We start from the raw sequence: 1036582 nt of genomic DNA, 5'->3' as shown, positions 1-1036582 counted from the left end.
ATATAAAAATGAGAAAAATAAGAATACTTTTGAAATAAAAAATATATATCATTTCTTTAAATTAAATAAGTCACAGCATGCTTGGGAGTAAAAAAGATAATGTGTAAAGTGCTTAGTCCAGAACTTGTACACAGAGAGAACACAGTAGTGTTAGCTTTTAACAACAATACTCATCCTCCTAAATGCCAAAGTTAGCAAACCCATTGTAGGGTCAAATAGTTTTATAAAGAGCAGGCTGAAAAAAGAAAACTACCTTATCCACTTTCAGTGTCTCTTACACTGTGATCTTTTAAGACTTTTATTCTGTTTAATTCTTCACGTGGATAGGTTTGTCTTGATAGACTTCGTCTATCAGTTCTAATCATGATTTAATTAGTATAACATTTATTTAAAAAGCACAGTCTTAATAAATGAATTTTCTATCATTAGCAATAAGATGTTAAGTTCCAGGCCTTCTTCTGTTAAGAGGTATGCAGACAAGATAGAGCAAAATTAGGGAACAGGTTCAACCAATGAGGGAGCCGGGTTAGATGGTGAATCAACAAGGGAATGATACTCTCCAGAGAAAAGATATATGGGAGATCCCTGGGCTTCAAACATTTGAAATGTTGGCCAGAAAAAGATACCAGTTTGTTAAGAACCCACCACGAGGGCTTGGATCCACTGGATTGAAGACATAAGAAAGCATATTCCAGCTTAAAAGAAAGAAACATTCTGGGGTGGCTGGGTGGCTCAGTGGGTTAAGCCGCTGCCTTCAGCTCAGGTCATGATCTCAGGGTCCTGGGATGGAGTCCTGCATCGGGCTCTCTGCTCGGCAGGGAGCCTGCTTCCTCCTCTCTCTCTCTGCCTGCCTCTCTGCCTACTTGTAATCTCTGTTAAGTAAATAAATAAAATCTTATTAAAAAAAAAAGAAACATTCTGAATGATCAAATCTAATCAAGAATGAAATGAGTTGTATTCAGGACTGGAGAGTTCTCTAGTACTGGTAGTGTGTTGAACAAGTGCAGACAACCACTTGGCCATGTTCTGAAACCAAGGGCACAAGCACCAGACTGGGGACTGGAACAGCTGACTTCTAGCAAAACTTGAGAGTCTGTTTCCAATTAGACATTTCTCTCTAGATCATAAGATACCTAAAGAATTCTCTCAGTACTAACTGAAATATCCCTGCAGGGGTCCCGGGCTGGCTCAGTTGGTAGACCATGAAGTCTTGATCTTAAGGTTGTGAGTTCAAGCCCCACATTGGGTGTAGAGTTTACTTAATGATTAAATAAACAAATAAACAAGCAAATTATTCCTCTAGTTTCCATTAATTCTGGAAAGCTAACAAGCTTTTATCTGAAAGTAAAACAAACAAAAAATCTTAGAGGGTAACTTGGAAAGTATCTGAACATCTAGTACAATTATACTCCACTGAATCAGACAGAAGGAAAGTAATTAGACAGGCCCTACTTTCTACTCCTCTGTCCTCTTATCTCCCTAATATTTGAAGATTCCCACATCTGTCTAAATGTTGGGAGACAGAACTAAGCAATGCAGAGGAGACAAAGCTTTGGAACCAGACAGACTTGAATGTAACTTCGAATCCTTCCACATACTAGCTTTGTGACATTGAATAAGGAGCATTGCCTCTCTGAGCCTCACTTGCTTTACCTGTAATGAAGATAAATTTTATTTCATGCAGGTTAGGGATGATGATATAAAGCATGGATCATGATGCCTGGAACAAAGCAAAGACCAGTAACCATAACTATTACCTCACTTACTCAACGAACACTTACTGAGAGTTATCTGTATCAGTCTTTGTGCAAGTGTGTCAAGAGATGCTATCTAAACTTTATAGGCATATGATACCCATGAAGCCAACAGATACCACTGCTAAGCGGGACCATAAATTGTAACTTCAGGGGATCTAGGAGATTCGTAGTCACAGAAAGGTGACCTCTGGGATAGCTTTGATCTACATTTAAGGATCTGTGCCTCAGAGGAGCTGAACTTCCTCCATCCAAAGCCTCTCTCCCCAAATATGTCTACACACATCACCTCCTCCCACACTGAGTGCTACATACTCCTGGCAAATATGGGCAAGGGTGCTAGCCTGCCCTTGGCACTTGCATTCAATAACTATTAGAATATCACACTGCAACACCTCTTAGCTTCTGAGCATTCCCAGTCCCATTTGGAGATGAGTATACTCAGCAAAGTGGGCAATTTACCATTCTGACCTTGATTTCTCCATTAACTTGGGGTTCTGGAAATAGTTCTGAACCTAATGGATGGCAAAATTATGCCAGTGCCATACCTGGAACTAGACAAAGTAACAAAAGACATTAACATGCAGTTCCACATGGCTTGAGGCACTGTCACATTAATGATGGTGAAAAGATGGGAAGAGATCAGCAGGCAAATGGGGTTGGTGGATGTCCTCCCAAGGTCAAGGCCACTCAGGAGGCTGGACCAGCAGTTGCAAGAACAATGGTTGGGAAAAAAATATATATGCCTGAAGGCACAACCTGAATTCAGGGATCTGAAGAGAAGGGAAGAGTAATTTCCAATTACTTCCAAACGCCCACCATTTGTCCTAATGGCTATGCCACAATGGGTCCCCACAATGCTGATCCCACCAGGAGTCCATTTCCAGCAAGTGGTCCCCAACACTAAAAGAATTACACATTGGGCAAAAATAACTTACATTAGATAATAGCTTTCAGCCTTCAAAATGATCTGTATCACAGCCATGCATTTGTATTAATATTTTCAATAAAAATTAGGAAACTGACACTTAATACATTTGAGACAAATAACTAATAAATAAGGAGAGTCTGGTTTCCAGAGCAGCTCTTCTGACCCCAAGTCCAATACCTCTTTCTCTAAACAACTGCCAATTTTCTGAAAAGGACTATTCCCACCAGCAAATTCTGCTATAAATAGGACAATCCATCTGCAATGCAAATAATCATCTCTAAATTATCTATTCAGATTTCAGAAGCTTCTTTTTTTCATTAAAGAAGAGTACCCTATACTGGGAGTCCCATGTGGACAGCTTTCAGAGCTGTAAGAAACACCTAGCAGAAGCCTGTCCTTTGATTGAGGAAATGGAGACTCAGAAAGGTCAAGACGCATGCCAGGTTGTACCCAGAGAAACAGCAATAGAGCTACATATATAATATTCTGTATATTTGATGACCCCCACCAGAAAGCCTTCAACACAAATAAAAAACCTTGTCAGTGTTTGAGAAAACTCAGCATTCATGTTTGGAGGTTTTCCTGATTTCCCTCTATGAGGCCTGTCTACATTCTGCAGGATCTGTTTTGAAATGGATAGAGATATACGTTCCGACCTTCCAATATGTCACTGTCTAATTTTCACCCCATTTTGAAAACAATTATGTGTCCATGGCTCTTTAGAAACAGGTACAAATCATTAAACAGTTCTAAATGTATCCATTAAAATTCACCCAAATTCTATCCTCTGCTATTAGGGACTCTGGTTTCCATCTGACATCTTTACAGCTCCTGCCCTGAGTGCGAAAGGACAGCAGTGTACACAATGGGGATTTGGGTTTCAGATGACTGTCACGTTTCAATTATCTTACTGATTACCAAACAACTTTATCATTGCTGATTAACCTTGCATACATTTAAAGAAGTGTTTTAAGCAATGAAAATTGTTTGGCTTCTTGGAAATTATTAAAGTATTAGCAGAAAGATATTATGTCTTAAGAGTTACTTAAGAGGCACCTGGGTGTCTCAGGCGGTTGAGCATCTGACTTTGGCTCAGGTCATGAACTTGGGGTCATGGGATCAAGCTCTGGTCAGCCCTGGTCAGCCCTTGGTCGGGGCTGCTCCAAGGGGAGCCTGATTCTCCCTTTCCCTCAGCCCCTCCCACCATTCATGCGCTCTCAAATAAATAAAAATCTTTAAAAAAAAAAAAAAAAGAGTTACTTAAGAATTGTCTTAACAAATAACCACTATACCCTTTCTTGAGCTAATTTTTACCATATATGTTTGCTTCAACTTTCACCTTCATGCTAATGACTCCAAATCCTCTAGCCTCACCTCTCATCTGAATTCCAAACCTAAAGCCTGTATATTCCCCTAACTACTGGACAATTTCTACCTGGAGCTTCTACTTAGTTTAAAAAAAAAAAAAAAAAAAGTCGATGTCATCACCTTTCCTAGCTAACTGATTCTTACTCTTACATCTGCTGCCGGAATTGCCGCTGGGACCAGCCCCGCACCTGCTCCGAGGCATCACACCAAGAAGGGGTCCGTTATTCTTCCCTTCCTCCGTTCTCCACTTTCAAGGTGTCACCAAGCACGTTCACACTGGTCTCCTACATCTCTCTGCAAAGTTGGTTCACATTGCTCTATTCTCGGGGCAGGTAAGTCATCTCATCCAGATCAGGGCACTCTCCTCCTCTAAGTTATCTCGGCATCGACACACTGTCCTTCATTCTGGCCGGAATGGACTTTCTAAATGCAAGTCTGATTTGATCACTGCGCTGAAGTGTCTGAAGAGCACCTGAGCGAGGTATACAATGCTCATCTGCACCTGGCCCCTGCTCGCCCCTGCAGCTTTCCCCATCCGCATCCTCCTGTCCTTATGCTTTGCTCCTCACTGCCCCATAGCCCATGTGGCTTCCACGCATTGCCTGGCCCGCATGCCAGTGCACACACTATATTCTCTCCACCTTGGGCCTCCCCCTCCCTTCCCTGGTGGACTTCCATGTATCTTTCAGGACAATTGAGTGCGTGACTTTAACTCGACTGGCATCAGAGAGCAGAGCACATCTTCTATTCGCTACACAATGTCCTCTTCTAAAGCTTTTGTTGTTTTGGTTTTTGTGTTCAGAAGTGTGAACGCTAGTTAAAAATATGCTTTACATTTTAGAATTCCAATTCTCAAAACTGTTGGAAATCCAAAAAGCTTAAGGAGTATGCACAGGGCTGTGCTTCTAGGCTGGTATTCTCCTAGTCCATGTCCTCTAGATCTAGAACCACCTCCAGAAAGGCTCACTAAAGGATTAGGCCATCTACGTTTACAGGCTATGAAATCCATTCCCAGTGCAGCCCAGTTTCCTTCTTCTGTGGCAGAGGCTCTGGAAATAAAGGTTTCTTCTTTATAAGACAATTACTTTAATATTTTTTCCACACAGCCTGAAGACCTAATTAGAGGCTCTTTGTTAAGATTTGGCCCAAACTATTTTTAGATGGGAAAAAAAAAAATCCAGGAACTCAGATAAGAACTGCTCATAGGACCCTTCTCTGTGGCCCCATGCCCAGCTGAACTAAACAACTTTCTATACTAGGACAAAAATGAAAACCCAAGAATAGAGTGGATCCGACTCACCTACATAAGACATCAACACAACTTAGGGAAATGGTATATATCCTACTATTAGCAGGAATATTGATCTGCTGTCTGGCATGGTTAAGGGCACAGGGTATTAGGCCTTCAGTCACTTGCAAAATGAATTAAATCAATTTGTGGTAGTGACCAAAAATAAAATCAGAAATGTAAAGTCACCTGAAAATACTAAAATAAAGGAAAATACGTCGTAGCAGATCATGACAGAGTTTAAGATTTAAAAGTTGGTGAGGGGGCTGCAAAATATTAAGATTTGTCTGACAAATCTACAAATAAAGATTCACATGTGGGGAGAAAGGTGATTTCTGAAGTCCTTTTCCTAGTTCGGGATGACCTATAGGGCCCTCGGTGATCTGGCCTCTGTCTACTGATAGCCTTAGTCAGAGAGTGGTAACTAGATGCCTTGCCGCCCCTGCAGCTGGGTATGGCCATGTACCTATCTTCTCCCAAATGGAACTGGAGTGAGAGTGATGACAATTACTTCAAGATCTAGGTCTTAAGATGCCGGCTGGGTATGTGCTCCTCTATAATTCTTCCTTCCCTGAAACGGTATCGAACTAACCACAGTCCAACTGTGACCATGAAGACAAGAGTAATACTGATGCTAGAGCAACAAAAGAAAAGGGTCCTGGAACCCTGAATGATCCTGTGGAGCAGAGCATCCCGCCTCCCACTTCAGTCTCTATTACCACTTCTAGATTTTACCTAACTAATAAGCACACCTATCCAACCTTTTCCATTCCTCCTCATCCTTCAAAAACCAACTCTTCTGTAGAGTGTTTCTGTGACACCTATCTATGCCTCTTTTAAATCTCCACAGTACTCTGTCCTCCCTTCTGTGGCATCTCTCATCACAATTGATTTCAGTGGCCTGCTTACCCTTCTGCCTCCCCTAAAGAACAAACTCTTAGAAGTCCGGAGGCAAGAATTCATCACGTGCTATGTTTTGCACAATGCATGGCACAAGCTGGTAGTTTAATTAATTCTAAATAAATAAATCAAGAGTAAAGAAAATTATTGATATACACATTTGTCAGCTCACAGTCAACAGTCATCCTGCCGCTTAGCTTATAAGACAGGTCTGAGTCTTCTTCAGGGCATGGCCTTTCTCTCAATTAGAAACAGAAGTGAAATATAATGGTTGCCTCATCTGAATATCATGGTTCAAATATATAGGAGAAATGAAGATTTTAAAATAACTATAATTAAATGGAAGAAAGAAATGGCAAAAAATAATCTTTGATAGATTACATTAGCAATAGTTATTTAATCTTGATCATTTTTATTACTAAGATTAATACAATTAACCATGGTAATGAGTTACAGTAGCTTTGGCCTCCTCCCCAATCAATTACCTTTTCCATTTTTGCAACTGATGTCAAAAATGATATGAACTTTACTGCTGTCTGACTTCTGGCATGAATGCCAATGATACCAATATTAGCTTGATCTAAGTACTACTCTGGATTTCACTGCCTATGAAAAAAATACTACACAAAAGCCAAATACAAGAAGTATATTATGTTTGCAGACATATGAAAGAGAGGAAATTGAAGATGAAGCAATGTGACTAAATACTATGAAGATATTCCTTTGCATACCCAAATGCTTTATCAGAATATTTTATGCCTTACAGACATATATTGCTGAATTTTTGTAAACTCCCATCAGTCTATTTTATTATGGCAGGACAACATATTTTTAATTTTGAACTATTCTGAAATTAACTGGAAATAAGCCTTTAAAATCAGTTTATATTTAATGATCATGGGCTATGCTAAGTGCTTCTTTTTTTTTCCCCCCAAACTCCAGTAAGAGTTAACAGTCTTTGTCATGTTGCTCCTTCTGTTTTAGGGAGAGAAGTAAACAGGTAAAATCACAAGTAATCTTGACACATGTATTCTATTCATTATAACAATTAAATTTACAGAGTTAGGGAAATGCTCTGGAGAATCTGCTTCCTCAAGTTTGATTTGGGTTGAAGCCAAAACATTTCAGCTTTGGTACTCAGGAGTATTATTTAGAAGATAAATTGCCTGATATCAGATTTTGGAAAAGGTAGAATTACCATCAAGTCTTGTTACACAACAATTCATTGGAGGGAACATACCCTGTATTATTCAGTTTTGCTTATCATAAAAAAGGATTACTACTAAGGAGAATTTAATTGGAATAAAATATCACTGAATTATAGTTTAGTGCAGCATTTCAATAATAAATAGACCACCTCCTTCTCCTGGAAAAAAAAATAAAAAAGTTTTATTTTGAGGTTTTACTCTACCACTGGAATGTAATATATATTTAGAAATGTGTTCTTATCATAAATCTTTTAACACCAAAGTAGACTGTACCAACTAATAGGAGAGCTTCAGTACTGATATCTACTTCTTTTGAATGACAAAAATGGTTTCAACTTTCAGTGTGGCAATTTCTCAAAAATAAATTTGAGTGGAGGAGATTACATTCAACTAAAACTACATTATGAAGCAGCAGCAGCAAGGTAATCTAAAGTACTTTTCTGGGTTATATTTGAGATCTGTACATATTTTTCAGTTTCTTTCAAGGTCTTGATTCAACAAGATTTATTAGCACTGTCTTCTTTAAAGGAAAAAAAATGGCCCTGTATAAAAGTTTGTATTTTTCTGTCTGTAGAACCCACATTTCTGTACTCAACTGTCTCAAAATAACCACTATGAATAAAAGGCTTTTCTTAAGTTGGTTAAGCTGAATTACCACAGAATTCCAGCCAAGATTTACTCTTTTCGTGGAAAAACTCTTAATAGGAATAGCAGACCTTCAAATTCGGACTTTAAAATTGAAATGCTAAACTGTGATCAAGGATACTATTAATGCTGAGACCAGGTTCACAATGGGTTCAGTGAAGGGGCATGTTGAAAAAGAAAGCTAATAATGCATATAATTAAATAGAATGGGGTGGAGAACAAGAAATGCGTCTCCGTTCTGTTGATATTTTGGCAAAGGATGGTTTTATTTTGGCAGGGATTTTCCACATCACTTTGAAAAGACCGTGCTATGTTTAAAAAAAAAAAAAAAAGATTTTCACAAAATGAAAAAAAAAAAAATTCTTTACATGCCTGGTGGGTGAGGAAGTTCACCTATTTGCCCTTCTCATCATGAAACATAGCCATGCATGGTCATCACAGGTGCTTCTGAATAGACAATTCTACACCCAGAATATAAACAGCCATTTCATCAGTACTCTTTTTTCCTCCCATGTGTGATTTCTAATTACTTAGCCAATCCACCTTGCTGGAATATCCCCTAGAGGTACCATGATGAAGCCTTAATACATCAGGAATTGTCCTACAGAGTATCAGGAAACCCCCACAGTCAAAAGTTTCCTGGGACAAAGGACCCAAACTTCCTCTTAAAAAGATGTGGAAATATAGAAGGGTCTATGTTTGTCATTTCCTTCTTTGTAGAAGATAACCCTCAGGTATCCCACCATTTTTTAAAAAATGTTATTTATTTATTCATTTATTTATTTATTTGTCAGAGAGACAAAGAGAGAGAGAGAACACAAGCAGGCAGAGACAGAGGGAGAAGCCGGCTCCCTGCTGAGCAAGGAGCCCAATGTGGGACTTGATCCCAGGACACTAGGATCATGACCTGAGCTGAAGGCAGCAACTTAACCAACTGAGCCACCTAGGCATCCCCTGTCATTTTTTTATTTATACTTTAAAAAGCACTGTTTCATGTGCCCAAAAGAAGAAAATGTGACATATTTAGAAAAATAACACCACAGTTTGTTGAGAACTTTCAATTTGTTAATTCAAATAATTCCAGTTATATCCTGTCTTGAAGAAATAATCATCATCACAAAATCAGTGAGTCTCAGAAGAGTATTAGTCAAGGTTTGACGGTATGTCACTACATTCATAAATATCTCCCTGCATTCAATATTCCCTGCACTGAAGTATATATGTTTATGCATTTATAAACATAATTTGTCTTATATATAACTGACCTGGAGCAGTCCCAAGACAGCATGTTATAATCACCAGATACTTAGAACAATGAACAAGTCACTAGAGACAGTCTTCTTAGTATGTAAATTTTAAAGGAATTACTTCATTTGAGCAATTAAAAAACACGAAGAGCCTATAATACAAGTCTCTACTTTTTAGGTTTAGATACTAATAAAAGATCCTCAGGGACACCTAGGTGGCTTAGTCAGTTAAGCCTCTGCCTTTCACTCAGGTCATGATCCCTGAGTCCTAGAACGAGTCCCACATCAGGCTCCTTGCTCAGCGGGGAGTCTGCTTCTCCCTCTGCCTGTAGCTCCCCTTGCTTGTGCTCTCTCTCTCTCTCTCTGAAAAATATATATATATATATATATATATATATATATATATATATATATATATATTTTTTTTAAGGTCCTCACCTCCTAACCCACCCCAACAAACTCTGGACTAGCAGCCAGGTGACTTGGTTCTAGTTCAAGTTCTGCTGCTTACCACCAGTGCCGTCTTGACAAACAATTTTGTGTCCTGGTTTCCTGTTCAAGAATTTGGAGCCAGTAACTAACCCTGACTGCCTACCAGTGTGCTTGAAAAGGTCAGAGGCACGGGGAAAATCACTGGAAACTCTAAGTTCTATACAAATGTTAGGGTTGTTATTAATGTTATAATTACCTAAAAATCTGCAACTGGGAAGATGTTAAGGATAATCCCCTTCACTAACCACATTTTACAGGACAGAAAACCAAAATGATGACAGAGATTAGAAGGCTTTGGTAAAGCATTGGAAGGAGGTTGTATTAAGAACACTGCCTTAGGACTTTAACGTTCTTCCCATGATTCTACTCCGTTCATGGAATGAAGTAATAAACAAGATCATATGTGCATTAATGCCTCCTTCTATGTTGATTGTGTGTGTGTGTGTGTGTGTGTGTACTGTGAAAGCACTATTGATGAGACAATCACCATTATATGGACCTCTCTGTGGAGAGTACATGTCCTTCATTATGAAACAAATTTCATTTCAATAGCACTAACCAAAACGCCTAAGAATGACTCATTTTATATACGATGATTTCACAAAGTATGCCAAAATCTATTGTTACCCTTATTTCATACCAAGTTATTTGGAAAAATTCCATTCTGACCCAGCACTTCATTTATCCTTTGATTTCTAGTCTGCTAAAGCCAAGTAAAGCAATTCAGCTAATTATACATTCATTTTCTTAGCACGCATCAAAACACCTATTATTTCCTTGATACGATAAATTCCTCCATGCAGGGGCCTCCTGAAAATGGTTCAAATACTATCCTACGATACTTCTGCTTCCCCCAGTCCAGTTACAGAGCAAAGGAGAACTATTCTAGCAGGTGACTGCTACTCCTTCTGGTAAGTCAGAATCCTAATAGCCTCAACCTGGGATTTCATTAGTAAAATCCACTCCATCGAAAAGCAAGTATTTGTCAACTAGTCCTTCCTTGTGTAAGAACTTATCATCCAGTATTCAAATTTCTTCTTTCCGTCAGGTCAGGAAAAAAAAAAAAAATAGAGCCTCATGTGGAAAAAAAAAATGTCTCAACAAATAGAATTCTATGGAGAAAATAAAGGGAATGTGTCAATATACCTCATGTCTCTTCCCTCTTCTCTACCAACCCAACCTTAGCCACAGAAACATAAGGGCCTGATTGCCAGGCCCCAGGCCCCTGTGCGTTGCCTGCACATGTACCGTGCCTGCTATTGAAAGTGTTTAATAATAGAGGAGCCTGCACTTCCATGTAATTCATAATTAGAAGACGACTACAGCTGCATTATTTAAAATCAAGCCTTTGTTATCAGCACCAGTTTTAGACAGAAGCTGAGAATCATTTGTGAGCTGTGGCAGACCCAGACTGTTCAAAGCAATTGCTGTTCAGCATGAAAGCTGCAATGGAGGTCACGGAACAGGTCAGGAGGAAAGATAGTGTATCGATTTCACACCAGGAATAGAGGCAAAGCGAGGGCCCACTGTTGCTGCATGTGATGTATTTCACTTCAGTTTAAAGCACATTTCATTCCAGTCCGAGAGGGGGTGGGGAGCAAAGGGCAGCGGATTTCACACTGAATCATGATGAATTCTGGACTCGTGGATTCCAGTAAATATCTCCTTCCTGGCAATGAGTATTTCTGTAGCAGAGTGAATATAATGGAAATTAGGCTTCCATGGGTAGCAAGGACGTACCTTAAAAAAAGGTAACCGTGTTGTGGGAAGTTCATTTCCTCCACGTATTAAAATGTCATAAAAGCAGACGTGAATGTCAGAGCATAAGATGACGAGCTCTGCAGAATGACCTCGCAATGAGCATCATTTAGGTAGTCAAAATGATGCCACAGATCACTCAATGAAAGAAGTTGATTCATGGAAACAAGGCTCTCAAAAAAGAATTCTTGGTCATGGCCTCATGGGTAAATCTTTGAAGTCACACACAGGATATTGACGGCATCCAAAAATGTTACTTTGTGTTCCCATGGCTGCACATGGACCCTTCTTGTTCCTCACCTCTGAAAAACCATCCATACTCAATAAGATCCAGGAATCAGTCTATAACAAACTTCATCCTGCTTCATTGTCCTACGATAACTAGTAAACTGTTTCCAATAAATGCCATTAATTTACGACAACGACCTTGTACTCTGCCTGGACTGTGACCATCAGCATTTTCCCACCTTCAAAACTTCCATCAGTTGGGTGAGCGGAGAAAAATAAAACAGCTGCCGGATGTTTATAATTCTAAACAATTGGAAACAGGGCATCCTTGTTATTGTCCTCCCATTGGAGAAAACTGATTTTCCCATGTACTCATGTGAACTCAACACACAGTACAGCTACCCCAGATGCAACCAGCTAGTGTGGAATATAATTTTCTTGTGAGGATGATAGCATTATCTGTTTAAAAAATACTAAGTTTGCTATGCATAGTATGCATATTTCAAACGTTATTTTTGGAACGTTTGTTCTTCCTATTTAGAAACATAAATATTTTCTCTTTTTGGAGAACTGAGATTTTATTAGAAAGAGCACAGGGACATCCTCTTAAAATATTTATATCATTTCTCCACCTAATCATTATTTCTGTTAAATTGATACCAGGCATCCATGCAGGCCTTTTCACTGCCTCTTCTTCCTGCATGCCTCTTGTTTGTTATTATAAGTGAGGATCAATTTGCTATCTGCCATAGAAATAAAGATATGGCAATTAAGGCATATATTTTGATGGATTCTTGAAATCTTTCCATTTGTTCCCAAGCCTCCTTCTTTAACGGGTTTTGAAAACTGAGAAGGAATTAGCACATTCCCTTTTTATCTTACTAAAGAAGCTCATATAGGGAGAAATATTAAAATAGAGAAAAGGAAGAAATAGATTTCCACACCCCCAACTCTCCCCCCACACACACACACAAGTGAAGCTAACAAGAGAAACTATCCACGGGCAGGGAAAGTAGATGGAAATCGAGGGACATGATGCTTTCCAAGACCAAACCGTCTCTCTAATTGAATCCAACATATCAAGAAAGTCCAAAGATGCAAACCAAAAAGTCCACGAGAATTCATAAGGATAATCAATCCTATCGGTCATCTAGGAAGATCAATTTAATAGAGTAAAACAACTGGAGTAAAGAGTAATACCGAAACTTGCCATTAAAGTATTTCTGCAACTTGGCTGACATGTCACCATTTCTCTGAATGGTTTCAAGGCATAAGTCCAACTTTTCTAGGCATTCCACAGAAACTTTGTTATTGAAAATGTATCTTTTGGGAACTTCGACTGTAGACAGTAGGACTCATTTCTCCAACACATACTTTGGCTATTATACAATTTGAGAAGCTTGGCAACGTCCCAACCACCTATCTGAATATATAATATGAATTTAGGAAGGATCAATGTTAGCCCATATGTAGTCAAACTCATAAAAATATAGTTAACATTTTTAAGCCTAATTAAGGTGGCTAGTTCTCATAGTCATTCCTCAGACAATCATTCTGGGCTTCTGCTGGGATACTCTCTCCCCTCTCTTCGTACCTTCAATCAAGAACCACATACTGAAGAATATCTAAGCAAAGGCACAGCATTTCAATCTCCATACAAAAAAAAATCCCAAGTGAAAAAGATGGTGCTTCGTCGGAAAAACAGCTTATAAACAGCAGCTCCAGCTCTCGAGATGGAGATGGTTCTTCTGCAGTATAGTAACGATGATGCCCGCAGTGAGATGTCTCTGAGTTCCCGCAGGTAGCCCCTTGATGGGTCTGAAACAGAGCAGGCCCATTGCATATTCTCTTGTCATCTGTTCAACTCAGGAACCTACAAACATCCATTCTTTCTGCATCCTTCAAAGACACTCTTCTGTTTCTCAAGAAAGGTGTGGGTTTTTTGGTTGTTGTTGTTGTTGTTGTTTTCTGTGCCTAATGTGGAAGTAGACAACATTATTTCCTTCCATGTTATAGGACAGTGAAGGCTAGGAGTAAATTTGCTACACCGTGAGCTTTAGTTCACTTTATAAATCTTCAAGTTACCTTTCAGAAAACTTCTGCTTCGGGCATTACCCAGCACGGTAATAGAAGCTGGGCCACCACGTTGTCCCGTGCTTTATTGTGACCCTGGCAAAATGATAGAGTCCAGGAATTCTGCGATCTGTACGGTTCCCATTGGCTTTTATTTCTCCCTTATACCACCTTGAGGCATCCAGTACCCTCTTTCCGGTTAAAGGTCTGTATAGTATCAGCCCTGTAGTGTCTCAAGTGGCAATACTATCCTCTCTCCTTCCTGGCTCACCTTTGCCTTCCCTTTGATCACTGTTCTTTGTGTGTACCTTGTTCTTACCCAGCTGCCATCAGTTACTGTATATTTCACTAAAAATTCATTCTCCCTCTTCAGAGAACAGGCCCAGAACTCACGGCCCCTGAGCTTCCTAGCATAACTAAAGCCATTCTAGAAACTTTAGTAAGGATTACAGCACCCTGACCTCCCCATCCTCTCATCCCCCAGAATTCTGACACCTCTGCGCTCCAGAGTTCCTTGCTTTGGAAGTAGACCTGGGAAAAGGTGGAGAATCAGGCAACGGCACAGCCCAGGGATCTGTTCTCCAAAACACTGGTAAAGGCCAAGCAGAGAGCAATAGGTTGTGTAGAAACTCCCCCAGACGGAAAAGGAGGTGAGTACCAGGGCAGTCTCAAAATAAATCAGGAAATCATAAGGTGCTTTTGCTTTTCTTATCTTACATCTCTGTTCTCCCTTCAGACCCAGAGACAAGCCTCCCGTATCAAGACTCGATGGAAACCACATATCCACAAGGAAGTGATCAAAAAGCACTGGGGACATCCACAGAGGTAAAAGCGTCCCATTTACCCAAAGCCCAAGAAGGTTGGGATGTTGCTAAGAAGGGTAAGGCGCAAATGGTACAAAGAGAAGAACTGGTGTCAGTGAAGTCTGTTTACCCTTAAAGCCATATTGGTAGCCCAGACAATTCTAAAATGTCCCTTGGCACTCTCTTGTGCAAAGTAATTGGAAAATGCTGCACCAACTGATAAAAAGCATTTCAAGTTTCTGCCTAATGTCTGTCATATATTTTCAAAGCCCTGAATGGCAACACAGATTAAAACTAGTTCTGAAATAAACAACAAATATTTATTGAGCAGCAACGAAGAGGCACTCTGCTGGGACTTCAGGGGATTTGAAGATGTATAAGACCGAGCTTACAATTTAGTTGGGAAGATCAGACATGTGCACAGTAGAGGTTAAGCTCTAACACAACATGAAAATACTTGAAATGTCAAAAAATACCAGCAAGTGTTTCCATCTTGGGGTGCAAGGCTGTTATTCTCCCAAGGCAAGTTCTAGCCCCATCAAAACAGACAAAAATCTGCCTTCAGGTAATAATAACGCAGATAAAAATCAGTCAAAGAGATCACTGACAATTTTTAAAATGTCCTCAAAAGGCCCTTGATTTTTGCTTGCCCATTTAGTGAACATTATGTACGTATTAAATAGCTAGTTCAGTCGGCTTAATTTATATGCAAAATTCACTAAATACATTCAGAAAAGAAGTCTAACTTTTTGAATGATGCTCTTTCATTAGGTGTCTGCAAAATATCAAAATAACTGATCAGTTCAGTCATTAAGTAAAAGAAATTCAGCCAATCAATGTGATTGGCATTGATTAAAACACAGCAACCAGCATGACTGATTTTTTTCACTTTTCTATGAAATTGGCTTCTTATAAACTGACAGATGATCTTAAAAGAAAATAATAACTTTGTTTTAACAAAACTTGTCCAAGGAATCACAATTGCTGAACTCGGTTCAAAAGGCAAAGAGCAAAGTTCCCCAAGGTGTTACTTATCACACTGGTCCTGTGGTCTCCTTAGTAATGTCATTATCTAATCCAGGCCTTAGGTTTCTCATTCAGGAAATAAGATCATTGAGTGAGATGTTTCTGAGGGCCTTGTAATCTACAATTGCTCCAGCAAAAGAGTATCTGGTATTGCCAAATTATATATAATTACTTTAACATTTATTGTCAAAACTTTCTTACAAAATATCCATACCATGCCCTAAAGTGCTTTTCACTTTCCTAAAATAATAAATATATATATATATATATATATATATATATATACCATGCCCTAAAGTGCTTTTCACTTTCCTAAAATTATATATATATATGTATATATATATATATACACACACACACATATAAAATAAATGCATATGTATTCTATAGGCAAATATATTAACATTTTAAATGCCTAAAGTAATCACTATATATTAGCAGTTCCATAGTTTTACATATTAGAATATCATCTTTAACTTTATTTTCCAGCTGCCAGTATACCAAGTGCACCACCAAGTATATATGAAGTTCATCACATTTTAATACAACGAGCATAAAAGACTCAAGGATTTATTCACAATGCTATATGACCATTTTTTGTAATACTTAAGATTAAATGTTTTTAAAAATTCAAACTTATTTCTACTTTTAAAAAATACTACTATAATTTGATCCCTGATTTCATGTAATAATGCACAATATTTTCATTGCTAAATTCTGTAATTGTGTTCTACAAGTGAAAAAAGCAAATCAGAAATAAACCTGAATCCCATATTAAAAATAGTCCTCAGGGCTGTTTGGGTGGCTCAGTGAGTTAAAGCCTCTGCTTTCAGCTCAGGTCATGATCCCAGGGTCATGGGATTGAGCCCCACATTGGGCTCTCTACTCGGCGGGAAGCCTACTCCCCCCACCCTCTGCCTATTTGTGATCTCTGTCAAATAAATAAATAAATATCTTTAAAAAAAAATAGCCCTTCACTCAAATTAGAAGCAAAAAATTCCATAAACCTAGCACAAAAAGTACAATTAAACACCATTATTTTTCCTCAGGGTGACTGATTATCTGACTTACATAATCCTCATTACTTCCATTTATTTTTTATTTTTTATTTTTTTGCTATTTTGGTTTTAAATAATGTCTACAAACATCACTGGATAAATGTAGTTTTTCAGTATGCATAAGGTTCAAAAGCTAGGGGTCAGTGGACAACTGGGCCTACAATGGTAATTTGGGTTTTTAATTTAATAATTTACTACATATTCTTAACACATTAGAGGAACATCAATATGCCAAATACGAAGACAAAGGAATAAATATAATCAAGGCTTGACATTTGGCAATGTTAGAATGTGATTGAGAGGTAACTGATACAGATGTGGACTGTAAATATGGAAGGTATCATTATTATATGATATATGATGGCTCTTAATGGGAGAGAGTGGTCATCAGTTAAGCAAATGAGCCATTGGGCAGAGAATAGATGTGACACCGTGGGCATGATCTACTAATTTTCTAATAGGCAATGGACATTAACTGATTCACAGATTTTAATGAGGACATATACAATATGTAGTACATATGAGTAGACAAATAGCTCTATATATTTATTTGAGCAAAATGAAGATATTAATATAACACAACTGATTAAATTTACTTCTACTTTCCATCAAAATGTTTTCAGATCTACACTTGTCTGTCTACACAAAGAGATTGACTTAGAGCTACTGTTTGATTTGATAATATGACTTGAGTATCAAGAGATTACAGATACACTAAAACTATTTCTGGATCAAGAATGAAACAAATTACAAATTCCAGTCTGAACCAAAGTTTGAACTTGATGCCAGTGAAAGTTTCTGACTCAGCCACAAGATAAATTGGAACTTGAATTTGTCTGTTTAAGATCCCCCAGAAGCAGACAATGAAATAAAGATTTGAAGGCAAATCATGTATTTGGATTTGAAGGAAGTACTTGGAAAGCTGTTGGGGAAATGAAAAGCAGTCAGTAAGGATACACACTTGATATTACCACTATGGGCTTAATCCCACCAAGGAACTCCGGGAGCCTGTGTAAACTGTGCCTCGGGATTACCCCCCCACACACATGGTGATGAAGCTGGAGATTCTCCATCAGTCTCTGGGGACTACGTTAATTCCCTGGCGAGCGTGGCAGTAGCCCGAGAAATTCCTGGAGCATGGATTCTGGCAGCTGGAAGTCAAGCTGTTGACACTAACCACATGCACTCTGATGTTCAAATGCACTGAGAAGCTCCACTTAGAAACCCACAGACAAGCTGCCACCCTAGTGGGGGGTCTTCATTTCTTTTTGCCTTGAATGTTGTAAGCACTTCCTAACTGGTCTCCTCGTGTACCTACTCTCTCCTCAGTCTCTCTGGTGCAGCACTGCCAAATCAGCCTTCCTAAAACATGGTTCCAATCTGTCATCGCCTTGTTCAGAACTGCCCATTGTCCCCTTTGCCTGCAGAATTAAGTCAAATGTTTCAGGCAACTGTCTTCCAGTCACATTATGTGCTGTTCTCCTGCACTTATCTTGTTCTCTAGTCAATGTCAACAGTCACGACTCACCTGAATATACTTGTATCCATACTCACAACTTACTCTTCACCTGGAAAAGTCTAGACCTCATCACAGTCTATTTCTTTTTTTTTTTTAAGATTTTATTTATTTATTTTACAGAGATAGATCACAAGTAGGCAGAGAGGCAGGCAGAGAGAGAGAGAGGGAAGCAGGCTCCCTGCTGAGCAGAGAGTCCGATGCGGGACTTGATCCCAGGACCCTGAGATCATGACCTGAGCTGAAGGCAGCGGCTTAACCCACTGAGCCACCCAGGTGCCCCATCACTGTCTATTTCAAAGGGTGTCAATCTAAGGTCAACCATAATGACAGATGGTAGCTACAGGTGTGGTGAGCATAGTATGATGCATAGACTTGTCGAATCACTATGTTGTCCAGATGAAACCAATGTAACATTGTGTGTCAACTAAAGTTCAATAAAACAAATGATTAAAGGATGAGTCTCTTTCATGCAGGTTTTCCTTACACATGCTCCCCTTTGTACTTTCACAGCATCTGATTTCCTTCCCTACTCTTGAATTTACTGGGTTTGGGATTATGTCTAGTTACATGCAGAACTGTCTTCACTCTCCTCCTATATTCTCAGCTCCATGAGATCAAGATCTTTATTTTACTCACCTTGTACCACCTATCCTACCCAGTCGAATGCTTGGCATGCAATAGACGCTCATAGAACAGGTGCTGAGCTGGAACTATAAATGGAAGAGTGACATCATGACAAGAGAACTGAACCCAGAGACTGACATCCGAGCTGCCATCACAACAAGGCATGTGACGTTGGTGTCCACTTAACTACTCTGCATCTTGGTTGCCTCACCCATTAAAGGGGGAAATAAACTACCTACCCTCTGCTACACATTTCACAGAACTAAGTCAAGAATTATATAAATTATGGGTGTTGAATTGACATTTTTTGTGACAGAACATCACCAGTCATTGGTGTTATCAGAGCGAGGTTCTATCCTTCAGGTGATGAGGGAGATGACTGCAATCCACTGCAGTAGGAGGAGTTTTACTAGTAACTGTCCTAACTGTGCTTTCTCCAGTTTCAGCTCTCAGAAGCAATGCCTGCCTGTAGAACTTGGCTAGCCGGGGAGAGGAATTGGCAATGAAATTTAGTTGGGAGCAGAGTTTACTACCTTCATATGGAGATTGATAAAAGACTGTGACCTCATTAACACCATGCTTCAACTGACAACATCAAAGAGGCATTTGTGTTTCTCTGTGTGTGTGTGTGTGTGTGTAAAATATTTCTGTATGTATTTATTATTTTTAAGATTTTATTTATCTGACAGAGAGAGAGAGATCACATGTAGGCAGAGAGGCAGGAGGGGGTGGAGGGGAAACAGGATCCCTGCTGAGCAGAGAAAGTGATGCGGGACTCGATCCCAGGACCCTGAGATCACAACCTGAGCCAAAGGCAGAGGCTTAACCCACTGAGCAACTCAGGTGCCCCTTCTGTATGTATTTAAAAGAAAGAAGAAATTCATAATGCTGTCCTGCTTATCTATGATGATTTTGCTAGGATATGCTTGAGTAAGTATACCAATAAAATACATGCATGTCCTCATCCTCCACTTTTCTAAATGGTACACCCCAACTTTATAGGACAGTCACACACTGGCATTGACACACCTTTTAAATATTACTAAAAGGCTGCCTTTCTACAGTGTATTAAGCAGCTGCTTGCATATGAGTATCTTGTTGTCCAGAGTGACAGCTGTATTTTCGCCTGTTTTGACATTGAGTCTGATCTGGGTGAATAGCTCATATCCATTAAAGTGCTATTACAACACTGAAAGACTGCCAGAATACTTCCTGATCAATTTTAAAAGCCAGCTAGCTGTCATCATCTAATCGCAACAGCAAAAAACAAATCTTTGGGGAATAAAATGAGATTTTTAAACATTTTTAAGGCAGTGTATTAAATATAATCCCTAAAAACTGTTTGAATAAGAATAATAAGCTACAGAAACGGGAAGGTGGAAATAATATTTTCTGCACTTTGAAACCCCTTACACTTGCATATTGGCAGACAATCTCAAATACTCCTTAAATTTACCATTTCGACAATCACTGAGTTTGAACTCCTGCCATTACATAACTTAATAAAGCAGCACTGAAAACAATCACCACAGAGTGCGATTGTGCTCACCATTAAATTTAGTTCTATAAAATTTAAGACTGAATTCAATCATCTCTCTGTCTTTGCTTCAATGGTTGAAATCCAAGTGTTCGGGTTTACTTTTTACTTTTCTCAGCAGCCAAAAAATATGCATATTTTTAAAGCTACAATGCTGGTATTTTAGATTTGCATTTATTAAGCACTGCCAAAGGGAGGTAGAACTCACTGAGACATTTAAGACCACTTGAATCATCAGTTTAATTGGGGAAGTCTGATTCAAAGTTGTAATTCCACCACCATTATACTGACAATATCAACAAATACATAATGTATAAATTGGCATAATCCATTTGGAGGGCAAATATTTAAAAGACGTCTTTTTTTTTTTTTTCCAGTACAATTAATCATCTGGGATGGTTTCTTAATGGGCAGTGCTCAGTTCTCCTCATGTTGGTTTTAGCAGTCAGTATTTTTCACACCACGATTATGCCAGTAACACTTACTCATAATTTGGAGTGGGCTTTCCCAACCGCAGAAAGGAAATGACCCAACTCCGTCTCATCAGGAGGCTCCTGGTCCTCAATTCCATCTGGGATCTCAGTATCAGAGAGTCTGAACCAAAGGCTAGAAATGCCACCTTTCCAACTCATTTTTTTACAGTGTGATAAACAGTCAGTAATACATCACATTTTCAAAATCCTTCAGAATGCACATCTCCTTAATAAAAGAGAACCATTAATGGAAATACTGGGCTGATAAAAATCATTATTCTTTTTGGAGATTCAAGAGCTCTCCTGAGAAACTGGAACCTATGTAACAAATAGTTTTCTCCAGAATATGAGATGATCTCCTTCACTTTTGATCAAGGTCTCCCTTCATTTTTACTTTAAAAGATTATCTTCACCTTTCGATTCATTTTTAAATATTAAAATCGATGTTTTTCTAAGACACCAACTCTATCATCTTCTCTGCTTCAAATGTCAGTGCTCCCCATCGCATAGTGGATTCAGTCCAGTCACGTCTCCTGGCATGCCAACACTTCAAGCGCTGCTCTGCTAAACTCTTGTTGCCTCCTCAGTCCTAGGGATCCCTCCGTCTAGACCCTTGGAGCAGTTCCCCAAAATCTTCTCCCTCCAGGCCTCTCTACAATGGAGGCTTTGCCCATGTTGTGCTCCAGAGCTAAGTGATTTTCTGATCCCTTCCACCCAGTCCAAATCTTATGCCTTCAAAGTATCTCCCCTTCACCTCCTACGTGAAACCATCTTTGATTTTTCCCAGGTAAATGTATTTCTTCCTTCCTTGGCATTCCCACAGTACCTGCATACAACAACGCCAGGCAGGAATGTAGAAATGATATTTTAGTTAGTCCTCTATCTATCTGCCTATGTTAACGGCCATAGAGACCAGGTTCTGATGGGAACAAAATAAAGTAAATTCCACAGCCTCCGAGCTTATCCCAAATAATGAAACTTATCTCACATTGAGACCTCAGCATGAAAAGAAGAAGAAAGCAGCAGCTGAATGATGTTTCTGGTATCAAATTCAATTTTGTGTTTATTTTGTGGTTTCACTCACTTGTCCTTTTTCATTATTCCTACCACTGTGCAAGCTTTTTGCTTATAAAGTAGAATTATCGAAATCCATCTATCACGGTTTAAATATACGGAATAGCTGGGGTCTAATTACAAAACCCACCCCAGAAATGGCAAAGTAAAAAATGTCAATGAATTTGAGATTGAACTGCTGAAAACACCCAATATTTTTCAAAACTACGTGTTATTCCTAAAGGCAAAGCTCATGGTTACGAGGCATAAATGTATTTTGCCCCTTGGAGGTAAAAACCAAGTGTTCAAAAAAAAATAATAAAATAAAAACGAAGATTCACTACAGAGTCTGAAGGATAACTTACATGAGCCGCTTACTTACATGAAGCATAACTTACATCATCCCAGGCATGAGCTGCTGATATTTACCCCCAATAAACTTCTTAAATTTGTAAAAGAACCAGTGACAATTTATGAGCAACCGTGCATTGACTAAAAGTAGTCTAGGTTATATTAGATTGAAAACTCGCTACCACTGATGTGATTTTTTTTTTCTTTTGTAGGTTTGACTATACTTTGGACAGTACCATGTGGTATAAAAGAGAAGGTGCAAGAAAAGGCTGTAACTGGGGTCAGCTGTTGGTGCCAATCCCCATTTCCTTCCTATCCAGTCCATTACTCTCAGTGCAAGTTAGCTCAGCCTCCCCACGTACTGTTAAAAATATGTATATTGCTTCTGGGAGATCTACTGCCCCTTGTAAATTCACATATTAAAGGGTAGCATAGAAGGGAAAAGAATCTGTAATAGAGTCATTTATAGCCAAGCCCTAAATCATATAATACAGAAAACAAATGTAGATGGCTTGGAGGGTGGGGGGCATATATATTACCTCTCCTCAATGAACATTCATAAAATAAAATGGGATCTCCAAGCTGCCAAAATTAAGTGGAAGCTGGGATCCTAGAATACCAAAGACAAGGAAATAAAAAGAGAAAGAGAGAACGAGAGAAAGGGAGAGATCCACTTCACTTAATCTGAATCCACAGTTAACTGGGTATTCAATATTTAAGAGCTTCTTAAGATAAAATTCTTTTTGGACGATCCTGAACCTCATTACACCAATATGTATCTCCAGAGAGAGAGAGAGAGAGAGAGAGGAACCTATAAAAGGAAAAAAAAAAAGTCCTGGAAAATCAGGAACAAAATGAATAGACTACACTTCTCCAACTCTGCCAGTGATTCCTATTCCTCCTGACTTGGTGCCCAAACACATCTTTCTCTGAACTTCCTTGCTTTTTTGCCAAAAGAGAAAACTTATTTTCCATCTCTGTAAACCCCTAGGAGAGGAGGGAGCAGGAAGACTACTCAATTCAGCCCAAGAAAAATAGAGCCCTTGTGCATATGTCCACGTGTCTGGCAGTGACCCGATCCCCTGCCAACGCTGGTGGTCCCGGCTGGAGGCTATGATCTGACCTAGGACTAGGAAGCGTTTTGCTAACCTTCCTTCACCGGGTCAAATGGAGAAAATGATACTCTTACCAGGCAGGAAGGAAGGGCGTGAAGCTCATCGCATTTAACACTGCCCCTTTCCCTGAGCTGGAAGGTCCTAGAGAGTGCCCAGAATTTCGCTGCTAAGGATTAAGTCTTTCTAGTTTCTGTAATGAGAGGAACAGCCTCCATGGTGGGGAAGACGGGAGGAGGGGAGGAAGACAGTCATAGGGAAAGGATGAGGAACTCGGGAGTTCCGGGTTCAAGGAGCCAAATCTATTTTCATCTCCATGGAATGTTAAATAATAGAATCAATCAAAAAAAGTAAAGGAGAGGCTAGACATATATTTACACTGGCTGTCTGATGAGTGGGTTTGCTACAGCTAAGAGGAAGATGGTAAGGTAGACATGAGTCAACTGGAAACAAGAGTATGTGGAAGGCCAAGTCCATTGGGAGGAAGAACTAAAATGGAGACAGGTAAGATGAGAGATACAGAGTCCTCCTTAGCTCTTCAGAAGAATGGGAAAACACAGCAAGTAAAGTACTATGGACTGACAGGAATCCAAAAAATGGGGGGAAAAAATCACTTAGATCATTGTTGGTCTGTAGGCTCCATCAACATAGAAGTGAATTCCGCTTATACAAGTCATGTGAACAGATGTTAACCGCAGAGCTACCATGAGTCAAAACTGTGTTCAAGACTGTGAATACAATAAGGAACATAGAGTCCTTGCCCACTGAAAACTTATATGGTAGCTGGAAAGGAAAACAGCTGATTAAAGTTCAGCCAGAGGACAAGCAGGGAGGAAGTGCTCTCTGTTTGCATTAAATAATAGTCATCTGATATAAACAAATTATTTTGATTTGGTATATACTTGTTACTACCTAGAATCAAAGTAAGATCAGGAATCTTGTTCCTTTCAGAGTAGGCAAGTGTCAAGTCTAACATCAGCAAAGAAAGTCTTCAGTGAGGACAGGACTGAGTGTTGAAACATTTTAAATAACCAAATTCCATATATCCTTTTTCCAGTATTTTGTCAGTTCCTTCTGGAACCCACTTGGAAACTCAGAGTCTGAAAGAGTTCACTGCTGCCTCCTAACTTGGCAGACTAATTTCCCTGCAGGGGATAACATTCTGTCAATGCTTAGCCTGTATGGTTGGGAGTAAAAGAGGTTAGGCAGAAGAACAAATGTTTATTGACCACCTACTATGTGCTTCATGCCTGGTATATTACAAGTACTATATACTGAATTCTTATAAAACCTAGCACAGTAGATCTCGATATTCTCATTTGTTGGATGAGAAAACAAGACTCAGAAACTTAAAGTGCTTTATTCAAGGTCTCATAGAGACCTTTTTCAAGCCAGTAAGTGCCAAAGCCATGATCCAAGCCCAGATTTGTCTGATCCCAAAAACTTATGCTCAAAACCAATTAGGCTTGCTGCCCTCACTTCTCCAAAATCTCAGTGATCACTGCAGAGGGAGCAGCTCCTCTGTGCTCCATCTCTTTTTTCTGCTAAGCTTCTTATTTTAAAATCTATGAAGACACATACAGTATTTTTATTGGTGGACATAAAGACCCACTTCAAGAGAGCCTTATTAAATTTAGAAATGTACCAAGAGGTTAAGAATAAAATAGTTTTGAGAACATAGCTATAAGGTGTATTTTAAAGGTAAAACTGTATCAGATTTACAATTTAGATTTTAAAAACTTATTAGAAGTGTACCACATTCTATAATATTAAAAAGATGAATTTTCTCCACGTTTAGTGTTTTCTGCTTACAAAATAATACATGTTCATTATGAAGAGTTTGAAAACCACAGATGAATATAAACAAATAAAGGTCATCATAATCTCAACATTAAGATTTAGTCCATGTGAACATTCTGGTGTATTTCTGTATTCCTCTGTGTGTATCAATATATGTACATGTAATTTTTAACTAGGATCAAAATTGTGAATAATGCTTTGAAACTGGCTTTTTTCATTGAATACTATATAGTAAGTGTTTTCCTAGAACCTCACAGTATTCAAGAACAAGATTTTCAGTGAATGAATTATATTCTTATCCTACAGATCTGTACTGTCTAGTATGGTAGTCACACATGACTGTTTAAATATAAGGACTTGAGTTTGTCCTACCATTGTGTCCTGTCTTAACGCTGTACTGAGTTACTCTCCTAAAAACATAGTGAAATATCTGTTTTCTCTGCAATTTATCCACATCGTGAACATGTTAAGACCCAAACCAGTGTCTTATTCATTTTTCTACCTCTGCTTTAGTGTCTGACACATAGTGAGTGTTCACTAAATGTTGGCTGAATTGCTCTGAACATATGCCTGTCTGAAACTTACAGGGTAATAAAGGCAAGGCTACACATGGTGGATTTTTGTATAATCTATAAATATATGCATAATAAACAAACACATCCAACCTATCAACTTTAACATAAATATTATAAAAAAAACACAGGGTAATATTCAAGACAAAAAAGCTCGTATGTGTCAATAATTTATATCAAGATCAGGAAAATATGTTTCCCTAAAACCCAAAACCACTGAAGGATTTAAATGTCTAATGTGAAAAGGATATATTCTGAATATTCTTCCCATCCACTTTACCAGGGCCACATTCAAGTTATTATAAAACTACAGAATCAATCCCCCTTTAGAATGCATTTTTAGAATGTAATAGGAATGACAATAATTGTTAACAGCATACAGATCTATTTCCAGCAGCAGAAAGCATCAACATATGTATGAAAAAAGGTGATTCTGACTCAAAGTCAAATTAGGAAATAAGATACATAGAAGAAATATGGAGATTAGGTCACACCTTCCAATGAAAAGAAATATTCATTCCAAAAGTGATGTCATGGGTCAGCTTTGAATCCAAGTGTAAGGTTAACATTTTGTCTCACTGGAAAAAAATGAATTTGACCTTGTAATATTTACATCACACAAAAACTACCACAGACAGATTTCTTTCTGAAAGCCTTCAGATTGCTTCTTGTCAAACCGTCTGTGTCAGAGATGCGAAATGTGATCTTAACTGGTAGCCATATTTGATGGTGACAACCCAGAAGACAGGGCTGAAAAGGGTTTTAGTGTGGCCTTTTTTTTTTTTTCCCTAACTTGTGTTTGCCACTATTTTTATTATGTCTGCCTGGAAGAGTACAGATGTCACGAAGGGCAGCTCTTGGATAGAATTGCTTCTTTTTACAAAATTGTTAACAGTCTCGGATTAAAAATTTAAAGGCAATAGATTCTGTTTACACTCAGAGAAGGAAAGTCACATACCCCAACTGTTGACTAAGACACCGTAACTCACTGTGCAAAGCAAACCTAAAAAAAAAGATTCTGAGTAAGACACTGGCAAATAAAATAAGCTATCATAAGAAGTCTATTTTGATGAAGAGTAATAATAATAGAATATATTCTTTACTCCTTTCCAAACTGATCGTTAATTATGGGAAGGAAGGCACTGCAAGGTTTACTGATATACACTGATTAGACTATGGATAGTGTTTTCTTACACAAAAGTAATATTTTAAAATATCTCAGAAAATTTGGGACCCCTGGAAGGCTCAGTCAATTAAGCATCAGATTGTTGAGTTCGGCTCTGGTCATGATTTCAGTGTCCTGAGATCAAGCCCTGCATAGGGTTTCACACTCAGTGCAGAGTCTGCTTAAGATTTGCTCTGTCTCCCTGTGTCCCTCCCCCTGTTTGTGCTAGATGGACAGATAGATAAATAAATAGATATTTTCTTAAAAATCTCTGAAAATGTACAATTCCTAACAACTTTAGTGGAAATGCCTTGTATGATATTCAAGAGGCGTATATATACCTTTGTTTCATCTTCAAGACATATGCTCCAATGCATTCTTTAATTTATTTTATATTGAATCCTAATCTCTATCATTATTTTCCTATAGACATGAGAAAATTTATGCCTTGTATTTTGGAAACTAACATAAGTATCCTTATTAAAGACCACACTCTACCTATTAGAGGTGATTCCTCTGACATGCTTAAAATTTGGTCAATGAGCAGGAGGCTATAGAGAAGAGGCAACTAGCTGAATGAAGAAGAAAAAGTATGGGGATTGGGGTCCGTCAGACCACTGGTTTGAATGTCACCCCAGCTTTCGGTGACTTCAGGCATATCCCCTACCTCTGCGAGTCTTCGTTTCAGTCCTCGTCAGTGCACTGGGGGGGGGGGGCATGGTCCCTGCCTTGATATGTAATTTCATGGGTAACCTTTTATATGCACTTTTATATGCACAAAATATGTGTTCTGAATAAGTAGTAACAACGATGGTGTATTACCTCCTCCTCCTGCTAAGATGATATTGTCTTCACAACAAAAACCTAAGCGGAAAACGCATGGGACACAGTCAGTATCACAAAACACTACATAATTCAATTAATATTATTATAGAATATTAAATTGTGTGTAAAGACTAAAGAATAGAAGGAACTCAGAACAAAGACCATGACACGAGGGTGAAAAAATTAGGGATGGTTTCAGTGAGAAGGGACAGCACCTTTACTTTTAAAAAGACAGGGCAGGGAGAACTGGAAGGCTGGAAGAGTGGGGCCTCTGGGGTGAAAGGCATTTTTATGTGAAAATCCCTAGATACTAAAACTCCATACCTATGTTTGGAGGCTGGTTTGGACCCTTGGGCCATAAATTATGACTTCTGACCCACAGGAAATTTATGTGTTTGGAGAAAACCAGAAAACTGCTTACTTGCGTGAGGGTAATAGTAAAACTAACTACCACTTACTGAGCAAAGGTTATGTGCCCATTACCCTCTGTGCCTCAATTTCCTCATCTATAAAATGGCGATAATCAGTTTACCTGAAGCAGAATTCACGTACAATATTATACTAGTTTTAGGTGTGCAACATATTGACTTGACAGTTTTGTACATTACTCAGGGCTCACCGCAGTAAGTGTAGTCACCGACTGAAACCACAGGACGTTACTGCAATATTATCCACCAGTTTCCTTCTGCTGTACTCTTCCTCTGGAAGTTTGGACCTCTTCATCCCCTTTATCTATTACACCCATCTCCCACGCATTTCCCATCTGGCCACCAGTTTGTGCTCTGTGTGGTAGGCTCTGTTTTGCAGTTTCGTTGTTTCTCTATTTGTTCATTTAATATGCCTTAATTCAGGGAAAGCACTGAGAACATTGCCCAAGACTAGCATGAGCTCTCAAACATGGGCTTTGACTTTGGTGATGAAAACAGTGCTGGAGTACCAGGCCCCGTGTGATGTACCTTCCTTTCATGGCATCACTGACTCCTCACATGAACCCCGCAATTCACGGGGCAACATATGGGAGGGAAGTGGTGGGTTGAATGGAGTTGAAGAGGAAAATATTGGATTTGTTAAAGCAATCCCTATGAAAAGTTGGAGGGAGATCAACATTTAAAAAGGATTGGTCTGAAAAATAAATAAATAAATAAATACACACACACACACACACACACACACACACACACACAGGATTGGTCTGGCAGGAGCAGGGTGGCTGGGTGGCAAAAGAGGCACTGAGATTCTCATCCAGGCAGTGAGGCATTTCCCAAGCGGTAGAGATGGGGGTGCAAAGAAAACATCTCTGACCAGAAAAAGCGGGGACACAGGACTATTTCCATTGTCTATGAAGTTCAACATTTATCAAGTGCTTAATATATGCCAAGCAAGGTGTTGGGTATTTGATGCTGACTATTTCATTTAATTACCCCAGCGTTATTCTGGGGCAGTTACCATTATCATTTGCATTTTGCAGATAGGTAAACAGGAGCAAAATTGTATAGCACTTGACCAAGGTCAGACAGCAGCAGGTCAGCTAGTGGGACTAGGATTTGAACTTGGATTGGTGTGATCCTAGAACCAGCCTACTTGGTCTCTAAACTCTGCTAGCTCTCACATGACTATACTTAAGATGATAAATTTGCTGTCTGGTTGTAAAAATTAATTGATATTGATTTTTTTTTATTCCTCAGAATGCATCTCTTTGGTATCTGAAGTTTTACCCTCTATTGCATATTGTCAAGGCATATCCACTTTTGAGCAAAGAATGCAAATCAAATTGCCAATCATCAATATTTTGCAAGGGATAACGTTACCGATGAGACATCGGAAAAATCTGTCAAGGTATACAAATAACATCCGTGATGTTATTCATGAAAATCAACTTATTTATGAAAATAATGATTACTCCTTCTTTTCACTGGATCCAGATTTGTAATCAGACAGAAGAGGGACTCAGATCAAGTAGAAGCAAAAGGAGTTTCTGTATAACAAAATAAAAAGTTAATTTCGTGAAACCAGCTGTTTTAAACAGGGTTGTTTTGAAGACATTGTTCATATCTATTCAAATAGACCCCAGCCCAACCAAAATGTTAATCTGTCACTCCTAACCGATCCTTTACAAAGCCTTAGACCACTGCTTACAAAAGGAATGTAGTTTATTACAGTTGTTGCACTCCAAATGAATATTGATTTCAATCTCAGAATGCTAGGAGAGGACTTGCATCAATTACACAGAACATCAGAGTCATAACACAAGTTACCTAGTTCCAGTGATGCACGCAGCAGATCAATCCTTCACTTTCACACACCTTTGAAGAGACACCAGCCACCATAAGGTTCCTTTAGCTAAACCTTAAAACAAGCCATGCAACGCAAAAGGGAGATAGAAAAGGAAACCATCCCCAGTTGTTAAAAAGCCTAGGCTACCGGCTACCATCAGAAAGCCATTATAATTACTCCTTTTCAAGTGGGCTGTATGTTAATACAAATACAAATGAGGGGGTAAAAAAAAAATGAAGCCTTAATGACAGCATCATGAGGGGAGGTTTCTCCTTTACATTATTTATTTATTCAATGGAAAATTATTTGGCAATTATGATAAAGCAACGAGACGACAATGACTTTCCTTTGAATCACTAATTAAAATGCTGATTGCCTGTGGAGTGAGATGTGCAGTTATGGTCAAACAAGAACTTTCATTGTGCTAAACAGCTTGGGCTGGCCTGACACCTGGGTGGGGAGGGGAGGGTATGAATCAAGCACACTTCACTACTAAAATCAGACTCATTTTTATTCAGCAGAATCCTAACACAGTGTTATGACTCTGGACAAGATAATATTGTGACCAGTAATCTTAAGAGAGTTTTTCAAAGAAGGAAAATCCAGGCTCCAAAATGAATAACCGTATGAAGTCTAAGAGTATATTTGATAAATATCAAATCATTTTATGTGAAAGTTATTTTTTTATAAGTTTGCACTTCTTGTGTTCTTACATTTCTCTACAAGCTACCTTTATGTACACACAAACGTCAAAGAAATGTCACCTTCTTAACTCAACATAAGTGCTCTTTAAACACAGACAATTTCTCTTCAATAATGGAAGAAATGTCTTACAATTAATCGTGAGGAGGAAATTGCTTTTCTTGTAATGAATTCACTGCTTTGAATTTTAGTAACTAAAATTATGGTTTTCCCAATAACACCGAAATAGTCATCTTTTTCCAAAATGAAAAATATATTTCTTTTATTTGCAACTTGTTTATGTTCCAAAAAAATCAATCAAATTCATAAAGTTAAAGGAGAAGAGGTGCCTCACACTGGTAACATTCATCTTTAGGAAAAGCATTATTGTGAAAGATTCAATCTCTCGCAGAACGATAAATTCTTAGATCGCCAGAGAATGGAGAGGTCATCTACCCCCATCTAAAGCAGAAATTCCCTCCATGGTATCTCTCCGAGAATCCTGACTTTGCCATGACTGGAGAAGATGATGTTTACCACCGTGAAAGGCTGACCATCCCACTTCTGAATGTATCTGAAGGTCAGCAAAAATCTAAAGGTCAGACTGGCCTTTCCATAACTTCTACCCCTGTAACCCATTCTGGAATACCACAGAATCAGTCAATCCCTCTTCCAAATGATCCCTTCCAAATATTTTAAGACAACTACCATGCTTCCTTCAAAGCTTCCCCATTTCCCAACTTGGGTTGTTCCAGCTAGTCCCAATGTGCCTTTGTGTCTATCTCCCATAATCTGTCCCTCTTGACAAATGTTACGAGGTAAAACAAGATAATACATTATAGATGTGGTCAAATTATCCAAATGTAGGAGGACCGATTACTTTCCTGTCTATATATCTTTTTTTTTCTAAGATTTTATTTATTTTGTGAGAGAGTATGAGCACAAGCAGGGGGAGGGGCAGATGGAGACAGAGAGGGAGAAGCAGGCCCTCCACTAAGCAGGGAGCCCGATGCAGGGCTAGATCCCAGGCCACTGGGATCATGACCTGAGCTGAAGGCAGATGCTTAAATGACTGAGCCACCCAGGCGTCCCTCTGTCTGTACTTCTAAAGCCATGACAGAAGCATGGATCACATTTATCCCACAGTCAACTAAAACCTCGAGATCAGTTTTATACCAATGATTTTTTTAGGTGAAGTACAAATTTTATGAACTTTGCATCCATTGCTCTTCCATTTCATTTTCTTAGTCCACTATTAACCTTGAGGAAACCCATTTCTTTAATCTCTCTAATGCTTAGTTTCCTTGTGTACAAGATGCTCAACACAGCAACTTTCAAAAAGGCACTAGCTACCATTTGTGAAATATCTATCAGTGTCAGGCACAGCTAAGGGCCCTGTGTGCACCACACACAAACAGACACTATTGCTTCCATTTCACAAATGGAGAAATTCAGTAATTTGCTCAAGGTCACTAAACTAGTGATAGGGCCAGGGTTTGAGTTTAGGCCACCCTTAACCACCATATCATCAGCGACCATACTCCTTAATTTTGGAACTTATAAAACATTCATAAATGGACCCATGAGAAAATTATTGAACAGAGCCAGATTAAAACAATGTCTCTTTATAGATGAGCCTCTGGTTTTACTCACTTGACTTTTGGGACCACTAGTCAAAAACCCATGAATCCCTCACCACACAACACATACACATCCCTACAAAGACCACGATTATGACATAAGATACACTCTCAGGGACTTGCACAAACTAAGAGAAACCATGCCTTGAGAACTTCTCTCATTGATAGATTGAGTAATCGTATTTTTTACAAAGGAAGTGAGGTTAGCTCGACATCCTTGCTTTCATCTAACGACTACTGTCCTTTTCCAAGCATGATCAACTCATCTGTTTAGAAGTTCCCATCCTGGAGTGGGTCTAAGTTTAGGCATTCACTTTATTGAGAATATCAGGATATTGATTCACTCCTTCTTCTCCTGGTTCTTCCAAACGCTACCAAAAGTAGTTCCACAATCCCAACAGAAAAATTTCTTTAATGCAATAGATGAATCTGCACCATTTTAAGACAACTAGGAGCTCATTTAGAAACTCTACACCTACTTCAGGTTCCTTTAGTTACAGTTGTGCTGCCATTTACAATTTGAAAAATCATTATCCTTTACAGAGAAAACAGAAATTAAATGGAATTTAGTACTGTTTCTTTCTCTTTTGTTGTCTTTTAACATTATACCATCTGTTCCAAACAACACAAATTGGCAAATATTTACGGAGCACCTAGAATGTGCAAATATATTTGATAAGAATGAAGAAACAGTGTGCTTTAAAAACCCGGAGGAAAGTTACAGAGAGCGACGCAGTCAAGTGTAATGCAAAAGAGAACTGAACACAGCAGAGCAAACAAACTGGAAGGGATCCCATAGGGCAGTGGTCAGTTAAACAGTGAGCTACATCTTTTATGTTCCCTCTTTTGTTGTTTCCAAACAAAACTTTAAGTCTTTCTTCATAATATATTTTACATGTGTACTTTGAAAACTTGTGTGTGATATTTTTTGGGTGACCATTCTTTTCTTTGTTGGAGTCACCTACCATGTCAGAACATTACTATTAGGACCTCCCTCCCATACCCATGGCTCATCTCCACCCAATCACTCTTTCATTCATTCACTTTTTCACTTGTTACGGAAATGTACTAAGTCCACTAAATACCAGAAATTCTTTTAAAAGTCCTGAGTCCCTGAATCTCAACTATGATATTCTTAGATTATTTACTATGGACCGAGTGATATAGAACCACCAGCCCTAAAATTACAGACCAAAAGTCTTCCCTTAGTTTTTCAAAGATCTGCTCCCTGAAGTCTCAGATTATAGTTCTATGTAGAGTCTTCACTAGCCCATCACTCCATTGTGTCAGTTATTGGAGGGATTTTTTTTTTAAAGAGACATCATATTTTTTCTTAGAATCTTGGTGGATCATCTATAGAGATGAAACTCCCCATGATGGCTATGCAAACTGCAATGAGTGTGTTGTAATCTCAATAATTAAAGAAATATCTTAAGGAGACCAACTACTTCTAATTACTTCATCCACACCCAACTTTTTTTGTTTTGTTTTGTTGTTTCTTATTTTTTAATCTATTTGAGAGAGAGAGAAAGCACAAGAAGGGGGAGTAAAGAGAGAGAAGCAGGCTTGCCATTGAGCAGGGAGCCCAACATGGGGCTCGATCCCAGGACCCTGGGATCATGACCTGAGCTGAAGACAGACACTTAACTGACTGAGCCACCCACGTGCCCCCACTTATTTCTACTCAAATGTGTGTTTTGCTGTTTCTGGTATTTAAAAATATTATTTAAATAGTATTTTCATTTTCAAAGTATTAGATGCTTACAGCTGAAACATGAGAAAATATACAAAAGCAGGGAAAAAAAGAATTATTCAAAATTTGACTGCCTGAGCTATTTTCTTTATTTTATTTTATTTTTTTTTTTTGTATTTCCTTCCTGGATGTATGTAGATATGTGCTGGAATATGCATAAATGGGTCTAGATGTGCATATATATCCTTTGTGTGTGTGTACTGTTTGTATTACCTATGTAATATACAGTGAATCCTCTCTGTATTATTGTTTTTAATCTGTTTCTTGCAGGGGGAACATCTTTCCATTGTCAGCCTTAATCCTTGGGCCAGGATTTGCTCATAACCCTTATGCCATAATTAATTGTCATCTTAAAAATCTATACCTAGCATAGAGATACCACACCATATTGACCCCTTCCCCCTTAATATGCCCTGCTATGATTTCCAGAGAACTTCCAGGGTTTTCAGTCACTCTTCTTTATTAGTCAAGTTCTAGTTCTATGCTTTGTTTATTCTTTTTCACTTTCTTCTCTTTATCAGGCTCAAATTTCCATTTAAAGCCCTTTGAGCCCTCATAAGGAGCTCCCTGTCCTGCCCACTCTTCCCAGTCCTGAAAAGTGAAAATACCAGTGAAGACACCATGTATATCTCACGCCTTGTAAGTCTGCCCCCAGAGCTTTGGAGACGCAGTCTCAGGCCTTCTCGCCATCTCTCCTCAACATGTAGCTATCAACTCCCAGGTTCAAGGAGGTTTAAGAGACCGACCATCAGTTCTAATTTCCTCCCTCCAGGAATACAACGTATCTCTCCTGAAGCCATTTCAGGTCTACCCACTACCTCTTTGTACTTCTCAAGAGAGACCAGCACACCATCTGGAGTCAGTCTCATGAGATTCCTCCATGAACGCTGTTCACCACGTGGCACAACACAGAACAGTGCTTCCTTGGAAGGCCTGGCCTCGTGCTCTGGGGTACTACCTCATATCTCCTGTAAGGCTTCAGAGGGAAAGGACTGCCTCTTCTCTTCTATGTGGACCAAATGTCTACCCTCAACCACCTCCTCATGTTGGACTATAACTGCCCTCTGATCCTCATTTCTTCTGTGAATATCTCTTCTATTCAGTTGCCCTGGTCAAAAAATAATCTAAGAATGAGTGAGGCACCCAGGTGCTTCCATCAGTTAAGAGTCTGCCTTCACCTCAGGTCATGATCCCAGGGTCCTGGGATCGAGACTCACATCGGGCTCTCTGCCCAGCAGGGGGTGCTTCTCCCTTTCCCTCTTTCCATGCACACCTCCCACACCCCACCCCCTGCCACCCCTGCTCGATCGCATGCGCCTGCGCTCTCTCTCTCAAAACCACAAAAATAAATAAAATCTGAAAAAAGATCTATGAGTAGTATCTTCCAGATATCTAAAACACATAAACCTTATCTCCTCCATTGTCCAAAGGTTTATTCACTGATAATAAATAAATAGATACTTTTTTAATTTTAGTATAATAAGCTATGACTATACATCAGCTAATCATTTAAGATGTTACATATCACGTTAAAGAGACTATATTAATAATGATTTTTTATTGGTATGTGATCATCCTCAAGATTAGTTCAAAAGAATGATATATAATATTTCATTATACTTTTTATATTTGAGTAGTTTAGGTTGAGGATACTAATTACAAACATATCTCTATAACTTTAACAGGAATGAAAGGGAAACATATAGCTCTACCACTATTATTTCTATCTTTTTTTAATACTAAAATCATGATGTTATGAAACACAACTCTTAAACAAATACCTACTCTAGAAAGAAGCCATATGATTCCCTTTGTCCTTTATGTGTCTCTGCCATAAAATGTATATTCACATCCCCACAAAAATAATATGACTATGCATTTTAATATTATCCAAAAACTAACATTTTCCCTTTTTTCCTACTGTAAACAAAATTATGGGGGTAATTTTTTTTTAAATATTTGCTTTTCTGATCTGAGTAATGGCTTACAGGAAATAAGCAGTAAGATCAACTCCACTGATCCTGTCCTGAAGATGTTTCACATTGATTTTGTGCATTCATTTCACTTCAGTGTATCAGGAAAATGAAAATGATTTTATTTCTTATTTCAGCTTTTTGTGACATCTCCATGTTCTCACTAACATGAAAAAAAAAAAAAACTTTAGAAGACAGCTTGACAATATTTATCAAAATTTAAATGCATGTTCTATTTCTCTAAATTTACCTGAAACAAATCTAGTAATTGAACAAGAACACACATGCGAAAAAATATCCACAGAATTGTTAATGAAAACAAAATATTGAAATCAGGTTAAACACCCACTGATGAGGAACTGCTTATATGAAACACTACACAATTAAATATTGTGCAACTATAGAAAATGATGATACAGAGTTATACTGCACATAATGTTAATTTAATATACCGATTAAGATCCATGCGTAACTGGAAAACACAATTTTTAAAAATGTATACCTATCGATGCAGTAAAAGGCTACAAGTTACCATGAAAATTTTTTAAATGGTTATATTTCTGTAAGGTAGGATCACAAGTAACCTTGTCTTTAGATGTCTGTGCACTGTATGGCATACCATGAGCACATGTTACCACTATAATCCAAAAAAGAGGACAATAAAAGTAACGCAAATATAAGATGTGCCTTTAAAATCATTATTCTAAATCCAAAAGCTAACTAAATGAGCAAAACACGGGATTCTGAAGCCCATTTGAAACATTTTTTCCATGAGAATGCCAAGTCTGGCTAATCCAAAACATTTATAAGGGACTTACTGTAACCACTTCAGAGCTGAAGAAATACACAAGGCAACCAGGAGGGATAAAGAGATCCAAGTGTTTATGATGTAACAGCAAACAAACAACTTCCATAGTTTCATAAAGAAACCACTGATTCTGATTTGCATGTATTCTTTAAGTATGGAGATTCCAAATGAAGAATACAATGCTTTTTCTAACTTCTTTTCCTCATTTAATCAGTGTATCTGATCAGCAAGGAGACAGAAATGCAGTGCAGTAGACCATGAGAATCTGCCACCCCTCAAAGGTACTGACCATTCTGAGTCAGAAAACCATTCATTCATTCCCACCACTTTCTTGGTCTCCAAGACCCGGTAGAGAGATACCATCATGATATTCACGATAGTCATCAACACATTCAGACTGTGAGTTCTCCTCAGCTTTGGCCACTGTTTATATATAAACATGTTGATCAAAAGATATGGCTGTGAAGTTGAAAATATCATACGTTTTTCCTGATAGAGTTTAGTCTGAAGATTTTCCTATGGTCTAAATCTAAAAACTGAAACTCTCACTTAAAAGACTGATACATACCTTCTTCTAAGAAATATGGTCCTAGTATTGAATAAGCTATTAATTCTCATTAAACTTTAGTTGCTTTCTACAAATACAGCACACCTTTATTGAAATAATGATGCAATTTTAGAAATTAAATATTTAGAGCAGATAGCCACTAAAGACTGTTTAATGAAAGGAGGGAGCTCAGCTCTCCTCTAGACACCACTCCTGAAGTTATTGACAAGAGAAATGCATTAAAACCCATATCAAGGGGCACCTGTGTGGCTCAGTGGGTTAAAGCCTCTGCCTTCAGCTCAGGTCATGATCTCAGGGTCCTGGGATCAAGCCCTGCATCGGGGCTCTCTGCTCAGCGGGGGGCCTGCTTCCTCCTCTCTCTGCTTGCCTCTCTGCCTACTTGTGATCTCTGTCTCTCAAATAAATAAAACCTTTAAAATAAAATAAAATAAAACCCATATCAAGGGGTAAGAAAACTCACAGTGGCTCTGTACCATCAATGACACTGTGATGTCATTTCCCCGTGCAGAGGCCTGGTTGGGGGATGCAGACCGTGGGATGGAGGAAAAAGGGAAGGAAAGGCAGGCATGGCCCTAGGCCTCCAGCCAATCTGAGCAACACCTCCCCTTTCTATTGTACATAAGGGATCCTGCATAAGCTCATTTGAAGAAATCAGCCTATTACTTGGGGTGGGGTGGAGGGGAGAACAAAGAGAAAAATTCGGGGGGGGGGCACATGACCTCAGGCCTTTCTAACCTATGAACCTGAATTCTTGATTGATCCCTGCCACAAACCAGTAAGGAACCTTGGGCAGGCGGCCTCAGCTGTCACACCATGCAACTGAAGAAACATTAAAGAAAAGATACCAAAAACAAAAACAGAAAAGGAAAGGAGAGCATAATTGGCCTAATTCAACTATTTTCCATGAATCCGCAGGATACAAAGATTTAAAGTTAACTTTAAAACAAGTAGGAAAAACAAGTAGGAAAAGGCAAGATCTGGTTTCTTGTTATTAATGGACATACATCTTCTTACATAAATTGGCTTGTTAGTCTGAAGGAGAAATGGCTTGGGCACTTCTCACTTTGACTCCCAAAATATTATGGCCGTTATTTCTTTCAGAAAACCACTGCCACTTAGCAAAATACATTATATACACAATTAGGTCTCAGCATGGTTTAGAGGGGTTCACACAAGCTGTCTTGCTTGGTTAAGACCCACATCGTAGGAACAGCTCTCCACCCTGAATGTAAATAGACACGTTCCCACTAACCTGGCAATGTGTCCTCCATCCACATTTCGGATGTATCCAGTAGAACAAATGTTGAAGCAATTATCAAGACTGACTATTTGATGGTAAGTGATAACAGTGTTTTATTTATTGGACTCTAAAATGTTATTGAGTGTCTACTATTTCCCTGACACTGTTGTATGGATTCCCTCATGGTCTCATCTAATCTGCACAATACAATCATTAGTCCCAATTTCTGATGAAGTAACTAAACCATAGGATGAGCATAATAAATCTCAGGGATTGCGTTGTGTGGTATCTTTACATTGTTATGGAAAAAAGTGAATCAGGGGGTCACTTGGTGTCAGAAGCAACAGTAGACCTTGGCTGTCTTCTGGGCCGACTTGGCCTTAGACTTCGGTGCTTTGAAGTCATAGAGCTAGTATTTACACACTGGCTTTGCCACTCACCAGCTAAACGTTCTTGGGGAAGTTACATTCCCTTGCTAAGCCTCAATTCCTCACCTGTGTGTGTGTGGGGGGGAGAGTTACACCATGGCCTTGGACTTAGTGAGGACTGAAAAAACTCTCTTAGTATCTTAGTATCTTCCCTGACGTAAAACTCCAGGTCAAAAAAACATGACCCTCATATTATTACTCCTCTCGTTAATCCTACCAATACCTCCCCTACCAGGTGCAGCACCATTAGCCTGACTTGCTGCCATCACCACTAAGACCACACCATGCTCCTACCCAAAAGAGATGCCAAAAGTTGCTCTCCAGCTCATTGTTGTCACTTACAAGCTCCCTCCTTCTTCAAACCTACCTTTATACCTCCCTTAGGTGGCCACACTTTACATGGAGGCCCAAATCAAGGCATAACTCTCATAAGACCATCAACTATTCCAGCCCCCATAGCTCCCCTGATCTGCTGTATATATTACTGGATTCTCAAGTGGGTATTTGAATTGTGATGTCTGTTGATGTTATCTACTTTTCCTTATTCCCCAATGAGTTGGTTTGCTTCATCAGGAAAGAGGCTGTCATTCACTTTTTTTTTTTATGTCACCTACTTCTCTAATACAGTGAGGAGTTCATAATAGGTCTGCAACAAATACTTGCTAGATTAAAAAATATAGCCTCTTCTCAATCATAAATAAGCATCTTTTTGCTTTATATCATCCCTCCTAGGTCCAGGCTTACATACTATATTAGTTCACAGCAGCCACATTTTAAAACAACATGACTGTGCTAAATTGAGGTACACCGGCTTCAAATGCTCCCAGATTTCAGTGGAGAAGGGGGCATGTTACAAAATACCTTTCCCCATCAAAGGGGGACACTAGCAGAGGTGTAAATTTCTGACTGACCATAACATGGACACACAGCTCATAAATTGCTGCCCATGCTGATGGTCAGTCTACCACCTCTGCAAAGTCACTGAGTTTCTCAAATTTCATAATGTTCAAAGATTTTTCTGGAGATCCAAGGGCTAGGCAATAAATAAATCCATTCCCGTTCTCTGGGAAGTGGAATTCTTACCTAACATTCATTTCCCATAGAACCCTCAACATTATAAAGGCCATAAATTTTATTTGCTCTAATTTTAAACTTACAAGTTCTAAACTTAAAAATCCTCATTCATGATACTGTTTCAGAACATGAACGTCTGTCTAGCATTTTTTCACACGCCGTTCTCTAATGTCATTCTAAAATTTGTGGTTTCACATTCTCACACCCCTAAACCCAGTTCCTCTAGAGAGGTAATCACTGTTACCAAGTCGGTATATATTCCCCTGGAGCTTTTTTCTGTAAATTTCCAAATATACATCTGTATCCACAGAGAATACGCAGTATTCTTTTGTGACTTGTTTGTTTGGCATAAATGGTATCATATTGTACACACCATTCTATAACTTGCTTTCTTTATCCTTCAAGATAATGGTGTTGGGGAGAAATTTCCTTGCTGGTAAAAATACTTGTAGCTCATTCTCTTTAACTGTGCAAGTTTCCGCAATTTATTTAACCAGTTCTTTATCAATGAACATTTAGGCTGTTTCCCCCTTTTGCTATTATGAATAACATTGCAGCAATAATCCTTGCTAATACTTCTCTATTGTTCTCTATGACATTTTATTAGAAATTATTTTAATTATGTACACATCCTAATACATAATTCCTCAATAAATGATATGATACGGGGGGGTGTTTTTTTTTTTCTTAACTAAAATAAATTCAAAATACAGGTTTATCTGTGGTCATATTTAATTTAGAAACCTATCATCACAGAACAACAAGCCATCCACTGCCTCTTTTTGTAAATAAAGTTTTAATGAAACACAGCTATGTTCATTCTTTTCCCTACTGTCTCTCACACCAACAGTGCACTCCAACAGCAGAGATGAGTCATGGTGAGAGAGACCAGTGGCCCACAGAGCTGGAAATACTTACTCTCCGTCCCTTTACCAAAAATGTTTGCTGACCCCTACACTGGAATATGAAGCATTCGCCTTCTGGAAAGCTTTTTTTATCTACACGAAGTACAAGTTAAAGGATCAGTTTCTTTAGGTTTTAAGTATAAGACTTTTGTAGTGGTACTTGCAACTACAAAACAAAGTCCATATCTGCAGGACAAAACAATATCTCTTTGAATTCCACAATTGAAAATACGCCATATAAAGCCATGTCTGCTTCTGGTCCTGTTTTGTTTTGAAGATTTTATTTATTTACTTACGTATTTGACAGAGAGAGCAAGAGAGAGACAGCACAAGCAGGGGGAGTGGGAGAGGGGGAAGCAGGGAGCCCAATGAGGGGCCCCACCCTAGCACCCCAGGATTATGACCTGGGCTGAAGTCAGACACTTAACTGACTGAGATATCCAGGCACCCTGCTTCTGGTCCTTTAATAACTTTTTGAAGAAAAGGAGTAAATGATTAAATTAGGGATTGCACCTAAAACAACAGATGCCCCTAAGCTTGCTGGTGATTTACGTTGCCTTTTGAAGCAAAACACAAAATGTTTTAATGACTTACCTATTATAGCCTAGTGGCATTTACTAGTATCTGTGATGTGGAAGAAAATCATAGAATGAAGCCGCTAGTGATTCAAGCCAGCGACATATGCTTCTGGGCTCTCCTGCCCCCTTTAGCATCTGGGGTGGCTGCACCAGGTGTTACCAATATCCTTCCCAGTGCTCACATTCTGTGGCCCCTACAGATCATCTTAAAAAGAAGTACTTATAGTAGGAACCCCATTTACTTAAATGAACACTTAAAAATCACAACAGCATTCACTGACACTGTCTTATCTTGTTGCTGACTGTAAGATTTAGGTTAAAGTTGGAAAATAGTCCTAACAAATAAAAAATAAAAGTCAAAATTTTAGTTTATTTACTCTTTGTTCAGGTACAATGAATCAGTATTTATGAAGCTATTGACTAATAGAATCTACCACATATTTAAACAATATGAGGAAAGGTCTCTGGGTGGCTCAGTCCTGAAGAGTCTGCCTTCAGCTTCGGTCATGATCGCAGGGCTCTGGGATCAAGCCCCACGTCAGGCTCCCTGCTCAGCGGGGGAGCCTGCTTCTCCCTCTCCCACTCCCCCTGCTTGTGTTCCCTCTCTCACTGTATCTCGCTCTGTCAAATAAATAAATAAAATCTTTAAAAAATATAAACAAACAATATGAGGAGACCCAAAGCAGGCACAGATGAATTTGCTCTTATTGGAAATATGTTTTATTTTCAACTCAACTGTCCAGACTGTGCCATACTTCTAGAAAAAGGGCATCATGCTTCCAACCACTGTTCAGTGTTATAAACTTTAAAGGCTTTTTCAGCATTCCTCATTATGAAACTTTATAGAAACTATAAGGAGGGTCCCAACAGTTATACAAAGGACTGAATTCCCATTTTGTTCCTCTCTACACAGAGACAATAATGGAGAAATGAGTCTACTGGATCTGTTTGATCAAAAACACTAGCAATAATGAGTTCCCAATCACTTGGTGACTGACAGTTGACAGACATTTTAGACCTCTTTTGGTGGCCTGATGGCCTAGTCTCTCATATGACGAGGTGGTGGTAATCCAGGGTTGCCCCTCCGCCAGCAACTACTCAATAACAAATCAGCACATTAGTTTGTTGGTGGTCTCTTGTTGAGTAGAAAGAATAAAGAAAGGGGAGGCAGGAATACTGCTTTTCTATAAAGTCTTAGGCCTAGACTGGACCCAGGACAAGCAGTTTATACCTGGCTGTCCTAGTCTAATTATTAATAATTCCCATTTTCCCCTCCAAATGTCCACAGATGAACCATAAACCAGGTGGTGGCCCTGTTTAGGCCCAGCCTTTCTCCTTTCTTCCATGCCTCCCCAACTTTTCTCCATCTCTTTTTGGAGAGTCCTGATGAGGCAAGTTCTGAAGGGAGAAAAAGAAAGCACAGGAGTAGAAAAAGCAACAGACAGTGTTGGCAAGAGCAGGGCTCCTGTAATCCAGGGGGCAAGAGGAGATGAAGGAAGTGGTACATGATACAGAGTCGGGAGGGACGTCCACAGCCGGTGTCAATGCCACCCCACTGTCTCAGTCAACCAGCTCATGGGGAGTAATGACATGCTTCCAGGCTGGCTGTCTAGGCTGGAGAGTTAAGCATTAAAGGCAAGGTTTCTGTGGGAATATTGTCAGGAGGACAACTTCCAGGAAAAAGCTGGAAAGCCTGAAGGACCATATGGCTGGGAAGGCTCCTCCATGCTGTCATTGATACTGATGTTGGAAACAATGGGAGAATCTCTCTGAATCCCAAAGACCCAATAGCCAAGCAATGTTCAAGGAGCAGTTGCCTTCACAATTCTGAGAAGATTTCCATTGTCTTTAAAGCCAGAACAACACCCCCTGCAACTCTAGTCTGCTGATCCTCTCTATTAGATTAAAAAGTTCCCTCTATTTTTTTTTTTAAGATTTTTATTTATTTGACAGATCACAAGTAGTCAGAGAGGCAGGCAGAAAGAGAGAGGAGGAAACAGGCTCCCCTCTGAGCAGAGAGCCCAATGCGGGGCTCAATCCCAGGACCCTGAGACCATGACCTGAGCCCAAGACAGAGGCTTTAACCTACTGAGCCATCCAGGTGCCCCCCTCTGTTTTCTTAAATAGGTTATTTCAGAGTGACTTTCCTCTTCAAGAGTGTCTTTCCTAGTTGGAAAACATTGTCTGGCAGGGGTTCCAATGTTCTCAGCATCATGGGACCCTACTCTCAAACCTACCTTTCATATTGATTGTCATCAGCTAAGTACCACCACATGATTCACGCTCCCAAGAAATGGCAATGGCTATTCTGAGTGATCACAGAATAGCAATACAAAAATTACTATTATACAAATTACTACTACAGTCATTGCTGTTGAAGAGCAAACACTTACTGAGTGCTATGTGTCAAGCTCTACTCTGCTTCACATTTAATTTAATCTTCATAACAACCCTGAGACAGGTGATATTTTACTCATTTTACAGATTGGAAAACTGAGGTTATCTGGTTTGCACATGTTAACAGGTGGTATAACTGTGATACAAACCAAGGCAATCAGGCTCCTTATCCTACCCACTCCCCTACTTTACTTATAGTAACTCTCTCTCTCTTTTATTTTTTAAGATTTTATTTATTTATTTATTTGACAGAGAGAGAGAGAGAGATCACAAGTAGACAGAGAGGCAGGCAGAGGGGGTGGGAGAAACAGGCTCCCTGCTGAGCAGAGAGCCCAATCTTGGGACTCGATCCCAGGACCCTGAGATCACGACTGAGCCAAAGGCAGAGGCTTAACCCACTGAGCCACCCAGGCGCCTCTACTATAGTAACTCTCTTACACCGAACTCCTCCTTTGAAATTCTGGGGGTGGGTGAGACGGTCAAATTTAAGAGACCACAAAATCAAATTGTTATAACCCAAAATAACTCTAATAAGTCATATACACTATTCTTGAACTTTCTCCTTGAAAATTTAAAATTAAAATGGAAGGTGAAATGCTTTGGATTTTCTCATATTCCTACAAAGCAAATCATAATCTTAAATCTTTCAACTGTTACAAAGCATACCCTGTGTAAATCTTTACTTGGATTTCTTCTAAACCAAAATAACCGCCAAAATATTCAGAGAAGAGAGCTCATGATGGTGTTATATTCCTTTCTGAAAGCTTCATTTAGACACCTACCAGAGATCCCTTCCTGGCCACAGAAAAATCTTACACTGTCTCTATTTGATTGTGCTTGCCGAAAGAAGGCATTAAGTCCGATCCACCATGTCGCACCTCAGTAACTCGACACAGACTAGAAAATTCTTACAGTCAGCTTCCCCGAGGGATTTGTTAAGTTTCACATGCATTTAGTTGTGCAGTTGGCCTGCTCAAATTGATAAACTTGTAGCTAAATTCTTTCTGCAGCAATGGGCTGTTGGGTTTTGTTTTTTTATTTTTTTATCACTAAGAGAATAAATATTGCAAAAGAAGCTGTTACTATATGTTAGTGTTACCCATTAGTTTTTAACATAATTGAGCTTACATTCCAATTTCTCAGTAACTGATAAGTATTTATTTTGTGGAGGTGGTTGAAAAGGATTATAAACAGCTAATACTAAAATATATTTATGGCACAAAAAAAAGGAAGGAAATTTTGATGTCTTAAATTGAACAAAGCAATGAAAGAAAAATTATGAATAAAATTATTATTTATATTAGAACTCCCAAGTTGCTGGGATTCCCACTTACACAGGTGAGCTCTTGCATCTATGCTTAGGAAAGTCAATACCCAAATGCAAAATGGCTTGACTTAACAAAAACATATTAAGACTATTTGGAATGCAAACTGTAAAGTGGAGACTTAGAAAAATAGGGTTTTTTTCTTCCAGATTTTAATTCTCTTCTGACTGTGCTTCTCAATTCCCGGAGCTGAGCATCAGCTCACTTCAAAATTCACTTTCACCAGCATGTGATCTTCTAACACACATGGCCAAGGCTTGCCTCACACCGTCCTCTTCCTCACAGATGAATGCAGGTGAGGAAAGCCATGGACAACCCTGGTAGCATTTTGCAAATTCACTCTTGTGTCATACGTGGGGACTCTGCTATTTTAGACAACATCAGTTTGTGTTAAAAAGTCAGCAAGTTTACTTTTATCCATTTTAAAAGTCATCAATCACATCAGTGCAGTATCTCTATTTATTTTCTTTCTCCTCTACACCTGTATTATTTAATCTTCAATTCATTTACATATTCAAGCAACATATTATTGTGCTGTACCCTTAGAATAGATAGTCACCATATCTGTCCCCACAGGGAAAAAAATGAACAAATAAATAAATGTTCACTGAAGAAAAAGAATAAACTAAGGAAATGGTGAGTGACAAAAAAATACATAAAACAAACAAAAAACCCCAAAAAACTATTTTAGATAGGGTGACCAAGAAAGCCCTCATGATAAGGTGACAGTAGAGCAGAAACCTTAGTGACTTTAGGATAGAAATCGTGAGTTATCTGGGAAAAGAGGATTCCAAGCAAGTGCAAAGACCCTGAGGTAGGAACATATAGACACAGTTAAATAAGCAAGAGAAAGGATGGTATAAAATGTCACCACCAAAGAGTGAGCAAGGGGATAAACAATGCATGGCCCAATAGAGCACACTAATATCACTAGAAGATTTTGAGCCAGAAAGTCGCTTGTTCTGATTTTTGTTTTGGAAGAATAATCCTGCCTTCTCTGAGAAGAACAAACTATGGATGAACGAAAGTGAAAGTAGGGGACTAGGTGTCAGGTGGGATAAGATAGTGGTTCTACACAGCTTGTTACAGTGGCAAGAAATAAGCAGATTTGGGATATATTTTGAAAGCAGAGTTGAAAAGATGAGCTGAATGTGAAGTACAAAATAGATGATTCAAGAATAAAGCTGATGGACAAGATGTTGGATATAAAATAATGTTTAAAGATGACTCCAAGGATGCGGATCTAAGCAATCGAAATTCCTCACAAGTACTGAGAACATCTGTAATCCTATACCTCATTACTACTGCCCTTTCTTTTTTTGACCAGCATTAATAATAATAACAATAATTATAATAGCTATTATTGTTGTTGTTGTTGTTATTTTAGAAAAAGGAGAAAGAGGAGAAGACAGGGGGAAGAGAAGGAGAAGAAATGATGACTGGACAAAGGAATGGCCAGATGAGCAGATACATAGTGAGGCCAATATATCATTGTCAAATCAAAGTGACAGGTATATAGATGTTTACTGTAAAAACCTTTCAACTATTCTGCATGTTTGAAACTTCTGTTAAAAGTGTTAAAAAATAGAACTTCCAAAGTTTGTAGATTATGGAATCTTTTGCCAATGGATGCACCTTATGAAAGTGTTCTAGCCTAACCCACCTATAAAAACTTGAAATGACCTGCACAAGGTCACAAATCCCCAGTGACGATGACAAAGTCAGGACTAGATTGTTGGTCTCCTAATGCTGCAGTCAGAGTTCTTTAAAGCGTAGGACCCTGGCAATGTCCGCAGAACATTGTCGGAAAATCCTGGTGCAACTTGAGACAGAACTCATGAAATCCACATAACATTCAAATTATCACTCATTCCTAATTTGTTCCCATCAGTATGATGCTGCTATCAGATTTTGTGGAGCCATCTCTCCTTTGTTCTCTGGGTGTCCACGAGTGACTTACTTTTAAGTCTACAGTGCTTCCTAGGAATCTTCCAATGCCTGCCTTGCCCCGTCCTGTAAGGAACAGGGCTCCAGTGTTGTTTACGTGAACAATGAAGCTCTGTGCTTTACCTCTATCTCCAGCATTTCGTATTTGTCTATTTTTACCTTGACAGGATCCTCTTCCCTGACTATCTTTTGATTCCAGTTCTTGGAAGCCACCAATGGCTCCCAATTGCCTCTTGAATCAAATGAAAACTCCCATCCAAATGATTATCTTCCCACCTAAGTACCTTCAGCTCTATTCCATGTGTAGAAGGCCCAGTTGTATGTGGAGCCCTGTGCCTAGTCTGTAGGTTAGTTGTATGTTAAGCCCTGTGGGAACCTGTAAGACAGAGGACATAATCCCTACCCTTATGGTTCTTAAAAATCAATGCAGAAAGACAAAACATGCACAAAAAATGTTAAACATTTTTTAGAGCAAAATAAGTCTGTATGTGACTAAGGGTCCACAGGAGTGAGTGGAACATGCAAGTCAAAGATTACTAAGAGCCCATGCGCTTGTGCAAGGCTGCGGGAGCTGGGGCTTTTTTGTACAGATTAGCACATTCTCCCCGGGAAGCTCCTATCTCCAGGGTGGGAATTAGCATCCTCTAAATTCAAAGACTAATGAGACCAGCCTGCCTGGAATAGAGCCTTCTTGTGCTCAGGAGTCAGAAATGAGGCGGGAAAGGAGTTAGAAGCAGGGTAACAGTGAATCATCAAGGATAACTGAGGAATTTAGGATTCATCCTCACACCAAAGGGAGGAAAAAGGATTACTAAGTGAACAGTAGAAAGATGAAAGTAGCAGCAATACTCAGGGCAGAATGCTAGGTAGGAAATGATCATGCCAGTCCAATCATTAGGCAATGGGGTCACTGACAAGAGTGTGCAGAAGGTAGACAAAGGGGAAAAAGAACATTCTGAACAGGCATTCGGAAGGATCATTGTTAAATATATAAAGTGAAGAGGTTAGCAGTGACTCCAAAGTATCATGTGAAGGTAATAAAAGAATGAAGAAATGGTTAATTAAAAAAAAAATACAACAACAACAAATAACAAAGGAAAGAAGGCGGCGGTGACTTAGGTAATGGCTGGGCATCTAAGCTCTCTGGGCAACTGAGAAAGAACAAAGGTGTTCCTTCTTTAGGTGAAAAATAAGGATGTCCTCTAGATGTGGAGGACAGCAGCATAAAAATGGTAGCAAGAGACTACTCTGTATTTCCCCCAAACCCATGCCTTTTTTCTCCTGGGCACCCACCTAGATGACTTTTCCCAGCCTCTGGCTTAAGGGCATGGCCATGTGCCTGCTTTCTGGTCAGCATAAACTGTGTGGGGTTTCCTCCAAGCTGGACCCACACATACTTCCCTCAGACTATCCTCCGTTTTCCGTCCTTTTCACCACCTGAATGAAATACTCTCAGAATCCAGAAGACTCCTAGAATGTAGAATTTAGCTGGAAGGAGCCCGGAACCCTGAATCTCTCCAAAGAAGAGAGACCCCCACACATATGCAGACCCCCATGCGAGCTGATGGAAGAAGTAACCTTCGACTGCATCAAGTCACTACATTTGGGATTGTTTGTTACAGCATTTAGCCCACGCGAAGGGCTTCCAAAATAAATCTGATTCCTATAAAACCTCAGCTGTTCAAACAAACCTTACTGCCGTCTACCAAAAGCCTGCCTACTCCCTCTGTTTTCATTTATTTTACTCATTTTCATTCATACTTCCTAGAATGATTTCCCCCATCCTAATCCTTGTCCTTCCTGTCCTTAACATTTTTGCCTAAGTTTTACATCCTGTATTGAAACAATTCCTGACTTACCCCGGCTGACAGTAGTCACTGCAGTCATTTTTCCCAACCCCACAGCACTTGTGCAAATATCTCTATCCATCTGTAACTGGTTATGACTGTGTTTTTATGTTTATTTTATCTGTTATCATGTATCTCCATTTATATTTGTTCCATTAGATTATAAACTCAATATGAACAAAGATTGTGTTTCCTATTTCCTTTGTAATTTCCTACATGCCTCATATATTGCCCCACACTGTCAGTGCTTCATAAACTCAACTAATTGAAGTTCGAACTTCTCCTCATATACTTGCGCCAGATGTGTAACAACTCACAAAATCTGGGTCTGTAACATAAATACAGGCAGAGTCTTGCGGTGGCACCTCGTTTATCCAGCATCATCAGGAAAGGAGCTGGTCCAGAGAGCGAAACCTTGGCTGTCAGATCCAACACAGCACGGAGGGAACAGAGAGGCTAAACAACGGAGCACATTGAGCTGGCGTCTCACATACTCTCTGGTAAAACGCATTTTGGCCACAGTCATTAAAATAGAGACAGTGATACTGTCATCGTGATGTAACGGGACAGATGGCAGCTACACTTGTGGTGAACGGAGCATAATGTGTAAATTTGTCGAATCACTAAATTGTACACCTGAAACTCATGTAACGTTGGGTATCAATTATGCTTAAATAAAAAATATATAAATAGCGATGGAAAAGTAAAATAAGATGGCATTTGACAAGAGATAAATAAAGTCCATTTCCGCTAGATAATTTGGTGGCATAGAAGTTCAAATTGATCAAAACTGGTTTATACATGTCTGACCTGGACAATGACTGGTAAAAAAAATTTTTAAGTCAGAGGCTGTTGACACGCTCCAGAAACCATTAGACCCTGTTTCCACAGCTCATTCTTTAAAACTCAACTATGGGGTGCCTTGTGGCTCAGTCGGTTAAGTGTATGCCTTCACCTCAGGTCATGATCCCAAGGTCCTGGGATGGAGCCCCACATGGGGTGGGGGGGGGTCCATGCTCAGCAGGGAGGTCTGCTTCTGATTCGCCCTCTCTCTCTGCCACTCTCTTCCCACTCGTGCTCTATTCTCTCTCGAAGAAATAAATAAAATCTTTTAGAAAATAAAATAAAATAAAACTGTGTCATTGCACCTTTGCCGCCTCCTCTGTTCCCCCCTGCAGAGTGAGGGTCTCCCTTCTTTGTCATATTGGATCATTTTGTATAAATGTCAATTATAACATTCGTCACACTGGGTGGTAACTGTGAACTTTCTGGTCTGCTTCACACCAATCCACTGCCAACACCTTGGGACAAGGACTGAATCTTACTTCTATTCAAAGCCCCAGAGCAAATGTAGTGATTGTAGCATGCTAACTTACACTATTCAGGATATTTTTTACTACCAGCAACAGAGGCTCATTCTAAATATGCTTAAGGGGGGGAAAAACAAGGAACCAAGTAACAGTAAGGAAACTGTCCTAGGTAAATATATCATTAATAGATTTTCTCCCCCAAACATGTCATTTTTTTGGAGTACTATTACCAGTGGTAAGAGGCTTAAGTTAAAATTGTTTCTTCTCCAAAATATCAAAGGAAATAATTTTTAAAATATATCTGCAATTATTAGAAACAAAAATAGTTCAGGATGGAGATTTATACTGAATAATCATTTATGGAATGCAACTGTATTTGACAAGAAATACAACATTTGTAATAATCCCCATCTCAGTCCTCACAGTACTCCTATTCTAAATCAAGGGATAGAACAGAAGTTCAACTGGATTTTTTTCTAAACCACAGTCAATAATTGAAATTAAAGAAGCAAATATTACTCTTTAAAAATAGAACACAGGAGACAACTTCGAGCACCTACTGTGTTCCGTGCACAAGGAAGAGAAACATGAAAGAGGCAGGAACACCACTAACCTCAATATGGCACAGTGCGGGCTGGAATGGGGTCTGTGGAGGTAAGGATGGGCAGGGAGAACAGCAATCCCCTCCTTAAATGGCAAGTAGGGAATATGTCACAGAGGAAGTTCTGGCATTTCTGTTCTTCCTCAAAGGATGAAGTTGGGCTTGACCAAGGGAGAATGGTATAAGCCAAAGTTGAAAATGGGGAAAGAATGCAGTATTTAGGGAACAGCATCTCTTCCCATATGGATGGGAAAGAGAACTTGAGTCTACACATAAGGAGGAGCCAGTGAAAGTTTGTTGTGGTTTTTTTAAGTTGAGGTGAAATGCACATAATATAAACTTAATCATTTTAAGGTGAACATTTCAATAGTATTCACTGAATGAGCTGTGCCTCCACCACCTCTACCTAGTTTCAAAGTATTTTCATCACCACGAAAGAAAACCCCATACCTGCTAAGCAGCTCCTCCCCACTCCCTGCTTGGCGTATGCCCTGGCCACCAAGCTCTGTTCTGTCTCAGCATATTTACCCCTTCATATAAATGGAATCATATGCTATGTGACCTTTGGTGCCTGGCTTCTTTCACCTGGCACAATGTTTTGGAGGTTCACCCACATCAGTACCTGTAACACTACTCCATTCCTTTTAATGGCTGACCGGTGTCCCATTTTAATGCATATACCACAATTTCCTTATCCACTCATATGCTGATGGATATTTCGGCCATTTCCAGCCTTTGGCTATTGCAAATACTGCTTCTATGAAATGCATGTACTTATAATTGTTTGTGGACCTGTTTTCAAATCTTTCAAATAGATCCCTGTAATTGCTGGGCAACTTTGTGACAAACTGCCAAAAGGTTTTCCAAGGAGATGGATACATTCCCAACCAGTGAAAGTTTTTAAACAGGCCATGACAGGGAAAGAATAAAGGCAGTTAAGAGGCTACTCAGTTACCCAGATGAAAGATGGCAGAGCCTGAGCTAGGACCACAGTGATGAGAAACAGAGGTAGACAGAATTAAGAGCAAATAGGAAGTTATGTAAGGAAGATCAGTTCCTAGGTTTCCACCTTGAGTAACTGGATGGATGGCTCAACCATTAACCAGGTTACAGAACAAGAAGGAGAAAGCCCTTAGTGAAGGCACAGAGTCAGAAGGGCTGATTTCCAGGAGCTGAACATCTACCAAAGACGTTCAATGGGCCGTGAGGAATTCTGATCAAGGGATGAGGCTGAGTTTCAATGTAAGTTTAGGAGTGACAGAGCCAGAGGATAGTTGAAGGAGGTATATAGAACACGGTAACTCCAGAAGAGATTTAGAACAAGGAAGAAAGAGGGCCAAGGAAATCAGTTTGGAAAATACTCACATTCATGAAGGCAAGGTGACCTAAGACCATGACTGTGAAAAGGAAACAGAGGAAGAAAATAAATGAGCCATAGCTGAAATTACAAGAGCCAAAAATGAGATGTAAGGGTTCCTTGTTGGTATCACCCTCCTCCCCCAACCACAAAGGCTTGTTCCCAGTTCATGATTGGTTTTTCCAGGAGCACAAGTGTTCAGCAGGATTTCTCTTATTCAGAATCATCATGTACTGAATGCCTCCAGTGCCTGGCATATTTACGAGTATCTTCCTGTTTAATGCTACAGAAGCCCTATATGGGTATTATTGCCAATTTGTATGTGATAACCTGAGGTGTGAAAGGGTTACATGATTTGCCCAAAACCACACAGCTAGTGTCACAACCAGGTTTTGAACCAATGCTCTGTCTACTGTGCTGAGCTGCCCCTGCTTCAGTTTCCTGTTAAAATACTCCTCTTTTTTTCCTGTCGTCATAAAATCATCCTAAGACTTCGTTGCTTCCTTATCAAATGACAATTATTTCAAGTAGAAAACCTTGGTTCAAGGAACTCAAAGTGCATAAATGTTTAAAACAAACGCTAGGATGGCTACTCAAAAAAAATTTTTTTTTAATTTTAAGATCCTAATAACAAATCATTATTTTGCAAACTTCCTCAAAAATTAGTTTCATTTTATATGAAATCATTGCTATTCATTCCAACTATATATCTGCATGGAGGAAAAATATTTCGCCCTCTAATCTATAATTTACAAAAGTGTTGTATATTTAGTTACTGTGGTTTTTGATGTATTATTTTTGTTTTTCGCTGAAGAAGAGGTATGAGTAGCTTTAGCCAAACTTAACTCTTTGTTGACAGGGTATTAATTCAATATATCTTGGGAGTCAGTTTACAAGAATCCATTGTAACAGACAGAAGAGTGAAGTGCCATGGAATCCCACCATAATTTACAGTTTTCCTCAATACTGTACATTCAAATACAAATGTAAATACTTGCATATTAATGGTATCCATTCAATTCATAAATATCATATTTCAAACAAAATAATAACTAGCTATCCCAGTCTATCACCCTTACCTCCTCCCCACCAACCCCCTCAGAGCACCCAGCCTCTCTCTACCCCCTCTTTAACTTAGAAAACTCAAAGGAAGATATCTCTGCACACTTGCTGATTCCCTTTCCCTGGGGCAGAAGGTAATTAATTTGACTTAAAAATCCTCCTCTTCAAATTCCTTCTGGGTTGTGATAAGCTAAGATCCTGTTTTGTAAACAAAAGTGCTTAATTAAACAGACTATCTGATAACATCAGCAAGAACTAAAAGGAGTCTCATGCTACCATTTTATTAATCAAAATCTGACTATATCTATAAGCCATAAAGATACAACCATCTTTAAAAAGGTAACAATATTTTAATTTTCTAAAGCTTTTATTTCTTTTTTAAAAACTAACTTCGTTCCAAATTTAAATCAGATTCATGGAAAATTAATTGGAGAGAATAATTAATTTATGGTGGGAAATAAAGACAACAATCTGTCTGTGAAGTACGGGACTTCCGCCCGCCAAGTGGAAAATAACCCATAGTTGAACTAATAAAAAGTACAAAATGGCTAATAAATGGAACTGCTGTCATTATATGATATTGTTATCAAGTTCAATGGCCATTTCTAGATCCAAAATCATCTTTCCTTTTTGTGCATTTGCTTATGATTTCCTCTTATCTGTCTTATCCCCTAGATCTTCTGACCCTACACAAATCAAGGAAATTGATTGAATTTGATCACATTTTCCTCTAGCGTTTCTTACCTCCTTGCATTTCCTGACCCTACACTTCAGCCACCTCCTTAAAGGTTGTTTGTTTGTCTGTTTATTTGTTTGTTTTTAATTTCCTCTGGAGTCTCTCCATTCTTACTACTCTCAAACCTCTAAAACTGGTCACTCACAAACCTACGTCTCCCTCCCTGTCTTCTCACACAATTCATAAGCAATACAGTCCCAAGAGAATCATCTTTTTTTGTTGTTGTTGTTTTGTTTTGTTTTGTTTTGTTGGTCAAACTATCCCCGTATCTCAGTCTACTTCTATTGATTATTGACATTGCCATTCTTCTAGTCGTGCAGAACTCTGGAGTCATCTTTGCCTCATTCTTCTCCTTCATGCTGAACTGAATCATGACATTAGGCAGATTTCATATTTTTCCCAATAAAGAGAATTCATTCATGTTTACTGCTTTCATATGAAGGTATAGATACCTTATGTCTTGATATTGGGCTTGGAAGATGTGGTCACCATACACTGTGGCTCCTTCCTTTCTCTCATGCTTTTAAAACAATGATAACCACAGCAACTCACCTCCCAGACAGCCTCATGACAGACTCTGTGACAGGTGTGGCTCCAGAGCTGTGGGCAGGCAGTGTGTCCGCCTTTCCTGACTCCGTTCTAGACACTGCCCGTACCTGGGAGGGCTAATCAGTGGCATTGTCCAAACACCTGGAAATTACACTAATCTACGAAATTTCTACTGTAACCATAACTAATAAGTGAGAACAACAACAAAGCCAAAGTCATTGTAAAGAAACAGAGTGACTTCTAATCAAGGTTTGATTATGACCTGACAATCTAAAAAAGGAATATGATGCTCAGAAAGGGATGCCTTAGCCACAGACACTACTTAGAAAACGAGAGCCCCAGAGACAAGGGCTGAATGCTCCTTTCTGTCCGCCATACATGGAGGAGCTGCCCCAGTCAACAAACTTGAGGAATCCTGTCCTTCTGACCAGTCACAGACAGCAGGCAGCACAGGCCGTTATTCTGATTCCTACTCCCCCACCCTGATCCCATGCCCACTGGGCCCCTTCGCAGTGTGACCTACTCTCCTACCAGAGAAGAATGTGAGAATTTTGCTCAGACAAGCATTCCATCTGTGTGATTGTATTTCTCATTGTAAATGAATAATTTGGCCTTCTGGTTTTATTAGCCTCATGAATGTGGCTAATACGGGTCCACTGGAAAGAGACGAATCTAGCCTTGTGAGTGCTGACAACATTGGACTTCCGGGCCGGCCCGCTGAGTGACAGATCCTGCGCCACCCTAAATAACCAAGGCATCCAATGTCTTACTGTGAGGTTCAAGAGGGATGCAAAAGTAAGAACTTTTTAACTAACCCCGAATGATATTCTGTGATGTGGGATAGTGGGAATGGCACTTACAATTCAATCAAATTACTTTGAACTAGTTGTGGGTTACGATTTAAATGTCGTCCACAACTTTTGTCATCTAGTCATTAACAGAATGATGTGTGTTATTTTATGGAGGGCCAGAGGGAAGAAGTCTCCCTACATTCAGTCTCCACTGCCCTTGCAAACATCCAACCAGCACCTTGTATAGCTTCAAAGGACAACGCTTCTAGCATTGTTGAAAAACTATGCAGATGGACAGAAAGCTAGAAACCAAGGCTACGTTTGCCAAAGGGCCAGAAACATCTCAGCCTAAGCATCCTGATCCTTCCAAAGGGAACGCCTCCAAGGCCGTCTTAGAAGGGGACATTTCCCCTGGAGTCCAGATTGTTTCTTACATAGGACTCAATTCTTCTAGAATTACAGCACCATTAACCAGGCTGGCTTTTCAAGAGGAACATGAAGAATATCAATCCTTATCACAAAATGACCACAAATATACCTCGATAGGGCCATTTATGACCATCCTATCTCATCTCCCTGATCCCGACAAACCTCCAGTAGTAAATCTCACCAAGAACAAACCTTGAGCCCAAATGGATTAATCCTTCACCAACTTATAAAAAACTACACTCATTCTTAGTTTTCAAGTTTCTTATTGGTCACTTCTCCTCACGTTTATTCTTCTACCTACTGGGTTCACCCAGGAGTTGCCTTCCATTGTTATTAAGAAATGCAAAAAAGAGGCAATCAGGGAAGAGGAAAATGTTAGCACTCAGAATAATCAACTTTAAGTGCAAGGTTACATGTAGTCACATTAACCTATTTGGAAATGTTTATGCAACAAAAAGAATTGTTTCTGTGACTTCTACTTTGGCTTTTATAATAATTAGAATGCTTTCTATCACACTGTATGGTTTTAAAATAATTACAGCAAGTCAATAATAGTCATTCAAAATGTAATGAATTGATGACTAATCTACACATCCATTCAGTCATTCAACTAGCATTCACTTATCAAATACATTCAATTATTTTCATATTCCGGATCTGTCAGCAAATATTTGAGTTTTTGCCATTTCACATTTTAATGGAAATCATCAGTCGCAAAATCTCCAAAATAGGACTCATCATCTTCTGGCACAAATCTGCTCCTTTCCCTCCATTCCCTGTTTCAGGGAGTAAAAACAGAAACCGATGACTCAGAAAACTTTGCTTATCATGACTCTCCCCTTCTCTCACTCCACATAACCCTCCAGCAATTAATTTCAATAGATTTTTGCCTCCTATAAGTTATGAAGCCCACCCCCATCCACACTGCTTTAATCAGGATGTCATCTCTTGCTGGAAGGACCACATCCCCTCACGTTGGCATCTCCTTCTTCTGATCTCTCCTCCACACCACCACCAGAATCAGTCTTCTAAAATGTACACCTAAACAGCTCACCCCAAGAAAATCCTTTGCAGCTTTCAGTTTAATTCAAACCACAGGCACTGTGATAGGAAGCATAAAAAAAAGTTCCAAATTCATTGCCCAAAATACAGATTTTAATAAGTTCCCAAACTAGAGCTTTTCAGTCTTGTTTCCTGTCATACGGTCAAATGCACCCGGTCGCAACAGCCGATGTAGATTTCCCTACGGCCTTTCTGCCCCTGAGTCTACAACATCTTTCTCCACTTTATCTACTTGCCTCGTTCTTTTCTTACCCTTCAAGATCTGAAGGGAGCTTGGGAGATCCTAGATGATAGATCTCAACTTCCAGGGTCCTCATAAGACAGATATTATATGAATACAAGATATTATATGAATATAAGATTTTAAGATATTATATGAATATAAGATTTTCTCATTCTTCTCATATAATACCAGACCAGGCAAAAGCCTGAATCTTAAATGGGTCTATGGGGTAGGCTGGTTGTTGTCCATTATTATATCTTAATTAATTGCTGGTAATATATCAATCTGTCTGTTTCTATACTACATAAACCAGAAGGAATTACCTTTTATAATTTTTTTAACTAAGAAGATGAAAGATTAAAGAAAGTTATCCTATTGACTCTTTTCCTTGACAAAGTTCTGTTATGAACATGCAAAAAAGCCAGTCTTACAGAATTTTTAAAGAAATCTTTTTTTTTTTTCAGTTAAATTATCACCAGATTAACTATGCCAAATGCTCAGCTAGAAATTTTTTCTGTTGTTCCCAAATTATCCTGGATGTTATAAACAGCTATAAAATCTTTGAATTTTTTAAAACGTACCTACAAAAAAATGCAAGCCCACTTGGCCCTTAAACAACACAAAAGTGGGGTGCTGACCCAAATAAAGCAGGAAGTCTGCTTATACCTTTGACTCCCCCCAAAACTTAACTACTCATAGCCTACTGTTGACTGCAAGCTTTCCTGATAACATGAACAGTCAATTTACACATATTTGGTATATGTATTCTATACCATATTCTTACATACCATATTCTACTAAGCTAGAGAAACAAAAACATGATTAAGAAAATCATAAGGAAAGTACGTTTACAAAACTCTACTGCATTCACGAGAAAAAAAAAATGTGTAAGTGGACCTGTGCAGTTCAAACCTAGGTTGTTCAAGAGTCAACTGTAGCTACTTACTGTAGAGTAGTTAATTAGTAGAAAAACTGTTAGAAGGAAAGTCAAAGAGGCTGTGACTCCTGAGAAGTAAACGTCCTCAATCCATAGATCAACTGGAAAACTTATCGAGAAGTGTATCAGAATTATTTGCTTTATCTTCTGTACATATAAGCTTTCCCTCATTTTGTTCTCATATTAAAGTCTCTATGGTCTTGCCCCAAGAAAAAACCATCAGCAAACATATGGCCAAGAAACACAAATGAAAGTTCTCTCCAGTCTCATTGTTTTCTTGTCATTTCTAGAGGCTCAGTTTCCAGAAAGCACACATAAAAAGTAGACAAAAGTTGCATTTTGCCAGCCTCAGTCAACTCAGAGACTTCAATTCCTAGTTAAGTGAGAGAACTTTCCCCCAAAATTCCCGTTTCCTGCTCAAGAGACACATGCACTTTGAGCTCCCCAGAGGATATGGTTAAGGCACTCGCAGGTCTTGCTGAGTCAAGTCTACATGACCCAGTCCATCGGGTCCTCAGCTTTTCCTTTCCTTACTATTTGGTTTTCCTTTCCCTGTAGGCAGAAATCATTTGATCCATGCATACTTTTCTTGGTGTAAATAGATTTAACATCTATTACATAGTGGTTGTTAAAGTAATTAAACGAGGACGCCATTAGCCTGGGGTGCCTCCTGTGCCTTGGTAGCTGCCTGAGTAAACCACAACCTAAGCCAGATTCAACCGCTAGAATCCAATCAAGTGAAACTTAAGAACAACCAATCACAAGTGGCTGACTTGGCTTTCCCCAATAAGGTACCAGCTTAAGCTATAGCCAATCAAATAATTGCTTTGCTTGGTTTCAGTGTCTGCTCTACAAAAACCTTGCCCCTAGCTCCTGTTGGTGGGGCGCACCTAACCACTTTCAGTTTGATGTTGCCCAATCAGAAGCAACATCTGCTCAAGTAAACTCTTGAGAAATTTTAATGTGACTCAGTTTACCTTTAACATGATACTTCAAGCCATAATTTAACAGAGATTTGCAATACTTATAGATTATAGTTTTTAAATATATAGGCAATAAATCACCAAAACAATGTCTTCTTCAGTCTGATTTGACTATTTTTACAAATTGGCATTTTGATATATCTTTGTGAAATTGTACTGGATAAAAATTTTCCATAACTCCCATTTTCTTCTAATGATGTAGGTAGAACTAGAAGTGGAAATTAATAAGAATTAAGTTTACGAGGATATTGGTAGGGTTTTTAATTCTTTTTCTCTATTTCTCTTATATATTAAGTCATGACAAAAGGTTTATTTTAATTAATATCCACTTTACCTAAGTATTGGAAATTTTATGAAAATACTCCAAACTAAGCCATGGCACTACTTAAGAAAAAAAGAAATCAAAATTATTTTGACATATAATCATTTAATAATTAATCTTAAAAATTCGTAAAACTATTCTGTCTAAAATCAGATTCAGCACTTAAAATTTACACTTTTAAGTATGTACTTTTCACAAAATTTTCAATTTTATGCTCTCCTACTGTTGTTGTTATTATTATCACTTGTTTTATAAAGACCACAGGACATCTTCTGTTTGAGGAAAAACCCTGTGCTACTAATGTTCAAAATCCAATGCCAATTTTAGCATGTCTGTGATGCCTGGAAATAACAACCACAAACTTCTTTATAAAAGTCTGCACCTAACTTCCCCCTCTCGGGGAGCATCTTAATTTTTTAATCCATTCTGAAAAAAAAAAAATGTAACATTTTTTCAAGCAGCTGATGCTTTTGAACACGCTGGACGAGGCTGAGCATTCCTTCGTCCTGATGTCATGCACCAGCATTTGTCTCAAAAGACATCTTTTGTAGTTGTAACCAAAAGGCAAAAGAAATCAGAGCTGTGAACAGGGAGAGAGGGAGAGAGGAGGGAAATTGCTCAGCCCGATTCACTAAAAAGAATTCTGACACAAACCTGTGTATTTTTAGTCCCTCGACTTGCATACTTTAAAATAAAGCCTTCTGACTTTTGTAAGGTAGTGTGCATATTTTCACACTATTGGTTTTAAAAATACTCTCTGCTTTATGGTAAGTATCACAGAGAAGTTAGCTATAGTTTCATGAAAGACGTTTTCATCCCTGACTGGCATCTTCTCAATAGCTGGGGCCCAGGCACACCGCTCTCTTCCCGGCAAGGCCCTCTGTGCCGAAACAGTGCGGCATTCATAACTTATTCTCAGCACCGCGGGGCAGCTCTACAGAAAAGCTTCTCCAACCTAATGGGTTACATCACTGAAAAGTCTTCCATTTGGCCTAGGTGAAAAACATGAATGCCGGCCTCATTCGTTTCTCCACCTGAAAAACTATAATAAAGTAAAATCATATCTACCCGAAGCTAAAGACCTGCGTTCCCATAGCCCAGCTCCATCCAAGCTACGAGTCTGATCTTAACTGTACCTTCTGCCGTCGTACGGCTGACTTTCTAAACCACCAGTAAGCTGCAAAACAATTTTTTAGAACTGTGCCCCTATTGAAAATGCCCAAGAACGTCCCCAAAATAAGTTGAAATTTTAATGAAGAAGTCTTTGATGGGTGTTCTGCCTGGCCTTTAGGTTTAAGTCACATTTAAAAATATACTTGACGCCCGGTAATGGAACCAAAAACCTCATCCTCCCCACTGACATCAACACACATAAACCAGGGCACACAGAGGTTTCCCTTTCTCCTTGCTCCATACTTTCCCTGAGGGTCAAAGAAACAGGCTGCATCCAAATCTTTTCAGTGTGCTAAGTTGCCATGAATCTTTGGAAGGTGGATACCCCCGTAATCGATCCAAAATGTTTTCAGTGGAAGACATTCCGCTTCCCTGTCTCCTCATTAGAGCATGCCTTTTAAGGCTGAACCATGATGAATGGCATGAGAACACTTCCACCTTATTCTCAAAATGCAGGTTTATATTCAGAGTTGGAGGGGAAAAAAAAAACCCATTACTCATATTCTATTCTCTGAACAATACAAATGAGAAAGGGCACCGCAGAGGTAGTGTATGGGCATGCTTTTTAAAAAGATGCAAAACATCCGAAAACACAGCTGCACACAGACTGCCAGGAGGCATGTGGTGTTCTGTACGGAGTTCAGGATCCTCACAGTGGTATCTATGTGGGCTCTCAGGGCTGCTGGGACAATGACAGCAGCTTCCCAGACTCACTGCTGTCTGTGTGAATGACAAGGGAAAGCCATGTCAATTATGAAGAATCGTGGACCTTATGACGAACGACGCACTCAGAGCCATTTATATCCTTGATCGTGTAAATCCATCCTCGCTCACCAACCCATGACATGATAGAACTTTATAGCTTCTTCCAAGCTATTTCCGTGCATTAGGAAGAATCAAGAGCTGCTGCCATCCACATTCAGAATCTGAATCCTAAATATCCTTGGGAAATGCTCACAGAGTTCAACTCGCTGCACTCCTAGAAACCTGAGAGCTCTTTTTCTGCTTTTCTTTCCCTTCCAAAATGTGTCTTTTCTTACGAGTTTGTGGATTTTGTTTGTTTTTCAGACATAATCCCTAGCTGGCATAGATTTTTTAAAAAATCTTCCCAGAAGTCTATATTGAGAATTCCAAAAGAAGTTCAATTCCCTAACTAAATATGACATACATTTGGGCGTTAGATTAAACTCTTCCCAAAAAAACAAGCATTAAGCACTAATTCCTGAAACACTAGAAATCCCAGTTTGTATAGGAACAGCTTAACATCAACAAGGCAGACTTTTAATAACCAAAGATTCCTTCACTGTGTTATGTGTGTGGTATATATTTTTTGTATGTTGTAGATTTCTGACTTTTCAAAAATGTTCAGTAGCCTCTAGACCAGGTATCTGTACCTCTCTCCTCCAAGGCACATCACAGAAGCCTCCCTAAACTAAGTAAAAGTGAGACATCGACATATAATAAAAACCACTACTATCAAGTCCACATAGAGGACTCCTTTCTTTGTTCTCCATTTCTTTATCAATACATATTATTTGCTTGTTGTCTAAGTATGATGATAAGCATATCTTGCTGAGGCAGTATTCTGGAATGTCATGCCCAGATGGTTCTCTTAAATATCAAGAAATAATCATCACCATAATTTAAAGAACTCCCTTTATGAGAGAATAGATACAAATTCCTTACATCTTTAGGCATATTACACCCAGGACTTAACTGGTTGGCAAGGTAGACATCAAGACAGAGAACCTCCCTTGATGCAATCGTCCTTAATAATTAAATCAGATATTGTGCTCTCAGGACATACGAATGACCAAATCAAAGCTGTGGACTTGGTGGCCAATCCTCCAGAAACTCTTCTGGAAGACAGAGCAAAAATTCACAGTATATTCACATGACTAAGGATAATTAACGTCAACCATTTCCACCCTACAAGAGAAAATAGAGCTTCTGTTAAGAATGAACAATAAACACATTATTTTGGTTCCATTGTTTTTTTTTTTTTTTTTGAAGCAGTTCCTATCTCTAAAAAATGCATGCAAACACAACAGTGTTCCAGCTATCCCTGCGGTACCCAATTGGCTGATAATGTTAGAATAAATTTTGTAAATACTAGAAGAAAATAAAAATGTGCTTTAAATGTTATTTCCATTTAGAATACAGCCTGAGGGGGCGCCTGGGTGGCTCAGTGGGTTAGGCCGCTGCCTTCGGCTCAGGTCATGATCTCAGGGTCCTGGGATCGAGTCCCGCATTGGGCTCTCTGCTCAGCAGGGAGCCTGCTTCCTCCTCTCTCTCTCTCTGCCTCTCTGCCTACTTGTGATCTCTCTCTGTCAAATAAATAAATAAAATCTTAAAAAAAAAAAAAATAGAATACAGCCTGAGAAAGGATTATCGAAAATTGAAACTTAAGTCTGTAGGTAGGTAGTCAACCTACATGGCCACACGGTAGGTAGTCAACCTACATGGCCACAACTCCAAAGAAGGACACAAAAAAATGCTGATGAAAGAACACTAGGTCTCTGTTATAGCTCATCTCTCCTTTTTTGTATCTAGCCCTCTTTGAGCATTTTCTCCTCACAAGTACTAAAAATTGGCAACATTTATATAAGGGATTAACTGGTTCCGTCCAAGTAGAAGATCTCTGAAGACCTTTGGAAGGCTCCTCACTCTGCTTCTAACTCCACGCAAAACTCTAAGATACGGCAGGGATTAAACTCACCCAAAACTAAGATTGAGTCTTTATAATCCAGATCAGGGTTACATGTGAACACTGTCCAGCTCACTTTCAGAACACGGGGCAACTTACAAGGTATTATACATACTGAATGACTGAATCTAGTCAGTCAGGCCTCACTTTAAACCACATTGTATTAAACAACGTTTCTTCTGAATGAGCTTTTCTGTACTCCACTTAATAATACTATTTCACTTGGTAAGCTTTGGTACATTATATAAATATAGTATAGCACCACTAATTTACAGCCATCATTGGAGAAGGAGGAAACCCAAAACACATCCTATAGTTTCAGCCAAAGATTTAAATTTATCGTGTTTGGCAAGGACTTCTGGAATGAATACTGGTATACATATTTTTTTTTAATTTATAAAGGGAAATTTTGCATTCAAGATCATTGTGGGAAGAATTAAAATTAAGTGAAAACCTACAATGCCAAAGATAAAAGTGCTCACCTCAAAAATGGATGATTTAACACGAGGGTCCTGCTCCCTCAGGATACTGGGAATATACACATTTAAATAAATAACTCCATCAACATAAAGCACCCACACACACATTCGGTGGAAAGAAAAATACAAAATTTCACAAGGAAAACATGTTCAAGTCTGCAAGCCTCTACAAAACACAGAACTTGAAGAATTCATTCATCTTTGATGGAGAATAGATTCACTATAATTACTGGCTAAAGACAGGGAAAATACTTGCCTGTAGTGGCAAAATGCTAGTCAAACACCCACAGTTTTATACGTTGGGATTTGTTTCTCTTCTTTAATTACACCTAAAAGATGATTGTCCTTTCACCTTCATTTAAGATGATTTCTAATCGCATTCCCTGCTGCAAATGGGTTACAGATGCCGAACCAGACACACATCATTTCTGGCAGAGCCTCAAACTTTTCAACTTGTCCTGTCACGCCAGAACAATAACTGAAAGCTGCAAGTTACCCCCCAGCTTTATCTTAGCCAATAGTTGCACTCTGCCTCCATCCTCTGAGGGATACTGGCAGGTGGGAAACTGAGTGATTTTTGGTTTCACTTTCTTTCTTCTCCTTTATCCTACAGTTAGACTAAAAGCCCATTGGCTGGTTCCTCTGAAGTAGCGGATAGCTGGAAGGGACCAAGTACCGGGCGGGGTTCAGGAACTAACTGGATTTGGGAAGGGGGATGTTGTCTTAAATACTGCCAAGTATTGAACGTATGTAACAGAATTCAAAGCGTGAGGTGAGATTAATTAAATAAATAATAACTAATTGAAGAGTTCCTATTTAAGGAGTACATCCAGAGAGATTGATTACTTTTAAGGGGAAGCCTACTGGGGACTTGGGTGGTGCTGGGTCGATCCCTTGAGAGAGGAGAAAGAAAAACACAGCGGACACAGAGGCGAGCCATGGGAAGCCAAGATGAACTGCAAGGGGCCATCAGCTTAGAGCTGCTATTTGACACCCTAGGAATGAATGAGATCACCCAGGGAGAACGTGTAAAGGGAAGAGACACTGGCCTGGGATTATTTGCATCTGGGCAATGAAGAGTTGCCTGTACTTTGGTTGTGCCCATCAACACGGCTTGCTGCTGGGGCCCTTTTACTATACAGTTCCGGCCAAGAAGGTCAAACAAGATGCGTGGCACCAGGACACCTGAGAGACACCACGATGATACCCAAAGGGGATCCTCCATGGGTTGAAAAAAAGAACTCAGGAGACATTTGTTTTTTAATCAGTCAACTCCCTGAGAATTTCTCTAATCAAAAAGAACGTGTTATTTTTCAGTAAGAATAAAACTGAAGTCTGAATAATTTTAATGTAACATGTAATTCGGTTTCTCAGCAAAAATACTTACTGCGTAGAGATACACCTATGCTTCCCACATGCCCCCTTAAAAATAATTAAATGGCTGCCACATTTCACCTCAGAGGTGGCTTCATTTCCATATTGGACTCTAAGATCACTTTCTATAAAGTAGTCTCAAGATGCATGTTCCGTTTACAAAAGCTCTTCAGATGAAAGATGTTTTTGCAAATGCAAAATATGAATTATTGTCATCATCATCATTTTTATTGTGCGAGGCATGTGAATGAATTTTGCATCTGGTGGCTCTAAGGTTTTACCACAGCAGGGTGGCTAGGTTAAAATCTAAATTCCTAAAGCAATACTGTAATACTTTGAACCATAGTGACATCCAAGAGGGATAATGACTTTCTGATGAAGTGAGCAGCTCCTCTGTGGTAAGAGGAGAAACGCCAAACCTGGAACTGGGGGCAGGCTCACTGCGAACTCCTGGCTGGGAGTGGATAATAAATGGCTGCGAGCATTTCTTAGTTCTCCCGTGTGAACCTCGAACAGCAAGAACCACTACAGGCCACAGTGCCGAGGAGCCTAACGATTTAAAAAATGCGTGTGTGCGTGTGCACGTGTGTGTGTGTGTGTGTGTGTGTGTTTATTGCTAAAAAATTAAATTGAAATACTATTTTCTAAATACCTTCCACAACATAAGTGGCCTGTATCTTCTTTCAAGACAGAGTATCAGTTTATTTCAAATTTAGAGATACTGGCCTCGATTCAAATTCATGGCAGTTATAGAAACCAATGTTCCGTGCCTTGATTCAGGTGGCAAGCATTAAATCTTTTTCCGGCTGTCATGCAACAACAACTTTAATACAAATTAGCACTGCCAAACTCAGTTTCCTGGGCTCAGAGGTCCTTGATGCTACTCCGTGAATTTTATTCAGACTTTCACATGAACAGTGCTCTTTTGAAATGGTAGCGTCTGAGAAGAAAAACCTAAACAAAAATACATTTGATTCTCAATTCAGGATTCTAATTTACAACTCACTACAAAAAAAAATATTAATATCTCCCTTTTTGTTATTCTGATTAACGTGAAACTTAATCATTAGGTCATACGAGAGGATAGTCTTAAATGCAAATTCCGTTTCTATAACCACAGTTCTCTCTTCAAGTTGTTTACATTGAATAGAGACCTGTCAATCCATACTAATTCAAAAAATATAGAGCTTGTGTTACTATCTCATGGTTTCTGAGTCAAACCTTTCCAAAGCTCACAACCATGGGAACAACAGACCAGAATAAAAGAGCCACCTCTTCTCACTAGATAGGAAAACCCAATTACTTCTGAACCTGACACTCCAAACAACTTTGGGATGACTTCCAGCAAGGAAAGATCTGTCAGAGAAACAATATTTCAAGGTAGGAATGGATTCTTCTTGTTTCTCAAATTGGTTTTTAATTAAGACACCCCAGGGGAAAAACCTGGTGATAAAGTAGTTAGTTTTAGCTTCCAGGTCTCTGGATGTGTGGTATGTTCAAAACCATGATCCTCTAGCATAATTTTAACACTCACAGAAACTCTATCTAGCTGCTTAAAATGGACATAATAATATGCCATTTCTTTTCTTAAAAAAAAAAGTTTCTGACAAGTCAATTGGCATGATTTTAAACCTAAGCCCACCTCCTCCTTTAGAAGCTGCTTTTCTTTAATAACCACTTCAAAGCCCACAAAATGGGCCATGGAACACAAAAAAGACCCCATTCCAAACTTTGGTTATATAGCTTTACCCTTTCTTGACCTGGAAAATCCAGGATCCAATATGTTTAGACTGGAAAAGAAGTCTGAAAAAATGTAAAAACAAAGGGGAATTTGGGGAAACTGTGATTCCCGGAAACATGCATTCCACCATGACATATTTAAATACATAAACAGAGCAAATTATGCTAAGTTACCTTACTGTATTGCAACCCTGGGGCCCAAAGAAAGAGATGACACTAATCGTTGCCCACAAATGGACATGTGTGGGTCTTTTAAATGGCGGTAGGGATTGTAAAGTACAGGACATGTACATATACAGTACAATGGCATCAGGCAATAGTTACTTCCCACTTGTGTGATCTTCCGCTGAAACCACTCTCTTGAGCCCTAGAGTTCTAAATGATAAAATAAGAACAATGGTGCCCACCTCAAGAGACTTTTACAAGTGCTAAGGAAGAAAACATGCCTGGGGCACCTGGGTGGCTCAGTGGGTTAAAGCCTCTGCCTTCAGATCAGGTCATGATCCCGGGATCCCGGGATCAAGCCCCACATCAGGCTCTCTGCTCAGCAGGGAGCCTGCTTCCCCTTTTCTTCTGCCTCATTCTCTGCCTACTTGTGATCTCTCTCTGCCAAATAAATAAATAAAATCTTAAAAAAAAAAAAAAAGAAAACATGCCTAATTCAGTGATACATACAATATAAACTAAATAAACTGTAAGTTCTGAATTGCACTTAAACATAGCAGCAATCAGGGAAGTGGGCATTATGTTCCCATTTTATAGAATAAGAAACTGGGACTCTGATAGCTCAACTAGTTTGTTCAAGGACACACAGGTTTTAAGTGACAAAGGCAGGAATGATGTTTTAGGAAGAAGCAGTAGTAAGCAAAATAATAATAACACTAGTAGTTAACACTTTCTGTGTACCTGCAATGGGGCACGCACTATACTAAGCTCTTCAAGATGTTAATCAATGCCAGCTTCTTAAGCACCCTGCCAGATTCAGACTGTATCCCCATTTTACAGATAAGGGAAAACTGAGGCTCAAAATAGGTAAGCAATTTTAAGTCACTCTTCAATTACTTACTGAGTTCTTTTTTTTTTTTTTAAGATTTTATTTATTTATTTGAGAGAGACAGTGAGAGAGAACATGAGCGAGGAGAAGGTCAGAGAAAGGAGCAGACTCCCTGTGGAGCTGGGAGCCAGATGCGGGACTTGATCCCAGGACTCCAGGATTATGACCTGAGCTGAAGGCAGTCGTCCAACCAACTGAGCCACACAGGCGTCCCTACTTACTGAGTTCTTAAAATATTCCAGGTATGGGACACATAATCACGAGAAGATAGACAGGATTCCTGACCTCTCACCTCTACAAAAATCACACCTAGACAATTTAAAAAGTTGTCACCTTAGGGACTGAGGAAAAGAGCAATCTAAAACTGAATCGAGTCGTTATCTAACACTTTGCCTGTGGGGAGAAAAAAATAACCACTTAAGGACCTCGTCTCACTAATCCATGCAACATTTCTCTAGTACTCAAAACACTGATTATTGACATTTTACAGAGGAGTAAAGAGAAATGCAGAAATATTAACAATCTTGGATCTATGGAATAAAAACCCATTTTAAAGGTGCAATTAGAACGTTTCCTAGGGATTGGAACAGTTACCTAGTGAGCCCCTCCAACACCAGAAGCCCAGTTTCCTCCATGAGGAGACTGGGATGCCCTCCATCCACCCAGCCTCCTAGTGCCCAGTTAAGATTTATATAGACAGATTCCATTACCTTCTTTCAATCTTCTGTGCCTGAGACAGAAGATCCCAGCCAGAAGCAGCACTCTGCACAACTCTAGGGGGCACCATTTCCCTCAGATACAAGGGAAATCATGTTCTGTGAGTTGTACAAGGCATGGAGGCACTCCCAGCTGTGCATTTGGGCTCTTCCTTGGGGGTAGGATATGACGTACGTGTTTTCCCCCAAGCGGTCTGTCCCCACCCCACCTCACAATCTTACAGAAGAGTCAAAAGCAGAATACATCCACCCTGCTAAACAACACAGTCTCCCACACCTGGAATCCAGCCTCCCCAACATACTAGCTGAATGGCTCTTGGCAAGGTTTGTCACCTCCCGGAGGTCCCATTTCCTCATCTCTAAATGGGATAATAACAGTAGCACCCAACTCATCTGATTATTGTCAAGATTAAATGAGATGATTAAAGCCGCCACCATGGTGTCCGCCATCCATGGGCTTAGCAGTGGTTAGTCATAACTCCTCTCCAGTTTAGCTAGATCCAGCCAAAAATACTTCTGAGAAATACAAGAAAAAAGTAGTACTAAAACAAGAAATAAAATTTTTAAATGAAAAAAAAAATTTTTTTAATGAGATTCCAGGATAGATTTTTCAGATCTTCAGACACTGCACATGCTGTGTGGTTGCTGCTAGAAGAATGACAATATTGACAGACACTACTCAAATTTTGCAAGCCAACAATTTAGGTGGGTTTTTTTTTTCCCTCTTCTATTGACAATTCAGTTGAATAAATAGATTAGGGGTGTGTGTGTGTGTGTGTGTGTGTGTGAGTGAAAACTTGTGAAAAGTTAATACTAGCCTTATATCTAGAAACACCAACCAGAGGAAATTGGGATAGGAAATCATGACCTCTTTGGATCCCACCAACTGTTATAAAGCACAGAAAATATGAGGAGAGAAAATCTTAATGCCAGCTCCAAATAAGGGAAATGAAAATTTTACTTACTGAATTAAACTTATAAGTACAGTGACAACTGGTGTTTTTAGCTGTTGTTAATCTGAAAGTATCTTCAAAGATATAATTACATGCAGTAAAAACAATGCTTTTTTTTTTTCAACCTTGAAAAGATTTACGTGATAGGAAAGAGTCCTTTGAACACAGAAGAGAAGGGGCTCACCCCAGGTTTAAAGACAAAGCATGAGCTGTCTCTAGGAAATCCACATTTAAACATATCCACTCCTGAGTCTCCGGCTGTGCTGAGAAGGCAAGCTCCACAAATGGTTGAAGTGATCCATAACCCGAGAGACCGAAGTTACTTTGATTCTTGATTCCTTAGGAGGGGCTTGTTTAAATGAAGGTGTTAGATCAGATAATTAACCTTAGTACACAGATATTTCGACCTGACATAAGTTGCAAAGCCCTTCCCTCCTCTCAGTCTTCCGGTATGTTCTGCGTTTATGTAGACACTAATAAAAGAAGCAATGACTAATGTCGATATCTAAACGAAAAACAATTAAGGAATGATAAACTTTTGTAAAGAGCAGGAGAGAGGTATGGATTTGGGTCTTATAAATCATTGGAAACAGTCATCTCCAAACTTCTTCGATTTGGCCTCACTATCAGTACTACATTTTCTAGAATAGGCCTTTAATATGTATGTACCTATCCATTTCTAATAAATTAGAAATATGTACAATGGTACAAATACAGGATGTACATTACAAAACACAAACAAGAAATAAATTTTAAAAGGAAACGTTAAAAAACTGAATACAAGTGGAAGTTTCACTATTTCCTTCCCAAACCAAAATAGGTCTTCCTACAAACCACCTGAGTACACACGTTCTATTTTAGAGACCCTCTGGTTTTAAAGACCCAGAGCAGGTGAGACACATGAAGACCCACTGTGGGTCTTCACCCACCTCAACCACCTCACCATATCTACATGAATGTTTCTTAAACCAGAGTCCTAGGGCCACCTCCATCAGAATTGTCTGAAATACCTACAGATTCCCAGTCCCCATTCCTACCTGACTCAATCAGGAGCTCTGTAAGCCTTATCAAGCTCCCCACTCCCAAATTTTTATCCATGCAATTGCCCAAAACCCACTGACATACACCATTCACCAGAGGCTGACTGCCTTCCTTCTTCTTCACTGTGGTCTCCGAGGAAGCCAGAGGAAGTTATCTAGGGTTAGAGTGGTTCAGGCAACACACCTACCCCTCCAGCACCACCACAACAGCAACAAAAAACCTCCACTGCTCCCCGGAGGTGTATTTCCACTGAAAGAAGGCACCAAGTCTACTGATCCTGGAGGACTTCAGCTTGAGGGAAAAGCTTCAGCTTCAGATGAAGGAGAAAAGCTTCAGCTCTAGAGGAAAGAGGATCTAGCTTCCTCTCTACCTTTATTCTTTACTTTCTTTTTTATTGTTTTTATTGTTTTTTTTTTTCTTTTTTTGTTGTCTTTTTTCTTTTTTCAAAAAAACCTCCAAGGAAGAAAATCACCTGTAAGAAGTAAAGATGCTGTCAAAAATGTAGAACTGTTTGTTGTTTTCTTCTACTCATTATGGGAGCTAGCCACCCTCCATGATCTGCTGTACTTGCGATCTTCCTTTCCTGCAAAGGACTTACATTCCTCTACCAAAAAAAATTACAAAAATCAAAACAAAAAATTAAAAAGCTAATAATAATAACTGATGGGAGGGGCACCTGGGTGGCTCAGTGGGTTAAAGCCTCTGCCTTCGGCTCAGGTTATGGTCTCAGGGTCCTGGGATCAAAACCCGCATCGGGCTCTCTGCTCAGTGGGGAGCCTGCTTCCTCCTCTCTCCCTGCCTGCCTCTCTGACTACTTGTAATCTCTGTCTGTCAAATAAATAAGTAAAATCTTTAAAAAATAATAATAATAATAACTGACAGGATACTAATAAAAGAAATGGTGAACACCTTTTGCTCCATCTCATGGTCCAGTGATTTAAAGACAACAAAGACGCTCCTTTATAAATCTCTTGTGTTGACAACATCAACAAATGTGCCCATGACTATTTGAAAGAAATAAGAGAGGGGTGCCTGGGTGGCTCAGTCAGTTAAGCATCTGCCTTTGGCTCGGGTCATAATATCAGAGTCCGAGGATCAAGCCCCACATCAAGCTCCCTACTCAGCATGGAGCCTGCTTCTCCCTTTCCCTCTGCTGCTCCCCCTACTTGTGCTCTCTCTCTGTCTGTCTCTCTCTCTCTCTATGTCCAATAAATAAATAAAACCTTAAAAAAAAAAAGAAAGAAAGAAAGAATGGAAACAGGTCTCTTCTAGAAAATGAGAGGGAAAAATAAAACAACATTTTCTCCAAAGAATATAAAGAATCACTCAGCCTTCTGTAGAAGTTCTCCAGGCTGGAACTATTCAAAGACTTGGTCTGGAGAAAAAGGTTCTTGATTCAAATACCCTGGTCTTTTAGAAGTCTTTCATCATGCAAGTGCTTGTTGCAGACTTTTTTTTTTTTTAAGATTTTATGTATTTATTTGATAGAGAAATCACAAGTAGGCAGAGAGGCAGACAGAGAGAGAGGGAAGCTGACTCCCTGTTGAACAGAGAGCCCAATGTTGGGCTGGATCCCAGCACCCTGAGATCATGACCTGAGCTGAAGGCAGAGGCTTAACCTACTAAGCCACCTAGGTGCACTTGTTGCAAACTTTTTTTTTTTTAAGATTTTATTTATTTATTTGGCAGAGATCACAAGTAGGCAGAGAGGCAGGCAGAGATAGAGAGGGGGAAGCAGCTCAGGGAGTCTTCTTCCCCCTCTGAGCAGAGAGCCCAATATGGGACTCGATCCTAGGACCCTGAGTCAAAAGCAGAGGCTTGACCCACTGAGCCACCCAGGGGTCCCCTTTTTGCAGACTTTTATGTCAAATTTTTGCTAGTATGGCACAGCAAAAAAACTACTCTACCAATAGCATCCTCTAACAAATCTAGAGACCATGATTAATTATCTACTAAATTCTGACAGATTACTCTTTATTGATTAGACATCTTTCTATATTTTTTCTCATTCGTAACACTAAAGAAACCTACTTTAAAACCTTCTTCGGTTTGATCTTTTGTGTTTTTGCTTGGTTTTGCATTTTTTTTTTTACACCTTTCTAGTACAGTTTGTATGGTACTGGAATAAGTGTGGCCATGTAGCACTGATCTGATTAAGAAGAAGCAGAAGTCAGCTTGGAATTTCTGGAAAAAGCTTTGCTTTTCTGATAAAAAGCATGAAAATGGCTGTCCCTCCACTAGCTTCAACCCCTTCTGCCTTGAGTAGCTGGAGTAGGTACCTTCTAACCACAAACAAGAAGCCAAGAGAATGGAAGGAGACACCAGCCCTGTCTTCAGTTATTAAACCAACAACAACCTATCTCTGTAATTCTTATTATGTAAAAAAGAAAAAAAAAGGAAAGGACTAATCTTTGTGTAAGCCACAAGTAGCCAATTTTTCTTTTGTCTGCAGAAAATATCCCTTTACTGATATATACCTTCTTTGTCTTCATCACATTTCCAAAATCAAATGTCACCAAACACCTGAATTATTCTTACTCTTCTGAACCACTAAAGCACTTTATCTGTACAGTGTAGTTGTGGCTCTCATCCTGTTTTAATGTGTTATTATTATGACTATTTCCCCACTGGAAATTGAGAGCTGAGGTCCCGATTCATTCATTTTGGCTCCCCCAAAACCACTCAGCACAATGACTAGCAATCATAAGCGCTATTTAATATTTATTGGATGAATTTACTGATAATAAAGGATACCTCCTTTGTGACTTAGAAAATAATAATTAAACTCACAAATTTACTCATGAAATGGCTCCTGTTATAAATTCAGTATACTCTATCTTCATATAACCATTCACTCATTCATTCCTTAATGTTAATTTATTAATCTATGTGCAAGGCAATATACTATGTGCCAAAAGAGGAGAAATCCATTTGATACAGCTCTTGACTTCAAATAAAGTAATTTATTATAAAAATAAAAATATACTCACGTAAGTTATGCCCTATGGCCTATTTCAGACATCAGTACTTGAAAGGGTTACCTACTCTAGGTATCCCTTCTGTAGAAATGACATTCAAAATTCAAAATACACTTGTTGAACTATAAACAGATTTTATTTACAAGCAATTCTAAACTTAAAAACAAATGAAATTCTAAAAGTACATTTTTATAGGAAACTTGGAAAATTTTTCAAACTAAAACCTTTTCAGATTGTGATCAGGTATCTCATCAGTCCTAGATGACTGTTTAACCTTAATGTGGCAGAATTATGACCCGAATATACCCAGCATGAACACTAAGTAAGTGAAAAAAGAAATTAAAAAATAAATAAATAAATCAGCTCCACTCTATCCCATTCCAAGTTTGAGTTTGGAGTTAGTTCAAGGCAAAAACTTCAAACAGATGAATGTGTTCTTATAATTTTTCCTTCCTTTTGAATATTCTCTTTCCCAGATACTTAGCTGAAAGTGCCTTCCTTCCAGTCTTAATGACAACACTCCCTCCTACATCACAGAAGCCTCCACCCGCCCAACACCATCAACAAAACCACTTCCTTACCTACCTTCACCTGAGGTATAAGAAGGCAGGCAATGTGATCATGTTAACAGGGAAGGGTGCTTTCTGGAAATATCTACCCTGTAAAAAAAGAACTGTGTGCTAATCCTAATGTATCTAGCTGCTGAGTTCCCCTCCCAAGGTGAGGTGAGCATTTCAGGTAAAGCCAAGCAACAGCTTTCCACTGTGGGAGGAGGCTGTCCTGTGAGCAAACAAGACTGAAATGAGTAGACTTTGATGGTAAGCTACCTTATCCTAATCCTTCTATCAGTCCTTCTAACCATTTCCCATTCCTGAACTCACACGTCTCAAGGACCTTCTAAAAATGCATTTTGTTCAACAAAGAAATATGAAGGATCTACTATGTAGCAAATGTTGCTTTTTACCCTTGTCTCTACAGTAGACCCAGAAGAGATTTTAACAAGGGAGAGAGCAATGGGAGAACAAGGCAACCGCCGGATTTATTATGGGTCATTTGAAATTTGGCAACCATCTGTACTTACGGGGCTGAAGACTTTAATTAAAACAAAAACATGATTACAAGGAATTTAATGTAAGTGCGCTGTCATGAGGTTGACTTCAGCAAAGACTGTGTGTGCGTGTGTGATGTGCATGTGCATGTTTGTTTCATTGTGCAACATTGATCTTTAGGAGTTTCCAAGGAAGTAACCGGTACGAACTATTTTCAATATATATTTTTTTAAGTTAAGAGGAGTCTTACACTTGTTCCTAAGTCAGGTTTGACAAGGAAACTAAGATATCAAGTTTCTTTGATTTTTAGCTAACGCGATACTGGCAGTGTTTTACTACACAATGTATCTCAGGCTGGCCAACAGTCCCACTGGTAGATATCTATCACTAACTATTAAAGAATGCTAAGATCTGAATATATCTGTTTTTTTAAGGACATACAGATTTTTTTTAATTTATTTTTTATTTTTTATAAACATATAATGTATTTTTATCCCCAGGGGTACCGGTCTGTGAATCTTCAGGTTTACACATTTCACAGCACTCACCATAGCACATACCCTCCCCAATGTCCATAACCCCACCACTCTCTCCCTAACCCCCTCCCCCCAGCAACCCTCAGTTTATTTTGTGAGATTAAGAGTCACTTATGGTTTGTCTCCCTCCCAATTCCATCTTGTTTCATTCATTCTTCTCAGATATTTTTTAACGAAGTATAGTTAACATGCGGTGTTATGTGAGTTTTGGCGTGCAATGTGATGACTCAACAATTCTATACATCACTCAGTGCTCGTCAAGTGGACCCTTGACCCCCTTTATTTCACCCATTCCCCCCTGACCTTTCCTCTGGCAATCACCAGTTTGTTCTTTATATTTAGGAGTTTGTATTCTTGGTGAACCTAGAGGGTACACTGCTAAGTAAAATAAGTCAGACAAAGAAAAATACCTTATGATATCACTCATATGTGAAATTAAAGAAACACAGAAAAAAAGAGGAAGATCTGAGTATATCTTAATAAGCACCATATGCAAGATTAAAACACTACAAAATGGGTTTAGAGAGGACATCATAATGTGAGGTGTTAGTAATGATAAGTTTGGAAACCATGATCATGGATTTCATTATACTTTGAACAGACTCAGAAAACATGACACATTTCAGAAAAGTTCACAAAGATATTAGTCATCAACTGAGGAGGCAGTCTGTATAGAAAAATTAAAATGTGATCTGAAATGAAGCTCACAAGGTCCTAATTCTATTTTGTCTGCTGGAAGTTATAAATGTATTATTTTTGAGTTGTTTACTTTCAGCTTTAAAAGGAGGCATTTTTAATAAATATTGCCCTGGGGAATTGAAGATAACATTATTCCTGGCATATAATTCCCAATCCCACTTTTTAAAAACGTATCCATTTCATAAATGAAGTCTTGAACAAAAGCTCTATTTTTGTTAGAGATGATACACAAATGATAAAACTATGAGCAAAAACACAGAAATCATTTTCACAGAAGTCCAAACCAAGATAACCCCAGAGAGGAAAGGAAGCATACACCTCCAGGTGGTCATTTCTGGGATGGTGCTAGCTGTCCTACCCAGCGTAGCTGTCATGTTGTGATGCCAACCCCCAGCATGTCAGAATATTGCCTTCCTTGGAAATAGTGTCTTTGCAGACACAGTTAAGGTCATCAGGGTGGGCTCTAATCCAATATGACCAGTGTACTTACAAAAAAGAAAATATTTGGATAGCACCATATGAAGATAAAGGCAAAGACTGAGGTGATACATAGAAAAGCCAAGGTCTGCTCAAGATTTCTAGCAAACCACCGGAAGCTGTGAGACGGGCCTGGAATGGCTTCTCCCTCATAGCCTTCAGGAGGAACTGACCCTATCTACCTTGATCTTGGACATCTATCCTTCTAATAGTGAGACAATAAAGCCCTGCTATTTAAATCACCCAGTTTGTGCTGCTTTGTTACAACAGCCTTAGAAAATGAATACAAGGAAGGAAGAGGAGGTAGGAAGGGGGGAAGGAAGAAAGGGAAGGGAAGGGAAGGGAGGAAGGAAAAGAAGGAAGGAAGGAAGGAAAAGAAAGAATGAAAATGAATACGCTAAGGTAATGGATTTTTATAATGATTTTAAGACTGTATAAATATGTTACATGGACTTTTCCAAATATACATTTTCATTAACAATAAAAAGTAAAACGAAAACCCATTCCTTTTAGAAATGTAATAAAAAAAAAAAACATGGAATTGCACAAGGATCAAAATGGACATATGAGGTTAGGACTCCAGGTTGGAAAACTAATGAAGTCATGGAGCTTGAGAGTAATAGAGGCAACTCAAGACAGTAACAACAAAAATTTAAGGACGGACATTTTGTCTTTCCTCAAAAACCGAGAATCTGTACATGTTAACCTATCTCTAACTTGGGGTAAACTAATAGAAAAGAAGCAAAATGAACTTCAGTTGCTTCACTATTGATGACCTTTGATTCCTTTTTATCTTGCGCTTTGAAACTTCCTTCCAGGTTTATAAAATCATTTATATTAACACCAATTATCTCAATGTGTTTTAAAAGTTTAGTCCCCACTATTGCAAGTGCTCTTAAAAAAGAAAAAAAAAAAAAAAAGCCAGTTTCAATTTCACCTTTCATTCCATCTATATGCTTGTGTCTCTTTGCTCTTCTCAATTAGCCTCAATATATCAAATTATTAGTAACATGGATTTCTTTTCACTTATTTAGTTAATAAAAGGAAATCCCACCTGCAATTCTTTTCTGAATTATGGCAGAATGCTCAAAGTTAATTAGTTTTTATGTATATTTTCTTTAAAAATATTTCTGAAAGTAAATGTTTTTTGTCTACTCATCTAATAATTCCACTCTTTACCATTTTTTTTTCATCACCAGACTAGAATTTTTACAACTAAGATCTCACAAGTCTACAAGAATAATGTTCATCTTACGTCACAGATAAGAAAGCTGAGATTCAGAAGCGGCACAGGGGACACGGGAAAGCAGACATTCAAATCCAGCACCTGTAGTTCTTATGTTATAAAAATAGCTTTTTGGTCTGATATATCAAAGTCCATCTAACCTACAAATTCAATTCAACAAAAATCACCAAGTGATGTCCAAGGCTGGAACAGGATTTGGTTCAGACTTTTTTTTTTTAACTACAATTTTTGAGACATCGTCTGGGCAATATCTCCTCATAAAAACTTTGGGGGATTACTGGTACATTTTTCTCCTAATAAAATAATTAAGTTAATCAGCCTCCAGGATGGTTCCCACTAATTCCCAGCCTCCTAGTAGTATCTCATACCCTTGCATAGTTCCCATCTACACCATACCAGGGCTGGTGTCTGACACTTTCAATGTTCTAAAAGACTGCAGCTTCCATCTAGTCTCTCTTCTTCCTCTCTCTCCTCTGTCCCTACCTCCCTCTCCTCTCTCTCTCTCCCTCCTCCCACCTTCCCTCCATCCCTCTCACCCATCACTCACTCTAACGAAAGCCAGCTGCCACTGCAAGGACACTTAGGCAGCCTAGGGAGAAGTCTGAAGTGAAGGAAGGAGACTTCAGCCAACAGCCAGTGAGGAAGGGAGACCTGCCAATAACCGTGAGAGCTGAGCCATCTTGGAAGCAATACTCTAGCCTCAGCACTCAAGACTGTAATCTCTTGAGAGGTCCTGAGCCCAAATCACCCAGAGAAGGAAGGTACCCCAAGATTCCTGCCCCGCAGACACGGTGTCAGATAATAAACTTTGTCATATACAGTGTCCTGGTTATAAAAAGTAATGTGATTTAAAACTTGAAATGGTACAATTATTAAATTTATCACTGGATTTAGGAACAATTAACCTGCAATTATATTTCAAGTATAAAACTTGTAAATGTATTGACATAATATAGTTTAATGCATATCTAAGACACAACCTGGATCATCTTGAGAATTTGAACCAAGGGTTCAAATCCAAGCGTTTTATGAACATTCACATTATATGACCCATATATTAAGAATGTTTTTAAACACAGTTTTGTTAGACTTTCACAACTACCATTTCTTCATGCTTCTCTAATTCTACCTTTTAAAATATACAGACTCATCCTCTGGCAGGATAAACAGGCTACCTGATTTACAGGAGAGGCTTCTATTAAATCTTCAGCATTTCCTCTACTCATAGAGAATTTTAAATGTCTTCCCTGAGATACTTTTTTCACTTCTATTTATAGCACACTATAGCATACTGTAAGTACGCATGTAACAATTGGATTTTTTCAACTTCAAGAAATAGAAATATAGGAAAAATTCAGCCCATTTCCCATAACATATGTGGTATATCAAATAGGAAGCTTGGATCTGGAGCTCAGGAGCCCTGGGATGGAATCCTGACTAAAATTTATTAGCTGTGTGACCTTAGGCAATTTACTTAACCTCTCTGTACTGCTGCATCCTCATTTATAAGATGGCAACAGTAACAGCTCTCCCATAGGGTTGAATAAGGAATGAATAATGCATAATACATTCTTAGCACAGAGTCTAGCATATAGCAAACTCTAAATCAATGGACGTTTGTCATTTTTTTAGTATGGTAAAAAGTGAAACGAAGAGCTGCAGAAAATTTCCCAGTTGGGGACAATATTGTTTTAGATATTATCAGTTATTTAGTCCACATTCAATCACTATTTTCATATAAGTGTGATCTCATTGGAAAATGCATTTTAGTGAAGGCAAAGTAATTATTCTTTGAATATAACTTTCAGGTGTATCGAGGAAGAACAGACAGTGAAAAATGGGATCTTCTGTTAATGACTGGCATCTTGGACCTCTCAAACCACAGCTTCTCCCCAGTCTATTTGTCTTTTTTTCTGTAACAATAACAAGAGTCCTAAATACTGAGCACCAGAATTATTTATGTCCTGCAATTGTCATATTACTTGGTATTTATAGAGAGCTCTAAAATCTATAAAGCATCTGCCCATGCATTATCTCCCTGAATCGTTTACTAAGTTCTAGTTGAATACTGAATATTAATTTCAAATGTAAAATTAATTTACACGTGAAAATGGAGAGCCCCATTCTGTCTAACTTCAAAGTTGAACACTGCACTGGCGACAGCTTCTGTCTCTTAAATGATTCTTCCAGGGGATGACAGAGCTGAGCTGAGCTGGCTGGAAGCTGCAGGCCACCAAGTCAACAAGTATGATTCAAGTCAATAAGCAGAGATTCTGTATACCCTCCTCAGTGTCAAGTACCTAAGTCACACCCACTTCAGGCCCTCCCTTTGCAGCTAGCACTTCACTGAAGGATGAGGAGAACATTCTTTGAAAAAGCTGGAGAACCCAGTTGCAAAGTTTCTTCCTTTTCTTCCCCTCCAAATTGCTCTGGAACAGCCTGATCCATTATTTTTTTTCGCTGCCCATTATTTCAATTTAATGCCCCTTTCTGCTGTCTTCTTTCCACTTGGCAAAGCTCTCCTAATCAAATGTTACCCTGTATTTAAAATCTGGAAAACAGCTAATATGGGGCTTATTACAGCCAAGAGAAAAGACCTGTTTTGCCATTATTTATTTGCATTCGGAACTGCTTGAGTTTTTAAAGCAATTTCTTTGGCCCAGAAAATATCATTTTTATCACTGAACTCTATCTAGACTTTCTTCAGGATCGTCATCTATCACCACTAACAATGAGAAAAACCACTGTGTACTCCCCATTTGAACAACAGATAGCTCTAGAATGAAAGGAGATTAATGGGTCTAGAATTAGAAAGAAACATGTATTTTAAAATTGTGGTATAAATTTCTAAACTTTAGTATATTGTTAGATTTCCTATAATGTTAGTAACCTATTTCTTGTTAATGCTTGCACTTAAGTTTCCATTCATAAGAACAAACTCTTCTCATTAAGGTAACATTTTCATCATTTATTAATGTGCTGTTAAATGATTTGTCTAGTTCTACCTTTATGATGATGCTATTCCTTGCAGTCTGAAATAAATCAGTAGTGCTTAATAGTTTCAAAATCCAGTTTTAATAACTCAAACAATAAAAATTAAATCTTTACAGTTTTCAATTCAAAAGAATATTAATCAACCAACTCATAGTTTTGGGTGTCCTCCTCTACAGTAGGAGGACACTTTTCAAAATATCGCCTCCCTTTAATCCAGTTAAGGCCCTAAACTCAGACACACACACACACTCACACGTGCGTACAGCAACATACCACTGTACCAAAATATTTGTTTAAAAAACAACAAAACTTTCTTTCTTTCTAATTGCTGCTTCTGCTGCCATAACTGCAAATGAAAATTATTTGAGGGGTTTTGTATTCATGTTTGATTATCTGCCTAAGAGGATTTTAGCATATGTTCTACTCGGGCAACTGAATATCATATGCTGTTCTGTATTTCAACTTCTGAATGATTCTCAACCCTTTTCCTTCTTATTCACCACTGAAATGTAGCTTTCTAAAGTAATTTAAGTAAGACCATGGCTGGTTCGAGGAGAAGACTTGGCTCCTCACCCATACAATGGAGGTATGATCTCTTCCTCAGAGGGTTTCAGGGGAATTAAATGAGATAATATAAGTAAAGCTCTTAGCACATGGCCTGAGATACAGAGAGAATTCAAAGCACTTGCCTTCATCCCATGATGATGATGATGACGTCAGTGATGGTGAGAATGGAGCGTGTGTCCACACAAGGTAACAGACAACACAGTGAATAAGTGAAAGGCAGCCTCCATTTGAGATATGGAGCAATTTATCACAACATGTTATACAGATTAAGTATGAAAGAGAGCAGAACCAATATCAGATGGCAGCACTACAATCAGATATGAATTCACATTTTTCAGAGAAATGTTATTAGGTTTCAAATTACTGGTAAAATATTACTTTGGGTTTTAAATATTTGTTTCTATAATGGAAATAGACACAAAATATTTTCAAGTTTAAAAATGTTTATTTCAAGAACTGCCATGAAATTACCATTTACGTGGGGAATTAAGCTGCACAAACATTTCTCTAAATAATTCCAGAGGTTGGCAAACATGTTTAAGCACATATGCTGGGAAGACACAATAAACCCAAACACAAGACAGTACGGTTGTGGTTCTTGGGATTAAATTTAGCTGTCCTCTTGGAGGTTTTCATCTCCTACTATGTCTTAAAGAATCATTATTAGGTTTTATGTAACTTTCCTTTTTCCTAATTCCACATTAAACATGTAAGTATACGTGTTGTATGAATAAAATTTACAGGAAAGAAAGGATTTTGTTCTACAGTAAGGGACCGAAATAATGTTTTAAAACCCAAAGAATGTATGACTACATTTGACTAATGGATACAGTAATGAGGAAAAGCCATTTTTATTATTTTGGAATTAATAAAAGCTCTCATAGTGCATAGAGTGACTGCCCACCCCCAAAAGAAGTCTATAACTTGACATTCCACTGTGGTGTTCCTGTTGATCTGCCCAAGAAGACCTCTCAGCCAGCCACCATTAGGGCACAAGAAGAGATATGTTTCTTTAGCTTCCATTTATATTTGAACTGATTCTTTTTGTATTAATGCAGAATTTTACTTTTATTTTTCTCATGTTCCAAGAAATATATAAGGCTATAAACATATACTAAGCTATGGCTTCTCCAGGACTACTGTAATAAATACTGCTTTTTTTGCTTCTCTCCTAAACTCACCATGTGAGTTTGGTAATGACTGTAAGTCAATGAAAAAGAAAACTTATATAAATACAAAGAAAGCACGAAAGTAAGAAAACTTTCTTGTATAATATTCCTTTTAAAGTTCTTCCAGGCATTTGAGGACTACCTTATAAGCAATATATCCCCTTCGTTTCCAGAGCCCCCAATGACACATATTTAGAAGGATAGGAAAAGCTGTAGATTCTGCCTAATTCAACAATTAACCATTACTCACAAAAAGTGTAAGTGAAAATTCACATAAAACATCATTCATGGTATGTCCCTTAAGCCCGTTAAGGCATAGTCATAAAATGCTTGTGCTGGTTTTCATAAGCTATCTGATTTCGGTGCACATGTCCCCTTTTTATGGTGTATACTTGAGCTTAGAAAGACTCTAGACTGCAGCACTGCATTATACTTCCTACTTGATAAATCCAGAAGAGAGGATCTTCTCCCTCAGTAAGCCTGAAAATACTCAGGAATTTCACACAAAGAGGTAACACTGTTTTGAGGGACTGAAGCATGCTCAACCCTTCGAAAACCAGCACTGTGTGCGTCTTCATGGGGCTCCCCCTAAATGGGTTTGCTCTTTTACTATTACAATCATAAGTCAGTCTATGTCTACCAGAAACCTGAACAGGCTTAGGGAAGAAACATGAACCTGAACCTCCATGCCAACTACAGATTTCATGAAAGAAAAGAAGTCTAAAAATGGCAAAATGACAATAGAATCAAAGTCCATAAAATATTTGCTTATGTAAATGAAAACACAGTTTTCTAAAGAGTTATCTTATTCCAGTTGTTCAACCCTAACACTAGACTCAGGGTCATTACTCATCTCTGGAGTCTTCATGTGAGCTACAATTAAAGTACACATGTACACACACACACACACACACACACAAACTTATTAAATAGCATGCATCCCCTGTCAAAAATCAGGTCAGGTCTGGGAATAAAGGATCTGTGGTTCCTAGAGCATAAAAAGCAAAAGTTTAGGAACATAAAAATATGCGGTGTCCAAGAATCAGTCAAAATAAGCATTTTGTGTCTGGAAACCAGGTCAAAAGAGAGATCAGAAAGTCAGGACAAATTTCAATGATCAAGGCACTCAGGAGTCTCTGCGTCAACAATTTGACAGAGCAAGATAACAGTATCACCATCATCATGTTACGAGTCTCTTTTGGGGCTACCTTTTCTACCCATGTATTTACTTATTTGCTACTCACTCATCTGGATATATAATATATACTGAATACACACTGTGTGCCAAGTACTATACAGTTAAGTTTCAGGTCCCTTTGAGCTTCAGGTGCCCAAGCCACAACTGAATGGCTATGCCCAATATGCAGCTGTATATATGGGTTTAGAGAGCAGGAGAGATCCCACCAAACATGAAGAACTGTTGCACTTCATCATCTCTGTTCCCTTTGATGAGGCCATGGACATATATGGCAGATTCCTGTAGGGAGTACAGAATGAGATGAGTAGAAAATGAGGCCAGAACAAGAGCAAGAGAGCTGGGAGGAACAGCAGAAAAGCACAGCGAAACAGGTATCAAGGGAACAGAGTGTCTCCAAAAGGAAGGGGTGACCAGGGGTGACAAAAGCTGCCAAGAGATTATGGAAATAAAGGCTGAAAGTGTCTATTGGTAGAAACTCACCTCAGGTTTGGAGGTACACAAGGAAGCAGAATATAGTTGGCTAAGAAAAACCAAAGACAATGGTAGGTCCACGGGGTGAGGAAGGACGTATTAACATTTCTGGAAGCATTCAGTTATTTGGGGGTGATTTTAAAGAATTTATAAAATAACAAGAAAAAGCAATCAAAGTAGAGAAAAAGGAGCACTGGTTTTTTGTTTTTATTTTTGTTTTTCAAAAAGAGAAATAAACCTCTGAAAATGGAAACAAATTTGAAAAGGAAAAGGCTCAGCCCAACTTTAAGGGAACTGAAGTATGTTTAAGTAAATGCCAAGTGAGTCTGAGATAAAGAACTATAGCAAGAAGAGTAGCCAGAAGGTGACAGCTGAGCCAAACGTCCCTGTGCTGAGCTAGGGGTGGGGAGCAGGAGTGTAACCACAACACCTCAAAAGTGACGGGTACCACATTTAGGCAACAAAAAGTCCTAGCCTATAAAATCAGAGAAAATGAGAACTTCCCTAAGCCTGTAACGCTTACCGTGATGTTCCCACCAAACCCAGGATTAAGAAGTGCCCATGCCCCAAACTGACGGGCAGAAGTAAGTCCAGGCATGAGGGAGCGACCTGGCGAAATAAAACTGAAACTTCACAGCTTTCAAAACTTCTGCAAGAGACAAATGCAATATACACACCAGAAATAGAAAATGAATGCTTACACTGAGCAATGCTTAAAAACCCCAAAGATGAAATTAACAAAGTAACTAATTCAAATATTTAGAAAATTGAGGTAATATGTTAAAAGAGCTTATTATTAGTATGTGTCTGACACATAATAATAATGCAATAAGCAGCAACTGTTAAAATATTATTATTAACACTGTATAGTTGCTCAAATTTTCCAGGTAGAAAAGCATACTCCAGAGATAGTCTGTTTTCTCTTCAGAAGAGTGCCGTCTTCCTAAATAGATATTGGATGTAGAAGATACCACTTTCCATTTAGAGTTGGGAAGCCAGAGTGGATCTGAACAAAATAAATAATATCATCGTCATGCCAGGACATCAAACAGCCATGCATGCTTATTTGCGTTTCTGCAACTCAGTGCTCTTTTCAAGCAAAGAAGAAAGCTTTTGCCTGTTACACTGACTCTTCATTATTAACACTGAACAGAATTTCTAACTGTATTATAGCATGGGCTCTGTTTCTATTTGCATAGGCTGTGTGTGTGTGTGCGTGCGTGTGTGTGTGTGCATGTGTGTTTGAACATATTGAAGTATATATATCAACATGTCTGAAGTTATTTTAGTTTCAGAGAACTGGATGTGTTTCTTTACTGGTATATTAATAAGACTGTAGTTAAATTTCATCCCCAAAGTTATTCAAGACATACATCAGTATATCTGAATAGGGATCCTATGCATTAAAGAAAAAATTTAGTGACTACAGGTAATAAACTTTGGAGAAAGTGAGCAATGTTCAGAGTAAAGAGAGAAAGGAATAAGTGTATTTGAACTACTGATCCATTCTTTCCCTGGAGTCATTAATTATTTCATTTCTATATATATATTAAGTTCAAGCAAGTTTATCAAGTTTTATCCCTCTACTGGTTTGTAGGAAAGTAACAGTGTTCACTACTGTTACTCAATCATGGTAAAGAGCTAAATTAATCATGGTTATTTAGCGTATCCTTACAGGAGATTTTCTGTGCAAAAATTTTTGTTATACATACTAGCTACACAAGGCCACGTGATGACTGAACCAGGCAATTAGAGAAGAGATCCCCAGAAAAATGTCAATTCTTTTTGTAACCTGTTCTATTTTACATGATTGCATTTTTAAATTTTGGTCTAATCAACTTAAATTATAGGTATAATTTTGTGAAATATAGAATAGAGTTCAAATTTTATGAGATTATAACTATAAAATGGGTTTAATATCATTCTAATTGGAAATATTCCATTGTTCCAGAATTCATCTGTTTGCTAGTATCATTTGGAAGTAAAGAAACTATCAGTGGCATATTTAGTTCTAATTAACATTTCTTGGTTCCTTGGTTAATGGAGAGATGTGACACATCTCAAACTTAAAATCATTCTCTGTAGAGTTATAGAGGCATAATTTTCAGGGAATCCAGATCAAACAATGTAAATAATTTAGCTTTGAAATTCTAGAATACACTAGAAATTTCTAAGCATTAGGAAAATATTTATAATTATAAAATACTTTAATTTTCCCTATTAATTTCTTTTCTAGATCAGAGACAATGAGGTATGCCACGTATAGTTGCAGATTTTTGACAGATATAGGGACTACCTGGGATAAAATCTTAAGCATAATTAGAACTGACATTCATTCCTCCATTCATTAACTCTGTTCTAGGAATGTTTTTCATCCCTGGGCATACGCAATGGGGGACAATGATTTCTTGCCTTCCAAAGAGGTCACAGTCCATGCAGAAAGACAAGAACACAAGAAACTATTATTTATTTCTTTGTCATCCAATATTTTGATTAATGGTCCTTTATACTGGTTATGGATATTTAGAATTTTAACAATAGATTCTGATGATGCATCAGCTCTCAACACTAAAATGATTTCTATATTCCATTGTCCATTCCTCAAGAGCACCTTCCAGTGTGATATTTTAACATGATCTCGAGATATTATATTGACATTTATGTAAGCATCTCCATCACAGAGAATAATTATAGAATTTATCCAATAGAGAATATCTGGGCCATAGTGGTCTTGTGAGCTATTAGATCCTGTTTTGATCATTAAATTATAGTATCATGATACTGTTAAAACCTATGGGATAAAAATGAGGCTAGAAGACTGGAAAATGGGAAAGCAAAGTGCCAAGTCACTGGGCATTGATTGGAGGTGACCTTCTAATTTATAACTCGATCAGAAATGACCAGAAACCACCATCATTTTAACCAAGCCTTTTAAGCGAGCTATAACAACAAATTATGGTGTATACATAAGTGCAATGCTTTGCAAAAGATAGGGCTACATTTTGATCCATGCCACCATAAATCACAACATGTAAATCTATTCACAATGGGATGTTATAAATACTATGCAAGAAATAGGACTACAGATTATAACTTGCCAAACAAGATGATAATCTCTTTATAATAATCTTTATTATATTACCTTACCACAAAGCTAGGTATGACCTGTAAGTCTTTGGTTGACTTGTTTATGTTGTCATTGTAATCATTAGCTTTACAGATATGGTTACTACAAAATCAGAAGATAAGGTGACTTAGTATAATGTGGGGGTGCAAAAATATTCAATACCTACAAGTCCATGGCAGGTATTAAAAGGCGATGTGTAAGAAGGGATCTATAGAATCAGCTGGGCCCATATGGGGTAAGGACTTGGGTATAGGGAAGGGAAAAACATTATGAGGCAGGAAGGTGATGTGGGAAAAATGGGAAAGCCCCAGAAGATAAAAGGACCATAGGAAAAAATTCTTTAAGAATCAGAAGGAAGGCGGGATGCCTGGGTGGCTCAGTTGGTTAAGCAGCTGCCTTCGGCTCAGGTCATGATCCCAGCGTCCTGGGATCGAGTCCCACATCGGGCTCCTTGCCCCGCAGGGAGCCTGCTTCTCCCTCTGACTCTGCCTTCCACTGTGTCTGCCTGTGCCCGTTCTCGCTCGCTCTCTCTCGGAATAAATAAATAAATAAATAAAATCTTTAAAAAAAAAAAAGAAAAGAATCAGAAGGAAGGTGGTGGAGTTATGGACATTGGGGAGGGTATGTGCTATGGTGAGTGCTGTGAAGTGTATAAACCTGGTGATTCACAGACCTGTACCCCTGGGGCTAACAATACATTATATGTTAATAAAGAAATAAAAAATTTAAAAAAAAAGAATCAGAAGGAAACCAGTGTGGTCAAAGAATGTCATCTCTATGATGTAGTAAGTCAACAGACTGAGACTAGAGCCCAGTTCCAAATCCTTAGTAATTTTGACTTTAGCAATGCAGTGGAGATACTGACAGAACCTATCTTACTGAGCTGTGGAGAAACTTGAATAATATAACGCAAAAACACAAAGTGAACTATCAACAAATTAAAATTTATAGATAAATAGAGCAAACCAGGAAGAAAGCATACTTACAAAAAAGGACAAGATAAAACAGAGGTCATGAAAATGTTAACATATTAACGTTAAAAGGACCTATGCAGTACTGAATCAACCAAACCTACGCCATTTTGGAAAACTTTCCATTCAGAATCTTTGTCATTTCCTCTCAAATAGTTGACTTCCTCTTGCATTAAGCTCAGAGAAACTTGAAACTACAGGACAATTATATCACTACATCCTCTCATCTTTCTAAATGATCGTCATAACAATGATGCAGACTGCTGAGAGAAAAGTGTCTTGCATTTCTCCACATCTTCCAGGCCAGGCACTAACTACCCTTTGTACTGGACTATCTATTCCAGTTTATTTGTATAGAGGACAGCCTTGGAGGTCAGAGCTGGTGTTTCTCCCTCCAGAGCAAAGGGGAGACATGTTTACTGTCCATCCTAAAAAGTTCAGGTTCCCTAAATTGAGAGTTCCTCTTGTGACACATCCTACTACATATACAGGTATTATGTGGCCCTCTTTGTAGGAACCAAAGATCAGAGAATTGCCTTAAATTCTGATACACTGGCTACTGCTAAGACTGTAATAAACTTTTCTGTCTCTAATCCAAGGATAATGGAAATTCTACCAATATCCATTTAAAGGCTAACTTAGTAGTTTGCAAGTACAGTAAAATCTCAGGCTCTTCACAATTCTTGACACAAATTTTTCAGGGAAAATATACCCCCTTAAGTAACTGATAAAAATGTATGAATATGCTATTGCAGGAGACTCTTTGGATCCGCTGAAGCCCATTTCCCCACTGCTATACTGTTGATGGACCATGGGTTTAAAAATCCCCAGTATAAGTCAGGAGAGGCTACGCTCAGTCAGAGCTTATCAAAAGTCTTCATGACCAGGTAGGGAACAGATGCTGGTGGCAAATGAATAACAGCAAAATACAGCTGGATGGTAATGTGCGCTCTTGGAACAGGACTCGGTAAGTGAGTGGGACAGAAGGAGCAGGACCGTGACAGAGAATGGATCTTGTAAAGTCTGTGGTGGTTTGGTTCAACCCAACTCTGAAGACTTGATGTGGATTCCTTTCCACAAAGACCTCTACAGCCATCTATAAATTCCACATTTAAACCCTACCTCAGCACTGAGTGCACCTTTGAAACCTTAGTGTCACAACATGCCACCCAGTTCTCAATTTCCTTACTTGGTGGTAGCTCTTCACTACAGTGAGAGATGCTTAACTAGATGTTTTTTAAAAGTTATCAATGAAAATAGGCATAGCACGTGTGTTTAACCCAGCTCATGCTATCTGGCCATTTTTATACGCAATCATGTGAGGAAACTACTGTATGATTTCTAAAACAATGTCATGAGGTGATAGAAAATTTTCAGAAGAGGTTACTTCAGAGTATTGACCAAGGTATCTCTTAGAAAGGGGCATATATGTGTGATGTAGAGAGGCAAGGACACACTGGAAATCTTCCATGTTCTAATAAATTGAAATTTGGTATTGTTGGCTCCTTTTAAAAAATGAAAATAGCTTCTTTCCTCAATGTAAATTGTTCTAATCAGATTATCTCCTAACACTTAGCCAGCATTAGCTCTGAAAAAGTACAATCTTGATGAGTGAAGAGGGAAGGATAGGAGTTTTATAAATACAGTCTATACTATGCTATACTTTTTTTTTTTTTTTTTTTAGTTTTCCTGGTTGTTTTCATAAAAGAAAAATAGAAAATTATCTTGTGAGGAACAGAGTGTTTTTAGGGAAAAATATTTTTTATCAGTGGTGCTAAATTATCCTGATAATTAAGTATAAAATAGGTTTGGGGAATAAAATACTCTTAAATCTACAGATAATATATAGAACATAGGTATTAGAGAGAGAGAGAGAAATTAGGCAAAAATGTTAATTATCTCAGAAGAATATATTTGCAGTAATGTCATTAATTAGAAACTTTCAAAGGAAACAATAAATGTCTAAATGATGCATGTATTTAAAGGCTTTAATTTATGAGAAGAAATCTTACCCAATCATAAATATTTAAATCTGTCTATACTACAAACACTAAATCAGATCATCTTTATAAGTAAGGGAGAAGAATTAGAAGAAAGCTCCTTTGAAAAACAAGGGTAGAGGGGTGCCTGGTGGCTCAGTCAGTTAAATTAAGCAGCTGCCTTCAGCTCAGGTCAGGGATCCGGGGTCCTGGGATCAAGCCCCACGTTGGGCTCTCTGCTCATCTCACCATCCGCTTCTTCTTCTGCCCCTCCTTCTGCTCATGCTCATGCACCCTCTCTCAAATAAATAAGTAAAAAATTTTTAAAAATTTTAAAGAAAAAAAAAGAAAAACAAGGTTAGAAATAAAGAAATTATCGTTGTCGTTTGGGCAAATAACTCACTACAGAAATTTCTTTATAAATGTTTTAGGAACACACAAAATTTTCAGAGATTAGTTATTCCCCTAAGTGCTCGCCTGTCCATCAAACATTACATTGTTAACTTCCTTCTTTGTGGTATATCATCTGGTTTTCAAATATTTCCAGAGTTGTTCTACCATCTCAATTGAATTTAACCAACAAATGTATTTATAGCTAAACATTTTAGTGTTTTTCTTTAGTGCTACCTTGAGTCATGTGCATAATATGTCACTTTAAAATATAATTTAATATAGCCTATAGCTTCCACTGCAACGTCTCTCTGGACAGTCTTGCAATAAAAAGTTTCCATTCAAAGATGTTTTTGTGGAAGAAAAATACTTAAATATCCAACATTTTATTGATTGAAACCTACACAAAAAGCATTGTATTTGATCTAAAAACTTCAATAGTTTTATAAATAAAGAATATTTGTAAATCCTAATACCATTGGGGGGAAAGAAAAGAAACACCATAGACTTCAACTCATTATTTTGCATCATATTTCCACATAATTCAAATCATGTAGTCACAGAATTTTGTAGCTGGAAGGAAATGTTAGCCACTGAACATACTAATAAAGAAACTAAGGCTATACATGGTTAAAGGACCTGTCTGTGTAGAGAACAACTTCCTATAAAGATAATGAAAGACCAAAACCAGTGACTGGGATTCGGGCCATTACCTGCTGTTTTGCTAGCACCCAACCAGCAAGTGACCAATGGCACTTCATCGTGTACTGCCCTGACCATCTCGATACCCGCAGGCACTTCTGTTCAGTATATGTCTATTACCAAGGAAAGGAATTCTTCTTGCTTTCTGCCTGCCATTTGTTGTAGACCGAAGTCCATACCCTTTGGTACAGCTATACCTGAGAGCTCTCTACTGACTTACATTCTGATGTATCTTAGTAGCAGTCTAAGTAGCCTGGCCCAGGGATGTTACAGTATCACTATTACAATGAATTCTTATACAACATACAAAACCACATTCACTGGAGGATGGTGCTGTTGTCATTAAAAAAAAAAAAAAAAGGGTTATGTCCCAGTCATTTGCTTAGTTTCTATGCAGCTATGCCAATATTGCACAGAAACAGGTCTTGGGAAACTTTTATTTGAAGACAAATAAAAAGATGTGCAACAGTTCTTTCTTTTTGCTAAAAATATTCTGGCTTGTTGGTGGTGTCAAATCTGAAATGACTGCCAAAAGACACATCTAACTTTTTACAGCTATCAGCTTCTCCTCATGAATGGGAAGGAACCCATTTTAGTTTTTAAATGATTCTGATTTTCTTGCCCTAAAAACAAAACAAAACAAAAATAATGTGTGAGATTTAAACCCTACATATGAAACCGTGTACAAAAGGAGTGTATAGGTTGTGGAAAATTTTGCCATCATAATGTCTTCCGCTATCTGTGTTGCTAACTATAACTCTTGCATCTATAATTCCATTATACTTTTATAATTCAGGGTTTTGAAAATGCTTTTGAACCATTAATATATTTTCCTGGTTAAAATTCTTTGAGATGTTCTTAACAAGAGTCTTAGATAATGAATTTGGGCAAACTCTGGAACAGTCTTTACAGTATTATCATTCTCATTAATTTTCAGAACTACCCACTGTGTTGAGATGATTGTCATGGGCCTAAGACTTCAATTTGGCTAAATATTTTTGCATATATTTCAACATATAAGTAACTAACAGATGTTTAAATGTTAAGTTCATATGGTAGAAATGGTTAAATGTGTTTACTCTAATCTCATGATTTCTTTGCAACACTAATTCTTATTTGACTGTTTCTTTATGTATTTCACAATTTCCTCTATGCTTTGGTCTACAATGGGCCAATAATTCCAAAATCTCTTCAAAGATAACAAAACAATCCTTTAAAACATTCTGGAATTTAAGCCATTTATGCATGTATAATATTTAACATGTGTAGAATCACTAGTTTTTTTTTTTTTTTTGAGAGAGAAAACCTTAAATAGTAATTCAAACATTATTTTTATAAAATATGCAGTGTTCATATAAAGCCTAGGACTGTATGTTTTGGGGTTTTGGGTTTTTTTTTTTTTTAGTTTTTTTTTTATTTTTACAGAAAGAGAGTTTTCCATTTATATTCTTATTTGGCTTTAGCAACCTGATATATGATACTGTCCTAACCTGCCAGAAAAAGATGGGTAGGAAGCTAAAAACAATATTACTTTTAAGAGAGTTAATGCAGCACATAGTTCCATACTTTCATCCGGTTTATTATTTTTTTTCTTTGCCTTTTTGGTTATCTCTGAAGACTGCTTCTGTTTCCATTGTTTCATCCTTCAGCATTCACATATCAGAGCAATAAGTATTTCATTACTGGTTTATCTGTCCAGAGGCTTGAGAAGCGGTAACAATTAACCCTCCCTTCACAGTGATTGATACAGGCTTTGCTTTCAATTTGTTCCACTACACAGATCATGAAATTCTGAATGCAATCATCCTCATTGACCTACACTTTCAAACACACGGCTACAATGAGACGAAAGTAATTATTAAAAGGAACACTGGACTACTGAGATCTGAAACAAAGTCTTTAAAAAATCTGTTAGATGACCTTCTGGTGAAATTGGCAAATTTTGATGTTAAGGAAAATGATAGCTTTGTGGCCTTGTCTGGAAATATTCAATGCAAGCTGATCAATGTATATTATGGTGATTGCACCGACTCCGGTATGTACTCAGGAAATGCAGAAAGCCATTTTAGAACTGTTACAAACAAGAGTTCAACTGTTAACACTACAGCTTCATCTAAATTTTTTTCAAGGAAATTAAACTTCCTGATTTGTGTATAAAGAACAAACAGTGACTACAGCAAAGAATGAAGGTTGGAAAAGCAATAGCTTCACTTTGTAAGAAGAGTGGTGTACCTGAGTCTTACATCTTCCCTCTCCCCCTCCCTTTAGATGAAGATTCACAGTAAGAAATGAATACATTTTTCACAAAGTCTGAAAAATAGCTTCAAATAAATATTAATCTACTGCAATCGATATATATGAGGGATGGAGAGGAGCGAGCAGGACAGTGGTGACTACAGAACTATATTAAAACAAGGGTTGCAGTTAAAGAAAATCAGGGCGGAAAGCAAGGCAGCAGGCCTGAGGCTCTAATCACAGAACAGAGTGATGGAGATGAACCAATACTGCATGGATTAGCAATGAATTATTTTGAACTGTAATCATATGCTTGCACAGAAGAGAGGCAAAAACTAGCCATTACTCATAAACTGATCTGCTGATTTCTGGGGGGAGGGGGGAGATGAGAATAAATTCGTATGCTAAACTAATTCAGAATAATGAAAACCTAAAGATGTGGTTACACCTCAAGTAACATTCTATTTTTAATGTCTGCCACATACCACATAATATAGGCTGTTTCGAATACAAACTGTAAAGTGCCTGGATTCGAGTAGGATTAAACCAACCATTTCTTCTAAGATTGGGATGTGATATAGCCATTCTACTCTCTATTCTTCCTTGGCTAGTAAAACTGTTTCTGGAGAACTTTAATATGCCCAAATGTCAGATTTTTGAGTCTTTGGTTATAAAGAAACAGCAGAATTCAAGAAATTAATTTCCTTTGGATCACCTAAAAAAAAAAAATCATACCAAATGAAGATTCAATAGTTTGAACTAATTTTGCTAGGAAGTGAAAAAAAAAACAAAAAACAAAACTGCTGGTAGCAAGAGATTCCTGAGATTCTTATGAACAGACTGTTTAAATGAAGAGCACTTTAATCAGTAGAGGAATCCTCACGTTTCTAATGTCTTGCTGTGCATTCTGCAGGTTATAGTAGCAGCTGGTAGAGGTCATATATCTTTTGTGAGCATCCCAAAAAGGCTCACTGCCAGACTGTTAAATTATGAATAAGCAATGAACAAAAGAATGCAGATACGGTGGTGACAAGATAATCCAAGCAAATTTATCTATGACAAATTTCACAGGATTAACAAATTACATTTACACAGAACAATAAAAATGTGTAAAAAAAAATGATGAGCCTACTTTTCCTTACAGCATTAGGAAAACAAAAAAGTCACCAATTCATTGCCTATATGTAAATTTAACTCGATCTGAAGTAAGACATTTATAATATGTTCAAGATATCTTTGTTACATTTTTGCATTTTAGGTAGATATAATACAAATATGATAGATCTGATTTATATTTTATATATGTTATGTCATAAACAGTATACATGTAGGCTTTACATATGTTTATATGATTTTACACAGGGTATACAGAATCTTGTGCAATAAAAAAAAATTCCATTCATATTGAATAGGATATATATGTTTTTCAGAAATAGATTCTGAGGAATAAATTATTTGTATAGGAAAAATACTCCTTCAATCAATGCAATCTACATGAGTTACTAAAAATACCCTTATCCTTTGATCTCTCCATTTTCTAGGACCAGAAGAGAGGTTCCGCAAAGAGTTTCAATCATTCCATCTGCCCCTACCAAAATGCTGCACTCTTTCTGAGTAAAGTGCTTCTGGATGAAGTTTAGAACTAGTATCCTTTTCCATAGTGTTACCATGGTGGAAAGGAAAATTCATAGATTGGAGGGTAAGAGGGTGCTGATTTGAGCTATAGTCAAATAAAGATGACCCTTAATCCAATATTGCATTTTTCTTTATAATAAAATTCTTATAAATCTTACCAATGAAAAAGCCCCCGTCTATCAGAAGTAATGGGATATAACTGAAATGACCGATGATTCCATAAAGTGGTCTTAAAATGCTATGTGGCACTACTTTCAAAAATATGATAAAGATTTAAGCTTTAATGTTATATATAACCTAGGTACCCGAGTCAGAGCCCTTTAATTCTGCATTAGCATACTGATGATAATAAAATACTGTAATCAGAAGTAATTTCTTTTAAGATGATCTGAAAGCTATTTTAAATTTTGTGGCTTATTTTTCACTTATACTTCCTATTGACTGCTGCTTTTTATCTTCAATATTTTTAGCAAAACATCTCTCTAAATGAGCCCTTTCCAACATTTTATAAGGCAACCTATCCTTTATGTAAACAAGAGATTTTTCTGAATGTAAAAGTGAATATTTTATTAAAATACACAAGCAAAACACTCAGTTCTTTCAAGCACAAATACTGAAGCACCCCTAATCTAGTCCTTTCTCTGTCTGGAATTCCTACTATGCTTTTTTTTTCTTTAAGCTATTTGGTTGACACTATAACATCCAAAAATGTAAAGATAAACGTGGCATGCTTGTCTAGTACCTCAAATCTAGCAGACATTCTACAATGAGCAGTAATGGTGTCAGATGTTACAAAGTTTCCTGAAGTACAGCTTTTGTCAAAGAACCGTTACATGCCCGCCCAACCCCTAGGATGCCTGGCCTTAGAGAAATTAAAATGTTACCAAAGACTCTCGCTTCTTGAAGATGCCACAAGTATCTGTGTGTGTCCAGAGAGGAAGAGGGACTAAATAATGAGAACTTATCATTTATGCATTTATTGTGGTCCATTTTTAACAAGTTTTTCATTAAATGAGTTAATTAATATATGCAAAGCCCTTAGACTCATACCTGGCCCATATTGCTATATAAAGGCTTACTGTCATTATTATAATGCCACCTAACTTGGCAGGAGGCCAACTTGCATGAGTCTTCACATATTTCAAAAGACAATATCTAGAAATACACTTAAGTGTTATTCAGAAAGTCTGTGAGGCTGCTTCCACCCACTCAGTGGCAAAACTCACAAAATAAGAATGCCTCAATGGTAAGCTTTAGACAAACTACGGCACACTCTGAGGCATGGATAACAGGAGCGGAGGAGGTCCTGGGGTACTTCATGGTCTATGGCCTACGAGGTGTTTGCACGCAGCAAACTGATTCTTCTAAAAACCATTCCAGGGCACCTCGGTGGCTCAGTGAGTTAAACCTCTGTCTTCGGCTCAGGTCATGATCTCAGGGTCCTGGGATCGAGCCCCATATCAGGCTCTCTGCTCAGCAGGGAGCCTGCCCCCCCCCAGCCTGCCTCTCTACTTACGAACTCTCTCTGTCATATGAACAAATAAATAAAATCTTGAAAAAAAAATTCCTTAACAAGTCTTCCCGAAGTGCACAGAGCTGTGGAACTTGCCCACAAAACAACGGGAATGTGAAACACTAGAGGGAAAATCATTTAAACATGAATGCTTCTAACTTCATGAACATTACATTTCTGAAGTTCTCTGAACATGGGATGAACAACCAAGAAACAGAGATCGAGGTCACTATCCTATCTGTAGTGCATGCGGTCTACCCGCCCCAAGAGCTCTATGGCATCCACCCAGAAATCCCTGGTGCTGCGAAGTCCAAAAACGGAACACCTGCACACTGCTGTGAAAGGTTGGTTCCTACAGAAACAAACCCAAATTCAGTCCCTATCTCTACTACCTTCCTTGGGAAGATTAGCATCTATTTTCTTGACTGAAAATGTCTTTAATACAGGACCCAAAACAAGGCAATGCCCAGTAACCATTGATCATTATCATGTGTGATCTCTTTTTATTTTCTGAATCCCTCCAGAGATTGTTTCTAAAAATCTTCTATAATTTCACTTATACTTATATGGCACCTTTTCTGTCTTTCCTCCAAGAACCACTTGTCATTATACAGTCATTAGTTATATTTTACAACCTGGATACCACCTACCTTTCCTCTCCCCTCCACCCAGAACACTAAACTGATCGAAGTCCAAAGAGATAGAGAGCCTTATATATATTACTCTGAATTCTGAACTTCCTCCTCTTGCAGTAAAAGGTGTTTCTGGCTCTCTATAGTATTTTGCATGTCTGGTATAAGGACAAGTCTCTGGTCAGAGCAACTACTCTTACAGAGTATTGTTAACTTCCATCTCTTGTACAAGTCACGACTGTCCATAGGAGAGGTTCAATAAATAAGGCTGAGTGAATGAACCAATCAATAATTATACTCAAAGGCCACAAGCACTAGTGATATGCGATTTTCATCTTGTGTCTCATGATTTTGTGCACAGGACTGCAAATACATTATGCTCTAATGTATACCAAAACATTATGCTCTAGAAATGTATACAGACAACACCTTCAAGTGCTGTTTAATCTTGTCACTACCCTAGTCATTTCAAATACAGTAGTAATCACTTTACTCTTACCAAGCTATGTCCTGCTTATGCACTGTAGTATTACTAATATTACTGCAAATTATTCTAACTATGTAAGGTTCTATCAAACTTAATAGTGCAAACATCCTATTCACACTAATGGGGCCCAGAGCAGTAAAAATACCATTCAGTTACAGTTGGTTTATTACACTGCCCAATGAGGAAAAAAGGGGGGGGGCTCTATTTACTGTGAAAATACTAACATCATTAAATGCAAAGCAATGTAACTGAATTTTTCCATAAATGCTAGAAGTACAGATTTAAATATCAGTACACATAATAGTATAGATTAAAATATTTCAAGTTTCATATATTCCATGATGTGAAAATTTGGTAGCATTTAAATTGTAAAATTAGTATTTATTCAACTAAATTTTTAACATACCAACTCTTTCGCTAACCTTTAACCCTATCTAGTGCAAACAATTAAGGAATGTCTGTAAAACACCTGAAGTTCGAATCTCAGCCTACACAATGCAAAATTTTTAAAAATTTAACCCAAATGATGAAATGTTACACTGTAGAAAAAGTGGCCATGCAAACATCATAGGAAGGGCCGGTTCCCCTCTCGTGTGTGCTCAATTTTCTTTAAATTCAGGGAGCAGCATTCTGCAGACGAAAGAGATTCACAGGAATGCAAGAAAAATAAGAAAACAGAAACAGACTATCTAAGGTTTACATTGGGATCATTATTAATAGTAAAGCACTTAAGAAAGTGCATATGGGAAAACATTACTAGGAGAGATTTAGAAATATTTATGATATATCCCCCACAAATATTTCACAAAATATAAAGCTCTGCAGCTTTAAAGTAAGGAAATGAAAGCTACACTGCCTAAATTGTCCCCCAAAATTGCTGCTTTACAAAAGCACATATCTATACATCTTGTCATAGAAAACCTCACCACAGAGCAGGAGATCCTAGACATCAGGGCCCATTTCATACAAATGCAATTTTAACATGGCACTGGATTCCATCCAGACTAAGATCCGGGACACAGTAAAAGTATTGAGGGGCTCATGGAAACTCTGGCATTCTCATAAAATAGCTCTATTGTAGGGGCAACCGTTGTATAGAATTTCAGGGGAAAATCAAACTTCGTATCACTAAAAACACCAAACCGTTCCGATGTGTAGATTGTATTTAAATCACAATGCAATTCTTACCAATTCATTGCTGAGATAGTAATTTCACATCACTTTTGATCAAATAAAAGCCATATTTTTAAGACTCTGCAAAGACACAGGGACGGAAACTATTCATAATACCACTAGCAACTTTTTTTTTTTTTTAACAAAAGCATCAAGTAATACTGATATCAAGTTTGCTCCTTGTAACGAATCAAATCTAGTAACTGGCATATTACAGATTCAGAGTAGCTATCCGTCTCTCAAATCATAAACCAGAGATTGGGAATACGGAAAAGATGCTGTAATGTGGGAGGGTCCTACATAATAAAGGTCATTATAACTCCTGGCTCCAGAGCTATACGATCTAATATCCTCTCCTGTGGTTCTATGATATGCCCATGCATTACAGTTCTTGTTGACAGTCTGTTGCCTTGGAAATATTTCATTATTTCAGTTTTTCCATTTGTAGACCCTTGGCCTTGTGATATGAAGGCCATCCTATTTCATATTTTCGATTATCATTTAAGCAATCTTGTGAAGCTATTTATATATAAGCAAGTGTTAGACAACGCATATCATCATTTATCACTCTGTGTTTAAGCTTACAATGTAAAAAGAAATACGTTCTCCCAAAAAAGTCTCCACCACCACCTTCACTTTTTAAACCAAAAGCCCTAAATACTACTGGAATATGCTTTGCAAACCAGCATGGGCACATCACATGCTTGACACTTCTATCTGTCTACTTTTCTTGGTTATACATCCACATAGTGGAAAAACTCTGTGGTAGAGCTACATAATTTGCAGCCTATTGGAGTTTAAAGAAAAAATCGAGCAAGTTTAAATACACAAGGTTTTCAGCTTATGCTCTCAGGCTCTCAGGCTCATTTTGTGTGTAAGAGTGAAAGAAATTTAAGCAGTACTAAAATAGTAACCAAAGACATAATGAAGAAGAAGTTTCTTTTTCCAAAACCCATTCTGTAAACATTATTAGAAGGAAATGACTTTTGTACTGTATTACGAAACTCAGGTTAGATATTTTATAAATTAACAACAAGACCATTGGAAAAAATGTCTTTTTTTTCTATATAAGTTTGTGTTACTGCTGTATTTGAAAAGCAGTAAAGAGTAGTGTCCATAAGCGCCTTTATGAAATCAGTCATTTGGAAACTATTTTGTAAATAAATGGGAGAATACCACCTAAAGCATGTCCACGAAAGTGATCTTTTATAAACATATTAGTGTTCAACTGTTACAGGGAAATACTACTACAAACCAACAAGTACCAGGCACAAAATCCACATAAAGGTGAAATGACTCTACTTAGCTGAAACAAGTAACTATGAAAACCAACCCCCTCCTGACCAAACCATCTGACTTTCCATTTCTCATTACAAAACCAAATCAACTAACATGTGTAACGTTTACACTTAAAGTGTTAAGAGCATTTAAAGCCCCAATAAGAAAGTGAACCCTCGGGGAATAAAACAACTGTTTGGATAACGGGCCAAGTTTGTGGTTATTACTGTTTGAAACATTTAGTTTGTAACTCCTCTCCTCTATATCGCTCCTTCTGCCCCCTACCTCGTTATTACTCCTCCCTCTCCCTACAGGTTAAACCTTCTCAGATCCAACCTTTAAAATGACAGCATCCGAGCTGAACAAGAAGCTGCTATTAAAGGGCATTAAATTAAATACAGTATATCCTCCTACAACTTCAATCAGAATTTCAGACCAAGTGTTATTTAGTTCAGCTCTCAAGTGGAGCAGAATAACAAATCGCGCACTTTGATTTACCTTCTTCGAATGCCAAATGGAGACAGGTGATAAAGAACGCGCTCATGCACAGGCTATGAAGTTTCCTCTAGAAATTAATTCTATCTTCAAGATTCCTATCTCAGAAAAATTCCCAAAATGGCACACAAATAGGCCTCTGCTAGAGAGATTACTGGGGCCATCCCAGTAAATACATTTAATACCAACAGAAGTGGGGAAGGAGGATGAGTGGAAAGGAGGAAGGAAATCAATTATAAACTTCTGATCTGAAAAAGTATGCATCACCATGTTAAATTTTTTAAAAATCATTATTAAAAGACCTGCACAATGCTCTGAAAATCTTTTTCTTATCTACAAGAGCAAAGTACTTAATATGTGAATTCTTCATAAAACACTGAATATTCCTTTTAGCTAGTATGAGTTGGCAGACAATGCTACACACATTCAACATCTTTAAAAACGGTATCATGTGTGATTTACTTTCAGGTATAGGATTTATAGAAATTATCCATAGTTTAGAATTAATCAATTATATAGCTACCCAACAAATTTTTTCCCTTAATCTTGCCAATTCTGCTGTCCCTGTTGTGTGAAGGAAAAAAGCAATAGTGCAACTGAAGCTTTCTAATGAGTAGCTTGTTTAAATACCTCTCTTCTTGATGTAAGCTATAGGTTAAATGCAACGTTGTATCAAAAATAAAACCTCCTACGTAATAATAATTAAATCTTTGCAGCTACTATGGACTTCCCTCATCTTTCTTTCTGAAGTTCACTTACACCTACGAGGAAAGTTGGGGAGGGGCCATGTATCTACAGCATTTGTTTTCCTCATGTAGCAATGGGTAACATTTCACATTTCATACTTCCTACTGAGCACTTCTTCTTCGAAGACAGAAAAAGGTACTTTGCACAAACCAATATGCTATATGCAATTAATGTCATTAACACTGCCAGTTAATAGCAAATAGGATTCCAAACAAAGTAGGCTGGGTGGACAGCAGGAGGGAAAACCACGTGGGGTAAGGGCGGGGGGGGGGGGGGGGGGGTGCTTAGTTACTATGCAGTCTAACAATGCCATTCACGTAGGACGGTTAAGGATATTTTGAATACAAACTCCCTTTCCCTTTGGCTTTAGTTTAACTAACTTCAAACAGACATGCTCCGCTGAGCCCCTTGCCTGGATATGCAATTCTCACCAGGAACTTTTTTAAAACACAGATCCCCAAACAGTAACTAACGGGGCATAGACGTTCCAACTGTTGGCACATTTTGAATCTCGCTGTTTACTCGCTAATTTGGATTTGAGGGGTTTTTCTTCCTTTTTCTTTTTCTTTCTTTTTTTTTTTTTGTTTTGTTTTGTTTTGTTTTGGGGAGCGGGGGAGTGGAAAGGAGGGCAAGATGAGAGCAAAGCAGGAGACCCACAAGTTGCCAAGGCTAAGGGCGCGGGGAGACGGCGGCCGCGCGCCTCTCTCCTCCCGGCCCGGCCTAGCTGCTCCGCGCGGAGACAGCCCCTCCGCGACACATTCCGGGCCTGGCGCGAGCTCCGCTCCCCGCCCCCGGCCTCCTCCTCCTCCTCCTCCTCCTCCTTCTCCTCCTCTCCTCCTCCCCCTTCTCGCCTGCCTTCCCTCCCCCTCCCCAGCCTCATTCCTTCCTAGAGAGCAGCTGCCAAGGGACCTGCGGCGGCCCCGGGGATCCCCCGGCCCCCCACCCTCACTGCTGTTCCTCGTCACACAGCAGCCCCTTCTCTCTTTTTTGTTTGTTTCTCTCTTTTTCTTTTTTTTTTTCTTTTCTTTCTTTCTTTTTCTTTTTTTTTTTCTTTTCTTTCTTTTTTTTTTTTTTTTTGTCAGCGAGTCACTCCATTCGCCGAGCCGAGGAGGTGCGACTGCTCGGAGAGCCTGGCGCGGCCGCCGCCGCCACCGCCGGAGCCCGCTCGCTGCCGCAGTCGCCGCGGGCGGACAATGCGCGGGGGGACCGCGGGCGAGCGCTGAGCCGCAAGCCCGCAGACCAGGTCCCGGTGGGCTCACGGCCCAGGAGGCGGACTGCGGAGCGGGCCCCGCCACCTCGGCGGCGGCGGCGGAGGCGGCGGCGGCGGCGGCGGCGGCGGGAGCAGCCGCCCCGGCGGCAGGTTCAATAAACAGAAAAGTGTTACCGTTCTCGCCTGGAAGGATCCTGCTGAAAGCTGGGCTTGGTGGGCGCCATCTTCCTGCTATTTTTTTTCCTCTCTTACTTTTTGCCTCTCTCCCCCCCCTCCCGGGGTGGGGGGCGTGGGGAGGGCGGGGGGTGTGCGTGTGCGTGGGGTGGCGGGAGTGAGTGCGGGCGTGCGCGGCGCTCAGCGGCGGCCCGGCGGGCGGCGGCCGTGGCCCTGGCCGTGGCGGCGGCGGCGGCGGCGGCGGCGGCGGCGGCGGCCGTGCTGCTGAGGCAGGGAGGCTACGGAAAAGTAGTGGGGCCCGAGCCTCGCCGGCAGCCGGCCGTCCCCTCGCGCCGCCGGTGCCTCTCGCCGCAGGTCGCCGCCTCCTCCGCCGCCTGCGCCTTCTCCTCCCCCTGCTCGCCCGGCGCCGCCGCCGTCCATGCGCCGCAGAGCCCCCACGGCCCGGGCCGCTTCGGCTCCCGAGACATGCCCAGCGCGGAGACAGGCGACCGGCGGCGGCGGCGGAGGAGGAGGAGGAGGGGGAGGCGGCGGCGGCGGGGGAGAGGCTGCCGCGCGGCCCCGCAGGCAGCCCGGCCCAGGGCCCCGCCGCCTCCGGGTTCTCACCCTCGAGCGCCGCCACACCCCCCACTGTGGCCCCCCACCGCCACCACCCCGAGCTGGCCTGGTGGCAGGTGGGGCACACACCCTCTTGGCGGGGGGCGGTCGGGGCCTAGGCCAGGAGGGGCGGGGAGGGGGAAGACACGCGGGGGGTTCCCAGCTTGACCGCTGTGAAAGTATTTCTGGGCATTTTCCAGCTGCTTTTGCTCCCGAGCGCTCTCTCGCACGCAGACACACCCCCCCTTCTCTCTCCCCGTCTCTCTCTCTCCTTTTCTCTCTCTCTCTCTCTCTCTCTCTCTCTCTCTCTCTCGTTGGGGGACTGGGAAGCTCGGCTGCCAGCGCAACAACGCCACTCAGTTGCAGTTTGGAACACTTCCCTTCTCAGGAGTATCGCAACCAGGGAGAGAGAGGAACTGGGAGGCCACGGGAGCGGCCGCAGACAGGACAGCGTCCCGGGAGCGCCTTCCGAGACTGTGGAAATAAACGCGGGTGGGGGCGCGCTGACCAAGCCCGCGAGCCCAGAGAGCCCTGTGGGCGCAGCTGCTGCACCCGCACCTTAGGGCTCCGGCGCTCTCACCAACACTTCCCGAGCTGGAACATCTGCATTATTCACGCGCATACGTATCTGCAGACCCCAGGGTTCACAGGGGAATCCCAGGGGTCTCTAACGCGGTTAGGTACGAACGCCTGTCTCCACTAGGCTCCTGGTACCTGGGACCAGAGGACTGCGGACCTCTGGGATCAAGCTCTGTCGTTTCCCTCACGTTACAGCTCAGCGAGGCCTAGAGAAAGGGCCACTCACTGAAGGGCCAGTGCTGGAATTCCATTACCTGGGTAGACCCTGGTCAAAGCGCCCTCTCCACTAAACCACTCTGCCGGGTGTGGGCAGCTTTTCCGGCAGAGACTTGGGTCAGTCCTGTGTCTACCAGCAAAGCAGAAAGGACTCCCAACGCATTTCCACTTTGAAATAATGAAAAAGCTACACAGAAAACATCAGTCCTAGGCGAGGCTTTGCATTTCACTTCCCACTTAAGAAAAAATAGACCTGAAAAGGGGTCCCATTCGGTCCTACCGTTCCAGTAAAGTGGGGCTGAGAGTTGGAAACTTTGAGAACACAAGTCACAAGTGTTTTTCGTAGCAGAGGTGTTTAATCTGCGTGATGGTGTTTGAGTTCTCTTTGGAGTACACTCTACAGGTAGAAGATGAGAGTGATTGAAAAATGAGCTGAAGTGGAGAGTATTGAATACAAGATATACATGGGCTGGCAGGGAGGAGGAAGAGTTGCTATTTGGAAGTTTTGGCTCCAGGACAGCCAGCCTAGGGCGTTTCTGCCCAAAGATGACAAATGAGAGGGGCTGTGTTCTCCCAACAGGCCACTCTTACTTGAAAAGCCCCCAATTCCTGTCACTTCCTCATCAGACTACCCAAAAGCACTTCATGCAAAAAGATATTTTGGTAAAATGATGTGTCACCATTCACTTTAGCAAACAAAGCCAGGTCTTGAAGTGCAAACTAAGTCTGTCCCTCATAGCTTCTAAAGCCTCCCATGCTGGTGGCCTGGTGAAGTAGGGCCAGAGGACACAGGACACAGGACTCAGGACTCAAACCCTCCCTTAAGCATTTGCCAATAATCGTCTTGCCACACAAGGCTCACTCTCCTGTCCCCAAAAATTGAAAAAAATTAAAGGCAGTAACAGGTGTCATCATATCTGACTAATGAAACCAAAGAAAGCTCCATGTTTCAGGGCTGGAGCACCTTCTCTTCTGTCAATATGACTGAACATAGAAAGAGAAGAAGGAAATAATATATGCCAAAGGCTAAAGTTTGGAGTTGATTCTTTTTAAAGCTTTCAGAACCACAGAGGGATTCAGAGTCTTGACAAAGTGGCCCAAATTCAAGGATGAAGGGGGAAGTCATCAGTGGAGCTTTCAGTGTTGGAGGCAGAGCTGTGGAGGATTCCCCCCCCCCGGGGGTGGGGGGCTCCTGACTTATGGGGAAAATTGGCCCTAGGAAGATCTTTTTAGTGAAGAATTCCAACACTCTGAGAGCAAATGTAAAGGCTGAAAATTCAGGACCACCTCTTATGCCCAATTTATATCTTATGGATTAGTTGGAAGTCTCTGAAATTGTCCAAAGGCCATCTGACATTTCTGACCCTTGACTCCCTACTCCACAGATCATACTATTGTAATTATAGCCTGCCCTTCCTAGTTAAAGCCTGCACTTCCTAGTGACCGCCAGATTATATTGTCATTTAAATGTTTTGTAAGTGACAAAAAAAAAAAACCTTACCTGAATCATGAAAAGAAAAAAAAAAATCTAATTCTTTACTAGTCCTTTATGTTTGAAAGATTCCCAGATCTTTTGTATTAAAGGTTCTTGTAATCACTGAAAATGAGACTAAAATAATTTAGATTAAAAAATCTCTCTGACCAGAAAGAGCCTGTTTTTGAGTTATTTTCAAGTCTCCCTTTTTAAAACTTCCGACAGTACTCAAAGTATATAATGAAGTCTTCTACAGAATATTTGCAGTACTGGGCATCAACTTGGAAAACACTCAGTGTGTTATGCAAAATCTGCTCTGGTCGCTGGGCCATTGGTTAGAAAGCACAAAATATGGCAGTGATAGATTATCTTAACCTTTTCAGTTTAAACACTGTTGGTTCAAATCAAAGGTTCTCAAATCAATGAAGTTTGAAATACAAGGTAAAAATAGGAACTGTTATTTGAATTATGCATTGTGTATATTTTAAGTTAAATGCCATTGGCAAATCTCTCAGATATTTAATCGTGTGCAATCTGGGAAACACAAATATTTAATTTCACACTTTCGTGTGTTTTTTTCTTCCATTTCCTGTAAAACTGAGCCCCACAAATGGGAAGCTTACCTTTCATTACTACATTGTTAGTTTTTCTCAGCACATTTTTGTAGACTACAGTTTTTATAAAATCTTGGAAGATCACAACTTGTCCTTAAGGAAGAACTTTAGGGTTCTAGGGTTGTTGGTGGTAGTATCCCCCCTCCTTTCCTAACTGAATCAAAGAATATTTACTAATTCAATATCACAACTATATTTTATTAAAAATCTATAGATGTTTGGGAGAAATACAAACAAGTAATACTTCAAAACTTCCTTCTCACCCACCTAGCCTAACTTTGTAAAATTTGCTTCCTAACTCGCATCTCTGAATCTTACGCATTTGCATTATAATGCATTTAAGATGAATACTTAACAGCGCCGAGGAGACTCGGATTTCATGCTGTATTTCCCTGTAGTAACAGGTGACATGATAACACTATTATGTAGAATTGCAAGTCTACAGCTACACGTGAAAATCGTTCCTCTTCTGTTTGGAAACAAATGATCAATCAGCCTCCAGTGATCAATTGCCCCCCAGGCTGCCCGTCAGCTCGGGTTCGCACCCGGCAGAGGCAGTGAGAAAATTCCGCGGAAGGGGACGGGGATCCCAAACTTTGCAAAAGCACCTTGTGCTGTGTCTAAGACTTCGCTGCAACTCCTAGGCTACGCGGGGCTGGGGTGCTGGATTTGGGGCCAGGCAGAGGGCAAAGGATGATTTCACTTAGCCAGTACACTGGAGTGCCTTTCAATCCGAATTGTGAATTATTATTATTATTTTTTTTTCTTTCTCATCTGTAGAACGAGAAGCAAGCAAAGTGAGCCCTGACGATGTGCATGTGTGTTGTAACGCATAAAACAGGAGGCAAAGTGAGTCCCACCCCAGCACCCCGGGGCGGGGGCACTATCCCAGCCCAGGCGGGACTACTCACCGCTGCTGGTAGGAGGTGATGCCCTGGACGTTCTGCGGGGTGCCGTTGGCCGCGGCGCCGGCCCTCCCCATGCCCGCGCCGGCCGGCACCCCCGCGGCCGCCCCGCCGGCCGCCGCGGCCGTCACCTGCACGCTGAAATCCGGAAAGATTCGGATCATCGCCGCGGCTTCGGCCCCCGGGCGCGGCGGCTCTGGGCGAGAGCTGGCGGGGGCTCGGGTTTGGGCTCCGGCAGCGGCAGCAGCAGCAGGGCGAGGAGCGGCGGCGGCAGCAGCGGAGCCAGGCACCAGCCTGCAATCCCATTAGTGAGCCGCGGCCACTGTGCGCGGCGGAGAGGCGCTTTGATGTGCGCGCAGCGGGCTGGGGGGGGGGCGCGAGCGCTAGGAGGAGGTGCGGGGGGCGTGCGAGGGACTTGCAAACAGCAAAACGTGTCAGGGTGGGGCCTTTTTCCCCTTTGGGGGGGGCGGTGGTGCTCCCCCCTCTTTCCAGGATGTTGCTCTCACTGGCTGCTCCGGCTGCGCGGCGCGAGCCCAGCTGAGAGAAGAAGGGGAGGGGTGGCGGAGGAAGGATGCACCGGGAGGGTTGGCGAGGACTTGGCCGGTGCAAGGGAATGACGGGCAGCGGAGGGTGCCTTTCTTTCCCGCCCCCCGCTACACACACACACACACACACACACACACACACCGCGCACTTCCGACCCAAAGTGCAAGATTGAGGCGCGCGCTCTCCCCTCTTTTCTCTAGAGAAATAACCACCATCCAAGCAGGCTCGCGCCTCCCGCGGCTTCCAGCAACCTGGACTTGAGCCCGCGTGTGCAGGAATGGGGGCTCAGAGCTTCCCCTCCCAACCGGACCCCTCTCTGCCAGTCCTCTGCACACCAGGCAGTGCGGGGGTTGCCAACTGCAAGTTGTACTGGAGAACTTGATGCTTATCGAGAAGGGATGGTGTGCAAAGGAGAATGGGGGGAAGGGGGTCGGGCGGAGAAGCCGCTTTTGTGCAATGGAGAGTTTGTTCCCTTTATAAGAAGGGACTCTCCTCGCCCCTGGTGGGCGGGCAGGTTAGTCTTGGACAAACTTGTGAGCTAGGGACTGTAGGTCCATGTAGAGAGATCCGGCTTTGCCCCCGATGACCCATCTCCATACGCCCTTTTCAAACGTTGAAACGAATAAATTAGCAGCCACAACTGAGGCGAACTCTGCAAATTCCAACCACCAGGGAAACAAAAAGAGAAAACACGTGCATTTATTTCCTCGTGTCTCCCAGTTACTTCTCTGCATTGTTACATTGGTATTTCTTTAGGGGATGAGGAGGGATGCTTGTGATTTGGGCGCGCCTTTTTAATGACAACTTGCACTTCTTCTCGCCCTAGTAGCGGGTGGGGGTGGCGGGAGTGGATCGTCTCCCCCCACTCCCTGCCCAGGACCCCCTGTTGCCCCACTTCCTCCCTCTTTCTTCCGGCTTGCGAGCCGGGACCGGAGTTGCGGGGCAGAGACGCAGCCCCGGAGCGACGCGGGGCTCGGTAGGCTCCCCTCCTCTTGCACGCACCCACCCGCGACCCACTTCGCTGGTGCTGATGTGGGTTTCCCCAGCTCGTTCTCTCCTTTCCTCTCCCCGCGCGGCGAGGCCCGGGCACGGCAGCTGGGGGACAGCCGGGGGACGAGTGGCCGCCGCGCCCGCCGCACGAACCCAAGTTGGGCTCGGCGGAGCGTGGTGACCGAGGCCGAGGCCCTCGGCCAATAGCGCCTCGCCGGGCGAGACACCTGCTTAACCCTTTGAGCCTGGGGCGCAGCCGGCCGGCCGGGACCCAGAGGGGCAGGGCGGATTGGCCAGAAGTTGCCAAGGCCATGAGCGGCGGAGACCGCCCAGACTAACGTTCCCGCACGATGTCTAGGGGCCAGACGCCTGCCCTCGCCGCGGAGCTGGACGTCCCCTTCCACCCTCCTGCCTGTCGGGAAGCAGCCGAGCGGCACAAAGGCCGGTCCGCGCCGGGCTGCGTCCCGAGCCTGCCTAGGCAATGTCTGCACTCCCCTAACCCGAGTCAGTTTCCGGAGGAGCCTCCCGCGCCCGGCAGCCGCAGGGAGACGGAGGGAGGGAGCCCCAGCTCTCCCTGGCCGGGCCCACGGCGCAGCTGCGTTTCCATTTTCCTCTCAAAGAAAATGCTTTGGACGGCAGATAATACCAGGAGATATGAAACTGCTTCGTCCCCCACATGTTGCACGTAAAAAGAATCGTAATGAGCATCTGTGGCGTGTGCTAGGGATCCCAGGAGTGAGCTGAAGATCTAACCGAGGTCCTGACTCTTCCTTCCTGGGAAGAGGTCATGTTCTAGTTTAGCGGCGTTTCACTCGGAGATACTTGGTTTTCAAAGCCCAAACTCAAGGTCTTAAAACGGGGTGAGGGATGGATGTTGAGAAAGTGGAGGGTCTGAGTAGATGGAAAGCCGCTGTGTAACGATCTGGTCACAAATATGGGTCCCTGTCCCACTCAGAGCACCTCAGCCAGACGATACCGGTTGACTTGCGTCTCGGCGCTCTTTCCTCCCCATCTCTCATCCTCAGGGCGGGATCTGAAGAGAGAGATCTTAAATACCATCCCTTGACTCTAAAGCTGGCTTTGCAGTTGAAAGAAATGGGACTTCCATGGCGATTCTAGAGAGGTCAGGAATGCTTTAAGGGTTTGGAGAAGTTCTCCAAGATCATAGGTCCAGGCAGTACTCCTTAGGTCAAGGCTGGCAGTACTACAGGCCAAAGGAAGCCAATTGAATGGCTGATGAATAAGCTAAAAATGAACACAGATCCAGGCAGTGGCTTTCTATAAAATAGCGTTTGTCTGAATTATTGGCCCATTGTGGGGTGGTGCTATGCTTGCCACCTGATATCTAGGTCAGCCAGATGATAGAGGCTTCCAGCAAGCAGCTCCAGCTTCCATATGTGCTTTGACTCCAGGAGCACAATGCAATCTTCCAAGCTAGACCCGGGTGACCCAGAGGCAGTCCCAATGTACTAAATGATGCCAAAGAGGGTTTCCCCTCTTTGGCCAAAAGAGCAGAATTTTTAGAAAATTACTTTCCCTTTTGAAATCTTTCTGCACAACTAACAGGGAGTTATATCTGCAGACTATATCACAGTTCTTTGTGTGGATACACTTCTATGGATAGAAAAGACCAGTGATTATATTTTACTGACTACTTATTTTACAGAATAGTTGGTTTGGAAATATGAGGCCCTGCTTTGCTTACCTTCTGGAGGGCAAGTTTTTCTTGGAAGCTTAAAGTTGCCCCAAGAGAAAAAAATGTGTGAGCTCTGTTGCTAGACATTTAGACTAGATATGCTGAAGCTCACTTTCAATTATACTGTATATTATTAAAAGAGAGTTTAATGAGCACATTCAACTTCAAAGTTCCAAGCTGTCAACCCCATGTTTAAGGAATTAATATAGCTCCTGCCCTCCAGAAACTTCCTTTTCTAAAATAGAAACACAAAGAATACTCAAAGAAGACTTCCACCACAGCTTACCTTAGAATGCTTATAAATGTGCATCAGTATTTTGTCCTTACATGTGTAATTCTGGAAGTTTGGTTTTCATGCATGAGAGACAAAGTCCTTATTGGATCTGCTTATCTGCATGTTCATTAAGGACCTTAAGCAAAATATAAGTTTATTCTCTCATTAGTAATTCAGATTTCATTATTCTTTCAGTTAAAATCTTTACATGCTGGCAGCTGTTTTGAAATATTTTGAAAGTTGCTTTGGCACTCATCCAACAAAAAGGGCTCCAGTTAGCATTAACCTATATACTTCCTCATCTTGTATTCTCCTCCTTATGAAAACCTACATATTAGTGTACGTAGAGATCTAGAAAGAATTTTATGATGTTTTAACCCTCAATACATGCATATGACATATATACAGCTATCACAATTACATATTTACATCTTTATCCTTGTCAGTATACAACTATGCCTCTTGCTCCTATGATAAAAATATCTATTCTCTGGAAATTCATTTCCATATACTTAGAGGTAAATGGTTTGACTTTGAATTTTCACTATTGGCTGTCAGAAGCTACCAGTGACAGGTAGGAGAGAAGAGCTGCAAAGCTTGATTGTATCTAATTTTTGCTTTTCTTTGGCCAGGTATTTAAGAGGAAAATAAACTAGTACATACAGATTGGGATAATATAAAGCAAAACAAAATAAACAGAATGGAAATACTATATGTAATGAATAAGGTAAGAGATGTTTTACTCAGAAAGGCTGAGTGTTTTATGAAAGTGATTAGGTTGCAATGAGAGATTTCTTTTTCTATTAAAAAAAAAAACTCATGTGATAATTTACAACAATCTGTGAGATGAGTCTTCATTGTAGGAAGAGCCATGAGCTAAAATTAAGATCCCTCCATACTGTGGAAAGGAGATTTTACATTCTGTAGAGGGGTTAAATATTTGATTTGAGCAATTTTCCAACTTTGCTCCTCAATCGAAACTGAATTCAAGCTCTTACTGCTAAATTTGCCATACTATTAATATGCCCTCTAGTCCGTTCAAAAGGAAGACTATAATGTCAGGGGAGAAAAAAAGTAACATAAACTTAGCAATATATACTTTCTTGATATTCCAGAAGAGAAACTAAGGAATTAAGAGAGAATATCTAATAAATCATTATTTATAATATATGTATGTTCATATATAATCTATAAGGAGACTACTGAGGTTTTTCATATTAATACTACCTATATCAAGTACTGAATATCTCAGGCTATTATGCTAAACTAATTCTCAGAGGACTTTATAAATATATAGCTAGAAAGAGAAGAGATTTAGTTAAGAGAGGAAATCCTTTCACTATTTTTTTAAATTCAGCAGCAGGCGGTAGGGGAGGAGAAATTGGTTTTTTTTAAAAGAAAAAGTGGGAAAGGGTCTCAAATCCATATTTTTATTTTAGTTACAATATTCACACATCATGGTGCATATTATTCCAAAGCATCTGCCAATCACTTGGCTCTAACTAAAGCTAAATTTAGACTCTGCAAAATAACCAAATACTCTCAACATATACAAAAGCTTAATTTGTCTTTAGACAACAATCTTAAAATGTGCTTTTGCTTATTTTTTTTATGATTGTGGATTTGACTTTGGAGTTGAAATATTTCTAATTTTTAGGAGACAATTTAAAATCTATCTGTGATCATAAAGGAGTTACAGGTGTTGGTTCTGGTTGTTTTTTCCATTTCAGGCGGAATGATTAGAACTTGCGCGAAAACACCAAGTGGGAGTCCATAGAAGTGCTACAGACCCAGGGACCTGTGTGCCTTTGTATTTCAATGAAAACTTTACCTAGTGTCAAATGGAAATTTTATTGCTCTTTGACTTGGTTCCTCCAAGTAGGCATACTTATATAGCCAATGGATTCTTCCCTGAATTTTGTGTGTGTGTGTGTGTGTGTGTGTGTGTAAATTTAAAAATTATTTATTCAGTGACTGGTTGTTTGAAGGAGCAATTAATTGTTTTGGATTAATTTTTTTCCTCAAGATGAAAACAACTACTCCAGATGAGTTTTTGCTTGAATTTTTCATTTTCTGCAGAATAGGACATTTTATAAACCTAATCACACAGCAAATCAAAGGAACGGCTTTATTATGTTCCATGCTGAGTCAACCATTCTGTTCCTATTAAACTGTTATGTCTCTTCACATAGAGGAGTGATTCTCAAACTTCAGCATGCATCAGAATCACAAGAGGGGCTTATTAAAACACAGATTTCTGGGTCTTTCCTTTATAAGATCTTATCCAATAATGGGGGGGGTGCTAAAAATTTGTACTTCTGACAAATGCCTAGATGATATTGATGTAGTTGGTCTGTGCACCATATTTGAGAAGCATTTACCTGCAATGTTTATCATAGAAAGTTGGGATGGAAGCCCTGGATTCAGATCCTGAGGCTACACATTGATTGAGTGGTCAAGGGCAAGTTATTTAAACTCTTTTGGGTTCCACAACCTCACCCGGTATTAATTCAGCCCAGCAAAAATAACATGTGTCCTGTGTGGTGGGAACTCAGACATGGTTCCTTCTTAAGGGAACAAAAAGTTTATTAGCTGAGGTAAATATATAAAGAAATAAATTGCAACAAAGTATCTTAAGGGCAACAATAGATTTGTGTGAAAAGGACAAAAGTGGCATGGCAGGGTTAGGAGCTCAGCCGAATGAAAGAGGAATAAAACATTGTCAGGAGCTTGGGGTAAGAATCATGCACTCTAGATCTGAATACAGCTCTACCTTTTACATGCTGAGCGACTTCAGGCAATTTTTTTTATTGCTCCCAAGCCTCAATTCCTTCCTTTGGAAAGCTAGTGATATGGTTCTCAAAGAATTGTTATAGGGATTAATTGACATAAAGTGTATAAATACTTAGGACAGTATCTGAGTTATGTTAATTACTCAATGAAAAGTAGTCATCAACATAAGAACAATCTCTAAATCATCTTCCAAGATCTCTTCCTTGGAGATGGGAAAGGTCCTGATAATTACCCAGGTAAGTCATGCAATATTTACATGTTCAATTTATGAATGCTGACAAGTCTAAAGTGTTATTTATTTTAAGCTCTAGGACAATATACTTGTAATTATGAGTGATTAATTTTTTAATCAAATTCAAGAAAGGTAATATAAAAATACTTCAAGTGTTACCCAGAGTTTGGTACATTTTTGGTAAAACTTAATGTTCTGCTTTACACAAAGGACAGTTAAATTCTGGCATTAATCATGTGCAAGATATGTAAAGGCATAAAATGAAAGAGTTTCACTAGATGTAAATACAATACTATTGAAGATTTATCTATTTATTTGAGAGAGAGACAGCTCATGCCAGCAAGGTAAGGATAAGGGGAGAGGGATAGGAGAGAACCTCATGAATCATTCAGGTTCCACGCTCGCTCGGCACAGAGGCCCACATAGGGCTGGATCCCTGGGATCATGACCTGAGCCAAAATCAAGAGTCAGAGGCTTAACCTACTAAACCACCCAGATGCCCCATCACGTCATTTAAAAATTATTTTTAAAAAATATAAACTCATTACATGTTAATGTAAATAACATTTTTGAATTTAAAAAATTAACTATTTCTTCCCTCCCTAAAAAAAAAGAGTGATACTGTTTTATATTTTTGTTTTTTTCAAATATCTAGCTTAGAATAAGACAGTCAGACTCCCATATCTCTTTTGCAATCAATCTGTTATAGTGTGTGGTTTTGGTTAACATATGCGAAGATAATTCAGTTCACACAGAGGTGTGTGATTACTCAAGAATTAATAATTGTGGATATTCTTGTTATTACACCAACACTCAATAAATAGTAATTTCTTAAAAGTTAGCTGTAATGGAGAATCTGGAATTTTATTAAGAAAAGTTTTATACTCTAATCATTGAAATCCATTGGACTACAAATTTTTTTGGTGCATGCATGACTTTGTGTCATCAAGCAGTAATAATTTTTAAAACACTTTAGCTGTATTATACAAATCTTCTGAGTTTTAACACATTTCATTGCACAATATCAAACAATCACATTTATTAAGATCACTACCAAACTGATCAGGAAAGTCTTTACATACTGGAAAGTTGTCAAGCTCACAAAAGCAAATACAAGTTTCCTAAATACTAATTTTCACTCGGAATCTCAAATATTATTATTGGCAACCAAATACCATCAGTTGTACCTTCAAAGTGATAGATGGCATTTTATTCATTTTTAAGAAAAAGTCTGCTAAATACCCACATCTGAATAACCATCATGTGTCAGTTATTCTTTCAAGGATAAATTGTGCTCCATGAAAAAAGAATGGCTAGTTCAACTCGTAACTCAAGGGATGAAAAAAAAAAAATATATATATATATAGAGAGAGAGAGAGAGAGCAGCAAAAGTGCTTTATGTGTACTTCCCATTTCATCAGATAGAATATTTTATTTTTCTTTAAAGATTTTATTTTTATTTTGACAGAGAGAGATCACAAATAGAGAAAGAGAGGAAAGAGCAGGCTCCCTGCCTAGCAGAGAGCCCGATTCGGGACTCGATCCCAGGACCCTGAGATCATGACCTGAGCTGAAGGCAGAGGCTTAATCCACTAAGCCACCCAGGCAGCCCAGAAAGAATATTTTAAAGATATTTTAAAGATACGTGTTTAAGGGTCCAGACTGAATAAAGTTAATAACTAACTGCTTCATCAAGGGCATTCTTCAATGATACTGGCAGATCTTGACTGTGAATGTGTAGCAGGAAGGAACATAATGACTACTAGGGCAGCCTGATACTGTGGTCTTGATCCATCCTTACACCATTTTACTCATCATTGCTTTGCACCATCAATTCAGATGTCCACAGTAAAGAAAACAAATAACATCTTAGTATAATTGTAAAATAATATGACCTCATGGATACCCTGCAAAGGTCCTCAGCTTACCCTTAGAAGACAACCATTTTAATAGTGAGCAAGTCTCAAGTTGTTGTTATTATGACCAATAAATAAAAGGAAACGTTTAAACTCTTCATTTGTTATATGTTTTTAAAGGGAGAAAATACACTCTACAATTATGTATTTCTTTCCTCTCAAATCATGAATGGATTATTATAAATATATTAGAATTTTTATTTTGAATAGAAATCAGAAATAGGTACTTTGTTTTCTTATACCATCATCCAGGAAGTGGGCACTGTTTGGAACTAAGCAATTTAAATACTTAATGTTGAAGATCTGGGACCAGGAAGTTAATTTTCCCTCTATTCTCCCCCCCAAATTTTTTTTTTAATTTTAAAAAAGGATGAGAAAACAAAAATCAGAATGATGCTCCAGAATGATGGAAAGATGAAACATATAAGGGGCTAGATAAAGTTTCATAGAGAGAGATGTTTTCTATTATACAGAAACTAAAAAGGGCCACTTGTGGAGGTACTGAATTTCCCCTACTTGGCAAGTATTTTAGCAGAACAAGATGACCACCTTCTAAGTATTCAGATGAAGAAATTTTTCACTAGGGGTCTGTTGGAATCAATGTCTCTTAATTTCATAATTTTTATAGATATAATATTTCATTATATTATCTCTATACCATAAGCAAAACATCATAACACTGCTTTCCAAGTGTTGTACAATCTTTCTAACATCATTTCAACAATCATGAACATTTTATTTATTGTTTATCATTATTGTTTATCATTATACAGAGTCTTGTTCAAAATGGAAAAACTGAGTCATTGTGAAAATCAGCTTTGCTATCTCAAGACCCCCAATCCAGAAAACAAAAGGAAAAAAAATTGTAATTTAAGTATTTACAGTAATTAATTTTGTTTAAGTACCCTGGACAGCTGCTCAAGATACAGACCAAGTAGGAGGAGGTAACTGAAACTTTTGAAGTTAAATCACTGCTTGTTATTAGTGATTCATAATCAAAGGCATATCTCAAAGAGATGATAAACTACTGAAGAATTAATCATTTAACATATAATTTAAAATAATCTTGTTCAAGAATTATATCTCCACTCTCAAATATATATTTGATGAAAGTTCCAGAAGAAGTAGCTTCTTGCCTGATTTATTTACAGAGACATCCCAGTGTTTGTGCCTCAGGGGAATCAAGAAAGAATGTTATCAGAAATGTTATCTGTGTATTTCTGCCTGAAGCTGAAACACTTAAAACTCTGCTTTAATTTTACTTATTTTGACTGAGAAACCATCCCTCCTAAAAAGTGATTTGTGTGGTCAAACCCAAAGATAACTATAGATTTGAGGAAGATTCATCACCAATTATATGAGGGGAAACATCTAAACCAATTGCTCAAATTTGAAAGTTTTGCCAATCTTATTCAATTTTATTTTGGAGAATGATAAAAGTATTTCCACTTGGAAATTGCCTTGTTGCCAAAGATCTTGGCTTATTATCATTTCCTCATCTTCAATTTTTCTTAAAAAAATTTGAACATTATAGAAGTAAAATAAACTGTATATAAAATCACTTCAGGGGATGCCTGGGTGGCTCAGTTGGTTAAGCAGCTGCCTTCGGCTCAGGTCATGATCCCAGGGTCCTGGGATCGAGTCCCACACCGGGCTCCTTGCTCGGCAGAGAGGCTGCTTCTCCCTCTGCCTCTGCCTGCCTCTCTGTCTGCCTGTGCTCGCTCGCTCTCTCTCCCTCTGTCTCTGACAAATAAATAAAATCTTTAAAAAAAAAAAATCACTTCAGCTTTGTATAACAAAAACCAAAGTTAATAATTGTTTATATCAGGTAGAAGTATTTCCCTCTCATGTAAACTTTTGGAAGTAACTAGTCCAAGACAGATGGACCCAATTTGTCGTGCAGGGACCTGGGCTCCTTCCATCTTCTCTACCATGCCAGTGCTGTCCAAGATGATCAGTTACCACATCCACATTGCACGCAGAAGGATGGAAGTACCAGAGTTAAGAGAGAGAAGGACATGGATCTTCCTCTTAAGAACATGCTTTAGAAGTGATACATACTACCCTTACAACTCAGTTAGCAAATTTACTCACATGGACAAAATGGCTGCAAGATAAATTGGGAAATGAAGTCTATATTATAAAGTTGTAGCCAGATTAAAATCAAGAGTTTCATTACTGTAGAAGAAGGAGACAATTCAACTCAGATATCTACTCGACTTTAGGAGACAAACAAATCCAGAGAAGTAACTCTTCACTGAAGTTTATGAGGATTAGTTTCAAATAGTATCTAAAACCTAGTTATAACCACCTTCTGAAGTATTCACAAAGGAAGCTGAAATGCATTCTGGCCATTGAAGCCAAAGAGACAGGGATATAGGAATAAAATATGACAATATTTGTTTTCCTTTTTTAATGGGAAGATGACACATTTTTAAGAATTCCAGGATAATAAGAAATTTTATATTGTGAGGTATAATTTTCATTTGCTCCATGGCTGAATAAAACCCAGACACATGTTCAAATATTGCTTATTCAATAGTAATAAGATCATCTGTTGTTCTTTGACCCATATTCAGAATAGAGAAAGAGATATCAAGTATTGAGATTATCCCATCACTACGTTGACACTTTGTAGGATTTAGAACAAGAACCCTAGGAAGCCTCACCCATATCTTTCATTGAGAGAAAGACTGCAGACCTTCAAGAGTTTGAGGATGGGAGAATCCACTTTGGGTGATCTCAGATATCCTTACCATCTGGTCCTGCACAAAGGCGAGATACGGCTATGGAATGACTTGCTCTCCCCAACCATTCCCTGCTAAGACTCTTACTTTCAACTCAAGCTTATTTTGAACTTTTCTCTAAATTCCAAATTTCTTTTTAATTGTTACCATTTGAAAGTTATAGAGAAACTCAGATAATTAAAAATGGTTTAGAAAGGTCCATATTCTGAAGTATATGCTAAGGATCAGGAGAGAAACAGCTTTGGTGAGAGAACCTGGATTTTTAACATGGCCAAGGACTGAAGGGAAATGACTTAACCTCTCAGGGAAGAGTTGCTTTCATTCATTTCCTTTCATTGATGCATAAATTTATTTCAATACTCCTTGAGCACCTACTATATGCCATGTATTCTTTTAATAAGTGGGTCTACAGCAGGATATAAAACAAAGCTGCTGCTAATGGAGCTTTCATTATAGGTGACAGGAGAAGAAATAAACAAGTAACTGTAACAGCTGGAAAAGCCAACTTCATAGGGTTGTTGTAAGGATGAATTAAGACAAACAATAAAGTGGTTAGCCCAGCTCCTGACATGCAAACGTACTTCTAGGTGGAAATTATTATTGATGATATCACATGGATTAGGGAATAGTATGAATCAAAAAATTCGAGTTTGCAGTCATAGTCTAAAATAACATGCCTTGGGGTGCCTTGGTGGCTTAGTTGGTTGGGTGTCTGTCTTCAGCCCCAGTTATGATCCCAGGGTCCTCAGATCCAGCCCCCCACATCCAGCTCCCTGCTCCCCAGAAAGCCTGCTTATCCCTCTCCCTCTGCTACTCTCCTGTTTGTGCCTTCTTTCTCTGTGTCAAAAAAAAAATAAATAAAATCTTTTTTAAACAATTAAAAATAAATAAATACGTTTATTTTCTTTTTTTTTTAATTTACTTTGATGCCTAGTCTGCATCAAAGGTGTTACTCCTGGGGTGCTTGGGTGATGCAGTCAGTGAGGCAACCAACTCTCGATTTCAGCTCAAGTCACCATCCTAGGGGCCAGGGATTCAGCCCCAGCTCCGGCTCCCTGCTCAGTGGACAGTCTGCTGGAGATTCTCTCCCTCTCCCTCTCCCTCTGCCCCTCCCCACCACAGGCTTGTGCATGTTCTGCTTTTCTCTCTAAATAAATAAATAAATCTTTGGAAGGTGTTAGACCTATTATCTCATTTTTATTTGGTTAAAAAGATTTCTGCAACATCTAATGAAAAATAACCCCACATTAAAATATTTTGGACCCTTCCCTTTTTATTTCTCTGATTTGTCAGAGCAAAATGTATTTTTTAAAAAAATACCCCCCTAAAACTGACGGCGTCGAGGTGGATAAAGAAATGAAAATGAAAAGTGAGTCTTTCTGATTATCTGCTGCTAGTGGGGCACTGCATTTGGCACTTGATACACACACTTCCTTTAACCCTTGGAACAATCCTACAGAGTACCTCTTATTAGCTCCAGGTTTCTAAATTCTAACAAACTCCGGTAAATATTTGAGACAACTAAAGAAAAATAAAGACAACGAAAATAGCTTATGGTTTTTAGTTGTCAGTTATTTTACAAATAATTGGCCACAAGTGTTTTTCCTGTAAGACACAAAGGAATGTAATGCCACCAATGAGACTGAGAAGATAAGTGACAATTTTCATATCTTACTAATTCATTGTCCTAAAATATATCAGGATTTTTCCTTTCCCTATTAAGTTCACTTAGTTATAATATAAAACAATTATAACACTTCAGTTCAACTAAGAATGCTCATAGAAATTCAAAGAGGTTTTTTTTCTATTGGATAATGTAATGATGGTAGAGATCCATAATTCTCTATGTGTGTTCCCAATCTTCATCATCATCATAGAAACTAGTTAGAAATTCAAATCCTGAAGCCCCACCTATTGAATAAAATCCTCTGAGAGTGGGGCCTGGGAAGCTGTGTTTTAACATGTCTTCCAGATTACTGTGATGTACCCTAAAGTCTAAAGATTACTACTGGTGATCACTAAACGACATCAAAGATAATTAGGATAGTATTTTTTTCCTGAGGCAAGAGCCTCTCCTTTTAACCTAAAAAATGTGTGTCCTTAGTTTCCTCCCATGAAAAGAGAAAGCAAAAAACAAGACAGTCCTTTACAGACTCCAAATTTCCATACATTTCCAAATATCACCAATTTGGGAGCTGCGCCAATAGTAAAATGGGAACTGTTTTTTGAAATATTTCAAAGGAACCCAAGAACGATTCCCTTTCTAAATTCTTCTGCTTCCAAGAGAGAAAGGAATATATTGCAAAGACTTAAGATCCTGAAAGCGCAGAAGGGAATACCCACAGAAAGAGAGAATACAGAGCCCTCCCAAACGTGCATTAGAGACCTCCTTTCCTACCTGGAGGGCCAGAAGGAGCAGGTCCTGTTCCATATGTAGAAGGCCAGAGAGCAGGATTGGTTTGTTAAAGCTGTCACTGAGATTAGAGCTTCCCGAAGCTCCTGTCCTAACATCAAGTCAATTTCTTGCTAAACTCTTTCTCATTTTAAATGGGAAAAAGATTAGGCTGTTGAGTGCTTGGGGAAAAATATAAAACTGGCTCATAGGCAAGCTTTCTTTTTTAAAAAGAAAAATTCTCTCAGCCTTCTGAACTCAAAGATAGCTTAATAAAAGTTACAGAGAAGTCTAAAACGAGTGGGAAAAAATGAGAGGGTAAGAAAAAGGAGACTAGATCCCTCTTAAAATAAGTATTTTCTCAGTATGGGGGGGGTCGGAAACTAGCTTGAAAGTTTTTATAGTGGTATTTTTGAGACAGAGGAAGAAACTAAAAAATAATTCAGAATAATATTTGGAGACTTAAACATCAGGATATGGTGAGAAACACAGGGCATGAGGACACAGAACAATGCTTAATTAAAGTAGCCCTTGTTCTCATGCATACACTTGCCCTTGTGTGGTATGGATGCCCTTCTCACCATCTCATTAGCAACTCCTTGGGCAGAGACCTGTTGCAAAATATAACAGAAAGGGAGCAAAGAAGATAAATTGTATTTTCCTATAAACGTAACAGATAGTAAAGAAAGGGTTCCTGGAGCTGAAATTATTGCCCAGTCTGTTTATCACAGAGTTTTGGCTTTGCAATAGAGTTCTAGAGAATGAGGCTATGGTGAAAGTGACTGAAGCAAAGTTCCCAGATTCAGTGTCTCTGGGCACCGATGAACAAGTTCTGTGAACTAAACTGGAGGAAAGGCCAAGTGATCTTGAAGCTGGTGGTCAACATAGACTTTAGCCAAAATCAGAATTTTGCCAATTTATTTTGTTAGTTATTACTCACTGGGAATTCAATGCTAAGATGAAAATAGGAGTGCAAGAGGTTTTAAGGGGTGTATGGGATATAACGCTGATGACAGATCAAGAGAGAAGAAGCAAGGTTTGGTAAGGAAAGCCCTTAGACCAGGAAGACAGGAATCGGAGATCAGTGAAAGGAAAGTGGGGGGATGGGGAAGATTGCTCAGGGAGAGTCTCAGACTGTGAAACATGGGGAGTTAGATCATGTGTCAGGAACCCTGTGTTGGGCAGAAGTGGTCAGGCCCTGAGGACCCACAGGGAAGAGTGTGGCCTGGGTTCAAAAGTTGTGCCATATTCCAAAGTTACTGCCACCAGAGTCTGTCAGCCATCTTCATTCCTTGAAAGTGAACAGCAAGTTCTTTCTGAATGGAGATCCAAGCATTACATTTCTATGGTGGCCCCAGGCCACAATATGGATCCCCAGGCCATATGTTTTTTATAGTCCTCCCCACCCCGTCCCCCAGACTCCTGTGGGTCTCTCTTCCTAACAGAAAGCTACCACCGTTTTTGCAACTGGTGTTCATCATTGCCCTTCTGTACTCTTCATTTAAGTTGTCTTCAGTCATCACTTCTCTGGTCTTGATGGTTTTTCAAAAGTGTATATTTCTCTGCTGCAGATAGCTTGGACTTTAGAACCCCAGGGTCCTGTGTCAAGATTCACCAAATGGGATTTGCCATAAACTCCACTGTATCTTTTCCACCACTGACATCTTCAGAATTAGGGAGCTGGCCTGATCAAACAGTCCAAGCAGAAGGGCGGCTTGCACATGTGCTCTGGACCGGCTTTAGAGCCCTACCTCCTCATATCTGGGCTGAAATGGTATTCCTTTAAGTATAGAATGTGTTGCCTCCAGAATCTAAAGAAACTTACCAGGCATTGTGCTTTTTTATTTGCTATAGGATATACAAGAAGCAGTAATTTTTTCCCCCTCCTTTTAAGGGATGTCCTAACATGTCTCTTGACTACTGAGTTTCTAAAATTGTAGTGATATGATGAGGTCCTATATCATCATGTGGTTTATTTCCTGTACTCTGGAGCACCTGTATCTTACCAAGACTTTTGGTATGCTAGCCGCCCCTTACTCTGCATCATATCCTCAATGCAATGGATAAATTGATATTCTGAAGGATACTGGATGGTCAAGATCTCTTAGGACTCTATTATGACATAATTTATATCACCCCCGGACAAAATTATGAATGGATATTGTTTTCCTGCCTACGTACACCAAGGTGAACTGTTTCTGTTCATCTTTCTTGATTAGGCTAGAAAGTAACAAACACATTTGCCAGATCAAAAGCTGCATATCATGTCTTGAGGTTCTCACTAAGGTGAAATTCTATATTCCAACAGAGTACCCCTAAGAGTACCCAACCAAATCTCCTTCATACAGTCTTATGCTCTCGTTCCCTTGGTCAAGCACCTTCAAAATCCAACCCCAGGGTACTTCCCCTGCTTCTGCTGGAGTACGCTTACTGGTTTTTGTAGCAAATTTAAGATATAATTGTTTTCTCTATTGTCAGGCTCAACACATCTCTAGCTGGACTAAGCTAAGAGTTGGTCCCAGTCATCAGCAGGACAGCCAGAAGTGCAGGTGGCAGATTTTAGGGGAAGCTCCACTCCCCACCCCTCCCACCACCGCCCCACCATTGGTTTGCTAGGAAGAAGACACTGCAGGGTCTTTCCACATGGAGAGACTTCTAGCTCTTAACAGGGATGGACCAGTCCCCACGCAGTCTCTGAAGTTTCAGAGGTTTGGGGAACCTAAATATTTAGAGATATCTATTCAGATGCCCCCACATCTTATGTCAGGCTTGACATAAGTGCTCTGACCATGAGACTGACCTCCGCTGAGCAGTGAATCATCCAAAGTTCAGTGATTCTAACTCCAGAGTTGTGGGAGTTTTGTTTGTTTTAGTTTTGTTTTGTTTGATTTTTACTTCTTCTGCTTTCCTCTTGCACAAAGTAGATGCTGATTGTGAGACTGCCAAAGAGGTCCCTGAGACTTCTTTCTTAGTTTTCAATTTGGTAATTGCCCTTAGCTTTTCCTTATTCTTCTCTAGTGTTTCAATTCAGCTTAATGACAGCAAGTGAAATGCACCGTTCTTATATGCATTACTCCCAGCCCATTCCCTATGTCACATTTTTCAAAGTCCTGAATCATGGTTGCAGTCAGGGTGTTGCCCTCCATTGCCACATTGTCTCTGGTCACCCTTGTGAAGGTTTCAGTAAGGGAGTCACAACCTTGTACCAAGGACCATGTGTGCCCTGATTACCTCCCAAGGTGGGGATTCTCATTGCCATATAATCTACACTGAATAATTCAGGCCCAAACCCTATCTTCTCATTAGCTTGGGACTTCCAGGAGGCAGACGCTGAGACCGAGGTAAGAATGGACCAGGTTCACTGCGAGAGCTCACACCTGTAATGGGGAAAAGGGGAGAAAGCAGGAGTGGACAGGGAAAGCTTTCAGATGAGAAGTGACCCAAATGGTGAAGCTGCACGAGGACACCTGTTACTCTTGTCTGTTTGGCATCCACTTCCCCTGTTCCACAAGCTGCACCCCGGTTTCTTCGGAGAACCATCATTCCCTGTTCGTGTGGAAATGCCCCACCATCCCCACCTTCACTCACCCCTAACACCCCAATAGAGGGCATGACTCAGACCTGGTTGGCCACTCAGGACTTCTGCAGCAAATAAAAGTTTTTGTTCCCCACCAGTGTAGCTTGCTGTGAAGATGAGGTGTGCTGGAGTTGGCAGAGAAGGCCTGAAGGAAGCCTGCCTAGAATGAGGCCAATCATGGGAACGCAGAGCTGAGAAAAAACACTCAGAAACTGGATTTTAAGGATACATTTGGAGCTCCTGGACCCCTCCCGACCTTGAGACCTAGATCTACTCCTGGACTTTTCAATTTTAGGGGTCAATAAAGTGTCTTTTTTGGCTTTGGGCTGTTTGAGATGGATTTAGTCACTTTCAGCTAGAAGAGTCTTTAATACAGAAATGTTAGAGAAAGGACTACACAGAGGCATAAGTCATCCTCCTCCTTAGTATGGGCTCAAAAAGAGTCATTAAAGAGCACCTGGGTGGCTCAGTGGGTTAAGCCTCTGCCTTTGGCTCAGGTCATGATATCAGGGTCCTGGGATCTCAGGTCCTGGGTCCCTGCATTAGGCTCTCTGCTCAGCATGGAGCCTGCTTCCCCCACATTAAGTGTTAGAATTAGGACAGAATTCACACAGCATCCAGTTCCAATCGATGCCTTCAAAAAGGAGAGGACATAAGTCCAGTGACTTATCTAAGGTCACAGAGCCACTGGGTGGCAAATCACATTTTTATTCTGTCTCCAGTTTCTAGGCCAGAACTCTGTTCACTGTAACACTCTGTCCCCTGAGAGACAGGAGATTACACAATGTAATTCATAGAACTCCCAGAAACAGAAAAAAAAATTAATTTATAAACAAAAGCAGTCAGCTAATGCTAATTTAGTATTTAATGCCAGTAATCCTGGATAATGTGGCTATTGAAGAGTAGTTACTAACGTGGGCCTCATACTATAATTTAGCATTACTTAAGTGAGAACAAAATCAAAATATGCACTTTGGAACAAAGTGTGAAAAATGTTTAATCCTTATTAATTTTTCTTTTTGTGACTTGCCTCAAAATGTTCCTTTTCTTTGTTCAGCATATTTCTATTCTTTAGAAATTCTGTATAAGATCTGGAATGTTGTGAGACGAAATGCATTTTGGAAAATTAACATGAACTTTTTCTAGTGCATTGTCGTTTACTTAATTATTGTAAACAACGCCAGGGAGACTTGGCCCGTTTGAGAGGGCCACTACCTTGTTGTTATAATGTATTCTTAGAGCAGCATTTTTAAAAATCAGCAATCTTAGGTTTTAAAGGTTAAATTAAAAGCTAAATTTTTGAGTGATGACTGTGTCCACATAAAATACCTTAAGGAAAAGGTGAAACATTTATACATTTATGAGTAATTGATTCTTTTATAATTTTTTATTTTCTAGAAAAGGGCTCATAAACTATCTGGGGATTTCTATTTCAGGGAAGATTTATTTGTAGGTTTTCATTTGTTTCACTTGGACATTAGATTATTTTAATTTAAAAATATATTTTGGGATTTTTCATATGCCAGATTTTTTTAATGTTTTCTGGGTTTTTCTAAAAGCAATATTGTGATCAATCACATGCTGACTGTTACATAATTAGCTTAATGTATCAGTTTTACACACTGCAAAATGGAAACTGAGAGGAACAGACCAAAATTAAAGGAGGCAACAAAGAGAGTGTACTCCATTAAACGCACTCCACTTGGCAACTCTCTCGGCTTCTCTTTTTTCAAAGGTAAATTTGATTTCAGGAAATTCATCTATAATATTCAATTTAAAGCCTCAAGTAGTCCCATGCAAATCCTTGGATTCAAGATGCCATAATTGCAAATAGATGCACTTAAATTGCACGTAAAAGTGCCATCATTGCAAACATCTAGTTAAAAAAATATATTGATGACAGGAAAAGCAACGAAATGAAACTGGAGCATATTAATAAGAAAGGAAGAAAGTTGTATCTCAGTATTCTGCCACTAAGAAAAACCGGACTTTCTTCTTGCCTCCTCATATTCAATAAATTCCTTTGTACACCCAAGAAATGCACACTGAGCATCTCTGTTCATCCAGCACAGGAACTGTGGAGGCAGACGGACCCAATCCTGATGGCCAAGGAGCTTAAGAAGCAGGAAAGCTAGGTGCAGGAGCAAATAGCTAGGCTGCCATGTGAGAAATGTTGCAGTAGAACCTTGTGATGGGGAAACAGAGATGAGAAGGGGAAGGTGACCTCGACCATAGAAGGGAGGATAGGAAAAGACTTCGTGGATGAGGAAATCAGTAGGAACCTAACAGGTGTAGAAGAAAAGGACATTCCTGCTCAGCAGTTTCTGGCAGATGAAGGAGAGTATGAAGGTCTCATGCAGGCAGTGGAACGTGGGCAGCGAGCCGGCAGGGTCTGGGGTGGGACGCGGAGGTGAAGGAGCAAAGCAAAATGAGCAACAGGAAAGAAACTCAGGTGTGCAAACAGGCAGTTGCCAGATACTAACAACCTTAAATGCCAAGCTATGCATCTCAATGTCATCTCGTTGTCCATGGAAAGTCATGGAAGATGTTTTTATTTTGTTATGTCAAGATTATGGCAGGATCTTATGATAATGAAAGATAAAGTCTGCAAGACTGCAGAGGACAGATTGGTGGGGAAAGAGACTGGAACCACAGACCCTCTTGGAAACCTGTTTTGATAGAAAGTGCTTTGGGGATAAACGCTTGGCCTGGGGGAAATGCAGTGGAGTGGAGGAGACAGGAATGTAGCTTGGACAAGGGGTGAAGACCAGTGATGTTAACTAAGGTAGGAAACATGGAAGCTAAGGTGCCTATGGGTACGGGAGTGGATCTACCCAGTAGACCACTGGAATGTCAGCAGCTGAGTCTAGCTGCAGACCAACATTCATGGTACAGAAGGAAGGGAGATGGGCCACAGAAGACCACTTAAGTCTTTCACAGCTATAAACCACAGAAAATTGTAGTTTTTATCATATTTGTCTTCTGGATGGCTATAAACACATAAGAAAACATTGTTGTATTCATACAGCTCTCATTAAACAATAGATGCTCAAGAAAGCAGATGACTTGACTCAGCCAAACAGCTGGGAGGTGGGAGAACCTAGAATCAAATCATGTCACCAGACAAAACCAAAAGAAATGTGATGTCCAGAGTAATTAATGTTTCCAACTGTCCGGGCCTTAACTTCTTCCTCTGCAAGAAACTTTTGGACAACATGGTCTCAAAAACCCTTTTGACTCTATAGTTTCATTATTATGTGCCACTTTCATGAGCAAAACCTCATTCTGGTTTACTACAGCCGAGCTGAGTGAATCTGAGGAAATCACAAATCCACCGAAGCCCAGTGTTGTCATTAGTACAAATTGTTAGGAGGATTTGATGGTTGTGGCCGTGTGCTTTTACATTTAGCACAGTGGTCTTTAGGAAAATGCAAATTAAAACAGCATGAGGCCACTACACATTGTCTAGCGTGACTAAAATGTAAAGGACAGAAAAGACCAAGTGCCAGCCGCCATGTGGCTCAATTCTCAGTCACTGCTGGTGGGGCTGTAGACTGGTACAACCATGGGAGGGAACTAGCAGTGTCTCATCCACACAACATGTGTGCCCTGTGACCCAACGTCTCCTCCTTCAGGAAGTCCCCGACAGAAACACATCAACCTATTAACCAAAAGTCATATACAAATCATGTGCATGAACATTCTAGTATATGACTAAAACTAAGAGCAGACCTGTATATATGTATATACATATATATGTATATATATATATATGAACATTCTAGTATAGGACTAAAACTAAGAGCAGCATATATATATGTATATACATATATATACATATATATATATATACATACATATATACAGGTCTGCTCTTAGTTTTAGTTCCTAGAAAAATGTTCCTAAACCCCTTATAATCTCCTAAATGAGAAGAGTCCTTGGATATCTCTTATAATACCTGGTCTTTGTTCTCAGACCCTGTTGCAGGCTCCTGAAACCCTTGCAAATTCCTAAGTGATAAGAGCACAAGGGGCATCTCTAGTTCTAATGAAGCAGCTCTGGGTGGGCCCCTGGGTAGGTTTCTGAATAGGGTCCTGGTGACCAGAAATATCAAAGCCTTGATTAGAAGCTTGGAATTTTCAGCTCTGCCTCTCCCCAGCTTCTCCAGAGAGGAAAGAGGGGCTGAAGACAGTGAGTGACTGACAGACCTACATGACAAGGCCTCCAAGAACTCCCCAAAGCGCAGGGTTTGGAGAGTTTCCAGGTTGGTGAAGACATCTACATACGAGGAGGGCAATGCACCCCAGCTCCATGGGGACTGAAGCTCCTGTACCTGGAACCTTCCCGAGTTGGCCCTGAGCTAACTCTTCATCTGTATCCTTAGTCGTATTCTTTAATAAACTGGTAAATGTAGGTGTTTCCCTTGCGTTCTGTGGCTGTCCTAGCAAATAATCAAATCCAATGGGGAGGAAGGAAGTCATTGGAACCTCTGATTTGTAGCCAAGTTGGACAGAAGTTGTGGGTAACCTGAGGATACAGTACTTGTGATTGGCACCTAAAGTGTGTGTGGTAGGGGCGGCTGGGGAGGAGGAGGGAGGGCAGAGGAAGGCTCATGAGACTGAGTCATTAACCTGTGGTGTCTGATGCTATCCCCAAGCAGATACTGTCAGAATCGAGTTAAATGGTAGGATATCCAGCTGGTGTCACAGAATTGCCTGGTGTGGGGAAAAATCCCACACATATGGGGACCAGAAGTGAAGTGTTCTATGGAAAGTAAAAGAGAAAGACACAGGAGGAGAACTGGAAGTTTTTCCAAAACAGAACCCCAAACTAGAAATTACCCCCCAATTCATCAACAAGAGAATGGATAAATAAATAAAAGAATATTCAAGACAGAAGGAAGATGAAAGAACAATTATGTACAACATGACTAAATCTGACCAGCAAAGGTTGAGCAAAAGAAGTCAGACACAAAATAGTACATACAGAATGTTTCAATTTATAGAAAGTTCCAAAATAGGCAAAACTATTCCATGCTGTCAGAAGACAGGAAGGGGTTACCCCTTGAGGTAGAAGAATGAGTAGCTTTAGGAATGCTGATAATATTCTGCTTCCGGATCTGAGTGCTGATTATATAAGAATAGTTTGTAAAAATTCATAGTGTTCTATACCTACTACTCTTGCATGTACCTTAGACCTCAACAAAAGTTTAAAAATTCTTCTCATTATTAGCATTCTCTTTACATAAATATTTACTTCTAGATAGACCTATGTTGATTTTATTGTAAATGATGTCTTCTAATTATTGTAATCTGGTAAAAGTATGTCTTATTGATTAGATTACCATGCTAAAAATAACAGAGTTTTATCAAATAAAACACTGAGGCAGAAAAACCAATACTTAAAATTAGATTTTAAACTTAACACCATCAGAGGTTTAAAACCATGGAAACTAGGGAGAAAAGGGGTGAAAAAACAAACTTTCAAACACTGAAACAGTATAGAAAAAAAACCAGGTTTTTTTATATTGAAAATTGTAGAGAAATTTAGCACATTTTCTTTCAGCTGTAGTTTGTATAAAATGAGAGAACTAAGATGGGAACAATTATTTGTCATACTTGAAAGAATGCTTATAATTTGTTAAGTAAATTAAAATTTGAAGATCAAATAGAACAGTACCTAAATCTTCTAATTCTCTAGCCCATTTTCTTTGTCCAAATTAAAATAAAAAGGGGTTTAGATTTGAAATCCCATATGACTTATTCCTTTATGCTACTTTCTATTTCAAACCATGTCTAGCTGAGGGGAACACTCCTCAAAAGATTTATTTTAAGTTTCTTGCAAGAGACAAACCGTTTAACTGCAATACATTGAAAAAGAGGAGACAATTAATGCTGACAGAGGGAGTCCCACAGTAGCCCACAGAGAGCGAAACCAACAAAAGATAAGAAATGCGGAAACCTACTCATCTGCCTCAAAGGGATTTTAATATAGTCACTTTCTCTCAGCCATTGGTTCTCCTCTTGAATGTGTATCATGCATGTGTTGAAGGAAAATTCTCTTTAGCTGTCCTCAGACTCAGTGGCCAGAAGGGGTCAGGGCAGGGGGAGGGGAGGGGATATTTTTAGCAACTCAGTTTTATGGGGGCCCTAGTCAGGGCTTCATATTTAAACATGAAGAAACCCTTTGACCAAGGCTTCTGACTGGTCTCTACTTCCTGAATTGGTGAGGACATTCCCGTGCTACCCGTGCTACCCCTACCTCTTCCCCTTCTTCCTTCTTATTCACCCCATGGCCAGAAGCCTTAAGAAGTATTTGCCTTTCCAGCCTTTATTTCACAAAAGCTTCACTGAAATAGGATTCTCAAAATAAAGACCACCACCAGCAGCTCCGCATCATTGTCTGACAGAAAAATACCAATTAAAAGAAGAAACAAGGGGCGCCTGGGTAGCTCAGTGGGTTAAAGCCTCTACCTTCAGCTCAGGTCATGATCCCAGGGTCCTGGGATCGAGCCCCACATCGGGTTCTCTGCTAAGTGGGGAGCCTGCTTCCTCCTCTCTCTCTGCCTACTTGTGATTTCTGTCTGTCAAATAAATAAATAAAGTCTTAAAAAAAAAAAAGGCAGAAGAAACAAGGTTAATGTAAAAATTACAGCTTTTGGAAAAACCACCACTAATTTTCAGTTTTAGAGGAAACTGGGGGCTGCAAGCCTGGGTGACTGGGAAATTGCTGTGTGAAGGGAGAAAATGAACATCGGTTTAAGGTTGCAAGTCAAAAAATCATGAGTACCAAAAAGTGAAGCCCAAAGGGGGGGAAAATGGTCAAAAAAGAAGGTGACCGATATGCTGATTAAAACGATCTTAAAACAAGTTTCTTTTGAACATTAAATGGAAAAATATGGAGTTTGGATTGCCAACTGTTTATGAAGCAAAGATTATTCAGAGGAACTACGTGACTCAAACAATAACATCTTTCAGATTCTGCTGGGAAGATTGGTAGATAATATGAAATTTAAACTAACATTTGGACTTTGTCCATTTTGTGCTCAGTGAAGACATTTTTGGCATGCTATTTAAAATATTTTCATATCAGTTTATCATTCCAAAATACAGTGAAAACACACACATCTGCAGTTGTATTCTGTGGTCCAAAGGAGAAAAATGGAAAAGGCTAAGGCCATTTTACCTTATAAAGAAATAAATAACAATGCCCTGTATCCACGTTACACTTATTTTCACCCTTTAATACACATAAGATACAATTTTAAGACATTCTTTGTAAAAACAACGTCATCATGAAGACTTCAGTCAGTTGCTTAACCTCTGCTTTGCTTTAGCTTTCGAGGCTAAACCACAGAGACAACAGAACAACATATTTCCCTGGGTAATTGTAAGGCTCTCAACATGACTACGTACTGAAAACAACTCAGGATGGTGTATGCATATCGCACCAAAAATAAAGAGAAACAAACAAAATATGAAAGTGAAAAAATACTTACTGTTTATTAAATCACCAGCCATCAAAACACTGGTAACTGCTAGAAACAAAAATACAAAGAATATGTGACAAAGACCATATGTGTCCTGCGAATCCTAAAATATTTACTTTCTGGCCCTTTACTAAAGTACTCAGCAATCCTTGCTCAAATAGACCATCTTAACTACAACAGACGACGTTTATTAAGTGTGAGTGAGTAATATATATGGAATGCCAGAAATATTTAGATTTTTCTCTGGGGTTCCATAGCATTTACTAAGATTAAAAATTGATTATATAACCAAATTATAATTTCTTGTATAAATTCAAATGTCACCGAAATATTTATCAAAGAAACATTCTGAAGTGTGTCTGAGGCCAATAAATAGTTGAATCAGTATTTTGTTGTTGTTGTTGTTTTTGCTATTTTTTTAAGCCTGGCCTATGAAAATGCTCACCAGGAGCTAGCATATGTGTGGAGATGGGTCAAGAGTATTATTGCCGAAGTGGGAGAGCCTGGGTGGTTCTGTTGGCAGGGCATCCAGGTCTTGATCTCAGGGTTGTGAGTTCAAGGTGTGAGTTGGGCATGAAGCCTTTTTAGATAAAGAAAAAAGGGGCACCTGGGTGGCTCTGTCAGTTGGGTGTTAACCTCCGGCAACTGAGCGCTGCTCTCTGCTCAGCAGGGAGCTTGCTTCTCTCTCCCCCTCTGTCTGCTGCTTACTTGTGCTTACTTGTGCTTTCTCTCTCTGTGTCAAATGAATAAAATCTTAAAAAAAAAAAAATTCAACCCTCTACTTAAAAAAAGAAAAAAAAATGAGTATTATTGTATTATTGTTAAATTGACCTCATTAAGGGCTGTGGTAGATGCACAACTCCAGGGGGCACCAGCCACACTGTATTCTATGAGTTATGTTTAGGGCTGGACTTGGACTTGTGAGCAAAAGACAATATGAATGAAGCCCCCTGAGTTGTACAACACTATATCACTGACCCAAGTTCCTTTTTCAGTGTAATTTAAGTTGTTAAATAAGGAAAATAATTTCTACAATGCATTTCTGTTGATGGAATTTTTTTATAAACTTCATCTTGATAGCTTCCTGCGAAGAATGAGAAAGTTTAGCTACCAAAAGAATAATTTGGAAAGGTTAGTTATTCTTTCAGAAATATACCAGCTGGTTCTGGGTCTTTGCAGCACGACTAGTGGCCAACCATTGCACAGTCATCTGGTCTACCAGGAAAGCTCAGCTTAGTTTGAATCAGTGATCTAAAAAGAATGTAGAAGCTATGCTTGTGAAATTTGCTTATGACATAAAGTTGGGAGTCCTGAAATGAACAGTTTACCAAGGACTAGACCTAAGCAAAACAATCATAATAGAAATTGCTCTTTTGCACTAAGAAACTCTCTGAATCAGGACTCTCAACATCAACAAGCATAACTGATTTTTGAACTTAAATGTACTTTGGGTTCAAAAGGCTCAAGGAATTTCAAGAAGGCTGGGGTAAATATGGAGAACAATAGTTGTCCCTAAATATTTGAATTTTTTCCCTTTTTTGAAGCAAAAGATTATAAATTCAATACATGTTTTTGTTTCCCCAGAGGTAAAAATGTAAAGCAGGATTTACCTCAGAAGTTAAAAATATGAAGGGCTTATGGCTAGGTTTAACCAACAGATGTGTAATCTATTGCCCTTGTTCACAGTGTTTTTTCTAAAATTTTGAAATAGTTATCATGTTGAAAAGCCACAGATTTCACAGAACTATAGAGATTTTTGGTATCTCTTGAGTCATAAGACAACTTGGCAACATGGGGCCCTCACTCCCCTGGCAGCATTCAGCGGGAGCAGAGTAGAATCCTCCAGGCACCACAGACCCCACCATTCCCTACTGTGCCATAGTTGGCCTACTGCACTCATGTGCATATAGAGATGTTTAAACTTGCATAGCTTCTGCAAAATAAAATGATGAAAAAATTCTTTAAAAACAGAATCTGTCCCCAAATGTAGTGGGCTACCTGAAGAGAAGTCAAGCTTCCTATCAAGAAAAGAAGCATTGTCAAAACAGATTGGCATGAATGTTACAGTGAGGATTCTTGTATGAGGCTGGAAGTTAGGCTAGACCAATATTTATTGAATGTCTTAAAGAGAGAGATTTATAGTATTATTTATTGAAATTATCTTTACTCTAATGACTCAAGCATCCACAGACATAAAATTTGTGAGTTAAATTCTTATTTTATCTCTGATTTATATAAATTCCAAACAAATATTCACTTATTTTTAAAGATTTTATTTATTTTTATTTTAGAGAGAGAGAAAGGGAAAGAGAGAGAGGAAGAACATGGAACCTGGGGTAGGGAGGGGGTAGAGGAAGAAGGAGAGAACTGCAAGCAAATGTAAAGCAGGATTTACCTCCTGCTTTATTGTGGAGCAGACTCCACACTGGGCATAGAGCCTGATGTGGGGCTTGATCGCATGACTCTGAGACCGTGACCCAAGCTGAAATCAAGCGTCAGATGCTTAACTGACTGAGCCACCCAGGTGCCCCCAAACAAATATTTACATTAAATTCCAAAATTATTGCTGTCAACATCTACATAAAAGCCTTAAAACACAGTCAAAGTTTTATGTTTCCAAATTTTTATATTTTCGTATTTGAGTGTTTACGATGTGTAGACACAGACTCTATTTCTATTTCATCATCAACATAGTTTTGGATCAAGATTTAGGCACTTAACTTTGTTGAAACTAAATTTCAGGGTGATCTCCATGGTCCAAGACTCCCAGGAAGCTAGGTCACTCACAACCAACATTCAAAAAAAACAAGAAGATGATCCTAATCCTAATTATACCAATTCATTCCAATCATGAATTTTCAAGAGCTGGTTTATACTGTTTGGTATTCAGGTGCCCATTCCTAGGTTCCTTTTCAAATGAAAAGCTCTGACTCATTGAAATGAAGTCAATGGTTATTTGTAGCAAGTACTTAATGAGCGGCCACCATTGTCAGGACAAAAGACGTATAAAATAAAGTCCTTGCTCCTAAGGATACTTTCTCTTGAAAGACAGGTCCAAAACAGAAGAAATAAATAAAAAATAATAAAAGTAAGGTACAACCAAATATACTACAGACTGCTTACACAATAGACATTTGAGGAAGGGAAAGATTAATCCACACTGATGTAATTTGTGGAGAATGAGTAGAGTGTGGATAGTCCAAAGGAGGGGAGAGATATTCTAAGTAACAGACACAGGATGTGCTAAGGAACATCCTCCCACATTAAAGAAAAGTTTGAGGCATGTGTGGGTATGTGAGAAGCTGGATTACAGAGGTCCCAAATACCACTCAAAGTTGAAACTATAAACATTCCATTAGTTATCAATGAAAGGGAGTGTAGGAGGTAATGACCACAACAGCATCCTGAAGACCAGCCAGGATACTAGTGCTCTGGACCAGGTGGGGTGTGAAGAGAACTCCTCTAGGAAGCAACAGGAAGGAAACCAATTTATTTCAAAATGTGGACGCATTGTATTTAGCCATGGTTTGGTGTAGCAGGATGGTGACAAATCAAAGAGAAATGCCATGGAAAATTTGGAGAACTTTGAGCATGCTGGTATGCTGACACAAATAGATTAGAGCCTGTTGCATTACTTTTGATAGTATTACCCCAAAGGGTAGAATTAGCCTACAGGGAGGTGGGCTAGTTTTTATTCAGAGACAGAACCAAAGAAAGAGATTAGCTAATGGTACAAATTTGGGGGTGGAAGTAGGTGAGGTTGAGAAGTATTGGTCTTTATAACATCAGTCTTTCTCGCTCATTTTTTGTTGACTCAGTGAAGTAGGAAGCAAGGCCATCTACCAAGAATGAGTAATAGGGTTAAGATAGAAGCATGGAGAATGTAGAAAAGGCATGTAAGGAACGTACTCACCTAGAAATTCAAAATTAAACAAATAAAATAAGGTTGTTATTTAAGCAGAGAAGAAAGAGCATGAATTTGTAGCTGAGATTAATATCATGGCTTTGGGATTTTTCTCTAGCATCCTTTGATAAACCAAGGATATAGAACCAAGGAAGTGGAGAGTAGGTAAAAAAGAGTCATAAGATTTTGAGGTGTATCTCATTTGTTATTGACATGACTATTGTTCATTTCAAGAAGTCAAGCCTAGGTGAGGGAGCAAAAAAAAATAGGAGTTGCTTGGATATGGGGTACGGAAAAAGGAAGTATTGAGGGGATAGGGAGAACAAAGTGATGAGCAGAAGGAATGATGAAGCAAGTAGATTATCTATCAAGAACAAACAAAATATCTGTGTTCAAGATGTACAGGGGTGGCGCCTAGGTGACAGTGTGGTCACAGGTGTGGCTGAGCCAAGGCTAGCTAAAGTCACGTGATGCCTAAAGATGAGGAGCTTTAAGACCAAGAAATTGTAGGGTCATCGCCATTTGTACTGAAGCCATGGAAAATGGGGACAGACACGGGCGGTAGAGGAAGACCAGGCTTTAATGCCATTGAGGAGGCTGAACAGCATCCTGGTGGCTGGAAGCTGAGGTGAGGGAAAGAGTAGTTTAGGGAGAAGTGATGGATTCCAGAAAATCAGTGACTGGGTAAGGTTAGAACAGTGCCCCAGGTGCAGCAATGTTTAAAGAAGTGGCTGCCCCTTAATTAGAACACTCCCTGTCCCTCTCTTCCTATCCCTTTTGGCCACAGCTTAATTCAGAAATTGCTGTTAGCAATCACCTACTCACAGATATAAGTTGACAGCATCCCAGCTCAAGCACACAAGTCAGCCCTTACCTTCTACCCCAAGGCCTTTCTGACAATAAAACGTGGCTTTTGCTTATATGCAATCCAAAAATAGAGGGAGGTAACACCACTTAGGACAATATTTGTCCAACACTTAGCTGGCAGACACATGTTCGCTTCTTCCATCCACTGGGTGAACACTTCTGAGATGCTAACTGTAAGGCTTCTCAGAGGGTCCCATGTGGATTGCTCTCCTCTAGTCCACAGCAGGGATCAGTTTGAGAAAGCATCTTTATACTAGCTTTCCCCTCCTTCCTGGGGTCATCCATCTCAGGCCCCCACCCTGTTCCCTCAGATTGCCTCTTAAAATATACCAATTCATGGCCCCGGGGTGGCTCAGTCGTTTAAGTGTCTTACTCTCGGTTTCAGCTCAGATGGTGATCTCACACCTAAGGGATTGAACCTTGCGACTGGCTCCGCACTGAGCCGGGAGTCTGCTTCAGAGTCTCTGCCCTCCTGCCCCTCCCCCACTCACGTGTGCATGCTCTCTCTCTCTCCCTCTAAAATAAATAAAATCTTTTTAAAAAATTAATTAAAAAAAATACCAACTCAGGGCAAGCCCTGTGGCAGACCTGCTCTCTTGCAGGAATCTAGGACTCTCATCTGTGAGAAAAAGCCACTAAGTAACCAAAAAGGAAGGTTTCATGGTCAAGTAAAAGTCAATTTTCAGTTAGGTTGAGGAAGAAGGGGCCCTGAAAGACAGAAGAGAAGTTATTACAGAATATGTGTTTCAAAAGAATCTTCTGGGTGAATAGATGGGTGGCAGAATAGAGCTGGAGCAGACCTGATAGAGACGAGAGCACAGAGGAGAAAAGAGGGAGGTGAAATATGAATCATATATGTTAAATAATTTCCTCCATGCTAGAAAACAAATATGCTAATAACTGTGAAGGTCACGTTTTAGACACTCGTATTTATTGCTAGAGCTTTGCATTTGCCTTTATCTTCATTTGTTCCACCCTGGACAGAACATCAGACAGTCTAGCCTGCTGTATGTTTCTATTTCTTGCCAACATGCTGATGTCATCCTCTATCCTGCCCTTAAAGTCATTTCAATTCACATTCACATCTTTTGTCTTTTTCTTGGTATCTACTTTACTATGGTTTCACTGAACTTGCTTTTCCCTAAGTAGGAGGCATGGTTAATTCATCTAAGAGAAAATGTCAAGAAACAAGAAACAAACTAGATGTACACACAATGATACCATGTAGTGATCACTGGGGAAGATCTTAAAACACAGATGCGTATACAGTAACTTTAAAATATATGTATAAAAGTACCTGATTCTGATAGATCATAGGATTTCCAGAGAATTTTTTTTTTGTAATACCACCAGAAACCTTGCCATATGCTCTGAACGTTTGAAATGTGAACCAATAAATCACAAAATATTTTGAGTCTCTTCTGAACTGAAGTTTGTCATTTTTAGACATCTTGGGTTTAAAATTTTAGGTTATAAGAGGCGTTGCTCAGGAGTTAGAACAAACAGAGAAAAGACATCTGTTGTTACTTCCTGAACCTGCTGAGTCATAAGCCATGAAGACTCACCAGACCTGTACGCAACAGCAGTCCGGGGAGAAGGGCCGGCATGGTTGACATTGACCTGAATCTCAAATTGTCATTGCTTAGAAAGAGTTCACAAAGGAGACACATTTGTTTTGGAATCACAGAAAACTGAGATCAAAAGAGACCTTTCAGGCCATGGGCTTCCCATTTCCTGCCAGTCTTTTATGCCCTGTTCTGTGTGTGTGTGTGTGTGTGTGTGTGTACTATTCACCCTTGCCTTAAAGTTCTTCACTGATGACCCTTTATGAAATTATTTCACGGTGTAATATTGTGGATAAAACTGCTTTATAGGCCTCTTGCCCACAACAATTCCAAATCTGGTCTTTCTAACGTTTTGTGTGTCTCATTCCCTCACATTGTCCTATCGCCTGCCCACTCTTACGCAGATCAGGACCCTCGTCTCCCATCGTCCTGGCTTCATTTCTAACCACAGCTTGTAGACTTTGTCTTCTTTATTCAGGCTCTTTCAATTATTTCTGCTCTTTGTTTTTTAATTCCTCCGACTTTACCTCTCACCTCTCAATGATGGGGGAGTTTAAGCTGATTGTTTTTCTTACATATAATTCATCACCCACTCATCAGAGTTAGTGATGGCAGTTTAGGTTATGGATTTAGAAGCACAATTCAAAAAAGCATGATCCTCACCATCCAAAAGACTCTAATCCACAGAAACAGTTTTATTAGGTACCCTCCTTCTCTTCTTGAGTAAGCTTTCTGAAAGCTACTTGGTCATAGCAGTGCTAATGACCAAGATTAAAATGTATTTATTAAGCATGCATTGGCAGGCTCTTGCTAAGCCCCATATAAAACAAATTAGTTTTTAGGGCTCTGTCACTAGGAGGGTGAAATCTAGGATCATCCATATGTACAGGTAGTTGGAGACAAATGTATTTTACTAACATCTATTGATATGAACTGTGTTATATCATAGGCTTGGGCAGTTTTCCATAAATAAGACATTGATTTGTTTTGTTGTTGTGGAAGAGGGAATCACCGCTACCCTATGGCCACTCCACGGGGTTTAATTGGAGCTGATCTATGCCCTCCATCTCCCAACACACACAAACATATGCCTACACACATTCACACATGCGTGCATACACACACACACACTCACTCACTCACACACATTGGAGGTGGAAGACAACACCTGATTCTGGCCTGGCCATTCAGAGCATTCTGATTGTTTGCGGGATGAGACTATAATAAATTTCAGTCCAATGAGACTCAGTCCTGGGGCTTTGCCTTCTAGTGAAGTTGCTGAGATGACGGCATATAAGCATAGAACTATTGGTGGCCATCTTGCCAACTCTTACAAAGGATCTTCCTGAAGGAAGCAGCATAGTGGAAAACAAATCCAAGGGATGGAGTGAGAACTCATGTCTGGATGACATCCTTGGAAAGCCAACAGATGGTCAGATTTTTATGGAAGCCAGTTCTAATCCCATACTTTCCAGTTATGTGAGTCAATATATATCAGCTTTAAGCCAGTTTGATTTGGGTTTCGGTCAGTTGCAACTGAGAGTCCTCACTCGTATTTGCAGCTGGTTAAATAACCAGTTTTTCTTTCTTTAGTAATCTCTATGCCCATTCTGGGGCTTGAACTCATGACCCCGCCAAGATCAAGAACTGGCATGCCCTATGGATTGAGCCAACCAGGTACCTCCTGACCAGACTTTTATCTTTTGCATTCCAGCACTTATTAAAGTAAGATCTACAGGCCATTTGCTTCAGAATCACATGGAATGCTTACAAAATGAGGATTCTTAAAACTCTATCCCAAACTTCTTAATCAAAACCTAGGAAAGGGGGCTTAGACAAACCTTATGTTTGTTAGATTCTTAGACACTATCCCAAACTTCTTAATCAAAACCTAGGAAAGGGGGCTTAGACAAACTTTATGTTTGTTAATCTGGGGATTTTATGCACATTCGATTTTGAAAAACACTACTAAAGTCCTAACGTTCGATTTTATCAGCACAGATCAACCAGTTTTTATCAAACTGGCTGGTGACTTCAGTCAAATAGCAATTCTTTTCAAATAATTGATCATCGGATTTTAAAATGTCCACACTGATGTAGATAGAAAAAATAGTAAATACTTTAGGGCACGTGTGAAGAAACTGCCACAGGACTTACATGTTTAAGTAACTGCACAAGGTCCATAACCCATTTAACCTGTAATTTAAGGGCCTGTTAGAAGGAACAGATAAGATAGGAGGGGAAAACCAAGGAACTTTGCCTTAAAGAGATACAGGAATCTGGGCAGACCATAGCAGAGAACCAGCTGTTTAATGTCTCCATTCCATCAGATGTTGAATGAGCCTCATACCTCCCCAGTAGGGCATTCATTCCCCACACCTGGGTAACACTTCATTTCCCAGACAGCATAAGTTCACTGGAATGTGGTTCATTTCTCAGGACCCCGTGGATCCCTCTGCTTCTTTGCACCTTTTCTATTACACTAAAAGGTACACGTGTGTAGTTAGTTAAATTATTGGTGCAGACACCCTGAAACTTAAGAGATTCACTTCCAAATCAGTTTCAAAGGAGATGGAAGATGCAGAAAAAAATCAATATGAATCTGTCAACTGGTGCATTGATAAACGTATTGTGGTGTACACTCAGCCAAAAACATGGAAAGAAACATTCATATACTTCGTGATGAATCTAAAAACATTAGGCTAAGTGAAATAATTAAAATATAAGTAGATTCATATTATATAACTCCTATACAAAATTCTAGAAAAGATGAAACCACAGTGAGAGAAAGTAGTCCGTGATTGTTTGGGCTGGGAATCAGAAGGCATCTACCACAATGATGCTCAAGAGAACTTTTGGGGGTCATGGAGTTGCTCTATGTCTTACCCGTGGTGGAGGTTACATTAGTGTATATAATTACCAAGTTTAACAAGGTGTGTGCCTCCAATGAGTGAACTGTATGCAAATACCCCTCACTAAAGCTGTTATGAAAAAATGAACTTTACATGGAATGGGAATCAAGTTTATCAGGACAGGCAAAGTAGGCCCCAAAGACAGCCCTAGGGAGGCATGGGCTGAAGTCCAGGAAGACTGTCCATGGCCTGGAGAAGTAGTCAGATTCCAGCACAGGAACAGCCTTGCAGGTCTAATGGGGAGGGGAGGGAGTCTCTTATTCTCTTATTCTCTATTTCTCACTCACTCTTGTTTGTCACCTGCTGGATTCGGGGCTACAAGTGATCAAAGCCAGAGGAGGCTCATAGCTCTACCTAAACTTCATCGTGGGAGGAATGAAGCCTTTCGAATTAGCTCACTTGTAAGAGCCTATCAGCCTGGAAGGTATGGGCCAAGAAGGTCTGTAACAGATGAGAGTAACACACAGAGCCATCCCAATGGTGTGCAGGAAAAGAACACTGCCTCGTCTGGGGAATATTCATCCTGAGACCAGCCACCTTCTGTTGCGGGATAGCCACCTTGGAATTATTTGAAAGATGTCCCCAGGTTATTTGCCCAAGACACAAGTTCTAAACAATTTACGAGTGAAAAACTAAAGGATACTAGTAAACATCCTTTGAATTAGAAAGTTAACCTCTGGAGGGGATGGAAAAAAAGCTTTGTAAAAAAATAGGGAAATTGTTTCTAAAAAATTGAGGCCATTTAGCAAGTCAAGCTTGATTACAACCACCTTACCTCAGACCTTTCCATTGAGAATGGAAAGCTTTTTTTTTTTTTTTTCCCAGAGTGCTTTCCCATAAATATCCCGTCTGCATGCAGAGGGAGCAGATGAGAACAACTGAATCCTGTCCATTTCATGGACCCCTTAAAAACAATAGGGTGCCCCCAATCAGTAGTGGTTTATGAGCCAAAGGACAGGTTTGGGCTGCCAAGTGGGTAACTTTCTATTTAAACCCTAATTTTCTCTTTTACTCATTTGCTGTCATAAAGCAAATGAAATTTGGCTTTTAAAAAAAGTGGTAACTCATGTAAAGAAACTATTAGTAGGATTATTAAAAATCCATAAATTACATTAAATTTATAAAAAGCTCTTAGTGCCAATAAATAAGTCATGTCCTTATCTCGACACATTCAAACTGGGCATCCATAAAAAAGCACAAGGAAATGAAAAGTTCAAATGGAAGAAGAATCACTAGATGAATTACTTCATCCTAAATGTTGCAATTGGCTCCTTTTACAGGAACAATTTTTTTTTTCCAGAGGTGATAAACGCAGAACCTCATCAATCTAGCTCTTTACCCTTGGCGGATACTTGTCTTTCTCTATGCATATACATATATATATATATATATATATATATATATATATATATATATATATATATATATATATATATATCTCCCCGGCCCCCTTGGCTCCAGGCACAAAACAGAGTATCTTTGTGATTCAGGATTTGTTTGAGGAGATTTCATCTGGAAAGAAGTCAAGCAGGGTCCTAGCAGGGGAGCTTTTATAGATTATGACCTGTAATCTCGTTAATACTCTGCAACACAAAGATCCCAATGTTGGGATAATACTCCTTCCTACTCCTTCCTTTGTATGTGGCCATGTGTCCTACCTCCCCACCCTCTTTGGAAAGCATCCCGGGAACTGAGAAGAACCGGGCTTCCACATGCTGGAGAAGAGGGAAGAGAACATGGCTAGCGGCATATATTCCAAATCTAGCTTAAGATAATCATCCACTAATAGGATTCACTTATTGTGCTATTATTGCTACAGGAATCCTTTTTTTTTTTTTTCTTTATCAAGGATCAGTGGCATCTTTGATAAAGATAGGGGTTTGGGCTGAAGGTAAGGCTCCATTTGCACTCAAATATTTGGGCTAATCCTTCAAGTTTTCCTTTTTTTCCCTGAAAGGTTACATAAAACCAATGTTTAACTTTACTATATCCATTTGGAGACCAGTAAATTTTAATTTGTCCTCTTTTTGGAGCCATCTGCTGAGAGTAAATTTTCATAGCATCTAAGTTCAACTGTGAATACATTTTCTTGAAATACAAGGAACTTTCTACAAGTTACTAAACGAGTATCAGTCCTCTATCAGAAAATGAAAGGTTAAAGTTTATGTCTCAACTCAAATTTGATGCTTGTTAGGTTGTATAGATTACAAATGGATTTTTTTTAATGTCCACTTAAAAGTCCTAAGGAATTTAGGAAAGATGTTTTGAAAATAATAACTGCTTGTGGGAAATGAAATAAACTCTGGTTTTGTTTAGGTCACTCTCTCAACACATCCACTTGCATACACGTGGCTTTTGTCCATAGGAATTAGGCATCCTGATGGTGATTCCCCAAATCATAAATGCCTGACCAAAGAACAATCCACATGCAGAGAAGTTAACAGAGAAAGCAAACCATAACCTAGTTCCTATGGACGCCATCCCTTTGCTCCCCAGTCAGACGTGGGGAAGGGCTTATTTAAAGGAATTTTTGTCTGACAAACACATGAAAAAAAATTCACGAGGCCGCAGAAGTATCTCTCCACATGTTCTTCGATGAAGTCATTGTCCCCAGACTCCGTTCCCTCTGACACTGATGCCGCCAGGACAGAAAGATGGATAAGAAGCTGGGGTGCCTGTTTCTGCTGGAATAACATTAGGGATCCTGATTCACTCTGGGGTGAAGGTTTTGCAGACCAGGTGCAGAGCCAGTCTGCATTTTTTAAAAATATTTCCAGAGAAAAAAGAAATTCCGAATTTCAGTCAATTGACTTTTATATCAACTCTTAGAATCCCCTCATAAATTGGGAGCTTCTGGGATTAGTCATCCGAGGTCAATTATTTGCTATATTGGTTGAAAAACTGAAGTAGGCTAAGTAATTTCCTCAAAAGATTCGGAGACTGAAATGACTGGACATTCCCAGACAGGTCCACTTGACACATTATTCATCTCATCCAACCTGCATGTTGTTATTTTGTTCATATATAAACTGACATGTCAAAAATGAGACAAAGCTTTGTCCCAAGTGAAATTTCCAGTGCAAACATGTTTTTAAAATTCTTTTGGGCAGGCAAGAGAGTAGATTCTTAACTCTCCCTTTTTCCATGACTCAATGGAAAGGATCAGATCTAATACAACCTTTACTATCCCACAGCGTTGAAATAAAGCTCATTTTAAAAACTGCATTTTGCATGTTTTTATGCCTAGTAAGGTAGAGAAGAAAAAGAAAAAGGGAAAAGGGAGCTTTCAACCTGATGCATGGCTGATTTAAGCCCTCGGGAAGTTTCTCTGTCCTATCTTCTCTATTTATTGACCCAGCTTCTCGATGCCTTTTTACAATGAGATTTTTAAAAACAGGTTTATTTTAATCGGGAAGTGCAGAAAGAAATTTAAGATACAGTTAACACCATTCCGGGATAGAGCAAAGTGTTAATGCAAAATGAACATACATTAGAGAACATGTAACCTTTCCCAGGATGAACTTCCCACATAAATCCTCTCCTTTCTCTGGAGGCTGCGAGACAAATACCTAGGCTGTCAAAATTGGAAAGCTTTGGATTCCGAGTAATAAGGGGCCTGGGGCAAAGGACATAATTTTTTCATACCATTGTCCTCATTTATAAAATGAGAATAACAATACCTTCCTGTTCTACAACACTGTAGAAATGAAAAAAAAATTTTTTTTAATTCCAATTTTGTAAAGGTATACTCTCACATCTCAGTCTTTTTTTTTTTTTTTTAAGATTTTATTTATTTATTTGACAGAGAGAGATCACAGGTAGGAAGAGAGGCAGGCAGAGAGAGAGAGGAGGAAGCAGGCTCTCTGCTGAGCAGAGAGCCCGATGCGGGACTTGATCCCAGGACCCTGAGATCATGACCAGGGCAGAAGGCAGCGGCTTAACCCACTGAGCCACCCAGGTGCCCTCACATCTCAGTCTTGAAATTCAAACCCCACTGGACAATTCGACTATGACTTTTAAATGCCTGAGCAGGTGAGCTCTATTTCTTTTGCACATTCAGACCTTTACCCCCACCCCCCACTTTTAATCTACAAACTTGTTCAGTTCTAACATTTCGAGTATGATTGCAAGTTTATAATACCCTTCCACGTATATCATTTGATTTGCTCCTCACGGCAGCCCTGTGAAGTAGATTGTGGTGTTTCTAGTGAGAAAACTCATGGGTTGAGAAGGTAACATCTTGCCTGAATCTCAGAAGCAGGAAGCAGCAGAGTTCTGCCCCTGAACCTAGGTCCATGGGTCAGACTATCAGGTAGCCCATGAAGGATCATGGTGGCTACCATAGCTGGTTCCTCATCAGGGAGAGGGCCATGTTATTTGTTTTTGTTTTTAAGATTTTATTTATTTATTTGACAGAGAGATGGACAGAGCCAGAGAGCACAAGTGGAAGGAATGGCAGAGGAAGAGGGAGCAGACTCCCTACTGAGCAGGGAGCCTGACGTGGGGCTCGATCCCAGGACTCTGGGATCTTGACCTGAGCCGAAGGCAGATACCTAACCATCTGAGTCACTGAAGCACACCAAGGGCCAGGCTTTTCTTTTTCCCTCTTATTCTCAGAGCCCCCTTAAAGCCCACAAGATCACTGGGCTGAGGAATTCTCAGGATAGGAATGGGACGTGTGTGTGTGTGTGTGTGTGTGTGTGTGTGTGTTTATACAAATAGAATGCAGATTCTATGAATGCAGCCACAGAATTTTATGCAGCCCAACTAAAAATGCTAATTGCTAGTCCTTTACCTTATTTGTTTCTAATATTGGTTTTTTTTTTTAAACGATCAAATGGGGGATGGGAACAGGAGAGAATGAGCCAGAAAGAAATTCCAGTAATCACAGTGAATAACAGTCATAGGGGGAAAGTGACAGCTCAAGGCTTTACTGTTGTCATAAAAGTGGTACAGTTTTAGAGCTCTAAGATGAGCAAATCTCTGGGGTCTATGGCCACCATGGTTCTAATAGCACAAGAAAGGGTGAGTTGTTATAAACAATAACAAGATTTATGGGAGCGCAAACTGCTGACTATTGACTCTGATTTTGAAGAGAAGAGAAAAGAGAAAGTGAAACTAGACTGATTCTCGTTATGTCCCCCTTTATGGGACAGTGAGAAACTTGACTGATTCTAGTGGACATTAACAAAGAGAAGGAAAGCAACTGATTCAGATGCCTTAAGATTATAGCCAATAGAAATAAACTGGAAAAGACACAATAAAACAAAATAAAAAGCTGTTGTGTGGCTATTGTGCACTTTAGTTTTCTTACCACTGAAAGTGACTGAGAGTGAGTCGGACGGGACAGTTGTGTACTCAGGGAAACAAAGACTTTGAAATCGTACTTGGTGGAACGAAACTGCAATCTTAAAGCGGCTACCAGTGGAAAATAAAACTCAAATGTGCGTTTATTCATGGCTTGTCCTTCAGCTGATGAAATTTATCTGAAGAAGAAAACTCAGGTTTTGCCTCTTCTGCTTGGACTTAACTTTAACCCCATATTTATATGGGAGGAATCCCACCTCCCCTACCTTCTTCCCTTCTTTGTCAATAAGAAGGACCTTAAACCAAATTCTTCTTCTTTTTTTTTCTGTTTAGTTTAAGGTATAAGAGTTACTTTTTTACCCTGGAAATTTCCCTTTTGGTTTGATGTCTACTACTGAGCTGTCACGATTTGGACTCATGGATTTACATGGACAACCTTATTAACTCAGGTAGATTTTTTCAGTAACAAAAGAGTGCTCCTTATTACATTTGCTTAGATGAGAATTACGTCTTCTTAAAAACCACAGGATTATAAAAACAAATATGTAAAAAAGGAGTGTCTGGCCACAGAAGGGAACTTAACCAAAGTGCCACTGACAGATCTTAATAAAAGAAAAATCAGGCTTAAACTAAAGAATTGAATACTTGAGTATAAGATCTTTTCTCATAATCTGGGAATTTTATGGCCTCCCTAAAGGAAAGAGTATGTGGTCTGTTAAATCTGATCATAAAATATCTCCTTGAGACCTTAAAATATAATGTGTCTCATGTTTAATCCATTCAGTATGGACCAAGTGCATACCTAAGATGTCAGCCCTCCAATTTCAAAACAGTCCTTCTGGTGTTATTGCCACAATCTACAGCCTTCAAAAAAGGATGGAAACTCTGAAGCTGAGGACACAATACAAATATTAAAATAGAAATATACTGTCAGCATATACTTATTAAATATATTCAAATATCCTATCTACACATTTACTTTTCTAGAAAAGGCTTGGAAGGATACAAATCAAAGTCTTAAGTGGTTATCTATGAAGACTGAGATCAGTAAGAGGCAGCTTTTACTTCTCATTTTGTCCATTACCATTACTGTATTTGATTTTTTTTCAAGGAGAATTTATTGGTGAAATTTAGCAATTAAAAATAAAGTCAATACAGCCTCTTTTCTAAAGTATGTGTAAAGGGAGAGGAGACATTTTAAAAATATCTGGTAGACTCAGTTTCAGTGCACAGTTAATACCAGTTTTGGGGGTGATCTTGAGGCTAAGACAGAAATCAAGATGTCAGAAGGGTTATTTTTATATTTACCAGAGCAGCTCTGTACATCCACTAATTCAACCTAATTTTTTATTGCCCTTGAGATGCATTTAAAATCAAGCAGTCAGCAATTATTTCTACTTCGGGGGAATAAATGATTATTCCAGGTAAGCAACTGATCCATTAGCAAGCATTCATCCCAACAAAAGAACAGTTGAGAGTACTAATTCTGGGTTGTATGTTACAAATACATACTCTGATGGCTTAGAATCGGGAGTTCATAATCAAAAAGTAGAAAAACGGCAAGAATTTAGCTTTTGAGCGAGGTCATTGACAATCCTGTGCTACTTAGAAGGTTAGAATGCTCTGGGCGTAGAACATGCAGCCTCAAACTGAACAAAGCCTGTGGCTCAACAGACATGTTTTTTGTGAGAGTGGAATATCTGTAGCCAGACTGCAGTTAGGTTTATTTGCAAATATTTTTATAAAAATATGTTGTAGAAACAAGGGACCTGGTGCTGAGGTACTCAGGTGAGGGAATAGGAAGGGGGAGGGTAGACGGAAAAGTGTGGGGATGGGGGTGGGAGGGTGGGGGGGTGTTTGGAGTTCTTCCAGCCCATTTCCTAAATCGAATCACTTATGAAAGTCAAAGAAGTAGAAGACCAGGTTCACAAAAAGCCAGAAACTGCAGATTCGTAGTAGAGACAGCCTCTCTCAAGCAACTGAACAAGGAGAAAAAGGGCAAGAAAGAGACACTTCATAAAGCCAGGCCTAAACTAATGCTTTTTGCCCTACACCTTCACATTTACACTTAACCCAAAAAGATTAAAATATCATAATAATTCTGAGATTCCTGGCTCTCAAGATTTCCATTATGACACATCAATAAAGCAAGGCAAGGTGACTGAAAAAGAACGGCCGGCTTTCATTTCCTGCTCATTTGAAGGTCACTTTTGGAGATAAAGATTATATTTTTGCAGAACCAGAGGATACACGAACATTTCTAGAAACTTGTAACATCAGATGTTCTGAACGAGTGAAGGAAAATGAATGATCCTATTAAGATACTTCTGACCATAAATCAGAGGTGTTAAGCCCTGACTGGCTAACTTCAGCTTCCCATTTGACTCATTTGAAAATGGGACTGATGTGAATATAGATTGAGGGAAGATGCTGGGGACCATTAGAGGTGGCTCATAAGCTAGTACTCGCCAGCCTCAGATTGAAATACAGGGTGCCTAGCACCTGGAGACAAATATTTGCATCGTTTTGTTGTTAAGTGACTCTGTACAAGTAGCAGAAAAATGGGTGTCGCGCTTGTAATACAAAAGAAGAGCTCGTGTTAAAACTCACGGGCTCCCCGGGAAGAGCGGTGAGCAATTTATTAATGTCGAGCCCTTGGGAAGGCATTCGCGTTTTCACGCTGACCCTTCTGCCATGTTCAAAAGCACGTTTCTGCCCTTGCGCCACTGTTACCACTGCCCCCCACCCCCCCGGGTGTTCTTAGTGGAATTTTGCTAATTGCTAATGAGCAAGGCTTCTGCAAGACCGCCTGGCCCCACCCTCTGCCATTTCTTCTGAGTTCTTAGTTTCCAGGGACTTTTTTCCCCCCCGAGAGCACGGTGACCGTCTGTCCCTCGCTCATCGGCAAGCAAACAAGCTTTCTGAGCCTCAGTTTTCCCATCTGCAAAATGAAACGAAAATCATCCTTACCCCAGAGGGCTGTTTCAAAGCACAGAACGGCGTTTGTTTATGTGAGTGAGATACCCTGGTCCTCACCAGGAGGCCGACAGGTGTCGGCTTCCAACGACTACAAAGTTGCCAACCCGGTAAAGACAAACGCCTTGACGGAAAAGAGAGAAAATTCCATCTACCTTTGTCTTCCCAGGGCTCCCCGCGGTGTCTGGCACACGGAAGGCACTCGGTAATGTTTGCTTCTTAAATACTGCGTACAATGTCCTCTATACGTGCAATTCGGGCAACCGTTGCGACGGTCACGGTCAGCCGGGGCAGGAGCTGGGGGCGGTGGGGAGGGTCATCAGAGCAGCTTAAGAAATGCCATCAGCGAATCCCTTGGTTGAGGTGGGCGATCGTGGGCTTGCGGAGAGCCTCTGACCGCCTCCGCCGGCCACGTGCGGCTCATCAACACGACACACGGAGCAGAATATTAGAAACAGCTGCTTGGGGACTTTACAAATAGCACTTCTTAAATGTATATATACTCGTATCTGCAAAGCATAGAACAGAGATACCCGGCCATAATCTTTAAAAGAAATAAAATTAGTATCTGATATTTTCTAATGTAACTGCCATAGACGTTATGATTAGAGGGACTCAAATAGGAAAGCACTCATAAGGCTAATGATAAAAAAAAAAAGAAAGAAAGAAATCGCCTTAAGAACTAAATGATGACTCAACCTACACATTATAATTTTGTCATTTAGGCAGTTTCTTAATCTTGGAGTTCTTGGGAAATAGAAATATTTTTCATACTTGGAGTTCAAGTGATAAACCACTCTTTTAATACTAACACATTTTAAAGAAAGGAGAAAAAGACATTCGAGTAAAATTCTATAGGTTTTTTATAAAGACTTTCTTGGACCAGTATATAAAATTCTAAAAGATATACTTCAAATTAAGCAAGGACTTCTCTGAAAACCCATGGTTCGTCTGAACTGAGATTTTTTTTTTTTTTTTGAGTAAACAAAAGATCAAAACATTGTCTTATAGAATCCAGAAACTCTTTCCATCTCCTAAAAAATTTCCGGAGAGGATACTCTAACTTTGTTTTGACATGTTTATGGTGTTTGTAGGGATGACTTTTGCACCTAGGTAAAAATATTGTAGTTTGTAATGCTTTGGAAGTTCTTTCTTTCTTCATTCAGTGACAAGCCAAGGTTTTCTGTTTCTACAAGACTGTTTTCTTTATTCAAGTTGGAAAATTAAATTTAAATAATTAAAATGTCAAATATTCATAGATGTTATTTGGTATAAATGTTAAAATCACAAGTATTTGAACACTAAGCTTGTTAGTTTACCATCTATGAAAGTGTTTTTAAGGCCTTTCAAACTTGATTTAAAAAAAGAGTATTCTGTCTTGTTTTTATCATATACTATGTACTTGATTTTATGCTCTAAGCGTAATGTTCCCGGGTTCCCACATTCATCCATCCTTTCATTTGTTTAGGAATGTTTGTGTGTTTATTTAGAAATTCTACAAATTATTGTTGTTTCCTACAAAGCCCTAAGCTCTGGATACAATTATCTAATATGGGAAATAGACATTAATATTTTTTCTAAATATTTTATTTATTTATTTGACAGACAGAGATCACAAGTAGGCAGAGAGGCAGGCAGAGAGAGAGGAGGAAGCAGGCTCCCTGCTGAGCAGAGAGCCTGATTGGGGCTCGATCCCAGGACCCTGAGATCATGACCTGATCCGAAGGCAGAGGCTTTAACCCACTGAGCCACCCAGGTGCCCCGACATTAATTTCTTTAAAAATCACACAAGAGAGTGATTGCAAACTATGACAAGTGATCTAAAGAAGATGCATGAAACAAGAGACATTTGTTTGGTTGTGCAGGAAACACTTCTCTAAGATGGGTAGACTGAGGCATGACAATTACTGGTCATTTACAACAAACAGAAAAAGTTAGAAGTGAATGCCAGTTGGTTGTCCTAGTCTGAAAAATTGAGAAGAATCATTCTACTTTGCAAGTAGGAAAAAATGCCTTCATAACTGAAGACTTTGAAGCAAGAGTTCTCAACCCTGACTATACCTGGGGAGATTTTTAAAAAAGTACCAGGGCCTGGGCAGCATCTCTAGGACTCAGCTGTCATCATTCTGGGATAGGATTGACTTTTATTTTTCTGGTTTTTGTTTTGTTTTGTTTTTAAGTTCCCAAGAGCATTCTTTTTTTTTTTTTAATTTTATTTATTTATCAGAGAGAGAGAGGGGAAGAGAGAGCACAGGCAGAGGCAGAGGGAGGAGCAGGCTCCCTGCTGAGCAAGGAGCCTGATGTGGGACTCGATCCCAGGACGATCATGACCTGAGCCGAAGGCAGCTGCTTAACCAACTGAGCCACCCAGGCGTCCCCCCAAGAGCATTCTAATGCGTAGTAAAACTCAAAACTACTGCCTTAGAGTTAGGGGGAGCACGACTGGAGAAAAAGCCTGGGGTCAGACCATGTTAAGAACTTTTGTATGCCTTGTTAAGGCTTTTGGTCTTTGTACTGAGAGCAGTGGTAAGCCTGTGCATGATCCTGTAACAAGTGGCTATGCCATTGTAATGGTGGCCAATACAACCGATGGCTCTAATAATAGCAAATTATCAGCTTTCGTAACCTGGATACACTTACTTGCTCATTTAGTCATTTTATTCTCCCTATGGAAAAACAGTTTATTGAGTAATTAACTTGTGTTTTTCCCTCTTGTATTTCTTTCTCCCTCACCACTTCTATGGGGTGACCTCCCTTGTCTCAGAAAAGAATTTGAAGTCAGTGCTCTTATTCTTTTGCACACGTTTCTTACCATTGAAGAGATTATTTTAGCAGCCCTAGAGTGGAAGTGAAGAGATGCTGTGCCCGCAAGGATCGGTGTCAGCGGGGACCAGAGGATGTGGAAGACCTCACATGAGAGTGGAATGAGGTCACAGGTGGTGATTTAGGAGGTGCCCGGCTGAGGACCTGGGGGTGCTGAAGAATCAGAGAGCATACTTGCCCCCCGTCTCCAAGAGTCAGTGTTCATGAACCTTGTATTTCCCACCATCCATGCAGGATCTGGGCTTAAGGTTGAGTTTAATTTAATTTAAAGAAAGCGAAGATGTGTGCCTTTGGAAGATATTACAATTATGGTTACTGCTTCCCAATCTCTCTATTACATTGGACCATACACAGTAAGCAGGTGTGTGTGGCGGTCATCATGCTAGAGGCTAGGAAAAGAGCAGTATGCAGACTAGTCCCTGGCTAGAGCTTCCAGCATAGTGATGAAAGCAGACTAGGTCTACAATCAGTCATTCTGTAAAGAGAAGCTCTGGGGAGAAATCTGCAGCGATGGCGAATGTGCAGGGAGATCAGTGATATAGAGTGGTCCAAGATGGCCGCACAAGGAGGGTAGTTGAGTTGAAGGAGCCAGAAGGGTCCAGAAAAGAGGGCAATGGAAGGAATTGGGAGTTGAAAGCATCTTGCCAGCCAAGCTGGCTGTTTGTTAACAAGCACAGAGGAGGACAACATGAGGTGCCCTTTTAGAAGTTTAGAGTCAGATCATGTAGGGCCTGAGGTAGGGAACCTGAGTTTGGGCAATGGGAAGATGTTGAAAATCATAGAACAGGCTGATAGCTTAATACTCTTCACCGAGGGCACCCTCAGTGCCGAGACAACAGGGCCTTTCAGGGGGAACCTATCTCCATGTCCATCAGAAGAATATTTCCATCATCTTGAGAAAATTCCCTGATGTCCATTCTCAACCCCACCAGAGGCAATGGCTGTTGTAGATACTTATCACTATGAATTAGTTTTGGTTAATCTTAAACTTCACATAAAGGGAATCATGAGATCTGTTCTCTTTTTTGCCTGACCTCTCCCACTAAACATAATGTATTTGAGTTTCACCCATGAGGTGTGTGTGAGCAGTTCATTTCTTTTTAATGCATATTATTCTATTGTATTTGTATACTACAACTGGTTTTTCTGTCTTCCTGTTGAACATTAGGTGTTGTTCAGAGTTGGCTATTACGAATAAAGCTGATATAAACAACTCTTTTTTGTGAACAAATGTATTTATTTATCTTGGGCAAAGACCTAGAAGTAGAAATACTGGGTCAAGAGGTAGGCCTACATTTAAGAAATTGTCAAACATTGTACATTTTCATCTGTTGGGTATGAGAATTCTAGTTGTTCCAACCCCTTCACCAGTATTTGGCATCATCAAACCCTTCCATAAGTCACAGTGGTCATGAATGGCATCTCTCAGTAGTTTCAATTTGCGTTTTCCTGATGCCTAATAAACATTTGCGTGTGCTTATTTGCCATTTGTATATCTTCTCTTGTGAAGCATCTATTGAAGTCTTTTGTGCCACCACCCCCTCTTTTCGAAATTAGATCGGTTGTTTTCTTATTTTTGAGTCTTCAGAGTTCTTATGCATTCTGGATATAAATCTTTTATCAAATATATATTGCAAATATATTCTCCCGGTCTGTGACCTACCTTTAATTTTCTTAACTACCTTTTGAAGAGCAAAGGTTTTTAATTTTGATGAAGTTCCATTTTTTCCATGAGAGTTCCCGCTCATCATGTCTTATTGCAGAGATCTTTGCAGAAGCCATGGCCACTAATAATTTTCTCTTATGTCTTCTTGTAGAAGTTCTATTGTTAGCACTTATATTTTCTCCTCCTTCCTCCTCCTTTCCTTCTTCTTCTTCTTCTTTGGATTTTATTTAAATTCAAGTTAGCTCACATGTAGTGTATTATTTGTTTCAGGGGTAGAATTTAGTGATTAGTCAGTTGCATAGAACACCCGGTGATCATCACATCACAGGCCCTCCTTAATGCCCACCAGCCAATTACCCTATTCCTCCACTCAGCAATCCTCCAGCAACCCTCACTTTCTTTCTTACAATTAAGTCTCTTATTGTTTGCTTCCCTTTGTTTTTATCTTATTTTATTTCTCTTTCCCTTCTTCTATGTCCATCTGCTTTGTGTCTTAAATTCCACATATGAGTGAAATCATATGATACTTGCCTTTCTCTGACCGATTTATTTCACTTAACATTATACACTCTACCTTCATCGACATCATTGCAAATGGCAAAGTTTTGTTCTCTTTGATGCCTGAGTAATTGCGTCTATGATACATTTCAAGAAAAGATTCATTTTGTTTCTTTTCTTTTTTTGAAGCAGTTACAGGCCCACTCAGATTCTAGGGAACAGCAGAGACCCCACCTTCCATTAGGATAATTCTATTTACCACCATGTGTGTATGGCTGTGTGACATATTTGTGCACCAAGTGGCTGAACTGAAATGTCTGTTGCATGCCTGCATATTTTAAGCTGATGGTTGCACTTCACATTATAAGTTAAAAAGTATGTAACTTGAAAAAAAGTATATAACTTGAAATTTAGACAGAAAGCAAATTAAGACATCCAATTTTGCAAAGAGCAAACTTGCCCATAGAAGCATATGAAGAAACTTTTATAAAATTCCAAAACAAGGTCTTTTATCTTAAAAGAGGTAACATAATAAAGGATATGAAAAGACAAGGAGAATATAAAAATTTGTCTATTTCTATTTTTAAAAAATTATTTATTTTAGAGGGAGAGAGAGAGAGAGAGCAGGGAGGAGGGACAGACGGAAAGGGAGCAAGAAACCCAAGCAGACTCCGAGCTAAGCACAGAGCAATGCAGGGCTCCACTCATGACCCTGAGATCACAATCTGAACTGAAAGCCAGAGTCAGTTGCTTAACCGAATGAACCACCCAGGTGGTCCCAAATTTATCTATTTCTTTATCAAATAGTTATTGAGTATGTACCATGTACTGTGCTGAGCTGAACTTGGGCACTGAGAGAGTTCACTGCTAACATTCCGTGCCCTCGATGACTTTACAGTCTAGTGCAAACAAACAACGCCCTTTAGGACAACGATTGCCATAAAAGAGGCACGTGATATGTCCATCGCCAGCATTAAGACTTCTACAGATGACTTAGGGGAGATACCATGTAGTTCCCTCTAGTTTGCTAGGATGAGTGTCAGCCTGCTACAGGAGCCAGCAAGAGCCTCTGTGTTCTAGGCAAGAGAAGGAATGTGCAAGACAGAAAATTAGAAAGTTTTGAGATGGTGTGGTGTGTTTGGAGGAGGAAGGGAGCTCTTGCTGTGTAAAGTCTGCTGTATGCATCTTTTCTAGTCCACAGGGGTAAGAGAGCCAACGCTTTCTGACAGACTCTGTTGTTCTTTGGTTTGGCACTTTATCCTGAGGACATCAAGGAACCTATTCCCATTCCCTTATCCCCATAGTTAAGGATCAGAAGGAATCTGACATCCTGCAATTACTCTGGAAGGTGGAATTATTCCAGCATTTCTTTTAACCAGTTTACAGAATATTGGTGGCTAAATGTTGGGGTTAAAAAAATACTTTCCAAGGAGAGTATCAAATCGACATTTATTATTGTTCATGCTGCCATTTTTCACATGCACACAGAAACTCTAGAAAAATTCTTCTAGAGAAGTTGCTGAAATTACATAATAGTGACAGTTGGATAGTTAAACACTGCTTTAGTCCAGTTAGGGGAATGTAAGTCTCCGTCTTAAGGGTGAGGAGGAACCTGATACCTCAAAATATGGTTTTTCTTTACCATCTGCTAAATCTATTTGAGAGAGCATATAAATCAAATTTGCATATATTTGTAAATGGACGCTAGGAAATTTTGAAGAATTATGCGTTTGAGTTCTATTTATCGAGAAATGGCCAGATAAATAAATTGTGCTGGAGGTAAGCACAAAAGAAAAGAACGTGGAGCTTTCAGGACACATTTTTATACATGAAGGAAAGGCTATGATGAAGATACTTGTCTCAGCAAATAATCCTAAATTCATAAGGGACACCTAAATATATTTACTCAGTATTTTCTTTGAAGAAGCAACAACTTTAATTTGATCCAGATTTGACGAATATTTTTCTTCTTATCAGCATAAATAAATAAATAAATACGTAAATACATAAATAATGACAATCTGAGTTTCTCTTTAGGCAGCTTCCGTTTCTGGAGCTCAGGCTGCGAAGTCCTCTGAGAGAAGCTTCTCTCTGTGCGCGGCGCATTCATCACTGTCGTCTTGCGTGGTCATCACTTACAGTTGCAGAAAAATTTCTGAAATATTCCCTTTTTTCTTGCCCAGGCCATATGAACAACACTGAGAGCATTTTCCACTGTGAGATGGATATTGCGGCAATGAAAATAATACGGCCCTGCGAAATACCTGAGGGACTCTCAGGAGATGCCACCCAAAGACATTCATGTCCACATGCCAGTCAGAAAGGAGAGAAAAGGCAGTTTCCAGGAAAACGTCCATGGCCTGTCGGGCAGCTGAACCTGTCAAGTTTGGCATGAAATTGGCCTCCCTCCCTCTCCATGTTTTGCTTATCGAGGATTGTTCTTTTGTTGTCACGGAATTACATTTCCATAGCTTCGTCTTACCGAGTTCTGCTAAGGTGGACCAGTTGGTAGTTAGAGGAGAAAACTTCTCTTGCCTTGTTAAGATATCCAGGTGGCACTGATTTTTTAGCACCCCTCCCCCCCACCCATGTAGCTTCAAGCAATCCAGAGATTAAAAAATTTCAAAGCAACCAAAATTTCAGAAAGTTCAGATTAGCTGCTACAAATTAGTATGTTTAGATGCATAAAGTTGTTTTGTTTTTGGCAGACTGTGCTGGAGATTGCCTGTGACTGGATATATCCTATATGGTATTAGATTCAGAGTTATTGCCACTGGGCACCATGCCAATATTGGATCTTTTTTGATTCCTAGTTAACTATTCTGTATGCAAGAAGTCTAACAAGCACTACACACAACAATCGCCGTATTGTTAGGAAGTCTAGCACCTGAGCATAACCAGGCTCCTCAGGTGTCCGTGTTCCTGTTACGAACTCTAGATTATTCATAATGAAAAACTCCAGGGGGAAAACAGGAAGAAGAGGCTTCATTTCTATTTTCTTTATTTCCTATTTTAAGTTCTTGGCGAGATATGGGCATTACAAGAAAAAGAATGCCGAGAATTACAACTATGAGGCTCCCTGATTAAAATCTAAGAAGTGTGTTCTTGGGCAGGTGGTCAGGGACAGGTGAGACCGCTATGATGGTGGCATGGGCTCCCTGGAGGGCAAGAATAAGAATGAGTAAGGAAATATTTCCTGATGCTTACTTCAAAGACTGTTCAGCAATTTGTTTCAGGTGTCAAGTGATTGATGCCCAAGGTAGGTGGATGGATATACAAGCTTTGAACAGATTGACTTAGCCTGCTTTTAGTGCATACAGCTCATTTGTACAGATCATCAATCAGGCACTAAATGATGGATAGAACTGTTGATAGTGGGTTGGTTCTAATAGATCCTCAAAATCCTTCATTGCCAGCCTCTGAGATGATCTTTGCCTCCTGGTATTCATGCCTTTATGTACTATCTTCCCACATTGAAGCATGGCTGGTCTATGTGGCCTGTAGAAGATGACAGGGGTGACTTCCTAGGCTAGGTCATAGAGGACAGTGAAGTTTCCACCCTGTTCTCTTAGATCTTTCTCTCTGGACAAAGCCCATAATAATGTCTTGAAGACACAAAGGGACCCTAAGGAAAGCTCCACTTGAGGACGAGTTGGTCCAAGAGCCAGCATGAGCTTGTCAGTCATGTGAGCCCCCTTGGAAGTGGATCCTCCAAGATCGGTCTAACCTTCAGATGACTAGTGCCCCAGCCATTATCTGAATTAACCTCATGGGACACCCTGATCCAGAACTGCCTAGCTGAACAAGTCCAGAACTCCTGATTCATAGAAACAAAAAATCAAATTGCATTGTTTTAAGGCATTAGGCTTTGTAATAAATTGTTACAGAGCAGTGGATAGCTAACATTGAACTTCATCTCCCATCTGATTTCTCTAGGTTATGCCAGTTGCCTCAAAAATACCAACCCTGGAAACCAAGACCCACTCAGGCCTTGTCTTCTTGTGGATTGCTGTTTGCCAAAATCTACTTTCTTTGGTTTCTTGGGTACACAGCTAGACTAGATCTTCCAGCCTCGCTAGAGATTAGGTGGGGTCATGTGATTATGCTCCCGGTCAATGGAGTATAATTGAAAACCTGGCTCATAAAACCTCACCAGTGTGCTCCCCCAGGCTATTTTTTTTTTCTATGCCTGATTAGGATGCAACTCTCGAAGTGATCTTTTAAGTTCTGTGTTGAAGATGGCCTTGCCATCTTCAGCCCAAGTTCCTACAGGATTATGTGGAGGAATGTGGACTGTTTTGTAAGCAAGAATGACCTTTGTTTTGATGTCACAAAGCTTTGGGGGTCTACCTGTACACCAACCTAGTCTATTCTAATCTACTCAGTGCTCTCCCATTTTCCAGACCCTTATGGGAAACTTTGTTAAATCTTTTTCCTTGAAAGTTTTCCTTTCCTATGTACTATTTCTGAAAAGTTAAGTTCTCTCATAAACTGGTAAACAAATCTGTTCTAATAAGCTCAACTAATGGGCCTGTATTAAGGTTTGAGGGCTACAAGATAACATATTAGAATTCAACAAGGTCCTGCTACAGATATATATTAAACTAAAGAAACAACTCCAAAGAACTTCGAGAAACTTAGCAAGCTAATGAAATAGCTTTGAGAGGAAAGACAGATTTTGCCTCACTCCAGTCATAGCATGCAGGGACCTTCCAACATTTGGAGGATGTTGGTACTGAATTATAATGTATTCTAAGACTTTTAGCCTGACTGACTCCAGGGAAGATGAAGGTTTGTCTATAAGTTTGGTGTGACATCACACCATTAGCTTTGTTGTTTCTGGAGACTGGTGTTTGGGCTAATTTCTCATGCATATTTGGGGCTGAGCAATTTTAATCCTCAAATGTTTTCCACGTCCTTTAGGCGTCAGCAAGAGAAGAGGCCAAGTAGAGTGATCTGGAGATGTGATGTTTCGTGGCACACCAAGACACTGAGGAAGATCCCATTGGGACATCATGAGCACTTGAGTTTTAGTTTTTTGTTGGTTATTTTCATGAAAAGGAGATAAAAAAGAAGACAGGACAGAAGAAAATATCCACATAGTATTGGTCGCACCTGGAGGTTTACTCCAACTAAGGAGAGATTATGGCAGCGTCAGATTTTACCAGATACTTGCCTTCATGCCTCCTTTTACAGATTTCCCACCAGTCCCCATGAAGCCTGAGAGATGTGAGCAAAGTAAACAGTATGATATGTTCTAGCTCCTTCATATCTGCATGTAGTTACAGAGCCGTTTAAGACTGTCTCTTATGGATAATTCCAGGAAAACATATTCTATACAATCGTGTCTTAGCCTGGGTTCCCCAGAAAGCAGAGCTCCAGGCAGAAAGCCTATGTGAAATTCCTTTGTCAACCCTCTGTCCTGGGGGACAGAGGTGAGGACAGACATATTTGTCCAGTGGTTGTATCAGCAAAGAAGATATACAGATGGCAAATAAGCACCTGAGAAAGCTCGACTTCGTGAGTCATTCGGGAAATACAAGTTAAAGTCACAGTGGGATTCCACTACAATCTATTTGTATGACTAATAATAAAAGATTGGCCACACCAAGTGTTGCCAAGGATCTGAAGCAAGTGGAACTCTGATACAATGTTGGTGAGAATGTTCAGTGGAATATCACTTTGGGGAAACAGTTTGCTGGGTTTTTGTAAAGTCAAGCATTCACTTACCATATAACCCAGAAAACCCACTTCTAGGTATTTAGAGATATGAAAGCATCTTCACAGCAAAACTTGAACACAAATGTTCATAGCAGCTTTCTTTAAAATAGTCAACCCTAAAATAACCCAAATATCTCAGTGGGAAAAAAGAATAAACAAACGATGGTAAATCCATATGATAGAATTCTCCACAGCAATAAAAAGTAATGAACTTCCCTCACACATAACAACATGAATAGATATCAAAAACATTATGATAAGAGAAAAAAATCCATATCCAAAAGCATACATATGGTGTGATTCTATTTGCATGAAATTCTAAAATAGGTACAACCCATCTATATTGACAGATCATTGTTGCCTGAGCCAAGACGTGGGGGACACAAAGGGCCACACCCTTCCATTGGACGATTCTGTAACTTAATTGTAATAGTGAAGATAGGGCCTATAATGTTTTTAAAAATTCTTTGAAATACAAATTTAACATGGGTGCATTTTAAGTTAATTATGCCTTAATGAAGCTAATTATTTGAAAAGATTTGACTCCAATGGGATTTTTTTTTTTTACATTTTTAAAACTAAAAAACTAAAAAGTATCTTGGAAAAAAGTTCTGCTATACAAAAGGAAGCCTTGCTAAAGAAATAAGGACTTGGCCTCACATTGAAGATTTACTTATATATTATATAAAATGTGATTTCACTTACATGTGGAATCTAAAAAAAACCAAGTAAATGGGCAAACGAAACAAAACAAAGAGAAACAAACTCATGGAGAACCAACTGGTGGCTCCCAGGGGGAGGGGCTGGGGAGTGTGGATGAAATAAGTGAAGGGGATTAAGAGGTCAATCTTCCAGTTTTAAAATAAATAAGACATGGGGATGTCATGAACAGTATGGGGAATGGAGTAAAAGGAAAGGTGGAGAATATCTGCTGATACATGAAAATGGTCAAAATGGATTTTTAAGGGAAATGTGTCACAGAACTATACGTGAATTGTGCCTCTCTTTAAAATTTTCAAATCAGCCCTCATGGCTTGAAAGTCAATTTCTTTTGTGCTTGCCTGCTCCCTTCTAATTTTTTTAATCTTGGCAAAATGCTTATTTAATTGCACAGCCTTTGTGCAAATTATTGTGTTGCTCAAGGATACATTTTGTCCCTGACTTTATATTCATAATTGAGAAGAAAGAAGAATATAAGTACATAATTTGCTTCTTCACAACCTGGGAACAGATCTAGCCACATGAAGAAATAAATTTTTCAGGTGTTTTTGTTTTTGTTTTTGCTTTTAATTTAACAGGATTGAACCAAACCAGGCACACTGAAAATACTAAAGATTAAAAATTTGGCATAAATGATAACATATTTAAAAACACATGTAGGTAGGGCTTATTGTAACTGTGCTATTTTCTTTCTTGCAAATTAGAGTACATGAATTTTTGTACAGTACATGATTTTATCTCCAAAATAATTATAAACATTCAGGAGAAATCATAATTAACTTTATTTCACATTTTGTCTACGATTTTACCATTTTAACGGTCCTTGTGGTTATTTGTGTCACAGGAGTGTTCCACGTCCTAAAAGTTAATCCAGTTTTCTTTAATCGAAGGAAGGGAAGCAGAAATGGAGTCCTGGGGCAAAGACTGGAGGGGAGTTGAATAGCATCTCCATTTAGATTTCACAGAGTTAGAGAAGTACCAATGATCTACTCTAAGTCCAGGAATGAAGACTCCTACTTGTGAAACATTTTAACAATTGTTCTACTTTGCTCAAAACACCTTCGCTACCTCCCAGATACCAAGTAGATAGTCTTCACTCTGCATGTGGAATCCAAGGCTTTCTATGACCTATCCCCAGTTCCACCACTTATCAGGGATGACTTGGGGCAAGGTACTTTTTCTGTCTGAGCTTTCCAGTTTCTTAGTTGTTTCTAAAAATACACAGGGAGAGTAATGTCTTGGTCCTGATTTGTGGGAGATAAATGAAATAGGACATTGAGCACATGATCTATGGGGCATATAGTGGATAGTTTAACAGTGGAAGCTATTCATTTTTGTGTTATTATGATTTTGTTTGTTTATTCCCTGACTGGGTTGTAACTCAAAGGATCAGGTAGCTCTCAGTTTAGGGAAGAGAGTCAATAAATAAGAAATTCAAGGGGCAAATAGCTGATGGGGGTATTAGCATGGAGAAGTAGGGAGGGAGGCCTAAATGTGGTAGTCGTCTCATCAGAGAAGACCTCTAAGTGATGAGGTTGAAACCTGAGAAACACGTTAGTTATTATGCAAAGAGGAGTCCCAGAAAAGGCAGAGTCTGGGCCGCAGGCCAGGTTTAACAGTGTGTGAATGGGCAGAGAGGGAGCTAGAAGTCAATGAGCAAAGGAGAGACAGTCCTGAGATCTGCCTGGAGAGACACAAGGGGCCAGGAGCTTGGGTAGCACTCTCTGTGCTGTGAGAAACCAGGGAAGGGTGCTAAGCAGTGGAGGGAGAGCACGCAGTCACAATGTAGGAAGACCAAACACTGAGGGTAGAATCAAAGGGGCCCGGGAAGCAGAAGAGTGATGGAAGGGGACAAGGGTGGAAGAGGAAATCCAGCATCTGGCTCATGCCCACCACTCAGTCCTCACCAGGAATCCTTTTCTGTATTTCCTCCATCAAATGTGATGGCTGGTTGCTTCCTGTGGACCTTTGCACTAACGGTTTTCTCTGCAGTGCTCCTCGCCCAGAGCATGGTCTGAACGGCTTAGCCTTGTAGTTCAGGTCAGAGCTTGAAGTCACCTTCTCAGAGAGGCCTTTCTTGCTTCTTGCTAGATGCATCCCCAATACCTTTTCTTGAGCAAATGCTGAATTCCTAAGTGTTACAGTCAATATTTAGTTCACTGAAAAAAGAACATCTGAATTTAAAAAAAGTAAATCTAATGTTTGAATAAATAAATTGAATTATTGCTACAATTATGTCACAGAAGATTTTAGTAGCTGATTTTGGAGTTTGAAACCACAGTGCAAAAACAATTTTTCAGCACTGCTGGTCACTGGATTCTTCCTGTAGTCACTATGAGGCTACTTCTAGTAACTTCAGTATAGGAGCAAGATGGCTTGGGGTTTCTTGACTTTTTTCTGACAGCCTCTTCCTGTCTTTACGCTCTTTATACTTATGATTGGACTAATGGTGGTTCACCATGGGTGATGTCAAACGTGCTTTTTAGAGCTTCAGCTTACTGGGAAATTTTGAGGTATAAAACTTGGCATACTATTTTTAATTCATCTTAACAAGATGTAAAGAATTTCAAAAGAGGATATTCTCAAATTTACAACCCAAATGGAGTTTGATAACTGAAACCTAAGTATACATTCTAAAGGCCTTTTTTTTAAAAAAAAAAATCTGATCTGTTTCCTTACTTATTTAACTGGTTGAGAGCTCTTCACAATTATATTTATATATAAATAAAATCAATAATTTTCATAATAATCAATTAGCATAGCAATTATTCTTATGATTATAAACACATATTTTTATTTTAACAGACTGTAAAATTCAAAGCATGAAGTAGATTTTCACCCCAGATTATATATATAATATTTACCTAGAGTTGAAATTGAATACTCAGTTATTAACAATAAATCTTAATAATATATTTTGTTTGTATCATTGATGTTGTTACTTGGATTAGTAGTGTTGGGAAACTACATGATTATCCTACATGATTATTGACAAGTTTAGGATGCCAGAAATGACCTTGAGGTAGCCACTCAGCTATTTTGCCTTCTAAAGTCTGAAATCAAAGACAAATAGCATATTTTGTTTGAAAATGAAGAGCCAAAGAAGAATTTAAAAAATCTCTACTTACCGCCTTTGTCTCTGACAACAGACTCCTGTTTTATTATCATTAATATATTAATATATTAATCACTGGTTGGTTTTTTCCTTCTTTTTAAATTTTCCTGTATTCCTTCTTTAGAATGCTGCTTCATGGGAATAAGGACACTGTCTTACTTAGCAGTCTCCAGAGCCCAGAAAAGCACCTGGCCTATAGTGGGTGCCCAATAAATGTTTGCTGAGTAGTTTACGAATTGTATGGGTGAATGAAAACTATGGTAGGGCAGACAAGAAATGATGGTGGCTTGGACTCTTGCAAAAGAATTGGGGAAAGTAATAGATTTTTCGGCATACAGAATCAATGGCACTGGCTAAGGGATCAAACGTGGGAGATAAGAGCAAATTATCAGGGTTGATTTCCATGACTGTGGATTAAGAAACTTTCGTATCTTCAGTGTTTAGCATTCAGCCTAACACATAGTAGGTGCCTTAGAAATGTTTGTTAAATTAATGAATTGGCTGGAGGTTGGAATGGAATAGAGTCAATTAATAGTTACGATATTGAGAAGTACCTCTGGGCACTCTGGACAAAATTTCCCCAAATCTGTGCACACCAGTGATGCTTGCTGCCCACATTCTTTTCTTGGTGGCTGCATTATGCAGGCTAAGGCTGCTGAATGGCAACTGTTGAACATCACTGGTCTGGAGAGAGACACAAAGTATGATTGCTATTGCTATCATTTAACTTGTGGTTTCAACCAGGTTGCTATAAAGGTAAGTGGTTTGTAGTTCCCCACTGTCTTCCCTGGAGAAAAATGAAGGATGCTAATTCAGAAAAAGATGGCAAATTTTCAAATTAATTATTGGAACAGTATCTGAACCATGAAAAATTCAGCTTCCAAAAGAGGATTAAAAAAGAGCATACGGCACTAATTGTCATAGAGTCCTTGTTACATTTTATAGATTTTTCATTTTGTAAAGCAGTGAATCATTTAAAAGAAAAAAAGTTGAGCGGCAATTCCAGTGAAAAGTTAAATTAATACAGACATTAGCCGAGGCTCTACGTGTATGTTAGCAGGCTACAGAAAACTTTGGCTCCTGCGGACGCCACACGTGAGGAGACAACCTCCCAATTTCTTTGCTTCGAAAGTCATTTACTAGAATGTGAACCCTGATGTGTCCTTGTCCCTGGAATTCATTATGTAGACTTCATGGGCTTGCTGGCCCTCCAATTAGCCAGTTTCCCTGCCTGATTTCTCGAGAAAGGGACAAAGCTATTTGAATGCAGCCGTCTCCTGCACGATATGGAGTCTTCATCACTTCCCCCCTTGTCGATGATTTTACAAATAATGATGTGGAGAGAATGGGGAAGATAACCACTTCAGCATGTGGCCACCAATCATCTCTTATTGTTTTCAAAGAATGGGCAAGTGTTATTCTACACTTTGGGTCAAAAGAATTTTTTAAAAATTGGCTGGAGTCCTATGCACGCGTATGTAGAGAAGTTTCATTTTTAGAATCAACAAAATCATCAGCCCCTCTCCTAACTGACCTCACGACTTCAAACCCGCACTGCCTGAGATGAAAGGCTGCAAGTCTGCTCTCCTTCCCCACCCGTCGCGCCCGGCTTTTCGCAGTTTCATGGGTTTCTGGGGACAAGCAGGGCAGCATAGGGTAGCAGGGAACATAACGGGCGCGGAAGGGACCAGCCTGATTTCGCAGCTTGGCCCAGCCCTGCACTGCTGTTCAGCCTTATGAAAAAGGCTCTTCTTCATCTGTGGAATGGGTTTCATAATGACGGCGTAGGTGGTGACATGTGGGTGCGTTAGAGGCACTATGAAGTTGCTGCCGGGTCATGAGTGATCACAGCTGTCATTGTGGCCCCACGGCACCCTGATTTGTGCAGTTGTCAATAGGACTACCTTCCTTTGAGTTCTACACCGTGAGACTGGTTCCCATTCTGTAGATCGCATATCTCTCTCCCTTTCCTCATTTATTCATTGAACAAATATGAACCGAGGGATGACTGTGTGCCAGGTCTGACATGAGTCAAGCTGCTTTGGAAATCTCCGTGCCTTTTGGAAGACTGTGTCGAACTGCCTTTTGGTTTGGGGATTTTGTGGGGTTTTTTTTTTTTGTTTTTTTTTTTGGTTTTGCTTTTAAGTCCAGGATGTCCTTTACTTAAATAGGTATATTCATTTCAATATTAACCTATTTGTGGAGTGCTGCGCTTTGGAACGTAGGGTTATAGCATGTACAGAATGACATACAGACTGCTAGGAATCTGCAATCTGATAGTTGATACAGTTGTATGGGAAGTAGTTCAAACAAGTAATTTAATAAACATGTTCATAATTTAGGTCTGCAGGATACAGTTTACTCTCTCTTGGGGGAGACCATATAAGACTTGAGGAATAATATAAAAAATATGTATATAGCATGTCCTTCACTTGTATAAGATTATAACTCTAGACATCAAAATATACCATTTTTATGTTCAGTAGAGTGCCTAAAACAGTTATGTCTAGAAATAAATGTCCATTTTCACTTGATAAAGCCTGGATAACAGGTACCTTCAAATAGTGTATAAAATCTCATTTTAGTCAAAGATTATAATATTTTTTCCCACTGAGCTTTCAGCCAGAGCTACTGAAAACAAGGACGGAGAATGCCAGTGAGTGGGAGCCCACAGGCTTTGAGGACAACTGCTGGAGCTTTGAGAATTTAGGAATGTAGCGGAGGGTCCAATGCTTGGACACCCAGGGTAAGTGGGGCATTTGCCAAGAAGCAGATTGGAGTGCCTGTTGACCTAGCAGGATTATACGGCAGCAGAGGAAGCCAGGAGTGTGTGCAAGGCCTAAACTCATGGCTGAGGAACATCTCAGCCTGCTCTGGGATCAGAGGGTAATTAAAAGCCCATCCTGAGGAGAGGGACCCAGTCTTCTGAATGTTCTAAATACTTTTTGCAATATCCCATGGTTATTTATTCAATAATAATTAAGTGCCTACTATGTGCAAAAACCATGCATTTTGCATGGCCTTAATTCTGCTTTTATTTTCCTCAAGAGAGCACACCAGCATGATCTCGTTGTTAGGGGGGAAAAAAGTGCTCTATTTGTCATTTCTGAACTGAAATGCTTCCATCAACCTAGAATTACAGGAAAAATCTCCTATCCTTAGCCATTGTTTGCATCATCATCGTCATCATCATTGCGGGCTCCTGAAAGAGAGCTGAGAGTGCTTCTTTCAATGCCAACTGTGATTTGCATGTTCATAGAAGGTTTGAAGTTTCAGAAATTAAATGTCGGGGTGTAAAATTTTCTTGAAGGAAGAAAGTATGATTGCATCGAACTTTCAAAGTACAATCAAAGTCTAAAGGAAATATAATTATTATTGTCGGTTTATCACTTCAAACATGTTGTTGTAAATGTCATTATATCAGATGAGTTTGGTAACAGGTTTTCCATTTTGCACTTTATTTGACAAGGTGATTCATTGTTTAGTGCAGTTTAAGATGTCAGTCCTTCTGGAAGGAATTGAGCTGAGCTGATGTGCATAAGAACATTCTTCCATCAAAATATATGATTAAAGAAGGGTTAGACTCCTGAAATACTGTTTCCAAACTTGCTTTGAATAAGCGTAGTTTCTTTGTCAAGATAGAATTTATCACAGTGCACTACATCTGGGAAAGTGTGCACAGCCTATCCATGCTGCCTACGGCTCTTTGTCTAGCTCTAAGCCTATGGAAGGTGATCCTACTTGGGATAAGTTTGTCTGCATTGTGGAAACCTATCTAGTAATTGAAATTGTCTACTTTTCTTTGTGTTTCAAGTAAAATATTTCACAGTGAACCAGGATGATAGCGCAAACACTTGGTTCAACATTACTGCATGTCATATTTGAATTAGTATGCGTTGAACACCCATAGTACACATTTTACAACAGAGCATCTAGCTTTTGAGCACATAAAGGGAGTCAGGTCCTTTTTTTTTTTTTTCTTTTTTTGCCATTTTGATGACACCCAGAGCATTTCCTTGTTTTCTTTGTTATTTTTTTTTTCCTTGTTTTCTTTGTGAACATTCTATATCAAATTTGAAATAAGAACACAGGCTCTTCAGAGTAATGGAAACCATTTATATTGTCTCTCAATATGTGTGTGTATACCTACAAGCAAGTGGGCTAATTAATATATTATCTATCATATTCAAAGCAGTTTTATAAATTATATGCGTCCTTATTATATAATCAGGGGAATCTAAGGCTTTAAAAGGATAGGTGATTTGCCCAAAGACATACAAATAGTGAATAGTAGAGCTGGGATTTGAACAGAGGCCCTGGGACTCCAATGCCAGAACTTTTCCTCTATTGTGTATATGTCCAAAACATGTTAAGCTTATCCCTTTTTAGCAGGTTTTTTCTGTGGTTTTATCGCTTGCCTGGGCAATACCTGTGGGAGGCCGTAATAAGGCTTGAGACGACGACCAAACCAGGCCCTGACTTGTTCCTCCTTTAAAGTCCGAATAACCTAACAAAATGTTTAGGACTGGAAAAGTTGAGTAGCACTGAGAAAGGGTCTGTGCTATGTGTTGTGCGCTCGCCTACGTGACTTCCCACACGCTTGCTAAACAAATGAGAACAATTCGGTTGGGATCAAAAGTTCGTTGCTGGTCCTTGCTGCCCTAGTACAGTCCATAAATTACTTTCAGGTTTGCTGTATCAATACAGAACAATTGTACTGGCATCAGCCATTTGGCGTCACGAGGTCTGCTCATAGTCAAATGTGAAACTTATTATGGGAACTCGTGGTTGTTTAACTGGACACAGGTGTATTGCTTCTCCTCTTATCACTATATAAATGGCCTTAATGCTTTGAATAAACTTAGCACTGTTGGACATCCTTCTCAGTGCTCCTCCTGCCCCCATCTCTCTGCTTCTCAAGTTCTTTTCTTCATCCTCTTACCCTCACGTTCCTGGTCAATTTGTCGCGCCGGCACGACAAATACCTATATTTATATACAGGATCTGTCGAAATTCTACTTGGCATTTGACTCAGGGTCTTGTTTTAGGACCAGTTGTGCATATCAAACAAAAACTGTAAGACAGAACATTTCTTCTTTTCTTTTGCCAATTGAAATAGATGCTGATTTCAAGAAAAGTCAAAAGGTCCCAGGCCTCTTAGAGGGAAAGAGAAGGGGACTCCCAAGTACCTTCCAAATCACAGTATTTAAAATGACTAGATAGAGGGTATTATGTGATATAATTCCCTGTTTAAATTGAACAGCCATAAAAGATAGATAGATAGATAGATAGATAATAGATAAATTGAACAACATTCTTATGAGATACACTGACCAACATATGAGAGTGTAAAATAATTGTGATGTATTTCTATAGCTGCCATTCATAGCTAAGTAAGATCCTCTCCAATGATGAAAGCAAAGGCAGACTTGACACTATGGAGATCCAAAGTTGACAAATTTTCAAGGTCTTTCAGTTCACTTTGAGGATGGATAAATCCAGGATAATTTTCAGAGCTCTTAGTCCTCTCTTAACTCTGCTACTTGGAATGGAGTCAAAACACGAAATTTTGGACGCACTTGAGCACTCAGGTATCTCAAACTAGTAGAAAAGTTGTGGTGGCTTCCAATTTATGTTACTGCACTGGAAGCTTTGAACATGAGGTTTTTTGTATATTTGACCATAGGTTTCTTGGTTTATGTTACCATGAATAAAACCATCTCTGAGTAAGAGGGTTTGTTTTCATTTCCATTTAAATTGTTTTTAAGACTTTATTTATTTAAGTATATATAGAGAGAGAGCAGGTATACACAGCGGTGGGGGGGTGGGGCAGGGACAGAGGGAGAGGGAGAAGCAGCCTCCCTACTCAGCATGATGTGGGGTCCATCCCAGGACCCCAAGATCATGACCTGAGCTGAAGGCAGACACTTAACCGACTGAGCTACCCAGGTGCCCTCCTTTTAAATTTTTAAGGGGTGTATCTGTATGCATATGTCTGCCTACACACACCTGTCAACATACACATACTTTATGGTTATTAAATCCAATAATAGAATTAAAATAGTCATCACACTTTCTATAAAGAACACATTGCTCAGCAAGCAGTAGAGGCTTGGAGAACAGTGAAGGACTTCATCTCTGATGCATAGGTTCAGATCCCAGCTCTATTTCCATACTATTTCTGGGACTTTGGGAAATTATTTAACTTCTCCCTCAGTTTTTTCATCTTTAAATAGTGCCTATTTCATAGGTCTATAGGAATTCATAGTTACAAAGCACCTAAAAGAGTATTTAGAAAGATGGCAAGAGCTATTTGCTTAATAAATGAGGTTTTTCCAAGAAGCAACAGGATTATTTATCACCTCACACCTGTGAGAATGGCTGTCATCAAAAAAGAGCAGTAACAAATGCTGGCAAGGATGGGTAGAAAAGGTAATGCTTGTACACTGTTGGTGGGAATGCGAACTGGTATAGCCACTCTGGAAAACAGTATGAAGGTTCCTCAAAAAATGAAAAATAGAACCACCATATGATCCATAATGCTCCACTTCTGGATATTTTTCTAAAGAAAACAAAAGCACTGCCTTAAAAAGATAGGCATACACTAGACTACTATCCAGCCATAAAAGAAGGAAATCCTACCATTTGTGGCAACATGGATGGACCCTGATGACTTATACTAAGTATAACAGACAAAGACAAATACTTAGGATCTCACTTCTTTGTGGAATCTAAGAAGCAAAAACAAACTCATAGAGAACAAACTGGTGGTTGCTAGAGGCAGGAGTTGGGGGTGAGGGGTGGATGGAATGGGAGTCAAAAGTACAAACTTTCAGTTATAAATTAAGTAAACCATGGGGAGGTAATGTAGAGCATGGTGCCTACAGTTAATAATACTCTATTATATATTTGAAAGTTGCTAAAAGGGCAAATTTTAAAAGTCTTCCTCACAAGAAAAAAATTTGTAACTATGTATGGTGATGGATGTTAACTAGACTTATTGTGGTGGTCATTTGACAATAACTACAAATATTGAATCATTATGTTATATACCTATATATATACATATATATATACCTATATATACATATATCATGTATGCTACCATAAAAAATACATGACCATAATGGATTAGAAAAAATATGCTTAGGAGCATATTTTGAGAAGCATTAACTCTTTTGAAGTTATACTTTGAAGTCCTTTGATAATAAAATTTGAAGTAGAAATCAACTTTAATGTGAATGGGCTTCTATGTAAAGGTGACTACAGAAAGAACTAGAATCATGTCGGTAGTGCAAATTGGTCTGACCATTATTATTCTGAACTACTGTTCTCAGAATTAGTAAGTCACAATGGTCAAAGAATTAATCTGCTTGAATCCAAGACCAACCCTAGACAAGTTATCTAATGTCTCTGAGCCTCAGTATCTTTATTTATAAAATGGAAACACTAATATCTACCTGTTAGGCTGTTGTGAGAATCAAATGAGATAAAATTTTTCAAGACCCATTAAGTATTGGGGCATCTGGTTGGCTTGTTCAGTTGAGTATCTGACTCTTAGTTTTGGCTCCAGTCAGATCTCAGTTCACAGGTCATGATCTCAGGGTGGTGGAATCAAGCCCCAGGTTGGGCTCCATACTCAGCAGGGAGTCTGCCTGAAGAGTCTCTCTCTCCATCTGCCCCTCCCTTCCCACCCACCCAGCTCACACAATCTATAAACAAACAAACAAATAATAAAAATATTTTTTTTAAAGACCTATTAAGTATAGTGTTTTAGTCAATGGCACCTATAATGCATAATTTGACTGAGTCCCTTGTTCATCGTTTTTCACTTCTTTGTTAAGAGTAAGTGTAAATGGCATCAGTTGGCTACACTTACAATGAAATAATACAGGAGAATGTCAGTGGACCACAGTAAGAGGTGAGTAGCCAATATGCATATATGCAGTGATGGCCAGATGTTTCTGGAATAATTTGCCACTTTTTTATTACTGTATTTTTAAAAATGTGGAGAAATCACAGTGAATTTAAAGAACCAAAAATTTTAAAAGGAGATAAAATAAAATATTGAGGAAATAGGAAGCCAGCCCTGAGAAGAGAGAGAGAAAACATTGACTTTATTTACCCAAAGAGATGGACAGATGACTTACTCAAGGTTTTGAAGGATAGTTTTTATGAGAGTGTTGACTTTATTTTATGAGAAGATAAAGAAACTGACTGTAAGCAGCAGAGAATAAGGTGTCTGACACAGAGACTCTACGGGAACAATGTTCCTGTTGCAGAACAGTCTTTGAACAGACTTTAAGAATCTTCAAACATACGGTAAACAAGCACTATCTTGGATTTAGAATAATTTAATGCCTGGAAATACAAAACTGGACTTCATAACCTCTTTCTACTCTTAAGATTTGAGTTTATAAACTTAAGACCAGGGCTTCCCAAACTTGGTTCTGACAGGCACCAGAATATGGTGTTTCTGTTGTGGTAAGGTTGGATCTTCTCAGCCCCTCTGGTAGCCCAGAGGGCCAATCACCATGACCAGCTTCCTTAATTTACTCCAAAGTATGAGATGATCACTTCCTATGTAGGTCATGAGGTGAAATATGAAGGAAATCCTTGACTTGGTTATGTAATGTACTGAAATAGAGCTGGTATCTAAATACAAGTATATTATCAATTAACTAAAAACTTTTTGGTGGCTAAATATAACTCCCCAATACACACATGGAAACCATGAGAGAAATAAAAATAATTTAAGGAATTTACAGTATTCATGATTCAGACTCCAGGTATTCTTTAGATTTTAGAGGAACTTAGATTAGAGGAACCCAACTGGAACATTGCGATGGCTTGGCCAATGTGACAAGGTCTATAACTTCATGACAAGTGCTGATGGAGCCCATCCATTTTCAAAATCTGCACCTTGGAAATCCAGAGTGATAGGATTCCAAATTTTCTTGACTGAAAGCCAAAACAGCCTCTTGAGTTCAACAACAGAGATCACATTCATCACGTCCTTTGACTTTTTGCTCCTTTCTTCTGAGTCTCCAAACTGTTTGGTTAGGAACTTTATTTTTGAACACAGCCAAAGTAGGAAATATTCACCCATTTACTCATTTACCCATTATTTATTCATTCTTTTTTTGAGCACAAATTTAGAGTACTCATCTATTTATAGAATGACTATTCAAAGCTTTGGATGATCCAATATAAAAGAAAGCTAATTGGTCCTATAAGATATATGTTAAGGTAACTATAAGAGAGTATATAAGAAGAGGCATGAGGATAGATTGAGAAATAGGTTTAGATAATTGAAAGGAAGAAATAGGCACGCAGAATATATTTCTGAAGATAAAACGCAGTCTTTCAATCAGTTAGAAGCACTTTAAGACTTTCCATGGAACTTATTGATTTATCATTGGACATGGAATCCATAAAGAGGCCTAAGTGTATGATCTCAACAGAGATTCAAGGCTTATAATTCTCTCTCAGAGCCATTACTGCTGAACAATATGGCACAAATTAACATGGATAGAAAAGGCCTTCTTTTTGACAGATGAAATGTCTATTTTAAATGGCATAAAACAGGGCTGGATCCCAAGTGCCCTCCTTTTAATTTTATAACTAAACAAATTGGTTGTCTTTCAATGACCTAGCCACAGCAAGACAAGTACCTTTCATGTGTTGATGACATGCCTTCCTGTCTGGTCACAGAAGTGGCTTTGACAAGCAATTCAACCTCTCGGCCAACTTATGTCAGGAAAAGCCGCTATTAATTCTCCTAAATATTAATTCTCCTAAATATTAATTCTCCTAAAACCAAATGATCCATTTTGGCAGGCATACTTTGACATCTAAATGGATAATATTAACCTGATCTGATCAACTGATTGCCATTTGTAGTTTCTTAGGATCACAGCATGTGATTTACCTGGTTAACCCTTGGTATACAGTTGGTCTTAAAATGAAACATTTTACAGGGGTCATGTTAAGGATCCTCTGCGGTCAAGACAGATCTCTGGTACTTCTTTATCCTCAAAACCTTCCAAGGCAGACCATTTCTTTTGTGCTTTATGGTATAGAATTCTGGCATTGCCATCAATTTGTGCAGACATTGAAATGCTTTGTGAGAATTGTCCTCGATCTGTTTGAAAGTACTCAGCTCACCCTTGTCCAGAGGTAAAATGACTCTCCGTTAAGATGAAAATATCAGGCAAGTCCTTTTATCTTCACAAGGAAACAGCATCTTTGTCATCCACACATCAGATCTTTCTTCAATTAGAAGTGAGGACTACCTGTGAGAGAACTGGATAACATTCCCAATTTTGAGCTGTCTTCATTCAAAGCTGTATTCATCTTCAGTCAAAAGCCTGGCTGAGACGCTTGATACTTCGAAGAGATTATCGAAGGAATCCATCATTCACTCATTTCCGAGATTCTCCAAAATGCTACCGTATTATGCCCTCGGTTTTCATCTAAGCTTATCGTAAGAAGTAGCTCTATGCAGTCTTCTTGAAAAAAAAAAAAAGGTTTAAATTATATTATCTATTTTGTTAGTCAATGATCCCCAAATAAAGAACCATTGGGTAAATTCCTTTCAAAGCTCAGGAGCAGTAGAAAGTCACGTCTTTTTATTAGATAAATAATACTCTCACTGGCCATGTTTTCTTTACCTTGATTGCTGAATAGCTCAGAGTGAGTTTTTATGCTTCAGTTTCAGTACTTTCCTTTAGTCTGGATTTTCAAATAATCATTTCTTCAGGGTTTTTATTTCTTGGCTTGAGCCTTTTATTATCTTAATGATTTTCGATGTAATTGTGAATTATATTGTAAGCTGTCTCACATCACACATCACTTTTGGAAGTAATGTAGAAATACATATGAAAAATAGCTGTTCAACATGGAGTCAGTGCTTGATTAGGGACTATTTGGAAGAAAGTCTTAGAAAGTGCGGTCAGTGTAACATAACACCAGCAAAAGAACAATCTGGGCTATTTGTTATGCAGATGCTTAAGCTCTACTCTAGGCCCACTCCAATTAGAATAAAGGTGGGGACTGGAAATCTTCATTCCCACAAGATTCTCAGGTGAATCTTCTACAGGCAAAAGACTGAGAATTCCATAAGCCACCTTCAAGAAGATACATTTGATATTTTACAAGCACTGTCTTCAGCTCCAGTAGGGCACCAATTTAGATGTTCACAAAGGACTTGATTAAATCAAATGTGTGAAAGAATGTGATACGTGCTCTGAATGACTCAAAAATGAATTTAAAAAATTATTGCTATGAACCATGAGTCATCGGGGTCTTGGCATCAAGGTGGCAGTAGGAATGGAAAGTACCTAAAGGGGATTTCAAAATTTGGGGAAGAAGGAACAGCAAGACTTTTCTAGTCACATTTGGGGAATTCAAGACAAAGAGAGAGTAAGAGAAAAAGAGAGAGCTAGGGGGAGAGAACGAGAGAGAGAAATCAGAGCTATTCTGGAGTTTGAATCTTGAACAAGTGAGAAAATGTTAACAATAGAGAAGCATATAAAACAGTGAAAATTTCAAGTTTGGCTTTACTTTATTTTAAAGATTTTATTTATTTATTTGACAGAGAGAGAGCACAAACAGGTAGAGCAGCAGAGAGAGAGAGGGGGAGAAGCAGGCTCTCTGCCAAGCAGAGAGCCCAACGGGGCTCAATCCCAGGACCCTGGGATCATGACTGGAGCTGAAGGAAGGCACTTAACCAACTGAGCCACCCAGGGGCCTCAACAAGTTTAGTTTTAAACTTTGAGCTCTGAAGTGAACTATCAGGTGGAAACACCGTTGGGTAAAAGGAACCTAGATCTAGAATTCCTGAGAAAAACCAAGCTTAGATGAGATGTTGGAAAATTACACCTAGAGATGCGATGAAATTATGGAAATAGGAAATAACTCTGGTGCAAACTACCGAGTAAAAAGAGAGGAAGCCAAAGAAGAAAATCTGGAGAAAGTCCTGTAGCAGCAAAGGCAGGAAGGAGACACAAGACGAAAAGGAAGAAGGAGAAGAATTCTAGGCTTCAGGAGTCAAAAGAAAAATGGCTTTCAAGAAAGGTTTTAAGTACCAGATGCTTTTTTGCTGTCCAGTAGGATTATAATTTCCTCAGTTTCCTCAGCAACTGTGGTTGAGCAGTCTCAGAGGAGTGGAGGAGGTAAAAATAAGATGACAGAGGGAGAATGAATGGGAAGGATACACTAGCATAAAACTTCCAAGAATCCAGATGGTGTAGGCTGGAGAGATACAATGGTAACATGATGGGAAGGAAGGGTTGAGAACTGAGCTGTTGCTAGGCTTTATAGTGCCTTTCTGAACAGGATGAAAACTTGACCCTGTGTAGACATATTCCCATGTGAATGCTGGCATGACTTGGCCAGCAGAATATTGGATGGATTTTATCCTGACTGGCCCCTCCAGCTAGGCATCTTGCTGTAGCACACAGAGGCAACACTCCTGAGAGAAAGTGTTTGATGACAGCAGATATTCAAGCATGTTTCTAGGCCTAAGAAAAGTGCCTAGTAACAACTAGACAAGGGTTAGGGGTGGCACAGAGTGTAATTTAGAGACAGGAGGATAGGGATAACTTCTAAAGGAAAATCAAGAGAAACATGAAATCATGGACTCAAAGCACAGCTGCTCTTAGACAATAAACAGAGAAGATACAACCATTTACACCAACACCTTACTTAAAGAAATCGCTCATCATTAATCTGTACACATAATATAGGCATGAATGTACTCCAAACCTCCTTTGGTAGATACAATAGGGCTTCAAAAAAGTTGTGACCAGTGAATGCCACATAGTTACAAAAAAGATCGAGGCAGCTCTCTGTGAAACATACAGAAGGACTTCCAGGGGACAATATTAAAAAAAAAAAAAAAAAAAAAAAAAGGGACGCCTGAGTGGCTCAGTTGGTTGAATGACTGCCTTCGGCTCAGGTCATGATCCCGGAGTCCCGGGATCGAGTCCCGCATCGGGCTCCCAGCTCCATGGGGAGTCTGCTTCTCCCTCTGACCTTCTCGCTCATCCTTTCTCTCACTGTCTCTTTCTCTCAAATAAATAAATAAAATCTTTAAAAAAAAAAAAAAGAAAGAAAGAAAAAAAAAGAAAGGCAAAAGACACAGTGTTATCTTTTGTGTTAGAAAAGAAAATAAGAGCATATACGTAGATCTGCTTATTACAGAAAGAAACAAAGGACAAATAAAGCCGAAGACAATGAAACTGTAGGCTTGCAAGGTTGAGGGGAAATGGGCTTGATGGGCTGGGGCAGGGAGGAACAGTGTTTTGAATATAACCTTTTGGGTGGTTTTGACTATAGAAAGCATGTTACTAGTCTGTACATCCAAAAAAAAAAAAAAAAAGGAAATTCAGTCAATAAGAATGGAAGAAAAACAATAACTTAAAACTGAAAAGAAATGAAAACGAACTTAACTTTATTTCAAGTGAATGTCATAACTGAAGGGGAGAAGTAAATAAGAGGAAAAAGAAGGAAGGAAAGAGGGAGGGAGAAAAAGATGAGAAAAATAATATAGGACATTTGGAACAAAATATTTAACCAAACTTCCTCTGTATTGAGCAGAATGAGGTGTGTAGGAAGGGAAATGCGGGGTTGAGGGAATTGCAAATGAATCCTGAACTCTTTTCAAGAGGTTGTTTATTATAATGTTTCTGAAGCAATTTCTGAAACTATTTTAAGTGTATTCCATTATTCCGTAAGTGAGTAAATGTATCGATGTTGCTGGCATCCAAGGCTGTCAGAGCGGAAGAAGGGAAATACAAATACAGAATCAGAGCCATCAAGAATCTTAGAGGATAGATTGAAATTGAAAGAATTGGTGAGAACTCCTGATTTCTAAAATAAGTAAATGTATGTGTATATGCATGTTTGTGTATGTGTATATGCATGTGTCTGAATATGCCTTTGTGCATACATAAATGTACATATATATACATATAAGGGCATACACATTTCATGTATTTCCTAGCTTTGTTGGATGACAGCACCAAGAAGCAAAGACAGCCCCATAGCCATAAGCACTCCTAGAGCTCAGATCTCTGTCTCTAATCAATCCCTACTAAAAAGAGCTAAGGTCCTGCAGAGAAATGGCTGATTAAAAGATTGGGGCAGATAGGTACAAGATTAGATTGGAACACATTATTATACCAGAAAGAATAAGATAGCTTAAAAACTGTCATAAAAATTCCGAAGGCTAGATTGAAGAGGCTCAGAGTAGCCAAATCTGGGAAAATTTCTGCACCAAAATAATTTAAGTGCAGTAATGCATTATAAATAATGGGGAAATAATTCATGAATTTTTATCTATAATAAATAGATCAATAAACAAATACCAAAACTGATTGATAAATAGTAGCATTGGAAAGTCATCATTTTGCAACCATCTTAGCAAGGATCAAATTAGATAAGAATTATCAATGGATGCTAAATAATGGAAAATTTTGAGGCAGAGCAGCATATTAGCTGGCTTTAAAGTGATTCTCCACAAAATGGTCAAAATCATCACCACTAATGGGGGACAGAGGCACTGTGTGTCTCCCGATATAATATGCCAAGGAGAACAGAACACCAACAATGCTATTGAGAATGCATGGCTTCAATCTAATCATGAAGAAAGATAAGATAAACACGAAATGAGGAATAATGTATTTTTAAAAGGGGTTGGGAGAAATCTATTTTTCATAATTATCAATGTCATAAAAAAAAAAAAAGGCTGGGAAATGTTTCCAGATTAAAGGAAGCTAAAGAGATATGACAACTGAATTTAATACGTACTGTATATAGTGAAGAAGGAAAAAATGCTATAAGAAATATTATTAAGGAAACTGACAAAATTGGAATGTGAGAGGTAGATTAGATAAATCTATGATATCAATATAAACTTTTGAAGTTGATAATTGTACTATGGTTATTTAAGAGAATATACCTATATTCATATTAAGAAATACACAATGAAATAGTTAGGGATAAAAGGCCATGATCCATGTAACTTATTTTCAAAGAAAATAAAAACACTAATTTGAAAAGCTAGATGCCCTTCTATGTTTGCTGCAGCATTATTTACAATAGCCAAATTATGGAAGCAACCCAGTCTCCATCAATAAATGAATAGATAAGGAAGATATAGTATATACATACAATGGAATATTATTTGGCCATAAAAAAGAATGAGATCTTGCCATTTATGACAACATGAATGGACCCAGAGGGTATTATGCTCAGTGAAATAAGACAGGGGAGAAAGACAAATACTGTATTATTTCACTTATATGTAGAATTTAAACAAAAATCCCCAGACTCTTAAATACAGAGAACAAACAGGTGGTGGCCAGAGGGGAGGTGAATGGGGGGATGGGTGAAATAGATACAGGGGATTAAGAAGTATGAACTTCCAGTTATAAATAAGTCACAAAGATGAAAAGTACAGTATAGGGAAGATAGTGAATAATATTGCAACAATGTTGTATGGTGACAAATGGTGATGACACTCATCATGGTGAGCACCGAGTAATGCACAGAACTGTAGAATCAGTGTTATGCTTCTGAAACTAATACAACATTTGATGTTAATTATACTTCAGAAATAAAAAAATGAAACAGATGGGGTAAGATATTAACAATAGGTAAAGCTGGCAAAAGTGTACTATTTTTATTTTTGCAATAGTTTGTGAACCTGAAGGTTATTTTATTATAAAAAGTAAAAAACAGTTGAATTTGTTATTTTAAATGTTTATAGTTTAGGGGGTTGCCAGGGTGAACTCCAACAAATATGACCCAGGAGCACTGCTATCTTAGGAAATACTCCTGAAGAAAATGAGAAATGTTGAAGTACATTTTTTTGGAAACTGAGACTAAAGTATTTACTTTTAAAGCAAGAGGACTTTTGGGCAAAAAGGCTCATGTGAAGAAAAATCACGTGAAGAATGCTAGGAATCAACAAATCCCACATTTTCATGTCATTAAATTAAAATTTAACTTTTATTTTCTAGAATTGTCTCTCTCCACCGCCTCTTTCAGATATGAACAAAATACATGGAAGGGAAATTGCATCTTTTAAAGTATTTACCAAGCAAAATGCAATGATAAAAATGTATGTTCCTACCAGAACATTAATCTCGTCCTTCATGATTAACTATTGCGCTTTTCTTTCATCAGGCTCTGACCTTTAAGGTGTTCCTGTTGTGTGTGTTTTTAATGCTTAACTTTTCTGGAAAATGTGCAGAGGTCATAATGAGGCATAATTATATACAATATATAATTTTCTTTGGCCTTTTTCAAGTGCTAATTTAGCTATCATTTCTTCCTATAGAATTTTTTTAAGAAATTATTTCTAAGTGAAAGTCTTTTCTTCAGTTTTGGCATGAATTATATGTTCAATGAGTAATACAGACAGGAAATTTAGCAACGTGTGTGTGAGTGTTAAGTGAACTCTGTAAAAATACTTCCTATTTATCTAGATCGAAAACGAGATTCTGAAACAGCTTTTTTTTCCCCTTCCAGACTCAGCCTTTACGTAAAGGAAGCCACGAGTACTTAGCCTAGCTCTCTTCATCCTCGGTTTCCTTATTGTAAAATGGGTGTCACTAATTAGTCCAGTGCCTGGTATACAGTAAACATGTACATGATGAGTTATTTTATTATTATTTAGATTGATTTAAAAAATAATATCCAGAGTATGTTTACTGACCTAGCCAGGTTTCCTGTAACTTATTCATTTACTGTACCAAGCAGTAATTGGTAATCACTATGGTGATGCCAAATCATCAAAGATTAAATTTTGTTTCTAAATGTTCGAGTTGCCAGTAAGTCATAGGTGACTTAAATAAGCAGTGCCTTAAGTTAACAAGAATATTCTGGTTTATAATCATTCCAAATCAATCAGAATCTGTTTCCTTTTCCTTTTAAAAAGTAATATACCTACTGAATATTATTTCATTCCTATTGAAATGCCTCTTAGTCTTTCAATGGTTAGTAATTTTACAACTTCCCAAAAAAGGTTTCTACATACAGTCTGCAAGCAAATACATTACTGATGAGAGAGTGATCCTGAACTTAGGAAGTTCTTAAAATATTTAGGAGAGAGCCAAAATGGGTGTACATTGTAAAGAGAACGGTTTTCTGAAAAAGTCAAGGAGATTTCATTTTACAAAACCCTGCCGTAGGCATCATTAGTCACTTGAGATCAGCAGGGATAAGAGAACCTACATGAAGACTGATTTGATTTTCATACCACTTTAATGACAAGATAAATTTTCCGCAACTTGGATTTCTATATAAAAATACAGGTTAAAATAAATGAAACAGATCCGCAAGCAAGCAAACACACACACAGAGGGAATTACTTGTTTTGACTTGCTAACAGTGTAAGTAACTTGATCAACTAATAGAACAAGACTAATTCTGTACACCATGGAGTATTTTTTATGAACCAGTGGTTAGGGAATATTGGGATTTAGAGAGGATCTTTTGCGTTTTTATGTTCTTAACACCTTCCGTCATTTTAGTTCTTGAATAAATTTTGCTGAATAATGTTTTTTTATGTCTGTAATGGCCTATTTGTTTACAGGGAGGTAGGATGTGTTTTTAATGACAGGGTAAGTATAAGGACAAAGAAATATTTTAGTTATTTTAGTGTTTCTTATAAAATCGTGTATTAATTTTTATTAAATTGACAAAATCTATTATTGTATGTCTTGATGGTGTGGAAAAAACACCAGATTACACGTGGGTAATCCTTTTCCAAATTTCCACATAAAATGAATGTAGAAGGGAGAAAGAGTACTAGCACAGTCTAGAAAGTGGACAAACATCACGGCTCCCATGGTAGAGATACGAATTTTGTGTCCGTCTGGAAGACATTGACGTTCCATATCTAATGCCTCTGTAGTTAACCAGGGGTGAACTTACCTGGACTAACTCATCAGAATCGGCCATTTCTCCAATGTAAATGTGAGGCCAAATTTTGTTGCACTTTACATTTGCTTCCCTTAAATTCACTTTTTTAAAAAATGGACTCACCAGAAAGCTTGGGTTCTTCATCACTGTGGAGTGTCCAGGGCTGTACATCCATGCACAGGGCTTTCACTTCTCTTTTCTTTCGAAGGCCTTTCTCAGGTTTTGGGGAACTTTTCAACCAAGAGAGCACAAGCCTCAGTATCAGTGATTCTTAAACATGATGTCATAAGGGATTTGTAATGAATAATAAGGCACGAATATTTTAAAATGATTTTTAGGGTCTCTAGGTGGCATAATCCATTAACTATCTGCCTTTGACTCAGGTCATGATCCCAGGGTCCTGGATTCAAGCCCCGCATCAGGTTCCCTGCTAACCGGCCTGCTTCTCTCTCTCCCCTATTTGTGCTCTTTCTCTCACTCTCTCTCTCTCAAGTAAATAAATTAAAAATCTTTTAAAAAGATACTCTTTGAAATACAAATTAGGTTTGCTTAGAAGTTATGTATAAAGTAATGTCACTCCATTCAGCTGCATCATGATCCGCTTTATGAGTGGGACAGAAGCGGGGCAGGGGGGTCTTTCCTCACCGGAAATTGTTTATGAATCCTTGGTAAAAGCCTAGAAGGGTCTCACACAGGTGAACAACTTCCAAGCTGTGTGTGTTGCAACAGAAAAGAGAAGGAGAAAAGTTGCTTTATGTAGGCCCTGTTTTACTTCAAGACACAAGTACAAATAATCTTTGCATATTTTCTGCTTTGGTGAGGGCCCATCAATCAACGAACAGAACCATCTCAAGGCATTGGCCAAAATGCCTTTGCAACAAGAAACTGTAATAATGTGGGCCTGATGTGCACACATCAGTGTGTTATTTTACTCTGAAAATGCAACTACATGGCAAGTCTCCTATTTAGGGGCCACTGATAGATGAAAGGTATGTGGTTGCTTTTTAAGGAAGAGGAGTGACTAAAAAGACCTTCCGTGAGTGTCCCCTCCATAGGCATGTGGCAGTAGGAGGTGGTAGTGCTCTCCATCGTGAATTAAAATACTAAGAATGGTTACCTTTTGAACATCTTCTATTCAACAAGAATGCCCACCTGTGGCCACAGAAGGGTCTGTGGTGAATACTTATTTTCTTGGCAAATTCAGATTGTTAATTATGACCAGCATGTGGGAAATGAAAGTGTATCTTACACAATCATGATCATGGTTTTTACCTTTGTTTGGGATGAAAAATAAATTTGAAAAAAAAGAAAACAAAACAAAAACAGACAGACAAACAAAAAACCGGACTCTTTGAAATGGCCAGGATTTAAAAATGCTTTAGAAAAACATTTAGAGAAAAGATTCCAGTTTATCAGTGAATTGAAGTGAGTTTAGGTTATGTCAATTTTCCTGATGGTTCTGATTGAACTAATGACTTAGTCTGTAATTGACTAACCCTCTAAATCAATCAAAGGCAGGCTGTTAATAACTGAACTAAACTTAAGTCCTTAAACCAACTGTGGATGTGGAACAATCTTTAAGTATATGAAACAAGGCATACTTTATTTTACTAAAGGTAATATGAAACTAAACCGAGAACTCAACAAAGTCTAGAAAGCAAAAAATAATGATGGTGGGTGCTAATACGTTACATTGATTTTGCAAATGGGACTCCATCCACCTTTAAGAAAATGGTGTCGGAATTTAGAACACTGTAGACCAGAAATGGGAAACCTTTTTCTGTAATGGAGCAAAAATGTTTTTGTAAATATTTTAGGCTTTGTATGCTACATGGTCTCTGCCTCAAGTACTTAACTCTGCAGTTACAGTGCAAACGCAGCCATAGACAATATGTAAACAAATGTGTGTGGCTATGTTCCAATAAAACTTTATTCATGGACACCAAAATTTGAATTTCAAATAATTTTTACATGTCATGAAATACTCTTCTTTTTTTTCCAACCATTTAAAAATGCAAAAACCATTCTTAGCTCATAGGCCAAACAATAAAAGACAGTGTGCCAGATTTAGCCCAAACTGTAGTTTGTTGACCCCTGCCTTCAACTACTAAAGCATGAACTGTTGAGAGTAGCTTGTGAATTTCAAAACACATCAAGAATGTCAGGGACTCATTCCTTCTTCATTAAAGAGTAGCTATTGAACACAACATTACTTATGCCCTATACTTGACAAAAATGTTTACCCTGAGTTGAATAATGAAAAAAGAAACAACTGGACACATCCAGATTGTGGGTCATTTTGTAAAACTGGCCTAGACTTTTCAGAAATGTCAGTTATGAAGGATCAAGGAAAGAAAGACTAAGAGCATAGGGAAACTGTTCCAAATGAAAAAGACATGAAAACTAAACGCAATGCAGGATTTTTGTTTAGAGGGATTAATTAAGCATTTAGATGAAGTGTTAGGATTTGAAATTTAATTTCAAATGGTTCAGCACAGTAGTATATTTATGTGTGTGTGTGTAGAAAGAGAGAGAGATGAAACTAATGGAGTAAAATATTAACAATAAACAAATCTGAGTGATGAGTAGGCAAATATTGTACTATTCATTCAGCTTTTATAGGTCTGAAATTATTCAAAATAAAAACTGAAAATATGTATAGAAAAAAAGACTATTGTAAATTTAGTTGGTTCAAGTTAAAAAATTTGAAGTATAAGAATTATACAATGCTTGAAAAACCAGGTATTTATCAAAATTCTAAAATAATACTAAACTCATTTGGAGATTAAAATAATTTGACTCATAACAAATAGCAGGATTATTTCAGTGTGTTTTGATAGTTGCATCTAAATTGTTCCTAGGAATTTTAGCATGGGTAAAACCTAAGCTGGATGAAAGAAACATAACAAAATCACCAAATTCAGATTCTCAAATACCCTGGATTTAGATTGTTCTGCTGTCGTATAAGATGCATTTATTCAGTGACCAGAAATCTGAAATCTTTTTTCTGTAATTAAAATTTTCAGATTCAAACATTTCAACTCTAGTAGTCAAATCCAGATAGCTCTGCATACTATTTCTGCTCATTAGGTTTTTGAAAATGTAGAGAAACTAGATAGAAAACAAAATAAATGGGTCATCACTTAATTTGTTGAGATCATTCTATTCAAGGACATGAAAGGCACTTTCACAAGAAAAACTGTAAACCCTTTGTAGGCAGAGGGCCTTCTAGTTGCCTTTGTATCTCTAAGGCCAAACACAATGCCTCACGAGTAGCCACTCAATGAATGTTTGCTGAACGACCGAATAAATGAATAAATAAATGGAGGGGAGGACCCTACCTTATATGGAAATGGGTTAAGTTTGGATTTGATGTAAGGAAAAGATTCAAGATGACTCCGGCACTAGACTGGGCCACTAAAGGAGATGAGGGATTGATTATTTATTTATTTATTTAAATTTACAATACTAGAATAAACCTATATCTTGAATATATTTTTAGAGAAAACCACTTAAATGTTCAGATATTTTCTACATGTATGATGATAAAGAGAGTTCCTCAATTTCAAGGAGTCTGTCTGCTAACATTCACTCAGGTTGAAATGGATCTGAAAATCATGATGAGTGAAGGGCAGTTGAGGGAATGAGGAGTAGAAATCACAACGGCTGGGAGAAGACGAGTAACTGGCCTCAGTCATCTTCAAGGATGCCATGAGAAAGAAGGGGCAGAAATAGTCTGAGCAGCTCATCAGGACAGAACCAGAACTGGGAGCAAAATTAAAGGCAGAGGGAAGGCAGCACTGTGTAGATTTTAGCTACCGAAGAAAGAACCTTCTAACAAAGATACACACCCAACCAGCTTGCCTTAACAAATAATGAATCACTCAGTGGAAGGTGTAGGCAGAGCTGGTGTGACCATTTTCAAGGATGGCTGGGGAGGTAGTGCCCACACACAGCAAGAGACTGAAGCTCTCCCATCCCTTCCAACCAGAAAAAGTACTGTTCGATAGAAGTCATTTTACAAATTCAGTGTTAATACTAAGAAGGTAATTAATAAGCAAATATTTGTAACACCGCAAGGACTTCTGTGAGCGTATACCAGGTAAATGGGACATCATGGTCAGCTTGTTCCAGTTGATGTAGACCTTGGCATTACCCAAGGAAAATTTAGGTCATCTCAATATGTAAAAAATACCGTACCTTAACAGAGATCCCAAATGCTTTGAAGTGTTTCACAGACTCTCCATCTTGGGCCACTATCCCTATGTCCTGTTATTTCAAGCGTAGCTAATTTTCTACAGCTGCCTCCTAATGAGCCATTTATCTCTAATCTCTTCCACCTGTAACCGACTTGCCCACCACTACTAGATGTCTGCCTAGAACTTCTTTTGAACTATTACTACCTGTTCAGAAGCCTAGAATGATTAATCAATTTAGAAATATGTATGGAAAAAGATTAGAAGAGACATAACAATAGTTTCTAAAATGGTAAAATTGTAGACTAGTTTTTTTTTTTTAATGTTCTTGGTGTTGTACTCATGTTCTAATGATAAATACAATCGAGTGCAAAAGAAAGACTTTCCTTACTACCTACTGTATTACATACAAAAGCTCCAACTTAACTTTTTAAAAGACTCCTCATTCAGTCTCCCAGTTTACCTTTTGCCCACTAACCCTGCAATAAAACTTCACTCATTTTCTGTTGTCTAACTTTCTGGTCCCTTCTAGCCCTTCTCTTCAGCTCATCCCTCTTTGCTACTCGCTACTTCCGTCTCTGTGCCTCCTTTACCACTCTGCTCTCATCCTTGCCTGCAGAACAATTACTGCTTCTCATTTGTGTATTCCCTGCATCTGGGCTGTAGGTAAGCCTCCTGAGGGCAGGGCCTTTGCTGATCTATGCATCTCCCACTCTAGAATAGTCCTTGCAGATAAAAGGTGTTAATTAGCTATCAGTTGAATAAACGATTGCATTACCTATTTTCCTAGTAATTTATATTTTAGTGCAGGTGTCTCAAAATGAAAAGGTGCATGTCACCCATACTGTCTAATTCAATACTTAACTTCAGTAAATTTTTATTGGCTACCTACTGTGTATCAGGCACTTTAGTAGGTGTTAGGATATAAATTAAAAACTGCATTTAAGAAGAGCAATAAAGACCAGATGGAATATTTCTCAGCTCATTTCTTTTAACACAAAATAAATACACCTTAAATCTAGAGTCTAAGTCAAAATAGTCATATTTTCTAGACCATCTTTCTAACAAACACATTCAAAAGAATTACATAAAATAAATATGAGACTGACTAGGTAGCCTGAAATCCAATATCAAATCCTTAATGATAAGTAGAGATAAAAAATTTAGGATAGGTTCTTACTGGTTTAGGGGAACTGGCATTTAATCATTTGTGTTCTAATATCTTTATAGTGATCAGGAAGATTTTGAAAATTGTGAACGCTTCAGGTGTAGTTTAAGTAATTTTAAGTCTCTTATGCAATATGGGTATTTTGGAAGCTACTATGTGTTGTAGTTTTTCCAGAATCAGATGTAATAATTTGGTAAAGAACACAGGTAGAAGAGATCACTGGTTTTCCTTTTCCCCCAATAAACTATGTTTATTATGCCAATTTTAATTACCATGCAATCTAATGGTTTAAGGCTTATATTTTCCACATCACTAGACATCATAAACATGAAAGCATTTTATACTGTCATTATACATCAATGTTTGTACTTGGTTATACATATATACAGAAATTATTCACACATCTTAACCTTGCTATTTCCTCCTTTCAAACCAACATAATTTTACCGTGAAAGCAGCTTTTTAATAAATGGTATAAGAAATACAGCAAGGCACACTTTTTTAAAAAACTTTTTTCTCATTACCACCTCAAGAAGCATAAAAAACGAAAATGTTGTACATAATTTAATAGTAGAATGTCACCAGTTTATAATATACAACACCATATAGTTGTTTCTTGAAGTGCTGCATAGATAATAATCTTTAAAATAAAATAAATAAAATAGCGCTTTTAAAAGTTGCTTAATCTTGAAAGAAGGACCAGTATTTCTTCTGTATGCTGCAATCAAATCAAATGTTGGCCTTTTAGGTAAACCTCTTTCGATAAACATAGGCATCATACCATAAAAGAAAAAAATCCAGACTCAAACATGAAATTGGTCAAGTACGGGCAGGGCTGGGGGTGTCATTCCAGACAGGTGAATTTAATGGACCATCGATTTGGTGGACTGCAGAACTTTTTTAAAGAGTAGATGGGGAGGGAGGAGGCAAACGGAAGAGTCTCGCTGGAGAGGCAGGGCCGGCAGAGGTAGCTTGGGACAGGAGTCCATGGGAAAACAAGCAGCTTCGCCAAACTTCAAAGACAATCACCTAAAGAAAACCAGTGCACAGTCCAGATCACAAGGCTCATGTGGACAAATCGCATTCGGAGGGAAGATTCGTCTTGGGAGAGGTCAATGTGACAAATGGCAGTGACGTGATGAAACCGCAGACTAGCCCGGGGTGGGACGAGGAGGCCACCCCTGAGTCAGGCTTATCTACAAGAAACAAAAACGTGATAAGAAAAGGTATCAGAAAGGACTGTTTCATTGGCAAAACCGAGTCCTCTGAGGAAGACTGCCATTTTGGAACTACCCGCTAATGTTCTGAAACAAAAGGATACACAAAACGAAGTGATTTTATTAGCCCAACGGTTCACATTATTGACAAAAATGTTTTAGAATCAATTGAAAAATGCATTGATTTTTTTTTTAAAGACATGGTTTTAAAGAAAACAAGAAAAATCCTCAAGTTTGACCTTTTCTCTGGATATCATCTACTCTTTTGCTTGTGAACTGAGTTTTGAACACTCAAGATAGATTCAAATCACTATGAAAATGTGAGGCCGCTGGTTCCAAGTGACACAGCCAAGTATCCACAGTGATTCACAGCCTGGGAACTCGGACCCTCAGGTGGTTGAACCTTTTCCTTAGGGACTGTATGTGTGACAGTAGAACTGAACAATTCTACCATTATATGGTTGTGAAATATTCACAACTTTGTCACAACCCCAAATGTTTCAGCCCCTTACTGGTAAAAGGATCTAACCTGGGTTTCTAGCTCGAATATGAATGCATTTCATTTAAGGTACAGACACTCTGTGAAAGTAAAAATGACACTATTATTTCTGGACATCTTGATGGCTCAGATACAAATTCGTTCTAAACTCAGTCAGTTCTGCCTACTTCTAGGAGGCTGAAAGCAACAAGTTGGATGTGAGGAACAGCTAAATTCCAGGGATAGGAAGTAGAGGATGCAATTATTTGAGGTCCTTTGACCAGCTGTCAAATAAAGCAGGGTTTGCTTGTCTGGGTTTAAACCGAGTTCTGGTGTCCAATGTCAGGTTGCTTTATTGTCTTTCTAGACCTAAATATTCTCCTTCTCCATCTTTCTCCTTCTCTATAATCATGTAACCTGTTTATGAGCCAGAAACACTTCAGCAAATGTGGTTTGGCTGAAGTCTCGGGAAGCTGGGGAGAGAAGGCAGGTTCTCAAGAACAGGGAGAGATAGACAGGAGCAGATGGGCCAAAGTTTGGTACAGTCAAATACCGCAGTAACTCAAGAAAGTCCATGGTACATTGTTCAAATGCTGAGGCCAGGACTCACTTGAAATATAGACACCGAGTGAGGAATCCTGAGGTGAGGCAAAGCTGGTCTTACTAAATGCCAATATTTAAATTCTCTCTGGCTAATCAGGTCTTTCAACTTGGCCCACTTGCAAAGGGGCCGAAAGGGGCCGGCAAAACAGACTGAAGCATAGATCTGGGGGGGGTGTGTGTGTGGGAGTGCGTGTGCATGTGTGTGTGTTTGTTTGTGCGTGTGTGATGGGTGATGACCAATAAAATCTTTGTTATTTAGCATGGCAGCTAGTTATTCAGAGTGCTCAATAATTAAAAAGCATTTCACATCTACCAGAATCTTGACTTATTAAAATGATTTTAAAGGTAACTTTGGTAAGGATCCACTTGCATCGTTTAGCAAAAAATTAATATACTATCACCAAGAATAGTTTCTTAAGCCTGCTGGGCCAGCTTTGGATCATATTAAACACTTAGTGTCAATCCAACTAACGGAATAAGAATTTACACCATATACATGAGAAATGTTTGCTCTTAATGTTTTCTCAGTTTGTAATGACCGAGTAGGAGCAATTTTACTGGGTATGTGTATACTGAAGCATTCATAAATACAAGTTATTGCTGAAAATCTAAAATCGATGAGCTACCCACAGTCACATCTACAGACCAATAAGACAGGAAAAGCAATGGAGTAAAAAGTTCTGAAGGAAATTCATGCATCCTAAATATAGCCCCTCCAACACACACACACACACACACACACACACACACACACACATACACCCCATACACAGCAAAACAAAACTGAAAACCAGAGTAAATCAAAAAGGAAAAAAAAAAGTACACACTGGCTAAATGTGATGAGTGAAATTTTTATACCACAGGATTTATCCAGCCTGAAGTTTACGGTTAAATCATTCACCAAAGATCAGAGGCTTATGATGAGGATTATGAAGAAATAACTGTCAGAATACAGCAAAAAGATTAGTGCAAAGTACATCTCTTAGGCAGGTCCTAGGAGGCACTCCAGACATACATTATGTGCTTCCTCCAAAAGAGGCAGAAATTTCTGGATCTATCCAGTTACCTTTTCTTTGATGTGATTTGCTGTAACTGACCTCTCTATTTTGGTAGAAACATGGCACAGAAATGAAAATAGTGAAAAGCACAGCAGTGTGCCTAGAAATCAGTGTAGATGCATCCTGTGTGAAACCATGTTTAAAATTTCAATAGTGTCAGTGAGTTTTTAATTAGAACAGTAAATGAATAACCTCAAAACCTTTTTGAAAAAAATTCTTGGTACAGATGTAGACTGTAGCTGCTGTTCTAAGTTGTAGCTCTTTCCAGATGACATAACTTCATCATCTGAGAACTTATTTCTGGGGAAAAAAAAAAGGCCCAGCAAATTGAATGTGGTATATTTTATTATCCTGATAGAGCACTCCAACTGATGGTTTTGAAATCGCTTTAAAAAGTAGAGCTTTTTTTTTTTCCCCTCCTTTGAATCTTGTAGGAAGAACAATGACAAGAGTTAAGCTCTTATAAACACCAAGTCTCATACCTACCAAATAACTTTATTAAGGATTCCTGATATTTAACACCAAAGGCATGTCAGCCTTTTGCGATTAAATAACTCATCCTGGTTGGTAGTATTTTAAAAAAATGTAAATATCTATGCCCAGGTACCCAGTGCTAATGACGGGGGAATAATGTAGGCATCCAGATATTTGGGGTGTGTGATACGGATAAAAACTGAATAGGACCAGTGGATATGACTATGGAAATGGCTCCTGGCTGATCACAAGTCACTTGGGGCCATGTGAGTTCTGCAGAAGGAAAATCTGGCTGCGTCTCCCATTGTCTGAGACAGAGCCAGGAACCACATCTCGGGGGCTCCACAAAATATCGCTGACTGGCAGGTAGGCCAGCTGATAGCGTTGCTTTGTCGTGCCTGTGAAATGTGAGAGCTGCGCCCACCCAACAGCACAGCATGTTCACTTGCCCAAGTCCAAAGATGGAGCTGCTTATTATTCCCATTTCCACTCTCTAGCTACGTCATAGACTGAAAACTCCCAAAGTATCTAAAAGGGAGGCTGCGATCCAGGGGCTTCTCCAAGGCCAGTGCTGCTGAAACTCTGGGTCTCCACATGACCGGTGACTTCAGGATCCCAGTCACACAACATCTTGCTCTGAGGGATGTTGCTTTCAAGCCTCTATCCCCTTGCAGAAAACAAAAATCAGCCGGGCTCCACCAGCCCTTCTGCAGGGCTCGGCCGAGCCAGCGGTAACAATTGGTACTAATAGAACTTGTTTAGAAGCATCTTTTAGAATTGCAGTGACTCTCCCTTAATGGTCAGCTTTACTGCATACTGATGTAGAATGTGATTATGGGGTGGACATGTTTCACAGAAAATACATGTCTCTCTCTCCTACTTTTGTCCTCACTTCTGGCCAATTGTAAATTGAGTCTGAAACACAGAAAAATTAGTTGAGCTATATTAGTAGGTAGGATGTCTTTCTTCAATTTTGCATACCGAGTTTATTTTTAGGGTATATATATGGTATATATTCCCCCCTCCCCATTTCTAGCAGCTCTACACAGAATCACACATTTTAATGAGCTTAGGGCACAGGTGTTGCAGGAAAAAAAATAATGATGTTTGCCATTCATCTTTCAAATTAAATAATGTGTTTTTAAATAGTAACTTTTTTCATAATACATTATGGGAACAACATTTATCTGTCACATTTTAAAAGATGTATTTGTAATAAATGTAAATTACTTTTAGAAAATCAGTAATTAGGCTCATCAAAAAATAAACAATCTGCCACAAAAAAGATAATCTTTAGCATAGTTAAGTATAATAACTGTTATTTGAATAAGTTAACAAATTAGGGTAGATTGCTTCTGTAATTCATTTCCTATAGCACGAGTTTAGGTTACAGCATTAAGCTTCTGGAGTGGGGGGTGGAGATGGCATTCAGCACCTCACACTTTGGTGAAATACAACTCTCACATTCAAAAGCTCAAATTTTCTTCTTTAGACTTGACTGAGAAAGTGCATTCATCACTGGGGCTCAGAAATGGAAAATAACTGAATTTTTGTGTCACTTTTTGAGCTATACCATCATCTCAGAATTATCAATCAATAGCTGTCTTATTAAATATGAAGAGTGGAATGACTTTCTTAAAAATTTTGATGGAAATCAGCCTGTCACCTTCAGGCAAAATTCAAAAAATTCTGTTTTTATCGAAACGCCATTAACCTGTCATGTATTCGCTCTGCATTTGCTTTCTGGGCCTGTTCTCGGTCTGTGTGTGGATAAATAGGAGCCTCTTCCCTAACATCAACTTTCCCCTCCTGTTTGAGTCCTTGGCCTTGGCCGTGATTAGGAGCTGTGACAGCACAGCCTTCCACTGGGGAAGCAAATGTGATGATAGTTGCATTAGACAGAAGCATAAAAGGGAGGCCCAGATCAGGAGATGCAGCCTTTAACCTAATCATTGTTCATTTCCAGGCACCCGAGGCTCTGTGTGCAGGAAACTGAAGCGGGGGGCATTGTCACTGGGCATGCATTTTGATCAGAGGGTATAACTGCAATTGGGAGAACCTTTTTTCCTCCCTCAGGGGCAGGATGTGAGGTCCTAAATTATCTGGCTACTTCCTCAAATTTAACATTCTTCTTGTCAGGATTATGTAATAAAAATAATGTCACTAAAAATGTCGCTTGTGACCGTCTCTTTCCCTTTTGCCTCGCAGTTACTTGCATTGTTGGGAATGTTTCTTCCCCCCAAATGTGTTATTCTGATAAATGTCTGCAATGACCAGTCATTCTGACTAGTATTCTCTCCTATCATGGCATTGTTGACTCAAACTCATAGTTGAAGTATATATAGATATATATTAAATATATGTTAAAATATATTAATAATATATATTAAAACGCGAGGAGCATACATACCTTTCAATGAGATGATTTTCATGCGTGGAGAGGGTTACATTCTACCTATGCATATTTTTATGTTGTTCTTCATGAAGATTTAGAAGGTTTTCTTCACAGGTTAAAGTTTTGGAGTTGGGATGCAATGCAGCCTTGTCTTTTGGCTGCTTTGCCTTTGAGGAGAGTTCTGGAACTCCGGATTTGGCTGAAGCAGCATTATGCTCTTCCGGCATTCCTGATTCACCTGTGTTTTCTAAACTTTCCTTTTCACTGCCTAGCCTTGAAGTAGTTAGCTCTGAGCTTTCCCCACAGATTGTAGCTTGGGGTAAACCATCCGCTTCCTTTCTGACATCAGATACTTCCTGATGGGGAGGACTTGAAAGAACCACCATGTCTGCCTCCTCAGCCAAGAGAGATGTATCGCTAAACTCAGGGGAGCCAGCTGCTGTTTGTTGGGGCACAGAAGCCTCACCAGAAATAGCAGGTTCGTCTGGAGGAGGGCCGGGGAGGCAGGGCTCATCTCCATCCAGGTCATCATCAACACAGGCCTCAAAGAAGCATTCAGGTTCCTCCTTGTCCTCTAAGCCAGAGTCGGTCATGTCCAGTGGCACTGGAGTGTTACTCTTCTCTTCCACGTAACTGGTGACCTCCCCACAATCACTGTCATGAGAGGAGAGAGATAAGTAGGAATAAAAGTCCCCTTTTCTCAGCTGGATGGGCCGGTGAGAATGTTCCAACACCTTCTCCTTGATCTGAGTTAACGAGGTAGGAGCAGCTGCCTCATTTTCAGGTTGAGATTTACTTTTTAGGGCCGTTGAAGCCATGTCGATGATTTCCTTAACAAAGTCGTGTACGGAACAATCCTCAGCATCTTTTTGATGGGAAACATCTGGCTCGCAGTCACAACAGGAAATGTTGTCACTGACAGAAACGTTCTCCTCTGTTTCATTTTGTTCAAGTGCTCGGCAGCAACGAGCAGATTTTCCAGCCACGCTTGGTGCATCATTAGATGAAGATTTCAGTACATCAGAATCCTGCCTACTGGTAACTCTAGCTTCTGAAGGCAGCTCTGGGCAAGACTTCTCAGTGGGAGTAGAAGCAGTTGATGGATTTTCAAAATGGTGGCGGTTTTGACATTTCTTTGGACGGTGTCTAACAGTCTGGGGAACAAATTCATTTCCAGCAATATTTGCATCATCTGAGCTATCCATAAATACTTTACACTTACAATGCTCACTGTCTGAATTCTTCTTCCCAGTTGTACCGAGACTTTCCGATTCCTTCGAGATCCCATTCTGTTCATCTTTCTGCCCTTCTGGCGTGCTTTCAATATTGCCATTTTCCATGTCAGCCACATATGGGTCTTTATTGACTTTGAAAATATTTTTCTTATTTTCACCCTTTGTCCCTAACTCATGGGCATGGGATAAATTCTTGCCGTTTCCGTTACTTTCGGAGAGACGTTTGATGGAGCTGTTAAGTAGAGCCTCGATGTTCAGGGTATCAGAAGGATTGGTCATCTCACTACTACTGACATCCTTACTGCCCTTTATTTCATCACTGAGATTACACCTTCTCTTATCTTTTGTCAAGGAGAGCTTTGGTCTGATCCAAGTCTGCAGTTCATTCTTTATATAGTCCAATCCTGACATTAAGTTGCATTCTTCATAAATTTCATCATCTGTTGCAATACTGGAGTCATCATCCTCATCTTTGATGCATAGCTCTTCTTCTGTCAAGGTGAGGGTAGAGCTAGAAAGGAGGTCACTGTCATCTTCATCATCAGTGCAAGCAGAGGTACAAGAGACATTAACAATCATGCTGACATTGACGTCGCTTTCATCAGCCACCGACCGAGTCAGGCGCTTCCTGAATGATGCATTTGATTCTGGAATCTTGTTCTTGTGTAATACAATATCCTCTGAGCAAAGAGAGAGCTCATCGCTGCTACTTAGTTCTGTAAGAGATGCTGGCGAGTCTTCGTTGATAGAAGATGCTATGTCCAATGACAGCTGGCCACTAAAGGACATCTTTTGGGAACTGCTTTGGAGAGTCATATCAGAGACACTCCGTTTTATCTTTTGCTCTGAAGGGCTCTGGATATTCTCCAAACGATTCAGGAGATCTAAAGTCCTTTTACTCAGTTCACCAACTGAGCCACTGCTCACGCTTATGTCCCCAGAGCTGTGACAGCTAAAAAGATCCTCATTGCTTTTATAGGATGTCAACCAACTTTCTAAAGAGGTGCTTCGCTGGAGGCTGTCACTGCCATTTTTAAGGATGCCCAACCCAAATAAATCACCCCCTGGAGAAAGGGACTCAATAGATGAGCTGTGGGATAACAGGGAGAGCTGTCTGCCATTCTGCATGCCAGTGAATGTCTTCTCTCCATTACCACTTTTATATGAATTTCGATCCATTTCATGGGATGCACTTGCCAAAAGCCTTTCATGGGGAGGTGCATCTGGCTGTAACTCTGTAGCCTGATGTTTAGATTTGCAGGACTTTTTATCAAAATAAAAACCATGAAGCAGGGGATCCTCCACATGTGCTTTTTCACTTTGTGACTGTTTCATTATCATTGGTAATTTGAGTTTTGAGCCTTGGAGGTACGAGTAATCATAAAATGTAAACACATTATGTTTTCCTTGTAATTCTTCTCCCAAACAATCAGGGGTATATTTGGTAACACTGTTTAAATCTCCAACTTTTCCATTTACACAACTCACTGGTGAAATGGATGACTGAGAGCTGTTTGGAAGCTTAATGTGCTCCTCCTCATCTTTGAATTTCTGCTTTAACACATTAACTGCATCTCCCATTTGTGGGTCCAGATGTTCAGTTTCAGGGTTACTTGGGGACCCATCCACCACATTGAGCAAGCACATTTCTGAGTTGGTGGTGGTTTCAGTGTCCCCTTCACTCACGATTCCACTCTCACTGCCTGAATTCTGGCTCATGTCACCTCCATGGCATGGGCAGGGCTTCACCAAATTGGAACCTCCGACAAGGTCTGGCAAAGATTTGGTGGATGAAAATGAAGAGTCTTTACTGAGACTCTTTGTTAAAACACTAGGCTGTGTCACACTGGTGAACTTCGGATTGTTTTTCAGAAATGGCATGTGGCTGTCCTCATAGAGTTCCACATTGTGGAGGCTGTACACTTGGTAAATGTGTGGACTGGAGGGGGCAGTGATACTCGAGGCATACTGAGATCCCCCATGGTCACCTGCCTCTTCTTCATAACCAGGGTCCTCACTACCTATCTCTTCAAGCTTTAAGGAAGGCATGACAGGTTGGGGTTCCTGATCAAGATCACTTGAGTCTTCATTCAAACTAATTAACTTGTTGCTTATGTCAGTTTCATCCCATTCCAGGGCATCCTCACTCGTCCCATTTAGATCCATCAAGCCAGGATCAATCACGTTCAAAGTCTCCTGTGTAGGAAGAAGAGAAAAAGAAGAAGCAGCATTAGGGAACACAAGCATGAACATTTTATCCATTCAAAATCTCTTGGAAGAGTTAGGAAAGAAATTTGCCCAAGCATGGATTTGAAAGACAGCATAATTATCAGCTCTATTCTCCTCTGGAATAACATCCAAAATTATTGAAATGGGTTTTTCTATCAATAGTAATTTGTCACTGAAGGCAATAACATAGATTAAAATGTAAGATTATTAGAGTCAAGTTGTAATTTTTGGAATAAACCATTTCCTTTAGATTCTTTTACATTTTTAACCTGGGATTGGGTGAAGATAAAACTGTGAGGTAAATGAAGGTAGAAAGAGTACAGCCTGTGACATCTTGAAGGCACATTCGCTCTGATACTCTTAGTCTAGCAGTCCACAGTGGAATACCATTTACAGCCACAGGTGGCAGACCCCCTCTTCTATATGCTTGGGCTTTCCACTGGAAGCAGCTTTTGCCATGGGGAAATAAAATAGGCTTGTAACCAACCACCTGTAGAGCCATTCATGGCCAGAGACCCTTGTTTGTCCATCTTTTCTTCTGCATTCACTTTCAGAAATTGGCCCTGTTCTCAAATAGATCCAAGATAGACAACACTTGACTGGTTTTCTCACCTACATGCTATTGGACCCTGAGTCTTGAGCCCTGGTTCTCTTAGTCTCTCTCTCTCTCTCTCCATTCCCCAGTCTCTTCCTATGACAGAAATTCTACTTCGAGCTTATGAACTTGCCTCACTATTGTCAGTCCTGCCCCTGTTTATTATAAGCAGGAACCCTCCCCTCCAGACCTAGAATAACAACTATCTGAAGACTTCCTGACTCTCAAGTTTGACTCAGCCCAGATTCTCTTACATTTCATTCTGCCAGCACAGTTGGGATCCTTGATCTTTCCTTGGATGTTCTGGCTTTAACTTGGTTTAGGTAGAGCCTGACAGATTAGTCTGGGACATCGTGGGTGAATGGGCTCCTGGACTCTGTCCAGATTCCCTCACCATCCTCACTTGCTGCCCAGCTGTCCAGATTCATGCCAGAACCAAGAGAGGTGATACAGGTATGCAGGCCCTGATAGGCTCACCTATACAGAAACTCAGAATTCTGTAGCTCAGCTTCTGTTTATGCAGGGTAGTCAAACAGATAAGCATGGCTCTAGACCAGTGCCAAGTAGTTGAAATGCTGACCTTGCCACCTACCAGCTTTGGGCAAGTTGCTTAACCTTTCCGAGTGCTGATCTCTTCGTATCACTTGTGAAGGGGGCTAGCATTATCGATCTTTTGAGATAATTCTGAATACTACTGAGCTAATGCTTGTGAAAAACCGAGGAGGCAGTCAAAATTAGGTAGCTCTAACTCTTAGTCCATGCAGCATTGCTCGAGAGTGGCCTTGAGTCAATTCATAAAGGGTTCTCTCTGCCTACCTTCCCTCCTTATTATTGCTTTCAATTTGCCCTAAAAACCATAAAGGATTCATGACCTGGTAGGTAGAGAGAGATGTCACATAGTATAATAGGTCAGCATATTTGCATTACAATTCAGAATTATTTTAAGGGTCTGGTTGAAAAACAGGCCATGATGCTTTTATTCCTCAGTAGGGGTTGGGGAAAGGCTTTGCCAGAAACACAAAACTTCACAAAACTTCCCTAAGAAGCCCTCCATCTTTCCTGGCACTAGTAGTTAAAGGATACCACAGAACCTCATTAAGTGTAAAATACCCATTAGCACTTTATTATACTGGATATGTAAGAGATTATCTGTATAGCCTACTTAAGTTTAAAAGAGTCCAGTTACAAAGTAAACATTAATTAAGGGACATTTTTATATTTTCTGACAGAAACCTTTCATGCTGCCAATGTTAGAGCAGTTCATGTAGAACACTGGCAGTCATCATACTCACTTAGGTATGGAGTACATTCACTGTGATGAATTTTTATTAGGATTTCTGTTTATTCTTTGCTTGCTGATAAAGGAAGCACTAATGACCAGTTAGTATGGCTAGTGAATGTTAAAATCTTCAGCTGTAGAAACAATCAATCAGTCTAATCAAATAGTGTATTAATTTCAAATACTATCTTGCCTGACACCAGACTCTGAGAGTGCTAATAAATAATTGAACTGGTCTTTCAGAGACGCTCTCTTTGTAACTCTCTGGTGGCTTCAACATTTAGCAGCACGGGTTTTCTCTGAGAGTCCTAAACCCGTGGGCTCACACCAGATGCAGGAATTGTGCTATCTGGGTGTGTGTCAGGAGCTTAGCCCAAGTGACGCCTGTAACTTGGACTTGTCTTCTGTGACACAGTCGTTTTCTGACCAAATGCTGCCTCTGTGGCTTTACAAATGCAAGCCTCAGGAAGTGGAAAACTTACAGCAGCACCTTAAAGAACAAATCTTTTGCTCAGCTAGTAGTTGGGGTGGAGATTTGTCACAGGAAAAACATGAAACTTTAGGATGTAATATTGTCCTTTCCCCTCCTTAAGTCTCTCTTCCTGTACTCTCTTTAATTTATTGTAATTGCTGAAATTTTTTATATGTCAATTCCTGGGACTATCTGACAAGATCTTTAGGAAATCACTGACTTCGGACTTAAAATTTTATGTATTAAAGAAGTGTGATTTGTTCTGCCCTCATTCACTCCCTTCTGTTGTGGATTAAATTCTGTCAATATTTTCAATAAAATCTCCATTTCCTCAAGATTTAACCTCAAACATTAAACCTCCCCTGGGAGCAAGTATGTATGGAAAGTTTCTAAGAGGAAGGGCATGGGATATTTATATAACTAAAAAGTTATCCTTGAAAGAAATGATATGTGTATAGAGAGATGTAACTGGCAGGAAAATTATTTGGTCGAATGCTCTCTTTGATGATAGCTCAGCAGCCAGTAATGCTCAAGCTAATTAACCATTTGTTGTTATTTTTCTAGAGAAACTGTCTAGTACTTTTTCAAAAGGCACAAATATTCCTGTCTTTCATAACGTGATAAATCAAAAATGGATTTAGACAAAATCTAATACTTGACTGAAACCAAAAGGATGGTGAGTAGTTCATGATGTTCCAATAGAGACACTGCAATTCCAAAGATAATTCTGAGTTAAATTAATTTGTGTGAGGCTCTTTCATTCATAAACTTGCTTCATTGGTGTAGAATTTGTCCTAAACCTAAAGCTCTACAGAAATAATTGCACACACACAGACTCCTTCAAGAACTGCTCAAGAAACAAGTGGATTAATTCATGCTAGGTTTTTGGTGGTTGGTTTTTGTTGTTGTTGTTTTGTTTTGTTTTGTTTTTAATTCTTGGAAGTAGGTTCTTTATTTCACCACAATACATACAGAAAAAGTAAAAGAGGCTGGAGAAAAGATGATGATGATGATGAAAGAATCAAGATTCCATCTGTAGCAAGTCACATACATCAGAATTAACTTCTTTCTGTACTTATATGGCTTTAATTGAATTAGGTCTCCCAGGATTGCATTTCTAGGATTTTTCTTAAAATTTTAGTGGGTTTTTGTAAGAGAGGAGAAACACATTACCAGCTAAAGAATGGGGATGAAGGAGCCCGACATTCTATAAAACAACCCAACAGATATGGTCTGATATGATATAGTTGCATCTTTTGAAAAACTAAAGAAGGTCTAAAAGATCAGCATGAACAAAATGTTCCAGTCAAACTTCTGGTGCTCAAAATGGGCAAAACCATTAGGAGGTCTTGCAATTTGTGTTCCTCCTATTTATTTCAGGTCCAGGACTTCATTCAGCAATACCACTTGCAAAGTTCTGGGAATAGAGATTTATCTATAGAAAAGTAGAATATAACAAAAACATACAAATAAATAAAAATGATTAAAAACCAGAAACATCATTAACTGAGTAAAGATCTGTGTATTTACCTTAGAGCAAAGGTTATGGACAGTAGAGAGAGACTACATATATGGATCAGGATAAGGGAGTTAAATTAAAGAAGGGGAAATTACAACTTTCAGATATTTGTTCTGTTTTCCTGATGCAATTATTTTTTCTTGTCTCCCCCTCCAAATCTAAAACCAGAGTATCTGAGCATTAGATGCAAAATTGTTTTCCTAAACTTGACTTAGGTGGAAATTTTTTAAAAACAAAATCAACATCAACAACCATAACAAATTGCTAGTTTTCAGAAAATGGAAAGACAGCTTTTAAGAGAACTTGGAGTTTGTTGTAATCTGCCTCTTTTTGGGCAGAGGTAGATTCAGAGTTAGCATGAAAAAATATAGAGGAAAAAAGAAATAGGATGAAAAGCAAAGATGTTCACTAAATGCTTATCAATCATTTGGGGATTTAGGGCAGAAATTCAAATAGATCTTAGTGTGAATCCTGACTCTCTTCTCTCACATGTTAGCTCTGTGGTCCTGGACAAGTTATTTAACAGTTTAGTAGTGACTTAGTTCAACTATTTAATGGGCCTCAGTTCTATCATTTGTATACCCAAGATAATCACAGCACATTGGATCTACCTTAGGGAGTGTTGGGAGCTTCAAAAGAGAATATATATGTCAAGTCCTATGGAGAGGGCATGAGGTTGGCACACAGTAGGCACCAATGACTGACAGCTATCAGCATAGATTCCCTTTGCTGAAGTAGGACAGGGCTGACAATGAAATAAGCATAACTATGTTTGCATGAAGACTGGTGGTTGGCTGACTAATCTCTTTAGCACAACCACATGCATGAAATTTAATGAAACAAACATCAATTAGACAGTTTACTCACTCCTTTACTACACTATAAATAGGGTGTAGGTTTGTCTTTGTCTGTCCTGACTGGGCTTATCCCTCAGGAATAACCAGAGGAGAAAAGACACCTGCCCAGCCCTCAGCAAGGCCCATAACTCAAGCACTTTCTATTTCCTGAAAATAATCTTTTTTTTTTTTTAAAGGCAGGTCCATTGTCTGTGAAATTCTATCACAACTGACACATGAGAGCAATCAAATCCTGCTCACTATCTATCAGATTGACAATAATGTTAAAGTAACTTGTCTCAGCTCAGAAAATGCTTTGAAAGTCTATCTCACACTAATGATCAAAAACTGTTCTAGCGAATGCTCTTTTTCAATAACAAAGCTGATCAGAAACCCAAAACAGACAAGTAAAACCCAAAGTCATCTCACAAATTGTACTAAAATGAGTGCTGACATGGACATTATTTCCTAGTCTTGACTATACCGACATTTCTGAAATAGTTGAAAAGGAAAAATCCACTGGATGTTGTTTTAAAGTGAGTTTTATAATAGCAAAAAATTGCTTTAGTTCTCAACAGGGCCCAGGGACAAAAAAGAGAGTCCAAAATTAAGAATCAGGGGGGTTTCTTCCCAGATGTAAACTCCATGAGGACAGGGGCTCTGTCTGTCTTGTTTCCAGAAGAGCCCCAGAACCTGAAACAGTGCCTGGCAGAAAGCAGGTTCTCAGAAACCTTTCCTGCGTGAATTGCATGAAGACTGGGCTGTGGTCCCATGACCTCTTCAAAAGATCTGGGGAAAGATCCAAAGGTGACATTCTGCCATGGTGAAATCACGTAGAGAATTTCTGACTTTCTAGCTGGTGCCCCCTCTCAATTAGAAAAGCTAGTATCCTCAGAAACATTATGCTCAGTAAAAGCCACATAGATCAAGTCATATTTTGTATGGCTTCATTTATATGAAATTTCAGACTAGGTAAGTCCCTAGAGATAGAATACAAATTGGTGGTCACCAGTGGCCTAAGGGAAGGGACAAGGGAAGCAATTGTTCAACACCTGTGGGGTTTCCTTCTGAAAATGTTTTGGAATTAGAAGTGTTGGTTACACAACATGGGAATGTACTCTATGCCAGTGAACTGCTCACTTTAAAATGATTAATTTTATGTTATGCTATTTTTACCCCAATTAAAAGAAGGAAAAAAAAAATGGGCACCTGGGTGGCTCTACCTTTGGCTCAGGTCATGATCCTGGGATCCTGGATTCGAGCTCCACATTGGAGTCTGCTTCTCCCTCTCCTTCTACACCCCTCGCCCACTTGTGTGTACTCTCTCTCAAACAAATAAAATCTTTTAAAATATAAAAATAAAATAAAATAAACAAACAAGCTAACAGGAGTCTTCAGTCTCATTGAGTTTCAGAGCCTGTAATACCATCAAACATAACAGGACTTCATCACTCTCTGAAGGAACTTGCTTATAAAAATATTACAATATTACAAAAATATTGTAAATTTTATTGTAAATTTTTGTAAAAAATATTACATTCAGATAATATATCTGAATTCATGTATATTTTGGTGCATATATTACCAATAAAGATGATCTTTTTATTACATCCTTCTTAGTTCGGTGTGTGTGCATGCTCATCATCGTCAGAAATGCTGAAGAAAAGAGCATCCTGTATGTAGTACTTCTCTTAGCTCAACTTCATTCGTTTTGATGCATTTGGCTCTTTTGAGGAGACAGGAGTGGGATTAATAGGCCCCTTATTTGCTGGGCTGGTCCAATCTCCTTTGACCTTATTTTACTGGATTCCTCTGTAGTATTTGACTCCATTTTTCTTGAAAATTTCCTCCTCCTTTGGTTACTTTGATGCTAAGCCTCCTCATAAAATCCATTTCAGCTGCCTTTTAGATGACAGGATGTCTCACAGTTCTGTCTTGCCTCTTTTCACCCTACAGACTTCCCTGCCTTGAGTTTAGCCATCATTACTATTGTCTATTATTTTGAAGGATATATATGCTACGGTTAAGAGAAAGGAGCTCAAGAGAAAGTATGGGGGAAGGGGACATTGCAAGAAGAGGGAACAGTAAGAAGCAAAGGCAGATGGGATAGAATTTTATGGGTACTTTCATAGGAGGGAAGAGCAACCAGCAAAGGAAACAAACAGCAGGAAAATGTAAGGAGGACTGTTATAATATCATGGAAGTTGAGACAAGGGGACATTTAAAGCAGTGGGTAGTTTAGAGTGTTTTAAGAGCAGAAGAGATAAGAAGAATGGGAGGTGAGGGAAGACCATTGAATTAGCAAGAAGAAAGTCACTTGTAACCTTAGAGAAGGCAGGTCCTAGAGGCGGGAAGGTCAGGATTGAGCATCGTATATGCCAGAGAATAGCCTGAAGAAATCCTGGTTCCCCAGTAACATTGCTGTTGAAATCAGGAGCCCTGTCCTACCAGGTGCTCTTCACCACCTTTTGGGTCCTCCAGCATCAGTCTTGGAAGAAGAATGGAAGTGGAGAAACCATGGAAGCCAAAGAATGTATAAGGTTCAATAAGCAGGGTGATCCTGAGGCTGTAGGAAGGAATTCCACAGAAGAAAGAAGGATCCATGAAATAGAAGCACTGCTTTCTTTCTTTTCTACAACTTCAGTTTCACTGGAGAGCCGGCCCCCCAGGACTACTATTCAGATCAAGAAGCAGTATCTTGGGGCACCTGGGTGGCTCAGTGAGTTAAGCCTCTGCCTTCAGCTCAGGTCATGGTCTTGGGGTCCTGGGATCAAGTCCTGCATTGGGCTGTCTGCTTGGTGGGTAGCCTGCTTCCTCCCTATCTTTCTCTGTCTGCCTCTTTGCGTACTTGTGATCTCTCTCTCTTTCAAATAAATAAATAAAATCTTAAAAAAAAAAAGAAGCAGTATCTTTGTGCCAATCAATTAAAGACATTTAGATATTGTCATAATTACTAACTCACTCATAGGTGCAGTAGTCTCAGTGTTGGTAGTACTATAGCTACATGGCAATAGTCAGATGCCTTGCTTCAAGCTATGTTGTCTTTAAGCATGTTAATTATGGTATAAACCATTACTCATATCTGTTAGGTGTCCACTGTAGGAAAAAGGTCCCTTCCCACCCAACTCCGAATGTTTTACGGGAAGTAACTCAAAAAATCATCTGCTACCATTGGTAAATAAATCATTTTGTCTTAACTGTTGCTTTATATGCAAACATATTGAAACTTTCATCATATTCACAACAGAGTGAATGAGAAAATTAGGAATCTTGCTCTTCTTTGTCACTCTTTTGTTTCCCTGAAAATTTTTCTCTGGAGTTTCAAGAAAGTAACTAAATTCAGAATGGCTTAAAAGGGATTGGGAGGGAGACAGACCATAAGTGACTCTTAATCTCACAAAACAAACTGAGGGTTGCGGGGGGGGGGGGGATGTTTGGGAGAAGGGGGTGGGATTATGGACATTGGGGAGGGTATGTGATTTGGTGAGTGCTGTGAAGTGTGTAAACCTGGTGATTCACAGACCTGTACCCCTGGGGATAAAAATATATGTTTATAAAAAATAAAAAATTAAAAAAAAAAAAGAAAACAAATAAGCAAAAAAGAATTTAGGAACAGGTTTTTAAATAAAAGGATGTCTTGATCTGACCTCTTCAGTATCATATACAACTAAAACAAACAAAAGGAAGCACAGAAGAGACATAACTTCAATAAAGTCATAAAACCCCAACCACAATAAGATGGTGGCATTTTCTACATTCTAACATGTGATAAACCTATTTAGGAGTCAGTGACAGAACCACATGCCAAGTCTCGTAAATAACTTGTTTCCCCCTAAAGTAATATCTGGCCTCATTTTGCTGGCATCCTTTCAGCTGTTTGGTGTTTGCCTTTTGACTGTCAGGACTGACAGAACATTGGAGTTTTGTGCCTCTGGAGATCAATTTTGCCTCACCTTTGCTTTAGCGAAAAGTAGACTCTTGTCCCTCCTTTATGATAAGGACCTCTCAATAATACAAAAACCTACATTTTTTTTTTTAAACCTGCAGAGCATATTCGTAGTAAAGAGGAGGTTAAAGGCGCTGTCAACTAGTGGAAATTTCCCAGCACCCTGGGCTTTTCTGTGACATAGAGTTGGGTCTCCAACTTCAGACCGAAATCTAAGAACACGAGATGTATGGCATGCTCCTGAGGTAGCTTAATGTGGAAGGACGGCCTTGCCAACATGCTGAGGTCGGCCTGAAAAGCCAAATACCAAATATCGCCCTTTACAAAGCACATATTAGCTGAGAAAATTGTGTGTCTTTTCATTCTCAACAAGGTACATATGAAAAGCCAACACGGTGTTATTCTAGTTCTTAGTCGTCTATTCCTCTCAGATAAATAAGCGGTGGGAAGTTTTGTTTGGTTTTTGTTTTTTTAATTCTAAGACTGTGACTACAGTGCACCATTTAGAGGGAAAAAAAAAAACCTAAGACTAAAATGTTGGCCAATTTTGATAAACCAGATTATCAAAAATGGTACATACAATTTCAGTCTCTTCTCCCTCCCAATCAATCAAACTTATCTTGCTTTTCTGACTTTTTCATCTGATTGGCCCAAGGTTTAAGATGATTAACAGGCAGCTCATCTATAATTCATTTTCTTATGATGGCTTAACCCTTGTTTCTATTATCTGATTTTATTCCATGTGATTTATACCTTTAATAGGCTCCTTTAAAGATAACGGCATTCAGACTTAGGGAGAGCTAAACATTCTCAGAGTTGCTAGGACACCTCCCTTGCGTTGTCACTGTTCCCTCCATGAAAGTGATGGGAGAGTACGCAAGTTACACTTGATGCTGGAAAAGCTGCTTGAAATTTCAGGATGAATTTTCCTATAAGGTAATAAACATCTTTGATGTAAGTTTCCTGAGATTTTATACTTTTGATTCCTAGAATCCTTAGACATGTTAAAACCACAGAATCCCTGGGGGGATTTTCTTTTTCGATCTCAAGAGAGAAATACTAAGGATCCTAAGATCCGATTAGATTTAAAAACTCCATCTTGATTGCAACAGAAGCTCTGGTCCTGGTCTCTCATGGAGGAGGCACTTGAGAGTTTTGAATGTCAGGACGTTAATTCAAACTGTAACCCGAATCAAAGATTCCCAAATCAAAGACATGTAAATTTCATTCTAGAGAAAAAATGACCTCAAAATGTGAGTTCATTTTGTAAATTAAAAAAAAAAATAAGGCAATATTAGAAGTTTAGTGTCACCTTAATCCCTTAAAATCCTTTTGCAAGGCAAAGGCAAAAATAACAAAAAATAACTAGAGCCTCAAACCCTTCAGATATGGATTCTTTAAGCCGGCAATTTAGAGAATATGCTGAGTTTATAGTCCAGGGAGGCAGGCCACTGACCGGCCAGTGGAGCTAATTACATGGGCAAGACCTGCTGAATTTACTACTCCACGCACTCAACAACAGTAGCATTTGTGACTTATCTCTGCTTTGTTTGCACTCCGTGCACAGCGTAGCGTACGTTAACTACATAAACCTTGACTGCTTTTCTTTTCCCCTTAATAAATAGCAAGCAATCAGGGAAATATAATGTAGGTGACCTCCACCTCCTCCCAAATCAACAATATTTTTCAAAGGTCTACTTTACACAAGACATTCTCCTGGCAAACATCATCACTGCTATTAGGAAGCGTGGGGAACACTTGGAGAAATAGAGAACCCTTATGTTTATCTGCAGATAGGCTCCATACCAAGGTAACAAAGCATTATTTTTTTCTCCTAATTTAAAGTCCCTCCTCCCACCAAATTAATCATTTTCTCTCGTTATTTAGTAAAATCACTAGATGAGCTGTGACTCCATAAACTTTAGGAACTCATTTATTATGTTGCCTGATCAGACCTTGCATTTATTTACACAGTGTACCCATAAAACCCAGCTTTCATTAGTGCTGGGGAGGAACAGTCCTGCTCCCTACGCTGGGGAAGGTGAAGCTGGAGAAGATAATTAACCATGAAACAATAAGGAGGCTTGCTGGGTAAGCAGTAGTGTGAAAACAGTTACTACTCACAAAAGAGGGGAAATTAGCTTGCTGGATAAAAAAGGAAGTGTCAGATTGAAGACTGAAAGGCCTGCCAACAGAAGTAGATAGCTCTATGCATCATTAATGAAATTTTTTAACACTTAAACGCCACAGCTGTCCACATTTAAATGCATGTAAATGCCATGTGTTTCCAGAGATTAATATGCATGTTGAAATATTTCTTTTCCCCTTAAACTTCTAGATGTTGTCTCTGTCTGTTTCATTTCACCTACTTTCTCTCCAAGAATAAAAATGCACCAGCTTTCTCAGCATTGTGTCCTCATTTCCAAGACCCACATACACCGAGCATCCTGGAGATGGGCAGTGTGCTCATTATATTTTAACAAACACATTATTTTACATTCATAATACCGATATTTTAGTAAACAGAAAGTTTGTTTTGATTTTGCTGCTTCACAGAGTGAAGACTTATGATGTGCGTTTCCTTTCAAAACTTCCTCCTGGAGCATTAGTGCTCCCCGAAGCAGCCCCATTTTGGCAGAAATTCAGTTCTGTGAAGTGCCAAAAGAAATAGAATAAACAAACACTGCTCCATGCAGCTGGCAAGATAATTTACATATTACTGCACACCAAACATGAAGACCTGAATATGGATTAGAGCGCCGGTGATGACACAAATGTCATATAGATAAAGAGAAACAAAATCCAACACATCGTTGTTTATTTTACCCCTGCTACTGTATGAGTGCCACTCAGAAAGAAAAAAAAATATGGAGGGATTGCTTTTTGAAAATTGGATTCCCTTTCTCATTTGAAGTGGCTTCTTTCAGACCATGAAACAAGAAAGAGAGCAAAAAGGCAAGGATTCTTTGGAGCCCCTCACATTCTGCACTTTTGTCCTGTGAGTTCAACCGATTGCAATGTGCATCAATTTGAATGACATGGGTTAGCCATCTTACAGAAACAACCTTTAATATACGGGCACCTGGATCCCCACCTCATCCTTGTGCAGCCCTTGAGGATTCTGGCTGAGCACATTGCTCTTTAACTGAGAATTTAATTTCCCTGAGTAGGATCCTTGGGTAGGCAGGTCCAGTAGGCCATCCTGGCCCATTAAAGTTCCAGCTGGAAACACCACAGAGTAGACAGGACTTGCCTTGAATCCTTAGCTAACTTCTCTTCTCTCCTCACAATGCCTGCACATGTCGATGGCTTGCCTGCTGCAAAGGGGCTGACCCTTCCTGCTCATGACTAGATGTATTGGTGTCCTAGGGAGGAAGGGAAAACTCTCTAGATATTTATTGCCATAACTCCTTTCCAGTCCTTGGAGATGACAAGAGGATATGAAGAGCTAAGAAGGTAACACTTAACAAATGATGATGGTGACAAGGTGAGGAATACAGAGAACACCAGATATGTTTAGCTTCCACCAAAGTAAAAATTCTTTATCCCACATTGGACAAGGTTGGCTTTTCTTATACTATCTTAGAAGCTTCTAGTGCTTTAATATTTAGAAGTAATTGTCATGATACTTACTCTTGCTTAAGTGTAAAAACAAGGGGAGAAATCGGGGCCATGTAGGAGAATCTAGTTAGTTAGATACAATTAAAGTTTAGTAGTCAAGGAATGTTCTTTAACATTGAAGAAACAAACCATTTAAGGTAGGTCAAGAGAGTTGAGTGTTATTTTATCTGGTGGGAAAAAGGCTACACGGGGGCTTGTTTTCCACAGCATTTGGAAGGTTACTATGACTAGGACAATGAAAAAGTTATTTATTTTCATAACTCCAAACTCAAGAAATGGAATTACACTGCAGCAAGAAAAAGTAGGTGAGATTCACCAGAAGGATTTGTTATTGAAAGGGCAACTAAACATTCTCATAAACTCCCATAAAGTTTGTGAAAAATCTATCCCTAGATTTCTTTAAAGACAGAAGGGAAAAAACAAAGTGGTTCAAGATAATCCTACATACCACTTCTCAAACCAAGCTTCCTAAAATAAATCCTTTCATGGTGTTACTCCTGTCATTAAAAACAAAACAAAACAAATACCAACAACTTTCAGTGGCTTTTTTCTCTTCTAAATTATTCTGACTTTTAAGGCATTCCATAATCTGGTCAAATAAAAATGATCAAAATTTAATTTAATGCTTCCAAAGCTGACCTTCACCACAGTAACTGCCTCATGAATATCCCCTGCTCACTCATGTTGCCATGCCTCTGCCGTGCAAGTATTCCATAAATATTTTCTGAATGAATCAATGTGGTTTCCATTGCCCTCACCAAGTCTCTCAAAATTCAGTCTTAAACTTCTCTATAAAGATTGATCTGGATACTCTGCCCTCAGTGATTTCTCTCTCATTTGATTCTACACCAGTGATAGAATCATACAATTTACTACTGACATTTGTTTATCCATTCAACAAATGTTCAATGAATACTTACTACGTAGTATGGCCCAATCACTGAGCACAGACTCACCTGTCAAATATCTTGCAGCTTTGTATTTAGTTTTGTAATTGGTGCTGTCATTTCCAGCCCAAATACAGCCTGGATTAATTATTGTCTCATTTATGTTGATATTATCTTAGTATCACTCCATATAGCTTGCCAATTTCTTTAGGGTGGTGACCATATCCTGTAGTACTTCTGTGTAGATAAATCTCTGAACAATGCTGACCACAGAGTAGGTACTCAAGATACTCTTGATTATCTGCCTATAGGTTCAGTCCCTTCCAATTCCATGACCCAGTGGAATCAGGCAACAAACCTTCCTTGCAAATAGGTTAAATATTCAGAATCCAACTCATGCATAATCAGTAGTGATATACTGATGGTATTATGACTGCAGAAAGAATATTTAACCTAAGTTAAAATACCTTTAGTTTTTTAGACTTAGGGCCTATGGATCTGCCTTTACTATCCTGCTTTACTATACTTTTCTATGCAAAAATTTGCTTTTTCAATTTTGGTATTTCAATTTTAACCGCCTCGATGACAATACAAAAACTTTTCTTGACATTCAGCAAACTTAGTCATTTACATGTTAAAAAATCATAAACACAACTCAAGTAAAACAATAGACCTATAATATTAGACCTGAATAAAAAAGAAAATTAGAGTAAATCTGATCTTCCTATAGCAGGATAAAAAAATTATTTGACCCTAGTGGTATTTTCAATTATGTTTTTTCTTTAATCAAAATTTAAATGTGACTATTGTTTCAAGATCAGCGGGGTTGGTATTAAGGCTTAATGCCTATTATGTCTAGGGGCACCTGGGTGGCTCAGTGGGTTAAAGCCTTTGTCTTCCACTCAGGTTATGATCCCAGGGTCTTGGGATGGAGCCCCACATCGGGCTCTCTGCTCTGCAGGGAGCCTGCTTCCTCCTCTCTCTCTCTCTGCCTGCCTCTCTGCCTACTTGTGATCTCTGTCAAATAAATAAGTAAAATCTTTAAAAAAAAAAAATACCTATTATGTCTAGACCAGTGCTTCCCAATCTTCTTCAAGTTATGACATATGGAAAGTGCTAATATAGACTTGCTTACCAGGAAGGAAGAAAGGAAGAGATTACTCACTAAAGATTACTGATTACTCCCAGACCCTGCCCACCATACCCCCTCCCCACCCCCACCTCCCATACACACACCAGGAGGGATGAGGGTTTCAATATCTTAGCTCACCTCTAACTAATTCAAGGTACATGGATGGGATGACATAAATATAATTAGAGATTTCTCTGGTTGGGAAACCATGAATATATGAGAAGGTGGAGAAGTGGGTCGATGAAGACTGAATTAATGGCAGTTTGATACAGGAAGAAAAACTAAATACATAGACTAAAGCAAATTAATATGAACTTTGCAGAAAATGTCATTCATTCAATAAATATATATTTAACAAATTCATTCAGCACATATTTATTGATTCCCCTGTCCTGAATAAAACAGACAAGTTTCAGTGGGTAGGATTTACCTAGTGGGTAAGATTACAATCTGTGATAAGATATAAGAGGCAAACTTGATCTACTCCAGGAGGTCAAGAAAAGCTTGCCTGAGGAAGCGGTTCTTCAGCTGATTTGCGCAGGATAATAAGAGTTTTCTGGGAGGCAACTCACAGCATGGTGAGTGGTGAAGGCAGAAGGAACAAGGCTCTCAGGCAGGAGGGAACATGCTGCATTTGGGGGCCTGACAGCAGGTAGTGCGTCTGGCCTGCAGAGACAGGGTATGTGACTGGAAATAAGTCTGGAGAAGCAGGCAGAGTGGTATGATCAGATGAGTGTTTTTTTAAAAGATTACATGGGCTGCAGGCTAGAGATCAGACTGGAAAGAGAACAAAACTTGATGGGAAGAAGACAACTTTAGACGCTATTGCAGTGGTGCAGGTAAGAGGAATAATGAACATTTCGTGAGCACTTGGTCTGTGCTGGGTAGTATCCTAAACACTTTATGAGAGATGCCAGCAACTCTGACTAAGGTGGTGTATAGGTAGGCTAATCTAGATGGACTTCAGAGCTCTTTCGAAAGTCAAACTAATGGGACCTGAAAAACATTTCTGAAAAACGTGATTTTTAATGGGTTTAAATATTCCAACAACTTACTCACAGTTTACTTAAATACATATTATAAATCCATACTGTTTTCATTTATGTTTGATTTTTTAAATAAAACATGATAGAACTATTCATATAAAGGGCTCAGATTATTTTCTGAAAGTAAATTTGAGAAGAATAAACAGTAGGCCAAAGGGTGTGACAATTTTTAGGATACTGATAAGTAGCTAAATACATAATTATGCTAGCTTGCAACACATTCTCACCTCTCTAACACAGGAATATGTCATTAATTTCCCTTTCTTTTGATGGGTAAAAAATAGCAACTGACAAACTATGTTACTTTTGCATTTTTTTCAAGTAAAACAGTCTAAAGAGACAAAGCAAGCATCAGAATCAGACCAGGTATGACACAGATTTGGGGATTATCAGTCAGAAATTTCCAAATAACTATGATGAACATATTAAGGGCTATAATAAAAAAAGGTAGACAATATGCAAGAACCGACAGGTAGTATAAGCATGGAGATGGAAACTCTAAGAATGAATCAATAGGAAATGTTAGGGAAAAAAAACTGTAAAAGAAACGAAGAGTTTCTTTTGACAGACTTATTATTAGACTGGACACAGCCAAGGAAATAATTGATGAACTTGAAGATAGTCAATAAAGACTTCCAAATCTAAATGCAAAGAGGAAAAGAAGTGCTAAAAAAGAATGAAACATCCAAGAACTTTGGGATAATTTTAAAGGATACAACAGATGTGTAATCACAATACCATAAAAGCAGAAAGACAGAATGGAGAACAAGAAATATTTGAAGTGGAATGAATGAGAATATTCCAAAATTAATGACACACACCAAACCCAGAACCAGGAATCAAGAAAAATACCAAACTGGCCTATCATATTCTCAAACTGTAGAAAACCAGAGACAAAGAGAAAATCTTGAAAGAAGTCAGAGGGGGAAAAATGCCTGACTTATGGAAGAACAATGACAAGAATTACAGTGAAGTTCTCATCAGAAACCATGCAAAGAAGAAAGAAACTGGAATGAATACATATAAATCATCACAAGAAAAAAATCCTGTCTTTCTTTCACAAACGAAAACTGAGGAGATTCATTGTAATCAGATTTTTCCTGCAAGAAATGTTAAAAGATATTCTTCAGGAAGATGGAAAATTAAATAGATCAGAAAAAGGAAAAAGCAATGGAGAAGGAATAAATGAAGGTAGAATAAAACCATTTTTCTTATTGTTATTTGAGCTAAAAGATACTGCTTACATAAAGTAGTAATAGTAACAATGCTTTGGGAAATGAATGGCAGTTAATATAAGGGATATGTGGGAAGAATAGAGAAAACTCTTATTATAAGTCACCCGCAGTGTATGTGAAAAGGTATAGTGTTATATGAAGGCAGGCTTGGATTAGTTTAACATGTATCTTAAAAGTTCGAGGATAACCACTACAATTTTTGATATGCTAAAAGAGAAGACAACATGAAATAATACAAAATGTTCCATTTAAATTTTTAAAAAGCAGGAAAACAAGGAAAAGAAATCAAGAACAAATGCAATGAAGATAAAATAGTTACTATGAATACAACTATATTAATAATCACCTTAAATGTGAATGGTTTAAGTACTGCAATTAAAAGAGATTTTCAGAGTAGATTAAAAAAAGGAAAATCCAACTATATGTTGTCTACAGAACTCCATTTTAAATACAAAAATTCAGAAATGTTAAAAGAATGCAAAAAGATATACTATGCTAACATCGATCAGAAGAAAACTGGACTAAATTTCAAACAAAGCAGACTCAGAAAACAAGGAAAATTATCACAGATAAAGAGGGGTATTACATAATAATGGAGAGATCAATACTCTGAGAAGAAGGAACAATCCTAAACATGTATGCCTCTAACAAGAGGACATCAAAATATGTGAGGCAAAAACTGATAGGACTGCACGGAAAACCAGAAAACCCATTATTGCAGCTAGATTTCAACCAGTGCCGAGGATTCCACTTTAGCTTTATTCTTTCAGTAACTGATATATCAATCAAGCAGAAAACCAGTAAGGCTACAACTGACCTGAACAGCATGATCAAGCAACTAATTCTAATGAACATTTATGTAAATTTCACTCAAAAACAACAAAATACACATTCTTCTCAAACTCACATGGAACATTCACTAGGGCAGACAATATTCTGAGTCACAATATACACTTTAACGAATTAAAAACAAAACAAAACAAAACAGAGATCATACCTACAATGTATGCTCTCAGACCACAATAGAATTAAACTAGACATCAGTAACAGAAAGTCCGCTAAAAAATCCTCAAATACATGGAGATTTAAAAATCCATTTCTAAATAACACATGGGTTAAAGAAGTACTGAGAGAAATTTTTAAACATTTTAAACTAAATACAAATTAAAATACAATTCATCAAGATTGTGAGATGCAGCAAAAGTAGTGCTTAGAGGGAAATTTATAGCATTAAATGCATATATTAAAAAAAGAACAGAGATATAAAATTTGATAAACTAAGCTTGTACCTTAGAAAACTGAGGGGAAAAAAAGGGCAACCTTAGCCTAAAACAGAATACATCAATTAAAGTAATAAGAGAACGATGGAGAAATAAAATCAATCAGTGCTGAGAGGGGTGTCCCTAGAATTAATTTAACTGGTTTAGGTTTGGCCAGTTCTGGCTGGAAAGGAGAGCTTATGTCATCCACAGAATCTATTGTACAAGATTTCCTCCACTACTACTCACTTTTCTGCCATTTGCTCATGTGTTTATTAAGCAAAAATAAATTCATTGCCCCATATGCCAGGCAATGTATTGATTTCTAGACTATTACAAAGATAAATAAGACTCGGTCCCTGTAATAAATAATAATAGCAGCTAACATTTATTGACTCTGAGGCAGCAGTTATTCAAAGAACTCTGCAACTTTTAATTCATTTAAACCTCACATAAAAGTTGGCGGATATCATAGTTTACCTCCATCTTATAGATGAAGAAACTGAAGCATAGAAAAGCTAGAAAATTTGCCACAATCACATTGCTGCTAGGGGCAAAGTCTGGGCTAAGCTCTTGGTCATGGCTTTCAACTGCAATACTCAAGGAAAGGAAATTTCTCAACTTCCCTTGAAAATCTACTATTGTCTACTGGAAATCCTCACATTAAGGGCACGTACTTTACATTTAACATCAACCCCTTCAACTGAAATCTAAAAGCATTTCTTTCTTTCCTTCCTCTCTCCCTTTCTTTTTCTCGCTGAATGGAAACAGGAGGGAGGGACTAGAGAGCTGTGTATAATGCACTTTCATATATCTGAAAAAAATGGTAAGGAATTTATGAAAGAAAAAGAAACTTATTGGAAATTACTTTTTAAAAGAGCTTTTTGGTATTTGAAGCTTGGCTAGAAATATTCTAAAGAAGAAAGCTGTTTTTGACATGTATAAAGATTTTTTAACAACCATCTCTCTTGTAAGTAATTAAGTACAAGTAATTACATAATTACTTGATTATGTAGCAGCACTAAAATTTTACAGGAGGTTTTTCACTTAAACTCTAGCCTTATAAAAATAATTGCCACAAGTCAAAATTATTTTCTAAATGCAGTAATTCTTTCTGCCTTTAATTTTTTTGAGGGGGGGGTGGGTGAGGTGAAATCTAGGTCTATTTTTGTTTAGCAACCAGAGCCAAAGAAATTTATGTAATTTAATAATGTGTCACTGTGTTCAGACACTGACTTAAAACTTAGAATGAATCTCCAAGTTACAATGGTGAGAAACACTTAGATAGGAAATGAAATTATAAGCCAAGGTCACTTTTTGAGAATTTTTTTGGTCATAAATTTCTAAAACCATCAGTCATATTTGGGTGAGAGTGCTATTATTTTAGTCACAAAAGGGCATTTTAAAATACTTGGTTTCTCAAAGCACATCACCAAATAATAAGATTGAGAGATAGAAAATGCATTGGAAATCAAGAAGACTCCAAAACATTATTTTAGGCAACCTCTGCTTATAAGAAACAAGCTTGAGTAACATATTATGTAGGCTGGCCTTCCTGCCTGCCTTCCTTCCTTCTCTTTTCATTTTAAAGTGAGCTGTCTCATCATTGCAAATTTTCTCAAGTTCTTAGAACTCTAATTAAAATGTGGTAATTGGTTATGTTACCTCAATTACCATGATGCATGGACATTGATGCAAAGTGACATCAATTGAGTCCCTTGGGTGTTTTACCCTGGGGCCATCCCATTTACCGTGGCCTTATTATTTTCAATTATGTGTCTAGCTATGTTGCATAGTTTCAAGGCCAATAAAAGTGCAGGGGTTTTCTGAACTGCAGGTTCTGTTTTCAGTGCTAGAGCTCTGGAGTGCCAGGGCAGAAAGAAAAAAATATAGGTTATTTTGTGGAGAATAAAAACGTAAAATCCTACATCCACTAAGGAGTCAAAGGTACACTTGCTAAAATAAAGGTATTTCAAAAGAACACAGATTTTTCTGTTTAAAACATCTGTTTGAAAAGTAAGAATGATTTATTTGCTACTGATATCTACTCCTCCTAACAAGAAAAATAGTGATAGGGCCATTCAGAGATCTTATATGAGGAGGTAGATAGGGGAAGAAACTGAGATTGAAAAGATAAACTTTAAAGGTTTGGTTTTGAACAGGGCTACGCAGAATTGAATTGAGTGTGCTACAAGCTTATATTACAGCATGACAGTATTTTCCAGAGATGGGTCCCAGCATGAATGTGAAGGTAAGATCACTCCAAAATGGTTACAGTATACAGTGCTGCCCCATGGGGACACCACTGGTGTGTGTGGGGAAAAAGTCATTGTTTGTTCTATGCATGGTGGTTGTCTCCCCACTTGCATCCATTCAGGGCCAGTGGTTTCTGCAGGAATGACTCCTGGACATTTCTCCACAAAACCTCTAGGAGTGAATTTGGAATTAATTTGGGGACATCCTCAATAAATATAATTTGACACTATATCAAACCAGTTTCATTTCCTGAGTATGATTCCTGTGTCTTCACAAGGTTTTAATTAAAAAAAAAAAAATCATATTCTCAGATTTCCAAAAAAAATGAAGAAAATTTTCTGTCCTTTTACTTATTAGTTTATATCTTGATTTCTTTTGAGTGTTTCCAAATTGGTACATTTGTTCATGCAGGTGAGAGAGGAAACTGAATTGGGAAAGTTGTAAGAGAAAGGAGGATTGTACTGCCCGAAGATCTCTTATTCCATTTTTAAAAATTTTTATGTTTTAATTGAAGTATAATAGACATTCAATACTATATTATATCCAGGTTTACAACAGTGATTTGACATTCATATAACATTACAAAATAATCGCCACAGTAAGTCCAGTTACCATCTGTCACCATACAAGGCTTTTAGAATACTGTTGATTATATTCCCTATGCTGCACATTACACCCCCACGGTCTTATTTTATTTTATACTTGGAATATTGTACTTCTTAACTACTGTTACCAATTTTCCCATTCCCCACTCCCCTCTCCTCTGGTAACTACCAGTTTGTTCATTCTATGAGTCTATTTCCATTTTGTTTTGTTTGTTCCTGTTTTGCTTTCCAGATTCCACATATGAGTGAAATTATATGGTATATGTCTTTATCTCATTTATTTTACATAGCATAATATCTTTTATCTAGGTCCATCCATGTTGTCACAAATGGCAAGATTTCATTCTTTTTTATGGCTGAGTAATGTTCCATTCCATATGTTTGTGTGTGTACACACATACACACACACACACACACACACACACACACAAACACACACCTTTTTCTATTCATCTACTGATGGATACTTAGGTTGCTTCCATATCTTGGCTACTATAAATAATTTTGTTATGAGCCCAGGGGTACATATGTCTTTCTAATTAGTATTTTCTTTTCTTTCAAATAAATAACCAGAAGTGAAATTGCTGAATCATGTGATAGTACTATTTTAAATTTTTTGAGGAAATGTCATACTGATTTTCATAATAGCTGCACCAATTTAAATTCTGACCAACAGTACATGAGGGTCCCCTTTTCTCCACATCCTTACCAACATTTATTTCTTATCTTTTTGTTAACAGTCATTTGGACAGGTGTAAGGTAATATCTCATTTGAGGTTTTGATTTGCATTTCTCTGACGATTAGTGATTTTGAACATCTTTTCATGTGCCTTTTTAGAAAATGTCTATTTAGTTCTTCTGCCCATTTTTTAATCGGATTTTTTTTCAATATTGAATTGTGTGAGTTCCTTATATATCTATGTTGCGTGTTAACCTTTTATCAGATATGTCTTCTTCCATCCAGCAGATTGCCTTTTTATTTTGTTAATGGCTTCCTTCACTGTACAAAAGCTTGTTAGTTTGATGTAGTCATATTTGTTTTATGGCTTTTGTTGTATGTGCCTGAGGAGAAGGAGGTAAGAAAATATCGCTAAGACTGAAATAGCTAATAGCTGTTTTTTTCCCCAATTCTTACATTTAATAAGGTCATAGCTATTTGATAATAGCTTACTTACCACCTAAGTTTTCTTCTATGAGTTTCATGGTCTCGGGTCTCATATTTAGCACTTCAATCCATTCTGGGGTGGGTATTTTTTTTTTTTTTTGTATATAGTATAAGAAAGTGTTCCAGTTGCATTGTTTTGAATGTAGTTGTTCAGTTTTCCCAACATCATTTATTGAAGAGAATGTCTTTTCCCATTGTATATTCTTGCAGCCTTTGTTGTAAACTAATTAACCACATAAGAGTCTGTTTTAAGACCACATAAGTGTGAATTTCTGGGTTCTTTTGTATGTTCTACTGATCTGTGTCTGTTTTTGTGTCAGTTCCATACTGTTCTGATTACTATTGTTTTGGAGTATAGTTTAAAACCAGGAGCATGATACTGCCAGCTTTGTTCTTCTTTCTCAAGACAACTTTCAGGGTCTTTGTGGTTCCATACAAATTTTAGGATTATTTTTTCTAGTTACGTGAAAACTGCCATTGAGATTTTGATTGGAGATTACAGATCTCTACATTGCTTTGGATAGTATGGAAATTTTAACAATATTAATTCTCCCAATTCATAAGCACAGTAATCTTTCAATTTATGTGTCATTTTCAATTTCTTTCATCAACGTCTTAAAGTAAATGTCTTAAAGTAAAGGTCTTTCATATTCTTCATTAAATTATTTTACTAGGTATATTATACTTTTTGATGTAATTGTAAGTGGCATAGTTTTCTTAATTTATCTTTTTGGTAGTTTGTTATTAGTGTATAGCAACTTAAAAGATTTCTGAAAGTGAGTTTTGTATCCTGCTATTTTACTGAAATCATTTATAATTCTTACAGTTTGTTGGTGTAATTGTTAGGATTTTCTATAGATAGTATCATGCCATCTGCAAATAGTGACAATTTTACTACTTCCTTTACAACTTGGATGCCTTTTCTTTCTTTTTCTTGCCTAACTGTTGTGGCAATTCCAATTCCAATACATTGTTCAATAATGGTGCTGAAAATGGGCATTCTTCTTTGTTCCTGATCTTTCCTGAGGAAAGGACTGGTATGATACCTATGGGTTTGTCATATATGGCATTTATTATGTTAAGGTATGATCTCTCTATACTTATTTTGTTGAGACTTTTTGTCATAAATGGATGTTGAATTTTGTCAAATGCTTTTTCTGCATCTATTGAGTTTGTCGTATGATTTTCTTCCCTTCATTGTGTTAATGTGGTGTGTCATGTTGATTGATTTGCTGATGTTAAATCATCCTTGCATCCTTGGAATAAATCCTATTTGATCATGATTTATGATCTATTTAATGTATTGTTGAGTTTGGTTTGCTAATATTTTGTTGAGGATTTTTGCATCTATGTTCATCAAGGATACTGACTGTTTTTAGATAGAATGGTCTGTGTATCTGTTAAGTCTATCTGGTCTAATGTGTCACTTGTTGATCTTCTAAGTGTTCTATCCATTGATGTAAGTGAAATATTAAAGTCCCCCACTACTATTGTATTGCTGTCAATTTCTCCCTTTATATCTGTTTTTAGTTGCCGTATATGTTCAGTTGTTCCTATGTTGAGTGCATAAATATTAACAAATGTTACACCTGTTGTTGCATTGACCCATTTACCATTATGTGATGGCCATCTCTGTCTTTTATCATGGTCTTTGTTTTAAAGACTATTTTGTTTAATATAAGTATTGCTACCTTAGCTTTCTTTTTATTTCTGTATCTTTTTCCTTACCTTCATTTGTGGTCTTTATGTATCTTATCTTTACATATGAAGTAAGTCTCTCATAGGCAACATATAGATGGGATTTGTTTTTGTTTTTGTTTTTAATCCATTCAGCCACCCTATGCCTTTTGATTGGAGAATTTAGTTCATTTACATTAAAATAATTATAGATAGGTTTGTGCTTATTGACATTTGTTCATTGTTTTCTAGCTGTTTTTGTAGTTCTTCTTTATTCCTTTTATTTTCTGTTGTTACGTTTGGATTCCTTTCACTTTGTTTCTAAGAATCTATTTTTTTTAAGACTTTATTTATTTTTATTTATCTGAGAGAAAGAGAGAGAGAATTCGCCGGGGGAGGGGGGTGGCAGGGAGAGAGAGAGAGAGTGAGAGAAACAGTCTCCCTGCTAAGCAGGAAGCCCAAGGCTTGATCCCAGGACCCAGAGATCATGACCTGAGCCAAAGGCAGACACTTAACTGACTGTGCGACATAGGTGCCCCTGTTTCTGGGGATCTATTATAGGTTTTTGGTTTGTGGTTACCACATGGTTCACTGAGCAAGGAGCCTGGTGTGGAACTTGATCCAAGGACCCCGAGATCATGACCCAAGCTGAAGGCAGATGCCTAACCCAACTGAGTGACTCAGGTGTCCCTACCTGAAATTATTTTATTTTAGTTCCAGAGTAGTTAATATTCAGTGTTATATTAGTTTGATGTATAGCAATTCAACAACTCCATATGTTACTCAGCGCTCATCAAGATAAATGTAATCTTAATGCCCTTCACCTATTTCACCCATCAGCTCACCCATCCCCCCACCACTTCCCTTCTGGTAACCCTCTGTTTGTTCTCTATAGTTAAGTATCTATTTCTTGGTTTGTCTTTCTTTACTTTTCCTTTGTTCATTTGTTCTGTTTCTTAAATTCCACCCATGAGTGAAATTATATGGTATTTGTTTTTCTCTAACTGGCTTATTTTGCTTAGCTCTGTATTCTCTAGATCCATCCACGTTGTTGTAAATGGCAAGATTTCATTCTTTTTTATAGCTGAATAATATTTCATTGTATATCTATATATAGATAAATCCATTATGTATCTATCCCACACCTTCTTTATCCATTCATCTATTTCTTAAGATTTTGTTTATTTATTTGTCAGAGAGAGAGAGAGAGAACACAAGCAAGAGGAGCGGCAGAGACAGAAGCAGGCTCCCAACTGAGCAGGGAGCCCTGGGATCATGACCTGAGCCACAGGTAGACATTTAATGACTGAGCCACCCAGATGTCTCTATCCATTCATCTATTGATAGACACTTCGTCTGACTCCATAATATGGCTATTGTAAATAATGCTACAGTAACATAAGGGGGCATATATCCCTTTGAAATAGGGATATTCATTGGATAAATACCCAATAGTGTGATTGTTGAATCATAAGATAGTTCTATTTTTAATTTTTTGAGGAACATCCATACTGTCTTTCACAGTGGCTTTACCAGTTTGTATTTCCACCAACAGTGCAAGAAGGTTCTTCTTTCTCCATATCCTTGCCAACACCTGCTGTTTCTTGTGTTTTTGATTTTAGCTATTCTGACAAGCATGAGGTGGTAACTCAATTTGGTTTTGATTTTCATTTCCCTGATGATAAGTGATACTGAGCATCTTACATGTGTCTGTTAGCCAAATGGATTTCTTCTTTGGAAAAATGTCTGCTTATGTCTTCCACATTATTAAGTCAGATTTTTTGGTATTGACTTATGTGAAGTTCTTTATATATTTTGGATACTAATCCTTTATTAGATATGTTATTTACAAATACCTTCTCCCATTCAATAGGCTATCTCTTAGTTCTGTTGGTTGTTTCTTTGCTGTGCAGAAGCTTTTTATTTTGATGAAATCCACATAGTTCATTTTTGCTTTTGTTTCCCTTGTCTCAAGAGACACATCTTGAAAAATACTATTTCAGCCAATGTCAGAGAAATTAGTGCCTGTGGTCTCTTCTAGAATTATGGTTTCATTTAGGTCCTCAATCCATTTTGATTTGGGTTTTGGGTATGGTGTAAAAAAGTGGTCCAGTTTCATTCTTTTGCATATAGCTACATGTCCAGTTTTCCCAACACCATATATTGTAGAAACTGTCTTTTTTCCCATTGCATATTCTTGTCCCCTTCATCAAAGATTAATTGACCATATAATCATGGATTTATTTCTGGGCTTTCTATTCTATCCTATTGATCTGTGTCTATTTGTGCCAGTGAGGCAGATAGAGACTCCCAGACCCCAGCCCCTTCCCGTCCCCTGCCCCCCCCCACCCTTTGCTCCTGCTGGGGCAGAAGAAAAGACCAAAAGGCCATCCCATTTGGTTAAGATAAGATAACAAGTCATTGCTCTTGCTGAGGCAGAAGAAAAAAGACCAGATGCCCATGCCAGTCCTGTTTGATTAAGAAAAGAAAAAGAAACAAGTCCCCAGGGTGATTTAGCACTCTCCTGAGAGGCCTCCTCCCATAGATTATAATTCCACATGAAGGGGCCATTTGGCCTTGAGAGACCCCTGTCACTCATAACCATAAAAACTCACACCTAACCCTGTTGGGTGCTTAGCCTTTGGGAAATGATCCCACTGGGTCTGCCAGTGATCATAAAGCTAAGTTTTCCCTGATTTCCTGTGTGCCACTTGAGTTTCCTCAGTTGCTTCAGATTTTCTGCAACACCAGTACCATACTGTTTTGATTACTACAGCTTTTAAAGACTGGCCGAGCAGAGATATTTATGGCAGAATCCCAGAGTTTGTTTCCAAATCAACATCAAGAAAGCCTTGTACTTGCAATGCTTCTGAGTCCTTTTCCATCTAACATCATGCATATATTAACTCTTAGGTCATTTTCCCCTTTATTTTTGTCTTTGGATTCAACAGTAGACTCAAGAAAGTTTTACAAGGAATTCATCCTATTACTTTTAGAAATACTTTCAGAGTAAAAAATATGGAATGATGACATATGATGAACTTATCTACAGCATTTCATTCACAAAAATACATGTTGAAATCTAAATGTTGCTGAAATCTAAACTTTATTTTTCAAACTTTTCAATTTTTCAAAAGAAATTTTTTTCCTCTCAAGTTTTTTCTTTTTTTATTGAGTGATTTCTCATTGTTTGATTTACTTTTTCCAAATAATCCTAATACTTAACCCTATCCATGTATTCCTTCCAATGAATCCAAATCTTTTTTTTACACAAGAGCCAAAAGATAATAATACAGAGAAGCATTGGGTTTACTTTCAAATGGAATTCTCTAACTAAACCCAATTTAGCTTGAGTCTTCAGATCTCTAACACAGCATTCAATAATTCTTAGAACTGACCAATTAATAAAAAATAGTATATTAATGGAAATTACTATGTTGTCATTTGTTTATATGATTCTTCTTGTATTCAATATAAAAAAGAATTCCAGGAAGTTTCCAAATAAAGGAAAAATAAGACTATTAGGGGGGAAGGTGAGGCAAGAAATTTTATCAATAAACTGTTTAAGAGCTGTGAAAGAGCTCAAAGTCCCAGACTCACATATGTATGGATCCAGATCTTTCTCCTCCACTGACTAGTTCTATGATCTTGGGTAATTTACTTCATTTTCCAAAACGTTAGTTTCTTCATGTACAATTGTTACAAAAACTAAATGAGACAATGGATGAAAAGTGGTAACTCAGGGACTAAGACAAGGTTCAATACGGCTAGCACATACCACAACTGCCCCACCCTTTGTATAACTTATGACTGACACTTATACCACTTAACTTTTTAGAGGGTATTTGACAGACCATCAAAAAAATTAACACGAGTGAGAAACACATTTGCTCACCAAGTATGAAACTTTGTTTTAGCAACAATGGGCTCCCCTGAGGGAACTGGTCTGTATTAGACTGAACTTATCTGGTAAATATCTATTGAGATGGCATTTGAAAAAAACCAAATCTGACTTGTTGGGACATTGACTCTGGAGCCAAAATGCCTAGGTTTGAATGCTGGATCAACTACAATACACAACTGGAAAACTGGCCTTCTTAGTACAAATTCCATGAAAGTCAGGAGTTTCTTTGAAGCATGTGTGAATTAATAAGAATACTCAAGTGCTTATAGCAAATGTTTAAATAAGTGTCAATGAAATATCAGTGGTCAACTAACTCACATGGTAGTCCAAATTTTCTTATTTTACTTTTCCCCTAGTACTTTGAAAGCGAAAATCCTTGCTTAGTTCTTTTTTAAAGTCCTCTATATTGTTGCTTTTCCCAGACCAGTTAGATATGGTTAGTTTTTGGCAATTAAAACTTCTTCAGGGGCACCTGTGTGACTCAGGTGGTTAAGCATCTGCCTTCAGCTGAGGTCATGATCCTGGAGTCCTGGGATCGAGCCCCGAGTCCAGGCTCCCTGTTCAGAGTAGAGTCTCTTCTGGCCTCTGCTCCACCCCCAGACTCAGAAGCATGTGTGCTTCCTTTCTCTCTCTCTCTCATCAGTAAATAAAATCTAGAAAAAGCCCCAGGTTTTTCATACATCACCTGTGATAATAGAGAAATTTGATCCATGATTTCCTACATTGTAATGGAAAAGGGGGATGACCTAAATTCAAAATCCAATAGGCTTGATTTGTATTTATAAAACTCCTGCTAATTTACTTAATTAAAACAATAGTGGATGCACATGCAACATTCATATCATTAAAAAAGGCCTCATCTTAGGGAGACAACTTGGGATCCTGCTTCAGGACAAGGACTCTGGAGCCAAAATGCCTAGGTTTGAATAACCAGATCAGTTACAAACTAGCCAGGGAACTTTGGAAAAGTTGCTGAAACTGTCTTTGCCTCAATTTTTTCTTCTGCAAAACTGAGAGGATAGTAGTACATATATCATATGGTTATTAAAAGTCTTAAATGGGGGCACCTGGGTGGCTCAGTCTGTTAGGCATCTATCTGCTTTCAGCTTTGGTTATGATCCCAGGGTGCTGGGATCAAGCCCTGCATTGGGCTCCCTGCCTCTCCTTCTCCCTCCCCCTCTGACTGCTGATCTGCCTCCTTGTGTTCTCTCTCTCTTTTTCTGTCAAATAAATAGATAAAATCTTTTAAATAAATAAATAAATAAACAAACAAATAAATGTCTTAAGTGACTGATTTCAGGATCTTGAGATTGTCAGGTCAGGCTCATGCTCAGCATGGACTCTGCTTAGGACTCTCTTTCCCTCTGCCCCTCCCTGCCTATGCACATGTGTGCATGCTCTCTCTCTCCCTCTCTAAATAAACAAATCTTTTTAAAAAGTCTTAAATTACTTAACATTTAACAGAAAAGTTCCTGACACCTATTAAGTGTTATTTTGTAAGCTATTATTATTATTGTTATTGTTGTTACTTGGTCCTTCAGAAAAGTAATGTCCATATTTTTTACTTAAAGCAAGGATACTCACTGTCAGGCTTCAGGGTAATCAATACATTCGTAATTACATACAAAGCTCTGCATATTCTCATGTATTTTTTAAAGTCTTATTGAGGTATAATTGATATAAAATAACTGCACAGCTTAACATGTACCATTTTATACATTTTGACATTTGAATACACCCATAAAACTATCACTACAATTAAGATCATGACTATATTTATCATCCCCAAAAGCTTCCTCATTACTCTTCATAATTTCTCCAGTGGTAACAAAGATTTTACCCTATAATTTTTTCTTTTCTTTTTTTAAAATTTTATAGTTAGGTGTATGATCCGCTTTTAATTCATTTTATGAATATGGTACAATTCAGAATTCAATTTCATATTTGTGCATATAGATATTCAATTGTTCCAGGATCATTTATTAAGAGATTACCCTTGTGATTGCCTTTGTATCTTTTTCAAAAAATAACTATTTATGTGCTTTTCTATTTCTGAAATATCTGTTTTATTCCATTGATCTATTTCTTGACCTTGACACTAATGCTATACTCTCCTGACTACCATAGCTTTATTGTAAGTTTTGAAGTCAGGGTGTGTAAGTGCTTCAACTTTATACATCTTTTTCAAAATAGCTTTGCCTATTCTAGTGCCTTTGTATTTCTATATGAATTTTAGATATCAGCTTATAAATTTCTACTAAAAACATTACTAGAATTTTCATTTGAATTACACTGACCCTATAGATAAATCTGGGGAGAACTGATACCTTAACATTCTTGTGCCTTCCGATCCATGAACAGAGTATAGTTCATCACTCATTTAGTTATTTAATTTCTGTCAGTAATATTTTGTAGTATATTTTGTTAGATATTCCCTAAGTAGTTTATGTTTTTGCTGCTATTATAAATGATACTGTTTTTTAATTTCAATTTCTGGTTGTTCATTGTCATTCCATAAAAATACAATTGATGTTTATATATTGGTTGTATACTATAATCTGTTAAGGTCCATTACTAGCTCTAGGAACTTTTTTTGGAAGTTTGATAGCATTTTCTGCATAGATGATCATGGAATCTGTGAGTAAAGATAATTTGACTCCTTAACTTCCAAGTGGAATGTCTTTAATTACTTTTTTTTCTTGCTTTATTGCACTGGCTAAAACTTCCAGTGCAATGTTGAATAGAAATGGTGAAAATGGACACCCTTGCTTTGTACCTGATTTTAAAAGAAAAGCACTCAGTCTTTTACCATTAAATATGTTAGCTCTAGATTATTTGTATATGCCCTTTATTAAACTGAGAAAGCTTCTACTTTATTCTTTGGTTTTGAGTTTTTAATAAGAAAATATGTTAAATAAATGCTTAAATGCTTTTTCTGCACCCACCAATACAATCTTAGAGTCTTCCTTTCTTACTCTATATATATGGTGAATTACATTGAGTTTTTTAAATTGGCATTTCTAAACCTCACACTGACATGATGTATTATCTATTTTATAAATTGTTGATTTGCTTTGATAAAATTTTGTTCAGAATCTCTATCTCTATTCATGAGGGATATTGATCTGTACTTTTCTTATAATGTCTTTGGGTAATACTGTCTCAGAAAATAAATTGGGAAGTATTCTTTTTAAATTTTTCTGGAAGACTTTGCAAAACAAATAGTACTATTCATTCCTTAACTATTAGGAAGAATTCATCCCTAAAGCCATTTTGGCCCAGATTTTGGTTGTAGGGAGGTTTTTAACTGATGGTTCAATTTATTTAGCAGATATGGGGCTATACAGGTTGTGTATTTCTTCTTGAATAAATGTTGGTAGCTTGGAACTTTTGAGTTTTTCTTTTTATCTATATAGTTGAATTTAAAGGCATAAAATTATTCATAATATTCCCTTCATATTCTTTTATATTAGTAGAATATGCAGTGATGTTTATTTATTATTCCTGATGACAATTTGTTTCTTTTTTCCTTTTTTTCTGCTCAGTCTTGATAGAGCTTTATCTTCTCAGTAAAACAGTTTTTTGTTTTATTTATTTTTTTCTCTCTATTATTTTTGTTTTCAATTTCAGTGATTTTTTTGCTCTGATCTTTATTTCCTTTCTTCTACATACCCTGTATTTAATTTGCTCTTCTTTTTCTAGTTGTATAAGGTGAAAGTTAGATTATTATTTTAATGGTAAATCTTCATGGCACAAATTTTATTATTGTTTTCTATTTCTACTCAGTACAAAACATTTTATGATTTCCCTTTTGCATTTCTTCTTTGCTCCATGAATTGCATATAAGCATGCCATTTAGTTTCCATATATTTGATGATTTTATCAACATATCTTTTATTTCTTTCTAAACTAATTCCATTATAAGCAGACAGCATACTATGTATGATATGAACCCTTTTAAAATTAAGACTTATTCTGTAGCGCACAAGAGTCATTTTTGGTAGATGTTCTGTGTATATTTGAAAAGAATGTATATTCTTTTGTTGTGGGATGTGGTGTTTTAAATGTCAGATCAAGTTGGTTAATGAAGTGTTTATGGCTTTCATATTCTTACTGATTTTCTGTCTGCATGTACTATCAATTATTGAGGAAGGCTCTGTAAGAATCTCTACCCAAAACTGTGTATTCCTGTCTTCTTCCTTTGTATCAGCTTTTGACCTGTGTAAGGTCTTTTATTAGAATATAAATAATGTTCTAATGGTGTGTCCTCTTGAGTAATTAGCATTTTTATCATTAAAAATGTCTTTATATCTTAAAATATCTTTGCTCTGAAATCTAATTTATTTACTATTAATAATTGTATTTGCTTAATGTATATTTTCCCATACTTTTAACCTATTTTGTCTTTATACGTAAGGTGGGTTTATTATAGGCAACACATAGTTCAATCTTGCTTTTTTCTTTTAATCCAATCTGACAATTACTGCATTTTAATTGGGGTTTTTAGTCCATTTGTATTTAATAGAATTACTGATGTGGTTGATTTAATCTTCCATCTTGCTTGTTTCTCTTTGTTATACCTGTTCATTAGTCCCATTTTTCCTCTTCTCCTAAATTGTGTGGATGGTTTCTTAATGATTTTATCTTATTTTCCTTGTTGAACTATTAGTTATGGTTTCTTGTGCTTTTAGAGAGTCACAGTATAAATTTTATCTTTTCACAGTTTATCTTTAAGTGATATTACAATACCCCATGTAGTATAAGAACCTTTCAACAGTATAGTTCCATTCCTAGCCTTTGTGATATTGTTGTCATAAGTTTTACCTCTCCACGTGTTATAAATCCCACAATACATGGTTATTGTCTTACTTTAAACAACTAATTATCAGTTAAAGGGATTTAAATAATACAAAAAATATTTCATATTAACCCACACAATAACCATTTCCAGTGCTTAGCATTTCTTTGCATGGATTCAAGTTTCCTGCTGATATCATTTTTCTTTTGCCTGAAGTATTTCTCTTAACATTTCTTGTAATGTAGTTCTACTGGTGATAATTTTTTTCATCTTTTGATGTCTGAAAACCATTTTTATCTTCCTCTTTGACTATTTTCTCTGTGTATAGAATTCTTGGTTGTTATTTTCTTTCAATTCTTTATAAAAATGTTGCTCCACGGTCTCCTGATTTGCATTGTTTCTGACAAAGAAGTCTGCTATAACTGTTAAAAATGTTTGTTTTTCCCTGGATGCTTTGAAGATATTCTCATCACTGGTTTTAATCAATTTGATTCTGATGTCCCTTGTTGTAGCTTTTTTCATGTTTATTGTGTCTTAGGTTTTTTTATACTCTGGATCTATGGATTTATAGTTTTATCAAATTTGGAAAATTTTGGCCATTATTTCTTCAAAATTGTTTGTCCTTTCTTTTAGGGATTCCAATTACTTATTAGGCTGCTTAAAGTTGTTGCACAGCTCACTGATGCCATGTTTTCTATTTTGTCTTGTTTTCTCTGTTTCATTTTAGACAGTTTCTACTGTTGTCTTCAGGTTTATGAATTCTTTTTCAATATATAATTGGCTATTAATACCATTCTATGTATTTTTCATCATAAACCATGTATTACAGTTTTCATGGGTAGAAGTTTGATTTTAGACACATATCTTCAATGTCTCTACTTAATAAGTGCAATATTTTTTGTCTAGCTTCTTGAACATATGGAATGCAAGTAAAATAACTCACAATGTTCTTGTCTATTAATTCTATAGTCTGTGTCATTACTGGATCTGCTTATATTGCTTAATTTTTTCCTCCTTCTTATCAAATATATTTTACTTGCTTTTTGAATACTAATTGATTTTCATTAGGTGTTAGATACTAAAAGTTTTACTTTGATGGATCCTGGAGACTTGTATGCTTATAAGCATTTTTGAATTTTGTATCAGTGCAGTTAAATGACTTTGAAAGAGTTTCATTCTTTTTTTAAATCTTTATTTATTTGAGAAGGCGGTGGGTGGAGAGGAAGAGGGCAGAAGGAGAGGAACATAGAGAATCTCAAGCAGATTCCCCACTGAGTATGGAGCCTAAGGCAGGGCCTGATCTCATGACCCTGAGATCACAACCTGAGCCAAAATTAAAAGTCAGACACAGAACCAACTGAGCCACCCAGGTGCCTTAAAAGAGTTTGATTCTTTCAGTTCTTGCTTTAACAGTTTTTTGGCAATACTAGAACAGTATTTAGTCTTAATTTTGCCCCATTACTAAAGCAAAATCATTCTTAATACTCTGGCACATGCTCCGTGAACATGAGGGTTTCTCCTGTGACTGATGGGAAAAAGAACTATTGCCAGCTATATGTAAGTTCCAGGAATTGTTCCCTGTAATTTTTTTTGGATGTTTTCTTCTGTTTAAGACCTGCATATGTCTACAGCTCTCTCTCAATCTCTCTCTCTCTCTGTAGCTCCCTCCTCTTTAGTACTCTGTCCTATAGAAACTTTAGCTGCCTCAGCCTCCTCAGACTCCCAGACCTGTCTCTTCTACTCAGTGAGACTCCAAGTTCTGCATAGACATCCTTTCTGTACATTGTGCTCTGGAAACACTAGGCAGATGTTTGACTAACCATTGTATCACTTCATTCATTTCACATGTCTTCATTGTCTGATATTCAAGGTTAAAACCTGTGATTTTTTTTTCCAGGTTTTTAGTTGTTTCAGGTATGAGGATGAGGGTAATCTACTCCCTCACTTTATCTTGGCTGAAAGTGGAAGTCTGCTAATGTATTTTAAGAGGAAGAAGGCCTATAGCCTTCATCAGGGAGTTACTGTCTCTCGACCAAAAATTAGGAAACACTGTTCTGAATGGATTTATAAATTACTGGTAGGGATTATTGTTGTTACTGTGGACTGTCTTATACATTTTAATTTTCATCTATTATAGGAAGTGATATTTAAACTGTTAAAATAATAAAAATCCTGGTTCTCTATAATAAATACATAATAAATTTGGAATGCTATTTTGGTAGCTGGGATGGCTTAAGGTAATAAAAATGTATAGTATTGTCCCACAAGAAATGGGCCTGAATCAATGAAAGGTGTAAAAGGAGCAAAGTTCAAATTTCTTTGGCTCACAAAGAAAGAAGGGAGGAGACTAGGAAAACAACAACAACAACAACATAAAAATCAAATGAAAATTAGATTAAAGCTTGGAAAGTATGGACAGAGATCAATTTCATAGGTAACACACAAAAAATTATGCAATTTCAAAATCTTGATAAGGGTTTTAGAAAGATGTTTTGGGGGATTTAATACGTGATCTCCTGCTTTCTTGCAAGTGATAAAAAAGAGATAAATAAATTCATTATTTACCTAGTTAGGGGTCATAGAAAAGCTTGTTTGACATTTATACACTTAACTAAATTTTTCTGAATATTGTAGAAAGGCTTTCCATATCTTTGTTAGTGTTAACTATAAGAGGGAATGCAGTAATTACCTTTGAATATTACCTAGTATTATAGTTATTTATACATTTGTATTATCTTTCTAGGTATGGTTTTTCAGAAGAAGGAAGAAATCTTACTTACTTCTGAATATCTAACACTGACTACTATAGACCATCACTTAGAGAAAATTCACTTATTTAACAGATTCTATGAAGTACCTATTGAGTCCTAAGTACTATGTGGGACTTTAGAAACGCAATGGTGAGCAGAAATTGGCTATTTTGTTGCATTCTTCAGACCAGTGGAGAAGACTAATAGTAATCAAATCATCACACAAACATATGTAAATAGATAAGAAGGAGCACTGCATGTACAATTAAGTGGCATCTCTTATATAAGCTATTTCCAAAGTGGCTAATGAAGAAAATCCTATAATGCAATGACTGAATCAGAGCTTCTAATTCTCAGTATCAGAATCTAGCCCAGATGTTTAGAACCACTTTTCTAATATCTCATATAGAACTAACTTGAAGAAAGGAGTACACCATGAGGTAATTCGATCATGTTTTAGAACTTGGAAACATTGTCCCTGTCAGACAAAAAGATAGGTCAGAATGTTTTTTCATGATTTCATGAAGGTGAATATTCCTATAGAAATGGAACAGTGCTCAAAGCCATTTTGTGGGAATATGAATACTGATAATGAATATAAATATAACTCTAAGCCAATTGCCAGAATAAAACAAAATTTACAAAATAAAGCATGTAGTCATTCATTCAGCAAATATCTGTTAAAACATCTACCATATGGAAGTATGACCCAGGCCTTGGAAACCTAGCAATGAATGTCCCTGTACACAAGAAGGGGATGGCAGGAGGGTGGGGACATATGATAAAGAGCAAACAGACCACTTAGAGACTTCTGATTCTCTGCATCAGCAGCCACCAACAATGGTCAAATACTTGCCTGCCTGTCAAAGCAGCTTGGACTCTGCATCCAACCAACGGAGATCAGAAGCAAGAAATATCTCCAACTTAGAAGGTACTCTGTGCTTACTGTATTGTTGGCGTTAGTCCCATTCTCTTCTATCCTTTTCTTGACAGTCATTTTCAACCTTGTTTAGCACAGAAGACCCTATTTGCTACCTCCATCATTCCAAACAACCTAAACATTCAGCAGCTAACTTAAAGAAAAGGGAAGACTTTCCTCTATCTTCAATTTATATCCACTTCTATGTATTATCTTGAGCCTCTAAGAAGTAGCCAGGATTTTAAAGTGAAAGCTTACCTTTACCACAGAAGCAGGATAAAAATGTCTACATCTAGTCCACAGAGATCTAGTCCTGTATCCCTGATCATATGATTTCAAATAAATCCCCAAAGAAAGCCATTTTTGTCTCCTCCAAAGCAGTTTGAATGCTTCCAAAATGTCAAAGCTTCTCCAAGTGCAGATGGTTTTTGTGTAAGTTTTATTATGGTCACTACCTTACTTAGAGGCGTCAAACTATAGAATAAAAAAATAACCTCTTTTGCCCTTCCCAACACTCAGAAAGAAAGAAAGAAAGAAGGAAAGAAAGAAGAAAACACTCCAGCTAAACAGCTTCAAAACAAACATTTCAAGAAAAGACATCCAATTATATAGACTCTGATTACTGGTAATAACTTGGAAGTCTTAAGAAACTTAACAACTTCAGCTCAAAACAATTAAACTGAACTGTTAAGGATAAAATCACCCCCTAGACTCAACATAGCTACAGATGCAGAAAGAGTAAGAAGGCTTCCTGATTCATTGTCCCTTCTGTTCTCAGTCCCAATACCAAACGCATCAGATAGCAAATATTAATGCTTTTTTTTTTTTAAATTAGAATTCATAGGAGAAGGCTTTTTTATCTGTGGCAAGATTTTTACATTTGATTTTTCAATTTTGAATCTTGGACATTCCAAAGACAAGGAACTAATAACATAAACACATAAGGAAAACTTCCCATTCCACATATGCATGTATGTGTGCATGGACTTCATTTATATAAGACAAACATGACACTTATGCCTTCAACTAATGGACACTAACTTCTAGGTCATTTGAGGAATGCAACTGTTTTATCAAGAAACCTTTTCCATTAAGGATATGAAGGTTTTCTGGACAAGGGCTTATTCCATATTATTATCAAACAAGTCTAGTCACATTTATTTCCTTCATGTAGCAACAGCTTGAACCTACAATTAACTTGGAAAATTCTTAGAAGGGACCCTACCCCTACCTTGAACACTGCATTAAAACTCGAAGAGGAAACTTGCTTGCTCTCAGCAATGCACCTCCATCAGAAGGAGCTCCAAGAAGGAACAGTGGAGTTTGTTGTACAAATAGTATTAACTCATACATAATGAAAAGGTAAGCAGTATACTTTATCTGTAGAGCATACACATTACAGCATACACATGCTATAAGAGTGGAAAGCCACCTTCTAACAATATCTTCATAGGGCACTGTATGATTAAAGAATATCATTGGTGAAGGAATGAGTGAAGGAATTAATGGTTTAGTTTGGTAAGATTAAGGAAAATCTTCATGAGATTTTTTTTTTTAAAGACAATGAGATACACTGAAACATGTCTTATTCATAGGCAAATCTCTGTGCTATGTCAATGGAATTTCATTGAGTGGCTGAAGGTATCTGTCTCTTTGGTTTGCAAAACCACTTGTAAGATGAATACATTTTCCAAGCCCCCAAATAATTTTTTTTTTTTCAGAGAAAAGTAAGAAAAAAAAAATCACTCACAGACTCCTTTCCCATCTTCTTTTGTAGCCTGGTCTGCCACTGGACAGCTTGCATGACAATGGCTTCCCACCTTCTTTCAAGATTTACAATGATCAGTTGCATGGGCTGGTGGTCTGCGTTCAGATTGCAAGTCTCCCGGTCATCCAGAAGATGCTGGCATAATCGCAGGATGGAGGCCACTCCACGGCGTCGCTGCTTGATTTCACCACAGAGGGACTGCAACAGAGAGAGGGATCAATCCGTGTGTGCTTATAGAGCAGAATTCCCTAAAACATAAAATGCCTTGTTTCACCATAATTTCATATTGTAGTGATATACTCGGCTATGAACAATAAGACAAGAAGGGCTCTGGAGCTGTCTGTAGATTGGAGACCTCCTGTTGAAACCTAACTAATGCCTAAGAATTTAGTTGCACCCCATACCTCCTCCCTTTTTTCACTGATTTGTCCATCTAAAATTCTGGGTCCCACCTTGACATGGAGTTGATTAACAATTTATAACTTAATGAAATAAATCAGGCAGGTCATGTGAATGCCAAATAGATTGACATGCTTTGATAAAAAGTGACAGGAAACAAAAAAGATAGAAAAGTGCTCCAAATGGAAATGGAATGTTCCCAAATTTACTCCTCAATTTTTTGGAGCCAAAAGTTTAGTTTTCTACTGGCTGGGGAAAACTTAAATAAGACTGTCAAGAATTTTGATACATAACATCTATTATTGGGGGAAAAAAGGATAAGCAACATTTCTCTTCCGAAGCTTGATTAACAAAGCAATAATGTTCCGAAAACAGAAATTAGGATACTGGATTATTACTGCACTATTTGTTGGTTGCTGTTTCTTTTAATAGACATTCACACAATTTAAGAAGGATATGCATGCATCAAAATAGCATTTTGCCCCCAGAAGCATTTGTATTGCTGCAGTGACCCTAAGCTGAACGATTCAAGCAAAATAGTGGGTACACATGTCTAAAAATATTATATCTTTTCTTTGCCTACGGATAGTGTGTAAGTGATATCCTAATTCAAAGCCTTCAGGAGAAATGATGATTATATCCACAAACATCACGGAATTACTAATCTCCTTCGACTGCTACAATTGGACTGCTCTAACAGTTAACAGATTGCTTATTAATCAACAAGGGTAAACAAGACAATGCAATTTCATTTAGTGTGAGAGTTTTAATGCCTAAAAGTATTTGTGCTTAAAATGTTAATCTAGATAAGGCTTCATTAGAAGAAGTCTTAAAATGATTAAGTGCAGTTCACTGAAATGTGCACAGAGCGGTAGTAGATCAGCAGGTGGACATTTCATACAGATGTCCCGCTTATTGATATAATACATGCTCTAGCCATTTAAATGACCCTAACTCAGTAATAGCTGAAATTCTATTATTTCTGTAATGAGAGAACACTGTTACCTTTAATATTTCTGAATTTTAAATAAGGTGAATGACAAATTCCCAAACCTCTATTTATGGCAAAATATGACTAGGAATTTTATTATTCAATTTTTACCAGTGCAGCATTTTTAGTTATGTTTCCTGAACTTACCCTTATTTATTTTCCTAGCATTCATTATTACTTCCCTACATAGCTCTTGATATAACCACCAGGTCTGACAAATTTCTTTACTGATCTTATTCATTTGTTCAGAGCTGATTGAGAAGGACCGCTGGATATCTGAAGATAAAACTTGAGGGCCTACTAGAGCAAAAAGCATTGCTTCCATACCCTCCTCCAATACTGCTGCCTCCTCATTCCTAAATGGATTCTCTCTCTTTCTGTCTCTCTCTCTCTCTCTATGTCTCTTTCTCTGCCTCTCTCACACACCACCCCCTTCAATTTCCTCTCTTGCTCTAGAACTGTTGAGTAAGTCAAACTATCAAGCCAAATTAACTCCTGCCAAATTTTGGTCCCATATTAACACTTCAAGATAATAACACAGCCAGCTGAAATTGGTTGAAATGAGTCCTGTGACTATGAATATTGAGGATTTCATTTTTCCTTTTTGTGTTGCTATAAATTTGTTTAAAATACAGGGCTAAGAAAATCAAAAGTGTTATTTCCATGGCATAAAATGGGATTTTACAAAACTTTCTTTGCAGTTGACTAGACTGATAACTGCATTCCTCACAACCCAGCAAAAAGTCACAATGTTTCTTAGCCAAATGAAAATTCACCATGGATAGCACTAACTATAAGTGTGGAGTTAGCACAGCCTCCTTGGTAACATTTACAAAGTAGTCCCGATGAGCTTCATACACCTCACAGACACTTTCAGAGTTCTGAAACAGGACATGTGAGATCACTAGGGGAATTTTTCATAAAGGTCATTAGCCATAATTTTTTTATGAGTATCTAGAATGTATCCAGTATTTAAGTATCCAGATGATCCCCAACCCACATCTTAACGTGAGTCAGTCTAGGTAGTTTAAAAACCGTGAAAGCTGTTTTTGACATTCAATATCAGATTAGATGGGATGTTAATATTCACTATCTAATTTTGGGATCTTCACAATCTTACTTTTTTTTTTTACTTGAAATATCCAAAGAGCTAAGTCTATAACCTGGATTAATAATTTATCTTCTATGCACATGGGGAAATAATACTACTTTAAAAGGAGGTAGAAATTGGGAATTTTAAATTGTCAACATATTTTTTGGTGCTTTTTTATATCTAGGAGATAAAACTGATAAAATATAATTCTTCCACATAAATGGGTTTCTATGACAACTATTAAAATATACATGTTTATTTATAATCACAAACACCTACTAAATAAAACCAATGCATTTGCTGGTAATGTTTCTTAGAATCAGTAGCTTACATTATTTCCATGATAAACTATGTGCAGAGAAATGTTAAATATAAATATACAGGAAAAAATAAGTATTGTAACTATTTCTGGCTTACATTTTCAGAGGAAACTACTTTAAAACAGAAATTCAAACTAAACAATCTAAGTAAGACGCTGAAATAAGATAAACTCATCCCAGTCTCTCAGACCTCCTCAAATATGCATTGTACCTTCCATCTGCTCTCCACTGTTCCAGGCACCAAGGCTTCAAAAAGGAGCAAGTTACTGCTCCTTCTCTCAAGGACCTGAGAGTCTATGACAGGTGGACTACATAAATTAGTGTGGTAATGAGAGCAACATACAGAGAGGCATGTTAACATGAATTTGCACAAGTTGCTCCTGGAAGAGTTGGTGAAATCTTCAGGGAAAGGTGAGTCAGATTGTCCAAGCTGAATGGTTGCAGTTCTCAAGATAGAAGGGTCGGGAAGCAAGTGTCCTGGGACAGTGGGGCACTTTAATGTGTTAGGGAGAAGAGACAGTGAAGCAGTTGGACAGGAAGTAAGGAACAGAAAAGTTCAGAATGCTTTTCATTATAGCCAATTTGGAAGCATTTTCCTTGATATCTCATGAGATCATATTGGTTCCCAAGCATAGTCGTATTGCCTTCACAGAAAAGTACAGAGATAAGAAGAGTGAAAGGAAATCTAAAAGGAACAAAAAAAAACCTCCATTAATTATCAGTATGTCTAAGAAAGAGATTCCAAATGCTTTTGTATGTAGTTATCCTATTATTTTGTGATTGTTAGGCAACTTCTTATAAGACTACCTCTGTTAGTACCAAGGTCCTTGTCTTGTATCACTTCAGAATTCAGTTTTTGGGATATGGTTTGAGTGTGCTAAATTAAAATTTCTGATAAACTTTTAATTTACTTTATTTTATATTTCCACTCAAATTCTTCATGTTATTAAAAAGGCAGGCTTGCTATGAGATCCACATCTTCTGGATCTGCAACTCAGGAATACACCCCCACGAGCTATGGTTTAACAAACACCACAGATGATTACAGTGCATACTAACGTTCGAAAACACTGGCCTACAGGGAAATGGAGGATCTTCGTTTTGCATGTCAGAGAATAAATCTAGGCGGGCAGATTTTTTTTTAGAAGTATAAAATAGAAGTTACAAGTTCTGATTCTGGAGTCACACTGCAAAATTTTTAAGTCAATTTTTTTTTGCCTTTACTGTAATCAGATCTCCAACCCTCTAAACACATCTTTTCAGACATGTTGCAATAGCGTTGCCAACAGGCTGAAGGTTTTTTGTTTTTGTTTTAAAGATTTTATTTATTTATTTGATGGAGAGAGATCATGAGCAAAAACACAAGCAGGGGGAGTGGGAGAGGGAGAAGCAGGCTTCCCGCTATGCAGGGACTGATCCCAGGACCCTGGGATCATGACCTGAGCCAAAGGCAGACACTTAACCAACAGAGCCACCCAGACACCCCCAGGCTGGAGGTTTTATATCACACTTACAAACTGCCAATTTATCAATGGTGATGCAAAGCAGGGCTTTTGGTTTATCTGGGGCATTTTCTTCCCTTTCTTCTTTTTTTTAATGTTTTTTTTTTCCTCTTTTCTCTGTCAACCCTTTTGACTGTTTAAACTACTCTATTATTAAGCCAAATGTGATGTGACATCATTTTCGACACTGGCTTCAGTTTAACACTATTAAAGGTAAGGCTTCCAGTATTCCAATATTTCAATATACTAATAGTGGTATTTTATTTTCCATTATATTTTAAACATAAACATATATATACACACACATATATCATACTGTATAGCATGATTATAATTTACTTATATACCTGTATTCTTGACATTAAAAGTAAAATGTCATCTACTATCACAGAAGGATATAAATCAGTTTACAATCAAAGACCTATAATTAGACCAAAACCCAAACTGCACAATAAGTAAAATGTAGGGGGAGGGGGAATGGGTGAGCCCGGTGATGGGTATTAAGGAGGGCACATATTGCATGGAGCACTGGGTGTTATACGTAAACACTGAATCTTGGAACACTACATCAAAAACTAGTGACGTACTGTATGGTGATTAATATAATAAAATTTTTTTTTAAGAAATAAGTAAAATGTAAGAACCAAATAGAGAAAAGAGAGATGAGGAAGAAAATGCAATTTTAAAAGTACCAAAACTAAGCATATGTTAAAAGCAGAGAGAGAAAAAGCCTTGCTGAGAAACTCCAAAGCAATTTGTCTCAATATATCTTACGTAATTATATTCAGCAGCTTAGTGTAACATCATTAGGTAGGTCAACATGAAAAAAGTGATAAGACTTTAGGTGATCTGTCAACTAAAAACCATTTATGAAGCAATTCCATTTATAAAGTCAAACACACCTTTATTTTCTAAATTGATCAACTTTAACAATATCTATTGAGTATGTCCTCTCTGTGGCAAGCACAATAAAGAAGTTTCAACCTGTATATATGGACACATACCTGCCTTCGATCTAGTTGGAGTAAGGAAACAACGCGGGGGGGGGCGGGGAGTGAAAAAGGCAGGCAAGTTCTTCTGGTTTAAATATTCACAAGTAAATAGCTCCTCATCTCTCATCTCCTGCGCCAAGGACTTCCCACACTTTTTCAAGTGTTTTTCTTCTTTTGGGTACTTTCTGTATTTTACCATTTTAACTTCATGAGGTAGGCAATAGTCTTGTCTTAGTCTGCTACCTGTGACTAGATGTGTAGAGCAACGGTGCTCCGAGTGTTCCCCCAGGCCAAGCAGCATCAGCATCACCTGTGAACTGGGAAATGCCAGTTCTCTGGTGCCTCTCCACATCTTCTGGATCTGCAACTCAGGAATACACCCCCACGAGCTATGGTTTAACAAACACCACAGGTGATTACAGTGCATACTAACGTTCGAAAACACTGGCCTACAGGGAAATGGAGGATCTTCGTTTTGCATGTCAGAGAATAAATCTAGGCGGGCAGATTTTTTTTTAGAAGTATAAAATAGAAGTTACAAGTTCTGATTCTGGAGTCACACTGCTAGCCAAGAGCCTAGAAACCACACCCATTTGGTGATCAGTTATTTTTTTAATTGTTACTGAATTACTGAAAGAAAATGAACCAATCAATCAATGAATAGAACTTTTTGACTAGAGGTATCTTTATATTACTAGTACCTGCTTGATGATCTTCAGAGATTTTCAACATACATTATTAAGAATGATGATAATGGGGATACCAGGATGGCACAGTCAGTTAAACACTGGACTCCTGTTTTCAGCTCAGGTTGTGATCTCAGGGTCCTGAGATCAAGGACCATGCCAGGCTCCACGTTGAGTGTGGAGTCTGCCTAAGACTTTCTCTCCCTAGCCCTCTGTCCCTCCCCTCTGTGCTCTCACTCCAAAATAAATAAATAAATAAATAAATAAATAAGTCTTTTTAAAAAAATGATATGTTAGGTTGTCTGAATACCATATTTGGGAATTTTACTCCTTTTTATAAATTTTATCAAATTAGTCATTTAGTGATGAATGACTAATACATATGGCATTGTGCTAAATTAAAAAGAAGCTTCTCTCAGAAAGTGTATATAGTTTAACAAAACCATGATGATTATTTGAAAGGTACAAGGCATCAGACGCAGGAAACGTAAATGCTGCAGCCATGGTCTAATAAGAACATACAGCAGATGGGGAATATGAGAGGCAACACTGGTACCTCTGTGAGTCTTCAAAAGATGCTTTTAACTGGTTGATTCTGGATTATTATTCTGGGGCAAAGCTGACAGAGATCATATAGATAGTATTCCTCACAGCAATAAATATTTATTGAGTATCAATTATGTGCCAAACTCCATACTTTTCATTATAGGATTGGAACCGGTAAATAAGAGGAATATAAAAAGATGTGGTACCTATTTTGAAGTGCTTGTGATTTGTCTGTCAAGAGAAGACTCTGCCTCCTCAAAATAAAAAAATTTAAAAAACACAAAAACAAAGGTTTTTTGTTTTTTTTTTTTTATAGGACCTAACCCATCAGGTTGTTGTAAGTTTTAAATGAATTAAACACAGGAGCAAATCTACATTACCTGGGGATAGACAATGTTTTTGTTTGTTTATTTGTTTGTTTGTTTGTTTTTATAGGACATCTAAAGTAGAAGTTACTTCTGACATCTTGGGCAATGATTTCTTAGACACCAAGAGTACCAGTGACTTTTGGATAACTTGATCAAAATTAAAAATTTTTGGTCTTCAAATGACACCATAAAAAGTGAAAAGACAACCCACAGAATGGGAAACAACATCTGAAAATCATATATCTGATAAAGGACTAATATCCAGAATATACAAAGAACACTTAAAATTCAATAATATAAAGATAAGTAACACCATTTTTTAAATGGGCAAAGTATTAAATAAACATTTCTTCAAGGAAAACATACAATTGGCCAATAAACATATGGAAAAATATTCATCATCATTAGCCATCAGGAAAAAGCAAGTATAAACCATAACTACATACTTTTTAAAATAAAAAAGACAGAAATTACAATGTTGGTAAAGATATAAGGAGATTGGAATCCACATGCATTGCTGGTGGGATTGCAAAGTAGCACCATTCACTTTGGAAAACAGTATAGTATTTCCTCAAAAAGTTAAACATGGAATTACTATATAGTCCAGCAAGTTCTCTTCTAGGTAAATGTCCAGAATAACTGAAAACATATGACCACAGAAATATCCATAACCACATTATTCATAAGAGCCAAAAAGTGGAAACACCTCAAGTATCTATCAATGGGTGAATGGATCAAAAAAATGTAGTGTACCCATACAATGGAATATTATTTGGTAATAAAAAGGAATAAAAGGAGTGTATGCCTGACTCAGTCAGTACAGCATGTGACTCTTGATCTTGGGGTCATGAGTTGTGAGATCGAGCCCCTTGCTGGGCTCCACACTCAGCAGGGAGTCTGCTTGGGATTCTCTCCCTTTTCGCCTGCCCCTCCCCTGCTCTCACTCACTCTCTCTGTGTCAAATAAATAAATAAATCTTTTTTTTTAAAAAGTAATGGCTATAAAATTCCTTCAGATGGAGTCATAACTACAAATCTATAAATCTCAGTTCACAGATAAGACATTCTGCTATATGATAAAAAAAATATGCCATTTTTAATATAGCTGAACTTCTTCTAGAAGTTCAGAAATACTTCTAGAAATATCATACTTCTAGAAATATCGTAAAACATAAACAGAAAAGTATACCTAGAAGAGCATGAATGTGGAAAAGGAGTTGAAGAAAATGTGGAAATCAAAGAACATTAGTTAAATCTAATTACTGCAGTGATGAGTTTCGCTTATAATCATGTACATCTTACAGAACTGTAATCTATTGTGTTGTTGGTGTCAGTAGAAAAATGAGAAACCTGACCTATCAAATGTACATCATGTACTTTGCCAAAGACCATTCTAAGTTGACTATATGTATATGAACCAACACAAAAAATTTTTAAGATGTTATGTTCTCTTCAAACATGTAGTCAAGGATTTCCTTGACTGCAAAATAATAACCAAAAATCACTGAATCTTATTAAATTGCTAGTATACTGTTCTGAGTATTTTCTTAGTTATTTTTCACTAATCTCATACATTAATGACAAACATTATTTGTGTATTCCTCTGCTATGTATTTCATTAGGTATTTGATATATATTGGCTCATTTAATCCTTACAACAGCACTACAAGATATATATTATTGCCATGTGCCTATTTCACAAACAAGGAAATAGCGACAGAGAGGCTAAGTAACTGATCAGTTAACACAGCTAATAAGCAGCAAAGGCAGCATGCTAACCCACGCAACCTGAATTCCAAGCAGTTCATGAAAATATTATGCTACATTTCCTTTCATGAGAGCTAAAGAGGCTTGTAAAATTTCTCCATTTTCAGACTATTCTGGTTCCCAATTTCTAAGCAGAAATGGCCAGAGCCATAAAGTTACTGTTGAAAAGACAGCCAACAAGTTCTTCAGGATAACTTTCAGGGGTCTATCTTATACCTATTTCTAGGCCATTGTTAAAAATCAGTAATCTATGCAATTCTTAAACCCAGGGTAGTTGTGATAGCAGAGATGGCAAAAATACTAATTCGTTCACTGAACAAGTATTTATTGAACACCTACTATAATGGGTACTGTTCTGAGTGTTTGAGACACACCTGTGAATGAAAGAGATGAGTTTCTGCCCACAAGGACCTCATATTCTAGCACCCAGTGGAAAATAACCTCTTTTCTGAGAAAAATCTAAGTTATATAAGTCATCAAAAAGAGATTAAACAAAAGTAGGAAACATTCATTAGGCAAATGATCACACAAGTTTCCAGCAAAAGGTCAGCAGATCTTTTGGTCCTGATGGCTCCATTCTTGAACCAATTATGTGCTTATCTTAACTATATCTCCTGCATAAGTATTGCAAGTAAGACTTTCCATCCAGGAATTGTAAAGAGATAATTCTTCAAAACAACAAAAAAATTAAAATACCTCAAGTGAGGTATGAATGATGACGTGCATATTTTAAAGGAAACGTGGGCAGATGACATCTGCATACTTTAACTGATTCCAAACTTAAAAGACAACATCAGCCAATATAGGAACTCAGCTCAGTTGCAAACCCTGGGACTTAATCTATATTGAAGCTAAATATTCTATAAGCATGCAGTGAAGTGCAAAAAATAGCAATTGAAAAATGACATGATTAAATGGCACGACATGCAATCATTTGCTCTCAATTATATCAATGTATCTTCTTCATTTCTAGGAGTCAGGCAGAAATATTGTTTTTTAAATGCCTCTATTAAATTGGTCACCAATAATAAAATAGATGAGAGTCCTAATAAGCTCATTTACATAACATACATCATACACTACAAAACTATTCTCTCCAAACAGTTTTGCTCATAGATTTGTCTCCTGGTTGTCATGAGTCTTTGCTACATTAGCAGATTTCAAAAGCATAATACTGCCTTCAGAACCATTTGTAGAAAAACGTTTATGAAACTTTTCTAGTTAACCCTTGGCAGGATCCTTATTGCTAATTATGGAAAAGGTATTGATATAATATCTTGGCTGTCACATTTTATTATGGTGATGGTAGAAACAGAATCTAGGTCTGACATTTTGGAAATATCATCTAATTGCAAGTTAGAAACAGAGAATGACAGTTTTAAGTAGATTATAACTTCTTTCAAAATAACAAACTGGTTTATTTAATGTAAAAGCTGGATTTTAAAAATAGCATTAAAGACCCCTGAATTGGTTTACCAAGCACATCTCTATCAGCTTCTTGAAGGTCTGGGATGTGTGCCAAAATAGTTTCAAAACTGCACATGTCAATGTAAGTCTAGATTCTAACATCAAATGATTTCTTATAACATTGAAAATCAAAATATTTCCAGTGAATACTTCCTTTTTTTTTTTTAAAGAAAAATCATCTGCCCTCTATTCACCTAGGCAACAGACAATTGAAGTCCAAAGACCAGTCACCTTAACCTCCGTGTCCTAAATAACCTGACCTTTGACCTAGAAAAAGATCTAACTTCTTGCAATCTAGCATCCTCACCAATGAAGCTGAACCGTGAAGGGCCACAAGGACTATCAGTTAATACTGCAAATTCTTGGATGAATGATGTTATCAAGGGAAAAACTAATCCTTCTTTTACAAACACTCATTTGATGTTTTAATTGTTTGCACTTTTGTGTGTTGAAAAATATTAATTATATTTGGAAAGGAGTATTTCTATTTCTATTAGCTATTTTTTTTTAGCTGTGGACTAAAATACAATAAGCATGCTAAAATTAGCAGGCCCTCACTGTGTTATTCCATGAAAGCTGTTGTTATCCCTGTGTGGTATTCTTTAATTTTTTTGTATGACTTTTCCTACATTAGGTTAAGTACTTTTAAATATGTTTGTTTTTAAAAATCAAGCTCAGTGGTCATGTGCTTAGTTCATATTCACATGCAATTAGTAATATGTTTTATACTTCCTTTTCTAAATTAAAAACACTATTAAAATTCCAGACATACAAAACAATATGAAGATTAAGTTACTCTAAAGAAAACTGTAATAGCTTACAGATTGCTTGTATCATTACTAAAATGCTGGTATCTATTACAGAGTCTCCCTGGAATAAAGAATGCACTTTTGGCAATAATCTTTTAAAAACATGTCCATTATTGTTAAGATGTTAAACTAGTCTGCAATTATAGGAAGGTAACTTTTAGCAATAAGGAGGAAAGGGAGCTGGATATAAATGCAACTTAGACATTACACTACAAAATACCTTTTCTTAAAATTCTATAATCACTCTTTTCATAAGCAGATAAGGCATTAATTGCCATTTATTTTTACATTATTATATTTTGAAATCTATTGACAACACCCACTGCACTTTTTATCTCTTATTAGATTCCCTGGGAATCATTTCAAAGTAATTCTGGAGAATGGATAAAGGTGATTTTCCTCCTCTACATTATCTGTTGATCCCAGCTACCTGAACTCTTTTGCTCATTTAATGGATATTGGGTATTCACCGGCCAGGTCAAAGGAATATTCAGGACAGTCTTGAGGAAAGAAAGAAAAGAATTCTATGTGACAAGGTACAGCACAATACACCCATTAGGCTAAATCTATAAAAGAAGGATTATCATAAAAATCATACCTGGAGAATGAAACCGCAAGAAAAAGCAGGGAGAAAGAAAGTGAGAAAACACAGAAGCAAGGATGACCTAAGAGGAATTCCGAGGGATAGTGTGGAACATGTAGGAGAGGACAGATGATTGAACTAACTGGTGTCACGACTCACTCAACTCTGTTGCATGGTATTTTTCTAGTTCTCTCATCCATACATACTTGACTATTCCTCACCCATCTCCCCTATCAGACTCTATTTTCCCAAATTTATCCCTGAGTAACATATTGTTTACTTCCTATGAAGCCACTCTTGGCTTCTTTGTCACAAAGCTCAGAGTGTTACTTGAAGTATAACAAGTAGGAATGGGTATTTTAGGGAAGTATTCCTCTTATTGCAGAATCCTACAGGTGGGAAATCAATGAATTCAAGAACACTTGGGACACAATAACAAAGCAGGAAAGAGTTAAGTTTGGGGGAATAACACCACCGAAAAGGAGGAAAATGATACTAGGGACAAAAAGTCAACCCTGGAAAGATTCTTCTGTTTATTCATTTATTCCTCCCCAACCTGGAAGAGACTTAGGTATAGACAGCTCTATAAACTTCACATTTCTGATTTTATTTTTATAGCATCGTATAGGGCATTTTCTTGTGAGTTTGGATCATGAGGAATTTGCTTCTTAGCTCTTTCCCTCACTTTTGTGGTGGAAATCCAGGGCAAATCCACTCCTTTTCACCAGTTTTCAGTATTCCCAGATGTGCAATAATACTAACCACACTCTCAGGGTCGTTTAGAAGTTTAACTAATATGTAACAGCAAAACACTCTTCAACCATTATATTAGGTAGTAGAGAGATGCTGACTAAATATTAGCCAACTGGTAAATTGCTATAATGATTATTTAGCTCAAAGCAATATTCCAGAACCTTGTGAAAAGGAAATGTAATAAGAACTTCATTCTTTAAACACTCCCATAGCTAAAATAAAGCAGAGGTCTGGGAGAATTGTTTGAGTGAATTTTCTTGAACACAGTTAATTCTCCTTTTAGAGGATTCTGTTTTCATTTCTTCTGAGACACCATGTCTCTCTCCTGCTTGCTCCCTTAAAGATGACTGAATATATTAGGGGACAAGTGCCTTCATTCATTCCATCTAGTATTTTGGCAGCAAGGCAGAATATATGTTATCCGAGCATGAAGGTATATCTGTCGAATATCTGAGAAGCAACTTGGTTTGAAGGGGGAAAAGCACAACTTGAGTATTTTCCTAGTTTGGCAATTACCAGTTGTGTGATCTCAAGTAAATCCTGTAACTTTCACATGCCCTCAATACCCTTTCTCTAAAGTGCAACAATCCTTTGGCTTTTAAAATTTTCTGGCACCAGATTATTACCTAAGCTTATTCTGTTAAGAGATAGGAAAAATATCATCTGGTGGTCTACGATGGTCTGCTCATGTTCTAAAATATTCAAAGTCTAACTCCAAAAACCTTTACAGTGAGGACCACATACCTAAACAAAGCACACAAAATTGAAAAGCTGACTTCCACTGTTGCTTTCATAGAGCTTTGAAGTCCCTTGCACCAACGTTTTACTGGGAGCTAGGATGGCATGGTTGAATGGATATCCATTGGCTCTCTTGCTGGTAGGTAGTCTTGCCTGACAGATAAAGGAATGAATGGGTCTTGAAACATTCTTCCAATTCTTAAGTCATTTCTCCTGTCATGACTGAAGGGCAGTAGAGAAAGACATTTTGAGAAAAGGGGGAGAGCATGAGGGGAAGGCAGAACCTGGTTTACCACCTATCCCACACTTCTCAAAGGAACTTCTAAAACCAGGTCTGCCGATCCATTTTTGCACTTATCCTAATGTCATTAAATTCAAAAAGAAATAAAAATATCCTTGGGGAAGATAATGCAATATTCTAAATGTACAAAATGTAAGTTAGGATTTAATCAACAGTTTAGAGCATTAATGAAATTAAGAGAGATAAGTTAGGTTATTTTTTTTTTCCAGATGGGAATAATGATTTATGCTTCTGTCCTATCTTAGAGAGGTTTTGGGAGGATTAATGAGCTAATGTCTCTAAAGCTCTTTAAGCTCCTCATACGGAGGTACAACATAAACAGAAGGTGAAAAATGATAGCAAACTCAACACCGAGTTGAACTCCTGAGAGTAAAGCCCCTGGAAATGAGAAGCTGTTGCAGGTCAAGATGGTAAGTCTCTGAATTCCAATACCAAAGGGGCCTTGGTTTATTGTCATATGTATTTTTAATATTATTTATAATAGGACTTTATAGTATTAATAAGCATTTCTACATTTCCTATTAATCACAATGTCCCTTGTAATGATTTTTTATTTCTATTCATCAGATGAGATAGGCTCAGTATTTCTATTTTATAGAGAAAAAATTGAGTTGTGAGAATTGCAAAGACATCAGTATTAAGTTGCAAGAAATCTTTGGTTTGGTATTATTGGACTATGGCTGGATTAGGATTCAGGAGATGTGGGTTGCCGTCTGGCTCTGGTTGTGTGGTCATTTAATTTATCAGAGACTTTTTTTTTCTTCTTTGGGAAAAAAAGTTTGAGCTAGCTATCTGATCTCAGTCTGTCTTACTTACAATCTGCTAAGTACTTCTCGAGTACTTAGTGACTCTAAGGTACATTGTTTATGGTATAATAAAGGGTATGCAAAACAGGTATTTTAAGATAGTCCTACTTTTAAAAAGTATATACTCAAAACAACAATGACATATCACCACACACCTATTAAAATAGCCAAAACTCAAAATACTGACAACACAAAATGCTGAAGAGGATATGGAAAAAGGACTCTTATTCAGTGCTGGTGGGAATGCAAAATGGTATGAGCACTTTGGAAGACAAAACAAAATACACTCATACCATACAATCCAGCAATCATGCTCCTTGGTATTCACCCAAAGGAGTTGAAAACTTATGTCTACACAAGAACCTGCATATGGATATTTATGGTAGCCTTATTCATAACTGCCAAAGCTTAAAAGCAACCAAGATGTCCTTCAGTAGGTGAATGGATTAATAAACTATGTTATAATCAGACAATGGGATATTATTCAGTGCTAAAAAGAAATGAGCTATCAACCCATGAAAATGACATAGAAGAATTTTAAAAGCATATTACTAAGTGACAGAGGTTAATCTGAAAAGGCAACATACTGTATGATTCCAACCATACAACATTCTGGAAAAAACAAAACTATGCAGAGTAAAAAGATCAGGGACTGCCAGGGATTGGGGCAGGGGGCTAGGGGTGAGGAATGAATTGTCAGAGCACAGAAGATTTTTAGGGGAGTGAAAATACTCGGTAAGATAAACCATAATGACAGATACATGTCATTATACAGCTGTCTAGTCCCACAGAATGTAAGCACTGAGTGAACTGTAGTAAAACTATGAACTTGGAGTGATCACAATCTGTCACTGCAGGTTCATCAGTTGTGACAAATGTCCTACTCTGGTGGGGTAAGTTGATAACGGGGAGGCTGTGCATGTGTGGGGCCAGGGAATATAATGGAAAATCTCTGTACCTTTCCCTCAGTTTTGCTAGAACCTCAAATTGCTCTAATAGAAATAAAATTTTAATTAAAAAAAAGTTTGCACTCTAGTTTGTTGCTAAGACACATAGATTCCTACCTACAGACACCAGAATAACATTGAAATAAACACAGGAATTTCTTCAATCTCTTATCTCCAGACCTCTAGGTACATGCACATACTATTCTGTTCACTCTTCCCCTCCTTCACTTCAGATCTCAACTTAAGAGTCACTCATTCTAGGAAATTCCTTGCCATCCCCAGTAATGCCCCATGTACTTTCACAGCACACTACGTTAATTCCCACCACAGCCCATACTACATTCTATTCTACTTGCCTGTTCACTTGTTACCATCCCCCTTTAGACTGTGTGTTCCTTGGAAGAGGACAGTGGATGTTTCACCCTAGTACCCAGCACAACACCTGACACAGGTGTTTGCATAACAGGAAAGTATTGAATAAATTTAAAATATTGTTACCCAAATTCCCAAATAATCTTGAACTGGCTTCTCTTTTTAGGTATCAGAACTCCTTCATCTTTACACGTGTTCTACTACTTCCAAGGTTTTTTGTTGAAGATTCTCTTCCTGATTTAAAAACAGAAGCAAGAGCATTCCAGGAAGAGAGGGACTCTTAGTGGGAGAAAGTCTGGAGAAGGCCTTCTACTTTCACACTCCTACCAGCAGAGCAGTTCCCAAATCCTGTCACCTCTAACCCTGAGGTCTCTCTTAAATCCAGCCTCCTATCTTCCACTATAATTGTACTATTTCAAGTCCCCAGAACTTATCACCTAAGTTACAGAAGAGCTACCTTCTAATGGGACTTTCTCTCTCAAAGCTGATGGACACAACTCTGCAAGACCACCCGCCTGTGCTGGGATGCTGAAGATGTCCCTGATGAATGAGAAAAGTGTAGATTCCTTAGCTTGCTTTCAACCTCACCTGAGAGTAGAGATGTAGGTACCCCATGCTGCAGTATCAATAGACAATTTGCTATCCCTGTATATGGTCTATTTTTCTCATTCTGGGATTTAAATAAAACTAAGGGGAATTGAAATTTTCCATTTCCTTTTTGTCTGGGCCTGAAATATTTGTACAGGAAGCCACTTAAGAATCTCTTGGAGGACCTATCTTAACACTTAGTTCCAGAAAACAAAACTTCCTACTTAAGAATAAAGAGACACAGAAAGGAAGACACTGTAGTTCAAGGGAGGTGCCAATTTGAACACTCAAAGCAACAGACTAATAGATTCCTTTTGAAGCAGAATTAATACAAGAAAAAAGAAAACCTCAGAAATTTTTAATCCATTTCTCAAAAATATGCACAAAAATACTGCATCCGTAGCACTGCGGTAGGCACTTCTACAAATGAAACAAATTAAGATTGGTAAAGATTGTACAAAGATGAAAGGAACTTTTGGTGAATTTAAGATTGCAATGAAGACAACCTACAAAATTAGGTACTGCAAAACCAGAAAACAACCTTGAAAATTCCATCGAAAGTCCCCGATAAGGAAGAAATAAAAATACACTTCTTTAAGTGAATGAAAGATCTAGCTGACTCAATGTGCATGGAATGATTTCTAAAAGGAGGGAACTAAATGTGTAGGCAACTTGTGATAATCAAACAGCAGGTAAAACTCACCGACCGAAAGCAGAATTTCAGTTTTCAAAAACAATTAGGACTCACCAGGTTCCCAGCAAAAGAAATAAAAAGAGACCAACACCCACTCATAATAAGTGGAAAAACAAGGGTACTATGTAATAACTAAAATCAGACCTCTCCTTTATAACTATAAATGCCGAAAGAATCACTGGCAGTTTTGATGGTCAAAGGTTATATTTCCCTTGGCAAAATTTTATACTCAGCCAAGCTACTGTTTACATGCAAGGTCAAACAAAACACATTTTCAGACATGCAAAGGTTTGAAGGATATACTAAGAATGTACTTTTCCTATAAAAATTATTAGAAGACAATATAATAATACTAAGAGTAATTTTTGTAAGAAAATGGAAAACCATGGTATAAAAAAGCTGATATTGAGCAATGAAATGGGTATAATAAAATATTCTGAATTATTTTTCATATTCTTATAAAATACAATGCTAACATCAAAAGGAATTATTGCAAGTATGAGAAAGAATTTAATTAAGTTAGTAAATTAATAATAACATTAGCTAATAACTAAATCCAAGATTATAATAACAAAAATGGAGGAATAGGGCAGAGGATGCAGAGAAGTCAATTTCTCATTTTAGAAGTGGCATCAGTAAAACGTCAATGCATTGTTATTGGATATAAAGGATATGTTAAAAATATTCCAATTTCCTAGGATAAAAATGAACAAAACAACATGTCTTACAGCAAAACGTTTAAACAAGATTGCAGCGTAAGCTCCATGCATCACTAACACTCAGCCCAGTGCCTGCCACATGGTACGTTCCAAGAAATATTTACTGAATGAATAAATGAATGAACATGATGAAATAAAATAAAAGATCAGCAATCTTAATCAAGAAACTAAATGGGAATGGGCTTAGTGTTTTTACTAAAAGATACAGACTTTCAGATTTCATTAGAATGCAACTTATAAAAAATTTACCTAAAACAATATGCTAAAAAACTGACAACAAAAATGAAAGGCAAGATACATTATTATGCTTTTAGATACATCATGAAGGACTTCAGGGCACCTAATAGATGAGGAAGGAATAAAGTGAGGGGAGGGTATCTGACTACGGTCTCTGATTCAGCCTCTTTGATTCAAACCTTTCATCTCTTCACCCTGGTCATTAATTTCAAATAGATAGATAGATAGATTTTATTTATTTATTTATTTGAGGGAAAGAGAGAGCACTAGCAGGAGGGAAAAGAAGAGGAGGAGAGAGAAGAAGACTCCCCACTGAGCAGGGAGCCCGATGCGGGGCTCAATCCCAGGACCCGGAGACCCGAGCAGAAGGCAGAGGCTTAACCATCTGAGTCCCCACTGGTCATTAATTTTTACCAAGAATTTTCTGTATTCCACTTCTCACAGACCTGTACATTTGTTTGTCATCACCGTACCAGCATTTATTGGTATAGTTCTTTCTAGTTTTAAATCAACCAAGTCCCGAGATGCATAAAACAACTAAAACATACATATTCATGTTACCTGTGCCACCATTCTGACTGAAATTCATAACTAGGAAGACCTTTTCTTTCCCATTTTAGATGAGCATCTCTATCAAATTATAAAGATACTATAATGCTGGAAAGAAAATGGGTACAAAAACAAAGTTGGCTACTGTGGTGACAAAGGCAATGAACGCCAGTTCAAAAGATGCCTTTGTCCTTCTGAAGCATCATTCTCAATGAAGTAAAACATGACTCTGGGAACACTGAATTGACTATGTTTTGGAAGTTTTGTGCCACACTGAAAGTGTTGTTTAGAGGAATTAAATGGCATCTATAACTGAATAAATTTATCAAAGGAAAAAGATGCCTACTACAAAGTCACAGAATGCTAGAGGTGAAGGGAATCCTTTCAAACCAAAAACCCAATTTACAAATAAAGAATATCAGGCAAAAAGAACTATTTACTGAGATCACATAGCTGGAAATCCTAGATCATAATGTTGCTAATCAACATGACCCAGTGAAGGTACTCAATAAATACTATTTATTGGTAAATTGTAAAAGAATAATGTATTAAAGTTACAGAAGAGGACTGACAACTCATTATGAACATGAAAAAAAAAATAGGAATTTTGCTTATCTTCTTAAATGGAGACCTAATTGTACATGTAAAGCTGTAATCCAGGAAAAGATAGGATGAAGATCTAAAGAGTGTTTACAAAAGTTCAGGGAGAAAGAAAATGGGAAAGAAGACTCTTAGTAGCTATTTTGCCATCTTGTTCAAAAGCTGAAAAGTAGTCTAATGTGAAACTCGTTGATACTCTGGGATCTGGTATACTGCATCCTAAAAGAGCTGTCCTTTTCACAGGTGAGAGGGGAGATTTCATAAAGAATCTGATATAAAATTTCATAAAGAATCTAGCCATAAATCAAGAGTTGGACGCTTAACCAACTGAGCCACCAAGGCACCCCTATTATCTCCATTTTTAAGATGAGAAACCTAGGGCTTTAAGGAAGATTATGAATTAGAAATAGGTAGAACCACTATACATCTAAGCATCTTGAACCCATTGGTGAATCCTCACTATTATGAGTCAGATGCCTTGTTCCCATCCTATATTTAGGTAAGTGGAGAGCATGGAGAAAAGTTTGCAATTCTGTTCTCCCAGTTTCTTCCTTATTTGAATTTATTAACAATAAAAATAATACTTGAGTAATGTTAAGAAATCAATGAAGAATTAAGAATTGAAACAGTAATCACAGTGGTTTCAGAGACTAAATGCAGTTCTATTGATTTCCTAAGTAGCCATAAAGTAAAGATGGGTGAGACTCTCTCATCTGTCTAGATTAGCATTACAGCCTTTGATTTCCATGAATCTGGTTTACCTGATAGAAGTTATACAAATGACACATATGAAATGAGTATACAGCTATGTCTTTGTATCCTCAACACATTTCCCTTCATAGAAATCATGCAGCATCTTCTTCTAGTAAAAGGTATGCTCAGAAAGAATTATGCCTCTGTTGTTTCTTTTTATTTACTTTAAAAGGCTGTACTGGGACTGCTTATAAAAATTTCCTGTGGGTCTTCCCACCACCTCCCAGATGGTGTGTATATAACATTTATTTAACTCTATCTTTGAATTTAAACCTTAACCCAGTCAAAATATTTAAAGGCAGTTCTAGATTGTATCCAGTTTCTTAAAATTACTAAATTGTTAGATGATAGATTTTTTTACATATGGTGGAAAAAAATATCTGATAAAAGTTTAATTCAGTATTTTCTTTTGATGAAATTACTTGGTTAATATATAAACTTTATAAAAAATTTTATCTAAGACATATAGAAAAGATTAAGTCCTGTCTGATGTTCATTGATTTTGAAAGCATTCGCATGCATTTGTCACAGCCAGACTGAATCACTGTAATTCTTTGCAGCTTTGCCAACAACATCATTACAAAGTTTATAATGGCTTCAGGACACAGCAACAGAGATGATCCTGGACCTGCAGGAACCACAGCTTCCTTTCACTTATTTCAAAACTTCCAAAATATTCTCTTCTCTCTTCCAACCTAATCTCCTTAAAAATGTGGGTTGGGAGGGACACAGGAAGTGTGATTATTTATGGTGGCATTTGAGATCGGTTAGAGTGGACACGGGAAATTCCCTCTAACTATATTGCCTGGATTGGACCAATTTTTTACTTTTGGAAATTATACAGTGAGATTTGGGAAAATATTTCCTCAAGCACGTGAACTGTGTTTAGCTCTTTTATTTATCTCCTTTTTAAAGAAAGCGTATTAGTGATATTCCTTTTCAGAGTATCAGTTAGTAATGCTACACATTTGATAGCTAATTTGACTCTCTTTTAAAGACTCTACCTTAAATTTTTGATTTCCAAGATTTAAAACATTGACTGGCTGACTTCCTTCAGCTGGCTGTCAAGTATTCAGAAATGGGAAAAGAACAAGAGTAGGCTACCATTTAATGTGTTCTCCTCTTTTCAGAAACAGATCTTTGACCTAGGGACTGTTGGGTTTACAAAATAGAGACTGATTCCGGAATAGACTTACTAGGCCCAACTATTGGCTCTGTCATTAACTACCTGAATGACGTCAAGCAAATTACTTGAATTTTCCCTGCTTCTGTTTTCTCGTCTAGAAATACGGGATAATAAAAAACCTGCCTCAGGATGGTGGTAAGGATTAAATAAGCAAATTCAGGTAAAACACTTAGAAACTGTGACTGACATCTTGTGAACACTTGGTCAGTATTAGTTGTCCTTGTTCAAACTGTTAAAGAACATTTCGTTCCTCCTATTGCAATTCTAGCATGGCCTCCTTTCTGAAAAGAAGATGTAGATGTTCCCATGTTATGATACTTTTTGTAATCTAGAGCAGGGCCAGAGACCTAAAGCCGGAGGACCAAATCTGGCCCACCGCCTGCTTCTATAAATAGTTTTGTAAATTAGTTTTATTGAACAGACTATATTAATTCATTTACATATTACTGGTGGCCACTTTTCCAGGACAGCAGCAGAGTTGAGTAATTGTGACAGAGATTGTATTATCTGGCCTTTTACAGAAAATGTTTGCCAACTCTTGATTTAGAGTACAACAAGGTTTCAATGTTTATTTTGAAGGATTGGTGAATGACTGGATGGGAGAATACTGGAATTTGAACCCAAAGACCATGGCTTTTGCTCTGTCTCTGATGCTAGTTGCTGTGTGGATTCAAACAAGTCATGCTGAATGACCTCTCAAAGCCATTATTTTTATGAATGATAAACTCAGAAGTTTGTCGTTCATAAAAATAAATAAAAAGACCCATAAGAGAGTGATCATAATTTTTACCTTACATAATTAGTGTAAAGTTTAAGTAGAATAGCTTGGGTAAAAGTGGTTGGTTCAATTTAAATTGCTAAGCAAATGTGGGGCATTAATCATTGCCAAGCTTACCAAATCTACTCCACTCATTCACCTTCTTGATGACAGAGCCTCTTGGCAGCTCTAAACTTGTCCTTCCTGGGCTGGTTCTGGGCCCAGTCCAGTGCCGCCCCCTCTTTGTGCTAGCAGTATTGAATAATTTCTCCCCAATTTGAGTCTTTAGACTAATGAATTCAGTTATGGAATACAAGGAATGTATGATTAAACAATTATTTTCTCTTTGAAGGATCATCATTAAAGAGTAGTGCTTTCCAGCTAAAGGCCTTAAAGCTGTGCATGCATGTGCACGTACACACGCATACGCGCGTGCGCACACAGATACGCACACACGCAGCTCTAAGGGGCCCATTGCCAGCTGACCTCATTAAATCTCTGACATGCTCTCCACATTTGATTGTAATCGTTCACACCTTCACGTATCTCCCCATGCTGGGCTTTGACTCTTTCTTTCTTAGGTAGAATTTTGCCTTGTGTCTCATCCCCCATTTATCACACTTACTGCCTTTGAGAGAAATAATACATTCCGCAATTGCTTTTTCTCTTCTTCTGAATACTTGAGATCCTGATCCTTTTTCTCATCCCAGACCGAACTCTAAGAAGGAAACAGTTGAGACTACAAAGTGATGGGTTTTCCCTTTCATAAGCAGCACCCTCCCACCCCGTTTTCCTGGGCAGCGCACTATAGCTTATCTGTCATTGCTCTGGGTGCATATAAAAGAATTCATTCTGTTAAAAGCCTGAGATTTCAGAGAATGGAGAATCATAAAGCTAAGTCCTATGGATAGAGCCTGTCTTCAGTGTGACCAATGACAGTAGAAGACATTTGGGAACACACAAGAAGAAGAGAAATGTGCCAAAGAGTTCCATACTTAAGGTTCTTCAATAACTCCTATCTCAAGGTGCCTTGGTGGCTCAGGGGGTTAAGCCTCTGCCTTCAGCTCAGGTCATGATCTCAGGGTCCTGGGATAGAGTCCCACATCAGGTTCTCTGCTTGGCAGGGAGTCTGCTTCCCTCTCTCTCTCTCTCTCTGCCTCTCTGCCTACTTGTGATTTCTCTCTGTCAAATAAATAAATAAAATCTTAAAAAAAATAACTTTTATCTGAGAGGCTTTATCACTTAGAAGGCAAAGGTTATCTGGTCTTTGGATTTGTGGTAAGTAAGAAGTTTTTATTCTGCATATGCTTATTATTAATTATGATTCTGGCATATTCTAAACATTATGTTACATTATTATTATATTGCAAACATTTGGTTTAATTCATCCAATGAATGTGGTAATATACAGAACACTTGATTAATCATACACTAAGCACTAAAGAGTAAACAGCTCAGAAATATTTAAAATTCTGGCAAGGAAAGACATCTATTCCAACAGACAAGTGTAAAGCTTTCTTACAAAACAAAAAAGAAGTGCCATCATGCTGGGTCCACTTAGCTGATCTCTTCAAACTCCTCAAGCTCAAACTTTAGAAGGGACTAAAGTTTCAAGGGATACAGAAAAATTATCTGGGTGCCATAATCTCAAAAAAGTTTGAACATTTCAATTTAAAAAGTGACACATGCTAAAGAAGTTGACACTGATACAGTACAAAAATGTAAAATAAAAACACAAATATTTTCACCTCCCAAGAACTTCAGTAGCTAAATCTATTTGCAATTCTGGCCAAACTGCTGAAGATTGTGGCTGATAAACCAACCACAAAGACACAGTGACATTTAGTTCCATCCTGTTTTTCCCTTTGAGTCATCTGGCATTGAAGGGCATTCAGTAAATATCAATAAATATCAATTTTGCATAGTATTTCAGAGGTTTTAGAGTCAGCCTAATTCTGTCTGACTTAAAACCTAATTCTACCACTCATATGTGGCCTTGGACACACAAAACTTAACCTCCATATACCTGTTTCCATAGGAATATCCTGCAAAATCAAGATCCTTATACCAACTTCATAGGTTGCTATTAGCATTAAATGAGATATATGTATATACTCATGATGGAATATCATACAGTTGTCAAAATAAGTGAATTACAGCCATACTCAAAGACAGGAATGAATCTTGGCATTATAATATTAAATGAAAAAGGAAGTCTTAAAAGATAACACACAGCATGATTACCTTTTAATAAAGTTAAAAACAACTAAAATCATGGGCGCCTGGGTGGCTCAGTGGGTTAAGCCGCTGCCTTCGGCTCAGGTCATGATCTCAGGGTCCTGGGATCGAGTCCCGCATCAGGCTCTCTGCTCAGCGGAGAGCCTGCTTCCCTCTCTCTCTCTCTGCCTGCCTCTCCATCTACTTGTGATTTCTCTCTGTCAAATAAATAAATAAAATCTTAAAAAAAAAAAAAAACAACTAAAATCAAAAATATTCTTTCCTACCAAAGGAAAGCAAGGGCACAAAGAATATTGGGTTTATGATTATCTTAAGTGAGGAGAGGAGAGGATAGAATAAGGCTGGGAAACCATATGGGGAGATAAACATTATCATCAAAGTCCTACCTTTTGGGGGGAGGGGTAGAAAATTTCTGTATTTATTATATTATTTTAAAAACAGCTAAATATCCAAGAGTGGGGTATAAAAACAGTTAGTTCATAAATAGTGACATGGAAAACATAAAAATTCTCTAAGAAAAATACTCTTTGAAAAAAGAACTAAAATAGCAAAAAGCATGTGATAGTCTCTGGTACTTTTGAAATGAAAATTCTAGGATTATTTTGGGGGACTAAAATGCACATGGTAAATAATGAATTATGTGCAGTGAATATTTCCATCATGGCTAGAAAGTATTACCAAATGACTAGGACACCTAGGAACTATCTAATGATACAGAAGGCTAGAGATTCCTCTCTGTCTCTCCCTGTTTCCCTGTTTCTGAAACTCTTAAATTTGCTTCTAGGATAGCTGAAAATCATGCTGATGACCCTATACAAAGCTAAAGCATAAAGCTAATGTCTTTTGGAAGCATCAGCAAAATTAATGCAGAACTGCTTTTTCCATTTATAATAATAATAAAAGTGGAAGGGGGTTGTTTTTAAATAAATAAATTTTAAATCTATGAAATACGGTGGTAGGCAGGTATATAAACAATTATAGTAACAAACTTCCCGTTATTATTTCCAATTATTATGTAACATTTTGGGATTTATAACATTAAGAGAGTCCTTTCCCTTAAAGGTACCATTACGAAAAGTAGAAATAATAATTTATGTATGTAAACACATAACTGGGTGAGATAAATACTATCACTATCCCATTTTATAGATGAAGAAATTAATTAAGACACCAAGGAATAATACAAGAAATATGTCCAAGGTCACACATTTGTCTGGGGCCATTAACTGGTTCACTAAAGCTATGATATAGATACTACAGAGAAAAATATATTTCACATAATCCAGCCTAGTAATGACCAGGATGCTTTATAAGGTGCATGTAATGTTCAAATACCTGAAGACTCCACCTCCCTGCAATGGGGGGTCAGGGCAAGACAAGTAGAGATGAAAAACAAATCTTCCCAATATAAGATTTTAGTTAGAAAAACCCATTTGCCTTGGAAGAGGCTTTCATTTAATGTCCAAGTTTGGTCTTGTCAATTGGACGGCAGAAGAGGAGGTTTTCAACCAAAACTGTCCGCAGGTGTGTAATGCAGGCAGTTTATTGGGAAGTATTGTGGTCTTACCTTTGAGGGCTTCTCCTCCGGGGCTATGCAGGTGAGCAAGGTGAGCCTGCCTGTCTGGCAGATGGAAGGTGAACCACATTTGACTGAATTCTCTGATCGATTGCTGGAAGATTGCAGGGCTTCGAGGGGATGGCGGGGCATGGGGTTGGGGACTGGGGGGCTGAATAAAATCTGGTCCTGGAAGGCTTTGCAAAGAAACAGTTGCTTGGTCCTAAGAAATTCCTTCTTTCTTGGTTTTCTCCTTTCTCCTCTTTGAGACCATTCATGCCAGAGGGTTTCTTGCCACCCAGTTCATACCCTATTACCCCAAAGCCTCGGACTGACAACAGCCAGAGCCCAAATAGTCACCGCATTTACAGGAGGATTCACGTAGTACAGGCTGGCGTAGGCAATACAAGAAAATACTCAGATTCTAAACTGCTTTTCAGTAGATACGGCATAAACCATGGAGACAAAGGGGTAAATGCTGCTTCTTCGTGGACACACAGTGAATGCGCACACGCTGTTTGGCTGAGGTTGGCGCTTTCCAACGACGGAATGTGCCTGTCATGGAGGAACCTCTCACTTTATGTCTTCCCTTCGTAAGTAGTTGATTCTCTCTTATGTAAAAATTATGTTTTCTTTTGTTAGCACTAATGGTCTTCAATTAAATCACGTGCTTTTATCGTATCAATTTATGGAAGTATTTTTAGCCATATTATTTATGGAACATTTAGGTCTGCCTCTCCAAGTCCTCAGTAATCTTTAGTGTTTGCTGGTCTGCTTTTAATTTATCAAACCCTCCCTCCACAGGCATTGCACAAAACACACAAGCAGCAGCGATCTCCCCTGTACAATGTGTGTTTGATAGGCTTAATGTTCATCTTTATACACACACAGACGTTGGCATACAAGAAATGTGGAGGGTGTCTATAAATCCAAGGAAACATTTAAGTGCACAGTGATACATAGATACATGGGTATCATACTTTATGTACTTGATAAATATTTCATCCCTACCATAAAGAAAGCTTTTTATCAACTTTGATTGTTTTTTTATTACCTTAAAGTATTGCAGTTGTTTCTCAGCATTCATTGTTCCTTCCTTTTCTTGTCTCAGGCAGGAATTGAAGATGAAAAGCTCTGTATCTCTTAGCCACCCTTTCAGTTCTTTGATCCTGACCTCCAGCTGCCTTACCAGGTTTCCGCTTTCGGGAGAGAGCAGGTCACGTGGACCAGACCCACTGTGTCCTGCCATTGTGTCCTGGATCTTCTGTCTGAGGGTTTTCTAACGCATCCGATGAGAAACAAAAACAAAAAACAAAAAACCACCAACAAGAAAACAAAAACATATATTAGCTTCAGTACCAAAAACGTACCACAGTTTGGTTAGCAGCAAGGGCCACCTGGAAGGTGTCCAGCTGCACCTGCCACCTCACAACGGACATTCATTTCAGATGAGCTCATTGTTCCATTTAGGATTTTCGAATTCTTGAGCAGTGTGTGTTGTTCTGACTACCACTAGAGGCTTAAGAAGACCTCATTCACTTATAATTTCCTTTAACAGGAAGGAAAAGTTCACCATGGTCACTGATGAAAATTCATTTGAATTCTCATGACAGGAGTTTACAGTAAAATATTCTCTGCATAACATTTTCAGGAGATAGAAGTCTGAGTTTAATCAATATACTAAAGAGGCCAAGAGTAGATTGTGCATGGAGAATTAAATTCCCTTTTTTTTTTTTTTGGCTTCATAAAGTACAATTTTCCCCAACTATATGACTGAGGGCTATTCAGAAGGGGTAGCTTCCTTGGTGCTGTTGTTGCATTTTACCTGACTTGGAAAATTGTTCAATCCCACAATTCTTCTCACTTTGCATTTCTGGATGCTAGACTTTCTAATATACGTGTCAAAGTAAGTCCCAATCCACTTAGAAGCCTTCTTAGATTAACCACTATGGCATGAAAGTGCAGCTGAGAGGGATTTTTTTTTTTTTTTTTTGTGGAAAACACTCTGGAGAATCAGTAGGAGTTAATCTATAATGATGAATTAAACCTACAAAAATAAGCTTTAAAACACAAATAAAATTAAGTCAACAAACATTCATTTGCTGTGTAGTGTTCTGTAAATAGTATCTTTAGGAGATCATAACAGAAAAATTGCCTTTCTTGGCAACACCCTTGTATTTTCATGGTGCAAATATTGATAATTTGAAGACCCTCAGTGGAATCCAGATTTAGCTATTGTTTTTATGCTGTGACAAAAGTAGCAGCAGGAGGTGAAATCAATGCCCTTGGAGGGTAGGGTCACAAAAAAGAATTTATTGCCACTTTTTTGTTCTGGAACAGTTTGCAATCATAAATTCTTCATAAACAGAATACTTCAGAGAATGGTCCGTCTTCATAAATATACGACAGAGGACATCAATTTCATTTAATTCACAATTTGTGTCAGCACAGCAGATGCCAATGCCTGCCTTGATAGGGTTGTTTAATATGCAATTGAGACAGAGTAATATGCAGCACAGGGGACAAAATTTCACAGATTAAACTGTACGCACCACTGACATTTCATTCTAATGTATTTCCATTCCACACTGTTCACCTTAGATGAAAGTAATATTAAAAACCATATCCCTCTATTTTACTATTGTTAGAAGTTAAAATCCTTGTCTTTAAATTTTTTTCATGCCAATTAAAATGTAATCATGCCAATTAAAGCAGGATGCCTGATGGTGTTAGTGTGGCATAGGTTTTGTTAGAATTTTCCCTCCACCTTTCTCTCCCCCTGAATCATTACAAAACTCTGCATATTGTCCTCAAATGGTATTTTTGTCAAAATGGCAACCCTTTTTCAGGTATCTGACTCACGAAGGATAGCTAAATACTCTCTTTTTTGGGATGTTAGGATGATTTAAAATTTTTGTTGAAGAAGCAATATACATGACATTAAACAATTTTCAAAAAAAGATGACTGTCAGTTACTTCTCAAATTAGAAATAGGTATGTGAAAATACAACATAAACTATTGCTCCTTCTATCAAGCATATAAAGTTGCTGATCTCATCTGTTTTGTGAAACAACCCTTTAAAAATGTCGTACGCTAACCACATTTCTCCTGGAGGAGATCAATGAATTCTGTGGAATTCGGTAGGCTCCAATTTAAATCACCATATTATAAAGCGGAAGCCATTAATTACTATTAAAAAGTAATGCTAACAGTAGGCCAGAAGAAAAACTTTCAGTGTTCTAAGTTACTTTGCACAAGGATAGAGTATCGTGAATTTAGATGAGAAAGCAAGGATTTAAACTTGCAGTTTTTTAATCACCTAGATTAAGTATGGCATAAACCGAACACTGGCGTTCCTCCAAGTCATCAAGGTACACGGAGAGCTTTTTATTCAAAATATTTTTGGAGTATTATTTCTTTAAAATTAAAAAAAGGCAGGCAATAGAAGACATGCAAAATTATGCTCCATAACTGACACCACCCATACTTTGCTGTTATAATTAATCATTTAAGTAATTGACAAATTTAGCTTACCCTTGATTTGAAGTGAAGGCAATTTAGGGGAGAAGTTGATGAAAAAATACAGTTTAACCTCTCTCTCTCAGCTGTCTTCCAACAAAAGGACGGCACTGTCTCCTGCACAGTGCCATCCTGGTCTCTGGTTAACAGAATCTCTATATTGCCTTTTTGCCAGATTCTTGCATCGCAGTCTTTGGCTGAGACCCAGCCCATCATTGCGTGAAATGAATTACACGAAACTTTTTTTTTTTTTTTTTTTTGGCTTTTGTTAAAAGTGAGCTGGAAATTGAGGCATAAAACAGAGGCTGATTTCATTCTGCAATTCAGATTTGGGTCAGATTTGCATCTTTGTTTTGGTGGCTTTAGTGTGACTTGAAAGCTGTAGTGACAACTCCACTTTTCATCTGAAGGGTACAGTAAATAGTTAAACAGTGGATGTCTCTAACATGTACCTTCAGAATAAATTCTATTAACATTCATTCAAGCATGACAGTCAGTGTATATCAGATATACTGTATTATAGTTGACTTGGTGCATACCCATAATACATGGCATATTTTACTTACTTTTTTATGTATTAAAGAACCAAAATTATTAAAATCTGAGAGGAGACAAGCTCAGAGTAAAAAAAAAAAAAAATCAACAGAAGAGGAAAAACAGTGTTTTTCCCTCATAATAGCATAAATAGCTTGTTTGAAATGTGGGTAGTGAATTGAAAGAGAGAGATATTTGTGCTTCAAATTGGAAATCAGACAGATAGAGTACTTCACTACACAAAAAATGTACACATAACCTACAAACAGTAATAAAAATGCAAATACCCCAAGCAGTTCCCATTTTTCATTAATTGAATCCACTTTTTCAAGGAGATCATTTGGTAGTAAAACGCCACCTTTCTTCAGAGCTTCAACCTTACTAAGCAGCTCCGTCTTTTTCAGGTCCCTGATGGTCATTTCAACACTGTATCGCTAAAACGAGAAGAGAGAAGGAGAGATATCATTAGGAAGACAGGTGTTCTTAGAAAATCTTTGAGCACAGAGTTACTGATGCTCATGGCTGTTAAAAGTTTTTGTTTCCAAAAAAATGTATGGGGAGGCTAAGCCCAAGTACCTTCAGAAGGTCAGGAATTTCACCAAAAACAGTTCAAACATGTATATTCACACATACATAAACATTCAAGGAATTCCATTTAATTGACTAAGATTTATGTCATTTTATTATTTTTTTTTTGAAGATTTATTTATTTCATTTTATTTTGAGAACGAGAGCAAGGAGGGGAAGGGCAGAGGGGGAGAATCTTTCAAGCAGACTCCCAGCTGAGCAAGAAGCCTGACTTGGGGCTTGATCCCACAACCCAGGACATCATGAACCAAGCCAAAAGACTCAGATGTTTAACTGACTGAGCCACCTTAACTGACTGATTTATGTCATTTTAAAGTAAAGTTTACATAGACATTTGATCTTTAATGTAAATCTTTAATGATTTAATGATCTTTAATGTAAAATATTCCACATAGGAAAATACCTGGTCCAAGAGGATTTAATATTACAGTTAATTTCAGTCACTGTTTGGCTCCAGAGTGCTGCCCATCTCTCATCTCCGCCCCACAGAGGACTGGTAGTATAGGGTAGTACAAATAAAAGGATCCCCCAAGATTGTGTGACCTTCAGCCTGCATTCTCAGTGAATAGTTGCCACCACCCCCCAATTTTTCTTTTATTTAAAAACTGTGTGGGCTTGATAAAAGGTACATATAGAGGAAAAAAAGAGCAAACCAGTGCTTTGGAAATGGTTACAAATCTATGCTTCTTTACTGATGACCATAAAATGTCCCCAAACATCATAATTGACTACAGACACTTCTCCCCCATTATACATTGTATTCTAACAAACTGCCAGGTGAGTCTCTGCTAGAAAATGTTTTTCTAGAGATAATCTAAGTGCCATTTAATATGGCACTAACTACAGTGATTTTTTTCAAATAACTCTGTGGATAACTTCATAGTTAGAAAGCCTTATATTACGAATAACTATACATGACTGTGGCTATATTTTTTTAAATGTACTACACAGAAAATCACCTGTGAGTAGAAAACTAGATTCTGGTTAAAATATTATACATATCTTATAACTTTTTAGCACATTTCCAAAATATAATGGCAATCTCCTTTTTTTTTTTTTGAGGTGCATAAATTGGGCCACTGAGGCCCTTGGTAGTATAGCTCCATTGCTCTAACTGAGCCAAGATGAGCACATTATCAGATCTAATCAGAAAAGCTTTTGTCTGGGCAAAGCAGCAAATTAGCCAAGTTCAAAACAGGCCCAGGCATGTTATTCACTCTGAAAACACGATATTCTGTAAGACCCCAAACTAAAATACAATTGGAAGCAGCTTAAAGGAAAAGAAGGTGTGAGCTCCTTGTTTTGGGTAATAGACCCTCAGCATTTACGGGCATATGTTTGCATACTTTTACTTTCCGATTTTAATCTTCCATTTACACTAAACATGCACATTATTTGTATTATGTAAACTTCTCCAAATGTTAGTCATTTGTAGATCACAGAACAAAATCTTTCAAATGAGGTGATTTAAAGCATTTCATAGTATTAATGAATGTTGATCAGGGTGTCAAAGTGCCCAAAATTACATGAATATGCATAATGAAAAAAATTAAGAATTTTTTTAGAGCTCCTCCAGAATTTGACCCATGATACGTGGGAGATTCTGATTGCATTTTCTAATGCCAGGTGATTACCAGGACCCTGTCACTCCAATATTTAAATAACACACTGGCCGCTGGAGTTTTCTGGACAAAAGACTCAACAAGTATTCTAGAAACCTAGATAGTGTTTTATTTATCAGAGTGATGATTGAGGAGAGGGCAATCTGCTTTCTGTAATCAGATTCCCATCTAAAGATGATGCTGCTGACAAAGATTTACATAATTAATCTGGTAAGACTTCTTTGACATAATATTGGGGAAACCAGCATTTCAGGCAGGCAGAAGAATCCTATTCAAATCTTTTGCTTATGCCACGTGCACTGACAGAAGGAGTCCTCGGGCTGTGCCACCTGGGAGCAGCTTCAACCAGTTATCACTGTCACTTATGACAAGCCCATCCCCTCTCTTTACCCCAACTTTTAACGGCTCCCACACAGCGGATCAGTCAAGGCAGAGAATAGTTTAGATTTGTCTCATAAAAATGATAATCTAGTAATAATAAAAAATATAAAAAGCAATTAATTTCATTTTAGACATAATAAAATAACTTTCTCTAAGAAACGTGGTATAAGTAAGTAGCCCCGGCAACAGCTATTATAAAAGATTATTACACTAAAAACCCTTGTATTTATGTATGCTCCCTGTCGTGTCACCATGTAACCTACTATATAAATAGCTTGATTAAAGATGTGATTGATGGACAATGCCTTCAAACTATGAAAGCTAAGAGAATCCAGCTAATTGTTAGGTCTGTTGGTATGTGCACAAGAGCTACTTGAATGTCATGTAATTTAAGGCAAAAATATTGATTTTAATTTTTGAGGCACTCCGAAGGTTGAATCTAGGATGATCTAGGACCTCAAGTCACATATGGATGTAACGATGCCGGAGGGTAGTTTTTGTTGAGGCTCAAGACATTTCACTCTTCTCTCTTCAATATCTTTTCATAGCCTTAGATGGGGAGAATCAACTGCCAGCTCCATCAGTTCTCAGTCATCCTATCAAGTAGGCTACTTTCTCCTGTGGTGAAAGGATAATTTAATCTTCATATTCATTTCACCCACAGCAGTAAGTGAGCAGAGGCTGCCCCATTGTGTCCTAGAGTCTGGGGATATTATGATAGAGACTACTCTTCAATAGCCAAAAATGAGATTAACAAAGTTAAAGTCAGATGGCTTTTCTTGAGTGCTAAGGTAAATAAGCATCCCGTATTTAATTTCCCCACAGCACCTGCTGTGGGCCTCTCTGTCTAGTCAAAAATAAAATATACTCTATTGAAAGGGCATATTTACATTATTGAGTGTATTTGCTTGGCCAATTCAATTTTGACTAATGAAGCCTCCTAATAGATACGTGAATGATCTAAATTAAAGGTGCAGTCCCCTCCTATCCTAAATGTCACTCCTGTGTGTATGGAAGGTATATAAGAAAACTTTAAAAACAAAGTTAAAAATAACCACAAACACTAGCTTCCTGTTTCAATCAAAAATTAAAGAAGTTTTTAGAAATCCTTATTCATTGCTTACTTTTTATAAAAACACAAGTGCTAAAATTGAATTATAAAACAAAGCCTGTAAAAACAGGAATTTCTGAAGTAAATATAATTAGAAATGCATAAAGACTTGATTGAGATAACTTTTTTGACAGTTATGCTAAGGGTTCTTTTCCCTCCTAAAATCTTTTTTTTTTTTTTTGTTAAAAATCACACCAAAAATTCTGCCCAAATGGAGACTGGAACAATGCCTTGAAACAGTGTTAATTGTCACCATGGAAACCAGAAGAATAAGCCATTTTGAAACTGGTATAGAAGGCACACATTGAGCAACTCAAGCATTTTTCTGCCTCCCTCAATGTTAAAGAACAAGATGCCTTGTCACTGTGAGGTCAGAGAAAGAAAGCATCATGAAAGGGTTGTAGATGCTCACTGTCTGGTAAATAAAAAAAAAAAATAGAAAATAAACTACATACAGCTAATGCTATAAGACTCTTCCCAGTGAATCTTTTTGAAATAGAAAGATCATCAAAAGATGGCCAGGATGGGGGGGATGGATTCCACCTAAGCAAAACTTCAGGGCTATATTATGTGAACCTTGCCCCCAAAGCTCCCTGGGAATTCTGCTGTTGTAATAAAACTTCAGAAGAGGAAAGAAAAAAGGCAGCATGATGGAATTCAAAATAATGCTCTAAAAGCACACAGAGAGATTAAGACATCCATTGTAAGACTTTTGTATGGTGCTTCTGTTGGTTATGCTGAAAAGAGACCAGACATTGCTGAGCAGAGAGTGAAGTTTGGGCTACGAGAAAACACAAGAATTAACCCAAAGAGTTTTCTTGATTATTAGAATAGGGCTGTCCGAATCTGTGTCTTCAGGGTTGGAGCATTTATATCTTAAGCCATATTTTTGAGCTTTATGTGACTTTCTATTAGGAAGAGTTAAGGCAAGGAGAATGATTTAGTTATTAGAATAACAAGTTTGAGTATCTTTCCCAGGGCAAAGTAATACCACAAACACCTGTGTATCCAGCATAATCTCCTTTTCTCGAAAACTCACAACAGAAAGATAGAGAAAATACAGCAAGGGGGAAAAAATTGTATTTCAGCCTATTTACCAGAAAGCATATGCTAGGAATATACCAGATCACCAAACTACTGGTAAAACGGTACGTGAAAATGCGCATTTTTGCACAAAACTACAGAGATGCGTCTGTCTGTGACTCCCGTATTGTGCTTTCTGGCTAGTGTTTGCCCTCCTCATGCGAGGCTTCATGGTGGCCCCTCAGCAAGTCCATGCCTAATGCCATTCAGTGGCGAACAAAGAGTCTTTTTACATGAAAGTCCAGGGTCCACGGCTCAGCTGTACATGCCCCCGAGTGCAGGAATCTGCTAGAGGCCAGTGAGTCCCTGCAGTAGCTCGGGCGCTGCCCCCTTTTCCAGAACACCAGTGTCCAGCCCGTCACCACGCGTGAGTTTCACATGGAGCCAATATCACCATCACTTCAGGAAGGTGTGCAAGACAGAAGAGGGCTCAAGCCCAAGACAAATAATAGTCGTTATTTCTTGCAAACTCTTTGTATTTTACCATTAGCAATTTATGGCGAATAATCGCACAGTGAAATTATAGAGACTCCTACAATTGTCCTTGTAAATTAATAATAGGCTTTCTTGATTGGGATAAATTTGCTGCTGAGCCTTTGGAAAAATTAAAAAGTGCAATGTCATTTAAAATTGCCAGAACTCGCACAGCAAATTACATCTGAGGTTAAGAATTGAGTTTTACCCCCTCTTCCAGCTTATTCCATTTGCATGATCTGGAAATCACATTACATTGGCCATGTATTGTTAATTGGACATAGATTGCATTATCTTTAATATAAATCAAACTACAAATATTAAAATGAATTGCAAATTCCCTAATAGAAGATCATAAAACAATCTTTTTTAAAGTATCTCCCATTAATAATTTAATTCCAATTATATCACTCAGAAAACTTAAGTAGGAAACCTGGCAACTTATTTCTCCAATCATTTCTTTTACATAACAAATACCTAAGCCTTTGAAAATAAATACCCAGGGCAAAATTCATTGTTATAGAAGAAAAATAAAAACATCAAGAACTGAAAACTTTTCATTCTGATTTCCTGTAAAATACTGCATAAGAACCCCCAGCCCGCCTGTCTGGTCCCTTCCCCACCTATGTCAAGGGTCAGAAAGAAGTCTCCACAGAGATCTAACTAAGTTCCTAGAACTATTGTAATCTTACTCTCAAAAATTATAAAATTGATTATTATTCTTTTATTTATTTTTAAAAGGTTCTCTAGCCCCTCAGATTTCCCTATAAATCTGCTATCTTTCTGAAGCCTTTGCATGGCCTTTAATGAGTTTATATTAAATATTTAATACTGTTTAGGGCATATCCACTACTACCCAAAACAGTTATATTCCCAGCAGTCCCACTGTTTCAGGCAGAGGACTTGATTGATCCTCCTAGCCTGAATTGAGTAGAATGAAAAGAAGCAGTTGGAAAATAGCAGCAATCATTTAATGCAGATGACCTCTGACAGCCTCGCAGCTCTTCTATCTGAACAGAAATTTGCATGGGGTCTCTGTGCAGAGGAACAATGTAACCTAAATGGTAGACAATCTTTATTCTAATGAAGTGGGTGTCAAGGTCAATGTAAAACTGCAATGATAAATGGTGCACCACTAGGCAAGAGAAGTTGCATAGGCATTGTAGTGCTTTCACATTAATTGAAGACTGAAATGCACTGCGTGAAAAGCACAAGCCTCTCTTTTCACCATAATGTGTTAATGCGCCAATGCCGAAATGATTTCTTCAAGATGCTTGCCTGTTGACACATATCTTATTGCAAAAATAACGCAAATGTGGGATTATGGCAAAAAAAAATGGACATTTTTAGAATTTAGCTTTTGCCTGGGACAGAATTACAAAAACCTAAATAAAATGTCCCCAAACAAGTCCTGACACCTAATGTAATTCCTTTGATCCCCTTTTCTTTTCTTTTTCTATTTAGACCTGTCTTTAATTAGTTTCAACCAGGCAACCTTTATGGACCCCTTCGCTGGGTACTTTCATACTGAGCTAACTGTAAAAAAGGACCAAAGAGAGGAGAATCATTCAAATATTTTTTCTTCTCACTTCTAAGTTTTCTGCTTAGTCTGCAGTTAAGATCTTCAGGTATTGTTTGCCCTGAGTGAAAATGTAGGAAAAGCCTATGGTTTGTAAAAGAAAATAACTATTTTCTAGTGTGAGAACTAGAAAACTATAATCTGGCCGTGTGACATTGCCAAAATGACTATACGGCAATAATTACACCATTTCTTCAGTTGATCTAGCAATTTTGTGGCAGCCAATTTTTTTCGTTATATAAAAATAAGGACTGTAAGCTGCTTTAAAAAAAATCCTGATCTACTAAAGCCTGTCTAGGGGACATTGTTTGCTAATACACTCATTAGCAACCAAGCATTTTAACTTCATCAATTAAACAGGAAATGGAGTTGCACCATTAGTTTCACAATTTGCTAAAATACTGATAAGAGCATATTACAAACCATTTGAGAAACATTTTCAGGCTCAACCCATAATATGTCATAAACTCCATGCATTTTTAAGGTTGACTTTTTTTTTTCCCTGATTCCGGTAGATGTAGCCACCTTTCTAACACTAAGCTTCCTGCTACAAATAGATTTTTAACAATGGAATTACAGTTATACTAGTCAGAAACAGTGAGCGGGTCTTTTGGTCTGTAGTCTTGGTGACTAGGAGGGCTATTAGTATGATTTACTAGAAAATAAATGATATTGCTGGTTTGCAAATCTGAGGGAAAACAAAGTATTTCAAATAGAATTTAAAATTCCTTAAATGGTAACTTAGAGGGAAAAAAATCTCAATATGAAGGAGGATAGTGAAAAAGAAAAAAAAGTTACTGATGAAACTGTTTAAAAAACTGTACAGCTTCATCTGTGTGTGATTTGTCAGGTCTGAAGCTTTGACGTGCCCAAGGGGCAGACCCCAGCGGGGAGTAGGCTGCCGAGCTAAATAGCTGTGAAAGAAGTCTTAATGTAGGATGGAATTCAAACTAACCTTGACATGACCTCGGGAAAAATATGCAAAAAGTAAAATGAATGCACTCTGCAAGATACATCCTAATTTTGTGGTGGAGCTGGTTAGTTTTACAAACATAACTGAGACCTTAAAAGAAAAATAGAAAGCTAGTAAAAGGGGCAAACTTTGGAATTCAGGCAAAAAACGTAAGCAAGCATGATGTGTTACTGTGAAGGCATGTGAACCATTTGGAAAGAATCCAAATAAAAATCCACACGGAACAATATTGTTGTCAGCCTGTCTATTCAGGAAAATTGGGGGTTTTTTTGTTTTGTTTTGTTTTGTTTTGTTTTTTTTAGGTTGAATATAAATGACACAAAGCCAAGATTACATCACTGCATTACAAAGTCTGTTGTGGCTTTTAGCTGAACAAGCCCCATGGATCTATTGGTTTAGGACAGTAATTCAGTAAGGAGGTTTTAATGTGTTATTTTTCCTCCAGTGACAATAAAAAAATAGAGGAATTTAGGGAAGAAATACTGTGGGTGCTCTCTAGTCCATCTCTTCCTTTTGATCTGTTTTTGATAAGCCAAGCTCATGTTTTAGTTGATGCATTGAGTCTTGATTTGACTTTATTATAAATTTTGCCTGTTTTGAAGTGATCAGCGTAGGAGGGAGGCATTTGTTCTAGCTCCTTGGCCAAGAACTGGCTAACTCATTGGATATATGGAAATTTTAATTGACTGTCAACTTGTGTAGAAATTCAATCCTATTACCTTCTCAATGCAATTTTGTAGCAATACCAGTTATTTACTACACTACTAACCAGATTTTAAACATAATTAAATTGCTAAGAACAGACACCCCAAATCTAATGACTTAAATCCCTACAGCAAGGATGTGAATTCCTAGATCAGGTATATTTGATTTTCATAAGCATAAAGTGAGCAGAAGGATGCAATCATTTAGTAGCACAGAAGTACAAGTTTTCCTGAGAACCAGTTGAACAACTTGTGTAAAGATGATGGTTTCATGGGTATGTTACACCACAGGGCTCTTTTTTGGTCTGGTTTTATTCGATATTTTTATTAATGATACACAGAAGTAAAATATGTTTATGGCATGTTGATTGGAATGCCAGATTATACTAATCTCAATGATCAATAAAGAATAATAAATATTTAGTTCAGAGAGCAGGAATTCAAACACACACAACGTAGTGGTATACTCGCAAACTGGATCTCTGCGTGGAAAAGAAAAAGAAAAAAAAAAGCCCTGATTTGTAAGGTTTGCTGATTTCCCTGTTATAAATACTCCCACCATGGCAGATTCCAAACTACCAAAGGTTGCTACTGCCAACAAAATTCCTTAATATTTAACAATCAGTTCTTCTGACTCAGTACTAGCTAGATCCAGTACCCTACGGCCTGGCAGCTGGTGGAAAGAAGGTGAGTTGAGCACAGATAAGTCATATTCTTTCATACTCCAATTGTTGCTAATGTCTTGGAAAAAGAGACCTATTTTCTCTACTAAAAGAAAAACAATGCAAAAATATGAGGATTACTAACATTTGATCCCAGGAAAGGGGAAAATGGAAGAAGTAGTGTGGATTGTGGAGGGTAGGAAAACCCAACTTCCATCCAAAAGGGGCAACCACTACCCAGCTCTGCCAACTGTTCCTATGTTGAGAATATGGCTTCAAGATGGCTTCTGTATGAACAGGGATATATGTTTAAGAGAAGACAGAAATATATATTTTCATGTGAAATCTCCTCATTTTTATACATTGAATTAAAACTTAACACTGTACAGGCCAAACTGTGTCTCTGAGTGGGATCCAATTCATAGGCAATTGCTTCACAATGTTTATTTATGATGATACTGTACTCCAAAGGGAACACAACATGCTAGCATAGTAGATTGAATCGGGTCAAACGACTGAGCGCCAGGCCTGAGCGACCTCTTCCTTGCTCAGGCCCAGCCTCTGGAGTTCATTCCTATCGATGCCATTTTGATTGTGCAGTAAGATGAAAATTTGTCATTACAATCGTTACAGTGACAAAGAAATGCAAGACAAGTCAAGCCTGAGATAATAACCTCCCACCAATAAAAAACAAAAATACAAAAACTGCATAAACAGTAGAAGTAAGTCAACAGACAGTGGAAGGTAAATATAAAAAAGGAAGTATGATCTGGGGCTGGACTGAGACAAACATAGGGTTATAAATAAGAAAAGCAACAGATCAGTTTGATGGTGACTTACTAAGCTCAAACCTGCAGTCCTGGATCTGGTTGGGTTTCATTTTCTAAGCAGGGCTTAGACAATGTCTAAAATGTCCAAAGGAGAGTACTCAAAGAAGGAAGAATAGTCAATGCTTCTCTGAGGAGCAAGCTGTTGAAGAAGCTGAAGATATTCAGCCAAGGGTAAGTAAGAGTTGAAGATGAGAGAAGAGAGGGAAGGACAAGTTAGTAGACTTGGAAAATTAGAGGGCTTTCAATAGAAGAATATTAATTTCTTTCATCTGGTCTCAGAGGTCAGGCATGGGATCAAAGGTTGAAGAATAAGTGGGAGTGGAGCTTGGGCGATGGGGAGTTCCCACTTACCATGGGTATGCAGGTAGAGACCAGAAGTGTACTTGATAGATTTTATGACATAATGAGGCACTGAATGAGGGCTGGCCTAGAAAATAAAGTCTAAAGTTCCTCTCTATTTTAGAAAGTTGAGCTCTGTCCTCCCATTGCCAAATTAACCATCATGATGATATTACTCTGTGTAAAGGAGGGATGTCAAGACCAAAACACACCAAGGTAAGGAGAAGACAACACTTACTAGAACAAGACTCACATATAAGATTCACATGTAAAGAAACCTAGGAGAACAACAAGGGAGCAGAGATACAACCGCATAAAACGTAAAGCTATTCAATCAGAGCTCAAGATGGGACACGGAAAATCCGAAGAAAAGGTAATGTTAAATGAAAATCCTCAAATCATCTTCAATCTGTACTTCCATAGAAAAGCATTTCATTGAACTTGAGTAGTAAATGAAACATTTTGGGTCCTTTTTTTGGTAAACATTTTATGGGAAACTTCACTAGAATTTATGCAGTTAAGTCAATATTTCAACAATCCCGTAGATTTGTTTTAAGGATATAAACTTCACAAATGGCACTCTCAAAAATTTTCTTCCATCAATACAGAACTTTCTCCAACAGATTGAAGAAATGTGTTATAACCCTTGCTGCCAGCAGTGTGGGCATAATGGCAATTTCTCCTCCATGCTATGAAACTTCATGGCTGTGCTATATTATGTTGAAAATCTGCACATCTCAATGGGTTTTCTGTGCATTCCAATGCACTTCAGTGACGATGTGGATCATTGCCATAATACATCATGACTGTTCTAATTACGGTTTCATTATGATGCACCATATCAGGGCTGTCGTAATGTCATGTCAGCACATAGTAAGAATAGTTATGCAATTATGTAATATCTGTTAGAGCACGTAATGTAGGATGGAAAAAAGACACAAGGAGCAGCAATTAATGTAATGGAAACTCAGTTTTCTCCTTTAAAAAGTTGCCAATTTAAAAGTATTATTTCTTCTGCTTTCCATCCTCTGACCTAAACAAATGCCTTGAAACACATCTATTTTTGTTTCATTGGGCACTACTTTATAATCTGCTGGATTTTTTAAAAAATAAAGCAAAATAAGATGAGAAAAAGGAAATTCCTGACTTTAGCTGTTCTCCACATGTCACAGGAAGAATGAGATTTGCCTACAATATACTACAAGAAATCCCATAAAAATTTGAGTGTAGTACATTAAAGTCCACTGAAGACTTACTATTATGCAAACTTCAAAGACGGTGTCACATTCTTCTCTTTTCCTTGATCTCTTGTGTAGACACGGAACTTCTTACTTTACCCCTTAAAACTTGATCAGCTGTATCTTAGATAAACTCTGATCATGAAATGAAATAAAGCATTGATATCCCTATTTACTTCCCTAAATTATGACCATATATATACACTTGCCTTTAGCCTTGCTGCCAAAATATGCCCAGATATGTATAAAAACAGAAATCTTATTATCTATCTTATATTTGAAGAATAAACTCTCAAAGGATGAGGGCTATTCCATTTCTGGCCAGTCATGGGGTACCTTGAATATTTGAGGTCTTCAGTAAACACTGAATCAATGAGTACTTTTTCAAACTAAGCATTATATGAATTGCTGTTTGTTGTTTTAATATACAACCATGGGAGAATTTATATATCAAAGCTTACCCCATATCTCTATAGCTGAATTATAGGCTTCTTCAGTGCAAGTATTTATAATAGAAATGCTGATGAAGCCTAAACCATGGACATATACAGTTGTGCAGCAGCAGCCATTTCAAATATAGATGTATTTTTAGCATTAGGAGGCACCAAGTTTGTTTAAATCTGGACTTTTTTTTTTTTTTTCAATTGCAAGTAATGTTAATAGCACACTGTAAATGTTAAGGCTAAGTGTGCAATGTCAAAATAGATTGAATCTCTCTGAAAATTGGAAATTCAGGCTTTTCAAATGTAATCCAGATGTTTGGCTTTTATTCAGATTTCAAGAAAGAGGGAACTAATATGATATAAAATTCATACATGCATATTTCATTAGTGCCTTTTGTATCGCTGAATTAAACATTCTGAAACGTGCTTTTCCCAAATCACAGAGTTTTAAACCAAAGCAGTTGCCAAGATGTTGCGCACCTCAAAAATAATGCCAAATTAATTTCATAAGGAAGAGACTATATATTTCTCATGTTAATGCTGTTGATAATGTTTCTTCAAGGAGAGTATCTTGCTTTCTCTTTGAGGATGACAAGAAAAATGAGAGGTAGAGTGCTGCAGCCATTGTAGTTTATCAAAAAGATTGCTGCAGAACACGGTGACTTCGGAAATCTACAGAATCAGTGGTCTAAGTGAAGGCTGAAAGCACTACCCTTCCCCCCCATAATGTCATTATCAAAAACTATCTTTTCAAGTTTAGTGCACGTGGGCATTCTTCAGGGACTACGGACACCAGCACTGAGAAACTCACCATGGTATCCAGAAATCACCATGTCTTAGGTTTTAAGACAGAGCCGATCAAAGCATTTCCACAGTTGTCCACTACCGAAACACAAAGGAAATGCCATGATACCATTATATATTCACATCAAGACTTTTTCCTTTGTAGTGTATTTCTGACTTTTTAAAGGGTTCTTACATCCATAATCTTAACAGAACCAAAATGCCATGGAGTTTTTCTTGGTGACCACCCAAATCCCTGAATTATAAAATATTTGATGCCTTAGGCCACTTTTTGAGGGTACTCTGGTACCTTCACTTCAGATAAGGATGAATGTAGTTTTGGAATTAGATTATAAGTTCCTACAATGGGGGTATATGGTCAGGGATCGTGTGTTCTTCACCCTTTATCCATAGCAACTCTTAGCATTATGGGTTAGCTGTGGAAGTTGGAAAATACTTATTCATTTGAATTTCTTCCAAACAAAAGACCAAGTAAGCCTGTATCAGCAGTTGAAATATATGTCAGATATACTAATAGTACACAGAAATGAGTAGCATGTGATTGCCTCCATTTATCTCTGAACTTCATATGTTCAGAGAAAAACTATTTGATCACAATCTCCAACACATAAATATTATTCTCAATTTTTAGACAGAAACGGTGAATAAAGTTAATTGTTTCCCATAGCCTGGAATAGTTAACCCAAGAAAAGCTTCTATAGAAATGTATCAAAGAAAAGAGGAAGGTGACAGAAACCTTTTAAATATTTAAGGACACCTTTTAGGAATTCAGTGTTTTCTCAGAGCAATAATATTTAACTCAGATGCAAGAGGTGGGTCCAATTTCCAATTCCAACAGCAATATACTATGGATTTTAAAACCTTTCTGTTCGAGCCCCTTTTTCTTTCTTTCTTTCTTTTTTTTTTTTTTTTTTTTTTTTTTTTTGGTTTCTTGGAGGGTACATGTCTATATTTACTAGAGAGAAAGCTTCAGAAAATAAATTTTAGAGATTTCAGGCTTTAAGCACTGTTTATTGTTCCAGCATCAGAAAGTCTGACTGTCATTTCAATGGATTGTTCTCTTTTTTGTTCTCCTATGACAAGCCCATGGGGAAAGTCAGTAATATCACTTCTGTCTTACAGATTGGAAATTGATACATAGAAGCTAAGTGACTTGCCCAAGGTCAGTAAGACATTGCTAAAACTCAGAAACAGAACTTTCAGGAGGAATTTCAGCTTAGTTTGCTATGTCATGCTGTCATTCTTGAAAAAGCATCTTTAGAAATCAGTCCAGAATTCTGAGAAAATTGGTAGGCCTTAGGAGTATAAGGTAAATAAATAAGGCCAAGAATGTCATTCAAACAGACTTCAGAGTAGTCAAAAAACACTTGAGAACCCCACCCTTGGAGCTTCTATGGCCAGATTAATTTTGATCTAAGTTCATCCTCCAAACCTCCACAAATTTTTAGTAGCATGAAGTTGAGGCTAAAAGGGCAGACAGGCTCTCAGTGATAGTCACACCTGTTGTTCAGAAGAATGATGGCTCACAGTTTAAAGAAGATCTAGGGTACAGGTGAAAATTTATTAGCATAAACTAAGAGTATAAAGAGCAAACAGTGGTTATGATAAGAGCTTTTGAGCATTTTTCCAGCTATGTAAGGGAGTCTTCCATAAACATTCAAAAACATTTATTAGAATAGCTCCATCAAAGAGAAACACAGTGAGAGAGAGAGAGAGAGAGTGTGTGTGTGTTTGTGTGTGTGTGTGTGTGTTTGTCCAATCACAAGAGTGATAAAAGTAAGAAAGAGGAAGGAGTAAAGATTTAAAGGACAAAATGAAATAAATACACAGACTGATATAGAGAAAGTAATAAGGAAATAGGGGAAATTACAAAAGTTTCACCAGGTAGGGGAAATAATAACTAATCCACAGAGAATAAACCATAAAAACTACCTAAAAGTAGAGAATGTTGCAGAAGAGGAAGGAGATCTCAGCTGGAGAGAAGGTTTTCAGTGAATGGGTCCCCTGAAATGATTGGATGAAAGAAGATGATACTGACAACTTAAAAATTAGTGTAAGAGCTGCAAAAATTCAGTAAGTGGAGATTGAAACAAAAAACCCCAGAAGTACCAGGATGTGGCCATTCAGTGCAGCTTTTAGCCATAACACTGGATAACTTCTCAAGACGGAATAGGTACAAACCTTGTGATTGGGAGGATTTTCTCTAAGCACATCAGAAGGGAGCCCCCTCAATGGGCACCGTTTTCTCTGTGGCTATTCCTTCTGCTTTTGCTCTATTGGTGGCTTGCTCTGTTGAGGGAAGTTATTTCATATTTTTGTGGTCATCCCATCTGTAAATCAGGGACAATGGATATCCTCACCACTTACCCACCACAGACATTTAAAGAAATAAACAGATCTTGTTTGTGTGTAATTTCAGATCTCTCTGAAAGATGTGCCATTTTAAAACAAAGTCTTAGATTTTAATACATATGACTTGTAACATATGACGTTAATACATATGACTCGTAATTCCCATTCTTTTTCATTAACCATCTTAGAAATAAGGGATTATAACTACTATCTACATTAGAGATATCATTAGAGATTTTATTAGAGAATAAAATAGGTCACAATGGAGAGAAGCCCCTGAAAAGGTAAACAATATTTATATATAATGCATATATATGGGCTATGTATACACAGTCTTTGTCTTTTAGAAAATATACCAACAAAGTGTTACTATTTCTCTCCCCACTTAATGAAGGGAGGAGGGAACATGCTGGTATTACCTAGTAACACTACTTCTCAAAGCCTACACACACATATCAATTTGATCACTAGGTCCTATAAACATGGTGACAGAAAAGGACCCATGCCATGCATTTTAATTTGTTAATCAATGAGATTCAAGGAGTTTGGCAAAAATAAATAAATAAATGAAAATGAAATATAAGCCCGGAATCAGTTTGCCTATTTTTAAGCTTCGTTTGCATTGCTTACTCGCTTTGCCCTTCCCTGTGCCTTAGTTGCTCATCGGGGGATAATATTAATACCACTTTCACAAGGTTACTGTGAGGATTGAATGCACTAATACATGCAAAGATCCTAGAACAATTCCTGGTACGTAATAAGCACTAGGTACAAGTGTTTGTTCAAACTTGATCCAAATCATGCCTGCTAAGAAAATATGACGTTTGGCCTAACTTTTCTCATCTCTTTTATGCCATTAGTTTGTATATTTATGTATATAATTTCCCTTTACTACATAAAACATTGAATCTAGGACTCAATGTTCAATGGAAAACAATCTTGCCTTTTGCTGACTTTCATTGAACGCATGGATGAAAGCTATTAGAAGGTGCTGCTGATTTGCTCCTCTTCCCCAATGTATCTTCCTGATTTGGATAAAGTCCTAGTCATTTATCAAACTAAATCCTAGATCTGAGGGTTCCCTCCACACTATGTTGTACTCCTCTGCAACATACCTATCTTCGTATCTTCATTCCACTTACTTAAATTCAGTGAGGTTCAGTTCAAATATCATTTCTTCTTATGAAGACATCCAAAGAAGACAAGCATTTATTTTTTTTGCTACCACACATATTTGATATCTTTGTTATTATTTCTTGTTTTTTGGTTGCTTTTCCAAATGGGTTATAAATTACTAAAGGAAAAGGATAGCCTTCCTTTTATTTTGTTTTTCAGAGCATACAGTAACCCAAACGGATGTTTATTGCCTAATACCAGACAACTTCATTTCTTCTCACTTTTCCTGACTTCTAAAGGAAAGGTGAAATTATTAGACAGTTCATTCCGAATATGTGTTAGACATGAACATGAGACATATGAACATATATTTGAAAATATATATGGTAGGAAATGTTTGTGCTTAGGCAAACAGAAAGCAATGCAAATTTCATAAATTATTAGTTGAGCTTGATACTAATTAGTGTAGTTTGCAAAATGGGAAAAACTTGTAATCAATTTTTCCTCAAGCAAGTATGAATCTGCCTTTAACCAGATAGCTCTCCAGAGAAGTAGCCCCAGTAGGGAATATGGAATTAGAGAGATTGCCTGTCACTAGGTCTCCCAGGGTAACTCTGAATTCAAACGTGAGCCTGTTCTTTACCAAAATGCCCTAGGGACGATTCTGGTCCTTTCCTCATAGACAGTTAAATGCCTTTAGCAGTATTTGCTATGACATCCAATGTGACAATTCAAATACAAACCAGTGATGTGCATATCGCAACTCAAGCAGAAGGTAAGAACAGGTTGTTTGTACCATATAAAATGACCCATTTTCAATGGAAATAAAAGTGAATATATCTGTTCTGTGCTGCAAAAAAATTTGAGGAGGATTTGATCATTCTGCCCAAAGAAAAAGGTAGGAAAATTAAAATGTGTAGAAAATAAGACGTCAAAGAGAAAGCTAAATTTCCGTGACAGATTTAGCAAGACACCGTTCAGAATCCAACTGAAGAGTTATCTACTACTGAATAAAAGTAAAAAGGAAGGGAAAGGGTCTAAAACGGCTCATAAAATTTGCATTTACTACTACTACTACTACCTGAAATGAACTAAAAATAATGTAGCATTTAGAAACTATATGCTTTTTATCGTACTTTTCCACAAAATTATATTTACCCATGAGTTTGTTTCCATAGCCTTTGAAATCAAGTTTCTATAGTTCTGGCTTTTGCCAGATGGTTCCTAGACAAATCAACTACTAACTGGAATTATCTTTGATTTCTCACCAGTGAGAGAATATTGAAGTTGGAACGGACCTCTAAACCACCCAGTCCATCCTCCGCTTTATAGATGAAGAAAACAAAATCTGAGAGGATAAGAGTCATTGCCCAAGGAGAATCCAGCCTCCTTCTCCAGCACTTTATCACACAGCTTTCTAATCTTCCTCACATGGCACTGGTCTTTAGCAAAGCTCACAAATAAGATAAAAGAAAATTCAAAAGGAGAATCTAGAGGATAAAAAAAAAAAAAACATAAAGAAACTGGGGTACTGATCTGAAGTTCACCCATGCTCTTCAAGAGAAATTAACATAGGGATCCCTGAGGGGCATGGCCTTTGTTTTTCCTGTCGAAGCTTCAAGATTAGTCAGGACACAGCTGAGAAAAATACTGAGTTATGGTAAACCTCTTACATGATACCCAAACTCCTTTTTTTAAAAACCACTATGATGTAGGTTTGAGTCCGCGTTTAAATATTTTTATTTTGTTTTTACTGTTTTAACTGTTTCTATCTCCGATTTAGAACTCATTTTCTAAATCAGTGTGAATTTATGTATCAAGACCAAACATAAAATAGAGAGTCATTTCAGAACAGCAAAGCCACCGGAGAAGTGCTAATAAGAGCAGAATCACAGCCAAAGTTGAAAGAAGTGCATTAGATCCATTTTCTGCTTTCCTTTGGGTCCCACAAGCACAATAGAGCAGAGGAGGCCACCTGGTGGTGAAATGAACCAATTAACCATTTAATGCTACATTGAAGAACAAGGAAAACGGGCAGACTTTGGGTTCTTATAAGAGGAAAATTAGAACCTTGGGTAAAAGAGTGGTAATCAACAGGTATTATTGTGATGCAGACAGAAAATTGAACTGGGAAATCATTCAAGTCTTTAGAATAATGTATATTACTAAAGAGTTGTCATAATAGTTATTTATATACAAGGGAATGGTGAACTTTTCTACAGTCAGATAGTTTAGGCACACTGGCCATTTGGTCACTGTCAAAATTACTCAGTTCTGTTATGGAAGTATAAAAACAGCCATAAACAATACATAAATGAATGTGCCTGCCTATGTTCCAATAAAACTTTATTTAAAAAAAAGAAACAGGCCATGGGTTGGATTCGACCTTCCAGCTGTAGTTTGTTAACCCCCGAGTCTGTATTATATATTGAGCTACTTACCAAGCAGAAGGCTGAACCCCTTATATACATTACTCATGGAATCCTGGCAACCTTTCAAAACGGGGGTTTTCCCCACTTCACAGATTTTAAAACTGCAGCTTAAAAAGTTTAAACAATTTGATGGAAAACAATCTACACTCCTTCTAACATAGAAATGCTTTCTAGAGCCTCATGACCATTTTTTCTCTGTGACTACAGAAATCTGCTCTGACCCTCCCTGCCATTTATCCTGCAGAGGCTGCTTCTGGTTCTCTCCATGGAGACTTTGCTCCTGTTTCTCCATCTTGCATTCTTTTGAAATGTTGTTTGTCTCCTACCATCTCTTTCTCCATCACTTCTTTTATGTTTAAAAACTTTATGTCAGTTTTCATAACAACAGATGTAAGCAAGCATGAAAAAAGACAAAAGCAATGTATTAAAAATAGATAGCCATATATACAACAATAAGCCAAGGAAACTGTCATACTGTATATGCTCCAAATGGAATGTGAGCCAAAAACATGATGCTCACTCTTACATAAATAATATATTACGCATCCACTGGGAGAAGAGGCAGCTCTGTCCCCTAAACGGGAAGATTTTTTAGCCCATTTTATATCATTTTCTTTTCCTTCTCGAACTTTTTTTTTTTTTTAAGGTATACACTATGTCATACTATCCCAGACAGGCAATATTCCTCTTCCAAACCATCCATGAACTATTTTATTAACTGTTAATAAGAGAGAGTTGAAAAACCTGATGGAGAAATCCATGGAGCTTGGTGAAGCCACTCAAATATATGGACCTACCATCACTACCTCAATATTAGCATATTTTCTCCTACAAAAGAGGATAGAAGTGGTTTCAGTTAGATAGAATATAGACAAAACCAACAGAAAGGACTTTTAAAAGATTTTTTAATTTGAAAAGAAACCTGCAAGAGCTTGAGAAATGTGACTATACAGAAAACGGAAAGAAGAGGTTTAATTACCGAGCATGGATTCTGGCCGATTTGACAATTAAACCTAACAACAGAAGGGATTTACACTAGATATAAGAAGACTTTCAGGGCAGGGAGAGTTGTTAAACATTTTAATGGGAGGCTGTGGAATTCCCTCTGGAAAGATCTTTAATGGAGGACAAATTCTTTCCTATCTGGAATGGATAAAAAACAATCCTTGAAAGAGAGGAAATGAAATGAAGGTCCTTATGAGGTCACTCGCAGTCCTGAAACTCCAGGTAAATTTCTCACTTCCCATGGAAATAAATAACTGTACAAAACCTCTAAGAGATTCACTTTGGGAGATTCCGGAGAAAACACTCATTAAGCAGGCGATTTAAATCAGAAAGTATTTATTGAGTGCCCGATATTACCTAGCCCCGGGGAGAGCAGAGCACAGGTCCCAGCAGCAGTGCTGGACAATGGACAGAGAATACAATTATTCACTTCAGTTAATTTTTTTAAAAAAATCTTTGAACTCCAATCAGCTTTCTGGAACTGTCTATTTCCTGAACTGGGTGAGCTCAAAAAATCCCACAAGAGCTGGCTGTCACATGAGATTTCTGGCATTACTCATGGTATCCCTGGATCTTTGTGTAAACAGAAAAGGCTTCTGACAGTGTTTCCATACTTCATCTCTTTTTCGAACCCAAACTTGGACGGACGGAGCCTCTTAAACTATCATCAAAACATGGATTATAAAATGCTAGCCAACTTTGAGTTATTTTGCTATATTCCCATGTTGCAGAAGAAGAATTCAATTAGCTCAACCCTAGAGATTCATTTATACTTAAGTTTTAATGAACACAATTTTTGTTCATGGCTTGTAAGAAATCCAGTGATTTACAGAATGGCTCTTTAGCATCAGCAGGCAGAAGAGACTGAGGAAGAAGAGAGAAAGATCACACAGAGGAACATTCTTCACACATATTTTCAAATCTCAACATGTCCCAGTTGAGGAAAGCTGAGGAGGAAGGACAAAGTTCAATGGGAAGACAGTAAACCCAAATGGATGTCAAGGACAAAAAATAGGGGCAAGAGGTGAATTCATCACAAATCTTTATCAAATTCTAATTTTAAATGGTACATCTTTTAGATTTTTCTTAATTGCATAAAATCACTGAAGCTCACAATTAATGGCTAAGTTAAAAATTTAAATGACTATATGAGAAGATAATTTTTTAAAACTGTGAACAGTGTGAAACTTTATTTCAATGAAAGAGTGGGAGACAGTTTCAAAATTACATTTTAACTTTCTCCTGACCTTACAGTGGTCAACCTTAATTTTTTTAAGTTGCATATTTGAATTAGCCAGCTGTAGCTTTGGAAAGAGGAGTCTGTCTTTTTTAGACTCCATCTATCCACCCTCATCACGACGGACGTGGGTTACTTCTTATTGTTTTTCTCACCTTCCTCATGACTACTTCTTTAGACATACCTACTCCTCTGAAGTCAAACCCAATTTTCTACAACAAATATGTCAATAATCTGTCACATTAACTATGGTACAGGAAAAAAAAATGTGCTGATATTCCTACCATGTCTAATGACTGTCCACGTTCACCTGCATCTATTGTTCTATTTTTAGTTTTACATTCTTATGGTACAAGTTATTATATGTTTAAGTAATTATATTGTCTACATAATCAAGAAGGCATGACCAAATAATACAGTTTGATAGGTTGAAGACTAGCCACAGAATTATGGTGGTTAGTTGTATATTTTTGTACCCTTTGTCTCAGACATGGGCATCATGATGCTTCCCTTCCTCCCTCCCTCCCTCTTTTTTTCCCCCTCTTTTTCTCCCAGACACCAACCTGGCCAAATCTGAGTACCCTGAGTATTAAGAACTTCACTCAGCAGTACAGTTTTTAAAGGAGAGAGACTGATGGTTTTGTTTTTATATACTATAAGAAGAGGCCATGAGGTTTCAGACTGAATGACCGCTGCATGAAAATAGGGTTGTTTTCTTGCAAAAATAATGAATTGATAGCATAGTATCAATCAGTAGGATTTAATTAAAAGCTTATTAATTAAATCTATTTGAAAAGTGTTTCTCAATATGTATTTATTGCATTTCTATTATGTGCCAGGTACGACACTAGGCAGTGGAGATATGGCAATAAATGATGCAGACACGAACCTTGCCCTCCTGGAGTGTGGAGTCTAACAAAAATTAAAATCATTCATTCTCACATTTGGTCCACAAAGTCCAAACCTATCATCACTATTAAAAAGTATGCATTTAATTATAACAAAGTACTCATGGCTAAATTATTCTCAAGGAAGGCTCTGTTAGGGAGGCCCCTGTGAATACTGACAGGGTAAAACTATTACAATGAAGGTAGCAAAATTGAATATGTCAAGACTTATAACATAGAAATGAGCTCCAAACTGAAGTTTAGCATATATATGAAGAAGTCTGTGTATATATTTACATATGCGTGATTTAAATGTCTCGGGACTTCCAGCATATTTGGTCCAAGGAATCTGGTTTCACCCAAATTCAATCCTTATGAATGATATTTTTAACTAGATGAGTTAATACTTTGTATACGTGTATATATGTGTCAATACACATAAATGTGTGTACATGTTACCCTTTCCACGAACTTCCACAAAGTTCGTGCATATACCCTTTCCACGAACTTCCTAGTTTTCAATGGATACAATAAGATGACAAGGGAAATATCACGAATCACAAATTTTCTTTAAGTCGTTATCAATGAGCATATAGAATCAATTACTTAGGAAAGCAGCTGAAATAGTAAGTTCAGTGGAGTTACATGGTGTATAGATGTCCTTCTGGAGAAAGGCTCTGTGGTCTTAAGAAGTTTGGAAGAAAAATTAGAATCAACCCCAGAAGCATTAGCCTGCTTGACTCTTTCCTGGCTTTAGCAAGAGAAAATGGGCGTGTGTGTGTGTGTGTGTGTGTGTGTACGCGCGCACACGCACGCACATGTGTGGGTAGTGTGTATGTGTTTATGTTTTGTGTCTTATGTAAATGAATGAAGGTTCAGCAGGAAGACCACTGCTTCCCTCATAGCTTACCCCAGTGTGCCTCATTAGGAACAGAGTGTCGCAGAAGTGCCTAGTTTAAGAATGTATGAGCTTCGCAAATGCCAACATTATTAAAAAATATGCTTGGGAATGCCCTTGTTTCTGAGAACTGAAATTGCCTCCTTGACAAGACTGGAAAATGTTTTTTTTTTTTTTTTTGCAAATGATATTCCTCTAGAGTATCTCTCCATGGGGACACTTCCTCAGTGACTCCCTTTGGCAATAACAGGATCCATGAGGTTGAATCTTCCTAGGGCAATGCTGCCTTTAGTGTACCCCCACAAACATAAATATTTTCAGCCTTAGTTTTCCTGAATCTAACAAAATATAGGGAGGTCCCTGTTCCACATGGCAACATTGTTCTAGGGTGCTGAGGTGCTTAAGAAAGTTTGAGGGTTTTCACAGAAGAGCCTGATGATTGGCTAAGGAGCAAACCCAAGTCTATCATGTTTTCTCTGCTGATGTGCCATTTAATATATAGGAACTTCCTTCTCTCTGGCACCAGAAGCTCATGCAGAGGGAGGAAAATGCACTTGCAAGAATTTTGCCTACAGTAAAGAAGAAGATATAAGGCAATAATGAGCAGACAAATAGTGCGTGAAAGATTGTGGGCATTAAAGGCAACCAGATTGGGTTCAAACTCTGACTTACTTACTTATTTCTTGTGGTAGCTACTGAAACAGCTCAACAACTATTTCTAGTTTTCTGCCTTTCAGGCACATAGTAGGGATGCATTTCCCTATCAACTTTGGAATTAGGTGGGGCCGTGTGATTAATTGTGGTCAATGATTCTGAGAGGAAGAAACATGTTTCCCTTCCAGGCTGAAGGCTTAATGTCAAGAGGGAGACCCTCCAGAACTCTCTTTTCCCTTTGTCACATTGAGAGAATATTTAGTTCATTAGTCTGAGTCCCGAAGTAAGAACAGTGCCAAGCAGAGCCCATATAGCCAACCTGTGATACATGAGTAGTATGTGTGAGAAATAAATCTTTGTAACTTTAAACCTTTGAGATTTGGAGGTTGTTCAGAATCTCAGCAAGCCCTAGCCTAACCTGAGAAACTGGTTCTTTTAAGCTAGTCAATTAAGCTCTCTGTTTTTGCTCATATCCATGAAACGGGGGGAATAATCCATTCTGAGAGCATTAAATAAGCTCATGTGTATAGCATAAAAACAGTCAAATAGTAAGATTTGACCAATTTAGGGTTTTTTTCCCTTCCATCCTACTCCTATCTCATAACCCCCCCCCACACACACACACACAATTCCCTTTTTATCAAATGGTGAAATAACAACTGTCCTTGGTCCCTTTTCTAGATTTCTTCTCTCTACTGATTCCATCTTCCCTTCCATTTAACGAAGTGCCCTTCCGTTTAAACGAAATGTTAACATTGGCACTTGAGCCAGTATTATTCTCCTGCCCCTTGAGAATATCTGCATCCAGTAGAATGCATTCTTTTTATCTCAAAGAAATTAATTTTAAGGATGGGATTTAAGGCCATATGTACATTTAGTAATGGGAATAGTTGGGTTGGGGAATTTCTAATACTCCAAAAGTGATGTCCCCTGGACAACCACAAATCTACCTCTTTCTAAAGTTAGGCATGGTAGAGAGATAAGGACAAGAAAACAGGAGGTTAAAGGATTTATCTGAAAAAGGACTATGATTGAGCTTTTCCCGCCCAGGGTTTCCAGACTATTCTGAACAGGTACCAGGACTTCATTTTTTTCTTTTTCTTTTCTTTTTTAAATATAGAATGCATCACAAATTTGCATGTCATCATTGGCAGGAGAGGGTGGGCACGCTAATCTTCTATCATTCTAATTTTAATATATGTGCTGCCAAAAAGACCACCAGGACATTTTTTGAAATAACCAAAATGCTATCTAGGTACCCTTCTAGCCCTAACTTCCTGTTTCAGGAATAGATGCATGAAATCCTAATAAATTGTAAAAGCTAAAGTAATCATAAGGACAAAATATTTGGATTCAACCATATATCTTACACACTTGATAATGTTATGATATAACTTATGTTGTAAGTTACATGATTTCGTGTTGTAGTGATGATCTAGTTAGGATAACCAATGCCTTCCCAATACAGGCAGTTACAGTTATGACAACCAGTGCCTTCCTGATGTAATTACATGGAACATTAAACCTAACATTTATCCTTTTTATAATAAGGCCCTTTTGTCAATGATAATGCTTGGTTTTCATCTTTAAACTTTGGTATTCCTTTTTTTTTCCAACAAAATAAATAACTCTCAATTATACCATGTGAGGTTTAATCACACATCCTAGGTTGTTTTGGTTTTTTTCTAGCTACAAAGCACATCAGCCCATATATGAATATAACCATTAAAGATAAGTAATTTCAAAACAGGCAATGCTAAAAAGTAGGTGAGGGACATTTCCATGGACTCACTGACCTGAAACCTAACACACGTATGGAGCAGATCTTCAGCCAAAGGTGACAGCGAATCTAACAAGCACCCTTTCTTATAAGTAGCTTAAGTGTTCCTCTAATTCATGTCATAAAAACCAGAAAGAAATCTCCAAACATGTGGGGTGAAAGTCAAATCTCTCAGCTTAACACAGGAGGCAAACACTGCACATTCACATCTAATTAACAAAAAGTCGTTTTTTTCAAAAGTTAAAGGCTGAAATTTTTGCAATTTAATCCCAAATTTAATAGCAAACTCTAATGATTATCCTGATTGCAATTAATAAAAGCTCCCAAACAGGTCAACTCATTTAAGTGCTATCTATAATCATTTGGATTTTAACATGATGGTTATTACTTATTACCCTGAAACCAAGCCGCGCAATGAGATATTGATTACTTTTAACCTTTAGATCCAAGGATTCAAGAAAGGTCAGAGGAGGGGAATACTACACCTTTCTTGGCTGGCAAACGTATTGCCTTCAGGAGAATTCAAATGATTCCCATTGGCCAAGTAGACCCAAGATTAGTTTATTCTCTGGGCTGACAAGAAATGATGATGCTTTTCAAAATCACACCCAGCACGTATTTAGTGAAGTGTTACATTTATATAACCAGTGGCCTCAAGATGTGGCACATCTTCACATCGCAGCAACTCTCAGGCTGTTAACCCTTGAACAAGTTTTGTTCATGGAAGCATCTTTGTTGGGATGAGATCCTAAATGTAGTGGCTTTAATTGGAATAAACTCATCTCATTAAATTCTCTTGTGGGTTCCAAAAGGCTGAACACAATCTCTGGCCACTGCTGACCACTAGCATTTCTTTGGGGTTTCTTTTTTCCATGACAACATTTAGAAATATTTTTTGCATTTGGGCCACCGAAAAGCAAGGAGTTCTTGGTGGGGTCCAGCAGAATTACGGGCAAGGGAAACATAACTGTTATGTGTTAGATTAATTTGCAGAACACTTGGCATTATTACTGCCAAGTCGTCAAATTGTTCCAAGTTGTTCCGGAAGGTTGTTATTAATAGTATGTTTTCTGAGGAAAGTTCTGTCTACTTTTGGAACTGCATTTCTGTTGCCAAGGAAACTCCTTTAAGCACAGTTTTCTAGGAGCACACTGCTGCTTTTGTTTGCCAGTGTCCTATTCATATCATCTAAGTAAGCGTTTTACATGCTCCAGCCTTCAGGCCCAAATGTTGAAGTTTTAGCCCATTTAAGTTGCTTTTTCAAACACAGCTTATGCCTGCTATGATTTCCCTCTTTCTCTCCCCCCTTTGCTCTCTCCCTCTCCATCCACAGCGCCTCTCTCCCCGCCTTCTTCCCACTCTCCCTCCAACACGCCCCACTCTTACTATTCAAGGTTTATTTTTTAAAACAGTTGCATTAGGGGAGATAGTTTTCACGAGTTTTTGATAAATTAACTTCAATTTGAATAATAATTCCATAGGTTGTAGCATTAGTCCTTCAAGTGTTAATTATCTTTTCACTTTAAAATTAATGTAGTCATTTCCTCCTGACTCCTCTACCCCATTTATTGAAGTGCTGAGGAAAACATGTCATTGAGTCCTGAGCCAGCCCTGTTGTTGTGATTAAGCGTGGTCACATGGCCCATCTCTGCCAAAAGGAGGGCCCTGAGAAAAGGTGACAAAGACAGTGATTTCCTGTCAGCAAAGAGTACGACAGGGCTGTCTAGAAGTGATGCAAATGAGGGGAACTTTCCCCACGGCTTGTTTGATCCACTCTAGGCCAGAGCAGGCCAGGCCAGGCAGAGAGGGAGCCGCACAATACAGCAGAGGCAGCCCCGAGAGCCAACGCACCTTCCGGACAGTAGCTCACCCACCAGAGACAAAAACTGCTGGCGGCCCTTCCTTTCCTTGCCCCTCTGCACACAGAGCCAACTATTTCTTGGCATACTATTCTCTTAACATCCTTCTTTTTTTTTTTTTCTTTTTCCCCTCTTAAAAAAGTGATTCAAATAGGAATTATAAGCGCCAGCAAAAACAGCATTTCCTATATTGTTCAGAAAGCACATCCGTCTACTTTTTCTTCTAAGCATTTTCAGGATGAGTTTTGTCCTCTCTCAAGAAAGAAAAGAAAAAGATCTACAGTTATCTTCATAGCAAACCCAGATTCACCAAAGCTCACATTAAGATGACAGTTATCTAGGACTTTGTAGCTGTAATAAACACGGAACAACAAATTCCTTTCTAAAGAGCAGTGGAGGCAGCCTCGATTTTCCTATTCTGATCACTTTTAAAATGACTAGATAATGTTATTTGAAATATTATAATGGTTTTAAGCATATTCTTCTTATCTTAATGGAGTTTTAATCTAACATACAATTAAGCTCTACAATTAATCTACTGAGAAAGAGGTAAAAAATTATCTTTAGGTTCCTGTGTCTGATATATCTGGTACATTTTTACCTTGACTGCTTCAATAACTAGTAATTTGCTTCATTTTGGTGCTAAAATTCCGACCTAAGACCTAATTAACAGAATTTAATTTTCTTAAAAGATTTATTTATTTATTTAAGAGAGAGAAACAGAGAAAAAAACCAGTGGTGGGAGGGGAGAGAGTAGGAGGGAAATCTCAAGTAGACTTTGCTGAGTGTGGGGCCAGATAAGGGGCTCAAACCCGGGACCCTGAGATCATGACTTGAGCCGAAAACAAGTCAAATGCTTAACCGACTGAACCACCCAGGCACCCCCAGCATATAATTTTTTGACACATACTTCTGTTCTGTACACCAACATGTAAAAATTCTTTTTTCAAAAAAAAAATTCTTTTTTCAAAAAGGTAATGGATTTTCTTCTATTTTAAGCCCAGCTACTACAACCTGGACTATGAACCACCCTAGTATTACATTTTTAGGCGCTTAGGTTCAGTCATAAAGGTATTGGACTATAGTTGAAATTATTTTGATCAATCTGGTACAGAACAAAACAAAAGTGAACTGCTGCAGAGGGTTGATATTTGTGAATTTATAGAATACAGGGGTAGCAGGATTAATCTGTTTTCTGTGATGGTTCATAGCCATAACAACATCATTTTGGCATCAATTGTTATAAAATAAAGTCAATCATGCCCCATTTTTCTTTTTACACTGTGCTTTATATTCCCCAGAATTTCTAATCCTACTCCATACTCATTTCTTTTAAAAAGTTGTAATGCTTATCTTTTAATACACACCCGAATTCTCTAAAAGTGACAATTTTCTCCTTTAAAATGTATCTCTTTCTCTTATCTTTTTTTTCCCTAAAACAATTCTTCTTTCAGTGTTTAGTTCTCTTTTTATTTGTTTGAATTTTTTTTTTTTTTAGAATTTTCTTATTTGTTCATTCACCCATGATCTTAGTTTACTCTTTTTGTTTTGTTTTAGATTACTCATTTTTGTTTGGTTAGTTGTATATTAAGTAATTTCAACTGTTTTTCTTTCTCTTCAAGGTTATAGTTCTCCCTCACTTTCCTAGTACCCTCTTCTTTTCTTTTTTTTTTTTTTAATTTTAAGGATTTATTTATTTATTTGACAGAGAGAGAAATCACAAGTAAGCAGAGAGGCAGGCAGAGAGAGAGGGAGAAGCAGGCTGCCCACTGAACAGAGAGCCTGATGTGGGGCTCCATCCCAGGACGCTGAGATCATGACCTGAGCCGAAGGCAGAGGCTTAACCCACTGAGAGCCACCCAGGAGCCCCTACCTTCTTCTTTTCAAGTATGTAATATTGATGTCTTCTCTTATTAATCTCACCTGGCCAAACTATCATTGAAAGGAACCACCTGTGGTTGAGAGCTGTGTTCAAAGTCTGTAAATGTTATCTGGCAACAGAGTTAGAGAAAAACAATTCACTTGTTAAAAGTATTATGTTTAGGGGTGCCTGGGTGGCTCAGTGGGTTAAGCCTCTGCCTTCGGCTCAGGTCATGATCCCAGAGTCCTGGGATCAAGCCCCGCATCTGGCTCTCTGCTCAGCAGGGAGTCTGCTCCCCACCCCCCCTTCTCCCTGCCTCTCTGCCTACTTGTGATTTCTGTCAAATAAATAAATAAAATCTTTAAAAAAAGTAAAAGTATTATGTTTAGAAACTTACTTATAAGAAATATTAGTAGTTAAACATTTCACTACCATGCCATTCTAATCCCTTACATTAAAAAAAAAATTCCTGACAGAAAGTGTTTTCATATCTAAGTATCAAAATAAACTTAATTTCTTCAAAGGAAGTGTAATTTTTTTCCCCCTCAGGGAAAATGTAAATTTTGCAATTAAGCACATTTCCCTCTTTGCTTTTACTACCAGGAAACCCAATGTGAAATTTTAGTATCTTTAGTAAGTGCATAGGACCATACAGTCTATATGCCTATATATTAACTCTTCTCACTGAAAGAGATTAGTCTATGTTTATTTTCCCCAGTTCTGATTTATATTTATGTGTTAAAAATATTTTTAAGGGTTTCCTGTGAATTCTTATAAGCAACCTCAAATCCAGAGCAGAGTTAAAAAATCTAATCAGTCTGCTTAGTGAGCACTGGATTATGCAAAATGGGCAGTCTTTTTCCATTTGCACAGCGGACATATTTGTTTAATACTTATACCAACAGAAATATAGAGGACACTTGCATTTTTCCCATAAAAACAGAACTATATGAGAGTAACTAGCCCTCAAGATGAAATATAAAATCTCCTGTGTGAATTCCTTGAAAGTATAAAGACCTTAGTTAAAATGGGTACTAATGTTACATAATCTTTCAGCTGTAAGCATTATTTTAGTCCCTTAGAAATCATATAAGCTAATACCTTGTTGATGAGGAGCAGCTAAGCCATCCTCTCAAGGAACAAATCTATAAATGCGGTGCTTTCGTGAGCCTCCTACTCTCTGAAAACAGCTCTTGTTCAAGTATAACAATAATTGCCAGAATGCAACTTTTGAATGTGGCCCTTGAAATTAACCCTTGGACTCTGGAAGCCCATACTAATCCAGGCTCACTAAGGGCTCTGTTATCTGGGCTTCGTAGGTGGCAGAGAATGGGCAGTGCTCTGTGGCAAGGGAAGGAGCCCCTGACCGGGCACAGCCTCACAGCACTCCCAAGTCAGCTGTGTCTGCCACCGAGGGCAGGACAGCAACAAGCAGCAGCCTGAGCTCCAGCCTCTCCAATCTTGATGATGCTTCGAGGTCACTTAGTCTATAAAATTCACAGGATGGGGAGGAGATGTCTTGAGCTTCCCTGAGCCCAAGAATAATGCCACCTTTGATCTGTAGAAATGAAAAAAATGGAGCTTTTCCTTTGCAAGTGGGTTTTAAATATTTCTCCATTAATAGTTAATGCACATGCAGACCGGCAGAGTGACAGCTCCCCGTGATTATGAATTCCGGCTTCGTAACTCCAGTCCAAATAGGAGCTGAACTTTCAAAATCACGGTGGTTACTTTTGACAAATTAAATTGTCCTACTTAGGAAGGTAGGAGGAATGAAGAAAAAGAAAGTGAGAGAGTGGGAGCAAATTCTCCTTGGAGGTGAGTCTCAGACTGAGGAAGAAAAAATAAGAAAGAACTACTTTTGTGTTTTCTAGGCTGACAATACTGCCAGTGTTTATTAGAAAAGAGCTATAGAAGGTCCCTGCTCAGAGGTTGGGCAACTGGGCCAGACAAAGACGGGAGAAGGAAAGACACTGGCAGGATGGCTCGCTGTCTCAAAACAAGGAAGAAAATATTTTTGAGGGAGTGGTCATTTTTAAATAAGAATCAAGTTGCTCTTAAGACCCTGCTGTTGAAAGTTAATTAGAAAGAAAATGGTCTTAAATTTCTAATGAACAGAAAATAACAAGAAATGGTTTAAACAGAAAATTCTACTTTGTTGTCCTTCGTAATGCTAAAATTCTAAATTATGTCAGGTGGTGTCAATGTATTCTTTGCCCGTTAAATCTAACTCTTTTCCTCTAAGAAGTCCCTGTGGCATTTTGCTGGCTTGGGGTAACCGACATATCACAATAGGTGCCCAGCCCAGGAGCTCTGCTGAATGAATAATCGAAGGTATTTATCTGGAGTTACATATCTAGGGGTTAAGGACAGACGATTTTCTGGCAGAGACTAGAGTATAAAATAAATAGGGAAAGTCAGGTAAGTAGTGCCTTATGTGGAAAAGGCTAAAAAACTCTTCACTCTTGTTGACTACCATCTTAGTAGGCTTTCTCTAAACCAACATTTCCAAATGTGGACTTTGGGGAATCAACCTAAGTCTGTGTAGTACATGTCACGAGTCAGGATCTGGGCATGACTATCTACTCCAGGAAAGGAGCTGAGTGATGAAATACAGAGAGCCCCCCAAGGAGAGGAGAGAAAAGGTTTTGAATTCTACCATAACAAGAATCATACTTGGTCTATGGCCCCTGGGATTTTACCATCACTCAGGTGAAGGTCTCTCTGAAAGGTTTCACCTTCATTCTTTATGATAATATCAGCAAACATGAACTTCATTCTCACCCTTAATTTTTTGGTATATGTGCTGCCGAACAAAGTGAGCACTCATCCTTGACCTTTGAACTCAATGACCGTTAATTCAGTATCAGCTATGTAAGGTGTTTTGCTTAACAATGTATACAATCTAAGAGCAAGGCATGTTTCTTAGTGTTATAGAAGCATTTTAAGAAAGGAAGAAGATGTACATGGGTTGAGCTGGACTGGAGTGCCATGACATGGGTTGGGCATCCTGTTGAATGGTCTTGAAGACTAGGGAATGTGAATAATAAATGCCCCACAGGGGAAGGGGGAGTCCCACTGACCAGAAAAAAAAAATGGTTTTGTCCCAAATGTCAGTGGTGCCCTTGATGAAAAATGCTGGTAGAGCACTGATATCTTCCAAGGACAACAAATTTAAAGATTAAAGTCTCAAATGTAACTGAAAGCAGAGGAAGGCCTGGGCACCAACTGAGAAGTGCTATTATTCTGGGGTCTCTGTGATTCATAGGCTCAAAACCCTCCTCCCCCAGGTCATCAGTTCAGTTGATTTCTGAAAAGGCACATTGGAACAGAGGAATGGGACATGGAAAATGTTGACCTAACCTGAAAATCCCTGAGGATTCTAGATGAAGACCTGAAATTAATTTTCCTCCATCATTTTTTCTAATTTGGGATCCACCCTGAGTTCTCAACGACTCCTTACTCAATATCCTCAGATTGCTCTGGAGGTTCCTAAACCTCTGGAATAATGTGGGGGCTTGTGTAAAGGAAGACTCTACAGATCTGTAGCATTTGCCCTTGGTGTATAGGTAATCTTTAAATTTGCTTATAAGCCAAATGCAAAGTTTGGGCCAGTCTCATGAACTTAGCTGCATTAACACCTCAGAGCAGAAAGATGATGACAGGACGTGAGTCACAAATAAAGAACCCCAGTATGGAAAATGTTTGGGAAAATGCTGTAATCCAAGAGTATGAGTGGGTGGAATAATGGCCTTCAATATACCAGAATGGGAATTCTTAGGCAGAGCACTTATAAGGAAACCACAAAAAAAAAAGACTGATTTCCTATTAATTGTGATGTAAATTATATGGATGTGATTTTAACAAAGAATAGCACTACTACTGAAAAAAAAATTGTGGTTTATGTGCAAAATGCAAAATGCATCAAGAAGAAAAGAAATCTTATTTGGCATCATGAGTGCAATAACATCTGAGATAATGGCTTATGGTTAGTTAACTTTTGTATTATTTTTTCCTGTTTTGTTCAATTTTTAATGCTTATTAGGAATGAAACTAATATTTTCTATCAATAAATTGATAAGATTAATGGGCATTTTTCATACATAATTCTTGATCCTGACATGAAATGTGAACTCACCTTGATTTGTTTACACTAGCTGAAGACTGTTATTCCAGACATGTTAGGCTAGAAGATATACTGGGTAGTTTTGTTGTTAATGTGGATGACTAGCCATACAGGAAATAGCTAGTAGTCAACAAACTCGATTAATGTTGGTAGAATTCTTTCAGGAATAAAATATCACCATTTGCTGACTCCTTGGGGAGATTATATCTTCTCTTAACCAAGATGATTCTCAGGGGACACTAATTAAAGTCAACCGACCCTTGAAAAGTATAAATAAAGTTCTCTCTTTAGAGAAGGTAAAAGTTAAAATAACATATTTAGGAAAGGTAACTTAAAATGATAAAAAATGAGGAAGAAAGGAGACAACTTTTATTTGACCTTGAATGTACTTCTTATTCTACAAGAAATTTTTAAAAGCTAGAGGGTAGTTGTTTCTTGTCATTATACTGTTGCTGATTCTGTGGTTAGTTATTAATTTTATTTTTTATGATTCACAATCTGCTCTTTGAAATATGCCATATGCTCAAAGCAATTCAAGGATGACAACTGTCAGAATTACTCCAATAAAAATTGCCTAAATGAGGAAGATTTACTGCAATCTGATATTTCAGTGGAAAGTCCCTCTACCCTCCCCGACAGCTTTTGCAGACGCTGTGAATCTTGCAACCATTTTTTCAGTCAAAATCACATAGCTGTTTTGTAAGAACTTCTAAGGCTATTTAAGTAGAATTGGTAAAACATATTAAGCTAAGGGTGAATTAGCAGACACGGAAGAACAATATAGATAGTTATTAGATGGATTGCCTGCAATCGATATATAAGTTCCAAGCCAGTTTTTTTAAATCACACACAAATGTATTGAGTTGATATGACAACGTCTGCTCTGTGTATCACTAATAAACATTAAATTGAATGATCCCTGTACCCTGGAAGTAGCAAGTCAAACTGGAGGCAAATTTCTTTTTTTCTCTGGAAAGATCTGAGGGGTGGATAGAATCCACCTGAGTGCTCCAATGAAAACACATTTTGTTAAATGTTACCAGTCCATTTATCCTTCATTTTGTTTCAGTCTATTTATTAATGCGGTTTCATTTATTGCTATTCATCTTGGAGATAAATCTTTGTCCTTCTATAGAATTACACCAAATAGAATGTGATAAAGGGAACTTTCTTGCAATTATGATGTCGGTGCAGCCTGTCAGCACACAAGGGATGGAAATGAGTTTGGGGACAGGGAAGGGAATTCTAATAGACACCATGATACATACAATGAACGCAAAGATATCCTGAGAGAGAGAGAGACTTGTCAGGCTAATCAGATCTTCCACAGCAAGGTAAAGGCAAGAAGGGTAGCTCTAACCTTGTAAAGATGCTGCTGCTGCTCCTCTGACATCATCAGGTCGTGGCTGTCCATCACGAGGGACTCCATGTCAATCAGCCAATCCCAGAGCTCCTGATATTCCGAATCAAAGTCCAGAAGCCTGAAGATAAGGCACAAAATGTATTATGCATAAATACAGTGTAGTTGTTAAAATCTCATATTAGAATAATATATTCTTGAAAACCCATGATGTATCTAGGTGATACCTGTGAAAAGAGAAGGGAAAAATTCTCGGTGTGGTTATGCGGTGGGCAAAATAGAAACTCAAGCCTCTGACATAGCATTTCTTAGATTTTGAAAACATAACATGTTATTCCAGGGCTCATACCTGAGATGTATCAAGACTATTTCCATTCGCTAACCCTTTTTGAGGATTTACAGCACTTGAACAAAATGACTACTATTATGTCCTTGGAAGAGAGTGCTGCCATATTTAACAGACTGAGAAATGAAGGGTCGGGGCCTTGTGAAGGGAACAGGGTCCAGAATTTTGGGTCAGAATAGCACCCTCAAAATTCAAACCTCTTTCTTGCCCACTAGATTTTCATAGATGTCGCATCCGAAATACATTTATGATTAAGAATACTAATTCAAGGGGCGCCTGGGTGGTTCAGTGGGCTAAAGCCTCTGCCTTTGGCTCTGGTCATGATCTCAGGGTCCTGGGATTGAGCCCCACATCAGGCTCTCTGCCCAAAAGGGAGCCTGCTTCCTCCTCTCTCTCTCTGTGCCTGTTTCTCTGCCTACTTGTGATCTCTGTCTGTCAAATAAATAAATAAAATCTTAAAAAAAAAAGAATACTAATTCAACTAATTTCTCTACAACGATCACAATTTATTATCCGATCTGAAATATCATTTTCCCCAGGAAACGACTCAATCATTTATTTGTCCCTCTGCTGTCTATCTGCCTATCTCTGCAAACATATATCCTACATTTATTGTCATGGATGAGTAGCCAGCATTTCAGCTTAACACTCAGAGATAGGCTTGAGTGACTCTGGTAAGCCGGTGAGAACCAGGGGCAGATCCAGTATTAGACAGGTGTTCCCCACAGACGTGTAGGAAACAAAGGTAAGGACAGGAAGTCAAAACAATGAATCTTTGAATAGCCAGCAATCATTAAAATTCAAAGGAGGATCACTCTGGTTTTCAACAAAATAAATCATTAGAATAAGGAGCTTAAAAGGATTAATGTGATTCTCTATTGAAAGCCTGGTGAATAAGTAAAGCCCAGATTCTTCTAAAACACTGTGATCAGAAAATGAAAGTGCAGGATGAAAAACTATGACTTTGTCCTTCCCCCCAAAATCATCTCCCTAAAAGAAACCACATCCTTGCCAAACTGTAACAGAGCAAAACCCTATCAGAACCAGCAAAGCAGCGGGCTCAAGTATGAATCTGGATTTATCAAGTGAGTATCTTATTACTACCTTGTTCCTGTCTCTATACATTAAATGGCTACTTTCCACAAAAATGAACATTCACTTTTCATAATTTAATTTAATCTTAATCGATCTGTCAAAGAAAACTGAAGGTGTGTCTGGTGACCGAGGAGACTAGATCTAGAACAGCTTGTTTTATTTTAATTATCTTACCGTAATTACAAAGATTACTGATGAAGACCATAAGCATCCAGGGGCAAGGATGCTCGCTGGCTGACACGTAGAACTGACGTTTAACTGAATGCTGATGTTGGGCACCGGTGATGTGACCAAAAGCTTCAGCAAGGCTCTGGTGGCCTAGAGCAGGGTTTCTCAGATTTAATGTGCACGTGACAGAGATGAGGATTTTGTTGAAATGCAGGTCCCGATTCAGTAATTTTAGGGTGGGGCCTGAGATTCTGCATTCAGGCCTTGCTTTGAATAGCAAGGAATTCCAGCAAACACGAGAAATCTGAACTAGTATCCCATTTCAAAATACTAAAAAACAAACAAAACCACTGTAACAGGGACAAACCACCAAGCTTTGTTTATTAACTCTGAGCGACTAATAAGGAATGACTAACAAGGATTTGCTCACAGGACAGGGACAGTCATTTAGAAATACCACCTGAATTACAGTCATCATTTCTCTCTCCGTGCACCCTCCCACATTTTAGCCATAAAAACAGGAGAAAGTCGGAGGTGGGTGGGTGTGCACCTGGGTGACTGAGTCAGTTAAACGTCTGCCTGCAGCTCTGGTCATGATCCCAGGGTCCTGGCACGGACCCCCCATGTTGTACCCATGCTCAGTGGGGAGTCTGCTTCTCCTCTCCCTCTGCCATTCCTCCTGCTTGTAGTCTCTGGCTCTCCCTATCTTTCTGTCAAATAAATAAATAAAAATTTTTTAAAAAGGGAAATGTCACCCCCCCAAATTAAGGAAGTATGATTCTGGTGAATAGTAAAAATAGCAAAGGAGAAATAAAGAGAAAAGTTCACCTTTTCCATATCAGTGGATTTAAATAAGACAGAAATAAAAGCAAGAGGGGCTCCTGCTAAAATGTGGATCCTTCCCTATCTTGGACTAAGACCTGGAGAGGAGGTATGTGAGACAGGTTGAAAGGAAAGTCAAAAGCACCAGGATGTCAGCTCCTTTTACTGCTTGGAAGTCTGAGAAGAGACTTCACCATCACCTGGAGTGGGAACACTACAATCAGAGAGAACTTTGGTCAGGACTCCCTTTGCTACCTGTTCTTTTATCTTCTGGATGAGGACACTGTTCTCTCACTCCCCACCTGACCCTCCCCACCCAAGAGGTTTCTAGGAGTTCACCCAGTGAATCTGACAGAGGTGCTGGCAGGGCAACAAAGGCACACTGACCCCAAGGAGAGGCAGGGGGGCCTCTGAAGCCAGACCTCACAGAGTTGGCAGGGTGAGTGGGGGTTGAGATGAGGCTTAGTCAGCAGAAATACCTCCTGACCAAGCAAGAGATAACAACACAGCCATGGGCTCTGTGGGGATCAACTTTGGAATACCTAGGGCAAAATCCATTCAAACAAAACCAGACAGCCCCTACCCAAGAGCCTTGGTGAGCCCAGGGAAACTCATCACACCTCAGAATCACAAGGTCACATAAACCCAGATGCCATCTTAGAAAAAAGAAGGGAGAGAAATAAATCTGAAAAACAGCATTTACCCCAAGAGATAGCTCCCCAGTTATGATGTTAATTTATTAGGGGATGCTATAAGCATTGTGTTAAAGAACTGGGCCTCTGATCTTGAAGCAAGCTTTCCCCTTATTTACCAAGAAATTATGTGCTTAGAATGTCTCATAAAAACTATCAGTCAGCAAGGAGAATAAAGGGGCCTGTTTTCTCTTTCATATGTGCATGCAGAAAAGAAATTTTGATTAGGACCAAACAATTCAAGGGTAAGAAATGAATTTATCTTCCATTTCTAGTGCTCAGCATAGCACCTGGTGAACGATGATGAGTGAAGGTAGCTACTGAAGCCACAAACCTTTAGTTGGGCAAGAGTGGCTTCAGAAGAGCAGCATGTGGCAGAGACAATAGGGTCTCCTCCCCCGATGCCACTACCAGCACAACCCGTGCCACAGACAGGCTTGGTCCCTCCTTCTGAAGGTGAGGTTTTGCCTTCAAGTCCATGATAATGGTGCATTTCTTACTTACAGATTATGTGCAGTAGCTTCTCAATTGAGGTGAGCTCTCCCCCCTCCATTCCTCCTACATCTTCCCCTTTTCTACACTGAAAATTAAGGAGACTGAAATAAACCAAACATACATTACATGGTAAAATACTCAGAACGATGACATCTTTTCACTGGCTCTTAACCATACCTTTCTATCTATGGAGCTTTATGATTCCCTTTAGCAAGGGGCTTAGAACAAAAACCCATTTCTTCTAGTTAAATGTACCTCAACTTTCTTCTCAGGGAGTCTACACAGAAGACCCACAAGAGGCAAATGAACCTAACACAGATACTCCCCCTTTCTGCAGTCTAGTCTATTTTCATTTTAGCTGAGAATATGTAGGCTTGAGTTTGTTAGCTACAGTAAATGCTTTGGTTTCATATTTTGCTTCATTAGTATAGAATCGACAGTAGTGTTTTCCAAACAACAATTCTTGTAAGGTCCTAATACTGAAGACAAAAACATTTATTTTAAGCATTTGTGCCTAATTTCAGATTCTTGGCCGTGTGTTAATTCCCAGCTTAGAAAAGACCTCGGAACTTTACAAATTTAGTGAAATCAAATATGTAACTTCGTAGCCAATCACAAACAAATTACTAGAATTTCTTTCTTGATTCTTCAAAAGCTTCTGAAATGAATGCAATTAAGTGTGTTCACTATTTCAGGAAAATTCTTAGGTAAGAAAGTAGCTTACTTTCTTATTGTTTATGTTACCTGCAAAGGTGTGTGAAGTGTTTTTCAAGTAATTTTGTGCAAGACGGTGTCTTCCAGGCAAAGTGCCAGGTACTATACAAGAAAACAGAGAGGATCATAGATGAGTGAATTTATCAAGAGGATCATAGATGAGTGAATTTATCTAGTAGCTAGAACTAGTTAACAGTTTTATATCCCTTTGAGGAATATGCTGATTCTATCGATTGAATTCAGAACGAGGTTCTTTTCTTGAATTCACGGTGACAAGGTCCTAGTCTCTCTTTTTAGAAGAGAGAGAGGCAGCTGAAATTGTGGCAGGTGGCTCACAATCTTATAAGGGATATAAACACGGGAACTACTCTTTTGGAGGGATTTTCCTCATAAAATTTTCTGTCGTGTTTCGGTTTGTGTTAATTCCTCCACTCAAATATGTAATCTATTCTCTGTTAAAAGATCTCAAAGCATAACTTCTCAGTAGCCTATGGATCTGTTATATTCTTTATGAAAATGTTACAAAGCAAACTCATAAATACTCTAGGAAAGTGTTATAAAGCAAACACATCACCAAAATGGTATTCTTTTGGATACTTCTCCTTTAAATTGCCATATACTCCATCTGAAATGGGTTCACAATAAAAGAGTTGGACACTGTTGTAGGTATAATATTCCCATTTGAGGAGGTTGAAAGCTTATGCATGTGATGAGGAGAAATAGCCTTCTAACTCAAAGTCCATTTTCATTAGATACGTGCAGAATTATGAACATGCTTAACTCACAGAGAATTTAACAGACATGGAGACAAGACTATGGAGTAATATATGTGCAAATTTTTCTTTAATGTTTATTTCTAAGTTTGGGTTAACTAGTCTGGGTAATCGACAAAAAAAATTCCCAAAATCCTGTCTGCCATTTTACTCTGCTTTTTCAAGGTTACAAAAAGATTCCAGGGCTTTTCACCACAGAAATAAAATACTAACAAGCTTATTCAGTATCATTTTTCTGCAGATTGGATAGCAATACATTATTTGTAAGGCTAGCATAGTTTAAGAAATAATCCTTCCTCTAAACCCTGATGGGAGTTATGTTTGACTAGCTAAGTGTTTGAATACATAAATGCATTCAGCCTTTGGTATTTAAAGTGAGCATCATTAACTCAACATTTCAACTTAAACTTTGCTTAAAAGATAAAGTTTCACCCAAGTGAAATCAATGGAAGGTGTGTGTGAATATATGAGGTTTCAGCTTGGCCCACTGAGGAATTTTGATTAAAACAGACAACCAAATGAAGAAATCATCAAAATAGAGCAATTATTGGTTGAAGAAAAGATAACACTAAAAAGTCCTGGCAGTTTTTCTACTAAGTCTGAGTCATATATATTTGGGAGCTAAATTTAAGACTCCATCTTTCATATGCTTAATGGTTCATTTCACATAAACACATCCAAAAACACAGGACTGATTCCTGAAATACCAGCTTCTTTATAGTGGGACTCCTATTAAATGATCCAATTTTCCTAGCTTCTTTAGCATATTGATTCTTTCCCCAAATATTCACTAACTGTTCACTGTTAACATTATTTGCTCAAGGAAGTTTGCCTCTGTTTTTCAAAAAAGACACTAAAGGTAGTGGTAACAAAATCTTGTACAAATATGGTTTAAGAATTTTACTGAAGTAAAATACTAATCATAGATCCAAATTTCCCGTCACCCTTTACTCCATTTGGCATGTAAGCACAGAAGGGAGATGGAACAGGGGCACCTGGCCCACTCATAATATCATTAAAGAATAAAATTCAGCTTTCTAGACATGGAATCTGATATGCACAGTTGCATGTAGAATCCCTTTCCACTCTAAACATATTAAAGTGTGGACACTAATTTACTATTTTGAATGAAAATTCATGAGCGACTTCCTCAAGAGAAAAGCAGCCTGCCTTTGCCATTAATAAATAAAAAGGAATATGGAGTTCTTTCCCGCAGTAATTTTCTCAACTCTCATATATGCCCACATACATGTGAAAATGCCTGAGAAAAAGAAAATCAACCCTACAAATTTGTTAATGACTGGCCCCACTTTCTCATGGACTCATGGGTGGCCTGTCCATAAACAGTGGTTACTGTGACAAAAGCCATGGGGCAGAACAAAATTCTAACCTCCGAGCTTAGAAACTATCAATTAGAAATATCACTGTAGACTTCTGGATGTATTTGGAGGCTTCTGTGAGGCTGTCAGGGAAGTCAGACCTTTATCTAAATTCCCAGATAAATACACTGGACTAAGTTCTAGCCAAAGAGCTAGAAACATTCTGAAGAATTTAGAATTGGTAGTGATTCAGACACAAATGGAGGGACACTACAAAGCAAGAGATGATGTCATTTAAAGAGAAGAAAAGAGTAAATCTTCCCATGTTATCCTCTGTGTGTTAGAGGGGACTCGATCTACACATGCTGTTGGCACAGCGGGGTGAACTGGGCAGCTTACCCTTTTGTCAAAGGACTACCCCACACTAGGCCTCACTGGTTCTCAAAGATTTAGTAGGCAATAAAGAGTATTTACTCCTAGGGTTCGTGGAAGAAGTAAATAATCTGGAAATTACTCTCTGCCACTTAATCTCTAACAATAGGCTGTCAGCAGAATTAACATGGAGAGCCCACTTAGAATGATCTCCATCACCGAGCCCGACCTGCCCAGAGAGTGTTATGCTCAGACCACAGGGTTTTTACTTACTTGTGGACCTGCTTTTACTGAATTATGCTTTGACATCATTTCTTCAACCTACATTTACAAATTGCCCTGGGAATTTCATTTCTCTTGTACGGATGTAGTATCACAGAAGCCTGTCTTCTTAAAGAACTACCAGAGAAACTCCTCAGGTCTCAGTGGCATAAGAAACTGTGCTTCCCTCGATATATATTAATTTGAATCTTAGGACACCATGAATTTTATGATGGAGGAGACTTTTTTTTCTTTTCCTTAGTATGGAAAATTGAGAGCCAAATTACAACACCTCTTGAGAACATGCAGAGACTATGCATTCATTTGTTTTCTGACACACATTTTACTTTTGCTTAACTTATTTCAGTCAAATATTTATCTTATTTTATTGTAAATATTTTTGTAAGTTGACTCAAATCCTTTGTGAAGAAGATGGGGGGAATGAATAAAGGAATACATTTTAATGAGAAGAGTTAAGCTCTGCCCATTACAACGAGGTAGATTAACTCTGTCTTTGGTACCCTCTAATTGTCCCTGCTAGCATCTCTCTGCCTCTTTAGTGGGCCTCATCAACTCTCCAAAGCACTACAAAAATTAACATGGAAGGGAGATACAAATATGTATCTTTCTTAGTTGACTTATTTTTAACATGGAAGTAATAGTTTCCCAGAAAGTACGCTTCTGCCTCTCTGGTTTGCCCTTTGCTGGATCCTGGCACGGATGGCATTAGATCACTGAAGTGGAAGACTGTCCAGGTCTAAAATTAGTTAAATGTATTTGCACATTAAAAGGGTATAATATCATGACTCCGATGAGTACATTTCTACCAGTGAGATTTTTTTTTTAGCCCAGAAAGACCTAGTCTAAAAATTGCATAATACCCAGAATATCAGTCACCCAGAAGGTAACCACACAGCTCTTGCTCTTTTTGAGTGTATGATGTATTGTGATCTGAGTATTTAATAACATCAGAGTACAAAAGATGGAGCAAAAACAAAAAAACAAACCACGGAATGCACACCGATCAGCTATTCATTAGATTGAGACAGGACAAGAGTCAGAGGAAGAAAGTAGAAATTTGTGGTGTAAGTAAAGTTTCTTTGGGTTGCCTAGTGATTGGTCTGTGAGTGCATTACCAACGTTAGCACAAATAAGAGATAGTACTCCATTTTATGGCTGGTGTGTACCAAAAAGAAGACATTTTATGTAGCAATGTTCCCAAAACACCCACTGAGCACAAATTCAAAATGGTCATTCTGTGTGAGGAAAAGAGTATGAGTAGGCATCTATGTTCGTCTACCTGCAGAAACCGTATTACTGACACGGTTTCAACACAAAGTGAGGACGATCACCCTGCAGCAGTAAAATCCAGGGTGATTATATCCCTTCTCAGGTGGTTAAAATCATTCAGTGTATCTTACTGCTTAATTAATTTAGAGAATCAAATTTGATCTTTAATCAAACAATAGTTTAAATAGTGATGTATTTGTTTTCATTTGTCAAAATTATTTCCCTTTGGTGATGCTTTATAGATATCTGTGCATGTTTTTTCATAGCAATACAGAGATGCTTCCTTTTCTGAAGGAAAATGGCCTCATCCTTTCTGCCAAACTTAACCTTTTGTCCATATAAAGTCCATTTAGTTCAGCCTGTTGTGCTTGGGAATTACCTGTATATCCTGTTTGTATTGGGGAGTAAAATTTACACCAAAACCTTGTGTTGTGAGGAGGGGATTACTTGTATATTTTCAGATACAGGGCATAGGCCTTGACTATGTCTCCATCTGCAGACATTGCCCGAGTTTCCCTATCGCCAGAGGAAGCCTGACATATGACCAATGAGACTGAGGTATCTTCTAGAACTTTATCACTGGAGTAGAAGTCCCTAAGAACTTACTTAGTATTCCCTCCTGATCCCAGGAAGCAGAGTCAAAAAAGAGTTCCATGTCCCTCTGCTTCAACAACATCAAATGGTTATTTATAGTAAGCCCTCAATACACACATAGTCTCACACATACATACGCTCCCTACAAAGTTAGTCTTGTAGCTGACATCCTCACCGTCCTTCTACCCAACCTTTTTCTAATAGCTAATATCTGTGCACCTTTTATGAGAGCTCAGATATTCCCTCCCATCATAAACCTCCAGGGTCAAGGCACCTGGTGGCTCAGTGGGTTAAGTCTCTGCCTTCAGCTCAGGTCATGATCTCAGGGCCCTGGGACTGAGCCCCAAAGCGGGCTCTCTGCTCAGTGGGGAGCCTGCTTCTCCCTCCCTCTGCCTGCTTCTCCGCCTACTTGTGACCTCTTTCTCTCTGTCAAATAAATAAATAAAATCTTTATTTAAAAAAAAAAACTCCCTGATTAGGCAGACCTCCTAGGTACCCCCGTAGTACACTCTACCTTGAATTTTACTGTTTCATAAGGATGTATCTCAGTGTCTTTGTCTTTCTCCCTCATGAGACAGGACTACAGAGATTTAAGTTTTTTGTATCTTTTCTATTCCTAGCATCTCATACCACTCCCTGCAACATAGTAGTTTCTCAAAGTATATTTCATTAACTAACTTTTATATATCTATTACATTACAGGTATTTTAGGTATTTTCTTTTCAATTATTATACTTCTGTGTGACAAAAGTATATGGAGTAGGGGGTAATAGGTGAAGGGGCTTAAGCACAAACTTCAGTTATAAAATTAGTAAGACACAGAGATGAAAAGTAGAGCATATGGAATATGGTCAACCATATTGTAATAACATTGTAGGTGACAGTAACTACACTTATGGTGAGCACTGCTCAATGTATGGAATTGCTGAATCACTACGTTATGCACCTGAAACCAATATAGCATTGTATGTCAACTATACACTGGTAATAAAAAAATTAATAAAAATTTTAAGGGATAACTTAAAATTTTTTGATGATAACTATTCCCATTTTACAGACAGAGATATTGCCTTCTGAGGAAGTTAAGTGTCCCAATCAAATTACACAGCTAAAAAGTAGTGAAATGCCAACCAGAACTCCAGTCTTTAATTTTTAATCTAGGAGATACTCTCTCCTCCTTTAAAAAAAAATTAGACTAGAGAGAATTAATGAGTATCTATAAAGGTAAATATCATTTATGTCACTGGAAGCTATCTGAGGAGTCCTAGTTCACTCTAAATCTAGGATCACAAGCTTTTACCTGTAACTTTGAGACAGAAAATAACAGGTGACTATGGCCCTAATTCCTGCCAATCAAGATACCACCTGGAATCCTCAATGATGGACCTTTTACTTTGGAAGACTTGTTTAATATAGCAGGAAAGATTCCAACTGAAATCAAAATGTTCGGATTACCATACTTTTTTCAAACAAACATTCCTTAAAGATAATGTCATGTCCATCTGGGTAGAGGAGTAGTTTACTATAATGTAAGTTCCACCTCTCGAAGCCTCTGCTACTTCAGAGTTGCCACACTGTTCTTGTTCATGGTTGAGGAGCCCCAAACATTTCTGAGCTCTAGACCTGCTCCCTGGGCATTTACACTTGGATGTTCCACAGACCATCTAAAGAGCCACGTCTCGAACACTCAGATTCTTTCCTCCACTCCTGCTCTTCCTTTTTCTTCCCCACCTCAGTGAGTGACATGTCCTTCTATCTGTCAAAGAGCACAAGACCAAATCATGGAAATCCATTCTTCAATTTCCCCTCCTTTAATGCCCCCTACACACATGGTGGCCAAGGCCTGTCTTCAACTTTCTTCCTTCAGTTTCCATTGGAAACTTTGAGCTTCCATTGTTATGGTCCTAGTTCAGGCCCTATTTTTAACTTGAATGACTAGAATAGCATCTTAATGGAGCAAAGCCTACTCTTGTCCATGCCAATCTATTCTCCACACCACTGATGGAATATTGTTTCAAAACTGACATGCCGGGCAGTCTTCACTGGCTCTAGAAGTCTGTACACACTGCTAACTCCATAGGAAGCATTCTCATGGTCACTTCTGGCCATGAGGCATATTCCATGACACTTCTGGAAGGTCTTCCTGATTTACATCCATCTGCCACACACTGCGTCCCATTGTCTATGCATCCCCGGTACAGCCTGCACTTAACAGTTGTTCAACAAATATTCAATGTTAAATGACACAAAGCTCATTTGAATCTAAATCCTCCTATTTTCTTTCTCTTCCCTGAACTAGGAATTAGAACATGAGAGTGGCTCCTTTCTCTCTCTTCCTCATTCCCCTCATCTGATGGGTCATCAATTCTTTCTGGCTTCAGTTCCAATTCAATCTCCACATTCTCAATTAATTTCTAAACTAAAATCTTCACTGACTAAAGCAGTGTTTTTCAAACAGCAGCATCAGAATCACCTGGAGGACTCATTAAACAAAGGTTGCTGGTCCCCAGCTCTAGACTTTCCAATTTAGTAGGTCTGGAGTGGGACTAAGAATTGGCGTTTCTAACAAATTCCCAGGAAATACTGATACTGCTGGCTCAAAGAACACACTTTGAAAACCACTAGTGCAAAGGTTCTCAACTGGAAGTGGGCATTAGAACATATTTATATCTTGACTCGTGCCTGCCTACTGAATCAGAATTTTCAGTGGGGTGGGGTAGGCAGGCATTTCTTAGCTTAAAGGTGCCTCAGTTGATTCTGATACACACACTACCCTGGTCAAGAACCATGAATTCAATAATTAACTCCAGGAGCAGGACTTCACCTTCTTCACAAGCCTTGTTTTTCACACACCCCCAATTTTCCATTCTGCTTTACGGTCAGATGGAACCAGCGGGCAGCTGATTATTCCAGACCTTTGCTCCCTCTCTCTGAGCCCCAGATCACTTTGAGCTACTCATTTATGAATCCATTCATTGATTAAGCATCTAGTACACACCAAGCACCAGAAGCGGGGCAGAGTGTGGAGAGCACAACATATGCAGCTTGGCCACATGGAGCCTACCCTCTTCCTCCGAGCACCCCTAGCAACATCTGCTTCCCCTTATCTCTCATTTTCCAAGTAAATACTGGCTTACTGCCACACTTTCTTCCTAGACTGTAAGGCAGGGACCATGGTCTGTCTTTGGAGGTGCTCAAAAAAACATTTGTTCAGATTAAATTGAAAAGCTCTTCCCCTGATCCAGCCTTCTTTCTTTCTTTTTTATTTGAGTAGAGCTGACACACTATATTACATTAGTTTCAGGTGTACAACTTAGTGATTGGACAGATTTGTATGTTATGCTATGTTCACCGTAAGTATAGCTACCATCTGTCCCATTACATCACTATTACAATATGATGGACTGTATTCCCTATGTTCTGCTTTATGTTCCTGTGACTTATTCCATCACTGGAGGCCTAGATCTTCCTTTCCACTTCAACCATTTTGCTCACTTCCTACCCCCTCCTCTCTGTCAGCCATCAGCTTATTCTCTGTAGCTATCATTCTGATTCTGCTTTTTGTTTGTTCATTTTTTTTAGACTCCATTTATGAGTGGAATCTTATGGTATTTGTCTTTCTCAGTCTGATTTATTTCACTTAGCTAATAACCTCTAGGTCTATCCATGTTGCTTTAGATGGTATGATCTCATCCTTTTCTATGACTGTGTAATATTCCATTGTGTATACATGCCACATTTTCCTTATCCATTCATCTATCAATGGACATTTAGGTTACTTCTGTGCCTTGTCTATTGTAAATAATGCTACAATACACATAGGCAAGAATATATAATGAAGAAAAGACAGTCTTTTCAATAAAAATGGTACTGGGAAAACTGGAGAGCTACATGTTAAAACAAAACAAACAAACAAAAAAAAAACAAAACAAAAACTGGACTACTTTCTCTTGTTTCGAGAGAGAGAGGATGAGATAGGGAGCAGGAGGCAGAGGAAGAGCGAGAATCTTAAGCAGACTCCATGCCCAGTGCAGAGCCATGGGACTTGATCTCACAACCCTAAGATCATGATCTAAGCCAAAATCAGGAGTCAGATGCTTAACTGACTGAACACCCAACCACCCCAAAACTGGACTACTTTCTAACAGCATTCACAAAAATGAATTCAAAATGGATTAAAAACCTAAATAAATGCGAGACCCAAAGCCATAAAAATCCTAGAAGAGAACACAAGCAAGCAGTAATTTCTCTGACATCAGTCACAGCAACATATTTCTAGACACATCTCCTAAGGCAAGGGAATCAAAAGCAAAAATAAACTACTGGGACTACATCAAAATAAAAAGCTTTTGCAGAGCAAAGGCAACCATCAGTAAAACAAAAAAACAACCCACTGAATAGGAGAGGGTATTTGCAAATGACCTATCTGATCAAAAGTTAATATCTAAAGTATATAAGGAACTTACACAACTCAACACCAAAAAAACAAATAATCCAATTTTTAGAAAATGGGCAGAGCACTTAAATAGACACTTTCCCAAAGAAGACATACAGATGGCCAACAGACACATGAAAAGATGCTCAACATCACTGACCAAGCCTTCTTTCAAAAATTATGGACCAAGTCCATAACCCTCTCTCTGCTATCTTTCCTGATCTGCTCCAAGTCCCCCACCATGGTCAGAATTGAGCTCTGCCTTCCAGGAGCCACAGCCCCTACCCAATAAAGACCTCAAACTTAGCACTTAATGGCCCTTTAGTCTACATTGCTTACAAACTGGCCCCTCCTACCAAACTGTGAGCATTCTCCTTTTGGCCTTTAATCTCTGTACTTCCTATCAGTAATATTTGGCAAATAAATGAAATTGATTTTATTTTCACTTAAGCTTACCTCCCATTTTGCCCAAACTTCCTTATGGCTTTAATGAAATCTCCTTAAGACTCTTCAGTTTCTCCAGAGTAGAAAAATACCATAATTTAATTTCATACACTATGGAATATGCACAACAGAGGATTCAGAGGAAGAAGTGTTTATCAAGGTCTGAATGAAATCATCAGAATGAACTGTCCACTCAGCACTGAGGTCTCAGCTGCAACTTCACCAATCATCCCAGGCACGCCAGCCACCTAGCCTTTTTGCCATCCAGTACTATGATTTATAAACTGAACAAAAGACATGGTTTGTGATCGACAGTAAGTCCTGAGAGCAAGTAGGATGCTACTTAGTAAATTAAACAGCATCTCTGGAATTCATTTCAAAAATGAAATCAGACAACCTCTTGATAGAAAGAGGTGCCAGGAAGGGATGGGTACACGTGACAAAATATACGGTTAAGTGTTCTCGATAAACTCTGCCCAGGTCATCGTGCTGCTCACACAGTAGGCCTTCAGGGAACATTGACTGGGTGAAAGAAACAAAACCATCTGTAAGCGCTTTCATTTAAATTGGCAGGCATGAAAAGCACCAGTCTGCTCCCACAGAGAATCGTCAGTGACTCATGCATCGCATGTCCCTCCTAGAAGCCAGTTTCCCACTTCGTGATGCGGTAGCCAGTGCCAAATGTCTCCCATAGGTAAACAACGCTGTTACTTGTGCTCACACAGCCTCACATACACTCGGGGAGATCTTTCTGCCACACATATTCATGATGGCTAAACACACAGTTCATAGTTGAATATAAGTTCTGTTCTATCACCTTGATAGCGAACTTTTCATCAAGCCAGAGAGGTTAAAATTCATTTCTAAGCAATACTGTGGTTATGTAAACTTTGTAGAAATTTAAGATCACATTCTGTCTAGCAGCTGAGTCTTCCCTGGAGTAGCTTATACATTTTTTCAACTACATACTCTTAGTACGCACGTAGACATGGGGAGGAAATAAAAATACATGAACTGTATCACCGGCTTAATTTTCTCTTTGGTGGCTTGGACATCTGTATCTGGAATGAAGACCCTAGAAAGCCCACACTATTCCCACAGTTGCTTATTGGAAACAATGCTCATTCTATGCAACAAAAGGAATGGTTAATGAAGTTTATGTATCATTGGAGCAGATAATTTTACAAGGCCGTGTTCTTAAGGCTCCAGAATTAAGGATTTGACTGTGGGAGCAGGGAGTCTTAGGGGCAGGACACCCCAGATAACCTCACCCACATACATTCCTCCAACAATGCTTTTCTGTATATAAACAAAAAATAGAAAGGAGTATATGGTTTTTGTCCTTAGTATTAAATAGCTGCCTTTTCTTCAGCACACTCTTAAATTACTGCACAATGCACAGCCTTCAGCACCCCAAGGAGCATAAACAAAGGATATCAGGCAAGTTCACCTACTCCCACTTCACAGAACAATGCTTGTTGTTAACTAAGCAATTCCCAGGGCAAATGTATGATTTGTGGAGCCCAGAGTAAGTGTTCAGGTTGAGTCCTTGGAATCTGAGGTCAGAAGCACGTGGTGCCCGCTCAGTCCCCAGGGCTTTTAGAAAACATGAGAATGTGACCTAAAGTTTGTGCTTGCATCCACACCAAAGACTATTTAGGCATTGAGAGAAATTAAAGCACATTAAAAGCCTCAAAACAGCTTATTGTTCATGCTCCAAGATTTAACCTTTTCTTTCTTATTTGCTGCTATACTTTTCTTTTTATGAGTCCTTAGGAACATCTCCTGAATCACATAAGATAAATCAAATATATACATAATGTGTCTATTTATAAAATAACCCTGCTAGAGCAGCAAACTACATAGGTTTGAAAATTTGAAATTTGAAAATTTGAAAAGTCCATTGCCATTTCCTAAATAGAATTATGACTCTTCTCCTCTCCCTAGATTCTTAGAACCTGGGTTATATCACAAGACAGAATTTATAATCGGTACTTAATTTATCCCCAAATATCTGTAACTATAAGCACTTAAAATACAAATGCAAACAAATGCATGAAAAGATTTCTTTCCTCTTGGCTTTTCAGGAAATATTTTGGCTACAGTCACACCCCATAGGTTTGTATGACGTTTATTAACATGTAATGGAACTTGGGGGAACAGTTTCTCCCCCGTGCTGTCTGGCTCATGTATAAAACTGAAATAGGTTACTGTTCCATTTTTATGAGTATACTATTATTAAGTCATTAAAATAATGAAATAATTAAATTTAATTAGTACTGTTTTATCCTTTAATAATTACCTATAAAATAATAGAACTGAGCCTGAAAAGACAAAAAGAGAAAAAACTGTATGTACACACACACAATATTTGCATAACTTTAAAGCCAACTGGAAATATCTGAATGCATGAGTTAATTATTTAATAGTATGGGGAGTTAGTATAAGGTAAATACAGCCATATGTCTCAGGCTGAATGAAACTGGTGGGTCACTGAAGATGTCTGGTCCTTTCACGTACCATAGGCAATGCTAGCACTAGTCTGTTATTCCAATTGACTTTATGTGAGGCTGACTGGCTAACCCAGGGTATCTAAAGAATTATTAAATATCTGTGTTGTCAGGAAAATTTTGTTCTCCCAAATTTCCAGTGAGTTTTTGATATTTAAAAGTTCCTTGGGTAGACTTTAAAATAAATGGTAAAATTTAAAAAAGGAGACAAAACACAGAAAAAAGATTTATGAAGAAGAAAGACCAACACCATAGGCCCAGTGTAGTCCCACAAATGCTCCTACCATATTTGCTTTGAAACAGAGATTCAAAACTTGTAAAAAGGCTGCTTTGAAAAAAGAACCACCAAGTTAGGATGTTCTGGGCTAGATGACAGGGGCCACTAAAATCCACAGTTCCTGCACAAATGCAACAGGACACACGTGCCTACTCTCCCAAGCCTGCCTGGGTCTGTGTGCTGAGGAGGAAATGCCTGTCATACACCAACCGGTGGCGAATCACTGAAAAAGTAGAGATTAGCAACAGTCAAACAACAAAAAAGAATAGCTCCCTACCCATTGCCTCCCACTGAATGAACTTTTGACATATCGGCAAACTCTTCTTTCCTCTTGCTGCTGCTGGTGTACTGCTCACTGTAGAGCTTGAGGGACATCTGCTCAACAGCATCTCTTTGTGCTTCCAGGTAGCACAGCTGAACCTCAGTCTGGAGAGAGAAACAAAGAGGAACTGCTGTGTTAATCCAGAAGGAATGCATTTCAAGTGAGGTGTAACAACTCAAAGAATGGGAATTGTTCACATCATTATACTGCTCCTTTTCGGGCTGGATTTAATGGGATCAGCTGGGCATATTACAGAGTTATATTTTAGATCTGAATCTTATAAGTTCCTCCTTAAAATACGACCTGAATAAATGAACTCTCAAAAGACTCAGTAAATATCACCAAATATCCCTGAGATCATAATACTGTATGATGAGATTTTACATAAAAATTCTGTGAAATTCCTTAATAATATTCTTCCTCATATTGCCACATATGTAACATTTATTTTTTAAAGATCTCCCTCCAACCCATACATTTGCATGGACACATATTCTGAACGTTTCTCATTATACTCCCTGAGAAGAATAAAAAAGCCTACTACCAATTCTAATACATCTTCACTAGAGACAATAGACTTCATTTATTACATTTTTGGGGTCCTCTGTATTATCATCTTAATTTAAAAACAGAAGGAATAGTGATTTTGCTGTGTTGGTTTGAAATGTTATATCTTTCAGAGTTACTTGAGGCTTACTGTAGTAAAGAGAGGTAGTAAGTTCACCATGCTGTTTTCTATCAAGCCAAGGCCAAAAGAATGCTGAATAATATTTGGCATCGAAATGTACTGAATAGATGCTTTATTTATTGCAGCTGTTATGATCCCTGTGGCTTTAGGGCTCCCCAGATCACCAGATGAGACCAAGAATGCTTGCCCATGGTAACAGGGAGGGGAAAATGCTGAGTTCACATGCACTGTGGACCAAAGGAACTCTTCTTTCTTTTGGCCCCCTACCTCACTAAATCCAGGCACGTCTGTTCACATTTCTGATAAGCCTTCAAACTGTTACTTCTTTTTACTTTAGTTACATATTGTGTTAAAACAGTTCTGGGTCAGCTGCTGGGTAGTTGCCAGCATTCTACAACGTTTAAGAAAAGCCAAGATAGACATGACCTTCTGCCAACTTTGTAAGCCAACCAAGGCCTTTTGCCTGATCTTGGCCTTTATAGACTTGACCGTGGAAGAGAAAACAAACCCCAAGCAGCATTATAAAGTGGCAGCTGCTTAAAAGAGTAAATCAGGACTCTGTAAATGAAAAGTGTGGTTTATGAAATGTAAGATCTCAAGCCATTCCGGAGTTCCTAAGTTGTTGCTTTCTACAAGCAGTTAATTATGAGTGCTGTTGACTACCGAGGAGGAACTTTAAAAAAATGCAAAAATTACAATATTCTTATAATTGAAGTTTCAGAAGTCAGTTAAAAACTATAATCTTCATTTGGTTCATGTGAACCTCTCTTGCCTAAACTAATTGGTAACTAATAGTCAGAGAACTGAAAAACAATAATCCTCCCAAATGCTAACCCTTTTCTACCTTTCCCTTCCACTGTACAGATAATGAGGAGATCATCCCAGATCAAGTATTCTGTTGAAAAACCCCATTCAAATAGTGTATCTCCACCATTAGGTGCCAAGAACCATGTCTGATCCCTAGAGGTTCTTATTAGTTTTTAACCATCCTAAGGCAACAAATTGGACCACTCCTTGTTCTGGATAATGATCTCACAAATGTGTGCCACTGGTCACAAAAAGAGTCATCAAGAGTGAGGTCAACTTCATGTAGACACCACTGCCAGGGAAAAATAATTGGAACTAATCCCTTTGAGATCCTAGGCCATCTCTGTGTACCAAGGCACACAGCTCTCATATGGCAGGGATACATGGAAAAGAGTCTACAGAACGATGCTCAGAGCAACTTAAAAGATAATTAGTCACCTTATGAAAATGACTGAAATGTTGCAATGTAAGACTTTTATTGCACAACATCCCACAGGCATTTGATATAGGAAACTTCCCCGCACTAACAAAGAGATGAATTAGATGGCCCAAGTCTTTCCTATTCATCTCTATTTCTCTCTCTGCTTTCAGTGATTCATTCCTAAAAGTGATGATAAAAATAGAACCAAAGTAGCTCCTTCTGCTAGGGTTGAATGGCTTTGCCAGTCTAAATCTCTCTGCAGACTGGTTAAATTTTTCTCATACCATATCTTAGTCTGAAGATAAATTTTTAGGAGGAAGATTTGAAGAAAGTACACTTCTTAAAAAAATAGTAAAACTGGATCTCTGATTAAAAGAATTTTATTTACTAGTATTTATGATAGTAGAGGATATTTTTGGACTATATTTTATAATTTAGCTCAGCTTGATTAAATAACATTACTGATGGGTTATCAACAGAATTGGCAACTTATATCATTAAGGAAAATAAAAAGGAATAAGAGAGAATAGATTCAGTTACAGATCAACCTGTTACCTCCTGGTCAGAGAGGCCCATGGTGCTATCAATGGAAGTAGGTGTTTAAAAAGAGAACTATGGATGGATGAAACAGATGAGGTGGATCTGAATCTTTCGGTTTGAGGGACTGATGGAATACAAAAATGAGATGTTCAGTAAGCAAGTGGAAATATTAAGCCTAATATATAAACCTAGAAGCAATAGTTGGCATTAGGACATGAAATGAGAATGCCATGAGAAAGCATATATGATGACAGAAAGAGGACCTTTCTCACTTATTCTACTTGAAGCCTGCATTACCCCTTGGCTGACCTAATGTGAAGGGTTCTCTATCATTCTCCCTCTTTCCTTCTCCACCATCCCCAAATCTGTTTTACAGATAGCTCATTGATTGATTGATTTCTGAATCATAGCTGAGATCACTGGTGGTTGTTGCTTCAGGGCTTAATTCTAGACTACTTTTCTTTGTTGATACTATTTCCCATGGCTTTCAATGCAGTCTTTGTAGTAATGGCTTCCAATCTTTTCCTCTGAGCTCCACACTTACATATCTAACCAACCACCTAATGTTGCTACTTGTTTTTATTTTAAGGCAGGAGAACTCAAAACAGAACTCTCCATTCTCATCCTCACCACACCCCTCAGGACTATCTCTACTTAGGTCTTCCCTTTCAAGCAAATGGCACCATGTGTTGCTCAGGTCAGAAAACTGAAAGTCTCCTTAACTATTCCTTTTCTTATTTCCCACAGCCATTTACTCACTAAATTTCATTGATTCCTCGCCCAAAATGTCTCTCCAGCCTTTTGGCCCTGTCAGCCTTGTCCAAGCCTTCGTCCCCTTTCCCCAGCAGTACAACAAATATCTTCTACTCTGTATCCCTCCTCATCCATTGCTGTTCCTCCAACCATCCTTTACAGTGGCCATAGTGGTTTTTGTAAAACATAAGTTGGTTTCATACTGCATTTGGATAAAAACAAAACAAAACAGAACAGAACCCCAAAACTTCCATGCCCCGAAAGATTTGGTTCTTGCCTACCTCAGATATCATTTTCTACTTGTCTCTCTCTTGATTCACCATGCCCCTGTCGTCCTTACCTATTTTCAGTTCTTTAAACAGCTCTTTCCTATCTCTCAGGACCTTTGTACATATTGTCCCCTTCCTCCGGAACATTCTCTTACTAATGTCGTCTTCTTGTCCTTCAGCTCTCAGTTGACATTTCGTCTCTCAGAGAGGCCTTCCCTGACTACCCTATCAAAGGTATATTCATTCTATTCTTTTATTTTATGGAACAGTGTTAATTTTCTTCCCAGAACATAACACAATTTAAAATTCTTGTATTTACTGGTTTATGCTTTTTTCTGTCTCTGTCTCCAGGCTCCAAGCTCCATAATGAGGCTGTGTCTATTTCCTTTGCTATTTTGTACTCCCCACACCTTGGCAGTATCTGGAACATGAGAGGGGCTCAGGAAATAATTGTTGAATAATTGAATTGTACATTCATACATCCATTTATTACTCATATGTTCATTGGGTCTTCATCATGTGTCAGGAACTGCACCAGGGACTGTGGGTACAAAGAACAACAAAACAAGAAGGGACTACTTTTCCCAAGAGACTATAGTATATTGGAGGAAAGAGTTATGCTAACAGATCGCTACAAGTATGCCAAGTGAAATGAATATGGGGGAGGATGGAAATTCAAAAGATAATTGTCTGGGGCGCCTGGGTGGCTCAGTGGGTTAAGCCGCTGCCTTTGGCTTGTGTCATGATCTCAGGGTCCTGGGATCCAGCCCCGCATCGGGCTCTCTGCTCAGCGGGGAGCCTGCTTCCTTCTCTCTCTCTCTGCCTGCCTCTCAGTGTACTTGTAATTTCTCTCTGTCAAATAAATAAATAAAATCTTTAAAAAAAAAAAGATAATTGTCTGAAAGTGAGGAATGAGTAATAAAAGCTTGAGAGAGGTGGCATTTGAACCAGATCTGGGAGTATGGGTATGATTTTGTCAGGTGAAGAAGCAGATAGATATCTTTATAGGCACAGTAACTTGTCTATTCAAAGGCCTAGAGTTATGAAAGGATGTGGCATGTTCAGAGAATGGTGGCTGGAGCGTTGGTGCATTTGGCTGCTAACAGTGAAGGGGATAGGCTGTAGAGGATGTTAGGTTAGGGAATTTGGATACTATCCAACAACATGCCAGCAGAAGATGTCATTGTTTCTGTGATGACCTTCATCTTTTTCCATCTCCTTTTTCTGTCATGGCAAGAGACTCATCTGATGGGTTAGTCCAAATATGCTCATAAAGCACGTACCTCCTGATATACTCTGAGAACAATGCATTGAGAAGAGAATCAAATTTCCATCAGGCCAGTGGCCCGAATAAATGCTTAAGAGGTTCTAGTAACTTGTACCTCTAGTAAACCTTTAATATAATGTTATTGTCTTAGTACCTTCTCCCTCCCAGTTCATAGGTTGAAGCCCTAATCTGCAATGTGACCATATTTGGAGACAGGGTCTTTAAGGAGGGAATTAAGATTAAATGAGGTTACAAGGGTGGAGCCCTAATCCAATAGGAATAGTGTCTTTATAAGAAGATGAAGAGTTCCACACAGAGAAAAGGCCATGTGAGGTCACATCCAGAAGGTGGACATCTCCAAGCCAAGGAATGATGCTTCACCAGAAACCAAACCAGCCATCATCTTGATCTGGGATTTTCAGCCTCCAGAACTGTGAGAAATAAATTTCTGTTGTTTAAGCTACAGAAATTAAGTCTGTGGCATTTTGTTATTGCCATCCCAGCAGACGAGTATATATAATAAAGTTAGAAACACTGTCTTCTCATCTGAGGTTGAGTATTATTCCTTCTCTGCTTATCATTAATAGCATGTTTCCCCCTTTGTTTCATAAGCACCTAGAGCCTAAGTCACTAGGGATACTCCTCTTTAGATTCTGACTACAAATTAATAACTTAATCAGAACATAAGACACGGTGTGCTAAAATATTTTATTTAAATTTGGCTTCGTATGTGCTGATCCAAATTCAGTAACTTTCCTTGGGTCCTGAATAATTACTCAACCATATATTTCCCCTTCATATTGTATCTAATAACAAAATGGCTAACCCAGGATAAATTTGGGGGGTTAAATTCCCTAACAATCTTGAGGGATTAAACACATCATCACTTCTATAATCACATATAGACATATCCCTGACCTTGTGCTTAAAAAGCACTTATTTAGTTAAGAAATGTCCATTATTTCATCATCACTGCATATCCCAGCATCCTTTGCTGGGTTAAGTATCCTGAGAACATTAAAATTAATTTCACTCTTTCTTAACTCATGCAGTTAAAGGTCTGTCTGCTCATTCACACTGTACTTCATAGCTTCCTACCACAGCTACCTGCCTTCTTGCCTCTGGGTCCACATCCTCTTCCTTCCTTCCTGTTTCTGTGGAAACTTTCCATATTTCTAAGACCAATCCCTTCACCTGTGCACCAGATCTTCTCTTATTTACTTAAAGATGATCAGCTCTGCAGTAAATTGTCCTTCTTTCCTGCATTAAGTTTTTTCTCTCCTGTTTTATTCTCATCAACACAAGTACATCAGCCAGAAAAATGCCACTGCTTTTCCCTTGGTGAGGGGGGAAGAAAAAAAGGGATAAATAATCCCTAGACACCAACTGACACTAATCTATCCTCTGGCTAAAGCCCCATATCTCTGTTCTGTGTTACAGCAAAATCACTTTTACATACGTTCTCTTTATTCACTGTGTCCAATTCCTCTCCGATTTTCTCTTGAATACACTCCAGTCAGGCTTTTGTCCACATTCTCCTTGCCAACAGTCAGTACTCAGTCCTCAACCTATCCTGACCTGCTCCAGCAGGGTTAGTAGGGATGCTCTGGGAGCACTTGACCTTGTTTGCAAGACAGCTCAGTCCCTAACCTCCCTCAGATCTTCACAGAAATGTCATCTTCTCATTCAGGTCTTCTGTGCTCTCCTGCTTAAAGATTCAACTCACACCCACCCTTGTACAATTCTTATACTCCTTCACACATATTTGCCATTTCTAGCCAAACCATATTACTTATTTTGTATTGTCCATCTTCCCCCAGTGGATTAGAAGCCTCCTGAGGGCAGAGACTTTTGTCTATGTGTGTGTTGCTGCATCAACAGCACCCAGCACAGCACAGCGTATAGGACAGGCACTCTATAAAAATTGGTTGAATAAATTCCACTGCGTTTGAAAATCTGAAATGGTTTAAAATGTACAAAGGAATAAAACAGACTGTTTGGAGGCTGCAGGAGCCTCGGCTTGATTTCTGAAACCCATGGGCTTCATTCTCACTTAGAAAGGAGATCATTTTTTCTTCGACAAAAGAAAATTATTGAAATATGTAACTTGTTTTCTTTTCTCTAGGAAAAAAAAGGAGAAAAGAATTCAAGATTCACTTGATAATCTTTTATTCAGCTAACAGAGTGATCTTATATGTCATATATCACATTGGAAACTAACCAGGATGGTCACACACATATAGAATGAAAACTTTAGCTATTGCCTTCGTGTGGTAATCTTCACAACATGTTTCAAAACAAGTATTAAGTCTTCTGGGTATGAACTTGTTTTAGCTTAATAAAATCTGATTTCTCATTTTTTAAAGAAGAAGAGTAATTTAAGCTTTTGGATGAGACATTAGCAATGCCACAGTTTGTTTCTGGAAGAGTTCACAGTTACTCAGGAAGATCCTTTAAACAATGAGGGGGGTGAGAAAGAGAGAAGACTATACTTTTCCTGCCAATAGCTTTGTCATTTGGAAATACATTCCTACTCTTATGACACAAACTTTTCTTAACCTTCGATGTAGCACATGCCTTTTTCTCTTCCTTATATTTTTACTATGACTCCTCTTTTTCCTCTTCCTATAACACTCATGTAACTGGCCCAGACTGCCCCTTCTTCTGGAAGCACCTACAGGTCTCAAAATCCCATGGGCCCTGACAGGGACTTAGGTTGAGATAATCTACACTTATAGATCTCCATGATTTTGTTTGTAGAGCTCTCCATAATCCAGGATTTAAACTTTCACCTTTTCAGGGCTACTTGTTTTTTTCTCCCCTCAAAAGTCTAGTTATTTTGTGCATTTTTGCCATTGTCATCATTGTAGAAGGTTAATAATTTCCTAAAATAATTCATCTTTGGGACTGAATTCAAAGTGCATCTCCTTTGAGGAGAGTTTGACATAACCATGTAGAAGAATCCTGCACTCACCTCCTCCCATGAACACAACAAATATATAGCTACATATGGAACAATTCCATCTGAAAAGGACCTGAAAGCTAACTGAACAACACCTCCACAGCAAAGGATAAAAGGGCCACATTGAGAGGGGTGACTGTGACACAGTCTAGAAAGAAATCTCACCTCACGTGTCACTGATGAAGGATAATTGGAAGGCAGCCAGGCAGGGACAACCCCCTCACCCCCTACCCACATCCTAAGAGGAAACCACAGTCAAAAGGATGTTACATCACCCTGGAAGTGGAGGAGGAAGCCCTCCACCCTTTCTCATGTGGTAGATAGATGACAAAAACCTGTTTAGATGACAGGCATAGGGAAGATTAATCAGATTAAAACAGCCTGCCTACAAGCCCATAAAAACCCTAAAGCCCATAAAACCTCCTGGGTCCCCTTCCTCCTCAGGAGCTTTGTACTAAGCACATCACTATCACTCAATAAACCTTGCTTTGCTGCCTACCACTCTGTCTGGTCTTCCTCTTCATTCTTTAAAGCAGCGTGACCAAGAACAGCGGGCACTGACAGAGGAAAAAGTCCTGTAACACCATGAGCCACAGTCAAGAGGGATCTCATAATATGAAGCTTATCCCTGAGGAGCAAGGGGTTTGACACCCAGCCATTGGGAACTACAAAGGAGAGATGAGCCTCTAAAGTGTGTGGTCTTGAAAACCAACGGGACTTCCTTTTAGGAGAACTACAGGGCTTTAGGGAATGTAAAATCTACTCTCAAAGGGCTCATGCATAGACCCAGTGGCCTAGGGACCTAGCACAAAAGCAACAGTTTGAAAGACACCTAGACCATAAGTGAAGGAAATTCATTTGTTAATATTAAAGTGCCTGCCAGAAAGGCAGGAAGCTGTTGGAATTCTGAGGACAAAAGCACCAGTGGGCACAATTTTTGCCTTCTGCTTTTGTCTTGCTGGTGTTGGCCCTGTGAGGGAACATCACCCCTTAGGCTGCTAGTTCTGGTGGGGGTGCCCATCCCCAGGAGCTGCAGCCATGGCTAGGCTGGCTGAACACCCTGCCCCCACACACCACAGCCATGAGCCCTCAGGCACAATAGCAGGACTGGCTGAGTGCTCTTCACCATGTCTTCAAGCCTCATTCCACCCCACCGTATCTGGTGGGAACATGAAACCCACAAAGGGGATGCTCCTTGAGCATCTGGCTTTGGTGGCAAAGGGGAATGTATTTCAGGTTCCCACACATCTGAAACAATTGAAGAGCTAGTCTTTAGCAGGCTACATCCCCAGGGCACTACACAAACACCAGACTACAATATACCTCCAGTTTTCATGTAAAAAAGGCTTATCCTCTTGTCTTGGAGCTTCAGGCCTGAGAGTCAGATTCTAGGCTTGCCATACATCCAGAGGCTACAGAGGTACCCCCAGGGAACGTAGGTGGGAAGATACAATAATTGAATCCTCCTTTGGTCTCACCAAAGCTTGCTGATACCTCTCAGAAAGGTATATACACATATATCTTATACACATATCTAAAGCCATGATACTTGCAACAGTTGCCCAAAGGATACCTCCAGATCTTCTGGTTTAGAAGTCATCAGAGTTTATGATTGCAGACCCACAAGACTGGAGATATTTAAATATCTTAAAAGAAGCTGCCTGAAGTTCTGGCTTACAATTACCCTAAAACTAGGCACCATCTTAGATCCCTCCCTTTGGATCGCTGGGAGGTTTTGGAACACCCTCAATAGTAGGGAACTATCAACAACAAATCAGGCTACTTAGATAATCAGAAAGGTCTGAGAAACAACCAAAAGCTAGAACAGGTTGAACAGGAAGTTTTATCATCTATACAGGGTCATTCCTTCAAGACTTAGAGAGATGTCTGATTCATCTAATACACAGTAACAAACAAAAAGAGACAAGTAAAATGAAGAGACACGGGAATATGTTACAAAATTAAGAACAAGACAAAACCTCAGAAAAGGACCTTAATGAAATGGAGATAAGTAATCTACCTGACAAAGAGTTCAAAGTAATGGTCATAAAGATGTTTAATGAACTTGGGAGAATGGATGAACACAGTAAGAATTTCAACAGAGATAGAAAACATAAGAAAATACCAAACAGAACTCACAGAGCTAAATAATAAAAGAGCTGAACTAAATGCCCTTCAACAGATGAATGGATAAAGAAGATATGGTCTATATATACAATGGAGTATTATGCCTCCATCAGAAAGGATGAATACCCAACTTCTGTATCAATATGGATGGGATTAGAGGAGATTATGCTGAGTGAAATAAGTCAAACAGAGAGAGTCAGTTATCAAATGGTTTCACTTACTTATGGAGCATAAGGAATAACACAGAGGACATTAGGAGAAGAAAAGGAAAAGTGAATTGGGGGAAATCAGAGGTGTAAATGAACCATGAGAGACTGCAGACACTGAGAAATAAACTGAGGGTTTTGGAGGGGAGGAGAGTGGGGGTTAGGTGGACCTGGTGGTGGTTATCAAGGAGGGCACATATTGCGTGGCACCCTGGGTGTGGTGCATAAACAATAAATTTTGGAACACTGAAAAAATTAAATTAAATTAAAAAATTACACTAGACAAGTTCAGCATCAGACTAGAAGAACTAGAAAAGAGGATCAGTGACCTGGAAGACAGGGCAAAGAGCTCACCCAAACAGAACAGCAAAAAGAAAAAAAAAAAAATTAAGAAGTGAAGATAGCTTAAGACACCTGTGGAACAACATCAAAAGGAATAGTTTTTACATTATAGATGGAGAAGAAAGAGAAAAGGGTGTAAGAAAGTTATCTGAAGATATGGCTGAAAAATTCCCTAACTTAGAGAAGGAAATAGAAATTTAGGTTCAGGAATCAGAGTTCCAAATAAGATGAACCAGAAGGATTTATACCATGACAGCCTGAAATTAAAAATGTCAAAAGTTAAAGATAAAGAGACAATACTTAAAAGCAACAGGAGAAAACCAACATGCTACAAACAAGGGAGCCCCTACAAGGCTATCAGCTGATTTTTCAGCCAAAACTTTGCAGGTCAGAAGGGAGTGGCATGATATATTCAAACGACTAAAAGGAAAAAACTTCAAACCAAGAATACTCTACTTGGTAAGGTTATCATTCAGAATTAAAGGAAAAATAAGAAGTTTTTCAGACAAGCAAAATTAAAGTAGTTTATTAGCACTGGCCTTACAGGTATTTTTTTTTTAAAGATTATTTATTTATTTATTTATTTGACAGACAGAGATCACAGGTAAGCAGAGAGGCAAGCAGAGAGAGAGGAGGAAGCAGGCTCCCCGCCGAGCAGAGAGCCCGATGTGGGGCTCGATCCCAGGACCCTGGGATCATGACCTGAGCCGAAGGCAGAGGCTTTAACGCACTGAGCCACCCAGGCGCCCCGCCTTACATATATTATTAAAGGGACTTCTTTAAGATGAAAAGAAAAGGCACTAACCAGTAACAAGAAAACATCTGCAAGTAAAACTCTCACTGGCAAAAGCACATATATTGTAAAGGTAGTAGATTACCACTGGAAAGCTATAAGAAAGTTAAAACACAAAAGTAGTAAAATTAACTATAACCATAATAGTTAAGGGATACACAATATTAAAAAATGTCAAATAGTACATCAAAAAATAGAACACAATGGGGTGGGGAGCAAAAATGTAGACTTGTCAGAATGTGCTCAAACTTAAGATGCGATCAACTTAAAATAGACTGTTATATACATAGGATATTACATGTGAATCTCATGATAACCCGAAGCCAAAAATGTACACTAGATGCACTAAAAATAATGAGAAAAGAATCTAAACGTAATGTTAAAAGAAAATCACCAAACCACAACAGAAGAAAGGAACAGAGAGGAACTACAAAATCAACAAAATGGCAACACATACATACCTATTGATAGTTATTTTAAATGTGAGCAGACTAAATTTTCCAATAAAAAGACAGGGTAGCTGAATGAATAAAAAGAATAGGATCCATCTATATGTTGCATATAAGATACTTCAGATCTAAGGAAACACACAGACAGAAACTAAAGGGGTGAAAAAAAAGATATTCCATGCAAATAGAAATAAAAAGAAAGATGGTACTACTATACCTATATCGGAAAAATATAGATTTTGAGGCAAAGATGTCATAAAAGGCAAAGAAGGCCATTATATAGTGATAAAGGGGCAATCCAAAAGGAGGATATAATATTTGTAAATATTTATACACCCAGCATAGGAGCACATAAATATATAAAGCAAATATTAAAAGTCCTAAAGAAAGAAATGGACTACAATAAAACACTAGTAGGGGACTTTTAATACCACTTACAGCAATGGACAGATCATCCAGAGAGAAAATCAATATGGAAATACCAGCCTTAAATGACACATTACACCAGATGGACTTAATAGATATACACCGACTATTCCATCCAAAAGCAGAATACGCATGCTTTTAAGTGTGCAAGGAACATTCTCCAGGATAGATCATATGTTAGGCCACAAACCAAGTCTCAACAAATTTAAGAAAACTGAAATCATACCAAGCTCTTTTCTGACCATAATGGTATGAAAATAGAAATCAATTACAACAAGATAACTAGAAAAATCACAAATATATAAAGATTAACCAGTATTCTACTGAACAACCAATGGGTCAACAAAAAAAAATCAAAGAAGTCAAAAAATACCTGGAGACAAATGAAAATGGAAATACAATATACTAAAATTGATGGGATGCAGCAAAAGCAGGTTTAAGAGGAAAGTTTATACCAATACAGGCCTACCTAAAGAAACAAACAAACAAAATCTCAAAAAACCAATCTAACTCTACATCTAAACGAACTAGAAAAAAGAAGAACAAACAAAAATCAAAGTTAATAGAAGGAAAAAAATAAAGATCAGAGTGGAAATCAATGAAATAGAGACTAAAAAGTCAGTAAAAGAGATCAATGAAACTAAGAGATGGTTCTTGGCAAAGATAAACAAAAATGACAAACCTTTAGCTAGACTCACAAAGGAAAAAGAAAGAGGGCTAAGATAAATAAAATGAGAAATGAAATCGGAAAGTTATATCTGATACTACAGAAACACAAAGAATTAGGAGAGACTTGTAACCATGTACAACCATACAACAACAAACTGGAGAACCTAGAAGGGATGGATGAATTCCTAGAAATATACAATTTTCCAAACTGAATTATGAACTAAAAAATCAGGAGAGACCAATTATTGGAAAGGAGATTAACCTAGTAATCAAAACCTCCCAACAAACAAAACTCTAGGACCAACGTGCTTCACTAGTGAATTCTTGCACACATTCAAAGAAGATTTAAAACCTATTCTTCTCAAACACTTCCAAAAAAGTTGAAGAGGATGGAAAGTTGCCAAAATCATTTTACAAGGCCAGCATTACCCTGATACCAAAACCAGATAAGGAAACCACAAAAAAAGAAAATTACAGGTATAATATATCCCTAATGAACATTAATACAAAAATCTTCACAAAGTATTAAAAAATTCAATTCAACAATGACATTAAAAGGATCATACAACATGATCAAGTGGGATTTATTCCAGGGATGCAAGATATTTCAACATTCATAGATCAATCAATGTGACACACACCACATCAACAAAATAAAGGGTAAAAATCATATGATCATCTCAAAGGATCTCAATAGGAAAAACATTTGACAAATTTAGCATCCTTTATGATAAAAACTCTCAACAAAGTGAGTACACAGGGAACACATTTCAATATAATAAAGGCCATATATGACAAACCTACAGGTAACATCATATTCAATAGATAAAAGCTAAAAGATTGTCTTCTAAGATCAGGAACATGACAAGGATGCCCAGTCTCCTCACTTTCATTCAAAATAGTACTGGAAGTCCCAGCCACAGCAAATAGGCAAATAAAATAAACAAATGAGTAAAAATAAAAATAAAAGATAAAAGGCATCCAAATTGAAAAGGAAGCAGTAAAACTCACAATTTGCAGATGACATAATACTAGATACAGAAAAACCTAGAGACTTTACCAAAAAAACTGTTAGAACCAATAAATGAATTTAGTAAAGGTGCAGGATACAAAAGTCAATATACAAAAATATGCTGTGTTTCAGCATGCCTAATAATGAACTATAAGAAAGGGAAATTAAGAAAATAATCCGTTATAATTGTATCAAAAAGAATAAAATATCTAGGAATAAATTTAGGTGAAAGCCCTATATACTGAACATTGTAAGACACTGATAAAAGAAAGTGAAGAAGATACAAATAAATGGAAAGATATTCTATGCCCAGGGATGGAGAGAATTCACATTATTAAAATGTCCATACTACCAAAGCAATCTGTACATGCAGTGCAATCCCTGTCAAAATTTCTATGGCATTTTTTCACAGAACTAGAACAAGTAGTTCTGAAATATGTATGAAATCACAAAAGACCCTGAATTGCCGAAGTAATCTTCAGAAAAAACAAAGCTGGAGGTATCACACACTCTGGTTTCAAACTATACAATAAAGTTATAGTAATCAAAACATTATGGTACAGCATAAAAAAAGAGACACATAGATCAACGGAACAGAACAGAGACCCCCAGAAGTAAACCCACACATATATGATCAATTAATTATTGACAAAGGAGGCAAGAATATACAATGGAGAAAAGACAGTCTCTTTAATAAATGGTGTTGGGAAAACTGTACAACCAGATGCAAAAGAATGAAAGTAGACCACTATTTTATACCATTCATAAAAATGGTATAAATTTGAATGAATTAAAGACTTGACTGTAAGACCTGAAACCATTAAACTCCCAGAAGAAAACCTAGGTGGTAAGCTCCCTGACATTGGTCTTGGCAATATGGGTCCTTTTTTGGTTTTGCTTTTGGTTTTTGGATATAATTCCAAAGGCGGGGGTGGGGGGGAAGCAAAAATAAACAAATGGATTACATCAAAAGGAAAAGCTTCTGTGGTTGAAGTGGACAAAGGGACATGACTGTATGGTGATGGACAGTAAGTAGACTTATGGTGGTGATCACTTTGTAGTGTGTACAAATACCAAAGTATGATGCTGTACAACTGAAACACACCTAATGTCATATTCCAACTTCAGCTCAATTTTAAAAAGTGCATTTCCCCTGTGTAGAAATGAACTCTCTAAAGATATTTATTATTAGCTGCACTCTGGCTAAACACAAACAGTATTTGGTAATACAGTGGAGGTGAATCTCACCTTGTTTTTCAGTCCTGTGTGCACGACTAAGTGGAATAGCAAAGCCTCCTTCTCCTACAGAGTTGGAGCAGGGCGTCACAGGACTAAGAGCAATGTATTTTTTATAATAAAATTGATTAAGGGCCTTCATTTATTCATTTGACAAATATATCTTGACAGGATTATGTGTAAGATACTGTGTAAGTTACAAATCTGGGTCAGACATGGTGCCTGCCTTCAGGGAACCTGTAACTTAGAATTACAGAACAATTATACTAAATAATAGGAGCTAAAATATTCACCTAAGGTTAAAACTAGTATTATACTTCAAAAATGCGGATAGAGAAACAGTAAGTTTGTTAGAATGTTCTTTTTATCTTGGATAAGAGAGTTATAAAAGTCTTTACAAATATAAATATTTTCCCATTGTTAAAAATTAAATACACATCAAATATTTAACAAGTGTCTCAAAGCTACTTCAATATCATACTCAACAAAGACTACTGTATATACTAATCTTTGTGCATTAGGATATAAAACTCCCATGACCATCTTGGCAGCTCAAGAAAACCTAGCCTTAGGTTCCCAAGGTTGATTTGAATTTACATTCATGGATACATGGATAATCAAATCAGATAACTGCAAAAGATAACTGATTTAAGTGAAAAATATTGTATCTTTAAAAGATCATCTTTATTTCTACTGACCTGATACTGTTTGCAAGCATTAAAAACATTCATGATAGGGGCACCTGGGTGGCTCAGTTGGTTAAGCTTCTACCTTAGGCTCAGGTCATGATCTTAGGTCCTGGGATCAAGCCTTGAGCCTGCAAGTCCCCAGCTTCCTGCTCAGTGGGGAGTCTGCTTCTCCTTCTCCCTCTGCTCCTTACCCCTGCTTGTTCTCTTTCTCTTTCTCTCTCAAATAAATAAATAAAATCCTTAAAAAAAAAATTCATGATAACATTTAGGAAATTCCATTTTAAAGCTATGTCCTTAATGATATTTGTTAAATGGTAAGCATTTAAACAGTGGAAAAATTAACATGGATGCTAATTTCATTATTTATTCTGAACCTGTTTGGGTGTAAAGTAAAATGCCTCCTTCCTCCATTTTAATGAAAGATGAGATGCTTATTAAAAACAACCGCACCTCCAGCCTCCACCTAACAAACCTCAAGAACCGAATACCTCACACAACTGCTTTTGTGGAGGGCCTCATCTACCACCAACCTCCTCTTTATAATGCAAGTAGTTAAAATCATTAAAAATTCAGCATTTTATGTCATGAGCTATGGTGAGAAGGGAGGGTGATTGCACTGTGTGGACTGGAGGGGATGATTAGAATTTCGATGTCTCTCCATTACTGTTTCCTTAGCAAATCTCTGCACAGTGACACAGGCATCAAGTCTGCGTTTTTATTCTACGGCTGCGCCCTTGTTCCTGTCTTCAAAATTCCACTACAGCGAATCCTTATTTACTTTCTGGCAAAAACTAAAAATTAAAGATGTATAATGTGAAGATACAATCTTAGCTTCTCTTGCCCTGCAGGACTGGCAGTTCCTTCCCAAGTACAATTATGCTGGCAAATGCCGCTATTAACTCAGTGACGACAATGGACACTCCAGCTCCTTTGAAATTCTATAAAATAGTTGTCCTTAGATGGTGATAGAAAGGAAGGAATGAAGCAGGAACAACAAGAATTACTTTACATACTAATAATAACAATTTAGTTATCAAAACAGAACTGAACAACTGTGTCTTTATACTGTTCTTTTAAAAATTTAGCCTCCTAGGGTTCTAATAATCAGGGCCTATGGCTCAGGAATGCACGGTAGCACTCCGCTCAGTGCCTATATCCTCATTTCAAAGAGAATCATTCAAACCGACATCCACCCTGTCAAGAATCTCGACTTTGAGCTGCTAATGTAGAATAAAAATCAATATAAATTTTGATCATTTGATGAATATTTACTTCTTTCTTTAGTGTTTGGGGATTTAGAATTGAAAAGTGCTGAATCAAGTCATTTTATTTTTTTGTGTTTGTGCCAACACCAATTTACTACCCTCCAGAAAGTTCCTGAACAAGATGTCTCAGGTGGCACGCATGTTGGTTTTTCCTGTCAATCATAACTGCATGTCAGTAGGGAACCATAATCATTTCCCTTTCATACTCTTAGTGTTCCAAAAAGGAATATTTTCATTACTTTCCTGGAAAAGGTAAACTTTCTCATTTAGACACTATTGTGAGCCTGATGTCTGTTGTTTTTGGCAGTCAGCTGAGCTTAAATTGATACGATCTATTAAAAGTTAAACACTTTATCTTAGGCTCAAAGGGTCATGCACAATAAATAGAGTTTATAAATGTATTCCTCTATAAGCAACATTCAGTATCAACCCCAAGACAAAGAGCTTTTACAGAAGCTTCCATCTTCCTCCATATGTTTTCTGAAAAATAACAAGCAAGTATCAACTGATTGCTCTAATCAGCAGAATGACTTTACAATAAAAATTTTACACTTTTATTTATAAATAAAACAAAAATACACAAGTGACTCTAAAAGGATGTGGCAATTAAAATGTGACTCCACTGTAAGTTACTTACATGAGTCGAGCAGCATGCCACCATTTTTATTATGATACTTTGATATACATCCAACAAAAGCTTACTATTCTTGCAGGATGTTTCCATAGTGATTTTCAAAAGAATGGTCTTCCCCAATTTGAAAAAGACTAAACTAATTGAAAGCACCAAAAAGGTAAGCTATTCTCATTAAAAAAAGAAAGAAAGAAAGAAAGAAAGAAAAGAAAAACGAGAAACTCACATATGATATAATAGCAGAATATTCAATATGAAGGAAACATATTTGATGGTTCCTTATAAATTAAATAAAAATGGCAGCAGCTGCCTCTCCCAAGGATGATATAGCCCTGGACAATCACTAGATTTTATGTAGACAGATGTTTTAAATAAAATAAGTATTTAGATTGCTAGATACCTTGCTATATATGAAGACAATTATAAGATGTCTTTGTTAAATTACATTTTTCATTTTTGTGAGGGGAAAAAAGAATTGTCCTGGAAACAGTACCGACAGGAAATGATTCTATATCTAAAACAGCTGGAGACTGTAACTAATATAAATTTACGTGAAAATAAAAATGCTGTGTGTCTCTGGAGACATGCAGTAACATGCCATAAAAACAGATGAGAACATAAAAGTATTTAAAAGGAGGGCAAATACATTGTATCTAGATATTATATTGAGATGTGATTCACTGATAAATGAGAAATATTTAAAGATGAATAAAAGAAAGAATCAGAAGAGTTATTTTAAAGCTTAAAATAAATATTTTATTTAAAACTAGATTTTTAGGGACTATCAAAGTATTTTTCTAGGAAAAACCCTGTGCTTTTCAATATATTGGTTATTAATCAATTTACTAAAGTTATAATAAAAATGTAAAGGTAGATAATTGTGTTTAGTTAGGAAATTCTAATGGAAGCCAAGATGCTTACTCTGAGTAAGACAAGAACCTGAATATTGGATAAGAATATTCCATTACATTTCCAAGCCATATGTAACAAACTCCAGACAAAAGCTCCCATTATCAGGGCTCCTGGGTGGCTCGTCAGTTAAATCAGTTAAGCATCCAGCTCTTGGTTTCAGCTCAGGTCATGATCTCAATGGTTTTGGGATTGAGCCCCGCCTTGGCTCGCAAGAAGTCTACACAAAGTTTCTCTTCCTCTGTCCCTCCCTCCACCCGCTCACAAACTTGTACGCTCTCTCTCTCTCTCAGATAAATAAATAAACCTTAAAAAAAAAAAAAGCTCCCGTTATCTTTGCCCATCTCCCCATCCTCTTTTGTTAGCTATTGAATTAAAAATATATCACTATATTAATTCATAGTAAATACTCACAGGCATTAACATTTTAACATGGTAGTCATCTCCAAGTTCATAAATTTCAATATTCTTCATTTACAGATTGAAATGCATAAATCTACAAAATAACTTTAAGAAAGACTATGGATGAAAATCTATTTTCACTGCATGGATGAGGAGAGCCTGAAAAAGACCCCCAAGCCTTGAATGTCTATCTCCCTCATCGATGCCTAAGGTTTACCCTGGTTCTATTCCTAGGGATCTGGGTATCAGGCAGGAGGAGATCATGTGAAGCTGGAATTTCCTATGGGGTTCCAATCTGCCCAGCCAGGGAAGATCACAGAGCCTTAGAAGTTAGCTTATGCATGTCAACCAAAAGGGAGACTCAACAGGAGGAAAGTGGAATGAGAAGAATAAAGACAGGAAAGAGCAAGGATAAAAAGAAAGCATGTAAATCAGTGTGAAGGATGGTTATCACAATCGTGCCCACAGAACACGAAATGAAATGTTCTTAAATAAAATCTTGACTTGAATAAAATTCTTTTGTAGGCTGAAGCTACAGTGTCCTCAAAAATGAAACTCCAGAAATCAAACTAAAATTCAAAACATATTTGCTAATAGACTGACTATTTGTGTCTCCTGCAAAATTCTTATGCAGGAGATCCCCAGTGTGATGGTATTGGGAGCTGGGGTCTTTGGCAGTTGATTAGGTCCTGAGCCCTCATGAATGGGACTAGAGCCCTTAAAAAGAGATTCCACAGAACTCCCTCCCCCTGCAGCCAGGTAAGGTCACAGCGAACCAGGAAGTGGATTCTCAACAGATACTGAATCTACCAGCATCTTGATCTTGGAACTCCCAGCCTCCAGAACTGTGAGAAATAAATGTCTGTTGTTTATAAGTCATCCAGTCTAGGGTATTCTGTTATAGAAACCCAAACCAGCTAAGACAGTATCTAGTAATTCTTCCCTCCTTTCTACAAATTCCCCAAATATTAAGGAGATGCTGGGGATATTTTCTGGTGGATCTTTCTCTCCACAGGCACAAAACTCTGTTACAGTAATTCCCATACACTCATATCATCTTTATGACTACATAGATTGGTCATCATCACTGCTGCTTAGAGCTCATAAAGGTTGGCTTGTTGCTTAGTAGTTCCTGAAAATGCTCACTAGTTTACTGTTATTATATCTGGAGGAGACTGAAAAAAAAATACAAATACATGTTTGTTTGTTTTTTTCCTCTCTAGTGACTTGATGTCTGTACAACAGGCATAGTGCCATTCTAAGTTAGGAAAGGTTAAACAAAATTATATCCCTCTGCTTTCCTCCTCACTTTTGCTTACCTCAATTGTGTCTTTTTCTGCTCTTTATTTTAGGATCAGAGTGAAAAAATTAACTACCACTATCTCCTAAGCCAAGAGATTAGTTATAGAAGGATTCCTAAACATTGCTCTGTCCACAACAGATTTCTTTTTGTTTATATTTAGATATAATTGACATACAACATTATATTAGTTTCAGGTATACAACATAATGATTTGATATTTGTATATACTGAGAAATGATCATCACAATAAATTTAATTAACATCTGTCACCACACACAGCTACAATTTTTTCTTTATGATTGAAACTTTTAAGATTTTCTATCTTGGCAACTTTCAAATATAAAACATAACATTACTAACTGTAGTTAACATGCTGTGCATGATGTGTAAACTTTATATTGAATTATAAAATACAGATAGAAAAGCACCCAAATCTTAAGTGTATAGGTTGATAATTTTTTTTAATTTTTTTAAAAGATTTTATTTATTTATTTGAGAGAGAATGAGTGAGAGAAAGCATGAGAGAGGAGAAGGTCATAGGGAGAAGCAGACTCCCCAAGGAGCTGGGAGCCCGATGCGGGACTCGATCCCAGAAGTCCGGGATCACAACCTGAGCCAAAGGCAGCCACCCAACCAACTGAGCCACCCAGGCGCCCTTTAAAAAAAAAAAATTTTTTTTTAAAGATTTTATTTACTTAGGTTGATGATTTTTTAAATAAACCGCACACACCCATGAAACCAGCACCCAGTCAAGAACCAGACATGGCTAGAACCCTACAGCCCCAACACTCTTCCTCCCACAGCTCCCAAAGATAACCATGGTCTTAACACTTACCACCACAGACCAGTTTGGCCTGTTTTTTGTATCTAAGTAAGTGGAATCACAAAGAATGGGGTCTTGTGTGCTTCGTGTTTTCACTCAAGATTCTCTCATGATGTATGCAGCTGTAATCCACTAATTCTCATTGCATGAATAGATTACGATTCATCCACTCAGCTATTGTTGGACATTTGGGTTGATTCTATCTTTTGGTAATTATAAGTAATGCTGCTCTGATAATTCTTAAACATGTCTTTTGGGGAGAATATGCTTGCATTTCTGTTGGGTATATAGCCAAGAGTGAAGGAGCACATTTCAAGAAATTGTTCCATTATTTATTATATTTCCATTACTCTGTATTCCACCTCATATTGACAATGTTATGGTAGGTGTTAGATACTATGCTCAAAAGGGAAAGATCTGACTTCAGCCCCAACTGGTGATTATAGACATACCTCCCCTTGAATACCAGTCTACACGGGCCTGCCTTGTCTAGTCTTCACTGTCCATCACTCCTGGGCTGCTCTCATCCTTGCCCACTTATTCTAGCTATGCCAGGCTTCTTTCAGTTCCTTGAATGAGCCTAGCGTCTTCCCACCATGAACACACCATTCCCTCTGCCAAGAATGTTCCTCCTTTCTTTTTCACATGGCTGTCACCTTGATATCTCCTTTAGGTCTCAGTTTAAATGTTACTTCTTTTCCTGATCATCTCATCTAAATCAGGTGTCTCCTGTTATTCTCTCTCTCAGGTCTTATTTATTTTCTTCCTAATATTTACTATATCTTACAATTATATTTGACTGAATAACTTTTTTTTTTTTTGCTTTTTGTACGTTGCTTTTTCTGATCCATATCCCACTGAAATGTAAATTCCACAAAGGCAGCGACCTCATCATTTTTATTCATAATTGTATACCCAAAGCCCCAGGAAATTGTATAGTAAATGAATGAGTGAATGCATGGGTTGTTGAGCGTAGGTTCATGAACAATCTCAGCAGGAGGCCAGAGAAAGAGGTGATGTCCTAGGAGAAAGCAGAGATCTTTGGCAAGTGCTGGCAAACACCTCAAGTTGCCAATCTGAGAGGTAGAATATGAATGGTGGCATTCAAAAGACTTCCTGAGCTGGGGCTTTGACAAAAGTCTCCTGAGATTCTTTTAGCTTAAGACATTGATTGGGGTTGTCTATGAATTGCAAACAGGAAAATTCCTGGTGGCTATTAAGCCTACACATTTCAATGTGAACTGATAACGTTTAATTTTAGCAGGTCTCTATGACACTTTAACTCTGGAGATAAAAGACCCAGTTGAGTTCAGATATGGGGAAAATAGATCACATTCCAGGCCACCGTGAGAAGCAGAGTTTTTAAAGTCATAGTAGGGAAGAACAGTTGAACAACCTATAACAGGATAGGAAAGTTCAAATCACAAGGAACCAAGAGAAAATGATAACGCTTAAAAAATGGTCAGACTTGCTAAGATGAGTTTGCAAATCCCAAACCCATCTAATTAGGCTGTCAATTATCAGAGGGGAAAGGGATGGAGCAATTTACCTCTTGAAGTGCCAAGAATTCTTTTTTTTTTTTATTTCATTTCTTCCATTTAGGATGGAAGTCTGAAATATCCAGAACAGATTCTGTGGATGACTGTCAAGATATAAATGCCAATTATAATGCAATTATCCTTGCAGGTAGTGTTGGAGCTGCTCTTCGTCACACAGAATAGCTTTAGGCCCAGTGATTTTTTGGAGTTATTGCTCTTCATTTAACAATATATGCCCTCTTCTGTATCCAGGCTAGAAGAATTACTCCTTGCAATTCTTGACGTGACAGCCTCTAGTAGCTTGTCTTATCTTTCACATGATAAGTTAAATTAGCCTGGGAAACTACACCATGAAAGTTGTCCTAAGTACCAAAAACAATAGGTAAGTAGCCTCAAAGTAAGAACATAAGAAGGCTCATTTCAGTAGGAGCTTCTAGGTTCTGAATTTTCAGCAGCAATTTGGTAGTTCAGGTATTTCACTCTAATTAGGCTGTCAATTATTGTATAGCTTATACAATAAAAGCTGACCATGTAAGTTACTATCTGGGGGTATAACGATCAACATTTTGAGGAAGAACCAAGAAGGAAGGAGTTCTGTTCTTGGGAGGAGGATATGTGAACTGCATGGGCTTTTCATAGTTATGGGCAATTGAACCAATTCTTCTTAGGAAGCGACATTAACATTTTTTGGTGATCTGCTATTGCATGTAAGACATATCACAGGAGGAACTAGTGCCCTTGTATTTGAGTCATTACACCCCTTACAAGCCAGCTTGTTCGACATCCAACTGGTGGTATGATTACCTTTCCCCTCTGATGGCCTACATGGGAAAAGGCCTCTCTGCGAAGTTTCCTATGGCACATCTGTCATATCACTGTTCAGGTTTAAAATTCGAATAATAACAATAAAGAACAAAAGCCTTTTTGTGGTTGCCACACTGTTCCTAAGTGGATCCCAGTTCCTCCTTTCAACTTCCCTCTTTGACTTCCTTTTCTGACAAATAGCGAATCCTACTTATACTCACATTAGACGGAACCATGTCTCCGAGGCACCAACCACATCTCCCAGGCCACCTCTGCTTCCGAGGCTTTACTCCATCTCTGCAACTCCACATCCCACACACTCCAACTGGTCCAAAAACCTTTCCCTCACCTGAATTTCCTCAACATATGATATTCTCCTCTGTTATCAAACACGTATCTCTTCCCACCTTCAGATAGTCATGATTCCTCCATCCTATTAGATTCAAAGCTCCCAAGAGCCGGATTTATTTTGATATTGCAGGTTCCTGACACATGGCAGATACTTAGTAAGTACTTGCTCAATGAATGAATGAGGCAAAAAGACAGTCTGGTATAGCTTGTCTCTTTATAAAAATAGCTGAACATATCACTTTAAAAACCCCTTTATAAATCTGGAGCAGGAAAAGGATAAAGTAAGCCTGCGACATCCTGTGCCAAGAAGCAAAGAAGCATTCACTGACCAATGGGATCTCTCAGAAGGACAGAGGAGCCATCAAGATGAGGTTCCTTTTTGGCAAATTTGGGACAATCTAAGCAACCTAAGAAGAGTTATTCTAATTGATTATAGCATATTGAATAAATAAAATCAATCTGTAATTATATTCAAAAGAGAGAATTTTAAAAAGTCTCCCTGGTGAAGGTGACTATTACAGCAATTCCTCACCCCAAAACTCAGTGAGTAAGGAGGAAAAATGAGGTATTTCACTTGCTTTTTAAAGGAATTGTAGGAGCACCTAGGTGGCTCAGTTGGCTAAGCTTCTGCCTTTGGCTCAGGCCATGATCCTGGGATAGAGCCCGGCATTGGAATCCCTGCTCAGCAGGGAGTCTGGTTCTCCCTTTCCCTCTGGCCCCTGCCATCACCCCCGACCTCCGCTCAAATAAATAAACAAAAATCTTAAAAAATACATTAAAAAATAAAAGAGGAACTGTAGTTTATCCAAAGTTAAAGAGGAAGCTTTGTAAAAGAATAACACCAGGTAAAAATGTGAAAGAAATAACAGAATTAGAAAACTACCACCTTACAACCCCCAAAGAAATAATTGATTCCAGAAAGAACTGTCCATGGCTTCTAAAACCATCAAGCAAACTCTTAATGGTGAGTGGAATATTCACATGATGTCAAAGCACTGCCCTCCAGATTGCCTGCTAATTACAAGGGAAATCTCTCTGTGAAGGTATGTAAGCTGTCACCACTTTTAGCATCACCAATAATGGACAAACTGACTTGATGAGATGCCACAGAACGTACACTTGCCAAAAATGTTTAACCTTATTCTGAGCAAGCTTTCAGACAGAACTTACAGTATACAGGAAATAGAGGAGGAAGTTACAAGACACCATGAGGAAACAATCAGACAAATCTAGAACATAAAACATTTCACATGGTGATTCACCTGTGCCTTCACTTTGGTATTTAAAGACTGCTGGGACTTTAGTTTGAGTAGAGCTCTGAGACAGACACAAACATGTGGGAATAAAAGATGACAGAAAGAATAAAGTCATTTTTATATTGGCATTAAATGCACTACTGTCTTCAATATCTTTCTTTGCAGCTTTTTAAAAATGGTAAATATCTTGCTTTTAGTCAGAATTCTATACCCAAAAAGAAACTCTCCACCATTTTATTAGACATGTGAAAGGAACTATAAGATTTTATTTTTACATAATTAGATATATATTTTATAGTTCAATCCCAAATAATCTATTTTCCTTGAAACGAGTATTGATTTTGTTATTTGACTCAGTCTGCATATTAACAGGTTAAGTGGATGTGGTGACCCTGAGTTCACTATCTTTCACCTGTTAGCTCACAATTCACTGGGTACCTGAGGAAATGCTTCAATCATCATGGAAGAATGGAATATTGATACTTTCTGATAATAAATTACATCTATACCTTTACAGATTATGCAATTTCACATACATTTTCTCATTTGATAATTATAACAATCTTATGCTGTGCTTGAGTAGATCTGATATTATTATCCACACTGAACAGAGGCAGAAGCCAAAGATCCAAAAAAGTTAGCTTATCCAAAATCACATAGTTAATAAGAGGAAGAGCCAGGGGTTTTTGGCTCCAAGTCCAGAACTGCTTCTCCTGCTCATCTCAAGTAACCGCTCTAGACACAGTCCCGCAACCATGATTTCCAATCCCCAACCGGCTCCCTGAAAAAGGCAGCTAAACTAGCTGGACTATGGCTCAAAGTCCCTGTGTGAACTATACACATCAGTCATGTTCCTGCAAGGCTCAATATACCTTGTCCTGTGATTCTTGGACTCAGTCAAAACAAAAGAAAACAGAAACAACAACAACAACAAAGCCCCCTCTGCTCCTTCACCTCTCCAAATGATACTGATTGTGAAACTTTCGCAGCTGTGTACCACCACCATGTACTCCTTCTCCACATACCCTAATTATCCCCTTGCTCTGGTCCAGCTCACTGCTCCGCCATCTTGTCACTCCATCCCTTCATATGTCCAAGGTGTGATGAGCAATGCCACCTCACTGTAAGGATCTTTTTCTTGGCCATCCTGTGGCTGGTTCCCACAATCACTGATTGATAATTTGTTACAATTATCATGATGTGTTAATATGAAGGGCTCACAGGAGTCCTGTGGTAACAGAAATTTCGGGCTGGGGTTGCAGGATATGTTGAGTCCTTGACTTCTGTGCATTCAGTTTGTTGCCCTGCCTTTCCTTTCTGGAGACATTCTACCTGTTCCCCTCTGACCTCCTTCTCCCCGAACCACCTCTCTAAGGCTTTTGTTTATTTGCCATCCGGACTCAGCTAGACTTGCTCAACTCTTCCCCCTCCCAGCTCCAGCTCCTCGCTCCCTCATCCCCCACCAACCTCCCACCTCTCCCTCTGTAGTTGGATTCCACCTAGCCCTCTGCTCACAGCAACCTGCCTTTTCTAAATAGGACATGTGCGCCCTAGATGTTTGGAAAGTAAGATGGTCAGATCCTGCTTAGAGCAAATTTTTCCATTCCTTGTTTTCATTTATTTACTTGTTTGAGCCTGGATCCCAAGGGCAAAACAAACATTTAGTCCGGCGGATAAAGGGGAAGCCGGACAAGGGAACACGGACCCAAGATTTATTGAAAGGCTATACTTTGAACAGTCTGGTTTAATCTTCTAAGTGATCTGGACAGCAACTGGTAAATTCACGGGTTCCCTGGAACCTACTCAGATTTCTCTTTCCTTTCCAACACCTGTAGGCTTGCATATTCCAACACAGGCTTCGTGGGGCAACTAAGGGTTTGTCTGGTAACCTGTGAGATAATCTGCCCTAACGCCGTAGCAGGCATCAGTGGCCTTTGTCTCCTCAAATTCTACTTCGCAGCCCCCTAGGGAATGCTGTCCTCACTGTTCCTGTTCTATCAAGAATAATAAGTTCCCAGAATGAAATGTCACTCTGTATATGGTGAGTCCTGACAGAGAGGTTATGAAAAGTTCGGTGATCCTTGTCAGAAAGTGGGGAGCAAGGAAGGAGACATAGACAGTCAAGGACAAATGGCTGGAGTGGGTAAAAAAATGAAGAAATATAGAGGCAGAAATGGCCAAAAAGCCTTTTATATTTCATCTAGGTTCCAGGAAAGTCATGAGATAGTAAATCAAAAAAGAGAAATGGCGAATAGAGTCATTAAGTAGTCCAGCTTCCTCATTCCTGTTTAATTAGTGTTTCCTTATTCTCCATGAACACCTAACCTTTCCATAGACCCTCAAAATCCTACATTTTAAATATTATTCATAATTTGGTGATGAATCAAACTTCTTCCTAAGGTGGACTCCAGGTCCACTGTGAGCCTCACAGACACCTTTAAAATGTGTTTTCTTATTTGACACTTGGGGGAAAGCAAATTAATTTTTTAATATTTTTTTCTGTAATCTTTTCACCAGGCTCTATAGTCACTGATTTGCAGAATTCCCTCAAATCCCTGAACCTGAGCATAGTGCTCCAGCCAGCTCCTTTCTCCCACCATCAAAACACTGAAGTTTCTTTCCAAGCTTTTTGAGTGATTGCCTCACAATTAGGAAATGCCCAGCACACCCATTAGGTTGTCACTTCCTACCAGATGTTTTCCAGCTGTTCCCAGTGTCTTTCTGCTAATGCTCTGCCATCTGCCACTTTAATGGTACCACAATGGGGAATGGATGCTTTGGTGACTTTGTTCTCTGAGTTGTAAAGACCTGGCCCATTGCCTCAACCTGGGAAAATCTGATCTGCATATTTGTCCTATTTCTCCAGCTAGTTGTTGCATTTATCCCACCTACTATCTAACCAACATGGAGCCCGTTGTGACACAAAGTATGGGAGCTCTCACTTTCACATCTAAGCCTGCATTGCTCTTCATTAACGGACACATTCACATCTCATTTCTAGTAATCATGTCCTACTATGTCTAGTAATCATCTGTCCTGACCATCAGGACGATGGCTGACATATTCCTGCTCAATCAATACGATTCCCTTCTACCTAAAAAAAAAAATTTTTTTTTTTTTTAATCAGCATGCCAATAGCATATCAGGATAGTAAACGGTGCCTTTTATGTCACCTTGTCGGTTTTACCTTACATGTGGCAATCTTATGCTCATTTGATATTCTCCACAGTTGAATAAAGACAAATCTGGGCCCACTAAGATCGACAGTCAGAGTCAAAGTTTGCCAAGGAACACCACTAACTGGCACTTATTTCCAGGAGCTGCAGATCAGTGTGTGATCTATTCATGTACACTTATTGAGGAGATTATTGCTTCCGCTATTATGTAGAGTAATGGAAGCTATTTTTTCTGAAACTGTGATTATACTAGATGTCAAAAAGGTTAGCACCATTAGCTCATAATCCTTCCCAAAGACCCAATAGAAATAGTTGTTACTGGGTGTTCGGTAAACATAACAGTAAGTTCAGGGGAACCGATAAGCATACTAATTACAATGTATCTGTTTCCCGTCATCTATTTATATTTTTAATTCATTTTTTTTAAGATTTGGGTCCACCACTTGACATCCCCACACATTATCTTCTAAGATAAAACAAACCTATGGCTCTCTTAAATGGATAGATTAAAGTACTTGTGCTTATGATCACAAGTTAACATTGCAAAATGGTCAGTCACGCTCTAAACATGGGACTGAAAGAAGATATTAACATCATCCCTGTCAGCATAAACACACGTCCTCTGGTCTCATAAACTGACCATTTTATCTTGAACAAGTAGCCTCTTCCCCATTTCAGTTCATAGTTAAGTGAAATTAACAAAAGCATCACTCTTTACCTTAATAAAGAAAAAGAAAAATCCCCAATAGCACCTTCCTGCTTTACTTAAAGCAGTCATAAATGTAGCTGGCAGTGGTGCAACTGTCATGTGCTAAAAATAAAAGGTTCACTTATGTCCGCTTTGTCAATAAATGTATTTAGTTGCTTTGCAAACAACCAAAGAGTGTCTTCAACTTAGCAAAAAAGGCTGGCTTCTTCTCAGGTGTGCTGGCCCTTGGAAGGGAGGAAGATAAGGCCTTTAAGAAGCTACTGCTTAGCAAGGGACACAGACTGTAACAAGCAATTTTTTTTTAATTCATTTATTTGACAGACAGATCACAAGTGGGCAGAGAGGCAGGCAGAGACAGAGAGAGGGGGAAGCAGGCTCCCCACTGAGCAGAGAGCCCGATGCAGAGCTCAATCCCAGAACCCTGGGACCACGACCCGAACCGAAGGCAGAGGCCTTAACCCACTGAGCCACCCAGGTGCCCTTGTAACAAGCAATTTTAATACAAGGCGGAATGGGGTAAAAGAAGAGCAACAAACAGGTGTTGGTAGTATCCTGGGAATTAGAAAATACTTCATGGAAGAGGTGTTGTTTTCACTGGGTCCTGGTGGGTGAACAGAATTGGACCAGTAGACAAGAAATAAATACAGTTAGGCTGAAAAAAGAGTCTCTATAAATTCACCCACCAAGCTCCACCACACTTTATATAATCACTGATATTTTGCACCCCTAAGAGCGTTATTTAAGTTTTCAATGCAGTTAATTGAAACCCTACTAGATGCAAATCAAAAGTTTCAGCCTTAATTGAGATATTTTGAAAATTGAACCCATTGCTTCAGGCAGGTGCTACATGAGATTCCATTAATATAGGTAATTAACATTAGCCTCTGCTTTAATTAACATGCACACTTTAATTAGCAAAGCATTAACCAACATTAAAAAATCTGATCTTCATGCATCACAAAAAACTGCAAAGTTATGACTACTATGTTATTTTTCTCCAAGGTTGTAAATCACAAAACAGCGATCAGTTTTGAAGTACAGACCAAATTTAAAATATTAAACAGGGAGATACATACAATATGAGTGAAAACTCTGTCAAAATGAAAAAAAAAGTCCTTTAGAAAATACAGAGCCAAAAGCTTTCACATTTTAAAAGATGAGCTACATTATAATCTTTCAGTGATCATTTGGAGGGAAGACTTTGACTTTAAAAAAACCCCGTAGATTGTCACCTTTCTTTTTTTTTTAATTAATTAATTATTTATTCGAGAGAGAGCATGCACATTCACAAGTCAGGGAAAGGCAGAGGGAGAGGGAGAGAATCTCAAGCAGACCCCATGCTGAGCACAGAGCCTGACTCAGGGTTCCATCTCAGGACCCTGAGACCATGACCTGAGCAGAAATCAAGAGTTGGATCCTAACTGACTGAGCCACTTCGGCACCCCTGGCACCTTCCTTATATGTAAAAAATAAATGACTATAAAATAGTTAACATTATCAATGTGACTACCTATTGCCTAATCTCTTATCCTTCCCAGAGACTACTGTGTATAAGGCGGTATTTTAGACACAGAGAAACCAAGTGACCATGGTAAAAAGTGTCCCTCATGAGTTTACATTTGAATCTGAAACTGAAAATACCAGAAACCACAGCCATTGTGGCAAATGTTGGCACAATGAGAAAAGAGCTAGCAGGTTGCATTCATAGATTTGTAGGCTCATTTGCTGTGTTAAGCAGTTACTACCATCGAAACTGCCTGCTCCCAGTGACTTTAAAAAGAGCTGGGCTTTTCTCCTGTTCCCACCATTGACCCCTTCAGCATAGCCTACCACAGGATCAGCATGTATCAGTGTCTTTACTCTCTGAACTCCTTTTTAGCTGACAAATTAGGAAATGAGTATTTCTTGGATTTGCAAAGCCATTCTCCAAGCTGTTACACCGAATTCCTTGGCCCTTTCTCCTGTGGCAAATCAGGTTCTGGGCTCTTGAAAGACCACGTGGGAACATTCTTCCTGGATCAGTGCTGAGGGCAGGGCCCTGAAAACTCATGCAATTTTTTGTTGAAATGCATGTGAGCCTTTCTGAAGTTATTCCTCTATTCCAGAGATTAGATTATGATAAAATTCCTTCTGCAGGGTTGCCATATATCAGTATTATCCACATTCTGCCCATTAAATTCACTTGGACTGTTAGGGAAGTTCCAGGAGGAGAAGCCCCGAATGCTGAGTAAGAAATGTGCGAACAACCCTCACAAATATCCCTTCTGGTGCTAAGTTCTGAGGATCTTCCTTAGAAAAGGCATTCAGAGATGCCAGAGTAGACCCACAGCATCAAGAATTGAGCCATTTGTTTAACTGCGTATAAATATTTAAGACAAGTGAGTTTGCTCGCCACTAAATTGATTTATTCTCCTTCACTCTAGATAATGTTTCTCAGACCACGAGCTTTACAATCATCTGTGGATTCACTGAAATGCAGATTTCAAGGCCCAATGAGCATCAAAGGTATTCTAGTTTCTGGGGCAGGGTCAGCTTTAACCAGCACTCCCAGGTGATGTTCACTCAGAGTCAATCAGAAGAATCTCTAAGAAAAAGAAACCAGTTCCCTTTTCTCCTATTTATCACATTACAGAAATGGTCATAAAAATAAACAAAATATTCCACACCTAATCTCATAGCTTCTGGACAGATTAATATAAGAGAAAAAAATTTTGAAGGGGAGATCGATTTATTAAAGTCAATTTTGATAATTAGCAAAATTTGATAGGCAGATAATAAAAGTCACATAAAAAATAGAAAGATTTATGTTCACTTTGAATATATTTTTATAGTCATCTCTGCTATAACTATTACTTCATAAACACATTTAAGTATGGAGTTTTCAAACACATTTCTTTAAAAAAAAATCAACTTAAAAGACAAAACAAAACCAAAATCAAAAATCCAAGTTAGTTCTGCTGGTATGCTACTTTTATTACTTTTACCTCACCAGTAGATGGCTAAATCTTTATCATATTTCATGTCAACCACCTCTTTATCATTTTTACTGAAATAACTAAAAGAGAGAGACTTATCTTGAGAGAAACAGACAGATTTATCTTAAAAGAGACAGATTTAAGATATATTGACTTTCCTTAGATTTCTGATTGTATTCCCCATAGCATGATCACCATAAATCTGGAAAAATATAGTCCAACTCACCTACCTACACAAAAAGGTTAGGCTGGCAAAAAAGGTTTTCTTCAGTCTGATTCCAGTCTACTTTGCCAATCTGACCTCCCATTACTTTCCACACAACCTGCTTCCCTAGACCATTGTCTACTCATTACTGGTCCCAAAACAGGAGCTTCGTACCCCTGTGTCTTTGTAAGCAACATTTCTCTTCATCAAACACCTTCTCTAGTCTATTCTCTTACTTACATAAACCCAAAAAGTCCTCCAAGAGACACCATAAATACCAGTTCCCCAGTTCCAACCTTAATGCTTCTATTCTTCCACTATGTGTCATAGACCACCTTGCACTGGTAATGATCTATCTGTTCAGGTATGTGAGCCTTAATTTCCTAACAAAATCATTATCTCTTTAAAGTCAAGGAATCTCCCAGAGCCCATAAAACCCTGCCTCACACATCGGAATTACCCAAAAACTTGATATCGACATTTTAAAAGATTTATAACAAACAGGTGAGGGGCGGTGAGGGGGGAGAGCGTGGAGTGGGGAGTGGATTAGGTGAAGGTGGTACAAAGGTACGAACTTCCAGTTACAAGATAAATATGTCCCAGGGATGTAATGTTCAACAGAATGACTGTAGCTAATACTGCTCTACTGTATATCTGAAATCTGCTAAAGAAGTGAGTCTGAAAAGTTCTCATTACGAAGAAAAAAATTTATTGACTATGTGAGGTGATGGATGTTAACTAATCTTACTGTGGTAATCATTTTGCATGCACACACACACACACACACATGTATAATTATGTTATACACCTTAAACTTGTACAATGTGACATGCCAATTACATCTCAATAAAACTGGGGAGAAAAAGGATGGCTTAAAAATCAAAGCAAAGGGTGCCTGGTTGGCTCAGTGGGTTAAAGCCTCTGCCCTCAGCTCAGGTCCTGATCCCAGGGTCCTGGAATCGAGCCCCGTATCAGGGCTTGACGGGGAGCCTGTTTCCCCCTTTCTTTCTGATTCCCTCTCTGCCTGCTTGTGATCTCTCTCTGTCAAATAAATACATAAAATCTTAAAAAATAAAATAAAATAAATCAAATCAAATCAATCAATCAATAAAAGATTTACTAAAAGATCCAGTGATGAATTGTGTGGGTATGCCTATATGGCTTTTAAAATCCTATGTTACCTTGTATTTATTCCCCACACACTTCCAAATGATTGAAAATTACTTTGGGGAACAATTTTTCTGCCCGTTTTTCATTTTTCCTTCCCCTTCTCTTTCTTCTTCTGTCCTGTATTTTCCCTTACCCTCAAAAATGAACAATATTGGAATAAATAGGAGTTATCTATTGGATTGAATAGTATAATCAGGGTAAAAGGTAATTGAGAAAAAAGAAAGGATGATAATCTCCCCCAATTACAACCAATTCACTCTTTCGCTCTGTCTCACTCTCTTTCTCTATTCCTTCTCAGAAATAGAATCTAACATTGTTAGGATAAAGAGCATGTGATCCTGTGGCAAAACATAGCAGAATCAGTGGGATACTTTGGTGCATCAAGGAATTTGTAGAGATCTTCTAAAAATCAAACAGAACCATATGTGAGTGGTTTATAATGTATGAAATAAATTAAAACTTGAATTCTGTACTTAATTGAACATTAAATAGTAAATTTTATGGTAAAAGCATAATGATTTTTATGCTTACTAATTCATAAAGTATTTTATTACAAAAGGGTCTTTATATTTTAATTCAAATTAAATTATTCAAATAAAACTCATTTTTCTGATGAGATAGTAATCTCTGCCACAGTCAACTATTTCTCAATCTGCTACATATTCATGCTTTTCCTGATAGTTATTTCTCTTTCAATAATCAATTTTACCCATTGACACACCATTTCTATTGATAAATTTTTTTGAATTCAACTCCTCATTTTGTACTTTCCTCACCAAGATATTTTACAACCAAAAGTTAAGTGTAAAACAAGAGATTGCAAATCCTATACACATCATTTTGTGAGTTTACAGAAGTGCTTGGAATATGATTCTTCTGTATCCTTTACATATTTTATAAAAATAGCTATTTAATATTTTTAATTGTGTATAAAGTATCATCCCAGAAGGCTATCAGAGGACTATATCTCATTCTTAACTAATTAGCCCCCAGAATGGTGTTTTATTTCAGTTTAATTGGTTTGTTCCATTTGTGATTGGGTTCCTCTCAGTTCACTTTCTCATAGAGGAGAAAATTCTCATTTTAGTCAATGCTGCTTCATTCCATCACAGAACATCCCCTAGAGGAGCCCTTAGGGTATGAAAAATATGCTGTGGGACTGTGGCAGGAAAAGAGACCCCAAATGTCAGTGGTACAGGCTTCAGAGCCCAACTCTTGTGAAACTAGAGTTTGTAATGGCCTCACAAATTCCCCCAGTCGCTTGCAAACGACATACCAATACTAAATTGAGCATGACATTTTTTGAAAGAGGAAATTACATAGCAGATATATAGCTGCTAAAAATTATGGGCATTTTATAGGGCAAAATCTGATTTTTAATAATGATCTGAAATAATGACTTTAAGTTTGAGCAATTAGCAAGAGTTTAAGGTACAATGGTTTCAAATTAGACTTTTGCACATGGCAGAAGAGCCCAAATGGTCCAAGACAGGGGTCTTCTGATTTGCTACTATGAGTCTGCACAGGTTTTTAATAAGCAGAAGCCAGAAACTGTCAATCATTCAATTTGCATGAACACAAAATGGTAGAAATCAATTATTATGTTTTTCTGTTGAACATGCTAATTCATGACTATAAACAAAATGAGGCAATACTTTGTTTGCTCTAGTTTTGCTAACACAGAGACCACAGAAAGTAAACAAATACAAACCTGCTACTTAACAGTTTCTTCATATTCTTTGAGATAAATATAATTATACCCACTTTACAGACGAGGAAATTGGTACACAAATCTTATTTATAGATTAATAAAAGGAGAAGGAAAGAAAAAGAGCCAAATAGAATAACTAAACTTTCAATGGTAGAATACCTAAATGGAGGCCAGATATGTACCAATTAATACAGTGACTCTCTGCACTTTAAATGAAGGATTTCAAAGTTTGAGAGGTGTGCATTCAGAAAGAGGAATGGGGAGAAAATACCAAGTGAGGAGAAAGGTAAACAAGTTCAGAGCAGAGCAGTTGAGTTTTAGCTTGAATGGAGAGTAGTTTTCCTGACTGGAAATGAAAAATTAATTTGGTGTGATGGCTGGAAGTATCTTTAAGGAAAAGGTAAAATAACTTGGATTTGATGCAACAGGGAATGATTATAATGCATGGAATTTCCTTCTAGGAAAACTTTCTGTGTTTTATAAGGATCAGAAGGCAAAAGAATGCTGAAAAATCATCCAGCTCCATGAGATTCTGGATTTCTAAGAGAAGGAAAGACAATCAGGTAAGAGGCTGGTGGAGTCATCTAGACATAAACAGATTAAGTCCTAGGCTACTGGAACAGCTGGGGAAATAGAAAAGTATGATTCCAAAAGGCCTTGTCAAGGAAGATTCAGAAGAAGTTGGTGGCTGATGGTTCCCATTTGAGAAATAAAGAGATAAGAAGAGAACAAATGGCTTCTGGTATCTATTGCTAAAGGCAGTACTGGCAGGGTAATGACAGAAAAGGTAGAAAAGGTTAAGAGCTACATTTAGTTATTACAGAACACTTTAGGTATCAACACCATAAAAAGCTGGCAATCTTCTCTAGGCAGTTGAAGGTGCAACTATAGGATGAAAAGTGGATGAAGGCTGAACTGGAAAGGTACATCTTCTGGCAGTGGTGAAAATCATCATCAGTGATGAGACTCCTAAAAGAATATGTATATAGAAAGATTTAGAATGGATGGATTTTGAAGATATCCAAAGGTGGGAGGATAAAGGGTGGTCAAAAAACAACAAATCTAAGATATAAGGGACCAAAGGGAATTGTAACAATTTGTTGTTTATGATCTCTATAGGAACCAGATCTTCCACAGTCCATGAAGCTGCAACTGACCCCACACAGAGACAGACTCTATTATCTGTAACATTTAGATACCACACCACCACCATTCAACCAAGAGTGATGAATCCATTAAACCCATGATCCTTGGCTGACAGGGGACAAACAATAGGCATGTTCTATTAAAAAGTGGCTGGAAATGTGGAGGAATGGACAAGGCAGACACTGCATAAATGTGGGCACCTGGAACCCAAGGCAGGGGCTGTTGAAATATGTGAAAGGTCAGATAGGGGCTACTGAGGCGAATTCCTATGACTGGTCAGTATGAAGAGCATCACATAACTTATATGAGAGCCAAAGCTCTGTGTGTCTTCATAGGGTTATCTCTAGCTGTTTCCATGTATTAAAGTTAAAATAATTAAGTATCATGGATAATTTGTCCTTTAATATGCCTCAATTCATGGCTTAGAACAAGCATTATTTGCCATCTTCTTTGGTAAGTCACAAGGATTATATTTTAAAGACTATGAAATAGAGGAAAGAGAGTTCTTGGAAGTACCCAGCCTAAACCAGCCTTCCTAATAGTTTTTGTTATTTTCTTTAAGTATTAAAATATCTAAGAACAGTCTGGTGTATTAAAAAATGGGCCCAACAAGGCTGCTTTTGCTATCATTGTACCTTCATGGGGAACCCTGGTTCGATTTAACATATTTGAGTTGGTAATGGATTTCTGTTTTAAGTGACACAGATTTTTGTAAATTAATTGTACTCAGCATTCAGAAGTCAGACTGGATACTGGAATGTCTTTAAAAGGCAAACTTCTGGGGCACCTGGCTGGTGTAGTCGGAAGAGTATGCAGTTCTTAAACTTAGGGTTGTGAGTTCGGGCCTTACGTTGGATGTACAGATTATTAAGAAAAATAAATAAACCTAAAAAAAAAAAAAAAAAGGCAGGGGCACCTGGGTGGCTCAGTTAGTTAAGTGTCTGACTTGATTCTGACTCAAGTCATGATCTCAGGGTCACGAGATTCAATCCCACATCAGGCTCTGCACTCAGTGTGGAGTCTGCTCGGGATTCTCTCTCCCTCGCTCTCCCTCTGCCCCTCAATCTCCTGCTTGTGCTCCCTCTCTCCCACTCTCACTCTCTCAAGTAAACAAATAAATATATTTTTTAAGATTTTATTTATTTGACAGAGAGAGAGAGAGAGCACAACAGGGAGAGTGGCGGGGAGAGGAAGAAGGAGAAGCAGGCTTTCCATTAATATATATCTGAGAAATATATGATATACATATATATGTATTTATAGATATCATATATATGTATGTATATCATATATGTATGTATGTATCTGATATACACACATATATATGTATAAATATATTTTTTTAAAGGCAAGCTACTATAAGGTATACTGGGCTCCTCGCACAGTACAAAGCTAAGGTGCCACAAGATGAAATACTGCAGAGTAAATTTCATATACTTGTCTGCATTATACATGACTAACATTAAGGGAGTTTCATTTTAGAAAAGAAGAATAAGACCTCAGTAACAAGCTACCTTTTTAACTCTGACATTTATGGCTATGAGACAAACCCAAATCTACAAAATTACAATAAAACCCCAAACTCTAGATAATTAATTCAACATCTGTGTTAAAGAAAGAAAGAACAAGAGCCTTTCTTAAGTTCCATTTTTAAAACTCATCTATACAGAATGTGAGCCCCATGAGCTACTTAGAGAAACCTGGTTTCTCCAACAAAGACAAGGAACTTCTCTCTGCAACATACTTCCTGCCCTCCCTTCATTTGTTAAACCAACTTAAAATCATTTACCAAATCAATTTGCAAATCTAGCTTAGTGACCAACCAGCTCTTACTTTTTAATATTATTTTTATAAAATCCAGGTCACCTCAAAAAGGGGTTATATAAAATTAACTATAAATTATTTAAAGTGATTTGTTTACTATTGCATATTTGTTCCATATGTGCATACTAAATTTTCAGACTGCTGAAATTTATATTTAATTAATTCCTATTTACTAAAAAAGAAGAAATAATGTATAAGACTTGCTGTAAAAAAAAAAAGTCCAAATGTCTCTTTATATAAAATATAATAAATATTTTTATTTATTATAAAATAAAATAAAAATAAAATTACATTGAAATCTATTGTAGCCTTTTAGTTCATGCCCTAGAAATATAAAGATATTTGCAGAAATTTAATGAAAACTTTGCAGCACAATTAAATGTAAAATAAGTTTTCACATGCATTTCTCCTGCCAATTGGCATACATAATAGAAAAATGGTAGAGAATAGGTTAAACAGTCTAAAAGGATTTTAACCTTAAATTTGACAGAAGTTAAATGGCTGTGACATTGGGTTCTTCTGCTTTATTCCAGCTAGTAATCCACCCTCAAAGTTCCTGTCAGGTAAATGACCTTGTATTTCATTAACTGATAATTAAATGGATTTATTCCACTAACGGTTTTAATTAAAATGCTAGAAATATTGATTACCCCTCTCATCCTTATTCCCCCAGATGAAAAAAAGGTTTTAGGAATGTTTATTTAGAGAAGACAGAGAATTAAATTAGATTGAATCTCTATGAGACCCGAAGACTGGTTCTTTCATTTCTGCTGCTCAAGCAGAAAAAGGTTTCAATTTTTTGATGTTTGATTAATTATTTTGAAATCCATTTATGCTTACCTTGGTGTTTAATTAAAAATGTCATTTTTAGCATAATTAAATTGGCTATCTGTGGAAGACTAACTTCAAACTTATATTTTAAAAATGCAATGCCTTTTTTTTGGGTAAAAGAAACTTTTTAGTTATTTGCTTTTTCAGTAGAGCTACTGCCTCATGAATGAAAAACTAAGGAGAGCTGGAGCTTAATTGGATTTCCTACATTTGAATATTAGGCCACATATGCTTATGACTATTCTAGGTTTATTTGGCTGTGCTCTTTAATCCATTAGTGATTCATTCATTCTAACAAATACAGAGTATGCTTTTCCAAATGTGTTGGATTTCATAGTGTTTACACTGACAAAATGTACCTCATAAAAGCTGTCTTCAGCATGCCTGGGTGCTTTTCTACAGCACTGACTCAAGTAAGTTAAGATACAGTTTCTGCTGTCAGTTCTGTCAAAGCACATACAGGCAATTGGAAAGCGTTTTTGCTAAACATCAGACCTGATAATGACAGAGTAGGAAGTGTAATCAACAGGAAAGGAAGACCCGATCCTTCTTGCTTAAGGCAACTGACCAAAAGGGAACGTACTCATATGTGCTCCTCAAAAAGGCAATGCTAAAAATGATCACCATTATTATTTATAAAATAGTGCTAAAAAACGAATTTCTCCAGAAACGAAGAGTAATTCATAAAAAAAAAGGACAACCTGAGAGGTAACTAATGGAAACCAAATCTGACTCAACAACGAGATATTTTGTCGTAGCTTTCAAACCCAAACCATCTCAAATGAACACATTTTCTAAAATGTCTGTTTTTTTGAGAAGCTTCTTCTAACTCTTCTCTAGCTAAGTTTGTGACTTATTGTATAGTCTGGAGACACAGAAATGGGAACACATGACAGTCTCATGCTTTTGACAAGGCTTCGAGGAGTGATGGTCGCCATTTGTATTATTCGGATTGGAAAGACAATAAAGGAGAGAAATACAGATCCAAAGACTTTAGAAACATTCCTGTTCTGGCGGGCTTTCATATATCATGACTTGGTATCTGTTTGTTTTTAATAGCCTAAAGGTATACCTTTTCAGGATGCACTGATACACTTTTCACTTTTGATGGAGAAAGGCAAGTGTAGTCATGCTGATAATTCTTTTAATTCTTCAAATAACTCCAGAAGGGTTCTTGAATATGTTTGTGCTCTGAATAAAAAGGCATACTTTGTAGAGCTAGGCAGAGTGGGTTCGCAGTGACTCTGAGCTCCATACACATCAAGCTCTGAGTTTCAACTGTTAAAAAGAATACTAACTTTCAGCACTCATATCCTTAAATTCACCTAGTAGTGCCAATATTTATTGACTAGATCTTAGCAGTGTAATTTCAATTGTGTGGCTTTACTCAAACACTATATCTTCCTCCTGTCATTATCAGAAGAAAATTCTGGCCAAAGCTTTTACCAGACAGCTTCATTCAAAGAGTGAGGGGGCCACTTAAGTTCAGGCTTCCTAAGAAATGATAAGGAAAAAGGGCTGTCCATCAGCAAAAAAGAGGACTAGAAAAAATGAAAGTGAACAGGATTCCAAAGCTTAGTTTTCTTACCAGTAAAAGGAAACATATTTGGACATACATCTCAGTTTTCTCACCTAGCAAATGGGAATAATGCCGAGGGAGAAGGATCATTCCTTTCCAAAAGCACTGGCACCTATTTTACTGGAAATGAAGACCAATGAACACCATTCACAAAATGATATTCGAATCAGCAGTTCAAATTTGCATAGAAGAACAGAGACACAGAGATAAGAGAAGTTGGCCTGAGCTACTATACTTTAAAAATGTCAGGTTTCATTTTCATAATAATAGAAGCAGGGTTTTTCATAATATCTATCGTTTCTGGTATTTAAACAACAACCACTTGTCAAGATTGCTGATAGTCTGAGCACATACACCTATTTTCCTGACTACTGTTTTGGGAGATAGTGACTTGGTACGTGTTCAGATGCATACGGAAATATTTTCAAGTTCCCCATATGGTTTCAGCACCTTTCCCATGAACTTTAAGAAACTAGCCAGGATGAAGAACTTTATTTTTGTCACGGATACATGACATATTTTAACCTGTCTACATACAAAAGTAGCACTGTTAACAATTGCAACTTTCTTCAAGTATGCTATGAATCACTGTATTCCTTTTCCCTTTTTCATGCACCATTGCCACTATCTTACCTTCAGCAGTTTTGCTAGATTTCAATGAAGATGGAACTAGAGGGCACACATTAGAATTTTATATCAGTTCAAGAAGGGGAGAGAAGAAAGACATATGAAGCCAGAATGACATTCATTGAAGGTTCCCTAGGGAAGATAACACATGTTTTTGTCTCTCACCTGCTAGGCATGCTAAATCAGTGCAATGATAAGCTAATTTATGAAATATATTTCATTGAAACCTGGACATCTTTACTGTTGCTAATGCAGCCATTAGAATATCAGAAATAATGGAAGCTTAATTTTTAAAACACAGAAGACATGAATTCTCTGTATGCAGCTTAAGATGTCTAACTAAAATAATTGTTAACCATGCAGGTGTTTAGCCTAAACTCAGATTTTCTACCTGTGCCTCTCTGAAACTTGTCACACTAGTGTTGAATGCCATTGTTTTTCATTAAGTGTCAAAGTGATAGGATTCTGGGAGATCCAAATATATATAAATAAACCTATTATATATTATTACATGTGTTTTCAGATGTACCACTGCCTTTTAGCTCTTCGTATGTCCTTTATGATGCTTTACACCTCAGATTTCCAAACGTGGCTTCTTTCCTGCTTTTTTAAGTCCCGGTCTTGACCCATTTTTCTTCAGAACTATGACTTTAACAAAGCTTTTAGGCAATCACAATCAGAAAAATGGGTGCAGACATGACATAATGACTCCAGCAGTGTGACCTTCCATGTTTCCAGGTGGGCACCGTTCAAATACAATGCCATCATGGTAGCCCCTGAAACCAATCCTGTTTCGTTAGCAATAGAGCAGATAAGTTTTTCATATCATCAATGCCTTCTCCAAGGAATGGCAAATTAAATGTGGATCAAATTAAAAGCATCTAAGCATAAAATTAGAGTCAAAACAAGAATTTCCCATTAAAAAGTGCTAGTCAGCCTTGTGTGATATTTGTTGAAGACTCCTTTCTCCCTGCCATGCTCAGATCCTCCTGCCGGGTTCCCAAGAATTGTGTATAAACAGTGGCTGCCTCCCTTACCATCCTCTTGCTCCTCTCACCAGACTTACTTAAATTCAACACAGCCTTGTTTGAGGCTCAACACATGAGTGAGTTCCTCTGTCACCCACACTAAGAAGTGTCATCAGGGAGTGTACAATGCCAGTTATAAAGTAAATTCTCTGTTTACCCACAAGTACATTGTCAGCCGCAAGGATGGGCAAGGAAGGGCAGCAAACATTACTGATAGCTTAATGGCATTTAAATAAGATACTCAAGGTTGAGGGGCCTCTGGGTAGCTCAGTTGTTTAAGCATATGCCTTCGGCTCAGGTCATGATCTGACAGTCCTGTGATCGAGCCCCGCATTGGGCTCCTTGCTCAGTGAGAGCTTGCTTTTCCCTCTCCCTCTGCCTGCCACACTCCCTGCACTTGTGCTCTCTCTATCTCTCTCTCTCTTTGTGTCAACTAAATAAATAAAAACTTAAAAAAAAAAAAAAGATACTACAGGTCGAAAATTCCCTCAATGCCACCTTAACTCTTTTAACGGTGCACCCAGTAGGATGAAACAGTTTTTCCTAATATGATGCACAGGGATAAATAATTGGGTTTTTAATTTAATGACCTGGTTTTCCTTGTACACAGAGTCAGAATTTAAGTAAAATTTAACCTTTCAAGATCAGGTCACTATGCAAAGCAAATATTCTTTTTCTTTAACTAGAAATAGATAGATAGTAGCACCATGCTGAGCAATGGACTGATGCATGTTTTATAGCAAAGATGATAACAAAAGATTTAGGATTGTCACAGAATGAAACTGTAACTGAGAGGTAACTGGTTTGTAACTTTTGTGCTTGAAGGAGCCATTGATTACAGTAAACACACCTGTTCGTCTGTCAAATACCAGAAGCATCATGGCATAGCAGCTTTTTAGGAAACAAAGGCCTCTCTTGACAAAGATACAAGTGAATTTTATTGGGTAATCATACGAAAAACTTGAGTGCTCTGTATAATGAATTAGGGAGATTAAGTGAAAAGGCTAAAAAGTAATTTATATATTTAGAGAAACACAAGTGTTTCAGGATGTGAAAGTTGCTGAGTAGAGAAAATGTAGAAAACAGGCAGAGAGAAACAGTGGAATTAAGAGAAAAAAAAAAATCTTGGTCCCACAATACAATAAAGAACTAAAACAAACCAAGGACTTGTTATATAGACTTTGTGCCATTTTAAAGCAAACTAGAAAAAAATTTCAAGTACTTAAAACCCTTTTTACTTCCTAGGCCAGAAGAACTCTCGGGAACATCTTGGAAACAAAACCCCTTGGGCAGTATTTACAGAGAGATCAAGGGAATGTCTCAAGAAACCAGCACTGTGTTAGACTTCCTTTGCTCCAAGGTCACCAGATGAAACCCAGCCAGCTTAGAAATTACTGACAGTTTTCCTCTCTGATGCTGGCCTGGAAACACTTGAGAGGAGGTTGAAATGACCTTCACGGAGAGAGCCACTTCTCTGGACATTATTTGCCAGCCTTTGGAGGGTAGCAACTTCCCAACCCTACCACCTCTTCAAGTTCCTGAAGTGCAATCCCAGCTCCATATGAACTGAAATCTGTGTAGATAGTTGGGCTTACAATGCCTCCGTCTCATTCTGTGGTAAACAGAAGATCGCCAAACAAAATCAGACCATTTAACATCAAATGATCTGTCAGAAATGGTTTACTCCAGCGAATGTCTCATCCTCAAGGATCTGCAACTGAGTAGCTTTCATAAGTCAAAATTATGAGTTCTCTGTATGTGTATACATATATATGAGCTATATGAGCATCTATTAATGTAAGATTCATTAATATTTCAGTATGTCAGGTGAATATATCTACAAGAAACAGGGGGAAAAGGCAAATAACCAAAGTCAGCATTATGAGTAATTCAAGGCTACGAATTGAGTCCTATGCGAAAGGGAAGAACCGTGCATTTCTCATTTCTATTTCAGATGGCTTTGGTTGGGCAAAAAATGAAGAATAAGTACCAAGTACATTGCAGCTCAAATGTCCATTTATGGAAAGGCTGTCTCTTATCTTTATGTTTCCCCCAGATGACATATAGTTGGTGGAAGGCAACACTGTAACCCTTCTTCAACAACACAAATGTCCAGGTTTAAAAAAAAAAAAAAAAAAAAAGGAAACATAATCAGGAATCAGGAATCAGGAAAACAATGGGGGGATGCAAAGAAAATCAGGAGATAGAAAGAGAATGCAGGTAGAAAATGAAGAAGGCAAGAAAAAGAAAGGAGAGAGAGAGACAAACAGGAAACACTTTTCTCCACGTAATATGCATCCTTGTAGATGGGTTTTGCCATTGATTCCTACTTACTACTTTCCAATTTCAAACACTCATTAGGACAACACAATGGTGAGAGAGTCCCTTTCGAGAGACCCAGAGCATTAATCTTCCTTACTATATTTGTTTCAGAGCTACACTGAAATGTGCACATTTGTTCTAGTTGCACTAGTAAGTCTCAATTTATCCTCTTATACTGTCATGAAAACTTTTTTTATCTTAATGAAAAAAATTCTAATACTATGTGAACTTTAATTGTATTGCCAATTTCCTTGTCATATTGTATTCCCACGGTAGAGTATTAACACTGATATACTTTAACTGTGCTTCATGTATAAATTTATACACACAGAGGCATATGCATTTTTTAATGGGATTTACCTGAGTAATGCTAATAGGGAGCCACACATGTAAATCCTTGTGCATCGAAATGAAAATATATCTCTACATATTCTCAAATAAGGTTTCTTGGGGGTTCATTTAATGTTTGAGGGGAATTCATGTATATTTGTAACCAGTTCTAATCATCTGAAGGTCACAGAAATTGGAGCATTTTTTAAATGCTCCTTTCTGTGGTGAATGAATGGAATAGACTATGTTCAGATTTGTTGCTTTCTTCAAAGCCCATTTCAAAGCAAGATGCCTAATTTTAAGGACATTTTCCCCCTATTTTAAAAAATAAATCAACTTTGTGGAAGAAAAAATATATAGCTGCCAAGCATATATAAGTTCAAAAGTTTTTCTATTGCCTGAAATAGAGATGCAAGAAATTACATTAAAGTTTTAAACAGAAACAGAAGTTTTCAGTCGATGTAGATAAAAATCTATTAGAGATAAAATTGTTTTGACAAAAACTGTGTAAATACAATGCCACTGGCTGCAAGCCTATTATTGAATGCAAGTGGAAAATAAGAATAGCACTCCTGAAGGGGCATTGCTAAAGTGACACAAAATAAACACAACCATTTCAGTATAATTTTTCACATTAATTATGTTCTCTTATCGTAGATGTATAACTAGCCAAGTATAACAACAATAACAAGATAGCACTGAAGTTATTTTGCAAAGAGGAAAAAGCAAATAAAATAATACTGATATGCTAGTTATTAGATTACTAGCCTTTTATCTTGTGGAATAGCTTCCCTGAACAAAAAGACTATATTAATCATTTCTGTTCCTCCAAGTAAATGATATTGCATTTCTGGAGAAATAATGTTAACAGCCTTTTTCCTTAAAGATACCTTCATTTATTTGCTGATTTGCCATCTCCAAATCTCCAACAACTAAGAATATTTTCAAAAACAACTTTTAGCATAAGAATGTTGGCTTCTTTTTTTCTTTCTCACCAGGCTAAAAGCAAAATGTTCCTCACTTTCTTTAATGGAAACTTGGCACAGTTATTTGCAATTTTATGAAGGGTGCACCTATACACTGCATCCTGATTAGTCTCCTCAAATAAACTCCCCTTTACCCAATTCTAATTGTAGCTCTTTATTTCTCTCTGAGTAGAAGTTAGGGACCACACTGAATTCAACCAATGGAAGGTTTTCAAAGATTGTCCTCTAGAGGCCACCACTTTTGTCAGTCAATCTTAGAAATAATTCCCAAGTTCAACCCCAACATGTTTGGTTAACATATGTCCTTTGGGTTTTCAACCCAAAGATAGCAAAAGTTCTCCTCTTTTCCTGGAAAGTCCTAGCTGATTTTCCTTGTTGTACTGTATATTCCACTTGGTCCACTTCCCTACTTTGTATTCTTCCCTTGCCTTCAGACCTACCCTTCTGTACACTGAACGTGCCAGATTTAATCAAATGCACACCTGATTATTCATTACCGTCACAGAGAGGAGATGGGCATATTTTTCTTTATTAGTCCCAAAACATTATTTTTAGTGATGGAAAAATTCACAAGAACCTTCCAGGCAGTAGAAGGGCAGGAAACTATTTCTCCTGCATCTCCCCTAAAAATGGTATCCGTGATGTGCCTGGAACGAAATCTGAGCATTCTGTGGTGCATGCAGTGAGAGTAGTTTAGGAAAACACACTGTCTTCAAAGGGAAATGGTAGCAGCTAATATACATTTGTTAGTACACTTTGGTTTGTACAGTTTTTGACTACGTATTTATGTAAGAGTCCCTCGCCGTTACTACAGTAAATTTTCTGAAGTGGTATTTTTGTGTCATTTCCAAATCACATTCTTTGAAGCTTAGCATTTGTAAGGTTTAGAATCTTGGTCTCTTGGGGCGGGGGGGGCAGGTGTAATAGGATATTAAAATATACCACTAGATGTGACTAAGACTCTCAATCAATTGAGGGTCATCTGTGAAGGCTAATGTTAACACAGACAAGAGAGAGTTGGTCTCTAGTCACAATTGAAGTGTATTGAGTAACTAACTTATTTTAAGAATTGATTAGATCTTATACTTGCATTTTACTTATGTAGGTATTTATAAATTGTTACAAAAAGAAAATTATTTCTTTTCATCTCCCTTAGCTATGAGGAAAATAAAAAAGAAATGTTGAGGAGAAAACTGGCAAGACATGGACCCCAAAAAGAAATAAGAGGGCTCAATCCTCTCTAAGGCCTAAATCAAAGCTCTGCAGTATTTTTAAATGTTTTTAAATGTTTTTTTAAAAATGATTTAATATAGTGAGTTGAGATACATTACATTAGATATAATTAGACCTAGACAGGAAAGGTGGTTCTGAGAAGCTAATGAAATATCATTAAGGTTGAATATAAGATTGTTGATTAGGATAAAGCTAATCCTGATTAGGATAAACAAGATAGGAGCTAGAGATCTTATTTTTCCTCTTATTTATATATTTATTTTGTGAGTAAAGAAGAGGTGTGCTACTTCACCTTATTGGAAGGAAAAAATAAAGAATATTACATTTTGTTTTTACATTTTGTTAAAACATCCCATCATGATGATAATGTCTTTTCCACTTCATTTTTGAGAAAGGCATTTGCCTTGAGATGTATCTATATTAAGGTAAAAGTATGAATAAAAATTGAGTTTACTTGCTGTATATTATGCCTCCATGGCAAAGAAGTACTACAAGGCCCCAACAGTATGGCTTCTCCTTCCCTCCCAAACCTTACCCCACACCAGAAGCCTCCTAGGAAAAGATTTTCACTAGAGGGTATTATGCTGAGCAAAATAAGTCTATCAGAGAAAGACAACTATCATATGATCTCCCTGATATGAGGAAGTTAAGAGGCAAAGTGGGGGGTCTGGGGGGTAGGGAAGGAAAAAATGAAACAAGATGGGATTGGGAGGGAGACAAACCATAAGAGACTCTTAATCTCACAGAACAAATTGAGGGCTGCTGGGGGGAGGTGCGGAGGGAGAGGGAGGTGGGGATATGGACATTGGGGAGGGTATGTGCTATGGTGAGTGCTGTGAAGTGTGTAAACCTGGCGATTCACAGACCTGTACCCTGGGGCTAATAATATATTACATGTTTAACAAATTATATGTGTACTTGAAACCTCTTCTCCAAGAGTAAATATCTCAGTTTTTTGAGCATATCAATGATTAACCACAAACCATATTTTCATGGACATTCATACAAAAACAACTTGGGTATTTCTGGGTTTCACTTACAATTCTTTTAATCATCTTTGGGTCTTATCTGTTAGCACTGATACATCATAACATTGACATACTGTGAACTATTCAATAGCATTTAAACACTATATATTGCATATATGTTTCTTCTCATAGATGATGGGAGGGAAGCAAATCCAAAACATATATAGTCATCTAGATTTGAAATTTACAGACTGCTATTGCCACACTGGGACCAAAATTCCCACTGAAGCACAGAAATTCATAGTGCATTTCATATTCTTTAATTGCTCCTTCCTCTATGCTTCCAGAAGAGATCATTTACTTCTTCACTTTAGCCCAGGTGTTTGGCTGGCATTATCTCATTAATTTTTTTCCTTATCTATAACAATCTTAGGACTAGGAACCAATGAACAGAAGTTTATTGAATACCACCTCCAATGCTCTATCGTACCAACAACCACGCACAGTGCTTTGGGAGTTAAAACACAATATATGAGTTTTAAATAGAAGGAAGGAGAAAAAATTCAGTAAGAGAGGGAAGGAGGAAGCAAGAGAAAAAAAAGGAGATAGATAGAAAAAGTGGTCTTTCCATTGATGATATCATTCTGCTTGGATCAAGCCATTAGATAATAATGAGCATTTGCTGCTGTTATTTTGCATAAACTCAACAATTTTTAAGATTTCCCCACAACATACAATCACCTACTGATTAGATTTTCATTCCTCTCACCCTCTCTCCCCGCTCAATTATCTGGCTGAAATGCTAATATACAGTGAAACAGGCAAAATGTTGGATGCAGAAGAGAATCGGGAACAAAACAGAATCATATAAAACACAGAGTTGAATATATTGTCTGTCAGGCCCCAGACTGCTGCCACCCTCCACCTCTGCCTGTATCGGAATGGGAGTTCAAGACCAGGCAATTCTATCATGATTCTTATCCTTGCTATGCTTCACAACTACTCAAGATAGAAACCCCTTTTTCTGTCTTTTCACCTACCCTCACACATTACTGCTCCCAACTCCTCTTCTGCATATCTTCACAATCCCTTTCCCCCAAAGTAGGGGCTACTTGTTCTTCCCCTCTACTCACCATAATGTGAAGAGAGACAATCTTTTCCAAACTATTGTTCCTTTACTTTAACTTAAAAACATGTCCCTTGAGACTTCTCTTGAATATCTGTCTATGGCCCATTACTACTGGTTTTTCCCACTCATTTGTTGAGAAATATGGCACCTGGCTCAAGATCTTTATATCTCTCTCAAGCCCAGTTGGTTTTCTCATTTTACATGAGGGTGACTCTTCCCACATTCCAGTTCCTTGACTTCTCCGATTTTGATAAGCTAACCATTCTGCAATCCACTCCCATAACTATACCCTTGCCATATCAAGAATGTAAACTCCAATGTCTCACTTCCCTGACCACTCTCTGTCTCTCATTGTTAATGCATTTACTCTTCCCAGGCATGTCTTGAGTAATTATAATCCCTTCCCATATATCAGCAACCTTTAGTCTTCCTGTTTTTTCCAACCTACATTTCAGGGTTCATCATGCCAACCATTCCCTTGCCACTACTCTCTGACTCTTGACTCAACTGAATATAGTCTTGTATGTTACAAAAAAAAAAGCAATAAGATAAAACCCTTTATGTAACATCACCCTTTGGCTGTGATCTTGTTTTTGCCCTTCCTTTCACAATCAATTATCTTGTTAAAGTAACCTATCCTTTATGCAAGTCTTCCCTCTGAATTGTTCTTAGGCCTGCTAGAGTTTGGCTTCCATCCTCCAGGATCCTGGTCCTTCCTCCACAACCCCCGCCTCAGAATACACTTCTATTCACTGACTGCCTTGTCCAAAGTCAGCAGTTGCCTCTGTTCTCCCTTCCTTCCCACCAGTTACCAAGCTCTGATGATGTACCAGGATGTATAGTAAGTTAACATCTATTGAACTTATGCTATGTTCCAGGCCCTGTGCCAAGAGCTTTACATTTCATCCTCACAACAACCCTGTGGAGTACACAGTCCTCTTATTATTTCCATTTTACACATATGAAAAGTATAACTAGAGGTGACAGGCTAGGCTGAGACCCTTCCACCTCCTAGGACCCTTCTCTTAGACCCATCTTCTCCTCTATTTTCCCTCTGTCACTGCAGTGTAGCAGCTCAACAAGAGGCTTCCCTTCTCACTGCTTTTCCTTGCTACATTCAATGTCCCCTTTCCATGCTCTCCACTGCTGTCAGAGACTCCTCTAAATAGCATGGCTTAAATATTTCCATAGGTGTTCCTTAACTGTCACAGTAAAGCTCAGCGGTCATACTTATCACACAAGTCTGTTCACAGTCTGCTCCTTTCCTGCCTCTCTGTCCTCAACTCAGGCCACTTTCTCCCTTCCTCACACCCAAATGAGATAATTATTGCTACACTGTGGCTGCTGCACAAAATATACTTGCATCCAATGTATTTTTACTCAGTTTTTAAAACTAAGTTCCTGCATGGGAAGCTTCATGACACCTGGTGTAGACAGCTTTCTCCACCACTGTGACATCACACTGCATGCACAGCATGGAGTTACATGTCACTTTTTCACGCTCAACTAGGAGCTCCTGTGGGCCTGGCAGGACTGGGGTTTTCTGAATGTTGAACCATCAGTTCTACCCATAGCACCTGTCAATATAGAAGAACTCAGGTAGTTACTTTCTTAATCTCTTTTTTCTAATTTAGCTGTCCTGATTTGAACCCACACATCAAAAGAATGTTTTTCAAATTCTATCGTACACCTAAAGAAATGTTTTTATAATTTTCCAAGTGCAAAACAAATGATGTTTTGATAAGTTAACACTCCTAATGAAGACAGCATCCATGAATTTAGAGCAAAACAGAATCCATTTGCTTGTTTTGATGGGCAAGTCATTTGATTGCCAGCAATTATGTTATATGTGTGTAGATGTTTCTGCACATGTACCATTTGCTGCATGTTTCAAAGTCTGCTATATTTAAAGGTATATAGATTTTTGGTTTAAAATGTCTAACAGATATAGACACCTTTATTTTAAAGAATTTTTTTAAAATAAGTACAAAACATTTCCGGACAAAATACAAAGTCCTTACAAATACTAGTCTATATACAATTGAGCAAGAAGACAACTATTTGCATGTAAATCAGTAAGCTTAATGGTGGATTTCAGGTCTCTTGAGAACTATCTAACATAAAGCAACAAATAAATTGAATGGTACCACATTGCTCCCACAAAAGCTAATAAACATGGCTTAACAGCACCCCATTCTTTGAAGTAATGGTCTCTTCTACCATTATTTGGCTTAACATATATATTCCTACAACTTTCACATATGTGTCCATACTTTCAAAAATTAGTATTGTTTTTTAAAAATTAAAAATTAAAATAAATAAATAAATAAGACTCTATAAAAGAAAAAAAATTAGTATTGTAATTAATTACCCATTTTTGAAATTCATTATGTGTTTAGCAAAATATGTCCAGTGAAACACAATCATTTTCCTGTAAGAATGCTTGACATTCTTTTCCCCCCACTATGCTTATCAATATCTTGGATGTAACCAATATCTTGGATGTAACCATGTATCATGGATGTAACAATGTAACCATTGTCTATTTCTATGAGTATTCGACAATCAGATTTTGTTCTCATCCATTCATCTATCCTAGCTCCTAGCTCTAAGACAGCTTCCTAGCCACAGCCTAATTAATAATGGAGTTCTCTGTGGAGGTAGTACTTTCTAAAATTACTTTCAATTTAATAATTATAGATGAATCCGTGATGTGTTTGCTTCACATGATTCTCTCTTTCTCCTTTTTTTTTTTTTTTTAGTGAATGACACAAATTAAAATAGACAATAATAAAACATCCAAACACAGGGCCCTCATTACTTATGTTGTACATAGCTTACATACACCTTAAGGCTTAAAGCAAAGACTCTTTACTCTGACCATGAGTCATACATCAAGCTTTCTACAATCCCCTGTTATTCATAGTTGTATAGAATTGGCAAACTGCTTTTCCATGCCCCATTCCGTCACTAAAATAAATTGACTCCCAGAATTTCCTGGAAAGGCTGTAACTTTATTTTCCAATCTGAGAACAATAAAGTACTCAGTGCTGAGTCCCAAATAATACAAGACAACTTGACCTTGGCAGAACATAACACTTCACTGGGCTAGGAATGAATTTCCCTTTCATAACTTCCCTGGGTACCTGGGTGGCTCAGTGGGTTAAAGCCTCTGCTTTTGGCTCAGGTCATGGTCCCAGGGTCCTGGGATCAAGCCCCACATTGGGCTCTCTGCTCCACAGGGAGCCTGCTTCCTCTTCTCTCTCTCTGCCTGCGTCTCTGCCTACTAGTGACCTCTGTCTGTCAAATAAATAAATTTTAAAAAAATCTTTAAAAAAAAAAAACTTCCCTGAGTAAACTCGGTAATACTGAGGTCACTCTTGAGCTCTACACTGAAAACTGACCCTAATGTCTGGCCCTCACTTCCTTTAGCTTTGAATTCTTGACATGTTTTTATCTTAACACCAAACCAAATTTTATGGCTACATGATTATTTCAAGCTTGGGGTGTATTCAGGAAACTGGATGATATGCCAGATGTCAATCACTTTCAGAGTGGTCTGAAAATCAAATCATATTCTGTTAAAACTATGGTCATTTCTACACTGAATCTATCTCTATACCTTCACCTCTCCCAGATGCCTAGGTCTCAAAAAGAATAACCTCAACAAGAGAATTACTATTAACCAATTAGTTTGGATAGCCATGATTCCTTCAGCCTGTAGAAAGATACAGAGTAAGTTTAACTCATCTCTGCTTTCAAAATCTTAAAATTAGGAAGAAATAGTAATGCGTAAGTAAAGGCAGTGCCAAAAAACTGTAAGGGAAGACTTCATAGAGAAGGTGAGCTTTGAACTCAAACTTGAAGTTTGTTTAAAACTGAGATAAGTCAGAAGAAAGAAAATCATTCCACATGAAAGCAACAACATAATCCCAGTTACCATTTACCGATTGTGTCCTATGTGGCAGGTACCACACTGAGCACTATCATGCCTAACACTACCTAATCATACTACAGCCCTGTGATTTGAGTACTTTTATTATTCCCATTTTGCAGATAAGAAAACTGAAGCTTAAATAGCCTAAGTAACTTGTTCAAGGTCACCCAGCTAGTCGATGGTGGGAGCAGGGTTTCCTCCTACAGTGTCTCAATCCAGGAGCCACTCTTAATCACTATACTCTACTGCCCTGAACACATGTCTGGAGCTTTGGGGGCAAAGAGGAAACTGGCTCAAATAGTCATGAAAGCTATGTGAAGTAAAACAGAAAGGAAGTTCGCCATATGAATTATGGCTGTAGGCTGCCTTAAAACTAGAAAAGGTTTGAATTCGAAATAAGGAACTACAGAAGATCTGTGAGCAAGAGAATATTGTTAGAGGAAGAAAGAGCTGGGGAGACATGCAGCGGCACAGACTGGTTTGGTGAAGTTGGGGAAATCCTTAGGCCTTTGGTAACTGTATTTGGTGAGCTTTGCTACAGTAACAACCCCCAAATGTTGGGGGATTACAAAAACAAATGTTTACCTCTCACTTATATTACATGTCTGCTAAGGACAGCTGTGAGGGAGTTGTGAGTTTCCTCCATCTGTCTTCTTCATTCCTGAATCCAGGATGAAGGAGAAGCCCTTACTTGGACATGTGAGCCTTGTGGCAGAGGAAGAGAGCGAGAGAGCTGACTGAGACACACAGTGGCTCTTAAAACATCTGCTCACTTACCACTGTCAAAAGCAAGTCACATGGCCATGCTTGGGCTCCAGATCGATCTGTGGGGCAAGGGTGCATCCTCCTCCACAGGAGGCCTGCACGTCACATGGTAGTGGTCCAGGGTGTAGAATCTTCTTACAGGAGAGGGGAATGAATCATGGGAAAAATAATGTCATCTACCAGAGGAAGCCTGTGCTCTTTAAAGATGCTGTTGCTATAAATTAAAGAAGCAGACTGAAATGAGTAAACTTCATAGAAGGGGGTGAAATCTCTTGTTCTTCCCAGATAGAGGGCTCTGTCTTGAGAACAACTGCTGTTCTATTTCCATATTTTCTGGTGTAAAAGCCTTATGGTGTATGATTTTATCATCTTGTGCCAAAATCTGTCAAAGACTGAAAAGTGATTCAAAGACAGTTTATATGAATTGATGGGGTGGATATGAATCCTTTATACTGTTTTGTTACAATTAAAATGAAATTGAATTAGAAAAATAAACAGAGAAAGGACCCAGTTAACATATGTCATACCTTCCTGATTTTCTATTGTAGATGGCATTATAATTAAGGTGACTTTACCTACTGACTCTTTGTGGCTGCTGAACTAATAAAATATTCTAGTTGCATACAAGATATATGTGATACAAATAAGTGATAGTTAAGAATGGTCTAATCTAAATACATTTTGGTGCTAAAGAAGTTGACCCCAAGTATGCAAATCATTAACTCAAGTAAAAATGATGTAATGGTATTCTTAGAATGAGTTGTTTCCAAAACTTTTCCTTGGAATTTTTGAAACATACAAAACAGTATTCTGAATCTTAGCCTTACACTGTCTGTTTGGTTTTCTTGCTCAAATTTGTTGTCCCTACCAGTCCTTTATAGCTTCTAAGGTCTTTCCAAAAGGTCACTGTTGCTCTGGTCCAAAGCCTAGTTCTTTGATTCCCTTCCCAGCTCCCACATCATGCACTTGTGTTCGGATTCTTATGCACAGAAGTGTGTCTCTGGAAATTTACCATTTATCTGAGCACAAAGTTTGCCAAATCCAGAACATTCCCATCAAAGATCAGTCTTACCTGATTTTCACTTACGGGTTTGGTCTGTCTCTCTCCTATCTTGCAATCCTACCAAATCTTTTAGGGGAAGCCCAAGTGTTCCCAGAACACAAAACTTGAAAGTTTGGGGAAGACGACATATCGAGTACTTGGTAAGTATTTGTAGAATAAATTGACAAATGGACACATTGATCATTGTAGCAGTTAAGCCCTCCCTAATAGCAAAAGCTTCTAAACTTTCGTTCAAAGACACTTAAAGAGAATACAATATGTGTTTTTCATAAAAGATGCTCAATAAATATTTGTCATTTAGCTGGCAAGGAAGAAAAAGGATGGTCAATAGTTCATAACAGAAAAGATGTCCAGTCACTTCATCTCCCACCTCCTCTGCTTTTAAAAATAAAACAAGCATTTTTTGTAAGCCTTGGGGAAAAGGAATGAATATAATAATGGAAATTCTACCTCTAGGAAGAGAAAGTTGCCTCACACTCCATCACCTACAATGCCATTTCCTAAATACTATAGAATGCTATCAGAATGTCATCAAGGTCTAAGAAGGCTTCTTTTGTATTATAATGATCTGCTACATATCACCATATTTATAAAAGAACACTGACAACCCACAGCATAACCACATCTACGGTATATTGCATTTGCTTTCTAAAGACCTTTACCTAAATTGACAATCGAAATGCTGCTGTAAATTTTTAAATCATTTTAAACATCTCATTTATGTGGCAAATTCAACAGCTTATTCTAAGGCTACTTTCAACAGAGTAACTCAAATCGTCTTATAAGCTACCTCTTATTGGTGAGACGCTGCAGTGCTGGGTTCAATCATAGCAACGGACTTTGAAGCACTACAAGAATGTGAATAGAATCCCATCTCTTCATGCTGCAATTATTGCTCTCAGGAGATCAATAAATGCATTTCTCCCACTTTTGTACAACTGCACAACTGTAATATATAGTGTTTACTAACTCCGTTTTGCTACATTTGTAAAACCTATTTAAAATCTAACCAATCTCAATCTTAAAAAATCATAAACTATTCAATCATGAAATCCAATCATGAAATCATAAACTATCCAAGAAAGCATTCCGAAAAGTGGAAAATTGGTAAATATAAAACCTGTCATTATAACATCATGAGCTTATTTGCATAAGCACAGAAGTGGTGCTAATCTTAATCTTATACACAAACATAGGGTACTTAAAGAATAATTTTCTAAAAATAACACGGTAAACAATAGATGGGATATTTCAAGCACAATGTGAGATTTTAGTCATATAAACATGTGAACAAAGCTCCCTAACAAAATGAAAAGCTATTTTGGAAAACGAGGCATGGAAAGCATATTTGTAAAGCATAAAATATCTTGATTTAATTTAAGTCTCCCTAGGTATAATCGGTGAATTTTGAAAAATTCATGAAAATTTCATGAAAATTATTGGCAGTAGAAGAAAGACTAGAAGGAAATATTGCACGGAAGAATGTTAGCCATCCTTACCATTCAATAAGAGTTGTAACTTTATTTCATTTTTACTGTTGTCTGTAGCTTCTGGGTGTTCCTCAATGAATAGCCATTATTATTAATATTAGGAAAAAACAAGGCATCATTTAAAATATTAAAGGAACTAACCCCTTTGAATCAGGAAAGGGTTACGCTGTTAAGCAGAGCTTATACATGCTATGTGGAAGGGCTTACCTTTTACCTCAGATTTCAAAGAGCACTGAAGGTTCACGTTATCAGGTTATAATTTCATTCAGCTGGAGTTATTGCTTGCATATAAATCCTAGCAGGAGACATTAGCTGTGATAGGGATATTTTCTCTCTGATCCAAAAGCATCTCGCCTTTTCCCCTGAACTATTGTAAAAATTATTACAAAAATGTCTTGGAAAATAAAATCAATGCTGATACCTAACTCTACTGCATTAACAGGGCTTTTTCATCAAATTCTACAAGTAATGCATTATATTGCTTTTCTGTTCCAAAATAGCAACATGAGGTAATTTCCATTATACTCTTTTTATAGTAAAAAAAAAAAATCCTTCATTTTCTAAATGTTGAACAATACAATAAGCTGCTTGCTTATATTCTCATCTGGGACCTTATTTCTAATTCCAATTTAAAGATGGTTTGAAGTAAATTAAACGAGCCTATGAAACTAGATCTTCTCAAAGCCCAAGTTTAAAATGAGATGAGATCTTCAATTAAGAATTTACATGACAACATTATTTAATGGTGACAGGAAGAGGCAGTTGAGAACTGCAGCCTCAGTCAGCACACAGGAAAAGAAAAATCCACAGCTTAGAATATAAATTTCTGGCTATTACACAGAAATGGCCCATATTCACCTAGCTATTGGAAAGCAGTTTTCTTGTCCTTTCACAACAAGGTCAGTCCAAACTAATTACCTCGTTTGGTGAATGTAATATGGCCGAGGATTGTCATACTTACTAAAGACCTAATTTCAAGTCACTGAAGAAGTTTGGTCGCGTTTAAAAATCTAGGATCTAATCCTTATAGCTGCCTGACAAATGAATGCTTACATGCAACTAGCTCACTAGAACATGTCATATCCTTACACATATGCTCTCTGATTAGGAACAAAGCTTGGGGTTATCCTCTTACATTTACAGAAAAATCCCACTTACAATACCTGGAACTCCAGAAGTGGGGCTACCTCGAGAGCATACGTCTATTGAATCTTGTGGGGGGAAATGCTAAATGGCTTTCATACTGGAAAAAATGTGTGCCTTCCTTTTTTCATTTCTTTCTCTCCCCTTTTTTTCCCTTTTTAAATTTTTTGAGAAACCAGAACTTCAGCAAATCACATAGTTACACTGTATTATGATTCATTGTGTTTTCATAGTAATGTGACATGTCCAAATGACAAAACGCTGGCTATCTACCAAAAATGTAAAGTAGTTTAAATAGTTTTCCCAAGGAAAAAAAGGCCATTATCAATTTCTTCAGCAAATTTCTTTTCTGTAAAATGGCAGCCAACCAACTTAACACCAAATCTTCACAAAGTACAATGAAACAAAGGGTTTTAGGTATGGACGATTTTGTTTATGAAATTGTTCACTACCCATAGCTTCTTCCTTTTTGGCTCGAAGAGGTAAAACTACGAACCTTGAAATTGCTTTATCTCCCGTTTGTTCCTAGAGAAGGAGCAACAGAAGTCTCCCTCCCTAAACCACACATCCCTCCCACTTCAGATCTGAACTGCAGCTGGTTGGACGTTTTTATTCAGAGAACAACTTATTTATAAATCATGGATGGCAAAAATCTGGCATCAATTCTCCCCTTTGTGTGGCTCAACTTACATATTTCAATAAAATGTTTATTATATTCTGACTTCTCACAGGTACTGCCACTGTAAAAAAAAAAAAAAAAGTAACACACAGATGTGTGTAATTATCAAGAGAGATGAGCTTCCTTACAATTTAGAAAGGAAGGAAAAAAAAAAAAACCTTTTTTGGAGGAAACTTTTTCTATTTTCCCCCCATTTATTTGGACACCAAGGGAGAAAACAGAAAGGAAAAGAGGAAAGAAGGGAGACATATACTGTGTTTTAAGGGTCTGGCATATGCACCCAAAACTAGCTATATAAATGAACCCTTTCAAATTGAAAAGAAAAAAGCAAAATAACAAACAAACAAACAAACAAACAAACAAAAAAACCTTCCTTTTAGTATTCCCTCCTTTTTTTCCCTTGCAGTGGTCCACGGTGAAATTCTTTCCGGGAACCATTCACCCAATCCTAATTCTAATAGAAGACTTCAGAGCAGTTTGTGTCTAATAACAGCTCTGTGGAGGCCCTTGAAATTCTAATAAAGAACCATCAACCTATCAGAAGAACATGTAATTTTATGTTCATTACTTCTTGGTGCCCAGCTGTAGAATTTGGATGGTTGCACCTCAATTAAAAGTTGAATTGAAGTTAATATCATTTAAATAAAAACTTCAATAAAAAGTTAAAGTTGTATTCTTAATAGCATTAATACCCTCTAATGACCGCTATGGTCATTACCACCGGATAACTGACCTCCTTGACCCTTTCCTAACTGAGACACCTTCTTGTAACACAATTATTTAGCAGTAATGAGCACTCGATGGGAGATTATTGTATAACCAAGCACCTTGACTTACCATTCTCAGTCATTCCCCTTCTTCGACAAATGTTGCAATTTTCCATTACAAGTTTTTCTGTTTCTAAAAGAGAAAGCTGCTTCCCCTCCACATCACCTCCTCCCACCCTTTGCCCTGATATAATTGTTAGGAGCCTTAAAAGTAATTAAAATGGTATGGAGGAGGTCTACTGTTCATGTTTAGTGACTGCTGCTATTAAGGACCTTCATCTCCACCATTTGAGACCACTCTTAACAAAAAAGGGTGGGGGGAAATGAATGCTTAAAAAAGAAGTTAAATGTGGCTTTCTAAGTCTCTTTCCAACTGGACTTTGCATATGGTGTTAAACTGGAAAATATGGGAGACAAAAAGATGTCCAAAAGGATGATTTTAACAGAAAAGACTTCCATAAATCCTTTAAGAACCTCATTTCCTGTTTTCCCTTTCCTGGAGACTGCCATTAACTGGGGGTAGGGCCAGAGAAGAAAGAAAAGGGACACTAACCCAATTTTCTGTTAAAATAACATCCTAGTAGGCTCAGTTCCTGAAAACATTGAGAAATTCTCGTTTCATAATGTATCTTATTTTAGAGCACTGTTTAAGGACAAAATTAAACTTACACTGCTCTGAAACTTTATATTTTAATTAAGAACAAATCAAGTTGATAGACAATTATTCTGACTTTTGTGGCAACTCAATCTCATAACCTAAAAAAATACATAATTCCAAATAATGATTAATACATAGCTAATTTCCTTACAAGTGAAACTGGGATGCAAACAGAAGTTAAGCAGTAAGGATATATGAGATACCCCTAGTTCAAAGTGCATTTGTTTTATTTCTCTGACTTTCACAGTGAGTTTTATTGCAGTAGGAGATTATTCAAAGAATGAAAACCAAATAGCCTTCCATTCCTCAGAGGACAGACGAGATGAACTGAGCATTTGATGACACTTTCAGATGTAAGCAAAAGAATTTGTTAATAGGATTTTTCCACTAATATAATGTGTTGCTCTGAGGAGTCATATCACCTCCTTTTCTATAAGTCTGTCAGACTTTAGGTCTATATCGCTTTAGGTCCATATACATGTCCATAAGGTCTGAACAAAGCCAGGAGACTGAATAAACCTTCAGCTGATATCAGCCTAAAGGTTCAGTGATTCCCAATCCTTTCAAGATTAGAAAAGAAAAAAGAAAAGAAAAGAGAAAAAGAAGAAATATCATTCACTCACTCACCAATAAAACACTATCTACTAAGTAGTATGTAAGTATTGGTACAAAAACAAAGAGGAAAGAAATCCAGTTCTTGCCCTCATGGAGTTTATGATCTAGTGAACAATAAGACAGAATGAAAAACATGAGAAATAGGTGTTGCTTCCCACAGAGCAACATGCTGAAGGAATATAACAGATGTGATTAATTCTGACTGAAGGAGAATTAGGATGACCCAAATGGGTGAAGTAAGATTTGAGAAGGACCCTGAAGAAATTCAGTTAGGATGGATAGAGAGCAGAGAAGAGCACCCAGCCCAAGGGAACAAGCTCGGACCTGTGGTTGAGTGTGGTATCTGAGAAGTGGGACTGAGAGGTATGGGCTGTGTGACGGGACTAAGGGCCAATGACCCCGGAGAAGTGATTTGATGCTGGATCAAGGAAAATTTTAAAAACCTCATTAAGGAGTTCGGATTTATTGTGGCAAGGCTTTTGATCTGAAGTTGGATGTGACCCAACATGTATTTTAGGAAGATGAGGATGGAAATGGAGTGATCAGTAACCAGAGGTAAAATTGAAGCTGGGAGTCAATTCAACGTCAGTGACACTACTCAGCCTCAACACTGTGGCTGAACAACTCAAAGACTCAGGGTAGGGTGGGCACTGCCCACAGTCATCACAGGGTTATAGGCAAACAAGGCAGGACCCCCTTAGAACCTCATCTGTAAAATACAAACTATTTGCAGCTCCCTGATTCTATCTGTGGGAAATCAAATCTCCAGATTCATCTCAACCCTGTCTGGCTGGAACGATAAGGCCTAGACCAAGTGAGTGGATATAGAAAGGAGAAGAGACCTAAGAGGAAAGCACCCCTATGGCTCAACCAAATGCTAGTGTTCTGCTGATGTGTAAATAAAAGCATTCTTGATTAATCATCCTTGACTGAAGCTGGGAAAACAAATCAAATCAGACCTATATTTGGCATTATAATGGACTTGCCATTTAGTCCCTACTGGTCTCTGGACAGATTAGACCAAAGCCAGGCCCAAGTGCAGTCAACTAAATAGCATCCAGAATGACCCCTCAAGGGCTGGTAAAATATCCTCCTTTTGGCTGAAATGGATGAAATGGAGCTTGACTCATGTCTTTCCAGTGGATGGAAGCATCCAGAAGCCACAGGAAGAACAATGTTCCCCATGCAGCTGGTGCTCAGGTATGACCACAGGTGAGGCTTCCATAGCCCAAAAAGAAAAACTGTCAAGCAAACATTTTTACTACACTGAAAGAAAATGGAGCAAGAAGGGTTTTTTTTTTTTTATTTGTATAAAATATATTGTTCTTCCAGGCTGCAGTGAAATAGTTTCTATTTAATTGCACAGAAATCCTAAGAAGGTTACAGCAGTGAAACATTAAAATTCTAAGGGCAACTAATAACATTAAAACTTTATAGCCCCAGATAGAATAATTTAGACAAAAACAACATGAACATATGTTTTGTGTAATAATAACAAACATTTATAGCTGTCAAGAGAGAAAAACACAGGTTTATGCACACCTTAATGGTGTGCATGGGTGAGCATGAGTATATTTAAAACATAATATATTACAAAAATGACAGCAGGCATGGCTCTTCTGGGTACTATGTTAAATCAATGAATAAATTACCAAAAGTGAGCTGTGGCTGTTTGGATGTGTAATTGAGCTTAACGTATGTAGTGTTATTTCAAAAGAAACTGTTCAAGGAGTTTCGAGCCCAATCCACTCTGCATCTATCCTAGGCAGTTTACAAATAGCAATAAATGAAACCGTTTCACAGTAGGAAAGAAGTTTAGTTATACACATTACTTAAATGGAGGAAAAGTTAATTTTAATATGCTTTGCAGGAATTGAAAACAAACTTATAATAATTTGCTTATGTTCACCAAACTGGAAATTGAAATGTTAATATTTGGATTTAAATTTATATTAATTATTCACTGTATGACTCACAAAACCACTAGAAATTATCTGTTCAACTTAAAACAAATACATATATAGCCCTTCATAAATATATGTTTATTATTCTACTTGTTTTAATTACATCATTTGAATGCCACACTTTTTCAAAAAATTATTAGGACTACAGAATATGAAGTAAATTTTAAGCTTGTTTGTGTCAACAAGTTAATGGCAATTGGTAATAACTGTGCTGCAGACAAAGCCATTAATGTGATTTTTAGAATAAAAATAACTTCTCATAATTTTCTTTCTAATTATGAGGCTGTTTGTCTTACTTAGTACTCTACCACAGTTTTATGAAACAGGGAAAGAGGTATGTTTTCTTCTTTTTCCCCTGCCTGATTTTTCTGGCCTTAATCATCTCATATTTTTCTGTAATATATAAAAAACTGTGATCCTTTTACACAGAAAAGCTGAGACAAAATTCCCAAAGAATTAATTCCTAAACTGTTTGAATTACAGAGCTTGCCAAGTAGCCAAAAGGGCCACTCAACAGTTGTAATTTCTTTTGAGGAGCTTGCAACTTTAAGCAATTTAAAATGTTATGATGGGCTTAGGTAACAGCCATGCTGACTCCTTATTTTTCATTTCTTTTGTGTTAATAGGGTCATTATATCATGGCAGATGCAGGGGGCAGGACTGTCATGTGTTTTATGAAAAGGAGACTATTTTTCTTGAACAGCATATTTTCATCTGTCCTATTAGTCCCATGCTTGGTCATCATTTATAGCCACCTAATACAACAAGTATCTTCCACCACTCTCCACAATTCTGTGGGGCCCTGGACTCGTAAACCCAGACTCTTTTCAGTCGCACTAGACAAATAGCTTCCCACTAGCACGGAACACAACTATGCTCGGCCTGTACCTAACAAAGATCTTTTTATTCAAAATCACAATACAATTAGATAAGAGGTCATCCCTCTGCATCTTCACCACCACTTTCACTCACGTTGCCACAATTTGCTCACTTCCTCACTCTATTGTCTTCTCCCCAAATTTTGCACAAACCAACCAACTCTGCCAAACACCGATCCCCCAGGGTTTCCAGGCTTCTGTGAGCAGATGATGATGAACACAGTTGGGGTGCCCGGATACAGATAGACAGTGGAGCCCACTTAGTGCTCTATGCTCAAGGGACACCAAGATATGGAAAACACTAGGAAATACTGCTTTATGAGCTGGGAGTTTAAAGACCTGCCCATGTATGCTGAAACAGGTAAAGGTGCTTGGAAAAAAGCTTCCTTATCTTCCCCTCTTTGGAGTCTTCTCCATAGGTCTCTCATCCGTAGGGCCTGACCCTACAGAGTTACTGCTGGAAGTTAAGCAGCAAGCATCAAATACTTTCAGAAAGAAATTTACTGAGCTTCCTAGGGGTAAGGGCCTTTCCCTGACAATATTCATTTTAAGCAGCCCATTTTCCTTTCCTGATTTAAACTGAGTCTTACAGAATTAATGGGCAAGGAATGGGGGAATGTGCAAAGTAGAAACGGATCAGCAGCCAAGTCCGTGTGAAATCACCAGCCGGCTGGCATGCTTCAAATGCTGCCCTATGAATACCAGATCTACCAAGAATAAATACGGAACACCAGTCACAGAAGCAATTTACTGCAGATCTCTAGATAAAATCTTAACCTCAAAGACCCTTGACAAGATATAATAACCATTTCCAATAATAATAACAAAATTAAAATCAAATTAGAGAGCTCAGATCCTGTATCTTTTATATTTCAGAAGCTAGTCACCTTAGGGCGTAAAGCCAGAGTTTAAAAGTATGAAGACATCACACCCTGAATCTGTGGGGTCTACAAGGCAAGTAGTTTTGCACTGAGGAGGGGCCCTAGGCATCACAGGATGCTGTATGGAAGACATGGCCTATGCTGGCTTTTCTGGCGCCTTAACAGCTTCTACTGCTACCCCTTTGTGACCACCGAATGTCCGTGTGTTGTAAAGCACATGAAACTGAGTACAGTAGCCTCAAAGTGGCTCTTTCTACATTCAACTTCCCATTTTTCTTTTCATATCCATCCCCTCCAGGTGTGGGCTCAGTCCTCACGTCCAGCTGTGTTTTGGGTTCTCATGCCCACCTTCTCCCCAGATGCTGTGATTCTCATTCATTTCACATCCCACTCAAAGCTCCTTACCTTGGCGCAGACCACGGCTCCTGCCCAACACTCACCAAGCATGAGAACAGGGAGTCAGATGCCTACCCTGGCAACAGCTATAGGAGTTTACGTATGAACTATCTTTGATCTTCTCAGCAACCACGGATGACTTCATTGGTCAACCATTCAACTCTGACAATACATTCGTATGTGTCATTTTTTGTTTGCAGGTACAGAAAAGGATTCTCTTGATAATCCTTTACTAAATCATACCAATTAATAAAATTATGAAGAACTAAGCAGCTAAAATAAAATAGTAGAAACTAAATAGTTATACAGTGGTACATACTTTCCTTCAACAACTTTCATAACTTTTATTAAACTTAATGGGATTGTCAAGCACACTTTATTAAGATATGACAATCTTATAGTGGTTATGGGAAACAGGAAAATAAACAACAACAAAAAGATACACTATATCAAAATCACACATTTGATTATCCTTCCTGAGAGTTCAATAACAATTACTTAAATTAAAATTAAGTATTTGAAAATTATAGTATTGTACAGCTGCCACACTTTTCATTAACTCACAACTTGTATGCCTAGGATGTCCGTGAGCTAACTCATAAATAACCCTGCTTAAAGTGTCAAAAAAGGCAAATTTCCAAGTATGGGTATGGTAGGCTGCTTTCTTTTTCCTTTTTTTTTTTTTTAATTGTGAAATGCAAAGCTATAAATGCAAAGCTATAAAACATTTTACATTAAAAAGATACTTCACTTAAGTTTTATATAACTGGCCTAGATTCCATCATATCAATTAAATCAATTGAATCTAGGTAACTTCAGAGTATAGATCAGTTTACAAAACTGATATTTAAAGAACAGAAATATTTAAACAGAAATATTTTTTATTTTATTTTACTTTTTTATTTATTTGAGAGAGAGAGAGTGAGAGAGAGTATGAAAGGGGAGAAGGTCAGAGGGAGAAGCAGATTCCCCTTGGAGTTGGGAGCCTGATGTGGGACTCGATCCCAGGACTCAGGATCATGACCTGAGCAGAAAGCAGTTGCCAAACCAACTCAGCCACCTAGGTGCCCTAAACAGAAATATTTAAAGAACTAACAGAAATAAATAACCTAAAGGATCCTCACAATATAAGGATTTTGATTTCTGTTGTAAATTTTTTATCAGGAACCAGCATTTTTTGAGAGTAGTCTTTGAGGGACATGTGCTGAGCACCACAGTGTTTAGAACAATGAACAAGAAATAGTCCCCCCTCTCAGAGCATATACCTTGAGGAATACCTTTTTTTTTTTTTTTTTACGATTTTATTTATTTATTTGCACAAGCAGAGGAAGGGGCAGGCCGTGGGGAAGCAGACTTCCTGCAGAGCAGGGAGAGCGATGTGGAGGACTTGATCCCGGGACCCTGGGATCACGACCTGGGCCAAACACAGATGCTTAACTACTGAGCCACCCAGGATTATCTTTAATACAATATTCAAAGACAGAATGTTCGAAGTGCCACAACTGAGGTAGAAGTGGTATAGGCACATTCAGGACACGGACAGTCACTCAGATTCAAATGCGTCCCTGGTGGGAATGAAAAGGACGAATAGGTGCAGATGGGCAAAGATCTGAGGAGCAGAATGAGAAGAGCAGAGAGAAAAGACATGTGGCTGCACCAAATGAAAACCAAGGAGACTCAAAGGAACAAAGTTAGGAAGGAGGGAATTTGATAGGTAGGCCACGGAAAACCACCGAAGCATTCTAATTGGAAGAATTACAAGTGCAAATGGAAAAGAAGCAAGAGAGACAGCCACAAGGTCAACTGGGAATCTAGTTTTAGAACTGTGTCCTGTGTGAACTCTGACTTCTGCAGAGGTCAGGGCAGGGAGGGCTAGAGAAGACTCGGATTGCAAAAAGCAGGGTGAAAAGTCTTTGGGTTCTGAGTCAACTAAGAAATTCCACTTTGGTTTTCTCTGAGTGTGTGTGTGTGTGTGTGTGTGTGTGCATACGTGTGTTAAAAGCATCTTTTATTTTATTTTAATTTTATATTTTGTGGTGTTTTATCTGTTGGGGTTATGAGTAAGATTTAGTTTGAAATAAAAAAAATTGGCTAATAGTTTTTTAATGAAAGCCACCAATCAAGACCACATGTTTTACTTACAGACGGAACCTGAGACTCAGAAACTGACTTGGTCACCAAGAGGTCATGAGTGAACACTGATGAGGATAGTTTCACTAAGAGTACCTGTGGCCAAAGACACCAGCATAGCAATGAGTTGAGAAGAAAAAGAGATGATTATTTAGCAGTGAGGGAAAAAAAGAAGTAAAAGTACTTTGAACAGTAACAGGTAGAGAAAGAGTCAACGTGTAGAATACTCAGCAGCTGGTAAAACTTCATTAAAACGGTGAATTTGTTGCTTAAGATTTGTGTGTCCCCAGGAACCGAAAATTCCAACTCTGCTAACAGAAGAAGCCTAAACAAAGAAGGAAATTGTCAAAAATGCTGAAAGTAGGACGGCTCTAGGGTTGGTGAATTCAGCTATTCAATGATATAAAAAAAAATCCACCTTTCTCCTCTGTCATCTTTGGCATATCAGCCTTGACGTCAGCCTAGTTCTACTCATGATTAGACAAAACGGCTACAGCAGCTCAGCTTCGTGTCCTTGTGGAAGCATCCAGAGTTGGAAAGGGAGTCCTTTCCCTTCTTTGTCGCTTTCTACAAGAAATTTAAAAAATAAACAAACAACCAAAAAAAAACTTTTCCGAAAGCCCTGCAGAGACTTTTCTTCATTTCTCACTGGTCAGAAGGCATCAGTTGGTTGTGCCTAAACCAATCAGTAACTTGAAAGAGGAGCTCTCTTGGTTGTCTGACAGATTGCAAGTCACTGCCTGGGCTGGGGGATACGGTCCATTTCCTTGAACCACACAGTACAGGAGGAGGGGGTGGGCAATGGCTGTTGCTTGGGCAGCCCACCGGCCTTCCAATGAAGCCTAATAAGCATTGTTTGATACTGCTGTTGATGATTTTGTCAATAGTGCCTCATCCCCAACCCATTTCTCTCCTAGGAGAAGTGTGCCTATACTTCCCAATATCCAATTTTATCACTTACAGGAAGAAAGAGAACTATCGATTGCCTAGGAAAAGTATGCACAACAAGAGTTTCTATTTTAAGGCGTTCATTGAAAGAAGCTACTATGAGACAACATCTGCTTAAAATGCAGGATTTCCAAAGAGATCCTATCTTCAAACTCTGTTACCCAATTCCTCTTTTGTGTATTAGCCAAAAGAGAAGAGTCATTAAGCTTTTTGTGTACAACTGACACTAAAAAGAATCTGCAGGTAACGATAGAAGATGCTATTTGTCAAAGGTCTGGAGCAGAAATACAACTGAAAACTATGATACAATTGGAGAAAACACAAAGGTAATTACAAAGGAAGAAAACCACTCAGAGCATCAGTTTTACCTTTATGATACCTTTGTTCACATCTCTGTTCTCTTTGTCCTAGGTTACACCATTAATAACTCTTAGCCTTCAACCAAAAAAGGGGGTGGGGAAATTTGCAATTACTGATTAATAGTAATAGTTACTGAAGGTAGTTACAAAGTTCTCACCAATCATGGAATGAGATGGTTTTATTTAGCTCTAAAATACAACGGAAGTTAATAGAACACTATTTAAGGATAATTTTAAAAAATACATTTTGTTTTCCATTAAATCATATTATTCTAATTTACTTGAGAGGAAAAAAACATCATGACACGAGAACTTCATTAATGATAATGGTAGTGGGCCCAGAAAGTTGCCATTTTATAAATAAATATGTAATTCCTATAAAAGTTTGTGAAGTGGAGAAGCAGTCAAAAGTGGGGGAGTAAGTGTAAAGCACTGGCGAAGTATACAACGGGTCAGGTTCTAGAATGTCCACAGTCTTGAATAATGGGAAAAATTCCAACACATTAAGCGGTTGGTATCCTACAATAGTCCATATCATGGATACTACTGAGCCTCCTTAGCAGTGGAATCATGAGTTTATACCATGTGGTTATTCGCTTACTTTCAGCTAGGAGAGAAAGAAAAGCTTTGGGCATGAGGGTCTGAAAAAGAAAAAAGAGCTGAGACAAAGAGGAGTTTTTCAAAATTCCTCAAAATTCAAAGTGCATTGCCCTCAAATTATGGATGAACTTTAGAAGGTTCAAGTAAGTACTGATGTTCATATATATTAATTTCTTTCTTATTTCCACAACTGGACCAACAATTCCCATCAGAAATTATTTAACTGGTTTGAGCCAGATGGAACTATCCAGTGAAATTCAGTATTTCCCCCATCTATCTAATGAAAGCCAGAAGAGGCATCAAATGAATGACAGCAGGAAAATAAATTTGACCAAGCTGGTTTGGAAAAATGCATGAGTGTGTGTTTTATGGAGACTGTTCCAGAGAAGTGATCCAGGTCATTTTACAGAGAAGAGCTCCTCAACCCTATATTTCCTCCAAAGGTCCAGAAGAGTATAAACTATATTATGTTAGCTAAACCTCATTCATCATTTACTAGAAGCATGTGTATGTACATAGATTATAGTGCACCAAATATAATATGTCAGAGATTAGACTTTGTTAGCGATTCAAATAGTGGTATGATCCAGTTCTGCCCTTTCAGTTCATGTCAATTTAGAGACCTTTACCTTCTCAGGTTCAATCTCACCTAATCTTGTTAGAGAGCTTTAGAGCAAAGACTACAAATTTCATCAACCAGTGTGCTGGTCAGCTGGTAAGTTACATTAGACACTTCGAGTCCTTTTCAAAGAAGCAGCTCAAGGTATATTCTCTCAACAAGTCTGTTTAAATAGATTTTTCTTAAAAATCTAACGACCTATTAGAACAGTTAACTAGCTAGGCCTGAATCAAGAAAGTACAAAAATAATAAAATTATGTTGTTTTCTTTCTTATGGCAAAAATTACTAGTTATTTTAGGAGAAATAGGTGAAATGGCTCTTTTAAAGACTGTTTTATTCATAATGAAAAGCAAGAGGCAAAGGAAATGGGAGAGATTTGTGGAAAACAAGGGAGAAGGTGATAAGATAGAATTGTGCCATTATTTATACAGCTAAAATAAAGTATCATGAGAGATGAGAAACTGAAGTATAATTCTGCCCTTAGCTTTAAATAAGAATATTCTATATCCACTGATTAAGAATAAAGTATATTTTTAGCCCAAATAATGTTTAAAGTGCATACCACAAAGAAATTTAGGATGCAAATGTGGCCCTGAGGAGTTTATAGTCATGGAGTGTAATCATCTTAAAAGTTAACTATAAAAGATATAAATGGAAGTTCAAGACAACAATGGAAATGGTGTCACAAGGCTGTGAGTGAATAATCACCAAACGTAATAGTAAATGCAATACAGTTTAGAGGGGACAGCAGTCACTTAGGACTGGAAAATTATAGGGAATCTCTATTGGGACAGTGGGATTTGAATCCCTATCTCGTTCCCCAGTCCCTCCTCACTCTAAACTCTCCCTCTAGTCAACTAATTGTCTCACTGACTAATCACACTGAACTTTCCTTCATTCTAAATCCTTCGAGCTCCTTCCCTCCTTACTCCTGCTTTCCTTTCCACCCAACAGTCCTCCTTTCTCTCCTATCTCAGAAGATACACCTTCCCTTCCTGAAACTCACAGCCTCACCTGATCACTTCTCCCTCATCTAAATCATCGTGTCATTTCACCTTCTTTTTTTTTTTTTTTAAGATTTTATTTATTTACTTGACAGACAGAGATCACAAGTAGGTAGAAAGGCAGGCAGAGAGAGAGGAAGGGAAGCAGGCTCCCCGCTGAGCAGAGAGCCCAATGCAGGGCTCCATCCCAAGACCCTAGGATCACGACCTGAGCCGAAGGCAGAGGCTTTAACCCACTGAGCCACCCAGGCGCCCCAATTCACCTTCTTTCTTGCCTTTCTTCAAATTATCTTCTTCAACTGTCCCTTTTTAACTAGTTCTATTCTTTGGCCTATAAACATGACAGTGGCACCCTTATTCCATGAAAAGTCCCTTAGACCTACATCCTTACTCTGCCCCGCCTGTCAGCATTCGGGAAGTCTCACTGTCGAGCATGTAGATTTCCACTCAACCCCCAGTTTTAATACGGCATCCTTGCTCTCAGTTACTCCAGACATTCCTCAATGTTCTATCATATTTCTCCCTTATTCTCATAAAATAGTCTTCTCCTGTCACTATCAACTTCCAAGGCTACAGCTATTATTTCTATTTGGACTGCCAAAGTTATATCCTCAGCATTGACCCCCTACTCTAAGCTTCAGGCTTGCATTTTTGACTGAATATTGTGCATAACCACACAGATGATTTTCAGGCTTCTATTTCTAAATCATTGTTGTCAAACTTTTTTGCACTTTGGAATCACCTGTGGAGGTTACAAAAATATCTGTACCCAAGTTATATGCCCCGATATTCTTATTAATTGGATACCAAGATCATTATACTCAGCTTTCAAAACTGCTCCTTATTAAAATGAGCCAACCTCCATAAATGCTAACATGATTCTCCTAATTGCTCATGTTCAATTCCTTTGAGTCACCATTAACTCTTCCCTCAGTAGCCCCCTATTCTCCAGATACCAAATCAATAATATTTCTTCTTCTATAATATCACTTCTATTTTTTCTTTATCTTATCACGGCCACTGCTTTACTTCAGCTGCCTCTAGTTATTGTACTAGATTCCTAATTCGGTCCTTCTTCTCTCATCCTACTTTTGCCATCTGCTTTCTATGGCTAAATCCAATCATTAAAAACACTCATAGCACACTAGTAAAATACAAAGTCTGCAGCTGATATTCAAAGTTCTCCATTACATATATAGCTCAAAACTTATCAGGCTTTATTGCCCACTACATCCTCATTCCTACCCATAAACACAAGAGACACCCTCTGCTTGAAAGAGCCAGACTATTCACCGTTCACCACTCTCTAGCTGTTCCTCAGATATTACCGTTTCCATAATTTTGACCATGTTAATTCCTCTGCCTGGAATGCTCTCCCTCTAATATCTTCCTACTAACAATTTATCAGAATATTAGAGGGCTTCACAAAATCCATTTTCTCTTAGGGGTCAGGGGGCGCCTTCCCAGACCCCATCAGATTGAACTAATGTCCCCTCCCCCAGACTCCCTGTCTCTGTGTGCCTTATTATAGGACTTATCACACAGCCTGCCTTAATTTAGAATGACATATGTGCAAGTCTGTCTCCACCGATGGCCAGGGAGCAAAGAGAGGTACAGTGACTTGTCCAGAGTTATGACATCACAGTGTAGCTTACATATTCAATATTTATTGATTTAAGGATGGATAAGAACAGCATAGATATAGAGAATAGAACAATCTGAGGACAAAAAGGAGAAAAGAAAAAAGAAAACACATTTGGGAGATGGTGAGTTAAGTAGAAGATTTATGAAACGAAACAGTGGCGTGAATCTCCACTGAGTAGGTGGAGTCAAATGGCCTTTACCCGGTCATGTCAGGTTTTTAAAAAGAATGAGTAAGACTGAGTATCTTATATATGTTTGGAGCCTAAGTTCTCCCATTAGTAAAGGGATATGATTATAGGAGCTAAAATTGCTAGTACTATGGCGACGTAAGAATGAGGCCATCCCGGTAAAAGGCTTGACACAAAACTAGAGCATAGAAAGCCCAATCTAAGTGTTAACCCCATTAATGGGGTCTGCCACACACACACACACACACACACACAATGGCTATACAATAACATCCAAGATGTCAAAAGAAAGATTTATCTGACTTTGATTTCCAGGCTAGAAAAAGGACAGAATGAGAGAGAGAGAGACAGAGACATACGAGTATAAATGTCCAAGCAACAGACGTGCGCAGTTAGCTTCTACTATATTTCACGGGACACATACTTTTCTGCCCCCCCGCCCCCATCTCTTTTCTTTTGTCCTGGTCTCTTGCTTTAGGCTTTCCTTTTTCCCTCTCCCATTACTCATGCAGCAAGATCCAGGGCCTACCTTCGCCCTGCAGGGGGCAATACAGAACATGTGTTGGCCTCTGCAGCCCAACTACCTAGAAAGACACGGCCCCAACCCAGTGCAAAAATGGCTTGGAAGCTGCGGTGAGATGGCTCCCTAGGCTCCAGCCCAGCAGGACCTCCAATCTAGTTAACGTTTCCTGAAAAACATTAACCCTCATTTAGGCGCAGTGGGAGGTGAGACTGGGAACGTTCTGTGAGTCCTGGTGGCAAAGAGCACTGTGTTCCTTACACTGAGAAAAGCTCTCCCTCTCCTGCATCGGCACCACATGGAACTGTACGCTCCAGTTGATTTCCAAGGAGAGGGAAAAAGCAGAATGCGGCGCTCTCAGTGCTTTCTGACCTCACTGGATGGGAGAGATACTCTGGGTGTGAGAACAATTAAGCAAACGTTTGGAGGATTCGGGGTGCGGAGGGCAGGTGTGTGTACATTTGAAAGCTGCTGTTTTATAAGAAGTCCTAGGTGACTCAATAAACAGGAGAGCTGAGCAGGGTAATCTCGTTAGCAGGGCTCTCCTCAGCTCAAACCGCTCCCCTGACAGAAACAACACATTCTGGGAAAAAGGGTAAATCACACACTGAGGTAATTGTTTCACACCTTCAAAGAATTTACTTATTAATTTCAAAGTGGTTTTGGAAGCAATTCTGTATCTTGCCTTCCGTTTTGTGCTTAAATACTTGTTTTTGTTTTTTAATGTTGACCTCCAAGTCCCTCTTAATGTACTTATTATATATTATCTTTAAAATACATCAGGCTGAGTTATGAAATGTGAACTCTGCCAGTAAAAGAGGGCTGCTTTTCATTGAATGTAACTTTGTATACAACATCATGCATCTTTGCAACTCTAGGTATCATAGATTCTGAGATTAGGCACTCTTTGACTAAATAGCGAAAGAAAAAAACAGACTACCTCCTCGGATCAATGACATTTCTCTGTGTTGATTAGAGACACCAAAGAATTTCACTCCAGATTTTTGCTGAGCCAAACACTTCGGTCTTGAGGCCACCACCAGCAATGGAAATATAGTATGAAAAATAAAGATAAGCTCTGGTGTTATATGTCATATAGACCATGATAGGGATGCCCATTAGCTGTCCTTTGACCTGCTGTATATTTTTATCATCTCAAATCATTTTCAGTCACCTCATTAGAGTGGCAGACCATTTAAAAAAATTCCTCATCTTGGATCCACCCATACATCTGCTAATATGCAAATTTAAGTGCCTCAAGGAGATTAGAGGAACTATCTCTTATTCGATTCTATCATAAATTTAGTACCTACAACAGATCTTCAAAGAAGTAACTCACTTTTGTTTCTGTCTTTCAAAAACACTTTTGAAGAAAAGTTGCCCTTCTGATAACAAAAAAAAGCACTACTGAAGAATCCACTGCAGAAGAAAGGGCGCTCCCTAGGTACTGCCTATCAGGACTGTGTTGATATAGTTCAGAAAAGGAACTGGAGCAGATACTGGCTTTTAGGAAGAATTCCGCATGAAAGAGGGAAAATCGGTAATGCATTTACTACTCATTTGCTTGCATCAAGAACCACATTCCATTTCAATCTGCCAACATCCTAATTAAGATGATCTGAATCTTGGGTGATCTATTATTCTAGATCTGAGATAGCCCAATTTACATTAGACAAGATGTTACACTGTGTGCTTACACTGAGATGATAAGAGCGCTGAGCATGTCTTCCCTCCTGTCTGGCCCAGCACTGGGCAGAGCATTCCATCAGCACTCAATAAATAATGGCCAGGCTTTTGCCTATTGTCTTTCTCTCTACCACTTTAGGCACAATTTCACCTTACTGTATCATTTCTGGTTCCTTTTGACACATAGAGCCGTGCTCCTTTCTGCATGGGGAAGATAGGAAAGTATCTCAAGTAATTCTCTATGAACGTGTCCATCCGCGTATACGGGACTAGCAACACCTAAATGCAATTCCCATTCATTACTTCTATGTCGTTTCTGAAGATCTTAAAGAATATGTTGCCTACATAAGCTTTTGAGCCAGAAAAGGAAAGAATACAAAGACAGTGCTTTGGAAGCATCAGGATCAAATTCCTTTCCAGGATAATAATATCCAGCTGCAATATTACCCAAGAGGCACTATAGAACACAGAGAAAATAGCATACAAAGGTACTCTCCAAATCAGCTTCTTTCTCCCCACTTTGGCTAAGGAAAGTTACCCATAATTAATTTTTTTAAAGATTTTATTTATTTGAGGGGTACCTGGGTGTCTCAGTGGGCTAAGCCTCTGCCTTCAGCTCAGATCATGATCCCAGGGTCCTGGGATCGAGCCCTGCATTGGGCTCTCTGCTCAGCAGGGAGCCTGCCTCCCCCCCCCACCCCCGCCTGCCTCTCTGCCTACTTGTGATCTCTGCCTGTCAAATAATAAATTTAAAAATCTTAAAAAAAAAAAAAAGATTTTATTTATTTGAGAGAGAAAGAGCACAAGGAGGGGGGTGGTGGAGGGAACAGCAGAGGGAGAGGGAGAAGTAGGCTCCCCACTGAGCAGAGAGCCTGATGTAGGCTCATGACCCAAGCCCAAGGCAGACGCTTAACCAATTGAGCCACCCCCAGACACCCCCAAAAAGTTACCTATAATTTATTAACATAATACTAGGTTAATACTAAGTTGTCTGATAAACACATAAAAAAATGTGTTAATATTGGACTTGCCCTCCCTAGACATCTGAATCAAGGCCAGGCTGTCTGCGACACAACCAAATCAGAGGCCATGTGTATGTCCCTTCTTAGCCACTATCTAAAACTGTCATTTGTAGGGCTGAGCAAACATATTTAAGAAATGTTCTTAAGCTTGCTCTAAGTGCTATTGTTGAACAGATAACACTGATGACCTTCATAGTCTTATATCCAATTCCAAAGGGATGACAAGCTAAGATGTCAATCTAAGAACCTCGAGGAAGGCATATAAATAAGCACAACCCTGGGGTTCAAAGCACCTCACCCTCTATCTCCTTTCACTAAGGAAATGAAGATGTTTGATGGAACCCCGGGTAGGTCACCCTCTGGTAGCTGTAAAGTTTTCTGAATTTGCAATAAAATCTTCAAATATTCTTTGCGCTGGAAACTTTTCTTCTTCTTCTATTTTTTTTTTTTAAGATTTATTTATTTATTTGACAGAGAGAGCAAGCTTAGGGGTGGGGGTGAGGAGGGAGAGAATCTCAAACAGATTCCCCGCTGAGCATGGAATAGACACAGGGCTGAAAGCACAACCCCAGGCGAAATCAGGAGTCAGATGCTTAACCTACTGAGCCACCCAGGTGCCCCTTGAAACTCATCTGTTTCTTTAAAGAGAACAAAGGAACCACTGTCTGATTACAGTGATGCAAAGTTTGAGATGTGGTGTTAGGGACATCCTGGCCTTGATTCTAAGATAGCTATAATGATGGCTGAAGAGGTGACAACTAAAGAAAACAAAGAATAAGAACATCTTAAAGGAGGCAATGTGCAAAGTTTAAGAATGCTTTCTTGCTTTCAGGATTTTGGGGTTTTGCCTGGAAAGGTCAAAAAAAAAAAATGCAGCCTTTCTTAGGTGTTGGGTATTCAGTGTTTTGAAATCCCTCCAGCTACACACCATTCAAAAATTTAACATACTGAAAGCCTAGTTTTAGCTGATAAGCTTTAACCAATCTATCTTAAAATAAAATACATAATTACAAGCATATTTTCAATTCTTGGAAGTGAGTGCTAAAGCTCTATTTCTAGAACTGGTGAATTCTGTTCTCTATTTCCATGTATAAAAGATCGCACAGTCCTGGGAAAACACTTTTTTAAAAAATGAAATACAACAAATAAGGTATGCTGCCGAGTCCTGGGGGAGAAGTTTCCCAGAGTCTTTGAATTTCCTCCTATCCTCCTTCTTTACAAGATTTCTAAGACCAAGTCCTTTTCTGCAGTCTCTCAAACAAGGTAAAAAAGAAAAATACCCCCTAGATATATTCTTTAGATTTTCTATTATGCTTCTCAAGTTCCCAGTAGCTTCTGAAGTAAACTTAAGATGAATTCTGGAGTTATTTTTTTATTATGTTTTAATTTCAGTTCTCTTTTAGGTCTAAGATGAAATAGATGATCATAACTGCTCTGCTTGGAGATGCATTTCATGGCACAATGTATACGTGACCTGTGCAAGGTCACGTCATGGAAAGAGAACTGACATGAGAGATAACAAGTCGAATCCAAGCTTTTAGTCTTGGACAACTTCAGGGTAACCTATTTAGGTTGCTTTATTTCATGCAATACGGCAAGAAAAGTTTATTAAAGTAGATATAAAGTCTGTATAGGGCTCTCTCAGCGGTTTGAACAATGTCAATTACAAATATATGAAGAATTACTGCCCAAATCACTGATCATTAAGGGTTATTTTATTTTATTTTATTTTTTGGTCACACTGTGAGCCTTGGTGCAGTGGCAAGCCAGCCTAATTCTCATCCACAATAAGATCCCGTGTTCCAGCCACACTACTGCGTTTCACACCTTGAGGTCTCCGCACATGTTTCACGCTGACAAAATCCTTTCCACCCCTCATTTAAAACATCAACTCCCCTGTAAATCTTTCTTTTGAGACCCCTAAACAGGGTTCATTATTTCCTTCCCTGTGTACTCGGAGTGCTGCATACCTATCTAATGTAGAGTATCTATCAGATTCTATTATAATTATTGGTTTACTGTCTCCACCACCAGAAATGAAAACTTGTCCATTTACCCTTCTCTAGGATTTCCCATGTGCTGGGCACTGTTGTGAGCACTATAGCTACATCAGCTCTTTAATCTGTACCGCAGCCCATCTGAGAGGGATATTATCAGCGCCTCCATTTTACAAATTAGGAAGCTGAGACACAGAAAAGTGGCATTGTTCTCCTAAGGACACCCAGCTCGTGAGTGCCCCGAGTGGAACTCGGGCAGTCTGACGTCAGCCGGGGTCTGATACCCTCTGATACGCCCTCCCCTGATGTTCTCTGTTCGCCCCACAGATGAAAGCAGGCAGGTCATGGATATTAAACAGATAGAAAGAATAATCATACTGATTTCTCCATAGTTTCCTAGGCTTAAATTAGAAATATATTACCTTTGCCTTAAATGGATTTTACCTTCAGAGAAGTTCATCTGTCCAGAGAAAATTCAGCCCAGACTGGGGAGAGAAAGCTAGTTGAGAGGTGGAAGGCCTAGGGTTTTGCTGGCTCTGCCAGGTCAGAGCCAAACTCTCCGTACCTCCCACAGCTTCCATGGCTGCCAAAACCTATAGAAACCTCTCCAGGAGCTGTTTGTAGGGGTACAACTCTGCACACATGTGACACAGAATGCCTGACACAGAGATAGTATTCACGAAGAATACTTAGGTTAGTCTCTGTAAACTGATGGGACCCTGAGCAGGAAGACACTGGGACTTTGGCAAGATTCAAACAGGTTTTTGTCATTGTTTCTTTAGAAGTGAGGCACCCAAATCATTAAGAACCTTCTTCCTGACCTAATTTAAATTTATATCTTAAGTCCCCACAGGTGATTGTCACCCATTTTACCATTAAAATCACTTCTTAATTCTTGTATTTTATATATATTCTGTATTTTTCTGATTAAAATTTTTACTCATGGTAGAGATTTGGAAAACTCAGAGGTATCTAAAAATATCTAATTGCATATTAGAGGACTTTACCAATGTTTTAAAATTCTCTTCTAAAATACTGTTTTAAATGGCTGTATAACCTTTTGTTAGGATAAGATGAAGCATGATTTAATTAGCCTGTCCTTGTTTTAAACATTTGGTTGGTATCAATTGTTTGCTGTTATAAGACTTTCTTTCACGCTCTGTGGGGATCCCAGTTGTTGAGAATCCTGTAGCCCCCATAGGAAAAGGGCCTCTTAGAGCCTATCCAACAGTGCTTCTCTGAGAGCTTGTGGAATGCAGATTCTGGGGCCCCAGCAAGGAGGTTCTGCCCTCTCAAAGCTGGGCTAAAGCAGGTGCTCCTCTCTTTGAGAAATGCGAACACTGCCTCTCCTTGGAGAATACTTTCTCTTCATCCGGTTACTTCTTTACTCCCTTCTCAATATACACCCCCCCAAAATGAGCTGATTTCAAAGTATCAAACTCAAGTTGGTTCTGGTGAAGACAGCTACTCATTTTTACCCCCAGTCTTTTATGAATTTAGGTGACTGGCCCCTCTCTGCAGTTCCTCTTTGGCACCTCCTCAGCCTTTAACCTGACTCCACCCACCATGGCCAGGAACAGCTTTTTATGCAGCCAATCAATGATGTCATTTCCCTCCTCACTACAAAACCCTCCCTTTGTGACCATAGGCCACCCAGCTTCCTTCAGCTCCTCTTTCTCTCTCTATCTCTCCAACTGCACTGGTCTGCTCACGGAATGCCTCCTCAGAGAAGCCCTCCTTCTGATCTAAATCACTTCTCCCAGCGCAAGCTCTAGCTGCTCCCTTTTCTTTCACAGCACATCACCATTTATAAAGCTCCATGAGGCAGGTCCTGAGACTTAATCCTTCATCACCAGCATATCTGGCCCTGAGCAGGGCCAGTGAGAGGCAGTCCTCTAGGTGGCGATCCACACAGGCTCTGGGGCCAAAGGGCTAAATTCAAATAGGAGTTCTGCTACTTGAGACCTGTGTGACCTTTGGCAAGTTACTTAACTTCTCTGTGCCTCCTTTTTCTCCACTGAGGATAACATGGGACTACCAGAGAGGTTTGTTGTGAGAATTAAATGAAAGAAACCACAGAAGTGCTGAGAATCACAACTGGCATGTAGAATGCATCGAATACACGATAGCTTTTTAAAAGGAAGCAATCAGTATGCTTTGATAAATAAATAGAACACAAAAGACTTTCGAGTTGCATCTTTTCTCATCATCACTGCCCTGCAACCCCAGCCAAAGCATTCTTAGCCCCACCAATGTCTCCCTGCAGCCTGCTCCTAGAGAGGGCTCTACTTCTGCCCTGAGAAATCTGCTGAATACATTCTCCCTTCCATATTATTAGTTCCAGCTTTGATCCTTTCGTCACGTCACTTTCTAGAACGTGTGCTCATGTGCCAAGACCCTGCTCTTCCTTCCTCCGAGTATTTCCGGAAATGTGACCTCCTCCGAGGAGCCGCCTTTAAGTGGAACTGAGCTCATCGTTCCATTCTCTGTTTCCAACAAATAAGTTAAAGGTTGTTGTTCGAGGTTCCAAAGCTATAAATCTTCCGAGCTTTTCCCTGGCTGCGTGGTCTCACCACTGCAGGATGGGTGGGGTTTCTCCTGAAGAATGTGAGTCCAAGAAGGTAAAGGGTTTGTTTAACTTGCTCTGTATATGTTTAGCGTAATGCCAATCCACATGGATGCTGCATAAATGTGACTTGATGATGATTTAATTACCTTGTCCATGCCAGGAATAGAAACCCTGAACACTTAAATCTGTTTCCCCCCACGTTGCAATATGTTTCAATGCTGAGTCTATTATGAGACTGGTTTTCTGCATGTACTTTCACAAAAAGGATAAATACAAAAGAGAGATTACATGAAAATACCAAATTAATAAAATTATTTTCCACATCCTGAGTCCAAAGATACCTTTGGAACAGCAGTGCATTGTATTAAAAGGTGCCTTGTTTAAAGTTTAATTGCATATGCTTTATGGGTTATTTTATAAATCTAAAATAAATAACCAAAACATGTCAATACTGGTTTTTAAAGTACTTGTTGTATTCGGTGCATGCACCATTATGGAGAACTTACACTCAGAGCAAAAAGATTTGTAGCAAAGCATATGACCTTCTTCCCACTACAATGACCATCCCCTAATTAGGCAATGCATCTGATAGTCATTAACAGGAATGAGATAATGAATCACTTTCTCTCTTCTTTGTTAATTTGCTGTAACCAAGCGGCTAATGGATGTCAGAGCTGAGTGATTGCACTGATTATAGTGATTTATAGTTGCAACAAAACAATTTAAAACCATTCTGATTATTCATGTTAAAGATGCTTTATGTTTTGTTTACTAAATGTTTTATGTCCCCCTTTCTCCTACCCCCAAAGTATTGAACCCCTCCTACTCTGCCACTTTTGACAAAAAGACCTCTTCCTGGAAAACTTGAAAGTTGTAGGCTTTTTTTTTTTTTTTATTGTTTTAAACTAAGCCATTTCATTTTATCTTTTGTCTCTGTATATCTACATATCCAAGTAGATATAGACACAGATAGATAGATGGATGGATATAGAAATAGATAGACAAAGTTTACCCAGTAGAAACAAAAAGCCTTCAGGGTGGAGAGAAAACTTCAGTGGTGCCTAGTTCAAAAGAAGGCAGAAATGAGAGGAAATCAGGCAAACTTCAAGCCACTTACCTTGGGGCTTCCAGTCCCTTCCTCGCCCTCCACAGACACATCAGTAGCCAGAATCTCAGCTTTGATGGTATCCAGAGCCCTGAGAATCCAGCTGTGTTGTCGTTTGATTTGCCTCTGCAGCTCCTTCCACTGGCTTGCAATCATCCGCAGCATGTCCTTCAGCCCTTCTCCAAAAGGAGGGGAAAGCACAAGTTACAGGCTCGACTGCATTTTTTACCCAGGATTGACTTTTAGCCAGTAAATTAGATGACTATTTCAAACAGTAAGCCTAATTTTAAACAACCATTATCAACACCTGACATATAAGCATTTGTCCCCCAGGAGAGGGGCTGGGGGATTTTGTCTTCACAGAAGGCATAAGGACACAAAAACGGGATCACCACAGAGATGCTTGGGTGGGAATCGACTTAGCTTCTGTGCATTGACTTAAAAAAATGCATGTTGGACAAAAATGACCAAGTATAAAAATGACTGACACCGAAGCTTCACTTTCCAAAGAGAAGGCCCTGTGTGTATCCGTGTGGAGACTTCATAGTGATCAGAAAGATGCACAGAAAGAGGCGAAGTGAACTCGATGAGGAATACGGTAAATGGGCCAGAATTAAGACAGCAGTCCTTTCCCTTAGCATGTCCGATTAATGCTGCTCTTTCCTTATTCAGCTGTGGTAAGCTCAAAGAAAGAGCCAGATTATAATTCACCCTGTCTTATGGTCTTTTACTACCAGGGTAAGTATAACCAAATGACAAAACTATTTTTTATTTATAATCTGTTCCTCATAAATACATTAATACTGGGCAAGAGTTGGTTTAAGGCCAAAACTCTGCTAATGCAATGACCAGCAAAAAAAAAAAAACAAAAACAAAAACAAAAAAACCGTGCAAAATGTTCACATGTGCGAACTGGCAGGGAAATAATCGGATGTATCTCATCCGCCTGCCTTATATCGGTAATGATATCTATAAGTACCCTAATGCATATGCATTATAACTATTTGCACAATTCTCATTCATTATCTTAATGTTATTTCCAGGGCACCTACATCAAAAAGCATGTCAATGTGAAGTTTTCAGGAATGTGATTTCAATTGAAACTCGGGCGAACAGCAAGCCCAAAATAAAATGAACAGACCATTTGGAGGCAGTATTTCATCGTATAAGTATCACAGCATTGTATGCAGTATATGAAACATTTATAAATCTTGAAGGTCAATCTGATAATGTAAATATTAATAATACATAAGGAAGTGAATATATGCAGTAATTTACAGCAATGCTTCTTCATTCTTAATAGTCTGGAGACATAAAGGCTTGCAATATTTCAGGAGGATTTACCTGCTTTGTGAGATGCAATAAGCTCGAGAAGTTGGTATCCTTCCTCCTCCACAGCTTCCTTGAGAGCACAGTGACTGTCTACATTCAACTTAAAACTCTGCAAGGAAAAATATGAGCATCAAACCCTGGCAAGGCAGTTAAACATAAAACATCCATACAAAATTACTTGCTACTTTTTATCAAGAACCACACAGCCCAATTTACCCAATAGACAAACTAATTTGCAATACTAAAAGCTATTGATATTTGGGATCTGGGCTCAAAATGTTTCCGTTAGATTAGCAGAGTGCATCTGTTTGGAAACAGCTGACAGATCTAGAAATTCATTAGGTTTTTATGAAAAGTCACATCCCGTAGGCTATATCAGGAGTAGCAGTGTTCTATAAAATATACTGAATTTCTACCAGCACATATGAGCTCTTTTCTTCACTTTTTAAAAATGTTAGTGATAGCACTATTTATGAAACCATAAAAAAATTGGCAGCGTAAAATATATTAGCCTTATGTGCATATATCGAAATCCACTAATAGAGTAAGGGTTGGACTGGCTGTTTCTCAGATATCACACAAACCAGAGAACATCCAGGGGCACTGAGTACTGTACTGAGGAGTCAAATGCTTCCCAAATCTTTTTGATTTTTAAAAGCTTATTTCTTACAGTGAGATTCTGCTTGAAAAATGAATATGTCAGGCACATCAGGGGCATTTTTCACTAGCGACCATCATCCAAAACCCAACAAGTGCTGGTATGGCTGAATCCCAACTCAAGGCCATTGCTTTCAGGAAGCCTTCTGTTGCTTTACGTGGAGTTACAGACTCCCTTCTCCCTGCTCTTACAATGTGTTTCTACTACAGAATTTATCACCTGTATCCTGCTCTATTTCTACACTCTGCTACCAAATTATAAGCAATTTTAAAGAAATTCAAGTTTCACATTCATCTCCAACTCAGGTCAGATGGAAGATGTTCAACAGATTTGCAGAATTCATGGATATCTGTCAAACTGGATCAACAGTACTCTCTGAAGGGGAAGGCTTCCAGTTAGGTATTTCAAGAAACATAGGTGGTTTTCCAAAGAGTTCCCAACTCTGGAATGTTAGAAGGCATTCCAACCACAGCAGGTCCAGTGGAGAGGAATCCTAATAACCAATCTGTTGAGTCAATGGCTAGTCTTCAGGGTGAAAATCAATTCCTTGAGTTGACTAATTAGGACATGAATTTGAAATACTACATGCCAAATGTTGGCTTCTCCATGACAGAGCTCCACAATATACAATATATTTCACTGTCACTGATGATTCCTTGAGCAATAGCTGTATGCAGAGCCCTAAGCTTAGTGTCAAGAATATTTAACACAAGCCTGGGTGGCTCAGTAGGTTAAAGCCTCTACCTTCGGTTCAGGTCATGATCCCAGGGTTCTGGGATCGAGCCCTGCATTGGGCTTTCTGCTCAGCGGGGAGCCCACCTCCTCTTCTCTCTCTCTCTCTCTCTCTCTCTGCCTGCCTCTGTCTACTTGTGATCTCTCTCTGTCAAATAAATAAAATCTTTTAAAAAATTAAAAGAATATTTTAAAAATTTAAAAATTAAAAAATATATATATAACACAAGCTCATAATGATACAGGCCCAGTTAGAATGTAATTTGGATGAAAGAGGTTAAACCACCAAAAACTGTAAAGTTAGGTACATTCATTCGTTCATTAGGAATCATGCATCATGCCTGTTCTGTACACTGGACTGATAGTGACTTAAGGGGTTTAAAACATGGCCTCTGACATCAAAGGGCAACTAAACATGTCCCTAGGAGAAGAAAGTGCAGCCCAAGTCATTGCGGATGTTCAGGAGTGACTCTGGGCTCTCTTTTTCTTAGTGGCAAAAAGGGGTCTTCTTTTTAAAGCTGAGAGGGAAAAGCAGGTTAAAAGAAACTGGATATGAAGGAGATGGAGACAGACAGATCAGAGTATGAAGTATAAAGATAAGAACTTTGACTAAAAAAAGTGTTTGACTCCAAAATGGTGAACCATTTCATCTGACTAAAGGCATAAAAAACAGGGAAGTTTTAGCCAAATATGACAGAAGGAAAACAACGTAAGTTTCCTCACAGGCTGTTCACTCTTTCTCGTATTGTCCTTTTTCGGCTATAGCTATACGGTTGAATAAAATAAAGTATGGCAAAGTAAGGGAAGCCTAATGCTTCTGGTCAGCACAAACACTATGAGCTCCATGAAAAATTCAATATGAAAAATTCAATATTACTTTCTAGCCAAAATATGGCTGCGTATACTTTTTGCCACTGCAGTGGATATCCTCAACTCGGAAACAAGGTTCATGTATGTTTCAGGGAGAAGGGACAAGGAAAAGAAAACCACTTGAGATCAATGTGAGAGTGCCACGATTTAGGAAGAAACCTGTTCTTGAGATTTCCTTATAACTGTAAATTTAGCCTAGTGCTCTCTCTGATTCTCTGTTTACTTACAACAGACTTGTGCTGAATGGTTAGTAATCATGAGCTTCTGAAGAGGTGCATCAGGCCTATGTCTCAGAGCAAAAGAGAACCTAAGGACCTGTGAGTAGGTTGGATAATTTGACATAATTGAAGCCAAGAGTATAGAATAGATGCAGCTGGGTCTGGTTCTGCCTCAAGATGATGTGGAAGCATTTGATTAGGAAAGTGGAAGAGATGAGGTATTCATTATTAGGAAAAAGATAAGCTGATAAGCTTGATGCTGTAGAGAAGACCCATTTAATATATCTATTACCCAAATGGTACAATATTGCTTGATTTTCAGGTGCACCCATTAACCATTAATAATATCAACTAAGGAATTTGTAATGGGCCGCCGAGGAGGCAGCCATGCAGGCACATTAACAAAATTGTCAATGAAATTTCTGGCCACTAAAGGATTCTGTAATAAGCACTCCCCATTCTGTCCCCACCTCTTCCTGAGGGAAGGAAGCTTAGACGGAAGGATTTGCTTCTCTTCCTCTTTCATTTTCTTTTTCCTTGAACCTGATACTTGAACACATTTCCATTCTAGTACTCCTAACACATTCCCTCACCAATGCTGGATATCCCTCTACAACATCCACAGCATTCCCTGAAAATGCAGGGCATTCTCTGAAGATTTAATTTATGGCAACATTATCATAGGTGGGTACCACGTTCTTGTGTCAATGATTATGTGACACTCCTTAAATATGAGTAATCTGGGTTCTAGGAAACTCCAGACCTTTTTTAGTGTCTTTAAAGCAGCATATAACTGAACACCTAGAAGAGAACAACTAAGGAAATGGAAAACACAGTGACTGAGACAAAGGACTGGATTATCAAAGAGATGATATACATCAGAGGCTGAGGAATGGGCACATCCACACCTGCAACCTCTAGCTCCACCACCTTCGATAGATCTGGGTGCACTACTCCTTGGCAGGATCGAAATTTATACCAATTCTACTTTGACCATGATCAGACTTTATATGGCAGTCATGTGGATATGAAATGAAATCAAGGAAATGTACACCTTGGTGGACAAAACTCTGCCAAGAGTGAAGAATGATCATTGCTCATGAGGACTCATAAGATTTGGATCACCTGGCACAGAAAATCGTGGGAAAGACCATACTCACATTCAGAGGCTTAAAGATCGAAAGTGGCTCAGCCTTAGCAGCATTGTCTCATGAACACAGACTTTCAATCGTGCAATGAAATACTGTTACTGTCTGCCAGGTCCATTGATGTCCATGAGTATTGAGATGTTGGTGAACAATCAAAGAGGCCGGAAACAAGTTATTGAGTCTTTCCTGAACAATTTCAGTTTTTTTAAGCACATGAATTAGTAGATATTTACTGGGAAGTCTTTGCCAGGCTTAGAGATACAAAAGATAACAATACACAATATATAATCTGGGCCCATGAAGCATATAGTTTTTTGGGTGAAAGAGATTTAAAAAAAAAAAAGCCAGTAGTATCATAGGACTCAGCATAGCATAAATGTGGAATCAGGGTTTGGTGTCTAAGAGAGAATGGAAGGACCTTAAGCAAAATGAATAGACATATGCCCTACCCAATGAGATTTTTTTTTTTTTTAAATTAAAGTATCACGCTGGCCAAGTAAAACCAAGAGTGTGGGCGGTATTCTGTACAAGTGTGGCAGGTGCTGGATAGGGGCTGTGGGATCCCAAGCTGGGTGCCAGGTTCTGCAGAGCCTTGCAGAGAGCTAGTGGAGAAAGGACTAATTTGTATGCAGGCCTGGAGACAGCATTTATTGTAGCAGGAAGTAGGAAGCCGAAGGCAGGTAGGTGTGGCCGGGGCAGGGTATTAGCAGGAGAGGCGGAAGCTGTGATATGTGGTCATTAACTCCAAGGGCCATGAAAGAGTCAGGGAAGAAGATGTCAGAACACTGGAAACGGATGGGCGCAGTTCTCTGTTCTAGAAAGCTCTCTCTGGTTGTTGTGCAGAGTTGATTTTAAAAGGGCAGACTGGAGACAAGCAGGCCATTAAGGAGGCTGCTATGGTAATACAGGCCAGATGTTTCTGCATGCTCACAATTTTAATTAAAAAAAGGTATGCTTTTCTTCTAAATGAATGAAAGTAGAAAAAAAATGGAGAAAATCTTCTGTCTTTTTAAAGTTTTTCTCAGTGTGTGAGAGCAGCGTGTGCCAGAATTTAGTTCCTTGGCTGTTCTGATGATAAATACCAGAGGTTATTAGTCAGGAGTCTCCCAATGTGAAAGACATATTGAACTGATGAACTTTTACTCCCACTGTCATTTTAAAGAGATGGTATATATGCTGATGAATAAGGCACTTGATGACACTTTTTCTTCACACAAAAGATTTTTACTACCCTAAGAAAATGAAAACTTGCTTTTTTTTTTTTTTTTTTTTTAAACAAGGGCAGGAGGAAGAATGTGTGTTCAATCAGAAAAGCAGAGGCTTAAAAAGTCACCTGCTACCTGCCTTAGGCCATCTCCACCCGGGGTCCCCTCTGTGCCATGCCTACACCATCCTGTGTTCCCACAGGGACTCTTGGTGAGGAAGAAAGCCCCGATCCCCTGGGTTGTAGCTGGAAGCTCCTCTTCTCCTCTCCCCAATGCCAACAACAGAGGATGATCATGTGGTCCTCAAAATACAAAAGATACCTCGTAAATGCTGTATGTGTCAAGAATTGAAAGATTTTTATGAGTAAAACAGTTCTTTAAGAACCTCCTAAAAACCGGACAAGTTATTACACAGCCATTCAAGTTAAGATTGTGAAATCACATGAAAAATACACAGAATGTATTACAAGCTCAAAAAAATGAAGATTCAGAATGGTGTCTGTGACGGCAGTAGAGCTATACAAATGAATAGTCCCAGTGCATGAAAACAGAAGTCTGAGGGGAAACACAACGAAATGTTAACATCATTTGTGCAGGGTAGGACCTGGAGTTAATGTAGCCTGGTCTCACGGAAGGGGTTCTCTGTGCTTCGGCTTTCTACAACAGAAGATGAAAATAATACTGACTTCTAGGTTATTGCGAGAATTAGAGATAATGATTGTAAAGCACTGAAGCAGCACCCGGAAATAAGTAGGACCAAAGAAAAAATCATTACGACTTTTAAATTCATTTTTTCTCTTTTCCAAACATGGTCTGTGGGAAATGGTACTTTACAGTAACTTCAGGCGACAACAAGCACTTCCCGTTGAGGCTCTCTGAACTCTGCAGGTGCACAGACCACACGGTCTTTCTCCAGTGTCACCACCCAGCACAGGTCTGCCCACAGGGGGCGCCCAAACATAGATGCTGCCATCTGAGATGGGGCCAAGGCTGCCTGGACAGAGAGGCCAATGATTTGGGGCTTCCTTCTGCCTCAAGTGTGTGCTCTTGGGCAAAGCATCTAACCCTTCTGGGCTTCTGTTTCCTTATCTACAGTCCAGGCATTTGGACTCAATATTTTCCAGTCCCTGGACGCACTGATTTTATCTTTCAGCCAGACGGTTCAGGATAGGTGGCTTGGGAGGCTTTTTATTTATTCTAAACTAGAAAATTTTCAAAGGGGGAAGAATCCCAAAGGCCATCTAACCATTCATCTACCCCAGGGCAGCTCCGTCCCTCAACCATCCTGGGCAGATGTGTTCATTCTATTTTTAACTATCTCCAGGGAAGTTTCTTCTAACTCCTCATCCCGAGTCCGCAACATTTCTTCTCAGGAATTTAAGAGCTCTGTGCAAAGCAGCACGAGCCTTCCTCTGCTTCAGATTCTTTTGCCAAGTCATCTCTGCAGTGTGGGAGTTGGAAATCAGAAACATTGTGAGAATATGCCAACAAAATCTAGACGTCCAATCAATCATCAAGCCCTGCCAATTAATTTCTCCAACCTCAACTCTTCCATATTGATTAACACTGCCTTTGAGTCAGGCCCTCATCATCATCTCTTGCCAGGTTGACTTCAACGGCCTTTGGTCATGGCCCCTCAAAACCACATTTACTCCTTATTTGTGGCCTGCCTGTGAAGGTGCAGGCATTGTCCTAAGTACATGGGATGTGGCAATGAAAAAGGTAAATAGCCCCTGACCTCTCAGAGCTCACCGTCTAATGAGGGGTGGAGGGTGTGCATCTTAACTGCAATCAATTGTGTCAAGGAGGCCATCACAGCATGGGGATGCTGGTGACAGCCTGGTCTCTGGAGCTGGTTGGCCTGGGTTCAAATCTCAACTCCTCCATCACCCACCCACTGTGTCACTGTAGGGAACCTCTGGTTACTCAGTTTGTTCAACTGTAAAAAGGGAGAAATGTTAGTGCCTACTTCAGGAGATTGCTGTGATTACTTCAGGAGATCACCAGTAGAACACAGTCCGGCCTCTCATAATAGTTCAAGAAAAACCATTTCATTACACAGAATGGCCTGCCTCCAAAACAACTCCAAAAAAGATGCTCCTTCATTGTAGGATAAGGTCCAGCCTTATGACCTACAGAGCCCTCTCCAGTCCCAACCAAGTCTGCTTCTCAGGTCCCATGTCTGCTTGAAATGCTCCTGAAATGCATCAAGTTTCCAGCTTACACCAGCCATCTCACACCTCTGAGATTCTGCTCTTGCTGGCACCTCTGGTAAGAACTGGTATGGACAGCACCCCCCCCCCTTCCCCTGGCTAAGGCCTGCTCATTTTTTAAGATTCATTTCAGGGGTCGACCTCTCTAGCAAGTTTTCCCCGACTTTCTTCTATCCTCCCAGTTTGCACATTGTCCTAAGTATCCCCAGGACATGTGCAGAGCTCAAACCGCTACTTGCTACCATGCTGGATAACTAACTGGTGATGTATGTTTTTCCCAGCCATGAGTTCCTGGAGTTTCTTCTCACTCGTTTTTGAATCCACAGTGCCTCAAACAGTGCCGGGCACACAGAATAAATAAAGATTCATACCAAAAGTCTTCCATGGAGCTTTCAAACTGCACATGGCACTTTGGGAGATGTTGGTGCAGTCACTCTTCGCTTGGAAGTGGTTGATAAATGTCCCCAAATTTTACTCAGTGAACACCATGTAAATGAGCTGTCATGTTCCTTCGCTTACAAAATTACTTGCCAATTACACTTAGATGATCCCAGTGTAATTGCCATGTAAACTGTACCCTGGCTGAGATAGCCCAAATCATCAATTTAACTTTACCCTCTCATCATATGGTATTTACCACATAATTAAATAAATGGTCAGCCGCCACCACAATTGTATATCTCCCCAACGCCATGAAGTGGCTACATTTGACACTGATTTATCAGTTATGACAATACGCAACACACCTCCAGGTATAATATCAGAAGCTTAAAAAATTTGAAAGCACTACAAAACTCTTGAAAAAGAAGTTACAAGTTTATGATCAAAAAAAGAAGCATCATAAAAACTTTACTTTAAAAGAAGAAAGAGGAGGAGGAGGAGATGCAGAAGGAGGAAGAGGCAATAAGATAGAAAGACAAAAAGTCCTTATTCCCCCTGAGGAGACTTTCTTCCTGAAACCTCAGATAATAAAAACATCTCCCAGAATTTGAAGGGAAGGTCAGTTCTTCAAACAAATCCCAATTTCTTTCAAATAAACAGTTGCATTTTGCTGTGTGTGGAAAGCCAAGTGTATTTTACTAAGGTTGACATTCCTTGCTGATCGACTTGCTAATCCCTCATGCAAGAATCAGATGGTGGGAGAGACCCTAGATGCTGACAGCGCCTCCTAGTGACCACATTTTCATTTGCTTTTCTGGATGCCACCTCCACACCGGGCACAGGTAATCACACTGACTTCCCGGCATGGCCACATTAGACCAAATGGATTCACAAACAGAGGTTCTGTCTAAAGGGACTGTTTGACTTCCAGAACACACTGCTCTGAGGCTCTGATTGAAAAAGAGGTCAGTGCTGGCCCAAATATCACTCTGCCCCCCGCGGTGGAATAATTGATGTGCAGCAGCCCCTACAGATGAGGAGTCACTGAGGTGATGGATGGATAGAAGTGTATTATTCACATGTACATCTGCTAATATACAGGCCCCAGTGCAAACACCAAGATTTAAGAATATTATGTGGATTTAGGACAATCCCTGAAGGACTCCACTTCCATTAAAAATTTGTTTGGCAGCCTGGGGCAGATCTATTCCAACTCCCACATGCTTCATGCATTTGAGAGGGGGAACCAAACTGCCTTAAAAATAAATTTAATAAATCTTGTAATGTCAAATCATTAACATCCTGTCTAGTCATATCGTCTTCGTATTTTGAAAGAGCAACATTAACCTGTGGAATTTTTTTTAAAGCTTTCTAATATCTGAGTTAACATTTTTATTCTCCTTGGGTTTTCTACCAAAGGGAATGAATTACATCCTGAAAACAGGAGAGAACATTCCAATTTTTTCCTTCTATAGGCATTTCTCTTGTCACAAATATACCAGACAACCCAGAAAGCTCTGTGACCAGAGTCCATTTTGGTTTGGAAATAGTAGAGGAAATAATTGAACTCACAGACATTTGCAGTTATTGTTTGCTGATTTACAATACTAGTTACAATTTGCTGCTTGTAATGGTTGTAACACTGCTCTTACAAATGTTCATTCATTCATCTAGCAGATATTTTTAGTACCTATTATGCACATGCAAGGCTGGGTGTCAGAGGAGACAGCAAAAAAGACACACAAGCTATCCCCTCAAGCAAGTGACAGTCTGGGTGGCTGGGGAGAAACCCAACCTCTCTAAGGACACTTGAGCTTCGCATACCACATATACTTCTCAGGTCTCCAAGGAAAATGCTCACGATTCCTTCCAAATGAACAAAATATCCTCACCTACAATATGTTTGTTTGCTCTTCACAACCATCTTCAGCAACTGTAACAGTTCTTTTCTGTGTCAGATCTGTTTCAAGCCTGAAACTCTCACCTTAATATTACTTATATTGAGTGCACTGCTTCAAGATTCCAAAATCCTATGTAACCCAGTAGATAAGGAGGATCTGTACATGGGTGTACACTGGAAGAGCAGCGGAAGGGGACGGCACCCTGGCTCAGGTGAGCTAGGTCACGCACTGGCTTCTGTCCATATAGGCTCCTATATGGACATGCAGCCTGGGCTGGAAGCCTCATGGTACAAAGCCAGTCTGCAAACCTTCTCTTCAGCACTTAGCCTATTACTACCCTAAGTAGGAAGAGTTTAATAAATGCAGTGTTTCCCTGGCATCCTAATTTAAAATAACCATTCTGTCCTAAAAAGAGCAATAAACAAAATAATAAATTGGTAAAATGTTTAGCCACCAACAATTTTCAAAACGTGAGAACTGCTGGGTAACACGGGATCAAGTCCTAACACTGAGACAAGCTAAAGTGTATTCCCAAGGGCTTTGAACAATTCAGGATTCCTTTTAAGCTGAAAACGGAATACTCTGTGTCTCCTAGATGGACAGAATTAGACCTATGAGCCAAGGAACGCGGTCCAGGACTTTTACATGGCCAAAATGAGCATCCCGTCCCCACACATCAACATCAAAATGCCTCCATGGTTAGGAATGCCTGGCAGATCTTTCCATTCCCAAGCTACCAAAGGAAGTAACTCAAGGCTGGGAGCTGAGTATTTTAAATACCCCAAAGAGAAGTAATGCTGCTTCCCTACTAAACTCTCAGCTCTTCACCTTAAGCTGATGGGAAGCAAGAGGAACAAGCAAATAGAACTTCAAAGGTCCTATGAGGCCACCACCAGCTCTGCTAGGCAAGGCGAAGGGAAGTGGCGGCCAAACTCATGCAGCTCAGGTTTTTGAAGTCTAACCGACGGTCTCCCATTAGCTGAGCAATACAGTCACTGCTGTACGGTGGCAGCTGCTGGTCTTGTGAAGCTCAGGCTTCTTGGGCCAGTGCTGCCCATCATCTCAGCAGAGAAAGGTAGCCAGGGAAAGGTGGGCACCAGGAAGTGCCCATCATCTGTTAACTTGAAGCAATGAAAAATGGAGCAGAGGTGGAGATAGGAAAGCAAAACAAAAGAAAACCAGTGTTTTTTGGGAAATTTTCCTGTATGGCTAAAAACTGTGATACGTATATTGTTGTTGTTGCTTTTAATGAAACAAATGAGAGCTATTTAATAAAAATGCGATATAATACAAAGTTCTAAATGTAGACAATAAATGCATGAAAGTATCTGTATGGAGATTTTGTTTCTTTTCTTCTTTTTTTTAAAAAAGATTTTATTTATTTATTTGACAGAGATCACAAGTAGGCAGAGAGGCAGGCAGAGAGAGAGAGGAGAAAGCAGGCTCCCTGCTGAGCAGAGAGCCCGATGTGGGGCTCGATCCCAGGACCCTGGGATTATGACCTGAGCCGAAGGCAGAGGCTTTAACCCACTGCGTCACCTAGGCGCCCCTGTATGGAGATTTTGTTAGCCAAGAACATTACCAGTTTAATCCAGTCTGTCTTTATAAGTACTTAGGGTAATGACACAGTAAGGACAAATTTTCAAACCCTCCAGGGTTACCAAGTGTTATAAGAAAGGGTACCAAGATTATAAGCACCGTCTGCAGGATTTGGGCGCTTCTCTGCCACCTTGTGGTAGCCCCCTCAAATTGCAGACACTGATCCTAAAAAGAACCGCGAAGGTGGGCTTTAAAAGCTACCCCAGACACACATACTCCACCTCTGTAGGCACATAAACATGGACTCTATACGCTTTTTCAGACCTGTAGCAAAAGCCATCCCTAGACTACAACAGACTTTCATTACATGGGGTCTCTGAGCTGCTGCAAACAACAGCCACTAATGGGACAAGGAAGAGAATTTCAACTCATGTTAAAAAAAAACAAAACAAAACAACAACAAAAAAGAACCCTGAATGCTCAATGCTGTATTATTTGCAAAAGCATAAATAAGGACACGGCTTAAATGGCCATCATCATGGGAACGATTACATAAATTGTGGCTCATCCACACAATAAAATATTAAGGAGCTGCTAAAAGTAAAATGGGTAGTAGATCTTCATGTACTGACAGAAGGATGTCTGAGATATCTTTAGATACAAAAAGCAAGTCATCGAACAGTATGTATAATATGAATTTTAAAAATTCTTAAAATGTATGCATTTTTACACCAACAGGTCCAAAAGGATACAGAACAAACTGTTTATGCAAGTTATCCAAGGGAGGGTAAGACTTTTCACTTTTATTTTTATGCTCTTTTGTACAGTTTGAATTTTTTTTCCAGTGAAGAATGAAAGATGAAGTTTCCTTCACCTTCAGCACATGCCCCCCAAGCCAGGTCACTGAGCTTTTGTAACATCTGCCCCTTCTGTCCCATGTAAATACTCCTTGTAATGTTCACATTCCCTGGCTCCACACACCCCTAGATGGCCCTAGAGCTTCAGTTCTACTCTACCCAGAGAAGCTGTCTCCCAATTTTCATATTCTTCAATACATTCAAGTCTTGGTCAGATTTCCATCAGCTATGGAGTGGCAGGCCTTGCTGTGCTACTGTCAAGAACATTAGTAGCCTTGGGGAGAGTAGGGAAGATGAAACAGACATTGGCAATGAGGTTGTGACCATTCGAGAGAGAACATCAAACAGAAAACTCTGATCCATCCCCCTCTTGCTCATCTACACGCTCTCCTCTGTTCTTACCTACCTTCCATCTAACCCCGACCCTCATCCTCTCCAGTCTGCCCATGGCATCATTTCATCCTTGCATTCAACAACAGCCTCCCTCATCTTAGGCTTGCTCCACCCATGCCAAGGTAAGCAAGCTCCCGGAACACACTGGTCCTTCCAGGACTGGAATCCGAACATGCTTTTGACACACGTAGAGACCTGATGGCTGCTTATCAGCCTGGCCTTGATGTCTGTTGAGCCTTGGGTTCCTCAAACTGTTGAGATATCCATGTTCTTTTAGGGCAGAACCCCCCAAATAGTGTCCTTTTAACATACTTTCTATTCACATCACAGACTAGGGACTTGTTTCCTTAATACATATAAAACTCCCATAAATCTTGAAGCAAAAATCCAAAGACCCAACAGGAAAAATAGGCTAAGAATATGAGCAGAGAGTTCTCAGAAAAGAAATACAAATGACTCCTAAAAATATGAAGAGGTACTCGACTCCATTTAAAATACAAGAAATACAGGGGGCGCCTGAGTGGCTCAGTGGGTTAAAGCCTCTGCCTTCGGCTGGGGTCGTGATCTCAGGGTCCTGGGATCGAGTCCCGCATCGGGCTCTCTGCTCGGCAGGGAGCCTGCTTCCTCCTCTCTTTCTGCCTACTTGTGATCTCTCTCTGTCAAATAAATAAATAAAATCTTAGAAAAAAGAAAAAAAATACAATAAATACAAACTAAACTACAACGAGACGCTATTTGTAACTATCAAAGGGACAGAGATCACCAGTGTGATAACCTACTTCATAGCAAGGATGGGCCAGTGGAGGCATTCTCATGCCCTGCTGAGTATAAATGGTACAATCACTACCAAGGACAATTTGGCAACACATGAAAACTGTAAATGTGCATAACTTTGACCCAGAAATTTCACATATAAGGTATTTACTCTAAGGATAGACTTAAATGATGCACTATGATGAATATTCAAGGATATTCACTGAGGCACTGTTCATAATTTTAAAAAATACTGCAAACAATCTGTTTTCATCAATAAAGAACCGGTGAATTATGAATAAAGAATAATAAATAAACATAATAAAGAATTAAGTGAATTATGGAATATTCATAAATGGAACACTGTGCAGCCATTTTAAAGGATAAAGTCAGTTCTACATTTGCTGATTTTGAATTATTGGTAACATAAGTCAAGGGAACAAAGTGAAGTACACATATGCATTTGTTTTCAAATACCTTGAACAACTCTGAAAGAATATAAAAAACCAAGGAACACTGGTTGCTTCCGAGAAAGAGAATCGGTAACTGGGGGACAGAGGTAGGAGGCTTACTTTTGACTTTCTACCTTTTTTCTCCCTTCCTTTATTTACCTTTAGAGTTTTGTGTAACATCCATATATTCATGAGTCCAAATTTTAGAAAAAATAAAACCCATCTTAAAAACCAGATAACATTGTCTGTACCAGCATATCTTTCAAATGTTATACTCAAACCCATTCTCCATTATGCACATAGTTATTCGTTCTCTAAGCCATGGACCTCATCCAGTTAATCAATGTCAAACTGACCCTACCCCCATGGAATTTACAGTGGATTCATGTCAGTCTCCTGTTTTAAAGTAAAATCAAACCTCATGGAGTCCCTTTGCTCCCAGAGAAATGTTCAGCCCATTAAAAAGACATTCAATCTCCTTCATCATCAGCCCCAACTGCAAGACCCCAACTTGGTCTCAGCCACACCAGATGGCTCACCTCACCTCCCTTACCTACCCATGATATTTCCTCCCATCTCCTCTCTTCCCCTCTCCAACCAGAAAATCATATATGAACTGCAAGGTCTATATCCAATGTTTTCTTTGAGCCTTCTTTATTCTCAGGAAGAACCAATAAAAACTTCTCTCTGTGCTCCTAACAGTACTTTGCTTATCCTACAAGAATTTTACTGCTCAAAATTATATTATATTTATCATTTATGGCTCTATAGATGACTACATTTAATCTATGGTCATCTCCCTCAGATTGCAAATCCCTGGAAGAAAGAAGCCAAACTCGTTCATCACGTATTCCTAGCACCTATGTAACTGCCTGGCACACACAGGGGCTTGATATATATGAACTCCTCACCACCATTTCTCCCCATGTTTTCTCATTCATCAAACTGAACTAAGAATATTGTTCCTCCAATGCTATTTCTATGTGGCTGGTTAATATTTGCCCAGTATGACATGGTACTACCTATGCAAATTTAGCTCCAAAGTTTAAGCCAGGCCCTTGTGCTTAGTTCTTCTTCCTAACTCTTGCACAGCTGTCTGGAGTCAGCTAGACTGCTTTCTCCTACTAAATATCTAATCGACTACAGATTAAGCAACAACAACAACAAATCATCAACAACAACAACAACAACAAAGAAACCCAGCCCGTTTGTTTTCCTGCAAGTGATTTTATATGACGTGGTACCCATTTGGTGAGTTCGGCATGCATAAGAACTACTTGGGAGATCAGGGTTATCTTTTCAAAAGCAAATATGGACGTGGAATGAAATCTCTAGAGGGAGACCTTGCTGTCCTCCTCCGCTGCATTACTCATAAGCACTCTCACTCTGAAGATATTATGAATTCTCTTAAAGGAAAACATCTAAATAGCCTGCCCAGAACTACTGATGGCGCTTCTATATATGATGCATCTGGTCAAATGTAGCTTTTGGGGACTTGTGTTTCTTTAGCCACTAACAAAGGGGATGAGAGAAGCAACCTAAATGTCCGCCAACAGACGAAAGGATAAACAAACTGTGCTAAATTAGTACAGTGGAATATTACTCAGCAATCCAAATGAATAAGCAGTTGAAACTCCCAACATCGAAATAAGTGAAGGAAACCAGGGGGACAGGAGGAGATGAGAGAGAGAGAGACAGACAGAGGACAGAGAGAGACAGACAGAGGACACATCGTGTTTGACTCCATTCATGTAAAATTCTAGAAAGTACAAAACAGTCTTCATAATAACAGAAAGCAGATCAGTGATTGCTTAAGGGTCAGGGAAAGGCCAGGAGGGAAGGGAAGAAGGAATTACAAAAGAGTCATGAGGGAGCCTTTGGAGGGGATGGCTACATTCACTATCTTGACTGCAAAGACGGTTTTATGGGTGTACACATTTGCCAATTTGTCGAAACTTGTAGATGTACATATTTTAAATGCATACAACTTATCATATGCCAATTATACCCCAATAAAGCTGGTTTAAGAAAAAGACAGAAGTGAGGAAGAAGGGAATCTGTCCGAGAACATACGCATACAATACTGTTTTAAAAGTGGTTTTCAAAGAAGAGGGATGCTTGGTACTCACAAAATACCTTTCCAGAATGACATTTTCCTGAGAATGTCATTTTCTAGGAAGACAGGAATTGTATTTCTGAGAGGAGCACCCGGGTTGCAAGCTGATGATTAATTATCATGGAAAATCATTGATGTATCATCGCAATTTCACAGTATTTCTTACAGTTAAAATAAAGCTCCTTTGTATCTCATAAAGGTATTGTAAAGCTGTAATTGATTTGTGTTGGTAAAAACCCTTGGTTACCATCATGGAAAATAATTGAATTAAGTATCAAAATATAAATGTACAACTTTTGTTATTGTTTTTATGTTTGCTTTTCTTTAAAATAATCACTGTAGGGTGCCAACTCTCCTAACCCATTGTTAAACCAGGGAAGACAGTGAGCTTGTGGGTTTCGTACATCTGTTGATGCAGTGTTAAATTACAGAATCTACAGAGGTGTTTCAAGAAACTCATATAGCTATCTCTACATACAGGATAATCTTGTCCATACCACTCGCCCACTCAGTAAGGAGCAGTAATGACTTATGCAAGTTGCATTCAAGGATATAAATCTCTGGGCTTAGTTGTATACTTTCTTTATGGGAAGGCAGATATTCTTCTGCCTTCTTTTGAGAAGAACAACTTAGTATTAACTCAGCACCATAGTAAGGAAATACAATAAAAAATATAAATGACCGTATTGATCAGGAGGACAATGTAGATATTGCCCTCAGAGACACAGGGTAACTCAGTTTGTTTGAGAGATGTTTACACAACAGGCTGTTTCTAAAGTAACAGACACTGCACGCCGCACAGCAGGGACACAGGAATTGTCCAGAAGTATCATTGCCGATCCACGCACGCTATGCCCTACTAACTGGCAGCCAGTATTTTCATAATTTCAGAAGTCAGAGTTGTGATTACAACTTAACATTCACTGAGCTGGTCTGGAGAGTGGAGTACCTTACTCTTTGCAAAGCAGAGATAAAGATATTCCTATGTTATCTCTCTTCCAACTGATATAATTAGACACAATAATAGAGAAAACTCATTTCAAGAAAGTGCTGATCATTAGGCAACAACAAGGTTGTTCTTTAAGGGAACAACATTTTAAGAAGGACTCTTGGCTATGGATGTAGCATAGAGATCCACAGCAAAGGGGATGGTGGGGTCCACATTTTGGATGAGGCTGTCATTATGAGGCAGGTACACACACATGCAATTCATCATGGGCAGCTAAAAAGAGTTTGGCAACTTATTAAGGCTAGAATATAGTAGTCACAGGCTACATGTAGCAATTTACATTTAAATGTAAGTTAATTAGAATTAAAAATTCATCTCTTCAGTTGCTTTAGCCACATTTCAAGTGCTCAACAGATGAATGTGATGAGTGGCTCCCACGCTGGACAGAGCAACCTTGAATATTCCATTCTCACAGAAAGTTCTAGTGAATGGGTGTGGGCTAGAATGAGGTAGAGGCAACACAGGGATGCTAAGGAAGGAACCCTGTAACAGAGACTTGAGAACGACGAGTGAACAATTGTTTACAAGGAGGCCATGATGCTCAACTCCCAAAGAGAAGCAAGACCCTGGTTCATACTCTCCTAGCCTGGCGTTCAGCAAACAGCCTAGAGTTAAAGCACTCTTTATGTGTCCCCATGCCCTCTGGGACCTCAAAAACTGAATGTGTGTTTCCCATAAAATATTAAATCAAGAGAAATTAAGACAGCACGCTTAATGTGAAATAAAGTTCATATACTCCTGTTTAAACACAGATTAGAATTTCTGTCAGAACAATGCCAGTGAAAAGTTGACATTCTAATTAATACAATTTACATTATAAAGCACTGAATATCTTTATCTTGCTATTATGAAATGCCCTCTTTAAAAAAAAAAAAATCAAGGCTCCACTGAATAGGGAATTGAGTACCAAGGGCAATATTTAAAAACCCATGTACAAGAGAGGTGGTTAGGGTCACTGGCATTTTTACACACCATCAACCCAGGTCTCTAACAAGAGAAGCAATACACTCATCCTCTTACACATAGTTTTGTCACCTTTTATCATTCACGAAGCTATTTTCATGCAGCAATAGGATTTTGAGGCTGTTTTACTTGCAGTGATATAAAACACACTGCAAACCACAAACACCAAAAGACTAACACACCCTCACTCTGCGTCTCCTCTTCTCCCCACATCCACCCCGTCCCCATCTCCCGCTCTCTCATTCTCTCATTTAACAGCATAGGGAACCGTCTGGAACCCTGCGAACTCGCACACACATAGGACTCCCACACAATGTTTACTCAATCCAAATTCTGAGTGTGTAAGAGGGGCAGAAAATCCACCCCACAGTTGGGTACCCAAGGATTCGTGTTCATTGCCTTTGTCAATTTTATGCTATCGGTGAAAGGAATAAAGATGAGATCCTTAAAGCCTGAATTTTCATTTCCTAGGACAACGTGCTTTTTCTTCATGCTTTATCACACTCCACTACTTGGTTTCCACCCCTTCATAATTGATATCGGCCATTTGAAGCATTCAGTAAAAACCTCATGAGGTTCATCAAATGTCCCCCAGTCTATAATTCTTGCTTCTAACATATTCAGAAGCATATTCATCCAAGTATTTCCTACTTCCCCTCCATGGTTTTCCCTGTGCACAGGGACGAGTGTAATGACAGTTGTATTAATTATATGCTGAAAAAACCACATAGCAGCAAAAATGATGGAGATCATCGTTTTAAATATTTTATTAAAATAACCCAGTGTAGAACAGATAATGTAGACCCTCTTGATAATGAGAGGTTCATTAATTTTACAAGAATTCTAGAAAGCTTAGAATGGTCATCAAAATTATCTCTTTCATTTATTTATTTTTTTCAGAAGAGGAAAAACCTTCAATCATGGCTTTAGAGAACAAGAGTCGAGCAAATTTTCTAAGGTATTTTTAAGTAAATGACTTACCTTTCTGGAAAAAGTTTTGAAAAAAATAGCTTGAAATATGGAGGATTTAAATTTCATAGTATATTACTTGAAATGCCTGTAAATTTTCAGCTTCTGCAGTTTACCCCATTAAAACTTGGTTTCATTAGCATATAATGACTTCTGATAAATAAAATTGATATTCCCCATAAACAAACAAGCACTGCATTAAAATCCTTCTATTACTAACAGCAAAAGCAACACAGTCTTGCCTACCAAATGTGTCTCCAGGTACAGCTTAAGGCCATCCGTCTCTGCTTTAGGGGGTGTCCAATTCTCGGTGGTTTCCATGGCTTCATTTAACCACTGAATGAATTCATCCAGCTTGTTTACAAACCCCTTTGTGACAGAAAAGAGAAGGGGGGGGGACAAGAAAAGCATGTTAGTTGATCATTACTTTAAAGCCAGTCTTAAAAATTCCAAACCTCACGGAGGATAAAATTGATACCACTGCTTTCCCATTCTAATTCCACACTGTGGAATGGAGTTTCCATTATTCCTGGTTTGAAATTCATCAAAATGGAAAGACACTGTGCATGACTCCCTTTCAGTTTTTCCCTAGGAACATATTTTTCTGAGGAATTTGGATTGGATTGTCGGGTGTCTTTATAAAGGTGCCCTCTGATCATCAAAACATTTCTGGTGTCTGACAAGTGCCCCCTTACCAAAAAATCAGGTCAGCCCTGCGAGGAACACTCCCCGGCTTTGGGGGATAAAAGCACTCCCATAAAGATGGTGTTCTTTACTCAGAAGCCTATGGAGTAGAGTTGCCTTAACTGAACTACAAATCTATTTCTAAATCACATAAGTGTTTAAAGGGATTTGGATGAGTTCTACTGACAGCCCAACTGTCTGCGGCTCAGTCTGGGTTCTAAAAAGCAAGGAAGGGTAGAGGAGGTGGGATCAATGAGCAAAAACGTAAACACCTGACTCTGGGTGTGTCCTTCACATAAAGAAATATTCTTAGCTAGGAAGCACAAATCACATAATCTAGCAATTTTTCAAGTAATGGTTATAAAAATTTATTGACCATTTAAAAGAACACATCTGTACAAACGGAAAATATTTTTGAAGAAAATGAAAGCCGGGCTATGAACCTAAAGGAAAGAAATGGGGCTGGGCGCCTGCTTTCCGTGTCTAGGTAAACAGCACCACCTGGAGGTTGAAGGGAGCAAGGACAGGCTTCTACACTTGTATTCACTGAAACGGCTTGGGATGCTATTTCCCTATTAAAGTTAACCCGTTCTTCAGATTTGCCTTTTGATTAATTTTGATTAATATTTTTAATGCTTAACTGAGAATATCCTGAGACCAAATTGAGACGAGGTGAAAATTCATTTTCTTTATCGTGCTTCTCAGAAGCTAGGCTTCTGTTACTAAGTTTTCTCCTAAATAATAGTTTAAGATTCATAACTCTTTAATCTCCACAGTTGATTGGCCTCAAAATGATTATTTAACAAAACAGAAAATGGGACTGAGGAGGGTGATAAAGAGAAAGGCAGACAAATAACTCTCAGAAACACATTCCTGTCTGTCAAAGGGAGACAGAGCAGCGATGTGGGCATGGAGGACCACAGAGTCCATCAGACTGTCCCAGCACGCTCTGGAATGTCACTGACCCACCTGGAGCTCGGCCAATCATCCCACCTGGTAGACTACCCTCTGTTTTCTCATGTTGCTAAATGTTACCCAACACTTTCCCTATTTTATCTCTATTGTGCCAAGATCGGAAGATAATTGCACCCATCTTTTTGAAAGCCTACTCTAATCAGGTTGTTTTGGTAAAGCCAATAAGAAATACCATGCCAGAGTCATCTTAATTAGAAGCTAAGGTCTATGCATTTGCAGCTGGCTGGTCTGGAGGTGGTTTAACATGACTCAAGTCCTAGCCTCCAACCCCATGCTAATAACATCACTGAGGTTCCCTTGGTCATCACTCAGAAGTGTTTCTTCCAGGTGAGGTGAAAAACATATCCAACAGGGATGGTTTCATGAATTCCACATGACACATTCCCCTACCAAATACATTTGTCTCATGACCCACCCAACTCACCCTTTTCTCTAATTTTCCCACATTGTATCTTGTTCTAAATGCCAGGAATCCATGCCAAGTAATTCCTTTTGCCCTTTCTCAAATATTTAGGGTATCAGTTTGTCTGCTCTTTCTCCTTTTCTGCATTTCCGTAAATCTGAGAGGTGCTTTGTTAAAATACTGCAGTCTTTTAACACAGATGTTACTTCAGCCTCACTTTTTTCAGTTAAGCCTCCCACCTGTTAAAAACATCACTCCCCAAGTCCCTCTTTCTGGAAGACTGCCCACGGCTCAGAATACATAAGAAATTCTTATCTGACTTGAGGTTAACCATAGATCCCTACAGATGTGTACAGTAAATCTATGAGCAGAAAGAAGGGTAGAGTGTGTTAGAACTGAAGTCCTAATTCTTGATGTTCTCATAATTAAAGGCAGTGAAAAATTAAGATACTCTTTCTTGGCCAGATGGACTTACAGAAATATCATGTAAAGAACCTCAGAACATCAGAGTCTAGATTGCTGATAATTGTGAGATGAAATAGCATTTTATACTATTCAGTAGTATTTACTATTAAATTTGGACTTGAGTGGTTTTATCTGTAAACTGGTTGGTGGAGAAAATTAAGTCAGAAAGTAAATTATTTTGGAGACAACTGATTAAATCCAAGAGGACCAAGAGTATAAGATGTTATTTGAAATATAACCAGTTATATTCTATTTATCATCTTCCCTTCCTCCAAAAAACAAGCAAACAAAACAATGTGTGTCTATGTGATTGCATGGGTATCTCAACACAAAAGGTTAGTCTCAGCCAAAGAGTATTAAATACACTGTGTAACAGCTTTCCTAACGGAACCATGATTACAGAGTTAGCTGAAATCCATGAGATGCAGATTAGGCAAATCCATGGGACCCAAGTGAACCTTTCTGGATGATCTCTCTGCAGAGCCTAGCCAGAGAGCAAAACCAAGACTGTCTGACACAGAGGAAACAGAGGTCCTGTCAAGGCTTCCCTCTGGGTCTCCTCTGAATTCTATCCCTACCTCACCAATTTTCATGTGTTGTACCTTTTCTCAACTATTTTCTCTCCAGTGCTAAAAAGTTTATGCATCATAATAGAAACCTGGAAAGTCTTTGTAATTTTATAATAAAAAGCTAAACACTCCACCCTCTTAGGGAGCTCTTAGCTTTCCACCTCTCCTCCTGCTTAGACGTGTAGCCACAAAAATATAGACAGAAATCATAAAGGCAAATGATTCTGGAGTCCATCCAATTCTTGATAACTTTGTCCCCTGCTGTTTCTCCACCTCTCCCAGCCTCTTGACATGAGCACTGGCACTCATGTCAGTGTTCTGTGTCGTGGACAGTGAATGTCCTGTGTACTATCCCCCTATTAGGAGACGCTCTCCTTAGAAAGACCAACTAAGTGCCACTCAATATACCGAACCAGACAATGTGCAGGAGAACTCAGATCTGGGTGCAAAATATGACTAATATCTGATGCTAATTTTTAGAAGCTCTGCGAGAGCCCTTTGAAATTGTGTGAATGAAGGAAAATGAGGTGACATACATACCAACATAGAAAAATGGGGGAAAATACAAAATTATATTTATTTTATAATACAGATCAAGTTCTAGCATAACAAACACTGGGCACTCATTCACTTTTCTAACACATATTTATTAAGTGCCTACTCTGTGTAAAACACCCTGCTGGACATTGTTGGGAATAAAAAAAACAAATATCACTGCAGCAAAAATTTCAGCAGAATATAAAGCATGTCTCAGCACTGGCCTACTCGACTCAAGTAATTTTAATAGTCGAAAAATTTTGACAATCAATAAAAGAGTTGGACTATTCTCCTGGATTTTTCTGTGAAATGTATTCTGCCTGTATCAGAATTCTGTGTGTATCCAAATTTGTTCTTATTTGTAGTATTTGACCCATCTGTGTTTGTTTCTCTAATATTCTGAGTTCACACTGACTTACTTTGAGAGTCCAAGATGAGTATAAAACTCAGATTTCCATCATGACACAATCCAATGCTGTCATTGCATTAGATAAAAGCACATCCAACTCAGAGCTACAGGCTGAACTGCACACCCTTGGAAGGTGCACACCTCTAGCCTTCGCTGTTCAAACTCCTGCCGAAGTATCTTACCTGCTCAGTCTCTCTCCTGTCATTTTCGACCACCAATTTCCTAGCGGTCCCTTTCTGCCCCTTCTTCCACTATCTTTCTCTGCCTCCCACCAAGCTCTGTAAGGGCACACTGAGTGGGACTCAGTCAACAGGCCCCAGTCTTCCCAGGCCACCCCCTTAATTGTATCCCTTGGGATGGGTTCCTTGACATATTCATATCTGACCCATGTTTTGAGAATCTGCAAACTCTTCACTAAGGCCAAGCCAGGATTCGACACCCAGAAGGAAACCTGGCTGGGCAACGTGAGAGAGAACAGAATGCGCGCAGCCTTGGTACCACCCAATGACCACCAACGGCACACTTCCCACTTTCAAATCATTTGCATTTTAAAAGTTCCTTAATGAAGTGCTTCTTAAAAATCTTACTTTCAAACTTTCTGAAGCATCAATCTCTTTAAAGACTAAGCAGCGCCGTCAAAGTACATGCAAATGCACACTTTCAGGTTTGTAGAAAATGAGTTGCTAGGGCCTTCAGCTGGTTAACACATATTTGAAGATTCTAGTCACAAGGAAAATTCACCTTCGAGTCTTGCAAATAGCTACCCTTTCATGACAGGTTAAGAATGCCTGTTATTTCTTTTATTTTCCCACCTATTTCTCTCTATAACAAGCCCGGTTTGGTTAAACACAAACTGAGGGTGATGACTGTCACCCTCCAGCAAGTCCTGTTGTTTGGAGCAGGAATAAGACAGGGGCGCCGCCTTCTTTGCATCAGGGATGGGACCAGAAGCCCGCAATACAGTAGGAAATGGGAAATGGTGTCGGCCTTCTGGTGTTGAAAGCCTAGGGGGTCATTTTGTATAGAATTCCATGATTTTTAGACCAAACTGAAATGGAAACCTAGTTCTCTAAGAGGGTAAAGGGGAACATGTACAACAGGAAGTAAGAATTGGTGTAGTTAGAGCCCAAACCCATATCTCACCCCACAGTTGGGTTTCTCTCAGTGCACCACACTGACCTCTAGAAATAATATTTTCAGAAGCATGCCATCTGACCCAGATGAAGGAAAAGCAACAATTCTTCCCAGCCCTACAGTCTTGGCACTGGGGTAAAATTTTCTAAGCTCTCAATTTTTCCCCTTTAGTGTTTTCTGTTCATTTTTCTCAAAGGAGATCTTTGATAAGGCTAGATGGTTAGCAAGGAACAAACACCTTTTTTTTCCCCCCACAAGCCAAAATCACTGTAAACTTCATTTGTAACTCATGGAAAATTTCAACCAAAAATGTAAGGCAGTTACATGCTGGAATTTCTAACCAATTTCTGGCCAATTCTAACAGAGCCTCAATTACAGATAAATCTGACTCAGTTTAATCACAGAGAAGATGGCCCTTGGTTCTAAGGAGTTCAGCCAAGGAACTCAACTACTTATTTCTTTTTGTTGTTAGAGTGTGTGTGTGTGTGTGTGTGTGTGTGTCTATACCCTCAAAAGGCTTCTCATTTCTCAATGGACAAAGAAATCAACACAATGTCTGACTTCATCTAGATCAAATTAGCTGCCTTCAGACAGGGACCTACTGAAGGTCATCAAAAAAGTGAACTATGTTCAGTATATTTATGGAAAAATTGTTCAGTCTTTGCTGTTGAATCTTTTGAACCTTTATTAAAATGTATTTACCTCTTTTATAGTATTCCAAGATTCAAAATTTCACTGAATGATCTCATTTGAACAATACTAGCTGAAACAACACATTTTGTAACTTCTGTCTCAGGTCATCAACTGGGACAATACGGAGGGGGTAGCATTTAAGACTGCAGGTCAGCAGAGGTTTCCTGTCTCCTTATTCCACTAGCAGGTCTGAGGGAGAATCACATTTCTCCATTAATAGCGAAACGTTTTAGAATAATCTGGCTTAACTTCTCAAAACAGGCTACATGCTTTGGAGCCAATCTTCACATTAACAATGGCTACCAACGAGTTATTGTAATCCTCTTACCCTACACACAAGGAAGCTTCATTTAGACTCCAATAACTGGAAAAATTAGAACTCCATTTTGAAGCCAAAACATGCATGCATTGAGATTTTACATGTATATTTACCAACGTATATATTTAGTCTCTGTTTCTGGTTAATTCATACACACGTAGTTCCTATATGAAATGCCTAATTTAGATTTTTACACAAGAGCAGTAAAATGCAATTTACCTTCCCTAACCACCTATCTGGGCACTTAATGTACCACTCCAGACCAGAAGCTCAAGATAAAAGGCCAAGGAGTTAAAAGAGGTGCTTTGGATTCTACCACCTGACACGTTTACCTGTGTTCCTACCCACAACATCTAACACCATGTAAGTAATTGACAGAAGGGAGGATTTGGTGTGTGCTTTTAGGAAAAAAGATTGAAGAGAAAATGAAATGGTTTAAGGCAGTTTTAACTCTGATGGCACAAGAAAACTCTAGCACTGAAATGTTTTATGAAATACTTAAGCTTCTTTTCTAAAGGTTGAATGGGATGACTTTAGAATATAAAAATATTCCTGATAAAATTATCCCAGAATAAAAGTAAAAGGCTGTCGGTTGGAAAGAGAGACACACACACACACACACACACACACACAGAGAGAGAGAGAGAGAGAGAGAGAGAGAGAAGGCATGGAATGGTATTATCTGAAATTGACTAGGTGGGAAGTTCTATTCTGAACTCAGTATCATGTAGAAAGGATAAATTGAGCTGATTCATCATCTCCAAATACTGTTGACAATAGTTTCAACTGGGAAAAGAGAAGCCCGGGAAGACCCCTGCTTCTCACAGTGGGAAAGAGTTTCCTCCAACTAATCCAGAGCGTGAGCTCAGTTGTTCCCTGCTGGTTTATACAAAGAAGTAATCAACTAATGTTAGGGCAAAACAAGACTGAAATGCGTACCATCAAAGTCTAATAAAAACAGGAATGAATAAGAGAATTGGGAATAAATAGGAACAAATAACAGGTCGATATTTATTGAGCACTTACTATGTGCCAGGCACTTACTCAATTCTTACAACAAAACTATGCTATTAGATTCCCAAACTATTTCGTTTATAGATGGGAAAACTGAAGTATAGACCAGCTTGAGTACTCATACAACTGTGCACACTTTCACAGCGCTGAAGCTGGGGATCCTCCCGGAGAGTAGGACTGCCCCACAGCATTGCTCACTTACTCTAATGGAGATCTTTGCTCAAGTACCCCAATCCTCCAGAGGCACCGAATGAGCAAATCAGGTCAACTTTATCTGCCTCGGAATCCCCAAAAAGGACCTGAGATGATCACACCTTAGAATTTAGGATTATGATAGTTTAATGCTTTAACTGTACGTTTCTCATATCTAGTATTATAAATAGTGATACTGAACATTTGGATGATAACTATCTACTAGCTATTCCTCTAATAACTTATGTAGTCATTTAGTCTTCACGAATTTCCCTCTTGTACAGATGAAGAGGCTGAAGCCTAAAGGAGTTATGTAATTTATTCAAGGTCATAAAGCCACTGAATAGATATTAAGTAGTTTTGTTCCAGAGCCGAAGCTCTGAGCTCCTACACTGCCTTTCTCAGCAGAGGTATTCCTATGAGGTTTCCAGAAAGAAAAACAAAGGACAGTAACGTCCACTGTGGCCCATTCTTGTTTCCCAAACTGCTGTGAGGAGCCCAGGAGGTGCGACGCAGCTTCACCCAGTCCTATCACAGTTGCCTCCGCTCTAGACGAGTCCCCACGCTCTGTGCTCTCTCTTTTCAGTCTCCCTTTTTCTCCTGCTTTCTTGATCACTGTTTGTCCTTTGCCTTTTTCTTCTCTTTCCTCTTCTCCTAGCCCCCCCCCCTTCTTTCGGCGTCCTGTCCTCTTTCCTTCATGCTATTCCCCTCCCTTCCTCTCCTCTCCTCTTTCCCTGTTCGTCTTTCTTTGCTCTACAGCTTTCAGTCTCCCCTGACCTAATTAATTGGAGCTAACTAATCACTTTTAATAAACATTTCCTGACATGTCCATAAAGTTTTGAGGCTGCTCAAAAAGGGACTGTTCTTTGGCACTGAAGTACAGAGTTGAAAATGGTATTATAATCCTATATTTAGATTAGTTCTAACTACTTTCCAGATGAGTGAGACCTCCTTGCAAATCAAATATCTAGAACAAGAACGCATGTAGCAAGATGGGAGTGTTTATGATATATGCTTGATTAATATCCAAAATATATAAAGAACTTAGAGAATTCAACACCAAAAAACCAAACAATCTGAATTAAAAACAGGCAGCGGACCTACGTAGACATTTTCCAAAGAAGAAATACATATGATCAACAGACACAGGAAAAGATGCTCAACATTACTAACAAGGAAATGCAAATCAAAACCACAAGCAATATCGCTTCACCCCAAGTCAGAAGGGCTAGTATCAAAAAGACAAGAAATAACAAGTGTTGGTGAAGATGTGGAGAAAAGGGAATCCTACTGGTAGGAATGCAAATTGGTGCAACCACTGTGGGAAACAGAATGAAATTTCCTCAAAAAATTAAAATTAGACGGCACCTGGGTGTCTCAGTCATTAAATGTCTGCCTTCAGTTCAGGTCATGATCCCAGGGTCCTCGGATGGAGCCCGCATCAAGTTCCCTGCTCTGTGGGAAGCCTGCTTCTCCTTCTCCCATTCCCCCTACTTGTGTCCCCTCTCTCACTGTGTCTCTCTCCGTCAAATAAATGAATAAAATCTTTAATTAAAAATATTAAAATTAGAAATACCATATAAACCAGTAATTCCACTACTGATTCTTTGGGTATTTACCCAAAGAAAACAAAAAAACTAATTCAAAAAGAGGTATGTACCTCTATGTTTATTTGTTTATTGTAACATTATTTACAATAGCCAAGATAGGAAACAACCCAAGTGTTCACCAATAGATGAACAGTTAAAGGAGATGTGGTACATATATGTATATCTAAGACTATCCCTCAGCCATAAAAAGGCTGACAACATGCATAATGGAGGGGGCATTTGTGACAACATGGATGGATGTTGGGGGCATTATGCTAAGTAAAATAACTCAGACAGAGAAAGACAAATATCATATGTCTTCACTCATATGTAAAATTAACAAACAAACAAACAAACAAACCAAAAACAGACCCATAAATACAGAGAACAAACTGGTGGTTGCCAGAGGAAAAGGGTTGGGTGCCTGGGCAAAATGAGTGAAGGGGAATGGGAGATAACATTTATTACTTCTATTTATGGAATGAATAGGTCACAGGGATGAAAGGTACAGCACAGGAAATAGAGTCAATAGTATTATAAAGCATTGTATGGTGACAGATGGGAGCTACACTTGTGGTGAGCAGAGCGTAATTAGGTATGGACTGGTTGAATCACTGTGCTGTACACCAGAAACTAATGTAATATTGTGTGTCAACTATCCTTCAACTAAAAAAAAAAAAAAAAAAAAATAAGTCATGGAGACAAAAAGCCAGCACAGGGAATATAGTCAACAATATGCAACAATGTTGTATGGTGACAACGCTGACTATATTTATCTTGGTGAGCATTGAGCAGTAATGTACAGAGTTGCTGAATCACTATATTGTACACCTGAAACTAATATAACATTGTATGTCCTTTACATACTTCAGTCATAAATTTTTAAAAAGAATAAAATTGCCACCTTTCTACCAAAGAATTTCAGGGTGGTGAGTCAGGAAAGAATAGAAATTCAGCCACTACCCTATCATTAGAGCCAAGAAGGCAGAAAACAGTATTATCTAAATGCATGTGATTGGAAAGGAGAAAAGTTTGCGTTAACAAGTCTACAAAAGGCCCTTAGAACCCATTTAGTTCAATGCTCCCCATTTTACAGGTGAGGAAACTGAGGCTCAGCAAGGTTAAGTACTCGACTGATAACCCGCATCCAGTAGGTAGTCAAGTCAGAAGAACTCAGGGGCTGTGTATTCAAAACAGAGCTTGAATTTTTAAGTTTTCAGAGACATCTTTCCGACAAAATTCTTAGAACTCAAAAAAAAAAAAAAAAGGACAGAAATAGAGCTTTTAAAACTAGCACAAAATTTCAGAGTAGTATTGATTTGGTTAATTGTATATACTATCTAAATTGGGTAGCATTAAGTGAGGTCAAGTAAAGACTAAATTGTCTTTTGTTCAAACTCTAAGTGTACATACATATACATGTGCACATGTGTATTAGGTTCTTTACTCAAAAAATATTGAGAGCTTACTGTGTATCAGAAATTGTATTCAGGCCTGGAACTCAAATATATAAACAACACAGACTCCTCTCTTACAGAATTCAGAGCACAGTAATATAAAGTGTGATATGTGTGATAACATAGATCAGCAGTTGCCAAACTTTTAGAACTCCTTTACACTATAAGGAATTATTAAGGGCCCCAAAGAACTTTTGTTTCTGTTGGTTTATAACCATAAATATTCATTTTAGAAATTTAAAAAATATTTATTAATCCCTTAAAATAATCTATTACACACGTTAACATAACACACTGTTATGAAAAATAACTGTGTTTTCAAAATGTTAGCTGTATGCAAATCTGGTTAACGTCTGGCATGATACAGACAGCTGGATTCCCATTTTCTACTTCTGCATTTAATCTACTGAAATATCATATGTCATATAGCCTCTGGAAAACTCTACAATACACAGTATGAGAGTGAAAAAGGCAAACATCATTTCAGTATTAACTGAAAATAGTTGATCTTGTGGGTCTGCTGAAAGGATCTTGGGAACCTCTGCTGTAGATGACCCCAATGTTTAGGAGTCAATGGAAAGACATTTATCTCAGTCTTGGGGCATCAGGGAGGGCTTCTAGGAGGAAATCACAACTAAGCTGAGCCATGAAAGATACGTGTAAATGATTCAGAAAAAAAGAAATAAAAGGGCACTGGGAGGAAAAGAGAAAAAACATTCCTGGCAGATAAAATCTGAGAGAGGACAGCTCATTCTGAGAACACTGAGTAGCTGAGCATGGCTCACACTCCAGAGGCAGAGAGGGAAAAACTGGGAAATGAGATTGGACAGTCTGACAAGGACCAGACCACACAGAACATACTCTGGAGTCAGGACTTTATCCTGAGGATAAGGTGGTGGTCACTGGATTTCTGAAGCAGTGGAGAGAGTGGATGGCTGAGTGGAAGGTTGAGACCAGAGAAGCCAGTTAAAAGGCTGCTACACTATACCCTGAAGTAGCTGGTGAGGGCTGGACTCGGGCAGCAGCCGTGGGACATGGAGGAACTGTGAGAGGCCACAGAGAGAGACAAGTTACAATGGACAGGACCAACTGGATGTGAGGGAGGAGAAATTTGTTAGAATCCAAAATGACTGCCAACTTCATGTTACTTGGAGGTACCATTCTCTGAAAGATGCAGTAAAAAATTCAGAAGGAAGAAACCGCTTACAGGCAGATGATGAGCATAGTATTAGATATGAGTTGGCATTCTGAACTCAGGTGAGGTGTGGAACAAGAAAGGAGGCAGCATACAGCTGGTGCTGGAGGCCATAAGCATGGATAAGAGAACCTAGGGACAGTGTATAGGGGCATATCTATCTAACTAGGACACGCCGAGTGCAAAGCATTCAACTTGCTTCACTCCAGAAGACAATTCCGTGCCTGTCTTAGTGATTCTCAACCCTGGCCCTATCTTAAAATCAACTGGGAAACACACCAAATTCAGAGAAGGAGAATCGGCTTCAAAGTCTCTGAGGGCTACAACAATAAAAAGCCGACAGCCATGAGGCACTAGGAACATGTTAGCGTTGATCTCTGAAAAAGGTACTTGCTGCCCCTTTGCGACAAGCTTGCAAGATCTGGTATAACCAGGAGACAGGAGGTTCTCATAGAAGTACTCTGGACTGGGGGATGCAGGTCTTGTTTGCAAAATGAGGGTACCGAGCTCAACAATTTCTCACACCTTTCTGACTGCTCACATCTGTGGCTCTTGCATAGAGAGCCTCCCTCAAAGCTATACATGTTCATATGATTCACCTTCTCTCTTCTAGTTAGAAAGGAAACTCATCTTGCTGACCTTCACACACTCTCCCAGTGTCTCCCACTCCACTTGCCATGTCTGTCCTTCAAGATTGAGCTCAAATGTCTCCTTCCCAACAGAGGACCCCAACCTATTACTGCCTTTCCAAGATACTTTCTTAATCTTTCCATCTTTGACAATCAGGGCTTTGAGGGATAATTCTCAACCTCCTGGAGGCCCTTCCTTTTTCTTCCTGTAATATATTATAATGACCCTCCCTCTGATTAAAGAGTGCTGTGGGAATTGTTATTTATAAGCACATAATTATAAATAAATAGTATAAATATGTATAAATACAAATTATAAATAAATTAGTACATATTATTTATAAGGTTGTTGTGTGACAATATTATAAACTAGAAGCTTGTTTTTATTTGTCTGAATACATAGTATAAATTCCCCTACACAAACTTCCTAAAATGTCAAGAAGTGCATTAACTAAAATTATTGGGCCAATTAGAGAAGAATTATCTAATACAATATAAGAATCATCTGTCAAGACGGGAGGCCCAGAGTCTCACAGAGAAGAGAAATGTAAAAATCTAGGGCAACCAGCACAGTTCCCAAGAAGAGGGAGAAAAGGTCTTAATCATCGTGGGTTGGGGTCTGAAGCGTCATAATGACCAAGACAGCTGAAAGTGAGAAGGGAAAACAGGGTGGTGACATTTGATCCCCAAAGGCAGAATGTAGGGCTAAGACCAGAGAACCCAGCTAAAAGACTGCTGCGGTACACCACGCAGTCAGTGAGGCTGTACAGAGGCAGCAGCAGGGGACCTGGAGGAAATGAGCCAGTTTGCATCAGAGTGGCCTATATGGGGGAGGCCGCTACTTAGTAACAACAACAGTCACAGGAGCTAACATTTTTTGAATGGGTACTACAGAGCAGGCGCTAATCTCGCCTCTTTACACCTTTTTAACACATTTAACAGTCCCAGCTCTTATGTGGAAGAGAACACTTTTAACCCTAGGAGGAGGAAACTGGGACAAGGCCAAGCCACTTGGTGGAAACAACCTCATATTCTTAGCTACTCTACTCTGCTGCCATCTAGCACCACAGAAGCCCCCACCCCATTACTACGGAGGGTTCCAGAACTCTCTTCCCACCAAATGCATCTGCTCTGTTGCCAAATAGTTCTATTACTTTGCTGAATATTCCTCTTTTTTGACACCTTGAGCAAGGCTACTACTACTCTTGGAGTTCTTGCCAGCTCAACTTCCCTCATATAAATGTGTCTCCAAAAAGAGGAATGGGCACAATGTAATTTTTCATGAGTCCTGTATCCTATGAAGAAGGCCCTGGTCAACAGTCCCTTGAATACAAGGGCATGCACCAAACAATATAAAACCAAAGATGTAGTAAGTCTAGGATAAGGAAAAGGGCTTTAATTAGACTTTGTTTTAGAAGGGTACAAACAGTCTTCCCTTTGGTATAGAAAATAAAGAAAACAAAACAAAAATACTTTTGTTAATTCAACTTATCAGCTTTACTTCTATAAGGTAATGGGCTGTATCTAGTAGAAAAAAAAGGGAATACCAGATTGTCAATTGTGACATACACCTTCCTCTCTCTGTTTGCCCCTCTCTCTCTCTCTTTCTCTCTCTCTCTCTCTCTCACACACACACACAGACACACACACACACACACACACACACAACTTTCAAGGGTTGTTGTGCTGAATAAAGTCTCCAGACCAATCAGAAATACCAGAGCACCACCTCTGAGCAGCACCTCTCCAGAGCATTAAAAAAGAAAATACCAACAGCTTCCTTTATTCCTAGATAAATAATGAAGGCAAATGGTAAAGCCACTCGCTTCTCAAAAAGTAGTGCACATGACTGAATCAAAATGAGAGACGGAAAGCACATGGTCCTGAGTTTACAGGCAGCATCTTTCCTGGATAAAGTTGCTTATTTGCCATGCAAAATTCAGGCCAATCGTCTTTATATAGTCATATCCACAGCCTCAGCCACAGTCTGACATCATGAGCGACCTTGACACAGAACCCACACTCTTGGAATGATTTTTTCCCCATGCTGTCTGAACAGCACAAAAGCAGTGCTGACAGGTAATTTTAAGACATCACAATAGCGAGTCTGCCAAGGTGAATGTTTCCTATCTGCTTCATTTAGCTGACCTCATTTGCTATAATTTGAGGCTAATCCCTATCTAATTCTTACTGGGTTACTTGCTTGTTTACTATCACCATTGTCCCTGGTCTCTTGCCATCTTACAAACTCTAGCCCGGCCCCAGATTCCTGTAGGATGTCTGGTTCTTGTCATATCACAGTGCTGGGATGGCAGCAGGAATACCGACATACCTTCAGGCTCACTGATGCCATGGCCTCCCCTTCACTTACTATTAGGATCTTTGGAGGGCCAGTCACCCAGCATCCCGAGGAACAGAAAGCCAGCCATGTGGAAGGGATACCCTCCACTGTGTACTTTACTGAGAAACAGCTGCTCAGTCCTATCGCGTCATAATCAATCCCATGCAATCTCAAAACTAAGAAGTATCTTGCAGGTCAACCAACCACCTCACCTTCTTTATGAACATTTACTTTTCAAAACTGAGGCTTTTGAAGTTAAATTTCCAAGGTGACCATGCTACTTAATGGCAGAATAAAGATTCTTATTCTTGTTCTTCCTACTAAAGCTGATGCTGATTACCTGGATTCATAGACGAAATCACACAAATGACAAGACTAGCATTTATGTAGCCTTTAGCATTTACAGTGACCCTTTGTTCTTTTTCACAGAATAATCTATGCAACAGCAATGATAACTAATTAATTAATATTCCATTTTAAATATTAGGAGATTAAACACAAAACTTTTAAAGGCTTATCCAAGTTTTCATAATTAAAAAGGTGGGGGGTTGTAAACTGAGCCAAACTTCCTGCCTGCAAGCACTATACCCTTGAGTAAATGACCGACTTCTTTATGCCTCTCTGTCCTCACTGGTAAAATGGAGATACAACGGAAGAGTGTCTGTTTCAAAGAGGGATTTTTCTTCTTGAGAATTAATACGCAATGATGTGTTGAATGAATAAACCTTTTAGTACCTTGCCTAAACATTTTGTAAGTGGGCCATAAATATCAAGATTTTGTTTTGTTTTGTTACCTTTCCAAAGAAATCCAGGGGCATGACTTCAGGCTTAAGGATAGAGAAGAATTCACTAATATTCGAGGAACTTTTTTAGTTGAATAATAAAAAAAAAAATGCAACACTTGATTTTCATCATCACAGAAATACTTCCTGCAAAATGTAGTTAGGCACTTTAACTATCTTGACACAACAAGATATTATTTAATCATAACCCTTCCATGCTAAGAAAATAACAAAGAACTACTTTCGTTTAATGTGTGAAACTATAAACCAAAAAACTGCACCTCTTTATGTATATTAGAGGCCAAAAACTAGATGCAGTAACCGGATGTAGCCTCACGGTGGCGCTACATCATCGTGATAAAGCCTCAAACCCTTTAAAGCTCTGCAGAAACCAAAGCGATGCAGGACTGAAACATTCCTAATGTACGAACCAGGAAAGGAATTTGTTCTGGATCCCCACAGTTCTTTTCTACCAACCTTGAGCAATGACCTTGGCATAGTGTCTCAACGAATCCACTGGCAATGTTAACGCACAGGTTTTTTTCCTGGCATTGTGACAAAATATACACAAAAGATTATTATCCTTAAAAAAAAAAAATGTGGCTTGATCTTTAATGATGTTATATTCTCAATTTGGATTTGGGAAACAGAGTTTGCATATAAGATAACATTTACCTTTGCCCCATTCACCCACTGTGTATCTTAATTTCATATGTACCTTGGAGCCACTTGTTAAACTCCTTTCCATCTCTCAGCCCCAAACTCAGCTTGAAATCTCAACTCTTTAGATCCTTTTCCTCCACTCCCTTTAAGAAGCCAAACATTTTCACTGATTTGTCCTTTATAACATCTCCCACCTCTGTCTCTTTATTTCCTCAGCGGCTTCCAAAGCCACACAGTTCAAATCCTTTTACATGACCAGGCTATTTGTAATAACCTTCAAAATTAGCCTTCGGGCCCTAACTCCCAACCTTGACTGCACATCCTAATTGTTTGAGGAGCTCTTAAAATTACCCGCCTGTTGCGATCCTGATTTAGTTAGTCTGGGGTGGACCCGGAGGTTGGGATTTTTTTTCAAATCTCTCCAGTAATGATAATAAGCATCCACAACAGAGAACCACTTTGCAAGTGGCGTATCAAGGCAAGTGTGCCACAATCAGATGAACCTTCTTAAACCATACCAATTCTCTGGGCCAAAAATTTTAAGGATTTCTCATTTTCACAAAGACTGCAAACTGGTGACTTGAAGGCCAAGTCTATCTTACATATGTGTTTTTACTTGGCCTGTTTTAAAATTGTTCAGACCCAACATTTTAAAAATTGGGAGAGGTTACATAAAACCCAGATTTTCTACTGTTCTAAGACTTGTAAGATCTTGCCACACAGGGTGGCTTCTGGTCTAGAGGATAAAGTTCAAATAGAACAATACATTCACTCCCACCCTCGCTCACTCATTCTTTCACTCACAGATTTTGGAGCAGGTATTTATTTTGTGTTTGTACCATGCAAACACTTGGAATTCAAAGTCCATCATACTTTAGCCCTACAGCAAACTACTCTAAGCAGATGTCTGGCCTCCCAATGTTCCTAGTCTAGAGGCTCATTTCCCAAACTCCTCTGCAGTTAGTATGCAACTTCCAGGTCAGATCTGTGAGAAGAAAGCTGGCTGCATTCCATGTCCCTTCTCTGGTAAACTGGAATGCTGACAGAATGGGTAAGCCACAGAAGAGCAACAACAAAAAGGGTCCTGGGTCCTTTGATGGCTTCTTTCCTGGACTGTCTACCTACCTGCTGTTATAAAAAAGAAAAAAGAAAAAAATCCTTCCGTCTTATTATATTCGGGTCTCTTTGTTTATAGTATTTCACATATACCCCAAACACCAAGCATCTCTCTTTACTCTTTCCCAAGATATACTTTAAATACTCTTGCCCTCAACCTTGGCTTATGCCAAAGCTTCTGTCATTAACCTTCCACCTCCTCATCTCTATCTAAATTTTATCCACCATTCAAGACCCAGCTCAAGTAGCCCCTCTTCTGTGATGCTTGGTCTAGATATACTTGTTATCCTCTTCCTTCCTCTGGTCTCCCAGTGTATGAGTTTCCACGTGGTATTTACCATGTATTATCTTATGTAATAAGCACAGAGCCCTGAATTATGTTTTCACAGCTCTGTCAAACTCTAAGTCCAGAATCTAAGACAAATATTTAGATTGTGCATGGTATAAATAAAGAAAACTATACAGAGTTCCTACACCATTCTATTATATTAACCTTTTGTTGACTAATCATCTGTACTATCAATACATCTTCAATTTGTGATCTTTTCGGACTTCTGAATCTCCCAATTTTAATTACAAAGCTGAGTCTTCCCAATTCTTTCAGAATTTTTTTTCCTTAATATTTAAACTTAATTCTCATTTTCTTTATTCTTGCATCTAAACAATTCCTCAATTCTCTACATACATATTTCTAAGACTAAGCAGTGCATTAAAAGAAACACATTCGAGAGTGAATGGTGGTAAAGAGTCAACTCATAGTGCTCTCATATTTGGAATCTGAGAATGTCTAGGACAATATTAGAAGGAGAAAGTAGAAGATGCTCTTGGGGAAAGAAAAAGAGAAAACAGAGCCAGAAAGTGAAAAACTCTCTGGTCCAGAAAAAAATTAAAGAAAAAGGAACAGGAGAGAAGATTTAGGGAAGAGAAGGAAATCGGGGACAAGAGGAAGACTAGCAACTGAAGGAAAAAGTTATCATAAAGGAAAGGCACATACAAAATGAAATAGCAGTGAAAAACAGTGGAATCCAAATACCTTAAATACTTCCTATCTGATAAGATGCTCTTAGGAGATTATTATCAACACCTAAGAAGAAAGTACTACTCTACCAACTCTAGGAACACTGGTACATGGGCAGACTAAAAGAAATATCAAAAGTGAGGGAGAAGAGAATTTATGGTAGACCTTGACTATATAGTAGATGGTAAGTTATTCTGGGGATGATTAAAGAAAGACAAAGCCGTATTTCAAATGAGACCTACTCAAATCTCAAATCAATTAAATAATGCCCAGATAAGCCTTTGTAAAAAGAATGACTCCAAGTGTTTTTTATTTAAAGGACAAATCCCAGAAGGTGACTTGGCTTTAGCTATGAAGCTATGTTCTATCTTACAAGAAAGCCTGTGTGAGATCCTTAAAAGATAAGAGGTAATAACATTGAGATAAAATAAAAGAGAACCCAAAGACCTAAAACTATAAAACTCCTACAAAAACATAGAGGAAAATCTTCATGACATTGAACTTGGCAATGATTTCTTAGATATACCACCAAAAGCATAGGAAACAAAAGGAAAACAGAAAAACAGGACTACATCATACTTTAAAACTTTTGTGCCTCAAAGTACCCATTCAAGAGAATGAAAAGGCAACCTACAGAATGGGGGAAAATCTTTTCAAATCATATATATGATAAAGGGTTAATATCCAGAATACACAAGGAATTCCTATAGCTGAACAGCAAAACAAATAGCCCAATTAAAAATGGACAAAGAACTTGAATAGATATTCCTCCAGAGATGATTTACAAATGGCCAACAAATGAAAAGATGTCTCAACATGACTAATCATCAGAGAAATATAAATCACAACCACAAAGAGATACTATCTCACACCCATTAGGATGGCTACTATTTAAAAAAAAAAGGTCAGCAAGTATGTGGAGAAATTGGAACTCTTGTACATTATTTGTGTGATTATAAATGAAGCAACTGCTATGGGAAATGGTATGAAGGTTCCTCAAAACATGAAAAGTAGAACTACCATGTGATCCAGTGATCCTATTTCTGGATATATAGCCAAAAGAATTGAGAGTTGAGTTTCAAAAGTTTCAAAGAGAACACCCATGTTCATAACAGGGCTATTCACAATAGCCAAAAGGTGGAAGCAAGCCAAATATCCATGCACAGATGAACAGAAAAACAAAATATAATATAGACACACAATGCATTATTACCCAGCCTTAAAAAGGAAGATCCTGTCACAAGCTACAACATGGATGAACCTTGAGGACATTACGTTATGTGAAATAAACAAGTCACAAAAAAACAAATACTGTATAGTTCTACCTACATGAGGTGCCTGAAGTAGTCAAATTCATAGAAACAGAGAGAAGACTGATGGCTACCAGGACTGGGTGAGGAGGAAAGGGAAGTTTCTGTTTAGTGCATACAGAGTTTCAGACTGGAAAAGGTCGGGAGATCTGATTCACAACAATGTGAATATACTTCTTTAAGAGAGAGAGCATGTGTGCGTGAGAAGGTATGGGAGGGGCAGAGGGAGAAAGAGAGAAAGAATCTTAAGCAGGCTCCACACCCAGTGTGGAGATCAATGCAGGGCTCGATCTCACAACCCTGAGATCACAACCTGAGCTGAAATCAAGGATTAGACACTAAACAAACTGAGCCACACAGGCACGCCCAACAATGTGACTATACTTTGCACTAATGAACTGTATACTTAAAAACAGTTAAAATAACAAATTTTGCACTATGTGGCTCTTACCACAATGAAAAAAAAAGAAAAGGAAAGAAAAAGAACTCAGGACAACATGCTATTTCTTTAATGATTGCCATCATCAGCGTGGTATCATTGGTACATCAACAGACAGTCAAAATGAGGGTAAAAGCTAGGACAGTTTCTATGTGGACCCATTTTACCTCTTGGAAAAAGAAATCAGTGCCAAGTTAATCCCAGGACCAAATCTCTTCTACCTTCACATTACTTGTGATGGTACCAACCAGTTCCCAGCAGCAATGGTGGCCGCCTTTGTGCCACTCCATAGACTTGACTGTGATTTTACATGGCCTAGTTATGAAGACTAAGTACCCAGCTAAGTATTTGCTGCACTAAATCTGAAATAACTTATGTGCAAAGACATCCTTAGCTGGCACCAAAGAAGTTTTTAAAATCAGGTTACAGATGCCCCAAAGATAAAATGCTCATAACAGCTCAGTCACTCAATTTCAGTGGTAATGCCATAATCTGGTATTTGAAGACACTGGATGCTAGAGAGAAAGGGGATCAGCTATGTCACATAGCCATCAGCCTGGTACCAATGAGTCCAATCTAACAGAGCAATGTCTTCCGGGATGAGCTTTGAGGACTTATGTGAGCAGGAAGTCTGCAATGTGAGAAGTAGACATTGCACTATATCCCAAAGGACAGATCTCCTGAGATGCTTCCCTGGGGTGGCACCAGGCTACAGTGCATTCTGCCAGCCCCCCCCCCCTAGAATCACACAGCTGTTAATCTGGCATCAATAATCACTCTCCTTGGACAAGTGGCTACTCGCTAGGCAGTACATTTCTATTCAGGTCGTGAGGAAGAAATCACACTATTCATTTACTAATCTAGTAATGGTTTGTAGGTTTCCTAAATAGATTTGACCTGCATATGTGATTACTGTCTAACTTTCCTGGCACTGGAATATATCTTTAGGAGAAAACCAAATCAGTTCAGGCATCTCAGTTGGAATCCCAGCTCTTACACTAGCAACAGTGTGACCCGGGCCAAGTCATTAGCAATGGAGCCTCAGACCTGTCATCGGTAAAACAAGACCAATAACAAGACCAATAGCTCTTCCATAGGGATGTCATATGGATTAAATTAAAGAACCTATATCAGAACCTGGTCCATAATAAATGCTGATGAAAAATCATTTCCCTTCCTTCTTCCTTACTCTAGAGCAGGGGTCAGCAAATTTTTTCTGTAACAGATTGTAAATATTTCACGCTTTGCAAACCATCAGTCTCCATCACAACAACTCAATTCTGTCATTGCAGCCCAAAAGCAGCCACTGATGAAGAGTATAGCTGTGTTCCAAGAAAATGTTATTTTAAAAATTAGGCACTAGGCAAGTTATAGTTTGCCAATCCCTATTACTTATACCACATAAGACCCACCCACTAAGTTAATCTTTCATCATTCTGTTGGATTTCATCTGCTCCAGACAGGCCCTCTCCTCCTTTCTTTTCATTTCTTTTACTTTATTTCTTGAATGTTCCACAACAAATAGATCTAGCTCAATGGTTTGACTAATTTTTTCACTTTTAATTTTAGGCCTTGAGAAGCCTGCACTGGAGGTGAACACTCAGACCTGAGATGTTCAATTACTTCATCCACACAACAGGTTGTGGGAAAATCAACCATATTTGAGCAAAACCCCCTTAACTCCCACCGAGATATTGGGAAAGGAACGTCCCTTAGGAACTCATAGAGTTAACAGAGGAATTTTTATTTGAGGAAGAGAATAGGCTGTGACTTATTTCTCAGGTTTAAAAATATTGCTTAATAAATACCTTTGCATTTGCTTGTATATGTGTAAAGAACTTCTTACAGGACTAAAACAACAGAGATCACCTTCAATGTGGTGGAGGCCCAAGACACGGAAAAAGGGAGAGAAAGAGTTTCCCTCTCCCACTGTGCACTCCCTCCCCCACTGCTCATGCATGCTCTCTTTCTCTCCGAAATTAATAAATTATATTTTAAATATTTTATTTATTTATTTGATAGGAGACAGCGAGAGATTACAAGCAGGGGGAGCAGCATAGGAAGAAGGCAAAGCAGGCTCCCCGCTAAGCAGAGAGCCTGATGTGGGACTCGATCCACAGGACCGGAGCTGGAAGCAGAGGCTTCACTGACTGAACCACCCAGGAGCCTCTGGACATTTTTAAACATATAAGCTTTTAGGCCATGTGAATACACTATGTATTCAAAAAAATTAATTCTCCTACAGAATGAAAAAATTAAAAATTAAAAAGAAATCTTTTCCCATTCATAAAACCAGCCCATTACAAGAAAGACTCAAATGTGAGGGGAGGGGAACCTAAAAAGTGTCTCAGACACTTGTCATTCAGGTGTTATCTTGGGGATTCTATCACAGCCCCATAAAGTCCCGAATGGGATAGTGGGCTTTTACATGCCTCCTACCCTGCATTCTGAGAAAAGACAGGAGAACTTGGTACATGAAGGAAGGAGAAGACACACCGCTCTCCATTTGGTGGGGGTGGAATCAGAAGCAGGATGTATCCTTCAGTATTTTATAACTTTTTCATATTAGGCCAACATTCTTCCCATGGGAGTTCCACGCTCCCTCCTGTCTTGTCTCAGCATGTGCCATATGTATACATTTTGCCCAGCCACCTCTATCTCTTTTTCTATTGAGTTTTTTCTTTCTGCCTTCAAATAAGCTTTAATGTTTTTCTAAGTGACACTTTTATTGGACTTTTCTTTCAACTCTCACCCTTTGCCTCGTATTGCTTTCTCAACCCAATTCCTTGAGCTATATATGATTCTCTCACTTCTTAGTAAACTATAATCCAGCTTCTACCTCCACTCTTTCATTGAGTCCATTTTTCTCTAAGGCCCTCATTGACCATCTCAACCAAATCTAAGGTTGCTTCTTTTTCTTTGTTCTTATTCTTCTCCATTTCCCTGTTGTAGAGAACAACGCTAACATCCATCTTGGACCCCTCCTCCCCCATTTACTTAACACCCGAGAATCTTCTCTGTCATGTGGACCTCTTCCTTACTCCTTCCTCATAACAGCTTGAGTCTCAGTTCCCACCTGTCTTCTCTTCTCCATCTGTCCTCACTCTGTCAGGGGATTCATCTGTTCTCAAGACTATCTAGTGGGAAGGGCAAAGCACATGAAGCACACGACTTATTACCTGGTTACCCTAGAAAAAGTGATTTCATCTCTCTGCAGGGAGAGACTTTAAAACAGGGACTCATTCACCCATTCTATTGATAGTCTTGACTGAGCACTTAGTATGTGCCAGGCACTGTTAGAGGTACATTAGAGTCATTAGCAAACTAAACAGATGAATCTTCCTTCCCTCACAGAGCTCCCATTCCAGCAGGGGGAAACAGTAAACATACTAGAACAATAAACATACCAAACAGAATTATATAAAATGACAGAATACAGTGAGAGCTGTAGAAAAAATTAAAAGGGTTCAGGCTACACCCTTTATTTTTTTAAAGATATATTTATTTTAGAGAATGCTGATCTTACAATCCTGAGATCATGACCTGAGCAGAAACCAAAGGGCAGACACCCAAACGACTGAGCCACGCACATACCTCATAGGTTACATCTTTAAAAAGGTGGTCAGAGTAGGCTTCCCTAAGAAGTTAATACTCCAGCAAGCTCAGAAGAGGTTAAAAAAATTAGAAATGAGAGCATCTATAAGAGTGTAGGCAGAGGGAATTGACAAAGATCCTAAAGGCATGGGTCTGCCCAGCTTATTCTAGGAACAGCAGAGGCCAGTGGGAAGGCGGGGAAGTGAGCATGATAAAGAGCAGGTAGAAATCAGGTCAGAGAGGAAGTCAAGGGAACAGTCTATGTAGGGCCTCTGAATGCAACAGGGGCTGTTGTAGGGTTTTGAGCTGAGGGTTGATATGATCTGATTTATATTTCAAAAGGATCATTCTGGCTGCTGTGCTAGAAAGACTATAATAGGAATAGGATGGGAGCAGAGAGATCAGTTAGGAGGCTAGCACCAGAATGGGAACACTGGAAGCAGGAGAGAAGTGGTCCATTTTGGATAATAAAACCTACCTTGTAGGGCTGTTTGAGAATCCTATGAGAAAATTACTGCAGGTAAAGTGCCTAGTAGATGCCTGATACAAAGAAGAAGTTAAGTAACACCTTCTCTTATTATGTTATACTTGCAGGTAGAATAGGTTCTCTGGGTCACTATAGGTAGATCAAAGCTAGAGTGTGATATCCAAGGTGAACTGACCTGGGGGTAGGCGGCTGCCCCACTGAAGTGATAAAGGGAGGCTGGACTGACCAAGGGGCTTAATCTTCATTTAGCCTTTACTTCATATCCCAACTCCAGGATGGTATTTCCAGTTGCCTACGAGACACTTCCTCTTAACAGTTTTATCATATAATCAATATCAGTGTACCGATTTTTTAAGTTAACTGCCTCACCTCTACCTCAAGCCAGCTACCCATCCAAACACTTTCTTCTATAAACAGATACACCAGTCCTCAGAGGCTGGACACTTGGCTTCATCCTTGCAGAATAATGGAAACAAAACATGCTACCACTGGAAGCTGGTATTGTGACCATGATCTGCTTTAAAGATCTCTATTTATAAAAGAAGAAAAAAGGCCCAGCATGAAACACGACTAGCCATGGGTCTCTCCAGGCTTTAAGGATGGAACAAGACAGACCCAGTTTTCTGGATCCTCTTCCTTCAGCAGCTTCTCCACCCATGCCTGTCGTACATCAGAGCAGTCCCCTAGACTGGCTGCCACAGGCCAGTTACCTCTGCCCTGGTCCCCATCACAACTGCCATGACCTCCCTCCTGTTACTGTCAACTAAATCTTCCAGAAAGGCTACCGAAGGCTGTGACCTACACTGCTTTCGGTGTGCTGGCTTGGCTCTGAGTTCAAACCCTTACCATGTAATTACTAGCAGGGAGGCCTAAAGCAAGTTTTCTAAGCTTGTTCTGCCTTCACCTCTTCATCTGAAAAAGTCCTATCTCCCCCCAGGACTTAAATAGAATAAGGCATGTGAAGCTCTTATATTGGAGACAAGCACAAAATTAGAGCCCAAGAAGCATTAGTTATCGTGGATTTTATTCCTTCCCTCAGTCAATTGCAGAGAAGCTGCCAAGGGTGCTGAGGAAACACATTCTAACTGTCTCATACTGGCCTTAGGGGCCTTGGAGCAACCAGGTCTCTTCCATGTATGGGAACTTTTGCTGCTCTCCGTTCACAGACCTTCCAGTCAGGACAGCTCTCTGAGCCCCCACCCCCAATAAACATGCCCATTCCCAGATCCACCTGTGTTCTGGTTTATGCTCCTCCTGCCTGAAATAGCCACTGACCTTCTCCCTGTCTTAATCCTGGCATTCCCTTCAAAACTCCTCTGAAGGCTTGGCCCTTCACAAGAATTTCCCAGGTAAATCCTGGCTCCACTGACATATTTTTTTTCCAGTACCATAGTATTTACATGTAGTATATATTGATCTCTTCCTTACTGAGACATGGGAGCATTTAGTTAATGGTTTGGGCTCTAGGGCAGGCTGTCTGGTCTCTCTCAGCCTCAGTCTCCTTATCCATACAATGGGGTTAATATTAGGGTTGTTGTGAGAATTGGATACATAAATTCTTAGTAAAAATAATCATTAATATATGTTACTATTACATATCACCATTAACTTTTCCTTAGTTTTAAACACCTTCATTGTCTTCCTCCAGGTTAGCCTGTCCATGTGTACTATACTTAATCTAGTGTCTTAAAATCACTGGAGCTTAAATTATGGAGCTCAGTCCGGAGCTGAGAAAATTCTCAGATGAGAATTTTCACATCTGTCCTCAAAGATTTCATCTAATAATCCATTCTAAAAGTAGAGATTTGGGGTGCCTGGGTGGCTCCATCACTTAAAAGAATGGACTCTTGATCTAGGCCCAGGTCATGATTGAGACCCACACTGGGCTCGGGGCTGAACGTGGAGCCTGCTTAAGATTCTCTCTCTCTGTCTCTCCCTCTCTGCCCCTCCCATCTGCCCCCCCATTTCCCCACTCTCATTCTTTCAAAAAAATAAATAAATAAGAGAAAAGTACAGATTTATCCCAAATATCAACTCCCCATCTCAGAGCCCATGGGCAGTAGACAGTATAGGCAGCATGGGTTATTAGCCAGGGACCTCAAAAAGGAGAAAGACTGAAAGAAAATAAAGATCCCCCCCAAAATTAGAAACATCTGGTCCATTTCTACAGAGAGTTAACATTGGGAATGGTAAGCTATTCTGGGGTTAGAACAAACAAATCAAAAATCAGTGAGGATAACTGCAACATTCCATTCACGCGTTCCTGAGGTACTGGTGTGTGCACGGCTACTGGTCTACACTATTTTGCATTCCACTCAAAGGGACCCATCATTCATCAGGAGCCAAGTGAGGTGTGAGCAACATCAGCAGAGATTCCCGCACCAAACAGGGACACATCAAGCTTATGCCCAGACAAGATACATACTCTGCCACAGCGCAGTGATCATTGAGCTTTATCTTTTCTTCTTTGAGGAATCAGGCTTATCAAACATGGCAACGCTATTTATAGTGAGGGTGGAGAGGGACTGACCTTTTCCCAGCATCACTTCCAAAGATCAGGTAAGAAATCTTGCAAGTTAAGAAGACCACCTTAGGGACGCCTGGGTGGCTCAGTTGGTTGGACGACTGCCTTTGGCTCAGGTCATGATCCTGGAGTCCCAGGATCGAGTCCCGCATGGGGCTCCCAGCTCCATGGGAAGTCTGCTTCTCTCTCTGACCTTCTCCTTGCTCATGCTCTCTCTCACTGTCTCCCTCTCAAATAAATAAATAAAATCTTAAAAAAAAAAAAAAAAAGAAGAAGAAGAAGACCACCTTACCTCTATTTTTTCCCATATGGCTTCATAGTTGTCTTGGTGTTGAATATCTTGCATCAGTTTCTGAATTAAAGCAGACTTTGTGGCAGAATGGCTCTCTTTTTTCTCAGAGGATGCAGCTCTCTCTGACTTCTCGTCGATGTATTTTTTCATACCAGAGAGAGGCATGCACAACTCCTCGTCAGAAAGAATGTCGCTCAGGGGCCCAGACTCCATGCTTTCCCCCAGGGAAGAGGCTATGTCACTGGACGAGCTTGGAGACACTCTGCCTAGCCTCGTGTGCTTCTTCTTGACATGGTACGTTGGATAGATCTCAGAATCCGAGTTCATTTCAGACAGTTCCCAGTCGTCGATATTTTGGATGGTTTCTCCTCTGGGTTTCTGAGGCAGAAGCTTCGTGAGGTTCTCCAACTTCAACGCTAGGACTTCAGTCTGCTTCAGGTGAGAGGGCAGTGCTAGGTACTCATCAGAACCATACCAGGCCTCCACCACCTGGCCATTCCTGGTGACGTGACTTGGGGAGGAGGAGTAACTTTTTTTGCTTTTGGTTTTTGAAAGAAGGGATACTGGAGACGCGACATTGTCTGAGCCAACAGAGGATTCGCTACTTTGAGTAAAAGGCGGAGAGCTGGATGTTTCTGACTGCACTGGCAGTTTGGCATTCCAACTCGTCTGACGGCATGGCTCGAGGGAGGACGTCAAAACGGAATCTGTTTCTGGCCCCTCTACAGCCTTGGGGGTACCTGAAGGAATTCCATTCGGCATGGCTGAGCTCTTCGTGCTCTCAGCTTGGTTGCCTGAGCCCGCCCCCTGCTTCAGAGTTCGGCATGGGGGCACCTCTACTGGGGCCTTGTGTGGCTTTTTAAGTCGGAGTTTCTCTTTGTGGCAGTCACTAAGCCTTCCCAGGCTGGAGGATATTTCCTTGATGTGACTTTTGACGGTGTTTTCAAGATTCCCCTCCCCCACCTTGTGCAAACACTCATAGGACTGGCTGGCAGCAGAAGGGCTGCTGGGGTAGGAAGACTGTAACACCAGACAAAGCTTGGATCTGTCAGGAGGGTCCACCAGAGAGGGGGTGCTTCTGCTCATCTCGGGCTTGAGATCAGCCAGCTGCTTCTTTCCATCAGTGCCTTTCAGATTATTCTTAAAATTTTCCTCTTTAAGGAAAAGCCCTCTTTTTGGCAATGTGGGCTGCGTGGGAGAGTCCTCATTGTAATTAAAGCAATCTCGGATGGATCGCTTGGGAGTTGCATTTTCACAAGGCTGAGGCTGTTGGTTCCTTGTCTCAGGCTGGGAAGAGGAACTGGCTTCTGGCATCACAGCCTCAGGAGGGGGCTGATCGGCATTTGTCAGAGCTTCCCCGGAAGATGATGTTCCGGGCACTAAGCCTGGTGGCTCCTCGACTGTTAAAGCACTGTCCTCCTCACGTCCACCTTTGTCATCTGCTGAAAGAGACACTTGGGATGCCTCCTCACCAACCGCTTTGCCACAGCTGTATGGGTTGGAGTCAGTGGCCACCGAGAGTAACCCAACGCTTCGAATGAGCTCGGGGAACTCCTTTTCCATCTCACTGTAGCTCCAAGAGTCAAAGGGTTTGGTTTTGACCTGGCTAGAGGTCATGTCCCCTAGGCCACCAAGCAAATCCTCACTTGGACTGTAGTCAGACAGTTCGAAAGCAGTAATACCACAATCCAGAGATAAGTAATTTTGAGAGCATTTGATAGTTAACTGTCCTGAGTCATCCACTTCTGTTAGAGAATCAAGCCGGCCCTGGAACAGACAAGGGCAACAGTTTCAGTAAATGCAACATCAATTATACTCAACTGCTGTTCAGATGAAATCTCAGCAGGCCACTGTAAAGGTCAAAAAATGCAGCAGTCTCCATTGCTTCTGGTTTAACATACAGAAAAGCATACTGATCAATTATATTGCTTTATATAGTATCCTGTTCTTAAATATTTTGGGACTTTTCTTTAATCTGGAGAATAGAGACTTGACAGAAACGGTCAAGGTTAAGCCAAAAATATCCATTCTTGACTTAACTTTCCATTTTAAAATAGCCTGTAGTTCATTTAATAAGCATTTCTTATGTGATGCCTTAAGTAATAAAATTCTGGGAACAAAGTAATATTAGAGTAAAATCTCTACGAACTGATCTGCTTTGTGTATTGCTATCACTCCAGCACTTACCACAGTGGCTAGCTTATAGAAAATCCTCAATAAATACATTTAAATGGTATAATTAATTACACTAAGTCTGTCATGTTAACTTTTTATTCACAAATCACAGGAAGGTGAACTACTGAATTTGCACACACCACAGAAACTTTTCAGGACCAGTTCCCATTTGTACCCACCCTTTTGAAGATAAACACAGGTAATCCTGGAGAAAAGTAATGAATACCAAAACTTACCATTTTAGTCCCTGTCCCCTCTCTCTGCATACAGAGTTTTTCTCCCCAACTCCCATTTGTGTGTGTGTTACATACTAACTGCCTCCCTCCCTTGTTATTTATAATTCAAGATAGGCCAGTTTGATTTGAAACCCCCCTGTGCTAAAGAATAGCTTTACAAGTAAGTACTTTTAATTTTTAATCTTTAATTATATAATGAAGGCTTCTGTCTCATCACTAAGTTTTTTTCTTTCTTTCTTTCCTTCTTTCTTTCTTTCCTTTTTTTTTTTTTGTTTTTTTTTTTGTTTTTTTGTTTTTTTTTGTTTAAGATTTACTTATTTGAGAGGAGGGGGCAGAGGGAGAGAGAGAACCCTCAAGTCAACTCCTCACCGAGCAGGGTGCCCGATGTGGGGCTTGATCCAGGACTCTGAGATCATGACCTGAGCCAAAATCAAGAGTCGGCTGCTTAACTGACTGAGCCTTCCAGGCACTCCTCATCACTAATGTGGTTTCTAATATCACACAACAGATGAGGAGATTTTTTACTGACGATTTGCTTAAGAAAGAAGGGCCTGAGAATCCTTTTATGCTTACCAGCTAAGAGCTGCTTGATCTGATCTAGCCTCTTAGGAGATGAAGAAAGGAAACTGAGAAGTGAAGTGTTGTTATATCCCAGACCTCTCTTCTACTCAAGGAGGAAGCAGATGAGCAAAGTGAAGCCAGAAGTCATGTGGCTGCTGAGCCCTGTGTCCTTTCAGCCAGGTTATACCGAGATCTGGTCACTCTGGGACTTCACACCGGGTTGTTGTTCATTTGTGCATTTTGCGTTTGGAAATATTCTCTCCCATCACACCTTTACTTTGCCTTTATCTCCTACTCCCCTCACTGGCATGCCACAATATCTAAATAAATAATAATAATAAGCCTCATTTAACTTTTCTAAACCTGTTTCCTCAGGTATAAATGGAGATGGTTGATTACGACTCCTGCTTTTTCATTTAATCCTCGCAATAACTTTCTTCTGGGGTCTGTACTATTGTCCCTGTTTTATATAAGAGGAGCCTAAGCTAAAAGAAGGTACATAACTAGCATATGGCCTCATATCTAAGGGCCAAAATGGGCCTTAAAAGGAGGCTTTATGACCCACAGTCCACACTCTGACATCTGTGGTAATTTTCTCTGATTTAATTGGACACTATTTTAAACAGATATACTCCCTCCTCCAGTTTGTTCTCCACATTGCCACATTGTAAAGAGTAAGCTTGGGGCTCCTGGGTGGCACCGTCAGTTAAGCATCCAACTCTTAGTTTTGGCTCAGGTCATGATCTCAGGGTGATGAGATTGAGCCCTGTGTCAGGTTCTATACTCACGGGGAGTCTGCTTGGAATTCTCTCTCTCCTTCTCCCTTTGCCCATTTACAGATTGCAAACATGATGCTTTAAGTCCTTTATTAGCTTCCTACTGCTGGGTTAAAAACCCCAACCCTTCCAAGAACAGACATAAAGAGGCCTGCCTCAATCCATACTCCCTCTCCCTGGCTGCACCCAACCACAGTGTTCTCCTTTCAGTTTTTGAATATAACGAATTCCTTCTGCCTCAGGGCTTTTGCACATGCTATTTTCCCTCTGTCAAGAAATCTTACAACATCCCTTAACTGGTTTAACTCTTATGCGCCCTTCAGACTCAGATCAAGCTTCACTTCTTCAAGACTCTAAACTCCCACCTAAGTCAGAATTTTTCTTCTTGTATGCTCTCATAAAATTATGATGTTTTCCCTTTAAGTATTTACCTCAATCTATAAATAAATACTATTGTGATTATTTGATTAATTTGTTTCTCCCATTGGTTTGTAAGCACCACAGGAGTTTAAATCACAAAGAAAATTGTTGACTCACTGAACACTTGCAACATTTAGCATGGGGATGTGTATAGAGTAAGCAATCACGGATGTATCTGTTGAATAAATGAATGAATGCATGAGTGAGGACGTTTTGGGATGTAACTCTATGGTTCGTGTAATTTCTTGCCCTGATTATGCAGTTTCAGTTGACTCTAGTGATTAATAGCCCAAGTTTCAGAGTCAAATTCTGGCTCTTCCAGTAATTAGCCAAGTGACCATGAGCCAGCAGGCTGATGTCACTAAACCTCATTTCCTTCATTTGCAAAAAGCAAATGATAAGCCCTGTCAAGAGCTGTTGTGGGTCTTAAAGGAGATAATATATGTAAGACATAAGTCTGGTATGTGAATATGTGCTCATGGAATGTTCACTCTTATTACTTATTATATTATTACTTTTACTAATCAAGTATATTGAGGGGGCAAGTTTCATCAAAATGAGAGGTATCCCTATGCTTAATTACACTGCACAAAAATGGGAAACCAGTATTAACTGCCAATCTCAATAAAAATTACCTAAATGGAATTGTGTGGCTTTTACGCTTCATACCTGGGACAAAACACTTTAAAGAATAAATTCAGAAGCCAAAACCACTAAGGAATGAGCCAGCCAAACAAAAGTCACACTTTATGCAATTTTTAAGAGAGTAATATGGAAAACCGTATTGAAAAGCAGGTTGTATTTATTTAAATTTTTTAATTCGGTTGTCCAGTACTCAGAACTTATCCCCTCACACAGTTAGTATTATAAATGATGGCTTAATTCTCAAGCTATCCCATAAGTTGGTATTAAAAGTTGGTATCTAACTAGGGCATTAAGGAGGGCATGTGTTGTGATGAGCACTGGCTGTCACACGTAACTAATGAACCGTGAACTCTACATCAAAAACTAATGATGTGCTATATGTTAGCTAACTGAACATAATAATAGAAAAAGAAAAACAAAAAACAAAACAATAAATAAATAAATTACTAACTAGTTGAAATTTATATTATTTTCTATCATTTTTTATCATAAAAGTACAGCACTGCAGCTACTTAAGTAAGGTGAAAGAGGTTTTATGTCAAACTGTTTCTATGATGAGTAGAGAAAAAGAAATTTGAGAGTTCAGGTAAAAAGCAGGCCTCTACAACTGCCAGTCACCTGTTTCTATAGCCCTGGGAAAGAATTTGGTGTCCACTATGGTGGTCACCAAACCCCTAAGATCAGGAATACTGTTATACTTGAAAATAACTGGAACTCAATAAAAGATATTAGATGAACATATGGTGTGAGACTACATTTCAGATAACAGGGTATGGCCAGGTTTTCCTAAATCTTCCCCTGAAGATCCCTTGCCTGGCCAGTCCTTTGGTTGGAAAAGAAAATAACATACTCAAAAATACTGGTGCCCCAAAGGGAACCCTCTCCCATCCTGTTCCCAACAAGGCTAACTATTTCCATGCATGGCTGACTGTCACTCGTGGGGTAACTATTTTTAATAAGACTGCATTTTTAATGTGGAAAAAAAATCCCTCCCTGAAAAACAAACAAAGAACAGTACACAGCGTATCCGTTTCATATCCTAAGGACCAAATGATAAGCATCCACCCAGGCATTATTTTTAACACAGTTTGTTATTAACAGCGTTCTTCAAAAGTACTTTTTCTAGATTTCAGCATGCAGAGGCAATTTTTAAAAAAGAAGGTTCTCTGAAGTATCCCAGAGCAGATGAATAATGAGTTTCATTTCTTAAAATATTGCTTAGTAATACTAATATTTTTAGCCCCATGGCTTTGCTCTGGACCACTGTCCCAATTTTCTAAGGAATGGAAGTAATAGTCTCAGGTGGGCAGAGAGGTGGGGAAGAGTGCATGTCGTGTAGTGCTTTTTTATTTGAGAAATATCACACTTAATTGTGTAGTGCTATTAGCTGTGTCACGGCTGCCTAACAATGTCTCAACACAAATATACCTCAATTTAATATGCTATGAAGCAGTTTCTCAGATGAAGCTTATGTTTTATGGAGATGGCAATTAATTCACTTTATTGCTGGTTTCAATCTTCTCCGAGACATCAAGGAAACTCTCCCCCATGTCCCCAATTTGAAACAAAATTTTTGCTTTGTTCCTTACCGATAATTAACTTAACTGAAGCTCTAGTTCCAAATGTCTTCTTTAGATCTTTCTTTTTTTAACACTACATTTTGCTACCAAAAAATATGAGATAATATTCATAATTTAGAGACACGAAGATCTCCCTATTAAAATGCCCCCAAAGTTCTATCAGTGTCCACTGTTACATCAAGATGAGTTTTGTACACTTACTCAGTGTTACTGAGAAGAGAGTTGGAAATAGAATTTTACTGTTTTAATCATGCATACAATAAAAAATTTTGTATGCCCCTCACCCCTTCCTCCCCTAATCTCATTACATGGTGTTTGTTGCTCTTCAACTACTAACGTATACATTCACAGACCTCTTAACCAGAATGCCACAAGCCCCCTGAGTTTTTAGACCACATGAACTAGATTCTTGATCAGATTCCTTTTAGGCCTACCATGCTGGGATTCTACTGTTCTGAATATGTTCTGGAGAGCAGCAATAGGCTGAGAGAAGCAAATAATGAGAGGGAAATGGAAAGCAAAGCAAAGTTTACCTTCTGATAGGCAAGGGGGAAATACACAAAAATATTTTAATGTTTTATTTATACTATAGTAATTATTTTTAAGAATCTCCATTTTCTACAGGCTAAAACTATAAGCCAAATGATTAATTTCCAAGATAAATCCTAGTCCACCAACCTAAAATTTTATCTCCCTCTTCTGTCCCTAAAGCAGTGATTATCTGCATTATTTAATTCAATTCAACTCATTAGATTTTTATTTACAGCGATACAAATAAGGTGCTGTGGGAGATAGAGATGATTTTAATCTGGTACCAACACTCATCCAGTTCTAATCTAGCATGTACTCTGTCATGATATAAATGGATCTATGACAAAGGCTCACAGATGAATACACAAAGTATTTCAGGTACGTGCTCTGAAAAGACAAATGTATAAGGATCGTATGGGTAAACTGCTTATTTACCACACCATCTGGTATGTGGTAAGCCTTAATCATTGTTTGCTCTTGTGTTCATATTATAGTTATCACTTCCTGTGTCATTTTACCTCTCTAAACCTCAGCCCTATTACCTGTAAGATGGACATAATAATATCAGCTGTTAAGTAAGAACAACAGCACCTTCCCTTCCGACCTCCTAGAACTGTTTTCAGGATCTAAAAAAAAAAAATGTGAAGGCGATTCCTAAGATGGATTAATCACCTTTGAACGCCTAGTGCCTTTATAGTAGGAGATCGGTAAGTATTTAGGGGAGATAGAAAGGAAAGCAGGAAGGAAGGGAAGGGAGAGGAAAGAAGGAAGAAAGAATTCCTACTATTACAACAAAGCTCGATTAAGAGATGGTTTTGTTTGTTCTGTTTAATTTAATTATTCCTGGATGTATGTCCTTAGGTAGTCACTTAACCTCTCTCAGATTCAGCTTTTCCATCCATAAAATAGAACTACTTATAATATCTCTTACCCTCCTCACTAATTGAAACAATAAATATAAAGTATTTATCAAAGTATCTGAAATATAAAAAATTTCAGTACAACACATTTTTCACACAATGTTGAGCTTTGCCCATTTTTTTGTTTAGTTGGTTGGTTTTGTTTTAGCAAAGCATTTGCTAATTTGCTTAAAAAATATGTTCTGTGTCATATTTAAATAAAAGAAACTTGTGCATTTTGTTTTTGCAAAGACAGAAAGAGAGAGAACTTGCCACTTTCTCAAGTTTCCTTATTCTTTAATGCGGTTCAGAAACTCAACTAACTTAAAAAAGAGAAAATGAGCTCACTTTCACTGGAAGGACATCTACTATTTCAGGTTATCAGCCTGTTTTATGCCATTTCCCTCTTCATTCTATAAATCTATTTTACCTTAATTTGTTCTGATAAAGTTTAGAATTTTATCATAATTCCCTTCCTGTTTTCCACAATCCCAGTGTGCTTGCTGGCAAAACAAACAAAACCAAGCAGTTTTTGAAATGTTCTCATGGAGTCACACTAGAGGCACAAACAAATAGGATCTGATTTCTATAGTTTTAGGAAGGTTGGTAATGGAAACAGTGCTCTAATTCATAGAAAAATATCCACAAAGTAGACAGATAAGAACCTACTTTTTTTTTTTACCCCCAAACACAACATATTCTTGCATATTTAGGACAGAACTAAAGAATTTCAAATATGAAAATGCACAAAATTTTTTCCAATCAAATCTGTAAATAACGGTTGAGCTCACACTGTGAAACCCATCATGGACACTAATGTAAACTCGAAACATAAAGCAGTGGCCAGTGACAATTAGTTAGCCTCAGTGGCTTTTCACTGTTACCTGGGCTGCTCTCTTGAATGACCCAAGTTCAAATCAGTACATGATGAATGTATTTCACAAAACAACAACGGTGATAACAATAAGCCCTAACATACTGTTATAGCTCCTGCTCTACAACAAAGAGTTAGTGATAAGTAAATGTTTATTTAATGAATAAATATATAAAATGAACTAGTTTAATCCAATGATTTCATATGCCCCCCCTCTAGGAATAGAAAGTGGGTAGATCTGATGACTGATCAAAGCTGGATGTTGGACAGAGCCAGCAGGACACATAAGGAGGAACAATAACAACAACAAAAATTTGTATAGATTAGGGATGGCAGGTAGCTAGCTAAAGGAGCGCTTCGGAATGTAGATCAATCTTTCCCAATTCTCATCTCTAGCTCATTGGTGTACACCTCATGAATACCACATTTAGGGCAGAGTTAGTCTGGGATTCTCTGTAGTCTCCCAGGACCACAAGAGGCCCAGTCAAGACCTCTCTTAAGGATCCCATCTGGGAGGGATGGCATCTGGGCACTAACACACATACCCACGTTTTCATTCGGTGATCTTAAAAAAGGACTCTACAGAGTTTGTATCACCTCCCTCACTGCCACAAGAACAGGAAAAGCTGAATGAAAACAAAGAGCATAAAGCTAGAAGTGAGCCCGGTGGATTTTGATTCTCATAAACCTCCAGGGCCTGTGGGGAATTTGTTACAGCAAGAGCATCATTATTATGAAAACAACAATCAACAAGTATAAATCATTTATGAAAATAGGCATAGATTTGTTTTGTGTTGCTGAAAATGTTGGAACCACTGAAACATTAATTAATACTGAATTATGCAACACTCATTATAAGGTCTTTTAATATTACTTATTTATGTAAGTGTCTTACAAACTTCTACAATATATATTTTCCACAAAACCAAGGGTAGGGCACTAATGTGGATGTTAAGAGCCAAGGGACCACACACACACACACACACACACACACAGCTCTTGCTTAGCACAATGATTTGCTCCCATATATGCCAGTTTTATGTGGGATTAGGAGAGTTCATTTGGATTCAGATTCATTGTGTTCATTTTTTTAAGATTTTATTTATTTATCTATTTACTTATTTATTTATTGAAGAGAGGGAGAGAGAGAGTGCAAGTGGGGGTGGGAGGGAGGTGTAAAGTGAGAGGAAGAGGGAAAAGCAGACTCCCTGCTGGGTGTGGAGCCTGACACAAGGCTCAGTCTCACGACCTCAAGATTATGACCTGAGCTGAAATCAAGAGTCGGATGCTTAATTGACGGAGTCCCCCAGGTACCCCCACAGTGTTCATTCTTAAGCCCTGAATCAAAAGTGACAATAACAAACTTTTCAAACTACTTTTTTTTTTTGAAGATTTTATTTATTTATGAGAGAGGGGGGGTAGGGAGAGCGAGCACAGGCAGACAGAATGGCAGGCAGAGGCAGAGGGAGAAGCAGGCTCCCTGCCGAGCAAGGAGCCCGATGTGGGACTCGATCCCAGGACGCTGGGATCATGACCTGAGCCGAAGGCAGCTGCTTAACCAACTGAGCCACCCAGGCGTCCCTCAAGCTACTTTTCATATGAGTACAAAAAACCCAAATACATTGGCTGAAGCTCATATGACTCATCGCATCCAGAATGATTTTTTTCAAAGTATGAATTTAATCATGTTAAATCCCCAACAAACTCTCCTGTTGTCCCTAAAATAAAGTCCAATTCTTCTAATAGGACTTTTCATCTTCATAATCTGACCTCTGCTTACCTATTAGTTCAAATCCTGGTGCCTGGAACTTTTGGCTCCAGTATTGTCTACAGCTCTCTGAACCGGTCATTGTCTTACTTCTGGATCTTTGATGAGATACCATTCCTTCTGTCTAGAACCTCTATTACCCAGTCTAATCCTGCTTCTCCTTCACATCCCAGGTTGGACTCACCTCTGGCAAAGCTTTCCTGTCTAAGTTAGGTGCCCCTTCCCTGACTTCCAGTGGCATCATCACAATCTGCCCTTAATGTCTGTGCTTTTGTCCTTCTTAGGCACTAGGCTCCTTGAAGTCAAAGACCACATTTTGGTCACTCTGAGATTGTTAGCACCTAATGCCTAGCCATAGTAAGTGCTCAATAAATATTTATCAAATAACTTTGGGGAGCAAGAAGCCAGGTTAGCACGAACCACTATGGGCAAACTATCTGGTGTGAATTAACTTCATCTAAAGTTTTATTCAAGTTAGAAGTGCCCTAGCCTTCGGTCACTATCCCTAGATTCAGAGCCCAGTTCAGGTCCTGATTATGTACCTACAAAGAATTCCTATCCCCCACCTCTGAACTGAAAACACTCTCCAATGGTCACATCTGATAACACATTACTTGGCTTCAAACACCCACCTCATTTGTCTCTTCGGAGAAAGCCTGCAGAATGTCCGTCTGCCTGGTGTAGTTGCCATTGGCGTCCTGCAGACCCTGCAAAATCCGCTCCCGCAGAACCAGCACAGAGACTCGGAGCTGGTGCCAGAGGAGCTGCACAGCGTGGATGTCCACAATCACGTTGACAGAGTAGGACAGCAGCTTCAGGGAAAACTCTGTTTCCAGGAGCGCATGGATTTGCTCCACGTGATCTGAAATATCTTCACAAATGTCCTGCAGGAAAGAAATGCAGAATCTATGAAGACTGTTCAGCCCTATTCTAGGAATGGGGTGTGGCGGTGGGGAGTCACTCCTTCACTTGACACCAGTTAGGGCCCACAGGTCAGGCAGACCACATGCTGGATAACTTGCCTTTGTTTTAGATCAGATGCAGAGTGGCAGGCCACATTCCTGGGCACTGGCCCTTTAGCACACATAGGTAAACCAATCTTTCTCTAGACCCCCAAAATGCTACTATTCTTTCAGATTTCACTTTGAAAGTTTAGCCAAGGTAAGAGGTTGCCTCACAAACCCACTCTATTCTCTTCATTTTTTATTTGCAAGGGAGCCAACAGCTGTTTTCTGGGCTAGTGGTGAGTCCCACTGAGCACACAATATCTCAGGATAGAGACATCCTCCAGACCCAGAGCAGGAAGAAAGATGGGCTGGAACCTGAGCTTCATGGGAACTCCCAACCATTCTCAGTGAGCCATGGGCTCTTTGGTGCAAGAGACAACTGTCACATTCCCACAATAACAGAGTTTAATATTTATTCATAAGGAATACTTAAATTTCAACCCATAATTTATAATCACAATCACTCTTTTATTGGAGAATAGTTGACATACAGTATTACATTGGTTTCAGGCACACGACATAGTGATTCAACTTCCTATATGCTATGCTGTGATGGTACATGCAAGTGCAGGTACCATCTGTCACCATACAGCACTACTGCAATGTCACTGATTATGCTCCCTAAGCTATGCCTTTTATCGGTGTGACACTGATTCATTCCCTAACTCCAAGTCTGTATCTCCCACTCACCTTTCTTCCTTTGACCTTTCCTCCCTCCCCACCTTCCCTCTGGAAACCCTCAATTTGTTCTCTACATCTATAGGTCTGACAGAATTACTCTTGAGAAAGAAAGCCAGAAAAACCCCAAGGACAAAAAAGACAAAAATACAGTTTTGTTTTTAAGACCTGGACACTTTAAACAAAAACATTACTACATCAAAGTTTCAATCTTCTCCACATATACTATTAGGTAGGCAGATGTGGTGTCTGATATGTCACTTGTCCTTACAATTTCCCAAATACCCACTGTGCTGTCAGAGGCCCTAGCATGAAATGGGTAGCACTGATGGTAATATTTAGTAGAGCAATTTGAGTCCATTAAGCATCAAAGGGATGTACATGTCAGCTAAAAGCACTCAGTGATTCATTTTCAGTTATGCATCAGTGATTTTTTTTAAATGGAGCTTTTATTATAATGATTTTTGTTAAGGCTAAAATTTTAGGATAACATTTGAGGTCTGAGTCCTATCAAGAGTATCCAAACTCACTCTGTGCTAGAAACATAACCTTTCAATTTCATATAATTCAATTACTTGTTTCTAAGAGAAGAACTAAAATGGAATCTGTATTTACTGTGCAGCAGTAGGCCAAAAATAAAAATCTATTGAAGAATGATGGAAAGTTGTGCTGAATTTTTAGTAATTACGTATAATTTCAATAAATGTTGCAATAATATTTCTTAAAACCCAAGAACTAATTGGTGATAGTTACATAAGTTGGTGATAATAATTTGATGTAGGTTAAAAGTTTAAAGAGGTGTTGGAGTCCTAGTTAGGTAAAGTTCTTACAAATGTAGCCCATGAGCACATGCAATCCAAAACAGACTTGGGACAAAAATCATATTCCCTTATCAACCATTTCATGGGAACCACTCGCAGCTGGATTAGCCCATCTCTGCTGCCTTTGGCACATGACAGTGGGCCTCCACAGCTATCATCATATATTCCAGATTGCCTGGGCCTCAACGGATGCCTGCTTGGAGCATCTCCTCCATTTGTCCCCTACACCGTTTATTCCTGATACCTTGACCGCCACCCCAAAGCAGATGTCCTGTGTCCTTAACCCTCTTAGGATGCTCAGTTCTGCGAAACTTTGGGAAACTCTCTTCCTCCCACTGCTGATCTCTTCCAAATTCTCTGTACTTTCCTGGCTAGTATTTCCATTCCATTGTAAAACAAACAAAAAAATAAACACTATACTTTGTCACAGAATAATACATCTATCTCCAGCTCTACCCAAATCTGACTCTGTCCAAGGTTCCTGCTTCCCCCACTGCCCTCCCATTGAAGGCTGTTCATTCTCCCAGCCCTCCCCTGAGAGATGGGGAGCAGAGAGCTGATAGGGGCAGGGCAAGCCTCACTACTTCTTTACCACTTTTGGATCATTTTTCTTCTGTTCTCATACTAACACCCTTTGTTTTCACTAGGTGCCTGCTGTCTGCTACGCCTTCCCGACTTCCTTCTTCATTACTATTCTTCTCTTTCACTCCTCCACACTGAAGACTGCAGTAGCTCAGCTTTCCTCTCCATACCGAGAAGACCATTAACTTAGGTAACTTCAATATTCACACTGATGAGCCAATGAATACCCTAGCCTCAAATGTCCTTTATTCCACAATCCTTAAGACCTTCATACCTATTCCACTTGGATAACTCTCTGTCATAGCTCTACTTGGAACCTTGTCATCACTTCACCTGTGGAACAATATCAGAAAGTTCCCCATGCCACCAACCTCTCTTTGTCCGACTTTTTCACTCTCATTCTCCCACTCCAGGTGCCGCCCCTTTTTTTAAAGATTTTATTTATTTATTTGACACGGAGAGAGAGAGATCACAGGCAGGGGCAAGAAGGGGACAGAGGGAGAAGAAGAAGCAGACTCCCCACTGAGCAGGGAGTCCGATGTGGGGCTCGATTCCAGGACACTGGAATCATGACCTGATCCAAAGGCAGACACTCAACCAACCAAGCCACCCAGGTGCCCCAGTGCTCTTCAATCCCATCTGGGCCACCAGATTTTTCTACCATATCACCCTCCTCCTAGCACAGCCTCGACGATGATCCCTTCAGCCACTCCCTTGGCAGTGTTTTCCACTTCCTCACACTCTTGATTTCATAATTTGGATTTGTTGGTATCCATTTCCTGGGTCCTACTATGATCCTGCAGATGCAGAATACATTATATACCTAGGAGAAGAAAAGGGGTGGGTAACTTTTATGCCTCCTGCTCTGAATACTCAAATAGGCATTTCTCAACCACACCATTCCCACCCTCCCATACAATATGTTACATATAATCTTGGCACCATGAAAACTACATGCCATCACTCTTCCTACACATAATTTGGCTCCTCCATCGTGAATGCAGGAACTTAGTCAGAGCCAGGTCGTGGGTCAAGATGGCCAGGCCACTATCCAGGGGTACTAAAGCATCAGTGGTGCCAGCTAAGGTTTTTACACCCTTCTCCTGACGTATCTGTGAAATATAAATTGGCCTTGTTCCTACAGAAGCAGATGGGCTCTCCCCACGAGAGCTGACCTCCGTCTAGTGAGTATTTTGGCAATGTGCACGTGCAGTCTCTGCTGAAATTCTGAAACTAAACAATGCATGGCATGGTGCAAACTTCTGGGGTCTGCTCATTTATTTAATTATGTTTATGCCCTCTACTTGGCTACCAGGTGTCTGGTTTGACAAAATCACAGGCACACACAAACTGCAGAACAAGAACTGCAGAGATATGTGTAAGTTGTGTATGTGCGTATATATATACATATGCATATATACACATAACCGTGTGCATACCCCCAAACATAGAACTGTATTTAGAACAGTCGGTGAGAGGTTTGTTTAGAGAAATAACTGAGTGATTCTAAATCTATACATACTCTTTAGTAATATAAAAATCTGCTTTTCCCAGTCCTTCTATATAAAAGTCAACCAAATATTTAAAGAATTTTCAGTTTGAAGTTTCTGAGGCTTAGCCTCTTAACTACTTTCAGCTTGTTGTATATTTATACAACAGAAGCTGAAGATTATGGACATTCTGTTTATTTTAATTCAGATAGCTATTAGAGATGTTTAAAAAGGATTTGCCCAATGGCTACCTCCCAGCAGAAGCTGTTTGGAATTAATAGGCTCTGAGAGCTCTGACCTGTTGGAGGCTCTGTGGGCATTAGATTAACAAGGTGAGTGGAAGCATGGCCGGGGCGGGGAGGGGGGGATATGGGGGGAGATTGGTGGAGGGCTGAACCAGAATCCAACTGTTGCATATAAGCCTTGATTGCACATGTGACTCCAGCAGAAGCAACTGGAAACTAGATTCAACTCACATGTTTGAAGTGCTCAGTGTATAACAAACTTTTGAGCATGGCAGTGCTACATACTAGAAACAAATTTAGTAGCTTTAGATGCACAGGTTTTTAGGAACACAAAAAGAAACAATCCTTCCAGGTTCAAGAATGGAGATTCAGATAGTATGAACATTAGTACATACCCACTATGTACTAATCCATGCATGGGGGATACAAAGTTGACCCCCCACCTTTGTGGAGTTCCCTACCTGGTAGGAAGGGGCATGTAACCAGAAATCATAATTGGGAAGATAAGCGTTCACAGAGAGAACACAAATGAGGAGAAAATTACTGTGCCCATGGAACCAAACAGGAAAGTGGCAAGAACGCTTTCCTAAGGAAAAAAAGTTTGAGTCTTAAAGGAGACAAACTAGGATGATGAGGCAGAGAGGAACATTCCAGGGAGTGGCAGGTGTCAATGTGGTCTCCCTAAATATGGATCTGAAGTTTGGCACTGATTTTTCTTAGTCATAGCATATTATACACAACCCAAAAAAGAAAAAAAAATTGATTTCATCAAAATTTAACTCTGTGAAAGATATTTTTAAGGAAAAGTTACCAGGAAAATATTTGCAAATCACATATCCAATAAAGGATTTATATCCAGAATATTGTAGCTCCCTCTGATCTTTGGGAGATATGTTCTAAGAACCCAGTGGATGCCGGAAGCAAAAGATAGTACCAGACTCTATATATACTATGGGTTTTCCTGTACACACATTCCTTTGATAGAGTTTAATTTATAAATTAGGTACAGTAAGAAATTAACAATAATAGTAAAATAGAATAATTTTAACAACATACTGTAATAAAAGTTATATGAATATGGTCTCTTTCTTTCTCAAAATATCTTATTGCACAGCTCTCACTCTTTGTCTTCCTATGATGTGAGGTGATAAGACACCTATGTGATAAGATGAAGTCAGCTAATGACACAGGTAGTGTGATGTAGTCAGGCTACTATTGACCTCTTGACAATACATCAGAAGGAGGATCTTCTGCTTTCAGACTTCAGCTGATCACTGAAAGGAAGAACTATTGTATATAAAGAATATTCAAACCTCAACAGTAAGAAAACAACTAATCTAATTATATAATGGGCAAAAGACTTAAACACTTTACCTAAATGGGAATAATGATGCTTAAAAAAAGAAAAGCACATGAAAAAACTTTCAGCCTCATTAACCATTAGAGAAATGCAAATTACAACTACAATGAGATACCTGTATATACCTATCAAAATGGCCAGAATAAAAAATTTACAATAATACCAAGTGCTGAGAAGTTCTAGAACAACTGTAACTCTCCTACACTGCTAATGAAATGCAAAATGGTATAGTCACTCTGGAAAACAGTTTAGCAGTTTCTTATGAAGTCAGACATATACTACCATAGGACCCAGCTGTCTCACTCCTGAGTGCTCACCTTAAAGAAATAAAAACTCAGGCACATTCACAAATGAAAAGAAGCTACTCATAATTACCAAAACCTAAACATCTTTCAGTGAGTAAATGGATAAACAAACTACAGTACATCCACATAATATACAACAAATGGGGGGGGGGAAGATCTAATAATACATGTAACAATTTCTAAAATCTCAAAGGCATTATGCTAAGTGAAAGAAGCCAGTCTCAAAAGGTTAAATGCTATATAATTCCATTTACACAACATTCTCAAAAGAAAATCATAGCAATGATCAACAGATCAGTGGTTGCCAAGCATTGGGGTTGGGGAGGGCATGACTATAGACTGATGACAGATAGCACAAGTAATGTTTTCTGGGGTGATGGAATTGTTCTGTATCCTGAGTGTGGATATGGTTAGACAAATCTACACAAGGGTTAAAATTTGTAAAACTGCACATTAAAAAAAAAAACAAAGTCAATTTTTCTGGATGATAATTTTAAAGATAAGAAAACCAGTTTATAGTCTCTTGGTAAAATGCATATAAAAATTAGTTTTGGGTCACATATTCCCTTCAGAGCTTGGAAATAACAAGAGCACAGTCATAAGGTCATGGCACTACTATCATTATACCTGATGCTACAACCTCCACATTATTTTCTAATAAGTATTATCCTTAAAGAAAATGAGGATAATCTGGAGCCCATCTCAAAGTGAATTAAAGCAAATGGCAGTGATTAACAACATATCTTCAAAGTTGCATAAGACTTTTTCCTTAGACATTTCTGTGTTCATGTGGGAAAGTGATGGTCTCCATTTTGCTTTAATTCTCATAAAGCAGTGTAGCCTCTGTGGTGTTCACAATCATTTGCAGCATAATATGCACTGAATACATTATGCTGCCAACTGCCCACTTTGCTCGACCTCTCTGACACATTGTGGTCAGACACACCCTGCAGCTGCAGGGTATCTGGGTGGCTCAGTGGGTTAAGCCTCTGCCTTTGGCCCAGGTCATGGTCTCAGGGTCCTGGGATTGAACCCCGCATCTGGCTCTCTGTTCAGCAGGGAGCCTGCTTCCCCCCCTCTCTCTCTGCCCACCTCTCTGCCTACTTGTGATCTCTCTCTCTGTGACAAATAAATAAATTAAATCTTTTTAAAAAGATTAGTTTAAAAAAAATTGCAGCTGCTGCTGCCTGTCTTTTGAAACAGGAATCTTCCACAGTTACTGAGGCCGTTCATACAAACACTGACCTGACACTGTTCACAAATAAACTCAAGCCAGTTGGGCATTTTTTCTTTTAATTTAGTTGTGTGTTTATGTGAGAGAGGTGCCTTTTCTTTCCTTCTTTCTTTCTTTCTTTCTTGTTTGTAGGATTGTTGTATATTTTTCAGCTGTAATTTATTTTTTCTAGACAGAGACAGTGCTGTTATGTGTTTAACCAGTATACTCAGTCTTCACCAGCTTGTGATAGAGAGGAGGGCACCCTTCCTGTGAGTGCTCTAATTGCTTTGCGCCTGCTGCTTGTCCCTGGGAGAGGATCTGTTTGCTGTCTCATCCTAAGGCCACCATGCCCGTTCTCCATCATTCTTGAAACATCCAGGTTTTCTTGTGAAATGACAAGTATCCATGCATGGATCAGCATTCTTCCAAAGTGGCCCAAACCGCCCATCCCCAGGCTGTGTGTATTTGGAGGGAAACCCACCCCTCCTGCAACTTCCTCATCCAGGTACTAAGAGTCTCATGCTCTACCGATGAACTAGCCGGCACCTCTCACCCAGGTACTAAAACAACACTTGGCACCTCAGTTTCCTGAAGTCCCATAAATACAATCCTTCCCCTTCTCTCCGCTTCTTGCTTCCCCACATGCAATCCCTAAGTGAGAAAACACAGAAAATCCCCCCAATACCTCCAGACTGCCTCTCCATGGGAAAAAAAAAAAACAAAAAACAGTAATCAGTAGGCATTTCTCCATTCATCTAAAACCCCAAATAATGTCTTTTTCTTTTCCTAAAAATTTTAATATTTCTCTCAAAACATTCTTGACTTATATTTGTGTAACTGCGGGACACATTCAAATGGTTTTTCTAAGAAACTGTGAATTAAGAAACTGTGAATTAAAGTCTGCTTTTTAAAGGACAGTCAGGCCTCTTTCCACTCCCATTGTTTTCCTATCACAGTTTCAAAAATCTCAAACCCTCAGCTTAACCAGTGCATACCATTACATTTAGAAAAACATAAATTACATTAAAAAAAAAAGTTTTCAGGGCACCTGGGTGGCTCAGTGGGTTAATAAGCCTCTGTCTTTGGCTCGGGTCATGATCCCAGGGTCTTGGGATCAAGCCCCACGTTGGGCTCTCTGCTCAGCAGGGAGCCTGCTTCCCGCTCTCTCTCTGCCTGCTTCTCTGCCTACTTGTGATCCCTCTCTATGTCAAATAAATAAACAAAAATCTTAAAAATAAATAAATAAAAATTTAAAAAATAAAATAAAAGTTTTCATGATCTAAAGTCAGTAAGAAGAGAATGAAGTTTTCTATGTATGTTTTAGTCTTAATGTAAAACACCATGTCATCATGACTGCTCATTCTGTTTACTAGCAATTGTAGAACTAAATGATTAAAGTATCTTTTACCCATATGCTTACCATATGTGTGTGTGTTCACTAGAAAAAGCTGAGAAGAAATTCTTACCTAATACATGGACTTTATATTTTAAAATACAGATCAAGGGAACACCACAGTAACTTGGTTAAAAAAAAAAAAAACCCACTTTAAACTAAAACTTGCAACTTTATATAACTTTATATAACTTCCTAGTGCAGAGTATTAATGTCATCTACAGTTCATGTTCAAAACTGTACTTTTCCTAAAAGACACATAGATGTTCCTATAACAAGGCATTTTATTTCCCCCAAATTAGTCGACTGCTCCCTGTTTTTTTTCCTTCCTTGAGAAAATATACCATCCTAATGGTCCTAATTTCTTCTTTGTCATATTGAAAATGACTGAAATGGGAGGCCAGGAGAGATGTTGAGACTTTTTATGATCATCACAGTACATACCTCTCTCCAAAGTTTTAAGAACTCTATGGTTAGAAGTAACGGTTATCCCTTTAATTGCTAAAATCTGGAAAGTGTGAGGACTGAAATTAAATTATTTATGTGCAAATGACTTTGCTGCTATCATTAGCTACAACTCATCCATCTCCCTGATCAGTCTGTACCTGTCTGAATGCAGGAAACGTGCCTCAGTTGTCTCTGTGTCTATGGTGCCACACTGCCAATTGAAGAAAATACTGTGTTCCCCAAAGCAAACAGAAATCCCTATAAAGCAAGCACTAGTCTAGGTTCCTCCCTTAAGTGCATTCACAGTAATTGGCACTCAGTTGGCAGAAGAAAGCAGCTCCCATTGGATGCCAGTTGTGCTGATTAGCTGAGCTGCTGAAAAAGCATATAGGTTTGGCAAAGTAAAGGCGATGAGAGGAAGGAGAGGATGAAGGAGAGGATGAATACAGGTTTGGAAGCCTTCACCCTTCCACTTTCACACTCGGAAAGTCTACTTTGCCTTCAAGTGAGAAAGGACCAGCTGGGCATTCTGTCTGGCCACACCTGCCCAGATCCAAATCTGGATTGTTCTTCTCATGATTTGAATTTTTTGTTATTGTTGTTAAAACTGTTGCTTAAAAACTTCAGAGGATTCATTGATTGAAATATCATTTTGAGTTCCTAATCCTGGGCTCTCATTATGTGAGAGGGAAAAAACCCTGAGCAAAAAGATAAGCAAATTGACAATTGCTGTTGCACTTTGGAGAAAATGGATTTTGTTTTGTTTTGTTTGTAAAGATGCATTTATTTGAGAGAGAGAATACAAGCACGAGTGGGGTGGGGGCAGAGGGGAAAAAAAACCCCAAGCAGACTCCCTGTTGGGCACAGAGCCCAACCTGGGACTTGACTTCACGACTGTGAGAACATGACCCTGAGATCATGACGTGAGCTGAAATCAAGAGGTGGTTGCTTAAGCGACTGAACCACCTAGGCACCCCAGAGAAAATGGTTTTCTAACTGGGCTATTGCTCAGACACACTCACACTCACACTGTTCTACATGGCTCAGCTAGATAAAGGTTCAACATCTAAGCACATTCACTAACAAAAACCACAGCTATGGTCTTGACTCTATACTTCCCACATCTTTATACAAGTGATTTCAGGTTAGAAATGGACCAAGAAATTAGTGGTGGCTCTTACCGTGCAGTGTGCTTGTTAATAATGTAGATTCTGGGGCTACTCCTTTGAAGAGAGATGGAACCAAGAGATCTGCAACCAAGAGATCTGCACTCTCTTAAGCATGCAATGGCCATAATGCCAGTGTTCTCGGCACCACACGCTGAAAAACACGGATCATCTGGCCAGGCTGACCAGCACTGAAAGTGGAACTCCATGCATAACTATAAAAAAACAAACCTCCCAGCACCTTGAAAGATAGCCTGTCTCTGACATTATCCAGATGTATCTACAGCACAACTTACATTCCTTTTGCCCCAGAATATGATTTTGCACAGTTTTATTTACCCACTGCTGACAACATTGTGATACACTTGAGGACAGTATCAGGGTTGTAGATTTGTTTAACATGCTTTTTCCCCCCTGTTGTTTTACACTTATAATACAGAATGAAACAGACATGAGAAATCACACAAAAATATATAGCTTACTCAATTATTATTATGAGACAAACATCCTTGTAATAAATATCTGGGTCAAAAATTTTCTAGCCATGTGCCTCTTCCTAATCATAAAACCCTCTTTCCCTGCAAAAGTGACCATTATCCTGACCTGCATAGTAATCACTTTCTTGCATCTCATTCTGGTTTCATTACCCAAGTAAAGTATGCACTCATTGATACTATAACTTCCTTTTGCTCAGTTTTTCACTTGCTATGACCATTAAGTCTTTAAATCTACAGATTCCATCTATATTCCTTTTTCATATAATTTATCGGTTGAGGATCCTGGGGCATTATATCTGCAGAGTTTCCCCTAATTAGGATTTGTTGATTGCAGTCATCATGTTGGTTCCTCTGTCCTCTTTATGTCCTACAAACTGGCAGCTGAATCTTGAGGCTTAATTAGTTTTTGGTTCAATTTCTTTAAGTACTGTTATGTTATGCTTTTACTTTTGGTTTTGTTCTTTTTTGACAGTTGATGATATCCACTGTTCTGATAGTTGGTGCTCTGTAGTTAAGTCTATTAATACATTATAGAATGATGACATTCTATCATTTTGTTTTCATTTAATGGCTGGAATAACTTTATCAACTATTTATTTACAATGATACAATTCATAAAAGAAAGTCAAAGATAAACTCTTAATTCTTAACCCAGTTTTCAAGGTAATGAACTGCTTTTCTGTCAAATCAGAAGGTAAGCAACCATTTGGTTCACTTAATATCAACTACTTATTGACTTAGACATATGTGATGAGTTTTGATCCATTCCAATGGTTAATCTTACTGAACCTCAAACTGTCCATTATTAGCCAGTAGGATCCCCTTCGATTTGACTATTCCAGTTTTCGATAGCTTCCTCACTCATCTTGTATATTTCCAGACTTAAAATCAGCCATTCTTTTAAAAAACCTTGCTTTCTTTCAATGGGAAAAGTTTTTTCAGACTACCGTCTGGGTAATAGGGATGCTCATTACTACTGGATTAGCCATTGTTTGTAAGTCTTTTTAATGAACAGAGACAGAAAATATCATATTTAAAAATAAAACACCTTGTGAGTTCATAACTGATATTTCCAATTCAAATTCATGACTACAGTGGTCTCATCTAACATTTTCATCAGTCTCTCCTTTCTTCCACACCAAGAATCCTGGTTCTCAAGAACCAGGAGTGATGGGATTGGAAGAACCCATAATTACTCATTCATTTTATCTCATATCACTCATATGATAGTTTCAGGATAATAATACTAATATTACCCTAATACTACTACTAATACTAGCCCTGAACGAATGACTTGGTCAGGCACTTATGAAGACACTTAACCAAAGGCATTTGTTACTGTAGAAGAGAGCTTGGTTGCCTTTGGTTTATCTTTAACTAATCTGTGAAAGAACAGAAAATATACCCTAGTCTCATATTCACCACAGTTCACATTACATAGATGAAATGTCTGAGGATTTTGTAAGTTCCTTTATCATCTTCAAGGTCTTTCTAAAAGGGGGAAGGAACCTCAATAAAAATATGACTGAGAACCACATCACCACTGGTTCTCTGGGAAAGGAAAGATGTTTTGGTTTTAGAAGGCATTCTCTGAGAGCCTTCTTGCCTCTGCAGACTATCAGAGAATATGCGTAAGACAAAAGTCATGAAGGAAGCAATCAACAACGTATCCAAGAAACTGCACCATTATGTGCACTCCGATGCTAAGCATGCCAGGTTATATACTCTTTTTTTCTTTCCAGTATAACACCTACATACAGGGAATAGTGTGATTCTTATTCATGATCATTTTAAGGCTATGCAGTGATAATAGGTCTTCTCTTTAAGCAATGGACTGTGAGACTCTTTCTACTAACCATCTCGCATGGCCGAAGTTGTACAATTTACAGATTTTGCTTTGTTTGTTCAGCGGTCTATGTGTCATTTCTGTCTATTTCTATGAGATCTGTCTTCCTTAGGAAATTCCTATGTGTCAAATGCTTCATTTTTCTCTTTGCTTTCTAGAGTACAGCACCACATGCAAATAGATTCTTAATACATGCTGATATTAGTGATATTGAATTCACGAACCATGAAATAGAAGCTTGAAGATGATCATGAGAAAGAATAAATGAATCACAAGATGTATCTAGATCATTTTGTAGCAAGCTGAGTGTCAGAAAGTCTGAGTTCTTGGTACTGGTGTGTCCTGACTACCTGTGTCCCAGTGAGCCTCAGAATTCTCATCTATAAAGACAGGGCTGGATAGATGAACTCTACTCTCAAGCTCCAAGATTTTCTTCTGTTTTTTGTGTTTTGTTTTGTTTTTGTTTTTGTTTTAATTTTGTGTACCCCTCCCACAATGCAGAATCTGAGCTTTACATACCTGGAAACTTTTGTGTATCTCTGATAATTCTGGTAAAATGACAGCTATTTCCCAAGAGTAGTAGAATAAGCACTAGACTGGGAATCAGGATAACTGAGTCCCACTCCTGGGGACACTGGAAGGTATCTCTACAGCTCTTAGCAGTGACCCTGACACAGGTTCTGAAATAACAGTGCAGATCCACATACCGCAGAGGAGCAAAGATCTATGGTTCATTCATAATGAGGGCCAAGACCTCTACCTTCACTCCAGGGTTAATGTCCTGAGGAGCCCTTTGGTTGTGTTTTCCTTAGTCACCATGATAGGCTCAGGCAATATATTACTCTTCCTCATCCTGTGTCCCTCCCACTCAACCCTGCCACTGACATGCACGCACGCGCGCGCACACACACACACACACACACACACACATTCCTTTGAGGTTCTTTTCCATCTGCCTGAACTACCAGTACTCTCTCTTCATTCTAGTCATTTAAATTCATTTTCTAAAAATCTATCAGTACCTTTTAGCAGCTTAGATTTGGTCACCTGAGGTGGGAATTTTCTATTAACTCTTGAAATTGTTAAGCATTTCAAGTTATAAGTGATCTTATAAGTTCATTTATAAATGCTTTCTCTTCACCTATTCATAAGTACTCTTTATACCAGGATTTAAAAGTTAAGGAGATGAAAGCCCTATTTGGGATTTCATTGCTGAGTCATGATGTGACCTTGAGCTGGTCAACCTCTTTCTTAGATGCACTCTTTATATATTTAGATCACTAAAACCATGGCACAGCTTCTAAGGATGCAATTTTATGTCTTCCTCCCCCACATAAATATCCACAGCAACTAGCTTGGCTGTTGATTTGTATTTAAACTCCTACAACATGACTATTGGGAGCTAACACTATAGACCCAAGTTTTTAGATCTCACATTTGTGACTCTAGAATAGGAAATGAAACCTTATAGGATCAGAGTCCTGTGAAGAACTAATTTTAGGGGCCATGAGTAAGACCCTGCTAATGAGGTAAAATAAATCCAAATTCAAAAGTGCCAATGCTATCCTTTCATGTAGGGCAGATGGTAATGCAAGTCATCAATTAACCTCCTGGATAGCTCCCATTGCCTCCCATTGACCCAATAATTTCATTCCTAGGAATCTCTCCTAAGGCAAGAATGGATTTACCTACTGAAATGCTATCACAGGAATGTTTATAATGATGAAAAATTCTACCAACAAAAAAAATCAAAAGAAAGGAGATTGGTTTTTGAATCATTGTATTGTACACCCAAAACTAACATAACACTGTATGTTATACTTGAATTTTTTTTTAAAAAGGAGATTAGTTTAACATGATGTGATATTTCATAGAATGAAAAAATACACAGATGTCAAAAATGGCATCACACAATATATTTCATAGTATCAGATGTTCAAGACACATTGTTAACTAAGAAAAAGTAAGTTATAAAAGAGTTCCATAAGAAATATTGGTATGTATTCTTGGAGAGAAAGAACTAAAAAAGATGTCAAAGCTGTTGATAGTATTTTCTGTAGGTGGCAGCACTAAAAATGATTTTTAATGTACTGTTTGCTTGTATGTTTTAAATTTTCTCCACTATAGATTCAATTCTTTTGCATAAAATAAAAAAAGTAAAAGTAAAATAACAACAAAGAAATGAAGTCAGTGTCCATAGCAACACAACATTCAAGGAGTACAGGCACACTATGCAAAGTAATATAAAATATACTATCAAGGTCACTGAAGAAGAACAATCTCAAAGGAACAGGATCCTCAGATTCTCAGTATCCTTTTTGTGTAGAGAAAATTGCAGTTTGTCCATATCCACCATTCTCTTAAGTACTAACATTAATCACTGCTATTAAGACTTTTAACTCTGTTTTTGCTTGATTACTTTTTTTAAGTTTAGCAGACTTGAAATAAAAACATGGATGAGGGAAAGACATTCAACAACTGAAATGAGTGGGAACATAAATTACTCATCCTCTCTTCCTCTTAATCTGATTTATTTGTCCCAGAGTATGGCTGAACAAACCATCAGCCCTCTTCTACATTTTCATATAATCCCACAAGCGGTGGTAGTGGTGGTGGTGGTGGGGGGGGGGGGTTCTGAAGACAGATTCTACCTATTGATAAAGTAAGATCTTGTTTGTCTCCAGAAGTGACCTCCATTCCCTAGCATTCAGAATCTCCCACTATCAAGATACTCCAGCCTTTGAGTAATTAGCAGAGAATTGAAGTCATTTAAAAGGAATTTGGTGCTCCCTTGGGGGCACACTTTACATAAGTAAAATTTTAGTCCTTTACAATTGCTAGGAATTATTGAAATAAATAATTCTTGGTAATTTTCTCATATGGATGTTTATATCAACCCAAATAATCAACCCATCAACCCAAATAATTTGTACTGGTGGATTAGTTTTTTTTTCCTATGCTCATCCCTACATCCACAGAATCAAAAAGAGCAAAATGCATACACCTAACACATTTATGGGAAATTTAATGCTGAGCATCACAGTCTAAATTAAAACACAGAATTCAGCTTATATCTTAGTTTAAAAAATCCATTTTGGTATTTTGCCTGCTCTGTGCTTGACTGACTCTCCATATTAGACCTCCTCTTCAGCAAGCACCAGACATCCAAAGCGAGACAAAAGTTATTGAATTCCAATAATGTGGTTTTAAATCTACTCTCATTGCCCTTTTCCAGAGGCCCCTTTGGGAAATAAAAATGGATCAAACTAACATATCTGACCACCAAGTGCAGGAACCATCTATTATTAATGTCCCAGTGACACATCAAAATGGAGGACGAAGGATCCATTCAAACACTCCCCTAACACCAATTCAGCCTCCTCAAAGGACCTTACATTGGAAATCAGCAACCAGCTAAGAAACAAATTCGATTTCAATGCACTTTCCAAACATCCAGATTAATTTTACCTATAAAATCATTTTAAACCTCATTGCTTACTTGACTTGACTATAAACCTAGTGAGGGAGAACTTTCTGATTACACACCGAGAATTCTATTCGTACCTAACAATGAGCAGGGTTTCAGAAAGCACACAATAAGCAGGACAATAAATGAGCTCTGAGCAAGCACAAATATCAACTGAACCTCGGGTCATTCCTTTCAACACTTAATCCATGATGAATAATCTCCTGCCTATAGTATCCTAAGTCTTCCACTCCTCTACCCCAACTTAACTGCAGGCAAGAACCATCTTGTGAATGTCTAGTGAAAAATCAGATGTGTACAAGTAAGTTAATAATGAATAATAAAATTAAAGGAACAAAACAAAGGGGCAAATGAGCTGGAGATATGGAAAATATGAGTAAGAAAAGACTACAGAGAGTCTTAGAAGGATAAGATGACTTATATTGTTTCTTTTTGACTTAGACCTTATGTACTTACCAAAACTATAGGAGAGACTAAGGGTGGCTTACAAATAATAAGGCACATTATTAAAAGTAAACACACACACACAAAAAGCAGGACAGACAAAGATGAACAAGACACTTGAAATGAGATAGTTGCTGCATTTAAGAACTCAGTTAAGGGCTATGAAAGGAGGAGGAAAATATGTGGCCATAAGAGGATGGCTGAAGAAAAAGACTTGCTGTGGGAAATGAAAGATGTAAGGAATTATTAACAGTTAATACAAGAAGGTAACAGTAGATGACCTTTGTAGGTAGAGTGAACTAAAGACCTGGAACACCCAAACTGGGAAGACCTTGCTTCTTGAATATTGCATCAAAATGACAATAAATCAGACTTGGAGCATGGCAGGCAAAACCAAGATTCACCTCAGAGAGCCTGGTGCAGAGACACTCAGGCTGGAAGGGGCTGGATTCAAAGCAGAGAGATTTGAATCTCTCTGATGTATGATTCACTGACAAGTGAACACTGACAAGGAAATTCCAAAGGAAATTTACCTCTGGAACTACTGAAAAAGTAGACTATGGAACTAAACTTCATCTTTGTGCTTGTCTACTTACACTACACAGAGGATCTGTGCTCCAGGACTGCTCATACAAATGTCAAGAAGGTTCTCAGACTCCAAGCAGAGGGTTGAAGGTATGTATAGGATGATATGGTCCAAAGGGACCTCTTTTCCTCCTTTCTCCCTCAGGTTGGTGCAAAGGTCAAGACCATCAGTGCTTAGTCCTTAGACTCCCTGAGGAGTCTTAGACATCAAAATGCCCCTGGCAGTTCATCACAGAGCAACAGAGAGTGAGGACTTGATTGCCTGGCTTGGCTCTAGTGGTTTCTGTCAGCCAGAGCTGACATGAAAAAATAAATGGATGCCTCTTTGAAATGGGCAGTCTAATGTTATACGTTCTGGGCCTTGTGGCCAACTTGACATTGGAAAATGCATTTAGACACCTAATTATAATAGCAGTTATTTGCTATAGAAAGAATAGACTTATTTAATGGAAAATATTGGTACTGGTGACACAGCTTAAAATCTGTAAATAGGCTAAATAAATGATAGAACAAAGGCTGAAAACAGCTATGTGGTAGAAATCAAAATAAGTGCACAAAAAATACCCAAAATATCTCTGGGGAATAGGTTCGTAGGTAACTATTTCTTTATATATGTATCCATATGTTTATTTACAGATCACTATTTCTTATAAGGAACATGAAACACTTTTTTCAAAAAATTATTTGGTGGTTTTCTGCTGGCTTGTGTGCTCTTTGGCATACACACAAAGAACTTGCCTTTTAAAAAGAGGAGGCAGTGGGGACGAGTGCATTCTAGCAGAAAGACGCGGTTAATACGAACCATGGGAGAAGAGCTGTTCCGAGGGAGAGAGAAATAACACAAAGGCTTTTGTCTAAGGGCCCTAGAACCTATGTGATAACGAGTTCCAGAGCCTTCTTTAGGTGCTCTGCCCAGCCAAATCCTCACCCACGGACTCACCCCAAAACTTCCTTTAAATGCAGCCAGAATACATTTTGTTTTTCAAACCGTGGGAGGTCAGCTGCACTGTGGGGCAGTTGCCAGTGTTTCTGGAATGACAAAGATTTCCGGGAGAGGCAACTTCAACAGGAATAAAAGAGTGTCAAGTAACATAGAGCAAATGTAAATCCACACCAGGCTGGAATGACCAGCCCTCACAAGGACTATAAAAAGCCAGCAGAGTCGCAAGTCTCATCAGCAGGACTCTATTTGCCTTGGAGCCAGACTGCGTCTGGGAGTTCTACCACCCCAGCTGCCAACCAGCAGGCAGTGCCCTGATCTACCCTAAGCAGGAGCCTGGTGTCCTAGAACCACCTTCCCTCTTGGGTAAACACCTGGAGGAAATACAGGCTGGGACAGCGTCCTTTCAAACAGCACAACATCCACTTCGCTTGCACGGCCAACAAGGAGTCATAAAAATACACTTACACACCACACAAATGGCCACTGGAAGAATTTTTTAAACTTCATTTAGAAATTAGTTTTCAAAAGAGGAAGTATGAGTAGTTCATTGCAGGAAAAAAAAAAAAGTTAGAAAAGACAAAAAATTAACCACAGGAGTCTATGGTCATACCACCCTGAACGCACCCTGATCTCTTAGTAAAGACAAAAAATTAATCAGGGAACATTTTTGTATTATTTATCCCTAAAGCCCAAAACATTGCCTCATACATAGTAGGCCTTCAATAAATAATCACTGAATGAAGAGTAATTAAATAAATCACCAGTAATCCTACTCTTTATACAAAGTGGTAGATAACTTTCCATTTTGTATTCTATTACTTGTGTTTTTACTCAAGGGCATATCATTAATATTCTTTCATATCAATAAATATATTTCACAATTATTTATGACTGCATAGTATTCCATTTCATGAAAATACAATTAGAAAAAATACAATATTTTTTGAACCAATATTTTGTAGTTGGATGTCTGGCCTTGGAGTAAACATCATTCTCTTTAAGGCACAAATACCCTACTGATAATTGAAAAATTCTGGTGATTTTTTTCCTTTTCTTCGAATTTTCATTTTATTTTATTTATTTATTTGACAGAGAGAAACACACACAGCGAGAGAGGGAACAAAGCAGGGGGAGTGGGAGAGGGAGAAGCAGGCTTCCTGCCAAGTGCAGGGCTTGATCCCAGGACCCCACGCCCATGACCTGAGCTGAAGGCAGACGCCCAATGACTGAGCCACCCAGATGCCCCTGCTGGAACGTTAAGAATAGAGAATAGAGACCTTTTCTGTTTTACTTGTCCCTAGATCTCCAGAACCTACTATATTTTTTATTACCAGTAAAGTATGAATGAATGACTCTTGCCTTTTCCTTTCTTTTGATTCCTATTTCTTTCTTTTTTTTTTTTTTTCTTTGATGCTGCCCCCAAAGACAGACAGGTTTTGGTTCCCATTTCAATTGCCCTGCTCCCATCTGAACTATTGGCATAGTTTTTGAGCTGGTTTCTCCTTCCTGCAGGATGTCTAACTAGCTTTCCCAAGGCAATCATCCCTTATTGAATTTTATACTAATAAATGCCCTTTTAATTATGTGATAAATTTCCCCTTTTGTTACACGATTCCCTTCAGAACAACTTTAAAAGCTCTGCAACGTTGGGATAAATTCAAAAGTCCTTTTTTTTTTTTTTTTTTAAGATTTTTTTACTTACATTAGAGACAGGGGGAGCGGAGGAGAGGGAGAAAGTCTTAAGCAGACTCCATGCTCAGGGTAGCTTGAACCAATGTGGGGCTTGAAACTACCACCCTAAGATTACAACCTGAGCTGAAAACTAGAATCGGATGCTCAACCAACTGTGCCACCCAGGTGCCTCCCCTCCAAAAGTCTTTATTCTAGTTCATCAGGAACTACCATAAAAGAATCCTGGGTCACTTTCAAATAGGAAGCTGCCTTAGAGGTTTTTCAGTCTGAAATCATTATTTCATATCTGAGGTCACTGAGGCTTCGAAGGTTCAGTAACTTGCCAAGGACACGTGGCTAGCGAGCGGCAGATCCCAGATCTCTGGCCTGTGGTCCAAGGCCTTTCCTTCAGGCCACTCTGGCTAGCTCCTGGTCTTCCTTGCCCATTTCATCTCCCATCCAGATTCACGGCAGACAGGGTCAGACTCTCCCTGAAATAAGGCTGACTCATCCTGGCTCTTGTCTTTTGCTCACGGCATTACTGTTGCCCAAACTGTCCTTCTGTTCTGCCTCTGCATGTGATTCAGTCATTTTCAAGGCCCCCATTCAAGCCCTGTCCCCCCTATAGTGCCTTTCATTAGCCAAGCTGAATTATTTGTCCTCTGCTCTCTAACAGCATTTGCCTGCCCCACTCATTCCAGCACTTAATTACACACTGCTTTGCAATGGTATATATTTCACAGCTGAGTGAAAGAGTCTGCTGCATGTGTAAGAAGGAAAAGAAGGGTAGAAATGGATAAAACACTACAGTGTGCTGAGCCAGCCAATTACATTCTGATACTGGAACACACCACTGAATACACACCCCCACCCCCATCCAGGCATTGAAGCTTCATGGTTTCTTTAACCCTTTCTTACCTTAAATGCTGCCCTTAATTTGAGGCCAGTGTTTCTGGTTTGCTAATTGTAAAGCCTTCCACCTTAAAAGCAATATTGTATTTTTTTTTTAATACTCTGAGGCACTGGATGGTAAGGCCTTTGAGAGGAAGGACAGTGTTTGACCTGTTTTTGGTATTCCTACAAGACTATGCATTTTTGAGCAAGTCTGGTTAGTTTTCTATAAATAATTCTACAAATGTCTGAGGTTTGCCCTGCTGTTATCCCCTACCTGATACTGCTGACAAATAACAAGCAACTGTTGAGTCAACAGACAATCCTGACCAAGCTAGAAAGAAGATAATTAAGAATTTTAATTAATAATTTAGTGAAAAAACAAACAAAAATTCCCTAACAGTGAATTTACCTCATGCTAGGCCCCCAAGGTCTCTTCCTATTCTCCAACTCAGGAGAAACACTGCTTTTTAGTCATGTGACTAAATTTTAAAAAATTTTTCTTAAGGTCTTCCTAAGTGTGTGTGTGTGTGTGTGTGTGTGTGTGTGTGTGTGTGATTATATATGCACACACAAAGAGATGGGGAACTTCTTTAAGTGAAATAACTACAGTGAGATCTACATATGAAAGACCATTGCAAATGCCATAAAACTGTTATTTTTGATACACTGACACACAGGCTTGGGTTTGAACGTATGTACTTTTGTATCAGGGGCTCAGTAATTGGTATATTGAGGAATGTACTGAAGTATGAATGGAGCATCTCTACCTAATGGCCAGCAAGTCAACATGTGTCTAGAAACGTACATATGCTCACAAAATCAAGACCAGATTCATAGCCATGGCGTGACTGAGATTCGGCATGGAGGGATACACATTATGTGGAAATGGCAGGGGCCTATCTCTCCATAATGGAACATTTACCATAATCTTTGTAGTCCCTTTTTATTTTCAATTTCTACAACATGGCAGAACAAAAAGAACTATGACTTTTGTTTTGCACAAAACAAAACAGAGCTGATTCAAAGTTAGTTCTTAGGATGGTTCTATTAAGTTTCTAAAGTTATATAATCCCTTCTGTTCACCAGAACTTAGGATATTTCTTCAAGTCAGTGACATGGAGGAGGAACTACATTAATTCTAGACTTTATACATCCAAAATTAGTATTTTCTCTCAAACCTGTCTCTCTGTGTAGCTATCTACCCTTTTCAATGATAAACTTTAAATTTCTAGAATTTCACTTTAGGAACTGCTTGTAGGTCAAGTTAACAAGTTGCATAATAAAATGAATATCCTATCTTCACATTTATTTCTTATTTTTGGCCAAAGATTAATACCCCGTTTAATAACCTTGCTTACTTACCAAATACTTAGCCCTAAATAATATTTGCCTGTTTTCAAAGACGATTTTACCTATTTAATGGTTGAAAATTAAGGCATAAATGAGGACTTTCAATGAAATATGATGAAGTCTCTGAAGATTTTAAAAAAATCAATTATTAAACTACTGTGTATATTATTGGACTTTGATTATGAAAGGGAGTATATTTGCTACAAATAAACTTACAACTGATCAATGGAAAGATTCATATTTATATATCTCATAAATAAGATATACATATACATTATACATGTAACAATGTCTTATTATAACACTCAATAAATATACTTTTTCAATAATCATTCATAAAGACAGGATCAATATTGTTGATTTTTCTTTTTGTCTCAGACTCCAATATGGCTTGACACAGCACTGTTACTGATTCTGCCTTTATATAAAATTTTGAGATTTGTTCACCATGGATTTCTCTGCTTTAATTTTAGTTTTTAAAACTACTACATTAAAGGGCACCTGGGTGGCTCAGTTGGTTAAGTATCTGCCTTTGGCTCAGGTCATGATCCTGGAGTCCTGGAATGGAGCCTCACAGGAAGCTCCCTGCTCAGTAGGGAGTCTGCTTCTCCCTCTTCCTCTGTCCCTCCCCTACTGCTCATGCACACTCTCTCACTTGCTATCTCTCTCAAATAAGTAAAAAAAAAAAAAAAAAAATCTTTAAGAAAATACTACATTAAAATACTATTTTTCTGATTGCTAAATTTTTTTGTCGGAGCACCTGGGTGCCTCAGTTGCTAACCATCTGCCTTCAGTTCAGGTCATGATCCCAGGGTCCTAGGATTGAGCCCTGAGTCAGGCTCCCTGCTCAGTGGAAAGCCTTCTTCTCCCTCTCCCTCTCCCCCTGCTTGTGTTCCCTCTCTCGCAATCTGTCAAATAAATAAAATCTTAAAAATTTTTTTTGTCACCCTCTTAAACTTTGTTCCTGAGGCAAGTCCTCACTGCTTCAACCTAATCTCAGCCTGCTTTGGCTAATCCACTGGTGTGAGGAAGATCAGAGACATGAACAAAACCTCCCATGCTAAGTCAGGGCACCACCAGCCAATCAAGACATGTGAGATAAATAAATGCTTATTGCTATATGTCACTGAATTGTGGACTGGTTGTTATGCAGCAAGAGTTAAGTGATAAAACAATAACAAATACAAGTCCACACAAACTAAGTATTGGGGGATAGTAGACTGTAAGAGCTATGATTATGTTATTCAAATTTTGCTGTTTTTCTGGAAAAAAAAATAATAGTAGATTATAATACTGATCTCTAATAATCAGTACTCCTCTCTTTAAAAAGATTATACTCCCTTATCCCACTGACATCAGACTTGGCATATGACTTGCTTTGGCCAATGAAATGTGAGCCAAAATAAAGCAGCTGGAATTTTAAGAGCTATGGAGTGGCTCTGTCATCAGTCTTTGCTTTTGGACTTCAGGAGACCAGCATCTCCCAGATGGAGATTCTCCTTCAGCCTGGTTTCAGATGACAGACATTAAGCAGAGCTAAGGGTCTGCCTGTGATAGACATAAAATGTGAACAACAAGAAATACCCTGTTGTTGCAGGCCAGGATGATCTACAAGTTGTTAGTTGCCACAAAATAACTTAGTGAAAGCCAACTGCACTGCAGAAAAGTAACTATTGGGAAGGAAAAAGCAAGCCTACCACTGCTCAAAGATGATAGGACTGTGTGCTTAAAAAACTCCAACAAACAAGAAGATTTAATCAGGTAGTAGAGTAAAATTAATATCTAGAAGTCAATACTTCTCATATGTACAAACAAAAAGTTCTTAGGAGCTTTAATTGAAGATTCCATTAATGACACAGCAACAACAAAGATGAAGTACATTGGAATAAACCTAAGAGAAATGTGGGAGACCTAAGGGAAGAAAACTTTAAAAAGGTACTGAACATTTTTTTTTAATTGAACAAATATGGTCACAAAGCGTGTTCTTGAGTAGGAAGAGTCTACACCACTAAAATAGCAACCTTCGCTAAGTTATTTTACAAAGGTAACGCAATTCCTAATACAAATTACAAGTTTTTACTGGAGGAAGCAGGGTAGAAAGAGGACAGATTCTAATTCTAATATATAAATGGACAATCAAGAGCATCCAGAGAAAACAACAACAACAAAATGAGGATTGAAAGTAGACTAGTCTAGCAAATATTATAATAAAACTTTCAGTAATTAAAACGATGTTATCAAAAAAACAAAACAAAACAAAACCTCAAAACACTGCTATCCTGGCACATAAATGCAGACAGATGATCAGAAAGAATAAGTCCAGAAATAGACTCAAATATACATGGGTATCTGAGCATGTGAAAAAGGAGGCACCTCAAATTAAGGGGAGAAAAAGTAATAACCAGATAAGTATTTAGGGAAAAAATTTAGGTGAAACCATTGTGTACCTGGATAAATTGCAAATAGATTGAGGATTTAAATATAAAAAATGAAAATGTAAAAATTACTAAGAAAAATAAGTAAATGATTTATAAGAATCATTTACTTATTCATTGTAGAAAAGGCCTTTTGGATTAAAATTCCAGAGTCACTGAAAGAAAAACTTGACCGTCACACTAGAAAAAGAAAACTTTCACACAGTGATGAAGAAATATGCCTTAAGCAAAGTCAAAAGACAAACAAGAGGCCGGGGTGGGGGGGGGGGATGTCGATGTTGCAGCTCATCCCAGGGTTTATCCCCCTACTCAATACCAAGCTCCTACAAATCAATAAAGAAAAGACCAACAACACAACTGAAAAACGGGCAAAAGAAATGAACACAGATCACAGAAAAAGTAACAGAAAAAGTCCTTAAACATGTGAAAAGCTGTTCAATCTTTCTTATGGTAAGAGAAATATAAATTTAAACAACACCAAAATGTCATTTTTCAGCTACAGAATAAAATTCAAAAATTGGCAACAAGAACTATTGGCAAAGGTGTAAGAAATAGGCACTCCTATGCATTTCTGGTTGGAGGGTGAATTGGTGTAACCACTGGGAAAGAAATTTGGCCATTTCTATCAAATTCCAAATATATATACACATTGACTTGCAATCTTACTTCTGAGAATTGATGGCTTAAATACATTTGCACTTTCTGTCTAATGACTTACATTCAAGCTTACTTACTGCAATACAATCTGTAATACCAAAGACTGGAATCAGACTAAATGTCCATCAGTACGGGACTAGTTAAGTAAATTATGATATACTCATTCAGTAGAATACTACACAGTTCTAAGAAAGAATGATGATGATAAAACAGTTCTATATTCTGACACAGAAAGATCCCTGTTAAGTTTAAAAAAACAAGATAGAGAACAGTGTGTATAGAATAATACAGAAAGAAAATAAGATGATATATTTATGTTTTATTATAAGTGCATATACAAACTCTGGAAAGATCCTTCCAAAAGCCAGTAAGAATCAGTACTCCCCTGATTGGCATAGGGAAGGGAGGAGCTAGGCAGAAGGGCTAACCCTCTCTATTAGAGGATGGAACAGGGACCTTGCATCGTATATCTTATAATATTTTTAAATTTTGAACTTTGTGGATGTATTCAAAATATTCAAAAATTTAAGACAACAAAAACCCTAAACCAGTTTATTGTAGGTAATTTAAAGTTAAAGGGAGGTGGTCTAATGATATTGTCTTCAATAAAACCTGCCCTTGATGGACACTTATACTCATGTTATAATCAGGAGTCCATGGAGAACCATCATTCTTTACCACCAGTCTGCTTAGAGGAATATCTCATTTCTCCATCTAAAAAATAAAGCAGCTTATCCAAGCTCTTCAATTCAATAATTTCACCATTAAGAGCACTTCTGTTACTATTCTTCTAAGCACTTTTAAAAAGCTGAAAACTTCAATTGAACAGACTGCTCATTATAACATAAAATGCAATTTATACATTGATTGAAATGGCTTGATGAGCACCTTAATAATCCTTTGCTTTGAATGAAGAGCGTTAGTACACGGAAGGAAAAGGCCCACTCAAAATGATAATGCAGTGCTCAGAATAGTACTATTACTTGAACTATTCAGTAACAAGGCATATTTGCTTCATTATACTGGCCTGCCTGTCATTTTCCAACACAGCAGTAATAGGATACTGTCATTAAGTCATAGAGCAGCATAGGTGAGTCAATGAGATAAAATATTACAACCATTAGGTTTTCTCCAAGAACTGTATTTATATGGACAGAATTAAATGGGAGGCTGAGAAGCATAGGGGGATGAAGAAAAAAAAGAGGGAGGCAAACCTTAGAGACTCTTAACTCTAGAGAATAAACTAAGGGTTGCTGGAGGGGAGGTGGGCAGGGGATGGGCTAAATCAGTGATGGGTATTAAGGAGGACACTTGGTATTACGTGCACTGAGTGTTAGATGTGAGTGATGAATCACTAACTTCTACCCCTGAAATGAATATTACATTATATGTTAACTCATTAGAATTTAAATAAAAACTTGAAGCAATAAATAAATAACACAAAGACCAACAACATAAAATGGGAGGCTGAGAAACAAACATAGGGGAAGAGGCAGGGCAGTCTGATGGAAGAAACATCACTATAGGAAATGAAGACCTGCATTCTACTTACATTTTCCCTTTAACTAGCTCAGCATTTAATCTGGCTGGGCATCAATTTCCTGGATTGCAAAGTGTGATTAATAATACCTTATCTGCTGCCGTGTACACTCTGCCATGTGCTCACCAAACCCATTTCCTTTTTCTCCTGCGAATAAGGTTGAACTCCATTTCCCAGGTGCTTCAGGTAATTTAGGTAGGGGTCACATGACTGAGTACTGGCCAATGGAATCTGGGTGGAAGTTATACATTTCATGGCTTATAACCCAAAAATCTCTTTGAGGATCCTCTTTGCACTCTCTTCCCTGTCTGCTGGCTGTATTTAAAAGAACCAAGAGAAGAATCTGAAGTCCTAGAAAAATGGCAGAGACCCTAGATAAACAATGTTCACTATGATAGCACTTGAAATGTAGTTAGTCCAAATTGAGATATACTTAAATATAAAACAAACACTGGATCTTGAAGACTTAATATAGAAGAATTTAAAATAACTTATTAACAATTTTATATTGACTGCATGTTGAAAAGAGACTATTTTTGACAAACTGGTTACATAAAATATATTACTAATTTTTTTTACCTGTTCTACTCTTTTTTAATATGGCTACCAAAACATTTGAAATCACATATAATTCACATTTACAGTTCATACTATAATTTATCAGACAACACTGCTCAAGATGTGCAGAACCTTGATTCCTAAATGACCGCACAGAGCAGAACTGCCCTGCTGCAGCGCTGTGCCATCACCACTCCAGAATGTACTTGCAAGGACAAACAGTGAGGCTCACCCCTTGGTCCTTTGGGAGTGCACCCTAGTGGTCCCTGTATGCATACCTGTTCCAGCTGAGACAGAAAAGAGATTTGTTCACACCAAGGGTCAACAGGATGGGGGAGGTATATCTTATGACATGATGGTGGCTATGACCATCATACCTTTAGATTCCAGAAACATCTGGCAAAACTGGTAGGAAAAAAGGATAAATACCAGAGGATCTATTCTCCTTATTCTCCCATCCAAACCTTTATCATTCTAGCTCCACTGGTACTCATGCTGACAGTAACATACCAGTCCTGGGTAGACACATTGTATGGATGCAATTTTAATCTTTGGCACCTGTGCGACCTGGACGTTATGTGTGCCCCCCTTCCAATCAGGGACTCAGGAGGAGAATGTGCAGTGTCCCAGAGTGATAAAAGCATAAGAGATGGCAAATGGTTGCACATTATATTTTCCCTCTTTTCTTGTAGTAAGAATCCTTCAGACATATTGCAGTATTCATGTTCACAAAACATCAATTAATAATCTTCTCAAGGAAGTACTGTGTAGCAATCTGCCAAATTATCAAGTCATGGGATGTGTGGGGGTGCCCATTTCTCCACAAAAGTTGCTCAGGTTTCTGCAAGCATGATCACTGCTAAGAATAAACTGTTTATATTTCCTGTTTCCTGTTGATAATTCCATGGATCAGGCTGATGAAAAAGGTCAGTGAAGTTTTCCCTACCTCTTACTCTCAACTCTTTTTTCTTGGAGGACCTCATCTAAATGGGTCAAACTCAAAGATAATACAAAAGCAAAAAATCTAGGTCTCAGGTATTTCTTGGATATATCCATTATAATTAAACTTTTATATATAATAGCTAAATATAAATGCATTGTTTCAGTATATACACAAAACCTTTAATTTTTTTAACCAGATTCATATGTACTTCCTGAACAAGTTCTACTTTTAATAATAGAGGTATAAATCTACTATAAATAATAGAGGTTCTACTTTTATAAATAGACGTATAAACTTGGTATAAATGAGGATTTATCAACTGTAATTGTCATATTTTTAAAGTTAAGAACCATGTAACAAATGAATACTGTATGGGTCTATGTCTTTCATTTTAAGTGATTAATGCTTCAAAAAATTAAGTATGGCAAAAGTATAATACTCATAATTTTTAGTTTGATAATAAATAAATAATATGTAATAATAATATTGAACATATAATATCAAATGTATAATAAAAATCTGATAGTAAATTTATATAATATCTCAAATATCATATAATATTTGAGTAGTGATCTTTATTTAATATTACTACTACTGTGTCAAAAAATGTTATCCAAGTTCTAGTCTATCAATATCAAGGTTATGTATTACCACCCATATTCATCTTCTGAACAAGTCAAATTATAATACAAGGAGACCCATCTATGTAAGCCCAAAATCAACAACACTAAAACCTGAAGCAAGAAGCAGCTTTCCTAATTGTATAAAAAATGATAGTCCTAAATAGGTAAATAAGAATAGGAATTCCTTCTTTCTCTCTCCTTTATTTCTACCAAATTTTATTTTTGTGTTGTGAAATACAGTTTGCAAAGATACAAGTTTATAAATCATAAATACACATCTTAACAAATAATCATAACATGAACACATATGTAACTACCACTGTGCTGAAGAAATTGAACTTTGCTAACAGCCAAGATGTTCCCCATAGGTCCTTGTGCCTAGAGGTGATTAAGCCTATTACTTTATGGCAATCACTTCCTGTTTCTTTGTTACTGCCTTAGCTAGTTAGTATGCAGACCTAAATAAAATAGCTTAGTTTTATTTTTTCTTCTATTTATATAAGTGAAATCATACAGTATGCATTCCTTTCTTTTACCTAACATTATGTTTGAAAAATGTTTTTCATATCCGGTGTGTTGTCTATCATGAGAAAGTCTTCTAGTACATAAAATAATACAAAATTTATATGTAAAGTATAAAGTAGAAGAAGAAAACGAACACTCATGTATCCATCACCCAGTTCTAGAAATTTCCTTTATTTCTAAACTGGGTTTACCTAACAGTTTCTAACATGTTTTGACAAGAAAAAGAAAAGGGGAGAAAATATGTAGAATGATTTACCAACTACTACTGACTTGGTAGTTCAAACCTTCTGAATGTCTTCACCAGGAATACAACCAAACAAGCCTGACCTGCCTATGCTGCCCCTTGAAGCTGCCCTCATGATGCTGAAAGCTGAAGCTTACTTATTCCTGTGGCCAAGCTGCTGAGGCTATACCCTATGGAAAGGAACAAGGGCATGAGTATATCCCACCCAGGGCCTGAGATGTTGGAAGCTGCTTTTTGCTGAACTCTCTTCTCAGTACACAGAAGGCTCTACATACAAAATTATTTCGCTGCTCTGGTTTCAGTCCTACAGGCATATCACGATAGCTCATTCCTGTTCCCTGAAGATGCCTACCCCCAGTTCTGCCACGGAGTGTCTTCTGGTGACAGGCACTACTTACTTTGGGTGATATCGAGCTCATGACAGGGCTGAAGGTCAGCTCCCATTTCTTTCTATGGCCTCCATACACGGAGGTAAATATTCATGTAACAGTTATTTATTGAGCTCCAAGAGCTTGTAAGGTATGCCACGAGATAATATACGCTGCATGGAGTATGGTAAGCAGAGTGAAAGCTCTAGTAAAGCCCCAGTCATGGGCAAAAAAATTAGTCATTGAAGGGCACCTGGGTGGCTCAGGGGATTAAGCCTCTGCTTTTGGCTCAGGTCATGATCTCAGGGTCCTGGGATTGAGTTCCGCGTCGAGCCCCGCAGTAGGCTCTCTGCTCAGTGGGGAGCCTGCTTCCTTTTCTCTCTCTCTGCCTGCCTCTCTGCCTACTTGTGATCTCTGTCTGTCAAATGAGTAAATAAATTTTTTTAAAAAAATTAGTCATTGAAGATGCATTGATTATAAAGTAAATGGTAAAAAAAAAAAATCTCTGGAAGAATAAAATGGGCTATACCTTACAAAATAGTTGCTACCCTTTTGGGAAATAGGTTAACTTATTATTTTGGGCTCTTATATCCTGAGAGATCCTGTGAGGTCAAAGGGGGCCCTCTTACACACCACCCACGTGCCACTGCAAAACTCACAATGGGCTTCCTTCCCCAAGTACAGTAGCCCCTTATGGGTAAGTGTTGTTCATTCTCGAATTTCCAATGGGTGGCATATAAGAGGGGTTGGCCTCAATAAATAACTAGTAAACTAATGAATAAATATTTACTATCTGAAACATCACTCTCAGCCAAAATCTAAAATGAAAGCTTAAAAATAAGTTATCTTATGGAGTTTTCCCTTAATATATATATATATATATATATATATATATATATATATATATATAAAAAGCCATGCCTTAAGAAGTTGATATACATGTTAACTTGATAGCTTAACATGAATAGCTATAGGGATTCTAACCGTTCTTCTAAACATTCTTTAAAAAAATCTATAAAAGGTAGAGCATTATATGCACGACTGGAAGAATTTTCCAAAACCTAACTCAGGGGTCATCCACTGGTATATACTCAAGGACAGATGCTTAGCCAACATGCAGCAGTAAAGCCACCTGCTATTTGCAGGTAGCCATTCTGACTGGCCAGTGCCCATTTTATGCCACATGTTAAATATATAAATATCTTGCATTATATAGAAAGAAAGCTACTTACTATAAAATGACAATCACATAACAGTGGAGATAGGATGTCTGCAGAAACCCTGCCACTGGGAAGACGGAATTGTAGAAAAACATCTGAAAATTACCAGTGAATTCTACTTATACCTTAATTAATAAGCTTAGTACATTAATAAATAAAATATACAGTTTATTTTTACATAAATACCTTAGAAACTTCCTAACAGAGAAAAGCCTTTTAAATAAAGTTGGAGTGGCTACATTAATATCAGAAAAAGTAAATTTCAAAGTAAGGAATATTACCAGGGATAAAGACAGACATTTCATAGTGATAAAAGATTAAGTTCATTAAGGGGACATTATAACCCTAAAGGTCATTGTATTTTATGAGAGACCTTCAAAATACATAACGCAAAAACTGATAAAACTGCAGGGAGAATTTGACAAATTCAAAATTAGATTTGAATATTTCAATACCCCTCAATAATTGATATAACAAATAGACATAAAATCAGTAAATAATTACAGAGAGAGACTATTTGAACAACACCAGTAACCAGTTTGTCCTAACTGACATCCTAGAATTGTCTATCAAGACACAGCAAATGCCTACAAGCATTTACCAAGATAGATCATATCATAACACAGTCTCAATAAATTGTAAAAGATTCAAGTCATAAGAACTATGCTCTTTGGTTACAGTGAAATTAAGTCAGAATGATAAAAATGATAACAAAAAGATCTCTAGAAAATCCCTAAATAGGTGGAAAATAAATATTACACTTCTAAATAATCCATGAGTCAAAGAAGAAATCAAAAAGTAAATTAGAAGGTATTTTTAAATGAATAAAATAAATACATAGCATATAAAAATTTTTATGCTGCTGCTAAAGCAGTCTTTAGGAAAAACTTAGAGCATTGAACACTTACATAAAAAATAAAGCCTCAAACAATGACCTCAGGAAATTTGAAAACATAAAAAGAAGATCACTGAGACAGCACACAGAGAGAAACCGTAAAAGTCTAACATACATCAGGTCATCGCCAATCTACTACAGGGTGAACCTTCTCAAAAACGTCCCAAGCCCTGCTAACTATCAGACCTCAGCCATGGAGGATATAGGCCCACAGGCCCTGGATCTGATAAACACTGTAGGTAGCACTTGGCAGAGACAGTAAGTTCCGTTTAAAAGACCAAACAAAGAAGCTGAAGATTGAAAAAAGGATATAACACGTACTACCAGATTTCTTTACCAGAAGTGACTTTTGATGATCATGTTTTTAACAAGATAGCTCTCATAATTGATGAGAATATTTGACTCTTGCTACTACTGTTTTGGGGGTTAAGGCTGAACTTTCATTAAAATGAGTTTATGTTCATAAAAAATTAGAATGAGCCACACAAAACTGCCATTTTCATGTCCAAGACTGTCAAATATTGGCAATTTTTTATTGGTCAAACTAATAATTCCTGAGACTGCAACAGAGGTGTTAAAAAAGCCACAATACTACAGCTTTTCAGGTTTACTAAATTGACATAATACACAAAGACTAGGATAATATTCTTTTCAATTTTAATTTTTCACTTTCTTAAGATTCAGACCATGATCCTGCTGTCCAGAAAATCTTTCTCTAACAAAGGCACAATTTAATATCCAATATATCCAATAGGCCACTCTCAAAACATCCTTCTAGAAACACCCAAATGTCTACATGTGATCATATACATACATGTATACCTATTTCTTGATAATAAAAATGCAGGTTTTGTTCTGGAGAAATTTATCTAGTTTATGCAATGTAAATGTACCTCAATATAGAGCCTGATAGGCAAAAAGAACAATCAAAGCATAATTAAAGTTGTGACTTCCTCTTCATTTTACCATGGATTCCTTACAAGTGACAGCTTTCCAAGTAGGTATTATATCATTCCAATTACAAAACCCCATTTGCACATGTTTCAGAAATATGTCTGTCATATGATATGAGGTGTATGTATAAATTTGGGGAAAAATGGATTAAATAACCTACTAGGTGGAAATTCCAAAGCATCATTTACAGAATTTACAGACTTATTTTATATGCCAGATATTTGGAAGCCAAAACTAAATCTGATACATTATAATGTAGGTCAAAATTGGAGTAAGATGAGAAGTAATACAGCAGAATTTTATGTTAATTAAACTAATATAGAGTACAAACATAAGACTAAGTGAGGTTATTTGGAAAGAGCCTTGTTGATTTTCATCTTAGTCTAAAGATAAAACCCAGATCTTTTTAAGTGCTCTTAAAATACATGAAAACTACACTCAAGAGGCTTAACATTTTCTCCCATCATTTCTCACAAATTTAAAAGCCTGCCTTTTGGAGCTAGAATCGGGGAAGTAAAACAGAAAAGAGGAAGATAAATTTTAAAAAGGCATTTTTTTTCCACATGCCAGATAAATCTCACTTTGTATGAACTCCATTAGTTTCCCTTAAGTCCTAGAATTTTAGTGCATTTGAGTAAGAACATGAAGATTTTCATTTGGCATAATGTCAAGGTAGGGATTAAAACAGTGCCCACCAACATAGGCAAGCTGTGTGCAGGAGAGACATTTGAGACTCTCATGTCCAAATCTGGAATTGAACAGTTTTATGATCTCTGTCCATCTTATAAAGAATTCCATGTAAACAACAGCCTACCTGAACTGTGAGGCAAGAAGAGGTCCCAAGTACGGTGGGGTTCCTACACAGACAGCCGAAATCTCATGTCCCTCAGCCAAGCCATCCGCTTCTGTCAGTTACTCCGCAACCCACCAACAGGTTAGAACAGGGCACAGATAGCCCAGATCTTGTAACCCAAGCAGCTTTGGGTTTTTAACCAGCTGTCATTAGTTAACCAGCTTTACAAACAGAGGATATAAAACACCAAGTAGAACTTTCTTTCCTTAACCTGAACACTGATAGGCCTTAGGCCTAACTGCCTAGAAGTTATGAACTGTGTAACTATAGTGAGGTTTCAAATCCTCAGTCCCTCAGCTCCCAGACTGCTAACTGGAATTCCAGTCCACATGTGCCCCCTCACAATTAGCAGGGTTATTTTGGGCACTGACCTAAGTTCTCAGAGAATGTAAGCTGATGGCAAAGGGGTGTCTAATGTGTCCGTTGCTTGGTTACAATAGCAAGCTCACTAGAGAGGCTTACAATCTGTGTGCAGCACTTCCTGGATATCCCACCACAAGGGCTTTTACTTTAGGGAAGGAGAAACACAGAAATGATACATCTATGTTTAATACCCACAGAGTGCTTAGGCCCATCATGAATAATGATAAGTCAATAGAAGCACGCAAGTGACTTGGCAGTTTTAGAAAACAAATGAAGTTCTGACAGGCAGTATCTAATCACATAGGACACCACTCCACGAGAAGCCCCAGGAAAAGTAAACTGCCCAGAATCTTATCAAGATTATTCATTCCTTCCACACTCGCACCAAGAAAGCTATAAATACAAAAACACTCCGAACATTTTTCCTAACTATGAAAGTTGGTTCTCTCAGAAACTGATACAGACCTACTAAGGCCTTGTATTTCTAATAAACTACTCCACCTACTGGTTAATATGACTGTCTTGTAGCCATATAGCTCATGGGAGAAATACCCAAAAAGAAATAGTAGAAGGAAATTGCATTGTGCCTCCTTACCCGTGAGTTCTTCCATGAAGCTCTGAGCATTCTGACTCCCAGAGGCTACATGGGATAAGTTCACAAAACTTTCAACTTCCTCATCAGCACCCTTCTCATCATTTCCACAAAAGTCAGGACTAAAGGAGAGATGGGCTTGAATTCCCAGAGGAGGGTGGATAAAATTGGATAAAAGAAAGAATTTATTTCCTGGGTTGGAGCTCTGCTGAGAATGACTTATAGACAGAATTAGCTGAACTTCATTCTGAGAGAAGCTTAAGTTTTTACTTAACCCTTTTGGGTTGATAGATCTAATAGGAAGGCCTGAGAGCCCTGGAGGTAACCCCTGAGCCAGAGTCTCCCCCAAGAGAGCACCGTGTCAGATGAAGTCTGCGAGTCTTCCCTCTTGCCTTTGCTACTGCTCTCTTAACTTCTTGACAGTCGGCTCATGGGTTACCTCCAGGGCTCTCAGGACTCTCCTTAGCTGGCTTAATGTCCCCTCCTCAATGCTTCCAGGCTCTGCTACCACCTCATATCTTAATGGTCTTGTTCCCTCCTTCCTGGGTCCCCAAACAGGCAGCTGTTGTCTCAGGTACAACTTTGCACAGCTGGCTTAAAACAGCACTGGGACCTGAACAGGGTCAGTGAATACTTGCTTAATAAATGAGTCCTGGGATGTTAAAGAATCACTGGAGTGCCCAGGGCCTGCTTCTGGGTTCAACAAACTCGTGCTCTACTCCCTCTCTCCTGAGATACTGTTAATTCACGGTGACCAAGAGTTCAGAGTTGGCACGATGGTCATGATGCAGATTTCTTCATTATAAAACTTCATGACTGTCTGAGGAGAAAGCAAATGAATGAATAACTTCATTTCAAATCCTTGGTAAGATGTAGTTAGAGTCCATTGCCATCTCCAAACTAAGGCCAGGTCTGCTGGAGTCAGTCAGCTCCAATGGTAAGTAAGAACCCCCCCCCCCCCGCCCAAAAACAAAAGGCTTTCACACAGTTCCCTCTCAAACACGCAATTACTCTATTTCTCTAATGCCAGATCCCCTTCCTTGAAGCTGAGGTTCTTTCATTTATGATGATAATATAAAAAGGGAAGACACATCCAGTAGTCAAAGCCAACTCACAATGTGGATGAATCAACAGATGATAGCTACAAACCGGTGGCAGTTAACCTTCAAATTCTTTAAACATCTTTCAGAATAAGGGAAAAAAGTATATTTTCTACTAGAAGTGATGAAACTATTTGGACCACTAGACTATGTCTTGGGAGTTCGTTTTTTCACTACTGGTTTTTAATCTAGAATTTGATAACATAAACTATGGCATTTTTTTTTTTTAAGAGAGAAAGAGAGAATCCTAGTCCTTGGTCAGTTATATCCTAGCAGAAAAAAAAAGAGAGAGAGAGAGAGAAATATGTACTACACAGTATCCTATTTTTAATTCTCATATAAATAGCTGCAAGCTCTTGCCAGCCCAAAAGAAGAAAGATGATAAAATCAAGATTTTCTGACCAGAACCAAGCATTAGCATCAGTCTGGAAAGCTATGTTTATGTGAGAATTTACATATTCTTCAGAGAATTTAAGAAGAGTTTAAATTTTCCATAAGCCTGCCATACACCAAAAGTTTATATGTATAAATGTATATATATATATATATATATACACATATATATATATGTGTGTGTGTGTGTGTGTGTGTGTGTGTGTTGGTAAAACTCTGATGCCTTCAGACTGGTTCTTGTATATGCAAACAAGAATATAGGAATAGAAGCATTTCACAAAATTAGCTATAAGAGGGATTCCTCTAAGATTCCTATAAGGGAAATGCATTTTGTTAATGGCTCTCACTATGGAATATATTCATTCATTCAAATACAAATTAATGTGTTGTTAAATATCCATTATGTATTAACCTCTGTCCTCAGCCCTTGGAATTTTAAAAATTAATAAAACAAACAAACAAAAAGAAACCCATCACCCCTGTTCTCAAGGATCTTAGAATCCAGACTGATAATAAAAAATAGATAATCACAATGTCATTTGAGAACCCACCTTCAGAGGTATCATGAGAATAGGAAGGAAAGGAGGGGTATCTCATTCATAATAAGAAAGCTAGTCAGAGAGTGGAGGTAAAGCCGAATTCTAAAGAACAAGTAAGATAGAAGCAGAACTGGATTGGGGGGGAAGCATTCCAGGAAGAAAAAGCATCCCTGCGGGAAGGCCTGGAAGCAGGAGAGTATGAAGAGGTTTTGATGAGGGAGCTGAAAACACCTCCACAGGAGAAGAACCCAGCAGGTGTGGGAGAGAGGCAAGAAACGGAACCAGAAAACAAGATAACTCATCATACTTCAAGCCAGCCTAGAGGAAGGGACGTCTAGAATCGCAGTTTACGGTATACCTTAATCCTGGGGGGCTTCTGTGGGCCTTCGGTGGTAGAGGACTGAAAGGAAAACAACTGAATTAAGTCATGATTTAGTTTCCCATTTGAGTCATGAATCCATGCAGATAAAATCAATTGTTGTCACAAAAAAAATTACGTAATGGTTGTTCGATATTATTCTCTATATAGTATTCACAATGTAAATATAGATGTTATTTAAAAATAAGCTTTATTTTTAAAGGCAAACATAACACATCTTAAGGCAATGATTCAGAATCACAAAGTCGTTGGAGTTGGAAACCTGGTTCATCTTCCTCTTAAGTAGAGGAGGAAGCGTAAATGCAGACAGCTTGTCATTTGCTCCGGTCATGTGCTAGCAAGGGACAGCCCCTGTTCAAGGACAGAGGTCTCTGAGTATCCCACAGCCCACAGTTGCCTGCCTTTGGCATTTGCTGGTGGGGGAGGAGGGGTCCTTGTATGTATAATATATACAATTTTATCCTATGGGCTAGAGGGAGCTACTGTTGGGTTTTAAGCAGACTAGCAAAAGCTTGGGTGAAATTCATATTTTAGAAGGATCATTCCTTGTTTTGATAGGAGTGGGAATAACTCAGAAAAAGAATGATGATAGTTGGGCCTACGCAAAGGCAGTGGGGAAGGAAAAGAGTGAACATATTGTAGAAATAATGGGGATATAACAAACATGATTTGGTAACCAGATGGATGTGGTGGGTGAAGAACAGAGATGCTGAGCTTGAGCAAAGCCTCATTTCCAGGTGTGGGTAACTGAGTAATCCTGGAGGAGGTGTACAGTGGGAAGCCCCTGAAGTGTGTGTGTGTGAAAAAAGGAGATGCCACATAGTCTTGAGATGAGCAGAATTAACCTGAGATCCGTGGAGTGACAGATGTCACAGCCAGATCACCTCCATATCCCATGGGGGTGCTAAATGACATTCTTGGTATTTGAGGTAGTTTGTGCTACCTTTATTGGTCCCTGAGGCCTGAACCTAAATTATAATCCCTGATGCTACTACTATAATTTAATAGTACTTTAAATTTCTACTTTTTATAATTTCTTGATTTCCATTTCTGGTTATGGCAGATGACTCTATGCAAAAAAACCATGTCACTGAGAACAACTAGACACACAACAAAAAAGAATCTGTTTGAAGGCATTAGAGTTTTATGAAGGCAGGGAGCTAAGAAGTTGAAAAGTTGAGCTGGACTTTAGCAGCTTTCAGTGCTGGAGAGACAAAAACCAGAGCTCAGAATCTACCAGGAGAAGGAGCACTGGTAAAAATCCAGTCTTCCAGGGAGAACCTCTAGGAGACCACTCCAGAGGAGTACAGGTAAACCAGAAATAGACCAGTCCTCCCAAATAAAGCAAGCAATACATAAAAAAGGATAATAATCGTGACAAATTGGATTCACCCCAGGACAGCAATGTTGGTTTAGAGTTTGAAAAAGGAATTTTTAAAAAATCATATGATGATCTCAATATATTCAGAATAAAAGCATATTCACAACAATTTAAAAACATGAAAAAAGAAATGTATACTGATAGGAATATAGGTAGACTTGAACAGATAAAGAAATATACTATATTCTGGGATATGAAGACTCAAGATTATGAAAATATAAGTTCTCCCTAAATTCTTCTCTAAATACAAGAAAAACTCTAATAAAAAAACTAACAGAATTTTATTTAGTACTAGACAAGTTGGTTATAAAATTTAAGTGGAAAAATAAGCCACAAAGGCAGAAAATTTTGCAAATATCATTATTTTCAGAACTTTACTTTTAGTTGGGGGTAGATTTAAAACCACTGGAATTACTAATGAAACATATTATAAAATTATATAAAGCAATATGGTACTTATACATGAATAAACAGGCAAATGGAATAGAATACAAAGTTTGAAATATATACGTGATGGAATTGGCAAGAGCAAAGACCATTTGTTCAACAGAAATTTAGACACTAAGGTAATCTTTGACTTTAAAAAAAATTTATAGGGGTGCCTGGGTGGCTCAGTGGGTTAAAGCCTCTGCCTTCGGCTCAGGTCATGATCCCAGGGTCCTGGCTGGAATCAAGCCCTGCATCGGGCTCTCTGCTCAGCGGGGAGCCTGCTTCCCCTTCTCTCTCTGCCTGCCCCTCTGCCTACTTGTGATCTCTATCTGTCAGGTGAATAAATAAAATCTTTAAAAAAAATAATAAAACAAATAAAATAAATAAAAAAAATTTATATGCCCATGTTTTTAAGATATACATCAGGATAAATTCTCAAAGAAAAAAGATTTAAAATGTAAAAATCAAAACTTAAAAGTATTGAAGGAAAATACATAAGAAAAATATTTATAATCTCAAAGTGAAGAAGACTAAAGCATAACACAAACCTATAGAGAAAATATTGATAAACTCTACTGCAAAAATATTATACTTCTCTATGAAAAAGATAATAAACAAAGTTAAAAATATAAAAGGCAGACTAAAAAAGTATTCACAAATATTTACATTATTTTCTGTAAGTTAACACATAAATGATCTCAGCAAAGTTTATTAGAAAGGTATTAGTAAAGATTATATAAAAGGGAATATAATTGTCTTTTTTTTTTCTCTATCAAATGTGGTTTTTATTCAACTGATAAGCACTTTTCTACAGTTGCACCTGTGGAACACGTGGCAAAAACAGGAGTTCTTTTCTGTAGACCATTCTTTTTCTTTTTTAACCCTTATTAAAAATGAGATTGGTCCTAAAAATATATAAAAGGAAGGAAATTTAAATTCACAAAAAAACTGTACATTATTTAAAAAGTCACTGAAACACCACATTTGGTTATATAAGAAGTCAAGTCCCTTTTGTTGTAAAAGGCACATTGAAACCTGTTGGTGTTGATGGTGCAGTTTCTGCCGGTTACCAGACCAATGGAGGGAGGGGAAACAAAGGGGCAGAGAGTGGGTTTTATTATTTCCAACCTGCCTCTCCTACTGAATACTCTTTATTTGTCAAGGAGAGAAAATCCACCTAGCTCAAGGGGCAGTGAAGATGAGGAAAGACACATGAGAAACAGCCCCCTTGATCATGGTCTCCTCACAGCCCCCTTTCAACCACAGCTTCTTCAAACTGAGGCTCAACCACAGCTTCTTCAAACTGAGGCTCAACCACAACTTCTTCAAACTGAAGCTAGGATTCCACCCTGCCTTAACAGAGCCTGGTCCCTAGGGAAAGAGACAGACCCAGGAGAGGAACACAAAGCAGGAACATGGAGATTTCACTCTCCCATCCACCTCAACTCCAACAACAAAGTTAATCTAGTACCTTTTAAACCAGGGGGAAAAATGCCACCGGGAAAAGAGCCCCCAACTGTAACAGTTCCAAATGTTTGATTAACACAGCTTTGTTACAGTGCTGTTCTTCAGATAAAATGTAAAGTCAATTGCAATATTGTTCAATGCACCTCTTAAAAGCAAAAACAAAAAGCAGCAACAAAAACCTCAAAATGTCAAATAAAATTCAAAGTTTTAAGGTTTATGTGACAGAAAAGGCAACTTTAGAAATAGGCCATGGTGGAGGGGAGGGCATAAAAAAATAAGAAAGGGGCTGCCCTACTTTCTCATTCCCCACACCACCCCGAGCCCCTTCCATAGCTATCCAGTGCTGCCAGAAGTATAAGGAATGGTCCAACTCGCCTGGCACCTCCTCCCCCACCAATGGAACATTTCTTGGATGACTCAGCTCTCCACTTGGGCCAGCCAGCAGCCATATCCCCAGTGCAAGTACTCATAATTCAACCCCACTTAAAATAAAAGAATTGCAAATTAAAACTACATTGAAATGCCATTTTCATTTATCAGATTAGCAAGAGCAAAGCACTAGTGAGTATTTGTGTTGAAAGAGGCATACTCATATCTTGTTGGTGAGAATGTAAATTAGCCCAAGATTTATGAAAACAATTTGGCAATATCTATCAAAATTATCCATATAAGTCATATATCCTTTGAGCAGCAAATTATGATTTTAAGAATTCTTTTCCTGCAGGTATACTCACATACTAGAAGACAACATGACAAAACTATTCATTGCAGTACTGGAAAAAACATAAATGTCCATTAATAGAGGACTGATAAAATAAATGATGTTATATGTATCATGGAAAACTATGCAGTTAAAAAAGAATAAGACAGCTCTTAATATTCTGATACGGAATGTTCTCCAAGAGACATTATTAAATGAAAAAAACCAACAATATGCAATGCACTTATATAAAGTTTGCAACATTTGCATGAAAAAGAAAAATGAATAACTATTCATCCATAAATAGAACCTGAGTGTATTTTCTGTGGCAAGTACTTTTCTAGGCCTTGGGAATACACCAGAGAACAAAACAGAAAAGGACAGATAAGTAAATAAAATACAGCATTTGTGAGATAGTAGTAGGTGCTATGAAGTAATCGAAGAGCAGAAAAAGAGGACCAAAGAGCACCAGGGTGATGGTGGGGAGGCTGCTTTATACAGAGCGGTCAAGAAAGAATTTCTGATTAAAGTGATATTTGAGGGGCACCTGGGTGGTTCAGTAGGTTAAAGCTACTGCCTTCTGCTCAGGTCATGATCTCAGGGGTCCTGGGATGGAGCTGCATCGGGCTCTCTGGCTCAGCAGGGAGCCTGCTTTCTCCTCTCTCTGCCTGCCTCTCTGCCTATTTGTGATCTCGATCTGTCAAATAAGTAAATAAAATCTTTAAAAAAAAAATAAAGTGAAATTTGAACAGAGATTTCAAGGGCATGCGGACTGAGATAGGAGGGTATCTGGAGGAAGTGCTCCCCAGAAAGTCCAAAGAGTCAGTGCAAAATCTCGGAGTAGGAGTATGCTTAGCGTACTTGGGGAACCACTAAATAGAAATGGAGAAAGGAGAGCATGTAGGAGATGTAGCCAGAAAAGTTGGCAGTGGGAGAAGGAGGGACACAGAGAGCCACTGGAAGACTTCAGGCTTTTATTCTGAGATGGAAAACCACCGGAGGATGTCACTGTGGCTTCCTGGGAAGCAGACTCTAGAGTGGAGATTCATGTGCCAGAAGTTTCTTGGGGAGTGCTCTTGGATTGAACTGTTGAGGAAGAGGAAGGACACAAGCAGGGCTGGGGAAAGTGGTGCTACAGTGCAGTTTCAAAGAAGGCCTCAGCCTACCTCAAGCAAATTCTGAAATGGAGACGGCTCTTCAGACTGCCCCAAGTTAGAATAAGGAAGCCAAACCATTATAGCCCCACAACACGTTCCTAAATAGACCCTAAAAAGCTAGATTGCTGTGAGCTCATCAAAGAGTGGGAGAAGAGGAACTGGAAACCATAATCAGAGACAATTTTCTAAGGATTACTGTGGCCAGGTGAGCAAAGATACGAGGTGGTAGCTGGCAGGGAGTGTGCAAGCTGAGGAAGAGTTCTTCCTTCCTCTCTCGGACTGGGAGGTTATACAGCTTGTCTGTGCATGGGAGGGAATAATGAGGCGTATATTTTTTCTGGAAGGATTTATGTGAAATTGATAGCATGACTTCCTCTGAAGAGGGGGACTGTGAGGTAAGAGAATAAGGGCAGGAGAGAGACATCTTTTTTAGTGTTTCCTATTTTGTATCTTTGCATGCATTCTCCAATCACCATCGACCAATAAAGTGTAACAAATAAAGCAGATTTTTAGAACACTGACACAGAAAGAGATCCTAAAATGTAATGTAAAGTAACAGAGTTGGTTAAATAACAATAACCAAGATGTTTTAAAAATTACATAAATATGAATGTAAATACACACTAAAACTCCAGAAGAATATATGTCAAATTATTAACAGGGGTAATATCTAAGAATATAAAAGGAGAATTCGCCTTTGTTGTCCGTTTTTTTTTTTAATAACAATCTTGTATATCAGAAAGATATATATTTCATATTTTAAAAGTATTTTTCCTCTACATGAAACTACTAATATGAATTAATTCTCATTGTGTTAAAGCAACCAGGAAACCACCTAGGTACTTTCCTGGACTAGTGGGATCTTCAAGGATAAGCAGATGAGGATGGGGACTGGAGAAGAAAAGTCAGACCCGGGCTAATCAAGTAAGAGTATTGAACTCTGGCTCCGAAAGCATGTCTTACACTGCTTTATGTATCAAACCCTACCTACTATTACTGACAGACACCCAGATTCAAACAAATGGTAAACAAAAATAGATTTTTAAAAATTTTGGGGCTCCACACTGGTTTATACTAAATCACAAAACCGTTTCTTCCTTCTTTCAAAATAGCTATGTGAGTCACTTTACACAAATAAGAACAAATCATGGAAAGAAATCCAACATCAGAAAGCATGACTGACTATGAATGGACACCTTGACTATGAATAGGATACAAACGTTTAAGAAGAAAGCCCTTTGGATACTACATTTTGTGTTATTATTTCAATCATAAGATGTCAGGACTTAACACAGATCTTCCATTAATGAAAGAGCCACATAAGAGAATTCACTATTTAGGTCAATTGTGAACTTCTTCATCTTCAAGGATGACTCCAACATTCTCTTGCTTCGCAGCTATGATATTTTTCCACTCAACCTGGAAGAATATAGTTCAACTTCTCTTTCTTCTAAATATCTAACAGAGTAGCCATTATTTCTCTCTCAACCAAGCAGCTGCCTATCATTTGTTTGAGTTAAGAAATGCAAATTTATTCACAATGCACTCCTCAAAGAAAGACTATTAAAAGACAAACTCTGGAATGCCTGGGTGACTCAGTCTGTTAAGTGTCTGCCTTTGGCTCAGGTCATGATCCCCTGTCCTAGGATCTAGCCTCACATCAGACTCCCTGCTCAGCAGAGGGCCTGCTTATCCCTCTGCCTCTGCTGCTTTCCCTGCTTGTGCTCTCTCTCTCTCTCTGTCTAATAAATAAATGAAATCTTTAGAAGGAAGAGAGAGATAAATTCTGACACTAAGCTCCAATTCTCTTACATTTGCAGAAGGACTGTTTTTTCCTCTCACAGTTCAAGGAACCCTGCAAATCCCAAATTGGCCTCACAAGGCATAAACCATTACAACTCCAGCATAAGGTAGGTAAAGAACTCTATAAACCTCTTAGCTATTAACTTACTAAAGATTTCTGAAGCACAAGAATTGTGACAATAGATAAAATACATGAGCCCATCTATATGATACAGAAAAATATTTAGGATACAATATTAAGTTAAAGGAACAATACATACCTTGATTACCTTGAAACCAAAACCAGACAAGAATACCAGAAGAAAAGAAAATTATAGGCCAATATCCCTGATAAACATAGATGTAACAACCCTCAACAAAGTATTAGCAAACCAAATTCAACCATACATTAAGAGGATCATATACCATGATCAACTGAGACTTATTCCAGGGATGCAAGATGGTTCAACATATGTCAATCAATCAATGTGATACATCACATTAACAAAATGAAATACAAAAATCATCTCAATAGATGTGAAAAAATCATTTGACAAAATTCAACATCCATTCATGATAAAAACGCAACAAATGGGTACAGAAGGAATGTATCTCAACATAATAAAGGCCATGTATGACAAGCCCAGAGCTAACATCATACTTAATGGTAAAAAGCTAGAAACTTTTCCTCTAAAATAAGGAATAAGACAAATGTCCACCCTCACCACTTTTATTCAGCATAGTAGTATAATTCCTAGCCAGAGCAATTAGTCAAGAGAAAGAAATAAAAGACATCCAAACTGGACAGGAAGAAGAAAAACTGTCACAATTTTCAGATGACAAATATAAAAAGCCCTATCCATTAAAAAACTGTTAGAACTAATAAATGAATTCAATAACATTTCAGGATGCAAAATCAATACACAAAAATCTGTTGTATCTCCATACACTAATAATAAATTATCACAAAGAGAAATTAAGGAAACAATCCCATTTACAATAACATTATAAAGAATAAAATAGTTAGGAATAAATTTAACCAAAGAGGGAAAAGACCTGTATGTTGAAATCTCTAAGACATTAATGAAAGAAATTAAAGGCACAAAGAAAGGGAAAGATACTCCATGCTCATGAATTAGAATTATTAATATTATTACAATGTCCATAATACCCAAAACAATATACATTCAATGTAATCCCTATCAAAATTGTAATTTCATTTTTCACAGAAATAGGATAAAAATCCTAAAATTGATATGGAACCATAAAAGACTACAAGTAGCCAAGACAATATTAAGAAAGAACAAAGCTGGGCGCCTGGGTGGCTCAGTGGGTTAAGCCTCTGCCTTCAGCTCAGGTCATGATCTCAGGGTCCTGGGACTGAGCCCCGCATTGGGCTCTCTGCACAACAGGGAGCCTGCTCCCCCCCCCCACTTCTCTCTGCCTGCCTCTCTGCCTACTTGTGATATCTGTCAAATAAATAAAATCTTTAAAAAAAAGAAAGAAAGAAAGAACAAAACTAGGGGCATCATGCTCCCTCATTTCAAACTACCTATAAAAGCCATAGTAATTAAAACAGTATGGTTTTCGCATTAAAAACAGACACAAAGATCAATGAAAGAGAATAGAGGACCCAGAAATAACTAAATATATAGTCAAATAATTTACAACAAAGGTGCTAAGAATGTACAATGGGGAAAGAACAGTCTCTTCAATAAATGGTGTTTGGAAAATTGAACAGCCACATGCAAAACAACAAAACTGGATCAGTACCCTACACCATACACAAAAATTAGTTCAAAATGGATTAAATGACTTGAATGTAAGACCTGACACCATAATATGCCTAGAAGAGATCATAAGTGGTAAGTTCCTTGACACGGATTTTGGTGATGACTTTTTTTTTTTTAAACCGACACCAAAAGGAAAAATAACAAAAGCAAAAAACAAACAAATGAGATTATACCAAACTAAAAAGTTTCTGCACAGCAGAGAAAACTATCACCAAAATGAAAAGGCAACCCACTGAATGGGAGAATATATTTGCAAGTTATATATCTGATAAGAGGCTACTATTCAAAACAAGAATAATAGCAAAAAAAAAAAATTTTTTTTAAAGGAACAGAAGATTTGAATAGCCATTTTTCCAAAGAAGACAAACAGATGGCCAACATATATATGCCCTCCATCATTAACCATCACAGAAATGCAAATCAATACCATAATGAAATATTGCCTCACACCTATCAGATTAGCTATTAACAAAAAGATTAGAAATAACAAGTGCTGGTTAGGATGTGGAGAAATAAGAACCCTGTGCACTGTTAGTAGAAATGCAAATTTTTGCAGTGACTGTGGAAAACAGTATGGAGGTTCTTCAAAAAATTAAAAATACAACCATGTGATACAGCAATTCCACTTCCAGGCATTTATCCAAGGAAAATAAAGACACTAATTCAAAAAGACATATGCAGCCTCATGTTCATTTCAACTTTATTTACAATAACCAACACATGGAAACAAACTAAATTTCCATCAATATATGAATAAAGAAATCGTGGTGTGTATATATATATATATATATATATATATTATATACGTACACACACACACACCACAAAGTATTATTCAACTATGAAAAAGAATGAAATCTTGCCATTTGTAACAATATGGGTGGACTTCAAGGGCATTATGCTAAGTGCAATTAAGTTAGACATAGCAAGACAAATCTTACATTATCTCTCTTATATGTGGAATCATATATCTACATATGTATGTCTACATATACAAATAAAAATATACACACAGAATTCCTTCTCAAGATTATATATATATAATATATATACATATATATGTATATATAATATAACTAAGCTAAAGAATTGCTTAGAATAGATGCAAAGAATAGATGGGTGGTTGCCAGAGGCAGGGGGTGGGGGGACGGATGAACTTTTTCTGTTTTTTTCTTTTTAGTTTAAATAAATTGAGTTTTTAAAAAAGAAACAGTATAGGGGCACCTGGGTGGCTCAGTTGGTTAAGCATCAACTCTTGGTTTTGGCACAGGTCATGATCTCAGGGTCATGACATCAAGCTCCGTGCATGCTATGCACTCAGCATTGAGTCTGCTTGAGATTCTCTCTCTGCCTTTGCCCCTCCCCGCTCTCTAAAATAAATAAGTAAATATTTAAGACAAAAGAAACAGTATAAAATTGTGATGGAGTCTGAGTCCGATTTTTTATACATGTAAATAGAAACTGGAAAAAGGAAATACATCAAAAATGGTAATAATGCCTGTCTCTAGTGGGCCACAGATTATTTTTATCTGACTGTAAGACTATATATCATCCATATAATTTGGGGGGAAATAATGGAAGTTATTTGTAAAAGCAATTGTATACAATGGTAAAAGTCAATGAAAAGAAGAAGTAGGTGTTTACCTGGTGTAAGCCACATGTTTCTAAGTCTAACCCAGATGGAATTCCTTCTCGGGAAGCAGCATCCCCATACCCCTGGGGGGTCTTTCAACATGTCAAATTCTCATAGAAATAGGATTGGGCAGCTCCATTCTCCTTTCCTCCCAATATATTTCCTTCAACCTTCTCTAATTCGAGACTAGCTCCTTCCTCCTAGAAATTAATTTTATTTTGAGCCAAGGAGAGCAACACAGTAGAAATCAGGAACTCTTGTGGTGAATGGTGAATTCTATTATACCAAGGAGGCTTATTGATGCTTCTCTTCTATTCCCTGCTTTAATCCAACCATTCTCTCCCCCTCTAACCTGTGTGGCCAGGCTCTATACATCCCCACCTCCTGCCTAAAAGCCAAAGATGTTCTTCATACAGAGTCATCATGGGGTAGTGTGTGTGTGTTCTGGGAGCTCCCCATAAAATCTACCCCAGTGTTCAGCTTCTTTCGCAGACCTGCACCTTGAGCAAAACATAGCTCAGGCTAAATCTAGTTTTCCACAGGCTGATTATCTCTTTCTGGCATCAAATTACATTTCTGTGTTTTTTGATGACAGAGATACCCTCTGATGTGTCTTCTATCTCATTTGGCTTTCCCCCTGCGACAGCCGGTTAATCTTTGTCACCATAGCCTGGTGGCTTTGGCTGCTGCTACTTCACATCTTGACTCCAGTTGGAGCCTGGACTTTTTCTCCTGACTATTGGCTTATTTAATCTTTTAGTCATCTGGTTAGCAGAAGGACCTTCATCTCCCTGACATCAATCCTTTAATTTCATACATCTGAGTGTGATGGGCTCCTGATGGCAATCACACAGGGACTTGACTTGAGGGTGCAAACACACACGTGCGTGCATGTGCATGCGCATGTGTGTGCATGTGTGCGGTGCTTCTTGGTAACAACGTTCACTGATGGTGGCTCTTAATCATTGAATATGAAACTCAAAACTTCACACATGGCTGTGGTCAGGATACGCCTTTATTCCCAACCAAGTCTTAGAGTTTGCTTTTGGCATTTAGAGGTAATGCCTACTAGGTCTGGCAAGCTATGTCAAAGATTCACAGTGGATGCTAAACCCCAGCCAGGCAGCGGCTTAGGAGAATCTAAGACTCTCAGAGGAGGTACATTTATATAGCACTTACTATGGCCAGGCCTCGTTCTAAGCATTTCACAGATACTACTGAATTCGATGCTCATTACAATCCTATGATAGGGATACTATTATTATGATCATCACTGTACAAAAAAGGAAGATGAGGCACAGTGAGCTGCTTTGTGTGGCCATGTCAGAGGCGGGGCTGGAATCTGGACCCAGACAGTTGGGCTCCAAGAATCAACTCCCTTAGCCACTACTCTAAATTGCCTCCCGTTTGTTGGAAGACCTCTATAAATAAAACTGCTTTGTTACTGAAAAGATCTGGCTCAATTGATTTGGGGGACCAAAGTAGTAAATATACCACAAAGTATTTTTGCAAGTCTGTGATACATACTAGTCTTGGAATTGTGGCACCAAATTAGTTTGTCAGGACAGACACTCAACACATATGGAAACCAAGTTGCCTGGGAGCTGAGCTCCGACCAGCCAGCCTCAGCCACCCCACCCTCCGCTTCCCTCTTCAGCTGCTTCTACTTAGGGAATTTTTCTCTCCATTATTTTTAACTCTGGGATTCAAAAAGATCCTCAACTTGGTGCCCCACATCTAAGGGTTTTCATCTTCACGCGACACAATTAAAATATGGCTAGAAAAAGTTCTGTCTGAGAAATAAGGCTAACGTCCAGGAGAAGACCTATGTTGTTATACAAATATCTTAACACAATGTCTTTTGGAAGTGATTCACACAAGCAAAGCTCAACTGAAACCTCTTACAGCCCCCATTTTGCTGTTTGCTCTTATGTGAGTAGAGTCTGAGCTGGCTCTGGGACCTGTGAATAAGAAGGCCCCACACAGGGGGGCCTGAGTGGCTCAGTCGGTTGAGCGTCTGTCCTTGGCTCAGGTCATGATCTCAGGGTTCTGGAACGAGCCCCATGTTGTAGGCTGGCTCTCTGCTCAGTGGGGAGTCTGCTTCTCCCTCTCCCTCTGATCCTCCACCACTTGCGCTCTCTCTCTCAAATAAAATCTTTTAGAAAAAAAAAGAAAAAAGAGGGGCGCCTGGGTGGCTCAGTGGGTTAAGCCGCTGCCTTTGGCTCAGGTCATGATCTCAGGGTCCTGGGATCAAGCCCCACATCGGGCTCTCTGCTCAGCAGGGAGCCTGCTTCCCTCTCTTTCTCTCTCTCTGCCTGCCTCTGTCTACTTGTGATCTCTCTCTGTCAAATAAATAAATAAAATCTTTAAAAAGAAAAAAAAAAGAAAAAAGAAAAAAGGCACCAAACATTTCTCCCCAGGCCTCTCAATCATTTTTAAGGAGTTGCTTTTATAGATCCACCCTTCCTTGGCCTTCTGCTGATAACCCTTTTAAAAACTAATCACTACAAGAATGTTTAGTGCTCGAGGTCAGAATTTCTGCCAGTTTTGTTCACTGCTATGCTAAGAAGAATGTCCGACAAATGGCCGGCTCTCAATAAATATTTGCTGAACTGATAAATATATAAGATACTAGAAAATATAGCAAACAAATATGTTCAAAAACAGTATATTGAACTTCTGTTTCAGCAGAGAAACAGGAAAATTTTAAAGCACTAGGTGGATAATAATTATAATGTTGCATAGTTAAAAATCAGCTTAAAACATTTTTATGGGGCGTTCAAAGAGCTAATAACAATTTCTGGCTGCAGACTTGACTCATCAGATTAAAATGCAAGGATTCAGGGGAGCAGGCTAGTTGTATGCTAGCACTGCACATGGCTGGCTGGGCTGCATCCCCTCATGCAGAAAATTCATTAAGATGCTTCTTTGGAAGTTTCACTCTTCACCGAAGAGTCAACAGACCTGCCTTCAGTCCTTCAAGACACCTTGCCCAAATGACACCTTCCAAAGAGGAACTGATAACAAAACATTCACCAAAAGTGATAAATTGGGGGGATGCCGCAATTGGTTACAGTCAGTATGATGGCAGAATGGTGTAGTAAATTAAAAGACCAAGTCTAGAGACAGCCTGAAAGTTATTCTTTGTGCTGCTATTAACAACTTGGGTTCCTTGAAAGAAAGGCAATCTTTGTGCCTCTATTTCCTCATTTGTTACGAAGTTAGGACTAGAGACCATGGCATAGGATGAGGACTAAAGGTGTTAGCACATGCATAGTGCCTCATATGGAGGCACTATTCAACAACTTACATGTTGAATAAAGGTTCATTATGGCTATCATACATTCATAAAACACTAAAAATTAAGTACAAACGAGTACTATACTAAGATTTCCATTCCTTTGTAATATGTTCATCAGGCTGTAGCCCTGGGTTCATTCTCAGAGAGAAAATTTAAACTAATATAATACTTCCTAAGTCTCAAAAACACCAAATTGAGAATAAATGTTTTAGAGTTGAGAAAGTGAACAAATACATACTTCTTTCCCAAATCAATGGAAACAGAGTTTTCATCTAAGAAAACTAATATACTTCCTAAAGCAAGGAGCATAAAAACACATTTTTCTAATGTAACACTGAGATCTGGAATCAGAATAAATTTTGGAAAATGACCAAACTACAAATATTAAACAGAATTTTGAAGGGAAGTGTAAGACCAAGTAAGTTGGAAACATAGCCCACAAAGAAAACTTATATCTTCATCTCCCTCAGGAAGAAGTGCTAGTTTCCTGTAAGATACAACCCCATTTCTGTCTATAAACCGTAAAACAGCCCCATCTGGAATTTAGTTTGGTTACAAATAAGTATGTCTTGTCGGTTTGTTTGCCTTGAAAGCTTCTCTCTCTCCTCAGAGAATTCCAAGGACAATTGTCCTCAGAATCACTCAAAAGCACTCACTTGTTTGTTTTAAATCAGAAAAGTTGTGTATATATGCAGAAGTCGAATCATGTGAAATTACCTATATTTAACGGCTTTTGACCTACCAAAAAAAGCAATTTCATATGGCTCCGTTTCCGCTGTCATAACGGGATGGATGTTATCTTGGTGTTGGGAGGTAAAGAAAGAGGAGGATAAGAAGAAGCAACATATTTCTCAATTAATTTTTACTTCACCTCTTTAAAGTCACTGTGTCATAAACCCAACCCTTTGTTGAGGACCTGTCACAACTGCGTGTGGTTCTCTTAGCATTAATGAACGAAGACAGGGAAGCTCGACGTGGACAGCAGCTCCTAGTAGACCCACCATCCCTAACCGTGTGTGAGGGTGGCAAGGAAGTGAACCACTCACAACGCTAAGAAAACACTGGCTTTCTGCCCACTGTGCGAGGACAAAAGCTGCGTGTGTGGTGCATGAACAAGCTCTTCTGAGAAACAAGATCAGGCAGTTACCCACCAGGGAAAGCACGAGATTGTCAGTCCCCTCCCCTGTACTCCACACATCCCTTCAAATCAGCCTTGTCCAGGCAGGTTTACTAAACAGTTGCAAAACGCTTGGATTATTATCCTACAGGAATGCAAGCAGCAAGCAGCTCACCCCACTAATTAAGCATTTCAAGCTCTTCTTCCCCCCTCCCCTCCTCTTTCTTGCCTTCTTTCCTTCTGCTTTGGAATTTTCATTAGACTATGACATTTGACTCATTCTGAGAGCAAACACTATACTTTCTGGCTTTCCTAATTTGAAAACCAGATGGCCTCTTCACGGGCCCCAGGGAAGAGGGAAAACAACTTATTATCAACAATTGCACTTGGCTTTCTGTTTTCTAGTTTTCAAATACACGATCCCATGGCTACCTATTGTACGCGCACCCTGGAGACCGCGTGAGTGGCCTATAAAGCAGGCTCCCAGCACATCACTGCCTCTGAGGACCACCCCTCATTTCCTCCCATCTTCACCTCTGCTCCCCATGCCCCCTGGCCACCAGAAGCAAAACAAATATCATTCTAAGCTGCCATCTCTATTATGTTGGAATTATTGTTGCAAAACTTGCAGTAATAAGCAGTCGGTTAATCAGAGGGAAAATCAATGCCTAGGATAGAAACTATTTCCTATACTACATCTCCAGTGTTCCACAGGAATTTATATTTAGGCAAATACATGTGTTTGAGAGTGCTTCTGGCCTCAACTTTCATAATTTGAAAGGAACAGTTCAACCAGTTTAAACTAGCTTTTCACTCTTTGTAACCCATGTGGCATTCCAAACATTTCTAAGCGTTAGACTTACATCATTTTCTCTCTTTTTTTTCCCTTTAATACAAATAGCCATTATATTCCATTTCCACGACCTTTAAATTCCCAATATCAAATTACCCAGCTGTTGTTTCAACCTCTCTCCGTTGCTAGGAGATGGAGATGGTGGCAGACCAGACCAATTTTCTTCAACACAGAATTGCAAGTTGACATAAGAGGGAACTAAATTCAGCCAAAGCACAATGAGCCCAGCAGTTGGCAGCCAGGCTGTGTGTCTTTTCACAGCTGCAGGAGACAGTTGGTTCAGAGAACCTCACTGCCATCTCCCTGCCAACATCACTGCCGCATTTTCATGCCTTCTCCACGATGCCCCTCAGCAGAGAGGCATTTGCATTTGCATTGCAGGGATCTGTCTGCTGTTACACTGCCTCTCCTGGAGTTAAGTCCCATGGCTGAAGACTACGATCTTTTCTGGACCAAGCCCTTCAATAATGATCATGATAACCATAACCATAATAATAAGTAACAACAAAAGTAATAACAGAGAAAACACTTTAGAGAATGCTGTGGGAAACATTTATACTCCCTGACCACTTCTTTTTTTCCGCCCAAAGATTTTTATTTATTTATTTATTTATTTGACAGAGAGAGAGAGAGCGAGCGCAAGAGTAGGCCAAAGGGCAGGCAGAGAAGAGGGAGAAGCAGGCTCTCAGCTGAGTAGGGAGCCCAATGCGGGGCTCGATCCCAGGACACTGGGATGGTGATCTGAGCTGAAGGCGGCCGCTTAATGGACTAAGTCACCCAGGCACCACTCCCTGACCACTTCTTATCAAGATACTTATTTTCCCAACTTTCAGAAGTGTTGGTTGCTTAATGCTCTCTCTGAAAATGGCCCTCAGCTGCCTTACCCAAGTTCATGTACTTCCCTGGCAGTTTTCTATAGCCAGTACCTGCTCAGTGTGGGGGAGTATAAAGCCTAGCAGGGAAGGGGTAGGGACACCACTCCACGGAGTCTCCTATAGGAATGAGCGAGGTCTCTATCACAGCTGCCCTGAGTTCAGCTTCTCCTCCTGCTTGATCTGACACCCACACCTTTCACAGGAGTTCTATCAAATGGCCTGCCAGAGCCTCAGACTGTGCTTTCTAGGAACACAACTGTTGAGGACAAGTAGTTATCAAACCTATAGTTTCTTTCTTTCTTTTTTTTTTTTAAGATTTTTTATTTATTTGATAGATGGAAATCACAAGTAGGCAGAGAGAGAGGAGGAAGCAGGCTCACCACTGAGCAGAGAGCCTGATGTGGAGCTCGATCCCAGGACCCTGGCATCATGACCTGAGCCGAAGGCAAAGGCTTTAACCCACTGAGCCACCCAGGCGCCCCAAACCTCTAGTTTCTTTTAAGGAATAATCCAGTGGGCTTGTATACATTGAAATCTGAAAGAAATCTCATAAGGACCATTTCTCCTGGTTTACACACAAGAATTATGCCAACATGGAAGTCATAACCCGGGATGACTGACACATGGTAGTATCGGTGCTAACTCGGAGGAGTCCAGTGAGCCAGCCAAACCCCAATTGGGGGCAAAGTCAATACAATGACTGTAAAATGTGGTAGATGAATAAAGACAGTTTATAGCCTGGATAAGTGTGCAGGTTTCAATCAACGCATTGTGCAGTGAAGACATTAGCTATAGCCCTGGTAGGGGGTACAGAATTTCATCTACTCAAATTGTGTGAGAGAATGTTGAAAGAATTTATAGTAAAAATTGGGTAAAAGTAGAATACTCCTGGACACAAGTGATGCACTGGGTTGTGAAACCAAGTCCCGGCTAATAGTTGTGGCCTCGGATTGCCCCACTGGCCAGGGAAGACTTCAACTATACATAAAAAGGTTCAGCATGGTAATCTATAGTTTCAGAAGTAGCACCAGGTCTTCCATTCTGGTCCACAGTGTCTTACTATACCAGTCCATAACTGAATTAAAGAACTGGTTGGGGATCAAATAACTTCTGCTTCTTTTAGCTATGTAAATGAGCATAAAATACTAGAAAAATGCAGAAATAAGTACATTGAAGATCGCATAATCCATGCTACTTTGAGCTAAATTTAGTAGTAAATTTTGTAATTATCAAGGTACTCTGTGTTTATCATTTAAAAATATTTTTAAATGTTTTAAAGAATCTGAACTATAATACTGCCTTGAAGGTTTTGGGTTTTTTTAAAGAAATCTCTACACCTAAAGTGGGGCTTGAACTCGCAACCCTGAGATCAAGAGTCACATGCTCCACCAACTGAGCCAGTCAGGTGTCCTTGCCTTAAAATATTAATTTGAAATGTTTAATAGATATCAGCTGTGATTTTAGGAAAAGAATTTGATGAATTTTCTAATATAAAAGAATCTACTTTACAATAGTTGTAAGTTTGGTTTATTACATTTTCTAATTTGTCTACATGATAGAAAGATTAGTTAGGTTTCTAGGTCTGTCCTATTCATCTAAAGTGTTTGAGATTATTAGAAAAGTTAAAAATTTTTAGGCCTGTAACTAAATATGTGAATAACACTAATTCACTGAACTCATGAGCTAACTGAACATTAATCAAGAAAAAAATGGCAGTGACTGCTCTTATTTTTATACTAAACTTACTAGATATATCAATAGAAGCAAGAGAAAGAAAATTCATGCTTAAGAAAAATCAAGCTTTAAAATTTCCCACTCTAGTGATAATACAATTTCTAAGTGTTCCTTTCTACCTCAATCGTCAGGAACAATTTAAGCCTTACCCCCTTGGTGTCTGTTCAAATGATGAATCTCTCTGGCACAGCAAACTTAATTTAAATATTTTATTAGCATTTCATGCTCTAAAATTTCAGAGTTGGCAGTTTCCCTCTCAGCTGCTTGAAATGGTTCCCTGCTTATGCTTCCCAAGAGATGAAGCTGACGGGTCTTGGTAGGAAAGGGCTGTGCCACCTAATGTGAGTCACAACAACAGCGGGGATACAATTTATCTCAATTAAGTCGTAAGTCAGGCAAGAGAATCACATAACTTTTTTCCCAGAATAAAATACTATAAATCCAAAATTACAATGAAAGTCCTTAGTCTTGGTTTGATGGCCAGTCAGTCTTTGGGGTGGGGGTGTCTCTGAAACAGTGCTTCTCAAATTTTAATGGGCACATGAATCGCCTAGGGACCTCGTTAAGCTGCAGGCTCTGAGTCTGTAGGTTTGGGGTAGGAGGGGGGATTCTGCATTCCTAACAGGTTCCCAGGTGTTGCCTAAGCTTTCGTAGAGCACACTCTGAGTAATAAAATTCTGAAGGTGAGTACCCCTGCTGACATTTTGTGGCTTTTCTAGCAGTGAAGATTCTCTGTCAGGGGTGACAGTGATGCTGCTTAGGGGCTAACCTTGAACCTAATACGGCATTGCTGTATTTGAAGGAATTCAAACTTAAAGATTTGTTTGTTCAAAGAGCAACTGACATTAAAGCAAACTAGTAATTTCCCAACACCTACAGGCTATTTTGTTAGGAAATAAAAAGAGGAATAGACAATACTGAGCTTTAAAATGACAAAAATATGTCAAATATGCCTGTAAACAAATATGCCACTCTTATCCTTGGGTAACTGCAGGTATAATCCTTCATTTCGGAAACAAAACATAATCTGTATTTCATAGCTTAGAAACATCTCGAGCAGCGTTTCTGGGGCTATCGTGCCTAAAGGATGCTTTGAGTTTCTGTTTCTCTAGCTAGCCAGGCGAGAAGCTAGGAAAGCTGGACAGAGTCTGTATCTTTATCAACACTAGGTGGCGCTAAAATACAAGTAAAGAGTAAACGCAGCGCCAGTCTCTTCCCTTGCCAGGATATAACTCTTAATGACTGGATCACTCGACCTTGCCTACTTAAGGTCAAAAGTGATCTTGAATTTATTCTACAGGTGACTGGACATGTTTTAAAAGTTTTCTACCTCTAGGAAATGCTCTAGAATCTACTGGAAGCTTAATATGTCACAGAACCTCAAAGTTTTCTCAATGTATGAACATTTGTGTGCATATGTATTTCTCAGTTCTTAAGTTACACGAGAGGATTGTAATGTGACATATTGGCATACAAAGAAGGTTGTGAAAACCTCTTTCCTTGGAGATTTTTAAGAGCAACACAAAACCCTCTATTGATTTCCTGGATTAGTTTCATAAGCCTGCTGAAGCAAGTTGTTGAACTTCATCAAACAATGCCTAGAAATTATTTCCTGGCACAAGGACTCATAGCAGGACAGGAAAGCATTTCCCCAAAGCTGCATGAGTACTCACTACAAATCCCACGAGTCAGGGAGGAGTGACAGAGCAGAGGAAGGCTCAGCAAGTTTTCTAGTTGGAATGCCTGCTTAATACCTCTTCCAAAAGCATCACTATAAGTTTTGGACAATCTGTTTTACACATTTTCCTAAGCAAAGATTAATTTGGACTAAACCCGTCTATTATTCACATCTTATTAAGAAACCCTTTAAATAAATGCTCTGTCTCTGACCAGCACCTCAGCAATAATGATGTTGATAAAGGTGGGATAGGATTGTTAGAGCAAAGGGGGCAAGTCCAATTAGAACACAGGACACCTGAGGACTGGCAAATCTCTGGACACGGTTGCAGAGAGAGGAAAGTTTAGTTCAAGAGAAAACATAAGGGTGTGGAGTATCCGAGAGACAGAGGGGAGAGATAAAGATGGAGGTGGGAGGACAGTAAACACTTCCATAAGTGGAAGTCCTGTTCCGAAGTTTTACCTTCGGTCATGACAGCCCAAGCGTGTGACTTAACAGAGACCCTTCCTAATACTTGAAATGAACAAGACAGATGACGTCTGTACATCACACAATTACAGGGTGCCTACGCACAGAGATATAAACTTGAATTGATGAGGTCCCTGCTCTCAAAGTGTTTCTGGGCTCCACTGACCAGGTGGGCTGACTTTCACTCCATGAAAGGGCAACACATCATCTCACAAGGCTGTGGTGTATTCATTTCCTGGATATAAAAAGCAAGGCATATAGGGATGAAAATGGAGCCCAGTAAGTCCAAAGGCCTAGAGTAAACAATATTTATCTCTTATACTTAGGTATGTCATTTCATTTCATTTCCTTTTCATTGATGTCATCCATAAATATTAATGGGGCATCAACTTTTTTCAAGGTACCAGGTTTCCTCTCATACTATTATTTGAATTTGAATTATTTGAATAGAAAAGTCGTAAGTCTTTCTAGACTCTAAATACTATTGTTTGTGTTCTTTTATCTCCTGAAGACTGCCTTATGGGACCTGCTTCAGTGGGTTCAGTTTCTCAAACTCCTCTGAATCCAACTTTTCGAAAGGGAGGCAGGTGATCATTAGGGTGAGAATGAGGCAGAAGGAATAATATTGACAACAATATTGACAGCAAAGCCAGAAGAAAAGGGCCATAATCAGCAGCTGAAAAGTCACCTGACAGATGGAGAAAGACTCAGAGGGAAAAGAAAATAGAAGCAGGAAAAAAAAAAGAAAAGAAAAAAGAAGAAACAAAATAGAAACTGGAGGCAAATGAAACGAGAAAATGTCACATAATGAGAGAAGGAAAGAAATGGAGTGGTGAGCCTGACACTAAAGGGCAGTGCCTGAAGGGAAGCTGAGGACAAGACTGGAGTTTTCATGGAGAAGAAGAAGTGTGACATTGCAAGAAACCCAGACCAACTTCTTGGGATTCTCACCTCTTCCTCACTGCGGATCACAGTCCTGGGAAGTCGACCAAATAACCAAGGAAAAGAGCCAGCTCTGCTTAAGTCAGTGTGGTTTAGAGGAGCAGACAACACGCAGTGTCAGAGGATCAAGATTGGATTCCTGATTCTGACGCTCTCTAGTCACGTGTCCTGGCAAATCATCACCCCTTTAAGTCTCCATTTCTTCTAGAGAATGATAAGGCTTCGGGTACAGTTTGTGAAAAATCTTATAAACATGTTCATCATTCTATTTTTTAAACTTAACTATGGAAATTTTCAGACATTCAAAAGCAGAGAAAACAGGATAATGAACTCCCATGGGTCCATCCCCCAGCGAATAACAGTTACCAACCCTGGCCAAGCTTGTTGCATCTACATTCCCACCTATTCCTGCTGCTCTCAAGTTATTTTGAAGCAAACCCTGGACATACTGTCATTTCATCTAAATAGGATTTTGGTACGTATTGCCAAAAGACAAGGACTCCTGTTAAACACAACCGCAGTACGATCACTATACCCCTACAAAATGTAATTCCTTGATATTATCAAATATCTAGTCATTGTCCTTATTTCCTCAGTTGTCCTAGAAAACAGCTTGCTTGTATAGCTTCCATTTTGAATCAGGATCCAAACAAGGTCCATACACTGATTGGGTAATATGGCTCTAATAGCTCTACCAATCTATACATTTTCTCCTTCCCCCCCCCCCCCACTTGGAAACTTCGTTAAGAAACAGAGCTGTCCGTCCTGTTGAGTTTGACATTTCACACAGTCTGGGTTTAGCTGGTTGCAACCTCCTGGTATTATTTAACACCCCCCCCCCCCGACCCTGTATGTTTCTTGGAAATTAATAGTTAATTAATCTTGATCATATTCCAGTTTTTTTCTTTTCCCTTTTTTTTTTTTTTTTTTTTGGCAAGACTAACTCATGGACGGTATTCTATAGTTCTGTCAAGATTTGCATATGGCTGTCTTTCCTTCTGTGATTTTTATCAGCTAATGAAAATCACTGCCAGCAGTCCTTGCGTAGATGTTTCTCTAGTTATTCTGACTAGCTAACACATTCTCCAGTAGATTCCTCAGCAACAACTCAGGAAACAACATATTCTGGTTTCTTTCAAGTCTTTCTGTGACCTTTATACTTGAAGTATAAAGTTGGCTGAATACTCCGTTCCCATTTTCTTTCCCAAGTATCCTAAAAATGTTACTCCATTGTCTTCTGGCAACACAAACAAAAAAATCAGCTGACAAAAATCTAGTGACAATCTGATATTCTTTCGTTATCAACAACTTGGTTGTTTAGCTTGGATGCCATAGGATTTTTTTCTTCTTTCATTTTTTTCCCTTCAGTAGTTTTTAGTTTTCTGAGTCATTTTTTTTTCTGATATGCATAGTGCCTTTCCAATATGTAATTTTAAATCATTTGAAAATTATTTCAAGAAACTTTTCATGGAGTAGAGATGTTATTATTCGTTTTCTAATTATGATCCATGTTTGTATTTTATTTTCTTAGTCAATTACTTTTGGCTCAACTAGAAATATTAAGTATCATCTTCATGTGTTTTGTGGGCATATCCTTATGGCATGCTTTCGTTGTCTGTGAAGATGTTATTCTGCTCTTTTTTAAAAATAGTAATTTTGTATAGTAATAAATCTTTTGTTCATTTTCTGCATTTCTATTATGGCTAATAATACTGTTAAAGACATCTTTAAATGTAATATAAGAAAATTTACTAAGAAAAGAATATATAACCTAAGTATAGCATCATCAACACATATAATTTATACAGTATAATTTATACTTTTGTTATCTGTGGAATGTAGATAACATTCTTACTGTCCTTGAATTTTATAAAGTCAGCATTTATCCTTATTTTACTGAAGAAGAAACTGATACAGCAGAAATTTAAAAGCTTCATGTTAATAGTAGGGCAATACTATAACTCTCGGCGCCTAATTACCAGACTATATATGAAAATGTACATAATTGAAATGAAAATTCATTATTCTAACCTGAAGAATTGGCTTTTTCTAGGTGGATTTTTCTCTGTTTAGGGTTCCTTTTTAAAAATGAAGGCAAATTTGATGGGCACCTGGGTGGCTCAGTGGATTAAGCCGCTGCCTTCGGCTCAGATCATGATCTCAGAGTCCTGGGATGGAGTCCTGCATCAGGCTCTCTGCTCAGCAGGGAGCCTGCTTCCCTCTCTCTCTCTCTGCCTGCCTCTCTGTCTACTTGTGATCTCTCTCTGTCAAATAAATAAATAAAATCTTTAAAAAAAAATGAAGGCAAATTTGAAATATTTCAGATTGCTAATACAGGTTTAGGGTAGGAAAAGAATTACCATCTTGCATAAGTTAATTTTCTTATATATACTTCCATGTATTTGTCAAGGCTTTCCATTCACATTACACTTGCTATCAAGCAGGCAAATCCAACAAGATGTGACTTTGATCACTCCTGAATATCTGTAGCAAAACTGGTGGAATCCCTAAAATCACAAAGTAAATATTTGTGAGTTGCTACAATGATGATCAGGTCAGCCTTGCAAAATTGCCTGGGGCGAGAGGCAAGCCGGGAGGTTTCAGGCAAGTGAATGGAAGAGAAACGTTTAAATTTTCTATTTTGGCGTAACTTAGGACCCACTTATATAATTAAGGTTTGTGGCCTCCGAACAGGGATGAAAATGGCAACAGGAATAATTCAGAAATTTCACGTTTATGACGTAGGTAAGAAGCATGTGGTCTTGAGACCAGGCTGTCTCTGTGCAGCTTCACCCGACACCTGAACTTTATCAGAGTGTCAGCCCCAGCAGCACACGGGGAAGAATTTCCCGTGTGGTCACCACACAAATACCTTTCCGTTTGGTTTCACTCTCTTGTCCACCACTGTGTTGAGATGCTGAAGTTGATCCTAGGTTAACAGGAAGCTTGGGATTTCGGAGTTTGGCCGGCCGCAGCCCAGTGCTGAGAGCTAGGGAGAGGGATGTGTTCTCACCACAGGTACTATATAGAGAATTTTCCATTAGCCATGGCAAGCTTCTAGTTTTGAGCAGCCTTCACTCCACACCGAGGCCATTTGAGGGCCGAAATGAGAAGCAGGTAAATAGGTTCAGAATCCTCATGACCTCACCTGATATTGCTAAAAATGCCCATTACCAGCAGAGTTTCATTCTTTCTCTTCCCCGACTTGATCAATATCTCCCTCTTTCATAGTGAATTTCCTCAAGCCCTATTTAGTAGATTAATTCAGTAGTCCCTCAACCTTGTCTTCACCAAGAAACCTCTCTTGTTAACTCTCATTATATCTTATCCTTTCCCAACATAAACCTCATGTTTTGAAAGACGCTTGTTAGGCAAGCCTAATATATTTAGAAAGTATTATTTTTCGCTTTTCCATTTACTTAATGACAAATATAACTGCTTCTCAAAGCTCCCTGACCAAAATGAGATAAAATGTGTTTGTTCCCTCATTGGCTTGATAGCATTTTAGACAGAAGGTAGTAACAAAATGCCGGTCTGTAAAACCATATAATGTATAACTATATATAAATATGCAATTGCTATTAGGCTTTTTGAAATTTTCAAAGTAGTTTAATGAGTATCATTCATTTGGAAATCACAGGTTGAAGATCACGGATTTTCTTCATATTAAATTATTTCTCTTAATGTGTTATTCCTTTCTCTTGGGTAAGATACTATCTTTTATTAAAATGCATATAACTAAGGAGGTAGCAGGTCCATTAAAGAGTTATATTTGCGATGCATGGACATGAACCAATTCTCTGACTCTGGTCATAACCAGCCCTGCTTGCCACCTACAGACATGTGACAATTTGAGGTACTTATTTTGGAAAAGATAGGCTGACCCAGGCATTTACAAACATTATTAAGCCACAACATAAGCTTGGTTAATTTAGATTTCATATCTGCCAAAGTTATTTGTTTCAATTTGAGAGCATAATTCATTTTGAAAGGCTGCTATCAGCTCTGTATATTTGTTATTTGATACTGAAACAGAAAAAAATGTGCATGTTTACTTCTGAAAACAGTTGTATTTGGTGATTTTTTTTAAAAATATAGTATCATATATTATAGCTTTTTATTCTGTATTTTGGTTTTGGTTTTTGTAAAAAGAAGAATTTTAATCTCCACCTTTTGTTCATTTTAACATTAAAATTGAACTATATTTCTGGGAAGTAAAGACAATATTTCTATTTTTTTCTTCACCTTGAAGGATGAAATACATGCTACTATAAGGCATCTAAAGACTGCTCATCATTAAAATTAAACCATGGTGAATGTGGCTTTTCGTATTTACTCCTATGATAAATATTTAGACCAATTTCCACATATCCCAACTGCTTCAGCACCAGTAGTATATCTATCATATAATAAAATATTCTCATTCATTTATCACATCATAAAAAATGTTAATTTTAATTACTTCTAAATTTTTGAAATGTGTGTATATTGCTCTTTCTACATATGCTCCTCCACCACTAAAAAAAGTAGAAACAAAACAATAAACCTCCAAAGTTTCACCCTTAAAAAAACTAATGAGGTAGGGGTGCCTGGGTGGCTCAGTCAGTTGGGTATCAGATTCTTGGTTTCAGCTCAGGTCATGATCTCAGATTAAGCCCAGCTCCATGCTCAGTGAGAATTGTGCTTAAGATTCTCTCTCTCCCTCTCCTGAGGCCCCTTCCCCGCGCACACACACACTCTCTTTTCTTTAAATAAATAATTTTATTTTTAAAATGATGAGGTAAAATCCCTTCTTCTGTCCCTTACTCTCATCAAACGGGCCACTCCAGAATATCTTGATTTCACCCATCACTCTCCCCCACCAACCCATTTTATGGAGGCAGATGGACAGTCAGCAAACTCAATCATTTGTTTGGGATTTATACTTCAAGTACTTCCAAAGTAGGTTGGGGCAGGTTACAAATGTTATGTAATTAGAAAATAGGACAGCCCTGAAAAAAACAGATCTGAGTTTCTTCAAGGAGATAAAGGGGACAGAGATGATAAAGATCACCATTTTTTTCCCTAGTATCAACATCACAAAACAAAATTTTGGAGTGAACTAGTTTTGTTTCAATAAAAAGGAGTGGGCAAGCAAATTTATTTTCAAGAAAACTTCCTAGGATTTTTAATAAACCATGTTCGATGACAACTTGGCAACTACACTGAGACACTATTCCAATGCATAATTCTCCTCTCCACATCATTCAATTGCTACATGTTCAAGAAAAACACTATTCACTTGCTCCATATTCAAGAAAAACACAAACTTTTAAATGAAACAAGAAGGAAAGCGATTGAACATAAGGAAGCATTTATGCTGGGAAAAATAACCCTAATCCATTCCAAATCTATAATTATGGGCCTTTTTAACAATAGCAAAAAAGAAATGTAAAATAAAAAACAGCTCTTTAAGTACCTAAAAATGTGTATTATCTGCATCTTTTCATCTCATGTAAAAAATCAAGTTTTCACTGTATTTTATCTCCCTATTGGTTTATTCCAGCAAACCAATTAGTCCTCACACTATGTTGTCTCATCTTCTACTCTTTCTATTAGCAAGCACAAGACCAAGTATTGTGATGCATGGAAAGCTCTGTGATGTGGGAGTCGGGTATCGCCACATGAGAAACTATACTTTGCCCAGAAAACTTGCCAGTCTTTGGTTCCTATAGAAGGACAAGCACTCTCACTGAGTTGCAATCCAGCACACAACTCACTGAGGGGGATCTGCCCTTTCTAAATTTAAGAGTTCTTACTGTTTCTTAGAAGACCCAGATGCAAATAGGAAGAGAGCCATCAACCTTAATTTCTCTGTTATTTATGGGTAGCTGTTACTGGACAGTCAAAAAATGTCAGTGAGAAGACAAATGCTGAGGGAGGCAACTGGGCATACAAACCGAGGGAAAGGATCCGGAAGGCGTGTTTAGGCAGAGTGCGGAGGACTGGCCATATGGCTGGTTTCGCAGGCTGATCAAAATCTTCTACATAACTTGAAGCTCTCTGTACTTATGGTTTCTTATGTAAAGTCATAAAGTAAATGAAGGTATTTAGTTTGAGTTTCAGAGATGAGCCAAAGACAGAGACTCTGAGAGCTTCCTCAAACAATTTGTTTCTAAGCAATGCCGTCTAACTTAGATGCCATTCTTGAGACAGATCTGATTTGTAATTTGGCTTACAGAGTCTGTTTGAAAAATTCTATTATCACTAAAGCAATTTCAAATAGCTAGCAAACATTTGGCAGTCTGACTTTCACATAGCCCAGGTAGCCTCTACAAGCACTTATTTCAAGAATAAATCTCCCGATAAATATCATTACCAAACTAGATTGCAACACTGACTTAACCTTCATCTGAGGGACAGCACAAATCCTGCCATCTTCTGCCTACATCATTTAGAGCTGCAGGCTATAGAGGAAAGGAGTCTGGGTGGAGGATCAGAAGATTGGGGTCTAACCTAGACTCTGCCCTCATTAGCTGTGTGAACCCAAGAACTCATTTAACTTCTCTAGGCCCCTTATTTCTTTCTCATTTGTAGAATAAGGAGTGGCGCAGGATGGTCTCTCAGGTTTCACCCCACTCTAACACCAACAAAAATTATCCCACTTCTCTAAATGTCTCTGTATGGAAAATCCTACCTTTATACTGATATACTTATGTGTACAACAATAAATGATGTTTCTGAGGCCATAGGTCCCTTTTCCATGATGGGGTCTTCAAAGTCATTTTCTCTCAATTGTTACCAACACATTATTCCTTATTTGGGGCATTAAACTAGATTGCAGGGGATTTAGGGTCCCTGACTGCCATCTTTACAGTCAATGGATAATTTATTATAAATATCATACAGTAGCACTTTCCTTTTATTTGTTAAAAGTATTCACAAATTATTTCATTCCTGGTAACAACTTATTAAGACAAGTGTTGTTATTATTTCTACTGTGAATAGAAAAATTAAATGTGACTTAGAGCGGTTGAGTGACCTGCCTGAGTAGATGTTAATGTCTCTCACACAATCAACTAAAAGAACGTTTACAGACTAGTATTTGCAGGGCAGTTCGGCAATATGTACCAAGATATAAAATGCAAAGAGCCTTAACCAAGCAATTCAAATTTTAAATAATTTAGACAAGTACAGAAAGATACATGCTCAAAGTAATAAACACAACACTTTTTGTCATGGAGAAAAAAAAAGAAGCAAGCAACACAGTCATCATTAGGAGGAAACAAATAAATTAAGGTACATCCAGGCAGTAGATTACTATGCAGCATTAAAAATGACAGCATAGAGCTACAGTTAATTAAATGGAAATATGGCCACAACTTACCCTTAAATCAAAGAAAAGGGGTGAAGAAAGTACAGGTTAAAACATTAATCAGCACTGTCCAACAGAACTCCTGCGATTATGGAAATGTTCTGTGCTGTCAAATACAGCTGCCACTAACTACACTTAAAATGTGGTTAGTGAGTGGGCATCTGGGTGGCTCAGTGGGTTAAAGCCTCTGCCTTCGGCTCAGGTCATGATCCCAGGGTCCTGGGATCGAGCTTCACATCGGGCTCTCTGCCCAGCAGGGAGCCTGCTTCTTTCCCTCTCTCTCTGCCTGCCTCTCGGCCTACTTGTGATCTCTGTATGTCAAATAAATAAATAAAACATTTTTTTTAAATGTTGTTAGTGAGGCTAAGGAATTGAAATATCTTTTTAGCTTTATTTAATTTTATCTATTCGAGTTTAAAATACCCATTGTGGCTAATGCTACCACACTGGACAGCACTTTAGACACTGACCGACATTGAATTTATGACTATGTGTTACTTTATAACCAGGAAAAAACATAAAATCTTTTGTTTAAACATCAGTCTGTGCGTAGAAGACAACTGAAAGACACAGGAGTAAATTAGGGCACAACAGGTTTATCTAAGGAGTTGCTGTGCCTGCAGCCTGAGTGCCCAGGCCGTGTTTTATACGCGTGTTTCCCATACCTTGCTAATTTGGCAAGTTTCCTAGATACCAGTTCACATACAAGCAAATAAATAGCTTAATGCCAAGAAAGCAATGCGCTTTGTGCTAGATGTGCAGGGCAGACCAGAGAGAAAGAGTGATAAATGGAAGGAAGCAGCAAACAGGAGCTAGAGCATGGAATGCAGTGCCAGATTGTTTTGAAAGGATGATAAATTATTCAAATAATTGAATGGATTTGCAGTGATTAGGAAGTTCATGTTTTCTACTTACGAATATTGATTACATCAACATGTATTACAGCAACAAACTATCTTATTTTTTCATATACCAGCCAGTATAAAATCAAGTCTTTGATATATCAGGAAAACTAGCTAAAGGCTCAAGAAAACTAAAGAAGAGATGCTTGTTTGTTACTTGTCAGGTATTTCCAGACTCCAATCTATTTGCAAATCTAAAGCAACATTTTTTTCCCCAAGTTGACCATTTTTTTTTCCACTACTGGATTATGAGATATAAAAAATCACTTTCCTCATTTGTGTTTTTCTTAAATCATGCTATTATAAACAAGATATGTAAACATATTCATATAGAAAGTTTTTTTATGTATTTGGAATTTGAAGATGCCTTCTTAAAGACCAAACTGGCCCAAACTGTAGCATTTTTTTTAAAGATTTATTTATTCCAGAGAGAGAGAGAGAGAGAAAGCACACACAAGTGTAGGAGAGCAGAGGGGAGGGGTGGAGGGAGAGAGAGAGAGAGAGCCTCACAAGAGAACTCCCCGCTGAGTATGGAGCCCAACTCAGGGCTCGATCTCACCACCCTGAGATCATGACCTAAGCCGAAATCAAGAGCTGGGCGGTTAACTGATTGAGTCACCAAGGCACCCCAAATTGTAGCGGTCTTAATAACCTATGTCCTCAATTAACTCAATCCTACCCATAATTTCACCTTTTAGGAGAAGTAAAATCAATCCCCAAAAAGGATATGGAAGGAAAAAGAAAACTTCAGCATAAATCTCTTACTACATCTAAATCTACATTATTTCAGTAAAAATGATGTTCCAAGTGATAACCTCAAAAGCTGTAATATCTTTAATCCTGAAAAGGATTTAGGTAATATTCAGTATTATGCACTTGAAATTTGGGAAGGAAGCATACTAATATACCATAGAACATTTTTTAGATAATATAAAATCAAATTTGTTTTTTATTTCATTCTGTTAAGTAAAAATGTCAAGTGAAAGATGTCTTGCCCCTTGTAGGCCTTGTTTATTAAGGCTGTATTTTATTGTGTTTTAATGGCCAAAAGCAAATTATAGAAAAGTGTATTATAATTGGAAGTATATACAGTTCCCACAACTGTAACACTCACAAGCATATACACATTTGCCAACTCAACCTGTCAAAGTCACAAATACAGCAAACAGTGTTTGGACTGGGAAATAATCATAACTGGGACTACTGACACTTATGTAGCACCTGGGAGACCTCCAAGTTCTTTCAAAGAATGATCTTGATTTTTACAATAGCCTTCAGAGGTTGATATTTACAGGTAAGGAAATTAAGGCTGATTTAAATCACTGAATTGCCTGGAGTCTACCTTCTAGAGGGTCACAGAGACAGGATCAGAACCAGGCCATCTCCAAATTCTGGGGGCTTTCCACTCTGCCTCACTCCCAACATTGGGCCAGCAGTAAGAAGGAAGTCATTGACGGCAGAGGTGACAAATGATTGTCACTGATTTGAGAAAGTCCCAACCCAGCATTAGTAAGCTGGTTGATACTAACAAGGCAATATGTGTTCATTGTTTCCAGTGTACTTCTGAAATCTTGGAGGCAGCTTGAACTAAATGAGCCACCATCAAAAAAAAAAAGGGATATCCCAATTTGCCCTCTAAATTCTAGAAGACAGCCTCAACCCAGTTTCAGAATACCTAAAACTGTCTCGGCAGTTATTACCACCCACGTGCTTGGAATCCAGCTGCTTCTGCTTGGATGAGATTAGAAATCCTGAAGCCATATGACTCAAGGTAAAGATTGTCCGTTCACCAGCAAGGTCTCTGTCTGAAGCCCTTCCTTTCCATCTAGACTTTAAGAGCCCAGCGCCATCTCCTCCACCAAAAAACACTTTCTGAGAAAGCCTCTGGTATGTATTCTTGATGCAAATGTAAACCAATACAATTCTTTTCCCAATGACACTTATATTTAATGCTTTGTCTGTAATTATGGAAAGAAAGCCGTCATGGTGGGCAAGAGAAAATTCAGGCATTACAAAGCAGGCTAGGAAGTAAATTTTTCCAGGTGAGATCTCTCCTATAATTCCACCATCGTTCTGGGACTGAGAGGCTCCCCCAAAGCCCCTGAAGTTCATGCATATGAAAAAAACTAATGCAAACCAGAATCTAGGTGGCTATTTTCTACTAAATATAAGACTGTGGAATCATTTATGTGTTTTCCATATCTTTCCTTTTCCCTCTGAATCTTCCCATTCTGCAATCAAGAATAAGTGAACTGAAAGTGCAGTATGATACATACTACAAGAGTTAACTTGGAGTGCCCATGAACGGGTTTCAAAGGGTCTCTTGAAATAGTATGCGGAATATGATGGCCATGTGTGTGCAATGTCTTGAGAAGAAAGTTTACAGTTTTTATCATATTTTCAAAGAAATTGCTAATCTAAGAACAGTTAACAGACTTCAGGATTGTTCCCAGCTTTACCACTTTCAGGCTGTGACACCTTAGACAAGTCAATTAACTTCTCTGTGCCTCAGGTCCTTCACCAGAGGTCTAGGTGCTATTGTAAAGATGAACTGAGATAATGTATTAAAACCACTCTGAGGAAAGCACAGCATAAATGCCAGGTAGCTGGCTAGTGTTATTACCAGCAGAGTAAAGGACCTGAGGAACTTCAAGAGCAAACAAGAGTCCCCGTCCAGATTGCCGAAAGAGGGAAACAGGGGAGCAGAGCCACAAACTCACAGAATTTCCAGCTTGCTTAGGGTGTGCAAAATGTTAGGACTGGAAGGAACCCTGTAGTTCCTTCCTTTTACAAATGAGGATACTGAGACCCAGAAAAGGCAAGAACTGCCACGTCATAAGGTTAGTGACAGAACATGAACACTGGATTTAGGGTCTACTCCAGGCAGCTGAAAACAAGGAGAAGCTGCCACTGAGGCACAGTTGTTACCCAACTACAAAAAAAAGCCATTCAGCCTCACCTGATTTATAGGCATTTTATCTCCCTTGCAAGAGGACCCTTGGTCCTAGGCATCATAAATCAAGATGCTCATGCATTTCATTTCTAGTTCCTCCCCCTCTGTTCCCTTTACAACAGGAAAAGCAGGGTATGAATAGGTATCTGACTGATTTACGTCAGTGTACCTCTTTTAACCTTTGAAACCAAGACTCCCACTCCAGGAGTTATTAAAGTGAATGTCGTGACTGAGCACATTCCCATACCAGCTCTCACGTGGACAAAGAATGGATGTGAATGAATATTAAGCTTTATATTAAGATTGGACAAGTAGTCCCAGATAGAGAGATTCATAATTCCACTTCCTCTCAAACACGAATATGTGTTGTACAGGAGATATGCTAGAACTGCATTGATAAAAGACTTGCATAGGACCCAGGAATTTAATATAGCCCAAACTTTGGGCTATATTAACTAGACTGTCTTGTCTTTGAAGGAACTTAATTAAGGTTCTTCATCACTTTATTCTTATTAGGAAAAATATCAAATTCTCCATTGGGTTAATTCCAGCAAACTTCTACTTGTTTAGACCAAGGCTTAATCCCAAAATTTCTGTGAATAATTATACTAATTTTAAAATGCTTATGAATACATTTTATTGCTTCACTGAAATAGCCTTGGGAGGTTATGGTCTCCCTGGCATGTTAATGTCACTTAGGGCAGAAAGAAAAGTTAAAAACAATAATGTGAGGATTCCATCAACTGGCTGAACAAAAATGTCTACAATTTTACACAAAGGAAATGGGAGGATTTCCCCTTTAAAAAACTTTAGGCTTGTTTGAAGAAATTAGAAAACAACATATGAAAAAGCAAATAAAAGTGCAGGAAAGCAAACACTGGCGCTAAATTATGGATCAAGAGAATAGATGCTGAGTAGCACGGGCTGAGAGCCCCCAGAAAGGCTTTACAGAGGAGAGAAGAATTGTGTGCTAGGCCTTGGATCACTGATTTTCAATCTGAAATGGATGAGAATAGCTGTGAGTCTAGAATTCGTGCTGCGACATCCAGCTGGGGTCATGATCTAAGGGAAACACTATCACCTGATTTTTTTTTTTTTACCATCTTTGACCAATAAATTTACAAAAGTATCAATAACCAACCAAGTGAAACAAAATAACTTAAATTTAATGAGAAACAAAATGTACTACATTCATAGGTGCCAGGGTGACTCAGAGGGTTAAAGCCTCTGCCTTCGACTCAGGTCATGATCTTTGGGTCCTGGGATTGAGCCCTGAATCGGGCTCTCTACTCAGCAGGGAGCCTGCTTCCCCCTCTCTGCCTGCCTCTCTGCGTGCTTGTGATCTCTCTCTCTCTCTGTCAAATAAATAAATAAAATATTTTAAAAATTAAAAAAAATACTACATTCACTTTTTAAAATAAAAGTAGAGACCATAACATTATATCAAATAAATGTACAACTTTATAAAGCCTTGTGTTTTAAGCATTAGTAAATTTGTTCTGGGAACCTGCAACACATTTATGGGACTGCATTTTAAAATATGTACTGAATTTTATAATAACCACATTAAACAGTTATGAAATATTTATTCTTATTTATGGACCAGTGGCAGACAAAAGTTATAATTGCTTGTAGATCTGTAGGAAAAACTAAGTCCAATTATTTTAAGACCTAAAACAAACAATAATAATAAAACAGATGTCCACCAGTTCTGAGAAGAAAATTCACAGGTTTTTCTAATATAATACGTTTTATGTATCTACAACTTAACTTATAAAAGTTTAAAAAGAAATATTACTTTAAAAAATATAGATACCTCAGGTTTATAATTAATTAAGAAGAGATATATATAAATCACAAGAAGCTGAAAAGAGAAAAATTAAAGGAAACCACATAATCATATGCACATAAAATAATGTCAGTTACTGTATTTATCACACAGAGTTTAGATTCATTTTGGTTTATGTAGCTCATTACTCATTGTAGAACACCAGAATCCAACAGATAGGTATATATACCCCAGGGAGAATTACTCGAGGTAACACATTTAAAGAAGAACCCAGAAAATCATCAAGTCTACACAGCTGTTTAATAGTTTTTGCTATAACAGTGACAAAATAACCCACTTACATAAATCCTGTATTTGTCTACAAAATATAGCACAAAAAAAACCAAAGAAGCTAAAATATCTCAACTTCAAATGTCTCCTTGCAGTAACTACTCTTTAATGATATCAAGTTCTCATTACCAACATGATTTACCTCTAAATGTTCAATGATGCACAACTTTAGGGATCACTAAGAGTGTTTTGAGGTGAGGCTCTTTTCCCCAAGTCATATCCCTAAAGGGCAAAGTGTCAGGTATGTTCTGTCAAAGGTCAAACAAAATGAAAATATGCAAGCCCTCAGATTTCCATCATAGATGTGGGAACTAACTCCCCCTCAGTAAGACCTGCTAATTATTCACAGGTCTAAGTAAATTGGTTTCCATTAGATCAACAAAATAATCAAAGGGAATGTATTTTGTGCTAACCGAAGCTGTATATTAAGCTTGAACAAGTAGAGAAAACAGGATTCTTCATAACAGCTAGAGTGGTAATAACTCAAACTGAAGACTGTGTCCACCACCGTGCTACAGTGGGCACCATATGAAAATATGGGGACAATCTACAGAAGGACTGACCAGACTGGCCTTCCAAATGGTTTCACCAGATGGGTGAGCTTTTAGCTGAGATTCAAAGGATGTGTAACTATTTTCCCAGACACAGAATTTTGGAGTAAATAGTGAGGGGATTTCCCAAGAAGAGAGAAACCATGTTCCATTCATGGATTTCTGAAAGGGCCTGGCTTTTTAGAGATGCAGGAAAGGAAACATCAGAAGACACTATAGGCCAACTAGGTCCAGACTCGGAAGGAACTATAAGGCATGCCCAGGCATTTGGACTTTATCTGGGAGGGCTGCTGAAAGCTAAGGGAAGTAAACACTGCACATAACATATTTTTCCAAACAACATTTCACTCCTAGTTAAGTTATTTCCAGGATGGGGGCACAGAACTTCCATAAAGGAGGTACAGTCTTCTTTGTGGTACTATTTGAAGAAATCTCTCCCCACCTTGTCACTACCACCTGACTCCCACAATAGAGAGACAGATGCCTTTGGCCCGTGTGATAACATTCCTTTGCAGAAGCAAAAATGCGAGCTGTAGCTACTGCTAATACTGTGGTTTATTACTTTATAAGCTCTTTTAATAGCAACTAGGTTTCTGGAAGAAGGGAAACTGCAAGAAAGCAATGAAGACTTTCTTCATAATTTGCCTCAGGTCAGTTCTCTCCTTGTGAACCAATTCTCCAGTAATTGTTACATCCATTCTCTCTTCCTCAGAAGAGCAGATCACTTTCCACTTTCATTTCATACATTCCTTTTCCATTTAATGATGTATTTCGCAAACTGCCTCATTCAAATAATGAAGAAAATTGGTGCATTAAGTTATCACAGAACAATGGAAAAAGCTACACCAAAAAGCCCACTAATAACAGCCACAAGGCTCAAACGAACACAGGAGAGATCTATTCTGTTCCTTTTTACTCTATTCACAATTATAGAAAGAAATAGAGCCCTCAGCCCTAACACAAAGTGACAACAGACACAGCAGTTCAATTTGAGTCTGATGAGGGCAAATTCAGCCACAGAATCCCAGTTGCCTCTGACTCCCCCTGGCCTCTCTGGGCTTGCCTCAACTACCTGGTCTGATGGACTTTTTCTTGTTACCACGTTCCACCACCCAAGTCAGCCACCATTTGTTATTTACCAAACTGTCTCATAGCTGTCTCACATCTCTCCGCTTCCCAGATCACCAGGCACATACCACAAACTCATCCTAAGACACAGGTTTTTACCATGTTATTTCTTTGTTTGTAGATGTCTTTGTGACTACTGAATCAAGCCCAGACTCCTCTGAGGCATTTGAAGTATTTATGTCCTTCAAAATGTGTCTCCACTAACTCCAGTAATATATATCATTCATCATTCCTTGGCTCCAGGGAAAGAAGCCCTCTGTCTTTCACATTCAAAGCAAACTTTGCTCAAGCTATCTCCCGTGCCTATACAAGGCAACCACAGAAAGTTGTGCAGGTGGTGCACTGCACTTCAAAAGTTGATATTTCTATACGGTCCACACAATTACTGGTGGGCAGCCTTGTGCCTGGACTTTTCTGTAAAATAATTTCTAATTCAAAAATTTGTATTAATTATGTGAGAGAGAAACTTTTACTTTATCTGGATTCAGTTTTCTTTCGTTTGTAAAAAAATTAAGAGAATAACATTGATACATTTTAAACATATGGGCTGGTATAGTATGGATGTATTCCTTTCCCTCTCACTAATTTTACTAACTTTATGAGGTCACTTGAGAAACTAAAAAAGTTCAAAAAGTCATATAGTAATATTTGCTTCTAAATCAGTTACTTTAAATCTCTGTCTGTCTTTTTGGAAGGAATGGGAGAATGCACTGACCAAGCAAAATGTATCCAAAAGCCCTTTGCTCAAAATCAGCTTCCAGGGGTTCTCAGCTCTGGCATGCAATGGAATCACCTGAGGAGTTTTTAAAATGACTGATGGCTAGGTCTAAACCCAGATTCTAATGTAGTTGTCTAGAACATGGCCTGGGAAGTGGGGTTTTTCTTTAAGCTTCCAAGGAGATTCTACTGTGCAGCCAAAGATAAACACCGCTGTCTCTATACATGTCATACTTAGAAATCAATTGACTTATTAACATTTCTTTTTCTTTTTAAGATTTCATTTATTTATCTGACAGAGACAGAGAAAGAGCTGGCACAAGCAGGGGGAGCGGGAGAGGGAGAAGCAGGCCCCTGGCCTAGCAGGGAGCCCGATGAGGGACTTGATCCCAGGACCCCAGGATCATAACCCTAGCCAAAGGTAGACATTTAACTGACTGAGCCACCCAGCTGCCCCCCACATTTCTTATTAAAGATGTCCTTCTCTTGTTCCACCCGCTTCCATGTTAGGATACTAACAATTAATACCTTGGTAGCATTTCACTTTAGAGAGATTACATGTTTCCCTCTTTGAGATATAAAATATTGAAGGGGCAAGTTAGCAGCAAATAATGAGGAGAACAAAAACCAACCAACCAAACAAACAAACAAACAAAAACACAAGTTTTCTTCTTCGTTTAGAATAGCCATGAACACTCCTACTCAAAGGGAGCCCAGGATTTCATTTACATGCCACTTCAAAACCCTCACATTCCTACTGGTGATGAAGTGAAATACATGTAAGCTGGATCTTCTTCTTAATTAAAAAAAGAAAGAAAAACAATGAGCCCCCACCCTCAAATCTATTCATCTCAAACATCTAACACAAGAAAATCAGAATTTATTCTCTGTGCTTTACAGTCACCAAAATTTCTCACACCTCTAGAAGGATCTGAGGCCTTCTGTTCCCATGTAAGTACAAAAAACAATGATGCTGGGAAGATTAGCACCAGGTTACATTTATTTGCATGACATGTTCAAAAATTAAAATATATCAAATATGTTGGAAAAGCTGGTAGTGGTCTAAAATAGTAACTATCACACTGTCCTGGTCTTGACTTGGAGAAAGATACAAATTTTACCCCATGACCCAACTTATATATGTAATATATGTACATAACTAACCAAGTTGCATAAAACAGTATTTGTTCTTACTTCAAGTAATTCTATTTCATTGTTCTAGCTCTTTAATTCCTTAAATTGATTTCACAACACACTAATGAATTGAGAAAACAGGGCTGTTCTTAGAAAACAGTGGTCTAAAGGGTAAAAAGAAAAAAATATCTACTCTTTCCCCTAAACAAAGATATTTGGTCTTCAATCTTAAAATGGTGCCTACTTAACTTTAAGATGTGTTAGGAATCAGAAACTGCCCAAAAGATGGTAAAATTAAATGTTTTAGACTTTAGCCTGTGGTCATATTAAGACCAGAACCCTCCAAGCTCCAAACTATTTCATTCAGAGTTCCCTTTATCAAGATTTTCTGAGAATCCTAGGGCATATTTTAGATGTGTTCAAGAATCAGCCCTGGCTGTTGCACACTGTCCTGGCCAGCAGACCCTGTACTCTACAGCTGCTACTTTGGCAGACCTCTGCCACCTCAAGCAGAGCTCAGCTAGTTACACTCCAGCAGTGGAAGAAAGAGAATATTCTTTCCTTTCCACCTGCTATAACAGGGGAGGAAGAACTCAAGGCAAAGACTCAACTGAGACCGGTCCTCCAAGTCACACCCACAATCTCTTCCCCTCACTGGGTCCCCATGCTGCCTGGCTGGCTACTCAGAATAGGGGCTCCAGGGCCAGAAACACACTTTACCACAAACTGCCACTCTCCCCACCCATACTCTCCCCTGCACTGGGACAGACTCCTTGCCTCATGATGAGAGTATATTGTCTTCCAAGAGCCCCATCATCCCAGGACTCCCATCACTTTCAGTCCATCAGGCCCATCTGATATGCCCATCTCAGCTATAAAAAGGACTCATACCTTGTTTCCAGCAAGACCTCCAGAACCCATGTGAGTCCCTGGGTACCTGGATCCACTCCAGAGGTCAGGCTGTCTGGAGACAGTCCAGTCAGAACATCTTGTAAACAGAGTCTCTGTTTAATGCTCTAACTTTGAGAACCAGGCCCAAATGAAAGAAACAGACAGAAACTTCTGGAGGTGGCTGAGAGTACAATTTATCTAAAGTGGGTTATTTGGGGAGCCAATTCCAGCTAAGTCATGTCAAAACTTCCATTTGTCAAGTGGCTGTATAATTTAGCCTATGCTAGCTAGTCTAAGCCTTGTCTCTTTCCTGTCATGTTTCCAGGAATACGGATAATATTCTAAGAAGACTGTTAATCAGGAAGCAGAGGTACCAAATTTGCCTATTTAGTATCCAAATACATTCATCTGGATGAGAAGTCTCAGTTAAAGTCAAAATCTTGTAAGGTTTCAGTCTGGTTTTCGTACACAGCACAGCCTCTGAATCCAAAAGAGGAGGAGGAGGAAAGGGGAAGTTTCTAAAAACGGTTCAGCTGGCTTCTCATAGTTCTTAGTAAAGAATATCTGGAAACGAAGAAGTAAAATATGTGGATTACATTTTCAGCTTTAAAAAAATGGGAAAACCATATAGTATAATATATTGCATTGTTTCTATATTTTAATGTCAAAGTTAAATGTTTTTAATCACTCTCTAGAACAATGACTTCCCCACCCCCAACATGAGAACTTTATAATAGTGCTTTGTAGTTTATCACGGGGGTTACAGTAAACTTCCCCTAAGAACTTGGAAATAAGGTTGGTAAGTATAGTTTCTGATGAGTAAACTTTAAGATCAACAAAATGACCATGAGATAAGCAAAATTACCTTTAAAGAAAAAGAGTGGCTTTGAGTCTTAAAGACCTAAGTGTATGATTATTGACCAAAATCATTACTGAAGAAGGAGTCAGACAGAAAAGAAGGTAGGAGGAGGAGGACCCAGTCACTTATAGAAAGAAGCCACCTAGACACCCCCATGCAGATTCTCCTAGGCAAGATCTCCAGATTTCTGAGCTGCTCAAATTCTCCCTGATGAGAAAGCCCCAAATGTACTTGGGCCTTGATTCATCCAATGCCTCTGTCCTAATGCAATCCCCAACAAGCGGCCTTCCTTATGTGACTTCCAGTATAAGACTACCCATGAAGAGAGAAGGCACTGACCATACAGACTTGGACTTAGCCACAAGTGCAAAATGAGCCCCCATCAAGCGCCTCACTCTTGTCCTCGGTAACAAGGGTAGAGTGGAGAATTAGACATTTGAGGTCACTTGGCCTAACACAAACAAGTAAACAAGTAAATAAGATAATCATAGCTAGTGATAAGAACAATTACTAACTAACTAAATAAATAAATAAGCCGAATAATGGATTAGATAATTGTCAGAAAAGAGGATGGGTATTTCAAGAAGAGGGATCAGGAATACCTTCTTTGAGAAAGTGACATTTAATATAATTAATGTTAAAATGTCACTATTACCTAAAGGAATCTAGAGATTCAATGCAATCCTCGTCAAATAACAATAGTCTTTTTTATAGAATTAGAACAAATAATTCTAAAATTTCTATGGAACTACAAATGATCCCAAATAGCCAAAGCAATCTTGAGAAATTAGAATACAGTTGGTGGTATCACAATGCTAGACTTCAGGACATATCACAAAGCTATAGTAATCAAAACGGTATGGCTCTGGCACAAAAACATATACATTGATCAACAGAACATAATACAGAGCCCATAAATAAACCCATGCTTATATGGTCAATTAATCTACAACAAAGGAAACAAGATTATACATGGGGAAAAGACAGCCTTTTTAATAAATGGTGTTGGGAAAACTGGACAGCTACATGTAAAAGAATAAAACTGGACCACTTTCTTACATCTTACAAAAAATAAACTCAAAATGGATTAATGACATAAATATGAGATCTGAAATGATGAAACTTCTAAAAGAAAACAATATCTCTGCACATTAGCCTTAACAACATACTTATGGACATGTCTCCTCAGACAAGGGAAATAAAAGCAAAATTAAAGCATCTGAACTACACCAAAATATAAAGCTTTTGCACAGCAAAGGAAACCATCAACAAAACAAAAAGGAAACCTACTGAAGAGGAGAAGATATTTGCAAATGATCTATCAGATAAAGGGTTAGTATCCAAGATTCATAAAGAACACATACATCAAACAACATCAAACATAATGATAATAATAAGCCAACTTAAACTGGGCAGAGGACCTGAACAGACATTTTTCCAAAGGAGATATACAGATAGCCAACAGATACATGAAAAGATGCTCAACACCACTAATCATCAGGAAAATGCAAATCAAAATCACAATGAGATGTCACCTTACACCTGTCAGAATGGCTAAAATCAAAAACATAAGAAATAACAAGTGTTGGTAAGGATAAAAGTAATCTGTCATGCACTGATGGTGGGAACAAAACTGGTACAACCACTGTAGAAAAAGGAATGAAGGTTCCTTTAAAAATTAAAAACAGAAATGCCATTTCTACTTCAAGCTCTGTTACAAAGCTGTCATTATCAAGACAGTATGGTACTGGCACAAAAACAGACAGATAGATCAATGGAACAGAATAGAGAGTCCAGAAATAGACCCTCAACTCTATGGTCAACTAATCTTCGACAAAGCAGGAAAGAATGACCAATGGAAAAAAGATAGCCTCTTCAATAAATGGTGTTGGGAAAATTGGACAGCCACATGCAGAAAAATGAAATTGGACCATTTCCTTACACTACACACTAAAATAGACTCAAAATGGATGAAGAACCTCAATGTGAGAAAGGAATCCATCAAAATTCTTGAGGAGAACACAGGCAGCAACTTCTTCCTAGGAACATCGCCAAAGACAAGGGAAGCAATGGCAAAAATGAACTATTGGGATTTCATCAAGATCAAAAGCTTTTACACAGCAAAGGAAACAGTTAACAAAACCAAAAGACAACTGACAGAATGGGAGAAGATATTTGAATCTTCTCTATCATCATATGGTATCAGATAAAGGGCTAGTATCCAAAATCTATAAAGAGCTTAGCAAACTCAACACCTGAAGAACAAATAATCCAATCAAGAAATGGGCAGAGGACATGAACAGACATTTCTGCAAAGAAGACATCCAGATGGCCAACAGACACATGAAAAAGTGATCCACATCACTCGGCATCAGGGAAATACAAATCAAAACCACAATGAGATACCACCTCACACCAGTCAGAAAGTCAGGAAATGACAGATGCTGGCGAGATGTGGAGAAAGGGGAACCCTCCTACACTATTGGTGAGAATGCAAGCTGGTGCAACCACTCTGGAAAACAGCATGGAGGTTCCTCAAAAAGTTGAAAATAGAGCTACCTTATGATCCAGCAATTGCATACTGGGTATATACCCTAAAGATACAAACATAGTGATCTGAAGGGGCACATGCACCTGAATGTTTATAGCAGCAATGTCTACAATAGCCAACCTATGGAAAGTACCTAAATGTCCATCAACAGATGAATGGATAAAGAAGATGTGATATATATATATATATATATATATATATAATCTCCTAGGCTTGCACCTCCAGATGTTAGAACTTGGCTGCTACTCTGCCTGATTGCTTGATGAGGATCCAGACTCTGCCTGGCAAAGACAGAGGAAGAAAGTTTCTAGGCAGAAGGAATAAGAAAAGCACTGAGGCAAGAACTAGCCTAACAATCCTTTGAAACTTCCAATGTGCCTAGATTATGAACAAGAAGAAAACAACAGGAGATATGGCCAGAGAACCAAACAGGTGCAGAGCCACAGGAAGAGATCTGGGTTTTATTATGGCCAATAGGAAGCAAGGGAATAATATGACCTGATTTAAATGTTTAAAAAACCCCATTGGCTTCTGTGTGGAGAATAAAGTGCAGGTGGTAGAGGAGGCTCTAAATTTAATCCAGCCAAGCAGTCACGTGGCCTGTCTAGGGTGACAGCAGTAGTGCTGGGGAGAAGTGAATGCCTTTAGGTCATATTTTGGAGATGGATCCACAGGACTTCTGGATAGCCGTGCGTGTGGGATGGGGAGTCATACGTGGGCCTGGCAAAGTGCCCTGCCTTCCACTGAAATTAGAAAGATATGGGGGCAGAAGGGATTAAGAGCTTTTCAATCGGCATCTCTGGTTTGAGATGCTCATTTAAAGACACAATTAGAGATGTCAGTTAGGCAGTTGGGGTTCCTGGGAGAACACTGGGATAGATATATAAACTTAGAAATTATCTGTGCCTGTATGGTCCTTAAAGCCATGGCATTTCCATCCCTATGATGGTTATTTTTCACAGTAAATTAATAAACTGAGTTATGCACCAAAGCAGTAGGAGCCAAGGTAGGACACCCCATAGCAGACGGCTGGCCTTGCCTAGGCTGGGACTGTCCCTTTGATTTGCTATACCCCTTAATTGAGAGCAGCTTCTACATGGTTGTTTTGTTGTGTTTTCACATATAAAACATTATGCCCAAGTTCCCCCTTTATTCTGCAGATTAACGTGGAAATCTAAGAAATTGACGTGTATTCAAAACTTTTTAAAATGCATCATTGTACTTGACTGAATAAAGAAATATTACACAAACACAAAAAAAGAAGATTAAACCAAGCAAATTAGGAGACCAAAACTAAATCCTTGTGTAGATTAAACCTCAGTTCATGGACCAGAGTTCACTGACTTTGGACTCAATGTGGAAGGGATCAATTATTACAGAATACTTGAGAACATAATGGCAAATGCTGGTTAAGTCACTTGATGAAATAAGTTGCAAAAAAAAAAAAAAAGTAATGAGAGGATCCCTAAAATTAAATTCACATAAAACAATTTTGATTCATCCCTTTAACAGTCATTGATTAACAATTACGTGATTATTACATTAAATTCCTGCCCTTTTGGGGCTCCTCTTTTAGCACGGAGACAGGCCACACTGTAGAACAGGGCAGGATGGAGGCAGGTACGAGATGCCTTTGGACTAAGGTGAGAGGATGACAGACAGTTCCAAGGAGGAAAAGACAAGCAAATCACCCTAGAGGTGATTTTTCAAACACTAACCATAACACTGGTTGATTATATAAAAACTTTACAGGCTTGTTTGAAATTGAAATTGAAATTTTCATATATAACTGATGTAATTAAATTAACAGACACAGTCGTGTTGTTATAGGAGCCCTTAGCAGCATTTTCAGTGGAGTCTTCTCAAGGTACTTCAATCCCCACCCCCCATTCTCCTTTAATCTTTTACCATCCTTTCTTTGTAAATCTAAGATTTGGGGGCACAATAGTCAACTTTCCTTCCAACCCCAAACTCTTTATTTACTTACTTATTTACATGTAAGTGCAGCATTAGGGGGAACAGGAGAGGAGCGGTGAGGTGAAGCCCCCAACGTCCATTTCACTCCAGCCTCGAGGAGTGGGAGAGCTGCTCTTTTGATTAAAAGAACCCTATTTCAACAACTGAGACATATCATTTCCATTGCCACAGAGAGGAAACAGCCTAGCCTGCTTTTTGAAGCTGGTTCCCAGCCATCTCTCCACTACCTTTTTTGTACTTTTCTCCTTCCCAAGATCCTGTGGGAAGACCACACAGGCCTGTTCCACCTGGAAGAAGCCCAGCCACCTTGCCATTCTGGCTTTCTTTGTTCTCTCTCTCTCTCTCTCCCAGTGCTCTCCTTCCCTCTCTTGGACACTCTCTCCAATGCCACAGCTGGGCTCAGGACCTGTTGAACCAGCCTGAGAAGGCTGAGTCAGCATACTCGAGGCTTTAGGGAACATGTTCTCTCAACTTAACTGCCCATCCTCTATTCTCACACTGATGGCTGTAGACTATAAACCATTTAAGTGTTAAGATTAAGAATCTGTTTGGTCTTTGGTTTCAGATCATTGAGGATGAATGAGCTTAGGTAAAATAATTCTCCTTAGGATCTCATCAACTCACTAGAAATTTCCATTAGGGTTTGCCCAGACTGGCTATAAATCTGCCTTGCTTTGCTGGTCATTAACCTAGTGTGTTTGCCTCAGGGACCTGGAAGAGAGGAGTGGCTATGACAGAACAAGATTCACTGTACTGTGGGGTCCCTAGGCCAACATCTCTATTAATAGCACTCCTTACCAGCACCTCCATTTCAGTATCAACAAAAGTCAGGCTTTTCAAGGGCTCTAGAAGCCACAGATATTTTTTTTACATCTGAACTCTGAATGAGTTGTTATAAAAGCACCTTTGTTCTGCAGGATGCATTGTACCTGGATGAAAGGACTCATTCTAAAAGGAGAACACTGCCCTTCCCCATCATCCCAGAATCTACTCTTTGCCACAAAGGTGGCATCAACTGCAAGAGAAGATAATAATCATAAACCATACTCACAATCGCAGCTCAGTACGATCTTTTACCTGTGAGTCTTTTTATTAAACCTTTTTATTATACTTTTATTTCCACAACTGATTTCTATGACACTGCACCAAAATGCCCTCCCCTTCCCCCGCACCTCTGCATTATCCCTTTAAGGTCAGTTGGATTCTAGATAATCAACCCATGAAGTAAAACCAGGAAAGAATGAATTCTGCCCCTGTGTATCAAACCGGCTATTCTGTTTTTATTCCTGGGCGTTTCCTCATTGCAAGTTACAGAGCGCAGGCTCTAGGTGCTACAACTTTTTTCAGACTTCTGTCTAGAATGGACCTAAGTCGAGAAACCGTCCTTACCTTTAGTTGAACTAGATGCACATCCACATGCTTGCTGTCTGAATCCTGCTGGACTGAATAGGTGAGGTCCCGGACCCTCTCTGAGGTCATCCGGAGCCAGGTCTCGATCTCAGGTAAGTGGAGAACAATCTTCCAGTCAGCCCCTGTATGCAGTGGGGGTGGCTTTTCATACTGCTGGTCGGAATCCATGTCCTTCATTGCCTCTCCTCCCTCACCCTGCTCCACAGTGGGCGTCAAGTTGATGGCCATGGGTGAGGCATCAGTAGCCATGGGATCCAGGTCCTGTGACCTCAGCGGGGAAAGTGTCACGCTCATGGTTAACATGGAGAATTCTAAACCTTACTTCTTTCCAAAACAGCTGAAAGGCAAGAGGAAAGAAGAAAGCAGGAAAGAGTCAGACAAGATTGCCAAATAAAGAAATGATACTTCGCAGAAGAAACAGGATTTCTAAATTAAGCCCGATTTCTAAATTAAGAAACCATAGCTCAAGGCAAAAACAGAAGGAGGTGTTGTGAGTTTCTACATAGTAGCCCCAAGACCCAGAGTACAACAGGAACACAAAACCACATGGTATTGCCTACCCCACCATCCATTCTCTCCTCATTCCTTATTAATAAATCCTGATTTTCAGCATACATATTTCTGCTAAGAATTTAAAACTACATATCCTATCTCCATGGCAGCTAGGTATGCTAAGTTCTGACCAAGGGGAGATAAGTGGAGCTTTTGTACAGAAAGCTTGTAGAGCTGCATAAAGGGAGCTGACTTAAGGAGGAGCCTTCTTTCTGCCCTTCTGTGTTTCCCCCTTCTTCTAGACTGCAATGTGCGCTTGATGGCTAGGGTTCCAGTTACTACCATGGACCAGGAGATGCTTTGCGGTATGCTGGTGGAAGATGGTAGAACAAGGTGGTGGGAACATGGATCCCACATGATAACAAGGAACTACTGTATCAGTCCTAGTCTGCTGCCCTGAATTTCTTTTATTGAGAGAAAGAAGGTATCTGGTTTTAGCCACTATTACTTAGGGCTTTTCTACTACCAGCACCTAAACATCACTTCAGCTATTATAACCCATACACTCAATACATAGGATAAGCAGAGAGGGAACATGTTCTAATTAACAAAACACTGAGCCGAATTCAGGAGAGGTTGCTCCTTTCTATGACATGTTATATAAATAGATATCATGTAGTATTCCAAACCTAAACTTTACCAAAAAGTATAAATCATGTGGGTTGGTATATACAGTATATCTAATTAACTATTAACTTAAATTACTTAATATTTGGTCATGTTGAAATTTTGCGAGGGGGAGGTTCTGGGATTTCAAGAGTAATAAATTGCTCTGAAACACATAACATTAAAATGTTAATTAAGGGGCACCTGAGTGGTTCAGCTGGTTAAGCAGCAGCCTTTGGCTCAGGGCTCAGGTCATGATCCCATAGTCCTGGGATCCAGGAGGTAGCCCCAGGTGGGCTCCCTGCTCAGTGGGGAGTCTGCTTCTCCCTATCCTTTTGCTCCTTCCCCCACTTGTGCTCTCTCTCTCTCTCTCAAATAAACAGAATCAAATAAATAAATAAAATGTTAATTAAATATATTTAAAACAACATAAGTGTAAGTAATAGTAAAGTTGATAAGCTTAAGAGGAAACTAGTTTTCTAATGTAATCATCTAAGCTATATAATTTATCTTTCTTCTAGAATCAGTTTAATATAAAAATAACAACTTTCGGGATCTTGTACATTAAACACTTTACAGAGACATTATTTTTAGTTTTAGGAGTAGGTTCTTCTACTCAAGGTAATGGGTTTTTCTTTTATTAGACATTTTCTGGTTCTACACATTCTAGCACCCTTCCCCAAAGAAGAAAGGTGACCAAACAAAATATGAAATTAAATGTGATTATCACAAAGTAGTCTGTATTTCTTTATATTCTTAATCTTAACTTAGTAACAACAGCAAAATTATTTTACCTACAAAAATAGAGGTGGGGGAAAGTTCTCATTTTTACCAGGAACATGTAATTTTCCATACAGAAATGGGCACAGAGAATAAAAAGACTTACTGAATTGACAAAAACCTTAAAAATAAGTTATTCCTACAACATATTATTTCAGAAGCCTTTCAGTGCTGGAGCATACCACCCCCTCCCAATTTCTTAAGATAAATGATAAGCAGCTTTATGGATGAATTTTTGAAAGCAAGGTTATTTGAGAAACTAAAATACAATGTCATAAAGTAGGTTTATCACTTTGGTACCTGCCTCAGAGAATGGTTTTAGGCTTCAACTCAACAGCTTTCTCCACCTGATTGCAAGAGGGACAAATCCATATCCCACATTTTTAACCACCCTTGCATACAGTTTTTTTTAAATAATATTAGACCTGGCTATTTTAAAAAACCAGTTAAGAGTTATCAAAACTCCAGGAAGAGTGAGCTACCATACTATTTATTTATATCCTAGCCTCAGACAGGCTCTGGTTCTGATTTCCCAAAGCACTTTTAAATTTTTAATCAATCCACCACTCTCTGGGGAATCTGTTCAGAATCACAATCCCAGAAAAGGAATCTGATACACAAAGGTTAATAAAGGCTTCCAGTGGAAGGTCACAGAACTGGTGATAAATGAAGATGACGTTGGTGTCACAGTACCAGTGTCACCACACTTACCTCTTCTAAGAAACCAGACTCACCCAAATTAGAAAACCAAAAGCCAGGGTAAAGTACAGTGAACTGTTTCAGCCACACACACACACCTTCTCAGACACCCAACCCCAGATACCTCCCAAGAGGCCTACACAACTGAAAAATGACACCTGGTCATTGTGTTTTCTCTGAAACTCCTAGATCAACACAGGGCCTTCTCTGGAATACACATCTTACTATAAACTAAAGAACATACTAAAAATAGGCTCAAAGCAACTTATGTCCCAACCCACAGCATTTCCATATATACCATCAGGCTGTGCCCAACACAGTGCAGTTCCATGTGGGGCAAGATGGTCCACATTTCTGAGTCTCAGATTCCTCATAGGTAAAATGACAAAATTGGACCTGACCGTAAGAATCTGGGATTACCTAGGGTTATTTATCTGGAGATTTCAAAGCCATCGGAAGCATCCTGCCTATACTGAGAACTGTGTAGACACTAAGTCCTAGCCCTCCATATTATCAAAGCACATGAACAGCATCGATGATTTGTCCTACTTCACGGAACAAAATAAAGTAGTACAATGCAAATTCCTTTTGTAAATTATTATTTACACATTATGTGTTGCTAATTCCTCCCAGAGAAACACATATATGAGATCCTCTCCCCGTAGAACTTGAAATTAAAGACTGATGACAGAGGTGTGGTTATATATGCAGAGGACATACAGAGTAAAATAAAAACATTAAAAATGTAGCTGGTGTTCATCACACATGAGTAAAGGGTAAGGAAAACTTACAATCAAGCTGCAAAGCAAAGTTTTCCTGCTTAAAATTTCAACATGGATGTGATGTTTCCATATTTAACTGACCAGACTGTAAACAAGAGTATTTCTATACCTCAGAGAAGTAAAGCAAATCAGTTCCATACTCAAATTTTATTTCAATTTCTGCCTATTTTCCCTCTTGTACAAATTTGCTGCTGGGGAAGGAATACCACATGTGTCATAAGAGCATAGCCAGCCTGGAAGGTGGCATAAAACTGATTAATTAACCATTTTCATGGAAAGTAATTACTATAAGCATTTAATTTTCAATTCTAGTAGCACACATCTAATGTACTTCCCATCGATAACTTATATCTATTTCTGATTTTCACCAAATCACATCTGATGTCAAAGATAAATTAATCATTTAAAGGAAAACTGCTTCACCTTTTAGAGATCTATAGTAACAATCTTTGTGTATATTTTTCTGCCCCCTCAGGACTACTCAAGCTTGCTTTTCCATCAAATTAATTACTCCATTTGAATGCAAATAGCAGGAAATGCAGCACAAGACTATTTATGTTCTTTTAGATGCCGTTAAGTTTCGTATTCTTCCTTTATAAGGAAGGCATCTTGCAAAAAGATTCCTTTCCAGTCACCGCGAAATTTTCTTTTAAAGCCAGCAGACAACTTCTGATGATGCAAATGAAAGCAGTGACCCAGATGTGTACAGGTGCCCACCCACTTACTCAGGTCCAAAAGTGCGTGACAGGGGTGATCAACCAGCTTTTTGGAACCCAGTGACCTCCCTCTTCCCTTCCCCCATCAAATGCTTAGCTGTGTCCACCTCTCCAGCATTAGAGATAATACCACCTTTATCCCAGCGGCTGTTAAAAATAACATAAATCAAATCCTTTCCTTTCCACAAATCCAAAGAAGGCTTGACATTTAAAGTACAAAACCTACAAGCAGTAAAGATTTTAAATTTTTTTTTTTTATTTGTGGGAGGGCTTTTCCCACCATATTCTATCACCCTACAGAAACAGAAGAAATGTACCATGGATTGCTTACTAACAAGGACTGGTTCTGCTATCTTCCTGACAGTCCACAAGTTTTTAGTTGAAACCTGATGTTAGCAGAATGCATTTGACTAAGTCACATTTAAATCAGACAGTGTTCTTCAACCAAGCTAGGAGACAGAAAAATGCAGCTACCCAGTCATCAAAGCTGCCCACCTCCTTCTCCCTTGTCTTGTCAATTTTTCCCTCTTAAATAAAAGAACAGAAAAGCTGGAAATCTGTCGCATGTACTCACTGTAAATGCTTTTGTCCCTAAAGGTCCTTCAGGATTAAGCATCTGGCTCCTCCTTCTCCCCCCCACCCCCACCCTCCGGTTCTTTTCCTGTGGCCCAAATAAGATAAAGCCTGGGGTCAGGGCTGCCCCTGGCCAGCAGGACACCGGTGAGTCTGTAGGGCACCCGCTTCATCTGCCCTCCCTAGCCTAAATCTCTTACAAAGAGAAGGCTACTCCGCTGTCCCTATTTGGAAGCTAATGCATAAGCTCCAGGCCTGTGCAGTTATAGTTAGGTCTTTTGCAAACAAGCCATGATAAGTGAGCAGAGAAAAGGGAGACAGTTGCCAAAACAAGGATCACTATGGAAAAGAGTGTCTGGGTGAACGGAGCACATCCAGTCTCAGTTCAGAAGAACCAAAACTGTGTATCTTAAAATCTGAGCAATCCTAAAGCGGAATAAATTAATAAATTTATAAATAAATGAATAGCACTACATTAACATAACCAGCTGACAAAGCCAATCTGAAGGAAATAGATTCAAGTTCCCTCTCCTTTCTTAGGGAGAAACTGTTCTTTCCAAGTAAGAACGTCATCATGTGTACAGTCTGAGAAGCAGTTTTACCATCCATGTAAAGCAACCCCAAATCTCTCAATCTTTCTGTGCTCTGCTTACTCCCCAAAAAACAAGTGAGAGACTAAGCATAATTGTAGCCAAATTAACAGATCTGCTTGCTACAAAGCACATGTTACAAAACTGAGATAGAGAAAATTGTTAGACATCGCTAAGTGTCCTTTTTTCCTCTGTCTTCATTTCTTTTACAATTCTCATAATCATTATTTATAGAACCTATTCATAGAAACCATGAATTTTGAAAGTTCCATTGGAATGTTTTCATTTTTGTCTAAGGTTAGCTCCCATGTTTTCATTGCATTTAGGAAAAATAAATAAACTTAAGAGGTGTACCCAGTATCTGACTCCAGCATTTTAGAATCAGGCTCTGTAAAAACACAAAAGCAAGTTTAATAAATTGCTGAATTAAATGTCATGGCCTACCTAGATGAAGAGGCTCTAATTCATCATCTGGTTTTAAATCTAGTTGCCCATGTATCTCCCTGGCCTCTTGTGAGGTCAAACATTGGGGAAACTTTAAATGGCTCTAAGTTCTTTATAGAGGGGGAGCCCAAGGGTTCCTGCCAAGTGTTAAGTTAGATTTTTACTTGGGGGGAAAAAGAGAGATTGGTTTTTGTAAGATGCTCCCAAGGAAGTTCCCATAATCACTGACTGATTCTTCCTGCCAGTGCTCTTCTCCTGTGCCAGCCCTCTTCTCCTGGCCCCAAGGCCTCCATATTCACCTGGAGTAACAGGGTTTAGAGAGATCACCACCATAACCCCAGATTAGTCTCACTTTCTAATCCTCCTGCCACAACAGAGCAGCCTGCAAGCAGATATCTGTGAGCAGGACTCAAGTGATGGGGTGCCTTGGGGGGCTGACATGTAAATAGTGGGGTCCTGACAGATTTCTGCAATTAAGAAGATTTTCTTGGTATCACTGATGTTTCCTCTCTTTTTCCCCTTTAACATGTCTTTTCTGCATGGCTGTATCCCCAGGTAGATGGTTGATTATATCCTGCTAATCACACAGAGATATCTCCCAGTCTCCCTTCAATCATCGCTAACTCCCTCACCCAGAGCACAGGGTCTTCCGTCAGCCATAACACACTTCATCAATCTCTTCCTTCCTTGGTCTCTCATCATTCCCTCCAACCCACCCCGAATTATTCAAATCCTTCTCCTGTGGCACAGACACCCAGATTGACTGGTCTAGTCACCATACCTCCCATATTTTCTTTCCCCACCAGAGCAGTCGGTTCCTATCACTCAATCCATTTGGCTACATCAACCAGTCAGCTGCAAATGGTGCCCATGGTCATGAGTGTGCAGACCTGGACTCAATGATGAGTGTTCCTATTTCTTACTCCCACCCCGATGGTGGGAGTAATATTATTGCTAATAATCATCTTTAAGCATTAGCCAGCTACCTTTCTGTTGTTCAAGAAAATGTCTTGAAAGGAAATGGATTGTAAAACTCTAACCCATAATCTACACGATTGTTGCTTTTGTCAATGCTATTAATATAAAGAAAATGAAACAAAATTCATTTCAAATCAACTGACATTACTGAGAATTTTATATAAGGTTTATGGGTTTATATGACCCATCATGTTTACCCTCAAGGAAATTCTAATAGGCACAATTTCTCTCCCTCCAACTCTCCCCACCCCACCTCCACCCCCCACACACGTACGAACACACTCACCCACTGATACCTATTACACAAGCAGGATGTGAGCCAAAAAAGCCTTATGAGTCTCCAGTAGATTGGAATTTCTCCTGAATGAAGGAAAGACAAGGAAGACTATTTTCTGGTAAGGTAACATTTGAGATAGACTTGTAAAAACAGGGATGATTTAGATGGGATAGAAGGGAAGTGGGGAAAGAATTCCAGCCTGTGTGGACATCTCAAAACCAAGAAGTTGGGAGAGTCAGCAAATAATTCAGCACTCAGAGGAAATGGGCGCTTGATGAGGGCCAGAAAGAGATAAGGCTCCAAGGCAAGTTGTGGACCAAAGAATGCTACAAAGTCCATACTGTGGAGTTTGGAATGAATCTCATAGGATGCAGAAACTCCAAAAAGATTGTAAAAGAAGAGATATAGGATTACAGTCACATTCTAAAATGGAACAGGAAAATCAATGCACATACTCTTATTTACCAAGAAAATGAAAGGAGAAATCAGCATTATGAGAGGATCAACATCCTCTTTTCCAAGTAGATTCCATTATTATAAAATGTAACCTTAAAAACCTCTTTCTAGTCAAGAAAAAAAAAAAGGAGCGAAGGAGAGAGAGGGACAGGGAGGCTACAAATCTGAGTTTTAGATCACAGTGATTAAAGGAGTTCTGTGCTCTGTCCTACCTACTCCATTAAATATAAAAGGAATTCTCCATTTTTAGTTCTCCATTAACCCTAGTACCATAGATTTAAAGTGGAAAATTTTTAGGGATTATTTTATGCAATGTTACTTTTTTCCTGTTCTAAAATTATTTTTAAATTAATTAAAAACTAATATATATTAATTCAAACACTACAAAAATAGATAATGTTGAAGTTAAAGGTTCTCTTCTGTTCCTATATTTTCATCCCCAGTCAATAAGTGATAAGAGGCTATTTATCTTTTGTGACCTCTTTATGTAAAGTAGAAAGGAAATGAACCCTAAACCCTATTTATTTTTAAAGTTTCTGAAGCCTAAATTAGTTGGCCTATATTAATGCAGCAATATACAAGTGTTTGCTAACTTAGTGTTTATTAACCTGGTGCTAATAGGTATCCTACAAAAAGTTGCTACTGACAAATAAATTGAAAGTGTTGGGTGACTTCTGGATAGAGATAGCAAACTGAATATATGTATCTAATTTTGCTTCCTCAAGAAATACCACTAACACCCCTGCAGAGGGTTTTTTTTATTTGGGAATTTTTCTTTTTTTAATATAAACACTCAAAAATGGGAGGAAAAACAGTTTGGAAACCAAAAATTTAATGAGTAAGTAATAAATGCCTTAGCTGACTTAAGAAAGCTAAATCCAGGGGCACCTGGGTGGCTCAGTTGGTTAAGCAGCTGAGATCAGCTCAAGTCATGATCTCCAGGTCCTGGGATCTAGCCCCTGCTCATCAGGGAGTCAGCTTCTCCCCCTTCCCATCTCCATTCACTCCTCTCCCTCCTCCCTACCTCCCACTCCTGCTCTCTTGAATGAATAAAATCTTAAAAAAAAAAAAAGCTAAATCCTAAACCAGCAGAGCAGAGAACAAAGAACCAACCTGATCTTACTTCAGAATCTTTAAAGCATTTTGGAATTGACAGAATCAGGCATCTCTGGAAATGGAGATGGAAGACTGTAAAGAATGAACTTCCCAAAAAGAAAAGTCTGACCTTTGCCCTGACTTCGAGGAGGTAACCTCTATACCTTGGAATTTCCAGAATGGCAGGAATATTTTTGTTATTTATTGTGGGCCCCTCAGCCCACTCCTGATAGTTTATGCTAACAAGGTGACTCATGATGGGGACTAGCCAGACAGAAAGACCCACCATGTGGTTAGAGGGCTTGGTCTTTAGGCAACCCCCTGGGCAAACATGTAACCAATCATACCTAAGTAAGGAAGCCCCAGTAAAAACTATGGACATTGACACTCAAGCTAATTTCCCAAGTTGGCAGTACTTCATGAGTATTGTCACACACTAATGACAAGAGGGCAATGCATCCCTGAGGATGTGGACATTTTGTGGTTGGAATCTTCTCAGTCCCAGATTCCACCCTATATGTTTCCTCCTTTGGCTGGTGCTGATTTGGATTCTTTTGCTATAATAAAACTAGAATCACAAGTATAGTACTCTCCTGAGTTCTGTTGAGTTTATCTTTCAAATTATCAAATCTGAAGGAGTCTATGAGAACCCCCCAAACTTATAATCAGCTGGTTTGAAGTAAGGATAGCCCCGAGGACCCCTGAACTTGCCGCTGGTGTCAGAAGTCTTGGGCATACTGGGCAGCCTTGGAGGACTGTGCCCTTTACCTTGAATTGGGCCTAACTCTGGCTGAAGAGGCAATAACACATTGAGATTGATTTAGATTGGACAATGTTTAAACATTTGAACAATGTTTAAAAATACTTTGTGTTGCTGGGTTGTTGCTCCCACCCCCAATTCTGGCAGAAGACTGGAGGTTTATTCTCCAAAAACAATCAATCAAAAGATCTCTGGACTTGGGGACAGTGATCAGTTGAAGACAGAAGTAACTTGAAAATGGTGAAGTGAGTTAACATATCATTCTGAGTGCTGATACCCTCTTCCCCGGCAGTCCCCTCTCCCAACTTGATTCTCCAAAACCTTTACCCTCCAGTCAAGAGACTAGAGATCCCCTATCTAAGATATCTGATCAGTCCAAGAAGATGAGATAATAAAACTAGAACATCCAGATCACCCTACAGTAACATTCACAATCAACAGGCCTGTCCAAATATTCAGAGCATTCATTCAGCATTCTATTCTCCTATTTCTAAATATGATCAGGCACTCAAGGATTAGCACAGATTTAGGGAAAGCTCTAGTATGGATAACAGGCCCAAAATAAGCAACATAAAAACCTCAACCTGGAGGAAACACGTCATGCAAGGAGAAGATGACTTGATTGAAAAAGAAAGATTACAAAGATAAGGGGCATCTGGGTGGCTCAGTCGGTTAAACGTCTGCCTTCAGCATAGGTCATGATCCCAGAGTCCTGGGATGGAGCCCCACATTGGGTTCTTTGCTCAAAGAAGAGTCTGTTTCTCCCTATCACTCTCCCTCTGTGCTCTCTCTCAAATAAATAAATAAAATCTTTTTAAACAAGTATTAAAAGAAGATTAACAGAGATAAGATACTATATCCATCAAACAAGAATAGAATTTTTTTTAAAGAAATATTTTTGGGACAAAAAAGAACTTTGAAAAAAGAAAACATGATAGCAAAAAGGGAAATTTCAATATAATGGCTCAAAATAAAGTTGAGAAAATTTCACAGAAAGTAAAGCAAAAAGATAAATAGACAGAAATTGGTAAAGAATAGGTAAGATAATTAGCAACCAGTCTAGGAGGCTCAACATTTGGAGAGCAGGAGTTCCTGAATGCAAAAGGAAAGAAAAAGGAAAAAATTATCAGTGAAATATTTTAAGAAATAGAAGAGCATGAGTTTCTAGATTAAAAAGACCCACCTAGTATATGAAAATAGACAAACACTAAGGCACTCTATTTGGAATCTCAGCATATTAGGGAAAATGAAAATTGGTTTAAAGGTAGAAGCATATACAAAGAATCATAAATTAGATTGCTTTGGATTTCTCAACAGCAACTCTGATACTGTGATTTATAATAAGAAATATATTTTTGGTCTACGTCCTCATTTCTGGCAGGAGCTCCTAAGACTTGGAATTTCCTAAGCACAAAGCAACGGGAGCATCTTTTGTTATAACAGTTGGCCTTTTGTCCTTGGTTCCCGAAATAGCACCAGAGCCATAAAGGTTAAATGAGTGTGTTATTCATAAGAAGTCCCTTTCAACCACACCTGAGTTTGTTAATGAGGGGACTTTTGGAAAGCCCTTGAGGATGGGGCTGCTTGCCAGAGAAACCAACCATGATTAAAGGGTTAGCACTTTCAGTTACAGCCCTCAATCTAGGAAAGAAGAGCTGGAAGTTGAATCACTCACTAATGATCAGTAATTTAATCAGTCATTCCTATGTAATGAAGCCGCCATAAAAACCCAAAAAGATGGGTTCAGAGAGCCACCAGATTGGTGAACAAAAACACATCCACGGGGACAGAAGCTCCTGTTCTCAGGACCCTTGGGGACCTCATCTTATGCATCTCTCCATCTGGCTATTCGTTTATATCTTTTAATATATTTCTGTATTATTTTTTAGTGACTTAATTTATTTGAGAGAGTGACAGAGAGAGTGACAGAGAACATGAGTGGGGTGAGAGGCAGAGGGAGAAGCTCCCTGCTCAGCAGGGAGTCTGACAGTTGATCCCAGGAGACTCCAGGATTATGACCTGAGCTGAAGGCAGATGCTTAACCAACTGAGCCACCCAGGTGCCCCTTCTTTAATATCTTTTGTATTAACCTGGTAATTTAGTAAGTAAACTGATTTTCCTGCATTCTGTGACTAGCTCTAGGAAACTAATCAAACCTCTGAAGTGGGTGGTAGGAGCCTGAGAAGAGGGTTGAGTTATAGCTGGTCAGAAACGCTGGTAACAACCTGGACTTGCAAGGGACATCTGGAGTAGGTGGAGGGAGACAGTCTTGTGGGAATGAGCCCTTAACCTGTGGGATCTGACACTATTTTCAGGTAGATAATGTCAGAATTGAGTTAAATTATAGGATACCCAGCAGTTACCATAGAATTGCTCAGTGTTGTAAAAACTACCACACATTTAGTGATCACAAGTGCCAGAAGTAGAGCACTGAAAATGGAGGAGACACACAGGAGTGTGTTTCTTGCAGCAACAACGGAAATTAGAAGATAACTGTTCTCCTTAGAAGGAAAAAGAATGATAGCATAGAGGAGCACTTGGCTGGCTCAGTCAGTAGAATATATGACTCGATCTCAGAGTCACTTTGGGTGTAGAGCTTACCTCAAGAAAAAGAACTTAAGAATTATAGCATAGAACTGTATACCAAAAATAGAGATTGATAAACAGTCCAAAGTGAGGATAGAATAAAGATATTTTCAGATACTTAAGTTCACAAAAAGCAACCTCCCACACATTTTTCTCAGAAGATATGGAAGTCTCTCCACATAGGCAACCAAAACAAAGGAAACCAAAAAAGTGGAAGTCGTGGAAAGCAGGAAACAACAATCAACATGGGGTGTGATGAAGAAAGCAAATCTCAGGATGGCAGCTGTGTACCAGATAAGGAAAGCATCCAGTCCAGAATAGAACAGGTCAGAAGACTCTCAGAAAGACTGTCAAACAAGCAACACTGAGAGAAAACCTGATGTAAATAAACATTCATACCTAGAAGGGATTTACTCAACTGGTAGAGGAGTGAGGGTTGAATTAGAGATAAACACAGAAAACTAAGCAAATAATAATTATAAACTCCAGAAAAAAATTTTAAACTGTACAAAAATAGAACAGGAATCATTCATATTATTCTATGTGGTTTAACTAAAAAAAAAAAATCACATTTATATAATCTTAATAATATAAACTCAAAATGTTGATGTAATTCAAATCACAATATAATTTTACAGGAAAAATGAGAGAGTCAGAATTGCAAGTGCATTCTCACATGTGAACGCTTTTGAAAAAGTAATAGAGGGAGAGGCAGGTTAGGGAGCAAACTAAATAAATTCTTACCTTTCAAAATGAGAAGTCAACAGATAATAATGAGAAAAAATACATTTGTATGGAACTGCAAAAGACCTTGAATAGCTAAAGCAATCTAAAGAAAGAAGAAATAAAGCTGGAGGTATCATAATCTCAAATTTCAAAATATACAAAAAAGCTGCAGTAATCAAAACAGCATGGTTCTGGCACAGAATAGAGAGAGTACAGAAGTAAAGCCATACTTTTATGGACAATTAATCTACAACAATGGAGAGAAGAATGTACAATGGGGAAGAGGCAGTCTCTTTAACAAATGGTGTTGGGAAAACTGGACTTCTGAGTTCCAGAAGAATGAAACTGGACCACTTTCTTACACCAAACACAAAAATAAACTCAAATGGATTAAAGAGTTAAATGTGAGACCTAAATCATATACTTTCTAGCAGAAAACACAGGCAGTAATTTCTCTGACATCAGCCATAGAAACATTTTTCTAGTTATGTTTCCTCTGGCAAGAGAAACAAAAATAAACTACTGGGACTACACTGAAATAAAAAGGTTTTGTACATCAAAGGAAACCATCAACAAACAAAAAGGTATCCTCATCAATAGGAGACTATATCTGCAAATGATATGTCTGATAAGGAGCTAACATCCAAAACATATTAAGAACTTAATACAACTCAACACCAAAAAAAAAAAAAAATCAAATAATCCAATTAAAAACTGGGGAGAGGACCTGAATAGACATCCTTGCAAAGAAGACACACAGATGCTCAACATCACCAATCATCAAGGAAATGCAAATAAAAACCACAATGAGATGTCATCTCACACCCGTCAGAATGGCTAAAATAAAAAAAAAAAACACAAGAAATAACAAGTGTTGGTGAGGATGTAGATACAAAGGAAACTTCATGCACTGTTGGTAGGAATGCAAACTGGTGCAGCCACTGTGGAAAATAATATAGAGGTTAAATTAAAAATATAATCATCATATGATCCCATAATTCTACCACTGCGTAGTTACCCAAAGAAAACAAAAACATTAATTCAAAGATATATGCACCCCATTCACTGCAGCATTATCTACAATAGCCAAGATATAAAAGTAACAGAGGAATAGATAAAGAAGAACTGCAGTGTGTGTGTGTGTGAGTGCGTGCACGTGCCTGTGTGTGTAATAGAATATTACTCAGCCATAAAAAAGAACCAAATCTTGCCATCTGCAACGACATGGATGGACCTAGAGGGTATAATGCTACAAGAAATAACTCAGTCAGAGAAAGACAAGTACCATATGATTTCACTCATATGTGGAATTAAGAAATAAAAGAAATGAAGAAACAGAGAAAAAAGGAGACTTTTTTTTTTTTTTTTTTTTTTTTTTTTTTAGAGAAAGGTGCAGGAAGGGGCAGAGGGAGAGAGAGAGAGAGACTGACTTCAGGTTCAAACTCAACCCTGAGATCACGACCTAAGCTGAAACCAAGAGTCAGCGGCTTAACTGACTGAGCCACTCGGGCTCCCCTAAAAGCACACTTTCAAATACAGAGAACAAACAGGTGGTATGCCGGAGAGAAAGTGGGTGGGGGAATAGGTGAAATAGATAAAGGGAATTAAGAGTACACTTATCTTGATGAGCACCGAGAAATATACAGAATTGTTGAATCATTATATTGTACATCTGAAAGTACTATAACACTGTATATTAACTATACTTGCATCTAAAAAAGAGAGAAAGTACTCAGGAAGTAGCCATACCGTTCTATCATTTGGAGACGGACGTCAGTACTAAAAAAAATCAGTTAAAAGATGAGAAGTGGTTGCCTCTGGAGAACAGGAGACAGAAAAGAAGAGGGCCTGGATACTGCTGTTTGTCTTAAACCTCAGAACTACTTGACTCTTAACTATTTGTGTGCAAAAGTAACACTTAAAAATATCTAGATTAAAACATAAAACAGTTTCTTCATTGCAGGACAGGGCTTTAATACTCTCAAGTATACTGAGCGTCTCTACATAGGGGTGCATAAATTCCCAAACTTTTTTGACTATGAAAATTAATATTTTTTGTATTTTGGTAGAGAATGTCACAAGATTGGGTGGGGCACTTGATTAAAATACTTAACTTAAAATTGTGCCTACCCATCTCTTAAAACACCAAAGTTACTATGACTCAGTTCAATAAGGTTTTTCATTCAAATAATCCCTTTAGAAGAGCTGCTTCCTAGAACTACATCTGATCTCATGATAAAAGCCACAGGTGATTAGTGATCAAGTTGAAGGTGAGATTATTTTATTATTTGTTCCACAAGCAGATATATTCTGAAGGGAATGACTTTTATTCTTGGTGACAACTGAACCAGAGTAAAGTATCAAATAATGAACTTAAGCCAAATCTTTCAAAACAAATATTACATTTGTTTTTGCTGTTCATGCTGCAACATGAGAACACATCAAATAACTACCCATACTGCTGTTCTTCCATAAACAGAAGACATTTTACGGGGGATGAACTCTTATAAAGACAAGGATTTTCAAAAGCATTATTTCCTATTCGCTATTATTTCCTACTCACCCTAACCTCCCAGACACTCAAAAGAGATTTTCTTTACAAGATTCTGATGTCAGATTAAAAAATACTAATGGGAAATGGCAAAGGTTCTTAATATCTAAAGATCTGATGTGATCAGAGATCTTTCCTCTGAATGTCCTTTATTACAGAAAGAATAATTAAAGGTCTGGTACTATGCTTTTCAAAGAAACACTTTCAGCAGGGCAGAATCTATTTTTTCAAATATATTACAATGGTTTTGCTTAAGATGCATCCCATTCATTAAATACTGTCAAACATTTCTGCCCAACCAGCCATCTAAATTGAAGGTGAGTGAATGATAAAATACGACATGTTCTGACATGAATTAGCATTTTAAAAAATAATTCCTAGAATAAAAGTTGTATATCATGGACTTTCAAAGAAAAATAAAACACATATTTTCTAGTGAAAAGTATAAAGCTCATAAATATTTTTGTGCTGTGTATTCTGGTAGATGATAAAAGGATGGGGCATAGACTAGCTTAAGCATAAATTCACCTCCATTGAATTTTTTCCTTTTCCTAACTAATTATTTATTCTCTTGCTTAATGAAATAGCAATAATAGAAAATGCTAATTAAGGGCTAATGACTTAAAAGCCTCTAAAAAAACCCCAGCAGACCCTTCATCAACTCTAGAAAATTAGTTACAAACTAAATATTGCTAGAAGCCTCTTCCTTTCAGCAAAGACAGAAAAAAAAGTTTTGTTTTTATTTAATTTAGGGCACCCCTCTAAATTACAGGAGTACAAAGGGCAAAATGCTAAACATTCTAACAGACTAACCCATACACTTTCCTCTCTGCCATGAAAGCACTAAAGTCTAAGCGAAAAGATAAACCCAGCCATTTGATAAATCCAGTCATTTGATTTTATCAATCACCACTAACCCAGTCTAGCGGTGATGTGGAAAGAAAGGAGCAGCAGGTTCCCAGACCGGTCATCATTTCCGGGCCTTTCACTTCTGGCCTGACTTAGATCAAGTCTGCGATAAGCTCTATCATCCATGCGCAGGAGCGCCTCGAGTTCGTCCAAAAGCAATGCAGATGCTTGAAAGGTGTGTCCTAGGCTTTTTATTCTTATTTTTTTATATCTTTCTTTGTTAACAAGTCACAACTTATGTGACACACTCAGAGACCACTGGTCTTTTCCAGTACACTCTAGAAATCATCCATTTATAATTTTTCAATTAATGCCTCAGAGTCCTATCAGACATCACATGACACAGCTACTTTTGGTCTTACTTAGTCATCTGCAGCCAAATACAAATGAACCTCAGACGAATTCTGCTTGTCATAGCTTCTATTCACTGTGGCCTTTGCCCTGATCCTGTCATTGTTCATAGTTCTGTATGACTCAAACACTGATTTGGATACTCAAGGTCCTTTGAATGAGTTTCTTCAGTAAGAAATGTGACTTGTGCCTGAAAACAAACAATCCAGAATATTTTATTAATACACAGCTGACTCAATTTTTAAAATAAGAGCATTTGGAATGGCCCTTTAATTAAGCTAGAATCTAAAAGGTGAGTTTTATTTATTTCACTTTTTTAACATAATGTAAAAACAAACAGCTGACAGAATATAGTTTTCTTCTTCTACCATAATGTGCAAAATAATATGCAAATTAAAAAGAAAACAGATTTAGACAGATATATAAGGAGTTAGAAGAATATATCAGCCTGACAGTTTTATGTACACAATGGCTTAAGAAAAAATGTATGTAATGAGCATCTCACTTTGTTTGACACTTTCCTGGGTAGGCTGGAAAACAAGTTAGTCAACACCTGTCGACCCTCCACCCTCCTGGAACTTCAGGTCCAGGAAAGAAAGAACTAGCAGCTTCCTTAATGCACACTTAATTCTCAGTTGAACTATAAGGAGAAATGGGCTAGAGAAAATTGACCTTGAATATAAAAAGTAAGTCTTTCCTTTTTTTCTTTCATTTCCCCAGCTTCACTGAGAAATAACTGACATGCGACTTTGTGTATGCTCAAGGGGTATATGCTGATTTGATACTATATTATGAAATGATTACCACAATAAGCTTAGTTGACATACCCATCGGCTTATATAATTACCCTTTTTTGTATGTGGTAAGAACATGTAAGATTTATTCTTTTAGTCACTTTTAAGTGTATGATATTGTTAACTATAGTCACTAAGCGAGCGGTACATTAGCTCCCCCGAGGTTATTCACCATGTAAGTAGAATTTTGTACCCTCTGACCAACATCTCCTCATTTTCCCTAGCCTTAGCCCATAGCAACCACCATTCTACTTTGTTTCTATGAGTCTGGCTTTATTTTAGATTCCATATATGAGTGATATCATATGGTAATTGTCTTCTCCGTCTGGCTCATTTCATTTCACCTATGAGGTCCAACCATGTTGTCACAAATGGCAGAATTTCCTTCCTTTGGATGTATTATACACATACCACATTTTCTTTATCCATTCACCTGTTGATGAACATTTAGGTTTTTTTCCATATTGTGGCTACAGTGAATAATGCTGCAACAAACATGGAGGTTCAGATATATCCTCAAGGCAGTGATTTTTGGAAGACCATGTATACTGTTGGTGGGAATATAAACTGGTGCAGCCACAATGGAAAACAGAATGGAGGTTTCTCAAAAATTATAAATAGGGGTACCTGGCTGGCTTAGTCAGAGGAGCATGTGACTCTTGATCTTTATATTGTGAGCTTGAGCCCCACAGTGGGTATAGAGACTACTTAAACAAAAAAATAACAACTATAAAAAAATTTAAAATAGAACTACCATATGATTCAGCAATCTCACCTCTGGGTATATATCCAAAGGAAATGAAATCCCTACCTTTTCTTTTTTTAAACTTTATTCATTTATTAATGAGAGAGAAATAGTGGGGGCAAAGGGGGAGGGATAAGCAGACTGCACTGAGCAGCAAGCCCAACATGGGGCTCAATCTCATGACCCTGAGATCATGACCTGATTCAGAAACAGGAGTCCTGATGCTCAACTGACTAAGCCACCCAAGTGTACCCTATCTTCTTTGGAAAAGATGTACAGTCAAGTCCTCTGCCTACTTTTAATTGGATTATTTGTTTGTTTGCTTACTGCTCAGTTGTATGTGTTCTTTATATATTTGGAATATTAACTCCTTATTTGATACATAGTTTGCAAATATTTTCTCCCAAACCATACTTTGCAAAGACTATCTTTTCCCCATGGAATATTCTTGGATTCCTGGTCAAATATTAGTTGACTATCTAGGCACGGTTTCATTTCTAAGCACTCTATTCTATTCCACATAGTTTATGTGTCTGTTTTTGCATCTACACTCACCAGGGATATTGGCCTTAAGTTTTCTTTTCTTGTGGTGTCCTTATCTGGCATTAGTATCAGGGTAATGCTGGCCTCATTAAATGAATCTGGGAAGTGTTCCCTCATCTTCCATTTTTTAAAGAAGCATTTGAGAATTGATGTTAATTCTTCTTTAAATGTTTAGTAGAATTCACCATTGAAGCTATCTGGTCCTGGACTTTTCTTTGTTGAGAAGTTTTTGACTAATGCTTCAATCTCCTAAGTCATTACTGGTCTGCTCAAGTTTTCTGTGTTTCTTGATTCAGTTTGGTAGGTTGTATGTTTCTAGGAATTTATCCATTTCTTCTAGGTTATCCAATTCATTCGCATAATAGTCTCACGGTAGGGTAGCCTATTATGATGCTTTGTATTCCTGTAGCATTGGTTGCAATGCCTCCTCTTCCATTTCTGATTTTGACTCTTCTCTCTCTCTTCCTCTCTTTCTCTTTTCAGTTAATCTAGCTAAAGATTTTCCCATTTTGTTATCTTTTCAAAAACTGACTCTTATTTTCATTGCTTTTTTTCTATTGTCATTCTAGTCTCAATTTCATTTATTTCTGTTTAAGTCTTTATTATTTCCTTCCTTCTGCTAATTTGGGGCTACATTTGTTCTTTTCCTAATTCCTTGAGGTAAAAAGTTAAGCTATATTTTTTTAGATCCTTTTTCTCAATGTAGTCATTTATTACTATAAGCTTTCCTCTTAGAACTGCTTTTGCTGCATGCCATACATTTTCATTTGTCTCAAGATACTTTCTTGATTTCCTTTTTGATTTCTGAAATTTGACCCACTGGTTGTTCAGGAATGTGTTGTTTAACTTCCATATATTTTGTGAATTTCTCAATTCACCTCCTGCTAATGATTTCTATTATTATACCACTGTGGCTGGAAAAGATACTAGATATAATTTTGATCTTCTCAAATTAGTTAAGGCTTGGTTTGCAGCCCTTGCATGACCCATCCTGGAGAAGGTTCTGTGTGCATTTGAGAAGAATGTATATTCTAGTGCTATTATATGGAACGTTCTGTATATGTATTAAGCTCCTTCGGTCCCTAGTATTATCCAGGTCTGCTGTTTCTGTATTAATTTTCTGTCTAGATGGTCTATCCAATGTTGAAAGTGGAGTACCTCAGTCTCGTACTTTTACTATATCCAATGTCGGGTATGTATTTATTTACAATTATCATACCTCCTTGATGAATTGAGTCCTTTATCACTATAGAGAGATCATCTTTATCTCCTGTGACATATTTTGACTGGAAGTCCATATTATCTGATATAAATATAGCCACTCCTACTCTCTTTTGGTTACCATTTTGCATGGAGTATCTTTTTCCAACTTTTCACTTTCTACCTACATGTGTACTTAAAGCTAAAGTGAGTCTCTTGCACATTGCTGATCTTATTATTATTTTTTTAATCCATTCAGCCACTTTGTGTCTTCCGGTTGGAGAATTTTGTCTATTTATATATAATTATTAGCAAATAATAATTGTCACAAACTATTGTCATTGATTATTTTCTGACTGCTTCTTGGTTCCTTTGTTCCTTTCTTCCCCTCTTACTGTCTTGCACTAAGACTTTATGACTTTTTTGGTAATGATATGCATTATTTCCTCTTTCTTGTCTTTAATATAACTATTAAAGGTTTTTTCTTTGTGGTTACCATAAGAGTTACATAAAACATCTCATAAATATAACAGTCTATTTTAAGCTGGTAAACACTTACCTTCAATCTCCTCAAAAAGCTATACTTTCACTTCTCCTCTCCCCACATTTTATGCTGTTAATGTCACACTTCACATCTTTAATACTGTTTATCCATTAGCAAATTATTTTATCTATAGCTATTTTTAATATTATTAGTTTTTTGAACTTTTATTTTAGACATCGGGTGTTATATACAACTAATGAATTGTTGAACATTATATCAAAAACCAATGATGTACTTACTATACATTGGCTAATTGAATTTAAATTTTAAAAAAGAAAGAAAGAAAACAACCCCCTCCAAATAAATAAATAAAATTAAATCAGGCCATCCTTAAATAAATAAATAAATAAATAAAGCTCACTTTTATTCTAGAGAGAAAAATGACTTACACACCAACATCACATTATTTGAGTATTCTAAATTTGACTATATATTTACCTTTACCAGTGAATTTTGTTTTCATGTTGTTACTTAGTGTCCTTTCATTTCAACTTGAAGTACTCCCTTAGCATTTCTTGTAAGGCAAGGCTAGTGGTGATAAACCACTTTAGTTTTTGTTTGTCTGGGAAATGTTTTTATCTTCTTTCATTTCTGAAGGACAGTTCTGCCTTAAAGGCATATGGGTACAGTATTCTTGGTTGATAGTTTTTCTTTCAGCACTTTGACTATATCATTTCACACCTTCTGGACCTGTAAGATTTCTGCAGAGAACTCCACTGATAGCCTTTTGTGGCTTCCTTTGCTTGTGATAAGTCATTTTCTACTTGCTGCTTTCAAAATTCTCTCCTTGTTTTGACTTTTAACATTTGATTATAAAAAGTCTCAGAGTAATCTTTGGGTTGATCTTGCATGGGGTCTTTGAGCTTCCTATAACTGAATGTCCATATCTCTTCTAAAATCTCTTCCAAATTCTAAGAATTTTCAGCTATCATTTCTTTCTATAATATTTCCATTCCTTTCTCTTGCTTCTCTTCCTGGGACTCCCATGATATAATGTTCATTTACTTGATGGGGCCCATAACTCATATGATTTTCTTCACTCTTTCTCTTTTTTCTTTTTGTTCCTCTCACTGGCTAATTTCTAAAGATCTGTCTTTGAGGTCATCAATTTTTTTTCTTCTGCATGACCAAATCTGTTGCTAAAACTCTCAAAATTTTCTATTCCATCATTATATTCTTCAAGTCCAGGATTTCTGTTTGGCTCTTTTTTTATGGTGTCTATTTATTTATTAAACTCATTTTGTTCATGCATTGTTTCCATGATTTCATTTAGTTGTCTATCTGTATTCTCATGCATTCCATTCAAGATAAATTTTTAAAAAATTCTTTGTTGGGCAACTTGTAGATATCCATTTCTTTGGGGTTAGTTACTAGAACTTTATTAGCTTCCTTTGGTGGTACATATTTATATGATTCTTTATGATACATATAGTCACACACAGATGTCTGTGCATTTGAAAGAACCAACAACTTTTCCCAGTCATTACAGACCAGTTTTAGCAAATAAACACCTTCTGCTGTTTGCTTCTTGGGTTGATGGAATTATTTCCAGAATCATGATTGTGCTGGATTGGAACTGGTTATGAGGCTGTGACTGGGTATGCAGTAAGATCCATGGTAGTCAGGCTTTTTACCAGGATCTTGGATGGGTGTGTATCATGCCTGATCCCTGGGGAGATGAGATTGCCTCTAGTATCTTATTCAGTAAGGTGGTGCTAGAACAAGTGTCCACTTCAAGGTTCATATTTGGGTCCTCAGAGAGGGGTATATCCATCTCTATGGCAGGTGCAGCTCTCACCAGGACCCTGAGAAGACCACTGCCTAGTCACTGGACAGGACTGGCTCTGGATCACACCTGAAACTCAATCCACAGGGCTGTTTCAGGTTTCACAGCTAAAACTGAGGTCTGCCCCTTCCTCTGGAGACACAAATAGGTGTGTGTCCTACCAGGTCCCTGAGTAGGTTGGACTGGCCCCTGACTGTAACTAGAGAAGCTAGAGCCAAGTGTAGTGCCTTTTCAGGATCTCGGGAGGGGCAGACATGCGGATCTCCAACCTATCTCAATACCAGCTGGACTACTCAAAGACTGCACCGAGAAGGGCCTAGAGTCAAGTTTAGGGCCCTTTCAGGATATCCTGAAAGTGTACAAAAGTATCTGCTGCCTGGTCTCTGTGCCATCAGAACTACTGACACACTGAGTCTTTGAGGGGGGCTTGTATACAGGATCTCCCAGGGCGTAGACAGGAGTGTCTCTTACTGGGACCCTGACCCCCAGACTGCTAGAAAACTGAAAGAATAGCAGTCTATGGCTGTGAGGACCTGGAGCCATGTATAGAGACCTTTGAGGGTCTCTGGGGATACAGATAAGAGTTTCTCCTTTCTGGTCCCTGTACCAATAGATTGTGGCTAGCAAAGGGTTAATGCCTAGTGTAAGGCCTTTTCAGGACCTCCAGGGGCAAGATGGAAATATCTCCTGCTGGGTCAAGTCTCTGTACTTTAAACTACATTTATCAGTCTACACTACAAAAAAGAAAGGTATCTGGCTATCGCTTCACAGGGTTCTTATAAACTGTTACATTTACATTTATATATTTAACCATATACACACACTTGAATATAACAAGGTTTATATTATAATAGGATCTCACTGTTCAGGCAAACCTAAGTAAAACAATGTACTTTCACTACAGAATTTAAAATATCTGTCTGTATGAGGACAAAACATTTTAAAGTAGTATCCTGGGTTCAGACTATGAAGCAGTCACTTGAATTAAATAACATTAGTTTTTGTTACTCAAAAAGTAGTCAAAAGTCTTAAAATAGCAAAGGCAGTTCTTAGCTATTGGGTATTTGATCAGTTAAGGGACTGAGATAGGCACATACATACAAAAATCATTACGATAAAAAACCTTCGGAAATGCATGGGCATTACCTATAATAACACTGTCAAATGACATCATCCAATGGTTAACAATAATTCTTTTATACCCATATATTGCCTTATACCTTCAAAAGAATTCATCATCATATAGATTTAACCTCTTCTTATCTTTTACTTTTTCCAGTATCATTGATTATTTCTGTGTCTATGAAATATTTAAGGAGAAAAATACCCAAAATCTTATTCTTAGGTTATAATTGAATCAATCACCTCTATTTAAAACTATCCTTGATACAGCCAAAAGGGCAAGGAAGCCATCTTCTATTTAAAACCAAACCGGGAGGAGGAATTTTAAAAATATATGAAATAATTACTTCTGTTTCACACTAAACATGCATCCAAATTAATTTGGTAAGTTATTCAAGGTCATTTTCTCCCTAGGGCAAGACTAAATTAGAGATGTGAAGTGCCCAGAAGTTTTACTGCAGTCATTCTTTCTTTATAACGTGGCTGTTAAGTGAAAGGGCTTCAAATTTTTCCTCAATGTGTTATGTCATCTTAATAAACAATGTTTTGAAAATAAGGATTAAAAATGTACCAATATATTCAAAATTTCACAAGGTGAGCTCTAACAGTCAGCAGAACAAAATGTTCTGAACAGAAGACATTGAAATTCCACATGCACATCCAGACAGCAGCCAGAACATCATTTCCCAAAATGTGGTCCCCATAATACTGGTCCTGTGAAGCCCTTAGAAGAAAAAGTTTGGAGGCTGAATACATCTGGAAAACACAAGTTACACACTGCTCCTCTGAGAGATACACAGCACACATTTGCTCCTAGGAATCTTCAGAAAGAAACTTCTTAATTTTGTTTAATTCAGTGTTATCCAAATATTTTTCTGCATTAACAGAACTAGTGCTCCTTTGAAACACTTTGGAGAATACTGCTCTAGAAAACTCCAAGTATCATTTGTATGCAAAAAACAGTATGGATTCCAGAATTCATGTAGTCAAAAGCAAGAAGACTTCCCACTGCCTCCTGGCCCTCTGACTTCCATTGTGGTCCTCCTCCATGCCCAGGCTGACCCAACCTCAATCTATTAGTATTAAAAGAAAAAAGAAGTGAAAGTCATGCTTAGCTTCCCATTTTACTCACCTTTTAATTTCAACTCTGAATCTCTCACTTGGCTTTCAGTAAGCTTACATCCCTTTCAGTAAGTTCTTAGTTTCACACTGAAAGCCTTCATCTGGCAATCTAGATTCTGGCTAGATAAATCTATGACTAACTTTGGACACTGGCATCTTCTGTGCTCCTTGTCCAGGTTTTCCTTTTGATCTTCTGCACAGGCTGTCAGTTTAGGTCTCTACTTTGGGCTCATCCTTCTGCCTGAGACAAAAGCATTAAAGGCAAATCCCAAACTGTGGCAAGAGAAACAGACATCCAACACTGCTCCTTGCAGCTTCCAATCACCCATCAGTCAAGGAAAACAAACCTGAAGAGCTTCTTCTCTCATCAAGACACAGGGTGATGGCAGCAGAAAGCACAATGACAGGGCACCTCACTTTATATTAGGTTTTAGGGATGAGTTGGAGCAGAAAGCACAGGAGAAATTGCTGGCTGGATAACTGGGAGCTTCCCGCATCCCATGGCTGTATATTATAAGGATTTTAAAATGATTTGCCTTGAAAACATTTTCTTTGATCCCTGTGACTATCTCCTACTTGTTTAATGAGATCCTTATGTTGTATCTTTGGATGGTCAGGGCAAGAAGCTGTTAAAAACAAAGACAGCAATTTAAAGCAGTATACCTAATCTTAAGGACCTCTAGATAGCCTCCTCAGTAGGACATAAAATGGCAAGTGTAGGGCTGATTGCCCTATTTACAAGGAAAACCTCCAAAATCAAGATTAGGACAAATAAAAGTGCATCATCTATACCTACTCTCAGCCATCCTGCCATTTCTTTGTTTATTTGAAACATTGGGAAATGCAGGACTAGACCAAGGCACATTGCAAATACCATCATCCCTGGCATGTATCCCTGATAATCTACCATACACCTGGGCACACTGGCATATATTAATTCATTTTAGGGAGATCATTTCCTGGTGACTTCAAGAATGACTACTGGAAGCTCCTTTGGAATACTGAGTAATGAGTTTTTAGCTTCTCCTCCTAAGGACTCAACAGAGATATAAAGGGAAGTGAAGAGTAATTTTCCTTTGGTTATGGTATCTGGGAGTCCCTACATATTTATAACCCATATTTATGAAGACATAGCCTTGCCCAAAGATACCCTCCCAAGTTGATGTATGAAAGGGGAGAATGGTAATATGTTAATACTATGTATAAAAACTATGAGGTATGTCACATTATCGAGGAAATACGTCATGTCATTTAATTTACTTCTAAAAAGCTGCAAAGAAGATTATAAACTCCTTAAGAGCAGGAAGTATGGGACACCATTTTGCATTCTACGTACTGTCTTACTCAGACCCTTCTGCATTGCAGACATCTGATAAACACGTACTGAATATGCGGGTCAGGGAGTAGGTGAGTGTGAGTGCGTGAAGTATTCAATTAGTGGGGAAATAAAGGCTTTATATGAATAAGTTGGTAGATCACTGTATGCTACATATTAAGTAAGTAGCAGGCATCTGGGTGGCTCAGTGGGTTAAGCCTCTGCCTTCAGCTCAGATCATGATCTCAGGGTCCTGGGATGGAGCCCTGCATTGGACTCCCTGCTCAATGGGGAGTCTGCTTCCCCCTGTCCCTCTGGCTCTGCCTCGCTCCACTTCTCATGTGCTCTCTCTTTCTCTGCTTTCTCTCAAATACATAAATAAAATCTTTAAAATAAATAAATAAATAAAAATAAGGGGCTCTGAAATAAAGACAAAAATCTAGAGAGGCTAAAAATAATACTGAGAAATGTTTTATTTTCCTTTTTTTAAGCAACAGGGCAAATTTTGAGGTAGCAACTCAATCTGGACCTTATCTCACAAAAACCAATACTCAGTATTCAAAAAACCCCTTCTCTTACTAGTGTGTGTAGCTGGGAGATGGGGTGGGTTTCCTGGTATACACAGACAAATGGAGAAGCCAGTATTACAGAAAACATATTGGAAAAGAAAAATGATCTTATACTTCTGGTAAAGACAGAAAGTCACACGCTTTCTTTAGCCTCTGCTTTCTCTTACAATCTTGCAAAAATATCACTAAAGGAATTTTTTCAAAGAGATAATAATGACAAAGAATTTTAGAAACCAGAAAACTGGGAAAGAAGTAACTGATTAAACAGATCTGAGAAAGCTAAACCTGGTGGTAGGGAAATTGAGAGTCAACCCATTTTATATGTGGAGCCCCCAAAAATGTCCCAGAATTGATGATACCTCATTCCCCTGGCAGTGTGGTATGATGGGCCTAAGAACAGGATAACTGCCTGAAAACCAATTTAAGAAGCTGCTAGAATCCCAGCTAACCTCTGTTGGAAGTCTGCCTCTCTCTGGAGAGAGTAAAATGGCAAGTCTCTAAACTAGAAGATATCAAGCACAATTGAAGGCAAGGGCACCTCACCCTAAACTGAGGAATTAAGTCAACATATACCTACTGAATGTTTAGATCTCATCTCTTTTTCCACTTAGGTCCCACTGAGCATGACCAGGTCCCACTGAGTATGACCTTAACGCTCTACTCAAGAGGTTGGAACCTGATCAGAACTGAAGGAAAGACCTACAGATATTGTTGGGAAGGGATACTCTATCAGTAAATAGCCCATATCACACCCATAGCAGGATTATTGACATTTGTGGCCAAGTAATTTTTTGTTTTAAGGAGCTGCCCTGTGTGTTACAGGATATGCAGCATCATCTGTGGCCTCTACCCACTATATACCAATGGTACTCTCACCTCTCCAGTTGTGACAATCAGAAATGTCTTTAGATATTGCCAAATGTCCCCAGGGTGGGAGGGGTGTGTGTGTGTTGCAAAATCACTCCTGGTTGAGAACCACCACCTTGCAATGAAGCTAACAGTTGACATGCCTCTTCCACATACTCAGGGTTTCAAATCAGCTTCTTAAATATTAAATGAAATTATGTATGGGTGAATATAGATATACTTGTCCTTTGTGATTAAATTATCTGACAATTTAGTATGGTTTAGTTCTTCTCAACTAAAATTATTTCATTCTTTATAAAATCTAAACTTTAAGCAAAACTGGGGCTCCTGGGTGGCTCAGTTGGTTCATCATCTGACTCTTGATTTTGGCTCAGGTCATGATCTCAGGGGTCATGAACTGCACTCAGCATGGAGTCTGCTTGGGATTCTCTCTCTCCCTCTCCCTCCCGCTCTGTCCCTCCTCCTGCTCATGCAAGGGCTCAGGTACACTCTCCGAAATAAATTAATAAATAAACAAACAAATAAAACTCCCTAAAAAGTACCATCTAAAGTATCCCAAAGAATTAAAAAATAAAACAAAAAACTATTAACATTGTCTACCTATGAGAAATGAATTGGGTTTTACTTCATTAAATTCAAAATAGTGTCCTTTCTCGCTCAAGGAACATTTATTATCCTAATCATCATCACCATCATCACCTTTTGAAAATCTCACCATACATGATCAAGAGAGGTAAGTCAGGTGGATTCTCCTGAGAATACCTCTGAAGTTCTGGTCTTCTTATAAGAGATGAGCATCTAACATCAGTTTGAACATTAGAATTTTATTACCTATCACACTATTAAAACTATTTACTAGTTTTAATGCCAGTTTCAAATCAGAGGAGGAAGAAAACCTTTGTTATGATGCTGTGTCAATATGTGAAATACATTTTGCATATAAGAAAAATGTTTTTAGGGGTGCCTGGGTGGCTCAGTGGGTTAAGCCGCTGCCTTCAGCTCAGGCCATGATCTCAGGGTCCTGGGATCGAGTCCCACATCGGGCTCTCTGCTCAACGGGGAGCCTGCTTCCCTCTCTCTCTCTCTCTCTCTCTGCGCCAGCCTCTCTACCTACCTGTGATCTCTCTCTGTCAAATAAATAAATAAAAATCTTTAAAAAAAAAAAAAAAGAAAAGAAAAGAAAAGAAAAATGTTTTTATAGTATTATGCAATTTCACCATAGAAAGTAACCTCAGGAGCCATCTGTCACCTTCCATCCCAGGAAGAAATCACCACTTCAAGGTTCCTGCTACATGTTCAAGGATAAAGGGCTGCTATTTTTTGAAGAAGATGGTTCAGTTGTGAATCAACTAGAAAGTTATCCAAATTTAATTTTATAAGTTAGACCCATTGGTCTAGCCTTTAAAGAAAAAGAAAAGATTTTTCTCTCTAATCCATCATTTTTGGTTCAAGATTTCTGGGATCCTCCCTCATCCACGTAGCTTTGTACCCCCAAAATATTCCTGAACCTCAGGAACATCAAGAAATGAGGAAGCAGAACAAGCTCGCTAAGCCACCTGACAGAGCATCCATGCCACCAAAAACCTTCCTACCTGCCTAACTCATTTCAAATACAACCCAGAGTCATCTAGGTAGTTAGTATTTTCAAAAGAGAAGTCTTTCAAAATACTGGTTCTAAACTAATCTTGATTGATTATATGAACTAATCATCCCACACATGCAGCTTCTCTCCAGGATCATCCTCTCCATGGACATGAGCCTACACCCTTCGTCAGTGTCCAGCAAGCAATGATCCTTATCCCTACTCTAAGGCATGAGAGTAAAAGAATAAAGATCATATTCCTCCCCTACCATATACCTGCCTAAAGATACCTTTAAACTACAGCAGGATATAATTAATAGCCCTAATTATGAAAAGAGGCTAAAATAAAGTCATACTCAATTCACTTGTATTCTTAGGAAAAACTGCAGCAGATGCCCTAGTTCTCGTTCTTATTTTTAGACACACTCCTCATCCATTCAAATGAAAATCAAATGAGCTCCCAACAGTTAAAACCATCATCAAAATCTGTTAACTCTGAACACTGAAAACTTTTTAGTATAAATATTGTTGCTAATCTGAGATCTTTTCTTTTCTTGTAACCATTTTTAAGTTTTTATCCCAATTCAATTCAATCATTTCAAAATTAATTTGCAACTGATACAATGACTACTTTTACAAGACAATGCGACATCAGAAGACTCACTAAAATTTTTATTGTACCCTTCAATAGACTTTTGTTCTTTCCCCTTCCTTCCCTATTCATTTCCACTTGAATTATCCTGGCTCCCAGTCAGCCAGTCTTGGAGAAGATCCTGCTCCCCCTCCCACTCCCCATCCCTAACCAGGGTGTGCCAAACACTTAATTTTTATTCATGCCTCGGCAGTTCCTTTCTTCTTAGTCTTTCCAACCTCCTCTGTGTTACAGTTCGGGGGAGTTACAAGGCCAGTGATCTGTGCAAGTGATAGAGGATCCTAACACTGTTGGGAAGGAGCCTACTCCTCTGGCACTTTTTGGCACACCATCAGGCAGTATCATCTGCAGGCCAGCGAGGAACTCTTTGTGGGACCTCAGGGTGCCTCTGGTACCTTGGCAATTAACAGGCATTAAAACCAAATATTTGACCCAGATTCATCCTACCTACCACAAAGGAAACCTCCTTTCATCCAGGATGGTATCTCCCAAGCCATAATCCTGGGGGATTGTGTGTGGTTTTGTGTGTTTGTGGAGGCTAGCAACAAGAGTGGGTTCTGTGCCATTGCTCTGAGGTTACCTGGTAGCATTTGTTAGAGTCTTTAAGTCTCAAATTCTGGGTTTCCTGAAAGATACTAGGAAGTGAAATGAGAATGGGAAAGAGATCACAAAGAAGTAGGACAACTGAGAGAATCTCAAACCACCTCACCAACATACAGTGACTAGTCAGTTTTTGTTGCCCTGTGAAAGGGCATACTAATCTAGACAGGTTAGCTAACCCATGTGCTTCCTCTGGCCTGGCCAGGTGAGCGCTGCTCCTCACCCTTGATGCTCTGTGAAGGCTAAGGCTCTTCTCTGTGTCTCGTGGGGATCTCTTTAGACATAGCAGAGCTGGGAAACTGATGCTGCCCAGACCCGAAATCAGTGGGGACTGAACCGTTTTTCTAATTCTCTGAACATAAACTTGGCAGGAGGTTCTTTGAGTTACCAAGCAACCGAACATCCGACATGACGCCTTTAACAACCTTTTCCATAGATTACTAAAAGTTCCCAGAACAAATTCATGTCTGGTCCAGTGAAGAAAGAAGAAGGAAACAGAAGTAGCCAAGAAGGGGGTGGGGAGAAGGAGGCCAGGAGAGCAAAAAGAGAGCCAGCATATCCTCAAGACATGTGGAAACAGGAAGAAGAAGAAAACAGATAAATGAGAGGCACTCCCAAAAAAGGAGAATATGCATATACGGTACAAAATTATTCCCCAAACGGCATTTCCTGAAAGCTCTGAAAAGCAGTCTTGTAGCAAGAGAAGAGCTTCTAAACTTCTCATTTGTTCTATAGAATTATGGGTCCTTCCTCCATTTTATTATAATCACTCCTCTCAGCCACTCATGTCAAGTACATAGCTGTCACAAAATCTGTAATAGGAGGCTAATGTTGCCTCATGCAGACAGAGTAGAAAAACAATGGGAGGGAAATGGCTAGGTGTAAGAGCTCACCGCCTCTGGCTTAGGAAGCTCTCAATCCACCCCGAATGACCCGGACTAGAAGCCCTGCTGCTGTCCGTCAGGATCCACTCTCGACCCTACCCCTGGCAGAGGCAATCAGGAGGGAATTATTCGTGGATAATCTGAAGTTAATAATGAACCTACCAAACGTCAATCTGCTTTATATGAACACTGTGGCTAACTTCTAAAATGAGGAATTGCTACAGTTTTAATAATATGTGAGTAGGCCTCAAATTCTCATTCTCTCTCTTTCTTTTACTTTTAATTAACCCTATATTCTACCTGGAAATTCATTCACAAAGTTTCCAGTTATACTGTCAGCCCTGACACACAGAGACCTAGGTATAGGCATTCCTTTCCAGACCAAGTTCTCACGGGCCAGAATCACTGGAGCTTGCTGAAGTATTTCTTGCCTCTGGCCTCTAGAATACTTCATATCTATTGTTTAAACAACATATTATAAACGGTGACTATCAAGAGGAAGAACCAAAACTTGAGTTACACCAATTTTGCCATTTTGTGTGACCACCTGGAATTTTTAATTCATGATAAAAATTCAGAACACTAGGGGCACCTGGATGGCTCAGAGGGTTAAAGCCTCTGCCTTCAGCTCAGGTCATGATCCCAGGGTCCTGGGATCAAGCCCCCCATCAGGCTCTCTGCTCGGCAGGGAACCTGCTTCCCCCTCTCTCTCTGCCTGCCTCTCTGCCTCCTTGTGATCTCTGTCTGTCAAATGAATAAATAAAATCTTTAAAAAAAAAAAACTCAGAACACTAAAACAGCGTGCAAACAGTAAAACAGAGAACTGTATTGTTTGTTTGATAAATGCAAATTTAAGATCATACATAAAATACTTCACTGAATTTGAATAATTTTATAACAATTAATATCATTGTACATTATTCTTTTGTTATTTGTTATTTCTGGTAATTATATTTCTTGTAAAGCTTAAGAATGAATCAAGAAACCAATGATTATGACGAATAATTCACATGATTATTGAAAATAATTCTGTCCTATATGGGAGGAGGAGGAGTATTAAAAATTATCTGTTCCAGGTGCCTGAAATACTAGGTCTGCCATTACATCTATGGAGCACACAGAGGTGCCCTCTGGCTTCCAATCCAGTTCACAAAGGACCACTAGTGTAGAGCAGGAGAGAAAAATGAGACTGGGGCGTTCATGTCTCCTTTCCATGCAGGCTTGCCCCAGTCTGGCAATATCCTTTGACATTTTCCCCAGATTAGTTGAGGTATGATTGACAAACACTGTATATATGATGTTTTGATATATGTACATTGTGAAATGATTCCCTCAACCAGGACAATTAACCTATCCATCACCACATATATTTACCCTTTTTTATATGTGTGTGCTAAGAACACTTAAGATCTATTCTAGCAACTTTCAAGTATATAATCCAGTATTATTAACTACAGTCACCATGTATATTACTGAAATATTTCCACTGTATATTATTCTGCCATGTCACATTTTCTTTATCCATTCTTCTGTAGATGGACATTTAGGTTGCTTCCATAACATGGCTACTGTGAATAATGCTGCCATGAACATGGGGTGCATATATCTCTACAAGATAGTGATGTTGTTTCCTTTGGATATATACCCAGAAGTGGGATTTCTGGATCAAACAGACATAGGTTCTATCTTTTTAGTTTTCTTGAGGAACTGCCATATCATTCTCCAGAATGGCTATACCATTTTTACATTCACACCATCCTCTGACTATGGCCAGATTTCAGAGTTCTATCAGAAACTCTTCCCACAAAGCTGGTTCTCAACATTCTCTTCTTGTCCCTGTCCCTCTCCCTATTCTTCTCCCTTTCCTGCTCTGTTTTGGATTACAGTTACTGCTTATTCCTTTTCCCAGTTCAGACCCAGGGATAGACAGGCATCACCCTTACCCCTTAGTACCTAAGTATACTGTACTATCCCTTGTCATTTTTCTATATCCTGTGCACACCTTTATAAATTTAGTTTTAAACTCTGAAGTTACCCAATTTGTATGTATTGACGATTCCCTGCTTAGACCCTAATATATATTCTTACTCCTCATAACCCCAATTTCCATCATTACCCTAGACCTCAAATGGGAAGTTTTCTCCTCCTTAAATATGCATATTCTGATTCCATCAGCTCCTATAATCCTAGGACTAGAGTAGTTGATTTTAGTTGTTTAATTACAGTTGTAGTGTTCAGGGGATAGCAGGGGAGATATCACAGAATGTGCACTAAACTGAGGAATCTCTTCAGCCTGGCTGCTATATATCTCTCCTTTCTCAAATGTTTACTAGTCACCTCATAAAAGTAACATTGGAAAACTGTCTCATTTAGTATAAATCCTACCTCCACAAAAATCACTTCATTATTTTTCTGCTTCTCTCAAAAATGGTAACTAAGAAATCACCAGTCATACCATCTCTGCCAATAAGTGAATATGTTCTGGGACTAATCACAACCTTTCATCATCTTATAAGGGTTCATCTACAAGCTAACAGAAAGGATTAATTCCAGGCAGTACTGACTTCAATATGTCTGCATCCTTGACCCTTCATTTTATCTATTTCCAAGTTAACAGCAACTAAAATGATGAAAAAGACTATACTAAAATTTTTCTTAGAATAAAAAATATTTTTGTTAATATTTTGTTAATATTTTAAGGGGGGAAGCATATTTATGAAACTCGAAGAATCTTGATTCTCTCTCCCTCTTACTGTTTAAAAATGGCTTAAATACTCTCATAAAGTGAGAACTAGACCTCAGAGTGCCAGGCAAACTCCAGTCAGAAAACATAGAATTGTACCTGGCACAGAGTAAAACTATATAATTTCTGCAAAACAGTTCATCAATCTGTTCTGATCCTAAAGTGATTCCCTGGAGAGAATTTGGTGGTGGAAAGGGCCACCAAAGAAGACACAATTCCCGTTGCTAATCTGTACTGAGGACAATGAGGTAAAATTGAACAGTATATTATTGTATAGTAATTGTACAGTATAGTATTGAGCTATAGTAATAGAGAAGACATCACGCTTACTATGTGTGCAAGGCACTGTTTTAAAGTCTTTACAGGCATTGATTCATTTAATCCTCAGGGCAACCTCAAGAATTAGACCACTATTACTACTCCCATTTTGCAGATTAAGAAACTGAGATTCAGAGTTTCAATAATTTGTCCAAGGTCACACGACTAGTAAATGACAGCACTGGGATTCAAGTGCAGGCCACCCAGCTTAGAGCCCTTACATCTAACCATCAAGATAAACAGTCTCTACTAGAACTTAGGAACATAGTCCTTTTAGTGTTACACAATTTAAAAAAAAAATACAATTGGCTTATCCTAGCACATGATTCCCATTTAATCTCTGCTTCTCTTTCAGGAACAACAACTGAAAATGGGAACTGAGGCATCCCAAGAGAACACCTATTGCATCTGTGAGGTATGGACATGGCATTTGGGCCTAGGGCCAGGAAGAGAAGAAAATGAATAAATGAGTTCAGTAATTCTCATCATTTAGGAGGGAATCAAAAACTCCTTTGTGAATCTGGACAGCTTTGGTCTCTCTCCTCAGAAAACATTACCTTGCATTTAATTTCAGGGAGTCCACAGTAGCCCTAATGCCCACCCACAGGCCTTCTTTGAGAAAACTCTCTTTTTGGATGATTTCTGAGTCTACAGTGCTGTATACTACATAAGAAAAAAAAAATCAACCAATGAACTAATACTTTTGAGTGTCTACTACATGCCAAACATGGTGCTCAATCTTATGTGGAGAGTGTAAGAAAAGGTATTATTACACAGTCCCTGCCTTTAAAGAGCTGCACAGTTTGCAAAGCCAGATAGGATAAGAGTGCAGTGATTAACTTCTCCGAGTGCTCAGAAGAAAGAAATATTACTTCTTGCTTGGGTTGTTAGGCCAGGCTTCAAGAGAAGACTTGGAATATGATCTAGCCTATAGACATGATTACAATTGAAGAGGAAATGGGAAAGGCATTTGATGATATCAGAAAATGAGAATTCTTCATCTTAACACTTGCTTAAATCTGTGTGCTTAAAAATGTCATTTAATGCAAAGTATTACAGATTAGCTATAATTATATAGAACCTTATTTTCCGGGTAGGGAGAAGGTGGCGGGGTTATAGACATTGGGGAAGGTATGTGTTATGGTGAGTGCTTTGAAGTGTGTAAACCTGGTGATTCACAGACCTGTACCCCTGGGGCTAATAATACATTATATGTTAAAAAAAAAAAATTAAAAATTATTTAAAAAAAAAAAGAACCTTATTTTCCTATCAGATAGTGTGTTTCATGCCACACTGGTATCAATTTGTTCATGTTGTCCTAGCTATCTGCTGGGAAGGAAGCCCGCAGTGGAAACACTTGGCCTTCCAGCTCAGAAGCCAAGGAAGACGTTCATCACACTGTTTACTGTGATAAGGATACCTGTCAATAGAAATTAGCTGAGGCTTTCAACTCATTTTCCAGTGGCCAGAGGAACCAACAGATAAAAATTTATTTTGATTCCAAGGTGGCTTTGTATCTCATTAGCAATCCCATGAGCCCCTACTCTTTTCATCCAACTGTCAACAGTCCTTGATGTTCTGAATAAAGAAGCTGTCCAAACTAGGATTAAAGTGAGGTGGGGAAATCACTGTTCCTTTTTTCAGACTCCATGTGGAGGTGCTGAGCTGGCTCAACTCTCTAGAGAGCTCCCTTATTATTTTCTTTGCAATCCTGGTCACGATTCAGGATTCAGGCACTTGCATCATGTGGCCTTGATTCCTGCTGCAATTCTTTCCAGCAAATAAGCAAAGCAAGAGAACAGGGTATATTTGAAATTCTGGTAGAATCAATGTGGAGTTGGTTAGGAAATTCTAGAAACTGGAATTAAAGCCTCAAAGAAGACAGATTAAGTTCGTAATTAACTAAAGGTTGCCAGAAAATAACAACATATAGAAAGAGAACACAAGCAAGTAGACATCCAGTAAAACTGTCATCATGTATTCAACCAGAAATGGAACCTGAAACCCACATGTGCAAACAAGAGGCAAATTTGGAGCAGTCGCCTCTTTTCTAGAGATTCACAATTTGGACAGTGTTACAGCACATCCCCAGAGGACTGGTGGGGGGCTGGTAAAGTGGAGAAGGAAGTTTCACAGAAAATTAATAGTTCAAGAAAAGAAATGAAAGCATAATTTAAAATGAACTCAAATACTTTAGCATTCTAGAGCTGGGTATGGCAAGGAATAAGACAGCATACCCATGTGGTAACTGCATCACTTAGAATATTTAGAGCTGTCAATAACTAGGAAACTCTGACTCAAACTGTATTTAAAAGCTTTTTTTTAAATTTTTGCATTTACACAGTATCTCATATAATGAAATAACAGAGGTAAGGCAGTACCTAGCCAAGGAGGAGCAATCAGGATTCCAGCTCTGCTGTCCTGGGAGTCTCATGGTTCTACTCATTACCCTAGATGCTTATGCATCTAGGTTCTAGGTATGGTGTCCTGTCACGATGTCCAGAGGAAAAGCAGGACCAGCTATTCCTGTCTTTCCTCAAGACTGGTAGAACCTTTCCTGAAAGCTCTCAGCCAACTTCCCCTCACATCTCAGATTTAGATCACACGCCAGCCCATTCCTAAGCCAATTATCAATGGGAAGAATAGGATTACTATGACTGGTTCTCAACCTGTGGTCCCTGGACCATCAGCAGTACCTGGGAATAATGAAAACTACTAGGACAAGCTCCAGCCTTCCTGAATCAAAAGCTCCAGAGTTAAGGCATAGCATCTGTGTTTCAACAAGAATTCCAAATGATTAGGATACACTCAAGTTTGTGAATCACTGGTTTAGAGTAGAAGGGTGTTGGATTATCAGCCACCATGAGCAGGACACCAGGATCGGCAAATGAGGCAGATCACAACCATTAAGATGACTGAAGGATTACATTCAACTAGCATTTTTGAATGCTTGCTCCATTCTAATTTTTTTAACCTACACTATATCTTTAAAGTTCCACAGCAATTCTGTCAGGTATTTTTGTCTCCATTTTACAGATAAGGAAATGGAAGTCCAGATAATTTAACTTGTTTAATTTTATAACACAAAGTCAAGATCTGAACTTAGGTCTTCTGGTTGTAAATCTAGTTTTTATTCTATTATGCCAGAACTCACAGGCATAGGTTACCCCAGCCCATACTTGTATTTTAGGGAGGCTCTAAATTCCATGATATTCATATTTAAACAAAGATTGACCAGAGAAATATCCTCAAGTCTACAGTCTTTTTTGGGTCCTGGGATTGTAAGGAAATTCCAGGTTGTGAGGCCTTCTAGCTCCCTGGAGTCCAGAGAAAAACGAGGCCTCAAGAGATGGTCCAGAAATACAACAGAGACTTTTTTTTCTCTTTCTCAGGAATGGAAGGGAAACCCCAAAATGGCTCAAACATAAAGAAATCTGAAAAACAGGTACTCAAGTTTCTGTTACTCCGGAGGTCACTGCCACTCTCAGTAACAAAGGCCCTTCTGTATAAATGACACATAAGGTGACCAACAACGTGAGGCACTAGAACTGAGATTCTTGTGCTGAACCAACACCCTCAAAGGACTTTATTCTCAGAGAACAGGTAAACCAGAAAAAAATCTACCCACAGAGGAAGAAACAAGGAACCTTCTCTATCTCAGGCTGAACTCTAAGGGGAGAAAAAAAAAAAAAAAAAAAAGAAAAAACCTCCTCTGGTAATTTGTAAGCCCAGGCCTGCCCTCATGTGGGTCTGAAATACACACTTACATTATTTACAAGGGCAGGTAAATCTCAGAGAAATTAACATCAAAATTGGTTTCCAGATGTCACTGCCCTGAGGTCTTGGCTGAAGGAACAAACAGGAAGCCTCTCTGTAAAGCCATACCTAAAACTTGGGCCATGAGGGGTTCTCACAGATAACAAGAGCTCACAATCCTAACGCACAATACCTGAACAAGTGTGTCACCATGGCCAAGAGTCAGCAGAAACAAAAATATGAACTTCCCATAATGGAATTATCAGAACAGGCTAGAAGACAAGAGGGTTTTAAATTATTTTTTTAAAGTAAAAGGAGGAATAAAAATATGAAAAAGGAAAAAGATACTATCAAAAAAAGAACCAAGCAGTTTTGAAAAAGACACAACAGAAAATTTCCAACTTCCATCATTCTCAACAAGAAACTATGACCCCACTGAGAAATCAGCCTTGGGTGGGACAAAGGAGCTATGGAAAGAAAACTATTGCTCCATGAAGCATTTTGTAATTTGGGTATCTAAGCAGGGAGTTCCCCAAATGCCCAGCTTTAAAAGGTACTCAATGCCTACCCCTACCATGACATGGAGAGATTAGTCCCTGTCCCTTGGTGTAACATGGTAAAAATTGGACAATGGTTAAATAGCGATATTTTTTTAAATGAGGAAGGAATATTTAATGAAAAGCTTTGTAAAGTCCTTGCTCTGTAGAACCTCTTTATCATAGTGTAACTTTTTAGACTTTATATTTTACAGTTATTTTCCAACAAAGGCCAACATTTCAGAAAATACCAGATTAAGCTCAAACCTCTAATTACGTAAGTCAGTCTTCTCTGTCAAACTTATTATAGCTTTTTGCTCTGACTCCCTATATGAGGAATATTTCCTTGAAATTTTATTTCTAATAACTTGTGTTAGTACAAAGGGAAGAATACAATGTGCAGAGTACCATCAATTTGCACCAAATAAAAATTCAATTCCAGAGTTGGAGAAATGCCACTGTGAGGGCCTGCAAGTCTGGTAATCATCACAAATTTACTTACTCACAGACTGCTCCACCCCTTCTTCTGGCTAGACCCCCCAGAACCCTGAAACCATGGTAGAGGCCTGAATCCATCTGTGGATGGCTGAAAAGCGCAGGGAAAGCTCACCAGATTTGATGTTCCTGTCTGAATCCGTTCCTGGCTACCCCTTCAGGTTCCCCTCCACATTTCCAGCCTTTGTGAATCACTTGGCAAAACCTGACACCAAAAGAAACACAAAGGATTATCTAAGCCAAGAAGCCCTGGCCTGACCATGCCTGCCCCAGGGTGAACACACACCTGGTTTGAACAAAGGCCTGGAGGAAGTAGCGACTCCCTGCCAAGGAGAAGCCTCCTGCCTGCTGACTGCTCCCTTGACTATCCCATCTCCTTCCATCACATTCCAGGGGCAGAGCCTCACGGCACTTGGGACCACCATGTGGAAGCACTCCCAGCCCTTGCATCAGTCTCAGTTATGTCTTTTACTTAAGAAACAGTTACCTGAATGCAAGCTACCTAAAGGGTAGAAAAGTTCTCTTCTCTTAGAAAGTAAGAGTTTTTTATCTGTAACACATGGGTCTCCTTTACTATAAACCTGGAGCTGATGGATCTACAGAGGGAATAAATACTTGAAAGAAAAGCAACACTGCCAAAGCAGTGCAGTACTGTCAGAGATTTATTTTACGGCTAGTATGAAAAGTAGAAGGTATTAGGTGATTATAGTTTTCCTGTGCACAAGCATAAAGCTTCAAAGCAAACCCCTCCGTGCTGCCATTTCCATAAAGAACAAGTGGCTGGAGGGCACCTGGCTGGTTCAGTTAAGTGTCTGCCTTCAGCTTGGGTCATGACCCCAGGGTCCTGGGTTTGAGTCCTACATCGGGCTCCATGCTCAGAGGGAAGCCTGCTTCTCCCTCTCCCACTCCCCCTCCTTGCATTCCCTCTCTTACTGTCTGTCTCACTCTCTCTGTCAAATGAATAGAGTCTTTAAAAAAAAAAAAAAAAAAGAACATGTTGCTGGAGTTTCTTAGCAGCTACAGGAAACCAGGGGAGCTTTTATTTACAAGATCACCACCCTGGATTAGCTTCCTTGGCTTCCTCCTATATACCATACCTAAACTTGCCTTCAAACACTCAACCAGCTTCCTCCTATATACCATACCTAAACTTGCCTTCAAACACTCAACCAAAGGAGGCTGGCAGGTAGCACTTTCTTTCTGGTAAGTTAATCAAGTGTTACAGAGTGCCTACAGTGTGCTTAAATCTGTGTTAAATCCTATGGAGAACAAAGATATTTGTGGCATAGATGCCCCCTTCATGAAGTACACAGTTTGTTTAAGAAGAAAATCATGTTTTAAGAACCCATCCCATTAAGTGGGTTTACCTGCCCAACCTGTTTTGAAGAGCTCAGTGGCTCCCCCAGGAACAGATACGGCACCTGTCTTGGCACCATGGACTTGCCTACCTCCCTTGACTATCCTGGCAGAAAAAGCAAAAACTTGGAAGTCTGAAGTAGTGGTTCTCAGAGGGTGGTCCCCAGGCCAGCAGCATCAGCACCACTGGGAAACTTATTAAACATGCAAATTCTCAGATTCCACCCAAAGCTTTGGAATCAGAAGCTCTGGGACTAAGACTCTGCAGTTTCTGTTTTAACAATTTCTTCAGGCAATTCTAATGCATGCTCAAGATTGAGAAGCCCTGGTCTAAGGGAACTACTTTTTAAAGACTCTCCTACCTTCCAAACTGTCTTGCACAGTTTCCACTTTCCACCTATTCAGTATGGGGTAAGTTTTGTTTTGTTGTTTTAACGAGTTATGACACTTTCACTGGAATCACAACAGACATTTACCAACTAGCTCAAACAATGAGCACATTTACTGGCTCAAATAACTAGAAAAGTAGTACGAGGGCAGGGTCCATAGTTAACCTAATCCACCAGCCCTGGCTTGGTTTCTCCAGAATGCTATTAATTCTGCCATCTTCTGAGGGTGAGTGTTGCCTTCAGGCTGCCAATGAGAGGACAGTAGCAGTTCAAACTCACAGCTGCCCACAAAAGCCTCTAGTGCAAGAGACAGAGCTCACTTCTGGAAACTCTCACTGAAGAGTAAGGGGAAACTTTCCCAGAAATCATTAGCACACCTTTCCTCTTTTATCAGGGTCTAATTAATATGAAGTCATTCCTGAACCAGTCACTGGCAAAGGATGGGACTGACCAACCAAGCCTATTCCTGCATCTGAGGTGGAGCCAGCTTCCCTACCAACCACCCCTTGCCCAGACACCTGCCCATGTAGAGGGATGGTGGATGCCAAAAGGAAATCAGGCTTCAGCTAGGGAGGAGAAAGGAAAAATGATTGATAGGTGGACTACTCCAAGTCAAGTGATTTCCAAGAACATGCTGTTAGGAAGGAAAATCATTTGTTCTTTACATGGCAGTTAAAGCGAAACATCATGAAGCTGGCAAACCAAGACCAAAAACTCCACCCCTTTGCATTGGATGGCAATTAGTTTGGAACAAAATCTATCAAATCTCATGGGCAAACTCAAGAGTTAAACAAAAAAAGAACACTATTTTCTTTTTGTTTCTTCTCCAATCATTCTCCCTCTTCTTCCAGCCCCCAAAATATAATAATTTTCTATTCAATAGTGAGATCTTTGGCCATTTCCCCAGTGCTATGAATACCCAATATAGATATTAAATGACATATTTCACTCACAAATAATGTATCCTGGAGCTATTTCCAGAGCTTTCCAGGCATCAATTAGAGCAACAATTCTAAGCCAGGCATAGCATTAAGCAAAGGGGATACAATGATAAATAGGAGTGGGTCCTCATTTCTAGAACCCACAGTGAAATGGACAGACAAGTGAACAAATGAACACAACACCGGTGCAGGGGACAATAACAGATGTATGCCCACACTATAAATGTACCAGAGACATGAAGCAATGAACTTCATCTGAGATATGAGGGATGGAGATGATACCCCAGAAGGTTTTGAAAGATAAACAGGGGAAAAGTGTAAGCTTCTGGATAAATTTTAGAAGTCAACACAGGTAACACAACACTGACAACAGAGCATTTCCTTTGTACAACAAAGCAGCAGACCTCTTCCAGGACAGAATTTTCTACTTCAGTGGGGGGCTCAAGGGGTGTATTTATCTGTTTTTGAGATATCTTGAAAGTAACTTGCTACTAATAATAAAGTACCAGACTATGCAAATAACTCACTACTTAATAAGTGAAAGCAGGCTCAAGGTTATATTATCACTATAATCCTATTACTATCATTTGCAGTATGGTGTGCTTTCAGAAGTGGAGGAGAAAAGGGACAGAGTTATATCTAGTCTGCTGAGAATAGGACACATCCTTGAGTTTCCCATGGAGCTGATATATCTACAGAAGGAATGTGGGCATTGAATAGAATCTGTTCTGTTTAGTGGGAAAAGGTAAGGAAAACAACTCTGGGTTAATGCTGTTAATTTCTGAGGACAACTCCTAACTTGTGGTGAGCAAGGCCCCTGGAAAGGACACCAAGGTGACCATGACTTGCACCAGGATCTCCTCTGTAATGAATGATGCTATTTATCAGATACTTAATTTTTTATGTGCAAATTTGTTTTGCCTTACAATTTTCTAGAGACTGGGCATCTTTCTTCGCCTTTTCTTCTTCTCCTCTTTAGTTTCTAAGAATGGCAGATAAAGAACCTTTAATACAAAAATAAAACTGTGTCTACAAGTTAGGAACTACTTCTCCAACTAAATGATAGAATCCAAATTAAAAAAAAAAAAAGAAAGAAAGAAAAGACTGTGTTTCGTTTGACTAGGAAAATAGCCAAAGGTCACCCCCCCAAAAAAGACACATGTAACAAATAAATATGGCGCAGCCAAGTCCAGGAATATCTGCTTATTTGTCTGTGTATGTGCTTTTGCATTCAGACGCAGAGAAGAGGGAAAGAAAACTATTGTGTGATGTGAATCCAAATTTCTCTAAGAGTAGGCGACCTTGATTGCTGTTTGCTCTGTTTGCCAACATGCTTGTGACCCACATTTGCTATGCTCCAAGACTTTTATCTTCTTCCAGACTTTGATGTTCCATCTCATCCTGGAGAAATATAAGACCAAAGGTCATACTCTATTCCCCTGCCGGTGGTCCCAGTTTTGGGACCTTTATCTCCCTATTGGTATAACACACACTTGCCAGACTCCTTTGGAATCCTAAATCTTTGGGATTTTAAGACATTTGCCTCAAGTAAGCAGAGAGTATCTCTCCTGTGGGTGACACTCAACACATGATGAATGCTCAGCCAACTATGCTGAAAGAGGAAAATGACCTTGGAGGAGCATCAGAAAAATTCCTCTTGAAATACCAAAAGGCTTTCAATTTTATTTACTGCTCAAAGATCATCTTAATGAATGTTATACTACCAGTTGTCAATTTCATACTTCAAAAAGCAAAATTCATGCACCTGTATTAAGTATAATCATTTAACATGGCTCTGTAGATGAGAGTGCTTGGTGGTCATTATTGATTTTAAATATACAGTAATTGAAGCGTGGGGAACCTAATTGAAGGTAGATATTTTCTACATGATTTCTTTTCTCTTTAACAAATTGTTCTTTCCTTTCCACCCACTTAATTTCCACACTCCCGTCCTATTATTTACTCATATATTCAATTTTGTGAGTTACAGTTGAAATAAAGAACTTAAAATACATGACAAATCTCAAGTGTTTATGAATATATCTATTTCTTTAGAGAAAGAGCACTTTCTTCTTTTTTTGTCATTATCAGTTATATCCAGAAATAATAATAGCCAAGAAGAGGACTAGAAACTGTATCTGTCCTTAAATCTCCCCCTGCTACAATTCTTTTTAGTTTTTTCAATTTAAATTTCAAAACAATCTTAACTTTCCACTTTGGTTTACAGAAGAGGTTCAAAGTAGTACAAAGAATACCAGTACACTCTTCACCTACCTTCCCCAAATGTTAACCTCTTATACAACCACAGTGTAATTGCCAAAACCAGAAAATAAATATTGATACAATACTACTAACCAAGCTATAAACCTGATTCAAATCTTTCCATTTATCCCACTTATGTCCAGTCTAGAATCCAGTTCAGGATCACACAATGCATGTCATGTCTCCTTGGTCTCCACCAATCTGGGACAGACAGTTTTTAAGTCTTTCTTTGTCCTTTATGGCTATGATAGTTTTGAAGATTATTGGCCTGTTATTTTGTAGAATGTCCCTCAATTTGCATTTGTTTGGTATTTGCTTATTATTAAATTCAGTTTATGTATTTATGACAAGTGAAATTGTACCTTTCTCACTATATCCCAGGAGGAGACACATGATGTTAATATGTCCAATTACTGATGATGTTAACTTTGATCCTTAGGTTAAGGAGTATCTGATAGCTTTCTCCATTGGAAAGTTAGTATTTTCATATTGAAATTAGTAAGTATTTCATGGAGAGATACTTTGAAACTATGCAAATACATCTGTAGGTTTTAACATCCATTAATGATTCTTGCTTATAATGATCATTATAGTATCTAACAAATGATAGTTTTTCTATTTCCATCATTTCTTCTATATTTATTAATTAGAATTCTACTTTAAAAAAAGATTTCCCTTCTCCCCATTTATTTATTAAATGTAATACTATGAAATTGTGGATATTTATTTTATTCTACGAATTATAACCCATTACTATCACTAATTACTTGTTGCTCAAATTATTTTCTTCTTGGCTAGTGGTAGGTCCTTCAGGTTGGCTCTCATACCCTCTTAGCATGTCCCAATCATTTCTTGACGATGTCTTTATTTTCTGACATAATAAGATGCTCTAGGCTCATCTTGTACTTTCTCTGCCTCAGCCTTGAATCAGCCATGTCTCTGAGGAGCTGAAGTTCCCTTTATTTGAGAAAGGTATTTAGAAACCAAGGTCCAGGCTGGTAGTACTCATGGCCACTGGGTTTTTATTGCTTCTAGGTCCTATCAGTGGACAGAACTAGAAATATACATATACTAAGCCATATACAGAATTATAGCTATTTTTTATATGTCTTTATGTGTATATTAAAAACCAAGTGTTCACAGGGCATCTGGTGGCTCAGTCAAGTAAGTGTCCAATTCTTGGTTTCTGCTCAGGTCATGATCTCAGACATGGAGATCCAGCCCCATGTCAGGCTCCACAATCAGCAAGGAGTCTGCTTGAGATATTCTCTTTCCCTCTCCTTCTGCCCTTGCCCATACCCCCATCCCCTGTTCTCTCTGTCTTTCTTTCTCTCTCAAAATAAAAAATGTATCTTAAAAAAAAAATAGAAAACATGTGTTCATATTAATACATCAATTCCAATTCATCACAGGGGTCATTCCCTCTCTCTTTTTGCATTCCCTTTCTCTGACAGCAAAAGATTTGGCTTTCATTATCTACAATGTGTTTATTTGCTCTAGAATATACATGAAATCATTTCAAAATTGCTAACCCACATCCTTGTGAAAAAAAATAAGCTATTAACCAGAGAACATTATTTGTATACAATTCTCTTGGTTTCTGGCTTTATAATATATAGTCAAAAACTGTTTCCCAAAGTTACTTAGGTTAATTCTTTCCTTTTCCATCCCATTTACCATCCCATGTTAAGTTATTTACGTGTAATAGTTAGGTTCATTCGTTACCACTGTATTCTGTTTAGTTTTTCTCCACATTCCGAATTATTTTTTTGGTTAAGTGAAGCATTAACATGGTTGTAAAAGTCAGAACTGTACAAAAAAAAAACATATTCAAAGAAGATGCTCCCCCCTTCATCTCTTTTATTTCATTTCTATTCTGTCCCCTCCCCAACACACACACATTTTTCCCTCCTGCCTTTTCCACATGACCAATCTAACTTGTTTCTGGTTTATCCTTCCTGTTTTTCTCACAAATGAATCTTTTCTTATTTGCCTGTCATTCATACACAAAAGGTACCATACTATAGAAAATCATTTACATTTAGCTTTTTTCACTTAATGATATTCCAAGGAAATCATTCTATGTCAGTTCATAGAGATTATAATTTATTTTTAAGTCTTTTGTTTAGGGAATTAAATATTCTCCAGAAGGATGGAGGAAAATGATATGACAGCTTATTTAAATTCTGGAATATTTCAACTATATTTCATAGAGAACAATGTTTCCAAAAAAACCTGTTTCACAGACAAGTAATACGCCTCAGCCTGGCAGGATTCTGCCTTGATTGCACAAAGAACTCCTCCCTCATCTACAGGACAGCATCTTTGCTAGAAAAATACTCCACATAGATTTTAAATTACTTTACCATTTCTGGTATCTCTCTTTTGTGCTACAGTTAAACCATCTGGTAAATTAATTAAATATTAATGAGCATTTACTGAGCACCTTCTGAATCCCAGTAACTATGGAGTTAAGATACTCTGTAGCTAGAAAGATAAAGAATACAGTAAATAAGGAGGACATGTGTTGTGAAAAGCAGTGGCTGTTATCCGTAACTAATGAATCATTGAACACTACATCAAAAAGTAATGACGTACTATGTGCTGTCTAACTGGACATTTAAAAAAAAAAGGAATACAGTAAAATGAAACTAAGGAAAAGACTATAAAGCAAAGTTACATGAAATTCAAAAGGACAGAGTCCTATCCAACGAAATTATTAGAGTCACAAGAAAATTTTTATTATTGAACCAATGGTTCTGTTTTCATTTGGGGGAGGGGTTGTTTTTGTTGTTATTTTTAACTAATGAAGTATAGACCTGAGAAATAAGGTAAAAGGAGAAAGCACTTATTTGTGGTGGATTATAATAAAACACATGATTCTAAAGTCTTAATTCTACTCCAACAACGCTGACTGATCTTGACAATACATAATATAATCACTGTTTTCACTAGAAAACAGAGAAAAAGAGGCCCAAGAGCTAACAAACTACAAAGAAAACAAAAACAGAAAGAAAAAAAAAAAAAAACATTGCTAGAAAGCAAATGGAAGGCTATAATTGACAATTTAACTTCCATGACATCAGCACTTTCTGCGACCTGATGATCATTAACATAGATAACAGAGCGTTAACAGAGGCAGTTATTCTGAATCCCTCGGTTTGTATCAGTTTTATTTTAGAAATTATCTTTCTTGGCCCTCAACCAGTGCTTCTCAAACTTTTTTACTTATTGGTGCTCCTCAAGTGCTGTTTTAGATATACTTTTGTTATCACACCTCACAAAACTTTACCACCACAGATATACACTACATGTACTATATGTATATTTGTGCTTTGTATACTAAAAGAGCAACATTTTTGCTCACCCCACAAGAACGAATTTTCACCCATTTCACCTGCTCCTATTGAGAATATAGACTCCAGATATTCTCCATAATGCCATTTTCCTGTTTAAAAGCTTGCCATCTCCAGAGGTGCCTGGGTGGCTCAGTGGGTTAAAGCCTCTGCCTTTGGCTCAGGTCATGATCCCAGGGTCCTGGGATTGAGCCCCGCATCGGGCTTTCTGCTCGGCAAGGAGCCTGCTTCCTCCTCTCTCTCTGCCTGTCTCTCTGCCTACTTGTTATCTCTGTCAAATAAATAAATAAATATCTTTAAAAATAAATAAGTAAATAAAATAAATGCCATCTCCTTGGGCCTCCTGGGTGGCTCAGTTGGTTAAGCATCTGACTCTTGATTTTGGCTCAGGTCATGGTCTCTGTGAGATGCAGCTGTGAGATGGACCCCAGCATCAGGCTCCCTGCTCAGCAGGGAATCTGCTTGAGATTCTCTTCCTCTCTCCTTCTCCTTCTGTCCCTCCTCCCATTCATGCTTCTCTCTCTCTCTCTATTTCTCTCTCTCTCTCAAATAAATAAAGCTTTAAAATAAATAAATAAAAGCTTTCCATCTTCAGTCTCTGGAAGTCCAATGAGCTATCCATTATGCCACGGAGCCACCCTAAAAGTTTTCACCTTCAAAATGAAAAGACATGAGAATGAAATGAGTATCAAACTGCTGGACAACAAATAAGGAAAAGTAAAAGGAACACAAATAGCTAGCCACTGAAAATAAGAAATAAACTGTAATTCAAATATAAATCAAGAATAAACAAGAATAGCTTTTATGAATTAATAAGACTACATAGCAGTTGGAAATGGCTGCCTAGGAAAGTTAGCTATCTTTGATAATGCTAAACATCATGCTAAACTATTACTTTAAAGATTTTATTTGTCAGAGAGAAAGCACAAGCAGCAGGGAGCAGCAGGCAGAAGGCGAAGCAGACTCCCCACTTAGCAAGGAGCCTGATATAGGGCTCAATCCCAGGACCCTGAAATCATGACCCAAGCCAAAGGAAGATGCTGAACTGACTGAGTACTCAGGCATCCCCAGGCTTAACTATTAAAAAAACTATCTTCACTAATGATAAAACTGCTGTTGTACTTTCCAAGGGCAAAAAAATACAAAATGTTCCAGCATTGAATCATATTTAGCTATGTTACTCACAGCCTTACTACCAGAGAAAAGTTAACAAACAAACCAAAAAACAAACAAAAAAACCTTTTGCTAGATATTTTAAGACTGGACCTACAGAAAGTAATCTGAAAATAACTCACTTTTCAAGAGGAGGAGGTATGCTGGGACACCTGGGTGGCTCAGTCGGTTAAGCCACTGCCTTCAGCTCAAGCCATAATCCCAGGGTCCTGGGATTGAGTCCTGCATCAGGCTCCTTGTCCAGCAGGGAGCCTGCTTCTCTCTCTGCCTCTGCCTGCCACTCTGCCTGCTTGTGCTCTCTCTCTGACAAATAAATAAATAAAATCTTTAAAAAAAAAAAAAATCAAGAGGAGGCATGTTGGTCTTTTTTTTCTATGAAATGATAAAATTAAGAGATTTCTATACTCAGCCAGCCTGCGTATAGAAAAAGCTATGGGAAATACAAATTTATTGGGTCATTTCCCAATACACTTGGGGAACAATATTGAGCCTTCCCTCCCTATTGCCCCAATCTCCCTAGAAACAAATGCTGAGGAAGAACTGGTGTGATAGGATTTGTGAAAATAAATCAGAACATAACTGGAACAGAGGGAAGCAATGTTCACTGAATGCCAAGCAATTTCATTAAGCTCATATATTTATTTTTCAAAACTACACTATGAAATTATATTTCACTTCATTTTCAGAGATGAGGAAATATGGCTCAGAAAGGTAACCTAACTTCCCCAAGGGTCACATACAGCTGCATTACAGAACATGGATTTAGATTCAGGTATAACTCCTTATCCCAGAACATCATGGGTCCAGGACCTTGACATAGTCGCCTACTGCTCTTTTTCACTTTTTGATGTCACTTCTTCCTACAATCTCCTCATTCTTTCTTCCTTAACATATCAGTACACAAAATCTGCGTATCTTGATATTCCCCTAACTGCTTCGTTTTTTCTTTCTCTGTTTAGTGTCCCACTGGACTGGGTTGCTCCTCCACTTTCAGATTCTATGAAATACCTGAAGGATCGGGTCTTTCTCGCAATTCCTCTGGAGAAGCCTCTAAGGATACCTGCCTGCTGGTGGACACCTACCAGTTCTTCACTGTCGAGTGCTAGTCAGTACAATAATGTTTTGCATCACATAACTTGGCATTTTCCTTGCTTCATTTCCCTTTTACTCTCAGTCCTCACTACGTGGGTTTGCACCTTCAGATAAAGCACCTGAATTCTTATCCTGGGCTCTGTTTTCTAGAGAAACTAAATACTTTTATAATTAGCCTGAAAATATTTAGGATTTTTATTCAGAGTTACATTGAATTTTTTTTAAATAGATTTTATTTTGGAGCAGTTTAGGTTCAGAGCAAAACTAAGCTAACAATACAGAAATTTCCCATGTAATCCCTACCCCCACATATGTCCAATCTCTCCCACTACCAAAATCTTACACCACAGTAGTGCATTTATTATCATCAGTGAATCATCAAATAATTATCACCCAAAGTCCACAGTTTCCATTAGGGTTCTCTCTTGGTGTGACATACCCTATGGGCTTTGACAGATGTATAAGGACATGTATCACATGGTATAGTTTTACGATACTAAAATCCTCTATGTTCCACCTATGCATCCTTCCCTCCACACTAACCTGTGGCAACCAGAGATCCTTTTACTGTCTCTATAGTTTTGCCCTTTCCAGAATACCATATAACTGGGATCATATAGAATGTAGCCATCTCAGACTGACTTCTTTTATTCAGTAATATCCTTGTAACTTTTCATGGCTTGATGGCTCCTTTCTTTTTAGCATGGAATAATATTTCCCTGCTGGTTGTTATCATAGTTTTTCCATTTACCTATTAAAACCCATCTTGGGTCCTTCCCAGTTTGAAAACTTATGAAAAAAGCTGCTATATACATCCATGTGCAGGTTTTGTGTAGACATAAGTTTTCAATTTGTTTGAGTAAATACTAAGGAGTGCAACTGCTGGATCATATGGTAAGAGTATGTTCAGTTTTGTAACAAACTGCCAAATTGTCTGCCAAAGTGGCTGTACATTTTGTATTCCCACCAGCAGTAAATAAGAGTTCCTATTGCTCTACAACCTCATCAGCATTGAATGTTGTCATTATCCTAGAATCTGGTCATTCTAATAAGTGAGTAGTAGTATCTCATTGTTGTTTTACAATTCCCTAGTTACATATGATGTTTGGCATCTTTTAATATGTTTATTTGCCTTCTGTATATCTTCTTTCATGATGTGTCTGTTAATTTTTTGATCCATTTTCTAATCAGGTTGCTTGTTTTCTTATTGTTAAGTATTAAGAGTTCTCTGTATACCTTGGATAATAGTCCTTTATCAGATACATCTTTGCAAATATTTGTCCCGGTATCATTGTTCTTAAAAGTGTCTTTTGCAGAGCAGAAGTTTTTAATTTTAATAAAATCAAGCTCTGCACAATTACCTTCCCACCATAAATACAAGAACACTGGGTAAAATAAATGACAATTGTTTTCAACAGGGCTGGGACTAAGGTGAGGCCAGACAGGTGCTTAGGGTGCGAAATTTAAGAAGGCACTCCTCTTTAAAAGCCAATCATACACTTGCATGAGCCTGAGAGTGAGTGCCTTCTTATATTTTGTCCCTTTGGTACCTCTCCTAAACCTGGTCATAGCCCTGATTTTTTAGCCATTGGACCACAGACAGCAACACGACTATGATTCCTGGAAGAGGGAAGTTAAATGAAATCAACACTATAATAGGCCCAGATTTCTCTCTGGAGGCATATTCCAGTCCATACTGAAGGGAGAGGGAACCCCAAAAGAGCTGGTGGTCTCACTGAGTAGAGGGGATAGAAACTGGAGTTTGGAGAGGGCATAACACCTTAAATGGACAGAAAAGAAAGCTAGAAAAAGAAAGATCTCAGAAATATGAGTAGGAATCTCCTTGAGTTTTTGGCTGAATATAATCTGTGCATCCCCAGGATGAAGCCCTGCAAGGCCAGCCAACTTGCTAGGAAATAACAAAGAGAGTTGCAAGCACAACAATTCCCCAAGCTCAGGCAGAATTGGAAATCATTCTAACTCCCACTAGGCAGAGTACAGAAACTTTCATCAATATGTAGGGCATTCATAGAGACTCCAGAAGAGTCATAACCTAGTAAGTAGTACAGCTAAACTACCCATGAAGTAACTGTACCCATAAAGTAACAGTAGATGGCTCCAGATCAGCACTATACCTTACAAATAAAATTCTAAAATGTCAAAATGGTTTGCAAACCATCTAACTTCTTCTAGAGAAAGTTAGAAAATCTTTAAAGAAATATGACAAAATGTAGCACATACAAGGTAAAATTCACTGGTTGGCATCTACTCAAAAATAGTAACAGAAAATTTTCTATCTCTTATAGAAAATACACACCTACAAATCCCAGATAGTCAATACCTCTAAGCAGAATAAACACAAAGAAAACCATTATCAAATTGAAAAAAAAAAATAAGTTAAAGAATAATCTTTAAAGTAGTCAGGAGAAAGGGGCACCTGGGTGGCTCAGTCAGTTAAGTGTCTGCATTTGGCTCAGGTCATGATCTCCAGGTCCTGAGATTGAGCCCCACAACAGGCTCCTACTTACTGGGGAGTCTGCTTCTTCCACTCCCTCTGTCCCTCCCCACAATCTGTGCTCTCTCATTCTCTCAGACAAATTAATAAAACCTTAAAAAAAAAAAAAAGGAGTCAGAGGAAAGACTTTATTTAACAAAGAACAAATAAAAATGACTGTAGGTTTCTTCTAAAAAACGATGCAAGGTGGAAGACAACTAAATGATATTTTATGGTATAAAAGAAAAACACTATCAACCTAGAATTCTACAACCAGTAAAAATATCTTTCAAAAGCAAATTCTTTTTCAGAAAAAAATTGAGAAAATTTATCACAAGCAACATTCTATCATAAGAAATGTTAAAGGAAGTTCTTTAGACAAAATATAAGTAACACAATAGAAATGTCTATCTACACAAAGAAATGAAGGGCATTAAAAATGGCAAATATGTGGATATGCACATATACATAAGATATTCTACCATTTAAAAATGTTAAGAAGCATTTCACTGGCTCAGTCAGTGGAGCATGTGACCTTTTTTTTTTTTAAAGATTTTATTTATTTATTTGACAGACAGAGATCACAAGTAGGCAGAGAGGCAGGCAGAGAGAGAGAGGAGGAAGCAGGCTCCCCGCTGAGCAGAGAGCCCAATGCGGGACTCAATCCCAGGACCCTGAGATCATGACCTGAGCTGAAGGCAGTGGCTCAACCCACTGAGCCACCCAGGCGGCCTGGAGCATGTGACTCTTGAAGCCCCACACTGGTTGCAGAGATTACTTAAAATATTTTTTTAAAGGTTTTTAGAAGATAATTAACTGGTTTTTTTTTTCTTTTTTAAAGATTTTATTTATTGGGCACCTGGGTGGCTCAGTTGATTAAGTGCCTGCCTTCAGCTCAGGTCATGATCCCAGGGTCTTGGGATCGAGCCCCGCATCCAGCTCCCTGCTCAGCAGGAAACCTGCTTCTCCTTCTCCCTCTGCCTGCTTGTAGTCCTTCTCTCTCTCAAATAAATAAATAAATAAATATATTTTTTAAGTGTTCTATTTAGGGGCGCCTGGGTGGCTCAGTGGGTTAAAGCCTCTGCCATGATCAGATTCAGCTCAGGTCATGATCCCAGCATCCTGGGATCGACCCTCACATCGGGCTCTCTGCTCATCAGGGAGCCTGCTTCCCCCTCTCTCTCTGCCTGCCTCTCTGACTACTTGTGATCTCTGTCTGTCAAATAAATAAATAAAATCTTTTTAAAAAAAAATAAAGTGTTTTATTTATTCATTTGACAGACAGAGACAGCAAGAAAGGGAACATAAGCAAGGGGAAGAAGCAGGTTTCCCTCCCAAGCAGGGAGCCCAATGCGGGGCTAAATCCCGGGATCCTGGGATCATGACCTGAGCCAAAGGCACACACTTAATGACTAAGCCACTCAGGTGCCCCAATAATTAGCTGTTTAAAGCAAAATAGTAACAATGTATTGTGGAATTTACAACATAAATAGAAGTAAAATGTCTAACACCAATAGCACAAAAGCCAGAAGGGGAGAAATTAAAGGTTGTTAGATTCTTGTATTATATACAAAGTAGTATAGTATTTAAAGACAAACTGTGATAAGTTAAAACATATGGTAAACTTCCAAGCAATAAAGCAATATAGCAAATATAAAGGAGATAGAGGATATAAAATAATAAATATTCACTATTAAATAATACTACTAAACTAATACTCTACCCAAAGGAGGGGAAGAAATTAGGAAAAAAGGAAGTGAGAGTAGATAGAACAAATAAAAACAAACCGGAAGGTAGTAAGTTTAAATCCACTTTGTAAATCATTACACTGACTAAACATTCTAATTAAAATGCAGGGATTAGGGAGCATCTGACTGGCTCAGTCAGTAGAGTGTAAGACTCTTGATCTCTAGATTATAAATTCAAGCCAAACATTGGGTGTAGAGATTACTTAAAACCTTTAAAAAATAAAAACATAAATAAAATAAAAGGCAAGGATTAAAAACCAAGGCCCAACTGCTTGCTGTATACAAGAAATTCACTTTAGTGCTGTGAAGTGTATAACCCTGGCGATTCACAGACCTGTACCCCTGGGGATAAAGATATATTATATGTTTATAAAAAATTAAAAATTAAAAATTTTTTAAAAAATAAAAAAAAATTAAAAAAAGAAATTCATTTTAAATATAGAGACAAAGATAGGTTAAAATTTTAAAAATGGAAAAAGATATACCATGAGAAAGCTAAAGCATTTATTTCAACATTAAACAAAGTGAACTTCAGAACAAGGAATAACACTAAAGAGTAAAAGGGACATATGATAATAATAAAGGAGTCAGGTCATCAAAAGGATGTAACAATCCTACAGAATTTCAAACTCCTAACAATTTCAAAAAAGAAGCAAAAACTGATGGAACCAAATGAAGAAATACCTTCTTTCATAGAGTCTTTTTAAATCTTTTGCCCATTTTTATTGGGTTATTGGTTTTCTTTTTCCTGAATTGTTAAAAGTTCTTTGTATTTTTCAAAACTCACTGAGCTTTACATTTAAAATATGTATATTTTACTTATGTAAATTATACTTCAATAAAGTTGATTTTTAAAAAAGCAAAGCTTATGTTGGAGGGATGATTAAGTTGCCACCTGCGTCTTCAATTCTTGGATTCAGTAAAAGTGATTTAAAACTTAAAGCAGACTACACAGTAAGATGTATAGTATGATCACATTTGTATAAAAATAAACATGTGTGCATGCACATATAAATATGTACAGACAGATGCATTCCCCAAATATTTAAATGGGTTTTTCTCAGGTTTGAAACAGCAGTGAATTTTACTTTGCGAATTAGACTTCTGTTAGTGTCAGTCAATAACAACATCCCTATTATGGTCTTTGTATGGGAACTGCTGTTCTACAAATATACTTACCCTAAAAATCTACTTATCTGCACACAGCTGACAGGCAAAGGACCAAAACTAGATAAGACTGGAGAGTCAATACGATAACTCTCAGACACTGCAAACATTGTCTCTCTCTGCAATTCATTGTCAGCTCATCAAGATGCCTTGTGCTCTCCTGCTCACTCTTTTCTCTTAGCCAGATGAGTCAAGATATGAAAGATAGCAGCCATTTAACTTATTCCTTTGGTCACCACAAGGAAAAGTCCAGACTAAAGTCTTTTTCTGCAGATGACAGTATCTCTTCTCACCAGAATTGTCTTCCAAGATTAAGACCCTACCCTCCCTCATCACGGACTGCCTGAGGAAGTCATCTCCCTCAAAATCTTTACCTCAGCCTAGTTCCCACTGTAGAACAGGTCAGCCTCTCCTGCCTTCACCTTCAAACTCAATTCCAGCCAAGCCCATTTCTCTGGAGTCTCTCCAATATCGTGAGTTTTATGATGTATGTGATGGAGGCACACATGTCCAGGGTTCAGTAGAAAACCCACAAAACATAAGGCAGAACTGTGTCCCATCACTTCATTGCCTCTGATCAGCTGGTGAGTTCTGGCAATGTCACTTATTAGCATCACTGTACTTCAGTTTCTGATTCCAGGAAATGAAAAGCGAAATGGAGATCTTTTCCAGCTCTCATGCTAGAATTCTGGAGATATTTTCTGCTTTTTAATGACATTCTGGAACACAGCCCAATTCCTCCAGTGGCATATCTGAAAGTCTAGCATATATATTTCTGTCTTTAAAAATGCAGATGAAGTGTATCATCTTCATTTTCAGGGACCCTGTTGAATAATGGGGCCAATTCTCAAAACAGAAATTAACATATTCCAGCAGAAGGTGAAGCCTTCAGATAAGTTCTCTCTATCTCTCCTACTCCCGTTCCCTTGCCCTTGTTCTGCCCAACCCCCAGGCTTTTCCTTCTTTCTATCTCTTCCTCCCTCTCTCTGTCTCTTTTTTCTCACTCACAGACCATATGAGGCATGAATAAAGCAGCACAGGCAACAATCAGAAATCTAGTAAACTTGCTGAGACAGATTTGTATATAAGATTCATAACAAAGTTGTTTACACATGAATACTAATTTTTGCTTATTTAGCTCACTCAGAATTTAGTTAAGAGCAATCCTCATGTGGACACTTGCAGGTTGTCGCCCAGGGGTCCCAGGGGTGTCATACAGAGTCAGTGACTTCTTTGTAGAGGAAGAGGCTTTAGATCAGAATCCATTGAGAAGTTGCTTTCTTCCCAAATAGAGGCCAGGTGGATCATAAAATTGCTGTCTCAACTGCTCAAAGGTCAGAGAGAAACTGGTTCCAAAGAACATGCTTTGGAAGAAAGTAAACCTCTTAATAAGCAAGACTTTTCATGTATTTGTGCAGAAACCTGAAGGAACAGAAATACCTAAAGCATGTATGTGTGTGTGTATATATGCATGTGTGTGTGTGTACATATATATATAATATATACATGTGTATATATGCATGTATATATATACATACATATATATAAAGCATGTATGTGTATATATGCATGTATATATATGTGTATATACACATGTATATATATACATGCATAAATATAATAAATATATATGGAAATAAATTCATATATATATACATGCATATATATGGAAATAAATTCTCCATTGCAGAGAAAGAAAAGCTATAGACCCAAGAACAAGACATCAGAGAGAAAGCTCTGACTAAGTCAAGAGCAGAGATACTTGCGTCAAGGAGTTGTGCCAACTTCAGGAGGCAGTGGAAATCGAACGTGAGAATGACGTCTCATGTTATTTGTCATTTTCCTTTAAATTAAGACTTAGCAATCTGAAGTCCTTTGCACTTGACCCCTTAGCTGCTTTCACAAAGTTCTCGGTAAAGAGCCTTTCCTCATGAATCACTGAGGAAAGATGTCTGGGTAGAATTGGTCCCAGAAAACAACTGTAGATCCTAGACCCACAGCACAAAGAAGCAACCCTTTACACACTGATACTAAGCAAGGTTTACTCTCTGCTGGGTGTGGCATATACCGTACTGCAACAAATGGCAACATTTAACAAGACAGAGGCCACTAGTAGCAGGTAAATGAATAATAATCATCTTAGTGAAACAGAAGTTCCATTCAAACTATGCCATCAAAAGATAAAGGTCAAGGGGCACCTGGGTGGCTCAGTGGATTAAGCCACTGCCTTTGGCTCAGGTCATGGTCTCCGTGTCCTGGGATCGAGCCCCGCATCGGGCTCTCTGCTCAGTGGGGAGCCTGCTTCCTCCTCTCTCTCTCTGCCTGCCTTTCTGCCTACTTGTGATCTCTCTCTGTCAAATAAATAAATTAAATCTTTAAAAAAAAAAAAAGATAAAGGTCAAGAAGAATTCCTTTCCTTCTATGATCATATGACCTGACCTCCTGGACTTTGAAGCTTGAATCAGAGTGAACATTTAAATAAACGTCTTCGATCTGTATAATGGCTGCTTTTGCCTTGCAGCTTCTTAGGGCCCACCTTCTTTCCAGGGTATCAGGAGGATACAAGGGATTTCTTATCAAAGATTAAATCCTAGGGAGACCCATGACAAGTGAAGTTCCAAGAAAGTAATCCAAAGCTATTTCTCATTTCAAACTTACTCCTTGCCTAATGCCAAATAAATCACAGCATGAAATATTCATAAAACCCCATTAATTCCATAACCATCCATTACTGTAAGTGGAATCCATTTTTGCAATCGTGACTTTCATTATTAGCATAAACCATACCCCTTCACCCATCCTAACCCATCCATTCTCATCCATCCCCAACCCCTCATATAGAAGCAACGTTTTCAGAGTTTTAGGCCCATGTAGCACTTTGCCAGTGACAATCATGCAACCTAAAACCCAAACAAGTAAGAATAATGTCAACTTTGTTCTCCCCTTTTCAGGGAGCTCTTTAAAGGGTGGGGCTATACAACCACAAAATGGGCTAAACCCGTTCCTATCTAGCCAGTTCATCAGAGGTATTGTAACAGCATAAGGAACACCAGCCTGGGGCCAGGAAACGGAGGTTCTGCTCCTAGTTCTGCCACACATTTTGACCTCAAACAAATCATTTCACCCCTCTAAAATTCCAGCAGTGGGGTTGAGATTCTCTTCCTCTATTACGAAAATTCTATGATTCTTTGACTTCTTGTAGGTAGCCATAAGCAGCTACCCCTTGCTTCTCTCCTCCCCATATCACTAAGCAACAATGACAAAACATGAGGTGACAACCTTAGAACTTCTCAGTCTTCCTTCCCATCCTGCCATGAGCATTTGTCTGGTGGTCTTAAAAATATACTAAATAGGGATGCCTGGGTGGCTCAGTTGGTTAAGCCACTGCCTTCAGCTCAGGTCATGATCCCAGTGTCCTGGGATCGAGCCCCACATCTGGCTCCTTGCTCAGCGGGAGCCTGCTTCTCCATCTGCCTCTGCCTACCACTCTGTCTGCCTGTGCTCACTCTGACACATAAATAAATAAAATCTTAAAAAAAAAAATATCCTAAATACTCTACAGATGAGGGCAATGCAAGACACAGAATCTACACGGAGAGATTCTATCTACTGCTATGCTACCGTGAGAATTAACATAGTCTAGAAAGAAAGTCCTCCTCTCTTCTAGCAAGAATGAATACAATGACTAGATTCCTCTTGGGCTAGAGTCTGGTGTCACAAATTAAGGGATTTTCCTCCTTGGTAGCATATCCCCAAACCTAAGCCTTGAGTTTGCAGGGTGCCTGCTGTGCCTCAGATGCTCCTAATTCCAGCACTGAACACAGTACTGGTGGCTGCTTGCTGGTCAGGAACTAGCCCTTCTAGAACCTACTGCTGGTCCCTTATATGCACAATGGTAAAGGAAGAGAACAAGAGGTGGGGGAGAAGTGTGGAATGGCAAATGAGACAGGCAACTGTTCGGAGGCAAATAGCTGCATTTCAACAGGGCTCGAATTCTCAAGGTAGCACATATGGCAAAAGATACTCATTTTGTACACCATTCTTGAAAACCCACTAGGAAGACACCACATAGGGACCGGTACTTGGCCACACAATAACACTGCTTTTCTCCACGGTTGGAAGAGTTAACTTTTTCTTGGGTTGAAAAGGGATGAAAAGTTGACTTGCATTCAGGAGTGGTGGTTAAACCCAGAATCGCCCTTAGCTCAGGGAGCTGCTCCACCCTGGGGGGAATGAGGGAGCTGAGATCAACTGAGGAAAAGGAAAGCGTGTCTCCCATCTCAAGAGAGCTCTCCAAGCAGGCCGATGCTTATTGAGTGAATTGGAATGTAGAATGAGTCACAATATTTAAATTTCTTTCCAAATGTTCCGGGTTGAATTTACATACGTTAAATTACACATGATGTAACTCCACTCTGCTGTCACCAGGCAGGCATACTGGATTTTCTGGGACTTGCCAAATTCAGATAGTCTGTCGCTGCCTCAGAATATGTGATAAATGACAGGTTTCAGAAACTACAGTTATTCTAGAATGATACAAGCCCTTGGAAGATAAATCATTCATTTTTTTCAGACTAGAATAAGAAATGACGTAGTACCTTGATGTACACTGACACACTCAGACACATAAACTCTGGTTTCCTATTAAAAAGCATTCCAATCCTATGGCCAGAATCCTCGATAATGATATTTTTGACAAAGACTTTAAGAATAGCTATCCTTTTAAAGTTGGTTCAGGACAATTCTTTTTTCTGCACACCTAAATATTTTTCTGATGCTTGTAAGTAGTTTTCTCCTCAGCTTCTCTCTCAACTCTTCACTGAGAGAAAAAAAAAAAAAAAAAAAAGTAAAACCCCACTCTCCTATGTAGAATCTCAAAATTCTATCTCAGAGGGGCGCCTGGGTGGCTCGGTGGGTTGAGCTACTGCCTTCGGCTCAGGTCATGATCTCAGGGTCCTGGGATCGAGTCCCCCATCGGGCTCTCTGCTCAGCAGGGAGCCTGCTTCCTCCCCTCTCTCTCTCTCTCTGCCTGCCTCTCTGCCTACTTGTGATCTCTCTCTCTGTCAAATAAATAAATAAAACCTTTAAAAAAAAAAAAAAAGTTCTATCTCAGAATGGCACATGATCTTTCTAAGGCAGTATTTCTTTAAGCAGGGGCTGCAGGGCTCTGGGCCATGAGGTGATTTCTGAGCTGGTGGCAAGAGGGTGAGGCCAGGGCAGATACCAAGAGCATTCAGGTGATGGCAGCAGCAGTCTGTGGACTCCTCATCCTGGCTGCCCCCACCACTCCCTTCCCAGGGAGCCACACCCAAGTCACTGCATCCTTCCCTGTTGGGGTCACCCCCTCCCATGCAAAGCAAAGCCAGTGTACCCCTCCACCCTCCCCCTCCATCATAGGCAGTGAACTCCAGCAAGCATCTCTCCAGGGCCTGCTCTGGACACTCCTCTGAAACCAGCACTTGAATCCTGCCATGCTTTCTTTCTGACATGAGAAGATGAAACTGGACACTGAGCACACCATGCCATTGGTCAGCAAATTTTCTAAATTGGGGTATCTATAACACTTACTGAGCACTAACAATGTGCTAGATGTTACACTAACCACTTTTCATGAAGTAATTCATTGAATTCTTCCTTCAATCCTGGAAGTCAAAATAATTATTATTCCCAAATTACCAATGAGGAAACTAGGCCACCAAGGGAAAATGCAACCTGTCCAAAGTTCTCACAGCAAGGACACGATAGAACTAGGACCTGAGTCTTGATGTCTGACTCTGCAGCTGGTACAAAGCTGTCCTCACCTCAAAGCCTCCCTGAGCCTCCCACTCTCAGACACAAGGGTAGATTCCAGGCAGAATTGCAGAGGCAAATTCCCAGCCAATGACTTAGTTCGTGAGAGGTTTCGAGAGCGTTGGTATCAGCAGAGAGGAAAGTGAGGCAACTGGAACGGGAAAAAAGCAGAGAGAAAGGAAATAAATGTTTGTTGAGGACCTGCTGGGTGACTTCCAGCCTTGTGGGGTATGTATTACTAATCCTGTTTTCACATACACAAAGACACTAAGGTTCAGAGGATTAAAACCAAAGGTTGGTTAGGACCCCAGTGAGCTGCAGATGAGCAGGTACAAGCTTTATCCATCTGGGAAAATGGAGATGAGACTCCACAGCTCACGGGAATCTGGGCCCTGCAAAAGCAAGGCTCTGGGGGCAGAGTCTAGGGACAGAGACTGATTAAAACCTGAGAGAAGAACTTGAAGTACCTTGGATAGACATGCCATGGGAGGATGGTTTGGGCCAGATGAGGTAAGCTAGAAAGGAGGGAGGGACAATGAAGCTCTATGTCCCCTGCCTTCCCTCTAAAACAAACTGTGCTCTGCCTCTTTCTTCCCCCATTGCTCTGCCTCCAGAACTGTCTTATTTTTGTTCTCCTCCTTTAATTGTCCAACCAGTGGAATTAAGGCATACTCTTATATATTTGTTGAATACAGTCAGCTGCTTTCACTCAATTTTTAAATTAATTAAATGGGTAATTTCCTATCTTTACCATTGCCCAGAAAACCACTAAAATTAAAACCAAGTTTCTCTTTGTAAGGAAGGGCACCCCCTTGACATTTTCTACATTTCTTTAAAAGAAAAAAGGTTTCTCACTCCTATCATAGATTAGGAACTTCGGCTGTATGTTTCTCCACTATTACCATTTTTTAAACTAAAACTTCAGGGATTTGTTGTTTTGATTTATAGGTCCTGCCAAAAACACTAAGAAAAACTCTTTCTTAAGAGGCTCTTAACTGAGATCCTCCCAGAAATCTTGAGAAGTAAAAGATTTGACACGGATGTCTGCTCTCTGGATGCCCCAAAAGTAGTTTTAATGATCAGGAGTCACTTTTCTTATGTAACAAGGACTCTAGCAGCAGATGATTCTGGAGGTGATGCAAGGGTTTGAGGACATTGCTAAGGACCAGAACTTTGTCCTTCTGCTAGATCATTCTCAGTTGGCAGGCATTGTTTTCCCTTTAAAGTGATAAAAAATTTTGTACCTTTTCTAACTATATGCCTCCTGAAGGGATATTCTGTTAAAATGTTTTATTATCTTAATGTCTGAACCAGCATTTTCAATAACATAAAACAACTTCAAGCCCAAATGTAAGTGAAAAAGAGCTCTCAAAATCATCCTTCCTTCACCAGATGTTCTATTGATCTGCACGCAAGGTCAGGTAGACATGGGGATGGGGAGAGAAATAAACTACAAACTACACTCTTCATTCTGGTGCAGGAGACACACATAAAGAGGTAATTGCAGGTCATCCCTCCAAGCACTGTTAATGAGCAAAGAGGAGAGAGTGGGACCCAGACAAGGAGCAGGTGAGGTTGCCCGAAGACAGTAAGGAAGGCTTCACCGAAAAGACACTTCGCCTAATCTGGAGGGACACATAGGCATTTGCCAAGCAAATCAAGCAGCATTTTCAGTGGCAGGAAACAATGGATTTACTGCAGAGAAAAGTTGCTGGAGAGGCAGTTCAGATTATAAAAGGCTTTAGATGCTCAGCTGAGGCAAACTGAGGGGGAGGTTCTTAAGTCTGTCAAATTCTAGGAAGATAACTTGCAACAGTGTGAAGAGAAGTTTGTACAAGGAAGCGACTAGAAAGGAGGCAGCTGTAGTCCTCAGCAAGATGTCATAAGGACTAGACCAGAGGGTGGCAGAGGGGAGTGAAGAAGATAGGCAAATCATGGATTTCCAAGGTGGACAGGACAGGATTTGTTAAATGATTAAAGGTGGAGTGACAAGGAGGAGACACTGTCAAGGGCAATTCACAGATTTTCAGACTAGATACAGGCTGGTGATGCCACTCACAGAGATTAAAAATAAAAAACTTGGTGGGAGCTGCTAAGCTCAGCTTTTAAGTGTTGAGCCGGAGGCCCAGAGAGGCATCCAGGTCAAGATGCAATCAGAGATGCAGAGCCCAAGCCTGCACCCAAGTCAGCAAGGCAGGCGGGGGGGGGGGGGGGGGGGGGCTGCTCCTAGGAGGTGATGGCTTGTCAGGGTGGGGGGTGGCAGGGGGTGAGGGGTGGAGACAGGGGTAGAGAAAAGAAGCCGGCTGAGAAGAGGAGACACAGGATGTAAGGAACAAGACAAGATGAGGATAGGGAACAGGACATGAAAAAGGGGGCAGTCTTTGTGTTTTACCCCATAGGAAAGGCATAGAGCTACCTCAGGCCTTCCCAACCTTCCACAAGTAACAGTTGTGTAAAATAAGAAAGCATCACAGAGGACAATGAGCAGCAGCCAGGAAGAGACAGGAAGAATGACTAATCAATTACTTCCCAAAGAAAGTCTTTAATGACAGGAGACAAAAAAAAAAAAAAAAAAAAAAAAAAAAAAAGCTAAGCAGTCTGAAGTAATTTCATACAGGAGAAAATAATCCTTCACTCTTCAATTGTCCTTGAAGGAATTACTCTATTAGATAATTATTACTTTCGTTATCTGTAAAATTCACTTAGGTAAAACAGCATTTGTGAGAGTATCAAGATAAAAGAATTACTTCCATTTATAAATATTCAATTTTCTCCAATTGTGTTAAATGAAAACACCGTCTTTAAAAAAAGTAACTGGTCTGGGTCATCTTAATATCTTTATAATACTAGAAAATGAATCTAACCATTTTAAAAATCACATTGCTATGGAGCCTAACAAACCATGTAGAGGACGACAATCAATAAATACTCTTTTCTGCTAATGATTAGGCAGGTCCCTCTTCCCCAGCAGGCACCCAATCCTCGGCCACTTTCCTCTCTTCCAGGCACGAGCTCCCACTGACTTCAAAGGAAGCTTTAAAAATTGATTAAAGCAAAGATCATATATTGACTTCAAAAGGAGCGATGAAAACACAAGAAGATATTTCGTAGGGGAGGGGACGGAGATGGGAATTTTGCTCCTCTTATTATTTCATACTTAATGAATACCATCAGCATTCCCCGTACATTCCGCCAAAAGTGTTTTCTGCCCTTTGCAAGACTTTCCATTTGGATGACATCATAATAGTTGTTTATTCTTTAAAAAAAAAAAAAAAAATTCTAATGCTTGCTCTAAGTATTTCAGTGGTTTTTTTTTTAAAGATTTTATTTATTTAACAGAGAGATACAGACAGAGAGAGAACACAAAGAGACAAAGCAGCAAGCAGAGGGAGAGAAAGAAGCAGGCTCTCCTCAGAGCTGGGAGCCTGATGCGACTCGATCCCAGGACCCTGGGATTCTGACCTGAGCGGAAGGCAGCCGCTTAACCCACTGAGCCACCCAGGTGCCCCAGTATTTCAGTATTTTGTAAAAGATTTTATTTATTTATTCATTTGAGAGAAGGAGTAAGAGAGAGAGAGAGAGAAAGCACAAACAGGGGGAGAGGGAGAGAGGGAGAAAAGCAGGCTCCCTGTTGAGCAGGGAGGCCTATGTGGGACTCCACCCCAGGACCCTGGGATCATGACCTGAGCCAAAGGCAGATGCTTAATGGACACAGTCACCCAGATGCCCCAATATTTCATTATTATTACAAGGATACTAAGTGTTAGTTTTCTCCCTATATGGTGGTCATGACAATACAATTTTGTCACACCATGGAAATATTGCCATTTTAATTGTATACCATGATGTTACTATGGAAAATGATGAGAACTATTCTTGATAGCATAATGCTCTTCTATTATACAGAGCCAGATCTGATTCTTAGGTCTCTCCTCCTCTCCCAAACTGCAAATCATTTAAAAGAATACATTTAGGACTTTATGTATAAGTGGCCACCAGGGCTGCTGTCTCTCTGAGTGATGATCATTAATGTACTACCACGACATTAACATACAAAATTAAAATAAGTCACTCTTCATGGTATTGAAGAGACTCTGAAAATCCAAGTAGGGTTTGCCTTCTCCATAAAAAAAGAGAGAGAAAGAGAGAGAGAGATTCATTGTAAAACAGTAATTATGATTAATCAAGGGCTCTTAAACAAGTATTGTGAGTTCATAAAACTCTTACAGAGCCCTCTAAACTCGCAAGGATTCTGGTGTTCATTTTTTTTTTTTTTTAAGATTTTATTTATTTATTTGACAGACAGAGATCACAAGTAGGCATAGAGGCAGGCAGAGAGAGAAAGAGGAGGAAGCAGGCTCCCTGCTGAGCAAAGAGCCCGATGCAGGACTCAATCCCACGACCCTGGGATCATGACCTGAGCCGAAGGCAGCGGCTTAACCCACTGAGCCATCCAGGTGCCCCGGATTCTGGTGTTCTGCTCAAGAGGTAGGACAGCCAGCTAAAATACAAACTAAAATTGAATGCAGGTAGGATTGATATGGAAGAGGAAAGTGGCCATTTTACCCAAATGATCAGGCCTTTTCTAGGTATCTCCACGCTCTTGTAACTGCCTGTGCTCATGGCTGGCCTGTGTCCCTCAGTATGACTCACCCTGACTTGTAGACACATTCTTTCTTTCTCTCAAACACACACACACAAACACAAACACTTCTATATGACTTAACTATATGTGGGAGTTGTGAGCGACATGATGCAGAAAAGAATGTGGGAGGAATCTGAGGTATCTCTACTCTAAACTCATAGGGAAAACAGAGGACCACATAGCTGAATGTGTTACATAATTCAAAGGAGAGAAGGATCAGACACAACATCACATTTGATTAAAGTCCAAAAAGGACTCACAAATGAAGTAACAAAACCAGTGGGACTATGCCAACAGTAAGTCAGAATAAGCAAAAGAAAAATTACATCAAACCAGTAAGGAAGTGCAAAGGACAAAGGTATGCACTGATCTAGCTAAGAAATCCAAGCCTGACTTTAAATTATGAGACCAGAAGCTGCTCAAGAAAAGTGGTATTTCCAAGATCTCATGTTATACACCATATGCAGTTAGAAGAGGAATCACCAAAATATTACCTTCCTCAGTTTACTCAATGAAATCCAAAAGCAAACAGCTCAAATAAAAACAAAAACTGAAAATACATTCTCCTTATTCTCAAATAGAAGATTGGTTTGAGTCTATTTGCATTCATGCTTTTTTTTAAAGATTTTATTTATTGATTTGACAGAGAGAGAGAGATCAGAAGTACACAGAGAGGCAGGCAGAGAGAGAGGGGGAAGCAGGCTCCCCGCTGAGCAGAGAGCCCAATGCGGGGCTCAATCCCAGGACCCTGAGATCATGACCTGAGCTGAAGGCAGAGGCTTTAACCCACTGAGCCACCCAGGCACCCCTGCATTCATGTTTTGTTTGAACAGATAAGTACTTTTAATAGAAAACTTTCATTTAAAAACAGCACTAATTTCCTCTGTATTTTGTATATTTTATTTAGCCACAAATAGACTCTGACAGAATAATTACTATATGAGAGGCACCACATAAGACCTCAAAATGAAATTTTTGTGGGCTCCATTCTCTCAAGCCATGGGAGGGGTGCAGGGCATGAATAATGACATGCATTCCCACCAACAGTGTAAGAGGGTTTCCCTTTCTCCACATCTCTGCCAATATCTATTGTTTCTCGTGTTGATTTTGGCCATTCTGACAGGTGTGTGGTGGTAGCTCATTGTAGCTTTGATTTGCATTTCCTTGATGACAAATGATGAAGAGCATCTTTTCATGTGTCTGTTGGCCATCTGTAAGTCTTTGGAGAAATGTCTGTTCGTATCTTCTGCCCATTTTTAATTGGATTATTTTGGGGTGTTTCGTTGTATAAATTATTTATATATTTTTGACACTAAACCTTTATTGGATATGTCATTTGCAAATGTCTTCTCCCATACTGTAGGATGTCTTTCAGTTTTGCTAATTGTTGCCTTCATGGTGCAGATTTTTATTTTGATGTAGTCTAAATAATTTATTTTTACTTTTGTTTCCCTTGCCTCAGGGGACCTATTTAGAAAAAATTGCTGCAGGTGATATCAAAAAAGTTATTGCCTATGTTCCCTTCTAGGACTTTTATGGTTTCAGTTCTCAAGTTTAGAACCTTAATCCATTTTGAGTTTATTTTGGTGTATAATGCAAGAAAGTCATCCAGTTTCTCTCTTTTGCATGTAGCTGTACAGTTTTCCCGATCTCATTTGTTGAAGAGACTGTCTTTTTCTTACTGGATATTCTTTCCTGCTGTGTTGAAGATTAATACCCATATTATTGTGGGTTTATTTCTGTATTTTTCTATTCTGCTCCAAAGATCTGTGTGTCTATTTTTCTGCCAGTACTATACTGTTTTGGTTACTGCAGCTTTGTAATATAACTTGACGTCCAGAATCGTGATGCCTCCAGCTCTACTTTTCTTTTTCAAGATTGCTTTGGCGATTGGGGGTCTTTTGTGGTCATTTTTCGCTTTTTACACTCCCCCAATCCTGCCTTTGCCCTCCACTCCTCCCCTCCCTACATTCATTTGGTCAACTGATCCACTGATTCCATTTCTGGATTATCTCCTGAATTAATCAATATCTCTCATCATTCAGGCTCTCATCACATTCTTACCATCTCTCATGGTACTACATAGGTGATCAAACAAGTACAGTAAACATTAATAGCATAATCTGGATGGTTAGTTACTTAAGCACTCATTATAGAATTATTTCAACTTTGCTGTATGTTTAAAAATTATTCATAATCGGGGCGCCTGGGTGGCTCAGTGGGTTGAGCTGCTGCCTTCGGCTCGGGTCATGATCTCGGGGTCCTGGGATCGAGTCCCACGTCGGGCTCTCTGCTCAGCGGGGAGCCTGCTTCCTCCTCTCTCTCTCTGCCTGCCTCTCTGCCTACTTGTGATCTCTGTCTGTCAAATAAATAAATAAAATCTTTAAAAAAAAATTATTCATAATAAAATGTTGCTATCATCTAGAGGATAGCATCCAAAACATCTTAGGTAGGTCCTTCACAATCTGGCTCCAATAAACCACACCAGCCTCTCATTCTCCCTGCAATTTGCACCCTATGTTCTAGCCAAATGAAATGAGTCAGCATCTCTCAATGTCATATATACTCTCCTGTAGCCAAGGCTTTGTCATCCTTTGTCACCTTTGTCATCCTTTTCTCTTTGTCAATGGAAGGCCCTTCCTTTATTTCTCTGACAAATGTGTAAGTATTCTTAACAGCAGCTTCTCCTGGGGGATGACTTCTTAGAAAAAATTAGCTTAGCTTACCAATATATCAATCAGTTATTGTCAAGCTGTGGTTGGTGGTCATGTATGTATTTTTCCCAAATGCACTAAAAGCTTCTTGATAGACTATATCTCAATCTTTATATATAGTCCCAACACTTTCAGGGCCTAGTCCCAGCATAGTCCCAACACTTTTTAGGCCCTCAAAACCTGTTTCTGAATTAAACTGTATGCCAGGCCAAGAAGTATGCTATTTCCTTTTTCTTTTCTTTTCTTTTTTTTTTTAAGATTTTATTTATTCAGGGTGCCTGGGTGGCTCAGTGGGTTAAGCCGCTGCCTTCGGCTCAGGTCGTGATCTCAGGGTCCTGGGATCGAGTCCCACATCGGGCTCTCTGCTCAGCAGGGAGCCTGCTTCCTCCTCTCTCTCTCTCTCTCTCTGCCTGCCTCTCTGCCTACTTGTGATCTCTCTCTGTCAAATAAATAAAATCTTAAAAAAAAAAAAAAGATTTTATTTATTCACTTGACAGACAGAGATCACAAGCAGGCAGAGAGAGGGGCAGGGAGAAGCAGGCTCTATGCTGAGCAGAAAGCCAGATGCAGGGCTTGATCCCAGGACCCCGGGATCTCCCTGAGCCAAAGGCAGAGGCCTTAACCCACTGAGCCACCCAGGTGCCCAGGAAGTGTGTATTTCTTATACAAAGTAGTCAGTTACTGTCTCTGGCCTTTTCCTTCATTCAGTAGCAATCTGTTTGTCCTCTGTTCCATATAACAGTTGTCCTTGTTACCCGTCATCTCTAATCAGAGATAACTATGGTTATCAGGATATACAGCTGCTATATTTTAATCCAAATGGGATGCACATATTTCATATTTCAAGTCTATTTTCTATAATTATGTAGTAATTATTTCTTCTTTTAAAGACTTTTACAATAATATAAAAATTAGGAAGTACTCACTTACAGCTAGATGACACTTGGTCTATTCCTAGAAGGCTAACCATGACCTTACACACACACACACACACACACAAAATAAGTTTTGAAAAGAACCAGAATCATCAGACTCTGAAAGATTAAGAAGTTCCTCAGAGTCTTTACTCAAGTTTGTATCTAACCTTCTCGTCTTTTCCTAAAACTTGACAGGCAACGATTAGCAATACCTCTTCAATACCTCTTGCTTCACCTCCCTTAATCATTCCGTGTTCTCCTAAGAAACATTCTCAAAAGAAAGGCAGAAAGAAAGAAAGAGAGGAAGGAAGGAAGGAAGGAAGGAAGGAAGAATCTCCAAACTACAAAAAAAAAAAAAATCTTGCTTTGGGAGTTCCTAATCCCTCCTTCCACTATGTTGAGAAAAATTATTGTCAGTTAATGAGTCAATGCTTGATTCCAAAAGACTAAGACCTGCCATTTCCTTTATTTTGTCTCTAGCGTCCAAAAACCAAAAATGTAATTTTTAACAACTGCATTTATTATAAAGTAGTTTTACTATCGTGAAAAATATATGACTATATCCGGGTTCACAGAAATAGCATCTCATTTGGATGACTAATATTTCTTATCTATTACAAACACTACATCTGATCCACTAAATTTGCCTTGGTCCAAGTTTCACTGAACTAAAACATCCACTCCTCCATCTGCCAATGGTGTATTTCTTTATTAAAATCTTCAATAGTGACTCAGAATTCCTCTACAGTCACAGAAATCCACAAAGGACCCATCAAAAGTAAAAGAAAAATGTTAACAAAAAGCATTCATGAAATGGTTACAATTTTCATTTGCATAGCAAGTGTTGCCTGGCTCCTGGCCTGTTAGCTACTCCCTCAGCATGCTAGCCGCCTCAAAACACCATGGATCCTTCCACAGGGCAATTTGTTTGTTCAATCCCTCTTCAACAGTGGGGATGGTAGCAATTCTATACCCCCAGGACATAGTACAGTGCCAGGAACAATGCAGGAACAAAAGAAAAGAAGGAAGGAAGGAAGGAAAAAGAGGTAGGGGTTATGGCTTTTGTATTGCTTATGATATCTTTTAGGTCATTTATTTTTAGGAATTAGTTAATTTCCAAGTTTCTAAAGTTCTCTTGCTATTGTTTAATATATAATCTTTGACTTCTCAATATTACTGTTTAAACCAGCAAATAGCTCCCCTTAAAAGAAATCAACCAGGGAGAGTTTAACTAAGAAGATTTGTTGACTCAGTTTTGCAACTTCAGGAATTGAATTGAGACTCAAACCAGGAGTCATCATAATCACTCCTCTTGCTCTTACACAAGGAAAGAGGATGCTATCATGGAGCAGAATACATGAAGAAGGAGGCAAATCCCTCCAGTATTAAAACAAACCTGCCCAAGTCTCTGCATGCCAGTAAACCCAGAAAATACAAACTCCAAATACATCTCTAACCACTTACTCGTCTGTTTATATTTTGAGAGCTTTCATAAGAATAACATATTTTAGCTTTAAGAGACTATCTTCCCTTCCCCTATCATTTAACAGTGAAATACAAGATTTATTTTATGCGAGTTACTCAGTCCTTCTTCCATTTCACCAGCATTAATAGAGCCACTGGTTTCCTCCCTGATCAATCAGTAAGTTATTTATGGCTAAGCCTCCAGACTGTGCAATTAGAGACCCTGCAGAACTCTGCTAATGTCATGTATCGGGAACAATTCTACTCTGCAGGAAATCAAACTCAGTTGTTATTTGGGTTCACTTCTGGTAATTATGCAATTAAACGATACTTTGCATATCTAGCATATTCAGCAGCAATTTTTATAAGCATTCCTCATAAGAACCTGGAACAATACCATCAGACCAATAGCATCATCTTTAGTGGGAGAAGGTGGTTGGGTTATGGACATTGCGGAGTGTATGTGCTATGGGGAGTGCTGTGAAGTATGTAAGCCTGATGATTCACAGACTTATACCCGGGGGCTAATAATACATTATATGTTAATAAAAAATTAAAAATTTTTTTTAAATAGCATCATCTTTAGGAGACAAAAAATGATGGTGGCCAGGGACCAAGAAAGTTCTTGCCTTCCATGTGGAGGTGGGGCTCCTCCTCTGAGGGTGACCACCAAGCTGCTTTTCCAGCAGCAATTTATGGTTTGTGCTGATTTGTCCACAGTCTTTCAGTCTTTCACTAGGGCCTCTCTGGATGGATGGTAGATATTTCAGAATCTCTGACCCTGTCCTGAATATGCCATGTATCGTATGTCCTGTGGCCAAAGGAGAACAAAACACACTGGCTTAGAAATAATGGCCATGTCACAGACCGATGGTAAGCCACACTTCATATTCGGAGTAAGTCAGCCCCTGAAGGGATAAATTCAATGCTTACAAAGGATTGTTCTCTCCTTTACTTATGCAAGAAAAGATTCTTTAATTCAAAATTCAATACACATAATGTGCATGTAATGGTTAATTTTATGTGTCAACTTGACTGAGCTAAAAGATGCCCAGAGATAGCTGGTAAAACATTATTCTGGGCCTGCTATTGAAATAGTAGTTTTGTTAAAGCAATAGACCAAACAAAGATATTGCCCTTTCCAGAACAGGTGGGTATCAGCCAATTTGTTGAGGGCCTGAACAGAACAAAAAACTGGAGGAAAGGTAGATTCATTCACCCTCTCTACCTGAGCTGGAATATCCATCTTCTCCTGTCCTCACATATCAGTGCTGCTGGTTCAAGGACATTTTAACTTAGACTTGCACTTATCCCCCTCTGCACCCCAATTCTCAGGCCTGCAGACTTGCACTGAATTATAGCATCAGCTTTCCTGGTTCTACAGCTTGGAGACAGCAGATTGTGTGAGTTTTCAGCTTCCATAACTCTGTGAGCCAATTCCTATAATAAGTTTCTCTCTCTCTCTTTCTAAACATATATATTTTTATTTTTATTTACACATATCCAACACACATCCACATTTTTATTTACACATATGTAGTTCTTTCTCTCTGGAAAATCCTAATATAGTACAAAAACCATAAGACAACACTTGAAAGGAAAGGAAACAACAATCTCAGGATCAAGAGAACATTTATTACAAATAAGTCTTACCAGAACAAAGTCCCCTCACTTTTTTGTTTTTAAATCGGTTTACTGGATAAGCAGTTCAGAAAAATTTAAGAGATGTATATGCCTATCTAGATTCCATCAAGAATTTTGATGAGGGACACCTGGGTGGCTCAGTTGGTTAAGCAGCTGCCTTCGGCTCAGGTCATGATCCCAGTGTCCTGGGATCGAGTCCCACATTGGGTTCCTTGCTCGGCAGGGAGCCTGCTTCTCCCTCTGCCTCTGCCTGCCATTCTGTCTGCCTGTGCTCGCTTCCCCCCCCCCCGATAAATAAATAAAATCTTAAAAAAAATACATTAAAAAAAAGAATGCTTTAAAAAAAATTTTTTTGATGAAGTTGGTCATCATGTGGACAAGGTAGTAGAACAATAGGCAATCAGTAAGAGATCTCATGACTTTGTCTAACAATTACTGGTTTCTGGGTCCTTATCAGTCTAAAAGAGGGTTCTTGGCACCATATCACATTCACTGTCCCCTGCCTGTTTTGGACGACAGCTCTGTCCATTAAGTGTTTCTCAAATCCATCCACTTCCTTCTACCTCCCTCCACACCTGGGCATCAGTCCTGACTATCTTCCATCCAGGTCCCTGCAATGACCAATGTCTGCCTCCATCTTGTTCCCCTCCTGTCTTTTCCCTGCATTTTAAAAGGGGGCCCATCTTTTCTATTCTGCCCCATTTATGCCTATTGTTCCAGCAGGATTATTATTAATACTTTCATTCCCAAAGATGCCCATCCTAGTGGGCGAAATCATATATCTAACCTTGTACAGTATAATTCTAACTGCAACACTCCCTTGCTTAACTCTCTCACAGTGGCTGCCCTCTGCCCTTAAACCCCAAACTTCTTCAACAAGCCTTTCTGACTTGTTACCCACTAAACTGTAAGTATCATGAAAGTGGGGGCTTTTGCGGTTGATGTTGTCATCTATTCCATTAACTGTCATAACCCAGAACAGTGGCCGGCACAGAATAGATGCTCAAATGTGTGTTGAATGTTTTGAATGTTGAAGGTTTTCAGGGGCCCACAGTCTGGGCACTGCCTCTGTCTCCTACTGCATCTGTCTCGGTCTTTTCTTCACAGGCTAATCTTCAGTTGGATTTTCCTATGTGCAGTCCCTTTCTTACCTCCAGGCTTTTGCAGGTGTTCTTCCTTCTGCCCAGGACATGCTCCTCCTTCACCCACTTCTATGTCTCTCATTTCCATCATCCCCCACCCAATTCTTGTAAAGTCCAACTTTCAAGTCACTTTCTCTAGGAGGCCTTGCCCAGGCTGCTAGGAAATATCCCCTGTATTTGTGTACATCACTCTGCTTCCCCCAGGCTAATCCGCAGCATACTTTCCAGTTAACTATTTCTGCACTCACTTGCTCACTCTCTCTCTTTCAATTTCCTAGTCTGTTTGTTCCATGATAGCACTTACACATAGTCCCAGCACCCAAGCACCTACTACAATTTCTACCTCCTGGGAAGCAATTAATAAATTACTGTTGAATTAGTTAAAATAAACTAATGGGATCTTAAAGCTACAGTATAAAGATGAAATGGTATGACAGTCCTGCAACAGATTGTGTTCAGGCCTGTGTACCATAGGCTAATGGAAACAAAGTCCCTGCCTGCTCAGGGAAAAATCATCAGGAGGGTTAATAGACCGTAAAATGGAAACTGTGATAATTCACCCTAGAAAAGAGGGAGGCAAGGAAGGAGGAAACAAAGGACATGAGGACTGCCTTCAAATTTCTAGAAGATTCAACATGTTTTTGATGGCCCTGGTAAGATCAATGAAAAGAAGCTAGAGGGCAACTGGTTTGGGCTCTGTAGCAGTCAGAGCTACCTGAAAATGAAAGTGCTATCTGTGAGGCAGGGAGTTTCCTGTCTCCAGCAGCATTCCATGATAGGCAAATTGTGACTTGGTGGGGATATGAAGTTGGACTGCATTATTTTGAGTCAGAAGTAGCAAAGAAGAAAAATAGTAGAAATTGAAGCAGTTAAGCAGCTTGATCAGGTTGGAAGGCAACTCTATAAAAGACTCCTGTGCGGACCTCACCGAGCTAACTAGCAATTCATCCCTGTCCCTACGCCTCATGCCGGTGAAGAAAAATAGGCTTGATCAGGTGGGACAAGAATCAAGGTTTAATGAGCAGGATACTAATGGCCATACAATCGCTGAGGAGAAAATTAAAAGCATAAAAATATAGTTGATGGCAATCCCTTCCTGTTTAAAATACAGTAAATAGTACAAATAGATACTGAAATCACTAGTCAATTTTCAATAAAAACAAGCAAAAAGAAAAATCTGTTCACTTTATTTATTTTTATTATTTTTTAATTAACATATAATGTATTATTTGTTTTAGGGGTATAGGTCTGTGAGTCATCAGTCTTGTGCAATTCACAGTGCTCACTGTAGCACACACCCTTCCCAATGTCCAACACCCAGCCACCGCACCCCTCCCACGCCCCTCCACTCCAGCAACCCTCAGTTTGTTTCCTGAGAACGAGTCTCTTTATGGTTTAAATCTGTTCACTTTAATTCAAGGTAAAGAGAAAGAAAGATCTGGTCTTTTTCATAATAAATATCTAATAACACTGTTTTTCATAATCTTAGCTCCTGAGCAATTGAGAGTTTTGAAAACAACCAGCAAAGAAATGTAGCTTTTGTCCACTTAATTCCATTAGTGTAAACACTACTGACAATTTCATGTTCTTAACCCAAGCTTCTAGTTACTGGTGGAAAAGTGCTTGTCTTATCAGGATCTGAGATAAGACTCCAGGTAACAAACTGATGACACTGACTTCTGTTTAGAAGGACCTGTCGTCTTGTGGACTTAGTGGGGTGGGGAAGAAATTCCTGAGAGCAAGTCTGAAGAAGTAGCTGGGCCTCTCATGCAAAGAGCCTCTCCCAGAGGAGAGGGGCCACTGTTCCAGGAGGGCTTCCGAAAGATCTTCTGAGTAATTCATGGTTTGACTAGAGCAGTCCAGTGCAGGGAATTTTAGAATGCCCTTAAGTTTGGCCACCATGCAGGCTCCTTTCAAGAGCCTACTCTGGGAGCTCTGTCAAGAGGGAGGTCAGGATTGTTTGCAAAGCAGCCCAGTGTACTGTGTCTTAGAACTGCTTTCCCCCAGTCTCCTCTGAGCTGCGCTATGACCTCACACAAACCCTTGTTTCTTCTAAGGGACAAATTTAAGATCTGAACACCTCAATTTTCATAATTAACATTTTGATTCCACACAGAGATGGAATGCTTATTACAGCTTTGATGACTGGTACCAATTTTCCACCACTACTCCCCAACACACACACACACACACACAGCATTTTCTTTTTTATTTTTTTTTATTTAAATTCAATTACTTAATGTATAGTACATCTTTACTTTTTGATATAATGTTCAATGATTCATTAGTTCACACAGCATTTTCTAATCCAAATGCAGAGAGGAGAAGATATCACTCTCTAGTTAGAAAAGAAACACAGCAAGAGATAAAATATGCAATGCCAGTTAAAGTCAACATTCTGAAAGTGAAAGGGCTTGGTTCTCAGGACATACTGTCTTGATCTCACAGTGATTTTCTAAAGACCTTGGACTAAAGTCAGAGAGTATGTGCCAAGGATCACAGCCATTCCCCCACCCCACCCACAGTCACAGTGGTGTGGGAGAGAAGCTATCAGGATTCAAAAGCAACTGTGACCCCAGGAGGCATTGCCCCAAGAAGAATTAAATCCTGGGGGTCCCTGGCATCAAGTTAAGTTCAAATGTTACTTTCTAAGTGAAAGAAGACTTATTAGCAAATAAAAGAATGAGGGCTAAAGATCAAACATCAGGACACTACAAATGGGCAAAAGAATTAGGACTGATGACATGAGACGGAGAAGAGGTGGCTCTTCACAGAGAGGGGCAAACCAAGGAAGCTCGGGGTGACAGGGAAAGACCAGGACCAACAGATTGTTGTTTGATGTGTGTGGTTTTCTTTACATTTACCTATGTTCATGGGAGGGATTTTGAGAGCATTTATATGTGAGGAGAAGAGTTTGTGAAAAAAGAGAGGTTTAAAGATACGGGGAATCGAGAGGGGCTGACCAGTGGGCAAAGCCCCAGGAAGGTGAAGTGGAATAGACTAACTGAAGACAGGACAGGGACACCTCTCCTCTAAGGAAGGAGGAAACTGTGAGTGTAAAGGGTGGTATTGAAGCTGAGGAGTTTCTGAAACCCTTTGATCAACAGTGTCTTGGTGAAGTCAGGGGAATGATTCCTGACCTCCCTGAGGGTGAGGAGATGAGGTAGCAGAGAGGGGTTTGAGGCAAAAGTGTGGACTGGTTGCTGAGAAGACAGGAGAAAGGCTTCCCAGCAAGACTGCCAGATGGGCCAGAGGGTCTCCTGACACTCAGCCTGGGTACAGATGCTCTAGGAGTAGCACCCACAGGAGATCTCAGGAGAGAATGAGTTTCTGAGAGAAGCTGGAGGAAGCTGTTCACAGGAGATGGGAAAGGCTTAGAATCAGTAGTCCAGAGGGCAACTGACCACTAAAGGCATACATTATATGGTCAGTTCCAAAGGAAGGTCTGATGGCTCCTAGGATTGTCAGTAAGTCCTGGGGAGATATCAGACACTCTTAATGGCAGGTGCCCTTGTGAGTGCTCTGCATAAGAGTGAGCATGAAGAAGCTATGTGGAAATAACAACTGAACGGCAGAAAACTTCCACCTAGAGAAACTCTCTCCCTGCTGTTCCATTACTTTATCATTAGATAAGTAACTTTATTGTCCGGAGATGACTCACTTAACACAGGTATGGCCACCATACAACTTATGCAATCCAAAGCAATAAAAGCAGGCCGGAAGCAATGAGGGAATGGGAATGTGGTGCTGGGTCCTGTCGTCTGCAGCAGAGCCTAATGCCAGTCAGTCAGAGAGGCAGGCCTGGGCACTGGGAACAAGCTTAGCTTGGTTCCCTGGGTTAACCTGGGCACATGGCTTAGATTCTTTGAGGATCAACTTCTGCATTTGTGAAGTATGGAGTTTGCCCTAGAATCTAGATGATTTTCTAAGCTGTTCCCTGATTCTATCATTCTTTATCATTTCAATATTAATTTTTTAAAGATTTATCTATTTGAGAGTGAGAGAGTATGTGTGCATGAACAGCGGTTAGGGGGCAGAAGGAGAGAATCTCAAGCTGACTCCCCGCTGAGCACAGACCCTGACAAGCGACTTGATCTCATGACCCTGAGATCATGACCTGAGCCAAAACCAAGAATGGGACACTTAACTAACTGCACCACCCAGGTGCCCGACCATTAATTCTATTTATAACTTAATGTCTGATTCCAGAGTCCAACCATCTCTGGCAAACTAAATCTACCACTTAGCAAGGAATAAAACAAAATCATTCTGACTGGGTCCCCAGTGTGACTGTCACGATTTGCTTGTTGTATTATCATCTCAAAAAGAACTTTTACTAATTGGGATTTCCGATATATAAATTGTGGAAATGATTCAAAGAGCCCCCTCTTCACTGTTCTTTGGAATACAAATCTTATCTCTTTTCCCTTGAGATATCAGTACTTCAATGGGGGCTTGGGGAGAGATAGAAATGGGTAGTATTGGAGTGGAGAGGGGGATAGGGTCCAAATAAATAAAAGGTTTGAAATATTGCCATGTGAAAGATCAAAAGCAATTATGGCTATTCACCTTAGCCATGGGATAAGTAGTTAATTAGACATTTGCTTAAATAATCCCACTCTCTCCTACCATCACCAGCATCATCCATCAATAGATGGGGTGAGGGTTGTGAAGGGGCACTGATTTTATAGTTAAAAACCTAAAGTTAGGTAAACCACTCTGCCCTGCCCACCAGGCAGGCTATAGTCTACAGTCCAGTCAGATTTTCCAACGGCCCTACCTACTTGTGTTAAAATATAAAAAGAGGGGGGGGTTGCCTGGGTGGCTCAGTGGGTTAAGCCTCTGCATTGTCTCAGAGTCCTGGGATCGAGCGCCGAATCGGACTCTCTGCTCAGGAAGCCTGCTTTCACCGCTCTCTGCCTGCCTCTCTGCCTACTTGTGATCTCTCTCTCTCTCTCTCTCTCTGTGTCAAATAAATAAACAAAATCTCTTAAAATATATATATAAAGGGAGGAGTTGTAATGGAGACTTCTCTGCATCAGTTTCTAGAAGAATCTTCGAGACTACTGATCTACTTCATTTCTCTTTATCAGTTTACTTCCCTCAAAACCTGCCATGTTCTTTCTCACACTTTCCTTTTCCTACTCCGCTTTTACAAAACAATTCAGATTTATTATCTCTATGTCCTCACCACAGTGTAGAGCAGTTTCCCACTACCCCATTTCCTACTTCTGTTCTCTCTCCTACCACTCACACTGGAGATATGATGCCATGTAAAAGAGACATGGACCCTGACCTCACCCCACTTACAATCTACTAGGGTAACCAGTTGTTTCACTTACAATTCCTCCTCTTTCATTCTTTTATTAACCCATCAAAGGTTACTTCCTCACCATGGACTCACTGCCCTCTTATCTCCCTAGTAACCATCCATTCGTCTTTTCAGTAGAAGCTCAGATGGCCCCTCCTCTGTGAAACCTTCCTTCACTGTACTGGTTGGACTTAAATGCTTGTTTTCTGTGTGTCCATAGCACTTAGTATATAATCCATGTGTTATTGACAGGGGTTTGGTTGGTTCATTGGTCAGTTTTACGCTTCTGTCTGTTCATTGGATGGTAAATTCTTTGAGAGAGGGGGTGATGTGTTTTACTCTCCATAGCTCCAGTGTCCAGAAGAGCATGGCAACTAAGAGCAAACTAAAAAAAATATATATATATAGTTCTATCTGGTCCATATCTCAGATAATAAAATTCCATCCCTTCAGTCATTCATACTACAAACCTCAGAGGCATATTCGGTTTTTCCTTTTCCTTCCCTGACTCCATCAAAGTCTTGACATACATACCTTCAAAATATTGACTCTTTCCTGCTCTCCAATCCCACCATCACAGCTTCATGCCAGTCTTTCTCTTTCCTTACCTAGCCTATGAAAATAATCTGCTCACCACTTTCAATCCTCCCACTACTGACTGATCTTTCAAGTTGTTACAAAAATGATTTTCTAAAACACAATTCTAACTATGTGACTTCTCTATTCACTAGGATAAAGTCTTAGCTCCTTAGCATGGCTCCATCTCACTTCTGCAGTCCCACGGACTTACCTGTCCCAACCAGCCATCTACAGACTCGACAGTCAAGTCATGTAAAACTGATACATTCCATGCTTGCTCCTGCTTCCAAGCTTTGCATGTGCCGGTCACTCTACCTGGAGCTCCACTACCTCCAGTATGTCTCCTGTGTTCCCCAAACACACACACACACACACACACACACCTTTTCCTAGCAAATTCCGATTTGGGATAAAGGCCCAGCTCAAATGTCCACTTCTCTCTGAAGTTTCCCTGAGTTTGGACAAATTCATTTATTACTTACACTACTTTGTTCATATCCAGTATAGCACTTAATATACTGTATTTTAATTCTGTCTACATAACTGTGTCCCCTACGATATTGCCTACTTGTTGATGCCCAAGACATATTTTATCTTTGTAATACACATAACCATATAATACCAACATATAAAAGTCCTAATAAATGTTTTCACCATTGCTGAAGATGACTACAGAGTCTACATGTTTGGAAATATTAGAAAACACAAGACATTTAGCCTGAATGTTGGGATCACTCTCTAGTCCACAGGCAGAGGAACAGACTAGATAATCTGTTAAGGACACTCTCCCTTCTAGTCAACAGGCCAAATACAATAGGCCAAGCACTATGCTACGTGATTTTTTAAATCAATCATCTTATTCATTTCTCACAATAGACCTGTAAGGCAGGCAAATTATCTCCTGTTCAGTGCTGGAGAAAGAGAAGCTCAAAGACGAGAAAAGACTTGTCCAAGTTCTTGTAGCCAGTCAGCCAGCAGCAGGGACCCCTTCTGATGTGCATTTCAAAGACAAGTCTGCACAACCGGAAGTGAGCCTTCTTTAAGCACTGAAGCATAGCAACACCCCACTGGCCTCAGTGAATGGGAAAGAGCAATGAGAGGGTACTACATGAACAAGCAGAAATCAAATGATTTTCCCAGTAGTCAAGTGAGCTCTGGTCTATGTTGAGACTGAGCCATCTAAAGTGCAAAGCTTAACAAAAACCAGTACAAATCCAATCCTTATTAAAACTATAGCTGGAAATATCCCCTACAGGAAGGAGAAAAACTTCAGAGCCAATGAGGAAAACGCTAATTAGTCCCTCACATCACACTTCACTCAGCAAAATCCAAAACGAAACTCTAGATGGCGTCCTGTAAATGGTCCAGTGATTCATTAGTTACTGTAATTTGAAATTGCTGCCAACTCGGCTGTTTGCTGCCTTCTTTTCAGTGCTGGCCTCGCTGGCCTTCTGGCCAGTGCTTGTCACCCAGTCCCTTCATCCACCACCCTTTATAGCAGGACCCAACCTCTATTCCCTGATCCCATCGGATTCCTCCCCTACCAGACCACTCATACTGGGTTTTCAGCCTAATGACCTTTCCCCAGCTTCTCAAAAATACATATTCAATGGCCAAAGCTGAAACAATTTGATTAATGTAATAAATAACTACAATGCAGAGTTATAACCTAAAGCATAAAATAAACACCCACGAGTTATACTGACATAAATAAATGACTGAATAAATAGTAAATGTAGGAATGACATTCTTTACCCAAAAAAATTCCAATTAATAAATATATAGGAATGAGGGAAAAAGAAAATCACCATTATGATACTATAGTAATAATTGTTATAGGCAAGATTCATTGATAAAACCTAAAATCAGTGGGGTAAATGTTCAGGAGAAGGAAGATATTTGCATGGCTTCAAAACACCATGTCCCAAATTTACTAATGACTGTGGTCCTTTTAACATATACCCAAAGATTTTGTGATAGACCTTCCTCCAAGAGGTGATGCTCAAGTCCCCTCACCTTGAGCATGGCTAAACTTTAGTGACTTGAGGTTAAGGAACAGAGCATGGAAAGAGAATAATCGTAAATTTTCTGGCAACCACCACCTTAAACATGTAAGCAAGGTTGAAATCATCAGGAATCAGTTGTGTGTATTTTATGAGTCCCTCTAATTTATGTGATGAGAAGGACATATCACTTTTATGGTATTCTCCCCCAAAATCTATAACCTGTTTATGCAGGAGAAAACACCAGACAGACTTAAATTGAGGGGCAAATTTTAGAAAACCTGACCCCTACTCCTCAAAAGTATCTAGATCAAAAAAGACAAGGGAAGAGCGTGAAACTATGAACTGTCACAGACTAGAGCAGGTTAAAAATATTATGACTAAATGCAGTATAGGGTCCTGGAACAGAAAAGGGGCACTAAGGGAACAAACAGAAAAACCTCAGGGAGAAAGTCTATAATTTAGTTAATACCAGTGTATCAATGCCAATGTCTTAGTTTTGATAAACATTATCATCGTTCCATTAGATGTTAACATTAGAGGAAGGTGGGTAAAAGGACATTCTGTATTATCTTTGCAACTCTTCTATTAATCTCTGATTATATCAACATAAAAATGTTTTGAAAGTATACTTTTTTCTGATTCTTACATGTATTCTATACTTCAATTTTTCTAAAATAGTCATGTTTTCCTTAAAAAATCAGGAACAAAGAGAAAGATTCATTTCTAAAGACCACGTTTTGGAGAAGGCTCCTTTCAAGAGGGTAAAATGCTCCTTCTGTTGTACTTCTGCAGGATTTTGTCCACTAAGAAACTCTGTTGTAGCACTCGGTTCATCTTATTTTATTTTATACTTATTAATGTGTCTCTTTTTGGCAGCTCTTAGGAGGCAAGGGGCCTTTTAATCCCCCCGAACACTTAGAATCCAATGAGTATCAGCTGAGTTATTGTCATGGCCAGAAGCCTCCATCCATCCAAGACCAGGTCCTGAGCCAACCCTAGCTTAGGGACCAGCCTGCCAGCTGCTGTTTCTCCAGACTGCCCCTGCACCTGGGGCCTCAGCAGGTGTCTATTCTGATGCAATGCTACCAGAGCTCTCAGACCAATCAGTAGCAGGATGATTTAAATCTCCACCATCCTGGTCCTACTGAAAACAAAGCCTATATGATCATCGATCCTCACCTAGTGCTCATTTCTTAATGGCCTGGGCATCTTCCCATCTAACTCATATCTCACAGTTTCTCTCCCTTTCCACTACCCCCAAGGGAACCCCACCCACCACACCAGCTGCAAAGTAAACAGGTTCACCTACAACCTATCCTCAGATGTTCTATTCACCTCCCAACTTTTCTGGGATCATAGCTCTCCTGCTATTATGGTCCTCCCAAGAGGTTAAAAACTAGAATATGCCTAGAGGAAACTGTCCCAGCTCACTGCATTCCAGGCCCCCACCGGACACATAGGTCAGAGACCAAACCTAGAAGGGAAAAAGCAAGGGAAACAAACTAGATCCAAATTCTCTTAGATCCAAAATTCATTATTTATGAGAAAATATGTAAGGGTTCATTTGTATTCAGGGAACAAAATAGTTTCCTGGCTACATATGTTAAGCATCAACCACAGGATTTGCACAGGAACAGGGATTCCAAATTCTAGACTAAGGAAGTGTAAGAAATGACAAAGGTCAAATACTGGCCAGAGCTTTTGGTACTTTACCAGAAACCTAAAATTTGTACTTAGACATCTTGTCCCAGAAGGAAGTTGAGAACTGAAACTGGATCCTTGTGAAAACATAGCTAGTGTTTCAGAACCCTTGACGTTATACTTTTCAAGGCAGGTAGGCAACAGCCTAAACTCAGCGCTTTGAGTGCCCTGTTTCAATTCTATAGAAGACAATAGTCTGGATGTCATCTGAGAATCACTTGGGTAATTGGTAATCGGTTGCAAATCCACATAACCAGAAGAGAATGCTAAATACAATCCTATAGCTCAGCCTGCCCTATATGCCACAAAGCAGGCTGTCCATGGAATAAGGGCACCACTCCTGGGCCGTGGGGTGGGGTGTGGGGGCGAGCATACCACAGATATCCTAGGGCTGCATATCTATTAGTATTGTTTTCCAGAAGATGGCAGGAAAGCACCCCGTTCTAATAAAATCAGTCTATGATGACAATTTCCTAAAGGTGGAAGCGAAGTGTGTTAAGGAAGGGATGTCTTGTTCTAAAGTGCATATCAGTGCCATATGGACTAGCAGTAACCATGATCTTATTGCATACTATAGGACTGCTTTTCAGTCAGTAATCCTGTCTCTAAATTCTTAAATGTCAGTCCACAAATAAGGACCTCCAAATATTCCTGACTTTTTGGCTATTTATCTAAGAATTTCCACTTGCAGTAAATCTAATCCGAATTCAGATAAACACTTATAAGGGGGAAAAAGAACAATTCCATATAAAATCATAATATATCTAGCTAAAATAGTACCTTCAAAGAGACATGTTGACTGAGCTTTTACATATAGGAACTCACACTAGCTTTTAAAATGTCTACAGTTTGCTTTCCCTGCACTACATCAGTTCCTTGACCTAGTTTCTCCACTAAAGAGGTTCAATTACATTACAAAGTGAGGCTAAAATTTTGTCCTAAATTTATAATGGAAGAGACTCATTAAACATACCCTAAAACAAAGTTATTTTCTGTGTGAACCACATAATAGTGTTTTGGGTTTTTTTTTTTTTTTTAGTAACACTAAATATGTCAACAAATATTTGTTGGGAACATTGACTATATGGTAAGAACTCCTACTCCTATGGGCTAGGAGATGGAAATGCATAAATGAATAAAACATGGTACTTTTCCTCAAAAAAGTTCACAGTGTAGTGGAAAAAAGAAATACATGGGTACATGATTGTAATGCATATATTATGAGCTAGTACTGTAAAACAGACGTTACTAGAGACATATGCTAGATTCAAGAATGAAAGGAGGGATGGGTCAACTATACATGAGGCATCAAAGAAGCTTCAAAGAACTTGTATCAGTTTGGGTCCTTTTGCTGTAAGCAACAGAACTAATTGTCCCACATAAGCAAAAAGAACTATATTGAAGTAATATGAGGCAGATCATGCACTCCAAGGAAAAATTGAAGAACTCACCCCCAGAAAAGACAGGGAAAGAGAATGTCAAGAGGGATCATGGTAGCAAGAATATAAATGCCGCCATCCACCACTCCCCTGACTTGCTTGTCTGCTTGGCCTGACAGGGTCTGGTGTCCACTCCTGGGGCTGAACTCCAGAGCAGGGCACCAGAACTTACAGTTACATTAAGGTCCACGGAGGGGGCACCTGGTAGCTCAGATGGTTAAGCGTCTGCTTTCGACTCAGGTCATGATCTTCAAGTCCTGGAATTGAGCCCCATGTCTGACTCCCAGCTCAGCAGGGAGTCTGCTTCTCCCTCACCCTCTGCCTTTTCCCCTGTTTGTGCGTGCGCGCTCTCTCTCTCTCTCTCTTAAATGAATAAATAAAAAGATCTTTAAAAAAAATCTGGGGTGCCTGGGTGGCTCAGTGGGTTAATCCTCTGCCTTTGGCTCATGTCATGATCTCAGGGTCCTGGGATCAAGCCCCGCATCAGCCTCTCTGCTCAGCGGGGAGCTTGCTACCCCCCCACCCCCGGCCCCGCTGCCTGCCTCTCTGCCTACTTGTGATCCCTCTCTCTGTGTCAAATAAATAAATAAAACATTTTTTTTTTTAAATCCACAGAGGAAGGACAGCTCCCAAGATGGTGCACTGGTCCCAGAAGAGGAAAGGATGAGAGGTATGCAAAAACCAGATGTCTGCTTTCTGGCAACCTGAACAAGAACAGTTTTGGTGTAAGAGGCATGGAATCCAGACTGCTTTAGGCTAAGAGCTAATGCCAAGTGAAGCAGGGTATCCCACCCTGTTACAGAACTTGACTGTGAGAAAATAGAAATGGAACATCATAGGAAATAAAGGTAGAATCAAGGGAAGGGTTGGGATTGGGTTTTTTTGTGTATTTGTTTGTTTGTTTGTTTGTTTGTTTTCTGTTCTTATTTACTTTAAACTAGGGAGATGTGAGCAGTTTACCGACAGAGGAAGAAGCCAAAGCAGTAGGAAAAGTTTACTATCTGAGTGAGACCTGAAGGGTGATTTAATCTGGAACAAAAAGAAGTTACTATGGCCACTCACCATGCCAGGCACTCACTGTGCCAGAGACCACACTGATTGACCTTGCCTTATCTTCTAATATTACCTGGTAGGTACTATCATCATGCCTATTTAACAGACTGGGGAATTGAGAATCAGAAAGTTTTAAGCACATTGTTCAAGGTCAAACAGCTACATTGGCAGAGCAGGAAACAGGTACATTTCTTTCTGATCCCAAAGCCCCTACTTTTAATAATATTATGCCTCTTCCTATAAAACCCAGAGAAATCAGGTTAAGGGGGGGAATGTCTACTTGTATATTTGTATCAGGGAAGTAGGACATGGGAATAATTCCTAACATTTAGCTTCACTTTTCTCTGCAGGATATGCCAGCCACTGGTGGAGAAACGGGAGAAAAGGAATGGCACTGTGAGTCTGACCAGTGGAGGACAGTTATAACATGAGTTGAGAATAGGAGAGAAATAAGACAAGAGAAGAGGCTTGAAGAGCACAATGAAGGCCCTTCTATACACTCAGACGTGGACACAGTCCCCAGGGTTGCATGAGAACCAGTGCTCAGGGCTGTTCAGCTCTCTTCAGCTTCACAGCAGGGGCTTTCCAGCATGGGGAGGGGGTCCCACAGCAAGATGCCTGCGAGAGAACCATACTGAAGTCCCAGCTCTGAGTGTGTTCCAAGAGGGGTGAAAATAAAGAAAACCTTATTCAAATTAGTAATTTCTTGGGCTCTGAGCTCAATCAGGTTACTATTTCACCCTACCTGAGCCAACAGTAAAGTAATGCTTTTAAATTTTACATATGTACACACACACACACACACACACACACACACACACACACACAGATATAGTCATTTCTATCACTACCAACTCCAATTACGGATGCCAATTCAGCTACAAATTTATGACCTAAATGTGGTCAATGAGCAACATCTTTCTTAATTCTATTTTTTTAATGATGAACAACTTTATTATTCTTAGTCTTTGTTTCTTAAAAATCCATGACTACCAAACACTATTTTTTTAGAGCAGCGCAGGTAATAATATTGCATAATATGACAAAAATTTAGAAATGCCTAAGATATAAGACTTAAAAATAAAATAAGAAGGGCACCTGAGTGGCTCAGTTGGTTAAGCATCTGTCTTCAGCTCAGGTCATGATCTCAGGGTCCCGGGAGCCCCAGGGTCCTCAGAGCCCCGCACTAGGTTCCTGCTCAAATGGGAGACCCTGCTTCTCCCTCTGTCTGCCACACCCCCTGCTTGTGCACTCTCCCTCTCTCGAATGAGTAAAACTTAAAAATAAAATAAGATTGACTTGATAGTTAATCCCTCTATGGAAGCAATACTCTCACAAACATTTAAAAAAGAATCTGGGAAACCTTTACATTTTGTCTAGAAACCAAGTCCTTGATTTAGTATTTAGTAGAGAAGAAATAATCACAGAATAGAATGAAAAACAAGATTGTAGTTATACATTTTTAAAGTATATATGTATAAATCATAGGAAATGTCAGGGGAAACTTACACCAAATTATTAAACGATATTTACTTCAGGGATTGGAATGGGGTGGGTTTGGAGTTCCTACTTAGAGAGGAGAGGAATTTTTGCTTTTCATTTTCTACAGTACAATACTCTGATTTAAAAAAAAAATAATAAGCCTGTACTACTTTTTAAATTTCTTCAATTATTTTATTTATGTATTCATTCATTTATGTATTTCAATAAACTTTATTTTGAAATAGGAAATAATTTTAGATTCAAAGAAAAGCTGCAAAGATAGTACAGAGTACCCCATAATACCCTCACTTACTCCACTATTAATGTCTCCTATTATAAAAGTACATGTGCAAAATTATAAAGCTCATGGGGCACCTGAATAGTTCAGTCAATTGAGCATCCCATTCTTGGTTTTGGCTCAGGTCATGATATCACTGGTTGTGGGATCAAGACCCACACTGAGCCCCACATTGGGCTCCACGCTCAGCAGGGAGTCTGCTTGGGATTCTCTTTCTCCCTCTCCTTCTGCCCCTCCCCCTGCTTGCTCACTCTCCTCAAATAAATAAATAAATCTTTATTAAAAAAAAAAAACTATAAAGCTGATCTTGGCACACAACTATCAGTTAAAACCCACACTTTATTTGGATTTTTCCAGTTTTTCCCTTAATGTCCTCTTTTGTTCCAGGATCCAGTCTGGGGTGCCACATTTTATTTAGTTGACAAATCTCCTTGGTCGTCTTGTTCTGTAACAGTGTCCTAGGCTTTTCCTTAAGACCTTGACAGTCCTGAGGAAGAGAGGCTAGCTACTCTACAGATCCCCAATCTGGTTTATCTGATGTTTTTCTCATGTTCCTATCAAAATTAGAATGGGCTTATGAGTTTTGAGAAAGCATACCATGGAAATGAAGAGCTCTTACCATCACTTCATATAAGGAATGGGTGACACTGGCACAATTATCACCAGTGATGTTAACCTTCATCACCTGCCTAAGGTGGTATTTGCCAGATTTCTCCCCTGTAAATTGTTCTCTTTTCATACTCTGTTCCTTGGAAGTGAGTCACTAAGCCTACTAGCCCACTCTAACTGGGACAGAGGGGTGGGTTAAGCTCTTACTCTTAGACGCAGGAATACTTACACAATTATTTGGAATTCTTCTGTAAGGAAAATGTGTCTCAAACCATAAGAGACTCTTAATCTCACAAAACAAACTGAGGGTTGCTGGGGGAAGGGGGGTCAGTAGAGGGGGGTGCGGTTACGGACATTGGGGAGGGTATGTGCTATGGTGAGTGCTGTGAAGTGTGTGAACCTGGTGATTCACAGACCTGTACCCCTGGAGCTAATAATACATTATATGTTTATAAAAAATAAAACATTTTAAAAATTTAAAAAAAAAAAAGAAAATGTGTCTCTTCTTCCCTGCTTATTAATTCATTAAATTATTTATTTATATTAATTTGCACTCATGTATATTTATTTTATACTTTGGATTATAACTCAATAATACATTATTTACTTTATTGCTCAGGATTCCAAATCTGGCCATTAAGAGTTCTTTTGGCTTGGCTCCTTTGACATGCCCCACCCTTTTGCTTTTCCAGCACTTCCTTACTTTCTCATACTACACGATTTTCACATTTCATCTTAAATTTTTCTCTGCCCTACCCCTAGAATTAGCCATTTCTCCAATGAGCTCTGATTCCTTTTGTTGAAGAAGGGTATTTAGAAACCAAGATCTGGGCACTATGTCCTCCCACTCCCTTTGAATAAATTTATTGATGATTTAATAAGTTAGTATATGTGAAGCTTCTTAACATACAGACTGACACACTCAAAAATGGAATAAAACCATTACTGTTGTTATAATAATGATGACAGTGATGATGATGATGCACATTTTTAATAAATTTGGAACTTCTAACTCCTAAACCAAAATTGTATCCCATTAGTCATTATATAAAGCCCTAATAGGCCCACAGATATTTCTATATTTCTGAGTCTCAGGGCTATATAAGGCCAAGAAATGGATGATCCTCTAGCCCTGGCCCAGGATTGTACAATCTCTGGCCATAAAACGTTTTTCTTCCTTTCCTGGAATCTACACAAAATCACAAAATCAAAAGACTTCTGTGGAAAAAGATGTCCCTTGATTTTTAAGTTTTTAAGTTAAATGAAACATTTCAAGGGTGTTTAAAAAACTATCAGTCCCATGTACAAGTCAAACTCACTTTGGATCTATCTATAGAGTACAGTTTTGAAGTCCTGCCCAAAATAGCTCTTGTTTTGAAATACTGCAATGTCATCAGTAGGGAAATGGCCATTGACCAATAAATCTGTAAAAGCCCCTTCAAACAATTCCTGTTCTGTCAAATACCAATGCCATTGTTCTTAATGAGTAATAGATACTAGAAAGTCCCTTTTATGAATCAGATAACCAATAGCAAGAGTTCAAAGAGGGTGCCTAAAGAGGACCTGTACCTCAAGTACTCTGGCCAGTCAGAGTGGCCACCAGGAATCCTCTGGATGTGAGAATCAGAGAGGTGTCCTGGGAGGGTCTGTGAGGACGACTCTGGGACCAGTAAGCACGCTCAGGACATAGAGCACACAAGAACAATAAAAGATACAAAGCCACTCACACCTTTCCAGAATTACCTGGCCCCTGCAGAGTTGCTGGGTGGGGAGCTCTGTGGAAAATGTCAGACGCTTCATAGCATCCAGCGTAAAAGCACTGCAAAAGCAATGCTAGGAGATGAAGAAAGTAGAAATTCCCCAATCTGACAAAACAGATATTTTTCAGTATCCACATTCTTCTTACTAAACACTCTGGGTTTCTATCTGGTTTTGAACAACTAATTTTTTTGTTTTGTTTTGTTCTGTTTTGTTTCATTTTTCATTTTTTCATTCTTTCTCTGTCCCAGACCTATGTTCTTCTGGGTAAGGCAGATTGACCCCTACCATTGGCTGCAACATCTAAAACCCCCTGGAACCTGTCTAGCTTATTTCTGGTCTGGACTACCTTGAACTCCTTGCTTTTGCTGTCAGCATGGTCGCCCACCCCCAGGCTTATCCTCTACCCTTTGTCTCCACTTGGCTGTCCAGACCAGCCCTTGTCTTTGGGTCATGGCCGTCACAGGCCATGTTGCCTCACACAAATGTCCTCCAGGCCCTGGAAAACATACTTCAATTTCCTTGAAGAAAAGAGTTGTAAGAAACAAAGCAATCAAAGTCATTTTGGGGGAATGTAAACAAAACCTCATAACTCTGTAGGGACTGTCTTTCCCCTCAGATCTATAGGAGGAGGTCTGCAGAAGAGGTGGATCCCTTATTTTCTACTATTGGTATATTACTATTAACTAAATTGTAGTCTTTATTAAAAAGTGGCCTAGGGGCAAAGGGCTTCAATCCCAGGAGGCCAGCACCGGAAGTGCATATAGCCAGGTGCACTGGTATTACAAACAGAACATGGGATTGAAAGTCATTTACAACAGAGTTCAGTTTTTGGTCCACCTCTCACCAACTAAGAGATTTTGGGACAAACCACATATCATAAGCTTCAGTATAAAATGGTAACCCAACGTTACAAGACCTGCAATGTAATTTAACAAACTTCAGTATCATTGTATGACAACTTAAGCTTCAGTTCTAGGTGTAGTCAGCTAAACTGGTATCTGGAATATACAGTCCTGGAGTCACGGGGGTGTGCCAGCCAGCATTATATTAGAAAGGGGGCAGGCTCAGTACTACCTCAATAACCAGTTTTACCATTTAGCAAGAAAGTTAGAAGTAGCTTTTCCTTAGTGAAATTAAGGGTTTCAAGGCATGCAAATTAGCTAAAATACTGCAGACACACATGCAAAGAGAAAGGATAAGAATCCTCAGGAATACCCCTTAGTAATGCTGTCCAAGGATTGATCCCTAATGTGTCCTTGCCTATAGCCACTGGCTTAAAAGAATTTCTGATTGTATGATACTTACTAAATGATGCAGAATCCTACCTCGAGTAAAGCTTTACATAGTTGGAACCACCTCAACGGAAAGAGAGCTAGGACTTCAACAAACCCACCAAACAGATCATCTAAAATATTTTGTGCCTACTTTCTAATGAATGGTAGTCCAGTAAATATCTGATGTGTAGTAAATTCTGCCTGAGGCCTCCCTTCATTATAATCTGATAGCTAGGTTGTGGAAGAATAGCAAATTATCACCATCTCAGACTTCTGGGGTGACTACTATGATTTTCCAAAAGAATATGAGAATTGTATGTGATCAAATTGGCTTACAGAAATTCTCAATTTCCATCATTTATGCTCTATACAAAGTTGTTGAGGAGTTACATGTAAAAGGCTGACAGTAATCTCTAAAATCCAATACAGACATACTACCTCAGAAATATTTTTTATTTCTACAACCCAATTTTCCCCAGGGCTCACCAGCCTGGGGGTACAAATGGAATTACATTATTAGCAGTGTCTTAGATTTTCTGTTTCTTTTTCTTGCCTGCCTCATCAGAGTCTAGCTCCCTGAAAAAAAGGAGGGGGAACCCCTATGTAGAACTTCATGAAGTTTCAGCATGGGTCTCACATGCATGCATACTCATTACAGCCTGGGAACCTCTGCCAGGAACAGCAATACCAACAGGCCTTTCCCACTGATGCTCTGGAACAGGTTCCCTCCATGGAAGATACAAGGCAAACATTTAGGAGTGTGAAGAAAATACTAGGTTTTCTGTTCAATTTTTGTTTCATCCTTTTTAATTTTCACATTTGTGTATGTTTTATAAAATATACAATATATTAGTAGGAGAAGGCTTAGATATTTTTTAATAGATACAGAAGTCAATTAAAAGAATTTGGAAACCTCCAGTTAGAGCATCCATGGAAAGAGAGGAACATGCCTTTCTCCCTCTTGTCTGATGTATTTTGCTAAAGACTGCTGGAGCAGTGGTCTTGTGCTCAAATCAGGGATGCATTCTCTAGTGAAACAGCATTTATGTCCAGCCCACTTGCTCCTCCTTAGTGTTTACAAGACTCAGCCCTGTCCAGGGAGTGACCAGGAGAGGATACCTCATGACCTACATCCAACTGGGCTCAGAATCACTCCACCCTCTGATGATTAAAGCTTGTTGTGGCTGACTCCTCCTCTCCAAGGATGAATTCTCTTCAGAAATCTCTTCGACTTTGGTGCCAATACACTCTGCTCACTGACAGGACAAACTATCAACTCATCACAGACATAGGGAAGATATCCCATGGACATACACAGACATATCTGGAATTCAGTGATGGAGGCATTTCAAGTAGAGGCTCCAGGCTATACCACAGCTGACAGGGTAAGGAATATTAACCCTTCATTGCTAAATCACATTATCATTTCCAAGGTAGAACTTTACCTGTACCCAGAGAACCCCTCTAGGCAATTTCATTCCCTGACAGAAGATGCAAAACCCTTGTGTCTGCCTGCATATTCTACATCTGTGGGGGAAATGTGAGTTAACTGTATAGAGCATTTTTAATGAGTGTGTAGCAGACTGTGAATTCAATCTATATTAGAGAAGTAAATGCACATTTTTAAAATGTGGAATTTCCCTTAATGAGATTAAGAGTACCACTCCTCAGAATTTCATGTATCCTAGGCCCTGTACTAGATGCTCTATACACATGTGTCTAAACTACACAATACTTGACAAGACAGGTACTATGAAGAAAAGCAGACCCCAGAAAGGCTAGGAAACTCTCCCTTGGCACAGAGCTACTGTGTAGCTGGGATCTAATTCAGAAGTTCTAACTGATCCCAAGCCCAGCTCAACAACATGCCACCTGACTTCCTCATGGGAACAAGTTGTCTGAATCCTTCAAGGGGGATAGGGGGGAAGGTCACCGCTTTGTTCTCATGTGCACATTACTGTAAACAATGCCAGTGTTGTGGGTCACAGAGTTAAAACTGGCTCATATCCATTGGAATTAATTCAAAAAACAAATGAGAATCATGCCTGTAAAAAAGAAATACATTCTGGTGCTGAAGTCAGCAGTATGTAATCCTCTTGAGTCAGATGTAGTGACTTTATATATCAACTTTTGGAACTCTCTGATCAGATGAACTTTCATTTCAACGTGGAAAAAATACCAAACTCTTTCCATCTAGAATAACACCTCTGTTTGTTAGCATCCCCATCCAGTGCTCTCACTGTGCATTTTCTTCCCTTTTCACCACAGCACATTTGCCATACTGGATACCTGGGGTTGCCTGGACACAGATCTTAACAGAGCTCAAAAAGTTCAGAGCAGGGGCACCTAGGTGGCTCAGTGGGTTAAAGCCTCTGCCCTCAGCTCAGGTCATGATCCCAGGGTCCTGGGATCGAGCCCCACATCGGACTCTCTGCTCAACAGGGAGCCTGCTTCCTCCTCTCTCTCTCTCTCTCTCTCTCTCTGCCTGCCTCTCTGCCTACTTGTGATCTCTATCTATCAAATAAATAAATAAAATCTTTAAAAAAAAAAAAGTTCAGAGTACAGCTAGAAATATCAGATGGAAGGTGCCTCCACAACACAATGTCTAATAATATCAGGTCTTTGGTTTAGAAAAGGGAAAGCCAGGGTGTCAGGGAGCATGACCTAAACCTATCACAGAATAAAAAATTACTTGGGGTTCCCCTAAGCTCATTTTCACTAAAGCCCAAAGAACTAGAAACCCTACAGGACTTGGTGGCTCCTCTGACTTGGGTCTGGGAGGGGAGAGATAGAACAGGAAGCTGAGGATAATGCCCAGTCTCTGCCCTGAGGGACAGGATTGAAGGCAAGTCTTCACTCCAGGCAGGGCTCAGAAAGAGGAACAAGTTTGGAATAAGGAAGAGGATGAGATCATTTTAGGTATGCAGAGTGAAAGTACTCATGGAAAATTCAGGAGAAGACGTACAGAAGGCAGGAGAAACAGAAGTCTCAATCTCAGGAAAAAATTACCAGAGCCTAAAAATCTGAATTCATGAGTCATCAGCACACAGCTACAGGATCAACAAGCACAGGGTCATCCAGAGAAAAGGAGGAGAGCTAAAGACTGTCCCTTCCAGTCTAGGACTATGCTCACATCTCATGGGAGTCATTTTAAACTAAGTGAAACATTCAACTTGTTGATGTAGTATGCATTAAACATATAGAATACTTGTGAACATTTAATCTCTGACCTTTTTTAGCTCAATTTTACAGAGTAAAATTTTAAATCTATTTGCTATATTTATGTATAATGTAGTCCATAGTTTTCATAAAAGTAGTTTATTAATGATCCTCTCAAAAAACTAAAATATAAAAAGGAAAACAGTTGAAGTAAATTTGCAGATGCCAGATAAATTATGGAATTATTACTCCAGAGATAGTTATTTGAGGATGACGAAAGACAGCCTTCCTGTTCTCCCCCAAAATGTCCCTCAGTTACCTTGTCAAAAGCCTACACTGTCCTAGAGGATAAGATTCCAGAAATCTTCCCCTTCTCATAACCATTTCTCATTTAGTCTGTTTTGGTCTACTTGTTTGATTTAATAGCTGGACATTTAAGAATTTACGATTGAAGGAGTACTATGATGATTACACTGTAACAATATCATGACCAATGACTGAGTGGGAAGCATGTAGCGGGCATCATTCTGAGAATCATGGACATTCTCAGCAAGCCTGTAAGGCAGGTGTCAGCACTTGTATTTTACAAACGAAGAAATTGAAACTCAGCAAAATTGCACAACTTGCCCAAGGAACATTCTAATAGAAAAGTAGAATCCCAGATCGGTCTTTCACCAAAATCCCTGTCTGCTCTTTGCACTATTTCACTTACTCATTTAAGGACTAACTTTGGCTACTGAATTTAAAAATAATAAAGATTTATACTGCTATGATAGTTAACAAATTAATGGGTTGAACCACATGAAACTTTCAGTGTTTGGCCATTTCTGACTTACAAAAATGGAAATCCCATATGATTTGATCTTATAAAAGCAAAACAATGGTATTTTTTATGAATGTCTGGCACAGCAGTGCGACTTTCTAAAAAGATTCCACATCCGGTAGGAGGGGTAGAGGAGAACCAAACATTTCACTCAACTCAGTAACAGAAAATACATGTTACGGCTAACAAGAGAAAGAACAAATATAAAATACATGGATTTGCAAGATAAGGAAACTGTCAAAAAGTGGGTTGTAAAAGACAATAATTTGCTGGTGTAAGTGAAAACTTATGCATTGACCACAGGTTAACCATCAAGACTACTGTGAAACACAAGCTAATGAAACACACAAGTCTGAAATTTAAATAGTGTATAAATTATGTTTTCACCTACATAAGGGCACTAAGCAAATTTAAAATATTCTATGGAGGGATGCCTGGGTGGCTCAGTTGTTAAGTGTCTGCCTTCGCTCAGGTCATGATACCAGGGTCCTGGGATGCAGTCCCACATCGGGCTCCCTGCTGAGCAGGGAGCCTGCTTCTTCCTCTGCCTGCTATTCTCCCTGCTTGTGCTTGCACTCTTGTTCTCTCTCTCTCTCGCTCGCTCTCTCTGACAAATAAGTAAATAAAATCTTTAAAAAATATATTCTATGGAACACTGTTTTGGAAAAATCACATGACTGAACAATTGCAAGGTCTGGAGAACCCTGTCACTGAGGCATAAAATATTAGAGCTAAAAGGGGAAAAAAATCACTTAAATTTAATCCTTTTGTTTTATTGTATGGGAAACTAATGTTTAGGAAGATTATCTCAGCAGAAACTAAAACTCAGGCTCCTTATTTCCAGTCCAGGGCTCTTAAAAATACGTCAGAATAAGATTCTATTTGAACACAATAATATGCTTGTATATTTCAACTGGCCACGGTATATTTCAACTGGCCACGGCATGTGTTGCAGATTAAAGAAAATTTTCATGAGGCATAATTTTTATCCTGTAGCTTGATGAGGTTGCTAAAGTAAACATATTCAATATGTTTCATAACCATAAAATAAAAACACTATGAGTTTTAAATTTTAACAGCATTACATTTTCTTATTCAGCCTGTTATTATTATGGTACAACCAGAACACAGCCTTCTCCCAGGATGCTTTTCTAATTACTTTTGGATATTGTGTTGCCTTTTTACAGAGAAAGGCATTCTAAAAATAGGATGTTGTCAAAATGGTTTGAATTTCAAGAAAAAAAAAATCTCACACCTGCTCTCTGAGAAATACTCAGTTCAAAAGCATGACATTTAGACTATGTCTTCAGTACAAGATTCAGCTATAGATATCCACTGCTAAAAGACAGTTTGCTTCTACTTCAACATAAATGGCAGAAATCAGCTATCTTAATTATTCCCTTCATTTATGAGGCTGTATGTTCTGGCCAAACAACTGTATTGTTATGTGCCTGTGCTTTGCTTTAGTTCTCAGTAGAGCATTTTAAATAGCAAAAGGGAAGAACTGACTTCTATGGCTTATCATTCCCCCATCTGGTCTTTTCCCTGGAGATTCTTTCAATATCCATCAATCCATCAGTCTGAGATTTATAGCTAAGGATCGATGGTTTAAAAGAGAGTAAATAACTGTTTCTGAAGGAGACTTGAGTTCACTAAAGAGAGATAGAAGGGAAGAAAAAACCACCAATAGAAGAATCAATGCATCTTTCAAATGACTTATAAAACCCCAGGCCCCTTGTAGAAACTCTGTAAATACAGAGGAGGAGCCCATCAGAGTTGCCTAGGCAGTATCTGTGCTTTCAATGGAGAATTCAGAATAATTGGATGGTGGCTGGGGCGCCTGGATGGCTCAATGGATTAAGCTTCTGCCTTCGGCTCAGGTTATGATCTCAGGGTCCTGGGATTGAGCCCTGCATCCGGGCTCTCTGCTCAGCAGGGAGCCTGCTTCCCCCTTCTCTCTCTCTCTGCCTGCCTCTCTGCCTACTTGTGATCTCTCTCTCTGTGTCAAATAAATAAATAAAATCTTAAAAAAAGAAGAAGAAGAAGAAGAAGAATTGGATGGTACATGATGGCCTAACCATCAGCCACAGGGCTTCTTGGCATGCTATCTAGAATAGTAAGAATTACTCAAGGATGTTTAGAACCTTGAAAAGCATCACTGCAAAAGAGAATTTATTTACTACTTATTGAAAACAATCATATTGCCTCCCTCATAGAGTTATGCAGACACATTCATTATTTTTTTTTTTTAAGATTTTATTTATGAGAGTGAGAGAAAGAGCACAAATGGAGAAGGGAGCAGAGGGAGAAGACGACTCCCCACTGAGCAGGGAGCCCAACGTGGGGCTCTATCCCAGAACCCTGCAATCAAGACCCAAGCCAAAAGCAGCCACTTAACTGACTGAGCCACGCAGGCACCCCAGATTTATTCATTCTTGCAACAAATATTTATTGAGCCCTTGCCATATGTCAAGCAATATTCTAGGTACTAAGGAAACATCAATGAACAAAACACAAAAATCTCTGCCCTCATGCAACTTGCTTTATACTAAGGGAAGATAAGGAGAAATATGTTTGCAGATGGTGATAAGTGCTACAGAGAAAAAAACAGGGAAAGAAAGTGAAATAATATATGTGCATAGCACAGTATAAGCATTTAAAGTATATTAAAGGGTTTCCTTTCCATTTATGAAAGCTCTGAAAATTATTTCCTTGGTTTTAGGATTAGAGTTGAGAACTTATATTTCTTGGAAGGATATTAATCTTATCCCACTACTTCTGAGAAGTGAAATAATAATAACTTGCACTTATCAAAGGCTTTGTGCCAATAACATTACATAAAAATACTTCATTTCACCCTATAAAATAGATATTCTCTCCATTTTACATATGGAGAAAATGACACTCTAGGAAACTCTAGATCAAAGATCTAACAATTTTATATTAAAGCTAGGATTAAAAGGTAAATACACCTACCTCCAAAATCCATCCTCCTGGGCTCTGTCCTCATCTAGCAATTAGATTTAGGATGTCAGCAGATAGCATGATTCAAGAAGGGAGACCTGGCTATTGTTCCCATCCCTGCCCACCTCCCTACAACTAATCTGCACAGAGAATATCAGTCTATATACCCATGTGTAAATTATCGGAATTTAGGATTCCAAAACCCAAAATGGAAACCCTCATTTGGTATAAATTATTACAAAGAATCACTTTAAGTTTGATAATATGACATTTCCATCACCATCTGAAGTTCTAGATTACCTTTGAAAAGTACATTTTGTTTTCTCCTCAAGTTGGTTGATAGCACTCATTTTACTACTTGTTTAGCTTTTTAATCATATGTAATATTTACACAAGGATGGTGTTAAATCTAACACCTAAGAACCAGAGAAAAACAGCATACCAAAGATCATGATTTATGTCATTTTCTTAAGGAATAATAAAAAAAAAATGAAAATAAAATGTGGGCTTATTCACAAAAAGCCTAATAACATTAATCAAAGTGAAGAACAAAAGGAAAAATCTGCTAAGTAAAAACTAACATAGTGAAACATGTCTCTTCCTAAGCTGGTTATGTTACCTTTTTCTTGGTCCTCTGCCTCTTAGCCTAGTTTTCCTTTTCAGGTTAATTAGTCAAAATACAAATGTTTGCAAATCATGTTATCAATCATTCATTACTAAGTTAGAGAAAACCATATATCTTATTTCACTAGTTAAATCTCCCTCAGTTCTCGAAGCAATCATTAGTTCTCTGAGCCAGTTTTAGGGGCTGTTTTTATTTTTTGCCTTTATTTTCAAATCTGTCCTTTATCTTCAAGCAGCTGGTCCTGAGACAGGTTTTCCCCTTGAGTGTCCTAGAAGCTGTGCCACTCCTGGTAGAGGCTGAGGAAAGATGCATTGCTGTGGGAACTTGCTGTGCTGTCTCCCTTCTCACCAGCAGCCCCCCCCCTTCCTTATTTTCAGTTATTTTCAATAGAAAATGCAATGTTAGACTGAAACTAAAGAATGAATTTTTATGTGTTGCATAAACAATGAATCTTGGAATGCTGAAAAAATAAAACAAAATTTAAAAAAATAAAATAAAACTACATTTGCACACCTGTTTTGATTTTTGCGTATAGTCTTCTACAACATAAGGGTCTGCTATTTTGGCTGTTGCTAGTTGATGCCACACAGGCTGCCTGCAAGGATAGCTAGTACAAATTTTAAAGAGTCATCCCCTTTTACTTCACAGACAAAAAAAACAAAAAACAGGTTAAACTGAGTGCAATATTTGAATTAATTAGTAAAAGCTAAATGTGAGCAGATTAACTCACAGGGGGAAGTGCAGTGTCACTTGGTTGTAGGACTATTTTTATGCTAATGTGATGGGAATACACTATGGCAGGGGAGCTAGGTGCCTGGGGGGGGGGGGCTGCTGGTTGAGAGGATTATGGGGGTCCAGAGCTATCCCAGAAGGTGACAGTGGTCACAGACAGACTCTATGAGCACTAAGAATTGAAAGAGCTGAGAGGAGTACAAAACAATGATTTTGAGTGGCTAAAGTAAGGACTTATTTAAGAAAAAACATTTAGGGAGGCCTGGGTGGCTCAGTCGGTTAAGCATCTATCTTCAGCTAGGGTCATGATCTCAGGGTCTTGGGCTAGAATCCCTCATGGGCTCTCTGCTCAGTAGGGAGTCTGCTTCTCTCTCCCACTGCCCCCCCCATTTGTGTGCATACACCACGCACCTGCTCTTCCTTCTCTCTCTCTTCCAAATAAATAAAATCTTAAAAAGAAAAAGAAAAAAACATTTAAATCAAGGAAATGAAGGAAAAGAAAAGGTGAGGGCAGCCTCAGACATGCCTGGAGCTCCATCTCAGTGTACCACCCACACAAGGGAAGAACTAGCCAGGACTGTCTGCAAGCAGAGCCCTGACACCTGGATGTTAAATCTATGACAAGCTGTCCAAGTAATAGACGTGTGCGTGCCTTTGGTTGTCCTAATTTGTAAAGTGTTTGTTCCTTCAGCACACGATCTGATACAGGGTGGATAACTGACACATTTGTTGATAGCTGAATAGGGAAATGTCTAACACAGCTGGTTTTACAGTGTGTATGATGGTGGCCATGGATGCCATTAGGATTGAAACAGAGTACATGATAAGGCTGTGAGTTTGGGGCTTCATCCTTAGAGAAGACTCTAATGGCCCCTAATCCTCTAAGCAATGGCAAGAGCCCCTTGAATATCCGTCAGGTCCCGTTTACTCTCAACCAGCCAAAAAAAAGAGTTATTTTTCCTGTGCAGCAAGTGCCATCCTTCATTCATATTAATTCTCTAACAATTCTCTGCACATCCGTAGATTAATACAGCCACTTCTCACTGCAACATGAAGGGTCAGAAGGCTTCACATACTATAAGGTTCAAGAGTCTATTACCAGCATCTCATTATTACAAATAGTGATGGTGGATCTAGACTTATAAACATTAGCATGGCGAGAGCTGCCTTGCTAGGGAAGGGTTCATTATAAATACTGATTGTAATTCCCTTTTTAATTAAAAAAAAAATGTGAACTCTTCCTGCAGTAGTATAACCTCAAATTATGGGCCCCCAGCCTCCTGGAGAGAGAATATGAAAAAAGGATAGTGCTAAAAAATAAAAACCACTCAGGCAGCATAAAAATGTTGTTCAAATGAGAGTTAAACAAAGAAGTGATAAAAGTAATCAAGGAGTAAACAAAGGGCGGGAGAATAAATATAAACAATGAACCACGGGATGGTTAATTAGCTTGCTTTGCAAAAGATTTGATTTCTCCCCTGAAAGCAATGGTAATGACAAATAAGCCTGACCTACCAAATATCTTTACGTATAATGTAATACGTCCCCCTTTGCCTATAAAAGAAATGCCACTTAACTACCGTGCATGGCACTGAATTTACCATGGATGCCTCTAAGTTACAACATATGGGGTCTTTGCTCTGGGTTGTTTTGACAATGCTACTTTAGTTATTTTAAGCTCTCCAATTTTTGTTTGAATTCTTCTAGAGCAGAGGTCTCTAACTCACGTATCCACAGGGCTCAAGCAGTAGTAGCAGCTGAGGGTAAATGGATGGGACTGGTACACAGACCTTGATGAATTGGAGAATACTGCTATGTCAACTCTTGCCAAGTGAGCCACATTACATAATTCCTACAAAGAGAAGCTTGGAACTCAGATTTGTGTGTCAATTTTTTTATATCAAAATGGCCATACAGGACATACAAAGTTTGCAGTGTCCAGTGCAAACTGAAAACACAGAACCCCCTACTCAAAAATTAAGGGGGTACCGGGGTGGCTCCATTGGTTAAGCCTCTTGATTTTTGCTCAGGTCATGATCTCAGGATTCTGGGATCAAGCCCCTCTTCAGACTTCACACTCAGAGGTGAGTCTGCTTGAAGATTCTCTCTCTAACAAATAAATAAATCTTTAAAAAATTATTAAGAATTTAAAGATGGGAGTGCCTGGATGGCTCAGTCAGTTGAGCCTCCAACTCTTTAGATTTTGGCTCAGGTCATGATCTTGGGGTTGTGGGACTGAGTCCCATATCAAGCTCTGCACTCAACAGGGAGTCTGCCTGAGATTCTCTCTCTCCCTCTGCCCCTCCCCACCTATGTGCATGTAAGCTCTATCTCACTCTCTCTTGCTCTCTCTAAAATAATAAATAAATCTTTTTTTTAAAGATTTTTTTTAAAAAAAAGGATTTCAAGATGCACTCTCCCCCTCCCCAAGAAAAGAAAGAAAGAAAGAAAAGAATTTCAAGATGGTGACAATAGAACTTTAAATCAACTGTGGACCCTTCTTAGCACAGGCCCTATGTACGCACAGGTTCCGAGCCCAGGAAGCCTGACCCAGCAGTATACAAAAGAAGCTGCAATGTTCTGCCCATGAATTATCCAGCTTAAGACCCTGTTCTAAAGATTCCACATTCTCTCCCCATTTCTTTTTGTGACTCAAAGCATCCAGTTTCAAGATGGCTAGAAGAGTTTGAAGCATAACCTCTTGCTGAAAAGCAGACAAAAACATTAGACCATACATGCATATGCACCTACCTATATAGATGTATAGAAATAATGGATTAATCTGTTAATAAGTGGAATGGAACTAAATAGAAATAGTAGTATTACAGTATAAGAGTGAATAAATGATCCCACCATAAATTTACCCGTTCATCTGTCTTGTTTACTGCTATGCTCCCTGACATTGCCTGGTACATAGTAGATACTCAACAGTACTTGTTGGATTGAACTGAATCCATAGGATCAAAACAAATTATAATTCACTGATTCTAGGATTGGAAATAGGAGGAAATCAGACACATATAGCAGGTCTACCAACTTCCCTAACTTCCAATTAATAATCTAACTCATGTAGTCACTGTACCCAGTAACTCTACTGCCTTTCTATCAGTCTCTCATTTCTTTGGCTCACACAGACACAAGCTTGGGCCTCCTTGGAGGAAGCTGGGACAAAGGTTAACTTCTTCCCAGAACCTAGAAAAGGCTAATGAGCTCAGTGGAATGATATTTCTAAGTATTCACCATACCAGAATCAATATCAATGTGCTGTCAGTGTATACATTAGCCCCACAGTCAAACAAAGAACAGCCCTCAGAGCCCATAATGACACTGGGCGTGGAGAGCTGGGGATGGGCAAGATGATGCAGAGATGACTGTATCAGCTCTCCTCAAACACAAGGCTTCCAGGATGTTGCACAACCCCATTATTCTGGTACTTTGTCAGAGATAGGCAGCGTTTGGATTCAGCCACTAAGATACTCAGCAAAATAACTCTCTTTTGGTCTTCTTGACGCAAGAGATGGATTTGGAGTACACCTTCTGCCTGTGAGAGAAGTCACCTCTTCTATTCCTTGCCTGGTATTACCAGGGAATGCAAACATCTTCAAGTTGGCAGAGTACTATATATGCAGCTGATAAGACAGGTACAACAAACTTGATTCATTACTGACCTAGATAAGACCAACTTTTACTACAATTCCATAATGTTCACCCTCATTCATGTAGCATTTCCCATATGCAGACCCTGCTAGAAAGATGTGTCAAGCAAGGGTAGTGGCAATAGTTCCTGAGCATCAACACTGCATTACTTAAATCTCTAGGATCGGTAAAGGACCTCCCCAAAATTCAAGCTCTTTCCTGTAGTAAAATTGAACTTGGTGTCATAAATGGGATTTCATTCCACATGTGCAATGTGAACTTTGATTTTCCAATAGAATGAGAAGGGTGGGATGAGTTTGATAGAGTAAAGGTGACTCATTTATGTGGTATACACAGTTAAGATGTCATAAAACTAAGATGTCCGTGAGTAAGCATGTGGGCATCACAGTCAAATCACATCTGTTTGGAATTCTGACCCAGTCACTTATTAACTACATGGCCTTAGCCAAATTTGTTAACTTGGCTAAACTTGGTTTCTGCGAAACATGAATATCACCGAATCTTATAAAGTGAAATTATTATTCTGTATCTCACTGTGTCATTATAAGGGCTAACTAAGATATAAACAATGTTAGGTCCAGTGCCCGATACATAGTAAGAACTGAATAAATAACAGATGTGACTGTTATTTTGATTTCTATTTTCGTCACTCCCACAAATAACTAACTTCTTTGCAACTTTGTGATTCAGGGGGTTAAAAAAAAAAAGCCATAACCAAAAGCATGGAGGAGGTTAACTTCTTGTGAGGCATCCATGGTGGAAACTTGGCCACACTGTAAACATGGTCTTGATATCTTTCACTCATCACTATGAAACAATATTCTCTAAATTCTAGAAAGTTTCAGTGAAAAGCCACTAAATGCAGCTATAGAGCAATTTCTCCCTTCCTCCCATACACACACACCCCATCCAACCCCTTGGGGATATATTAAAACTAAGGCAAGTGAAATAGCCCTAGCCAGTAAGTAATTAAGGCACACAGCTCATCAGAGAGCAGCACAGGCTGTGGCCCTTTGCAAAGAAACTGAGCATCAGGATGACAGCTCTCATTACTAGGGCTTTGTTCTCCTAGAGCAAAAAGAGCACAAAAGCATAAAGTTGGAGAACTGTAACTGCATTTTGAATACTTGCAGGGGTGGGGGGGGTGTCACAGGTTCCTCTGAACAGAGAGGATATTCCACCAGACAACTGCATCAGCCCACACCCACCAGCGCCTTCCCCACCCTCAAAGCATGACTCCACTTTTTCTAACACTGCCCTTAAGGAATCTGGCTTCCGTGACTTCCAGTAATTGTAAAAATCACCCATGATGAAGCAGCTGAACACAGTGTTAGACAAAAGAAACAAAAATTAAGCAAATAGAAAACTCATTAAAATGCTGCCTTTGGTTATTTTTACTCCTAACAATTCATGTTACCAAACAAGTCTTTCTTCGTTGCTTTTCCTTGGAAGTAATACTTTAAAAGAATTCTAATGGGCACTGACTGGTTTTCTCCAGACTCATAATCCAACAACCAGATGCACTTTCCCTTCCCCCATCTCCATCTAGGACTCCTCCCTGTCACCTTAGAGCTTCTGACTTGGCTGCGTTCACACCCAGCAGTCCCGGCAAAGCTTTCTGTTCACATTATACAACAAAAAAGCAGCAATGAACAATTCATGCTCCTAAGTGCTTGCAATAAAACAGGCTGAGCTGACCTCTCCCATCCCAAATAGCTGCATGTCAGCCACATAAGCTTAAAGGACCGACAGTAGTAAGTATGTGATGTGTATAAACAAACTAATTAAAATCTAAGGTCTCTCATTGCGGCTAGTGCCTAATGGGACCAATATAATTGGGAAAAAAAAAAAAAGAATCACTCCAAGCTAGCTAGAGGTATTGCTTTTCCTGCCTCTAGGATACATCTCTTTTAGGCTCAATAAACAGCCTAAAAGAAGAAAAATTCGGGGGTTGCCATTCTTTCCTGTAAGACTTCTTAAATAAAAACTATCAACTCAGCAGCACTGAGCCAAAAGACCACTCCCTGATTCCAAGTGGACATATTGATCAACTGAACTGACATGTGCCTCCTCCTTTCTCTCTCTTAGTAGCAATCAGCTGCACCAGGAAAATCCATTTCATTTCCCAAAACAAAAGGCAACACACTGCTCCTTATCTGACACTGTCAGGCCACAGTTTTTAGAGGGGGGCATAAAAATACACACACACACACACACACACACAACAAAGATGCCTGAGAAATAGCTAAGAGTTGAAATGAACATGATACATGTTTATCTGGACTTTCAGGATTGAGTTGAGGTTATGACTAAGCCCAGAGATCTGTATTTGCCACAGTCACTGAGAACCCTGCTATTTATGTCTTACCAGATTCCGGCTAAAGTTAAGAGCAGCACCTCCGGCACTTCCAGAGGCTCTCATCGGCGTTACCCTTCACTGCAACTGCCGCAGAGAGCAGACTTGTTACAAGTCCACCTGCAAACAACTCCAGCTGTTTTAGAGACTAGCTAGAGATGGGAAAATATTAGGGTTTCAACTAACTATGAAGGATAGGGGTTGAAGGACTACCACGTAAATCAAAAGGCTCAAGTAATTTCATTTGGTTTGGATCTTCGTGCTTTTCATAAATTCTGTGTTAAACATGCAAGTGATCCCCTTTCACATCAGGGGTATGTCAAATGCTTATTCAGCATTCATTCCTTGCCATGAAGAAAATGAAACCCAACCGAGGTAAATACTAAATCTCATACTGTAAATCACTAAATATTTCAAAAATCACAAGAGCAAATAGGGGACCAATTAGCTCTGTCCCATAAAAAAAGAAATCTGTATCTTTACAATGCTGAAATACTGTGAACTACTCGTTTTAGAGCCTATTGGGGATTTTGCAATCGAAAATTATCTTATGTTTATGAAAAATTCTATGAGAACACCAAAAATAACAGGCAGAGATGGAACAAGAATAATTCTACATATTATGATTCCTCTATGACTCTTAAAGGCCTTTGTCTTAACCCAGCAGCCTGAAAAACAGATTTAGGTAAAACAGCCTTCTTTCCCCAGTCCATTTTAAGCAGACAACATCCCCCCATCTCCGCCTTAGCAGACACCGACTAACCAACAAAACAGCCTTGCAATTAAGGCCCAGACGTTCAACACTCACCATCTCCTTCTCCCACCATCTCCTTTTGATGTTTACAGCACATCTGTAGGATGCAATACTAGGAGATGCCTTGTTTGACCTGCTGCATGATGCTGTGACATCAGTTCAGATGATGCAGCTCATTATGGGAAAGACTGCTGTTGCTATGGCAACTGGGATGTGCTAGGAATCCTTGCTGCATTTCCAGTGGAGCCTGAGACAATACGGAAGCCCTGTAAGAAACAGACGATATGCAAAATGCAGACCAAAGGAAGAGGATCCCTCATTGGACTAAAATCCATACATTTAAAAGGGATTTCCCTGAAGGCACACTGGGAAAAATAAAAATTACCTCCTACTTTGTTGTTACACATTTAGGAGAGAATAAGGTTGTGGGGGAGATAGAGATTTAGTACTGAGCAAATAAAAACAAATGCTCAGTGTTTCTCTGTTCGTCAACTGATCACTTCTTCCTCTCTGGACAGCATTATAATACCTTTTTAAAAGTTATTAAAAAGAATTTTTGTTCACTTGTCAAAAACCGGAAGTACAAAGCAGGGGGCAGAAAAGGAATTAAAAATGGAATATAAACAGCAAAGAAAGTGACTCTAACTCTAAAGTAAATAAGCATGAATTCTTAAAACATGGACAAACTCCCACCAATAAAGTCTGCCCTGATCATTTCCCCTGATGGATACCAACCCATAGGACCTTTCTAATGCAGCAGAGCCCCAGCTCTCACCTGAACATAGATGGGCATGTGTAAGGAAGATCTAGGGGGCACACCACACCACTTTCCATTTCCGGGGGCCCATCCCCTGGCCTGCAGAAAACCTCTCCTACTCACAGCCAAAATTCAAGTCTTTAAGGGAACCAAACCTTGTGGTCGGAACAAGTAACCAACCTGCTACTTCTCAAGTCACTGACATTCCAAACATTGGTGCTCTGTTTTCCTCTCCTCCGGGCAGTAAGACACAGAAGGAAATTACTCAGGCCCCTCCCCCCACAAAAGCTGCAACTGTGTGAAAAGCCACATTTAAACAAGACACAGTGAGGTATTTTGTCAATGAATAAAAGAAAATTTGAATTTAAAGCAATTGCTCTTTCCTAGTCCTGTGCAGAAGTAAATATTACGTGGTGAGAAGGGTAGGGGAGGAGAGGTGGACAGAGCAGCCATTTCTTGCATATTCAATATTCTTAGACCATGGATTGAGACAGAATCAAGCTGAGCTCCATCCACTCTATCTTCAGATTCTGGGAAAAACAGCATTCTAAAAGCCCAAAATTGACAGGACAATACTGTTGTCCTCTCCAGCTTGAGATTTTAAATGGCACCGTTCGCTAACTGCACGCAGGACGAGGAGACAGAATGGCAAAAGGAATTCAGACAGTCCTTGATAAATAGGGGCGGATGAAATTGCCTGAAAGTTGCCAAGATCCTAGCAGGATGTACCACCAGCCGTTCACAAAGCAGCCCTGCCCTGGAAAGCCTAGCCCCCTTCCTATTTCACCTAGTGAAAACTTGGGAGACCGAGAGCAAGAGGTTGAAGCTGCCTACCCAAGTTACCCATGCTCTCAGTCACTGACTCCCACCCTTTATCTTTGACCAGATGCTACACCAAGAGAAGTAAGAGGCAACCACTCCAGAGCAGAACTGCTTCTCTGGGATTCAGAAAACACAGTGTTAATCCCAGTTCCTCCAGGGAACATCTGTGTGCATTCAGGCTAGTCAATTAACCTCTCTGGACCTCAAGTTTCTCATCCGGAGATATAATGTATTTAACTAATGACCATGGTTTACAAGTTTTGTTAGTAGCTGAACACTTTATTCTAACAATACAGTCCAAACCTAGGTTGCCCTGATTGAGGAGTGATTAAAAAGCCCAGAGCCAAAACTGATGAACCTTTCCCAAATCCCCTCCCCCCTGCCTCACTGGCTCTGAAATGGCCCATGAAGGTACCTCTGAAGAACCGGCTCAGCCTCTGAGGAAGACGGAAGGAGTCATGGATCTAGAACAGTATTACTGGCCTTCCAGAGCTGAAATCCCGTGATTCTGTAAAGAGGAGGGAGCAGGGTGGAATCCGGTATTTCAGACTTGAATACAGTTTCTCAGAATAAGAAGGACCTTATCAGTCTCCTTTACCAAAAGCAAGTCATTTGTTTGCTGGGAAGAGATAGATGGCTCATTAAATCTGAGGATAGACTTTTAACAAAATAAACAGGTTGAATCATTAGCCCACAAAACAGCCCAGATTGGGGGAGGGGGGAGATCCATAAAGCAGAAACAAATCATAAAGTAAGTTTTCTTTCTTGCCTTGTGAATGGACCTCTAATAATTCACTTTAGACTTACCAGTGTTTTTTTTTTTTCTTTTTCACTGTTACACAGCCCCACTCATGGGGTTGTTTTGAGGACTGCATGCAATAATGTATATAAAAGCATCTGGAAACCAGAAGCAATGGAGAAATGTCAAACCTTGTTACTACTGTCATTAATAGCCCAATCACCCCAAACAGTGGGGCCTCTGAGCTCTCAACTGCACATCCAGCCAGATTCTGGACTCCAGACTAAGATGGCTGGGACATGGTTTGCAAGGTCTACACAGCTGCCAAGGTGGGCGGACTCCTCACCATTGACTTCAGATGAGGTCTGAAAAAGTAATGGACAAGGGATACACTCAGAGGACAGAGCCAGGGCTATGGGCAACAAAGAACAAATGAGTTTCTCCTGGAGAGCAGAATCAAGGCCAGATCAGTGAAATGAGACGGCAGCTTCAGACCCGAATGACCCAAAGTATTTCACAACTGCTGTGGGTTAGGGACCACCATGTGTCTCTCATTTTGCCTTTGACAGAGACAATTATGCATCAGTGAAAAATCCTGGATTTTCAGCTGACATAGTGACTACACGGGACTTTAGGTAGCTTCCTTGGGATGTGAATATACATTTATTGTAGGGCAAAAGGGAGAAAATAAATATTTAGGGTTCAGCAGAACAAGTTCAACAGAACTTGTGACAGCTAAAGGGTTGCCAGTACCCTTACCCATAGGTAGACCTTGGGATTGGTTCTTATCAATGGAATGTGAGTAGAAGTGAAAAGAAACACCTCCAAAGGTAGTAAAGAGCATGTGTGCCTTCCCCATACTTCCCTCCCTGCTACCTGGATGCAAAGTAACTAGTGAAAAATTCTGAAGCCCCACACTGTGCATGAAGCCTGGGTCCCTGAATGACAGTGGGGTAGAGCCATGCTCTCCCAACCATCCACTGACCCACATGGAACTGCAGTGAGTGAAAAATAAACCTTTACTATATTAAAGAGATTTGGGGGTAGTTTACAACACCCAACATGAGCTATCTATTTATAAATAAAAATATGACAATTTAGGGGTGCCTGGCTGGCTTAGTCAGTAAAGCATGTGACTCTTGATCTCGGGGTCATGAGTTCAAGCCCCATGTTGGGCATGGAGCCTACTTAAAATAATTTTTTTCAAACTGTAACAATTTAATAAAATAGAAATTAAATAATTTAATAAACTATATTAAAATTATAACATATCTTGTAACTATAATTACATATACATATAATATACATATAATTACATTGTATCTATGTAACTATAATCTTATTGATTATAAACTTATGATGTTAAAAACACATGCTGATATGCATTGAGAGACTCTCTTGGGAGAATATTCTATGTATTATTCCCCTAACTTATTTGGCCATAGTATCCTTTTTTCACGGACTAAAGTTGCACTGGCTGTCCATCCATAGTGTAGGAAACAGGACTATAAACAACAATGGGTTAGAAGCTCCCTGAAGCCCTTATTTAGTCTGGAGGCTATAGAAGAGGAAAAAGTTAAACTTCTTTCTTCTCCAGTATAACAGTCAATTTGCAGTCTTTCTCTGTCATTATGAACTAGCAAGGCAGAAACTGATGGTGTTATTATAGATAGAGCAATATTCATACAAATGTTTCCTCCCAGCCATTTTCCCCTACTTACAACAAGGAGTTCTGTCCCAAAGTCTTAACATTTCAGAAGTCAATGAATCTTATTTCCAAATCATCAGCTCATGATGTAAACATACATCTTATGCTTATATTTTAGGGGTTTAAAAAACCCTAAAGCTAAAAAAAAAACAAAAAAAAAACTAAAGCTATTCCTGGAAATGTGGCAAGCCTGCATTCCTTAATGTATCATGTTAAAATTTCTGGATCTGAAGACTGTTAGTTGTTAGTTAGCAACTGTTAGTTGGGGAAGTACTAGCTGATTTCACAGGAAAGCTTCTGAATCACCCTGGCTAAATATAATAATGGTATGTTTCTTATTCATTTGAAGTCTAAATGGATGCTCCCAATTGCAGATGTCATTCTACATGGTGATTCAGGGACCCTATCTGAAAGTTTTTCACCTTTCTCTAGAGGCTTAGAGTCCTGGGCATTTATTGGGCAGATACAGATGGCACAGGGAAAATTTTTATGAGCCAGATCTGGAAGTACTCTTCTTCACTTCCATCCACATTCCATTGGTCAAAACTCAAATGATCACACATGCTACAAGAGAGGCTGGGAAATGGAAGCTAGCTTTGTGCCCAGGAAGAAAAGGAAACAGGTGTAAAACACAGTTATCCAGTCTCTGCCATATCATGGTATCAGGAATCTGAGACTTGTTTCAGGTGCATTTTCATATGTGTCTGAAATACCACCAATGGTTCTTCTTAAGCCCCAGTGAACATTCAGACACAAGACTATCATAACCAACTGGTCAGCTCAGAGAGTTTGCCAGCAGGGCAGCATCAGGATTACTCTTCCATAGGATCTTGTGCAACAGTCCACACAGTCCACACAGTAACCAGGAGCTATTATGTCTGGCCCTGAGGTAACAGCTCAAGAACAATGAATGGAACATAAGCAAGTTCAAGAGCAACCAGCCTTAAAACCATTATTCCTCCAGGAGCCTGTATCTTTGTAACAATTTCACAGATGTAATTTCCAGGGTTCCCCCAAAAGTTATGCCCAGTTATAAGGGTCATTACACTCAGAAGAGCCCCAAATGATGGCTTCTCACTCCAGACCAACAAGGGCTTACCCCTCATCACTCACGTCAGCTGAAGAATACGACGGATGGTGGGGAAGGGACTTTCTAGAGATTCCCCCAAATCCAGGGTCATAGGAAAAATGGACAAACAGTTCCTCCTAGAGAGCATGGTCAGGGTCAGACCAACCAGAGAAATTCTCCTACTTTCCAGAGAAATTCTCCTAGGCCATTTTTACCCTAAGCAACGTTGCCTAGAAATAACATTGACACTTCATCATTTTCAGGTTTCCAGAAGAACAGAGCTACAGAGTTAACCAAAGGTCAAATTATCTCACAAAGATAAAGTGTTTAGCTAATCCCCTACCAAAAATGCCCAGTTCTAGCTTTAAAGTTGACCTTTGTTCACAAAATATACAAATATTCAAACACTCCATCCACACCCTTATGTGACCATACACCCATTCTGCCTGTGGATACTGCTTCAATCATACTTCCTGAGATTATCTGGAGGCCAAAAATATTTGGACACCAAACTACAGTGGACATTTGTGGCCCTTACTATAGAGGGCTCAGCATCCCTTTTACTTCTTTAGATAACCAGGCAAAGCAAAACATTCTTATCTAAAGATTATTAATCTTTGGCAATCACAATAGAGCTTGCAGACATAATAATGATTATAGAAGTTCGGTTATTATTATTGTTGTTAACTGAAGTCTGGATTTATTATTTCCAGACATTAAATCTTCCACATACTAGGCTATACACTTTAGGTGGGACTCCAATTAAAGGAATGAAGCATGTGATTCAGTCTTAAGCCAACCAGGTTGTTACATTCGCCTGACCTACAGACATTAGCTAGAGATGAGGATGGGACCCCACTGAAGCCAATGAGATGCACTGAGACATTTTAATGAAAATCACTGTTGGCTTCTTGTCTGAAAGTGAAAGGATGTCAAATTTGAAGCTTCTTGCCCATATATCATTCATGAACAAAGAACCTGTCTAAGAATAAAGCCAAGAGAAAGAGCAGAGCTGAGTTGAACTGCACTGGTGAGACTTCTTGAGCCAGAAATCAGCCTTACTCTGGCTCTGTAGACTGTAAGAGCCAAAAGGTCCATTTTTCTTCCTCAGCCAGTAAGTTTTGGGATTTCAGTCACAATAACAGACCTAACTAATCTGCAAGGCCATTAGAGACACTGTGGAAGGTGCAAGTTGGCACTATTAGCATACAGCATCCTTGGATGGGGAAAAAAAAGTTGGGTTCTTAAGTGTTGAACCTTAACAATGAGACCCCTAAAAGTGTTAGGATCAGGGCCCGAACTGGCAAGATCTCAACATAAGGAAGATGCAAAGCATTATCTTTTCTTCTGTACATTCTCAGATTTATAACATTGATCTCACACCCCAATCGGCCTGAGTCCCATTCCTCTGTCCTTTGCCAGGGAAAACTCCCATCAGTGAAGACCAGAAAGGCCAGGGAAAGGTGGTGCTGTGGTGGCTCAGTTGGTTGGGTGGCCAACTCTTCATTTTGGCCCAGGTCATGATCTCACAGTCATGGGATCCAGCCCTGTGTGGAGCTCCATGCTCAGCTTGGAATCTGCTTTATAGTCTCTCTCCCTCTATCCCTCCCCTCTCAATATAAATAAATAGCAAGATTTAAAAAAAATTTTTTTAATAAAAATAAATAAATAGATTTAAAAAAGAAAAAAAAACAGGGAAGATACATTCCAAATGAATACCTAGATCTGGAGCCTGAAGCAGACTTAGCGGTGATTTTGTCCAAAGAAAGTGGCCCCAACCAGTTCAGAGATTTCCCTGCCATCCTTCTGAAATTAAAATTTTTATCTTGCCTGACTTTATAGATTTAGTATGGTGTGCTGTTTCACTTAGATTTAACTCCAAACACAAACCTTTGACCTGAAACAAAATGGTTTTAAGGTACGGGTGGAAGCGCAATTGTGCAGTTTTATGTAGGGAAAGGAAACCATTCAGGACTAACATATGAAGCAGGGATTTACAAACTATTTAAACTCTGCATTGTATTTCTGGGGATTTCTGGTTTTAGAATTTAATTTTTTCATAGGTTTTAATCTTGTCCACTCAAGCAATCTTTGGGGTACTAAATATCATATCACTTTTGATTTCCCCGGAACCTGCAGCACACAGGTAGGCATAAGTAATTACTTATTAAGTCCTTCTTGATTCTTAATTTTGTTTTCTTAAAAAGTAACATTGTTTACATTCCAGGCAAAGCCAATAGCTTTCTCTTCATCACTCCAGAGTTTGAAACATTATAAATAATTTTACTAAGGCTTATATGTGTCAATATTTTTCCCTTCCTTGAGGCCTAAAATAACAAAAAGTAGTTTGCTACTGAGAAGACCTGACCAAAAATGATAAAGCCAGTCAGTAAGCAAACACTTACTATGTGTCATCAGACATAAAGGATAGCAGCCATGATATCTGTTTCAAGTTATGTACAACTGACTCATAATTAACATAACATTTTCAGCCTGCACAACCTTTTAAACTAGACTCCTCCCCCTCCCCGAGAAAAATGATTAATAAAATAACTAACCCTCATTTGTAAATATTCTCCCAGCATAAACATAATACACTGTACGAAGATGTGGTTTTTCAAGATAATTTTATTTAGAAATAGTTATTCCTTTTCCTATAAATATATGTGCATATAAACACACACACATATACATATACATATAGATTCGGGAATATAGGTGAGAATGAGTTTTTGCACATAATACCAATTTTCCCTTTACTCTAGGCAACAACGACCTATTTCTAAATTTACCAACTTACTGCTGAAGTCAACATTCTATCAATATACTTACTACAAAAACTTTCACCATAATACAAAATATTGCTTCGTGGAATCCTTTCAAAAAGGATTATACAGACACAAACATAAAAGTAAATCTAAAATATTCTAAAGTATGCATGTCACATAAAGAACATATAATATATATAATACACCTACTAAGATACAAAAAAAAAAAAAATCAAGTAATAAAGTATTGTCTTACCTAGCTCTATGTTTACACAGTGCTTACTCAGTGCTCCGGACTGAATCTGTATCCCCCCAAATTCATATGTTGAAATCCAAACCCCTAAGGTGATAGTATTAGAAGGGAGAACCTTTCCAAAGTGATTAGGTCTTAAAGGTGGATCCCTTCTGAATGGGATTGGTGCCCTTATAAAAGAGGCCCAAGAAAGCTCCCTTGCCCCTTTTTCACCATGTGACGGCAAAACAAATAGGTACTATTTTATGAACAGGAAATGGATTCTCACCACACACTGAATCTACCAGTCCCTTGACTGTGGACTTCCCAGACTCCACAACAGTGAGAAATCACGGTCTGTTGTTAATAAGTAACCCAGTCTACAGTATTTCTGTTTGGTAGCCCAAACAGATTAAGACACCCAGCTCTTCAAAAATTAGTTATGATTCTAAATACTAACAACAAAGTACCCAAAAAAGAAAGTAAAAAAAATCCCATTTACAATAGTATCCAAAAGAATAAAATACTTAGGAATAAATTTATCCAGTGAGGTAAGAGACTTACCCATTGAAGACTATAAAACACTGATGAAAGAAATTAGAGAAGACACTAATAAACAGAAAGACAGCCTGTGTTCATAGATTACAATAATTCGTATTGTTAAAATGTCCATACTACCCAAAATAATCTTCAGATGCAATTCAACCCGTACCAAAACTTCAATGCATTTATAGAAATAGAAAAAACAATACTAAAATTTGCATGTAACCACAAAATACTAAAAATAGCTAAAGCAATCTTGAGCAAGATGAGCAAAGCAAAAAGAGGCATAACACTTCCTGATTTCAAGCTACCTTAATTTAGTAACCAGAACAGTATGGTGTTGTCATAAAAATAGACACACAGATCAATGGAACAGAATTGAGAAATAAACCCAACTAATAAGTTAACTAATTTTCAACAAGGTCACCAAGAATACAGAATGGGGGAAAATAGCCTCTTCAATAAATGGTGTTGGGAAAACTGGATATCCACTTGCAAAAGAAAGAAACGGGGACTTTATCTTATACCATTTACAAAAATTAACTCAAAATGGATTAAAGACTTAAGGATAAGACCTAAAACCATAAAAGTCTTAGAAGAAAATATAGGGGGAAAATCTCTTGATATTGGCCTTGTCAATGATTTTTTTTTTTTATATGACACAAAAGCATGGGCAACAAAAGCAAAAATAAACAAGTAGGACTACATCAAGCTAAAAAGTTTCTGCACAACAAAGGAAACAATAAAGGAGAAAATGTTTGCAAACTATATATCCAATAAAGGGTTAATATCCCAAATATATAAGGAACTCCTACAACTCAATAGCAAAAAAATTATAATAATAATCAGATTTTTAAATGGGCAAAGGACCTGAACAGACATGTTTCCAAAAAAGATATATAGGTATAGCAAATACCAAAATATAAAAATATGTTCAATATCATTAATCAGGGAAATGTAAATCAAAACCACAATGAGGGGTACCTGGGTGGTGCAGTCAGTTAAGCCTCTGACTCTTGGTTTTGGCTCAGGTGATCTCAAGGTCTTGGGATCGAATCTTGCATCAGGCTCCAAGTTCAGTACAGAGTCTGCTTGAGATTCCCTCTTCTTCTCCCTCTGCCCCAACCCCCACAGAATTCTCTCTCTCAAATGAATTAACAAGTCTTTGAAATAAACAAACATAGAAACCATAAAGAGATATTACCTGTTACAGTGTTTATTGTCCAAAAAATGAGAGATAACAAATGTTGGTGAGGATGTGGAGAAAAAGGAACCCTTATACTCTTATACACTATTGGTGGGAATGTAAACTGGTACCACCATTATGGAAAGCAGTATGGAGGTTCCTCAAAAAATTAAAATAGATTTACCATAGGAATCCCACTTCTGGCTATATATCCGAAGGAAATTAAATCAGTCTCTCAAAGCTGCACTCTCATGTTCATTACAGCAATATTCACAATAGCCAAGATATGGAAACAACATAAGCATCCATTAACAGATGAAGGGATAGAGAAATGTAGGAGATATATATACATACACACACACACACACATATATACACACGGTATGTGTATTTTATTACCATCATCATCATATTACTATTCAGCCATAAAAAAGAAAGAAATCCTGCCATTTATGACAACATGGATGAACCTGGAAGGTTATGTTTAAGTAGAAAAAGCCAAAGAAAAAATACTTATGGTGTCCCTTATATGTGGAATCTTAAAAAAAAAAAAAAGAAGCCAAACTTCTAGAAACAGAGAGTAGAATGGTGGTTGCCCAGGACTTGGAGGGAGGTTGTAGTCAAAGAGTAAATATTTTCGGTATTGTATACTTGAGAATGTATATAAGCATTCTCACACACATAAAAAGTAATTTATGTGAGGTTATAAGTATGTTAATTAACTTGACTATGGTAATCATTTTACAAAATATACATATATCAAATCATCACATTGTACACTTTCAATCTTACAATTATTTGTCAGTTATACCTCAGTAAAGCTGGAGGGAAAAAAGAAAATAGCAATGACAACAATAAAAAGACATCCAGATCGTGTGTGGGATTTGGCCAAGAAATAAACCATTCTCCTAACAATTATAACGTGAAAATACTTCAGGGCCTGTTTCACTTGGTGTGTTGGCTCTTGGCTCAATGTTTTAAACACCCGAGAAGTGTGGCATAACTGTAGACAGTAACCGCTGTGGTCAGTCAGCACTACTGTAATGAGTGGTTAAGGTTTTGAATGGTGAATCATTTGCCACAGAATGTCACTAATACGCTGTACCAGATGAGCTACACTGAAGAAAAAGATGATGCCTCAAGGAAAAACGAGCCGGCACCACTTATCCACGTGGGACTTAAAGTGGTGATTTTGAAAAAGGTAAATACCAACACCAACCCACCCCCAAAAGAAGCTCCACTCTGAGGTGCTACTTCTGATCGCTAAGTAGGGCTCACATGTGTTGGTGGCTTCTGAAATCCGTTTGGGTCCTCTGCTGCAGGAGACAGCTTTATGAGTAAATGTAACTCAGATGGAGGAATTTGAGGAGAATCCAAGTCCCACCTGCCCCATGGTCTCCCTCACAAACCTGCTCTGGCTCCTAAATGACCTCAGGATGCACTCCACTCAGTTGGAAGCTAATGAATATTTTGGAGGAGAGGTACCACCATCTGCCATCAGCAACCATTGATACCTGCGAGGCAGTGCATGCTGTGAGACAGGCACTAACCAGACTAGTGGGAAGACCATTAGGTTGAAGCCCAAATATGAACTAACCATGGGAAACTGGCCAAGATATTTAACGTCTCTCAGATTCCTCATCTGTAAAACGAAGAATAACTGCTCTGCTTACCTAGTAACATTATGAGATTCTAAGAAGTAAAATGCCACATTTGTAAGTGTCTTAAGAAAGAGGGAAAGGAAGAATGAGTAAAGGGGAAGGGAGAAGAGAAAAGAGAAGAAAAGAGGGAGAAAGGGGAATAAGAGGGATAGAAAGAGGAAGAGAAAAAAGGCAGGGAAAAGGGAGGGAAGAATGAAAACACAGAAAAGAAAAAGAGCAAGGGAAAGTAGAAGGGCAGAAGCAAAGAGAAGGAAAGGATCAAGAGAAAACGTATAAAGTTGTATAAGAGGGGCACCTGGGTGGCTCAGTGGTTAAGCATCTGCCTTCAGCTCAGGTCATGATCCCAGTGTCCTGGGATGGAGCCCCACACTGGGCTCCCTGCTTTGCAGGAAGCCTGCTTCTTCTTCTCTGGCTTCCCCTGCTTCTATTCCCTCTCTTACTGTGTCTCTCTGTCAAATAAATAAATAAAATCTTAAAAAAAAATTTGTATAAGAATGTAGGCTTTGGAACCTAAATCCCTCTCTAGGTTCTGTACTCACCGAAGTATATGTCCTTGAGCAAAGCATTTATGCCAAGTTTCATTTTGACCCCCTTCAATGCTTTGCCCACCTCTCACCCCCCACCTCTGGCAATCACCAACCTGCCCTCTGTGAGTTTGGTTTATTTTTTAAGATTCCACATATATGTGAGATCTACAACATTTGTCTGACTTATTTCACTTAGCATAATGCCTTCAAGGTCCATCTATATGTTTTCACTTCCTGGAAAAGGTAAACTCTGATGGGGGAGGGAAGAAAGGTCTACCAAACTGGATGATACCCAGGAGACAATCAGAGATGGAATCCATTAGCCCTCAGGATGGACAACCCTGCATCTGCATCATCAGTGGACGAGAACTGCTCTTCAACCAGAAATATCCACAGTGGACTATTCAATGAAAAGAAATAAACCACTATAATATCTGAACTATTACATGTATTTTTCAAAGCCTCCCAAATTAGTCTAGTGATCAGTCAGAATTGAGAACCACTGAACTAAATAATTCACATGTGAAAAATGGAGAGTAAATCCATTGCACTATGTGAAGTATAAGTGTATAATAATTGTACATCAAAAATCACTACAAACTTGCTATGGCTAAAAGAGGAACTTCTGAGTTTTTCTACTAAGAATGACATAGTTGTAATGATCATACACTCTCCTTGTTCACCTTACAAAAGTTGTGGGGGGGGGAGTGTGCAAGATAAGGCTGGACAGAGAAGCAGAAGGAAAGGATCTTGAATGATTTCCTTAAAGAAATCTCCATCTGGGAAGTAAGAGGGATGTGGAGCCACTCAGAATTTAAACTTGGAAAAGGCATACTCTAAATGCTAGTCTTCTAAGAGAGTTTCCAAATATTTCCTTCTTATCTGGGTTTCTTGGAAATGTGCTCTTCCATTATTCTATAAATTGTTATATTTCTCCCATTTTTCATTCTATCTAAAAGCTACCTTTTAAAAATACACTCTCAGCCTACAGTGCACCTGAGTAGCTCAGTCGGTTAAGTGTCCCACTCTTGGTTTTGGCTCAGGTGACCTCTCATGGGTCATGGTCTCATGGGTTATGAGATTAAAACTTGCATCGAGCTCCACATCGAGCTCCACATCAAGCCCGCACTGGGCTCTGTGATCTGTGGCAAGTCGACTTGATGCTTCTCTCCCTCTACCCTTCCCCCCATTTGTATGCGTGTGCTCTCTCTCTCTTCTCAAACTAATAAATCCTTAAAAAATAAAAATAAAAATACACATTCAGCCTAAATTATAAAGGCAGCATATACAGAAAAGGTATACAGAGTCAGGCATTCAATATTTAAGTCAAATGTGAACTACTTTTTGAGAAATGAGGAAAAAACTATAATAATAATTATAATAGGTAATTATATGACAGGCACTGCTAGAATATATATTATCTCATTTATTCTTTAAAGAAGCCTGGAAGGAAAAAAAAATAAAGGAATCCTGGAGACAAGTATTCAATTTTATGTTACAGATAAGGAACAGAGGTATCCAGAGTTGCCCATCTTGCCGCTGGTAAGTGGCAGAGCCAGGACTTAAATCCAAGTAGGTAGTCTCCCTACAGAGCCTATACCCTTAACCTCCAAGGCATAAGATATAATACTCAGAATGTTTACATTTACGTCTGGAACACAGACCCTCCCTCATTAACACACGCTTCCAGGCATCCTACTTCACCACTTCAATTCCCCAGGAGCAGCCCAGAATTCAGCCAGCAATGGAAAAAAAGAGGAAGTGCTCCCTCCAGGAATCCCCAATATGTGAGCCACATACAAATCACGGAGAAGAAACTGTGCCTTAAAGAGCCTCTAACAATTCCTTGTACTTTAGAGGCTGCCAACTGCAAGCATCTTGCCCAAGAAAACTTGGTACAATCTGACACTGGTGGGCAGAGACTAAATTATCAATAAATTCTCATTGAGCAAAGAAATACATATATCTCCAAACTATTCAGCCACCAGACCTGACATTTATTTTCAATGCTGCTCAGGGGCAAAAGTGCTATAAAGACAACGCTGCTGATCAAAGTGAATGCAGTTGTGCAAAGGTCGGGGCATGGCACGTATACAAGGAAGGACACAATTTTCATAATGGGTAGAACTCTTGTCCCCCTGTCCTAATTTTCAGCCTGTGGGACTGTGGTCATTTGCAGGGTTGGTTTATAAATACCGAATCAGTAAAACACTGTTAGTCCATAAGGAAGCAGAACAACACCTGAGAATTAGGAAGTCCTAAGTCTCTGTCCTGGTAACTAACTCTGAGAGTCTAAATCGACTCTGTGTTTCAGTCTTCTCACAACACAGGCCCTGCTGTTTCTGGACACTATTAAAAAACTCTGCCAAACTTAACAGAGGAGAATGTGCTTTCAACATTTCAAGACTTATGGGCCAACCTAGTGAAAATGGCATAAGTTTCAGAACCCAGTGACCAAAATTTAAAACCCAGCTCTGTCACTCAGTAGCTATGTGATCATGGGAACATGGCTTGCCCTCCCTGAACACAGTTTCCAGATCTACAGGAAAGGGTTAATTGTAAGCCCTGTCTCTTAAGATGGTCAGATAACTTAATGAGCTAATTATGTAAAGCATCTGGCACACATTGGTGCTAAATAAATGGTAATTATTGTGTTTGCTGGCCAGACATTATCTCTCAGGGTAGTCTTATGTAAATGATAAACATCTTGAAGTCTTTGACAATGAATTTTATTTAATTCCTACAGCATCTAACATAGAACTGACCATGTGAATAGTGACTAGCAATGGCAAAAGAAGTACTAGTACTAGATCCTGCTGCTGCTAGTACTAGGAGCGCCAGTAGCAGCAGGAGCCACCACGCAGAATCCCCTGTAATTACTGCCAGAGCAGCAGGTAGATGGAACAATAACAGCTCAAATAGAAGAAGGCGGGGGGGGGGGGGGGGGGGGGGGGGGGGAGGAGAAGAAGGGCAGCAGCAGCGGCAGCAGCGACAAGTTCAATGCTCTCCTCACCCATTCTTTCTTGTGCTATGGATTATCTATCCCTATACCAAGAAGATAAAGTCTCCCAAGCAAATAAGCACTGCTCTACAGGCATTGGGTCAATAAGAAATTGAGCAAACCTGGCTAGTTGAGGAAGCTCAAATGCTAAGGGATGTTAAATACTCCCTACTAGTCCTCTAAGTTGTCATCTCCATTGGTATTAGGTACAGCAGTTTTATGACAATTATCAAAAGAAGAAGGTATTAATGAAAGAAGCTGGTAGAAGTTTGAAGAAAACAGTGACATTGATTCATTCAGTACTTGAAAATAAAAGAGAGTTCTGGGCACTTGTGATCTCAAGCTTTAGCCTAGATCAGAACTTTTTTCTCTGAACCTCAAAACTCCCAAATCCTCCAGGTTCAATGTCATGCTTCAGGAGTCAGGCAAGGAACACAAGGCCCATATAACTAGCTGGAAGAGAGGTCCACATTGGTCCTGGGTAACCTGGGGAAAATGACAAAGATTGGGAGAATGACCAGAGGGAAACCAAGAAAATAAACTTAAAACACCTGATGGGTTCCTCTACCCATCCTCACAAGCAAGAGTTTATTTCTGTGGAAAGATTTTAACCATTGTCTGAGAAAGTAACCAAGACCACAGAAGCTCTGGAATTTCCTCCTCTTCTGCATTCCTTTTTTGTGCGTGGCTTCCCTTGGGGAACAGGGAGTTAAAAGTTTATTTAATAATATATACATGGGTATATGTTTAAAAAGAAAACAATCAAATAGAGCCAAAAATGGGTAAAGCTTAACCATGAACCACACATAAAGAAACATTCTTTCAATAAGAGCAGTTCCAAAAGGGAAAGCCTATCCTCTAGTTAGCAAATATATGTACAAAAATACTAGAACACCCGTCCAAATAACATATATATAAAACTCAGAACAGCCAAGGAAACACATTACACCAAAATGACAACACACAATAAAATAAACATCCTAATGGGATAACTTAAAGGAATTTTAAATAAGAAATATAAAGAAGACTCTGACTTACCACTACAGGATAGTATTTTTATTAATGTACAGAAGAGGGACAAAAATCTGCCCCCTGAGAATAGTCAGAAATCCTGTCTTCTGTATAGGCCCGATGATCTCCCCATAGCCCAGCATTTTCCTCTTTCCTCAGAAATAGGAATTCAGAGGTCACAAAGAAGGTTCCATTTGGCTGAACCTCAAGGGGAGGAGCAGTTCTACTCAGAGCTCTCTGAGCAGGCAAGACAATGGCTAGAAAGCTTGGGTCTCTCCCATTCTGCAGGCAACACACATGAATAGTGATCTTGGGAATGGTGCTGGAAGAAAGCGCCCTCAGAGCAAAACCTATCATCATTATCTCATTACCAGGTCCCCCAAGGTCAGTCATGGCTCACAGGTCTTAAAACTTCCCTTGGCTCCTCCAGGAATGGATTTCCTGATTCTAGATTCCTAACTTCACCAAGTTCAGTATTTGCCAACAGTGGGCCTCAATGAGGTAATGGAAAAGTACAGAATCTGGTGGCATCGAAAGGGTGAGTCCTAGCAAACACCCATCAAATGGGCTGAGGTGAGCCAGAATGAATGCATTAGTATAAGAATCTGAGCTAGCAGTTCTGTGTTCAGTCTGGAAAACATGGTTATCCTCACAGACGGCTCTTTTTTCATTGGTGGCAGATTCCCTCATCCCTTTGGTCTCAGAGGCAGCAGAAGCCCCCAGAAATGCTGGAGGCAGGTAGTGGCAGGGCAGACAAAATGGAGAAACCTAGCAGAAGCAGAAGCAGAAGCCCCACCATGAATATCCACAAATTATCTGATTGATGAGATCTGCAGTTACTAGCTTGGGCTTTAGCAGAGAGTTCATCCCTAAAGTCGAACTAATGGTAAACCACCAAACATTCTGTAAAGTCTAAAGCACTACATAAATGTTACTTGTTATCTTTACTATTATTACCAAAAAGATAATACCCAGACTCAACTGCTTGGAAATTATATTTTACTCTTGCTTGTTGTTTTTAAGCTATTAATGGTCTAGGCAGTTTCTTCATTGAACTTTAAAACCCTTACTAGTCACGTCAAATATTCTCCATAGAAATCCCAGACCAATCAATAAATGAGGATGGCAGGGGAAAAAACACTTTAAAAAATTTGTCTTTCTCTTCAAGAAATATACTTTCCATTACTAAAGAAAACAATTACCACCTAGCTTGAGGTATTTATATTTGGTTGACTTTACCAATATTCAAGGCTATTCCAAGCAACCAGGAATCAGTTTTTTCATTATAGCTAGATGACCTAGAGGGCTGTCAGAGCAAAGAAAAACTATGCTCCAAATATTATTCCTGCTTCCACTCATTATGTACACAGAAAACACATTTCTGGCAGTTTTAGGATACTTTCAATTTTTTCCTTTATTCCAGCCATCATGGGTCATAAATACAGAGCTCTAGCGTCAGAGACTAAAAATATTACAGTATGTGATTCAATACCAGATTCAGGCAATGTAAGTATAATGTGAGTTTTGGCCATTCCTAAGATTTTCCAAGTCCTGATGGATAAAATCTGAAGGGAAGGGGTAGTGGGTGGGAGGCGGCCATTTAAGTGCTAAAAGCAATTCTATCTGTCCAGATACAGGAAACTGAATTCCCTTTGGGGTAGGCAGATCCTTTGTTTTGGAAAAACAAAACAAAACAAAACAAAAAAATTCGAATGCAACCTTGGTTACACCCACCAACTTTTCTTGAAGAATAATAATAAATGACGTAGATCTTTCAAAATTAAAATATAAGTGACTGTTTGGTAGAGAATTTTCATTTTAGGCTGAGTTTGAAATAGTCATTAGAGATACTTTTATCCTTTTTTTCATATAGATGCTATAGTCTGAGGATAAATTTCCCCTAAAGGGAGTGGAAAATCCCAATCCTTGGATGAGACAGAGACTTGGACAAAAAAAAATAGAGACTGAGAAAGCCAACCTTAAACCGGGAGCAGAGGAATTTCACTTGCTTTCTAGGTCTTGGGGGAGGTATGCTTAGATTCTTATGAGTAGACATACTCTGATCACTCCAGGGTAGGATTAGCTGGCCTCTGACACATAGAAGTATGTGAGAAACTAGGAAGATGGACACTAGAAAGGCCCTGAAGGTATTACAGAGCTACGGATTGTGAAGTTAGCAACATTGCTATGGACCGAACTGTGTCGCCTCAAAATTCATATATTGAAGCCATAATCCTCAATGTGACTATAAGTGGAGACAGAGCCTATAAGGAGGTAATTAAGGTTAAAAGAAGTCATGGAGGTGTGCTTATTGCACAGGATTAATGCATTTACAAGAAGAAATACCAGAAAGCTTTCTCTCTCTCTCTCAGTCTCTTGTGTGTAAATACACACAAGAAGGAAGCTATTTATAAGTCAGGAAGAGAGCTCTCACCAGGAACACAATTGGTCAGCACCGATCTTGGATTTCACAGCCTCCAGAATGGTGAGAAAATAAATCTGCTGTTTAAGCCACCTAATCTATGGTATTTTATTATGGCAGTCTGCGTCGACCAAGACACACACCTATTAACTGTTTCAGGATTCCTTTGGTATGGTAGTTTTGTTTCATCATTCCTCCACCTGAAGTAGTCTTGTTAAACCTGAAAATCTAGCAGATCTTCCTAGTATCTCAACACCTAGTATACTCCAGGCACTGTGCTAGGCAAAGGAAAACAATGATGAACAAGATAGACATAGTCACTATCCTTATGAGTAGTCTAGAGAGAAAGATAATAAGCAAGTAAATATACAGAAAATTCATGACAATTGTGATAACCGCAATCCTGCATATATGAGAGCGTAATGCAGTCTCTGACATACTGTGAATTACAGGGAGATGCTGCTTTCCAAGTGGCAAAGCACAGTAAAGAACATACCAAGGTCAGTGTCATAATGGGCACAGCCATGGCCTGAGAAAGACTAGAGATTCCTGAGCCACGTGACAAGATGGGACAAGTACTAGCACAGAAGCTTCATAAGGGGACTAGAACACTAGGCTCAAAAAGTCCCATGACGAGAGTAACTATCTCTCTCTTGCTCACTGCAACATCCCCAGAATATAGCATTCCTTGGAACACAGTAGATACTTAATAAGTATTTGTTTTTGGATGGATGGGCATGAATGACAAGACTGTGGGGGAAATCCCAGAAACAAGTGGGAGAGAATCTAAGTGAACTACAGTTCTGTAATACAGTTCTATACTCCAGTATATGAAAACATATTGTTTTAATAAGAGTATGAAGAGAAAGTGACACATTATTAAAATTCTCAAGGACATTCTAGGACCAGTGTGACTACAGATTTGTTTTGGGGATCATGTCAGAAATGCTCTGTAATAAACACCTGTTGTTTTGTCCAACAGCCATTGATCCAAGAGATCTAAGAGATCCAAAGTTTCCTTTGAGAAGGAGAATCCAAAATATCCTTTGGGAACCACCCTCCACTATTTTTCAGTCATGTGGTTTCCATGGGATTGACTCCCATCCCAGTTCTGGGGGGTCCCTAATTGTTTTAGAATAACAACGTATCTTTGGCCCTGTGGCTACACTGATTAGTTCCAGAACAGCACATAAACTAGTCAAAACCAAGAAAACATGTTTAGTCTTCCTCTGGAGTTGGTACTATGAGGATATGAGCCCACAAAATGAGCTGGCAAAGCTGACACTCAGACAAAGCAAGCCTAGAGACAGATCCCTGTGACAATATTTGAGCACTGGACCCAACCGCACTAGAGAAGCTCAGCCTGCCTGTGGACTATATGTGAATCAGTACATTCCATCTTACGGAAGGCAATTTAGGTTTTTTTCTCTAGCACTTGTAATCCAGAGAATCCTAATGGAAAGAGGCCCTGCTTGTCCTGTCCTAACTCTCTTCTGGACTGAAGCAGGTTGGGTCATAGGACCAGTGGGTCTCCTCCCCTTAAGCTTCTCCAGAAAGGCTGCTGGGACTCCTCTGGCAGGCCTCCACAGTCATTCTGGCAGCAGTGAAGGTCCTGGGAGAGCTGCCTTTGCCCTTATGATGAAGGGCTCCAGCTTATAACCTGCCCTCCCTGCATCTGTTTCTATGGCAGGAAGGCAAAATGCCCAATATGAGACAGACAGAAAAATCCCTAGGTGTGAGGCTCAGAGTTATTGAGACAATAAAAGATTTCAGCTGTGTTTCTTTTTGTCCCCATCTTGTCAGTATCGCAGCTCCTCAAAACCAAGAATGGGGAACCTCAGAGGCTCAGTGAGATTATAGAGACAGGGAGCATAGCCGCTGAAGGCAGGGGCAGTTCTGACTCTTCCCACACTGCCCTGCAGCCCAAGATTGGACAGCCACAGCTCTTTGCTTTGGTTCCCCATCACAGGTTTCCAGAACCCAGCCACAAACATGGTTATAGGATGCTCAGAGTGGAATCATGTCCTCCAAAATTCCTATGATGAAACCCTAAACACCAATTTGACTGTATTGGGAAAGAGGGCCTAAAAGAAGGTAATAAAGGTTAAGTGTGGTCATAGGGTGGGTCCTGATCCAATGGGACTAGTGATGGACAATAACTGTCCTCTCTTACTCATAAAAAAAGATATTGGATAGTCTGAGGGCCGACCAGGATAATGAGGATAATGAGTCACCACTGAGGGAAAGTGAAGTTGCTGTTTTAGAAAAGAGGAGATAGTGGTTTTCGAATAGCAAACAGGTGCAATGTTGAACAGCAAGCTAACCTTGTTCGGATTACCTCAAAAACTAGATCAATGGGGAAGGAAAAGGTAAAGCTGGTTTCAGATTAATATTCAAAAGCTCCCACAAAGGGTCACCCAACAATTGAAAGTGCTGCCTCATTGTGCCATCAAGCACCTTGTTACCGAAGCTAGAGAAACAGAAGCTGAATAGGCATCTTTCAGACATATCAAACAGTGGACGCCTGGGTGGCTGAGTCCTTTAGGTGTCTGCCTTTAGCTTGGGTCCTGATCCCAGGGTCCTGAGGTTGAGTCCCACATTGGGCTCCCTGCTCAGCAGGGAGCCTGCTTCTCCTTCTACCTCTGCCTGCCATTCTGCCTGCTTGTGTGTTCTTTCATTCTCTCTCTCTCTGTGTCAAATAAATTAATAAATAAAATTGTAAAAAAAAAAAAAAAGAAAGAAAGAAAGAAATATCAAACAAGCAATTCTCACTGTGGGGCATAAGGTTGAGCTATACAACTTCTATTTCCTCTTTCAACTTTATGATCTCATTAATCTATGACCAGTAGATAATAACTAGCAACTAGACTACTTGTTTCAAATCCCAGCTCTGTCACAAACTGTGTGACTGTGAACAAGTTACTTCCTCATCTGTAAAATCAGGGCCCTAAGAGTGTCTTCTTCATCTTGTGGTGGTTTAAAAAGTTTGTATATATATAAAGAACTAGAACAGCACACAGCCCATGGTAAGACAGTAAATGATAACCACTGTTATTAATAGCTGAGTGACAACTTTGTGCTCAGCCATATTACAACTAAAGCAGGATACAAAAATATATGCATGGTCCTGGTCCTCAAGACTAATACATGAAAGTAGGAGCAAGCAATGATAACTGCCAATCTCTTAGTACCTAGTATATATCGAACACTGTATATGCATCTAATCTTTTAACAACTGGCAAAAGAGGCATTACTGTTCCTATTTAAAATGACAGAAACCAAAATTATAAAATCAAGTAATTTGCAGCCAATTATAATGTGACAGGAGAATTCATATCCAGCTTTATCAGGCTCCAAAAGGGAACAGGCTCTTTTCCTTCTAGCAGGCATCTCAACACTAGTCTGTTCCTTTTTATTACCTAATTTCAACTTTGCCAGACTCTGTGAGTCAATAGAGTAGACTCAGGGCACCTAGTGGCTCAGTCAGTTAAGTGTCTGCCTTCTGCTTGGGTCATGATGTCAGAGTCCTGGGACTGAGTCTCAAGTTGTGCTCTCTGCTCAGCAGAGAACCTATTTCTTCCTCTCCCTCTGCTACTCCCCCTGCTTGTGTGCTTTCTTTCTCTCTCTCTTTCCGTCTCTCTCTCTTTCAAATGAATACATAAAATCTTAAAAAGAAAGAAAGAAAGAAACTGAGGCCAAAAAAAAAAAAAAAGAAAGAAAGAAACTAAGACAAACCACCCAAAGAGCCTACCCTATAAATCAAATTCCTTCTTTTGCAACCATTTCTCCACTAGATAAAATACTTCTGTTGATATGAAATGTCAGCACTTCTCTTCTATAATAAAAGACTACAGGGGTGCCTGAGTGACACAGTCAGCTAAGTGTCAGACTGTGGCTCAAGTCATGGTCTCAGGGTCCTTGGATCCAGTCCCATGTTGGGCTCTGCACTCAGAGTGAGAGTGAGGTGAGTCTGCTTCTCCTTCTCCCTCTGCCCTTCCCCCTACTCATGTTTTCTTGCTCTCGCTCTCTCTCTCAAATAAATAAATAAAATATTTTAAAATGACAAATAAATAAGACTACATATAGTATCTCCACAAACATGAACATTCCTAACACTAAGCTTAGTCAAAATGATTATATTTCTACCACCTCTGTAGAGCTCAAATATCCAATATGTTTTAACGCTAATGACTCCATCTTTAACCACAATAAATTAAGCCCTTGATCATCCCTCTTCTGCCCACCCCTTCCACATTACTTAGACAAAGAAGGTACCCTCTAGTCCTGTGTCCCACCATTGCCACCAAAGCAGAAACACTGCCAAGTCTCAGCCTCTGTGCTTCCTGCCCCATGGCAAATCTGGGTGTGTAGCTGTCATAAAAATGCCACTTGCCTCTTATCTGGCTACCATTCTCTTTACTGAATGGTCATGTTTTCACTTTGTGACACTTCCAATGACCACGGATGGACATCCATGGGCAAGCATTTCCTCTTGGTAAAACTCTTTACCAGGCCAACCCTGATTATCGTCTTCTCCTTATTACAGCTTCTGATGGTGACAAACACTGATTCCCTGCGCCTACTGTGGCTTGGAGACCAGATAACAGTCAGTCCTTAAATTAACAAAAAATAATTTTTTAAAAGAGGCAATTGGGGGCGCCTGGGTGGCTCAGTGGGTTAAGCCGCTGCCTTCGGCTCAGGTCATGATCTCAGGGTCCTGGGATCGAGTCCCGCATCGGGCTCTCTGCTCAGCGGGGAGCCTGCTTCCTCCTCTCTCTCTCTCTCTCTGCCTGCCTCTCCATCTACTTGTGATTTCTCTCTGTCAAATAAATAAATAAAATCTTTAAAAAAAAAAAAAAAAAAGAGGCAATTGGACACTGATAGTGATTTTTCTGGTCTCTCTCTCTCCCTGACTCAAATGAGGCCTCTGACCCACACTCACATGGATGGGGTTTCTACCAGCCTGAGAATCCCAGTTCCATTCCAAAATATGGCTCCCCCATATGGCAAAAAGGGTGCTGCCATGGGACAGCTGCTAAGCTGAAGCTAAATCCTGTTTGGAGCACTTATGGCCCGGAGGGTGTCACCTCCAGGATGTTCAGGGCTCCATCTCTTCCTCCCAGCCTGCCCATTAGGCTAAAAAGCAAGCATGCAGCATAATCATCTGTGCTTCTCCTGGGTCCCTGAGGGGAGCCCCCTCTTCTGGGTGGAGCGTCTGTCATATGGCTACCAGGCATCTGGTTTTAAGCAGATTTCTGTTGAGAGGTGAAATGCTGCCAGTATTGTACTGTTACCCTTCCCCATGGACATTCATCAGAGTAAATGACGGGAGCAGATTAATCCATCAAGGGTCTGAGTCACGCCTGATTAAAACAGATTATTTGGATCCAAACTATTGAACTTCATGTACTAGGAATCCCTTCCAAGGTAAAGTACAGAGGAGCTTGAGTTGTTATCCAGTTTATATTTTTATCTGATTACCCCCTAAACACACACAAACACATGCACACACGCACATACACACTCATTTTGCAAACTATCGTTGGTTGCATTTTTTTCCTTATAATTTCTCCATGTCCTTGCTTGTGATTTGGAAACAATTTGTCCTGAGATCAAGAAGGCCATCTCTTCCCCCAGCATCAAAAAAATGCCAGCATTGGAGGGCTGGAATACAGTACCTGAATCCAAGTTTGTCAGAACCCAAAACCCCATTGTTTTAAAGTATCAGTCTGTGGCTCTCAAGTCTAGATGACTGTGTTCATGTTCAACCACGAAAAAGTTACTGTAACTATGCATATATAAAATGGTAATATTAGAGGAAGCTGGGTGAAGTGTATATTCGGTGACTCAAGGATCAATAAACCGGCTTCATATGATTTACTCACGTCCTTTTCACCTCAGATGCTAATAAATCTAAACATTGCTTCTTACTAAAATGAAGTAATGACTTTAAAGATTGCTGTCAATCCAAAGATCCTTCTCAGCTAAACCTGTGAAGGTGGTTAATTTCAACAATATTAAAAACTGCAATTATTCACAATGCCACATGCTTATAATAATTATAGCTCACCTCTTTGGAATATATGCCCAGAAATCTCATATATATTATGAGAAATTAAAATAGTAAAATATTTTAATATTTTATAAATTTTATAATATTTTTAAATACTTAAAATATTTAAGCTTTTAATAATTACACCTATTTCTATCCTAATAATTGGCAACTCATTTAGTTATAAATGAGGGCTTTCGATATGTAAGTTCTATGTGTTGACCTACCTTAATTATTTCAGACATTTATTGGACTGGAAAGAGGACAAAGATCCTTCAGAGGATACATCTGAACAAGAGAGTGATAGCTCTACCTATCACCTTGCTTCTCCTTTTCCTGCTACCACCTTCCATGTTTTCAAAGGCTTGTTTTAAAATCCCACCTTTCTGCTGGAAATGTTCTCTTTTTACCCTCCTTATGGTACTCCTGGGTCTCTCAGCTTTGACACCCTATCGTGTCCAAACAGTAGGCATGTCAACAGTCTACATCTGACCCTCTCCCCAAGGAGATGGAATATTGGGCAAGAGAGGAACAGATGGAAGATAAGTGGAGCTCAGTCATTCTGATGGCAGCTAAAGAGACTTTTACGGGCTCTTCAGACTGAGGTGCCTGGAGCTACCATAGCTTCTATACTTGTGAGATCCTTTTTTCCTGTTATTGTATGAACTACACAGATCTATTCAGTAAACTTTTTTTTTCTTTTCATAATCGTCGGCTTCTGTTACAAGCAAACTTACAGGTTCAGAACACCGTATCTGGAAGGCATCTTAGAAATGATCTAGTAACAATGTTCCTTTAACCCTGACCATTGCATTGCAAGTGAAGAAAGTGAGCATTTTAATTTGTGCTTAGTCTTACTACCTGGAAAGTCAATTCTTTGACCTTGATAATAAGAGCACTCTAGTGTAAACAGTCTCTGAGGGCTTGCCCATAAATATTCCATAAGATATTGCTACTTAAAAAAAAAAAAAAAAAAAAAAAAAAGCTTGCCTTAGAGAGTTATTGATGTCATGAACTAGCTCTCTCTCTAAATGAAGACCTAACTACAGAACATTAATACTTCCATAGTATGTCCTATGACTGAAAAGAATTGAAGTACAGAGAAAGCACCTTTGAACCCTAGTTTAGAGTAGCTCACTTAAATTAGGGGAGATTCACTGCTATAGCTAAGAATCCACAAGCTTCAGTGGCTTCTTATGTTAAAAGTTTTCTTCTTATTCACATCACAGTCCAATGAGGGTCATCAGCAGGACTCTGCTCCACAAAGTTATCTGGGACTCGGGTTCCTTTATCTTGTAACTCTGATCTCTTTCAAGTCTTTGAATCTCTCCCAGACAAGTGGAGAAGAGAATGGGGCTTGCCCATGGAAGATGTTCACAGGTCAGGCCTAGAAGAAGAACAGTCACTTTCATTCATATCCCACAGGCCAAGAAGGTCACAGCGAGCTGCAAGAGAGGCTGAAAAATAAGGTCTGATTGTGGACCTCCAAGTGCCTCTACCACAAGCAACAAATTCCTTGACTTGAAAGAAAGAAGGAAAAATCTGAGATTAACTTCTTCAGTGAAATTTACTTCTACCTAAATACAGAGATTACTTGAATTAGTTACTCACAGATGTGTTTTTAAAATATTTTGTTTTAGGGGCACCGGGTGGTTCAATCAGTTAAGCGTCCAACTCTTGATTTCAGCTCAGGTCACGAGCTCAGAATCATGGGATCAAGCCCTGCGTCCGACAAGGCAGTATGGATCCTCCTAAAGGGTATCTGTCTCCCTCTCCCTTTGCTCCTTCAGTCAAGTGCAAGCAAGCACACCACCCACCACCCACCTCCTGCTCATGTGCACATATACTCGCTCTCTCCAAAAAAAACAAAATACTTCGTTTTACAACAACACAAGAAAAGTACTAAAATTATCTTAGTAATCAAGACACAGAAGATTTGTTTCTTATCAAGAATGAAAGTTAAAGATTTTACCAAGATATAAAGGAAGTTGCATGATTAGGCCTTAAGTGAAGAAAGGGGCTATTTTCTCCTTTTTTTTTTTTTTTTGAAGATTTTATTTATTTATTTGATAGAGAGAGAGAACAAGAGAGGGAACACAAGTAGGGGGGATGGCAGAGGGAGAAGCAGGCTCCCCATGGAGGAGGGAGCCTGATGCAGGACTCGATCCCAGGACCCTAGGATCATGACATGAGCCAAAGGCAGACGCTTAACAAGTGAGCTCCCCAGGCCGCCTTGGGGCTATCTTCACACACACACACACACACACACACACACACGCACTTGGTTTTGTATGCCCCATGTCTTTTGGGGCAGCCCTTCAACCAGATCAGTAAAAGGGGTGAAGGCCAGAGAATCAAGACTATATAAACTCTAGTTAGTAGTCAGGAAATGACCAAAGTAAATTGTAATTTTCTAACTGTGCCGGCATGTGATCTATGGGAGCACAGTTTTGGAGTTAAAGACCAAGAAGGACCCTTTTGAAAAGTTGAACTTGCTGTCTTCCGCTGGACTCTCCAAATCCTCCCCCATTTCCATTCTCAGGCACGCTGCCACCACAATGGAACCTGATCCACGTGTACATTATCGTATTAATTGTTAAGTGACTCATCTTACCCTGCCAGTCTCAAAATAGTAAGATCCTTGTTCTCAATCCTGTGTCTACCCTTGGGCTTCCCATGTGCCATGGTAAAAGGGCAAACATCACAGAAAGAGGGCCTGAGATTCACAGCAAAACACAGCAAAGAAAAGCAGTCTCTTTTACAATCTATACACCCCAGAGTATAGAACGCAGTTGCCAGGGGTATATGATGTCCTCACCCAAATAAGGTCATTGGCTGTGGTTATCTCTAAGATCTCAGGTCTGGGGTGTACCTAGTAAGGCCCCAAGCTCCTGGCACAGCCTGTCCTAAAGAATAAAGCCCTTCAATTCTCATGTTTCCTAATGATTATCCACAGCACAATGGCTTGGAGAAGGAGGAGAGGGAGACTGAAGGAGGGTGGGCCCAGCCAGCAGGCCTGCTTCAGAGGCAGCCAGCAGACAGGGCTGGCAGAACACTCAGAGACTGCTCTTTCCACCAGGGGTTTGCTGACCAGATCAGAGCGATACTCGAGAAGGCAGCAGCTGTGGCCAGAGACAACTACTCTAACTCCTTTTTAGCTAATGAACTGGAAGAATCAGGAGGGAGCCAGGGAACAATGGCTCCCCTGGGGCCTGCAGAGAGGCCTCTCCTTCCCTGAATTTTCCATTTTTAATTAGGCTTGATGGTTTGGTCAGGATGAGCCTTTTCAGATAAAATATACTGAGTAGGGATGCCCTATGCATAATTCTTCAGATCCCTCAGGGTCTCAGACCCAATACTTGCCCTGATTGGGCCTCTTGACTTGTTGTGAAGGAGCAAAGGGGAAAAGAGTAGGGTATTTTATAGAGCATGTCTTTTATTTCAAAACAAACACGTGATAATTATTAAAAGTTGAGACATTTTCAAAATACACTAACAGAGAAAGAAAATATGCCCCCATAAATCCATGTTTCCAGAGGGTAGGAATTCAGTGTTTTTATTTAGCTTTTTTTTACAGACATACAAAGAGATCGCTATTTGTACATGTTATTTCTACATATATAGAGATATTTAAGACAAAAACTTATTATATATTCTTTTGCCACTTACTTTTTCCTAGTTACTATAGTGATTGATCTCATTCACTTTAATAGGTGAATAGTGTATCATTTTAAGTTTATGCTTTTATTTAACCAATATGCTTCCTAAACAAATTTAGGGCAAGTTATTTGAATGATTTGGCCATGAAATAAAACCACTACAGAAATTTCTGGCTAGGTATGTTAACTGTTTTCAAAACCTAGGTATGTGGCTCTGAAAATAGTAGGCATGACCATAAGCCAAGAATCTACCCAAAAAGAGAAAAAGCCATGAACAGATAAATCATATGCACAATTTTACATTTAATTTCTAATCCTGGAAATCATCCACAAATGCAAAATACTAACTTCTTTTAAAGTAAAAATGCTGTCTCTCCATGTTTCTGTAAGAAATTCAGTCCTAGGTGATTCAGAAACTAGAAATGGAACAGACTCTATATGGAAAGAAGCTAAAAGAAGCTAACATTCAGTGCCACAGTCTTCATGGAAGCAAGCGGCGGGAATGAGGAAGGTCTCTGCCCTGACAACACTTCTGTTATGCAGATGATAGATGTCTCTGCCCTGGGCACTGGACAGAGGTGTCAGCTGTGTCTCTCCCCTTGCATGAAACAAACAAAGAAGAGAAACCCAGAACTGTTGCTTCTAAGGGACAAAATTCAGCAACTCACACAAAATTCAACTCTTTTTCCCTCCCCAACTTCCCTCACTCCATAAGCCATGGAACAGGTCTATATCCTCACTTTCTGAAGTCACTATTGAGATCCATCCCCACCCCACATATACATTAGCATGGATGCAATTCTAAATTGGCATGTGTGGCTAGCAGAGGCTGACATGGTAGCTTTTGACATCACTGGAGCCAAGTGTCAACGTGGAAGAAGAAACAGATGTGTCCATTCTCATCCAAGCATGTTTCAGTCTTTGTAGACCACAGAAAGTGTTAGCTGGTACTTGAACAATCGAGCGATAGAATAGGATGATGTTTTATGAACATGTTTGGAAAATAGCAATATGGATTTATGTAGTCTTAAGTACTTAATTCTACTTACAAGTTAAATTTTTTAAGTGTGGTTCAAAATTAATGACACCTAAATATATTAAAGTTCTGTAATAACTGAAAATAATAGAAAAAAGAGCCAAAGAGAAGGAGAAAGAAAGGAAACTTCCAAGAGTGGGTGCACTGGTTTTGAAAAAGCTGATTTGGGCAGCCAGTTCTTTTCTTCATTTTCAAATTAGAAATACAATACAAAGAATTAAGTACCTTCTTGGAGGTGATAGAATAATAACATAAGAATTCTGATAGGGGTGCTTGGGTGGCTCAGTGGGTTAAGCCTCTGCTTTCAGCTCAGGTCATGATCTCAGGGTCCTGGGATAGAGCCCCACATCGGGAGCCTGCTTCCTCCTTTCTCTCTGCCTGCCTCTCTGCCTACTTGTGATCTCTGTCAAATATGTAAAGTCTTTAAAAAAAAAAAAAAAGAATTCTGATAATCATGGTTTGTTGCAATAGCTAAGTTTAGTATGGGATTAATAAAAAGAAGGGTATTTTGAATGTCATCAGCAGACATCAATATTAGGATAAAAATGTTAATATTATAGTTTATATATATAAATACACAACTTACTAATAATTCCCTTTAAAATAAAAGAAAAAGGGGGGTAAAGTGCTATTGTATTAACATGTCCTTTTAGTGTAGAATTAATATTAATGTAGAGTGAAATTAGATAATCCCTCTCCCTAAGAGGACAATGTGTGTGTGAGGGTGTACATGAGTATATATGTATATCCACACACACAAAAACACACTCTACATTTTATTTCATTTCAAATCAATGTACTAAGGCACATTATCTTATAGTAGATCTATAACAAACACTACTGAACACTACTAAGGAAATGAAAACTTACTAGGATCAGTCTTAGCTGTTTGTTTGTTTTTTTTTTTTTAATTAAACAGCAACTCCCCAAAGAAAGAGTTTTGGAGCCAAATGGAATCATGTTCAAATCCTGACTCCACCATTTGTAGTTCAGAAGGCAATTGAGTGACCACTCTAGGGCATGGTTTTCTCCATTGTAAATTGGAAAGCTACTCCCTATGGGGTTGTAATATCAATTAGTGAGATGAGGATACCTAGCACGCAACAGACAAATCCTAGGCATTCAGTAAATTTGATTCCCTTCCTCTTAATTCAAACATGACTGATTTATGCAAAAATGCTTCTAAGTTATACATGATACTGTTAATAAACAAATGACTATGGTTAATAATGCCTAAAATTATAACTTAAACATTTTTTGCTAATATTTATCTTAGGAGACCATTAATCTGAGTTAAGGATATAGCCACTTAGCCTTAAACACTGTAATTGGCAATTTACCAACCAAGAGAATTTAGTCAGAGGAGTTTTGATATCCTAACTATAATCTTTCATTCTAGTGACCAAAGGGGCATCTGGCCGGTTCAGTCAGTAGAGCATGCAACTCTCGATCTCAGGGTTGTGAGTTCAAGCCCCATGTTGGTGATAGACTTAACTTAAAAAATAAAAATAAATAAAAATAAAAATAAAATTTAAAACTAGTGACCTAAAAGCAAGGCCAAACCTAAAATGCACTGTAAGTAGGATTATTACAGGATAATATATGGCTCCTGTTTATGGAAGAGAAACAAATGTCTCAGGAGTTTGCAAATCACTCATAAGCCTCCAATAACACACCCTCTGACATAACACATAAAATATAAATAGTTAAACTAACCCTGTCACTTTTCTTATTCTGTCAGAAAATGAAGTCCTTAAAATACAGACCTCTAATCAATGGGCGTTACCAATTCTAATGTTTAAATTTGCCAGTGTTCCTAAACCAGAAAAAGTCCAAATATAGGGAGAAAAATCGAGGAATAGCCATAAATCCTGAGTAAATTAAATTTAAGAATCTGAGTAAGATTCGGTCAACTTTAAGGAAAGACCAGAGACAACAGAAGTTTTGATCCATCCCACAGGGATCCGGCCTGTGCCTGCAGTTCCAGCTCATTCCTGCTCTTTTGCAGTTTTCACTTTTCAGTCATGTTCCTTTCCCTGGCCGTTCTGTGTCCACAGGTTTCAGAGTCAAATGGGAAGATGACAGCCTTTCAGAGACTGCCTGACCAGCTCCCACAGTTACCTAAGGTCACATCCCTGTAACAAATCCCTTTGAGTGTGTATGTGTGCATCTATACATACACATAAAGGTGTACATATACATACATATACACATATGTGTGTATATATATATATATATATATATATACATATATATATATATCAAGAGATTTGCTACAGGCCTGTGACCTTATATAGCTGTGAGAACTAGGGATTTAGATACATCCAAACATATATGTATTTCTATAGTATGTATAAATATATTTCTTAAATGTATGTGTGTGTGTGTGTGTGTGTGTGTATTCCTTTGATTAAAACCTGACTGATACAACACCCAAATAGTTAAAACATATTGATATGTTTCAGAGGTGCCTGGGTGGCTCAGTGGGTTAAGTATCTGCCTTCAGCTCAGGTCATGATCTCAGGGTCCTGGGATCAAGCCCCACATTGAGCTGTCTGCTCAGCAGGGAGACTGCTTCCCCCTCTCTCTCTGCCTTCCCCATCTCTTGCTCTGTCAAATAAATAAAATCTTTAAATATATATATATAGAGAGAGAGAAAGAGAGATGTTTCTTTCCTTGCTCTAGATCTCTCATATTTTTTTGCTTTCTTCAAAAGAGGGAGGGGAAAAAAGCAAAAATAATTCAAAAGTACCTCTCTCGTGCTCTCGCGCTCCCGACCTCACTCTCTCTCCTTCAAGTTATTAGGCCATTATCAGGGGGACATTCTAAAGTATACCCAAAAGCAATTTTCTGTGTCTTTCTGGTTAACAGAAACTGAATTTGATTCAGGTGTCAGAGGCCCACTTGCCTCCTCCTGGGAAGCTAGGCCACCCTCAGCCTTATAGAATACGTTTTGATTAGCCAAAGCCAATCATGGTCATTTCTTTTTCTTGCCAGTGATTAGGTTAGGAATGGGCAAGTGACAAAAGTCTAGCCAGTAATATGATTGAAGATGACTGTTGGAGGCAAGGAGGCTCTAAGAAAATTTTCCCCCTCCTTCCTAAAAGGGAACAAAATAGAAGGCCCCCTTTCCAGCCTGGAGTTACTAATCAGCTGGTCTTAAAACATGGAGATTACCCTGTTTTTTCCAGGAGGGGCCCAATGTAATCACAAGGGTCCTTAAAAATGAAAGAGTAAGCCTGAAGCGATGAATCAGAGGGAGATTATACTATAGAAGAAAGGCGCAGAGGGATGTGACATTGATGGCTTAGAAAGGGAGCCACGAGCCAAAAAATGTGGGCAGCCTCCAGTTCCTAGAAAGGCAGGAAAATGGATTCTCCCACAGAGCCTCCGGAAAGGAACACAACCCTGATGACATCTGGATTTGGGGCAAGAGAGATTCCTGTGAGATATCTGACCTACAAAACCATAAGATAATAAACTGTGTTGTGTTAAGCCACCAGATTTGTGCTCATTGGTTTCAGAAACTAGCACAGCCTTCTTTGACTACAATTCTATTGTACCTGAATTCAAGAAATCAATAGCAGGAGTAGAAAATAGGAGAGATCTGGCTTCCCTCTGGAGCCTTAGTTAATCCAAACTTAATATGCTCAAAATAATTATCAAAGTAAATGCAAATCACATTACTATGCTAGTGTAACTCTCCCACTAAACTCTGCCTTATATACTGTTAGGTCCAATTGGGAGCGTCATGTTTGAAGGGAAACACCTGCAACTAGAAATGCTCCTATGATTTCACAAGAGCATCCAAGAGCCCTGAGGATGCTCACCTTGGAGGAGACCTGAAGGAAGGTGAGAATATCTGCAAACCTTATGAGATTGTCATGTGTAAGTGGGAATGAGACTGTGTTCTCCATTGGGCAGAGTATACCCATGGGTGGAAATAGAGGAATGAAGTTTCATTACAATATATGGAAGGGTTTTTGTCACTGAGAGGTGACCACTGTTGGAGGGTGCTGCCTTTGAATGTAGTGCACTTGATGTCACTGAAAAGCATTCCTAGATAGGGTGGGTCTCAATTCTCTTCTAAAATCCCATCTAAATCCAAGGCAGATTTTTTAAGTGAGAGTTTTTTGGAGGGTAGCACGGTAACTACCATATAGTAGGCAATCGATAAATATTTGTTGAATGATTGAGTGAGGTGGGCTTGGAGGCAGAGGTCACAGACTGCAAAATTCATCCACTTCACAGCTTCCTTATGTCGGTGGTGTTTTGGTATGTATTTCTGGCTTTTAGAAACAGACCTGAAAACACTATCAGCCCAATTATCACTAATAAGTACTTAACATCCAGGCAATACAATGAATTCTTCTCATTCTAGTCTTTCCACCACCTACAAAAAGCAACAGAATTTATTTTGTCACTCCTCAGGTGGTTTCAGACCAGTGGTCACATCACTTCTAGTTATTCATTCTGTGCAAACCTCCAATAGAGATAAAACAATGAGTTGCCTCACAAGTAGTCCTTGGTGGTGATGAGGTTGAATAGTATCTTTGTATTTGCCCCAATGTTAGGAACATTTTCAAAACTGCCATCTGGCCTAAACCAAATGACAATGCTGGTTTCTTGGCTGGCTCAGTCTCCAAGCTTATTGTACCCTTTTGGTTTCTCTGAAATCCAAGGCTTATCTGACTCAGAATCAAAATCAATGATTACTTACAACAAAGACTTCTGGGAGTTGGTTGGTTGGTTGCCTGGGTTTTGTTGTTATTGTTTTGGGTCCAGACATTACCCTTAATTCCCTTAGATTAAATACTACATTGTTCTTTCCTATTTCTCTTTAAAAATGCAGACAGTCTAGTTCAGACCAGGGGTGAGGAGGTCATACATTGACTGCTTTCCTTAGGCTTACAGGTACTGGGGCATCAGAGCTCTGAGTACTGCAAGGGGAAAAAAGAGAAAAGACTGAAAAGTAGGAAAACTACTCAGAAAGTATGCATAGTATGGTAACTCTTTAAGAAGGGCAAGAAAGATGGCACCTGGGTGGCTCAGTCGGTTAAGCTTCTCCCTTCAGCTCTGGTCATGATCCCAGGGTCTTAGGATCAAGTTCCACAATCAGGCTCTCTGCTCAGTGGGAAGCCTGCTTCTCCCTCTACCTGCCGATTCCCTCAACTTTTGCGCACACTATCTCTCTGTCAAATAAATAAAATCTAAAAAAAAAAAAAGGTGGGGGAGGAACACATGAGATAGGTAGATATCAAAGGGGGGCATCTGACTGGCTCAGTTGGTAATGCATGTGACTCTTGATCTCAGGATTGTGAGTTCAAGCCCCAAGTTGGGTGTAGAGATTACTTAAAAATAAAATCTTTACAAAAATAAAAAAAAGAAATAGTTACCTAGAGAGGGAGGAAAGAAATAGAGAGTGCAAAGATACCAGCTAGATTTCTTTTCATTTTCTCTTGTTGATTTGACTGTAGAATCATGTAAATATTTTATATCATTATAAAACAAAATTAAATTTTAAAGAGCAACCCTTTTAAGCTAAGAGTCCATATTCAAAAAGCTATATACTGTATGATTCCATTTATATGACATTCTGTATAAAAGAAAAACTACAAGGACAAAAAAAAAATTCTGTGGTTGCTAGCAACTGGAGTTGGGGAGGATTACAAAGGGGCACAGGGCAATTGTGGGGTGTGCTAGAACTGTTCTAGATCTTAGTTTTGGTGCAGGGTACATGATTTTATGCTTTTGTCAAGACTTGCAGAACTATACATTAAAAAGAATGAACTTTATGGTATGTAAATTATACTTTAATTAAAAGAAATATTACAAAAAATCCTTAATAATAAAAAGCCAAAACATCTGACCGAATGTCCAGTTAAGGGTATAACCACTACAAAAAAATCATTCCAAGTGACTTTAAAACACAATAATTTGTCTAGTCATTCTTTTGGCAATATGCCCTCCTTATAAAAAGAACTGCAAACAATTTTTACCTTTTTAACAAATCATATTGTTTAGTGTGTGTTTAGTGTGGAATAAGGAAAATGATTACACCGGGGTTAAGGACAAAGATCTCAATGTAGGAGAAAGGAAGCACGATGTAAGGTCAATGAAATTAAATAAAAACCCAAATTTTTTTGGATTAGAAGTATCAGTATGAATTCATCATTTATCTTAACTATTTCCTGTATCTGTCCACTGAAAAGATCTAGAAATAATGACCAAAGTGGAAACGATGTGCACCCGTGGTACTTTTGTAGTTGTCTCTAAAATACCTCAGTACTGCTTGGAGGAATGGCAGATTCAGTTCTGGAGCAGGAAATGCAAAAGATGGGCCCAGAACAATTTGCTACATCAAAAAGAAGTCATCAAACACTCCTACAGTTGCATCTACAGGACCCAGGAGGCAGCCTGAATGCTCCCACTGGCCAAATAATAGGAAAATTTAGGTGCTAATAAGGATAATACCTGCAATGGATTAAAGATATCACATGTGTTTAAATCCATAGGTTTATAATGATACTGAAAAGAACGAGTCATCACTGGAGCATGCTAGGGAACCACTTTCTATCTTTAAAACTGATAAATAAAGGGGGGGAAAAAAGAACCTTTCCTGCCTTTCGTTTATGAGCCATACCTCAGAGAATCCTAGTGGTTGCTGAGGGAGGAGTTTCTGTAAGCTGGAAGTATTCCAGCTAATAAAGGAAGAAGTAAAAATAGAGTATCTCCCCTTTGGAATGCTTTATAAATTAATGTATCTGGAAAATAACTGTCAGTGGTTGCTAACCTCTCCAAAGGGAGAATACCAGCCATTATGTAGCTCCCACTGGAGTACCCAACACAACAACCTATCAAGTATTTAATCTGATCAACCATTAAATTTAGCCCCAAATTTATGGGAAAAACAGGGTGTGGAGAGGCATGTTCATCAACACCATGAAAGGGCAATCAGCAAAATAAAGACTGTGAGAAACTCCTGATTACTTCAACAACAAAAAAGACTGCAAGAGAAAAAGAAAAGTTGGAAGTGAAGCTGTAGATTAAAAGAAATTTAACAAATGTAACTGCAGTGCTTAAAACTTATTTATTTGGGGGGGTGCCTGGATGGCTCAGTTAACTGAGCATCCAACTCTTGATTTCAGCTTGGGTCATGACTGTTGTAAGGTTGAGCCCCCTGTTTGGTTCCGTACTGCTCACGTAATCTGCTTGAGATTCTTTCTTCCCCTCTCTCTGCCCCTCCACCAGATCACGTTCTCTCTCTCCTTCTCTCACAAAATAAATAAAATCTTAAAAAAAAAAAAAAGCGTTATTTAGATGCTGATTCTAACACAGTGCTATATACAACCATTCAAGGAGATGTGTAAACATGAGATACTGGATGGTATTGATGACTACTTTTAGTTTTATTGTTTAATTATTAATATAATTAATTTTCAGGTATTGGTGATATTGGTGTTATATTTATTAACAAAAAGGAAAGCATAACATGGAAATCTTTACAGATGAAATCCATATCTGAGACTTGCTTCAATGGGACGCTTGGGTGGCTCAGCAGGCTAAGCAACTGTTTGCCTTTAGCTCAGGTGATGACCCCAGGATTGTGGGATCCAGACCCACATCAGGCTCCCTACCTCTACCGCTCTCCCTGCTTGTGTTCTCTCCTTTCTGTGTCAAATAAATAAATAAATAAATAAGATTTGCTTCAAAATAATGACTGGGAGGACGGGGATGTTAAGTAGGTAGGGTCTCCATGAAATAAGATTGTTCATGAGTTGATAATTATTGAAGCTAGGTGATGGGAATGTCAGGCTTCATTAAACTCTTATATTTTTTCCATATATTTGAGATATGTAGTTAAAAATCAAACTTAACTGTGTACTAAAAACATAAACACCTAAACTTACAATGTTTACTATTCCAAAAATGATAGAAGTTTAGCCTTATCCCTCGTAAGGAGGAAGCACAATCTGGATTTATTTTGAAACTTTTAGGAAGCAGAACAGAATCCATCAAGATAGAAGGCAATTTTCAGTTAGACGAATAAGCCTGATTTCTGAGAAGAAGGGGAAAACTGTACATCAAGAAGATACAAGTGTTTCTCATAAATAAACATTTCATGAAGTAGTATTGATCACTGGAAAGTAAATGCATTTTTAGAATTATTTTTATTTTAATGACAAATTTGAGATCTAATTCACATACCATATAATTCACCCATTTAAAATGTACAGTTGATTGGTTTTCAGTGTATTCAAGTATGGGCAACTATTACCACAGTCAGTTTTAAAATATTCTCATCACCCCAAAAACAAGTTCTGTATCCATTAGCAGTTATTGCCCATCTGTGGGCCAACCCTACTGTTACCTCAGCCCCAGGCAACCACTAAATTCCATTTAATATAAATGGAATCATAATATAATATATGCTCTTTCTTGTCTGGTTCCTTTCACTGTTTTCTTTCGTGGTTCATTCATATTGTTGAATTGTCACTACTCTATTTCTTTTATTGCCAAATAATATTCCATGTATAGATGTAACTAACACATTTTATGCATCTATACATCAACTGACAGGCATTGGCACTCTTTCTACCTTTCGGTTCTTATGACTAGTGTTGCTATGAACGTCTGCGTGGATATATGTTCTCTCTTCTCTTGGGTGTATGCTTAAGTGTGGAATTGCTGAATTATATGGTAACTCTATGTTTAAACTTTTGAGGAACTATGAGACTGTTTTTCTAAATGGTTGCACTATTTTACATTCCTACAAGCACAGTGTAGAATTACAATTTCTCCATATCCACACTAAGACTTGCTGATATCTATCTTTTTTAAGCTAGCCATCCCAGGGGGTATGAAGTTATATCTCACTGTTGGTTTGATTTACATATCTAAAGATGACTTTTTAGTGTCCAGAGAAATCATTCTTATTGAACTTTTATTGCTCGAAGTAGGAAGAAAAGAACCTTTTGAAATGAGGACCAACTGTTTATACTTCAGAAAATAATAAGATGAATGCTTTTTTGTGAAGGGACAGTCAAGCCAGTTTTCAGGAATAAAAAGCACATTAAAGATAAATCCTATAAAGAAAAGGCAAAGATAATAAGAAGATGGGGCAGGTTTTTTTGTCATATTTTGACTGATAATTTGACACCTAAGCATTATGTTGATTAAAACCTTTTATTCCCAGGAATTATTTTTACAACTAGACCATATCAGAATGAGCAGAAAACTCCTGAATTTAACCAACAACAACCAAAAAAAGAACAGAGGAAGGAAGGTGGAATTTCTGTTTTGAAACAATTTTTATTAAAGTTGAATCTGAAGAGTCTAAGACTGTACTAACCTTTCATGGAAAGGAGACACCACCAAAACCCTCAACTTGGCTAAAGAAGAGCATTCTAAAGATATCATTGAAATGTCTTGGTATACTAAAAAGTTGGAAAAGGATCTGGAGAGAAGTTTTTAATTAAACATTTGGGAAAACGATAGGCTTAAGGTTCCTCATAAAGTTAAAAATAGAACTACCCGATAATACTAAGTATTTACCCAAAGAATACAAAAATACTAATTCAAAGGGATTTACACCTTTGATGTTTATAGCAGCATTATCACCAGTAGCTAGATTATGGAAACAAACCAAGTACCCATCAACTGAAGAATGGATAAGGAAGATGTGGTATATACATACAATGGACTATTACTCAGACATAAAAAAGAATGAAACCTTGCCATTTGCAATGACATGGATGGAGCCAGAGTATTATCCCAAGATGAAATAAGTCAGTGAGAGAAAGACAAATACCATGTGACTTCACTCATATGTGGAACTTAAGAAACAAAACAAATGAGCAAAGAGGAAAAAAAGAGAGGGAGACCAAGAAACAGATTATAACTAACTACAGAGAACACACTGATGGTTACCCAAAGGGAGGTAGGTGGGGGGGTATGGGTGAAATAGGTGATGGGGATTAAGGAGAACATGTGTTATAATGAGCACCATGTGTCGTATGGAAGTGTTGAATCTCTATGTTAACTAAGTGAGTTTGAATAAAAACTTAAAAAAAAATTAAACTTTGGGGAAGCCTAAGAGATTGAGTTACCTGGAAGAAGGTAAGTTGTCTAGTTCAGATAAATAAATGGGAAAAAAGTAAACAACCCAAGACCACTGGATTTTAACATTTTGAATGTGGTACTTCATTTTATTTTTCAAATTAAGAATTTTTATTGGATAATTCTATGGGGTTTTTTGTTGTAGTTGTTTCCGGGTTTTTTTTTTTTTATTATTTTTTTCTTCCAAGTGTTTATTTAAATTCAAGTTAGTTAACATACAGTGTAATGTTAGTTCCAGGGGTAGAATTTAGTGATTCATCACTTATATATAACACCCAGTGCTCATCCCAGCAAATGCACTCCTTAATGCCCATCACCCATTTAGCTCATCCCCCCAAACCACCTCCCCTCAACTGTCAGTTTATTTTCTTAACTATAGAGTCTCTAATGGTTTTCCTTCCTCTCTGTTTTTATCTTATTTTATTTTTCCTTCCCTTCCCCTATGTTCACCTATTTTGTTTCTTAAATTCCATATATGAGTGAAATCATATGGTATTTGTCTTTCTCTTACTGACTTATTTAGCTTAGCATAATACACTCTAGCTCCATCCAGAATAGGGTACTTAATTTTTAAGTAATCTCTATGCCCAGCACAGGCTTGAGCTCAGGACTCCAAGATCAAGAGTCACATGCTCCATCCACTAAGTCAGCCAGGTACCCCTTGAATGTAGTACTTAAATAAGTGAGGTTGTCTAACATGAGAATATGGACTAAGCCACCTAGATCCCCCCCAAAGAGGAAGCAAACATTGGAAAATCATGGAAGGAACTGTTTGTATAGTATCAAAGAAAATTAGAAAATAGAACTTATAAAAATGAACCTATTAGAGGCCCTGAGAAAGAGGCTATTGGAAGCATCTTCCTAGAGTAAAAGGAAAAATCTCTGACACTCTGTCCTGGAATCACTCTATCAATACACCAAAGATGATTTAGAAAGAAGAAGGTTTGGGGGCATCTGGGTGGCTCAGTCAGTTAAGGCTCTGACTTGTGATTTCGGCTCAGGTCATGATCTCACATGACTAAGCCCCATGTCAGGCTCCATGCTTGGTGTGGAGTCTGCTTGAGATTCTCTCTCCCTCTCCATCTGCCCCTCTCTATATATGTTCTCTTCCTCTTTCTCAAATAAATAAATCTTTTAAAAAAAAAAAAAAAGGAAGGAAGGAAAAGAAAGAGAAAGAGAAAGAGAGAGGGGGAGGAAGGGAGGGAGAGGAAGGAAGGTAGGAAGGAAGGGAAGGAGAAAGGTTCGTTTTGACATTGTAAGACAAAAACATCAAAGGAGAACAAGATAGAATTGAAATAAACATCCAGAAATGTGAAAGAAAGTTCTCTGAGTAAAAGAATCTTCCTGAGGAACATAATATGAGCTGAACAGCTCTCTGAAATCTATTGAAAGATTTCTCAAATACAGAAAATCAATGAGACCAAAAAATTTTAAAGAAGAGTTAGGTTAACTGTATTTCGGAGAGAAGAAAGAAAAGTAACAATAGGATGGTATCTTTGAAGAGGAAGGCCAAAGAAAAGGAAAAGAAAAAGCCTTAGGGCATTGGGGTATAATCTGAGAAAAACTTGATTTACTCAAAGAAATATTGAAGTGAGCTTTTAGCATTCTTTTAAAAGCTAGTTAGAGGGGCGTCTGGGTGGCTCAGTCAGTTAAGCAACTGCCTTCAGCTTAGGTCATGATCCCAGGGTCCTGGGATAGAGTCTTGAAGCCAGTTCCTTGCTCAGCAAGAAGCCTGCTTCTCCCTCTGCCTGAAGCTCCCTCTGCTCATGCTCTTTCTCTCTCTCTGAAAATAAATAAAATCTTTAAATAAATAAAAGCTAGTTAGAAAATAGAAAATAAATGTGGAATTGTCACAAAATGATAACAGAAGGAAATATGATATATGAAGAAAACATTTTAAAAAATTATGTTGGAGAAGAGAAAGAAAGAATATCAAAGTAATCATCACATTAAGGAGGAACGTAGCAGTTCTTTTGAGTAAAAAAATAATTAGAAATTAATTAAAATGGAGATACTGACACTTTAAAGCAAATAATAGTTGTCATTTACAGGTGGAAATATAGGTGTTTTTCTTAAGCCCTGAACTCTTGACAATGTTCTTTTCATCATTCAATTATGTATAAGGCTTTTTCCATCTTGCAAAAGAATTTTTAGCCAAAAGAGGTATGAAACAATTTCCCTCAAAGTCATTCTAATTAACACAAAGTAGACAATTCCTTATATTTCTGTCCTATTCAGGAGATATCTAAGAACTCTGATCTCCGTAAAATGGACAGAGTACTCATCTTCACAATCTAGACTAGTATGCAGTAGGCACTCACCAAACATCAAATAGATGAGGAAGTGACAACAGAAATATAGACATGCACCCAAAATACTATTTTTCCCTTGAGACAGTACTCAAGATTTCTAGGTCACAGTAAAGACAAAACAGCAAGAACTACTTTTTAAAAATTCAATTGAATAAAACCCAAAGCCTTTCAAGTCACAGATCTACTTTTCAAACGTTACATCTTTTAACAGATCATAAAAAGCAATTTCAGAGAACTAAGTCAAATTAGACTATAAATACCTATTATCTTACTTCACAAGTATATGAATAGGTTACTACCTAATTTCTTTTTTTTTTTCACTGCATTCACCAGCCTTAGATGAATCCTATTTAAAGGCTTCTTTTTGCATAAATCTGCCAGCAGCATTTTTTATTTACAAGTTTTTGTGAAATTGGCCTGAAGATAGGATTAGTCAGAAACATGCATAATGACCATAATTTTTCATTAATAGAAACATCACTGCATTTTAAAATAAGTTAATCATAATGACATCTTTTTCATGAGAAATCTATACCATTTGTTTAGATACAGGGCAGGGAAAATAAGATTTTAAATCAACATATGACACCTGACATAGGGTTCAACCTCCCCTGAAAAAAAGCCTGCTCGGATTAAATGAGGCACATGTAACCAAGCACAGTACCTGCTCCTATCACCACCCCAAAGTACCCCTTGCTTTACTTTTATATAAAAAAGATAATCTATAAAATGCATTTGCCTGACTCTAGCCACAAGATTCAGAGTCCTTGAAGGCACAGACCAAACATGATTCCTCTTTGTTACAGTGCCTGATACAGAATGTTTTTGATATTTCTTTAAAAAAAAATAAATTATTTATTTTTCAGAGAGAGAGAGAGAGCACAAGTAGGGGGAGCAGCAGGCAAAAAGAAAAGCAGGCTCCCTGCACAGTGGGACTTGATCCCAGGACCCTGAGATTACAACCTGAGCTAAAGGCACTTAGCTAACTGCGCCACCCAGGCATCCCGTATTTTTATATTTCTTAAGTGAATGAAGATTAGTAGCTCTGGGTACAAGACTCAAACCAGATATTAAATTATGGAGGGATTTATTATGCTACCAGGATATGGAGTTTAATATTCTATTCTGTTTCCTATTGGAAAGCTGCCAATTCCTTCACCCAACAAACAATCAGCATCTTCTAGGAACCTAAGACTGTTACATTTCTTGCCATACCTCAGAGAATAAAACAAAATTCCTTTCCCTCACAGTCTAACATTGTAGTGGAAGGAGACAGATAATAAGAAATAATCATAACAATCCATATTCTATAGCAAGTAATAAGTAATACTACGGAAAAGAACAAAATAGAGTAGGTTAAAAGGGATCAGGTACACAGGGGAAATGACTGATTTTAAGCAGGGTGGTCACAGTAGGCTTCCTTAAGGTGACATCTGAATAAAGACTTAGAAAAAGTGAGAGAATGAGCTAGGTGGGCATTTGAAGGAAGAGTAGTCAAAGGCAACAGCTTATGCAAAGGCCCTTATGGGGCAGGAGCCGGGCTGCTTGAGAATTAAAGGTAGGCAGCCAGAGTAGCATGGGCAAGAGGAAAGGGGGTCGCAGAAAGGGCTGGAGGGTGGAACACGAGTCATCTGGGTCTGCGTAAACACTCAAGCTTTTCTCTAAAACAGAAATCCTCTAAATAATTTTTGATTTGAGGAATGACATAATCTTACGTTAAACAAGATCCTTCTTCCTGCTCTGCTGGAAGAGGCTGAAGCAAACATATCAACAGAGAGGCTCTTGTGATAATCCAACTGAGAGATCATATCTGTATTCATTTGCTGGGGTTAACTTAATGAAAAAACCACAGACTGAATGGCTTCTCTAAAAGGAACGGATTGTCTCATAGTTCTGGAGGCCAGAGATCTGGGATCAAGGTGTCAGCGGACCATGCTCCCTCTGAAGGCCCTAGGCAAGAGTCTGCTCTACGGCTCTCTCTTTGCTTCTAGTGGCTTCAGGTGTTCTACGCCTTGGAGATGGCCATCTTCTCCCTGCGTCTCTTTACATCGAGGAAAGTGGTGAAGGTAAAGAGAGGTAGTTAGATTCTAGATAGGATTTGAAGGTTTGGCCACAGGTTATGTTGACAGATTAAATACAGGAAGTGTAAAAAAGAAAAGAATAAACAAGGAGTCTATGATTTTGACCTAAGAATAGGAGCTTTGCCATTAAGAAAGGGAAGACTAGAAACAGAGAAGTGGGGGCAGCAGCCATGGAGGATGTCATTCAGATCTCCCCTCTGCACAGCATGTAGTTAGCTGCCAGTCTCTAACAGACACACCTCCAGGCTTCGAGGCATTATTCAGGCCAAGGCCATGAGTTCCCAGCACCATGTTCAGCCAGTGACTGTACATAGCAGGAGTTCTAGAGTAGCGCCATTCCTGCTCGGGCAGGATGCCTCTGAGGGCAATCTTTATTCTGGTTGCTTATCTGCCTGCTGAGTTCTTCTCAGAGCTATGCTGAGTCTCGGGCTCTTCCTACCCTTCCCTCCTTTCTTCCCCCTTTCTTTTCATAGGTTTCAGATTGATGGTGCCATTCAAAGGCCCTCCCTGCTACTCCCTTTCTCCTTCACAAGTATCTCTCCCTCTAAATTCCTTGCACTCCAAATTCCATGTTGGTCTCTTACATCCAGACAACATGAACTGACATAATCCGTAGCAAGAATGGGCTGAGAAAGTAGGCAGTAAGATAGGATTTTTGAACTGTACCATCTACTTCTCATCTGACAAAGAAGAACACATCCCACATGGTTGTGGGGCGTGGACAGTCCTTGGCACAAGGTGGCAGGAAAACTACTAAAGAGTTTACTGGTAATAATATGGAAACACATCCCAAAGAAGGGGAATGCCCTTGCCAGTGAGACTGAGACATGTGAAAGGTAAGGAGGGAACAATGCATAATAAAGACAGGGGAGCCTGTTGGTTATTAAGTTGCATTGCCCTGCAGGGGGATAAAGCACAACCTCACTAATAATACTTAAAGATCAAATATAAAATATAAAAATATAAATATTTAAATATAAAAATAATTATTAAATATAAATATATAAATATAAATATAAAATATAAAAATCAGAAAATCTTTTCAGTGGTTTAAAAAGAGGCCCTTTTCTCCCATCCTGGAAGAGTAGACACAACTGAGGAGCAAACCCAGGACTAAATAGTTGCAAAGCCTCGAAAACAATTAAATGCTTAGTCAAACAGGTCAAGTACGCAAAAGTCCTAGCTGGAAAAACCCAAGATCCATGTGGGTTAAAGCCCCTGAAGATTATGGCTCTACAGACTCTACTGCAGAGAAAGCCCACCACCCTCATTAGGAGCTAGCACATGCCTCATGCAGAAAGACTCCACAGAGGCCTCTGTGCTACCTTCCTGAGTGGCCTCACCTTGTCCCCTGACTGCCAATCTGATAGCTAGGGATGATTCCTACATAATCGGTGGTGACAAGCTATGACGGATAAGAGAGGAGCTGTAAGAATGAGTCCTGAGAGCCCAAAAAAGGACCTCTATGGCTGGATCTATGGTGCTTGATCAAAGGAGGAGGAATATGAGAGTGTAGAAGCAAGAATAAATTGATTTGGGGGCACTCTTTTGGGACATGAGATTTCACAGTCTGGCAAGGACCCCAGGGAAGGAGCACTCTTGCTATCTATGGTGGCCTCTAGAAGCCTGGAGAAAACTAAAGCCTATGCCAAGGAAAGCTGAAATGCTTAGCACAGCAGGCCATAGAAGACAGGATAAAGAGGCTCAGGGAAGCAGGCATACTGGGAGGAAGCAGCACCGCTCTTGAAGGCAGCCACTGCTACCTACAGCACGGAGGCCTTCTGCAGGGTCTTCCTGCATGGCAGATGTGCCAGCTCCTAACAAAAAGCAGTAGGCCATGTCAGCATCACATCTGGCATTCTGTGATGTCATCATAGACCGCCAAATGGCCCACCAGAGGACTCTGCTTCATGTAAGAGCCAAGTGGACACTTCATTTACAAAGGCTGTCAGGAATTTGCTAGTGAGAAAGGAACCAGCACCACTAAGAACTTCAGTAGTGGCTCTCCTCTGGAGGCCAGGCCTAGGGTACCAGAGGCAGTCACAAAACTTGGCTTGTTGATAGTGATGGTCCCCCACCTAGAGACCAGGCCGCAGCAAGGAAGCTGAAAGAACAAAATTACTACACAATGACTGGAAGGGGCAGCTGGCTGGTCAGGGACTAAAAGGAAAAGAAACCAGAAAAATTAGAGACCAAAAGATCCGTGGGAATAGACTTATAGTTGTGAGCATGAAGTATGAAGATTTTTGTGTCACATGTTAATGCCCATCAGAAAACGTCTACCATGGAATAGGCATTAAACGACTAAACAGGCAAAATGACTTGGCAGGTGACATGAGTCAGCCTTTATCATTGACCACCTGAACATATAAGATGGATACATGCCCACAGTGGCAGAGATAAAGGCTGATCTCCACTTAGCAGGGCCAATCTAGCTACTTTCGTCTCTGAACTTCCAACCTCAGAGATTAATGTTCAGCATGCTATAAGGCACCATTTCCCAAGGACACCAACTAGTCACTTGCCAGTAAGTGGACACTACACTTCTTCAAGGATCAGTGATTCATTCTCATAGGAGTAGACACATATTCTGAGTGTGGTTTGCTTTACTATCCCCAGAGTCTCAAATAGCACCAATATCCAGGGGATCAAAGTGTGCCTATTTCAAAGACATGGAATCCCACAAAACATAGCATGCAACCAAAGAATACATTTCACAATGCATTTCACAATTTCACATGCAGAGTGGGATCAATGACCACAGAGTACGTTGGTTGTATCACTTACTGAACCAGCCAGAAGCCACTGGCCTAATAGAGCACTGGAATATTGAAATACCAGCTTGGAAGCAATTCTCTGCAAGGATGGGGCACCATTGTCCAAGATGCAGTATAGGTAATAAATCTATATGGCACTGTATTTCAAGAGGAAGAATTCAGGGTCTGGGAACCAAGAAGCAGAAGGAGTGGCCCCACTTCCTATCATTCCCAATGATCCAAGGGGGACCTTTGTATTTCCTACTCTCAATACTCTAGGCTCTGCAGGGTTAGAGGTCCCACTGCAAAAGGAAATGCATTCTGCCAAGGAACACAGCTTTCTTTGATATTGTATCAAAACCTGCAAAGTTCAGAGTCCTTCATTCACTTTTACTTTGGGATTTAAGACACAGGCAAGACATCACCAACTACACTTCTATGACTTATGATTAGACAATGTGTATTACAGATATTACATGCTTGGGGTCCCCTGTACATCTGGTTCCAGCACTACTTTATAAGGTCTTGGGGTATGAAAAGATGATCCTCTGATTTACCTGCAGGTTGATTACAAAATAACCAGATCATTTAAACTGCCTTCCTCAAAGGCTGTATCCTGTAAAACTCCCAGGTCACCAAGAGATCAAAAGAACCACCTGCTGCCTGGGGCTAGGGCTGAGTTGGTTGATGAGTCACAGTTTATCTATTTAACTCTTCCCCATTTGCCAGATATGAGCGACCTACTTCCCGCCTGGCAAGCTGAAGAGGAAACACAGCACTATAATGAAATTTGGAGACCAGACTCTTAAAATAATGAGGACCTTCTGTAATGAATGGAATGTCAGAAATTATATTCTCAATATGCAGTGGCTATAATACTATATGTTAACTAGCTAGAATTTAAATAAAAATTTGGGGAGAAAAAACAAACAATAGCAATCCAAAGTGTATTTTAGAATAAACTGTACCCCCAAACAATTTCATTTATATAGGCCTAGGGTTGGAAAGAGAAGGATTAGGTTTCTAAAGATAAATGCCTTTAAAGCTGGGGAGTCTGGATGGTATCCCCAAAGTTGCCATTTACTTGGCAATCAGGTACATTCAGTTTTTAAGTCAAAGCCATACTATGGTATGAAAGAGAGAGTTGTTGATTTTAAGGTGCTTCCATGGAGTTTTAATTTCCTGGAATTTCCTGGAATGCAAAGGAGGAAAGTTCAGGCCAACCCAGCCTCTCTTTTCTAAGAGACAGCCAAACCTTAGTGAGGATCTGATTTGGGCAGCCAAGAAGTCTTGGTTTGATCTTTTGTAAGGAAAAGTTGGGACTCTGCCCAAGTCAACAGAAAGGGGAAGAAGCCAGGATGGGAATAAAGAGTTAGATGACGCCTGCCTACACTCTGTGTAGGCATGTCCAGTGTGAGGCCTCCTGCTTTTCTGCTTAGTCCTTGAGCCACTGCTGAGTTACTGTTTACTGGGCTTGACATGACCATATATTCACGTATAGTGTCTCTGTAATAATGGTTTTCAAATCTCTTAGAAAGGGTCTTACCAGTGACAGTGACCCTAGCTAGGGAGCAGGACCCTGTTACCTCTCCAGAACCCTTTCCTGGGAGGTCTAAATCAACACCTTGCCTTCTCTGTATGCTGGACATTGGGAGAGTAACCGGGCTGGAAGCCCAGACAGAGACAGCTGGGTTCAAATGGCCTGCGGAAGCTGCTTTCTCAGTAACATATTACTGGGGAGGTAGTATGGTGTAATGGTTTCAGACATGGGTCATGAAGTCAGAGCTGCATCAATTCCAGTTCTGCCACTTACTAGCTATATAAATTCCAGCAACTTTTTAATCTCTATAAGCCACCATTTCCTCATCTGAAAAAAAAAAAAAAGGTGAGAATGTACCTCACAAGAAATAATGAGATAATACATGTAAAGTGCTCAGCATATAGTTAGTGGTTGACATCTGTATTTTCCTTATTACCAACAGAACAATGAATTGAGGAAAGGGAAGACAGGAAGGTAACTCCTTGTCTGTGGCTGTTTCCCAAGTTGTATCACAGGTGCACAATTACTATATCCATTTACCTTAATGCGTATTTGAAAGACAAATGAGATGACAGATGTGAACCCACTGGGAACAAAATACAAGACTTTTTTTTTTTTTAAGAGAAGGGAGAGATAAGGAGAGGTGGGTGGAGCAGGGAAGGGCAGAGGGAGAGCAAGAGAGAGAATCAAGGGCAAGAGAGAGAATCTTAACCAGGCTCCATGCTCAGCCCAATGCAAGGCTCAAACTCATGACTCTAAGATCATGACCTTAGCTGAAATCAAAAGTCAAATGCTTAAACTACTGAGCCACTCAGTCACCCCAAGATAGTATCATTAAGAGAAGGCTAGGACTTGAGGAAACCCCTTTTGGGAGTGTTACTTCTAAACTCCATCTTTTTGCTTTCCAAGTCTCCTAAGGCATCGGACAATTCACATTTTCAACTGCCATTCAGTTTTATGCTGAGATTTTAAGATACAAGTAATGATGAAATCTCATAAGCTCTTTCAGTCAAGAAAATTTAAAAACAAAACAATACTACTAGGTGATGAGAAATGAAGCTACCAGATGTTCAGACTTTGCTGAGTTAACAAGCAAAATCATAGCAAACTTCAATCTAGTCTCCTTCAATGAAAGAGAATTTTAATTGATCTAATTTTATCAGAAGTAAGACCTCAACCCCATACCCCTGTGTGTGGGGAGGGGGGGGACTTACTTTTTTACCAAAATTCTCATTAAAAAGCTAACAATCTTGCAGTGTTTTGTTGTTTTGTTGAAAAAAATAGTTTCTTTCCTTGAAGATAATATACACAAAGTCCTAAATATTTACCAGATGATACAGATCATCCAGTGTTTTCAGCCAAGTTTCCAAAGTTTTATGAAATCACTTCTTGGACATAATTCTAACAATCTGGCCCATGATAATTTAACTGGGGAGGATTTTTCCACCTTCTTCACATGGCCTTTAGTTATAAGCCTCTGTGTGTGTCCAGATGAAACTCACACCCTGCAATCCTGAACATCCTTGCTCATTCAGAAGCAGTTGTTATCAATAGATAAATATAGAGAAGTGGATTCTCTGGGAACATCTATTTCTAATGAAGACACCACATGTTCTGGCTTCAGTACAAACTTATTTTCTCGGCCTCCACTTACTCGGATCTCAACTATCTGCCCTCTTAACAAAACAACTTCTCAGAAAGGAATTTCAATTCTGTTTTCTACAGTAGCAATTTTCAGTTCAGGTGCCACGGAGTCAAGTACCAAGCCTGCCTCAATCAGAGTAGCTCTACTTTTAATGTTTTCTTTAAGCTTAATCATTTTATTTGAATTAAAACTTTAAAACATTTGGGGAAAAAATTTACCTTTCTGTAATTATAAACTTTAATGAAAGAAGAGAGTTCTATTACTTCGGTTTCTAGAATCTTTTAAGTAATCACAGATTTAAAATATCATATTCCCATTTAAAAATCTTTCCAAAGCATTGTATGCCTCTGAAAAAATTTAAGAAACAGGGAGGCTAGACCTCCACATCCTGTCCCAGTTGCCTGGAAGTTTCCACTGCCAAAAATCTAAGTCCTCCCCATGGGAGTTCCACATACATATCCAGCCAGGAAGGTCACATTCCATCCAGAACTCCAGAGGAAGAAAATGATCCAAAGGGGGGCGAAACCAGGCCAAACATTCACTACAGATGAAAATTCATCTATAAAGTAGCGACCCAGTTAATGAAGAGACATTATCCTCATTCTACCACGCTATTATTTTTGTGTTTCTATGTGGGTCACAGCACAGAAAAATCCACGGAGAATTTGCCAGGGAAAATATGGAAGTTATAATTGAGGATTGTTGACCCCACTTTTCCACTCAAACTGTCACATGAAGGGAAAGGTGAGACCACAGGGAGTAGCAAAACCACATTTGCCCAGACAATAGGATTTCACAGACAAGAAAATGTTTTTAAAGAATTAGGGAACTGACCTACAGTTGCTTTTACTTTTGCCAAGCAACTATATGCTTAAAGTGAGAACTCTGAACTATTACCATCATTCTATAAAACGGCTTTTAACACCAGAAAGTTAAGAGATTATCATCTCAGAAATAAAGGGCATTCCTTTCCTCAATAGGTCAGTTGGCCCTCTTGTACTGACTTCACAATGAAACAAGCCACCCTATCTTGAAGTTAAAATTTTGTTTTGTTTCCATTTAACCAGGGGAAAATACTTCAAGGCAATCCTAATCAACACACTGGGCATCCAGAGGAATGAGGCCAGAAGATGCTGGGATACAGGCTCCCAAAGCAGCCTGGATCTGAGGCCTATGGTCCTAAGCTCAGCAACTGGTAGGGAAATCCCCATGGGACAACTCCAGTTGTGAATTAAGGTTATCCAACAGAAATCCAAGTGTACCATGGCAATTCATGAGCTTTGCTATTTTCCGCCCAGCTCTGGGAGAGAGACTGAGGGGCCAAAAACGCACACATGCCTCAGCTTTGCCAGTCAGCTTTCCAAGCTTGGTGATCGTCTTCCAGCAGATGGCAGAACACACACATAGAAAACTCCAAAGCCATCCAAGGTTTCTGTCTTGCATTTGGTCGCTAGTCTTATGTCTTTAAAAGCTGGGCATGAGGAAGAAGAAACTTTGCAGATAAAAAGCCCCACCCACATTCCATCCCTAAATCCTGTTTACACTGTGCTTTGCTCTTCACAGACAGGCTGTAACTCTTTGCAAATAGAAGAAACACAAAGTCAAGAAAAACCGACCAATAAACTAAAAATACTAGGATCAACATGTTCTCGCTGGTAGAGAGCCCAGCATATATCTTGTGCATTTTTAAAAAAAATTTTAAGCCCAGTCCAAGTTTTCATTAACCCTCATCACATGTGTTTATACAGGTAGACAGTAGTAATGAATTATCTTTTCTAAAGAAGCCAGGGCTTTTACATTGCCTTGTTCCAAGGAGAGAATTCACATAAGTATTCAAATGTAATTACACAGTAGGTCAAAAGAACAGCCAAGAAAATCAAAAGGGTATCTCTCTCCTACAGTGTGTTTTCACAAACAAAAAATCCATTTCAAGGTGAAAAAATATTTCCTAAAATGCACTCTAATTGAATATTTCAGGCACAGTAGTAAGTAGGTCACTTGCTCTCTAGGATTCAAAGAATATCAGCCTGTGGAACTCCATTTCTATCCTGAACAGGAAAGTTAAAGAGAAAACACTATAAAACAAGAAAATCCGCCCCCACAAAGTTCTTTACAGCAGGAGCTGAGGGTCAGGTGTATGATCTACAACCAGGAGTTCTATAGATAATTTTCAAAACTTAATTGATTATAAAAGTATAAGGAATTGTGCTTCCTCCAAAATCTGTAACAACCACATCCACCCCACCACCCTCCCTTTTAGGCATTTTCTAGTCAGAAACTGAACCCAGGAATAAATGCCCCAGACACATTCTTTAAATAGCCTAAAGTTGGTTGTCAAACTGCACTCCTTCTCCACGTTCCCTCTTTTTTTTTTTTTTCAGTGTCTAATCGGTCCTGCTCCCACCCCCAATAACCCAGTGTTCTCAGGGGTGCTCCATGCCCTGTTCTCTCCTGGATGCTATCTGCCATGCAAAATAGAATGTTAGAGCTGGAAAGCATCTGCTTCTACAGATGAGGAAACCTCAGCCCTGAAAAATTAACTCCCTTGCCAGTGCCAGATTTACAACTCCACCCCTCAGCAGCCTCATCCCTTGAAGTCTTATTAGACTTCATTTTTACCAGAGAAGAAACATCGGGCCAAAGCATCTGGCTTCATGATTAGTTCTCTCAGAAAGCACATCTTTAATGAATGAGGGGTTCGAGTTTAGAAATTTCAGAAAAGATTGGTTGGAACAGACACAATTTTGAGCAGTAGGTACTTCCCAAGTCCTCAAGTCGCATTCAGCCCAGAAATAAGAAATAAGTCCTCCTGAGAGGACTGAGCTATGGTGACCTGTCCCTTGGCAAATGTAAAGAATGAAAGCTTCAAGAGGGCAAGGACTCTGTTTTATTCATATCCACATCCCTAAAACCTAAAACAGACACTGGCACTGAAGAGGAACTCAACAATAAGTATTTGTTAGATGAATAAAATAAAGGAAGGAAGCATCCTTCCTTGCTCTCTGTAGTCCATCTCTACCTTCCTTTTGCTCCCTGTTGTACTTAAGTCTAGTTCCTTTGATCAAAATTCTGTTGTCAGGTAATACGTATCAATCATTTATATGCTAGTAGCCTTTAAGCTGCTGCTTGGAGTGTTTGGAATTTCAGTTTTACAAAAAGGCTTTGGCCCCTCTGCAGGCCCAGACTCAGTCAGCAATGGAAAGCCTTTGTGGCCAGACCCCATCCATCCTCCTCTCCATGCTGGAGGCCAAACTTTAAATTCTTTCAAAGAATGGCAAATTGTTTCCCTTCCCTAGGGACCTCCTGATATACTCCTGCGGCTCCCCTTAGCTTTCACATCTTTGTAAAATAATCTAAACCCCTATCTCCCTTTCTCACCTATCAAAATCTAGAGGAGATGCTGCTGTTGCATAGTTAGCTCAGCCATACTGTTACATAAATGCAGGCCGCCTGCTTCCCCAGTTCACTTTGGGAAGACCAAACACTTCATTGCATGAACCAGGAGCCCATCCTCACCCTGTCACACACTAGGGGGTGCTATTGCTATATACAGATCCCAGGAGCTTGAAACAAGATGAAGGACGTGCGTGACAGAGCTTTCAGGGTCCTGGGAGACATTTCTAGTTGGGCCTCTTGCACAACGCTTCTGCAAAGTTTCTCAGAATCAAAGGCCATTACACCCCCTTGAGCTACATAATTCCAGGGTAAAGCCTACACACGATGTGATGGAAAGGGAGGGTTGAAGGTGTCCAACTAAAGGCTGTACTCTACGACTCATTTAATACACAGGCTCACATAACAGTATTCATGACAACTGCTGGATATTAATAATTAATCCCCACTCACCACCGGAGAGGAAAATTCTGTTCAGACAACCAAGGGGCAAACACTGTCAGGCAGAATTAAATGTATGGGAGGCAACCAGAACAACCGGGAAACACTTGAGTTTGTCCCTGCTTTTCACAATCATCTTTCCTGGTATGTGATGTCTAAGACTTTGGGAATGAAAGCTTCATACACAAACAAATGAATATCAGCCTCTCCCAGCCCCCAGCTTGGCTCTTGCACAAAGCTTGCAGGCTGCCAGAGAAGCTTCTCTGGCCTCAGTTAACTCTTTGCTTGAATGACAGTGGAACTGCACTGCAGGAAAAGCTCTCTCAGTCAGACAGCAGAATGCCTTTTCAAACTTCTGAACAAACCATCATGACAAAGAGTATTTTGTGGGGTTTGTGGGTTTTTTAATATAAATTGAGAAAAAATGTGTATTTGAACAAAGTTCTCTAAATGAGACTCACACCTAACAGTATGAACAATATTCCCACACGGAGAAGAATGGATCTGCACCAAGGGAAATAACTCTGTATTAATCCAAGGAGAAACAATCCCTCTCACCCTCCCCCCACCCCAAACTAGGGTTTCACACCCTTTGTTGGTTCACACAAATGCTAATGAGCAACAACTCACCAATGCTAATGACTAGAATTCTCTTTGGCTCCAAAAACAACCCAGCCAAGCTAGAAACTTGAAGAATCCCAAAGTGGTTCAAGAGGGAATCAGCCAGTCTGAGGTACCATTTTAGGGCAAACAGACTGGTTTCCTTTTTGCTCTAAATTCTATTCTTAAAAGGGATAGATTCCATTCTATGGATGCATCAAACTTTTAGACAAAATGCAAAAAATTTCAAATCCCAGCTTCTGTTGCAACAACTAGCCAGACATTTCAAGGAAACTTCTAAGAAAAGTGACTCTCAACCTAATTTCTGCTCTCACATAGCCAAAAGACACACTCCCTCCCATCAATTACCAAGGCTGACTACTGCAGTATTACTTAACTAGGACCCTTAGGGAACAGATCAGAATGGGGAGATTGGGGGATGTGATATGGGGTAAAATTTGAAAAAGGCTTACTCTGAGAAAGCCACTCTGAATGGCCCCCTAGGGGGGTTAGCACTAGACACACCAATTCATTCAGTAAGGTCCTGATAAACAATGGATGAGCATTTCTGGTCCTAATCCCCTGAAGTTTTACTCTTTAAAATGAAAAACACAAAGACAAACCCTTGTCTCCGTTGCTATCCACAAACCTTCAAAAAAAAAAAAATGCTAATTGGTTGAAAAGTAACAGCACAAAGCAAGTTTTAATTTAACATTATCAGTTACATTTTTTTTTTTAAGATTTTATTTATTTGTCAGAGAGAGCAAGCGAGAGCGAGCACAGGCAGACAGAGTGGAAGGCAGAGTCAGACGGAGAAGCAGGCTCCCTGTGGAGCAATATGGGACTCGATCCCAGGACGCTGGGATCATGACCTGAGCCAAAGGCAGCTGCTTAACCAACTGAGCCACCCAGGCGTCCCTATCAGTTACATTTTTTTGGCATGTGTTTTACAATCATTCCCGTGATTTCCTAATTCCAACAATGAAAATGGCATCTTGCCTTCTTAGTAAACTTAGCAGGAATCTCAACCATGTTTGCCCATTAGATTCACCTGAAAAGACTGAGATGTCCTTGCCTTCACACCTCCTTAATGGGTTTGCCATTTTTTGTACTGGCTCAGGTGAAACCTGGGCATCATACTTCTTTAAAGTTCTCAGGTGTAGAGCCAAGGTGATAATCACTGCACTGATGAAGCCAGGCCCACCAGTAATTAACTATCTTCTTTGAACTTCCCCATATTTGAATTTTATTCTGCAAAGTGAAGTTAATCAAGAGCTCTCTCATCTGAATATGGTGAAAATAAAGCTATAGTCATAAAGAACTTTGTGGTAATGAAAAAAGAAAGTAGGTAATTTTATCTTGCTGTTTGAAACCAATTGTTGGCACTGCTAACGAAGCCACAAGAAATTTGTAATTTGAGGTAGAAATATATTACATCTCTTCCCAAAGAATTTATTGCATTGCAGAACTTATTAGCATTAAATTCAAACGAAGCAGCAGCAGAGAGACAGAAGGGATGTGAGAAGGCTGCATCATGAAATCTAAATGCAGGTCCAGATGGTGGAGGAGAGGCTTAAATCCCCAGTCCCTGTGGTTCAAACACAGCAAACACACCTGTGAAAGAAGTAATTAGTGTCAAGGCCACCCTGTCTGCCTCTCCTTTGCTTCCCCACCACTACCACCCCACCTCCCCTAAAGGCCAACGGACCTAGTGAGGCTCCTGACTGAAACCACGCAGATACCCCTCTGTTCTGAATGGTAGAGAGCAGTCAGCCCCTCAGTGCTGGCAGAGGTTAAGTGGACGCAGATCCTGTTGGGGCCTAAAACATGACTCAGCACCAAACATGATCCTCGAAGAGAATCAATACACTGAACCCTAGAAATTAGGACTCTCTTAGTCCCAACTTGGCTTCAGAAGAAGAGGCCAAGTGGTCCCCTTAAGCTATACAAGTTCTGAGCTGGCAAACTTCACTTTCTCAGAAAGAATCACAGACCCGCTTGCCTGGCAGAGGATGGCACATCTCCGCTCACTCCCACCTACAGCGTCACCATGACAGCAATACAGCTGGCTACGGAAGGACAAAACATAAGAAACACCTTGCATAATCAAAGATACACAGGTGACTTGCATGGACCTGTGCTGGAATTTCACACAGGCAAAAGTCTCTTACTCCTTCCAAATGTATTTTTAATGACCTAATTTGGTGATACAGCTTAGCAACTGGCATAAAGTAACTTCCCTGCCCCTTCCTGCAATATAACCACAAACCCTTGTTTCTACTCTTTTCTCAACCCTTCTCAGTCAGGACAAAGCCCAGTTTTCAGTTTCCTAAATGGGGCCTGGGCCACCACAATGATTTTTCACACAGTCATCTCAAACTCTCGCTTCTGGAAGACTGAAGGAGACGTCTAATAGCCGACCGGTTATCCAGCACATACTGTGTTCTAGGCTCTTATCTCAGCTTCGTCTTCACAACAATTTATAAGACAGATGAATTATCCCTGTTTACAGATAAGACAATGAGAGCACAAAGAAACTGAATAACCTCTGTCCAAGGTCACACAATTAGTAAGCAATACAGCAGGCTCTGAACTCAGGTTTGTCTAATCCTAAACTCATGTTCTTTAAAATAATAATGGGGGGCAGTCTTTACCTAGCACCAGGTGCTGGCACTGGTCTAAACACTCTTCAAATCTAACTTATTTAATCTTCACAACAAATCTAGAAGAGAGGTACTACTTTTACCACTGCTGTTATTATGCAGATGAGAAAACTGAGGAAGAATGAGATTCAAAAATTCCAAAAGTTTCCAAGTCCCTAACTGGCAGGCTGTTAAGTATTCAGGCCATAAGCACAGCACACACTGCCCCCTCATTTTCCCTGTAACTTTCTGCATTCATTCATTCAAATGTTGTGTAGCCCTCTTCTACGCACCTGACATCTTGCCAGGTATCGTAGAAAGAGAACTAGTATTTGACACCTGCCCTCAGAGTACAGCAGTCTAGGTGGGCCGGATCAGCAAAACTATGTTAAGAAAGAAGGACATTAACAGAATGTGAAGCCAGGAGCACTGTAACATGCCGGGGGACCTCACTGAGCACTGCGAGTGAGTTGGATTTGGAGAGATAGGAAGAATGATCCAGGAAGGGGGGGGGGGGTAATATGAGCAAAGGTAAAAATAAGAAGGAGGACTAGGGAGAAGAGAAGGACCCACACACACACACACACACACACACACACACAAAGCCAGATTCTCTATTGCTGTTTTATGTATTCGTTATCTCATTTAATCTTCATGGCAGACACTTAAGACATCTTCATTTAGCAGATAAAGAAAATGACGGGGGGTGGGAGGTTGGGGTACCAGGTGATGAGTATTATAGAGGGCACAGATTGCACGGAGCACTGGATGAGGTGAAAAAATAATGAATACTGTAATGCTGAAAATAAATAAATTTAATTAAAAAAAAAAAAAGAAAGAAAATAAGGTGTAGAAAGTCCAACAACTAACTCAGTCACACATCGGCCAAGGAACAGAGCCAGGTTTGTCTGCTTCTGACAGCCCTCCTCTCAACTGGGAGCCTCTTTCCCATAGGAGAACCCAAACTTAAAAGGCCAAGGAGTCAGGCAAAGCACCAGCAAAGCCAGGCAGCATCTAACCATTCTGATTGCTAGATCTCTTTATCTTCGTCCCAGACCCCAGGGGGGTATGTGCTTTTTCAATGTCAAAGCCTCTCCCTTTGTATTCCCACTCCAAACAAGCTCCCTTTCTATAGACTGACTTATGACTTGCCTGTCCAAATAGAGAGTAGGCCTCTAGAGCCAGCGGAGGGCCTGGCTGAGGACAAGCTGTCTGCTGTTGGGGCCCACTGGTGGAGACACAAACGAGGCCTAGGGAACCTCAAGAATCCCCTAACTCAGACCCCTCAGTTTGGAGGAAAAAGTGGAGAACCAGAGAGAGAAAAGGAGGGAGTCGCTAAAGGCATTCTCTCACCCCACCACAAAACAAAACAAAACCCTAAGCTCCATGAAAGTGCTTTGGCAAAGTGGAGGTCTGAAATTCCTACAACAGCTTGGAGAGAAGGTCACTAAGGTTCTGCCTTCCTGCAGAGTTGGTCTTTAAATGCCGGTGCTGTAAGACTAAAAAGAGCAAAACTGTTTTCTTAGCAAAGTTCAAGCTTGACTCAAATTTTGTGTTGTCGGGATGAGGGTACGGGTGGAGGGCATCTAAATGTGAATCATCAGCTCCTACTCAGCAAACTGGGGACTGCGATGTTTTGGGAAAGCATGCCTTCTTGAGACCCTGGGTTTGCTCTCTTTCCTCCGCAGGGAAAGCAGGCCCTGATGTTCCATCACCCACCTACAGCTTCTTACAGCATGCCTTTTATAGCACCCGCAGCCTCTAATAGGAGCAGAGGAGTCGTGATGCTTCTGCCATTTTTCCCTTAGGTGGCCGACAACCCAGCCTTGAAGGAATAGACCCAACCAGTGCAAAAGAGAATCTGCTATCCAAAGAGCAAAAGCAGTACCCACTGCATCACTGTCAGAATGTTTAAAATGTATATCAAGATCATTATTCATCAAACTTTCCCTCTGGGAACAGATATAGTCCGTTCCTCTTTCTAAGGCCAAAGGACTGCGTGTTACCTTCCATTAATATCTCCCTGTCACTCTGCAGTTCCACTTCCACCAATCATCACATTAGACTATAGCCAAAAGACACAACTTTTTAAAAAATGTACTTACCTTAATGTGCTCATAGTATTTATAGGTCAGTTTCCCTGCTGGCTACTTTTAGTGCAGCTGTACAGTGTGTGAAGAGGATTTCTTCTCATTCTCTCTGGTATAGGTAAAATCCTCAGAGGGAGCAGCGCCTAGGTATGTTTAAATAAAACAGACCAATAATGACCTTGGGCTATATCATTCACACAATAGTGGTTGGATATGCTTTTTTTTTTTTTTCCTAGTCAAGATTAATCGACCAAAGTAAGGTGAAGTATTTGGAACCTAGAGATTGGATGACTTAATGGTGAAGAAGTTGGACCATTCCTTCTTTCTTTAAATTCTATCTTTCCCTAAACATACCTCTATGTTTGCCTCCTATCCCTCTAACCACTCACGGTTAGGTTTCTTTATGCACCCTTCTAATTCTATCAAGCCCTTACATGTTGGTATTTCCCTGAACAAATTCATCTACTCCCATGTCTATATCATTCTCAAATCTGTTCTGAAAATCAAAGTCTGTATTCAATCAAATCAAATATGCACTCAAATCAAATCTGTACTCAAATCAAAACGGTTATCTCTCTTCAGAACTTCAGACCCAGGCACCTGGGTGGCTCAGTGGGTTAAGTGTCCATCTTCAGCTCAGGTTGTGAACTCAGGGTCCTGGAATTGGCCCTGTATCAGGCTCCCTGCTCAGCGGAGAGTCGCTTCTCCCTCTCCCTCTGCCCTACCACTCACGCATGCTCACTCTCTCTCAAATAAATAAAATTAAAAAAACAAAAAACAACTTCAGACTCATTCATCCGATTGCCAATTACACATCTCTAGGATTTCCCACAAACCCATGAGACTCAACATGTAAAAAATTGAACTCATCATCTTCTCTATCACCTCCCCATACCATTTTCTTTTGCTCTGTTCTCTGTCTCATTGATGGCACCACCTTCTATCATTGCCCAAATCAGAGACTTTGGAATCCTCCCCCACTCTTCGCTCCTCCTCACCCAAGTTCCCTCACATCCAGTCAATTTCAAGAACTGTCAGTTCCCTCTCTTTTCTCCACTCTCACTGCTATTAGCCTGGTGTACAAGTTAAAGTCATCATTTCCCAAATTTGAGATGTCTACCAACTGGTTCTCCAGTCCCTACTTAAGTACTTCTAATTCATTTTTTTATGCTATACCCAGTGATCTTTCTAATATGTATAGCTAAGCATGTGATACCTCTCACTAAAAATCCTTCTGTGGCTCCACTCTGCTTTTAGGATGAAGTCTAAATGTCTTAACCAGCCGAGGAGATTCTAAATGACTTGCTTCCATATACCTTTCCAGCCTCATCCTTCATTAGAATTCCCTCATGTTTCATGTTGCAGCCACAATGAATCTCTTTGATCTTCAAACCTGATGTTTTCTCTCTTGCCTCCTAGCCTTCCTGGAATCACGGAATTACATAGAGAAAACAAAATGAAAAATACCCAAATCAGGGCTTTCCACCAACTTCATCCTTATCTTTAGGAAATTCAATTGAATTCAATGAACATTTATTGATTGCTCACCAAAGGAAAAACAATCCCTTGCCAGCTACATAGACCTTACTATGTAAGATATATTCCAAGCCATGGAACTTGCAATTTCATTGCTTCTCTTAAACCTGAGTTTAAAAGGTCAAGTCTCTGAACTTTAATTCCTTTCCTCAAACTTAAGTTCAAGCCATACAAAGAAACTATCTGACCCCAGTACACTTGGCATGTGCCTGGATTCACTTTCACTGAATGTTTCACCCCCTTCTCTACCAAGCCAGCCACAACAATGTATCTTCTCTCTACTCTGCACTTCAAAGAAGCCCCAATTGGTTGTTAATGCCTAGATTACAAGGCTCTAACTTTCTGTTAGCTTTCTCATCTGTTGCTTAAGTCACTACAACTGGTATTGATCACCCAGTATTCCCAGGAACCAGAAACCCTGTGTTTAGTAGCTATGTGGGGGTTAGACTGTTAAGTTTAAAAGACTAAGGCTTGGAAGAGGGGTGGGCGAGGAGCCATCCTGAAGAAATTTAATACCTAGCATTCCTGATTGCCCCTGGTCACACACAAAGCAACATGATGGAGCTAGGCAAAGAACACCTGTCTAGAATCAAAAGACTATATTCTATGTCTTTGCTGAGCTAGGAATGGAGATGGAGACATGATCTTGGTGATAGTGTTCCCTCTATATGAAGCCCATAAGGCTTCATATTACTAGAACTGCAGAAAGGTATCCCTCCCCTCTGGGCAAATGACCAAAACATCACCCCTTCCTCCTGACTGAAGACAGACTTTGTACAGAGCATGCACTGCATGTCTCCATAGACTTGGCCTTGTGGACAGCTCTGTGCCTTCTAAAGTCATAGCTATTACAACATAAATGGAAGACATTTTTTCATGTTTTTCACTACCTAGCCCTGAACAAGAGGGCATCTACTTTCCAAACAGAGAAAGTTATCATAATACACTTTGCATACTTCTTTTCTATTGGAAACTCAATGTGAAGTTTCCTAATGCCTTGAACTTTCTTCACCTATTCATAATAGCCAATCCTCACCCCCCCCCACCCAATCCCCAATGAGGCAGAAATTTGGATTGTTCTCAAATATATCACAAATAGAATTCCTGGAGATCAGAGTTTAACCCAGAGGTAGTAATAAAGCACTATCATCGCTGGCTGACGAGAAGCCCACTGACAATCAACAGAAGTAACACGGAAGTGTCAAATAGGGTACAGAGCATGCTACAGCTGGGTTGAAATAAAAAATAAGGGATAGGATGTAAAGAATCAAGTGGCCATTTCTCCTATGCCTTCCTCTCTTTGTTTTTTTAGGCTGGTTTGATTCTTGTCTATTTCAAGGTAAAGCACATTCTCCTTGAATCTGGTTTGGGAAACAACTGAGGATTCTGGGTGCTTCTTTTAAGGCATGCCCTGGGCTTTAGTTTAGCTGAGTGTTCCTGGGTTTACGACATCTTTTCTCCCACCTATCACAAAGGAGGTTTGTGAGCGTATGTCAAACAACAACAGCGGTAAGCAAGAGAGTTAAAACATTGGATGTGGTATCAATCCTATGTTTCTCCAGCATCCCTAGGGCTCTGAAGATTCAGCCGCTGTGGTACCAAAACCTTCCCACAGGACTGTAAATGGAATGACTTTCATATTTTCCGCACCTTTAGCATGGCCTTGTTACTCAAAGGACACTGACCCCTGCATTTCCTCTAAGAACCTGTCAGTGAGTCTTTCAGACAGCATCAAATAAGGGAATTACTGGTTTACAGGCCAAAGATACTTACTGAGTTTGGAAACATTTATCAATTACCTTCTCTGTGGGAAAAATGGGTTTAGCATGAAGGTGTAGTAGGACAGGGTGAAGATGGGCTTGAAAGAGGAGAGGCACAAGAAACTTCCCCTCACAGGAACACAAAAATGGGGAGACTGACACAGACACGAAATAAATAATACAAAAGAGGGACAGAACCCAGGTGTCTAGGGTTATGCTTCCTCAAAGAGAATGAAACGTGTAACTGGCCATACCATCAACATCTCTTAAATGTTCTTCATTCTTCTAGATGAAAATCTTATCATACCTGCCAAGGAGAGAAACTATAATAAACAGACATATACTTCTTGGGGAAGATTTGTTTATATTCTTTCACTATTCCCAAAACACAGGCCCTGAAGCCCATTTTCAAGTTGAGCTGGTTTTTTTGATGTGTGTGAAGATATGGCCAATAAGATAATAAAATAGCCAAATAAACCAAAAAAAAAAATTAGGAAGGTCCACTGAGGCAAGGTTATGATGCACCCACCCACAGTACAGACCTCTGATCCAAGTGGATGCCCTAGAACCATGTGCCCCTAGGGTCCTTTTTGGCTTGGGAAACAGTAACTGCAGGCCTACCAGGAGGGTCTGTGAAACCAATGGCAGAGCTCCCCTGAACAGGGCATCAAACGTCATCAAAATTGGAGGCTTTGCTGATAAGAGAAGTGTTGCATTAGACCAAGTAACTCAGGAGACTGCAAACCCGTAGTCGGACCCACTTCAGCTCCATTGTTATTCTGGACTCTGGGCCTAGTTCGGAAAGACCTCAAACATGGGGGGGAAAAAAAGTCTGAGAAAAAAAAAACACAGCTTATTCCATTTGGAGGGTAGAGAATGAAACCTGTAACAGATGGAACGGGAAGGGCAAAGGGCTTAATAAAATGCACTACAGGATTAGGTGTTCATTTGATTAAAACCAGCATATGTGTGGCAGAAGCAGAACAAAGTGACACGGCTCTGACTCATTCTGCTTCAGGGCCTGCAGCCACCACCATGCAGGCAAGACCAGGAGGACGCCATGGACACAATCCCTGCTAAGAAGCATCATAATTGGAGAACTGGACTGTGAAGGTTTTGCCTTGTTCTTTAATGTTATAAAGGTCTTGGCCACAGAAACAACAGCTCATCTGGGATAGAAACAGAAGAGCTCTGTTTTGTATCCTCCATGCCAAGCACAGTGCTGAACAAACCAGTGCTTAATAACCGTGCCTTGGTTGAGTCTGACCTCTTAGTTACGTCCATGAGGTCTGGAGGAGTTATAGGTGTATTTGGTGACCATATGTCCAGATTTGCCGGATAGTGCCAGTCTACACTTGGATCAGCATAATCCGTAATGCCCCCTTTCACGTGCAAAAAGTATCAGTTTGGACAGCAAAGTATATTTTAACCTTAGGTATACAGTCTATCACCGCAATGAATGTTTTCCATGGATAAAAGGATCACAAACACACAGGGGTCCTTCACTTTTTCCATCAAGTAATTCCTCAGTCTGTGTAAACCCTGTCTTTGGGGGACTTTGGGAGGTCCTTTTCTCTCTAGTCTCCCTTTTTTCTCTCTGCCTATGTCTCCATTATGTCTTCATCCCTCTATTTCCCTCAAGTCCTGTCTCAACCCCCAGCGGCAGGAGGATGGGGGTGTTGCTGAATCAGCTTCTCTTTGTCTTGTGAGTCCTGATTAATATCTTCAGAGTCTCAGAGGGACACCACTTCGAATGCATCCTTCCTTGCTAATATTCACCACCTTTCATAGTCTGACTTTAATACCTTTTTTCCTGACTTACCAGAAACCCCTCCAAGAAGGAGTGATAATGAAAGAGAAGGAAGCAAGGAAGGAAAAACAAAAACAAAACCCTATCTTACTACAAATAAATAAAGCAACAAATAACTTGAATGAGGTTTTACACATGGGCAAGGAGATGGACTCTTAGCCTTGTGGATTTGTCTTATCTTCCAGAAAGAAATAACTGAACTATGTGCTTGTTTTTTAAGCTGGAAGTCTGATTTATTCCTGGGACTTGTATCTACTTTTTTTAATTTAACATAGTGTTTACACCAGCAGGATTCAAGAACAAATCCTATTTTGTTCAAGATAAATCATCATTCACTTCAGGAAGCCCAAAACCATCACAAAAATAGACAAGTAGGAGGAAGAAGGAATGTTAGCAAGAATTGGATCCATTAACGAGTTGGGGATTTGGGTGTTTTTTATGTAAATTTTTTTCAACCTTTCTCTCAGACCATGAGTGGGAGTTTATTACCTGGTGTGTAAACTTATGAGCTTCAGGCACCATTACTAATAAGGAAATAATAGCATATCTATAGCCTGTGTCTTCATAAAAGGAAACAAGAGACTCATTTGGCCATACCAGATGCAGGACTAAATTAGAAACCATAAAAAAAAAAAAAATTAGAAACCACAACTCCACATAGTGTGAAGTTAGAGTCTGAAGACATGGGTTGAAATCCCATTCTAACCATTCCAGGTGTATGGCCCTGGAAAATCTCTTGGGGCCTCAGTTTCTCTGTACAATGAGGAGCTCATGTGCTTAAGTTCCACCTATCCCTCAAACTCTATGATTTGATCATTTGGTCAGGGAGAATTTCTTTCTCCCATCAGCCCCACATGAATGGTATCAAATGTTCATTCTCTCTCCAATTTCTGTGTCCCACTACTTATCTTCTGACACCCCTAACAGAAGCCCCTTGGATCTCTATGCTACCTCAGTGCTTCCATGTTTCACTGAATCAGATGCTCTAGCTTACATAACTTTTGGGGGGTAATTTCTGGCAAATGAAAACTGCCTCTGCTTACTGTACCTGGCTGTGCTTTGACTATGAGCTCTCTGAGCACAGCAAATCCCCGATCAAAGGGTCCATCTGTCTTTAGCTGGAAAATAGAGTTTGAATAACTAAGTTTGCTACAAATTGGCCAGCTCAGGGTCACCACTGAGAAATCAATTACTCAGCCTTCCACATCTCTCCTGAACCAGTGTGTGTTCAGGGGATTCAACAATACAACAAACTCAACCTTTGATCCTCCTTGGCAAAGAATGTCACTCTGTTACACCTGCCTAGAAAGGTACCAACATTCCCTGACTTGCTACTGATGCTCTTTGATTCAAACATGACTCCAGACATGTTTGCCTACTTAAAAGAACCCAAACAAAGCATCTGTTACATATTTTCCCTCAGTGAAAGAAGAGTTTACAGGATCTTCTGGTATTGACCCTTGTCAATTTCATTTAAAAATAGGTGGGCACAGGAAGGCTGGATGGCTCACTTCGGCTGAGGTCATGATCTCAGGGTCCTGGCCTCAGGCTCCCTGGTCAATGCAGAGTCTGTCTAACCCTCTCCCTCTCCTTTTGCCCCTCCCCCTGCTCATACTTTCTCTCTTCCTCTCTAATAAATAAAATCTTTAAAAAAAAAAAAAAAAACCCAGTGGTCACAATTCACCAGTACCTTCTGTTCCTATAATATGTAAACACCTTTACATAGTCAGATCCAGGAATCTTAAATCCCATTTGGATATATCCTGAAAGTGCCCTCATAATTACCTCATGAACCAAGGAATTACCTCAGGAATCAAGAAATGAGATGATACAGATGAAATGCACAAAGCCCACAACATTATAGGAACTCTGGTTTTTTCCAACGGCTGAGAAAGATACCTTAGAGCAGGTAGCACTGGAGGAACTCTCTTGATGATGGTAGAGAAGCTTTACTCTAAGTGCTAAAATGGTAGGGGTAAGAGAGAGGGAGTGGATGCATAAGTAAATAGAAAAGTGAAACAGATGTGTAATAAACCAGGAGCACAATGTAGGAACGTTCTCCCAGACTCTGGTTTCCCAGCATCCCAGATGGCCACACTCCTGGAAACCTTTTTTTCTGGTGGGTCTCAAGTTCCATCCTCATTACACAGTCTTTAATTTACCTACAAACTTCTACTTCCTACTTTCTGAATGCTGCACTCATAAGAATATACTCTCTGCTCCCTTGCTTTTAAGCGTAATTCTTTTATCTCTCCCACAGTGCCAACGAGAGTCATATCCCTACATATCTCTGGTCTGAGTGGACACAGCCACCAGAGATTCTATTTTATAGATAATTTGATAAATTTCATGATACCAGTATCCATATCCCTTTAATTCTCTAGGAATTTTATCTACTGCTGCTCTACCATGTTCATGGGCCCATGGTTGATATAGCAATCATGGAAGGCATATACAGACTTCCAAATGTTCTCAGTGCCGACCTGAAAACAGCTTCCCACACAAAAAAGAACTGTCCTATTCTAAATATCAGTGCTGTCCTCCTGTTCCCCTGCAGTAGTAAACTCTGAGTAGTACATTAAAAGCCTCCACAATTCTAAGTCCTCCTATTGCTAGGCTGACTCCCCAGCTCCCATGCCCAGACTGTAAGACAGATTCCTCATAGTTCCTGAATCCCACCACATTGTCCCCACTAACTGGGTTCAGAGACAGTAGCTAGCATAAGACATTCTTGAGAATGCAACTTCCAACCCAAATCTACCAAACACATGAAATCTTTAGACTGATCTTGTTCCCAGTCTCTCTTCCTTGATTTTCTTTCTCTAACTTCCTCCATCCTTTCCATAATTGCTGCTTTTCTTCCTATTACAGATGAGCCTCTCCTTCCTTCTGTCACATCCTAAACTTCTCTGAAAGAATTCTCTGGCAAGTTCTGGCAATTATATAAAGTAGAAAGGATGCTGAGGACAAGTCAAACACAAATCAAACAAAGAAGCAAACAAAATTTAAAAAATTAAGAAACTAAAGAAAGTATGCGCTTGGTTCTAGAAACCACATGCTTCTGTGCTATCTTAGGCACTAGCGTGGAAGTGTCCCTTAAGGAGTCAGATTGAAATTAGTTAATACTGATTACATTGGCAGCACAGCAAAGTGACATATACCATGACTTTCTTGTACCAAGGGCTGGATTTCTCGTAACTTCTACCCTAGGGCCAACTTCTTATAGCTTTATAGCCAGAAATAGCTGCATAACTTGGCAAGGTGGCAGGGTAGGGAGAGAGGAATTAGATCCCAGACCCAAGGTGTCAGTGGCACTGTATAAAAAACCTGCCCCATGGAGGGAAAAAAGGCTGGGAACTGCTTTGGCCACTTGGCAGTTTGAGGGTGTCATTAGCTGGAGCAAGCACCTGAGGCCTAACCCATATAGCAGGGGAAGCCTGGTATCTTATCTGCCAGCTCTACACTGAAATAAGGAAGCTCAGCCTCTATAGCTTCTTCCAGCAGCCAGATGGGTGGTACAACTACCTGGCACCCGGCCCTAGCCCTCCCTTCATCATGCTCCAGTAGAAAAGGATCCCCAGTATGGGGTTCAACAACACTCTTTCTAAAAGGTGGCAAACAAGGGGTTCATAGCCTGACCATCTTATCCAAGGTAATGAGAAACCTACAGATGCATCCCTGTATGGCCAGCACAGTCTGAGTGAAAATTAGAAGGCCCTCACTCTGGATGAACACAGTCCTGTGGGTGCACAGAGTGGCTGGAATGTGGGCAGGATTTCTGCCCCCACTGCTTCCAGTGCTCAGGTATGGCGTACACAAGCTTCCCCATTCCATAGCTCAGAAGTAAAACTACCCAGAGTGTCAGAAAAGGTGGCAGGTATCAAGTCTGGGTCAGCCCAAACCAAAGACAGCCCTCACACACCCCTCTGTGCCCTGGGACATGAGTCTGTGTCAGGCTAGCTGAGGACAGAGATGTTAGAATGAGCAGAGGTGGAAGGAACATGGTGGCCCTGCCAGGATTCACACTCAAGCCGGTTATGTCCTAACCTCACCTAGACACAGCCCCTGAGACCTAATTCACTCCTATTATCAGGCTCAGTCACCATCATCTGTCTCTGAGAAAAATTACCAAGAACAATTCACACTTCTTGCTCTGAGCTCAAGGGGAGCATGGGGACTCAGCAGTGATGTGAGGTGTGAAAAATGGGCTGAGCAGTACAGTCACCAATGAAAGAATCAAGGGGAATAGGGGAAAGCTCTCAGATCAGGGTGAAATGGCTCCTAAAAGAAGAGGAATGGAGGGGTGCCTGGGTGGCTCAGTTTGTTGAGCCTCTGCCTGGGGCTGAGGTCATGATCTCAGGGTCCTGGGACCAAGTCCCACATTGGGCTCTCTGCTCGGCAGGGAGCCTGCTTCCCCTCTCTCTTTGCCTGTCTCTCTGCCTGCTTGTGATCTTTCTCTCTGTGTCAAATAAATAAATAAAAATCTTTAAAAAAAGAAGAAGAAGAAGAAGAAGAAGAGAGGAATGGAACCATACCACTCCTACCACTGCTCCAAACATAAATAGGTAAAATGAAAAAGAAGAAGAAGATATTTTAAAGGTGTGCTCTAAAGCAAGATAAGGATCTCCTTGGACCCAAATGATTTTAGTTCTTGGGGATTCAGGATGACTAGAGATGCTCACACAAGGCAGGTGCTTCCCTGACCCAGGCTCCTTGTGGGAAATCCAGTCTGGACCAGTGTCCACCACCCACCCTACCCATGATAGTAGAGGTTCTGCAACTGCTGCCTGAGGTTAAGTTTCCTCAGAAGCTACAAACCTAAGGAGACAGGAGGAAACCAGCACAACCCTGAAATCAAGCTGACGTGAGCAAGAACCTGACAAAGGCTGCCCAGGAATGCAGGAACTGGACCTGTGACCAATGCAGTAGCACACAGGGCAGGACTCTCCAACCACCCATACCATACCTGGTTCTGAAAAGGGGTCTCAAGGGATTTGGGGTAGAGACAACCATTCAGGGAGGTATGAGTGAAGAACCAGGGAAAGACAAAGTGAGAATCTCTCGATAAAAAAAGACAACCAATGAAAGCCAACATTGCAAATGAAAGTAACAAAATAATCTAAAAACTGTTTATGTATTTTCAGACTCCACAGAGATAAAGGAAGGAATAACATTAATTTAAAAACTCAAAAATCGGCACAAATGAAATTAGAGGGGGTTGAGGAAACATAAATAAATGAAAAATAAAGAAACTGAAAAACTTAATAGATGAGATCACCTCAAATCTGTACACACTCAAAAAAGGACTAGGAAATTGAAAAACTGAGAACAAACCACAGAGAAAGAGAAAAACATTATGAAAGGGCAGTTAGGAAACCTGGAGAATACAATGAGAAGTTTCAAAATATATCTAATCAGTTCTATAAGAGCAGAGAGTTAATGGAAGACAAGTAATATTCAAATGGTTAGTGGCTAATAATTTTGGGGAGCTCAAGAAGAGTCCACAGTTTGAAAAAGGACTCTGAGAGGCAATGTAAATAAATCCACAACCATACTGTGTGGTCAAACTACAGAGCATTATAAAGGTTACTAGACAGAAAAGACAGATTCCTCTGAAGCAATGATGATTAAACTGACAGTGGATATATCATCAGCATTAATCAATGCCAAAAGAATATGGAGTAGTATCTTCCACGTACTAAGAGAAAATAATTATCAACCTTGAATTCCATACCCAGCCATTCGGACATAACAGACTGAGGGAGCTTACCACCCAAAGACTCTCACTGAAAAAACAAACAAACAAACAAGCAAAAACTAAAGAATGCACTTCAGCAAGAAAAAATCTAGGACAGCAAATAAAGAAACTGACAAAAATATAATAATGGTATACTTAATCCTTAACCAAAAAATGAGAACTATTTTTGGTTCATCTGTAACTTCAGGTAGCACTGCCCTAGGTAATAAATAGATGGCAACAAAAAACACAAAATAAGATGACAGAAAGAAGTCCAGATACATTAACAATCACAAAAAGGTAAATGGACTAAGCCCAGAGGTTGGGTGCCTAGCAGGCTGGTTACTGCCATGTGCATTCATTTATGTACTGTCAGTGGCTATTTTTGAGTTGTTACAACAGAGATACAAATATAGGGCCCACAGAGCCAAAAGTATTTACTGTCTGCTCCTTTACAGGAAAATGTTACCAATGGCTGGATAAAACCACTTAGTAGATAAAGGGGTAAGTGTGTAGGTCAGTTTTTGAAGATCCAAATAATGCTACTTATAAGGAAACATATTTTTTTTAAATCACATCAAATGTATGAAAATGAAAAGATAAAGACAGGCTGAACAAATATTAACCAAAAGAAAGCATATTTAGCAATATTAATATCACCCAATATAAAAATTAATGCAGCAGGATTAACAGAGATAAAGAAGTATACTATGTAAGGATTAAAAAAATACTGCCCTGCAAAGATGTAACAATCTTGAACTCAAAAATATATAATTATATAAAACAAAAATGATAGAATTACAAAGAATATTTTTTCAGAACTATAAATACAGGGGTAAATTGCACCACAGATCTTTCAGAAACTGATAAATGAAGCCAATAAATTTTAGTGATATTTAGGAAGGCACAATTAGGATATTTAAAAGCTGCGATTCCCAATGGAAAATGGGTGGGGATTTCAGAACCACCTGAGGAATTTTTTCAAATAATATATACACTGCCCACCTTACCTAGAGAGGGGAAAAGGGAGAGATATTTTAAGAACTGATTTAGTACATCATTGTTACTGTCAGAAAGAGAAGTCTCCCATCGGGTTGTGATGCTATGGTGAAAAGAGGCTGAGAACTGTCTTTCTCAAGGGAGTGGACAGTGGCCAACCTCAAAGATACATGCTCTGAAAAGAAACATATGTTGACTTATCGAGTATTTAAACCATCTCTAACATGAGCTTCTCTATGGCTACCAGAGACACCAAAGGACTGGAATACAAAGAGCAAAAGACCTGTTATGAGAGTGACCAGCTATCTCTCCTGAATTTCTGGATCACGGTTTCTAATTTTAAAATATGTCAAAGCAGGGCACCTGGGTGGCTCAGTCATTAAGCATCTGCCTTTGGCTCAGGTCATGAACCCAAGGTCCTCAGACCAAGCCCGGCATCAGACTCTCTGCTCCATGGGAGGCCTGCTTCTCCCTCTCCCACTCCCCATGCTTGTGTTGCCTCTCTTGCTCACTCTCTGTCAAATAAATAAATAAAATCTTTTAAAAATAAAATAATTAAAAATAAATATATAAATAAAACATGTCAAAGCTTTGCCTTAGTAGATTCAGTTTAACTAAATATACAAACTGCTCAAAACAGAAAATATTTTTAAGGTGTTCAAAACAATCTATATATTGACTTACATGGCACCTGGGTGGCTCAGTCATTAAGCATCTGCCTTCGGCTCAGGTCATGATCCCAGGGTCCTGGGACTGAGTCCTGCATTGGGCTCCCTGCTCTGTGGGAAGTCTGCTCCCTCTCCCTCTCTCACTCCCCCTGCTTGTGTTCCCTCTCTCACTGTCTCTCTCTCTCTCTGTCAAATAAATAAATAAAATCTTTTTTAAAAAATTAATTTTGGGGGGGCACCTGGGTGGCTCAGTGGATTAAGCCGCTGCCTTCGGCTCGGGTCATGATCTCAGGATCCTCGGATAGAGTCCCGCATCGGGCTCTCTGCTCAGCAGGGAGCCTGCTTCCCTCTATCTCCCTCTCTGCCTGCCTCTCTGTCTGCCTGTGATCTCTCTCTGTCAAATAAATAAATAAAATCTTTAAAAAAAATTAATTTTGGGGGCGCCTGGGTGACTCAGTGGGTTAAGCCTCTGCCTTCAGCTCAGGTCATGATCTCTGGGTCCTGTAATCAAGTCCTGCATCAGGCTCTCTGCTTGGCAGGGAGCCTACTTCCTCCTCTCTCTCTCTCCCTGCTCGCCTCTCTACCGACTAGTGATTTCTCTCTGTCAAAAAAATAAATAAAACCTTTAAAAAATCTTTATTTTTAAAAATTTTTTTAAATATATGTAAAATGTATATATGAATATATATAAATAAATACATATTTTTTATTTTCATATATATAATATATTTGGTGGGGACACTTAAAATTCAGCTTTTGGGGAATTTCACCAATAGGTAATATATTAAAAGGTACTCTATCTCTTCTAAAAGTTCATTGAGCAAGAGAAACCAAATTTAATCTAAGAAAGGGAAGTTTACACCTGTGATAAAATAAAATGTAGAATCTTCATCCAACCAGTCCATCAGTCCATTTGGTCTCCTCCCAGCCCTTCTCTATGGGAAGGGATTTATAATAATGTAGTCAATATATCAACATTTCCCTTCACCAAAGTGGTTCTCTGTCCCTGGAAGTTTACAATAAATATATTTTGAGAATATATACTCAAAGGCAAGAGTAAAAAACTGTGTACTAGAGGCACTAGTTCAAAGACTAAAAATATATAATTTTGTAATAATGAGGAGTGTAGTTGATAACATAAAAATACTAGGGAGAGGGACCAGGGTGGCTCATCAGTTAAGCCTCTGACTCTTGATTTCGGCTCAGGTCACAATCTCAGGTGTGTGAGATAGAGCTCCATGCTGGGCTTCCATGCTGGGTGTGGTACCTGCTTAGGATTCTCTCTCCATCTCCCTCTGCCTCTCCCGTCCTCTAAAAAAAAATATTAGGGAGAGAAGTTGAATTCCAATAAGGAAGACAGAAAATTATTACTGATTCTTGAGTAGGTGAGTAGCATGGTAAAAATGATGTTTGTACAAAATAATAGTTCACTATGTGAAAGAAGGATTAAAGAAGGAAGAGAGAAGCTAGAAGCCTTTTGGATAGTCCAGGTGTGAGTTGGTGAGGCTTGGGGTGTTGGAGGAGGACTCATAATAATGAAATGTTATGAGAAGAAGGAGACAATAGGACTTAATGAATAAGTAGATAATAGAGAAGAAAAAGAAGAAAGGAGGAGGAAGAGGGAGAAGGAAGAGAAGAAGCAAGAACAAAGATGACAATTACATTTTTTAAAGATTTTATTTATTTATTTGAGAGAGAGCAGAGTAAGAGAGAGAGACAGAGAGAGAGAGAAAACTCATGCACTCGTAGTGGTGAGGGGCAGAGGGAGACGGACAGGCAGACTCCCCACTGAGCAGGGAATCAGATGCCAGGCTTGATCCCAGGACCCCAAGACCATGACCCAAAATAAAGGCAGACATCTAACCAACTGAGCCACCCAGGTGCCCCTGACAACGATTATATCTGTAAATCTTTGGTCCAGGAATGATGACAGGGAAGAGAAATCTCTATTCATGGAAGGTTGGTTTTAGGCTCACTGAATCTAAGATAGAGGAGAAAAATCAAAGAAAAATCAGGTCAGCAGTTGGAAGACATAGGGTTTCTCAGGAGCCCATAAAACCATGTATCATAATCCCTTGGGTACCTATTAAAATGCAGATTCTAGGCCTCCTCTCCAGACCTACTGAATCACAATCCAGGAATCAGGATTAAATGAGCTGGGGGTGGGGGCAGTCTGAGATGGTAGTGTAGCAAGATTCTGAGCTCATCTCCTTCCATAGATACACCAAATTTACAACTATATATGAAACAATTCCTTCTGAAAAATAACTGAAAACTAGCTGAACAGCTACCCCACAACAAATGATAAAAGGACGAATCAAGTGGGGTAGGAGAAAAACCCTAAAACCCTAACCTCTCTGCAGCAAACCATGATAGGGAGAGGTCTCCAAGATACAGAGCTTCTCCTGGAGGAGCAAGGTGTTTGTGTCCACATCAGGTACCCTTGGGACCTGCACCAGAGAGCCAAGCCCCCAAGAATCTGGCAGGTCTTGCATTTAAGGGAAAAAAGGACTATAGGTAACTGAGATTATTCTTTTAAAGGGCTTGTATCCAGGGTGCCTGGGTGGCTCAGTTAGTTAAGGGTCTGACTCCTGATACCAAGCTCAGGTCTTGATCTCAGGGTTGTGAGTTAAGGCTTAAAAGTGACTGACTGACTGAATGAATGAATGAATGAATGGCTTGTATGCAGTCTTATCCCAGGACTCAGTATAAAAGTAGTAGTTTGAATAGTACCTAACTACATGTGAGGAGATTCCTTTGCTAATCTTAAAGCATTTGCTGGAGGGACAGGAGACAACTGAGACTCTCTAGTAGACACCACTTTTGTATTCTCTATCCTCCTAGCACAAGGATGCACATGCAGATGCAGCACTGTCCCACCGCCTTGCTAAGTCCAGTGGGATAAGAGGTTTCAGCACTCCCCTGTTACCTGGCCGGGGCCGGCAAGCAAGAGAAGTCACAGCACTGTCATGCTCCCTTACTAATGCTGGTGAACAAGGAGTTACAACACACCCCTGCTTCCTGGCTAGGGCCAACCTTTGCAAGTGTGCTGGGGCTGGCACTCCCTTGCTGGAGCTGGCAGGTACACACAGACAAGACACTGTCCCACTGCATAACTGAAGCTGCTTGCTCATGCAGTCAGGGCATTTTTCCCCATGCCTTGCTGAAGTCAGTGAGTGTGCTTCACCCCTTACACTCTCCAGTTGCCTCACTAAAGCTGGAAGATACCTGCAATCTACACAGGGGATGCCTCTTAACTTGCCTAGCCCTGATGGACAAGGGGGCTCATGCTTCTGGGCTCCAAAGGACTGTAACAATTGAAAGACAGTTCTTGGCAGACCATTATCTCTGAAGCACTTCAGAGACAGCAGATTAAAAACCTGTCCTCTGAAAAAGGCCTATTTACTTGTCTGAGAGCTTCAGCCTGCAGGACAGGCTTCAGATTTGCCATGTATCTAGAAGCTACAGATGAGCTCAGGCAGACACCATCCTTGTGTACTTCTTTGGCTTCAGCATGGCTCAATGATACCTCCCAGAAAGCAGTTTTTACACTCATCTGGAGTCCTGGTTTTTGTAACTGTCAACAGGGACACCTCTAGATCTCCTGAACTGAAAGCTAGCAGGGTTTAAGGTTGTGGCCCCACAGGACTGTATATATTTTTATACTTTAAAAGCTGCTGCTTAAGGGTCTGGCTTCCAGTTGGCCTGAAACTAGGTGCTAAATATGATTCTTCAGGTCACTGACAAGTCTTGGCCCATTCTCAATAGCAGGGACCTATTCAGAATTAACTGGGCTACAGAGAAAGTCACAAAGGTTCAAGAGACAATGAAGTTCTAGGTCCAGGCTGAATTATGTTTCATTACCTACACAAGGCCACCCCTTCAAGACTGGGAGAGGTAGTAGTTTTGCTGAAATACATAGAAACAAACACAGAGAGTCACGCAAAATGAGGAAACAAACAAAAAAAATGTTCCAAATTTTTAAAAAAATTTAAATAAAATCTCAGGAAAGAACTTAATGAAACAGACATAGGTAATTTACCTGATAAAGAATTCAAAGTAATGATCATAAAGATTTTTACCTAACTCAGGCGACGAAAAAGGAACACAATGAGAACTTTAAGAAAGAGATAGAAAACATAAGAAACTACCAAAGAGAAGTCCCAGAGCTGAAAAACACAAATAACTGAACTGGAAAAATACTAGAGAGGTCAAAAGCAGAATAGATGAAGAAGAAAAGACCCTCAATCCAGAATACAAGGCAATGGAACTCACCCTAACATAGCAGCAAGAAGAAAAAAAAAATTTTTTTTAAAGTGAAGATAGCTCAAGGGACTTATATGACATCAAACAGAATAACATTCACATCTTAGGGGTTCCAGAAAGAAAAGACAGAGAGAAAGGGGCAGAAGATGTACTTGAAGAAATAATGGCTGAAAACTTCCCTGACCTAGAAAAGGAAACAAACATCCAGAACCCAGAAGCACAGAGAATTCCAAATAAAATGAACCCAAAGAGAGCCACACCAAGACATGTATAATTAAAACATCAAAAGTTATAGAAAGAATCTTAAAAGCAACAAGAGAAAAAGAACTTATTATATTAAAAGGGAACCCGCTATAAAATTATTGGCAAATTTTTCAGTAGAAACTTCACAGGTGAGGAAAAGTGACATGATATATTCAAAGAGCTGAAGGGAAAAACTTCCAACCAAGAATACTTTACCAGGCAAGGCTCATTCAGGATTGAAAGAGAGAGGAAATTTTTTCCAGACAAGCAAAAGCTAAAGAAGTTCAGCACCCCAAAACCAGCCTTACAAGAAATGTTTAAAGGATGTCTTTAAGCTGAAAAGACATGGCACTAATGAATAACAAGAAAGTATAGGAAAGTAAAAATCTCACTGGCAAAGGTACATATGCAGTAAAGATAGTAGATTAATCACTTGTAAAGCTAGAATAAAGGTTAAAAGACAAAAGTAATATTTAGTAATAAAAATTATCTAACACTACAATAATTAGTTAAGGGATACATAGAGTAGAAAGATATAAAATGTGACATCAAAAACACAAAACGTGGAGCAGTAAGGAAAAATGCAGTTTTGGAATGAGTTCAAATTTAAGTGGTCATCAACTTAAAATGTACATTCATAGAATGTTATATGTGAACTTCATGGTAATGATGAAGCAAAAACCTACAACAGATATAGATAAGAATCTAAAAATAATGCTAAAGAAAGTCATCAAACCACAAGGGAAGAGAGTAAGAAAAGAAAGGAAAAAAGAGTAACTACAAAAACAGCTAGAAAACAATTAATAAAATGGCAATTAATGCATACCTATCAATAATTACTTTAAATGTATGTGACATCAGTTCTCAGAGATGAATTTTTGGATCTGACTCCAAAAGCAAAGGCAACAAAAGCAAAAATAAACAAGTATGACTATATCAAACTAAAAAGCTTCTGCACAGCAAAGGAAACCATCAACAAAATGAAAAGATGACCTACTGAATGAGAGACAATACTTGCAAATCATATATCCTATAAGGGGTTAATATCCAAAATATATAAAGAACTCATAAATATAACAGCAAAAAAAAAAAATCCAGTTTAAAAATGGGGAGAGGATCTGAATAGACATTTTTCCAAAGAAGACATACAGATAGCCAGAAGGCACATGAAAATTATTCAACATCACTCATCATAATCATTAACTTCCCCAAAGTGAAACAGATCTTATTTCTCTCCTCTTCATCATGATTTAACAAATACAACCCAAATATGTCCAACTCCTGGGTTTTAAACAATGATTAGGAAATATTTAAACAGGTGCCTAGTATTTTAAGCTTTAGCAGGGGTGGAGGGGTGATTGGCTCCAAGTGTGATTTCCCCCCAGTTACATTGTTTCCTTTCCAGTATTTTCTTATTGTTTTGTTTTGTTTTTTGTTGTTGTTGTTGTTTTGTTTTGTTTTTAAAGGAGATGGGAGTTTATTAAATACATTGCAGGGGAGCAGCAGGTGGGAGAGCAGAGGAGAGATTGCTTCCTCCTTTCCAGTATTTTGAAATGGTCCTAGTCTCCAAGATAACAGGCAATAGATTGGGTTGTATTTCTCCCAGTTTAAGAGTTGTAGGCAGGTGCTCTTCAGGATGAGTGAAGGCCTCTGAGGCAACAAATACCCAAATGCTCTTTTTGAATTAAGGACTAAAAATGTACAATCACTGCAAACTTTACAGTTGGAAAAGCTTCTCGTGGTAACTACAGCCATTTACACATTGCAGAGCTTTGCAATATACAGGACACGTTCCTGAGCATTTCTCACAAATCCTTCTGTCAATCCACAGAAGCAAGCAGGACAGACACTACTATTTTCTGCGTCACAGAGGGTGTGGATTGTCCAAGGGGTGGAGCTGGGATTTCAACTCTGACCCTCAGAGTTGTCTTTCCATGACACCCCAAACATACTAGTAATTAAAAAGATATTTTTTCCCTCCTTAGAAATAAATCTGTGAAGAAAATTTGATTGATAAATGTTTTGCTTGTAGTTTACATCGTCAAATATTACAGCGAGGTAGCCTTGGTTTTTCTGGTGGAATTGAAGCTTAAATTTCATGGGAAAATGAAAGCCTTTAGCCTTTGTGAATAAGCAGAATTGGATGCGGGAACAAAACCACAGTGTGGATAAGGGCGTGTGAAATAGAAATGCTTCATGTAGCTGGGCTCCTGGTATCAGTAGCAAACTCCTACTCACCTTATAATCCAGTGATATAAAAAACATTCCCAGGGGCACCTGGGTGGCTCAGTGGGTTAAAGCCTCTGCCTTTGGCTCGGGTCATGGTCCCAGGGTCCTGGGATCGAGCCCCACATCGGGCTCTCTGCTCAGCAGGGAACCTGCTTCCTTATTTCTCTCTCTCTCTCTGCCTACCTGTGATCTCTGTCAAACAAATAAATTTAAAAATCTTAAAAAAAAAAAAAAAAAAAACCATTCCCAGAAGCAGCAAGGCTGGCCCAAAGAGTCCATCATATATGAGGGCCTAAAAAGCCTCTTGATGGGGTGAAGGCTCCTAATAGGAAGCCAGGGTCTGGTGTCTGTCCCTCAGATTCACTACTCTGGGACAATTTAGGACCAAATGCTAGCCGGAAGTGGACAAGATTCAAAGAGAAAGTTAAAGCAAAGAGTTATCTCACTAACAGCTTCCTGAGACCCTGAGAACTCAAGGCAATAGTGCTTGTGGCACTAGTTGGGCTAAATAAAGGACAGCATAAGAACACAGTGGGGTGTAGAAGTTATTTCTGAAATAGCCATTGCATGAGCAGAGGCCATCTTAGCATGGAGCAAAAGGAGCAGAGTCAGGAAATATTGTATTCTTACAGTTGTTGCAGCTTTTTAATATATTAATTCATTCAGAAAGTATTTATTGAGATCACATGTTATATGATAGGTAGTTAGGAACAGCAGTGAACAAAACAGATGAATTCTTACTCTTTAGAAGTTTTATCCTAGTGGGAGAAGATAGAAAACAAATAAATTGTGTGGTGGAGACAGTTGCCATGGGAAAAGTCAAAGCAGGACAAAGGGATGTGGCTTTAAAGGAACACAAGTTGTCTTTCTATTTTAAATGTTTTTATAAATCATCAAAAGTCCATTTGATTAATGTTAGTAGTTGAAATAGTAGAGGAACACTTCATAATGATAACGGGACCAATTCCTCAGGAAGACATAACAGTCCTAAATGTATATGTTTCTAAAAACAGAGCTTTACAATACATGAAGCAAAACCTGTTGGAACTTCAAGGCCAAATAGAGAATTACAGCTGGAGATTTCATCAGTTCTCTCTCAATAAATTATGGAAGAAATACAAAGAGTCAGGAAAGATATACATGATTTGAATATTACCAACTAACTTGACCTATTAACATTTATAGAACACTCCAGCCAGCAACGCCACATTAGTTTTCTATGCAAATGAAACACTCACTAGGGCTATAAAACAAGTCTTAATAAATTTAAAATAATTGAAATAATACCACAAGAGAATTAGAAAAAGAGGAAAGATACTAGAAAATTTGAATATTTGGAAACTAAAAATAAACATCTAAATAATTCATGTGACAAAAAGTGAAAGGGAAAGTAAATACTCTACATTTGAAAATATGTGTTTATATTAAATAGCACATTAAAATTTCCGAGACACAGCTAAAGCAGCTAAAATTGCCTAGAGACAAATTTATGGCTTTAAAAGCTTCTATTGGAAAAGAAGAAAAGTCTAAAATTAATAATCTAAGTTTCCACTAAAAGAAACTAGGGAAAGAAGAGCAAATTAAACCTAAAGTAAACAGAAGGAAGGAAATAATAAGGAGCAAAAATCAATGACATGGAAATGAACAAGTAATAGGGAAAAAAATGAAACAAAAAACTGTGTTTTTTTGTAAAATAACAATAAAATCGATAACATTTTAACCAGACAGATCAAGAAAATGAGACAGAAAACACAAATATCAACATCAGGAATGAAAGAGGAGATTTCATTACAGAAACCAGAGAGATTAAAAGAAAAATAAGGTAATAATATAAGCACTTTATATAGCTCCTTTAGGACAAAACTAGTATTTTTCTTGGAAAAATACAAGCACATACACAGTTATATTTCTCTGAAACAGTTCCTTCTCAGTGTAGTCTCCACCATTTGTAATAATTTTAACTTTCAACCAAAGTAGTTCCGTTTTGCAGAGAAAACTGAGAGTGTGGTAAATAATGTGAATTGTCACACCCCAGTATTTTATCAGACTACCAGAGTTCATGAATTCCTGTAATACTACTTTCTACAATTGCTAATATCCCTTACACAACTTCTCAATGTGGCAAAAATGAACATGTTCATGAAAATGACCCAAAGACATCATCTTTCTATAATATATAGAAATAAGAAGCAAAGGTAGATAAAATTTTTTAAAAGATTGTATTATTTATTTAGGAGAAAAAGAGAGAGAGAGCATGAGAGTGGGGTCAGAGGGAGTAACAGCTTCCCACTGAGGAAGGAGCCCATACGGGCCTTGATTCTGGGATTCTGGGACTCTGGGATCATGATCTGAGCCAAAGGCAGACACTTAAGCACTGAGCCACTCAGGCACCCCAAAGATAAATAAATTTAAAATTATGCTTAATAATTAATACCTTAGTATTAAGTCTTATTTAGAAATGATATAGGTATCCAGTGATTTTTCCATTAACCAATTTCGTAGTAATCCAAGATTTTAAGTTACTTAGATCATAGAAATGTATCTTCAGGTTGACATACTACAAAACATTAAAACTAATGAAATAAAGTTCATGAGAATGAGGATCAATTTGGTCAAACAGAAATTTACATTTTTCATAAGCAAGCATTAGGTAAAAGTAATGCTATCTTATTTGATCAGTAAAACCTCTATATGTTTAGAAAATCATACTCAAGTATAATAAAAATGTATACTTGTATTACATATAATACTGATAATTCACCAAAAAACATAGTTTTTATTAAATCAAATTATTAAACTAGTTTGCCAAAGATTTACCTAAATTATGCAAACAAATTCTTAAAGTGTTTCTGAGCTGGTTTCTTTTCAAATAGTTTTTAGATTTAGCCCTTTTTAAGTTCCATTTCCTTATTTCCTGAGAATTATAGAAATATATTTACATAAGCACTTATCTGGTAAGCCAATAGAACAGGGCTCCTTTAATTTAGGAGATTTTATAATCTAATTTATTAATTCCACCTAGATTTAGGAAAACATTACACATCCATACAATCAGGGAAAGACCTCTGAATTACAGATATGTCATTCACAAAGAGAGGGTTTATAGCTTTAATTCCAAAATTCCAGTTATCAGTCAAAAGTAAACACAGAATCACAAGAAAAATTTATTTGTTTAGATTATCAGAGAGCTCTTTTCCTTCCTGGTGGAACACATTCTTAACTGATTTGAGCCCAAACAGATGAACAGGAAAACAAAATCAGCAAACTAGTTTCTCTGTTGTCTCTCATGAACAGAGACTAGATCTCAACAAATCCTTTATCCATATAGACAGCGCACCAAACAGTCAGACTGTAACACTAAATTCCCAGTCACTGCTACCAACAATGGGCCATGACTTACTGCTATAAGCAAAGCAAAGACAAACCAAAATATTAATAGAGAACAATATTAAAATTGGAAAAAAGAGAGACTTGGCAAAGTTCTACTGTCATTTTGAGAGCCTCAAAACAGATGTAGCTCAGTTTTTAAGTAGCCCACAAGCTGTACTTACATGGTGAAAAGTATACCTGGTTTTGTTAGGGGAATCCATTGGGCATCTCAGTAGAAGACATACAAAGTGTTAAAAGACAATTAAAAAAAAAAATATATATATATATCTCACATACACTTATTTAAAATAGATCAAAATAACAAATAGCAATATCTCACAAGACCGAATTTCACAGCACGATCTACTATAGACATCTTCCCAAACTGCATAATGTGGATGGCAGGCTTTCTAATCCTGCCATTTAAAGGAATGTTCTACATTTGAGTTTTAATGATTTGAAATGTATTACAGCTTATCTTTGTAACTGTGTGAAAGACCAGCCAATTGAACCACTTGGCCTATTCAGACACAAGAATACTGAAAATGACAGAATTCAAAGAGGAACCTAGGAAGCGTGATTAAGATGACACTCTAGACCCCCCTCACCATGGTGTGGTGAAGAGCTTGCCAGAAGCCCCTTTTTCAGTCCTTATGAAGAGTTTAACTTTAAAACAAAGAGTGCCCATACTTGGCAAGGTTCTTGCATGCATATGTTACAAGCCTACAATATTTAGAGACAGGTTCTCGATGCACAGAATTGCATCCAGAAATTAGAGCAGAGAGGAAAAGACAGTATTTTTTTTTTCTTTTCAAAGATTTTATTTTTTTATTTGACAGAGAGAGATCACAAGTAGGCAGAGAGAGAGAGAGAGAGAGAAAGAGAGGGAAGCAGGCTCCCTGCTGAGCAGAGAGCCCCAATGCGGGGCTCGATCCCAGGACCCCGAGATCATGTCCTGAGCCAAACGCAGAGGCTTAACCCACCCATGTGTCCCAACAATATTTTTTAAATGAAGGTAAAAATCATGTCTTTCATACAGATATAAAATGAAGATGGATTAAAAGTTTATTGACTATATTAATCAGTGAAAGTATATGTTGTAAACACCTCCCAGGAGAAAATTAAAAATCACAAATCTATATGAAGTAAAGGAATGTTGAAATGAAGGTGTAAATGGTAGCAAAACTAACTTCTTCCATAGTGATAGAAAGAAGGCAACTGGGGTGCCTGGGTGGCTCAGTGGGTTAAGCTGCTGCCTTTGGCTCAGGTCATGATCTCAGGGTCTTGGGATTGAGTCCCATATCGGGCTCTCTGCTCAGCAGGGAGCCTGCTTCCTCCTCTCTCTCTGCCTGTCTCTCTGCCTGCTTGTGATCTCTGTCTGTCAAATAAATAAATAAAATCTTTAAAAATAAAAAAAAAAGAAGGCAACTAAGCTTTACTGATCAGGACAACACATATCTATAAACAAGAATTATTTTGCACTGCCATCAGTTATCTACAATTTACAGAGTTTCCACAAAATTGGAATCAGAAAACCCTGAAGGGTATTCTCTGGAATCTAGACAATGGAGTTGTCCACCTGGGCACAAGTTTTTCCCATACAAGGGATACCTCTCCCCTGAAACCGGAAGACAGGAAATAGAAAAGCATGTGTACTTAAGTAAATTTGTAGTAAGGACAAGAAATTAAGGAAACTCATCTCTGGTAGTCTCTTTTGGTCTCCACCCCCCCTCCCTTCAGTGAAAAAGAACATGAGGTTATCTACTACAAATTAAAGGAACTGGTTGCTGTGAAGTGCATGCATAAAAATATCTCACATTAGCCTTACCACAGTGACTTTCTCATTTCATTTAAAGAAGCATGTAAAACACAGATAAGTCATCTGGGAGATACGATGGATTATCCTTTTAATGCCTGGCACAGGCTAATCCTCTGGACACTGTATGAAGTTAGGTCTAGTAATCTATCACTAGGCAAGTTTGGGAAACAGGGCTCTAGTATATTTTACTTTAGGGTTCACTAACAGACCCCTGAAGAAATAAAACCCAGGACTGGTGAGTTTTGAAAGATCCTTGGCATTCTTTCTAGGTGAGACATTTAGAAGTACTGAGAAGTACTGGGCACTGAATGAGTGCAACATGAGGGAAGGAGGAAGAGCCAACAGACCCCTGAAGAAATAAAACCCAGGACTGGTGAGTTTTGAAAGATCCTTGGCATTCTTTCTAGGTGAGACATTTAGAAGTACTGAGAAGTACTGGGCACTCAATGAGTGCAATATGAGGGAAGGAGGAAGAGCCGTAAAAGGAAAGGAATAGAATATAGTACAGTATATAGTATATAGTATAATATAACATAGTATAGTAAGGAAGGGGCCCAGTGGGGAACTGACACAAGCTTCACCTGGTGTACAATGTGTCCAGTGGAAACAAAAGGAGACAAGAGCAAGAAAGAATGGTACTGATGAGCCTCAAGCAGATCTGTGAATGCCAAGAGCTATAGTAGAGAAAGACAAGAGCTACAGTAGAGAAGGACAAGAGAAACGGAGGACAATTAAATCAGACCCTTCAGGGGAGGGCTCTGGCCCTGGTATCTAGTAAGTTCTTATGGTGATTGCAACCTGCAGCCTAAGTTGATAACCCCTGTTCCCCACTGGAGTTCACCAAATAAAACACGTCATTGATGCCGTGGTTCTAAGTAATTCATCTGTTCCCTACTCAAGAGACTGAAGATTTTGATTGGATTTCTTCTTTTTGATCAGAGCAAAATTCCTGAAGAGAAAATGACTTGTGGTTTTGCCTGTTTCAATTGTGTCATATCACTTAATGTTCTCTTTCTGTGAAGAAAAAGAACAGGTAGACTTTCCACTTATCAGTGTGTACTACTGTTGCAGTCAAATGAGAATTCAAAAATGTGCTTGTAAAAATAGCAGGTTTAAAGTCTTTATTCTTTGTAACCTAATACTACTACTACGAGTGATACAGTGGAAAGGGCAATGGGTTTGGCCTCAGAAGTTGACAAAGCCACTGACAGTATTGCCCAGAGAAATCACGACACACTTATCTCAGCCTCAGTTTCCTTCTCTGAAAAATGAGCTACTACATCTCTTTGAATCTAAAATGCCATTAATTCTAAGATAACCATAGTGTTATATACCACTAAAGGATAGATAATTTTATTCCACTACTAATGTAAATAGTTGGAATTATTATGACAACATTTTTGGTAATAAAGTCCAAATGTTCCAGAATATAAAAATAAAACTCGTTTGTCTTATTAAAAAATTCGATGAGCTGAGAAAAATCTTTAATTTTTCTCAACAAATAAGTAAATATTTTATTATAGTCTAATGCATCTCTCCAAAAAGGAAACCCAATGTGATTTTTTTTTTTAAGATTTATTTATTTTAGATAGAGCAAGAGCATGAACAGGAGGGACACAGGGAGAGGGAGAATCTCAAGCAGACTCCCCACTGAGTACAGAGCCCAACACAGGGCTGACTCTCAGGATCCTGATACTAGGACCTGAGCTAAAACCAAGAGTCGGAGGCTTAACCAACTGTGCCACCCATGGTGATACTTTAATTAGTTTTCATAAAGTAAAAACTTTTAAATCAATCTCTTCTAAAGTCAACTTGTTAACCATGCCTACTGAGAGTTTTTCTTCTTAAGAGTCAAACCTTAACTCAAGACACAAAAGATTAGCTAAATAAAAGATTATCCAAATAAAAAACCACCTCCCTTTTAATTTTTCTGTAAGAATTCCAAAGATATGATGAAGAACACTGCCCACCCCTAAGAAAGAGGCTGGGTATTTACATATGCCTAACCAGTGATAAGAGCAAGAATTGATTCTGTCAAAATTTAAATTCAGGATTTTTAAGATTTTTTAGCTTAGTAGAAGCCAGTAGTACTGGGGTGCCTGGGTGGCTCCTTGGGTTAAAGCCTCTGCCTTTGGCTCAGGTCATGATCCCAGAATTCTAGGATCCAGCCCCACATCAGGCTCTCTGCTCAGCAGGGAGCCTGCTTCTTCCTCTCTCTCTCTCTCTCTCTCTCTCTGCCTACTTGTGACCTCTGTCTACCAAATAAATAAATAAAATCTTAAAAAAAAAAAAAAAAGAAGGAGCAGCAGCCAGTAGTATTAATGTTGTTAATTTGTCCTGTGAAGACATGAGAGTAATTATAAATGCATAGGTGAACTGGATAACTGTGTTCAGTTAGTGAGGTATGCCATGTAGATGGGAGGAGGTACAGGGGAAGAAGAAACAGGAGTAACAAGGCTGTAGGGGAACACAAGAGTTTGGGGGAAAGGACAAGGGTACCAAAAACAAGAACAGAGTAGTAAATCTAAGACGTTAAATGTGAATGTCTCTAACACACTGTCCTACTAAATGAGGCTTTCAATAAAGGGAGAACTTGACAGAAAGCAACATCCAGAAGATATCCAGGAAAAGAAAACACACACACACACACACACACACACACACACATCAGTCTACCTTCAAACAGGGATTAGGCCGGGTGGAGCTATTTTTCTTACACAACTGATTCTACACTAAGAAAGTGTAGCTGAAGAAGAGCACACTGTGAGGGAGGTGGGACCTAGAGACCCAGCACTCAGGACCCACCACTCAGGATGAGCATTAAATGGCTCTGCAAGAACCTTTCAGCAGTCAGGAAACAAAAACACAACCTCAGTCTGGCAAAAAAAAAAACCAATTTGTTAGCGCACTTTAAATTATGCAAAGGCTAGGATGATCCGAAGACTCAAAAACCATCCACCTCTACAGTCATTCCTTTTCCCGGTCTTATTCTCTCAATTTTCTTCCTTGGAAAGAAGGAATACCAGGGACCTTGGGACCCTGGGACACTGGGGGCCCCGGGTTTAGGTCCCTACAGCCTAGGAGCCAAGGATGAAAAACGCACAAACGAGCCGCCAGACCCTCTGGCTAGACAATGTGCGTCGCATCCACTGAAAGATTTCTGGGACGCTGTAAGCGAAGGTCGGGCGGATGACCTCCCCTGAACCCACTGGTTCAGCCAGATATGACACGCCTTAAGCCGAGGCAATAGGAAGTTAACACAACCTACCAATGAAGTCCGCATGGAACCCGGATCTAACTAGGCCTTCGCAGCTACTGAAATTTTCAAGAAACATGGAGGAAAGAGAGACGAGTTCGACAACATCATCGTAAGAAATGAGTCAAAGCCAAGAACTGTTACGGTCCACGGGGTAAATATCCCGTTCCGCCCAGGAGCCCATGGCAGGAGGAGAAGTGGGAGTTATTAAGAGGATAATAGCGAGCGAGGGGTAGAGCGCCCAAACACACTGTGCGACGGGGTCTCCTGTGGATTCATATGACAAACCAACAATAAAATGTATCTTCGAAACAATTAGAAATTTGAACGGAAAGTGACTATTAGGTGATATTAAGGAATTACCTTTCCAAGGTGTGAAAATGGCGGGTAATTACTTTACTCCCCCCCCCCCCCTTAAGTACTCCTCGGGATAGTTTACATGGAAAACGTGCTCTAAAATGTGCCCTCTTCGCACCACGGCGCCTCACGACCCCCCGTCCCTCGGTCGCCCGGCCCTCGAGGTGCCCCGAGAATTGACGCTTCCGCCGGCATACTCCACGCGACCGCCACAGGACCCACAGTCCCAGGCCTGGGTCCCGCGAACAGCCTCTTACCCAAGGTGCTCCGGGCGCGGCGCTCATTTGCATGTCCCACCCGGCAGGAAAACGCGGCAGGTCAGTCGCGGCCTAGCCCGCGTGGCATCACGTTTGCGAGCCTCATGAGTAGCACCGTGCCACCGCAGTTCCCCAAACGTTGCGTGGTTCCCGGAGAGGCCCACACTTCGGTCACCCTAACTAAGAGAGCTGAGAGTTTTCGAACCTTATATAGGTCGTGGGCGGAAAGAGTAGCGTGCTCGCTTCGGCAGCACATATACTAAAATTGGAACGATACAGAGAAGATTAGCATGGCCCCTGCGCAAGGATGACACGCAAATTCGTGAAGCGTTCCATATTTTATGCGGCTTCCCGGTGAACTGCCGCTCTGCGGTTTAAGCACCAAAAATTGGTTTGGGAGAATTTCTGGTACTATTCACATTAGTAGCCACTAGGACCGCAGACCTGCGAGCTTCTCCTGGTCTTCCAGGATATCCTCTGTCGTTGGACAGGAGACTGGATCTTGACTGGCCCCTGGCATCTTCGTGGCCTCCCCGCAGGTTACTATTATTAAGTTACCTAGGCAATCCTGGTATCTGAATCCGGACGCTTGTTCTCATTGGTTGAAATCTGTTTTGGGATTGGGCAATTAACTTTCTTTAGTCAAATTTTCCGTCACAGAATCCTTCTGATTTAGGCAAACTAGCATTTCCGAGTGCTCCTTAGATGCCAGGTGAGAACAGGCATACAAAAGCGTTCTCGCAAGACTCGTGAAAGCAGGTGGGTTTGCCAGTGGACTGAGCGCTGGAGCTCTAGGATCCACAGGCCGCCGCCGACCCGGATTTCAACCGGTATAACCGCTACTCCCTGGTAAAAGTCCCTGCTTTAACGTAGCTCGCAATGACACAGAGCGTTTACACTCAGGTCCAAAACGACTGAGGATTGTCACATGGTAGGCGCAAGAAATGTGCACTGATGTTGCTAACTTCCTTTAGTAAGGATTCATTAATTTAGCAATTTAATAATTTAGAAGTGATTTTATTTTTTTAAAGATTCATGGACCATTTCCTGTGCTAGCGTTCTACTACCCAACAGAGGCAATATTCTTGGCGCCTCTAGAGTTATGGTGTTGAGGGAGAGAACAAAAATTGCGTCGATTTCAGAATTATTAAACTCTAAGGAATCACAAGTTGACATTTTCTCATTTCCGAAATCTGTAGAAATGACACATAAATTTCCAGGTGCAACCCAACTGCGTTCACAAGCCACATTATGCTCCACAGAAACATTTTTCTACTAAAATATCACAAATTTATTATTTTTTTCACTTTGAGTGATACCGTTTCTTCCGCGAAGTGCGGCAGTTCACCGGGAAGCCGCATAAAATATGGAACGCTTCACGAATTTGCGTGTCATCCTTGCGCAGGGGCCATGCTAATCTTCTCTGTATCGTTCCAATTTTAGTATATGTGCTGCCGAAGCGAGCACGCTACTCTTTCCGCCCACGACCTATATAAGGTTCGAAAACTCTCAGCTCTCTTAGTTAGGGTGACCGAAGTGTGGGCCTCTCCGGGAACCACGCAACGTTTGGGGAACTGCGGTGGCACGGTGCTACTCATGAGGCTCGCAAACGTGATGCCACGCGGGCTAGGCCGCGACTGACCTGCCGCGTTTTCCTGCCGGGTGGGACATGCAAATGAGCGCCGCGCCCGGAGCACCTTGGGTAAGAGGCTGTTCGCGGGACCCAGGCCTGGGGCTGTGGGTCCTGTGGCGGTCGCGCGAGGCCCGCGGAGCATGCCGGGAGTGGGTAGCACGGGGAGCACCTCGAGGGCCGGGCGAGTGAGGGACAACGGGGCCGTGAGGCGCCGTGGTGCGAAGAGGGCACGGACTGGCGCGACTGAGGTCTCTCCAAGGGCTTGTGAATCGGCTGACTTACTGAGCCACCTGGGCGCGAGGTCGAACACGGATCTTCCCAGCAAAGTATGTAGGTAACGTCACCGATATTTCACTCGTGACAGAGTGGCCTTATGCCAGTCCCAGAAGACTTTGTTGAAATAAACTCAGCGACCAGCCCTCCAACAGGGCTGTAAGGCCAGCGACCAGCCTGCCAACAATCTGACCACTCCCTTCGGAACACCGAACACCACACTTCAGGCTCCCCGGGCTCAGGGAGCACCTGCTCGTGTCTCCGGCCTGAGTCCATTCTGCGCAGGCGCCACAGGGAACAGGGAAAGGCGTGCAGAGGAGCCCGGATGCGTGGCCACGCCCTTCACAGGTGTTTTCCTCCTAAGTCATCTTGGAGCGGGCCTCCAACCCACTGGAACACTGAAGAACGCGGTTAGGCGCACCTGTTTGACCTGAAAGGTAGATTCGAGGAATTACACTACGAGAGTTGAATCAGAGAATCATTCTTGTACTTCCTTTTACTTTGCCGCACCCTAACCCTATCTCTGTTAGGACACAAACATTCAGGACAGACCTACCTGCAGGAATGCCAGAATGTTAGTATTAAATATTTTTATTTTAACTACTGCAGAAACCATACTGCCCAAGTCACGGCCTTGTGTATTGTGAAATGACGGCTAAAGGTGAAAGCCTCTGGTACACTGTGGTTACAGTACTCCATATATTGAAGTAAAACGAAGGGCATAAGTTTGACAGCGTTGTGTTAAAATGGCATCCTTAATAAGGAATATGGCATATTTATATATAAAAAGTGGAGTTTTGCTTTTTTCTCCTGCCTGTGGTCGTCCTACCCTTTTTTTCCGAAAATATGATGCAATATTTTGAAGTAGAAACCTGAGAAAGATCGGTAATATTGAGAAGTTTTTAAATTGGTATCCAATTTTATGGTGTACTAAAAGAAAGTAGTGTGAAACCATATGAACATTTCTGGTACTGCTGAGACAAAAATGGAGAAGAAACAGCCTACAGAGATTATTGGTAAACCTATGTCTCCCTTTGTTTATTATTATAATCCTTTTCTTTCACAGCTCTTGAAAAGTAATAAAAACACTATGTTCTTCTCCCCCTCAAAAAAAAAAAAATTTAGGGAAAAAGGATATGCTGTTGAGTTAAATTACGTTACAAATAAAATATGCCTTTATATATTTCTTCTAATGGCTTGTCTAATAAGCTAGTTCTGATTTCAAAGCTATTAAAAATAGTAAATTGATGTTCAATTGTATGATTTGAAGAAATGTATCAAAACCCTTTCATGTTCTTGCTCTCTTTAGAAACCTTATAACCAGTTTATTAACAGTTACATGGTTACAGGAATCTATAGTTGCAAGGATGGTCAGAGTTCAAGGGTCATGAACTTAAGGTCTCTACAAATTGTAAGCTCCTTCAGTCAGGCTAAACTGCAGGATGACCACATTTAAACACTTTATATTCTAAAAAAAAAAAAAAAAAGAAATCAAATCTTTTGGGGGGGGGATCTTTATAATGGCTTTAAATTACCAAATGTCATGCCACTACTGAACAATGTGCTGTTAAAGAGCCAGAACAGAATTTCTCAGGCGATATATGTTTGACCCCGTATAAAGCAATAAATACTCTCTAAACCCCTAGTATTGCTGAAATTCTATTTTGTTGTTATTGTTTAAATATGTGTAAACATAAAACTGGGTCTAAACTCCTTATTCTTATAGCTGTTATAAACTCTAAAACCAAAGCAGATTTACAAACCAACTATAAAACTACAAATTAGTGCAAGTCAAATTAACATTAATTTATTGCAGTAGATGATGTGTTTGTCTGAAACTAAATCACAATCGTTGGGTTTGATAGGGGAAAGAGGTAGCCTCTGTTCAGTTCTATACTTGGTCTGTTTCTGTGTGGTGACAATTGCAGAGAATACTAATTCACATAAGTACGTTCTGAAAAAGAAAAACAAACCTTTATTTACAACCAAATTATACAGAAACTGGAACATACATTTTTTCCCTTATTTTAACATCTGTGAAATAAGGACAGTATACAGTAGTTGGGTGCTGACAGTCTATAAAATAAGGTAGTTCAAGAAAATCAGACCTCATATTACTACCCTGCTAGTGAGAAATCCTTGAATGCCAATATGACTTGATGACTCTGTGAAGCTGTATTATTTATTTCAACATGGAGTTAGTATAACAATATAACTGAAATAAGCACTAAATGTGTAATTAAATTTTGCTGAAATTTGAAACAAGAAAAGAATAACCAAAATTAGTTTTAAGTTCTTAGAAATTATTTTTTATTATTATTATTTTTTTTGTTTTGCTTCAGTCCTGAGCTCTTAGTCAGACGGTTGAAGATAAAGACAGAACTAGGTCTCTCATAGTGTTTTACTTTATACCTGCTTGGGACTATGTTGGCTTGTATTTCAACAATTGTTGGCAAGATAGAAAAGAATTAACAGAGAATCTGTATAGTCAGAAATGCCCTCTCACCCCCAAAACAAGGCAGACACGTTCCTACAGCAAAACAAGTCTGACACAGGCATCACAGGCCTTGTGTTTTTTCAAACAGGCTCAGCACTATGTCTGAGCACTCATTCACTATGCCATGAATGAGGCTTGAGAATGCAGAGTTTCACAGAGGCAATTAGTATCTCATTTACACCATTTCAAAATTGATCATAAATCAGATTTTATTATTATTGCTTCAACTCTGTTTTCAATTTAGAATATTCAAATTACCATTAAATCTTTATTTGTATAGAATGTCCTGAAAGCATTTGGTTTTTACTTGGTACAAATACATCATTTATATTATTTATTCTGCCTCTATTCATTTCCCATTAGCCTCTACAAAATAGTACATTACTCAGTGGCATGTCATTTTCATGATGTGAAATCAAAGTATTGATTTGTTAAAAACATAAAAAACTAAAATCTTGATCATTGAAAATGCTACTTATATTATCACGAGGAAATAGAAACTTTGCCTTCATAGACAACATAAGTATAATAACAGGTGCTGGCCATTGCTATCATTTAACTAGGACACAAGAACCAAATATCAGCCAATTATAAACACTGTCACATTGATGGTGCTTTAGCTCAGTAATATGAAATGGCAAATGTAAATGCAAATTCACTTTGAAATCTCATGGCAATACTTAGTTATAAGCTGAATATAACTTATTCTGATGTGTCAGATTCTGCTTATTTCAATATTTTAAGGCAATCATCCCAATAAGAACAGTTTATTTTAAAAATCCTGTAGAAAATCCTTTGACCCTTAAGGATCTGTCTGAAGACTCTAAGAGATTCTAAATATCAATTTGGGAAACACTATAGGCTGACATAGAAAAGTGTAATTTCTGGAGTTTGTGTAACTTTATATGCATTCTTTCTTTTAAAAGAATAAACCAAGAATTAGAAACAGAAGTTTCAATAGTCTCAAATCAATCAACATGATACATCATATCAATAAAAGAAAGGATTACAAATCATATGATCATTTAAATAGATCCAGAAAAACCATCTGACAAAATACAACCTCCATTCATGATAATCAACAAAGTAGGTGTGGAGGGAACACACCACAACATAATAAAGGCCTTATGTGAAACATCCACAGCTAATATACTCAGTGGGAAAAAACTGAGCTTTTCCCCTAAGATCAGGAATAAGATAAGGTTGTTCACTCTCACCACTTTTATACAACATAGTACTGTAAGTCCTAGCCACAGCAATCAAAGAGAAAATAATAAAAAGCATCCAAATAGGTAAGGAAGAAGTAAAGCTTTCACTGTTAGCAGATGAAATGACACTATGTAGAGAAAACCTGAAAGACTCCACCAAGAAACTACAAGAACTGATACATGAATTCAGGAAGGCCGCAGAACACAAAAATTAATGTATAAAAATCCATTGCTTTTCTGGGGCACCTGGCTGGCTCAGTCTGTAGAGCATGTGACTGGTGATCTCAGGGTCATGAGTTCAAGCCCCATATTGGGTTTGGAGCCTATTTTCACTAACTAACTAAATAAATAAATAAATAAAGGCTGTTGGCATTTCTATATGCTAATAATGAAGCATTAAGAGAAATTAAAAGAAGAATCCCATCTACAGTTGGGCAAAAAATAATAAAATACCTAGGAACAAACTTAACAAAAAAGGTAAAAGACCTGTACTGTGAAAATTATAAAAGGTTGATGATAGAAATTAAAGACAAGGGGAGCCTGGGTGGCTCAGTGGACTAAACCTCTGCCTTTGGCTCAGGTCATGATCTCAGGATTCTGGGATCAAGTCCTGCTTTAGGCTCTCTGCTCAGTGGGGGGCCTGCTTCCTCCTATCTCTCTCTTCCTGCCTCTCTGCCTACTTGTGATCTCTCTCTGTCAAATAAATAAAATCTTTAAAAAAAAAAAAAAATTGAAGACAACACAAAAAATTAGACATTCCATGCTAGTGGATTAGAAGAGTTAATATTATTAAATGTTTATACATACTCAAAGCAACCTACAGACTTAATGCAATCCCTATCAAAATCCCAAAGGCATTTTTAACACAACTAAAACAAACAATTCTAACATTTGTGTACAACCACAAAAAAACCTTGAAAAGCCAAATAATCTTAGAAAAAAGAAATACAAAACTAGAGATACTGCAGTGCCAGACTTCAAGTTATATTACAAAAGCTGTAGTAAAACATTATGGTACTGGCACAAAAATAGACACATAGATCAACAGAACAGAATAGAAAGCCTAGAAATAAACCCACAATTATATGGTCAATTAATCTTCCACAAAGGAGGCAAGAATATAAAATGGGAAAAAGACTCATTTGCAATAACATGGATGGAGCTAGAAAGTATAATGCTAAGCAAAATAAGTTAGTCAGAGAAAGTCAAATGCCGTATGATTTCATTCATATGTGGAACTTAAGAAACAAATGAGCAAAGGGAATAAAGAAATCAAAAGAGAGAGAGAGAGAGCAATAAACCAAGGAAAACTCTTAATTATAGAGAACAAACCGATAGTTACCAAAGGGGATAGTTACCAAAGGGGACAGGGTTAAATAGAGATGGGAATTAACTAGTGCCCTTGTTGTGATAGAGCACAGGTGAATTATAGAACTGTCAATTCACTATATTGTATAGCTGAAACTAATATAACACTGTATGTTAACTAACAGGAATTAAAATAAAACTTGAAAAAAAAACGGGTTTCTTCAACAAATGGTGTTGGGAAAACTGGACTGTAACATGTGAAAGAATAAACTGGACCACTTTCTTACACTGTAAACAAAACTGCTCACAAAACTAAACACAAAATGGATTAAGGATCTAAGTGTGAGACCTGAAACCACAAAAATCCTAAAAGAGAGCACAGGCAATAATTTCTCTGATACTGGCCATAACAATATCTCTAGATATGTCTCCTGAATCAAGGGAAACAAAAGCAAAAATAAACTGTTGGGACTACATCAAAATAAAAAGCTTCTACACAGCAAAGGAAATAACCAACAAAACTAAAAAACAACCTACTGAATGAGAAAAAGATATTTGCAAATGACATATCCAATGAAGTGTAAGTATCCAAAATATATAAAGAACTTATACAACTCAACTATAAAATCCCCAAATAGTCTGATTTTAAAATGAGCAGGAAGTTTCTGAGTGGCTCAGTCGGTTAAGTGTCTGACTTTGGCTCAGGTCATGATCTCAGGGTCCTAGGATTGAGCCCCATGTCCAGCTCCATGTTCAACTGGGATTCTGCTTCTCCCTCTCCCTCTTCCCCTCCCCACAATAGTGTGCACTCTTCCCCTTCTCAAATAAATGAATAAAATCTTTAAGAAAATGAACAGAGGACATGAATAAACATTTCTTCAAAGAAAACATGCAGACGAACAACAGACACAAGAAAAGATGCTCAGTATCACTCATCATTAGGGAAATGCAAATCATAACCACCATGAGATATTGCTTCATACCTCTCAGAATGGCTAAAATGAAAAACACAAGAAACAGCAAGTGTTGGCAAGGATGTAAAGAAATAGGAACCCTCATGCACTATTGTTGGCAATGGAAACTGGTGTAGTCATTGTGGAAGACAGTATGGAGGTTCCTCAAAAAATTAAAAATAGATTTCCCTATGATCCAGCAGTTGCACTACTAGGTATTTACCCAAAAAATGCAAAGACACTAATTCAGAGGTGCCTGGGTGGCTCAGTCAGTTGAGCATCTAACTCTTGTGCTAGGCTTGGGTCTTGACCTCAGGGTCATGATTTCAGGCTTGGCACTGGGCTCTGTGCTGGGTTTGGAGCCTATTTAAAGACACACACACACACACACACACACACACACACACACACAGTTTAAAGGATGCATGCACTCCTATGTTTTTTTCAGCATAATTTACAATAACCAAATTATGGAAGCAGCCCAATTGTCCATCAATAGAAGAATGTATAAACACACACACACACACACACACACACACACACACATGCACAGGACTATTAGCCATAAAAAAAGAATGAAATCTTGCCATTTGCAACAGCATGGATAAATCTAGAATATAATGCTAAGTGAAATAATTCAGTCAAAGAAAGACAAACACCATATGTTTTCACTCATATGTATAATTTAAGAAACAAAACAAAGGAGCAAAGGAGACAAATAGAGAGAAAGACAAATTAAGAAACAGACTCTTAACTATAGAGAACAAATTGATGGTGACCAGAGAGGAGAGATGGGTAGGGGAATGTGTAAAACAAGTGAAAGAGATTAAAAATACATTTTACTCAAAGAGCACTGAGTGATATATGGAATTGTTGAGTCACTATTTGTACACCTGAAATGACTATAACACAGTATGTTAAATACACTGAAATTAAAACAAGATTTTAAGAAAAAGAAACAAAAGGTGCAAGGGGAGTAATATTTATTGAAAACCAATTACTGGACAGCCATTAAAAATAAAAGATTGCATTTTTTTTAGATTTTATTTATTCATTTGACAGATAGAGATCACAAGTAGGCAGAGAAACAGGCAGAGAGAGAGGAGGAAGCAGGCTCCCTGCTGAGCAGAGAGCCCAACAGGGGGCTCGATTCCAAGAACCTGGGATCATAACCAGAGCCAAATGCAGAGGCCGTAACCCACTGAGCCACCCAGCTAACCCAAAAGAATGCATTTATATTTGCAATTACTGTGAGAGGGACGCCCAGGTGGCTCAGTTGGTTAAGCACCTGCCTTTAGCTCAGGTCATGGTCCTACGATCCTGGGATCTAGCCCTGCCTCAGGCTCCCTGCTCAGTGGAGAGTTTGCTTATTTATCCCTCTCTCTCCCCCCCTCTGCCTCTCCCCCTGCTCATGCTATCTATCCCAAATAAATAAATAAAATCTTAGAAAAAATTATCCTGAGAGGTAGAGATTATCTCATTCTGTAGCTGAGGAAAATAATGCCCAAAAGAATTACGGGCCTTCCTTAAATTCAGATGGGTACTAAAAATAGATTGGGGGAGAGACAGTATTCAAACTCGGGATCCTCAGAATCCAAAACCATTATGCATCTATTATTCTGTGATTTGATTTAACATGAGAAATATCCTAACATAACTTTAACCAGGAAAATCTTTATGAACTCTCTTGAAATTTTTGGGCAATCAATATAACAGAACATGAGAAGATGAAAAATTTCAGTCAGCTCTACGTGTACTGTTCTTAGATTATGAAGGGAAAAAATTTCAATCTCGGACCAGCTCACTTCTATTTTCCAAAATGCTTGAAGATTACCTTTTTAGACTAGTGAAGCTTCCTAGAAAAGAAAAAAACCTACAACTATAAAATAATAATAATAATAATAAAATGACCCAAGACAGGACTTCTGTGCCCATGTTGTCCTTCATTAAAACAAATGATTCAGAATTGTCTTTCGTGTTCCTTTCTTTGATAAAATAAAATAATGAAATAAAATAAAATGTAGTTCTTGAAAAATAATTGGACAAGATAAATAAATAATAATTCATTATTTGAATGCGTGTTTTAGCAACCAAAATCGGCCAAATAATTTTCATTAAAGAATCCCAGTACAGTTACACAGAGTTCTAGCATTTCTGAGAGCTCCTAAAAAAGCATGTAAAAAAAAAAAAAATAGAAATGGGGATTTTAAAAGTTAACAGAAAAGCATTTTTGAAGCTGTAGGATTACCAAAGATTTCAAAGGCAGAACACAGAAAGCAGAAGCCATTAAAAAATTGATAACTGGGGGTGCCTGGGTGGCTCAGTGGGTTAAAGCCTCTGCCTTCGGCTCAGGTCATGATCTCAGGGTCCTGGGATAGAGCCACACATCAGGCTCTCTGCTCAGCAGGGAACCTGCTTCCTCCTCTTTCTCTCTGCCTGCTTCTCTGCCTACTTGTGATCTCCGTCTGCCATATAAATAAATAAATAAAAATTTAAAAAATAAATAAATAAAGAGATTTTTTAAAAATTGATAACTGGACTTCATCAAAATTAAAAACTGCTCATCAAAATACACTTTAAAAAAATAGGCAATCCAGAGACTGGGAGAAAATAGTCAGGAAAATTTCATAGTCAAATATCAGGAAAAGGGTGTATACATCCAAAAAATTAGGAATTCTTACACCTTGCAAATAAAAAGAACAAAAACCCAAATAAAATATGAGCAAAAGACTTGAATAGGCACTTCACACACACACACACACACACACACACACACACACACAGATATATCAATGGCTAATAGGCAAATAGAAAGATGTACAATAGCATTAATGATCAGAGAACTGGTAGTTAATACACAATTACTATTTCACACTTATTAGAATGGCTAAAAATTTAAAAGATTGACCATACCAAACATTGGCAATTATGTGGAGCAACTGGAACTCATACATTATTGGTGGGAGTGTAAACTTGTATAACTTTCAGATAATTGGCAATTTCTTATAAAGATAAACACATACTTACACTGTGACTCAACAATTCCACTTCTACATATTTGTCCAGGAGAAAGTAAGGCATGTGTCCGCAAAGATTCATCTGAGACAGTTTATAACTGCTTTCTTCAAAATAGTTCCAAACTGGAAACAATCCAAATGTCCATCAACAGGAAAAGGGATAAACTGTGGTATATTAATATAATGAATACTACTCAGGAATAAAAAAAGAACACATTACTCAAAAGCACAACATCCTGAATGCATTTCACAGGCATACTGCACAAAAGAAGCCAAACATGAAAGTGTACATATTGAATGATTCTATTCATATGAAGTTATGGGTGGCTCAGTGGATTAAAGCCTCTGCCTTCGGCCCAGGTCCCAGTCCCAGGGTCCTGGGATCGAGCCCCGCATCGGGCTTTCTGCTCGGTGGGAGCCTGCTTCCTCCTCTCTCTGCCTGCCTCTCTGCCTGCTTGTGATCTCTGTCTGCTATATAAATAAATAAAATCTTTAAAAAAGAGAAAAGAAAAAAGAAAAGCTAATTCAGTAGTGATGGAGATCAGAAGTTGCTTAGGGAAGGGAGGTAAATGGGGAACTGACTAAAAGATGGTATAGAAGAACTTTCTGGAATGATGTGAAGTTCTGTTTTCTTGATCTGTGTGTGGGTTACACAGGTATATGCATTTATCAAAACATACCAAGTATACACTTGAGATGTGTACATATCTCCCTTATAAATTACACTGCAACAAGACAGTATGCTTCAATGAAAAAGAAGAAAGCATCAGTAACAAAATAACTGTTGCTGAAATCTCATGCTGAAGGGCTTGCTGTTTCTAACCAGTGTAGCATGATTCCTGGAACTTTATACTCTAGCTCTACTCCTTTAATAAATTTATCAATTCCATCTAATAACAAGGCACTTAGTGATAGGTGTTGTCACTGTGGAGACTTCAAGTTGATTTCACAAACACATAAATATACTTCTGATGCAGTGTACTGAATATTCTTCAACTTATATTAATTCCTTCATGCAATAAGTATTTATTGAGCACCTATTGTGCTCTAGGCAAATCACAGGCTCCAGGGGTACAATAGTGGCCAAGTCACTACACCCCTTCCTCCATGGAGTTTCACTTGAGTAGGGAAGAGACAAGTACACAAATAAGTAAATGAAGTTATTTCAAGTGGTGATAAATGCAATGAAGAAAATGAAATATTTGGCCATATTTTATTCATTTCTGAAAAATTATGTGTGAGTTATATACTTACATGTCAAATTACATGTCATGTTCATTTCCATTATGATTTCAAAGATCAATTCCTGAATGCTTTTGTTCCCACTATGTGACGAAAACACTTTTTCAGAAAATGAGAACATGAAGCCCTATTTCATCCGTGCACATTTATGTACACTTCAACTTCTCACACACTCTTAAAAAGGACAGATTGACAATTCACCAGATCATCACACACAAATAATAGAGCATATGGACTGTGCATTTAAGTAAAGTACACCACACTGTTAAGATCCACCATCATAATTTCACTGGGAAGTCCCTTTCTCCTTAAGGCCTGAATATTTAAGGAGTTAGACTACTAAGTAACAGAGAATTTTTTAAAGGACCCATGAAAATCAGACTACATAGCAACAGCTCATTCATCACATCAAGCAAGGTATAGAGAGCAAAAGTTTCAGACACTAAAAGTCTATTAGCATCTGGTACCTTGGAATTGTTTGAGAGTCCTGTAGCTGACCTGCAAGATTTCACCGTTTTAAGCATGTTACCACACAATAATATTTTTACTTTCCATCTTTTGAAGGTTATTTTGGTTCTCGTAAGTGGAGGAACAGAAAGAGATGCTAGCCATTAATGTTTTAGCTTTCTCTGACATTGATGAAAAGCTAAAACTGTAGTAGTCTCAACTATGGCAGATCAATCCCCATCATAAAACCAGCTTTCACAAAGCCAGGTAGACTTGTGCAAGTCGAAATGTGGGTGAGACTCTTTTCCTGTATTCTAGCTTCTAAGTATGATGTATACCATTTTGAGAAATGAGAAATGGTATTATTTTTCATTAGCAAACCCTCTCAGCACTTTAGGGAAAACAACAGGTGACAAGCACTGTTAGTTGTTACCTGCTTAGAGTCAGAGACCGTGACAAGAGGCAGCATGCTCTGCACAGTACCTTACTGGCAGACCTAAAATCAGACCAGAGAGGGCTGAATTGTTCTTTTGAGTTAATCCTCTGGCATTCCCTCGTTATCCCACAGTTCAAATGGAAGAAAAACCTTTTCTGATTGTCAGCTGAGCATACACATGATGAAAACCCTGTATTTATATTCATTCACCTTACAAAAAAATGATGATAGCTCTTGAGAAACCATGGACCAACAAGTGAAGGCAATCAATTAAGGAGAAAGACAACTGGAGCTGCATAGCTCCATAGCTGAACAAATAATAATTAAGAATCAAAATAATCATTTGTATAAATAGTAATATTAATGAATGAAAATGGACCCCTACAATTATTTATACAATAAAGTTGAGTTTTATTTTTTCTATTTTATGAATATATATCCAGTGTTGGTACTCTCAGGAACAATAAAACTCAATTAGTTTTATCTTTTAAAGGCAGGGTTTGAGGTTGATGGCAGAGACAGGAGAATGCCTGCAGATTAAATCTTGTACCATGCCTTCCTGCTGAAGTGTTTTATACTCCAGGCTCAGAAAATAATTCCAAATCACCTTTGGACGGCATATATAATGGTATGTGATGTCATCCCAAAATGACTTAACCTCCTGGTTCCTTTTTCCTCATTTGAGGCACATGGTCAGTAAGGACCTCTTTTCCATAGATCGCATGGCTCTTAACCTGTGAGGCTGTTAGAAACACATGCTTCCGGGGCCACGTACTGGATTTCAACCTCAGCTGTGCCATTTACTAATATGATCCTAGGTTAGTTCTTTGATTGAACTTAACCAGTTCCTTGAACTGGAAGTAATACCAACCTCATCGTGTTATTATGATATTAAAAATGATAGATGAGGGCCCCTGGGTGGCTCAGGTGGTTAACTATGCAACTCCAGACCTCAGCTCAGGTTTTGATCTCAGGGTCAAGAGGGAAAAAAAGGATATATGAAATATGCCTGGCTAATGAAAGATACTCAAATAATTACTGGTTAATTTCTCCTCTGCTTCTTTCCCTAGGTCCTGTCACACATGGTTCACATAATCAGTTATCTGTGTATGTCTTATTGTTTACCTCTCCTTAAACTGTAACCTTTTTATTAGGAAGGATGGCCTGTCATTCATCTTTGAGTCCCCTAGAGCCCACCACATAATGCCTTAAACAAAGTAGGCACTTGGAAATGATATATTCAATTTTACTTCTTGTAACTTAGCAGGCACTCAGCAATTTAATGAAATAAAACCCTCGTCAAAACGCCTAGTGATGTTTCTTTTCTCCAATAGGCCAGTTGCTTTTATTTTTAGACGTGTCTTTCTGGAGCATTCACTTAGACTGATGGCCTTTTACTTCAGGTAGACAGAGTCTTCCTAGGTTAGATAGGCTGTTTTCACGATTCAGCTGAGGTTTTGCTTTTGTCCCGAATTAGTCTGTGACATGTATGGTTAGATGAGTTTTCCAGTGAAACAGGAGGAGCCCAAGGAATAAATCCACCAAACTATTCCACTTTTTTGTCAACTGAACATCCATTAGCTGCAATGTACAGTATAGCCGACCATATAAATATAATATATACAACATATATAAGATATATTACATTTTTAATATGACTCAGAAGAATTTTAGAGAGCACCAAACGTGTTCAAAATGCTTTCATCCAAGGAAATTTATTTTTTCAAGTTCTCCGCAGATAAAGTAAATGCCAATTATACAAATACTTTAAAGAGGCAAATTAGATTAATTCCAATTAGTCACATAGGGCCATGCCTTGTAAACTTTATGTTGGGAAAAAGTGTTAAGTAAATTCATAGTTCTTGAATATTTGTGAATTAAGAGCAACTTTCCTTTATCCTTTCAGCCTTGTTTTGAGGATTAAGTAAACAAGTATACACAGTGCCCAACTTAGTGCCTGCCGCCCAGGATGGGCTGAAGCTGTCACAGCTGGGCACCTTGGTGTTGACATTAGAGGCATAGCCTAAACCTGGATTTCCCCTTCATGAGAGAGGACACAATGTAGGAAGGAGTTTCCCAGTCCCCTTCTCTTAGGGTCCACAGGCATTCCAAAGATCTTTTACTCAAAACACTGTTTTCACAGTAAATTTCATCAAGAACATTACCTTGAAAAATACTACCAGGAAAAAAAAGCAAGGAAGTGACTACCATACCTGGGAAGAGAGCACTCAGGGGTTTTCTGGGAGCTGGCAGTGCTCTGGATCAAGGTAGTGGCTATCTGGTGTGACTTTATGATAATTAATTGATAATAATTGATAATAATAATGTAATAAATAATATGATAGTTAAACTATATGTTAACGTTCTATGCAGTTTTCTATACATGTGTCATGTTTCGGTGGAAAAGGTTTAAAATAAAATTTTTGTGTGTGTGTGTGAAGAAAACAATCAGAAAAGAATACCTGCTTGGATTTTTAGAGTGTTGTATGTTTCTCAGTTTGCTTTCAGACAGATGACACAGTCTGATGACACAGATGACAGTCTGACAAATCGGACTTCTTCTACTTGATCCAAAAGTTGTCTGAGGTCACATTTTTGTCTTTTTACATCTCCAAACTTTCTCCCAAAGCAGTATGTGCACTTTATACCACATTGATATTGATATGCAAACTAATGAAATCTTAAATAATTTTTAAAATTATGAAATATTTGAAATATATGAGCACCAGGACAGAAAAACCTATGGATAAAATCTTAATTTGCCCAGTTTGCTTCAAACTTTCTTTTATAATTTTTTCTATTATTTAAATTCAATTAGCCAACATATAATGCACCATTAGTTTCAGAGGTAGAGTTCAGTTATTCCTCAGAAGCATGTAACACCCAGGGCTCATCATATCACATGCCCTCCTTAATGCCCATCACCCAGTTACCTCATCCCCCCACCCACTTCCCCTCCAGTTTGTTTCCTATAGTTAAGAGTCTTTCATGGTTTGTCTCCCTCTCTGATTTCTTCCCATTCAGTTTCTTACACCCACTCTGTACCTCTCTCAGCTGCCATTCTTCTTCCTCTCTTCCCAAATTCTAATTTACGTGAGTTCTAAAATAAATAAATAAATAAAATAATTTTCCATATATATCTCCATAAACAACATATAGATTTCTTTCGTAGGTTTAAAAACTTTGTTTAAATTTTATCATATTATAATGCTTTTCTGTAACTTTTTGTTTTGGCTTAAATTTATATTTCTGATGTTCATCCATGTCAATACATATAGTTCCTAGATGGTATTCTTGCTACAATACCACTATTATCTGATTTATTTACCCACTCACAAAAACACTTTGATTGTATCAATTATTTTGCTGCTGAAACCATTGGTTATGGAACAGGGATTGCAGACTACAACCCATGGGCAAAAAGTAGCCCAGCACTTTTTTTTTAATAATCTTTATGCCAGTGTGGGTCTTGAACTCACACTCTCTAGATCAAGATTTGCATGTCTACCAACTGAGTCACCCAGGACAGAAACCCCACTGCTACCTATTTTTGTATGGCCCATGAGCTAAGAATGATTTTTACAATTTTTAATAATTGAAAATAACAAAAAAGAATAATATTTTGTGACACATGACAATTGTATAAAATTCAAATCTCAGTGTCCATAAATATTATGTATTTTCTAAAACACATACAGCAGAACTGAATAGTTGTGGTAAAGACCATTGTATACTTAGTAAAGCCTAAATATTTACTATCTGATCTTTCACAGAAATAATTTGATTGATTCCTATTACATGTATGTATGTACATACGTAAACTTTTCTCTAGGATATATTTCCAGAAGCTCATAGAGTTCATAGAGTGCTAGGTTCATCAGTCTTGCCATATACAAGCCAATTTGGTCTCCAGGTAATTATTTCAACTCATACAACTACAAACAATGTATGAGAATTCCTATTGATTTACATACTTGATATTATCATGCTTTTAAATTTTCGCTAGTTTGATTGGTGTAAAAGGGTATCGCATTATGATTCTTATTTGCATTTCCATAATTACTTAGGAGGATAATCATGTTTTAACAGATATTTTGAATTGCCTTTTTACAAATTTTTCTAATTTTTCTTTTGGACTGTTTATCTTTTATTTTTTTTTAAGATTTTATTTATTTATTTGACAGAGAGAGAGAGAACACAAGTAGGCATAGAGAGAGGGGGAAGCAGGCTCCCCACTGAGCAGAGAGCCCAACACAGGGCTCAATCCCAGGACCCCGAAATCATGACCTGAACCGAAGGTAGAGGCTTAACCCCCCTGATCCACCTAGGCACCCCTGTTTATCTTTTTCTTAATGGTGATTTAAATTTTTGTATGAACATAAATACCTATTTTTAATGTAGTAGATTCCTTTTGTGTCCTGTTTTAGAAAATTTTCCATGCTTCAAAGTCATTAAGATATTCCCTTATGTTATTATTGTCTAGAAACTTTATTATCTTACTTTTCATATTTGGATATACATTCTACAGAAAATGAGTTTTTAGTGTATGGCATGAGACAGAAATCAAGATTTGTTTTCTATTCACAGATACAAGGTCAACCCAATTTTACTTATTAAGCAGATTCTTTCCTATTGACTTTCAATGTTACCTTTGTGCATATGTTTGACCTTAAATTGTGGTTCTCTCTTTTGGTTCTGTTAATCTATTTGTCTATCCTTTGTGTCAGTACAGTGTTGTTTTTTTTTTTTTTAATTTTTTTTTAAGATTTTATTTATTTATTTGAGAGAGAGAGACAGTGAGAGAGAGCATGAGCAAGGAGGTCAGAGGGAGAAGCAGACTCCCCATGGAGCTGGGAGCCCGGAGTCCCGGGACTCCAGGATCATGACCTGAGCCTAAGGCAGTCATCCAGCCAACTGAGCCACCAAGGCGTCCCAGTGTTCAATACAGTCTTAATTAAAAATATATACTTTCTGAGAGGCAGAGGAGGGCAGGACAGGTATCCCAGGCAGGAAAGGTGTGCAATATATGGATATAGTTTGGGGAGCCTGGGTGGCTGAGTCATTAAACAGCTGTCTTTGTCTCAGGCCCTGATCCCCAAGTCCTGGGATCAAGCCTGCGTGGGGCTCCCTGCCGGCAGGAAGCCTGCTTCTCCCTCTCCCTCTGCTGCTCCCCTGCTGTGTTCCCTCTCTCTCTGTGTCAAATAAATAAATAAATAAATAAAATCTTATATATATATATATATATATATATATATATATATATATATGGATATAGGTTGTTCATGTACAGAATCCAGAGGCAATAGCAAAATAATTTATTTTTAATTGTCAACGTACTGAATATACCTTCAAATGCTCCACTGAGGAGCCATAGTTTCTGTTCACTAGAATAAACACCCTTTATCCCTCATTTTAGAATATGTTTCTATCCATATGGCAGCTGTGAGACATCTGCTCTAAGCTCTTGTACTCTAGTAAGGGAAAATCTTGCTGGATCCATTCACTCTCTTTTGCCTAGGTCCATGCATTTGTAGGGCAATCTGATCAGGGCTGGGAAAAGTTAAGAAGCTTCTGTCAAAAAGAATTTATGGGGGCACCTAGGTGGCTCATTTGTTAAGTGGCTTCCTTTGGCTCAGGCCATGATCCCCGGGTTCTGGGATCAAGCCCAGCATTGGGCTCCCTGCTCAGATGAGAAGACTGCTTCTCCCTCTCCGACTCCCCCTGCCTGTTCTCCCTCTTTTGCTAAGTCTCTCTCTGTCAAATAAACAAATAAAATTTTTAAAAATTAAATTAAACTACATTTAAAAAATAAAAATAATAATGCATGTGCTGCCAAAGTGAGCATGTAAGATTTAAAAAAATTAAAAAGAAAATTAGCAAGACTGGAAACAATGTGTGTTGGAGAGGATGTGGAGAAAGGGGAACCCTCTTACACTGTTGGTGGGAATGCAAGTTGGTGTAGCCACTTTGGAGAACAGTGTGGAGATTCCTCAAGAAATTAAAAATAGAGCTTCCCTATGACCCTGCAATTGCACTATTGGGTATTTACCCCAAAGATACAGATGTAGTGAAAAGAAGGGCCATCCATACCCCAATGTTTATAGCAGCAATGACCACGGTCACCAAACTGTGGAAAGAACAAAGATGCCCTTCAATGGACGAATGGATAAGGAAGATGTGGTCCATATACACTGTGGAGTATTATGCCTCCATCAGAAAGGATGGATACCCAACTTTTGTAGCAACATGGATAGGACTAGAAGAGATTATGCTGAGTGAAATAAGTCAAGCAGAGAGAGTGCATTATCATATGGTCTCGCTTATTTGTGGAGCACAAGAAATAACATGGAGGACATGGGGAGATGGAGAGGAGAAGGGAGTTGAGGGAAATTGGAAAGGGAGGTGAACCATGAGACACTATGGACTCTGAAAAACCACCTGAGGGTTTTGAAGGGGCGGGGGGTGGGAGGTTGGGGGAGCCAGGTGGTGGGTATTAAGGAGGGCACGTATTGCATGGAGCACTGGGTGTGGTGCAAAAACAATGAATACTCTTACGCTGAAAAGAAATTAAAAAAAAAAAAAAGAATTTATATTTGGCCTCAAAAACAACTCATCCCTATCAGTTGATCAAATACAGTTTTGTTAATCAGGCAATCACTTTTTGACACAAATCTGGCTTTCTAAGAGTCCTCCCCCCTTTTACTGGGGTAGGTGTCCTTTTCTGGGCCCTCACATTCCCTGGAGAAATTGTCTTCAAAGCTCTTATAACATTGAGCTGTATTTGTCTCTATACTGGTCTGTCTTCCTCTCTAAGTCACGAAAACCTTGAGGACCATGGTTTAGTCTTTTTCTTTTCTTTTTTTCCTTTCTAGTTCCTAGCACAGCACCTGGAACAAAACTGACATATAACAGAATTACATATTTGAATACAAGAATTAATTTCAGACTCAATCTGTCATATACATTACTGACTTAAATAAGGCTGCATTGATAGTTTTTAGCTATGCCTGGAGATTAACTATTTGTGCACAGACCTGGATTTGTGGCAAGAAGTTTGATAGTACAATTAAACTGAATATTCTGGAAGCAAAGCATCAGAGAGTATTGACTATTAATTGTAAAATATGTTTTCTGGTAATATGAAAACCAGATACCCTGAAGAAATGTCTCAGTCTATCACACATATCACACACACACATGCACAGAGAGAGAGATAGATGGATAAATCTTATTTAAAAGTCTCCATAAATGTAGAGCGGAGCTGGCAAGAAAGTTACCTCCAGATAATGAGCACTGGGGATGATAGCTGCCTGAAGCATCTGACAGTCCCTGGTGGTGTAGAGCTTTTGGCTTTAACTGATTGCATGCAAGAGACATGGCTTTAACTGATTGCATGCAAGAGACAGAAGACAAAATGAACGCTTATATAAAGTGGCAAATAAAAATAAGATATTGACATATAGTTGAGACTCTGAAACGTGTCATTCTAGTGGAAGGATGAACTTGGGGCAAAACCCTTCCACCTAAAGGGAGATAATTAGGAAACATGCTAGTCTCAGCTTTATTTCTAAGCACAGGGGGGAAAATGTTCTCTTGAGGTTTCTCCTAATCACACACATCCAGCATCAGGTGAGAATTCACATTAGATAAACTAAAATTACAATTTAAAATGATGCCAGATTGTAGTGACTTGTTTAAAAAGCAAGAGAGTGTCAAGAGTGTGCTCACAGAACAAGAGACTAAAAAACAAGACCAAGAAACTTAAAAAAAAAAAAAAAATCAAAGGCAACATCCAGAAATGAAAAGTGTAACTAAAGAAATTCAATAGTTGGTTAAATGTCAGATTGTCCATAATTAAAAAATTACTAAAATGGTAGAATTAAAAATCATATAGAGTATGGCACAAAGATATCGTGATGGTTAAGTGTGTGTGTGTGTGTGTGTGTGTGTGTGTGCATGCGTATGTCTGTGATGGTTAAGTTTATCTGTCAGTTTGACTGGGCTACAGGGCGTTCAGGTTAAACCTTATTTCTGGGTGTGTCTGTGAGGGTGTTTTGGGATGAGACTAGCATTTGAATCAATACACTCAGTAAAGTAGATTGCACTCCCCACATGCGTGGGCATCAAGCAAGCAGATGAGGGCTTGAATAGAACAGTAGGATTTGTGACCTTTCTGCTTGCCTCTTTGAGCTGGGACATTAATTACCTCCTGCCCTTAAACTGGGCTTTATACCACTGACTCTCCTGGTTCTTAGACCTTTGGACTCAAACTAGAATGATACCACCAGCTTTCCGGGATCTCCTGCTTACAGATAGCAGACTATGGGACTTCTTAGTCTCCATAGTCACAGAATTAAATTCTTCACACTAAAAACTCTTCTTTCTCTCTCATTGTCTCTCTTGATCAATATAGATACAGATGTAAGTGTATCTTATTGGTTATATATAGAGAGATAGGTAGATAGATCTTACTGATTGTGTTTCTCTGGAAAATGCTGATGAAAACAGATATTCAAACTTAAAGTTCTAGAGGCTAGAAATCCAGGATAAAGGTACCGTTGGTTTCTGGTGGGCTTTCTCTTCCCGGCTTGTATATAGCTGCCTTTGCTCTGTTCATGTGCACAGAGAGAGAGAGAGAGAGAGAGTTCTGGTCCCTTTTCCTCTTCTCTCTCTTTTTTTTTTTCCCAAAGATTTTATTTATTTATCTGACAGAGAGAGAGATCACAATTAGGCAGAGAGGCAGGCAGAAAGGGAGAAGCAGACTCCCTGACGAGCAGAAAGCCCGAAGCAGTGCTTGATCCCAGAACCCTGAAATCATGACCTAAGCCGAAGGCAAAGGCTTAACCCACTGAGCCACCCAGGTTCCCCCTTTTCCTCTTCTTAACAAGAACACCAGTCCTATTGGATTAGGGCCTTACCCTTTTGATCCCATTTAACCTTAGTTCCCTCTATAAAGGCCCTATTTCCAAGTAAAACCATATTGGGGGCTAGGGCTTTAATAAATGAATATTGGTGGGACACAATAGTCCATAACAATAGTCCATAAAAGTACATAAGACTAGGTAGAAGGGGGAAGAGATACAAAGACATGAAGATTGAAAACTTCTAGAGCAAATGTTCAGTAAGCTAAAAAAAATTCAAAGCAGCATAAACGACAAGAAACACATGCTCAGACACATCATACAAAGCTACAGAATACCAAAGACAAAAATAATGGTAAGGGCAGATAGAGATGATTATCTACAAAAGAACCTCCATTGGACTGACAGCTGATTTCTCAGCTTCGATGACATAAAAAGATAATGCAATGATATCTTTAAAATCAACTGTGAACTTAGAAATATAGATTCAGTAAAATCTTTTTTAAAATAATAAATGCAAAATAAAGATATTTTCTGAAAAACCAAGACTGAGAATTCTCACTAAAAGAAGTCTTACAGGGATGCCTAAGTGGCTTAATCGATTAAACGTTTGCCTTCAGCTCAGGTCATGATCCCAGGGTCCTGGGATTGAGTTCTGCATCAGGCTCCCTGCTCAGCCAGGAGTCTGTTTCTCTCTCTACCTGCTGCTCCCCTTGCTTGTGCTCTCTCTCTGACAAATACATAAATAAAATCTTAAAAAAAAAAAAAAGAGAAATCATACAGAATATATTGCAGAAGAATGAAAGGAACCCAGAAAGGCCTGAGATGAAAGAATGGTAAACAAGGAAATAGTAATGATGCGGGTAAATAAAACCAAATGCTCACTGTATAAAATAATACTGGGAACTAATTTTAGGGCTATAAATTAAAAACAAAATACTGGAAAATAATAACACATAGGTGGGGTAGGGCTGATCAGAGCTATAAAGAAAATATTCAAAGCCCTTGTGGCGATCCAGAAAAGCATAACTGCACTGGTTAACTTCAGAATTTGTTTAAAAAGCATGTGAAAATTTTGAGAATAACCCTGAAAAAATAGAAATAGACAAAATTTCCAATTCGTAGAGGAGAAATAAAACAAAAAACTCAGTCAAAGCCAAAAGAAGGCAAGAAACAAAGAGAGAGAGAGAGAAAGTGGAACAAATGGGAAACACAAAATAACTTGATAGAAAGAAATTCAGAGAAATAAATGGTTACAAAAAATACGGTAGAACATTCCAACTGAAATACAAAAAACTGCTGCTCTAAGATAAGAATAAATCCATCTCTATGCCATTTACATTATAAATATCTATAGTTTGAGATAAAGTTTCAACACAAAGGCTAAAAGTAAAAAATTAAAGGAACACCTGGCTTGCTCAGTTGTAAGTTCAAGGCCCACATTGGGTATAGAGATTAAAAAAAAAAAAAAAAACATCTTAAAAAAAAACAAACAGTAAAAGATTTTTAAAAAGAGAGTGATTTAACCAGTAAATGTTAACCAAAAGAAAGCAACATATCTATATTAAGTAAAAGAGATGTTAAGCCAAAAAGTATAAACACCCAGACACTGCCAAATTCCATGTCATATGGAAGATTTTAATACACTTATCTTAGTATTGAGAGCAATAGATCCTCCCTCAAAATCAGTAAAAGTACTAAAAATTGAAGCACCACAATTTCATAAGTTTTGTATAATGGACAGTATAGAAAGTGAATTGTAACCAAAAATTAGAGACTCCCCATTCTTTCCAAATTAGTTTTCTAAAGATAGAAAACTAATACTGTCCATAAAATAGATCTCAGCTAATTTCAGATTAGTGTTATTAGAACAACCATGATCTCTAAGAATTCAATTAAATTAGAAATAATAAAAGACATAAATATAAGTATTCTCTATATAAAATATTAAAAATGTTTCTGTATATCAAAATGTATAGAGTACAGGCAATGTGTTACACACAGAGAAACCTGTGGCTTTAAATGCATATTAAAGAAAAGAGAAAACTAAAAATTAATGATTTAGGCAACCAACTGGAGAAGTTAGAAAAAAACATAATAGGCCTAAAGAAAGAAGGAAATAAGAGATTAAAAGTAGAAAATGAAATAGAAGACAATGACATCATAAAAGAACCAATAAAGCAAAAAGTTGATTTCTTTGAAAATACTGATAAAATTGCTAAACTTTAGATAAGACCAATCAAGACATAAAGAGAAGATGCATAAACAAGCCATATTTGGAATGGAGAGTGGGGGACATTACAGATAAAACAGGAAATAAAACAATAATTAAGAAATATGAATAACTATGTCGATAGATTTGAAAGTTTAGACAAAAAGAAAAACTACGGAAAATATCAATCATAATCAGACTGATATGATTACAGAATGTTAAGAATTAGAAATTGACTAAGTCTATAAAGGTTCATACCAATCAGGGGTGACTTTTTAGATGAACCTTCCAAGATTATTTGGATACCTTCTGCCCAGAAAAGGGAGGATTGTCTGAATTCTCAAATTTCATGCTAAACCTGTGATGGTATGATAAAGGACAAACTAAATAGTATTTAAATAGGGTGTGAGTGGGGTGCGAAAGGGCTAAATATCAGCACCTTAGCAACCGTGAGAGGTAATATGAAGTATAGAATTATATTAGTTCCTATTAAAAGAATGTTCCTAGGGGCACCTGGGTGGCTCAGTGGGTTAAGCCTCTGTCTTTGGCTCAGGTCATGATCTCAGGGTCCTGGGATCAAGCCATGCATGGAGCTCCGCATTGGGTTCTCTGCTCAGCAGGGATCCTGCTTCCTGCTCTCTCTCTCTCTGCCTACTTGTGATCTCTCTCTGTCAAACAAATAAAATCTTTTTTAAAAAATGTCCCTACTACTCATTTCTGTTCATGAGAAATTCAAGTGTCCATTAATACAGCACTACCTTTGGAGTCGGAGTTTTTCCCAACTCGATCAAAGCTGGAGTAATATCAGCTTTGAAGGCTCCCTGGTGCAGTAAGAACTCTTAACATTATGGACTTCTTCGCATGACTGAGAGTTTCCACCAACCTTGCCAAATTAACAAATCAAATGACTGAGAACAGATGAGACTGCAAAACCATGGGCTCTGAAGTTAGAACAACCAGGGTTTAAATCCACCATAGAGTTAGTATTACATTTAATATATCTGCATCTCATTTTTCTCATCTTGAAAATAGATAGGGGATTTTTTTATAGATGTACTCAGCCCAGTATAGTGTTTTTATACAGAGTGTTTATTGTAGAATCTGCAGGTTCTCTATAATAGAGTTCTAATCCCTGACTTCTCAGTGTTAGTGGGCAAAACATGCATATATATATATATATATATATATATATATATATATATGATTTTGTTTATTTGAGAGAGAGAAGGAGAGAGAGTGGGTGCATTGCAAGCTTGAGGGAGGGGAGGGTCAGAGGGAGAGGGAGAAGCAGACCCCTACTGATCAGGGAGCCCAATTCAGGGCTTAATCCCTGGATGCCGAGATCATGACTTGAGTCGAAGGCAGACACTTAACCAACAGAGCCACCCAGGTGCTCCAAAACATAGTTTCTAAGTGGATATAATCACACACATTGAAAATGCTTCTCCTAGGATGTGGCTTAGGAAGTTCTAAACATCTTAATCTTTTTGTTTGGACCAAAATGTTCAGTTTTGAGAAATTTTGCATTTTTGGCTTATCATATTTTCCAGGGGGGGCTGGTTGATCAGCATGTTAAAAGTCTGGGTTATGGGGCGCCTGGGTGGCTCAGTGGGTTAAGCCGCTGCCTTCGGCTCAGGTCATGATCTCAGGTCCTGGGATCGAGTCCCACATCAGGCTCTCTGCTCGGCAGGGAGCCTGCTTCCTCCTCTCTCTCTGCCTGCCTCTCTGCCTACTTGTGATCTCTGTCTGTCAAATAAATAAATAAAATCTTAAAAAAAAAAAAAAGTCTGGGTTAGTATTATGAATATTAAGAATGTCCTTCTTTGAGAAGAAGTCAAACTATCACTCTTCGCAGATGATATGATACTATATGTGGAAAACCCAAAAGACTCCACTCCAAAACTGCTAGAACTTGTACAGGAATTAAGTAAAGTGTCAGGATATAAAATCAATGCACAGAAATCAGTTGCATTTCTCTACACCAACAACAAGACAGAAGAAAGAAAAATTAAGGAGTCAATCCCATTTACAATTGCACCCAAAACCATAAGATACCTAGGAATAAACCTAACCAAAGAGGCACAGAATCTATACTCAGAAAACTATGAAGTACTCATGAAAGAAATTGAGGAAGACACAAAGAAATGGAAAAATGTTCCATGCTCCTGGATTGGAAGAATAAATATTGTGAAAATGTCTATGTTACCTAAAGCAATCTATACATTTAATGCAATTCCTATCAAAGTACCATCCATCTTCTTCAAAGAAATGGAACAAATAATTCTAAAATTTATATGGAACCAGAAAAGACCTTGAATAGCCAAAGGAATATTGAAAAAGAAAGCCAAAGTTGGTGGCATCACAATTCCGGACTTCAAGCTCTATTACAAAGCTGTCATCATCAAGATAGCATGGTACTGGCACAAAAACAGAAGCATAGATCAATGGAACAGAATTGAGAGCCCAGAACTAGACCCTCAACTCTATGGTCAACTAATCTTCAACAAAGCAGGAAAGAATGTCCAATGGAAAAAAGACAGCCTCTTCAATAAATGGTGGTGGGAAAATTGGACAGCCACATGCGGAAAAATGAAATCGGACCATTTCCTTACACCACACATGAAAATAGACTCAAAATGGATGAAGGACCTCAATGTGAGAAAGGAATCCATCAAAATCCTTGAGGAGAACACAGGCAGCAACCTCTTTGACCTCAGCCGCAGCAACATCTTCCTAGGAACATCATCAAAGGGAAGGGATGCAAGGGCAAAAATGAACTATTGAGATTTTATCAAGATCAAAAGCTTTTGCACAGCAAAGGAAACAGTTAACAAAACCAAAAGACAACTGACAGAATGGGAGAAGATATTTGCAAACGACATATCAGATAAAGGACTAGTGTCCAGAATCTATAAAGAACTTAGCAAACTCAACACCCAAAGAACAAATAATCCATTCAAGAAATGGGCAGAGGACATGAACAGACATTTCTGCAAAGAAGACATCCAGATGGCCAACAGACACATGAAAAAGTGCTCCATATTACTCAGCATCAGGGAAACACAAATCAAAACCACAATGAGATATCACCTCACACCAGTCAGAATAGCTAAAATTAACAAGTCAGGAAATGACAGATGCTGGCAAGGATGCGGAGAAAGGGGAACACTCCTACACTGTTGGTGGGAATGCAAGCTGGTGCAACCACTCTGGAAAACAGCATGGAGGTTCCTCAAAATGTTGAAAATAGAACTGCCCTATGACCCAGCAATTGCACTACTGGGTATCTACCCTAAAGATACAAACATAGTGATCCGAAGGGGCACGTGCACCCGAATGTTTATAGCAGCAATGTCCACAATAGCCAAACTATGGAAAGAACCTAGATGTCCATCAACAGATGAATGGATCAAGAAGATGTGGTATATATACACAATGGAATACTATGCAGCCATCAAAAGAAATGAAATCTTGCCATTTGCGACAACGTGGATGGAACTAGAGAGTATCATGCTTAGCGAAATAAGTCAATCGGAGAAAGACAACTATCATATGATCTCCCTGATATGAGGAAGTGGTGATGCAACATGGGGGGTTAAGGGGGTAGGAGAAGAATAAATGAAACAAGATGGGATTGGGAGGGAGACAAACCATAAGTGACTCTTAATTTCACAAAACTGAGGGGTGCTGGGGGGAGGGGCGTTGGAAGAAGGGGGGTGGGGTTACGGACATTGGGGAGGGTATGATCTATGGTGAGTGCTGTGAAGTGTGTAAACCTGGCGATTCACAGACCTGTACCCCTGGGGATAAAAATACATTATATGTTTATAAAAAATTAAAAATTAAAAATTAAAAAAATAAAATAAAATGAAGAAGGTAAAAAAAAAAAAAAGAATGTCCTTCTTTGAAATGGCTACGGAAGAAGACAACAGAAGACATAAAGCCATCAGTGAAGTTGTTGGCTGCCCACCCTGACATGCTGCTCCACTAGTGTGTCTTGCTCATGTGTATAAATATATGAAAATAAACTTTTGTGAACTGGCTTCCTTTATACCTTTAAAGATACATTCCACCAGTGGGAAATATATTTTCCATGCAAACAACTGACTTCCAACATTCATATTTGACAAATTAATCTTTGACTATATATTGATATCAAGCTATATTTAGAGCCTAGAATTTCTTGGATAGTATTTCTCAGCACAAATTTTTGCACCTAACCTATTACTGTGTTGTGAAATCACCTGCTTTGGAGGACTGCAGTGATGATTAGTTGGTTATGATCAATACTGAAAAAATATATAGAAAATGTTAGAGAGCATTATATACAGTAATGGATATTTAGGAAACTTTCACATCTGTGTTAAATGTGTGAATGTGGATGTGTGGCTGTACCCGCATAGAGTGGGTCATGATGTCAAAAGTATTTCTTACTCTGGGTTTTAGTCAAAATGAGAATGAAAGCTGCTGTGAACTGGTAGAAAGGTATGGAGCAGGAACAGAGGGTAAGATTCTCTCCTGGTTCTAAAATCTGAGACTTCATGGCATATCTCACATGCATACCCTACCCACCAAGCAGTTCTTAGTGTTCAAGTTCATTTTGTAGGTCAGTTTTTGAGGACTCAGAATCCATTATGTAAGAGAAAGATTTATCAAACCAGCCTACAAAATCTTCTTTAACCAGTAACATACTATAGTCATAGTACTAAACACCCCAAGAATTGTGTGTAACAATGCAATCCTTTTCATTTTATGAAGTAAGATACTTACTAATGTGGAATAAAAGAGACCTAACTTGGTTGCCACAAACCTGATGATTCTGAGAAAATTGGTCATATCCTTGGATTTAGCTGCCTCAGGGGAGAGATGTAGAGGATCTTTAAGGCTTCTTCTTGTTCTGCGTATGAAGATCCAATATCTTCCTTAGTGTCCCACCTTTGTCCCTACAGCAGAATAGTTGTGGGTGGAGGGAATAGCACAAAATTTACAGTAAAAATAAACAGCCCAGCCTCTGGCTCTATGACATTGAGCATGTCACCAAATCCTTCTTGGCCTCTATTCCCTCATCTAAATATATAAATATTTAATTTTTTAAAAAGTATATATATAAATATATAAATAACTTTCAACTATAAAGGAGTAAATGTAAAAACACCTAATAAAATACTCAGTGTTTTCTTTTTTACTTATCTATTTCCTCCTCCTCTCTACTTCCAGGTTGTGAAGATGGACCTTTGCTCTCCAACACTCCACCTCTGCTTAAGCAGTGATCCTGTAGTGAGAGAAGGGACTTGGTGGAGGGGGAAGACCAAAAAAAAAAAAAAAAAAAATGGAGGAGAGGGAGAGTGGGAGGCCTGTCCTAGCAGAGCTGAGGGGAGTTGGACGATCCTGCTTGCAGTGGAATCCCTTCAGGCTCTGGCCCTAGATGCCTCCCCAGCTTTTTCTTCCTTCAGGTACCCCCACCCCCTGTGTCTGGACTGTGACAGCCTCGCAGTAGGAGAAGGAGAACTTGCTGGAAACAGGAAAGGGAAGGAAGGATCCCAAGCTGCAGTGCTGGGGAGGGTCTCTATGGCAGCCTCTATTTTCAAAGGACTATTTGTTGTATGTATCCATCCTATACCCTCAAACAAAACAAACACAAACAAACTCAGCCTCTCTATAAGCAACAGTGAGCAAATAGAGATTTTTACTGGTCTCAGTGAGGGAGATAAGTAAGGAGGTTTACTCCTAGTATGCATATTACTGGTATGACAAAAGTCCCCAGCAGGCTTCTGGGTTTTTCTCTAAAAGCTCTATGGAGACTACTGGCCACTTGGTCTTCTCTCCCCTGGTCTCCACTGAGGGAGCTTTACCACTCCAGGGCCTCTCTTCACCACTCTCCTTTTCTGAGACAAAGCATTTTAGTTCTTCCAATTTTGTCTCCTCAAACCTATCACTTAACATCATCCTCAATGAAAAAGCAAATGCACTGCTCCTGTCATGAATCACTCTCTTCAGAAATTATAAATAATAAATCTTTATTTTTTTTATCACATATACATGTCCACAAAATCATTTGTTGGTGGCATATTTGGTTGACATTGCACATCAAAGATACATGCTGGAGGAGGAAAGGGATGTGGGAAAAGAAGAAGCTCCAGGTATCTAAAAAGCTGATAGCAGGTCCCAGATGCAGTGGGGCTGGTGGGCTATTGGGAATGAAGGGGGTCATGTTCTTTGTAATGGTCTCAATCTAGACAATTCCTAAATCCAGACTACTAAAAGTCCCAGCAAAATTCCATTACCAAATTATTCTTCTTACATTTATTTTATCAAGTCTTCATTTGTATTTTTTAGTATTACATAATAATGTCCATCGGAAAGCATTAACTGGGGCACCTGGGTGGCTCAGTGGGTTAAGGCCTCTGCCTTCAACTCAGGTTATGGTCTCAAGGTCCTGGGATTGGGCCTCACATCGGGCTCTCTGCTCAGAGGGGAGCCTGCTTCCCTTCCTCTCTCTCTCTGCCTGCCTCTCTGCCTACTTGTGATCTCTGTCAAAATAAATAAATGAATAAATAAATAAATAAGAAAGCAAGCATTAACCATGGAAGAGGACTGAACAACTAAATAGATTAAATGATTTGACCAGTTGACATTAGCCCGCCTTTGTCATCAGTTACCCCAGTGGTACCGTGAGCTCAGGAGCAGAGTGGGCTCACGGTACCACTGGGGTAACTGATGACATCTCTTTGGTTGTTCAGTCCTCTTCCACGGTTAATGCTTTCTGATGAGTGTTATTATTCGTACTTCATACCCACTCCCATAATCCCAGCTATATGCCTTGACCCTGGACCTCCTTATCTCTGATGTTCTAGTCCTTTCTCTTTCAGGGCCCTTAACTGGTTTCCGAGGCTATTCACCACTACCTGTATGTCCATAGATTTTCTCACTTCAGATTACTTCTCCTACAAAAAGTGAACGACCAGAAACATCACTCTTAGTTCCACCCATTTGAAATATTTTCTTATACTACTGTCTTTCAGCACCATTCCCAAGAGTGGTTATAATGTAGCTGCATCTATTAACAATTTGTACCCTCTTACAGCAATATCCCATTTATAAACCAAGCTTTTTTTTTTTTCTTTCTTCTCTTTCAGCTGATCATAGGAGACCCCTATTCAGCTAGAGGTGTGAGTTGTGGTGGGTAACAGAAGGATCTGAACTACATCCTTAAAAGCTTACTTGTACTTTCTAGTTACTCAGGTATGATCCCGAATATAGTATTTTTCTCTTTCAGTAGATAGCTGCTGGGTCTGCCCATCTTTATGAATTAAGGATTTGACAGAACCTACTCATTGTGGGCAATCCCAGGTACATGGTCACTTGGTGTCCATGGTTGATTATCCTTTCTCAACCAGAGCCCAGGAACATGCCAGGAGCTATTTTTCAAAAGACATAGTAATTTATGTTCTAGATGGCATGGCTTTGCTCCAGAACTTCAGGGACCTGAATTCTAATAATCCCTTTAAGACTTTCTATAAACTCTACATTATTATATCTTTCCCACTATTGATAGGGTCTGCTGGATAGTAAGGCCCTAGTAGCAGAGTTGCATATACCAAAGCCTGTACCTTCTATGGAACTCTTTGCTATTTGGACCACTCTGAAATCTGGCAGTTTCCCTTGTCATTAGTATGTGGGTCAGAGCAGAATTTTTAGGTATATAATGATGGTTCTAGACCAGGAATGATTTTGCTCCCCAGGGGACATTTGGCAGTATGAAGCCATTTTTTATTTTCATGACTAGAATAGGAGGAGTACTATTGGCATCAATTTAGGTAGAAGCCAGGAATACTGCTAAACATCCTGCAATGCCCAAGACAACTCCCAAAGAATTATTTGGGCCAGTACTGCCAAAATTGAGAAAATCTGGTGTAGAAAGTGTTGCCTTCAGAGCATGAAGCCCACCAGGTGCTGTGCTTCCTTATTTGTAGCATGGGATACAAGATGCAGCAAATTTCTCTTATTTGCAGGGAATATCTAGTCTGACCACTGGACTCCTAAAAACTCTGCTGAAGTGAGAGTTCCCTGATCCTTATTGGGTTTATTTCTTTCCTCTAGTGTATATTATCTTATCAGGGACTGTAGCATACTAGCTATCTTTCAGTCAACCTGCCCGATCAGTAAAATATCAATAGAATGGATCAAAGTGATATTCCATGGGATGTCCAGACACTCAAATCTCTTCAAAATGCATTATAAGAGATGTTAATTGACATTGCTTTAAGGTAAAACTGTAAATGAATATTGTCAGCTGTACATGGATGAAAATGTACTACTATTTGGTTGAGCTTACTAAGTCTATAATCATTCTTCAGGATCCACTTCGTTTCTTTAGAAGCCAGATGAGCAAATTAGAGATTTGATAGAGACTATCACACTTTGCATTTTTAAGGGTGGTACTAATCCCCTTTCTCATCCCATTTCTGGGATGAGATAATGTATTTTCTTTACTATCCTGGCTAAAGGTTGAAGATAGGATCATATCTTGGCTCACTACAGTAACACTTGCTCCATAGGTCAAGGACCACATGAGGGTTAGTCTAACCACAAGTACATCAATCCCAAATACACACTTAAAGAGTCAGTCAAATAACCACTGTGGGGTTCTGTTGAGACAGTGGACCCACTATAAGCTAGACTTTGGACAGGGTTCCTCTTACTTGGCCCCTCTATACTCCTATACTAAAAAGGGGGTTTTTAGGCATCAAACATCAACTCAGACCTTGTGTCTAATATTCCTCAAAATGTAAGATCCTCCATTTTCCCCAGTGTACAATCAATTACCTATCTGAATAGCCTAGTCCGTTTTGGGAAATTACACGGGAGATCTAATATGTACTTGCTGAGATATTGTGGGGTCTTTCCTCCTAGAGATCTATTTACCTTCTAGTCAGTTGATTCCAGGTCTGAACATTGGCTCAGTTCAAGCAACTAAACAAAGGATTTTTAACTTTTATTGGAAAGGTTGCCATTGGCCTCTCACTTCTCCACACTTGTTAAGAATATCTTAGATATGAAGTAGCACCATCACTGAATGTTCATCTCTTTTGCAGGGAGGGTTGCCGTGTCCTATTACCAATCTCCACAATTTCCTGGCTAAGCCTTCATGGCTTTCTCTCCAACCTTAGAGATCAATATGGTAAGTATATCTCTGTGGCTTCTGGCAGTTGAGTGTGCTACCCGCTTTGAGATGCCATTATTGCTATTGCTATGAATGAGCTCAATTCTGTGACCACCTCTCCTACTATCATTTCCAGCCTGTGGACGAGAAGAACGACCAATAAACTCTTTGTGATACTGGTGTCCCTCTTGTAAAAACATTCCTGACAGTCAAGGGGCTTCTGGGTGGCTCAGTCTGTTAGGCCTCTGACTCCTGGTTTCAACTCAGGTCATGAACTCTCAGTCAGTCTTGGGATTTGAACCCTTAGCACAGAGTCAGCTTCCCATTCTTTCTCCTCCCTCCCACTCTGTACTCAAAGCTCACTAAATAAAATCTTAAAAAAATTAAACCACACAAAACATTCCTTATTCTTGTAAAATGTGAGGCCACAGGGTCTTTCTTTGTGAACACAGAAAGGTCTGGCTCCTAATATCTGCTCATGCCCACCCACTACTTGATCATTGGCTATGGATGCCCAAGAATAGTATGTCTTGGGTTTAAATGTTGTAGTGAATTCTGGGAGTACACCAGCTGAGAAAGATCAACTGACCGCAGTCCTAAAGGCAATTCTCGAAAGCTTTGAGCAGTGCACTTCCATGGCTGCCATATGGACCTGATTTTTAACTGAGAAAGAAGCACTAGGGCAACGGGAGTTAATAAGGATCAGGGCTACTTGTTTGTGCAACTTAATTGGCACTAATGCCCACTCAGAGAGGTACCACTTCCATCTTATGACAGATTGCTGCTGGGTCTTTCCTGACTTTACGACCTGACAGATCTAACAGAACCTACTTTATCTTAGATAGTTCTGGCGACATGGTTACTTGATAGCCATGGTCATGCTCTTTTTCCAAGGTGTAGAGCATGCAAAGAACTTCTTGAACAGTATATAATTCTCTACAGGAGATGGTGTGGATTGCTCCCAAACTCTGAGTCTATGTTGTAATTCTCCTGTTGGGACATTCCATAAACTCCGCATTCTGTCACACGGGCCTTTCTAAAAATATAGGCAGCTGCTTATTTCTTCTCATACCTTCTCATAACTCATATCTTCTCAAAGATTTACTCTGTACATTTGTTTTCTACCTTATTAGTTTTTACTTTTTTCTCCCTGCTGATAATTTAGGTTTCCTAATATATGAATTCAAAGCTATGAATTCTGCTTATATATGTGCAAAGCCATAGATCTCCACAATTCAACACATCACAAGATTTGATATTTTCATTATCTTTTAGTTCAGAATATTTCCATTTTTATATTCTTTTTCAGCCACAAACTATTTTTTTACAAGTATATGCTTAATTTCCAAGCAATTGGGGATTTTATCTTGCTGTTAACTTTTATCTTAATTTTAATATAACCAGAGAATAAACTCTATATGATTTTAATCCTTTGAAATTTGAGATTTCCTTTGTGGTTCAGCATGTATTCAATTTTGGAGTAGTTTCATGTAATTATCTACAGTTATTGGGTGCAGTGTCTAACATGGGTCCTCTATATTATGTTTTCTTATCCTGTTGAATCTTTGATACTTTTACTGTTATTTTATTTAATTTGCTTGTCCCGTGTGTTACTCTCTTACTCGGATAGTGGAGATCTAGCTCTTGTATTTCTAACATATGTTTTGGCTTTATTTATTTTAATGGTATGCTATTCAGTGCTTACAAATTTAGCATTACTATCTTTTCCTGCTGAATCAAACCTTTACCATTATTAAGTGTTCTCTATCTCTATGGTTTTTACCTTCTTACATTTTACTGTCTGACAATAGTATGGCAATATCAGCTCTTAGTATTTGCCCAATACATCTTTTTCATAAAGTGCTTTATACTTATCTATTAAGTCAAATACTTTTTCTCTTATTCTATAAACACACATTACAGTGACTGATTTTTTAAAGTTATATCAACTCTGTATTTTCCTTTTAATATCTTGCTAAATAAGATTTTTCACTTATTTATATGATAGTGTCCTATGTCACCATTGAATTTACTTCTCAAGATGTTAGCCTCATAAAATCAATTCCAGTGTTTCCTCTTTCTAAATTCTACTAAAGACATTATAAAACATGTGTGCTATTTCTTCCTTTAGTAAAATTCACCAGCAAATGTATATGGGCCTATGAATGCATATAAACTTTGAAGTTATAAATTCATTTCAGTAGATACCCAATTAGTAGCAATTTCTACTCCTTTCTTGTATGTTGTGCTTTGAGGGGATTTTTCTATTTCACTCAAAGTTTCAAATATATTGGCATTTATTTGTTTATAATACCATCTTTTTCCTTTTAATCTTCCTGTATCCTTATGATTTTTGGTGAGCCCCTGGTAAATGTGATTTTGTCATTTTCCGAATCCAGTCTGACTTCCCATATCACTTATTTAGAACATTAAATTTTCAAACTCAATGCACTTAATATGTTTGGATGTAATGTACCATAATATATTTTTGTCCTATTTTTGTTTCCTTTTCTCTTTTTAAGGATTTATTATTCCATTTCCTCCCTTTCTACTGAAAATATATAGTGAGAGGAAAGTCTTGTCATAAATTTCATTGAACTTTCCAGAAAGAGCAGAGAGAGAAAGAAGTAGTATTTAAATAGATAATAGCTGAGATCTTTCCACAGCTATCAAATCACAAACAATTGATTCAAGTGAATCAACGGAAAGCAGGAAAATACATAATGAAGCAGATCAAAATAAAACTAAACTAAAACTAAAATTAGACTGAAAATTAGACAAAAGCAATGAGATAAAGGATAGAAAGAGTACCACTTAGACTACAAACTGCTTTCTTGATCATATTAGAAGCCAAAGAATGTGAAACATCTCCCTAAAATTCAATAGCAAAAAAAAAAAAAAAAAAAAAGTAGCTATTAAGATTAAAAGTAAAAGACATTTTTAGATGAAGTAGAAAATGCTCTTAAAATACTCTTAAAATGACTGTTTCTCAGGCAGAATGAAACTAACCCCAGATAGAATGTTAATATATAGAAAAGAAGCAGCAGCAACAACAGTGGTGAATATGTGGGTAAATCTAATGTTAATGATAAGTAAAAAGTGTAACAGTGAAACCAGTAGAAAGGGGGGAAATGGAATAATAAATCTTTAAAAAGAGATCTTTAGGGTTATGAGTTCAAGCCCCACATTAGTTGTAGAAGTTACTTTAAAAAAGAAAGGAAAAAAAAAAGCTAACAGGAGAGTGAGGGATTACAGTCAGCAATAGGGGTGAAAAAAGGGCAACATAGGTAAACCTGCTTTTGGCGTCCAGTTATTTAGGTAACAGAATCTGATGGCCTTCTGTAATTATAAGTGGGCAGGAATTAGATTTCAAGGCCTCAGTGTTTCTACAGTTTTGCAAATTTGATGTCCTACACAAAATAACAAGATGTATACAGACAGCATGAATTAAAACTAATGAACAACACGGACTATATGCTAAGCCCAAGGAAATAAATGTCAAGATGGAGAATTTCAGCAGATGACTACAAGAAGAGAGAAAAGTACCAAGTAGAAGTTAAAGAACCGAGAAATCTATTAACTGATTTTAAGGACTCAGGATTAGTTTATAGTAGATTAGACACAGCTGAAAATATAATTCATGAATTAGAAGTGGTTAATAGAAAATAGAATAAAAGATTGAGAACAGAACCCTAAAGATCCGGAGATGCACACTCTACTGACTGAGCCAGCCAGGAGCCCTGATCTTGTTAGTTTTTTTAATGGCCTTCATATTGATGTTTTGAAACAAATTTGTCCATTTTCTTTCCTAGGCGTCCTAAGCTGGAGGATTGGTCCAAATGATACTACCTGGCATTACTATAACTGGAAATCTCTTGTTTTATGCCACTTACATTCTAACTATATAGGATTCTGACTTTAAGGCAAATACAGCATAAGAAGGGTGGGAACTGCAGTAAAGAAATAAACCTTTGTAACTAAATTTTGCTCCTTCCCTTTAAAATTTCATGTGTTATGTTCACATAAAATGATTGATTTAACTTTCTTTTTTGGAGGGATGGCCCTTGGAGTTATCTACTGTGCCAATTTCACCGATGTCATTTTATCATTCATTTTCAAAAGTCAAACCAACCCTGCATTTTTGATCATAGCATATTATCCTTTTTGTATATTGTTAGTTTCAATTTGCTAAATTTTGGGTAAGGATTTTAAAAAAAATCTATATTCAAGAGATATATTGGTCTGTATTTTTCTTCTAATATTCTTATAGTTTTGGTATCAGGGTAACACTTGCATTATAGAAGTAGATGGCACAGGGACGCCTGAGTGGCTCAGTTGGTTAAGGAGCTGCCTTAGGCTCAGGTCATGATCCCAGTGTCCTGGGATCGAGTCCCACATTGGGCTCCTTGCTCCGCAGGGAGCTTGCTTCTCCCTCTGCCACTCTGTCTGCCTGTGCTCTCTCTCCCTCTCTCTCTCTGACAAATAATTAAATAAAAATCTTAAAAAAAAAAAAAAAAAGAATTAGATGGTACAATGCTCCTCTTCGATTTCCTTGAAGAGACGGCAGAAATAGCATGTAGTGAGTTAATGAAATCACGTTTACAGTAGCCAAAGAAATGTGTGCAGAGGAAACTTGCTGAAGGCTATTAGCTTTTTGGCGAGAACAATTGCTTAGTTTAGAACTAGGTAACATCCGTTTAAAAACAATGCGAACAATTCCAAGTGGTTTTCCTTGAGTCACAGATCTTACCCGTACTGCTTAGTTACTATCTACTCAGTCAATGCTGAGTTTGAACTGATTAAACAACCTGTAAGGATGTTTTGTGGAACAACCAAAGTAAGCTGAGAAAATGTTCAATACAACCTTAAATAGAATCTGTTCTTAGAACTGATGGTGGTAAAACATAGGGGTAAAATAGAAAGATTAGACAAATTGATCAAGCTTTTGCAACATTAAGGCTTCAAATCTGTGGTTATTCATTATATTATTTAAAGGTCCTTTACAGAAAATATTTGAAACTATCATGTTATTAAACTAGCAGTACCAGTGCTTGACTTCATCAATATTTACACACGTATCCATTGTAAATATCATGAATTTGTCAGAAGCAGCCACATGCCCTGATTTGCCCTTCCACATGGCAATTCAATTTCTTAGAACTGATAAAGTTTGATTGTAATTTTTTGAGGTCAGGGCCAGGACTTGAAATTTTTCTGGATGAGAGGACCTACCCCAACCACCATTGCTGAACACTGAATTGTTTTCAAAATTACCTCATTGTTGCTGACTTGAAGTTTCTCAATGAATTCAACCTAAAATTACAAGGCAAAGTAGATAACTTGCAAAATCTTACGCTGCAATGCTCATTTCATGATAATTAATATTGATTGAATCACAAGCAAATCTCAAGATGCTTTATACATCTTCTATACTATCAGAAATTAAAATAAAAAAATGCCAATTCCAAATCTGTATCAGATGTATTTTCCAAGCCCACATTAAAAGTCTAGCAGTTTTTGGACCTTCATGGATTTCCAAAGGAAACTTATTTAACCACATGATTGTGGAATTTCCACCTAACCTTTATTTAGAAATGATTAATTTGTAACATAATGGCATTTTAAATTTTTATTTATGGACATTTGTTTTTTCCTAATTGTCTTTAGAATATCCTTGCTTTTGGCCTTCTGGGCTGCAAAGCATAAAAAATTTACCATCTCCTAATATAACACAGTTTGTCAACTATATTTCAATTAAAAAATATATTTACCATCTGACACTTCATAAAGTTTGCCAGTCCACATGCTAATATATCAAACTAGCAAGTTTTTCCTATGAATTATTAAGTGCAGTAAGATGCCCTTTGCTCAACACATTCTTAGATGCTCTCCTCAGAATTTTTCTCACAAATATATCCATATTATTTCTGAGCTGCATAGAATCTGTAATGTGCAATTCTGTGAGCAGCTTTCTCACTTTATAGATTTTCTTTCATTTATGAATTCTGATATATACTGCAAACTCATGCCAAGGCCTCTCCCCATTAAGTGCACCAATAGTGACTCAGGTACTATGGTCGTATCAATCTGTTGGGGAAGGCCTTACACTCCCCCCTCCCCACGCACCTTTTCTACTTTGTCAATCTGCTGATGCTGCTGTGGTATTTTCTAGAGAAGTTACTACATAGTGCATTCTCTGACATGTATTTAAAATATTTCTCCATGAAGGTGCTCTTATTTTGTAAAAAGTTTTTCCACTCATTTTCTGATACTGAAATTTACTTGAGCAATTAGTGTTTTCCTACTCACTACATATATATGGTTTCACTCTGTGAATTTTCTGATACACTTGGCATTGTGACTTGGAAATGAAGAAAACACACCATGCATTCATAAAGTATCTCCCACTATGAACTTCTACCTGCAGCTGTGTTAGTTGTATCTTTTGCTGTGTAAATTACCCACAAAACGCTGCAGCTTAAAACACTTATACTCCCAAGGGTCAAGAATCTGGGGGAAGCTTAGTTTCATAGATCTAGTTCTGGTTATCTTTTAAGGTTTCACTCAAGGTGTCAGCTGGGGGCAGAAGAATCAGCTTCCAAATTCATTCATCATATAGAGGGGATGCCCAAGAGGGGAAACCATAGTCCTTTGTAACTTAGTCTTGGACATAACATATCATCCCTTCTGCTGTGCTACTGGTCACAGAAAACCAATCTTGGTAGAATGTAGGGGATCATACAAATATGCGAACACCAGATACCAGGGCCTCAGGGGCCATCTTGGGAGCTGGCTATCACTTAGTAAGCCAGTTTAACTTGAGTTTGATGGGACTTGCCAAACTCAGTACGTAATACAGTTTCTCTTCAGTATGAAATTCTGATGTACACAGAGTTCTGACTTCCGGGTGAAGGCTCTTCCAGTCATTGCATTCAAATGGCTTCTTGCCAGTGCGAATTTTCTTAAGTGTAACCAAGACTTAACAGGTAAAGACCTTTCCAAATTTCAGTACATTCATGGTTTTCTCTCCAGTGTGAGCATTACAGTGTTCAAAGATATGTCATCTTTTGGTAAATCTCTACATTTTAAATGCATGTCTAAGATTTTTGTTCTGAATGGTCGCAAATATTCAACCATTGTGTGACTTCAATTTCCCAGGTACCATGTTTCTTTCCAAAACAAATGGTCTGATGTGCAAATGGCTTCTGAATGGAGACCTGCTCACATTCTGTACACATGTAATTCTTTTATATGAATTCTTCAAAGGAATCAAAGTAATCATTGGTGGGCAAGGTCTTTCCTACTTTATCCCTACCTATATCCCTGAGGATATAGGCCTATATTTTTATTTTTCACAGGTGTCTTAAAGAGGTTCAGCTGTCTTTAAGTTCCAATCAGAGTTGCTAGAAGAGCTGGATTAATCTCAGGACTGAGCTCTCAGGTTCTGAGACACCAAAACCTAAAAACCTTGTAGGTTTTAGAAGGAGCTTGATTTGTAATCAGTCTTTTAGGAACTATAGTTGGAAATCTCAATGGTAACAGTAAACTCCCTGAGGACTACTTCTGCTTTCCTTAGCTTTTATTGAAGGCCTACTGGTGATGATGTACCTTACCTTTTGTCTACAGCTGTATGTACTCCACAAGTACATTTTCTTTGGCAGATACTGCTCCCCCTCCTCCCCATACTGCCAGCATTTTAAAGATGTCATTCCATTTTCTTCTGTCCTCGATCATTTCTATTGAGATATCAACTGTCAGTCTTATTGATGATCCACTGAAGGTAATGTGTCTTTTCTCTAGCAGCTTTAAAAATAAGGCCCATCTTGGATTTTCACCACTTTGCCATGGGTACCTAATAGTTTTAAACATTTAGTTCTGCTTGACTGGTATTGGATGAACTTTAATCTATGGGTTTTCATCATTTTTGCAAAACTGCTTTCTAGCCATAACCTCAAGCATTGTTTCTGCTCTAATTACTCTCCTCTCCCCCTACCACTCCAAATTATGTCAAACATTTTGAACATATCCTGATTGATAATGTGCAGTGAAAATCCTGTCTTCTGAAAATTTGTTTTTTTCTTCTGGTGCACACTATCTGTTATCTCCTCTAGGGAGTTCTTTGCCCCCGTTTTTAAGTAGGTTCCATACCCAGTGTGGAACCCTATGTGGGGCCTGAACCCACAGCCCTGAGATCAAGACCCAAGCCAAGATCAAGTCAGATACTCAATAGACTGAGCTACCCAGGGGTCCCTGATGTAGGAAGTTCTTGACTTTTGAGTTCTAGAGGTTCTTTCAAACAAAAATCATTCCTTGACGAAAAATTTCATTATTTCATGTCAACCCTATTTTCTTTCACTTTAAATCACAATTACTTAAAAAGTCATAGTTCTACACAATATAATTTGGATACAAGTGTACATTTCTTTCCCCTCTTGTCATATAATTTTGTTGCTTCACATACCTAGTAATCTTTGAACTGTATGCTGGATATTGTGTATAAAGAACTGTAGAGGTTCCAAGACTGTTTATTCCTCTTGAAAAAGAGTTCCCCTTGGCTTTGTTAGGCAGACTTTTGGTTAGATTTAGCCCAAACTCATCCCTATGCCTAGAGTATAAGCCTAGAGAAATTTTTGGTTGAGAAGCCGGATGGACTTTTGTTTCCTCGGCCTTGAAAGACTGCAACAAATAGTTTTACCTTTCAGAATTTTTCAGCTTAGCTTTTTAGCCCCAATTTCACATTTAACAAAAACCTTGGTAAAAAAAAAACTGGCTATTCTTTTAAGGCTTTCAAACCTTCCAATTTTGTCACTCCTGTTCTATGCAATCAGTAAAAGCATAGCTGGTTTCTCTCCCTAACATAGCCCTTTACCTGGGCCAAATCCTGATGCCCAGACTAAGCCCAGCTTCTACAAAGTAAACTAGAGTGTAAAAGAGTTTGTGATCTTCCACTAACCTCTGAATAATTCTCCCCTTTATGGGATTGAGTCGTGTACATCCTCCCTCCACATCACATACTTTGAAGTATGGCTTTTGAAAATTATCCTGCTTAATAGATGGTGTTTTGTTGACCTTAAGTGAGCTATATCCTCTCATGAGAAAAACTGGAAATCTAGTGTTTTTTTCTAAGACAAATAATTAAAAGTAGTAGAAAAATTAAAATTGTGACTTTGGAAAATTCAGAATGTATAAATTTACAATAATGAATACATTCTGGGGTGCCTGGGTGGCTAAGCATCTGCCTTTGGCTCAGATCTTGACCCGAGAGTCCTGCTATCAAGCAACGCATTGGGCTCCCTGCCCAGTGGGAGGACTGCTTTTCCCTCTCCCATTCCCCCTGCTTGTGCTCCCTCTCTTGCTGTCAAATAAGAAATCTTGAAACAAAACAAAACAAAACAAAACACACACACATTCTGTAATGCAAATCACTCCATATCCTTTGACTATCAGTTTCCTCTTTGATGGAATCTTTTTATTTTTAAAGATTTATTTATTTGAGAGAGAGCGAGCACAAGTGTGTGTGTGGGGGGGGTAGCAGGCAGAGGGAGAGAAGCAGGCTCCCCACAGAGCAGGGAGTCTGATGCGGGGCTTGATCCTAGGACCCTGGGATCATGACCCGAGCTGAAGGCAGTAGCATAACCAACTGAGCCACCCAGGCACCCTGGACAGAACCTTTTAATTCACAAAGAGTTAAGGAGGGAGAAGACTAAACAGCTGAATTTTTTAATAACAGCAAAAGCTTCCTTAATAATACGCTCAGATCTTTGCCATTAAAATACTCAGTTTTGACTAGTTTATGACAACTTACAGCCATAAAATTGTAACTATTAAGTCTACATATTGACACAAAGTTAAGTTTAAATTTGAATGCCAAGGCTTTTTCTATGCAATGAACCGTTCTCATACGAACTTTTTCTTCCAGAAATTCCATTTAATCTTCCCCAGATGGAATACATGTAAGCACATAACTGGGGATAAATCTCTTATTCTTGCACCTCAGAGATTTGTATAGTTGGATGACTTCCGGATAGCTTAAATAGTTTCGACTAGTGATTCTGAGACTTGGAAACCATGGCTATAAACAGAAGAATACTCAAAAGCCAGCACATTCTGAAAACTTTTAACGTTATTCTTAGTTGGAGGAACTTGCTTGAATTTGTCTGAATCTTTTACACCTCATATGGCATTTAAATAGATTAAAAATAGCGAAAAGATTCAGAAGCAGAAACTTACATTTTGAAGAGATCATCCATTAAATAGTGGTCACATACTTCCAGATCCATTATGGACACGATTTTGGCATTTTGGGTTAGTTGTTTAAAAATATTAACTCTTTCAGTAACATCACAATCTACTGAAGTATTTAATGTATGCTCATGATTAATGTATAGTGTGTAGAGATGCAATTACCACCACTAAAAATACTACTGTAAGGAGCACCTGGGTGGGTCAGGTGGTCAGGCATCTAGCTCTTGATTTCAGCTCAGGTCATGATCTCAGGATTGAGCCCTGTGGTTCTGTGCTCAGTGGGGAGTCTGGTTGAGATTCTCTTCTCCCTCTGCCACTCTCCCTTTTCAAGCTAAAAATAAGTAAATCTTAAAAAAAAATGTTACTTCATCTTTAAGAAGGCGGGGCATGCCTGGGTTGCTTAAGCGTCCAACTCTTGGTTTCGGTTCATAATTTGAGTCATGGGACTGAGCCTTGCATTGGGCCTTGCTCCGGGCATGGAACCTGCTTGGAATTCTCTCCCTCTGTCCCTCCCCTGCTCACAGCCTCAATTTAAAAAAGAAAGGAAGGAAGGAAGGAAGAATGGAAGGATGGAAAGAAAGGAAGGAAGGAAGGAAGAAAAGAAAAGAAAAAAGAAAGAAAACTGTGGAAGTAACTTAATTCTGATAATATACAATTATATCACCAATCTTAAAACACTGGATTTAACACTTCAATAACTTACTATGATTTTTTAAAGAACTATTCCACATAGCTCATTTACTTTATTACAACTAAAAAAGATAATTCCCTTTAGGAATAAAGGGTGCTAAAATAGAGGACAATTATCACCACCCTCTGTAAAATATTACTTCAGCCTATATTATTTGGAGTTAATCTATCATAAATTACTACATATAACTGGAAACTTGGAAGATTGGATTTTACTAACAATCTATGCCAGGGATCATCTGGTCTATGGGGCAATTTCAGTCAGTCTGCTCCATATTTTCTGTAGACAAAGTTTTACCAGAACATAGTCATGTTCCTTTATTTTTCTGTATTGTTTATGGCTCTTTTAGCACTACAACAATAGAACTGAGATCATATGGCCTGCTAAGAATGAAATACCTACCATCTGGCTCTTCGACAGAAAGTTTGCTCACCTTGATCTACACCATGAAAATTACTATTAAAAATGGATTTTTAAGTAACTTACAACTTCCATTAAAAAAAAATTTATTAAGTAATTTCTACACCCAATGTGGGGCTTGAACTCACAACCCTAAAATCAAGAGTCACATGCTTCACTGACTGAGCCAGACTGGTGCCCCATAACCATCATTTTGTAACTAAAGAATTTAATAGAGCATTTTAGTTTGTATTTGAAAAAGACATCCCTGATAATGGTTTCTCTCTATAAACCAAAAGCATTTAGCAATTATACCTCTGAGCACCAACAAAGATGAAAAACCTGAAAATGAATTTCCAAGAAGTAAATTTGAGAGGGTATCTAAATGTTATGTTCTTTCAGACAGCTTGGGTTTTGTTATTTTTTAAATCTTTTCACCTACACTCTTAAAATAACCTAAGTCCTATACAAATAACAGCAAGGATAGTATAGATGGCTTCTGATCTTACTTATTTTAGGTTATTAAATATAAGGTGGCTTTAATGAACTAAAAAGACATTTAATTGAATAAAATGAAATACCAAAAATCTAGAGAAGAGAAAGAAAACAGAGCTCCAAATTTAAAATGGTTAAGATCTTTTAAAAATTGGCAAGCACTTAAAACACATTAAATGATTAGGACAAAACCTTCAGTTCAAGGCCACAAGAAAATGATCTTCTGAGTACAATACCTAATTACAAGTAACTTGGATGGTTTAGTGAAGCAATGAATAAACAGGTCAATTGTTAAGCCTCTATCACCTGTACTGAAGTAAGATTTAATACAGAATAGAAATAAATCTGAAAAAATAGGTCACAACACTAATAGAATCTTAACTAAAAATAACGTAAACTTTCAGGAGAAGTATTATTAAATTGTTCATAATTTTTACCACGTGAGGCAAATAAAATTGAACAGAAAATCTATATTGAGGGAATATACAAACGTGATTTCCACAAATTCCATGACAATTACTCAGTGTGTATATAATGCAAGTCTTAGACTTTCAGTAAAATGACTAAACCTGAACTGCTAGCACTGTATTAATTTTAAGACTTATAATTTTATATATTAACTTAGCAATCAAAATCTTAACTTTGACTACACTGATTAGCTTTTCGATATCGTTCCTATTGCCTGAAAGATTTCTGTAAGACTAGTATTAAATATGTTAAGATTTAAATGATATGAGAACTATGGATTCCCCCCACCTAGACCCACCTAGCCACAAAGAAATAAAACTAGTATGAGGTGGGGGGGTAAATGGAATCAGGGTCAAAGGATCCTAAGATTCAACTTTAACAGTGAATGTTTTGTCCAAAGTTCAACAATTAGATTTTAACTACTTTAAGATGATCATGGTACCTGCATATCTAATAGCTAGATGCTGGGTATGAGATATTAATGCCTGTAACAGTCTGTTCAACTACACACAGACATTACCATGAGAAATCAGTTTAAAAGAGTAATTCTTTCCCCTATTAAATCTTAGAAAATTTTATTTCCAGATATTTGATAAATTGGAAAGGCTGCTTAGAATTCCAAGAGTTCAAATACAATAAAAAATTAAGCAAGACCTATAAAGCACTGACCCAGATGAGAAAGTGTTCAGCCTAAAAATTGAAGTAATTAATTAAAATGACTGAATTCAAGACAAACACAAAGACTAAAGCCAAAAAAACTTTACCAGATCCATAGAATCTGAGAGCATACATCCACAATACTGGGCTAATACTCACAATCCATGAAGAGAAAACAAAAGTATATTCTTCAGTGTTAGCAGCTCTGCTAATAAACTAGAATGGGCTTCAAAAAAGATTTCCAGTGGCTTAAAAGAATGTCTAGTTGTAACATGTAACAGCTGTAACATGTAACAGCTGAGTGAGAAATCTGAGCAATCCATCTTTTCCTGAACATTTTTAAAAAGTGAATCTCCATCAGTATGTATATATCCAAAACGAACTTTGGATCTCCACTCACGGTACAGTAAAAACTCAGTAATATACCTCCCTAATAAAACTCTCATCATATTGACAAATTTATTTTTATTTTCCTATTTTACGACCCCCCAAAAAAAAACTTTTTACCAATGAAATGGTAAAATTAGAGGCAACTATAACTTAAAATTACACAGCTTCTTAATGTTTTATTCATAGCATTCTTTACACAGAAGAAGCTTCACTGATATTTAATTTACTGCAGCATCCTGTGGGTGAAGCACAAAATTACATTAATTATAAACAAAGAAACAAAGCACTTCTGACTTTTTAAAATTATATATATATATATTTATATTCAGTTGACAAATAGCATCACATTACTGTATAAAAAACTAAAAATCACCATGGACGCTAAGGCCTAAATTCGTATTCCAATTGTTCCCTTTGTTTTTATCTAAGAGATATTAGAAATTAAATTCCAGTATCACCAAAAGAAAAAAAAAGGTCTACATTATTTACACACAGTATGGAAAATAAAAGCTGCTTTTTGGCTAAGTTAGATTGCTGTTACCTATAGTATATATATAGTAAATTTTAGGGGGAAAAAAGCACTACTAAACAAATACTATTTCAAATGGAAATGTATTATGCCTAGAACTTTGTTCTAAAATCAATTGTATATCCTAGTGTCTGTTGAATAGAATTTGTCTCCCAATATATCTACTAAAAATTTGAAAGGAAGTACCACTATGCTTCTTTATTTTGCTAATCTAGACACTGTTAAGTATAATACTGTAATAACTATAAGCACTAAAGCTTAAATGAAACAATGGCAACATGTGTGTAGATGGAATTTTATTTAAAATTGTAAAATATAATGCCTTAATATTTACCCATAATTATGAGACTACCTAATATTCATCCTTTAAGTCTCATATACATTATGTTCCTAAACAGTGAAACCTTCCAGTAACTTACCAGAAAAAGTTTAATTATATTATTCTGTTCTTAGAATTATTTTTCTAATATTTAAAAACATCTAAGCCCTTGGCAAAAACAAACGCAATCAATTCAGTGTAACAGACTGAGCTTTAAACTGTACTTTAATTTTCAATTAACTGTAACCTACAGGTTAACTGAACCAAATGCAGAATTTTAAATGACCCCTACCAAAGGTTTTCAAATCAATTATAGAACGCATAGAAAAGCAGAGATAAGTTTTGGGGAAGGTGTAAGGTAGTTAATGTGGAATATGGTAAATGCTAGTTTTAATAACAAAAATGGTACTAAATGTACATGAAAGTTAAATTAACACAGTATAAAAGAGAATAGCTTAAATAAACTGGGATTCACATATTACAATAGCAAAGTTGTGACCGAATGAACTGAAGACAAGAACAGTTCTGAAAATTCTTTTTTCAGCCTACTTCTAAAAGAAATAGTCAGGCTTTTTTTCCTGTACATAGTTTTGAGCTTTGTCTATACCATATATAGTAGAAAAATAAATTCTTTAGCAACCTAGAAACAGTTTATAAAACTCTTAAAGTTTAATTTTCTTTGCCAGACATGCCAATGTTAAACTGACAGCTATAAATTAAAGCTATATAGACAATAGGTTATTAAGTAATATAGAACAAGTTAAGAATACTACATTTACCGGATTTTTCTTTTTAAAAATTACTGTACTTTCTTAATTCCTGTGTGCTTTGCAATAGGAATAATAGGGAATTTGTTTTCTTAGAAAAGATAATAACACATAAGAGTATAACACAAATAAGATAATTTATAATATACATGTACTTCAACAGCAGCCTGGTTCAGGTTGACATCTTGATTCTGAAGTTGAAATTAGAAGTACAATACCTAGGACATAACAGTTGGGAAAGACAGTATTTATTTTAGGGAAAAATGAGCAAATCAAACTCTTAGGAGCCTTGAATCTCAAAAATCATCTATTTACTATAATACACATAAGACAACCTTAAAATTGCAGTATGAATGAGGTTTACAATATGGACCAAAGAATTTCCTCTTCCTACAGAAAAATGTAATTGAACAATGAAAAACACACCATTTTTTTTCCTTTCCAGAAAAAAAATGGAACGTCTGATAATAAATGAATTCGGAATAAAGTCTAAAAATATTTACCTATGCCACCTATTCTGAAATTTTTATCCATAATTTAGTGTTCTGGTTTTTTCTTTGCTAACAAAATGTTTAACCCCCAAAGCAGCAGTAATTTACAGCAAATCTGGTACCAACGTCAAAAGAAAAAACTGTTTTAAAAAATGGTGCAAAAGCATTTTGATTTTAGTACAACATATCACAGAAAAGAATAAGAATACAAGTTTGTAATTTTATATATACACACTTCAAAGAGGTTGTCAGTACCCAAAGTATTTTTATTGCTATATTAGCAATGGATTTTTGGATATGTTTTTAAGGGCCACATAAAAATAGATTCAAGGAACAGATTAAATTGAAGTCCTAGATTAAAATGTTTGGTTTAAAGAATTTTCTACAACAAATTTCATGTTTATGTACGAAAAGTTATATAACCCTTATATGAAAATGTCATGAAGTATTTTCTACACTATACTAAACGTATTTCCCAAGAGGGAAAAAATTAAAATATCTAAAATATATTAGATTAAGATTATAAGACCATCATAGATCTTTTGAACATGCATCTGTTTACAGAATTAACAGTATACAAGATGTTTATGTCATTATGGACCATAAAGAAATGAGTTGGTGACAACTATCCTTTGCACAACATTATCAACCCACTTTAGCCACAAGTATGTCCTTGGTATGTGTGTACAAGAAGTATCTTTGTTTACCCCTCATCAAATTATCCACAGGTTTACTTAGAAGATGAAGGAGCAGAAATGTTAAGTGTATTTTTCTTTCTTTCAAACAACATCCCAAGCATGGCATAAGTAGCCTGAAATTATAAAATACTTAACTGGGCTTTTAGTTATCTACACAGATTGCTAAAATGTAAATTCAGCTGCCCAAATTAAAACATCAAATAACAAAATCAGCCATAAAGCAGGCTGAAAAGCATTAAGTGTTTCATATATGTGAGTTTTTAAATCATTTAATTTCTATAGAAAAATTTATTCACAATATAATGTGACAGAAAATGCCACAGGAATGATATACTGATTGCAATAAGGTTGCATGCAACAGCAGCTTTGTATTTTATAGCTATTTTTGTTTATAAAAATTAAACCTCTCCAGTCATGCTTATCCATGGTCTTAGATTTGTAATGTAAGTGAATAAGGAATACCATACAGTTCAAAGAGAAAATGTTTCATCATTTTGAATGTGAATTACCTGTAAGAAAAATCAAGTATACTACTGAACCCTGAAACATGCATGCTTAGTTTTGCTTTTTGTCAATTTCAGGCTGTCTGCAATCAATACCTACTTATATAATACCAAGAGGATCTGTCTGTAACTGTGGTTGAATGAGCTGAGGTTGCAAGGGTGGTGGCAACTGAAGCGGTACCATTGGTTCCACCAACTGTCCTGGGTTTGAAGGTGGTGGAGGAGCCACAGTGTTCACAGTTTCTACAATTTCTCCATTATAAAAGAAAAACTGACACTGCTGAATGAATGTTTCAACAACAGATTGATGGATCTTAGTGGTAGACAGAAACTCTCGATTTTCAAAATCAGGTCTCATCAATGTTGGCCAAAAACAGATGGATAAGTTGTCTGCCGTCATTAGGTTGATTTTATTTTGCTGACTAACCCTGAAATTATGACAGGAAAAAACAGTTAGAAACCAATAAAAATTCATGACAACTTAAGTATTGTAGATCTCAGATGATATAGTTTTAAAATCTTTTATCCTAACTTCAAATTTAAACCATTTTTCTTCTTGTATATTCTAAGATGTTAAACTAAATTCCAGAATCAGGAGACAGCAATAAAATTGATTCCTTATGAAAACCAAAGATAGTCTTTATAAAAAGGTTGTACATAGGGGTTTTAGACTTATAGAAGCCTCCTTAATTTGTGTGGGGGGAAAAAACCCAACCTTTTTCTCATAGTAAAAGAAAACGTGATAATTTTAATGAGTTTCTGGCAACAGAAAATTCTAATTGTATATACAAATTCCTTGACTATTATGAGAGATGAAGAGACAAAGTATGGTATGCCATCCCTTTGAACCTTGGAAAAACCAAACTCTAGAAAAATGACTCTATTATAATGCTCCAAGAGGCTTTTTAACTTAAAAACAAAATTAGTTTCCAGTATTGCAAAAAAGAATTTTTCCAATCATTAAATATTTTACCTTGCTACAAATTTAATTTGGAAGACAATAGTTCACAGAAATACATTCCACCTTAAAATTCTTAGGATTTAATAATAATTTACAAATGATCATACATTATTAAAATTTACATCTAGTTCTTTAAATATGTGAGCAAGCACTTCTACCATTATCTGTAATAAACAAACTTAAGAGGCAAATCTTGAATTTTTAACTCAAAATTATTAAATTGGGAAAGAATCTTAGTATTTTTATCTGACCTTCTTATTCGCAACATAAAGACACAGCCCACTATGCAAGGTAGTGAAAAAAAAATCTCGTAATTAAATTTGCACATCAAAACTTTTAAAATATAAACCAAAGAATCCCCTCTCCCCAACCAAAGAATTGCTCATCTGAGGTAAAATATGTGTCTTAAAAATGTGTTCTATGGTAAAAATTATTACTATTTGTTAAGAGACAAAGTTAGAATATTTAGAATAAAATTAACTTCTTATTAAAATATAGTGGGCCCAGTCAGGTGTTTCTGTGCAGCAGTCAAGTATAGATTCTGAAAAAAAGAAAAAACCTTAAAGTTGAGAGAAATTAGAGTACGGACATCAGGTCTAACCGCAGGGTCAAAAATTATAAAAGAAAGGTACCAAATAAGAGATGAGGGTGGCCAGGGAAGGCTTCTTTGAAGAGATAATGTTTGATGTGTGAGTTAAGAGTGAAGGGCAACTGGTAAAATGGTAGAAGGAAAGGGAATTCCGTCAAAACAGTGGTTCTCAACTTAAGTGTGTATCAGAACCTCCTGGAAGGCTTGTTAAAACACAGACTGATAATTATGTCTGAGGGGAGACCTAATAATTTGCATTCCTCACAAGTTCTGAGGTGATGCTGCTGCTGCTGGTTTGAGGACCAAGGCAGTGACATTAAGATGTAATGACAGACAGGTGTAAACTGATACTTTTGATTAAGCGCTATTAGCTTAGTACAGTTACCTGATGTGTGCATGGGGGAAATTTATGGAAAGAAGGTGTAACTGAAGAGGTAGAACCAGACCACTTAGAGAGTTTTTTCTTTAGGATATAGGATGTTATTCAATGGGAAGAGATATTTATAGAAAGATCATTCTGATGAAATCAAAGGAAGAGTCCAATTCTTACTTCAGCATTCTAATCTGGCCAGACAATAATATCTTCACAAATCATCCTTACACTCCATATCGGGTAAGGTCTCTGATAGTACCATGTATACATGTTATTATATCAAGAACCACTTGTATGGTAATTTTCAAAAGATGATATTCCACTAATTACATGTTAATACTAGTATGCTGGTATTTTCTCAAGGAGAGAGACTTCAGAGAACAATTACCAGGAATGTTAGTATAATTTTATACTACATTGACTGCAACAATAAAACCTTAAACATTGGTTAATATTCTAAGACGTAGAAACTGATATGTACTTGGGTTTTATTTAACACTGATGTTATTAAAAACAAATAGCATTGATGTTTATTAAGAACAAACAAACAAAAAAACCCAAACACCCAAACTTCAGTTCACTGAAGTGTCAACAGAAAATATTATGAAGAATGGACTTTCGAAAAAATTAGCATGAATACTATTAATTCTATGTAGTCCCAAGGACAACTTTGTGAGGTGTTATTTTTCTCATTTTTATGGTTAAGAAAATGAAGACTTACACAAGGTAAGTAATCTGCCTAAGGTCAAAGAACCAGGCCTGTTTGACTCAACAGTTGGAGCTTTAAGCTATTATTCAATATTGTCTTTCACTTAAGAAATGGCATTGTGAGTAGTATCATTTTAGAAAAAAGAATAAACTTGAAGCTTAACATACTTAAGGTTTTAAATACAGGATTAGTATCCTGCACTTCAGATTAACAGGGTAGATTATAATATGAATTTAAATGTCTCATGAAATACCACCTTGTGGGCTATATCCAAACAAAACAGGCAAAATATTCAAAAGCAACACAGTGTGATACAAAAAGCAAATGAAATGTCTTAATAAGACTTAGATTCTACTTATAAGATGTGTCACTTACTATGTGACACTGAGCATACAATTTCCCTCTGAGCATGTAACTTTCCCTCAGAAAGTAAGTTAGTTTTAGAAGAAAGAAATTTCCATTACATCTGACTAGAAACCTCAATTCTTCCAACTTCAAATGAGGCTGATATGGTTAAGAGTCCTTTCATACCTATAATTCCAAGAATCTACAGAAGAGAAGTGTTAAAAAATAACTAATAAAAAAACAGGAAGATGTACCTATTATACTATTCATAATCATTAAATGTACTAAAAAAGTCATATGCCTTTCTTTAAACAAGTTGGTGAAAATTCTGTTTTAAAAATCCAGAAAAAATAGAAACAAAACTGAACTGTATGTTTAGTTTGCCTTTTCTCTTATATTTATAAAGTTTAAAGTTTGAAATTTATAGTGTATTTGCAAAAACAAAAAATAGAAAATACCTGTTTAGATGTGTTATTACATATCTAAATACATCATAGTTTACAGGATGAAATTTCTTAACAATTTCTTTCAATGCATGAAGACGTTCTGTTTTATCTGGGATTTCTGTAAAATTAAAGTAGAGAGAAATCTGTTGAAACTTACACATTTAAAATATTTGATAAAGCTTTCTGCTTTGCTTATTGTAAAAGACAATGAACAATCTTTCTGAAGCACATTAGGATAGGTAAACAAAACCAAAATATTCTAAAGAACCTGCTAAATACTTCATCATTTACTACAACAGCCTTTCTCCAAATAAAGCTAGTCAGAGAGGGTCTAAGAGAACAGACAGTAAGTACCTATCTTCCTATCTTTTTCAAAAAATGAAGACAAGAGGCCAAAGTTAATTTGACTTTAAAAAATTTAAATACACACATGTACACACCATACATGTTAAAATTTTACTGAAATACATTATAGATACATTCATTTGAAAAGTTCATTTAATTCTTACAAAGCCTCTTAGTTTGCAAAAACGCAAATCTCAAATTTCTAATAAAATGATCTTCAAACTTCTAGAAGCTCTGAGTCACTTGAGAGACCAGCTAAAATGAAATATTCCTGGGGAACACCCCCTACACCCCCCACAGGTTGATTTTGTTTACTTGGAGGAAAATAAATTTTAAAAAGAGTCTTGTAAGTCAACATTTTATTAGCTACACATTCTAGTGCATAACTGATTTTATCACATAGCAATCAATATATAATATATAACACCCGCCATCATCATCCTTCTCCAAAAAAGGAGGCTTATGACTTACTTGCTGCTTCCAGTAACTCTGGATGAAGAGAATATGGAATTAAAGGGTCTGGCAGATCTGCAAAGAAAGCTTTAAGAGCTCCAGCTACAGCATTTACTGTTACTTCCATTGATACTAGACTGATATTATGATCTACAAGACAAAAATTTAAATTTATAAAATAAATTCTTTTTTATAAAATAAATTTTTAATATATTATAAGAGAAGTAAGCTAAACAGGTATTTGTAGATCCAGAGATTTTAGAATCTTCTCATCAGCCATGTTTCTTTACAGGCTGATTCATCCCTCCTCCCCCACTCTTCTAGTAAGTTTGCCTGACATAAGGGAAGAGAGAACCAAGCAAGAAGCATCTTCTATTACAACAAAAAATGCTGTTAGGCTTGTAAGTATGTTGAAAACATTAGCTTTCACTAACATCTATCTTTTAAAATTTTTGTTTACATAAGCTATTTAAAAAGGTAATAAGAAAACTGAAAGACAAAAGATAGGAATTAAGCACATAAATCTGAGTTTATACCTTCTGGCTTATGTTAATTTTTTAAATGAAATATTTAAATTTCAACACTTATCAGTGAAATTCTGACTTAAAAGACAAGAATGGAACATACTAAAGGTGTATCATAAGGTTAATTTGCTGTTAAAAGAATCAATATTTCCCTTTTATAAGTACAATGGATACTTATGATGGAAAAATGTATAAACACAGACTAACAAGAGAAAAAATTACCACATCACCTAGAGATAATCACTGTTTATACTTTATTTTAGCATATTTCCTTTCAGCCCTTTTCTACTCATTAAAAAAATAAAACAATCAGAAAAATCATAAATACATTTTATACTGGATTTCATTTTTAAGGCATTACCTAAGATTATTAAAATTTTACAGGCAACTTTTAAAAACTTTTTTGTGTATGCTAGGTAACATTTAATTGTAATATAACTGAAAAGTGAAAAAACAGTACGAAGAACCTATATATAATTCTTAACCCATTACTGGCCTTTTGCCCTAGTTTTAATGACCCCCAAATATTCTCCCAGATCTAACAATTTATATAATATTTTATTACTGAACATTTGGATTTTATTTAAAAGCATTACAGATACTATGATAAATACTTTTATATAATAAATCTTATTTTCTTAGTCTACATTCTCTGTAACAACAGCTACCTGAAGAGTATTTAATATGGTTGTATAGAAAACTCTTCATTATCTCATTATTCATCATAGTTCCTCTAAATCACTCCCATTCTAAATATGATAAAGTTAGGATTTAGAAAAATTAACTTTCCTATGGCCCAAAGACAGTGAGTGGCAGAACTAGAAAACAAAACAGGAAATCTAATTCAAGAGGCCCTAGTATTGACCACTACCTGCTCCTTCATTATTGTTAAGTGAAAATGCACAAATTTGATATTATAAAGTCCAGTTTATCCAACAAAATATTTTTTTTAAATTACGTACTATATATACAATATACTTTTAAAGTAATGAAAACACATACTAATCTACATTTTACATGGGTATCTAATATTCTACTCATAAGCCCAGTGGACAGGGCCCCTCCTCCTTTTAAAAAAATTTCAGGCAATGCTGCAATAAATGACCTTTCAAGTATATCTTGGTAAGCTTAAACTAAGACTTTGGTAACATAAATATTTTAAGTGCAATTTTTCTAACAAAGATAATATGAATTTTAATAGATATACATGAACTGCTTCTCAAAAGTCAACATACCTGCTTGTCTACACTCTTTCAACAATCTTTTTCAGAAATAATAAATCAAAACCAAATCTTTTTGTTTTAATTTTGTATCTATAAATCAGAGACAAAGCATATTTTCATACACTTGGCTGGTCACTTTCTTCTGATGTGAACTGTTTAATCTAGCCTAGATAATATTCTATACCTTCTTCAAGTTTATAGTTTGTCTCCTGATTTTATGTTTTATCCATCATCTCACATAGAATCCTTACATTTTTAGGTAGTCCAACTTATTATCTTATCTATGCTTTCTGGGCTTCATATCAAATTTAGGCCTTTCCCTACTCTACGATTATAAAAATATCCACTCCTTTTTCTCCATAATGCTGTTTTCATTTTTCCTATTTAAAACTTTGATTTCTTAAAGAATTTGCTTTGAGTAGAGAATTGTTTTGCTTTTATTCCTAATGGCTAACGCCCTATAGCATGAAAAAAAATGTCAACTACATCTTTAAGTAAGTACTGTCTCTGATATACAAAGATGCTGGTATCTCATAAGTATAATTTACTGCTTTTCTAATTCTGGTAATGGATCTTTATAGTTCTTCTATTCCTGACTATGGTATTTATTCTATCACATACTTCTTACCCTTTTTTTTTTTTTTTAAAAAAAGATTTTATTTATTTATTTGATAGAGAGACACACAGTGAGAGAGGGAACACAAGCAGGGGGAGTGAGAGAGGCAGAAACAGGCTTCCACTACCAGGGAGCCTGATGGGCTCGATCTCAGGACTCTGGGATCATAACCTGAGCCGAAGGCAGACACTTAACCACTGATCCACCCAGGTGCCCCACATACTTCTAATCCTGTTTTAAAATCCTTACCCCTCAAAATCCCATAACCTTAGAAAATCAATCTTCCCACCATGAAATTTCAATAAGGAAAATAATTTTAAAAATGATTTTATTTTATATACTATACCTTGATCAAACTGCTTTTGAATATTGTCTTGATCAGTTTTGTTCCCACTAACACGGTAGAGTCCTTCAGTACATAATCCTAAAAGAAGAAAGAAATACACAAGCTTTTACACATACATACTTATCTACAACAAAGAATATACTGAAGCTTATGTACATCTTAGTGACTTACAAAAACATGGTGGTAAACTACTGTTAAGAATTAAATTTTTTTAAAGCATCTCTTTTAAAGTTCTCAATGGACTATTTTTTCTGTTTAATAATTTAAGACACCCAGGTTCCATGCAAAATGAGAAACAGAGTTTCTCCTTATTTCTTCCACCAAATACAGCTAAAATTCCTGAGCACAATGAACAGAAAGTCAAAAGACTGGTAGAGAGAAGGTGACCTAACTAATGACTCTGGAACTTGAAGAACAATAGGACAAGGAGTTCTCCGAGTTTTCTTTTTGCCTTATACTGGACTGGGCAACAGAAGCCTGCAACCCAGAACTACCACTAAGCACAGACAAAAAAAGAAAAAAAAGAAAGTGACAGAAAAGCAACCACAACAAGAAAAACCTGCTTTCTCTAGTGAAAAGTGTAGACTTAGCAAAACAAAACAAACAAAAAGAAAGTAAAACAAAACTTTTTTTTTTTTCTAATTGTTAACTGCCCTTCTCTAGCCAAAGACATCAGTTGTGACCAAGCAGCGAGATTAGAATTCCACTTCTGCCCAGCAGCAAGAAAGGGACCCCTCGCCTTCCCCTTTCTGGAATGTCAAATAAGGGTGAATGGAGACTAAACCCTTAGGTAAGAGGGAAATTACCCTCCCCACCACGGCAGTGTCAGTAGAGCCCCATGGAGACCAAGTAGGGCATCTGGACTTCCAACCCTAACTTGAAGTAATGAAGCAGCTCTCCTTCCCTGCTGGCGCAGTGTCAGAAGAGGCCTGCTAAAACAGAAGATCCAAAATCTCGTAGCAAATCTCCAAAATGTCTGGGAAAAAACAATAAAGCTAACAATAAAGCTAACTTCATTCATCATACCACAAACAAAATTTCAACATGAATAAGGAAAGACAATTTAACAGACACCAGTTCAGTTATGGAATGAACTCACAAGAATTTTAAAGTAGCTATCATTAAATATTTCAATAAGCAATCATAAACACACTAGAAATAAAAAAATAAGTTTTAGCAAAAAACAAAAAACAAAACAAAAAAAAAAACCAGAAATAACGTAAGAACTGGAAATTTTTAAACTAAGAAATAATAGAACCAGAATGGAGATGAGAGAGTAATGAATGAATGACCTTGAAAAATCAACTGAAATTACAGAATCTAAACAGTTGAAGAAATTATACTGAAGAAGGGGGGAGGAAGAAAGAAGGAAAAAAGAAAAGCCTCAGGGACTTGTAGAAAGTTAACAAAGATCTAACATTTATATGTCACTGGTCAAAAGTCTATAGCTATTTTCTACGTTTCATCAAGTTTCTCAAAGCACTTCTAAAAGAAACTCAATTTGATAAGGCACTGTACTCTTATGATCACAGGAGTAACAAAAAACAAGAAACAAACAGGAAAAAAAAAAAAGAATGAAAAAGTAGATTATTTGAAATATTCCTTGACCAATGTCACAGCTTTTGCATGGGATAATGTATTATTAATTCCTTCTACTTTTCCACCTAGTTATTAGAATTACCTTAGTGTTTACAAAGAAAACACAACAGGAAAGAACAAAGTATATTTCATGCTGGAGGAAAAAAGGTAATATTCAGAAATCCATGAATGTAAAAGGGAGCAAAAATCCAATGACAAAAGTTTCATGGGCTAAAGTTGTATTTTTTAAATGTTACAAAATTTTACTGACATAATCAACATGAATTATTCTGTAATGAATGAAAGAAACCACACACAAAGGAATTTATTTTGTATGATTCCATTTATATCAAGTTCTAAAACAGGTAATACTTACCTAGAAGTGGGGGACAGGGGAATCAGAAGGTTATTGTGGGTAGTTGGAAAACTAATTGGAAGAGACATAAAGGACAAAGAAAATGTTGTCTCTTGACAGGTATGTATAGATCAAACAGGGGTATGCATTTGTCTCAACTCAATCTAAGTGTACCCTTAAGTTTGGTGCACTTCACTCTATGTAACTGGACCTTAAAAAATTAAAACTGCGAGCACTTATGGAACTCTGCTTAGTAGGTTTTGTTTTGTTTTTTTAAAATTTTTATTTATTTATTTGACAGACAGAGATCACAAGTAGGCAGAGAGGCAGACAGAGAGAGAGGAAGAAGCAGGCTCCCTGCTGAGCAGAGAGCCTGATGTGGGGCTTGATCCCAGGACCCTGAGATCATGACCTGAGCCAAAGGCAGAGGCTTTAACCCACTGCGCCACCCAGGCGCCCCTGCTCAGCAGGTTTTAAATCTAGAGTGTAATGTATACTTTTTGCACATTCCAGACTTCAGCAAATGAATAAATATGTGGAGAACAAAAGGAGCAAGGATTCTCATTGTTGGAGAAGGAAATTAAAAATTAGGGTTTTTAACACACTGCTACAGAAATAAGTACAGATACATACACAAGTGTATTTCTAAGCTTTCCTAGCTTTTTTGCTAAAATGGTCCATAAGCAGCCCTAATAGTGGTTTCTAAATACCATTCTCCACCAAAACAAATCTGAGCAATCTGAAACAAAGGCTAATTCCAAAGCTGAATCAGGAAAAGCACAAGCCAATCCTGGCTGGTTACATCCTGTGCCAGAAAACGGAAAACTACTTAATGAATTATGGGGACATATCTTCAAAGGACACAGAAGCCATGAAGGAGAGAGACTAAGCTGCAATGATCTGAATTATCAAAATACATAAAAACATTAATGGATTACAGCTCAATTGAGTATAGTAAAGAATGAATAAATCTGTATCAATAAAAAACAAAAAATTTAAAAAGTTTTAACTTCAGTGATGAAGTCTGGTAGATACAGCACCAAATAATCAAAATCAGTATCACCTATATTGGGACACACTGACATTCTGTCTCAACAGATGATGTACTTAAAAAGACATATCATCCTGGTGGTATTTCTAACAAAAAAGCATAATTCAAATCTAGTAACTAGGAAATACCACACAAACTCAAATTGAAGAGAAAGAAGAGTTCATCTGTATGGTGAAATGTCAACCATTAACACAGGAGAAATAATAGAGATTTTAAAAATCAATGAAGACTAAAACTAGTGGCTAGAAGTCTGATGATAATTTCATAAATTCTTTTGAATTAAAGGGGTTTAAAAAGACATGAACATTAAATGCAATGCACCTAAATTAAATTATATCCTAGACTGTCCCTCTCATAAAGAATTAAATGGCCTAAAATGTCAATAATGCTGAGGTTGACAACCACTGACATAGTGATGAGCATTTATTATTTCTTGCTAAGTGAAAATTTTAAGGTACTTAATCATATGTACTAAAAATCTTGCCTTCCATTCACTAATAATTAAAGGATGTAAAATAAATAAACAAATAAAAAACATCCCCAACTCACTTACCTAGATGTGAACTATCAAAGTTTCACCAGGACTTAAATCACCCAAGGAATCTATTGTGGGCCTCCAAATAATAAAGACATTAGAGATCTATTCTAACACTCAAAAACTAAATATAAAAATTTAGAAATTTTAACCAAGTATCCTCTTTTTTCTTTTATTAGAAAAATGCCTAACCCTTGTGCTGTACAAGGTTCTTAGTATCTCAAAATGGTCTGTTTGAATTACTAATATAGGATATCAAACAAGAGTTTTACAGACTATTTCTGTATACCTTTAGGTTGAAATAATCCTAAATCATAAAACAGATCACAAATTAAGGTATGGAGATAACCCATAAATTAGGAAAATACCTCCATGAGGAACGGCATCAGTAAGAGATGGAGGCAGGAATTTCAGGGCTTGGTTCCCCCAGAAAAGCAACTAATGTGTGGTTAAAAAGTGTCAGAATAAATTTTTGCAGAACTCTGAAATCTAGTTTAAAAAAAAAAAAAAAGAGCCACAACCACTAAAAGGCTTGGTGAAGAAAGGAGCTTTTAATTATCCATCTACCACTGAAATACCCTTACATTTCAGATTGGCCATGACCATACTGATGCAGTCTATGCTCTGGGCAAAGGTTTCAAGGGCCAGAGGGAACAGCGATCTTGTTCTCAAAGAACTGTGGTGATGGGTTTTCACTTGTCTCCCAGATGGAAAAAGCACAAGGGCTTACTTGTGTTTCACTCAACATGAAGTATCCCAGGGCTAAGGTGGCTTCTCTGGCATGTAAAGGCACAAGTACAGGCTGTAGCAATTTGGAGCAAGGGACAACAGTCAGGACAAGCAATGGGAGGGAAAGCCCATGATGGAAGATGTTGACCAGGGAGACAGTGGCATATTACGGCTTTTAACACGCTCCTACATATACTGGGGAATCAAGAAGCCCACATACATGCTCAGGGCTAGATACACCCTCAGAAAAAGCCTGACAAGGTTAGAAACTTTCATTTCTAGGCTGACCACAGGCTCTGCTCAACCTGGAAGTGAAGGCTCAGGCGAGTGATAAATGGCTTGGGTTAAGTGTTCAAAGAGTGCCCCAATACAATCTGCAAAGATTTGGAAAGGACTTTTCCCAATGACATCAAGTATTTAATCTGTCAAAACACTAGCTAACCACTAAGCTAATGGAGTACAGACTTCAGTGGTCACAAATGACAAAGAATGCACACATTACAAGAGTAGTTTAGAAAAGTCACCAAACTAGCAAACATAATCAATAAACAACAACAGAAACCCTGCTAAGGAGAATTTCCAAAGATACCACAATAATAAAAACCCCAAAATATGTTTTCAAAAACATATTAAGAGAGAGAAAGGAACAAAACAAAATGGTACACTCAAGAAACAAGAAAAATAAACAGAAACTGTCCATGAGGAAACCGTCTTTGCACTATGCAAAAACTTTTAATCAACTGTTTAAAAAAATGCAATAACAAAGAACTGAAAGGAACAAGGAGAATGATTACAATAGTGAGTATCAATAAACCGATAAAAATTATAAAAAGAACTAAAGAGAAACTCTGGATCTCAAAATCAGAATAAAGAAAATGAAAAATTCACTACAGAGGGCCACCTGGGTAAGTCAGTTGGGTGTCTAACTCCCGGTTTTCGCTCAGGTCATGATCTCATGGGTCATGGTAGTGATCCCTAAGTTGGGCTCTATGCTCAGCAGGGAATCTGCTTGAAGATTCTCTCCACTGCCCCTCCTCCCACTCACATGGGTGCTCTCTCAAATCAATCAATCAATCCTTAAAAAAAAAAAAAAAAATCACCAGACAGGTTTAAGAGCAGAGTTTTATCAGCAGGTAGAAGAAATAGTGACCTTAAAGACTGGCTGGTTGAGATTGGCTAGTTTGAGGGAATGAAGAAAAATTAACAAAACCTAAGATATTTCTGGGACGCCATCAGGTTTACGAACATATGCACAAGGGCTTTCCTAGGTGGAAAGGAAAATATCTGAAGAAAAAATGGCCAAGGGGTGCCTGGATGGCTTAATAGGTTGAGGGTTTAGCTTCTGATTTGGGTTCAGGTCGTGATCTCAGGGTTGTGAGATCCAGACCCGCACTGGGCTCCATGACGGGAGCTTTTTGAAGAAATACTTACATACAGATTTTCATAAAGGCACTATTTATTCACAAGAGACACAAAATGTAAATAACCCATAGACCCATCACTGGATGAATGGACAAACAAAATGTATATAAGGAGTAACTGCATGTTTCATGGGTACAGGATTTCCTCCAGAGTGATGAAATATTTTGGAATAAATTAGAAGTGATGTTTACACAACACTGTGAATATACTAAATGCTACTGAATTGTACACTTTAAAGTGGTTAATTATATGTTATGTAATTTTTACCTCAAAAAAAAAATTTCAAAATCTCATGTGGGGGGGGGAATCAAGCACTGGTGGTAGTATATAAGCTATTCAAGGTAGATGTTACACAATTAAAAATGCATTGTTGGGGCGCCTGGGTGGCTCAGTTGGTTAAGCGCCTGAACTCTTGGTTTCGGCTCTGGTCATGATCTCAGGGTCATGATATCAAGCCCTGCAATGGGCTCCACACTCAGCACAGAGTTTGCTTGACATTCTCTCTCCCTCTGCCCCTCCCCCCTACTTGCACACACTCTTTCTCTCTAAAATAAATAGGTAGAGAGAGGGGAAGAGAGAAATAAAATCTTAAAAATCCATTCTTATTGTTTGACAGAAATGTAAACACCACAGAGGGAGGTATATGGGTAAACAGTAGTATTAAGGCAAAATACTATTTCAAGAAAACTGCACAATGCAATGTGCATTTAGACAAAATAAAACAACCTACATTAATCAGTTATTTAAAAAATTAAATAATTTATTTGGAAATGCTAAATCAACAAACTTGTCATTATAGTATGCTTATGATATACTCATCAGATTCTCTGAGAATATGGAATTGGGACTCAGCATGTAATTCAAACTGAGACATAAAAATGTAGGATGTGTAAACAGACAAGGTAAGTCTAGAGAGAGAAAAGGACACAGAAAAACAGATGATACTACTACTTTGATTCTAGTCCACTGGGGACAGATTCTCCTGGCTTCCAGAAATAAATTTCCTTTCAATTAAATGTTACTTTTTGCATTTGGTTTCTGGCAACCAAAATTAGGATTTTAAAAGCCTTAATTCCTAGGCTACAGATTCATTTTTTTCCCCTTCTTTTAAGCACTCAGTATTTTTAAGCAGAAGACGCATTTGGGGGTAGGAAGACAATTGGATTAGATAGAAGCAGTAAAGCAGTAACAGTGTAAATATGATTTAAAAAGATCTTGATATGGTAGTGACAATGAAAAACAGACAGAAGAAAAATACTACTAAGAAAGGTCAAGGCTTAGTAATTAATGCTGTGTGGGCACAAAGGGTGAAAGAGTAGTCAGATAAATGAAATACCTTTGCCCAGATTAACTGGGAAAAAGAAACTGGCACTATCGGAAAAAAGGAAATCAAGAGAAGGAGTGGTGTGGGGGAGTAATTTTCTTAGATGTGGTATCCCAAGCCTAAAACAAAATGTGTGACAGAATATGCATAAATGAGATGAACACTAAATGAGGTTAAGTTGGTTAAGCGCCTGAACTCTTGGTTTCGGCTCTGGTCATGATCTCAGGGTCATGATATCAAGCCCTGCAATGGGCTCCACACTCAGCACAGAGTTTGCTTGACATTCTCTCTCCCTCTGCCCCTCCCCCCTACTTCAATAAGCTATATCTTATTGAAATTAATTAAAAGTGTACTTCATAAATGCAGAAAAGATATGAACATGTGGATCCCTGCTATGGTGTGTATTTATTTGAACCAGGATTTAATATTCCTTAATACAACACATACTATGGGCTGTGTATTAGAATATACATGTGATGAAACATAAAATATACTGTCCCTGATATGAAGCAGTAGGTAGTTCAACAGGCCACTTATTTTAAGTCTTAAAACAATGGCTAAAGTAAAATGTCCATCAATTTCAAGCTGAGTATCGTGTAATTTTTCATATGGTAAAAGCTTATAAATCCAGACAAAATATTTTAAGAAAATAAAAGTACAGACCAATATCTCTCATGAACACAGATGCAAAAATCCTCAGCAAAGTATTAGCAAAATGAATTTTTAAAAAGTGTAAAAAAGATGATATACTATGAACAAGTGGGTTTTATCATAGGTAATCAAGGTTGTCCAATATTCAAAAACCATTAAATCAATTAAACAATCCATTAAATCATTAGTCTAAAAAAGAAAAATCACACAATCATACCAATATACAAAAAAAGCATCTGACAGAATCCAACACTCATTTATGATAAAAACTCTCAGCAAACAAGGAACAGAGGGGACCTTCCTTAATATGATAAAGACTATAAAAAAAGAAACCTATAGCAAACATCATACTTAATAGTAAGAAACCTAGAACTTTCTCATTAAAATCAGGTACAAGGCAAGGATGTCCCCACTCACCATGCCTTTCGACAGTATTTTTGGAAACCCTTGCCAAAGCAATACAGCAAAAAAAGGAAATCAAAAGCATAAAGACTGGTTAGAAAAATTATCTTTTTTTTTTTTTTTAAATGACACAATCTTCTATGTATTAAGTCAACAGGCTAAAGTCTGGAGTAAGTAATTATAGCAAGGCTGCAGGATACAAGGTTAACATACAAAAGTCAGTTACTTCCTTTATATACCAATGAACAAGTGGAACTTGAAATTAAAAACACAATACCATTTACATTAGCACTCCCCAAAATGAAATACTTAAGTATAAATTCAACAAACTTGTATAAGACCTACATGAGGAAAACCACAAAAGTGATGATAAAACTTGAAGAACTAAGTAGAGAAATATTCCATGTTCACAGATAGGAAGATACAATATTGTCAATATGTTAGTTCTTCCCAACTTGATTTACATATTCAACACAATCCAATCAAATTCCTATTTCTATTATCAAATTATAGTAGTTTTATTATAAATATCAACTAAAAATAAATTAAAAAATAAGTTATCAACAAACTGATTCTAAATTTTACCCAGAGAGGCCAAGATTCAAAGCAAATACAATATTCAGAGAGAAGAATAAGGCTGGAGGACTGACACTACCTAACTTTAAAACTTACTATAGAGCAACAGTAAACAAGACCATGTGGTATTAAGAAAACATAGGGAAACAGAACAGAATAGAGAACCCAGTAACAGACACCTAGAGTCAACTAATCTTTAATCAAGGAGCAAAGGCAATAAATACAACAGGGGCAAAGATAATCTTTTCAACAAATGGTGCAAGAAAAACAATGTATCTGCATTTAAAAACAAAACAAAACAAAAAACCCAAAACAAACCTAGATATAAACCTTTCACCCTTGACAAAAATGAACTCAAAATGGAATATAAATGTAAAAGTTAAATGGCTTAAATACAAAACACAGCAATACAGTGTGTCTTAAATACAAGACAGATAGTAGAAAACTAGAAACTAGAAACTAGTAGAAGCTAGAAAACTAGCAGAAGACTAGAAGACAGCAGTAGAAAACCTAGATAACCTTGAGTATGTATGGTGATGCCTTTTTAGATACAACACTGAAGACACAATCCCTGAAGGAAATATTGATAAACTGGACTTCATTAAAACTAAAAATTTCTGTTCTGTGAATAACAGTATTTTGAGAATTAGAAGACAAATCACAGACTGGGGGAAAAATATCTACAGAAGACGTATCTGATAAAGGATTGTTATCCAAAATATACACGAACGCTTAAAACTCAGTAAGAAAACAAGTCCATTACAAAACAGGCTAAAGACCTTAATAGTTAATAGACACCATAAAGGAAGAGATACTGATGGCAAATAAGAGGATGAATATATGTTCTACATTTTAAAAACTGCAAATTAAAACAATGAGATACCGCTATATACCTATCAAAATAACACCGACAAAGCCAACTGCTAGCAAAGATGTGGAAAACAGTAACTCTCATTCACTGTTGGTGAGAAAGCAAAATGGAAGACACTCTGGAAGACAGTTTGGCAGTTTCTTACAAAACAAACACATTCCTTACTATACCATCCAGCAACTGCACTTCTTGCTATTTACCCAAAGGAAGTGAAAACTTATATTCACACAACAATCTGAAGACTATGTTCACAGGATTTTAATTCTTAACTGCCAAAAGCTGGAAGCAATCCAGACAAACTGTAGCACATCCAGACATGATGGAATTATTAAGTGCCAAAAAGAAATAAGTTATTAAGCCATGAAAAGACCTGGAAGAATCTTAAAATGCATACTACTAAGAGAAAGAAGCCAATCTGGAAAACCTACATACTCCATGATTCCAACGATAGGATATCATGGACAAGCAAAATGATGGCAAATAAAAAGTTCAGTGGCTGCCTAGGGTAGAGGAAGGGAGAGTGGGGGAAAGATGAATAGGTGGAACACAGAGAATTTTTAGGGCAGTGAAAATTGTCTGTATGTTATTAAAATGATGGATATTATCATTACACATTTGTCTAAACCCACAGAATGTACAAAACCAAGAGTGAAGTCTAATGTACACTAGAGACTTTGGGTGATTTCGATGCATTAATGTAGGCTGAACCTTGGTAAAAAACGTAGTGTTCTGATGAGTGATGCTAGTAATGCCGGGTCGGGTGAGGTTCATATGTGGAAGCAAGGAATATATGGGAATATATACCTTCTTCTCAATTTTGTTATAAACTTAAAATTGCTCTAAAAAATGCATCTATTTATATATATCAAGCTTATAATGCTGAACTAACATCAGGACACCTAGGTGGCTCAGTTAGATAAGCATCTGCCTTCACTGGGTCCTTGGATCCAGTTCCGCATTGGGTTCCTTGCTCAGTGGGGAGCCTGCTTCTCCCTCTTCCTGCAGCTCCCGGTTAGTGCTCTTTCTCTTTCTCTGACAAATAAATAAAATCTTAAATAAATAAATAAATAAATAAAAGGATGAACTAAAATCAATGCAGTAAGAATCTTCTACCAGTGTTAAGTAACATAATAGGCAAAGGCTATTACAGGAATAATAAAGTTAACGGCAGTACTTTTTCTTTTTTGCAGTATTTTCTTAATTAATAAAAAACAGTATCTTAAATTCCACCGGGGGGAGGGTGGAAAAGATATGTATATTATTACAACTCAAATTTACTGAATTAAAACATGTCACCACCTGAGTGGCTCAATCGGTTAAACGACTTCCTTTAGCTCAGGTCATGATCTGGGGGTCTCAGGATCAAGCCCCATGTCAGGCTCCCTTGCTCAGTAGGAAATCTGCTTCTCCCTCTCCCTTTGTCCCTCCTCCAGCTTGTGCTCTCACTCTCAAATGAATATAATCTTTAAAACAAATTAAGAAACATGTCACTATATTTTCTAGCCACTAAATCTTTAATATTTGAGAAAAAAAAATAATAGTTCTCCAATCTTTCATTTTGTTTTTTTCCTTACTATAATGATTCAAATTTCATAAGCAGGCTTACCTAGCTGGCTAAACCGGTATAGCATGCAACTCCTGACCTCAGGGTCATGAGCTTGAGCCCCACGCTGGGCACAGAGATTACTTAATACATTAAAAAAAAAATAAAGTTCATAAAAACGATACTACTTTATAACATTTTCATCCCCTGTTCAAAATAACAATGCCTTATGTTAAAGATAAAGAAATAAGCTTTGAAAAGTGAAGTGACTTTCTCAAGGTCACACACTGAACAAGCTAGGGTAATTAGTTTGTCACATTCAGTACAGGCTTACTTGTTTTATGGGGCATACTTTCTACCACTTCAGGCTGGGCATAGAAAACTCATGTCTTAAATACTTTCCTGAACAAAACTACAAGCATATAAAAATGTACATAGAAGAGGGTAACTGCCAGTATTGAATGTTTGGAGACTTATGTTCAGAAATACAGGGTAATTGAATAAACCATGACCAGAATGCTGCTGTTCATGTACTAAAATCATTATAAAACCATGTTTAATTATCCCCTTCTGAAAAAGCTATGTATGCTTAAAGGTATAGAAAACCTTAACTCTTGATCATAATAAAGTTAAAAGTGATTTTTCAGTCTACTTCTTACAGATTTATCTGCACTTTTCTTCTTGCTATAACGAACAACAATAAAACAATTCTGAAGATCATCAAAAGTCACCTGTAAGCAGTAATGGTAAATGGAACTAGATTCCAATTGTATGACCTCAGATCTGTTACTTAATTTCTCTGACATGTTTCTACTTCTGTAAAACAGATACAACAATCATACATACAACTCATACAGGTTGAAAACTACATGAATATCCAAGTTATTTTACAGTATACTAAAAATTACTATACAAACAGTAAATATTCCGTAAAAGCTGATTAACTTATAAAGGAAGCATCTGGAACAGCTTTCACCTAAGAACAGTCTCTTTCCACAGAAAAACCAGAAAATATCTTACACATTGAGTATCACCCTCATCATTATTACAATGCAAAACTTGTGTTTTTATGATATTATAACTTAGTGGGGCCAAGCATAATGCAAATTATCCTGTTGCTATACATTTATATTATTGTAAGTTTCACTGCAACAGAAATGTCTCCATTTCTCATCTTTTCATGCAGTCTTTGTGTCCACATGAGAAAACGATAAATGTTAACTATAGTTTGGAAAATAAAAAGACTGAAATATCATATGTAACAACGTCACAAGGACAAATATGGTTATTATGAAAAAACTGTTTAAACGTTTATTAAGTAAGGAGTTACTTACATGTGCCACTACCATGGGTTTGTTAAAACAAACTACAACAACAATGACAAAAAAGCATTACTTAAGACTCAATGAGTATCTACTTAAAAAAGACATATTCCTGCTAACAGATAAAAATATATTTCAGAGCCAGAAACCATAAAAAAGTAGTATTAATATACCAGGAAAACCTCAAGGAATTTCTGCTAGACACAACATACTAAAACTAAGGAAGTTCATTAAGAGACTAACATAATTCCTGGTTTCTTTGGTTTTGAAAGAGTCCTACCTTCAGAATCTATTGGGGCATTCTTAGGTTAGAGTCTTTGAAATTTTTTTCCCTATATTTTACAGTTTTTCACTTTGCTGCTTTGCTGGTAGTATGCCTCCTGCTGCTGATAATCTTATCTTGCTCTTCCAATTTGCCAATGATTTGGACAAATTTGAACTCTTATACATTGTTGATGGAAATATAAAATGGTGAATCCACCACAGGAAATAATTTGATAGCTCCGCAAAAAGACAAACACAGCATTACCATATGACTCAACATTCAACTCCTGGGTACATACCGCAAAGAACTGCAACAGGTAATCAAAACAAATGTTTGTATATGAATGTTCACAGCAGCAGTGTTTACAATGGTCAAACGTGGAAACAAGCTAAATGTCCACCAACTTATCAACGAATAAATAAAATGTGGTAAATCTACTACACAATTACATATGCTACAACACAGATGAAAACTATGCAAAGTAACAGATGCCAGGCAAAAGGTTACATAATGTATGATTCCATATATATGAAATATTTAGGATAAGTAAATCCACAGAGACAATAAGCAGGTTGGTGGCTGCCACAGTCTTGGGCCAAGAGAGGAATAGGGAAAGGAGTAATTACTCAATGGCTAGTTTCCTCTAGGGTGATAAAAATCTTTGGAACTAGATAAGCTGGTGGTTGCACAACACTGTACATGCACTACGGGTCACTGAACTGGACATTTTTATATGGCTAATTTTAAGTCATATGAATTTTATCTCAACAAAAACGTTTCATTCTAAGTCACCTGACTTCTTTATTTTCAATGCTGATACTGATGCTTCCTTATTAAAATTTTCCTCCTCTCTAGTGTTTTAAAGCCTATTCTTTTTTTTTTTTTTTTAAGATTTTATTTATTTACTTGACAGACAGAGATCACAAGGAGGCAGAGAGGCAGAGAGAGAGGAGGAAGCAGGCTCCTGGCTGAGCAGAGAGCCCAATGTGGGGCTCGATCCCAGGACCCTGGGATCATGACCTGAGCCGAAAGCAGAGGCTTTAACCACGGAGCCACCCAGGCGCCCCAAGCCTATTCTTTTTATAGCTTATTTGCACTGAGCTTTTCTTCTCAGTCTGTATATTCACCCTCAATTTCATCAACACATAGCTTACATTAATAACTATATAATGACAATTACCAATTTTTTTTTTTCACAGTTATCAAAGTCTTAAGACTAAATCATTTTCAAAGATCCACAGCCATACATTCAATGGAGTCTTGGGGCTTTTATATGATAACCCAGAGGCAACTGACAGTTTAACATGTACATAATGAATCCATTACCAAAATATCATTTCTCCTTTTCATACTACAATTTCTGATGTATGGAATGACTGAATCACTATATTGTACACCTAAAACTAATACAACACTATGTTAACTATACTGAAATTTCTAAAAAATTGCAGAATTAAAATGTGTAACAATGGAACAAGGGATGGAAGGTTAAATATATTGTTACTAGGTTCTAAATTGTACATTACAGGGGTGTAATATTTGACAATGAGCTGTGATTAAAGATATATATCTCAAACACTAAGCATATCACTTAAAAGTTTTAACCCAAAATTCGGGTTAAAACAAAAAATTCAATTAATCCAAAAGATGGCAGGAAAAGAAGAAAAAAGGAATAATAATCACACAGACAAAAAGAAAACAAAAACAAGATGGGAGATTTAAAACCAGTTAAACTGATAATTATAATAAAAATCAATGACCTAATAAATACTCCAATGACACAAATGAATTACCAAATCCACTAACATGCTGCCTGCAAGAAGCTAAACTAAATATAAAGATACAAATAGGCTACAAGGATGGAAAAGATATACTATGCAAACATTACTCAAGGAAAATACCACTGGCTATCTTAATATTACATAGAGTAGGCTTAAGAAGGAATATTATAAAGCATAAAGCGCATCTTTTTTATAATTATAACTAAGTTCATCAAGCAGACATAATCCTAAATGTATATGCAACTAAACAAATTTCAAAACACACGAAGCAAAACCTAACAGAATGGAAAAGGAGAGAGACATACATAATCTTGAGGGAGGGCAGACTTCAACAGTATTTTTTTTTTTTTTTAATTTTTAACAGTATTTTTTAATTAAAAAAAAAAAAGTCAACAAAAATATCAGTAGGGATCTATGAGAATTCTTAAAGAACATCTTGTGACCTAACTTCCATTTACAGAACTCTTTACCCAACAGCTTAATAAAACATTCTATTCAAGGTCCCATGGAACAGTCTTCAAAACAAGAGTATATTCTGAGCTATAAAACAATCTAAATAGGGGCGCCTGGGTGGCTCAGTGGGTTAAGCCGCTGCCTTCGGCTCGGGTCATGATCTCGGGGTCCTGGGATCGAGTCCCGCATCGGGCTCTCTGCTCAGCAGAGAGCCTGCTTCCCTCTCTCTCTCTCTGCCTGCCTCTCCGACTACTTGTGATTTCTCTCTGTCAAATAAATAAATAAAATCTTTAAAAAAAAAAAAAAAAAAAAAAAACAATCTAAATAAACTTACAGTGAAATCAAACTGCTTGTTTTCTGAATGCAATAGAATTAAACTAGAAATGAGTAACAAGATATCTGGAAAACATTCAAAATAAAATACTGGTTAAGCATCTGCCTTTGGCTCAGGTCATGATCCCAGGGTTCTGGGATTCTGGGATCCTCCTTGCTCAGTGGGGAGCCTGCTTCCTCCTCTCCCTCTGATAAATAAGAAATAAAACTTTTAAAAAAATAAAATACTTCTAAATAACCAATGAATTAAATTTTTTAAAAAATCAAAAAAGAAGTTACAAAGTATCCCAAACTGAATAAAAATGTAAACTTATCAAAATCTGTGGTATATAGGTAAAAAAATGCTTAGAGGAAAATATTTAAAATTCAATGTTACAGTAAAGACTGGTCAAAATCATTAATCTGGGCTTCTACTTTAAGACACTATAAAGAAGCCAAATGAAAGCAGAAAAGGGAATTATACTGAATTTCTGAATTAAAAAATAGACAAAAGACAGGAAATAAAAACCAATAAAACAAAAAGTTGGTTCTTTGAAAAGATCAGTAATATTGATAAATATCTCATGAGAGGGGTAAAAAAAGACAAATCAGTGACGCAAAACCAAAACAGAAGATACCACTACAGATGCTACAGGCATTAAAACATGGATAAGGAATTTTATAAACAAGCTTATGCCATCCTAGGTGAAATAGACAAACCCCTTGAAAGACACACAAAAAAACCAATGCTTACTCAAGAAATCAAAAATCCATAAAGCCCAGGATCTACTTAAAATAATTTTTAATCCATAGTTAAAAAGTTTCTCATAAATAAAATTCCAGGTCCAAACAGTTTCACTGGTGAATTATACTAAAATTTACAGAAGGAAATATTACCAATTCTGTATAAACTTTTTAGAAAAGACTCAAGTCTGTGATGCCAATTTTACTCTGATACCAAACCAGAAAAAGACATCGCAAATATTGAAAACTGTAGACCAATATCCCCCAGGAAGCAGAAATACTTAAATTTCAATAAATTGAATTCAGCAGTATTTACAAGACAAAACATTATGACCAAGTGGTATTTATCCCAGGGATGCGAGTTTAGTTTACCATTTGAAGATCAATTCATATAATTCACCATATAAACAGACTTTAAAAAGAACAATATGATTCACCTCAACAGATGAAGGAAAGTCACATGACAAAATCGACATTCATTTTGGATACAAGGAAACAAGAACAGAAGGGAACTTCTCAATCTGATAAAGAGCATCTACAAAATCCCCAACAGCTAGCTATCATTATTATCATCATACTTCATGATGAAACACTGGATGTTTTTTGGGATGATGAAAATGTTCTGTATCTTGACTGCGGTGGTGCTTAAATGACTACAGAGTTATCAAAACTTCACTGTACAATTAAAATTGGTGAATTTCAGTAAATCATCAATGAAGTTGAATTTATAACTAACATAACGGCTTCTTCAAGGTTGTTTAAAAAGTTTAGTCCTTTAAATAAGGCATGTTGATTGATTCTAACCGTAAAAGTACTGCTCATTTACAGCACTATGTCTATGGAACTCCAAATAACAAAGTACGATTTTTATTTTTTTTAAAGATTTTATTTCTTTGACAGAGAGAGAGAGAGATCACAAGTAGGCAGAGAGGCAGGCAGACAATGAGGAACGCAGGCTTCCTACTGAGCAGAGAGCCTGCCATGGGCCTCAGTCCCAGGACCCTAGGATTATGACTTGAGCCGAAGGCAGAAGCTTAAGCCACTGAGCCACCCAGGCACCCGAAGAACGACTTTTAATACTAAGTATCTGATATGTATTTACATTATAAATAAAACCTTCAAAAGATGGTTGTGCTTTAAGTGCATATAGAGAATTCAACACTGAACTCGAGCAACTAAGAATTTTCTGCTAAAACTCATCTGCATTAATTCGTAAAATCAAATACACTACCACTACCACCACCAAAGAATTGGGCTTTAATCTTCTGTATGACTACTCTTACGGTCTTATGGTTCCTCAGTACACTTCTAACAAAGCACTTTAAATATATAAAATTTCCTGTCAGTTAACCGAATTAATTCAAATTATGCTAAGAATTGGAGTAGAATTTAATTTTATCTTACACTTGGAATTAATTCATTTTCCTCATACCAAATCACTCAATTACCGTAAAAATATTCAAGAAATGGAGATTTTTTTAAAAAAAGATTTTATTTATTTATTTGACAGAGATCACAAGTAGGCAGAGAGGCAGGCAGAGAGAGGGGAAGGGAAGCAGGCTCCCCACTGAACAGGGAGCCCGATGCGGGGCTCGATCCTAGGACACTGGGATCATGACCTGAGCCGAAGTCAGAGGCTTTAACCCACTGAGCCATACAGGAGCTCCAAGAAATAGGAATTTTTAACTATATAAAATAAATGTACAAAATACTATCAATTTTTAATTTATTGCTTTCTAATTACTAAAGAAAAATACCTCCTAATTTCTCAGTCATACCCATAAAGCCAAATTTTACTAGAGTAAATGAGAGTTCAAGCTCAAAGCAGAAAGCTAATATTTTAAAAACATCTGCACTTCTACTATGCTAAAGATGGGCAGAAAAATAGACAAGAAATTTGGCTAAAACACACTTTGTTGAAGGGAAAAAACAAATGCTTAAGAGCATATCCAAATGCAGGCTCCACAAATTAACCCTTATTAATGAAATAGGGAAGATAAGTTATTTCAACTATAATACTAATGGGTAACAGTTACTGTCCCATATTCTACTCCTTTATTAAAACTTAAAGTCAGCACTTCTCACCAAACAGAAAATCTAATAGGTATAGAACTGTACATCCAAGCAAAAAGGAGCCTGACATTTTAAACAGGACAGATGTCCTAGTTTTGTCTTTTAAACAATGCTTATTTAGCAAAGATCATTAAGAACAAATAAAGCTAAGAGGGAATTAGCTCATGTTTTCAAACCATTAAATTTTGTAGTCCATTCAGTTGCTGAGGTTTAATGTTAACTCATATTTTTAAATTTTTATATTTTTAATTTTATTTTTAAATGATTCTATCTTTATTCTTCAATTTTGACTAATCCAGCCCTCAGATAATAACACAGGCTAGTTTTTAAAATAATGAGGGCATCTGTACACTCCTTAAAAATACAACTCAAACCATAAACAACACATCAAGATAGTGCTGCTAAATAAACAGTAACATCAAATAAGTAGCCTTTCATACATTTATAAATATTACTATGAACTTTAAAATAAAAATTTATCTGTAAAATGGGTAATAATAATAGTACTAGACTTAAAAAATTTTTAACTTTCAAATCATCTATTTAAAATTGTAACTATGAATAAATAGGAGCATAATTCTAAATTACAGAGTAAGAGAAATAAAATTTTAGCATTCAACTCACCCATTTATTAAAGAGAAGTCCAACAAAAGCATTAAAGGCTAACAAGAGAGCTTTTTTCAAGTACCAGACAGTTATGTCTAGAGTTACTATTCAACAAATCAATCCTAAGAAGAACTGTACACCTCTTTCAAAACTTAGCTTTTATGAATCATGAACATTTGACAAACTGTTGGTATAGCAAAACTGAAATTTTAAATTAAATCTCTTGCAATGATACTTCTATCCTACCTGTATCTTCAATAAATTCCACACATTTTTCAACAAACAGTGGTATGGGCTTCTCAGCTGTAACCAGATCCTGGAGGGGCATCCCAAAGTAATTACTTTCCCAATTTCTACGTGTTGGTGGATTGAAGTTCTTAGTTTTCTTTTTCTGCTATAAGAAAACATATTCAAGTTAAAACTATTAAAATTAATTTCCTTCAGAATAACAGTAGTATTTAGCAATGCAAACACATATTTTGTATCAAAAAAAGTATTTAAAAGCCACATCACACCTAAATGACCCTGAATATGGGAATCCATTCAATCCCGCTAGAAACAACTTGAGCAATGGAAAAAAAAAACAAAACATGAACAGAGAAAAAAAATGACTAGAAAGAAAGTTCCTTTTGGAAAGTAATAGGAAACTGAATAGGTAGGGAAATTAGAAAAGATCATTTTTCAATGCTAACTCAAGGGAAAAGCTGGAAGTAAATAACAGTTAATTCAGTTTAGGTGCAGTCTACTGATTCTATTTGGTCTTTGGGGCAGGTCCAAGTGAGGTTTTTGTGCGTAGCTGTATTTATGAGAACATAAATTATAATTATAATTATTGATTATACAATGAAACAGTGTAACTTCATGAATTTTAGTCCCATCATTTGTCCTTTATTTTCCCATTTTCTTCCTATCCACTGACTCTGTTTCTTAAACGTTAAAGACAGGTTTTTTTTAAGTAACAGAAAAAACATTTTCACAATAGTAAAAACAAAATGAAATCTTAATTTTCAGAGTTTAACTTCAATCTAGCATACTGGGAGAAAAGGAGTTCTTAACAAGGGAGTGAACATCTCAAAAACTTAAGGAAGTACTGTCCAGAATTCAACTGCTATGGAGATTCTGAGTCAATTTTTCTGGAGTAAGCTATTTTAAGCATCTCCAAAGATAATTTTACAGGAAGATACAAATAATTTTTCAGAAATTTGAAGATGTTAGAGCATTTTTATCGTTCCCTTTTTAGTTTACCTACAAATTTTTTAAAAAAGATTTTTAATTTATTTATTTGAGAGAGAGAGAGAGCGTGCGGACGCGAATATGAGACGGGAGAGGTCAGAGGGTCAGAAGCAGACTCCCCACTGAGCAGGGAGCCCAATGTGGGATTGATCCTGGGACTCCAGGATCATGATCTGAGGTGAAGACAGTTGCTTAACCAACTGAGCCACCCAGGCAACTACAAAGTTATTTCCTCTGATAAATCACAAACCTATTCAAATCTGTCCTAAGTATCACTCGTAAGTATCATTACTAACTTGTAAATAGGATAAAAGCATACTATTTCTTTTCAGAAAGTGGGGGAAGAATAAGATAAGGGGGGAGACACGAGAGTTTCCTATGCCTAAAGCAATACTCATCTTAATTTCCCATTTTTGCTGGAGGAGTCTCTCCTTTACATGGATCCCTCAATGTATTCTTCCAAGTCTCTGGCTATCTTGAATAAATAAGTCCTTTCTGCAGTTTGATTTCAGGCTGCTCCACCTAGCACACTTCCAGAGCTCATGAAATCCAATTTCTCAATTCTCACATACTGCATCTCAATGATTGGATTACGTATAACCCTGATACATACAGATAACATAAAATATAACTAGATATCTGGAATGTTGCCAACAAAACACTGGAATGTTTGATCTGGCTCAAGACCTAAACCTACCATGTCAAGCAGTATGAATCCTTACTCCTTAAATAATCCTTCCAGTACCACACTATCACAACCAAAACAGAACAATATGCAAGGAAATGGAAATGAAGACACTTAGGTAGACAGTGGCTGAGTCCTTTTTCTCAGAAACATTAAGGTGCTTTCTAGCCTGCAAACTACCAGGTGCAAAATTTTATTAGAAAACTGAAAACTGAGGCAAAGATGGATGTATTTTATTTAAAGTGATAATACAGCAATGAAAAAGATTACACTTAGGTAGATTAATGGAAAGACCAATGCTCAGCCTATGACAGAAGCATCAGTAATGAAATGATAAGAAGATCTTAATAGATATTTGCTACCTAAATAAAGAACAGTTACAAGAAAAGTAAGCTAGCTGGTCCTCAATGTTCCAGTCAACTCTTAAGAAATCCTCTTTTTAATACTGCCTTTTAGGAATCTATCTAAACTCCCAGATGACTCAGAAAACATTCCATCCTTATCCCTGGGATAATAGAAAAGAAAAAACAATTAATTGTAAACTTTATCTAGTAAGCACTGAATACCTGACTAAAATTGGGAGGCTAAAGCCAACAAAACAAAGTAAGGTAGTTTCTCTGGCTTATGCTCAGGGAACATCCCCCATGGTCTATAAAATTACAAGGGCAAATTATTTAATTCTGTGGTTATACCAAGATGCAGGGCTAGTAATCTAAGATAATGAAAGGCTAAGTGTCATGTAGCATGGCATTTCTGACAAACTCTAAACGGATAATTTGCTAATAAAGTACTGCCCTGACAGCTCAAGTTTTAATTCAAATATATTAGGAGGAAAAAAAGCATAAAAAGTTCCGTGATTTTACTAATTTTTCTACTAACTGGCACTGATATAAAACATTCTATGTAGGAAAAGTTTTGAAATAGACATTCCTCTATTAGGTTTTATGATGATAAAAATGTATATAGTTCCTTTTTTCTAACAGTGACAGTTCTTAATCATCAGAATTCAGGGAGTTCTTTTATAATATGTGAATTATGAAAAACTCTACATATTCTGATATACATCCCTTAACTAAGAGATGCTGATCTATAGCTATACATTTATACCAACTCAAAATGAATTTTGTAAGTTACTAACTAAGGTTGGATGATTGTAACTGCTATAAAACGCCATCAAGATTCTCTGAAATGCAAGAAGAGGAGGAGGAGTATGGTTATTTGGTAATTATTTCCATAACTTTTGAAGAAGCACTGTCAGAAATGGCAGTCCCCAATTTAAATAATTATGCCAGCAGGAAAACATCTGATTTATGATAACCCAAGTTTTAATTCATACTACAGTCACACTATCTTTATTTCTGCTTAAATGCAAATGCCCAATCTTATTTTTCTGGCCACTCAGGAAAATCTCATGTCATGTTAGCTGCTGCAAATGAATAGCCACAGAAAATTAAACATCCCATTCACAAATAATGTATACAATGTTATCCATTAAGTGTTCAATAGACACTAAAAACTATCATTAGTATAAGAAAACAGGATCAGGAAAAGGTATATAAGTAACTCTTTCTAGAAATTGCCCTCACACTCCGATAATATTAGCAATACAACAAGGGAGGGCACCTAAGCAACATCCTCAAATAAATACTGTTATCAGTAACATTTAAAAAAATATACCTCAACCGCTTCTTTCATAATGAACAAACTGAAGAAAAAAAGCAGTTAAGGAAGCTTCCAAAGAGCCAATCCAGGAAATGAGAAAACTTGGTATTCTCTATTCTCTTAAATTTAAGATAGGATTCTCAGAGGGGGGAAAAATATCAAAGAAATGAGACAACAGAAAGCAAAATGTAAAGAAACAGAGGAAAAAAGAAAACCCGTTAGAGGAATGAAAACTCTTTAGTAAGACTCCATACAATTGTAAAGATCAAAATAAAGTGATCATTGGTTCCCCTTTATTGTATCATTCCTATGACGCATTCCAAAAAAATACTCTTTTGCTTCCATTTTATTTTATTTAAAAGATTTTTATTCATTTATTTGTCAGAGAGAGAGCGAACAAGTGTGCACTAGCAGGCAGAGGCAGAGAGAGAAGCAGGCTCCCTGCCAAGCAAGGAGCCCGATACAGGACTCGATCCGAGGACCGTGGGATCATGACCTGAGACCAAGGCAGAGTGGCTTAACCGACTGAGCCACCCATGCATCCCTTCTGCTTCCATTTTAAAAAGAAGTCTCAATCTTCCTTTCCTTAGGTATTTGCCCCATAGTGCTATTCCTTTTGCAAACTCTGCAAAAGTCATATATATGTTTCCAGTTCTCTTATATGTACTTAAATTAGTCTATCACCCTCATCACTCCCCTAAATCTGTTCTTATTAAGGTCACCAATGATTGTTTTGTAACAGTTAGTTCCCAGTTTTCAACTTCATTGACCTTTCAGCAGTCACTCTATGTCTTCACTGGACTTTGAGAACACCATCTCTATTTCCTCACTCACGCTCCCCATACAAGTCTCCTCACTGATGTCTCTTAGCCATCCCTGAAATATTGTGAAAACTCCAATCCTCAGTCCCTGACCATCTTTTTTTCTCAACATCTATATCCACCCTCTTCATACTGTCATCCATCTGCTGATACTTCTCAGCTCTTTCTCCTGAACTCGACTCATTTAAAACATTCTAGTGGACATCACCACTTGAATGTCTAAGAAAGATATCTTTGTTAACATATGCAAAACTAAACTAACTGATGATTTCCTTAAAATGTTTTCCAACTGCAACCTTCTCCATCTCAGATGCTGACAATTCCATCCTTTCAGTAGCTCAGGCTATAAATCTTGGAAGTCATTCTTCATCTCTCTTTCTCTCTCATACACTACTTCCAACTGTTAAGCAAATGTATTAGATACAGAATCTAACTACTTCTTAAAGCTATCATTTCATACATCTAGATTATTAATCAACTCCTCAATCCACCCCCCCCAAATTCTACCACAATCCCCTCAGACCATTCTCAATAAAGCAACCAGAATGATAAAGGCTCTCTAAATAGCAGCATACAAGGCCATATACAATCAGCATGCCTTGAGCTCTGCCTCTCTGTACTGTTGACTTCATTTCCCTCTACCTCCTTCATCACTTACTCCTTTCCTCCAGCCACATGGCTTACTTGCTGTTTTAACATGCCAGGCATGCTCCTAAGGGTTTTTTTTTTTTTTTTAAGATTTTATTTATTTATTTGACAGAGAGAGATCACAGCAGACAGAGAGGCAGGCAGAGAGAGAGGGAAGCAGGCTCCCCGCTGAGCAGAGAGCCCGATGCGGGACTTGATCCCAGGACCCTGAGATCATGACCTGAGCCGAAGGCAGTGGCTTAACCCACTGAGCCACCCAGGCGCCCCTAAGGGTTTTTATATACTGGCTGTTCCCTTTACCATTTCAGTGAGGCCAACAGTGACTACCCTATTAAGAACTATTATCTTGGGGCGCCTGGTTGGCTTAGTTGGTTGGGCAACTGCCTTCGGCTCAGGTCACGGTCCCGGAGTCCCGGGATCGAGTCCCGCATCGGGCTCCCAGCTCCATGGGGAGTCTGCTTCTCCCTCTGACCTTCTCCCCTCTCATGCTCTCTCTCACTGTCTCTCTCTCAACTAAATAAATAAAAATCTTAAAAAAAAAAAAAAGAACTATTATCTTAATCCCTGTCTTCTAGCTCCTGTCCAGTATTTCCAATCCAATCCCTTCTACTGCTGTTTCTACCCACACCACTATATTCTTTACTTATGTATTATTATTACTGTTATTATTACTTGGTGTCTTCTACTACAATTTAAGCTCCACACAAGGGCAGGGATTTTTATCTGTTTTGCTCATCAACATACTCCAAAGATCTAGAATACTGCCTGCAAAAAAGAGCAAAGTAAAAAGATTTGAGGTCTCTTGAAATAATGAACGCCAATACATAGATTAAATGATCTCATCATGTACTAGGAAAGATAAACAGGAGTGGACCATCAAGTTACAGACATATTCAACTCAGTAAGCTTCAAAGAACCTTAGACGCATCCAGGCAGAAGAAATCAAGAACAGTAGAGGGAAAGTATCAGGCTAGCTTTAAAGTTCTCAGGAAAACTGGGAAGTCAGAAGACTCATTTATAGAGATATTCATGAGAAAGGAATTGTCAAAAATTCTTTACTTAGTGTATCAATTTGGATGTGCACTACAAGCAACTATAAATTTTTTTAAAGTTCTCAAATATGTAATATTATTTAAATAACAGCACAAACTCCTGAAGAAAACATGTGATGAAACATCACTGATAATAAAGAGCTTATATGCTGAGAATCTGTGCTATGGAAGAAAGAATGAATTTTTTTTTTTAATAGTTACACACAGAACTAATTCTAAACTACAGTGGTTTGGCTATGTAATAAAATCACATCTACAATTTAGTGGCTCAAACTACAAAATGTAAAAATAATCTGATAATAGGCCAAAACCAAAGGCCTCAATATACCCTAAAAGAGAAGGAGAACAAAAATAAGAGATCGTGTAATTATACTAATGCAGGACAGACTATCATGACTACTGGGAGTAAGAAAGAGAAACTGAAATAGGGGTTCAATATGTATTTAATGATAAAAATATGCAACACACAAAATAAGAGTTTCTTCATTTTTCTTTTTCTTTCTTACATTTTTCATCTCCAACTGAAGTGGAATAAAAATAGGAAATAAGACAAAAGCAAATTGAAACTTACAAAAATAAATACAAATGAAGTAAGATCAACTAAAGAAGATTCTCAGACTTGGTAAAAACTAAACCCAACGAGGGCCTCATGGGTGGCTCAAATGGCTGAGCGTCTGCCTTTGGCTCAGGTCATGATCTCAGTCCCAGGACTCAGTCCCACACTGGCCTCCCTGCTCAGGGGGAGTTTGCTTCTCCCCCTCCCCACAGCTCGCGCTGTTTACGCTCTGTATCTCTCTCAATCTCTGACAAATAAAATCTTAAAAAACCAAAAAAACCTAAACCCAACTAAACACATGCCATTTAAACAAAGGGACTCCTAAGAGTTGAAAATAAAAGGAAAAGAAAAGTAATGACGTTTTCTTTTTTAAGAGCAATGTTAAATTGGAGTTGCCTTCAAGGGAAAATGCTTTGAACTATAGAGTCACCCCTATTCTCTAACCCTTTTCTCCTATAACATTAATCTGTCCTTCCCTGGGTCATTCTCCTGAACTTATCATTAGTTTCTAATACTTGTCATCTTTAAAAACAAACATGAAAACCCTCCTTTGATCCCATGTTGACCTCTATCTACCACCCCAATTTGTGCTTTTTTTAAAACTGGCATTTTAAGTTCTCATTTTCATTCCAGTTAATCAACATACAATGATATATATTAGTTTCAGGTGTTTTACTCCCTTTCACAGCAAAACTTCTTGGAGATTCCATCTACATCTACTATCCACCATCCACTTTTCACATCCCATTCACTCTTCAACCTATTCCAATCAGGGTTTTCTCTTCCATTCTACTTAACCGCTTGTCTAGACCAAACACTTCTACACTTTAAAATTAAAAAGAAACATTTCGCTTTACCCTTCCTGAGCTCTCAGAAACATTGTTTCCTGACTACTGCTTCCTTAACCACTTGCTTTCCCAGCTCCCATTTCATTACTCTTTCTCAAAGGATTTCTTTTTCAGTTTCACCTGCCAACATTCTGGTTTACCAAACTCAGTTCTGAGCCCTCCATTCTTCTCTCACTACTCTACACCCTTAGGTGAATTTATCTAATTTTGAGTTTTAAATCCTTTAAATCCTGATGCCTCTTTTTCTAAGTACCAGATTCATATGCTTAACTTCTATTACTTTCACTAGGACCTTGACAGGCATTTTAAACATTAACATAATAAGCACATAGTAGATCTCTTTTCTCTGGTCTGAAACCTTTCACCTTTAGTCTTCATTGTCTCAGTATATCTACCTAGTTGCTTAGACCACAGATCTAGGAGTTGATCTTGATTTTCCCTCTTCCCTTACTCTCCACAGCAACTGCATAAAAAGCCTCGTTGGTATGATTTCCAAAATATTATGCAGAAACTATCCACTTTTCCCTTTTTGGCATCTGTACTAGCAAAATACACAGCACATGATAAACAGATGTTCAGTAAACACTTACAGAAGCACACAAAATTACAAACAAGAACCAGAGAAAGCCTTTACCATGTAAGATTTCTGTTAATAAATACACAAAGTACTGTTTGTCGGTTTATTTACCAGTCTATGGAAAGTTTCATTATACCAAATTCTTTATATCTATGGGAGTCACTATGTAGGTATACCTACACTTAAGCACCCAAACCTAATAAAGTAAGGATTCATACAATGATTACACATCATAAAATTACAAGAAAAATTATATAGCCAACTCTATGTGAATTCATTTGGATATAAGGTGATGCACTTTTTAAAACTTAAATTCAAATAACATATAATGTATTATTAGTTTCAGAGGCAGAGGTCAGTGATTCATCAGTCTTGTATAATACCCAGTGCTCATTACATCACATGCCCTCCTTAATGTCCATCACCCAGTTACCCCATCCCCCTTGCCCTCCAGGAACCCTGTTTGTTTCCTATACTAAGAGTCTCTTATGGTCTGTCTTCCTACCTGATTTCACCTTGTTTTATTTTTCCCTCTTTCCCTGTGATTGTTTTGTTTCTTAAATTCCGTACGAGTGAGGTCACATAATTTTCTTCTTACTTATTTTGCTTTGCAAAGTACCCTCTAGTTCCAACCACGTTGTACAAATGGCAAGATTTCATTTTTTAAAAAAATGAGTAAAATTCCAGTCTTTGTTATGTGTGTTTACTACATCTTTACCCATTCATCTGTCAACATACATCTGGGCTCTTCCCATAGTTTGGCTAGTGTCGGAACTGCTGCTATAAACGCTGGGCTGCAGGTGCCCCTTCAGATCCCTACTTTTCTATCTTTGGGGTAAATACCCATTAGTCCTGTATAAGTTCTAGCAATTCTGGGATAGAGTCCTTTGAGTTTTCCACAAAAAGTATCATACCATATGCAAAGAGTGAGAGTTTGACCTCTTCTTTGCCAGCTCAGATGCCTTTTATTTCTTTTTGTAGCCTGATTGCTGAGATGAGGACTTTTAGTACTATGTTGAAAAGTAGTGGTGAGAGTGGACATCCCTGACCTTAGGGGAAAAGCTCTCAGTTTTTCCTCACTGAGAATGATACTTGTTCTGGGCTTTTTGTATATGGCCTTTATGATAGTGAGGTATATTCTCTCTCTCCATTCACTGTAAAGACTTCTAATCAGGAAGGGATACTGTATTTTGTCAAATGCTTTTTCTGCATCTACTGGGAGTATCATATGGTTCTTGTTCTTTTTTTTTTTTTTTTTAATGTAGTGTATCACCATTGATTGATTTGCAGATGCTGAACCACCCTTGCAGCTCAGGAATAAATCCTACTTGGTCATGGTGAATAACTCTTTTCATGCACTGTTGGATCCTACTGGCTAGCATCTTGGTAAGAATTTTTGCATCCATGTTCACCAGGGATATTGGTCTGTAATTCTCCTTTTTGGTGGGGTCTTTGTCTGATTTTTTTTTTTCATAGAAAGAATCTGGAAGTTTTCCTTCCATTTCAGTTTTTTGAAATAGCTTCAGAAGAATAGGTATTAATTATTTAAATATTTGGTAGAATTCCCCTGGGAAGCCATTTGTCCCTGGACCCTTGTTTGGAGATTTTTGATTACTGCTTCAATTTCCTTGCTGGTTACAGGTTTGGTCAGGCTTTCTATTCCTTCCTGGTACAATTTTGGGAATATGTATGTTTCTAGGAATGCATCCATTTCTTCCAGATTGCCTAATCTCCTCATAATATGTTCTTATAATTGTATTTCTTCCATGTATTTCATTGATTTCTGCTCTAATCTTGATTATTTCTTCTCCTGCTGGGCTAAGGCTTTATTTGCTGTTCCATCTCCAGCTCCTTTAGGTGTAAGGTTAGATCCTGTATTTGAGACTGTTCTTGTTTCTTGAGGAAGGCTTGTACTAGTATACACTTCCCTCTTTGGACTGCCTTTCCTGCATCCCAAAAGTTTTTAACAGTTGTGTTTTCATTTTCATTTGTTTCCATGAACTCTTAAAAATTTTTCTTAATTTCCTGGTTGACCCATACATTCTTTAGTAGGATGTTCTTTAGCCTCCATGTATTTGAGTTCTTTCCAAATTTCTTCTTGTGATGAGCTCCAGTTTCAACGTACTATAATCTGAAAGTATGCAGGGAATGATCCCAATCTTTTGGTATTGGTCGAGACCTGATTTGTGACCCAGGATGTGATCTGTTCTGGAGAATGTTCCATGAGCACTAGAGAAGAATGTGTATTCTGTTGCTTTGAGAAAAAATGTTCTAAATGTATCTGTGAAGTCCAGTGTGTCATTCAAAGCCCTGGTTTCTTTGTCGATCTTCTACTTAAATCTGTCCATTTCAGTAAAGTGGGTGTTAAAGTTCCCTAATTTTATTGTATTATTACTGATGTGTCTCATTTTATTATTAATTGGCTTATATAATTGGCTGCTCCCATGTTAGGAACACAGACGTTTACAATTGTTAGATCTTCTTATTGGATACTCTTTAATTATGATATGTCCTTCCTCATCTCTTATTATAGTCTTTGGTTTAAAATCTAATTTGTCTGATATAAGCTTGCCACCCCAGCTTTCTTTTAATGTCCACTTGCATGACCAATAGTTTTCTACCCCCTCACTTTAAATCTGGAAGTGTATTTGGGTCTAAAATGAATCTCTTGCAGAAAACGTTTCGACGGGTCTTGCTTTTTTTTTATCCAATCTGATACCGTGTGTCTTTTGATTGGGGCATTTAGGCCATTTACATTCAGAGTAACTACTGAAAGATAATATTTAGTGCCATTGTATTACCTGTAAAATGACTATTATTGTTTCTGCTCCTTTCTGGTCTACGTTACTTTTGGACTCTCTCTTTGCTTAAAGGATTCCTTTTAATATTTCTTACAGAGTTGTTTTAGTGATCACAAATTCCTTTAGTTTCTGTGTTCTGGATGCTTTTTTATCTCTCCTCCCATTTTGAATGACATCCCAGTCATTCAAGTATTCTTTGCTGCACATTCTCATCATTTAGCACCTGAATATATTATACCAGTCCCTTTTGGCCTGCCAGGTCTCTGTGGATAGGTCGTCTGCCAGTCTAATGTTTCTACCCTTGAGCTTATGGACCTCCTATCCTGAGCTGTTTTCAGGATTTCCTCTTTGTCTCTGAGATTTGCAAAATTCACTATATATAATGTCTATGTTGGGGTGCTGACCTATTTTTACTGATCATGAGAGGGGTTCTCTGTGCCTCCTGGACTTGAACATCAGTTTCTTTCCCTACATTAGGGAAGTTCTCTGCTATAATTTGTTCCAACACACCTCCTGCTCCCCCCACTTCCTCTTCTTCTGGGATCCCAATTATTCTAATAATGTTTCATTTTATGGTATTACTTAACTCTTGAATTCTCCCTCTGTGATCTAATAGTTGCTCATCTCTCTTTTTCTCAGCTTCTTTATTTTCCATCATTTTGTCTTCTGTATCACTAATTCTCTCTTTTGTCTCATTTGTCCCAGCAGTTAGAGGCTCCATTTTTTATTGTATTTCATTGATAACCTTTTTTATTTAAACTTCATTAGATTTCAGTTCTTTTATTTCTCCAGAAAGGGATTTTCTAGTGTCCTTGATGCCTTTTTTTTTTTCAAGCCCAGCTAATATCTATAATCATTAATCTGAACTCTAGTTCTGATATCTTACTTATATCCATACTGATCAAGTCCCTGGCACTCAGTATTACCTCTTGTTCTCTCTGCGGTGAGTTTTTCTATCTTGTCATTCTAACAGAAGAAAATGGTCACTTTTCTATTTATAGAGTTGTGAATATTCTTTTCTTAGATATCTGGTTGAGTTCACAGGTATTCAGAATGATTTGACAGCTCTCTAGCTCAATTCTTGGTACCAGATTAAACTAAAGTTTCCTATTTCTCTGTCATCTTGGACTGTGTACTAGTGTTTGGTGATGTACTTCCAACAGTGTATAAGAACTGAGTACTATGTGCATAGCATCATGCTAGATATTGTTCACAATATAAAAATCGTAAAGGTAATGTTAATGCTCTCAAGAAATACATTATGGAGAAAAAGAAACCTCACTACCTATCATTTAATTAACAGCACATATAAAAATAGTACATGATTAAGTGTCAAAATAACCAGAAGCAAGGTTTAAATCCGGACTTCAAAAACTAGAACTTAAAAAGGAAGCGATGAGGTCAGAGATATTTCAGAAATTTAGAAAGAATCTGGTCTGTATTTACTCATTTAAACACTTGGGTGCCTTGAGTTCAGCCTTAGAACCCGGAAATCACTATACACTGCATTTATTCCTTACTGTGTATTAGGTACTTGGTAATATTACATGTATAACCATAACTGTCACAATAGCTCTGAGACTACTACTATTCTGTATCTATTTCACATCTATTTCAATACACCTGTAATATGCAGGAATGAATAATGTGGGCAGAGAGATGTAAAGGCCACATTGTTAATGGCGTTAGGTAAGTCCCTAAGAAATTTGAACTTTATACAGGGGCTACAAAATATATTTTGGAGGGAGAAAGGTTAGGCACTTTATTTTAGTACTATCCCTCAGAAAGTAACATAAAAGTATGAAGCAAGGACAAACAAAAGACACAAAAACTTAAGTTATTATACCACCTATGCTAGTGAAGCTATGCAGAAACAACCCATCACACATTCCTAGTGGGACTCTAAAATAGTATACCCACTTTGGAAAACAGTTTGACAGTTTCTCTAACACTAAATATGAAAATACCAAATGACCCAGCAATTGTACTCTTGGGCATTTATCTCAGAGAAGAGAAAACTTGTATTTACATAAAAATCTGTTCTTTATGGTTCATAATACTTCATTCATAAGAGTCCCAAACTAGAAACAACAGATTCCCTTCAACAGGTTACATAACTGTGGTATATCCACACCATGAAATATTACTCAGCAAAAAGGGGGACAAACTAATGATTTATGGTAACAACTTGACTGAATCTCAAGGTAATGATGCTGAAAAGAAAAAGTCAATCTCAAAGGTGCATATGGTATAATTCCATTCATATAACATTCTAGAACTGGCAAAATTATGAAATGACAAAATGGAAAACAAATTACTGGTTGCCAGGAGTTATGAATAAGGGGAGGGTGTGGTTATAAAAAGACAACAGAAGAGATCTGTCAGTCATAGAACTGTTTTGCATCTTGTTGTCAATACACAAACTTACCCATGTGAATAATTACTTAGAACTAAACACACACACACACACACACACACACGAGTATAAGTAAAACTGGGGAATTCTAAGTAAGATCTGTGAATCTTAGTAATGTCAAAACCCCGGCTGTGATATAGTACTACAGTTTTACAACATTTGTGGGAAACTGGGCAAAGGGCATGTGGGACCTTTTGGCATTATTTTACAAAAACATGTCCATCTACAATTATCCCATATATTAAAATTACTATTTAAAAAAAAGATCACCACAATAATCCAAGTAAGAAGTTATGACAACTTTAACCGAGACTACATACAATGAAATGTATCAACATATTTTACAGCAGAATGAACACCAGCCAAGTAAGATAAACAGCAACAGCATGTAGCTTTGGCCCATAGCAGCTCCTTCCCGAAAATACATTCTCATCCAATCAAGGTAAGAAGAGGGAAATAAATTCTATGACCTCTGAGGAAAATTCTGTCTTTCATAAAGAGCAGGTACAAGCTTGTCTTACATAATTGACTTCTAGAATCTCACAGAATTTCCCTAAAGACCACATTCTGTTATACAGAGTTTCTCAACTTTAGTATTATTGACATTTTGGGCTGTATAATCCTTTGTTGTGAGAGATCACCTATGAATTGCTTAGCAAAAACCCTGGCTTCTCCCCAAGAGCTACCTACCCAAGAGCTCCCTACCCCAGCTGTGACAGCCAAAAATGTTTCCAGACATTGCCAGATGTTCCCTGGGGAGTAAAACTGACCCCAGTTGAGAACTACTGTCCTAGGCTCATTAAAAACAAGAACAAAGAACTCAAGTCTGGGAGATAGCTACAGACAGATTCTGAGAAGTCTGAAAATTTTAACTTTAAAAAAGGTCAGTACTTAACTCATGATTGAAAAAACATTACTGTAGGGAACACAAAGATGAATAATCGTAACTGCCGTCAAGAAACTTACAGCGTAGCAAGAAAAAACTTATTAAACTATAAAGTGATGAAGCTACTACAAAGCAATTACTTTAGATGAGAGAAATAAGTATTACATCAGAGCATACACTTATATCCATATAAGAAGCCTTTAATGGGAGCCAGGACTCCATGAAGATTTACTTAATCCTTTTAAAAAAAGTCTATTAAAGCTACAGGTACTGACTGAGGGCCCACAATTTGGAAATGAGGGATGTTGTCAAGGCTTTCACATCCTTTGTGAAAAGAGGGGAGACAGTAACTGAGGGTAAATAAATGTGATCTGGATTCTTATACATACTAACAGACAGACTGCTTCTAGCATTGATTCATCTCTAAGATGCCATCTCTCTATAAAGCATTTCAAAATAAATTATCTACCTGACAGTGACTTTATTAATGACATTAACAACTTCACAAACCAAAAAATAAACATGTAATCATCTGGAGAGGGTCCTAGCAAAATATCTAACTATTCAAATGAATAATGGATGGATTTCCTCCTAGTTTCCCCACATAGATATTTTTAAGTATATTCACATGAAAATGGTTTTTTTTATTATACCAGCACTTCATTCTTAAAGCCACTGATTTTCTTTTTGCTTCATAACTAATTTGTAAAGTACTTTCCCTTACTCTAATGATTGTCAATCAGAGGATCAAGAGAGGGAAAAAAAATTCAGTGTCTCTTCCTCCTTCCTCATTATCAATAGAGGTTCTTAAGCAAGAGGCCACAGCTTTAGAAAGTATAGGAAACCCTTAAAACTCAGTAAAATTTTGTACATGTGTATTTTCCAGGAAAAGTACCCAAATCTTTCTTCAAATTTTCAAAGGCTAAGAACACTTCCCCTGAAGCTCAAAATGATTACTTTGTACAAAGTACTCAAGGTATACCTTCTATTTGGACAAAATTAGATACAATCACAAGATCACTTCTGTCACACACTTTTTTTGTTCTAAAATTTGGAAACCACAAAAATTACTACTTTTAAAAAGCAGTCCTTTTGGGGTTTCCTTTTTTGCAATCATAGCTTAAGCCCTATTTACTTGAGGACTCTTTTACAACATCAACTGAGATGATAAGAAAACATTACAAAGTTAGAAATAATAAAACTATACCTATTGTAGAAATAACTCTTCTAGGATTAAGTGGAACAATTTGTAGTATGCCAAATTTTGGAGTACATAAAATAAAGAACCCTATAAAATTACCCATAAGTCCTGGAATAGTAACAATTATCCAATAATAAAAAATTGTAAGAATATTCTATGATACAGGAGTTAAGTGACTCCTTGATATACTAATACATCCCAACAATTATAATTAATGTGCTGCAGAGGAGTAATTTCAATATTTGCAGTATGCCAGTTTTTGCTAAACATTCAAAATATGCTGCTATGAAAGCCAAGACAAAAAGTTTGAATAGAAAGCCACACCAAAGAAATTTACATGTGCTTTTAAGTTAGTGAAAACAAGCACACCAGTGATACAATCATTTAAATTAAGCCCCATTATAACACATGAGTGAAATAAATATACTTTAAAAATTGACCATCTAGTTACATTTCAATCTGAATTGAGAAGTACTAAATCATGGTCAAATGGACACCATAGAACAAGTTCAAAGAAATAGTAAAATATAAACAGAAATACTCACCTTATATATCCATACCTATATAACACCATAAATTGATGTACCCAATACCAGAAATGACACCAACTTTATGAGAAATTTTAGCAACTCCATATAACCAATCAGGCATAGACCAATTTAGCCAGTCAGTAAGAAAGCAAATGAAATGGTTACTAAAGAACACCTCACCAAATTCTTCCCAAATGAGATTAAAAAGCTAAATCTTGTTGAAAACATAAAATGTTTAATTTTCAACAAAATCACATTTTACTAGACTGAATTCCTTGAGACCAGAACCCATAACCAATTCACTTCTGTATTCTTAGCTTCAAACAGTGCTCAGGCATAGCAGACATTTAGTAAAGTGCTCTTTGAATAAAATGACAGTTTTCTTAAGTTAAAATAAATGGTAATTACTAAAAAAACAAAAACAAAAACACAAAACAATCAGACAAACAAAAAAACCCCAACCCACATAAATGGTTCTGTTATCACCATAACAAAAGCCACATACTCAAACTGACTTCAACTGACAACAGTCAACGTAATGTACTAGGCCATAAGATTAATTATAAATCTTGTTTGTAATAGGTATTATGGTTTTTGTCCCATAAAAAGTACCCCACAATTTGGGGAAAAGGCAACTTCACCCAAAGCTCTAGGGATAAAGGCTCAGGCCTACATTCAATACCATAAATTATATTCTCCTGGCCAGAGTTCACTGGTTAGGAATGGATACAGGACTCGGTAAATAGGTTGGAAAAGATGCTGATTGAGGAGTCTGGAAAAGCAACCTTCTCATTCTTCTACACATACTGCCTTTATAAGAGTAACCCACACTGCCTCCCCAAACTAATTCTGCAAGACCATAATGGTTATAATGGATACTCTCAACTGGCAAGAAATCTAACCAAGGTACTCTCCCAGAATAGGTAAAAAATATAAAAATCTCAAACTTTCAGGCAGTTCAAGACTGTTAAGTGACCTTTGCTCATGAAACAAAGTCTACTGTTAAATGACCTTGCTCATGAAAAAAGTCAGTAGACTTTACACTATCTGTACTACTATCTGTATGTGATCTGTAAGTATTGTTCTTTCTATAGGAAGCTTTTTAGCACCCAACTTTTATTTAGCCTTAATTAAAATTCTTTTAAGAATTTTAGTTTCTCTCAGATGTGAACACTGACAGACCATCAAATAACTGCCAAGAGGTTAAATGATACACACTAAAAATGAAAACTTACCCTATAATTTATGCATTTCGATATAGACAAACAAGAGTTCAATATAGACATATATATGATTACTTTTCTATCTGGAATGAACAATCAAGAGAAAATCTTCACCACCACCATCTGGGTAAGAGTATTTTTAAAAGGTATTTTACTTAATAAAGACTAAGATTCTAGAAGTCAGAAGTCAAATAATTCTAAACTTAAGATTACATTCTAAAGGATCAATCATACTAATTAAGTATCAGTTCACTATTTACTAGTATTAAATTAACATTTTCTGATTCAATATATACAGATAGACATCTATCTCCTTACAGCTTGTTTTGAAGGTAACATACCTATTTTGGTATTCTTCCCCAAACCCTGTTACAATGGCTATAGCAGTAGATTCTTCTAAGACATTATCTGAGAATCAGGTTTAGTAAGAAGAAAGCAATAAAACAGAGAAAAGAATATGGACTGGAAGCAACATTTGAAAATAAGATAGGAATTGGTAGTTGTTAATACAAATAAGAGAATGAAAAGATTCAGGACCTGGAAGATCGGAAAATAATTTTAAAAGCTGGAAATGAAAAATCAACGTAACAACTACTCTAATGCACCATAAAATTCACCAAATATTTTACTATTTCCTGTCTGAATCAAGCTAACAGCACTGAAAGAGATAACTGAAGAGAAACCAAACTGGATTAAACACACTTATACCTCATTTCATTGAATGAGTGTGTTACAAACCAGCAATTTTATCAATACAACTCAAATTTCTCATCCTCTCAAAGCACTTTCAAACACCTGCAGGTTATGAAATCAATTCAGTAGGTCACAACCAGCACCCCCTCATTCCACTCTAACAGACAAGAAAATCAAAATAATGTATACAGTAGAAATAAGTATTATTTTTTGAGATTGCACTTATGTAGAAACATTTATGTGTATGATTTAAACAAAATAATTCCTATGGTTGCAATCAGAAAATGTCATACAAGGTTTGGATCTCATAACTAACACTAAACTTATTTTGGAGTATAAAGGACAATCAAGCACAGAGCCTCTGAATGACAAGCTCAGATCTCTGAGCCTTCCTCAGATGCCACTAGGGCCCAAAGGTTATGATTTTCCAGGTGTTAAGAAATCTGAGAAAAGATTCCTGGACTACAGCTCCCATCTTGGAATCAAAGGATGAAGGTAAACAAGATGACCTTTCCTCTCAGAGAGGATAAAAAAAAAAAAAAGGCAAAGAAATGCATAAACTCAGATTCAGAATTAGTAAGAGTATTTAATTTAAAAATAAGTCCAGAAACTAATCCAATATTATGGGACAAAGGACTGTTGTGAAATATAGCCAGAGTACACGGGGAAATTTTAGGCCTAATACATACTACAGTAGCATTTATTAAGCACTGCTGCATGCCAAGCATTTGAAACACATAGTTCTCATGTCTATCACAATTCCAAATATTAAAATCACTCATTTACAAGTGAAGGAATCAGCTCAGAAGCAGTAAGTGTTACTATTACTCTCGACCTACTGTTCTTAAGGATCATCTTACTACATAGCATTCAACCACTGGCAATTCCTCAAGGCTTGAAGACATTCCTCTGTACATACTCTCCCTACGTCAATTTCATCTACTGCCATCTCTACTTCATTGTCTCCTAAATATGTATCTCCAACTCAGTGCTCTCCTATGAGGAATGGTATATCTAACTGCCAAACTGATATCTCAACCTGAATTCTTTTTTTTTTTTTAAAGATTTTATTTATTTATTTGACAGAGAGAAATCACAAGTAGATGGAGAGGCAGGCAGAGAGAGAGAGAGAGAGAGAGAGAAGCATGCTCGCTGCTGAGTAGAGAGCCCGATGCGGGACTCAATCCCAGGACCCTGAGATCATGACCTGAGCCGAAGGCAGAGGCTTAACCCACTGAGCCACCCAGGCACCCCTATTTAATGCAATTAAATTGTGGGTCAGTACGCTGTACTCTTTTCAAATACACTAGTATTTTTGCTTGTGACTTGGTATAGATATTTACTCTATAAGATAAATGATGATTAAAAACAGCCTCAAATCATCAGATTCCGCCATCAAATCAGATTATGCTGCAAAGTTGGAAAAAAAAAAAACCAAAAAACCAAAAAAACCACACCTTGGTTTTCCTAAGTTGATGGTTTTCAAAATTGCATTCAAGGGTCTGTTGATCTGTATTTTATTTAGGATTCTTCCATATACACTCCTAAGTAAAACAGGACTATAATCTTCCCTTCTAATACCATCCTTGTCTGGTTCTGAAATTAATACTAAAGGACTTCAGAGAATGAATTAAAAATGTATTCTCCCGCCTTCTGTTTGCTGGAACAGTTTGTAGAACACTGAAATGATCTGTTCCTCAAAGAGCCTTCTGGAAAATGATCTGGGCATGGTATTTTTGTGCAAGACAGAACTTCTACAACTTATTTAATAGTTACAGGATTATTCGAAGCTTTCTTGTCTAGGTGATTATATATTTTTAGAAGCTAATTTTGTTTGTACTTTCTAATGTCTTGACATAAAATTCTTGACAGTATTCTATTCTCTTTTTAATCTGATCTACAATTATGTTCTTTTTTTCACTCTCAGTATTTAATTGTGCCTTCTCTTTTTTTCTCATCAGTCTTGCAGGATTTTTATCTATTTTTCTAGTCTTAAAGAATCAACTTCTAGCTTTACTGATTTCTCATTTGGTCTCTGTACCCCTATAACTTTGAAAGTGAATATGTAAAAAAAAAGGAAAAAAAAGGTGAATATGTAGGGGCATCTGCCTGGCTGGCTCAGTTGGTAGAGAATGTGATTTTTTAATGTTGGGGTTCTAAGTTCAGGCTCCACACTGCGTATAATATAGAGATTATTTTAAAATAAATTCTTTTTTTTTTAAAGCGTTTATTTATTTGACAGACAGATCACAAGTAGGCAGACAAACAGGCAGAGAGAGAGTAGGAAGCAGGCTTCCCTTTGAGCAGAGAGCCCGACTTGGGGCTTGATCCCAGGACCCTGGGATCATGACCTTCTGAACTGAAGGCAGAGGCTTTAACCCACTGAGCCACCCAGGCGCCCCTAAAATAAATTCTTAAGTAAATAAAAATAAAACTGGGGACATCTGGATGCCTCAGTCAGGTAAGTGTCCAACTCCTGATCTCAGCTCAGGTCTTGATCTCAGAGTTATTTCAAGCCTCATGTTGAGCCTGATGCTCAGCAGAGAGTGCACTTAAAAAATACAATTAAAAAAAAACCTATATATGTACATCAGCTTCCCACTGAGACTATGTGATACCAATCTCAATCCTACCTTCCACCTAACCAACACAACCTTCGTTGCTCCTCTGGCCTTGCTTATTAACTAACTGCTTTGGATTTAAACTAGTTTTTCAGTTTTGTAGATTTCTATAAATACAATGCTATTTCTCAATACCCAAATAAGGGCACTTTCCTATCACCTCTCACCTTACTTCAGTCATAATTTTATGTCCCTGTACAAATGATTCTCCCCACCTAAAATATCTTTACTCCTTCTTCTAAGCCAATTAAAAAACCCAAAAGTAGTGATTTACACCTTTCTCTTCATGAAGTTTTGTGACATACTACATACTCCATGGCAATTTCTGTCTATATTCTTTTAATATTTATATTTAAACAAACTATCACAAAATAGTAGATACACTTTTTTATTTAACAAATTTACCAATGTGTCAGGCACCATTGTAAATAAATAGGAACTGATTTCTCAAAGCAGTCCTAAGTAGTATGATTATCTCTATTTTCCTAGTTGGAAGTGCAAAGAAGTTATGCACTTACAGTTAGTAAGTGGCAGAGCCTCAATTCAAATCCTAGAAGTCTGGCTCTAGACCATGTGCTCTTAAGAATTACACTATGCTTCCTTAAATTGCTCTAGTAGTACTTTCTTAACACTGCCCCAAGCACAAGGTACGATCTCTCAAATTCCATTTAAGCTCTTTAAGGGGGGATGCATATCATTTTTAACTTTTCTTATCCTTCAACAGCTTTTTGTACAGACTTTAAGTGTCTAGCAGGTTTTTAATGAATGCTTACTGAACTGAAACATGAGATGACAATTACTCAAGTCCAGATGACACAATGAATATAATTTTTAGAGAAATTAGGTTGCACTGAAGTGCTCCAGCCTTTCCATAATGCTTAAAAAAATATACCATGGATAACTGTGATACAATAAAAATAAAACAAGATGAAATCAGAGAGGGAGACAAACCACAAGAGACTCTCAACCACAAAAACAAACTAAGGGATGCTGGAGGGGAGAAGGTTGGGGGAATGGGGTAACTGGGTGATGGGTATTAAGGAGGGCAAGTGGTGTAATTAGCACTGGGTATTATATACAACTTATGAATCACTGACCTCTACCTCTGAAACTAATAATACACTATGTTAATTAACTGAATTTAAATTAAGTTAAAAGTAGTAATAAAGTTAGCCTTGAGTGCGCTAAAGAATTTCACTGTGCATATATACAAAACCATAAAATATAAACTCTGACACAAAACTGTATGTGTGAAATTTCACTGTTACCTATGTTTTTAAGACCACAGGTACAGAAGCCAAACACTTAAATGACACCTGATTTAAAAATTACTTACAGACGAGAAGTCTTCTAAAATACAATTCCTCCAATATTTTTAGATTTCAAATATAATACATGAATCTAAAAATTAAAGCAATGTTATAGAGAAGTGCAAGGAAATTCTAAGATAACTCTAAAAGACAGCTGAAACTCCGGAGTTAAGGTAACTGAAAGCAGATTATAAATATGATTCTAAGTTGATTCACTACTTCAACGGAAGTGAGGAAAAGATGGACACCAAATGAAAGAGTTGTATTAAACAGAAGATTGAGTGGAATCAAATATATGAAACATTTGCAGGTGTGGAGGAAGAGAATCTAGGCCCATTTTTGTCTGTGGGATGATAATAAAAAATTAAAGACAAATTGCTATAGTCAGTGACTTTAAGATGAGGTGATTATAAACACCACCAATACTTTATGTATCTTTAAAAAAAAAAGAAAGAATAAAATCCTGTGTTAAGATATGCCATCAATTACTAGACATACCAGATTCAGGAGCTATAAACAAACAAACAAAACCCAAAACCCTGGATTTTATAATCAATTAAAATATTTATCTTCCAGAACTTATGATAAGGTTACATCCCAATAAACCCACTGTAAGTTGAAAACATTAAATTAAAAACGCACTTAATACACTAATAGTCTGATCATATACTTTATTAAAAACGCACTTAATACACTAATAGTCTGATCATATACTTTAGCCTGGCCTACCTTAAATGCGTTCAAAACATACTAGCCTACAAATGAGCAAAAACATCTAACACAACCCTATTCCATTAATAAGGAGTTGAGCATCTTGTAATTTACTGAATACTGTACTGAAAGTGAAAAACAGAATGACTGTTTACCCTTGTGATCATCGGGCTGACTGGAATTACAGTTTACTACCACTGCCCTGTATCACAAGAGTGTATTGTACTGTGTATCTTCCTAGCCCAGGAAAAAATCAAAATTCTAAATTCTAAACATGGTTTTTACTTAATACTCCTTTTGCATCATCATGAAGTTGAAAAATCCTAGACTGAACCATCCTAAGCCAGGTACCATGTGTACAGTTAAGTGACTACATAAGACAAATCAGGTATAAGGAGATTTGCTTCAATTTGAGGAATATCATTATTAATAAACTAACTGGAGGGGCACCTGGGTGGCTCAGTGGGCTAAAGCCTCTGCCTTAGGCTCAGGTCGTGATCTCAAGGTCCTGGGACTGAGCCCCACATAAGACTCTCTGCTCAGCAGGGAGTCTGCTTCCTCCCTCTCTCTCTCTGCCTGCCTCTCTGTCTACTTGTGATCTCTGTCAAATAAATAAATAAAATCTTAAAAAAAAAATAAACTAACTGGAATCAGAGGTTGTGCTAAAATTTCAGAATATTAATACATATTTGGCATATTCCTTCCTTGCATAGTACTCATACTTAAGAAATTAATACTAAAAGTAGAGTAATAAATATCAAGTCATTGGAATACTCATGTCCTCAATCTAGTGATTCTATTGTTGTACATTCATCCTAAATAAATGACTGAAAAGGAATAAACTTTTATGTAAACTGGTCACTGTAACAAAAAATGATAGCAAAATTTAAAACCTGGAAGCCTAACCACCCATTTTTAATATAATTTGCTAAATGAAAAACATAATGACTAAAACGTATTATCGAAAAAACTTTTTTAAAAATAAAAAAATAAAAATAAGAAGTATAATCAAAATACTATGGAGCAACAGGGAAAAATATAACTAAGTGAAAAAATAAAAACTACATATACATTACTGTTGGAACTAAATGGAAATTAGGGAAAATTGGGAGAAGATATAAAGAAAACTAATGAGAAAGGTTTCAACATGTTCAAAATCTGTTTTTGATCACAGATTGCCTATTAAATAATAATACTGTTTAACCTAATTAAATTTCCTGATTTTGATACCTATGCAATTGTTATTTAAGAGAATGTTCTTATTCTTAGGAAATAAAGTATTTAACAGTAAAAAGAGTCTTATTCTTAGGAAATAAAAAAGAGTCGCAACATCTGCAAGTTCATCTCACAGGGTTCAAAATGAATAAACCCCAATAAATACCCACACGAAATAAATCAAGGAAGAGGGACAAAATGTAATAAACAGCTGGTAAATCTCAGTAAAGGGTAAATAAAAGCTCCTTCTACTCTTCCTGCAGCTATTCTTGAAGTTGAAATTTTAAAAGAAAGTTACCAAAACAATTAGCAGACTTCTGATCAAAAATGGAAAAATAACACACACACAAAAGCAATTTAAAAAGGGGCACCTGGTGGCTCAGTTGGTTAGGTGTCTGCCTTCAGCTCGGGTCATGATCCCAGGGTTCTGGGATAGAGTCCCACCTTGGCTCCTTGCTCATCAGGGAGCCTGCTTCTCCCTCTCCTCCCTGATCCTGCTCTCTCTCATGCTCTTTCTCTCTCTCAGATAAATAATAAATAAAATCTTTTCAAAAAATAAAATAAAATGAAATGACTGTAAATGCTTTATCCTCATTAATAAGCATTAAGTAGTATTAATAACAAACTGAGAAAAAATGCTGAAATTTTTTGACAGTGATTAAACATGTAGAGAGAACTAGTGATAACAGGTTGAGTACAAAAGATGCCAAAGATACTTAGCCAGTAGCATGTGCTGAGAGTACCTGTAGTAAACAAACATGTATTAAGACTATGGACATAACTGATGAAGAAACTATCAATATGCAGAATAAAAGCCTGCTGAAAGCTATCTCAAAACCACAAAAATCTTCAGCAAAGTTTGTGCACACTCAAGAGTCAAAGAGTACTAGAAGTGAAGATGCTAAAGTACCACTGTAATAAAGATCTAATGGAAATTATAAAATACAACTTAGCATACATATTTAAGTTTTCAGTGCTTAATACAATCACTATCTACTAAAAACAGATACTGCTATTTAGTCAAAATGCTACAACTCAAACTTCACAAACTTTTCTACATGTCTTTAGACAAAACACCACCACCAACAAAAAAGAATCCTAGAACTGTTAAATTTCCAATATTACAAATTATCATTTTGACTATATTGTCATGATCCTTGATTGAGACAGGTATTTCAAAATAATTTTCCAAAACTGATAGGTCAAGAAGGCAAAAAGAGAGATAAATGGGATGCTTACAACAAAATAGAGCAAAATCACGCTATATCTGGGCTTCTATTAGGAAAATAAACATATTCACCTAGAATGATTATACTGAAGAATATGAATTCAAACTTCTACATTAAATAAGGCACAAATAAAAAGGCAATTTAAAAAGTAACGAAAATATTCATCCTTACAAAATATTCACAAAATTACTGAATGACATAGGCATCCTAAGTTCTCAATGATGTCAAATTCATTATCTTAAAAAAATACATATTTTAAAAAGCAAAAACAAACATTTTTATAAACATCACTTACTATGAGTTAAACTTACCTTTTTATCTTCTTTTACTTTGTGGGTTTTCTTCTTCATTTTCTTATCATCTAACTCCTGGTCTGAGGTGATTGCAGGATTATCAATACCACCTTTCCAAGTTTCAACAGGAGAAAGAAGCGGATCTTCTTCACTTCCACGATGTCTTCCTTTTCTTTTTGTTTTAGAAGTGGTGAAAGCCTCATCATCACTCGCATCTGAATGTGTTCTTCTATAGTATGACTTGGCTTTACTAAACAGGGTTTTAGATTTGTATTTGTATTTTGAAGGCCGCCTTTCTCCATGACTTTTTGATGTTCTATCAGAAAATCCATTTTCTTCATCTCCTTGGGTGTTATTTACAAAGGAGTTTCGAATTTTAATAATGCGAGTCTGACTATCATCCGGGACAACATATATCTCTTCAGAATAGCCCTTCTGTTTGAAAATTGTGTCAATGGGTTCCGCATAGTTATCTGAAGGATCCATATCTTCAGGATGTGCCAAAGGCACCCGGGAAGTCTGTTTCCTTGGATTTTTACCAATACCAGCTTCAATTGTTTTTACAAGGTTTGGATCCAGTTTTTTCACATTTGTCTTAGGTACAACTGGTTTAGGTTTAATAGGTGGAGGCACTTTATGGTTGCGTTCATGGTCATGACAATTTGGGGTGCTATGAATAGGATATTCATTTCCTTCTAAATCTAATCTGTATCTAGAACGGTCACTAGGTGTTGGAAGCAACTGTACATCATCTCCAATTGGGCTATAAGGAGGCGGTGCTTCTGTATCATCATCTGAATCAGGATAGTTGTTATATGGAAAACAGTCTCTGGGAGATGGTAGAAAAACATCCTCACTTTGATGGGTTGACTCCCTTGTATTATCAGATAAATAGGAATTTTCTATCATATTTTTTTTCTCTAGAACATCACTGAAAAACAGTGTAAAGACCTCAGTTTGTCGATGATACTGAGATAAAGAATACAGTGCAGTAAATTTAGCAGAGATCTCAGTTGCAATGTGTTCTCCTTCAGTCATTAGTTCCTTGATCGCCTCATTTTCAAAAAAGTCTGCTTGGCTGTCAGTAACTGCCACCAGCTGTACAGGAATGGTGTCCTGAACTTCTGACAGAAATGCTCGAAGCATTCCCATTGACGCTTTCCGTTTGGCAGAATAAACTAATATATACCCATGAACCAGTTCATCTTTCCTTACTCCAATTGAAGAATGGTATGATAATATTGTGATCTGTATTCGCCTCCTTTTTTCACCAATGATTTTATCAAGCATTAGGGAATTATTTTGTCCAGCTTGAGCAGCACTACAAGAATGAGAATCAAGGAAGGGTGAAAGAATAAGATCCACACTAAAGGGATCACCACACATGGCACACATGACAATTCTCAGGTCGGCTTCTGATACATCCTTACTGGTTGGAACTGGGCTCACGACATCTAAATTATGCTTTACTGATTCTAATACTCCTCTGAGAGCTTGCTTTATTTGGGTTTCATTAAATTTACGAGGATATGTACCAGGAGGTACATCGACAAAAGGGCATTGTAACTTGTTTGCCAACTGTTGCCCTTGGTGCCTGAGAATTGGTAGATTCTTACTCATAGAATCTCTCTGATTAGCCAGAATTAAGGTAAATGGAAGATTAGCCATATACTTATCTTTTCTGATTTGAGAAGCTTCAGTTCTTATTTTTCCAATAAATTCCCCAATAAAATTCAGTGACTCAATGGAATTAAATACACAGAAGCACCCATGTGGTTTAAAGGCGGCAGTCCACAACTGACTTAAGAAGTAAGGCGACTTGGCATCAACTGGCCGAAGATCAAGTTCATATATTTTTCCATCTAAGGCATACTCATCATCAGTAGATTGTGTTCTTATCTCATTTGCTAGTTCTTGAGCAAGGCCATCCTTCCCTAAAATGAAAAGGTTAACTTTATCTATACTGGTACTATCATGATATAACCGTAAGCGGCCATGATCCAACTGTGAAAGACTACTAGCAAGTAACTGCTCCACTTTAATGTCTGTACAATTTTGGCCACTAAGACAGGTTTCTTTAGTGGGATGATAAACAAACCCTATGTGCTTAAGTAGAAGAGATTCCCTATCGGGTGCAAGTTTCTGTAAAGCTTTATATCTAGGTTCTTCACTCAAAACTGTATGAATTTCACTCATTTTATCTGAACTAGGTGTTGCATTAAGATCTAAATCATAAAAAAGTTCAGAGTGCTCAAAAAGCATTTCCTGAAACTCTTCTTTGGCCTTTTCAACTATTTCTCGCTGATGCCTACCATACACCTCTTTGCTATCAGCCTCAGTGATATATTTGAAGGCTTCATCCTCCATAACAAAGCACATAACTTCTTCCCACGGTTGCCCAGGTGAAATGAACTGAATTTTTTCCAGAGTCTTTTTGAATTTTTCCTTCATTTCTACCCTTCTTTTCTCTGATATCAGATGCTGTACATGGTTCTGATAAACTTTTTCAGCTTCTAAAGTGCTCAGGAGGTCAAATGGAATTCGTCTATCATTAATTTTATCTATGTGGTCAGTTTCATCCCAGGGTGTTTTTTCTAGCACCACAAAACATAACTGAAAATCTGCTCTCTTTTCCATTAACTTCAAAGCTTCTGACCAATTCAAATGTTCAATCTCTTCTAGGTTTGGCAAAAGAGTGTTAAAAGCTCTTGGTAGAGTATTTATATATTCTTCTCTCCTTTTTCTTATATGTTCCTGTTTAAGTTGTTCTATATGTTTTGAAAATGTATTTCTGGCCTTTCTTGTTCCCTCTAAGTTGATGTATTCTTCATAATCAGGATGATTTTTTAATTTATTACTAACAGTTTTCCAAGTTGCATGATAATCTCTCACAGTCTGCACAAGTTTTTCAAACTTATCTGTTGCTGTGACAACAAGTTGTCGCTGTGTTTTATAAGCATCCAGATAGGGAATAATTTTAGGCTTGCCACGAGTTTTATCCAACATTTGTACCAGTGCAGTAAAACATGTCTCAATGTTGACATTAAATCGTGCTGACGTTTCCACTACAAGAAGGTTCTTTTTGTTTGAAGCAAAAGCCTGAACTTCTCTAAGATAATGATCCACACATTCATCACATTTAGTTGCTGCTATTATTACAGGCTTTTTTGATTTTGATAGTTGGACAAAAAGATTATTCACAAATTTAAGTTGATCATCAAACTTCCTATTGCATCCCTGGCTCACATCAATGCACAGTAAAAATCCATCTACATTGAGCTTCCCTTCAGGCATTTGCTTCTGTTCAAAGTCTTGCTCCAAGCCCAGCTGATCAGTGCAAATGTACATTAGTTTCTCTGCTGACTGCAATTTAGAGGCAGCTGCACGTTTTATATATGGTTGCAAATTCGTACTCCGATGAGGCAAGAAAGTCTGGTCATCAATGAACTCTGTTTGTTCAATGACATGAATTTTGCATTCTATTCCATCTTCACCATTTTGTGTTATGTCACCCCAGTATAAAAAGTGATCATTGTTTACCACTCGTCCTCCAAAGTCAATGGTGCTAAGCACAGAAGTATGTTCTGGGTAATATTCATCTGCTTTTGAGCGTACAAATCTATTGCACAAACAAGACTTCCCAACTCCACAGTTACCTTTATCTTTTTCAGTCCCAGAGAGTCCAACTACACTGATAGTATAGGATGGGGGGCGAGGTTCTTTGTTTTTTGCCATCATAACTCTCTTCTCATGTCTCTACATTCATAAAGATAACCAGATATACTTCTCATTCTGAAAATAAAATCCTCTCAAAATACAGATCCCAAAGTTCAGAACTATATTTGGTTCTTTGTATTTCCCTCATTTCTGTGCAGAAAGGTCTTCAAAATCATATGGATCATCTTCCTAGAAAGAGAAAAAGGAAAAACTTTAACCATGAAATTACACATTACATCATATACACACTAAATATATTTATAACAAATAACTATGGACATTAACAATAAATATTACATGTATTTTTGGAAGCCACCATAAAGACTGTTTATGATTTATTGCTTTAAATGCAAGATGACTTCAAAATTTAAGACAAATCTAACAATTAAAATAACTACACACATAATTTAAGGTAATGTCTCAAGAAATTTAAAATAAGCCCCTAATAACCAAATGTGCATTTTATTTTACCTCTGCTCCTTCCTTTAAGTTTGAAGAAATAACTAGTCTTTTCCCCTTCCTCAATTTTCTTGCCTTCTGTGACTACATTATACTTGTTGATAATTAAATGTATCAGTTGCCATTAACAACTCCCTTACAACTTTCAAAAACAACCTATTACATCGTTCCTCAAAACTTGTTCCCTAAAATGGAATCTCATATAAATTTAGGAAGATTTTACAATTATGTAAAATTTTTCACAAAGTTTAACACACTCCTGTGAAATCTATCAAATTTTATGCCCCAAAACGAATCCAGAACATTCAAATACTTCAATAGGAAAACTGAAATGGACAGTTAATACAAATACTGAAAGTATTTAACTAGACCAATGTTTCCCAAACTATCAAGGTGAAGGATCAATTTTTATTTCATATCTGCGAGTCCAATTCTGTAAAATCCAAAGTGAACCTTTTTCAAAAATCCAAACCCTAATAAGATTCAAGAGACATAAAATTACTGTCCAACTACTTCTAAATGTTCTTGATTTCTATATTCATTTCCTGTCAGAATAGTTATAAACAGCTCATGGATAACATTTTGAGTAGAACCAAGCTGAAGAATTTTGAGATTGTCTACTTGAGACAATCGTTTAGAATTATTTGACATACCAGCAACATGAAATAACCCTAAGAATTGAATGTAATTTAATTTACGTTATTTACGTGAAAGCAGTCAGTCAGTCTTTTATATAAGTTTTATTTGCAGTTTCTTCATACTTTTGAAGTTGAATTAAAAGTAATATATCATTTCTCCCACGCCAAAGTTTCACAAGACAGGGAAAATATCCAGTTGTATACATCAACATACATGAAAATTATCTTCAATCCAGACAAAATAAAGAACACAGGGAAAAAAAGAAAGGAACCATCACTTGCCCCCAAATACCTGGCTTCTACATTGACCTCAACTGCAAGTAAATAAGTAAACAGCTATTGGTGTGAAGTAAACATCTATTCAAATTATACTATACATTTACTATACTACTATTAATGATTAAAAAAACTATTAGAATTTAAAATTATGACTAATAGTTTTGGTAAAACAATGTTAAAAGTTAAAATTTCAGATTTACTTTTGTACTTCTGAAGTGTATTCTATTAGCTTCAACTACAAATATTAGTATCTGCCATATGATATACAAACAAAGCATTTATTAGATTCACTTTCATGATAAAATAATCCTGTGTTGAAGGAGCAACACAAGAAGTAGAAAATCACAAATACAACTGATTTAAATCTATTATTTATGAGTTTATGAAAACAGCAAAACCGAAACTGCTTTGAGTCATAGCATCCCCACCTATAAAATGGGGTTGTGCTATCTATACAAATTTAAGAATGAAATCATTTTTTAAAATAAGTGGCTAGCAAACAAAAGAAGTTTAATAAGTAATGTATCAGTCTGATTCTTGGAATCCGTGAAGCTGTCAAAAGATTTTTTGTAAAAAATTACATGATCAGATTGCAACTTTAAAATATCTACCTGGCAGCAGTATATACAATAATTAGAAGTAAAAGAAATTAGGGGAGTCCCATCCAATCCTGATAACTCTTTTTCATTAGTGGAACTTCTAAAAAATATTCATCTGGTTAAATTGGGTACTTGCACCTAGCACCAGTTTCTTTACCTAACCTACATAAAAAAATATTTGTATTTACTGATAAGAAAACAAAAGGGAATGAACTGGATAACAAAGTTATATACAACGATAAAAAGGTAAAACAAAATTCACAAAAACAGCATGATTCTATAACAATTGAGAAAAAAATGGAAAACACACAAAGGAAAATACAAGGCCTACCCTCCTTCTTACTAGAAAAGCAGAAAACTGCAGACAGTACACTTTAAGATGTACATCAAAAGAAAACATACCTAGTGGTTACTCTGGGGAATTTTCATGTTAAATAGTATATACACTAGTACTACATGCAGCTCTTTATTAAACAAAAATCTGTTCTAAAACTAAGAGCAATTCAAAGACAAGTAAGACTGTTCCCTGCCTTCTAGTTTAAGAGACACAAATAGAAAGGTTAACAGTACAAAGTCACATGAACCTAAGTATTATAGAAAATTCTCAACTACAAACCTAATCCCTTGCCTTAAGTCACGTTATTCATTTCTCATATGCTTATTCCAAACACATTAAAAGAAACATTCCTGCTCTCCTACAGCATATACCTCAGAATACTGAGAATACAGAATACTTTCTACTTTAAGTTATAGAGTGTAAGCAGAAATAAAAACACTCTTAACATAAAATGTATTTTTAAAGCTACAGGAAGAAAAGGGCCTTAAAATTAAATGGAGATGAGTGGAGCATGAAGTTACCACCCTTTTGGGGAGGCTTTATATCTAATGAGAATAAAATTATTATATGGAGGATAAATTTTAATATTGGGGTTTCAACACACATCCTAATAAATTTGATAGTGGCAGGCTCTGAATCATGAATATTAAAGTTTAAATTAAAAATGAGGTAGCTTTGTGTGACATTTATGGTTTTCACACCAAATTCACGGTAAACTACCAATTAGACACTGAAGAACATCCATGTTCTTCCAGGAAGGCTACCTGGTTACTCTGAAATCAGCTCCAGAGCTTATGTCATGAGTCACTACAAAGTGATTTTCAAACGGTGGTGGAAAATTCTTTCACTTACATGTAGTAAAAAATATTGGACAAATAAGCGCTCTCTCCCTCCAACTCAATCATCAAAAGCAGTACATGCTTTATCTGATTTACAGGGTTTACTTAACTCAAAAGATCTTTTAAAATGTTTTTCCAAAAGCTTTAATATTTAAAAAATGTTTTCAGAGTTTAAAAAGTTTGAGAAACCAGAAGACTAGGAAAAAAACTGCTATAACCCGCCCTCAAAAACATTTTGCTATCTGTTTGGGAGAGTATGGTGTTACCACCTCATGAGAGAAAGATAGCATTCATGAATTTGGCTGTAACAGGATACAAGGGCATTTAATTTCAGCCACCTGGATAGTTTACACATACATGAATTTTCTACTGGCCCTCAACATCCAGGTCAAAATTACTATCCATTAAGTAACTAAGGTGGTTTTTCTTCTGCACTGATTAAAAAAAAAAGAATAAAAGAATCCCCTGTTTTTTGTGTGTGCTCCTAGTAATAAACTAATAGCTGATATCTGTATGCAGGCTATACAATTTAATCTGAAAATTCCTTTCAAATGTTTAATGATAATATTTGATTATGTTGATCCATACAACTTCCCGATTTTTTTTTTAAGATTTTATTTATTTGACAGACAGAGATCACAAGTAGGCAGAGAGGCAGGCAGAGAGAGAGGAGGAAGCAGGTTCCCTGCCGAGCAGAGAGCCTGATGTGGGGCTCAATCCCAGGACCCTGGGATCATGACCTGAGCCGAAGGCAGAGGTTTTAACCCACTGAGCCACCCAGGTGCCCCCAACTGCCCGATTTTTGATGTGACTTTACTTTCATGTAACTCGTTCTCATTTTCTCCTATCTTTACCCTGAAGAAACCATGACAAAAGTAGCAATCATCGACTCAAAGCTATCCAGTTAAAAGGAGTCTCTGGATGACCAATCTTTATTCTCTTAAGCAAAGTACTGCTTTTCAGCAGTTTGCAATGCAGTTGTTTGGGTTTTTGGTTTTTTGTTTTTTTTTAAAGATTTATTTATTTGAGAGAGAGAGAGAAGGGAGGGGTGTCAGACTCCCACTAAGCAGAGAGCCTGATGTGGGGCTCGATCCCAGGACCTGAGCGGAAGGCTGGCTTTCAACCAGCTGAGCCACCCAGGTGCCCCAGCAATGCAGTTTCTTTCTCATTCTACCTTTAAGTTCATTTTACAACCCTTTCAAGGAAATGTTTAGATTAAGTACCTTCCCAGAAATTAACAACAATGTATAATTTGAGTAGAACTATAGCTGATGAGAGAGATGGAGGGATACACCAACTATCTGCCTGATATTGTTGAGTGGTCCCTAAAACTGTCTTAAAAATGAAGCCATCTATACGACGGAATTTTCTAAGATACGTGATAGCCATTCAAACACAACATACTACCTCTGATGGAGTTGTAATAACATCAAGTGCTTTCTGCAAGAAAATTTTTCAAGTCCTACAGGGAACCTAGGAAAAATCAATTCTTAGTGATTCTGGACTTAAACCAAAATTCGTTTTGTACCTTCTCACAAAGTTTGTGTTCATAAATATAAGGTGGAATTTAAAAATTATTTTATACTTTTAAATTATTATACTTTGTCAGGAAATTCCCTTTGGTCCTATCTTCAAAATATATTGAGAATTTATTACTTCTCATTACATTTATTGCTCTATTTTTTTTTTTTTTTTTTTAAAGATTTTATTTATTTATTTGACAGAGAGAGATCGCAAGTAGGCAGAGAGGCAGGCAGAGAGAGAGAGGAGGAAGCAGGCTCCCTGCGGAGCAGAGAGCCCGATGCGGGACTCGATCCCAGGACCCTGAGATCATGACCTGAGCCGAAGGCAGCGGCTTAACCCACTGAGCCACCCAGGTGCCCCATTTATTGCTCTATTTTTTTACCCCATCCACCAACATATCTGGCCCCAGATTATTCCAAAGACTAGTTTCCCTGATTCCATTCCTGCTCCTCTTCCCATCTATTACTACCAGAGTAGCCAGAATTTCCTTGAAAACATTAAGTCATAGCTTCCCATTCTTAGGCCCCAAACCCTCCAGAGACTCCTAAACGTCAAAGTCAAATCCTTTCTATGGGATACTATAAGATCTACCTTCTCCAATCTTGTCTTGCTCTCTGACCTACTCTCATATATTCTCCCATTCTCATTCTGCTCCAGTCACATAGAGGAACACTGTTCCTCAGCATCTCTGCTTTTACACTTGCTTTTCCCGAAAACCCCCCAAATCCTCCTTGCCTCTTAACTCCTAAGTTACTATACAACTTATTTATTACTTGTCATTAACTCTTTCCCTCTCCCCACCCCAGACCATACTTAATAAAGATCCACAAAGGCTCAAATCTTTATTTCATCAATGTATTCCAAAAGCCTCCAACAGTGCTTCCCATGTATTAGCTACTCAATAAATTCATGAAATCTTAATAAATGTTCAAATCACAATGTTGTTAATTCTTTGGCCAAAAAAAAAAAAAAAAAAAAAGAGGAAATCACATGATGTTTACTAAATAAGCTCTGTAACGTATTAATCTAAAAGTTTTCTAAATCTATTAATGGAAGGGAGCCTGGGTGACTCAGTCAGCTGATCGTACTGGTTTCAGCTCAGGTAGTGATTTCAGTTTAGTGAGATCTAGCCCTGAGTCAGGCTCTGTGCTCAGCACGGAGTATGCTTAAGGTTCTCTCGCTCCCTTTTCTTCTGCCTCTGTCCCTCTCCTTACCCCCACCACGCCATTCTCACTAAAATAAATCAATAGATAAATAGATAGATAGCTTTAATGGAGTAAGTGCACATGGATTTCAAGGTCATTACAAGTCAAAAATTAAGCCACCAAAATGAAGACTATGATCTATATCTATAGTATCTTCAGTCAGAATAACCACCTAGTTTTTCAAAAATATTTTTTAGAATCACAATTATAAGAAATTACACATTCCATATTCTTTAGGCCAAATATAATATCCCTTATATAAACAAATATTTGAGAAAAGACAGTTCCAAGCCCTAAGACTATCATATATTTCACAATGTCAGACAATCTAGACTAGCTTAATAAAAGTAGCAACTGAATTACTAAAGATGAATACGGCACAATACCGATATAGCACTACTTTTCTTAACACTGCTCATTCTCAGTAACAAATTTATCAATGCCATGAAAAATCACAAGGGGAAAGCCATTTTAACATACAAGATAACTAAAAACAATGTGATACCCGTAGAAAAGTCAGTTATATTCCATAATAATGTCTTTGACCAAGTTTTCTACCACATAAGCACATAATCTTAAGGCTGAATGGAATGCTAAAGACATCATTCATATGAACTGCTCTTTACACAAAACTATAACCAAGTTAATGAAAAGAAAATCTATTAAAAATTTCAACAACTTACACAGCAACTAAATAACCTGGAAGCATATCTTGGTAGGATTCAGAATTAAACTATGTTATGATGGAAATTTTATTCTGGTTTTTTTGGTTGTAGTTGTTGTTATTTATTTTTAACCATATTCCCAACACCCTAAACAGCACCTGACACACAGCAGGTACTCATATATTTTCTCCAGACTCAGATCCTAAACCACTAAGCAATCCTGAAGTCGTATTTATAGTCAAAATTAACAAAAATTACAACCATGTTATGGGCCCAAACACTATTAGTATAGCAATATATTCTAAAATAAAAAGTCTCCAGTTTTTTTCAAGAGTCCGCTTGTTAAGACAGATTAGGTAGCCCTGAAGGCTCACTGGAAATACTTCCAGGAGGGTCCAAGGAGGCAGTACTTTGGGAGCAGTGAAGTCCTACTCAACAAAGACAATTCTGCTTTTATTCATTTTTATCTTTTGATATTTCAAGTACTTCTTGTTTGAAAAAAAGTTTCACTTCATTAAATATCTTTGAAAACCAATGACCTAAACTATTTCCAAACCGATTAACTACCCTATTATTTAATCAACAGTTTCCTCTAACAACACGTTATGTCCAACGCCTTGGTATGAAGTTATTCTAAACTCCTTCTAGACCATATCCTCATTCTGTGGTGAAAACAGAAGAAACAAAGGTCATTTCATTTATATCAACCTCTGTGAACAATCCAGTAAGTATTTACTGTGCCTATCTCAGCTTTATGTCAGAGGTTTCGAGGGTACAAAGGTATATAGTATAGGGAAGTCCACTAAGCTAGTGCTATGAATATTCACCTCCCTTCCAGATTCTGAGGTATTCTCACCAGAGAACAGAGAAGTGAGGGAAAGGTCATGATTTTGACATACAAGATTATAATGCTATAACAACGGAAAATCATTATTTTCATTATACAAAATACGATAGATAAGTCTTAACAATTTTCTTACTGATGGCAACACTAAGGTTAAATAAGAATCTCAGGAAGACATATAGACTAAAAAGAAGGTATAGATATGCAGGGGAAAAAAGGCTCAAAACCACTTTCCCCACAATTTTAAAAGAAACTTTATGGTACCATAGCTGAGAAGACAAAGGTGATGTGCCATAACATGGAACTGATAAATGCAACAGGAATTCCAAAACATGAAAGATCAGTGTAAGCTGGGACAGATGAGGTTTGGAAAACTGGCCAGACAGTATATATTTTAGGCTTTATATACCACATAGTGTCTGTCAGTAACAATTCAAGTCTGCTGTCACAGCACAAAAACAGCCATAAACAATTCTTAAATGAATGACCATGGTTGTTGTCTATGAACACAAATTTGAATTTTCATATATTTTAATGAACCACAAAACATTATTCTTTCAATTGTATCCTCAACCATTTCAAAACGTAAAAAGCCATTATACAGAAACAGGACAGAAGGCCAATCTGATCCAAGGGCCATAACTGCAGACCCCTGGAATAGATTAAGTAATAGTGAGGAGAAAGGATTTGAACCAACTTTGAAAAATAAACTGGATTTGGGGCTCCTGGGTGGCTCAGTGGGTTAAACATCTGCCTTCAGCTCAGGTCATGATCTCAGGGTCCTGGGATAGCCTGCTTTCCCCCCTCTCTGCTTGCTGCTCTGCCTTCTTGTGATTGCTGGCTCTCTGTCAAATAAATAAATCTTAAAAAGAAAGAAAGAAGGATAAATAAACTGGATTTGAATTTTAGAAAGAAGTCATTCCAGGTGTGTGACTAGGGTGGAGTGGCTGAGCACAGCTGCCATGCTGAAAAGCAAACTTATTTTGTTTCTGAAGATATAAAGTACGACTATAGAAGGTCTTCAAGGACAAGCAGGTGTTAGACCTTATAATAAGCAATAAGAAATCATTATAAGCTAGAAATGGAATACAAAATTAATTTGCTGAGGCACAAAGCCCAAAAGATGGACAAATCCTGGAGGCTTGAAAGTACCTCAACTACCAAAGAATTCGAAAGAACAATCCAAGAAAAAGAATTTGATGACTGGCTGCTAATTTTAAGAAATAAAGACAAATGAGTCAGTGTTTCTTAACAAAAAACTGATCAGTTTCAGCAACAGATGGTGGTGTCACTTGAGTTTCAGGTGACAGTATTTCTAAAGAAAAATGAAAATACAGAAATTAAATAAGGCAACATTAGAATTAATAACATAAATCTCAAGATCATAAATGTAAGAACAATCATTTAAGAGCGTATTTAATTCAATACTCTTATAAGAAACACCTAGTTATTAGTTAATAAAGAAATCTGGATCTTTCAATCCCCCAGATCATAGAAATGTTAATTTTCCACTAGTTCTCTAAACAGTCAACCAAAATAAAAATATAAGTAAATAAAAAGAGTTAATATTTGGCTCTGAAAAAAATAAGTATAGAAAGAAACAAATTTTTGGACCAGGAAGAATACATCATCAACAGGAAGAAAATGAACAAACTATAAAATAATCAACGTACAAGTTTTTGCAAGGTTCCTTGTAATGCCAAACACAGCAAAGATAAAGAGTAACACAAAAGCTATTTCCCCAACACTTCTATTAACCTTGTGTTAAAAACTTTCCCCTAAGCATTTCACTCAAAAGGTACAGATGCTTTTAAATTTTTACTTTATATTTTCCCCTCATCAGCCAATCTATCTTCACTTCCCTGTGCTTTTGGTCCACAGTGTCCTTAACTTGTCTTTTTTCTCACTCATCCCCATCTTCCCCAAATTCTAAATCTTATTTCCTTTATCTAAATTCCTTTACATCAATTTTAAAAATCATTATGCCCTGCCTTCTATATGGCTCTTCTACTCTATCTTGAACTGGCATCTAACCATTCCTAAATTGTCAAGCTTTCTCCCCACCAAAGCTGTAAGCTCTTCTAAGGGAGTAGTATCTTATACTTCTTTGTATTATTCACAATGCCCTAGCTGCTCAATAAAATAACGTGTAGGAACAAAACAGTTAAACCTAGTATGAAGCTAGAAAAATGAAAATTCACTTTTACCACTAACTCTTCATGATGAAAAAAACTTGAGAATCTAACCAGATGATACACAGGTCATATTTTAAACCTAAAATTATGAAGTTCTGTAACTCTTATTCCGAAGTAATAGTTCTAAGGAGTCAAAAAGAAAAAAGACATGACCAAACATTAACAATCTATTTTTACTGCAAATCTAAGGTATTGTAGAGTTAACCTCCAGAAAGACCAACCTTGTTTACCATCCCTCTTATATTCAAACTCCTATTTGCAGTTAATACATCCATATTCAAATGATTATTCTGTAAATGATTCCCTAAGAGCATCTTAAATAATAGTTCTCTTTTCTGCATTTCTTAGTACTTGTATGTACATATTTACTCCTTTTTAAAAATTTTTTTTAAAGATTTTATTTATTTACTTGACAGACAGAGATCACAAGTAGGCAGAGAAAGGGCGGGGGCGATGGCAATCCCAGGACCCTGAGATCATGACCCGAGCAGAAAGCAGAGGCTTAACACACTGAGCCACCCAGGCTCGCCGATTTTTACTCCTTTATAGTTCCTCTTCAACTAAAGCTCAAGCTACACAATCTCTAATTTATCTTGGTATCCCCAAGGCAAGGCACACAGTAAATGCTAAATAAAGGTAATATGAATTAATGAATTAATGAATTAAAAAACACAGGCTTTAAGTTTCCTTTACATGCAGATTTCTTTCTACAAAGAAATTCTTAGATTTAAGTATAATACATTTAACAAACAAAAATAGTAACTGCTGGGTTTTCAGAGGAAGTCTCAAGCCATCCAGGAAAAATCCATAAGGGGTTCAAGTAACAGAGTTTTAAAACCAATTAAGTTAAAGTTCATGCTTAAAATCCTTCACACCGAACTATTTTTTAAAATTTCTAATACAGTTTTTCCTGGTTTGAGAAAATGATTAACTAAAGCCTTCATTTAAACAAATAAGGAGCTTGATTACTTAAGTCACCAAATGATGTGTCACTTTATCAAGGTTTCTTCACCATTTGTTATAGAAAACCAAGCTCCCCTGGTGTACTTTAAATGTATTTTATAAACATTTTTTAGGAACACAGATATTACTAAACAGAACACCATACAACACAGCACTTCTTGGGTAAATTACATTCTCTGCATAACTTCTTGGTGTGCAAAGAAAAAAATCATGGGTCTTACAGGTCTAGAACGAGTTTTAAAATAATTTGTATAGAAACTATAGTTTGAAACTTACTCTGTAGCCACCAGAAAGTTTTTATTATGCCATTTCATACTAAAAGGCAAAATTTACCTTAGGGCCTGCTAATGTTGAAAATACTTTAGTAGAATTCTGAGACAAAACTTTTCCTTCAGTATTAAAAAACTGAGTTACAAAACTATTTTCTAAGCTGTATCACAACTTCAATTCCAAAAAAGGAATGCAGAAACGATATTCTATTTCTTTAAAAAAATAAAACTTAACTTTCAAAGTCAAAATAATTTTCTCCAAAAAGTAAGTATACTAAATCTGCTTTTCAAACAGAAAAAAGTGTATGTGCATGGAGGGATTTCAAAGCATTTTGGAGATGTGACAGAATTTAAAATATGAATTTTGCAATACATTTTAAAAATTGCTACAGTAATTTAAATGGGGTGGGTGCTTAAAAATGACAGAGATACCAGACTTCTGTGACAAGTCTTTTTTACAGCAAAGTGTAACCCACCCATTCCCCAATGCTTTTATAACGAATATATACAAAGAATGGTTAAATAACACCACATGCTGAGGAGGGTTAAAAAAAATGTAGCCTGCACAGGACAACCAAATCAATTGTTATCTAGTCATCTGTGTCCTCTTGACTAAAGTCTGCTTTAAGTCAATCAGATCGATAGCGCAATAGCACCATTCTTGAGAGTTAAATACACAGCTATACCCAGCTTTTCAATCATGTATGTTTGTTCATACAGTGCTCTAAGGGCTATGAAAGTTTTTGGTGATCAACACTTAACACATCTCCTCTGCTCTACTACAGATATAGGAAATGGGAGTCAATCTGAAAGGATGGATGAAAAGGCCAAAAGTGAGAAAGAATTTAAAATGGAAACTGTCTGCAAACTTTCCAGTAGATTACCTATATAGTATGTATATCTAAAACTATTCATTAAGAATAGTTTTATCAAGGGGAGCCTGGGTGGCTCAGCAGGTTAAGCCTCTGCCTTCGGCTCAGGTCATGGTCTCGGGGTCCTGGGATATAGCCCTGCATCGGGCTCTCTGCTCAGTAGAAAGCCTGCTTACCCTCTGTCTCTTCCAGCCTCTCTGCCTACTTGTGCTCTCTCTGTCAAAAAAAAAAAAAAAAAAAAAAAAAAAAAAAAAAAAAAAAAAAAAAAGTTTATCATATTGAAGTCAAATAAACTGGAATTGACAATAAAACATCTCCAAAACACATTTTACTAACATATCTCAGTATTTTTCCAAATAGTTGTATCTGGATCAAATTTTTGCTACAAGAAACATTTTAGAAGATTTTGAGAAATACTTCCTGAAGTGAATCCAAGTGTATCGAATGCAAATAACTCCCCTGTCCCCGTATACTTTGAAATTGGGTACTGGTTTTGGATGTTCAAAATGAAGACCGCAAACCCTTCCCTCCACATGCCCCGCCAACACCTGTAGAAAGCAGCAATGGCAAAGATCAGTAAATACAACGTACTCCATCGTTTTACACTTGACTCTTAAAAAAAAAAAAAAGGGTAGTTTCTTAACTATAACAAAGAAAAAAGCAAATTTTCGTTAGGAGCTTAAAAATGGGTGTACACACAATCTGTATGCCTATTTTGGTCTAGGTCTAAAAACACTTAAAACTCCCATTTATTAAGCATGAGCCAAAACTGGATTTCTATCATATGGCGTAAGTATAAGCGTCTCCTTACAACTTTCTCGGAATTTTACCAAACACCCTAATAGTTTGCCTTTACTTCCGAGCACCTTTCGGCGCCAGCTACACCCACAGTCTCCACCTCACTTGCATTTCTAATAACGCTGTGGAGGGAGGGTGTGAGGGAGTGAGTATTTATGTGTGGATAAGTGCGCGCGCGCTCCCGCGCGATTCCCCACCCCCACCCCGATACTTTTCTTTAGTGGAAACAGAGGGAGAATCTAGAGGTTATTCTCACAAAAACTCAGTATCAAAGCCTTAACCCAGCCGCAGTGAACTGGTAAGACTCCGCGTTTTCGTTGCGCAGTGCAACTTCTCACACCCTACCCCGAGCTTTCGCAGATGGGAAATTGGTGAAGAGAACCCAAGGAGAAGTGGGGGAGATCGGGAAAAAGTGGAAGGGCCGATCCCCTTGAAAGGCGCTTAAGTTTGCAACCAAGATTATGTTTCCGCGAATATGCGCCTACTCCCTCTCCCCTTCCAGGTGGAACTCGTTAACAGCAGCAACCCAGCCAACAGACACCGCCACCTTCCCTCCCCTCGTACCATCGGAGAGCAAGGCAAGTGAGGGCGGCGGGCGAGAGCGGACGCCTGGCGGGGCCGGCGCAATCCTCGGCCACCACCAGGCCTCCACCGACCCCGGCCGCGTCACCTGTGGAGAAAGCGCCCCCTCCCCCGGCCTCTCTGCCCTTCACGCCGACCGTACCCCCGCCCCCCGTGGCAGCCGCTCCCCGCTCGGCCTGCGAGGACAGAGCTCGGCGCCTGGCTCCCTTCCGTGCTTGCGGGGCCCCAGCGCCTTGAACTGGTTACAACCGGCGGCGGCTACCGAGCGGGGCAGCCGGTGGCGGGAGGGTCCCAGTCGGGGAGGGGGGAGAGCGGACAGGCCCAGAAGAGCGGGGATCGCAAGGTCCTACCTAACACCGTCGGTCTCCTCCGTCTCCTCCTCAACGGCAGCGGCCCCGGCGGTGGCGGCGGCAGCGACATTCCTGGGGAGCGCTCCCGCCGCCGCCGCCTCCTCCTCCTCCACTCTCTGCTCGCCTCTTCCCCGGCGCGCTCACCGAGCGCCGCGTCCCTTCAGCCACCTCCCCCCGCCCTCCCCAACACACACACGCCCCGAAACCTTAAGCCCTACAGCTCCCGCAGGCGGGTAACCCACCCTCCCACCCTCCCTCCCGCCACCAGCGGCGGCCCCGTCCCTCCCCCCTTCCCCTGTGCCCGCCGCCGCGCCGGGCTCAGTAATGGCGGCCACTCCGGCTCCCTCGCGCTGACGGATCTCTCTCCCTCTCTCCCGAACTTTACCTCAGCATCTCTCCCGGCGCGCACCGCCGGAACGCACGCGCGCGCGCGCAGCCACACACCCGGCCGGGGGCGGAGCGGCGGCGCAGCCTCGACGGGGCGCGCGCGAGCGCGCACCCGCGCACCCGCACCGCCCTCCCCACAATTCCCCGCCCCCGCCGCCCTCACCTCGCGGCGCCTCCCGCGCCGCGCGCCCGACTGGGCCCGCCCCTGCCCTCGTCTCCGGGGAGCCTGGGAAGGCGCGAGCGCTCGGGCCGGAGGGAGGGGAGCAAGCGCGGGGCCGCGTCCTCGCTCGCGTCCGGGCTCCCCCATTGGCTTCTCCCCTCCCCCTTCTTCCTCCGCCTCTCCCACCCATTGGTTCCCTCTCCTACTCTATTCCTTCTCACCTTTTCCCTTTTACCCATTGGCGTGGGTATTTTTCCTCAGCTTTCCCCTTTCTCCGTATTCTCCTCCGTCCCATCCTCCACGCTTTAGAAGCTGCAGACCATGCAGCCCTGAGCGCGGTCGTCTCCGAACCTTCCCTGCTTTCTCCCTTTCCTTCCGTTCCGGTTTCTGGCTGAAACTGAGAGCGAACCACAATACTGCAAAGGAACCTGATATTGTGTTAGCCGTTGCAAAACATCGTACGGGCACCGAAAGATTCTCGATAAATCCCCCTACGGTCTCAGAGCATTAAAGAATTCAAGGGAGAAAAATATGCGCCCTAGCTTGTTCGCGGGGACATGCTCTCATGTCTGCTCCTACGTGTGCAGCCAGTTTTCCGCCTGGGGATCGCTCGCCAACTACAGACATCACCCGCCCCGGACCTAGTGCCATGCTCACCCAGAAGGCAAAACTCCATACGAGCTAGAATCCCTTTCTCCGCCCACACCGCACGGACTCAGGCCCATGGTTTATTCCGTTCTTATGGAAGTTAAGCGAGATACCAAGATTTAGGGGCTTAGGGTGGCCCCAAAGACCCGGTTCACACCACTACCAGCCCAACCTTAGGAACCAGGCTTTTATTATCCTACCTTAAGTGTATTCAGTGTTTTTTGAGACATGGAAATTTTTCAAGTTTGGGGGTACACTGGGTTTTCGTTGTATTTCTCTTCCGAGCATTGGTATTGAAAGGTGAAGAAAAGATGGACGGTGGAAAAAAATACCTTTGTTTTTTACCATTGAAGAAACTGAAGTCTTGTGACTTTCCCAAGGTCATCAGAATCTGTCTCATAGAGAGGTCTTAAAATAGTTGCCAGTAGATAAAAGAATGAGCAGAAACATAAATCCACCCCCAATTTGTTAAGTCTAAAAGAAGTAATTTGGGGGAGAACTTCTCTCTGGGGAAAGCTTTGTTTCCTATCTTGAAAACAGTTCATCATCAGTAAAGTTAATGTATGAAAAATCTTTTAAGTTCCAGTTACTCTTTATTTCTTATGTTACATAAGGTACTGAAGTTAGCCAAGTTTGCTTCTTTGTGTTATAATGATACAGCTACTGCCAACCAGAAGTACCTTTATGGTCTGCTGGTAAACTGGAAAAACAAAAACTGCCTTTTGGTAAAAATCAGAAAATATTTGTCAGTAAATCTATCACAATATTCCAGCACAAGTTTGTTCCACACTCCTCCCCCTCTACTGTTCACATTTCTCAAAGGTAAACTTAACAAAGTAGAAGAGACATGTTTAATTTCTCTATGTCTCTTACTCCTCCCTAATTTTAAAAAGGCATCACTGAAATCCCTTACTCCAGACACTTTCTTGCATCTGAATGGTACCAAGTAGGTTAAGTAGTTAAGGTCCTTAGGCACTTCTTTCTTTTAGTTACAAACCATAGGCAAGGAAAGATGCAAAAGAAAACTTGCGATGGAAGTAAATATAGAAAGGAAGGAAAAAGAGGAGAAGAAGAAATTGGGGAAAGAGAATGGAACTGTCGATGTGAGGTTCTAATGCCATAAGTACCCATACCACTTGTGCAGGTTAGAAAGTTCGTGCATTTAAATCTATTTCTTGACCTTTGTACTAAGAGTCCTTAAAAATACAGTAATCGATTCAGAGTCACGACTTACACTCTAAAATGTTAACTGTTATGGAGTGTTGTCCACCCTAAAGATATTTTGAAAATTACTTCCTAAATAATCAGAAATTTCATAACTATGGACATGTATCAACATAAATTCAAATCAAATAAATCAGGGCTTTTAAAAGAAGCATCAGGGACGCCTGGGTGGCTCAGTTGGTTAAGCAGCTGCCTTCGGCTCAGGTCATGATCCCAGCGTCCTGGGATCGAGTCCCGCATCGGGCTCCTTGCTCAGCAGGGAGCCTGCTTCTCCCTCTGCCTCTGCCTGCCATTCTGTCTGCCTGTGCTCTCTCTCTCCCCCTCTCTCTCTCTGATAAATAAATAAAATCTTTAAAAAAAAATAAAAGAAGCATCATCATATAAAGAAGGTGAAAATTACACCTTTTACCTGATAATGTTTAAAACAGGACATGATTCTAAAGGATCAAGACATGATTCTGGAGGGAAAAACAAGTCTTGAAATGTTACATTCTCATAATGAAGACCCAGAAAATGTAACAAACAAAGCCATGATTTTCAAAGGATACTTTTCATAGCTGACATTACTGTTAGTCCTCCTACATCATCTATCTTGATTTATGGGGTCTGGAACTTTAAAACTTTGCTCCTTATCAGTACTAGTAGTCTAAAGCTGCTTACCAATATAAAAAAATTAACATATTTTATTGTTTTTATATTACTTGTTCTACTCAGAAAATAAAACGTACATTTTTATGTACAAATATAAATCTGAACATGGGAATTGGAGGCCAAAGTTCTGTGCTTGAAAATGCTCAAATATTTACAAATAAAAGGCAATTAAGGGGAAAAAAAAAACAAGGAATAAGATGGTATTTTTAAAGTTGATCAGGAGCCATACCTTCAGAGAAATAGCTTTAAACACCCACGCTTGCCACCCCAAAGGAGAAATTTTGAAAAAAAATAAGTAATGTATTTTTTACACACACATACATACACACACACACACACGAGAGAGAGAGAGAGAGAGAGAGATATCGCAGATCATTTACTCTTCTTTTCTAAAATAAAAAATTAAGTACTTATTCTGTTGTACTGGACAATTTAAAATACCCGAAGCTTTGTTCTTCATTTACTTTGAAAAAATTAGCAGAATAAGATTTTAGTCAGGCATTTTAGGTTTTTAAGTTAAATATTCTCCACAAATTGCTAGTTCCTTAACACATCCTAATAAAATATTAATATGCATGGTCTTTCTAAGATCAAAAGAAATGACAGCCATAAATGTTATCAAAATCCCAGCTCTATCATCAGTGGTAACAGTACAATATTTAGATGTTTGATGTGATTTGACTTCAAAAGAATTTACCCTATAGAAGCAGCTGCACCCCCTGCTGGAAATCTCTGATCATAACTACTTTGGCTTTTATAGCCTCAACTAAGAACAAATGAAAGGCCAAATAAAGGGCCTTTGCATTCATAATAAAGTTGACCAATACTTGTTGCTTGTCTGATACAAGACAAGCTTCTGGAGAACAAACTACTTCAGAATGTCACCTGATTACAGACAGGCTACACAAAGAAGTTGGAGAATAACGAAGGCAAATTAGCTAAATAACCAAAGCAGTAAAGGATTGTTTACTGTGTAATTTCTTATTGAATTTCACAACTCACTTCCTCCTCCCACCTAACCCTCACCTCTTGCCTAGAATTCTCTTTCCGCCCGTCTGATATAGTGAGGACTATCAGGTGGACAGAAGGCTGAGTGGGATGGAGTGCTATTCTCACAAGTGGCAAATTGTGATATAACCAATAAGCCCAGTAACCATGCACTGAGTTGTGCGCTGAAAGACTTTTGTTCAAATTTGTTTTATGGCTACCAATGATATTTTGCAGCATGAATAAAAGGTGCTAATTATGTCTTGTCTGTTACTGTAGAAAATATTTTCATAGGAGTTAAGGTAATTGTGAGCATGGGACTGGAATAGCAGTAAAGTAATGCATTGACCTTCCTGGCATTTTGTTCCACGGAGCCTTGTTCTGTTGATTTTCCAGAATTGTACTTTCAGACTGAAATCCCAAAGATGGTATCAGAGTCTAGCTTCAAAATGTCATGTTCTTGCCACTCTGGTCCTAGGACATAACTGGAAGAGTGAAAGCAGACCTCTCTTTTTGAATAATTAGTATTTCATAAAGATTACTTGTAATGTAGACTCCTTTTAAAGGGATAACAATTCATTCAGGTCCCACCGGCACAATACTTTCATTAGACAAAAATCTTCAAGTTATTTTCTCTCACAAAAGGAGGTATTATTGGGCCATCTGGACCCTCCATTGAGTTGTTATGAAAGATCACAGCTTGAATTTAATCAACCCCAATAAGGTTAACCCCACAAAGCTAAAAAAAATAATTGCAAAGGTTGCTAACTGATTTCTCTCTCTGAGATCATTACCACTGTGATTTGTATCATTACAGTGGGTAACAAGAACTCATATTGCTTGACTATTTAACTGCAAGAACATAATTTTTGTGAATACCCCTTATTCCTGCTCTCTTTAGGCCACCTTTGGATTGTGAGCCCCTCTAGGTAAGAAATGCAAATGAATGTTTGGCCCTGTATAATAAGTAGAACATAGTTAGTAGAAAGTTCAATGAATGTTTGATGAATAATAACATAAAACACTCTAGGTTTTATGGATTTCTGTGGATTACTAACGGAAGGCTTTAGATTATATTTTGAAATACTAGCTGAGATAATCACTTTGGAAAATATAAATCATTTAAAGAAATTGCTGGATTTACCTGTGAAAGTCAAGTTAGATGTCTTACCCTGAGTGTAACCCATAGTTTCTAGGTCACATCTCTCTAGAAGGTAACTGAGTTACTAGCAACAAATAACTGTAATAACATTAAGGAACATTGTAAAGAATTGGTGCAGCACAAGAGTTTCTGAAATCAATGAGAAGCTGTCTAATCACTTCACATTTAAGGCTTTGTTATTTTTCTCTATTATTACAAGCTGCAATAGATGATAAATGTTTGCTTTGCCAATCCATGCTTTTGCATTTTCTTCAAAAAGCCTCTCAAATAATAATGCTGTTTTTCTGATTGGACACAGAACTTCTTTCAAACACATCTATTACATAGAGAGGGATAATAATACTCTTCCTTCCCGAAATAGGCTTCTAATCTCTCTTCAGCATAGTTTAGCACAGGACGATAGCATATGCTTCATTTATTTCTAGCTTTAGTACCCACAACTAATTCTATTTCCTCCTCAAAAAGTATTTACTTTAGAAATTCCGAGTTGTTGGGAACCTGGGTGGCTCAGTGGGTTAAGCCTCTGCCTTCAGCTCTGGGATCAAGCCCCATATCTGGCTCTAAGCTCAGCAGGGAGCCCGCTTCCCTCTCTCTCTCTCTGCCTGCCTCTCTGCCTACTTGTGTTCTCTCTCTGTCAGATAAATAAATAAAATCTTAAAAGAAAAAATTCTGAGTTTTTACAAACATGGTAATAAAAGTAAAAGTAAAGTAGCAAAAATTCATAACGTGTCCTGTAGATCAAATTTTTGTAAAATTACATTTAAGTGAAGGCAAATATTTAAAATATTTTAAAAGTATAGATTTCTGAGATAGAAAAATATCCATAATGATTTCTGTGAAAAAAAATCAGGCTACAAAGAAATAAAAGTAGTATGATTCCATTTTTGTAGAAAGAAAATGTTTTGAAAACAAGATGACAATATTATTGACCAACATGTTAACAGAGATCTAGTCTAGATCACTGGATTATAGCTAATATTAATTTTCTCCTTTTTGCTTTTTTATATTTCTAATTTTTTACAATGAACATATTATTTCTTGTGCCATTAAAATCTGGAGTATAGCGGTGCCTGTGCCTCAGTTGGTTGAGCCTCTGCCTTTGGCGAGGGTCATGATCTCAGGGTCCTGGGATCGAGCCCCACATTGGGCTCTCAGCTCAGCGGGGAGCCTGCCTGCCTCTCTGCCTACTTGTGATGGCTCTCTGTCAAATAAATAAATAAAATCTTTAATAAATTAATAAATAAAAATCTGAAGTATAATGGTATTTAAAAATGGAGAGATACAATATATAAAGCAGGATTAGGTAAACTTTTCTTTCTTTTTTTTTTTTTTAAGGTAAACTTTCTTGAAGCAATAACTGCCTACCACATAAATCTATTTTTTGCTCTTTTATTACTTCCTTTTTTCTCTTTCTTCCCTCTTACCCCAACTTTAGATCATTTCTTCTATCTTTCTTTTTTATTTTTTTAATCTCTATCTGCTTTTGCTTTTCTCTTCATTCTCTCTTGGGTCTTTTACAGGCCACCTTGGGCATTGACTGGTTCCATTTGAGCAACCTCTGATGTAATGGAATGAAATGGTATAGGTAAACATATTATTGCCACCACTGGATTGTAGCCTGTCATTGATGATGCCTTCTTTTCTTTAAAGGTCTTAGAGACCAAAACATATCAAATACATTTTATTCTACTTAATGACTTTATTTTTAATTATGTAAATCTGCCAATAATACTGTCTATATTCCTGGTGATCTCGTAGCACAGATTCTATTTTTAAGCTGTTTCTGCACTAAAACTCTATTCCAAAGCTTTCAGGTATAGACAATAGATAGTATCTCTAATGCTGATAATGCTGATTTCCACATAGTCTGGTGTTTCCCTTTGGACCACAAGAATTATGATAAAATGTGTTCCATTTGGAAGGTTTCCCATGTGGCTTTGCTGATACTTAGGTTACAGTTGGCTTCCATCACCCCAGGGAACTGAGGGTTACTGTTTTAAGTTGGGGCATTTCTCTTCTAGCATTCCTGTTCACTATCCTCCTCAACACAGTGCAATCAATTACCAGTTTAAAGAAGATCCCTAAATGGTCTTACTACAGTGCAAAGGAATGCTGAGGCACAAATTCATCTGCAGTAGAATGCCCACCAAACTGGGAGTCAGGAAACCTGAATTTGTATCTCAAGATTTGCTTATGGTATGACCTTCAGAAGACATTGAAGCTTCCTGAGCTGAAATTTCTGCATCCACAAAATTGTCTGTTTGCCACTCTGACATTATTAAGTTTGAAATTATTTTGCAGGGTTAGTCCAGGAACCAGGCTTCACTTTTTCCTGGTTCACACTTAGTTTAACACCCACTCATACCCGCCACCACACCCAGGATAAAGCTATTACTCTCAGCTTCCCTATCAGTTCTATCTAGTGCCCTTACTTTGTTTCTCCCTACAAGAGAAAAAACAAAACAAACTTCATCCTGATGAAACTGAATTAATTTATATTCCTCTAAAACTCCTTCCTAAAATCTATTTCATTTGCTTTGAACCTCTGGATTTCCCAGAGCAACCCTGCCCCATCCTCATTATAAGGTCAACTGCTCTTAACCTTCTCTGCCAAAAGGTCACTCTGTGGTTTCTAATACCACAGTTCTTTATACTCCCACAATGTATTCATCACTTTGCATCCTCCACAAGCAGTATAATCCAGAGCATCCAAGTAGCCAGTACTGGGTCCCCACAATCTCTGTCTTTTCTCCCTTGTGTCCATGTAGTCAATCCTATTTCCATCTTCAGCCCCTCTTTCTCTCAGGATTTGCCTATTCTGGACATTTAATATAAATGGAATCACACAATATGTGGTCTTGTGCATCTGGCTTCTTTTATTTGCTATTCCATTTTTGAGGTCCATTGATATTTTAGCATGCATCAATAATTCCTTCTTTTTTCATTGCTGACTAGTATTCAATAATATGGATATACCACATTTGTCCATTCATCAGTTAGTGAACATTTAGATTGTTTACACTTTTTTGGCTGTCGTGGATAATGCTTCTTTGACCATAAAAATATTTTTGTGGATATATGTTTCCATTTCTCTTAGATACCTTTGGGTAAAATTAATGGGTCATATGGTAAATGTATATTTAATGTTATAAGCCAATGTCAAACATTTTCCAAAGTGGCTGTAGCAGTTTACGGTCCTGTCAGCAATGTATGAGGGTTCTAGTTCCTCTACAACCTGGACAATATTTTTTGTTGTCTTTTTTATTATAGCCATTTTAGTGGATATGAAGTAATGTCTTATTACAGTTTGAATTCACATTTCTCTGATGACAAATGATGTTGAGCATCTCCTACGTGCTTCAGTATCTCTTCTTTGATAAGATATTTATTTAGCTCTTGCCCATTTTTTAATTGGGCTCTTGGCCTTATAATTGAGTTGAGCCTCACCGGATCTTAAATACTTGGATTGGATTTTCCACAAACAATCTTAAAGATTTTTTCTTAAGGCAATGATGACTTGATTTTAATATTTCCCAATACTTCTCAAGAATCACTTCCTTGCATGATCGCAATATTTCTTTTTCCCAACTTGCAAAAAATTGGAAAAGATAAGATGTCGTTAAGTAAAGTACTTTTTCTCTTCTAGGACATTCTTACAGCCAGTTTATTTATTTGGCAATGCATTGTTTTTTAGGTTTTATTTCCTAGTTCCTCCTTACTCAAACAGGATAGCTTCATGCCATTATTTTATTTGATTTTGTTGTTAGAAGCAGTATATTCATTCTATCAGAAAAACTGGGTAAAGAATTATTCAACAGTGAGCTTCCTGATCCACAACAATTAGGATTTCAATAACATGAGCCTTGAGCAGGACTTTTGAGTCACTTCAATCAAAAGTGAGTAACTACAACAAATCTTTTCCTCCTTGGCGACTGATTCATTTTCAGTTATAAGTATTTTTGAAAGTGAGTTAACTCTTTTAAACCAAAGGACTATAATTTTAGAGCACTTCAAAGTGATCTTTTCATTTGATACCTCAAAATACTGCCAAGCCTTTTAATATTTTGCAGGGCAAGGCAACCAAAGAAATCATGTGCCACAGTGATTCAGGGATTAGAAAGAAAAGAGGCTACTGCAGCTCCAATCCTGCCTTCTGATTTACTGTGTGTACATCCACGGTGTGGCCTGCGGGTTCATGTTACTGTGGTACGCATCCCAAGTGTCATCCTAATTCTAATAAAAGAACCCTGGCTATGACAGTGTTCTGTATGTTCACCTTGTATTGAAACAGGCTGCTGACAATTCTTTGAATTTACCTTAGGGTAAAACTCTTCACTTTCCCCAATCGTCTCATCAGTTAAGTCGCCCGAAATCGGCTGCCACAACCTACCATTCGGGTAAGTATTTTTAGCTAAATCATCCCAATAATAAGTATTTGCAAGGATATTTTTAGATCAAATGCTACTATATACACCTGCAGCATAAAGGGAAGACTTGCCTATCAAACTCTCCTAAATCATAGAGAATAAATACCCTAAGTTACTGAGATAGAATGTCCTCCTTTAAAAATAGAAGTGTCTTCATATGAATAAGAAACATTTTAGGAATGCTGACAATCTAGAGATCCAGGAACCTCCTGAGTCTCATTGGCCCCAAATCTTATTTGGTTTTAGCTTTTAGTTTAATCTTGTTGAGAACTCTTATCGTTTCAAAGTAATATTATATTAAGTATAATATAATACTGGCTATAGGGTATTTTTAGTTTATTTCCTACATTTTGTATATGAAATATATCTGGAGTTAGATACATTCTGGAGATTCAATATTATCCCAAATTTGTTCAAATATAAAAGAACATATGAATATATTTAAGTATTAAGTATTAAGCCTGGATAAAAATACATAAAATATTAATAGTTGCTACCTCTGGGTAATTTTCTGAGAAATATTTTCATCATATATACTTTCTTATATGTTCATCCTAGATACTTCCTTATATAAACTTTCTCATATATCTACATACTTTCTTAGAATTTGAAATAGAGGATTTTTTGTTTAATGCTGCACATACTAATTATACCTTCTCATTCACAACATTTCTTAAAATTACACTGACTGGAAGGATACAATGTATGGGAGTTCTGAAACTTAGGGAGGCTATCTCTTTGAAATACTACTTTGATATATCCTCACATTTAACTATCATCGATTTGTACCCACTATGTGCCAAAGATTGTTCAAATTAGAAATATAAACATGAAAGACATGGTTCCTATTTGCAATGAGCTCATTTTCATGTCAGGATTGTATCATGTCTTAGAAGTAGGCTCATAGTTTGCATCTTTTAACAAAGAGCAAATAAGTCTTTCAATCTCAATTATGCTATAATAGATTTGTCATGTGCAATTTCTCATTTTAAACATGACAAGCATAGATAGCTGGGTAGGTAGGTAAGTTGGTTTGTGGGTATATAAATATAGAGATAAACTGCTGAAGAAGGACAAATTTGAATGGGCAATAATTTCTTCTTAATCAAATTAACCAACTAACTTTCTCAAATTACTTTCATGATTAGGATATTTTCAGACTTACATTCTGAATGTTAAAGGCACTTTGAATCAACTCATTTTTCTCTTCTGTTGTCAATTTTGTAGTCTTGTGGCTTTGTTTTTTGCAGTCTTTAGGTTAGTGCCATACCACCAAATGACATACAGGCTGCTCCAAGACTGAGTGAAGTCTTGTTTTAACTGGCATATAACTGTTTTTATTTGGGTTTCTGTGGAATTTGGAAGTCTGCAAGTCATCCAAAATAAGGGCATTCCACAAATTCCATTTCTTAAAAACCATCCCTCCTTCATATACGGTTTCCATTTCCTTCAATGTAACTAAACTTTTAGCAGGACATTCCCAAAAAAGTGAGAAAAGGAGGTGTTTTAAGACAAGCAAAGCAGAATTCTTACTCAGCAAGTACTTTTGGTAGTATATTAATAGTAGCAACAGCAGGACCAGTAGAAATAGTAGTATAGAAAAATAATTGTAATATAGCTACACACTTAAAACACCAACCCTTTTAAACAAATCTAGAAAATCCAAGAGTTAAAAATGTCCTTTTGTACATGTATTAGTTGATTCAATACAATAACAGGCACAATTCTTTAACAATGTGTGCTATTTCTCAAATCATTTAAATAAAAACTAGGTTTTCTGGGTTGCCAAATTTTTAGCCTAAAAAAATCTTAGTTTTTCTTTCAAATGCAAAAGTTTAGTTGGACTGCAAGCACTTCAAATGCAAAGAGAAAGAGGAAAAAATCTGCTATGGGGAGAAGGACTTAAGGAAGACCTTGGCTATTATCCCATGTAAGATTACCCCTGTGGCATCTTGCTTCCTGAGAAATAAAGCGGAAGGCAGCTCCCCACATACGTGGGTCAGTCTCTTTTGATGTGCGAGTAAAACTCATTAAAGTTAATGGGGATGAAGCCGCATACATCAAGGCGAGCATGGAACCCACAGACTATAATAGTAGAGGAGACTCTGAGAACGTTCAGTGAATGAGCAGTTGGTTTGCTGAATTGTAATAAGGGCTGTGTGTTCCGGGTCCTCATTTCATCTGGGAAAGGCTTGGCATATTTTCTCAAACCCTGCCTTTGTGCAGACTCATGGCAGAGTGTTTCGTTCTAGGGATGTGCTGCTCACAGCCTACTCGCACAGCACAATTTAATACAGATACTTTAGAGGGTGCTCCTTTGGGGGAAATAGGCTCCATAAGAGTTGAAGTAACTTGGATTTTTTTTTGCTTCAGAAAAGGAAAACTACTTTGAAGCATATAAAGCATGCAGTGAAGAATGAACAAAAGGAAATGAGCTTACATGGCAATAAGGTTAAAAAGAAGGAAGACCTGACAGTGCTGATTGTAAAAATAGGATTTTGTAATTTTCTCTAGAGATGTTGAAAAACCAGAGAGAGTAGGGGCATCTGGGGGGCTCAGCTGGTTGAACATCTGACTCTTGGTTTCTACTCAAATCATGATTTCATGGGTCATGGGATCAAGCCCTGGACTGGGCTCCCCAATCCCCAGGGAGTCTGCTTGGGCTTCTCTCTCCCTCTTCCTGCCCCCACTTGTGCAAGCTCTCTCTCTCTCACTCTCTCTCAAATAAATAAACAAATCTTTAAAAACAAAACAACAGAGAGAGTCAGGGGTGCCACTGGTAAGTTAGGATAAAGGACTAGGTAGATATTCCTATGATCCTCTTTTCTCAAGTGAAAAATGCCATTAAAATAAAATGTTCCATGTATCTTAACATGTGTGTAAAACAAGGAGATCACCTTCACTTGACACGAGCGCATGGTGACCAATGCTCCAGGGGCATGGAGTACCTACCAGTGTCAGAGTTACTACTGTCTTCTATTGTTTCGTTAGTCTCACTCATCTTTTCATCAGTACTACTGGCCCTCTGTTCCCTCAGTTCATATTAATAATAATAATAGTAACAAATAAAGAAATCATTACCCTTTTCTAATTTTTGTGACATTTTGAATCATTACAAGTTGTAATGAACAGAGAGGAAAAGAGATATTGTGTCATGGTTCTCAAACATCATATACACTTCAAAAATTTTCCATGGTTTCTGTGTGATATTTTGTATTTTGATAATCTATTGATGAGATGAATACAAAATGATAACCAAATACAAACAAACAAACAAAAAAAACCCCAAAAAACAAAAACCTACCATCAATTTTTTTTAGCATTTTTTTAAATGGATGTATTTTTTTAATCCCAGTGGCATATATACATTTGGAAAAATTGTACCTATGGGACACTATGCGTTAAGTTTCCAGACAACGTTTGGCATACATATTCACAGTCCCAACAAATTCAGGCCTCTAAGAGAAATAACTACCCAACCCTAGCAAGGAGATCTGGATTTGTAGTAACTCCTTAAACACATGAGTAAAAGTCTTCTCTTTTCTGAACCTTAATTTTCTTATTCATAAAATAAGGAGGTTAAGGGGCACCTGGATGGCTCAGTGGGTTAAAGCCTCTGCCTTTGGCTCAGGTCATGATCTCAGGGTCCTGGGATTGAGCCCCCCATTGGGCTCTCTGCTCAGCAGGGAGCCTGCTTCCTCCTCTCTCTCTGCCTGCCTCTCTGCCTACTTATAATCTCTGTCAAATAAATAAATAAAATCTCTAAAAGAAAAAAATAAGGAGGTTAAACTAGCTTTCTTTAAGAATCCTTTGAGCTTTAAAACTTCTTTGATTATATCAGGTCTTTTATTTAGCAACCATATACAACTGGATTTAAATGTCACAAGTAGATGTAAATGTCAATGTGTGGCACTATTAATATGCTTTTCGTGCTAGGGAAGTTGTTCTTACAAAAAATTTATCAATATTCCTATGTGTTTATGTTTAGTGAACCCATTTTAAATATCCAGCTTGCCTATTCTTAAATATGGTTTTACTTTTCATATTTCATTTAGTCATAGATCTCCAAAACTAGGTTTCAACATGTTTATCCCTATATCATAGATGGGAACAATGAAGTCTGTCCAAAGAATCACATAGTAAGTCAATGACATAGTTTAGAATGGAGCAGTCATTAGGAGATTATTTCTGCAAAGAACACTAAAATAAGCTGTTTATGCTCTCTTCACAGTAATGAGTAAGTTATTGAAATAATCACTGTAGGTGATTTTCTTCTCCAAAATTATCACTGTCCTAATTACTGATGACTATTAACTCAGTATTTTTCTAGTTTATGCTATTTGATTGGAATTGATTAAAAGATTATAATGCTACTATATCTGGGTTTGTGTGTTTCTTAAATGTTGAAACTAAACTCTACCTTAAAATAATTAATAGAAATATTATTTCTTCTGTAAATAGCATTTTTAGGAAAATTTTGAGAATGAATGAGTTAGTGAAATTCTATCAGGTGTTGTCCTTAGTAAATTTCAATAAAATTAATTAAAATATACTTTTAAATTTTAAAATATCAAGTCACATTTTATGTATATATTTTTTACAGATCTAATTTATTTATTTGCCAGAGAGAGAGAGAACACACACATGTGCAAGCACAAGCAGGGGAGTGTCAGGTATAGGGTGAAATAGACTCCCTGTGGAGCAGGGAGCCCCATGTGGGACTCCATCCCAGGACGCTGGGATCATGACACAAGCCAAAGGCAGACGCTTAACTGACTGAGACAACCAGGCATTCCCCCCTTTATATTTATACATTTTTCTTAAGTCATATTTTAATGTTTATATACCTACTCGATATGTTTACTTTTCTTCAGTAATATGATTCTAGTGTTATTTTTATCATTTATTTTACCCTTCTATATTTTTCCTGAAGTGAGTTTATATACAAACGAATATAACCATACACACAAGCATGCACATATAAATGCCATGCACATATCTCTTCCTCTTCTTGATCACTTTGAACTCTCAGTAGATATTTTAGGTAGCCACAGGAATAGCTTCTATTTGTAATTGCACCATCATTTTAAAGCTGAACTACAGGAAAACATTTTGTTTTCGAATCTTGGAAGTCTAGAAATAAAAAGATTGCTCCTTCAAGAAACTTTGGGTAGCCAGTGTTTTAAGGGCAATGAGCACCTAATGGACTTGGAAGAAGAGTAGCTTTCAATTTGGAACAAGAGAACTCTGCCAGAACAAACCAGTCCCAGTCTAACAATGGTTTAGTAGGTTTACATTCCACCCAGGTGTAAAAACTTCTGCTGAGTAAGAATCTGAGAAGTCACACCAAGATGATGTGCTGATGAGCAGTTTCTTCATAAAACTTCATAAAAACTTCATAAAACTTTCCCAGGATTGCTCAGCAGGGTAAAGATCTTCCTCAAAAATATACTGATTAAGGAATAGTTCAGATACAGTCTAGAAAGTGCTGCATGAGATAAATAGGGGCAGAAACAACTGCTCAGAAACTCAAACTCATGAGGGTGGGGGCACTCGGATGGCTCAGTTGGTCAAGCGGCTGCCTTCCACTCAGGTCACTCAAGTCGTGATCCCAGGTCCTGCGTAGTCCTCCCTGCTCAGTGGGGAGTCTACTTCTTCCTCTGCTCATGCTCTCACTCACTATCTCTCTCTAAATAAATATAATCTTAAAAAAAAAAAAAAGAAAGAAAGAAATTCACAAGGGTTTTATTTTATTTTTTTTTTAAAGATTTTATTTATTTATTTGTCAGAGAGAGAGAGCGAGCACAGGCAGAGTGGCAGGCGGAGTCAGAGGGAGAAGCAGGCTCCCTGCGGAGCAAGGAGCCTGATGTGGGACTCGATCCTAGGACGCTGGGATCATGACCTGAGCCAAAGGCAGCTGCTCAACCAACTGAGCCACACAGGCGTCCCAGGGTTTTAAAATATAGGCTCTTGGTTGGCCCCTGCATGACGGGAGGAGACAAAATGGGAATCTAGACACAAACAAGAAGTTGAAAGACACAACTATAGTTGCAAGCCTTAAAAAAAGTTCAGAAATTAATTTCAGCTTTACATAATCACACAGGAAGCAATTAAATGAAACAAGACAACCTGCTTGTTCAGAAATTAATTTCTATGCTAATCTTGAACCCTAAATTTTTGCTAATCCTGTTTCCATTTAATCACTTTTACAAAAGCACACACCATGTTTCCCAAATGCCACTGTTTAGCAGTTTTCACAATATATTTTGTTTTGATACAAGTCTTATCATTCTTGCCCTCAACTTACAAATTAAAAAAAAAAAAAAGGCAATGAAATCTAAACACAATCACAAAAATTTTGGAATATTTCTTGGTACAAATGCCCCTGAGAATTAAATTTTTTTTTTTAAGATTTGACTTTTTTTTTTAATGATTTTATTTATTAATTTGACAGAGAGAAATCACAAGTAGATGGAGAGGCAGCCAGAGAGAGAGAGAAATAGGGAAGCAGGCTCCCTGCTGAGCAGAGAGCCCGATGCGGGACTCGATCCCAGGACCCTGAGATCATGACCTGAGCCGAAGGCAGCGGCTTAACCCACTGAGCCACCCAGGCACCCAGAGAATTAAAATTTTTATTAATTAGTTTGGCCCAGTCCAAATGATCAGAGGTCTCTACAACAAACCTCTGGAACCACTTCCATTGATTACGTAAGAATCCAGAAAATTACCAAATGATGGATGGACAAATGCCGTCATGATGGCTTTTGACACATTAACAAACACCAAATCATGTAGTAGTCATTTTCCAAAGTAAGTGGTTATCACCCCTCCACAAAGACTTTAAGGATTCTAAGTAAGATAATATTGCTTTAACCTGGACTCAGAAACTTGAGAGGAGAAAACCCAGTTTTCTTCTTCTATATTGAAATATATTTATGAAATAAATTGGGACTATTTTCCCAATTGGTTTAGTCAGTCATTTGCTCATTCATTCATTCATTCATTTAATCATTATTCAGTGCTGGATATTGTGTTTGGTACTAGAGACAAAAAATAGATCCCCTATCCTCACTGTTTAATAGGAAAGACAAACAGGAGAACCCTCTCAAATTATAGTGATAAACATGATAGAATAAGGTTCTCCCCTGTGAGTGAGAATGTAGCAAGAAGGCTTTCAACCAGAGCTGGAAAGAGGAGAAGGAGCTGTAGGGGTGGATGGAGTCAGAAAGGACCAAGGAATAGGCACATGTGCACAGGACATAGAGAGGGGAGTTGGATTTGATCATTCCATTCTCATCAACCATCTTTTCTTAAGTACAAAAAAAGGTGAAAGAAACTCAATAGGAATCTTTTTTTGAAAGACAGATGATGTGTGTTTACATTAGATTACAGCTCAGAATTTTATCACTTCAGGGCAAGAGAAAGGAATCAATGGCCAAGGACTCCTTTTCCACTTAAAATTATCTGATTTTTGAAGCTGCAACACAAACTTAACAGTAAAGTGGTAAGAAAGGTCAATGTTCATTTGTGACTATAGCAGTCAGGATAGGTATCGAAGGGAACTGGGAGAATAAAGGAGGGAGTCCAAAAGACATTATCAAATAACCCACAAAAACATCACCCAGTGTGGCCCTAGCTCCTCAAACCTCTTTGAACATTATTCATAACCTTCTGTTTGAGAGGCTGTGATATATCCCCATTCTTGGAAATCTCCATTACCTTTTTAGAAGTTAGCTCAAAGCATGACCCACATAATTGTAGCCTACATTCCTCATTTTTAACACTTAAAAGGTCAGAATTCTTAGGTGCTTCCCTTTCTTTAATTTAAAGGAAATAATAGAAATATTTATGTGATTACAAAAACAGAAATAAACCAAAACAGAAAATGTACATTAAATTTAACAGAAATCATTTTGTAGGGGTTGAGTAGAACTGGATTGCAATTGTCTAATATGTTCAGAAGCACTTCATCCCATATTTACCTGCCTCACTCCTCAAATCTATGATGTGGGATAATTTTTTTTTTTACATGACTACCCATTTAAATACCCATTTAAAATCCCAGATGTGGCACAAGATAAAATCAATGTAAAACTCAAGTTGAGGGGTGTCTGGGTGGCTCAGTCAGTTAAGCATCCGCCTTCTCCACATGATCTCAGGATTCTGGGATTGAAGACTATATTGGACTCCCTGCTTCGTGGGGCGCCCACTTCTCCCTCTCCCTAGCTCCCTGCCCCCTGATTGTGCATTACCTCTCTCACTCTGTCTCAAATAAATAAATAAACTCTTAAAAAAAAAAAAACAACTTAAGCTGAACTCAAAAATGAATCTTGTTATGGTGAAAACCCAAATATCACATCATTAACACTTCTTGATTAAACTAACATTAGTGACATAATCTTTCCTTTCCCCCTCCTGTTTAAGAAACTAAATCTTCTTTATATTGATATCTCAATATATTTGAAGGATCAGTTACAGGGTGGAATTTCAACCTCCTGCAAAATGGAGAAGAATAACAAAAAAAAAGTGTTTACTAAATGTTGCAATAACCTTCTTTCAGTGGCACTCCAAAAAGAGATGTGCTCTTTAACAGGGCAATTCTATTTTTAGGACTCTGGCCTATGGAGAGGTAAAGATAAGAATGTCCATGGCTGTATTATTTATATTATGAAAAATGGAAAAGAAACTTATTCTGATTAAAAAGAGGAATGGAAAAATCAATTATGTTAGAACAATGGTATGAAATATCATGCAACCATTAGAAAGAATGAGATCTATTTATGTGTACTAACATGAAAAGATCTCCAAGACAAATTAAGTAAAAAAAACATGTTGCTTGATAATGCATCTGTATAGCTGGATCCCATTCATATGCAACAATGCATATGCAGGTACAGGTACCTATATCTATATATTTGATATGTAGGAAAGGTTGGGAAGGATGCCCACCTGTGGGGAAAGTGGATAGAATGAGTGGAAAGGAGGCAGAAGATGGCAAAGAGGCATTTGTTATTTCTTAACGCTTTTCTGTTGTTGACACTGGAATGATTAAAACTTTTTTAAAGATTAAAAAGAAAGCAGCATTCACTAACTGTTGACTAAGGGAAAAGAACAGCAATGCAACAAAAAGCCTAAAGTGAAGAAAGTTAAGAGTCCCAGTACACATCAGAGAAAGGGTACTGGGAGCCTATTTGAGCAGACTGAAAATTATCCTAGTAGCGGGTTCTTATTTCTTTTCTTGATCTCAGATAAGGTTTTTTTTTTTTTTTTTAAGATTTTATTTATTTATTTTGAGAGAGAGAGAGAGCATGAGAAGAGAGAGGTCAGAGGGAGAATCAGACTCCCCGTCGAGCAGGGAACCCAATGTGGGAGTTGATCCCAGGACTCTAGGATCATGACCTGAGCTGAAGGCAGCTGCTTAACCAACTGAGCCACCCAGACACCCTCAGATAAGCTATTTTCAAACAGTGAATTAGTAACAACAAAGCATAACATCTCTGATTGGTATGCACTATGACTTTATACCATATAGATTATATCATTTTATAATATGTGTCAAGCATGTCACTAAAAAGCCATGAAACGTATGGTTTTTACCTGTGATAAATCACCTTGACTAGGTCACAGAATGAGTAGATTGCAGACTACAGGGTTTTTTAAGCACCATGTAGGAGCCCTGAAACGTGGTGACACTCCTCATTTTGCTGGCATAAATGACACATGCTCTCAAAATCACAGCCCTATCTCACATTTGTCACATTTTTGACAAGCAATTTTCATTCAGTAATGTTTGTTCATATGAAATGGCATAAAACTTTTTGTTTCAAAAGTATAAAAGAGAATTCAACTATATTTTTTATAATGTTAATGTTTTAGAATTATTAGAATTAATATAATAAAACATAAATACTTAAAACACAATAACTTGAATAACTATACAGTGACTTTTGTCCCATGGTACTCATGGCATTTAGTTGCTTCCTCTTCCCTTTCTTCTTGCTTTTCTTCCTCCCATCCTTACTTCCTGCCTTCCATCATTATGTATTAAACTCCTGTAATGGGTCAGTGTGCTGCTGTTAAGGATCCAAAGAGAAGTAGGACATAATTTCTGCCTTGGGTGGGTCTATAGTAGAGTAAGGTAGATCCATATGCAAACAGGTTAATCTGAACAAAAACATGGTGTTGTAAACAAAATCCTAATGAGAAAGAACATAACACTTACTGGGTGTCTACTACAGGCAAAGCACGATATTAGATGTTTTATATACATTTTTCATTTAACCTTTAAATTTAATCTTCATACTTTCACACAAGTATTTATACCTTCCTTTTTGCAAATGAGGAACTCAAATTGCAGAAAAAATAGTGTTAAAAATTTTCAAAGCATCTGAGAAATAATCAGCAATGCTATGAAGATGGCAAATTATAAACTTGGCTGGAGTCATTGATTTGTCAATACCTGCTCCTGCGCCAGAACTCAAAAATCTTGCTACCCACTGCCAATGCTCAACTTTTAAATGAACAGAAAGAAATGGGCTGAAGTAGATCATTACAGTAAAACTCAGTATTCATTTTTAATAATTGGGTCTTGAGTTTTAAGTAAATGACAATAGTATTATATGATTAACAATTAATTAGAAAAGAATTGATAAATGGACAAATGAATTTTCCTGGAAAAAAAAGTGTTAACACTATACACAAAAATGGAAAATTCTTGAACTACTGAATGGCTTATCTCCATTTTACCATGTTTCTTTAATTTCACTGTTTATATATATTCCTAAAATAGGAGATAATTTTTCTTCCCTTTTTGGGGACAGCATTGGCTCAGTTTCTGTAGCTAAGAAATATCTAGAGGACTTAAGGCTGTGTCATTTTTATGTATTATACCTAGTAAACTTTTTTGGGAGGGGAGAGGCCTGCATTTTATAGCTGGTGAAACCGAAGATACAAGAATATTAACTAAAGTATGGAAGAAAAAACAGTTAATGAGCCTTCTTCAGAAATACAGTTTAACATTTTTTTCTTTGTTAATGGAAGAATGGTAGCTTGCTTGCCTCCTTCTTTTCTTCTAACAAACATCCATTAAATACCTACTATATTTCAGGTTTTGTTCTAGGTGGTGGGAATATAAAAATGAAAGGGTTCACAGTCTAACAAAGAAAAAGACCATGTTCCAGGCACTGTATTCTGTGCTTTACATAGACTATCTCATTTAATATCAGAAATAACTGTCAGGCACAAATACTGTCTCTGTTTTGCAAATGAAGACAACAAGGCTAATAGATGTTAAGTACTTGCCTAGGCTCACAAAACAGAAAGTGGCATTGCTAGGTGTGTTTGAATTTTAATTACTATATAATATTGTTATAACAGAGATATAAACAAAGAGCTGTGGGAGCCAGAAAGGCATAAAGGGAAGTGACTGACTTGGCTTCAGGCAGTCCAGAGATTATTTATAGAGGAGATATCATGTGAACTTTACCTTGAAAGAAGGAATACTGGATATTCCCTGGGTGGAGAAGAACGCATTCTAGAAGGGCATTCTAGGCTGGAAAACAAAACACGAAACCCAAAATCCCAAAATATGCAAAGGCACGGAGGTGTAAAAGGGCATGGCAAGGTTGAAGAAACAGATGAGGATCAGCAAGAAGTGAGTCAACAGACCTAGAGCTAGAGAGGAAGTTCACATGCTTGAACAGGAGCTTGGGCTTTATTCTGCAGGCAGCAGAAAGCTAAGAAGGGAGTAAAATAAAAATTTGTGTGTGTGTGTGTGTGTGTGTGTGTGTGTTTGTTTAAGATAATGCTTGTGTCACAGAGTGGGCTAGATTACCATGTCTACTTATAACTGCAACAGTGTATGGGAGAGGGAATGGGCTTCCCTGAGGCTCATAAGTGATTTATAATAAGAAATATGTATTTGCTCTATGTCCTCAGGCCCTGATATAGGGCTCCTAAGACCTTTGTAAATTCCTAGGTGACAGGAGCATTGAGAGCATCTTTTGTTCTAATGAAGTAACTCTGAAAGGGCTCCTAGATGGCTCCTGGTTAGGGGCTCATCACCAGAAAGACTAAACCAGGATGAGAAGGTTGGAATTTGGGATACCTGGATGGCTCAGTAGTCATTAATCATCTGCCTTCGGCTCAGGTCGTGATTCCAAGATCCTGGGATTGAGTCCCGCATCAGGCTCCCTGCTCCATAGAGAGCCTGCTTCTCCCTCTCCCTCTGCCTAACACCCCTACACCACCCCGTATGTACGCTCTCTCTCTTTCTGTCTCTCTATTAAATAAATTTTTAAAAAAATTTTTAAGTTTTTTTTTTAATTTTTATTTATTTGAGAGACAGAAATCACAAGTAGGCAGAGAGGCAGACAGAGAGGTGGGCGGGCCTCCGAAGGCAGAGGCTTAGCCCACTGAACCACCAAGGTGCTTCAGATTTTTTAAAATGTTTTTAAAAAATTCTTGGGGCTGCCTGGGTAGCTCAGTCATTAAGCGTCTGCCTTCGGTTCAGGTCATAATCTCAGGGTCCTGGGATCTAGTCCCGCACTGGGCTCCCTGCTCAGCGGGAAGCCTGCTTCTCCCTCTCCTACTCCCCTTGCTTGTGTTTTTTCTCTCACTGTCTCTCTGTTAAATAAACAAATAAAATCTTTTAAAAAATAATAAAAATAAAAATAAAATAAATTTTTAAAAAATTTTGGAAGTTTCAGTCCTCCCCACCCCCACTTCTCCAGAGAGGGGAGAGAGGTGGGAAATGGAGTTAATATTTGATCATGCCTGTATGAGGAAGTGTCCATACAATCCCAATAGTATGGGGTTCAGATTGCTTCCAGGATGGTGAACATAACCACATCAGGAGGGTGATGTGCCTCATGTTCACAGTGACAGAAACTCTTGTACTTGGGATCCTCCCAGACTTCACCCTAAGTATCTCTTCAGCTGACTGTTCATCTGTATCCTTTTTATAAAAAAGAAGAAGAAGATTTTATTTATCTATTTTATTAGAGAGAGTGTGTGTGTGCGCATGTGTGCACACACACAGGAGCAAGCTGGGGGAGGGACAAATGGAAAGGGAGAGAATCCCAAGCAGACTCTGAGCTGAGGGCTAGACACCAAGACCATGACCTGACCCAAATCTAAGAGTTGGGCACCTAATCCACTGCCACCCAACTGCCCCATTTATCCATATCCTTTAGCCTATCCTTTAATAAAATGGTAAATATAAGAGTTTTCCTGAGTTCTGTGAGCTGCTCTAGCAAATGGGTGGGACGCTCCAACTTGAAACCAAGTCAGACAGAAATTTTGGGTAACCTGGGGACCTATTACTTGAGACTGGTGTCTGATGTGCGATGGGAGCTATCTTGTGGGAATGATCCCTTGAACTGTGGGATCTGGATACTGTCTCCAAGGAGATTGTGTTAGAATTGAGTTAAATTGTAGGACACCCAGCTGATGTCACAGAGAATTGCTTGTTGTAGGGGAAAAAAACCAAACATTTGTTGACCAGAGTATCGAAGCGAAGTGTTTTTGTGTGAAAGTAAAGAAGAAAGATGGAAGAACAACTGAGTTTTTTCCTTAATTCTCTCTAGTTCTGGGCTGTGCAGGTATTCCAGCAGTCTATACTGTGCAGGGTGCTACCGGGGTTATTGAGACCAAGGAATAAGAGAAGTAATTACGCACACACCTTATCAATGCCATGTTATTGTGCTACACATTTTTATGTCCATTAACCACTTCATCCTAATAACAACACTCAGAAGTTATTTCTTTATTTTGTGGGGAATTCTAGTTGCTAAGAAAGTTACCAAAGGTCATACAGATGATCACTGGCAGAGCTGGAATTCACACCAATCAGGTTTGTCTTCCTCCCAAACCCATGGCCCTTCACAGAGGACACACTCAAGGACACTACAATTTATTTAATGGTTCCATTCATTCCAGTTTGCCTTCACTGAATTTAAATAGAGTGCCTTCAAGAGCCAAAGTGTTAAAGCAGCAGAGAGAACAAAATAAGGGTCCCATAGCAGATCTATAAAATACAGGCCTAGTTGGGGCTCTTTTTGAAAATATGCTCTATACTTCACCTTTGTTGGCTTACTGCCATTCTCCTAAAAGGGAATTTTCTAGAGATGCATGTGTCATTTGCATTTGTGGTTTTGGAAACTTCCCAGAAAACTATGATCTGAATAAAAGAATGTGGTATTAAGGTAAAAATGACACTTAGCTTTACCTAGCAACCCACCTTCCAGAATTGAGGCTATTACTAAAATGATTTTGAGGAGGCTTTAGGCATTTAGATGTATACACACACACACCAAATATCTTTTAGAAAAACCAGACTTGCCTGTTGCCCTTAGGCCCTGTTTGTAACATCACATTCCAATGACTAAATGGCCTTGCTACCATATAATATCAGAATGTGATATATAATATTCACACCGCTGTGGCAAAGTGCCATTAGACTTCTATTATCATTCATCAAGTTTTACAAACAGATTGGAAAAGATTATCCACATGGTGTAAGTGCTATATAAATGTTAGTTGCTGCTGCTGTTGTTATCCATCATCACTTTTGTTGTTTTCCCAATCCAACCAATCACCAGCCTTAGTACTATCAGGGGTAGACCCTAAAACTATTTGGAGGGTCTCCCAGTAGCAGAATATCATATGCCTTTGACCAAAGAAGTATCTTCTTTTGTCTGGAAGAGGCAGTCTTAGATAATCAGATTGACTCGACCAACACATCACCCTCACATCATTTCCCTCTCCCATTTCCCCCCTCTTCTTTCTTTTCTTCAACAAACATTTTTTTTTAAGATTGTATTTATTTATTTGACAGAGAGAGAGAGAGAGATCACAAGTAGGCAGAGCAGCAGGCAGAGAGAGAGGAGGAAGCAGGCTCCCTACTGAGCAGAGAGTCCAATGTGGGGCTTGATCCCAGGACCCCAGGATCATGACCTGAGCTGAAGGCAGAGGCTTAACCCACAGAGCCACCCAGGTGCTCTCAACAAACATTTATTAACTCTCATAATTAATTCATCCATTTATTCAGCAAATATATACTGAGTGCCTACTCTATGCCAAACCTGGGATGAGAGCAATGAATAAAGCAGACAAAAATACCTGCCCTCCAGAAGATTCCACTGTAGTGGTTCCATTAGGCCATGCATCTCAACCAGATCATCAGTCAGCTAGGATTCAGTATCAGACATCCTGTCAGAACCCAAGCTTGGCAATGGGTAAAGAATGGGGAGACAAGGGTGCCTGGGCGGCTAGTGGGTTAAGTAAGTGTCTACCTTCTGCTTGGGTCATGATCCCAGGCTCCTGGGATCGAGTCCTACATGGAGCTCCCTGCTTGGCAGGGAGTCTGCTTCTCCCCGTCCTTCCCACTTGTGCTCTCTCTTGCTATCTCTGTCTCTCTCAAATAAGTAAATAAATAAATACTATATTTTAAAAAAGAAAAAGAAGAAGAATAAAAATGAGGAGATAAGAAGACCAGGCCTCCACACAGCTGACACTCCTCCCTCCCCCTACACTGTCCCTCACCTCACTCTCCTGCTGGAGTCTGACTACATACCAGCAAGGTTGAGAAAAATTCTCCCTAATGCTTCACTCTCTTTTGTGTGATGTTCTGGGTGGTGACCACCTCTAGCTCAGTTCCTGTGGCTGAACCTGTCGCTCTCCTTTCAGTTCCAGAAGATACCTAACACTAAGCACCAATATGGAGCCTTTCACGAGGAGAACGTGAAACAAATTAAAAAACTGAGAACATTTTATGTGAAAATCGAGACTCCTGACCACAGGCCTTGCCAAGCACTTTACTCTTAGGTCTGAGCCTGTGCCGAGGAGCTCTGCAAACGAGGAATTCATCGACACACAGTCTACTTCTGTCAAGCTAGAAACTCCTGTCAGCAATGCCTGAAGGGCATGACCAGGAAGACTGAATTTGACCTACTTCATACTCTGCCTCCTTCTCCATAGGATCTTAATGAGTTTTTGTTGAACCGAATCTTCTCAGTTTCCCTAAAAAACCAAATCAAGATGATTCATGTAGAAATGTCCTTTTATCATGCAGTGTCGCTTAAAGTCATTTTTTCAAACAAGAGCATGTAAAGCTATCCATTATAAGAGCAGGAACAGAAACGATCTAAAAAAATAGGTAAATTAAATTCTCCGAAAACCAAAATATGTTATTTTGGCTGGTGATTCGGTCTCTTTCCCACAAACTGAAACTTTTACTAAAAGTAATGATATATGAAGAAAATGGATGCTTTGAGTCCAATTTCTTATTTTACCTTTCTTCCTGGTGGAGGTGATTAACGAGCAGTCAAAGATCCAAAAAGTAGGCAGGAAGCCACAGAGGAGAGAGGGAGGAGCACAGGACAGGAATAATCCACACGAGGTAGCTATAGGTGCGAACCAGTGTAGAATTTAGTGTATTTCCACTTTGCAAGGTAAGGGAAGAGGCATGGAAATTCATAGTTGTATTAACTTAGGTAATGACAGTAATTAATAAGTATATGCCTCTACTACACTAGGCCCAGGGCCTACCAAGTATTTTATATCCATTATCTCTCAGCAATCCTGAAAGGGCTTCATTATTCTTATTTAAAGAAGAAAAACTGGAGGCTCAGAGAGTTAAGTAACTGGCCCAGACCTACACAGCAAGGTGGTAGAACCTGGATTGGAACCTAAACTCAATGCCCTTCCCTTTCACCACAGGACTCCTCTGCACTACACATTAGAACCCACTGCAAAACATTACACCCTTCTCAAATGGGAATATATTATGTTATTATGACAATTTAAAACATATTAGGTGATATTTTAGTGAAACATGTAGGGTATCATTGGCACATGGATGCAAATTATAGCATACCAAAAAATTACCTATATAGCTTGTTTAAACTGCATAGTCCTCGGTCCTATCCCCAGGAGAATGAGTTTCAATAGGCCTGGGTAGGGTCTAGGAATTTATATTTTTAACAGGCAATTAGGTAATTAATATAAGTGGTCCTCAGATCACACTTTAAAAAACAATGTCATTGACCTTACCCCAAATTGCCACATTTCAGTTCACTATTCCGTTGCCTTGTCACTTGCTTTATTCTAAGACAGATGGAGGGGCACTTGGGTGGCTCAGTTGGTTAAGCATCTGCCTGCAGCTCAGGTCATGATCCCAGGGTCCTCAGATTGAGCCCTGCATCGGGCTCCCTGCTCAGTGGGGAGCCTGTTTCTCCCTCTTCCTCTGCCTGCTTCTCCCTCTCCCTCTGCCTGCCACTCTGCCTACTTGTGCTATCTCTGTCTCTCTGTCAATTAAATAAATAAAATCTTAAAAAAAAAAAAAGGGTAGATGGAGCCATGCTATAATAGTCGTTGCCTGGTGTAGCGGAAAAAGAAATACAATACTGGTGGGAGAGGCCTTGATAGAAAACTCTATTACTAACTAGTTGGGTAAACTCAAACAATTCCTTTAAATGTTGTGGGACTACTTTTCCTCATTTGTAAAATGAAGAGTTTCTAAAATCGCACATCTATGATTTCATTTTGCTGAAGGAAGCCAATTTTTAAACTGATAATGATCTATAGGGCCTAGACATTTCAATGGTAAAAAGAAAGATCCAGAGTCTATTTTCTTCATAAACTTTTAAATATCAACACAGTGTCTCTAAATATCATGGGTTTAGGGGAAGGGAATGGAATCCAAAAATGAAAGCAGGTGTAACTTATATTATATTTCTAAGACAATTCAGTTGTTTGCTTAACAACCAATTTCTTCAATCAGGCAGTTGTATCTATACTAAGAATTTTTCAAGTATACAGTGTTTCCAATCTTAGAAAGCAAGTTGTTACACAATAATTATTCATTTTAATTTTCAGTAGCATCTAGAAGTTCAGAGCTATTTTGAGCTTATTTTTAAAGAACTAAAGGTGGCCTTGACTTATGTCAATACACCCTTGGATACTGAAAATACAGGTTGAGAATTGCTAATTTATGTCCTGTTTTTAAATGCCCAAACGTGGGGGTGCCTGGGTGACTCAGTCAGTTAAGAGAACAACTCTGGATTTCACCTCAGGTCATGATCTCAGGATCATGAGATTGAGCCCTGCCTTAGGGATGGGCACCGGCATGGAGTCCGCTTAAGATTCTCTCTCCCTCTCCTTCTACCCTCCCCCACCACTTGTGTGCACTCTCCCTCTAAAATGCCCAAAGTGTGGCTTATTGAATGGTTAGTGTCCATGGAGACAAGCTTAACAAAGGAAATGAGTCACATAAATGAAGACACAAGTTGCAAAAGAGGAGCACTGGTGAAATGTCTAGGTTCTAACTCACCAAAGAAAATCATGATGCAAATTTGCTACACTTTCAGAAAAACACGTAGATATTTACCTCCTTGTTCCATGACTTATTAACACCTTCCTGGGAGGCATTAATTTGATAGCTCAGCCTAGCCTAGTGATAGAACCTGATTATAGAGATATAAGAAAAAGGAATATTATTATAAGAGAAATCTGAATCACCAGAAACAAAAGAAACAATTTGCTCAATTATGAACTAAGTTGAGATGCACTACTTATAGCAATGCTGAGGGAGACATTAATTTCACATTTAGATAGTGTGTAATATTTCCTCCAACATTTTGCAGTATAATTTAACAGCTCTTATTTAAAAAGGAACTTTTCAACTCAATTGACGCTAGTTTTATCTCCAAAGCTTTCAATTATACCACATTCCCAAAAGCATCATGTTAAGTAAACTCAAAGCATTCATAATCTCACATAGCCTATATAGAAGAGTAGAGTCACTTAGGGAAGTGTTCTGAGATTATTTCACATGTATCATAAGGATAAATATTCCTTTTCTATGTATTTTCTAGCTACTTTCTTAGCAAGATCTTGGAGCGTTCATAAATTGACTTTGACTTCTCCAGTTTATGATTTTGCAGCATCCAAGAAAGATAAAATGTTTTCTGCTGCAGCTAAGGAGTATAATATTGCTACAATCTATTTGCTTGTATTGCAAGGTAAGCTCAGAAGTTAAAATGAAAAGGTTACTTTTTTTAGGTCAAGAATCCGAAGGAAAACAATTTTTTTTATATTCCATACTAATCTTTAATAACATTCATAGTGTTATGACCTAAAAAAACAAAAGTAACTTTTTTTTGTCCTGGCTTTAAAAAAATGCCAGCCAATAGCCTCTAATCCACATATAACTCAAAATATGAACTCCAGAACCAAACCACTAACAACCCATCAAAGGCCAGGTGGGCACAAGGCTATGTAGATGCTCAAGCATCTTCTCCCTTCACATTTTACTACATCTTCTGAAATGAACAAAACAATTCTCTGAGCCTGAAAGGGGCCAGTGGAACTCCAAAGCTTTCTCTACCAAGACAAGTGAGAAAACTATGCCCCTAGCGGGCCAGGGATGTCTATAATCATGACTTTCAGAAATCGTCAGAATGCTAGTTAACCCGCAAAGTTTGCATTTACCTAATTTTGTAGAGGCTCTGGGCCCACTTAAATAACTTTGGGTATAATTATGGTGTAAGAATATCTTGTCAATGTTGAGAGAAACACAGATAGGCCTTTACTGGAAATGTGTCTATTTTGTACCTAAAAAACAAATAGCTTTTTCTAGAATTGTTTAGACATTCAAAATTTGGGTAGACTAGTCTCAATAACAATTCCAACTAATAATAATTCTGAATAATCCCAGTGTCTGAAAGGGCAGAAGAAGGAATATCAAAGTAGATAAATACTTAGCGGCAGCTAAAATTTATCAAGAATTTGACACGAATGATCTAGGTTAACCTCTGTAATAATCCTTTGAGATGTGTAAATTACATATTCCATTTTACAAATGAGGAAACTGAAGTCCAAAGAGTTAAGCAACTTGCTTAAGGATTCATAGGTGATAATGGCAGGATAAGAATTTAACCCAGGCAGCAGGGTTCCAGATCTGACATGTTTATAGACCATATGATATACCATCTCCCAGAAGGCCTCTTTTGTCTACAAGTTCCAGCTGTACAATGGTTAGCTTGTTTCTGCCTACCTGTCATTAGTTGCCAAGGTAATGAGACAATCTCTAAGGTAAGCAGTGTAAAATGTTCAAATGAGATTTAAATGAGGAACTTATACATTTTTATTTATGCTACATTGTGTCGTACTAAAAGGAATTTATTTCATTTAATACCTCAGAAACTACACTATTAATTTAGGAATGTGATAGTGGCACAGAAGACCTGACCTGTACAATCTGTTATTCTTTCAATAGGAATTTTTCTGGTATTGAGAATACATTTAGGGACATGGAAATATAGCCTCTATGAACACACTCCAAGGGACAAGTCTCCCTGCAAGGTATTGGGGAAAACAGGCAACTCTTTACCTAAATTTGTGGGAAGTGGCTGTTAGAGAGATGGAATTGTTACTCCTGTCACTTTGACTGGGAAAACCTTATTGCCTGGAGGAGCTCCTTAGAAGGAACTTGTGGACCACTCTAAGCCTGGGATGTCCTAGCAGCACCCTCAGCAATGGATCCTTACACCTCTCCACTCACCTGTAGGGGCTGTTGGGTTCCACAGCCCCAGTAGAGATGCTAAGAAATCCTAAGAACCAGTGTTGTCTCTTAAGAGTTAGGGGGCATAGCTGAATAGCACACACTATTCTCTTTTCTAACTTTCTATTTTGAATTGTGGGGTTCTGAGTTACCTGCACACACACTCACAGATCTCCATGCCTTTGGAATGACAATGACCAAGTTCTCTTATCACCAATTCATTCAAAGCTTATGGTTGAAACAGACAAAAGAAATTGCTGGAAGAAGTTGGAAAGGTTAAAAAGGTTTTAGTAAATTATGTAGTCTTTAGTTGTCTAAAAGTACAAGTGCCTTTTCAAATGGCAGTGTGTCCAAATTTGTAATTGCACTCTTGCTGTTTAGACACAAGTTTATCCTGTGTTTTACAAAACATTTTTATTATTTCCTTATTTGACAATAGTTATTTGTGACCCTGTGGTCAGATAAGAAGGTTGGGCAGATGGTACTTTCAATTTAAATGGATTTTTGTGCCATTAAAAGGAATGTTTGCTCTCTCTAAGAAGAGTATTGACTATAAAAGTCACAGGCTCTGGACTATTTCCTGTGGGATTTTTCCACTATCCTTCCAATTAGTCAGTCAATGTGATGTTTCTCTAAACATGATCATTTATTTTTCTCTGGAGAGTTTCCTTCTATCCTGTTCAGGAAAGATGATCCTGGAAAATAAAAAAAAGCTTTCTACACCCCCCAGTGCAATATTTATGATTAATTGCAACTCATCGTAATGAATGACAAAAGAAAAAAAGCATTCCATTTCCTTGCTCTTCTCATATAAAAAAGCATTTGTTGCAATTTGAGTCCCAGCCAACTTCCATTGTTTAGGCAATAATTAGTCAAATTATACCAATCACTAACAATCATAACATAAATTATATAATTGCAATTTAGACCAGTGACCTTACACTTGTGAAAATAGAATGTGGGGTATTTAATTGCATAATGTGACACTACAATTCTATACCTATAAATTTAAGGTTTTCAGATTCAATTAATTTACAATATCCTCTACCTAAACATCTCTGAAAGTGACAAAATTTTGTCAGCTCCACAAAATATCCAAATTGCATCGTACTTCAAACAAACTGATGCATATCCAAAATAAAATAAGACTTCCATTCTCATATAAACAATGACTCCATATATTTTAGAAATTTGGAAAGACTTTGTAGCAAAACATGTTCAAATTAGACTGTTTCGGGGAATTGGTCTAAGATAAATTATTGAATGATTAAAATAAATCGACATCATTTGCAATCAGTGAAATGCTGAATCTGTTCAATACTTACTGTCAGCAGAGTTCACCTTAAGAAAGAGAATGAGTGAGGCATACAAAAACAAGCCTCGACTTGGATGCTCGGCATCAACAGAACGATGAACAGAAGAATCTTCCAGCACAGTAGGCAAATTTCCCCTTTAATAAGCAGCCAGGAAAAAGCAATATTTCAATGTTTGCTTTCCTTCCTCTGAGGGAGAAGGTTTCACTATGACTTATTTTACTTCCTTTTTATTCTGTCCTATTTTCTTGGCTCTCACAGACAGCTCCAGTAGCAACATGACAATACCACTTTGCACTTGCCCAAAGCGCCTTTTCTCTAAAAGTCTCAGCTGTGGTCTATGCGAGGAGAGTGTAAAACAGGGGAAACGATGCAAACATTGAAGTTCATCCTCTCGTGCAAACATTTTGAGGGACCCAGACCAGTCGTAACCCGGACTGGAAATGAGGGACACTAAAACAAAAGAAAACAAAACCAAGCCCCAAAATAGCTCCTCCCAGAGTTCATGCTTAGTGTCCCTGAGGCCTTTGGCAAAATTTATCATTACCTTGAACTCTGTCTCATATACAAAATAAAGCAATGCCATTTTCTTTATGAGGATGTGAAGAGTAACTAGAGTGCATTTTCTAAAATAAAACTTGGGGGGAAAAAACCGCAGATTTTGGAGTTCTAAAAGTAGGCCCGAAGTGGGCTCTTGGAGCATATTAGCCTTGAAAGCATTTTTTTTCTGGAGTAGAAAATATTCACATTTCTATTTTTAAAAAAGAAATTCAAAAACTTACTTGTCCAATTAAGAAATACCTCAAACACAATAAAACAAAACAAAACTCTACAGAACAAAACTTATCAAAAAGTTGCTGATGCTCTCTTCAAGCCTATGTATATGCATAAGTATATCTACATCTATATCTATCTACACAAGTGTTGTTTAATAAAAGTTATTTTAAAAATAGCTGTTTAAGTGTTGTTTAATAAAAGCTATTTTAAAAATAGCTTACTTCACAAACTTCAGAACTCTCAGTTGTATAAGGTAACTAGGACATGACAGAAATTTTAGACTCCCTAAATCCTTGATGAGTAGCTGCATTTCATCTCTTTGCTCTCACCATTAATAATGGCCTTTGAAACTCAGAGCAGTTTTCTCTTCATATTTTGTCAAGATATGGATAGTTCTTTTCAAAGTTTATCAGCTAAGAGTTGGTTTGTGTGGGTTGGAAATTCCAGGTTTTGAATTTAATGAAACTGAAACAAAATACACAGAAAAACTAGCTATTCCTCTACTAAGAGAAAATAGGGGAAAAAATGAATATCTTAAAGTAATCAGCAAGAACTTTGCAAACATGTATTTTCTCTACATTTAAAGAAAATACGAGTTTTCAGAAAGAGATTACAAATGAGTATATATGGTGTCATTCTGTTTTTGTTTCTAAAAATATACATATACATGGGGCGCCTGGATGGCTCAGTGGTTTAAAGCCTCTGCCTTTGGCTCGGGTCATGATCCCAGGGTCCTGGGATCGAGCCCCGCATTGGGATCTCTGCTTGGTGGGGAGCCTGCTTCCTCCTCTCTCTCTGCCTGCTTCTCTGCCTACTTGTGATCTCTGTCAAATAAATAAATAAAATCTTAAAATATATATATACATATACACACAAGTAAATTAAATACAACAACATGTGTAAAAGATAGTATATTATGGCTAAGTGGGATTTATCCTGGGAATGCAAGGCTGACCCAACATTAGAAAATCAGTCAATGTAATTCACCATATCAATGGACTAAAGAAGAAAAATCATAAGATATTCCAATTTTACGCAAAAGCACTTGAAAAAATTCTACACCTGTTCATGATCTTTTTAGCAAGTTAGAAAATGAAGGAAAATTCCTTAATAAAGGGCATTCCCTAATAAAGGGCATCTACAAAAAATCTACAGCTAACTTCATGTCCAGTGGTGAAAGAATGAGTACTTTTCTCCCTAAGAACAGGACCGAGATAAGGATGTCTGTTCTCACTACTCCTATTCAACACCATACTTAAGGTCCTAGTCAATGCAATGAGTTAAGAAAAAGAAATAAAAGGTATATATTTGGAAAAGCAGAAATAACATTTTCTCTATTGGAAGATAAAAAAACACATCTAAAGATACTCAACATTCATATAAAGAAATGAAAATTAAACCACCATTATATGGCACTACATACCTATTAGAGTGCTTTAAAACAAACAAACAAACAAACAAACAAACAAACTGATCATACTGATTAGGTGTTGGTCCAGATGTGGAGCAACCAGAACACCCATACTTGGTAGTAGACATACAAATGTGGTACAGCTACTCTGAAAAGAGATTGGCATTTTCTTATAAACATTTACTTCACAAATGGTCCAGCAAACCCTTTGTAGGTATTACCTAAGAGAAATAAAAACTTATTTTCCAGTGGTTTTCTTCAAATTGCTAAAAGCTGGAGACAACTCAAATGTTCTTCTGGTGAATGGAAGTATGCTGTGGTACATCTACACAGTGAAATATTACTCAGCAGTAAAAAGAAACAAAGTACTTATACACATATGGATAAACCTGAAATGCCTTATGCTGATAAGGGAAGGCAGACTCAAATGGCTAAATCTTATATGCTTCCACCATATGACATTCCAGAAAAGACAAAATTATAGGAATACAAAACAGATCAGTGGTCACCAGTGGCTACAGTTGGCAGTAGGAGGAGTAAGGACAGCAAAAGGAAATTTTTAGGGCAATGAAACTGTACTGTATCTTAGTCATACTGGTTATTATGCGACAGTGTGCGTTAGCCAAAATTCATAGAAAAGTACACCAAAAGTACAATTTTACTGTGGGTAAGAATGATAAATTAACACAACACACACAAACACAAAACATAAAAACCTGGATGGACATATACCAAAATACTGATGGTGATTATCTCTTAGATATGGTATTATGGGAGATTTCATTTTTTTCCTTGCCCATGTTTCAAATTTAAAAATTATCCCAATCAATATTTATTACTCTTGTGTCAAGGGCAAAAATAAAGTAACACTTTGTCGTCTGTTGGATGTCTGCCTTGCGGAGGCCTCCTTGATTCCAGTCTTCCTTCCTTTCCCCCCTTCTGTCGTTTATTCTTTATTTTTTAAAATTAAAAAAAATACTTATATATTTAAGTAATTTCCACATCCAATATGGGGCTTGAACTCATGACTCTGAGATCAAGAGTCACATGCTCTTTAGATTGAACCAGCCAAGTACCCCTATCCTTTGTCCCTTATAAAAAAATAGATTCAACATGACAATCCTCAGTTCAAGAAGCTGCAATAATTGCCTAATGCCTACTCATACAACTCCTAACTACTTTGCTGCCTTTTGAGTCTGTTTCTGGTATAATAACATTAGGCAAAGATTTAGTGAGTCCTTATTAGGTACCAGGCACGGTTAGGTGGGCCACATGCAATAGCTTATATAGTCCTAGCACAAAGCTCTTAAATGATGTACTTTTCTTTTCCTTAATTTATAGATGCCTATAGCTATAAATTAACAGAGACAGAAGAGCAACGATACCAGAATCTGCATTCTTTGTGTGTGTGTGTGTGTGTCTTTTTTTTTTTTTTAAGATTTTTTAATTTATTTATCAGAGAGAGAGAGAGAGAGAGAGAGAGCACAGGCAGACAGAATGGCAGGCAGAGGCGAAGGGAGAAGCAGGCTCCCTGCCAAGCAAGGAGCCCGATGTGGGACTCGATCCCAGGACACTGGGATCATGACCTGAGCCGAAGGCAGCTGCTTAAGCAACTGAGCCACCCAGGTGTCCCCAGAATCTGCATTCTTTTTTTTTTTTATAAGATTTTTAAAATTTTATTTATTTGACAGACAGAGATCACAAATAGGCAGAGAGGCAGGCAGAGAGAGAGGAGGAAGCAGGCTCCCTGCTGAGCAGAGAGCCTGATGCGGACTCGATCCCAGAACCCTGAGATCATGACCTGAGTTGAAGGCAGAGGCCCAACCCACTGAGCCACCCAGGCACCCCAGAATCTGCATACTAGACCAGAGCAGTAGAGTGATACGGTTAAGGAGCATGGTACCTGGAGGAAAGTTACCTGGATTCTAAACCTTAGCTCACTGTTTTCTAGGTAATGACCTTGGGAGAAATTACATAACTTCCCTGACTCTATTTCTTGGGTATAAAAGAAGGATAAGAGTAGTAACTGTACATCGGTTGGTTGTGAGGATTAAGTCCTATTACACATGTGAAGTGCATGGTACATGACAGGCATTCCCCCTTCACCCACCCCTTCTTCCCTCACCACCAGTCTTCTTTCCCCTTCAGCTCTAGCAGGACTCTTCAGCACCCATCAACGTGATATCCTAACTGTTCAGACATAGCAGCAGGCTCTTCTTGTCTTCATGTCATTGTTTTATTACTCCCTCAGCCCAGAACATCTCTTCTCTTCCATTTTCTGCTTTACTCTAGTGTACCAGGGTCAGCTCAAGATCTCCTTCATCCAAGTTAACATTTCCTTGTATACCTCTTTATGGTGGTCATTAATGGTTTTATGGGCATTGATTTTGTCTTCAGTTAAAATGGCCACCCACTAAGGTAGTCATTACCCTTATGTGGTGATTTAAATTTAAATTACATAAAATTGAATAAAATTTGAATTTTGGGTTCCTCAGTTACACTAGCCACATTTCAAGGGCTCAATAGCTCTATGTGGCGAGTTTCAACTATCTTGGTTAGCACCAGCATAGAGCATTTCCATCACCATAGAAAGTTCTGCTGGAGAGTACTATCTAAAATATAAGCCTTTTTGAGAGCAAAGTTCTGGAAACCCAGCAGTGCATAACATAGTGATTGCAAAGGAAGAACTCAACTGAGTACTTATGTTTTGCTTTATTGATTCACCAAGAGTGTTCATGTTTGATGGAAATATTAATGTAAGCAAGATCACTTAATCTAGGCTACAAAATACTGACTAATTAAATTATGCATACAATTTCTACTTTAGCTTCAAAAGACCAAATTTACAAAGAACCCAGCCCATCTTCCTTTTTAGGGAAATGAAATAATTATTCTGTCAATGACCCCTTCAGCTAGGAGCTAATGTCCTTTATGGCACTTACAATTTACACAGAATCTACACAGAAGCAGTCTTTTGCAAAACATTACCCAAAATAATTGTCTTAAGGTAAAAAAGATTTCTTTGTGTGTGGTCAATACTGCCCTGATAACTTGCAGCATTTCAAAAAAAAAGGAAAATGCATGTATTCACCCTATTTAAAGATGAAGAATTAAGGTCAAGTGATTTACCCAAGGTCACAGTTGAGCACATTATTGGATCCAGTTCCCTGAGACAACTGAGCCCCTAACTTTCTCTCTTCACTGAATCCTAGAGTTCTAAATCACTCCATATCCTTAGGGCATTTTACACCCACTAATGATGCTACTTATTCTGAGTGCCTACAATTTGTAAGCTCTCTCCAAAAGTGGCAAAAGCTGAGACGATGTAACCACTCCCTTCCCCCACCACATTCATGTAAACATCTTGGCTCTATCCCAGCTGAGACAACTGCCACAGAGTAAAGCACTCTCCAAAGAGTCAGACTGAACTTAAACCAGTCCACTAAAGCTACTGCAGAGAAGTAGGTCATTAAGAAATAAAACATAAAATTAGCAAAACAGTGTTTTTTCCACCATATGCTAAGAGGTTTCTCCAAATGATAACACATGCACAAAAATCCATACATCAAGACAGGAAGGCGAATCGAGAAAGTGGCTTTGGGGATGCATTGATGGAAATACTCAAGCAAGATGAATTGCTTTTTGATAATCAGATTTAAGGAATCTTTCTTTCTTTTTCTTCCCCCCCCCCCTTGGTCTGCTGTGACTTCAATTTTGTGTATTGCAGAAAGACATAAAATTCCAAGGAGATAAAGTTCTATTTCCCCATGCCTCGTTTCTTTGTGTTTTTATCCAAGACACAATGAGAACTTTTATAAAAATTCTCTTATCAGGCTTATTTGCCAAATATTTTCAATGTTAAAATGGTTTGGTATTTTAACCAAACTATAATTAAAACTTGAAGAAGAAAGTTATTCCAGGGTACACTATCATTAACATTCAAAGAGAATAAAAGGGGGATAGTGTGAGTTTCAACAAGTGAAATTAGCAAAATGAAACTGATTTTATATTTTAGGCAGTCCCTGATAGCATAGCTCCTGAAATCATGGCATAAATAATGGCCCCAATTATTAAAACTGAGAAATTTAACAAGGCACAAGATCAAAGTGCGTGCACACCGGGTTAACCTCACACTCATTCAGTCACAATTATTAAAAAATGCTTTCAGCCAGGCTTGTACTTTGAATTCGAGAGGATTTCTTAACTGACAGCAAATTTAAAGCCTCTCCTTATTGCAGCAAATTTGCTTGACTTTTGGTCTTTATGCTGACATTTTGATAAACTAGTACTCCAGTCCCAACGAGAACTATCATGATAATGATCTATGGCAAACACTCACAAATTTAAAAAAAGGTGGGGGGGGGGAGCAGAGATAGCAGGATAACATGCAAGTCTCCAACAGCACAAAAAGTAATCAACAGTACCAACAAAAGCCTTATTGGCAGCCTCTCTGCTTTTGTCCATATTGCAATCCACTCCTCCCCCCATCCCTATCCCCAGGGAGGAATGCTGATCTTTTCCTCAAAGAGATTGGGATGGGATGCTAGAGAGAGTCACCGGCAGAGAACATAGACTCTGATGAAAAGGCAGGGAAAGGGACGTGGAGAAAGGGGAACCCTCTTACACTGTTGGTGGGAATGCAAGTTGGTGTAGCCACTTTGGAAAACAGTGTGGAGATTCCTTAATAATTTAAAAATAGAGCCATCTTATGACCCTGCAATTGTACTACTGGATATTTACCCCAAAGATACAGATGTAGTGAAAAGAAGGGCCATCTGTGCCCCAATGTTCATAGCAACAATGGCCACGGTCGCCAAACCGTGGTAAGACCCAAGATGCCCTTCAACAGACAAATGGATAAGGAAGATATAGTCCATATATACTATGGAGTACTATGCCTCCATCAGAAAGGATGAATATCCAACTTTTGTATCAACATGGACGGGACTGGAGGAGATTATGCTGAATGAAATAAGTCAAGCAGAGAAAGTCAATTATCATATGGTTTCACCGACTTGTGGAGCATAAGGAATAACATGGAGGACATTGGGAGATGGAGAGAAAAAGTGAGTTGAGGGAAATTAGAGGGGGAGACAAAACATGAGAGACTATGGACTCTGAAAAACAATCTGAGGGGTGGAGAATTGGGTGAGCCTGGTGGTGGGTATTAAGGAGGGCACGTATTGCATTGAGCCCTGGTGAGGTGCATAAACAATGAATTTTGGAACACACACACACAAATTAAATTAAATTAAATTAAATTAAATTAAATTAAATTAAAAGAGGCGGGGTGCCTGGGTGGCTCAGTGGATTAAGCCTCTGCCTTTAAATCAGGTCATGATCTCAGGGTCCTGGGATGGAGCCCCTCATCGCATCGGGCTCTCTGCTCAGCAGGGAGCCTGCTTCCCCCTCTCTCTCTGCCTGTATCTGTGCCTACTTGTGATCTCTGTCTGTCAAATTGATAAAATCTTTAAAAAAAAAAAAAAGAGACCAGAGACAGGAAGAGAGACAGAGACAGAGAGATACAGAAAGCCCAAGACAGTGAAACTGATAGTGGGGCAAGAGGGAAACAAAAACTTCTAAGAACAAGTTGGTATTAGGTCAGGCATTGAGTTTGATAATCTATTGGGAAGTCCAAACAAGAATGAAACAAAGGTGGATGCATTCAGCTTAAATGGACTTGCTCAGTGTCCCAGTCATAATTTCCCTGACCTTTCCAACATACCGCACCCCATTCATGTTCAGGGGCTCTCTTTTGAGCATCAGCCAAACTTGGTATTTTCACTCAGGCTGTTTCAGTTGAGTCAGTTGCCAGAAAGTAGAAAATATGAATTTGTAACCTCCAAGGTTTTTGGATCAGGAAGTTATTTTTCATTTGAAACTCAACAGTCTGAGCCACTTTATACAGCACAGCTACCCAGGTTCTTCTCGGATCCTGGCATTTCATTAATTACTGCAAGAGAAGATCACTTCCGACACTTGTATTCGTCAAAGTATCCTCTTCACCAGTGAAGTAGGAGGTAAGAGATATTATGGGATTGACTGATTCTGGAGGATTGACAATATGAAGCAAGACCCTGTGGGATTTGCTTTATATCATATGACATTGGCCGATTTGTTATACACAGCAGAAGATGCTGAGTATTCCAGTGAATGTCATTTTTAAATGCAGGCCAGTAACATCAATGCCAGTGGTTCTCAAACTTTAGTATGCATCAGAATTACCTGGACAAAAGGGCTTGTTAGAACACATGCTGGTGGGCCCTCCCCCAGAGCTTCTGGCCCATCTGGGGACCCATCCCAAGAATTTAGCAATCCCAGGTAATTAAGAAGGGTAGGGCTGTGGGGGAAACAAATAGGTTCACATATGCAAAGAGATGAGAAGATGCTTACTCTAGACCAGTGCTTTTTAAATTTGAATGTGCCTATGAATCACCTGGGGGTCTTGTTAAAATCCAGATTCTGACTGAGTAGGCTAGAGGGGTTCTGAGATTCTGCATTTCTGATAAATTTCCAGGTGATGCTGGTGCTGCTGGTCCTGGAGCCACACTGAGATTCTACATTACGCAGGGCAGTGTTTTTCAAAGTGTATCCTGAGAACTGTCTATTTCAAAATCACAGGGTTGATTGGGGAGAGAAGGTACTGACTGCCTTTAATGTGGAGTCCTGGGTCCACCCCTAGATATGCTGTGTTTAGGAAGAAACTCTGGAAGTGGGGCCCTAGGAATCTGTAGGTTGAACCAGTGTTTCTGGGGTTCTTCTACAGACTGAATGGCCAGAGGACTGAGGGTGGGGAAGAGGAGGGCAAGGGGGAAGGGAATGCAGACGGGGGGGGGGGGGGGGGGGGGGGGGGGGGGGGGGGGGATAATTCAGTGATCCATCTTTCCAGGGACTGATTGTCAAGGCCCACAGCTATTTTCTCTCCTTTATTCTATTGCTCATATTTTGTTGGCTGTTGGTGACATTATCAAAAAAGTAACTGGAATCTTAAAAGAAGGGCTAAAATTTCTAATAGCTTATTTTTTCTCTGTATTAACAAACACTTAGTAAGAAAAAAATGGAAACTATAGGTCACATTTTTTCAATTTTCCATACATTTAAATTATTCCTGCTCTACCTATCCTCTATTTCCACAGACAACTACAAATTATTGTCTAGATCTCTTTTGTTAGTAGTAAGTGGAAAATGTTTCTGAAATGATTACTTAATATGTTGCTAAATCCAGGAGATAGCAACTGTCTGCCAGCAAGTGCCATATTGAAGTTTCCTAAACACAACAAAAAAAGAGAAATTATTTACAGTTAGCATTCAACATTGGCAAACAAGTCATGCTATTAAAGATGTATTTGCATATGTTATATTAAGAGACATGCAAATGTATGTGCAAAATGGGCATAATTAATCATTTCCACCAGGGATGAATATCCCATTTCCAATCTCACTGTCCAATCCCTCCTTTCTTTTGAGTACAGATGTGTGTTTCTAATCTCCTGGGATCCCAGCATTATGTGCAATACCCTTTGCCCCAAGCCCACCTCCTGCACCTACAGTTAAGGGACTGAAATATGGAAGTAATTCCATGTTCTTATTCAAAGACTAAGAAAATAAACTTTGAAAAGCAGGAAATACGGCTAGTTGTTTTTAATCCTGGTTCTTATTGTCAGGAATGTCTAGAAAACTTTTCAAAAGTCCAGATTCCCTAGCCACCTGAAGATTCACAGCCAGTAGGTTTGGGGTAGTCCAGGAAATTTATAACCCTCTAAAACACCCTGGGTGATTCAGACGGTCAGTCAGGATTGGGTACCACCGGCATATATAAAAGAGCTTCAGACAGAATGGGGGACTTTGCTAATAATGTAGTTATTATTTTTGTTGTTAACTATAATTTTTGTGACTACTGAGTTCTTCCTACATAATCAGGCCTGTTACTAAACATTTTATTTATATTATCACTGAATCATCATAACAACCATCCTCTTATGGATGAGGAAACTACGAGTTGGAAAGGTTAAATAATTTGCCTAAAACCAGCGATAGTAAGTGGCAAAGCAGGAATCTGTTTTTATCACTAAGTAGTACATGAGTCATTTGAGTAGTTATGTGAGTCATTTAAGTCATTAATTTTTCTCATTTGGATTGAGGGATGTTAGGACTAGACACTAGATCCCTTCTAATCTTCCTTCAAGCTCTGATGCTTATTTGTAGAACTGAGTTGAACCAGAAGACATGGTTTTTGGCCTTCTGGAGCTTAAGATATATTGTCAGAATCCTATGTCCTCCTTCCCATGTCAGGTTTAATCTATGGCTCCTCGTTTTCTATGGAACAAAAATTCCCTCACCATCAGCCCCAAACCCTCTCTTGAGTTTCATCTTCCAGCAGCTCTGGGCTTACTTCCAGCACTGGGCTTACCCAGCTCTGCGCCCTTGCTACTGTGTTCTTTCTTTCCCAAAACTTTGTCCTTCTTGGTTGCTTGATGGTCTAATCCTGTTCACTGTTCACAGACCACCTACATACCAGTTCCTTTGTATAGACATCCCGCTCTTCCCAGTCAGAATTAATTTGTTCCTTTAAGATTTCATTTTGTGTTACAGGTAAAGTGATTTCAGTCCTAGTTATCTGGCAATGCCAGTACTTGGCAGTCTTGGTTTGGACAACATGGCAACTATAGTTATGGCATATATCCTACTAAGGGTGTGAACTGTTTTCCTATTGGTAAGATTCTGGAGGGCAAAGGCACTTGCCTTATCTGTTTGACACTTCTCCCATCCATATCCAACCATCCATCTGCCCTTCCATTCATTTATTTATCTTAATCAACTTTTAAATTTTAATTTCAGTACAGTTAATACACAGTATTATATTAGTCTCAGCTGTACAATATAACAATATAACATAGTCAGGGATTCAACAATTCTATACATTACTCAGTGCTCATTATGATACATGAAATCTTAATTGCCCCCACCTATTTCACCCATCTTCCCCACCCACCTCCCCTCTGGTAACCAACAGTTTGTTCTCTATAGTTAAAGAGTCTGGGGTAGGTACCTGGGTGGCTCGGTCAGTAAAGTCTCTGGTTCAGTTCACGATCTCAGGGTCATGAAGTCAGGCCCTACATGGGGCTCTATGCTGGGAGTGGAGACTGCTGAAGATTCTCTCTCCCTCTGCCCATCTTCCCCAACCCACTCATGTGCTCCCTAAACAAACAAACAAAGAAATAGGACTCTATTTCTTAGTTTGTTTCCTCTTTTTTCCTTTGTTCATTTGTTGTTTCTTAAATTCCACAGATGAGGAAATCATGATACTTGTCTTTCTCTAAATTACTTCACTTAGCATTATACTCTCTAGCTCTATCCATGTTATTTCAAATAATAAGATTTCACCTTTTTTATGGCTGAATAATAATCCATTGTATATATGTGTATATCACATCTTCTTTATCATTTATCTATCCGTAGAACCTTGGGCTGCTTCTAGAATTTGGTGACTGTAAATAATGTTGCTGTAAACATAGGAGTGCATGTGTCCCTTTGAATTAGTATTTTTGAATTTTTTTGGTAAATACTTAGTAATGCAATTGCTGGACTGTAGGGTAGATTTATTTTTACTTTGTGGGGAACCTCCATACTCTTTTCCAAACTGGCTGACCTGTTTGCTTTCCCACCATCAGTACATGAGGGTTCCCCTTTCTCCACATCCTCACCAACACCTGTTGTTTCTTTTGTTACTGATTTTAGCCATCCTGACAGGTATGAGGTAATATCTCATTGTGATTTTGATTTGCCTTTCCCTGATGCTGAGTGATATTGAGCATTTTTTCATGTGTCGGTTGGCCATCTGTATGTCTTCTTTGAAGAAATATCTGTTCATGTCTTCTGCCCAGATTTAATCAGATTATCTTTTTTTTTGTTTTTAAAAAATATACATATATTTTTAAAGATTTTATTTATTTATTTGACAGAGAAAGAGATCACAAGTAGGCAGAGGCAGGCAGAGAGAGAAGGGGGAAGCAGATTCCCTGCTGAGCAGAGAGCCCAATGCAGGGCTTGATCCCAGGACCCTGAGACCATGATGTGAGCCTAAGGCAGAGGCTTAACCCACTGCTGAGCCACGAAGGTGCCCCTGTGTTTTTAGTTTTGAGTTGTATTGGTTTTTTATATATTTTGGATACTAACTCTTTATCGGAAATACCATTTGCAAGTATATTCCCCCATACAGTAAGTTATATCTTAGTTTGTCTATTTCCTTCACTGTGCAGCAGCTTTTTGTTTTGATGTAGTCCCAATAGTTTGTTTTTGCTTTTGTTTCCCTTGACTCAAGAGATACATCTAGAAAAATGTTGCTATGGCTGACATCAGACATTATCACCTGTGCTCTGATCTAGGATTTTTATGGTTTCAGGTCTCACATTTATGTCTTTAATTCATTTTGAGTTTATTTTTATGTGTGGTTTAAGAAAGCCAAGCTTCATTCTTTTGCATGTTCCAGTCCAATTTTCCCAAAACCGTTTGTTTAAGAGACTATCTTTTGCTCATTGTATGTTCTTTCCTCCTTTGTCAAAGATTAATTGACCATATAATCATGGGTTTATTTCTGAGTTTTCTATTCTATTTCATTGATCTGTGTATTTATTTTTGTGCAGGACCATACTGTTTTTATTAATACAGCTCTGTAACATAACTCAAAGTCTGGAATTGTGATACCTCCAGTTTTTTTCTTTTTCAAGATCACTTTGACTAATCAGGGTCTTTTGTGGCCCCATTCAAATTTCAGGATCGTTCTAGTTCTGTGAAAAATGCTGTTGGCATTTTGATAGGGATTGCATTAAATCTGCACACTGCTTTGCATCCCCTCATTTATTTGCATATATGTCCGTTTATATTCCCCAAATTTAAATTGTCTCTACTTGGCACAAAATAGACACTTCAGTTTTCATTGAATTGATATTAACTGATTTTATGGGAATTTCTGCTTGGATAAATCTTTTGCAATCAGCTTCTCCACCACCACCCCTGCTACCTTGAATAAAAACTTTGTCTTCTGAGGAAGTAGGTAATGAAGTATCAGAGGAATGATAGCTATAGAAAATGAATAGAAGGACAAAAATGTTAAATTTGATTAGTGCTGGCTATCAGCATAATAAAAGAGACAAAGCTGACATTGTGCTTTGGTTAAAAGACAATAATGAAGGCCAAGCTCTTCAGCTGGATCTGTGCCCAGCACTGCCTTTGTAACAAGCCTGCAAAAGGATTCAGACAACATGTAACCAATGTGACCTGTGAGACTAAGTGAAGGTAAGCAAGAGGCCATGTCTTAGTCAGATCAGGCTGCTAAAACAAAATACCATAGACTGGCTAGATGACAAAGAAACCGGAAATTTATTTCTCTTCGTTCTGGAAACTGCAAGTCCATTATAAAGGTGCCAGCATGGGCAGATTTGGTTGAAAGCTCTCTTCTGTGTTGCAGACTGCTGACTTCTCGGGGTATCCTCACATGCCAGAGAAATGAGAGGAAATAATCTCTCTCCTGACTCATATAAGGGCACTAAGCCCATTTCTGTAGGCTCCATCCTATGACCTCATCTAAATCATATAACCTTCCAAAGGCCCCACATCCTAACACCATCACAATATGGGGTGTGGCTCTCAAGTATGAATTTTGAGGAGATACAAACATTCATTCCATAATAAGTCACCAATAGGTCCTCAGGGCCAGAGTCATTCAACCCTCAAGAGCTGACAGCGATCAGGGAAAAGAAGTATGGTAGACTTCCCAAAGGACATCCGTATGTTTGGACACCAACAGAACAAGGTACACAAAGAAAAATTTTTATTCCAATCTTTTCATAGTCATTATTGCTTGGCAACATGGGGAAACTTTCAAACTTTCCAAGGTCTTCTGAAGCATCTATTCTCTGTGCTCCCCAAGTGTGTGTCTGTCCCATTAACTACCATACTGTGGTTTACTCTGACTTTATCTGTCACTTATCCTAAACTGAAAGCTCTACAAAGATGACAAGGTATAATTCACTCTGGTGTGCCCAAGGCCTGGTAAAGACATGAGAATGTCTCAAAATATATTTGATGGATTAATAAAGGGGAAATATAGCCACCTGTACCCATTACGAGTAGTTCTTTTAATGACCACCTGTATAGGCTTGTAGAGTGGGAGGTGTCCTGTTTGTGTCATCCTGATAAAAAACTAGGCTATCTCAGGCTGGAGGTAGGTTTTTGACCCCAGGCAGGGGAGTCTACACTTGGAGTCAACAAGGTAGAAAGGATCAAAGAGATCAAAGTGTAGGAGGTATAGTTGCACTAAATCCCCTCTGAAACAAAACACTGGACCTTTACTATCCCAATAATTGCTAGAAAGCAGTTACAGTTCTGTTTTTATTCTACCAGGACAAGCAAAAGTTTCTTTTGCAATCATTTGTTCTCTTTTTCCCAAATTTACATGAGTATCCAAAGAATTCTTGTATAGTTAGCAAATGGCCTCCTCCTTGTGTACGATGAGAACTCTAACTAAACATTTACTTCCTCTTAACCAGGGCCCAGGAATCCTGAACCAATAATTTCAAAGACCTAATGAGATGGCCTTTCATAATGCAGTTTTCTATCTCACTATCCATATACCCTGCTCTTTTCTTTTTGCAATCATTTGCAATTAGTTTTCTGTTATGACCTGTTTAAAACAGAAGATGCATTTGCCTTGATCATCTACTTGAACATTGTAAAATCATTCCATGTTTGATGAAACCTTGGTTATTCAAAAGAGGTTCTTCACAGGTAACCATATTTTCTTGTTGAGAAGTTTTTGAGGCTTGCCTTAGGGGTTAATGTCCTAAAGTCCTAAAAGTGTTAGGGCTCTTAATATTATCCCAGCACAGCCTCCAACACATTTCAAATCACTTTTACTTGCATCTCAGTCAGAAATCAAAGATACATGATTCCTCCCTCAGCCCTATTAAATAAGATAATACATTAAAAACAACAACATGTGGTCTATGGTGAATGGTCAATACATTGACTCTCCTGCTCTTTGTCCCCTTCCCATTCCTTTACCTAGTGCACACCTAAAGAGCATGACCCTATTGAATATCAATTGATGGAAGTAAAAGGCACTATTCTTCTGATATTTTTTCCTACCTCCCAGAGCCAGTGGGGATGTGGTTCTAAAGGCCTCAGATGATTGAGGTCCCATCTTTTTAAGATTACCTTGTTTTAATTGTTTGTGACCCTTTACTGTGAAAATTTACCAAAAAAGCCATCTGTTTTGTTTTTGTTTTTTTCCATTTTTCAAATCTGGTTACTTTGTTATCTAAAGATAATATTGTGTGTGTGTGTGTGTGTGTGTGTGTGTGTGAGAGAGAGAGAGAGAGAGAGAGAGAGAGAGAAAAAGAGAGGTTTCCATCTACTGTAGAGATTTCATGTGAACTATAACTCTCTCAAATTCCTTTTGGCTGGGAAACTTCAGAGTCAGATTAGATCTAGATGATGTTTTAAGAAAAGTCTTTGAATAGTAAAGATAGCAAAGGACTTAAGAAAGTGTTACCTACATACAAATAGTTCATACCTTCAAAGAATATTTCTTAGTTCTAATATTCAACCATCCTGACCATTTCAATAGGACATACACAGCGCAGCATAATCCTCCTTTCCCTACTTTATTACTTCTGATAGGGATATCACAGACCAAGGGATCATAAAAATTGGGCCCTGGATTTTTTATTTTCTTCAAAGGAAGTTGTCAAGATAAAGTATATGCTTTTTAAATCAGCTTATCGCTGACAAGTCACTCCTTAGATTATTAAAGTTGCAAGAACTTCCACAACATCATTTACTTTTTATAGAGGAAAAATTTAATTATTATGGTAAGAAGAGAATAATGTAAGTCTACTCAGAGTTGTTGAAAGGCATAACTCCCAAAACTTTATGAGATACTTTACAATACTGTCACTTCTCAATCATTTGAGTTCTGAATCTCTGCCCTGTGTTTAAGCAAAATCTTTTGCTGCCACTTGTCTCATTAGGGTTGAAGATCCTTCCTCCAGAATATCTCTGGTGTATTGTTTCTCAGGCTGGTGTTTTGCAGGGCACTGACCTTTAAGATGGTGGAAGAGACAATAGAGCAAAGTGGTTAAGACAATAGTGGTTACTGGCATGAGCTGAACATGGATCAATGCAAAGTATGTGACAGTCCCAGGACACTGATTATTTCAATCTATGCACCTGATGTCGACATAGTTCAAGCAGACTTTAATGCAGATATAGTCCTAGTTCTGTCATTTCTACCTCTGTGATTTTAAATGTTACCCTCGCAGATCCTCAGTCTTATTATTTACAAGATAGGCATAATTTTAAAAGTTCCTGTCTCACTGGTGGTTGTGGGAATAAGATGAAATGGTGAATGCCAATTTTTTTGTTCATGTATCTGTTTATTGCCTTTCTTCTCTCTATCTTAACTCCAAGTAAAAAATCAGGATTTTGTCTTATTCATGGAGGTATATCCAGTGCCAGGAACCATGTAGTACACATAGCAGGAGCTCAACAAACACAGTTTTTAAAAAATAAATGAATTTTGGGGGCATCTGGGTGGCTCAGTCAGTTTGGCATCTGCCTTTGGCTCAGGTTATGATCACTAGGTCCTGGGATTGAGTCCCACATTGGGCTCCCTGCTCAGCTGGGAGCCTGCTTCTCCCTCTTCCTCTGCTGCTCCCCCTGCTTGTGCTCTCTCTCTCTCACACAAATAAAGTATTTAAAAAATGAATTTTAGGGGCACCTGGGTGGCTCAGTGAGTTAAAGCCTCTGCCTTCAGCTCTGGTCATAATCCCAGGGTCCTGGGATAGAGCCCTGCTTCAGGCTCTCTGCTCAGGAGAGAGCCTGCTTTCTCCCCACCCCCCTCTCCCTGCCTCTCTGCCTACTTGTGATCTCTGTCTGGCAAAAAATAAATAAATAAAACCTTTTAAAAAATCATAAATTCTTGGCATGATTCCTGGAAAACAGTGCTCAATAAATATTAGAATAAAAATCAACTTCGTTCTATAAGATGTTTCTCAAATAAAGGATCTCGTACAATATATATTATAAAGACTCTGAGATACCTGTTAATGAAGAAATCTATAGGTCTTCATTAGTTCCATTTACCAATCTTGTTTGGGCAGAAAACCTTTTCTTCCCAGCTATACCTGTTAAACAACATTCTGCAACATTACCACTGGACACATGTTGGGAATTAATGAATAAGTCCAGTATGCTTATGTTAGAAATAAGGAGACTGAGGTCCAGATATTAAATGGTTTGTCTAGGTCATGTAGCGAGTAGCAGCAATTCCAGAATTACAGACAAATGTTCCAACTCTCAGGTCTGCCTTCTTTCCGCCCAGCCAAGTGAGCAGTGACATAGTGGCAGTGACATACCAGAAGGTATGGGCTCGAATCCCACCTGCATTTCCCAGCATTGAAGTCTATATTAGACGCTGCCAGAGCCCCTCCTCCTATCCTCTCCTCCCTTCAATGGGGCCTCTTTGATACCTGAGCATGGTATACCTCCCAGATTGGTCCTCAAGAATATGAAACCTGGGAGTGTAGGGGTCTTACCAACCCACAGGGCAACTCTTGACCAGTAAGAATGGTTACTCTTGAGTAAATTCTTTCTCCTCCATCTCCTCAGGCAGATAACTCCAGGTGCATCCTATATGTCTCCCTTTAAGGGCCCTGTAGGATGGATCCCCGTTGTTCACCATCAGTGACATAGTCCACAAACAGGTAGCAGTACAGGCAGCTCTTCAGATTCCTTAGCTTCTATCCTTTCCAGTCTCTGTCTTTTTCCAGGTGTGTTACTCTTTTGCTTACTACTGAAAACAGCTGCGTCATCTCTCACGAGCCCATCAAACAGGTGCTGGGTTTCACACCAAAGGTGGCTGCAATTCAGCAGGTGGGGGTGTAAAATAGGAAGTGAAATCTAAACATAAGTTGGACGAGAATGGAGGCCGCTAACAGATGAGAGGTGCTACTAGGCTCAGAGCTCTGCTGTTTTGTTTCCTCCTGAATCTTCAAGAATTTTGAGAAGGCATGAGAACAATGTGTTTACAAACACACTCTGTGTTTATGACACCTTCTGGTTTTTCTGTTATGCTGATTAAAACAAGAAAGCTATAGCTGGTGTGGGGAAAAAGTGAAATGGAGATAGTTACCATAATCCTTTAACAACCTTGGGTAACCTACCCCGGGCATGAGAGGTTCGAGCTTTAAGCTTCTCGTTCTGCTCTTTACATTCAAGGCAAGAAAGGGAGGCAACACAGCTGTATTAGACTGTGGGGGAAAAAAAGACCTAAGCGTCTCATATAATAATACAACACAGGTGTTCCTCTTCAGTGATTAATTTTCTTCCATGTTATGACTCAGGGAAATGGGCTCTTCCACATTGTGGCTCTGTTGTTCCCTGAAGCCTTGACCCTCTCATCTGTGTTCAGCTGGCAGAAGAGGAAAGTGTGGAGAGGGCATTCTGCTTACAGGAAACCAAAGTTCATACACCACTGGCAAAAACTGGTCCCCTGGCTTTCCCTAGAAGCAAGGAGGTTGGGAAATGTACTGACCAGCTAGGTAGTGACTTCTCAGCAACAACTATGTTCTATGGAAGGTGGAGCATGAGTTGGGGGGAGCAACTGGCCATCTCTACCACAATTGTACAGCTGTCAGGAATGTCAGTTCTAGTCCCCGGTGAGTCTGGATTCAGACCCTGCTTCTGCCACTCACTAGCTGCTCACATGGGCATGTTATTTCAGTTCTCTGAGACCTTTTCCTCATCTGTAAAAATGGGGATAATGGAAAAATCTCTCTCTCTCAGAGTTGCCATGGAATTGAATTGCGGATCATGCACATACAGCTCTTGGGACTGTGCCTGGCACATAACAAGCCCTCAGCAAATGCTGTTTCTGTCCTTAACTATGAAGAAATGCCAACATCTCACTTAGGGAGTTGTGTACATTTTCTATAGTTTGCAAGACACAGAAACTTATAAAAGTGACCTCAGTTCATTGAATTTATTTTCTAAGAGATAAAAGGGCATAAAAAAGAGCAGGAAAAAAAATCTGAGCAACCCCACAGCCAGCTTCTTGGCATGAGAACCTTGCATAGGTGATGAGAAGGACTTCAAATGTGGAACAATAGACCTGCAAGCTTAGGAGGACCTCTCAAGACGGAATCTGGTGCCCCACCCACAGAAGTCAGCTCTGTGCGGGTGTAGCATCTCTTTTTTTCTGCTGCTTCTGACTGACCACTCTGCCCTTCTCAGCCTCTCCTTGTTTCTTCTGTGAGCTTCTTCCTGTGTATCATGGCTTCTTTGCCATTGTGTTTTCTATAAGTCTCTGTCTATGCCTTGTGCTCAGATACCGTGCGAGGATCTGGTTGCTTAATAGTCCTTACCCAACAAAGGACAGCTGTCACTGCCCCAAACCCACAGCCAATCCACCTAGGCTTTTGATGATTGTTTTTGTGCCTACTGTGAATCTCTGACTCAGTCAACTGTACCTACAGCAGTAGGAATATATCATACAAACATGGTGGTCTGGTACCAAAAATTGTTTCATGCTTCCTTTTTTCAGAATGGAATAGTGGTTGGAGGGGCATTCAAAATATCAGGAATAGGGAAAATCATTAAAGTGTACAGTGGTGAATAGTAATTTCTTTGACATCAGCCTAGAAACATTTTCTAGGTATTTCTCCCCAGGCAAGGGAAAAAAACTATTGGGACTACACCAACATAAAAAGCTTTTGCACAGTAAAGGAAACCATCAAAATGGCAACCTATGCAATGAAAGAACATATTTGCAAATGACATATCCAATAAAGGGTTAGTATCCATGACTCAACACTGAAAAAACAAATAATGCAATTTAAAAATGGGCACAAGACATGAATAGACAATTCTCCAAAGAAGACATACAGATGGACAACAAACACATGAAAAGATGCTCAATATCACTCATCATCAGGAAAATGAAAATCAAAATCACAATGAGATATCACCTCACACCTGTCAGAATGGCTAAAATGAACAACATAAGAAACAACAAGTATTGGCGAGGATGTGGAGAAAGGGGAACCCTCATGTACTGCTGGTGGGAAAGCAAACAGGTGCAGCTAGTCCAGAAAATAGTATGAAGATTCCTCAAAAAGTTAAAAATAGAACTACCCTACAATCCAGCAATTGCGTTACTGGGTATTTACCCAAAGAAAATGAAGACATTAATTTGAAAATACATATGCACCCATATGTTTATTGCAGCATTATTTACAATAGCCAGAATATGGAAGCAGTCCAAGTATCCATCCACAGGTGAATGGATAAAGAAGAAGTGGTATATGTACACAATGGAATATTACTTAGCCATAAAAAGAATGAGATTTTGCCATTTGCAACAATATGGGTAGAGGGTATAATCCTAAATGACATAAATCAGACAGAGAAGGACAAATACCATAGGATTTCATTCATATGTGGAATTTAAGAGACAACAAAAAAAAAATGAACAAAGAAAAAAGAGACAAAAATACAGAGAACAGGGGCGCCTGGGTGGCTCAGTAGGTTAAGCCTCTACCTTCGGCTCAGGTCATGATCCCAGGGGCCTGGGATCGAGTCCCGCATCGGGCTCTCTGCTCAGCAGGGAGCCTGCTTCTCCTCATCTCTCTCTCTCTGTCTGTCTCTCTGCCTATTTGTGATCTCTCTCTCTGTCAAATAAATAAATAAAATCTTTTAAAAAAAAAGAATACAGAGAACAAACTGGTGGTTGTCAGAGGGGAGACGGGTGAGAGGATGAGTGAAATAAAGGGGATTAAGAGCATGCTTATTGTGATAAGCTCTGAGTACTATATAGAATTGTTATATCATTACACTGTTTACCTGAAATGACTATAACACTGGATATTAATTATACTTCAGTGAAAATTGTTTTTCATTGGTGAAAATCCTCAAAGAGATTACCTGCCTTTAATTGGCTATGAATTAACCCGGCTTTCCAAATCTTATGAATGAGTGCTTAAAGATCTTTTTAAAATTTATTTATTTGAGAGAGTGAGTGAGCAAGAGAGAGCACAAGTTGGGGAGGAGTGGAGGGAGAAAGAGAAGCAGACTCCCCACTGAACAGAGAGCCTGAGGTGGGGCTTGATCCCAGGATCCTGGGACCATGACCTGAGCTGAAGGCAGAAACTTAACTGACTGAGCCACCCAGGCTCCCCTAAATGAGTATTTAAAAGTGAAGTTTCGAAGTCAATTCACTAAACTGATATCTGTGGGTGAAGTTTTTCTACATTTACCCATCTTCCATATTGCCATCAGGGTTCTTGTCCCAAGATAAATCTGATTATTCCATTTTCCTTTAAAAATATAAACTGACTTCTTTCCACCTGTAATTAAGCTCCAGCTTCTTCACCTGGCATACCAGGACACTGTCATTCATGACTTATCTTCTACCCTCCCCTCTAGCACCCTTCTGCCAGTGACCCACCACACTGCATTTTCTCCATTCTCTTTCACACTTTTGGATCATGTACAAGCTCTTTTCTGCTAGGAATTTTGTTCCCTACCCCATTACCACCTAGCAAATACTAATTTATTCCTCAAGGTCACACTCACTTGATACCTTCTCTCTAAGGTGTTTTTCTCAATTCTCCGGTCTCCATCTCTCTCCCCCACCCCACTCCCCACCCTTCTATGCCCCAGGTGAAACCAACTATATTTTTGCCTGAGTCCTGGAGCATGTAAACATACCTCTGTGCTGATGTTTACTATTTTACATCCCGGTTATCCAAGAGTTGGTCTCCCAGGCACAGCTGTGAGCCTCAAAAGCAGAGAACATGTCTTACTCATCTTTTACATTCCCAGGACCCAAAAGAACATCTGTTTCATTTAGCACTCAATGCCTGTTTGCTGAATTTTATTGGAATTCAAAACCCTGATACTACAGAAGAACCTGGAGCATAAAAACAAAATCTACTCATTCTCCTGTGTGTGTTTCTTATTATGCAGAATCTTTACCTCTCAAAGGTTACTTTACGATGGACCACACTTATTCTATCTATATAGTATGAAAGAGAAGTAAATCTGTGCTTTCTATAAAGGTACCTAATGAAAGCTTCCATTCTTATTTAAAATCCAGGAAAAGTGTGTTATTTTTTTATAAGTCATGTCATCCTCAAACACCCTCTCTTATGCTTTTTCTCTTAATAGAAGAATCATCAAAGGAGTAATGAAGTCACCAAGGTAACTGAAGGTTAACTCAAGATATGATAAAGGCATGTTTCTCCACAAGTGGATACAGACCCTCTTTGGGTTTTTGAAAACTAATCTCTTATTATTAGACCTCTATTTTTTTTTTCCTTCAGAGGGACACTTCCACTTTGGATTCTTTCGGAGCAGGTGGCATTTGGAAATGTGTGTGGGGCTGGCCTGAGTGTCACAGTGATCAGAGGGCACTCTGGCATTTAGTGGGTGAGAACCAGGAATGCCAAATACCTTGCAATGGATGGGTCAGTCATGCAAACTGAATATTGTCCCACCCAATGCCAATAACGTCCAACCAAGAGCCACTGAGCTAAAGGATATGTTAAGCCTATTAGTTGAAAACCATTGAGTTAAGTGTTGATGGCTTAAAGCCTTTTTTTTTTTTTTTAAGATGAGATGAGAGCAAACCATAGGAATCCAAAAGCAAGCTCCTGCCTTAGTTTAAAGACTTTTCATTTAAAGAAAAATCTGCTTTCTGCACATAAAATATGGGCTTATACCATATTCACTGGAAACAGGAGACTTCTAAAAAGTATCAAGAAGAGAAGCAGTTAGCATGCCCTCTTGCTTGTGAATATAAGGCAGAATAGTAGAATAAAATGGCCCTTCCTTTGAAATACACTTAATTTAATAAAACACCAAATTAAAGGCAGAACAGCCTCATCCCCATTACAAAATAACCTGTAGAGTGAAAACTGAAACATGCACAATTTCATTAACCTTCCATTCATAAAGCATAATGTAGGGAAAATGCCATTTTAACATCCAAGTGAACAAGGCTATTTCCATGCCTTGAGAGAGCTTTATATATTAACATTGTCAGCGTAGAAATGATGTGGAAGAACAAAATCTCAGACAGACAAAGCACTGAGAAATATTTATCCTTTTAATCATCCATTTTTTTGGATGAAGATATTTCCTTTTCATGTAGTGTTTTGTCTGTTTTGTTAAATATTCTCAACAGCATATGGAAAGTGTGTCAGTTGTGACTTAGTGATATTTATCAAATTTGGGGATTCTGTTAAATCCTGATCCAGGGTGTGTGGAAGCAAAGAATTTTAGAATCTCACAACTTCAAAAGAGATCACAAGAATCCAGTTCCTTATTTTGCAGACAAGGAAGCTGAGGCTCAAAGAGATTAGGGACAGTAGGAGTGATGGCTGTCTCCAGGGCCCGGGAGAGAAAGCAGCAGATCTGGGGAGGTTTGCTTTGGAGCTCTCAGCATCTCCCACTTACAAACTGTCTTTAGTGAACCTTTATTTTCTGAGCAGAAAACGACAACTCAAAACCCTGTTCATTTTACAGCATTCCTTAGCTGTTAGTGCCAATACAATGAGTTCCTGACCAAAAAAGAAACAGAGGAATTGAGGCAAAAACAAACAACCATGCAATTTATAAAATTGCAAGACATATCCACCTAACATTTGAAAAACATGTCATATTGCATTAAGATATTGTGCTGCATTCAACTACAATCACTGCAGAAAGATGTAGTAGCATCATTTACCTTCTCTGGCTCTAATGGGTTGGCACAAGGCAGGCTCATCCTTTGGCACCCCACCCCTTCCTCCCTCCCACACACGCCATTTGCAAATAAATTGTGCACCTAACATTTGCTTTGTACAAGTGAATTTTTAAACCCAGGAAAGAATGCAGTGTATTTTAGTATAGTATAGCACTAGGCTTCAAGTTTAATGAGATTTGCATCTAATGTAGCAATTTGGAAGTCTCTTTAAGCTTATTAAAATGAGGTTCTACCCAAGTTTACAAGTAGGTACAATAACATTTGGAATGTGACCATGTCTTGCATCTGAGAGGCTTTTTCAGTGTATATGTAAAGCAAATTGCTTATATAATACTCTCCTTTCCTTTTTAGAGTTCTAGTCTATGACCACTGACACTGGAACAAAATGTCCCCATTTGACAGGTATTGTAACATGTGGGTAATCAGCTTAAAATATAGCTGATTTGTCCTCCTGCTACTATCCCCGAGGCGACCAGTGTCTGAAAGCTTGTTTTAGAGCCATTCAACAAGCAGGAAGAACCACACCTGTTGCATTTTATTTCCTCCCTATTAAATCAGGGTGAATAATTTATTAAGAACTGCTTATGCACAAACACTCCAGCAAATGGCTGAGAGATAAGACTGTTGGGCTGCTGGCATTTTGCTATTTCTGGCTGTTCTTGAGTGGAAGCTTGTTTCCCCCCCCCCCCCCCCGTGGCAGTAAGCCAAAAAGCCCTGTGAGACCCCAGACTGTCACCTAAGCAAGCCCTTAGTGCTCCAGAACTTTTCCCCTATGACAAAGGCCATGGTTTCTTTTTAACTGTGGCAGACACTTTGGGTTGGCTACTCAACTGACCTTCACATCCCCCATCCTTCTATAGGTTGAAATGGACAGATACTCATATTCCCTGCTCCCTTGTAGCCAGGGTGGTCATGCACCCAGGCTTAAACTATAAAGCATAAGGCAAAGTCCACTGGGCGGGGACTTGGGGGGGAAGGTGGGTGGGGTAGGAAGGGGGTTGCTTCTGGGAAATCTCTTCTTGCCTAGTTGAGAGGCAGTTTGGCACTACAAGGGCTCTGGAGCCAAAATGCCAGGGTTTGATGCTTGGCTCTTCCAGTTCTTATCTGTGAATCCCTGATAAAGTTAATTATACTCTCTGGGCTTTGGTTTTTCTTATCTGTTGTAGAATTAAATATATGTAGCACATACAAAGTACTTTGAGTAGCCCCTGGCATATTGTAAATGCTCAAAAATGTTAGCTACAATTATAATTAATAAAAAATAGAAGGCTTATGATAAAATAGAAAGCTTATGCTAGCTACCTTTGGAAATGGCTTTGTGAGGTCATGATGCCTGGAGTTATGGCAACCATTTTGTGACCATGAGGGGACGATCAAGAGCATGACAAAGACTCTACTCTGTCCTCGCATTGTGAAGTTGCTGACAGAAACCTGCCTAGCTCAAATTTTTCTTCAGTAAATAATAGATATCCTTATAGTGGATTTTCTGTTACTATGTGCACAATAACCCCACCTAATACTGTCACTATTAACCTAATATTTAAGCCCTGCCATCTCTGCCTTCAGCTGTTCTGTTGGCTTTGCTTACCATGTTCCACTTCCTCCTCTGGTGAAAACTTTTTAGGATTGCTCCTAACTGTATGTAATGGATTTTCTTTAATCTGCTCTGGGAACTCTCTTAAATAGACTATGGGTTTGCTAACAGCCTCCAGTGTGAGAATCAGGGTTTAAGGAGGGACAAGAGAGTTATTAACTTCTCATCTTACTCCTGAGCAGGCTCTAACTGTAAAATAGGTAAGTCCTCCTCATTCCTGCAGAGCTGGCTACTCCCTGTAAATATCTTCATGAGTCACAGGGGTCCCAATCTGACAACCTACAGGCTGTATCTGAGGTGGCTACAGGGATCTCACCAATCTCCAGACGTCATAGCATGTGGGTTCTGATGGGAATCCAAGGCCACCGCATGTGTAGATGTGGATGGGAGAATTGAGTGGTGCCTTGAATATCCCATTTTGCTTCTTTGTCAAGATCATGGTAGAGCTGCCCCACCTCTGCTCCCCCGGTGCACTTAAATTTCTTCTAGCAAAGTTTGTTCTCCCTGCTTTTTTGTTTTCCAGACCATTCCTGAGAAGATTGATCTGAAAAATATTGAAGGCAATGATCTTATAGAATGGCAGATGAAGGAAGAAACACAAAAGCAGCAGCTCTGGGACTCACTCTTGTCTAGACAATTGGCTTCTGGCTGGGTGCCTTATATCAATGTTTCTATATCCAACTTTGATGATAATCCCCTAAGGATTTCTCTCAGCCTGTTCTTCCCTGCAACCACTGTAAAATCATAGCAAAAACAAGGATAATGAAAAGAAGGTCACTTTGTACCCCATCTGGGTTCTAGAATTAAATCCAGCTCAGGTCAGAAATAAGCCATGGGACCCAGTTGCTGTCACCTACCATCAGACCTCAGTGATACTATTTTCCAGTATTTCCAGTGCGTTTGTAGATGATTTTTCCGTCGTATAAAATTCAGAACGAGAAGGAAGTTTCTCTGGGGAAATTGAGAAGAAAGAGAGGCACATTTATCTATTGGCTGAGTCTATTTTCATTTTTAAGCACATCAGTATATTTATTATTTAACCAAACACCCACAAGGTGTTACATGTAAGGATTGACACATTGCCATGGGCTATATTCTCAGAAGAGATTGGAGCCTCTGGAAGTCGATATAAATGATTTTGGTTATTAAGGTATTGGTGAATGAATGATGCCACCTCTTCCTTCAGCACCCTGTGTCCTGCTAACTCCCAGGATGTGCTTACTTAATATACATAACACACATACTGCCATGCACATCGCTGGGGGATGGACCAGGGTTCGCCAGGGAACTGGGCTCCTAGAATAGCCAGAAACCGAGCAAAAGAAGCTCCTTCATGGCATTTCCACCCCCCACTGTGTCAGACTTGCCCAAGCCCCAGCTCTAGCTAGAGGAGCTATTTCCCCCCCAATGCTTCCTGAGTTCTTAATCCTTTTACTGAGAAACCAGAAAAAGAGGTCAGTGCAAATGGGTGTTGAAAAGAAAAACCCTGGGTCTTTTTTACCCAAGAAAAGCAGAGCATTTCTGAATTCTGGCTCTGACACAGAAAAGCCCTGTCTCTAAGTCCCTGCTCCTCAGGACTGCCTGCGGACTTATTGGAAAGTATTCCGGCTGATATTAACTGCCGTGATCACGTATCCGGCGAGAAATGCTTTGAAAGTACAGAGCCAGTTGTTTGGAAGCAAGTAGGCCAAGCAGTCTACTATTATGTGTTAACTTGAAATGAGAGAATATAAGAACGCGTTCGGGTATGTAAAGTCTTAGGTGCATGCCTAGCCCCGTGCCAAGCACCCAGGGCTGAGTGTTGATGATCCAGAGGACAGGCTTCTTAGACACCAGGAGGGAGACAGGACCATTCTATGCAAAATAAACAAACAATTAAGTGCTTGACTGTGTGGTTGTAAATAGCACTGGGCCAGCTGAGCCTGAGAGAGCACTGGGGCTGAAGTTGTCAAGGGCACTTGGTAGAGAGGCTGCAAACTCATGGCTGGTCTCTGTCAGAGAGAACATAAATTTAGAAACCATCAAGATGGGGCAACCTGTTTTTATCCACAAAGGCTATCTGTGTGGGTCAGGAATGCAATCAGACAACCTACGTGGGTCTGGCTTAAACTTGGTACTTAGTTGAAGATATGACTTAGAGCTTCAGGTAGCTATAAACACAAAGATACTGCAAAATGATTTGAGTGTTTAGAATAAACAATTGAGAACTGGTTTTATTATAGCAGGTGGCTACATAGGAATGAGTGTTTGATGGCTTCTTCTTCCTACAGAGATTAATGAGTTAGGACTTCAGTTTCCAGGAAATGTATGTTCATGGTTTTAGTGACCTTTATGCTAGAGAAACAATAGGAGAGAACTGCATTCATTCCATCCATGGATTTCACTTTGTCTGGATTCCCAAAGTAATGAATGAGTTTTTCAGCCGCAGTAGCTGAATTCTTTTTTGCTTTGTCCTGACATGCAGACTACTTAGGAGGAAAATCTAGCCAGAGGAGTATTTAGGGAAAAGAGTACTGATGCTTGCAATTTACTTTGAAATGCTTCAAAAATAAGATGGATTGCTGGGTGGATACAGGGATGGACAGACATATAGATATGTGAGAAAGCAAGTCTAGTAAAACAATAGTGAAAAAAATCTAAGTGGTAGGTATAAGCCTGATCATATAAAGTTATTTTAACTTTTAACTTTATTATTAACAATTTTATAATAATACGGTGGGGAAAAACTGAGGTTACCCCACCACACACACACACACACACACACACACACCACACACACACATACACTTTCATCTAATAGTTAAAGATCATAATCTGGAAAGACACATAAAAAAATAGCTTGGACGAAGTACTAGAAATAAATGAGAAATAAGAACTGTGTATGTGATTTTTTAAAAGGAACGCTCAAATCTGTCTCTACCAGCCAACTGTTGATGTCAGAAATTCCCCCATTAGAAACACAGTCTTTCAAGTTAAGGGGTTATTCCATAAAAACCTCCTGGGGTTCTTGGAGGACTCCCAGATTAGGCTCCACTAGTCATTAATACTCAAATGCAAATCTTAAGTGACCATTTCCAAATAACTTGTAGCTAAAAAGGTTGGGATAAAGGACACAGAAAAGAGAACATAACACTGAATGTTTTAGGGGAGGAGTACAAGATGCTGAAAGAATGTCTGCAGAGGCATTAAAGATCAACCACACCTCCTTACCACAGCACCCCGGGCCAACACAAATCCTAAAATGAGTATGTGCTGCTCTTGAATTCTAAAGAAAAGTTTTCTGGAACTCCAGTGGAAATGCCCTGTGGCAATTTAAAAGGGCTTATCAACTACCCTTCTATAGCTCTCACTACTGGATACCAAAGACTCAAGTCCAAATCATATTCCCATAGTAAACACTTGGAACCAGGGACTGTTTATCTATGGTTAGACTTAAATTTTGACTTGTCTTTCTTTGTGTGGAGAGGAATATTTTCATTTCTGCACACTTACCCATTTTTCTATCTTCAGAGACACACTTCTTAGCCTGGATTCCCCAGAAAGCAGGGCCTGAGCCAAGGGTTCATGTACTGTTATTTTGTTAGGGAAGGTTCACCAAGAATCAGGAGTGAAGGACAAGGGAAGTGAGATACAAAAGGAGATAGAACCAATACAAGAAAGTGTTTTGAGCTGGCCACCAGTGAATACAACTAATTGTATTGGTTGTGTTGGTATCGCAGGACCATATTGCATGGAGCCATGTAAACAATATCTCAGGAATGTCTCTCTAGGAGAAAAAAGGGGAGGAATTTATCGCTTGCTCCCATATCCCACTGGTCCAAGGTTCACTCTACACAGATAATTTTCCTGTGCACCCAGGTGTGCATGTGGAAAGCTTGCTGTGAATTTCTAGGTCTGTGTCTTGGCATCAGTTAAGTCCCAGAGTAACGGGTGAGCATAGCATAGCATGAGTGTGAGGCAAAATGCTGTCAGGCCATGACTGTATGAAGCCGCTGGCTGCGGAAAGAGCTGTAGCCTTGGTGGTGGCTAAGAATGGTCTAACACAGGGCTGCCTAGGTGGCACATTTCGTTAAGCATCCAACTCTTTGTTTGTCTCAGGTCCCTGATCCCAGGGTTGTGAGATCAAGCCCCATGCTCCACACGTGGTCCTCTTAAGTTTCTTTTTCCCTCACTCTTTGTCCCCCCAGCGACCCCTACCATGCTCGCTCTCTCACATGCTCACTCCCTCTAAAATAAATAAGCCTTAGGGGCACCTGGGTGGCTCAGTAGGTTAAGCCGCTGCCTTCGGCTCAGGTCATGATCTCAGGGTCCTGGGATCGAGTCCCGCATCGGGCTCTCTGCTCAGCAGGGAGCCTGCTTCCTCCTCTCTCTCTCTCTCTGCCTGCCTCTCCATCTACTTGTGATTTCTCTCTGTCAAATAAATAAATAAAATCTTTTAAAAAATAAAAATAAAAATAAATAAATAAATAAGCCTTAAAAAAAAAGAATGATTTAACTCTGGTACCAAGAAGCATGCTTGTGCCCTGTGTTATCTGGCTCCCTTAATACACTCTGGAGCCCCTGTTTTCCTGAGAACAAGAGGCCCTCACTTTTTCCTTGAAAAGGGATGAGTCTAAGTCTGAGTCTTCCAAGTCTCCCCTAATCTGAGTCTAGTCAGTCATAGAGTTTCCCTCAAAGTGGTAGCAGTTGAAATTTGCAAAAGGATCCAAGGTGAGAGAGTTAGTTAAAGAAGGTGCAGTCCCACAGTTGCAGTGGTCCTGCGGCCATTATTGCCATTCACCAGCTTCCTCTCCACCTTCCATCTCTGATTTCTATCACTTGGGCCAGCAGTTTGCCACCAATAGGCACTGTACTTGCCCCTAGTATAACTGAGATCTGCATCCCCAAAGGGACTGAGGTCCTTATTGCTTTGCCTTTGAGCTGTGATTGTTATCATTACCTATTTTCTATGGATGCACCAAAATGCATCCTTGTCAATCCTGGGAATTTCAGAGAGACACTTCCTGGCACACATTGCACCGGGCAACTACAGCTCCTCATGACCTTCAGTACAGGTAGCTCTTTCTTCACTTGCTGATCCACCAGTGAAAGAAACCCGAAGTAACTTGGTAACAGTTGCAGTTTCAAGTTCAGTGGAAACCTTACTGTGACCTCTGGGCACCAAGGCCTCTCAACGTGGAAAATTCTGTTTGTACGGATGGAAAATACAAATTACACAAGAAGGTTATTGGGAGGGTTGGTGAGAGAGGCCATGCTCCTTCCCTAACCCACTCATGTGTTGTAACTATTGGGAACATAACACCTTATATTGGCTGGTAGTTCAACACATATCTTCTATGCCCAGAGGAGAGTGCTCTAGTTCTGCAGGGTATTTTCCCTAAGCTGGTGACTAGAGCTGAGCCTTTAACAGCCCATTCTTCCATTCTATTAGCCTGGCTGCTTCTTGAGAGCAGGCACATGGTAGATCCTATTGTCACACTTCTGCTGTTGCCATCAAATGAGTCTCTTGGCCTTATGTAATGCTGTGAGAGCTACCACATCAATGTATCAGGCATTCTGAAAGGCCTCAGATGGTTATGCTGGTGAAGGCACTTTGGGAAGGGAAAACAAGCCCATATGCAGTGTAAGTATCAATTCCAGCAAAAATGAATTACTGCATGCCCAGGTAAAAGGGACCAATATAACTATGGTGACATAAAGTTGCTGGCTGGTCTCACTGAAGAATGACATCATATTAAGAAATTGGTATCCATCTCTGCCTCTGATGGTGCTGGTAGACAGAACAGCCTTAGTAAGGGAGAGCCCACACTCCTGGGCCCACGCATAGGCTACTTCCTTACTACCTTGGTCACTCTGTTTATAGGATCCTCATGTGAACACAGGGTTGGTTCAGGAGAGATCCTGGCTGACATCTGTGGGAGAAGTCATCTGTTCCCCTGGCTGATGAAATCCTCCTCTCTTGTGAATGCTCTTTGGTGATCATTACTGGGAGACCCAGAGATCTGCACACTGGATGCCCAGTCCCATAGGTCAAGCTACATGGCTCTTCTCTATACCTTTTTGGTCCATATGAGGAAACCATCTTCCTAGAAACTGTATAAACTACACCTTAGAGATCATACTTTGTATTGGGATGGAAGAGAAAGGGACCAATCACTCCCCCATCAGGGGAGAACTCTGGTTTCCAGATGGCAGAAGGTTTTAACCATGGGAATGACTACCTTACATCTCTAGGTTGTTGCTCTTGCAGGGACACCCATTGGGTCATATGCCTGTGCATCAACAGAGCAGCCCTGGGAAGAAAGTGAACAGCTTGCAGGCAGTCCTGAGGCTAGACAGTATCAGCCCCTGGAAGTCCACAAGAGCCCGCACGGAGCTTGCAAATACTTAGCGGCTGGAACGAGGCAGGTAAGGCTGAGAATAACTGAAGTAGAACATAAATGTTTGATAGACCCTTCAAAAGCATATTTCTGAAGAAATGTGACCCAGCTGTCTCCAGGCTCTAGGAATCAATGAAGCAATTTTGTCCTTAATATAGAGTTTTATCGGATTGTAGGACTCCGTCAGCATCACTCTTTCTCTCAATGGCCCCTCACCCTGGAGGGATTCTTGGGAGTCCTGGGAGATAGCTCAAAGGTTCTAGAGACTCCTTCTTGGTCCGTGCTCCTTGTGAAATGTCTCTACAGGCACCCCCTTCAGAGCACAGACAGACTCAGCTACTGCAGGCAGACGGCCCAGCTCTGCTCCGAAGGCAGAGTCCTGCCTTGGCCACCCAATGGATCACTGCACAGAAAGGAAATGGCAATGGCCCACAGCGTCATGCTCTGCTGGGGGAAGGGGCTTCATCTGCAGCCGAGTTGCTGGGACTCCGTGGTATTACCCAGTGTGGTAGAAAAGCCTGCTTTTCCAGGCTTCTTCGTTCTTCTGTCCAAGACGAGCACACAATACCAAGAGAACTGGGTCAGGGTGGCTGCAAATAACACTTCCAGGCTGAACCAGGAGTCATGACTCCTTTTGATCCTGAAGTCCTCTCGCTAAGGCCAGCTTGCTGTGCCAGAATTTCTCTTTCCCTAAGGATAAATGTTCTAGCAGGGACTGCACAGCTCTTGGACTTCAGTGTTTGATACATCTTTCTCCTCCAGATCCCTTTCCTCCAGTTCACTGGAGCTTCCAGTTCGAATTCTTTATCCAGGAGTTTCCTGAAGACTCTTATCAACCAGGACTGCTACCATCTACTGCTATCAGATTTAAAACTGAGCCCTGAGGAAATAAAGTGAGTAGGTCAAGGCCACACACTACTTCCGGAGCAGAGCCCAGCACCCATGAGGCAGGCATTTCCCCTTCTATTCCTTGTTTGGTAATGAGGCCTTCTCCTTGACGTGTCTTTTCACTACCATGTAATATGAATGTCTCCCTCCTTAATTTCGAAGTCTGCTGTGCCTGAGGTGAGCCAGTCTCACTCCTCGTGAAAGACTGCTAAAAACAGTATTTACACCACCAGATTTTAGTCATTCTCTTTCTTAGTGACATCTCTGATGAATTGGTGGAAACACTGCTGTCTGCAATGTTTCCAAGTCAGCAGCCACCTCTTCATTTCCCTAGCTATGCTAATTTTAAGAAAGGCAAAATTCTGGAAACAATTTGGTTAGAAATGCCATAATTTTCACTTCTCTTCCTCTTCCTCTCATCTCTCTCTCTCTCTCTCACACACACACACAACCCCCAACAACTATTATTTCTTGCATACAATTGGCTACAAAGGAGCGTTAAGAAGTTATTCAGATTGTTCTTCTTGGACATGACCACAACTGGGCATCCTAGATACAAGCAGAGTTGACTGTACAGAGCAATTCCTCCTTCAGAATTGCCCTTTAGTTGCTAATAAGTCTAAGAGCGAACCCTATGTAAGTATCCACCACTGCCAGGTGCTCTGTGAGTCAAGGTGACCACAGAAACCCCACAGCCCCTGGAGGCCCACGGAAGATAGTATAGATGGAGAAGGCTACAAAGGGACCCACAGCTTCATTTCCTGCATGTATTACGCTGGGCTCTTTGTCAGGAAGCTTTTCCAAATGGTGATACTTGAGGCAGGGCAGGGAGCTTGTATATGGTGCAAGATTCTCTGATCCATCACACCATCTCCTTATCAAGAAATCTACCCTAGGGGGACTCGGATGACTCAGTGGTTAAGTGTCTGCTTCCAGCTCAGGTCATGATCCCAGAGTCCTGGGATCAAGCCCTGTGTAGGGCTGCCTCACCCTCTGCCCTTCACCCCACTTGTGCTCTCACTCTCTCTCTCAAATAAATAAATAAAATCTGAAAGAAAGAAAGAAAGAAAGATCTATCCTACTGCATTCAGAGCAGAGGCTGTTCCTATTATTGTTCATTGACTAATGCCAGGAAGTAGTGGAAGAATAGGAGACCCCCCTCAGTATCTCTGTTGACCCTTAGTTTTCTCCAGCCTCAATCATTATCCCATGAGAAGCACATCTAGCCTCTTACTTGATGCTGGCAGCAACTTCTGTGAAATGCATTGAACAGACTTTTATTTTGAGAACATCCCACCTACTGAGCTCTTGGCAACACAGACCCAGCACATGGGAAACTTACGATTGAGTGAGAAAGATGATATTACCAATGATGACGGTGATTATGATTAGTATATGCCAGACCCTTTGCTAACTCTCTTCATTCCCACAACAACCCTACTAAGTATGATTATCTCCAATCTTTATTCATGAGGAAGCTGAGGTTCAGAGAGGTTAAGTAACTTGCCCAAGGTCACACAGCTAATTAGTGACAGAGTCCAATGGAAAGCCATGGTGGAACCACTGTGAAAAAGTAAACAATTTCAGTGAAAGGTGGTGAGAATATAAGGAGGACATACAAGCTACCTACAGAGCCCAGAGAAGTCACCTAATTTAGTCTGAGGTATTACACAAAGCTTCTTGGAGAAGATGTTCTCTGAGCGGCCTCAGAGTCCCCAGTCTGTAGCCCAGAGACAGAGTCACTAACGCAGTCACAAAGTTTGGGCACCACCTCCACCTCTGTGGAAGCCCATTGAATTTTCACGCACTTTTCCATCCTCCACATGGTGGCTGAACATAAGTTGTCCAAACTGTCTCTGGTCCTGGTACCAGCCTCTTATTCAGAGGAAGTATATCCGTCTTACGCTTTTTCCCCTCTCCCCACCCCAACTCGCTTGCTCAATTCCTGTACAGTCTATAGCGAGTAAGAGAGTTGGTTGCTGCCTCCTTTTCACCATTAAGCGAACCCGGGTGACAGGCGAGGAGAATTAATGCATTGAATCTGAATATATCTGGAATGGAGTTACTCCATTACAAAGTCATTGTGTCATACTTGAACAATATAAGGATTCTTTCCTTCTCTCCCAGAGCCCACAGCTGCAATACTTCTGTGCTGCTTTGCAGACTCTTATCAGAGTTTTAATGAAGTGTAGTTGGTTTGAAGTGAAGTCCATCCGTTCTCATGAAAAGAATTAAATGTTAGTCTTGCTCTGCATATTTAGCTCTAAAACAAGACGCAGGGCTCATTATTCTGAAAACAGTAATTTATTTTCACCCCCAAATATTAATTGTGCTGCTGTATTTTCACCTGATAGAATGACGAGCTCATTATCAAGAAGGGTTTGCCCATAGGAAACAATTGATTACAATGATCTAGAAACCAGTTGCTCAGAAAGAATTTGAAAGAGTCAGACACTACCATGCTGCAGGGGTCTTTGGCTGGGAAAAAAGGAAACTAATTACTGCACACAACCTTACTAACATTCTAGGCAACCCACTGTGGCTACTGGGGTGTTTGTAAAAGGTCTGTGGCTTCATTTTTTTGTAGCAATAATCACCAGTTATGAACATAGGACTGGGGAATTACAAGGTCGTTTAGTCCATCCTCTAATCTCCAATTACGCCTATATGTCAGATGGGCAAGACCATCTCTCTCTCTCTCAGTTTAAAGACTGCTGATAGTTTAATTTCAGGGGCCAGGCACATAGTTGCTGCTCAGTAAATATTTGTTGAATGAATAAACAAATCTGAGCGTCTCTTCTGGCTTTCCTGAATCTTCCAGGAGTGATTTGTCAGCTAAGCTTTCTATTATAGACTCCAAGACATTATGTAATTTTTCCAACCATGGCTTAGAAGGGAAAAGAAGGAAAAGGAAGAAAGGAAAGAGGGAAGGAAGGAAGGGGAGCTATCAGGAGAAGATAAGGGAAAAGGGAAAGAAAACGGGGGGGGGGGGAGAGGTGAGAAAGCAGGAGGGACAGAGGAGAAGATAGGAGAGGGGGAGTGTAAGGGGGGTTAACAGGCTAGGGAAGGGGGAGGCAGGTGAGTGGGAGTCTAGTAAGGCAGTTAATGGCCTAATAGCAGCATTGGATAGCTAGGGGCTAATCGAAAACAAGTGATATGACCTGGTAGTCTCAGTAAATGGGAGGCAGGAATGGCCCCCTAGAAAGAATCTGGGTTTGTGATGGTTTAAGAGACTGAATAAAACAGGTTGAAAGAAAATGGCGGGGGGTGGGGGGAGGGCAGAGGCAGAAAGGCAGAGAGGAAGGGGGGAAGCCCTCCAATTTATAAAACCTATAGTCTCCCTAGAACCTTCACTCTCACACTGATAGGATAAGCTTTAGTTTCCAAAAGGGTCTTCTCCAGAGAGAGATCCTAAAGTTGTCAGGCCCACAGGTTAGAGGGCAGGTTGTGGGAAAATTAAGCCCGCATATGCCAGAAAGCAGAGCTAACTAATTCAGATAACTCTTTCCTTGTTAGAAATTGGGCTCATTTTATCACTTTCTATATCAGCCAAAGCCGAGATGAGGTTTTATGTGCCTTGCTCAGCAACTTAAAATGCTTCATTTTCAGCAAGTTCTTCACTGTGTCTATCTTCTCCTTCTCTTGCTTTAATACAAGTTCCTTTTTTCTCTCTGCCCAGACTCGAGGAGATTAACTGGTGCCTATCTTCTGTACAGTACATTCCTTCATACGCTTTACTGTTAGGTCATTCATTAGCCATCTCCCCGCAAGGAAGGCTTTGAAAATAACTGAATAGATAATGAGACCTAATTCTGCTGCCTGCCCTTGACACATTCTAGCACACAGTATCATGAACCTGCCAAGGGGGAAAGAAGCACGATAAAACTGTTGCAGACTAGGAATTAACTGCACATTTCTTAAACATTTATCCAAATTATCACACAGAGATTAACTGCTTAATCTTCCAAACATTTTTATGGGATTCATGAAGGCCTGGAATTATCACCTCCACATAACAGAAGAAACTGGAATGTGCCTTTTCCCAGCCAGTTATGAGCACGACTAGGAAACTCTCCAATGTGACCTAAAGGGTCCTTCTTGTCTTCAAGTTGAAAGTCCAGAAAAGTCTCAAGAAAATCTGAGAGCCTCAGCCACCAACAAGAACTTGTTCCCAGTCTCCCTGCCATTCTAATACTTTGCTGGGTCTCCCAATTCGTCCACCCACGGCACCCAGACCTCTCAACCTGAAATTGCCTTTCACCAGAGGAGCCTTGCAGGACCTCCTCAGGCCACCGAGGTGGTTCATGACAATAACTTTCTCAAAATTTTCCATTAGGCATCAGCTGTTCCTTAAGTTAAAGTGAAGAGAAAGGTCATCATCTTTCTTGCTGCTGAAACTGGAGCATGACTCAGAAGAACAAACAGGGAAGAGATGCCGTTAATCCCCACATTATTTTTTAATACCCCACGTGGTCCCTCTGGCCCCACACAACAAGATCTAGGACTGAAGAGAGTCTGTCTTTCCTCATATAACTGTTTACCTTTGCACAGATCCCTGAAGCTCCCGGAACGTGCAGGTGGCTACAGAAAAAGCCTCACATTCCTTTTTCCCCATGCTGCACAGAAATGCACCAGGCAAGACTGGCTTCCTCTGGGGTCAGGGAAGCAGAAGACCAAACTCATGTTAGAGCAGAAAGTGAGGAGCCAAGAGTATGGGCAGACTTTCTCATGAAGGCTGTCAGAAAAGGTGCTGGGGACAGAGGGGAGATGAAAAGCCCCTATTGGCAGGCAACACTCCTACCCAGGCCCAAGAGCATCTGTGACATTCCATCAGCACCCTTGTCTCCTGGGAGAAGACCACAAATTGCACAATGATGCCTTAACAAGACAGTGGGGGTTTGTTCGTTGGAGGGCTGGAGACTGCAGAAGTTCCTAGGTGTGCCAGCTGACTCCCCCATTCCCAGTGGGTTCGTGCCCTGTGGAAGAATGTGTGAGCTGGAGCAAGCAAGGAGAGGGGGCGGCAGCCTGGTCTCTCCATGGTCCAGCCAGTGGTCTGGAAGATTTCACGCCTTACTTTCCCTCCCCGGCCTACTGGACTCACACACCTTCCCACACACTCTCAGAACTCTGCTGCTCTTAGAATGCACACCTCACAATCTTGATCTAGAACCCTAAGGTTTTTAGCTAAGCGTTTTTTGGGGTCTAATGTCAAAATAGGTCCGTGGCAATTCTGAGAGTAAAAGCATGGTTTTAAAAAAGAACAAAGAAAAAAAAAAAAGGTTGATACCTGTTCAGCTACATTTTGGGTGAGTCTGGGTAAAGCTACTTTTACCCTGTTAAGGATAGGGAGGGCCCTAACCATTCTATCCCCAGATTCCTGTTCTTACAGTGTCCTACTGGCAACTTCTAAAACATAGAGTGTGAACTCTCTTTTCTTGGTTTTAAGGCTAGAATTTCAGAAATGATTTCAAATTTGATCACCCCATTCTCATTTTCTGTAGGCTCTGGCAAGCCGGTTGTCCATGACCAAGCTTGCAAGTGCACATTTTAAACTGAAGTAATCCTATCCCTAGCCATGAGATCTCTCGCTTCATTTCAAAGAGCAAGTCTCCCAGCATTCAGCCTGCAGGAAACCTCTGGATTACAGGACGGCCAGTTTTCCTCTGCTTTGCCTGGCATCATGATTTCCCTGACATCGCCCATGTTCAAATGTATCCATTCTGGTGGAATGCCTCCCGGCTTTTGCCAAGTGGCTCAAATGACATTTGCTACTAAAAGGAAGATTAACTTCTTATTATTCCATCCAGCCAATAATATAATTTTGTATTATTCATTTGTTATTATTAATGCCTTAATAATAAGGGATTGTGGAACACACTCAAGATTCTGCTTTCCTGCAACCAACTGGCCAGTTCTTCTTCGGTCTCAAATACTTGCATTCCCATTCCTCATTTGCGGCAAGCTCTCACCATCTCCGTTGCCGTGGGACATCAGGTAATCATCTGGGCCATTCAGGCAAAATCTCACTTGTGTCTGAGTTATGCAGGTTAATTTAGGGAAAGCCTAGAATTCTACCTAGATATTGTCTCCACATTCTGTTTTACTTTGGAGACCTGTCCTTTATTTTATTTTTTTAAAGATTTTATTTATTTGACAGAGAGAGACAGTGAGAGAGGGAACACAAACAGAGGGAGTGGGAGGGGGAGAAGCAGGCTTCCCGCCCAGCAGGGAGCCCGATGTGGGGGGTTGATCCCAGGACCCCAGGATCATTACCTGAGCCTAAGCAGACGCCTAATGACTGAGCCACCCAGGTGCCCCATGGAGACCTGTCCTTTTCGATAGAACTGGAATCTCACACATCCTCATGTGGATTACCTGCACCAAAGTGGTCAAGTGAAGTTGGGAAGGGATTAGATTTTTGTTTTTTTTCCTTCACTTGTGTCTCAGTTTCTATCCTATTTTAAGAAAGATGGAAGCTACACATCTTCTTTAATGCCCATTAAATGCCCAAAAGGATAAAAGAAGAAGTTAATGACCAAACTTTTTAAAAATATATTTTAAAGAGATAGAGAGAAAGAGCAAGCATGAGCTGGGGGGAGGGGCAAAGGGAAAGAGAGAGAGAGGGAATCTCAAGCAGATTCCGCAGGGAGCTTAGAGACTGACTCAGGGCTCGATCTCACAACCCTGAGATCACGACCTGAGCTGAAACCAAGAGTCGGATGTATAACCCACTGAGCCACCTAGGCACCCCAATGACCAAACATTTTTAATCATTTCTGTCTCAGACTATTCCTTCTAGGTCTATCCAGAGAGGACAGAGACTGTGTTGATTCTGTCTGTGAAAGAGTAAGACAAGTGAGTTTCAATAATGCACAGCGTTTCATTCTATTAAGGAGGAGGCTATGTGGTTATCATACTTAAATGACAGAATTGGCAGGAGCTGACATTCAAATGACACAGGATAGCAAAGAGGAGTGGTGGTGGCAGTGCTGAAACAATGACTTACTAGACAGTTTCACCCCTCTCATAGCATATGTCATGCTTCTGCTGGTACTGCTACCCATTTCCATTATGTTCTGCTTCTCAAACCAGAACACACACACCCCTTCCATCCCAGGAAATATGGAGCCATGTACCCAGTTCCGGTAGCCGGGAGAAAATAAGCCCATCTTCTTGGAATATGAATTTTTCCCCAAATATTTGGGGGTTAGGACATATAAAACAATTTTTTTAAAGACTATTTATTTATTTGAGGGAGAAAGGAGAGAAAGCATGAATGGGGGAGGGTGAGGGGCAGAGGGAGAAGAAGACTCCTTGCCACTGAGCAGGGAGCCCAACGCCAACTGGATCCTGGGATCCCAGGATCACAACCAGGGCTGAAGGCGATGCTTAACCGACTGATCCACCTAGCCACCCCTATATAAAACAATTTAATTAGTAATTTAATTTTATATTAAAATAGCAGTATATCATGGCGTAGAGTACAATATTCTAATTTTTTTTACATAAAAGGGGAGAGAGTGCAGCCAACTTTGCCAACTTTGGTGAGTGCTCTGCTAAATGCTGGACTTCTAGGGAGCTGTATTTCCTTGCTCCTGCAGTGAGGGTACCCAGGCAGAATCATCTGGGAAGCACACCCTGCTGTATCTAACAAAGAACAGACCACCTGCTGCATCAGGAGCCCCAGGCTGGCCTGCAGCAGACGCTCTGCTGGAAAGGGCTGACCCAGGCACGCTGCTGCAGAGGCTGGTAGTACACGGCCTGGGCCCAAATGAGCCTTTCCATTCCTCTCACTGTAAATAAACCCCCGCTGTCCATCCAGTGCTATTGCTTCTCACTTGCCGGTAGTTAGGAGGCCATTAGTAAAAACAAGAATCTGCTCTTTCCCCATCTGCATATTGGACAAGTCCTGTACTATTTAGCTCATGAGGCCTGATAAGCCGCCAACACAATCTGCCCATTGACGGCTGGCCTTCTTTCCAGTCCCAAGTACCAGAGTCTCCTGGCTGAGACTCTGAGTCTGCATGTCTCTAGCTGTCCCCAATTGAATGCTTTTCAGCCGCACCTGCATGGCACTTGTAAGAGAAGAGAAAGGGCTCCCTTTGAGCTAATTCACACTCCTGGCCCTCACACTTGTTCCACTCTTGTGTGTCCTGGGGAATCTCTAATTTGAGGCCTAAACATGTTTAAAGAATGCTGTTTTCATGCACCTACAATGCACTGTTTATTTTGACCCATACTCTTAGGAACATGCTGGGCACTTCCCTTGTACTTTTCTTTCCCACAGAAGGCGGCCTGGCAGTGGTAACAGGGCTCTGCCTCCTAGTCCTTCTTTCAGATGTCTCTGAGGTCAGCTATGACCGTGTCTGAGCCTTCAGAAAGTGTTTGTAATAATCTCGGGATTTAGCATCTTAAATCTCTCTCTGGATTTGGTTCTCCCTTTGTGGATTTTCATACAGAAACTTACTTGGTACATGAATAGCTCACTGCTGTAGTCCCTATGGGAGTTTAACACATTTGAAAATTATTACCACGATGACAGAACACCGGATGCCATGATAAATTAGGAAGGTCAGATGCCAATTTCTAATACAGTGAAGTTTAAAAAGAATTAATCTCAATACTGTTGCTACTAGAAATTCTTTTGTGAAGGAAACTGACTGCTAAGTTCCATAAGGTTAGGGACTAGATCTCTTTTGCTCCTCTTAGAATACCAGCTCAATCATGTGCACATAATAGGTGCTCAATAAACATTCACTGAAAGAAAATGAATGTGTATAAAACATACTGATGTTTAGATAGACTTAATATAGCACCTGAAAAGACAAAGCAGAACAAAGGAAAAACCAAATGGTTACTCAGAAGGAAATGGAAGCAACTGGCTTTTAAGAGGTGAGAGAAAGGGAAGTGAGAGTGTGGAACAATGTTTTAGGAGGCAGGAGCAGAAATACTGAAGCTCATGGGTGTATTAAAGTCAGTTTTGGGTGCCTGGCTGGGTTAGCTAGTGGAGTGTGTAGCTCTTGATCTCTGGGTTGTGAGTTTGAGCTCCACATTGGGTGTAGAGATTACTTAAAAATTAAAAAAAGGGCGCCTGGGTGGCTCAGTGGTTAAGCCGCTGCCTTCAGCTCAGGTCATGATCTCAGGGTCCTGGGATCGAGTCCCGCATCGGGCTCTCTGCTCAGCAGGGAGCCTGCTTCCTCCTCTCTCTCTCTGCCTGCCTCTCTGCCTACTTGTGTTCTCTCTGTGTCAAATAAATAAATAAAATCTTAAAAAAAAAAAAAAATTTAAAAAAAAAAATCTTAAAAGAAAGAAAGAAAGTCAGCTTCAAGGATTTATACAATTTAAGGATTATAAAATATCTCCATCTACACAAATTATATAAAATCTGCTATAGACACAGAGGTCTTGGGTAAAGGCTCTTAGTTTTTACCTGTGTTTGGCAAGCAGTGAACAGTGCTGAGTGTCATGTGTGGGAAAGAACCAAGTGAGCAAGAATCGCACACATGGACGGTCAGATCTAGACACCAGTTCCCCGGAAACAGGTATCAAGAGGTAGAGATGCCAACTCCTCCTTCCTCCCCTTTCCCTAATTCCAGGAAAGCTTGGATTTGTTGAGTGAACCTGTGCACATGAGGGATGGGTCTCATTTGGATCTCCACTGACATCTATCATGATAAAGAACAACCACTGGGCTACCTACTTCACTGGTACTACATATTGCTCATGGCCTGTTTTTTCTTTCAGCCCTTCCAATTATCTTCCTTTCCCAGGCTTTACAATGTGCTGAATAATTTTCACTATTTTGAAATATGAGAGAAAGGTTCTGCTAAGAAGAGGAAAAAAAGCAGCAAAATGAGAAATATGTTTATTCCCATTATGTCTCAGAGATTCTTGGGCAAGAGATTATCACCCATGAGATCTATTATTGCCCTCAGTAAGAACCAGCTTAGTAGAGGTAGAGTGGCTTTTGGAAAATGCTTGTTATCTTGAATCCAAAGTAATAATTAATCGGTGTGAATCTGAAGTATTAAGTAATGAAATATAAGAAATAATGATAAAATCTAAAACTCCAAATGAGATTTCTTGAAAAAATCTTTCATGTCACCAAGGAAATATGCCTTTCTATCTCTAACCATCTCAACCACCATGATGGATTAGCGAGATTAAAACAATAACTCTGTCTCTATCACTGACTATGATAATAGGTGTCCTTTATCCTATTTCTTTATTCAAACTTAAAAGAAATAAATCTGATTAAATTTAAACTTGTAGGAAACTTGCATACCAAGAGATGGCTTAATGTTAATGGTCTCTGAAATTATTTGGAGCTTTTCCCCAAATTCTCCAAAGATTTCTCCTAGAATAATATTCCGGGAGATGAATGGGGGAGGGCAGACCCTTGGCATATGAGTAATTCACACTAGAATATTACAATCTGTGATTTCTGTCGTTTGTGAGACACTCTGGAGTTCTATGATGCATAGAAATGTGTCATTTTGTCATCTTAATGTGGCTTTGTTGCTCTCTACTGCTCCGGTACTCAATAGCTTTCTAGAAGCGATAAACTCTTTCTCTATGAAAAATGACCAATGTGTTTACTGAAGATTGAAAGGTGGTTAATTCACAATGTAAAGGAACAGACTTTTGTTTGAAGTATGATTCTAGAAAAACCAGAGTTTCCCAAAATGGCAGCCTTTCCAAATACTAAGTTGTCTGCTGGTGCTGAATGTAAGATAGTAAGATTCAGAAAGAATAATTTTCATTAACAGTTCTTAGCTCACACTTTACTATGGAGGCACAGTAAAGAAGTGACATTATACTCAGGTTCTATCTCCCACTCACCCAGTAACCAGCTGTGTAAATTTGGGACAGTTACTTCACCTTTCTGGTCATTGTTATTACCATTATTATCACGACCAGCATTTACTGAGCCTTTAACTATGAGTTAGGCATTGTGCTAAGCTTTTTACTGGATTATCTCATTTAATGCTTGCCGCCACCTGATACAGTGTGCACTCTTATTATCTATAGAAACCAATCATACCGGATAGTAACAGTTAACAGTTATTGAATGCTTATCATGGGGGATATTACACCAAGTGCTTTATATGTGTCATTTAATATAATCTTCATAATCCTCATAGCAATGAGCTGGGTGGGTTCTATTAAACTTTAACAGATAGGAAGTTGTAGCTTAGAGAAGTTCATTAATTTGTCCAAGAGGACACAGCAAATAAGAGATGAAACAGGATTTTGAGTTAAAAATTCTCTGACTCTGGAGCTCAAGATCTTAAGCACTAGGTTCTATAAGGTATATAGAGAAACGAATCATCCTGAAAAACACACATCTCTGTACAGATGTTGAATTCTGTACATTTACATAAGTACCAAGTGCTGGTAAAATCCTGTCATTTAGTCTTTACGTCACAAAGATGATATTTCCCATGGGGAGGGCTAGTCCTTCAGGACATTTCGTCTATAGTAATCTTCATGGATCTAGACTCACTTTGTGTCGCTTCCTAAATGTGGCCAACAGCAAACACTGAAAGGACGATTGGTTGAGGTTCAGGTGGTAGAAATACTATGGAGTCAGCTACGACTCCAGGTGGCCCATAAGGGACTGAATCTGTGTTCTGACCACATTAGCACTGCACTTCATCCAAAGAAACCAACTGCCCTCATCAAATCCCAAGTGTTATCCTGACCAATTTCATTTTTTGTATCCTAGTAAACAGATGGCAAGAATCTGAGTTTTTTGACAATTGAGCACTTTCTTTTCACCTTTGTTGGCTTGCAAGAAGACAGGAATAGAAAATAAAAATTCACTGGGACAAGCAGAAGGTAGATTTCTAATGCAGATTAAATAAACTCTTCACACACACAGACGAACCAACAGAACAGAAGAGACAAGGGTGATCAGTGATTTGTCTATTACGAGAGCAGAATGGGAGATTTGATACTTCATTTTCATGCATTTTCATTAAAGGATCACAGGTCAATGTTTAGACTTCACAGAAGGCACAGAAAGAAATACAGTCTCTTAGGCTGATTGTAAATCTGAGGAGCAGTTGTATCCAAATTACAGTTATTAATGTTATTTCTGTCTCTGGAGGAATGATAAATTTCATTCAAGTCCATTATTTAGCTGAGTTATTATGCATTTACGAACTTAATTTGGGGACAGTTTTGATTTTCTTTGGAAGAGAAAAGGCAGACTCATCTTTTGGCTGAAACATGACTATTTTGGGATATAGTCAGATATCATCTTCTAGAGAGAGAGAGAGACACTGGCCGAGTGTCACTCTTGTCCTCCATGGGTGGTACAGATGAAATGAGGAGGCATATGCAGGGGATTTGTTCTCAGCTCAGTTTCATAATGATACTCTTTCTTTATCTGACATTCACTAAAAATAACATTTGAATGAAGGAATTGGGTCACCTGGTGACATTTTTGGTAGTAGCAGAATATGGGAGGTGGGAGTGGGGACGCCTTGATGCTTTCATGCAGAACAGCACACGTTCAGTGTTGGGTTTGTAGAAGGCATTTCCAAAGAAAGCTATGAAAATTCCGCATTTGTTCCTCTTCAAAGCACAGGTAAGAGGCCTACATTTCTGCTGCAACTTGGGGGCACACCCTCAAGGAGGAAGGGGCTGAAGGAGATAAAACTTCCAAGTCTCATTACGATCCTGCAATTCTGTATCTTTTCCCATGTGATACACTGGCCCTAAAAAGTAAGCAATCATTTCCTCTCTCTTAATACGTTAGTTTCATTTTCCAAGTATGGAAAATAGAAGCTGCAGATCATTTTAGTGTCAGATGGCTGAACTGAAATTTGGCGCCTTTAAAGACATGACACACTCGTAGTCTAATTTTTTATTCCAGGACTTTCAGGAAACTTGGCACATAGTAGAGTTCAATGGAGATGATTATAATGAATGAAGGATAATAATCTGAAACTTCTTACAACCTCTCTGATGCATCCTCTGCTGCTTTCACTTTCACTCATTCAGCTCAGCCACTCAGGTTCCTGACCAATACTTAGACATACCAAGTACCTACCTCCTTCTGCATTTCCTGTACTCTTTGCCCAGAATACTTCCCCCATGTATTTGCCTTCTAAGAATGGCACCTTATCAGTGAGGACTTCTGTCATTTCTTCCACCACCTCCCCATTCCCCACATTCTTCCATTCTGCTTACCAGAGGCTGATATAGTGTACAAAATGTATACATTATATTTATATAACTTATTTGTCATCTTGATTCCCCCATGTGCATGTGACCCCCCTAGGAACAGAAGCTTTGTCTTGTTCATTGCTGGTTCCTCAGAGATAAAAACACTGATTGAGTGAATGAACAGATTTTTCAATTAGCACTCCTCTGGGTGATAGGAACAGACACTTGTTCAAACCATCTCAGGAAAAGGGACTTTCCCTTAATAAGAAGGAATCTCACAGAAATCTAAGAACAGGAGGGTTCGGGTTCCTTGGTAGGGCAGGTATCCTAGGGGCAAGAACTAGAGGGAGCCACCATGACTTCAATGGTAATGTTGGGGAGACCGTGACTCAAGCACTCTATCTTTACTATACTTCACTCCTGCTCTCCCACATTCCAGATGCCCTCAAAATGTCCAAGAGCACAATGCTGAAGGCTCTAGTTTTGAGCTTACTGCTCACTTCCATCAGCTCTGTTTCAGGTGGCCCACAGAGGAATGCGATGGTCTCAAGTCATCCTACTAAGCCAGGCCAACAGTTCCTGAGTCTCTGGCTTTTGGACCAGTTGGGCCAGTGTCCTTCCCAGGTCTGCTCACCTATGATGTGACAAAGGCATGCTATGTGATCTTGGGTGATCTGCTGCCTATTCAACAGAAGTCACTTAAGATGTGTGATTAATCCCTCTACACAACCTCTTTAAGTATCCTTTGAGCCCAGAATTTCTTTTCCTTTCTGGTCTCAAGACTTTTCTATTAAGAACCCTAACTAAGTTAAGGAGACCTGAGGTCCAGCATGAACCCTGATGCTCTACCTGGGGAACTATTGCCCTCCAAATTCTGCTGAGGGCAGGCAGCCATGAGTGATGGGGAAATGACACTTACAGAAGCCCAGGAATGTATTCAGCCAGTCAGGTCTTGTCATTCCTCTGCTCAGGGGCTCTCCATCTCATGCAGAGGGAAAACCAAAGTTCTCACAGTGGTCTACAACTCTACCTGCTCTGACTACCCCCATTACCTTTTACCACCTCTCCTATTCCCCTTGCTCATTCTACTCCAGCTACAGGACCTTTTGCTGTCCTTAAGTGCACCAATAGGCACCTGCCTAAAGGCCTTTGTTCTATCTTTGCCTTCCACCTGGATGCTCTTCTTCTATATACCCTGATGGCACACTCCCTCATGTCCTTCAACTCTTTCCTCAAATCTTACTTCCCAGTCACATCTATCCTAGACACCCAGCTTATCACTACTGTCTAAAAAGATAACTTCACCCTTCCAACACTCCCAATCCCCCTTACCTTTACTGTTAACTTATTGGTTCTATTTTTATTAATTTCAATTCTGCTAGAATGTGAGATTCATGAAGGCAGGAACTTCTGTCCTTTTCATTCAGTGATATATTTTAAGCATCTAGCTTAGTAAAATATGTTGATTAAATAAAATATGTTAAGTCAATAAATAATCTTTTAAAAAAAAAAGATGTATTCGTTCATTTGAGAGAGAGCACATGTGTGCTTGCAAGATGGAGATGGAAGCAGAGGAAAAGAATCCCAAACAGACTGCTGAGCCCAAGGTGGGGTGGGGCTCAATCCCATGACCCTGAGACCCTGATTGGGCTGAAATCTAGAGTCATACACCCAACCTACTGAGCCACCCAGGTGCTCTGAGCCAATATAATAATCTAGTATTTTCTAATCCAATAGTCTCTCCCTCAGCTTCAGAATATACCTCTTACTGAATCTGCCTGGAATCTGACCACAACCTTGAAGCCTCTGTGCCAGTATGTTATAATTTATAAAGAAAACTGTGGGAGAAACTCCCCTCTCCCCAAGGGAATCTCAGGGAGCACAAACCATACCCCAAATTCAGCTGTATGTTCCGGGTCAAGAATGACCTCACTGAAGGCAGATAATCCAGCATCAGACTGTTCAAACTCTTGCTTTTTTCCCTTTCCCTTCCTTTGTTTTTGCATCATAATTATTGGCAAAATCTGCCTAACTTGAGCATAGGGGTGGGGGGAGACATAAACCTTAATAGCACTAGTTTTCCAGCTTGCATAAAAGATCTGGCAGGAAAAGAGTTTGAAATATTGGCAAGAATTAGTGATAGAGTTGGTGTATTGAGTTATCCCAATTACTTCAGATAATGGTATAATTATATCATCACCTCTGAGGAGGATGAAAGGAGAATATGAAAAGGCTATGATATGCTCAGTTTTTGTACCCTGCCTACACACCGCAGGCACATTCTGCATATCAAACCCTGGGAAGAAGGCTGTTCAACTCACAGATACCCAGTTCCCAGCTGTTGCATACTGAGGAATCCTGTCAAGGTCCCCAAGGCTCCATCTCTTTGGCCCACATTCCAAGAGAGATGACTGTGGTCAGAGTCATCATAAAGTTTAAGTATATATGAGTCATAAATAATGACGAATAACCACATTATAAATTTTGCAAGGTTTGTTTCACAGGGATGAGATTTATACCTAAAGATATTGGCAATGAAGCCTTCCTCTGCCCTTTTAAGGCCTCGGGATACTTAGGAATAAATTTAAAAAGGAAATACCCTGAAGAATTTATTGAGGAAAGTCCTTGACCATCCACACAGCCTGAGGCACTCCTGGTGTCGGCTCCCAGTGTGATGCCTGGATTCTAGCTTTACCTTCCAGGAGTGTTATTTCGATTATCAAATCGATATCTCAGAGAAAGGGGTGGGATGAGGAACATTCTCATGGGAGACTAGAGTATAGACTACATCTCTGAGCTCTTATTTAGAACTGGGAGGTTTGAGGTAAAGTTTCAACTCTTCTCTTGAACATAGAGCTATTTGCTGATGTAGAACAGACATTTACACATTTTTTTCCATCTATCAATTTTGTGGGTATGCTTAAAAAAAAAGAATCCCAAACTTGCTTCTCTCTGCTGCTGCCCAGTCAGAAAGTAAGGGATAAAATAAATGAAATCTGTATGCTTTATAATGACCCCTCGGGTAAAGCCACCTGTCCTTCACCCTGGGCCAGTGAATCTATTTGCAAAGCTGATTTAAGATGAAAAGTGTAATGTAGTGAACAAGCTGTACCCTTCTGCCCTGGTGAATGTTTTCTGAGTGAAGTTTGACCAGCCTCAAAATTCTTCACAAATACAAGAGGAAAAGGCATTAGGCTTCTAAATGGCCTGGATCAGGTTTCCATAGTAGCTTGGTTAGACAACAGACCTTTTCCCAAGAGTTATGCAGATCTTGTCAATAATGCTGGTGCAAAAACAAGAAAGCCAACAATGGGGTCTTGTTCATTTTAAGCTGAGTCATGAAAATCATGCACTAAAACCATCCTTGGAGAAAGACCTGATTGGTAAAGCTAATAGCCAACTTGGAAGGAATTTTTGAAAGGAAATGTTACCCTCTGTATCCTGAGAGGCATTCAGAGCAAGGAGAGATTGAAGAAAAATAATTTGACATTGCTCTTCTCAACCTCATAAAACATTTTTAAAACTAACTCATTATCATAATTTATAGCAGGAACTAGTCTCTTAGGTCTCAATGGACAGTCTGTCTGACATCATAGTCCCATTTGTATGATTCATTTTTTTAAGAAGCAATCTTGCCAGACCATTAAAAAGTAAAACAATTAATTACTTTTATGATAGTTGGTTGCCTTCTGGCCCCTAATTTTTCTCTTCAAGGGGAACACTATCACTCATGCAGTCTTGCCTGATATTTCTGTCAATGCATGTCAGACTACTGCTCGCACATTACCCATCCAAAACATGCAAAATGAGGTCCTTATTTTACTGACCATTGCAAATTTAATACTATTCCTGTCTGTTTTGCTTACAGTTCTGTCTTCTACTCCAGGATCCCTTTACAGCAAAGCAGTTATTCAACCTGACCCGCACGGCCATTACACCAAATGTCACCATTTGTCCCAACAAATAGGAGAGCATTAGTTAAGGACAGAGCTGTTTTCACTGGTGCTCTCTCAAAGAGGACAGTGAGAAGGCTGGGGTGATGCAGAGCAAAGGATCAGGAAACAACTGCATGCCTTCTGAGATTGAAGGAATTCTGAAGATTCTCATCTTCATCCACTTCCAAAGGAAAGTCAAATGCCATCTAAGTCCAAGAGAACCTGGCTTTTGTGTCTCTCCCCCTTCCTTCTCACTTCACAATCTTCACAATTACAGAAAAAGCTCTCACTAGATTCTCTAATGCTTACTATAATCATTATGGCAGCAATTGCTGGGCGGATTTGCAATCTCTGATGCTTTACCACAATGAAGATATTAAATCCTCTCATTAATTCCCATAATAATACTCTGATATGAAACTAGGATCAAGACCTTCAATACCCATTCTCTTTACAGACAGGGAGAGAGAACAAGGTGCTGGGAGGCCACAAGGGAATTCACTAAGCTGGAATTAAAAGCTAGTGTTCTGATTCTCATTAGGGCTAGTGCTACTATAAATGATTCCACATTTTAGAGGCACAAAATAAACAAAACATAAAAAATAAATGAGGATCACGAGGATGGGGTGAAAATAAAAATAATTCCATTGATTTTTTTTTAAGATTTTATTTATTTATTGACCAGAGAGAGAGAGAGAGAGAGAGATCACAAGTAGGCAGAGAGACAGGCAGAGAGAGAGGGGGAAGCAGGCTCCCTGCTGAGCAGAGAGCCCAATGCGGGGCTCGATCCCAGGACCCTGGGATCATGACCTGAGCTGAAGGCAGAGGCTCAACCCACTGAGCCACCCAGGTGCCCCAATTCCATCGATTTTTTTTTAAGATTTTATTTATTTATTTGACAGGTGGAGATCACAAGCGGGGTGGGGGCGGGGAAGCAAGCTCCCTGCTGAGCAGAGAGCCTGATGCGGGGCTCGATTCCAGGACCTTGGGATCATGACCTGAGCCAAAGGCAGAGGCTTTAACCCACTGAGCCACCAGGCGCCCCCCCACATAGAGTTTTAATAGCATGTCTGTAACTTGTGACTATAACTCTTTGCCTAGAGAAGAATATATAAAACCAAAGGAGAATAAGGCAAGAGATTGAGACCACACAAAGAACTAGATGGTTTATCCTTTGACATAGAAAGCAAGTAGAGAAGAAACCATTAGTGACCAAAGGAAACACAGGGCAAGGTTTAAGGTACTGGTTTATTTTTAAAGACTGTGTGGTATGAACTACAAGGGAAAATTTTGAGGCATGTGAAGACCACCCATGCACTGGGTGCACATTCAAATATGGTTTTTCCTTTGAGATGAACCCTAAGTTTCATCTCCTTCATGAAGTCATTTAGATTGCTATAGCTCAGAGTAATTTCTATCTTGGCTGACCTCCTACAGCACTTTCATCTAAACCATGGTTCTAGTTAGAGTATATGTCATTGTAAGGGGGGAAAAAAGAACAACCATTAAAACCATCTCGGGGCTCCTGGGTGGCTCAGTGGGTTAAAGCCTCTGCCTTCGGCTCAGGTCATGATCCCAGGGTCCTGGGATCGAGCCCCACATGGGGCTCTCTGCTCAGCAGGGAGCCTGCTTCCTCCTCTCTCTCTCTGTCTGCCTCTCTGCCTACTTGTGATCTCTGTCTGTTAAATAAATAAAATCTTAAAAAAAAAAAAGATTATGTATTCAGAGACTTCTCTGTCTTACAATGACAGAGTAACTGATACCTGACTTGTCTTCCTACTGAAATGAACTATCACAATGAACAAAATACATGAGGCAACTGCTTTCAGGCGAAGAACAGGCAACATAGGACTGTAATTCCTGAGAGAAGGGAAGCATGAGATGAGCTCACAACTCCCTTGGGCACATTCCTGCCATAACAGGGAGATTGAGACAAAGCCAAGTAAGCAGATAAGGCAGACATGGTTTTGGGCTGCTGAACAGTTAGAGCTTGTGAGATCAGCTACTAGAGAAGAACCCACACAAAGAAGAGCTCCCAAAAGTCAGTGTGGGGGCTCACCATGGATCCTGAGCAAAGGTGGATAGAGCTGCACCACACAGGGCAAGACTCTATGAGGTCCAGCAGACTGATTGCAACAGGGCTGAGATCTTGATGGTGTTACCAGTAGTAATGTCAGAGGTTATATGACCACCAGCAGATACTGGAGTTCTGGTCTGGAATCCAGTTGACAGCCAAGAAAGACTGCTTTAGGAATACAGTTCCTACTTTGGTAATGAGAACCTTGGGTGTAAGAACCATATCACAAAGTCAAGGCTACCATAAGAACTAACCTCAAAACCAAAACGAGTCTGTCCTACTGAAGAACAAAACTGAGCCCAACAGAACCAAAAAGGATCTACCCACGATTTAATTTCTCACAAGAACAAAACTCAACACTCTTCAAACTCAACATTCAACATCTAATCCAGGGTCTCTTTAATGAATCATTCATAATATCCAGACTATAGTAAAAATTTTCTAGATATGTAAAGAAAAAGATATATATTACCCAAGCTAAAGAAATAATGAAAAAAACAACAGAAATAGCACCCAAGATGTTCCAGATGCTGAAATTATTAGACAAGTACTTTAAAGGAGCTACTATAAACATATTAAAGGATATAAAGTAAAAGATGGTCAAATGAACACACAGATGAAAAATCTCAGCAGAGAAATAGAAAATATAGATAAGAACAAATAAAAACTCTAAAACTGCGAAGTACAACATATGAAATAAAAATGATTAGTAAACCTGAAGAAAAATAAATAGAAATTATCCAATCTGGAGATGAAAGATAGGTTAAAAAAATGAAAAAAATCTCAGTAATCTATGGGACAGTCATGTGGTGTAACAATTACAAAGTCTTCTATTAACCCAAAGAAATAAAAAAAGAAGGAACAAATACCATATGAGGCAACTAGGGGAAAAAATGAAATGGCAAACTAAAAACTAATAATATTAAGCATAAATGAACTAAATATTCCAATTAAAGGGAGGAATTAGAAAGGATCCACTGTAAGAGATATACTGTCTGTAAGAGATTCACTTGAAACATAAAGACAGCATTGGCTTAAAGTGAAAGAATGGAAATAGATACACCATGTAAACACTAAGCACAAAAAAGCTGCTGTGGTTTATGGATACCTTCAAAATAAAGAGTATTATCACAAATAATGGCAACATGGGGAGTTCCGTACAATACATTCTCTGAGGAAGAGAAAACTTGTGGTGGTTTATAGATGGCTCTGCACTGCAAGCAGGCACCATCCAAAAGTGGACAGTTGCAGCACCACAGACCCCTCTTGGGATATCACTGAAAGACAGCAGTGAAGGGAAATCCTTGCAGTGGGCCAAACTTCAAGTAGCACACCTTACTGCTCATTTTGCTTGGAAGGACAAATGGTCAGAGGTATGACTCTATTGTAAAATTCATGTGCTATGGAATAGTTTGGCTGGATGGGCACTGAATTGAAGTACCATGAATGGAAAATCAATGACAAGGAAATGGGAAGAAGAGGTATATGATAGACTTCTCTGGTTGGGCAAGATAACAAAGATATCTGTGTTCCATGTGATTGCTCACCAACGAGTGACCTCAGCAGAGGAGGACTTTAATAATCAAGTAGCTAGGATAAGGTGTTCTGTGGATACAAGTCAGCCTCTTTCCACAGGCACTCCTACATTTTCCCATGAATAAAGTAGCCATAGCAGCAGTGAAGGAGATTATGCATGGGATCAGCAACATGAACTTCCACTCACCAAGGTCAATCTGGATACAGTTACAGTGGAGTACCTAATCTGCCAGCAGCAGAAACCAACACTCAGTTCTTGATACCACACCATTCCCTGGCCTGATTGGCCAGCTATCTGGTAGCAAGTTGATTACAGTGAACAACCACCATCATGGAAGGGGCAGTGCTTTGTTCTCACTGCAATAAATACTCTTGATATGGCTTTGCTTTCCCTGAGTGCAATGTTTCTGCCGAAACTACCATTCATGGACTTACAGAATGCCTTATCCATCATCATGGTGTTCCATACAGCTTCCCATTAAGGGGCTTACCTCACAGCAAAGGGCTATGTGACAATGGGCCCATGCACATGGATTTCACTAGTCTCACTGTGTCCCTCATCATCCTAAAACAGCTGCCTTGAAAGAATGGTGGAATGGCCTTTTGAAAACTTAGTCACAGTGCCATCTAGGTGACAATACCTTAAAAGACTGTGACAATGTTATATACAAAATGTCCAAGATGTTATGTATGTTTTGTATCAGCATGCAATATATAGCACTGTTTCTCCCATAGCTAGAATTCATGAATCTCAGAATCAAGGGGCGGAAATAGGAGTAGCACCACTTACTACTACATCTATTGATCCACCAGTAAAATTTTTCCTTTGGGGCGCCTGGGTGGCTCAGTGAGTTGGGCCGCTGCCTTCGGCTCAGGTAATGATCTCAGGGTCTTGGGATCGAGTCCCACATCGGGCTCTCTGCTCAGCAGGGAGCCTGCTTCCCTTCCTCTCTCTCTGCCTGCCTCTCTGCCTACTTGTGATCTCTCTCTCTCTCTGTCAAATAAATAAATAAATCTTAAAAAAAAAATTTTTTTTCCTTTGATCTCTGTGACCTTACACTTTGCTTCTCTACTGATCTTAGTTCCAAAGGGAGGGATGTGTCCACCAGGAGACACAACAATGATTCCACTGAAATGGAAGTTATAACTACAGTCCAGCCACTTTTGGTTCATGTCTCTGAGTCAACAAGCAAGAAGAGGGTCCATACTGGCTAGAGTTTTTTTTTATCCTAATTATCAAGAAGCAACTGGGCTGATACTATACAGTGTATGTAAGGAACAGTATGTCTGGAAGACAGAATCCCTCAGGGTGTCCCTAAGTACTACAAGCCCTGTAATTAAAGTTAGTGGAAAACTGCAGCAACTCAATTCAAGCCAAACTGCTAAAGGCCCAGACCCTTCCGGAATGATGGTTTGAATCACTCCACCAGGCAAAGAACCAAAACAAGCTGGGATGCTTGCTTTAGGCAAAGGAATATGGAAATACTAGTTTAAATGGTATTACAAAGTAGTTATAAATACCAGCTATGATCCTGTGACCAGTTGCACACATGAGGACTGTAATTGTTATGAGGATTTCTTACTTTGTTATATACGTGTTTATGTATATATAATCTGATATTTTGATTTTTCCCTCTCTTATCTCCATATCATTCAACATAAGATATATTAATAATAGTTAACTTTATGTTACCATATCTAAGTTATAGGATATCAAGAAGAGGAGTGAACATTACTTAAGCCCTCTGCAACCTCTTCTGAAAAATGGGTCAGTGTGCTTTCGGTTATATACATAGTTGTGTCATCTTGGGCAAAAGTAGGGCTTTGGTACTGTCTTTATTTGGAGATTAAGTATGACTTCTAGTGATGTGTATGTGTTCTAAACTGTCAAGAGATAGATTGTGATGATCAATTTTATGTCAACTCTACTAGGTAATAGTCCCCAGTTACTCAATCAAGCACTAATTTTAGGTGTTTCTCTGAAGATATTTTGTAGATGTGATTAACATCTACAATCAGATGACTTTAGTAAAGGAGATTATCCTAAATAATCTGGGTGGGTCTGGCATAATCAGCTAGAAGACCTTATGAGCAGAACTGAGGTTTCCTTGAAGAAAAAATACTGCCTGTGTATGAAAGCTTAAACTCCTGCCTGAATGCTTCCAACCTGTCTTTTTTTTTTTTTTTTTAAGATTTTATGTATTTTATTTTAGAGAGAGAAAGAACACAACTGGGGAAGAAAAAGGGACTCGCAGGCTCCATGCTGAGCAGAGAGTCCAAGGAGAGGCTCCATCTCATGACCCTGAGATCATGACCTGAGCCAAAACCAAGTGTTGGCCATTCAACCAACTGAACCACCCAGGCACCCCTAAATCCCAACCTGTCCTTCTTGATGACCTATCACACAGATTTTGGACTTGACTAGCTAGCACCCACAATTTTATAAGCCAATACCTTGCAATATTGACAGACACACACTCACACACACTCCTATATGTACATACACATATATTTATCTAACTAGATCTTTTTCTGGTGGAACTCTAATGGATACACTGCTCAACTCCTTTTCTGAATAAAGAACCCTGATACCAATTCTTGAAAATAACATATAAGAAAAGAAAATTATAAACCAATATTGTTCATGAACTACAGACACAAAAATTCATAATAAAATGCTAACAAATCAAATGTAGAATATAAAAATTATTATAATACATCATGACCAAGGGGGGTTATTCCCAAATGAAAGTTGGCATAATATTAGAAAATTGATCACTGAAATTTATCACTTTAACAGGATAAAAGAGAAAAGCCATATCACCATCTTAATGGAGCAGTGAAAGCATTTGACACTCTTCTTTGGTAAAAAATCACCAGTAAATGAGAACTAGAAGGGAACTTTCCAGAGTGTGATAAAGAGCATCTGTGAAAACCTACAGCAAATTTATTAGTAGCAAAATATTGTATTCCCCCTAAGAATGGGAATAAAGCAAGAATACCCATTCTTGGGGTGCCTGGATGACACAGTGGGTTAAGCCTCTGCCTTTGGCTCAGGTCATGATCCCAGGGTCCTGGGATCGAGCCCCACATCAGGCTCTCTGCTCAGTGGGGAGCCTGCTTCCCCCGCTCTCTCTGTGCCTGCCTCTCTGCCTACTTGTGGTCTTTCTCTCTATCTGTCCAATAAATAAATAAAATCCTAAAAAAAAAAAGAATACCCATTTTTACCACTTCCAGTCATCATTACACACAGAGCTCATAACCAGTGCAATAAAGCAATAAAAGTAATTGAAAAGCATAAAAATCTATAAGAAAAAGTATAACTCTTTATTTACAGATGGCGTGATTGCTTATGTTGAAAGGTTACTACCACTTGCTTTGTGGTAATAAGCTTTGTAATCTTGAGCTAATTACTTAGTATAATGAACCTATTGTCCCCATCTGTAAGATGGTGATATTAAGTTATAAGGACAAAATGAATAATACATATAAATTGTTTAGTGCCATGTCAGGCTCAATGAGATGTTAGCGTTGATGATAGTGGTAGTAACTTAAACAATCAAGGAGTTTATCCAGAGTTTTAACTTCTCTATGCCTCCGTTTCCTCATCTGTTAAATGGACAATACTATTGCCTACCACATAACATATTACAAAACATATTACAAAACAAATGCATATAAAGTGCTTAGAACATTGCCTGACACAAAATAAGTGTCAATAAGTATTATCTACTTTTATTATTATTTAATTATATGTTCCACACTTAGAATAATCCCATATTTTTATTTTTTTTTATAAAGATTTTATTTATTTACTTGAGAGAGAGAGACAGTGAGAGAGAGCATGAACGGGGAGAAGGTCAGAGAGAGAAGCAGACTCCCCATGGAGCTGGGAGCCCGATGCGGGACTCGATCCCGGGACTCCGGGATCATGACCTGAGCCGAAGGCAGTCGTCCAACCAACTGAGCCACCCAGGCGTCCCGCAATCCCATATTTTTAAATTGTTCTCTAAGAAGCCACCTTAAAAGAAAGTATTTGGGATTCAATCTTCTTGGTGAGAAACGAGCTTCTCTAGAATCCTGAAGTGATATGTAGCCAAAGAAATTTAATCAGATTCCGTAAGTCGTTACTGAATATTTGTATTCTATACCAGTCACTGCTAGGCACATTTATGTAATTTTAATCTCTTCTAATCCTTACACGAACTTTTGGGTGAGTACTACCCTCAGGCCCATTCTATGGGAAACTGAGACACAGAAAGATCAAATAATTGGCCAAAACACCCGCTGCTAGTAACTGACCAAGTTAAAATATCTTTTCAAAGCCTCCAAGTCACAGCATTCTGAGAGCTTCTTAGTCATGTACAAGACTAACCTCACCAGATTGTGTTTATTCTTTGTGTACAGATAAAATTAGTTAGTCAAAAGCATTTATTCTAAATGTCCAAATTAACACTGCAAGTTTGTGTCAAATGAATCCAAACTGTTGGGAGGGGGGTGCAGGAAGAGGGAGGGAGAAGGTATCACTCCACTCCGAGTATTTTGGATCAACACCAGCGTTTCTGCCCCAGTCTTCTAGACTATATGTTATGAGGCAGAGAAATCAGGGCGTATAATATATGGAGTCTCACCAAACTCCATGCCAATTCTTGCCAGGGAAAAAAAGAAGCAGCAGCTAAAAATGTAACCTATGCTGGATCCTTACACAAAGTCAGCCTTCATTACTTACTTACTGCTACATGTTGGTCTAGAAGAAATATTTCATTAACTACACTCTTGCTGTAGATTTTATCTAGTTGCCATAGAAACTTTGGAGGAAAAGCTTGTTTTTAACCCTTGGACTAGGTTTGCCACCCAGCTTCATAGCTCTATTTAAAGAGCCCCCTTGTTATTTTAAACTCTTCCCCTTCTGCTTGCCTGTTTTCTCCTGTGAGAAAGCTGGACAGGACCTGTTCATGACCTTCAAACTGCCACTTCCTGTGATTTTGAAGGTACAATTTCTGAGAGGAGATAGCAACAACCACGGTGCTTTTCTGTGTTCATCTGCAACATGGGCTCCGGTCACAAAGGAATTTTTTAAAGCTGAAGTTTCACTTCATCACAAATAAAAATGAACTTATTTCTACCACTGTGGCTAAGCAAGCTCCCCACCCAGGCCAAGTCCTCACAAAAGGCATCACGAGCCACACCCAGCTCCCCAGACAGCCTCTAAATTGGAAGTGGATGGTTTCTAGGTGCCCAAGTCCTTCAGTCCCCCTATATGCCCCTGCTCACTACTCCTGGGGTTTCCAAGTACATCACCAGCGTTGTTTATCTGCATAGCTTTCACTTCCCCAAGGGACATATATGTGCATCTCAGAACAGAAATCTAGGCTCAGTTTACAGTCTGTGGGCTCCCAGGATGTGAATTCCTGCCATCTCCATGCTGGATGACATCTTTCCAACACTGTCTCTTTGTTCTCCTGGCTGAGAGCTCATTTGGTGTATATGGAAGTTCTCATCTGGTTACAATTCATTTTGTTCCACAGGAGAGAGGTCGGTGTTGGACAATGGGTTGTACTCAGTGGAGTCAGTCAGGGCCTGGCCTTGCTCTGGTTTGGAAGGAAGGCTGAGGGTTGGGATGTTGGGCATTTGGGGATGTTAGAAAATACAGCCTGTGGAAGATAGAAGATTGCTTCCAACCTCTTTGAATTTTGGTCATAGATGGAGGTGTGGTTGGCTACCATGGCTGTGAACAATTTCACATAAAAAACATACTGCTTTTGCCAAAGCAGATACAGTCTCCCAAAGACAAAGTGGGGTAGGGAGGGGCCTCATTTGTGTCCAGATCATGTCTGCCACTCCATGGACTTAGCCTCTTAAGGTGAGGATAAAAACTGAGTGCTATGGTCTACCAAGGATCTTGAAACTAGCAGGCAATCCCACCTTGCAGGAGGGCCACCCACTCAGAACACCTTGTCTTAGAGCTCTCATGGTTACAGAGCCCCAGAGAAAGGGCTGGATGACTCCCACAAACAAAGGGAAAAAGAAAGATTCATTGCAACCTGTTCTGTTCCTGTGATTACTAACAAGTGAGATAAGCCAGCTCATCAGTGAAACACTCCCTGGAGATGAAAGGGCTTGAGGGTTGCCAAGACAGGCAGTCCTTCCCTGGTAGGAAGTCCAAAGGTAACCACTGCTGCTGGGCGGGTGTCTATAGCTGGCTCTAGGCTGACAAATACGCCGGCGAGCCCTAGATGTGGGCAAGGAGGAATTTCAGTTGCATCTGTGTGTCACTTAGAGTTACAGACTCCTTGTCTGTCTCATTTCTGAATGCCTTTCATGCCTCCTGCAAAGCCTAGTACACAGTAGATGTCAAAGAAGTGTTTGTTAAAGGTATACTGGGTTGTTTTTTGCTTTGGGGATTTTTGGGGCTATAGATCATAGATTTCTTTTTTTTTTTAATAATAGTTTTATTGAGATATATATCATATATATATCATGAAGTTCACCCTTTTAAAGTATATAATTCAGTGGGCTTTAGTCTATTTACAGAGTTATGCAACGATCACTACTATCTAATTTTATAACATTTTTATCACTTCTCCCAAAAACTCTGTACCCATCAACCATCATTCACTATCGCCGTCACCTCAGCCCCTGGCAACCACTAAGTTACAGTCTGTCTCTGACCACAGATTCCTGACCAGTGCATTCAACAGTTTTATGGACCTATGCATAAACACACAAAGCAAAATTTCTACCCGGGTCATGCTCTTCAGAAAACATTCCTTGTGCTATCCTGGTACTAGCTACTCTAGTCTCATCTTTTCTATCATTTAAAAGAACAGATGGCTTCAGCCTCCTCCAGGCCAAGGCTGAGTCTCTGTATTGCCAAACATGTTGATGAGCACTGAAATTCAGCCCAGAATCACAATGAAAGCAAATGAGAAATACCTGTACATCACCAAAGTAATTCAGGCATGTCCCCCATGCTCTAGCACCATATAACAACTATATGGGTGACCCATTCTTGTGCACTAACTCTTAGCAAGAATGGACTTTGGCACATGCCAGGGCAGTGACGAGAGGTCAGGGTTGGTCTAAAAAGATAGCACTGAAGGTGGACAATGGAGTCGGCCATGGGAACTCACATGAAGAAGCATCAAGGGCAGTTTTAGGATGAAGCCTCAAACCTGAAGCTGAGGGATCAGGGGGCACAGCCTGAAGATCAAGCCCAAGACCGACTTGGTTCAGGAACCAGGATGGGCGGCCAAGTACTGAACCCAGGAAGCTGTGGAGGCTGAACAGAGTGAACAGGCGGTTCCAAGGACTATTGTCAAATAACTCGTTGCTACCTCAGTCAGCTTTATTAGCCCAGTTCAGCAGTTTTTGCCTGGGAGCATTTTAAAGGCACCACAGGATCTTGGACACTGTAAACCGAGAATCACTGAGGGATAACAACATGGAGAAGGTTCAGTCTTCCTTCAGCAGCTTAGCCTCCTTAGAAAATGAAAGCTGGTGAACACAGTTCTCCAATTCTAAGAATATTATGGCAGCTTCCCTCAGAGCAAGTGGTGAGACTGTATTCTATCTACAGTTGGTGCTTACCATGGCTTTTTCAGGATAGAATGTGAGCTTCTTGTAGGGCTTGGCCACGTCATTTTCATTTTCTGTCCCAGTGCCTAGCAGTGTCTGGCACATTATAACCACTCAATAAAGATTTATTTAGTGGGTGAATTAATTTCTAGTACCTTTCTCCAAAAAAAGATATGCTGCTCCTTTTTCCTAACTTCTCAAAGAGGAGGGAAATAACTGTGTAAGAATTTTCCCCTGAACTCACTGGCAAAGAGAGTACCTTTCCCCCAGAAATCACTGTATTGGGCAGGGAAGATTATGATAAAATGTAAATGTGTGCTTTTAAAAATGTGCTACTCTTATCAGGAGAAAAAATGGTACAGCACATCCAAGAGGAAAATATGTGAGCTGAATAAAGATTTTAAAAACAAAAAACAAAAGACAAAAAACCAACAACACAGTACTTGATGTGAAGCCAGAGAAATGAGCTCTTGATGCTGATGGGGAGACGGCAAATACCTTGCGTGTGTGTTGACCCGTTTCCTCCCATGCTGGTGGCTGACAGCACTAAGCAAGGCTTAGGCTATCCTTTCCCACCAAACTGAGGTTTAACTTTAGAATTCTTGCCAACACTGTGTTTCATGCGGTCATTACTGGGTGGCTGGTGTTGATAGACATAATATGAGCCATTAGTCATGACTGAACGAGAGCACAGGAAGGACAGGGCTGTGCAAGAATGTGAGGTCACTTACAGAAGACAAGAAGGGGACCTGGGCGGAGCTCCAGTGGACAGCAGAGATCCTTGGTCTGGCTCAAGCCTTCTCTGTAGAACAGTCTCAGCCTAACTCAAGGAATGCCCTGAGGCTGGATCTGAAACCCAGACCAAAAAAAGGTCCTGTTTTCCAAGAAATCCAAGAAGCTAAGCTAAGAAGTCAGGTGACTTGGCAAAGTCTGTTCCCCAGGCCTGACTCTAGAGGAGCAGGCAGTTTACTGGAGGGGGCGTGAAATAACTTAATTCTGCACCAGGCTGAGAGAATAATTGAGGCTGCCCAGGAGACACGCCTCAGCTCCAGATGGCCTGGACCCCAAGCTCCTCTGTCCATGTGGAAAATACCAATGTTATACAACTGGATGGAGCAAACTGTACCTGCCCCTGCATTGGGAGTCGCGGGGAAACAGGGAAGGAAGGGCTTGTTTTAGAAGTGAAGGGGTCCTCTCTGAGTTCTAGGCCAGCGGTTAGAGGAGGACCTTTTCTTCTTCTGTCCAACCAGGAGGGGACAACAGACAATTACCTGGAGCACAGCCTTCTGTCCGGCATGCTTCGCCTGTCTTCCCTGCTTAGCTCTGTAGGGCACGGCCTTAGTCTTTCTTCTGAGGTGGAGCAATGAAACCCTGGACAAGCTACCTGATGAGTTCTCTGACATACAGTGAGACAGCTGGGATCAGCCTTTAGGCTCTCATTCAAGACCACTTTTCCCACTGAACAGCACTGACTCACGTGGGCTGACAGGAGAAAGCCTGATGCTGACAGCTCCCATCATGAGGGCATCAAATGGCCCCAAAGAAGAGCGGGAGAGAGGCACTGCTCTGGACCTAATCTGAGTTTTCTGTGGCATTTTTCCTCAGAAGGTAGACACATTTTCTTGCCTTACACTGAAAGGACTCAGTAAGTAGTTTTGATGTTGAGAACATCCTTGTAACATGTCTGTTTGGCTGTGGATCTGAAGAGCCAGTGTGTGGGCTGGTCTGCCCTTTCTCAGAGGTGCTACAGGATAAGAGAAGTCAGGAAGACCCGATTCCAGCATGAGCGCTTACTAGCTCGGCAGCCTTAAGTTCTTACTTCTATTCTCTGAGCAACTGGAACTTTAGGACACAACTAATCACTTCTTTATGGCTGGCCTAAGGATTGACAGTGTATTGAGATAGCATGACACATCACAGATGATCAATAATGCTAAATCCATCCCTCCCGGCAAAGACAGAGGCTGGTGTTTCCCGCTCCTATGAAGTAGGCAGCCCAGGAGAAGTCTGTGTTCAAGCTGATCCTGGACTCCTGAATTTCCACTTCTCCAGGCCAAAGCTCTTCCCTCTTCTCCGCCTCTCTGCTGTCTCATTGGCCTGCAGGCTCAGGCCGGGGGTGAAGGGGTGTTGGGAGAAGGTACCCGGCAACTCAGCAGGTCCAGCGGACTCTGTGGCCCCCTGGGCCCTGGCTCCTAAGTAGAGACAGGCAGCTGTGTGCTGCCCTCGGGGCTGCTTTGGGGTTAGTTTCCAATGAAGCACAATTTGGAGAGAATTAGAATCATTTTGTTGGGAGGTGACAATGGCCAGAAAGTCTGAGTGGGGAGCTGGAATTAAGGAGAGCTGAAGCTGTGAACGACCTCAGTGGTGACCCCGGTCACCAGGGGATGCTCCAAAGGGACCCCTAGGCTAGTTGCTCCATGAATCCCCTTCCCAGGTAAGACAGCAGGAGCCCATGTCAGAGTCCTTTCCCAATCTCCTCCCCTTCCTCACGGGGTCGGGTCTGCTCTCCTCGGCTGCGCTCAGCATCTGCCAGCTTCCTCAGCCAAGCCCACAGCCTGCCAGGAGGTCAGGTCCAAAACACAACAGCAACAGCAATCGCGAAGGCTGAGCAAACAGCCCTGAAATGATGATGAAAAGCTGAATCGGGGGAGCAGGCGGACTGTCTGGGAATGACACCAGAATGGTAAATCAGGGCAGCAAGTCCCCACATTCTCCAGACCAGGAACAGAACCGGAGTGGTGGCTACTTCTCCTGAGCACATTCTGGAAAAGCAGCACTCTTTCTTTCAAATACATTCACAAGATGGTTGTTAAGACCGTGATGAAAAGCCATCAGAGCGGAGCAGGAATGGGAGGCCTTAGAGAAGGCCATTAAAGGCTGGCATGTTTTAAAAAAAATAACTCTTCCCTAGCAACCACCAGTACAGTCCTGCCCTCCGAGAAGCCTCTAGTACATGGGTGCTCTGTCCTAGAGAGATTCAAAACTCTGCAGGGCAGCAAGAGGACACCTACCCGTAACCCCCAGCCCCACCTGGGACTCAGAACTGCGGGGCCAGGTGAAGGTGACCCTCCGGGGCCGTGCTTAGGAAGTGAGCAGAGGCTTCTCAGGGGCACAGCCCCAGGGAAGGGAAGATTGGCCTGAAACGAAATCGGGATAAGGGGAGTCAGCACAGCATGAAGACCCCCAAAGCCATATCCTTCCTCCTCATGAGCCATGCAGCCCCAGGTTGTGGGTTCTCAGGAAGCAGCTACCTGTACCTTTAAAGAAATCAGACCTCTCAGACGTTGAAATAGCATCAAGTGTATTTGGCTGAGGCAAGCCTGCCATTTCTTTCTCTAAAATGTCTTCCTGGTTTTCCTTTTCCTCTCTTCATTTTCACATTGCCCTAGTCCAGGATGTGTCACGTCACTCTTGGATAATTGCCATGGCTTTTAGGTGGCCTTCTTGGCACAGCTCTCTCCCCGAGTCTTCCTTGCTATGGCCAGAAGACTCTCTCCCTAAGCCACTTTTGTATCATGAAATTCCCTACATCAGATTTTATGCTGATATCCCATGATGGCATGTCTGGTATTCAGTTCCCTCTGTCTGGCTCTCCAAACCCTCCATAATCTAGACCCAGCATCTACGGCTCATGGCAAATCTGGACAACTGCTCCCTGGTCCCCGTTCCTGCAGACTTGTCCTCACCTCCATTTCTTATTCCTCCCTCCTGCCGTGCCCTCCTCACCCTCTCTGCCTAATCAAATTCTACCCCTCCTTCAAACCCAGCTGTAGTTTCATTTATTCCTTGCCCTTCAGGACTTCTTAGGCCCCCGTGATCTCCCGCGCCTCTGAATTTCAGCTGAAGTCAGTGGTTCAATGTGACTCTTGAGGAGATTCTGATTGTCTCATTCGTCTGTCTAGTGTGCACGGGATTTGAGAGCAGGGCCACTGCTTGTATCCTTCAATGGGAACCTACAGAACCAGACAGACCCTGATGTTCATATACAAAAGAGTCACAATTCATGCTTGTTGGCTCTACAAAATCCAGGGTGACCTTGAAGTACAGTGAAGTCATTTATTCATTCAGCAAACGCCTATTGAAGAGCTACTATGTGTCACAATCTGTGCTGAAAATCAGAATGTGAAAAAGATGGGCATGATCCTCGGAGAACTTACAGAACAGTGGAAAAGACAGTTAAACAAGCAGTTATGATACAGACTAGCATGATGATGTTCTGATAGGGAACAAAGAGCATGCTCTAGGAGTACAGAATGAGGCCAGCTAACCTAGTTTTGGGAGATCACAGAAGGATTTCCATGGGGGCTGGTGTTTCTTAAAATAAGATCTCAAGTTAGCTGGTGAAGGGTGCCAGAGAGAATGAGAGAAGAGTAGTTTAAAAGGACTGAAAGCGATTTAAACTAGCTTGATCATTTCTCAGAATGATCCCTTGGTTTTCTTCTATTTACTTAGAGGCACTTTATGCCATAGAAAAATCATTAAATGATAATGTAATTATCTGTCTAAATCTATTAATCTATCCACCCATCCCTCTGTTGTATTCTCAGCCAAGTGTACACAAGTCATGAGTACTTGCTAGACATGGTCTAGGTGGGAGCATGAGGATACATTTTTTTACAGTATCTCTAGATTTTCCTTCTTAGCTGCCTGAAATGTTTGGAATAGAGTTACTTACAAATAGAGGGTGGGGAAGAGGGAGGAGGAAGGAGGGATGGATTGGACTCACACACCCTATTGCTATTCATAGCATTTCTTTTTCAACTAAAACATGGGAATAATCTGACTGCCAAGCTATTATGGATAAAATGAAGAGACTGCCTATGTGCAAATCGGTGCTGCCTTTCTATTCCTGAGACCCGAAGGGCGAAGGCCCATCCCAGCTGCATTTTCACATGTTCAGATCAGCAAGATAGTTCCTTGGAGAGAAAGGCAGCGAATTTACACATCACCCATTTCTCAGAAGGAAGCCGCAGCCTGGATATGCTGGCATTTTATTATGCCACTTCTAGATGACTTATTTAATATTGTCTCATTAAATTTTAAAAGAACACAAGTGGTATTACAAATAAAACATGGGATTCCAGGGTACAAAGATGAATGATTAAATCCAACTAATATTTTTAAGTTGCTGAAGAAATTGAAGTAAAAAGTCTGTGTGCTCATGCGGGAGAAGAGAGAATATTTTGTGACGGAATGTCCTTCCAGTCACGCTGAGAACATCCTAGCCAGGGACCTACAAGCACAGAAGCACGGTGTCGTCTAGCTCACCAAGATCCACTGCCTTCCATTGCTGTGTGGAGCCATGGCTGGACCTCAGTGTCCCCCACTAAGTATTCAGGGCACAGGCATCAGACTCCTTTTTGTTGTTGATGGGTGAAAGGCTGAGGAACACACCCAGGACCCTGCAACTCCACGAACTGGCTTGGAAACAGGAAGGCTCTGGCTGTGATATTCAAGCACATTAAATGGCCGGAATTATCCTGAGCCCTGCAGCATGAGTTCATTGTCTTGCTGGTCTTTGACACCGAGTCCTCTGGAGAAAGGCTGGGCGTAATTAGCAGGCCTGGTGAAAAGGGCTTCACTCATACCACATGCCCCATTTTTGTCCTTAGAAGAGGGTGTTAATCTGAGAAAAGGTGAGCCTCTAGGGAGATACACTGATAAAGAATTTTGAGGCTGGCTCTCTTGTTTTGGTGACTTTCAGGTGGGGCGGAGATTTTCAGGCAGAATGTAGATTTAGGCCAGGACACTTGCCAGGGATAGAATCTAATGGAACCCGGCTGCTGACAATTGTGCACAGTGAGCTGTGGGCTCCTGTGTTGGGGGAATGAGATGTATTTTTCTAATAAATTCTTCCCAGTCTATATGAGTTGTTACCAGGTACTTAAACGACTCAATAATTTAATTTTTCATTTTAAACCGTGCTCTGTATAGGAAACAAGGCTGACATTATTCGGATTTTCAGACTTTAGATATGCCTCAGCCAGCCAGGCTTGTTTCAGACCCTGAGGTAGCATTGCAGAAATATTTCTTATAAATGATAATAAATAACCCATACTGTTCTTTGGAAAAGCAGAATCAGTCTTTTTGATGGCATGAAAAAGCTCCGCAACAAGGAGAATATGGAGGTTTTTAGCAATCTGTAGATATAAATACAATCTCTCTGACTGGAGGGTCTCCCACACATATTGCCAGCTTCCATTTGCTAGACCATAAGTCTCCTCTAATTCCTGAGCCCTTTAGCTCATAATTTTTTGAATAGCCAAGTATGTTCCCTTCCATGAGGACCCTACTCTTCTTCTGAACAGGCTAACAAGCTTCCCGGTTCCCCTTCCTTCATTCCTAGTGTGATCATGGTCTCCAAGATGACTCTGTCCCCCCACCTCAGCGGTTCTGTTCCCCTGACACACCCACCCAGACCCTGGCTGTGGAGATGCATTCTCAGAGCTTGGCGGCAGGCTTGGTTGTGCCAAGACCAGGTGCCATGATTTAACCAGGAGTGAACTCAGGACTTCAGCATTTGAATAAAACCGGAAAGTCATTTGTTTTGATGTCCTTCCCCATTTCTTCTCTAGTTGAAAGCCTCACTGCTTTCTAAGACAGCTGTGTGTAACAGCCAGACGTCACCAATTGCCATAAAGATCTCCCACCCCGACCCCCTTGGTTCTACTTCAGTCGCCCCATTTCCCTTAAGCATCCCCCAGCCATCCCTCCCCGCAATGATCACAGCTAGTTGCTTATATGTATATCGTTTTTTCCTGCCAAACTCTCAAAGGCAGGAGCGCTGTCATATTTATCTTTGCATCTCCATTGTGGCTGACAAGCAAGAGTTGAAAAGAAAGGGGCACCTCTTCTAGCTTTCCCTTCAGCACTAATTCATCTAACTCTATCAGTCAACCAAACCAATCTATTTAACTATTCCAAAGTTCAATCCACATTTCTCCAACTTTCTGAAAAGATATCATGAAAGATCCTGTCAAGTAGTCTTCCAAAACCCAAATGTATGCGCTTGATCTATTGGGTTTAATACTTTAGTTTAAAACATGGGAATTGGGGTACCTGGGTGGCTCAGTTGGTTAAGTGTCTGCCTTCACTTCAGGTAAGGATCCTGGGGTCCTGGATTGACTCCCTCCTGGGGCTCCCTGCTCTGTGGGGAGTCTACTTCTCCCTCTGCCTCTGCCTCTCCCTCCTCCTCTCCCCTCACGCCCCGCTTGTGCTTTCTCTCACAGTCTCTCAAATAAATAAATAAAATCTTTTTTTAAAAAAACATGGAAATGAACTTCATTTGTGATATTTTTAGTATGCAAGAACCTGGCAATCATGTCTCCCCATCCTTTCTACACTTTAACAAACTACTTGTTAGATAACACGTTTTAGAAATTTGTTGGTGGTTAATGTGAAGAGTACTAGTCTGAAGTTTCCAGAATGCACCTCTGAAACGTGGGGTAACAATTTCTCCCTCTGATCTGTGGATATTCCTTCCTTGTTCAAAGATTGTTAAAACTTGTTCTTCAAGCCTATCTTTAAATTATTTTTGTTCCCTGGAGAGTAATTTATCTGGTCTTAAAAACCTGAATGTATTTCAAATGGCCAGCTGCACTCAATATCTTTGTCCCCAACAGGGGCTTCACCCCACCTCTCCAGGATGTGGAGTGTGGTGAGAGTCTGGAAGGGAGCCGCTGGAGCTTTCCCATCAGTTATTGGCAGAAGTAGATTTGCCATGAAGCTAACGGAGCTGAATCTTCAGAGTCCTTCACTAATTGTATATTCTTTTTCTTAAAACTGTTCTGCCAAATTGTGTAACCTTCAAAGCTTACAGATACATGGATCTGCCCTTGGGTCTTGGGTAAGCTCACATATTATGCTTCCACTGAAAGTGTTCTTTTGGGCATTGCAAATAACCAGGCTATCAAAGCAAGAAATGAAAATATAGGGGTGTTTTATAGGCTAACTAGAGGCTTGAATTACTCATTACCGATACCATCGTTTCAGCAAGAATTTAGGAAATTCACTTAACCTTATTGTTATTTCAGTCCTAGTTGACACTCATTAAGTGTTGACCCACCATGGCTCTACCCCGATTTAAAAATAATTTGATAAATAAAAGTACCTGTTGACATACATATAAAACAGAAGAATTAACCTTTCAGAATGAGGATTTATTCAATGAGGGGATTGATTTAATGAGTGTGTACCAAATAAGGAAAAAAGAATGTAAGATTTACAGTTGGGAGAACGGACTTCTGAATGCAACCTAGGAAGCAGCAGAAGCTTGAACATATCCCTCCATCCACATCAGTCTTAATTCCCCTTCTGGAAAATGGAGATGACAGCACTTCCTGATAAAGAGATTGTGAAAAATGATACCATATATACTAACATACTTTGTAAACTGCAGAGATGATTTATAGATGGATGGTGTTATCATCTCCTTAAATCATCAAAGTTGATTGATTTACAAAAATTTGACTTGACACAAACTTTTCTGACGTGCAGACTGTACATAATATTGGCAGTCACTTAGGGCATGAGTTAAAAACTCATCAATGACAATGCAAATACCAAATACTATACAGATCACTGTCAGTTTAAACATCAATAAAACATCTTACCTTAAGGGTAAAATCTCTGCAGTCCAGCATGTTTTTTTCCATTCAGTGCAGTAGAAATGTTAATGATGTTGGGAGGTTCAGGATCAAAAGACTTGTTATCCAACATTGTTATAGGATAAATATTCCTTCAGTTCCTTCTTTTAATGTGCTCCAGAGTCTAGGCTTTTTTGCCGATACTCCCCAGCCTAGGAAAACATCTCTCTGGATTTCCAGAGTGCTTGCAACTCTCCCCCTGCTTTTGCTCTCCCCCTAATAACACAAGCTTCCAATTTGAGGATATCTGTCCATTCAGAGAAACAGCCTTGGACAATAGTCTTGGGTTGCCCTTAAGATGCTTAAGCTCCTAGATGGCAGAAAGATTTTAGCACCTGTTTCGTTTCAGAGGTTGCTGGAAGACTCAGCAAGATGTTAAGCCTCCGTCGAGCCTCTCAGGATGTCTGAACACCTAGCTTGCAGGATCGATCTGTTGAGGTGGAAGGCTACTGCCTAAGTTTGCTTAACTCAGTTTAAGAGCAATTTAAACATAAATTCTTCTCCTCATAATCTGTTGCCCTAGAAGGAAGGCTTCATTTCACAAAATTCCATGTTGAGTGGAGTTTCCAGGCTCAGTGGAGACAACTGCATTCATTACCACCAGCTCTGACTTTCAATTCAGACAGGAATCCTATTTCAGTTCATTATCTCTCCGAGTTCCGGCTTCCTCAGTCTCCATTAGGAAGTCCGTTGCCTTGCTGCCAAGAGGCACTGAAGGTGAGTGGCCCAGTTCCCTACAACAGGTGCCAGCTGCCAGCAGTCTCCTCCTCGCCAAGCACTTCCCCTCTACAGCTCTGTCTTCTGTAGGCCAGAAACCCATCTTCCCTCATTAGGGAGAATACGCCTTTGTGAGATCAGCTCTGACACAGAGAGCCCAGCCAACATGTTCTTTCTGTACCTCCCTCTTCCCTTTCCTTCATGCCTGCCACTCCTATAACCTTCCATCACTCCCACTGTAAGTTAGCTCACCAGGTCTCTTTTCACCTCAAATACAACCCTAACCAAAAGGATACAGACTGGGTGTTCAAAAGGATACAGAATGGGCATTCAACCTCTTTTCTCAGCATTTCCCTCCTACTAGTGAACCTATGGCTTTCAAAGAAGTACAAAGGGGAAGGAAATAAGAAATCGAGGCCAATTTTGGACAGAAGGAAGAGTGAGGCAGACAAAGAAAAAGAGAAATGTGGGGTGAGAGTCTTAGGACATGGGGACACCTGCTTGGAGTCAGAAACACTTCCTAGGAGAGCTGAGGCCCCCAGGACCATAAACCTAAGCATGATTTAATTGGCATGAAAAATTAGTCTCATCAATCCTTAGTTTTATTTAAAAATCAATTAGATGGAACTAAAATAGGTTTATACTTGTGCACTGGTGGAGTTTTCTTCTACCTTCACTCTTGTCATTTCTTTCCCTTCTTTGAGTTTAGTAAAACAAGTAAAAAACCAGACCTTGTGTAGCATAAAACATCAAAACTGCCAAAGGGGACAATGTGTGTGAATAACAAAAAGATGTGTTGTTTTGTAGACGCTCGCTTCTGAAGGATGTAAATTCCCCTTCATCCCCCCTCAGGAGGATCTTCAGGGAGCCTCTTACATGATGAAGTTAGGAACAGAACCTCCAAGGTTTGCCATGCACTTGATGAAGCAGACCCCTGTCCCCTCAGATCTTTCCACCACCTTCTCACACACCAGCCTCAGCACTGCCTTAATTTCCAACAGCCAACACCGGCTTCTCTTGTAAAGGACCCTCAGGTCTGCATACAGGCTGCTGGAAGCAATTGGGAATTTCCATCTTGGGGAGAAAGGTAGGGATAAGCCGTAACAACCAGTGATTATTGACTGCAGGAGGGTCAACGATCCAGCTCTCTGTCCTTTGCTAATGAAGAAGACTTTGAATTAAGAACTCCTACATCCCCAAGAACAGCTCTGTGAAACTTTGCTTGATATTTTTCAATACCCCTCTTCCTGATCCCACTCCCCACCCCCTAATTTTTCCAGGGAAGGCTTCCTAATAAATCACTTTCACATGATCCCTCATCTCAGCAGCTGCCTCTGAAGATCCCAATCTAAGACATCCTAGAATGGAGCCAAGAAGGGGAGAGAGAGAACCAGCCTCCAGTAGGTGGGAGGGCAGGAGATGCAGCAGGGAGATAAGAGAGAAGGTCTTGACCTAGAGACTGAAAGGAGACTTGATGGAAAAGTAAAGAAAAGAAATATTTTGTACCATCTTCAAGTTCCCTTATATCTTCTAGTAATAATTTTGTGTGTGTGTTTGTACATAATTTTCCTCTTTCCCTTTCCTTTCTGGTAAAGGACTATACTGCACGATTTTGGGATATTACAAGCATAACTAAAGAGATGCACGTTATTTTATTCTAAAATGTATTTTCTTTATACTTTCCTAATTTTGGTAACAACAAAATAGCTTTGATAGGAAATAAAAGAAAACACAGTTGAAAAAAATGGGATTATAGGAGCCTCTAACAAAGTAACTGTAGGATATGACAGGAATAATAGGTGGAAATGGAGAGCCATCTCCTTTCAGGTTTCACAGAGGTACCCATCTGATCCTCTCCCCTCCCTGAACTTGAGGGCAGTCCCATTTCTGTCATGGGTTTGAGAAGTTTGGCTGAGACTCTTAACCTCTGCATCACCTTTCTCCCTCTGTAATATGAATGACAGTTATGAAACTAGCATCTGTTACGCCATGCTTTCAAGGTACTAATGTTTTGAAGTTATTAATATTTATTAATATTAACCTATGTAACAATTCTTTGAGTAGCTATTGCTACCTTTACAGACAGGAAACCAAGGCACAAAGAGATAACATAACAGAAATCTTCATAGGTACCTAGTGATGCTCAGCATCACCAACTATCAGGGAAACGCAAATCAACACCACAATGAGATATCACTTCACACCTGATAGAATGCCTAATATCAAAAAGACAAGAAATAACAAGCATTGGCGAGGATGTGGAGAAAAGGGAACCCCTGTACACTATTGGTGGGAAAGTAAAGTGGTACAGCCAGTATGGAAAACAGTATGGAGTTTCCTCAAAAATTAAAAATAGAACTACCCTATGATCCAGTAATTCCATTTCTAAGTATTTATCTGAAGAAAATGAAAGCACTAACTCAAAGATATTGGCACACTCATATTTATTGCAACATTATTACAATAGCCAAGATATGGAAACAAGCTATATCCACTGATGGTTAATGAATAAGGAAATTGTGATATATATATATATATATATATATATATATATATATATTTCAGCCAATAGAAAGGAATGAGAGCCTACCATTTGCAATGACATGGACAGAACTTGAGGGCCATTATGCTAAGTGAAGTAAGTCAGACAGAGAAAGAGAAATACCATATGATCTCACTTATATGTGGGATCTAAAACAAACAAGCAAACTCCTAGATACAGAGAATGGAATGGCAATTACCAGGGATGGGGGTTGGAGGGTGGGAAAATGGGTGAAAGAAGGTCAAAATGTATACAATTCCAATTATAAGTAAATCATGAGAGTGTAACTAATGTACAGCAGGGTGACTACAGTTAATAATACTATACCGCCTGGTTGAAAGTTGCTAAGGAAGTAGATCTTAAAAGTTCTCATCACAAGGAAAAGCTTTGTAACTAGAATGATAGTTGTTTAGACTTATCATGGTGATAATTTTATAATATAATCAAAATAATGAATCACTATGTTGTACATTTGAAACTAACATAATGTTATATGTCAATTATTTCTCAATTAAAAAAATAATAAAATGAGGGGTGCCTGGGTGGCTCAGTTAGTTAAGCATCTGCCTTTGGCTCAGGTCATGATCTCAGGGTCCTGGGATTGAGTCCCACATCCAGCTCCCTGCTCTACAGGGAGCCTGCTTCTCCCTCTGTCCCTCCCTCTCTCCCCCACCCCCAACTTGAGATTGCCCTCACTCTCAAGCTCTCTCTCTCTCTCAAATAAACAAATAAAATCTTAGAAAAATATAAATAATTAAATAATAAAATGAAACAAAGTCTGCTTTTCCTACTTTACATAGTTGTGAGGATGAAACAAAATAACGTATGTGAAAATCCTCTGACAATTCTAATGCACCACACATGTGGTGTACATTATTATGAAGAGTATCATCATTACTCTTGTCACTAGTATTGACTGCATTAATAGTTGCTATCAGAGCTATGGACCTATCCATGTTATAATCTTTCTATAACCTACTGAAAGGTTATATTCCTGGAAAGGGTATAGTGGGGCATTGTGGCCTGTAGAATATGTTTATTTAGAGTTTACATATTACTTTCTGTCTGTGGTGGGGGACCTCAATTTGAACCTAATGTCTCTCTCTAGTATCTAGTTGTTTCTGAAGGATTAGCCAAGCAGGCTGACCAGGGAGCTGCTGAGGAGACCTAAGAGAAGAACTACAGAGATGGCTCTTGGCCCTGAGCTTAGCAATTGCTTTGGGTTGAAACATAACAACAAAACAGCCTTTGTTAGGGCATAGAACAGATCCTTCTTTCCTCATAGCCCTCAGGATGAACCAACCCTACACTTAACCAAAGTTTGGAAACTTCACAACATTGGTGGAGGAAATTGAAGATGACACAAACAAATGGAAAGTTATGCTATGCTCATGGATTGGAAAAATTAATATTATTAAAATGTCCATATTACCCAAAGAAATCTACAAATTCAATGCAACCCCTATCAAATTAAGCAACTTTTTTTTAAAATGAGAACAAATAATACTAAAATGATATGGAGCTACAAATGACCCTGAATAGCCAAAGAAATTTTGAGGAAGAGGAACAAAGCTAGACGTATCACAATTCCAGATTTAAAGATATACTACAAAGCTGTAGTAATCAAAACATATGGTACTGGCATAAAAATAGACACATAGATCAATGAATAGAATAGAGAGCCCAGAAATAAACCCACAATTGTCTGGTCAATTAATCTATGACAAAGGAGGCAAGAATGTACAATGGGGAAAAGACAGTCTTTTCAATAAATGGTGCTGGGAAAACTGGACAGCTGCATACAAAGAATCAAATTTGGCCACCAGTTAACACCATACACAAAAATAAACTCAAGACGAACTAAAGAACTAAATGTGAGACGTGACCATAAAATTCCCAGAAAAGAGCACAGGCCGTAATTTGTGTGACATTGCATTCTTCTTGATATGTATTCTAAGGCAAGGGAAACAAAAGTAAAAACAAACTACTGAGACTACATCAAAATAAAAAGCTTTTTCACAGCAAAGGTAAACATCAAAACAAACAAAAAAAAAAAAAAAACAAAAAACCCAAAAAGGCAACCTACTGAATGGGAGAAGAGAGTTACAAATTGATATACCCAATAGTGGGTTAATATCCAAAATATATAAAGAACTTAAACAACTCGACACCAAAACAAAAACACAAACAAAAACAAAAACCCAAACAAGTTGATTTAAAAATGGGCAGAGGACCTGAATAGACATTTTTCCAGACAAGACATGCAGGTGGCTAACAGAAATATGAAAAGGTACCCAACACCACTAATCATCAGGAAAATGCAAATCAAAACCACAATGAAATATCACATAACACCTGACCTGTTAGAATGATTAAAAGAAAGACAAGAAATAACAAGTGTTAACAATAATGTGGAGAAAAAGGAACCCTCATAGACTGTTGGTGGGAATGTAATTCGGTGCATCTACTGTGGAAAATAGTATGGAGGTTCCTCAAAAAATTAAAAATAGAAATAGTATATGATCTAATAATTCCAATATTGGGTATTTACCCAAAGAAAATGAAAACACTAATTGGAAAAAATATATGCACCTCAATGTTTATGCAACATTTATTGTAGCACTATTTACAGTAGCCAAGAGATGGAAGCAACCTAAGTGTCCATTGACAGATGGATAGATAAGAAAGATGTGGTGTATATACACAATGGAATATTATACATAAAAAGGATGATATCATGACATTTGAGACAACACAGATGGATCTAGAAGGTATTAGGCTAAGTGAAATAAGTCAGTTTGAGAAAGACAAATGCCATATGATTTCGCCCATAAGTGGAATAAAACCAACAAAACAAATGAATAAGCAGACGAAAAAACAGAATCAGACCTATAAATACAGGGGACAAACTTGATGTTTGCCAGAGGGAAGGAGGATAGGGTTTTAAGCAAAATGGGTGAAAGAGAATGGGAGATACAGGCTTCTAGTTATGGAATGAATAAGTCATGGGAATAAAGGGCACAGCATAAGGAAAATAGTCAATGATATTGGTTTTTTAAAAAAATACTTTATTTGAGACACAGAGAGAGTGCACACAGAGTGGGGGAGCAAAGGGAGAGGGAGAGAGAGAATCTCAAGCAGACCCTGCCGAGTATGGAGCCTGAGGCAGGGCTCAATTTCACGATCCCAAGATCACGACTGGAGTCAAAAATAAAGAGTCAGAAGGCCAAGTGGCTGAGCCACTCAGGTGCCCCTATAGTCAATGATAGTGTAATAGTGATGTATGGGCACAGATGGCGGCTACACTTGTGAACATAGTGTAACGTGTAAGCTTGTCTAATCACTATGTTATATACCTGAAACTTATATACATTGTGTCAACTATATTCAAATTAAAAAAAAATCTGAAGATTTTTTTGAAAAAAAGAGGGAACCAACCCTACCAACACCTTGATTTCAGACTTCTAGACTCCGGAAGTGTGAGACAATATGTTTCTGTTGTTTAAGCCACCCAGTTTGTGATTCTTTGTTACTAATATATCCTCATTTGTTAATTTGTTACAGTTCCTTGTTACTAACACAGTTAATTAAATAACTAACACAGCAACTCATAAGCTGCCTCCACTCCCAGCCCCTAATAGAGGAGGTAGAACACCCTTGTAACCTCCCACTTTGGGTCAAAGCTATGGGGAAGAATGCAAGGAGTTCTGAGCCAAGAACAACCAATCTTAAAGTTGGCCAGGACCTAGGATTGCTGCAGCCTGGCTCAGTGAGTGACACAGGACCATCAAAGCAATTCTCAGACAGTAAGAAGCTGTCATGGATGCTAAGTTAGGAGCCCAGGTAGACCCTAGCACGTGGTTGCCCTTTTGGGTTGTGTACAGGATGAATAAGCAGAAAAAGCTGGTCAAGAAAAGGTAAGAAGAACGAAGAGAGGCAAGCTGACGAAAGAGATTGAAGAGAGAGACAGAGACAGGGAGACTGGGTGCACCTTGGAGGTGTCTTGTCTCTGCTCTTCCTGAAGCCAGATTTCTCTGGGTTCCCTCATGCATACCCTTTAATAAATTCCCCCCTTCACCCTCTGGTAACTTGTTATTCTTTTCCTTGTACCTAGAGCCGTGTGAGTATGACAGCTCCGAAAGGCAACTTCAGTCCCTGGAGAAGAACACACATAGCCAAGTAGTGACTGGGACATTTCACTTGGTCCAGCTGCCCATGTTCTCCTGTCTTAATCTGAGCAATAGCAGAGTGAGTTAAAAACTAAAAAAAACCCAACCAACCAAACAAAAAACCCTGCTTTTTCTAAAAGCCCTAAGATATTAGACACAAGGTAGGATTGTTCTGGAAACCTGTGACAAACCATAGTCTAAAAAATGGAGAGAAAGGTGGGGGCAGGGGTAAGGCAACGAGCATAGAGATGGAGCTAGAGCCAGGAAGGGTTCTGGGGACCCGGTCCTGAAGGGCTTACAGATCTGCTGAAGCAGTTTGCTCTTTTCCCAGAGAAGACAGAGTGGCCCAAACTGATAGGCATTTCAGAAACACGAGGATACCAAGAGCGTGTGGAGATGGATTTCAGGGGAACAAGACTGGAGGTAGGGAGTATGACTAAGAGGCTGTCGCAGGATCCAGCCACGAGGTGATTCAGGTGGGCTGAGACGAGGACAGGACCCTGGAATTGGAGAGAGGAAGGGACTGAGGGAAGAGACGCTGAGGGGGTGACACTGAGCAGACCCGGCGACCGCGCTGCGGGGGGCGAGGAATCGATAAGGACTTACTCACTGAGGTGAACGGCGGGCAGAGACGAGTCCCTGGGCCAGCGACCAAGGCCGCCCATTGACCCTCATCCCTCTGAGAACCAGTTCCTCACACTGGAGACCCGGGTCGTCCAGCTCGGCCCGCAGCCCTCGGGGCTGAAGCACACGCTCACCGCGCGGCAGCGGGAAGGCTGCTCCCCCGGCTGCTGCCGGCTCCGAGCCGTGCGCCAGAGCTCTGTGCTTACACATTCTGGAGAATCGAATCTCACATAATCACATGTGTGACAAAGGCCTCAGCTATAAGCAACATTAATGAAGACAAATGAAGGGGCCGAGCGCGGCAGCCCGCAAGGCGGCTCCCAGGGCCCTGCCAGGCCCCGAGGCTGCTGGGGCGGGGGCGGGGCGGGGCGGCTCACTTTGGGCTCCTGCCTGGCGGGTAGAGATGGCGGAGATCCCTGTCATGTAGGGGGCGCCTCAGCGGCTGCTCGAGAGCCTGGGCTGGAGGACAGGTCGTGGCAGGGGGCTTTGAGGGAAGTCTAAGGCCATTCCAAGAGCATGTTCACACAATTTTATGAAAGCTATCTTAGGGCAGATACGCGAGGAGAGTTCAGTCGGATATGGCCTCATCGTGTTAAATAAACGAGCTCCCTGCATCCTGGTGGTTGCTGTTTGGGAGCGTACCTCTCAGAATTTTAATTCCAGCCGATGAGTAACCATACCCCGACAGGCATCCAACGGAGTGCCACGAATCGGTCCTGCATCCAGGATGGGGTTGGCTCTTAGCTCAATTCCCTTCTCTCCTCTAGGGCCATTTGTATCTGCCCATCCATTCTTTTTGTGACAGAACAGAAAACATTCAACTTTGGGAAGGTTTTTTTTTTTTAAGTCTTCTTTTTATTTTTTTAAAGATTTTATTGATCTATTACAGAGAGAGAGAGAGAGAGGGCACAAGCAGCTGGGAGAGGGAGAGGGAGAAACAGACTCCCCACTGAGCAGGGAGCCTGATGCAGGGCTCTATCCCAGGACCCTGGGATCACCAAGTGAGCAGAAGGCAGATGCTTAACTGACAGAGCCACCCAGGCATCCCCAGCTTTGAGAGTTTCGCTCCCCCCCTCTCCGGAGGGGATCACAGCCAATAGACAAAAAAAGCAGACATTTATAAATCAAGCAGCCTGTGACTAGGGCCAGTGAAGTGGCCATGGCTCTGTCCTAGCCCTGACTGGAGGGAAATGGGATGGGGGTGTGGGTAGGGGGCGGCCCCACCTTACAGGCTGGGTTTTGATACCTAGAACCAGCTTAAACAACTTCTGGAGGTGGAGAAGACAGGTGAGAGGACATAAAAACTGCCCTATCCATAGGCAGAAGTGTCTGTTGTGAAAGCATCCAGACCTGGCAGCAGGGAGAGTCTCACCACCATTTCAGGATCTGCTCTGTGAAATTCAAGAGACTGCAAGGAAGACAACCTCTCTCCCTAGGGAGGGCTCCAACGGGACACTAAAAGAAAGACCCCTCATCAGAGTCCAAATGAAACATTCTCAGAATTCCCAACATGAATTAAACAAGCCGATTTTATTAGATCAATATGAAGGGATTTGAAACTAATTAATCAGTGTAGAGATCAGATCAGCCGCTGACAATGAGACAATGGAATGAGGACTTGGCGTATCCATAAAAGGCCTGCCTGAATTCAGACAGTGTAATAACACAGGGTCTCACCACTCTGTGGAGGAAATTCCAATTGCTCAGTGAAAGAAAGTAAGTTGGGTGAGAAATCCACTGTCACCAGCAATCTTCTTCGGGGAATATCCTCTTAATGACACTCAGATTGATTTTCCATTCCTGGAAGGAACAGAAGGAAGAAGAAGTGATCAGAAAACATAAATATCTTTTAATAAAGCCAGGCAGGCTGCTGGAAGAATACATGTATACAAGAGAAATAAACAAGAAAAATAATGCACTTGGGAAAATGAGTTTCCAGCATCCACAGGGTGGCTGAATCAATAAAACTGGGGTGGGAAACAGCGTGGAGCCTCTTACCACATACTTACCTGGCAACCACACCCTCAAGGCAAAGGCAGGGGAAGCTTATGTGTGGAGGGGCCAGTTTCTTCCTCTCCTGAAACACATATTTGGGTCAGATGAACTTTAAGTTCCCTTCTGTCGCCAAGATGCTATGATTTGTGACTACAGTAGTGCCCCCTTCTCCACGGTTTTGCTTTCTGAGGTTTTTGTTCCCCTGGTCAGCAGCAGTCTGTGGTCAGCAGCAGTCTAGAAGCACACAGTTCTCCTTCTGAAGGTTGACAGTATCTTCTTGTAGACTTACTTTCTCCTGTCGCTGAAGGTCAGTAGTACCCTAACACTATGTCACAATGCCTACATCGTTCACCTCACTCATCTCATCGTGTAGGCAGTTTACCATCTCATGTCATCACCAGAAGAATGAGTTCAGTACAATAAGATCTTTTGAGAGAGATACCATATTCACATCACTTTTATTACAGTATATTGTTATAATTGCTCTATTTTATGATTACTCTCTTACCGTGCATAATTTATAAATAAAGCTTTATCACAACTATGCATGTATAAGAAAATATATATAGTTTTTGATGCTTATATAAGTATTTTTTATATATATATATATATATATATATATATATATATATATATATATATATAGTTTTGATGCTTAGAAAGTACTGTCCATGGTTTCAGGCATCCACTGGGGGGCCTGGAACATATCCCCTGTGGATCAGGGGTGACTACCGCATTCCGGAGCTACCCTGAGAGAGGCCCAGGTCGGCGTTGACAGAGAACTGGTGATCTCCGCATTGTGGGAAGACAGAGTGAGGACTCTAAATCAGGGCTAGACCAAACCTCCACCCACTCTCTTCACTTCATTCATCAGAATCTCCTCAGGACCCAGTCAGGTTGTAGTATATTATTTTATATTAGCCCAGCACTGTGCTGTCCAGGCAGTGACTCAAAATGTACACATTCCTCATGTCTCCTGAAGTGGTGAAAAGCCCTCAGCTTTTGGAATCAAAAAGAACTGGACTCAAATCACTACTACATCATCAGCTGGTTGTGTGATTCTAGACTAGTCACTTCCATGTAACAGAATATTAGGCAGCTCTGTAAGAACTCACATGGGAAAATGTCCACAATGTGTTACTTAATAGTACACCAAAAGTGGAAGCAACCCAACTGTCCATCAATGGATGAATGGATGAACAAAATATATATACACTCAATGGGATGTTATTCAGCCTCTAAAAGAAAAGAAATTCTGACATATCCTATAACATAGATGAACCTTGAAGACATTATGCTAAGCGAAATAGCCAGTCATAAAAGGACAAATCTTGTATGGCCCATTTATATGAGGTGGTCAGATTCATAAAAATAGAAAGTAGAGTGTTGGCTGCTAGAGCTGGAGTGGAAGGGGAAACTAGGGAGGCAGTGTTTAACTAGTAGAGCATTTCAGTTTGGGAAGACAGAAAGTTCTGGAGATGGATGGTGCACATTCCACAACAACGTAAATGTACTTAATGCCACTCAACTGTATACTTTAAAGTGTATACTTTAAAGTGGTTAAAATGGTAAAAATTTTATGTGATGTATGCTTTCTACAATAAAAAACATAAATAGGAGAACAGTAAATATAATATGATTGCATTTTTGTTACAATTTTTTACATCTCTCTATATTGTCTATGAAGGATACATACCACACTGGTCACAGTGGTTACTTTGGGGGAGTAGGGTTGGAAAGGGCTGCTAATGGATAATATGATTTAGAAGTTACATGTGTCTCAAAGCCCAAGAGCTTGCATTCTGTTTTGACAGGGCAATGACGATCAATTCCGACTCTCAAAATTCCTCGGTTTCCAGAAGAAGAGGTATTATTCATCATGACTCAGGTTACTCCGTGGAATGCGGTCTGTGGCTTTCCACTTTTTACCAAGTTCAGCCCAAACCCCTTAACCTAGTATTTAAAGCCCTGCAACCAGCCTCTTATCCTTCCCTTTTAACAGCCTCCATGCACCCGTACTGCAACCATTCCATGCTCCCCGAGCAGTTCTTCACCACCATGCCTTTGACCAAGTCGCTCACTCTCCACTGTAGTTCCCCTCAGTCTCTGCCTCCAGATACCTCGTCCATTCTTCTGGGACACAGAGGCTGAATCCCACAGGTGGAAGTGATTTCTCCTTCCTCCCTCAAGGCCAGCATGACATCGAGCTCATCTCTGATCTGTTGGTGTATACACATCTTCTCTCCCCCATGGACCCTATGCTCCCTGAGACACGGGACCAGGCTTTATGCAGCCTGGTGTGTAAGGCACTTACCGCAGTGTAATCATATATCAGCAACAATGGGGATGGAGGGGAGAGCTGCACACAGTGCAACCCGCATGACCCCAAGCACAAGTGCCTCCTTAAAAGTCGTACCCTCGGCACCTGGCTCACCTCCCTTCGTCCCAGCCACTACCACTCATGGCACGCCTGCATGCCAAGCACTGACCTCACCAGATTTCTGTGGTATCGGTGGTATTATCCCCATTTTGCAAATGAAGAAACCATGACGTAGAGATTAGATCACTTGCCTAAGATCATATTGCAAAGAATGGGAATGTGAACTCAGGCTTGACTTTCTAAAACACCTGAGATCCCAGGAATTACAATCGACCGCCTCACCAGTAAGCTTGCATATGCAGCCAGCGCTCAGTACTTCAGTGTCTAATGACTTCAGTAGGAGAGAGGGCAGCGGGTGGCCGGGAGAGCGTGGTGACAACTGAGGCAGTGCTGTGAAAACTGCGGTGTTCTGGGCTCCTTTGCCAGGTGAAGCACTCGAAACATCCGCTCATTCCCGCCGGCTGCACTCAAAAGAAAACTGCATCCTAGTTCTGCTCTCTTCAAACACAGCTTTCACTTAACTCTCTTCTTGATCAGTTCCAACACCCATTTTCTCTCCGACAAAAGCCACATCCTCTCCTTGTAACAGCCAGGCTCTGCTTATACCTATAGAACCTCCTGGATCCTGTCCTCAGACGCGCAGACATCATTGGGCCACCCCACCTCCTGTGCTCTCCAGAGCATGGCTGGTACAGAACGTGGGAGAGGCTCTCAGACACTGAGAAGAGGTTCCAGGGCCTCTAGGAAGGGCAGGAAGAAGGAGCTGCCCACTGTGGAGAGAAGTAGGTACCAGTGTGCATCAGCCCCTCCTGAGAAGCCAGAGGCCCCAGCATCTGGGGAACCCAGACCTGTGCTGCGTACCTGCAGCCCCTGACAAAGGTGGCTAGTCTAAATGGAAATATGCTCTAGGTATAAAAACGGATTCCAAGACCTAGCAGGAAAAAAAGACTGCAGACTCTCTCATGAATAATTTTTAATGTTAATGACATGTTAAAATGGTAAGATTTTGGATAACTAGATTCAATATACATATGGTTAAAGCTAATCTCACAGTTTCTTTCTAGTTTTTTTTTTCTAAAGATTTTATTTATTTATTTGACAGAATGAGGGAGAGAGAGTGCACATGCAAGTAGGAGGAGTGGAGGGTAGAAGGAGAGGGAGAAACAGACTCCTCACTGAGTTAGGGGGCTCAATCCTAGGACCCTAGGATCATGACCTGAGCCAAAGGCTTAACGACTGAGCCACCCTGGCATCCCTCTTTCTGTTTTTTTTTTTTTTTTTTTTTAAATGTAGCTAGAAAATAGGAAATTACACATGTGACACGTTTCTCGTCAGAGCCCATCCAGACCCCAGACTCTGTGTCAGACCCACACCTTCCTCAGTCACTGGGAGGTCTGGCTACCTGGACTCAATTTTACCCCCTTAGACTTTCTGCTTAGCTGCAGCTACAGTGACCCAGGAGCTTAGAGGTGGCCTCTGAATCCAGTGGCAGAATTTGAGAGTAAGAAATAGCTGGATCTTTGTACATTCACTCATATTTCCCTCTCCAGCCCAACTCCCCAGCTTCTTTCATTTAGGACAGCAGTTCTCAACATGCGGTCCCTGGACCAACAGCTTTGCATCACCTCGGAACTTGAACTTGTTAGAAATGCAATTATCAAGCATCATCCAGAAATTCTGATTTAGAGACTATGGGGATAGGGTCCGGCAATCTGATTTTTAATGAGCCCCAATGTTATTCTGATACATGTTAATGTTTTCTATTTTTTGCCCCTTTTCCAAGTTTTCATTTAAATTCCAGTTAGTTAATATACAGGATAATATTTGTTTCAGGTATAGAATTTAGTGATCCATTGCTTACCTAAAACACCTAGTGCTCATCCCAACAAATGCTCTTCTTAATGCCCATCAGCCACTTAGTCTATCCCACTCACCTCCCCTCCAACAATCTTTCAGTTTGTTCTCTATAGTTAAGAACCCATTTTCTGGTTTGCTTCTCTCTTTTCTCCCCACTATGTTCCAACTGTTTTTTTTTGTTTTTTTGTTTTTTTTTTTTTTTTTAAAGATGTCTGTTTTTTTTTTTTTAAAGATTTTATTTTATTTTATTTGACAGAGAGAGATCACAGGTAGGTAGAGAGGCAGGCAGAGAGAAAGAGAGAGAGTGAGGGAAGCAGGCTCCCTGCTGAGCAGAGAGCCCGATGTGGGACTCGATCCCAGGACTCTGAGATCATGACCTGAGCCAAAGGCAGCGGCTTAACCCACTGAGCCACCCAGGTGCCCCCCAACTGTTTTGTTTCTTAAAATTCCACATGAGTGAAATCATATGCTATTTGTCTTTCTCTTATTTATTTTGCTTAGCATAATATACTCTAGCTCCATCCACATCACTGGAAATGGCAAGATTTCATTCTTTTTGATGGCTGAGTGATATTCATATATATATATATACATAAACACACACACACACACACACACCACGTCTTCTTTATCCATTCATCTATTGATGGACACTTGGGCTTTTTCCATAATTTGGCTATTATTGATAAGGCTGTCATAAACATCAGGGTAAACGTACTCCTTCAAATCAGTATTTTTGTATCATTTGGGTAAATACCTAGTAGTGCAATTGTTGGATCATAGGGTAGTTTAATGCGATGTTTTCAAACCACTGTCTTAGCTCACTGTTTCTCAAACTTTGCTGCATGTTAAGACCACCCGGGGAGCTTTTGATATGGGTTTTCCCAATGCCCAGATCACATTCCATGGCAAATAAATCAGAATCTTAAGGGGCAGGACCTAGACATCAATTTGGTTTTGTTGTTGTTGTTGTTTTTATTAACATATAATGTATTATTTGCCCCAAGGGTACAGGTCTGTGAATCTATCAGTCTTACACATTTAATAGCACTCACTGTAGCACATACCCTCCCCAGTGTCTATAATCCAGCCACCCCAGCCCCTCACTGATCCCCCCAGCAACCCTCAGTTTGTTTTGTGAGATTAAGAGTCTCTTAGGGTGTGTCTCGCTCCCAATCCAATCTTGTTTCATTCTTTCCCTTCTCTTCCCAACCCTTGCCCTGCCTCTCAAATTCCTCATATCAGAGAGATCATATGATAATTGTCTTTCTCTGATTGGCTTATTTCACTTAGCATAATACCCTCTAGTTCCATCCACATCACCCGGCATCAGTTTTCTAAAAACCCCTCCCTTGATTCCAGTGTACAGCCAGGGTTGAGCACCATTGTCTAATGGTAAAGGACTTGAGAATATCAGCCAGAGTGGGGCAGGCTGCAGTATGTAAGTGAGATAGCCTTACTGGGGGAGTTGGTGGGGAAACACAGGGCTGTACATTTTCTAATGGCATGAGAAAGAGGCTGAACTGCGCACACCCAACCTAGAAGGTCTCTTTCAGTAGGTCAGCCACTGTAATGAAACAGGGTTTAGTCTCTAGATTTTCTGAAGTTGAAATGACATGTGGAAAGGGAACAGATCTTCCTACAGTCCACCAAGAGGCAAGGTGAAGAGAGGCCTGAGTCCAGGTATGTTAAAATGAAGAGATGACTAAATAGGGTTCCAAAAATTGTGGTACATTTTAGAAACTTACATTTATTAAATTAAGGCTTGTAACACATGTAAAATTTAAAACATACCCAAGGCAATGTAATCATCCTATTCACAATGTAATAGCGGGATTTATTTTTAAAATTCATGGGCATGGTACCAAAATTTGGCAGAAGTTTAAAGCTGATGATAATTTCCTTCTTCCAGTCCTATTAGCATATCTTTGGGGACAAAATTTTCAAAAATCCAAGTCTGAGGCCTTCGGCGATCGCGAGATCCATGGGTGAAAGGCCCTCCTTTGGTATGCCTCGGGATAGGAGGGAAGTGGGGGCTCTGCAGGTATGCACAAGCAATTCCAGCCTCTCCCGACCCCCACCTACAGACACACAACCTGGGTGGTATCTGCTGGCCTCTGGTACCCCCTGTCCATAGGCATACTTGGCTGCTGGCCACAGGAAGTAGAGCAGTGACAGTGACAAGACCCCCTCCACTCACCTTATCAAAGTAATTCCTCCAGTTTGATACACAGTTGTCTGTGTTTCTGAATACTTTCTTCAGAAAGCACCTGCAAGCACATATTCTTCTGTTCCAGAGGCTAGGTTGGGCTCAGGACTCCATGTGTCATAATGCAAGAAGAGAAAGGAGTCCCAGAATGAACAACAGTTATTGTCTGAGGAGCAGGCACATCAGTTAAGAGCCACAGTTGGTCTCATTGGCATATGCTTTCTCCTCTGGGAGGTGAACTCAGAGACGTGTCCACCAAAGAGACCCCCGGCCACATGCATCAGAGGTCTCTAAGAAGGCCCATGGCAAGGTCTGTGGGATCCACATAGTACAGCAGCCTGGGCACCATAGGATGAGGGGGGTTGGGGGAGGGATGGGGCAGGGAAGAAACAGCAGCCCTGTTGTCACTGGCCGGTTTCAATTCTTGGTTGCCACCATCTTCCTGTTTCCTAGAGATACAAGACCAGGCCTCATGCCATCCTCTCTCCTGGAGACCAAAGCTTCTAGGGAAGGAGGTCCACACCCAGACAGAGGAGGGTGAGCACTGGGATTCAAAGTCCAAGGCCAGCTCTTACATTTAACAGTCAGAGAGATCATCCACTGTAAACCCATGGTATCCTCAACCAGAGCAAAGTCCAATCCCCTGGTCTCATTTGCCCCATTACTTTCCCTCTGGGTCCATAGGTGCCTGAGTTTCTTTAGCCTGTGGAAAATATGCGGAGGAGGGGGAAGAGAGAGGAAGGTGGGAGGGACAAATAAGCACACGGCCTGCCCACAGCCCCAGGGCACCAGGGTGGTAAACACTTGGAGGGAAGCCAGCTGTCTTGCACCTCAAATCTTCTGCACCTCCCCAGCCAAGACTCAGACTTGTATATCCTGGGCTCTTTCTGCCTCATTTCACCCAGGCCTTAACTTACCCAGAGCTAGGTCTAGGTTATTCCATCCAAAACTTTACTCTGGAAATCTAGATTGTAATGCAAGATGTACGTTCTCAGAATCAGATTTCTGAGACCTCAATTCAGGACGGCGCGGGCTTAGCAGTCTGGCTACATTCCATTTCCATCAGCCCATCCGATGAATACCAATGAGGTGTTCATTGCTTCCGCAGGATTCAGGAGACTGCAATGGCCCAGGTAAATCGGAAGGACCCAGCCAGAGCTCAGCTGGTTGGCTATTTAGGGAGCATAAGGAGGTCATAGAGGGTCTGACACGATTGGAGGAATCAATCCTGAGGCTGTCATATTGCTTTTCCATTGGCCGTACAGCTACGGGTCCTAAAATCCACCCCTTGATTCTGTAGGATGGAAGAACCTTTTCAAAAGACAACCCGAGACAAATCCCAGAGCGTCTTGCAACAAGTACTACAATAATAATAGTAACATTAGTAATCATGGTTGACATGCATTGCTTCCTGTGGGCCAGGTATGATTCTAATGCTCTGCACGGAGGTGCTTGGCATAGGATCTCTGGGGCAAGGTAAGGACCAGCCTCTCCAAGGTGGCCCCAGGCAGCTCCCTGGGGAAAGTCCCTTCCACACTGCTGGTTCTCTGACACAGACCCATCGTGACTCTTCAACTTTAACCTGTTAACTCAAGTCTTAGCCTGCTGTAGGGACCTGGGCGGACCCCTCATCCCAGGGGAAGGGGAGCAAGCACCCGACAGCTGTGCTAAATGAGCTGGCCTTTTGGAGAAACGCAGGAAGGAGGGTGCCTGAGCATCTCCAGGAAGCAAACACTGTCTGCTCCTTGCTATTGCTCCCCTAAGGAGCTGTGGTGGGAGGAGGTTGTCTCATTTCATGAAAATATGATATATAAAAAGCCTAAATTAAAAGGATTCAGGAAAGTATTATTATCTCTATAAAGCAACCTGCTCTGGAGTACCTTTTGGTATTTCCCTAAGTATATTTCAAGCAAGATTTCAACATTAGGCTTATTGAAACCTCAGCTAGCACACATACGGTGCACACCGCGCAAGTGCTCCTAAACCACTAGTTAGCAAGAACCTTATTTTTCGAGGAGTGTGGCCCGTGGTGGGGAGGGGAGAAGGGAGTAAAAACAACATCACCAGCTGCTGACCGCGGGTTGGACCTGGGCGTTTTGGCATCAACATGTGGTCCTCACAACACGCCTGTGGGGGAGATGCCACCATCTCCATTTACAGATGAGGAAACCGAAGCTAAGGGTTCGAATGCCATCCTCTGTACTGCACAGCCTTTCATAGCAGAGCTTTGTTGGAAACCAGGCTTTTCTGACCCTGATGACCAGAACTACAGACAAGGCGCAAAGCCAGACGAGGTCCAGCCATTCTCCACAGTTAATCCTATGGCTCCCTAATTACAGATGTGGTTGCAGAATCCCCACACACTTTTTTTTTTTTTTTGAATTTCCCTTCTTTTTGGCCTTCTTTGTCTTCTCCATCCAGTCAGAATGAATTTTAGCTGCTAAGAGCAACTTGGTCACTGGGACCAGCCCAACTGGTAGGTCTGTGAATAAATGCGAGTTCTGGAACCATTCTTCAAAAACCACAGCTTGACTAGGAGGATTCAAATGCCTGCGCCTGTCCGCAAGGGCCATCCCACCAAGGTGCCAGGTTGACCAAGAGGTGCACTGGCAGTGGAACCACACAGGTGCTCTGGGGTTCAGAGGAGCACAACAGGAAGTTCTCAGGAAGCCCCCCCCCCATTCAGAGGAGTTGAGCTCCACGTGGATTCGGCATCCTGACGTGCCAACAACCATCGCAGACCTGGCATGTCTAACAAATGCAGCGCTCGACCCCAAGACGCCGAAATTGTTACCTCATGTTGAAACAGACCCGAAGCTGCAAGCAATTAGCACTGCATCTGTGAGGCTAAGGAAAGACAACCAAGAGAACGGGGGCTTAAAAGAACTATTTTGGTCCACATGGAAAATTGATAAATTTTGTGCATGGTAAAAATCCTTTCAGATATGTTTTTAAACCTTAAATTTTAAAATTCAGGTTTTAAATATTATTCTTGGAAAGGCATCAAGATTCCCTGAACATCATGAGATCTGTAAGTAAACTAAAAAGCAGTTGGAGTCTTCAGTAAAAGAATTAATGTAATAAATGAACTTAGGCGTTGGTGCAAATTAATCAAACTGCAAAAATTACAAACTTTAATCAGTCATGGAATTTCAATACTTGAAGGGATCTTGGAAATCATCTGTTCCAAGAGCAGGAATTAGGGGAAATAGTCAAGTGTCTCTGACTGGAGAGACACACAAAGAAACAAAGAGACGCAGTCAGGAGGCAGTGTGTGCAAGGGTTTGCAGAGACAGCCTGGGTTCAAAGCTCACACCTGCTTCCTGAGCTGGGATGTTTGACCTTAGCAAGCATTTATACCTCTGTAAATCAGGTAGGTCCAACACAAGGTTACTCTGAGGCCTAAGGGAGACAATGCACAGAAAAGGCTTAGCATGGTGCCTGGGACGCCATATGGTGCCTAGGACAACAGCCCTCTGTAAATATTAGCTCCATAGACAAGGCAACTCTACAAACAGAATCTAAGTGTGCCAAACTAACACACTGTGTATCACTGGCCTTTCTCTTATGTGTTTATAAAAGAAAAAGCAATATGCAGTAGACCTAAGTACTCAGACCTCTGGCTATGAGAACAGGACATGGTACCCAAGGTCTTCTTTGAATTAAAAAAAAAAATGATCTTCATAGAAGGGATCCACATCTCTGTTAAGAAAGAAGCCAGACCCGATAAGCAAGGCAAGAGGACCCATGAAGATGGCGACTCTCCTCTTTTATAAGGGTAAGTGAAAACTTCCTGCAATGGCCGTTAATACAAAGCTATCCCAAAGTTACGTAACTCTGGGCAAGGTAAATATCTGAGGTCCACAGTGAGCCTCAGTGGTGTTCAGTTTTAGCCTGGAGTTGAACCAGTGTTGTACAGTGGACTGACTGCAAAAGTTAAAGATTAACCAATAAGACATAACTCAGAATTCGTGTGTCTTTATGTCTTTACATAAAGTTAATTTGGCCTTATCATGTAACATTTATTAATTATGCTGAGGAGGGCAGCATAAAATCACAGGAGAAATCCTGGTTCTATCCATTGGTACTGTGAGATCTTGGATAAGAGATATAATCTCTTACCCCTCAGTGTTCCCATATGTAAAATGGGGATAACCATGCCTGCCTCATGGTGAAGGGCCGGCACAGTCTCTGCCTCATAATTGTAACTAACAAGTATTTATTAGTTTCATCAGTGGCTCTATTTGTGAATGAAAAAGAGGGCTGTCCTTCCCTTACTCAGTTTCCCACACTGATAGGAAATCTAGCTACTTCAGACCAAAGCCAAGGAATAGACAGCACTCTTTTCAGCAACAATGCACCTGAATTATACACATGGTATTTTTGAGGGGATGTGCTCTGGAGTATTTAACTTCCCAAATCTGAACCTACAGAAAAGACAGCAGGACTTGAAGCAAGAGAAAGAGTTCTCACCCCCTTTCGACAGCTAGCTAGTTTTCTGTGTTTTGTTTGCTTGGTTTTGTTTTGAATTCAGGTGAGTCACTTAACACTTAACTGGTGTCTCCGGTTCCAAATCATAAAATACGAGGGATTGTTTTTAGACTAGACAGTATCCAAAGTCCCTCAGAGCTTTAGAAATTCCATGTTGCTATAGCTGGTTCATGCTGTTTGTTAAACTGTGTGACTATACTCTGCACCAAAAGCCACAGGGCCCTGCTCTGTCGTGGTTTGAGTCACAATTTGTTTCTTCAGTTAGTGGTTCCCTGTAAACAGCAATGGCACAAATAGAATCACAGTGAACCGGATGCCCTTGTGCTCATTCTGGAGTTCAGCAAAAGCCAGGTGAGCTGAGAGGAAACAGATTGGCCATGAAGACAGGATTTTACTATGAAAATGAGTTTTCTGACAAGTTTAAAGCGGCAAAAATGCTCTGAAGACTATTTTATACCTAAATAATGCCACGCGGATTAAAAAACAAAACGCAACCTTCCCTACCTTGGCAGGTTTTCGTTTCCTGGGGCAGATAATATATTTCACTTGATTCCAAACTGATCCCTCACCCTGGAAAAAATTTCGGTCAGAATTCAAAATAAAATAAGGGCACGTGCCAATCAAACCAGTGGGGAGAAGCGCTTCAGTTTTACAGACTGTTCACATCTCACAAAACTAAGTAGTTGATTTATCATTGTAATTTTCCCAATACTTAGCAGTGTCTTGTACCTGGCAGGCTGGGAGCGCTTTGAAGGCAGAGATGATATTCCCATCTCTAGCACTGCGTCCTGGTGTATTACAGATGCTTGTTTTAATTTGTTAGGGCTATCTGAACCAAGGACCACAGACAGAAATGTATCTGCTCACCATGTGGGAGGCTAGAAGCCTAAGATCAAGGTGTCAAAAGGGCTGCTTTGTTTTGGCCTCTAATCCCTCTGTCCTTCGCTTGTAAAGGATGGTCTCCCTCTTCTGTCTTTATAGGTCTTTCCTCTGAATGTCTTGGTCCAAATCTCCTCTTCATTAAGGACTTGGGTCATATTCTCTTAGGGCCCACCTACTAATCTCATTTTAACCCTATCTCCAAATACAGTCACATTCTGAGGTATTGGAATTTAGGACTTCAACATACATAGAATTGGCAGTGTGGGGTTACACAGTTCTGCCCATGACAGTGCTCGATAATGTTGGACGAGATAATGGTGGAAGGATTAGTTGATGAGCAGATGGACTAGATGGATAAAAAACCAACTGGTCAATAAATTCTTGGTGAATTGAGTGAACTCATAGTCACTTGTGAAGACTGGCTTTTGCTGTAATATCATCTCAAAGGTTCTTATGTTATATATTTTATTCCAGCCTTACAGGCTCTTCTTGGGCTCCCCTGGGCCAAGGATGTTGCCTTCAGTACCCTTTGTCCCTCCTCTATGTGTCCCCATTGCAGAGAAGGGGACTGGGACCAAAGGGGTGGGGATAATGGGGAGCCCCATTTCTGGCCCTGCATCCAACTGGGCTTCCTCTCACCTTCCCACCCAGTTTAATTGTGCTTAGAGCCCTGGAAGATTGGGACCTAGCACTAGGAATAAACCTTTCATAAAAGAAAAAAAAAAATCTAAAAATTACTACTACCAAATTCTATCAAGCTGACAAAAAATAGCTATGCCCAGACTTATGAATGCCATTTCCCCTGTCCCCTGTCATTCTTACTTGTAATGACTTCCTGGACCCAAGAGAATATCAGTATTTGCCTGCAACAAATAACTCTCACCCCCCCCCCATAATTAACTTCATCCTTAGAAACTATACATTAAGGGAGCAGAAAGAGCTAAGAAAATAGTTTTAGTTAGATCTGTTGCCTGATGGTTCATGGTTTGTGCCTGGTTCGGTTTGCTTTTAATTGAAGAACCTGTCTTGTACTTAGTTCCTCAGTTGTCTTAGCACTTGGATTCCATGACGTAAAGAAATGACGTAAAGAAATGCCCTATACAGTTGTAGGGAAGGCAGAAAATGCTCACCGGGGACCTCAGTGAATCTCTCCTCTGATTCCTTTGGTCACTTTGAGCATCTACCACGTCTCTAGTGGTATAGAAATTCACGAGCCCAACCTCTCCTGCCAAAGTTCCTTCTCTATCTTTCCACCTGGCTGTAGAATGAATTTGATCAGATGTAATTCTAGCAAGGTGGTTGTAGGTGTGTGTCTGGATGGAGTCAGCGAGGTCATTGTGCTCCTTGCCCTCCCCACGACATCCTGAGTCATGCTGCTGGCTGCCAGTGTGACTCAGAACTACCCTAGTGTCAGCCTTCATTAGAGCAGGAAGCACAGCCTGGAACACACCCAGCCTTAATGAATGAACTGTCTGTGGCACAGCTCGTGTGAGATAGGTGCACAGGTGTTAGGGGACACGCAGCCATCATTCATTCATTCCTCGCTCATCTCTTCCCAATTGGAAATCTTGTTCAGCAGATAAGGCATAACAAAAGCCTCCCTTGAAACAAGTGTATTAATTTTAAAAGATTCCATTATGATTTTTACCAATTCTGGGCTTAAAAATAATAACACAGAGATAAAGGAACAGTGTGAATTCTAGCTGTATAACATGTGAATTAGGTATTAAAATTTAAAGACAAATTTATTGTGGTCCTTTGTCAATGACAGTGATGAATTATCCTGGCTATGACCCTTGAACAGACTGGCTACTCTCAATTTAGAACAAATCCAAGTCCCTTGGCTGCCCTCCTCTGAGGCTTTCTGAGATGAGATAGTATTCATGAGTATTTCCATACATGGCACAAGGCATGATACCATTTATTTTGATTACACGTATATAACGGGCCCTGCTGTCCTAGGTTCTCTTGATAAGCAGAGGTCTTTACCCATTCCCACACACTTAGATGTTTGTATTGGGAATTAATCAAATACGTTCATGTGCTATAAAACTTCTTGTCAGGAATTCAAACCAAGTGATTTCTGACCTCTCTCTGTCTGCCTTGCTTTTTAAAATGTGTTTTAACTGTCCTGTTTTAGACATGTTTTATTGTAAACCATTTTATATTCTATTCAAGAATAGGTGGCATATAAATCATAGTTGAAGAAAAACCTTCAAAACAACATAATATTCCCAGAGTGTGAAAAGCTCAGTGGGGAAGCAGCAAGATGGAAGTTCGGTCAGGCCCACCCAGCTAGGTGCGCCTGTCACTTGACCATCAGGCCCTATTTTCCATGGGCCACAGAATGATGGCTGGACCATTCAGCAGTCTGTTTGGAACCCTAATCTGTCAGAAGTACAGCATCTAATTCATTCAAGTCTTGCTCTGATGACAGTCACATGACAAAAGGACAAGGACCTATTTTTAGCCAATGAAGGAGAACTACATGAATGACAGTGTGGAGGTGACTGGCACTTGGAGAGACAAGGAACATTGTCATCATACGATTTGTAAAAGCCAAAGAAGGGAATATGAGCATTTTGTGTTCCTGAAACTATAAGCAAGCACAGCTCCACAGGTCCAGAGAGAAGAAGGGGTGAGTCAGTGGACTTAAACTTGGAAGGCAGCATACTGTGGAGGTCAAAGGGCAGGCTAAGGAATCTGGACAGACCTGAGTCAGGCTCCTGACACTGCCCTCACAGCTATGTAGACATCACTTCCCTGTATCTCAGGTTCCCCAGTAGGATCATGAGTAATAGGATCTACATTCAATGTTGACCATGTGAAGTCAATGAAGTAAGATATATAAAAGCTTCTAGCATGATGCCTGAATCAAGTAAAGACCTGCTATCATTGTTGATGTTACCACCATGATTGCAGGCCTTCTATGTGGAAGGCATTAGGCTAGATGCTCTTTGGTCTGACAGTCAGAGACTCTACTCATATAGAAATTGACTCCAGAAATACTAGAGGCTCCATATAATTTTGACTATCCACTCACACATAATTCCAGAGAGGAAGAAGAGAGGAAATGATTCAAAGAAACCACTGTCTTCAATTAGCTTATATTTTATAAGTATAGTTACAAAGGCAGGAAGGAGGAATTTGTAAGAGCAGATACAAAGGAATGGCACAAAATGAAGAATAAAGTCAAGAGGCTGGGGCCTGGGACTAATGCATTACATTGAACACCCACAAGAGCCCCTGGGGTATGCTCAGAACAAGAAAAAAACACAAGAGAAGAGTTGGCCTACTGCTTGGGGCAGATAATGCAGTTACCTTAGAAGTGATAGAGTGAAACAGAATTACTCAATTCCTAGTTTGTTCCATCTTCTCTATCAAGAAGAACAATCTGCAAGCCAGAAAGGAGAGCAAAAACATGGCCAAGAGGAAATTAAAGTCTGAGATATGGGGAGATAGGAAGAGAGCACCTAGCTGCTGTCTTTAAGTCCCCAGGCTCTGGTGAATTACATCCCAGAGCCATCCATTTGTGCACCCAAATACTCACTGCAACGGGGACAGCAAAGTAAACAGCCTTAGTAACCTAAAAGAATGTGACTTCATGATTATGACAACTAAAAAAAATGACAATGAGATAATATATGAGAGTTTATGAGGAATGGTAGAACTTCCAGAAACTTGCAGAAAGACAAATGTCTCCATTTTAGTAACAGACACTTTTGGCAAAATTGTAGCAGAGATTCGACACGTTGCATCGGCCCAGGAAGATGAATACTGGTCACAGCAATGTCATCTCTTTCATGGGTTTCTTTGGATGGGAACAGTGTGCCATAGGTATTGTAGAGCTAGGAAATGGTAACAAACAAGGCTGCGTAATTTGTTAGTGAACCAGGTAGGGAGAAAGTCTCCATGGAAGTACAGTTAGGAGAACTCAGAATGGCTCAGCTCTAATCCCCAAAGAGGACTGGAGAACAGGGTTGCATAAATCTGGTGACAGATTTTAATGGCACTTGACACAGTCTTCAGTGCCTCTCTGTTCACCTGGTGATCTTAACTTTCAGGACAAGGAAGTTTACTGACATCTGCTGGGAGAAAGACCAGGAGGCAGCCAGCAGGTGGAGGAGGGGTCGAGAGCCCAGCTGTGGAAGCAGGGAGCCTGTGTTTGGATCCCAGCTCCACTCCTCACAGGTTGTGTGGTGTTAAGGAAGGTATGTATATCCTCTGACTCAATTTTCCCATCTAGAAAATGGGGATAATAATTGTACCTACCTCACTAGATGAAGCAGATTAAACTGGCATGTATAAAAGGACATAGAAAAGTACCTGATTATAGAAAGATAAAATACTTATGATAAATTACAGAAGAATGATGAAGGCAATGGAGAAAATGAGTCAGGGTAAGGGAGAGGAGGTGGTGGAAGCAGAGGCACTCTGGGAAGGTGGTCTCTAATGAATGGTATTTGACCAGGGACTGAAATGAGGGGCTGAGCCACATAGTGCTGGGAAGAACAAAGGCCTTAAGCAGGAAAAAGCTGGGGCCAGAAGCTAGTACATGAGGCGGGAACCGGGTGGGCATGCTGCAAAGAAGGAAACTGAGGTTAAGAGAGGCTTTTTCACACGCAGCCCTGCCAGCCGGGAGAAGGATGGGGTTCACCTTATATGACATGAGAAGCCACTGGAGGGTTGTAAGTAGGAGAGAGTTATGATTTTAAATGATCACACTGGCTACTTTTTGAAGAATATGCCAAAGAGGGGTAAGAATGGAATTAGGGAAATCAGTTTGGGGGAATAGCAGTCTAATGGTTTTGTGGCATTTGTTAAAAAGATTTTATTCATTTATTTTGAGAGAGAGAATACAAGTGGGAGGAGGGACAGAGGGAGATGGAGATAGAGAATCTCCAGCAGACTCCATGGTGAGCATGGGGCCCCATGCAGGTTTCAGTCCCTTGACCCTGAGATCATGACCTGAGACAAAATCAAGAGTTGATTGCTCAACTGACTAAGCCACATGGGCAGCCCAGTTTTGTGGTATTTTAAGAAAGAGATGATGGTGTCTTAGGCTGGGAGAAAATGGTAAAAGGTGGCAGACTCAGAATATATTTTGAACAGTGTGATCCTGATTTTATAAAAAAGAAATACACCCACACATATACTGGAAAGACACATATGCAGATATTAATAGTGATTATCTCTAGATCATGCTATTTGTGGTGACTTTAATTTCCTTCTTTATGATTTCTTCTGCATTTTTCAAAGCTTCCCCAACAGACACATGGTATTTAAGGAATTGGGGGAGGGGGAGGGAGGAGGACATTTTTGGAAAAGAAATAATCAGTTATCCAAGGACAAGACAAGTCAGTGAGGACCAGTACAAGCCTAAGAGATGTCGAGGATTAGACTGGCAGCAATTCCCATATCTATTGACTAACTAAACAAGTAATGACTGCAGGTAATAGGATTTGATTTTCCCAGGTACCTCCCTCCCCGCTCAAAGTGACTGTCCCTTTCCGCCCCCACTTCATTCCAGCCCACCTGGTTTATCATGTGCAGCCCTGAGCAGCATAATCTCGGATTTTAAATGAGTTAGAGGAGAACAATCTGGGTAGGGAGGGGACTTCAAACTACACATGGTGACAAGAGGAGTAGTTACCACCCACTGAGCACCCACTCTATGTCAAGCACTTTCAAAATGTGAAGGAGTTAAACTAGGAGATGATTTGAATGGAAGGAGAAAGATGACGAACGAACATATTTTTGAGCACTCATGGAACTACTGCATTGAGCACTTTATCATACTTCATCACATCTAATCCTTACCATGATATTCTAAGATAAGTATTATCCCTGATTTAGAGACCTGAATTGAATTCATGAAAGAATTAAGCTCATGAAATTGAATTAGGGAAACAACACTGCATCACTAGGCTTGGGAGCCAGATAGCCAGAGTTCAAGCCCTGGCAGCTATACATGCCCTTGGCCATGCTACTAAGCCTTCCTAAACTGCAGTTCCCTTATCTACAAAAGGGGCCTATCTCATGGTGTTGCTTGAAGATTAAATTAGTTAATACATTAGAGCACTTAGCACAGTGTCTGGCGTATAGTAAGCTCAATAAGAATCAGCTATTACTGTTGAGAAAACATACCTAAGATCACCCTGTAATTCACCAATAGAGAAGAAAAGAATCCGAGGGGCCTGGGTAATTACTTTATAGTGGTGAAGTTCTGTCATAGGGAAGGAGAGAGGCTTATACTGACTTCAAGAAATAGAGCCAGATTCAGGGAATTTAAGTATAATAGAGCGTTAGGTAGAATGCAACCTGAAATCAGTTGGCTAGGTAATGCCAGTGACTTTTCTGCCTAAGAAGGTACCTATCTCCCTCCTTGAGGGAAAAGTCATTAAGCGGTTCTTATGATGCTGTAAGATACCATGCCCTGTGGGTCTAGAGAGAGAACCTAATAAAGCTTCTTGTAGCTCGACAAAGCCTGCACATCTAATACCCCATTATGCAGAGCTAGTCTCTGATGAGAGGTGGGAAAGCACATGGAGTTCAAGAGTCTTCCTGATTGGTTAGAACAGACCCCATAAGAAGCCTTTTGGGAGAAAGGGACCCCAAAGTCCCCAAAGGGGTCCCCCAAACTCACCACAAGGAAAGGGGCATTCTGAACCGAAGGTCTTGCCTACCAGCAGGGATTCACAGTAATCCCTGTGGGAGTTGGAGGAGCCTGGTTCCAACACAGTCCATGACTGTGACAGGAAACCTTCTGGATATGGGTGTGAGTGGAGTATAATGACTACTGAGCACTATAAACTGAGAGAGCTGTCATCTTGGAGCCCAAGCACATGCACTACTTGGAGGCTCTAGGCAGCAAGGGAATCCCTGCAGCAGGGGGGAGTTGGTGTTGGATTATGTGGGCCAGTTTATAACAACACTGCAGACCATTCACACCCAAGACTGACCCTTTGGAATGAATTAAGACCAGTGTGTTCTTGGTGTTCCTGGATGTTTAGAAGAGGTGGGAGGTGGTTGGGGCCTTAAGAGGGAAGTTTTGGAATCCCTACTAATGTGAGCAGGAAGGTGTTCTGGCAACTGATCGGATATACTATTCTTTGTAGCAACCCCCCAACCCAAATCGGTGAAATATGTTAAATCAGTCATATACAAGTCATAAATAAGGCTTGATTAAACTCAACACTTAGGACTTTCTAAAACTCAGAATTAATAGCAACGGCTCATTTTGATTTGACGCTCATTATATGCCAAACTCTATACATGCCTTAGCTCATTAATCTTCATAAAACCCTATGAGATGGAGATGATTTTCATCACCACTTTATAGGAAACTGAGACTGGGAGAAGCTAAAATACCTTGTCCAACGTCACATGGTAGACACTGATGGAACAAGAATTAGCTAATGGGGCGCCTAATGGCAGAGTCTATCCTTTTCACCAATGCACCACTTTACCCCCTGTTCAGATGGAAAGGGAGATGCATGGCCACATGGCAATGCTGCTGATGGGATGAGAATAGATGAGTGGGCCACAATACCCGTAAACTCTTTCCTATGCTGCCACACTGAGATTTTATGTTTCCTTGCAACCTTAAGAATCTGTGTGCTTCATTTATCTCTACAGAATTGCTATCAAAATGAGCTGTTTGTTATAAGTGGAAAATAAGCATAGGAACTATGGCTAAGGAATATAAAGATAAACCACATATCGAGACACATTCTAAGTCTGTAGGTCAAATTTCATGACAACGACCTTCAGAGGAGTATTTGTCCATTCAACAAATATTTATTACATGCCTTTGTGTGCATTGTTTCAGATGCTGGGTATATCGCAGGGAGCAAAACAGACAAAATCCCTTTGTGGATTTTACAGTCTTGTCAGGGGAGAGAAAATAAACAGTAATCCTAATAGCTGAATAAATTAGATGGTATATTAGAAGGCTGTAAGTACTTGATCACAGTTGCAGTTTTAAATTAGGCTGGCAGGGGAGACCTCTTTGAGAAGTGACACTTAAGCGAAGGCTAGAAGGAAGAGTCAGTCTCGTAGGTATCTGAAGGGAATACATCTGAGGCAAAGGATATAGCCAAGGCAGAACCTGGGAAAAGAGCCTTGCCTGAGTGGAGAAGACACAAGGAGGTCCCCTGTGACTGGGAAGGGGTTAGGGGAGGAGTAGGATAAGGTCCAAACAGTGAGAGGAGGGTAGCTGGTCTGCCAGGCTTTTATACCAAATAAGACCAGGAACTATCATGGGGTTTGAAGTAGAGAAGTGACAGGATCTAACTTGCACTGAATATATTAAAATGCACCATATTTTATACTGTTTTGACTTGAACATATTCTTTATCACGGAGATCATTGCTCAGGAGGAAACATCAACATGAGGTACAGAGAACCCCACAGGCCTTGTGATTGGACTGGAAGGGGAGGGAGTCGGCGGATTTGAGTAAAAATAATTTTGTCATTTAGTTCAAAGAGTTGCTGGGAGGAATAACTAATAACAATAGTTGTAAAGGTCACTGCAAATATGAAGGGCTAGCAAATGCTAACTACTACTTAAACATAAAAAGCCTGTCATTATTCTTTGGTTCCAGAGTCAAGACCTCTAACAGCCATGGCCAGCCAGTCAACAGTTTGGTACCTTTAAAGGACTTCTGCCATAACCTGTGCTATCTGACGGCTGGATCTCCCATCTACAGCTCTGGTGGAAGGAACAGAGCCATTTACTCTATGTACTCAGCCACAAAACACAGGGGTTGATAAACATTTGTTTAAAATATATATATATATATTCTTAAGCAGTGCTTTCAAGACTCCCTGAAAAGCCTTGAGTTTTCAAATGAGTGACATGGGGATAGATGTACAAAGCTCTTGCAAATGAGTTGTTTACACCAATCCATCAGGTCATGGAAATTTTGCTCGAGATCTGTTTGTGTGGGAACAACATTGGAATACTAGCTTGCCGGTGCCAGCTTTGAAACCGACACAATGAATAGCTATTGTTCCGACACAGTATCCGGCTGCTCATGTCTACACACACTGAAGACGACCTTCCTCTTCAGAAATAACTTCCAGCCATTATTTAGTTTTTTTTTTAATTGTTACCGGTGTACCCGATGTTCTAGATGCCTGGGGAAGAGGGAAATTGCATAAAGACATGTCAGATTCTCTTCTAAAAGGGTTCCACAACTTCTCTATTTTGTTCAGTCAGGTCACCCAGGTTACAGCATTCCTAGCGTAATGAGAAATGGTGGAAGAGACACAAAATAAAGGGCGAAGAAGGGAAGTAAATTATTAAACACGTATTAAGTACCGGGCTCTGTGTTATATTTTATTTCACCACCACAACCCTGTGAAAATAAATACTATTCCCTATTTTGCAGATGAGGCAACTAAGGTTTAGAGAGATTAAGTAACTTACTTAAATTATTTAAAATGCCTCAGAGCTGGGGTTTGAACCTAATTCTGCTGACTACAAATCCTCATTTTCTCCCACCACATGGATTTGCCCTCGAGAAGACTGTCATCTAGTGGGTGAGGCAAGATTTACACAGGGAAACCAACTGGAGACCCATATCAGCAGTGCATAATCAGATGCTTAATTCACGTGATCAAGACTCCTGAATTCAATTCTATAAACAAGAACAAATAGCCACAAAGAGCAAGGCCCTAAGCAAAATACCGGCAGGGACAGTAAAGGAAGCATGACTTTTGTTTCAATGACATACACGCCTCAGATAATCTGAGATCCTCTGAGAATTAACTGAGAATAATTCTATAATAAATAATTCTCAGAGAATCTCAGATTATCAGAGAAGATAAGCATGAGGCTATAGGAACAAGATGGCATTGCCCACCTTTTGATGTGCCTGGGCCCACTCATGTCTTTTCCCTAAAGTTCCAGGGTCTGAAGCATAATAGACTTGGGATGGCAGGTGTCAGAGAAAAACCAGTAGGTCCCAAGACACTGAAGAAAATGTGAATTAGAGTTCACAAAGAGAGCTGATAGCACCCCTCAGTCATTAGGAACAAAAGCCTCAAAGGTGAATGATTACCTGCTAATGTTTCAGGAAATGTTTAGCTTCTAGGATGCCTGCCTGGTTTCTTCCCATCCACTGGTATCCACAGTCCTGTGGGAACGGCAGTTGTGCTCATCATGAAGCTATCATAAATAGCCCCAAACTCACCCCTCTTTGCTCTGGCAGTTGGGGGCCAGGACTGTGTGGCATGCTGCCGTTAGGCTGTGCCAGGGAGGAGTGCTGGATGGAGTCCACAAGGCCACAGAGGGAAGAAGGGGCCAGCTCTCTGCTGAGTGCTGACCGTTTGCTTCCTATTTATCAGCAGCTGCACAGTCTCAGGGCTTTGCCTGGACTGGCCTGTTCTTCCGGTAGCAGCAGGTGATTTCAGTTGGCAGTTGTTCCAATACTCACAGAACAAGCCTCGTGGTACGTGACCACCAACCCTCAAATCTTCTATGTTTTAAAAATGCTGACCTCAGCCGTAGCAACATCTTCCTAGGAACATCGCCAAAGGCAAGGGAAGCAAGGGCAAAAATGAACTATTGGGATTTTATCAAGATCAAAAGCTTTTGCACAGCAAAGGAAACAATTAACAAAACCAAAAGACAACTGACAGAATGGGAGAAGATATTTGCAAATGACATATCAGATAAAGGACTAGTGTCCAAAATCTATAAGGAACTTAGCAAACTCAACACTCAAAGAACAAATAGTCCAGTCAAGAAATGGGCAGAGGACATGAACAGACATTTCTACAAAGACGACATCCAGATGGCCAACAGACACATGAAAAAGTGCTCCATATCACTCAGCATCAGGGAAATACAAATCAAAACCACAATGAGATATCACCTCACACCAGTCAGAATGGCTAAAATTAACAAGTCAGGAAATGACAGATGCTGGCAAGGATGCGGAGAAAGGGGAACCCTCCTACACTGTTGGTGGGAATGCAAGCTGGTGCAACCACTCTAGAAAACAGCATGGAGGTTCCTCAAAATGTTGAAAATAGAACTACCCTATGACCCAGCAATTGCACTACTGGGTATTTACCCTAAAGATACAAACGTAGTGATCCGAAGGGGCACATGCACCCGAATGTTTATAGCAGCAATGTCCACAATAGCCAAACTATGGAAAGAACCTAAATGTCCATCAACAGATGAATGGATAAAGAAGATATGGTATATATACACAATGGAATACTATGCAGCCATCAAAAGAAATGAAATCTTGCCATTTGCAACAACGTGGATGGAACTAGAGGGTATCCTGCTTAGTGAAATAAGTCAATCGGAGAAAGACAACTATCATATGATCTCCCTGATATGAGGAAGTGGTGATGCAACATGGGGGGTTAAGGGGGTAGGAGAAGAATAAATGAAACAAGATGGGATTGGGAGGGAGACAAACCATAAGTGACTCTTAATCTCACAAAACAAACTGAGGGTTGTTGAGGGGAGGGGGGTTAAGAGAAGGGGGGTGGGGTTATGGACATTGGGGAGGGTATGTGCTATGGTGAGTGCTGTGAAGTGTGTAAACCTGGCGATTCACAGACCTGTACCCCTGGGGATAAAAATATATGTTTATAAAAAATAAAAAATTAAAAAAAAAAATGCTGACCTCTTCCCAGCTCCTCTAGCCCTGAGGCTGGCTGCTGCTTCCTTCAGTTACCATCATGACACCTTCGTGTACTCTTTGTCTTTTCTACAACACCTAGCAGAGTTCTGTGTGCTACATCCTCCCTATTAAAATAAATGATGTGGGGGTGCCTGGGTGGCTCAGTCCATTAAGCAGCTGCCTTTGGCTTGGATGGTGATCCTAGGTTCCTAGGATCAAGTCCCACATCAGGCTCCTTTCTCACCAGGGAGCCTGCTTCTCCCTCTGCCTCTGCTTTCCACTCTGCCTGCTTGTGCTCTCTATCTCTCTGACAAATAAATAATTTTTTTTAAAAAAAATCATAACTGATGCAATTTCTGACTCCTGATAGGACTCTGATAAACAGTTAATTTCACTGTTAATTGAATTGAGAGCAAATTAGAAAGCTATTTCATATATGCTAAGCTCTGATACACATTTAGTTCATCCCTTGTACCCACATAAGGCTGCTGGTTCTGAAATGCTAATCTGACCATGTCCCTGTCTGGTTTGAGGTCCTGCAATAGCTCCCCACTGTTTATAGGATAAAATCCAAGTTCCTAGCACCAGGCCATCCGTAAGGCTCTATTCCACTTGCAGACACATCACTACCATGCCTGTTCAAACTCACCATGCTGTTTTTCACATCCTATGCCCTTGCCTAGTTTTTCCCTCTGCTTAGAACTTGTCCTTTAAAGCCCAGCTCAGATGTCACCTCTTCCCTGTTTCTACCTCTCCCTCTAGCAGCTGAATAGTCCCTTCTGAAATACGAATCAAAATCACAGTGAGATACCACCTCACATGGGTCAGAATAGCTAAAATTAACACGTCAGGAGACAACAGATGTTGGCAAGGATGGGGGGCTAAGGGAACCCTCTTATAGTGTTGGTGGGAATGCAAGCTGGTGGAAACAGTATGGAGGTTCCTCAAAAAGTTAAAAATAGAACTACCCTAGAACCTAACAAATTCACTGCTAGGTATCTATCAAAATGATACAAAAATACTGATTCAAAGGAGCACCTGCACCCCAGTGTTTATAGCAGTAATGTCCACAATAGCCAAACTATGGAAAGAGCCCAGATGTCCATTGATAGATGAATGAATAAAGAAGGTGTAGTACATGTACACAATGGAATATTACTCAGCCATCCCAGAGAATGAAATCTTGCCATCTGCAATGATGTGGACAGAACTAGAGGGTATCTGGCCAAGAGAAATAAGTCGGTCAGAGGACAAATACCAAATGATTTCACTCACATGTGGAATTTAAGAAACAAAACAGATGAACAAAAGGAAGGGAAGGAAAAATAAACTAAGATAAAAACAGAGAGGGCGGCAAACTATAAGAGACTCTTAACTATAGGGAACAAACTGAGGGTTGCTGGAGGGGAAGTGGGTGGGGGATGGGGTAACTGGGTGAAGGGCATTAAGGAGGGCACATGATATGATGAGCTCTGGGTGTTATATCATATAAATCACTAAATTCTGCCCCGGAACTAAAAATACATGTTATATGTATTGTATATATGTATATACATATATATACATATATGTATATACATATATATACATATATATATGTATATATGTTATACATATATACATATATACATATACATATACATATATATATGTTAAATAACTGAATTTAAATTTAAAAATTTAAAAGTAAATAAATAAATAAATAAATACTCCCATCTATATACCCCTCGTGCTCCTAGGTCTAAATGTACTCTCCTATTAGACCATGAGCTTCTGAAGGCTAAGGCAGACATCATATTCTATCATTATGTCAATACCTAGAACCATGCTGGGCACTTAGTAGACCCTTAACAAATATTTGAACTTGAAATTCTCTGTTATATTTTCATTATCCGGTTTCTTACTACCCACTTGAGGCATATAATTACAACCCCCCCCCAAAAAAACACAAAAAAACCCCAAACCTCAATACTCAAAGAACTTTAAAACTCATTCCTTTCTCTTCTGTTTGGATGGAATCTTCATCCAGATACAAAGCTGTTTCTATATTTTTGCATTAGGTAATATCCGTAAGAGGTAGCAACATTATAATTTTCTTCATTCAGTGCCAAGGAGGGCTGACATCATCATTAGTGCAAAAGTTGCAGTTGACAAAGGAGTAAAATGGCCACTGAAGATTTTGGCTAAAAGAAAGTGGTTCTTCAAGCAAGCCAGCACTGTGCTAAATAATGCTCAAAAAAATTCCACTAAAATCAAATACGTGTAAGAGGTTAAGTGATTTACCTACCTGAAATCCAGAACTCAGCTCTCCCATGATACCAAACATGGGATGAAGGTTGTTACTGCCAGGACGAACTGCTCCAGGCATCCCAGTGTGGCCAGGGGTCCCTCATGGATTTGGCAGTGGGAACACTTTCAAGTTGACTACATTACCAGGGCATAGGATTTTTGCTGTCCCACACCTTGAAAACCATTTCCATCACTGTTGGCTACCACACATATACTCTACCACTCTGATGATTCCTTAAAGTCGGAAAGTACTGAGCAGCAGTAGAAAGCTCTGGGACCCTGGAGGCAAACAGTAGGCAGCATCAATTCAACTCCAATCAAGGCCATGGTGGCCTCAACATTTTGGAGATGGAGCTGGAAAGAAACAAAGGCAAAAAAAAAAAAAAAAGGTAGTTTATCTTTGTTCTATAATCTTTTGATCCTTTGATAAGTAATAAGCATCTGTTCTTGCATGGTGAAGGAACATGAGTCAGTTTGGTCAGAGATAACTGTGACCTAAGATAGTGTTTTACCCACAGAGTTGCTAAGAGAGTTGTTTTCACACCTTAGACATCACAAGGATTCAACTGAATCTTACTGAGAATAACTGATTACATTGTCTTACCTCAGGAGTAATTACATCTGTTTGAGTTTCTGTCACTTTTTTTTCAGAAATCTCTACTGAACAATCACACACCTATTTGTTTTGTTTTATTTTTTATGATTCTAATATTGACATTTTGTGTAAATCTGATTGTGAAAAATCCATTTGAGAGGGGTGGCTTTGGTATGGTACTGAGCAGAACCTGGAGAATGAAGTTAGTTAACAAAATAAGAAGTTATGTTTCCTAATCTAAAATTGTAAATTCAAAGAAACAAGCTAAATCTCTCATATTTTTTCCTTATGAAGTACCTATTTTGAAAAATTCCACAGAAGGACAACAGTTAGATAGTGCGCTGGGTGTCTTTCTTTCACCCCTCCAGGCAGGCCCTCCCCTCTCCACTCTGAGACCTGCCCTGGGAGGCACAACCCACAGATCATGTCCATGGACTCTTGGACCTCTTCACTTCCTACTAGGTTCTGTCAGTGAGGAACTCAAAGGAGATGGGCCTTCTGAGAGTTGTCTGTGGCTAATCAGAATCTCTGCCTCAGGACAGCTTTGGGTTGACTTAATGCTTGACCTAAGGTCACTTCCCTCTTCCCTTCACTGGAACCCAGGATGAGGGTGGTTGTACTGCTTCTGGCCCTCGGTTATTGTGCAACCCCTGGGGACTCTCTCTCCAGCTGCCACCCCACTCTCATCTTCAGAAATAGTTCCCTTATAAGTTGATTTTCAACAGATTATCTTCACTTGGGTATGCCATCTCTTTCCTGCTAGGATCCTGACTAGATAATGTTATAGTGCTCAGTATGGATGGGTAGAAATTCCAGTCTTTTATGGCAAGTCTGCTTTCCAGAGAGCTAAGTAATATGCGCAGATACTATTAAAAATATTTAACATACTGCCCCAGTAGAGTCCTGCAGACCCCGCTGAACCAGGCATTATCCCTTAAGTTGTTGGATTATATATAGAAAGGCATACAGAGTCCCCAAGGAGGGGGGCTGAGGCAACCAGTGTTTTAACAGCTGGTGCATTCCAGCTAAATGTTAGCCCAGGTAATATGCCCACCTATCTATTTTCACCTTTAGGTTAGCAAATTTCAACACGAAGTTCATTTTTATGTTTATTTAACAGACTCTGAAGGGAGAAATGCAGACAAAAAATGAACAGAGAACAGATGTTGCCTTGTACGTATAATGAATGGGCAACAAATTTTGCATTCCTTCACCCCCACCCCAAGTGAACCAAGAAAAGAACCAGTTTTAAGCCTCTGGCAGAATGGGTAGCATATCAACAAGTTCAACATATGAACCATATTTCAAAGGCTGCCCAGTGCTACTAGAGATTTTTAGAACTGTGACATTTGCATCAAAGATTGTGTCTGTGCTAAGCATTTTGCATCTCTTATGACAGTCCTTTTAATCCTGGACTGTGGTTTCTCAATTTGTTTGAGCCTATAAAATAAAGCAGTGTTTGATCCTTAGCCACACACAAGAAGTTTCTTGATTCTTTTTAGAGCTGATTCTGTGTAATATAATTGGTTATTCCTCCTCTAAAACATAATTATATTACATATTTTTATATTTCCTTCTGCTGCTTCTATGGTGACACCATTTACATATCTCCAGTGATTAGTCATGAAAATGGGCCATATGCTTGTAACACATACTATCTAGGTTTTCAATCCTGTTAGTTTAAGCTGTGGACAATTACATAAATTCCTTTCTTACTCACTGTGCTGCAAATGCTGAATAACTAAACTATCTTACTAATGGAGCATCAGGTTCAAGAAAATGATTTTGCCAGAATTTAAAAGGCAATCTTTAGCTACAGATCAATGGCTGGATCTGAAAGACTACCCATCTCAGGAGATAGCATTTCAAATACGTTATTTTTCCTTTGCCCTGATAACAACTGGCAATAACAGCAGAGAACATAACAGAATTAGGGAGAAATCCATTTCATGGAATGGGTGCATGTATGTACAGGGGGCCAAGGGATAGAGGACAGATTAAGCTACAGAAGAAAATATTCTGGTGTTCATAAAATGTATATAGTGCTGTAGGCCAGCCCTGTATTTAATATGCATAGTGGTATATCATATGCATTATGATATCTATTACCTAATGCATAAATTAGTCTTCTGTTTAGTCTTTAATACACAATGCTAAGTGATCAAGGAAATATCCTATCTTGATACAAAGAAATGTTCTTTGAAGTTTATTGGTTAAGTTTCTGTCCTTATGTGACATATGAGGTTTATGAAACACTTCTCCTTATTAAAGAAAAATATTATGCCACAGCCTTCAATTAAACAACCATCTCAGGAAAAAGGAAGATAAAGAGAAATACAGTTAATTAATCATGCCAACCATTCTCTGAAGATATTAGCCAGGACTTCAGGAATTAATTAGAGTAATATTAATATAAAAAAACTATTAAACTACATCCATGGCTTTTACATCTGATAAAACATTCCTAGTAAAGATAGGTTATTTTGTCCAGTTAAGTGAGCAAGCACTGTTTCTACACTTGATCTCAGCCAAAAGGCCGAAAAGTGATTCTTCCAGGGTTTTTAGTACTGTAGACTGTGTCAGAATTCCCAGAGAACCGAGGCAGCTCTGGGGTCATTGTTTGTCTGGCCTGCCAATGTATCCCACAACTCACTCCACAAAAGATCCCAAGGTGTGGAAACAATAAGTAATCTTCTTGGTTTCTAGTAAAAAGTTAGTTGTTCTGGGAATAAAATGCACCATTATCCAATCTCCAAGTGGGAAAACTCAATAAAATGCAGTAAAAGTATAATGTACAAGAGGAGGCCATAAAGCTTCATGTCTAATGCTGCTGACCACCCACGGAGACAACTGCAGAATCCCCCACAATCCAGTACCTCAGTCAAGTGAATTTACTTTACTACTAAGGAGCAGATGCTATACACTTTCCTCTAAATGTGCTGCCATAGCAAATCTGTGACCAGAAAACTCCAACAACATCACTTCAGTGACAGCTTTGGCTCCCCCATATGATACCCCTTCTGTTTCAGGCCACCTTTCTAGAATGGCCTTAGCCAGAAACCAGACAGCAACTGTTTTGATCATGTAAAAGTATCAAACCAATTCACTTTCAACTAAAAAGAAAAATACTATTGATATGACAGTCTCAAAAGTCTAGATACTGACTTTTGAGATGGTCTGAGTCATCTGGAATCTCAGTGGGGACTTAACCATTCATAACAACAGAAGATCATGGAGGCACAGAAGACAAAGGGCCAGGTCTTCTAGTGGGATGGCCAGCCCCACAATGAGATCACTTACATGGCATTTGTGGCAGATAATTCTACTGTCAGAGAGGCTTTTTTGCAAAGAAGTCCACAACTGCTTATTTTGAATTGACAGTTGTTCAAATGAATCAAAAACTTCATCTCTATAACACTTCCTTTGATTCAGACTTTTTGTTTTTCTGAGGAAGTAGAGGAAGTCCAATCCCCGTCTGCCTTACAGCTCTGCATGAAGTGGATGACTACCATGATGTCTTCTTTAAGCCTTCAATCCTCAACCCAGACAGGCAAATGCTTTTGGCTGCTTCCATTGGATTAAATATAAGGGATTAAAAAACGAGCCAGTTGCAGTACCACACAGACATATAATTAAACTTCCTTCATTAGGATGATTGTTACACTCATACTGTAAAGTAACTTAGAAACTGCCTTTGAAGGTATTTTTTTTCCTTTTCCCCACAGAGATGTAAGCTTTTTCTCAAACCAGTCTTACATGAAACACAATACTTGAATCAGACTGAGCAGAGTGGCTCTGCCTGAAGTGAAATGGGGGACCAGAGCCTCATCCACGTGGCCTCCCTCTCTGCCCTTTGGAGGCTCTAGAAACAGCCCCAGGGAGCCTCTGGGCCCTGAGCAACACAGCATAAACACCAGTGCTCTAAAACTGCAGAGAAGCTTTCTTCAAAAGGAGACTGTGTATAGAAAGAGGAAGGCTCTGCATGCTGAGCTAAGGAATTTGGACTTTTCCTAAAAGAAAAAGCCATTGGAAGCTTTTAGGCTTTTAGCTTTTAGGGGAGTGATATGAGAAGATTAATGCTTTAGAAAGTTATGTGGTGGTGATATGGAGTTTCTACCATGGAATGGAAGAAGAGCTAGAAATTAATAATGAAGTTGTTGTACTAAATGACAAGATGATGAGAGCTCTTTGGAAGGGTATTTTGAAGATAGAACTAATAGAACTGCCTGCTGGTGGACTAAAGGACAATTCTGAGGTTATGCTAGAATTCCTTGTTTATTCATTCAACTGACAAACATTTACTGAGAACCTACTGTGTTCCAGGCACACTTCAAGATGAGAGATGAACAAAAATAGTTTTGCCTTCAAGATGATGACAGGCTGTTCAGGTGAGACAGAAATGTAATTAAGCAATTAAGGAAAATGTGAGTGGAAGGTATTACTGCAGAACTGTGTACATGACAACACGAGAGCACAAAGGGGGGAGAGGCAGATATGCAGATCAGCTCCCTCTGCTCTCATCCACCCTCCTTCTAGCCTGCCTCTCTGCAGTGAGAGATGGGAAAACTAAAGACTACATTTCCCCGTTTCCTTGAAGCTCAATATCCCCAAATGTATTTACCCTCTAGAAAAACTTAGAATGTGGGTGTAAGTACCCCCAGAGGGAGGCCACCTGTTAACCACTGACACTCTTTATACTGATAGGCAGTTGTAGTGGTTTTTGATTTTCCAGTGGCAGTGATACTAGTGTCTAGTTCCCAGCTTCCTGGATACCATGCTGACCTGGATCATGGCAGAGGCAGCTAAGAATTTTGATGGTCCCTTCCTTATTTTCTGGTGTTCTGATCACAACAGATTTACTAATCCCTTGGTGGGCCAGTTGTGCAATGTTAGCCTGGGAGTCCCTTCTGGAAACTCAGCCTAGAGTTTGTTCCTCTAGTAATTTTAAGAGCACCTGTTCCTCTCTACTCCACTTTTTCTTCTTTTTTTCTTAAGTTAGCTGAATAGATCATTAGCTACATGGAATTCCTAATTATGTCATAGAGATATTTAACATAGGCTGGAGGTGGTCAGAGAAGTCTTCCAGGAGAATATAAAGCCTGGATGAATCTTAAAGGTTGAGTATAATCTGGTCTAATAGAGAATGAGGAAAGACATTCCAGACAAATCCAGGAAGGTAGGGAGAAAAAGATATGCTCAGGAATTGCACAACATTAACAAAGGGGAATGCTACGAGGTGAAGACAGAGGGGCAGGGAGAGGTGCATTCATGAGAGCCTTGTGGCAGACTAAGCAATTCAAGTTTTATCCATAGGAGTTAATGGAAATTGTAAACAACAAAATAATATAAGCAGGTTGTATGCTATAAAGACATACCTGTAGAATTGTGAAGTATAGGCTGGCACAGTAGACAGTAAGGTGAGGAGGCTGCAACTGGAGGGAACTGTAAAAATGAAACAAGATGGGATTGGGAGGGAGACAAACCATAAGTGACTCTTAATCTCACAAAACAAACTGAGGTTTGCTGGGGGGAGGGGGGTTGGGAGAAGGGGAATGGGGTTATGGACATTGGGGAGGGTATGTGTTATGGTGAGTGCTGTGAAGTGTGTAAACCTGGCGATTCACAGACCTGTACCCCTGGGGATAAAAATATATTATATGTTTATAAAAAATAAAAAATTTTAAAAATTTTTAAAAATTTTAAAATGATTCCTAAATCATTTACAATACTTACAATAAAAATATTTCTCCAAAAATATTGAAATATTGAATATTGAGAGATTAGCTGAGAGACAGTAGGAGTGGAGTGGTGAGGACAGACTTTAGAGGCAGGAAGTACAATCTCGAAGATTTCATGACCATCTAAATATCAGGGTAATGTGAGCAGGATTGTGTTGTTGAGGGTGATACTCCATATTCCGGCTCTGGCAATAAGCAGTTGATGGTGCCATTTAAAAAGATATATAATAATGGGGAGAGTCTGGGTGCCTCAGTCAGTTAAGTTTCTGATTCTTGATTTCGGCTCAGGTCATGATCTCAGGGTTGTGAAATTGAGCCTCAAGTCAGGCTCAGAGGTGGGTGTGGAGCCTGCTTAAGATTCTCTCTCTTGGGCACCTGGGTGGCTCAGTTGGTTAAGCTTCTGCCTTAGGCTCAGGTCATGATCTCAGGGTCCTGGGATCGAGTCCCGCTTCGGGCTCTCTGCTCATCGGGGAGCCTGCTTCCTCCTCTCTCTCTCTCTGCCTGTCTCTCTGCCTACTTGTGATCTCTCTGTCAAATAAATAAATCTTAAAAAAAAAAAAAAAAGATTCTCTCTCTCCCTCTCCCTCTGCCCCTCCTCACTAACCCTGCCCATGCATGTGTGCTCTCTCTCCCTCCAAATAAATAAATAAATAAATAAATAAAAATGGAAACATATGGAATAAGGAAAGGAAAATGTGTTTGATGGGGAAGATGAAGAGTTCAAGTTTGGGCATGATAAATTTAATGACCCTGAGTACAACTAAGTAAAATTATAAATAGGCCTTGGAATAGATGAGTTTATAAGTCAGAATTCAGTTTAAGAGACCTGTCACATAAGCAGACACTGAAGATGTGGGTACAGTACAGGAGAGTGTGTAGCCTGAAAAGGAGGCAGGGCTGCTGACAGAGTCCTGGAGACAACCACCATTTATAAGAGAGGCATGGGGAAAGACGGTAAAAGATAGTGCTAGAGAGATCAGAGAATGGAAAGAAAATGGTGTCGTGAAAGGCCATGGGGGAGATCTGAAGGAAGAAGGTCCCAGGGGGACCTCACACAGTATAATGTGTGAGTACACACACGTATGTGCACACACGCATTGGTATTTGCAAGGCCTAAGCAAAAGCACTTTAATGGGAGAGTTGAACAATGCATTTGGCACAGGGGTAAAAATAAGCCCCAGAGCGAGGGACAACAAACATATCAAAGGACATTTTTTTTTTTTCAAGAAACTTTTATGTGCAAGGAAAAGAGATATGGTAGGTGCTAGGAGAAGACACAAATGTGAAAGTTTTATGTGCTTTTTTAGATTGGGATGCCTTACAATAACATACAATTATTCACAGCCTGCTGTTTGCCAGGACTGTTCTAAGTGTTTTACATGTAGTAATTCATACAACCAGCCTATGAGATAGGCACTGGTATCCTCCCTATTTTACAGAAGAGGAAACCGAGCAAGAGTGGGTTTAAGTAACTTATCCAGGGCCACAGAGACTGGAAACAGCAGCACTAGAGTCCATACTTGAGGATTCTAGGGACAGGACTACCTGCAGAGCCCACTACGTTTGATTGCCCCCACATGGAGAGGATGAACAGAAGCAGCTGAGAGAAGAAGGTTAAATATGCAGAGAGTGTGGCATTCCCAAGGAGCCCAGACAAGATAGAGAGCCCTTGGGTGGGAGATAAGGGTGAGGATGAGCATCCAAGAGGGGTCACAGCTGCAGGGTCTACAAGCAGCTGTTTATGGGAGACCTCCATCTTTTTCCATCTAGCAGGAGATAAGAACGTGTATTTGGTGCGGGGGAGGACATGGTAAGGAGGGGCCTCAGTATGAGAAGGGAGGAGTTGAGGTAGCTGCTTGTCAGAGAAGATATGGTAGTGCTGAGGCACACCTGAAGGACTGGCTGTCCACCCTGGGTCCCTTGTTCTGGCCTCCTTTTGCTGGTGTGTGACTTCACGGAACAGCAGAAACTGGGAGTTCCTGATGCAGAAGGGAAAGGGAAAGGAAAAGAATGACATTACAAAGAAAAAAATATCCATTTATTTAACAAATATTAAATAGTCATTCCTATGTGCCAGGTACTATTCTAAACATTTCTAAATGTTAACTCATGTAGGAATTATCATTAATAGTAATCATTTCCATTTGCTGCTCTATTTATGAGCTAAATATTTTCTTAAATCTCACGCAATCCTCACAACCTCCCTTTTCTCATTTTATAGTCAAGATTCATTCACCCAAGTGGTGGTTAGCAAGTGGTGTAGCCAGGCTTTGAACCTATGTCTGTGCCTCCAGGGCCTCTCCTTCCCACCACTATACTACATCTTCTCGGGATAGAATGAGAAAATGAATCAGCTATTTAGACTGGATACAGAACATAAAGCCAAAGCATAATTGTTTGGCTGAAAATGGAGGCACATAGGGTGGATGTCTCAAATAGACAAATAGAAAGAGTAGAAATTGAAAGTGTAGAAATTTTGGGTCAAAGATTGGTATTCCAGAGTTTGTGATTTCAAAGGTAGAGTGAGAGCCAGAGGTCTAAATTGAAGGTGGTAGGCTAAAGTCCTGGATGAATGCAGGGTCTGGAAATGAGACCAAGGAGGCATCAATATGAATCGGGTACCAGGAGGCTCAGGAGAGGAAAGGTTTTTACAAGAGGATGAAGAACCAGTGGGTGGAAGGGACTGTGGAGTGCTAGGGATGTACCTGCCAAGCTGTCTTCCAACACCTATTTGATATCCCCACCTGTCCCTTCCACATGTAACAAAGGTAAGTGATGAATTCAACACAACTCAGATGAGCTCAGCTTTGCAGAAGGTGCCACATGGACACAAAATTGTCCTGTACTGGCCTTAGGAAGACTGAGAATTTGATAAAACCCGATCAAGGGTATGTATGTGTTTAATAAATGTTTATTGCACTCCTATTCCATGCCAATAAATTCTACAAAAATGTTTAAAAATTCTGCATTTGACAGGAAATAAACAAGTGAAACAAGGTAGATGGTTTTAAGTACTATGGAGAAAGGTACAAGCTGACTAAAGGGGATGGGAATAAAGGAGTTAGGAGAGGATGCATATTGCCTTTGGTATATGGCAGTTGGGGAAGGCCTCACTATAAGGTGACATTTATATAGCCTTGCAGATATCTAAGAGAAGAAATGCACATGCAAAGGGTCTAAGGTGGGAACATACTTGGTGTGTTCAGTGAACACTGAGGAGGCTAGTGTGGCTGCTGCAGAATGAGTGAAGAGAGAAATAGTAGGAGCAGAGGTCAGGGTAAGAGCAGAGAATATGGGTCCTTAGAAAACACTGAGTTTCTTTTTAGCAGAGGATTAACAAGATCTGACTCATATTTTCAAAGGCTCATTCTCTGTATGTAAAGCAGTTTGTGTATGGTAGGGATTAGGGAGGAAAAATACCATTTAAGAGGTGATTGAAATTAGCCAGGTGAGAGACAACAGAGGGTTGGACCAGCGAGCTAGTTAGAAAGGTAGTGAGAAGTACTTGGACTCCACACATATTCTGGAAGTAGAGATGACAGAATCTGTTGTTGGACTGTGTGACTGGCAGCCTTTATCATGGCTCCCAGTGATTCCTACCTTGCTGTGAGTGTGGGCTGGACCTAGTGACTCACCTCTAGTGAAAAGAATGTGGCTAAGTGATGGTATGTCAGTTGTAAGATTAGGTTACAAAATGTGACTCCTATCTAGCTTCTCCCCTTCTCTCTCTCTCTCTCTCTCTCTGGCTAATTCTGGAAAAGCCAGATGGCACACTGTGATCTTCATTTCGAGAGGTCCATGTGGCATGTTGCTTGTCTCCAGCTAACAGCTAACAAGTACCTGAGACCTGCCAATAGCCACATGAGTGAGCTTGAGAGTGATCCTCCTAGTCAAACCTTGAGATGACTGTAGCCTTGGCTGACACCTTGACTGTAGCCTTGTAAGAGACTGAGGCTAGGGACGGCTAAACCATGCGCAGATCCCCAACCTATAGAAACTGAAGTATGACAATTTGTTGCACAGCAATAGAGAACTAATAGAAGTTGGACATGGGATATAAGAGAAGGAGTACAGATGATGACTCTAAGGGTTTTGGCCTATACAGCTGGCATCTGGAGTTGCCATTTACTGAAGGAGGAGCAGGTTGAAAGGGAAGGGGAGGAAGCAGGCATTCTGGATGGGTTATATTTAAGATACCTATTCAGTGGAGATTATGAATATGCAGTTATATATTCAAGGCTGGAATTTAGAGAAGAGATCTGGGCTGTTCCAGCCTTTAGCCCATTTTTTCTATTGCTTTGTCTTTTTCTTATTAATTATAGGAGTTATTTATATAATAGAGATACAGGCCCTTTGTTGGATATATGCATTATAAATATCTTCCATTTTATGGCTTACCTTTTCACTTTCTGAATAGAGTCCTGATTTACAGTCTAAATTTTTTTTAAAAGATTTTATTTATTTATTTGACAGAGAGATCAAGAGATCACAAGTAGGCAGAGAAGCAGGCAGAGAGAGAGAGAGCGGGAAGCAGGCTTCCTGCAGATCAGAGAGCCCGATGCAGGGCTTGATCCCAGGACTCTGGGACCATGACCTGAGCCGAAGGCAGAGGCTTTAACCACTGAGCTACCCAGGCGCTCCACAGTCTAAATTTTTAATAGAGCTTGATTTATCCATGTTTCTTTTATGCTTAGCACATTTTATGTTCTGTTTAAGAAATCTTTTCCTACTCCCTGGTTATGAAGATATTTAGAAGTAGAAATCTGAGGACCTTTAGTGTGCAGGATAAGATCACCTATGAGTGACTGTAGTAAGAGAAAAAAGCTTGGGTGCCGCAGGGCATGTCAATGCTTAGAAAGCAAAGGGGTGAGAGGAATTGGCAGATGAGAGTGAGAAAGAAGGGGTGTTTGGGTGGCTCAGTGGGTTAAAGTCTCTGCCTTCCATTCAGGTCATGATCCCAGGGTCTTGGGATCGAGCCCCACACTGGGGCTCAGCGGGGAGCCTGCTTCCTCCTCTCTCTCTTTCGGCCTACTTGTGATCTCTGTCAAATAAATAAATAAAATCATTGAAAAAAAAAAGTGAGAAAGAATAAATGGTCAGTGATGTAGGGGAAGACATAGCTGAGACAGAGTGGAGTCCCAGAAGTTTCCAGGTGAGGTCATTAACGCTGCCATATACTCCTGGTAAGCAGAAAGGGCAGAGACTCAGGGAAGAGCTGGAATTGGGAGAGTGGAGGCCACCAGATAAGCACGATTTTAATGAGTGTATGTGTGTATGTTGGGGAAGGACAACTATAAAGTCTGACTGAAGCAGAATGCAAAAAGAAGTGAAGACAAATAGAGACCAGTCTTCTGAAGAACTTTGCTGCAGAAGAGAAAAGTAGGATGGTAGCTGAAAGGAAATGTACAATCACAGAAGGGATTTTTTTTTTCCATGAAAGATATTATGGCATATGTAACATTGAAATATGTGACCAGCTGGTGAGAAAAAAACGAACTGAGGAAATAAATTGAGGACACAGGTGGTTTTAGTGCTGGAACCATGTTCCTGAGTTGGTGAGAAAAAACGGGGTCTGGGGCACCAATGGACAGGACACTCATGGATGCAGCAGGCTGGTCGGTGTGGTTGTGGAAGTAGCTGGAAGGCCTTCTCTGACTGCTTTGGTTTTCTCCGTGAAGTAAGAATCAAGGTTATCAGTCAAAAGAGGAACAGGGAGAAGTCTGCGACTGTAAAGGAATATAACAGAATTGTTGAGTCCAGACTGTGAGCCAGGCCACCTGGGTTCACATTCCAGCTCTCCCATCTAACAACAACTATGTACCTTGGGCAAGTTCCTTAACCCCTCTGTTTCCTCAGTCTCCATGTCTATGAAATGCAGATAACGGTATCTACCTCAAAGAGTTGTTATGACAATTAAATGAATTAACACATGTAAAGCAAACTTTTACTTATATTATAGACAATATTGAGTTTCTGGACCTATTAAGGAATTAACATGGACTATATGAAGTCAGCAAAGTGGTACCACAGGCATTTCCCTGAGGTCTGCCTGCCTGTGGGTCAGAAGAAAGAGAGGTTTCAGACAACCTATGCTCCATTTCTCAGCTCTAGCAGTCTGTTCCAATCTTCTAGGGAGATTAACAAAATTATCTATGCTTGGGCCCACCTCTGTAAATTCCAATTTGCTGATCTGGGATGGAGCCTATGCTGGTATTTATGAAAAGCTCCGTCTGTTGCTGGCGAGGATGCGGAGAAAGGGGAACCCTCCTACACTGTTGGTGGGAATGCAAGCTGGTGCAACCACACTGGAAAACAGCATGGAGGTTCCTCAAAATGTTGAAAATAGAACTACCCTATGACCCAGCAATTGCACTACTGGGTATTTACCCTAAAGATACAAACGTAGTGATCTGAAGGGGGACGTGCACCCAAATGTTTATAGCAGCAATGTCTACAATAGCCAAACTATGGAAAGAACCTAGATGTCCATCAACAGATGAATGGATAAAAAAGATGTGGTATATGTACACAATTGAATACTATGCAGCCACCAAAAGAAATGAAATCTTGCCATTTGCGACAACGTGGATGGAACTAGAGGGTATCCTGCTTAGTGAAATAAGTCAATCGGAGAAAGACAACTATCATATGATCTCCCTGATATGAGGAAGTAGTGATGCAACATGGGGGGTTAAGGGGGTAGGAGAAGAATAAATGAAACAAGATGGGATTGGGAGGGAGACAAACCATAAGTGACTCTTAATCTCACAAAACAAACTGAGGGTTGTTGAGGGGAGGGGGGTTGAGAGAAGGGGGGTGGGGTTATGGACATTGGGAGGGTATGTGCTATGGTGAGTGCTGTGAAGTGTGTAAACCTGGCGATTCACAGACCTGTACCCCTGGGGATAAAAATATATTATATGTTTATAAAAAATAAAATTTAAAAAAAGCTCCGTCTGTGAATGTAAGGTGTAGCTAGGGTTGGGAAGTGCTGGTCTCTTAGCTATATACTTGCTGTGGAGATGGGTGATGGGCAAGTGGAGTTATGTCTAATAAACATCCTATTCATCTAATAAATGACCCTCCCACCCATCTATAAAGCAACATGCTAGATTTATTCTGGTTCTCTAAATGGTTTCTCCATTAGAGGATGGTGCAGTGATCACACAATCAGAGTGTATACTCCAAGTGGTGGTCACCTCACCAAAAATGACTAAAGTGACTTTGTTGTCATATGCAGTGGTGTGACTCTCTCAGGGCATAGACAACACTGCTTTTAGGCTTTGAAGCACAAGGCGCTGGCTACAGACCAAGGGAAGTCACTAAGGAGATGCCATCTTCTCAGGCTCATCTGTGGGCACAGCTTCTCAGATCTTTCCCTGAAGATACTTCCAGCTGAAAATAGTGAGCAGCCAGATTTGCATACCACATTTCAGAAGTGTGGTGAAAGGGAGAGTAGAGAAGTGGTTGAGCTTCTGAAAGTGGTTCAGCTCTCATACCTGTGATTTTGGTAGAAACACTGGACATAATTTCTCACAGTCAACAGACATGGCTCCTAGTATATAACCCATTGCCTGTATCAAAACCCCCTGCTAAATTATAATATCTCTGAAATGCTGATAACAATTATATCTACCTCATAAGGTTTCATAAGGTTACTGGAGGTAGGGTCTGAAATCTATATTCTAATATTCTATATTCTATAAAATCTATATTCTATATAATCTATAATCTGTTGTTTCTGGGAAAATACTATGCATGACAAAGCAAAGGAATCTAGAGAGTTACTTTCCATGAAGAAAACACCTGAACAAGTCAAATAGTAAGTTAGACCTTACCATCTACCGGCTCCTTTTCCACCTCCCAGAGACAATACCTTAAACCCTTAATATTCTTATTCTTATTATTTTGGAGGTTATCCCCACTGGGTAACTTATTAGATAAAATTAAGAAGTATTTATATTTCTTACCTATCAAATAAAGTAATTTTTATTGACTCCCTGATATAAAAGAGAAGGATTTTGTTCATACTACCATATTCCTTTCTCCTCAATGCTATAATTGCTTTTTTAAAATTTTTCTATTAATGGCCGCTGTAACAATAATATTTAACCTCTATTTCTTTTTACATAAAAATTGACATCCATCCTGTCTTGACTCCCCACCCCTCCTACTCCTTTCCTTATATCAGATATATTTGACTTCTACCCTAATAGATTCTTCAACAGATAAACCTTCCATACATGTATCTGCTTCCCTCTGCCCCTGCTGCCATTTTTGGTCTCACCCCTCATATCTGCCTTCCATAGATCTGTTGCCTCTCAACCCAAAGCTTTCTCCACTGGGCAGATGGCTCCCTCATCCACTGCCACGGATACTAGGCTGTCACCCTTCCCTGCCTTCTCATCAGGCAATTGACTTTCAACCACATTCCACCTTCCAGAAATATGTTGAAGTCTCTTATTCTTCTGTGAACCTCAGTTCCATTCTCTCCCATGGTCTGTGTTTATTCCTTCTGGTACTTCTATACTTTCCTTTTGGTTGATCTGGGGAGTAGTAGAAGGCGAATGTGTGCACTTAGTCCACCTCCATGAAACAGATGTCCTAGAACTCACTTTATAGAACAATGGACTGTATGCTCATGGTCGTTGTGCATCTCAGTTTCTATTCCCTCTTAATTGTGTTTGTTCTGCTTTTTCTTATTTGAGAACTATTCTTTTTTTTTTTTTTTAAGATTTTATTTATTTGACAGAGATCACAAGTAGGCAGAGAGGCAGGCAGAGAGAGAGCGGGAAGCAGGCTCCCGCAGAGCAGAGAGCCCGATGCGGGGCTCGATCCCGGGATCCTGACCCGAGCCGAAGGCAGAGGCTTTACCCCACTGAGTCACCCAGACACCCCTTGAAGACTATTCTTGAGAGAATGTGCGTCAAGCAATTTTTCTTTCCTTTTTCATCAGTTTATAACATGCTATTTTTCTAGTATTATACTCTTTTAAAATCTACTTTATTGCCATTGAAAGGATTTCTTCATAGACCTCAGCTCATTCCATCTATAATTCCTGGATGTTTATCCCACTCCTGGGTATTTAGCCTTGGCCATACTTCAACCTCTCCTTTCATTTTGAATTTAACTTTTAAAAAACAAAGTAAAACCTCTTTTTCAAAAGTAAGTAAAAATACAAGAGTGAGCATCTCATTTCCAAAGACAGCAACTCTGCTGCTCTATAAGCCAGCACTTAAGGGAGTCAGGTTTTAAACCATTTGTCCTCTGTGGTGTGAATATATCTAGCTCCCCTGTTACCATGTTAGCTTTGGAATGGGGTTGACCATATTCAAATCCTGCCCTGTCACTTACTTGGGTGTGTGATCTCCAGTAAGTTACTCCAGTGGGCAGAAGGTAGTGAACCATTCTCCAAATCCTTCCCCCTTTCCTCCTGAAGATTATGATCAGGCTCTATCTCTTAGTCTCCTTTGCAGTTAAGAGTAACCATGACATTGAGTTCTGGTCACTGGAACATGGGTGGAAATTCTGGCTCACAAAAAAATAGTCCTCCATTATCTCAATTACCTCCATTATCTCAATCACCCTGGCTGCTGGCCTGATTCGAAAGTCCAGTGCAACCCTGGAAAACAACAGGGTCTCCCTCTGTGCCTGGAGTAGAAATTCCACCCCACCCTCCACCGGTGCTGCCAATGGGATGTTACATGATTAAGAAATAACCTTGCATGATTAAGCAATCAGCTTCCCTTTCATTAATCCAATGAGTTTTCAGGTTTATGTTACAGCAGTTTGCTTTACCCTAAACATATACCTATACTTAAGTTACACTTAACTTCTTGTCTAAACTTTACTTGCCTCTTCAGGATCATTCTAGCACCTACCTTCCTTCCAGAGGGCTGTTAAGAGGATTGGAAGAGAAGCAATGAATGCAAACTACACTACTGCACAGTGCCTGGCAAAAAGTAAGTACACAAAAAAAATTCATTCCTATTATTCTGTGAAGGCTGTTATTAATTATTGCTATTATGTCTGATGTAATAGAAGGCTCTCTCACACACATTAAAATGCCCATTCCTTGCTACCTGAAATTCCACCACGGCTTTCTATAAATCAGTGTCCTCTCTTTTAAAAAGTAACTTTGCCTCCTTTAATTATAAAATAAACATGTTTATATATTTAATGCAAAAACAATATAAATAATACAGAACTTCTAAAGAACAACTATTGATCATCTATAATCCTGTCATCCAGAGATAATCACCACTACCATTTAGCATATGCCTTCCCAATTCTTTATCTATTAATACAGGTATGCACACATGTAATACACATACATATTTATAATCCAAATAGGGATAATACTAAACACATAGTTGCTTTTTCCACCTAACATTTTATCTTGTATAATCCCTTATGTGTTCAAATAGCCTGAAAAGATGATGTCTCTTTGATGGGTAATTTTTTTTTTTAAGATTTCATTTATTTATTTGACAAAGAGAGACAGTGAGAGAGGGAATACAAACCAGGGGAGAGGAAGAGGGAGAAGCAGGCTTCCTGCTGAGCAAGGAGCCTGTTGTGAACTTGATCCCAGAACCCTGGGATTATGACCTGAGCCAAAGGCAGATGCTCAACCAACTGAGCTACTTCATGGGTGCTTATTGGTGTATTAAAAAGTTGTTTAACTATTGTATGGGTCTATCACACTTTATTTAACCATTCCTTATGTAGCATATTTCTGTTGCCTCTATCAGAATAACCTATGTGGAATAAACCTCCTTGTATATAAAATCTTTGCCTCTGATTATTTGCCATTTCTGCTTTTATTTTCCTTTATTTGGACCTTTAGAAATAATATTTGACCCCCCAAAATGATAGAATAACTGATACTTATTTCATTGTGATTTATGTTTTCTCTTTCCTACTTTTTTTCCTGTGGTTTTTAAAAGCAAAAATTCCCTGGAAAAGGCTGCAGATCTTTCCCTGAAGGTCTCATACTAGTAGTTTATCAGATTGTTTTATTTGCAGAAAGGACAGAGGAGCTGTATCTAAACTGTGAAAGTTCTAGGTAGAGTTTTGAGACGGGGAAAGAGACAGGAAGTGAAAGACTCAAGATAAAATCTCTGCCTATCTCACAATTTACATGTGAAGAGACATCTCCTCTTCTGTCATTCCAACCTTCACCAGTGGGTGGGCTACCATAGTTTCTCCTTTGTGCTCAACTAGATGCAAAAAGAACTCAAAGCATTAACAAGCAAGGATCTTGCTTAATTGAGTTTTTGCTGAGTATATAGATAACATTAACAATAAGAGTAAACAATACCATCAATGAAGCGTAATCCTTGCAGGACCTCCTGTTTATAGAATGGCTTGGGCCAGTGTCTGTAGATAAATTAATGATGATTCCAGCTTCCTCTGTCTCTGGCAGCTAAATCAATGCCCACTCTTCAGATCAAGGAGACGCAATATTTCTCCACTACATGTATCTTGGCAAAATGGTTGAAAATATATAGGAAGACAGTTTGCATCCTTCTTGGAAGGTCTCATCAATTGCAATTTTATACTCCCACAGCTGGAATGAACCATGTGAGTCCACAACTGGTTTGGCATGTGCAGCAGAGTTGTTATCTAAGGTAAATGCTCTCCTATCTCATTTGCATCTACTTCCAAATTGTTATCTATCCTCTTGGGTGAAGGTCTAGTCACAGATATTTATTGAAATTACTATGTAGCTCTGCTTTCCCCTCAGGCTTCTATCAAAGTGTAACATTAAAATGACAAACACACATCTGCCTTTCTAACTGTCCTCACACAAAGAATGGTCATTTGCAATAACATCCTCTTGAAATAAAAAGGGCAACCGTATGAGGTACAATCAGGGTCCCAGCAGGAGACAGATGACACACTTACATTAGAATAATTCATGGAGGATTTAAGGAAGGGACTATTTATAAATAATTTATTTATATTTATTTATAAATAAACAAAGGTGTGGGCAGGGTGTAGGGAAACCACAAGTGATAGAATGATACACCCAAGTCTAGTAAACAGTGGGGAGTGAGCAATCCTAGGCCCGACAGGCAGTTACCAGACCCAGAAAGAATAGAATCATTTGAAATGTCTGTGTTAACTTACTTCTGATAGAGGGATGCAGCCAGCCCTGGGTGACCCTGTGGGGAAGGAGTCCAAGAAATAAACACCTGGACCTCACTTTCCTCAACCTCTTGGTTTCCCACTGGAATTTGCATTAGTAGAACCCAACCAGAAGCCCAATTACGGAACAGCCCATACAAATCAGTCTTCCAGGGTAGTGACTGGAAGAGAAGAGGGAAGATGAAGAATGTATATGCAGACACATGGGAGATACCTGGCAAAGGGAGAAGGACTAAGAGTTTGGCTTGTGTTATGCCCCAATAATGGGTCCATGATTAAAGGAGCGAGACTGATACAAGGCGAAGGTCAAGCAAAGCTTTCTTTCGCACCAAGCATCAAGAATCTAACCGAATGTTTGGGGACACACCTCTTGCAAGAGAGGGCGACCCTTCTCTGTTTCACAGTCTAGCGTTTAAGGGCAAAGGCCATGCGGTCAGGCCTGGCCACACACAGGTGACCAATGAGATTGTAACACACACAGGAAACTCCACAGTGATGCTAGGTGACCAACTGAGTTACAATTTACCCTAGTAGACATTTGACCCAGCCTATTACACCTTGATTAGGATTGGCGCCAAAAAGTGTTCCCAAAGGTGGGGTCCATACTCCTTGGTAACCAGGGAGACAGTATGCATCCCCCCGCACTGATCTGATGTCTCCCCCTGGCCTAACCCACCCTTGTATCTGGGCTTTTGTTACCTGGAGCTGGTTTCCGGAACTTGTCTCCAACTAAATCCCCTGGGGGAAGGGGAGCAGGGACAGTTTCTAAATAGGTCCTTACAGCTTGCATATACCATTATAAGGCACCTATTAGACATCAAGAGGTGGTGTCAGGTAGGCAGCTGCCTATGTGACTGTGGTTCAGGCCGAGGCCTGAGCTGGAAATAGACACCTAAAAAGCACATAGATGCTTTTTAAAGCAATAGACTAATGATGGTCATGAAGGGGTGTGAGGAGACACAAGGACTGTGGGCAGAGATCTAAGTCTCTTCGAGCAAAGAGGGTGGACAGAAAGGAAAGGTCAAGTGTGATAGAAACTGGAGGGCAGGTGAGCAAAGAGTAGCATGGAAGGCAGGGAGGGACCAAGTGCCAGAGTCACAGGGAGCCCGTGGGTCAGTTTGGAGGAAATGTGAGCCCTGGCTGACATTACTAGGGACCTCTCTGTGTTGCAGTGTGGCCTGAGGGACCAGAGCCTGACTGCAGAGCATGTGGGAGAGAATGGGAGCAGGAGAGTGGAGACTGACTGTGAACAACTCTTGTGAGGAGTTTCTGCTGCAAAGAGGGGAAAGAAATGGGAGAGAGCACTCAGCAAGAAAAGGTCAATTATTATTATTTTTTAAACTTACATATAATGTATTATTTTCCCCAGGGGTACAGGTTCGTGATTCATCAGTCTTACACAATTCACAGCACTCACCATAGCACATACCCTCCCCAATGTCCATAACCCAACCACCCTACCCCTCCTCCCCATCCCCCAGCAACCCTGAGTTTGTCTCCTGAGATTGAAAATCTCTTACGGTCTTTCTCTCTCCCCAGTCCCATCTTGTTTCATTTTTCCCTCCTGCCCCCCATGACCCCCCCCTTCAAATTCCTCATATCAGAGAGATCATATAATAATTGTCTTTCTCTGATTGACTTACTTCGCTTAGCATAATACCCTCTGGTTCCATCCACCACATTGCAAACGGCAGGATTTCATGTTCTTTTGATGAATGGATAAAGAAAATACAAAGGTTGATTATTTTTAAGAAAGGAGAAACAGGACACCTGGGTGGCTCAGTCAATTAAGCCTCTGCCTTTGGCTCAGGTCATGATCTCAGGGTCTTGGGATCGAGCCCCATATCGGGCTCCTTGATCAGTGAGGACCCTGCTTCTCCCTCTGCCCCTCCCCTTCCTCATGCTCTTTTTCTCATTCTCCCTCTCAAATAAGTAAGTCTTTAAAAAATTTAAAAATTAAAAATTAAAAAAAAAACCCAAAGAAGAAATAACATTAGGTTTTTATGCTGATGGGACTAACCCAGGAGAAAGAACAAAAATGATAGCAGAGGGGTGAGAGGGGCCACTGTCACCGCCACAACCACAGGGAGCACACAGGCCCCTCTGTTAGGAAGCAGTTGCCACTCAGTGCCAGCCACTAGTAGCTAGGTCCCTGGTTTCTCAAGAGAAGCCAGACACTGACCTTTTTTTCTTCTTTTTTAAAACATGAAGTCTCCTGATATTTAAATGTTTGCAACTAATTAAAAGCATTTTTTTTTAAATTCTCTGAAGTCCAAACCAAATTCATCTGCAGGCTGCCAGTTGATGACGTCTCCTATATGGCAAAGTTGTGTGCCTTCCATGGCGGCCTCCTGTTTGAGGGATGTCAGAAGGACAGTGGCAGTTTGAGTTCTAAAGTCTTTGAACTTGCACGTGTCCCCACATTGGTGCTTGAGCGGGGCGGGTAATGATACAGTCATTGTCGCCTTCGCAAAGGGCAGAGGAACTGAGGCTGCCAGAGCTGGCTGCATATCCTATACTTAAGTCCTCACAGTTAATGCTTAGGCTTCACATATGCCCTTTCCCTCCTCCCATCTCCTTCTCACTAAGGAAACTTACTATTGTCTGCAGGCCAATGCAAATAAAGGTCACCACGAGACACTTTGCAGCCAAACACTGAATGCTGGCAAGGTGGAAGGGTTGATTATTTGTAGGCTCCTGGCTAATAAAAGAAATGCCAATCAAACAGGGCCTTCCTCCTGGTCAGAAACTCAGAAAGAGCCTAAGCTGTCAGATAGCCCCAAGCAGGACAGTGCTTGGCTGTCCAAGGATATCCAGCACCTGCATGGAAAAACTGCAGAGCCTGGTGAGTTGACAGTCCCTCACTGACCCACAGAGGGCACAGGAATGGCCAGGCAGGGAGGAGGGAGAACCAACTTCAGCCATATACTGCCTTTCTCCAGAAGCCACAGTGAGGAGGAAAAACCACCTCAGGTGGGCTTCTGCATTTTTATACACACAAAACTGGTCTGTATAACAGGGTTAAAATCCTACACCTCTCCAGTTTTCACCATGTGACTATAAGCATCAAAAACATTTCTGAGGTCATAGCACTGATTTCCCCTAGCAGTGCCTGCCTCTGCCTGGAGGTCAAAATGGGAGCAGGAGAGTGGAGACTGAGATACAGAAAAACTGTATCTGGGGTGATTTCCTCTTATTTAAGAATGAATCACTAAAACTCCAGTTGGGACAGAAATAGCTTTCATCTTTGAAACATTCTGCTGTCACTGACCTTTCGATTCAGTCTGTGGAAGGCAAGTTGCAAAAATGTTCCAAGTAACCTGTCACACTGTTAAGCTTTAAGCATACCTGTTTTCCCCTCTATCCTGCTAAAACTTGCCCAGTGAGGGCAAAGAAGGGTAAATAGGGTTTGAGTAGGCTGAGGAGAAGAGACAGAAGAGAGAGAGTTCTTCATGAAAAATGTTTAATGTCTTTATCAGGGAGGCTAAAATCTCCCTGCTCTAGGTGAAAAAGAAACTGGGGGAACATTTATCAAGGGTTCCTTGGTAGAGGAAGATTCTGGGAAACTGAGTGTATGGCAAGTACAGTTTTTCAATCTCTCCAAATTCCCACATAAAAATCGAGTTAGATAGGGGAGCCTCTGTGGCTCATTAGGTTACACCCCTGACTCTTGATTTCAGCTCAGGTCACAATCTCAGGGTCATGGGATTTAGCTCCATGCTTGGCAGGGCATCTGCTTAATATTCTTCCTTCTCTCTCTCTTTCTCTCTCTCTCTCCTCCCCTGCCCCTCCCCCATCCACTCTCAAAGAAATCAATAATTTTTTTTTTTAAATGAGGAAGATAGCAAAACCAAAAACCTGTGGACAACAGTTACAACAAAACAAGTTATCCCCATGAATCCCAAAATATAACCCTCACAAGACCTGCATGGTAGCCTGCCTGTGTAAGAAGAAGAAGCAAGCAATGGGACCTCTTGCTTATAGACTGAGAACAGAAAAACCACACTGTAGTGAGATATCACTGGAAAATATGGGGGGCCAATTGGAGAACAGCAGCTGAAATTGGGCAGCTGAGCTCTTGCCAAAAGCAAGTGAATGCAAAGGGCATTCAGTAAGAGGGACTGAAGGGGCTCCCTTCTAGGATGGGACCCTGACTGCAAAGAAACTGATGGGAGTGCAACGAAATCCGGGGAGAATAGGGACACAGAGACAAAGGGAAGAAAAAGTTCAGACCAAAGTGGAGAAGGAAAACAGAGCCAAGAGAGCTGAGAAAGAAAGCTGCTTTGTATTTGAACACAACACTAAAATAACTAGGTGGGGGCTCTGTGAAGTAAGAAATGTTTCATGAAACCCCTGTCTCATTCTAAAGTCCAGAAAACTTAATTTCACTATGAAATGTGCTATAGAATAGTATCAAAGCAGATGCCATACAAAGTTATTATAAGGAAAAAGAAAATAAGGAACTGAACAGCATCCCACAGGCAAAGAAAGCATGCCAGAAAGACACAACCACAACACAGAATAAAACTGTAATCTAATACTTCACAATGAGTTCAAAGACATTAAGAAAATGATAGAAGACTTGAAAAAAAAATCAAAATTAGAAAAATTTGGTAATGAGTTGGCAAATACAAATTAGAAATAAAAAAAATCACTTCAGGAATGAAGAGTAAGCATGAAGGAAAGTAAGAACAAATATACACAACAGATAATACCTTAAGAGAAACTAAATGTGCAAAAGAGAAAACTCTTAATAATTAAAAAGTAATGAAGAAAGAAATTTTTTAAAAGATGTAGGAGAAAATGAGTAAATGTTAAAGATAAGCAAAGGAACTTGAATGTATTGATAAGAGTCCCTGTAGAAGAAAAGCCAAAGGGAATAGAATACTAAAAACTATAACTCAAGAAAAACTTTTCTAAAACTACATGTATATATAAAACTATATATATGAAACTTTTCTAAAACTATATATATGAAACTAAATGCTGAAAAAAAATACTATGAATATCAACCACAATGACCACTACCAAGCCATACTGGGAAGGGACAGGAAGGGAAAATTGCTTGGGCATGGAGAAAAAGAACAAGTGAATTATAAGGGAAGGAAAATTAAACTGCCATTAGTATTTTAAAACAGCAGTGTTTTTTCCCAGAAGGACATGTTGTGACATAGTTAAGGTACTCAAAGAAAGAATAAGCCAAGGATTTAATATCCAGTAAAACTTGTTTTCAAGTACAAAGGCAAAGACAAACTTATCAACATACACAGATGCAGGGAATATTATTCCTAAGAACCTTTCCTGAGGAATGGGCTTCAGAAAACCCTTCCTGAGGAATGGGTTTCAGACAAGATGACTAGGGCAACATTGACATAGGATACTTTGCTGTGGGCCAAAGATGACATAAGGGTTAAGAAACTATTTGTCTAAACAATTAGACAAAATACAACTATTAATAACTGGAGGGAAAGAGCAAATACAAAATATATGCACATATGTGTGTATGTCTACACACTTTTATCTTTTTCAAGCTCTGTCCATCTTAAGAAACCGAAGACTGATCCAGTGTGAGCATCTCTAACACCACATATGATTTTAAAATATAAATTTTCACTAATAAAACCTTATTAGAGAAATGGTAGATTCCAGGCATGACACAGAAGTATACAGGACAAGCCAGAACATCTTGTCATACCAAAAAGCAAAGAAGCTATTGATGACTACTTAGGTCATGTTAAAAGGATTCAAGAGTCGCCTTGAAGAGGCTTCCACTGATCAAATATGTGATCATTTGAGCTTCAGTAATAATAAATGTAATGTATTTAAACCTATAAGTATATCAAAATCTATAAGTTTTTCTTTTTTTTTAAGATTTTATTTATTTGGAAGAAAGAGAGCACAAGCAGGGAAAGCAGCGGGGAGAGGGAGAGGCGGAAGCAGGCTTCCCATTGAGCAGAGAGCCCAATGTGGGGCTCAATCCCAGGACCTTGATGAGATCATGACCTGAGCTGAAGACAGATACTTAACTGACAGAGCCACCCTAGTGCCTTAAATCCATGAGTTCTTAAATAATCTTGTAAAAAAGGTAATAGTTGTTGAGTCAGCGGTTCCGGGAATGCAGGAGGAACAAAAGAAATGACCGCAGGGCCGCCATCTTCCAGTCCCCTCCCCCCACTTCCTTAACCCTAGACTCTCCCACCAAAAGGGTGTATGCCCAGGTCACCTCTCCATAGGTAACCCAATACCTATGCAGGAAACAGGAGTATCAGGAGCCCTTACCCCATACCTTCCGATCACCAAATATGGATGTGAGCCCATGCCCTACCTTGGCCCAATAAAAGAACAACCCCCCCCCATCCCACCCACCACTCCGCCCCCCAACCCCCCCAACCCCCCCCCCCCCCCCCCCCCCCCGCCAACTCCCTCCCAGTGGGACTTCCCCCACTCCCCTTTCCGGAGTCAAGGAACCTCGCCGGAGGGTGCCCACCTCCTCCAGGCACGACTTTCCTGGCTCCCCTTCTCACGAGCCCTGAAACTTCGCCAGAGATGCCTTTAATATATCTTGCCTTGTGCCCACCTTGCCTGGTGTTGTGTTTACCTCCTCTGGGAAACTTTACATTAGTCACCTCTGAAGTACTGGTTCCTGAGAATTAGCAAATAAAGGGAAAGAATCAAGCATTTTTCTTTCTCTCCCTATATGAGCTATACCACTGATAAATCAAAAGCAAATGAAGTATCTCTTTATAAATATATTCCAACTAATAAATGGGAAAGAAACTGTAGAATAAGAATAGCCTCATTTTGCTATTCTAATGAGTTAAAAGATGTAGCTATTAAGCAACAAAGTTGTTCCTACCCTAAAAAGAGAGACAACCTGATACCATGTGCCTCCTATGATCTTGCCAAACACTACATAGAAACTAGCCAAAGGGAGAAAAATATGAGTCTGATCCACTGTCTGCACCCTGTTGCCAGTTTTTAAGAAATAAGAGGACAGGGCAATATGTTGTACTGCACCAAGAGGCTGCAATAAGCCAAATCCAGACTTGGAGGAACTCTAAAGTCAAATGGCCTGGAGTCTTCCACATAAATTTAGAGGCAAAGACAGTGATGGAAATGGATAAAAGAAACTTAAAGATATATCAAATTATAAAAATGAGCAAGACTAGGGGCGCCTGGGTGACTCAGTAGTTAAGCATCTGCCTTTGGCTCAGGTCATGATACCTGGGTCCTGGGCTTGAGCCCTACATTGCGATCCCTGCTCAGTGCGAAGCCTGCTTCTCCCTCTCCCACTCCCCCTGCTTGTGTTCCCTCACTTGCTGTCTCTCTGCCCAATAAATAAAATCTTTTAAAAAATGAGCAAGACTATACAATGCTAAGAATACACATATGCAGAATAACACTATAACAATGAAGCAAAATGATTACAATAAGAAGTCAGGATATGGTTACTTTTGTGGGGAAGGTGGAACTTCTGGGTGGGTATTCTGTCAGGGTTCTCCAGGAAACCAACAGGATATATATAGATATAAGAGGATATTTATTACAAGGATTACCTCACTTGACTGTGGAGGCCAAGAAGTCTCATCATCTTTCATATGCAAACTGAAGAACCAGGAAAGAATGGTATAATCTAGTCCAAGTCTGAAGGCCTGAAAATCCCTAGTCTGATTCAACTATTAATCTCTTCCAGAGGCACCCTTACAAACATAGCCAGGAATAATGTTTTACCAGCTATGGGGACAGTCCTTAGCCCAGTCAAATTGACATGTAAAATTAGCCATCGTGGTAGCTGACAAAGCTCTATTTCTTGACTTGGCAATTTCAAGAATGTTCACTCAGAATAACTGATTGCCATATAATTGTTTTGTATCATCTTCTGTATCTGTGTTTTATTTTATAATAATAATGTTATACTGTCAAAATAATAGCCCATTTGAAAGGACTCTACATCCTCCGTAGGTGGGAGAAGAATCTGCTGTAAGGGGAAGAGATGGGATCAATTCACCAACAGAAAATGTTGTCTAACCAAGAAGCAAGATGGCCCTTCACAGGATGCTGATGAGCCACCAGCATATTCTTTGTTTTTCTTCACCCTGTGGGGAAGATCACTCAGCCTTCCCAACAGAACTCTCAATTAATACATCGAATCTTTGCTATTTTTATGTCAAGAGATATGCAGAAAGTACTTTAACTCAGGTCAAAAAAGCTCAAATTAATTTCACAGACACCTTTTAAACGGATTGCAAGTGGAAGAGGAATGGAAAGGGGGTATAATGACCTTCTAGATAAAGTGGCAGACCCAGTTCCAGCCCTCACTGTCAAATCCTATTTCATCTAGATAGGTTCAATTCAACTGGGTGTAGTTTGCTATGGTTATCTTGTTGGGTCCCCTAATAATGGGTCCGCGATTAAAGGAGCAAGACTGATACAAAGCGAAGGTCAAGCAAAGCTTTATTTTGCGCCAAGCATCGAGAATCAAACCGACCAGCCAGGGCCATGCCTCCTACGGACAGCAAGACCCCTCCCTGCCTCACAGACTAACTTTTATAGAGCAAAGGCCATGTGGTTGAGCCTGGCCACACACAGGTGGCCAAAGAGATTGCAATACACAGAGAAGGCTGCACAGTCATGCTAGGTCACACACGGGTAGCCAATTGAACTACAATTCACCCCATAGTAGACACTTGAACCAGCCTATCACCTTGGTGAGAACTGGCGCCCAAAAGTCTGGACCCACACTCCTTGGTAGCTAGAGAGACCGTAGGCACGCTTTACCGACTGGATGTCTCTACCTGACCAGACTCAGACTCATCCCGCATTCGGGCTGTTATCTCTACCTGACCTGACCCACCCTTGTATTTGGGCTTTGCCACCTGGGACTGGTTTCCCAGACCTGCTCCTAAATAAGTTCCCCTGGGGGAGGGTGGGAGGCAGGGTCAGTTTAAGTTTTACTGCATAAACAACAAAATAGCTATTCAACCCAGGTGGGGCCGCTCTGGCTAAATAGGCCCTTACAATCTAATTCTTGATGGTTGAATGGCTTTTAAAAATTGGTAAAACAGAATCATTTTATCCAATTAAAATTTTTTCCCATCACAATAAACTTATTAGTCACTAGAATAGATTACTAAAAGAAGTTCTGCTATCTCGTTCCCATGAGACCCTAAAAAGTCATCTATTCAGAATCTCTAGGGTGTGGGTACATATGGATACAGGGCCGACAGATGCCCACAGATGTCTCCTAAGAAGACTGTAATTGCCCGGGTGCTCTGGACATCATAAGAAAGTGGAAGAGCTCTGTGGTTGAAGCCACAGACATGTATCAAAAAGATTTAAATTCACATCCTGGCTTTTGTCCCTGACTAGCTCTGTGACACTGAGCAAATCAATTAACCTCTCCAAATATTTATTTCCTTTACTTGTAATCACAACTATTTCATTAAGTTGTTCCGAGAATTGAATGTAATGACGGATGTCAAGGGCAAGGTCCCTATCACTCCACAAAAGCTCAGTACGTGGGAGCTATTATTATTAACATTATCATCACCATCACCAGAGGGAGGGTCTTTTGAGAAACAAAATACTTCAGACCAGTGACTTCTCAAAGAGAAGTCCCCAAAGCAGCAGGCTGTGTATCCCTGGGGGACTTCTAGAAATGCAAATCCCCGCAACTGCCCCCATCTCAAACCCCAGACCTACTGAATCAAAACCTCTGGTTCAGAGTCCAGTAATCTCTGTTTTAATAAGCCCTCCAGCAATTCCAGGCATGCTAAAGTTTGAAAACCATGAACTAGTATCATCATTTGTTGAAGCTTCTTGCATACTTTCATCACCAAAAAGCTTTAATTTTTCAGGAAGGCTGCTAAAGTTTTGTTTTTTTTTTAATTGACTGAGAACAATTCACTTGAAATCTAGCCTTGATTGTATTCTATCAGCCAGTGGCGCCAAGGGAGAATCCCGGTCTAATGCCCCACTAGCCTTTAAGTACACTGAAGGCAAGATTGTGACTTGTCATCTCTGTCTTCTCCAGCATCTCATATTGTCTGACAAGTTGTAAATACTCAATAAATATTCATTGTCTGAACAATGAATGACAAGTTAGGAGAAAGGCTGGAGATGATTATAGCATTCAACCAGCAGATAAATTTCCATCTCAGGTCATCTAATTTAGGATTTTGTTTAAAAATGCTTGCTTTCTATAAAACTCAGGAGACATTAATTTGTTTGACCTAGTCAGCGTCTTAAACATGTCTTATAAAAATGTATGACTTCCAACTGAAATCGGAAAAATAAACAAACAAATAAATAAATAAAGGATTAACAGTGATTTTAAAACCTCAAATAACTGAATTCCCAATAAAAGTGAATTTGGGGCAGTACTCAGTTTGCTCGTGGGTTAAAGAGGCAACCAAAAGAAAACAAATGGATGGAAAGGATTTTAGTTGTCATTTTAAATGCAATTCTGAGGCTACATCCTGGAAATAAAGAGAAGGGACTTGCTTTCTCCTTCTATATATGGATAAATATTATAGTAGAAGCAGAAATGATTGTTTATAGCCTGAAGCATGACAAAATCCAGATTAATCAAAGGAAGGTAAATAGACTCTACGGAATATAATTTATTAAGGCAGGGAATTATAAAAATTTTGTTTTAGGAAGGTTTTTAATAATTCTGTATTTCAGTTAATCTGTATATCTCATTAGACACATATCTGTTAATAAAGTTTAACATATTTAGAAAGCAGCAGTCATGTTGTCAAGGTGAAGCACCACACGTTCATATAGAAAAATATCTTTTCCTTTAGGAATTTGTACATAATACTCACAACCACAATTTTAGGAGGCATAGGAAAATTAAATGCAGTCTGGCACTCAACTATACCTACAGACTGTATAGAAAAATATTAAAGTAATTTTAAAAAGTACCAGAGGCAGTAATACCAGGATCATCCATATTTGCGTCTTGTATTTGACCATCTATCAGTGTGAATAGACCTCAGTAAAAATGAACGGTTTTATCAATATTCTCAGCAAAACATATTTGGTTTCATCAGTGTAAGATCTACTGCTACCAACCTTGAAAGACTGGTCTCCTGGCCCTGGTAAGCCACCTTTCCTGGAGATTTGAGGCGGAGAATGAATGAAAAACATGTATTATTTGGAGCAGCTCTGTACATTAGAGAAGAAGAAAAGTGAGTGACTGACAGCAATTTCTTGGTGGCACTTGATGGAAAAATGCAAAGTTAACTTACGAATTAATAGAGACATGGGATCTATCTATTTTTACTTTTGGTTTAGGAGTAATGGGAGACCCTCAGGCACTGAAGGAACACCATGCATTGACTCCTTAAATAGGTTGAGGAAGATAAGAGATATCCCAAAGAGCTAAACTTACTCTCAGGGAGAATTTACTGACTCATTCACCTGTACATTCATTCATTCATTCATTCATCCGTTCCTCCGTAATTTTGTACTGGGTGCACCTTTAGATGTGCTTCAGTATTTAAGAAGTAGAACAACCAACCTGTCCATTTTTCTGTATGTTCTATTGATACCTTTTTTGGTGACTGTAAACTCTTCAAGGACTTCATTCTGGTAACACATTTAGAGGACTTGTCTTCACTCACCAATCTTTTTGAAATTAATAAAAATTGTTTTTTGAATGTTCCTTTTTAAAATTTTTACAATGTTTTCTCCCTTCATTTTTCTACTAACATGATTATTTAGACCCTATACCAGCATTATTTACAATTGTGTGATGACTAGGGGGAAATACCTTTATTTTAAATACCTTTATTTTAAAGAGTCAGATGTCTGCTGATTTTTTGTACAATTAAGGAAAATATAAATTCCTAATGCTGGAATTAAGGAATCTGGGAGTTGAAGGATGCAAGGATATCTAAGAAAAAACAAAGTGCTTCAACTTGCCATGTTTCCATGACTGGTACCATCTATCCAACCATATAATGACTCTCAAAGCTCTGTCTGCAACCCAGCCTCTATTCTGAGCTTCAGGCCAGACCCAAAACTGCCTTTCTGACACTAACCCTCTGACAGTATAGAGGTCTACAACCCTTATTTCAAAGGCTCAGCATTGAAGTGTGCAGGTGCACACACATACACACACACACACCCTTGGCATTTGCCATCATGAACACAAAATAGCCTTTTAAAAGTCAGTCTTTATGTGGGAACAAGCCAGGTTCTCAGTCTAGATATAGACTCAAGAGCTGTCTCAGTACATGTTTTCTTTCATGCCTGTTTCTAATGCCAACCGATGCTGCAAATAGCAGCTGATGATTCCAGACCCTCCCAAATGCCTGCAGGGCAAATTAGGACTGTCTTCACCACCTTCCCCGCCTTGATGGCAATTATATGACCTGCTCAGATGACTGATGGATAAACAAACAGAGGACTTTTTGAGGAGCCGTATTTAATAATTCTGCAGAGACTACACACTTGACCCAAACTATAAAACTAGTGGTAGGTAACTTTAGAGTTACTCCCTATAAGCTCACCAGGGTCTGGGATGAACTTCAGACAATCAACAGTTAGGCAAAGATGGCAAAAGATTACAGTACATGGGGCGCCTGGGTGGCTCAGTGGGTTAAGGCCTCTGCCTTTGGCTCAGGTCATGATCCCAGGGTCCTGGAATTGAGCCCCGCATCGGGCTGTCTGCTCCGCGGAAAGCCTGTTTCCTCCTCTCTCTCTCTCTCTCTCTGCCTGCCTCTCTGCCTACTTGTGATCTCTGTCTGTCAAATAAATAAATAAAATCTTTAAAAAAAAAAAAAGATTTCAGTACAGACACTGACAGATTGCTGATACTGCCGTGGGCTGGGATCTATCTTTTTGATGTGTGCAAGGTATTCCTGCTGTAACAAGGGTCTTTTCAATTACACATAATAAATCCCCTCTTGTTTAAACAACTAGGGGATCAACATTGTTCCTTTGGTTTTAGCAAACTGTACAATGAAAAATGAACTCACATGGCCTGGAGGGAGGGAATAAGTCAGGCCTAATAAAAACACTTTAAGAGGTCATGGTGCTTATACATGTTCCACAGGTACCTGGGACTTACTATGACCAAAATCATTTATCATCTTCCTTTTAAAACACCCTGCTCCTCTTCCTATTGCCATGTTTCCATGACTGGTACCATCTATCCAACCACATCCAGGTACCATGTTCTACCATTTCTAAATCCTATTAGAATCCACCACCCCTAGTTGTTGTCAGTGAGAGGAGTTGAAAGCAGGCATTTAGTAGGTGAGGGAAGTTGAAAGATGGAATGGACTACTATGGAGGAGGAGGTGAAATCAGAAGGCAGGTGGTCATGACCTTCAAAGACTCCTAGGTAGGGGGCACCTGGGTGGCTCAGTGGTTTAAAGCTTCTGCCTCCAGCTCAGGTCATGATCCCGGGGACTTGGATTTGTTTGTTTCTTAAAATTCTACATATGTATAAAATCATACAGTATTTGCCTTACTCTGCCTGACTTATTTCACTTAGCATAATATGTTCTAATTCCATCCATGTTATTGCAAATGGCAAGATTTTATTCCTTTTGGTGGCTGAGTAATATCCCAGTGTGTGTGTGTGTGTGTGTGTGTGTGTGTGTGTGTGTACCACATCTTCTTTATCCATTCATCAGTTGATGGACATTTGGGTTCATAGGAAGGGGATAAAAAAGAGAGAGGGAAACAAACCATAAGAGACTCTTCATAAGAGCAAACTGAGGTTTGTTGGAAGGAGGTGGGTGGGGGAATGGGCAAAATGGATGATAAGTATTAAGGAAGGCACTTTATTGTGTTGAGCACTGGGTAATAAATATAAGTGATGAATCACTAAATTCTACTCCTGAAAACAATATTACACTGTATGTTAACTAACTAGAATTTAAATAAAAATTTGAGGGGCACCTGAGTGGCTCAGTGGGTTAAGCCTCTGCCTTCAGCTCGGGTCATGGTCTCGGGGTCCTGGGATTGAGCCCCACATGGGGCTCTCTGTTCAATGGGGAGCCTGCTCCCCCCCCTTTCTGCCTGTCTCTCTGCCTACTTATGATCTCTGTCTATCAAATAAATAAGTAAAATCTTAAAAAAAAAAAAGGAAATTTAAATCTGAAAAAAAAAATAAAGGAGAGCTGTTATGTGAGATGATGTAAGAGCTGCCTTAGAATTCATTAAAAAACATAAACAAACAAATGAACAGACTCTGAGTAAAGCAGATTGTCTTCCATAATGTGGAAATCATTCAAGGATTGAAGACTTGAATACAAGAAAAGACTGACCTCCCTAAGGAAGAAAGAATCCTGCTCACGAATAGTTTTTGGATTTGAATCATATCAGCTCTTTGCTGGTCTCCAGCTGACAGTCTTTTGACTGGAATCACAATATCAGATCTTCCATGAGTCTCCATCCTGCCAATCTACCCTACAGATTTTGGATTCAATAACCTCTATAACTGTGTGAGCCAATTCCTTAAAATATATCTCTCTACATGCAAATCAATCAACATGATATACCACATTAACAAAATGAAGGATAAAAATCGTATGATCATCTCAAGAGATACAGAAAGCATTTGACAAAATCCAACATTCATTCATGATAAGACAAAATAACTCTAAATCAAGTGGGTATAGAGAGAACATAACACACACAGCAAATTCACAGCTAATTTCATCTTCAATGGTGATCTCTATGATCTCTAAGATCAGAAACAAGGCAGGAATATCCATTCTCACCACTTTTATGCAACATAATACTGGAAGTCATAGCCACAGCAATCAGACAAGGAAAGAAAAAAAAAACAAGGTAAAGAGAATGGAAGGGTGACAAGAAGGGAAGGACATCCAAATTGGTAAGGAAGAAGTATTTGCAGATGACATGATACTATATATAGAAAACCCTAATCTCCACCAAAAAAACCAAAACCAAACAAACAAAAAACAAAAACAAAACCTACTAGAATAAATGAATTCAGGAGGATATGAAGCATATACAGAAATCTGTTTCTATACACTCTAAATTAGTCAAGAGAGATCAAGAAAATGATCCCACTTAAAACTGTATTTAAAAAAAGGATAAAATACCTAGAAATAAATTTAACCAAGGTGGTGAAAGACCTGTACTCTGAAAACTGTAAGACACTGATGAAAGAAACTGAAGATGACATAAATAAAGGGAAAGATATACCATGCTCATGGACTGGAAGAATTAATAATGTTAAAATGTCCATACTACCCAAAGCAATCTACAGATTCAATAAAATCCCTAACAAAGTATCAAGAGCATTTTTCAAATAATCCTAAAATTGGTATGGAACCATAAAAGACCCCAAATAGTCAAAGCCACTTAGAGAAAGAACAAAGCCAGACATATCACACTCCCATATTTCAAATGATACTACAAAGCTTTAGTAATCAAAAGAGTATGTGCTGGCATAAAAATGGACACACAGATCAATGGAACAGAACAGAGAGCCCAGAAATAAATTTATGCTCATATTGTCAATTAACCTGACAGAGGAGGAAAGAATATACAAAGGGAAAAAAGAGAGTTTTCTTCAATAAATGATGTTGGGGAAATAACAGCTACAGGCCAAAGAATGAAAAGCAACTATTTTCTTACTGATATACAAAAATAAACTGAAAATGGATTAAAGACCTAAATGTAAAACCTGAAACCATAAAACTCACAAATGAAAACATATGCAGTAAACTCTTAGACATTGGTCTTAGCAATATTTTTTTGGATCCGTCTTTTTATACAAGGAAAACAAAAGCAAAAATAAACTGTTGGGACTACATAAATCTAAAAAGTTTTTGCATAACAAAGGAGACAATCAACAAAACCAAAAGGTTATCTGCTGAATGGGAGAAGATATTTGCAAATGACATATCTGATGGGGGTTAATATCCAAAATATATAAAGAACCCATAGAACTCAACACCAAAAAACAATCTGATTAAAATGGTCAGAGGACCTGACTAAACATTTTTCCAAAGATGACGGTGAGATGGTCAACAGACACGTGAAAAGATGCTCAATATGACTAATCATCAGAGAAATGCTAATCAAAACCACAATGAGATACCACTTCACACTGTCACAATTGCTAGGATCAAAACACAAGGAATAGGGCGCCTGGGTGGCTCAGTGGGTTAAGCCGCTGCCTTCGGCTCAGGTCATGGTCTCAGGGTCCTGGGATCAAGTCCCGCATCGGGCTCTCTGCTCAGCAGGGAGCCAGCTTCCTCCTCTCTCTCTCTACCTGCCTCTCTGCCTACTTGTGATCTCTCTCTGTCAAATAAATAAATAAAATCTTTAAAAAAAAAAACACAAGGAATAACAAGTATTGGCAAATACCACTTAACATTATTTAGTCTCCTTCCACACCAACCAGTTTTTATAACTAGTGTGCCTAAATCACCAACAAGCAAAAATATCCAAACCTTTCATTAGTGTATATCTTTTTGTATTGAGGAGAGAAAAGTTCTTACTGACTTGAATTAGAGACTAATTGTTTCCTGTTGAATCACGGAGATTTCTTATGCTTTCTGGGGAGGTATTTTTGTATAAACAAGATTTTACTTGTGTAAAAGTAAAATTAAAATTTTAATTAAAATTAATTAAATTAAAATTAAATTTAATTTTTAATTAAAATTAAAAGTAAAATTACACTTCTGCAATGGTGGTGAAAATGTAAATTGTTACACCCACTATGTAAACCAGTATGAGGTCCCTCAAAATTAGAAACAGAAATAACATACAATTCAGCAATTCCAGTTCTAGGTATTTACCAAAGAAAATAAACACACTAACCAAAAAGATATATGCACTCTATGTTCATTGCAGCATTATTTACAATAGCCAGATATGGAAATAACTGAAGTATCCATCAATAGATGAATGGATAAAGAAACGAAGTATATATACACAATGAAATATTATTTGGTCATAAAAGAAAAGAATGAGATCTTGCCATTTGCAACAACATGAATGGACCTAGAGGGTATCATGCTAAACAAAACAGGAACAAATTCTTAAATACAGAGAACAAACTGGTGGTTGCCAGAGAGGAAAGAGGATAAGGAAGTTGGTAAAGGGGATTAAGAGGTACAAATTTCCAGTTAAGAAATTAGTTAAGTCATGGGTATGTAAAGGATAGCCTGGAATATAGTAAATAATACTATAATAATTTTGTACAATGACAGATGGTAACTACACTTACCATGGTCAATATTTTGTAGTGCCACTATACTGTATACCTCAAACCAATATTGTATTTCAATTGATAACTTCAATAATAGATTAATAATCTATAGATAGATTGAATAATAATCAATAGATAGATAAGTAGATATAGCTACATCCACCTTTCTATCTACCTATACATACTCACACCCTATTAGTTCTGTTTCTCTGGAGTATCCAGAGAAGATAAGTCCAGAGAGAGGGGAAGGAATGAGTTAAGAGATATCAAGGAATGAGTTAAGAGATATCAAGTCCTGACAAGAACTTTGTGAGGATAAGGGAACATGAGAACAGAAAGGACTGTTAAGTTACTACATTCAGAGTTGGGAGAGTTTAAGATTTCAAATGCAGGGGCGCCTGGGTGGCTCAGTGGGTTAAGCCGCTGCATTCGGCTCGGGTCATGATCTCAGGGTCCTGGGATCCAGCCCCACATCAGGCTCTCTGTTCAGTAGGGAGCCTGCTTCCTCCTCTCTCTCTGCTGCCTCTCTGCCTGCTTATGATCTCTGTCTGTCAAATAAATAAATAAAATCTTAAATTAAAAAAAAAAGATTTCAAATGCAGAGTGGATGTAAATGAGAACAAAGTCAGAGAGCTGAAGGCAGAGAATGTGAAAAGTAAAAAAACCTTTGGGACTCAAGAGCTGCACATTAAAGCAGTACACTCCATGAGCATGGGGCCTAGAACGAAGAAGGAAGGACTGTGAGCCAAGGCATCAGGAGACAGGCAGGGCTGCTTGCTAACATTTTCCAGTGGCTCCTTATCATCTGCAGAGAAAGTCACCTTCACATGGAGGGAAGCTCTTAGTGACCTGGCCCTTTGCACCTTTTTAGCTCACCTCTCCTCAGCCCTGCTCCAGCCACACTGACCTCCATGTCTGTGGTCTGGAAGTTGACTAATTTCTCAGCCTTCAAGCTTTGCACACTCCATGCTTCTTGCCCTTCTTGGAAGGGCAATCCACTTCTGACCCCACTTGTCTTTCTCCATACTGGCAGTTTATAAGGAAACCAAATGAATCCTCACCTTGACAACATTCTTAAAAAACCAAAGACCAATCTGAGCAATAGGCTCTTAAAAGATCAGGAACATTTCTTCCTACAATCAGTGCTTAGGTACATCTTGAATGAAACAAATTGCACCTTTCTGTGGAACTGCAGGTTCGACAAATCCTTTAAAAAATTTCAGACCACACAATCCCAATCACATCCCAGAATTTGAGCTTTCTATATTGGATTCAGGTAGCATCAGAGAACTGTATTAATCACCTGCAAAGATGACAGAGCCAGCAGTAGGTGGCAACAGGTAGACTCACTTCCAAACTCTTAATTTTTTGCATACCATTGTCCATTGCCCTCTCTTCCAATTTCAATGTTTAGTGAGGGGACATGCTTTGTGCATTGATTTCTTTTCCTATTCTTGACTTTCCCTCTACAGCCTCTCTTGAACCTAGTGCTTTATTTAAAAAGTGGTAAATAAAACATGAACTTGGTTTTTACTTTTAAAGCATGAGATAGTTCAATAAATAGAAATTTGGATGGATGTTCATCAGTTACACTTGATTCATGGCTTTCCAACTGATATCTGGATCAGAGACTCTGGCAGTAAACTTTAAGGAACCAGGAACTCTGAGTTCTTTCCTTGGCTTGAGAAAAATTTAAGCCTTTTTGCCCATTTTCTTCCTTTCATAAAGATTGTATGGGGAATGGGGAGGGACTTTAGGGGACTGGAGTGACTCCATTCTAAGTGACTACCCTTGTGTATTTGCTCACCTTCCCAGACCATCCTTCAAGTCTCCCCAGTAACTTATACAACAGCATCATTAAACAGTCAGGGTCTCCCACAGGTGGCCCTTCTTTCCATAATTAAGGAAGCTGAAGCTCTTAGGGGTAGAAATAAACTATGATTTCAATTTTCCTTAGACTAAATGCTCTCCTTCCTTAATAAGCTTCTCCTCATTCACAGTGAAATTGAAAACACAGCCTTTTCCTGATGACCAGATGGCCCAGCAAATTTAATCACTTCAGGCACTGCATACTTCCTTCCCACCACCCTCCATGGTGGGGAAACCAGAGGCACACTCCTTATTCCTCCCAGATGCCAACCTCTCTTGAGTGCTTTCCTCAATCATTATTTTTTAGAAACCAGAGCAATGGAGTTGGGAGAAAGCAATATTTCTTTAAAGTCATAAAATAAATCTTTCAGAAGAGAAAAAGATTAAGTGAATAAAAGAAATGAGCCAAAGTCATATTCTTCATTAATATTTAACTCAACAAGGATGCCACTTACATTTATTTTAACTTATCTGGTATAGTTGTGTTTGAATTAAAATTTCCCTTCAAATTCATATCAAGGTCTTTGGTGAGTAAAGCAAAGAAATTCTGATGGATAACATAGGGCAATATGAATTGAAGCTTACTCACATCAGTTGATATCCACTTAATACTGTGGACTGTTTCAGCTAATAAAAGCTTATCATGATTCCCGAGTTTCTTTGGGTTCATTTTCCTTTTATAGTCTCACACAGGTAAGTTTATTAAACTTTCTAAACCTGTTTCTTCCACCTGAAAGAAAAAATGGGTACTTTAGGCTTACCAATATATGAAAATAATTGATAGAAATTCATGTTGGTATGGCACATTCCAGCACAGACAAATTTTTAAAAATATTTTATTTATTTATTTTTGAGAGAGAGAGAGAACAAGCATAGGCAGGGGTAGGGATAGAGGGAGAAGTAGACTTCTGCATTGAGCAGGGAGCCTGATGGGGCACTTGATCCCAGGACTCCAGGACCATGACCTGAGCTGAAGGCAGATGCCAAACAACTAAGCCACCCAGGTGCCTTCCAGGACAGGTGAATTAACTATACCAAAGGAGGTCCCCCCCCACCACAACAGTTTCCTCTCTCATATCATCAGGAAATCAACCCTCACCTCCATCCTCAAGCCAATTTTGAAGATGGTAGCTAATGCTCTTATTTACATGGGAATTGATAACTCCTTCACTTACACCTTAAAATAATAGCATGTTAAGGTTGCTGTGAACTGTCAAGGAAAATTAGTTTGTAACAGGGGTTTTTATGAATAGAATTTTGTGAAGTGAAACCAGAACTGAAATGGCATCACCTATTCTGCTTTTGGAAAATACGTTCTTAGAAAATGTGCAAGCAAGTCACATCCACACTTGTTTCTAAAAGCTCAGGACACTAAAGTGTTCTAAAAAGCATGGCAATAAAGCCGTCATTCAGAAATAAAAGTGGATTATACAGGTTCCAGACGAAATGCTTAGATGGCAGATTTTCTTCTCTTTCCAGTACATTTTATAAAAAAAGCAACTTGACTTAATAGCTCCTATGTCTTATTCTCTACGAACAGGAAGTGATTATAATGAATCTCCATTTTTTATATTCCTTGCAAAATGTAATTAACTGGAAGCCTCAGGCAGATACAAAAATCTTGTTTATACAAAAATACCTCCCCAGAAAGCATAAGAAATCTCCGTGATTCAACAGGAAACAATTAGTCTCTAATTCAAGTCAGTAAGAACTTTTCTCTCCTCAATACAAAAAGATATAAACTAATGAAAGGTTTGGATATTTTTGCTTGTTGGTGATTTAGGCACACTAGTTATAAAAACTGGTTGGTGTGGAAGGAGACTAAATAATGTTAAGTGTTTCAAGTGACAGTCTGAACACTAATTAAAGAATAAGGAGCTAGGTTCAGAGCCATGTTTTTTCCTCTTTCAAAAAACACATTGAGCCTAGAATTTGAACTAAAGGGTCACAGAATATTTACTTTAAAACTTTCTAGTCAGTGGAAGAAACACTTCCTTGGTGCAAAGGCGCAAACATGACCTAACATTCCCTATAAATCTTGAACAAGGAAAATAGGATGTAATGGGGGGGGGGGGAAAGCACTCAGATTTTAGTTCCTAAAATAAACTTTATGCAATCACAGGAAGCATTTAGATCCCTTTTTTTTTCCTCCTCTTGCAGGAAAATGAAACAATCTCTGGGTCACAGGAAATAACACAAGTTTTAGAAAATCCCTGCGGTATGAGAGAAAAAACTTCAAGTAGATCTTTTCTGAGTCCCATAGATGACGCAAAGGACAACAGATGTTCAAAGACTCAGGGACTTCAACAAGAAGTAATTGGTTTGTACTGGCAAGAGGGACAACTCCAACTGAGGTGCAGAAAAATAGGACAGCAGAGTTACACACACAACACTACAATCAATACTGTCTGCACACAACTAGCTCTGGGCTTCATTTTGGAAAAAGAGCAACTGCAAGAAGAGTAATGAGGGCAAGAAATGCAGAAAAAAGAAGAGATGGTGGGAGGATTGGGGAAAGAAGAGAAGGGATGGGACTATTTTATTTTAGGTTCTTGGCAGATTTTACTAAAACTGAGTAAAAATACAGACATATCAATAATTGATGGGACAATTTCAGAAAAATCAAGAATTCATAACTGCAGATATAACACATATGCAAAAATTCCTATCATCATAATATAACTGGGTAGAAGAAAAGATTTATAATTTTTTAAAAATATTTTATTTGACAGAGATCACAAGTAGGCAGAGAGGCAAGCAGAGAGAGAGAGAAGGAAGCAGGTTCCCTGCTGAGCAGAGAGCCCGATGCGGGGCTCGATCCCAGCACCCTGGCATCATTACCTGAGTGGAAGGCAGAGGCTTTAACCCACTGAGCCACCCAGGCACCCCAAAGTTTATAATGTTTTAATAAAGTTTAATTACAGGTGTCAAAAGAATAAATTCTGTGAAATCTACTTTCCACCTTAAAACAATTTTCTCTTAGAATATCCAGTTAGGAGGGTATTTTTGGCATTGCTACATAGGGCACATTGGTAGGCAAACATTTTTATAATCTCATAGAAGTCTTATCAATTAAATTTTTCTCAGGATGAAAGGTTAAAAGTGGTTTATGTAGGGCAAATCAGGAGGAATTTCAGATTTTGTAGAGATTTCTTCTCCATTTGTGGCTCTTTGATGCAAAAGGAGATTCCACAAAACCTGAAGACCATCTGTGTGGTGACATTCCATGACTACACCCTGGATTTAACAGGTCTTACATAGGATAATAAAATAAATTGCATTTAGTAGATTAAAAATGCAGTTTTATGTGACTGTAGACTACTAGGTTTTGGCAAGAGTAGTTAGGCAGAATGAATTGTTCAGTCATCTACAGTGTCAAAACATATATTTCACTCCCTTATGCTCTTCTATTTATAATCCCACTGCCATCACCCTTCTCCAGACCTGGTTCCCTTATGGTTATACCTGGGATGGTTTACCAGCTCGTCTGTTTTCCTTAATTTTTTAATGTCCTTTCCTTGCATGCCCACCCCATCACTGCCATTACCTCACTTTCTACATGTAGCTGGGTCAATTTTTTTTTAATTTAAAAAAATTTTTTTTTAATTTTAAATTTCTTTAAAAATGTGACTTCTGGAAGTCACTTGCAGAGTCAAGAACTCATGAGAGTTACTTACTCTCTAAGTAACCTTACAGAGATGGCTGACTTAAATGTGTGCATGTGCTTTAATGCAAATTGTAGCATTATACACACACTTAACAATACAATCCAGTTGTCATTCCATTCAGAATGTATAGGGTGGCTTTGTTCTTTTATAATAGTTGTACTATACTCTTTGCATAGCTACTCTACAATTTATTGAACAAGGCTCTGAAGAAGGAAAATGGGTGGTTGGGTGAGTTGAAGGAGAAAATATATTTTTTTCTCCAAATTATAATTTTTAAGGTTATATTTTATACAAAGAATATGTACAAGTGGGGCACCTGGGTGGTTCATTTCGTTACATCCGATTTTTAACATCTGATTTTTGATTTCAGCTCAGGTCATGATCTCAGGGTCATGAGACTGAACCCCATGTCAGGCACTGTACTGGGCATATGGAGACTACTTGAGATTCTCTCCCTCTGCCCCTTCCCTGTCTCTCTCCCCTTTTCTCTCTCTCTTAAAAAAAAGTACAAGTGAGCAAGAAATAAAATAATACCTATGACCCCACTCAATCTCCCAACTTAAAAAACCAAAAACAGGGCGCCTGGGTGGCTCAGTGGGTTAAGCCGCTGCCTTCGGCTCAGGTCATGATCTCAGGGTCCTGGGATCGAGTCCCGCATCGGGCTCTCTGCTCAGCAGGGAGCCTGTTTCCTCCTCTCTCTCTCTGCCTGCCTCTCTACCTACTTGTGATCTCTCTCTGTCAAATAAATAAATAAAATCTTTAAAAACAAAAACAAAAACAACTAGTTTACCAAAACTGTAGCTCTCTTTGTGTTTCTTTCCTGCCTCATCCCCCACTGATACCCTAAAAGTAATAGTTACTTGATTTTAATGTTTATCATTCTCACAGGTTTTAGGAAAATTTAATCACAAGTATATAGGACTATTATCATATATTATCATATATTACTTGAGTTTTTTTGAACTTTATAAAATGGTATACCATAGTCTTCCATAACTTGCCATTTTCACACATTATGTTTCTAAGATTATCCATTTTTATAAAGAGCTACAGTTCATAATCACTCCTGCATAATATTCTGCTTTGTGACTATACTACAAGGAATTTATTCACTCTTTTGTTACTGCACATCTGGTTATTCGCAGATTTTTGCTACTCTGAATAGCACTGCTATGATCATTCTCATATGTCTACTGGTGCACATGTGCAAGAAATCCTCTAGGAAACACCCAGAACAGAGTAGTAAGTTATGTGACTGTAATATTAGATCAACATGTTCTCCAGAGTGGTTGTTTACCACTTTACCAGCAATGTCTAAGACACATCCCTTTCAGCACTTTTTGTAAGACTTTCAATTTTTATAATCCAGTGCCTACACAATGGCACCCCATTGGTTTTGATTTGTATTTTTCTGATTACTATTGGGATTGAGTTTCCTTTGTTTATTGGCCATTCAGATTTTCTCTTCCGTGAAATACCTCTTTTGTTTCTATTGCCCAATTTTCAATTAGGTCATCCTTTTTTCCTTATTTATTTGTAGTTGTTCTTGCATTATTCCAAATAACTCAATATAGGTGCTGCAATATGTTCTCTCCGTTTATGGTTTATCTCATTTCCTGTATGTCTTTTACTGAAGAGACATTCTGAATTTTAATGTAGCCAAATTTATCAATCTTCTCTTTTATGATTAGGTCACAAAGATTCTATATTTTCTTCAAAATTTTATAATTTTACCTTTCAAAGTTGATTTTATATGGCATGAGGAAGGGATACATTCTTTTCCATAGAGATAACCAGTTGTTCCAGCACTGTTCCCCATCTGCAATATCCATTTTGTCATAAATCAAGTGTTCAAGTATGTACAGACTGTTTCTGGGCTTATTTTGTTCATTTTCCATTCTTGTATTAACAATAAACTGTCTTAGTGACTATAAATTCATAGTAACTTTTTGGGTTTTTTAAAGATTTTATTTATTTATTTGACAGAGAGAGGCACAGTGAGAGTGGGAACACAAGCAGGGGTAGTGAGAGAGGGAGAAGCAGGATTCCCGCTAAGTAGGGAGCCCGATGTGGGGCTTGACCTAGGACCCTGGGACCATGCCTTGAGTCGAAGGCAGACGCTTAATGACTGAGCCACCCAGGTGCCCCAAATTCATAGTTAAGTTTTGATATCTGGTAAGGCAAGTGGCTTTCCTCCTCCTCCTCTTCTTCCTTCTTATTTTCTTATATAGGACTTTCTCAGCTATTCTTGCATCTTTGCTCTTAATATAGACATTTCAATCACATTGTTAGGCTTTATTAAAAAGGACAATTATTTTTCATGTGATGCCTTTTTATACCTTTTACATTCTGTCTGGAAGGCATGTATTATAAATAAAAAATAACTTTAAAAAATCTTATGACTTCCCATTGTGTCAAGATTAATCTGCACTTCATGTCATTTAAGGCCCTCTGTAATCCGATTAGTTTTCCATCCTATTATCCATTACTTCCATATAGGAAATAACATCTCTAAATAGGCTAGTTTTTCTTAAGTTCCCTCTTGTAAACCATAGTCAGCCCACTTATACCCCATCCTTCCTCATATTATTTCCTCATATTAAACTACCTACTCTTCAAACCTGATTGCAGATCTTTCTCCAACCTAGTTCCCGAAACTACTAATGTACTTAAAGTCAAAGTTAGGCTCTTATTAGTTTTCAATTTTATTTGTGGTAGTTTAGTGTCCTCAATTAAAGTATGAGTTTCCTAGGGGCAACTATGGGCTATAAAAGACGTGAAGAAATATTTTTGATGGCCTCTTTTCCATGTTAAATGGATTTTAGACTAATCACCGTTGTAGGCCTTTGAGTTTGGTCACAATAAGGCCTTTTTATTTGGATGTGTTGTCTTGCTTTTGTATTTGATCTAGGTGGGTAACTATGATTAGTGAACTATAAGAGAAAACCAGTACTTAATGGAATTCATTTACAATGGGCTTTTACAACATAATTTGAAAATACCTTCATCAGCAGAGACAGCCTAATAACATGTTCTTGTAGTAGTTTACAATGTATCTGTATAGCTCTCCATTTGAAGAGATGATAAAGAAACAAGTGTGTGAACCATAATTAAATCCATTAGGCACAGTGTGAGAAATAATGTTTAAACAACAGTTCAACAGTAGCAACACCCATATTCTTAAAAATCTTTCTTAATACTTGAAACAGATATAGTTGAAGATAATTTATTGCTCCTATTTTATTTTTCAGTTAAAAGAAAAAAAATTAGGGCATCTGGGTGGCTCAGTTGGCTAAGCAATTGCCTTTGGCTCGGGTCATGGTCCTGGAGTCCCAGGATGGAGTCCCAAATCGGGATCCCTGCTCAGTGGGGAATCTGCTTCTCTCTCTCACCTTCTCATGCTCTCTCTCTCTCAAGTAAATAAATAAAATCTTTCTTAAAATATTAATTAATTAAAAATCATTATTGCTGGGACGCCTGGGTGGCTCAGTTGGTTAAGCAGCTGCCTTCCGCTCGGGTCATGATCCCAGCGTCCCGGGATCGAGTCCCGCATTGGGCTCCTTGCTCAGCGGGGAGCCTGCTTCTCCCTCTGCCTCTGCCTGTCATTCTGTCTGCCTGTGCTCGCTCTCTCTGCCCCCCTCTCTCTCGGATAAATAAATAAAATCTTAAAAAAAAAAATCATTATTGCTTGACAGAATTCACTTTGTAGAAGACCACTAATGTTGCTGTAAATGCCCAAACAAATCTGTAGTAGTATAATAATTACCAAAGGCATAGGGTATGTATGAATGAGAAGAAATAGAAACCAATAACTATGAAACTTTAAAATATTTATACAAGTGGCCCCTTGGTGGCTCAGTCGTTAAGCTTTTGCCTTCAGCTCAGGTCATGATCCCAGTGTCCTGGGATCGAGCCCCGCTTCAGGCTCCCTGCTCAGCGTGCAGCCTGCTTCTCCTTCTCCCTCTGCTGCTCCCCCTTCTTGTGTTCCCTATCTCGCTGTCTCTGTCAAATAAATAAATAAAATCTTCAAAAAATAATAATAAAATAAAATATCTATCCAAGATTACAAATAATAAGGAGCAAGAAAGTAGTTTGAAAAAAATCTTCAAATAAATGACTTTTTGTCTTTTTTTTTTTTTTAATCAAGGGATATTCTTTTTTGTATTAAACATCTTTTATGTATTAGCCAACTTATCTGTTGTTACAAACCTGACATTCCTGGGGATGAAAGTCAGCTACTTTTCAATTAATACATTACAAGTATGGCACATCATTATTTATATAGGTCATTCAATTTCAGAGTTTAATAAGATTTTCAAAGTGCTGATATGCTTTACACTGAAGATTGGATTTAAATGTTATTTAAGTAAAAGTTTCTGATTAGGAAAGTGGTCTATGACCAAATTCTATTATCATTGTAGTCTATGGAAACTTTAAGCCAAATTATTTTAAAATAGTTTTAAATGTGAAAACAATTTGTTGCTTCAGATCACACAATACGATGTGACCGAAGAAAGGGAAGAAAGCAAGTAATTGAATTGATTATCCTTCAAGTTTCAACCTGAAATCTCAACATCAATATTCATCCAAACTAGCTCAAGAGAGAATATTCATCTAGTTTTCAACAAGCTTTTTTAGATAGAAAAAAAAAAAATCAGAGTTTGAAAAAGGGATTTGAAAATAACCGTATATGGAATTGTGACATGTTAGACATTTGAAAAGGGTTCTCTTATAAAAATACTATTCTGAAAAGTATAATCTAATATAATCTATAATCTAATATCAGAAAGCAATTCATTAGTACCTAGTTTTTTAAATAACTTTATTGTGGTATAACTGATGCACAATCAACTGCACATATTATTTACTAAATATTTATTTATTTTAGAGAGAAAAGGTCATGCAAGCAGGGGGAGAAGCAGAGGGAGAGAGAGAATCTCAAGTAGGCTACCTACTTAGCACAGAGCTTGCTCTCATGACCCTGAAACCATGACCTGAGCCAAAACTAAGAGTCTGCTGCTCAACCAACTGAATCATCCAGGTGCTCCAAACTGCACATATTTTAAGTGTACAAGTTGATTGGTTTAGGCCACAGTAAATACTGTGAAACCTCACTAAAATCAAGTTATTGATTTTAGTTTCTTTATTTCCTTTTTAATTCTACCCTCTCTCCTTCCCTTTTCTCCCCCAACATCTATCTCCAGTGAATCACTGATTTACTTTTCAAGTAGTTGAGTATACATTTTCTAGAAATTATGTAAATGGAATTATACAGGGGTACCTGAGTGGTGGAGTTAGTTGAGCATGGGACTCTTGGTTTCTGCTCAGGCTGTGATCTTAGGGTTGTGGGATGGAGCCCTGTGTGGGATTCCGTGCTCAGTGAGGAGTCCGCTTGTCTCTATCCCTCTGTTTCTCTCCCGACTTACACTCTTTCTCTTGCTCACTCTCATTTTCAAATAAACAAATGAACAAATAAAATCTTTAACAAAGTAAATGGAATTATACAGGCTCCACCTTTTTTGTCTACTGCTTTCACTCAGCATTGATTTATTAATATTATATCAATAATTCATTCCAGTTGTTTCTATGAAATACTCTACTGCATATATAGTGCAAATCTGGTGTGTCCATTCACCATTTGGTGCACATATGAGTTGTTTCCAGCTTCTGGATATTATAGACAAAATTGGTAGGAATATTTATTCATAGATAAGTCTTCGGGGGATAGATGTTTTATTTCTCTTGGGTAAATATGTAGGAGAACAGTTAGATTGTAGCTAGTGCATGTTTAACTCTTTTAGAATATGCCAGACTGCTTTCCAAATGTAAATGTACCATTTTATATTTCCATCAACAGTGTATGAGATAGAATTCTGGTGGACCCCTATCATCACAAGAGTTGATGTGGTCAGTCTTTTTCACTGTAGCCACTATTGTGGCTGCATAGTAATATCTCATTGTGGGGTTTGGTTTTGTTTTGGGGGCTTTGGGGCATTTTCCTACTGACTAAAGATGGAGAGTACTTTTCATGTTATTTTTCAGGGGTATCTCTTTCTTGGTGAAGTCTCTATCAAATCCTTTACCCATTTTAAAACAAGGGATTTTTCTTTGGTCTTTCTAATGGATTGTAAGAGTTCTTTACATACAAAACGTTTAGATTAAAAAAAAGTTTAGATATAAAATCTTTGTCAGATATGTTTTATAAATGTTTTCTCTAAAATCTGAAAATTGTATTTCCTTAACTGTGTTTTTATACTCTCGTTTTAATTTTTATGAAGTATAATTTAACCTTTTCTTTTATAGTTTTATAGTGATTTTTCTACGTCCTGTTTAAGAAATCTTTGCCTAACTTAAGATCATGAAGGTTTTCTCCTATGTTTTCCTTCTAGAAGTTTCATGGTTTTAGATTTTGTATTTAGATATATGATCCATTCTAATTTTTGTAGATATGTTTCTTTGCAAAAGATTGTCTCATTGTTAGAACACAGGTGATAAATAAGATTTTATATTCCCCATTGAATTGCCTTAGCATCTTTATTGAAAATCATATTAATTTATGCCTATTTCTAAATTCTCTGTTCTGTTCCATGGATCTACATGTCTATCTGTACACCAAAACCACAATGTCTTGATGACTGTACCTTTATAAAAAGCCTTGAAATCAGGTAATGTATGTCCTCTGACTTCAGTATTTTTTCAAAACTGTTCTCATTATCCTAGACCCTCTTTATTTCCATATAAATTTTAGACTCAAGTTGTCAACTTCAGCATGAGAGCCTCCTGGGATTTTGATTGGAATTGCATTGAGTATAGCTCCACCTGAGGAGAACAGATGTCTTAACAATATTAAGTATTCCAAACCATGAATGTGATCGCTCACCATTTTTGTTTTCTTTATTAGTGTTTTGTATTTGTTCACATATCTTTTTAGATTTACATTTAATGGTTTTTGTGCTACTATAAATTGCACTTTTCTTCAACTTCCAATCATTCATTGCTAGTATATAGTAATAAAATTGATTTTTGTATACTAACTTTGTATACTGCAAGTCTGCTAAATTGACTTCTTAGTTCTTGTTACATTTTTTGTCTATTTGGGGGGATTTTTTCCCACAGACAATCATGTCATCTGTAATTTACATTTACATTTCTTCCTTTCCAATCTATATGCTTTCTTCTTTATTTTTTTCTATTGCACTGATAAAACCTCCAGTATGATACTGAATAATAGCGGTGAGTTTAGACAACCTTGCCTTGGTCCCAATCTTAGAAGGAAAGTAGTTAGTGTTTCACCATTAGTTATGATATTAGCTGTAAATCTGCTTGTAGGTACTTTCTATCAGGTTGAAAAAGTTGTCTTTTATTCCTTGTTTGCTGAGAATTGTTATCATAAATAATGCTAACTTTGTCATTTGCTTTTTATGCATCTATTAGGATAAATAGGATAAATTAGGTGGTTTTTTTTTTAGTCTGTTCTTCAAGCTGCTATTTACATTGATTTATTTTCAAATGTTTAAGCAACCTTGCATTCCCAGGATAATGACCTCTTGGTCACAATGCATTATTCTTTTTATACGTGATGGATTTAATTAAATAATAGTTCGCTTAATATTTTATATATATGGTCATGAGGAATATTTATATGTAGTCTTCATATACTGGCTTTGGTTTAGTTACCAGGGTAATGCTAGCTTCAAATAATGAGCTAGGAAGTGCTTCCTCCTCTTCTGTCTTCTGGAATAATTTCTACAGAACTAGTATTATTTCTTTCATAAATGCTGGTATACATTTTTCCAGTGATGACATCCAGGGCTGGGGGTTACTTTGTTGACTCGTAACTACAAATTACATTTATGTAACTTATGTCTATTTAGGTTCTCCAGTTCTTGAATAAGCTTTGGTAGTATTTTTCAAGAAACTTGTCTATTTCATCTGAGTTATCAATTTTATGGGCATAAAATTGTAATAGCTCCTATTGTGCTTTTAATGTCTGTAGGATCTTATTTATAAGTCCTATTACATTTCTGATATTGGTAATATAAGTCCAACGGTCTCTCTTCTAAATGAGTCTGGCTACAGGTTTGTCAGTTTTGGTCACTTTTCAAAACACCAGCTTTTGATTTCACTGATTTTTACTGCTTTTCTTCTCAATTTCATTTGTTGCTTTTTTGTTTGTTTTGGATTTAACTTACTCTTCTATATCCAGGTTCTTAATAGAGATTATTTCATAGACAGGAGATTTCTTCTTTTCTAGTGTAAGCATTTGGTGCTCTAAGTTTTCCTGTAAGCACTATTTAAAGGAGTATACCACAAATCGACGTTTTACTTCCCTTTCCATTCAGTCAAAATATTTTATAATTTCCCTTGTTCCTTCTTTTCTGACATACAATTTAGAATCACTTTATTTCCAAATCCTTGGAGGTTTCCAGATATCTTCTTGCTATTGAATTCTATTTAATTTTTATGGCAAGAGAACATGCTTTATATGATTTTAGTTATTTAAATGTTGATGAATGCTTTATGACCCAGAATATGATATATTTTGGTGAATGTCCCATGTGTCCTTGAAAATAATATATATTCTGTAGTTCTGGGGAGAAATGGTCTATAAATGTTGATCATTGTTTAGATCTTCTCACACTTACTGTCCTTGTTCCATCAATTACTGAGAGAGAAGTATTGGAATCTCTGTGATTATGGGTTTGTCTGCTTTTACTTTTAGTTTCATTAATGTTTGCTTCCTATATTTCAAAGCTATTTTGTTAGGTGGACACAGATTTAGGATTGTTACATCTTCTTGGCTACTTAATACCTTTATAATGTAATATGGATTTTTAGTTCTGCTAATATGCCTTGTTTTGAGGTCTACTGGGTGTGATATAGCCATTCTATTTTTCTTTAGATTAATGTTTACAATGTATGTCTTTTCCATCTTTTACTTTTAGCCTACTTGTATCTTTATATTTAAAATGGATTTCTTGGGCGCCTGGGTGGCTCAGTGGTTAAGCCGCTGCCTTCGGCTCAGGTCATGATCTCAGGGTCCTGGGATCGAGTCCCGCATCGGGCTCTCTGCTCAGCAGGGAGCCTGCTTCCTCCTCTCTCTCTCTGCCTGCCTCTCTGCCTACTTGTGTTCTCTCTGTGTCAAATAAATAAATAAAATCTTTAAAAAAATAATAATAAATAAATAAAATGGATTTCTTTTAGATAGTATACAGTAGGCTCTTGCTTTTTTATCCAATCTGATAATCTGTCTTTTTATTTGTATGTTTTGAACATTTTCATTCACTATAGTTATCCATATGTTTAGATAAAAATATCCCATCTTGCTAAGCTGTTTTCTGTTTGTTCTATCTGCTCTTTGTTCCTTTTATACTTTCTATTTCTGCTTGCTTTTGGATTAAATATTTATGATTCAATTTTATCTCCATTACTGGTTTATTATTTAACCCTATTTTTGAAAAAAGGTTAGTAATTGTTTAAAATTACAGTGTTTGGTTTTAATTAATATTTCAAATACAATTATACATTTTTTCATATAGTATAAGACTCTTACAATAGTATACTCCAAATATACCCCCTCATCTTTTGTATATTGTTCTCATATATTTTATTTTTATATATTCTGTAAATCCACAATGTTGTTATTTTATATTTAGATAATTGTCTTTAAGGATGATAAAAAATAAGGTAAGTACTTTAAAACAAATATTTTATTTATTTATTTGAGAGACAGAGCTGGGGAGAGGGGCAAAGGGAGATGGAGAAGCGGGCTTTCAGCTGAGCAGGGAGCCTGATGCAGGGCTTGTTCCCAGGACCCTGGGATCATGATCCAAGCAGAAGGCAGATGCTTAACTGACTAAGGTAACCAGGTGCCTCAAGACAATAAGTACTTTTTATGTTTATCTTTATTTTAACCATTTTCAGAGATCTTCAGTTCTTTCTTTCTTTATTTATTTTTATTTAAAAGATTTTATTTATTTATTTGACAGACAGAGATCACAAGTAGGCAGAGAGGCAGGCAGAGAGAGAGAGAGGGAAGCAGGCTTCCTGCAGAGCAGAGAGCCCGATGCGGGGCTCAATCCCAGGACCCTGAGATCATGACCCAAGCAGAAGCCAGCAGCCCAAACCACTGAGCCACCCAGGCACCCCTTCAGTTCTTTATTTAGATCAAAGTTTCCATCTGGTGTTCTATTCCCTCTGCCTGAAGAATTTCCTATAGCATTTATTGTAGTATAGTCTGCTATTAATGAATTCCCTCAACCCTTGTTAAAAAAAAAAAAATTCCTTTTTCTTTTTTAAGATTTATTTATTTGAGAGAGAAAGCATGAGTAGGAAGAAGGGCAGGGGGAGAGAATCTTTAAGCAGACTCCCTGCTGACCACCAAGTCTGACACAAAGCTAGATCCCAGACCCATGAGATCATGATCTGAGCCCAAACCAAGAGTTGGATGCTTAACCAACTGAGCTACCAAGTTGCCCCAAGTTTTTCCTTTTTGAATGTTATTTTCATGGCATAGGATTCTGGATTGGCAGTTTTTAAAATTTCAGTATTTTATTAATTGTTATATGCCTTACAAAGGGCAGGTCTACTATAATTCGTATTTTTGTTGTCTGTATGTAATGTGAATTTTTCCATTTATTGCCTTCAAGATTTTCTTTTTATCTTTGTCTTTCCAGCAGTTTCAATCTGTTATTTGTTTTTAAAAATCCCACTTGGGGCCTTCCAAGCTCTGTGAATTTTCCAGTTTGATACCTCCCACTTTATCAAGAGAATTCTTAGTAGTTATCTCTTTAAATATTTTGTCTGTCCCAGTATTCCTTTCTTCTTCTGAGATGCTAATTTATTCCCAGCTCTTGTTCACACATGTGAACATCTGTGTGTGTAACTTTATTCTTTGTCCTTCAATTTGGGTAGTTCCTATTACCTATATCCAAATTCACTTATTTTTTCTTCATCTGTCCAGGTTTACTGATGAGCCCAAAGGCATCCTTGATCTCTAGTACTCTTTGTTTTGTTTTGTTTTTCCCCTTCCAGCATTTCTATTTTATTTGTTCTTATGGTTTCCATCTATCTGTCAAACTCCCCATGTGCTCAAGCATGTTATCCTTTTCCCATTAGACCCTTTAACATATTAATCATAGACATTACTTACTTCATAGTGCAAACATCTGAGTCATCTTTGTGTCTGGTTCTGTTGAGTGCTTTGTCTTTTGATAAGGGCTTAATGTTTCGTGCTTTTTATGTCCTATAACTTTTAAACACTGTTTTTTTAAATTATTGAAGTATCATTGAAATAAAACATTATATTAGTTTTAGGGGTAAAACATGGTGATCCAACAATTCTATATGTTACTCAATGCTCATCCTAAGTGTAGCCACAATATAAAATTATTACAATATTATTGACTATATTGTCTATGCTGTACTT

At 38.8% G+C, this 1036582-nt stretch overlaps 3 protein-coding genes, 5 long non-coding RNA genes, 2 other non-coding genes and 1 pseudogene across 19 annotated transcripts in view; 4 read left to right on the top strand and 7 right to left on the bottom strand.

The window, feature by feature from the left end:
* Nucleotides 1-103095, bottom strand: part of NPAS3 (neuronal PAS domain protein 3) — an 847978-nt gene extending 744883 nt beyond the window's left edge. For all 3 annotated transcript variants that reach the window (XM_045067735.1, XM_045067737.1, XM_045067736.1), the window contains exon 1: nt 102980-103095. In XM_045067735.1, coding sequence (XP_044923670.1) covers nt 102980-103029 — 50 coding nt within the window. In that variant the 5' untranslated portion in view covers nt 103030-103095. The remainder of the gene's footprint in view (nt 1-102979) is intronic.
* An 83427-nt stretch (nt 103096-186522) lies between these two features.
* Nucleotides 186523-700839, bottom strand: AKAP6 (A-kinase anchoring protein 6). 5 transcript variants are annotated; one of them, XM_013047435.2, is made up of 16 exons: nt 700731-700838; nt 641958-642169; nt 596806-596945; nt 536402-536759; nt 453591-453842; nt 442494-444260; nt 415910-416032; nt 397299-397395; nt 395967-396133; nt 315395-315543; nt 298511-298631; nt 264400-264546; nt 261113-261337; nt 234726-234941; nt 193626-197041; nt 186523-188581 (listed from the first exon to the last, which is right to left on the bottom strand). In XM_013047435.2, the coding sequence occupies exons 4-15, from the start codon at nt 536723-536725 to the stop codon at nt 193667-193669; spliced, it is 6963 nt and encodes a 2320-aa protein (XP_012902889.2). In that variant the 5' UTR covers nt 536726-536759; nt 596806-596945; nt 641958-642169; nt 700731-700838; the 3' UTR covers nt 186523-188581; nt 193626-193666. The 5 variants fall into 5 exon arrangements, with proteins under 5 accessions (XP_012902889.2, XP_044923807.1, XP_012902888.2 ...); XM_045067872.1 differs by having other exon boundaries at nt 395967-396130; XM_045067871.1 differs by lacking the exon at nt 186523-188581 and adding an exon at nt 188590-192130 and having other exon boundaries at nt 700731-700839.
* LOC106004044 lies at nt 383503-392409 on the top strand. The gene is made up of 3 exons (XR_001176883.2): nt 383503-383742; nt 388948-389115; nt 391676-392409. It is a non-coding gene; the product is annotated as an uncharacterized LOC106004044 (long non-coding RNA).
* Nucleotides 700840-729256: 28417 nt separating the features above from the next.
* LOC123388429 lies at nt 729257-729363 on the top strand. The gene has a single exon (XR_006602965.1). It is a non-coding gene; the product is annotated as a U6 spliceosomal RNA (small nuclear RNA).
* Nucleotides 729364-730381: 1018 nt separating this feature from the next.
* LOC123388428 lies at nt 730382-730488 on the bottom strand. The gene has a single exon (XR_006602964.1). It is a non-coding gene; the product is annotated as a U6 spliceosomal RNA (small nuclear RNA).
* Nucleotides 730489-775766: 45278 nt separating this feature from the next.
* ARHGAP5 (Rho GTPase activating protein 5) lies at nt 775767-847294 on the bottom strand. Of its 3 annotated transcripts, XM_045067895.1 has the most exons (8): nt 846793-846928; nt 829676-833563; nt 804693-804840; nt 785854-785931; nt 783163-783294; nt 782359-782464; nt 779024-779351; nt 775767-777449 (listed from the first exon to the last, which is right to left on the bottom strand). In XM_045067895.1, exons 2-7 carry the CDS (start codon nt 833393-833395, stop codon nt 779024-779026), a joined length of 4512 nt encoding a protein of 1503 aa, XP_044923830.1. In that variant the 5' UTR covers nt 833396-833563; nt 846793-846928; the 3' UTR covers nt 775767-777449. The 3 variants fall into 3 exon arrangements, with proteins under 3 accessions (XP_044923830.1, XP_044923829.1, XP_044923831.1); XM_045067894.1 differs by lacking the exon at nt 846793-846928 and adding an exon at nt 847178-847294 and having other exon boundaries at nt 775767-779351; XM_045067896.1 differs by having other exon boundaries at nt 775767-779351; nt 804693-804837.
* Nucleotides 847295-855179: 7885 nt separating this feature from the next.
* LOC123388344 lies at nt 855180-859736 on the top strand. The gene is made up of 3 exons (XR_006602911.1): nt 855180-856217; nt 856333-856408; nt 858812-859736. It is a non-coding gene; the product is annotated as an uncharacterized LOC123388344 (long non-coding RNA).
* A 32461-nt stretch (nt 859737-892197) lies between these two features.
* LOC106004042 lies at nt 892198-906622 on the top strand. The gene is made up of 4 exons (XR_006602859.1): nt 892198-892314; nt 900729-900761; nt 902659-902709; nt 904425-906622. It is a non-coding gene; the product is annotated as an uncharacterized LOC106004042 (long non-coding RNA).
* Nucleotides 906623-957679: 51057 nt separating this feature from the next.
* On the bottom strand, nt 957680-968057 carry LOC123388305. 2 transcript variants are annotated; one of them, XR_006602857.1, is made up of 2 exons: nt 964601-968057; nt 957680-958245 (listed from the first exon to the last, which is right to left on the bottom strand). It is a non-coding gene; the product is annotated as an uncharacterized LOC123388305 (long non-coding RNA). The 2 variants fall into 2 exon arrangements; XR_006602856.1 differs by having other exon boundaries at nt 957680-957968.
* Nucleotides 968058-983348: 15291 nt separating this feature from the next.
* Nucleotides 983349-992275, bottom strand: LOC123388306. Its single transcript, XR_006602858.1, has 3 exons — nt 992146-992275; nt 989893-989959; nt 983349-984276 (listed from the first exon to the last, which is right to left on the bottom strand). It is a non-coding gene; the product is annotated as an uncharacterized LOC123388306 (long non-coding RNA).
* Nucleotides 986885-987065, bottom strand: LOC123388412 (annotated as a pseudogene).
* Nucleotides 992276-1036582: the final 44307 nt, after the last annotated feature.

This window comes from Mustela putorius, unplaced genomic scaffold, assembly GCF_011764305.1.
Source record: "Mustela putorius furo isolate JIRA1106 unplaced genomic scaffold, ASM1176430v1.1 tig00003898_pilon_pilon_pilon, whole genome shotgun sequence".
NCBI classification, from domain to species: domain Eukaryota; kingdom Metazoa; phylum Chordata; class Mammalia; order Carnivora; family Mustelidae; genus Mustela; species Mustela putorius.
Note: the sequence above shows the minus strand (reverse complement) of the source record. Positions and strands in the feature narration are given on the sequence as shown.

Bases quoted from the DNA above. Each gene is read 5' to 3' on its own strand.
- ARHGAP5 (XM_045067894.1), bottom strand. From the start codon at position 833,395: ATGATGGCAAAAAACAAAGAACCTCGCCCCCCATCCTATACTATCAGT. The intron at 782,465-783,162 runs GTAAGTCATAAG...TTAATTTTACAG, and splicing joins AGAGTTACTGGAAGCAGCAA to AAATCCCAGATAAAACAGAA. The intron at 779,352-782,358 runs GTATTTTCTATT...TCATAATTTCAG, and splicing joins GTAATAACACATCTAAACAG to GGTTAGTCAGCAAAATAAAA.
- AKAP6 (XM_045067871.1), bottom strand. From the start codon at position 536,725: ATGTTAACCATGAGCGTGACACTTTCCCCGCTGAGGTCACAGGACCTG. The intron at 444,261-453,590 runs GTGGGTGTTTGA...TGTCTGTTCCAG, and splicing joins TCTCCGAAGAGACAAATGAG to GGCCGGCTTGATTCTCTAAC. The intron at 234,942-261,112 runs GTAATAAAAAAA...TCTCTGTTGCAG, and splicing joins AACAACTGCAATACTTTAAG to TCCCTCTGTGGTGAAATCAA.